This window comes from Neodiprion pinetum, chromosome 7, assembly GCF_021155775.2.
Source record: "Neodiprion pinetum isolate iyNeoPine1 chromosome 7, iyNeoPine1.2, whole genome shotgun sequence".
Classification (NCBI taxonomy): Eukaryota; Metazoa; Arthropoda; class Insecta; order Hymenoptera; family Diprionidae; genus Neodiprion; species Neodiprion pinetum.
This window is the reverse complement of record NC_060238.1, coordinates 18721177-19874609: the sequence shown is the minus strand read 5'-3', so window position 1 is coordinate 19874609 and position 1153433 is coordinate 18721177. Positions and strand designations below refer to the sequence as shown.

General features: G+C 37.8%; 61 protein-coding genes, 10 long non-coding RNA genes and 2 pseudogenes across 133 annotated transcripts; 33 read left to right on the top strand and 40 right to left on the bottom strand.

The window, feature by feature from the left end:
• Window positions 1–75176: 75176 nt before the first annotated feature.
• Seipin (lipid droplet biogenesis associated protein seipin) lies at window positions 75177–79043 on the bottom strand. Of its 3 annotated transcripts, none has more exons than XM_046634875.2 (5): window positions 78506–79043; window positions 78192–78337; window positions 77854–78056; window positions 76395–76701; window positions 75177–76262 (listed from the first exon to the last, which is right to left on the bottom strand). In XM_046634875.2, the coding sequence occupies exons 1-5, from the start codon at window positions 78727–78729 to the stop codon at window positions 76192–76194; spliced, it is 951 nt and encodes a 316-aa protein (XP_046490831.1). In that variant the 5' UTR covers window positions 78730–79043; the 3' UTR covers window positions 75177–76191. The 3 variants fall into 3 exon arrangements, with proteins under 3 accessions (XP_046490831.1, XP_046490832.1, XP_046490830.1); XM_046634876.2 differs by having other exon boundaries at window positions 75177–76223; XM_046634874.2 differs by having other exon boundaries at window positions 75177–76072; window positions 78506–79042.
• Window positions 79044–98963: 19920 nt separating this feature from the next.
• On the bottom strand, window positions 98964–104419 carry LOC124223150 (nuclear exosome regulator NRDE2). Its single transcript, XM_046634882.2, has 9 exons — window positions 104298–104419; window positions 102793–103463; window positions 102340–102706; window positions 102015–102161; window positions 101327–101595; window positions 100400–101269; window positions 100177–100323; window positions 99577–99746; window positions 98964–99486 (listed from the first exon to the last, which is right to left on the bottom strand). Exons 1-9 carry the CDS (start codon window positions 104371–104373, stop codon window positions 99234–99236), a joined length of 2970 nt encoding a protein of 989 aa, XP_046490838.1. The 5' UTR covers window positions 104374–104419; the 3' UTR covers window positions 98964–99233.
• A 972-nt stretch (window positions 104420–105391) lies between these two features.
• On the top strand, window positions 105392–108683 carry Fib (rRNA 2'-O-methyltransferase fibrillarin). Of its 2 annotated transcripts, none has more exons than XM_046634174.2 (5): window positions 105392–105547; window positions 105838–106205; window positions 106677–106850; window positions 107674–107919; window positions 108030–108683. In XM_046634174.2, the coding sequence occupies exons 1-5, from the start codon at window positions 105535–105537 to the stop codon at window positions 108198–108200; spliced, it is 972 nt and encodes a 323-aa protein (XP_046490130.1). In that variant the 5' UTR covers window positions 105392–105534; the 3' UTR covers window positions 108201–108683. The 2 variants fall into 2 exon arrangements, with proteins under 2 accessions (XP_046490130.1, XP_046490131.1); XM_046634175.2 differs by having other exon boundaries at window positions 105398–105538.
• On the bottom strand, window positions 106757–111269 carry LOC138191216 (uncharacterized). Its single transcript, XR_011177572.1, has 4 exons — window positions 111127–111269; window positions 110310–111019; window positions 107550–109740; window positions 106757–106886 (listed from the first exon to the last, which is right to left on the bottom strand). It is a non-coding gene; the product is annotated as an uncharacterized lncRNA (long non-coding RNA).
• LOC138191217 (uncharacterized) lies at window positions 110649–114472 on the top strand. The gene is made up of 2 exons (XR_011177573.1): window positions 110649–111299; window positions 111376–114472. It is a non-coding gene; the product is annotated as an uncharacterized lncRNA (long non-coding RNA).
• Window positions 112476–134500, bottom strand: LOC124222817 (GTP cyclohydrolase punch). Of its 3 annotated transcripts, none has more exons than XM_046634177.2 (6): window positions 134190–134500; window positions 126034–126273; window positions 123000–123209; window positions 118760–118925; window positions 115516–115632; window positions 112476–114558 (listed from the first exon to the last, which is right to left on the bottom strand). In XM_046634177.2, the coding sequence occupies exons 1-6, from the start codon at window positions 134275–134277 to the stop codon at window positions 114429–114431; spliced, it is 951 nt and encodes a 316-aa protein (XP_046490133.1). In that variant the 5' UTR covers window positions 134278–134500; the 3' UTR covers window positions 112476–114428. The 3 variants fall into 3 exon arrangements, with proteins under 3 accessions (XP_046490133.1, XP_046490134.1, XP_046490135.1); XM_046634178.2 differs by lacking the exon at window positions 134190–134500 and adding an exon at window positions 126875–127127; XM_046634179.2 differs by lacking the exon at window positions 126034–126273 and having other exon boundaries at window positions 134190–134499.
• Window positions 134501–138661: 4161 nt separating this feature from the next.
• LOC124223483 (saccharopine dehydrogenase-like oxidoreductase) lies at window positions 138662–144658 on the bottom strand. 2 transcript variants are annotated; one of them, XM_046635485.2, is made up of 8 exons: window positions 144473–144658; window positions 143046–143218; window positions 142549–142724; window positions 141882–142198; window positions 141653–141799; window positions 141293–141383; window positions 140934–141196; window positions 138662–139423 (listed from the first exon to the last, which is right to left on the bottom strand). In XM_046635485.2, exons 2-8 carry the CDS (start codon window positions 143215–143217, stop codon window positions 139318–139320), a joined length of 1272 nt encoding a protein of 423 aa, XP_046491441.1. In that variant the 5' UTR covers window position 143218; window positions 144473–144658; the 3' UTR covers window positions 138662–139317. The 2 variants fall into 2 exon arrangements, with proteins under 2 accessions (XP_046491441.1, XP_046491443.1); XM_046635487.2 differs by lacking the exon at window positions 144473–144658 and adding an exon at window positions 144331–144354.
• A 277-nt stretch (window positions 144659–144935) lies between these two features.
• LOC124223489 (uncharacterized) lies at window positions 144936–146226 on the top strand. Its single transcript, XR_006884315.1, has 2 exons — window positions 144936–145067; window positions 145562–146226. It is a non-coding gene; the product is annotated as an uncharacterized lncRNA (long non-coding RNA).
• Window positions 146227–147730: 1504 nt separating this feature from the next.
• Window positions 147731–164433, bottom strand: Chd1 (chromodomain-helicase-DNA-binding protein 1). 2 transcript variants are annotated; one of them, XM_046635471.2, is made up of 23 exons: window positions 162953–164433; window positions 160151–160263; window positions 158348–158638; window positions 157649–157837; window positions 157395–157564; window positions 157113–157276; window positions 156850–157009; window positions 156445–156757; window positions 156108–156315; window positions 155734–156011; window positions 154914–155640; window positions 154582–154827; window positions 154338–154505; window positions 154133–154259; window positions 153743–153903; window positions 153309–153670; window positions 152971–153208; window positions 152476–152595; window positions 152149–152376; window positions 151678–152001; window positions 151014–151588; window positions 150811–150924; window positions 147731–150678 (listed from the first exon to the last, which is right to left on the bottom strand). In XM_046635471.2, exons 1-23 carry the CDS (start codon window positions 162959–162961, stop codon window positions 150456–150458), a joined length of 5508 nt encoding a protein of 1835 aa, XP_046491427.1. In that variant the 5' UTR covers window positions 162962–164433; the 3' UTR covers window positions 147731–150455. The 2 variants fall into 2 exon arrangements, with proteins under 2 accessions (XP_046491427.1, XP_046491429.1); XM_046635473.2 differs by lacking the exon at window positions 158348–158638.
• A 499-nt stretch (window positions 164434–164932) lies between these two features.
• LOC124223484 (trafficking protein particle complex subunit 13) lies at window positions 164933–167891 on the bottom strand. Its single transcript, XM_046635488.2, has 10 exons — window positions 167413–167891; window positions 167088–167256; window positions 166912–166996; window positions 166705–166832; window positions 166274–166397; window positions 166031–166127; window positions 165737–165963; window positions 165553–165653; window positions 165275–165422; window positions 164933–165136 (listed from the first exon to the last, which is right to left on the bottom strand). The coding sequence occupies exons 1-10, from the start codon at window positions 167453–167455 to the stop codon at window positions 165044–165046; spliced, it is 1215 nt and encodes a 404-aa protein (XP_046491444.1). The 5' UTR covers window positions 167456–167891; the 3' UTR covers window positions 164933–165043.
• LOC124223487 (small ribonucleoprotein particle protein SmD2) lies at window positions 167664–168592 on the top strand. Its single transcript, XM_046635491.2, has 3 exons — window positions 167664–167821; window positions 168062–168317; window positions 168406–168592. The coding sequence occupies exons 1-3, from the start codon at window positions 167679–167681 to the stop codon at window positions 168508–168510; spliced, it is 504 nt and encodes a 167-aa protein (XP_046491447.1). The 5' UTR covers window positions 167664–167678; the 3' UTR covers window positions 168511–168592.
• LOC124223485 (proteasome subunit alpha type-6-like) lies at window positions 168581–170507 on the bottom strand. Its single transcript, XM_046635489.2, has 5 exons — window positions 170350–170507; window positions 170071–170165; window positions 169885–169966; window positions 168901–169330; window positions 168581–168795 (listed from the first exon to the last, which is right to left on the bottom strand). The coding sequence occupies exons 1-5, from the start codon at window positions 170423–170425 to the stop codon at window positions 168738–168740; spliced, it is 741 nt and encodes a 246-aa protein (XP_046491445.1). The 5' UTR covers window positions 170426–170507; the 3' UTR covers window positions 168581–168737.
• Window positions 170508–170558: 51 nt separating this feature from the next.
• Galt (Galactose-1-phosphate uridylyltransferase) lies at window positions 170559–173469 on the top strand. Of its 8 annotated transcripts, XM_046635477.2 has the most exons (9): window positions 170792–170859; window positions 170975–171010; window positions 171308–171434; window positions 171673–171810; window positions 171880–172049; window positions 172124–172329; window positions 172407–172635; window positions 172750–172966; window positions 173045–173469. In XM_046635477.2, the coding sequence occupies exons 3-9, from the start codon at window positions 171359–171361 to the stop codon at window positions 173317–173319; spliced, it is 1311 nt and encodes a 436-aa protein (XP_046491433.1). In that variant the 5' UTR covers window positions 170792–170859; window positions 170975–171010; window positions 171308–171358; the 3' UTR covers window positions 173320–173469. The 8 variants fall into 8 exon arrangements, with proteins under 8 accessions (XP_046491434.1, XP_046491438.1, XP_046491432.1 ...); XM_046635478.2 differs by lacking the exons at window positions 170792–170859; window positions 170975–171010 and adding an exon at window positions 170559–170612; XM_046635482.2 differs by lacking the exons at window positions 170792–170859; window positions 170975–171010 and adding an exon at window positions 170578–170612 and having other exon boundaries at window positions 171308–171380.
• On the bottom strand, window positions 173442–176111 carry Uba4 (Ubiquitin-like activating enzyme 4). The gene is made up of 5 exons (XM_046635475.2): window positions 175416–176111; window positions 175138–175351; window positions 174380–174678; window positions 173799–174266; window positions 173442–173630 (listed from the first exon to the last, which is right to left on the bottom strand). The coding sequence occupies exons 1-5, from the start codon at window positions 175591–175593 to the stop codon at window positions 173479–173481; spliced, it is 1311 nt and encodes a 436-aa protein (XP_046491431.1). The 5' UTR covers window positions 175594–176111; the 3' UTR covers window positions 173442–173478.
• A 20-nt stretch (window positions 176112–176131) lies between these two features.
• Window positions 176132–178514, top strand: LOC124223486 (RAS oncogene family member Rab39). Its single transcript, XM_046635490.2, has 3 exons — window positions 176132–176895; window positions 177410–177519; window positions 177840–178514. The coding sequence occupies exons 1-3, from the start codon at window positions 176788–176790 to the stop codon at window positions 178276–178278; spliced, it is 657 nt and encodes a 218-aa protein (XP_046491446.1). The 5' UTR covers window positions 176132–176787; the 3' UTR covers window positions 178279–178514.
• Window positions 178515–179105: 591 nt separating this feature from the next.
• Window positions 179106–187033, bottom strand: LOC124223479 (actin-related protein 2-like). 2 transcript variants are annotated; one of them, XR_006884313.2, is made up of 6 exons: window positions 186826–187033; window positions 185173–185997; window positions 184652–185015; window positions 183904–184207; window positions 183132–183403; window positions 179106–182739 (listed from the first exon to the last, which is right to left on the bottom strand). XR_006884313.2 is itself a non-coding variant. In XM_046635474.2 (5 exons), the coding sequence occupies exons 1-5, from the start codon at window positions 186951–186953 to the stop codon at window positions 183315–183317; spliced, it is 1710 nt and encodes a 569-aa protein (XP_046491430.1). In that variant the 5' UTR covers window positions 186954–187033; the 3' UTR covers window positions 179106–183314. The 2 variants fall into 2 exon arrangements, 1 of the variants encoding a protein (XP_046491430.1); XM_046635474.2 differs by having other exon boundaries at window positions 179106–183403.
• A 541-nt stretch (window positions 187034–187574) lies between these two features.
• On the top strand, window positions 187575–193813 carry LOC124223363 (protein Son). Of its 5 annotated transcripts, XM_046635220.2 has the most exons (13): window positions 187575–187605; window positions 187729–188091; window positions 188197–188574; window positions 189112–189817; window positions 189937–190088; window positions 190169–190314; window positions 190482–190590; window positions 190782–190984; window positions 191057–191167; window positions 191266–191379; window positions 192855–193083; window positions 193431–193546; window positions 193644–193813. In XM_046635220.2, exons 2-13 carry the CDS (start codon window positions 187773–187775, stop codon window positions 193755–193757), a joined length of 2697 nt encoding a protein of 898 aa, XP_046491176.1. In that variant the 5' UTR covers window positions 187575–187605; window positions 187729–187772; the 3' UTR covers window positions 193758–193813. The 5 variants fall into 5 exon arrangements, 2 of the variants coding, with proteins under 2 accessions (XP_046491176.1, XP_046491177.1); XR_006884278.2 differs by lacking the exons at window positions 187575–187605; window positions 193431–193546; window positions 193644–193813 and adding exons at window positions 192453–192514; window positions 192683–192788 and having other exon boundaries at window positions 187612–188091; window positions 192855–192899; XR_006884280.2 differs by lacking the exons at window positions 187575–187605; window positions 193431–193546; window positions 193644–193813 and adding exons at window positions 192395–192514; window positions 192683–192788 and having other exon boundaries at window positions 187612–188091; window positions 192855–192899.
• A 332-nt stretch (window positions 193814–194145) lies between these two features.
• spel1 (DNA mismatch repair protein spel1) lies at window positions 194146–208774 on the top strand. Of its 4 annotated transcripts, XM_046635216.2 has the most exons (15): window positions 194146–194321; window positions 194404–194453; window positions 203717–203840; window positions 203952–204208; window positions 204331–204498; window positions 204584–204772; window positions 205018–205412; window positions 205919–206133; window positions 206342–206659; window positions 206789–207010; window positions 207150–207382; window positions 207461–207552; window positions 207738–207960; window positions 208079–208171; window positions 208299–208774. In XM_046635216.2, exons 1-15 carry the CDS (start codon window positions 194288–194290, stop codon window positions 208452–208454), a joined length of 2769 nt encoding a protein of 922 aa, XP_046491172.1. In that variant the 5' UTR covers window positions 194146–194287; the 3' UTR covers window positions 208455–208774. The 4 variants fall into 4 exon arrangements, with proteins under 4 accessions (XP_046491172.1, XP_068993846.1, XP_068993845.1 ...); XM_069137745.1 differs by lacking the exons at window positions 194146–194321; window positions 194404–194453 and adding an exon at window positions 202558–202577; XM_069137744.1 differs by lacking the exons at window positions 194146–194321; window positions 194404–194453 and adding an exon at window positions 202600–202716.
• On the bottom strand, window positions 195055–202185 carry LOC124223360 (kinesin-related protein 4). Its single transcript, XM_046635209.2, has 2 exons — window positions 202035–202185; window positions 195055–201344 (listed from the first exon to the last, which is right to left on the bottom strand). Exon 2 carries the CDS (start codon window positions 201326–201328, stop codon window positions 196022–196024), a length of 5307 nt encoding a protein of 1768 aa, XP_046491165.1. The 5' UTR covers window positions 201329–201344; window positions 202035–202185; the 3' UTR covers window positions 195055–196021.
• Window positions 208775–210257: 1483 nt separating the features above from the next.
• Window positions 210258–219853, bottom strand: LOC124223365 (death-associated inhibitor of apoptosis 1). 7 transcript variants are annotated; one of them, XM_046635229.1, is made up of 4 exons: window positions 219649–219762; window positions 219087–219192; window positions 212856–213769; window positions 210258–212403 (listed from the first exon to the last, which is right to left on the bottom strand). In XM_046635229.1, the coding sequence occupies exons 3-4, from the start codon at window positions 213705–213707 to the stop codon at window positions 212044–212046; spliced, it is 1212 nt and encodes a 403-aa protein (XP_046491185.1). In that variant the 5' UTR covers window positions 213708–213769; window positions 219087–219192; window positions 219649–219762; the 3' UTR covers window positions 210258–212043. The 7 variants fall into 7 exon arrangements, with proteins under 7 accessions (XP_046491185.1, XP_046491181.1, XP_068993847.1 ...); XM_046635225.2 differs by lacking the exons at window positions 219087–219192; window positions 219649–219762 and adding exons at window positions 216216–216328; window positions 217101–217339; XM_069137746.1 differs by lacking the exon at window positions 219087–219192 and having other exon boundaries at window positions 219649–219853.
• A 479-nt stretch (window positions 219854–220332) lies between these two features.
• Window positions 220333–226809, bottom strand: Diap2 (Death-associated inhibitor of apoptosis 2). Of its 3 annotated transcripts, none has more exons than XM_046635223.2 (8): window positions 225480–226809; window positions 225243–225363; window positions 223658–223864; window positions 223330–223508; window positions 222089–222229; window positions 221602–221744; window positions 221261–221517; window positions 220333–221150 (listed from the first exon to the last, which is right to left on the bottom strand). In XM_046635223.2, exons 1-8 carry the CDS (start codon window positions 225972–225974, stop codon window positions 220960–220962), a joined length of 1734 nt encoding a protein of 577 aa, XP_046491179.1. In that variant the 5' UTR covers window positions 225975–226809; the 3' UTR covers window positions 220333–220959. The 3 variants fall into 3 exon arrangements, with proteins under 3 accessions (XP_046491179.1, XP_046491180.1, XP_046491178.1); XM_046635224.2 differs by having other exon boundaries at window positions 223658–223819; XM_046635222.2 differs by having other exon boundaries at window positions 223658–223867; window positions 225480–226808.
• Window positions 226810–227358: 549 nt separating this feature from the next.
• galla-1 (cytosolic iron-sulfur assembly component galla-1) lies at window positions 227359–233588 on the top strand. Of its 6 annotated transcripts, none has more exons than XR_006884285.1 (6): window positions 227359–227716; window positions 227932–228195; window positions 228676–228781; window positions 229271–229445; window positions 231838–232882; window positions 232984–233588. XR_006884285.1 is itself a non-coding variant. In XM_046635232.1 (4 exons), the coding sequence occupies exons 1-3, from the start codon at window positions 227560–227562 to the stop codon at window positions 228771–228773; spliced, it is 519 nt and encodes a 172-aa protein (XP_046491188.1). In that variant the 5' UTR covers window positions 227359–227559; the 3' UTR covers window positions 228774–228781; window positions 229271–230401. The 6 variants fall into 6 exon arrangements, 1 of the variants encoding a protein (XP_046491188.1); XR_011177631.1 differs by having other exon boundaries at window positions 231838–233273; window positions 233356–233588; XR_006884284.1 differs by lacking the exon at window positions 231838–232882.
• LOC124223727 (uncharacterized) lies at window positions 229076–233098 on the bottom strand. Its single transcript, XM_046635961.1, has 14 exons — window positions 232976–233098; window positions 232794–232899; window positions 232436–232678; window positions 232136–232357; window positions 231808–232001; window positions 231590–231719; window positions 231403–231492; window positions 231205–231305; window positions 230414–230548; window positions 230195–230352; window positions 229884–230100; window positions 229538–229697; window positions 229292–229449; window positions 229076–229099 (listed from the first exon to the last, which is right to left on the bottom strand). The coding sequence occupies exons 1-14, from the start codon at window positions 233021–233023 to the stop codon at window positions 229076–229078; spliced, it is 1986 nt and encodes a 661-aa protein (XP_046491917.1). The 5' UTR covers window positions 233024–233098.
• A 1626-nt stretch (window positions 233589–235214) lies between the features above and the next one.
• LOC124223726 (uncharacterized) lies at window positions 235215–237016 on the bottom strand. The gene is made up of 3 exons (XM_069137748.1): window positions 236582–237016; window positions 236185–236469; window positions 235215–235630 (listed from the first exon to the last, which is right to left on the bottom strand). Exons 1-3 carry the CDS (start codon window positions 236822–236824, stop codon window positions 235472–235474), a joined length of 687 nt encoding a protein of 228 aa, XP_068993849.1. The 5' UTR covers window positions 236825–237016; the 3' UTR covers window positions 235215–235471.
• Window positions 237017–238186: 1170 nt separating this feature from the next.
• LOC124222620 (protein fem-1 homolog B) lies at window positions 238187–251728 on the top strand. Of its 3 annotated transcripts, XR_011177696.1 has the most exons (13): window positions 238187–239095; window positions 240879–241056; window positions 241211–241428; window positions 241538–241878; window positions 242104–242264; window positions 242533–242693; window positions 242833–242976; window positions 243253–243482; window positions 243573–243689; window positions 243813–243919; window positions 244419–244572; window positions 247546–247686; window positions 251555–251728. XR_011177696.1 is itself a non-coding variant. In XM_046633781.2 (12 exons), the coding sequence occupies exons 1-12, from the start codon at window positions 238964–238966 to the stop codon at window positions 247571–247573; spliced, it is 1971 nt and encodes a 656-aa protein (XP_046489737.1). In that variant the 5' UTR covers window positions 238187–238963; the 3' UTR covers window positions 247574–248505. The 3 variants fall into 3 exon arrangements, 2 of the variants coding, with proteins under 2 accessions (XP_046489737.1, XP_046489735.1); XM_046633781.2 differs by lacking the exon at window positions 251555–251728 and having other exon boundaries at window positions 247546–248505; XM_046633779.2 differs by lacking the exon at window positions 251555–251728 and having other exon boundaries at window positions 246695–248505.
• Shc (SHC-adaptor protein) lies at window positions 246888–252525 on the bottom strand. Of its 4 annotated transcripts, none has more exons than XM_046633785.2 (12): window positions 252283–252525; window positions 252071–252222; window positions 251763–251869; window positions 251596–251666; window positions 250769–250829; window positions 250306–250479; window positions 250069–250223; window positions 249614–249849; window positions 249375–249521; window positions 249164–249291; window positions 248418–248528; window positions 246888–248336 (listed from the first exon to the last, which is right to left on the bottom strand). In XM_046633785.2, the coding sequence occupies exons 3-12, from the start codon at window positions 251862–251864 to the stop codon at window positions 248184–248186; spliced, it is 1338 nt and encodes a 445-aa protein (XP_046489741.1). In that variant the 5' UTR covers window positions 251865–251869; window positions 252071–252222; window positions 252283–252525; the 3' UTR covers window positions 246888–248183. The 4 variants fall into 4 exon arrangements, with proteins under 4 accessions (XP_046489741.1, XP_046489743.1, XP_046489742.1 ...); XM_046633787.2 differs by having other exon boundaries at window positions 252071–252200; XM_046633786.2 differs by having other exon boundaries at window positions 252067–252525.
• Window positions 252526–253243: 718 nt separating this feature from the next.
• Window positions 253244–259845, top strand: LOC124222621 (WD repeat-containing protein 43). The gene is made up of 6 exons (XM_046633782.2): window positions 253244–253784; window positions 255022–255519; window positions 255690–256137; window positions 256325–256634; window positions 256700–256944; window positions 257554–259845. The coding sequence occupies exons 1-6, from the start codon at window positions 253590–253592 to the stop codon at window positions 257754–257756; spliced, it is 1899 nt and encodes a 632-aa protein (XP_046489738.1). The 5' UTR covers window positions 253244–253589; the 3' UTR covers window positions 257757–259845.
• spz6 (Spaetzle domain-containing protein 6) lies at window positions 257849–267743 on the bottom strand. The gene is made up of 8 exons (XM_046633788.2): window positions 267479–267743; window positions 263340–263529; window positions 263098–263215; window positions 261719–261829; window positions 261104–261253; window positions 260734–261003; window positions 260301–260598; window positions 257849–259921 (listed from the first exon to the last, which is right to left on the bottom strand). Exons 1-8 carry the CDS (start codon window positions 267497–267499, stop codon window positions 259814–259816), a joined length of 1266 nt encoding a protein of 421 aa, XP_046489744.1. The 5' UTR covers window positions 267500–267743; the 3' UTR covers window positions 257849–259813.
• Window positions 267744–270130: 2387 nt separating this feature from the next.
• On the bottom strand, window positions 270131–272911 carry LOC124223114 (arylphorin subunit alpha-like). The gene is made up of 6 exons (XM_046634833.2): window positions 272609–272911; window positions 272173–272512; window positions 271675–272090; window positions 271250–271566; window positions 270829–271166; window positions 270131–270713 (listed from the first exon to the last, which is right to left on the bottom strand). Exons 1-6 carry the CDS (start codon window positions 272822–272824, stop codon window positions 270301–270303), a joined length of 2040 nt encoding a protein of 679 aa, XP_046490789.1. The 5' UTR covers window positions 272825–272911; the 3' UTR covers window positions 270131–270300.
• Window positions 272912–274924: 2013 nt separating this feature from the next.
• LOC124223248 (arylphorin subunit alpha-like) lies at window positions 274925–277822 on the bottom strand. Its single transcript, XM_046635031.2, has 6 exons — window positions 277591–277822; window positions 277186–277522; window positions 276358–276755; window positions 275958–276274; window positions 275552–275886; window positions 274925–275466 (listed from the first exon to the last, which is right to left on the bottom strand). Exons 1-6 carry the CDS (start codon window positions 277807–277809, stop codon window positions 275057–275059), a joined length of 2016 nt encoding a protein of 671 aa, XP_046490987.1. The 5' UTR covers window positions 277810–277822; the 3' UTR covers window positions 274925–275056.
• LOC124223249 (uncharacterized) lies at window positions 275986–280439 on the top strand. The gene is made up of 5 exons (XM_046635032.2): window positions 275986–276284; window positions 278850–279318; window positions 279870–280064; window positions 280135–280255; window positions 280333–280439. Exons 2-5 carry the CDS (start codon window positions 279001–279003, stop codon window positions 280437–280439), a joined length of 741 nt encoding a protein of 246 aa, XP_046490988.1. The 5' UTR covers window positions 275986–276284; window positions 278850–279000.
• A 5578-nt stretch (window positions 280440–286017) lies between these two features.
• Window positions 286018–293781, top strand: LOC124223725 (uncharacterized; annotated as a pseudogene).
• A 2906-nt stretch (window positions 293782–296687) lies between these two features.
• On the top strand, window positions 296688–297158 carry LOC124223724 (protein GVQW3-like). Its single transcript, XM_046635958.1, has one exon. The coding sequence runs from the start codon at window positions 296688–296690 to the stop codon at window positions 297156–297158; it is 471 nt and encodes a 156-aa protein (XP_046491914.1).
• A 209-nt stretch (window positions 297159–297367) lies between these two features.
• On the bottom strand, window positions 297368–300023 carry LOC138191221 (arylphorin subunit alpha-like). The gene is made up of 6 exons (XM_069137609.1): window positions 299856–300023; window positions 299445–299775; window positions 298930–299348; window positions 298516–298832; window positions 297968–298314; window positions 297368–297883 (listed from the first exon to the last, which is right to left on the bottom strand). Exons 1-6 carry the CDS (start codon window positions 300003–300005, stop codon window positions 297474–297476), a joined length of 1974 nt encoding a protein of 657 aa, XP_068993710.1. The 5' UTR covers window positions 300006–300023; the 3' UTR covers window positions 297368–297473.
• A 3918-nt stretch (window positions 300024–303941) lies between these two features.
• LOC124223109 (arylphorin subunit alpha-like) lies at window positions 303942–306988 on the bottom strand. Its single transcript, XM_046634810.2, has 6 exons — window positions 306830–306988; window positions 306419–306749; window positions 305904–306322; window positions 305490–305806; window positions 304942–305288; window positions 303942–304865 (listed from the first exon to the last, which is right to left on the bottom strand). Exons 1-6 carry the CDS (start codon window positions 306977–306979, stop codon window positions 304456–304458), a joined length of 1974 nt encoding a protein of 657 aa, XP_046490766.2. The 5' UTR covers window positions 306980–306988; the 3' UTR covers window positions 303942–304455.
• A 5465-nt stretch (window positions 306989–312453) lies between these two features.
• LOC124223241 (arylphorin subunit alpha-like) lies at window positions 312454–315380 on the bottom strand. Its single transcript, XM_046635024.2, has 6 exons — window positions 315197–315380; window positions 314784–315114; window positions 314269–314687; window positions 313855–314171; window positions 313307–313653; window positions 312454–313230 (listed from the first exon to the last, which is right to left on the bottom strand). Exons 1-6 carry the CDS (start codon window positions 315344–315346, stop codon window positions 312821–312823), a joined length of 1974 nt encoding a protein of 657 aa, XP_046490980.1. The 5' UTR covers window positions 315347–315380; the 3' UTR covers window positions 312454–312820.
• A 114675-nt stretch (window positions 315381–430055) lies between these two features.
• On the bottom strand, window positions 430056–432771 carry LOC124223723 (arylphorin subunit alpha-like; annotated as a pseudogene).
• Window positions 432772–437834: 5063 nt separating this feature from the next.
• Window positions 437835–442824, top strand: Vps50 (vacuolar protein sorting 50). 3 transcript variants are annotated; one of them, XM_046636440.2, is made up of 9 exons: window positions 437837–438123; window positions 438373–438888; window positions 439330–440009; window positions 440080–440458; window positions 440633–440923; window positions 441031–441495; window positions 441610–441731; window positions 441864–442053; window positions 442150–442824. In XM_046636440.2, exons 1-9 carry the CDS (start codon window positions 438034–438036, stop codon window positions 442258–442260), a joined length of 2844 nt encoding a protein of 947 aa, XP_046492396.1. In that variant the 5' UTR covers window positions 437837–438033; the 3' UTR covers window positions 442261–442824. The 3 variants fall into 3 exon arrangements, 2 of the variants coding, with proteins under 2 accessions (XP_046492397.1, XP_046492396.1); XR_006884397.2 differs by lacking the exon at window positions 441610–441731 and having other exon boundaries at window positions 437835–438123; XM_046636441.2 differs by lacking the exon at window positions 442150–442824 and having other exon boundaries at window positions 437835–438123; window positions 441610–441754; window positions 441864–442002.
• A 923-nt stretch (window positions 442825–443747) lies between these two features.
• LOC124223977 (sodium-dependent transporter bedraggled) lies at window positions 443748–485603 on the bottom strand. Its single transcript, XM_046636439.2, has 14 exons — window positions 485545–485603; window positions 482844–483963; window positions 476092–476901; window positions 452258–452436; window positions 451755–451971; window positions 451399–451649; window positions 451087–451310; window positions 450711–450867; window positions 450202–450482; window positions 449817–449948; window positions 446648–446875; window positions 445894–446103; window positions 445647–445694; window positions 443748–445531 (listed from the first exon to the last, which is right to left on the bottom strand). Exons 2-14 carry the CDS (start codon window positions 483938–483940, stop codon window positions 444719–444721), a joined length of 4647 nt encoding a protein of 1548 aa, XP_046492395.1. The 5' UTR covers window positions 483941–483963; window positions 485545–485603; the 3' UTR covers window positions 443748–444718.
• On the bottom strand, window positions 447498–449802 carry LOC124223980 (TNF receptor-associated factor 5). Its single transcript, XM_046636442.2, has one exon. It carries the CDS (start codon window positions 449332–449334, stop codon window positions 447892–447894), a length of 1443 nt encoding a protein of 480 aa, XP_046492398.1. The 5' UTR covers window positions 449335–449802; the 3' UTR covers window positions 447498–447891.
• Window positions 485604–502151: 16548 nt separating the features above from the next.
• On the bottom strand, window positions 502152–505109 carry Acat1 (Acetyl-CoA acetyltransferase 1). The gene is made up of 8 exons (XM_046636444.2): window positions 504846–505109; window positions 504596–504742; window positions 504297–504411; window positions 503903–504096; window positions 503287–503577; window positions 502983–503171; window positions 502743–502900; window positions 502152–502658 (listed from the first exon to the last, which is right to left on the bottom strand). Exons 1-8 carry the CDS (start codon window positions 504870–504872, stop codon window positions 502538–502540), a joined length of 1242 nt encoding a protein of 413 aa, XP_046492400.1. The 5' UTR covers window positions 504873–505109; the 3' UTR covers window positions 502152–502537.
• Window positions 505110–507695: 2586 nt separating this feature from the next.
• Window positions 507696–510195, top strand: Dcps (Decapping enzyme, scavenger). The gene is made up of 4 exons (XM_046634561.2): window positions 507696–508060; window positions 508163–508308; window positions 508696–509038; window positions 509110–510195. The coding sequence occupies exons 1-4, from the start codon at window positions 507706–507708 to the stop codon at window positions 509280–509282; spliced, it is 1017 nt and encodes a 338-aa protein (XP_046490517.1). The 5' UTR covers window positions 507696–507705; the 3' UTR covers window positions 509283–510195.
• Window positions 509700–514378, bottom strand: exu (exuperantia). Of its 3 annotated transcripts, none has more exons than XM_046634557.2 (6): window positions 514196–514378; window positions 513169–513488; window positions 512482–512763; window positions 512098–512293; window positions 511179–511321; window positions 509700–510766 (listed from the first exon to the last, which is right to left on the bottom strand). In XM_046634557.2, the coding sequence occupies exons 2-6, from the start codon at window positions 513460–513462 to the stop codon at window positions 510437–510439; spliced, it is 1245 nt and encodes a 414-aa protein (XP_046490513.1). In that variant the 5' UTR covers window positions 513463–513488; window positions 514196–514378; the 3' UTR covers window positions 509700–510436. The 3 variants fall into 3 exon arrangements, with proteins under 3 accessions (XP_046490513.1, XP_046490514.1, XP_046490515.1); XM_046634558.2 differs by lacking the exon at window positions 514196–514378 and adding an exon at window positions 513769–514019; XM_046634559.2 differs by lacking the exon at window positions 514196–514378 and adding an exon at window positions 513790–514019.
• A 3401-nt stretch (window positions 514379–517779) lies between these two features.
• LOC124223191 (uncharacterized) lies at window positions 517780–518651 on the bottom strand. Its single transcript, XR_006884225.1, has 3 exons — window positions 518582–518651; window positions 518109–518508; window positions 517780–517902 (listed from the first exon to the last, which is right to left on the bottom strand). It is a non-coding gene; the product is annotated as an uncharacterized lncRNA (long non-coding RNA).
• Window positions 518652–525962: 7311 nt separating this feature from the next.
• Window positions 525963–528187, top strand: LOC124223189 (nematocyst expressed protein 3-like). Its single transcript, XM_046634943.1, has 3 exons — window positions 525963–526252; window positions 526984–527067; window positions 527689–528187. The coding sequence occupies exons 1-3, from the start codon at window positions 526060–526062 to the stop codon at window positions 528003–528005; spliced, it is 594 nt and encodes a 197-aa protein (XP_046490899.1). The 5' UTR covers window positions 525963–526059; the 3' UTR covers window positions 528006–528187.
• Window positions 528188–537541: 9354 nt separating this feature from the next.
• Window positions 537542–914832, bottom strand: LOC124223139 (defective proboscis extension response 1). 2 transcript variants are annotated; one of them, XM_046634869.2, is made up of 7 exons: window positions 914766–914832; window positions 913338–914373; window positions 816000–816178; window positions 667356–667566; window positions 570582–570804; window positions 568599–568696; window positions 537542–538502 (listed from the first exon to the last, which is right to left on the bottom strand). In XM_046634869.2, the coding sequence occupies exons 2-7, from the start codon at window positions 913471–913473 to the stop codon at window positions 538399–538401; spliced, it is 951 nt and encodes a 316-aa protein (XP_046490825.1). In that variant the 5' UTR covers window positions 913474–914373; window positions 914766–914832; the 3' UTR covers window positions 537542–538398. The 2 variants fall into 2 exon arrangements, with proteins under 2 accessions (XP_046490825.1, XP_046490826.1); XM_046634870.2 differs by having other exon boundaries at window positions 816000–816175; window positions 913338–914823.
• LOC138191248 (E3 ubiquitin-protein ligase MARCHF2) lies at window positions 723505–735816 on the top strand. Its single transcript, XM_069137756.1, has 5 exons — window positions 723505–723698; window positions 727603–727728; window positions 729567–729688; window positions 732207–732334; window positions 735634–735816. The coding sequence occupies exons 1-5, from the start codon at window positions 723505–723507 to the stop codon at window positions 735814–735816; spliced, it is 753 nt and encodes a 250-aa protein (XP_068993857.1).
• Window positions 771620–772763, bottom strand: LOC138191267 (uncharacterized). Its single transcript, XR_011177649.1, has 2 exons — window positions 772069–772763; window positions 771620–771714 (listed from the first exon to the last, which is right to left on the bottom strand). It is a non-coding gene; the product is annotated as an uncharacterized lncRNA (long non-coding RNA).
• Window positions 914833–923790: 8958 nt separating the features above from the next.
• LOC124223722 (putative ankyrin repeat protein RF_0381) lies at window positions 923791–927301 on the top strand. The gene is made up of 3 exons (XM_046635957.1): window positions 923791–923865; window positions 924275–924452; window positions 925660–927301. The coding sequence occupies exons 1-3, from the start codon at window positions 923791–923793 to the stop codon at window positions 927165–927167; spliced, it is 1761 nt and encodes a 586-aa protein (XP_046491913.1). The 3' UTR covers window positions 927168–927301.
• A 1302-nt stretch (window positions 927302–928603) lies between these two features.
• Window positions 928604–931028, bottom strand: LOC124223117 (hemolymph lipopolysaccharide-binding protein-like). 2 transcript variants are annotated; one of them, XM_046634839.2, is made up of 3 exons: window positions 930872–931028; window positions 930496–930756; window positions 928604–930419 (listed from the first exon to the last, which is right to left on the bottom strand). In XM_046634839.2, the coding sequence occupies exons 1-3, from the start codon at window positions 930927–930929 to the stop codon at window positions 930217–930219; spliced, it is 522 nt and encodes a 173-aa protein (XP_046490795.1). In that variant the 5' UTR covers window positions 930930–931028; the 3' UTR covers window positions 928604–930216. The 2 variants fall into 2 exon arrangements, with proteins under 2 accessions (XP_046490795.1, XP_046490794.1); XM_046634838.2 differs by having other exon boundaries at window positions 930842–931001.
• Window positions 931029–932139: 1111 nt separating this feature from the next.
• On the top strand, window positions 932140–933821 carry RpL18A (ribosomal protein L18A). Its single transcript, XM_046635511.1, has 3 exons — window positions 932140–932285; window positions 932711–932890; window positions 933407–933821. Exons 1-3 carry the CDS (start codon window positions 932268–932270, stop codon window positions 933740–933742), a joined length of 534 nt encoding a protein of 177 aa, XP_046491467.1. The 5' UTR covers window positions 932140–932267; the 3' UTR covers window positions 933743–933821.
• A 1591-nt stretch (window positions 933822–935412) lies between these two features.
• LOC124223500 (F-box only protein 6-like) lies at window positions 935413–938892 on the top strand. Of its 4 annotated transcripts, none has more exons than XR_006884317.2 (4): window positions 935413–936547; window positions 937266–937409; window positions 938013–938282; window positions 938761–938892. XR_006884317.2 is itself a non-coding variant. In XM_046635505.2 (4 exons), the coding sequence occupies exons 2-4, from the start codon at window positions 935993–935995 to the stop codon at window positions 938196–938198; spliced, it is 885 nt and encodes a 294-aa protein (XP_046491461.1). In that variant the 5' UTR covers window positions 935413–935697; window positions 935957–935992; the 3' UTR covers window positions 938199–938892. The 4 variants fall into 4 exon arrangements, 3 of the variants coding, with proteins under 3 accessions (XP_046491461.1, XP_046491462.1, XP_046491463.1); XM_046635505.2 differs by having other exon boundaries at window positions 935413–935697; window positions 935957–936547; window positions 938013–938892; XM_046635506.2 differs by having other exon boundaries at window positions 935413–935697; window positions 935941–936547; window positions 938013–938892.
• Window positions 938893–940410: 1518 nt separating this feature from the next.
• Window positions 940411–944738, top strand: LOC124223501 (F-box only protein 6-like). 2 transcript variants are annotated; one of them, XM_046635508.2, is made up of 4 exons: window positions 940411–940620; window positions 942409–942967; window positions 943059–943202; window positions 943889–944738. In XM_046635508.2, the coding sequence occupies exons 2-4, from the start codon at window positions 942413–942415 to the stop codon at window positions 944072–944074; spliced, it is 885 nt and encodes a 294-aa protein (XP_046491464.1). In that variant the 5' UTR covers window positions 940411–940620; window positions 942409–942412; the 3' UTR covers window positions 944075–944738. The 2 variants fall into 2 exon arrangements, with proteins under 2 accessions (XP_046491464.1, XP_046491465.1); XM_046635509.2 differs by lacking the exon at window positions 940411–940620 and adding an exon at window positions 940881–941233.
• Window positions 944636–949040, bottom strand: LOC124223721 (sodium- and chloride-dependent glycine transporter 2-like). 2 transcript variants are annotated; one of them, XM_069137897.1, is made up of 8 exons: window positions 948719–949040; window positions 948532–948644; window positions 948316–948444; window positions 948154–948251; window positions 947901–948009; window positions 947700–947829; window positions 947395–947612; window positions 944636–947272 (listed from the first exon to the last, which is right to left on the bottom strand). In XM_069137897.1, exons 1-6 carry the CDS (start codon window positions 948984–948986, stop codon window positions 947827–947829), a joined length of 720 nt encoding a protein of 239 aa, XP_068993998.1. In that variant the 5' UTR covers window positions 948987–949040; the 3' UTR covers window positions 944636–947272; window positions 947395–947612; window positions 947700–947826. The 2 variants fall into 2 exon arrangements, with proteins under 2 accessions (XP_068993998.1, XP_068993997.1); XM_069137896.1 differs by having other exon boundaries at window positions 947700–948009.
• LOC124223505 (uncharacterized) lies at window positions 946327–951989 on the top strand. Its single transcript, XR_006884318.2, has 3 exons — window positions 946327–946425; window positions 948534–949520; window positions 949603–951989. It is a non-coding gene; the product is annotated as an uncharacterized lncRNA (long non-coding RNA).
• On the bottom strand, window positions 950721–957646 carry mats (MOB kinase activator-like 1). The gene is made up of 5 exons (XM_046635510.2): window positions 957334–957646; window positions 956640–956806; window positions 955708–955935; window positions 955408–955571; window positions 950721–954703 (listed from the first exon to the last, which is right to left on the bottom strand). Exons 1-5 carry the CDS (start codon window positions 957345–957347, stop codon window positions 954623–954625), a joined length of 654 nt encoding a protein of 217 aa, XP_046491466.1. The 5' UTR covers window positions 957348–957646; the 3' UTR covers window positions 950721–954622.
• Window positions 957647–958198: 552 nt separating this feature from the next.
• Window positions 958199–967807, top strand: glo (glorund). The gene is made up of 9 exons (XM_046635503.2): window positions 958199–958386; window positions 959340–959604; window positions 960362–960505; window positions 961906–962044; window positions 964636–964808; window positions 965362–965558; window positions 965885–966004; window positions 966105–966207; window positions 966487–967807. The coding sequence occupies exons 2-9, from the start codon at window positions 959346–959348 to the stop codon at window positions 966576–966578; spliced, it is 1227 nt and encodes a 408-aa protein (XP_046491459.1). The 5' UTR covers window positions 958199–958386; window positions 959340–959345; the 3' UTR covers window positions 966579–967807.
• Window positions 967808–968918: 1111 nt separating this feature from the next.
• On the top strand, window positions 968919–979662 carry RpII215 (RNA polymerase II subunit RpII215). Its single transcript, XM_046635502.2, has 11 exons — window positions 968919–969065; window positions 970227–970496; window positions 970599–973009; window positions 974007–974257; window positions 974343–974548; window positions 974841–975267; window positions 975529–975761; window positions 975883–976271; window positions 976605–976723; window positions 976835–977029; window positions 977823–979662. The coding sequence occupies exons 1-11, from the start codon at window positions 968988–968990 to the stop codon at window positions 978941–978943; spliced, it is 5700 nt and encodes a 1899-aa protein (XP_046491458.1). The 5' UTR covers window positions 968919–968987; the 3' UTR covers window positions 978944–979662.
• A 2369-nt stretch (window positions 979663–982031) lies between these two features.
• Window positions 982032–990425, top strand: mah (mahogany). The gene is made up of 8 exons (XM_046634596.2): window positions 982032–982402; window positions 982760–982880; window positions 984655–984767; window positions 984869–985001; window positions 985328–985462; window positions 985686–985795; window positions 986255–986461; window positions 987532–990425. The coding sequence occupies exons 1-8, from the start codon at window positions 982264–982266 to the stop codon at window positions 988194–988196; spliced, it is 1623 nt and encodes a 540-aa protein (XP_046490552.1). The 5' UTR covers window positions 982032–982263; the 3' UTR covers window positions 988197–990425.
• On the bottom strand, window positions 988925–993685 carry LOC124223015 (short coiled-coil protein B). Its single transcript, XM_046634597.2, has 4 exons — window positions 993223–993685; window positions 992952–993071; window positions 990850–990936; window positions 988925–990546 (listed from the first exon to the last, which is right to left on the bottom strand). The coding sequence occupies exons 1-4, from the start codon at window positions 993299–993301 to the stop codon at window positions 990404–990406; spliced, it is 429 nt and encodes a 142-aa protein (XP_046490553.1). The 5' UTR covers window positions 993302–993685; the 3' UTR covers window positions 988925–990403.
• Window positions 993686–1001805: 8120 nt separating this feature from the next.
• LOC124223861 (uncharacterized) lies at window positions 1001806–1003337 on the top strand. The gene is made up of 2 exons (XR_006884377.2): window positions 1001806–1002244; window positions 1002352–1003337. It is a non-coding gene; the product is annotated as an uncharacterized lncRNA (long non-coding RNA).
• Window positions 1002305–1004720, bottom strand: LOC124223858 (putative nuclease HARBI1). The gene is made up of 4 exons (XM_046636207.2): window positions 1003864–1004720; window positions 1003455–1003751; window positions 1003125–1003333; window positions 1002305–1003026 (listed from the first exon to the last, which is right to left on the bottom strand). The coding sequence occupies exons 1-4, from the start codon at window positions 1003984–1003986 to the stop codon at window positions 1002732–1002734; spliced, it is 924 nt and encodes a 307-aa protein (XP_046492163.1). The 5' UTR covers window positions 1003987–1004720; the 3' UTR covers window positions 1002305–1002731.
• A 33-nt stretch (window positions 1004721–1004753) lies between these two features.
• Window positions 1004754–1007191, top strand: LOC124223859 (uncharacterized). The gene is made up of 3 exons (XM_046636208.2): window positions 1004754–1005062; window positions 1005174–1005248; window positions 1005328–1007191. Exons 1-3 carry the CDS (start codon window positions 1004948–1004950, stop codon window positions 1005984–1005986), a joined length of 849 nt encoding a protein of 282 aa, XP_046492164.1. The 5' UTR covers window positions 1004754–1004947; the 3' UTR covers window positions 1005987–1007191.
• LOC124223856 (putative nuclease HARBI1) lies at window positions 1006706–1008439 on the bottom strand. Of its 2 annotated transcripts, none has more exons than XM_069137997.1 (4): window positions 1008095–1008439; window positions 1007880–1008001; window positions 1007610–1007790; window positions 1006706–1007450 (listed from the first exon to the last, which is right to left on the bottom strand). In XM_069137997.1, the coding sequence occupies exons 1-4, from the start codon at window positions 1008263–1008265 to the stop codon at window positions 1006821–1006823; spliced, it is 1104 nt and encodes a 367-aa protein (XP_068994098.1). In that variant the 5' UTR covers window positions 1008266–1008439; the 3' UTR covers window positions 1006706–1006820. The 2 variants fall into 2 exon arrangements, with proteins under 2 accessions (XP_068994098.1, XP_046492159.1); XM_046636203.2 differs by having other exon boundaries at window positions 1007859–1008001; window positions 1008095–1008437.
• Window positions 1008440–1008456: 17 nt separating this feature from the next.
• On the top strand, window positions 1008457–1080071 carry LOC138191329 (uncharacterized). The gene is made up of 2 exons (XR_011177691.1): window positions 1008457–1009988; window positions 1074423–1080071. It is a non-coding gene; the product is annotated as an uncharacterized lncRNA (long non-coding RNA).
• LOC124223860 (uncharacterized) lies at window positions 1009967–1016793 on the bottom strand. 2 transcript variants are annotated; one of them, XR_006884375.2, is made up of 6 exons: window positions 1016468–1016793; window positions 1015817–1016024; window positions 1015367–1015552; window positions 1015164–1015276; window positions 1014872–1015075; window positions 1009967–1011619 (listed from the first exon to the last, which is right to left on the bottom strand). It is a non-coding gene; the product is annotated as an uncharacterized lncRNA (long non-coding RNA). The 2 variants fall into 2 exon arrangements; XR_006884376.2 differs by lacking the exon at window positions 1016468–1016793 and adding an exon at window positions 1016178–1016458.
• On the top strand, window positions 1049465–1051468 carry LOC124223854 (uncharacterized). Of its 4 annotated transcripts, none has more exons than XM_046636199.2 (4): window positions 1049465–1049713; window positions 1049794–1049830; window positions 1050042–1050351; window positions 1050452–1051468. In XM_046636199.2, the coding sequence occupies exons 3-4, from the start codon at window positions 1050044–1050046 to the stop codon at window positions 1051332–1051334; spliced, it is 1191 nt and encodes a 396-aa protein (XP_046492155.1). In that variant the 5' UTR covers window positions 1049465–1049713; window positions 1049794–1049830; window positions 1050042–1050043; the 3' UTR covers window positions 1051335–1051468. The 4 variants fall into 4 exon arrangements, with proteins under 4 accessions (XP_046492155.1, XP_046492157.1, XP_046492156.1 ...); XM_046636201.2 differs by having other exon boundaries at window positions 1050007–1050351; XM_046636200.2 differs by lacking the exon at window positions 1049794–1049830.
• LOC124223857 (transcription factor Adf-1-like) lies at window positions 1051583–1053814 on the bottom strand. Of its 2 annotated transcripts, none has more exons than XM_046636205.2 (4): window positions 1053631–1053814; window positions 1053124–1053390; window positions 1052619–1052781; window positions 1051583–1052520 (listed from the first exon to the last, which is right to left on the bottom strand). In XM_046636205.2, exons 2-4 carry the CDS (start codon window positions 1053371–1053373, stop codon window positions 1051872–1051874), a joined length of 1062 nt encoding a protein of 353 aa, XP_046492161.1. In that variant the 5' UTR covers window positions 1053374–1053390; window positions 1053631–1053814; the 3' UTR covers window positions 1051583–1051871. The 2 variants fall into 2 exon arrangements, with proteins under 2 accessions (XP_046492161.1, XP_046492160.1); XM_046636204.2 differs by having other exon boundaries at window positions 1053124–1053375; window positions 1053631–1053812.
• Window positions 1080072–1114473: 34402 nt separating the features above from the next.
• Window positions 1114474–1120763, top strand: LOC124222634 (cysteine-rich hydrophobic domain-containing protein 2). Of its 2 annotated transcripts, none has more exons than XM_046633809.2 (4): window positions 1114474–1115178; window positions 1115713–1115923; window positions 1116350–1116466; window positions 1116816–1120763. In XM_046633809.2, exons 1-4 carry the CDS (start codon window positions 1115117–1115119, stop codon window positions 1116864–1116866), a joined length of 441 nt encoding a protein of 146 aa, XP_046489765.1. In that variant the 5' UTR covers window positions 1114474–1115116; the 3' UTR covers window positions 1116867–1120763. The 2 variants fall into 2 exon arrangements, with proteins under 2 accessions (XP_046489765.1, XP_046489764.1); XM_046633808.2 differs by having other exon boundaries at window positions 1114480–1115235.
• A 1390-nt stretch (window positions 1120764–1122153) lies between these two features.
• l(3)05822 (lethal (3) 05822) lies at window positions 1122154–1129183 on the bottom strand. Of its 3 annotated transcripts, none has more exons than XM_046633805.2 (6): window positions 1128819–1129183; window positions 1127985–1128054; window positions 1127351–1127483; window positions 1125206–1125982; window positions 1124752–1125015; window positions 1122154–1123656 (listed from the first exon to the last, which is right to left on the bottom strand). In XM_046633805.2, exons 2-6 carry the CDS (start codon window positions 1128050–1128052, stop codon window positions 1123534–1123536), a joined length of 1365 nt encoding a protein of 454 aa, XP_046489761.1. In that variant the 5' UTR covers window positions 1128053–1128054; window positions 1128819–1129183; the 3' UTR covers window positions 1122154–1123533. The 3 variants fall into 3 exon arrangements, with proteins under 3 accessions (XP_046489761.1, XP_046489760.1, XP_046489762.1); XM_046633804.2 differs by lacking the exon at window positions 1128819–1129183 and adding an exon at window positions 1128581–1128741; XM_046633806.2 differs by lacking the exon at window positions 1128819–1129183 and adding an exon at window positions 1128510–1128569.
• Window positions 1128694–1133642, top strand: LOC124222635 (uncharacterized). Its single transcript, XR_006884055.2, has 3 exons — window positions 1128694–1129498; window positions 1129707–1129820; window positions 1129955–1133642. It is a non-coding gene; the product is annotated as an uncharacterized lncRNA (long non-coding RNA).
• On the bottom strand, window positions 1131017–1145082 carry LOC124222631 (uncharacterized). 2 transcript variants are annotated; one of them, XM_046633802.2, is made up of 3 exons: window positions 1144849–1145074; window positions 1132583–1144684; window positions 1131017–1132506 (listed from the first exon to the last, which is right to left on the bottom strand). In XM_046633802.2, the coding sequence occupies exon 2, from the start codon at window positions 1144649–1144651 to the stop codon at window positions 1134182–1134184; it is 10470 nt and encodes a 3489-aa protein (XP_046489758.1). In that variant the 5' UTR covers window positions 1144652–1144684; window positions 1144849–1145074; the 3' UTR covers window positions 1131017–1132506; window positions 1132583–1134181. The 2 variants fall into 2 exon arrangements, with proteins under 2 accessions (XP_046489758.1, XP_046489759.1); XM_046633803.1 differs by lacking the exon at window positions 1131017–1132506 and having other exon boundaries at window positions 1138217–1138442; window positions 1138531–1144684; window positions 1144849–1145082.
• A 3052-nt stretch (window positions 1145083–1148134) lies between these two features.
• LOC124222787 (protein KRTCAP2 homolog) lies at window positions 1148135–1149336 on the top strand. Of its 2 annotated transcripts, none has more exons than XM_046634127.2 (3): window positions 1148135–1148288; window positions 1148795–1149013; window positions 1149092–1149336. In XM_046634127.2, the coding sequence occupies exons 1-3, from the start codon at window positions 1148285–1148287 to the stop codon at window positions 1149268–1149270; spliced, it is 402 nt and encodes a 133-aa protein (XP_046490083.1). In that variant the 5' UTR covers window positions 1148135–1148284; the 3' UTR covers window positions 1149271–1149336. The 2 variants fall into 2 exon arrangements, with proteins under 2 accessions (XP_046490083.1, XP_046490084.1); XM_046634128.2 differs by lacking the exon at window positions 1148135–1148288 and adding an exon at window positions 1148468–1148620.
• Window positions 1149337–1153433: the final 4097 nt, after the last annotated feature.

Sequence of the window (1153433 nt, the reverse complement as noted above, 5' to 3'; positions counted from 1 at the left end):
ACAAAGGTGAACTTCGCGTTCCAAAATCCGCCGTTTCGTAGATCGCGCTTTAATCGCTACACTCTATCCAACCTTCGCGAATGTTCTGCCGGGACCAAAGTCCGTCGCATCTCTCGCCCTGCGGTTCGCCAAACTTTACAGATAACGGCGGCAGCTTTCTGCCCCGTACAGATTTCGCAAACCTTCCATATGCATACATGCCGCATCGATTTCATTGTTGTTGCTGTTGTTATTATTATTTATAAAGTTTGTTTGATTTTTAACCTGTTAGAAAATAATTCATGATCGTTACGATCAGGGCTCTGCGATTGATCTTAAACTTTAATTGACTGAAATAAGCGATTCGTCGAGCAATCGAAAAAATGATTGATTTGGAAACCAAAGCTCATTTCAGGTGAAAAAAAATAACAATGTTGAAAAAAAATTTCTCCCACGAGGTCTTTTTCAGACATCTGTGGTACGATGTAGGTAAATCATTTGTGGCTCATTTGTAACCAATGAAAATTATGACAAAGTTATTTGCAAATGATTGAATTTTTTTTCTGAAAATTTGACTCATTCGTCGTAATTACTCACATGGTTTTTCGTCTTCGAATCACTAAATTGAAAATATGGGAAAAAACTCGCCAAAAGATATCAGCAATGGGGTATTCATTTGTTGAAATCGCAAACCACTTCAGAAAACAGTCACTTTAAAATCCGTTGAAATAACTTAAAATAATTTGAAATCCCTTGTAAATCACTTAAAGGCAGTTGAAATCACTCGAAACCACGTGATAAGGCGTGGATTCGCGTAAAATCACAGGCGTATTCACTTGTTAAAGTCTTAAACCACTTTGGAAAGCAGTCAATTTGAAATCACTTGAAATCATTGCAATCGTCCGTCACCCAATTTGAATGAACACCCCCTCGTATGTCAGACGTTGAAAGGATAAATCGGACCAAAAAACGTGGAAAACGTGGAAAAATCCTTACGACACAGATGTTTATTTTTCTGAAAAACATTCTTTGACGTGAAACAAACTCTGCTTAAATTTTTAAAAGTCCCCGTACTGGTCCTCTGAAGTAGGAACTTACCTTTCAAAGTTTTCTGAACCCGCGTTAAGGAAAATTTAAAAAGTCCGAAGAACCTTAAGGAGAGCTTTCCTCACAACAGGGACGATGTTCGGGTCGTCGAATGAAGGTCAAACCATGCAGGCAGTTAACGCGTGTGCCTTGATATAGCAGCTCTAGAAGCTGACTAGAAGCAGTCGGAATATAGCAGAGTTTGGCAAATTTACTTGGTAGAATCGGCGGGCGGATCAAGAGAAGGACCAGAGCCCCCAGGGTCCTTCTTCGAGTTCGAGAGGACTCGACGTGGCAAACTCTCTATCTCTCGCTTTCTCTCTTTCTCTCTCTCGTTCTCTCTCTTCTCTCATCCGGCATCAGCATCAGCGGCAGAAGCAGCGGTTGGAATTTCTCTCGGTCAAAATTAATTCGCTAACTTCCGGCCGCTGGTTCTTGGACCATTACCAAGGGCAGGTCGAGTCCCTCGGTCCCATTGCTGTCTGCCTGCCTTCCTTCCTTCGCCACCTCGTTGTCGGACCAAGTGTCCTTACCTCACTCGCCTCGCGGACCCTTTGCGAAAACTGACTCGAGTGTCTCCAAGGCCGGGAAATGCCCGTCGAGTCCTTCGGGAAACGGGTACTTCAATTGCGCAAATTACGTTAGACTCTATACTAGCCGATCCGCCAACATTTGACCAGGTTTTTAGTTTTCATTACCTTTAGTGATGGAAGAAAAGTATTGGTTTTGGTAGAAGATTACTATTTCTACTCTGTCATCTTTACACAGTTTCAGAAACGATGTCAGTTGCGAGTATCAAGAAATCCACGAAACAAGTTCGACAGCAAACATGAATCGTTGAATTGAATAGATATGAGGTTTCGGTATGAAAACGATAGCTACAAAATCCCAATTTAGTCGTTTAATATGAGTCAGCAATTGGGGACAGCACAATTTTCACCAATTTGTGAACGTTCATCTTATCTTGCTTATACTTTTATAATAGGTATAAAACTCGGGAGACCGGTTTCCAAATCAGGAAATCATCTCTTAAAGGTTATAAATATCTTGTTACAGACGTTGTAAGAATTCCACGAATCGAGATTACAACTTTTACGAGTTTGATTATATAATAATTCACGAGGAATCCGATAACAGCTTCAAACCCGTTAAATATTCGACTAACGCAAAGTCGCAGGGATATATAAAAGACAAATAAATATTCGACTTGGTTTTATCTCGCGGATAAAAATATTACGTCTTCAAAAGCGATTCCCAATCACTTGTGGCACACGCTCATTCGTGCGTTTCCGGTAACGCAGAGACCGAGAGAATTGGGATCGCCATATAGATTCCGTTATCGACTGTTACCGACTTCTGTTTTATCCCACGGATACAAATATTGAGTATTCAAAAGCGATTCCCGAGCGCTTGTGGAACACGCTCATTCATGCGTTTTCCATAATATAGAAAACGAGAGTATTGGGATTACTTTATAGATTCCGTTATCGACTGTTACCGACGTTGAGGAACACATACTTTCGGCGGTCAGAGCGGTTTGATTCGTCAATTTCTATTCGGTGCCCGTCAAGTCGAACGCCGAAGGCGGTTTCCTTGAACATGTCCATTTTTCTGCCCTCCAAGTTTTTGTCCCATTTCTTTCCTACTCTTCTCTCTCTCCCTCTCTCTCTCGTCTTCCGAGTCTTTTTCCTTTTATTTCGTTTTTTTAATAATTTTTTCTTCTCACCTCTTTATGGTGGAGCGAGCATAGAAGCCGCGGGCTCAAAGTCGACGAATGCCGCGTGATTTGTACTTGCAGCGAGTCGCACGTCACGTCTTTTTACTCCGGCAAGCGTAGCTCGGACGTCTTGCCTCAACGATTCAGTGATTTTACCCAAAGAAATAAATTCGACCGAGCCACGAAGCGAAATGGAAATTTAGAGTGGCACGTGGAGGAGGACATATATTTATGTATTCATATGACACTCTAGTACCTAGGTCTTCGCCTTTCTCCTCACTCCTCTATCTTTCTCCCGCTTTCAACGTGCCGTTTCCGAATAAATTAGCCATTATTTTTGCCCGTATTGTATAAGACGAAAACCCACGTCGTCTCTGCGTCAAATGCGGATGATCGACGACTTGGGTTTGGGCTCTTCGTGTCGTTCGAATCTCATCGAGTTTATACATAATTTACATACAATTCGAGTATGATAATTCGATGTACACTCAAATATCCGACCGAGAGGTAATTCGGTCAAGGATGTCATAGATTTACCAATTGAAAATTGAATTGTGAATTAGAGAAATTCGAGTGACCAAAACCTTCTTTGAAATATGGATGAATCAATTGAGATTACCGAGATCATTCCATTACAAATCAGAAATCTTAAACAATAGAAAGCACGGAATTTCATTATGGGATTGATTTTTGAATATTGAGAATATGAAGAAAAAAATTATAATCATTTTTGAGCTGCAAAAATCACCCGAAAAAAATTACAACCAAATTAAAAATATCATTCAGGTTTCAAATTCGGTGATTTAGCACGAAAAGCCCCAAAACAAGGAACCAGCTTCTGGCAAAGTTTGATAAGGGTTAGAGAATTGTGGAGACTAGTGTTGAACTGTTCTAAAACTCAAACCACAGACTTCAGAAACTGCTGCTACAGTTTCCATATCAGGAAAACTGTGTGTGGATAGTTGAACTTCAGCTGCAGTTGATTTCAAGTAAAAAAGGAAAAAGATAACGATAAATGTAAGGCAGGATGCCAAATAGAGAAAATTAAAAAGCAGTATATCGATATTGGCAGTCATGATTTAAAAATATTCGTATAAAATCTCATTATGGTCGGACGCGTGGTGGTTAGATTTTTGTAAAAGTTAGACTTAGTGTATTCAAAATTTTTAATCTAACTTTTAATAAAATGAAATTTATAATCATAATTATAATTAAATATTGTACAGAACACGCTAAGTGGACAATTCATATAGTGATTTTCATTGCTCTGCATAAAATGTGAGTTAGAAAAAATCAGAATAATAATCCGGCCACCAAAATTCTTTGGCAGTTTTTCTTCTTAATTGTGACTTGTCAATGACATCTTGAAACCATTTTTTATCACTCAAGTTTTACCGCTGATATCTTGCAAACCAGTTGGAGAAACCACAGTGGGTATCAATAATTTCTCCGCAAATTGAGAACGGTCAGTTTAAAGGTTGAAAAACAAAAGAAAGTCGGTGTAATTGCCATCTTGCAAAACTTCCCTTTTCCAGAAGTAAGATAAATAAAACGAGGCATAAAACCGTCTTACACTTTTATCTACTTACAGCTATCTCCGCAGATGGCAAAGAAGAAGAAGAAGAAGAAGAAGAAGAAGAGAAGGAGAAGGAGGAATACGAAGCTACAGAAGAAGCCGATGGGTGAATAAATCCTCAGCTGTATTTAATCGAGCTAAATACCGTGAGAGGAAATAAAGTTTTAAAATTATAAAAGCGGCGTTAGAACGTGCTAAGAAGGAAGACAGGGGTGGATTTTCTCCGGATAAATTCAAAAGAAGTTTTCGCCGTATTTCCGCCGGACAAAAGAAGAAAACGCGAGATCCACCCTTATACACTCACCCCCTGCAATTCTGCGAGTACACATAAGAGTATCGCCTGCGGGACGCTGCTAGCCGGATGGCGAAGCTGGTCTTTTTGCAATAAACGCGTCGTAGGGAAGAACTTTGGCGAGATCCGCATCTAGAGGATACCTTTGGTTATTGTTACACCGAACAATGGAGCCCAGGTATCACTGGGAATGGTGTCGCGTGGCCTGCCATTACTTCCCACCCCCGCCTATCATCCCTTCTCTTCTCTCTGAACTGCAAGCTTTTCCACCATTTGCTCCAATTCCGACCACCTCGGTTCTCCTCAGCCCCAAGAAGCTGCAGTTTCACCTGCAACGACATCTTCGAGATGGGCGGTGGAACAATGCTGCGGCCTGTTAACCCGTGATAATTTGTTTCGTCGAGCTTTTTTGGCTCTTCCTAATACCAGTCAACAATTTATTACTGCACCGAGAGATGTTTCTATTGTCGGAGCTACTTCACAGTCCCTGTAACTGTTCTCATTCTTCGCCGTAACCGAAAAATACAGTTCTCATCGCAAGGTGAGAATTAGTTTTCATATCTTTAACCAGAAAATCTACCATCCATGCATATTCTTTTCGATTATGGTCACTCTATATTTTTTGGCAAACATTGGAGACAACAGGATTTTTATGAAACGATAAATTGATGTCAAGTCTCTATTCAATGGGAAAAATTTATTTAACCACATAAATAAATTTATCGCTGCAAAAACCAGATAATATTGTATCGACAACGTAAAACAGTTCGACAAAAAAAAAAAAGAATTTGTGTTAATACTTGGATTTTTTCCGGGAATTTAGAACTTTGAGAATGTAGAATTTATTGGATTGGCTCTAGTTTTTATCTTATTGTAGGTAGTATTGTAAGGAGGGTCAATTCTACATTCTCAAACACCAAAATTCACGGAAAAAATCTGGGGAAGAAAAAAAAATTTCGCTTTACTGACCTGTGTAGTAATTTTTTTGACCAGCTTTAGATATTCACAGGAAAAAAAAATCAAATTTCTCATCTAATAATTGCTTTTTCGAGTAGTGTATAAAAATTTCGATAAAATAAATATCTAGAGCCAATTTTGAAAAATTATGCTTACTCCTAGGGTCGTTGACGTCAAATCTCACTAAGGCAGCTCAACAAAACGTTACTTTGACTAAGTTTTCTTGTTAATTTAATATTCCGAACTATGTTTTGAAATATTCGATAATATATGTATATGCAGTCTGTCTGGTTTTTTATCGTTCTCCGATATTCTAAAGTAACGCTTCTACGTTAGGAGAAATGTCAGCGTCGTGACAGCACTTTAATAAATATTTATTTCTCAACGTTTCGACACTTTTCCGATAGTTGAAATGCTGCCTGTTCAATATTACCGCTTGCCGTTATGATCGGCACATGTAAACATGTTAGAACATAATTTCCGAATGCAACAGGTAATTCCATACTTCAATCCTCGACCAGCCCATCACGCATAGTCGTATACGTGGCAAAATTGCAAAATTCATTTAATCAAATACGGACAGTCGCTCAAATTTTTTTTTTTTCTCTTTTTACACGAACGTATATATTATTATTGGTTATCTTAAATTACGAAATGAAGCGAAGTTTTATTCCTTTCTTGAACACTGCAGAGGAGACGAAAAACAAAAACAAAAACTTCGATTCTCAAATGATGTCTTTAGCAAGATCTTTTTTCAGATTTTTATTTTTATCCGTGTTATTTGCCTTTGTAAATAAATACGAAATGTGGATTTTCTAAAATTTAGCTTCACTTCCGGACAACTGACTCGATTTTAAAGTGCGCGGATTTATTCGATCGGATAGTTTTTCTCATTGTTTTTCTTTCCGTTGCGACGAATTTTTTTCACACCAATAAAAAAAAAAAAAAAAAAAACACTCAGCAATCTCCCGTTTCAAGCCAAAACAACATTGTACGTTGAAGTCGTGTGTATGTATGGGGCATTCCACTCCAAAATGACTCTAAAATACTGCTGAACTTTCAACTCAGGCTATTTTCTGTATAGTAGTTATTTACGGGTGATTTTCAAAGTTTTGAATTACTCAAGTTTAGGAAATTTTGGAATGAATTTTTAAAAAATTCTACATCAGACGACGATCATAATTTTGCGTCATTTTGATGGTCGGATTTTACATCTTGATTTAGGAATCGGCGAATTCACGTTTTTTACTACATTATACACAATAACACCAAGTAATGTAATTCATCAAAATCGTTGGAATAAATAAAGACAATCTGAAAATTTTACTTTTGACAGTGGTTGAAAAGTTTCGTAACTCTAATAGACATCGTGAGAATTTTTGGAATTTTTTTTTCAAAATATTCAAAACTACTGCTCTCCATTTGATATGGAATGCCTCATACAGGTGACACGGTTGCAGAAAGCAGAGTCGCGTTAAATGTGATAGCAAAAAATGAAAAACCTATAGCTAGTCACAAACAGTACTCACACTTTATACTTGTTATTTTATCGAGTCAGAATAATTGGTTTAAAATAAAAATAACAGAGACGAGAAAAATCGTATTTACTCTTCTACCCCACGCCACAATAAAAAATATCTGTATCCAATTAGGAATTAACGATTTCCGCTCCTGTTTTGCAACGACAAGAAGAGTAAGTAAAACATAGGATGAAATAAAAATACGTAGAAAAAAAAACAGACAAAATGAAGACAAAGGAAAAGCACTGCAGGTATCCATACACGCAATTATCCAATATACACGGATATACTGTATTAGTTTCATGGGAAAAATTTCACCCATTTACCGAAACAAATAATTTTCAATTGGTAATCAAGCAGATAATATATTCAAATCAAAAAAGTTCGATGACTTTTTGGAAAAGTTAAATTTCACAAATAATTCCGATGTGAAATTTCAACTACATTTTTTTGCCACCCACATTTCTCTTGGGAAATTAGTGGGACGATTGGTCAGTTAATAATTAGATTGCAAATTCGATAAACAAAGAAGTCTTATTCCTCATGCTGTGAAAGTATTTTAAGTTTGCACATGAGTCAAATATTGTCATAAATAGAAGCTTTTAAAGAACGCAAAATTTTCGGTGTTATTGTACTAATTTTCTAAAAATATTTTGAATACCGTTTTCAACTCTAACAGGTTGCAAAAAAAAACTTGTGTAACGAAACTGTGTTGATGGTCGAAATTTCATGTGAATCGGAAAAGCTTTGAGTTTCACTTACATAATCCGTCGAATCGTCTCGTGAGCAAAAAATCGATACTTGTTTATTCATTTTACCACAAAATAGTCAAACGTTGAGTATTTATCATGTCGTGATAAAATGATTAAGAAGTATGGATATTTAGTAAACCAGAATCTTAGAAACCCGAGCTTGCGAAAATTGGCGAACATGAATAAACGATCTAAGAACGATCCGAGGGGTTCATCACTCCTGAAATCTGGTGTGTACCTTTTCTTGAATCTCCTGAAGTCTCCTGAAATCTTTGAAATCTTTGAAATCTTTGAAATCTTCTAAAATATTTTGTAGTCTGAAATCTCTTAAGATCCATTGAAACCCTCTGAAATCTTTTGAAATCGTTGCAACCTTCTACGATCATTGAAATCTTCTAAAATCTCCTGAGGTCCTTAAAAATCTCTTGAAATCATTTACATTCTTTTGAAATCCTTACAAATCTTATGATATCCTTTGAAATCCTCGAAATTTTTTGTAATTTATGAAATCTTCTGAAATCTCCTAAAATCATTTGTAATCTCTTGAAATCACTTGCAATCCTTTGAGATCGTTAGAAATCTCCTGAAATCATCTGAAATTATTTGTAATCTCTTGAAATCTGTAAAAATCTTTTGAAATCGACTGAAATCATCTGAAATCCTCTGAAATCTTTTGGAATCCTTTGAAATTCATGAAATCTTCGAAATATTTCAAATCATCTGAAATCTCTTGTAATCATTTGAAATTCCTGAAAACTTTTGAAACCTTTGTAATCTTAAAATCAGGTGTACATTAAATCCACGAGCGATTAGCCCCTCGGAACGATCTGAGAACTCGAAACGCTTGCCGAAATTCGCAGTATTATAATCGCAATGATCCATGAGATAAACTGTGAAAGCACATCAGCAAGAGGCTGTAACAGGCCTCGAGGACGTCCTGCGGGGTCCAAAAATAAAACAATCAGAATCCCCGGCCTGCACGATGTCCGGGACAGGTAATTCTTGAGGGGCAATGGTACATTCTATAAGTACTTCACCAGCACTCCCTGCCACTAATAAAACCTAACTGATCTCAGCGTGGATTCGATCCGCAGGTGGTGGTCCCCCTTTGCGCCTCCTCCCTCCTCATCCTCTGCACTGTCTCGCCCGCTACTACATCTACATTATAACCCGCGGTATATGTGGCATTTTGTACGTATGGGGCATTCCACGTCAACTTAAGAGCCCATGTACCTCACCCCCTTCGATTTTAATCATTTTTTAGTATGATGTTCTTACCGACCCAAAGGGTCTCGGATTTTCTTTCACATCTTTTTAGACACAGTGAAACTTGAAAAAAATTAAATAAACCAGATTCTACGATTTGAAATCTTATTTTTGAGCACCACACGATTATGGGAACTCGGTGTTAACTTTTCTTTTTCACAGATATTTAGTTTTTCCATGTCGAAATAGGAGGTTTTTTGTTTTTTCTTCTTCTACTCCCCGATCTAAATAGATTACGAAACCATGAAAATAATGTGATTCTGGAATCTATTTGGATCAAGGCGTATTTGGTGGAAAAAAAACCAATTCTGACATTTACGAAAAATATGATAATTTTGTCACCCCTTTATCAAGGCGTGCTGAAAAATTTTACCAGTAGCTAAAGAAAAACTGAAAAGATTCCCGAGACCCTTTTGGGTTGGTAAGAACATCATATTAAAAAATAATCAAAATCGAAGGGGGTGAGGTACATGGGCTGCTAATTTGACTCGGAATACCCTATATACATGGACAAATGTATGGTGCGCATACAGCCTTACACGAGAAGCAAGCACCGGGTGTTCTGGAAAAGTGGTCGTTCCATTGGGCGGAGCGAAATGATGCTCGAAGCTGAAGCTGAAGCTGCGATAAAAGTGAATCGTTAGTCAGTTTTGGTAACCACTTGAAAAGTTTCGATCTATCAAGCTTGACAAATATTGAAGTCCCTAATACTAAGTCTCGTAATGGTCGCAAGAAGTTTACTCGAGTCAACAAAGCTTGGCGACCTATTTGGGAACACGAAATGGTCAGGAATATTGGCTCCATTTGCATCGAATGAATGTTTGTTTGGTATATTGAAACTCGGTACTATATCGACAACTTGACGTTGTTAACAAGTTATGTAGACCGACCGAAAATTTGGGTGTGCTGTACGTTGTTTGGTATTCAGACGAAAGTACAGCGTAAAACGATATCAATAGGTATACAAAGCGGGTTCTGCGTACAGATACCGATACCGGCATTTTACCGACACTTCAGCCGCCTTATAGCTCAGACACAAACCTTCTCAACTTTCCGTTTCTCCGTTTCCATATCTAGGTACCCATGCTGGCATAGTAACGCTTGATATTTATAATAGCTCATGAATTCAGAAGATATGGATCGAGCTGTGTCTGCCGAATTCAGAACATACAGAAATGTAGGTAATCCCACCCTCATGCTATTCGATTCATATCCAGCTTACAAACTATTTGAAGCAAACTATGAATGGGATCAAAGCTGAATTAACAAAAGCGCTTCCAGGTAGTAGAAGATGGCTGACATTTTCATGTTCTTGATATGATCCGTCGTGAATGGAATGACGCTAATTGAGAATACTGATTGCGTTCAGCGGTATTATTAATCTCTTGACTAAGCGTCCTACGTAGTGTATAGATTGCCAAAAAGACATACGACGAGACAAAGAAAGAAGTCGACTTCGCAACCAACCTCAGTACTTGTTCGAACCGGTATAGAAATAGAAATCGTCCGAAGTCGCAGGACATTTTGACTAGTGTTGATAAAAAATTCCAAAGCTCCAGTAACCGATGAATAAACTCCGTCCAAACGACTGAATTCTAAGAGTACAAAGATTATAATGGACTGGAGAACTAATTGGTACTCGTTAAGGGTAAATGAAACCCACGGTCCGAACCGAGAGTTATGAAGGGAAAAAAACATTCAAAAAATCTCCAACACTACTGTCGTTTATGAGCACGAATGATAGAACATCATTCATACTGTGCAGTAAAAATGAATCTGAACAAGTTCGAACGGATGTCGTTATTTCGTCAGTGTTCATTGTCACTGGCACAAGCAATATTGCAAGAGATTCTTTGGACTGTGAGTTCCATTGATCACTAACAGCTTAGATCATGATGTAACATGGTATGTGTTCACTGTCACTGGTAAGCAAATAACATTGCTAAAGATTCTTTGAACGTTCTTTTCTCTTTTCCAATATTTCGATCAAGACTGCGGATTCCATTGATCCTTAACAGCTTGGATCATGATATAACGTAATATGGCGAAAAATGAATGTTCCTTTTCGACTGGTTAGAAACGAACATAAGCGAAGGTACAATGACCGTTTCTTGATAGCCACCCCGTATATGAAGGAGAAGCGACGTGCACATACATAGACCATCGTACATATGTACAACTCAGGCTGTGGAGGGTATTATAGTAACGTAGAGGTTCTCCGGAACATTAGTTTCCCCGGCATCTTTCCCCCTCCTTCGACCCGTTTGGAACCGAGCCACGCGACCTCTGGCTTCGTCTTTGTCTTTCCCCTTCGCCCGAGGGATGCTATTTGCGACCCTCCGTCCCTCTTTCTTCCTTCCTCTCTCCCTCTCTCACGATTCTCGAGTAAGGAGTCACGGTCAGGGCTCACCTGCCGTTGCCGAAATCCAGACCATGCTGAAGGTCCCTCACGACCGCGTTGTATTAATTACTGACTTCGGGAACCATGGCACAATGGGAACCACTCGTATCGAATACCTTCTACGGTGTGTATGAAGAATTCGTAACAACCTTCTACCAAAATCCTCGATGTCAGATCACGTGGTAACAGGGTTAATAATTACTCATCTCTACTGTTCAAATCGTTACGCTTATCGTATCAACTATGAATATGAAATTTGAAAGACCGAATAACATTCCTGTACCTAACCTGTCAGGTTCAATTCCATATTTGACATGTATCCTGCGTGTTATTATACCTTGCACCTCTTAATTTTGGCAATGAAACATTCACCAGTATTCTCATCCTCTAATCACCTCAATCACTCCTGAAGCTTGGCCTCTAAAAATAAGGAACTATGCAACGTCTGAGGTTAAGGACAATTCACCTATTTTCGTCTGTTAATATAGCGAATAACGTCCAATTTTAACGTTTTGTGAAAGTATTTGCGTCATTACCAAGAAATTCTGCGAAATCCATTTATACGGGGGTGAACTTTGGGGGCGGTTTTGACCTCTTTGCCGGCCGAATTGGCAGATGAAAAAACACACGTGTCTAATGTTTCATGATGTACTGTAACATATGACAGATTGAAGGAAATCGATGAGATACATCTCAAGTGCTTTCCTTATCAGGGTACAATGCAAATTCATCTCACAATTGGCGCGTGAAACCGAGTTGAAGGACGCACAGTTTTCAAACTTGTGATGGATCAGAGATGAGAAAGGGAACTGTTGATAGTTTTGTTCGAAAGAAAATCGTATGGAGAATCAATATTTGAAGAGTTGCTTAACCAATACAGCCAACACCACATTCTATTTGGATAGGTAATTATATGCTTGTACTCACGTCAAGCGGCCGTCCTTTGATGTTACCAGGACTTTGGTCATTCGTTTTTAAAGCTGTGAAATCAGCCACGGTAGCTAAACTGCAGGGAATTAAAGATGGCCGAGTCGTCGATCGAGGTGTCGAACTGCAACAGAAGACAAAATTTACTTGTAGTTGGAAACTAATGTAAGATAAAAATCAACCGGAAATTGATACTCGGCTTCTAATTCCGTGTAAAATACGTTTCCGTGAAACTGAGAGGTATAAAAAGAAATAGGATGAGTTGAAAATGAATACGCTTTGTTAAATTGATTATCACATTGTGTAAACATCTATTATCTACTGTGATACCTATAATCTTCACTATCTATTAGTTACTAGGATTTTTAATGAAATTATAACCAAAATCTATAACCTAAATACTGATTTTTGATTTCCAATCGCTTTGAAGTGGTGAAAAACATGCGCTAAATTTAGTCGATTTCACTCGACGTTGGTTTATTTTGTTTAATAAACTGTTTTCTACGACTTCGCTGTACACATCTTTTTTTTTCTTCATTAGTATTGAATATCGATGAATTTAATATTGCTGTTTCTTTATAAAAGTACATTGTCAGCGCGATTCTGAAAAAATTTGTATGTTCGACAATACCAACGTGACGGAGAAAAGACATCTCACTAGAATTCCAGAAAACAATCTTCCGAATAAATTGAGTCACGGAATAGTGAAATTTGACAGATATTCTAGATTGTTAACCAACTCAAAAACGACTTTAATAAAAAATCGTTGCATTTGTTGTACGGTTTACTGAATTTCAGAATATCCAACGAAAAGTTGCTAAATTGATTTGTTTTTTTTTTTTTTTTGTTTTTTTTTTCGTTTTTCTCTCCTAAAATCGCACCATTATTATCATGCGACTCTCGTCTCTCGCGACAAAACATGCCCGAAGAGCAACCAACCGATCCTTATCCGAGGACTTCCCTGCTGGTCTCTCAGTGATAATCCGTAGAGTGAATTCTTCGAGGGGACACGCAGGTATCCAACGGTCGGTGATCCGGGGTAACACAAAGACAATTACGACGTCTGCCGGGCGAAACGGCGACCTTTTGACCTGGGCACCCGACCTTCGCAGTTATCGCGGGCGGACTCCAAGGCTGATGTATGTAGTTTAACACGCCGTCGGTTAATTCCTCGAGTCATCAACTTAGTCGCGACAACGAGATGGGCGGTGGGAGGGAGGGAGGATCACCCATTGCCCAGGTGCGCCATGGTCGTTTGGGCAAACACCCATCGTGGTTAACATTCGGCTACACGTCATGCGTGCAAAACACACACACACACACACACACACCGTACCGAAATTAGACTTTTAGCTCGAGGATGAATGGATCCCGGAGTGCAAAACCAAGAGTTGTGTGAAGAGAGGAAAAAAAAAAAAAAAACGGTTTGTAAAAATATAAAACGCAATGGTCATTCTCGCGTGAATGACACTGTGGCGAAGACGAGTATGAAACTGTAATTTTTTATTAAGTTTAGATTGTATTTTGCAAATTTTATTACCTCTTCCTTCTCTCAAACATGACTGGTCTGCAAAAAAAAATTTTTTTATTTCAGCTGCATGGGATGTTTTTGATTATTACTGTGCTTTTGAGCAGTGCGTTGAATCCAAAAGTAACTTCCATTCTCATCCGTCGCGTACGGTATTTTTTCAAAATACAAGGTGTTTGCATAAGAAAAAAAAGCATTACGATTATGAAAAAATCAATACTTCGTTACAATGAACTAATCGATATTTCTTACGTAATTGAACAAATGATTTATTCGTGAAACATACTCAACATTTCGTGTTCGTTCTTTTTGCCTATGAAACCTTTTCTTCTTGTCTTTGATACTTCTCCGATTGAGCTTCCGCTTTTCATTTTCTCTTTCCCTGTTTGTATTTATTCTTAAGTCTCACTCTGATAGATATTCAAATGAAAGTAAGAAATCACTTTTGCATAGGATTTTCATAATCAAGAATGGGATACCAGATATCGAATTAAACGGGAGTTTCACTCTAAATGAAACTGCAAACACGAGTTCAAAGAGGAAAACCTGATGTGATGGAATTTTTGCAGTGTTTTTCCCCGGTTTCAGTGAGTGCACATTTTTCAGAAATAGTATTAAAATACCTGTGCAGTTTTTTGATTACAGACCTGTATATTCGACAAGACTGACGAACTGAGGCGTTGAACAAGGATCAGTTATTCATTCGTACCCGGAGTTCTCGGCAAATCAGAGCGTAATATAAACGTAAACAGTCCCGGTTAGTCTTATCGTCCTTGTATACAAAAGAGATTAGTTTTGTACATACACCTTTATATATAAAGTATCAACAATCTGAGAAAAGATTTTACCACAAAACCGTGCTAAATGATAAAACTCTCATGTTTTTTTACCTAACTCCAATATTTTTGAACTTATTTTCTTCCACATAATCTTACAAACTGTTATCTTATAAGTGGGTAAAAATTTACTTCTAAAACCACAGTACAACAGACCCTTTGTCAAAAATTACAATCTCCTGTTACAACTGTACTAGAGTGTAAAGTTTCTCGAATGTTTTTCAGACAATTTCTGTGGATCCGGTCACCGAGATAAGTGAGTCCAAAACATAAAAATCGAATCTAAAAAATCGGAGTTCAATAATTTTGAACGCTCTAAGCACAAAAACTTTTCTCGAATTGTGACGTTCGAATCTTCTCTCCAGATTCATTTTCACCACAAATTCGAGCTGTTTTTCTTAACTCAAATCACTATCGATTAGTTTTTCCTGTTTTTCCATCATTGGTTTCGCACTTTGAGTTCCAGTCTTCCCTCATAACTTCATTTCGCTCGTAACATCATCACCTTGCCATTTCTCTTTATCTTGTTGTTCATTCGCCTGTCTCAGTTACGTCTATCCGTTATCCAACATCGCCATGGATATAATAAATCTTATTCTATTCTATTCCATCTTTCTTTCTTTCTCTCATTCTGCTGGGGCTGAAATCTCGCATAGGTAATTAATATTAACACGTGACCCCCGATAGTCTCGAATTAACGGTCACGTTTTAACCATCTGGTTTAATTCTCGTGCAACAGCTATAAAATTTTCTCCCCGGTGCTCCGCGTTACATGCAAATACAATGTCCAGTACTAAATTCGGCTCATGGAGAAAATGTATCCTTTTACCCACCACAAATTCTGCTGCCTCACAGATTCCAGGCAATTTTGGAAAATAAAAAAAAAAAAATTACCGAGAACAACAGAAATCGAGTGTGAAGATGGTTAAACTGAAAAAAAAGTTATTTTTAATTGCTACTAAAAAAAATTCTGGTACAATGAGTATCCTCGTAATGATAATTTCAATGTTGTTGATATTACATGAATATTTGGTACAAGTATCTATTTAGTTTAATTACAGTTGCCGACGCTAAATTTTTTGTTTATTGTCAATCTCGAATAGTACGTAAGAAACAAAAAAAAAATAAATAAATAAAAACCCGAGTGACCGGAATGAAAAGTAATACGTCACATAAAAATTTTTTCATCACATATAAACACAGTCGCAAAACGTACTTTTATTTTCTAATCAAAACCGTGTATATGTATATTTCGGTCGATTGATGAAAGAATACTAAAACAATTTCATGACTTCATAACAGCTCTGCATAATAATAGTCATAAGAAATTTTTCTCGGCGTAGTCAAGTGCGTTACATAAAAAGAAGCTTTCCTAAACTTTTACCCCCCCCCCCCCCCCTCTCGACGGTCCAATTAGCGTTATGCACGCCGTATCGCTCCTTATACGCACCTACGCGTACCTACCCACCAATTTCAATAGCTCGGAAAAAATTCAGGGAGATGAGGATCGTCGTAACCTGGATATACCGGGATAATCTGTTGAAAGTTGAAAATGAACCGCGCATGCGCGAGTTTTATCGGCTGTTCGCGCAGGCTGGCCAACCCGAGTTTTCATCTGTCGAACTTTGTTTCTGGCGGCGATGTAGTTGATACGAATTTTCGAGGTTAAACTCTCAAATAATTGAGGTGGTGACTCGGAAAGGTTTGGAAAGCATTTGTTATTGGGTCGGAAAGTTGATTCTTCAAGGAACGGTCGGAATTTAATGCTTGTGCTCTTTGAAAATTCAAACGTACACGTTTTGCGTACGTTGGCCAGCCTGCATCGCAGACAAGAATATCGCTGCGGGAAGATTTCGCCGACCAATGAGATTTAATTATTTGGCGCATGCGCGGCTGATTTTCAAGTTTCAAGAGATTGTCCCGGTATACTTCTGGCGTCACGTGGCCGTATCACCCGTGAGTCAGCCGTAATAATTTATACTTAAATTATACACCTACGAGAAGCGCTCCCTGGCTAAACATACGTACAGTGGGTAACAGCAGCCCTCCGAATCGGGCGAAAGAAAAATACGTTATTATATTCAGGCCTTTGAGGGTGAAATTTACGGTCTATTTTTATACTCCTGCGTTAAAGAGATGAAAAGAAATCTTGAAATTACAACTGCGATACGTTATTGTATGATTAGTTTTTCTCGTTTTTCTCGTTCTTTCTATTCAGAGAATCATTTCTTTCGTTACGCGTTCAGGCCAATCGCATTATCGTATATATATATATATATATATAAGGGGTATTCCACGCCAATTCGACAGATGATTTTCCCTCACCAGTTTTCATTTAGTTCATAATTTTCCACACCATTCTGCTAACTCTAAATAGCACTCCTGAATCATCTCAGATTTTTCTCACTGACCGTTATTTTTTTATAAATCTTCAAAGGTTAAAACAGAAAGACGTGTTTAAAATTTTCGAAAAAATTCTAAAAAATTCCTCGCTCAAAGACGATCGTTTTAGGATAAATTCGTAAATGAAAATTGACTTTTCAACATTAATTTCAGTCACATACAGATCAAGTCAATTCGATCGACGTTTAAAATTTATTATGATTGAGGATGGGTTGAAAATGTTTCTTCCCTTTTTTCCTTCTTCACACTATCCAGCCGTGTTTAATACTTTTCTTCATTCCGTTTTATCTCGTGCTCGTACATACTTTAGTACAGAGAGCGAAACAAGCCAGACGGCATGGCAGCTGCGTAGCGAGGCTGAAGCGCAATGACGCAGGTAGATTTTAAGTACACAGTTATGTACGTAAGAAAGCGACTACATATGTACGCTGGTACGTTGTACATATATACGTGTGTACACTTGAAGATTCTCTCGTTTGAACCTGATCGCCCACCCCTAACAACGTACATTTTACTCTCTCACTCCAGTTTCTCTGACTCGTCAAAGCTCGAGCTTTTCAGCCTTGAGATTAAATACTTTGAGCGAGAAAATTTAATTTTAGATATGTAGACTATGAACTAGAACTGAGTCAATTCTATTACGTACCTGTTGAGATGACTAAAAATTATCTGCCACAGAGCATTAAAGTTTTTTTTTTTTGTTTTGTTTTCTTCAACCTTCAAAAATTATTAAATCTGGACTGATCATGATTAAACATCGTTAAAACCTATCAATAAAATATAACATTAAACGAAATAAAATTAAAAAATAAGCTAGCGGTTGATTTTGGCTAATTTTCAGTTTCCATGATAATATGTATTCATTATGCTACAGCTTATTTATTAAGAATGACCAAAAATAATCGATTATTCGTACCGAATCGAGTATAATCGATTATTTTTCAAAATCGATTGATCGACCGACTCGATTATTTATCCTCAGAATCTTTTTCTATTTTTTACTCCCACGAACGATGCGATACAATATCAATTTGTGTGATTAAAGTATCAATTATTGTCATTTTCTTACTCACTAAGATTATACCTGTTTGATATGATAATTAAAAGATGAATGAATATTTTCACTTGAAATTGAAAAATATTTCAAATTCAAACTATAAATTGTAAAAAAAACTTTTCCGCTATTAGTTGTAAGACTACGCGGTGAAATTTACGAAATTTTGGTTTCAAATGCACCGTTGCAAAAAGATACGAAATAATCGATTAATTTTTAACGATCAAATCGAGTCGTGTTCGATTATTTTTTTGTACTCGATTAATCGATGCATAGACTATATTTTAGCTTAGCGACCATCGCCAGCCCGTCATAAATATATGATGCGAATAAAAAAGGGGTTCTTGCGAATTGCCTTGTCCGGTGTGTGTGTTTCTCTCAGCTCGAATTCATCGACACGTGAAGAATCAATTCCGACTAGGTCAGAAACCCCGATCGGTAGGTAATTTGCAACAAAAGGTGATTATGGGCATCCACCCGCCGTAACGATATTGGAATACCAGCAAGGCGTACGTGCGCCGATTATCCGGAGCTTTAACGGTCAGCGAAACAAATGGAGCGAGCCCGCCTTTCATGCCGATGGTTTTCAACCCCTCGTCGTCTGCCGTTTCGACTCTCCACCCTTCCCGGCGATTTTCGCCCGGAGGGTCGGACAGCCTGGAAGGTGTCAGCGATTCGGATCCGAACCCAAAGCCCGTCGGCAACCCTTAAAATCAGCACAGAAACAATTCCGAGTGACCGTAATATTATTTTGGGGGTGAAATTACTTTGAGAAAAGAAAATTCTTCTATAAGATAATAGAGCTTTACTTCTAGAAGGTGTTAAACAGTTTGAATATCAATCGATCGGTGTATGGTTCATTTTTTCATATTATTTCATTGTAATATCGTATCCGTAACGTTATTATTTCTTTTACACAATTGCACGTGGTTTTACAAAATTAACAAAACTCATTGCAAATCTTATGAAATTAGCCGCGTTTCTTTAAAATAAACTTTTTTCAAGTCAAATAAAGCCTGAATATTTCTTAGCGTTAAAATCGAAGAAACATTGTTATGGACAAATTACACATTTCAAAAGTGAATTATTTTTTACCAAGTAACTTTCGGCAATCTATAAAATTTTTCCAATCTCTGGAAGTTAATAAAATCGTATAAAAGCTTTCCGACATCAGGCAAAATGTTTTCAAGTATCTTATGAACACTTTTCAAAAGCCAAGAAACTTTAAGTGTAAATTATGTAAACGTCTAATAATCTTTCGAATTCCTCGGTAAAGTCTTTTGTAATTCTTCCAATGACGTATTGAAAATCGTCTGCAATATGTCGAAGTCACTGTAATATAGTTGAAGTAAATTATTAAATTGGAAAAAAAAAAAAAAAGAAATCTTTGAAACCTGTCGAGATTCTGAAACTCTGTTTATCCTTTCGAATTGACTTGAATAAGTTAGTAAAATCTTGTGAAACCGATTTTCGAAATTCTTGAAATTAGTGAAATCTAGTGCGAAGTTGTCTGAAATTCTTGAAATCTTTCGAAGTAATTCGAAATCTTGTTAAGATATCTGTTGAAGTTGTTACAGGAATTCTGGAGATCTTTTGAAATGTCCGAAAATGTTTCAAAACTTTGTGGAATCTTTGTGTCTAACCGAGTAAGCGAACAAGTGAATAGCTGTACCAAAATCATGCAAAAAGCATCAAAACTACAAGTCATCAGCAAACAATTTCCTTTCCTCCTTTCAACGTAAAAATTTCACAACTTGTCGCGTAAAATATTTACATACAGCTATCCCTATGCTAGACGGAATAATACCACGAAATAAATAAAAATATATATCCTCGGAACGAATTAGTTACCACGATTTGAAGTAAAAAAAAAAAAACCCGCGTTCACAATGAAAAAGCGTGACAGAATTTTCATTTCACGCTGAAGCCGCAACGACGAAAGAGAGAGAGAGAGAGAGAGAGAGAAAAAAAGCGATCGATCGAAATTAATAAATTCCGAACTATGACTCCGTCTTTCAACGATTAGCCGATCCCGTTTTTCTATGTATATCCGCATGTACGTACGTACATGGTTTAGATAGATGAATGTGGAGCCAGTTTTTTTTTTTTTTTTGTCAGCGACTTCCGTCGATCCTGAACCGTGACAACGTCCCGGATTTCTAACGGTCACCTGCGTGGTCCCAGAGCAGGATTTTAGCGTTGCTTTTAAGAAAATTGAGTTACTCCAACGCCTCGGTTTCCACCCTCATCCCCCATCCGACCCCTCGATTTTACTCTTTCGCTTTTCCCACCCCGGATTGAGTTAGCTGCGGTGGTTGTCCCGAGGAGAGGTTGGCTTGTTTATTTTGACCGACGCTATCTAAATACCTCAAAGCCCTTTGTATACACGCAGCTAGGGCGGCACGGGTTCTCCCTTGACTGACTCCACGGCGTAATATCAGCGAAGTTGGACGCGTGGCGGCGGGAACGAGAAGATTAAATAATTGGCCCAGGAAGCACAGGGCGTCCGGATTACGGCAGCCCGATGCTAATGTGTCAATCCGTTCGGCGCCGAGTTTGTTCAAACGCTAACTGACCGTGCTAAATTTAATTTCGCGGTAACCGGATCCACGCGGTTATTTTAACTACACGCATGTACAAACTGTTCGTACAACGCGAGCGTGTTTTACGACTTTTTCCATGCCTCTTTACCGCACACAAAGTAACCGTTTCTATCACGTTAGAGTGAGTCTGCTAATGCGCATGCGCGGAGTGCAGAAAATATCAATTTCACGTTGCGCGCATGCGCAGTCGCGAACGAATCTGACGTTACGCGACCCTAACCTCAATTTCTTCCCGTGTCGAAATTTAACGACTTGTTTGAAACCCTACGTAGGGTTTAAAGATAGTAAAGTAGGTTTTATTTCAATCCAATATCAGACCCTGCTTTGATGCTAAGAATGACCGAAATTCCTCGTTTACCAAGTTTAGGCTCAAAGTAGGGTTTGTTTAGAACCTCCTTTAACCCTCCAGAGGTAGGGTTAAACCTGCTTGTTTGAAATCCTCCTTTAACGCTCAAAATCCTACCCCGCTGATAAAGGTTCGTCGATTCTGATTGAATGTGATTGAATATATAAAAAATACGATTATAACGTAGGAAATCAAAATCAAATGGCGATAAATAGTAACTCTTTTACACATGCGTTTCATCGTATTTTCTGTATATTCGATCGGTTAAAAGGGTTTTCGTATTCGTAAGAACGTTGATTTAATACAGTTGAAATGCAATAATTAATTTTCAAATGTTATTCACACTTATCAAAATTATGTTCAAATGGCCCTTCGTTTATTCATTGTGAACACTTGAATGTCGCTGTAATGAAATATCTAAAGAAAGAGAAACAGGTCCAATGGAGGAGCTGCAGATTAAATAGCATCTAAATATGTAGATTCAATTGTCTACTGAAGGAGCCAAAGTAGGGTTTTGGTACTTTAATTCTTAGGAGTTGGAGTTTCAATCTGGGATTTGTTCTTAAATTTTTAGGAGTTAGACGGTCAGGATGCCAGATTTCTAGGTTTAGTTTCCTTCAAAGTAGGTTTGTATGAATTTTGGTAAGGTGAAATGTAGGCGGTAAGTTTCTACTCGCGGTACTGCAAAACGATCCATTTTGCCTCCTTGTTACACAATGTACTATTTATGTATCGTTATACCTTCGTCTTGCAGTTTCGAAATTATTGCGTCCGTGTTTATACAAGTTTAGCGCAAATTTGTCGAAAGGCAATGATGATGATGTTTTTTCACGAGACTAATTCGCACGGTATAATTTCATTCCTCCCTTCACCAGCCGCTGTGCAACAACCCAGCCAAAAGTCCGCGGAAATTCAACGTACGTGGAAATTCATGAATATGTATGTACAGTATACCTTGTACAGTACAAGTGCGATGAGAAAATACAAACGAGAGCTTGAATTAACACAGCTGCGGGGGGTGGAAACTTCGAGTTTATCATTGAGTATAATACTTAATTACACAACTGTGAAACATCCCTTCGCGCAAAATTTTACAGCCTCGCGAAGCGTAAGTTGAGACCGAACTTGATCATCGGGAGGATTAAAAATAAAATAATGAACGAAATTCGGTCAGGCGTTAAACCGTAAAACTGGTTTGAGCAGAGCCCGATTTCTCATGCAGATCGTCGAGTAGAGTATCTCAACATGCATTTTACTTCTCGAAGATCGTACAGATACCCCCGAGTTACGCGTCAAGGCTCGGACAAATTGGTGTTAGGATTTGGCGAAATACTCGAGGTAACGACGTGAAAGATAGAAATTAATTCCAAGATCATCGTTTAGTCAAAATTACAGGGTTAAAAATTTGGCAGTCGAATCGAAATGGCGGGAATTATGGATCAGTGAAGTGAAAATTTCAAAATAGTGTAAATCTGAATATTCAAGCTTATAATAAACATTAGAATCTACCGATGATTCTGAATATTTGTTTCACGATTAGGTGTACAAAATGCAAGATCTTTACTTTCCTGAAATTTGATTTGCCGAATCATCGTCATTAACCATCCTCGTCGCAATTTTGTTTATGTTACATTGTTATATTGTAATTTGCATCATCGATCCCTAAATTTTTAAACATGGGAACAAAATTACCGTACTAGTTGCGTTTATTACGCTAATAAAAAATTTGGTACTGTCACAGTTTACTTTCAAATTTACCATACACGGTTTGTTATTTAAGTTACTACAGCAATGCTGCGAGTTACCTGATCGACGATAGAATTCGGGACGGAGAAACTTTGCACTTATAAAAATTGTACAGTAAGATCAATAAAAAAAAAAGACTAAAGTCAACTTCGACGTCGGCTTGGGGGTAAAAATCAACGCTGAAAACGGAGAGAAACGATGGGTGAAAAAAAAAGGAAAGAGAAGAGACAGGCAGGTAGAGATGTACGTGTGAATCGAGTCGGATGATAGTCGCTGGAGCAAACAGCCACCGTGCCTGCAGTCTCTCTTTCTCTCAGGAGCATCGGAGGGCAAGAATCTCGCCGTATCCCTGACATTGCCCGAAGGCAGGCAGGTGTAAGCCATCAGCTCTCCGGCACCATCTTTCCTTCCTTTTTTTCTCCCGGCTATCTCTCTCCGATTCCCTGTTTTCCCCGGCGGCTCGGATGAGGCGCACAGCATCGATGGTCCCCGCTGCGTCCTACCTACACGTCGTCCACTTTCCACCTGCAGGGTTCCCCCTACTCTCGTCCTCCGGATCCGGCACTTGCATCGTTTCTCTGATGCGAGGCTACAGTAGGACCTTGTTACTGTCGTGTAATCGGGATTTGTTATCGAAATGACGAGGCGAACAAGAGACTGACTACGACGATGTTCAAAACCGGAGGGTTTAATGGAACCACGAAGTTAAAAACAATACCATTTCATGGTAGCAGAACTGCGAAGAAAACGAAGTTGAAAGCAACGAAGTTGAAAAAAATGAATTTCGTGGTAGCAGAGCTGCAAAGAACGAAGTTGAAATCAATGGAGTTGAAAACAATGAATTTCGTGGTAGGAGGTTGCGAAGAACGAAGTTGAAAGCAAAGGAGTTTAAAACAATGAAGTTGAAAACAATAAACTTCATGGTAGCAGAGTTGGGAAGAACGAAGTTGAAAGCAACGGAGTTGAAAACAATGAATTTCATGATGGCAAGTTGGGTAGAACAAAGTTGAAAGCAAAGGAGTTGAAAAAAATGAATTTCGTGATAGCAGAGCTGCAAAGAACGAAGTTGAAATCAATGGAGTTGAAAACAATGAATTTCATGATGGCAAGTTGGATAGAACGAAGTTGAAAGCAAAGGAGTTGAAAACAATAAACTTCATGGTAGCAGAGTTGGGAAGAACGAAGTTGAAAGCAACAGCGTTGAAAGTCACAAAGTGGAAAACACGAATAAAGTTCGAAAGAGCGGAGTTTGAATGAGTAGCGTTGGAATTGGCAGAATTAAAAACAACATGTTCAGAAATGTGAGCAAAGTTGAAAACAATAAAGTTGGAACCAGTAAAGTTGAAAGTAAAAAAAAATGAAAGGGGAGATTTGAAAGCGACAAAGTTGCAAACAACAAAATTAGACGCATCATAGAAATTGGAATCAACAGGAAACAACAAGCAGGAAGATTGAAAACAGGAATATTGAAAACTACAATGTTGATAGCAGTAAAGTTGATGACGATGAAGTTGGAAATAATAAAGTTGAAAGCAACTAATTGTAAGTTGAGAGCAACAAAGTTGTGGATGACAAAAGTTCAAAACGACAAAGCTAAGTCAATAGAGTCAAAAGAAATAAAGATAGAAACAAGTAGCTTCATGGCAGTGTGGTTAAGAACAACGGAATCAAAAACATCAAAGATGATAACTATGAAAGCAAAGACAACCGAGAAAGATTGATATTAAGAAGAACAAAGTTGACGCGATCATAAAAAATTTCTACGGTAGGTTGAAAAAAAGTGGACTCGGACCTTCTCTTCACGAAACTCTTTGGTACAATCAACTTCATTTTGCAACACCTAAACAATCTCGATAACAGCGAGCTGTTGTTCTTACTAACCGTGTAATTGCTACCAAGCTTGTTATGTTCAACTTCGTTTCTTTCCTACCCGTCGATATCAACGTTCGGTATCGTCGATTTGGTTGTTGCAAACTTTGTTGACTCTCAAACTTCCGATGAATCCTATTATCAACCTTGTGTCGACTTTGTTTTCGCCAATCTTATTGTCAGCCTTGTTATCGACTTTGTTTTTGTCAACCTTGTTTTCAAGCTTGTTGTGAACTTTACTGTTAACTCCGACGTCATCTTTGACGTCGATTCCACTTTCGTAAACTCTGTTTCCAACTTTGAAGTCGACTTTGTTTTTGCCAACCTTGTTATCGACTTTGTTTCTGTCCATCCCTGTTGTCAACTTTGATATCGACTTTATTTTTGCCAATTAACCGTGTTGTCAACTTGGTTTCTGCCAACCCTGTCACGAACTTCACTTGAACCAACCCCCTTGAAGTGCGCCTGGTTTTTGTCAACCTGTTTGTGACCCTAGCCTGCAACATCAAGGTTCTACTGTATCTAGGAATACGTAGATACGCCAGGGTCGTACTCCGAAGAGCCTGCACCAAGACGGAGGCGCGCGCGTCCTGCAGCTTCCAGGTCCACGCGGCTACCTTGGCGGCTCGTTAAAGCCCCCCCCTCCATCTTTCCTCCCTCCCTCTCATCCCGTCAGCCAGCGTCCTCGAGTTCCCTGATCGCTCCGTATTTCAGCCAGGTGGAAGAAGAAGGAGTAGAAAGAGTGGGCCTGTGGTTCAGGAAGAAAGAGAGATAAAGACGGGGGAAGCACAAGACTGCACGGAGCGGGCACGCCACGCGATATGCAGGCGGAGGCCGACGTGCTCCCTGAAGGAGCAAGTGAGCCGAGTAAGGGCGTAGACGATGAACGAGGGGAATTACGCTTTGCTCTCGTCCTCTCGGTGCACCAGCTCATTTTCTCTCTTCGGCAGAGAGAGAGAGAGAGAGAGAGAGAGAGAGAGAGAGAGAGAGAGAGAGAGAGAGAGAGAGAGAGAGAGAGAGAGAGAGAGAGAGAGAGAGAGAGAGAGAGAGAGAGAGAGAGAGAGAGAGAGAGAGAGAGAGAGAGAGGAGTGGAGAGGAGAGGAGAGACGAGGATAGGATCCAAGACATAAAGTGCGTGCGTTCGTTCGTTGCGGCACGTAGAAACGCAGGTACAATTCCCGGTGCTCTGGAGTGTCTGAAGAGGGGCAAGAAAGAGACGTCAAAGACGGGCTAAATTGCTATTGATCAATTGAGTATAAGGTACAGATATGAGGAATATGCGATTTGTATATAATATATAGATGCAAATTGTTAGCCACATTCATTACGGGACACATGGATACCATAAGTGATTATACCGCTTCGCGTGGTGTACTATTAACCACGAGGACATTATATTGGTTGTAAATGATGCCGGTAATTATTGTCATTTAGGATTCTTTCCTCCTATTTTAAACTTCAACGGCACTATTCTTCGTCAATTATTATCGTTACACCATTATTTGGTCTCACATGGCATTAAACTACGCAAAGGCTTGAACGTTCCGTCAAACGCGTTTCCCTTTGCTCGGATAAAATTGATAGGCTGACGATTACTACAATTCACTATGAAAAACACCTAATCTTTTGTTTTTACAGATAACTTGACAATTTCAAGTAAGCCACCATTCATTGTACCGGTTTACACGAGTCGGTAAAATCTTTGGACCGTATGAAAAATCTTTGAGAATCCTTCCAAGTTCTCCAATTCTGAAAATCCTTCAGAAGTCACATAAAGTTGTTCTAACATTTTTTGTAAATATTCTGAAACGTACGTGCAAGCCCACAATTTATGATGGTCAGGAGATCTCTTGACATCGTTATAAATCTTCCGAAACTTATAAATGATCTAATCAAGTGTGTTAAAACCATAAAAAATCTTTCGATATCGTCTACAACCCCGTAACATCTGACGGACGAAACGATGATAAATCTTCTAATTCACACGAGTCCATTATTACCCGAAATCTTAAAATCTTGCATAGATTCCTAGGTTTCACCGTTGAAACTGTGGTCGAAAAATTTGGCAGGAATAAAAAAAAAAAACCTCGAGGATGTGAATTAACTGCTCAACGATTTCGACCAAGCCTCGCAGCTCGATATTTTCCGTGATACCAAAAAATTTTCCTAACACAGACCCATCGATACTTGATACAGTTATTGACCCTGAATCTCTCCCAACGAATGTTTTCGTTCCAAGACTATTTTGAACATACCGTGATGTAACATCCTTAAAAACGTTTTTCTACGACATAAATGAGAAGAAGCAGCGAAATCACCGCGTTCTTGTCAATCCCGCGTTTTTCACCTCGTATTCATCTTGGTCCCCGTTGTCCATTGCTTACGATCGGCTGGGCAAGACGTGACCGTCGGCGTCGTTGACCCGAGCATCCCGAAGTAGTCGAGCCTTTGCCGAGCCAGCGGGCGTTTACGCAACCAAATGCAACACGTCTAGGCCGTGAACATTGGTGAACGAACACCCATGGCCTACCTGGATGTGTGTTACGTTGGTACATACAAGCGTACCTTCCTAGCACAGAAATACCCGGCAGATATACAGATAGACGGTCTGTATAAGCCCGAGGCTCTTGTAGGGCGTGAAATATAGATTTCCTCAGTGTTTATTCAACACCAAACGGTGTTGCATGCTCGTGTATATGCCTGTTTTGATGATCACCACGCTTCGGGCATGTGAAGCACGCGCGTAGCTACAGCCCGGCAATAATAATGACGTTGTGTGATGCGTGGGAAGAGTAAACAGGACTATTTTTTTTCTCCATTTTCTTCCGATTTCTTCTATCGATATTTATTTTACTTTTAATTTTTTTTTTTTTTCTTTCATTTTATTTCTTCTTCATCTTTCTTTTATATCGAAGATCCCTCTTTGCTTTCTTCCTTCAACCGCTTGTTACGCTTAAGCTTTCCTCCGGCTCTTTTCACAACCGATCACCGAACGCCGCTTTCGTTCTTCGTCAATGTCAACGTCCATCATCTTCTTCTGATTTTTATTCAACAAGACTTTTGTCAAAAGTTATCGTGAACTTTCTGAGAACAGCACTCGATTTCGATATACTCTACTACACTTTGGAAACTTAAAGTCATTTCAGATGATTTCATCCAGATCGATGTGGGCATAGATCAAGGTTTCGAGATTCATTCAAACAGTTGCTAGTGGTCGGGTCTTTAACTCTTTCAGTCACAGAAGCCACTATAGTGGCATCCATTTTTTCATTTCTTTTATATTCCACGCAAAATCCTGAATTGTGAAGCCATAATTGTTTGTAATTATTATACAGAAACATATGCGAATAAAAAAGTATTTTCGTAAATGTAATTCGCTGGTGGAGAAATTTGACAATAAACGTGTATTAAAAACGCTTGGATTTCATTGGTTGACAAACGGAGACCTCGGAATGGCCATTAGATCAACGAAATTCGATAGAAATAACCAAAATCCTAAAAACCAATTCGCAGTGTTTGTTTAAAGAAAAAATTGTCATAAGATCCAAGTATTAAAATTAGATCACTCGTTATTTTTCCAAAAGTACAAACCCTTTGAAATAACGACTTTACAACCAACCTCAAACTAGAAATTATTCTTAAACTCTCTAATGCCACGTGACCTTTTAACAGTTTTCGAAATATTCATCTTTTTCACCCGGTCAGTCTTATCATCTTCTAACTGCACTGCTTTAATTTCGTAGACATGACGATTCATCGACGATCGTTTGACGCTGGCTCGGCAATAAATTGGTTCCACATCGATCACAGGGATATTCGACGTCTGGATTTCGAGGTAATAAATAAATAAGTAAACTGATCGATACAGGTGTACTTATGTATACGCATACATAGTGGATACACATTATAGACGGGAAATTGACTTCCGTGTCGAAGTTGTGTAGATGATACAAGCGACGAATAATAAACATGGTCTAGACTGGACGACGAAAATCTAGATCAACGTTACAGTTACGTCGCCTCGACGTCGCGTCGCTGCCGTTGAACGTTAGATCGAGGGACCGACGGCTATCGATATTTATCAATCATTCATACGGCGGGCAGTATAATCATTTGGATATGGTAATTCGGTGTAATTTTTATACAGATAACGGACAACGATGTTGAGAATACAACGAAACGACTGACGTTTCGACGTTCGAAAAAGCGACAAGTAAGTATCTCGCCAAAATTATACCAAGGCTGAATTTAACGGAGAAACAAATTTGCTGCATCGACGAAAAATTTTTCCTTTATTGACGATGTTGATTTTTTCTTTTTTCTTTTTTTTATCATTCTACGTTATCGTTTCCCATTCCTTGGAATAGGGCGTCGTTTGTAATACATTGCATGTATCAATCTGGCGAAACGGTTTCCCCGACTCGAGTAACCGTGTTCAGTTTCGATAAAACGGATAGTAACGCGTCGCGCCGCTAGGCGGCATATTTTCTTCGTCTCTCTCGTGAAGCAAGGAACTCGAGTAGTGCATTAGAATCAAAGTGACGGGCTTTTATTACACTTCGCGATGTCGGTTATTAGACTAATTGCTGCCGGTTTGAGTCGAGTGAAATCTGTCGGGAGTTTTGTAAAAAAAATATAAAAACTCATTACGATAAAAACTGCTCTTTCGAATAAACAGCAGTTGCCTTGCCGAATCTATTTTTTTTTTTTTTTTTTTTATGTATCGGTAAGGAAACTTGAGTTGAACAAAAAAGTGTCCAAAAGTTGCGAAATAAGTGATTACTCGTGCCTGCTCTGTAATTACAATCATGGCTGAAATCTGTTAAAGTAATCAAGTCGACGGATGCATGTATGTATTTTTTTTTTATTCTCTTTCTTTTCTGCCATCACAAGTTCCAGACTCCGTACCTTTTTTTTTTTTGTTTTTTACTCGGTACATGTTTTTGTCTAATTCTTTACCGCCGTCTGATTCACCTGTCAGCCGTGCTTCTCAGGCGTGACCGAACACTTTGTAAGTGCCTCACGCTGCAGATTTACCAACGGTGGAAAAAAAAAAAAAAGGCGTCGGAATGGATGGGACAAAAAATGTCGTCGCTAAAATTTCAACCGATACCTGCAGCAGCGGACATTCCGTTATTAGCATAGCGTAGTGAGTGTCTCGGGTTTGCGTGAGAGGCACTGCACAGATTAAAATTACATTGATCATCGTGATCTTGGTGAGAAAAAATCGCGAATTATACGTTGTCACAACTCGTAACGTAGCAAAAAATTCAAACGGATTTTAAATCACGGATTTAAGGGTGCAATCGACGTGATTGAAACGTTTTATGTCGGAAATGTAACGTTTTGGCAATTCTAAACCTAGTCGAGATTTAATTAATCAATAGAATATTTCTCGATTCAGAAACAGATGTAATTCAAGTTTAAGATTCAGAATTGAAAAGGATCGAAATAATCCGAATAAATATACGTGATATGTAATTTTTAATTGTGATTCAAAAACTGAAATTCGTAAATCTTGATTTTGTGTATTTTGAAATGTAATGAAAAATCCAAACCGCAGTTTCAACTGTGAATCTTAATAATGCAATCGAATTAACTTAAAAACAAAATCATAAAAAATCGTAAGTTTAACATTTAAATAATAGCCAATAAAACAGAAAAATAACACTGAAATTGAAAGTTTGAAAATTAATTTTAACGACGGAAGAGAAACTGACAAAAAATATGCAAAATAAAACACTACCATCAGACAAAAAAAAAAAAACTTGTAAAAAAGTTGAGTATAATATTTCAATCTTGAGAATAAAAGATATATAAAAAGCAAAAAAAAAAAAAGGTTGCGTCAGTTTTAAGCAATTAATTGACTGATGAAGGTCTGCGATGTCAAGAAACGGACAACGGTGTAAGTTTATTTATACTCTTTCCATTTCTATTTTTTTTTTTTAAGCAGTAATCGCGCATGGCCATAGGCAAAATACATACATCATAGGTGCGAATTGATAATACTAGTAAATCATCTTGGGTATCAGCTAGTTTAAGTAACGGAGCGACGAAACGAGCGGAGATTGGAAAGTGACGATTCTATATGATGTTAGGGGCGGGGATGACGAGGGAAAAAATGAAAAATGGTGTAAGGTCGCGGATGCAGGAAGGCGTAGTCCAACATGCTCGGCCCTCACGTCTCGACAGTGACGGAGTTTCAAGAATTATATGAAAAAGCAAAGACCACCCACTTACCCGGCCCATTTCTCTCTCTCCCTCCCTCTCTCTCTCTCTCTCTCTCTCTCTCTCTCTCTCTCTCTCTCTCTCTCTCTCTCTCTCTCTCTCTCTCTCTCTCTCTCTCTCTCTTTTTTTTCTCTTTCTCTCTCTTCTCTTAGCGCAAGACAGACAGACCGGCCTTCCTTCCCCGGACAATATAGTCGCAGTAGGTAGCCAAGGGTGAAGTAAACAGGTAGGAGTGGCACAAAAACAATTTTTCTTACGCCACTCTCTGCGTGATCTGGAATAATCTCACCAGCGCGGCGGATATACCTAACCGGAATTTTTCAACACCATCGCCGCGTCCACGAAAACCTTCCATCAGCAAGTATATGTATATATGTATATGTAGAGGCAAGCTGAGCTAATGAATGGACAAATTGGATAGTTTTTTTCATGCCGCAGTTCAAATCTCTCAGCCAAATAATCCTGCTTCCTTCAAATTTTTACTCTGCTATTCTTGGAATAGTTGCTTATACATATATATATATATATATATATATATATATATATATATATATATATATATATATTACACACACACACACACATATATATATATGTTTTTTCTGATTGCGAGTGTAACTTACAGACCAACGGTAAATCGGAAGATCTTATAATGATATTCATGGTCCGAGAGAAGATTCTTATGAGCATTCAAAAATGTCTGGAGCACTGTCAAGAATGTGGTGTTTAAATTGGCTGGTTCGGACGTACACTACAGAGTAATTGTTGCAGCCAAGTCAAAGAAAATTCAGAATCAGATGGTATTGACTCGACATGAAATTATCTTATATTGACATCAAATAGTGTTGTATTGACATCAGACAAAGTTAGATTAACGTCGGACAATGTTGAATTGACATCGGATTGTCTTAAGTTAACATCAAATAGTGTTGTATTGACATCAGATTGTCTTATATTGACATCGGACAAATTTGGATTAACATCGGAAACTGTTGAACTGACATCGGATTGTCTTATACTGACATCAAATAGTGTTGTATTGACATCGTATTGTTTTGTATTGACATGGGAGAAAGTTGGATTAACATCGGAAACTATTGAACTGACATCGGATTGTCTTATACTGACATCAAATAGTGTTGTATTGACATCGGATTGTCTTATATTGACATCAGACAAAGTTGTATTAACATCGGATAATGTTGAATTGACATCGGATAATGTTGGATTGACACAATATAATGTTCTATTGACGTCAGATAGTTTTAGATTGACGTCAGATGAATTTAGATTAGAATCAGATGATGATAGATTGACATCAGATAGTTTTAGATGAATACCAATTTATAATCTATATAATTGAACACTGAAATATTTCTTACAGTGCGTCTATTCGTTAAAAAAAAAATTCCTCAAAATTCGAACAGCGAACGATTATCGATGCCCGAGTATTTTTGTTTTTCATTGAAAGCCGACGAGGAAAAGAACTCGTAGACCCGTATCATGAATTATTGACCATTTTATGGTAGAAAACTTTTCTCGAATAGTGTAAAATATGTATGGATATTCACAACGTAAGCATGAAATAAATTTTATCGAGATCGTGCATACGGCTGTACACACGTATGTGTATACATATATACCGGGCTATAATGCATAATTGGAAAAAGACATCCTCACGAAGCTATAAGGCGAGTGTAGATTTACAATGTTAAACGAATGGATTGAAAATTTATAGATTTAAAAAAAGAACTTACGCGTATACTAGAATAGTAAACGATGAATAAATTGTCATTGGAACGATAAAAGTGCGTATTCTATAGGCATTGAACGTCATGTCGGCAACGATCGTCTTGCTGAGTTGTTGAACGGGAACTGTACAAGAACTCTGACGTCTCATCACTTTATAGGTACGAGTTGCGTCTATGGCTTGTAGACAAAAACAACCTTATTACGGTATTACACTTTACGGTGTGGATGTAAAGAGTTGCCGCAGTAGCTCGAGTGATAATAAATAAAAGTGAACGTGGAATTAGGGCGAAGAAAAATATTAGATGAGATAGAGAAACGCAACGAAAAAAAAAAAAAAATCACTCCGTTGAGAATCTTCCCACAGAGTGAGAATTCCACCTATTCTGCAAAGACACGCGCCTTCCAATCTTACCTATTCCAACCATTTCCGTCCACTGCTTTCAGCCGATGCTACATCATCGAACCTCTCCCGACATAAAACTCATCCCCGGTATTATTACCTCCTGATTACAGAAATTATGCAGCATTTTTACCTTGAATATGTCCAGCACCTTAAACGAAGTAAACGTCAACGATCTTCATGTTCTTCAACTACGCTCACTGCTCCGTAAAAATTTGAAAACATCAGTAAGAGACTTCCATTTTAGAATGATAATGCAAATGGCAAGTATAATCTAGATTAATGCTGAATACTCGAGAAATACGAGAAGAAACCTGCGTACGAAGCATCACATTGTAATTTCAAGCACGATTACTCACTTCCTGGACAATCTTATTATCTGCACGTTAAGCCACCAAAATTGTTACAGCCAACGTATTCAGAATGATAATAAACTGCTCGCGGTCAGTAATTGAATCACCGACTCCCAAAGGGATTTCATTGTACACAATACTTTGAACATTTAATCTGATTAACAAAATGTATCTCGTTGAAAATAATTTGCAAAAATTCATTAAACGTGCTACTGTATCTTTTATAGAAAACTTTTCAAACAAAACAATTGCAAGGTTTGGAAATTAAAATTTGGGGCATTTTTTTTTTTAAAGAAAATGTAAACACCTGGAACATTTTGAGTTTGACGGCTTTATTGTTTATAGTTTAAAGAACATTTTAGAATTTTTTCATTGAAATTAATAACAAAATGGCGGCATGGTGCATATAGGTATGATTATAGACCGTCCAAGCTGTACACTGGCAAAAAGGTTAATGAAATATTGAAGTTTGGAAAATTTGGCAGTGATTTAAGGTGTAATATAGACCGAAGTTAGCCGTTACCGTCTGTCGTAAGAAATACTTGAAGCGTGCAAAAAAAAAAAAGATCAAGAGACAATTTCTATAACATAATAAACATCGAAACGAAATGCTGAACTTTTTCGCAGAGTAGGTAGATATTTCTTTTATTTTCGCCGGTCGTGACTCTCTCGCAACAAAGCCTGTTACTTCAGGCCTACTATGTAAGGTACCTACGTATAATATACCTACCTATACAATAAATATAGACCATATATAGAGCTGATATCCGCAGATAAACTCGTTATTGGTAGAAAAATTGCTATGATTCAATTTTCGGAGTTTCTTTCGTTGTCCCCCCCTTATTTTTTCTTACTTACTCTTATGAAAACAGACTGTTACCGAATCACGACATTTGAACACATATTTATAATTCAGAAACTCATTGGCGATTTGGAAATCGCTACTTTTCATTGGTTTGATTACGAGATAGTCGTAAATTCCGTTTTTAGCCGATTAATACACTACGTAAGCTACGATGGGTTTCATAAAACTGCAAAAACAAAAATGAATACTGAAATTGTAAATGATTTCATACTACACATGACTTAATTTTGTTGAGGACACTATTTTTTTTTTCGAACGAAAATCGAAGATACGATTATATTTATTCTACATGTATAAACAAAGAAAGAAAAAAAAGACAAAAATTTACCGATGGAAAACAAATGTATTCCGATCAGCAGAGATTGACCGTGGGCGAAATCAACAAAGTTAAGGTTATTTAGTACGCCTACCTTTACCGACCGAGCAAACTCTCATTTTATCTTTCATTTTTTATTTACAAATTTATTGCGATTCCTAGTTCGCGTCTAGCGACCTCAATATTACATAAAAACAGCATCACGATGGCTCATTTTACTCCTCATTCTTTCGGGAACTGCGCAAAGTATCCGAGCTATGCACTTTTTGAGCCCTGAAATGCGGAAAATATGGAAATAGTAACACGTATTAAAAACCCACACATCCTTTGACAATTTTCGGCTTAAGAAGTATAAGAATTCTCGGGTGTGAAGGTCATTTCCAAAAAAGTTGCAACTTCCTTAAAACGTTTCGATCGGGGCATGTCCGGCCATCCTCAATTTAACAAATTATACAATACGACCGTTTTATAACACATACTGAAATTAATAATCGAACTAGACGAAAAAACAACATTACCAAAGTTCCTGGAAGTAAACTTTATACCCAAATTGTCGGAACTTCTACGATTTTGTAGGTTAGGAAACCCCACCTTGCGTTTTGTCTTCGATATATAAAAAAAAAAAATGACTCTGAAATCAGTTTCAGATTTTCGTGATACGATTATAACTTTCCTGAATTCCGCTGCAAAAGAGCGACGCATTGTCGAAATTTCAGCTATTTCCGTTCATTTTTTTTATTTAATATAGAAAGAAAAAGGGTGGTCTTGATCGGTCGGTAAAGGTAGAAATACTACATGACCTTAAGTTTCGCATCCGAATTAAGAGATTATAGAAAAAGATGGTCTGAGAGTGAGATAGAGAATGAAGGAAAGTGAGAAAGACGGAGATACCACACCCTTCCTTCTTCATCCCGCTAATCTTTTGGGGCAAGAGAAGCAGGCCGAGGGGTAAGATGCCGCGATACCGCGCACTAATTCGCAATTCTGCTCGACGTTTCGGCCTCCGCGTTCTTTCTCCCCTCTCCCTCTCCCTCTCTCTCTCTCTCTCTCTCTCTCTCACTCTTGGTGGCGCCCGTTTTTCACTCTCCCTCCCTCCCACCCTCTCTCTCTCTCTCTATCGCGTCCGAAAGCGTGGAGCAGACAGCCCTCGGCTCCCGGTCTCCTTTTTCCCTCTTTACCCCGGAGCACCCCGGAGGCCATCCTCACCGCAAACTAGACAGAGTCTTGAGGGCCACTTAGAGACCTCTTAGGCCGATTAGTTTTGCTAGAGGGTGTTTCAAGTTACACCGAGGTGGAAAACTTGTCAGGGATACTCGCCGCCACATCGACCTCGAGTGTCCACTCCCTATTGACCTCTGAACCCTCGGCTTCACCTCGCCACGTGTACCGACGAGACCCGCCTTATTCCGCCAGCCTCAATCTCTCAAAATCAACCCGCCCGTTTTTCACGTACCTGCGCCATATTACCTCTTTGTCAAATTTCAAATTCACGATATCACACCGTAAGGGTGATTCATTTTTGACAACAGTTTTGCCATCAACAAACCAACCACGCTCAAACATTCAAAGGAACTAGATAATTGCTGAAATCAATTCGGTATTTGTTATAATACACGATCTTTCCTCCGAGATATGGTTAATTACTCATAGGGTGAAGAACTTGCTGCGCGTGGCAAAGAAACGAAACAAAATTCCCTTGCGCAGTTAGATCCAATTTTAAAATGACGCACTTGGAAATTTCAAGTTTTCCCATTTAAATAACAGGGAAGATATAATTTTTATTTTTTTTTTTTTCTAAAAGCGTTCACTGAAAATGAGCGACATCCGTTGCTGAAACGGTTCAAAAGTTCTGAGCCTCGAAAATTAATTTTTGGGCGTTGAACAACATTGCAAAGGAAATTAAAATCACGATTGTTGTACGGAATTCAATTCTCTACTGACTGTTTCCAGGATAAAATCCGCATCATCAAATTCCTCTGACAATGAGTGGTAACGATTGAAAAACAATTAAGAGCATCGTACGCATGATATTCAAATGAAAAAAACATAGAATTTCGAGAGCAACCCTTTAACATTGGATTCAGAACATATCCTTGAATTGTTTTTGTGATTCCAACCTTATCTTCAGACGATAAATGATAAGAAATACGTGGACTTGTTGGTGTTTTCTTTTTTTTTTAAGTTTGCTTTTTCGAATATCGCACCGAAAAAGTTATGATGGAAAAAGAAAATTAACGTTCAGATGGCAGGCATTATCTATTCATACAGAAAAAAGCTGCTGGAAATGTTTTGAAGTATCAAATATGTACAAAATGAGTGACGTGAAACGTACTTCCAAGATGAAGGAGAAAACTTTTTCCGAGGCAAAGTTTTTTGCGACTCGTCAGCTCGCTGCGATATCCTTCAATCTAATTGTACGATGTAAGAGTATAACAATAAAACTTTACTTATAATATTTATATATCTTTATACATAGAATATATGGTGTATATATTACATCCACTTTGTGAAATAATATTCAAAAGTACCAGACCGAGAAGTTTCACTCAAATTCAATTGTTACACCCAATAAATTATTCGCAATTTGCGAACTTTTGAAAAGACGACGAGAATAAAAAAAACAAGAGCTCTCTTCTTCTTTATATCCCGACTCGCCAACTCGCTTCAGAAATTGATATTCAATAGTCATAACGAAAGCTGTATAATAAAACTCTTCTCGATGAGCTGAGACGAGAAATATATACAGAAGCTATATAGATAGATACCTTTACCAATATATTATACAATATTATACATGATATCGGAAAGAAAGTTGATTACATGCATAATATCTACACAAATGTGGGACATTCAATGCTAATGAGAATTTTGTCGAACCTTTTGAAACTTATGTTACAGAGACTTCGTTTTCATACTTTCAAAGACGCGATATTTAAATTAACCCCTGACAGGCAATGAGGGTAAAATTTTCCATTCAACGTTCATTTTTATTTGCCTAGTTCAACTTAATTACTTTTAAAATACAACCATTTTATGCGAAAATGTTTGAACTTTATTTAAAAAAAAAAAAATCTCGCTAGCATTATTAGAAGCTGAGATATTTGTAATTAATTTCTACTGGATTTTTTTTACACTCATTGTCACGAGAGATGGCAATACGGTTTGGACGTTTGGCTATAAGCGCAGTTAAAGAAAAATTCTGCAATTAAAATCAAAAGGAATTCACAGAAAAACAAAAATCAGATGGTGCGGAAGTTGAACCGAGTTCAAAATAAACCATACCAAACGGAAACTGTGCTTCTACTTCATAAAATTATTCTGCAAATTCATACTCTGATAATTAGGGGCCCATTAAACAAGTACATTCGCTTTTTGGACGATTTTAACCACCCCCTCTTTTAACCCCCTTTCTTTTGTCTATTAATCCTTAATCCGATCTATTTCTATCATTTTCAGATTTCTAAGAAACATATTAAAGGTTTGAAAAACCAAAACTTACCAATCTGAAATCAGATTTTGAAAATTCAAGATGGTGGATCCCACACGGTGGACGAAAATTTCAAATTTAATGGAATCCGAAGAAAAAACTTTATTCTGGGGTATTTGGGATCGCTGATTGGATTCGCCATACTGAGTTTTCAATATCTCATTTCAAATTCGTAATCAGCTACCCCAAAAACCCCTGGATCGAGTTGATTCTTCGGATTCGATCGAATTTGAAATTTTCGTCTACCATATTGGATCCGCCATGTTGATTTTTTTGAATTCGATTTTAGATTCGTAATCAGCTACCGCAAAACCTTATAATTTATGTAAAACATGTATAGGTGTAGAGGAGTAACTTTCTCGGAAATGAATGATTCCTTCAATTTCTACGATTATTTCCAATCAATTTGTTTCTAACAACAACAATTTACATTATATCGCAACAACTACTCTCGAGTGTTGAAAACCTATTAGAATACTATCAGAAATAGCAGAGCAGATGTTTAAAAGTTCTCTAAACATACAAAAAGTGGATATAAAATAGGTCTTGACAACAGCTGCCACCACGACACAAAGGGTTAATCAAACAGTGCGAAGAACGTTGATGAAGTTGATGAAAACAGCAACGAGACCGAGAACATTATGTCATTACGGACCAATGCAGGAGGCATTTACACAAAGGGTAGACCATGAAATTTTTAGAAAAGTTCGCATACCGCGAACCAACAACTAATGGAAGCTGCGTCGGAAGAGGAGGAGTGGCATGTTGGTTCACCACGTGGAACTGGGCTTCGGTAACGAACTCATAATGGCGTTTAACGATAACGATAACGAGAACGAGAACGACGTGGGCGACGTGACTTATACGCACGTCATGTTGAGTGCAGACAGACACACGAGTGTCCGGTAGGCGAGTGCAATACCAGTTCAGGTGGGCACTTGATCCTGCTGCTGCACAATTGCCCCTCGATAGTTTCAACGCGAGTTGTCGGTGATGCGTTTCACAAGAGCGTGCAGGTTGCAGAGATTGCAGGTTAACGTTCCTTGCAACACACAAACCAGTTCCAACAACCCTGCATTATTCCCCTGTACCGATTCATTTTATTATACCCATTGCTCGTTCACGATCATAGATACTGGTCGGATGGAAGGTGGAGAGGCATGCCAAGACCATTTATGATCCATCAGTAGAGCACCGGGCTTATTATCGGACGCGTTTAAAATTAGCTGTGGGTATCGTCAGCGACAGCCGCATCATCGTCTGGTCTTATACCAGTATGTTGTTGCGAGAAAAAGCATTCCTGTTAACCGATCCCATGCTTTGGTATAAATGACAGTCCACCACGTTTAGCTTGTTATCATAATTGCTTCTTTCGCCGAGAGAACGAGATTTTCTCTGCCAATTTGTACAATGGTGGATATCCTTTCTTCTGTAGCTGCTGAGTACATTGAATATGCGGGAATCGGGATACGTTTTGATGTGGTAAAAAGTGGCATAATATGACAGTTAATACGAAGAACAATAATTGTCGATGCTGTTCAAGCCATTGTCATAAAAAATTTTTGTCTCATGAAACGTTATTGATCGTTATTAAATTTTCATCTCGATCGAAAATTTTTTTCACTTTCATATTTGCCTTTTACATGAACTCTGAGAATCAGATTTACAGACATTTCAGACATGCTGTAATTTAATACCACTCAATTTTCGTTCTTCTACTGTTAAATTACATTACACATTGAGCTTCCATTGCAGCGAATCAAACGACGAGAGTTTTCGAATAATTTATCATGAGTAGGATTTTAAGCTCTTTCGTAGATTATATTTCATTTTGTTTCAGGTCTATTTGTCCAGCAGTCATCACAGCTAGGTACAAAAGCTATACTTTATCACTTTCGAATCGCGTTTCAGGATTGATGGACTGATGGATCATCTATAATCTCACCGTTTGGCAGAAACAAATACCGACACACGCGGATCATCGTCGAAAATTTTCGAGTTCATGAGTCAACCGATTGAGATACAAGGTTTTGAAAGGTTTTTCATCGTGATGTTAAAATACGTGTTACAAGATTATTACTTATCGTGTATCAGGAATGAACGACGACCAGTTGTTCAAGGAATAAACCGACCTACATGCATGAAGACACTCAACTCGACACAGTATACATAGTCATATGTATATAAGGGGCAATTCGAGTGCCCCTTTATTACTTTATTGAAGTTGTAAAAATATTTTCAAACAACATTCGAAAGGATTTGATCTTTGTAAGGTGATTGTGCGCTTGACCGTTCTTAAAACTTGCCTTAAAGTGGTCGGAGGATGGTCGCAAAGTAACTGTGCTATTTCCAATATTCAACAAGTAGGAATACAAACTTTTTTCAAACGAGAAGTGAACAAAAGTTGTTCTCTGAATTCCGTTCTTCAATTTTTTATCTGCATCACTACAGTTTCAAGGGATGTCAAAATTTCCAGTTCCAAAACAAAAGAACACTTGTCGGTACACACTCTGACCAATTGAGCCAGTAAATTCAAGTCTGAAACAATATCGTAATGTTATTAATTTTATTCACCGCTGCGGCGCAGGTGGATTGATTAATTCGCAAATTAGTTGCATTTGGTACAAAATCTGCCTACCTATGTGCTATATATATAATAAATTCAACAAATTTTTTGCGTATGCGTACATCGACCAATTTTGAATACAACTCAATTCGCAGGTGAGTGGTATATGAAGTTTATAAAATTAATGAGGTGAAATTAGCGTTTGCACAATGGCATTATACAAACTGCAGAGTATTGACTCATGGCGTATTATACCTACAAGGTACATCCCATAAATCTGGTATTGTAGGCACATGTGTAGGTATATTATACATGCGTGAGCGTGAAGCTGGTGTAGCAAGTGGCTGAAAATCCATTAGTTGGGTGTTCTCCGTACACCGCGAGGCAAAAGTTTGAGATCTCTGTGTTGGCGCAGGTTCAACAACCGGTACACAAAACGTCTGGATGGCGTATATATGAGAGAAATCGTTGTGTGAATGTGAGTCTAGGTTTTATGTCAAAGTGGACGTTTTGACAAGGGTCAAAGTTATCCAACGTTACATTACAGCGCCCTCCTCCCTCACTCTGCGTATGTACAACCACACACTACGCACAACCACGAGGTAGAGGAAAGAGGAAGACAAGGAGAAGGTGAATGAGAAGGCACAGGGTAGGCGCTAAGGAGTGAGGAATAAAAAGAAGAGCACGAGAAGAAAGTGAGGAAAGTAGTGAGGGATAAAGAAGGGAACGGTAGAGAAAAAACCTACACAAAGCAGGTGAAGAAGGAGGAGGTGGACGTGTTGTAGAAAAAGGAAAAAGTTTATATGCGTGTGTGTGTGTGTGTGTGTGTGTGTGTGTGTGGGTGTGCGTGGAAGAGGCAACTCACGTGATGGGCGAAGGAAAGAAAATCCACTGGCGGATTTTCGGTACGTACAACGAAATGTGACGCAAGCTAACACAAACGACAAATTGGACCAACGTTCTGTGACGACAAAAGTGAAGTATAGTGTTGTTCGCGAATGGGTTATTATATTATGCCTCATGCGTGTTTGAATTTTTGATTTTCTCATTTTCGGTAAAAGTATGCTCGGCACGTACGATCGATCAACTTGTTGCCTACCGTGATGCTTTTAGTTGCCAGTTAACGATGACTATTCCACACAGATTTCACCATAAATAGTAGCTCAATTAAGTCAAGCTTTATGACGAACACCGCGCGGTAACTTTTGATGTTTCAATCGTCATTATACCCTACCATTTAATATAATGAATCTACACCATTGGTTCCAATTATTGACCAAATAACCTTTACCGTACTAAAAATCTTGGGTGTATTATTCGAGGTCATAGAATCCAAATGTACACATAGTAAAAGTATAGTTTTACTAATTTTTTCTACTGGACTCGATTGGGGAGTAAGTAGATTGAAGTTGTTCCATATTGCTTCCGACTTTCCTCCCTTCGCCATCTCTTGCATCGGTTGAAACGTACTCGTGACGAGGACTCCATAGATTATTGACCTCAAAAAGTGTCCGAATCAATTGATCGAGGTGTGTATTATAGCGACGGTAATAGGTTGGTATACTTTGAACGAAATATCATTCGAAGTGATAAATAGTCAAGTTGTGTCCCTGATATACATGAATGTAATTAGCGTTAATGATGATAATAATAACGACAGTAACTTCCAAATAAACGAAAAAATCAGTATCTATGTATGCGCCTAAAAGGAATTCATAAAAAGAAGAGCTACCTTGTCGAAGTAGCGACCTGACTAATTAACTCTTACTTTTATAGCCGAGGGTATATAATAAAAGCTCGGGAGTAAATTAGTCCCCGAAGGCGACACAGTGTATAAACGGCGTCAGAAGCATCGGGAAGACCATGATCGAGATGAGGACGCCTGGTCGAGAATAGGAGGAGATAGGAGACGAGAGAGAGGAGAGCAGATGCGAGATTCTTGTTGGGGTCAGCAGCACCTATTCCAGCCATCGTTCCGCAGCCCCCACCCATAGCATCTCGTCTTGAATCCGTCCATCTCTCTCTCTCTCTCTCTGTCTCTACCTCTCTATCTCTCTCTGGGAGAGCAGTTTTCCAGGGCCGGAAGGTGATCCAACCGGTCCAACAGGTTAGCATGGCTACAGGGTGATCGCGTGTTGCTCGCGTGGCCGAGGACTGACGAACGGTGGCGGAAACCGGCGATCTCCGGCAAGGTGGTGCACGGTGTCGGTTCTCCAGCCCGTGGATCCCCGGTATAATGACACTGCATGGACTACGTTGTAGGCACAGTCAGGAGTGCCGCCTTGCCCACACCTACATCGTGGTCGAAGGAATGAAATATCCCGGAAGATGTGAGAGAAGGGTGTTGGACAGGCCTTCGTTCCCGCGATCTCGAACCTCTTGACACAAAGGACTCACTTTGATGGACGGTCCAAGGAGAGGAGAGGAGCTTGGGTGAAACGGAGAAGGCACCGGGTGCGTGAAGAGATTTCGAAACTGTTAACGAATCCGAAGGGACGAGGATGGCGGAAGGATGGGAGAAAATGAAAACCTCTAGTTTCGAAAGACCCGATAAACTGTCGTTAACGTTAATTAGAGTGGGTACAATTATTTACCGATGGCTCTGTGTTCCTACGTGACTGTTGGATTTCTCATTTCTCAAATATCATTCTACCTCGGGCAGCTCATAACTTACCTCCGCTTGTGCAGGCTACACGGCGAACCGTTCACTATAAGAAATGATCACATCAACGACCACGTATAACCTCCAGGGAATTTCTTGTAGATCGTACGTCTTACCCGTCGTTTGGTTTTATGCCACGCGACGATGATACGACGGCTAGCATCCATGCATTCGAAGATGGTATTCAATCTACAGCTCTTCATGTCCCGCTGTAGTTCGAACGAAATTGAATAATTTGTACCGTGAACGGAGATACTATTTCCACCTACTTCGAGTCACACGCTCGTCTCACGTTTTTCATATACCTGCTCTCACCGATTCTTGAATAATAAGAATCAAAGAGAGGACTTGACCTGGCAAAGTAGCAACACAACGCAGGGTTCTTAACGCAGATTCCTATTACCGATACTTACCGACATCTTATCCAGACTCAAACCCTTCTACGCGATTACGTCACAGCGATCGATCCCTGCTACACTGACCCGAAGATCAAAATCGCACTGCCTTACCAACAATTTTATTAACCGAAGATCAAGGCATCGAGGAGAAGGGTTTGAGTCTGGGTAAGATATAGGTAAGTGTTGGCAGTAGGAATCTGTGTCCAGAACCCCCCTTGTACGGCTATTTGGTAACATCTCGTTTGAATTTTCACCAAAACCGTATAAATTGTACAAATTTCGTTCCACGAAAGAAACGTCAACTTCATTCATGGAAGCAAAAGTTTGTTACACACCACTGAAAGACATATTCGAATTAACAATTCATAATCCTTCTTTATTCTGATACCCACACAAGATAAACAACATTACTTGACTTGGGTAATTTCAGCTTCCATATATCACAGTGACAATTTCAAAACGGGGGTCTCGCAATTGTTTAAATTACGATATTACGTTTCCTCCCAAGAGAATGGAAATAAGACGACAAAACTGTCACTTCCGGCGATAAGTAGGATGAAAAATAGCAACTGGCCGCACGTTCCAGACTCGGTAATATCGTGCAGGAAACTCTATTTTGCAGTCTGGCAAGGTCTGAAACGGTATAAAATATTTGTCTACCGAGTAACCTGGCGCCTTTCCAAACTCCGATTCTCAACGACTTCAGCCGAGTCTGTACAATGACTTCCAAGAAGACACAAAACGGTGGATAATTTCATGCATGGAACAAGGAAGGGAATTTATGGACTTCGGTCGGGAACCGAAAATTGAAAATGCGAATTACAATCGGGACAAGCGAGTGTAAAGCTAAAAAAAAAGGACAGCTGAGCTTTTCCGACCTGACTAAAAATAGCAAAAATTCTCGTGCGACAAAATACACTCAAATCTCGGTAGAATCGTTTCACCGGAATACGAGGTACAAAATTATTTCTTTGAACGCGCTACGCAGAACGTAACTAAAAATGGGACACAGGCGCGTGACAAAACGTGACTCCTATTCAGAGAAGACAATTTATTGTTTGTTCGTTTGTTGTTTTTCTCTTCTTTTTTTTTCTTTTCAAAGCGAGACGTTTCACACGATGCGAAATCTCCATAATAATAAAGCAGGTTTCCTTCAGAAACACAGCGAGGAGTTTTGAGAAAAGAAAAAAGCTCTTCAAAAGAACGAATAAAATCGTGCAATTGAGATGCGCCCGGTACTCTAACAGCATCATGTACATATGAAAAGAAGAATTAATCGTAGCAATTTTCTCGCATCTTTCTCGCTCTTTTGCAGTAATTGAGACGAGCAATTTCGGTTTTCCTTGTTTCTTTTTCACACCTCCTTTCATCCAATTCCAGCAATTCCAGGGCGCAGTATACGCGTATCCCACACCTCTGGTCGCATCGATAAAAAACGATTCGAAGGCCCTGGAAGAATAAAAACGTCTCGACATTACGCATATTGTGTATCCGTGCAGAGACGCAGACTCGTGTTGCAGTGTACATAACGGTGTAAAACCTAGAGGTGAGTCCATAACCGTCGGTCGACTTCTGAGGTTCGCCCCCTTCCCTCACTTCACATCCCCGCAATCTTCCTTTTTGCGGTACATTTCGTACGTGTTCGAATCATTCTGAACCAGGCTCGACGATCGACTTCCACGAATCCCGGCAGCGCAGCTTCCTTCAGGATCCATGAATCCTTTTCGAATATAATTGCGAGCCGGGAACGCGTCGAGAGGCGGACCGTTTTTGCACACCTCATCGCCCGGAGAGCTCTCTGTAATTTTTGCCGATTCAGGGGTTGTTGTTCGAAATTGGCCCCCGAGAAATCTACAGCCTCACACATACCTGGTTCCAGCCTGAATCATCATCCTTTACATACATCCATCTTGCTGTGTGAAAAGGACGAGAATTTACACACTGACTCGGTATCTCCATCACCTGGGCACGCCCCCCCCCCCCCCCCCCCCATCGTATTACTGTGTAACCTTTAATGTGTATTCTTGAATCCCTTCAATCTTCGCATATTTCACGTATATTTAATTAGGATTCAAGGTTTTCAAGGGACCCTCGTCAAGTTTGATTATAATTACTCATTCAGCTTGAAGAGGAGGTAAACCATGAATTTCAAAATTTTCAACAATTTTTTTTTTCCCCGACCATTCTATTTGCTCCAATCTCAAACAAATATCATCAACTTATCAATGTATGATAGCTCCCCTCGATTTTGCACCAAGTTTTATTACGATAAATATACAAGAAAGCTGAAAAACGATCCCTCGTAGGATAATGGAGTTATTTATTATTGCAGGTATATGTGTATGATAATAATCAATTTGTCGCATTTTTCAGACGTGCGTATTTTTTTTAATATAAGAAACGAATTGTTTTATCCAAACTATTAAGCATGTAAGAGCACAACATTTGATCAATATTTTGAGAAATTTTAATTTTAAAATATTGAAAATTCAGTCGTTAAGACCTGGTTTTCGGAGATCCTTTATAAAAAAGTATAGTTTTATCTAAAATCAAAAAAACCCCACAAATTTTCTAGCAGTAGGTGAATATAGGTACTGAATGAACAGAGTATTTTTTTTTTTATTGAAATTTGAATTTTCAGCAGCGTTGTATACAAAAAAGTACGATTTCCGGTGAAATCTACACCATATATTGCCCTGTACAATAAGCTGTAATAGAAGGAAAAAAAATGCTCCGTTCATTCACTAGTCAATCTTATCTAAAAAATATGCACCAAATTTCAATAAAATGGGATGGCGTTAGTTTTTGAGAAACCGTGGCCACCGACTTCAAAAATGTCGGGATCAAGCCTAATGAGAGAAAATTCAAAGAGCTCTCTCTCTCCTAGACTTTTGTTCCAATTGACTTGAAACTTTCGAGAGAATATTCTTGGCATGTACTATTGGATTTAAAAAAAAAATTTTAAATGGATTTCATGAAATTTCGAAACCCGTACAACCCCTTAAGTAATACCTGCCACCTCACTCCGATATCGTATACATTATACTCTTTGATATTCTCCAGGAGAAATCGAAGTGCCTCAGATACTCAATATCCGTAAAGCTGCGTGAGACGTACGACTTTTTTGTCCGAGACAAAGAAACATCCTGTTATTTACGTATCGAATACGTTTCAGAAAACGAGGTGAGCCACAAAATTGTAGGGAAAAATCCCCAGTCATCAAAAACCGTTCCGATAGTATTTGCAGTTAAAGGAGAAAAATGATCGATGCTCGGTTTGTGCAAATTTCGAAAACAACAAATTAGTGAATATTTCTTAAAGAAACAAATTGTGACAGTAGTTGTTCATAAAAAAAATTCAAAACTATTAACCTTATTCGACAGCATCTAAATATTGTAATCATCGAAATTTACTGATCTTCCATTTTTTTCGTGAGAAGTTTAAGACTAGATCTACAAAACAAGAAACGTTTAAAAGTAGTAACGAATTTTTCTACCTTCCGCGCGTGAGGATTAAAAAGAAAAATATCGAGCTTTCGCCATTCTCAACCCTTTCTTCTCGTTGTTAATATTTTTGCATTGTATTACGTTATTCATCTTATTCGCTACTCCTTTTTCTACATTAAAGGCGATGGCTTAGGACTGGCGGCAGAGTGGATAGCAGAGAAGCGTAAAAGAGGGAGAGGTAGAGAGAGAGGAAGGAGAAGAGGGAGGGAGGTGAGGTGGGGAGGAAGATTTTAGAAAATTTGCATGGAATTAAACGGGGTGAAATTACACGCGCAGCCAGCCGGGCTGCGCCTCGCGATGCAAAGTGGCTACCTTGCCGCTCGCTCACTCGCCCGGTTGATGCTGTTCCTTCTTTCTTTGTCTAAATAATGAGTTTAATCATAACTTTGGAGACAGGAAGATCGGAAGGAATATAAGCGGGCCAGGTACCCGCGCATGATGCCCCGCTTAATAATAACCGAGCGAGGCGAAATGGAATTAAAAACTTTTTACGACAAAAGGCTGCATTATGTATGTATGCATGTATGTGTGTATATGTATTACATAGATTTATTATACAGATGTGCACATAATGTATAATACAACTGTACATATCGTGCAGCGCCCTCAAAGACCGGTAAGAATTCAAGTGTTGCATTTATTGCTTCAACTGCAGATTGTAGAGATGTGAGAATGAAGTTGGCGACGTGAGTGTAACGATCAATGTTTAGGAAAAATCGCTAATTCGCACCCTTGCGAATTTCCAAAATTTAGCAAACCATTATTTAAATAGAATATACATCGATTCGGAAAAAGCAACTACTTGAAAGTCGTCCTAAAATTGTCCGACAATGATTTTTTATCCGTATGTAACGTTACGTTAACGTTAGTAAATTCAGCCTCGTAGGTTATACCGGGACAATCTCTTGAAAGTTGAAAATCAACCGCGCATGCGCGAGTGTTATCGGCTGTTCGTGCAGACTGGCAATCCCGAGTTTCAGCTGTCAAACTGTTTCGGGCGGCGATGTAGTTGATACGAATTTTCGAGGTTAGAATCTCAAATAATTGAGGTAGTGACTCGAAAAGGTTTGGGAAGCATTTGTTATTTGGTCGGAAAGTTGATTCTTCAAAGAACGGTAGAGATTTAATGCTCATACTCTTTGAAAATTCAAACGTACACATTTTGCATACGTTGGCCGGCCTGCATCGCAGACAAGAATATCGCTGCGGGAAGATTTCGCCGACCAATTAGATTTAATTATTTGGCGCATGCGCGGTTCATTTTCAAGTTTCAAGATATTATCCCAGTATACTTCGATACGTTATTATGGGTACATTGTATGTATGTAAATTGACATTAGACTTCGTCTACGGATAATGATTATGATGATAGTGGTGAGGATGAGGTTAAAGTTGATGACAAGGGTAATGATGATAATCGGGATGAACAACAAGGTAAAAGGATGACCGCATGAGAATAAGAATCAAAATTAGGAAGGATGAGATTGAGGAGCCTTGTTAAAGGACAATTGAGGATAATGATGAGGATTTAAATGAGAATAAAGATGAGACTTGGGCACCTTTAGTAACGAAATGAGGAAATTATAAATTTCAAAACTGGAGATGAAATTGGTAAATCAAAAGAATCTCTGTGGCTTCATATGATTTGAGATAAGAAGGGAACAATTGTGATAACTGAAATTATTGTAAATCTCTTAAAATCGTATAATCGTTGTGAATCTTGCGATAAATGCCAAATGATTGCAATTCGTTAACATTGTATTTATTTCCATCTCATCAAGTGCTTTCGTTGATTTAAAGCTTGCCAGTTGAGTTTAAATAATTTCCAATAATTTACCAACGTTACAACCGACTACAGTGATTTTTTTTAATTCCCTGTGATTCTGGCCAATTAAAAAAATCACTGAAAATCGGCTAAAACGCTCGAAAATAATAAAAAATCATACGTAACACCGAAAATTAACGCGAGTCATACGATAATCTATAAATCAATAGAATCACGCAAAATTAATGTCAGCTGATTGATATAATTTATTTGATATTCAGGCGATTCAACCCTCGCTTTGACACAGTTACAGTTTCAAAAATCGCCTGAATTCACCGCTTCACTATATTTAATTTCATTCAAAATTAAGGGCTACGTTATACTAAAATACAGGATAAACGACAATTTTCCGAAGAAGAATGTAATTTAACCTTTATAAAACAATTATTATTTTCAACGACACTGTTTCGTACACGCGCTCTACGCATATTGCAAAACGTGAACACAATATATTGCACTTTGCCATTTGCAAAACTTTCTAATGGGCTTGTGAAAAGCGCGCTGCTGCATCGTCGTACAACGTGAGTTGCTTTAACGCGGAATCTCTTTTTTCCTCTATGCATACATACGCACATGTATATATGTATTATATATTACATAGCTGTGTACCGTACAGCCAACAAGTGTCAATACCACAAGCTGGGTCTGCTCGCGAAGCGAAGTTGGAGAAGGGAAAGAGAGTAAAAAGGTTGAAAACGAAATGAGAAGTCTGTAATGGCAAGAAGATGAAGAAAAAAGAAATACCAATACTGCTCTCGCGGTATAAAATTGCAGGACATATAATGTGAATAAGGATAAGGAAAAGAAAAAAAAGAAAAAGTATACCTGCGACAAAAGTCTCGCGATAAAATTTTCCGACATCTATATATAGGGTGTGTGTACGGGGACAACCTCTTGAAACTTGAAAATCAACTGCGCATGCGCGAGTTTTATCGGCTGTTCGCACAGGCTGGCCATCCCGAGTTTCAGCTGTCAAACTTTGTTTCTGCCGGCGATGTAGTTGATACGAATTTTCGAGGTTAGAATCTCAAATAATTGAGAGGTGGTGACTCGGAAAGGTTTGGGAAGCATTTGTTACTGGGTCGAAAAGTTGATTCTTCAAAGAATGGTCGGAATTTAATGCTTGTGCTCTTTGAAAATTAACACGTACACATTTTGCGTAGGTTGGCCCGCCTGCATCGCAGATAAAAATATCGCTGCGGGAAGATTTCGCCGACCAATTAGATTTAATTATTTGGCGCATGCGCGGTTGATTTTCAAGTTTCAAGAGATTGTCCCGGTATGCTTGTATATGCAACACGTTACGCAATAGAAAGACAGGAGTTAAACTACCGAATATTTGAAAACCAATCTCGGAGAAAAGGGTGATAAATCAATTCATCCCCCCTTTTCCTTGGCCAGTCATGAACGCAGCGAGCCGACAATTTGCAATATCGCGTTTGCAAAAAACGTGTCAACTACATAAGTGCATGCATACGCATTCATACGGGTAATTCATGTGAGATAAAAAAAAACAAAAACAACATTCGTATGATGTATTAGTTTCTTTTATCTGCGATATACAATTGAGAGGCCAAGATATGGATACGGTTTACCAGGTTATAATCCAAATTGAATTTCCACCCTGCGATTTCTCCCCCAAGCTTATATATATATATACGTATACGTAAAACCGTCATCCCAGAGTCATATGATAAAATATGTCTTTCCAGAATTCGCCTGCCGTGTATGTGTATACATATATGTATATGGGTGCATGTATAACAAGCAATATAATCGTTTAAAACGAAACCTGTGAGTATGCACGTTTTATAGATACATATATCACGGGGTTCGTTAAGATGCATCTATAAAAATAATGCCCAGAGAGCGATTTATGCGCTCGGTTTATTTATAATATTTCAACGCAGCGTATGAAAAAAATAAAATAAATAAATAAATATCCACTAGATTAAAAATTGCGAAATGCGTTTCAAACGATAATTACGATATTTATTTTAACTGTTCGCAAACATTTCTCTTCATTTTTATAATTAGAAAACATTTTTATACCTCTTTGTATATGTATAATAATTAATTAAAAGCTATAAGTATCGTTTTTCATATCTGCGACGTGAATTATACTCATACGTTATAAATAAAGTGTGTAAAAAAAAAGGAGAAATAACGTCTGCACGAACGTTACTAAAGCTTTCAAAACATTCTTCGAATGAGTTAGATGTAAGAAAGAGTTGAAAAAAAAACAACGATACGTCATTTGTATCGTGCTAAGGCACCGAGGAACACGTCCACTTTCGTTGTTAAAAGGATGAAAGTAAAAAATTTCTACAAGCCCTCGGCGTAGATTTGTGAAAAATCACATTAAGCCTGCTTCAACGTACACATATATAAAGTTTAATTTGCATGCACCTGACTGCGGAGAAATTAGCGACGCGTTCTTTTATACCTCGAAATTCAGGCGAGCTTACGACTTCTGCTAATTTAAAAGTCAATCAAACTTGCCCCGTTAAACGATCAAATGGAACTGTTTGCCGTTAGACAGTTTGCATGATGCCCGCGCCAATAATTATTCCTCGCAAAGTCTGAAGCTCGGATTAAAAAAAAAGAATCCAAACTTCTTAAATAAGTGTGTAAAAAATCTGTAAGAATTCGCTTTCATCAGAATAATTCAGGCAAACAAATTTCATACATTATAACGTTAAGGGGGGAAATAGCTTTAAGACTACATTTTTTTTCAGTCATCTGGATGATTTTTTTTTTTTTTTTTTTGCAAGACTGGAATGTATATAATTTATTGAAACTTTGAGAACATTTTATACACATATTCAAATAAATATCGTAATTTTTTTTTTTTTTTTTAAGTACTTCCACCCAACGGAGGTCTCCACTGTCAGACTGTGTACATTCTGGAAGCCACAGTTTTCATCTGAAATCAATAGGGTTTCAAATTTACTTTAAGAGCATGTCTTTGTTGTACATGAACCTAAATTTGGGGTAATATTATCGTTCGAAGTATTTCTCTATTGGAAAGAAAGCTTTCAAAAAATGGCAAAAAATTATGCTCTTTTGTTTAAACACCTCTGAAAAATGAAATTAAAAATTTTCTTGGGACAAGTTAAGTTCACATATTTAAAAGAAAGACATGTACTTAAAGTAAATTTGAAACCCTATTGATTTTAGATGAAAACTGTGGCCTCCAGAATGTACACAAACAGTTACGTCTGACGATGACCTCCGATTGACGGTAGCTGATGTCACGATAAAAAATCATGATATTTATTTCAATTATTTATAAAATTTATTCAAAATTTCAATAAATACATACCTTTCTGAACGGAAAAATTTATGAAAATCACTTTAAAAAAAAAAATGAACTTTTTTCAACGTTTTCGATACATCAAAGCCCTAATTTCCCCCCTTTAATGTATCGAAAACGTTGAAAAAAGTTCACCATTCGGCAATTCTGTAAAAATGACTTTAACGGAGTTGAGAGTTTACAAAACGTGAACCCTGTCTATGGATTCCTTTATTAGGGGTGACTGAATTACCAAGAAATCCCTAAATTTGCTAATTAAAAATTATGTTCCCTTGAAATAAAAATACACTTACGAAATTCGACGAAATTTTTCTCCGGCAGCGATTCTAATTCACAAGAGACCTTCGACCAATGAATAGTTAGAATTTCATAGCGGGTTAATTCGAAAACACACATGACGATCAACCGCGATTAACCCCACAGAAACGGGGTTTATACTTCGTGTATAAAATGATCGTTCGAGCGATAGGTATACACTTGTTTACGTAGGTATAGATGCACGTCGTTAACGATAGTCGAAGGTTCGCCTGACCCCATCAGCAAAGGCACGCATCACTGGACCATGATAGTAGGTACATACGTAATAAACCGCTCGACAACAAAACTCGCGCATAGAGTATAAAAAAGCTTTAAGGGTAAAAAAAATGGGTGCGTGTACTTATGTACGCGCGTGAGAAGTTATACTTCTTTGGCATCATTAAAAAACAATGAAACAAATAACGGATGTCTTACATTATATTTAAATAATCTATTAAATTTTTGTCACGAACTTTTTATTAAATGTTCTATTAAATTTATTTCTTTATTTTGTAAATATTAAAAAACCAATAATAAATATTCAACATTGATAATTTAATAATATTTAGTATTAATTATATTAAATAATGATATTTTAATTTATATCAATAAATAATACATACGGATAACTAACCTTAATTATATTGGAGCACTTGAAAAAGTATTTTAGCACAATTTTTTCACTAATATTCACAAATAGTAAATAATATTAATCCAAATGTTCAATTTAAATCACTACTGAATATATTTTATAGCCACATATATAATTCGCACTTGTATGAAAATAAAACACGTGTTGTGACTGTAAAAACTAAAACCATGTGGATAAATATTATAAATAAATATGAAAACAGTGATCAGAGGCGACAAGCGTACCAACATTAGCTTTTTTTCGAGACTTAATGAATTCGGTTGAGTGGGCAACTTCATCCTGTTAATTTTGTGTTACAGTGATGCGCGCGCATCTTGAAATTTCACTCTCGAATTCGGTTGAGTGGGCAACTTCATCCTGTTAATTTTGTGTTACAATTTTGTGTTACAGTGATGCGCGCGCATCTTGAAATTTCACTCTCATCAGTTTTTCATAACGCGCCTAAAGAAGTATAACTTCAAAAACAAAAGGAAAAGAAGGTGACACAACTCAAAAATTCACGGTTATCAGTTAATACTACGTTTCTATTGCCGGGAGTTGAATTTTTAACCGTATAAAGTGAAAACTTGTTTAGTTGCGAAACTCGCCACCAGAGTGCAGAAGTGTCGCTGTCGCAGTGCAGCGGTTCTTAACCGTATTTGTCGTAAACAGTGCCAACTTAAATTATGCATTCATTCGAAGTTAAAATTACTGGTAATCAGTGATACTTTAAAAAATTAAGATCTCGTACAATTCGTCTTCCGTTATCTTATTTTCGCATGTTTGAAATTTCGATATATCGGCCGTTCCAAATATTGATCCTTCCAACTTTGGCCCACCGTTCGGCGTCGGCCAAGTCCAAGCGTTATTGTACGGATTTTTGGATACGAAGATTGGACTCCTTTACCGTGGTCTCCATGTCCTAGGACTCATTGTTAGAGGTGGTATTTTCTGTACTCCGCGAATGGTTTATGTGTGTGAAATGCGTATGAAAAAAAAAAAAACGGGTAAAACATGGTTCCGTTGCATAAAGGTATAATATAAAAAAGTAAACCGTTCCATCCCGTCGTATAATAAATTGTCAAACGAAGAGGAATCGAGGGGAGGTGAAGGTGTTACGAGGACTGAAGTAAGCGATGCTCGGCTAATTCCACGGTCTGATCCAATCCTCTCTAGTGTGATAAATTCATAAGCCGCGTATGAATTACCATGGCCAAGGGAACGTAACTAATTAAGGTTAATCGACCGATGAACTAATCGAATAAAATCGTCCCAAGCTCCAATCTCCGCCTCTTCTTACCAGTCTAAACAACCTTGTGAACCTTTCGGATGCGCGATACGGTCATCCCAGCGATATACTGGACCCTTTCAAATTTGGGAAATGCTAGTTTTTTTGATTTTTTTGCTAAATCAAGGCTCCCTAAACATAGGATATTTAGTTCAAGTCTAACGAGTAGAGTACCGGAGATGTGATTTCTTGTGCTAAATGAAAAAAACATTAAACAAACATTTTTTTTACGTGGTAATTAACGCATATTGTCGTCCGTTGATAGTGTATATCGTTCCATTAATTTTGCAACAAACATTTGCTTCATTGTCGAGACATGCTAAAAAAAAAATTGCTTTTTGGAGGTAAAGTTTAGCGGTGATTTTGCTACTTAATCAGCCAAATTGACAGGTAAAAAAAAGTACGTCCCAACGGTTTGTTGATGTACTATAACATATCGCTACATAAAGAAAATCGAAATGATCGAGAAAAGAAAAATGGGGTGAAATGTAGTTTACTTGATAAACTTGAGCCAAAAATTCTACATTTCGGCAGGATTTTAGAGACGGAATATGGTGATGAAAAAATCTCCTAGCAGGTCCACTAAAATTTTTGGATTGATTTGATCACTTTTTAATCTACTACTCACATCAGTAAAATAAAAAAAAAAATTTTAAAAACTGAAAATTACAAATGAAACGTTGACATGACAATGTCAATGTTAAAATCACAAAAAAAGGGTGTCATATTCACTAACAGAAATGTAACAAATAACACAAATACAAAGTCGAATTGCTCGCGATACAATCTAATGTTTAGGACCTTGTTCGAGGAAGGAACAAAAAATATTGCCTTGATTTTTAAACGGTCCAATCGAAAACGCAGAATTTCGACTTTCCACGGGCTCTGCTTAATTTCTCCTCCAGCGCTTGGCGAATACTCCACAGGGTGAAAAGTTGATGCCAGAAATTCGTGTCTATACACAGAACCGCCGGGCTATCTCTTGACGTTTCCGCGTTGAAACGATGCTAAGTGAAAAAGTCGGGGGAGCCGGAGGGTTGCAAAGGGTTGTGCAAACGTTCAACCCTGCCTGCAACTTTGGGGGAAAACCAATTTACGCCATTATCGATCCTCGTGCAGGCTCTCGGCAAGCTGTACCAATTAGTACGATTTCGGTAATTAAAGCGCGGGCCTCGCGTATACCAGAAAAAGGAAACGCATTCCTAGAAATTTTTTTGTTTTTTTCCCGGTAAATTTTCGCCTCCCTTTATTTACATTGACTTGGTCTTTTTTCGATTTATGTACACTTTGTTTATTTTATTTATTTATGTTTTTAATGAGTATTTGCTCGTACCGTCATCGCTATTTATACCCTTGTCATTGATAAATACCGTCCCTATTTTTTACGTGCAGCGATAGAAACTCACTATATGCCCATAAACACCGTTTTAACTGTCAACCCGAATCGGTCCGGTGCCTCTGGCGAAAAAGGTCGCTTTGAACAGCTTTCAGTTACATTTTCTTTTTTTTTTTTTTGTTTAATAGAGAATGCCGTAATTACGTTATACATATGAGGGCCGATTTTTTTAACCAGCCATTCACCGCGCGGTAGCGGCTTTATAACGTCGCATGTATCGAATATGATCATTCCTCGTCTAATTACCTATTCAAGGTGCCACTTATCTCCACACCATCACCCTCGACACGTTGTATACCTACTATAATATTGTACGTAACCAATTTTTACCGCCAAACGTGACACGATGAAGATATAATATATTCGAGATTTATATTACGGTCTGATTCTTCACAAATTGAGTCATTTTTTCTTCGAAATTTATTCACAAGTATATCATTTCCAAGTAACCTGATATTTGTAAATTTTTCAATAGCACAAAGATGCGGACATTTTTCCGTTTCTTTCATTTTACAGCACGTTATGTAGGTCAAGTATAAAAAACAATGAATAAGAAAAAAAAATAATAATAAACAGAACGAATTTTAATCAATACATTGCTGTGTTTTTCACTCTTTTTCATCAACGTTCCAATTTGCCTGCACGTTTCAGTATTTTTACAATTGTACTGAACGATGAGAATATCCATGAGTTAGAAAAACTGAAATTCACGTCGAATTTCGCATGGAATCGTGCGATTATATATCTATCTGAAAATAGTTACATTCCGTTTATATTCTACAAACGTACAAACTACATTGTGAAGAGAACAATAGGCGGCAAACTGACGGATTGTAAAGTAATCGATTTAAACAGTTTTATTCCCGATTGAGAATAATATATAAGCCACACTGAAAACTGTTTTCCATTCTTTTATGCTTCGATGGATTCCGCCGCATATACAATCAACAATCCCACAGATTGTGAACAATATTTCATGAGGAAATCAACGATGCAGTTTTATCGAACAGCGAGAACTGTTTCGTTCTATCATCGCCAAGTCGACGTTGGAAAATTCAGTGATTAATATTTTTTTGGCTTTTCCAATACTGTAGAAAACATACGAACGTATAAACAATTCCGAAAGATTACCTCAAACATGGTATAAATACGAAAACGTAGGCAATCGTGTGATATATCCAAAAATCTATTAACATGGTTATATATATTCACTGTACAAGAAATATCTTCTGGATATTTTCCTAAAAGACTCCTTTAACGAGTATCAACCAAACTTCGGAACGTTTGAAGAAAAGTAAAAACTGAGCATTTCATCGTTTCGTTAATGTACAACACTTGGAACAAAACTTTGTAGCGGATCAAGTGTCGTTTAAATTGACACATTTCGATCGTTGATTTTATCCAACTGATACAGCCCGAAAGGGCATTTAAATCACTTCGCTTCCATTTGATTGGGCCTTTTTTTTTAATAAAGATTTTCGTACCGCGCTTTACAAAATCATACAACGACCGATTCCACAAACCACTGTATTCATGATCCGTAATAATATTCTATCGATACATAGTTCATACCAAAATTAGAAATCTTACATCTGATCTTCTTTCCTATTGTTTACTCCACTTCTGAGCGGTCTTGGCTGGAATATCTCTAACTTGTACATGTTTAACTGTTAATGTAAACAATAACCTGTCACGAAACAATAATAACAATTACAATCTCGATAACGATCAAGACTGTCAACGACGACGTCGTTAATCGGAAATCTCGACGATACTTGAATTCCAACATCTGACAGAACATACGCATTAATTCGAAAGAGCAAAGCGAACGAACACACAAGGTAACAAGGAGAGAGCTGGGAGTCTGAGAACGCGAGATCAGATAAGGGACGGAATCAGGTTGACAGCCACTGGGAACGAGACGTCGTGGTCGTCGTGTTGGTCCTTTCTTATCCCTTTTCCTCTTTCAACCATCAATTTTTTTTTTTTTTTTTCTCCTTCTCCTTTTCTCTGTTCACCTTTATTTCCCGTTCTATCTCGGTCGTGCTCGGATGGTTCCGCGGCTCTTCGGGCACGCGAGAACCACGCGCACCAAGGCCGGCCGCCGGTCCCCTTTCCATTCCTTTCCATTCCTTTCCTTTCCTTTCCTTTACTTACCTCGGCTCGTTCACCTGACTACAATTCACCTTCCTCCTCAAGTCCAGGGCACGTAGATCTCGACGTCGGTGAAGAGGCGAGACCTGCACCAACCTGCCTGCCACCGAACCCCAAGACCGCAGGTCTAGTCCGATGCCCGTGTGTATCCGTGAGTTGATCCAACACGAAGGACTGACCCTCCGCAGGCAGGAGAAACAAGTTCTGGTTGATTTGTAGTAAATTTTAATAATCGTTATGCACGCATTCCTCCTCCAGCTATATACCCGGTGTCGATTGTAATGGGTGGGTACACCCGCCTCATGCCTACCAGCCTGACTACCTGACTCTTACTATTTTCACGGAGTTTAATAAGACCACGTCAAGTCATCCTACCTGACTCTGTACAACCAACATGGCTGATCCTGCCGCTTCTGCACGCTGTCTTACCTCCTAATTGCGACTGCGTACAGTGTTTGCAAGGAATCTCGAGCGCCATTACCTGACATTTTTTTATAATGGAATATTTGAGAAACGACCATCCCATAATTGAGCATCTCCAGCACTCAAAGAATGACAGTCTGGAACCATTCCAGACAGTCTTCAATTGGCAAGAAATACCGGACTTTACCGGGACTGTAAAGTTTGAAGCTTGACGGTGCATAAAGGTGATGCTGTCATCAAAGGAGGTTCTCCCTTCATTCGGAAAAACTATGAGAAATCAGTGTCGTACACGCGAAGATCAGTTCGAATGATGAAGTAGGAGGTTGGAAGTGTGAAAACAAAGAGGTTCGCGGATGTATCGATATAACAAGTGCAGTATTTTTCCAGCGAATAATAAATAAACGAATTGAGTAAGTAAACGGATGAATAAATCTCAGCGGAAGATGTATTGTGAAGCAAGCAAGTAAGCGGAATCATTTGACGGTGTAGAGTAGAGCTGGCACAGCACCACCTTGCGGCTACCGCGAGATAGATGCTGGGACGGACCAAAGTGTTTAGCCTGGGGCAGGACAGGTTGTTGCCGCCTTTCTCCGACAAAGGTTGATCTCTTATAGCCGAGGCGTGAGAGTGGGGGATAATTTAAAAGCAACAAAAATGCGAAGAACGAGTCGTAGTGAAGAGTGAGCGGAGGGAGCGGGCAAAAAGGAAGAATAGAGCAGAGTGGAGCGAGGACGAGGAGGTAGAAAATAAGAAGGAAGAGAGAGAGAAGAATGGATGGTAAAAAGTGAGCCACGAGTAGGCCTTTTGTTCGCCGAGTGTTTCGAAATAAATTAATAGTCGGTTCCACGGCAACGTGCCTGGTCCAGGCCGAGGGAGGAAAGGAAGATGATCATTTAATTGACCCGAAGAGCTCCGAGCCTCTGCAGAACGAGCGGTATGGTAGCTGATGAGTAAAATAATCGACGGGAGCCGAAGTGGTTATAAACACGGACGAAAGGTGAGACTGTTTCAGTGGGGTTACGATCCCTGAAAAGCTGGCGGAATAAAAAATAACACATCAGCAATTTCGTAACACACGGATAAACCCTTCCTACAGTATACAAGGCGCGCAATTTTCAAGCGAGATATTCGGGCAAAAAGGATGCTGGAGTCGTTTCGAAAGTCATTAGGTATTCATCACTCTGCTAATTCGAATTTGGAAACTTTTCTGGTATATTCAAACGCTCGGCGCACAGCCAATGGAAATTGATGTTCTGCAATTAACACCACTCCACACAGACCAAGGTATCGTTAAGAAGACCACTGTGTTCACTGGGTACCTACAAAGTTACATCGAATGAACGTTAATTGAGTTGTTCACCTAATGCTGCGTGTAATTCGAGCATCTTCTTATCGTTGTTCACCCAATGACTCAGCTGATGATTTTTATCTTCAATTAATATCACAATGGATAATGGTCGAGTCATTTAATTAAAATTCATGCACAGTAACCCTGTAAATACCCCACCTCGACCTTTTTGTCAAGTATAAATGACGGAGTAACGTTTGGCAGTACAATGAACCACATAAATGGACTATGAACACTTTCAGCGGCAAGTTTTCTTACGATATCTTCTTTGTGTTATACCGATCGTCTCTGAGTACATACACCTAACCGGCGAGGAAAGGTCTAATAGTTATACCTAAAGTTTTTCTTGCGATGTTTTGGGTTAGACGGTTGATCCCTGTGACCTCTGTGCATATAGATATAAGGTCCTCAGCTCAGACAACCCGCGCTAATTGTAAGCCGGGTATTTCCGTAGCCTCTGGGATCTCTGTTAACCTACCAAAACCACAGGGATCTTGGAATTGACAGTTACATAGGTCCGAGGATCTGTCAAAGGGAATTGCCTACGCAGACAGAAGGTTCGACTCAAAGGACCATTTCCTCATGATGATTTAATTGATCCCAAGTCACAGGGATTACCAGAGGCCTCGTCGTTTGGTATTACGTATAATACCTGTATCTAGATCCAATGCCGAGAGGAAGAAACTCCAAGAATAATTGACGCTCTGCGCAGTTACCCAATAAACTATTTACACCATAAGTTCTTTAAAATCTTCTCTTCTTTGTTCCAGCATCTCCTCTCTTAATACATCCGGCTGTTTATTCAAGGCCACGAGCGAGTCGATCAAGTCGAATGAATCTTGCAAGTAAGTCGTGATCGTACCAATCAGACGAATCGAATTTCAACTATCCGAAGAATAAATCTATCGACTGAAAATACTGTGTCGTATCAATAACCAACACAGAATGAAGAGAGTACCATGGATAAAGATCCATCTTCAATATTTATACTGTCAAATGTTTGGGAGAAAAAATCATCATGGAAAACATGTAAGAACACACCGACAAGTCAAAATCACCAGTTAACGATTCGAAGAGCTATATTTTCCTTGCCACTCCGCCTTCTTCATCATTTTTCATCTTTGTTATTATCAGTAGGTAATATTATACCCCGAAGTTGAGCAACGGGCGATCACGTGTTTGGGTAGAATTCCAAGTGTGGTAACAGAAGCAAAGCAACGGGATAAGAGATTATTTTCCGAACTCTTTTTTTTACGTTCAGCTAACCAGGGAGGCCCTAATTCAAGGATACATATATATTTTTTCAACCTTTTTCAATACTCTCAACACTTGTGTAAGTCGTATTGCTGCAGAGAGTAAAACCACAAGATATTTTTACTCGGTGTGCTGGAATCGACAGAGAATTGTGTACAAAGTGTAAAAGTATGGGTTCAACGCAGAACTTGGATTCCTTGACGAAGGATTCAACTAGGGAAGAACACGAGAGGCTTCTCTTAAAGCGGGGATCATTTGGTTACCCGCTTGCAAGATGACGCCAGGCCCCGTGGCCGCCACGCACACACAAATCCGACACAACGAAGTCACCACACAGGCACAAGTAACCTTTGAAACCAGTTTTTGGTCGTTCATCGGCTAATCGCACCTGGTCGCGATCACCAGATTGGAATTTCGTCGAAAGAGAATGAGCAGTGAAATCGGTTTACACACAGCGTAGGTATAAGACACACGATGCGTGTAGGACACCCGAATTCGGGACGTTTAGCACCTTCGCGACAAAGCTGACACAACTGAAAATTGTCATTTTTCGTATTGAGACCATAGTTGGATTTGCAAATCTCGAATCTGGAAGCTTGAAAAGTGACATTTCTGTAATTGAAAAATTACGGCTCATTAGCCAGCAGAAGTGACACCAGTCAAAAGTACTCTTCGTTCCTGCCACGTAAGAGCCTTTAGTAAAACGGAATGGATCCGAATTTTTTACAAATGAATTAAGAAGCCGTGAAAAAACTTTTCACCGTAAACGGTTTACTTGATAGAACTACAGGTAACTTCCTTAGCAAACATACAAAGCTTTTACTCGTATTTATCTGCTTCTAAACACGCAGACTCCTTAAATTCACTTCACAGTCTTTTTCTACACACCGTGTTTCAAATACTTGAGGAAATGGATGAAAAGGGGATCGTAAAGTGTACAATACAGATCTACGACGAACAAGACAAAAGTGGCAAAGTGGTTTCAAGCTGTTTGAAATCAATGAGATGCTTTGAACATGACATCAATTCATTGCCATTACCCGTTACAATTATGCGAAGAAGTCTACAGGAAGTTCAACCCATGCCTTTAGCGTATTTCAAAACATGCTACCAGCAGTGCAATGTGCTCAGTTCGTTCTAACGGGTTCTTAAAATAACGAAACAAGTCGATCCGGTTCCCTTTTTCATCCAAGCACTACCAACCGTGTTTCGCTCTTATTTAAATCCTTATATTTATGCAATGCGTGGAAAGAGACAGAGAGAAAGGAATTTTTCAGCCAATCTCCAGAAAAGATTGTAACTCAATTTAGTCCCCTTTCCTGCCTTGTTCGTCAATTACATTCAATGAATTTCGAACGCAATTTCACCATGGTAAAACGAATTTATTCAATATTCTGAACCGAAGTATCGAAACAGTTTGGAAGACTGGCTGATGAATGGTACTCAGATGCAAGAACACATTCTTCCTCTCCACCAAAACTGAAAGGTTCTCGCAATTATTCACGTAAACGAACAAATTCCGGAATCTCCGCGGTGTCTCTTACCCAATTCCTAATTAAACGCTTCTCTGGTTCTCCGATCCTGTATTATAAACATAAGGTATGCTTACGGTTCCGTTCGTTTAGATCCTAATCATTGCATGACCAAAAACGTCCCAACATGCTTCTCGTTAGTGGGGCCTAAAGAGCTCACTTAAATTTTACTGTAGGCCAAGCAACCATTACACGTACATACATAGAGTCTTGAAGAAAGGGCTGAGAAGGGTCAAAATTTAGGTTTACCTTGGAGAAAGAAATTCGCTTTGATCGTTTGACATGGCGGTCAGACGAGACTAAGGTCGCGGATGCCATAAGGTACAGTAAAACGATGTGCATACACTGGTGAGTTTCAGCGTGTACAAGAACAGGGGTAGGTAGGGTACTTACTCAGTCTCTCCTTGGTATATACAAGAAGCAAACATTTATTCTGAAGATACGATCTATGGCTCGACAAGGAAGCGTAGATCTCGCAATACCAAGTGTGGTTCGTACACCTACGTGTGTACTTCAACAACGTGCGCGTCACTTCGCCGGGGGAAGTTTAGTGCTCGGAAGAAAGAAAGTGTGAGAGAGAGAGAGAGAGAGAGAGAGAGAGAGCTTAAGGGAGCCTTCGAAGGCCTTCCGTTCACGAAAACCGATCTTATCATCCGTGTCAACTTGTTTGTCTCTAAGAACCGCACGATGATCACAGATTGCAACCATCTCTCGACGAGTTTCAACAATGCTCCTGCACCTTGCCGCCCTTTTACCTTCTTCCCCGTTCCTCTTTTTATTATTATCATTATTATTATTAACCGCTCCTGAGCCGTCCAGGGCTACATTCGTGTCGAATATCATCAACGTATCAAATGTCGTGCACGAAACTTTTCGACTCTTCGACATACAAAAGGAAGAAAATAAGGCGGTAAACATCAGCTACAGCACCAGCTATTGGCTTCTCTTTCGTTTATAATCACTGGTAAAGGTTTCTTTTCTCTCGCATCAACACTACCGATCAATTTTACAATTCTATTCAATCATCTTCTCCGAGACCTTACACGAATTGCGAATACACTTAGCAAGACCTCAAGAAAATTTACAAATTATTCGACGATCACTTCACTCATGTACGAGTTCGCTTGATTCCAACCGTATTCAAAATGTAGCAAATGTGAAAATTTTATAGCATCGAGGGCGCTATTTTAATACAGTAATTGATACTTTGTCAAGCATAGTAGCTAAAAATGTGAATTGTAGGGTCAAATCCTTTAAAATAAAGCAACCGTTGCCATTTATATACTAAAGGATACTACGCGATCAGGTTATTATGTACTGTAATTATACAAAATAATAACCATTACTATGTGGTATAATATCAGTTACAATCTATTTCGTAATAACTGTTATACGAATGGTAGTGACTACTCCATGAACATGGTAAAAGTTACTAAGCGTATTACACAGTAGCCGTTACTACGCTTACGGAGTTTGGAGCCTGAAAATAGCAAATCAGTCACTTGCTATATTTTTTTTTACTAACCATTACTATAAAATCTTCTCAGTATACCAAACGATTTCACATAACTCCCCGTTACAACAAGTGACTAAAAATACCTTGATTTGAATATTCCTGACGTAACTTTATCGTAACAAGAAATTGAGATTGAAGTATTGGTTCACACCGTAGCCACAATCGGAGCCACATTACCTTCCAAGACGTTAATTCCCGGTTTTAAACTGTGGCCCACCTGCACCTCGATTAGGCCTGTGTCCTTAATGAGTTATAAAAAAAAAGGAAAAGCTATTTCTACGTATCAAACCATTTTCTCGGAGTGTGAAAAGAGTTATAGGTATGGACCGGGCCAAAGTGTCGATGATGAAAGCGTGTACCAATAACAGTTATATATCTTGCATCGAGCGATACACAGCATTCCAGTACTTATACGAAGTATATTGTATATACCAGCATGTAATCGTAAACGTCAAATTTGGATCGATTGGATCGAGGAAGGACTAATGCGGTGTCGAAGTCGATGTAAGAGTGACGCGAAGAAATAGACACGGAATTTATTTCCGGTTGAGTGACGTTCGAAATTGCTTTTTCCCCTTACACCTACACACAAAGCTGTATATATAAATACATGTACATTTATATGTAAGTAATGCATGTACACACGCGTTTACGTGTAGGTATGATACCTACACATATACATATTCCCGTATAGCAGTAGCGGTTCAAGAGATTTTCTCCCAGGAATGAAAAATAAGGGACTTTGAAGGAGCGCGTGTCTCTCCGGTTTCCGGAATCCAGTTTGATCTCGCGGATTCCGGAGGACTGTATACCTACACTCGCCAGTACCTGCCAGAGCGTCGCGACGCCGTCCTGTCAACCTCCCGCAAGATATTTTTCCCGTATGGTACGTTGCCGTATCACCGGGTGTTCCATTCCAAATGATCCATTAGAATATTGCGTATGCTGAAGAAGGTAGTGGAAAAAAAAAACAGCGTCAAACAAAAGTTCAATTTTGTTGCATCCGATGCGCCACTTTCCAACTACATTACGACCATCGAAATTCCTAGCAGCTTAATCAACTTTTTTTTCCTCTCCAGGCTTACAACGAAGTAAAGTAACACCACTTCAAAGCGTGGCTCGACTTACAATCGAACTGGGTTCGTTACTTTGGGTCTTTTAATCAACTCGATAACGTAAATACTTCCGTTTCTCGTTTATTTCACGAAATTAACACACCGGTTCAAAATTATACACCCTGTATGTGCATGTTATACGTATATAAAATATATATCTGTGCAACTGTAGGTGCGAAACTGGGACGCTTCTTCCTCTCTTCGGCATTAAACACTGCAGTTCCTTCTACATCGACGATCAGTGTTGTTTTACCGGAAACTAAGCCCCGCGGTGTCTCAACGAAGCGTGGGAGCGGCGAACGAAGAAGGGAAGAAGAAAAACGAGGACAAAGGAAGGAAAAGGGAAAAGACAAGTCGCTGAGCACAGGGATTCATCCGTCACTGTCGATATGTCGGAAAGCCAAAAAGCCGCCTCACCGTGGAAAAAAAAGAAGGTGAAAACCCCGATGTATGTACATAAATGAAAAAACAACCATGACTCGATCAGTGTAACGGAAAAATTCAACCGAAGAAAGAAATAACCGTGAAAAATCAGGGTGAAACTACAAACGATACACTGGGGGCCGTTTCCACCTGTACCCGATAAGTCGTTTCGCCTTGTTGGATATTTTCTTTTTCACTGTTTTCGTTATTACTCCGATTGTATACGTATACCGATCAATCTAGAACAACGTTAAATGGAACTTCGAGCAAAGGAATTAGAAACAAAAAAAAAAAAAAAGAAACACGGTGTTACTTGTTAAATAGCAATGCCAAAAACAATTCCCGCATTTGATGCAAACTCTTTATTATTACACTTGCGTCTCGAAATGCAATTATATCCGTGCTGTGTCTTGACGCGGCTGCAGCAATTACTCTCCGCTCTCTCTCTCCCTCTATTTTCATTATCGTGTAATTACTTTATTTCTTCTTATCAGTTTATTTTTATTGTTATTTTATTTCTTATTTTATTAGTTATACATATTCTGTTCAATGTCTTATTATATTTATTGTACTTTTTAGTTCATTTTTTAATTTATGATTATTTAAACACGTTTCCATTGTTATATTTTATCAATCACTATAGTTTGTTTATTTAGTTATTTTTCATTCTTAAACAGCAATCACAACTATCATTGGGGTTAATTTGTTAACGTTGGTTATACTTGTGTATGTATTTTCTTTTTGCCCCAAAATTTTCTAGGGCATAATATATATGATTTCTCTCTCTCTCTCACTATTCTTGCACACAACTAATAGGTGTAAGAGTATACACAACAATAATAATAATAATAATTTACACAGCACAGCTGTAAAGCGAATTTCAATTATACAACTCGGCAATATAACACAAGTCGGTCGTTACCGTAAAAGCTTGGAAAGAAGTATAAAAAAAAAAAAAAAAAACTTCATTCGTCACCGTGAATTTACTTCTATCCATTTTCTATCCAAACCAATGGTACGTATACCCACATATCGTGCATAACGTGGTATAAAAATATCGTAATCAGAGTAATTCATCATTGTCAGAGTGCGCAGAGGGTACGAAAAGAGAAAGGGAAGGAGGGAGGTACCGAGGAGGTAATGGATTGGTTCGTCAATAAAATTATGAAAACATTAAATTCCCTTGACTGCTAAACGCGTACCTATGTATGGTACACGGAGTGTATATACATATATCTATAAAGTACTCCACGGTATTATTCGCAGCAAAATAGACTTGATGATTGAACATTGTGTAATTATGAATTATATATGCTTTGCAAATGTAAATGATCGATGAAGAGCCGTTGAACAATAAACAAAAAATTCTTATACCCTAAAGGTATTCACGCGATGAAACGCGGCCAAATGAACTGTAACTCCTTGTACATCCACATGGTGGTGTTCGGCAGTAGTACCGTGATCGCCGGGTCCATGGATATTATATTCAATCCACCTACGCTGCACACACGTTCCGATTAATATACGGTTCCTAGGCTACGGGTGTGTCGGTTATGGTTCAGGAATTATTACGGATGGATTCGATGAGCCCTCCGGTGAGGCGTAACGATCATGAGAAACCGGGCCTCATCGACTCAGCTCCAGATTCTGTGGCAGTACCATGGCGACTGGTGTGGGTACCGTACAACGCATTGATACAAGTGTACATGTATACCTGTACAAGAAGCTTCTTGGCGTGGCACCAAACTGCTTATCCCGACACGCGATCGCTCGCCAAGACAGCTCCGCAAAACGTCGCGGAGTAGAGACCACTTAACCGTGTAACACAGAAGGTATTTCATGCCGCGGAATGATTACCCCAAAGCTTTTTATTTTTCACCGTTTTAAGGCTCCATGATTAACGAAGGAGGTCCTTTTCTCATTCCATGTCATCCTACGGTTATAGTGTATGCAGATTTTTAAGGCTTTCCAAATCTGTCAGATGCGCGTGTTGCTACTCCGAAGAGCCAGAAAACGACCATGCGATAAGCGGCCTGCCTTTCACACCAAGAGACCAACGAGTGTGTTCCCGGCTTTGTGTCCAAATTTATCGTTCCAGCTGCAAGTAATTTACCGAGGACATGTTACGGACACGTACATACATACTGTGTACAACTTATCACCGTCAATCTAGTCCTCGATTTGTTACTTCAAGAATGGAATGAAATTCGCATTCACCTTGATCAACCCCGTGACGTATACGTACAATCAGACTGTCTGTCAATGGTTTCGAGTTGCCACTCAACGATATTTGCAACCGTGCTTTATTTTTCAGACACAAAGCGAGCAATTATCATTTTGGACTTTGTTATTGTACACACTATTGGTGTTTCGAGTCCATAAGTCTTTTCGAACACCAACGATTCAGGATTCTTGCCTTTCCAAAGCTTGTTTTACGCTGATTCATTCGACGTTACAGAAATGTATGATAAATGTTTCATGCAAATTTTTCAGCGAAGTACCGTTACTCGGGAGAACGTTTAACAGCATACCTCGATTGATTCCAACCAAACTTTCCACAAGTGAATACCAAACCTCAAGTTACAGGTATATACAGGAACAAAGAAAACTTTGCAATACAGTATATATAATACTCTCAATTTTCCATTAATTTGTTATTGAGTAGGATATCCTGACAAACGAGACGGCGAGGATGATTCTCATTCGGCAGATCTCAATAAAAGAACAAAACGGCAGCGAAAAAACTAGGCATCGATCAGTGCCTTAGTGATTTCACAAGGTTCTTAACCCAAGCATAAATAAGGAACTTCTTCAGGTACAATAATAATGTTTCCATGACTCGATTCGGAGGACTTGGAACACATCGGGGATCAAGGTCCACACTCTCACACGAGATCGAGATCATTACTCGTCGGAGGTTTGAAGCCGAGTTAAAATGTATAGCTTGAACCTTGATCCGGCGTGAGAAGAAGAGTATCGAGAGTTGAACTTGCGGTGGGTAATTAGTGAAAAGGTGAGACCAGGCGACCGAGGAGGCGATAAAAAGCGTTCCATATTGGCCGGGCTTCCTCGGGACGGTGATGGCCAACTCCTCTTATCTCTTCGCCGGCGATCGGGCTTCACCGGATCGAGGGTTGGGGCGTCCCGTCCCAAGCACTTCGTTATTATTTCATTATTTGGTTGCGCTCCACTCTTATGGCATTACTACCGCACGCCAGCACCTGTCGTGTGCGGCTTGGGGGCTTCTAAGGTAAATGGATGAGCGACGGAGCGCAGAGAGAGAGAGAGAGAGGAAGACGAAAGCCAAAGCATGGGGCAGTGCGGCTAGAGAGGAAGCTTCGAACTCCGTCTAACCGGTCCAGGAATCCGGAGAGCAAGGAGGCTCAGAACAAGGAGTGAGAGGAGAGGGAGAAAGGGCCACGCTTACCGAACAGCGATCCTCAACCGATCGGGATGACGTGCCTTGGTACTGGGCAAAATACAGAATCGTCCGAATTCGGACTTACTCTGCAATAATATCCAAAGTAACATCCATTCGTCGAAATTCACAACGAGTAAGGTGGCGGTGTACTGCATATTCCAAGGTGAGTATGAAATTTGGAGTATTGGCCATTCGGAGTTTTAACCATTCTCAACTTATTCGAGGTTTTGACTATTCAGTTTTCAAAGTTAAGAACATTCACCATTTAAAGTATCGAACGTTCGTACTTTTTACCATTCGGAGTTATGTCCAATTGTAACTTCGACTTACTCAAAGCTTTTACCATTCAGAGTTGTAACCCTTGGCAACTCTCGTCTATTGGAAGTTTCGACCATTCGGGGTTTTAAACATTTGTTACTTTGATCCAAGTATTCCAAGTTTTGAACATTCGGAGCTTTGACCGTTCGAACCTTCAATCACTCCAACTAATGAACGTCTGGAATTCCTACTATTCGGAGTTTTAACTATTCGCAGCTCCGACCTACTCAGAGTTTTGACCATTCAAAGTTTTGACTCTTCGCAACTTTGGCTTATTTGAAGTTGTGACCATTTGGAGTTTCGACCATTCGGTGTTCTGACCAATCGTACCTGCGAGGATAACAATCTATAATGGCCGATTGATAGAAGGACTGAAATATCGAATTTCCAAAATGGTAAAAGTCTAAATCGCAGGATTATCGAACCATAGAAAGCCCAAGTATAGAAAATTGAAAATATAGAAAGACTAAATAATAGAATTATTCAAAGATAGAATGGCAAAGTCTAGAATCTGTATACGATCTATATTACCGAGTCGAATTTCGTCGACTCTACATTTTGGCATTCTGTATTCTGACCTTTCCATATTTCGGATCTCCATACTTGTACCTCCTACATTCCCAAATTCTACAGATCATGTTTTCGCTTCTTTGAAAATTCGATATTGTGACCCATCGATTTCTCGATCCTTCTATATTAATTTACACCCGCGCCCTTCGATCATTCGATGCAATAGTCACTCGGAACATGGAAGATTTTGCCTAGCCCCGACGATAACCGGAGTGGAATGGATGCGGTTTCTTCAGATAGCCGTAATGGCGAAAGACCGGGTTTCACAGCCTCGCACGCAACGAGTTCCAGCAGCATCCTCTCTGTATCTTCTTCTATCCTCCGCCTATCTTTCTCAGGACAATTTGCTTTACTTCTCGCCGTTGCTGCGTGCGTGTGCAGGATGCCCGGGAATTACTGGAGTTACATGGTCCTCGGGTATTATACTCAATAGATATACTATTCCCTGGTAGAGAAAGGTCTTGACGAATCCAACCAGGAAACGGGCATGTATATCGTACAAGACAAGGCGTAACGTCCTGCACCGGACGATCAACGGATAACGATCTTCGCAGTGGATCAGGGATCCGTTAGTCCGTGAAAAAGAGAAATATCGAGTCAATGAAAAAAAAAAATATAAATAAAAAAGAAAAAGGAAACGACACCACGTCTCAATTTCCTACGGTTAATTATGTGCACGCTGTGCAACAATAACGGCAGATCGTCCGAGTGCGACGCACAATAACGGACAGCTAGATAAAACTAGAAGATAATCGTGAATATAGAAACCTGATACTTGTAGCATAAAAGCATAGGTATAATGATAGATCAACCACTTATCGTTAGCATGGTCGAAACATCAACTCGTGACCGTAAGGATGATGCAATAAGTGCAGGCATAAGATATCACAGCATTCGGGTTGAGATACCTAAATACTATTACCAGTAACGACCGAGTTCGTTAAGAAAAATTCCAGGAGTAATTTCAAGAATTTCTAAACATTTAATCACATTTTTGTATACATTAGGCTATTTCGATTATTCTTCTTTTAGACTTGTAAAAAAGGGACTTTTATGTATCCCAAAGCGGCCAAGTCAAAGATTAATTTCACATCTGGCAGGTCTGACTCAATACTAATGAATTTGTGTTACACTGTTCGATCCAAGTTACTCAGTCCTCTCTCTGTAATATCGTCAACGACTTTCAGACTGTTTAATAATTCTAAAGATCTGAAATGACTGTCGTATATTTTTCACAATTCACTGGGTTGAGGTTGAGAGCGTAAGATGAAATTTCAATAAACCAATCAACGTGACAATTTAATCGTTTATTCAAGCCTCGCAGATGTTTCTCATATATTATAATTATTCACAGGAGGCGTTATAGTTTTTACAAAGATATTATTAAAATTCTATGTAAAATTGATTAATTTAACCAATAAACGGATAAAACAAACTTTTAACGTCTAGTTCTCTGTGATAATAAAACCGACATTGTTTTTTTTTTTACAACGGAGGCTTGAAGAAAATGAGTAAAAAAAAAAAAATTGATACAACCTTAGGTACGCACATCGTACGAAGATATTCATCCCCCTGAATTATCCCTGAATTCAAACAATTTTTACCGCACGCCCACGATGGTTTTACGTACTAAATAAGAACCTAAACTGCCCTCTCAGCGATTGATATTTAATTACACCGTCTCTCGACGCGTCGGATTTATTTGAAATGGTAACTTTGCGAGGTAAAAATGGGAGGGTAGAAGGGGTTTAAAAGTGTCGGTAAACGCCCCTTTGCGGAGCGATTATTTTCGTCAGGGGTTTATATACGTATAATTAACTCTATCTCGGTGTTATGCATAAACCTCCTTTTCGACAACGCCGCATATTATACCGCATGCATATGGATATATCGGAGCAGCCATCGCAACAGTGTTTTATTGTTGGCCAATTTATTGTTGCAGAGTTTGAATTACCGCGTCCCCTGCACCGTTGATTGTTTATATGTATGCCCAAATAAGTATGAATGGGGCGTTCCATGTCGACTCGGTACAGGATTGACCGTGACATTTTTTTAAATTTATCAGGGATTTTTTTCCGCGGTGAAAGGGGTTGAAATTCCGAATTTGAAAGGTTTCGAAAGCGACTAATACCCAATTATTTGATGGCAAAACTTGAAGTAAAGAAGCCAAGAAAATGGATACGAGAAGAAAATACGCGCGTTTCAATTTAAGAAATAATAAATTTCAGAGTGGAAGTTTAATTTTTTCCTTTCGTTGGATCTTCTGTTTTTATACCAATGTTTTAAATATCACACATCTCAAAATCTACTTACACAGCAATAACATATCCAATATAGATAGTTAACGTCATGATGTAACTGATCGGAGATCAAGCCCCGATATAATATTTCTGTAATACTTCTTATTCAATTTTCCTATTAAAAAAATCTAAAGAGATGTACTACCACACTGAAATCCGCATGTAAGAAACTATCAAATCAAAAATCAAACATACCCAACGTTGATTTCTGAAAAATCAATCGTGTCATTCTTTCAATGTATAAGATCTGAAAATTAATAGACCAAATAAAGCATCGCAAATGAAACAAAAAAAAAAATACACCCAGACGTTTCAGGGATTGAATATTATTACGTTATCGCGGGAAAAAACAAACCGCTTTAATTAATTAAAATAAAAAATCTCGCAAAGTCAGTCACGTACATGTACAATGACTTGACATGGAATACCCCATAAACGTGTAAAAAAGTATCGTACTTCACAGCTATGTACGTACATATGTACAAATAATAGTCATAATACAACAACCACCCCCCCCCCCCCCTCCCCGCCCCCAAATTCTCACCCCTCGTTATATCGAATCGCATGGCGTAGGAAAATAGCGTCATAGTGATAATTAATATATCGGAATATATATGTATGTATATATATATATATATATATATATATATATGTATATATATTGTATTTACGAGGTGTAACGAGAGAAAACCCTCCCCATCGGCCAGCGACAATTCACCCGAGCTGTTTTCCTTCCGCTAATTGGATTATACGAGCTCATTCCATCCGGCCCACCGACGAATCGATGGAAAAGGAAAAAATTGTGCGTACGATACTTTGTACATTTCTTTTTTCTCCCTTTCGATCGAATTTTTTAATTTTTTTATTTTTCCTACTCGTTTTCCTCTTTTAGCTTTTGTCGTTTGCTTTTCTCTAATTCATCTCAAACCGTTTCGCGCTCTCTTTTCCCTGCGAACTTTTCCACCTCTACCTTTCTCTCTTGCCGTCTTTTCGCAAGCTCGCTTTTTCTTTATCCCTTAACTTTGTTGCGTTCTTTCCCATCTCTAGCGCTATGCCAGATTCTCGAATAAGGGTCGGATGAGAAGAAAAATTCCAACAATACATACCGCATACATTCGACAGGTGCGGCGGGCTTGCTTTTCCGGTATGCGAAAAAAGCATCATCCGTAAACAACCGCGAAAGTATCTTTTGTCTTTTTCGTTTTGTTTATTTATTTTTTGATTTTTTTTCTTTTTTTTTTTTTCCTTCATCTGAAAAAGAATTTCACGCACGTCGTAAATATGAGGCATTCCAGGCCTGGTTTTTGAACCTGTAGGTGCTCCCATTTCTACATATTCTTCGAATTTTTTCCCCTCAATTTTTCGTACCGCGTATAACGTTGAACTAAAAGAACTGAAACAAAATAAATAATAAAAAAAAAATACGCACACGCGCGATATCGAAAGGGAAAAACTCTGGAATCTTGTTGCTTCTCTGAAATTTAATTAACGCGGGTGAAACAGCAAATAATTTTCATACATCCGCGTTGAAGTTGTCGTTTTTTTTTTTTTTTTTATTACACATAAAAAATGTCTCGATAATTGCGTGCTATTGATCGTTGCGTGCAAATAAGTTTTTATAAATTCTCGATTCAAGTGTAAAAACTTCAAAGCTGAACCGGAATACTAAACAATTTTCGAAATCATTAATTCGTTTCACCTCACTAGATCAAATTGATAATACATTGATCCTAAAAAACGACTTTATTCTGTTTATTTATAACAAGGTCTTTTAGTATACACTTTGACTGCATTTTGCAAATGACGAAAAAATTTCAAAACCATTCCGCAAACTGCGAAGAAGCGGGGTGAAAAAAAAAATATATGAAAAAAAAAACAGCATATCAAACCCCGAGAAAATTGAATCTTTTTAATCAAAGTACGAATTTAAATTTGCACTCAATTACAGAAGATGAATGAAAACCGTTTTTGATTAATTAAAGCGGCGATAGATTCTTACAAGATTTATTCTTTGTTCCAGAAAAAATACTATATCTTTCAGTATCCACAAGTTTTTCAATGAAAATGAAAATAATCTCACAGTTCCGATGTTTGCAAAAAAATTCAGTTTCATTGAGAAACAAAAGATTGATAATAAAGTGTCAAGATAAACAATTGGAAACACGCTTTTACCGAGAAGAGTAAGCGATCGTTATTCATAATTTGTAATAAAAATTCACTTACAACAAAACCATAATAATATTTCATTTAATATCCTGCAAGAGATTTAATCGCAAGTGCCAATTGAAAGCGAGGCAGGAATATTTGCGATTTTAGGATTGTTTGGGTGATTTAAATAGCATTATACAGAATCGAGGTTCGCGTATATACGTTCGTCAATTATACGACCATTGGGATTTATTCCCAAAGGATATTAGCGGCTTGTTCCATTCGATAAACTAATTTTCACTAGATATTGAAAGGTGTGTTTATACGGTGGTGAAAATAGGAATACTTGATTTGACAAATTGTATCACGCTGTTCCATAATTATTTATTCTCACCTTTCCGCAACTTATAATTAAAGCATGCATATACATTCCGCCATTAAATTTCATACCCCTAACATTACGATATTTACATTATAATATTATGTATTATAGATAAATATATGTATACGTATACGACTACATCTAAGTACATAAAGTAAAAAAAACAATTCTTTTTCGTTGCAGTTCACTCCCTTGCTACCACTTTTTTTTTTTCCTCTCTTATAATTCGCTTGAATTGTTACTTCTGTGAATCTTAACAATAATGCTTTAAATACACAACGATATCGAAATTATCTTGGAAATAATCCTATCACATGTGACTGCCCGAAATATTGGAATATTTGCAATTTCAATTGAATTCATACTAAACGCGCGTCTTCTTACTTTTTCACACGCGTTAACAATTCAACGTTTTTCAACATTTTTCACATAATCCGTACACACAAATGCACATAATTTAAAAAAACAAATATCATTAAAACACTCTATCGATATCTTTGGTTAATTGTATAGCACAAGTAAAATCGGTGAAATAGAAATAAAACATACTGTAATTAAGATTGCAATGCGTGTATAACAACGACAACAACAACAACAGCAATAATAATTATAATTATAATAATAATAATAATAATAACAACAACAACAACAACAGCAACAACAACTGTAGTCCGTTTGATAAAATCACAATTTGCAAATAAAAATGAAAAATATAAAAATAAAAATTAAAAACAGTCAAGGAATGTAGCTCAGAATCCGAAATTATTGTAATATTCTGATTGATTCGATAATAACGAAACGTAAAAGTACGAATCTTACATGTTTTGATCCTGCAAAATACTAATACAATAGTTTATCAGCTTCAAAATCTGTTCATCCACTGTGAACTTGCAGACGATAACCGATTACGTGATCATTTCAACTCGCAAAGTCGCAGCAGCTGTGCTCGAGCCCTCTTCTTTTTTACGCTTTGGAATTTCTTCAAGCATCGAAGTATCTCCTTGCGACGAAGTATCTGAAGACACTTTGAGAAGGCAATGGTGTATCGTTGAGATTCAACAAATTATTCTTGTTGCAGAAAAGAGATAATTTTCACTATCCCATTACCACCGCAGGCCTTCCACTCAATTTTCTTAAGCCGCTTCAATTTACACGATGATCGATCGGTAATTTCGCTTTGCATTTCCAGGTAAACAAAAAGAAAATAAAGTTTCCTTTTGACAAAAAGTTTTAATGTAATTTAATTTGAGCAAAATTTTCAATTACAACCCTTTGTTTGTAACCCTTGTACTTAGCGGGAAGGCCTGGCGAATAATTATTACATGTTGTACGATTATTGAACTTACGATCAGTATTGGATTTCTCATCCTTGTAATCGTCATCCTCCTCCTCGTCCACCTCCTCTTCACCTTTCTCAAAAATAAAATCATCGTCCAGTATCTCGTCCTCGGCAATAAAGTGCAAGTAAGATAAAACGCATATCAACGCTATAAAAAATAGGTTGGTACTGATCCCCAGAATGGCAGACAATATTGGCCAATGAAACATGATGTAACGCAGCCCGGACAAGTGTGCGTTTATCATCACGGTAGCCGAGTAGAATTCTACGAATCGCGACTGTATTTCCACGTACACATCTGTCACTGGATGACTCTGTGCGACAGAAAATATATTCATCGTTATCAGTATCTGCCTGCCTTCTGCATCCATTATCAGGTAAATTGTCACCCCTTCAAGATTCCATTTTGTTGCAAGTTGTTCTTTAATAAAAAGAAAAGCTGACCGATTGAATCTTGCTGAGAAATTCATGTTAAAAAGTGATGAGAGACTTTGTAATAAACTCTATACTCATCTCTGAATATTAAGATAATTAGCGAATTTCAAGTAAGCACGTTTTTAAATTTGAAAAAAAGAAAAACTATTCATCTTTCATCTTTCGAAGAAGAGCTCTGATTTCTTAAAAGCTGATCGAAAGTTTGAGCAACGAGGACGGTGGATACTTTCCAGGAAATAGGTCAAAGCTTTGACACAAAATGTGTCCAAAGCTTATTGTTTATTTCAATGGGTAAGTAAAGCAACTGCTGTAGAAACAAAAAGGAAAACCGTTTTTTTAAATAGAATTCTATGCCGACAATTGCAGGCAGGAGATTCTGTTTGTAGCCTCTTGATAAAAGGTTGGGTAAGCAGAAAGAGTATAATCTTAGAGGATTCGAATTTGCACTAAAAATGGTATAACTCTGCTTTTCCCCGTGTTTCAAATGTTCATAGAAATCAGTGCGCACTCGCAGTTTAAAAACTTTTAAAAGGATCCCAAATCATAATTTCCTGAATTTCATAGATATTCAGAAGGTTTTTGATAAAAGTGTTTCTAGATTCAACGAGTGACGATGCTTCAATTCATGTTCAAGCAATGGAAACACCCTGCAATATTTTTCAGAAAAAAAGATGGTATCTACAAGGAAAGTGCGCAGCTTGTAAACATGGAAGTTTTTTGCTAAATGAGACGCAATCGAACAGTTTCTTTTGACATCGCCGTAAGTCAATCGAGCTACAAGTTCCAATAATTAGGATCTTAAGTAACTTGGAACTAATATTTAATAAGGTAATAACAATGAAACGTATCAAACGCAAGCTTCTTGTGGATACATAAATTCGTATCTCAAATAATGTCTTTTACCCATCTTCTAACGAACAAGAATTCTAGATTTCAATAAAAATTTTCGAGCTCACTCTTTCTATTACTTTATAGCCAAAATATTCACTTCATATAAGAAGTGTCTTGATGGAATAAGTGAAAAAGCATACTTGATCTTCCTCAAAATTGGCAAACATTTCGAGAACAATATTTTGCTTCTCTTCAGCACTGCCCAATATCATCATCGGTGAGAATGTCAAAGTAGTGAGAATATGCAGCAAAGAACTGCGATAGTGGAGCATGGCTGAACGGCAAGCATTTCCGACCAAGACTCCATCCCGATCCCTCAATTGAGCGCAGACCATGAACATTCCTCAATAACGAATAATTGTAAATGCATAAGACGAAATCAAGATTATTTAAAGATGCCTGATTGAGAAAATTAATCCTACGACATCAAAGTCATGGCCGATACTGGGCAATCAATCGATCTGCCGAACAAACGTACCGAGTTCCCTGTTGGTCGGCGATTCCGGCATCTCCAAATGCAAATTTACTTTGTAAGGCTGGCCGACCATCAGGAGCTGTTGTTTCTTAGTCAGCTGAACATGGGCAGAGGGAAAGCTACATATCCCTTTCTTTTCGTCGCATGATCTGGTGTGAAAAAATTGAAGTAAATAATCAACGAATCGGGTTGACAATGATAAAATTGAAAATGCACGTGCCAGATTGGAGAAGGGAGAAGAATGTCAACAAACAGAAACGTACAAGCGGATTCCTAACCTCAAATTTTAACCTAAAAATTTTCACAGCTTGACTCACTCGAATGTTAAGTGGACGGGGCGCACGTGAGATATGTTCGGCATGTAAGCGTAGTAGAAAGCGGCGTACAAAAATACAGATATCCAAATAACAACAACCGCTGTCATAACGATGATACCGCCGCGTAGGACAGCATCGCGTGCCGTTTGAACGCCTTCGGCAGTCTTTTGTTGAACGTTAAAAATCCTCTCTTCCAGCCGGCGAAACAATCGAAGTACAACCATTTTCGTACACAAATTTTACAGACAGCTGTCCCGTTAATGAACGATGCTAAAGATAATCAATGTGTAGAAAAACGTTTGCTTCGTTTGATTCCCAGATTTTATAGCTTGTGTCAGAGATGATTGTTATTAATATCCAACGACATACACCGTGTCTCCTGCAGTCGGCGACTGTTTCGAATACATTTTAGATAACGAATCAAGTCACGATGTCGTTTCCCGTGTCAAAGTGCAACATTTGCTCAATCATGCTTTGGTGGCTTGATTAGTGATAAACTTATTTTCGTTATCGTACTTTGGTAAACAGGCATCGAGAAGCGCCAATACTACGACAAAGAAGCTGATGCCAGCGCTACCTGACGCTGCGTTTGTTAAGTTTGTGCTAAACGAAACTTTAAACAGACGGTGAGCCAATTTTTTTTCTAGAGAAGAGTTACCAGCATTTAACGTAGGCTTAGCATGCATTCTGCAATACCGACGTTACTAGCTGACAAACTGACAGTGAAGATTAGCGTCTTTTATCTTCTGTCTCAAGTACGCATGCCCGCATGCAGTCTGAGGTGGCTAATTTTTTCCCTAGACGATTACGTTGGTAACGGGCACAGTCTTACATACAGGTCTTGCGACTCTGAGTTTCGACGTGGGCCTCTTAACGTGTCAAGCCGCTAGCGTCGCTGCGATCGAGGGATTCCCGGTGCGACAAGGATGACGATAGTCGCGCTCGCGCGTCACATGGGCGTGGAATCCTAACGTCAAAGGCTTATTCAAACATTGTAGGTTATGTTGATGCATCCCTCGATCGCAGCTCCATCTGGATTTTTCTTCAACAGAGGAGCCACTCTCTACCATTGGAATTCTATTGAGTCGCAAGACCTGTATGTAAGACCGTGGTAACGGGGAATTTCAGCAAGCGTAAGCCATACGTAAGCCTAATGGAACTCTCCTTAATTAAAAACGGACGAGATAAATTCACCGACAACCGTTGCTGCTGCGCCGAAAATCTCAAGTCCGTAAACGGTCGGTACGTAAAGATGAATCACCTTAAGTTGCCATCACGTGTAGACGAAGGGATAGTGTAGTGTCTGATATTATTATGGGTATAAAATGACCACACCGCCGATGCAAATTTTTGTGTATCGCCGTATAGACGCCGTAATTATATTTCGAGGGTTAGTTTTCGTTTAAGTAGGCCGAAATGTGGATTTACGCCTACGTAGGACAAAAAATAATGTTCGCATCACGGGCATAACACTTAACGCCCTTGGTGTGAAAATAGTGCAGTCATACTCGTGTGGGTAACGTGTGATAGAGAAAATACATCATACATCATACATCGGATCCTGCGGAGGTGTATACCACCTCTACACAGGCCTTAACTTGAGCTATATGTTAAAAATATGATACTAATTATCTAATATAGTATTTTTCATATTCTGTTTAAGACAATATATGCTCCATACATATTTCCTCATGTAAAATCGAGATTTCTGGACTAGTTACATATCATATTTTAGTGTTCCTCTTTGTCTCTCACTTAAGATTTATTGGAAACTAGTTGAATTACCAAACACTGACAGCTGAAAACTCTGTAGTAGATAGACGTACATTAAATAAACTACTGAAACGTGTATGCTAAGAAATTGTAGTTTGTCTTCCCCTCCTTTTTTTTATTTCTTGAGCATATTTTGTGTTCTCGCGGGTACTTTTGTTGCCTTGCTCTTAGTGTGCTGGGACTGCGCCCTACCAATTCCTCTCCCAGAATGACGTCGGAATTGTGCCACAAATAATTTATTCCAGCATTGTTCAAAATCGTCGTATTTTCACCTAAATGGCACAGGGGTTAGCCTGACTTTTTCTTCATTTTTCGACCGAAAATTTTTGCTCTCAGATTCGATTTGCATGACGTTTTTCTGACTAATTGGACCCTCCGGAACTCAAAAAACGCAGCAAAGAGAGCGTGGGATCAACAGGAGAGAAATGGCGAAGGAAAATGCACCTGCTGAAAAATGTCGAAAACACAGGTTCTCGTTTTCGGGCTGTAACTTTTCATACAATAATCGCAGCGTATTGGGACTGCGCCCAATCGATTTCTCTCGCAAAATTACGTCGGAATAGTGCCACAATGAATTTATTCCAGCACTTTTGCAAATCGCGAAAATTTTCGCAAAAAATGCAGAGGGGTTAGCCTTACTTTTTCTTCATTTTTCGATCAAAAATTTTGGGTCTCCGATTCGATTTGCATGACCTTTTTCTGGGTAATTGGACCCTCCGGAACTCATAAAACGCAGCGAAAATAGCGTGGGATCAACAGGAGAGAAATGGCGGAGGAAAAAGCACCTGCTGAAAAATGTCGAAAACACAGGTTCTCGTTTTCTGGCTGTAACTTTTCATACAATAATCGCAGCGTATTGGACCTGCGCCCAATCGATTTCTCTCGCAAAATTACGTCGGAATAGTGCCACAATGAATTTATTCCAGCAGGCCTGAGAATCGCGAAAATTTTCGCAAAAAATGCAAAGGGGTTAGCCTTACTTTTTCTTCATTTTTCGACCAAAAATTTTGGGTCTCCGATTCGATTTGCATGACGTTTTTCTGACTAATTGGACCCTCCGGAACTCAGAAAACGCAGCGAAGAGAGCGTGGGATCAACAGGAGAGAAACGGCGAAGGAAAATGCACCTGCTGAAGAATGTCGAAAACTCAGGTTCTCGTTTTCTGGCTGTAACTTTTCATACAATAATCGCAGCGTTTTGGGACTGCGCCCAATCGATTTCTCTCGCAAAATTACGTCGGAATAGTGCCACAATGAATTTATTCCAGCACTTTTGAAAATCGCGAAAATTTTCGCAAAAAATGCAAAGGGGTTAGCCTTACTTTTTCTTCATTTTTCGACCAAAAATTTTGGGTCTCCGATTCGATTTGCATGACGTTTTTCTGACTAATTGGACCCTCCGGAACTCAGAAAACGCAGCGAAGAGAGCGTGGGATCAACAGGAGAGAAACGGCGAAGGAAAATGCACCTGCTGAAGAATGTCGAAAACTCAGGTTCTCGTTTTCTGGCTGTAACTTTTCATACAATAATCGCAGCGTTTTGGGACTGCGCCCAATCGATTTCTCTCGCAAAATTACGTCGGAATAGTGCCACAATGAATTTATTCCAGCAGGCCTGAAAATCGCGAAAATTTTCGCAAAAAATGCAAAGGGGTTAGCCTTACTTTTTCTTCATTTTTCGACCAAAAATTTTGGGTCTCTGATTCGATTTGCATGACGTTTTTCTGACCGATTGGACCCTCCGGAACTCAGAAAACGCAGCGAAAAGAGCGTGGGATCAACAGGAGAGAAATGGCGAAGGAAAAAGCACCTGCTGAAAAATGTCGAAAACTCAGGTTCTCGTTTTCTGGCTGTAACTTTTCATACAATAATCGCAGCGTTTTGGGACTGCGCCCAATCGATTTGTCTCGCAAAATTACGTCGGAATCGTGCCACAATGAATTTATTCCAGCACTTTTGAAAATCGCGAAAATTTTCGCAAAAAATGCAAAGGGGTTAGCCTTACTTTTTCTTCATTTTTCGACCAAAAATTTTGGGTCTCCGATTCGATTTGCATGACCTAATTCTGACTAATTGGACCCTCCGGAACTCAGAAAACGCAGCGAAGAGAGCGTGGGATCAACAGGAGAGAAACGGCGAAGGAAAATGCACCTGCTGAAGAATGTCGAAAACTCAGGTTCTCGTTTTCTGGCTGTAACTTTTCATACAATAATCGCAGCGTTTTGGGACTGCGCCCAATCGATTTCTCTCGCAAAATTACGTCGAAATAGTGCCACAATGAATTTATTCCAGCAGGCCTGAAAATCGCGAAAATTTTCGCAAGAAATGCAAAGGGGTTAGCCTTACTTTTTCTTCATTTTTCGACCAAAAATTTTGCGTCTCCGATTCGATTTGCATGACCTAATTCTGACTAATTGGACCCTCCGGAACTCAGAAAACGCAGCGAAAAGAGCGTGGGATCAACAGGAGAGAAATGGCGAAGGAAAAAGCACCTGCTGAAAAATGTCGAAAACACAGGTTCTCGTATTCGGGCTGTAACTTTTCATACAATAATCGCAGCGTATTGGGACTGCGCCCAATCGATTTCTCTCGCAAAATTACGTCGGAATAGTGCCACAATGAATTTATTCCAGCACTTTTGCAAATCGCGAAAATTTTCGCAAAAAATTCAGAGGGGTTAGCCTTACTTTTTCTTCATTTTTCGATCAAAAATTTTGGGTCTCCGATTCGATTTGCATGACCTTTTTCTGGGTAATTGGACCCTCCGGAACTCATAAAACGCAGCGAAAAGAGCGTGGGATCAACAGGAGAGAAATGGCGAAGGAAAAAGCACCTGCTGAAAAATGTCGAAAACACAGGTTCTCGTTTTCTGGCTGTAACTTTTCATACAATAATCGCAGCGTATTGGACCTGCGCCCAATCGATTTCTCTCGCAAAATTACGTCGGAATAGTACCACAATGAATTTATTCCAGCAGGCCTGAAAATCGCGAAAATTTTCGCAAAAAATGCAAAGGGGTTAGCCTTACTTTTTCTTCATTTTTCGACCAAAAATTTTGGGTCTCCGATTCGATTTGCATGACGTTTTTCTGACCAATTGGACCCTCCGGAACTCAGAAAACGCAGCGAAGAGAGCGTGGGATCAACAGGAGAGAAATGGCGAAGGAAAAAGCACCTGCTGAAAAATGTCGAAAACACAGGTTCTCGTTTTCTGGCTGTAACTTTTCATACAATAATCGCAGCGTATTGGACCTGCGCCCAATCGATTTCTCTCGCAAAATTACGTCGGAATAGTGCCACAATGAATTTATTCCAGCACTTTTGCAAATCGCGAAAATTTTCGCAAAAAATGCAAAGGGGTTAGCCTTACCTTTTCTTCATTTTTCGACCAAAAATTTTGGGTCTCCGATTCGATTTGCATGACGTTTTTCTGACTAATTGGACCCTCCGGAACTCAGAAAACGCAGCGAAAAGAGCGTGGGATCAACAGGAGAGAAATGGCGAAGGAAAAAGCACCTGCTGAAAAATGTCGAAAACTCAGGTTCTCGTTTTCTGGCTGTAACTTTTCATACAATAATCGCAGCGTTTTGGGACTGCGCCCAATCGATTTCTCTCGCAAAATTACGTCGGAATAGTACCACAATGAATTTATTCCAGCAGGCCTGAGAATCGCGAAAATTTTCGCAAATAATGCAAAGTGGGTTAGCCTTACTTTTTCTTCATTTTTCGACCAAAAATTTTGGGTCTCCGATTCGATTTGCATGACGTTTTTCTGACTAATTGGACCCTCCGGAACTCAGAAAACGCAGCGAAAAGAGCGTGGGATCAACAGGAGAGAAATGGCGAAGGAAAAAGCACCTGCTGAAAAATGTCGAAAACTCAGGTTCTCGTTTTCTGGCTGTAACTTTTCATACAATAATCGCAGCGTTTTGGGACTGCGCCCAATCGATTTCTCTCGCAAAATTACGTCGGAATCGTGCCACAATGAATTTATTCCAGCACTTTTGAAAATCGCGAAAATTTTCGCAAAAAATGCAAAGGGGTTAGCCTTACTTTTTCTTCATTTTTCGACCAAAAATTTTGGGTCTCTGATTCGATTTGCATGACGTTTTTCTGACCGATTGGACCCTCCGGAACTCAGAAAACGCAGCGAAGAGAGCGTGGGATCAACAGGAGAGAAACGGCGAAGGAAAAAGCACCTGCTGAAAATTGTCGAAAACTCAGGTTCTCGTTTTCTGGCTGTAACTTTTCATGCAATAATACGCAGCGTATTGGGACTGCGCCCAATCGATTTCTCTCGCGAAATTACGTCGGAATAGTGCCACAATGAATTCATTCCAGCAGGCCTGAAAATCGCGAAAATTTTCGCAAAATATGCAAAGGGGTTAGCCTTACTTTTTCTTCATTTTTCGACCAAAAATTTTGGGTCTCCGATTCGATTTGCATGACGTTTTTCTGACTAATTGGACCCTCCGGAACTCAGAATACGCAGCGAAGAGAGCGTGGGATCAACAGGAGAGAAACGGCGAAGGAAAATGCACCTGCTGAAGAATGTCGAAAACTCAGGTTCTCGTTTTCTGGCTGTAACTTTTCATACAATAATCGCAGCGTATTGGACCTGCGCCCAATCGATTTCTCTCGCAAAATTACGTCGGAATAGTGCCACAATGAATTTATTCCAGCAGGCCTGAGAATCGCGAAAATTTTCGCAAAAAATGCAAAGGGGTTAGCCTTACTTTTTTTTCATTTTTCGACCAAAAATTTTGGGTCTCCGATTCGATTTGCATGACGTTTTTCTGACTAATTGGACCCTCCGGAACTCAGAAAACGCAGCGAAGAGAGCGTGGGATCAACAGGAGAGAAACGGCGAAGGAAAAAGCACCTGCTGAAAATTGTCGAAAACTCAGGTTCTCGTTTTCTGGCTGTAACTTTTCATACAATAATACGCAGCGTATTGGGACTGCGCCCAATCGATTTCTCTCGCGAAATTACGTCGGAATAGTGCCACAATGAATTCATTCCAGCAGGCCTGAAAATCGCGAAAATTTTCGCAAAAAATGCAAAGGGGTTAGCCTTACTTTTTCTTCATTTTTCGACCAAAAATTTTGGGTCTCCGATTCGATTTGCATGACGTTTTTCTGACTAATTGGACCCTCCGGAACTCAGAATACGCAGCGAAGAGAGCGTGGGATCAACAGGAGAGAAACGGCGAAGGAAAATGCACCTGCTGAAGAATGTCGAAAACTCAGGTTCTCGTTTTCTGGCTGTAACTTTTCATACAATAATCGCAGCGTTTTGGGACTGCGCCCAATCGATTTCTCTCGCAAAATTACGTCGGAATAGTGCCACAATGAATTTATTCCAGCAGGCCTGAAAATCGCGAAAATTTTCGCAAGAAATGCAAAGGGGTTAGCCTTACTTTTTCTTCATTTTTCGACCAAAAATTTTGCGTCTCCGATTCGATTTGCATGACGTTTTTCTGACCAATTGGACCCTCCGGAACTCAGAAAACGCAGCGAAGAGAGCGTGGGATCAACAGGAGAGAAACGGCGAAGGAAAATGCACCTGCTGAAAAATGTCGAAAACTCAGGTTCTCGTTTTCTGGCTGTAACTTTTCATACAATAATCGCAGCGTTTTGGGACTGCGCCCAATCGATTTCTCTCGCAAAATTACGTCGGAATCGTGCCACAATGAATTTATTCCAGCACTTTTGAAAATCGCGAAAATTTTCGCAAAAAATGCAAAGGGGTTAGCCTTACTTTTTCTTCATTTTTCGACCAAAAATTTTGAGTCTCCGATTCGATTTGCATGACGTTTTTCTGACCAATTGGACCCTCCGGAACTCAGAAAACGCAGCGAAGAGAGCGTGGGATCAACAGGAGAGAAACGGCGAAGGAAAAAGCACCTGCTGAAAATTGTCGAAAACTCAGGTTCTCGTTTTCTGGCTGTAACTTTTCATACAATAATACGCAGCGTATTGGGACTGCGCCCAATCGATTTCTCTCGCGAAATTACGTCGGAATAGTGCCACAATGAATTCATTCCAGCAGGCCTGAAAATCGCGAAAATTTTCGCAAAAAATGCAAAGGGGTTAGCCTTACTTTTTCTTCATTTTTCGACCAAAAATTTTGGGTCTCCGATTCGATTTGCATGACGTTTTTCTGACTAATTGGACCCTCCGGAACTCAGAATACGCAGCGAAGAGAGCGTGGGATCAACAGGAGAGAAACGGCGAAGGAAAATGCACCTGCTGAAGAATGTCGAAAACTCAGGTTCTCGTTTTCTGGCTGTAACTTTTCATACAATAATCGCAGCGTTTTGGGACTGCGCCCAATCGATTTCTCTCGCAAAATTACGTCGGAATAGTGCCACAATGAATTTATTCCAGCAGGCCTGAGAATCGCGAAAATTTTCGCAAAAAATGCAAAGGGGTTAGCCTTACTTTTTCTTCATTTTTCGACCAAAAATTTTGGGTCTCCGATTCGATTTGCATGACGTTTTTCTGACTAATTGGACCCTCCGGAACTCAGAAAACGCAGCGAAGAGAGCGTGGGATCAACAGGAGAGAAACGGCGAAGGAAAATGCACCTGCTGAAGAATGTCGAAAACTCAGGTTCTCGTTTTCTGGCTGTAACTTTTCATACAATAATCGCAGCGTTTTGGGACTGCGCCCAATCGATTTCTCTCGCAAAATTACGTCGGAATAGTGCCACAATGAATTTATTCCAGCAGGCCTGAAAATCGCGAAAATTTTCGCAAGAAATGCAAAGGGGTTAGCCTTACTTTTTCTTCATTTTTCGACCAAAAATTTTGCGTCTCCGATTCGATTTGCATGACCTAATTCTGACTAATTGGACCCTCCGGAACTCAGAAAACGCAGCGAAAAGAGCGTGGGATCAACAGGAGAGAAATGGCGAAGGAAAAAGCACCTGCTGAAAAATGTCGAAAACACAGGTTCTCGTTTTCTGGCTGTAACTTTTTATACAATAATCGCAGCGTATTGGGACTGCGCCCAATCGATTTCTCTCGCAAAATTACGTCGGAATAGTGCCACAATGAATTTATTCCAGCACTTTTGCAAATCGCGAAAATTTTCGCAAAAAATGCAAAGGGGTTAGCCTTACTTTTTTTTCATTTTTCGACCAAAAATTTAGGGTTTTTGATTCGATTTGCATGACCTAATTCTGACTAATTGGACCCTCCGGAACTCAGAAAACGCAGCGAAAAGAGCGTGGGATCAACAGGAGAGAAACGGCGAAGGAAAATGCACCTGCTGAAGAATGTCGAAAACTCAGGTTCTCGTTTTCTGGCTGTAACTTTTCATACAATAATCGCAGCGTTTTGGGACCGCGCCCAAACGATTTTTCTCGCGAAATTACGTCGGAATAGTGCCACAATGAATTTATTCCAGCAGGCCTGAAAATCGCGAAAATTTTCGCAAAAAATGCAAAGGGGTTAGCCTTACTTTTTCTTCATTTTTCGACCAAAAATTTTGGGTCTCCGATTCGATTTGCATGACGTTTTTCTGACTAATTGGACCCTCCGGAACTCAGAAAACGCAGCGAAGAGAGCGTGGGATCAACAGGAGAGAAACGGCGAAGGAAAATGCACCTGCTGAAGAATGTCGAAAACTCAGGTTCTCGTTTTCTGGCTGTAACTTTTCATACAATAATCGCAGCGTTTTGGGACTGCGCCCAATCGATTTCTCTCGCAAAATTACGTCGGAATAGTGCCACAATGAATTTATTCCAGCACTTTTGCAAATCGCGAAAATTTTCGCAAAAAATGCAAAGGGGTTAGCCTTACTTTTTCTTCATTTTTCGACCAAAAATTTTGGGTCTCCGATTCGATTTGCATGACGTTTTTCTGACTAATTGGACCCTCCGGAACTCAGAAAACGCAGCGAAGAGAGCGTGGGATCAACAGGAGAGAAACGGCGAAGGAAAATGCACCTGCTGAAGAATGTCGAAAACTCAGGTTCTCGTTTTCTGGCTGTAACTTTTCATACAATAATCGCAGCGTTTTGGGACTGCGCCCAATCGATTTCTCTCGCAAAATTACGTCGGAATAGTGCCACAATGAATTTATTCCAGCAGGCCTGAAAATCGCGAAAATTTTCGCAAGAAATGCAAAGGGGTTAGCCTTACTTTTTCTTCATTTTTCGACCAAAAATTTTGCGTCTCCGATTCGATTTGCATGACGTTTTTCTGACCAATTGGACCCTCCGGAACTCAGAAAACGCAGCGAAGAGAGCGTGGGATCAACAGGAGAGAAACGGCGAAGGAAAAAGCACCTGCTGAAAATTGTCGAAAACTCAGGTTCTCGTTTTCTGGCTGTAACTTTTCATACAATAATACGCAGCGTATTGGGACTGCGCCCAATCGATTTCTCTCGCGAAATTACGTCGGAATAGTGCCACAATGAATTTATTCCAGCAGGCCTGAAAATCGCGAATATTTTCGCAAAAAATGCAAAGGGGTTAGCCTTACTTTTTCTTCATTTTTCGACCAAAAATTTTGGGTCTCCGATTCGATTTGCATGACGTTTTTCTGACTAATTGGACCCTCCGGAACTCAGAAAACGCAGCGAAGAGAGCGTGGGATCAACAGGAGAGAAACGGCGAAGGAAAATGCACCTGCTGAAGAATGTCGAAAACTCAGGTTCTCGTTTTCTGGCTGTAACTTTTCATACAATAATCGCAGCGTTTTGGGACTGCGCCCAATCGATTTCTCTCGCAAAATTACGTCGGAATAGTGCCACAATGAATTTATTCCAGCAGGCCTGAAAATCGCGAAAATTTTCGCAAGAAATGCAAAGGGGTTAGCCTTACTTTTTCTTCATTTTTCGACCAAAAATTTTGCGTCTCCGATTCGATTTGCATGACCTAATTCTGACTAATTGGACCCTCCGGAACTCAGAAAACGCAGCGAAAAGAGCGTGGGATCAACAGGAGAGAAATGGCGAAGGAAAAAGCACCTGCTGAAAAATGTCGAAAACACAGGTTCTCGTTTTCTGGCTGTAACTTTTTATACAATAATCGCAGCGTATTGGGACTGCGCCCAATCGATTTCTCTCGCAAAATTACGTCGGAATAGTGCCACAATGAATTTATTCCAGCACTTTTGCAAATCGCGAAAATTTTCGCAAAAAATGCAAAGGGGTTAGCCTTACTTTTTTTTCATTTTTCGACCAAAAATTTAGGGTTTTTGATTCGATTTGCATGACCTAATTCTGACTAATTGGACCCTCCGGAACTCAGAAAACGCAGCGAAAAGAGCGTGGGATCAACAGGAGAGAAACGGCGAAGGAAAATGCACCTGCTGAAGAATGTCGAAAACTCAGGTTCTCGTTTTCTGGCTGTAACTTTTCATACAATAATCGCAGCGTTTTGGGACCGCGCCCAAACGATTTTTCTCGCGAAATTACGTCGGAATAGTGCCACAATGAATTTATTCCAGCAGGCCTGAAAATCGCGAAAATTTTCGCAAAAAATGCAAAGGGGTTAGCCTTACTTTTTCTTCATTTTTCGACCAAAAATTTTGGGTCTCCGATTCGATTTGCATGACGTTTTTCTGACTAATTGGACCCTCCGGAACTCAGAAAACGCAGCGAAGAGAGCGTGGGATCAACAGGAGAGAAACGGCGAAGGAAAAAGCACCTGCTGAAAGTTGTCGAAAACTCAGGTTCTCGTTTTCTGGCTGTAACTTTTCATACAATAATACGCAGCGTATTGGGACTGCGCCCAATCGATTTCTCTCGCAAAATTACGTCGGAATAGTGCCACAATGAATTTATTCCAGCACTTTTGCAAATCGCGAAAATTTTCGCAAAAAATGCAAAGGGGTTAGCCTTACTTTTTCTTCATTTTTCGACCAAAAATTTTGGGTCTCCGATTCGATTTGCATGACGTTTTTCTGACTAATTGGACCCTCCGGAACTCAGAAAACGCAGCGAAGAGAGCGTGGGATCAACAGGAGAGAAACGGCGAAGGAAAATGCACCTGCTGAAGAATGTCGAAAACTCAGGTTCTCGTTTTCTGGCTGTAACTTTTCATACAATAATCGCAGCGTTTTGGGACTGCGCCCAATCGATTTCTCTCGCAAAATTACGTCGGAATAGTGCCACAATGAATTTATTCCAGCAGGCCTGAAAATCGCGAAAATTTTCGCAAGAAATGCAAAGGGGTTAGCCTTACTTTTTCTTCATTTTTCGACCAAAAATTTTGCGTCTCCGATTCGATTTGCATGACGTTTTTCTGACCAATTGGACCCTCCGGAACTCAGAAAACGCAGCGAAGAGAGCGTGGGATCAACAGGAGAGAAACGGCGAAGGAAAAAGCACCTGCTGAAAATTGTCGAAAACTCAGGTTCTCGTTTTCTGGCTGTAACTTTTCATACAATAATACGCAGCGTATTGGGACTGCGCCCAATCGATTTCTCTCGCGAAATTACGTCGGAATAGTGCCACAATGAATTTATTCCAGCAGGCCTGAGAATCGCGAAAATTTTCGCAAAAAATGCAAAGGGGTTAGCCTTACTTTTTTTTCATTTTTCGACCAAAAATTTTGGGTCTCCGATTCGATTTGCATGACGTTTTTCTGACTAATTGGACCCTCCGGAACTCAGAAAACGCAGCGAAGAGAGCGTGGGATCAACAGGAGAGAAACGGCGAAGGAAAATGCACCTGCTGAAGAATGTCGAAAACTCAGGTTCTCGTTTTCTGGCTGTAACTTTTCATACAATAATCGCAGCGTTTTGGGACTGCGCCCAATCGATTTCTCTCGCAAAATTACGTCGGAATAGTGCCACAATGAATTTATTCCAGCAGGCCTGAAAATCGCGAAAATTTTCGCAAGAAATGCAAAGGGGTTAGCCTTACTTTTTCTTCATTTTTCGACCAAAAATTTTGCGTCTCCGATTCGATTTGCATGACGTTTTTCTGACTAATTGGACCCTCCGGAACTCAGAAAACGCAGCGAAGAGAGCGTGGGATCAACAGGAGAGAAACGGCGAAGGAAAATGCACCTGCTGAAAAATGTCGAAAACTCAGGTTCTCGTTTTCTGGCTGTAACTTTTCATACAATAATCGCAGCGTTTTGGGACTGCGCCCAATCGATTTCTCTCGCAAAATTACGTCGGAATCGTGCCACAATGAATTTATTCCAGCACTTTTGAAAATCGCGAAAATTTTCGCAAAAAATGCAAAGGGGTTAGCCTTACTTTTTCTTCATTTTTCGACCAAAAATTTTGGGTCTCCGATTCGATTTGCATGACGTTTTTCTGACCAATTGGACCCTCCGGAACTCAGAAAACGCAGCGAAGAGAGCGTGGGATCAACAGGAGAGAAACGGCGAAGGAAAAAGCACCTGCTGAAAATTGTCGAAAACTCAGGTTCTCGTTTTCTGGCTGTAACTTTTCATACAATAATACGCAGCGTATTGGGACTGCGCCCAATCGATTTCTCTCGCGAAATTACGTCGGAATAGTGCCACAATGAATTCATTCCAGCAGGCCTGAAAATCGCGAAAATTTTCGCAAAAAATGCAAAGGGGTTAGCCTTACTTTTTCTTCATTTTTCGACCAAAAATTTTGGGTCTCCGATTCGATTTGCATGACGTTTTTCTGACTAATTGGACCCTCCGGAACTCAGAATACGCAGCGAAGAGAGCGTGGGATCAACAGGAGAGAAACGGCGAAGGAAAATGCACCTGCTGAAGAATGTCGAAAACTCAGGTTCTCGTTTTCTGGCTGTAACTTTTCATACAATAATCGCAGCGTTTTGGGACTGCGCCCAATCGATTTCTCTCGCAAAATTACGTCGGAATAGTGCCACAATGAATTTATTCCAGCAGGCCTGAGAATCGCGAAAATTTTCGCAAAAAATGCAAAGGGGTTAGCCTTACTTTTTCTTCATTTTTCGACCAAAAATTTTGGGTCTCCGATTCGATTTGCATGACGTTTTTCTGACTAATTGGACCCTCCGGAACTCAGAAAACGCAGCGAAGAGAGCGTGGGATCAACAGGAGAGAAACGGCGAAGGAAAATGCACCTGCTGAAGAATGTCGAAAACTCAGGTTCTCGTTTTCTGGCTGTAACTTTTCATACAATAATCGCAGCGTTTTGGGACTGCGCCCAATCGATTTCTCTCGCAAAATTACGTCGGAATAGTGCCACAATGAATTTATTCCAGCAGGCCTGAAAATCGCGAAAATTTTCGCAAGAAATGCAAAGGGGTTAGCCTTACTTTTTCTTCATTTTTCGACCAAAAATTTTGCGTCTCCGATTCGATTTGCATGACCTAATTCTGACTAATTGGACCCTCTGGAACTCAGAAAACGCAGCGAAAAGAGCGTGGGATCAACAGGAGAGAAATGGCGAAGGAAAAAGCACCTGCTGAAAAATGTCGAAAACACAGGTTCTCGTTTTCTGGCTGTAACTTTTTATACAATAATCGCAGCGTATTGGGACTGCGCCCAATCGATTTCTCTCGCAAAATTACGTCGGAATAGTGCCACAATGAATTTATTCCAGCACTTTTGCAAATCGCGAAAATTTTCGCAAAAAATGCAAAGGGGTTAGCCTTACTTTTTTTTCATTTTTCGACCAAAAATTTAGGGTTTTTGATTCGATTTGCATGACCTAATTCTGACTAATTGGACCCTCCGGAACTCAGAAAACGCAGCGAAAAGAGCGTGGGATCAACAGGAGAGAAACGGCGAAGGAAAATGCACCTGCTGAAGAATGTCGAAAACTCAGGTTCTCGTTTTCTGGCTGTAACTTTTCATACAATAATCGCAGCGTTTTGGGACCGCGCCCAAACGATTTTTCTCGCGAAATTACGTCGGAATAGTGCCACAATGAATTTATTCCAGCAGGCCTGAAAATCGCGAAAATTTTCGCAAAAAATGCAAAGGGGTTAGCCTTACTTTTTCTTCATTTTTCGACCAAAAATTTTGGGTCTCAGATTCGATTTGCATGACGTTTTTCTGACTAATTGGACCCTCCGGAACTCAAAAAACGCAGCAAAGAGAGCGTGGGATCAACAGGAGAGAAACGGCGAAGGAAAAAGCACCTGCTGAAAGTTGTCGAAAACTCAGGTTCTCGTTTTCTGGCTGTAACTTTTCATACAATAATACGCAGCGTATTGGGACTGCGCCCAATCGATTTCTCTCGCAAAATTACGTCGGAATAGTGCCACAATGAATTTATTCCAGCACTTTTGCAAATCGCGAAAATTTTCGCAAAAAATGCAAAGGGGTTAGCCTTACTTTTTCTTCATTTTTCGACCAAAAATTTTGGGTCTCCGATTCGATTTGCATGACGTTTTTCTGACTAATTGGACCCTCCGGAACTCAGAAAACGCAGCGAAGAGAGCGTGGGATCAACAGGAGAGAAACGGCGAAGGAAAATGCACCTGCTGAAGAATGTCGAAAACTCAGGTTCTCGTTTTCTGGCTGTAACTTTTCATACAATAATCGCAGCGTTTTGGGACTGCGCCCAATCGATTTCTCTCGCAAAATTACGTCGGAATAGTGCCACAATGAATTTATTCCAGCAGGCCTGAAAATCGCGAAAATTTTCGCAAGAAATGCAAAGGGGTTAGCCTTACTTTTTCTTCATTTTTCGACCAAAAATTTTGCGTCTCCGATTCGATTTGCATGACGTTTTTCTGACCAATTGGACCCTCCGGAACTCAGAAAACGCAGCGAAGAGAGCGTGGGATCAACAGGAGAGAAACGGCGAAGGAAAAAGCACCTGCTGAAAATTGTCGAAAACTCAGGTTCTCGTTTTCTGGCTGTAACTTTTCATACAATAATACGCAGCGTATTGGGACTGCGCCCAATCGATTTCTCTCGCGAAATTACGTCGGAATAGTGCCACAATGAATTTATTCCAGCAGGCCTGAGAATCGCGAAAATTTTCGCAAAAAATGCAAAGGGGTTAGCCTTACTTTTTTTTCATTTTTCGACCAAAAATTTTGGGTCTCCGATTCGATTTGCATGACGTTTTTCTGACTAATTGGACCCTCCGGAACTCAGAAAACGCAGCGAAGAGAGCGTGGGATCAACAGGAGAGAAACGGCGAAGGAAAATGCACCTGCTGAAGAATGTCGAAAACTCAGGTTCTCGTTTTCTGGCTGTAACTTTTCATACAATAATCGCAGCGTTTTGGGACTGCGCCCAATCGATTTCTCTCGCAAAATTACGTCGGAATAGTGCCACAATGAATTTATTCCAGCAGGCCTGAAAATCGCGAAAATTTTCGCAAGAAATGCAAAGGGGTTAGCCTTACTTTTTCTTCATTTTTCGACCAAAAATTTTGCGTCTCCGATTCGATTTGCATGACGTTTTTCTGACTAATTGGACCCTCCGGAACTCAGAAAACGCAGCGAAGAGAGCGTGGGATCAACAGGAGAGAAACGGCGAAGGAAAATGCACCTGCTGAAAAATGTCGAAAACTCAGGTTCTCGTTTTCTGGCTGTAACTTTTCATACAATAATCGCAGCGTTTTGGGACTGCGCCCAATCGATTTCTCTCGCAAAATTACGTCGGAATCGTGCCACAATGAATTTATTCCAGCACTTTTGAAAATCGCGAAAATTTTCGCAAAAAATGCAAAGGGGTTAGCCTTACTTTTTCTTCATTTTTCGACCAAAAATTTTGGGTCTCCGATTCGATTTGCATGACGTTTTTCTGACCAATTGGACCCTCCGGAACTCAGAAAACGCAGCGAAGAGAGCGTGGGATCAACAGGAGAGAAACGGCGAAGGAAAAAGCACCTGCTGAAAATTGTCGAAAACTCAGGTTCTCGTTTTCTGGCTGTAACTTTTCATACAATAATACGCAGCGTATTGGGACTGCGCCCAATCGATTTCTCTCGCGAAATTACGTCGGAATAGTGCCACAATGAATTCATTCCAGCAGGCCTGAAAATCGCGAAAATTTTCGCAAAAAATGCAAAGGGGTTAGCCTTACTTTTTCTTCATTTTTCGACCAAAAATTTTGGGTCTCCGATTCGATTTGCATGACGTTTTTCTGACTAATTGGACCCTCCGGAACTCAGAATACGCAGCGAAGAGAGCGTGGGATCAACAGGAGAGAAACGGCGAAGGAAAATGCACCTGCTGAAGAATGTCGAAAACTCAGGTTCTCGTTTTCTGGCTGTAACTTTTCATACAATAATCGCAGCGTTTTGGGACTGCGCCCAATCGATTTCTCTCGCAAAATTACGTCGGAATAGTGCCACAATGAATTTATTCCAGCAGGCCTGAGAATCGCGAAAATTTTCGCAAAAAATGCAAAGGGGTTAGCCTTACTTTTTCTTCATTTTTCGACCAAAAATTTTGGGTCTCCGATTCGATTTGCATGACGTTTTTCTGACTAATTGGACCCTCCGGAACTCAGAAAACGCAGCGAAGAGAGCGTGGGATCAACAGGAGAGAAACGGCGAAGGAAAATGCACCTGCTGAAGAATGTCGAAAACTCAGGTTCTCGTTTTCTGGCTGTAACTTTTCATACAATAATCGCAGCGTTTTGGGACTGCGCCCAATCGATTTCTCTCGCAAAATTACGTCGGAATAGTGCCACAATGAATTTATTCCAGCAGGCCTGAAAATCGCGAAAATTTTCGCAAGAAATGCAAAGGGGTTAGCCTTACTTTTTCTTCATTTTTCGACCAAAAATTTTGCGTCTCCGATTCGATTTGCATGACCTAATTCTGACTAATTGGACCCTCTGGAACTCAGAAAACGCAGCGAAAAGAGCGTGGGATCAACAGGAGAGAAATGGCGAAGGAAAAAGCACCTGCTGAAAAATGTCGAAAACACAGGTTCTCGTTTTCTGGCTGTAACTTTTTATACAATAATCGCAGCGTATTGGGACTGCGCCCAATCGATTTCTCTCGCAAAATTACGTCGGAATAGTGCCACAATGAATTTATTCCAGCACTTTTGCAAATCGCGAAAATTTTCGCAAAAAATGCAAAGGGGTTAGCCTTACTTTTTTTTCATTTTTCGACCAAAAATTTAGGGTTTTTGATTCGATTTGCATGACCTAATTCTGACTAATTGGACCCTCCGGAACTCAGAAAACGCAGCGAAAAGAGCGTGGGATCAACAGGAGAGAAACGGCGAAGGAAAATGCACCTGCTGAAGAATGTCGAAAACTCAGGTTCTCGTTTTCTGGCTGTAACTTTTCATACAATAATCGCAGCGTTTTGGGACCGCGCCCAAACGATTTTTCTCGCGAAATTACGTCGGAATAGTGCCACAATGAATTTATTCCAGCAGGCCTGAAAATCGCGAAAATTTTCGCAAAAAATGCAAAGGGGTTAGCCTTACTTTTTCTTCATTTTTCGACCAAAAATTTTGGGTCTCAGATTCGATTTGCATGACGTTTTTCTGACTAATTGGACCCTCCGGAACTCAAAAAACGCAGCAAAGAGAGCGTGGGATCAACAGGAGAGAAATGGCGAAGGAAAATGCACCTGCTGAAAAATGTCGAAAACACAGGTTCTCGTTTTCGGGCTGTAACTTTTCATACAATAATCGCAGCGTATTGGGACTGCGCCCAATCGATTTCTCTCGCAAAATTACGTCGGAATAGTGCCACAATGAATTTATTCCAGCACTTTTGCAAATCGCGAAAATTTTCGCAAAAAATGCAAAGGGGTTAGCCTTACTTTTTCTTCATTTTTCGACCAAAAATTTTGGGTCTCCGATTCGATTTGCATGACGTTTTTCTGACTAATTGGACCCTCCGGAACTCAGAAAACGCAGCGAAGAGAGCGTGGGATCAACAGGAGAGAAACGGCGAAGGAAAATGCACCTGCTGAAGAATGTCGAAAACTCAGGTTCTCGTTTTCTGGCTGTAACTTTTCATACAATAATCGCAGCGTTTTGGGACTGCGCCCAATCGATTTCTCTCGCAAAATTACGTCGGAATAGTGCCACAATGAATTTATTCCAGCACTTTTGAAAATCGCGAAAATTTTCGCAAAAAATGCAAAGGGGTTAGCCTTACTTTTTCTTCATTTTTCGACCAAAAATTTTGGGTCTCCGATTCGATTTGCATGACGTTTTTCTGACTAATTGGACCCTCCGGAACTCAGAAAACGCAGCGAAGAGAGCGTGGGATCAACAGGAGAGAAACGGCGAAGGAAAAAGCACCTGCTGAAAATTGTCGAAAACTCAGGTTCTCGTTTTCTGGCTGTAACTTTTCATACAATAATACGCAGCGTATTGGGACTGCGCCCAATCGATTTCTCTCGCAAAATTACGTCGGAATAGTGCCACAATGAATTTATTCCAGCACTTTTGCAAATCGTGAAAATTTTCGCAAAAAATGCAGAGGGGTTACTTTTTCTTCATTTTTCGACCAAAAATTTTGGGTCTCCGATTCGATTTGCATGACCTTCTTCTGACTAATTGGACCCTCCGGAACTCAGAAAACGCAGCGAAAAGAGCGCCGGATCAACAGGAGAGAAATGGCGAAGGAAAAAGCACCTGCTGAAAATTGTCGAAAACACAGGTTCTCGTTTTCTGGCTGTAACTTTTCATACAATAATCGCAGCGTATTGGGACTGCGCCCAATTGATTTCTATCGCGAAATTACGTCGGAATAGTGCCACAATGAATTTATTCCAGCACTTTTGGAAATCGCGAAAATTTTCGCAAAAAATGCAAAGGGGTTAGCCTTACTTTTTTTTCATTTTTCGACCAAAAATTTTGGGTCTCCGATTCGATTTGCATGACCCTATTCTGACTGATTGGACCCTCCGGAACTCAGAAAACGCAGCGAAAAGAGCGTGGGATCAACAGGAGAGAAATGGCGAAGGAAAAAGCACCTGCTGAAAATTGTCGAAAACTCAGGTTCTCGTTTTCTGGCTGTAACTTTTTATACAATAATCGCAGCGTATTGGGACTGCGCCCAATCGATTTCTCTCGCAAAATTACGTCGGAATAGTGCCACAGTGAATTTATTCCAGCACTCCTGAAAATCGCGAAAATTTCCCCAAAAATGGAAAGGGGTTAGCCTTACTTTTTCTTAATTTGTCGACCGAAAATTTTTGCTCTCAGATTTGATTTGTATGACCCTTTACTGACTAACGGGACCCCCAGGAACTCAGAAAACGCAGCGAAAAGAGCGTGGGACCAGCAGCAGAAATATAAAGGAATATTCTCGTTTCTTGACTGTAACTTTAGATCCGTTGCTGGTAGCGTATCGGGACTGCGCTTAATCGATTTCTTTCGCAAAAGTACATAAATCAGTTCGAGCATTTTCCAAAGTAGCGAAAATTTACAGCAAGAAATCGAAGTAGCCAACTTCATTTTTCTGGGCATCAAATTTTCAGTGCCCCGATCGTAACCGATTTGCTCAACCCTTTTAAGACTACTTAGACTGTGAGAAACACATAAAGCACATAAAAAAATTCAGCTTCGCTCGCTAATCAATAGAGCGACCTATGATAGAAACTCACACGCAGAATGAAACCAATCAATGCAAATTCAAGCTAACGGAGTCGTATTTTAATCGTATTTTACCGTGGACCTACCAACTCGATGGAATAAATTTGAAGTCCGACAGCTTGAATAAAGTTTTCCTGACATCAATGTTGGTGCAATTCTCGCAAAACGACTATAAGATGGTACAGTTAATCATATTGTTTTTATTCTAAGTTTTACAGCCAATCAGATGAATTGATTATTGTCTTATTGTCAGTACAAAACGTTTTCACAAATAGCTAGACCATACGATCCACGATTAATATATACCTACGACGAAGTTAGAATTCCAATACCTTGCAATACATGGTTATAAGCTCTTTCATCCTTCAAGCACACATATTTCATCATTACAAATTTAATAAATATAAATATATTTATAATGGATATCTTTACATACGTACATACATATATTACATAGTTCGTAGGGGAACAATAATAAATGGAAAACCAGGTTTAGCCACGCAGAATGTCCAACTCCTCGGGAGTAACGTGCATTCTTAGCTCTTTTTCGCGAATCAAGTCTTGAATTTCGGTAAGAAGTTGGGGTGCTACTTGAGCAGCATCAGTATAAATGCCTCTGGCCCATGGACACTCAGCTACACTCTCGTGATACACTTCCTCGCCTCTGCCCTCGCACAGATTACGTTCACGCAAGAATAGCATGTAAAGTCTCCATATTAACGGGCATCTCTGCGAGCCTGGATCTCTGTGAATTGATAGAATTTTACGAATTACGTTGAGTATAATAACAGAAATCGAATTCCAGAGTAAAAGAACAAGAACAACGAACACCCACTTGGCTAGTCTACGATGAATCGACAAGAGCTTGTTAGTCGCAGCGACTGCAGCATCTTGAAGCCCTAGGCTCTCTAGACGCTCGATCCGAATGTGAATAGCAAGACATGAAGCCATTGCCTGAAAGGATCCAGTTCGATGATGGCTCACCTTCCAGCAAGGTGATTCGCTCTGTGAATAAAGCATTGAAATAAAAGTTTAGCAGATTGCGTTACAAATATAGTATGGTTTCTTTCATGCTCAAATATGTCACTGCATAAATACGACGTATATACCGAACAGTGTTAGTAAAAAAACGAATCGAACTTGTTTCTACTTCTTTGTGCCGTTAGAATATCTACTAAACTATCTTAATGTCATTCAAGCGATAGTAGATTTTTCATCATAATTTAATTTAAGTCAAAATTCTATTTCACTCGTATTTTTCACATAAATTGTACATCACTCTAAATGTAATCCCATCGCGTTTATTTTCTTGTAAACATGTAGAAATCAGTTTGCCGTGTTTTCCTCACTCGTACAAAGTATATCATGACAATGAATGAATTAATCATGTTCTCAGAGAAGTTTCTGCAATCAATATTTGACAGTAATCACTCACTTCGATTTCCATTCCTACAGAAAGTAAGTAGCAGTTCATGGGGTACAAATCCAAAGCTTGATCAAGTGTTTCCTTCGAAATTCCGTGCAACTTCGAACGTTTGGAATCCAAATGCCAAAGTGCAACCGTACTTTCATATAAGCATTCCTGAAAACAAACATTTACGTTGACCTCACTATTTTAGTCGCACCAGCGTTAAATAGCAATAAATCGTTGTACTCACCTGCAAATATTTATTTTCTTTTGAATGTTTCAAACATTTTTCCAATACACCAATTGGCTCCGAGATGGTCGAATTTTTCACATAGAGAAAGTACGCGTAACAAGTGATCAAGTCGCATTCGAAGTTTGGGAGAAAATACGTTTTTTCAATCAAATCAGACACAGGTTGCCGTAGAAATTCATCGACGCTAGTCTCCAAGAATTCCTCCGCTTGTTCTAAACGATTTTCATCTGGTCCGGAGACCATTCGAGCAACAGCTGTAAGTATGCGGCCTCTGTGATTTTCCTGATAAGTTTTGGGGTCGAGAAGAGTTTCGAAAAGAGCTCTGAATACGCTGCACAACACAGTCTTCTCCTGTCGAGTAGAGAGGTTTGCAAGAAAATTAGTTTGCATTCCAATAGTGGTTTCCAAAATGTTAACGCAGCTGTCAAAGCGGCCAATTTCTTTTTCAATTAGTGCGTATTCCCGGTAAAAGTGAAGATTGTTTCTGTTCCCATCTCGTTTGAGAAAATCTTTCACCATACTCTTGAGCTTCTTCTTTCTGTGATCATCTTTATCATTCTTATTAAGCGAAGCTAACAATCTCTCGAATCGCAACCACCAAACATAAATACTTGTACGCTCGTACTGCGTTGCTGAGAAACTTTCTGCAATCGCCCAGAACGTGTCTCTGACAAAATCCAGATACGGTTCTTGCGCAGGATGATATTTCAGGTATTGCGGTCCCGATGTTAACTGATCCTCAAGTATTCTCTCCATTACTTTCTTCTTCTCTTCAGATCCAGCCAAGATTCCAACAAAAGGATGAACCAACGGCAGCAACATTTCGATCGAATCAGCATCCCATTCTATCTGTGTTAACCCTAAATCCTGAAAATTTATTCTAGATGATTATTCGTCAACCATTTAAGAGGCAGCGCAACTTACATGGGCAATAAAATCCTGCATTGGAAGCAAAGGCACTTTCAGTGAAAGTATAGAGTAAACGGCAAGTTTCAGGCTGGAGTCACGTGACATTATTGGCTGTACAAAATCAGTCACATCTTCCGGTAGTACAAAGCGCCGCGAATCTCCAAGTACTTCTAATTGGTCGCTGCTTACGCTAATCCAGTGACAACTCTCTCGGAGAGACTCTACCCTCAACCATAATTGGTTCAATGGAAGTCTCGATGTTAATATTACCTCTTCCATTCCAACTGGAAATTAATAATTTGCAGTTAGGAGAGTTATCGGCTTGGGTAGAACTGTGTCTGTATCATCTAATTTTCAGACAAAATTGGTTCTATATTATTTACGGTAGAAACTGTTCAACTTCCAGAATTACAAATAAAGATCAATAATGATTCTAGATTTGAAATCGCACGCATATCTGAGCATTTATAAGCAGCTCTAGGAATGGATGAAAACGTATACTCTCTTATCTTTTTGCAGTTTTCTTATCACTCACTTGCACTTCACAGTCTTCCATTTTCTGGTAGTTCATTAGTTCCTACCGCCGATACAATGCAATCCTCACACCTGGATTTTTTATTTTATTTTCTCTTTTTTTGCTTCTCTCATGCGCGGTAAAAACTGCTACCGAAAGATATTTGCTGATAGATAATTATTGACTTACTTAATTTTCGCTCGTCAATAAACCCTCGGAATCTAAAGTTGTCCTTACTCAAATTCAAATTCAGAGTTAAATTGAGTCTCAACGTTTCCCACATCTGTTCCCAAAGTCCTGCCTGCCTCAGAAACGTCAGGCAGCGATACAGCATTTCTAATTAACATTGAAAATTGTATATCCAATAAGCAAAAATGATTCATGTTGCAAAATATTAGGAATGGAATTAGCAACCGATTAATAGACGAATATAAAAATTGAATCGACATTATAGATGCACCGATTGTCTCCTGTTGGATGTCGCATTATGCAACATTATTATTTCATGTCTCACCAAGGATCTGTTGATCGTATAATCGTGGACTGGTCCTAAGCCGTTGGCGTAGACTCGAAAGGCATCTAGAGTACAAGTCCAAGACTTTAGGAACTGTGCAAATGGCTACAGAAGCTTGAGTGGCCATAATTAAAGCACGCCACAGTACAATGTTCCCCGAATCCTTATTGACGAGGGCCTCGACTTCACTTGAAAATTGATCAGCAGGTAACAACTGAGCAGTGAGGCTTAACTTGAGCTTCAAGAGTTCTGTAGAACTTGGATTTTTCTCAAAAGCTTTATTCGCTATCGCCAGTTTACGCTGGCAAGTTATCGTGTTCCTAACATCCGTGATCCCGCGATCCTTTTGGAATCGGGAAATTACATCCTAAAATGAGAAATTAATTATAATTTGGAATTAATCGTATCGCCCAGAGATCTCAAGACCGGATATAAATTTTCAACATCGAATACCTGGAAGTTGATGTATTTCATCCACAATTCAACATCGTCAGGGTTTTCTGCCAACCCTTCGTTAAATTCTTTTGTTTTTTTCGTCTGCTCTTCTTCCATGTTAACACCCCAGTTAAAATCCTCCATCTCATTTTGCAGCTGCTTGCTTTCATCGCTAGTTTGGCTCCTCTTAATTCTAGTATCTTGTTTCTCACCTTTGCGCACAGAATCTATATTGACGGCGTGATACCTTCGCGGTGTTTGTTTTAGCAATTTCTTAAATGGTCTAAACCCAAGATGAGCAGAGTACAAAGTATAGCTGGGTCTGTCTGAGCCACCAAGCGTAGATACCGTTAAATTTCTCTTGTCTCGTGCCGTGTCCTCAAAATACACATTCTCAAGTATCTTTGCGTACTTCTCCTTCTGCCTGTGACTACTTCTGTCGCGAGTTTTTTTCTTTCGCTTCTTGTGCTTCCTCTCGCGTCTCGATGTGGAACTTCTGTTATAATCGCTGCTGATACTCCCATCCAAATCTATAGGTATTACCTCTGATTTTGGTGAAGGTGCGCTGTCGTTAAATATTATTTTCACTGACTCATCAGAAGATGAATCTGACCAAAGATCGATCACGGGAGTTTGAACCACAGGTGCCACAAAGCTGGAATTTTCCAGCCACAAATTCGATACTTCATCTGCAAATTCAAAATCAAATAGCTTCTGAATGGATTTTCACCAATCTCGTGGCAAAAAGTAATACTCAAGAAAAGAATTAATCAACCCAAGCTGAATAGGTAGAGAAAGCCGTATTTTTTTCAGATATAATGTCCCGACTTTTTGCATGTTCGATAGAAACAGAATTTATTTTGCTCTCGTACCATTTTGTTGTAAGAATAATAAGGAAGTTTCATCTATAACATCAATTACAAGGCAGCCAGCATTTTTAAATCAACGATGTGAATTTTGTCGGTAAAGCAACGTGCTTAGTTTAGTGCAAGACTCTTCAACTCTCTCAAATTCAGGAATATTCCCTTCGAATCTAGTTTGAAATACTTTCAATATTTTGAGCCAAAAAAATATTTATCCTTTAAAAAATTTTGAGTTGGCTGAACCTCTCGAATTCTAACATTAATTTCATGGAGTTTTAGGATTAGATCCATGTTAGGTAATAAATGTGTTACGAGTTGCATCAAAACAACAATAGGAAATAAAACTCAATGATCATAAAATTTTCAAACCTATTTGACTTTTAAAGTTGATGTAAAAAGCTGACTTATCCTTTTTACCATGCCAAGATTGCCGAAAAAAATACTACCAAAGAATTGCCGAAAAGATGCTACCACAATTCTTGGGCTTCTGGCATACAACAAACCATTGTTTAAGATCAAGTTTAATCAAATAATCGTTTACAACATTCATGCTAGGGAGAGTGGTTCGCGGTCATGTTTTGTTGTGATAGGTTATGTTAGGTTAGATAAGATCGTTCGCACAATCTAGGTATGACACAGGATAAATTGAGAAATATTTACCTGAACTTTTCTGAGCCTCATCCAAGGACTTTGCCTCGTTATTGGAATTACTCGAATACGCTGGAAATAACGACATTCTAAACCAAAGCGTACCACACAAAATTATTTGACAACTGCGGTAATTGCCGCCATATTATTTTAGAAACAACACCTGCAGCCCGCGTTGATTATGTGCTTTACAAAATGCCTAAAATAAGGCGCGTCCGTACTGCTTTTTAAACAATTTTCAAACCTTTGAGGACCGTTGACTGAAGATTTATCAAGACTGCTAGCCTCATGGACTTTAGCGTAAGAATAAGAACTTACAATAAGCGGTACTGACGGGCAGGGAAGAAAATCGCAGTATTCTGCTACATTGATTCGATTTTACATTGGAATCCTATAAGACCAGTCGGTAAATGTAAGGTAGAAGAATTACTTCTTAAACCTTTATCCGAGACCCGGCAAACCTAGATTTAAATATCTTAAACCACCTCCTCTATTTTTCACATTTTGCCGCCACTAGTTATTACTTTTCACCCATTACTAATAAGTCGCATATAAATGTGACTGTTTAAAATAATTCTCAGTGAGTCGTGCCAAACTTGTGATGCGTAAAATCTTCCGCAGTTTTCATAAAGAATTTACCATCACTCACAACCGTTACTTACGTAGATTAGAAAGAATAATTGAACAGAAGGAATAAGATTCAGGTTACAGAAATATGAGACCATGTGATTCAATTTGTGATGACCAATCTGACCTGATATTGTTTGTTTTTGAAACAGATCGTTGGTTAAAGATTGTTTACGACGGTTACCCTAATGAAGTATTGTGTGTCTCATTAAGTTGCGTGTTAAACGGCTCCGCCGATAAAGAAGCTCCTGGACCGCTAACACGGCATCTTAGGTCCCCAGACTTATTTACCAGTAGAGTCCTGGTCACGTAAATTTGCTCAAGGGTAGCCAATCTTTTAATTCTTTCGTCATCCGTTCACACTCATCAATGAACAGGTTTTCTATCCACTACTTTCGAAATCCGGAAACCACGCATGAAGTTGTTCGATCTTTGACGCTTCCGAGCCTCGATAGTCGTTATTCGAAAATCGATATTCGAGAGTCGATAGGGGAGAACCCGGTTTCCGCGCCAGCAAACGTTTTGGTTCACGTGTACGGCGTGTGCCTAAAATAACCCAAAGTACACGCAATACCGAGCACAGTAAGGATCGTGCTTTTGATTCTACATACTGTAAAACAATATGGGTAAGCCAGGTAAGCGATAGCCCCATCATCCATTTTTTCACATTCAAGTTTTCCTCTAAACGCACATAATTACGAAGATGCGAAGCACCTCGTCTCGCGGCATCTCGCACGCGTCCTGGGGGTATCCTTTAACCGCGTTGGAAAACACGTTAATTTTCCACAACTGATGTTGTGACATTTTTTTCATCACTTTACTTCCGTCCCCCTCCCACTTCAATCAGTTATTTATCAGCAAAGTTCCTGAGAACAAAAGTGATCAAGAACTCTTAAACCTTTTCTAAGCTTTCACGTACTTCCAGGATTTTCTCCAGGCGGTGGAGGCGGTGGAGGTGGCGGATTCCGGGGTGGCCGAGGAGGCGGTGGTTTTCGAGGGGGACGAGGAGGTGGCGGAGGACGAGGAGGCTTCGGTGATCGAGGAGGTGGTCGAGGCAGAGGTGGCGGAGGTTTTGGTGGTCGAGGAGGTGGCGGAACCCCGAGAGGACGAGGGGGTGGTCGGGGAGGTGGCCGAGGCCGCGGGGGTGGTGGCTTCAAGGGCGGGAAAACTGTGGTGATTGAGCCACATCGTCACGAAGGAGTCTTCATAGCCAGAGGAAAAGAAGACGCATTAGTCACATTGAACCTTATTCCAGGTTCGGAGGTTTACGGTGAAAAAAGAATTAGTGTTGAGGTGAGAACTGTTTTAGAACCTCAGTAAAATGCAATACAATACGTACAAATATTATATCGTTGATCTGAATTTGTCCAGATTTAAATTCAAATGTGTACATCTGATGTGGTTTTTTTTTCGTAACTGCACAGCAAAGAAAAATTGGAAAACTCTTGCAGAAGTTTTTAGATGTATAATAGAATGCATACATTAGAGCCAGATAAGTTGATAGTTGCTTACTTGGTGTCGAAGTTATGCAAGAAAAAATATTGCACAAATTATTAATATCTGTAGGATACCAAATTCCTATTGAAAATGGTTGGTGCAGATAATCGAGTTTCTATCTTCCAATTTTAAGCGGTGTTCTTGTAAACTGTTTAGATTAATTCGATGAACCTTGAGTAAAACTTTTCTACTTTTGAATTATGTTTCGTATCTCAGTATTCGGTTTTAAATAGATGAAGAATCATGAAAAAGTATGCTTGATTTCAGGCTGACAATTCAGAAAAAGTTGAATACAGAGTGTGGAATCCGTTCAGATCCAAATTGGCTGCTGCAATTCTTGGAGGAGTTGATCAAATTCACATGCCACCAGGCAGCAAGGTTTTGTACCTAGGAGCTGCATCTGGAACGACGGTGTCACATGTGGCAGATGTCGTTGGACCGGTAAATAATGAATCGAAAATAATTTTAATCTGTGACCTGCAACACGCATACATTAGAGCCAAGTTTGTTCATATTCACTTACTTGGTGTCGAAGTCATGCAATAGAAATATAAACTTGCCTATCTGATATTCTATAAAGTATAATACTTCTATTGAACAACAGGCAAGTGTACAATAGTCTTTGAATGAGCTTTCATTAGGATTTGGTATATTGAAAATTATGTCTATCAAGCTTGAATTACATATTGTTTATTACAATAAATTAATAGTATTGTCATTGGCAATAGCGTCAATTTTCGTTATTCATTTTGCTCATGTTTTGTGATTTACTTGAGACAGTATTCTTGGATAGTTGATCCGCTTTGCCATGTATGAAGTTTTTCTTCCAACAAAATGGCAATATTTGAAGTTGAAGATTGATTTTTGGTCTAAAATTTACTATCTTGTTTTGTAATTATCAAAGAAAAGTGACAACTTGAAAAAATAGGATCATGGAAAAGAAAACAAATTATCTAAGAATACTGTCTCCAAATTTGGAGTAAATTGGTTAAGCAGTTGTTGAGATATGAATACTGTAAAACATCTCAACGAGCAAAACTATTGACACTATTGACAACAACAATGCTTTCTAATAATTCCTTCTAATTAGAAAAAAAAAATTAATTTAGCACTATCTACATACTTTTAAATGAAACAAACCTCATTCGAATTAAATAATTAGTTGTTGAGATATTAATTCTCAAAATTCACGTACTCTCTTAGCTGCTTGCTCCGATAACATACTTCCCTGATTTATTAACAATGTTTACTGTTTTGCATTTAGGAAGGACTCGTGTATGCTGTAGAATTCTCGCACAGATCAGGTAGAGATCTGATAAACGTGGCAAAGAAACGGACCAACATCATTCCAATAATCGAGGATGCTCGGCACCCGCACAAATACAGAATGTTAGTTGGTATGGTGGATACAATCTTCGCAGACGTTGCGCAACCTGATCAGGCGCGAATTGTTGCTCTCAATGCTCAATATTTCCTCAAAAATGGTGGCCACTTCGTTATCTCCATCAAGGTAAAATAAACAAAATAAAATAAATAACCAGTATGACATATAATATGTATTACATATTTGATCCTCCAATTGCTGACAGTTTAATAATCATATTCTTGTCCTCACATCAGGCAAGCTGCATCGATTCCACAGCGCAACCAGAGGCAGTATTCGCAGCAGAAGTGAAGAAATTAGTTGCAGACAAACTAAAACCGCAAGAACAAATCACACTAGAACCCTACGAAAGAGATCACGCTGTAGTAGTCGGAGTGTTTAGACCACCGGCCAAGAAGGCTGCGTAATAGAGTATAAATGTGGCTTAAATCACGTCAAACTATAACCGAAACTATGTTTCTTCTTCATAAGCTAGTGATACGGTTGACCGCTGCCTTGGGATCCAAAAGACTGTAACGATTTTGAATCAGCCAAGAGCAACCCAATCACTGGATCCATATTCACGTTCTAATTACGAACAGCAACCATACTGCAAATTCTGTAACAAATATTACCAGCTGTCTCGTAGTTTTCATCGGTACAAATCGTCGGCGAAGAGTCGTATCTGTTTATTGATGTTAAGCGCTTGTGAATTCCGTAACAGGTTTGTTAAACTTGCTAATCGACGTAAAGATGTGCATTTAAGTATACAAGCAAGTGTGCTCTTGCACGCTCGCATCGCTACAGACGATTTTTCTGGCCGTAAAGAGACCTCAATTTCAATACTTTCAAGCTGTAAATAATGGTCGTTTATGTTTGCATCTAATAAAGCTTGAAAACTTGCAAACCTGTATGTATTATTTCATTCTCGAATGCGTGATGAAAATTAGTTTGAAAATATAGAACCGATATTCATGAAGAGAAGAATTTTATATTATAATATACTAGTTTTTATACAAAAAACAAAAATATTAATGAATCGCGTCAACTTAACGACATGTTTGTAGAATGTGTAAACTATTATGAATTTAATAAATCCGAAATCGAAAAATTAATAGTCACATTTTCTATTTGGAAGACGACTGCAAAGTAAACTATTCTACTGTCTAAAAATCAAGTTCCCTGAATATATTTAGAACAAAGCACTAGAGATCAGACTAAAACGAAAAAACAACGAAGCAGTAATTAACAAATAATAAACGGAAACAGCATTTAGCAATTACGATATGCAATGAGGCAAAATTACTTGTAGGAAATTTTCAGGTATAACCGTGATGTACGGAAATGCGCTGTGATTATTTTTTGCCATGTATACGCACGAAATTTTCGCTACGCTAATATTTAATCCGAGAAGTAAATAAAAATGCTTTCGATAATTGACTCAACGAAAATATTATGTCTGATCTGACTGAACCACCAAAACGCGATTTGTTCACTTTTATCAACAATAAAATATCAGGTATCTACTATTAATATTGTGACAAATAATGTTGTGCTCGAATTCATTGGTACAGAGCAACTAAACTTATCACAAGTGAATGATCACAGAAACTATGGCCACTAAAAAAAAGCCGCCGATTCGGGTGGCGAATAATACTCAAAAGCGAATGACTCAGGGAGCGGATGATCAGATACACTCGAGTACGCGTAAATCTCTAAACGAGGTTCCAGAAAACAGTTCAATCCCTTGTAAAGATAAAAATATTACCGATTACAATGACCTGAGTAGCCAGGATGATCAAGCAAACACCGCAAGTACCTTGAACAGTCTTAGAGCCGAAATTGACAGCGAGTTAAATACAGCGTATTTGAGCGCTGGTACTTTTCGGGGTAAAGACGTCTCTTCAAACAAGATGGGTGTGGGTAATGGAACGATGTGCTTCTGTGCTCCACAATCGAGCGGATCGCCTGGGTAAATTGATAGAATAAAGCATCAAGTTGAATGTAACGTCTATTTCTGTGCAGGCAAAAAAAGGCGGACGAAATGATTGACTATACAATGAAAAATTTAAACGAAGCTGGAAAGGCGCTGACAAATTTGGGAGAGAATTTTGAACAAGATTTAAAATTGATGTTCATGGATATAATGGGGAGAGTTCAACACTGGGTAAGCGTTGTCGAAAATCGTATCTGTGCTGCTAGCGCCGATCTCGAATTACTTAGAAAAGATTCTATCGCTGGAGTGTCCGACCTAACAGAAAAGGAGCTCGAACTTGTCGTATTGCGAAAAAAGTTAGCAGAAGCGGAGGCATCACTTGCCGCACAAGAGAAGGAACTCGAAGTAACTGGGAAAGCGCCAGCGAATCCAGTAATAATCTTATGAAAAATAAGATCTTAATAAATCCATTGTGAAAAACGCACTCCTTGTCGCCACAGGTGGCGGAGCAAGAAAAAACTACCACAACAGCGCAATCAGATCCTGGGAATGATAACTCAATGGTTGATGGAAATATTTTGGAAACCAGAACTCCCATTACCTTAGTCGATACAGCATCCCAATTTGTCGAGGATGGAGAAAAAGAAAAAGCTGATAGAGAAGCTGAGGTATAACGACGAGCGATATTGAGAGCATGACTAACTGTTGCTTTTCTAGCTGGAAGAAGAGTTGGCTCAACTTCGCGAGGAAAACGAACGGCTCCTTGAAGAACGGATGGAGTATGAGAACAGCGTCCAGTGCGCACTGCTTAGAGGAGTCTCGTCGCTGAACATTGAAGGATTCAAGGTGTTGCGGTGTCCGCCAATCCCATGTTGCACCCCTTGTGCACATATCCCACCATGTTCTATTTCTCAGTTAGTTGAATCAGTGGACTCGATCAGTAACTGGTCCATGCCTCATCAATTGTCTTTGGTGTTTTAGAGAGCCAACTGTTGTTTCCTGCCATCCGAGAAATCCTGCCAAAAGGCTTGATGCCGTCCCACAGCCAGCCCAAAGAGGTTCAAAGACTGTGCCAAGAACCAAAAAAACTGATAAGACTAGAATCAGAAATGGTCCGGGGACAAACATCTGCTCCCAGCAACACTCTGAGCATTTACTAAACTGCAACGGAGACGACAAGAGGTCTTGCAAAAATGGCGTGATTCTTTTGCTGCATCATGGTGACGCTGCGAATTTATGCCAACCCTGCATGAAGCCTCAGCCTGAGACTTATGGTGCAATAGATTGGAGAACTGATTGCAGTAGCATGATCTTGAGAACAAAGCAATAATCGATTATTTTTCTCATTACGCAGCAAAACTTGTAGCAGTTCTGTCAGAATTGATAATAATCATTGCGCAATATTCTTTGATACTTACATTTATAATACTCGTGTATGTGTTGACAGGGTCTACGAGTAACAGGGATAACGTGTGTGTCGGTGGAAAATGTAGGAAACTAGCCGCTGGCCAGAGGGACAGAGTTTCAAGTCCCAGAAGATCTTCTGGGTCGCGTCCAGAATCACGCGATATCTACTTTCGAAGCAGAGATGGTAGTTATACCTATATATCTGCTAAACATAAAGACGCGTATAAAGACTTCGTCGACACTAATTGTTTAATTTTTAGGAAACCAGAGAGAATAGTACAGCAAAGTGGAATGCTGTGACAACTAAACGATGGGGCCCTTTTGATACCAATCACTGTAACAGAGGAGACTGATAATTATATTGTCATGCGACACTTTTTCTGGTACATAAAAAATCACTATACACGGTTTCCTTATTATTGTTGCAACGCGTCACTGCAATGGAACTGTTTTTATAAAGAACAATAAGGAATTACATACTTAATTTTTCAATTGTTTGTTATATAAAATATAAACAGATTAAAGTACGGATCGAAAGATTGTGAAGGAACGTACTTAACAATTGTATATAAAAATGAGACGTTTGTTTTTGAAATATAAATTGAACTTTATATAATATAATATCATAAAATATCATAAATGTCAAATTTCATCATGTGTATAGATAACTTTTTAAAACATTATTACTATTATTATTATTCTTTACAAGTAAAATCTGGTCCTGCATAACAGTATATAATATAGGTATGTAGTCTTTAAAAATTTCTCATAAATTTAACGTCCAATTGTAAACATGTGATTTTCATTTTGTTTCGTAGATAGGCTTATATTTGCACTTTATACTCATCATTCTTTTTTAGTGTGCTTTGCTTGATATCGGTGTTAAATTAAACAGCATGAAACCACTCACATCAGTTATAAGGGAATCTATATCCAAATATTACTATTACTGAGCAAGAATGAAAATTAGTTTTTACAATATTTTGATAACAAAATATTACTATGTTTCATGCTGAAATACAGAATTTTTCCATATATCGCTATTTAGAAAAGGATTGAAACTTTTAAAATTTCTATAATTTGATCCCAAATTTACCATATATGATGCCATAAAAATTATTGGAATGTACTTGAAAGGAGATTAAGCTGTACTCGTTTTTTGTACATGACTTGTTAATGATGTAACAGTAAGTTTTTCTCATATCTTGTGAAAATTTAATGGCGTAAATTTTTCACACAATGATGCAGAAAAATTATTTTTATATTGATATATAAGTTTAGCGTGCGTATAACAATACTGTTCATCATCTGGTATTATATTTGACAGTTATAAATAACAGAACGTTTATATAAAGAAATATGAATCGTAAAATTTTTATTTAATAAAATATTACTAATGTCGTGACGGAACAATAAAATCGAGACAACTTGTATCGATCATTACTATCAGCATGGACAGTGTAATTGGCTGAGTTACCGCAAACCATGCAGATATTCACGATGTAAAATTTGTTCGAAATGAAATGACATAATAAAGGAAACTATTAACAAAAGTCTACTCTAATCAGATCACTTTTGTAGAGAAAAAAAGTGTTTAAATTATAATTTATAGAGAGACAATGTTGTTGAGAGCAAAAAAATAAGATTTAACTTCAAAATTGTAAAAAGAATTGAGTGAATACAAAATATGTAAAAATTATTCCGTATAATATTATTCTCAGTAAATTGAATGTTAATCAATCGGTTCGACAATTAGCAGCAATTATCAAACATCTATAAATTATCACATAATTATAATCTTTGCACGAAGTTATGTAAACTGGAAGTACAGTATTAATTTTCACAGCAGAAAACATATATCCTATGATCAATAAATATAAGGAAAATGTTCACGATTTTAACATGTATGCTCTGTACCGATTAACATTTCTGAAGAAACCAAACTTTATACTATAACGCAATATACACTTATTCACTTATTAGGTATACTAAATTACAAATAACAAGTTGCATTGCGGCGAGCAGTTTGCCCTACTGAAAATATTCATGCGTTAAATCGTAAAACGTTACGAAAGAATTCTACATGCAATTTATTACATGATTTGTCTTGTAAATTTGATAAAATATATAAAAAAATCACATAATAAATTACAAAAGCACGAATCATCAGATATACTAGACTAAAAATCATATAGTCAACTATATATACATGTAATAAACGACACGCTAAATTTGTTCAAAACATTTCATGATGCGACACATAAATATTTTTAGCGAGGTAGAATGATATCAGTTTCAGCATTTAGATTAACGATGGAATGTAAAGTGCCTTTGTATGGCTCGCGCTTTCTAGACATCTAAAATACACACATGTACTTCCCTGTGACAAAATACAATTGCCTAAGCACCTAGGTTCAAAGGTATGGCAAGTCGCCAAACATCTGGCTGTGAAATTTTGCGATAACCATACCACGGATATCACCTTGTTAGCTTTATAGTTTAATTCAATTTAATTTAATTTACTAAATGTTACTTTCTTATCTCAAAATAAATTTTCAATGCATATCTAAATAACAACGACGCGTCATTGTTCTATAAAATTGGAAGAGCAAGACCTGTAGTGCGTTATAACAGATTTTCTTTTTCTGTTTCTCGCGCCCTGTGATACTTTGCAAAAAATCGCATTTAGAGTGGTTTGCTTTATGACGTTTTAATACTATCTGCAATGATTGACAGAACGATAATGCAGAATGGCGTCTACATGAGTTTCTTCAAAGATGATGTAATATTCTCACATCTTGGGTTGGATGATTAATGAGAAAATCATTCGAAGTACTAAGATATTGTCTTGTTGTCAACTGGTCAGCAATTTAAGTACGTCTCTGTGTTTGCGGGACGCCTGAATGTTTGAGTAACATTAATATCTATAATTTATATTTGATAAGATTTCTCCACGCTTCCGATTCTTGTACAATACATAAATATTTCATGTTTTTTCTCAACTTTGACTCTGATACACAAATATCTATCTGCGTTTCACAGCTCTGCTAAAAATTCCGTTAGACACGGATAGAAACGTACAGATAATGTGATTCTGCGTCTGCTTTTAGTAGATTTTCTGTACATATCGTGTGCGTCTAACAGAACTTTTACCAGCGAGCTTCACTGGTTCAAGTGAACATAATTTCTAAAATGAAACTACAAAAAAGTACAAAGTATGAGAAGAAGGCAGAAATTTTTCAGTTTTCAATCTACTAGGTGTTGACATCGCTCAGTGAGAAAACTGCAAGCAAATCCGGTGTTATTGAAGACTCTATTTTGAATTAACTAAGTTGAGGAACTCCTCCCGAGTCTTGGGATCGTTACGAAAAACGCCAAGCATGGTCGATGTTACTGTTTTGCTGTTAATTTTTTGAACTCCTCGCATCACCATGCACATGTGCCTGAAATTTAAAAAAATCACACATTATAGTAACATGACAGGATATCGATATTGCATGTAGCTTACGTTGGACATTCGAATTGAAAATTTCCTTCTGCAAAGCTATGCAGAGAATTTCCATTCACAGAATTATACCCATTTCAGCCAAAAATGTAAAAGTGTTCGTACTGTCGATAAATGCTGTTATTATTTTGTTAATATATAAAAATGTAAGTGTTTTCTCTTCATCTTTCTACAATGCTCAATATCACATCCAAGGTGCTTGAAAATCTTTGTCAAGTTATTTAGACCGAGGTATTTTTCAGAGACAATAATTGTTGAAAAAAAATTTTTAAACCGCTAGCTAAGTCATAAATATTCGTCTGACCTTGAACCTAGTTTTTCTACTTAACGTATAGAGCATATAACAGATGTAATCCAAACGTATACATACATAAATTTGTATGTATCTTTGCATCAGTGAAAGGTAGAATATTGATATCTAGGAGTAAAAAATTCAAACTCACGATGCAAATGGCACAAGATCGTTACGTAATTATTATTTGACATCGTTTTAATTACATGTCTCAAGTATTTGTCGAATTCCAGAGCCTTGTGAAGATGCTTTCTGTTAACTTTGGCTCGCTAGCTTTGTTCATACAATTATATTTTTAACTTTTTTTTTTTCTTTTTTCAGAAAAATTCAAAATTACAACATTAACAAATTGCACCTGAAAATTTTCAATAAATTTCAAAGGATCTTCGATCGAGCGAGATTTCTGAAGCAGTCGTAATAAAGTAGAATTGATTGAAAAATTCTTAACGTATCGTCAACTTTCGAAGAAAGACAAGCATCCTTTTATAAAGAGTAAAACAAAAAGAAGTTGGCAACGTGATTTTCCAAAGTGCTTCCCAGACATTATTAAAGGAATAGTACAATTATATTCAGAATTGTATGAAATTATAAAATTATACTGACACTCCTTCGACGACGACTGCAACACCGACAGGTTGTACAGCCTTGGTAACTGCAATTGCAATTTGTTTAGTAAGACGCTCTTGTACTTGAAGTCGTCGACTGAAGATCTCAACAATTCTGTAAATAATATTTGGAACACGTGATGAATCATGAAAAACAAAGATAGTGTGAAGGGGAGGGGGGTACAAAAAGAACCGCAGCTATATTGTAACCAGTTCATAGAAAACTACAAGCAATAAAAAAAAAAAAATAATAATAACGGAATAAAAACACCTTTCATGAAGGAAGAAAGTATGTTACCGAACATAACCGAGGCTTCTGGAGCAGAGATCAAAGGTCGAATATAAACTTGATACATTAAATAGAAATTTGAAGACTACAGCAGGGTCGAGTTTCAACAATATTCTTTTTACAGATGCAATTATGCATGCTCAGTGGGCCATGTGAATCATATCCTCCTATTTTAATTTTTTACTTTCGTTGTACACTGCTTCGTGTGTTGATATTTTTATTTTTATTTTTTTTTTTCCAATGGGTTCTACAAAATTTCTCTCGTTATCTGGAATTTTTTTGTTTTCTTTTTTTTTTTTGCCGACCATAAGATCCTTCAAAGACGCCGTGCCATTTGAAACAGCGACGAACGAGAGTAAAAACCAAATTCGATAAAATACTTCTTCAACGAATATCAGATGGTTGCATTTTTTTTTTTTTTTTCAATGGTGTGTCATACATATCTCAAATTTTATATCCTTAGAGGTCGTAGTGTTTCCCTTTTTTCTATCTATACGTATAACACGTCTCGTTCATCCTTCTGTACTGCGGTTAATTTTGATAATTTTTAACAACGAGTAAAACAACACGGATCCGTTTACGTTAATGTAATTATGGATAGGAACCCGTAGAATGCGGTAGAAGCTATCGAATATTTTATAAGCTTATGGTAGCGTTATTAATATTATATATAATATATAATAATTAAATATATAAAACGTAAAATATTATGGAAGAATTCAGTGTGTAATCTGGTACATGACTTACTTTGTAAGTTCGATAATATATATGTATATATATATATATATATTCACGTAATGAATTTTATTGAATTTACAAAATGAATCATGTCACAAATTACAGACTGAATTATTCCATGAAATTTCACGGTTTATAAAATAAACATTTTCAATAGGATTCTACGGAACAGAATCCGACTCGGTGTAATATGAGTAGTAAAACGTAAATATTAACGAATGGAGAGATAAATAGTCCAAGGAACAATCTAAGGTAGCATGGCAGCGACGACAACGACCTTGTCTATCGCTGCACAATTATTTGCGTTGTTCTTGTACAGGTATACAGGTATATATAAAACAATGTGTGATTGTTTGATACGGATATACACACGGATGCAGGATCTCACGTGTCGAGTTACTTTACTCCATATATCTCAAGGTAGAATTTGTATCGGATGGTTTGTATAAACTGCACGGGAAGAGGGAGAGAGAGAGAGAGAGAGAGAGAGAGAGAGAGAGACACGTGTACCACCTACGTTGGTACATAACACCGTCTGTTTATGCATGTATCTATACATACAATCTTATATAGAGAATTGTGTCCGAACCGCGTGACGACGTGAAAGTCTGAACAATTTATTCCCCGTGCGGTTGTAATTGGCTCCTTCGACATATTTCGCGCTAATGCAATGATATTAACAGTCATACAAGGTCACGTGGATGTGTACGGTAATATACGCATTTGCGGACGTCTGTATATGTGTACATGTGCTATATAATGCAATTTGCAATAATTCTGTCGAAATGACACCGTCCTCAGCTCCTTAGGATGCTAGATTAAAATCTGAAACGAGGGAAAAACCGGTATCATATAACGAGCTGCTACCGCTGCTTCGATAATTGCTGTAGAACATTAACAGTCTACGATTCTACTCGACGCGATCATTCTTGACCGACTAAAATACTGTCCTTGTTACAGTTTTTCACTATTCTACTGGTCAGCGCGGAATAGTTCACGTGAGGAGCGTAACAGAATCGCGGAAATTCCAGCAACGTCGGTCACATTGTATCAAAATTAAATTTTCAATTGCCGAGATGCAGCAAGATGGCGGCTCGTGATGCGCGGGTCAGGCGTAGTTAGATTATTTTTGAAGATCATGCCGCAATTGGATCAGGTAATCATGTAAAAGGTTTCCGAGAAAGAGTGGGAGAAAACAGTTTTATATAACGCAAGCATGTTTAACGCGTTTTTCCGTACACAAGATACAGTTTCTATGACGGTCAAGTGAGTCTGCGAATGTGCATGCGCGGAGTACTGAAAAGACCAGTTTTGAGTCCTCGGAGTTAAAAGTGGTCTTTTCTGTACTGCGCGCGTGCGCTGTCACAAAGAAAATTATCATTGCACGATCCTAAACTCAATTTCATGCTTCGTGAAAAAACGCGTAATATAATCTTGTTAAATATAGCATCGTGTGCGACAAGGAGGCAACGATCTTTGCGCCTCACGTATTTGAAATATTCTTCTTCGGCTCACCTACGCCTTATATTGCAAACTTACGCTCGACCCGAAAAGACCGAGTTTGCTTCCTTGTTACACAATTATACTATTCCGGAACTGTATAGACTATAGATTTTTCCTCAATGCCTGGCAAAAAATATCTATACACTGTCGATCGAGACTTTTAGGAAGTAATTTAAATCATGAAATCATATTTAACGCATTTAAAAACCAACATAAATATGTGTCGGTGCTCACTAAGAATTGAGAAATCAAGCTTTAAAAACTTACATTCTGAACGAGATCTTGAAAATAAAAAGCTTAGAGCATATTACTGAAATGCTGGTTTCCGCACTAGCTACTTTGTTTTGACTTATACATTAGTTTGCATCATTCGTCCATCGTTAATCCCTTTCACGCAGAACAAAGTCATAATGGCAATTATAGTACGGTCGTCAATTTACTTTCGAGAAATGAATTAAAGGTAAGAATTAAGCCTTCGAAATTCACGTTTGTAATTGCAAGCGTTGCTCGTGTTATTCAATAATCTTCACCCACTAAATTATTGAATTGCATCAACTAAATTAAGGTTTTTAAAATTCCAAGTGGAAATGATCGATATATTGCACTAAAGACAACAACTAATTTTAGTACAACTTAATCATCGAATGAGAAATTAACAAACTACACATTTAAAAACGGTAAGAGAAATACCGATAATGGATGCTGTGCATACCTCGCCAATTTACTAAGTCCAAGAATCTTCTTGGAGGGTAAATAGCCGATTGATACTTTGCCGTAGAAAGGAACGAGGTGGTGCTCGCACATGGAAAACATCTCGATGTCCTTCACGACTACCATCTCGTCGTGATCTTCGTCGAATACGGCGTCGTTGATAACATCTGTAATAAAATAGTTCGTATCATAAGTATTACATAAGTTGGCCGATTGATTGTACACAAAGCGAATAACGTACATAAACTAAAATACTTTGATCTTAAGTAAATTCAATGTTTGTTCTTTCTTTTTAGCAATGAATAAAAACTTGTATCGTAATGTAGGTACCTACACGTGTAATATGTTTGCTCAATAAACGTATTTCTGTTCGGATGAGCAAGCAATTTATCATAAGTCGAGGCTATGTGTGTATAATGTACACTCTCTTAATCCTGTGCCTGATAGAATAAGAAACGGGAAAAAAAGAGGAGAGGAAAAAGAACGTGTATTTACAACAATTTCCAAGCTTTCGTTTCAAAATAAGCGAGGATTATTTTTATACGTTACGACAAAGATATGCAAACACAATTGAAAGGACTTGTAAAACGTTCCTCCCATTTTTTACGCGTTCGTCATAAAGCAAAAGAAGAATATTTCACTGTAAGAACGAAAACATTCTTATTCCATAAAATTCATTAAAAGTATGAGTGCCGTTAATCGAAGATGACGTAGATATCAGAAGCGGACAGATATATGAAGCACACGTCGATCGATTAAAATAAAGGCTTAATTCTCTTTTCACGAAGTTCGTTAGTCGTTACAGTGGTCGTTACTCACGTAAAATCACAGAATTTCTCTGAATCACGGGGAGGATAACGAGAAGGATGGATGGGATTTATTCGTTATTGACCTACTTTAGGAGGATGCTATAGGTCAGTCTTTACCGACGGAGTAAAATGTCACGGATTTCGTGTCTTGCTAAAGCCTATAATACGCATGGATGGCTGACGTAAGTGCTTCAGATAGCGTAATTCTAAATATTTGAGTGTTAAATAAGAATACACAAAAACCATTTTTCATGCGCGAGCAACGCTGAAAAATGTATTCCTAAAAATGTAATGGATTTTGGGAAGAACATTTTTTTCTATATTTTTGTTCGAAATCACGTGAAGTTTCGCGCTAGCTGAAACTTTTTCGAATCGACTATCATTAAGCACCATAAGCACTGACAATATTCAAAAAGTGGCATTTTGCTCGATCGGTAAAGACTGACTATATTTCGGAAAATTGCTTAGGGTTGGAAATTTTATGTGCATAAGAAGCAATGATAAAAAGCAACCCTATATCCTCAATATATCATCTCCACCTATCTCCAGTATCTTCAATGGCTTTCGCTGTGCTTTGTACATGTAGGTATGAGTCTGCTGATTTCCAACCCTCGTTGCCACGGCAACCCTTAACTGGAAACTCTGACGCCCTAAGGAAACGCTGTGATTCGACTGAAGTTTGGCAACATCGTGTTGATCGTAATTAGTCTTTTTTTTTTTTTTTGTTTTTTACCGACCGAGTAAAATTCACTCATTACAGCTATTGAAAAAAGCGTTTGTTTTACGCGCAACAATAATGTCAGAAGACGTCGTAAACCTTTAATCGAGTTGCTTCTCATTGCACGGAACACATTTTCTGGCCGTTATTCTCGCATATTGTGAAGGAAAAAAGCTTGAGGATATTTTTGTTCAGGATTTTACATAGAATTGCACTATTTGCCGCATTATTACAATAAAAATAAGTGACACTTTACCCGATCGTAATTTATAGTATCCTCATTCCGTGAATTATTTTGAAACGTTTTTCGTTTCCGAAACTTTGGTGTTTAAATTCAATGTACTTATACAATATTATGTAAAATGTTCTGCACGTGCGGAATGCGAACCGGTAACAAGCGATTTAACAAAAGAAATAAAGAGAGCGAGAGGGAGACGCGGAGAGAAATGGGAGTGGAATAAATCGGGTATAAGGGTCTTGGAAAACGGCGTGGGAGGGTAGAGCTTTCATAGCGAAGTGCTCGTGACGGGATTTCATGCTCTGAGATTTTCTCCGGTTCAGAAGCGTAGAATCTTGCAAAAAGAAAAGGTTGCGGGTCAAGTGAATAAAAAGGGTGATTAAGCGTGCATGCATGTATATGCACTCGATTTTTACATCACTGTGAGGAATTTTAATGCTCTAAACTTTTTGAAAAGCAAAAATAAAGGAACAGTCATGACATAGCAACAAAACACTGGCAAAATAAATTGGAAGCAGTTTGAATTGTACTATGATTGGAGTGAACATGTTCCTGAAAATTTTACAAAATAACTTTTCGATATTCTAAAAATGTTCGCTACTCAATGGAAGGACAAAAATTCGCGTGTATATTGGAATTTTCACATTGCAATGTGTCATCTGGTGGAAAAAAGATCAGACTAATCCAACGAGGTTGAGAGCTGATCGTTGACCGTGTTTTTCGGGTGTGGATATCAGAACAGATATATTATTGATTATATTTAAATAATTTGTGCGACACGAGTAATTTGAAACCCCAAGAATTACGATTTGCCTCCGTTAAAATGAAAAAAATTTAGGTTATGTCGTGATACAATGGCGCCGACAACTATACTCTGGGGTAATCAGGAGACGTTTCAATAATAGTAGGTAATACTTATGTAGTGAATTAAAATACCGATAATGACAAAATTATCGATCCCAAGATGATCGTCACCGATTACACCGTAACAAAAATATTTGAAATCATGTGAATCTTCAATATATGATAGGACTTTTGTAATGTAAAATATTACAATGTTTTACCACTAATAGGATGACAAAATTTAGGTACGACCTACGCCATTGGATTCGGGACTCGCAATAGGAGGAGAGAGGCAGGCTACTTAGCAGATAAGCGAAGCTTTCTGCCCCGTTCTCCACTCCCCCTTCATTGCAGACTTCGAAGAGCGAAAAATTTATTCGAGAACATCATAAAGCGAGATTCCTTCCAAGGATTTTTTCCCGTTCTAGTCTGTACAAAATGCCACTTGTGGCTTGGACTGATGCATAAAAAATGCTAACATAATTAACATGAATTACAGGTGTAATGTAAACAAGAAAAAAGCACATTTTTATAATTCTATAAGAACTAGAAAAAAGAATAACCTCTCCAAGTACTTTTACGAATTTCAGACTTTTTTACAAAGTTGATTCGCAAAAGGATTTTCGAAAGCTGGAAAAAAATTACTAGGTAATCGAACATTCTTTGAACATATAACGGATATCAATAAAAAGAAACTTGAATTTCAAATATTCGTTACAAATAAGTTTGTCATGTTCGCGATGAAAAGATTGACGAAAAGCGAAACCGTGTTCCCGCTTTTGAAAATAATATTTGTTTCATCCGTAGTTCCGAATAAAATAGAAGTAAAAGGAAAAAAAATGAAATGTATCAACAATATGGAAATTTTCTCGAATCTTTAATTTTGATCGTTGATTCAAAACACTTCAATTATTTATTTGTAAGACCAAATAGAAAATAATAAAATATTTATTCGTCGTCGTCCTCGTTGTTATTGACGTATAGTAATTCCAATATATATATACATTATATACGTATTAAAATGCGTAACTAACGTTGAAGAAAAATTTACAATTATGTCGTCCTTGTTTGGTGAGAGTTTTTCTGTTCATCCTGTATTTGTAATACAATGAAAATAATCACGGGCAAGTATTTTATAGTAATCACCTTGTACTAAATTCCACGCAACAGAGGTACACGAAAACAAAACAATGGTACATAAATAATTTTATTAACCTTCGTGAAAATATCCTTTTTTCCTACGAGAATTATCATAATTTATATTCAGAGAAACTCAGAACAAAAATTTAGCAAAATTTATTCCAACATTACCTCTACAAATCATACGCTTCTATCAATAATTAAAAGATAAAAACCTTCCTTCAAACGGTATAGTCGGAGAAATTTCTTGTAATCATTTGTAATTATTAAAAAATAAATAGCGACCAAAAACGACTTACAATGAGAATATTTTACGTCAGTAAAAATTTGACAAATAATTACCCCAAAGAAAAATATGATTCAGTCTGGATTTCTTTTAAAGTTCGTCGCGCGATTTTCAAACCAAGGTGAATATCTTTAAACAGAAATTTCTTCGTGGAAAATTCACTAGGTGACAATTTTAAGATCAAGCTTAAAATTTCTACCAACTTACCTTTTAAACTTTGATCGTATCCCTTGGTGAAAAACAACATGGCTTTAGCGGCTCTTTCAGGTGTTTTAAGGAGACCCTGGCGTTCAGGATCCTCTCCGAGTGAGCTGAGAAGAAGTTTGTAACTCCTGGACATTTCTGGTAACAGATCTTCTCTGGTTGGCGGTCGATGATCGAGCTCCAAGTCGTGATGAAACGTGCATTTCTCGTGTCCTGCGTAAAAATTCAATCCACACAATAACGAATCGTCATTTTTTCAACCCCTTCGAAATTATTTCTATCATTCTTTTTCACTCGCCATAGAAAACAGAGTAAAAATACTGGATTGGCTTTGCGGTAAGTGAAAATCGTTTAATACTTAATTGATATAAAAATTGACAAGCGAAGCTCATTTTGACGAAATTTGTTAAGCACTTTGAGAAAAAAATTAATTGAACAAATTATTGTGGAAAACAGTTCCGTTTACGTTGTTTCTTTTTATACATATACACATACACATACTTTTTTTGAAAAATTTAAAAAGATGGTGATCTTCCGCAATCGAGTAAATAATAATCTCAGCTTGCGTCAGAAGTAGAAAGAGAGAGAGAGAGAGAGAGAAATCTTTACACATCCTAGATCATAATATGTAGCATAATAATACATGATGAAAGACGCGTATGATTTCTCAGGGCGGAATCACGGATAACAGTGATTAGTCTCGGTATAAATTAATTACGAAATCACTTAGTCGTTTTCATTATATATGCGTTTGTTTGCGTATCGCTTTTTTTTTTTTATACACATCAGCAATTCAGTTATACGTTAATAAACGCCTGTGCATACGTTCAATTCTTATCGTATAGGCGATAGTCGCGCGGCGAACCCCGTCGTTAAATAAAAACAAACTCCTTGCCCAGTAAAGATAAAATATTGGCTCCAAAATTTTGTTTACATCATTAATTATCTACTAGCATTATGAAATACTTCTCGTATGCACCTTAAAATATTATTATATAAGACAGAAAATCTCCGAAGAAGAAATTATGTATTTTCTACAATTTTTATCCAGTTTTTTTATTTATTAATTTTTTTTTTTTTACGTCTTTTCTTGAAATACTTTTACTCTTTCGTCCGTAGAACATCAATTTAGTATTTCCTATATACGTACAACTTGTAATTCATTTTTGTATCCTACAAGTTTGACGATTATTCATCTTTGTTTGGATACGCGAAGATGAAAGAAAAAAAAAAAGAGCACACAGTCAAGGCCTCATAAAATTATACATATATGTTTACAATAACTGTGCGTACGGTAAACTGATGAGCGAATATCCACAAGTTAATGGATGTTATACCTCGAATAATTCATGCCCTTTTAAATATTATGTTGAAAGAGTAAAATCCAAAGCGTCCGACTGTTATGTTATATTTGTATTTATTATTATTATTAGTGTACTTTGTTCACGTGTAATCGGGTCAAAAAAAATGTCAGCAATGTACGGAAGTTAAAATTATGCCGGCTTTTAAACATTCGTTTCGGTTAATATTATGCATTGTATCAATAATTTAGTGCAGTTAAACGATTTACTTTATTGCGAATCTTATGATAAGATATAATTCGCGATCGACAATTATCATATAAATCTTCATAAATTGTAAAGTAAAATAAAAGAATTAATTCCGCTGGTATAACATGAGGCTGAAGTTGGTGACGTTATCACGATGTATTATGTTTCGGAAAAATAGTTATTTCACAATTGCGGGATTGTAGGAAATGCAATAAATCATAATAAGACAAAACGTATTCACATTTTGAAAAATGAACCACTTCGAAGTCACTATAAACTTGCAAAATAGTAATTTTTCCCGCCAATGTTCCGTTGCGTTAACGTTACTAACTTCAGTCTCATTGTAACATGAGGCTGCAGTTATTAACGTCACTGTAGCAATTTACGTTTCTAAAAGATCGTTATTTCACAATTGTAGGAATGCAGTAAATCATAATAAGACAAAACGTATTCATATTTTGAAAAGTGAACCACTTCAAAGTCACTATAGACTTGCAAGATAGTCATTTTTCCCCCAACGCTCCGTTGCGTTAACGTTGCTAACTTCGGTTTTTTTATAACATGAGGCTGCAGTCAGTAACGTTACTGTAATGATTTACGTTTCTAAAAAATAGTTATTTCACAACTGTAGGAATGCAGTAAATCATAATAAGACAAAACGTGTTCACATTTTGAAAACTAAACCACTTCAAAGTCACTAAAAACTTGCAAAATAGTAATTTTTCCCCCCAATGTTTGAATTAACGTTATTAACACTTCAGACTCATCATGACTGCGAGTTCAATTTGTCATTCCATCGATTCAAATGAATTTAGTAAAATCAAACGTCTCTTTCTTCAATATATGAAAAATAATGATCAATTGATCGATCGATGTCCGATAAATATTATATAAACGCGAGTAACTTTTTCCAAAAAATTACATAACTCATTATTACAGATAGAAAATACGAATTTCTAGTTGCGCAGGTTACCATTTTCACTTATACATACGTGTTACTATTCTTTTCGATTACGGTCACTCGCACTATATTTTCTCGATTTACCATAATTCGATATTGTTGCAGCGATAAATGAGCTAATAAAAAAATTAAATTATTCAACATTGTTGCATGATAATAATGAAAAAAATATAGTATCGTCATCTATAATATACTATGTACATATACATAATCACGCTAAACAATAGTAACAAATACTGTATCGAACAATATTCAAACCGTTACATTGTCCAACGAATCCCGTTTTTTTTTTTTTTTTTATTTTATACCAGCACTATTTCAAGCAACCTTATAATCTATGTCAAAAAATTTAAAAAAAAAAAAAAAAACGAACATCCCAGTTACAAATGCAAAAAATCCTGATAATTATAACACAATTACACGTATCCTTTTTTCCTTAATTTTTTTTTTCTTTTTTTTTCGTTTCTCGCGTATATTCGCGTCGCGATTATCGGCGGGGTTCAACGTCTGCTCGTGAAATTTTTACCTGGAGTTGTGGAGGTCCTCGGCGTTCGAGGTGTTCCCGGTATATCGAGTTCGGAATCTTCGACATTCTCGTTCCACGAGACTGTCCTAAGCGGTCCCGGCTTTTTGACAATATTATTCTGCTGCATGTTGTTATCGTTTTGTTGTACGGCTCTTTCATTATAGATGGCTACCTCGCTCTCCCCTGCGCCTCCGTTCGCCGCGCATTGATTGTTAACACCGTTCATCGTCTCTCCCCTATCTGCGTACGTACAATATTTTATACGTTATACACGATTACACGACCGCGATTTATTCCTATAGTATATGATTATTATCTTTGTACTCTCGTTTGACGAATTTCAACGTAAATAAATTTTTCACGTGAATTTTGATTTTTCTTTTTTTTCTTCTGTTTTTTACTTTTACTTTTACTCTTTCTTCTTCCAATCCTCGGTCAGCTCTAATTCACCGCGTGTTTTTTTTTTTTTTTTTCTTTTCTTTTACACACTCGAAATATTTTTTTCAAACTCAGGGATAACTATGATAGGTACATGTATATAGAACGGTACAATTAGTTATTCATCACAGATTCAAACAAGTGCCGTGTGCTGCAGTTATGTTTCTCATTCAAATTTCTTGAATAAAGATAATAACAATGATAATGAATTACGGTTGTAAAAAATTGAATGTCCGTTATAATGATATAACTTTAATTCGAAGATAATTAGTTTATTATTACATATCACGCGCATATAGAAATTTAGTGTACATAATACACGTGCATACTTGATTCTATTTAACTTTTTTAAATTCTGTGTATTTGTAGAATTTGTACGATTAAATCTTGTTACTTTTATTACCTCATAAGCCTTGGTAAAGAATAATTAATCACAATAACAGTATGAATTGTCAAACGATTTATAAAAAAAAAAAGAAAACAACAACGAGATAGTCCGATTGAAAGGATAAGCCAGTTCAAAAATTTTTATAAAAAACGAGAGCCGATCGAATGTCGGATTGTCGGTGGAAAAAAATGATAATCGAACGAAAATTGAAATGATTAAAAGTAAGATCGTAAGGATCGGAACGCGATGTTCCTCGTTCGACTGCCGCGGTGCGACTGGCCTGCCGTCACTGGCTACTCATATTCTATATACTCGCTTTTACTACCGTGCACAGCTGCCCAGTAGATACAGGCTGCGAAAGAGAACCGCAACGCGGCGACGCGACGCAGCGCGAATTCAGAAATCGCTGCAGGGTGGGGCGATTTTGAAACAGGCCATTGTTGCCCTCGGAATTTAAAAGGGCCCTAACACCAAAATCTAAAAAAAAAAATGCTGTCTTAAATAGGCGTATTTTTTTGAGGACAAATCGGAGAAGCGACAAAAATAAGTTACTGGTTTTCGCAAATTTCGAGTTAAGAGACTTTTGAATTATGAGGGGAAATTTTTTACGCTTCCTAAAAAGAAAAATTGCAACATAACACGAGCTGAGCTGATGTTTGTTCTACTGACATTTCAATAATTTTGGGTCAAAGAATGCGGTGAATTTGATCGTTACAAAAATTCTATCATTACCATCTTTCAATCTGAAGATATTGGTAAAAGTTTGAATAATTTTCTATCAAATGATATTTCAAAAGTAACGGAGACACCAACTCCGGATTTTTTACACACGAATTATATGCTATGTGCTTCGTCTTTTGTTTACCATAGAAAGAATCGTCAACTTAGATGTGAAGTCGTACTCCAAATTCATAGATAATACTAAATTCCCCATGCGAAAAAAGTTTAGGGTACGAATCGATATCCAAGGTGAGGGTTTTTTCAGTGAGGGTATATACGTCTTGTTCCTGACAGGTAATAAAATTTCGCTTGGTAATTAACGGTATAGTAATATTCAATAATCGATTAACCTTTCGGCTAACCTGTTTTTGATCCGAATCGAAATGCGAGTTTGATTCTATACAAGTTACGTGACAATGACCGGTGATGACAGCTGACGTAAGATATCGGGAGTAATTGTTACATAATTCGCATAGAATCGAACTCACATTTTGTTTCGGACCAAAAACAAGTTAGCCGTAAAGTTAAGGAGTTAATGAATGTTTATACTGTACACCGAATCCTAGGAAAGGGGAATTACACATTATGTTCAGGTTCGGCACCGTATTTCGCCGCCACATTATCCCGATGAATAACTGGATCTGATGACAGTTCTACTCTTAGTTGCCTCATTGCCACAGTTCATTGTCCGAATTCGATTATTCATAATTTTCCACATTGCGTAATATTCAGGTTATTTTGACAAATAATGTTTGACGTTTGACCGTGATGTGATACGATGCTTCCCTCATGGAAAAAACTCCAACTTGGTTGTAAATTCCTACCCCCAAGTCATAGATAATGTTAATTTCCCATAAGAAAAAAGTTAGGTGTACGAATTTACACCCAAGTTGGGGTTTTTTTTCCGTGAGGGTCAACCTGAACATGAAGCGTAACTCCGGTTGCCTGCTTCAGGCGCACGGATCGTTCCGTTGTTAGAAAAATTCACGATACATTTTATGGTTATTGCAACATTCAAATGGATTTGTTTCGTTGTCAAGTTGTTCAATTGACTGCTGAATCAACATCAGTTATTTACCGTAATAGTTACGAAAAAATATGCATACGAGTGACCTGCACGATGAAAAAAATTGTACCACATACCAGATATTCTTGTTACAGCTAAAGAACTCAGTTTCATTCATATCCCCATAAATTAAAATTGCGAAATCACACGAACGAATAAGGACGTTATTTGTAATACTTGGTACGATAACTAGAATTTTTAAACCTCTGGAAATATCTATAACGCAGATTGCGGTTCTGGCTGTAACTAATTGCAGTCAGCTTTTTTTTCGGTTTTTTATTGGAAATACCTTTTTGAACATGCTGTATAATGTAACGAGGGCATGCCTAACGCAGCGTCATAATTGCACGATGAGGTTGCTCGCGGGGCGGAAATTCCCCGATTTCTCTGCCTTGACTCCGCGGGGAAAATAACTCACTGAATTGATGTGTAAAGTATTTATAAATCACCTGAATTAACGAGAATCAACTGGATTAATGCAAAATAAGTAAATGAACGAGAGTTAACTGAAGTAATGAGAATTAACAGAGAAATTACTGAATTATGAGAAATTAACTCAAGTTGATTTTCAATTAGTTTGGATTCGTGCCGGAACAATCTGTTTATAGAGAAAAAAATATTGAATTCGAACCAAAAAGTTGAGTTGAATTTATGAAAGAAATCAATTCGAATTAACGAGAAATAAAAAAAAATGGGTCGAAATTTTCTTAAACTCACTTGAATTTGAATGAATCATCGAGAATTATCGAGAAAAACATTGAAGTTCATAAATTGAAATGAATCAAGTTGAATTGGAAAAATTTATCTAAATTAATAAAAATTAATTTGAAATAGGTTGAATCAGATCAATTAATTCAAATTAATTCAACACAACAAATTATTGCGTCACTCAAATCTCGAGTTATTTCCCCTTCGCTTGACTCGAATGAAAAAATCAGCTCACATCACCTACGTCAGTTGTACAGACGTCTGCGGAATTACCGAGAATATGTGTTGGAAGATCGGTCATAATCGAATAGCCGACAGTTATACCTATGCGTACAAACACACACAATGTAAAGAGTAATCACGGAAAATCCATGCACCATCGTAATTGCCACCTTGCAAACTTTCGTAATCTGTTTATAATAGTTGAGAATATTATTGGAAAGATTTTACCTACGGCAATTACTCGTCGGAATCACGATAGAAGAATTGTATTTTTTGGATTTCTCTGATTCATTGTTTATGTATTCGTGTATTCGTCTTTCATTTGTTTGTGTAATCATGAATTTCAAAAACTGTCAAATATGCTCAGCACGACCAAATCATATTTAATTATACGCGACGTTCTTTGTTGTATTTTCCAATTTTTATCGGCTCAACGAGATTCAAATCAAGTCTTGAAGCTTTTACAGTTCACCACCATTTTACACATTATTAGCCGTGAACGCTAATCTCAGCTTCTTTTTTAGGAAATTTCTTGAAAATTCGACTACACCATTGATCATTGAAAAGTTAGTTTTTTCACTAATGTATACTGGCATTCGAAGCTCAATTAATGTCTAAGTAATTGAGTCATTCCATTTTTCATAGATAAGATTGGACGGTCTAAAATGATACCTATTTTTAGGATTTTTTTTTTTTTTTATAGAAAATGAAAATACTTGGAGCAATTTCATTTTGAAGGCTGTATTATTTATATTTTCAATAGGTATGATTTTAGACCGTTCAAGTTTTACCCCCCCCCCCCCCCCCCCCTTCGGGTACTTATCGAGTAATCTGCAGTTTTCACAAAAGCATTAAATCCAAACAAGCAAGCCAATTAACGATTTGCTTCTTATGAGCCGTCACACCATCGTGGAATGTTAAAAAAATTGCATTTTTTCTTATCCTTTGATTTTGTCACAGTTTCAAGCCTTGAGAATGGTTTTGCAATTTTTTTTTTTTTTTTCAATCTTCGAAAACTCACCGCATTAAGAAAATTCTCGAAATAGTAAAACGGCCAAGCATTTATTCAATCTTTTGGTTACATGTAACCGAAATCTTGAAAAATGTTTCGACCAATTTCGAAACAGGTCGTCATTGTTGTTCCGTCCTATCTATTCAATGTGATCCGTTGAATAACGATTATCCTGCGTGTTCCAATTGCGCAAACTAGGGCAACAATTCTACCGACGATTAGGTATTTAAAATCTATAATATAGCATCCATTGTTATATTTAGGTATATGTAATTATATTATACTAGAAAGAAATTTATAAACACGTGAACAATACGAATAAACCCGCATCGTACCAAATAAGCTGTACAGAACCTTGGATTCAGTTATAATATACAAGGTTGTCAGGAAGAGAATGATAATTCCGAGAGACAAAACTGTATAAACAAGACAGTGGAGCTGAACGAGCTCCGTGAGCGATACACAACGAACGATATTATCGATCGTAAACTAAATTGGTCGATAATACGAGAAAGAAATTATAAGCGAAACGGAGTAAAACGGAGCTGCTCATACAAGAAACGCTGCGTGTAATTGTTGCAACAAATAATATGCCTAGCTTCGTTTTGTGTGACTTTTTTTTTTTTTTTTGTACCTCTTCGCAAAACCGTCAAGGTAAATTGCAGTTCTTTTTCAATCTTTACTATTACGATCTAATTCTGCAGTAACGGTTTTTCTTCGTCAGTTTGTCTTTTCTTCTTTTCCTTCACTTTTTGCACCTTATATTCCAAAGTCTCTAATTGCCTTGCTCGCAATTACGGCTGACATTAGTGATTTAAATATTTGAAGTATGACGAAATCATCTGAGTGATTTCATAGGTATATTATTATACAGCTATAATAACATGACTGGGCAGACTTTTTTTTAAACCAATCAATATTGATTTATTATTGGTGTATTTGTGGTTATTTTTATTACTTTGTATTTTCTACCGAGGAAGTAGTTATAAACAATTATAGATTGCAATCGAACGTCAATCAAGTGTCAATATGGATATCCGTGTACTCTTAAATTGAAACTTAAATAACGTGTTGCCTATATCTGTACAGAGATTCAAAAAAAAAAAAAAAAAACAAAAAAAAAAAAAAATATACGTGTTTTTATAGTTATAGAATAAAATCGTTCTATTTTTCGTATTCAAAATTCATTTCTGATAGTAACCTTTGAGAAAATAATTTAGAAACTGATCGACCAACCGATCTATTCTCCTTTGAATTCAAGAGCGCAGTTTTCCCTGTTCTCGTTAAAGGCCCATATCGTAGGATGATTAATCGAGAATAACCTTAGTTTGCAGAAATTATGGTAAACCGCACGTCACTTTTGTGAATATAGTAAATACTACGCGCGTGACGATTGACGTGCGTTAATGAGAAATATCATCAAGCTTCCAGGATAACTTCGATGGGTATATTATAAGGTAATTTCGGGTGACTTTCCTCGATCCAAGAGAACTTAAAGTAGACAGAATTGCAGAAGCAAAATCGGTGTTCTTGTTAATTGAAATAATCAAACTATGAACCTATGATAAATCGAAGGAGTAAAAATGTTTACAACATTTAGGTCCGAAATTTGTATAGTTTTTCTTCAATTCTTTGATTTGACTATCATTATTCTCAGTATTATACGAGGAGGAAGAAAAAAAGATTGTGAAACGGTAAACCGCACTTTTATCCCACATATATTAGTGACTAAGCCTTTCCTTGGGTTTTTTTTTTTTTTTTTTATTCAATATTTCCTAGTATTTAATCGTAATTCTGTTTTTATCCCCGAAAATTTTGACAAGTAAGGAAAATGGATTATCTGTTCAGTTTCATATTATCTTCAACGTGAATGAATTGTAGGAAAAGGAGTGAAGGTTCATAACGACATTCTCTCGATCTGTTTATCATTGATAAAGTAGCAATCAGTGACAAACGTACACTAAACGCCTGACGTTATGCAATTGGCGTGACAAAACAAAAAAGGAATTGCCGATGCTTAAGGCGTCGCGCGTTTAAAATTTTGATACTTAGTTGAGCTAATTACCGACAAATCCATACTTATAATTAGCACAATTCGAAGGACTACGGCTAGACCTTCGGATGAAATGATGTGCAATATCGAAATAATTTCGTGCGTGGATTAAATCAGACCGGAGACAGAGTTACGTTATTTTCGTGACACTGATAATTCTGCGGGATCGATACGGGGGCGCTTGCGAAATATCAGCGCGACTAATTGAACGAGGCTAAAACTCGACAAGGCTTCCACTTGATGAAAAGGAAGCGAGGCTGTTGATTAACTGCGAAGTATCTCGTGCGAATAAATTGCGCAACCAGGTTGATCGACTTTTGATTTATATACCTATAAATACATAGGTATACAATCTATTTACACGCACATGTTACACAGTCCCGAAAGCTTAGCGTTTCCGATTTAGTCGAATAATTTATTTACTTATTTTATTACTTTTTAGCATCTTGCAACTACACCATACCGTTCGGGTGTAGAAACTTTTTGCCAATGATACGCTGCAAATTCATACAATTTCTTCCATCTAGATATAATTATGTTGTAGATTATGAATAACATTATTAATCCAGATCAACGACGATTGTTGTGGTAGACTAATATACACTGACATGCTATACAATTGCCCGAGGCCGGGATTAATCGGATTCCAAAAAAATTATTCGGCACTCAATGGAGTTCAAGGGAGAGTAAATCAATTTTAAACGTTGCAGACGGTGACGGCAATAAATCGTTGACCTTGTCTCAAGTACACCTATCTACGAATTGTTCTGCAATCTCGGATCGATTGTTTTCACACCGGATTATATTCTTGTGTAACACATTTTATCACGGTGGTGCATTTTACCTATGAACAGATGTAATCCTTTAGTCACCTTCGTCAGCTGACTATTCACAAATTGTCGAATAATTTGATCTTTTTCAAAATTCAAAGCTTCACAGCTTTGCTTGATTCATATTTACACTCGTTTTCTATTTTTTCAATCATTTATCAATAAGGATGAAAAACCGACTTACCTATAACCTGTAATACGTGCTTAAAACGTTGAAAAATAATTCCCGCCAAGCAATCTACGTCTTAATCTCGGTTAAACAATTTTGAAGTTCATCCCCTACGTTGTGTATAACTTTTAAGCTGGTGCGACAAAATTGCAGTCCAAGTTTCGAAATCCATGGAAACGCTTTTTTTCAGTTTCACGTTATTATAATATTTCAAATTGTTTCGAGAATGAAATAGCGCATATACGAAATCTTGACATAACTTCACTTTTATTGTTTCCAGTCCATTTTCCGGGATTTAGATCCGAGTATTCGATATCAATAAAATTACGCGTCTCGGACTTCGTTAGTAATCCCCCCCTAACCGCCCAAATAAACATTGGACTTTAACAAATTACGGATCTCAATAATATTTGACATTGATTCGGAAGAATAATTGTTTTTTAAACAATTATAAATCATAATAAATATCGATCATTCGATTATTTAGTCGACGAGTATTTTCTGGGAGATTTTCCCGAGTACATGTATAAAAAAGAGTTGACCTACTCACCGTTTCCATTACTGAGAACGCAGAGACACCGGCTTTTTCCATTTTCCGTACCGTTCTCTCGGTTGTTGGACTCCTTCTGATCCTTCATGATTAGAGTTGCACCGCGTCTTCGGTCTGGAATTCGGAGTCGAAACGAAAAGATACGATAACAACAAAAAAAAAAAGATATAGGAACAAGTGTGTTCAGAAACTGGCGATTTATTTATTTATTTTTTTTATTTGTCGGCAAGTGTAAACTTCGCTATATTGCCGACGCTTGGAGGTGACTGTTTGTACTGTCTCTCAAGCGAAATAAGAACGAGAAGTAAGCTTGGATTGTGGAACTCCCCAGGCTTATATATACGGCGGCTCTGTACGATTGCAATTTCGCGTCAGAATCTATGCTCGGTCTGCCTGGGACCCGATATAGACGCAACCTCCAGCATCCCTCGGCGTAAAACTCTCACCGAAGCGACGGTGACTATAATAGCTAAAACCCGTCTATTCACGGTCATCGGGTCTCGAGCGTTGCCCCAAAAATCGTCAATGAAATTTTCGGGTCCGAAAAGTTAATTTGAAAAAGCCTTATTTTAGGGGAGAAAATTTGGCAAAACCAAAATGCGCTCGCGTGATTAAAGAGAAAATAAGTAGTTTAATTAAAATAAAAGTAAATAAAAGCCGGAAGAAACTCGAACAATTACAGGTGCATTATCGGTTTCGAAAAATCGGCCTTCTGTAATTATTGTAGCTTTTGCGGTCGTTATACGCCGTATACAACTCGTGCATATCGAAATAGTGAGATTGAATATAACCAATGTTCGAAAAGAGCAAATTCGAAGATGATTTGAATTTTACTGTTCCTTGGGACGGTTATCTTCGATCTGCCATTTCGAATGTCCCAATTTTCAGGTCCGATTTGTAATTAGCCATTCGTACTACAGGCGTCATACTTCTGTTTGCCACTTTTTGTGTTTCACAATCTTGTTAACGGATTCTATATTGGTAAATTCAGAATTGTGGATCATATACCGGGGGTTTTTGGTGAGTCTTAAATTGTTACTCGACGCCAACGGATAGGCAACCGATGATACATAATGTATACGTCAAGTATAAAATATTGCCTATCTGCTGGCCTCGAGCGACGTGATTCACCGAAAACTTTGGATATAGCTATATTCGTAATATATCAATTGGAAAACTGATGTTGACCAGCTTTTATTTGCCTTAAAATTTTTACCCATTCGTTTTATGAAACGTCTACAACAGCGATTTCAATAGATTTCAAAAAAATCCCTGACACCAGTGAATTTATTCAAATCAATGCAGAATCACAATTCGTTTCGATGAATTTTTTTTCACAGAAAATCGACTGGAAATATACTAATTAATAGATTTTTTCGGAGAAATCTTCTCTGAGCTACATGGAGGAAAAGAATTATTTCTGAGTCAATTAGTTTGATTCTACTAAATGCTATAGTTAAATACGACGAACACAATACTCATTTAATTAATTCAACAAAATATTTTTCTCCATCGTTTTGTTTTCAAAAATATGAAAATTTTGTAACAGAACTAATTGAGCTTGTTCTAATTCATGTTTTGTTGGACACTCAAGAGTTTAACGGTTGAAACAGGGTAATGAAATATGTCGTTACGAAAATCTTTTGCATTGATTGAACAATAGAGTTATTCAAGTGCACAAAACGTATTCTTCGAATGATATCAATTATAATTTTGATGACTCAAAACTTTTCGTGATTGACCCGGTGTTTCATGGTTAAAACGCGAAACTTATTGCTGTTATGTTGAAGTACAATTTGAACATGTGTCTGCGGTATTTGTTCCTTTGTCAACCATATCAACTTCGATGACTCGAAACTTCGTATTATAATTTGGTTGTTTAAATTACGAGCGATCACACACTTATATTGTGTAACCGAAACTGACTTGTGAACAGAATACCCGGTGTTATAACTATTTCTGATGTTACTTCCGTAGCGAGAAAGTTCACCCCCTAGTGGCCGTTTATAGTACTAGTGTACTGATATTTACCATGAATATATTCTCTACTTGTTTCAAAGCATGTGGTGTTTCTTTTACATCGTAATCGTATGTAAATTTTTCTTGGCTAGATTCCATGTGTTTATTTTATTTGAAGTACCCAATTGTTATAATCAATGAACATGCAACTCGGAGGAACAATACATAAACTTGAAACGAAATGATATTTAATTGACTCAATATCGTAAACACATGAAAAGGTTCACTCGAATCAATACTTCGCTCGATCGCGACAAGAAAGGCTGAATCAATGAATTCGTTTGACTAAATCGTTTCGACTAATTAACGGCATCGAAATTGTTGAATCGGAGTAATCGTATTTGGAACAGACAAGGGATAATAAATTTAAGCGAAATCTGTTATCTTTGTTCAAGAATTCCTCTCCCTCCGCGTATAAATTAAATATCGTCATATCGTGGAAGTTTCTTTAATCTGCTCGGCTGGTTTCCATGGTAAGAACTTGCGGGACGACTTCACTTGCATTCTCAACCAAGGTGTAAATCTCCGGGGGATTTCCCCTACAGATATAAGGTTCGATGCGTGTGCCTTTGCCATCTGCGTCATTCAACCAGGAAGCGCGTATAATTATCTATAAAGAATTGAATGAACGGAAATCCAATTCACGTTAACGGGGGGTTTCGAGAGGACGAGGAAATACCTTCGGGAGGTGCAATTATTGCGTCTCATAGCGGTTTCGGTATCGTGTGCAACCGAGTTCTCCAAGATGATAATTTCGGGAATTTCCCGGGGATCGAATCATCCTCTTCGAACTGGTTCCGAGAGTAGGGGGTCAGAAATGGACTGTTGAAAGTTCCTGCAGGAATTTCTTCGTTATATAGAGAGAGGAAAAGAAATTGACGTTGACCTTTAAACACCGGGATTCCCAAATATTATCGCTATAACTTCCGGTACATGAATCGAATTATTACAACCCTTAATTTAGCTGCCTCTTATATTCATTATCAGTTTTTATTACTTCCGACTGTGAGGTAAATTTATCACTGAATCGAAAGTATCTCAAATACTATAATAAAAAATATGTCAGGTATGTAACAAAAATTAGTAAACTATACATTTTTACCGACCTATAATAGTGCAAAATAGTTGCAACCATTCGATCATAATTATTTATTATAAATATGTACCATTCTTGAATGAACTTTTGTATCAGCGAATAACAAGTGTGCATTTTAAAGTTTGCCGTGAAGATTTTGTTTCCAATTCAATTGAAATAGGCATCAATCGAAGACGTACTTTTTTTCGGTAATAAATAGGTAATCAAATTTAGTGTCTACAGTTTACCGTTTTGTCAACGAGGTATCCGCAACGTTTTTGATCCTCCAAATATATGAATTGATTAAAAAATAATCCATAATTTCTGACAGACATAAAAAAAAAAAAAAAACAAAGTGATCTTTCGATAAAATTCTTCGCGATGCAAGCACGGAGCGTACGTAATTATAAAAAAATGATTCCAGACCGGAAATAGGCTTTAATATCTTTGCATCTTAATCTCAATGGCAGTGAACATTTCAATAATTACAATACTATTCATTTCCAAGTTTAAAACGTATTTGGATCAACATTTTTTTCACCTACTTCGGAATTCATTTCCTCTTTTAAATCCCCGCGAAACACGGGTCGATAACATTTGGCCGAAGGCCTCGAGTCGAATTCGTATATACATATACTTACAATCGTATATGCGGGGCACGCGTGTATCACACGTGCGTATGTGTGAATAAATATAATAGCACATTGATCACGTGAAACGAGTTATCGACTGCTTTTCAGAGTATAATCATATTAAACGGCTGCATAATTAATGTCACAATGTAAAATGGAGACGCATATACTATCGTAGCAAGGTCACAGATTTGGTGGGGTCACACGTGTAAATCATGCAGATACATGATTTCGTGATTTGCAATATCGAAAACTAAGATCTTGACCTACTTTTCTACGTACACAATTTTTTTTTTATTTATTTATTTTTTTTTTTTCAATCCACCTTTGAAAATCGCAACCGACGGCTGTTGTAATAATAATCGCTTACTTCCTTATGTAATGTTCACTTTGATGTAATATCAGACAGATAAGAGAAAAAAAAAAAAAAATGAAATTGTCAAATCAAGCGGCTTGATGATTATGATCGCACAACGTTCATAGATCTATAGGTATAGATATATAAATATACCCTAATATGTTAATTGAATAGCACACGTTCGACTGAATTTCTCAATACCAATTTTAACAACAACTGGTTCTGACCTAATAATAATGACACGACGTCTCCCGATTAACATTTTTTTTTTTTCATTTACCGTATAATATAAAGAGTATTTTTTTCAGAAATAAATTCATTCATCGCTTCAGGGTATATATGCGTGTATATAATGTAAATGAATTACATATGCGATGATGACGAATGATTATCAAATATTTTCTTTTATTCATAGAACATTGTACAAAATAATGTAACGAGTTTATTAGGTATATGGGTATAACACCTCTGGTTTCTATTTTTATACCCGGAAATGATCACAAAATTAAGACTTTTCTGTTAGAATATTAAGATGTAGATATATATATCTATAAGTACAAAGATAACTATATTCTTTTCTTCTTAATTCATATTGTAAATCAAGTGTTAACATGTTTAATACATATAAATGCACATGGGTATATTAACGATTAATAATAATATAATTAGTATAAAAAAATAAAATGAAAGAATAACAGATGCGTATCAATGGAACGATTGTTCACGGATTATAGAGAATCTTGAATTTTACTTGCAGTGTATTGAATTCGTAGAAAGCTGTCCGTTATTTATCGTTATATAATACTATACTATGCCTTGAAAGTGGAATATATAATTTACTTCGATATTATATATGTAACGGTACATGTTTGTGCGATAAACTTTGTATTAAAATATAGTAGAATATTATTATTATTCAATTAGATCTCTTCACCTCGCGTATATCAGTCAAAATTCAAGAAAATACAAATAGGACTGTCATATTATGCATTGTATGGTCGATCGAAACATTCGGAGATATCAAGTTTCGTAGTTTGTTTACCTTTACTTTTCAATGGATGATACTACTTCGAATTTCAAATCGTGTTTATTCAATTCCTCGATAATTGAGGTCTTGCCAAAAGCTGCGCCTGGTGAAAGAACTCCGCCGCTGAAATAACAACAAAATATATAATTATCCAGTCAACTTCAATTTGATCAGCTTTATATCCAAGTTGTGAGAAATTTTTAAGGTTTTTCATATTTCCGACGCTACGGGAAACTTGAGAAATGTTCAATTAGCTTGAAGTTCAATATTGAATAAATGAATCTTAATACTCTTCAAGTAGTTCCAAATTAAGACTGTTTACAATTTTACCGCGAACATGGCTACCGACTTTCAGAATAGCACGATTGTAAATACAATGGACATAAATAGGCCTGTGTATTGTACAGAGTACGAATTCACGTAAAATATAAATTAAAGAATACACGTTAAAAACGTTTTTTTTTTTGACAATGAAAAATAGTGATAAAATATCTACTAAACTTACAGCAGCAGCTGGGAAAAATAAATTACAGAATAATCAATAATCAAGAGATGTGGTCGCATTTCGCACCAAGTACATTAAAAAAAAAAATAAAAATATAGCTCACGAGCCGATGTACGCTCTTTTATCGCGAAGAGAATCCTTTGAGCTATACGAACAAAATGTTATCACATATTTCTCCTCTTTATCGATGAAATGTGACAGATGAGAATTTTATTTATAACGTAGTTTTGCCAAGCTTTCATTTAAACTCCATTTCAATGCAATCGGTTAACGGAGAACTGACATATGTAATGCGTATTATTTCCAATCTTGTGGAAATCGTTAGTTCGATGAAGAATTTTTCGTTCCTTTTTCAAACCACAGTATATATATCTCTCTATATCTGTAAAAAGAAAATCGCCCGCCGAGTACAATCACGCAGCGATAACAGAGTGCGATAGCACATTTATAGTTCGGCGTCACAGGCACAGACAGTACGCACTGCTTGAATCTCGCTCGGAAATTTATATTAAGTTTCATTGTAAATTAACAGACATGTACTTGGCAATAGTATGTGATAGTTTTTTTTCTATAAAGGATGAGGACATTTATTTGTGTATTTTTGCGAAATGAGTTTTTTGCATAAAGTGATAGAATGGCGAAAGGTTTTTGCACCAGAGATGCGTTTTGGCGGGATTCATAGTTCTTCAAATATTTCACGCTAGATCTCTTCTTCTAATATTTGTAATCCAAGTACCAATCCATACTCTACTCCGTTAATTATTAAGGCATGCTTGAAGGTATCTTAATTGCCTTCCAAAATCTAAACATTGTTTACGCTGTGCGATAGTCAATTTGTATCGAGTTTCTTACTATATCATTGCTTTCATTTATTTTCCTTCTCCTCATCTCCTTGCTATCAAAAACTAAAATAGCCTCATGTTTACACTGTTAAAAATATCGTGCTACTTTTTTTGCCAACTTCGATGTACGTCATACTTTTTTTGTGCTAAAAGAAGGATAGATTTTTACGCAATACATTTCTTCACAATTTAAAGCTGCCAACAATCTTGCGCATTTAAGAATGCATGGAACTCTAAAAACTGAATATCAGGAAAATTCTGTAGGAATATTTAGAAGTAAACTTACTTCTCCGGCATTTTATCAGACTCTCTTAGAATGGTCAGCGCAGCAAATAAGAGAGTAATACAGGTTGCGCCATATCCAGGATTAACGCCTGAGACTTTGGTTATCATTTCCTTATTTGGAGGCTCTTTATGCTCATCTGTTGGTTCAGCTAGTTTTTCTGTCCAGCCACAAGCTTTAAAAGTTAGAGAGAAATGAGCGTCGTTCATCGATTCCGGTGCGGGACCCTCGTGACTAACAAATCCTCCAGAGAACAACTTTGGATACTGTAGATGAAAATATATTGTTCACGTAGCGGTCGCTATGAGAGATGTGACCTGATGTGACTACACTCATGCATATTATCCAATTCTAATTTGTACCTTAAGAAGCAGCGTTCGTCCGCATTCGAATTTCGTCATTAGGCTAAATACTGCACCAATAACAGCCGTAGCGAGTAAAGTAAAGAAGGACCTACAAAATAAAAAAAGTGATTAATAAACAAAACAGAATAACATTACAGAAACCGTGTTTTAATCGCATTTACAGATTTAGACAAAACAGAAGAAAAAAATTATAAAAACACAGCGGTGCATCTGTAAACTGTTTGTTTGAAAAATCGACAATAGAAAACACGGACGGATCTTTCGAGTAGCACTAAAGCATAGTAACTTGTGCATGTTAGAAGACATGTACCGATTTGAAAAAGAAAACCCTGCATCATTCTACTAATGCAAACTTACTTAAATGTCATGTAGGTTTGGATCTGTGCTGGCCTTTGGTTGTATTTTTCGTACAAAAAGCGTTGAGTACGCAGCGCCACTGATCGATCAGATCCTGGGAATATCATTGACCAGCCTTCAGATATAGCACTTCTATGAATGCTGCCTCTGAAAAAGTCGTTTGTTTATTGCAATAACTCGGCGTTTAAAAGTAACGATCTAGCTCAGACGTGAAAATCTTTCAAATTACTTGGATTCAAGTTTTGGTTTCAACTTAGGTAAAGGTTCGGGATAAAGTTTTCTTCTGAGCTCGCGGAGTTCATTAGCGTGAGCCAATCCATATACGGCAGATTCCCATGTTCCGTAGTGGATCGAAGCACCTCCAGTGTTCTTCGTATTCCAGGAGTTAAGGTAAGTTTCGACACTATTTACTTCTCCATTGAATTTTTGTTGCAAAAATATAATCCCCAAGTCACAGGGAATGCTGTCAAATCCACAGGCGCTAACTACGTAAACCCCTGCTTCTTTCGCCTGCTTTCCATACTCCAGTGCCATCCGTTCTATGAACTGCAGAAATTAAATTAATCGAGAGAATACACAGCATAAGTAAAACAGAATTACGAAAATCTACGTCACAACTTGCATTTCCTTTCTTCTAACGTATGTTCTAATTATTCATTATATTTTGATTGTGTAGTTATTTTTACTTTTATACGACCGTTTTGGTTTGTTTTTTGTTAGTATGAGATGTTTTTAATTGTATGGTATTTCTAGTGTAGTATTTTTGGATTTCTGCTTTTAGAGATTTATTATGTTTTTGTAATTGTTTGACTCGTTTGAGACAGATTATTCTAATTAGTTTTCCAACATTGTCATGGATATTAATAAATACTAATACTTATATAAGTGATTATTACCTGCGGTTCACCGCTGACATCAACGTGATGCGTTCTGGCCTCAATACAAGCCTTGATAACCGGCTCTCCGTAAAATCTATAAGGTCCGCAACAATTGACAATAACTTTAGCGCGTTCTGCCATTTTTTTCAGCGACTCCTCGTCGTTCACATCAGCAATGATGATGGGAATATTTTCTGCAATGTGAAAAAAAGAAGATATTTCAGTTATTTCCAAGAACGTAAGAAACGAAAAATGCCTCGTTCGCATTATTGATACACAAATATCTAAAGTTATTTGTAAGGAACTGACTAATCATCTTAAAAATAAATTATCGTCTATTTATATTTAACGTGTGCAAAAACTTTGATTCATTCACTGCCGCCTAACAGTACAGAATATTGCTAGAAAAGTTTTCAACTTTTGCGCTGTTGGGGCTGCGACGTTCGTATCACTCCCAGTAAGTCGTCAAAGCAAACAGCTAGACCGGTTTCGTTATCATCATTCATTGTAATCACCTTGATCAGGTGCAAATTCTTTGAGCACTGCCTCCAATGCCTCCTTGCGTCTACCAGCAATCCCCCATGAAAACGGCTTCTCAGCAGCCAACTTTGCTGCGTGTAAAACGGTATATTTTCCAGTAAAACCAGTCGCTCCAAATATTACAATGTCCAAACGTTCTTCTGCCATTCTGTTTGCAAAAAAAGAATGCACAAGCATCTATTATATATGTATTTCTGTGATTGTAGAGGCAATAAATTATAGATATATTTATTGTTAGAAATATTTTTTACAAGTTTTTTTTATTACATCTTGTAGGTTCGGCAGTTTTCCAAAGAACTTTGCAAGAACACATTTAAACAAGTTCTTTTCTCAGTGTGTTGCATGTAATACCAGGGAATGAATAACAATTTCTGTCTGATAAGATTTAATGGTATTCTCATCTCTCTGACAGAGCATGACAAATGAATATATTATATTGGACGATAAATTCATACGAGGAATAAAAACTTGGCAGAGATTGTTAAAGAAATTAACAAAGGAAATTTAAGTGTTTTCTTTCAGAGAATTGGAAATAAAAAAAAATAACTTCGATCACCAAGAAATTAAAATAATTTTCAGACAATCAAGACGATTGCCAAAAGAAATTTGTGAATAGTATCGATATCTTAACTATGTAATCACAGTCGAGGAGTAAATGATAATGATTTCAATTTAATGATAATAATTCGATAGCAGACTTAAGTTATAGTCGATAAACATTCCGAAACAGAGTTTCTACATACAGCATATGTCGATTGAAAATGCAGTTGCGCATATATGTCAACTGGCTGCCTAATTAATACGTATAACGTACATTCGCAGGTATATATATATATATATATATTCGTTGCAACTACGTGCGTAAAGCCGGACTTGTGTTTCAGAGTTATATTTACAAACAGTGTAAGCGATATGCCACGCCCTGAAAATATGCGTGGGTGAAAACCGATGTTATTACACTTTACAGACCACAACCGAGAATCAATCACTAATTAAAACGCGTATTTATACAGGAGTAAAGTCAACGTTCGACTGTGAAAACCGGCGAACCGCTGGCCAGCTTTTGTGCATTACATAAATGATATGATCCGCAGCTGATTTGGCCCCGAATGTAATTACGGCGAAAAAAGCAATATAAGCCCGAAATCGACTAGTTTTAACCGATTATCTGATTTTTTAAATAATGTTTTAATTTTTATCCAAGCAATCAAACAGAGGTATTGTATATAAAATAATTGCGGTGTGTTAAAAAGAACGTACGTGAGTTCGATGCGAAGTGAACCACAATTCGTGGCGTGAAATATGCTTCGGTTCGAAAGCCGACAACTAGCTGTCACTAAGCGCAATTAAACCAATAAAGGAAAATAAATACGCCTTGACTCGACAAAGTTTTCATACTTACTCGTTGAGAATAGCTTCCCGATGATGTGGACACGGTTTGACTAATACCTCTTCGCTTATTAACCGAGTAAATGCGATAAATTATACAGTTGAAACCGTTGAAACGCACAGCGTTGTTCCGCTCCGCTAGACTTTCCGCTGCGCCGGTCCGTTCCAAACTCCAAAAGCATACAAGACACAGGCGGTTCAAACTGCGCAGCGCCGTCTTACTCATGCGAAACAGATGAGGGTAGACAGGTCACGTGATCAAACGAAGGCCGGCTTCGGCAGCTGATTGGCTGCTTCCGATAAAACCTGCGGCGCTATTGGCTGACGTGAAGTTAAGAAAAGCGATAAATGTCTACGCCTAGAGCGTGGAGGCGAAAATTTTGCATGACTGTATCGATGGCCCCTAATAAAATTCACTTCATTTTAAGAGAGGCGATTATAAAGGACCTGACTCTGACGTGACGATTATAATTCAAGTAACTTTACGGATCCTGATGATAAAACAGACAATTTATCATCGGTACCCGTAGAGGTCAACGCGTAGAGTTACTTGGATTATTATAATCGTCAAGCCAAAGTTGGGTCTTTTATAATCAGCCTCTCTGAAGGTGAGTGAATTTTATTAGAAGCCATCAGTATCCTGTATCGAATTATTATACATACATACATTCATACTGGCATATAAGGATGCGTTGAAATGTATGTGTCCTTTCTATTCCTTCGCGATTGAAGAAAACACTGATGCGGTCACGGACTGTTTCTCTGTAATGAATATTGTTCCAGTAGTTACCATTTTCAATCCGATTAGCATAAAGTAGTTTTTCACAATAGAGTGCAAAGTATAATGCGATGTATTTTTTTTTTGTCGTCAGAGAGATGCCCAAATGATATCTTATGACCAATTTTTTTACCCGAAAATATATCGTCATACCTAAAGGATATCCTTGGCGACTTATACCTCACAAAATAGGTCATAAGACATATCATTTAGACGTCTTTTTGACGACTCTAAGTCTTGTGCCGGCTGGAAAGCGTTATTCTATACCAGCTGTATGTATATTGCGTAACGTGTCATAAACGAGTTTTATTTTCGTTCCAGCAGAATCGCGGCTACAGGAAGATAAAATTTACTACTTTTTGCCAAGGTTATTTAATTACCACCTTCGGAAAACAAAAATTACATTTAAACTTATTTTAAGGCTGTCGTTTATCATAGCTGGCAAATAAAAACATACCTTTTACTAATATAGTTCCCGGCTTTATTTGCAGATATTATGCTCCCATTTCATCCGACAAAATTTCTTCGGAAACTCGTCAACTTTACGAAGATTACATATTATAAAGACAAAAACAAAATATCTAAAGTGTATGTCGCATAATCGGGCAAAGCTGCAGTTAGCAAAAAACCAATTTTTTCTGCACCTGGTTACTTGATTACCTTGTGCAAACGTATTTCCTGATGAAACGTTTACGCAGATTGTATAAGATAGAATCCCGAACGTTTCAAGCATAACTCTAGTTGGGAATGTTCTGGAAACTCAAGAGCATGCAATGAAAATATTTAGAGCACGTCTTCTCCATATAGCATTCGAAAATAATTATAAAGAATCTAAATACACTGAAACTTACTGTGCGATCTTGACATATTTTTCTGTACACGCTTGTATGTAAAATTTATGTTGATAGAATTCGTTTGTTTCTCACATTTTACAATAACTAGGTGGAAGTGGGATAGTCGAAATATTAAGCGATATCTCTTCTCTCTATTGTGCAATAAAAAAAAGTTTTGCGAGCGTTATTTGTAATAAAAATAGTATCGCATTAACGACAATAAGAAATTATAATACGTGTATACGTATTACTTACTGTAATATCGATAATAACAATGGTATTGTACCGTCGATGATAAAAAAAAAGTATTCTGTATAATTGTGATGTTATCAGTAATGGCATAAACCAAATAGTATGGACAACATACGAATCAAGGGCCAAAAACCAAAAGGGCGTAAACTATACAGTTTTCACGAAATTTCAATTGAGAGAAAAGATTATTACTTAATTTATTAATTATTCAAAAAATTCTTATAAATTTCATTTTTCATAAAGAATCTTTTGTGAAACTACTGAGAATATGGAGATCATCGAGAATTGCACGGCAACACTGTGAATTTTTTTTTTTTCATTATAACAGCCAATTCGTCATATATTCGGAATTCATCTTTATTGTTATTGAAACTACGACACTGTTTAAAAAAAAAAAAATCATACGCGTTAGTTTCGTCGGCTGATTGAGATGAGCAGTAACTTCCCGTATATCGTACACGAGAAAACGTGTAAAAAACTGTAAAATGTATAGTTAACTGAGAGATTAATGTTGGCATATTTTTTTCTTTCCAATGCCGCGGCAAATGCTTGAATTTTTTAACTGCTCAAGCGAATAGTAATAGGTAATCCACAGTAATTAGAAACGTCTGATAATAACATCGAGTCAAGCCTTTTCAAGCTACTCTGTACTCTACGAAAATACTAATCAGAAAGGAATCCTATCACGTACTTTACGAAAGGACGTGTGTGACACATACACAAGTGTTTAAAACGTCATCTTATGAGTTTCTTAGTTTCTTTTCTTCTCTTTTTTATACACGTGTTTTTATCATACGGTGTGACATAATCTGCTGAATATTAATATGTGTATATTAATATTCCTTCACTAGTATATTTATATATCAGATTCGAAGCATGTATGTACAACACACATACATCATACGCAATTTAATACTTCCGCTAATGTTGTTCTTTATTTTTAATTTCCGCTGCCGCGAACAGCTTTTAGTAGTTAATATAAGTAAACCCTTATCAGTTTGGTGATGCATAATTATTTTTCAACTTTTACGCGTAGCGAAAGGAAACTTTATAAACGAAGAAAAGAAACTGATAATAAATATTATTACACAACAATATTTACAACCCTGTATAGGCTTGTGTAACGTCATTCAACTCGCGTTTGATAAGATTATGTTTTAAATTATAAAACGGGATTTTAACTATCCTTGTAACGATACTTCAGAATTGCGTCGTTTGGAAAAACGTTAATAATTTTATCCGTCAACATTGTCAATGTCAATAGAACGACTACTCCAATAATACTGTCCAAAAGAATATTTTAAGTGATTGATACAGTAAATTCAGCATATCGTTTTCAACCAATAATGTATACATTTATACAAGTCATAGGTCGCTACTGTGTGAGCTAAAATTAAAATAATTCATATACCGTTACCAATACTTAAGCTGTTTTAATGGCGAATCTGGACAGATTCAATTTGTATACAAACTTTCACCTTTACATGACTTTTAAGCGTTATTCATTTCTACACTGTGCTAGAAAGAAGCATTAATTTGTCCAGCTATACATGGTTTTACTTTTTCAGATGATTTATAAATAAATACAGTTTATTTGTTTGTTTGTTTTTTTTTTGTTTTTTTTTCCAAGTTTTTCAGGACTTATCCTAGAGTTTCAGTTCATTTTTAATTGTCACTTCACTTCTGTTAGAACGAAAAATGTATCAAAGAAAAAAAATTATATTCACAAATGACATATATTCATTCAATAGTTGTAAGTTTCCTGTGGTTATTATTATAATTATCATTATTCTCTCTCTCTCTCTCTCTCTCTCTTTCGTTCTTATGCATCCATATATTTCCAGAAATATCGAGTTATCTAGAATGAAGATAGATAAAATACATTACCAGCATATTATGCGTTTAAACTGATTTTTATGATATAATAATTAACTACATACCTCTTGTTATACACTATCAATAATTACTTTTGCTTACTTAATTATAATATATACACAACATTTCTACCTCACTCTTATCTAAATCATGATTCCGTATTCGACCATTAATAAATTATAAACGGCTCTGTTCATTTTCACGTCTTCAACTTGATTTAATCGAAAAATATGAATCTAATCTAGCAGGGGTTGTTTTGTCATTCATCTCTTAATTAAGCGGTGCATCACGCATTTTTAGTATCAGAGTTTTCGAAACGGACTCTAAACAATATTATCATATCTTTGTTTTTCACGTGCACACAATATAACCTTAGCGTTCGTTTATCTCTGTTAATACGTTTTATATTATTTACACATGATATACATCGAAATCTGCGGTTTTTTTTTTTTTTTTAATGAAAAAACGTCTGTCTCTCATTTTGAATAATTAAAATGAAATAAATGCCAATTTACCCTCTGATAGCACTATATTAGAGGCGAACGAGCATAATCAAATTAATTTACGAACAATGAATGGAATTTGAAAAATGAATCGCCAAATTGTCAATAAGAATAGCGGATCATGATCAAACTACAAAAATGATACTTCTAAATCATTTGTGTACAGTTAGTTCAACTTCGATATCGACAACGTGCCTGGGTATATATTCAACATTTGTTTCCAAAAAACAAATATAAGGTATTGAAACAGAGAAACTGTTTAAGAAGACGGTGTCAAGGTAGTTGGTAATGTGATAATTGAAAAAAAAAGAAAGTAAATCGCCACAATGTGATCTCTGATTTCACCGCTGATTCCACGACACAGATATATTTATTTTATTTGTTGTCCGTTACTTGATCTCCGTCACATCGTAAATGACATATAAAAAACATAATAAATAATGGTTAAGGAGTTCCGGACGTATTTATTTCTAGTTGGTTTTTAAATTTGACTGAAACTGAATGAAACAATATTACTGGATCGCAACAAAATAATCAGATCATATTATTTTTAACTGTATCAATGAATATATGTATACCTAAAGACCTGTCGAAGAACAATTGATTACGATCCAATATTTACTCGATACGTTGACATAATCGGAGAAAATATACATGCTTAAACTTAATTTCTTTTTTTATCAAGCTAATACTCATTGCTTTAAAAATTGCACAATAAACTGATCAAACGAAACAAGCAATGCCGTGCAAATGACCAAGAAGTTTAATAATAAAGTAAATGCCTAAGTAAAAATTAATATCTTATAAAATCAATTATAACTTCTTGCTTTCACAGTTACGTTGAATCGGTGATTGGTTTAATCGATAAAGTTTGGTTAGCTATTTCCTCTGTGAAGAAATGAAATGAAATTAAAAAAAAAATAAAAAAAAGTGGCGTCAAATCAGTGTATGATTGTAAGTCATGAAAAGCTAACTTATTGGCAGAATTTCGGTCTTTGCACAGCAACTCGTGAAGCAAGAAAAATAAATAGCTTCTCCGTATATGCTATTGATTAGCAACTTAAAAAAAAAAAAAAAAAAAACAAAAAATCATAAATTTATAATTTGAAACTTATTACAAATAGAGAATCTAATTGGTAACAATTTCGCATAGTTTTCTATTTTGTTTTGTGTTTTTCAATATTTTGTTCCAAGTTTTAAAATTTACCAATTCAAAGAAGTCTCGCGGAGGTGTCACCCTTGCAAAATTCTTGAAGATTAATACATACATCCATATTTAAATATACATATGTATATTATTTTCTTCGTTATTTTCGGCATCTATTTTCGAACCATGTTTATATTTATTCAAAATTCATCATATATTCCACTATATGATAAATCAGTCAGATGCTCGATATAAAATTGTATTTTATTCTGTACGGGTGGAAATAGTTAATTTCGTTTTTTTCCGTTTTCTCGTTCCTTTTTCTTTGCCTCCCTTTTGTTTTTTTTTTAATTTTTCTAAATCGTAGTGATATTTTTTTTTCGTCTTTTTTTTTTGCCGTGTTAAATGCCATCAACTTCTTGAATGACAATAATGGATATCGCACTTGTAACATAATACAAAAGGTAAACCTTTCCAAGTTTTGCCTCAAGAGAACAATTCACAACGGGCACGAGGACATTGAAATGAATGATAGACGACAAAGCGACTTTAACCAGGTTTTACAACCGGTTGACGACACATTCGAGGACGGTGGCGAGAAAGGAGCACTAGGAATTTGCATTCGGCGGAGGTGGCCTACGGTCGTAATCACGTCTATAGTCTTTGTTAGGCCTCCAATCACCAGGATATCCATCCCCTGGGTACGCTCGGCCTCTGAAATGTCCAGGCGGTAGATCTGAGGGTGGATAACCACCGCTACTTCCGCTTCCATAACTTCCTGGACCACCATATCCATAACCCGGAGGGCCTGGAGGATATCTATAGTAATCACTGCAAAGATAATAGTTCGGAAATTCAATTCTCAGTAGAAGTAAATTTGTTCGCAAATACTCATATAAGCTTTAATACAGGCAAAGAATGAGAAAAAAAAAACTGATTTCTACATCAATAAGTAACGCATACCTTCGTTTCTCGTTCATATGCATGCCGCGATCACGTTCTCTGTCTCTGTCGCGATGATAACCGCTAGGCATACGTCCGTAAGATTCGAATCTTTCTCGTTTATGATCTCCAAACCTATCGAGCAGCGGAACGTTAATTAACAATTAACTATGACGAAATAAGTGAATAAACCAATTGCAAAGTTCAATCGCATCACATTTTACCTGCTGTCTCGAGGATCTCTACCGTCTCTGGGTACCCAATGATCGTCTTCGCGTCCTCCACTGTAATGACCACCAATGTTGTAATTTCCGCTGTCTCTCCTCACTCTCTCATCTTTCGCTCCGCCCAATCTATCCAAACCTCTTTCGCCGTGGGATCTTTCCCTTTCCCTATCTCGATCTCTGTCTCTTTTCATTTCCTTATGTTTGATTTCTTTTGGTTCCTTGTGTCTGGACGGTTGTTCGCTACTCAATGAATTACTGGAATTCGAATTCGAGTTTGCCATCAAAGTGTTCGCAGCAATTGGCGTCGTTGTTGTGGTTGTTGTTACCGTCGTCGTGGAACCAGTCGTCGTACTATTTGCAACCGAGGTAATAGATTGATGTTTTTTGTTTGGAGTACTGCTGTTTGAATTCTCCTCCACTTCGTCTATTCTACGTTTCACTTGTTGTCTCTGTGAATCTTTGCTGCTACTATCTTTGGATTGTGAATTATCGCTCCACTTATCCGTATGTCTTTCGACATGTTTCTCACTATGCTTCTCACTATGCTTATCGTGTAGTTTTTCACTATGCTTCTGAAATGAAAAGAATTTCTCGTACATTGTAGCAAAAAATTAATGATGGGTTTGTAAAACCTAGCACATTATTGTCTTACTGGACGTACCTTCGGGTTGACAGTTTCTTCCTTCTTTTCGGGGCTGGATACTGGATTCGAGTTAGTCTCATCCTTCTTAGTCGCATGTTTATACAACTTGTATAATTTTTTCGCGTCAAATTCCGTAAATTTAGACACGAAATACCATAGATTACTTCTCCACTCTTTTATAAGTTCGGGATCCTTGTACTCGGCCAGACAGATATTTATCTGATTCCCAATTTGAACGAGGCATTGCCTGGTATGCGTTACTTGTTCACTCTGACTTAAAGACTGATCCGGCCTATCCAAAGCTTTCAGAGCTTTTTTGACGGGCCGCATTTTTTCCTTGCACTGTAAATTACGGCATTAATTATGATTAGATATTAATAGATTAGGAAAATTAAGATACTTTCAAATAGAAATATATCCAAACGTACTCAATTGAATTGCTCAATCTAGCCCAAATAATAACAATAAGAGATTAGACGACCAACTTACCTCGTTAAATATAGACGGATCAAGATCACCAAGAACATCAAGAGCTCTAGGCTCATTGTTGGCCGTAAAATGCATTGGACCGACAGGTTGTTTGTTTTTCTTCCCTCTTCTACTCTCTTTCTTCTCTTTCTTCAGTTTTTTATCCTTTTTCTTATCATCCGACGTAACCTCGCCTTCTTCTTTCGGCTCTTTCTTGCACAAAGGCTCTTCCTCCTTTTTAACCGGTTGCTGAAATTTATCGTTCGTGTATTGAAATTTCATAATCTATCGTGGAATATCTTCCCTTATGTTACAAGTAAACTTTATTGCATAAAAGTTTGATTTTACCTTGTCCAGTTTAAGCTTGAGCTTTTTATTTTCATCTCCCGAACTGTCATTCTCCTCGACAATTTCTTTAGTAATGACAGTTTTTACTTCCTTAGGCTTGCGAGGCTTTCTCGTTCTGGTCTGAAATAAAGAATATAACGAGAAACCTAAGTATGAGAATAACACGACAGATCTCGCTCGCATTTTTCACACATGAATTCTCATTTCTGAACAGAAAATGAAATCTGACGATATTACCTCGGATCTAGTAAGGATCTGGGAGAACAGGACGTATCCCTGTTGAGAAGGAATAGGAAACAATTAGGACAGGAAACGTGGATAACAGGAAAAAAAATCGATTTCTCCACCTGCTAGGCTTCTTGTGCGCAGGAAAGAGGTTCGTAACAATTTGTTACAAGCTAATAAAAACACAATTTTTCATCGTTACAAACTGTGCACAAACAGAGATCTTTGGAATTTGTTAAAACACCAAAAATTATCAATCATAGAACTCACCACTCCAAGTTTAAGGTCCATCTGCTTTTTGAGCACTTTCAATAAATACTCAGCTCGTGTATTTAACTGTTTAACTTGAGGTTTACTGTCGTTGTGAGGGAGAATTTTGTCACCAAGTTTATAATTTGCGTCCAATTTAATCGCCTCCCAAGATCCCATTCCATGATGATAAATTCCTCTAAGTAACCGCGAGTCATCATCTGGAGTCCAATCGCAGTCAAAGTTCGCCGGTTTTAATCTAAACATCAATTCATAATTGGTAGTCAACAATCATTGTCTAACCCGGTGAATTTATCCAAACTTATCTACAACTTTAATAGACTCCGATAAGAACTTACTTTATATCAAGGTGCCAATTGGCTCTCTGTTCGGAATCTGCAGGGAGTGCGGCATCGAGCGGTTCTAATTCTTTTTCAGCAGCAGAAAGGGATTTTGCATTAACCATAACGCCGCCAACTTTGAAGGTTGGACCTCTTCCTCTTTTCCGCCCTGGGCCACGGCCTTCCTCTTCAGTCCCTTTATTTTCTTTAGCGATAGTTTCAAACTCTGCTAAGCAAGCCTCGCATCTGATTCTTAGCTGCTCGCCCAAGTAACGCAACTCAGACATAGGCTTCTCTTGCAATTCGGCATCGGCTGCAATATCATCTAATCTTTTCAGCGGAGCCCCAAACTTCTTGTAGCTCTTGACGAACCTTCGAATCTGATGATTCAAAATTGTATTATTTAAAATCAATATTGCGGAGTGAAATTTCGATTGAGATAATCAATTCACCTCGGCGTCGGTAAAACTCTTCATATTTTCTCTAGGAGTGACTCTTGGTCTACCCCGCTTTTTAGGCCTCTCATCATCGGTGCCTTCTGCCTCGCTTCCCGAATCTTCAGCATCTTCGCTGTCGTCGCCCGTAGTTTTTCTGCGTTTTCTACCCCTTCCTTCTATAAAATATTCATGCAGATTTTGTATATTCAGTACTTCAGTATCGCGTTATTAGATTTATACACTCAATCTAATGACATTTTTAAAAGATGATGTGGAAAATGTGTTCACATAAAACAGAGTGATTTCATTAGAATTATATCGATGGTTAAAATAAATTTTTTAAATCCGATAAATGATAACCTTCAGGAACTTGTTTAAGTGCATTTGATCTTTAAAACAAGTTACCTTCACCAGATTGATTGATTTGCTGAAGAGTCTTCCGACTTCTGGGTGGTAGATACAGATCCTCCATTTCCTTAGATTTTTCCGCTTCCTCAAGCTTTTTCCTAAAATTTTCAGGAATAATCTCAGCCTGCAAAGAAAATAATAGATCCAAAGTTAATATTGTACATCAACGATCGCTTTTGCAGCTGTGCAAAATGATACTCACCCAATCTTTACTTTCATCGTCAATTTCATTAAGTTGAGGAATCGGCTCTGTCTCTTCTTCGAAAGCGGCAAAACTGGCAACTTTGAACGCCGATAAGAGTTCGTCTCCTACCGTGGCCGGGGCTTCGTCTCTGGTTTCAGCACGTCGCAGTATTTCGTCAATGTCACACTATAAACAATCAAAAGAGCGTATTTTTATTGCCAATGACGTTGAAGTTAATCTAAATTTGATCGAACAAACTTACAGTGGGCTCCTCATCCCCGTCTTCTTCATCTTTGAACAATTCTTCGGCACCGAACTTCAGAATAGCATTTAGATCCTCCTTGTTAAAAGGGTTATTATTTGTGTTGGGACCCTTTTTGTCCAAGACCGTTCTTCCCGTTGTATCCATTCTCTGTATTACTAAATGGTCGAGCACCATTTTTTGTTTCGCACGTTCAACTATTTCTTCTTCCACGGAATTCTTTGTCACCAATCTGTATATGTTCACCTGTCAAACGATAAACGGGGCAAATTCTCCATTAGTATGTCAGTTAAAAGAGATGTTGTCGTTGTGGCTAAATCTAGATAAAATACCTGGTTTTTTTGACCTATACGATGAGCTCTAGCCTGGGCTTGCAGATCGTTCTGCGGGTTCCAATCAGAATCAAATATGATAACAGTATCAGCTGTTGCCAAATTAATTCCAAGACCACCAGCTCTGGTTGACAGTAAAAAGCAGAAGTCTGTCGAGCCATCTGCATTGAAATGATCCAGCGCTTGCTTTCTGAGCTCTCCCTTTATGCTTCCATCTAATCTTTGAAAGGGAAAATGTCTTTTTTGCAGATATTCTCCCAAGATGTCCAACATTCTGACCATCTGGCTGAATATCAAAACTCTGTGACCAGTTTCTCGGAGTCGTACTAACAGTTTATCCAACAAAACCAATTTTCCCGATCCACGAATTATCTGTTGTAAATAATCCTCGTTGCTTTCTCGCCTTTCACCGTCCGTTGGCTTAGTTAGGAATGCATGATTGCAACATTTTTTCAACTCTATAACAATGTTGAGAAACGTTGTCGTCGATCCCTTAACACCCTTGCGAAGGGCATTATAATTTTTAGTAAGTATCCACTTGTAATACTGTTTTTGCAAAGAGGTCATCTCGACACGTAATATCTGTTCGACTTTAGCCGGCAATGATTTCTCTACGTCTTTTTTCACTCGACGCAAAATGAATGGTTCCAATTGCCTGTGAAGCTTCGAGTAACCCTTTTGCGCCGCGTTGTCATGTTCTTTTTCAAATTCTTCCCAAGAGTTGAATCTATGTGTTTAAAAACAATTGTAATACATGCCGTTTAAAGAATTCGAATCAGTTTCACCAAGTACTTAATACAAATAAAAAAAATTCACTCACTTGTTAGGCATTATAAAATGCAGCAATGCCCACAACTCTTTCAAACTGTTTTGCAACGGAGTTCCGGTGATAAGAAGTCTATGATTGGTATGAAACTCTGTCAATGCTTTGTATAAAAGTGAATCATCATTTTTGAGACGATGCGCCTCGTCGACGAGCAGTGCGGCCCAATTTATGGCCCCCAAGAACGTTTTATCCTTCAAAACTATTTCGTACGTCGTCAAAATTGCGTTGAATTTCAACCTCTTTGAACTATAACACCATTCGAACTCCCTGATCTGTAAGCCGTAAAAATACATCAAGTAAAACAAAAATAATAATAATAACAAAGAGAACATTGAACAAAAATATTCTGCCAAATTCACAACACTTACCACGTTCCTAGACGTCACATCACCAAGATAAGTTACAAAATTCATATCTGGTGCCCACTGTGCCATTTCTCTTTGCCAAGACGTCATCGTAGACAATGGTACAACCAATAAAAATGGTCCATACAACTGTTGCGTGTGAAAAAGGTAGTAAAGGAAGCATATAGTTTGTATAGTTTTTCCCAGACCCATCTCATCCGCGAGAATAACACTGAAAATGAAAAAATAAACATCAACAAATTATTAATAATCTTTGATTCATAGTCATGTGAAATTATCGGCACTTGCTTGATTTTTGATAACGAATTTCGAATATATAACATATATCTCATAGCTTTACCTATTCTCTTTACACCAAGAATGAATCAACCAGTTTAATCCGTCCATTTGATAGTCTCTCAAGACTAAATCTTTCCCCCTTCCCATGTATTCGGGCTGCCCTTTGACTTGATGAAATTTTGGTCTATACTTTAATACTTTACAGTGTTTACTCGGTGTTCGTTTCGAATCTTCCCTATCGCGAAATTCCTTGATCTTCTCAGGCCATTTTTTTATTATCAAAGCTCCATCTTCCCACGTCGCATCGGCATATGGTAAACTTTCCCATTTACAATAATAATCTGGATGTCCAGAATCCGGTTTGTTATATTCAGCTGTGAAAAAATATTATTTCAACAAATAACGGCGCAGATAAAATTCGCCTAGTCTTTTATCCAATCAAGTACAACAATTAACAAGTTTTTACCAATTATCCGTTCTACGTAATTGTAGCTTTTCAATAAATCCTGTTGAAGTTCCAGCTGACATTCGAAGTAGTCTATATCTTCAGGTCCAGCATAGTCTCTCCACTGTTTGATTTCCCGTTCTCGCTTCACGAAATTTTCTAATTTTTTAATACCCTTCACCTACGACAAATGAAATAAAATATCGGTTTAAAATGTAAAATAGAATATACTCCAGTTTCCATCCACAACCAGTCTGTATAAAAGTTCGAAAATTTTCTCATACCTTTTGCGCCTTCAAAGAATCCTCTGATTCCCACGTATTGTGTATATGCGACCAGCCTTTCCATTTTATTAGATACTGCGTCTCGGCTTCTTCGTCCGCCAAATCTGTAGGATTCAGATCACCGTTTTCTTCAACAGCGTAGACAGTCGTCACATTTCCAGTAACTAACAGTAGCAAAAGTTTATACACGTTCGTTATAAAATGCCAGAAATCGTAAGACGATTTGCTTGTGTTGCGTTCATGTGATTTTGCTATAATTCGCATTGATTTACTAAAACTCACCTCCTTTTTTTCCTCTTCTCTGCCCCAGAATTCGTTCAATGGTTTCGGCATTATCTGGTTCCAACGGAGTCGCCAATGCTTCGTCAACCTCGACTATATCCTCACTGTCAGTCCCCTCTTCGCTCTGTTCTTTGTAACTGACTGCAGTTCCAGCCCGTCGCGTGACTTGCCTAAATTGATATTTATCGTGTGTTGAATTACCTAACGATCATAACAGCCCAAATAATTTTAAATTAATACTGATGCGTGCTCACCTTCGATTATCATCGCTGTCAAACGAAGAATTCTCCGAGGATTCTGATATTCGTTTATGACGTGAACGAGTGTTTTCTTTCACCTTTTGCGCTGCTCGACGATTTATCGATTTACTTGGCGGAGGTCTCCGTTTAGTAGCTTCATCCGATTCTGATTCTGAACTGTCAGAATTCCAGGAATTTTGAGTACTGAAATAAGAAATGTTGCAATGATAAGTAAACGAGTGCCACTGTGAGATGTTATATCGCGTATTAAGACGTTACACAAAACTCGACGACTAAGGCTTGAAGCTTGGAAAACAAATCACACTTGGAAATTAATTTTTAGCTTTATGTTAGCCTGTTAACAGCGATTAAAAAGTCTAACAATTCAAAGAATACATGATGATAACTTAACATGGAAAAAAGACTTCCTGATTCAAGTTGACGAGAGTCAATGCAATGCATTTGTTGCGAGAAAAATTTCAACTTGCTTATGTGGGGTTTGCTGAATTACAGAAGAATTGAAGTTTCATAATTAAGACTTTGATATCGCTTTCCGCTACCGTCAAATATCAGTGTAATTGTAATTGAATTTTCGAGCAATTGCATTTTTCTCAAATTTTATCACAATGAAATTTCCTTACGATCACAGAAATCCCAAAGGATATAATAAAATACTTACTTATGATAGCGTTTTATCTATTTCATTCTCCTTACCTTTTTTTTTGAACCTTCCGTCGTACATCGCCGTCGCTTTCGCGTTGCGTGGTGAGCCTCTCTGGTTCCTTGCGGGATCTCCCCGATCTTCGGATTCCATAAACGTCTGGGTTTTCATCCCATTCACGACTCGAGTCGCTTTTGTGTCGAACTTTTGTCTCTGAGCTATGTACCGAGCTTTTACTTTGAATGCTAACGCTTTGTGCAGGAGTATCCGATTTCGACGATTTATCTGACTTTTCAGAGTCCGAACCTGATGCTGAACCAGAACCGCTTGAGGAGCTAGAGTCACTGCGTTAGCAGCCAAGCAGTTTTGTTTTTTTCGTTATACTAGTATTACTTTTTTTTTTGTCACCCCCTTTCAAGGGGTTGGTTAATATTGGTAAATGAATGAATGAATGAATAAATAAGAGATATCTGTTGACTCGCATAATGATTGACCGTATTGTAAGTTTCGAGATAATATATTGATTCAAACAGAAGATAAGTATTATCTCTGTTGAGAATTAAAATTTTGTTCAGGATTAATATCTGATAACGATAATCGTGCACGTGTTGCTCGCTTGTAATGTGTCAGGTTTAATTTTTTCAATATTAAATTCTGACGTCTCAGTGTCTCGTAAAATATTGATGAAATATCTATAATTGTATGATTAAATACAAGACTGAATTAACAAAATGACTATATCATTATTCAGCTTTTACGCTCGGATGTAATACTTTCACTATACGATTTTACAAACATTTTAAATAAGAAATATTTTCATGTGTGTAGAAAATGATACTGTTCGATAACTTTTCACTCTGGGAAGTAGTTGTTTGTTGTTGTCTTTAGCGTAGATCAAAATTACAGTGACTCTGGTATTGACATAATATGATGAAACGATGTAGTAGTAATAAGTAAGGCAAACACGCAACTTGATCTAATTCTCACTCCTAAACTATGATTTAAAATACAAATATTCAAGAGCATTTATCACTTTATAGATTATCATAAAGTTTTTCAAACTTAAGTTCACAAGAAATATGAAAAATTCTATGTATCCCCCAATCTAATAATCGAAACTACTAACGAAATAGAATCGAAATAAGTTCATAAAATTCTGGCCATTGTATCCAGAGCCGAAATGATATGATTGTAATAATCATTAGCATGTCTCTAAGTTTAATACAAAGTTTAAAGTAAATGAAAAAAAAATATTTATTGGTAAATCAGAGTATGGAATGTAAAGTGAAGAAAAATGTACAACTTGTGTAAATTGAAACTCATTTGTGGAGTGGCAGGTAGTACAATGCCTCTTTTTATTTATTTTCCAACATCAGCTTCAAAGAACAAATAACAGTTAGCCGTAAGATCAGCAAGGTAAAGTTAGTACTGGCGTGCAAAGCTTGAGCAAGTAGCTTGATTGATTTTTAATCACGTGAAACTTCCAGAAGTATCGGTCTGATCTCAGAAAAACCACAAAACAAAATTTTAAATACTGAAATTGGCTTTTACCTAATTTTATTAACCATTCATCCGATCTTTTAGTATTCACACAATACGACGTCCAATGGAAATCATAGAAGATCTTACTCATTCTTTATACTTTTTATGTCTGAATTCGAAGTAAGTATTTGAAATATAAAGCATACTTTTAGATGTACCAGAATTCAATTTACTAATTGTTTCCAAAAATATTCCGAGACTTAAATCAGAGATTATAATTTGCTTTTTTAGATATCCAGGTTTTCCCTGATACAATTGGACACCGTGTGTGTTATTACTAAATTCAATTCTTTCAATTCACTGCATATACACACCTGTCTGATCCAGAACCAGATCCGGAGTTGCTTCCGGATGATGAGCTGTCGCTCTTACTCTCGTTCTCCGAATCTGAACCAGATTCCTTACCAGACTCAGAATCTAAAGTTTTCTGTAAATGCAATTCGAAATATACAATCTAATAATCAGTAATCGCTTATACAGACATCTATATAAGAAAGAGCAGATACCACGGTGTTGTTTGGATATGCTGTGCTAATATTTATCCAGTAATTCAATACCAAGGATATTATTAGGAACAGGAATGATAATAATATTAATAACGCTAATAGGTTTGACTATCTGTTGCAAATATGTAGTAGAATTTGTTATGGATCTATTCAATTAGACAGTGCTATATCATATACAATTTCCTGTTTACGAAATTCCGTAGATTGCTCAGCAGCCATTTTGTGGAATTCATCCGCCATTTTGTTTATGCCATATTATACCAAAAGCAACGAATTTATTGCAATTATAGCTTGCCGATATGGCTTGTGTTGCTTTGATAATTATTCTTAATCACCGCGAAGTAAAGCTGCTGGTTTTATTCAGATTTAAAACTACTTTGCTATCCTTTTCTCAAGATTTGCAAACTTATTGTACTTATACTGCAGGCATCCCAAGATCCAACTTATCCTTTGTCCACAGATGTCGATGGTGATGTAAATTCTGTGCCTTCTTAGCTTACGGAATCAGATCATAGAACAAATGATGCAACCTTGCTTACTAGATAGCTTAGATATATTATATACAAGGATGGAGATAAAATGACTTATATACTGTTTTTAAAGTGTAATAAATAGGTTTATTTAATAATACAAAAGTTACATCAACATTTCAGTGTTGATACAATCATTTGTGTACAATATGTAAATCCAGGTGTTTAAATAAGGTAACCTTATATTAGTTGTTATTTTGCATCAAGATCTCAGACAAAATTTACCCCACAAACATTGTCCAGCGAACTTTACATATTTGAATCTCTAACAGTTTGGTGATTGAGGGAAAAAAATATATGCGTGATGCGATAGCTCTTCCAAGTATCGAATGTAGATTCCTAGATATGTAAAAAGCATAGGAAACACTGATCAACGATAAAGAAATAATATTGAGTGATAAAAAACTGAGTTCTACGCGTTCCAATAGAAAAAATATGAATATACACTTCGCAAGGAATATTCAATAGCTGTAATGCAATTATTTATCACTAATTTGAATCGAAACTATGTGAGAATTAAATGATGCATCCCAATTAAGTTATAAGAGAAATAATACCAGTGCCTAATGGTAAGTATTAATTTGCATTATAACCATCAGATGGAAGAACAAAACTTTCATTGCCATAAATAATGCTAGTTTCTCTTTTCTTTTATGATATATCTATACGTATATATTTACAGTGATATGAATAATTGCTACTTGGATAAAATCTTCAACTATATAGAAACGAATAAGATGATTTGATTGACATTCGAATTCAGGAATACGAGCAAATAGTAATATTGAATCAGAGTAGTTATTATAATTTATAAAAGAAAAAACAACTAGCAATGAAAATAATTCTATGTACACGATACGCTTTCACTATCGAAATCTTTTATCTCTTTAGTTCAAGTTAGCAATGAGCCTTAGTATTTTATCTATTTTTATTTTTCTGTAGTTGTTCAATTTGCGAAAATAGTTTGTGTGGCATAACGAGCTTAATAAAAAAAACGATTGAGGACCATTTTTCATTTTGTCGCAATAGAATTGAATAGCATTAAAAGCAGAAATATACTTTTACAATAGCAATGCGATAAATTTTTAGACGAATGTTACAAAAATTTACGTTTTACTCAACAGTTTGTTTGCAGTGAAAACCAGACTACATTAACAATAAGCTTGTAAACAACATTTCTTAGCAGATGAGTATGGCTGTCGAATATCAAATGGATGTCGTGATTAAATCAGATTAATTTGGGCTTTCAAGCCGTACAGTGCAGATATTATTGCCTTGTAGGAAGTTGAATAACTTAGGTGGGTTTGAGGATAAAACTGATGCAAAACATATTGGCACAATGTTTTATCGATACTGGGAACACTGCTGTGTTTACGCACAATGAAACAAAGCGGTTGAAGCAGTAAAAGTATATGAAAATGATGTGGAAAATGATGGTCAAAGTTTGAATAGAATAGTAAGTAAGTTTGGAAGATTTGCCAAAACCAATGGCAGTAAGGATTATAATTTTTGAAGTAATGTCACAAGGCAAAGAGTTGCAGGTTATGTGGATAGCGTGCGGCCCAAACTTTAAGCTCAATTTGCAAAAATGGGTCCGTCACGAATATTTGAATAACTGTTACCAAAGGTTGGGAAAAATAGTGAGGAATGGTTTTGCGGGAAAATATGGTTGGAACATTGACATTTTAATTGAAAAAACTCGTTGTTAGTAGAATGTAAACAAACTTATAGGTTATTTGGATGATCAAGACTTTGTTAATTTGTGGAAAATTCGTTCAACAGAGAGACAAGTCCCTGGGCTCAGTCGGGGCACAAGGCCCCGCCCTACACGTAGAAACCCTTGAAATACAGGTGTAAATAATAATTTTAACAATTATCAAGCATTTTCTAGCCGCAGATGATTAAAACGCAAGTCGCAAGGGGTATTTTACATTATTCCAAACAACACCGCGGTCGCATCGGGCAAATTGGTATCGCAGATAAACGGTAACGCTCATATCATAAATAAAAACAAATAATTATCGATGAAAATTGCGAGAAAAGCTCGAAAATTGACTATTTTTCGTACCCGTCCACTCACCTGCATCATTCCCCTTCACGAGTAAAACCAAATTCCTTATTTAACGTCGAATATGCACTATTTCACCCCCTGTTCACCCTTCCGATTACGAAACAACAACGTATTCACGATACTAGATATCACTGGTTATATTATATCCCGACATTGTTCAATAATATCGAATTTTCCCGTACTATATGGTCACGGACCTGAGCTTGGCCGCCATTTTGTGATCCCGTCTTGTTCGTCGCCCTCCTCGATTCCCCCCCTCTTGCGTCCCTCTCGACGGTACGACGTACCATCATGCATTGCGCGCGCGGGACATTACCTCACCCCTCGCGCCTCACCCGGCGCCATGGCCGTTCCAGGTGAGCGCCGCTGCGTCACGATTTCTAACTGCGTTTACATGGAACGTATGACGAGTAAACAATTCAGGTGGACATAGGACATATTTGTTGCCCAGTTACAGAGAAGAGAGGGGAAAAATACGATATTAATAATGGAGGATGAAAATTCAAGAAAAAACATCCTGCAACGTTCCGATCGATAATACATCCGTCGAATATATATGTACGCGAAACCGGCGTAATTTTCATCATTGATTAATCGATCGCGTGACGACAATGTGTCACAACATTTGGGTCATCGAACAATGAATCGGAAAGAAAAGAAAATAGAAGTAGAACAAAGAAAATTGAACATCGAGACACAACCGTTTGGCTGACATTTTTAATTGTCGTGTGGGGGGAATGCCTGAAATTGACCCAGAATACTACGCGATTGTTATGATTATTATTTCTTTCTTCATAACGACCTTGCTCACGATGCGGTGTCGAAAGAGGAAAAATCTTCGATCGCGACACACAGTTTCCGAGAATTAATTTAAAGACAGCAGCTTGTTCCCTCTTTCTATCGTTGGCGGGTTTAACGGGTATAGTTCGATGAGTCTTGCGATACATAAAGATTTGATTTCGAATAAATGAACCCAGAGAATTCCTCTCATCTCTCGCTACAATAAACATTTCATTGAAATGAAATTCGAGATTCGAATATTTTTGTACAAAACTTGCAACGCGTAGTAGGTACGGGTATAAGTAGGTAGGTAGGAAATTACGTATCCATACGTGTGTCTGTGTGTGTGTCGTGTGTACACATACATATATGCATTCATCGTTATGTAAAGTGTTAGTGACGTCATCATGCGGGTACAAAGCGCCGCTCTAAGGCGGACTAGTAAACTACAAAGCTTTCATTTTCCATTACATTGGGACAGGGCCGAAAGCAGAGCGTAATTATTGTTTATACAATGGTCTGTAAAGGAACGTATGCGTAATTATTTTGCATTAAAACAATACATGTAATTTACCCAATCCAATGAAATGTAACGAGACTTTTTTCCAAGCAGTAGGACAAGTGTAATTTGTACTGAATGAAAGACGAAAAATATTACCCGGAGACCCTGTGACACAACCACAACGGAAAAGGAGGAGTTTGACGATGCTGATCGAGGCCTCGAAACTCGATCACGTTTAATGCAACAACTTCCGATCGACGCATGCTGTCGAGACTACATATCGATGTTCGATGGATCGAAAAAATCCGTAGCGATTAGTCAAATTCCGTGATATTTTTGCCTAAAGGGGAATTAGATATCTGGTATATTATATGTATAGATCAGATTCTTGCTACCTTCTTTATAACGCAAGATTCATTGTATGATTTATATTAATCAAATTTTCGTCAAATAATTGCAGAATGTCACTGATGTATTGGGGAAAAAAAAAAAAAATCAACTTGAAAATGATTAATTTTAATCATTAATTTCAATCGATTAGTTATTTCTTAAAATTTGTCATAACTTAACAAATCTGTGGCGATGAAGAAGGAATTAGGTTGTACAAATTTGTCATTGTTAATAATGGTAGGTAATTTTTGTCGATAGGTAATTGGTAACAATATCATAAAATTTCAATAAATTGATAAGAAACTTTCTTTCGTAATAGATAATTATCATCAGATTTAATAATTATTGATCATATTTACATATTTATACAACAAATATTATATTAGAATCTCTTTTCCAGTAACACTTTCTATTAGTATAAATAATAATTAGTCGACTTGATGTACAAATATTTGGGCGAGGTCATCATGATCGTAGACGCGTTTTAAAAATGTGTCCACTAATTTCAAACCTGAAACAGTCTAAAGGCGAAAATGATCTATCTTTAGTCTCTCTTCTGAAATCATTACCCATTATAATATATTGAAAATTATCTGTTTTAGCACTTTTCACTATACATGCAGCTTTGGATATGAAAATCTTTGAAAATAAATACTCACAACAAGCCCTGTGTCGAGTGGAATTAAACACAATGGAATGTCGCACGATGCTCCCGATTTAAGAGTTCCTATCACAGTCTCAGAGACTCCGCACCATGCTATAGACTTATTAGATTCTAGGCCCAACATTATATCCATACTTCTCTCTCTGTAAACAAAACATATATTGAACTGAGCATTATTTTTCATTGATGTTATTTTATTTCAATTTGAATACGATAAATTCGAAAGGTTCTCTACACATTTATCACTGTCAATGAATGCTTTCAATTACTCACGAAGTATTTACAATACGACATTTGAAGTTCACTGGTTCTTCCAGGTATGCAATAGGTGGTATCTCCTTCATTGTTACTCTCAAGTCTCCAAAATCTGGAGCCTTAAAGACAACCGAAAATCAATTAGATCGAATACCAGCTGAGCTTTACATGTTAAACGCATATTGCAGTTTTTGAAACAAACCATCCTCTGCAGCTGACTCGTTTGTAGGCGTCCTCTTTCACCCAAATTACTCCGCCAAACGATATCAAGTTTCCCTATGTTAGTTGCATTATGCATCATTTTTGGATCCTTGGTTAAGCTCGGCTGAGGAGTAAGGCAGTATAAGTACTGCCGGCTCGATCCAGAATCTAATAGATTCACTCGCCCGTAAATAGACTCACCTTGCAAGTTTGTGTTCAAGGTTGTTACTGTGGAGAGTACATTTTTAGTTAAAATTTTTCGTTTCCCCTGCCATAGTTACAAAAATTATCTCACCATTGAATAAATGGGATGACTCAAGTGCTACTTTCTCCAAACAAATCGGACCGGCAGTTTGATTCTGTATTTGAGCCTCCAGATAAACGTCGTCAGACTAGAAAAATCATATGATTAATCGTAAACTTTTTACATTTATAACTGGGTCCTTTAATTATAAATTAAATAGGATAACAAATTTTCATTAATGTATTCTTTGTCATAGTTTTCAAACAAAGATACATTAAAGGAAAGATCATTTACCTCTGCATTATAGAATTTGGTTTTAACATCGAGTGGTTTGACGACTTGGAACTTGAAAAATTTGCGAAATGATAATGGAACAGGTTCAGAAACTGTGGGGGTATATGTAACTTCGCAAACCAATCTGAAAATGAAATTGTGAATTTTTATTTTCGAAACTTCGCAGTTCAGGATTGAAGAGAGTGGTTTGCTCACAAAAGTACACCAGACGGTTGAAATTTTCAACCAAAGAAATAACACGGATTGCTAGTAATCTGAGATTTTATAAAAATTGAAGTTGTCAAATTCCAATAACTATAGATTTCACAGAGTGGAATCAACAAAATTTCTACCTGTAAACAGGAACCCAATAATCTCTGAAAAATTTGACTGTACTACAAAACACCAAAATATAATAAATGCCATACTACAGAATAGCGCAACTCTCTTACATGTGTGTCCCAATCTCTTTAACTTCGTGATGGATAACTTCGTCCACTGTATTATCAGGGCCTAGTTCCTTAGGCATACCGTTATGACCAGACAAAGGTATTCGTTGGGAACTAGTTTGAAGATCAGCCTGTAACAGATTTTAGTTAAAGCATTATTTATGCCAACTCAAATGTTGTCATACAAACTGAAGAATAAAAGAATCTTACTTTCACAATCACGTCTTTAACTAATTGGGAACTACCGTTGTGAACGCATAAGTAGCTCGAGAATATTTCTCCCAAGTAGATATTACTGAAACAATTGTAAAGCATTTATGATAAGTAAAATTATCGGTAGAAAATGGAAAAAATTTTTCATCTCGGCCACTGTGATCAATTATTACCCAAAACTCTGTGGCAACATCATGAATTGGCCAACAGCAAGGGTCTCCATTCCCTGGAGGGAGGTGTTGTCATTTTTAAGCTCATTATTGAGCGTGTTACCTGGAAGATCTGTCGAGTCGCAAGAGACAATTACTGGAGTAGCAAGTGTCGGCCTGGTAAGCCGCATAACTAGAAATAAATAGAATTTAATGAAGAAGTTTTCAATTAACAAAACACAAAAATCAACGAATAAGTTAGGCGTATGATGCAGTTGACATGAATTTTCTTACTCATTCAATTATACAATATTTTGAGAACTAATTGGTCATGATTGTTCAAACGCACCTTTTAACGCTAACAAATGTTCACTTTTCGGTTTTGCTTCCATTTCTCTCGTTCGGTGGTAATCAAGTAATAAATTCCTTGTTGTTTTTCAACAGTCAATCTGGATCTGAAAAATCTGGATGCATAACCTATGACATCTGGGGGATTCTTATGTCAAATATTGAAGCAGAGACCTACTCATCTCCATAGAGCTCATCGCTGATTGGAGTTGAGATCGTAGGGAATTCTGCGGCTGAAGACTGGCAATTTTGTAACTAGTAAAATAAATGAACAAATCCGGAATCTGGGTGATTCCGGCACAACCACAACGTTTGCACGACGAAAGAGAGACGCTTTTCAAGATTCGAGAAGAAATTGATGATCAATTGAAGCAGTTTATAAACAGCAAGAATTTTTCCAACAACATAATGTGAGTGTGCTCTCAATAATATTGATCAAATTATCGTTGAATCTGATAGCATAAAGTAGACGAATTATTTCCAGTTTAGAAGTCACGAACAAAAACTAACCTAACTTAACCTCTCATCAAGATTTAGAATATTTTTTAAATATGATTTATGACCATACTGATGTGTTAACTTTGGCTAACAATTGAACTCTGTTTTAAACGTGATACAACAATTTCATTTTAACAAATGTTCGATTACAGGGCGTCGCTAACCAAACCAAAGTCTGAAATGACACCTGAGGAACTTTCTAAAAGGGAAGAAGAGGAGTTTAACACCGGTCCCCTGTCCGTTCTGACACAATCTGTTAAAAACAACACCCAGGTTTTAATCAACTGTCGGAACAACAAGAAACTGCTCGGCCGAGTCAAAGCATTTGACAGACACTGTAATATGGTATTGGAAAACATCAAAGAAATGTGGACAGAATTACCACGGACTGGAAAAGGAAAGAAAAAGGTAATAAAATCGAAACTGACCTCACTTACCCTCAAATTTATAACTGATTGTAGGTAAAATTTAATAACTGTATGATTAAAAATTGCAGGCTAAACCAGTGAACAAAGACCGGTTCATATCAAAAATGTTCCTGCGAGGTGATTCGGTTATCTTGGTGTTGAAAAACCCACTTGCCACAGCATCGGGCAAATAATATCACTAGTTTGTAAGAATTTTGTAATTATTTTTAACAAGCTGCGATTATACTAAAATAAAGAACCTACTTTAAGCCGTAAGCCAGAGTTTATTTTAGCGTACTTCGACCTATGCATACTTAGTACATATCATCGATAAGATTGATTATTTAGTAAAAAAGAAATCAGATGACACTTTGTGATTAATTACACATTTGGTCATATCCTTTCGACCCGATCTCACCAATTAATCCTTTTCTGCAATTGCGGTCAGATGCTTATCGATTTCTTGCTCGTTGAGAACACTAAGAAGCCATGAAAGGAGAGAAAGAACGAGTTAATCACAATGTATAACTGCAAACAATTGGTTTAAAAAAAAAGCGACATATGAAAATTCATTCATGAATTACCGGAACTTCGGATTGCTCTGGGAGACAACTCCGACCTCAATTTCAGTTGGTTTAAAATCAACAGAAAGAACGGTCGAAAGACAAGTGATAGCCAGCTGAATCGCTTCGTCGTGATCATAGTTCTGCTTCTTTTTTAACTTTTTCTCCAAGTACGAGTTGGCCTCGGTTTGTTTAGCACCAACTGAAATTGCTCTGTAGCCACAGAAGTACCCTGCAGGATCAGTTTTATAAACACAAGGCCCTTTCTCCTGATCGTATGCTATGAGTACCATCGAACATCCCAGAGGCCTCATTTCCGCATTTTGAGTGTAAATCTGACTAATATCAGCCACACGGCGGCACAAAGTGTCTACAGGAATGCTGTAGTCATGTTTGTACTTGAAATGGGCAGCTTCGTAACGAGCACGTTGTACTTGAGATTTGCTGTCAGCTGTAAAAATATCAATTCATTAAAGATTCGTTCAAGTATCATTGTAAAACATAATGTAATTTTTATGATTTAATTAAATCGTTGTAAATAACAGTTTTGAGTATTATTACGAAAAAAATATACTCCACGATTAAATAGTAAGTATCCTGAAAAATGATGGTTCTGTTTTTATAGCAAAATTTGATTCTCAATTAATGAAACCTTTTTCTAGAAATGTATCAAGAGCATAAATAGCAGTATTCTTAAAAATAATAAAAAAAAAAAAAAAACACCTAAATTCCATAGGTTTCATGCTTAGAAACAAAATCTATGTAAGCAGGTATACGTCGGGTAAGTTTCAATTAATCAAGGGGCCACACTTGAAAATGGTTGGTGAAATTGAATTGGTTGGAAATGATTCTTAGATTCACAATTGTCAGCAGAAAATATCTGTGACAAAAAGATTTTCTCGAGATTAGTTTGGATTGTGAATAAAATGTATAATGCATATCAATACAACACTTTTAAAACTCTCAATATCACAGGTTAATTACGGAAACACTTTAAAAATTTACCAATCATCCCAGTCATGACGCAGCCAATATCTTCAGTCAATTGGAAAACGTGTGTAACGCTTGAGGCATCGAGAAGCTTGTCCTGTAATTTAGATGAAAAGTAAATTATTGAGTGGTGCAAAGATATGAGTCAATGATGTGCCAATGTAAAACCGTTTTTCTCCTCAATCTGACAACATAACCTACCGGAACTTTTTTTTGTGTAGCAAATACCGCGGTGTCGACGCCTTTAAGAGCGACGGAGGTCAGGCCGCCTTGATTAATAGCCTTAAACGCATATTCTGGAACACAAACAACGGTTTAATTAATACAGAATACTATCCATCAAAAAGTGAAACACTAATCACGCCGAGTCATCATAAACACGGTAATGAAATGTCGAATATTGCACGGAATACTCGCTCGGGGATCGTCGGATTTTTCGTAAAGAAAACGGTGATACTGCCGACTTTTTTGCAGACTTACCTACTTGGTAGAGCCGACCTTCCGGCGAAAATATCGTAATATGCCTGTCAAAACCAGCGCTACTTCCTCGCGACATTTTCGCTCTCTGTACTGACGGCTTTGCTCACAGTCAGTTTTGCGCTGCTGTGGGGGGTGGGGGCGTTCCAAAACGCCACCTGAATGAGTAGATTAGCTTTCTTTTCACTTAGGGTGCGTTCCGATTCCGAACTACCTCCCAGTGCTGTCAACAATCTTTTATCACTTTTGCACTGCCGAGTTCGTGGGTAGGTCTGCCTCTGTCCTAGGGAGTATTTAGGGCTGTCAGCCTATTTCGGAACACACCGTTTAGTCACCTGGGTGGCATTTCGGAACGCCAAGGATATCTGATTTTTATTTCATCAGTCTATTGTCTATTCTGTTACTATCTATGAGATTTTTAGATGGCCGTCCGCCGATATAAGCGACCTCTTTGTTCTGGTTTTGAAACCGCGGCGATTTGACACATTCGACCAACACTTGACACTTTCGAAAGTATCTATTTTTAAATTAAGTCCAAAATAATTGTCAATTTCTAAAATAAACATATTAAAAAGATCAAAGTTCTTACAAAATGATGAAATGAACGGTTCAATTTTTTTCCTTTCAGAGGCTTAAAAAATTGATTTTGTACACGCATCAATAAGCAAGTATATTTTGTTATTTAGCATGTATGTACTTCCAGAAAAATTAAGTGTCAACCGAATAATAAATATTTGTTTTGCGGTATATATTAGCATACACTTTCTTAAAGTATTTTCTTTTCATTGTCATTGAATAGTGATCAATTTCTTCATTTACATCACATACAGTTGTAATAATCAGGCAGCATGATCCGAGATAACAAATGACGATGTTATCAGATCCGGATTACGCTACTTAGCTATGTCATGTTATCTAGTATCTAGTTGGTAAAACTTCTAATGACATAATGTCCACATAGAGACTCGGTACCCTGAGAAGCACCGAAGAAAAATCGATTTGACACGTCAAGATGAGTTCCTTGGAAAAGTGTGGTAAGGATCGCACTAGAGATGGTAATGGCAAAGCAAAAGGGGTGTGCGATATTGGTGATTATAAACTTCGACGGTCGAACTGCAGATAATCGACAGTATGCATTGTTTAAACTCCCTTGCTACAGCGTTTCATACGCTATTGCGAAACTGAACGCATGTGACTCATAATCATTATATTGCACATTCTTGCACTATTATTTTCAAAGTATAAGTACAGCAAAGGTCACAGATATTGTTTTCATCTGGTGGTGATTGCGTTAAGTTTGATTTAAACTTCAATCAATTTTTTTAGGTAAACGAAGAAGGTCCAAAGAGCTTGAATGCAGTCGTGATACCCCGAGCAAAGATGAATCATTGATGTCGGAGAAAGGGCAACCTTCGAGTGTAACCTGTGGAAATATGGCGACTAACCATGACTTTGATCCAACAGGTATGGTCGGGAATGATGCATAGGTATACGGATGTTTGTATATGCTAGTTATTTAATGTTGTTTCGCAGAACACCAACACATCAGATATAACCCTCTGAAAGGAGAATGGATATTGGTATCCCCGCATCGTATGAAACGTCCTTGGGGAGGGCAAGTAGAAGATAATCTCGACGAAGAGCTTCCCGAATATGATCCAAAGAATCCATTGTGTCCTGGAAACGTTAGGAGCAGTGGTAAAGTGAGCAGAACCTGCAAGAGATAAAGAAAAGTAGCGCAACTTCTCAAATACATTGTGATAACTGTTGTTTCCAGGTGACTCCACCTTACCGCAACACATATTCATTTGAAAATGACTTTCCCGCACTGTTGGAGTCTGTTCCAAGTCCGCCAGAATCTTCGGACGAGCTTTTCAAGATTGGTCCAGCAACGGGAAATTGTAAAGTGATGTGCTTTCACCCAAAATCGAACGTTACCATCGCTTTGATGAAAGTTGAAGATATCAAAGAAGTAATAAAACAGTAAGTATTATCGCAAAAATGTGTTTCAACTGTATGACACAGTGTCGTGAAACCTTGACTCAACATTTTACAATCAGATGGATACTCGAAATGCATGAACTGAGCAAAAAATGGGCCTGGGTACAAATATTCGAGAATCGCGGGGCTATAATGGGATGTAGTAACCCTCATCCGCACTGCCAAATTTGGAGTAGCTCGTTTCTGCCCTTTGAAGCCCAGAGAAAGGACAAATTTCTCTGCGACTACTACCGCCGTCACCAAAAACCGCTTTTGATTGATTATGTGCGAAAAGAGATTGATAGAAAGGTACTTCGGGAAATAATTGTTCAAAGGCAAAGATTTTGAGTAAATCAATTAATATCTTTGAATCTTTGAACTGTGCGAATAAATGTTGCGATACAGTAACTGACACGTTTTCAGGAACGTATCGTGATTGAGAACTGCGACTGGGTAGTTGTTGTCCCATATTGGGCGCAGTGGCCTTACGAGACTATGGTGTTACCCAAAAGACAGGTAATCAGAATGCAAGATCTGACGGCAAGTCAACAAGAGTCTCTGGCACTTATAATGAAGCGACTGTGTACCAGATACGATAATTTATTCCAATGCTCCTTCCCTTATTCAATGGGATGGCATGGTAGGTTTCGGTAAATCAGCTGCTAAGTGCAGGGAGAAAATCATGAAAATATCAAATATCGTTTCTTGAATCTTGCAGGTGCTCCGACTGGCCAATACTTGAACGAGGACTATCGCTACTGGACATTTCACGGAATATATCTCCCACCATTACTCCGTTCTGCAACGATAAAGAAGCACATGGTCGGATATGAACTCTTGGCACAAAGTCAGCGAGATTTAACGCCTGAACAAGCAGCTCAAAAACTTGGAGCAGTATCAGACGCTCATTACAGACATCCCGAAATGAGTTTGCCACCTGACGAGCCTGCTAAATTTTGTGTGTGCAATCCCCCTGAAGCATCTAAGTCATAGAGGCTAGTCAATTAGGAAATTAGAGTGATTCTGACATACATTTCACTATCTGCCAATTATCACGTTTTAAAATATTGACTATATATTTTTTGACGATTGTATAGAAAAGATATACGTGTAAATAGGAAATTAAAGGAGGTTTATTAACGATATTGTACATCAATAGATTGGGAATGTCGGGTCGACGTTCTTTGCCCATGCGTGAATACCGCCGATTACGTCTCTTATGTTTACAGCCTCATCATTGATCAATCCTTTGAGAATTTTCACCGCCTTTTGGGAATCGTTACCACGTCTGCATATCACAATTACTGAAAACGCAGAACAAATTTTCATTTGAAAGATAGTTCGACTCTCCATAAGAATGTAAATACTAAAGCTAAACAGGAACAGATTCGACTGTTTCAATCAAGAGATAATTTATCTCACGTAGATGAACGAAATCGTTGGTCTTAAGAATCAATTTTGAACTGACTCACCATCTATACGAGTATCCCCATTTCTCATACTTCTGATAACTTGTTCCACAAGTGCATGGCCATCAGGTTTAGAAATTTGGGTGAATGGAACATTAATAGAATTGGGCAATTTGCATATTTCAAATTCTTCGTGAGACCGAACATCAATTAGTACATGAGATGTTGCACTGCTGTCAGCAAACTTATGATACTCTTTAACAGAGAGTCGCTCAGATTCCTTGAGCAATTTTAAACCTGGATTTTTATCATTCGCTTTGGCCCGGCAAAACTTTTCGTAATCAATCAGCTTATCGATTGTCGAATTATCTCCACATATTAAGCAATTCTGATTCTTTGGTCTCAATTTCACATTTCTAAATAATGTCTCCGTTCCGTCAAACAGTAGCAATCTGCCAGCCAGCACGCCGGACATTTCCAAAATAATTTTCATCGCCTCTAAGGCTTGGAGAACGCCGATTGTTCCTACAGCTAGAAAATAGTTCAGATCTTTTTAGTCGATTCCTGGTTTGAATCAATAATTGCTAGCAACTAGTATTGCCTTGTTGCACGTTTTTCAAATTAATGCTTGGCCTCAAAAGTACCTGCGCCCAGCACGCCTCCGTCTCCACAGTTCGTCACAGTTTCGGGAGGTGGTGGGGTTGGAAAAACGCATCTGTAACAGGGACCCCGATAGTTGTACACAGTTAATTGTCCCTCAAATTTCAAGGCAGAGCCAGAAACCAACGGTTTTCCAGTCAACACGCAAGCGTCGTTCAATAGATATCTGGTAGCGACATTATCGGTAGCATCCAAAATAACGTCATACTGCTTTACTATTCCCAAAGCATTGCTGCTGTCCAACTGCATCTTGTAAGGCGTTATATTGACGCTGCTATTCAACCTGGGAATAATAATTAATACTTTTAGCAATTCGAATGTCAGATATAATTAATATTCAGGCTTCAGACATCGCGTATAACGCAAGTAAAATAGAGTACTGTTCAGTTTCACTTTACTACGATATGGTAGGAGACATTGGACTTGTTTTACTATCTACTCGATGAAAATTCTTCATTTTTCTCTAGCCACCGATTTCTGGTGCATATTCAAAAGCTCAAAATATAGGTATCAAATCATTAAATCTGTTTCACAGTATCAAAATAAATAATCATGGTTTTGATTGTACTATGTAGATGAAAAAATACATCGACTCCTTTTGCTATAATGAAAATGTTGTAGTGGATCAAAACTGAACGCAGTAGTTTATTTCACTACCGACCACGCATGAATCGGCAGGATCTGTGAAACCTATGAATAGTCATTCGATCTGACAAAGCTTCATGCGCCAAACAAAATCTACCGAGTCAGCGCCGCTGTAGCCGACACGACTTTGGAGACCCTGATGCTCTCCTCGGAGTGTAATAACTGCCTGTGAAGATTGTTTATTTCGACTTCATCATAGTCAATGATACCAATGTGCCCAATGCCAGCACCAACTAAATACAATGCTGCAGGACATCCCAAGCCTCCAGCGCCAACGATCAGCACCGATGACTTCTTCAACTTTAATTGACCTAGGAAAAGGAACCGAGATATCTCACTGTTACTTGTCAAATGGGTTGGATATATTTGATCTACCTTTCACCCCAATTTCAGGCACTAAAATCTGCCTGCTGTATCTGCCAATTTCTTCATTGGTCAAGCCGCATTCTTGAACTACATGCTTATCTCGTTGTAAGCGTCTGAGCGTATCTTTCTTCTCGCGTAATGTCTTTCTAAGAGCGACAATTTCTCGTATTAATTCCTCTTCGTTCATTGCTTAGAATTATCTATCAGAAACCAAAATCAACTCCGATACTGACGCGAGCCAGTAAAAACCTGTTCCGAGAACGTGCAGATTTCTTAACCTAACCTGACCTAACCCAATCCTGAATTTGTCGACATGACAATGTCATTAGGAATGGAATTTAGAATTGTCCATGGACGACATCTTGGCTGAGATGTCGACTGTTTTTCGACGCTTCTACGTATAAATTAATTGAAAAAATTTCACTCATTCGAAACTTTGTGGTGGTGTGGTCCAATATTTCACATTCACAGCAAAATTATAACGAATAAAAACGGTCTCGCAGCTAAATTCATAGAACGTTGATTCAACACGTTCGAGATTTTCACATTTTAAAACGTGCGTAAATGATCTCAAATGAATACAGATGGGGAACCAGGAATACCACTGAAATATACCTATATACATATATATATGTATACTTCAGTGAGGCACACGCTTGAGATATATCTCTCTCTGTTTCAGGAATACACCTAATCTCATGGCTAATTTTTACATACGCATCTGTAGATATGCAATAAAGGCTCGTATCAGCTCAGTACGCGTATGTTACGTCAGCTGTGATCAATGCTGATCAACCGAATGTATTTGTTGTTGGTGATATTGACCATAGCAAAACAAAAGGCAATCGAGAGCAAATGTTTTTCTGGCATATCTCCTGCCGTTCCGCGTTGCTTATTAACCTCAAAGTGGCATTACATGACGAAATAAGTTCTAACTGCGTATCTGACAATTTAAAGTAAAGTGGTGGCCACTGCGATATCGCGGTTAATTATCTAGAGCGCTGGGATTCGGCAGTGAATTTTAATCGTCTGCCAAAAATGAGTACTGGGATAATCAAATTTTACGTTAGTCGAGCGAATGATAAGACGTAGTTGATTCGGAACTATAGAAAAAAAAAGCGCGTCATGCGCAGTTGAAATCATATGCAAGTCTCAGGCTTTGCTCGTAATAAACAATACAAATCAAACAAAGCTATTGCGAGAGGAAGTGACAATTAATGTGTCACGATCAGCCGAAAGGACTCTTGTGTTTTGTACAAATTCCACTCTCCTGGCAACGTTCGGAGGTTACGAAGATGCGCTATTTTTAACACGGCGACGCACAATTTTATCGCTCTGTAATTGAACGAATCGCGCCGCCCCTAAAAGCGAAAACGTCAAAATGGTGGAACCTATTTTTGACTATCAATTCCGATTGATTCTTATCGGAGACAGTACGGTTGGAAAAAGTTCACTGCTAAAATATTTTACCGATGGTAAATTCGCCGAGGTACGTCTGGTTGTCATTTATTTTGCTGTTATGCATATTTATTTTTACTCTTGACCCTTTATCGCATCTGATCTTCGTAATTTGTTGATAACAACCTCGAATACGCATCATAATTGATCAAAACTTTTACCACTCAGTGGTTTCATCTATTGACCTAACAATTTCGGTCGCCGATTATTTTCATTTCGTATGCTGAAGTCTGTATTTGAAGATCATAGATATTATTGTACAGATGCCGAGCTGATTGTCGGAAAAATTTTCCTTGTCGCTTACTCGTACTTTTGGAATTTGTTTCATACTATAACGGTCACTTCAAAACTAATCCATGACCTTCCAACCAGCTTAGTTTTGAGAAATGAATCGTCATTTATTGCATATCAAAGTGCAAGCATGACTCGTAGGGAATAACCTTTCAAAATTCCAAGTTCCATACAAATAGCATGATTCATACCTAAACATTGGTTCGTCTGTTTTTCTAATTTAGGAAAACTATAAGCTTACTTTTTCATTATAGCTATCGGACCCAACAGTTGGAGTAGACTTTTTTGCCAGATTAATCGAGGTCAAAGATGGGACGAGGATTAAATTACAGCTCTGGGACACGGCAGGCCAAGAAAGATTTAGGTAGCTACTATGCACAGGAATTGATCCTATTTTCAATCAGTATTGTAAGAAACAAGCCAAGAATTCGCGAGGCTTCAATTGATTCATTTTTCTCACTTCTTACACTACGGCACTCTGTTTTAGTAGCTTTGTGACGTTTGTAAATGTATTGATGATAAAAAATTAATTTATTACAGCATGAATCCAGTGAAGATGCATTATTCTTTCAAATTCCTTACATTCTATAATATTTTTTTTGAACCGTCGTTTAACTAAACGCCCAGTATTTTGCACATAATTACATAATTAGTAACAAAAGTACATGTCTGTCCATATTTCAGGTCCATAACGAAGTCTTACTACAGAAATTCGGTTGGAGCACTTCTAGTTTACGATGTATGTAACAGAGCGAGTTTTGAGCACATACCGCAATGGATGATGGAAGCACGGAGGCATATCGAGCCTCATCGTCCCGTTTTTGCATTGGTAGGATGTAAGGTAGATTTAGTGAGCAATGGAGGTAGAAGAGAGGTTTCAAAGGAGGAAGCAAGGGCTTTTGCCGATCAGCACGGAGTCCACCACATTGAGACTAGCGCTAAGACAGGGATAAATGTTGAAGATGCTTTTAAAACGGTAACGCAGGAAGTATACAACAGAATACAAACGGGTGAGTATAAGTTGGAGGATGGATGGGATGGGATCAAAACTGGATTTGCTAGACCCGGAGGGTTGGATTTCAATTTAATCGAAGCTGAACCTGCGAAAAGTTCTTGCTGCTAATAATAGCGGCAGTTTATGATTAATCCAAATTTATATTAAAGGTAAAAACTTTTTAGGATCATAACATGTAAGCGCTGTTGGCAAAAATTGAGACGAGGTAGAAAGATATACCTTTTTTTGTTCTCTTGTTCAAAGATTTGCCATGAAATTGATCAAACCTTGAACATCCATATTCATAAAAATAAAAAAAAAAAAAGACTAACAGAGAGAATTTATAAGCATCGAAACAGTTTGTTCAGAGTTATTGTAACAATTTTGTATATAATTTGTATATATATGTAATAATAATAATATGAAAAAATTAACATGTATAATATTGAAGTATCAATAGATTAGAACATGAGCCTGAAGTTTCCAACGTTCATTTGAAAGAAAATATAAATTAATTTATGGTGCACATATTTTTTCCGGCAAGTTTTTCCAAAAATTAAATTACAATTATCAATTTGTAATAATTTAGATAAAAAATTGTTGCACTCACAATTACTGAACAAGTTTTGCGAAATAACTATCTTGTTATAATTACGTTCAAAGGAACCTTTAAAATTTCAGGTACATATTGGAAGATTGGAATATTTCTTTCTAGATAAGTCTTGACACATTTACATATATATGTGTATATATATATATATATATATATATATATATATATATATATACACACATATAGAAAGCGCCTTCTAATATTTTAATTGTTTTTAATAACGCGATAGTACCTTTGTGGAATACATAAAGTGTCGTTTTGTTAATCAGAGAAGAATTGTCTAGCACCCTTATGATTTTTTTAGTGGTTTGCTTTACAGTTTCGAAATTTTTTTTGTGACAGAAGTTATCCCATACACGTACTATTTTACAGTGATTATTGTTAAAAAGTCAGAGTATAATTAGTCAAAGTATCGATATAAATTCATAAAGTTTTACTAACAAGAATAAATAGTCGTTGTTTGATACCACTGCGATTTTCAATAGTTTTGAAACGCTATTACATATATAATATATAAGATTTTACAAAAACAATTGTGAGCCAAATTTGCATCACAAATATGCAGGTAGAAATTAAAACAAAATATTCTTCAAAACTTAGGGTATATTTTATATATTCTAATTTGTAATATACACGAACATACATACGTTCATACATTTAATAGCTGTTGGAAATAGAATAAAATTTAATACTCCAAAGTCCACGTCCAAACATGTTACATGTAAATCATCGTCCGTTTAATTACTTCATCGTACTCGAAAGTTCTTGCAAAAGTGCGATTAATTGAAATTCGTATTAAAACGAAAACAAAGCATCCTGAGACATGACAATGCCAAAATAAGACAAATATATCTTAAAGTATTTATTTATTACTTATTCGAGAGAACCAAACTTTCCCATGTTAGATTTTTTGATACATACATTTCTAATAGCGAACTTGTCATAAAATACGTTGTTTGTACTTCAAATTTCTAGTTCTAGCATACATGCTTCTTGAATTTAAATATGACAGAATCTTTGAAACGTCATTTTTGTACAGATTCTTAACCGTTCACATTTTCTATCAAATTAAAACGTAATACTTATATTTATGTATATCCATTGAGTCCATTATTTTCATTAATTTTATCGAACTTGAAATACCCAAGTAAATTAAGAAAAATAATACATTTTCGCGGAGATTCGCATGTAGTTTTTTCGTTCCGTTGCAAATTTTTAAAATGCAACTATGGCCTCAAGTCATAGCGATCAAGTGTAACAGTTTATAAACACACGGGTCTATCGATACGGCATGTTTAGCAAAGATTGACGTTCAGTGGCTTGGGTGGTTTGACCTGATACCAAAAAAAAAAAAATTAAAGTAAGTAAAATAAACGATTAACTGTTAGTAACATAGGATAAGATTGTACTAATTGAGTGATTTGCATAAAGTCATTTGTCGATCACGATGTACGTACCTTGCCTTTATGATCTCCAACAGGCTTTTGCCTCGCTCTTGTATTCCGGTCGTATTTTTTATCATCGGAGTAAATTTAAATTGCAAGAGTGATTATCATGGGTCATAAACCTGCACGTCACAGATCATAGAGTAAAAAATATATCTTCTATTATTACCATGTATAATAATGTTTCTTTTCAAATGATATGAATAATTATTACCACATTTAGCCAAAGGTTTTTACAGTTTATCTAACGAGTATGCAATTCATTATTTACTTATTTGTCAGATTTGTAACAATTCGAATCTGTAATTTTCATTAATTCTATTGCTACTATTCAATTAGTATGAACAAATTAAAAAGCGCTAATATTTTGGACTGAACGATGAAGAAATAATTCTTAAGAGTATAAAGCGGAAACGAGAGTTGATAAAATATAGAACGATTAGAAAAAAAAGTTTTATAAAACTATTTTTTTTTATTGGCTTTCTATTCTTGGGACAGAAAAAATAAAAAAAATAAAAATTTATTCACAAAATATACAGTCGTAAATAGTATACATCGATAGAAACACAGGCATTTGTGTGCGCGTGTGTAAATATTGTGTGCGTATACATATATATGTATATATATGCATAAACATATACATGTGCGTATGAGTAAACATAAATATACATATATGTATATGTGTATCGTACGCATGCCGTTGTATTTTATTTTATCTATAATATAACGAGACTTCTTGATGTAAAGTGTGATGAAATAAATTACTGAATAAATGTGTTTCTCTTGTTATTTACATAATTTACCAAAATTAAATGTTAAAATTATAAAAGCTTGAGCGTACAACAAGCTTAAATGCGTCGATGTAATTTCATAACATATCCCTTTCACTCACATGTACTTATTTATTTATTTTTCCATCCGATAAAAACTTGTGCCAAGCAACAATAATTACAGGATTATACATAAATATTTTGTAAAAACTGATGGGAAATGAATAATTATTTAACAATTTTTCTTCTTTTCATCCATTTTCACTGACATTTTAGATTGTTAGAATTCAGGTGTGAAACTGTGTTTTCTTAAATAGATAGAGCTGATTCTATATTGATGTTGGTATATTATCCTTTGTTCATATCTGTAGCAGAACACTGATTATAATACAAATTTGAATGTTGAGAACATTAACATTATGAATAATCTATGAAGGAAATCACAACAAGTTACCAAATGTACAGCCTTAAAATAAATACAGAGACTGAATCACCGAGTACGAATTCTCGTTCGTTGCGGTAATGAAATATTTTAAGATATCGATATTGAAGAAATTATAACTGGAATGATGAACTTGTTACACATTATAGAAAAGAAATGCAGCTTTAGTGCTGTGAGTTCCTTCAAGGTTTTAGTCGTTTGAGGAACTACCTGAAGAGAAGAAAAAGAATGGTAAATAATAAAAAAAAAAAAAAAAAACATTGTGCTAGTAAAATTCAATAAACTTATCATTAAATTGTACAATATCTTATCGAAAATATTTTGTATTGATGGAATTATATAGTAAGGTGATAAAAATCTGCTATAATATGTAACAAAATATGTTCATTGAGCTCGTTGCTGTGAACTAATATTAATTATATTTTATACCTCATCATAAGCAGCATTATTAGGTATAGTCATTATTAATAAATATTATGAAACTTGACGTATAAATTATTATAACAATTACTTCTTTGTTCTTACTTTGTATAAATCTATAAACGAGAGACTCATGAGTTTAATATATTATTACTTTTTCTCAGTTAATTATCATTACTAATTATTACTCAATACATATATATCATATGTATACGTATATATTACTATTTTGGAAGTATACTCTCTTCTTAATGTTCTAGGTAGGTTTATGGTGACTAGAAAAATCTCTACATACATACATACATTTATGTATATATATATATATATATACACACACACATACACGTATTGTGTTGCTTTTTTGTTTGTTTGTTTTTTTTTTGGCAAAAAATCCAATATAAATTTACGAAATAACAAATGACATTCTCCGGAATACTATTGCAAGTTTAAAATTCATTTAACGCGCAAAATGAAATGATACTAGTTGTTTTAATCATACTTTCCTTTTTCCATATCATTCTTCAATGTGAATTAAAGAAACAATATAGCGGAGAGATAAGAGATGCAGTAACATATTAAAATGAAACTATTTATTGCGCGTAGAAAACTTTACCAAGTAGTAAAAGTTTTAAAGATTTTCATTGCTAAATTTTTGACATCTGTATAACATCTCCCAGTCTTGTGTCATGTAATAGCGTGTTGAACACTTGCCAGAGATACATAAATAATAAATTTAGCATAGTGAAATAAGGCAGTGAAACCATTCATTCCACATTTCAATCAGATTAGATTCTCAATTTCATCTAGTTGTAATTTTATCAATCTTTAGTTGAACCTCGAATTCAGAATCTGGTGAAATAAGAAATTCTGAAGTTCCTGCAGGTATCATGAGCGGGGAAGCTAGAATAACATTTCAAACTTCTCATATATATCAAATATTATTATAGTTAAAAAGTTTCAAATTTCATACGTTCATTCTGAAATTAAGTATTCTTATTTGGTTCAGAATGTATTATAATGCAACAGAGTTACGTTAAAATACTTTTACAAGTGCAAGTTTGCTTATTGTTGATTTACTATTTGAATAAGATTAATTTGCAAAGAATTTTTCGAGTTGGTATCTGGTGAGTTAGTCTGTTAAAATATTTGAAGAAATTAGATGAAATATGTGACGCCGGTTACATGATAATGTGGAGGCATATTCAAAACCGTACAACATGCATGCATTCAATAATGTATAAAGTCATTCTAGTTAATTTAACATTATTATAATATTATAAGAGAATTCATACCTTGCGAGTTGATAGACAATATAGGAATAGAATATACTTGACACTGGTAACATTTCTCTTCCTGATATTACGTCTTGACATATGTACTGGTTTGCTAATTTGCATAATCATTGCTAAGGTACTAGTATTCATGACTTGAATCATTCGTCATTGATATCTATCTCCCACTTTGCTACTTTGTTACTATTCAAGCGATTCACATCCAAATAAGACGTACTCTTCCCGCGATAACCAGAATGGATTCCCTTCCACATATTCTGGTGGCGTTTTGTCTGCAAGTCAAATAAGCGGATCGTTTATCGATGCAAGAATAAATAGGTACAAAAGGTAAGAAGTAAAAATATTTTGGTTCTGAGATGAACGAAAAAATTACGGCAAAGTGCTTTCCGTATTAAATAGTTAAATACAATTAAATCTTGCTGAATATTTTTCAGCTCCACATTAAAGCTGTATGACGATGTTAATTGTTCAGCATTACAATTCACAACGCAATCCATGTATCGAGATTTCTATATTGAATAACTAACCTTGTAATTTCAAATATTTAAAATGAAGATACAAATTGCTTGGACCTTTTTTCAGAATCCACCCAATGCTTTTCTCACAATGCTTTATAACGATATTCAATTCCCTGTATCTACGCCATACGTGAAAATAGCGAGAGACTTTTTGCACTCTTTTCTTATCTCATCCTCAACTCCTGATACAATTTAAAATTCTGATCGATGACAGTAGAAAAATATGGTGTTTACCAAACAAGGTGACAACATACCAGGATGTACGGCCAAAGGTACGTAAGTTGATCCCATAGCCACATTCCAGCTGTGAGTTCCTGGGCAGCTTCTGACCTCCAAAATTGGACTGTGCTCCGGAAGTAATTCGCGCAAATCTTTAGATAGCCTGAGGTCAAATCCCGCCAAATCAGTGTTACCTCCGGTCAACAGAATATGGGATAGACAATCCTGGGTCAGTTCTTCCGAAAGGCCCATAGTCACTTCCTTGATCACTTCGGGGAGCCCAAGGCTAACGTACATCATCTCAGGTGCGATGTAAAGCTCAGAACCCAGCGATACTCTCTGCCAAAATCAATTTCTTGTTCTATCAATCTATACATTGGAGAATAATAAGAAATATTTGACTAATCGCTACAGAAAGTTTATAAACTTCTTTCCGATCATTAAAGAATTTGATGATGATAAATCGTCGAAATTAAAATTCACCCCAAAAAGCGTGGGTGGATCGCAACGCCCATCAACCAAGCATATCAATTTTCAATGAAAACTTATTTATTTTAATAACAATCGATGGAATGCAAAAGATTTTCATCACATATTTCATAGTGTTCAATTACCTTCTCGACAGATTATTACATGAACAACTCTTATCGATTCATGACAAATTTCAGTAAATTGCGTGTTAATTAAGGATATATTTAACATTCATCAAGAATAGTTGTTACTTGCTCTAATCAATCGACACACCTGCATAAATAATTTTGATATCATTTACTTTTTACTTACCCAAAACTGTTTGTAATCTGCATAACTATCAACCCTAAGATTGATGTGTTCTCTTCTGGTTGGCCCTCTTTTCCGTTCTTCATTTTCAATGTTGTAGCTCAATCTGCATCTCTCCTTGACAGCCATAGTGTCCAAATAAGATACAGGAATCTGATGGTATTCTTTTGGCTGCCAATGCATCGCTTGTTTCAAATGATGGGCTACGTGATATCCACCGACAGGCAATAGACGCCACCGATCAGGCATCACCCTTCCTCCGATGACAACAGCAACTGTTGTACTCAGAGCACCGCTATCTACTACAACGCAAGTCTCCACATCGAGCATTGCGCAAGCAGCCAAGGGTTTTGGAACTAAACATACCCTGAAACGATTGTGAGAGAATTGAAATTGTTAAAATTCAACTCAACAAGTAAATCTTCTCTCTGCAGCAGTGAAGATTATACTTCAAATATCTAAGAACCGGCTACATAATTATTTCCATGTGATTCTATTTTTATAAATTCAGCGAATAAAATTACCTAGCAACTTTGACCTCTTGAAATAAGTAATGAAGTAGCTGTTTTCTGAGTAATGGATGCATGGCGAGTGGTTCGCAGAACATAAGTACAGCGTTTGGCTTTCTCAGTGTCGCCGTTAAACCCATCTGGTGAAACAAGTGATCGACGAAAGTCTTTAGCACCGAAAAAGTTCCATCGCTTAAGAGGGCTTCCGCCGGACTAACAACATCAACGTTAGGAATTCCGAGAACCTCAATGGTGTCTGCACAATATCCATTCAATAATTTTTGATAAATAGGATTTGTACTAGAGTATTTTTGTACATCATTCTGGTGCGATGCGAGGCGTTTTTTCTCGCGATACAATTTAACCGGATTGCAAAATACGCAAAACGGTCCACTGGGTCGTGGAATTTTTGCCGTTGCTAGCTCGGATAGCCTCACCAGTTTCAGCTTTTTGGCAATTGATTTTGCATCAGTTTTTAACCTGCTGCTACTGCTCGCTATGCTTGGTGCCTGTGTTTGCACCGCTGCGTTGGCCGTGTTGCATTTCGGTATGCCAAACATAGAGAAATGCCGTCTTAGACCGAAATGAGGCGTTATGACCCACGTGTATTTGTTCCCGATCTCGATGACCACCTTTGAACTCGAACCTTCGACGCAGTTCCTTTGACACGTGTAACCACTGCAGTGGTAGCACTTAGGGAATGGAACGCTCTCTCCCAGCGTCACTACCATGTGAAGTCGGTAGCACATCGCCTTAAAACTAACGCTTAGTAACTGGAGACATTTCATGTCAGGAAATTTGAATTGTACTTTGGATATGAGCTGCAGCCATTTGATTTTCCTGAAATAAAAAAAGTTTTTATGTACCGAAGCGTGCATGGTTTACTTAATCCATGATTCACGGGTGCGGCTGAAGTTGGTTGGGTTTAATTTTGACAATACAATTACCCTGGGCGAGGGTATAAGATTTCAACTTCAAATTTTAATCAAATGATCTTGGCTGCTGACAATTACAGAAATTTATAAATTGTATATTCTATTTTAAATATCAAAAGCAGATATTTCTTCCAGTATCAATGAATGACGCTCTCAACAAATCTTCAAACCAATAACATTCAAAATAATTTAGAAAAAAATCAAATATCTTAGTATAGTTGAAGTATGAAGAATTCAAATAAATTGAAAAAAAAAATTTCACCATTAGATATAATGCAGTTCAGAATGGGTTAAGGGGATGCCTTGTTGATTTCAACGTTGACATATATATCTCTAAAAATCAAAGTTCACGTATCCCAAATGCTGATAAGGACTTAACAGCCTCATTCGTGCTGATTAAGACAAGACAACCAGTTATAAATTTGTAAATAGCTGGGTTTTCGTGTTTTGAATTTTGGTTGAGTAATTGCGGGTCACGTTGACGGTAATATTTCGAAAAAATTTGGCTCGACAGGCTTGATTTCTTTCAGATGTACATGCTACACCATCATTTTATGATCTTTTTGCTCAGAAACTTTGTGGGATGTACAACATAGTCCTGTAATACTACCTTTATAAGTGTATGTGTGAAGGGTTGAAAAATGATTAAATAATTAGCTTGTCATTCCTAACTATAAGGCCTTGGTTCGGTTAAGTACGAAGGGCGTTTAAGCAACATAACCTCGAAACTTACCACAAGTAATCGGTGTCCGATGTTTTCCTGAGGTATTTACAGGTGCTCCCGAAGGCAATAATGTCAGGCACATCACAGTATAAAAGAATTTTGATCCATATTTCCTCGGGGAAGACAGCTGGATCCATGATTATATTTCGAAAATAATGAAATATAAAAGATAAGTTTGACAGGTATGCCGACCCGTAGAAAATATTCGAGACACTCCCTTTAGCTGATAATGCGCTAGTCAAGTTCAAGGCTATAGTTGAAGCTTTGCTTCGCGCGTTTAGACTTGTCTTTAGCGTTTTTAGCTGGCTACACTGAGTGCGATATCTTCAGTTTTCAACTAATAGCAAAGGCGTAATCCTAGGGGAAACACACTCAGTGCAGCCAACTGAAAACGCTATTTGAGTGCGTTCGAAATATGTAGTGACGAACCACGTGATCAACTCACGGGACGTTTATAGGACAGCGTTTTGCTGCCGCTACAGACACATTTTCACGGGTAGGTTTTCGCTTTAGAGCATATACTACTACTGGTGGTAGCATCGCGCAAAGCATCGCCTTTACAAAAACTGTGACGGAGGAGTGAGATAGAGCACTCGTGCTATGAGCAGCCTGTCTCTCTCGCTCTTCAAGCTGCTTGCCCGATACGTTTTCTCTCAGCCAATAAAATGCAGAGTGAGAGAGACGGAGTACCCATGGTGGTAATTCAGGGCTATACGTCTCGCTCTCTCATCACTACGACGACAGTTTTAGCCAAGTTGACGGTTGGGTAGCTTACCACTGATCTCTATGGTAGCTACATTCAGTAGTACTTAGAAGAGTACATGGCATAAGAGTGTTTGTGATGGGACGTAGATTATGCGGGAGGATGGATATTTTTGCGTTTTGACAATTTTATCTTTTTAAATTCTGCAGGTGTATGGAATTTCATTGACAATTGGTAGGAAAGAAAATTACCGATGGCCGATTTATTCGATATAGCAAATTTAATTACGACGGTGGGTGTAGACGCGGTTAAAATTAAATCGGAGCCAGGGTTACCCGAAAAATCGTCAAATGAAATTTTGACCGAACTTTTTAGTACGTTTGACGCCGATGAAGGAATAATTTCACCTGGAAGCGGCGATAACGAGATTGCCAAAGATATCAGTGTAAAGAGCGAAAAATCGGATAAGCTTAAGAAGAAAAAGAGCAAGAAGAAGCACAAGCATAAGGATAAAAAACACAAGAAGAAAACTAAGAAACATTCGTCCGATAGCGACAGCGAGGCTGAAGATGGTGAGGAGACATATTGATTTAGGATCAACAATTCCACATTAGTTCAACGAATCTTAAGTTCCCAGTCTCTTTTATTTTTGCTCTTATTTTGCTCTTATTTTTCAGGCTCGAAGAAGCGAAAAAAACATAAAAAGAAATCTAAACGCAAGCGAGATACTTCGTCGAGTCGAACTTCCGAATCGGATGAGCAGAAACGAAAAGTACAAAAGATTGATAGTGATGGCTTTAAGAAGAACTCCAAAATAAGTGAAAACTACTTGAATGATGAATTTGATGCAACTACTAATGGTAATGCGAATAAGAACGTTTCAAAGCTTGCAGAAAATTCTTTGATCAAAACAGAGCCAGGATTAGCAATGCCTGAGCATTCAGTGCATCAACAACATGAGGCACTTTTGGAACCATCAAGTCCCCGGCAACCTTTCGTAGCAAGTAAAACTAACAAGGATAACTTGGAGGACATAGTCATGCCAAGATTACTTGGTGTGTATTAAAATCACTTTTAACAATTTAATTCACAGTATTAACTTGCAGATAGCAAACATACTTTTACGTAGATAATAAAATTAAAATAATTCATTCATCCGTAAGTTTCATACTGTTAGATATACTTAATGTTATACAAGGATTTCCTATATTAGGATTCAGCAACAAGGATTATTCTATTGGAATCTTATTACAAACGTTTTTATCCTCAATTTTAGACATATGATTTTCAAAAACAAATTATTTTATTTTATACCAATTGAATCATCAACATTCCTCGAATAGCAAGTAATAGACTATAAAAGTTACTTTTTGCTAATTGAAAGCTCTGATGGCAAAGAGGGATAAGTCCTATATCTGTGGGAAAGGCAGAGTATATTAGGGAATCACTGCAAAATGATTATTATATCGATTTCATTACCGTCCTATTAGTCATTTGTTTGTTAGTTATCGATTTTCGTTTTAAGCATCTAGAATTTTTCACAATCTTTTGTAAGAGATCACCTATTAAACAATACTTTTCTTTTAATACAGAAAATCCGAAGCAGGGAGCAGCAGGAAAAATTCTTATCAAGGATCTGAAGCATAGCGTGGTTTACAGTGAAGTCGTGAAAGAAGTTGAGGACAAGGCAAGAGAAAAGGCTGCTCGCATGGAAGATGGCGAACTGTCTGACAGCAGTGGCAACGATAGAACTCCAACGCTGAGTCCAAGTCCCTCATCATGCGATAATCATGGAACGCCATCCTTGAGTCCAGAATCAAATAGATCAATTGTGAGAACGCCAAGTCCAATGCTAAGGCTGCAGCAAGTGGGTGTAACACTAAGAAATGATCTGCGGATGATTTTAAAGGAGAAGGAAAAGAAGCGTCGGGAGGAAATAAAGTCCAAGTTGAGAAACGGCAAACAGGAAAGAGAAGACAAGACACGTAGAGATTCCAACGACAAAGGTCACGAAGAAAAACATCACCGCAAAAGCGGGTCTCGTGAGAGAAAAAGATCCAAGTCAAAAAGCCATTCCAGATCTCAGCGCAGCAGGAGTAAAGGCAAGGAAAGATCTAGGGAAAAAAGCAGAGACAGACGAGATAGGGAGAGAAGCAGAGATAGGTGGGATCACGAATGGAACAGGGATAGACGGAAAATCAGCAAAGACGGAGACAAGGATAGGTACAGAAGCAGGAGTCGGGATAGAAGCAGAGACAGGCGCAATAATCGTGGAAGAACGCGGAGCCGAGAAAGAAAGTTAGTCGTGCGTTTTTTCTGCCTGAAATTCTCGAGTTAAATATTGTAGCGTTTAGCTAAAAGTGATGTCTCGTTAAGTCTACCTCTCAATTGATTCTCTTATTGTACAAAATTTGCAGAGAAAGAATAGAAATTGACAAAAAAAAGCTGCTCGAAATCGCTAGAAAGAATGCTATAAGTATGATTCAGCAGGGAACACTTCCACTTGCTCAACAAGACAAAGTGATTGCCGCTATTCAAGCTGGAGGAAAGTCGGTCGACGAACTCACAGGTGATTATCTTCGAAAGCGTATTAATCCTTAGAAAAAATCTGCCATCGGAGTATCCTAATTTTGTCTATTGTTTTCTCAGATTTTTGCAAATCCCTATCAAAATCCGAAGCCTTGGGTGAACTGTCCAGCATATCTTCAGACGACGATGGCAGTAATTCTGAAAAAGGCTTTCATCATCCTTTCCTTGTCAAAGATAGGCCCAATTCAATAATCATGAATATTCGGGTGAGTTGGCAGCGTGTGAAAGAATGCCAATTTCAATAGCTTCTGAATAACAATCGAAATCAAAATACTAAACTTTCCCACTCAAAATTCGGGTTTAATTATCGCAAGGTCTTGCCATCGAAATACGATTGAACAAGGCTTTAGAACGAAGTTTTATGCTATTTCAGGATGCAAAACAGTTACCAACAAAAACATTCCAAGAAAAAGCGGCAGAGTCGTCGACCCAGTTACGATTACAATTTCCAGTTTCTAGTGGACAACATCACAGAAAAACTGGTGAGTGAATGTGTAACTTACTGTTGACAGATATTCACAGTTGCTGAATGAACATTCGTCTATGTAAATAAAAATCTAAGAACCTTCATTTTCTCTTGTAAAAAACGTTAAGAAAATTATTCAGTCTACTTTAAAGGTTGGATATATGCGGCATGAGCGCACTGATATTTTTTCCCATTATTTGTACACAGAGAACGAGTGGGTACCAGTTAACCCAAAGAAGCCCGAACCAAAGAAGCCAACTGCTCCAGTGACAGCTCCACCTGAGCCGCTTGCAATAATGCCAGCGCCAACACAATCGCCAGCACCTGTACCTGTGCCTGCGCCTATACCTACACCTGCCCCCACACCTGCACCACAATCGCCTGTATTTTCACAGCCTTCCCTATTGAAGGTATGTGAGGCAATAAAAAAAATTTGAAGTTGTGCGGTGAATCGTGAGATCATTACATCGTTTATGTTTCAGAATGTTGATATAGGCTGCATCGTATCTCAGAGATTAGCCGCGATGAGAAAACTCAGAGAAAATCCAAACGACGTCCAAGCATTGAATGAAATGTACAGAGCTCAAAATGGGGTAAATAATTTCCACTGACAGCGATAATCAAATAAGACAATGCAACAAAACACGTTAGACGTAATTTGAAAATACTAATTCGAATAATTTCTGTTCAGATGAAAAGTTGGGCTGAGAGTAAACAGATGCCAGGTCAGTTCACGGGTAGCACTGGAGTCAAAGTGCTATCAGCCTCTGAACTATCTGCTGGCTATCAAGCATGGGCCCGTAAGGTAACACGATCGATTATCTTTGTCTTCTTCACTTGTCCCGGTATTTTAAGTTCCAGCTCTTTATTCAATATTTGTCTCGAAGGCTATGGCGAATTCGATTTACTACACTAAGTACAGCTTCCCTAGTTTATCAGACTTTTAACAGGTATAAATACTGGGAAAAATTTACAAAGTGCACTGAATCGAATTCAAAATGAAAAATCACTATGCAATTTACTTGCATATTTTAATATCAAATTTTCGCTTTCGTTTTTTAAAGTACACAAAATATTCTTTCGTTTTCTGAGGAAAAAAAGTGTTAATACGTATTCAGAATTTATTTTGATGACTCAAACTTCTCTAAGTAACATGTTTTCTTTAATTTTTTACATGACGATAGCGTCTATCATAATTGCACATTCTGTGTATAACATTGGACGTACTAGTTTTTGTTTCTTTTTAAAAACAAACTTTTATTAAGTAACTTTTAAAATATTATTATTGGGACAATTCTAAAAAAAAAAAAACTTATGTAATAAATTTATTTGTTTGACTTGTTACATTAGCCATCGTTTTGGCTTATTATTTGATAGTATTGTTTGGTCTAAGTTATCGCAATTGCCTATAGCAAGTTTTCAGGTACAGTCTCAGTCCAGACCATCCATAAAGAATGACTTTGGTCTAACCGAGACTGTGTTGCAGGCACAGACCACTTCTCACGCAGAGGTGGACTCTGTGTCTGCACGGACACAAGAGCATTGTTGCCATAAACGAAATGATGATTACTGCATAGTTGAGAAAACAAAATATAACGATCACTTGTCATCAGTACAGATTCATTCGTTGATGCTATTCATTTACTGTTCACTTTGCCACATTTTCATCTCTCTGACATTAACGAGTGAACTTTGTTGCATAATTATACAACTGGCAACTTGCTCCTGTGAGGTCAATGCTAATTAATCTTCAGCTGCTCATCTTTGTGTTTCATAAATAGAAAAGAAAATATTGTGACTTTAATTTATTTGAAATAAAGAGTTGACGAGCTGAGACTAGTTAGCACTGGTCTGTATCCACCTGAGGGTTTGTTACAGGCACATAGCTACATTGGAGAAGAAACGACCTTCGCAGCGCAGTGCTCATTGATCTTTGTTTGGTAAGTATTATCAAAAAGAAAAAAAATTTTGCTGGAAAGTTTATATTTCTTTTGAATATTTTTTAAATTGGTGTTTCCTTGAATAATGTCTCTCTTTGATTAAAAGATGATAGTAGTCAACTAGGAATCATATACATACTCGAAATGATCTTCAATTTACCTTGACAGATGAGTGAGAAAGGTTACATTTCTTCATTACTTTATACTCAAGTATCACACAACCGCTCTCTAGATGAATTTCTCCTGAGATGAATTGAGACTTGCTTCAGTTCCTGTTAGTAAAAAACGAATAGGTAATTCCTCCTGCATTATTTACAACGAAATTACACTAATTACTTAGGATCAATTGCTAACTGCACAACCTGTCTCTGGTGGAATGGGAATGGCGCTACTGCAAAAAATGGGATGGAGACCTGGTGAGGGTTTAGGCAAAAATAAGGAAGGCACTTTAGTGCCATTACAGTTGGAAGTAAAGCTTGACAAACGAGGTCTTGTCTCCGATCAGGATATTGGTAGTCGAGTTGGAAAAACAGCAAAGCCAGTTGTGCCAACGATCAAGACTCTTGAAGGTAAATCGGCTTCAAAAATAGACAGATCGAAATCACTATATCTAAATTGAGAGAAAAATCTTAGTTTCGTGGAATATTATTCAGGTGAACTATTTATTTTTCATTCATGAATGAATAACCTGTCCATGTTTGGGAATTTCAAATCCTATTGACGCTACACGTGACGCTGTAGGTTTCTATCACCTTTGTTCGTTTATTATTGACTACTGATCAGGGATAAATATTAAATACTTAATGTAATAATACTCCAAAAAGTCTTTTTTCCAGTGTAGTTTTTTTAAAAGTAATTATACAGCTGTGCATTATTCTATTCAATGCATGTATGTTTAATCAATCTAAACTTTCAGGAAAACATCCAGTTTCGTTGTTGGGTGAATATTGTTCGAAACGAAAGTTTGGGGCACCGGTATATGAGCTGTGTTTTGAGTGTGGACCAGACCATAAGAAGAATTTTCTATTCAAGGTAAAGAGTTCTGTTTCTGACAGGAAGTAAGTACTTCCTGGTTTACAACGTGTAGTAGAGAATTTAACTCTCAGATAACATGTTATTGTGAATGCAGGTGAAAGTAAATGGGATAGAATACAAACCGAGTGTCGCCAGCCCGAACAAGAAGCAAGCTAAAGCAGAAGCTGCTCAAATATGTCTGCAAACTTTAGGACTGCTTGCAGCATAAATCTTGTAAATATATGAAAATAGATATAATAATGAATAAAATAAGTTTATTTAAAATTGTTGTAGCAAATCCTTTGCACATCCTTTGCAATCAATTCCTTTTCCACGAAATCTAACAATTACGTCGTTGACTGAGGACTTCGTGTGTTTCGAAGTTGTTTTTCAAATTTCCAATTATTACGTGTAATGGTTCGTGCGTTGAATGAGGAGTTGAATCTATTTGTATTCTAGAATACTTTGGCGACGTTTCGCGTCTTGAAATATTCAACCGAAGTACCGCCATGTATTATACAACACAATTTGAATATGGCGGTATTTGAAAAACAATCGATTAAACTCGATTCCTCAGGACAAAATAATCGATTATTTTTGATCATTCAATTCTTAAACGGCGGGAACAGCGAGGACGTCGCATGACATGATTTGTCGCCGTTTTACCGCTCCTTAAATAATCAACCAATTATTGTTAAAAAGAGTCATTGACATTTATCCATCTCTTGTTAACGGATTATTCGTAAAAAAGGGATCGAGATGGCTGTTCAACCAAATCAACAGTTCAACATGGGTTAGTAAACAACAAACATAACCACACTAATTGAAAAGGCACCATTTACTTCACACTATATAATCATTATTTTCACTTTTAGACAATGCGACGCAACAGAGCTTTGTCAGATTCTTTAAAAATCTTCCTGAAGTAAGTATTCATCATCTTACCTTGGCTCAATTTACGGTCCAAAATTAATTCCAACCTAACCACAAGAAAACTAAATCGCACTTCGGATAAACAAAATCACAGTCTGAGAGTATTTCAAGATCTGCATTGGATACTCTCCGTTCAATAATAAAAAAGTGAAGCATATTATTTGTCGTCTACTCTATTCTACTTTCAGTTTTCAAAAAAATTATTCCAGATCTATTTCTAGTGCAACTCCACAGTTTTCTCGCTAAAAAAAATATTTGTAGAGGGTATAATCATATACGTCAAATATCATTGTTAATATTGAGAATAAAGTAAATACTAACGATCGTATCTGCTAAATGAATAAGCAATGCGATGAATTGACCATAGAAAAATTGAAGAAAGAGAATCAACCTCACTATGATAAATTTCTATCTCTTTGTGGCTAATTCATTTTTACTTCAGACTGGATAAATACTGCAAACTTTTTCTCGAAGCATTTGTTTACTTTAAGTTGCACTTCGATTGCCATATTTCCTACAGAATCTTGTCTACTTCGTAACAATATTTGTTTAGAATGAGTGAGTTATGTCAGAAAATGTTTATTAAACGTTCATAATTCCAAACTTAATTTATTCATTCATTTATAAAAATTTTATAATAAAATTGAACCTTCTAGAAACATTTTAGCCAGATTCCAAATATGTCTGTTATATTGAGAAAAGAAAAAATGTAACAATTCAACTACATAGAGTTTTCGCAATTTCTTCTTATCAATTCTTGTCGAATTAAATTCTGACCACTTCGAAGCAAGATGAGATAAGTGCTCATAATTATCAATGGTCAATACCCTTACTCTGTGCTTGATGTCAGTTGATCAGATTGCTCCTTTATGTTTACAATATTTATTAAACAGAAAAAAAGTTCTCGTTATCGCATATCACTACGAATTCATTATTACTTTTTGCTTAGTTATAATTTGAGGGAATAAAGAAACAGTAGCTTAATTGTATGAAAAAATTTGTTTACTCCGTTAAACGTAAATGACAATGCATTACAATTTCTCGCATATTCATAAAATGTCATGAAATTCTTAATACTAAGTAAATGTAACGTTAATTCTTTTTACTAACGATATTTCATATCATTACTGTATTATTGATGAATAATTTTTTCCCAGACTATCGCAATAATCAATTAATACAAACATACATATACAAGCTTTGAAAACATATCAGTATTCCATTTTTTTTTTTACCATTGGTTACCTGACACTGTATACTCATTTTTGTAATAGTTAACTTTATAAAAAAAATTTATCTTCTAGTAAGAATACCTACGAAGCATCTAACGGCTTGAAAGCAAAATACAATGCAAAAGAAAAAAGTGTAATTAGAACTGTTTGTAATAACTGATGGCACACAAGATTCTTTGGTCTCACCTTTGTTAAAACATTTTACATTTATATTACTGGCAAATAGCTATGATATTACGTCTGAATTAGTTATGACTGTACAATTATAGTTGGTCGAAATGAAAGAATGTTGATAGTCAATAGAACTACAGTCATCCAATAGCACTAGTTAACCAAAGATACTCGCTGCGCGTTCTCTGGCTTTGTCTATTGTGTTACTAACTCTGTTTCTAAATCTGCGCCATAATGAGGGAGCAGCAGTTGTTGTTGGCGGAGGGACAGTTGTGGATGTAGCAATTGGAGGCTCAGTGGTTGTTGGAATTGAGACCTCGGTGGTCATAGTAGTGGGCTCTGTGGATGTAGTTGTGGGCTCTGTGGATGTAGTTGGAGCGGCGGTATTGGTAAAAATTTTTGGAACTGCGTAGGACCAAATAATTTCGAAAGGCTCCTTGTCGCCATAGACAGGTGGTAATGTTGCACTTGGATTTGGTTTAACAGTATTAAATAAATCTGGTTCATGATCACTGTTGTATGGTCCATTTGCTCCGTATGCTTCTAGAATTCTGGTTCCAATCTGAGGAATCGGTTGTACATTTTTTGGATTGACATTTGAATCGCCTGAATTCTGTTTGTCAAGTTGATTTACATGGGTGTATCTTAGAGTCGGCTCTTGGCTGGTCGTTACCTCGTTTGGAACATGCTCTACTTGCGAATCCTGCCCATGTTGTCCTTGGTTAACTTGAGGTTTATGTTGAATGCCGTAATACCTATTCCTCCGACGGCCCCCAGTTTTAGTCGGCTGAACTCGATGTGACTGTTCACTACTGTATAATTCTGTATTGGAAATTGTTTCATGACTGGGTTGATCTCCTCTGTTTGATGGGGAAGTCACAATGATTTCTGGTGCACCATTTTGTATATTAGCCGTTGATGGCTGTTCCTGTTCTGTGGAGAATTCTTGTATGTGGATTGTTCTGTGTTTTGGACGTTTTGGTTTTGGTTTTGGTGCAGGCTGTATTCCTACTTGCGCTGGGTAGTCCAATACTTGATCTTGTCCGAATTGATTTAAATTTCCATTGTAAATTCCTGAGTTACTTGTTGCTTGTTGGTTCAGATCTTCGGCCTGTTGACCTCCAACTTGAAAACGATCGAGCCCCCAATTAGTCTGCTGTCCAAAGTCTGAATTTCCACCAGTAATTTGCTGTGAGAGGTCTTCCGTTTCTTGAGTGAGACCCTGTGTTCTTTGGTTCAGGTCTTCGGCCTGTTGATCTCCAACTTGAAAACGATCAAGCCCCCAATTAGTCTGCTGTCCAAAGTCTGAATTTCCACCAGTAATTTGCTGTGAGAGGTCTTCCGTTTCTTGAGTGAGACCCTGTGTTCTTTGGTTCAGATCTTCGGCCTGTGGATCTCCAACTTGAAAACGATCGAGCCCCCAATTATTCTGCTGTCCAAAGTCTGAATTTCCACCAGTAATTTGCTGTGAGAGGTCTTCCGTTTCTTGAGTGAGACCCTGTGTTCTTTGGTTCAGGTCTTCGGCCTGTTGATCTCCAACTTGAAAACGATCAAGCCCCCAATTAATCTGCTGTCCAAAGTCTGAATTTCCACCAGTAATTTGCCGTGAGAGGTCTTCCGTTTCTTGAGTGAGACCCTGTGTTCTTTGGTTCAGATCTTCGGCCTGTGGATCTCCAACTTGAAAACGATCGAGCCCCCAATTATTCTGCTGTCCAAAGTCTGAATTTCCACCAGTAATTTGCTGTGAGAGGTCTTCCGTTTCTTGAGTGAGACCCTGTGTTCTTTGGTTCAGATCTTCGGCCTGTGGATCTCCAACTTGAAAACGATCGAGCCCCCAATTAGTCTGCTGTCCAAAGTCTGAATTTCCACCAGTAATTTGCTGTGAGAGGTCTTCCGTTTCTTGAGTGAGACCCTGTGTTCTTTGGTTCAGATCTTCGGCCTGTGGATCTCCAACTTGAAAACGATCGAGCCCCCAATTAGTCTGCTGTCCAAAGTCTGAATTTCCACCAGTAATTTGCTGTGAGAGGTCTTCTGTTTCTTGAGTGAGACCCTGTGTTCTTTGGTTCAGATCTTCGGCCTGTGAATCTCCAACTTGAAAATGATCGAGCCCCCAATTAGTCTGCTGTCCAAAGTCTGAATTTCCACCAGTAATTTGCTGTGAGAGGTCTTCCGTTTCTTGAGTGAGATCCTGCGATTGTTGATTAAAGTCCTCCGTCTGCTGGGTAAGGTCCTGTGTTTGCTGGGTAAGGTCCTCTGTTTCTTGGTTAAGATCTTGTGTTTGTTGGGTGAGATCTTCCTCTTGTGGAGAGATCTTCTCTATCTGTTGACGTCTATTGTCTTCTTTTTCATGATCGAAAAATAATTCATGCACATCTTTAAAATTTGATACATGCGGCACATAGTTTGGCTCCCCTACATCTATGGAGTGACCAGATTCTGGTTGAAGACTTTGTGTCACATCTACGGTTTGTTGGGTAAGATCCTCAGCTTGCTGGCCAAGGTTTCCTGATTCTGCAATAAATCCTTCCGTTTGTTGAGGAAGATCTTCTATCTGTTGCGTCAGATCTTGCGATTGTTGAATATATCCTTGTGTTTGTTGAGGGAGTTCTTCCGTTTGCTGTGTGAAATCCTGTGATTGTTGCGTAAAGTCGTCCGTCTGTTGGGTAAAGTCTTGTGTTTGCTGGGTAAGATCCTCTGTTTGTTGAGTAAGATCCTGTGTTTGCTGGGCAAGATCCTCTGTTTGCTGGGTAAGGTCTCCCGATTGCTCAATAACACCCTGCGATTGTTGACTAAAGTCCTCCGTCTGTTGGGTCAAATCCTGTGTTTGCTGGGTAAGATCCTCCGTTTGTTGGGTAAGATCCTGTGTTTGCTGAGTAAGGTCTCCCGATTGCTCAATAACACCCTGTGATTGTTGACTAAAGTCCTCCGTCTGTTGGGTCAGATCCTGTGTTTGCTGGGTAAGATCCTCCGTTTGTTGGGTAAGATCCTGTGTTTGCTGAGTAAGGTCTCCCGATTGCTCAATAACACCCTGTGATTGTTGACTAAAATCCTCCGTCTGTTGGGTAAGATCCTGTGTTTGCTGGGTAAGGTCTCCCGATTGCTCAATAACACCCTGTGATTGTTGACTAAAGTCCTCCGTCTGTTGGGTCAGATCCTGTGTTTGCTGGGTAAGATCCTCCGTTTGTTGGGTAAGATCCTGTGTTTGCTGAGTAAGGTCTCCCGATTGCTCAATAACACCCTGTGATTGTTGACTAAAGTCCTCCGTCTGTTGGGTCAGATCCTGTGTTTGCTGGGTAAGATCCTCCGTTTGTTGGGTAAGATCCTGTGTTTGCTGAGTAAGGTATCCCGATTGCTCAATAACACCCTGCGATTGTTGACTAAAATCCTCCGTCTGTTGGGTAAGATCTTGTGTTTGCTGGGTTAAATCCTCCGTTTGTTGGGTAAGATCCTGTGTTTGCTGAGTAAGGTCTCCCGATTGCTCAATAACACCCTGTGATTGTTGACTAAAATCCTCCGTCTGTTGGGTAAGATCTTGTGTTTGCTGAGTTAAATCCTCTGTTTGCTGAGTAAGATCCTGTGTTTGCTGGGTAAGATCCTCCGTTTGCTGGGTAAGATCCTGTGTTTGTTGGGTAAGATCTTCTATTTGTTGGGTAAGATCTTCTGTTTGCTGGGTAAGATCTTCCGTGTGCTGGTTGATATGTTGGGTTTGTTGATCAAAATCTTCAGTATTCCGTCTATATTGTGTATGATATTGGGATTGCTCATACGAGGTATGTCCACTTGCAGTATCTACACAATCAGGTCCGTGTGCCAGTCGCCCTAAATCAATACCCTGTGTACTCAGTCTTCCAGATTGAATTCTGTAATTCCTGTGATAATTATTACCGACGGTTTTATCCTGGCTCACACCATGCGTCTGTTGTGTTTCTCTATTACTATCAGCTTGGAGGTTTCGTCTGTCAATATTCGGATACTGGGACGAAGACGAAGAGGTAGTTTGAAATTGATCATAATGCTGAATGCGGCCTGGTCCTGTTCCTGCGTTATGTGATGAAGAATGATGAATTTGCTGCTCACGATTCAAATTACCAGTGGACACTTGATCTTGGTTCCAACTTTGAGACCCGTGATTGCGTATATACTCTTCCTGCTCAGACTGAGAAAGATACTGACGCTGAGTTTGCCGAGTATTTGATTCTGGGTAAATCGGTCTTTGTACTCCCCCAGCACCATGTCCATTGGTATTGTCGTACCTGCCGGTCATGTGGCCATAAGTTTGACCCCTTTGGTTTCCACTTTCTATTTGCCTATTAATACTGCTCCCAGTCTGATATACACGTTGATTTTCGCTGTCATAAGCACCGTGCCGTATTTGTTGAGAATTTAATCCCAAGTTATCATAGTTCTGTGACCCGTAGTTACCTGTCGTTGACACATGTCTGAAGTTTGTACGGTCTACAGTCGGACTTGACTGTCCGTAATTTCTAGAAGTCTGCTGCGCGTAATCGCTATTTGAGAAATGTTGACCAGTTTGATGAACCTCTCGTCCCATAGAATCAATCTGTTTCTGCAGTTGCTGTACTTCTCTTTCAAAGGTTGTAGCTCCATCAGTCCCTGAAATCAAATTTGGAATCCCGCCATCCGAGCTGTAAGTCGAGGTATAATTTTTCCTGTAGAAACGAATTTTTTGCGGTCCTGTAACAACTTGTCCTCGTTCTTCGTATACCCTGCCGTTACCTCCGTCAGTTTTATAAGTGTTAGCTGTGGTCCAATTTCCTGGCCTCAGTGATTCCTGTTCAGACAATCCTTGCTGCGTCGATCGACTGTTGAATCCGGATGTATTTTCACCAAACTGACTGCTCGTTACGCGTCGCTGTTGACTTCCTAGTCTTTCATCCTGGCTGCTGAATTGATTTGCCGAATGTAAAGAACCCTGCGAAGCGTATGAATTTTCACGGATTGCAGATTGATCGTAAGCAGAGTTCTGTTCCTGGCCAAAACTGCCCTGGTTTGCCGATTGACTGCCGTATCGAATGTTGTCAGAATCAAATCCAGATAAAGACGGTACTTCAAAACCACCTGGGTTTCCGCTGCTGTAGCTCGAGGTGAAATTTTTTTTGTAATATCTCACTCGGACTGGGCCTTGAACTTGTTGACCTTGCTCTTCGTACACCCTACCATGACCGTCAGCTGTTCGATACTGCTTCACGTCCCTCCAGTTTCCAGGCCTGGTATTATCAAAGGCTAACTGATTGTGGGGTCCACCGAGTTCACCCTCTACTTGTTGTGTCAAATCTTCCAAATTTGCTGACCTCTGCGATAAGTTGTTGCTATTTACCCAACCACTCTGCGTCTGGTAGCCACCGGTAGTATCTGATGTCACACATCTGATACACCCGTTCGGTGCTGAGAACGATTCTACGAACAGCGATATTACGAAAACAGCCACCGCTGCTGGCGCCATGCTTGAGCTTTGACCCCTGGAAATAAAAGAATTTTATTCTTATTCAAATTATGATGACAACGTAATTTATATATTGAATAAATTAAAATCGTTTCAGATTAGATATATCATTCTATAGACCGTCGTTAAACGTTATAAAAGATTTATTCACAGTCTAATGAGAATTCTTGTTTGTAATTATTTTTACAGTATATACTTTTGGCTTTTATTTACGTTATAAAAAGAATTTTGTTGATAACTTATTATTTGCTCCTTTTAATTTTATATCTGTACCGATTGAATACAAATTTCTCCTTGCAACTTTGTTTTGCAATATAACGTAACAAGAGTTTTAACCATTTTCAACAAAGAAGAATTAAATGTGTTTAAACGTATAAAAAGGAGTGAAATTCCCGCGAACAATTGCGTCGTTTCCGAGTTTTAAATTACAATAAAATGAATCACATTTCACTATTTGAATATTAAGTACCCTTGGTCAATGCGGTATTGCGTATCGAATACTTAAAATAATGAAACCATATTATGTAAAGATGTAAAGCAATCCATATTTCAAATTAAACATTAGATTTTTCATCAAATATACAGAATCAGTAAAATAAAGTCACGCATTATCAGAATTGAAAATGTAAATGATCATTAATAAAATGCAGAAAAAATAAGAAATTACTTATATAGTACAGTTTTGGATTGACGCAATGTTAATTACCTTATCACGAAAGCTCAAACTGCCACTTTCTTAGTGCGCTTTTATAATTATATCGAGGATGTTAACACTTAAACAATTCACAGATTATTGGCCGTAGCAGTCACCAGCTATTCCCTATATGAGGATCTCCCCCTCTTCGAATCTTGGACTCTTGAAAGTTCTTCTGCCGTCATTCACAGACATCTCTTCTCATTATCCGCTTGTTTACTTAGCATAATCATTTTTTATCAGTATTCTAATGTCAGTCACTATTAAAGATATTACTGGTACGTTTAATTCGCGGGAAATTATTTGTTCATAAATTCATAGAAAGCTGGATCTTCTGGGAAATCTAAAACATCCAAAAAACTTTGTATAATTAGCACATTTATTTTATTTTTTTGCTTTGTGCAGATTACGGCGACCGGTCCATATCTCAAATAATGAATAACTTGCATTTTTCATTGCCACGAATCAGTTCTATATAATTATTAGTCATACTATTATTATTCTATGAATGTCTCAATTATGATTATTATTTTACTCGTCCCGGTGAGATCCAAGGTAAAGTGCAAGGCTTGGCTTGTCCATCCAGTCATCCAGTCATGGTTTGACCGTGACATAAGCTCTCAGAAGGCAGTTTATGTATTTCTTCAATTCATTAGCTCATCGCACAACCACGAAATGATTGTATACAGTAATGGTAACTGATATATTGCTAATTTTGATGAATAAACCATTCCAAGATTCTATTTTTTCTATTTGCATTCCTCGTTTTCTGAGTAGCAGCAGTAATTATCAAAGTTCATAGCATCCTTTTATAGGTCTGTAGTAAGTTGATGTATCACTTCTTATTTATAATCGTTACTGATTTTTATCACCCTTTTTATCCACCATGTAATTGATATTTCAACATTCATATTTTACATTACTGTTGGTTTATTTTCAGTTCCATGTTCTTTTTTACCAATTCATTATTCAATTGTTGTTACTGTATTAAATATTCTAACCCCAAGTTATTTTATTATTCACTATTCAATAGAATATACAAATATTTATTTCTAATAGTTCTATTTTGTTAAATTTGACTGAAAATCATCTCCCAGTCATAAAAGTAATTAACAGATCACCCTGCAATCAAACGTTTAACAATACTCATATTGCAGAGGAATGATGAATTTTTATCTAGCTGTCTAAAAAAAAACGAAAATTCATGTCGAGAATAAATAATATTGTTTATTTCGTTGGTGAGATTTTTACAAAAATATGACTTTTACTGGATTTCTTTGATGATAGACAAACGTTTGTTCGTCGATGTCGAGATTTCCGTAAATTTGTTTTTCAGCGTAACATGCCGTAGTAATGATATGCCCTATCACCCTGTGACCTGCTGATAAATCCCGGTATAACGCCATCCGTGTCAAGGTCCACTTTCCCAGAAGCAAGCCAATAATTTATCATAAAATTATTCAGCAAATGTTACATTTTCAATCGGAATATTTATTCCTTTTACGTGTTATCGAATGCTGTCAAGGTTGAAGAATTCTTTGTTAATTAATGTGCTATATAAAGTATGTCTATACAGCCTTATTTTTCTATCGAGCAACGGTTAATGACTAGCCAAAAGTTTTTGATATTAAACAGTTATATTGTACCAAAGATGTAGAATAATATACTGATTGATTTCTTGTTTCTTCTTTCAGAAACCATCTAGTACGATACGATTTTTCAACAGGACAGAATACTATACGCTACATGGAAGCGATGCCTTGTTCGCGGCTAAGGAGATCTACAAAAGTACAGCTGGCTGCAAGATGCTCGGTGCTGGTGAGAAAAAACTTTATTACATTTAATTTTACCGTATTCAATCAACGGTAAGAAATTATTTTCACCGTGATTTATATATCCACTGTTAATCAACCAAATTCATCCCTCCAGAGCCATACAAAACGGAAGGATTGATCCTAAGCAAGTCCAACTTTGAAAATTTTGTTCGTGATTTGTTGCTGGTCAAACAGTACAGAGTGGAAGTGTTTGTTAATCAAGGATCAGGAAAGAATCAGGATTGGATTCTAGAATACAAAGGATCTCCGGGAAATTTAGTTCAATTTGAGGATATTCTGTTCAGCAATAATGATGTCGCAGTCAGTACCTCGGTTATGGCTGTGAAACTTGGTGGTGAGGCAAAAAACAGGGTAAGAATATAACAGTCGACGATAAATTTGAACAGCAAAGTTACTTGCCATTGCATCTATGCTTCATGTTATACACACAATTGTAATGGATTCTTGGATAAAATTTAATCTCGTAATTACAGATAGTCGGAGTGAGTTGCGTAGATTCAGTTGAGCGTTTAATTTCTGTTTGCGAATTTGCCGACGACGATTTGTTCTCAAACCTAGAAGCGCTTGTGATTTCCCTTGGACCAAAAGAATGCTTAATAATTCAAGGGGATGGCAGTCAAGAGTTTCAAACTTTGAAACAGGTGATGAATTTACTTTTGCTCGTCTAATAATATATAAGTAATAATGTTCTGATTACTTAACGCGACTCTCTGATAATGTCTGTAGTTAATGGAACGAAGTAACATCATGGTCACGCTAAGAAAGAAGAGTGATTTTTCAACGGATTCAATTGTTCAAGACATGAACACGCTTCTGAACTTCAAGAAAGGCCAGCAAAGAAATGCCCAGACACTTGTGGAAATGAATTTAAAAGTGGCTATGGCAGGAACATCAGCGATTATCAAATATCTTGAGGTGACTATCGGCTCTCATGAAATCAGCTCAATCTCATCAGCTGTATATGAAATTACAATATATCAAATATATGAATGAAAAAATTTCTTAGGTGGACTTCGTTAGAATTTCTTAGCTATTCTTTGCCTGAAAATTTTCACAGTGTTAGTCTCTTCTATGAAACCATCCTTACAATCAAATCAACATTAGAAATATTTATGTTTTCTAGAAAAATATTAGAAACTAACAAATCTCGTTATTTCTAGTTGACATCGGACGAAGGAAATTTCAATCAGTTCAAGGTAAAACAATTGGAACAGTCTAGATTCGTCAGATTAGATGCAGCAGCAGTGAGAGCGCTGAGCATCGAACCACGCGGCGATCTTCCTTCTGGGACAAGTACAGGCGCTCCGAATAGCATACTGAATCTCTTGGATCGATGCAGAACCCCACAAGGACACAGATTGATATCTCAGTGGATTAGACAACCGCTGCGAGACATTGCGTTGATCAAAGAACGACATGACATTGTTGAAACTTTGGTAAAAGACAACGAATTGAGGTCCTCTCTGATGGAAGATCATCTGAGACGCGTACCCGATCTTCAGCAGCTTGCAAAAAAGTTAGCCAAAAAGAAAGTCACTCTACAGGATTGTTGCAGGTGAAAAAAAAAAATTAACATTTTTTATTTCAAACAAAAATGGGCATAACTTCTATTAAGGAACTATGTACGAGTAGACAGCTAAAAAATGAGTGAATTTTAGAAATCCATATCTCGATAACCAATTATTCAATTCGATTGCCGTTTGTTTTACTTAAAAGTACGTAAATCGAGCTTCATTTATGTCTTTCCTTATTGGAATCAATTATTAGGAAGTATATCGTTTATTGACGAAACATGTCACCGAACGGAACAGTTGACGTTATTGCCAGTAACAATGCTTCTTATTACTTCTTATTACACTATTTATTTATTAATTGAATTTAATAAATGAAATATGTTAATGAAAATACCTAACGAAACTGATTAGTTTCCCAAAAATTACCCAGTTTTCTTCAGTATACTTCTATACACCCCATCTTAGAAGTCGTTTTTATTTTTAATCTCTTACGTAGTATTTTGCAGTATCATGTAATCGTAAAATTATAGATCTATTTGGTTTTCAGAATTTACTTTTGTGTCTCGCACTTGCCAGTACTCACTGAGCAATTGTGTAATGCAAAATATGGCGCGGCGATGAAGGCAATGATAGTAGATCCACTCAGAGAGCTTATTTCTGATATGGATAAGTATCAACAAATGATAGAACAAACTATTGATTTGGAAGCTGCAGAGAAGGGTGATTACATGGTGAAACCAGAATTTAATAACGATTTGCAAGGTATGAACGACTTATATAAAGCAATTTTTTAAATTTCCAGCATATGTTTAAAATTAATTTTACTCGTCGATAAATTGACAAACAAGAAAGACCTTACATATCTCTGAGCAGCCACCATGCTCGAAAGTGAAATGTGTGCTTTATACAAGAATCAGACAACTGTCGTTTATCCATATTTTTGCAATTGACAGAGTTTGCATTATTGCAGAGCTTAAGCTGAAAATGAATGATTTGGAGGAAGAAATACAAGGCCTGATCAACAAAGTTGCCACAGACTTGTCTCTTGAAGCTGGAAAAGTTCTCAAACTGGAATCGAATCAACAGTTTGGATATTATTTTCGAATAACGTTGAAAGAAGAAAAGTCTATCAGGAACAAGAAAGGCTACACAACTATAGATTCAAACAAAAGCGGCGTGAGGTTTACAAACCAGAAACTGACGTCTCTTAATGAAGACTTCATAAGCGTCAGGGATCAGTATTTGGAAGAACAAAAATCTGTCATTTCAGAAATCATCAACATCGCAGGTTTACGTAAAATTAATTCTCAACTGCACATATAAAAAAATGGCATATTTCTAACATGTGCTTAATAATCTGCTAATTTCTATATGAAAGGAAATATTGTTATAACTTCTTTCCGTTTCTTTTTTACAGCTGGATATACTGGACCAGTTCATTCCATCGGTTCTGTGACAGCTCAGCTCGACGTACTTACAGCTTTTGCATTAGCTTCAGCTAATGCTCCGAGAGCTTATGTTAGACCAGAAATGTGTTCCAGTGATGTTGGCGAGTTAAATCTCATTCAGGCAAGACATCCTTGCCTAGAACTTCAGGAAGGGGTGGATTTCATCGCAAACGATGTCAGCTTCAAAAGAGGTAACTGTAGTCAATTGAAGGGAAAAGAACTGTGTCAGTTTCAGTTGTACGTTTTTTATTTGATCAGAATAAATTTTCAAATTATACAACCAAATTTATGAATACTGTATTTTGATGATGATAAGAACTCTGTTTACAGACGAATGCACCTTTCACATAATAACTGGGCCAAATATGGGCGGAAAAAGTACGTACATTCGAACAACAGGAGTTGTCGCTCTGCTAGCTCACATTGGTTGTTTTGTGCCTTGTGATAGTGCAAAAATTTCAATACTTGATTGTATTTTGGCGAGAGTCGGAGCCGATGATTCTCAAACTAAAGGACTTTCTACCTTCATGACTGAGATGATTGAAACAGCGGCTATTTTAAGGGTATTCAAGGATCCTAGTTCTCCTTTTAGTATTCGCTCAACTAAGACTTTCTTCTAACACTGTGATTGCTTGTTTTAGACTGCAACGTCTAACTCTCTTGTCATAATCGACGAACTTGGTAGAGGAACTTCCACGTATGAGGGTTGCGGAATAGCTTGGTCTATAGCCGAGTGAGTGTTTCACGTTTGAGTTGTGATTTCATTGGTAGAGTTTTCAGAATTATGTAAATTATTCGCAAATAAGACATCTGTGCATGTTCCTGAATTACCAGCCTTTCTCTGTTACCCAATTCCCAAAGGACAAGTAAATTTATTATAGATGTATACCTAATATCTTCTCTTTTTTATCTCCACAGTCATTTGGCCACAGAACTCAAACCTTACTGTCTCTTCGCTACTCATTTCCATGAAATAACGAGGCTAGCAGAAGATGTACCAACAGTAAAGAATCTCCAAGTAACTGCAGTTGTCGGAGACAACAAGCTCACTTTACTGTATCGCGTTAAACCAGGTGTTTGCGACCAAAGTTTCGGAATACACGTTGCTAAAATGGCAAACTTTCCAGACGATGTTGTGGAGGTGATAATCACGTTCACATAAACAGCATGTTATAAGATTGAAATTATATTAACATAATTATAAGTAACATTGACAAGGAATGTATCTGAATTCTGGAAAATTCATATTCTCGTTACAGGCCGCTGAAAAAAAACTGATTGAATTGGAAGATTGTCAAAAAATAACTTTTGAAGGCTCGGATGATCCAGCAGCTAGAAGAAAAATTATAAAAGTAAATCTATCAAACGCATAGCTGAAAATAACATAAATAGTTCACAGTATAAAATCTAAGTTTAGCAACACTTTTAATTTACAATGATATGGGAATATTTTTAATTTGTTGTGCAATTTTTTTTTAGGCTGGAGACGAGCTGATCGCAAATTTTGCAGCCAAATGCAAAGCACTCGATCCATCATTAACGAAGCCAGAAATTGAAAACAAAATTCAGTTATACAAAGAAGAGATTCTTTCTCACAACAATCCTTATATAAATGCACTGTTGTCGAGTCCGTGAAACGATTGACATTTCGGGCGCTCGGTAAGGAATACAAATAAAAAAGCAAGAGACGAGAAGACCAGTAAGGTAAAAAACTAGTACCTACTATTTCAACGTATAGTTTAGCTTTTTTCACGTAATGCAACCTCGATATTTATTTATTTTTTTAAAATTTTACTACTGATTCTTTACAATTTTGTAGAAAATATCGAGGAAAAATGTTGTTTTCCACTTGGCTGTCATAATATTATTATTATTATTATTAATATTAGATCACTGTTCCTGTACTTAATATTTTTGTATTTTGAAATAAAATATACAAGCTGTAGAAACCTGTACGTTACAAATTTATTATTAGTTTGTTCGACGGGAATTAATACCTATCATTGAGGCAATTATATACATGATATGTTAATATAAACTCGTACGCTTTGTAAACTGTTCGTTTAAAATCAGTTGCCTTTTAAAGCTTGCCGAGCTGTAACACCCGCGTCACGAGTATGAGTAATCGCAATTACTTCTTCCAAGAAGACTTCGATTTGCAGTTGTCAGGAGCGATGTTATTAACAACGAATGCAGGAAGATAAATAAAACGCCTGTACAGTTATGAATTTGACCTAATGAAAGAATGAAAGAATGAAAGAATTTTTTTTTTATCACCATATTTAGAGCTAAACAGCTAAAACAGAATTTTTAGCTCTAAATATGGTGATAAAAAAAAAATTTTGTAGAGAATTTAATTTTCTACAAGCCGTTTTTGATGATTTTTACCCAAACTTAACTACTGAGACAAATTAAAAAAAAAAACCATAATTTTATCGAAAAATTAACTTCAATTGGCCGTCGGCACGTGTTATTTTTGTTTAAATCGCAAAAGCAAAATTTTCCCCGTAGTTTCTCATCAGAAGGAAGGATTTTTTCGGGCGCCGCAAAGATTTTAATTTTTAACGACCACACTAATGCACATCTATCTTATGTAGTATGTACAATATATCCGTCAATATTGCATCCATTCACGTGATTATTCGAGCTGAAACGAAATCATCCGTCTTGTTAATCAGGGATAGCAGTAATGGACAATTGTTTTGAAAGTTTGTGTTAAATTGAAAGAGATTTTGATGAGAAAATAATTGCAAAACAATCCCAACAGTGGGCTGTAGAAAATGACCTGCGTCAGTTAGCGTGAATGAATTCCTTGTACTGGATGAGATCACGGGTTAAGTTTCTCCGTGAGTAGCCTACGCCCTTCGTGGGAAAGGAATGCAGCCAAGGGCCGACCAAACCAGTTTATTATGATGCTGCTGCGTTAGTGTGCTGCATACTGGTTTGGTCGGCTACGTTTTTCAGCCCTGAAGGAAAAAATGATCATTGGAATGCCAGAGGTCTGTGGAGTACTTGAAACATTCTTCATTTACCGCACAACAATATCTTCTATGTATTCGTGGATTTTTACCTGGCTTAGAAACCTTAGAATAGTACCCAGAAACAATTTAGCAAGAATTTCCACTAAAGTTCTGTTTTTTTCTCCGTGAGAACATGGACGAGCAATAATAGTTATACCAACCTTTCTTATCAAAGTGCGCAAGCTAACATTGCCTTGTATTAATTATCAATAGGGAGAGAAAATATTAAATTGTTTGAGAAATTAAATCTTACATTTCGGTGCCAGTCAGATAGTATATAAACTATAATTTTCAACTAAAAATCAGTGGAGCATAAGCATTGAGGTAGCTTAATAAACACGACTGTGGTCAGTGGTTATTATTATTATTATTTACCAAAACCGGTGTTGTTATCAAAGAAGTATGAAAATCAAGAAAATTCTGTTTCGGTATTTATTTAAATGTATACGAATACAAGATTATACTTAGTGTAGTCATATAGTATAGATATACATTTTTGATAATTACACAGTTGAAGGTAATTCACTAAATATAATATGTCGCGAATAATTTCTGATTTCGATATTCCTAAATTTATATTTATAGTACATGAAATTAATAATACTGTTTTTCTACGACAGGTTATATGCGTTTATTTATTCATGAAAAAAAAAAGTATTCGCGCAATTTGTTATTCTATTAAAACCAAAATATTATTACCCGGCATACCATCTTGTGCACTTATGAGATTGTATAATTCGTTAATTACTGATAGTTGAAAAAGCTATTAAAAAAGGTCCTTATTAAATTTGGGACTTCTAAGTGTTTATATTCTAAGTATGGTTATCGAGCCATTGACGAACTTTCTTTGCTTGTTATACTTAATAGCTAAAATTATTCACAGTTTCAGTTTTACGAGTTACTATGTTTCATAGCGACTGTGATATTTTTTAAATATAAATTGTTAATACTACCTAGTTTGAAGTGCTTTCAGTGGGCGTTTTATTTAGATATTAAAGTGTATTAAAATACCGTTTGTGTGATACTATATTCCTTTTTCGGTGTCCCTTGGAACATGGATCCAACTCCCGCGAATAAAAGCCTTAAATTATTGAAGCAGCAGGAAAAAAAAAAAATAAATAAAAAAATCATCAATTAAATAATTGCTTAAATGCTTAATTATTAAGGTAGATCAAAAGTTAATAATTTATTTACTGTACAGTTGGTTCAACGTGTACAGTTTGATCTTGTTTATTTTGCACTAAGTGCTTACTAGAATGATACCGCAAATGCCAGTTGGTAATATACAGGTGAGTGTGAATGCTTTTGAAAATTTAATTCTCTCTCCTATGTTTTTGTATCACTACGTTAAATAAAAAAAAAAATTCTAAACCAAAATAATATTCCGGGTGGTAAGTAATTACCAATCACAATTTCTCATGAGATCATTGTGCTTTGAATATGTACATAGTCAAGAGTCAAGTTGCTATTTTTCCCCATTTAAAGTGAAAACACATTTTTTTGAAAAAAATAAATAAAATAAACATAATGTTGTTCATGTTACTTTGTCCAATTGCCTTTGTTTTCCGAATCACATATAATTGCTACAGAAATCTCATTACCGAAATAGTGTTATGTGCAGTATGAATATAAGCCATGAACATTACATCAAGGATCGGTTAGTATAAAGGTATAGCGAGAATGATATTGTTACTGATTTTGTTAACATGTTAGTGTTTTCACAAGCAGTTGTAATTTTTCGCCGGAGGCACAATTACATATTTGATACGAAATGTATCTCAATCACAAACAATGTACCGAATATGCTGAAGATTACGAATTTTTTCTTCTTTTTCTTTAGATACAAAATATATAAACTTCATCAAATTTTCAGAGAAAAAGAAAAACGAATTCGGGACACAGAGAAAAAAAAATATTGTTTTGAACGGAATAAAAAAAACTAAAAGAAAAGAAACATAAAAGATGACGCGTCTAATGTTTTAAAGCAAGACTGATCAATCCGAACTTCCAGCTCTCAGGATCTTGATTGACAATAAGAACAGCTGGCAACTAAAGAAAATAAATCACAAAATGTCTTTGAACTTTGATGAACTGTGCCTTCACTTCATTGATATGCCAAGAGTCATGTCTTGGCGAAAGGTATAGTAATGCTAGACATTATTCTGGCATTTTGTTGAATTTATAGTTTATTTTATGATGAAAAGCTATGAAATGTAAGCCCGCACAGTCATTGTGAAAGGTTTCCGGCATACTGCACAAGTTGTCAAACTTGGCGCGCACTTGACACAGGCTACCATGTGCCCACAAGGTAAAAATACAACTCCCAGTTCTTCCGTGTAGCAAATTTTGCAAAGCCTTCCGTCATCCGCTCTCTTTTCATCGTTCTCCAGGTTGTGATGCATAGAACCCTCGCTTTTATGTGGTCCCAACTCTAATGAACCACTTTTACTACAACTTTCTCCAGATTCGCCAGTCTCAGCAATTGGACAATGTTCTTCAGGCTCAGCTTCTATAGGCCTCTCCACCTTCTTTATGCAGTTTGGTAGAGTCAAGTTCTGCGCTTCCTGGAAGCAGAATGAATTACTTGATAAACAGTAGCCTTTCAAGTTTGCGTCCGGCTATCATTTTCTTTTGAAAAAAGTATTCAAGAACTCACATGAGATAAATAAGTCTAAAATATTTAGACCCACTACAATGAATATTCTCTTCTGTGCACTTTGTGAAAGGAAACGTACATTCTTACTGAACTCCAACTTTAACAGGCACTTTGTATTTCAAACTTTTAACTTCTACAAACACCCTGGATATTAGTTTTTCCCGCTCCAACGATGCTTTCACAATCTTACAAAGTGGTGCAATGTAAGTGAAATGTTTTATAACAGTGAAAAGAAAATTACAAAATCACGAAATGGCAAATAGTGATACACGCTTTTTCTCCAAAAGTGATTGATTTAATGACCCTCGGCATAAAAATATTTTTTATTTGACAGCAGAAGGTGCAAGTTATAATATTCACCTCGGCTGAAGGCTGTTCCCTGGTGAGACCTTTGACTTGGTCAATGAAGGCTTGTCCTTTTACCATGAATAGATAAAAGCACTTGGAAAACCAGTGGGCGTGTTGTTCCCATGCATTGTCAGTTGGCTCCCAATCTTTAAGACCGCCACCACAGTAGTAGCAGAGTGTCTGATCTCCTTTGCCAGTGTAGAAAAATCCTGCATCAGCCAATTCCTCTTTCGTCTGTCTCATAGATTTTGGCCAAAAGTTGAAGGTCCTTAGCCTTGCGTCGCGGCTGACATATTGTGGATGTTTGGGCTCCTTGGGCATACCGATCCCCCAGCTCCCAAGGGTTGCAGTGCTTACGGTATGCTGAAGGTTCGGTGGGGATGAGCTGAGGTTGGGTCCAAGTTCCGACTCAACATTGAATCCATAGGGGCCACAGACGTCTGTAGTTCGAGGAGCAGAAAAAATGTTTGCACCGTCAGTGCCGTAAGGTACATTACCGCACGGTAATCTCCTGACAAATCTGCATCTTTCGGACCATCTCTGGTGTTCGAATTGAGGATCGTCACCCTCGACCCACTTGCAAATTTCAATTTTACATTCGAAACACCTTACTTTATCACCTTCGTTGAGATAGTAAAACCCGGCCTCCGCCAATCTCTTCGGATCCATGAACCTGACCGGCCAATTTGCGAAGCTTCTTCTACGCGCAGATTCAAACCGGAAATCATTACGATCGTCTGTTTCATCGGGAGGTTCACAACGTAACGGCGGCAGGGGTGGTTGACAGCAACGCCGCGAGTCTCTGAACCCGGACGTGTTCATCGCCGAGTACTCACCATAACGAGACTGATAGCAATCAGTCATTTGAAGGCAGTTAAATGTGCAAAGAATGTGTTGAAGACAATCTTTGTGGTGCTTACCTGAATCTGAAGACAAACAAGAAGAAAACTAATATTATTATTATTGCTCAAGCGGTGCATTCGCATCTCTGTCTACTCGAATCCCCACCTTTCTCTGTGTATTACTCATTGTGTGCTTATGTCATTCCTCTTTTGATTCTAGTATATCATCTTTGTTTGTTCTAACAACGTTTTGGACTTGCAGTAATTGGTGTTAAGTAGAAGAGAAAAAAAAAAATATTCAATTGAAATTTTAACGGATTGAAAATGAGCAAAAAAGACTCTTGCTTGCTTTCAGTCCGAGTTTTAGAAGTCCGAATCTGCATTAACGGTTTTTCTTTGTCGTTAAATTAGCACAGGCCGACACAGTCCGTATCATCGCTTTTGAATAAATCGCCGCAGCTGCTTCTTTCTACAATAAAGCGAACCCCAGGAATCAAAAACGTACTTTGTGTGACCTTTCTTTAGTTTCCGGTACTTGGATAAAAATTAAACGACAATAACATGTATGCATGTACAAAACATACGTCCGCATCCGGGGCAAAAATGATGTACGACTAATTTTTACGCAAAGAGGCGCTGGAAGGGATCGTAATAGTGGTACAGAAGGGTTGAGGAGGGGATCGGGGGGGGGTGGGGATGGGGGAAGAGCTTGAATGGGCGGACACGGCCAACTTTTGCCTTTGTCAATACACTTACCGCGATCTCGCAATTATAAGGTGTTGTAAGAAAAGATATAATAATGATAATAACAATAAAAATAAAAAGAAAATAAAAAGTAAATAGGTTGTCTAGCGGCGACGGAAAGAAACAATAAACTTACGGTAATTTTGAAATTTGTTATTGTTCCAGAGACGTCATCGGGCACGATAAATACGTAAGTAGAATGATCGATGACCGAGGTGAATTTACAATGAATTTATCAATGTTTTAAAACCGCAGAACGCGCGAGGACTCGGGTACTTCCATGTCGGGTATGCGGCTATGACGATCGCGCTTCGCGCAGGCCTTACAAAGCGGAGAGAGAGCGGGATCGAGTGGTGCGGTTGTGTGAAACTACCGCCTGAATTTGCCTGGCGTCTCGTTCTCGTACTCTAGGTTGTACAGCGGTCGTGAGGCGCCTGGGCGAGCGTACGACGCGTAGCGGCGGGCTTGTACGTATATAGGCGCACACACGCACGAAGCCTAACAAGAACAGAAAGTTTTCGATCCGGCAACGTTGCCAAACTCTCGAGTTCGTCCGTGGGTAGTCAGGATGCGTCCTATCAACCATATCAAGACCTTTTCTCTCTCACCTCTCTCTCTCTCTCTCTATTTATACAACAATTTTTATCGCATACTCTGTAGATGTTTTACTCACCGTTGTTAGTAAAAACGTTACATATTTTGCAGAAGAACCGGACAAGTAATAAAATTTCCGACAAAATCACTCGATTTATCATAGATTTTTACCGTATGTGACCTATACGCCTGTGTTATCCGCTGTATTCCGTTCTCAATTCGTAGAACTACTACAAACGTATACCTACTATGTATGGATATGGATGGTTAATGGGAATATACTTATATGGGGTTTATAACCCAGCATTGTGGTATTTTGCTAATGTTCAGCAAATACGGCTTATTTTTTTCTCTATCTTTTTTTTTCTTTTCTTTTCATTACGGAATCCCACGCAGAACAGAATCAAGTTTACGCGCATTTGTTGATCCGTATATAGCGATTACCTCGACTCTAGATATAAATAATGTTGGATAAAATGAGTTCGGAGAAAAAAAGGTGACCTTTACCAGTCACGGTGCCGATTAAATTTGACACTGTCCTTCCAACTACGCTGGTGTTTTACATCTCGGTTAAATAAAATATACGATTAATGTTCAGTGATTATGAAAGACTCGACTTTTTCTTGTTTCGAAATATCTACGAGAACGTTGGTAATAGAGAAAAAATATGGAAAATATACATTTATATATTTTATTTCCTTATTTATAATTTTTGTGGTATATCTGGTGAGTCAGAGTTGAGGAAAACCGATTTCACTTCTACGTTTAACAGCATGATACAATTTCCAGGATAATTATTTCGAAAAATTACAACGACGATAATTTCAGTCGGTTGCGAAGCAGATTACAGAGTTCTTGAGCTCTGTAGTCACAAACCTATCCCGACGTATCATTCCCCTACCAACAGGATGTGAAAGCGTTGTGTGTGTAGAAAATGTTATATCTCCGCATACCACGGCCCGGGATTTCTTTCTGTGAGACGAGATCATGCCGAGGATGAATGTTGCATGCATGTAAGGCATACGGTAGATATGTATTTACAAGGGTATATAGACGACCGATTGATGAACGCTGACGTTCATTAGTTACCGGTAGTACATGAAACGATATAACAACAATCAGGAAATGATTGCAAAGGAATGAAAAGAAACGATATGGCAGAATGCATGATTTCATTACGCATATCACCAACCGGCAGGATTTCGATGACGTGGGCGATTATTCAGAATCTCGTGAAGCCTCGACAATGTGTGCAACCAACGGTATAGCTGTGTTTGTGTGTGCGTGTACAGCTGCCTGCCTTGTCTATAACAATAATGATACGAGCCAGGCTAAGTTATTTACATTCACCGCGACGTGACGTCGAGTCACACGCTCTCATACACGAGGTACAAACGCACGAACGGAGTCGAGCGTAGGTACAAAGGCCCCATTGACGGGTGCTGGGAAGCCCAACGGAAAGGGTCTCAGTTCGAGGAAAAAAAAAGAGGAATTCCTTTCCCCCTCCCTTCCTGCCCACCCTCGAGCTTCATTGAATTTTGAAATGGCGGGTGCATGTTCGAGCGTCGAAAAATCGTTAACTAACGAATGGATAGCAGATAGCGTAACCACTATCGCGAAAGATTGAGAACGAAACTACACCATCTGTCGTTTCGACGTAATTTCTGATTCCGTTCGATATTTCGACGGGTGATTTTGTATGCGGACAAAGCGATTATCGACGTATCGACGATAAGGTGTGAAGTGTCATCGATATGAGCTGTAGACTGTTCTCAAGAAAATAATATTTTTGGTTTGATTATCTTGACGTTTCTTCGAATCTATCGGTCACGGCTCGAAGTTTGTTTAATTGACTGGAGATTATATATATACCGAGTCTTTTGGTATTTAACACAAAGGCTGTTCAAACTGGTAATTTTAACATCGTGGAGCGCGATAAGTTTTTTATTTGCCGAGTATAGCGAATATTTGTATGACACACCCAGCTGGCGGCGCGTTATGATCACTCAACTTCCGGCGGATATAATAATTTTATAACCGCGATTTTAAAATAGTATTATAGGCCATGCAAGCTTACCGTGAGGCGAACACGAGCAACGAACGCGATCGTTTCACTATGCTGCAGTTCAACGAGTCACTGAGGAAATCGTGGACTTGTAACACAGCACGAACATTCACGCGGGAAGGTTTTTGAGTAAATATTTCCGTGTGCTCGATCGCTTTTAGTTCTGTTTTACCGACGTCGACTGGGATCGATAAGACGGACCGCAAAGTTCTCGTATCGGTTATAAGTCGGAGCATGCGATCGTTCGACCCTTCTGGACCAGCACAAATCGCCCTAAAAATCGATTTTCCCCTGTGCTCAATTTCTGCGAGTATCGACTGTTCTACTTTGAATCATTCGAATAATACGACATTGAAATATGATCGGTTGTATTTTCCATGTACTATTTCACACAAGCGCAATATAACGCGTGTTTATTTGACGCTATTCTTAGTATTATCATTTCATTCGCAAAATCACAGCCTTGTTTAAACTACTTTGCATGTGATAATTAGTAGGTACAAGACCTTGCGCATTAACAGATGAACCAGGTCTGCGGCTGTAGGACTTAGATAATGAAAATGAATGCGAATGAGTAATACGATTAGCGAAAATATCAGCTTTATTTACGAAGATATGTGGTCAGATATTGTACATCCGGTAAATTCCTCGTTATTCGTTCGTCATTGTATGCATAGAAAATATATAATATATTTCGGGGTCATTCACTCACAATCAGCTGTATAATCTTGCACAAATTCCAATATTCGTTATCGCACTGCGGTAGAATTTTTATCTACAATATTATGTACTGGAAAAAATCCGCAGTAAAATGATGACTTACCTATCTGCAATTCTTTGTGAATTTTGAACATTATATTTTTACAAATCAAATTATATTTTACATTTCTCAAAATAGTTGATCGACTGTTTATTTGTCTTCCTTAATGTTTCTTGCAATAAACCGTTTTCAAAAAAATATCGGAAAAAACAAATGACATGCGTCCGTGCACTCCGTGACTGGCTCTACGATTATACAATCACACTTAATATCAACTACGTCAGCAACACATAGATAGATATATGTAAGCTACAGAAGGATTAATTATTCGCTTTGTATAATAGACGCAATATAATCGTAATAGATGAAAAATCATTTATAAATGACGTGGAAACGATCCAAGGGGCATCAGGTGTCTTTTATGCAATATATTGAAGGATATTATTATATTTTCGCGAGTAAAGCGATTAAAGGCGGAAATTGCGAAAATAAATATAAATGAACGAAGCGGCAATATATTGCGTATCACAATTTCTTAGAATCGACCGTCATCAGCTCATTTCAAGCGATGTCTTTATATTCATTGTCCTTGGGCCCCTCCCGTCTTTTTTGGCGCTCGAATTATACTTCGAGGTATGTCGATGTATTCATCATTCAAAAATGACGCCGTGCAAGAATATCGCGTAATTTCCGTCCCCACAACGGCAGTCAGTGCGGTTATCAAATGAAGAAAAAACAGATCATCTTGTCTTGTTAATAATCATATTTTCCTGAGCTTTATATATTAAATTAAAAATATGGTATGCTCGACAGCGATAGGAACGGATGTGGAAGGCGCCACACCCTGATACTTAACCGAGATATGAACACATGAACAGTGGTTGCGTCTCAAAATATCCGTTAATATTGTGAGCATGAAAGTTCTCACGTACGCCCTGCTTTTTATGTAATCCTGTTGTAATCACCTCGTTATCAATTTACAATTTTAATAATAAAGCGCACCTATCGCCCGGCGCTAATCTCTGGATCGCCTAACTACGCGCCTGCCTTTAATCAACGCCGCGTGCACACTGAAAGCATGTATTTTTTGGATATACCTAAATGTCTAAACTTTGGTCGATTTTCTCATCGGTCCTACGAGATTCTTCAATTTTTAATCATTATTTCATATTTTCGGAGCTAATTATCACACAATTATGATAGATTTTAGGCTATCGATCAAAAAGTTGACACCTTACCACGTGAGTCGCGGGAGAATTGATGTTGGTCGTTACGGCAGAATTTGAAATTCGAACAATTTCAAACCACGATCCGCTAAACGGCAGCACGAGAAACAAAGATCCGCTGCAAATATAAATAATAATGCTTATTATCTCAGTAAATTTTTTAATCAATTTCCCTCAATTTTCCTGCTTTATAGTTTAGCCACTGTTGAACTTTTAGTGAAATTGAAATGGAATCACTAATAAATTTTTGCAGTTGGCTAGAAATCGAGAGCTTTCAAGTATAAAAAATATTAAGAATAAAATCGTTCTGAAGATTGAATTTGAGAGTTTGACAAAAAAAAAAATAAATACATAAATAAATCGAGCCGAATACGCAAAACTTTTATTTTTTTATTTAACAGTACAACACGTTTATAATATGTAAAATAAAAATATTTCTAGTGCATTGACGTAATTTTTGTACGAAATGTAAAGCGAAGTTCCTTCATCACATCTCTTTCCCATTTTTTTCAATCCATGCGCATATAATATATACAAAGTATATTAATTGAGATTGAAGAATCGTTGTACTTACTGATGCGATCCAGAAAAAAGTCGAATTCACAAAAAAGGAAATTAAAAGGTTGTAAACATACAATTAATTCTAAACACTTGTGTACCCAGTGACTGAATGACAGTACAACAAGAGCGCCGTATTTATGTGGTACACTGCCTGATAACCACACAATACAACGTCTGGTATTTGCGGTGTGTGTGTGAATCATATTCACGAAGAATTATTTGAAATTTTATTCCGAATCGACAATGGTCTTAATCTTATAATTGCTTATTTTCGTATTCTTAGCACCATTGGCAGCATAATTGTAATAGCATTGTGGTATAACAGTTCAATTTTGCTAAAAAAAAATGATTGATTAATAAATTATTCATATAACGAAATTGATCTTTCAGTTTCGAGACTTTTGCAATATCAGCGTATTTCTGTGAATGTCCTGTACTTTTTCCTCTAAGGCATATTGTAGGAAAATTTCAAACAATCGCGGAATGTTGCTAACGACTCTATCTTGAAAAACACCTTATCTTATATTTAATGTCAGCATACACTGTAATGATAAGCTATCACCGATCGTTCGGCAGTAACCTTATGAACAACAAATTCAAGGAGAGTTGTTTTTCCAGATAGAGATAAATTCTGAGAATGGAATTGTTCGTCTGGAAAATGCTGGGAATAATAATTTCGGAATGAATCGTTGATAAATAATGTTCATAGTTTATTTAGCCCATATAGCTCGATTTAACATTTAATAGTATAATTATATCTGTATAGTATTTTATTCAACAAAATAAATTAGTATGTAAAGATCTCGGAAAAAAATAAATAGTGCAATCTCAGTTGATTATATTATGATAAAGTAGTATATATCAACATGTCTTCTTACAACTATGGAACAGCTTTTGATATTTCTTAGTATACATTTTAGACGATTTAGGTTGAACAATTGCATGATCAGTGTTCAAAATGTTCGTGTAAATTAGCTACCTTCTATAACTTTGTTAACATCAACGTCAAATGGTTGCTTGCAAATATTTCAATTTGTCGAGAATAATATTGGAAACTATGATTTACCGACGACTAGGATCTATAAGTACTTACGTTTCAGTAAATAAAAATTATGATGATCACCATCATACAGATATGATCCGAAGTATAGAAAATAATTTGCAAAAAAAAAAAACATTCATTTTTCTATAATAAATTCACATTTTTTTACTTTGGTTATTTTGGTTGGTGCTATGAAAAAATTGGCTCAAAAACAGCAATAATAAGAAGTAAAATATACAATTTCGTTAGGTGTTTGGTATATCACCAATAATATCATGGAAATTATGCTAAAAATGTCCGGACTGTGGCTCGAATTTCTTGACGACACATTGGACAATGTTTCAAAGACGGGGCACAATGAACACACGTTGACAAATGTCCACACGGTAGAAAAACTACTGCCACCTCTTTGTCCATACAGATTTTACACAATCGAGCTTCTTTTAGTCTTCTATTCTCTTCCTCCAGGGAAACTGAAGAGTAAAAACAGCAGATCAGTTGGAAGATAATTTCGAAGGTTTCGTGAAGATAATAGAAATTATAACTGGAAAAAAAATTTACTAAGCACGCTTCAATGCATTACCTGTACAACTTTCGCTAGATCCACGTTTTTTGATTTCCACAGAACTCTCGTTTCCATCCACCGTTCCCGTGGATTTGGAATTCATGACTTTATCTTCACCCCGATCAACACCTTGTGGCATATTTTCTTGCACTCTATGCTCTCCACTGAATTGCTCCGCGTTGCTATCCGAATCATTCAATGTTCTTGATGCTATGACTTGGTTTAATAGATTAGTCAATTCTGCTGATGGCGACTCTGGAGTATGATTGTCAGACCTGAAGACGAACATGAAATGTTTCAATTTAACCAATATCTGATGGAATGTCTCTTTTATGACAGAATATAATTTGTCAACTCACCTGCCGCCATCTTCTCTGAACTGCACATGAAGCGCATCTTCGATAAGCTGATCGGCGTTCGTGAATGGGATACCTGTTTGTTCAATTCTTTGTCTAAGCGCTGCTTTGACTCTTCCAACGTGTAAGCCAATTTCCAGTGCTGCCTACAATATTTAGGATAAATAAAATTTAGTTACAGTAATTTACGGTTGTTGTGGTCTAATCAATTAAAGATTCGTCCTAACACACAAGACAAGTGCTTTATGGAGAATCTAAGAGATTATGTGCTGAAAAGTCAAATGGTATGTTCATGGTTTTTCCCCGGATTGTACCTAATGTCCTGCCGGAATTGATAGCAGGCTGCTATAAATCTGTTGACGATTTTAATACTCCTGCCACTTCGTTATACGATTAATCTATTTACATACGGTTTGGTTTTTACTTTATTTAAAGTTTATTAGGAGGAAATATAGGAATTGCGGTACTTTATACAATTTCATGCAATTACCAATGCAGGAGCTGTGTTGAGTAACTCTTCAATCTCAGCTTCGGTGACGCTGCGTATGTTTGGCGGGGTAACCGTTGATAGCGAGGGTGGATGAGTTTCTCTTACGTCACCGGATCTATTGTCTGCCACTTCAGCAAATATCTGCGAAGATTCAAAAAATACGTTATATCACGAAAGGTTGCAACACAAATCAGAAAGCCCAGCAGCATGGCGATGGAAAATTTCTCGAAAATTTAAATTGTGCGAGTAAATAGCTAAAAACGTGGGTGAATTTTGGGAATTTATATCTGAAGAACCAGTCATTTAATTCGAGAGTTTGTTTTATTCTAAAGTACACGGATCGAGCTTCATTTAGATCTTTTTTTTTTTATTGGAATCAATTGATAGGAAGCATTGTTATTGGCAGTAAAGTCGACTATTTCACTCGGTAACATGTTTTGCAGTAAGCACGATGTCTCAAAAACAGTTTAATCAAATTTACTTCAAATTTGAAGATAAGATTTTTGAAAAATTGAACCTCTTTTCTATGACCCTACTTTTTATTAAATTATCACACATTCATTGTTAAGTACATAAAAAAATCGAAGTTCTACCTCAAGTGTCACCATTTTCATCTAAATAAAATACAAAAATTCGGAATGAGGCAAAGAGCAAAAAAACTATCCATGAATACTGTTTCCAAATTTAAAGTAAATTGTTTAAGCCCTTTTTGGGATATCGTGGGCAAGCCAAAACGTGTCACTGAGTGAAATGATTGATGTTATAGTCAATAATAACAATGTTTCAACAAACAACAAATAAAATTTAACCAATAACTATCAATTTATTATAATAAATATGAGAATATGTAAATGACGCTTGATGTACATACATACTTGTAAATGAAATAAACCTCCATAGGATTGAATAATTGATTGTAGATATAAATTCTCTAAATACATCCAATTTTTCAATTGTCTATTCGTATATACCCCTTTAAGAATTGATTTCTCAATTTGGCTAGTTTGACAATTACATATTATGGTACTGACACCAAAAGATATCCAAGAATCTACATTAAATCTTTGTACACTCATACAAGCATGTGCGCAGTTTAAATATCAAACTTTTTAGAAATTTCTTGATACTTGTCTGCAAATTGGAAATCCCTTAAATTTCTACACTTTTTGGATTGCTGGACGCTCTGCTAACGAACTGCTATTGGTCATTTGAAGATAATGTATAACATGATTGTAGCGCACCGAAGGATCTAGAGGCGGTCGATTGTCTATACAATGTTTGATGAATTCTTGTCCTCTAACTAGAGCGACGAATCCACATTTTGGAAACCATTTGGCATGCTCGGTCCATGCGTCATCTGTTGCTTCCCAATTACGCAATCCTCCATCACAGTAGAAACACCTGACTTGGTCCTCAACCCCTATTATACATATTGAATGTGAAGATTTGCAGATCAAAATGATCAATGTCCCAAACTTTTCGTTCAAACAGTTGCAAGAATTCGTTGAGATTGATTTTTGATATCTTGACAACCATTATCGTCTTTGAATAATTTGTTAAAAAACTTACCGACGTAGTAGAAACCTGCATCAGCCAACATTTCGGGGGTTTGTCTCAGGCTTTCAGGCCATCCTTGATATGTTCGTAATCTACCTTCATAGGTGGCATGTTTGGGTTGTCGAGGCGCGGTGTGCGCTTGAATTCCAAGCTCCGTTAAGTCTGACTCTGTCCCTGAAGTCAATTTCACATTACCCAACTCCACGTTCTCTGTAGATACTACTAATCAAAGAAAAGAGTTCAGTAAATAATCTTGTCTAGAAATAGCGTTGGAATCAAATCTCAAGATTTTCTCTGGTTTAACTTTTTACACCATTTTATTGGCAGATATTTTTGACTCTATTTCTTGTTAGTTTACACTTTATTTCATATTTGATGCACAAGTCTTTCTTGCAATATTATCGAAGAAAATTTACAGTTCTATTCGCTTTAAATTTATTCTTATCAAATTACCTGCACCCATTTTACTGTTTGTTTGTAAAATAATCGCCAAACTTAATGCCTATACTATACGTTCATGACATTGCCAGAACAGTTATTATTAACTTTTGTATTGCAAAACTAGATTGAATAATAAATAGATGGTGGTCCCAGTGTCACCCCACTTAGTTAAGTGCAAAATATTATCAATTTAGGCAACTGTGTTGTAAATGTAATGATATTGTTGAGCACTTTCTTAAAAGGGGCGCTAACCCAGAATAATACGTGACCAAAATATTTTTTCATTAATAATTCCTGAGTTACAGATTCTGAAGTGTTGAAAGAAAAACATGTTATTAGCCAGCCCCTAGCATAAAATTGAAAAAACAAAATGGCGAGGCTTTATTTTGTTAAATCAAAGAATCAGAGAATCATTCATATTTTCGTTTGACTGTTCCATATTAAATCATCCGTCTGAATTATGATTTTTGTTGTGAAATGCAGTTTTTTTTAGGGCCATTGAACTGTTTATCGAGCTACATATGTGTGATTTTTTTGAGGACATCAATTGTGTCTGAACAACAGTTTTGCAAGTTTTTAATTTTGACATGAAGTATTTTTTTTAAATTTGAAATTATTCTCGACCTTTTTTCTTGCAAGTATATTTTGCGATTGGAAAATATTGAATTTGAATGTTTTTGATACAATTATCATAATAGAAAGGAAATTTTTCAGAATGCGGAAATGAAAGTCTCTCAAATTAATCAGATATTGTTAATAAACTAGTAGTATATGTAGAAAAAAGTCTCATGGTTAGTTAAACTGAGCTGAAATACTCTGTACGTGTTTCATATGTTTTCTGATTCACTTTGTGGTAAAATTGATGAAAAAGTGTCACCGATACTACTTGCGTTTAGCAGATCTCTGCAATATTCTTGATATTTCATTGTTTTAAGTTTTCGACCATTCATACAACGCTGCTGCAAATGTAAATATTACAAAAAAAAAATCTAGTCCAAGTTACCATTTGATTGAAAATGCAAGGACAAGTAATCAAACACGAGGAAAATAATCGGCTACAAGCCCTGCAGACATAATTGATTGGAAAAAAAAGAGGTGGTTTTTCTACCCTGCTGATAAAGTTAGAAACCCCGGCAAATCAATAAGAATGATTTACATTCATTATTTTCTCTATGTAGGTAGAAATCACAGGTTGGGAAATGAATTCTGTGCTCTCTGTCAGGTTCGTCGCCAGGTTCCCACTTCATGATAATACCACGGCAAAATGCACACTCCACCTAGAAAAAAAAAAGGATATCAATAAACTATACACTCATATCAGTCATATTTCAATTATGATAATCCAAAAATAAAAGAAACAAGCAAACCATTGAATGTTCTAGCATTTTCCTACCATGTCGGCTTCTTGAAGGTAATAAAATCCTGCTTTGGCAAGGCTTTCTGGTGACACGATCGTTGGCACAGGCCAATTGGCGAACGATCTCAGTCTCTGAGCCTCGGTTCTGTACTCTGCTCTCGGTTCCTGGCTTCTTCTTATGGCTGCAGACACGGCTGGTATTGGGTTACGGTTGTTCGACTGCTGCCGAGAGACTGACGACGACGACGATGAAGAGGAGGGGGATAGAGGATTTGGCGACGAGACTAATGGCACGTTGCAAGTGCTAGATGGATTCAGAACAAAGGGACAATTCGGATCGAGCTGACGGTGGCGAGCCATCACCTGGTCCCCATAATTCCATTCGGTTATTTTGCCACCACATAAAAAACATTGAACCTCAAGGCTCCGACCCGTATAGTAAAATCCGGCCCTGGCAATGCGGTTGCAGTCGACCGCCGCGTTCGACGGCCAGTCCGAAAACGTTCTTAACCTGTTTTCCTCGACGTTCATTTTTAGGTGGATGATATTGAACGCGTTGATGATATTGCGTATCACGACTGGCAGCGAGTAAGCAATTTTTATCAAAACACCGAACGTCTACCGGGTCCCTGAACTTCTTTTGTGAAACATGATGTTTGACATTTCTGCTTAGACGGTTCTCCGTTGCAGCTGTGTTTGTGTGTGCGTGTGTGCAGATGTGTTATCACATATGCCTTGTGCTCTTCACTCGATTCGACGTAACCTAACCTAGATCCGACGAATATACAAGCTTCTCCGTCTTTTGAATGTACAGCATTGGTATTGGACAAACGGGTTCAACCTTCTATGAAATTTTTCTTATAAAATTAAAAATTGAAATTACACCGTTGAATAAACGCGTCGTTAAAGAATATTTTAATTTCTCTGTTTAACCTTCGAGATTAGAACGCATTTTTAAATTCCTACCCTGCGGTCATAATGGTCGCGGCTCACACAATGGGTGGAAATTTTTTTCCATGCTATCCGTGCTGCGATACATCTTCTGATAGAAATCATGTGTAGCATGATTCGTCATACGGTGTTGACGAGAATGAACGAGAAATTACTGTAGCGCTAATTGCTAGGAAAGAGAAGAAAAGAAATTATAAACTTTATGTAACGCGTCGAGCTAAATTGATGAAATGTGATCGATTTTTTACATCCTATTTGGATCAAAGTTGGTCTTTAGTAACGAGCCGCTGTTTGTGGGATTCGAATATACTTGCGAATAAACAATAAAATTGAATATTTGCGAGGCCAAATTAATATTCCTAACTTGATTTATTTGTTTTATAAAATACGTAATCATGTTCGCTATCTTATGTTTCCACCGAGGGTTCAAATCTGGTCCGACTCGGATTGGGATTGGGTGAAATGAGAGCTAACTACGTTGAATTCACATGAACCTGAACCCATACCCAATTGAACTCAGGGTGCGTTCCGATTTGTTATTAGCTCCTAGTGCTGTCAGGTGCTGTCAACAATTTTTGTCTCTTTTGCGCTGCCGGGTTCGTGATTAGCTCTGCCTCTCAGCTAGGGAGTTTTTTGCGTTGCCAGTTAAGTTTGGAACGTACTCTAATAAGGGTGCTGTCGCATGGCAACGACGGATCGACAGATCGGGATGACAACGGATCGCAATGAATAAAATTTCATAGATTCCGAATTTCGTTGACAGCATTCCGTCATGTTTTGACGGAATCAACATTTTGTCGAACTTCGTGAAAACTCTGCCGCTGCCGACAGATTTTCACGGGCAATTTTTCGCTATCGCGCTGCTTGCTGCAGCGGTATTTTGCTCCCCGTGAACATTGGGTCTAGTTCGGTCATGGGGCCTCTCTAGAAACTTACTTGAAGTCAATCTATGTGAATATACAGTTCGTGACTCGAAGTTAATCAGTGCAGCTGAGTGCGACCAGTGTTGATAGTTCATGATAGCTCGAGTAGTTTTGGATGATTTGGACCACTTGGACTTTGGAAATCTGTACACACCACACGAAATTGGTTTGATTTCGTAACAGTACATATACCTATATGCGTTAATTTTTTTTTATTTTTCGTTGGTACGTGAAAAATAAGTATGTTATCGTTTTTTCGTAAATTGTCGTTATCGGACAAAGTTAAGGAAGGCATACTGCCGTACGGAGTTATGGCCACCCCAGAAGATCTTTTGAAAGCTAAAAACCAGAGCAGTTTATTATTGAAGGATGAAAATGAGCTGAGGGAAACTATTTATGGTTTGTGATTTTGCTCAAATCATCGAATAATATATAAGTTGTAACCTTGAATTATAATTATAAAACATTTCCCTAAGTTCTGCGTAATCTGTGATCAAATCTCTCTTCTAACCTCTAATCTACTATTGCCATTTATCCGTTGTTTTATTAAAATTTTTTCAACGTTATTCTTTTATTATTGATTTCGTTTTTCAATTCATGTCAAATGTTTCTAGATTTGCTCCGAACAATAAAAGACCCCGAAAAACCCCAAACCCTTGAAGAACTGGATGTTGTGTATGAGGATTGCGTCCACATAAATAAACCGACAACAAAAGGTGTCTCAGTGATTCGAATTGAGTTTAACCCAACAGTACCACACTGTTCCTTAGCTACGCTCATCGGTCTCTGTATCCGTGTTAAATTAGAACGTCACTTAATCGCTTCGTTCAAACTGGATATCTATATCAAGGAAGGGGCTCATGCAACAGAAGATGAAAGTAATGCTCTCTGTTTACTCAATCTATGTTTTAAAACAGTTTTTTCTAAGTTTTCAGATGAAAACTAGTGTGTATTAGAATTTTCTTTAATTTTTGCTGACACGAATTTGGATAACTTTCAGGAAAACCTTTATTTTTTCTTCGATTTTTTTGTTTTCATTGAAAATTAAAGGTGTTAAAGAATTCTTCTATTTACTCTTTAAATTTTGCGGAGTAGAAACTGAGACATTCAATTTATTATAAAAATGCAGAAAAATTGGAAGAAAATTAGGAAGCTCTTTAAATTTCTTTGAGTAAAATGTCGCTTTTGTCAGAGTAGCGCGGTTTTCATCACAAAAAAGTGACATTTCACTCCCCAAAATTTAGAGAGTAGATGTTGATGGCTGTCCATTAATAAACAGATAACGATATGGTTATTTTTTAATGGAAGTGCGTAATTTCTTTTTCATATGTAGTAACTACTTGGTGATGTGATTTTAGTTAACAAACAAATAAACGACAAAGAACGAATCGCCGCTGCAATGGAAAACCCTAACTTGAGAGATCTTGTTGAGAAGTGTATTCAAGAGGAAGAATGACCTGATTAGTAAGTTATTAATATATTGGGAAAAATTGATTCACATTTATCCATAAAATTTTTGTACATATGTATACACATATTTTGAAAAGCAAATCCGCATTTCAACTTTTTTTAAAATATCAAGTTACTGTTTTGTAGTATAAAAATTATTAGGTTGTATCTTGAGAAATGAACAAGTAGTTAATGGCAAGAAATTATATCCATAAAGAACTCGAACTCTTGAGCAGCACAAATTCTTCTCAAACAATCTGTAATACAATCTTGTCAATCCGGTTCTTTGATTAATCCTGTAACATACATTTACTTCGTATAGGTCGATCTGACCTGTAATGAGAAAAGAATTAAATCGTATCAAGTAATTTTACACCGAAGAATTGCCAACTTTAAATAACATACTTTCGTTAAGTCTGATTCCTAGTTTATATTATAGTAATACTTACAGTTATCCAGTAATCTTGTAAATTGTATTTCACTGTTATGAATATTTTTGTCTAGAATTATATCGATTTTACATACCTGACTGGCTTTGCATTTGGAATGTCTTCCGCATATATGCTGGGATGATTGTTGGGGATCTTTTGGTGTGTTTGAAAATTCGATGTTCATCTCACAAAAATAGTTAATTCCTTCGATTGGTGAGACAACTATTTCTTCATTCAAATCTTTCCAGGTAACTAGAATCAAATATGAAAATATTCAATCTTTGTTAGGTAAAATAGGTTCGAAGAGAAATCGTGTTCAAAGCTTATCTATGCTTCTTACCACAACCATCGTGCATATCAGTGTGGCACCATTTTTCATACATTTGATCAATTTCTTTTGCGCACTCGTTATCCTTAAAATCAATTGCATCTAAATTTCTGCCTTTTTTTAATCTTTCTGCTGCAAGTGGATTTCCCTCTTTTTTTACAGCACTTCTCACCTGAATCATACAATAAAATTACTAAATGTCTTGTTAAGTTCCGGTAATCTTTTTATTTCCAATTAAAAGTCAATCACACAGAGACCTGAGTTGATAGCACAAATTTGGAGACAATCAAAAATAACATTTGGAACAAACTATGTTGCGACATTTATATTTTTATTCTGAATACCACATCAATCTTACATGCTCGAAGTTGTCGCTACATTTGATATCTTTGGCAATTAAAACAACATGTCGCTCCAAAGTGTAGATCCAATCACTGATCATTCGGGAAACAAATTTCTTCACCTCAAACAAGTTTGTGGTATCTGTCACCTTTTTTACCATGAGTAACTGTTTGGCCAGTACTTTTTGGGGATCTCGTAATCCATGATTCTTCAAATATTTTAAGACCGATTTTCTAGACGCGTGAATAAGTTCAATTTAAATAATTTCAATGCTCATTTCACATCCATGACAGCTGGAGCTTTTAGTAAGTTTTGCATATGTATCACCTGATTATTCGACGTGATGTAATTATGAAAATTGTACAGAGAAACCCGATGATGTCAATGTTGTTTACTGGTATGACATTCAGTAAATTTAATATTACTGAAAACGAAGATGGGCTGTTCACAAACCTGGCCAGAAGCACCATCAAAGTATCTTTGATCTGTGGAAAATATGTAGTAATTGTATACAATTAAACAGCATTTAGAATATTTTAGTACTACCTTGTTATCATGAAGAGTTGAAATGGAACCGTAATTATTTTTAATTGTCTGTTTAATGCTTTCCAGTTGTAAAACTATTTCTTTTATTCCCAATCTAGCAAGATCATCTATATTCGAGAATTCTTCTTGTACTGTCTAAAACATATTGACATATGTTATTACTCACAGTACGCAAAAATAATTTGAATTGAATTAACGATTCCATTTATATATTCGAACCTCGCGACAATTTTCTTTATTTTTTTTCTTCTTTGAAGGCAATGCCTTTTTGAATTTCGTCCTCTTATGTACAATCAGATGTTTCTTTTTGACACCTATCATAGAATCCGAGAACGATCAAACATTTCAATTGATAAGGAGTGACCGGAAGGATAACTAATAATAATAAATATTAGAAATTCTCAAATTACCGCAAATATTTTCACATGTTGAAAGTATGGATTCTGGGCTTGTTGCAATAACTTTACCACATTCAAAAGTAATTGCAGAAATTTCTGTACGTGTTAAGTTGAAACTACTGAACACCTTGTAAAAATCATCTATGTGTGGTTCGTTCGTTATCTTCTGCGACAAGATCATTTCAAGTTTTTCTTGATCTTCATTAACTATTTTCTCTATAGTCAATGGGATTCCGGAACCTACAATATTTGCGACAAATAATCTAAATGAACTAAACATGACAAATTCGTTGAGAAATAAAAATGCCTCTGGAGTAATTTCATCTGGTCAAATGATAATATATGTCTTTCAAAAACAACGAGTAATAAATTACTGCTTCAAAAAAATTATACCCATAGCAAAGGTATCCCTAATTTCTTACCACGTGGTTTATTCTTTCTTTTCAATGTCTTTTTCACGCACGTCTTTTTCTTGTCAACATGATCATGATACGCTGAAAACAGATAAGCAAAGAGGAAGGTTGCAAACCTTTTCTCTCAAGAAAAATATGATACAACAATACATAAATGATGCATTATTCTTCAACTCACCTCTTCGTGTTCTACAACGTTTCATCTTTGAATTATATCTGTATTGAGACACAGATTGTGCTGCTTTTACAAACGGATTTTGATCTACAGCTTGCATAAGAACAAGTGTTATCATTACTCCCAAAAAGTTACAAACACACACATTTATTGGTGAATATTATTGTTGTAATTTGCATATTATACTCACGAACAGAAACTCTGAGTACTGTTGTTTCTGAATCAATATCATTAACATTTGTTAGATTTATGAGTTGTGACGGTGTCATTTCAACGTTTGAGTCTAAACGCGACGAATTTGTTTCATGCAGCTGGTCCAACTAACGATTAAGGAATAAAAACATCAGGACCGAGACTGACTGTTTTCTGATAATCAAAAGTTTTTTCTACATTCAATTAAATAATTACCAGAAACTCCGGAGGATATTCATATTTTAGCAAAGGTTGCGGCTCTGGTACTGGCGGAGGCGGTTCAACATCTTCAATGTCAAATAATTTGTAGATTACTGAATTTGGAAGGAAGCCAAACAATCGCAAATGCGGATGCTGTACTTCATCAGGTACAGCTTCTGGATATTCCGGGAATTTTTCAATACTGTAACCTGATTTCCATCGAAAAATATATAAAAAATACTAATGGTATTATGCGCATCGATATGACGATCTACATCAAAAGTATGTCTAACGGTATTTAATAGCTATTGAGTAACTTCTGTATTTTGATCTCGATCCTTACCATAAAACATTTTGAATATTCCAGGTTTGTTGTAATATCTTTTCACAGTTTTGTACTTTTCAACCATAGCCCAAACATCATATGGCGGTACTTCTGTGCTTGTTTTATTCGATCTTCCCAATATATCATCGAGATATTTTTCCCAGGCTTCTTGATTCATGAGCGACTTTCCTGTCACTAATTTCACCGCCTTTATTTCACCTTTCTCTATACTAATTACATCTGAAATTCAAATTAAGCTAATAATCTCACATCATTTGACATGTAAATCGCCATCATATGAACAAGGTTTCCTCATACCCTGATCTCTACGTCGTAGCTGAGCACACATTTGTCCCTGGATCATTAATTCCAAGCGAGGTGCGTCACCGTCACTGATGTCCAATGACCCAAGGGGTGCGCTGCTAACAGGATGTAACAAAAATTCTCGATCTACGATACTTTCATAGACTCTGTAGTCTTTGTTCTCAGGTATCATCTCTTCTTCATTTTCTTCAGGTATTCCGTTCATCAGTATTCGAGCTCTGTATTTTGGGGACAGATCTGCCCAATGAAATATACTTCAGTAACGATTCATAAATGGTTTGAAAACGAACTAGAATATAAACTCTTGATATCTGTGTTTTGTTTTTTCTAGTACAGAGTAATGCATTCTTACAATGACAATACGAAATTCTGTACAAGTGTCTCCCAGCGCCAAAGACGATATCTCCTCGCTGAGAGGAGAAAGCAATGCTGTTAGCACATGTATTTATTTCTAATACCTGAAAATTGAACAACCATCTCACATTGATGTTACATACACATTCAATTACTCATGCTTGAATTTTGGACTCTTACTTTAATAGGTATATTCTGGTGGTCCCAGAGACGTATCGTGTTGTCCATAGATGACGTTGCACAGATTTGGAGGGACTCTGAAGCTGCTATGTCGACTATCAAATCTGTATGATCTTTCGTCGAATGATGATCTACTCGAACTAACAGATAATTTAATGTAAAGTCATTTGTGCAGTTTGAACATTGACAATCAGGTACCTGATTCCACCATGTCGTACATGAATAATTGATGCATTGGAGTCAGAGGACTGCTACTGGCCATGCAAATTACTGATCTGTAAAAATATTACACATACATGTGTGTAATTTTCAGAACTTTTTATATAAAAAGAATAATTTTTTTCTGGCCTCTAATCAGAGGTTTTTTGTCAAATTTAAAGTACAAGCAGTCAAGGCACGACTCACCCCATGCTAACAACGTGCGTTATCGGAACTGTATAATAAACCGAGTGTGCCAAGGCTAATGGAACTTCCAAGTCAGGAAATACTCGCCAAACTTTAACACTTTTGTCCGCTCCCACAGATACAACAAGCCGTGATATGGTCGATGACCATATTTTTGCTACTGGTCCATTGTGAGCCTACGATATGAAAATATAATTATCAAAACGAATACCACGGAATTATTTTTCAATATTTGATTTTGAAATATTCACCACGAATGTGCCTTCGTGTTTCCCACTTGGCTCATCGACATTTAAAATAGTCCCATTCTGTGTTCCCACGAAAATTAGGGTATATTTTGGGTAAATCACTCTTGGATCTAGAGACAATCGGTAAGAAATTTAGTGTCGTTTATACTGAGCCTGTTACTCTACCTGATGCGATAAATTACTTTGTGGTTGGCAATCGTATCCTCGAATTTCTTCGTAATATTCATATGCCGTGATACATGTTATAACATCTCTATCTGACACCCAAACATGTCTGCATAAAAGATACATTATTATCTGAATCAATGTTGAGAATTGTAATGCAAAGTGATATTTACTTGAATTCCATTGGATTCATTTGTGTATTGCTGACAAGAACCTCGCCAGTTTTTAATATGATTGTATATAATCTTTCTGTAATCAAAGGACACTATATTTTCAACGGTCGTCAAGTGTTTCTAATGTATGTGGAGTGATTATTAGCCACCTCTATTTCCACTGTATGTCATTGATACCAGATTCAAAGTCTTTGGTAATATTTGCAGATTAATTTGCTTCCCAGTCTGAGAGCTTAAAATGCGAATAGTATTATCTGCACTTCTCACAATCACCCTTGTCGAATACATCGGATTCATAGTCGTTATTATTTCTGTAGCAGACTCTCTATAGGTGAAATGCGATATGACGTTCGTAGTATTGTCTATGAAAAATTATTGATCGAGTCATAACCAACGCAAGTCTTACGACAGAGCAGCGTAGAATGTGTATAACTGATGCATGTTGAAGCAGCTCAATTTTTGCCCTAGGGTTGCTATGGCCGCAGCTGATTTGTTAATTGCGATGCCTTGTATTTCACCGATGTCAGAAAACGATTCCATCTGTGCTGATATTCCAATAATTGTGATGTAGAGATTTGAAGAGTTGCAGAAAATTTCGAAAGGAAGAGTCAAGAGCGGCTCAAAAAGTGGGTGACTTTTGGGAATTTATATCGCAACAACCAATTCCACTTGATTATTCAAAAATTACATGCTAATGAAGCTCAATATACATAATTTCAATAATACGCTGCTCAATCAAATTGAATAATTGGTTGAAATGGCATAAATTTCCGAAATTCACCCACTTTTTCCGTGATCTGTACATATGTATACAAATATACACCCTCTTAAAGAAACTAGAAAATGTATGTCTTTTATACAGTACAGTTTACGAGACCTTTCCTCTTAGATTGCAGCTCCATATTTGGAGCACGTTGTCTTCCCCACATGTAATGAATCCACATATTGAGGGATGAACGACTATCTTTTGAACGTATCCCTTATGACCACCAGGACAGCTCATTATGCAATGCAATTCAAGGTCCCAACCCATGACTAAACGGTTAAGAGACTTAATACATAAGGTCTGAAATATTTTAGAAATTTGGATAGTGGAATGGTACCATTTCCTTGCTCGTCTCCCGTTATAATCCACTGGCTTGTGTCGTGGAAGAGCAGTGCTGTTATGGCAGCTTCTGTAGCGGCAGGATTGCGGGCCAGAAACATTACTGGAACGATGTCTTCCTTTTCTTTCAAAGGTTCCAATGGCAGTACGTAAATAGTGGTCATGTATGAGCCAGCCAGTCTGGTCATTGCTATTTGTCATAAAGTTCCTTAAAATATTGTCATTACAAGATGTATCATAGATACATATCTATAGCAGTTAGTCTCAACATTCAGTGTTACTGGGATCGACTACCTTTACCCGAACTCAAGTGAGTCTGGTATTGTCGAGTAACATTGTCTATCGCTTCCAATTATATCGCGATACATATATTCAGATATGTTTCAGATATATTATTTTGTCAATGTCGACGAATGTTGCTATAGATACTTAACGCACATGTACTCGCTGGAATCAACGACATGCATTCCAATTTCCAAAGTGCTCCATACTCGCTGTCTATGTAAGCCATTGTCTTCCAAGGATTCATAGTTGACTCTTTGTTCGCTAGTGGGAATCTCTGGAAGGTAATATGTCCATTTTGTTAGAATTAAGGTTTCCTAAAGTAGGTCATCAGAATCCATTCGTTATTTCAATTATTTCTGCGTTATCAATGAAAAGTTATCCTTAAATTCGAAAAATAAAATTGCGTATCTAAATGTGGTTTTAGCTTATACATACTTATTACAAATGGTCTCACATACAATGAATAGTAAGTTAGCATATTTGTTGATCTGCGTGGAAGAAATTGCAGTTCAGTACTGGCTGTTAATTTTTTTTGCCAGTAAAATTATAATATCTCGCATAATTTGTTTCAGTCTATATGATTGCTAAAAGATGAATTTGGGTTTTTAATTATAATACACTGTGAAAGAAATTTTTTTGTATGTATGGTAGTTAGGTGTAACTCAATCATAATAAATTGATCATAAAATGCAAGACTAGCAGACGGTGAAATTGACAGTAAGACAAATGTGATGTGAAAATTTTGTGTCTATAGGAGTTCCAATTTTAAAGTGAAAAATTGCATTTATAACCATTTTAAAAAATTACAGTTTTTGCTAAATTTTATACCGTAACTTTGTTGGGTCCTGCTACAACGATTTCGTTTGTCATAGGCTCGTAAAATATGTCGGTTATTCGAAATTCGTTACGAATGACTTGGTAGAGCATGCAGAACGAAGTCATGAGCCAGATCATATCGTCGTTTGGTACATATCCAATTAGTACCTTAGCTTTTTGACACCACAATAGTTTAGTAAACAACATCGTACCGCTGAGTGGGTACGAGGGTTGAATAAGTTTAGCTTGCACTGAAAATCTCAGCATATTTGATGGTGGATCGATGACTAAATATTCCTAATAAATTATTGCAAACAAACGGTTAATTGAAGTGGACAACAGTATGCGTGTAAATTAATTTTTTCATATTAACATTTATAATAAGCAGCATTAATATTTATCAACCTACTTGGGTTTCCTCGCAGTAACAAATTTCCGTAAAATTCCCGAACATCGTTGTCGACGAGACCAATTTCATACCGTGAAACAAGTTATCGTCACGTTTACCATCAATCGTATTTTCGTCAAGGCGACTTTTCAACCGCTCTCGCATCTTCGTTACTTTCTTTCTCCATTCCATTTCCCTTTCTTCCCCATCCAAATATGACTTGGACATATTTGCTGTGTGGCCTAGAAGCGACATACTTTGCATCCACGGTATATGGTATCTTTTACCATAATACCATGGTCATAATACGCTCATGTTGTACAATTGTGTCGGTCTATTTATCGCATACAAAGATTCCCTCGCTCAAACAATCGATTGCTGAAGTGCGATTCTCGAAAATCGAAGGTCGAAGCCCTCGGGCTGATTTTAAAAGCGCGCGTTGGAACGACAACCAATCGTTGCATTGTACTGATTTGGCGCCACAGCCGTTGAGTGAAGATAGAGAGTAGAGACTGTTATCCTCATGAACTTTGCTTCGGGTACAGGTACGGTAAGGGAAGCTGAAGGGCTAGAGGGAAATTGCAGTATTCGGCTATGCTGACTCGATTTAGCATAATTGGAATCCCATAAGATGGGTCCACTGGGAGCTAATATCGGAACGCACCGCACTTTATACATCTTCAGCGGATGGACATAGAAATTTGAGGCTAAGTCGCTTTCCGGCCGCTAGAGGGCCCCACTTTCACATTTTTTTTCTGGTCAGACTTGCCGGGGCGCTTGCCGCTCAGTTTGTATACAGCGAGGAGTTGGAGCAGACGTCTTCGTTGGTCAACTGCTCCGTTTTCGGGTTGTAACTGAGTATCTGATTTATTGTCATCTACCCATATTTTGGTATGTTCATTGTTCTCTTGACTTCAAATTGTATTACTGCTGTTCTACGGTCTCTAGAGCAGGCGCTCATTTCGACAATACAAAACCAGGTTAAAAGTCCCTTCTCAATACGTGATATATTTATTTTTTTATGACCTATTCTTCCTTCTGATCCGGCAAATACAAAGTTGTAGGTTTTTAAAAACAGCCGGTATAGTCGAAATCGGACCCACTCTTGTTGCTGATCAACCGGTTGGTGTTCCGTCTTCTTCTTGTCTCTTACTTCCCGCGCAAGTTTTCAGCCAATCATAATCGCTGTATGGCAAGAAAGTGCCCTGACAATGATCTACTAGAAATTAGGAAATGTCCCTATGACATCAGAATCTCATTGTCGGTACCATTTTGTTGCCACATATCCTTAGTTTTCAATTTTTCGCACGTAAATCGTAAATTTGTAGCTTTCAAATTACTATTGTTACACAAATTGATAATTCGCAATCAATAATATAATTTTTCAATCAATCGTACGTGAAAAAATATTGCCAAATACCAGCTACTAAGCCTAGTTATATTAGTTTAATTTTTTCCACCCGCACTGTAAAGTGACGGTTCACATATCGAACAAAACACAAGTTGCCTGTAAGGAAGTGGCGTTCGGAAAATAATTGTGAAAACAGAACCTAATAATGGGTGTATTCCGAAATATACTCGCAGTACTGCAAGTACTGGCAACCGCGTCCTGAAATCGCGCGACAGCTTACTGGGACGTGAGGCAGTTGCAGTACTTGAGAGATGGCCGCGTCCTCGGTGTAGCGTTCCGATTTTACTGGGACTGACAACTCGAAGTAAAAACGGAACGCAGTTCGCAGTGGACTGCGTGACGTCACGGTCGGCAGTACTGGAAGTATATTTCGGAATACACCCCATGAAGGTAGCTATAAAACACATAATAGAAGAGGCCAACAGAAAAAAGAGGAAGATCACGCGATTACTGTCTGTGAGATACTATTTCCACAAGTGTCATCACCACAGTCACTGGATTAATGTGAATATTAAATAACTTTATTGTCTCATAATAATACAAGTGAATTATCAGTTGTGTACGATAAGTGTCGGAATAATGACAAAAAACGTTCGATAAGCCGTGACTGCATGTTAAGCGGCAGAAAGACGGCACTAGGGTGAGGAAAAGAGTTCAAGTGTACGGAGGAAGGAAAGATTAGGCGCAGGCAATTTACGGAGCGTTGACTATTTTTGCAACGGCGAATCAATACATTCTCTGTGTGCGTGCTTATTCCATGTAAATATATCTATAAAAATAGACGTCGGATCATCGCCACGAGTATTAATACGGGGAACGGGTGCGATGTTCAGTCAGTTTTGAGGTTAACAATCGCGCAGTCGTCGTCGTTAGCGATGATACGATTTTATTTCTGATTGCCGTCCGTGCCTCTGGCGAAACAAAGGAAGAAACTTTGCCAAAGTTCGGCGGACACGCGTACGTCTTCGGAAATTAATCCAGCACCGAAAGCCATGGAGGAATCTTCTGAAATTTGCCAGTCGCTTATGAATCGTGTTTATTACGCGGCTCGCGATGGCATGGCAATATCTCTATACGATATTCTCAGCGAGCGGGGGGACCACCTGGACCAGCTTCTTAATCAGGTGAGAATAATGTACACATGAAAAAGAAGGTGCATTTCTTAATCCATAATGTTCATTTCTCTAATTAACCATCATTTAAAGTTGTATTACAGAAAAATCCGTACAGCGTAACAATGATTCTCTGATCTTTACCTCTGCTACTTAGGTGCATTAACTCAGGCCTGATTCAAGGGGTGAATTTCAGTGCCTAAAACTAGGCAACCCAAATCTCGTTAGGTTTGCAGTTTATAAATAAATAAAAGACAAAGAAGAAGGCTAAATTGGCGCCGGTATCCCTAAAGAATTTTACCTCTTCTTTGTTTCTCGAATGAAAACAAATGTCATATATGCAAGCTGTGTTAATGTTTCTATTTATTGCACATAAACTTGTGCGAACTTGTAGATGGTGTTATTGCTTCGTCATTGCGATATGATATTAAAAAAGATCACAATATCGCCAAATAAAGAACTAATTATATTATCATAAATGTATCTTACATAAATTTCATTGCTTTTCATCATAGTACTGAGGTTTCCAAAACTACTGCATGCTTCCCTTTAAATGATTAGTTTTAGTTTTGCAATATGATTCTGGTCGAAAGATAACAAATGAAACTCCAGCTCGATGTCTTGTATCGCAAAATACAACATTCAGTATTCAAGGACAGACACATTCGTTCACTTATTGAAAATCCTCCATGCAGTGTACTCTACATGACTTCAGAAATTGCTTGTGGCAAATTTTCAGGAGTACTGTGTATCTGCTTACGGCTGTATTTTTTTTTATTTGAATTTAGCGCGCTTTTAAATTTCTGCTTAGATATCTCTCCTTCACTTCTTCGTGATTGAAAACAAAAAAAATTTCGAGGGTGACCTACTGGTTATTTTTAATTGTGGATAAGAATACTTAATCTAGTCTATTCAAATTCATTGCTCCATATAAGTTGTCAAGATTCAACAGTACCTGGTTTCAATTACGGAATATATGCAGTTGAGTCGAATAAATTGAATAACTCTATTTTATTCATATGTTTGTCCCAGTCTAACACATTTCATAATATGCTAAGTAAAATTCATTTCTGTTTGATGAAATCTAATTTTGATTTGTAGGCTTAAAATAACACGAATGAGAAATGTATAAATACTACCACGTCTGAAGGTTTCTACCAATATTTTCACAAACGTTGGTGGAAGTTTATAAAAGATATAAATGTTCCCTGGGAAAAACAAGTTAAATACCTTTCACAAATTCAGAGATTCGTTAAAGAATATGTTCAAAAAAAGGTTCTATATTTGAATTAAGTTTTCGGAGAAGAGGGAAATGTTTTTCATCAATGTTACAGTGGACCCAGTCTTGGAGAAACTTAAATCAATAAAACTTTCGCAGTCAACTTATTATACGATTATTTATAAACTTTGGTAAATGAAGAAGATAAATGGAGTTTGTCAATCATATGAATTACAATTGTTCTCTGAGAACCGATGGATTTTTTATATTACCAAAACAAAAAGAAATGCTCTATATTGATTCGGTTGAAATAAGATACTGTGCAATTAAATGAATAACAATTAATTGAAAAATTAAATACTTGGAGCTTTCATCTCATATTATTGTTTAACAGAGAAATATCAAGAATCGACTAATTTCCATAGCGTGCAATCTCTAATTAGTTGAACTTTGATCAGATTTGTTATTTAATGTTGCAATAGCCAAGCAAACAAGCCCTATGCAATTATTTATATTTGGTAAATCCGAGTCCCCTCAACCAGCGAGTTTAAAAGATTGAATAATTCATTATTGCAGACAGTGATAGAAGACGACGGCCAGCACTGCACTCCATTGATAGTTGCGGCACGATATGGTCACAGTAGGGTCGTCAAAATGCTGGTCGATAAATTTAAGCCAGACTTGGAGCAGGAGGGTACTGTTAAATTTGACGCATATGTTATACAAGGGGCGAGCGCTCTTTGGTGCGCTGCAGGTGCGAATCAATTATCATTCATTGTTATCCCTTTTTTTTCACCCGTAGTATTCATTAATACATATTTCCAATGTTCATTCTCATGTGAGAAGCTCCAATCTTCGATTAATAAATATTGCTCATTATAACTGTGTAACTCTGTATTGTACGTTAGGGGCTGGGCATCTGAATGTAGTTAAAACTCTTGTCAAGGCTGGAGCGAATGTTAATCATCCGACGAGAACAAATTCTACACCCTTGAGAGCCGCATGTTTCGACGGAAGGCTCGACATCGTTCAGTATCTGACTGAGCATCAGGCCGATATACACATTGCCAATAAGTACAACAACACGTGTTTAATGATCGCTGCGTACAAGGGACACCTCGAAGTCGTTAGTACCATGAGAATTTTACTATGAAACTTTTAATCTTTAAAAAAGATAATTAACCAATCCAAATTAGCTATTACTTACTCAATTGATATCCTTTTACATAATTTAGGTGAGTTATCTGCTTGATATCGGTGCCAATCCCAATGACAAAGCACTGTGCGGAGCAACGGCATTACATTTTGCCGCTGAATGCGGGCATTTTCGTATAGTATCAGAATTGCTAAGGTATGATGCTAAGATGACAAAAAACGTCAGCGGTATGACACCATTGATAGCAGCTGCCGAAAGAACAAGAACTGAAGTAGTGGAATGTTTAGTTGAGAGAAATGAAGTTAGCAAGGCTGAGAAGATTGAAGCTTATGAATTGCTTGGTGCTTCTTACGCTAATGATAAAGACAATTATTGTGTTAGCAAAGCGTTCAAATACCTGTACGAAGCGATGAAATTAAGGTACCTACAATGAATATAACTTATTAACTATAATTTATTTATTTCTTGCTTGCATGTGCAATAATTGTTTAATAAAACGTAACAGTTTTTGATTACCAACTATCTTCAATGATGTTTTTTTTTTTGCTTGTTGAAGACAGAAGAAGAGAATCATAATATCCACAAGCAGTATAAATATTTTTCATATTCGGTTATTGAAAACTACATTTGAATTTGATGCTTTAGATACAGTGATCCTGAGAATATAATGCACAAACCAGTATGTGCACCGATATCGGCGTATGAAAATTGGAGCGAGTCTGTTACTCTGGAACAGTTGTTAAATATAGAAAATAATCACAATGCTATCCACATGGAGTCGCTTGCAATTAGGGAAAGAATATTAGGTAAGCATTGGGTTTAATGTAAAGAAGAAAATAATTCCAAAAGAAATGAAGGGTTGAAAGGAAACAGTTTTTACATAGTAAGTTTCAAGTAATTTGAAGCTTTAACTTGATAATTACTTTGAATAATACCTTATTAGATATTCAAGATTTTTACGTAGTTTTTTGTTTTTCTTTTAAGATATTCTCTCAATTATTGATGCGATTTGGGTTTTCTCGATAAATTACTCATTAGGAAATGATACAAAATAATTTCCCATACTTTGTTTAGGAACTCATAATCCGGAGGTACCGCACCCAATAATATTCAGAGGGGCCGTTTTTGCTGATAACGCAAGGTTTGATAGGTGTATCGATCTTTGGCTCCATGCGTTGAAGCTGCGGCAACTAAATAATATTTCGGTTGTTAGAGACTTGCTTCGTTTTGCTCAGGTATTTTATATATCCTGCGTAATAGTTACATTGTGTGATATCAAACAGAAAAACAAAAGAGAAGACAGTATGACGTATAACAGAATTCAACAGTTTCTTGAGCTCAAAGTACTTAATATTATAAATGTTCATTTTTTAGGTATTTTCACAAATGATCCATGTCGGAATTGACCTGCAATTCACACAAGTTATCAATGTCTTAGAAGCTAGTGTGATAGAACTAAAAAGAAATAAAGACCAAATAGGAAATCTAGACTCCAAGGATGATTTTGAGCAAATTATTGTAAGTCATAACGGATTCCGTCAAGCGAACTTACAGCCCTAGTGAATTTTTTCCCATCATATTTCTCTACGCAACATAAAGAAAAAAAATTGTATTCTGAAAAACCGTTCGTAAAACTGAAAGAAAAAAAAATGTTCATAAAAAATTTGGCAGCAAATTTTATGCGGTTTTCAAAAAAAATCTTTAGAGAATTTGAGGAAAATTATTCACCCTGGAACGTTTTGAAGAGAAAAATTTGAGCAAGCTTTGAACATTTTTCAATATTGCTATTTCTAGGAGGAAATGGAATCCAATATTACAACAACGCTTTACATTTTGACTATTCTAATGAAATTAATAAAGCTGAATGAGAAGGGAAGTGAAGAGGAAAAAGTTAGCCGAGCTCATCGGCTGGTACATAATTTATGCGCACTTGGCGTATCTCTCAGAGATGGACAAACTCTGCTTCATCTTGCTGTGAACGCAGATACACCTGTGGACGATTTTCATACTAACGATGTTTGCAAGTATGTAGATTCCTTGTAATGAATTGTTTTTCAAAATATCATTTCTTAAATAAGTACCAATTGCTTACGGTATCGTAATTTCTTTCAAAGATTTCCTTGCGCTGCTACTGCCAAATTTCTTATCCAATGCGGGGCTGATGTTAACGCGATGGATATAAACAGGAATACACCTCTACATGTGATAGTTAGTTATCAAAAACCTATCAGGTAAGACCAACTGGGGGTATACGATTCTCTCGTCTTTTTTTTATGCAAAACTCTACTTTCATTAGATAGCCAATCTGCTTTTATAACAATGTTTGTAAAATATGATTGGATTGGTTCTTGCAGTGACTTTTTAACGCTTCATTCGATAATAATTGATCTCACTGAGGCTGGAGCACACATGGATACAGTTAACATTGAAGGAAAAACTCCATATGATGCTGCAACAACTGGTGAGTCATTCTCTCGCTCGATAATAGCCATGCATTGACGCTATGAAAACGGTGACAAAGAGGATCAATCACACTTGAAAAAGATGACACTGTTTTTTTTTTTCAATACAACTACAAAGTTATCACAATAGCATCAATATTTTTGTTACGATTCATTTTAGTGTACTAGCTTTTATTTATTCGTTATAGCATCTTGTTCTTACAACTTGATGCGGTGAAAAAGCATTAACTAAATAGCTTTCGATAGTATAAGTAATTCAAAAAGAGTATCTGGTGACAAGTTTCTTGAAAAAATAATATTGAGTAATGTTACGTGAAGAAAAAGTATCCCAAGCCATTATCGGCATCTACCTTAATTTTCATTTCAGTTTTTATGAATTTTCGCTGTAATTTTTATAATATTTTATAATTACTTACACATCTTTAATATCCATTTGAAGAAGAAATACTATTAAGATTCTCATACACTACCAATTATTTCCGGTTTTCCATGTTACAGGTGTTGCTGAGATAATACTTCGAAAGCAAACTAAACTTTCATTAAAATGTATGGCGGCTAAAGCAGTAAAGACATACAACTTGTCCTACTGTGGTAGCGTGCCACGTTCGCTCGAAAGTTTTATAGAGCTGCACGGACCCGGACTTAATCAAGGGTAACTACTACGTGACTATTGATTCCAAGACAAGAATCATCACCGTTGTCACTTCATGTTGTAGGAAATTTTTAAATCCCAAATTCGGTTTTCATGCTATTTTTGACAAGATTTTCAAACTGAATTACTATTGTTAGACACGAATCTGAGAATTTAATCAACCACACAAATATGGTGCGTCAAAGAGTGAACTTATTTTTGCTACAAAATATCCAACATTCATTATTTGAATTCCTTTTCTATACACGATAAACTCTGAAAATGCTACAGCTAGGCGCTAGATAATATGAATTTCCCTTGTAATATCACGGTTTTTGGAGCTCAATTTGAATTTTTCTCTGAGTGAACATAGTACACCACTTCCACTACTTGAATAAGTGGATTGTGTATTGATTTTCTAAGCGTTAGGCACTTGATCAATGGTTTGGCATCCATGTAAAAAATTTTTTAAGATCTCGCAACAGAATAAGAAGCTAATCATTCTGACGTACCAACTAATGAGCTGTACAATTGATGCCTTTTGAATATTATAATATTAGTGAACAGAAAAGAGTGTAAGAACGAATGATTCAAATGAAAGTTTTTATTTCTATTTTTTATCTCGACTTTTTTGTTTTAGTCTGTTGTAATTGTTATAGACACTTCTAAAGTGATCTGTGGTGCAGTAATGAAAGTACCTGCGGTTACTGAATTAGGTTTTTTTTCAATACTCTTTTCGTTTACTTCTTACGAACTAGTCACATTTTTAACTTTATATTATATAGATTATATTAGTGATATATCTCTGATAAGCATAAGTAAAAATAATCTTGACTTCTGTAGTTTTTTTTTTTCCTTCACATTACAATTTGCTTCGAACTATTAAGCTATGTATAATGCAAAATATTTTGTATTCGATTCCCGTGTCGCAGATGTAAATCGATATAAAATGGATTCGACTCGAATAATGATTATGATATTTGAAATTAGCTTGTCTAAATTGTCAATTCAACAGATTTGATTGTTATTTATTATAATTAATTCGATTACCTAAGATAACATCTTGCCAATTAGTGAACGAGGTTTGTTCGATTTTATATTAAATTCACATTATTTTACTAAATTAGATGATCAGATTATATTCGAGGTCATGCATATCGCTCTGTCAGCTATAGATGAGAAATTTGAACTTCATCTCAATTACGGTAATTGAAAGATTGATTAGCAAATCACCTGCGCTTACTGATATCTTTTTACTATGGCAAATTTGACTGTAAAAATTATAATTTTGTATAAGATATAAATTATTTCTATAACATATATAATTTTTATACTGTTTGAATTCGTTCTGCAAATTTACCGGTGGCTTTACTTGATTATTATAAACTTCTAGAAAATTAAATGAAACTTGCATACTCTGTGAAACAGTTGATGTGCAATACCAGCTGGATATCTCTAAATATAAAAAGGAACGAACGGGTATCATTTTTTTTTATACACATTTTATTGTTATCACAATATCTAAAATAACAATATTCGCTCAGTGTTCCCAAATTTTTTCTTGAATACTCTGTACATGCGGAGTAAGATATTATGTTAAGGACGTTTATTAAACTACCCAGATAACAACGTGTGTGTAAATTTCGCATCAAAAAAATAAAACTACAATGGTTGAAAAGTGTTGCTAGCAATATTAGAAAAAGGTGTGTCCTCAATTGCTATCAAAATCAGATCAACCTATTCTGAGCAAAATTTGTCAACACAACTGCTAAATGCAAGCTAGCTTTGCTATACAATAAAATAATACAAAAATGATTTGCTGTAAATCTGCTGCGCAAAACTTATGATGCTAAATAATCAGTGTACAGGCAACAATTATTGCGGCAAATAGGATAGACATTTTGCACAGACAAACATTGTTACCTGGATACTTAATAAATATTTGACGAACTTTTTAAAATGGCTGTAAATTTTTATAGAACTTACACAGCACTACAGAATAATGACACGCTCATAATTTTGTCATAAATTTGATCCACTGAAGTGAAATATGTTTATATTTATGGTAAACGAAAATAAGATACAAAACAAAAGAAGATTTTATAATAATATAGTCTATTTTATTATTCTTATTTACATGCAGGTTTATTATTCAAATTGTATACCACCAAACTAACAAGGGGAGGGCGCGACCTTGAGATCACCGATTTCAAATTCCTTTTCATATAATAAAGTACTTCGCACTCTGTAGTCAAAGGTGTCCAGCAGAAAACGCAATTTTCAAGCTGGAATACTTGGAAAAGTCACGGAACTTCAGATTCCAAAAAGGTTATGAATCCCGATTTATTCAAATATTTATTGATTATTGACATAGTACAATTTAAACAAATAAGCTAATTGTCGTCTGCCGTAGTTTCGATTCGATGCGTGTTTGTATATTGGAATATTTCATGATTTTTTGTTTTTTCGTACTTTATTGGAAGCAACAGTTGATAAAACTTTGTAAAAAAAGAAATGTTGACTATCTTTTCAAGCAAAGTTGACCGGTTTAGATGTAACATTTTGTACAAAAGTTTCAGACTTAGATTCAAATCTTGCTGACTATTTTCACATATTATATTCTATCACTATAGTCGGATATTCAGTTTATTTTATGTATAATTGTATAGACCGTATAAGTTCCGAACAAACGTCTCTCGAAGGGAAAAAAAGAAAGAAAAATAATATTATTTTACGTATGTATAAAGTATTACTATATCATTATATACAATATATTAAATCGAACTAAAGTGGTAGCGATTAGAAACAATCCGAACTACTTTTTTATATAGGAAAGAAAAGAAACATGAAATAATCTTTCCTCAAAAAGTCGTATTATAATAATGGCCTGTAAAAATTATTGTAATTCTTTCAAGCACATACCGAAATTAATTTCGTACAAAAATAGGTATTAAAAACTAATGTCTTAAGAACCAGCATGTTTTCTGTTTTTAGGACGGATGTGTGGAAGGTGAGCTGTTGATTATTTCCTATTTTACCAGTGACGTCGTCTACTGCATGTAAATTCTTAGAAAAAATGCTGAAGAGTTAGATAGAGACTGGAATTTAAAGAATAAAAACAACAGTTATAGTAATGTAAGTAAAGAGAAGCATAAATCGACTTAGAGATAACTGGAATACAATTCATTGATTTCATTTCATTTCACACACTGGTTTATGAACTAGAATAAATGCAGTAATTTCGCAATTTTTGCATCGCTACTAGTCTATCTAAATATGTATGCACGAATTTTATCATCAATTTGTGTATAATTTACCATACTTTGAACCCTCTTGCAGAACATGTCTACATACTTCCAGTCTAAAAATATCAAAAATAATATGTCGAATGTAATAGATTAATTCGTTTTACATGGCATATTGAAATTATTTTAGTGTCACAGAATTTTTTAGTTTCACTTAGACCAGACTATTGAAGGTAAGCTGAGGCATCTATTCCACGTACACGAGGAAGATAAATAATAGGTAATAACAATAGGTATCGCATTACAGTTTAGATTGACAACAGCAGCTCAATTATTATTTCTATATGCTTTACGGGGGCAATACTTAAACTCTTGTTCTGGGAATCATCATTTTCGCCCCTCGCTCGGTTGTTCTGCACGTCGATGAACAGGATAACGAAGTACCAATGTGCTGTCTGCAGATATAATTGGAAGCGCATTGTCACAGTGGTCATTTATCAAATGACTTACGCTATCGAAAACTCGGTCCTTAGTGCGAACCTAAAATTAATTTGTCAGAAATTGATCTCGAGAATGTTAAGAGAAAGAAAATGCATTTATCGATAGCATGCGGGTACTCACCACGCCTTCGGGGTCTATAAGTAACAAATGTCTAGGTGTACCGCCGTTCATTCCTGTGAGAACATACTGCCCTGGAGAGCCTTGCGATTCTCTGACTAAAAAATCTCCATCCTAGAAAAAAAAAAACAAGACAAATTTCGTGAAGCGATGCAACAGTAACTTTGAAAATCACAGAACTTTTGCCGTGTGTAATTGAAACCAATATAAGTAATTCCGATCACTAAAAATACTAATTTTTGTTCGGATAACTTGGTACAGCACAAAAGTTTTGTAGTTAGTTTGAAAAAGCAAGCGATGTTTTTTTTTCTAATGTAAAGAGAAAAAGCAGCTCGATTATTTTTGTTGAGCCAAAAATTAATGGAAGGTCTGCAACGACTTTAAGGTAGTTGTATTCTGAACTTTAAAATTGAAGAAATTGTTTCGTTTCTGACAATACTGTGTTTGATGTTTGTTTTTTGAATGTAATCATTCGTGAAAGCTGTGGAACATGAGTAAAATTAGACACCTCATGCAGAATTCATTTGATTTTATGGTCAGAATTTTTCACTGCTCTATAATTGAATAGTATTTAAGTCTAAAACCTGAAACCGTACATATCGCGTCTGCTCTCCTGTAAAATCTAATGTATATCACTCATGTCACATTGCTGACAACACATGTTATTCACCATTCACCTAGTTATTGCAATTATAATGCTACAACTACGATAGGAATGAGTTGAAGGTAAATACTGGTTGAGTACTTGCCTTGGTAAGCATAGATTCAGCTTCCGCTCGACTTATGCTACCATGAAACCAAATCTCCCTTTTTAATTGTTGCTTTTGCGACTGCGGGCTCAATTTACTAACTTCAGGAATGGCGGTATTGAACGGTTCTGTGAAAGGAGAGACAGTATTAGTCGTTGCTGGTCCATCACATGAAATAAAGCATTTTAAACACGAAATCTGAAATACTAACGCATATCAAAGGCGTCTCTTTGTTCTCTGCGTGTATCACGATTTGCCGCTATAACAGTATCGTTGACATAATTGTGTTCCACAATGATGCTGCTTGATGACATTGCTGATGCAGTGTCAGAGCTCAAGTCTATTAAATTTCCAGTTTCTGGAAGAAGAGAAAAGAAAATAGATGTCATGAAAGAGAATGTCGATTGACTTGTTTCAGCGCATGTTGAACAAGAATTTCATTTTCTGTACCTGGCCACTGCTGCAGTTGTCTACTGCGATTACTTGACAGCGTATCCGTGAGTGATGAGCATTGGGAGGTACCAGCCACTCCGTGATTGTGATTAGAATGATGTTTTAGGTTTGGTAATGTTGACGCATTAATTGGTAGAGGAGGAACTGGAGGTGGCCCGATATCTGGGGGTACTTTACCAGGTAGATCGTTGTAGTAGTCTCTATCAGCGTCGCGTGGGTTTGTCAATGCAGTGCTATTTACAATAACAACACATTAGGCGGAGAAATGGTTTATAAAATTGTTTTAGCCTTAATGAAATTGGCGAATAGGAGTTCCCATACTGATTTTAAAAAAATTTGGATGAGTTGCTAGAAAAATACCACTTTAAACGCAATTCCGTAGAAATTGAATGCCCTGAATAAATCACATTATTATTTTGAGGTTTGGGACATAATTTCTAACGATTACTAACGATGGTTTGGTGAGAAATTCTTTGAATCTTAATTCAAACGCTTGACCAATCGTTGCAATTACATCCTGTGCCAGTCCCCCGCCACATTCCAAAACGTAGCAGGCTCGCCAGTCTTTTAAGTTCTTAGCTATGTATGCAACAAAATCCAATGTGTCCTATAAAGATTAGATATATCGTAAATTCGAAATAAAAAATTCCGCCAGTACAATTATTATTCAAGATGTTTCTAAGAGCTACCGTGTCACCGCCAGAAGCAAAAGATATTCTTGGCATATCATGCTTAGCAACTATCGCACCAGTGTCAAGCATAGTTAACGCCAAACTGCAGCTACTTATAATCAGGTTTATGTTTGCTCCTGCATGTTCCATCCGTGGTTTATCGGCAATTGCTTTCAAGACTTTTCGATCGACCTGAAAAACGATAAAAAATCTACTGTTATAACTACTCTTCTTTTGTTTTCCTGCTTATTATCAACTTCTCTTAAAATTTTTCCAAACATACCAAAACGACTAATAAAAACGATATCGTGAAATGCTTGTATTGGAATTGAACTTTGTTTTTAATTGAGTCAATCATGACTTGAAATGTACTTCCGATTTCTTGACATTTTTATAACTTTCTTATGATTAAATAAAACTTTTGACCGATTTTTACATTTTCCAGGCAAGTGACTATACTGAAATAACATAACTAACTTACTCGTCTTTTCTTGTCAGCCGATTTGAGTCCAGCTGCTTCGCAGACTCTGTTTATACATTCTCTGCAAGAGCAATTAACAGGCTAGATTATGAAAGACTCAACTGTAATATAAAATGTAAATTAACATGGTATCATGGCTCACTAACATTGTATTATAATTGTAAGACAATCATTAGTTTTTGTTGGGTCTTTCAATCACGTCTCGTTTTGAGGAAAAAGTGTTAAAATAATTTACAGTTGGGAAATTGGGCATTTTCAGTGACTAGATTGACTAAAACAAAAAGTCACTGTGAATTTATAAAATTACAGGCTTATCGAGGTTCCTTAGGCATTAAATAAAATTTTTTTACTGCCTATTTTATAGAGTCAATTCTAATTTTTTTAATGTTATGTCCCAAAATATTTCTCCGACATTTGTAAGTTTTTGGAATTTCCTACTTTCGGGAGCATTCTCGTAATTCAGCAGGATTTCTTTCTAATTAAAAGAAGTATTATTTCCTTTGCGAACGTGAAGTTGTGAAAAACATATGTAAATCATCTCTTAAACATATAATAATGTGAAAACAGTAAAGAAAAAGGTGATAATTTGCTTTGCGAAGTAATCTCCTGTGATACTTAACAAGAAATGACTAATCACTAAGAAAGAATTCGGTAGGTGTACAAATTGATTCAGCAAAGCTACATGTTATTAATCATCCTAAAGAATGTCGAATAGCCTGAACTATAGTTATCCAATTTCTGTGTTATAGAAACTGCGTTCAACTTTTCGAATTATTCATGTTACAGGCATGTGGTACAGGAAACAAGCAAAGAGTGACAAAACCAACTTAGCAACGCAGGATCTAGTCTCAAAATCCAGGCTCTTCATCGAAGTGTAGACCTCAAGACATCCGATGTACTGTAAAATTGGAACAAAGTATAATATTGCATGAAAGGAAATTATATGGGAATGAAAGGGAATTGTCAGATAATATCATTTATGAGAAATTCATACCCTGACTGCATATGTTATGCCTTCCTTGGTGACTTGGTTATCCGAATGTAACCAGCCCCTCGCTGGCTTACTTATGAAGCTTCCTCCACCTCCGCTAGACATCGCTGCTATGAAAATTAGACAAGAATAAAAGAAGTAAGAAAACGTATTGTTGATGATAATTTTTTAAACAATATCGAAGTTCTGAATGACATGTTAATAAGTTGTATTTTGTTTCAATGGTAAACGAAACGGAATCGAAGGTAATGCGATTTGTTATTAATTGTTGTTCTTGTGGGTTGTGACAATTGATTGAATGTTGTACCTACGTATTTATTTTAGGCTGAATGGTGCGACGAACGCAGCAAGTGTTCAGTTGAGGATAATTCGGAAACGCATGATAGGGTTAAAATTATTCAGCCTTGATGTCAATCAACTAATCCTTAGGTGACAATCCTTCTACAGAGTAAGACAATTTTACCTAAAATTACGTTGGTGAATCACGTCCTTTGCTCAAGTACAGTGAAACAGTAATAATTACATGATCATTTGACAGCTGACAGAAAGAATGGTTCACGGTCCGTGATTCCTCGTTTCATTCATATGCATGCACTAGGCAGTTAAAAAAGAAATATTAACGCGGATCATTCATGCGCGCCGTTTGAATGGGTCGACTCGGGTCTTTTGCACTCGAATTAATACGCGCATCGGATTCTGGGCCACTTTAACATGATTGATTAAATATTCGTCTATGCAAATGCCGTGTCTACGTATAATCGTGCTGTCGTACCAACCAGCAAAAAACCAACACAGTATCGTCTTGCGCCTGCCGCACCCTACGGAAATCAATTTGAATTATTTCACGTTTGTCCAGTTCTTGTTCGAACGCCGGTCGCGTTTCAAAAAACTTCAAAAAATTCCGAAGGATGTTGACGGTCAAATTTAAAGCTGTTTACCCTTGGCCAGATTTTCGTGATCAGCAGATAAGTGAGCCTGAGGCCATAAGAAGCTGTGTTAGCGAACTGGTAGCTTCTTTGTCGGCGCAAAAGAGAACTTCCAAGTTATGTGGCGCGTTGACTGAAGCTACTAAAATCCTTTACTTTCATGGGCATTAATGTCTTACATCGAGGTTATGCGCACGGAGGTAGGATCTCAATGCTCGCATGCGTGACTGGCTTAGTTAATCGTCTTTAAGTAACGAAATTCTTCCTCAAAATACTGCAACATCATTTAGAAGATCCAAAGGTTACCACACGCATAGAAACGTCATGAATTTCCCACCCCATTGATCTCGCGCAAAATGTAGCCGAAGTGATGAACGAGAGATATACATATCCGAGGTATTCATCGCTCTCAATTTGCATTTTGATTGGCTGAGAGGTAACGTATTAGCCAATCAGGTGTAGTGCAAGAGAGACAGATTATAACCAACACGTACCTCTCTCTCTTTCTCTCACTTCTCCGCTACACTTTCTGTGCACTCGAAGCTACCTCTAGTAGTATACGATCCAAGGATTCAATCCATAAGTCGTCTGTGTATAAGTCTATGGATTCAACGTGTTCTAAATACTTCCTGTACGGCAATAACGCGGCATGATCGGAAATTTGAAGGTTATGAGGATGCTATTCTGTTCGAAAATCTGCTAATCGAACACTTGTGTTAGGTGCTACACTCTCATTTTGGGAAGTGATTGTAGAAAGTACACCGTGTGTGACATGTGGCGGGTGGGATAAAGGAAACACAAGCACTGCGAACCGCTCATAAATTGCTATTAGTACAGTTAAACAAACGTTCGTTCGTATTCCCTTGAAATACTACATGTGATAAACACAGCAGAATATTGAAAGATGGCGGGTACAAGTTGCTCCGCTTTTTCTCACGATGGAAAATATCTAGCCAATTGTGGTAGCGACGGTAAATTGAAGATCTGGGAGACAGCCACAAGTAGGTTGAAACAAGAATACATACCAAATTTACATCTGTCATCGCCCTGCAGTGTCCTAGCATGGATCTCCGTTACCCGTCAATCAAACTCCAACTCGGTAAGCCATGTGCGCGTTATATAACTTTGTCTACTTTATTAATTAATTACTCAACCAATTTATTATCAATCCTGTGACACCCATCCCAATTATGCCCATCTTTTTATGTGGTATCAATTCAACCCGATCGTTCACCCCCAGAAATAATACACATATTCACTCCAATAGCCGGCATAGGTTATGTCAAACAATCGAGACGAGGCTGAATCTAGCAGCCCGAATTCGCAGTCAAATGTTCTAATATTCATTCCAATAAGGTAGTGAAGTCAGAAAATAAAAATTTAGTAAAATACCTTGAATCCCTGATATTTTTATATAATTATGAGGATAAAACAACTGCATTTTTCTCTTTCCAACAAGTTGAATATGTTTGATTTCTGACTCCTGCTGCTAGCTTCAGCTTCATACAACCGAGCATTCTTGTAACCCTCCAAATTTTTTTTTATGAATTTATGAAACGAATTATGATTATTCTGCGACTAATCTTCGCTCACTTGGACTGTAGATGCTTTAACTATCGCTTATCCATTGCGATCTGCAGCGTCAATTCGATGTGGCCTTTCATAAACTGTAACAGTCTTGTTGTAAGCATTTAAAGATTGTTCAATAGCTGACTAACGAATCTTGTGTAACATGTCTGACATTATGCTAAAGAGCAAAAATAATCGCTCATTATTTTGTTACAAATCTGGCAGTTGAAAAGAACCTTCGTTTTTGAATTTTAGAGTTCGCGTTTCTCAAGAAGCTTTGGTCAAATTACAGAGACTCTATGAAATCTCGAAACTTTGAATATCTGGAACATATCTGAATTTACACTAAATTTTTAGTGTTGTGATTTCAGAATTAAGAGAAGTCATTGGCTGTACTAATCAAAAGTCAATATAATTTACTGTTCATTTGTTCAGAATCAATATTATGTGAAAGAACTCGACATATTTATAGATTACTAAATATTGAAGTTGAATTTATCTTTTAACGAAATCTTTAAAATTTAAAATAACTTTGAAATGAATTCATTCATAAAATATGTGGCATATTTTGTTTTATTACAATGTACTGAATTAAATTAAATCAAATTAAAACAATCCTAAGTCTGCGAAGTAATGATTTTTCTTAAAAATGCATCGTTATATCGAAGTGACAAAGTTTGACTTTATCCCATTTTACCATTTTTCATTTACTTCCAATCTGAGAAAGACGAAATCTGTGCTCTGCAGTATAGGAACATATCTGTTAGGTTTCACCATGGAAGAAGCGAAAGAGAAAATCAGTATCCGAGGAGCCGGAGAGCATTGGAATGGTTGCGATGGGTTCGGTTAATGGGAATGTCATTCTCTATGATGTAGCGGCTGCCTCAGTTAGTAAACAATTGGAGTTGGGCCACACGGGAGTAATAACAGCAATCGACTGGTCAGATTGTAGCGGCTTGTTCACAGCTGCGGAAGACAAGATGATTGTTCACTGGAATATCCAGGACGATTGCGTTAAGGCCAAGTTTAAGTCTGGCAAGGAAAAAGTGACGGCTATCGCTGTTGTTCATGGCGAAAATTCCATCATCTCAGCTGGAAAAACTATCAAGTGGTGGGATTTGTCTAACCAGCGTGTCATTACGAGCTTTACGGGACATGCCAGTTATGTAACTTCCCTAAACCCAATAAAAATGAATGGCAAAAGTATCTACCTTATCAGTGGAGCCAGCGGCGATAGGCAATTGAACATTTGGTCATTGAATAAGGTAAATTTCTCATTGATTTCTAAGAGTTTTCGATTGCTATACAAAATTTGTCACAGATATTGGAATTTAGGTTTTTACTTAGTATGGATTTTGCGCAAGATTGATTTTACTTGTCCAGTAGAACCAGGTTATCGGCTACTTCACCCTTATATTTTATTATTCAAATGCAGGAAAATAGGGACAAGAACTCTGTGGCTATATTAGTGATGCAGGATGAGGCCACTTCGGTAACAACGCACGTTGTCGCAGACTCACAAGTCGAGGTATTGGCAGTGACAAGGTCTGGTAAAGCCCATTTATTCAAGCATCAACCAAATGGGCGAAGTTCCAAGCCTCTTAAACCGACACTTGACGTTGTGGTCAATTCGAGTCGTGGTCAGAGAGAAAGTGTTCAACAGATTCAAATTTTAACTGCTAAATTGACGGTAGACTCGCGGATGCTTTTGGCGTATGGTTCATACCTTAATGTATCCTTCGAAAAAGTTACGCCTGATTTCTCAGAGAAAGTACAATGTCTTATGAGGCTTGGTGCAAAGATATCGAAGGAAAGAAATGAGCTCGCAGTTTCCAAACTTAAACCTACGGAAGTCGATGGAGAGGTCCAATATTTAGCCACAGGTAATATTTTAATTTAGGTGTAAAGAAATAACACTATACATATATTTTACTGCAATATTTTGCCCTTATTGTAATACCCTACTATGATAAATATGAATAAATCGTTCTATTCATTTCTTGAAGATTGCAAATGATTGGAATGTCTGCATTACGGCTCCTTTACTCTTAATTTTTTTTCCTTTTTTAGGAACAGCCACTCCAATAATGAAAAGGAGTCGATCGAATGCTGCAGGTTCACAATTACCAATGGAAGTTAGATTAGAAAATCTCAGTTTAAAAACAGCAGCGAATACACCAGGCGAAGCACCTACAAAAGCTACCAATATGGCGCAACTACTCATGCAAGGTTTACATAGCAAAGACAAAACTATACTTCGCGACGTCTTAATGAGGCGGGATGAAACGTTGATCAAAAACACGGTATCTAGGTTACCAGTCGAGACGATTGCTCCATTGCTCAAGGAACTCACCATCTTGATGCAAGGGAAAGCATACACGTACGTTCAAATTTTATTTGACGTTTTTCTTAATACGACGTTATGCTCACTGCTCGCTGTTTTAGGACCAAAATAGCCATCACCTGGCTGAAAATGTTGGTTCAACAATTTGCGGGGCATTTGTTGGCCTATCCGGACATTGGTGATTTATTGGGACCCATTCTAGGTACTGTGGATGCAAAATTGAGCCTGTTGCCACAATTGTGCAGACTTAAAGGGCGTGTTGCTCTTGTCACTGGACAAATCACACAAGCTGCTGAAAAACGGGAAAGAATCAACGAGGAGAGTCTCCTCGTTTATCAAGAGCCAGGTTTGTTTTGTTGATTATGAAATGCCGGATGAATGGTCATAGTGTGATTGAAAAACATGATCCCTGATACTGCGGTTTGATGCTCTATGTTACCACTCGTAATAACATATTGATTTGAAGAAACCAAATTTTATTGCTTTTTATATAAAGCTTTAAATATTTTCCAGCTTATTTTTCTTTCGATTTCAATTTTCTTTACAATTTTGATCAATATTTAAAAATGCGGCGTCATTGTGCAATGAGATGAATGAAAATGGAAGTTGATGTAAAAATCAACGAATATAAAACATAATTAATTTCTGATTTTTCAAATGGATTTTTAAGAAAGATACTTTGACTTCTGAATCTCGATTGAAAGATTGGCGTATTACTTCGAAAAGTTGCATGGTTTTGACTGTGGCATGTTGGATGAAGCGTATATTTTACATCGTATTCGAAATTGATATATCATTCGACGCAAACTGGTTTTGGAACTGTTCTAGCGAAAAGTTGACATTCATTTGAGAATTATGAAATTGTATGATTAACGCGTAAACTTTTTTTTTTTTTGCGAATAATAGCGCATTTATTTATTATGTTACACGAGCGGTCAAATTTTGATTTGAATAGATTCTTCAGACGACGACACTGAGGTAGAGGAACTGGCATCTGGAAGTGAATCAGATGATATTTGGGAGGAAGCTTCTGACCAAGAGGCAAACCAAGAAGCTGACGAAGCGAATAATCAACCGGGCGATGATGATGAGGATGACAACGATGAGAGTGACGATGACGAAGGTGACGACAATGACGATATATCAATGTCTAGTTGAACTTGTGAAGAAAACAGAAACAAGTAAAATTGGGGCAAATTTTTTACAAGGAAATGTCTGCTATTTCTTTCGAGTAAACCTTTTGAAATCACTTTGCCACCTTGAAATGAAAAAGGAGGAACGTGATGTTGATTAACGAATCTTCTTTCTTTTACCAGTAATTGAATGTATGATATAACAAAAGCCCGAAGGAGCTGGATAATTTCACTGTTTCGTAAAAGACTGCGAATTAATTAGGGCTAACTTATGTTGACGTTGTTTTTTTTTTATTTACGTTGATTCAGTGTTCGTTCAGTATAAAACTTGCTGCATTATATTTTTTTAAATGTAAATATAAATTGTAGATCTTTAAACTCGTTTTGTGGAAAGAAACAAATTTACCAAATTTTCTTATTTCCTTTACCGTTTTCACTTTTTACTGACGCTCTTTTTTTTGTAAGTAACAAAGTAATTAAAGTATACAGATATATCCACTTTAAATTTTAAATTGTAGCCTCTTCTGTAGAACTTGTTCAGGCTAATCGTCGGTTTCATTGGCTGTACTTGTGCACCAGGAATTCTAGGAAAATCACACCCAGTGCGAGCCAAGTGCAGCCAGTGAAAGACACTACCAGTCTTGCAGATTCTCATTGAAATACGAAAATTTACTGAATTCAAAGAACCGTTGCTAATTGTAGTATACAGTTTGGGAAAATTAATAAAAGAAAGAAAATTTCATAGGTTTACGTACATATGTGCACATTATATTTTTATATCATCGAACTGTTATCAATTTACGAATGAGAAGCTATGTGAGTAAATTTTCGCCTACCCATTATGAAAATATATCCTCTAAATTACGTTAGACACGTAACGATCCGGATTTTATATGGGTTAGGCGAGTCTATTCCGATTAAATAATGTGAATAAACAAGAATCTATCTAATTGAATGTTGTTTCAAAATATCCGAATCTTCAAAAACCTTGTCTACTTGTTATATCTGAATAACATTAATGATTGGTATCACTCGTGCAAAGATAGAAAGTTCGTTTTAATAATCGGTATTTTATTCATTTTGTTCATTACGTTTAATACTCGTTCCATTTTTAAATATAGACTTATTCAACACAAATGTGTAATAGAGTTATCGATACATCTATACCACACCATTAAAACTATACTGTAAGATGACAAATCTTCACTTTTCAAGTTATTGCAGGATACATAAAAATCTATAGGCATATATAAATATCTGACTTCAAATTTTTATGTGAGTTTCATACGGTAATGTAAATATGTTGGTGGCCATTGATTTATTTGAAAGAAAGAAATATTTCACTCTAGAGCTTTTTCTCAATTTGTAACATGATTTATATTTTAGAAACATTGAATGAATAAGTGCCAGTAGTTGACTGATTTAAAATCATTGTAATTCTGTTTAGAATATATTGATCAAGAATTATCAGTGGTAAAAAATTATCGTTTGAATAAAATGTAATTGAAATTTTTATCAATGTAAACATTACAGTATTATTCTCGAGGCGCAACATTTAAGTGGTATAACTGTATAGATACAAGAAAATAAATTACGTTGTACATATACGTTTTGATCGTCTCCAAATACATACAATAAATAAAATGATAATGTATCTAGTGAGTACATTATTCGAATAATATTCAGGATATTTTTTTTTTACTTACGTTAAAATATCTAGAATTCAATACTGAGTTTGTGAATATACATATCTAAGAAAACGAATGTTAACGGTATGATATTTGGACTTAGCAGTTCTAACCTTATACATTCTAGTTTTATAATAATTATTAAGACTAACGTAACTAATAGTTTAATATGTGCAGACTGGGTTAGACCTGGTTAGTACATACACAGTGTATGCTGTTTATAGTAGGACACTCTTTTGAGAACTTTTTCTTCTGGCTTACTTATAATGATCATGTCAGTCGTTTGTAAATCAACTTTTAAACCGCTACTTTCAATGTCCTGCAATTTGTTTCTCACGCCCGTATCTGAGGTCATACGTGTTTGTGAATAAACACAAGTTTTTCTTTCCTCTCATCACAAATCGGGACTTGAACTACCCCGGCGAACGTAACGGTTGAAATAATCCGGTCGCCAACACTTGCAACTTCCTGGTACGAGGAACCAGTCGTAGTACAGTCGTACCTGTAAACAAGCAAGTAAAACAACATTTCGTTAACATCGCAGGTCAGTGAAAGAACTTGGAAACTATTTTTTTCGATGACGTGACAAACATGGCGTCGAAAATTCAGAGTCGAGAAAATTACTTTCATATGTTGTGGTCTTTTAACTGCTTAAGATTTGAAAATATGAATGTTCACAGCCATGCAGGCGATAGCGAACCGATACAAGACTCTACTTTTAACTCTCGAGAAAAGAACGAGCAGAACGCGAAGGCTGAAGTTGCGAGGTGGGTCGTAGATGCGACCAATATGGCGACCACTTTACAATTGAAATCGCGATATCGAGAAAAATCATGCACTGAACATGAGCATACACAGGTATGTATGTATGATGTACGTACCTGAAAGCATCCCATGTCATCAACGCCATCGCAATGCTGTTGTTGCTGTTGCTGGAACTGAGACCCACTGTTGCTTCTGGCCTCACTTTCGCCCGCGCGTTTCTGCAAGTACTGTTGATAATTTTGGAAATCGTGAACCGGCGGCGGGGATCCAGCAACGGGTTCCCTGGGTCCTGGCAATCTGGCGTTTTGATTTTCCTCCAAGAAGGTGTCAGGGTAGAAGATTTCCGCCACCAACAAGCTAGTCCATCTGGGCGACGACAGACACCCGCCGTCCAAGTAGTGGCATCTGGTTTGCCTATCCGGTAAACAACATGAAATTATAAGAATGAATTGCCCCTATAATAATTGTATCCCCATAGAACGTCTCAAGGAAACAACCCGGTGTACCCTATCGATGCTTCGTACTCAAGACCGTGAATTATTCACTCACATGCATCTGGTGATTTCGATCGTCTGGGTGAAGTATCCTTCGTATGGTATTTGCACAACGTAACGCCAAACGCCTTGATAATTCTTGGCGAATACCGGTGTGGCGTATTCGACCTTAGCGGGACAAGGAGTCGGCGGGCCTGAGTATTCGGCTGGTGCTTCCTGCGGCGGTGTTCTCTGACGATATTCTGGTGTCGGAGGATCGTCTCTGCGTTCTGCAGCTGCCGAAGCTAGAGGCTCACCCTGAATCGCCTTGTAGAGCATGCAGACTCTGCATGCATAATATACTTGGTGTTATGACCATTTCCTTTAGGCTACTAAAACCGTTCCTAAACTGTATTTGTTTCCTTACTTTATGTATTAATACTTACACGCCACCGCCACTTTCACAGAATTTTCGCCCAGTCCTCGTCGCATCTTTTTCCGCCGCTACGGGCTCGGTTTCCGATGCTGCCCTCCCAGCCGCGTCTGTATTCGTTGCTGATCTTTTAGTTATGCTACGTTTTTCATCTGTATCGACACTGTGCAGTAACAAAGTGAGAAATGAAAAATTACCAATGCAAATCAATTTCTGGGAAAAAAATTGTTAAATAATATGTTGTGTGATATAATCATATCGCACTATGAGTCGTTAAAGATACAATCGGATCCGAAATCTGTTTCTATCTTATTAGATTTGTTTTGATATATTTAAATACAATTCGATGTAATCACATTTCGCTAAGCTGTGGGTTTAGTCATTATGTGTAATGTCATACAGGTCAGTGTACGGTCAGATGTGGAATATCACACATAACATTTGCCGTAAATGTAAGAATAGCCGGGTAAAATATGAGATTTGACCTAAATAACATGCAATTTTTCAAAATATGACTAGAATGGCCGTCGTATTTGGACATTGATATTCAAATCTGATTGTACCTGTATGGTCATATTTGGCATTATATTACGGATGTAGAAATATAAACATTGAAAGAAAAACTTACGAATTTTGAGAGAATGGTTCTATCTTTGCCACTTTTGGCAGTGAGTTGTCAGCCTTTAGGATCGGTAGAGCCTTGCTCAAGAACTTCAAGGTGTGATTGCGCAACAGTTCGCTGAAAGAGTTTTTACTTGATCTTAATCGCTGTTTCTTTTTTTGCTACAACTGTAACCCGCGATTATCTGGACTTATTCAACGCTCTCGAATCTACTTGTTACCAGTGAATTGCGCGATGTTATATCGGTTATGTATTACTATGTATGTTTCATACTCTTGTTAATTAAACTGAACGATTAATCTTCACTGATATGATCGGTGACCTCTGCTATACAGATTCGTAAATGCAATGAGTAATGGTTATTATACTTTAAATGATTATTTTTTTGTGTCAAGAACTTTGACATCACTATAACGGATCAAATTTACTCAGTATAACAAACAAGCACATAAATAATAAAAAAGAAAGCTGATGATAAGAAATAACTTTCTGCAGCTGTGTTTTGTAATAAGGTCTTATCGCTTGGCGAGAAAAACAAAAGAGTGAAAATATATTACGCAGAATCACGACCTATCATAGTAAGTTAATTATTCACGCGATACGTGAGAAAAATTCTTTGCACCGTAGTTATTTATATACCACCGTATAGGGTGGTTAATTTTTTTTACTTCTTTTTTTTTGTTCTTACGTGCCATTCGAAAAATTTGTGACGAATACTGAAAAAGATTGTCGTAAAACCTGGAGGAGGTGGAAAAATATTTAGTGGTCGATACCAATTATTATAATATTTTTTATTTATTCTTATGTGTACACTTTACGGACTTATATATATATTAGTTTAATTTTTTTAGTATCGTGGTCCGATTAATCGGTCACCAATCAACAGCAAACCGTGCCTAACAATTCCGCAGTTGTCTGTTCTCGTCTTTTATCCGGAAGATTAATCGTCTCGGAGAAATTTGGATAACAGTTTTTGCTACCGAAAGAGGAGTATCATATCACCTTTAATGTCTCTATTTCGTTTCCAGTACTAATTTTTATGAACAATGATTAATTAGTCCACAATACGAAAAAAAAATAACAAACTAATTAAGTCCGTAAGGTGTACACATAAAAATATATAAAAAATATTATAATAATTGGTTGCGACTTGTAAATATTTTCTTACTTCATCCAGGTTTTACGACATCTTTTTTTGTTTAGTATTTGTCGTGAATTTTTCGCTTGGCATTTTAGAGATAAAAAAAAAAAAAAATTAAAAAGTAACCACCGAAATCGAAATCAAGCGTCTTAGTGTTTTTAGAATCCAACGAAACAGAACGACAAAAATAATATTAATACTTATAGTTGGAATAATAATGCAATTGATGTTATTGTTTTCTTACAAAGGGTACGAAGAGCCGAGAACGTTTTGCCGCATGGGATTTCGCGGTATATATCCTTTGTTCAGATCCCCGCATATGTTATGGACCGAGACGAATCCCTTGCCCTGTTTTCCGGGGTCTGCAAGATGAAAAATAAAGAAAAATTGAATTTTCTTGTACCCGTTTGAGACGAAGTATTTGCCACTGTTATTGAACTGGGTGACAGAATCGAGTTTATAAATATAAAACACAGTTAATCGTACCTTGGCATTCTTTATCGCTGTCCATGTAAGGCGGCGGTCTAACTTTTGGTGGTTCGGCATTCGGAGATTCTACAAAAGCGTAATAACCCTCCGGAGGTTCGCTTTCCTGTACCGCATCCTCGTTTTTTGAACGGTCGAAATTTGGCTTAGAAAAATCTTGACCCTCCGCCGAAGCGCATATCAGGACTAGCTGCAATCAATCGTACAATATCTGACCATATAATAAGGGACGTATAGTTTCTTTATTCTCAGGTTCATATATTACGTATTCAATTCATTTTCCGAAATTTCTGAAAATCTTAAACTTTCGGTGACTTCTTAGGTAGACGAAAATTTCGCTCATTTATTCTAGAAAAAATCTCATTAAATCATTTACAGAAAAAGTCTTCTCATCTCGTTTGCGAGATATGTACCCTGTACATGATTTCACATGGAAAAACTGATTAATTCCGTGCAATTACGTAAAACGATCGAATATCTGAATATCAAATTAGCTACGGCCACTAAAAGCTAAAAATAATCGGTGTGTAGATTAATCGTGTCCAAAAAAATAATCGAACACGATTCGATTGAATCGATAAAAAGTAATCGAATCGATTATTTCGTATTTTTTTCAAATGGTGCATACGGAACCAAAATTTCGTAAATTTTAGTTTGTAGTCTTAATAGCGGAAAAGTGTTTTCGATTCGATTTATAGTTTGACACAAAATATTTTTCAACTTCAAGTAAAAATATTCATTCATCTTTCACTTATTATATAAAATAGGTACTTAGAAAGTAAGACAATGATAATAATCGATACTTTAATCGCACGAATTGATATTGTATTGCATTGTTCATAGGAGTGAAAAACAAAAACCGATCGTGAGAGAAAATAATCGAGTTTGAAAAATCGATTATACTTGATTAATCGTGATAAAATAATCAATTATTTTCGGTCATTCGTACGATTTATTCCTATAAAGCATATGTAAATGCGTGGCACGGAATTCCTGTTAATCCTGATCACGAATTGCGGTTCGGGCGTTCGTGGTACTGAATCATTGACACATGAGTATACCTATATAACGATAAAGTCGACGAATGCCGCGTGCGCAGAGGTATGCGAAGCCTCGTTTCGGTTAAGGGCAAGCCAGCAGTCGGACAGACACAAACATGACCCGTGTGCGGACGTTTGTTAACATACGGATCTATGCCGTTGAGTTGCTTTAGTAACGGTACCTGGTCCACTGACTGCGGCTATACATACCTATATATTAATATTACTGTGTGTATTGGAACGTATTTTAACAGTGGACGCATCGTTGGTTCCCTCGAGGTCGGATAAGGCGAAGCACCGTTGGACGAGTTTGTGAATGTTTTCTCAAAAAATACCTTGCTCCGATTTTATCGCATATTTCATGGCACCGATGAAAATTTGCATTTCAATCGAGGGAGTATTGATGAGGAGACGGTTGAAAATGTGGGTGAATTTCGAGGAATTAATATCTCGATAACCAACCATTCAATTTCATTAGACATTGTTTTATTCAAAATTATGCAGATCAAGCTTTGTTTCAGTGTTGAAAAAAAAAAAAAAAAAATTAGAATCAGTTGATAAGAAGCATTGTTGTTGACAGTGATATGTTTTGCGGTGCTCACTATATCCCAAAAACTATCCAAGAGTAGTCTCCAAATCTGAAGTAAATAGGAAGCAATACATGTCACCGAGCGCAACAGTTGCGGTTATTGTCAATGATAATGCTGCCTATTAACGGATTCTCATTCAAGGGTAATTAAACACAGCTGGATCTACATGCTTCTGAATACAATAAGCTTCAATTGAATTTAATAATTGATTGTTAAGATATAAATTTCCAAAATTTATCCAATTTTTCAGCTGTCTACTCTTGAATACAGGATGGTTTCGAGTAAACGTTGCGGTATGTTGGGTTGCTCACAACTGCGGGGAAAAAATATCGGTAAAACAGACCTACCGAGTCATAATCACTTGAGTCAAGTCAAGTCAAATATAAATTACTTCAACTTGACTTCGCAATGCGATCGCTGGATTCTTCAGCATAGGTTATAAACAACGAAACAACGGCTTAGCCGAATTCGCACAACTTGTCAACACTACTTACCGATAACTCGGTAGGTCTGTATTACCGATATTTGTTCTCCCGAGTAGTAGGCAACGCAACGTACTGCGGCGTTTGCCCCGGAAACACCCCGTATTCTCTCTTAATGAAATCACGTGCGTTTCGAATAAACGTGACAATTATCTTTTTTCCACGTCTCATAATCAATTCAAAAATGTTGCATTGAGTAAATTTTAGCTATTCAACGCTGCGTTTTTTTCCTGTCATACTTCGCAACGATTCTTCTGCTGCGAGAACGCAGAGCGTCAGCTGGCATGTGGCGAACAATCGTTGTAACTTTTATTTCGTAGATTTTTTTCAATCTGTGAAATGGACTTTTGACACGTACAGCGTAGTTACGAAAATTTTTACTATATACTTATAATACTTACAAATAAATAATATCAACTTTCTCGGAAATAATACAGGATAATGCATAATGTACACTGTTCGTCGATTTGATGCGAGCGATTGTTTGGATCAATTACGCGTTTTAAGCATGCAGTTACAAGTTACGCAATGTGATTTTGCAAGTAAAAGAACTTTCACGTAGATATTGGTATATTACATACCTACATTATACATGCCTCTATAAGGCGTATAATAATATTATATTATACCGTAACAACATTATAGTACGGAAATGAATGTCGTGACTTTGAGAGGAAGAAATTTCAACCTACTTACACGTGTATTATAACTTCCTCGCATAACTTATCATCCATCAGTTCTGGGCCGGTTTTGCAGTGTTACGCACGATTGGCTTTGCATGTGTTGTATCATATACCGTACGTGTGACATAGACTGCGTGGATTGACGAGGTGCTTCAACCGGTAGCAGCATACCAGTTACACGAGCATTCAAGTCCATTAATAAAATTTCTAATTTTCTTCACTTTTTATGTGACTACCAAACCAGATACATTAAGGAGAACCGCAATTTGAACAGCTGAGTTTACATCACTTTATATCGCGGTTGCTTTACATGAACGGAAAACTGGAGTTGTCGTTGGTTTGTTGTTCATTTAATTAGATAGCATTAATATGCGGTAAACGTGTCAGGAGGCTGGTCAGTTGCTTGACCACCTCAATTTATTTACCGTTTTTCATTGCGGAAATTTCTTTGCAACTTGGCCTTCTTTTTATCACGTGGAACTTGTTTTTTCGAACTGATTTTAGCGCATCTAAATATCAGAATTAAATTACTTATAATATTACGGTAAATATATAAAAGCTTTTGATGAGTGGGTAAAAATTTTACTGTGCGGATTTGAAACATCACTAATTTTTCCTTGTCACTCTCTATTGATAATTGAACGGTGAATCTAAAATTTGGCTCTATTCTAAAGTATAAAGTGTAGCTAACTCACTTGACGAACACAAAATCAACCAAAACCTTTCAATAATCAGCTTGTTAGATGTCATAAATGAGTACTATAAAGTTTTTCATCTTTGACCAAAAGTCTGGTCATATAATCGTTTTCAAGTTGCGATTGGAAACAAAAAAGAAACACCTGTAGTAATTGAAGGTGATATTTACCGGAGGCTTAAGTCAATAAAAATTAGGAACGTACGATTCTGGCTAAAAAATGAAAACCGGTGAGATGCATCGTATAACTCGCGTACCAGAAAATGTGGTGCAATTGGCTAATGTTTTAGTTGATAGATACTAAATGCTATATTGTCAAGCACCGATGGCGTTTAGACATTTCTGTAACACTTATTAGTTGTCATGTGGGATAGTCTACTGCGTTGTTCAGAATAAGTGTCATGTGAATTGGAACTGATCTGAGAATGAGTGTTAATGTGGATAATAATCTAAATAATCTAAATAATCTAAATAAATGGAAGTACAGAATGCATATTTCTTATTGAAACCATGCATCGGATTCGACCTCAACGTTACCAAGATGCGAAATGGAGTTTTAATATCTTTGCTAGAATTTACTGCAATGGAACAATTCTAACAATGAGTACTGTGGATTTCCGGTGATACGAAAAAAAGAAATTTCAACTCACGATAAAGGTGCGAAAATTCATGATGTCAATCTGGCTGGTATCACCGTGAACCAGAAGTGATACAGATTTGTGATGTCGGCGTAGAGTAAAGAAGTTGATCCTCGGGTGATTATCAACGTCACTGGAACAAGCGGACTCAGTCTCTTCTTCTGAGGTCTTCAGTCCATCGACTTCGGAAAGACTAAGCTCGTCGAGTCTAGACCGATGGCCCCGTTTACGTCCCCTACCTTTCCTCACTTGCCCTCATCCTCAATCGGTGGACGGGCGTGTTGTCCGAGGAATCTTCCTGCTTGTTGTGGAAGGAGCAGCAGGTTAACGTGCTACATTCTATATATAATACGCCGGCGTTATGTAGCGTTATGCGGCGTGTATAATGGAAAGACTATACGGAGACCCGGCTAGAGGTGTGATCCACTCAGGTGAAACCACCTCTACCGACTTCCTTTTGGAGGAGGATGCTTGACCTTGACCGATAACCAGGAGTCTCGTGCGTCTTTGATACTGAATCTTGAGCGGAACTGGTCTTGGATCTCAGGTAAGCCATGACACCTTCTCGATATTCGTCTGACAATGAACCCCAAAGGTATTCGATTCGTGCTGTCTATTATTACAGCTTACCGCGTCATGGCAAAACCATTATAATTTTCATCGTTTTTATCGTAGGTAAGATTTTGTAGGAATCTCAGTGATATTGGATATCATCTTCATGCACAATGTACAGATATAGATGAGTTGATGTTCGTCACCATGCAGATTATGATGATTTGGACATACATAGTCATACCTATAATTATTGTAATATCGCGACGTGCGGTGGTAATTATATTGTACACATTCATTGTCCGTTATTGAAAGTTTCCATTACTATAGAGAGTACCGAATTCTTTCCTATAAAAAATCGTATATGACCTTGACAGATAATCGGGAGTCCTGTGCGTCTTTGATACTGACTCTTAGGTAGAGCTGGTATCCGATTTCAAGTATGAGCAATGAGAACATCTCGATATTCGATTGAGACTGCAACGGTATTTGATGCGTGGTTCTATAATTACAGCACATCGTGGTATGGCTATTACAGGTGGCTTGGATACATCATACTTCTCGTGAATTTTGACAGACCAGACTTTGCATCGGGCTTTACAAAATTGGAAATCAATTTCACTGTATCGATCAAGTGCATAATTGTAGAGGTAATATAACTATAATTTAGCGATATGCGGTGGAAGGTATAGTATACAGTTTCATCGTCTGCAGTTTTTATTCAATCATGTTATTGTATACCAGACGTGATACATTTTTTCAAAATACAGTTTTCAAACCGATTCTCGTTTATTAAGTATAAAACGTGATTTGTCGATTCTTCACAGTAAAGTGAATTTCCATGCTTATTTGTATTTTAATGAAATATTTCATGAAATGAGTGTGGAATGTTGAAGTACTCGCTCATTTACTGTATCTGAAAAATTTCAACTTGACTTGACGCCGGATTAGTACTTCTATAAAAATTAGAGTTGAAAAAAAAAGTTTAGTTTACGCTAACGACAAATCTGAGGAGAATTAAAAACGTCAACAATGAAACATTAGCTGATTGCAAGGTTTTCGAAGAATTTAAACTTTGAATCCAAAAATTAACTTCATATTACATAATTTACATGCCAGCATAAAGTACCGTAGGTAATTAGTCGTCATAAACTAAAAATAAGTATTGCAGATCGTTTCTCGGTGCTCAAAAGTAAACGAATATGGATGCGTGAGTACACAGCCTGAATATGCATGTAAGAATTATATGATGAGAGTTATGAAGTGAAAATAACACGTCGATGCGATGTGACCAGCAAACCAGAAGAAATCCTCGGAATCCCAGAGTGGCGTGGAGATGATTTTGTTAAATTATCACAGAGTAAATTTATCGCGTAGGTGTTGTGAGTGTGTACCGAAGTTACGTGTTTAGCGTCACATGGATTTACCGTTACTCTGATGGTACAGTTAGAAAGCGCCTATACGGGGAATCGAGAAATAAAGTGATATAGTAGAGGCGCGAGCTCACAGAAAGGTCCATCGATTCGGATTGATTATGACCGAAAAAAAACAAAAAAAAACAAAATTACGATTAAAATGTATGAAATTAAATTAACATAACAATAAATAGAAAAACATATCCAATCAGTTAAAAGGATTTTTGTATTTGTAAGAACGTTGATTAAGTACAGTTGCAATGCAGTACTTAGTTTTCAAATGTTATTGAAGCTTATGAAAATTATGTCCAAATATCCCTTCGACGATTCATTGTGTACACTTGTCTGCGTAGAGAAGGAGTGACATGTCCAATGGAGGAGCTGTAGATTAAATAGCATCGAAATATGTAAGTTCAATTGTCTACTGAGAGTGCCAATGTAGGGTTTGGTACTCTAATTTTTAGGAGTTGGAGGTTCCACGTAGGGTTTGTCTTAAATTTCTAGGAGTTAGAGGGTTAATTTTCTAGGTTCAGTTTCCTTCAAAGTAGGTTTATCTGAACCTTGGTAGGATCAAATGTAGGCGCGAAATTGCGACCGGGTATGCTGCACATCGTTTACTGTTCAGGAAAAAAAAAAAAAACCTAAAAAAAACCGACGTATATATTGAAGGGTAAGAAATATAAATAAGCTTGACGTGTTCGGAATGCATTATAGTTTTTATTTGTGTCTACTAACTTCTACAGTGTACTTGATTAAATATTCGACCAAAACGTATATCTTGAATCGGTAGAGAGAGTGATAATTGGACTGAGCGATTGTTTTACAATTAGCGTCGGCAGTCTGGATTAACCATCTTAATCTTAAAGGTTAAGCAGTCAGGTTCAACTTTGACTCATCCGCATAGTAGTAAATGACGGCGTCGAACAGGTACATGTTGGGCAGGCCGAAGGTGTATTCCTTCATCGGTCTGTCCAGAGGAAATCCGAAGGGTTTGTCTATGGTTATGCCCTTGGTGAAGAACCGACTCTTAAGCGTTTTCGCCTTGGTCTCGTCGAACTTTCTGACGTCCACGAAGATCTGGAATTTCATTCCTTCTGGTAGACCCCTGGGCAGAACCAGGCGGTTCGGGAATCCAGTTGTGATGGGGTTCTTCGGCACTGGGTCCACTCCGTGAACGACTTTATTAACGGTCTTGTAGAAGTGCTCGTCGTTCTTGTGGTCAACGACGGACAAGGTGAACTCCGTGCTCTTGCGGATGATCTCGTTATCGCCACTCTTGACTGGAATGATAGAAGTAACAGTGATTCATTAGAGTGAACGAAAGACCCTGTATTCATGCTTGCATGAATTCTTTTTTTTTTTGTGTGGTTCTTCTTTTTACTCGTATGCACTTACGATCTGTGACGAAGTAATCAACTTGGTAGAAGTACTTGGATACGTCGCTCATGTTTCTGTCATACTGGTCCCATTTGGGTCCGAAGAAAATGGTAACGCTGGCCTTGGTTGCTTCATCGGTGTGAACCTTGATATTGACATCGAATGGATGGTGGTTCAAACGGTGCTGACGAACGTAGAATGACACCCATTTGTTGTCCGCGGTTCTGTTCACACCCGTCACAAAGACGTTGGTATATTCAAAGTAAGTTACAAGTTTGCTAACGGAAGCTTCGGTGACCGTGATTCCAGGTGAAGCCAGCTCATTCTTCGTGTAGGGCCCGAGGCGTTTCATGAACCTGAAGAGACATAACGTATAGTCACTTGTTTGATTGTAGGGAAAGAATTGTGGTCATTTGGAAAGATTGTTAGATCGTCTCACGTCCTGTAGTAGTCGTCGATTTTATCGTATATTCTGTAGAAGCCTGGGTCCCTCATGCTAGTGGAAGCGTGCTCAAGGGCACTGGGAAGGATCTGGTATTTGTTCTCAGGTTCAAGACAGAATCCAAGAATGTGTCTGCTGAGGTGGTCCACCGATCCGTAGTAGAATGAATTCCAGGAGTCATTGTTGCCTTCCACGATGTTACCAAGTATGTTAAGGCCCTCTGCGTCGTTCAGGTGCTTGAGGTTTCCATCTCTTTCCAAAACGATTCCAGACTCTGCGACCTCCATTACGCGACTTTCGTACTTTTCTAGATGCTGGAAAAAAAACAACGTCAATTAACTCTAACCAATCATCACAGAATATAAGATAAGTTTAAATCTTATATTGTTGTGTATTCTAGTATTAACTCTCCATCCGTTTACCTGAACGTGGTGATGTTTAAACATTGGGACTCTGGTCCATTCGTCGCGACGCGGGAAGTGAAGGCCGTTTGAGTAAGTCATCTGTGGATAATATCCCATGGCGATCGGTTGTTTCCAATCGATAGTTTCCATCATCGGAATTCTGTGGGACAGGCGCTCCATGCGGTAACGGTTAATCAACATGTGGTGAACCCAGAAGTAAACCGATCCTCTGAATTCATGTGACAACTGGTTGTACATTGTGCTCGACATCCAGAACGGAGATTCGACGTGTAGGTAGGCGTAGAAGTTGTTGAGATCTGGGTCCTCAAGGTAGTACGTGAGGTTCGATTCGGGATTCATTGATCCCGTGATGTACCAGTTGGTGTAGTTGCCCGGCACGACTACTTCGTGGACGTTCTCTCCTCCTTCGATAGCTGTTCAAAAAAAAGGGAATGGATGAGGGTTTCAGACTCCGTTTTACTGTTGTACGTTAGTAAAGAATGGTCATCGTCTTACCTTCGTACTGGTAGTCCATTCTGAAGGTGTGTAATTGGTGCAAGACGTCGGTGTTGAAGAAGTAGTTAGGGAAAATGGTGTGGGGACTGGGCATAGCCATTGACTTAAAGTCGTCTCGGTACATGATGGCCATGCTTAAAGCGTACGTCCAGTATTCACGGTTGACGTTTTTGAACGCCCAAACACTGAATTGGAAGAAGAGCCAGGGGTTTGCTGCGGTGTGCATGACCTTGAAGATCGACACAGCTTCTTCAAGCTGGTCAGCGTGGTAGATGGAGAAAATTGCACCAGGTGGAAGCATTCCGTACTTGTATCGGGCCCAGAAGTCCGCGAGCGCTTCCTGTTTACAGAATCGATGTGACCAGTGTTAACCTTCAGCCGATCTGTGCTGCTTTTTCCGTTATTTACCAGAAGTGCCAAGTTATAAATTTCTTACCTTGTCCGGCCAGGTCGACAGGTAATCCGGGATGCTGAAGTTGGGATCCACGTTGTCCCGAACTTCTTTGGATAACTTGCCCGTCCGTTGAGTTCTCCATACTAAATCGTAGGTCAGCCTTAAGGCCAAATCGTTGTTGGGAGCGTTCACATGGACGGGATCAGACGCCGCAAGGCAGAATGCCGCGACGGCAAGAATTGCCACCTGCCGAATCATTTTCTATAAAATCTTCGGCTCCTCTTCCTTCGTGTATACCCGATCAACGTTCTCGTATGTAACGAGCAAGACCGTTCTGACTACTTGTTCAGGTCGAAGTGTAACGATTCCACGTCAAGGGGTCTTTTATACTCACCGAAACTGTATCGCAATCATTTTTTGTGACCCCTGTGCACTTTTGCACACAGTAAATTTGACAAATGATAAAGAACCATTGCGCAACTATCGCAAACAGGTCATGATGCGACAATGTTTCCGATAGGAATATCTTGCATATTTGGTAAAACAGGTACGTGTACATGGCAATGTATACAGTATTTGCTGGTCTTGAAACGTTTTCATCATCACATCGATATTCCAAAAGGCCATTGACGTGCCCTAACAGTAAAAATTATTTTTTCAATTTCTCTGCTTCCCCTCACGGAAAGAAAAAGAAAATCAACTTGGGTGTGAAAACTCGCACCCCCAATTCATAGATAATGCTAAATTCTCACAAGAAAAAAAGTTGAGGGTGCGAATTTACGTCCGTGTTGAGAATTTTTTTCAGTGACGGGTCTAATTGGCGAATAGAACTAATTTTGGATTTAATTTTCTCGTTTTCAACTTTATTCGAAATTCAGTGTGCTTAGGAATTTGGTGAACGTAGGAGCAGATAATATTTTAAGCATATACAGTTCGTTTAAATTTGTAATTAAGAATAAAACTTTGGGAAACTTACCGCGGAGGTTTGAAAATAATTAAAGCATTTTACAAATGCAAGGGTTTCGTACGAGATTAAAACATGCTTCTATGATGCGTAGAACAAAGTCTTTTTTTTACGCAGTTTAACATTGCACAATCTAAAATGAATATATACTGTTTTTCGGTTGTTTAAACATGTACCAGACTTGGTTAGTCTTGTTTTCATTTTTGTCCATACAACAACTGTGAATTGTGTCTTTTATGTAGATATCATCGAAGTTTGTTGCTTAGAAATACGTTTTTCACTTCTTAAATATTTTTGACAAAATTAAACAAAAACATGAAAAGTTGTGAAATTTTGAAATATCATTTTCGGTTTAATGACAAACCTATTTGTCGTCGATCACAAAACGATATGTGACCGAACGAGCTTTTAAAACATTCAAAAATGGCTTTCGTCGTGGGAAATACCAAGTTTTCTTCTGTTGGTTTCACACTTGGTGTTTATTCATTCGACATAATTTCCACAAGAAAAATTTAATTTCATAGCAACAATTTTCCACCCGTAGATACTATACAGATATGTGATCGATTAATTCGTTTTTTAATCAAAAGCAAAAAATCAAAAATCTGTTATATCTATAAACATAATATAGTTACATGTATAAAAGCTTTAAATTTGAAGTGCTATAAAAATATTTCGTCGGAATTACGGTAAATTTGTTACATACAAAAAATCCGGTACAATATATTCGATTGACGCGGGGAAAATTTACCGTATCTTGAATAAAATTTGATTTATGTTTCTGAATATCAGCGTTCACAGATAATCGATTTCGTAACATTTAATATTTTATTATTGCACTCACGACTTAAGTCAGAGTCCATCGCGTAAGCTTGATTATCGCTAGCGACGAGATTGAAAAGGGTGCAGGATTGCTCTTCATAATTATATTTGGTTGAAAGTTGCAGCATGGCCACTGCATATTTGCCAATTCGAGTGTCGTGAAAATCCCGTGTACAGAGAATTGAAAAAAAATTAATAACTGTATGAACAATTTGATTTTGAATATTGCACAGTTATAGCTATGTCTGAGTGATTGGGTGACAGTTTATTCTATGAAGCCATTGAACATTGAAATTGATAAATTCCTATCAACGATGAGCAGCTAAAATATCATGCAACAAAATGTCGCACTTGAACTTGAATTCGGACTGAAGGTCGAGCAATCTAATTTTGTCCTGATAATGTTGTCGGGGCGTATAAACGTCGCAATATGTAATGCAACTTTGTAGCAGTTTTATTTAGCGTGATATTTTCGTGTCGTTTTTTTCCCTCTTTATGAGATAAGAAATATTTCGGGATGATCGTTACGAAACAGCGAAATGAATAATCAAGGACTGAGTTTCATCGTTCTTTATTCGGCGTTATACCTTTGCCAATTATAATCACAGCAGGATATACATACATATATATAATATCAAATGAATAAAGTAATTTACGATAGAAACATTGTATGACTATGATCTCGGGACAATTTAAAACTTTGTTTACACAGTGGCGTTTATTTCCGCAGCTTCCCTGTGGAAAATAACAACCTCTTCGAAGCGCATATTGGGCAGGGTGAAATTGTTAGCCTGGATCGGTCTGTCCAGAGGGAATCCCATCGGACGACCATCGGTGTAGGCCTTCCCCCATATCGGAGAATCGATTTCCTGGATGTGATCCCTGCTGCAGGGAACAACGTGGACGAAAACCTGTAGCCGGAGTCCCTCCTTCTTTCCCTTAGGGAGGAGAAGCCGATCCGGAAATCCGTAAACATGTTCCGAGTAGGTGAGAGGCGCTTTTTCCTCCGCCGCCGCTTTCAACTTGCGGTAAAAAACTTCGATACCCTCGTCATCGGGAACCACGAAGAGGGCATTGTTGCTGGTGCGCTTGATATCATTCCACCCGGGTTCAACTGTAAATCGAAGCATCATAAGCGTCATAACGATCCGCGAATCGGTGTGTAAATTCGGAAAAGTGTATATTATGTATGTACTAACGTTTAATCTTCCACGCATCGAACTCGTAGAAGTTTTCATAATTCTCGGTTATGGCAAGTTCGTTGTGCAACGCGTTGTACTTCGGTCCGAGGAAAATCCTCACCATGGCTTCCGTGTCCATTTCAGAATGAACTCTGATCGCGTAGCTGAATGGTTTGTGGTTCAAACGTCGCTGGCGAGCCTTGACGGTAAAGGAAAAGTCGTCGGAACTCTCAATGACCGAATCATAGTGGTCGAAGTAAGTTTCTAGCTTGTCGATGACAACAGATTCGATTTTCAAACCGGCTGATTGACCCAATTCCTCAGCCGTGTAAGGCTCCAAGTTGCTCTTGTATCTGAAAACGAATAAACATCGGTTAATTATGATCTTTCAATCATATTATACTTTCCGAAAACGCTCAACCACCTGTTGAAAAATTCGACGATTCTGTTGCAGATACGATAAAATCCGGGGTCTCTTAAGCTGGTGCTGAAGTGTTCCAGAGCGCTGGGGAGTATCTGGTGATTGCTCAAAGGATCGGGACTGAAACCGAGTATGTTTCTGGCGAGGGAGTTGATCGAACCGTACAGCTGTTTGTTCAGCGAATCGACGTTACCCTCAATTATATTGCCGAGGATGTCGAAGCCGTCCGAAGTGTAGATGCTCTCTGATTTCCCATCCGCGTTAAGAACGAACCCTGAATCAATGGCCTCCAGTATGCGGGATTCCAGGTTCCGCATGTCCTGCGAAAAGGTAAATGAAGAATCAGTCGAACCTAGTTCCAAAAGTGCGATCATTTAGGGATCAATCATTTTCATCGACGCACTTGAAGCTTCTTGTATTTGTTTCGCGGCACCATGGAGTTGTGATCGCGTCGTGGAAAGTGCAATCCGTTGTGATAAGTCATGGATGGATGGTAACCCGTTTCAATCGGTTTGTTCCAATCGATGTATTCAATTTTGTCCAAGTTGTTACTGATTCGCTCCAGGTTGTAACGCGTCAGTATCAGCTTCAAATTGTGGTAGTAAAGCTCGCCGCGGTAGCCCTTCGGCAGATTGAACTCCTCGCTTGACATCCAGAACGGGAATTCGAGATTCAGGATTTGGTAATAAGCGTTCATTCCCACGTCCTCTACAAAATAGTCAATTTCGTGCTCACGGTCATCGTGATATCCTGCGTACCACAGACTGCGATTCGCAAAGATTACGTGAGATCCTGCAGAGCCTGCGGAAAACGGAATGTGTTAGTAAAGAATTGTCCAGTTACTGAATTGGTTACAAAATTTCGCTACGCGGCTTACATGCGGCGTCAAGTGACCTGACGAGTGTTACCGAGGGGTTAATCACTCATCCATTTGATGTACGCCTAATTTCAAAATTACAAAGATTTCAGGGAATTCGAAGGATTAAAAAAATTACAAGAGAGTTGATGGGATTTCAAAGGGTTTTTTCAAAGGAAAATTTCCGAGATTTCAAACGATTTCAGAAGATTCTAAGATATTTCAAAGATTAAAGAAGATTTTAAAGATTTCAATATATTTCACAAGATTTCCGGAAAAGTTTATACTATATTTCACGAGAGATTAACCCCTCAAGAGTAACAGAATACTTTAAAGACTTCTCACTTCTCCGAAGCATGATATTAAAATACGCACCAGGCAAACGGTTCAATTTTTGAAGCTGAGCTTGGCGGATGATTTCGGTGTTGAAGAACAAGTCCGGATTTATCTCGTAGGGGGCTGGTAGCTTCACGTATTTGGTGTCCGGTCGATGAATGACTGCAACACTGAAGGCGTAGACAAACTGCCCTTCGTTTACGTGGATGCGAGCCCAGGCTGCAGTTTTGTAGAATGTTTTGAAGTCCACGGCGGATCGGAAGAGCCGAAAAAGGGCTATGGCTTCGTCCAGAATGACCGGATAGAAGACGGAGAATACCCGACCACGAGGCAACATTCCACGCTCGTATTTATCGAGGAAGTCATTGACGATGACCTGAAAGAAGAAATCGAATGGGAACGTTTAACCATCTGCGATTATTTGTCGTACGAACACCTTCTCACCTCGCTATCGTACGCTTTGAGGTTTCCTCTGACGTCCCATGAAGCTCCTTCTCTGTACAATCCAGGGTTCCCAACATCCACACAATCCAAATGCTGCAGAAGATCGTAGACGCTTTTTTGCTTTGTCACAAAATGCTCATCTGCCAGGTGGACTGGGACGTGATCGGCCATTCCTAACGAGAGGACCGACCACAACAGGATCACAATATAACCAGACATCTTGCCTGATCAGTTTCCCTCAACAGACTGTCCAGCAGGGACAGATGTGCCGTCATTTTATGGACAACATTGTTTTCTTTCGTATATCATAGATCATACCTAATCTCATTAACCTCTGTCCTCGCCTGTTATTTTCCATTATTGTTACGCTGTGTCGCGATTATGCATTATGGTGCTGCATAAAAATAGCCTGTCGCGTTGTTCAGAACAATGCCTGTTTTCGCATTCTGCTTCGTCTTCTTCGTCTTCTTCTTTTTCTTTTCCATCTTCTACTTCTTTCGATTACGATACACCGATCGTCTTAAAAGTTTTCCTAAAGCCCATGATGCCCATGATGCCCATGATACAAGAAAAGCCGTGTGCCGTATGCTGGATCACCTACAGGCCGTCCGTTCACGCACACGCGCTCGTATTTAGTCGGTGCCTGGTGTGAGTGAACGCTACGGCCAGTTACCATCTGCAGGTAATGTAAGTGCACTGTTTTTTATGCGATAGGCTTGCCAGCCAAACGGTCCGTGCGCCTGATTCAGGCAACCGGAGTTGCACTTCATTTGTTTTGACAACGTTTAGAATCCTCATGGCGGGATGCGATGGAAGAGGACCGGTTCTATACGGATCAGTTCTACAAGTGAACGGTTCTACAAGTTCCTTCCTACAAGTGACGGTACTATAAGTTCGTTTCTTCAGATTCGTTTCGAAGAAGGAGGATCGATTCTACAGAAATCAGTTCTACAGGGAAAATATTTTACAGAATATGTTCTGCAGACTCCTTGCTAAAAAAATATTTTTCTACAGAACATTTCCCTTACGGCAAAGAATTCGAGATTCACATCAGAAATGATCCTGCATGAATTATTCTGCGGGGGAATTCTTTTACAGAACATTTTTCTACGGAAATTTTGCTGTAGAATAGTTTTCTAGTTTCACGCATCCAACACAATACCTGTTCGACACAACGCATATTCTCACTACTTATCTTCTTACATCGTCACACTAACTTAATTGTGTTACAAATGACCTCATAAATTCTCGTTTCGCAGCCAACTTCAGGCGCCGAATAGCGCGGTCATCAATTTTCTTTCGCTCCAACTTCACACGGGTCATGCTGTAGTGGTAATGGTTTTGCCGCAATCGTGCTCCTATCCCAATCTTGGGAGGTTGGAAACATCCGTCGACGAAACATGATCAGGGATGAGTTCTTCCGACAGTTTGAGTTCTAAATATGCGGTGGCCAGGATGGCCGAGGTCATGTCATCCTGTAACGAAATGTTGTACATGGTCCAGAAGGAGGTTTACGACGCTTCCCGCGAGATCGAAGCCATGAAGAAATTTCCAGCCGTCTGTAGAACTTCAAGCACCTGTTTCGGCCGTGGTGAAAAAATCGCGCTTCAACGAACGCCCATGAGTAGAAGCACGAGTTTGCCAACGCCACCCGATGCCAAATGCATCCGAGACCCGGTGTTAAGGCAGCTTTACGAGAAGTTGATTGAAGTCGAGGGTGTCGGACGAGTGAGAATATACCGTAAATCCAGAGCTGAGTAAAATTCTGTCGCAAATACTGCACTCGAAATAGAATGTGGAATATTTCGGATAATTACATTATTACAATTCATAATTATAAATGATGGAAAATAGGTAATTAAAACGAAATGTAAAGTTTGAAATGTTAGAGATTATATGCTGGAAATATTTGTATTTATCTGGTAATTTAGGGTACGCCTTGTTCCTGGTTGTCATTGTATTAACATCTTATCGAAAAATTGTTGCATTGCTAATAACGTTCTCTTTAGTTGGAAAATTGATTCAAGACCTGGTAATCCCAACATAATGTATTCCGTTCAAAGGGAATCGTTTTTGAATATTGGCTACGAAATTTTTGGGACGAGTGTAAAACTCGTGTCAATAGTTGCATTTGACAAATGACTAGATGCATTATATGCATATCTTTCTATTTCAAACGGAAAATAAAAAATATAATTTCAAATATTACCCAGCTCTGACTTTAACAAAGTCGAGAGCGGGTTCAGACCGACTGATCTTGAAACCCTTTCCAAACGCAGCACCAGTGGCTAAACGCGTTTATGTACGTAAGCAGCTACATGCGAGTCCCTCGTCTTTTGGCCAGAAGTGAATTTGACCAGCCTAAAAAATTTGTTCAACGACAGACGCTTCTTTTCGACGGTCCCTATCCTGGGATTAAAAACGATTTGATCGTCACCGAGAAAGGAGCTTCTGACGGCAGAATTAATGGAAAGGTAAAACCGATGGTCAGAATTATTTTTGCTTGTCTCTTCATCCGCTCGTGTTTCATAAATTTCTTAACAGCTTCCAGGCCACGTTATCGATGCTAGTCGTCCTTCGATTTCCGTGAGAAACGTAGAACTCGAAAAGACTTCATTATCGCCAAAATCTACTCCAAGATTCGCTTGCGATTGTCTCGGACTCGGTGATGATGATGCATGGAGTGTTTTTTCCCGCTTGAGTGTGGCGGAGTGAAGATTAATTGTTTCCGTTTAATTACAGGTAATTCTTCGCCAAGTTTTTCATCGGAAATCAGGAAGAGACGACTTTTAGTTAACAAGAAACTTGAACGAGGCTTTCAAAAGCGGCTCGATTATTGCTTGGTATAATTAAATCGTATATGACTGGTGCTTCCATCGTGTTATGGAGAAATTTCTAATGAGAAATAATGAGTGAAATGTCAACAGATATTATAAGTTTTTTTTTCATTTTAAATAATCGCTATCCTCGCTGCAGCTGTCGGTGGTGTATAAATGAATCTTTGCAATTATTGACGCATGTTATATCATCGTTGGAAATAATTTATGTGACACATCCCAGCGCATACCGCGGTCAAGTGTCAACTTTTTATCATTGCGATTTAGATAACAGAAAAAAATACATGCACATGGAAAAAAGAACTCGCAATCTTGTTTCGTAATGATATTCGCTAATCACCTGTCTCTTCTTTCACTGAATTCATCCATCATCGACGTTGGTTCGCATGATTTTTTATGTTACTTTTCTGAATTTTTGAGTGATTCAGACTAACGCGCTACTTGTAAAATGAATTTTCTTTATTGCGCAAGCGTAACGAGATTAAGGGCTTGCGGGTCTTGTATTACATTATGAATACACGTTACATCATTATTTATTACGAAGCTGCTACATGAATTCTTGAAACAACCAAATAGAAAAAATTACGTATTTTAAATAACATAACTACATGAACCTAGTATTACTTCGTGCATGAATCTAGCCAAAAAAGATTTACATCGATCTAATCGGAGTTTATTTGGCGTAACGGAATAATAATTAATATCAGTAAGAATTTCTTCTCTGCATGCACGATGTAAGGAGACTGTAGTGTGTAGATGTTTATGTTTACCCTTTTCAATCCTTTGCTTCCGATGAGAAGCCCGTAAGACGGCAATGCCGTCTAATAAATGAGATGCGGGTGTGCAAATCATTAATCTACGAGAGAATTTTGTTTGAGGACCGAAAATTTTGTTGCCAACAAAATTCTCTCGTAGATTAATGATTTGCAATGCCGTCTAATAAATGAGATGCGGGTGTGCAAATCATTAATCTACGAGAGAATTTTGTTTGAGGACCGAAAATTTTGTTGCCAACAAAATTCTCTCGTAGATTAATGATTTGCACACCCGCATCTCATTTATTAGACGGCATTGCCGTCTTACGGGCTTCTCATCGGAAGCAAAGGATTGAAAAGGGTAAACATAAACATCTACACACTACAGTCTCCTTACATCGTGCATGCAGAGAAGAAATTCTTACTCATACAAATCGGACACATGAAAACAAATTTGAACTCACTGGTTATGAGAGAAATTAATGACAACAGAGTCAGGGCGGCTAGGTGGTCTAGTGGAGTAAGTCTCCGGTAAAGCATCGCTAGATTCCAGGTTCGATTCCTGGCTCCGTCGTTAATTTTTCAAAATTCACCAGTTGTTCAAATTTACATATTCTCAATAATTAATATCATTCGAAGAAAAAAACTCCAGGATTCATCACTTTGCGAAGGTTCTTTTACACTCGAATGTAGTACGGGTAAAATTCATCTAAATTTAATTCGTTTCATTATTAGGCTCACAAACTGAATTCTGTAACTTGAATTCACGAGTTTCTGTCAACTATCCCCTAATATTATATTTCAATTTTCACTATGGATTTTCCGTATTCGTGATTTATAAAGCCAATGTGCATCATTATTTTTTTTTCCAAATATATACAGTGAAGAGTACAGATGCAAGATGTTACTCTATGAAACTTCATTCGACTTACGATCAACATTCGCGTATCACGTGTTACTGTTTGACAATCAAGTGTAATGATGTTTACTGAAAGTACAAGCAAATTCATTTACCCCCCGAGTAAAAATAGATAACGGCATTTATCTTTTGGATAATTGTATTATAAACACTCATGCTTTTTTCGACCGATGAGTTTTAGTTTATTATAGCCATCAATTAGTTAGTTTGTCTAACTCGTAGATATAAAGTTACATAATTATCATCTATACATTACATATTTCCCTTCTAGCAAATGGCAATAAGACTTTGCATTAATTTGTACCTGTTTCTTGATCAACCCAAATCAATGAAATTCAATTATACATATTGGAGACTATTTGCGGAATCGAACAAGATTTTAAGGTTGCGTTTTTGATTTCCTACATTGTGTTAGTTTCATTCCATCTGTCAAAATGATCATTTATGAATTCTTCGAAATTTGTATCTTAATTATTGCTCAAGTTGTGAATTTTTTGAAAGCTCCTATTTAAATTTTTCAAATCGATACAACTCAAAAATTAAATAAGATATTAATTAAAGTCGATCCATTTTATTCGTCTTGAGTTATGATAAGCAAATCAACAAATTATGGTATTATACAAATTCACGACTTTTTTGAATTTGAGACCAAAAAAATAAAATTTCCTTCATCGTGCAGATGGTTCGGTTGTATTTTCTTTCGAAGGATATCCCCGAAACTGTCAGTTTTTTCATGAATATTAAGCGTTCAGTATCATTATGAGCCTACGTCTCTTTGAATTTTTATAATTTATTCAAATATCAATCTAGCAAGGTAATTTCACAAAAAGTTTATTTCTGGTCAGATGAAAAGCTCATTTAAAAAAATTAGCCGGTTTCAATAAAAAGGTATTTTTCATATCAATGAGTGAATGTCTTTTTTTTTCGGATGAAAAAAATACATCCAAATCAAAGTGTAGCTGAATCGACTACAAATTTATCTAAACGAATTTCTTAGCAGGCGTGAATTAAATGAACTTTTTTTTCAGAACTGACATTCGATAAAATTCGTATTCAAATAAATAACAGAAATGTAACGAATCATCGGCCCATTGTGATTCTTAGCTTAAAATTTATGAAAAAATTTATTCTTTGAAAAACTCTAGTTTTTGGAAACTATTCTTATAGATAAGGTATACTATACTTCGCGGGTATTTGGACTAATTACCTAAAGCAATAAACTGATTACCGGCCTTTCGCCGCCGTATTGCAAGCTCGATCACCTCCTCTCCAAATAAATCTTATAAATTGACCTTTGTGCTGCTGCCTGTGTTCTGCCGCGAGTTATACCCAGGCCTGTCAAATAGCTAGATTGGTAGAGTTATCGCGTAAAAGTGATTAACGCGAAGTGTAATTGCGGAGGTTTTTTTTCCAAATGCTCACGGTATCTATTATGTCCTGAACTGATATGGAATTCGGAACCTATAATTCTTCATCTATCAGAAAATATTGCGTTGTACCACGGCCTGGGCGAAAAGTTGCGAATGGAGAAAAAAAAAAACGTTTAAAAAATGTTGAATAATGTTACTTCCACCAGTAATAATGAACACAAATAAAACAATATTTTCACCACTCAAACGTATAATTAGTTGATTTTGACTACCTGCTGAAAATGAACAAAAGACGCTATTTCCCAATGAATCGCGTGCGTGTTGAGAAATAGTGAACCATTTCTCCACTGGTGGGAAAAAGCTGTATTTTCACCACTCAAATGTTAAAACAGGCGATTTTAAACAGGTGGCCGTAATCGCCTAATTTTGCATTCTTTTTTTCACAGAGATAACTAATTAATAAAGGGATCGGATTGTTGGTATTTTATCAAGTGTATATTAAACTCGTTTTATATAAATTTTTATCAAAATATATTTAAAACTAACAAAGATATGGGCCTTGACGTAACGACCAATGAAAAAATTTCCCTTCCATTGTGGCATTGATATCTCGGTAAAGGGTTGTCTGAAAATAAAAAACAAAATTTTATTAATACCTGTAAAAATTTAGCTATCGTTGTACGTGGCTGTTTTTTTATTTTTTTTATTATTTACAATATGGCGATGACTTGAAGAAGAAAAGAGGCCTGGAAAAAAAAACGATTTTTATTAATCTGCCGGCATTTTGTAACGTATACGTATAACGGTAGCTATATTTGTATGGATATTAATAAAAAAAGAAAAATTTCCAGATAAGGCTTCACCGAGATATCAATGCCACGATGAAGGGGAAATTTTTTTATCAGTCGTTAAGTCAAGGTTCATATCTTTAATTTTGAATATTTTTTAATAAAAATTTATACAAGACATGATTAGTATACACTTAACAAAATATAATAATCAGATCCCGTTATTAATTAGCTATCCCTGTGAAATAAATTCTTAAAAATCAGTTATTTTTTAGGCCGTCACAGTGGCTTCTCAAATCGAGATTTAGAACCTCGTATACGCTGCAAGTTTTCCGTTTGGTAGGACGTAGTAGAACCTGTGGAAGAATAATTTTGTATTGTAAATAGAAACTGTTCTAGACCTAAAATTGGCCGATATTACCGTTTCTTTCGCGTTTAGGTTCAAAGTAGGACATTTTTAAAACCTCTACAGGTCCTCTATATCTTCAAAGCTTTCACAGGTCCATTACTATAGAATGTACAATTTCAGTCGTTGAATATTAACATTAATACTTCCAAACATTCGATAAAAAAGAAATACTCATTACTTTGGTAATAATTAATGTCGTTCAAATTTATTTATCATACTCTGACAATTATCAATTGTGTTATTCAATTTTTGGGGTGATTAAAAAGTTTAGGTTTGGGGAATTATTTATTATTTTGGTAATAGATAACGCAGTACTAGTTGAATTATTATATTTTCGCAACCTTGGTCCCTTAACGCATCTAATTACTCCGATTAACAATAATTAGAATAATATAATCACCAATCCAGACACTACTGCAGTACTTTTTGAGGATCTCAAAACTTTAAATAGGCCCTCATATGAGAGGAGTATCACATAGAGTACCAGAATAGGTTATAATAGGACGTTAAGGTCCAGAGGGGTCCAATTATGTAAAAGATAGCTCTCTCAAGGTTCTGAATAGGATGTGAGGACCGAAAATTAGTAAATAAGGCTCTTCTTAGTACCTGCAGGCTTATGGTAGGGTCTAAATTTCGACTCTGGTTTTCCCCTTATAGGATTCAAAACTCTCTTCATACATCCTCGTATACCGAATGATACAATCATGAAGTACTGTTGTCATTATAGTCGGATATAGCGCCAGGTTGTAAATGTCCTTACACAGCAAACAGCCGGTGTTACGTCTCCGGTTTTTGGAACAATGGCTAATGAATTAATGGACAAATGGTGTTGACGTTTCACTGTAATCGGATGATTTCAATGGTCTGATATATTATGGCGTGCTAATCGTAACTTTTGAACATTTTTGAATTACAAGATTGAGATCCTGAAGCTGTCTTACTAAGCTGGACTCAGTTCTCACTTGAAGGTCGTAAATGATTGGACAGAGGTCTTGAAGAAAACAAATAAGTAACGCCTCCTGAATCTGGGTCCCCAGATGTAATAGAACAAGCAAGACTTGAGAGAATAAACAACGTCCGTTCAGATTAATTATCTCCGTTAACGAAAAATGATGGAAAAATAAATTGGAATTTTTATAATTGTCAGAGGTATCAATGCATTTATCCCAAGGACTTGTCATCACTTGTTTTTCACTGACAGAGGCCAGGCCAGCGGTGAATGATAATGCGGCGAACAAAGTATAAAAGACCACCATTTCCTGAAACAAGTACATTTGCACATCACCGGAATGTGTAAGCAACAGAAGCTGTTTCGGCTTTCAACGATACTCGTCCTGATAGCTTTGTGTCTGTCTACATTCACCATGGTGGAGACGAAGAAGGCCGGGAAGGAATTCCTCAACAAGCAGCGTGCGGTTCTTGACTTATTGTGGCGCCCGGATCAGCCAGAATTGAAGCCTGAACTTCACGGCACGGGGCAGTCATACAAGATTGAAGCAAACTTGGACTGTTACTCTAATCAGGTGAGAAATCATGTCACGTTGTTTCTTATCAAATCAGTAACCATAGCGACAATATTTTTTAGGATGCCGTTAAAGAATTTCTGGTACTGAATCAGCATGGGATGCTGCCTCGTGGAGAAATCTTTTCGATTTTCCACTCGAACCATCTGCGCGAGGCCATAGCTCTTTTCAAGGTACTTTATCACTCTAAGGACTTTGATACCTTCTGCAAGACCGCCGCTTGGGCTCGAATCCACGTTAACGAGGGGATGTACGTCTACGCCTTCAGCGTCGCCGTAATCCATTATCCCGAAACCTTTCGAATCCGACTTCCTTCTCTCCACGAGTTATACCCCCATCTCTTCTTCAAGAACGAAGTTATCCGAACTGCTTACGATGCGAAACTCTACAACGGTGAGTCAGTCAATCACTCGTTCAAGCTCTACGTGGCTTCGAATTTCTCTCACGCATACGGCTTCACTAACCAGTCTTCATTTTCGCTATTTTCAGATCCCACCAAGACCGTGGCGTCATCCGATGGTGCAATTATCATTCCGGACAATGATTCTATCCTGTCCTCGGAGTGCTGCTCCCACGACGAATATAAACTTCGTTACTTCACCGAGGACGTATATTCCAATGAAATACATTACTTCTCCCAACTTAGTCATCCATTCTGGATGAAATCTGGAGAATTCGGACCACACTTCCCGAAACGTGGTGAAGTATATTTCTTTGCATTGAGGCTCCAACTTGCCCGCTACAACATGGAACGGTTCAGTAACGGCTTGGGTGAGATCGAAGATTTCGACTGGAGTTATCCGATCCCACACGGTTACCATCCTAGCATGAGCTACCACAACGGTTTGCCGGTCCCTTACCGAAGCGACGACGCCATGCTTCCAAACCACAAGCTCGTCTTGATCAAGGTAAACGATTTTGGGCCTTGAATGCACGTCCACCAGTAATCATTTTCCACTTGAACCTGTCGATCCAGTCGTCGAGTTACCATTTGATTTTTCAACAGGAGCTTCGCAATCTTGAACAACTTTTCGCGTCGGCAATCGATTCGGGATTCGTCTTTCACAAAAATGCTACATTCGAATCTATTTGCACTCGAAGTGGTATCGAGGTTCTCGGTAATCTCATCCAAGGAAACGCTGACTCGTCAACCATGATTTGTACGGCAATTACGAGCTGCTCGCTAGAGACGTGCTCGGCTTGAGCCCGGCGCCTCGTGGCAAATACGACGTTGTGCCGAGCATCATGCAGGTCTACGGCCTGAGCCTACGTGACCCGATGTACTGGAGTCTTGTCAAGAAGATCATGAGCTACCACAAGAAGTTAGTGTTCATTATCCATAATTCTACTGAGCACTTCTGGCTGGCTAGCAATTGCGCAAACGCAGAATGCGACGCAATATTGATCACCAAACGTATTAATGAATAAATGGTGTAATATTCTTAGACCGGAGATCACAGAAGATTCATTGTTGGCCAGAGCGCGTGCAATTGTCGGATAGATGCCATCAATGTTCTTTTCTTCCAGATTCGTGTCATACCTGCCAAAGTACACGTACAAAGACTTGGCCTTCCCCGACGTAAAGATAGAATCCGTGACTGTCGACAAGGTCGAGACGTATTTCGATGATCTCGACTATCTGATCTAGGCTGCGGTGAAAGCACGCAACGTAGACGACAAAACTTTGATCAAGGCTCGTCAATACCGGTTGAATCACAAGCCTTACACCTACCACATCACTGTGAACAGCAAGGCAGCCATACAGGGCTACTTGAGCATCTACATGGGACCGAAATATGATTCCAACCATGAAGAGATTGATCTCACCAAGTACTACGACCAGTTCATACTTCTGGACGCATGGGGCGTTGATCGTTAGTATAATTTGCTGATTATATATACAGGGTTTCAGCTCGATGACTGTTACATCGTCTCTTCGTTCAATTTCAGTCCAGCCCGGGATCAACAAAATCAAACGCAGCAGTGCCGAATCTGAATACGTAGGGTGCGACCCAGTGAGCAGCGATGTGTTCTACCGGGAAATCGAGAGAGCTATCACGGGTGAAACCATTTATGAGATGCCCAAGTACCCTTACAGATATCCGGAGCGCCTGGTTATCCCTAAGGGATCCCCGGAGGGTGTGCCCTTCCAGTTCTTCGTCCACGTTACTCCCTACGCCGAGAAGAGCATGTACCATTTCCATTCTGCGCTGTTCGGAGAAAAGAAAATTTTGGACAAGCCTCTAGGATTCCCATTGGACAGACCGTCGGACTTCAACATTGCCGATCTGCCGAATGCGTACTTGAAAGAATTCAAAGTTTATCACAAGGAGGGATCGGAAATCAATGACAGTATCTGATTCGTTGATACATGGCGTCATTGTTTATTTCTTATTTTTATCATTACCGATGACCAGATTTGAACAAGGCTTACGTGACAGTGTCAGATTATAATTGATGCTTGACGTATATTAGCACATTATTATTCAAATAAATTTCATTACTGTGAATACTGCAATTGTTATATATTTCTTATATCGTCAGATGAAACTTCAGCAGGCAGTACGTATTCAGTACACTATGTGATAGATCACCCAAGTACCTAAAAATTTGCGCTCGTTTTGCTTCTCACTGTCATAGAATTGAATGATGCTTGGAGGCAAAGAAGTGTTATTCAAAGCAACTGAAGTCCACAGCCAAACTTCTATTAATGATAGTCTTTCAATATCAAGTAGGTACATATATTATGAAGGTTACAATTTTCCTATTCGCTAAATGCTTCGTTGTGTATTCAAATCGAAAAATCTATTACGATTAGTACTAAGGGTATAACGAATTATCACAGAGTGTCGTCGAAAAATTCCAGTCGATAAACAAGCGCGTCAACATTCACGGTAGGTTCAAAATTCAGAAGTTCAAAATGGGGGATCCAATATGGCGGACAAAAATCCAAAAATATATTTGATCCGTATCGTAATTGGTACTAGATGCACCATACTCTTCGTAATATCCACGTATAGAATTCGTCGTAGATTCTATGCAACTACCATAAGTTATTACCTGCAGTGTAAAAATACGAGAGAAATACCTCGATTGCATTTTTTGCGTAATTAAAATTTTGGGTTGACGATGAACGGATACGCAGAGATAATTTCCACCGCGGTTGATTTTTTGGTACCAAAATAAATCACGGCATTATGACAACTTGACTCTTGTTTCAAAGGTCTGCTGCGATTAGAAGTCAACGCTGCAAGGTATATTATGACAAGTTCAGATTCTGGGTTTATCACGAAGAAATATATCATGACGATTACACTTCTCATTTTTAAATAGCCGTTCGAGTTATTACGAAATCGACGAGAGATTACGCAACGTAATGCAATGCAATGCAATGTGAAATTCGGAATCAATGACTACTTTTTAGATTTTGTTTTAGAAATTATTTAAAAAATTTGGTTTTTAGTTTGGTCTACTATTCATTTTGATTTGGACAAGAAGACCAGGTTGCATGATTTATGAATTTCAACATTTATTGAACGTACAGAATTATACTATTTTTCACTTATTAGCTCTACTTTCAATCTAGTTATAATTTTCCACATTCTGGTATAGAATACTATAGATGTCTCGCGTCGCGGTTTTTTTTACCTCTTTGCCCAGGTTAGTTCTTCCGCCAAAGAAATTTTTGTACTCGTATAGTCATTCAGGTTTTAACGATGTTATGCAAAGTGAAGAAAAAGTGATTTAAATGTACGCGCGATGAGCAAATATTAAATAATAAATATTTAAAAATTCGGTCATGTTTTAAATTTAACAACGTAATTAGACTCGATAAACAGTATTTAAAAATTGGACTCTTATATCTATTGATTTTGGAAAATTCGATATATATTCGAATCTGGAAATCTTCGCTGGCATTACAATCATTAACTTAGTGAAGACCAATTATTGATTTAAGATGTGAATTTGGAGTTGCGAATTTTTATCAAATTTTTGAAAAAAGATTTTGATTAATTTGTTAAGAAACTTCGTATTTTAGGCAGCGAGAAATAATTTTGATAGTATTTCAGATCCCATAATTCCAGAATTTTATTGAAAAATGACCGGGGACCCTGAAGCTTCTTCAGAAAAAGAGACGTTTACTTTTGTGTGCTGAAATGCCGGCTCCTGTTTTTCATCAACGCGAATAACATGTTTTCATAAAAATTAATTTGCAACTTATACTTTCAAAATGAGATATTGACAGCGACTAGAGAGAGAAAGAGGGTAATTTGACCTACCGAGTACGACCAAAACTTGTATGCCAGTTCCTAAAAAGTTGCGAACGGCAATGGCATTATTGATTGCAAATTGGCTGGGTAATAATTTATTGACTCAATCGATCACATTTGGTTTGTCGTATTTAAAAGTTTCAAGGATTTATTCGGAACTTGTAAAAATCTGTTCGACCAAACATTCAAAAATCTAAAACTTCTGGAAAAGTAATTTTTCTAGACTTCCAGGATCTAATGCTCCTTGAGATTTTCAAACTGACAGGACGAACTACTGATCGTGAGAAACAGAAACTCTACAATATAGTTTAAAATATCAGTTCACGAGTAGCGAATGAAGCTACAGATCGAACTTTGAAGATCACGAACTTGCATAACTTTGGGAGCTGCAAAGATGATACAAGATGTAACAGTGATGACATCTGATGCAGGTCAGGGGTGACTGACGACGATACGATAGAGTGATCAGTGGTATAAAAGACCGGCGAATTTCGGAGAAGTTGCATTCAGTCCCGAACGGCGTACTCTGCAAGATGTATCGGGATATTCTGATTCTCACCCTGGCGGGTTTCTGCCTCTCTGCGGCCACCCTGGTGAACGCGGATGTCGCCAACAAGGAGTTCCTCGTGAAGCAGGAAAAAATTTACGACGCACTATGGAACCCCTCACAGCCAGAACTCCAGCCTGAGATGTACGAGATGGGAAAGTCTTACAAATACGAGACGCACATGGAGTCCTATAAGAACAAGGTAACCTGTCACTACCTTATTTCATCTAAGGCTTGTCAGTACTGGTTGTCATCCGAATTATTTTCAGGATGCCTTTTACGAGTTTCTGACGCTGTACAAGGAGAAGACATTGCTTCCTCGCGGAAAGATCTTCTCCATATTTTATCCCGAGCACCTGCACGAAGCCATAGTTCTCTTCAAGATCTTTTACTACGCCAAGGACTTCGAAACCTTCTACCAAACTGCCGCTTTCGCAAGAAACTTCATGAACGAGGGAGTGTACACCTACGCTGTCAGCCTCGCTGTGGTACACCGTCCTGACACAAAGTTCATGCGCATTCCCTATTTTCACGAAATTTACCCCTATATATTCTTCAACACTGAAGTTATCCGAAGTGCTTACGAGGCGCTACTCTACCAAGGTGAGTTCGTTGATTGCGGCGTGGATTTTTTATTGGGTTTAAATCACCAACCATAAATGCTCGAATCGACGTGTGATCCTTACTGATCGTATAAAGAATATTGTATGCACATGAATTTACAAATTCAGATGTGATCCACTTCGAAGTGCACAATGCTGAACCATAGCTTCTAACACACCGATTTTCAGGTCCCAGCAGCCCTGCAAAATCCTCTGGTAACACGATCATCATCCCCGCAAACTACACCGCTCTATACTCGAGCTCGGCATCGCAAGATGACTTCAAAATGATGTACTTCACCGAGGATGTATTTTTCAACGAATTTGACTACTTCAGTCACCTTTCTCAACCATTCTGGATGCCTTCTGAAGAGTTCAATCTCCAGTCGGAGAAACGTGGTGAAGTGTATTTTTTTGTACAGAGGATGAAATACGCCCGCTACCAACTAGAACGTTTCTCCAACGACTTGTACGAGATCCCAGATTTTGACTTTAACTACCCCATCCCCCGAGGTTACTACCCCAGCCTCAGCTACCACAACGGATATCCGGTCCCTCATCGTGAACCATACGCTACTATTCCAAACTACAAGTTTGCTGCGATCAGGGTAAAGCATGTCGCAATATATGTTTTTACTTGGAACTGACACAAGGCGGGCCAACCAACGATTTTATCATAAATTCATTTAACAGGAACTCCGTGATCTCGAATACAAGATCCAAGAAGTAATCGACTCAGGATACGTCTTCTATAAAAACGGCTCATTCGAATCAATTCGCACTCCATATGGTTTGAACGTTTTCGGAAACCTCTTGGCAGGAAACGCTGAATCTCCAAACTGCGATTTCTACGGCAACTATGAGATTCTCGCCAGGGACGTGCTTGGATTCAGCCCAGCACCTCGAAGCAAATACGACGTTGTCCCGAGCGTTTTGCAGCACTATGGTGCCGATCAGAGGGACCCCATGTTCTGGAGTTATGTCCAGAGGATAGTGCATTACTACAAGGAGTTAGTATTCGCTCGCCACGTTTGAGTGACGTCACCACATTGTTATATAACGTCATGCTCACGAGTGGAGTAAAAAAACTTCTCTTTTTTACCAGATTTGCCTCATACTTGCCAAAGTACACTTACGAGCAATTGGTCTACCCCGATGTGAAGATAGAATCCGTGAAAATAACCGACGTAGAGACGTTCTTTGATACTTTCGACTACACGATTTTATCTGCTGTGAATCACGGAAATGTTGATGACTCGACCTTGATCAAGGCACGCCAGTATCGTTTGAACCATAAACCTTACTCATACGAGATGGTGGTGAACAGCCATAAGGCCGAAAAAGTTGTCGTTCAGATGTTCCTTGGACCCAAACACGTGCCGGGGGTCACTTTAGCCGATAACTATGACCAATTCATGCCATTTGATGAATTCCTGTTTGACCGTTAGTATCGTTCGCTAGTGTATGCTGTCGGGTTTTTTTTCCTGCAGCTAATAGCTTTTTCTATAAAATTTCAGTGAAGGCCGGAACCAACAAGCTCGAACGCTCCAGCACCGAGTTCCACGTCAATGGATTTGACCCAATGAGCAGTGATGTGCACTACGATGAGATCCAGAAGGCGATGTCCGGCGGTGCTGCATACAAGATGCCCAAAGGTCTTTTCAATTACCCGAGGCACATCACCATGCCCAAGGGAAAACCGGAAGGTGTTCCGTACCAGTTCTTTTTCTACATCGCCCCGTACAACGAGGAGTACTCGTTTGAAATCGAATCCAGTGTATTCGGAGGATTCAAGTCCTACAGCAAGAGTTTTGGATACCCCCTGGATAGACCGGTATACTTCCCCATGGAAAAACTGCCGAATGCGTTCTTCAAGGAATTCTACATCTACCACAAGGACAGCTTTCACCATACCCATTGATTCATTTATCTAGACCCCATTTCTCGCACAATTCCAACCAGTGCTGGTGTTCTTCGCTTATTAAAAGCAAGTCACCTTAGGTGATTACGGGGAATAATGTCCAAGTGACGTTGGCAGTAAACGTAGTGAATGTTACGTCTCAAATGTTGCAATCGCAGTAGGCAAAATGTGTAAGCCGGTTATATTACACGGTATTAGATTTAGTTATACATTATTACGAAAATTATAATCAATTGCAAATTATTAAAACTGGTGTTTTACTTTATTATTATATCACAATATCCATTCGTCTCATACAATGCTTGTCGAGCTTGCATGTGTGCTATATAATTTGATGTTAAAATGGTCAGTTGATCAAGGAAAGTGCGACGAAATGTTGCTTATAAGTGTGACATCAAATCGATATTCAGCGAAGCCTTCGGTGAATCACACTCAAAATTCAATATTCCATCTCTGATAGACCGCTTTTTGAACGCTGAACGCGTATGGTCACAGAGTTTGGCTCCCGTCTAGAATTCCACTTCCAGTCATCATCGAATATCCAAGTCTCATTGCCGGTTATAGTCCTTGACATTGCGTAGTTTGGATAATATGGAGTTTCAAATTGTGCAACAGTATTTTTTCGGAAATATTGAAATCAATTGAAATACTCGGGTTCTAATATATTGAAAATATAAAAAACAAACAGTGCTCTTTAGTGCCAAGAATGTCAAATTTTCAATGTTATCAGAATGAATCGTCTTCAAGTGTCACTTGACCTTCCGCTTCTCAAAGATATTTCGTTTTCAACGATTTCTGGTAGAAGTGTTGTATATTTTTTTTATAAAAAGCCAGTTAACAATGATCTATCAGCCTCTGATCGGAATTTGGCCCAGGATTTGGCCCTTAGTTTTCTCAAAGTGGTTTTATATCTTCAATTTCGATGTTTTCTAGTCGGCGAAAACCAACATAAAAAATGACGTCACATTGACTGCTTAAAACTGGTGGTAGGTACATAATCTCTAACGTGAACACTAGTTACGCCACTGAACTAGCGTGCAATAATTCGATTCGCAATTTTCTTAGCAGATTTATTACACTTATATTTCAAGTCACTATTTTAGAGACTTACTACATTCTTCGTTTTGAAAGATCGTTTGTTTCGTATCTTCCGAGAGTTCAAAATCTTTAACTAGAGTTGAGAACTACAAAAACTGCATTTTATCGATAGCAAAAAAATGTCGAATGCATCATTGCAATGTGACTTGCAGGTAATATCTCCACAACAAAGGTGCCACGATAAAATTCGGTTCAATGGTTTGGTTTCAATTATTTATCTAGCTACTGATTAGATACTGACGGAAATCGCCCGAGTCATCCGAAAATTATTTGTCAGAATGAATATTTTACCAAACCGATAAATGAAAGTTAGCGTAACTGCTGTCAAGTATGTATTATAGTTGTCAGTGTTTCTCGTGAAAAAAAAGAATAAGAGATTGATTAGCTGAATGTAATTTTAATCTTTTCATAATCAGATCAAAAACACACAAGCCATTTGATTAATCTGAAACGAAGGACATTTTTGAAACGCTAACAACTATTTGATTCTTAATCGCGAAATGATTAATACAAATTCTTTCAACTTTACAAAGGATACAAATTATTTAATAGTAAAGAAAAACACTTTTTGCCATCATAAAATTACGTACTCCAATTTCTTCAAAATTATAAGCATTGATGTCCCAATCTATCACCACTTCTAATGATTGTTTATAATACGGTGACGTATCATCTCAATAATCCGAAAATTGACTTTCACAATTGTGACTAATAAAGCATGGAATAAAGATACACATAGATTTATGTATAATTACTCGTTATCATAACTGCGATATCTGATAAAGAGACGATGTCATTACGTGGAACTACTTGAAGATATATAAGGAAGAGGGATGAAAAAACAAAATTTTCAATATTATGCCATTGTTTATTCGAACAATACGTATATATATATACATATTGTAACGTTGACAGGTTTTTCAAGGCATGTTGCCTTGGTAAGAAACTGTGCCGGTGAGTTTCCTGTCCTTATTCAAATGATAATTGAGTTACATTAAATTTATTTCAAGAGGAGGCTGTGTTCGAATCCGGAAGAAGGCTGGTTAGTTCTCTGAGTCACAATCCTGGTTTTATTCAGAAGTTAGTCAGCAAGAAAGCAAGTATCGCATTAAGAAGTTATTTTAATTGAATTAATCAGATCAGAAATGAGGAATTACAAAATGTCGGACCCACAGTGCCCGAGTTCATGCGATAACAAATGTTAGTAATGCCAAAATTCCTACTTGCTACGTGGGAACCAGAGATTAATTAAGAGAATACATTTTCTCGTATCTAACTACTTGATCTGATTCAAATATGTGATTCCGAATGGACCTTCCTATTACACTGAGGTAGGTCTACCCGTTCAGATGTATTTTACTGACGCTAGCGCTATGCTGAGATCCTACTCATGTGAATCTTGAAGTAGATGTTGATCTACCAAAAGCGAGCACGACTCAGCAGGTAACTGAGATTCTTGGGTTGCGGCGTCTCCAAATGGGTACATCTTATATGTAAGCATCAATGCTACAGTCACCTAAGGCTTTAGCTGCACATGAGCTACCATCCTTTTGGAATTCAACTTATTTTAAATGATTCCTGCGGTACCGTCGTCGCGGGCGCGTCGGCGCTGGTCCTCCACCTGTCGGTGAGACACTGTAATTATAATGCGTCCGTCCGTGTGCCGGCGTTCTGCCGCGATGCCTCGGTAGTGTTGACTCGTCGTTGCTGTCAGGTGATCGGTACTCGGCCCTCCGTCGGACAGCCAAATACGTTACAATTTAAATATATACTCGTACACATATACGAGGTGTGTTCAAAAAGTAAGGTGACTTTTCTAATTTCGCGGGCTATGTCCGTTCGATCTTCGATTTTTTTTTATGTTATGTTGGTACACTTGTCCCGAACATCTGTACACAGTTTCAAGTGTATAGCATGTTTAGTTTGTTTTTGACAGATACAAAGGTGAGACGTATTTTGGTGTGCTCGGCGATTTTTTGCTATCAAGAAAAATGGATCAAAGAATTTGCATCAAATTTTGTGTAAAAAATGGAATTAAGTGCTCCAAAACACTTGAAATGTTGACAGTGGCATACGGTGAGTCTACTCTTAGTAAAAAAAACGTTTATAAGTGGTACAAGCTCTTCCAAGATGGCCGAGAAGATGCCAATGACGAACCTCGCTCTGGACGCCCCAGCACGTCAACAACAGATGAAAACGTTGAAGCAGTGAAGAAAATTGTTTTCGAAAATCGTCGAATCACTATCAGAGAAGTTGCTGAGGATGTTGGCATATCGGTTGGCTCGTGCCATGAAATTTTTTCGGATGTTTTGGGTATGAGACGTGTGTCAGCGAAGTTTGTTCCGAAACTGCTTAATTTTGACCAGAAGAATCGTCGCATGAGCATCGCTCAGGAGCTGTTGAATGACGTCAATGATGATCCTGATTTACTCAAAAGGCTCATATTCACCGGATTTGGCCCCATGCGACTTTTTCCTGTTCCCAAAACTGAAGAGACCTATGAAAGGACGGAGATTTGCAACGATTGAGGAGATAAAGACTGCATCGCTGGAAGAGCTCAAAGCTATACCAGAAAGTGCTTATCAGAAGTGCTTTGAGGATTGGAAAAAGCGTTGGCACAAGTGTATTATATCTGAGGGGGATTACTTTGAAGGGGACAACATAAATATTGATGAATAAATAAATAGTTTTTCATAAAAATATAAAGTCACCTTACTTTTTGAACACACCTCGTATATAGGTTTGTATTTGTATATTTGTGCCAAGATCTGAAGACAGATACAAGCTATGAGTGCCTCATTACGTTACAGCTATCAATAAAAATGGCAAACTAACTCATTGAATTAAGCGCCTTCGCTGATTTCCGATCGCTCCTCGTGATAAATTTTGAATTCCTTCAAGTAAGCATTCGGTAACTCGGCGATGTTGAAGTCCGACGGTCGCTCCAGCGGGAATCCAAAAGGATCGTTCCACATTTTTCGTTCTCCGAACTGTGCGGAACGATAATGGAACATTTTCTTCTCGTCGTAGGGGCTGACATAAACGAAGAACTGGAAGGGCACGCCCTCCGGTCTGCCCTTGGGGATCAGCATGCGCTCCGGATACAGGTAAGGGTACTTGGGCAGCTCGTATACGTCTTCACCTGCAATACACTTCTCGATCTTTCGGTAGAATAAATCGCTGCTCATTGGGTCAGGTCCTCCATAGTTTGTTTCGACGCTGCTGCGTTTGATTTTGTTGATCCCGGGTTTGACTGGAAATAAATACGGAGATGGTTTAACAGTCATTAAAAAGAAATTCCGTGGCGAGTATCGGAAAATTTATTATATGTACTAACGGTCCGTGTCCCAGTAGTCGACAAGGATAAACTGGTTGTAGTTCTCGGTGATATTCATCTCTTCGTGGTTTAGATTATATTTCGGTCCCAAGTAGATTCTTATCCAGCTCCTCATTCCTGCCTTGCTGTGGATAGTGATGTGGTAGTTGAAAGGCTTGTGATTCAACCGGTATTGACGAGCCTTGATCAAGGTTTTGTCGTCGGCGTTGCGTGCTTTCACCGCAGCCGAGATCAGGTAGTCGACATCATCGAAATACGTCTCGACCTTGTCGACATCCACGGATTCTATCTTTACGTCGGGGAAGGCCACGTCTTTGTACGTGTACTTTGGCAGGTATGACACGAATCTGGAAGAAAAGAACATTGATGGCATCTATCCAACAATTGTACGCGCTCTAGCCGAGAATCAGTCTTCTCTAATCTCCAGTCTAAGAAAATCACGCCACTTATTACTAAGTTTCGTGATCAATATTGCGTCGTATTCTGCGTTTGCGCAATTGCTAGCCAGCCAGAAGTGCTCAGTAGAATTATGGATAATGAACACTAACTTCTTGTGGTAGCTCATGATCCTCTTGACAAGACTCCAGTACATCGGGTCACGTAGGCTCAGGCCGTAGACCTGCATGATGCTCGGCACAACGTCGTATTTGCCACGAGGCGCCGAGCTGAAGCCGAGCACGTCTCTAGCAAGCAGCTCGTAATTACCGTACAAATCATGGTTGACGGAGTCAGCGTTTCCTTGGATAAGATTACCGAGAACCTCGATACCACTTCGAGTGCGAATAGATTCGAATGTAGCATTTTTGTGAAAGACGAATCCCGAATCGATTGCCGACGCGAAAAGTTGTTCAAGATTGCGAAGCTCCTGTTGAAAAATCAAATGGTAACTCGATGACTGGATCGACAGGTTCAAGTGAAAAACGATGTCTGATGGACGTGCATTCAAGTCCAAAATCGGTTACCTTGATCAAGCCGAGCTTATGATTGGGAAGCATGGCGTCGTCGCTTCGGTGAGGGACCGGCAAACCGTTGTGATAGCTCATGCTAGGATGGTATCCGTACGGGATCGGATAACTCCAGTCAAAATCTTCGATCTCCTCCAAACCGTTACTGAACCGTTCCATGTTATAGCGGGCAAGTTGGACTTTCAGTCCGTATAAATATACTTCACCGCGTTTTGGGAAGTGGGGGCCGAATTCTTCAGATTTCATCCAGAATGGATGACTAAGTTGAGAGAAGTAATGTATTTCATTGGAATATACGTCCTCGGTGAAGTAACGAAGTTTATATTCGTCGTGGGAGCAGCACTCCGAGGACAGGATAGAATCATTATCCGGAATGATAATTGCACCATCGGATGACGCCACGGTCTTGGTGGGATCTGAAAATAGCGAAAATGAAGACTGGTTGGTGAAGCCGTATGCGTGAGAGAAATTCGAAGCTACGTAGAGCTTGAACGAGTGATTGACTGACTCACCGTTGTAGAGTTTCGCGTCGTAAGCACTTCGGATAACTTCATTCTTGAAGAAGAGATGAGGGTATAACTCGTGGAGAGAAGGAAGTCGGATTCGAAAGGTTTCGGGGTAGTGGATTACGGCGACGCTGAAGGCGTAGACGTACATCCCCTCGTTAATGTAGATTCGAGCCCAAGCGGCGGTCTTGCAGAAGGTATCAAAGTCCTTGGAGTGATAAAGTACCTTGAAAAGAGCTATGGCCTCGTGCAGGTGGTCCGAGTGGAAAACCGAAAAGATTTTTCCACGTGGCAGCATCCCGCGCTGATGCAGTGCCAGAAATTCTCTAACGGCATCCTAGGAAAATTGTCGCTGTAGTCAGTGATTCAGAGAGAACCAAGGTGACGTGATTTCACGTGATTTGACGTGGTACTCACCTGATTTGAGTAACAATTCAAGTCCGCTTCAATCTTGTATGACTTTCCCAGGGCGTAGAGCTCAGGTTTAAGTTCCGGCTGATCGACGCGCCACAGCAAGTCGAAAACCTTCTGCTGCTTAACGAGGAACTCCTTGCTAGCCTTCGTCATCTTGGAGCAGTCACTGTCGTTGATGACCAAATTCACTTTCGCCCACGTTTTATACTGAGTCTGTCGCATTGTTGTCAGTTATCTCTGATCTAAAAAGGTCATCGTCACAGCAATCTTTCCAACCCGAAAACACGTAAAGTTGTAATCAAACTGCCAAGTCAATTAATTATTGAATTAATTTAATTTTCAAATAGCAGTTATTCGTTTATAATTACTACTTTTGTTACATAAGCTCATTACGCAAGATTACATATGTATGAGATAAAGACAATTACGTTGTGATTAACAGTTTCCAATTATAAAGTATGATTTTGAAGTATAATAGTCGTAGTTTTGTGTGTGTGTTGTTTGTACGATGAAAGTTCATGCAGAAATTCATGAGAGTCGCGCAGGTTTTCATGCGCGCAGTTCTCATATCAGAGATGTTCCGTTATCTTGGAGTCAACTGCAATCGTACAATGCGATTAATGTCCTTCGATTCAACGTATTTCACACAACGTTACGCTCCGAAAGAGAAGTTTTTCATCGTGCGTTGCAGGTAAAATATTTGAAATAATAACAACATTATCAAAAATAAATGGGGTACGCTGAAAGTTTGAAAATCGGCGAAAAGATCGCACCTCGATTTGGTATTTGTCGTAGGAAAAGATTTTGAAGAGGACTATAACCTCGTGCCGGTGGTGTCAGTAAATTATCGTATCATTTGAATGCAGCCTCGGACCCAAGACGATCAGATATAGAATAATGATGATTTCTATCAAACCCAAGATGATTAGATGATGATTTCTACGTTGGTCGGGTCCAAAACAAAGAAATAGAACTCCTTACGATTGGTTAGGAGGCCAAAACTTTGCGATCGTGAGAACGAACTGTGATTATGGATATTTCCATTTTTGCGGTTGACTTCAATTTCACCGATTCATGCTAGATCTAAGTGCGTAATTAGACGGCACATGCCTGTATAATATAGCGTATAATACAATGTATGTTACGAGTGGTTGTGAAAGTTTGAGAATGATTATCGTGGTTGTTGTGTTCCCGAAGCAGTTACCAGTTATTGGGGAAACGCTCCTGAAAATCGAGTCTGAAGTAAAAAAATTTTAGGCTCCGAAAACCGAAGACACCAAAGGTCAAACCTTTCAATTTTATTCTAAACAATTTTGGCAATTTTCTGAAAAAAAGATAGAATCAATCTAAACAATGGCTATATCGACGCCATTTCATAGTAATAGTCATTTGGGCGTAGTTGTAAGTTGGGTCAATGACCGATGTAAATCAGAGACGTCTCAGCCGTATCTTCTTAATTTATGGTCTCATGATATTCTGGATGACCTTTGTAACTTTTCAAATGTCGAATTAGTAGCCAGCAGCTCCTGAAAATCACTTCTGATTGTGAGTCAAATTGCTTTTCAGTTTGAGAAACCCTAAAAAGAACGGCTAACCAAGGTTATTGAAAATCAAGCACATTCGTGCGATTTCACTCTTCGGCGGCATATTTTATTGAGAAAACTATGTACCACAAAATCACCCATTGACTTAAAAAACTATAGTAAGTGGCATCGTCAAATCTTCAATTTCACAGCAATGCATCGTTTCTGATTGTGATCAGCAATTAGCAGTATTTAATCGACTGGTAAATGAAGTCTGAGTCAACGACTTACAGAAAATATAGACGCCAAAATAAAAGGAGCCATCGATGGGATGAAATCGGGCCGATTTAACAGACTTTTGATAACTTTCAAACGATATTAAATCAAGCATCGATAGCTAAGAAATCTTTCTGTTTATTCATTTTCGAACAGATCTTTATTACCGAGTACTCAATTTGCGACTATCTCGTAATAAAATTAATAAGTAGTATCGATTTGTGACCGAACAACCTGCTCAAATGTATTAAAAAATCAGAGCCGACTTTTAATAATGATCAGACATTCTATTTACAAGATTGACCAATGGCTTATGAAGAAATGGGATAAGGTCGAATCAGCTGAATATTATTTTAACCTTTTCATTAATGAGGTGAATGATTTAACTTACTGAGAACTGTTTTAATCCGAGCACAAGTTGAGTGATAACAATTTTCGTAACGTCATCAAGACATGCAAATTCCGTAATAATAGAGAAAAGTATTCTTTGCTAACCACCAAGAGAGATCTAATGACGGGATTGATTGAATAATTTACGCGAAATGAGACGAGCTACTGTAGTTTCCGTAGAGGTATAAAAATGCTTTTCGACTCTTATTATTTATCTTTAAGCATGAGAAAACTTCTTCTGATCGTTCCTTTTTTTATCTTTTCGTTGTTAAGGTTGTACTGGCTACACATTCTCAAACAAAATTGAATCGGCTGCAATGAACACGATACGCAAATGAAATTGAAAGAATAAAAATGTCCAAAAGTTACCTATGTATTGTTTAAACAAAAAATTGTTCAACAAATCAATATAGAATGTTATTTCTTTGTTATGTAAAATGAAATCATTGATTTTTCCGAACATGTGAAGTTTGAAGAATTTTCTCATTATTTTGAAATTTCCCTTTCCGAAAATTTTACATTTTGAAAAATGGAGGAAACATCGTAAATTTTGAATATGCTCTTATAAGAACGTTGTACCTTACAATTATGAAGTTTCCGGGGCATTAAACGATCAGTTTCGCAAATACAGCCTTTGCAAATTTTCGAAATCGGAAATTTTGAAAATAATTAGAAAATTCTCTAGAAATTCACGTGTGTTTAGAAAAACAACGGATTTATTTTACATGGCAAAAGAAAAACATTCCCAAAAATTTGTCAAATTACGTTTTGTTTAGCCAGTTTATTGATAACTTTTGGGCATTATTGTTATTAAATTTCATTTTCCTATGGCCTCTATTATGGTTAATTCTTCTATCGATTTTTATCTCGTCATAGAGTATTCAGTCAGTTACAGACTAAAACCGTAAAACTATTTTTGTAATATCTCTGCTGCTTTTTCCTCCTACGTAATTCCTCTGCATTTGGTCATACGCTCTTTTTGGTGAGTTTTTTGCTTTTCTAGGGGTTCAATAAATCAAGGAGAGAACATACAAATAAATTCTGAGTAGGAAAATTATTTAAAAATAAAAGTAATGATAATAATAGTAATCCTTAATTAATCACAATTGTGCTTGCAATACGTGAGAGAAAGAGTAGAGAAGAGCAGGGGGTTGGCAGGGGTACGTTGAAACACACCTGCATCTGCACAAGGGACAAGGGAAACTGCCAAAAGCCTTGTCCAGGTGTAGCCGGACACGAGTCGAAAGCACCGACCAGCAACGCGGTGCCTGAACGGCGTGGCCCGTTTTAAATTTTATTGCAAGTTGGCGTTCGGAACCTAATCGACAGGCCAGGGATTTGAACTTAAGTCCTCCCGCTCCACAGTTACGAATGCTAGCACTTTAGCCACTGCAGTCAGTAAGTAAGTAAGGCTATCCACTTGGGATTTTTTGTCAAAATTTGGACGATAATGAAAAATGCTGAAAAAAAATCCCTTGATGAATGTAATCTACCAGTACATACGACCTTTTACTCTCAATTGAGGTGTTACTTGATTTCAACGTTTCTGATGATATTTTCATGTTTTAAAAACGATCAACGCAAAATATACACCCTTTCACCTGTTTGAACAGCAAAAGATCGTAAGATGGCGTTTACAACCTAATGCCCTTAGACACGCGATGTATATCTGTGACAAGATTTGGAAACGAAGGCAGGCGGATAAGCAAAGCAGTGTTTATTGAATGGCGTGGAATGTCTGAAGAATATCAAGATCCAGTACAAATAGTTATACATTTCATGAGCATCGAATAGAGTAGCCTAATTTCAAACGTTCTTATTCATACTGTTTCGAGTAACGTAAGCCGGTTTGTAAAATTATTTGTGACGAGGAACGAGAAGGAGAAATCAACACACGCGATTAATTTTACGTAATATACAGTGTATATCGATTTATTAAGTGGACTGTATGATTATTCATGTCGATTTATTAGGTGGACTTTATGATTATTGCTCAGGTCGACTAGATGCGAGCCTGCTGATTATCCGTGGACGACTGACAAAATTAACTCTCCGTTACGGGATCGAAGGTACCGAGAGCGTCGATAGCTTGAAGAGAGCCGAGACAAAAAAAAGGCTTATGTAAACAAAAGAAATTCAAGCGAGATCGTGAACCTTCGACCCGCAAGGGACCAAAATTGTTTTGAAGATATTAGAGATTATATGCTAGAATATTATCACGTTTGCCGCAAAACATACGTTTTGAGACTACATTACATCGTATTTCACAATAAGCTTTCAAGTACATTTCAAGGGATATTGAGTGCGAAGTCATTCTTGCCTGTCTCATGTCATAGACAGACCAATCTGTAATAGTATTCGAATGGTCCAATAAAATGCAGCTGCTTGTGAAAATGGCGATGCAGATCAATGAATTAGGCGCTTTCACTGATTTCCGATTCTTCCTTGTGATAAACTTTGAATTCTTTCAAGTACGCATTCGGCAGATCGGCGATGTTGAAGTTCGATGGTTTGTCCAGCGGGAATCCTAGCGGCTTGACCAAAATTTTCTTGTCTCCGAACATCGCAGAATGGAAATGGTACATGCTCTTTTCGGCGTAGAGAGTAACGTGGACGAAGAACTGGAAGGGCACACCCTCCGGGGATCCCTTAGGAATAACCAGGCGCTCCGGATATCTGTAAGGGTACTTGGGAATCTCGTAAATGGTTTCACCCGTGATAGCTCTCTCGATTTCCCGGTAGAACACATCGCTGCTCACTGGGTCGCACCCTACGTATTCAGATTCGGCACTGCTGCGTTTGATTTTGTTGATCCCGAGTTGGACTGAAATTGAACGAAGAGACGATGTAACAGTCATCGAGCTGAAACCCTGTATATATAATCAGCAAATTATACTAACGATCAACGCCCCATGCGTCCAGAAGTATGAACTGGTCGTAGTTCTTGGTGAGATCAATCTCTTCGTGGTTGAAATCATATTTGGGTCCCATGTAGATGCTCAAGTAGCCCTGCATGGCTGCCTTGCTGTTCACAGTGATGTGGTAGGTGTAAGGCTTGTGATTCAACCGGTATTGTCGAGCCTTGATCAAAGTTTTGTCGTCTGCGTTGCGTGCTTTCACCGCAGCCGAGATCAGGTAGTCGACATCATCGAAATACGTCTCAACCTTGTCGACAGCCACGGATTCTATCTTTACGTCGGGGAAGGCCAAGTCTTTGTACGTGTACTTTGGCAGGTATGACACGAATCTGGAAGAAAAGAACATTGATGGCATCTACCCGACAATTGTACGCGCTCTAGCCGAGAATCAGTCTTCTCTAATCTCCAGTCTAAGAAAATCACGCCACTTATTACTAAGTTTCTTGATCAATATTGCGTCGTATTCTGCGTTTGCGCAATTGCTAGCCAGCCAGAAGTGCTCAGTAGAATTATGGATAATGAACACTAACTTCTTGTGGTAGCTCATGATCCTCTTGACAAGACTCCAGTACATCGGGTCACGTAGGCTCAGGCCGTAGATCTGCATGATGCTCGGCACAACGTCGTATTTGCCACGAGGCGCCGAGCTGAAGCCGAGCACGTCTCTAGCAAGCAGCTCGTAATTGCCGTACAAATCATGGTTGACGGAGTCAGCGTTTCCTTGGATGAGATTACCGAGAACTTCGATACCACTTCGAGTGCGAATAGATTCGAATGTAGCATTTTTGTGAAAGACGAATCCCGAATCGATTGCCGACGCAAAAAGTTGTTCAAGATTGCGAAGCTCCTGTTGAAAAATCAAATGGTAACTCGACGACTGGATCGACAGGTTCAAGTGGAAAATGATTACTGATGGACGTGCATTCAAGTCCAAAATCGTTTACTTTGATTAAGACGAGCTTGTGGTTTGGAAGCATGGCGTCGTCGCTTCGGTGAGGGACCGGCAAACCGTTGTGATAGCTCATGCTAGGATGGTAACCGTGCGGGATCGGATAACTCCAGTCGAAATCTTCGATCTCACCCAAGCCGTTACTGAACCGTTCCATGTTGTAGCGGGCAAGTTGGAGCCTCAATGCAAAGAAATATACTTCACCACGTTTTGGGAAGTGTGGTCCAAATTCTCCAGATTTCATCCAGAATGGATGACTAAGTTGAGAGAAGTAATATATTTCATTGAAATATACGTCCTCGGTGAAGTAACGAAGTTTATATTCGTCGGGGGAGCAGCACTCCGAGGACGGGATAGAATCATTATCCGGAATGATAATTGCACCATCGGATGACGCCACGGTCTTGGTGGGATCTGAAAATAGCGAAAATGAACACTGGTTAGTAAAGCCGTATACGTGAGAGACATTCGAGGCCACGTAGAGCTTGAACGAGTGATTGACTGACTCACCGTTGTAGAGTTTCGCATCGTAAGCAGTTCGGATAACTTCGTTCTTGAAGAAGAGATGGGGGTATAACTCGTGGAGAGAAGGAAGTCGGATTCGAAAGGTTTCAGGGTAGCGGATTACGGCGACGCTGAAGGCGTAGACGTACATCCCCTCGTTAACGTGGATTCGAGCCCAAGCGGCGGTCTTGCAGAAGGTATCAAAGTCCTTGGAGTGATAAAGTACCTTGAAAAGAGCTATGGCCTCGTGCAGGTGGTCCGAGTGGAAAACCGAAAAGATTTTTCTACGTGGCAGCATCCCGCGCTGATGCAGTGCCAGAAATTCTCTAACGGCATCCTAGGAAAATTGTCGCTGTAGTCAGTGATTCAGAGAGAACCAAGGTGACGTGATTTCACGTGATTTGACGTGGTACTCACCTGATTTGAGTAACAATTCAAGTCCGCTTCAATCTTGTATGACTTTCCCAGGGCGTAGAGCTCAGGTTTAAGTTCCGGCTGATCGACGCGCCACAGCAAGTCGAAAACCTTCTGCTGCTTAACGAGGAACTCCTTGCTAGCCTTCGTCATCTTGGAGCAGTCACTGTCGTTGATGACTAAATTCACTTTCGCCCACGTTTTATACTGAGTCTGTCGCATTGTTGTCAGTTATCTCTGATCTAAAAAGGTCATCGTCACAGCAATCTTTCCAACCCGAAAACACGTAAAGTTGTAATCAAACTGCCAAGTCAATTAATTATTGAATTAATTTAATTTTCAAATAGCAGTTATTCGTTTATAATTACTACTTTCGTTATATAAGCTTATCACGCAAGATCAGATATGTATGAGATAAAGACAATTACGTTGTAATTAACAGTTTCCAATTATAAAGTATGATTTTGAAGTATAATAGTCGTAGTTTTGTGTGCGTGTTGCTTGTGCGATCAAAGTTCATGCAGAAATTCATGAGAGTCGCGCAGGTTTTCATACGCGCAGTTCTCATATCAGAGATGTTCCGTTATCTTGGAGTCAACTGCAATCGTACAATGCGATTAATGTCCTTCGATTCAACGTATTTCACACAACGTTACGCTCCGAAAGAGAAGTTTTTCATCGTGCGTTGCAGGTAAAATATTTGAAATAATAACAACATTATCAAAAATAAATGGAGTACGCTGAAAGTTTGAAAATCGGCGAAAAGATCGCACCTCGATTTGGTATTTGTCGTGGGAAAAGATTTTGAAGAGGACTATAACCTCCTGCCGGTGGTGTCAGTAAATTATCGTATCATTCGAATGTGCGCGCCAATCCAAGATGATTAGATGATGATTTCTACGTTGGTCGGGTCCGAAACAAAGAAATAGAGCTCCTTACGATTGGTTAGGAGGCCAAAACTTTGCGATCATGAGAACGAACTGTGATTATGGATATTTCCATTCTTGCAATTGACTTTAATTTCACCGATTCATGCTACATCTGAGTGGGTAATTAGACGGCGCATGCCTGTATAATATAGCGTATAATACACTGTATGTAACGAGTGGTTGTGAAAGTTTAAGAATGATTATCGTGGTTTTTGTGTTCCTGAGGTAGTTATCAGTTATTGGGCAAACACTCCTGAAAATCGGGTCTGAGGTGAAAAACTTGTAAGCTCCGAAAATCGAAGACAAAAGAGGTCAAACCTTTCAATTTTATTCCTAACAAATTTGGCAATTTTCGGAAAAAAAGCTAGAATCAGTCTAGACAACGGCTATATCGACGCCATTTCACAGTAATAGTCATTTGCGCGTAGTTCTGATTCGTTAGGATTCACGATTCAAAAGTTACCGATGTGTATCAGAGATGTCTCGGTCATATCTACTTCGTTTATGGTCGCCTGACATTCTGGATGAGCTTTTCAACTTTCCGAAGGTCAAAGTGGTAGGCAGCAGCTAGTGAAAATCAATCCTTGATTGTGATCAACAATTCGTAGTATTGATTCGAGTAGTGGAGAAAGTCTGTATCAGTGACTTACCAACAATACAGACACTAAAATAAAATGAGCCATGAATAGTGTGAAATGAAGTCGATTCATCAGATTTTTGACAACTTTTAAATAACATAAAATGACGCATCGATAGCTAAGAAATCTTTCTATTATTTGATTTTCGAACAGATCTGCATAGCTCTCAAATAAAATAATTTACTCAATACTCAATTGCGACTATCTCGAGATAACATTACTAAATAGTATCGACTCGTGAAAACAACCTACACAAATAAATTGAGAAAACAGAGCCGACGTATAACAACGATCAGACATTGTATTTACAAAATTAATCAATGACTTATGAAGACATGGGATTAGGTGTAATCGGCTGAATATTGTTTTAACCTTTCCGTTAATGAGGTCAATGATTGAAGTAACTTTGAACCTGTTTTAATTTCGGCATGAGATGGGTGATATTAATTTTCGGAACATAATTCGGACATGAACATTCCGTAATCATAAAGAAAAGTATTCTTTCAGTTTCGCAAGCTGACCAACAAGAGGGATCTGAAGACGGGATTGAATGAATGATTTGGGCGGAAAGAACCGAGCTGCTGCAATTTCCATGAAGGTATAAGAATGCTTTTCGACTCTTACTATTTATCTTGGAGCATGAGACGACTTCTTCAGGGTTAACCCCTTTGCATTTTTAACGGAAATTTTTGCGATTTTGAAAAGTGCTGGAATAAATTCATTCTGTCACTATTCCGAAGTAATGTTGCGAGAGAAATCGATTGGGCGCAGTTCCAATACGCTGCGATCAACGCATCTGAAGTGACAGTCAGAAAACGAGAACCTGTGTTTTCGACATTTTTCAGCAGGTGCTTTTTCCTCCGTGATATCTCTCCTGTTGATCCCACGCTCTTTTCGCTGCGTCTTTTAAGTTCCTGGGGGTCCAATTAGTCAGGTAAGGGTCATACAAAACGAATCTGAGACCAAGAATTTTTGGTCGAAAAATGAAGAAAAAGTAAGGCTAACCCTTTGCATTTTTTGCGAAAATCTTCGCGATTTTCAAAAGTGCCGGAATAAATTCATTGTGGCACTATTCCAACGTAATTCAGCGGGAGAAATCGATTGGGCGCAGTCCCAATACGCTGCGATTATTGTGTAAAAAGTTACAGCCAAAAAACGGAAACCTGTGTTTTCGACATTCTTCAGCAGATGCTTTTTCCTTCGCCATTTCTCTCCCGTTGATCACACGCTCTTTTCGCTGCGTTTTCTGAGTTCCTGAGGGTCCAATTAGTCAGGAAAAGGTCATACGAATCGAATCGGAGACCCAAAATTTTTGGTCGAAAAATGAAGAAAAAGTAAGGCTAACCCCTTTGCATTTTTTGCGAAAATCTTCGCGATTTTCAAAAGTGCCGGAATAAATTCATTGTGGCACTATTCCGACGTAATTCAGCGAGAGAAATCGATTCAGCGCAGTCCCAATACGCTGCGATTATTGTATAAAAAGTTACAGCCAAAAAACGGAAACCTGTGTTTTCAACATTTTTCAGCAGGTGCTTTTTTCTTCGCCATTTCTCTCCCGTTGATCCCACGCTCTTTTCGCTGCGTTTTCTGAGTTCCTGAGGGTCCAATTAGTCAGGAAAAGGTCATACGAATCGAATCGGAGACCCAAAATTTTTGGTTGAAAAATGAAGAAAAAGTAAGGCAAACCCCTTTGCATTTTTTGCGAAAATCTTCGCGATTTTCAAAAGTGCCGGAATAAATTCATTGTGGCACTATTCCAACGTAATTCAGCGATAGAAATCGATTGGGCGCAGTCCCAATACGCTGCGATTATTGTATAAAAAGTTACAGCCAGAAAACGAAAACCTGTGTTTTCGACATTTTTCAGCAGATACTTTTTCCTTTGCCATTTCTCTCCTGTTGATCCCACTCTCTTTGCGCTGCGTTTTCTGAGTTCCTGGGGGTCCAATCAGTCAGGAAGAGGTCATACCAATCGAATCGGAGACCAAAAATTTTTGGTCGAAAAATGAAGAAAAAGTAAGGCTTTGTATTTATTGCGAAAATTTTCGCAATTCTGAAAATTGCCGGAATAAATTCTTTCAAGCACTATTTCGACGTAATTTTGCGAGAGAAAGCGATTGGGCGCAGTCCCAATACGCTGCGATCAACGCATGAAAAGTTACAGCTGCAAAACGGAAAATCTCATTCGTCATTCCTCTGCTGTTTTTCCTTCACTCACTTTGGTGCATTTCTTGCTTCCCTGGGATCCTAATCAGTCAGGAAACAGTCACACCAATCGATTTCAAGACACAAAATTTTTACCCAAAAAATGGTAAGGTGGATTCTAAAATTGGAAATCGAAACTTTTCCGCCAAAAAATATAGCGAGGCTTCCCCCTACGGAATCTTGGTCGAACTTCCGTCGACTCCCAAAAATACTGTATACAATTTTTTGATGCACATAATGGATGGAAGTTTTGGAGGGAAGTTGATTGCATATAGTCTGAATTCGCTGTCTGCAACGTATGTCGAGCGGCAACCGAATGGCGAGGACATTTTCTTTCATACTCTATGCTGCTGGCCCATTGCTATTCTAGGTATCTTCTTTGCATCTTAACGGCATCAAATAGTCCAAGAAGAGTTGAACAAGATGAGTCCGGATGAAAAAACTCCTTAGATCGAGAATCCTAAAAAGTGCAAGTGTAACCTCTGTCAACGGTGGATCTAGGGCTACGGCTGACATAAACGACTTTTACACAAGGTTTTGGAAAGTGTAGTGTGAAAATAAAAAACGGCACATTCGTTCTATTATCAAAGAAATAAATCAGAGGTGTATAATTGTATAAAAAAAATTGTCAATAAACATCATTAAAAATCAGTCATTCGTCCATCCTTTCATTCGCAAGATTTAAAATATGCCTTTTTATGCATAAGATGTTTACTATAAAATTTTTTGTTACTCTTTTTATTCCAAAGTGCCTACGACAATTATGCTTCTTCAAACCCCGCTGTATAGTCGAAGTTTCTTCATAGGCGAAGTTGCCTCGTAGTTTTGAATTGAACCTTTTTTATTAGTATGAAGGATAGAGGTTGAGGTTTCTTGAATAAAAAAACTCTCGCGTTTGAGCCATCAAATTATGAATGTTTATTGGCTCTTGTGGGAAAAGCCTTGCGGCATAAAAACCCACGAAGTATGAACGTGTATTTGTAAACGTATAAAAGCATGTGTCGATTGTGTATATGAATGGGTATATGCCGGTTACAGCCCGTTTGGCTCATGCCACCGCGATCTTGAGTGCGTTTCGTACTGCGATTTTTGTTTTATTCGATTCGATCGAATTTCGTATGATTAGCGTTGCCTTACTCCGAGGAGCGAACGTATATGAGAGTATGATTGGTGTTGGTAGTACACCAAGAGCGCTCGGGCTCGTTGTATGATGAAAGGGTGCAAGACCCTTGGTATGCGTGTATGGGCACTCGGTCCCGTGTAGAATGAGAGACACTCGGGCCGTACTCATCTACCTTACTCCGTAGAGCGAACGTATACGAGAGTATATTTGGGCCTCTCGTCTTTGGTCGTGGTACGAGAGAACGCACGGCGTCACTCACGATCGTCACTAGACGGACGACTTAACTGGACTGTTTTAAAAAATGCGTGATGCGTGCTCGCCTCCTCGTCTACGCGAGATTTGGCATCCCTGCGGAGACGAATCGTTCGAGCGCGGCTCGCACGGAGATCGCAATGACACGGGCACAAAACGACGCTCAGGCACTGAACACCCGCCGTTTATTTGTTGTTCTTTGGTTTCACTTTATTTTTAGTTCTATTTATCAGTCGACATCGGTTTCCTGGCTTTCGTTTTCGTAGACGGCTTTTCCACTTTACGTTATTTATGAGAAGGAAATGTGAAAGAGGAACGAGCACTATGAGGTATTCTGTTGTTCGTTCGACGTCTTCTCGTAGAGTCTCCCGCGTTACCGTGAATCTCGTCTCTCACATCATTGTTACCATAGTGTATTATTACTATTTTATGTAACTTGGATTGCAATGAATAAACAAATGAATTTTCCCGCAATTTATTCGAATTCTTATGCCCTTAGAGACGCGATGTATACCTGTGCCGAATTCGGAGACGAAGACAGGCGGATAAATGAAGCAGTGTTTATTGAATGGCGTGAAATGTCTAAAGAATATCAAGATCCAGTACAAATAGTTATATATTTCATGAGCATCAAATAGAGTAGCGTAATTTCGAACGTTCTTGTTCATACGTTTTGAGACTACATTACATCGTATTTTACAATAAGCTTTCAAGTAGATTTCGAGGAATCTTTGAGTGCAGAGTCGCTCTTTCCCGTTACATGTCATAGACAGAAAAATCTGTAATAGGATTCAAATGTTCCAACAGAATGCAGCTGCTTGTGAAAATGGTGATGCAGATCAATAAATTAGGCGCTCTCATTGATTTCCGATTCTTCCTTGTGATAAACTTTGAATTCTTTCAAGTACGCATTCGGCAGATCGGCGATGTTGAAGTTCGATGGTTTGTCCAGCGGGAATCCTAGCGGCTTGTCCAAAATTTTCTTGTCTCCGAACATCGCAGAATGGAAATGGTACATGCTCTTCTCGGCGTAGGGAGTAACGTGGACGAAGAACTGGAAGGGCACACCCTCCGGGGATCCCTTAGGGATAACCAGGCGCTCCGGATATCTGTAAGGGTACTTGAGAATCTCGTAAAGTGTTTCTCCCGTGATAGCTCTCTCGATTTCCCGGTAGAATACATCGCTGCTCACTGGATCGCACCCTACGTATTCAGATTCGGCACTGCTGCGTTTGATTTTGTTGATCCCGGGTTGGACTGAAAATGAGCGAAGAGACGATGTAACAGTCATCGAACTGAAACCCCGTATATATAACCAGCGAATTATACTAACGATCAACGCCCCATGCGTCCAGAAGTATGAACTGATCGTAGTACTTGGTGAGATCAATCTCTTCGTGGTTGGAATCATATTTGGGTCCCATGTAGATGCTCAAGTAACCCTGTATGGCTGTCTTGCTGTTCACAGTGATGTGGTAGGTGTAAGGCTTGTGATTCAACCGGTATTGACGAGCCTTGATCAAAGTTTTGTCGTCTACGTTGCGTGCTTTCACCGCAGCCGAGATTAGATAGTCGACATCATCGAAATACGTCTCGACCTTGTCGACAGCCACGGATTCTATCTTCACGTCGGGGAAGGCCAAGTCTTTGTACGTGTACTTTGGCAGGTATGACACGAATCTGGAAGAAAAGAACATTGATGGCATCTATCCGACAATTGTACGCACTCTAGCCGAGAATCAGTCTTCTCTAATGTCTGGTCTAAGAAAATCACGCCACTTAGTACTAAGTTTGATGATCAATATTGCGTCGTATTTTGCGTTTGCGCAATTGCTAGCCTGCCAGAAGTGCTCAGTACAATTATGGATAATGAACACTAACTTCTTGTGGTAGCTCATGATCCTCTTGACAAGACTCCAGTACATCGGGTCCCGTAGGCTCAGGCCGTAGACCTGCATGATGCTCGGCACAACGTCGTATTTGCCACGAGGCGCCGGGCTGAAGCCGAGCACGTCTCTAGCAAGCAGCTCGTAATTGCCGTACAAATCATGGTTGACGGAGTCAGCGTTTCCTTGGATAAGATTACCGAGAACCTCGATACCACTTCGAGTGCGAATAGATTCGAATGTAGCATTTTTGTGAAAGACGAATCCCGAATCGATTGCCGACGCGAAAAGTTGTTCAAGATTGCGAAGCTCCTGTTGAAAAATCAAATGGTAACTCGATGACTGGATCGACAGGTTCAAGTGAAAAACGATGTCTGATGGACGTGCATTCAAGTCCAAAATCGGTTACCTTGATCAAGCCGAGCTTATGATTGGGAAGCATGGCGTCGTCGCTTCGGTGAGGGACCGGCAAACCGTTATGATAGCTCATGCTAGGATGGTAACCGTGCGGGATCGGATAACTCCAGTCGAAATCTTCGATCTCCCCCAAGCCGTTACTGAACCGTTCCATGTTGTAGCGGGCAAGTTGGAGCCTCAATGCAAAGAAATATACTTCACCACGTTTTGGGAAGTGTGGTCCAAATTCTCCAGATTTCATCCAGAATGGATGACTAAGTTGAGAGAAGTAATATATTTCATTGGAATATACGTCCTCGGTGAAGTAACGAAGTTTATATTCGTCGGGGGAGCAGCACTCCGAGGACGGGATAGAATCATTATCCGGAATGATAATTGCACCATCGGATGACGCCACGGTCTTGGTGGGATCTGAAAATAGCGAAAATGAACACTGGTTAGTAAAGCCGTATACGTGAGAGACATTCGAGGCCACGTAGAGCTTGAACGAGTGATTGACTGACTCACCGTTGTAGAGTTTCGCATCGTAAGCAGTTCGGATAACTTCGTTCTTGAAGAAGAGATGGGGGTATAACTCGTGGAGAGAAGGCAGTCGGATTCGAAAGGTTTCAGGGTAGCGGATTACGGCGACGCTGAAGGCGTAGACGTACATCCCCTCGTTAACGTGGATTCGAGCCCAAGCGGCAGTCTTGCAGAAGGTATCAAAGTCCTTGGAGTGATAAAGTACCTTGAAAAGAGCTATGGCCTCGTGCAGGTGGTCCGAGTGGAAAATCGAAAAGATTTTTCCACGAGACAGCATCCCGCGCTGATGCAGTGCCAGCAATTCTTTAACGGCATCCTAGGAAAATTATCGCTGTAGTCCGAGGTCCAGAGAAAAACAAGGTGACGTAATTTCTCACCTGATTTGACGTGGTACTCACCTGATTTGAGTAACAATTCAAGTCCACTCCAATCTTGTATGACTTTCCCAGGGCGTAGAGCTCAGGTTTAAGTTCAGGCTGATCGACGCGCCACAGCAAGTCGAAAACCTTCTGCTGCTTAACGAGAAACTCCTTGCTAGCCTTCGTCATCTTGGAGCAGTCACTGTCGTTGATGACCAAATTCACTTTCGCCCACGTTTTATACTGAGTCTGTCGCATTGTTGTCAGTTATCTTTGACCTAAAAAAGCCATCGTCAAAGTAACCGTTCCAATCCAAAAATTCGCGGAGATGTAAACAATCTATAAGGTCAATTCGTTTTTTGAATTCGTAAAATATTAGATTATCGATTAAAATTCATACTTTTATTATAACCTCGCAACGCGAAAATAGATATGAAGAAGACAAAGACAATCAAGCCGTAATCAAATATTTCCATACATAACGTATGTTTTTGCAGTACGATAGTTATTGTTGCGTGTCGTCAAAGTTTGCAGTTATCGGCGTCGGTCAAAGTTCACGCACAAATTCCTGAGAGTCGTGCAGTTTTTGTACCAGAGATGTTTCATGACCTTGGAGTCAACTGCAATCGTACAATGCGATTAATGTCCTTCGATTCAACGTATTTCACACAACGTTACGCTTCGAAAAAAAAGTTTTTCATCGTGCGTTGTAGGTAAAATATTTGAAATGATAACAACATTATCAAAAGTAAATGGGGTACGCTGAAAGTTTGAAAATCGGCGAAAAGATCGCACCTCGAATTGGTATTTGTCGTAGGAAAAGATTTTGAAGAGGACTATAACCTCGTGCCGGTGGTGTCAGTAAATTATCGTATCATTCGAATGTGCGCGCAAACCCAAGATGATTAGATGATGATTTCTACGTTGGTCGGGTCCAAAACAAAGAAATAGAGCTCCTCACGATTGGTTAGGAGGCCAAAACTTTGCGACCGTGAGAACGAACTGTGATTATGGATATTTCCATTTTTGCAATTGACTTTAATTTCACCGATTCATGCTAGATCTTAGTGCGTGATTAGACGGCACATGCCTGTATAATATAGCGTATAATACAATGTATGTAACGAGTGGTTGTGAAAGTTTAAGAATGCTTATCGTGGTTTTTGTGTTTCTGAGGTAGTTATCAGTTATTGGGCAAACACTCCTGAAAATCGGGTCTGAAATGAAAAACTTGTGACCTCCAAAAATCGAAGACAAAAAAGTTCAAACCTTTCAATTTTATTCTAAACAAATTTGGCAATTTTCGGAAAAAAGCTCGAATCAGTCTAGACAACGGCTATATCGACGCCATTTCACAGTAATAGTCATTTGCGCGTAGTTCTGATTCGTTAGGATTCACGATTCAAAAGTTACCGATGTGAATCAGAGATGTCTCAGTCATATCTACTTCGTTTATGGTCACCTGACATTCTGGATGAGCTTTTCAACTTTCCGAAGGTCAAAGTGGTAGGCAGCAGCTAGTGAAAATCAATCCTTGATTGTGATCAACAATTCGTAGTATTGATTCGAGCAGTAGAGAAAGTCTGTATCAGTGATTTACAAACAATACAGACACTGAAATAAAATGAGCCGTGGATAGTGTGAAATAAAGCTGATTTATCAGATTTTTAACAACTTTTAAATAACGTAAAAAGACGCATCGATAGCTGAGAAATATTTCTATTTCTTGATTTTCGAACAGAATTGCGTAGCTCTCAAATAAAATAATTTACTCAATACTCAATTGCGACTATCTCGTGATAACATTACGAAGTAGTATCGACTCGTGAAAAAACAACCTACACAAACAAATTGAAAAAACAGAGCTGACGTATAACAACGATCAGACATTGTACTTACAAAATTGACCAATGACGTATGAAAACATGGGATGGGGTGTAATCGGCTGAATATTGTTTTAACCTTTCCGTTAATGAGGTTAATGATTGGAGTAACTTTGAACCCGTTTTAATTTCGGCATGAGATAGGTGATATGAATTTTCGGAACATCATTCGGACATGAACATTCCGTAATCATGGAGAAAAGTATTCTTTCGGTTTCGCGAGCTGACCACCAAGAGAAATCTGAAGATGGGATTGAAGGCATGATTTAGGCAGAAAGAACCGAGCTACTGCGGATTCCATGAAGGTATAACAATGCTGTTCGAGTCTTACTATTTATCTTGGAGCATGAGACGACTTCTTCAGGGTTAAAACCTTTGCATTTTTAACGGAAATTTTTGCGATTTTGAAATGTGCTGGAATAAACTCATTCTGTCACTATTCCGACGTAATGTTGCGAGAGAAATCGATTGGGTGCAGTCCCAATAAGCTGCGATCAACAGATCTGAAGTGACAGTCAGACAACGAGGACCTGTGTTTTCGACATTTTTCAGCTGGTGCTTTTTCCGTCGTCATGTCTCTCCTGTTGATCCCACGCACTTTTCGCTGCGTCTATCGAGTTCCTGGGGGTCCACTTAGTCAGAAAAGGGTGATAATAATTGAATCCGAGACCACATATTTCGGGTCAAAGAATGAAAAAAAAAGTAAGGCTAACCCCTTTGCATTTTTGGCGGAAATTTTCGCGATTTTGAAAACTGCGGGAATAAATTCTTTGATGCCCTACTTCGACGTAATCTTGCAAGAGAAATCGATTCGGCGCGGTCCCATCACGCTGCGACCAACGCATCTCAAGTTACAGCCAGAAAACGAGACCTATTTTTTTGACATTTTTCAGCTGGTGCTTTTTCCGTCGTAATGTCTCTCCTGTTGATCCCACGCACTTTTCGCTGCGTTTTCCAAGTTCCTGGGGGTCGATGTGGTCAGAAAAGGGTCATACCAATCGAATCTAAGACGAAAAATTTTCGGTCAAAAAATGAAAAAAAAGTAAGGCTAACTGCTAACCCTTTGCATTTTTTGCGAAAATTTTCGTGATTTTGAAAAGTGCTAGAATAAATTCTTCGATGCACTGTGCCGACGTAATTTTGCTAGAGGAATCGATTGGGCGTAGTCCCAATACGCTGCGATCAACGCATCTCGAGTTACAGCCAGAAAACGAGAACCTGTGTTTTGGACATTTTTCAGCTCGTGCTTTTTCCTTCGTAATGTCTCTCCGGTTGATCCCACGCACTTTTCGCTGCGTTTATCGAGTTCCTGGGGGTCCAATCAGTCAGAAAAGGGTGATTCTGATCGAATCTCAGACCGAGAATTTACGGCCGAAAAATGAAAAAAAAGTAAGGCTAACCCCTTTGCATTCTTGGCGGAAATTCTCGCGATTTTGAAAAGTGCTAGAATTAATTCCTCGATGCACTATACCAACGTAATCTTGCGAGAGAAATCGATTGGGCACAGTCCCAATACGCTGCGATTATTGTTTAAAAAGTTACAGCCAAAGAACGGAAACCTGTGTTTTCGACATTCTTCAGCAGGTGCTTTTTCCTTCGCCATTTCTCTCCCGTTGATCTCACGCTCTTTTCGCTGCGTTTTCTGAGTTCCTGAGGGTCCAATTAGTCAGAAAAAGGTCATACCAATCAAATCAGAGACCCAAAATTTTTGGTCGAAAAATGAAGAAAAAGTAAGGCAAACCCCTTTGCATTTTTTGCGAAAATCTTCGCGATTTTCAAAAGTGCAGGAATAAATTCATTGTGGCACTATTTCAACGTATTTCAGCAAGAGAAATCGATTGGGCGCAGTCCCAATACGCTGCGATTATTGTGTGAGAAGTTACAGTCAAAAAACGGAAACCTGCGTTTTCGACATTTTTCAGCAGGTGCTTTTTCCTTTGCCATTTCTCTCCTGTTGATCCCACGCTCTTTTCGCTGCGTTTTCTGAGTTCCTGAGGGTCTGATTAGTCAGGAAAAGGTCATACCAATCGAATCGGAGACCCAAAATTTTTGGTCGAAAAATGAAGAAAAAGTAAGGCTAACCCCTTTGCATTTTGTGCGAAAATCTTCGCGATTTGCAAAAGTGCCGGAATAAATTCATTGTGGCACTATTCCAACGTAATTCAGCGAGAGAAATCGATTGGGCGCAGTCCCAATACGCTGCGATTATTGTGTAAAAAGTTACAGCCAAAAAACGGAAACCTGTGTTTTCGACATTTTTCAGCAGGTGCTTTTTCCTTTGCCATTTCTCTCCTGTTGATCCCACGCTCTTTCCGCTGCGTTTCCTGATTTCCTGAGGGTCCAATCAGTCAGGTAAGGTCATACCAATCGAATCGGAGACCCAAAATTCTTGGTTGAAAAATGAAGAAAAAGTAAGGCTGACCCCTCTGCATTTTTGCGAAAATTTGAGCGATTCTCAAAAGTGCCGGAATAAATTCATTGTGGCACTATTCCGACGTAATTCAGCGAGATAAATCGATTGGGCACAGTCCCAATACGCTGCGATCATTGTGTAAAAAGTTACAGCCAAAAAACGGAAACCTGTGTTTTCGACATTCTTCAGCAGATGCTTTTTCCTTCGCCATTTCTCTCCCGTTGATCACACGCTCTTTTCGCTGCGTTTTCTGAGTTCCTGAGGGTCCAATTAGTCAGGAAAAGGTCATACGAATCGAATCGGAGACCCAAAATTTATGGTCGAAAAATGAAGAAAAAGTAAGGCTAACCCCTTTGCATTTTTTGCGAAAATCTTCGCGATTTTCGAAAGTGCCGGAATAAATTCATCGGGGCACTATTCCAACGTAATTCAGCGAGAGAAATCAATTGGGCGCAGTCCCAATACGCTGCGATTATTGTGTAAAAAGTTACAGCCAAAATACGGAAACCCGTGTTTTCGACATTCTTCAGCAGATGCTTTTTCCTTCGCCATTTCTTACTCGTTGATCACACGCTCTATTCGCTGCGTTTTCTGAGTTCCTGAGGGTCCAATTAGTCAGAAAAAGGTCATACCATTCGAATCGGAGACCCAAAATTCTAGGTCGAAAATTGAAGAAAAAGTAAGGCTAACCCCTTTGCATTTTTTGCGAAAATCTTCGCGATTTGCAAAAGTGCCGGAATAAATTCATTGTGGCACTATTCCAACGTAATTCAGCGAGAGAAATCGATTGGGCGCAGTCCCAATACGCTGCGATTATTGTGTAAAAAGTTACAGCCAAAAAACGGAAACCTGTGTTTTTGACATTTTTCAGCAGGTGCTTTTTCCTTTGCCATTTCTCTCCTGTTGATCCCACGCTCTTTCCGCTGCGTTTTCTGATTTCCTGAGGGTCCAATCAGTCAGGTAAGGTCATACCAATCGAATCGGAGACCCGAAATTCTTGGTCGAAAAATGAAGAAAAAGTAAGGCTAACCCCTCTGCATTTTTGCGAAAATTTGAGCGATTCTCAAAAGTGCCGGAATAAATTCATTGTGGCACTATTCCGACGTAATTCAGCGAGATGAATCGATTGGGCACAGTCTCAATACGCTGCGATTGTTGTGTGGAAAGTAACAGCCAAAAAACGGAAACCTGTGTTTTCGACATTCTTCAGCAGGTGCTTTTTCCTTTGCCATTTCTCTCCTGTTGATCCCACGCTCTTTTCGCTGCGTTTTCTGAGTTCCTGAGGGTCCAATCAGTCAGAAAAAGGTCATACGAATCGAATCGGAGACCCAAAATTTATGGTCGAAAAATGAAGAAAAAGTAAGGCTAACCTCTTTGCATTTTTTGCAAAAATCTTCGCGATTTTCAAAAGTGCCGGAATAAATTCATTGTGGCACTATTCCGACGTAATTCAGCGAGAGAAATCGATTCAGCGCAGTCCCAATACGCTGCAATTATTGTATAAAAAGTTACAGCCAAAAAACGAAAACCTGTGTTTTCGACATTTTTCAGCAGGTGCTTTTTCCTTCGCCACTTCTCTCCTGTTGATCCCACGCTCTTTTCGCTGCGTTTTCTGAGTTCCTGAGAATCCAATTAGTCAGGAAAAGGTCATACCAATCGAATCGGAGACCCAAAATTTTTGGTCGAAAAATGAAGAAAAAGTAAGGCTAACCCCTTTGCATTTTTTGTGAAAATTTTCGCGATTTTCAAAAGTGCCGGAATAAATTCATTGTGGCACTATTCCGACGTAATTCAGCGAGAGAAATCGATTCAGCGCAGTCTTAATACGCTGCGATTATTGTATAAAAAGTTACAGCCAAAAAACGAAAACCTGTGTTTTCGACATTTTTCAGCAGGTACTTTTTCCTTCGCCATTTCTCTCCTGTTGATCCCACGCTCTTTTCGCTGCGTTTTCTGAGTTCCTGAGGGTCCAATTAGTCAGGAAAAGGTCATACCAATCGAATCGGAGACCCAAAATTTTTGGTCGAAAAATGGAGAAAAAGTAAGGCTAACCCCTTTGCATTTTTTGCGAAAATTTAAGCGATTCTCGAAAGTGCCGGAATAAATTCACTGTGGCACTATTCCGACGTAATTCAGCGAAAGAAATCGATTGGGCGCAGTCCCAATACGCTGCGATTATTGTATAAAAAAAACATGAGAGCTGTCATGGGACAGCCGGTACGAACGAAGTTCCTTACGCTATATTACTGCTCATTGAATAAATTAAGAACGTTTAATTGAAGAACCAAGCGCTGAGACAGAGAGAGAGAGCGCGCGCACACGCTGGAATAGAGAGAGAGAGAGAGAGGGAGATCGCGCGCACTATAGCAAACGAGCACTATAGCCAAAAAGTGTCGTTTTTTGGTGTCGTTTTTTTCCGCCTAGCCCCTACGGTGAACGAGCGATAAGGAACTTCGTTCCAAAAGTTACAGCCAAAAAACGGAAACCTGTGTTTTCGACATTTTTCAGCAGGTGCTTTTTCCTTTGCCATTTCTCTCCTGTTGATCCCACGCTCTTTCCGCTGCGTTTTCTGATTTCCTGAGGGTCCAATCAGTCAGGTAAGGTCATACCAATCGAATCGGAGACCCGAAATTCTTGGTCGAAAAATGAAGAAAAAGTAAGGCTAACCCCTTTGCATTTTTTGCGAAAATCTTCGCGATTTTCGAAAGTGCCGGAATAAATTCATTGTGGCACTATTCCAACGTAATTCAGCGGGAGAAATCGATTGGGCGCAGTCCCAATACGCTGCGATTATTGTGTAAAAAGTTACAGCCAAAAAACGGAAACCTGTGTTTTCGACATTCTTCAGCAGATGCTTTTTCCTTCGCCATTTCTCTCCCGTTGATCACACGCTCTTTCCGCTGCGTTTTCTGAGTTCCTGAGGGTCTGATTAGTCAGGAAAAGGTCATACGAATCGAATCGAAGACCCAAAATTTTTGGTCGGAAAATGAAGAAAAAGTAAGGCTAACCCCTTTGCATTTTTTGGGAAAATCTTCGCGATTTTCGAAAGTGCCGGAATAAATTCATCGTGGCACTATTCCAACGTAATTCAGCGAGAGAAATCGATTCGGCGCAGTCCCAATACGCTGCGATTATTGTGTAAAAAGTTACAGCCAAAAAACGGAAACCTGTGTTTTCGACATTCTTCAGCAGATGCTTTTTCCTTCGCCATTTCTCTCCTGTTGATCACACGCTCTTTCCGCTGCGTTTTCTGAGTTCCTGAGGGTCCAATTAGTCAGGAAAAGGTCATACGAATCGAATCAGAGACCCAAAATTTTTGGTCGAAAAATGAAGAAAAAGTAAGGCAAACCCCTTTGCATTTTTTGCGAAAATCTTCGCGATTTTCAAAAGTGCAGGAATAAATTCATTGTGGCACTATTTCAACGTATTTCAGCAAGAGAAATCGATTGGGCGCAGTCCCAATACGCTGCGATTATTGTGTGAGAAGTTACAGTCAAAAAACGGAAACCTGCGTTTTCGACATTTTTCAGCAGGTGCTTTTTCCTTTGCCATTTCTCTCCTGTTGATCCCACGCTCTTTTCGCTGCGTTTTCTGAGTTCCTGAGGGTCTGATTAGTCAGGAAAAGGTCATACCAATCGAATCGGAGACCCAAAATTTTTGGTCGAAAAATGAAGAAAAAGTAAGGCTAACCCCTTTGCATTTTGTGCGAAAATCTTCGCGATTTGCAAAAGTGCCGGAATAAATTCATTGTGGCACTATTCCAACGTAATTCAGCGAGAGAAATCGATTGGGCGCAGTCCCAATACGCTGCGATTATTGTGTAAAAAGTTACAGCCAAAAAACGGAAACCTGTGTTTTCGACATTTTTCAGCAGGTGCTTTTTCCTTTGCCATTTCTCTCCTGTTGATCCCACGCTCTTTCCGCTGCGTTTCCTGATTTCCTGAGGGTCCAATCAGTCAGGTAAGGTCATACCAATCGAATCGGAGACCCAAAATTCTTGGTTGAAAAATGAAGAAAAAGTAAGGCTGACCCCTCTGCATTTTTGCGAAAATTTGAGCGATTCTCAAAAGTGCCGGAATAAATTCATTGTGGCACTATTCCGACGTAATTCAGCGAGATAAATCGATTGGGCACAGTCCCAATACGCTGCGATCATTGTGTAAAAAGTTACAGCCAAAAAACGGAAACCTGTGTTTTCGACATTCTTCAGCAGATGCTTTTTCCTTCGCCATTTCTCTCCCGTTGATCACACGCTCTTTTCGCTGCGTTTTCTGAGTTCCTGAGGGTCCAATTAGTCAGGAAAAGGTCATACGAATCGAATCGGAGACCCAAAATTTATGGTCGAAAAATGAAGAAAAAGTAAGGCTAACCCCTTTGCATTTTTTGCGAAAATCTTCGCGATTTTCGAAAGTGCCGGAATAAATTCATCGGGGCACTATTCCAACGTAATTCAGCGAGAGAAATCAATTGGGCGCAGTCCCAATACGCTGCGATTATTGTGTAAAAAGTTACAGCCAAAAAACGGAAACCCGTGTTTTCGACATTCTTCAGCAGATGCTTTTTCCTTCGCCATTTCTTACTCGTTGATCACACGCTCTATTCGCTGCGTTTTCTGAGTTCCTGAGGGTCCAATTAGTCAGAAAAAGGTCATACCATTCGAATCGGAGACCCAAAATTCTAGGTCGAAAATTGAAGAAAAAGTAAGGCTAACCCCTTTGCATTTTTTGCGAAAATCTTCGCGATTTGCAAAAGTGCCGGAATAAATTCATTGTGGCACTATTCCAACGTAATTCAGCGAGAGAAATCGATTGGGCGCAGTCCCAATACGCTGCGATTATTGTGTAAAAAGTTACAGCCAAAAAACGGAAACCTGTGTTTTTGACATTTTTCAGCAGGTGCTTTTTCCTTTGCCATTTCTCTCCTGTTGATCCCACGCTCTTTCCGCTGCGTTTTCTGATTTCCTGAGGGTCCAATCAGTCAGGTAAGGTCATACCAATCGAATCGGAGACCCGAAATTCTTGGTCGAAAAATGAAGAAAAAGTAAGGCTAACCCCTCTGCATTTTTGCGAAAATTTGAGCGATTCTCAAAAGTGCCGGAATAAATTCATTGTGGCACTATTCCGACGTAATTCAGCGAGATGAATCGATTGGGCACAGTCTCAATACGCTGCGATTGTTGTGTGGAAAGTAACAGCCAAAAAACGGAAACCTGTGTTTTCGACATTCTTCAGCAGGTGCTTTTTCCTTTGCCATTTCTCTCCTGTTGATCCCACGCTCTTTTCGCTGCGTTTTCTGAGTTCCTGAGGGTCCAATCAGTCAGAAAAAGGTCATACGAATCGAATCGGAGACCCAAAATTTATGGTCGAAAAATGAAGAAAAAGTAAGGCTAACCTCTTTGCATTTTTTGCAAAAATCTTCGCGATTTTCAAAAGTGCCGGAATAAATTCATTGTGGCACTATTCCGACGTAATTCAGCGAGAGAAATCGATTCAGCGCAGTCCCAATACGCTGCAATTATTGTATAAAAAGTTACAGCCAAAAAACGAAAACCTGTGTTTTCGACATTTTTCAGCAGGTGCTTTTTCCTTCGCCACTTCTCTCCTGTTGATCCCACGCTCTTTTCGCTGCGTTTTCTGAGTTCCTGAGGGTCCAATTAGTCAGGAAAAGGTCATACCAATCGAATCGGAGACCCAAAATTTTTGGTCGAAAAATGAAGAAAAAGTAAGGCTAACCCCTTTGCATTTTTTGTGAAAATTTTCGCGATTTTCAAAAGTGCCGGAATAAATTCATTGTGGCACTATTCCGACGTAATTCAGCGAGAGAAATCGATTCAGCGCAGTCTTAATACGCTGCGATTATTGTATAAAAAGTTACAGCCAAAAAACGAAAACCTGTGTTTTCGACATTTTTCAGCAGGTACTTTTTCCTTCGCCATTTCTCTCCTGTTGATCCCACGCTTTTTTCGCTGCGTTTTCTGAGTTCCTGAGGGTCCAATTAGTCAGGAAAAGGTCATACCAATCGAATCGGAGACCCAAAATTTTTGGTCGAAAAATGAAGAAAAAGTAAGGCTAACCCCTTTGCATTTTTTGCAAAAATCTTCGCGATTTTCAAAAGTGCCGGAATAAATTGATTGTAGCACTATTCCGACGTAATTCAGCGAGAGAAATCGATTCGGCGCAGTCCCAATACGCTGCAATTATTGTATAAAAAGTTACAGCCAAAAAACGGAAACCTGCGTTTTCGACATTTTTCAGCAGGTGCTTTTTTCTTCGCCATTTCTCTCCTGTTGATCCCACGCTCTTTTCGCTGCGTTTTCTGAGTTCCTGAGGGTCTAATTAGTCAGAAAAAGGTCATACCAATCGAATCGGAGACCCAAAATTTTTGGTCGAAAAATGAAGAAAAAGTGAGGCTAACCCCTTTGCATTTTTTGCGAAAATTTTCGCGATTCACAAAAGTGCCGAAATAAATTCATTGTGGCACTATTCCGACGTAATTCAGCGAGAGAAATCGATTGGGCGCAGTCCCAATACGCTGCGATTATTGTGTGAAAAGTTACAGCCAAAAAACGAAAACCTGTGTTTTCGACATTTTTCAGCAGGTACTTTTTCCTTCGCCATTTCTCTCCTGTTGATCCCACGCTCTTTTCGCTGCGTTTTCTGAGTTCCTGAGGGTCCAATTAGTCAGGAAAAGGTCATACCAATCGAATCGGAGACCCAAAATTTTTGGTCGGAAAATGAAGAAAAAGTAAGGCTAACCCCTTTGCATTTTTTGCGAAAATCTTCGCGATTTTCGAAAGTGCCGGAATAAATTCATCGGGGCACTATTCCAACGTAATTCAGCGAGAGAAATCAATTGGGCGCAGTCCCAATACGCTGCGATTATTGTGTAAAAAGTTACAGCCAAAAAACGGAAACCCGTGTTTTCGACATTCTTCAGCAGATGCTTTTTCCTTCGCCATTTCTTACTCGTTGATCACACGCTCTATTCGCTGCGTTTTCTGAGTTCCTGAGGGTCCAATTAGTCAGAAAAAGGTCATACCATTCGAATCGGAGACCCAAAATTCTAGGTCGAAAATTGAAGAAAAAGTAAGGCTAACCCCTTTGCATTTTTTGCGAAAATCTTCGCGATTTGCAAAAGTGCCGGAATAAATTCATTGTGGCACTATTCCAACGTAATTCAGCGAGAGAAATCGATTGGGCGCAGTCCCAATACGCTGCGATTATTGTGTAAAAAGTTACAGCCAAAAAACGGAAACCTGTGTTTTTGACATTTTTCAGCAGGTGCTTTTTCCTTTGCCATTTCTCTCCTGTTGATCCCACGCTCTTTCCGCTGCGTTTTCTGATTTCCTGAGGGTCCAATCAGTCAGGTAAGGTCATACCAATCGAATCGGAGACCCGAAATTCTTGGTCGAAAAATGAAGAAAAAGTAAGGCTAACCCCTCTGCATTTTTGCGAAAATTTGAGCGATTCTCAAAAGTGCCGGAATAAATTCATTGTGGCACTATTCCGACGTAATTCAGCGAGATGAATCGATTGGGCACAGTCTCAATACGCTGCGATTGTTGTGTGGAAAGTAACAGCCAAAAAACGGAAACCTGTGTTTTCGACATTCTTCAGCAGGTGCTTTTTCCTTTGCCATTTCTCTCCTGTTGATCCCACGCTCTTTTCGCTGCGTTTTCTGAGTTCCTGAGGGTCCAATCAGTCAGAAAAAGGTCATACGAATCGAATCGGAGACCCAAAATTTATGGTCGAAAAATGAAGAAAAAGTAAGGCTAACCTCTTTGCATTTTTTGCAAAAATCTTCGCGATTTTCAAAAGTGCCGGAATAAATTCATTGTGGCACTATTCCGACGTAATTCAGCGAGAGAAATCGATTCAGCGCAGTCCCAATACGCTGCAATTATTGTATAAAAAGTTACAGCCAAAAAACGAAAACCTGTGTTTTCGACATTTTTCAGCAGGTGCTTTTTCCTTCGCCACTTCTCTCCTGTTGATCCCACGCTCTTTTCGCTGCGTTTTCTGAGTTCCTGAGGGTCCAATTAGTCAGGAAAAGGTCATACCAATCGAATCGGAGACCCAAAATTTTTGGTCGAAAAATGAAGAAAAAGTAAGGCTAACCCCTTTGCATTTTTTGTGAAAATTTTCGCGATTTTCAAAAGTGCCGGAATAAATTCATTGTGGCACTATTCCGACGTAATTCAGCGAGAGAAATCGATTCAGCGCAGTCTTAATACGCTGCGATTATTGTATAAAAAGTTACAGCCAAAAAACGAAAACCTGTGTTTTCGACATTTTTCAGCAGGTACTTTTTCCTTCGCCATTTCTCTCCTGTTGATCCCACGCTCTTTTCGCTGCGTTTTCTGAGTTCCTGAGGGTCCAATTAGTCAGGAAAAGGTCATACCAATCGAATCGGAGACCCAAAATTTTTGGTCGAAAAATGAAGAAAAAGTAAGGCTAACCCCTTTGCATTTTTTGCAAAAATCTTCGCGATTTTCAAAAGTGCCGGAATAAATTGATTGTAGCACTATTCCGACGTAATTCAGCGAGAGAAATCGATTCGGCGCAGTCCCAATACGCTGCAATTATTGTATAAAAAGTTACAGCCAAAAAACGGAAACCTGCGTTTTCGACATTTTTCAGCAGGTGCTTTTTTCTTCGCCATTTCTCTCCTGTTGATCCCACGCTCTTTTCGCTGCGTTTTCTGAGTTCCTGAGGGTCTAATTAGTCAGAAAAAGGTCATACCAATCGAATCGGAGACCCAAAATTTTTGGTCGAAAAATGAAGAAAAAGTGAGGCTAACCCCTTTGCATTTTTTGCGAAAATTTTCGCGATTCACAAAAGTGCCGAAATAAATTCATTGTGGCACTATTCCGACGTAATTCAGCGAGAGAAATCGATTGGGCGCAGTCCCAATACGCTGCGATTATTGTGTGAAAAGTTACAGCCAAAAAACGAAAACCTGTGTTTTCGACATTTTTCAGCAGGTACTTTTTCCTTCGCCATTTCTCTCCTGTTGATCCCACGCTCTTTTCGCTGCGTTTTCTGAGTTCCTGAGGGTCCAATTAGTCAGGAAAAGGTCATACCAATCGAATCGGAGACCCGAAATTCTTGGTCGAAAAATGAAGAAAAAGTAAGGCTAACCCCTTTGCATTTTTTGCGAAAATCTTCGCGATTTTCGAAAGTGCCGGAATAAATTCATTGTGGCACTATTCCAACGTAATTCAGCGGGAGAAATCGATTGGGCGCAGTCCCAATACGCTGCGATTATTGTGTAAAAAGTTACAGCCAAAAAACGGAAACCTGTGTTTTCGACATTCTTCAGCAGATGCTTTTTCCTTCGCCATTTCTCTCCCGTTGATCACACGCTCTTTCCGCTGCGTTTTCTGAGTTCCTGAGGGTCTGATTAGTCAGGAAAAGGTCATACGAATCGAATCGAAGACCCAAAATTTTTGGTCGGAAAATGAAGAAAAAGTAAGGCTAACCCCTTTGCATTTTTTGGGAAAATCTTCGCGATTTTCGAAAGTGCCGGAATAAATTCATCGTGGCACTATTCCAACGTAATTCAGCGAGAGAAATCGATTCGGCGCAGTCCCAATACGCTGCGATTATTGTGTAAAAAGTTACAGCCAAAAAACGGAAACCTGTGTTTTCGACATTCTTCAGCAGATGCTTTTTCCTTCGCCATTTCTCTCCTGTTGATCACACGCTCTTTCCGCTGCGTTTTCTGAGTTCCTGAGGGTCCAATTAGTCAGGAAAAGGTCATACGAATCGAATCAGAGACCCAAAATTTTTGGTCGAAAAATGAAGAAAAAGTAAGGCAAACCCCTTTGCATTTTTTGCGAAAATCTTCGCGATTTTCAAAAGTGCAGGAATAAATTCATTGTGGCACTATTTCAACGTATTTCAGCAAGAGAAATCGATTGGGCGCAGTCCCAATACGCTGCGATTATTGTGTGAGAAGTTACAGTCAAAAAACGGAAACCTGCGTTTTCGACATTTTTCAGCAGGTGCTTTTTCCTTTGCCATTTCTCTCCTGTTGATCCCACGCTCTTTTCGCTGCGTTTTCTGAGTTCCTGAGGGTCTGATTAGTCAGGAAAAGGTCATACCAATCGAATCGGAGACCCAAAATTTTTGGTCGAAAAATGAAGAAAAAGTAAGGCTAACCCCTTTGCATTTTGTGCGAAAATCTTCGCGATTTGCAAAAGTGCCGGAATAAATTCATTGTGGCACTATTCCAACGTAATTCAGCGAGAGAAATCGATTGGGCGCAGTCCCAATACGCTGCGATTATTGTGTAAAAAGTTACAGCCAAAAAACGGAAACCTGTGTTTTCGACATTTTTCAGCAGGTGCTTTTTCCTTTGCCATTTCTCTCCTGTTGATCCCACGCTCTTTCCGCTGCGTTTCCTGATTTCCTGAGGGTCCAATCAGTCAGGTAAGGTCATACCAATCGAATCGGAGACCCAAAATTCTTGGTTGAAAAATGAAGAAAAAGTAAGGCTGACCCCTCTGCATTTTTGCGAAAATTTGAGCGATTCTCAAAAGTGCCGGAATAAATTCATTGTGGCACTATTCCGACGTAATTCAGCGAGATAAATCGATTGGGCACAGTCCCAATACGCTGCGATCATTGTGTAAAAAGTTACAGCCAAAAAACGGAAACCTGTGTTTTCGACATTCTTCAGCAGATGCTTTTTCCTTCGCCATTTCTCTCCCGTTGATCACACGCTCTTTTCGCTGCGTTTTCTGAGTTCCTGAGGGTCCAATTAGTCAGGAAAAGGTCATACGAATCGAATCGGAGACCCAAAATTTATGGTCGAAAAATGAAGAAAAAGTAAGGCTAACCCCTTTGCATTTTTTGCGAAAATCTTCGCGATTTTCGAAAGTGCCGGAATAAATTCATCGGGGCACTATTCCAACGTAATTCAGCGAGAGAAATCAATTGGGCGCAGTCCCAATACGCTGCGATTATTGTGTAAAAAGTTACAGCCAAAAAACGGAAACCCGTGTTTTCGACATTCTTCAGCAGATGCTTTTTCCTTCGCCATTTCTTACTCGTTGATCACACGCTCTATTCGCTGCGTTTTCTGAGTTCCTGAGGGTCCAATTAGTCAGAAAAAGGTCATACCATTCGAATCGGAGACCCAAAATTCTAGGTCGAAAATTGAAGAAAAAGTAAGGCTAACCCCTTTGCATTTTTTGCGAAAATCTTCGCGATTTGCAAAAGTGCCGGAATAAATTCATTGTGGCACTATTCCAACGTAATTCAGCGAGAGAAATCGATTGGGCGCAGTCCCAATACGCTGCGATTATTGTGTAAAAAGTTACAGCCAAAAAACGGAAACCTGTGTTTTTGACATTTTTCAGCAGGTGCTTTTTCCTTTGCCATTTCTCTCCTGTTGATCCCACGCTCTTTCCGCTGCGTTTTCTGATTTCCTGAGGGTCCAATCAGTCAGGTAAGGTCATACCAATCGAATCGGAGACCCGAAATTCTTGGTCGAAAAATGAAGAAAAAGTAAGGCTAACCCCTCTGCATTTTTGCGAAAATTTGAGCGATTCTCAAAAGTGCCGGAATAAATTCATTGTGGCACTATTCCGACGTAATTCAGCGAGATGAATCGATTGGGCACAGTCTCAATACGCTGCGATTGTTGTGTGGAAAGTAACAGCCAAAAAACGGAAACCTGTGTTTTCGACATTCTTCAGCAGGTGCTTTTTCCTTTGCCATTTCTCTCCTGTTGATCCCACGCTCTTTTCGCTGCGTTTTCTGAGTTCCTGAGGGTCCAATCAGTCAGAAAAAGGTCATACGAATCGAATCGGAGACCCAAAATTTATGGTCGAAAAATGAAGAAAAAGTAAGGCTAACCTCTTTGCATTTTTTGCAAAAATCTTCGCGATTTTCAAAAGTGCCGGAATAAATTCATTGTGGCACTATTCCGACGTAATTCAGCGAGAGAAATCGATTCAGCGCAGTCCCAATACGCTGCAATTATTGTATAAAAAGTTACAGCCAAAAAACGAAAACCTGTGTTTTCGACATTTTTCAGCAGGTGCTTTTTCCTTCGCCACTTCTCTCCTGTTGATCCCACGCTCTTTTCGCTGCGTTTTCTGAGTTCCTGAGGGTCCAATTAGTCAGGAAAAGGTCATACCAATCGAATCGGAGACCCAAAATTTTTGGTCGAAAAATGAAGAAAAAGTAAGGCTAACCCCTTTGCATTTTTTGTGAAAATTTTCGCGATTTTCAAAAGTGCCGGAATAAATTCATTGTGGCACTATTCCGACGTAATTCAGCGAGAGAAATCGATTCAGCGCAGTCTTAATACGCTGCGATTATTGTATAAAAAGTTACAGCCAAAAAACGAAAACCTGTGTTTTCGACATTTTTCAGCAGGTACTTTTTCCTTCGCCATTTCTCTCCTGTTGATCCCACGCTTTTTTCGCTGCGTTTTCTGAGTTCCTGAGGGTCCAATTAGTCAGGAAAAGGTCATACCAATCGAATCGGAGACCCAAAATTTTTGGTCGAAAAATGAAGAAAAAGTAAGGCTAACCCCTTTGCATTTTTTGCAAAAATCTTCGCGATTTTCAAAAGTGCCGGAATAAATTGATTGTAGCACTATTCCGACGTAATTCAGCGAGAGAAATCGATTCGGCGCAGTCCCAATACGCTGCAATTATTGTATAAAAAGTTACAGCCAAAAAACGGAAACCTGCGTTTTCGACATTTTTCAGCAGGTGCTTTTTTCTTCGCCATTTCTCTCCTGTTGATCCCACGCTCTTTTCGCTGCGTTTTCTGAGTTCCTGAGGGTCTAATTAGTCAGAAAAAGGTCATACCAATCGAATCGGAGACCCAAAATTTTTGGTCGAAAAATGAAGAAAAAGTGAGGCTAACCCCTTTGCATTTTTTGCGAAAATTTTCGCGATTCACAAAAGTGCCGAAATAAATTCATTGTGGCACTATTCCGACGTAATTCAGCGAGAGAAATCGATTGGGCGCAGTCCCAATACGCTGCGATTATTGTGTGAAAAGTTACAGCCAAAAAACGAAAACCTGTGTTTTCGACATTTTTCAGCAGGTACTTTTTCCTTCGCCATTTCTCTCCTGTTGATCCCACGCTCTTTTCGCTGCGTTTTCTGAGTTCCTGAGGGTCCAATTAGTCAGGAAAAGGTCATACCAATCGAATCGGAGACCCGAAATTCTTGGTCGAAAAATGAAGAAAAAGTAAGGCTAACCCCTTTGCATTTTTTGCGAAAATCTTCGCGATTTTCGAAAGTGCCGGAATAAATTCATTGTGGCACTATTCCAACGTAATTCAGCGGGAGAAATCGATTGGGCGCAGTCCCAATACGCTGCGATTATTGTGTAAAAAGTTACAGCCAAAAAACGGAAACCTGTGTTTTCGACATTCTTCAGCAGATGCTTTTTCCTTCGCCATTTCTCTCCCGTTGATCACACGCTCTTTCCGCTGCGTTTTCTGAGTTCCTGAGGGTCTGATTAGTCAGGAAAAGGTCATACGAATCGAATCGAAGACCCAAAATTTTTGGTCGGAAAATGAAGAAAAAGTAAGGCTAACCCCTTTGCATTTTTTGGGAAAATCTTCGCGATTTTCGAAAGTGCCGGAATAAATTCATCGTGGCACTATTCCAACGTAATTCAGCGAGAGAAATCGATTCGGCGCAGTCCCAATACGCTGCGATTATTGTGTAAAAAGTTACAGCCAAAAAACGGAAACCTGTGTTTTCGACATTCTTCAGCAGATGCTTTTTCCTTCGCCATTTCTCTCCTGTTGATCACACGCTCTTTCCGCTGCGTTTTCTGAGTTCCTGAGGGTCCAATTAGTCAGGAAAAGGTCATACGAATCGAATCAGAGACCCAAAATTTTTGGTCGAAAAATGAAGAAAAAGTAAGGCAAACCCCTTTGCATTTTTTGCGAAAATCTTCGCGATTTTCAAAAGTGCAGGAATAAATTCATTGTGGCACTATTTCAACGTATTTCAGCAAGAGAAATCGATTGGGCGCAGTCCCAATACGCTGCGATTATTGTGTGAGAAGTTACAGTCAAAAAACGGAAACCTGCGTTTTCGACATTTTTCAGCAGGTGCTTTTTCCTTTGCCATTTCTCTCCTGTTGATCCCACGCTCTTTTCGCTGCGTTTTCTGAGTTCCTGAGGGTCTGATTAGTCAGGAAAAGGTCATACCAATCGAATCGGAGACCCAAAATTTTTGGTCGAAAAATGAAGAAAAAGTAAGGCTAACCCCTTTGCATTTTGTGCGAAAATCTTCGCGATTTGCAAAAGTGCCGGAATAAATTCATTGTGGCACTATTCCAACGTAATTCAGCGAGAGAAATCGATTGGGCGCAGTCCCAATACGCTGCGATTATTGTGTAAAAAGTTACAGCCAAAAAACGGAAACCTGTGTTTTCGACATTTTTCAGCAGGTGCTTTTTCCTTTGCCATTTCTCTCCTGTTGATCCCACGCTCTTTCCGCTGCGTTTCCTGATTTCCTGAGGGTCCAATCAGTCAGGTAAGGTCATACCAATCGAATCGGAGACCCAAAATTCTTGGTTGAAAAATGAAGAAAAAGTAAGGCTGACCCCTCTGCATTTTTGCGAAAATTTGAGCGATTCTCAAAAGTGCCGGAATAAATTCATTGTGGCACTATTCCGACGTAATTCAGCGAGATAAATCGATTGGGCACAGTCCCAATACGCTGCGATCATTGTGTAAAAAGTTACAGCCAAAAAACGGAAACCTGTGTTTTCGACATTCTTCAGCAGATGCTTTTTCCTTCGCCATTTCTCTCCCGTTGATCACACGCTCTTTTCGCTGCGTTTTCTGAGTTCCTGAGGGTCCAATTAGTCAGGAAAAGGTCATACGAATCGAATCGGAGACCCAAAATTTATGGTCGAAAAATGAAGAAAAAGTAAGGCTAACCCCTTTGCATTTTTTGCGAAAATCTTCGCGATTTTCGAAAGTGCCGGAATAAATTCATCGGGGCACTATTCCAACGTAATTCAGCGAGAGAAATCAATTGGGCGCAGTCCCAATACGCTGCGATTATTGTGTAAAAAGTTACAGCCAAAAAACGGAAACCCGTGTTTTCGACATTCTTCAGCAGATGCTTTTTCCTTCGCCATTTCTTACTCGTTGATCACACGCTCTATTCGCTGCGTTTTCTGAGTTCCTGAGGGTCCAATTAGTCAGAAAAAGGTCATACCATTCGAATCGGAGACCCAAAATTCTAGGTCGAAAATTGAAGAAAAAGTAAGGCTAACCCCTTTGCATTTTTTGCGAAAATCTTCGCGATTTGCAAAAGTGCCGGAATAAATTCATTGTGGCACTATTCCAACGTAATTCAGCGAGAGAAATCGATTGGGCGCAGTCCCAATACGCTGCGATTATTGTGTAAAAAGTTACAGCCAAAAAACGGAAACCTGTGTTTTTGACATTTTTCAGCAGGTGCTTTTTCCTTTGCCATTTCTCTCCTGTTGATCCCACGCTCTTTCCGCTGCGTTTTCTGATTTCCTGAGGGTCCAATCAGTCAGGTAAGGTCATACCAATCGAATCGGAGACCCGAAATTCTTGGTCGAAAAATGAAGAAAAAGTAAGGCTAACCCCTCTGCATTTTTGCGAAAATTTGAGCGATTCTCAAAAGTGCCGGAATAAATTCATTGTGGCACTATTCCGACGTAATTCAGCGAGATGAATCGATTGGGCACAGTCTCAATACGCTGCGATTGTTGTGTGGAAAGTAACAGCCAAAAAACGGAAACCTGTGTTTTCGACATTCTTCAGCAGGTGCTTTTTCCTTTGCCATTTCTCTCCTGTTGATCCCACGCTCTTTTCGCTGCGTTTTCTGAGTTCCTGAGGGTCCAATCAGTCAGAAAAAGGTCATACGAATCGAATCGGAGACCCAAAATTTATGGTCGAAAAATGAAGAAAAAGTAAGGCTAACCTCTTTGCATTTTTTGCAAAAATCTTCGCGATTTTCAAAAGTGCCGGAATAAATTCATTGTGGCACTATTCCGACGTAATTCAGCGAGAGAAATCGATTCAGCGCAGTCCCAATACGCTGCAATTATTGTATAAAAAGTTACAGCCAAAAAACGAAAACCTGTGTTTTCGACATTTTTCAGCAGGTGCTTTTTCCTTCGCCACTTCTCTCCTGTTGATCCCACGCTCTTTTCGCTGCGTTTTCTGAGTTCCTGAGGGTCCAATTAGTCAGGAAAAGGTCATACCAATCGAATCGGAGACCCAAAATTTTTGGTCGAAAAATGAAGAAAAAGTAAGGCTAACCCCTTTGCATTTTTTGTGAAAATTTTCGCGATTTTCAAAAGTGCCGGAATAAATTCATTGTGGCACTATTCCGACGTAATTCAGCGAGAGAAATCGATTCAGCGCAGTCTTAATACGCTGCGATTATTGTATAAAAAGTTACAGCCAAAAAACGAAAACCTGTGTTTTCGACATTTTTCAGCAGGTACTTTTTCCTTCGCCATTTCTCTCCTGTTGATCCCACGCTTTTTTCGCTGCGTTTTCTGAGTTCCTGAGGGTCCAATTAGTCAGGAAAAGGTCATACCAATCGAATCGGAGACCCAAAATTTTTGGTCGAAAAATGAAGAAAAAGTAAGGCTAACCCCTTTGCATTTTTTGCAAAAATCTTCGCGATTTTCAAAAGTGCCGGAATAAATTGATTGTAGCACTATTCCGACGTAATTCAGCGAGAGAAATCGATTCGGCGCAGTCCCAATACGCTGCAATTATTGTATAAAAAGTTACAGCCAAAAAACGGAAACCTGCGTTTTCGACATTTTTCAGCAGGTGCTTTTTTCTTCGCCATTTCTCTCCTGTTGATCCCACGCTCTTTTCGCTGCGTTTTCTGAGTTCCTGAGGGTCTAATTAGTCAGAAAAAGGTCATACCAATCGAATCGGAGACCCAAAATTTTTGGTCGAAAAATGAAGAAAAAGTGAGGCTAACCCCTTTGCATTTTTTGCGAAAATTTTCGCGATTCACAAAAGTGCCGAAATAAATTCATTGTGGCACTATTCCGACGTAATTCAGCGAGAGAAATCGATTGGGCGCAGTCCCAATACGCTGCGATTATTGTGTGAAAAGTTACAGCCAAAAAACGAAAACCTGTGTTTTCGACATTTTTCAGCAGGTACTTTTTCCTTCGCCATTTCTCTCCTGTTGATCCCACGCTCTTTTCGCTGCGTTTTCTGAGTTCCTGAGGGTCCAATTAGTCAGGAAAAGGTCATACCAATCGAATCGGAGACCCGAAATTCTTGGTCGAAAAATGAAGAAAAAGTAAGGCTAACCCCTTTGCATTTTTTGCGAAAATCTTCGCGATTTTCGAAAGTGCCGGAATAAATTCATTGTGGCACTATTCCAACGTAATTCAGCGGGAGAAATCGATTGGGCGCAGTCCCAATACGCTGCGATTATTGTGTAAAAAGTTACAGCCAAAAAACGGAAACCTGTGTTTTCGACATTCTTCAGCAGATGCTTTTTCCTTCGCCATTTCTCTCCCGTTGATCACACGCTCTTTCCGCTGCGTTTTCTGAGTTCCTGAGGGTCTGATTAGTCAGGAAAAGGTCATACGAATCGAATCGAAGACCCAAAATTTTTGGTCGGAAAATGAAGAAAAAGTAAGGCTAACCCCTTTGCATTTTTTGGGAAAATCTTCGCGATTTTCGAAAGTGCCGGAATAAATTCATCGTGGCACTATTCCAACGTAATTCAGCGAGAGAAATCGATTCGGCGCAGTCCCAATACGCTGCGATTATTGTGTAAAAAGTTACAGCCAAAAAACGGAAACCTGTGTTTTCGACATTCTTCAGCAGATGCTTTTTCCTTCGCCATTTCTCTCCTGTTGATCACACGCTCTTTCCGCTGCGTTTTCTGAGTTCCTGAGGGTCCAATTAGTCAGGAAAAGGTCATACGAATCGAATCAGAGACCCAAAATTTTTGGTCGAAAAATGAAGAAAAAGTAAGGCAAACCCCTTTGCATTTTTTGCGAAAATCTTCGCGATTTTCAAAAGTGCAGGAATAAATTCATTGTGGCACTATTTCAACGTATTTCAGCAAGAGAAATCGATTGGGCGCAGTCCCAATACGCTGCGATTATTGTGTGAGAAGTTACAGTCAAAAAACGGAAACCTGCGTTTTCGACATTTTTCAGCAGGTGCTTTTTCCTTTGCCATTTCTCTCCTGTTGATCCCACGCTCTTTTCGCTGCGTTTTCTGAGTTCCTGAGGGTCTGATTAGTCAGGAAAAGGTCATACCAATCGAATCGGAGACCCAAAATTTTTGGTCGAAAAATGAAGAAAAAGTAAGGCTAACCCCTTTGCATTTTGTGCGAAAATCTTCGCGATTTGCAAAAGTGCCGGAATAAATTCATTGTGGCACTATTCCAACGTAATTCAGCGAGAGAAATCGATTGGGCGCAGTCCCAATACGCTGCGATTATTGTGTAAAAAGTTACAGCCAAAAAACGGAAACCTGTGTTTTCGACATTTTTCAGCAGGTGCTTTTTCCTTTGCCATTTCTCTCCTGTTGATCCCACGCTCTTTCCGCTGCGTTTCCTGATTTCCTGAGGGTCCAATCAGTCAGGTAAGGTCATACCAATCGAATCGGAGACCCAAAATTCTTGGTTGAAAAATGAAGAAAAAGTAAGGCTGACCCCTCTGCATTTTTGCGAAAATTTGAGCGATTCTCAAAAGTGCCGGAATAAATTCATTGTGGCACTATTCCGACGTAATTCAGCGAGATAAATCGATTGGGCACAGTCCCAATACGCTGCGATCATTGTGTAAAAAGTTACAGCCAAAAAACGGAAACCTGTGTTTTCGACATTCTTCAGCAGATGCTTTTTCCTTCGCCATTTCTCTCCCGTTGATCACACGCTCTTTTCGCTGCGTTTTCTGAGTTCCTGAGGGTCCAATTAGTCAGGAAAAGGTCATACGAATCGAATCGGAGACCCAAAATTCTAGGTCGAAAATTGAAGAAAAAGTAAGGCTAACCCCTTTGCATTTTTTGCGAAAATCTTCGCGATTTGCAAAAGTGCCGGAATAAATTCATTGTGGCACTATTCCAACGTAATTCAGCGAGAGAAATCGATTGGGCGCAGTCCCAATACGCTGCGATTATTGTGTAAAAAGTTACAGCCAAAAAACGGAAACCCGTGTTTTCGACATTCTTCAGCAGATGCTTTTTCCTTCGCCATTTCTTACTCGTTGATCACACGCTCTATTCGCTGCGTTTTCTGAGTTCCTGAGGGTCCAATTAGTCAGAAAAAGGTCATACCATTCGAATCGGAGACCCAAAATTCTAGGTCGAAAATTGAAGAAAAAGTAAGGCTAACCCCTTTGCATTTTTTGCGAAAATCTTCGCGATTTGCAAAAGTGCCGGAATAAATTCATTGTGGCACTATTCCAACGTAATTCAGCGAGAGAAATCGATTGGGCGCAGTCCCAATACGCTGCGATTATTGTGTAAAAAGTTACAGCCAAAAAACGGAAACCTGTGTTTTTGACATTTTTCAGCAGGTGCTTTTTCCTTTGCCATTTCTCTCCTGTTGATCCCACGCTCTTTCCGCTGCGTTTTCTGATTTCCTGAGGGTCCAATCAGTCAGGTAAGGTCATACCAATCGAATCGGAGACCCGAAATTCTTGGTCGAAAAATGAAGAAAAAGTAAGGCTAACCCCTCTGCATTTTTGCGAAAATTTGAGCGATTCTCAAAAGTGCCGGAATAAATTCATTGTGGCACTATTCCGACGTAATTCAGCGAGATGAATCGATTGGGCACAGTCTCAATACGCTGCGATTGTTGTGTGGAAAGTAACAGCCAAAAAACGGAAACCTGTGTTTTCGACATTCTTCAGCAGGTGCTTTTTCCTTTGCCATTTCTCTCCTGTTGATCCCACGCTCTTTTCGCTGCGTTTTCTGAGTTCCTGAGGGTCCAATCAGTCAGAAAAAGGTCATACGAATCGAATCGGAGACCCAAAATTTATGGTCGAAAAATGAAGAAAAAGTAAGGCTAACCTCTTTGCATTTTTTGCAAAAATCTTCGCGATTTTCAAAAGTGCCGGAATAAATTCATTGTGGCACTATTCCGACGTAATTCAGCGAGAGAAATCGATTCAGCGCAGTCCCAATACGCTGCAATTATTGTATAAAAAGTTACAGCCAAAAAACGAAAACCTGTGTTTTCGACATTTTTCAGCAGGTGCTTTTTCCTTCGCCACTTCTCTCCTGTTGATCCCACGCTCTTTTCGCTGCGTTTTCTGAGTTCCTGAGGGTCCAATTAGTCAGGAAAAGGTCATACCAATCGAATCGGAGACCCAAAATTTTTGGTCGAAAAATGAAGAAAAAGTAAGGCTAACCCCTTTGCATTTTTTGTGAAAATTTTCGCGATTTTCAAAAGTGCCGGAATAAATTCATTGTGGCACTATTCCGACGTAATTCAGCGAGAGAAATCGATTCAGCGCAGTCTTAATACGCTGCGATTATTGTATAAAAAGTTACAGCCAAAAAACGAAAACCTGTGTTTTCGACATTTTTCAGCAGGTACTTTTTCCTTCGCCATTTCTCTCCTGTTGATCCCACGCTTTTTTCGCTGCGTTTTCTGAGTTCCTGAGGGTCCAATTAGTCAGGAAAAGGTCATACCAATCGAATCGGAGACCCAAAATTTTTGGTCGAAAAATGAAGAAAAAGTAAGGCTAACCCCTTTGCATTTTTTGCAAAAATCTTCGCGATTTTCAAAAGTGCCGGAATAAATTGATTGTAGCACTATTCCGACGTAATTCAGCGAGAGAAATCGATTCGGCGCAGTCCCAATACGCTGCAATTATTGTATAAAAAGTTACAGCCAAAAAACGGAAACCTGCGTTTTCGACATTTTTCAGCAGGTGCTTTTTTCTTCGCCATTTCTCTCCTGTTGATCCCACGCTCTTTTCGCTGCGTTTTCTGAGTTCCTGAGGGTCTAATTAGTCAGAAAAAGGTCATACCAATCGAATCGGAGACCCAAAATTTTTGGTCGAAAAATGAAGAAAAAGTGAGGCTAACCCCTTTGCATTTTTTGCGAAAATTTTCGCGATTCACAAAAGTGCCGAAATAAATTCATTGTGGCACTATTCCGACGTAATTCAGCGAGAGAAATCGATTGGGCGCAGTCCCAATACGCTGCGATTATTGTGTGAAAAGTTACAGCCAAAAAACGAAAACCTGTGTTTTCGACATTTTTCAGCAGGTACTTTTTCCTTCGCCATTTCTCTCCTGTTGATCCCACGCTCTTTTCGCTGCGTTTTCTGAGTTCCTGAGGGTCCAATTAGTCAGGAAAAGGTCATACCAATCGAATCGGAGACCCGAAATTCTTGGTCGAAAAATGAAGAAAAAGTAAGGCTAACCCCTTTGCATTTTTTGCGAAAATCTTCGCGATTTTCGAAAGTGCCGGAATAAATTCATTGTGGCACTATTCCAACGTAATTCAGCGGGAGAAATCGATTGGGCGCAGTCCCAATACGCTGCGATTATTGTGTAAAAAGTTACAGCCAAAAAACGGAAACCTGTGTTTTCGACATTCTTCAGCAGATGCTTTTTCCTTCGCCATTTCTCTCCCGTTGATCACACGCTCTTTCCGCTGCGTTTTCTGAGTTCCTGAGGGTCTGATTAGTCAGGAAAAGGTCATACGAATCGAATCGAAGACCCAAAATTTTTGGTCGGAAAATGAAGAAAAAGTAAGGCTAACCCCTTTGCATTTTTTGGGAAAATCTTCGCGATTTTCGAAAGTGCCGGAATAAATTCATCGTGGCACTATTCCAACGTAATTCAGCGAGAGAAATCGATTCGGCGCAGTCCCAATACGCTGCGATTATTGTGTAAAAAGTTACAGCCAAAAAACGGAAACCTGTGTTTTCGACATTCTTCAGCAGATGCTTTTTCCTTCGCCATTTCTCTCCTGTTGATCACACGCTCTTTCCGCTGCGTTTTCTGAGTTCCTGAGGGTCCAATTAGTCAGGAAAAGGTCATACGAATCGAATCAGAGACCCAAAATTTTTGGTCGAAAAATGAAGAAAAAGTAAGGCAAACCCCTTTGCATTTTTTGCGAAAATCTTCGCGATTTTCAAAAGTGCAGGAATAAATTCATTGTGGCACTATTTCAACGTATTTCAGCAAGAGAAATCGATTGGGCGCAGTCCCAATACGCTGCGATTATTGTGTGAGAAGTTACAGTCAAAAAACGGAAACCTGCGTTTTCGACATTTTTCAGCAGGTGCTTTTTCCTTTGCCATTTCTCTCCTGTTGATCCCACGCTCTTTTCGCTGCGTTTTCTGAGTTCCTGAGGGTCTGATTAGTCAGGAAAAGGTCATACCAATCGAATCGGAGACCCAAAATTTTTGGTCGAAAAATGAAGAAAAAGTAAGGCTAACCCCTTTGCATTTTGTGCGAAAATCTTCGCGATTTGCAAAAGTGCCGGAATAAATTCATTGTGGCACTATTCCAACGTAATTCAGCGAGAGAAATCGATTGGGCGCAGTCCCAATACGCTGCGATTATTGTGTAAAAAGTTACAGCCAAAAAACGGAAACCTGTGTTTTCGACATTTTTCAGCAGGTGCTTTTTCCTTTGCCATTTCTCTCCTGTTGATCCCACGCTCTTTCCGCTGCGTTTCCTGATTTCCTGAGGGTCCAATCAGTCAGGTAAGGTCATACCAATCGAATCGGAGACCCAAAATTCTTGGTTGAAAAATGAAGAAAAAGTAAGGCTGACCCCTCTGCATTTTTGCGAAAATTTGAGCGATTCTCAAAAGTGCCGGAATAAATTCATTGTGGCACTATTCCGACGTAATTCAGCGAGATAAATCGATTGGGCACAGTCCCAATACGCTGCGATCATTGTGTAAAAAGTTACAGCCAAAAAACGGAAACCTGTGTTTTCGACGTTCTTCAGCAGATGCTTTTTCCTTCGCCATTTCTCTCCCGTTGATCACACGCTCTTTTCGCTGCGTTTTCTGAGTTCCTGAGGGTCCAATTAGTCAGGAAAAGGTCATACGAATCGAATCGGAGACCCAAAATTTATGGTCGAAAAATGAAGAAAAAGTAAGGCTAACCCCTTTGCATTTTTTGCGAAAATCTTCGCGATTTTCGAAAGTGCCGGAATAAATTCATCGGGGCACTATTCCAACGTAATTCAGCGAGAGAAATCAATTGGGCGCAGTCCCAATACGCTGCGATTATTGTGTAAAAAGTTACAGCCAAAAAACGGAAACCCGTGTTTTCGACATTCTTCAGCAGATGCTTTTTCCTTCGCCATTTCTTACTCGTTGATCACACGCTCTATTCGCTGCGTTTTCTGAGTTCCTGAGGGTCCAATTAGTCAGAAAAAGGTCATACCATTCGAATCGGAGACCCAAAATTCTAGGTCGAAAATTGAAGAAAAAGTAAGGCTAACCCCTTTGCATTTTTTGCGAAAATCTTCGCGATTTGCAAAAGTGCCGGAATAAATTCATTGTGGCACTATTCCAACGTAATTCAGCGAGAGAAATCGATTGGGCGCAGTCCCAATACGCTGCGATTATTGTGTAAAAAGTTACAGCCAAAAAACGGAAACCTGTGTTTTTGACATTTTTCAGCAGGTGCTTTTTCCTTTGCCATTTCTCTCCTGTTGATCCCACGCTCTTTCCGCTGCGTTTTCTGATTTCCTGAGGGTCCAATCAGTCAGGTAAGGTCATACCAATCGAATCGGAGACCCGAAATTCTTGGTCGAAAAATGAAGAAAAAGTAAGGCTAACCCCTCTGCATTTTTGCGAAAATTTGAGCGATTCTCAAAAGTGCCGGAATAAATTCATTGTGGCACTATTCCGACGTAATTCAGCGAGATGAATCGATTGGGCACAGTCTCAATACGCTGCGATTGTTGTGTGGAAAGTAACAGCCAAAAAACGGAAACCTGTGTTTTCGACATTCTTCAGCAGGTGCTTTTTCCTTTGCCATTTCTCTCCTGTTGATCCCACGCTCTTTTCGCTGCGTTTTCTGAGTTCCTGAGGGTCCAATCAGTCAGAAAAAGGTCATACGAATCGAATCGGAGACCCAAAATTTATGGTCGAAAAATGAAGAAAAAGTAAGGCTAACCTCTTTGCATTTTTTGCAAAAATCTTCGCGATTTTCAAAAGTGCCGGAATAAATTCATTGTGGCACTATTCCGACGTAATTCAGCGAGAGAAATCGATTCAGCGCAGTCCCAATACGCTGCAATTATTGTATAAAAAGTTACAGCCAAAAAACGAAAACCTGTGTTTTCGACATTTTTCAGCAGGTGCTTTTTCCTTCGCCACTTCTCTCCTGTTGATCCCACGCTCTTTTCGCTGCGTTTTCTGAGTTCCTGAGGGTCCAATTAGTCAGGAAAAGGTCATACCAATCGAATCGGAGACCCAAAATTTTTGGTCGAAAAATGAAGAAAAAGTAAGGCTAACCCCTTTGCATTTTTTGTGAAAATTTTCGCGATTTTCAAAAGTGCCGGAATAAATTCATTGTGGCACTATTCCGACGTAATTCAGCGAGAGAAATCGATTCAGCGCAGTCTTAATACGCTGCGATTATTGTATAAAAAGTTACAGCCAAAAAACGAAAACCTGTGTTTTCGACATTTTTCAGCAGGTACTTTTTCCTTCGCCATTTCTCTCCTGTTGATCCCACGCTTTTTTCGCTGCGTTTTCTGAGTTCCTGAGGGTCCAATTAGTCAGGAAAAGGTCATACCAATCGAATCGGAGACCCAAAATTTTTGGTCGAAAAATGAAGAAAAAGTAAGGCTAACCCCTTTGCATTTTTTGCAAAAATCTTCGCGATTTTCAAAAGTGCCGGAATAAATTGATTGTAGCACTATTCCGACGTAATTCAGCGAGAGAAATCGATTCGGCGCAGTCCCAATACGCTGCAATTATTGTATAAAAAGTTACAGCCAAAAAACGGAAACCTGCGTTTTCGACATTTTTCAGCAGGTGCTTTTTTCTTCGCCATTTCTCTCCTGTTGATCCCACGCTCTTTTCGCTGCGTTTTCTGAGTTCCTGAGGGTCTAATTAGTCAGAAAAAGGTCATACCAATCGAATCGGAGACCCAAAATTTTTGGTCGAAAAATGAAGAAAAAGTGAGGCTAACCCCTTTGCATTTTTTGCGAAAATTTTCGCGATTCACAAAAGTGCCGAAATAAATTCATTGTGGCACTATTCCGACGTAATTCAGCGAGAGAAATCGATTGGGCGCAGTCCCAATACGCTGCGATTATTGTGTAAAAAGTTACAGCCAAAAAACGGAAACCTGTGTTTTCGACATTCTTCAGCAGATGCTTTTTCCTTCGCCATTTCTCTCCCGTTGATCACACGCTCTTTCCGCTGCGTTTTCTGAGTTCCTGAGGGTCTGATTAGTCAGGAAAAGGTCATACCAATCGAATCGGAGACCCGAAATTCTTGGTCGAAAAATGAAGAAAAAGTAAGGCTAACCCCTTTGCATTTTTTGCGAAAATCTTCGCGATTTTCGAAAGTGCCGGAATAAATTCATTGTGGCACTATTCCAACGTAATTCAGCGGGAGAAATCGATTGGGCGCAGTCCCAATACGCTGCGATTATTGTGTAAAAAGTTACAGCCAAAAAACGGAAACCTGTGTTTTCGACATTCTTCAGCAGATGCTTTTTCCTTCGCCATTTCTCTCCCGTTGATCACACGCTCTTTCCGCTGCGTTTTCTGAGTTCCTGAGGGTCTGATTAGTCAGGAAAAGGTCATACGAATCGAATCGAAGACCCAAAATTTTTGGTCGGAAAATGAAGAAAAAGTAAGGCTAACCCCTTTGCATTTTTTGGGAAAATCTTCGCGATTTTCGAAAGTGCCGGAATAAATTCATCGTGGCACTATTCCAACGTAATTCAGCGAGAGAAATCGATTCGGCGCAGTCCCAATACGCTGCGATTATTGTGTAAAAAGTTACAGCCAAAAAACGGAAACCTGTGTTTTCGACATTCTTCAGCAGATGCTTTTTCCTTCGCCATTTCTCTCCTGTTGATCACACGCTCTTTCCGCTGCGTTTTCTGAGTTCCTGAGGGTCCAATTAGTCAGGAAAAGGTCATACGAATCGAATCAGAGACCCAAAATTTTTGGTCGAAAAATGAAGAAAAAGTAAGGCAAACCCCTTTGCATTTTTTGCGAAAATCTTCGCGATTTTCAAAAGTGCAGGAATAAATTCATTGTGGCACTATTTCAACGTATTTCAGCAAGAGAAATCGATTGGGCGCAGTCCCAATACGCTGCGATTATTGTGTGAGAAGTTACAGTCAAAAAACGGAAACCTGCGTTTTCGACATTTTTCAGCAGGTGCTTTTTCCTTTGCCATTTCTCTCCTGTTGATCCCACGCTCTTTTCGCTGCGTTTTCTGAGTTCCTGAGGGTCTGATTAGTCAGGAAAAGGTCATACCAATCGAATCGGAGACCCAAAATTTTTGGTCGAAAAATGAAGAAAAAGTAAGGCTAACCCCTTTGCATTTTGTGCGAAAATCTTCGCGATTTGCAAAAGTGCCGGAATAAATTCATTGTGGCACTATTCCAACGTAATTCAGCGAGAGAAATCGATTGGGCGCAGTCCCAATACGCTGCGATTATTGTGTAAAAAGTTACAGCCAAAAAACGGAAACCTGTGTTTTCGACATTTTTCAGCAGGTGCTTTTTCCTTTGCCATTTCTCTCCTGTTGATCCCACGCTCTTTCCGCTGCGTTTCCTGATTTCCTGAGGGTCCAATCAGTCAGGTAAGGTCATACCAATCGAATCGGAGACCCAAAATTCTTGGTTGAAAAATGAAGAAAAAGTAAGGCTGACCCCTCTGCATTTTTGCGAAAATTTGAGCGATTCTCAAAAGTGCCGGAATAAATTCATTGTGGCACTATTCCGACGTAATTCAGCGAGATAAATCGATTGGGCACAGTCCCAATACGCTGCGATCATTGTGTAAAAAGTTACAGCCAAAAAACGGAAACCTGTGTTTTCGACATTCTTCAGCAGATGCTTTTTCCTTCGCCATTTCTCTCCCGTTGATCACACGCTCTTTTCGCTGCGTTTTCTGAGTTCCTGAGGGTCCAATTAGTCAGGAAAAGGTCATACGAATCGAATCGGAGACCCAAAATTTATGGTCGAAAAATGAAGAAAAAGTAAGGCTAACCCCTTTGCATTTTTTGCGAAAATCTTCGCGATTTTCGAAAGTGCCGGAATAAATTCATCGGGGCACTATTCCAACGTAATTCAGCGAGAGAAATCAATTGGGCGCAGTCCCAATACGCTGCGATTATTGTGTAAAAAGTTACAGCCAAAAAACGGAAACCCGTGTTTTCGACATTCTTCAGCAGATGCTTTTTCCTTCGCCATTTCTTACTCGTTGATCACACGCTCTATTCGCTGCGTTTTCTGAGTTCCTGAGGGTCCAATTAGTCAGAAAAAGGTCATACCATTCGAATCGGAGACCCAAAATTCTAGGTCGAAAATTGAAGAAAAAGTAAGGCTAACCCCTTTGCATTTTTTGCGAAAATCTTCGCGATTTGCAAAAGTGCCGGAATAAATTCATTGTGGCACTATTCCAACGTAATTCAGCGAGAGAAATCGATTGGGCGCAGTCCCAATACGCTGCGATTATTGTGTAAAAAGTTACAGCCAAAAAACGGAAACCTGTGTTTTTGACATTTTTCAGCAGGTGCTTTTTCCTTTGCCATTTCTCTCCTGTTGATCCCACGCTCTTTCCGCTGCGTTTTCTGATTTCCTGAGGGTCCAATCAGTCAGGTAAGGTCATACCAATCGAATCGGAGACCCGAAATTCTTGGTCGAAAAATGAAGAAAAAGTAAGGCTAACCCCTCTGCATTTTTGCGAAAATTTGAGCGATTCTCAAAAGTGCCGGAATAAATTCATTGTGGCACTATTCCGACGTAATTCAGCGAGATGAATCGATTGGGCACAGTCTCAATACGCTGCGATTGTTGTGTGGAAAGTAACAGCCAAAAAACGGAAACCTGTGTTTTCGACATTCTTCAGCAGGTGCTTTTTCCTTTGCCATTTCTCTCCTGTTGATCCCACGCTCTTTTCGCTGCGTTTTCTGAGTTCCTGAGGGTCCAATCAGTCAGAAAAAGGTCATACGAATCGAATCGGAGACCCAAAATTTATGGTCGAAAAATGAAGAAAAAGTAAGGCTAACCTCTTTGCATTTTTTGCAAAAATCTTCGCGATTTTCAAAAGTGCCGGAATAAATTCATTGTGGCACTATTCCGACGTAATTCAGCGAGAGAAATCGATTCAGCGCAGTCCCAATACGCTGCAATTATTGTATAAAAAGTTACAGCCAAAAAACGAAAACCTGTGTTTTCGACATTTTTCAGCAGGTGCTTTTTCCTTCGCCACTTCTCTCCTGTTGATCCCACGCTCTTTTCGCTGCGTTTTCTGAGTTCCTGAGGGTCCAATTAGTCAGGAAAAGGTCATACCAATCGAATCGGAGACCCAAAATTTTTGGTCGAAAAATGAAGAAAAAGTAAGGCTAACCCCTTTGCATTTTTTGTGAAAATTTTCGCGATTTTCAAAAGTGCCGGAATAAATTCATTGTGGCACTATTCCGACGTAATTCAGCGAGAGAAATCGATTCAGCGCAGTCTTAATACGCTGCGATTATTGTATAAAAAGTTACAGCCAAAAAACGAAAACCTGTGTTTTCGACATTTTTCAGCAGGTACTTTTTCCTTCGCCATTTCTCTCCTGTTGATCCCACGCTTTTTTCGCTGCGTTTTCTGAGTTCCTGAGGGTCCAATTAGTCAGGAAAAGGTCATACCAATCGAATCGGAGACCCAAAATTTTTGGTCGAAAAATGAAGAAAAAGTAAGGCTAACCCCTTTGCATTTTTTGCAAAAATCTTCGCGATTTTCAAAAGTGCCGGAATAAATTGATTGTAGCACTATTCCGACGTAATTCAGCGAGAGAAATCGATTCGGCGCAGTCCCAATACGCTGCAATTATTGTATAAAAAGTTACAGCCAAAAAACGGAAACCTGCGTTTTCGACATTTTTCAGCAGGTGCTTTTTTCTTCGCCATTTCTCTCCTGTTGATCCCACGCTCTTTTCGCTGCGTTTTCTGAGTTCCTGAGGGTCTAATTAGTCAGAAAAAGGTCATACCAATCGAATCGGAGACCCAAAATTTTTGGTCGAAAAATGAAGAAAAAGTGAGGCTAACCCCTTTGCATTTTTTGCGAAAATTTTCGCGATTCACAAAAGTGCCGAAATAAATTCATTGTGGCACTATTCCGACGTAATTCAGCGAGAGAAATCGATTGGGCGCAGTCCCAATACGCTGCGATTATTGTGTGAAAAGTTACAGCCAAAAAACGAAAACCTGTGTTTTCGACATTTTTCAGCAGGTACTTTTTCCTTCGCCATTTCTCTCCTGTTGATCCCACGCTCTTTTCGCTGCGTTTTCTGAGTTCCTGAGGGTCCAATTAGTCAGGAAAAGGTCATACCAATCGAATCGGAGACCCGAAATTCTTGGTCGAAAAATGAAGAAAAAGTAAGGCTAACCCCTTTGCATTTTTTGCGAAAATCTTCGCGATTTTCGAAAGTGCCGGAATAAATTCATTGTGGCACTATTCCAACGTAATTCAGCGGGAGAAATCGATTGGGCGCAGTCCCAATACGCTGCGATTATTGTGTAAAAAGTTACAGCCAAAAAACGGAAACCTGTGTTTTCGACATTCTTCAGCAGATGCTTTTTCCTTCGCCATTTCTCTCCCGTTGATCACACGCTCTTTCCGCTGCGTTTTCTGAGTTCCTGAGGGTCTGATTAGTCAGGAAAAGGTCATACGAATCGAATCGAAGACCCAAAATTTTTGGTCGGAAAATGAAGAAAAAGTAAGGCTAACCCCTTTGCATTTTTTGGGAAAATCTTCGCGATTTTCGAAAGTGCCGGAATAAATTCATCGTGGCACTATTCCAACGTAATTCAGCGAGAGAAATCGATTCGGCGCAGTCCCAATACGCTGCGATTATTGTGTAAAAAGTTACAGCCAAAAAACGGAAACCTGTGTTTTCGACATTCTTCAGCAGATGCTTTTTCCTTCGCCATTTCTCTCCTGTTGATCACACGCTCTTTCCGCTGCGTTTTCTGAGTTCCTGAGGGTCCAATTAGTCAGGAAAAGGTCATACGAATCGAATCAGAGACCCAAAATTTTTGGTCGAAAAATGAAGAAAAAGTAAGGCAAACCCCTTTGCATTTTTTGCGAAAATCTTCGCGATTTTCAAAAGTGCAGGAATAAATTCATTGTGGCACTATTTCAACGTATTTCAGCAAGAGAAATCGATTGGGCGCAGTCCCAATACGCTGCGATTATTGTGTGAGAAGTTACAGTCAAAAAACGGAAACCTGCGTTTTCGACATTTTTCAGCAGGTGCTTTTTCCTTTGCCATTTCTCTCCTGTTGATCCCACGCTCTTTTCGCTGCGTTTTCTGAGTTCCTGAGGGTCTGATTAGTCAGGAAAAGGTCATACCAATCGAATCGGAGACCCAAAATTTTTGGTCGAAAAATGAAGAAAAAGTAAGGCTAACCCCTTTGCATTTTGTGCGAAAATCTTCGCGATTTGCAAAAGTGCCGGAATAAATTCATTGTGGCACTATTCCAACGTAATTCAGCGAGAGAAATCGATTGGGCGCAGTCCCAATACGCTGCGATTATTGTGTAAAAAGTTACAGCCAAAAAACGGAAACCTGTGTTTTCGACATTTTTCAGCAGGTGCTTTTTCCTTTGCCATTTCTCTCCTGTTGATCCCACGCTCTTTCCGCTGCGTTTCCTGATTTCCTGAGGGTCCAATCAGTCAGGTAAGGTCATACCAATCGAATCGGAGACCCAAAATTCTTGGTTGAAAAATGAAGAAAAAGTAAGGCTGACCCCTCTGCATTTTTGCGAAAATTTGAGCGATTCTCAAAAGTGCCGGAATAAATTCATTGTGGCACTATTCCGACGTAATTCAGCGAGATAAATCGATTGGGCACAGTCCCAATACGCTGCGATCATTGTGTAAAAAGTTACAGCCAAAAAACGGAAACCTGTGTTTTCGACATTCTTCAGCAGATGCTTTTTCCTTCGCCATTTCTCTCCCGTTGATCACACGCTCTTTTCGCTGCGTTTTCTGAGTTCCTGAGGGTCCAATTAGTCAGGAAAAGGTCATACGAATCGAATCGGAGACCCAAAATTTATGGTCGAAAAATGAAGAAAAAGTAAGGCTAACCCCTTTGCATTTTTTGCGAAAATCTTCGCGATTTTCGAAAGTGCCGGAATAAATTCATCGGGGCACTATTCCAACGTAATTCAGCGAGAGAAATCAATTGGGCGCAGTCCCAATACGCTGCGATTATTGTGTAAAAAGTTACAGCCAAAAAACGGAAACCCGTGTTTTCGACATTCTTCAGCAGATGCTTTTTCCTTCGCCATTTCTTACTCGTTGATCACACGCTCTATTCGCTGCGTTTTCTGAGTTCCTGAGGGTCCAATTAGTCAGAAAAAGGTCATACCATTCGAATCGGAGACCCAAAATTCTAGGTCGAAAATTGAAGAAAAAGTAAGGCTAACCCCTTTGCATTTTTTGCGAAAATCTTCGCGATTTGCAAAAGTGCCGGAATAAATTCATTGTGGCACTATTCCAACGTAATTCAGCGAGAGAAATCGATTGGGCGCAGTCCCAATACGCTGCGATTATTGTGTAAAAAGTTACAGCCAAAAAACGGAAACCTGTGTTTTTGACATTTTTCAGCAGGTGCTTTTTCCTTTGCCATTTCTCTCCTGTTGATCCCACGCTCTTTCCGCTGCGTTTTCTGATTTCCTGAGGGTCCAATCAGTCAGGTAAGGTCATACCAATCGAATCGGAGACCCGAAATTCTTGGTCGAAAAATGAAGAAAAAGTAAGGCTAACCCCTCTGCATTTTTGCGAAAATTTGAGCGATTCTCAAAAGTGCCGGAATAAATTCATTGTGGCACTATTCCGACGTAATTCAGCGAGATGAATCGATTGGGCACAGTCTCAATACGCTGCGATTGTTGTGTGGAAAGTAACAGCCAAAAAACGGAAACCTGTGTTTTCGACATTCTTCAGCAGGTGCTTTTTCCTTTGCCATTTCTCTCCTGTTGATCCCACGCTCTTTTCGCTGCGTTTTCTGAGTTCCTGAGGGTCCAATCAGTCAGAAAAAGGTCATACGAATCGAATCGGAGACCCAAAATTTATGGTCGAAAAATGAAGAAAAAGTAAGGCTAACCTCTTTGCATTTTTTGCAAAAATCTTCGCGATTTTCAAAAGTGCCGGAATAAATTCATTGTGGCACTATTCCGACGTAATTCAGCGAGAGAAATCGATTCAGCGCAGTCCCAATACGCTGCAATTATTGTATAAAAAGTTACAGCCAAAAAACGAAAACCTGTGTTTTCGACATTTTTCAGCAGGTGCTTTTTCCTTCGCCACTTCTCTCCTGTTGATCCCACGCTCTTTTCGCTGCGTTTTCTGAGTTCCTGAGGGTCCAATTAGTCAGGAAAAGGTCATACCAATCGAATCGGAGACCCAAAATTTTTGGTCGAAAAATGAAGAAAAAGTAAGGCTAACCCCTTTGCATTTTTTGTGAAAATTTTCGCGATTTTCAAAAGTGCCGGAATAAATTCATTGTGGCACTATTCCGACGTAATTCAGCGAGAGAAATCGATTCAGCGCAGTCTTAATACGCTGCGATTATTGTATAAAAAGTTACAGCCAAAAAACGAAAACCTGTGTTTTCGACATTTTTCAGCAGGTACTTTTTCCTTCGCCATTTCTCTCCTGTTGATCCCACGCTTTTTTCGCTGCGTTTTCTGAGTTCCTGAGGGTCCAATTAGTCAGGAAAAGGTCATACCAATCGAATCGGAGACCCAAAATTTTTGGTCGAAAAATGAAGAAAAAGTAAGGCTAACCCCTTTGCATTTTTTGCAAAAATCTTCGCGATTTTCAAAAGTGCCGGAATAAATTGATTGTAGCACTATTCCGACGTAATTCAGCGAGAGAAATCGATTCGGCGCAGTCCCAATACGCTGCAATTATTGTATAAAAAGTTACAGCCAAAAAACGGAAACCTGCGTTTTCGACATTTTTCAGCAGGTGCTTTTTTCTTCGCCATTTCTCTCCTGTTGATCCCACGCTCTTTTCGCTGCGTTTTCTGAGTTCCTGAGGGTCTAATTAGTCAGAAAAAGGTCATACCAATCGAATCGGAGACCCAAAATTTTTGGTCGAAAAATGAAGAAAAAGTGAGGCTAACCCCTTTGCATTTTTTGCGAAAATTTTCGCGATTCACAAAAGTGCCGAAATAAATTCATTGTGGCACTATTCCGACGTAATTCAGCGAGAGAAATCGATTGGGCGCAGTCCCAATACGCTGCGATTATTGTGTGAAAAGTTACAGCCAAAAAACGAAAACCTGTGTTTTCGACATTTTTCAGCAGGTACTTTTTCCTTCGCCATTTCTCTCCTGTTGATCCCACGCTCTTTTCGCTGCGTTTTCTGAGTTCCTGAGGGTCCAATTAGTCAGGAAAAGGTCATACCAATCGAATCGGAGACCCGAAATTCTTGGTCGAAAAATGAAGAAAAAGTAAGGCTAACCCCTTTGCATTTTTTGCGAAAATCTTCGCGATTTTCGAAAGTGCCGGAATAAATTCATTGTGGCACTATTCCAACGTAATTCAGCGGGAGAAATCGATTGGGCGCAGTCCCAATACGCTGCGATTATTGTGTAAAAAGTTACAGCCAAAAAACGGAAACCTGTGTTTTCGACATTCTTCAGCAGATGCTTTTTCCTTCGCCATTTCTCTCCCGTTGATCACACGCTCTTTCCGCTGCGTTTTCTGAGTTCCTGAGGGTCTGATTAGTCAGGAAAAGGTCATACGAATCGAATCGAAGACCCAAAATTTTTGGTCGGAAAATGAAGAAAAAGTAAGGCTAACCCCTTTGCATTTTTTGGGAAAATCTTCGCGATTTTCGAAAGTGCCGGAATAAATTCATCGTGGCACTATTCCAACGTAATTCAGCGAGAGAAATCGATTCGGCGCAGTCCCAATACGCTGCGATTATTGTGTAAAAAGTTACAGCCAAAAAACGGAAACCTGTGTTTTCGACATTCTTCAGCAGATGCTTTTTCCTTCGCCATTTCTCTCCTGTTGATCACACGCTCTTTCCGCTGCGTTTTCTGAGTTCCTGAGGGTCCAATTAGTCAGGAAAAGGTCATACGAATCGAATCAGAGACCCAAAATTTTTGGTCGAAAAATGAAGAAAAAGTAAGGCAAACCCCTTTGCATTTTTTGCGAAAATCTTCGCGATTTTCAAAAGTGCAGGAATAAATTCATTGTGGCACTATTTCAACGTATTTCAGCAAGAGAAATCGATTGGGCGCAGTCCCAATACGCTGCGATTATTGTGTGAGAAGTTACAGTCAAAAAACGGAAACCTGCGTTTTCGACATTTTTCAGCAGGTGCTTTTTCCTTTGCCATTTCTCTCCTGTTGATCCCACGCTCTTTTCGCTGCGTTTTCTGAGTTCCTGAGGGTCTGATTAGTCAGGAAAAGGTCATACCAATCGAATCGGAGACCCAAAATTTTTGGTCGAAAAATGAAGAAAAAGTAAGGCTAACCCCTTTGCATTTTGTGCGAAAATCTTCGCGATTTGCAAAAGTGCCGGAATAAATTCATTGTGGCACTATTCCAACGTAATTCAGCGAGAGAAATCGATTGGGCGCAGTCCCAATACGCTGCGATTATTGTGTAAAAAGTTACAGCCAAAAAACGGAAACCTGTGTTTTCGACATTTTTCAGCAGGTGCTTTTTCCTTTGCCATTTCTCTCCTGTTGATCCCACGCTCTTTCCGCTGCGTTTCCTGATTTCCTGAGGGTCCAATCAGTCAGGTAAGGTCATACCAATCGAATCGGAGACCCAAAATTCTTGGTTGAAAAATGAAGAAAAAGTAAGGCTGACCCCTCTGCATTTTTGCGAAAATTTGAGCGATTCTCAAAAGTGCCGGAATAAATTCATTGTGGCACTATTCCGACGTAATTCAGCGAGATAAATCGATTGGGCACAGTCCCAATACGCTGCGATCATTGTGTAAAAAGTTACAGCCAAAAAACGGAAACCTGTGTTTTCGACATTCTTCAGCAGATGCTTTTTCCTTCGCCATTTCTCTCCCGTTGATCACACGCTCTTTTCGCTGCGTTTTCTGAGTTCCTGAGGGTCCAATTAGTCAGGAAAAGGTCATACGAATCGAATCGGAGACCCAAAATTTATGGTCGAAAAATGAAGAAAAAGTAAGGCTAACCCCTTTGCATTTTTTGCGAAAATCTTCGCGATTTTCGAAAGTGCCGGAATAAATTCATCGGGGCACTATTCCAACGTAATTCAGCGAGAGAAATCAATTGGGCGCAGTCCCAATACGCTGCGATTATTGTGTAAAAAGTTACAGCCAAAAAACGGAAACCCGTGTTTTCGACATTCTTCAGCAGATGCTTTTTCCTTCGCCATTTCTTACTCGTTGATCACACGCTCTATTCGCTGCGTTTTCTGAGTTCCTGAGGGTCCAATTAGTCAGAAAAAGGTCATACCATTCGAATCGGAGACCCAAAATTCTAGGTCGAAAATTGAAGAAAAAGTAAGGCTAACCCCTTTGCATTTTTTGCGAAAATCTTCGCGATTTGCAAAAGTGCCGGAATAAATTCATTGTGGCACTATTCCAACGTAATTCAGCGAGAGAAATCGATTGGGCGCAGTCCCAATACGCTGCGATTATTGTGTAAAAAGTTACAGCCAAAAAACGGAAACCTGTGTTTTTGACATTTTTCAGCAGGTGCTTTTTCCTTTGCCATTTCTCTCCTGTTGATCCCACGCTCTTTCCGCTGCGTTTTCTGATTTCCTGAGGGTCCAATCAGTCAGGTAAGGTCATACCAATCGAATCGGAGACCCGAAATTCTTGGTCGAAAAATGAAGAAAAAGTAAGGCTAACCCCTCTGCATTTTTGCGAAAATTTGAGCGATTCTCAAAAGTGCCGGAATAAATTCATTGTGGCACTATTCCGACGTAATTCAGCGAGATGAATCGATTGGGCACAGTCTCAATACGCTGCGATTGTTGTGTGGAAAGTAACAGCCAAAAAACGGAAACCTGTGTTTTCGACATTCTTCAGCAGGTGCTTTTTCCTTTGCCATTTCTCTCCTGTTGATCCCACGCTCTTTTCGCTGCGTTTTCTGAGTTCCTGAGGGTCCAATCAGTCAGAAAAAGGTCATACGAATCGAATCGGAGACCCAAAATTTATGGTCGAAAAATGAAGAAAAAGTAAGGCTAACCTCTTTGCATTTTTTGCAAAAATCTTCGCGATTTTCAAAAGTGCCGGAATAAATTCATTGTGGCACTATTCCGACGTAATTCAGCGAGAGAAATCGATTCAGCGCAGTCCCAATACGCTGCAATTATTGTATAAAAAGTTACAGCCAAAAAACGAAAACCTGTGTTTTCGACATTTTTCAGCAGGTGCTTTTTCCTTCGCCACTTCTCTCCTGTTGATCCCACGCTCTTTTCGCTGCGTTTTCTGAGTTCCTGAGGGTCCAATTAGTCAGGAAAAGGTCATACCAATCGAATCGGAGACCCAAAATTTTTGGTCGAAAAATGAAGAAAAAGTAAGGCTAACCCCTTTGCATTTTTTGTGAAAATTTTCGCGATTTTCAAAAGTGCCGGAATAAATTCATTGTGGCACTATTCCGACGTAATTCAGCGAGAGAAATCGATTCAGCGCAGTCTTAATACGCTGCGATTATTGTATAAAAAGTTACAGCCAAAAAACGAAAACCTGTGTTTTCGACATTTTTCAGCAGGTACTTTTTCCTTCGCCATTTCTCTCCTGTTGATCCCACGCTTTTTTCGCTGCGTTTTCTGAGTTCCTGAGGGTCCAATTAGTCAGGAAAAGGTCATACCAATCGAATCGGAGACCCAAAATTTTTGGTCGAAAAATGAAGAAAAAGTAAGGCTAACCCCTTTGCATTTTTTGCAAAAATCTTCGCGATTTTCAAAAGTGCCGGAATAAATTGATTGTAGCACTATTCCGACGTAATTCAGCGAGAGAAATCGATTCGGCGCAGTCCCAATACGCTGCAATTATTGTATAAAAAGTTACAGCCAAAAAACGGAAACCTGCGTTTTCGACATTTTTCAGCAGGTGCTTTTTTCTTCGCCATTTCTCTCCTGTTGATCCCACGCTCTTTTCGCTGCGTTTTCTGAGTTCCTGAGGGTCTAATTAGTCAGAAAAAGGTCATACCAATCGAATCGGAGACCCAAAATTTTTGGTCGAAAAATGAAGAAAAAGTGAGGCTAACCCCTTTGCATTTTTTGCGAAAATTTTCGCGATTCACAAAAGTGCCGAAATAAATTCATTGTGGCACTATTCCGACGTAATTCAGCGAGAGAAATCGATTGGGCGCAGTCCCAATACGCTGCGATTATTGTGTGAAAAGTTACAGCCAAAAAACGAAAACCTGTGTTTTCGACATTTTTCAGCAGGTACTTTTTCCTTCGCCATTTCTCTCCTGTTGATCCCACGCTCTTTTCGCTGCGTTTTCTGAGTTCCTGAGGGTCCAATTAGTCAGGAAAAGGTCATACCAATCGAATCGGAGACCCGAAATTCTTGGTCGAAAAATGAAGAAAAAGTAAGGCTAACCCCTTTGCATTTTTTGCGAAAATCTTCGCGATTTTCGAAAGTGCCGGAATAAATTCATTGTGGCACTATTCCAACGTAATTCAGCGGGAGAAATCGATTGGGCGCAGTCCCAATACGCTGCGATTATTGTGTAAAAAGTTACAGCCAAAAAACGGAAACCTGTGTTTTCGACATTCTTCAGCAGATGCTTTTTCCTTCGCCATTTCTCTCCCGTTGATCACACGCTCTTTCCGCTGCGTTTTCTGAGTTCCTGAGGGTCTGATTAGTCAGGAAAAGGTCATACGAATCGAATCGAAGACCCAAAATTTTTGGTCGGAAAATGAAGAAAAAGTAAGGCTAACCCCTTTGCATTTTTTGGGAAAATCTTCGCGATTTTCGAAAGTGCCGGAATAAATTCATCGTGGCACTATTCCAACGTAATTCAGCGAGAGAAATCGATTCGGCGCAGTCCCAATACGCTGCGATTATTGTGTAAAAAGTTACAGCCAAAAAACGGAAACCTGTGTTTTCGACATTCTTCAGCAGATGCTTTTTCCTTCGCCATTTCTCTCCTGTTGATCACACGCTCTTTCCGCTGCGTTTTCTGAGTTCCTGAGGGTCCAATTAGTCAGGAAAAGGTCATACGAATCGAATCAGAGACCCAAAATTTTTGGTCGAAAAATGAAGAAAAAGTAAGGCAAACCCCTTTGCATTTTTTGCGAAAATCTTCGCGATTTTCAAAAGTGCAGGAATAAATTCATTGTGGCACTATTTCAACGTATTTCAGCAAGAGAAATCGATTGGGCGCAGTCCCAATACGCTGCGATTATTGTGTGAGAAGTTACAGTCAAAAAACGGAAACCTGCGTTTTCGACATTTTTCAGCAGGTGCTTTTTCCTTTGCCATTTCTCTCCTGTTGATCCCACGCTCTTTTCGCTGCGTTTTCTGAGTTCCTGAGGGTCTGATTAGTCAGGAAAAGGTCATACCAATCGAATCGGAGACCCAAAATTTTTGGTCGAAAAATGAAGAAAAAGTAAGGCTAACCCCTTTGCATTTTGTGCGAAAATCTTCGCGATTTGCAAAAGTGCCGGAATAAATTCATTGTGGCACTATTCCAACGTAATTCAGCGAGAGAAATCGATTGGGCGCAGTCCCAATACGCTGCGATTATTGTGTAAAAAGTTACAGCCAAAAAACGGAAACCTGTGTTTTCGACATTTTTCAGCAGGTGCTTTTTCCTTTGCCATTTCTCTCCTGTTGATCCCACGCTCTTTCCGCTGCGTTTCCTGATTTCCTGAGGGTCCAATCAGTCAGGTAAGGTCATACCAATCGAATCGGAGACCCAAAATTCTTGGTTGAAAAATGAAGAAAAAGTAAGGCTGACCCCTCTGCATTTTTGCGAAAATTTGAGCGATTCTCAAAAGTGCCGGAATAAATTCATTGTGGCACTATTCCGACGTAATTCAGCGAGATAAATCGATTGGGCACAGTCCCAATACGCTGCGATCATTGTGTAAAAAGTTACAGCCAAAAAACGGAAACCTGTGTTTTCGACATTCTTCAGCAGATGCTTTTTCCTTCGCCATTTCTCTCCCGTTGATCACACGCTCTTTTCGCTGCGTTTTCTGAGTTCCTGAGGGTCCAATTAGTCAGGAAAAGGTCATACGAATCGAATCGGAGACCCAAAATTTATGGTCGAAAAATGAAGAAAAAGTAAGGCTAACCCCTTTGCATTTTTTGCGAAAATCTTCGCGATTTTCGAAAGTGCCGGAATAAATTCATCGGGGCACTATTCCAACGTAATTCAGCGAGAGAAATCAATTGGGCGCAGTCCCAATACGCTGCGATTATTGTGTAAAAAGTTACAGCCAAAAAACGGAAACCCGTGTTTTCGACATTCTTCAGCAGATGCTTTTTCCTTCGCCATTTCTTACTCGTTGATCACACGCTCTATTCGCTGCGTTTTCTGAGTTCCTGAGGGTCCAATTAGTCAGAAAAAGGTCATACCATTCGAATCGGAGACCCAAAATTCTAGGTCGAAAATTGAAGAAAAAGTAAGGCTAACCCCTTTGCATTTTTTGCGAAAATCTTCGCGATTTGCAAAAGTGCCGGAATAAATTCATTGTGGCACTATTCCAACGTAATTCAGCGAGAGAAATCGATTGGGCGCAGTCCCAATACGCTGCGATTATTGTGTAAAAAGTTACAGCCAAAAAACGGAAACCTGTGTTTTTGACATTTTTCAGCAGGTGCTTTTTCCTTTGCCATTTCTCTCCTGTTGATCCCACGCTCTTTCCGCTGCGTTTTCTGATTTCCTGAGGGTCCAATCAGTCAGGTAAGGTCATACCAATCGAATCGGAGACCCGAAATTCTTGGTCGAAAAATGAAGAAAAAGTAAGGCTAACCCCTCTGCATTTTTGCGAAAATTTGAGCGATTCTCAAAAGTGCCGGAATAAATTCATTGTGGCACTATTCCGACGTAATTCAGCGAGATGAATCGATTGGGCACAGTCTCAATACGCTGCGATTGTTGTGTGGAAAGTAACAGCCAAAAAACGGAAACCTGTGTTTTCGACATTCTTCAGCAGGTGCTTTTTCCTTTGCCATTTCTCTCCTGTTGATCCCACGCTCTTTTCGCTGCGTTTTCTGAGTTCCTGAGGGTCCAATCAGTCAGAAAAAGGTCATACGAATCGAATCGGAGACCCAAAATTTATGGTCGAAAAATGAAGAAAAAGTAAGGCTAACCTCTTTGCATTTTTTGCAAAAATCTTCGCGATTTTCAAAAGTGCCGGAATAAATTCATTGTGGCACTATTCCGACGTAATTCAGCGAGAGAAATCGATTCAGCGCAGTCCCAATACGCTGCAATTATTGTATAAAAAGTTACAGCCAAAAAACGAAAACCTGTGTTTTCGACATTTTTCAGCAGGTGCTTTTTCCTTCGCCACTTCTCTCCTGTTGATCCCACGCTCTTTTCGCTGCGTTTTCTGAGTTCCTGAGGGTCCAATTAGTCAGGAAAAGGTCATACCAATCGAATCGGAGACCCAAAATTTTTGGTCGAAAAATGAAGAAAAAGTAAGGCTAACCCCTTTGCATTTTTTGTGAAAATTTTCGCGATTTTCAAAAGTGCCGGAATAAATTCATTGTGGCACTATTCCGACGTAATTCAGCGAGAGAAATCGATTCAGCGCAGTCTTAATACGCTGCGATTATTGTATAAAAAGTTACAGCCAAAAAACGAAAACCTGTGTTTTCGACATTTTTCAGCAGGTACTTTTTCCTTCGCCATTTCTCTCCTGTTGATCCCACGCTTTTTTCGCTGCGTTTTCTGAGTTCCTGAGGGTCCAATTAGTCAGGAAAAGGTCATACCAATCGAATCGGAGACCCAAAATTTTTGGTCGAAAAATGAAGAAAAAGTAAGGCTAACCCCTTTGCATTTTTTGCAAAAATCTTCGCGATTTTCAAAAGTGCCGGAATAAATTGATTGTAGCACTATTCCGACGTAATTCAGCGAGAGAAATCGATTCGGCGCAGTCCCAATACGCTGCAATTATTGTATAAAAAGTTACAGCCAAAAAACGGAAACCTGCGTTTTCGACATTTTTCAGCAGGTGCTTTTTTCTTCGCCATTTCTCTCCTGTTGATCCCACGCTCTTTTCGCTGCGTTTTCTGAGTTCCTGAGGGTCTAATTAGTCAGAAAAAGGTCATACCAATCGAATCGGAGACCCAAAATTTTTGGTCGAAAAATGAAGAAAAAGTGAGGCTAACCCCTTTGCATTTTTTGCGAAAATTTTCGCGATTCACAAAAGTGCCGAAATAAATTCATTGTGGCACTATTCCGACGTAATTCAGCGAGAGAAATCGATTGGGCGCAGTCCCAATACGCTGCGATTATTGTGTGAAAAGTTACAGCCAAAAAACGAAAACCTGTGTTTTCGACATTTTTCAGCAGGTACTTTTTCCTTCGCCATTTCTCTCCTGTTGATCCCACGCTCTTTTCGCTGCGTTTTCTGAGTTCCTGAGGGTCCAATTAGTCAGGAAAAGGTCATACCAATCGAATCGGAGACCCGAAATTCTTGGTCGAAAAATGAAGAAAAAGTAAGGCTAACCCCTTTGCATTTTTTGCGAAAATCTTCGCGATTTTCGAAAGTGCCGGAATAAATTCATTGTGGCACTATTCCAACGTAATTCAGCGGGAGAAATCGATTGGGCGCAGTCCCAATACGCTGCGATTATTGTGTAAAAAGTTACAGCCAAAAAACGGAAACCTGTGTTTTCGACATTCTTCAGCAGATGCTTTTTCCTTCGCCATTTCTCTCCCGTTGATCACACGCTCTTTCCGCTGCGTTTTCTGAGTTCCTGAGGGTCTGATTAGTCAGGAAAAGGTCATACGAATCGAATCGAAGACCCAAAATTTTTGGTCGGAAAATGAAGAAAAAGTAAGGCTAACCCCTTTGCATTTTTTGGGAAAATCTTCGCGATTTTCGAAAGTGCCGGAATAAATTCATCGTGGCACTATTCCAACGTAATTCAGCGAGAGAAATCGATTCGGCGCAGTCCCAATACGCTGCGATTATTGTGTAAAAAGTTACAGCCAAAAAACGGAAACCTGTGTTTTCGACATTCTTCAGCAGATGCTTTTTCCTTCGCCATTTCTCTCCTGTTGATCACACGCTCTTTCCGCTGCGTTTTCTGAGTTCCTGAGGGTCCAATTAGTCAGGAAAAGGTCATACGAATCGAATCAGAGACCCAAAATTTTTGGTCGAAAAATGAAGAAAAAGTAAGGCAAACCCCTTTGCATTTTTTGCGAAAATCTTCGCGATTTTCAAAAGTGCAGGAATAAATTCATTGTGGCACTATTTCAACGTATTTCAGCAAGAGAAATCGATTGGGCGCAGTCCCAATACGCTGCGATTATTGTGTGAGAAGTTACAGTCAAAAAACGGAAACCTGCGTTTTCGACATTTTTCAGCAGGTGCTTTTTCCTTTGCCATTTCTCTCCTGTTGATCCCACGCTCTTTTCGCTGCGTTTTCTGAGTTCCTGAGGGTCTGATTAGTCAGGAAAAGGTCATACCAATCGAATCGGAGACCCAAAATTTTTGGTCGAAAAATGAAGAAAAAGTAAGGCTAACCCCTTTGCATTTTGTGCGAAAATCTTCGCGATTTGCAAAAGTGCCGGAATAAATTCATTGTGGCACTATTCCAACGTAATTCAGCGAGAGAAATCGATTGGGCGCAGTCCCAATACGCTGCGATTATTGTGTAAAAAGTTACAGCCAAAAAACGGAAACCTGTGTTTTCGACATTTTTCAGCAGGTGCTTTTTCCTTTGCCATTTCTCTCCTGTTGATCCCACGCTCTTTCCGCTGCGTTTCCTGATTTCCTGAGGGTCCAATCAGTCAGGTAAGGTCATACCAATCGAATCGGAGACCCAAAATTCTTGGTTGAAAAATGAAGAAAAAGTAAGGCTGACCCCTCTGCATTTTTGCGAAAATTTGAGCGATTCTCAAAAGTGCCGGAATAAATTCATTGTGGCACTATTCCGACGTAATTCAGCGAGATAAATCGATTGGGCACAGTCCCAATACGCTGCGATCATTGTGTAAAAAGTTACAGCCAAAAAACGGAAACCTGTGTTTTCGACATTCTTCAGCAGATGCTTTTTCCTTCGCCATTTCTCTCCCGTTGATCACACGCTCTTTTCGCTGCGTTTTCTGAGTTCCTGAGGGTCCAATTAGTCAGGAAAAGGTCATACGAATCGAATCGGAGACCCAAAATTTATGGTCGAAAAATGAAGAAAAAGTAAGGCTAACCCCTTTGCATTTTTTGCGAAAATCTTCGCGATTTTCGAAAGTGCCGGAATAAATTCATCGGGGCACTATTCCAACGTAATTCAGCGAGAGAAATCAATTGGGCGCAGTCCCAATACGCTGCGATTATTGTGTAAAAAGTTACAGCCAAAAAACGGAAACCCGTGTTTTCGACATTCTTCAGCAGATGCTTTTTCCTTCGCCATTTCTTACTCGTTGATCACACGCTCTATTCGCTGCGTTTTCTGAGTTCCTGAGGGTCCAATTAGTCAGAAAAAGGTCATACCATTCGAATCGGAGACCCAAAATTCTAGGTCGAAAATTGAAGAAAAAGTAAGGCTAACCCCTTTGCATTTTTTGCGAAAATCTTCGCGATTTGCAAAAGTGCCGGAATAAATTCATTGTGGCACTATTCCAACGTAATTCAGCGAGAGAAATCGATTGGGCGCAGTCCCAATACGCTGCGATTATTGTGTAAAAAGTTACAGCCAAAAAACGGAAACCTGTGTTTTTGACATTTTTCAGCAGGTGCTTTTTCCTTTGCCATTTCTCTCCTGTTGATCCCACGCTCTTTCCGCTGCGTTTTCTGATTTCCTGAGGGTCCAATCAGTCAGGTAAGGTCATACCAATCGAATCGGAGACCCGAAATTCTTGGTCGAAAAATGAAGAAAAAGTAAGGCTAACCCCTCTGCATTTTTGCGAAAATTTGAGCGATTCTCAAAAGTGCCGGAATAAATTCATTGTGGCACTATTCCGACGTAATTCAGCGAGATGAATCGATTGGGCACAGTCTCAATACGCTGCGATTGTTGTGTGGAAAGTAACAGCCAAAAAACGGAAACCTGTGTTTTCGACATTCTTCAGCAGGTGCTTTTTCCTTTGCCATTTCTCTCCTGTTGATCCCACGCTCTTTTCGCTGCGTTTTCTGAGTTCCTGAGGGTCCAATCAGTCAGAAAAAGGTCATACGAATCGAATCGGAGACCCAAAATTTATGGTCGAAAAATGAAGAAAAAGTAAGGCTAACCTCTTTGCATTTTTTGCAAAAATCTTCGCGATTTTCAAAAGTGCCGGAATAAATTCATTGTGGCACTATTCCGACGTAATTCAGCGAGAGAAATCGATTCAGCGCAGTCCCAATACGCTGCAATTATTGTATAAAAAGTTACAGCCAAAAAACGAAAACCTGTGTTTTCGACATTTTTCAGCAGGTGCTTTTTCCTTCGCCACTTCTCTCCTGTTGATCCCACGCTCTTTTCGCTGCGTTTTCTGAGTTCCTGAGGGTCCAATTAGTCAGGAAAAGGTCATACCAATCGAATCGGAGACCCAAAATTTTTGGTCGAAAAATGAAGAAAAAGTAAGGCTAACCCCTTTGCATTTTTTGTGAAAATTTTCGCGATTTTCAAAAGTGCCGGAATAAATTCATTGTGGCACTATTCCGACGTAATTCAGCGAGAGAAATCGATTCAGCGCAGTCTTAATACGCTGCGATTATTGTATAAAAAGTTACAGCCAAAAAACGAAAACCTGTGTTTTCGACATTTTTCAGCAGGTACTTTTTCCTTCGCCATTTCTCTCCTGTTGATCCCACGCTTTTTTCGCTGCGTTTTCTGAGTTCCTGAGGGTCCAATTAGTCAGGAAAAGGTCATACCAATCGAATCGGAGACCCAAAATTTTTGGTCGAAAAATGAAGAAAAAGTAAGGCTAACCCCTTTGCATTTTTTGCAAAAATCTTCGCGATTTTCAAAAGTGCCGGAATAAATTGATTGTAGCACTATTCCGACGTAATTCAGCGAGAGAAATCGATTCGGCGCAGTCCCAATACGCTGCAATTATTGTATAAAAAGTTACAGCCAAAAAACGGAAACCTGCGTTTTCGACATTTTTCAGCAGGTGCTTTTTTCTTCGCCATTTCTCTCCTGTTGATCCCACGCTCTTTTCGCTGCGTTTTCTGAGTTCCTGAGGGTCTAATTAGTCAGAAAAAGGTCATACCAATCGAATCGGAGACCCAAAATTTTTGGTCGAAAAATGAAGAAAAAGTGAGGCTAACCCCTTTGCATTTTTTGCGAAAATTTTCGCGATTCACAAAAGTGCCGAAATAAATTCATTGTGGCACTATTCCGACGTAATTCAGCGAGAGAAATCGATTGGGCGCAGTCCCAATACGCTGCGATTATTGTGTGAAAAGTTACAGCCAAAAAACGAAAACCTGTGTTTTCGACATTTTTCAGCAGGTACTTTTTCCTTCGCCATTTCTCTCCTGTTGATCCCACGCTCTTTTCGCTGCGTTTTCTGAGTTCCTGAGGGTCCAATTAGTCAGGAAAAGGTCATACCAATCGAATCGGAGACCCAAAATTTTTGGTCGGAAAATGAAGAAAAAGTAAGGCTAACCCCTTTGCATTTTTTGCGAAAATCTTCGCGATTTTCGAAAGTGCCGGAATAAATTCATCGGGGCACTATTCCAACGTAATTCAGCGAGAGAAATCAATTGGGCGCAGTCCCAATACGCTGCGATTATTGTGTAAAAAGTTACAGCCAAAAAACGGAAACCCGTGTTTTCGACATTCTTCAGCAGATGCTTTTTCCTTCGCCATTTCTTACTCGTTGATCACACGCTCTATTCGCTGCGTTTTCTGAGTTCCTGAGGGTCCAATTAGTCAGAAAAAGGTCATACCATTCGAATCGGAGACCCAAAATTCTAGGTCGAAAATTGAAGAAAAAGTAAGGCTAACCCCTTTGCATTTTTTGCGAAAATCTTCGCGATTTGCAAAAGTGCCGGAATAAATTCATTGTGGCACTATTCCAACGTAATTCAGCGAGAGAAATCGATTGGGCGCAGTCCCAATACGCTGCGATTATTGTGTAAAAAGTTACAGCCAAAAAACGGAAACCTGTGTTTTTGACATTTTTCAGCAGGTGCTTTTTCCTTTGCCATTTCTCTCCTGTTGATCCCACGCTCTTTCCGCTGCGTTTTCTGATTTCCTGAGGGTCCAATCAGTCAGGTAAGGTCATACCAATCGAATCGGAGACCCGAAATTCTTGGTCGAAAAATGAAGAAAAAGTAAGGCTAACCCCTCTGCATTTTTGCGAAAATTTGAGCGATTCTCAAAAGTGCCGGAATAAATTCATTGTGGCACTATTCCGACGTAATTCAGCGAGATGAATCGATTGGGCACAGTCTCAATACGCTGCGATTGTTGTGTGGAAAGTAACAGCCAAAAAACGGAAACCTGTGTTTTCGACATTCTTCAGCAGGTGCTTTTTCCTTTGCCATTTCTCTCCTGTTGATCCCACGCTCTTTTCGCTGCGTTTTCTGAGTTCCTGAGGGTCCAATCAGTCAGAAAAAGGTCATACGAATCGAATCGGAGACCCAAAATTTATGGTCGAAAAATGAAGAAAAAGTAAGGCTAACCTCTTTGCATTTTTTTCAAAAATCTTCGCGATTTTCAAAAGTGCCGGAATAAATTCATTGTGGCACTATTCCGACGTAATTCAGCGAGAGAAATCGATTCAGCGCAGTCCCAATACGCTGCAATTATTGTATAAAAAGTTACAGCCAAAAAACGAAAACCTGTGTTTTCGACATTTTTCAGCAGGTGCTTTTTCCTTCGCCACTTCTCTCCTGTTGATCCCACGCTCTTTTCGCTGCGTTTTCTGAGTTCCTGAGGGTCCAATTAGTCAGGAAAAGGTCATACCAATCGAATCGGAGACCCAAAATTTTTGGTCGAAAAATGAAGAAAAAGTAAGGCTAACCCCTTTGCATTTTTTGCAAAAATCTTCGCGATTTTCAAAAGTGCCGGAATGAATTTATTGTAGCACTATTCCGACGTAATTCAGCGAGAGAAATCGATTCGGCGCAGTCCCAATACGCTGCAATTATTGTATAAAAAGTTACAGCCAAAAAACGGAAACCTGCGTTTTCGACATTTTTCAGCAGGTGCTTTTTTCTTCGCCATTTCTCTCCTGTTGATCCCACGCTCTTTTCGCTGCGTTTTCTGAGTTCCTGAGGGTCTAATTAGTCAGAAAAAGGTCATACCAATCGAATCGGAGACCCAAAATTTTTGGTCGAAAAATGAAGAAAAAGTGAGGCTAACCCCTTTGCATTTTTTGCGAAAATTTTCGCGATTCACAAAAGTGCCGAAATAAATTCATTGTGGCACTATTCCGACGTAATTCAGCGAGAGAAATCGATTGGGCGCAGTCCCAATACGCTGCGATTATTGTGTGAAAAGTTACAGCCAAAAAACGAAAACCTGTGTTTTCGACATTTTTCAGCAGGTACTTTTTCCTTCGCCATTTCTCTCCTGTTGATCCCACGCTTTTTTCGCTGCGTTTTCTGAGTTCCTGAGGGTCCAATTAGTCAGGAAAAGGTCATACCAATCGAATCGGAGACCCAAAATTTTTGGTCGAAAAATGAAGAAAAAGTAAGGCTAACCCCTTTGCATTTTTTGCAAAAATCTTCGCGATTTTCAAAAGTGCCGGAATAAATTTATTGTAGCACTATTCCGACGTAATTCAGCGAGAGAAATTGATTCGGCGCAGTCCCAATACGCTGCAATTATTGTATAAAAAGTTACAGCCAAAAAACGGAAACCTGCGTTTTCGACATTTTTCAGCAGGTGCTTTTTTCTTCGCCATTTCTCTCCTGTTGATCCCACGCCCTTTTCGCTGCGTTTTCTGAGTTCCTGAGGGTCCAATTAGTCAGGAAAAGGTCATACCAATCGAATCGGAGACCCAAAATTTTTGGTCGGAAAATGAAGAAAAAGTAAGGCTAACCCCTTTGCATTTTTTGCGAAAATCTTCGCGACTTTCGAAAGTGCCGGAATAAATTCATCGTGGCACCATTCCAACGTAATTCAGCGAGAGAAATTGACTCGGCGCAGTCCCAATACGCTGCGATTATTGTGTAAAAAGTTACAGCCAAAAAACGGAAACCTGTGTTTTCGACATTCTTCAGCAGATGCTTTTTCCTTCGCCATTTCTATCCTGTTGATCACACGCTCTTTCCGCTGCGTTTTCTGAGTTCCTGAGGGTCCAATTAGTCAGGAAAAGGTCATACGAATCGAATCGAAGACCCAAAATTTTTGGTCGAAAAATGAAGAAAAAGTAAGGCAAACCCCTTTGCATTTTTTGCGATAATCTTCGCGATTTTCAAAAGTGCCGGAATAAATTCATTGTGGCACCATTTCAACGTATTTCAGCGAGAGAAATCAATTGGGCGCAGTCCCAATACGCTGCAATTATTGTGTAAAAAGTTACAGCCAAAAAACGGAAACCTGTGTTTCCGACATTCTTCAGCAGATGCTTTTTCCTTCGCCATTTCTTTCCCGTTGATCACACGGTCTTTTCGCTGCGTTTTCTGAGTTCCTGAGGGTCCAATTAGTCAGGAAAAGGTCATACCATTCGAATCGGAGACCCAAAATTCTAGGTCGAAAATTGAAGAAAAAGTAAGGCTAACCCCTTTGCATTTTTTGCGAAAATCTTCGCGATTTGCAAAATTGCCGGAATGAATTCATTGTGGCACTATTCCAACGTAATTCAGCGAGAGAAATCGATTGGGCGCAGTCCCAATACGCTGCGATTATTGTGTAAAAAGTTACAGCCAAAAAACGGAAACCTGTGTTTTCGACATTCTTCAGCAGGTGCTTTTTCCTTTGCCATTTCTCTCCTGTTGATCCCACGCTCTTTTCGCTGCGTTTTCTGAGTTCCTGAGGGTCCAATCAGTCAGAAAAAGGTCATACGAATCGAATCGGAGACCCAAAATTTATGGTCGAAAAATGAAGAAAAAGTAAGGCTAACCTCTTTGCATTTTTTGCAAAAATCTTCGCGATTTTCAAAAGTGCCGGAATAAATTCATTGTGGCACTATTCCGACGTAATTCAGCGAGAGAAATCGATTCAGCGCAGTCCCAATACGCTGCAATTATTGTATAAAAAGTTACAGCCAAAAAACGAAAACCTGTGTTTTCGACATTTTTCAGCAGGTGCTTTTTCCTTCGCCACTTCTCTCCTGTTGATCCCACGCTCTTTTCGCTGCGTTTTCTGAGTTCCTGAGGGTCCAATTAGTCAGGAAAAGGTCATACCAATCGAATCGGAGACCCAAAATTTTTGGTCGAAAAATGAAGAAAAAGTAAGGCTAACCCCTTTGCATTTTTTGTGAAAATTTTCGCGATTTTCAAAAGTGCCGGAATAAATTCATTGTGGCACTATTCCGACGTAATTCAGCGAGAGAAATCGATTCAGCGCAGTCTTAATACGCTGCGATTATTGTATAAAAAGTTACAGCCAAAAAACGAAAACCTGTGTTTTCGACATTTTTCAGCAGGTACTTTTTCCTTCGCCATTTCTCTCCTGTTGATCCCACGCTTTTTTCGCTGCGTTTTCTGAGTTCCTGAGGGTCCAATTAGTCAGGAAAAGGTCATACCAATCGAATCGGAGACCCAAAATTTTTGGTCGAAAAATGAAGAAAAAGTAAGGCTAACCCCTTTGCATTTTTTGCAAAAATCTTCGCGATTTTCAAAAGTGCCGGAATAAATTGATTGTAGCACTATTCCGACGTAATTCAGCGAGAGAAATCGATTCGGCGCAGTCCCAATACGCTGCAATTATTGTATAAAAAGTTACAGCCAAAAAACGGAAACCTGCGTTTTCGACATTTTTCAGCAGGTGCTTTTTTCTTCGCCATTTCTCTCCTGTTGATCCCACGCTCTTTTCGCTGCGTTTTCTGAGTTCCTGAGGGTCTAATTAGTCAGAAAAAGGTCATACCAATCGAATCGGAGACCCAAAATTTTTGGTCGAAAAATGAAGAAAAAGTGAGGCTAACCCCTTTGCATTTTTTGCGAAAATTTTCGCGATTCACAAAAGTGCCGAAATAAATTCATTGTGGCACTATTCCGACGTAATTCAGCGAGAGAAATCGATTGGGCGCAGTCCCAATACGCTGCGATTATTGTGTGAAAAGTTACAGCCAAAAAACGAAAACCTGTGTTTTCGACATTTTTCAGCAGGTACTTTTTCCTTCGCCATTTCTCTCCTGTTGATCCCACGCTCTTTTCGCTGCGTTTTCTGAGTTCCTGAGGGTCCAATTAGTCAGGAAAAGGTCATACCAATCGAATCGGAGACCCAAAATTTTTGGTCGGAAAATGAAGAAAAAGTAAGGCTAACCCCTTTGCATTTTTTGCGAAAATCTTCGCGATTTTCGAAAGTGCCGGAATAAATTCATCGGGGCACTATTCCAACGTAATTCAGCGAGAGAAATCAATTGGGCGCAGTCCCAATACGCTGCGATTATTGTGTAAAAAGTTACAGCCAAAAAACGGAAACCCGTGTTTTCGACATTCTTCAGCAGATGCTTTTTCCTTCGCCATTTCTTACTCGTTGATCACACGCTCTATTCGCTGCGTTTTCTGAGTTCCTGAGGGTCCAATTAGTCAGAAAAAGGTCATACCATTCGAATCGGAGACCCAAAATTCTAGGTCGAAAATTGAAGAAAAAGTAAGGCTAACCCCTTTGCATTTTTTGCGAAAATCTTCGCGATTTGCAAAAGTGCCGGAATAAATTCATTGTGGCACTATTCCAACGTAATTCAGCGAGAGAAATCGATTGGGCGCAGTCCCAATACGCTGCGATTATTGTGTAAAAAGTTACAGCCAAAAAACGGAAACCTGTGTTTTTGACATTTTTCAGCAGGTGCTTTTTCCTTTGCCATTTCTCTCCTGTTGATCCCACGCTCTTTCCGCTGCGTTTTCTGATTTCCTGAGGGTCCAATCAGTCAGGTAAGGTCATACCAATCGAATCGGAGACCCGAAATTCTTGGTCGAAAAATGAAGAAAAAGTAAGGCTAACCCCTCTGCATTTTTGCGAAAATTTGAGCGATTCTCAAAAGTGCCGGAATAAATTCATTGTGGCACTATTCCGACGTAATTCAGCGAGATGAATCGATTGGGCACAGTCTCAATACGCTGCGATTGTTGTGTGGAAAGTAACAGCCAAAAAACGGAAACCTGTGTTTTCGACATTCTTCAGCAGGTGCTTTTTCCTTTGCCATTTCTCTCCTGTTGATCCCACGCTCTTTTCGCTGCGTTTTCTGAGTTCCTGAGGGTCCAATCAGTCAGAAAAAGGTCATACGAATCGAATCGGAGACCCAAAATTTATGGTCGAAAAATGAAGAAAAAGTAAGGCTAACCTCTTTGCATTTTTTTCAAAAATCTTCGCGATTTTCAAAAGTGCCGGAATAAATTCATTGTGGCACTATTCCGACGTAATTCAGCGAGAGAAATCGATTCAGCGCAGTCCCAATACGCTGCAATTATTGTATAAAAAGTTACAGCCAAAAAACGAAAACCTGTGTTTTCGACATTTTTCAGCAGGTGCTTTTTCCTTCGCCACTTCTCTCCTGTTGATCCCACGCTCTTTTCGCTGCGTTTTCTGAGTTCCTGAGGGTCCAATTAGTCAGGAAAAGGTCATACCAATCGAATCGGAGACCCAAAATTTTTGGTCGAAAAATGAAGAAAAAGTAAGGCTAACCCCTTTGCATTTTTTGCAAAAATCTTCGCGATTTTCAAAAGTGCCGGAATGAATTTATTGTAGCACTATTCCGACGTAATTCAGCGAGAGAAATCGATTCGGCGCAGTCCCAATACGCTGCAATTATTGTATAAAAAGTTACAGCCAAAAAACGGAAACCTGCGTTTTCGACATTTTTCAGCAGGTGCTTTTTTCTTCGCCATTTCTCTCCTGTTGATCCCACGCTCTTTTCGCTGCGTTTTCTGAGTTCCTGAGGGTCTAATTAGTCAGAAAAAGGTCATACCAATCGAATCGGAGACCCAAAATTTTTGGTCGAAAAATGAAGAAAAAGTGAGGCTAACCCCTTTGCATTTTTTGCGAAAATTTTCGCGATTCACAAAAGTGCCGAAATAAATTCATTGTGGCACTATTCCGACGTAATTCAGCGAGAGAAATCGATTGGGCGCAGTCCCAATACGCTGCGATTATTGTGTGAAAAGTTACAGCCAAAAAACGAAAACCTGTGTTTTCGACATTTTTCAGCAGGTACTTTTTCCTTCGCCATTTCTCTCCTGTTGATCCCACGCTTTTTTCGCTGCGTTTTCTGAGTTCCTGAGGGTCCAATTAGTCAGGAAAAGGTCATACCAATCGAATCGGAGACCCAAAATTTTTGGTCGAAAAATGAAGAAAAAGTAAGGCTAACCCCTTTGCATTTTTTGCAAAAATCTTCGCGATTTTCAAAAGTGCCGGAATAAATTTATTGTAGCACTATTCCGACGTAATTCAGCGAGAGAAATTGATTCGGCGCAGTCCCAATACGCTGCAATTATTGTATAAAAAGTTACAGCCAAAAAACGGAAACCTGCGTTTTCGACATTTTTCAGCAGGTGCTTTTTTCTTCGCCATTTCTCTCCTGTTGATCCCACGCTCTTTTCGCTGCGTTTTCTGAGTTCCTGAGGGTCCAATTAGTCAGGAAAAGGTCATACCAATCGAATCGGAGACCCAAAATTTTTGGTCGGAAAATGAAGAAAAAGTAAGGCTAACCCCTTTGCATTTTTTGCGAAAATCTTCGCGACTTTCGAAAGTGCCGGAATAAATTCATCGTGGCACCATTCCAACGTAATTCAGCGAGAGAAATTGACTCGGCGCAGTCCCAATACGCTGCGATTATTGTGTAAAAAGTTACAGCCAAAAAACGGAAACCTGTGTTTTCGACATTCTTCAGCAGATGCTTTTTCCTTCGCCATTTCTATCCTGTTGATCACACGCTCTTTCCGCTGCGTTTTCTGAGTTCCTGAGGGTCCAATTAGTCAGGAAAAGGTCATACGAATCGAATCGAAGACCCAAAATTTTTGGTCGAAAAATGAAGAAAAAGTAAGGCAAACCCCTTTGCATTTTTTGCGATAATCTTCGCGATTTTCAAAAGTGCCGGAATAAATTCATTGTGGCACCATTTCAACGTATTTCAGCGAGAGAAATCAATTGGGCGCAGTCCCAATACGCTGCAATTATTGTGTAAAAAGTTACAGCCAAAAAACGGAAACCTGTGTTTCCGACATTCTTCAGCAGATGCTTTTTCCTTCGCCATTTCTTTCCCGTTGATCACACGGTCTTTTCGCTGCGTTTTCTGAGTTCCTGAGGGTCCAATTAGTCAGGAAAAGGTCATACCATTCGAATCGGAGACCCAAAATTCTAGGTCGAAAATTGAAGAAAAAGTAAGGCTAACCCCTTTGCATTTTTTGCGAAAATCTTCGCGATTTGCAAAATTGCCGGAATGAATTCATTGTGGCACTATTCCAACGTAATTCAGCGAGAGAAATCGATTGGGCGCAGTCCCAATACGCTGCGATTATTGTGTAAAAAGTTACAGCCAAAAAACGGAAACCTGTGTTTTCGACATTTTTCAGCAGGTGCTTTTTCCTTTGCCATTTCTCTCCTGTTGATCCCACGCTCTTTCCGCTGCGTTTTCTGAGTTCCTGAGGGTCCAATCAGTCGGGAAAAGGTCATACCAATCGAATCGGAGACCCTAAATTCTTGGTCGAAAAATGAAGAAAAAGTAAGGCTATCCCCTCTGCATTTTTGCGAAAATTTCAGCGATTCTCAAAACAGCCGGAATAAATTCATTGTGGCACTATTCCGACGTAATTCAGCGAGATAAATCGATTGGGCGCAGTCCCAATACGCTGCGATTATTGTATGGAAAGTCACAGCCAAAAAACGGAAACCTGTGTTTTCGACATTTTTCAGCAGGTGCTTTTTTCTTCGCCATTTCTCTCCCGTCGATCCCACGCTCTTTTCGCTGCGTTTTCTGAGTTCCTGAGGGTCCAATTAGTCAGGTAAAGGTCATACCAATCGAATTGGAGACCCAAAATTTTTGGTCGAAAAATGAAGAAAAAGTGAGGCTAACCCCTTTGAATTTTTTGCGAAAATTTTCGCGATTTTCAAAAGTGCCGGAATAAATTCATTGTGGCACTATTCCGACGTAATTCAGCAAGAGAAATCGATTATGCGCAGTCCCAATACGCTGCGATTATTGTGTGAGAAGTTACAGCCAAAAAACGGAAACCTGCGTTTTCGACATTTTTCAGCAGGTGCTTTTTCCTTTGCCATTTCTCTCCTGTTGATCCCACCCTCTTTTCGCTGCGTTTTCTGAGTTCCTGAGGGTCTGATTAGTCAGGAAAAGGTCATACCAATCGAATCGGAGACCCAAAATTTTTGGTCAAAAAATGAAGAAAAAGTAAGGCTAACCCCTTTGCATTTTTTGCGAAAATCTTCGCGATTTTCAAAAGTGCCGGAATAAATTCATTGTGGCACTATTCCAACGTAATTCAGCGAGAGAAATCGATTGGGCACAGTCCCAATACGCTGCGATTATTGTGTAAAAAGTTACAGCCAAAAAACGGAAACCTGTGTTTTCGACATTCTTCAGCAGATGCTTTTTCCTTCGCTATTTCTCTCCCGTTGATCACACGCTCTTATCGCTGCGTTTTCTGAGTTCCTGAGGGTCCAATTAGTCAGGAAAAAGTCATACGAATTGAATCGGAGACCCAAAATTTTTGGTCGAAAAATGAAGAAAAAGTAAGGCTAACCCCTTTGCATTTTTTGCGAAAATTTTCGCGATTTTCGAAAGTGCCGGAATAAATTTATCGTGGCACTATTCCAACGTAATTCAGCGAGAGAAATCGATTCGGCGCAGTCCCAATACGCTGCGATTATTGTGTAAAAAGTTACAGCCAAAAAACGGAAACCTGTGTTTTCGACATTCTTCAGCAGATGCTTTTTCCTTCGCTATTTCTCTCCCGTTGATCACACGCTCTTATCGCTGCGTTTTCCGAGTTCCTGAGGGTCCAATTAGTCAGGAAAAGGTCATACGAATCGAATCGGAGACCCAAAATTTTTGGTCGAAAAATGAAGAAAAAGTAAGGCTAACCCCTTTGCATTTTTTGCGAAAATCTTCGCGATTTTCGAAAGTGCCGGAATAAATTCATCGGGGCACTATTCCAACGTAATTCAGCGAGAGAAATCAATTGGGCGCAGTCCCAATACGCTGCGATTATTGTGTAAAAAGTTACAGCCAAAAAACGGAAACCCGTGTTTTCGACATTCTTCAGCAGATGCTTTTTCCTTCGCCATTTCTTACTCGTTGATCACACGCTCTATTCGCTGCGTTTTCTGAGTTCCTGAGGGTCCAATTAGTCAGAAAAAGGTCATACCATTCGAATCGGAGACCCAAAATTCTAGGTCGAAAATTGAAGAAAAAGTAAGGCTAACCCCTTTGCATTTTTTGCGAAAATCTTCGCGATTTGCAAAAGTGCCGGAATAAATTCATTGTGGCACTATTCCAACGTAATTCAGCGAGAGAAATCGATTGGGCGCAGTCCCAATACGCTGCGATTATTGTGTAAAAAGTTACAGCCAAAAAACGGAAACCTGTGTTTTTGACATTTTTCAGCAGGTGCTTTTTCCTTTGCCATTTCTCTCCTGTTGATCCCACGCTCTTTCCGCTGCGTTTTCTGATTTCCTGAGGGTCCAATCAGTCAGGTAAGGTCATACCAATCGAATCGGAGACCCGAAATTCTTGGTCGAAAAATGAAGAAAAAGTAAGGCTAACCCCTCTGCATTTTTGCGAAAATTTGAGCGATTCTCAAAAGTGCCGGAATAAATTCATTGTGGCACTATTCCGACGTAATTCAGCGAGATGAATCGATTGGGCACAGTCTCAATACGCTGCGATTGTTGTGTGGAAAGTAACAGCCAAAAAACGGAAACCTGTGTTTTCGACATTCTTCAGCAGGTGCTTTTTCCTTTGCCATTTCTCTCCTGTTGATCCCACGCTCTTTTCGCTGCGTTTTCTGAGTTCCTGAGGGTCCAATCAGTCAGAAAAAGGTCATACGAATCGAATCGGAGACCCAAAATTTATGGTCGAAAAATGAAGAAAAAGTAAGGCTAACCTCTTTGCATTTTTTGCAAAAATCTTCGCGATTTTCAAAAGTGCCGGAATAAATTTATTGTAGCACTATTCCGACGCAATTCAGCGAGAGAAATCGATTTGGCGCAGTCCCAATACGCTGCAATTATTGTATAAAAAGTTACAGCCAAAAAACGGAAACCTGTGTTTTCGACATTTTTCGGCAGGTGCTTTTCTCTTCGCCATTTCTCTCCTGTTGATCCCACGCTCTTTCCGCTGTGTTTTCTGAGTTCCTGAGGGTCCAATTAGTCAGAAAAAGGTCATACCAATCGAATCCAAGACCCAAAATTTTTGGTCGAAAAATGAAGAAAAAGTAAGGCTAACCCCTTTGCATTTTTTGCGAAAATTTTCGCGATTTTCAAAAGTGCCGGAATAAATTCATTGTGGCACTATTCCGACGTAATTCAGCGAGAGAAATCGATTCAGCGCAGTCCCAATACGCTGCAATTATTGTATAAAAAGTTACAGCCAAAAAACGAAAACCTGTGTTTTCGACATTTTTCAGCAGGTGCTTTTTCCCTCGCCACTTCTCTCCTGTTGATCCCACGCTCTTTTCGCTGCGTTTTCTGAGTTCCTGAGGGTCCAATTAGTCAGGAAAAGGTCATACCAATCGAATCGGAGACCCAAAATTTTTGGTCGAAAAATGAAGAAAAAGTAAGGCTAACCCCTTTGCATTTTTTGCGAAAATTTTCGCGATCCACAAAAGTGCCGGAATAAATTCATTGTGGCACTATTCCGACGTAATTCAGCGAGAGAAATCGATTGGGCGCAGTCCCAATACGCTGCGATTATTGTGTGAAAAGTTACAGCCAAAAAACGGAAACCTGTGTTTTCGACATTCTTCAGCAGGTGCTTTTTCCTTCGCCATTTCTCTCCCGTTGATCCCACGCTCTTTTAGCTGCGTTTTCTGAGTTCCTGAGGGTCCAATTAGTCAGGAAAAGGTCATACCAATCGAATCGGAGACCCAAAATTTTTGGTCGAAAAATGAAGAAAAAGTAAGGCTAACCCCTTTGCATTTTTTGTGAAAATTTTCGCGATTTTCAAAAGTGCCGGAATAAATTCATTGTAGCACTATTCCGACGTAATTCAGCGAGAGAAATCGATTCGGCGCAGTCCCAATACGCTGCAATTATTGTGTAAAGAGTTACAGCCAAATAACGGAAACCTGCGTTTTCGACATTTTTCAGCAGGTGCTTTTTTCTTCGCCATTTCTCTCCTGTTGATCCCACGCTCTTTTCGCTGCGTTTTCTGAGTTCCTGAGGGTCTAATTAGTCAGGAAAAGGTCATACCAATCGAATCGGAGACCCAAAATTTTTGGTCGAAAAATGAAGAAAAAGTGAGGCTAACCCCTTTGCATTTTTTGCGAAAATTTTCGCGATTCACAAAAGTGCCGAAATAAATTCATTGTGGCACTATTCCGACGTAATTCAGCGAGAGAAATCGATTGGGCGCAGTCCCAATACGCTGCGATTATTGTGTGAAAAGTTACAGCCAAAAAACGAAAACCTGTGTTTTCGACATTTTTCAGCAGGTACTTTTTCCTTCGCCATTTCTCTCCTGTTGATCCCACGCTCTTTTTGCTGCGTTTTCTGAGTTCCTGAGGGTCCAATTAGTCAGGAAAAGGTCATACCAATCGAATCGGAGACCCAAAATTTTTGGTCGAAAAATGAAGAAAAAGTAAGGCTAACCCCTTTGCATTTTTTGCAAAAATCTTCGCGATTTTCAAAAGTGCCGGAATAAATTTATTGTAGCACTATTCCAACGTAATTCAGCGAGAGAAATCGATTGGGCGCAGTCCCAATACGCTGCGATTATTGTGTGAAAAGTTACAGCCAAAAAACGGAAACCTGTGTTTTCGACATTCTTCAGCAGGTGCTTTTTCCTTCGCCATTTCTCTCCCGTTGATCCCACGCTCTTTTAGCTGCGTTTTCTGAGTTCCTGAGGGTCCAATTAGTCAGGAAAAGGTCATACCAATCAAATCGGAGACCCAAAATTTTTGGTCGAAAAATGAAGAAAAAGTAAGGCTAACCCCTTTGCATTTTTTGCAAAAATCTTCGCGATTTTCAAAAGTGCCGGAATAAATTTATTGTAGCACTATTCCAACGTAATTCAGCAAGAGAAATCAATTGGGCGCAGTCCCAATACGCTGCGATTATTGTGTAAAAAGTTACAGCCAAAAAACGGAAACCTGTGTTTTCGACATTCTTCAGCAGATGCTTTTTCCTTCGCTATTTCTCTCCCGTTGATCACACGCTCTTATCGCTGCGTTTTCTGAGTTCCTGAGGGTCCAATTAGTCAGGAAAAGGTCATACCAATCAAATCGGAGACCCAAAATTTTTGGTCGAAAAATGAAGAAAAAGTAAGGCTAACCCCTTTGCATTTTTTGCAAAAATCTTCGCGATTTTCAAAAGTGCCGGAATAAATTTATTGTAGCACTATTCCAACGTAATTCAGCAAGAGAAATCAATTGGGCGCAGTCCCAATACGCTGCGATTATTGTGTAAAAAGTTACAGCCAAAAAACGGAAACCTGTGTTTTCGACATTCTTCAGCAGATGCTTTTTCCTTCGCTATTTCTCTCCCGTTGATCACACGCTCTTATCGCTGCGTTTTCTGAGTTCCTGAGGGTCCAATTAGTCAGGAAAAGGTCATACGAATTGAATCGGAGACCCAAAATTTTTGGTCGAAAAATGAAGAAAAAGTAAGGCTAACCCCTTTGCATTTTTTGCGAAAATCTTCGCAATTTGCAAAAGTGCCGGAATAAATTCATTGTGGCACTATTCCAACGTAATTCAGCGAGAGAAATCGATTGGGCGCAGTCCCAATACGCTGCGATTATTGTGTAAAAAGTTACAGCCAAAAAACGGAAACCTGTGTTTTCGACATTTTTCAGCAGGTGCTTTTTCCTTTGCCATTTCTCTCCTGTTGATCCCACGCTCTTTCCGCTGCGTTTTCTGATTTCCTGAGGGTCCAATCAGTCAGGTAAGGTCATACCAATCGAATCGGAGACCCAAAATTCTTGGTTGAAAAATGAAGAAAAAGTAAGGCTAACCCCTCTGCATTTTTGCGAAAATTTGAGCGATTCTCAAAAGTGCCGGAATAAATTCATTGTGGCACTATTTCGACGTAATTCAGCGAGATAAATCGATTGGGCACAGTCCCAATACGCTGCGATTATTGTGTAAAAAGTTACAGACAAAAAACGGAAACCTGTGTTTTCGACATTCTTCAGCAGATGCTTTTTCCTTCGCCATTTCTCTCCCGTTGATCACACGCTCTTTTCGCTGCGTTTTCTGAGTTCCTGAGGGTCCAATTAGTCAGGAAAAGGTCATACGAATCGAATCGGAGACCCAAAATTTTTGGTCGAAAAATGAAGAAAAAGTAAGGCTAACCCCTTTGCATTTTTTGCGAAAATCTTCGCGATTTTCGAAAGTGCCGGAATAAATTCATCGTGGCACTATTCCAACGTAATTCAGCGTGAGAAATCGATTCGGCGCAGTCCCAATACGCTGCGATTATTGTGTAAAAAGTTACAGCCAAAAAACGGAAACCTGTGTTTTCGACATTCTTCAGCAGATGCTTTTTCCTTCGCCATTCCTCTCCCGTTGATCACACGCTCTTTCCGCTGCGTTTTCTGAGTTCCTGCGGGTCCAATTAGTCAGGAAAAGGTCATACGAATCGAATCGGAGACCCAAAATTTTTGGTCGAAAAATGAAGAAAAAGTAAGGCAAACCCCTTTGCATTTTTTGCGAAAATCTTCGCGATTTTCAAAAGTGCCGGAATAAATTCATTGTGGCACTATTCCAACGTAATTCAGCGAGAGAAATCAATTGGGCGCAGTCCCAATACGCTGCGATTATTGTGTAAAAAGTTACAGCCAAAAAACGGAAACCCGTGTTTTCGACATTCTTCAGCAGATGCTTTTTCCTCCGCCATTTCTTTCTCGTTGATCACACGCTCTATTCGCTGCGTTTTCTGAGTTCCTGAGGGTCCAATTAGTCAGGAAAAGGTCATACCAATCGAATCGGAGACCCAAAATTTTTGGTCGAAAAATGAAGAAAAAGTAAGGCTAACCCCTTTGCATTTTTTGCAAAAATCTTCGCGATTTTCAAAAGTGCCGGAATAAATTTATTGTAGCACTATTCCGACGTAATTTAGCGAGAGAAATCGATTCGGCGCAGTCCCAATATGCTGCAATTATTGTATGAAAAGTTACAGCCAAAAAACGGAAACCTGCGTTTTCGACATTTTTCAGCAGGTGCTTTTTTCTTCGCCATTTCTCTCCTGTTGATCCCACGCTCTTTTCGCTGCGTTTTCTGAGTTCCTGAGGGTCTAATTAGTCAGGAAAAGGTCATACCAATCGAATCGGAGACCCAAAATTTTTGGTCGAAAAATGAAGAAAAAGTAAGGCTTACCCCTTTGCATTTTTTGCGAAAATTTTCGCGATTCACAAAAGTGCCGAAATAAATTCATTGTGGCACTATTCCGACGTAATTCAGCGAGAGAAATCGATTGGGCGCAGTCCCAATACGCTGCGATTATTGTGTGAAAAGTTACAGCCAAAAAACGGAAACCTGTGTTTTCGACATTCTTCAGCAGGTGCTTTTTCCTTCGCCATTTCTCTCCCGTTGATCCCACGCTCTTTTAGCTGCGTTTTCTGAGTTCCTGAGGGTCCAATTAGTCAGGAAAAGGTCATACCAATCGAATCGGAGACCCAAAATTTTTGGTCGAAAAATGAAGAAAAAGTAAGGCTAACCCCTTTGCATTTTTTGCAAAAATCTTCGCGATTTTCAAAAGTGCCGGAATAAATTTATTGTAGCACTATTCCGACGTAATTCAGCGAGAGAAATCGATTCGGCGCAGTCCCAATACGCTGCAATTATTGTATAAAAAGTTACAGCCAAAAAACGGAAACCTGCGTTTTCGACATTTTTCAGCAGGTGCTTTTTTCTTCGCCATTTCTCTCCTGTTGATCCCACGCTCTTTCCGCTGCGTTTTCTGAGTTCCTGAGGGTCTAATTAGTCAGGAAAAGGTCATACCAATCGAATCGAAGACCCAAAATTTTTGGTCGAAAAATGAAGAAAAAGTAAGGCTAACCCCTTTGCATTTTTTGCGAAAATTTTCGCGATTTGCAAAAGTGCCGGAATAAATTCATTGTGGCACTATTCCGACGTAATTCAGCGAGATGAATCGATTGGGCACAGTCTCAATACGCTGCGATTGTTGTGTGGAAAGTAACAGCCAAAAAACGGAAACCTGTGTTTTCGACATTCTTCAGCAGGTGCTTTTTCCTTTGCCATTTCTCTCCTGTTGATCCCACGCTCTTTTCGCTGCGTTTTCTGAGTTCCTTAGGGTCCAATCAGTCAGGAAAAGGTCATACGAATCGAATCGGAGACCCAAAATTTTTGGTCGAAAAATGAAGAAAAAGTAAGGCTAACCTCTTCGCATTTTTTGCAAAAATCTTCGCGATTTTCAAAAGTGCCGGAATAAATTTATTGTAGCACTATTCCGACGTAATTCAGCGAGAGAAATCGATTCGGCGCAGTCCTAATACGCTGCAATTATTGTATAAAAAGTTACAGCCAAAAAACGGAAACCTGCGTTTTCGACATTTTTCAGCAGGTGCTTTTTCCTTTGCCATTTCTCTCCTGTTGATCCCACGCTCTTTTCGCTGCGTTTTCTGAGTTCCTGAGGGTCCGATTAGTCAGGAAAAGGTCATACCAATCGAATCGGAGACCCAAAATTTTTGGTCGAAAAATGAAGAAAAAGTAAGGCTAACCCCTTTGCATTTTTTGCGAAAATCTTCGCGATTTTCGAAAGTGCCGGAATAAATTCATCGTGGCACTATTCCAACGTAATTCAGCGAGAGAAATCGATTCGGCGCAGTCCCAATACGCTGCGATTATTGTGTAAGAAGTTACAGCCAAAAAACGGAAACCTGTGTTTTCGACATTCTTCAGCAGATGCTTTTTCCTTCGCCATTTCTCTCCCGTTGATCACACGCTCTTTTCGCTGCGTTTTCTGAGTTCCTGAAGGTCCAATTAGTCAGGAAAAGGTCATACGAATCGAATCGGAGACCCAAAATTTTTGGTCGAAAAATGAAGAAAAAGTAAGGCTAACCCCTCTGCATTTTTTGCGAAAATCTTCGCGATTTTCAAAAGTGCCGGAATAAATTCATTGTGGCACTATTCCAACGTAATTCAGCGAGAGAAACCAATTGGGCGCAGTCCCAATACGCTGCGATTATTGTGTAAAAAGTTACAGCCAAAAAACGGAAACCTGTGTTTTCGACATTCTTCAGCAGATGCTTTTTCCTTCGCCATTTCTCTCCCGTTGATCACACGCTCTTTTCGCTGCGTTTTCTGAGTTCCTGAGGGTCCAATTAGTCAGGAAAAGGTCATACCAATCGAATCGGAGACCCAAAATTTTTGGTCGAAAAATGAAGAAAAAGTAAGGCTAACCCCTTTGCATTTTTTGCAAAAATCTTCGCGATTTTCAAAAGTGCCGGAATAAATTTATTGTAGCACTATTCCGACGTAATTCAGCGAGAGAAATCGATTCGGCGCAGTCCCAATACGCTGCAATTATTGTATAAAAAGTTACAGCCAAAAAACGGAAACCTGCGTTTTCGACATTTTTCAGCAGGTGCTTTTTTCTTCGCCATTTCTCTCCTGTTGATACCACGCTCTTTTCGCCGCGTTTTCTGAGTTCCTGAGGGTCTAATTAGTCAGGAAAAGGTCATACCAATCGAATCGGAGACCCAAAATTTTTGGTCGAAAAATGAAGAAAAAGTAAGGCTAACCCCTTTGCATTTTTTGCGAAAATTTTCGCGATCCACAAAAGTGCCGGAATAAATTCATTGTGGCACTATTCCGACGTAATTCAGCGAGAGAAATCGATTGGGCGCAGTCCCAATACGCTGCGATTATTGTGTGAAAAGTTACAGCCAAAAAACGGAAACCTGTGTTTTCGACATTCTTCAGCAGGTACTTTTTCCTTCGCCATTTCTCTCCTGTTGATCCCACGCTCTTTTCGCTGCGTTTTCTGAGTTCCTGAGGGTCCAATTAGTCAGGAAAAGGTCATACCAATCGAATCGGAGACCCAAAATTTTTGGTCGAAAAATGAAGAAAAAGTAAGGCTAACCCCTTTGCATTTTTTGCAAAAATCTTCGCGATTTTCAAAAGTGCCGGAATAAATTTATTGTAGCACTATTCCGACGTAATTCAGCAAGAGAAATCGATTCGGCGCAGTCCCAATACGCTGCAATTATTGTATGAAAAGTTACAGCCAAAAAACGGAAACCTGCGTTTTCGACATTTTTCAGCAGGTGCTTTTTTCTTCGCCATTTCTCTCCTGTTGATCCCACGCTCTTTTCGCTGCGTTTTCTGAGTTCCTGAGGGTCTAATTAGTCAGGAAAAGGTCATACCAATCGAATCGGAGACCCAAAATTTTTGGTCGAAAAATGAAGAAAAAGTGAGGCTAACCCCTTTGCATTTTTTGCGAAAATTGTCGCGATTCACAAAAGTGCCGAAATAAATTCATTGTGGCACTATTCCGACGTAATTCAGCGAGAGAAATCGATTGGGCGCAGTCCCAATACGCTGCGATTATTGTGTGAAAAGTTACAGCCAAAAAACGGAAACCTGTGTTTTCGACATTCTTCAGCAGGTGCTTTTTCCTTCGCCATTTCTCTCCCGTTGATCCCACGCTCTTTTAGCTGCGTTTTCTGAGTTCCTGAGGGTCCAATTAGTCAGGAAAAGGTCATACCAATCAAATCGGAGACCCAAAATTTTTGGTCGAAAAATGAAGAAAAAGTAAGGCTAACCCCTTTGCATTTTTTGCAAAAATCTTCGCGATTTTCAAAAGTGCCGGAATAAATTTATTGTAGCACTATTCCAACGTAATTCAGCAAGAGAAATCAATTGGGCGCAGTCCCAATACGCTGCGATTATTGTGTAAAAAGTTACAGCCAAAAAACGGAAACCTGTGTTTTCGACATTCTTCAGCAGATGCTTTTTCCTTCGCTATTTCTCTCCCGTTGATCACACGCTCTTATCGCTGCGTTTTCTGAGTTCCTGAGGGTCCAATTAGTCAGGAAAAGGTCATACGAATTGAATCGGAGACCCAAAATTTTTGGTCGAAAAATGAAGAAAAAGTAAGGCTAACCCCTTTGCATTTTTTGCGAAAATCTTCGCAATTTGCAAAAGTGCCGGAATAAATTCATTGTGGCACTATTCCAACGTAATTCAGCGAGAGAAATCGATTGGGCGCAGTCCCAATACGCTGCGATTATTGTGTAAAAAGTTACAGCCAAAAAACGGAAACCTGTGTTTTCGACATTTTTCAGCAGGTGCTTTTTCCTTTGCCATTTCTCTCCTGTTGATCCCACGCTCTTTCCGCTGCGTTTTCTGATTTCCTGAGGGTCCAATCAGTCAGGTAAGGTCATACCAATCGAATCGGAGACCCAAAATTCTTGGTTGAAAAATGAAGAAAAAGTAAGGCTAACCCCTCTGCATTTTTGCGAAAATTTGAGCGATTCTCAAAAGTGCCGGAATAAATTCATTGTGGCACTATTCCGACGTAATTCAGCAAGATAAATCGATTGGGCACAGTCCCAATACGCTGCGATTATTGTGTAAAAAGTTACAGACAAAAAACGGAAACCTGTGTTTTCGACATTCTTCAGCAGATGCTTTTTCCTTCGCCATTTCTCTCCCGTTGATCACACGCTCTTTTCGCTGCGTTTTCTGAGTTCCTGAGGGTCCAATTAGTCAGGAAAAGGTCATACGAATCGAATCGGAGACCCAAAATTTTTGGTCGAAAAATGAAGAAAAAGTAAGGCTAACCCCTTTGCATTTTTTGCGAAAATCTTCGCGATTTTCGAAAGTGCCGGAATAAATTCATCGTGGCACTATTCCAACGTAATTCAGCGAGAGAAATCGATTCGGCGCAGTCCCAATACGCTGCGATTATTGTGTAAGAAGTTACAGCCAAAAAACGGAAACCTGTGTTTTCGACATTCTTCAGCAGATGCTTTTTCCTTCGCCATTTCTCTCCCGTTGATCACACGCTCTTTTCGCTGCGTTTTCTGAGTTCCTGAAGGTCCAATTAGTCAGGTAAGGTCATACCAATCGAATCGGAGACCCAAAATTCTTGGTTGAAAAATGAAGAAAAAGTAAGGCTAACCCCTCTGCATTTTTGCGAAAATTTGAGCGATTCTCAAAAGTGCCGGAATAAATTCATTGTGGCACTATTCCGACGTAATTCAGCAAGATAAATCGATTGGGCACAGTCCCAATACGCTGCGATTATTGTGTAAAAAGTTACAGACAAAAAACGGAAACCTGTGTTTTCGACATTCTTCAGCAGATGCTTTTTCCTTCGCCATTTCTCTCCCGTTGATCACACGCTCTTTTCGCTGCGTTTTCTGAGTTCCTGAGGGTCCAATTAGTCAGGAAAAGGTCATACGAATCGAATCGGAGACCCAAAATTTTTGGTCGAAAAATGAAGAAAAAGTAAGGCTAACCCCTTTGCATTTTTTGCGAAAATCTTCGCGATTTTCGAAAGTGCCGGAATAAATTCATCGTGGCACTATTCCAACGTAATTCAGCGAGAGAAATCGATTCGGCGCAGTCCCAATACGCTGCGATTATTGTGTAAGAAGTTACAGCCAAAAAACGGAAACCTGTGTTTTCGACATTCTTCAGCAGATGCTTTTTCCTTCGCCATTTCTCTCCCGTTGATCACACGCTCTTTTCGCTGCGTTTTCTGAGTTCCTGAAGGTCCAATTAGTCAGGAAAAGGTCATACCAATCGAATCGGAGACCCAAAATTTTTGGTCGAAAAATGAAGAAAAAGTAAGGCTAACCCCTTTGCATTTTTTGCAAAAATCTTCGCGATTTTCAAAAGTGCCGGAATAAATTTATTGTAGCACTATTCCGACGTAATTCAGCGAGAGAAATCGATTCGGCGCAGTCCCAATACGCTGCAATTATTGTATAAAAAGTTACAGCCAAAAAACGGAAGCCTGCGTTTTCGACATTTTTCAGCAGGTGCTTTTTTCTTCGCCATTTCTCTCCTGTTGATACCACGCTCTTTTCGCTGCGTTTTCTGAGTTCCTGAGGGTCTAATTAGTCAGGAAAAGGTCATACCAATCGAATCGGAGACCCAAAATTTTTGGTCGAAAAATGAAGAAAAAGTAAGGCTAACCCCTTTGCATTTTTTGCGAAAATCTTCGCGATTTTCGAAAGTGCCGGAATAAATTCATCGTGGCACTATTCCAACGTAATTCAGCGAGAGAAATCGATTCGGCGCAGTCCCAATACGCTGCGATTATTGTGTAAAAAGTTACAGCCAAAAAACGGAAACCCGTGTTTTCGACATTCTTCAGCAGATGCTTTTTCCTCCGCCATTTCTTTCTCGTTGATCACACGCTCTATTCGCTGCGTTTTCTGAGTTCCTGAGGGTCCAATTAGTCAGAAAAAGGTCATACCATTCGAATCGGAGACCCAAAATTCTAGGTCGAAAATTGAAGAAAAAGTAAGGCTAACCCCTTTGCATTTTTTGCGAAAATCTTCGCGATTTGCAAAAGTGCCGGAATAAATTCATTGTGGCACTATTCCAACGTAATTCAGCGAGAGAAATCAATTGGGCGCAGTCCCAATACGCTGCGATTATTGTGTAAAAAGTTACAGCCAAAAAACGGAAACCCGTGTTTTCGACATTCTTCAGCAGATGCTTTTTCCTCCGCCATTTCTTTCTCGTTGATCACACGCTCTATTCGCTGCGTTTTCTGAGTTCCTGAGGGTCCAATTAGTCAGGAAAAGGTCATACCAATCGAATCGGAGACCCAAAATTTTTGGTCGAAAAATGAAGAAAAAGTAAGGCTAACCCCTTTGCATTTTTTGCAAAAATCTTCGCGATTTTCAAAAGTGCCGGAATAAATTTATTGTAGCACTATTCCGACGTAATTTAGCGAGAGAAATCGATTCGGCGCAGTCCCAATATGCTGCAATTATTGTATGAAAAGTTACAGCCAAAAAACGGAAACCTGCGTTTTCGACATTTTTCAGCAGGTGCTTTTTTCTTCGCCATTTCTCTCCTGTTGATCCCACGCTCTTTTCGCTGCGTTTTCTGAGTTCCTGAGGGTCTAATTAGTCAGGAAAAGGTCATACCAATCGAATCGGAGACCCAAAATTTTTGGTCGAAAAATGAAGAAAAAGTAAGGCTTACCCCTTTGCATTTTTTGCGAAAATTTTCGCGATTCACAAAAGTGCCGAAATAAAATCATTGTGGCACTATTCCGACGTAATTCAGCGAGAGAAATCGATTGGGCGCAGTCCCAATACGCTGCGATTATTGTGTGAAAAGTTACAGCCAAAAAACGGAAACCTGTGTTTTCGACATTCTTCAGCAGGTGCTTTTTCCTTCGCCATTTCTCTCCCGTTGATCCCACGCTCTTTTAGCTGCGTTTTCTGAGTTCCTGAGGGTCCAATTAGTCAGGAAAAGGTCATACCAATCGAATCGGAGACCCAAAATTTTTGGTCGAAAAATGAAGAAAAAGTAAGGCTAACCCCTTTGCATTTTTTGCAAAAATCTTCGCGATTTTCAAAAGTGCCGGAATAAATTTATTGTAGCACTATTCCGACGTAATTCAGCGAGAGAAATCGATTCGGCGCAGTCCCAATACGCTGCAATTATTGTATAAAAAGTTACAGCCAAAAAACGGAAACCTGCGTTTTCGACATTTTTCAGCAGGTGCTTTTTTCTTCGCCATTTCTCTCCTGTTGATCCCACGCTCTTTCCGCTGCGTTTTCTGAGTTCCTGAGGGTCTAATTAGTCAGGAAAAGGTCATACCAATCGAATCGGAGACCCAAAATTTTTGGTCGAAAAATGAAGAAAAAGTAAGGCTAACCCCTTTGCATTTTTTGCGAAAATTTTCGCGATTTGCAAAAGTGCCGGAATAAATTCATTGTGGCACTATTCCGACGTAATTCAGCGAGATGAATCGATTGGGCACAGTCTCAATACGCTGCGATTGTTGTGTGGAAAGTAACAGCCAAAAAACGGAAACCTGTGTTTTCGACATTCTTCAGCAGGTGCTTTTTCCTTTGCCATTTCTCTCCTGTTGATCCCACGCTCTTTTCGCTGCGTTTTCTGAGTTCCTTAGGGTCCAATCAGTCAGGAAAAGGTCATACGAATCGAATCGGAGACCCAAAATTTTTGGTCGAAAAATGAAGAAAAAGTAAGGCTAACCTCTTTGCATTTTTTGCAAAAATCTTCGCGATTTTCAAAAGTGCCGGAATAAATTTATTGTAGCACTATTCCGACGTAATTCAGCGAGAGAAATCGATTTGGCGCAGTCCCAATACGCTGCAATTATTGTATAAAAAGTTACAGCCAAAAAACGGAAACCTGTGTTTTCGACATTTTTCGGCAGGTGCTTTTCTCTTCGCCATTTCTCTCCTGTTGATCCCACGCTCTTTCCGCTGCGTTTTCTGAGTTCCTGAGGGTCCAATTAGTCAGAAAAAGGTCATACCAATCGAATCCAAGACCCAAAATTTTTGGTCAAAAAATGAAGAAAAAGTAAGGCTAGCCCCTTTGCATTTTTTGCGAAAATTTTCGCGATTTTCAAAAGTGCCGGAATAAATTCATTGTAGCACTATTCCGACGTAATTCAGCGAGAGAAATCGATTCAGCGCAGTCCCAATACGCTGCAATTATTGTATAAAAAGTTACAGCCAAAAAACGAAAACCTGTGTTTTCGACATTTTTCAGCAGGTGCTTTTTCCTTCGCCACTTCTCTCCTGTTGATCCCACGCTCTTTTCGCAGCGTTTTCTGAGTTCCTGAGGGTCCAATTAGTCAGAAAAAGGTCATACCAATCGAATCCAAGACCCAAAATTTTTGGTCGAAAAATGAAGAAAAAGTAAGGCTAACCCCTTTGCATTTTTCGCGAAAATTTTCGCGATTTTCAAAAGTGCCGGAATAAATTCATTGTGGCACTATTCCGACGTAATTCAGCGAGAGAAATCGATTCAGCGCAGTCCCAATACGCTGCGATTATTGTATAAAAAGTTACAGACAAAAAACGAAAACCTGTGTTTTCGACATTTTTCAGCAGGTGCTTTTTCCTACGCCATTTCTCTCCTGTTGATCCCACGCTCTTCTTGCTGCGTTTCCTGAGTTCCTGAGGGTCCAATTAGTCAGAAAAAGGTCATACGAATCGAATCGGAGACCCAAAATTGTTAGTCGAAAAATGAAGAAAAAGTAAGGCTAACCCCTTTGCATTTTTTGCGAAAATTTTCGCAATTTTCAAAAGTGCCGGAATAAATTTATTGTAGCACTATTCCGACGTAATTCAGCGAGAGAAATCGATTCGGCGCAGTCCTAATACGCTGCAATTATTGTATAAAAAGTTACAGCCAAAAAACGGAAACCTGCGTTTTCGACATTTTTCAGCAGGTGCTTTTTCCTTTGCCATTTCTCTCCTGTTGATCCCACGCTCTTTTCGCTGCGTTTTCTGAGTTCCTGAGGGTCCGATTAGTCAGGAAAAGGTCATACCAATCGAATCGGAGACCCAAAATTTTTGGTCGAAAAATGAAGAAAAAGTAAGGCTAACCCCTTTGCATTTTTTGCGAAAATCTTCGCGATTTTCAAAAGTGCCGGAATAAATTCATTGTGGCACTATTCCAACGTAATTCAGCGAGAGAAATCAATTGGGCGCAGTCCCAATACGCTGCGATTATTGTGTAAAAAGTTACAGCCAAAAAACGGAAACCTGTGTTTTCGACATTCTTCAGCAGATGCTTTTTCCTTCGCTATTTCTCTCCCGTTGATCACACGCTCTTATCGCTGCGTTTTCTGAGTTCCTGAGGGTCCAATTAGTCAGGGAAAGGTCATACGAATTGAATCGGACACCCAAAATTTTTGGTCGAAAAATGAAGAAAAAGTAAGGCTAACCCCTTTGCATTTTTTGCGAAAATCTTCGCGATTTTCGAAAGTGCCGGAATAAATTCATCGTGGCACTATTCCAACGTAATTCAGCGAGAGAAATCGATTCGGCGCAGTCCCAATACGCTGCGATTATTGTGTAAGAAGTTACAGCCAAAAAACGGAAACCTGTGTTTTCGACATTCTTCAGCAGATGCTTTTTCCTTCGCCATTTCTCTCCCGTTGATCACACGCTCTTTTCGCTGCGTTTTCTGAGTTCCTGAGGGTCCAATTAGTCAGGAAAAGGTCATACCAATCGAATCGGAGACCCAAAATTTTTGGTCGAAAAATGAAGAAAAAGTAAGGCTAACCCCTTTGCATTTTTTGCAAAAATCTTCGCGATTTTCAAAAGTGCCGGAATAAATTTATTGTAGCACTATTCCGACGTAATTCAGCGAGAGAAATCGATTCGGCGCAGTCCCAATACGCTGCAATTATTGTATAAAAAGTTACAGCCAAAAAACGGAAACCTGCGTTTTCGACATTTTTCAGCAGGTGCTTTTTTCTTCGCCATTTCTCTCCTGTTGATACCACGCTCTTTTCGCTGCGTTCTCTGAGTTCCTGAGGGTCTAATTAGTCAGGAAAAGGTCATACCAATCGAATCGGAGACCCAAAATTTTTGGTCGAAAAATGAAGAAAAAGTAAGGCTAACCCCTTTGCATTTTTTGCGAAAATTTTCGCGATTCACAAAAGTGCCGGAATAAATTCATTGTGGCACTATTCCGACGTAATTCAGCGAGAGAAATCGATTGGGCGCAGTCCCAATACGCTGCGATTATTGTGTGAAAAGTTACAGCCAAAAAACGGAAACTTGTGTTTTCGACATTCTTCAGCAGGTGCTTTTTCCTTCGCCATTTCTCTCCCGTTGATCCCACGCTCTTTTAGCTGCGTTTTCTGAGTTCCTGAGGGTCCAATTAGTCAGGAAAAGGTCATACCAATCGAATCGGAGACCCAAAATTTTTGGTCGAAAAATGAAGAAAAAGTAAGGCTAACCCCTTTGCATTTTTTGTGAAAATTTTCGCGATTTTCAAAAGTGCCGGAATAAATTCATTGTGGCACTATTCCGACGTAATTCAGCGAGAGAAATCGATTCAGCGCAGTCTTAATACGCTGCGATTATTGTATAAAAAGTTACAGCCAAAAAACGAAAACCTGTGTTTTCGACATTTTTCAGCAGGTACTTTTTCCTTCGCCATTTCTCTCCTGTTGATCCCACGCTTTTTTCGCTGCGTTTTCTGAGTTCCTGAGGGTCTAATTAGTCAGGAAAAGGTCATACCAATCGAATCGGAGACCCAAAATTTTTGGTCGAAAAATGAAGAAAAAGTGAGGCTAACCCCTTTGCATTTTTTGCGAAAATTTTCGCGATTCACAAAAGTGCCGAAATAAATTCATTGTGGCACTATTCCGACGTAATTCAGCGAGAGAAATCGATTGGGCGCAGTCCCAATACGCTGCGATTATTGTGTGAAAAGTTACAGCCAAAAAACGAAAACCTGTGTTTTCGACATTTTTCAGCAGGTACTTTTTCCTTCGCCATTTCTCTCCTGTTGATCCCACGCTCTTTTCGCTGCGTTTTCTGAGTTCCTGAGGGTCCAATTAGTCAGGAAAAGGTCATACCAATCGAATCGGAGACCCAAAATTTTTGGTCGAAAAATGAAGAAAAAGTAAGGCTAACCCCTTTGCATTTTTTGCAAAAATCTTCGCGATTTTCAAAAGTGCCGGAATAAATTTATTGTAGCACTATTCCGACGTAATTCAGCAAGAGAAATCGATTCGGCGCAGTCCCAATACGCTGCAATTATTGTATGAAAAGTTACAGCCAAAAAACGGAAACCTGCGTTTTCGACATTTTTCAGCAGGTGCTTTTTTCTTCGCCATTTCTCTCCTGTTGATCCCACGCTCTTTTCGCTGCGTTTTCTGAGTTCCTGAGGGTCTAATTAGTCAGGAAAAGGTCATACCAATCGAATCGGAGACCCAAAATTTTTGGTCGAAAAATGAAGAAAAAGTGAGGCTAACCCCTTTGCATTTTTTGCGAAAATTTTCGCGATTCACAAAAGTGCCGAAATAAATTCATTGTGGCACTATTCCGACGTAATTCAGCGAGAGAAATCGATTGGGCGCAGTCCCAATACGCTGCGATTATTGTGTGAAAAGTTACAGCCAAAAAACGGAAACCTGTGTTTTCGACATTCTTCAGCAGGTGCTTTTTCCTTCGCCATTTCTCTCCCGTTGATCCCACGCTCTTTTAGCTGCGTTTTCTGAGTTCCTGAGGGTCCAATTAGTCAGGAAAAGGTCATACCAATCAAATCGGAGACCCAAAATTTTTGGTCGAAAAATGAAGAAAAAGTAAGGCTAACCCCTTTGCATTTTTTGCAAAAATCTTCGCGATTTTCAAAAGTGCCGGAATAAATTTATTGTAGCACTATTCCAACGTAATTCAGCAAGAGAAATCAATTGGGCGCAGTCCCAATACGCTGCGATTATTGTGTAAAAAGTTACAGCCAAAAAACGGAAACCTGTGTTTTCGACATTCTTCAGCAGATGCTTTTTCCTTCGCTATTTCTCTCCCGTTGATCACACGCTCTTATCGCTGCGTTTTCTGAGTTCCTGAGGGTCCAATTAGTCAGGAAAAGGTCATACGAATTGAATCGGAGACCCAAAATTTTTGGTCGAAAAATGAAGAAAAAGTAAGGCTAACCCCTTTGCATTTTTTGCGAAAATCTTCGCAATTTGCAAAAGTGCCGGAATAAATTCATTGTGGCACTATTCCAACGTAATTCAGCGAGAGAAATCGATTGGGCGCTGTCCCAATACGCTGCGATTATTGTGTAAAAAGTTACAGCCAAAAAACGGAAACCTGTGTTTTCGACATTTTTCAGCAGGTGCTTTTTCCTTTGCCATTTCTCTCCTGTTGATCCCACGCTCTTTCCGCTGCGTTTTCTGATTTCCTGAGGGTCCAATCAGTCAGGTAAGGTCATACCAATCGAATCGGAGACCCAAAATTCTTGGTTGAAAAATGAAGAAAAAGTAAGGCTAACCCCTCTGCATTTTTGCGAAAATTTGAGCGATTCTCAAAAGTGCCGGAATAAATTCATTGTGGCACTATTCCGACGTAATTCAGCAAGATAAATCGATTGGGCACAGTCCCAATACGCTGCGATTATTGTGTAAAAAGTTACAGACAAAAAACGGAAACCTGTGTTTTCGACATTCTTCAGCAGATGCTTTTTCCTTCGCCATTTCTCTCCCGTTGATCACACGCTCTTTTCGCTGCGTTTTCTGAGTTCCTGAGGGTCCAATTAGTCAGGAAAAGGTCATACGAATCGAATCGGAGACCCAAAATTTTTGGTCGAAAAATGAAGAAAAAGTAAGGCTAACCCCTCTGCATTTTTTGCGAAAATCTTCGCGATTTTCAAAAGTGCCGGAATAAATTCATTGTGGCACTATTCCAACGTAATTCAGCGAGAGAAACCAATTGGGCGCAGTCCCAATACGCTGCGATTATTGTGTAAAAAGTTACAGCCAAAAAACGGAAACCTGTGTTTTCGACATTCTTCAGCAGATGCTTTTTCCTTCGCCATTTCTCTCCCGTTGATCACACGCTCTTTTCGCTGCGTTTTCTGAGTTCCTGAGGGTCCAATTAGTCAGGAAAAGGTCATACCAATCGAATCGGAGACCCAAAATTTTTGGTCGAAAAATGAAGAAAAAGTAAGGCTAACCCCTTTGCATTTTTTGCAAAAATCTTCGCGATTTTCAAAAGTGCCGGAATAAATTTATTGTAGCACTATTCCGACGTAATTCAGCGAGAGAAATCGATTCGGCGCAGTCCCAATACGCTGCAATTATTGTATAAAAAGTTACAGCCAAAAAACGGAAGCCTGCGTTTTCGACATTTTTCAGCAGGTGCTTTTTTCTTCGCCATTTCTCTCCTGTTGATACCACGCTCTTTTCGCTGCGTTTTCTGAGTTCCTGAGGGTCTAATTAGTCAGGAAAAGGTCATACCAATCGAATCGGAGACCCAAAATTTTTGGTCGAAAAATGAAGAAAAAGTAAGGCAAACCCCTTTGCATTTTTTGCGAAAATCTTCGCGATTTTCAAAAGTGCCGGAATAAATTCATTGTGGCACTATTCCAACGTAATTCAGCGAGAGAAATCAATTGGGCGCAGTCCCAATACGCTGCGATTATTGTGTAAAAAGTTACAGCCAAAAAACGGAAACCCGTGTTTTCGACATTCTTCAGCAGATGCTTTTTCCTCCGCCATTTCTTTCTCGTTGATCACACGCTCTATTCGCTGCGTTTTCTGAGTTCCTGAGGGTCCAATTAGTCAGAAAAAGGTCATACCATTCGAATCGGAGACCCAAAATTCTAGGTCGAAAATTGAAGAAAAAGTAAGGCTAACCCCTTTGCATTTTTTGCGAAAATCTTCGCGATTTGCAAAAGTGCCGGAATAAATTCATTGTGGCACTATTCCAACGTAATTCAGCGAGAGAGATCGATTGGGCGCAGTCCCAATACGCTGCAATTATTGTGTAAAAAGTTACAGCCAAAAAACGGAAACCTGTGTTTTCGACATTTTTCAGCAGGTGCTTTTTCCTTTGCCATTTCTCTCCTGTTGATCCCACGCTCTTTCCGCTGCGTTTTCTGATTTCCTGAGGGTCCAATCAGTCAGGAAAAGGTCATACCAATCGAATCGGAGACCCAAAATTTTTGGTCGAAAAATGGAGAAAAAGTAAGGCTAACCCCTTTGCATTTTTTGCGAAAATTTTCGCGATTCACAAAAGTGCCGAAATAAATTCATTGTGGCACTATTCCGACGTAATTCAGCGAGAGAAATCGATTGGGCGCAGTCCCAATACGCTGCGATTATTGTGTGAAAAGTTACAGCCAAAAAACGGAAACCTGTGTTTTCGACATTCTTCAGCAGGTTCTTTTTCCTTCGCCATTTCTCTCCCGTTGATCCCACGCTCTTTTAGCTGCGTTTTCTGAGTTCCTGAGGGTCCAATTAGTCAGGAAAAGGTCATACCAATCGAATCGGAGACCCAAAATTTTTGGTCGAAAAATGAAGAAAAAGTAAGGCTAACCCCTTCGCATTTTTTGCAAAAATCTTCGCGATTTTCAAAAGTGCCGGAATAAATTTATTGTAGCACTATTCCGACGTAATTCAGCGAGAGAAATCGATTCGGCGCAGTCCCAATACGCTGCAATTATTGTATAAAAAGTTACAGCCAAAAAACGGAAACCTGCGTTTTCGACATTTTTCAGCAGGTGCTTTTTTCTTCGCCATTTCTCTCCTGTTGATCCCACGCTCTTTCCGCTGCGTTTTCTGAGTTCCTGAGGGTCTAATTAGTCAGAAAAAGGTCATACCAATCGAATCGGAGACCCAAAATTTTTGGTCGAAAAATGAAGAAAAAGTAAGGCTAACCCCTTTGCATTTTTTGCGAAAATTTTCGCGATTTGCAAAAGTGCTGGAATAAATTTATTGTAGCACTATTCCGACGTAATTCAGCAAGAGAAATCGATTGGGCGCAGTATCAATACGCTGCGATTATTGTGTGAAAAGTTACAGCCAAAAAACGGAAACCTGCGTTTTCGACATTTTTCAGCAGGTGCTTTTTCCTTTGCCATTTCTCTCCCGTTGATCCCACGCTCTTTTCGCTGCGTTTTCTGAGTTCCTGAGGGTCCGATTAGTCAGGAAAAGGTCATACCAATCGAATCGGAGACCCAAAATTTTTGGTCGAAAAATGAAGAAAAAGTAAGGCTAACCCCTTTGCATTTTCTGCGAAAATCTTCGCGATTTTCTAAAGTGCCGGAATAAATTCATTGTGGCACTATTCCAACGTAATTCAGCGAGAGAAATCGATTAAGCGCGGTCCCAATACGCTGCGATTATTGTGTGAAAAGTTACAGCCAAAAAACGGAAACCTGTGTTTTCGACATTCTTCAGCAGGTGCTTTTCTCTTCGCAATTTCTCTCCTGTTGATCCCACGCTCTTTTCGCTGCGTTTTCTGAGTTCCTGAGGGTCCAATTAGTCAGGAAAAGGTCATACCAATTGAATCGGAGACCCAAAATTTTTGGTCGAAAAATGAAGAAAAAGTAAGGCTAACCCCTTTGCATTTTTTGCGAAAATTTTCGCGATCTGCAAAAGTGCTGGAATAAATTTATTGTAGCACTATTCCGACGTAATTCAGCGAGAGAAATCGATTCGGCGCAGTCCCAATACGCTGCGATTATTGTGTAAGAAGTTACAGCCAAAAAACGGAAACCTGTGTTTTCGACATTCTTCAGCAGATGCTTTTTCCTTCGCCATTTCTCTCCCGTTGATCACACGCTCTTTCCGCTGCGTTTTCTGAGTTCCTGAAGGTCCAATTAGTCAGGAAAAGGTCATACGAATCGAATCGGAGACCCAAAATTTTTGGTCGAAAAATGAAGAAAAAGTAAGGCTAACCCCTCTGCATTTTTTGCGAAAATCTTCGCGATTTTCAAAAGTGCCAGAATAAATTCATTGTGGCACTATTCCAACGTAATTCAGCGAGAGAAACCAATTGGGCGCAGTCCCAATACGCTGCGATTATTGTGTAAAAAGTTACAGCCAAAAAACGGAAACCTGTGTTTTCGACATTCTTCAGCAGATGCTTTTTCCTTCGCCATTTCTCTCCCGTTGATCACACGCTCTTTTCGCTGCGTTTTCTGAGTTCCTGAGGGTCCAATTAGTCAGGAAAAGGTCATACCAATCGAATCGGCGACCCAAAATTTTTGGTCGAAAAATGAAGAAAAAGTAAGGCTAACCCCTTTGCATTTTTTGCAAAAATCTTCGCGATTTTCAAAAGTGCCGGAATAAATTTATTGTAGCACTATTCTGACGTAATTCAGCGAGAGAAATCGATTCGGCGCAGTCCCAATACGCTGCAATTATTGTATAAAAAGTTACAGCCAAAAAACGGAAACCTGCGTTTTCGACATTTTTCAGCAGGTGCTTTTTTCTTCGATATTTCTCTCCTGTTGATACCACGCTCTTTTCGCTGCGTTTTCTGAGTTCCTGAGGGTCTAATTAGTCAGGAAAAGGTCATACCAATCGAATCGGAGACCCAAAATTTTTGGTCGAAAAATGAAGAAAAAGTAAGGCTAACCCCTTTGCATTTTTTGCGAAAATTTTCGCGATCCACAAAAGTGCCGGAATAAATTCATTGTGGCACTATTCCGACGTAATTCAGCGAGAGAAATCGATTGGGCGCAGTCCCAATACGCTGCGATTATTGTGTGAAAAGTTACAGCCAAAAAACGGAAACCTGTGTTTTCGACATTCTTCAGCAGGTGCTTTTTCCTTCGCCATTTCTCTCCCGTTGATCCCACGCTCTTTTAGCTGCGTTTTCTGAGTTCCTGAGGGTCCAATTAGTCAGGAAAAGGTCATACCAATCGAATCGGAGACCCAAAATTTTTGGTCGAAAAATGAAGAAAAAGTAAGGCTAACCCCTTTGCATTTTTTGTGAAAATTTTCGCGATTTTCAAAAGTGCCGGAATAAATTCATTGTGGCACTATTCCGACGTAATTCAGCGAGAGAAATCGATTCAGCGCAGTCTTAATACGCTGCGATTATTGTATAAAAAGTTACAGCCAAAAAACGAAAACCTGTGTTTTCGACATTTTTCAGCAGGTACTTTTTCCTTCGCCATTTCTCTCCTGTTGATCCCACGCTTTTTTCGCTGCGTTTTCTGAGTTCCTGAGGGTCCAATTAGTCAGGAAAAGGTCATACCAATCGAATCGGAGACCCAAAATTTTTGGTCGAAAAATGAAGAAAAAGTAAGGCTAACCCCTTTGCATTTTTTGCAAAAATCTTCGCGATTTTCAAAAGTGCCGGAATAAATTTATTGTAGCACTATTCCGACGTAATTCAGCAAGAGAAATCGATTCGGCGCAGTCCCAATACGCTGCAATTATTGTATGAAAAGTTACAGCCAAAAAACGGAAACCTGCGTTTTCGACATTTTTTAGCAGGTGCTTTTTTCTTCGCCATTTCTCTCCTGTTGATCCCACGCTCTTTTCGCTGCGTTTTCTGAGTTCCTGAGGGTCTAATTAGTCAGGAAAAGGTCATACCAATCGAATCGGAGACCCAAAATTTTTGGTCGAAAAATGAAGAAAAAGTGAGGCTAACCCCTTTGCATTTTTTGCGAAAATTTTCGCGATTCACAAAAGTGCCGAAATAAATTTATTGTGGCACTATTCCGACGTAATTCAGCGAGAGAAATCGATTGGGCGCAGTCCCAATACGCTGCGATTATTGTGTGAAAAGTTACAGCCAAAAAACGGAAACCTGTGTTTTCGACATTCTTCAGCAGGTGCTTTTTCCTTCGCCATTTCTCTCCCGTTGATCCCACGCTCTTTTAGCTGCGTTTTCTGAGTTCCTGAGGGTCCAATTAGTCAGGAAAAGGTCATACCAATCAAATCGGAGACCCAAAATTTTTGGTCGAAAAATGAAGAAAAAGTAAGGCTAACCCCTTTGCATTTTTTGCAAAAATCTTCGCGATTTTCAAAAGTGCCGGAATAAATTTATTGTAGCACTATTCCAACGTAATTCAGCAAGAGAAATCAATTGGGCGCAGTCCCAATACGCTGCGATTATTGTGTAAAAAGTTACAGCCAAAAAACGGAAACCTGTGTTTTCGACATTCTTCAGCAGATGCTTTTTCCTTCGCTATTTCTCTCCCGTTGATCACACGCTCTTATCGCTGCGTTTTCTGAGTTCCTGAGGGTCCAATTAGTCAGGAAAAGGTCATACGAATTGAATCGGAGACCCAAAATTTTTGGTCGAAAAATGAAGAAAAAGTAAGGCTAACCCCTTTGCATTTTTTGCGAAAATCTTCGCAATTTGCAAAAGTGCCGGAATAAATTCATTGTGGCACTATTCCAACGTAATTCAGCGAGAGAAATCGATTGGGCGCAGTCCCAATACGCTGCGATTATTGTGTAAAAAGTTACAGCCAAAAAACGGAAACCTGTGTTTTCGACATTTTTCAGCAGGTGCTTTTTCCTTTGCCATTTCTCTCCTGTTGATCCCACGCTCTTTCCGCTGCGTTTTCTGATTTCCTGAGGGTCCAATCAGTCAGGTAAGGTCATACCAATCGAATCGGAGACCCAAAATTCTTGGTTGAAAAATGAAGAAAAAGTAAGGCTAACCCCTCTGCATTTTTGCGAAAATTTGAGCGATTCTCAAAAGTGCCGGAATAAATTCATTGTGGCACTATTCCGACGTAATTCAGCAAGATAAATCGATTGGGCACAGTCCCAATACGCTGCGATTATTGTGTAAAAAGTTACAGACAAAAAACGGAAACCTGTGTTTTCGACATTCTTCAGCAGATGCTTTTTCCTTCGCCATTTCTCTCCCGTTGATCACACGCTCTTTTCGCTGCGTTTTCTGAGTTCCTCAGGGTCCAATTAGTCAGGAAAAGGTCATACGAATCGAATCGGAGACCCAAAATTTTTGGTCGAAAAATGAAGAAAAAGTAAGGCTAACCCCTTTGCATTTTTTGCGAAAATCTTCGCGATTTTCGAAAGTGCCGGAATAAATTCATCGTGGCACTATTCCAACGTAATTCAGCGTGAGAAATCGATTCGGCGCAGTCCCAATACGCTGCGATTATTGTGTAAAAAGTTACAGCCAAAAAACGGAAACCTGTGTTTTCGACATTCTTCAGCAGATGCTTTTTCCTTCGCCATTCCTCTCCCGTTGATCACACGCTCTTTCCGCTGCGTTTTCTGAGTTCCTGAGGGTCCAATTAGTCAGGAAAAGGTCATACGAATCGAATCGGAGACCCAAAATTTTTGGTCGAAAAATGAAGAAAAAGTAAGGCAAACCCCTTTGCATTTTTTGCGAAAATCTTCGCGATTTTCAAAAGTGCCGGAATAAATTCATTGTGGCACTATTCCAACGTAATTCAGCGAGAGAAATCAATTGGGCGCAGTCCCAATACGCTGCGATTATTGTGTAAAAAGTTACAGCCAAAAAACGGAAACCCGTGTTTTCGACATTCTTCAGCAGATGCTTTTTCCTCCGCCATTTCTTTCTCGTTGATCACACGCTCTATTCGCTGCGTTTTCTGAGTTCCTGAGGGTCCAATTAGTCAGAAAAAGGTCATACCATTCGAATCGGAGACCCAAAATTCTAGGTCGAAAATTGAAGAAAAAGTAAGGCTAACCCCTTTGCATTTTTTGCGAAAATCTTCGCGATTTGCAAAAGTGCCGGAATAAATTCATTGTGGCACTATTCCAACGTAATTCAGCGAGAGAAATCGATTGGGCGCAGTCCCAATACGCTGCGATTATTGTGTAAAAAGTTACAGCCAAAAAACGGAAACCTGTGTTTTCGACATTTTTCAGCAGGTGCTTTTTCCTTTGCCATTTCTCTCCTGTTGATCCCACGCTCTTTCCGCTGCGTTTTCTGATTTCCTGAGGGTCCAATCAGTCAGGAAAAGGTCATACCAATCGAATCGGAGACCCAAAATTTTTGGTCGAAAAATGAAGAAAAAGTAAGGCTAACCCCTTTGCATTTTTTGCGAAAATTTTCGCGATTCACAAAAGTGCCGAAATAAATTCATTGTGGCACTATTCCGACGTAATTCAGCGAGAGAAATCGATTGGGCGCAGTCCCAATACGCTGCGATTATTGTGTGAAAAGTTACAGCCAAAAAACGGAAACCTGTGTTTTCGACATTCTTCAGCAGGTGCTTTTTCCTTCGCCATTTCTCTCCCGTTGATCCCACGCTCTTTTAGCTGCGTTTTCTGAGTTCCTGAGGGTCCAATTAGTCAGGAAAAGGTCATACCAATCGAATCGGAGACCCAAAATTTTTGGTCGAAAAATGAAGAAAAAGTAAGGCTAACCCCTTCGCATTTTTTGCAAAAATCTTCGCGATTTTCAAAAGTGCCGGAATAAATTTATTGTAGCACTATTCCGACGTAATTCAGCGAGAGAAATCGATTCGGCGCAGTCCCAATACGCTGCAATTATTGTATAAAAAGTTACAGCCAAAAAACGGAAACCTGCGTTTTCGACATTTTTCAGCAGGTGCTTTTTTCTTCGCCATTTCTCTCCTGTTGATCCCACGCTCTTTCCGCTGCGTTTTCTGAGTTCCTGACGGTCTAATTAGTCAGGAAAAGGTCATACCAATCGAATCGGAGACCCAAAATTTTTGGTCGAAAAATGAAGAAAAAGTAAGGCTAACCCCTTTGCATTTTTTGCGAAAATTTTCGCGATTTGCAAAAGTGCTGGAATAAATTTATTGTAGCACTATTCCGACGTAATTCAGCAAGAGAAATCGATTGGGCGCAGTCCCAATACGCTGCGATTATTGTGTGAAAAGTTACAGCCAAAAAACGGAAACCTGCGTTTTCGACATTTTTCAGCAGGTGCTTTTTCCTTTGCCATTTCTCTCCCGTTGATCCCACGCTCTTTTCGCTGCGTTTTCTGAGTTCCTGAGGGTCCGATTAGTCAGGAAAAGGTCATACCAATCGAATCGGAGACCCAAAATTTTTGGTCGAAAAATGAAGAAAAAGTAAGGCTAACCCCTTTGCATTTTCTGCGAAAATCTTCGCGATTTTCTAAAGTGCCGGAATAAATTCATTGTGGCACTATTCCAACGTAATTCAGCGAGAGAAATCGATTAAGCGCGGTCCCAATACGCTGCGATTATTGTGTGAAAAGTTACAGCCAAAAAACGGAAACCTGTGTTTTCGACATTCTTCAGCAGGTGCTTTTCTCTTCGCAATTTCTCTCCTGTTGATCCCACGCTCTTTTCGCTGCGTTTTCTGAGTTCCTGAGGGTCCAATTAGTCAGGAAAAGGTCATACCAATTGAATCGGAGACCCAAAATTTTTGGTCGAAAAATGAAGAAAAAGTAAGGCTAACCCCTTTGCATTTTTTGCGAAAATTTTCGCGATCTGCAAAAGTGCTGGAATAAATTTATTGTAGCACTATTCCGACGTAATTCAGCGAGAGAAATCGATTCGGCGCAGTCCCAATACGCTGCGATTATTGTGTAAGAAGTTACAGCCAAAAAACGGAAACCTGTGTTTTCGACATTCTTCAGCAGATGCTTTTTCCTTCGCCATTTCTCTCCCGTTGATCACACGCTCTTTCCGCTGCGTTTTCTGAGTTCCTGAAGGTCCAATTAGTCAGGAAAAGGTCATACGAATCGAATCGGAGACCCAAAATTTTTGGTCGAAAAATGAAGAAAAAGTAAGGCTAACCCCTCTGCATTTTTTGCGAAAATCTTCGCGATTTTCAAAAGTGCCAGAATAAATTCATTGTGGCACTATTCCAACGTAATTCAGCGAGAGAAACCAATTGGGCGCAGTCCCAATACGCTGCGATTATTGTGTAAAAAGTTACAGCCAAAAAACGGAAACCTGTGTTTTCGACATTCTTCAGCAGATGCTTTTTCCTTCGCCATTTCTCTCCCGTTGATCACACGCTCTTTTCGCTGCGTTTTCTGAGTTCCTGAGGGTCCAATTAGTCAGGAAAAGGTCATACCAATCGAATCGGCGACCCAAAATTTTTGGTCGAAAAATGAAGAAAAAGTAAGGCTAACCCCTTTGCATTTTTTGCAAAAATCTTCGCGATTTTCAAAAGTGCCGGAATAAATTTATTGTAGCACTATTCTGACGTAATTCAGCGAGAGAAATCGATTCGGCGCAGTCCCAATACGCTGCAATTATTGTATAAAAAGTTACAGCCAAAAAACGGAAACCTGCGTTTTCGACATTTTTCAGCAGGTGCTTTTTTCTTCGCCATTTCTCTCCTGTTGATACCACGCTCTTTTCGCTGCGTTTTCTGAGTTCCTGAGGGTCTAATTAGTCAGGAAAAGGTCATACCAATCGAATCGGAGACCCAAAATTTTTGGTCGAAAAATGAAGAAAAAGTAAGGCTAACCCCTTTGCATTTTTTGCGAAAATTTTCGCGATCCACAAAAGTGCCGGAATAAATTCATTGTGGCACTATTCCGACGTAATTCAGCGAGAGAAATCGATTGGGCGCAGTCCCAATACGCTGCGATTATTGTGTGAAAAGTTACAGCCAAAAAACGGAAACCTGTGTTTTCGACATTCTTCAGCAGGTGCTTTTTCCTTCGCCATTTCTCTCCCGTTGATCCCACGCTCTTTTAGCTGCGTTTTCTGAGTTCCTGAGGGTCCAATTAGTCAGGAAAAGGTCATACCAATCGAATCGGAGACCCAAAATTTTTGGTCGAAAAATGAAGAAAAAGTAAGGCTAACCCCTTTGCATTTTTTGTGAAAATTTTCGCGATTTTCAAAAGTGCCGGAATAAATTCATTGTGGCACTATTCCGACGTAATTCAGCGAGAGAAATCGATTCAGCGCAGTCTTAATACGCTGCGATTATTGTATAAAAAGTTACAGCCAAAAAACGAAAACCTGTGTTTTCGACATTTTTCAGCAGGTACTTTTTCCTTCGCCATTTCTCTCCTGTTGATCCCACGCTTTTTTCGCTGCGTTTTCTGAGTTCCTGAGGGTCCAATTAGTCAGGAAAAGGTCATACCAATCGAATCGGAGACCCAAAATTTTTGGTCGAAAAATGAAGAAAAAGTAAGGCTAACCCCTTTGCATTTTTTGCAAAAATCTTCGCGATTTTCAAAAGTGCCGGAATAAATTTATTGTAGCACTATTCCGACGTAATTCAGCGAGAGAAATCGATTCGGCGCAGTCCCAATACGCTGCAATTATTGTATAAAAAGTTACAGCCAAAAAACGGAAACCTGCGTTTTCGACATTTTTCAGCAGGTGCTTTTTTCTTCGCCATTTCTCTCCTGTTGATCCCACGCTCTTTTCGCTGCGTTTTCTGAGTTCCTGAGGGTCTAATTAGTCAGGAAAAGGTCATACCAATCGAATCGGAGACCCAAAATTTTTGGTCGAAAAATGAAGAAAAAGTGAGGCTAACCCCTTTGCATTTTTTGCGAAAATTTTCGCGATTCACAAAAGTGCCGAAATAAATTCATTGTGGCACTATTCCGACGTAATTCAGCGAGAGAAATCGATTGGGCGCAGTCCCAATACGCTGCGATTATTGTGTGAAAAGTTACAGCCAAAAAACGAAAACCTGTGTTTTCGACATTTTTCAGCAGGTACTTTTTCCTTCGCCATTTCTCTCCTGTTGATCCCACGCTCTTTTCGCTGCGTTTTCTGAGTTCCTGAGGGTCCAATTAGTCAGGAAAAGGTCATACCAATCGAATCGGAGACCCAAAATTTTTGGTCGAAAAATGAAGAAAAAGTAAGGCTAACCCCTTTGCATTTTTTGCAAAAATCTTCGCGATTTTCAAAAGTGCCGGAATAAATTTATTGTAGCACTATTCCGACGTAATTCAGCGAGAGAAATCGATTCGGCGCAGTCCCAATACGCTGCAATTATTGTATGAAAAGTTACAGCCAAAAAACGGAAACCTGCGTTTTCGACATTTTTCAGCAGGTGCTTTTTTCTTCGCCATTTCTCTCCTGTTGATCCCACGCTCTTTTCGCTGCGTTTTCTGAGTTCCTGAGGGTCTAATTAGTCAGGAAAAGGTCATACCAATCGAATCGGAGACCCAAAATTTTTGGTCGAAAAATGAAGAAAAAGTGAGGCTAACCCCTTTGCATTTTTTGCGAAAATTTTCGCGATTCACAAAAGTGCCGAAATAAATTCATTGTGGCACTATTCCGACGTAATTCAGCGAGAGAAATCGATTGGGCGCAGTCCCAATACGCTGCGATTATTGTGTGAAAAGTGACAGCCAAAAAACGGAAACCTGTGTTTTCGACATTCTTCAGCAGGTGCTTTTTCCTTCGCCATTTCTCTCCCGTTGATCCCACGCTCTTTTAGCTGCGTTTTCTGAGTTCCTGAGGGTCAAATTAGTCAGGAAAAGGTCATACCAATCGAATCGGAGACCCAAAATTTTTGGTCGAAAAATGAAGAAAAAGTAAGGCTAACCCCTTTGCATTTTTTGCAAAAATCTTCGCGATTTTCAAAAGTGCCGGAATAAATTTATTGTAGCACTATTCCAACGTAATTCAGCAAGAGAAATCAATTGGGCGCAGTCCCAATACGCTGCGATTATTGTATAAAAAGTTACAGCCAAAAAACGGAAACCTGTGTTTTCGACATTCTTCAGCAGATGCTTTTTCCTTCGCTATTTCTCTCCCGTTGATCACACGCTCTTATCGCTGCGTTTTCTGAGTTCCTGAGGGTCCAATTAGTCAGGAAAAGGTCGTACGAATTGAATCGGAGACCCAAAATTTTTGGTCGAAAAATGAAGAAAAAGTAAGGCTAACCCCTTTGCATTTTTTGCGAAAATCTTCGCAATTTGCAAAAGTGCCGGAATAAATTCATTGTGGCACTATTCCAACGTAATTCAGCGAGAGAAATCGATTGGGCGCAGTCCCAATACGCTGCGATTATTGTGTAAAAAGTTACAGCCAAAAAACGGAAACCTGTGTTTTCGACATTTTTCAGCAGGTGCTTTTTCCTTTGCCATTTCTCTCCTGTTGATCCCACGCTCTTTCCGCTGCGTTTTCTGATTTCCTGAGGGTCCAATCAGTCAGGTAAGGTCATACCAATCGAATCGGAGACCCAAAATTCTTGGTTGAAAAATGAAGAAAAAGTAAGGCTAACCCCTCTGCATCTTTGCGAAAATTTGAGCGATTCTCAAAAGTGCCGGAATAAATTCATTGTGGCACTATTCCGACGTAATTCAGCGAGATAAATCGATTGGGCACAGTCCCAATACGCTGCGATTATTGTGTAAAAAGTTACAGACAAAAAACGGAAACCTGTGTTTTCGACATTCTTCAGCAGATGCTTTTTCCTTCGCCATTTCTCTCCCGTTGATCACACGCTCTTTTCGCTGCGTTTTCTGAGTTCCTGAGGGTCCAATTAGTCAGAAAAAGGTCATACGAATCGAATCGGAGACCCAAAATTTTTGGTCGAAAAATGAAGAAAAAGTAAGGCTAACCCCTTTGCATTTTTTGCGAAAATCTTCGCGATTTTCGAAAGTGCCGGAATAAATTCATCGTGGCACTATTCCAACGTAATTCAGCGTGAGAAATCGATTCGGCGCAGTCCCAATACGCTGCGATTATTGTGTAAAAAGTTACAGCCAAAAAACGGAAACCTGTGTTTTCGACATTCTTCAGCAGATGCTTTTTCCTTCGCCATTCCTCTCCCGTTGATCACACGCTCTTTCCGCTGCGTTTTCTGAGTTCCTGAGGGTCCAATTAGTCAGGAAAAGGTCATACGAATCGAATCGGAGACCCAAAATTTTTGGTCGAAAAATGAAGAAAAAGTAAGGCAAACCCCTTTGCATTTTTTGCGAAAATCTTCGCGATTTTCAAAAGTGCCGGAATAAATTCATTGTGGCACTATTCCAACGTAATTCAGCGAGAGAAATCAATTGGGCGCAGTCCCAATACGCTGCGATTATTGTGTAAAAAGTTACAGCCAAAAAACGGAAACCCGTGTTTTCGACATTCTTCAGCAGATGCTTTTTCCTCCGCCATTTCTTTCTCGTTGATCACACGCTCTATTCGCTGCGTTTTCTGAGTTCCTGAGGGTCCAATTAGTCAGAAAAAGGTCATACCATTCGAATCGGAGACCCAAAATTCTAGGTCCAAAATTGAAGAAAAAGTAAGGCTAACCCCTTTGCATTTTTTGCGAAAATCTTCGCGATTTGCAAAAGTGCCGGAATAAATTCATTGTGGCACTATTCCAACGTAATTCAGCGAGAGAAATCGATTGGGCGCAGTCCCAATACGCTGCGATTATTGTGTAAAAAGTTACAGCCAAAAAACGGAAACCTGTGTTTTCGACATTTTTCAGCAGGTGCTTTTTCCTTTGCCATTTCTCTCCTGTTGATCCCACGCTCTTTCCGCTGCGTTTTCTGATTTCCTGAGGGTCCAATCAGTCAGGAAAAGGTCATACCAATCGATTCGGAGACCCAAAATTTTTGGTCGAAAAATGAAGAAAAAGTAAGGCTAACTCCTTTGCATTTTTTGCAAAAATCTTCGCGATTTTCAAAAGTGCCGGAATAAATTTATTGTAGCACTATTCCGACGTAATTCAGCGAGAGAAATCGATTCGGCGCAGTCCTAATACGCTGCAATTATTGTATAAAAAGTTACAGCCAAAAAACGGAAACCTGTGTTTTCGACATTTTTCGGCAGGTGCTTTTCTCTTCGCCATTTCTCTCCTGTTGATCCCACGCTCTCTCCGCTGCGTTTTCTGAGTTCCTGAGGGTCCAATTAGTCAGAAAAAGGTCATACCAATCGAATCCAAGACCCAAAATTTTTGGTCGAAAAATGAAGAAAAAGTAAGGCTAACCCCTTTGCATTTTTTGCGAAAATTTTCGCGATTCTCAAAAGTGCCGGAATAAATTCATTGTGGCACTATTCCGACGTAATTCAGCGAGAGAAATCGATTCAGCGCAGTCCCAATACGCTGCGATTATTGTATAAAAAGTTACAGCCAAAAAACGAAAACCTGTGTTTTCGACATTTTTCAGCAGGTGCTTTTTCCTTCGCCACTTCTCTCCTGTTGATCCCACGCTCTTTTCGCTGCGTTTTCTGAGTTCCTGAGGGTCCAATTAGTCAGAAAAAGGTCATACCAATCGAATCCAAGACCCAAAATTTTTGGTCGAAAAATGAAGAAAAAGTAAGGCTAACCCCTTTGCATTTTTTGCGAAAATTTTCGCGATTTTCAAAAGTGCCGGAATAAATTCATTGTGGCACTATTCCGACGTAATTCAGCGAGAGAAATCGATTCAGCGCAGTCCCAATACGCTGCGATTATTGTATAAAAAGTTACAGCCAAAAAACGAAAACCTGTGTTTTCGACATTTTTCAGCAGGTGCTTTTTCCTTCGCCATTTCTCTCCTGTTGATCCCACGCTCTTTTCGCTGCGTTTTCTGAGTTCCTGAGGGTCCAATTAGTCAGGAAAAGGTCATACCAATCGAATCGGAGACCCAAAATTTTTGGTCGAAAAATGAAGAAAAAGTGAGGCTAACCCCTTTGCATTTTTTGCGAAAATTTTCGCGATTCACAAAAGTGCCGAAATAAATTCATTGTGGCACTATTCCGACGTAATTCAGCGAGAGAAATCGATTGGGCGCAGTCCCAATACGCTGCGATTATTGTGTGAAAAGTTACAGCCAAAAAACGAAAACCTGTGTTTTCGACATTTTTCAGCAGGTACTTTTTCCTTCGCCATTTCTCTCCTGTTGATCCCACGCTCTTTTCGCTGCGTTTTCTGAGTTCCTGAGGGTCCGATTAGTCAGGAAAAGGTCATACCAATCGAATCGGAGACCCAAAATTTTTGGTCGAAAAATGAAGAAAAAGTAAGGCTAACCCCTTTGCATTTTTTGCAAAAATCTTCGCGATTTTCAAAAGTGCCGGAATAAATTTATTGTAGCACTATTCCGACGTAATTCAGCGAGAGAAATCGATTCGGCGCAGTCCCAATACGCTGCAATTATTGTATGAAAAGTTACAGCCAAAAAACGGAAAGCTGCGTTTTCGACATTTTTCAGCAGGTGCTTTTTCCTTTGCCATTTCTCTCCTGTTGATCCCACGCTCTTTCCGCTGCGTTTTCTGATTTCCTGAGGGTCCAATCAGTCAGGAAAAGGTCATACCAATCGAATCGGAGACCCAAAATTTTTGGTCGAAAAATGAAGAAAAAGTGAGGCTAACCCCTTTGCATTTTTTGCGAAAATTTTCGCGATTCACAAAAGTGCCGAAATAAATTCATTGTGGCACTATTCCGACGTAATTCAGCGAGAGAAATCGATTGGGCGCAGTCCCAATACGCTGCGATTATTGTGTAAAAAGTTACAGCCAAAAAACGGAAACCTGTGTTTTCGACATTCTTCAGCAGATGCTTTTTCCTTCGCTATTTCTCTCCCGTTGATCACACGCTCTTATCGCTGCGTTTTCTGAGTTCCTGAGGGTCCGATTAGTCAGGAAAAGGTCATACCAATCGAATCGGAGACCCAAAATTCTAGGTCCAAAATTGAAGAAAAAGTAAGGCTAACCCCTTTGCATTTTTTGCGAAAATCTTCGCGATTTGCAAAAGTGCCGGAATAAATTCATTGTGGCACTATTCCAACGTAATTCAGCGAGAGAAATCGATTGGGCGCAGTCCCAATACGCTGCGATTATTGTGTAAAAAGTTACAGCCAAAAAACGGAAACCTGTGTTTTCGACATTTTTCAGCAGGTGCTTTTTCCTTTGCCATTTCTCTCCTGTTGATCCCACGCTCTTTCCGCTGCGTTTTCTGATTTCCTGAGGGTCCAATCAGTCAGGAAAAGGTCATACCAATCGATTCGGAGACCCAAAATTTTTGGTCGAAAAATGAAGAAAAAGTAAGGCTAACTCCTTTGCATTTTTTGCAAAAATCTTCGCGATTTTCAAAAGTGCCGGAATAAATTTATTGTAGCACTATTCCGACGTAATTCAGCGAGAGAAATCGATTCGGCGCAGTCCTAATACGCTGCAATTATTGTATAAAAAGTTACAGCCAAAAAACGGAAACCTGTGTTTTCGACATTTTTCGGCAGGTGCTTTTCTCTTCGCCATTTCTCTCCTGTTGATCCCACGCTCTCTCCGCTGCGTTTTCTGAGTTCCTGAGGGTCCAATTAGTCAGGAAAAGGTCATACGAATCGAATCGGAGACCCAAAATGTTTTGGTCGAAAAATGAAGAAAAAGTAAGGCAAACCCCTTTGCATTTTTTGCGAAAATCTTCGCGATTTTCAAAAGTGCCGGAATAAATTCATTGTGGCACTATTCCAACGTAATTCAGCGAGAGAAATCAATTGGGCGCAGTCCCAATACGCTGCGATTATTGTGTAAAAAGTTACAGCCAAAAAACGGAAACCCGTGTTTTCGACATTCTTCAGCAGATGCTTTTTCCTCCGCCATTTCTCTCCCGTTGATCCCACGCTCTTTTAGCTGCGTTTTCTGAGTTCCTGAGGGTCCAATTAGTCAGAAAAAGGTCATACCATTCGAATCGGAGACCCAAAATTCTAGGTCGAAAATTGAAGAAAAAGTAAGGCTAACCCCTTTGCATTTTTTGCGAAAATCTTCGCGATTTGCAAAAGTGCCGGAATAAATTCATTGTGGCACTATTCCAACGTAATTCAGCGAGAGAAATCGATTGGGCGCAGTCCCAATACGCTGCGATTATTGTGTAAAAAGTTACAGCCAAAAAACGGAAACCTGTGTTTTCGACATTTTTCAGCAGGTGCTTTTTCCTTTGCCATTTCTCTCCTGTTGATCCCACGCTCTTTCCGCTGCGTTTTCTGATTTCCTGAGGGTCCAATCAGTCAGGAAAAGGTCATACCAATCGAATCGGAGACCCAAAATTTTTGGTCGAAAAATGAAGAAAAAGTAAGGCTAACTCCTTTGCATTTTTTGCAAAAATCTTCGCGATTTTCAAAAGTGCCGGAATAAATTTATTGTAGCACTATTCCGACGTAATTCAGCGAGAGAAATCGATTCGGCGCAGTCCTAATACGCTGCAATTATTGTATAAAAAGTTACAGCCAAAAAACGGAAACCTGTGTTTTCGACATTTTTCGGCAGGTGCTTTTCTCTTCGCCATTTCTCTCCTGTTGATCCCACGCTCTCTCCGCTGCGTTTTCTGAGTTCCTGAGGGTCCAATTAGTCAGAAAAAGGTCATACCAATCGAATCGGAGACCCAAAATTTTTGGTCGAAAAATGAAGAAAAAGTAAGGCTAACCCCTTTGCATTTTTTGCGAAAATTTTCGCGATTCTCAAAAGTGCCGGAATAAATTCATTGTGGCACTATTCCGACGTAATTCAGCGAGAGAAATCGATTCAGCGCAGTCCCAATACGCTGCGATTATTGTATAAAAAGTTACAGCCAAAAAACGAAAACCTGTGTTTTCGACATTTTTCAGCAGGTGCTTTTTCCTTCGCCACTTCTCTCCTGTTGATCCCACGCTCTTTTCGCTGCGTTTTCTGAGTTCCTGAGGGTCCAATTAGTCAGAAAAAGGTCATACCAATCGAATCCAAGACCCAAAATTTTTGGTCGAAAAATGAAGAAAAAGTAAGGCTAACCCCTTTGCATTTTTTGCGAAAATTTTCGCGATTTTCAAAAGTGCCGGAATAAATTCATTGTGGCACTATTCCGACGTAATTCAGCGAGAGAAATCGATTCAGCGCAGTCCCAATACGCTGCGATTATTGTATAAAAAGTTACAGCCAAAAAACGAAAACCTGTGTTTTCGACATTTTTCAGCAGGTGCTTTTTCCTTCGCCATTTCTCTCCTGTTGATCCCACGCTCTTTTCGCTGCGTTTTCTGAGTTCCTGAGGGTCCAATTAGTCAGGAAAAGGTCATACCAATCGAATCGGAGACCCAAAATTTTTGGTCGAAAAATGAAGAAAAAGTGAGGCTAACCCCTTTGCATTTTTTGCGAAAATTTTCGCGATTCACAAAAGTGCCGAAATAAATTCATTGTGGCACTATTCCGACGTAATTCAGCGAGAGAAATCGATTGGGCGCAGTCCCAATACGCTGCGATTATTGTGTGAAAAGTTACAGCCAAAAAACGAAAACCTGTGTTTTCGACATTTTTCAGCAGGTACTTTTTCCTTCGCCATTTCTCTCCTGTTGATCCCACGCTCTTTTCGCTGCGTTTTCTGAGTTCCTGAGGGTCCGATTAGTCAGGAAAAGGTCATACCAATCAAATCGGAGACCCAAAATTTTTGGTCGAAAAATGAAGAAAAAGTAAGGCTAACCCCTTTGCATTTTTTGCAAAAATCTTCGCGATTTTCAAAAGTGCCGGAATAAATTTATTGTAGCACTATTCCGACGTAATTCAGCGAGAGAAATCGATTCGGCGCAGTCCCAATACGCTGCAATTATTGTATGAAAAGTTACAGCCAAAAAACGGAAAGCTGCGTTTTCGACATTTTTCAGCAGGTGCTTTTTTCTTCGCCATTTCTCTCCTGTTGATCCCACGCTCTTTTCGCTGCGTTTTCTGAGTTCCTGAGGGTCTAATTAGTCAGGAAAAGGTCATACCAATCGAATCGGAGACCCAAAATTTTTGGTCGAAAAATGAAGAAAAAGTGAGGCTAACCCCTTTGCATTTTTTGCGAAAATTTTCGCGATTCACAAAAGTGCCGAAATAAATTCATTGTGGCACTATTCCGACGTAATTCAGCGAGAGAAATCGATTGGGCGCAGTCCCAATACGCTGCGATTATTGTGTAAAAAGTTACAGCCAAAAAACGGAAACCTGTGTTTTCGACATTCTTCAGCAGATGCTTTTTCCTTCGCTATTTCTCTCCCGTTGATCACACGCTCTTATCGCTGCGTTTTCTGAGTTCCTGAGGGTCCAATTAGTCAGGAAAAGGTCATACGAATTGAATCGGAGACCCAAAATTTTTGGTCGAAAAATGAAGAAAAAGTAAGGCTAACCCCTTTGCATTTTTTGCGAAAATCTTCGCAATTTGCAAAAGTGCCGGAATAAATTCATTGTGGCACTATTCCAACGTAATTCAGCGAGAGAAATCGATTGGGCGCAGTCCCAATACGCTGCGATTATTGTGTAAAAAGTTACAGCCAAAAAACGGAAACCTGTGTTTTCGACATTTTTCAGCAGGTGCTTTTTCCTTTGCCATTTCTCTCCTGTTGATCCCACGCTCTTTCCGCTGCGTTTTCTGATTTCCTGAGGGTCCAATCAGTCAGGTAAGGTCATACCAATCGAATCGGAGACCCAAAATTTTTGGTCGAAAAATGAAGAAAAAGTAAGGCTAACCCCTTTGCATTTTTTGCGAAAATCTTCGCGATTTTCGAAAGTGCCGGAATAAATTCGTCGTGGCACTATTCCAACGTAATTCAGCGTGAGAAATCGATTCGGCGCAGTCCCAATACGCTGCGATTATTGTGTAAAAAGTTACAGCCAAAAAACGGAAACCTGTGTTTTCGACATTCTTCAGCAGATGCTTTTTCCTTCGCCATTCCTCTCCCGTTGATCACACGCTCTTTCCGCTGCGTTTTCTGAGTTCCTGAGGGTCCAATTAGTCAGGAAAAGGTCATACGAATCGAATCGGAGACCCAAAATGTTTTGGTCGAAAAATGAAGAAAAAGTAAGGCAAACCCCTTTGCATTTTTTGCGAAAATCTTCGCGATTTTCAAAAGTGCCGGAATAAATTCATTGTGGCACTATTCCAACGTAATTCAGCGAGAGAAATCAATTGGGCGCAGTCCCAATACGCTGCGATTATTGTGTAAAAAGTTACAGCCAAAAAACGGAAACCCGTGTTTTCGACATTCTTCAGCAGATGCTTTTTCCTCCGCCATTTCTCTCCCGTTGATCCCACGCTCTTTTAGCTGCGTTTTCTGAGTTCCTGAGGGTCCAATTAGTCAGAAAAAGGTCATACCATTCGAATCGGAGACCCAAAATTCTAGGTCGAAAATTGAAGAAAAAGTAAGGCTAACCCCTTTGCATTTTTTGCGAAAATCTTCGCGATTTGCAAAAGTGCCGGAATAAATTCATTGTGGCACTATTCCAACGTAATTCAGCGAGAGAAATCGATTGGGCGCAGTCCCAATACGCTGCGATTATTGTGTAAAAAGTTACAGCCAAAAAACGGAAACCTGTGTTTTCGACATTTTTCAGCAGGTGCTTTTTCCTTTGCCATTTCTCTCCTGTTGATCCCACGCTCTTTCCGCTGCGTTTTCTGATTTCCTGAGGGTCCAATCAGTCAGGAAAAGGTCATACCAATCGAATCGGAGACCCAAAATTTTTGGTCGAAAAATGAAGAAAAAGTAAGGCTAACTCCTTTGCATTTTTTGCAAAAATCTTCGCGATTTTCAAAAGTGCCGGAATAAATTTATTGTAGCACTATTCCGACGTAATTCAGCGAGAGAAATCGATTCGGCGCAGTCCTAATACGCTGCAATTATTGTATAAAAAGTTACAGCCAAAAAACGGAAACCTGTGTTTTCGACATTTTTCGGCAGGTGCTTTTCTCTTCGCCATTTCTCTCCTGTTGATCCCACGCTCTTTTCGCTGCGTTTTCTGAGTTCCTGAGGGTCCAATTAGTCAGAAAAAGGTCATACCAATCGAATCCAAGACCCAAAATTTTTGGTCGAAAAATGAAGAAAAAGTAAGGCTAACCCCTTTGCATTTTTTGCGAAAATTTTCGCGATTTTCAAAAGTGCCGGAATAAATTCATTGTGGCACTATTCCGACGTAATTCAGCGAGAGAAATCGATTCAGCGCAGTCCCAATACGCTGCGATTATTGTATAAAAAGTTACAGCCAAAAAACGAAAACCTGTGTTTTCGACATTTTTCAGCAGGTGCTTTTTCCTTCGCCATTTCTCTCCTGTTGATCCCACGCTCTTTTCGCTGCGTTTTCTGAGTTCCTGAGGGTCCAATTAGTCAGGAAAAGGTCATACCAATCGAATCGGAGACCCAAAATTTTTGGTCGAAAAATGAAGAAAAAGTAAGGCTAACCCCTTTGCATTTTTTGCAAAAATCTTCGCGATTTTCAAAAGTGCCGGAATAAATTTATTGTAGCACTATTCCGACGTAATTTAGCGAGAGAAATCGATTCGGCGCAGTCCCAATATGCTGCAATTATTGTATAAAAAGTTACAGCCAAAAAACGGAAACCTGCGTTTTCGACATTTTTCAGCAGGTGCTTTTTACTTCGCCATTTCTCTCCTGTTGATCCCACGCTCTTTTCGCTGCGTTTTCTGAGTTCCTGAGGGTCGAATTAGTCAGGAAAAGGTCATACCAATCGAATCGGAGACCCAAAATTTTTGGTCGAAAAATGAAGAAAAAGTAAGGCTTACCCCTTTGCATTTTTTGCGAAAATTTTCGCGATTCACAAAAGTGCCGAAATAAATTCATTGTGGCACTATTCCGACGTAATTCAGCGAGAGAAATCGATTGGGCGCAGTCCCAATACGCTGCGATTATTGTGTGAAAAGTTACAGCCAAAAAACGGAAACCTGTGTTTTCGACATTCTTCAGCAGGTGCTTTTTCCTTCGCCATTTCTCTCCCGTTGATCCCACGCTCTTTTAGCTGCGTTTTCTGAGTTCCTGAGGGTCCAATTAGTCAGGAAAAGGTCATACCAATCGAATCGGAGACCCAAAATTTTTGGTCGAAAAATGAAGAAAAAGTAAGGCTAACCCCTTCGCATTTTTTGCAAAAATCTTCGCGATTTTCAAAAGTGCCGGAATAAATTTATTGTAGCACTATTCCGACGTAATTCAGCGAGAGAAATCGATTCGGCGCAGTCCCAATACGCTGCAATTATTGTATAAAAAGTTACAGCCAAAAAACGGAAACCTGCGTTTTCGACATTTTTCAGCAGGTGCTTTTTTCTTCGCCATTTCTCTCCTGTTGATCCCACGCTCTTTCCGCTGCGTTTTCTGAGTTCCTGAGGGTCTAATTAGTCAGGAAAAGGTCATACCAATCGAATCGGAGACCCAAAATTTTTGGTCGAAAAATGAAGAAAAAGTAAGGCTAACCCCTTTGCATTTTTTGCGAAAATTTTCGCGATTTGCAAAAGTGCTGGAATAAATTTATTGTAGCACTATTCCGACGTAATTCAGCAAGAGAAATCGATTGGGCGCAGTCCCAATACGCTGCGATTATTGTGTGAAAAGTTACAGCCAAAAAACGGAAACCTGCGTTTTCGACATTTTTCAGCAGGTGCTTTTTCCTTTGCCATTTCTCTCCCGTTGATCCCACGCTCTTTTCGCTGCGTTTTCTGAGTTCCTGAGGGTCCGATTAGTCAGGAAAAGGTCATACCAATCGAATCGGAGACCCAAAATTTTTGGTCGAAAAATGAAGAAAAAGTAAGGCTAACCCCTTTGCATTTTCTGCGAAAATCTTCGCGATTTTCTAAAGTGCCGGAATAAATTCATTGTGGCACTATTCCAACGTAATTCAGCGAGAGAAATCGATTAAGCGCGGTCCCAATACGCTGCGATTATTGTGTGAAAAGTTACAGCCAAAAAACGGAAACCTGTGTTTTCGACATTCTTCAGCAGGTGCTTTTCTCTTCGCAATTTCTCTCCTGTTGATCCCACGCTCTTTTCGCTGCGTTTTCTGAGTTCCTGAGGGTCCAATTAGTCAGGAAAAGGTCATACCAATTGAATCGGAGACCCAAAATTTTTGGTCGAAAAATGAAGAAAAAGTAAGGCTAACCCCTTTGCATTTTTTGCGAAAATTTTCGCGATCTGCAAAAGTGCTGGAATAAATTTATTGTAGCACTATTCCGACGTAATTCAGCGAGAGAAATCGATTCGGCGCAGTCCCAATACGCTGCAATTATTGTATAAAAAGTTACAGCCAAAAAACGGAAACCTGCGTTTTCGACATTTTTCAGCTGGTGCTTTTTTCTTCGCCATTTCTCTCCTGTTGATCCCACGCTCTTTTCGCTGCGTTTTCTGAGTTCCTGAGGGTCCAATTAGTCAGGAAAAGGTCATACCAATCGAATCCGAGACCCAAAATTTTTGGTCGAAAAATGAAGAAAAAGTAAGGCTAACCCCTCTGCATTTTTTGCGAAAATCTTCGCGATTTTCAAAAGTGCCAGAATAAATTCATTGTGGCACTATTCCAACGTAATTCAGCGAGAGAAACCAATTGGGCGCAGTCCCAATACGCTGCGATTATTGTGTAAAAAGTTACAGCCAAAAAACGGAAACCTGTGTTTTCGACATTCTTCAGCAGATGCTTTTTCCTTCGCCATTTCTCTCCCGTTGATCACACGCTCTTTTCGCTGCGTTTTCTGAGTTCCTGAGGGTCCAATTAGTCAGGAAAAGGTCATACCAATCGAATCGGCGACCCAAAATTTTTGGTCGAAAAATGAAGAAAAAGTAAGGCTAACCCCTTTGCATTTTTTGCAAAAATCTTCGCGATTTTCAAAAGTGCCGGAATAAATTTATTGTAGCACTATTCTGACGTAATTCAGCGAGAGAAATCGATTCGGCGCAGTCCCAATACGCTGCAATTATTGTATAAAAAGTTACAGCCAAAAAACGGAAACCTGCGTTTTCGACATTTTTCAGCAGGTGCTTTTTTCTTCGCCATTTCTCTCCTGTTGATACCACGCTCTTTTCGCTGCGTTTTCTGAGTTCCTGAGGGTCTAATTAGTCAGGAAAAGGTCATACCAATCGAATCGGAGACCCAAAATTTTTGGTCGAAAAATGAAGAAAAAGTAAGGCTAACCCCTTTGCATTTTTTGCGAAAATTTTCGCGATCCACAAAAGTGCCGGAATAAATTCATTGTGGCACTATTCCGACGTAATTCAGCGAGAGAAATCGATTGGGCGCAGTCCCAATACGCTGCGATTATTGTGTGAAAAGTTACAGCCAAAAAACGGAAACCTGTGTTTTCGACATTCTTCAGCAGGTGCTTTTTCCTTCGCCATTTCTCTCCCGTTGATCCCACGCTCTTTTAGCTGCGTTTTCTGAGTTCCTGAGGGTCCAATTAGTCAGGAAAAGGTCATACCAATCGAATCGGAGACCCAAAATTTTTGGTCGAAAAATGAAGAAAAAGTAAGGCTAACCCCTTTGCATTTTTTGTGAAAATTTTCGCGATTTTCAAAAGTGCCGGAATAAATTCATTGTGGCACTATTCCGACGTAATTCAGCGAGAGAAATCGATTCAGCGCAGTCTTAATACGCTGCGATTATTGTATAAAAAGTTACAGCCAAAAAACGAAAACCTGTGTTTTCGACATTTTTCAGCAGGTACTTTTTCCTTCGCCATTTCTCTCCTGTTGATCCCACGCTTTTTTCGCTGCGTTTTCTGAGTTCCTGAGGGTCCAATTAGTCAGGAAAAGGTCATACCAATCGAATCGGAGACCCAAAATTTTTGGTCGAAAAATGAAGAAAAAGTAAGGCTAACCCCTTTGCATTTTTTGCAAAAATCTTCGCGATTTTCAAAAGTGCCGGAATAAATTTATTGTAGCACTATTCCGACGTAATTCAGCGAGAGAAATCGATTCGGCGCAGTCCCAATACGCTGCAATTATTGTATAAAAAGTTACAGCCAAAAAACGGAAACCTGCGTTTTCGACATTTTTCAGCAGGTGCTTTTTTCTTCGCCATTTCTCTCCTGTTGATCCCACGCTCTTTTCGCTGCGTTTTCTGAGTTCCTGAGGGTCTAATTAGTCAGGAAAAGGTCATACCAATCGAATCGGAGACCCAAAATTTTTGGTCGAAAAATGAAGAAAAAGTGAGGCTAACCCCTTTGCATTTTTTGCGAAAATTTTCGCGATTCACAAAAGTGCCGAAATAAATTCATTGTGGCACTATTCCGACGTAATTCAGCGAGAGAAATCGATTGGGCGCAGTCCCAATACGCTGCGATTATTGTGTGAAAAGTTACAGCCAAAAAACGAAAACCTGTGTTTTCGACATTTTTCAGCAGGTACTTTTTCCTTCGCCATTTCTCTCCTGTTGATCCCACGCTCTTTTCGCTGCGTTTTCTGAGTTCCTGAGGGTCCAATTAGTCAGGAAAAGGTCATACCAATCGAATCGGCGACCCAAAATTTTTGGTCGAAAAATGAAGAAAAAGTAAGGCTAACCCCTTTGCATTTTTTGCAAAAATCTTCGCGATTTTCAAAAGTGCCGGAATAAATTTATTGTAGCACTATTCTGACGTAATTCAGCGAGAGAAATCGATTCGGCGCAGTCCCAATACGCTGCAATTATTGTATAAAAAGTTACAGCCAAAAAACGGAAACCTGCGTTTTCGACATTTTTCAGCAGGTGCTTTTTTCTTCGCCATTTCTCTCCTGTTGATACCACGCTCTTTTCGCTGCGTTTTCTGAGTTCCTGAGGGTCTAATTAGTCAGGAAAAGGTCATACCAATCGAATCGGAGACCCAAAATTTTTGGTCGAAAAATGAAGAAAAAGTAAGGCTAACCCCTTTGCATTTTTTGCGAAAATTTTCGCGATCCACAAAAGTGCCGGAATAAATTCATTGTGGCACTATTCCGACGTAATTCAGCGAGAGAAATCGATTGGGCGCAGTCCCAATACGCTGCGATTATTGTGTGAAAAGTTACAGCCAAAAAACGGAAACCTGTGTTTTCGACATTCTTCAGCAGGTGCTTTTTCCTTCGCCATTTCTCTCCCGTTGATCCCACGCTCTTTTAGCTGCGTTTTCTGAGTTCCTGAGGGTCCAATTAGTCAGGAAAAGGTCATACCAATCGAATCGGAGACCCAAAATTTTTGGTCGAAAAATGAAGAAAAAGTAAGGCTAACCCCTTTGCATTTTTTGTGAAAATTTTCGCGATTTTCAAAAGTGCCGGAATAAATTCATTGTGGCACTATTCCGACGTAATTCAGCGAGAGAAATCGATTCAGCGCAGTCTTAATACGCTGCGATTATTGTATAAAAAGTTACAGCCAAAAAACGAAAACCTGTGTTTTCGACATTTTTCAGCAGGTACTTTTTCCTTCGCCATTTCTCTCCTGTTGATCCCACGCTTTTTTCGCTGCGTTTTCTGAGTTCCTGAGGGTCCAATTAGTCAGGAAAAGGTCATACCAATCGAATCGGAGACCCAAAATTTTTGGTCGAAAAATGAAGAAAAAGTAAGGCTAACCCCTTTGCATTTTTTGCAAAAATCTTCGCGATTTTCAAAAGTGCCGGAATAAATTTATTGTAGCACTATTCCGACGTAATTCAGCGAGAGAAATCGATTCGGCGCAGTCCCAATACGCTGCAATTATTGTATAAAAAGTTACAGCCAAAAAACGGAAACCTGCGTTTTCGACATTTTTCAGCAGGTGCTTTTTTCTTCGCCATTTCTCTCCTGTTGATCCCACGCTCTTTTCGCTGCGTTTTCTGAGTTCCTGAGGGTCTAATTAGTCAGGAAAAGGTCATACCAATCGAATCGGAGACCCAAAATTTTTGGTCGAAAAATGAAGAAAAAGTGAGGCTAACCCCTTTGCATTTTTTGCGAAAATTTTCGCGATTCACAAAAGTGCCGAAATAAATTCATTGTGGCACTATTCCGACGTAATTCAGCGAGAGAAATCGATTGGGCGCAGTCCCAATACGCTGCGATTATTGTGTGAAAAGTTACAGCCAAAAAACGAAAACCTGTGTTTTCGACATTTTTCAGCAGGTACTTTTTCCTTCGCCATTTCTCTCCTGTTGATCCCACGCTCTTTTCGCTGCGTTTTCTGAGTTCCTGAGGGTCCAATTAGTCAGGAAAAGGTCATACCAATCGAATCGGAGACCCAAAATTTTTGGTCGAAAAATGAAGAAAAAGTAAGGCTAACCCCTTTGCATTTTTTGCAAAAATCTTCGCGATTTTCAAAAGTGCCGGAATAAATTTATTGTAGCACTATTCCGACGTAATTCAGCGAGAGAAATCGATTCGGCGCAGTCCCAATACGCTGCAATTATTGTATGAAAAGTTACAGCCAAAAAACGGAAACCTGCGTTTTCGACATTTTTCAGCAGGTGCTTTTTTCTTCGCCATTTCTCTCCTGTTGATCCCACGCTCTTTTCGCTGCGTTTTCTGAGTTCCTGAGGGTCTAATTAGTCAGGAAAAGGTCATACCAATCGAATCGGAGACCCAAAATTTTTGGTCGAAAAATGAAGAAAAAGTGAGGCTAACCCCTTTGCATTTTTTGCGAAAATTTTCGCGATTCACAAAAGTGCCGAAATAAATTCATTGTGGCACTATTCCGACGTAATTCAGCGAGAGAAATCGATTGGGCGCAGTCCCAATACGCTGCGATTATTGTGTGAAAAGTGACAGCCAAAAAACGGAAACCTGTGTTTTCGACATTCTTCAGCAGGTGCTTTTTCCTTCGCCATTTCTCTCCCGTTGATCCCACGCTCTTTTAGCTGCGTTTTCTGAGTTCCTGAGGGTCAAATTAGTCAGGAAAAGGTCATACCAATCGAATCGGAGACCCAAAATTTTTGGTCGAAAAATGAAGAAAAAGTAAGGCTAACCCCTTTGCATTTTTTGCAAAAATCTTCGCGATTTTCAAAAGTGCCGGAATAAATTTATTGTAGCACTATTCCAACGTAATTCAGCAAGAGAAATCAATTGGGCGCAGTCCCAATACGCTGCGATTATTGTATAAAAAGTTACAGCCAAAAAACGGAAACCTGTGTTTTCGACATTCTTCAGCAGATGCTTTTTCCTTCGCTATTTCTCTCCCGTTGATCACACGCTCTTATCGCTGCGTTTTCTGAGTTCCTGAGGGTCCAATTAGTCAGGAAAAGGTCGTACGAATTGAATCGGAGACCCAAAATTTTTGGTCGAAAAATGAAGAAAAAGTAAGGCTAACCCCTTTGCATTTTTTGCGAAAATCTTCGCAATTTGCAAAAGTGCCGGAATAAATTCATTGTGGCACTATTCCAACGTAATTCAGCGAGAGAAATCGATTGGGCGCAGTCCCAATACGCTGCGATTATTGTGTAAAAAGTTACAGCCAAAAAACGGAAACCTGTGTTTTCGACATTTTTCAGCAGGTGCTTTTTCCTTTGCCATTTCTCTCCTGTTGATCCCACGCTCTTTCCGCTGCGTTTTCTGATTTCCTGAGGGTCCAATCAGTCAGGTAAGGTCATACCAATCGAATCGGAGACCCAAAATTCTTGGTTGAAAAATGAAGAAAAAGTAAGGCTAACCCCTCTGCATTTTTGCGAAAATTTGAGCGATTCTCAAAAGTGCCGGAATAAATTCATTGTGGCACTATTCCGACGTAATTCAGCAAGATAAATCGATTGGGCACAGTCCCAATACGCTGCGATTATTGTGTAAAAAGTTACAGACAAAAAACGGAAACCTGTGTTTTCGACATTCTTCAGCAGATGCTTTTTCCTTCGCCATTCCTCTCCCGTTGATCACACGCTCTTTCCGCTGCGTTTTCTGAGTTCCTGAGGGTCCAATTAGTCAGGAAAAGGTCATACGAATCGAATCGGAGACCCAAAATTTTTGGTCGAAAAATGAAGAAAAAGTAAGGCAAACCCCTTTGCATTTTTTGCGAAAATCTTCGCGATTTTCAAAAGTGCCGGAATAAATTCATTGTGGCACTATTCCAACGTAATTCAGCGAGAGAAATCAATTGGGCGCAGTCCCAATACGCTGCGATTATTGTGTAAAAAGTTACAGCCAAAAAACGGAAACCCGTGTTTTCGACATTCTTCAGCAGATGCTTTTTCCTCCGCCATTTCTTTCTCGTTGATCACACGCTCTATTCGCTGCGTTTTCTGAGTTCCTGAGGGTCCAATTAGTCAGAAAAAGGTCATACCATTCGAATCGGAGACCCAAAATACTAGGTCCAAAATTGAAGAAAAAGTAAGGCTAACCCCTTTGCATTTTTTGCGAAAATCTTCGCGATTTGCAAAAGTGCCGGAATAAATTCATTGTGGCACTATTCCAACGTAATTCAGCGAGAGAAATCGATTGGGCGCAGTCCCAATACGCTGCGATTATTGTGTAAAAAGTTACAGCCAAAAAACGGAAACCTGTGTTTTCGACATTTTTCAGCAGGTGCTTTTTCCTTTGCCATTTCTCTCCTGTTGATCCCACGCTCTTTCCGCTGCGTTTTCTGATTTCCTGAGGGTCCAATCAGTCAGGAAAAGGTCATACCAATCGATTCGGAGACCCAAAATTTTTGGTCGAAAAATGAAGAAAAAGTAAGGCTAACTCCTTTGCATTTTTTGCAAAAATCTTCGCGATTTTCAAAAGTGCCGGAATAAATTTATTGTAGCACTATTCCGACGTAATTCAGCGAGAGAAATCGATTCGGCGCAGTCCTAATACGCTGCAATTATTGTATAAAAAGTTACAGCCAAAAAACGGAAACCTGTGTTTTCGACATTTTTCGGCAGGTGCTTTTCTCTTCGCCATTTCTCTCCTGTTGATCCCACGCTCTCTCCGCTGCGTTTTCTGAGTTCCTGAGGGTCCAATTAGTCAGAAAAAGGTCATACCAATCGAATCCAAGACCCAAAATTTTTGGTCGAAAAATGAAGAAAAAGTAAGGCTAACCCCTTTGCATTTTTTGCGAAAATTTTCGCGATTCTCAAAAGTGCCGGAATAAATTCATTGTGGCACTATTCCGACGTAATTCAGCGAGAGAAATCGATTCAGCGCAGTCCCAATACGCTGCGATTATTGTATAAAAAGTTACAGCCAAAAAACGAAAACCTGTGTTTTCGACATTTTTCAGCAGGTGCTTTTTCCTTCGCCATTTCTCTCCTGTTGATCCCACGCTCCTTTCGCTGCGTTTTCTGAGTTCCTGAGGGTCCAATTAGTCAGGAAAAGGTCATACCAATCGAATCGGAGACCCAAAATTTTTGGTCGAAAAATGAAGAAAAAGTGAGGCTAACCCCTTTGCATTTTTTGCGAAAATTTTCGCGATTCACAAAAGTGCCGAAATAAATTCATTGTGGCACTATTCCGACGTAATTCAGCGAGAGAAATCGATTGGGCGCAGTCCCAATACGCTGCGATTATTGTGTGAAAAGTTACAGCCAAAAAACGAAAACCTGTGTTTTCGACATTTTTCAGCAGGTACTTTTTCCTTCGCCATTTCTCTCCTGTTGATCCCACGCTCTTTTCGCTGCGTTTTCTGAGTTCCTGAGGGTCCAATTAGTCAGGAAAAGGTCATACCAATCGAATCGGAGACCCAAAATTTTTGGTCGAAAAATGAAGAAAAAGTAAGGCTAACCCCTTTGCATTTTTTGCAAAAATCTTCGCGATTTTCAAAAGTGCCGGAATAAATTTATTGTAGCACTATTCCGACGTAATTCAGCGAGAGAAATCGATTCGGCGCAGTCCCAATACGCTGCAATTATTGTATGAAAAGTTACAGCCAAAAAACGGAAACCTGCGTTTTCGACATTTTTCAGCAGGTGCTTTTTTCTTCGCCATTTCTCTCCTGTTGATCCCACGCTCTTTTCGCTGCGTTTTCTGAGTTCCTGAGGGTCTAATTAGTCAGGAAAAGGTCATACCAATCGAATCGGAGACCCAAAATTTTTGGTCGAAAAATGAAGAAAAAGTGAGGCTAACCCCTTTGCATTTTTTGCGAAAATTTTCGCGATTCACAAAAGTGCCGAAATAAATTCATTGTGGCACTATTCCGACGTAATTCAGCGAGAGAAATCGATTGGGCGCAGTCCCAATACGCTGCGATTATTGTGTGAAAAGTTACAGCCAAAAAACGGAAACCTGTGTTTTCGACATTCTTCAGCAGGTGCTTTTTCCTTCGACATTTCTCTCCCGTTGATCCCACGCTCTTTTAGCTGCGTTTTCTGAGTTCCTGAGGGTCCAATTAGTCAGGAAAAGGTCATACCAATCGAATCGGAGACCCAAAATTTTTGGTCGAAAAATGAAGAAAAAGTAAGGCTAACCCCTTTGCATTTTTTGCAAAAATCTTCGCGATTTTCAAAAGTGCCGGAATAAATTTATTGTAGCACTATTCCAACGTAATTCAGCAAGAGAAATCAATTGGGCGCAGTCCCAATACGCTGCGATTATTGTGTAAAAAGTTACAGCCAAAAAACGGAAACCTGTGTTTTCGACATTCTTCAGCAGATGCTTTTTCCTTCGCTATTTCTCTCCCGTTGATCACACGCTCTTATCGCTGCGTTTTCTGAGTTCCTGAGGGTCCAATTAGTCAGGAAAAGGTCATACGAATTGAATCGGAGACCCAAAATTTTTGGTCGAAAAATGAAGAAAAAGTAAGGCTAACCCCTTTGCATTTTTTGCGAAAATCTTCGCAATTTGCAAAAGTGCCGGAATAAATTCATTGTGGCACTATTCCAACGTAATTCAGCGAGAGAAATCGATTGGGCGCAGTCCCAATACGCTGCGATTATTGTGTAAAAAGTTACAGCCAAAAAACGGAAACCTGTGTTTTCGACATTTTTCAGCAGGTGCTTTTTCCTTTGCCATTTCTCTCCTGTTGATCCCACGCTCTTTCCGCTGCGTTTTCTGATTTCCTGAGGGTCCAATCAGTCAGGTAAGGTCATACCAATCGAATCGGAGACCCAAAATTTTTGGTCGAAAAATGAAGAAAAAGTAAGGCTAACCCCTTTGCATTTTTTGCGAAAATCTTCGCGATTTTCGAAAGTGCCGGAATAAATTCGTCGTGGCACTATTCCAACGTAATTCAGCGTGAGAAATCGATTCGGCGCAGTCCCAATACGCTGCGATTATTGTGTAAAAAGTTACAGCCAAAAAACGGAAACCCGTGTTTTCGACATTCTTCAGCAGATGCTTTTTCCTCCGCCATTTCTCTCCCGTTGATCCCACGCTCTTTTAGCTGCGTTTTCTGAGTTCCTGAGGGTCCAATTAGTCAGAAAAAGGTCATACCATTCGAATCGGAGACCCAAAATTCTAGGTCGAAAATTGATGAAAAAGTAAGGCTAACCCCTTTGCATTTTTTGCGAAAATCTTCGCGATTTGCAAAAGTGCCGGAATAAATTCATTGTGGCACTATTCCAACGTAATTCAGCGAGAGAAATCGATTGGGCGCAGTCCCAATACGCTGCGATTATTGTGTAAAAAGTTACAGCCAAAAAACGGAAACCTGTGTTTTCGACATTTTTCAGCAGGTGCTTTTTCCTTTGCCATTTCTCTCCTGTTGATCCCACGCTCTTTCCGCTGCGTTTTCTGATTTCCTGAGGGTCCAATCAGTCAGGAAAAGGTCATACCAATCGAATCGGAGACCCAAAATTTTTGGTCGAAAAATGAAGAAAAAGTAAGGCTAACTCCTTTGCATTTTTTGCAAAAATCTTCGCGATTTCCAAAAGTGCCGGAATAAATTTATTGTAGCACTATTCCGACGTAATTCAGCGAGAGAAATCGATTCGGCGCAGTCCTAATACGCTGCAATTATTGTATAAAAAGTTACAGCCAAAAAACGGAAACCTGTGTTTTCGACATTTTTCGGCAGGTGCTTTTCTCTTCGCCATTTCTCTCCTGTTGATCCCACGCTCTCTCCGCTGCGTTTTCTGAGTTCCTGAGGGTCCAATTAGTCAGAAAAAGGTCATACCAATCGAATCCAAGACCCAAAATTTTTGGTCGAAAAATGAAGAAAAAGTAAGGCTAACCCCTTTGCATTTTTTGCGAAAATTTTCGCGATTCTCAAAAGTGCCGGAATAAATTCATTGTGGCACTATTCCGACGTAATTCAGCGAGAGAAATCGATTCAGCGCAGTCCCAATACGCTGCGATTATTGTATAAAAAGTTACAGCCAAAAAACGAAAACCTGTGTTTTCGACATTTTTCAGCAGGTGCTTTTTCCTTCGCCACTTCTCTCCTGTTGATCCCACGCTCTTTTCGCTGCGTTTTCTGAGTTCCTGAGGGTCCAATTAGTCAGAAAAAGGTCATACCAATCGAATCCAAGACCCAAAATTTTTGGTCGAAAAATGAAGAAAAAGTAAGGCTAACCCCTTTGCATTTTTTGCGAAAATTTTCGCGATTTTCAAAAGTGCCGGAATAAATTCATTGTGGCACTATTCCGACGTAATTCAGCGAGAGAAATCGATTCAGCGCAGTCCCAATACGCTGCGATTATTGTATAAAAAGTTACAGCCAAAAAACGAAAACCTGTGTTTTCGACATTTTTCAGCAGGTGCTTTTTCCTTCGCCATTTCTCTCCTGTTGATCCCACGCTCTTTTCGCTGCGTTTTCTGAGTTCCTGAGGGTCCAATTAGTCAGGAAAAGGTCATACCAATCGAATCGGAGACCCAAAATTTTTGGTCGAAAAATGAAGAAAAAGTAAGGCTAACCCCTTTGCATTTTTTGCAAAAATCTTCGCGATTTTCAAAAGTGCCGGAATAAATTTATTGTAGCACTATTCCGACGTAATTTAGCGAGAGAAATCGATTCGGCGCAGTCCCAATATGCTGCAATTATTGTATAAAAAGTTACAGCCAAAAAACGGAAACCTGCGTTTTCGACATTTTTCAGCAGGTGCTTTTTACTTCGCCATTTCTCTCCTGTTGATCCCACGCTCTTTTCGCTGCGTTTTCTGAGTTCCTGAGGGTCTAATTAGTCAGGAAAAGGTCATACCAATCGAATCGGAGACCCAAAATTTTTGGTCGAAAAATGAAGAAAAAGTAAGGCTTACCCCTTTGCATTTTTTGCGAAAATTTTCGCGATTCACAAAAGTGCCGAAATAAATTCATTGTGGCACTATTCCGACGTAATTCAGCGAGAGAAATCGATTGGGCGCAGTCCCAATACGCTGCGATTATTGTGTGAAAAGTTACAGCCAAAAAACGGAAACCTGTGTTTTCGACATTCTTCAGCAGGTGCTTTTTCCTTCGCCATTTCTCTCCCGTTGATCCCACGCTCTTTTAGCTGCGTTTTCTGAGTTCCTGAGGGTCCAATTAGTCAGGAAAAGGTCATACCAATCGAATCGGAGACCCAAAATTTTTGGTCGAAAAATGAAGAAAAAGTAAGGCTAACCCCTTCGCATTTTTTGCAAAAATCTTCGCGATTTTCAAAAGTGCCGGAATAAATTTATTGTAGCACTATTCCGACGTAATTCAGCGAGAGAAATCGATTCGGCGCAGTCCCAATACGCTGCAATTATTGTATAAAAAGTTACAGCCAAAAAACGGAAACCTGCGTTTTCGACATTTTTCAGCAGGTGCTTTTTTCTTCGCCATTTCTCTCCTGTTGATCCCACGCTCTTTCCGCTGCGTTTTCTGAGTTCCTGAGGGTCTAATTAGTCAGGAAAAGGTCATACCAATCGAATCGGAGACCCAAAATTTTTGGTCGAAAAATGAAGAAAAAGTAAGGCTAACCCCTTTGCATTTTTTGCGAAAATTTTCGCGATTTGCAAAAGTGCTGGAATAAATTTATTGTAGCACTATTCCGACGTAATTCAGCAAGAGAAATCGATTGGGCGCAGTCCCAATACGCTGCGATTATTGTGTGAAAAGTTACAGCCAAAAAACGGAAACCTGCGTTTTCGACATTTTTCAGCAGGTGCTTTTTCCTTTGCCATGTCTCTCCCGTTGATCCCACGCTCTTTTCGCTGCGTTTTCTGAGTTCCTGAGGGTCCGATTAGTCAGGAAAAGGTCATACCAATCGAATCGGAGACCCAAAATTTTTGGTCGAAAAATGAAGAAAAAGTAAGGCTAACCCCTTTGCATTTTCTGCGAAAATCTTCGCGATTTTCTAAAGTGCCGGAATAAATTCATTGTGGCACTATTCCAACGTAATTCAGCGAGAGAAATCGATTAAGCGCGGTCCCAATACGCTGCGATTATTGTGTGAAAAGTTACAGCCAAAAAACGGAAACCTGTGTTTTCGACATTCTTCAGCAGGTGCTTTTCTCTTCGCAATTTCTCTCCTGTTGATCCCACGCTCTTTTCGCTGCGTTTTCTGAGTTCCTGAGGGTCCAATTAGTCAGGAAAAGGTCATACCAATTGAATCGGAGACCCAAAATTTTTGGTCGAAAAATGAAGAAAAAGTAAGGCTAACCCCTTTGCATTTTTTGCGAAAATTTTCGCGATCTGCAAAAGTGCTGGAATAAATTTATTGTAGCACTATTCCGACGTAATTCAGCGAGAGAAATCGATTCGGCGCAGTCCCAATACGCTGCAATTATTGTATAAAAAGTTACAGCCAAAAAACGGAAACCTGCGTTTTCGACATTTTTCAGCAGGTGCTTTTTTCTTCGCCATTTCTCTCCTGTTGATCCCACGCTCTTTTCGCTGCGTTTTCTGAGTTCCTGAGGGTCCAATTAGTCAGGAAAAGGTCATACCAATCGAATCCGAGACCCAAAATTTTTGGTCGAAAAATGAAGAAAAAGTAAGGCTAACCCCTTTGCATTTTTTGCGAAAATTTTCGCGATATTGAAAAGTGCTAGAATTAATTCCTTGATGCACTATTTCGACGTAATCTTGCGAGAGAAATCGATCGGGCGCAGTCCCAATACGCTGCGATCAACGCATCTCAAGTTACAGTCAGAAAACGAGAACATGGGTTTTCGACATTTTTCAGCTGGTGCTTTTCCCTTCGTAATGTCTCTCCTGTTGATCCCACGCACTTTTCGCTGCGTTCGTCGAGTTTCTGGGGGTCCAATTAGTCAGAAAAGGGTGATACTGATCGAATCTGAGACCGAAAATTTCCGGCCAAAAAATGAAAAAAAAGTAAGGCTAACCCCTTTGCATTTTTTGCGAAAATTCTCGCGATTTTGAAAAGTGCCAGAATAAATTCTTTGATGCACCATGCCGACGTTATTCTGCGAGAGAAATCGATTGGGCGCAGTCCCAATACGCTGCGATCAACGCATCTCAAGTTACAGTCAGAAAACGAGAACATGGGTTTTCGACATTTTTCAGCTGGTGCTTTTCCCTCCGTAATGTCTCTCCTATTGATCCCACGCACTTTTCGCTGCGTTTGTCGAGTTCCTGGGGGTCCAATTAGTCAGAAAAGGTTAATCATAATTGAACCCGAGACCACATACTTCCGGTCAAATAATGGAAAAAAGTAGGGCTTACCCCTTTGCATTTTTGGCGAAAATTTTCGAAATTTAAGAAGTGCTGGAATAGATTCTTGGATGCACTATTCCGACGTAATTTTGCGAGAGGAATCGATAGGGCGCAGTCCCAATACGCTGAGATCAACGCATCTGAACTTACAGCCTAAAAACGAGAACCAGTGTTTTTCACGATGACTCACAAGCAATATCTGGATAACAATGGAGCCACATCGTCACCTATCGGAACAATATGTTCAACGCTAATGAATTTTGACGGTCACGCCCCTATGCAATTACCGTAGCAAATCTTATTCTTCCAATTTGCATGAAACCAAAAAATCGTGTCACCAGCACATACGAACCTTTGCTCCTAATTATACTGTTATTTAATTTTAACGTTTCTAACTACATTTTCATGTTTTAAGTCTAGGTACGATGAACACAAAATATACGCCCTTTTGCTGGTTTAAACAGCAAAAGGTCGTAAGATGACATTTACGAGCTTATGCCCTTAGAGACTCGATGTATACCTGTGCCAAACTCGGAGCCGAAGACAGGCGGATAAACAAAGCAGTGTTTATTGAATGGCGTTGAATGTCTAAAGAATATCAAGATCCAGTACTGATAGTTATATATTCCATGAGCATCGAATAGAGTAGCGTAATTTCAAACGTTTTTATTCATACGTTTTGAGACTACATTACATCGTATTTCACAATAAGCTTTTACAATAAGTGAAAATGGCGATGCAGATCAATGAATTAGGCGCTTTCACTGATTTCCGATTCTTCCTTGTGATAAACTTTGAATTCTTTCAAGTACGCATTCGGCAGATCGGCGATGTTGAAGTTCGATGGTTTGTCCAGCGGGAATCCCAGAGGCTTGTCCAAAATTTTCTTGTCTCCGAACATCGCAGAATGATAATGGTACATGCTTTTCTCGGCGTAGGGAGTAACGTGGACGAAGAACTGGAAGGGCACACCCTCCGGGGATCCCTGAGGGATAACCAGGCGCTCCGGATATTTGTGAGGGTACTTGGGAATCTCTTCACCCGTGATAGCTCTCTCGATTTCCCGGTAGAATACATCGCTGCTCACTGGGTCGCACCCTACGTATTCAGATTCGCCACTGATGCGTCTAATTTTGTTGATCCCGGGTTGGACTGAAATTGAACGAAGAGACGATGTAACAGTCATCGAACTGAAACCCTGTATATATAATCAGCGAATTATACTAACGATCAACGCCCCATGCGTCCAGAAGTATGAACTGGTCGTAGTACTTGGTGAGATCAATCTCTTCGTGGTTGGAATCATATTTCGGTCACATGTAGATGCTCAAGTAGCCCTGTATGGCTGCCTTGCTGTTCACAGTGATGTGGTAGGTGTAAGGCTTGTGATTCAACCGGTATCGACGAGCCTTGATCAAAGTTTTGTCGTGCTTTCACCGCAGCCGAGATCAGGTAGTCGACATCATCGAAATACGTCTCAACCTTGTCGACAGCCACTGATTCTATCTTTACGTCGGGGAAGGCCAAGTCTTTGTACGTGTACTTTGGCAGGTATGACACGAATCTGGAAGAAAAGAACATTGATGGCATCTATCCGACAATTGCACGCGCTCTGGCCAACAATGAATCTTCTGCAATCTCCGGTCCAAGAAAATCACGCCATTTATTCATTAATACGTTTGGTGATCAATATTGCGTCGCATTCTGCGTTTGCGCAATTGCTAGCCAGCCAGAAGTGCTCAGTAGAATTATGGATAATGAACACTAACTTCTTGTGGTAGCTCATGATCTTCTTGACAAGACTCCAGTACATCGGGTCACGTAGGCTCAGGCCGTAGACCTGCATGATGCTCGGCACAACGTCGTATTTGCCACGAGGCGCCGGGCTGAAGCCGAGCACGTCTCTAGCGAGCAGCTCGTAATTGCCGTACAAATCATGGTTGACGGAGTCAGCGTTTCCTTGGATGAGATTACCGAGAACCTCGATACCACTTCGAGTGCGAATAGATTCGAATGTTGCATTTTTGTGAAAGACGAATCCCGAATTGATTGCCGACGCGAAAAGTTGTTCAAGATTGCGAAGCTCCTGTTGAAAAATCAAATGGTAACTCGACGACTGGATCGACAGGTTCAAGTGGAAAATGATTACTGATGGACGTGCATTCAAGTCCAAAATCGGTTACCTTGATCAAGCCGAGCTTATGATTGGGAAGCATGGCGTCGTCGCTTCGGTGAGGGACCGGCAAACCGTTGTGATAGCTCATGCTAGGATGGTAACCGTGCGGGATCGGATAACTCCAGTCGAAATCTTCGATCTCCCCCAAGCCGTTACTGAACCGTTCCATGTTGTAGCGGGCAAGCTGGAGCCTCAATGCAAAGAAATATACTTCACCACGTTTTGGGAAGTGTGGTCCAAATTCTCCAGATTTCATCCAGAATGGATGACTAAGTTGAGAGAAGTAATATATTTCATTGGAATATACGTCCTCGGTGAAGTAACGAAGTTTATATTCGTCGGGGGAGCAGCACTCCGAGGACGGGATAGAATCATTATCCGGAATGATAATTGCACCATCGGATGACGCCACGGTCTTGGTGGGATCCGAAAATAGCGAAAATGAACACTGGTTAGTAAAGCCGTATACGTGAGAGACATTCGAGGCCACGTAGAGCTTGAACGAGTGATTGACTGACTCACCGTTGTAGAGTTTCGCATCGTAAGCAGTTCGGATAACTTCGTTCTTGAAGAAGAGATGGGGATATAACTCGTGGAGAGAAGGAAGTCGGATTCGAAAGGTTTCAGGGTAGCGGATTACGGCGACGCTGAAGGCGTAAACGTACATTCCCTCGTTAACGTGGATTCGAGCCCAAGCGGCAGTCTTGCAGAAGGTATCAAAGTCCTTGGAGTGATAAAGTACCTTGAAAAGAGCTATGGCCTCGTGCAGGTGGTCCGAGTGGAAAATCGAAAAGATTTTTCCACGAGACAGCATCCCGCGCTGATGCAGTGCCAGCAATTCTTTAACGGCATCCTAGGAAAATTATCGCTGTAGTCCGAGGTCCAGAGAAAAACAAGGTGACGTAATTTCTCACCTGATTTGAGTAACAATTCAAGTCCACTCCAATCTTGTATGACTTTCCCAGGGCGTAGAGCTCAGGTTTAAGTTCCGGCTGATCGACGCGCCACAGCAAGTCGAAAACCTTCTGCTGCTTAACGAGGAACTCCTTGCTAGCCTTCGTCATCTTGGAGCAGTCACTGTCGTTGATGACCAAATTCACTTTCGCCCACGTTTTATACTGAGTCTGTCGCATTGTTGTCAGTTATCTTTGACCTAAAAAAGCCATCGGCAAGGCAACCGTTCCAATCCAAAAATTCACAGAGACGTAAACAATCTATAAAGTCAATTCGTTTTTTGAATTCGTAAGATATTAGATTATCAATGAAAATTCATACTTTTATTATAACCTCATAACGCGAAAACAGATATGAACAAGACAAAGATAATCAAGCCGTAATCAAAAATTTCCATAGATAACGTATGTTTTTGCAGTACGATAGTTATTGTTGCGTGTTGTCAAAGTTTGCAGTTATTGGCGTCGGTCAAAGTTGACGCACAAATTCATGAGAGTCGTGCAGTTTTTTTACCAGAGATTTTTTCATCACCTTGTAGTCAACTGCAATCGTACAATGCGATTAATGTCCTTCGATTCAACGTATTTCATACAACGTTACGCTCCGAAAGAAAAGTCCTTCATCGTGCGTTGCAGGTAACATATTTTAAATAATAAAAACATTATCAAAAATAAATGGGGTACGCTGAAAGTCTGAAGAACGGCGAAAAGATCACACCTTGATTTGGTAGTTGTCACAGCAAAAGATTTCGAAGAGGACTAATAAGAGGCCTCATGCTGGTGTTGTCAGAAAATTATCCTATCATTTGAATGCAGCCTTGGACCCAAGACGATCAGATATAGAATAATGATAATTTCTATTTTGGTCCTGTTCAAAATAAAGAAGTAGAGCTCCTTACAATTGGTTGGGAGACTATAACTTCTTAATCATGAGAACGTACCGTGACTTTGGATATTCCTATTTCTGCGATTCACATTCATCTATCGATTCAGGCTAGATCGAAGTATGTAATTAGACGGTATATATCTGTGTAATATGACGTATGTAATGTATGTTATAAGCGGTTGCGAAAGGCTAAGAATGATTATCGTGGTTTTTTGTGTTTCCAAGGTAGGTACCAATTATTGGGCAAACGCTCGTGGAAATCAAATCTGAAGTAAAAGCTTTCAGATTCTGAAAATCGGAGAAACAAAAGACCCAATCTTTCGATATTTATCCGGTCAGTTTTGGCAGTTTTCGAAAAAAAGCTAAAATCAATCTGAGCAGAAGCTATATCGACACAATTTCACAGTAATAGTAATTTGCGCGTAGTTCTCAGTCGCTTCGATCACAGATTCAAAGTTACCGATGTAAATCAGAGATTTCTCGTCATGTCTTCTTAGTTTATGGTCTCCTGATATTCTGGTTGACCTTTTCAACTTTCTGCAGGGCGACTTAGTAGACAGCAGCTCCTGAAAATCCATTCTGCGTCGAATAGTTTTGCGGTTTGAGATACCGTAAAAAGAACGGCCATCCAAGGTGATTAAGTATGAAGCAGATTCGTGCGATTTCACTCTTCGACGGCACATTTTATTCGGAAAACTGTTTACCTTAAAGTCAGCCATTGACTTAAAAAACTACCGTAAGCGGCATTGTAAAATATTCAATTTCACAGCGATGCATCGTTTCTGATTGTGATCTATAATTCGCAATGTAAAATCGGTTATTAAAGAAGGTCTGTGTCAGCGACTTATAGAAAATATAGACGCCAAAACAAAAGGAGCCATCAATAGGGTGAAATGGAGCCGATTTATCAGACTTTTGATAACTTTCAAACGACATTCAATTAACCATCAATAGCTAAGAAATCTTTCTGTTTATTTATTTTCGAACAGATCTTTATAGCTCACCAACGAACGAATTTACCGAGTACTCAATTTGCGACTATCTCGTAATAAAATTAATCAGTAATACATAACGACTTATAACCGAACAACCTGCTCAAATATATTAAACAATCAGAGCTGAAATTTAATAATGATGAGACTATGTATTTACAAGATTGACCAATGACTTATGAAGAAATGGGATATGGTGTAATCAGCTGAATATTATTCCAACCTTTTTGTCAATGAGGTCAACGAGTGAACTGATTTTTGAACCGTTTTAATTTAAGCATAAAATGAGTGATAATAATTTTCGTAACGTCATTAAAACATGCAAATTCCGTAATAACAGAGGAAAGTATTCTTTGAGTTTCAAAAGCTAATCATTCAGAGAGATCTAAAGATGGGATTGATTGACACAAATATCAACCGTAGTGAAGAACGGCTCAATGGATGAAATTGCGCATCACAAGTCTAAAATATTAAAGTAAAGAAACAACCCTAGAAGTTTCAGCAGAATCCATGATCCGGTCTGATACTAGCGATGATGCAAGTATACCACAGTCAGACCAATTCTGCATGCAATGCCGAACAAAACTATTCAAAAACTCTTTGATTTCGTTCGAAACACAATTGGTCATTCATTTATAGGAACTCTTTTCTTGGCATTAGATGAATATTTTAATAAAACGTAACTGTTTTTTGGACATTTGTATTCGGCATTGCACATGAAATTGCACTAGCTGCTGTATTTTCACAGCAGTGATGCGTAGGCTTTGATAAGTTAAAATAAGCGATATTTAAAGGCGGCCGATAAAGACGGACTGTAGTATCCTCTTAATGCAGAAGACCGGTTCATCCACTAGTTCGCTACCGTTGTTACCGACTCTTTTCCTACTGTAAAATTGCCAAGATGACGGTACCTGATAAAAGAATATGGGGAACCATAGTTACGATTAAAAAAGTTGCATTTGAGCGGTCAAATAAACTTTAATTATGATTCAAATTACCAGAAGAAAGGAGCCAAATTAATTAACATTCTGTTATTATGTACTGTGACTTAGTGTTAACTTCACTTGAAGACCAGCACTAGTTAAGTCTACAAAAGTACAAAGTACTTCATATTTCCCGCGTTTCACCTGCACGATGAGCAGAGCTTTTGTCGTTGACTAGCTTCAGTCGATGCTTTTACAGCAGAAAGAACTAGAAAAACATCAGTGGGGTGGCTGAGTCTGTGCGTTGACTGAAGAACATAAAGACGGATACCCCTGGGTACATTTTTGTGACCAGTTTTCGCCCGGCAAGTGGGCCCAGGTGGGCCTGGGAGCGTAGCAGGGTTCTGCTCTATCAACTCTACCCAATGAGCTCGCACCGGCATTCGTACCAGCCAAAGTAGTGTCGGTATGAAAGCTTGAGATTGAGTCGGTACAAAGTGAGTACGTAAGACTACTTGTCGACTGCGACTTAAAAATGTCGATCAGCTCGATCATCCCCGTGAGAAGAAGCGTGACCTCGTCCACCGCCAACCGCCGTCAACCACCTCCGACCACCATCGACCACCTTCGTCCTCCTCGTCCACCTCGTCTCCCTCCTCGTCTTGCTCCGCCACAACCCCCACATCATCCTCGTCGTCCTCGTCCTCCTCGACCAACTCCGATCACCGCCAACCACGTCCAAACACCTCCTACCACCTCTTACCATCACCAACCACCTTCTACCACACCCTGCCACCTCGTACCAGCGTCTACCGCCGCCTACTAGTTCCAAACACCTCCAACCACCTTCGACCACCTTCGTCCTCTTCGTCCCACTGCTCAACCATGTATTTACATTACTATTCATAATTATTCCAACAACTTTTCATTTGTTGCCTCGATCTTGAATTTTCGTACGCATAGAATCGAAACGCTGTTTCAGCTAGTCGCAAGTGAAGTATCTACGTTGGGTAGAGAAACAGAATTGTTTTTGGAAAAGTGTTCGTATGGAATAAAATTCAGAGTAACTGTAATACATAACGGATGCGCTAATTTTGATCGAGATGAAATGGATACTTCGTATATGAGAGAGTATTTAACGCAGCGTCCTGATTTAAAGTTCTCAAAAGGTGATTGTCGGCGATTTTTTTCTTTAATAAGGAGAGACAGAATGAAGCTTCTGAAAACTTCGAGTATATTGTAACACACATTTGAAATGTACGAGCAAACATTTTTATCATTCAACTGTCGCAGAACGGCAGTGTGATTAGCTGACCCGTTAACTGAAGAATCCTTAGTTAACGGCTGACCATCAAAGGGTCTAGCCGCTTGAGTCTGGAGACGGCAGGAAAGATAAAGTGCGTATTTCTTGTCTGAAATGTAGAAACTAAAATCATTATACATATATCATATCATATCATCATACATCGTACATTCCGTCTGTTTTCAGACCGGATAAGGTTTGTTTTTAAGTGCCAGCTCAAAAACCTTATCCGATCTGAAAACAGACGCGTAATGCCGAATTTGCGGGAAAATGGAACGACAAATAGAATACATGGCTCGCGCCGTAAAGAGGTCGAGCAGGACTTGCGTTTTACCGGGCAAATCGCATACCCTGCAACGACCTCTTTTCGGCGCTTGCCACGTAATATACTAGCACTCAAATCGGGAGTCGGTGTCAAAGCATTGCAATTATGGCTGCCGATCGTGAAAGAATCGAAGTGGATGCTGAGACAGCAACTCTTTTATTAGATCTAATTTCATCGTCGTTCAGCAGTGATGATGCTTGCTGGAGCCGAAAGATAGAGAGATTCCCAAAATTTTAAATTTCATAGGAGTAATCCACAGCATGTCCGATATCGAAGTATGGATACACATTTTTTCAGCTTCTAGAGGTCAACTGCTAGGTATATTTCAGGAGATTGGGAAAACTTGACTTGTTGCTTATTAATTTTTATCTTTTCAGCGGAATTGTCAATTTTTTTTGCCCTTGTATGCTCGTGTCTAACATTTGTGACATTTATTTACAAACAAAAAATTACCGTTGCATTTGTTCAATTGGCTTCTTTACCACTTGCTTGAAAAACTGACAGTCGCGCAGTCGGTCAAGTAACGTCACATTATTTTTGATTTAGGAGAAATTATGATTTTTACGGCCTGTTCCACTCAGAAGGTTTGCCCCGATGCCGGGCGATGCATGCACGGAACGAGTGCCCCCTGTTCGAGCCAGTGCGCACCCAGTGCAACCAGTGGAAAACGCTATAAGAGATTTCATTGGACGGATCTAATGAAATAGGCCAATGAAATTACTTAGTATAGTGTCGTGTCAGAAAATTGATGTAAAAGGAAGCGGCCTGCGAGCTATTAAGGTTTCGGATCTCTATACTTTTTTTTAATCGATGACAGAGCTTTCGTGTCGCGAGACTTAACTTGACCGATTTGACAGCCTTGATAACGTTGATGTAGTCTTGACACATGACACGGTGCGTGGAATAGAAATAAGTCCTCCAAATGTCCAGAAAGCGCGTGTGCTAACGGTATTATTTGGATGATTCATTGCTGAGCAGAGGTGGTAACAGCCTCTATTATAACAGCTATATAAATGGATGAAAGTAAAGTGGGAGTTTTGTTGAGAAAACACATCGACATGGAGGATATCAAGTTCAAGTTCTTATCGCTGATTCACAAGCAGGTCAGTTCCTTGTTCAGCTTGTTTCTTGTAATTGATTTAAAATTGCTCTCTACCTACTATTACATTTTTGCATCTTCCTCAACGAGTTTCACAATAGTATACAACTTTGTTTCAGTGTAAAATTTCACTTGGCACTCTGTCGATACCAGTATGTGTGCTACCTTCTCGAACGCTAGTAAAACTAACCGAAGACTCGAAACAGTTGCTTTTTTTATGGCGAAAAACTGATTTGTATTTTTTTATTTTCAGAATCAGGCTAAGATCCCGTCAATGGGATTGAATCCCGATCTCCTCAACCCAATCGAATCTCAAGGCCTTAACGACATTCAGTCCGATGCTAGTCATTCGACTGAAAGCGAGCTGCTTCCCGATCAAGACATTCTGGAATCCATAGAATCTGTGTATTACGAGAGCGATGACTGCTTTGATTGTTGTCGTCATGAGTTACAGAAACTTCCCGAAGTTCTGAATTCTAAAGTAATCGAAAGAGACTACAAAAGGCTTAAACAAGAGCACCAAGTTGTTTCTAAAAAAGTGTTACAGCTAATATTGCAAAAGCAAAGCTTATGCCAAAAGGAGTTCGAAAGAATCTTGTACATTCAAGAAGAACTTCAAAATGCCTTGGAAATTTGCCGAAGTGGAAGGACGGATTTAAGCCTTGCTAAAAAACAGTTCACCACTGCTAGTCTTGGGATTTTGGCTAACTATCAAAAGAAACAAGTCGTTCAAGGGCTTCTGCATAGTTTAAACACCATAAAAACCTTAGTGAGTTCCTACTGATATTACACGTGCAGTGATTCTAGACCAAAAACCAGGTGAATTGTTTAGTCTGAACATATAACAAACTATTCCACATCGATATCAATCTTTTAATACATATAAAAATATCATGGAATATTTTTTAAGTTTTCCCTGTGAAAACCCTTGGAAAATTGGAGAGTTCAAATTTGTTTTGTTCTTTACAGATAGCCTAATAATTTAATTTAATTTAAAATTCAATGTTGCAATTTTTCTTTACCAACTCTTTTTAACTAATTGTAAATATAAATAGAAACATTATTTCCAGCTTGCAGAAATAACATAACGATAAAATTATCTAACTAGTTGCAGATTTGAAGCACGAATAGTTGATATACATAGGCAAATACTTGAGCGTCACACATTTTTTTAACTCAATGCTTGTTTTTTTCTTCTTCGAAAGCGTAGCAACGAACAGAGGACCGCCTTCAGGAACTTCTGAACGAAGGGAATTACCCAGGAGCAATATCGCTGCTCCTTGAATGCCAAAGAGCTGCTGAGAGATATAAACATTTTCATTGCGTAGCCGCACTGAATGGGAAACTCCAGGACACCTTGGAACAGGCGGAAGAAACTCTGGATCAAACGCTGGCAAAAATGTGTACAGAATTTGAAGTTGGGACGTATTTGTCTGTCCAAGGAGCGTACAGACTTCTAGGAAAAACCCAGACGGCAATGGACCAACTTCACATGCACTTTACAGCAGCTATTCATAACGTTGCTTTTATGGCAGTTCACGCTTTCACCGGTGGTGACACAAAGAGGCCTTATAAACAGCTCTGCCAGTCAGTCTCGCACGAGACATTTCTACCTTGTTTAATCGAACTGTGCAAGTCTCTCTGGGCCATTTTAATTTCCTATTGTCAAGTTGTCAATTGGCACAATACGCATGAAAGCTGGTCAGATGAGACTGAAGAAAAAGATCTAGAAGCTACCTTTAATAAACAGTATGTTAAGCAAAAGCTGGAAAATGGAATGTCCAGAATGTGGCACGATGTAGAAACCAAAATATCCACGTATTTGTTGGGCGCTGATTTGGCCTACTTCAAGTTTGAGCAGTTTGTACAAATTTTGGGAATCGTTCATAGGTGAGATCTGATATTTTACATTTACTGTCGAATTACGAGACGTCCTGAACCATGTTCCTCAATTTTCTAGGTTAATCGAAGTTGGGGAAGAGCTCTGCTCAAGTCAGTCAGAGAATCTCCAAGAATCAATAAGAAAACAGTGCTCTTCCTACTTTGCTCATTACCACGCGTCTCGATTAGACGAGTTGAAGATATTTTTGGAAAATGATGGCTGGGAACTTTGTCCTGTTAAGCCATCGTTCGTTGTCACGCAACTGCAAGAATTTAAAAGTTTGAAGACTGTCCTCAATAGTTGTAAGCCTCGCAATAGCCCTGACGAATCTACCTTGAGTCAGGATGGTAGTTCTGTCATTGGAGGACTGGTCCAAAGATATTTGGATAACGGTGTAACGCCCTTTGATGTCATCCTGGATGAAGCTGCTGACGAAGACATTTTGGCCAACATTGGAGTAAGTATAAATGAAAGATACTGTTCAAAGTTCGTTAATAATTAATTAGAATGCAAGAAAGTGTTGTTAAAAGTAATAAAACTTTTAGCAATCCGTAGTAGTTGTCATTTATTTTAGACATTTTTTTAAACACTCAATCACCAGGTTTTATAAAGAGTATATTACCTTTTACAGGATGCACCTTCTGGGTATTTTTCAGACGATTCTGACGACGACATTCCGGAGGAACTGAAATGTGATTTTGTAGATGAGCCCGACCAATCGAAACCCTCGAAAAAAAAACATAAACAACAATTTGCTGGGCCAATGGTAACAAACACAACGTTGAGTGTGCTCAGAGTTTGTGGAAAGTATCTACAAATGTCAAGATTATTTAGATCCATTGCTGTTACTGTTATTCAAAATATGACACAATTCTTTGAACTGTGTCTTTACACTGTACACATGTTCTTCACTTCGGATCTGGTATGTTTCTCACGATTAAGCATTAAGGTTACACAAAAATCGCTTATAATTGCATTTAAATTTACTACGCTATTTCTACTATATTACGACACAAAATTTTATTTCAGCAAATAAACAGCGACACGTTGTACACTCCAAAATTAAAGTTGACCTTGGCTCGAATACGCGAGACTTTGATGGCAGACAGTGCAGTTACGACTGAGAGTGGAGCTCAGTCACATAAAGTAACACAACCGTGTCTCTCTTCGATAGTGAACTTGACTCAGCCAGAAAAAATTCATGGCTTGATGAAAAGAGTGACAGCCGTTGAATCTCTGATATTTTTGGGACAGCAGTACGAAATTTTGAGGCCTTATTTGGAGCACCTAGTAGCTTCTCCCTGCCACGGATTTCTTCATCAATTCTATTCCCAAACGATTGCAGCAGCTACAGATCTCCGAAAACCTGTTTACATGGCTGCTGCATCTCAGTCCTTCGATGTTGGCGGTATATTAACGCTGATGTCGAAAGTTAATTGGGAAGTGAGAGATGTTATGTCACAGCACAGCAGTTATATTGACAATCTATTAAGGGTAATTAGTGACAAACATTTGTGAAAATGGGTTCTGAACGGAAAGTTGATGCTATTGTTACAATTATGTCATAATGTACAAATACAGTAGCAATGAAACGAATTCCTGTTTCAGGACATTCAAATTTTAAGCATGAGGCTTGAGGAAATTGGGAACAGAATACCACTTCCTATAATAGTGTACAATTCAGTGTGGGAAAATATTGCTCACTTGATCACACACACTTTAGTCGAAGGGTAAGAACTTCGGACAGATCAAAGTAATTTGAATGTATTGACATAAAAATGAATATGATATTCTGAATGGATACGTAGGCATTCAAATTGTTCGTTAATGTTGAATCTAGCAGGTTGAATTTGTGATTTCAGTTTCTCGAATGCAAAGAAATGTTCAAATGGAGGCAGAGCCTTGATGCAGTTGGATTTTACCCAATTAATGTCGAAGTTTGAAAAATTAACATCTTTGCGACCTATGCCGCACAGAGAATACGTCGAGGCATACGTCAAGGCTTATTATTTGCCTGAAAACATATTGGAAGAATGGATAAAGCAACATAAGGTATGAATTTCTATTTATATACAGTACATGATTACTCGCCCGTTTGTGATTGAACGTATTTCATTGTTGTCTGATGGATCCTACTACTGATTACAGGAATATTCTACAAAACATTTGATCGGTCTTATATCGTGCGGATGTCAAAACAACAAAAAAACCCGACAGCGATTAATATCCATCATAGAGGAGGAACGACCGAGCAGATAACAACAAGCTGTATGATCAATAACTGTAAAACGAAGTTGCAATAGAATTATAAAATTTGAATATTATCGAATTGCTGCTCTGCTATAATTATAATATAAATCTGACACAATTATTGTGATACTTAAGTTGTCAATACTGTTATGTATATGTTGTACAGTTTCTCTAACTGTTAGGTAAAAAACACATTCTAGCTTTACAGCAAATATTTCGCAAATCGGTGCATATCATTACTTAATGATACTTACATTCTGTGTTGAACACCGATATGAATCTCTAATTTGAACATGTGCGAGTAACGGTTGTTAAATATTTTTGGATTGATTGAGAAAAGATTTAAATGGAAGAGATAAAATACAGACGGGAGGCTTATAGATATAAAAATAATTGAACTGGTTTCGATTTTCGAATCCAAACCGTGACAAAATCTCCCTGCTGGCAAGTTACGATGTAATCTCATTGAACTCACGTTGGAAAAGTTATTATCTCTTATGTACATTGTTTATACGATTCTTTACTATGAATTTTTAATCCCTAAAAAGTGAAATAAAGACATATTTGTAGGTATTTATAGAGTAAGGAATTGATTGAAATTGACTGATATAGGGCACCATAAATGACACTTAGAAATAGAAGGAACCACATAATTTATTATGTTGCCTAAAAAAATTAATCTCCTTTTCAATAATAATTTACTTTTTATCAATTCAAATTCAGGCTGTTATAACAGAATATAATTATTTATAAATTCATCAGATAGCGTAAATAAATACATAAACGAAACTTAAAGTATTGTGTTACACGATATTCTTCATACTTACTAAAACTGATACGTGTGTAATAAACCAATTAGTTCTTAAAATTCGAATGCTTACTTTCCGAAATTTGATGGCCTTCCCAATAATTTCAACTGATTTCATGGCATTGAAACTCAGAGGACATGCAGCAATCACAGTCAGAAATTGCTGTTCGACTCACACCACAATATCCGTTATCAAAATTCACCTAAGAATTGTTAGCAATTATTCTACAGCTGTCATTAAATATGATAATATTGTTTCTAATTTTCGTACTGGATTTGACAATTTTTACTTCTTTTTCATACTCATCTATGAATATAAATTGTAGTAAAAGAAACAACGCGTTTTTTCTCTGCTTCTATGTCACAGAAATTATGATACATTATCGTAATATATTATTATAATTTTGTCACGTTTGCTCGATAAATTGGGCTAGTTAAAAGTAATCGAAAAGTACTAGTATTTGTACGAATTATCATACTTGTCACTATATAAAGGTATAATTCAATTATAGCGACGTGGTTTGATTAGGTACAAAAAAAACATACATTTTTTTTATTATGGTCCATAATATCAGGTATAGCAGTTACACTTATCGTAGGAAACGATTTTTAATATTAAATTAGGGATTATAAAGTTTTACGATATAAAAAAGGTCGTCAACTTTTAAGAAGAAGTAATAGTGATGCATTGTTCGTATTTTATATTTATTTTTATTATTTTTGTTTTCTCCTCGCAAATTCCGGCCATGCAAATCATGAGGGGAAAAACCATTACATGGTACGAAGAAATGTAACGACAAAATGACACGAACGCGAAAATTTTTTGGACTGTACTACTAATTCTTTGCACGATTTATATAGCACATGCCGCTGAAACTAACATTGACACACTGGACGGACTAAGCACTCGTAGAATCGAATAGTTACCTAAAGTAACCATGAATCACTTACGACGGTAAATATTAATAATAGTAATAATACGTAGACTAAACTATAAGGATTATTAATTAAATCGTAAAAATAATAAATTTATGTACATAACAGGTCTTCAGTAATAGAAGAAGCGTTTAGGATATATAATATACATATTGCAATAAAGCATAGCTCGCTTAATCTCATTTTTAAAAATGTTATATTGGAAACGTTGCAAAAACACGCGACATTGTAGTAGTCGAAATACAAAACTAAATGCCTTTGAACACACGAAAATCGATAAATATATACTCTCAAAGTGAATAATTTCGAGTATAACAAGGACGTACAGATATATACTGCTTTATATCTGAAAGTGTTGTTCACAGGTGATTTATTATCACTGCTGTGACCTCGCGGAATCATTTGGACTCTCAATCATAATCGTATATATATATAATATTCACATAATTATAATATAAGTACAAGTCTGAATACAGTGGGAAATTGATTTATAATTATAGATGTTGAAATTGCTGCTGAAGATTGTCTTCGTAGAGTACATGAAGAATGTAAGTCGCGAAACATTATGATTGAGGGCTTGTCGATATGCAGTTGGGGATTAATTTACAATATGCCGATTTTCACTCGTGTCGAACATGAATAAAAAAAACAAGAAGAAAGAAGAAACGTAATCGCTAATTGTATTGCATATATTTAAGGGAAAAAAAAAAAAAAACGGCCAGTCTATATCACAGTAGCGGTATTTTCCGTTTCATTGACAGTCTTTTTATCGTCATTTCCATCTCGATCGAGGACTAGAGACTCATCTTTAGGAAGAACCAATGAATCTTGACCAATCGGTGCTGCTGCTTCGACTAAATTTTCAATCGATACTGCGGCCGTTGGTGCATTGTTAGCAAAACTTCTGTGCAAAGATTGATTATTTCTAGAAGCACCCCTCCTGATACTGCTGCGCAACAAATTGGCGACGTCAGCAGCCGTTAAATTAGAACTACCATTGCTCGACTGCACCCTCCGACTTCTGTCCATCGTCGAATGATTACGTTCGCTAGCCGTTCTGTCTATCGTGCTTATCCTCATCGTTCTGTCTATCGTGTTCGGCCTGTGCCTCTCCAAAGTGTTGGGCCGCCCACTTCCTGTATCCGTCACAACGGGTTCAACCTCTGTAACTATTATCGATATGTCCCGTGACGGTATTCCTTGGTTCATTTCAACCAAGACCGTTGCATAGTCTGGTGGTGGAGGCTGCAGCGCCGGTCTCGACCTCGGAGTGCTGCTTTCCCCCAAGACGTTTGCTATTCTTCTGACGCTTCGTCTGAAACTTTGACGTAACATTTTTGCTATTCTGGCTCCAGTGGCAGTCGTGTAACTTGGAGGAGGCGTGTACTTGGGAGGAGGATCTTCAAAAGGCACATCTGTCGTTGACGGCAAGACTCCATTACCGTGAAGACTTGTAGTCGTTTCATTCCCCACTTGTGTTTGGGCATCGGCAGCATCTTCTGGTTCTAGGGAGGGCCTGTACAGTAGTTGAATTCTCTGGAATAATCGATCAATGTTCGTCAAATAGTTCTTAAGTGAGTGAATTCAACATGTGATATATTAAAACGGATACACTAACGCATGCACTATGTACGCAATAACTTACACTTACTCCGTTGCATTGAGCGCAGTGACTTACATTAACTTCCACTTGTTCGCTCTATCGTTTGCATAAGAAAGAAAAATCGTCTGTTTAAGTACTGCTTGAAATGGAACTGATTTGAAATTCATAAGGTTTGCCAGATAACGACTGCTAGTACTAATATAAGGTTTGGCAACCAGTCCATAGTTTTTTTTATGCAAAATATACTCAAGTCGAACCGAAAATGTTGTAACTATATTAAAACGATAAAACTCACTCGAACCCTTACATCAAATATGTCGGGAGGTCCGTTATTCAGGTATCGACATGTTTGGATAATAGCAACGATCGGTATCATCAATATTGGTATAAGCTGAATGGCTGCGCCAAGTTGTCTTGTCCAGACAGCCCAGTAGTCTTTGCTGGTTCTACGATAAGTGTACAAGTCTCGGAAACCGCTACTCTTGAATATCATGATACTCAGAACCTGAAAAAATTTTACTTCATCATTTTTAAAACATTTCCTGTTGAAGTTTAAATTTCAAATGAAATAAATTAAGCATATTTAAGATGGTGAATTTTGAGAATCTACATCTCGAAAACCAAATATTCAATTCCACTGGTGTTAATTTTGTTTGAAAATATGTAGATCGAGCTTCGTTAATGTATTTTTTTATTAGAATCAATTGATACGAATCAATTGGTACAAAGGATTGCTATATACTGACTCTGTGATATGTGTTGCGGTACCCATAATATTTCAAAAACAGCTTAACCGATTTACTTCGAATTTGGAGTCAGTATACTATGATAGTTTATCTTTTGTATATATTTTTATATATTTATGAGGAATCAAAACGGTTCTCAAGGTTTCAACAATTCTTCCTACTAATTGACTGTGGCAAACAAAATATGTGAATAAAGCTCGATCTACGCATCTTTGAGTAAAACAAAGCTCAACTGAATTGACTAATCAGCTGTTGAGATATTATTGCTCAAAATTCACCAAAATTAAACAGACTATTTAGTACCATGAGTGCAACAGGTAGCACAACGTTCCAAGTGAAGGACAGAAGTGGTCCGGCCCAATGTCTGAGACACCTTCCGGTTGGTGGAAACAGTTCAGCAACTACGGCTTCACCTGTGTGTGGCCGACCCCTAACTGCAAAGACTGCGCCAACCTCGACCAGATACAAAACCATTATCCACCAGGCACCACCAACCGTGTAGTCCAGATAGTAAACGACGTAGATACCGAACTGAAAGTAAATAATGGAAATCGAAATGAAAGGAAAGGAAATGATTCTAATAATCGAAATTGAAATCAGTAACGTTAACATAAGGAATTGGTTTTGAGAAGCGTTATTGCTTTGTGACTTTAGAATTACTTAGAAGGCGAGGAGTTCATAAAGTACGATTACGTTTTGCTGTATCATTATGTTACTGAATATCACTGTCATTTAGTATATTACTGAATTTTAAATAATGCTCAAATGAAAATTAAAGATTTTTCTTAAAAACGCGTATCGCTACATTTACGTAACGTATTTCAACCTCATGCCAATAATTGGTCACGACAATTCGAACATTTCGATATACAAGGATGTCTTCGTCGATTAAACTAGATTTTTCATAGAATTCATAGTGGAAAACACTGCCTATAATTTTTCTCTTCGAATCTCGAACCCAATCATTTCATAAATGAAATTTTTTTAGAATACTCATATATCATAGAAACTAAGGGTCGCTATTGGAATAGTTGCAATTTAGCGAACAATGCAGAGAAAAATTGTTTTAAAATTCATTACTTTGTCATCGATCGCAGGGAGAAATATTTGTTGTGTATTTACGTGCAGTTTTTCTATTTCGGATAGAATGATAAACAAATTACGGCAGACCAATAAGAATTTTATTGTTACTTAAATAATTTTGTATTGTTTTGTATAATCGTCGCGCTTAAATAAATAGAAACACTTGAAATAAACAATTACCATGAAAATGCTTGAGCGTTACTACTAAGCAGTACAGCTAACAGGGAAAAACCCATAGATAAAATGATGTTTACCTGTGCCAGTTATAATAACACTTTTGAACACATGCAGTTTATTAATTAATGTTTGAAGAGAGGATTGATTGTAATTGATCTGCTGAAAAACTAATTTACTATGGTTGAAAATGGTGACTGATCCTTCCTTACAGCGCCGAACTTTCGGAAAATATTATATTACACAGTGAATGAAAATTGGTGAACTTGAGACTTTCAATTTCAGTTGATTTACGATAGCAGAGATACCATCGAACCACCAATCTTGAAGTCCTTGACTTGAATGTCTAAGAACATAACATTGTTCTTGGTAAAGCCATCATATCTCGTTAATTTGGTGTGAGGTATGAACATGTACATTCCAGAATCCTTGTCGAGCTTGTTGGAATCATCGCCGGCATCTTTTCTTTTGACTTTCAATGTTTTTCTCACATTATTAGCCGGATTTTCTTGATCTCTTAAGACAACGGTAGCTTGAAGAATGCACGGCCAATCTAGTAAAGCGTCCCACTTTCCTTCCAAGACTCGCAGACAACCGATTATGTGTCTCTCTTTCCACTGTCCTTTTCCATTTAGAAACAATTCAACTCTCAGTGTGTATCCGTACTCCTTATTGTAAAATATTGGACTACAAAGTAGGGTGTCATTTTCTTTAGCATCCGTCATTTTTTCCTTGTACCTATCAATTCGCCACAACAGACGACCGTTGCTTGGTACCGGTTCAAAATATTCTTCTGTAACGCATCGGCACTTCATGCTTTGGGCTGAATTTTGACTCATAACTTCCTTCATCGTATCTTCGACGTAATTTATGTGTTCCTTCATCTGAAACTTCAACGCCTTTGTTTCGGCGACTTGGTTCTCAATGGCTTCAGAATGCTTCCTCATCTCGTCGACAAGAATATCCATTTTCTCTGCCAAAATATCGTGAGATTTAACCAGCCCCTTGGAAGCTTTACATCTCATTTCAAGCTCCAGTTTCAAATCGTGAATCTGTTTCAATTGCTCATGCCAAACTGCACTGATCATCACATTTTCCTCCGACAAAAAGTTTTTGAATCCTTCCAATTCTGCGTGCCATTCCTTCATTGCTGTTTTTCGTTCAATTTCACCATCAGTCAATCGGCTTTGAAGCATGTTTAACTGATCGTAGACTTGTTCGAAATTCAAACTCGTTTGTTCGTCAATGTGAGTGAAGCTTTGCTCTAGTCTACTTATACGAAAATTTATGTCTTCATTAGCCTGACGATTTTCAGAGCTTGCTTCGGATAAACGAATTCTCAACGTTTCTAAAGCTGCCTCCTTAGAACGCAGCGTTTCCAAACTCTGCGCAATCCTTGCCTCCAATTCCTTTTGCTCTTGTTTACCGTCTGCAATCGTAGTTCGCATCATATTCAATATAGACATAACTCTCTCTTTCCATACCGAATCGGTTGGCGCGGGTAACTGCATTTCATCCGACTTGCTCATCTTTTTACTTTTTCTACTGCTACACTGGGCACGATGTGCCTTCGCATTACATCTCGGTATATAAACCCCACACTTGTCGGAACATTCCTCTAGTACGGCACCGCAATGTTTAACATGCTCGGATATATATCTCTCTTCGATAAATTCACTGCAGAAATAACAGGGCACACTTCGAAGAGTGATGTAATTCACGTTGCTGCTCATTTTCGTTTAACGTAGTGACCAAAGCCAAATAACGAGTTTAATATCTGCCAGAACTGTGAGAGGCGACACGTCATAACGATATCGTCGTGTTATAAATGATAATGATAACACCTGATAAGACTTCCCCCAATCTTGATCAAACTTACGTGATTACGTAACTGTACGCTTAGATAAATACAGTATTTCAACCGCAAGAAACGTGTTTGGGATCGGTGACTCAATCTTTTAACTAATTCATTGATCAAATGTTAAAGTGTTACGTCATACTTTGTCAAGTATTAATACACTGATGAATTATGTACGCAGAATAGAAGAAAAAAAAGTCTTTTTATAAAAGATTCAAAGTCCTTTCAGGTAAGAATTGCGAATTGAAGTGATATAAAAAATGGATACAATAATATCGTATAGCCATAACGAGTTCGGTTTGTAGACTTAAAAGTTTCTCAACAAATCGACTTCCTGTACTAAATAAATGAACTCACCTCTGTGGCCATTGGGAGTCCTAAAATGTATCCACAAGCACAGCTGAAGAAGGTGATTGTTGTCTCCCACAATTTCATGGTCTTTGCATTGATAGCCATTATCCCAGTTATAACGCAATGCCATATAGCAAGCTGAAAGGTGAATAATACAACAGTAAGTTACCAAACACAAGTGGTTATTGCGTAACACTGTGTAACATTCTGTAATAGACAGATGTTTTCGAAGTGGGTCAAAAAACGCATAGGTTAAATACTCAGTTCATTAAAAGTTCTTATCGAGTTAGATAATTTTCAACTGTGGAGAATATTAGAACAGGATGTAGAACAGCTTAGGCTTTCATTAGAAGCTACATGATGAATTTGGTCGTTTAATGGATTTAGTCACCTGCTGCGCTATTCCGAACAGGATCAGTATGAAGTAAAATAGAACGGCCCAAAATGGAGAAACTTGTTCAGATCCCAGGAGAGCCAAAGTAGCCGGTACCAATTCCGTGGCCAGTCTTAATACTTGATAACCAGATTCAGCGCTTAGATTTGCTCCGTGTCTGATGACTCGTTGACCAGCGAGAAATGAGGCGTGATTCATATATCTTTCGGGGATGTTACCTTGGCCTCGATGAGCCGGTTGGTTGGCCAGATGCATAAACGTGTAACCCGATATGCTTTCTGCAATGAACCGAGTCAAAATTGAGATCTAGTGTTGTACGAGATAGTAAGTATTACTATGTATATGAAAATAAGACTATTCATATACGAATTAATCTGTATTACATTAAAGATAGTTTGTCATGCGATTATCTGTATAAAAGATAAGATCATCCTTACATCCATCTAGAAAAGATCAAAAAGATTGTAAGGTCGATAGATTTTTAGATGCTCGATGTCATTACGTACCAAAAGAGCTCGTTGTATAGATGTATTTGTGATGCCTGAGGATTTGAACGCAAGTGTTTGCTAAAAAAGCCGACAGTAGAAGAACAACAAAGGTCAAAACGACCACCAGACTCGTATCTCGTTGAAGAAGATGCTTATGTTTGTTGTGAGCGGCTATCTGTAAATTTAAAAAGAAGTTTTTAATTACGTTGGATTATCCCATTTTCGAGTATATATCAAAGCTGGGAATTCGTCTCGGATAAAAAAGATGAGCTCATCGACAGCTGACTAATGTAAAATTTAAAACACGATTGTAGATATGTAACCAGATATTATTCGAATCAATTCGTTCCTTCGGAGCAAGGCTTGAATTATGAAAATGATGAATGTCACATACCTGCATTGCGGCGGCTCCGAATAATCCCCAAGTGAGGAAGACTTCGGTAGAAGCAGCCATCCACGATTTACCGTTGATGAAAAACTCGCTCCAATCAGTCTCTGGAAAGAGTTGATGAATCGAACCGGTAGGCGTCAGTCCCAATAGCTTGGCGCAGAGTACCAAAGTGCCAAATACCGGTACTAAGGTAAAAACGTAGACAACTTTGCCGTAGGATCTTAAACCTTAAACATAATCAATGAGAATTATCATCCTTCGCAGATCTTCAACCATTAAGAACGAAGATTATTACTCGGTTCATTTGTTACCTACCTTTACTAAGCGAGACGAACACTATCATCCATACTACAGCCAGGTTAAACGCGACCTGAAACTTTAGCGTCACAACTCCGTTATCAGGCACGTTCAAGTGATGCCTTTGAAGTACTGCGCCACTGAAGTAGTCGGGAACCGTTTCGTGTAGCTTGTAAGGAGTTGTATTATGCGTTGGTTTTGTGTCATCTCGATACGACGAAAACGGCTCAGCCCATCGATACCTGTCTTGCTTCGTGATGAATGAATCCCTGCGAATAAAGATAAGGAAATAATTCGTGCGTCTCAGATAAATAAGTCGGTTCTTAATATCCTGATGAAACAACATTCTTCTGTATGATTTCTGGGCTTTTTACCTGAAGTAAACAAACATCCATGAGACACCAACAATGCTGTATATACCGATGAAAGCCTGAGCAGTTAGCAGCGCTATTCCGACGCCCTGAAACAGTGGCGAGATCTTCCACATATCTACGGCTCCCGCAGCTAATCTCTGACCCAAACATACTTGGAGCGTGAATAATGGGATTCCAAGCACGAGGGATAGGACCAAAAACTGGACGATGAAGTTGGCTGCGAACAGACAAAGCGATAACAACGTTGAATGAGTTATAATCTGTCGTTGTGAAATGAACTCACAAATACAATAACAAAGTCTAGACTCGAGATGTTTTATCCGCACCTTTCTGTTAACAATTTCTGAATAACATGCAAATAAGGATGCACAGAATCGTGCCGTATAATAAGAGAAAATGGTCTACTCGTCGAGGTATAAATTTTCAAAATTGACCAACTTTTTCAGCACTCTACTCGTAAGTGCATCTTCGATTCGAGTCTCAACTTTTAATTCAAATCGTACCTCCAAACTGTATGCTGAGTATGGCGAACCGACTGATGTTGAAGAGACCAAGAGTGCATCCCAAACAGGCCAGAGCTGGGCTCAGCGCATGTGGCCACCTTCCCAGAGGATTCTCATTCTCGTCGTCGTCCTCTCCTCTCTCGTCATCTCTGTCCACTCCTCTCTGCCTTTCGCAGACTCTGACGAAACAAAATTAAAAATTCTTGTGTAATGATTTTGGCAAGCTAGTTGAATTTATTGATTGAATTATTGTTTCTTTTTCCATCCCTCATCGATGCTTTCAGATTAAATTCATACAGACATCTACACGGCGATCATTTCGTCATTTTAATTGAAATATATTGAAGAGAACCCAAAGTATGCAGACTTGTCAATTTGTTATCTTAGTAAATCAATATTGGCCATTATAAACCGAATATAATTCACGAAATTCGAGTTTTTGATATAATTTAATCAAATACTTCAAAGATTAATTTGTTTTGATCTATAATCTTGATAATTTGAAATTTTGAAATTTGTTCCGATTTATTGCATTTCGTATTTTTAGTTCTTACATTATTTTTTTGTTCCTATATTATGTTATGCAAAATTAGTATGTGTGTATTAGTTAACAATAATTTTTCCATATTGCAGATGAAGTTATAACGTACTGAATTTACCAAGGTATAAATTAATATGCGATAATAAAATTCTTTAAAGGTCAAGGATAATCATGATACAGAATATAATATACACTAAAATTTAAGTTTCTTTTTTAGAAATTTGTACGTGGTGGAACAATATTGGTATAAATGAAAACTATTTAAAGGAAACCACATTTAGTAATTACGTTGATTAATTATATTTGAAGATGAAGAGAAAGATATAGAGGTATACGTATTATACGTAAAAAAATGGTGTATTGTTTCAATAATGTTTGAATTCAAAGTTGCAATATTCCAAATAAACAAGTCTGTAAAAATATTTGAGAACAGATAGAGAGAAAAGCGTTAGCCGTTTTTTGAAGCATAATAATACCTTGAATCATGATAAAAATCTCGCTTTGTGTAACGAATTTTCGTTATAACAACTTCTCTTGTATAATCTCTGTAATATCGATAATTTTAATTAGTCGTTTGCAAAATTGAATTATGCGAAGTTTTTTTTTTTCTTTATATAGAATCTTAATACACGTACAAAAGTATCAAATACTGGAATTATAAAGAAAGACTTACAATAGACGTCGATGCTTTGTTTCAAATTGCTTTTGAATAATTAAAAGTCTATTGAATAATTTGCTGGATCTCATCCGAGGAAGGCTCATTTTATTCAGAAAACTATTTTCTTGAATTTCACTGAAATACAAAGTAGGTATTTTCTTTTTATCACGTTGCCGTCGTTGAATATTTAATTTTACGACATTATACTGATATTCATTATTCAGTGAACAATCAATGGCATTATTGAATTACCTAATAAAAAAAGAAGAAAAACCGTTTCACTGACTTTGTAGAAAATACAGTCTTATGAATAAAACGAGCTATTGTTATATAAAGGGCAAAATCGAAGGAATTTACCGGATTTATAACAATGAACAATAAAAGATGAAAATAAGAATAACAAACACATCGATATCCAAGCAGTTATTAATAATTCTAGAATGTTTTTATTTTTGTGCATTTTAAAGAAATATTTGGCAGCTTAGGAATATAATAAATTGACAAAACGAATCAATAGTATCGATTTATAGCCAAACACCCTTCTCGAAAACGTAATTAAGAAAAGCGCGACAAGATACGATATTTCAGTATATGGGGCATTCCGCGCTAAATTGACCAGGCACTGATCCTCGTTCTCTTGGATTTGGTTCGCGATTTTTTACATTATTTTTCCAGCTCTGAAAATCACTCGGATATGTTTTAGCAAAATAATTTTACTTATGATTTATCAGAAACAACATATCTTTGGACATAATATAAAAATATGAAAAATTCTCAAAAATCTTGTGTCAGATATTATAATTTTTAAACCCATACCCAGAGTTAAGCCATTAATTGAATATTGCTTCGATATTTTTTTAAATTTCTTGCTTTAATAGCTCAAAGGAAACGGAAACAAATACCGCTCAAAGTCTAGGGTTAAAAATGTTGATATCTGCCTCAAAATTTTTGAGTATTGTTTCAGTTCTTAAATTACGTCCAAAGACATGCTGGTATTCAAAAATGACAAGTAAAACAAATCATTCAATAAAATCAAATGAAATAAATTTGAAAGATTTTCACAGTTTGAACAATAACATAAAAGATCGTGCAGCAAATCTAAAAGGTGGAAGGTCAGAGCTTGATCGATTTGGCGTGGAATGGTCCATTATATATAACCAGGAAGTAGATGGAATCAAAGGCTGAATTTGATCGAAGTGCAGATAAATTAATACAATGAGTGAACATGGCTTTTTACACGTGTCCGAAGAAATCGAGGTTTAGCTATAAACATTCACAATGATACTGCACGTACGAAAAACTAGGCCAAACGTATGTGTTCACAATATATACCGAGAGGTTCTTCTAAAAGAACCTGTTCAACAATTTAATCCGGTCAAAATAGGTCTGAATTAGAAGTATCCGAGATGTTTTTGTGTATAGGGAATTTCGACCCTCATGAATTCAAATCTGAAGTCATTTTTGAGCTGCGTAGCTGGCGTTTCGAGAAAACAACCAAATTTTTTTGTTGTTTTAGTGTTTTCCTCAAAAACTGATGTTGATAGATAAAATATAACTTGACCATCGAGTTGAGCGAAAATTGTACATCGAATTAAGGCCTCATATGTAGATAACGGAGTCAGATTAAAAAATTAAAAAAAAAGAAATCCTACTTATCAATGGCATCTGGGGAATTTTGGTGAAATAATTTCATTTCTTTTGAAATTTGCTAATCCAATTCTGTTTCCGACATATGAGGACATAATTCGATGTAGAATTTTCCGTTCTAAACGATGGTCAAATCATTTTTCACCTATCGATAGCAGCTTTTTAGGATAACGCAAAAACCGTCAAACTTTGCTGTTTTCTCGAAACGCCGGCTATGTAGCTCAAAAATGACTTGAGATTTCGAGTTCCTGAGGGTCGAAATTCCCTATTTACAATAATGCAACCGTATCCCGAACATTTTCAATTCTGACCTATTTTGACTGGCTTAAATTGCAACTCGTCTAGTTTATATGCGTAGCCAGCTACATAAAAATGTCACCAGCATGATAAGAAGTGTAATCGTTGCGTAGCGGATCGCGGCGGCACCGTAACCCGGCCATTCTTAATACCCGATAGGTTATGGTTGACCGTCACTTGTCAACCAGTTGATTCTAGGGATTTTTTTTTTTGCCTGCGAAGGTTTGCTTCATGCTCTGAGGACGGATGTCAGCCAATCAAAGTTAAGCAAGTTGAATCGCGCATGCTACGAGTAGGTCCTTTCAAGAGAATATCTCTGTATGAGCTATGTTTTCTACATCTACTTATACATAATGCCCGACTATTTACCCTCGTATGTATGTGGCACTCTGATATTATTACCATGGCCACTACTCGAGAATTATACACTGCAGAATGTCACTTGACTTATACGTAACTTCGATAACTCGGGATGGAGGTGTATCATTATCATAAATTTGCAGTTATTGTATAATTATTCAACCGTGTGTAATAAAATTCCGTTAACGGAACAAACTGAACGAAAATATAATATTTCTTGAATCAAAATTTATCACATCCTACAAATTTTCACTATTTGTTTTCTATTTCAATGATTTTTTTTTTCCTTCAAAAGTCAATACATTGATGACTCGTATTTTTCAAAAATAATTCTCGCGTCAAATCACCTTATTCTATCAATTTTCGTTCACGGAAACTCAGCGACGGATATTTTATATTATCAATTATTTTCATTTTTTAAAATAAATATTTCCTGAAATAAGAATTTTCTTAGAATCTAACTTATTTCCTACTCTCCGAACGCAACGTTTGAATTCACACAGTTCACGTTAAAAAATTACGGTATTTTTTTGTCTTACCCTTGTTATATCTTTTTCTGTAATGTCCTGTTACGAGAATTTGATGAATTTTCATGCTTGATAGATTTATCTACGTTACAAGAAAAAAAAAAAAGAAAAAGAAAAAGGAAGACTCAAGACCGGATCTTGGTATCGGTCTCTTTGAATTCAGGAGGCGGCAACTACTGCTGTTCCGCCCAGATCTTTCATGTAACCTTGAAATATATTCTATATGTATACCAAAGCTAAATATACATAGAAATGTATACGTACAATGTATATAAATAAAAGACGTATAGGAGTATTTTTTTTTCTTCTTTTTTTTTTTTGAATTCTTTATTATCCTGCTAATTTTACGTGCGCTCTTATTCATTTGTTTGATTGTGTTGTTTTTGGTTTTATTTTTACTTTTCATGCTACACGTTTCGCTAACTCCAATAAAAGTATCAGGCGAATCGATACCAAAGAAAATGAAACGACGAAAAATAACAATAATAATTATAATAATAATTAAAAAAAAAAGAAAATAAAAATTTGTCATAACGTGAGTCACTGTATGGTAAAGAAGGAAATGAAAATATCCGTCTACAGATCGTGCAAATCAACCTTGTAATTATTCGTCGCGTATAGTATAAATATTCATATAGATTTGTACTGGACGGTTCGCGGATTCTTTGTCACGGTCGTTGCTGGTATAAACGGAGCAAGTATAATAATAAATACAATACATTCACAAATACATCAGACAATTTGGGGAATCTACGTCTCTGTTTTCTGGTTTGTTTGAATGTTTGGCATAATAATGACGGGGAATAAAATTACGGAGTCGGTGAAAGAATTTTTTATACCCCAAAATCGCAATCCAGTATTTTTCAATAACGATAATATAACGCCCGGTACAACGTATTGTTATTATACAAACGATATAATAAAAAACTGTAGAGATACAATTACCGATCAACGATTTTTATCGTACGTGTTAAAATTTTTATTCGAGAAAATTTTGCAATGTTAAATTTTCAACAATTATTGATCAGATTTTCGACAGAGAGTTCTGGATCTTCTTAAATAATCATTAAAAAAAAAAAAAAAAAAATTTAAATTAACAGAATGTTAGAATTTTTCATAATCATTTCGAAATCATCGACGATTAATTGAAATTCGAAATTTTGTCCTTCATTTTCTGTTACTTGCGTATAAATATTTGACAATTTTTGTATACACTGTAAAGTTTATCGTAAATCATTGTTGCAAACCTCGAGAAAGGTAATAATAAAATAATCACTGTATTGAGTCGTCGAAAATTTTGTAATCAATTTTCAAATCGTATTCTATAACGACGAAAGAATTCGAGGAAAGGGGAAAGTATACGAAGGGCTCTAAATGATCGTGAGCGCAATGTACATAGGTATTACATATGTACACAGGTATATACGAAACTCGACAGGAAATGAAGATATTGATTATTTCGCAGACCGTACAAGGTATACGTAATTTACGAAACTGGCCACTGGAGAATATAACCCTGACCTCTGCTTCATTACACCTCACGCGATCCATAGCGGTCACTTCGAGTTCTTAATTATGCACATAAAGAAAGATTAAAATTAAAAAAAAAAAAAAAAACAAAAAAAAAAAAATATATATATATATATCCACAAATTTAGAATAGAAACGGAAAACAAGACGAGGAAAAAAATGAGAATCCGAGTTTTGGCAAATTTTTGTTTCAATACGATTCATTTCTGTTCATTCTCAAATAATTACATTATATTTTGTAATATTTTATTCCCTGAAATGTTTCCATTCCAACTGATGCAATTAACAAAATTTTATTCCCTTCGTTCAGTCAATTTTTTGGTTTTTTTTTTTTTGGTATGGTGCAAATATATGGAATATTATTTCGAATAGAGTTATGAGAGTGAACAGAGAAAAAAAAAAAAATATCAATGCAAACATGCCAATTGTCGGAATCGATTGATATTTTTTTTTTGAGATTTTTTGTTTTCATTAAAAACTTGTATAAATTATTTTTTCACCGAAATATCGTCACAGGTTTATTTAAACATGTAATTTTCTGCATTTGGAAGAATTTTCTCTTTTGGGAGGGGGGGGGGGGGTTACATTGACGCGTTGTAAAATTTAAAGATCTGTTGAACTATATAATCAGTGTATAACAATATGTCGTTATATTATAAAATGAAAGTGTGAAAAAAATAAAGAAATAAATAAATAACAATAAGAAGAATTTGTAATACGTAATAGAAGAATTCTTCGTTGCGGTTTGATTTTGCGTTACTCCAAGTATTTCATTAACAATTTCGATAAAAATTCAACGTTTTATTCCTGTAATTCTTACATCAATTATACTTTACGTGGAATAAATCTGATATTAATTATGTTAAAACTTTCCTTACTTCATTGATTTACGTTGATCTGTAAAAAACTTTCGTCTCACTGGAAGCCTGTTTATTACCTTTTAGCATTATTAAAAATTAATTTCAGGCGATTAGTATGAAAAATTTGACGTGCAGCGTCGTGATATTTAAAAAATTATTGCATAATATGTACCTGCGGTTTAATATTTATTCTCCACTTCGAAAAATTCGCCACATACATATCTTTCATCGAAGATTCACGTATTATTCTGCAATTGTAATTTTATCTTTAAGATCACGCAGCGCTCCTACCCTTACCGACCGAGCGAACCCTCCCTTTTTCTTAAAACAAGAAGCAAAAGGTTGATTCTGCTCGGACGGTAAGAGTAGGAGTACTACATGAGCTTAATTTTCAAACCACGATTACGTAATTTCCAAATTTCACTTATATTTTACGCATCCTATAATTAGCTTCAAAAGTGCTATCAAACAATTCTCAAACTCGCCTCTGCTCTAAGCATCCATTTCGCATATAATACGAGTCAAGTTAATTGCTTGGAGAAGACAAACTCGCGTTAGATAACAAGATGCGGTACATTCCTCAATATATATTTATGTACAAGTGCCTCTGAAATTACATACCTATGTACGTAAAATAGATACGTGCAAAGTTGCGTATTCGCGATATTGACGAATGTTCAAAGTATCTTAAGAAAGAAAAGACAAACAAACAAACAAATAATAAACAACAGCAACAGCAACAGCAACAACAACGGTACCACAGATTATACATTAGCCTTGATCCGCATTCACGAATGACCAAGAATCGACGGACATGCTCGCACGCATACATATATTTATATATATATAAATGTTTGTGTTGTTGTTGTGTGTGTGTGTGTGTGTGTGTGTGTGTGTGTGTGTGTGTGTGTGCGTGTAATGACGTCACGATCGTTATTGCGCGGTGATGATGAAAAAATGTTTGAGAAAGAGAAAGAGAGAGAGAGAGAGAGAATACCTCAAGGAAAATAGATGGAATTGATTTCAACGTAAAGAAGAAAAAAAAAAAAAAAAAAAAAGGCAACAACGCCGGGACGCGTTTTTAATGACATGCGGTGTACAAATCGAATGTCCTTATGCATATTAATTAAATGTATCGCGTATGAAAACAAGGCGGAAATACTTTTCAATATGTTACATTCGTGGAGATTGCGGTGCGAGAAGGAACGGAAAAAAAAAAGAATAACGTTATTTTTTTATCATTCTCGACACATTATCACGTGGTATAAATTAGTAACGTTCATATATCGTTACGTAATATTAGGTAGAAAAAAGTGAGAGATAAATAAACGATACGCTGCAGTAATACAACAATGTTTCGGATATCGTTTGCATGAACCTCGGCGAAATTTCGCGTATTTCATCCTTTTTTATTTACTTATTTATTTGTTTGTTTTTCTTTTCTTTTCATTCACACATCATATTATTTTTTTTTTTATCTCGCGTTGCACGTTGAGTCAAATTTACCGTATATGATACACGATAGAACGCGGAGAGAAAATTGTATGACTTTGCAATGTTTTTCATTCCGTTTAGCACGTCTTGCGGTTAATTGCTTCGTCCTTGTTCGTTGCGAACAAGTGAAAAAGAAAAAATGTGTACATATTTATTTGCGTACGTATGTACGTATACATAGCGAGCTTACGTAGAATCTCGCAAAAGTGAGAAAAAAAAAATTTATAAACCGAGTCAGCCGATTGCTGGTTAAAATAAATATCCTGGATTTGTTTGTACGATTACCTGTTAACAATAATAATCATTATCATTTGACGACTGTTGAATTTCTTTTTTTTCATTCGAGAGTTGAAAATTTTTTTTCACAATCGTTGTGAAGTAAAAAAAAAAAAAAAAAATGTACAGCGACAAATTATTTCTCAAGTGTAAGATTGTTGTTTATTCTCGACTATCTTCGAAATTCTATGTATACGAAAGAAGAAAGAAATAATAAAAACAATACATACGTTTCAATAAAGTGTTATAACATACGTGCATGTTTTTGTGAAAAGAGAAAAACAAAAGAAAACGCAAGGAAATGAATCACAGAAAAGCGATAACGAGACACAATTTTTTGACGGCATGCTTTTTTTTTTTCTTTTTCCTTCCATTTCACGAATCTTTCGCATTTTGTGGGAAAAATTATCGATCAATCAACATGCAGTGTAATTATTATTATTATACCTGACACGCTGTCGCCTCTGACTGTAGTAAAAGTAGTCATAACAAGCAGCTTGATCGTAATTCATCCTTGCTGTTGGACCATTTCGAAAATTTTCCGCACTTTGTCAGCTTGTCAATTTACAAGTTTTCATGTTTATTTATGTTTTTCATTGTTCGGTTTATTTATTTTTTTTTTTTCACTCCTTGATCGGTTATCGAAGAAGGTAGAAAAACTACAAATTCAGCAGCGCTGATTTACTGGAACAACACTTTGAAGTTCAAGTCGTCGGAGGATCAAACACCGAGACTGTTATGTAACGGGATTTCTTGATCACCGCAACTTCCATGTATGTAGTATGTGTAATAAAGAATAAAGTGCTGCAGGTGTTGATTAACGATTATCACTTTACATGTGTTATATTATTATTATTATTATTATTATTATTATTATTATTATTATTATTATTATTATTATTATTATTATTATTATTATTATTATATGTTATTGTTAGAAAATAACTGGAGGTAAAAGTGAATTATTATTGATATTTGTATAACCTGATGATCGTGGCACGTGTCGATAACGATGAAAATGCTGCTCGAGGATACAAAGTTTGTTTGAAAAAGTTGAAATATCGATTTTTTTTTTTTAATCAATTCAAAATCATGTCTCGATTAATCTTCTTTATTTGCCACTCATAAACTATGTTACTTGTAGTGTTGAAAATAAAAAATAAAAATATTTTTCCGGATCAACTGTAAATTCGTTGTAAGAAAAAAAAGAAAGAATATGACTATTTTTAAACGTATGTAAAAAGTTGACCTTATTTTCCGTTACAATTTGCGGAATCAAAGAAATAAGTTCAATTGCGTACTTTGGAAATGTATTTCTGTTTCTTTAAATTTGGACGCGTTTGTGATCCTAATATATATAATATATATATATATGTTAACTGCAGACGAAATGTTTTTTTCTCTGCGTGCGTGTTTTGAGGTTTTGAGTTTCCCGATTATCTGTTTTTTTTTTTTTTTTCCTATCTCTGATCGCGACTTGACTCGACAGACTCGCGTCGGTGACTGGAGTTGGATAGTTTGGCGGATTCAGTATCGAGGATGGAATCCGTCGAATTACGCTCGAGAGGAGAAGGAGAAGCAGAAGGAGGAGGAAACCGGCATAAATCTCTCGATGACGATCTCATGATCGTCAGCAGCAGAGATCTATCGAACGAATTACGTTTAACCCTTTTGGAACGTTTTTTCATTCCAGTGGAAATATATTTCAATAATAATTCGTAAAAAAAAAAAGTTTTACTCGTTAGATCTTTCTTTCAATAAATGGGTTTTGTCAAAACTTCCAATGTCGGTTTGAATGAATAGTTTTCAGCACTCTAACCTCAAAATCGTCTTGAACTTTGTCGCGATTTTTCTTTGGCTCTCGTGATGGAAAATACGGACCGAAATTTTATATAACAAGAGATGAGGCTAAAGTTAATAGCGTTGTTGTAATGATTTATGTTTCGGAAAAATCGTTATTTCACAATTGCAGAATTCTTGTCTGAAATGCATAAAAATCCTGATAAGACAAAAGGTATTCATATTTTGAAAACTTGACTACTTCAAAATCACTATAAAGTTTAAAAATAATAATTCCCCCCCCCCAGTGTTTCGTTACTTCAACGTTACTAACTTCAGTCTCATACAACAAGAGTACGTTACGAGTTTTGACACTAAGCACGAAATTGAGGTTAGGGTCGCGTCAAATGTAATTTGCGGCTGCGCATGCGCGGAGTACGGAAAAGACAACTTTAAAGTCCTGGGACTTAAAGATGCTCGTTATTTTCTTAAATAGTTTAGTTTAACTTCTTCATTGCTTTTAAATATGTACTTTACGTAACGACCATAAATAAGCATAAAAAACTCGTGAAACATGCTTGCGTTGTACAAAATATATTGACGTCTGTATTTTCGTTTACTTGTAAGTATATTTTCTAGTTGAAAAAGTCTAGCTAAAGTAGTCGATAATGGAGGCATGTAATTAATTTGAAGTTAACCTTTTGTCTGAACAAAAAAAAAAAATTAAAAAGAAAAAAGAAAATATTCAATTACACGCCTATAACTTTTGATACAGGTTTGGGAACATTCTGAAAATATCAGACATCTTAGTTGAAACATAAAAAATCGAATTGCGTTGAAAAAAAAATTTTCTACCGCTACATTTAATTCGATTCTGAAAGGGTTAAGCACGTATAGTTAGAGAAAAAATATAAGCAATCAAAAATATTTAAAAACCAAAATTAAACTGGGCTACCGAAGCTGAATATCAAATTGAATTTGATTCCAGCAGTCTCAAATGCATACATTTAAGAAATTTATTAGTTTTACCGGATTTTCTTTCCAAATTTCTTTACCGACGAATCGTTGGTGAACATTATCTTTTACTATACAAAAATTGATTCGGAGAATTTTGGTTTTTTCGTTTCTATTTTCCTTTGGTATAAAAATTTCTCACAACGACAAGTCATCAGTGAATATTTAAATCTTAAACTTTCAACACACAGACGAGTTCGGAAAATTGTTTAATCGTTTGATTGTTCACTTTTCACTCGCGTTTTCCGTTTCCGTCAGCATCAGAAATTGTATTGAAATATAAATTTTATTTTTCGCCATCTTTAGATTTAAAATGAGAAAAAAAAAAAAATTATATTTACAAAGCTTAAGCTGTTTTTTTTTGGGGGGGGATTTTCTTTGCGCGCTTTTCCACGACTAGCAGTACAACTGGTCGAATAAATATAAAAATAATTGAAAGACTTCAGTAATAATACGACAAATTAATTAATTCTTACCAAAGCGTATATTAAATGTATTAATTATATAATTCGTATATTAGTCTGACGACGAGTCGACTTGACAGAATGAAAATGTGAAAACGGTAAAACTGCACTCGGTGATTTTCACTCCAGAATGCAGCCGAGAGTTTCTGCGGCGGTGCATCGATGCAGTTTTCAAGGTGCATCGGGATACTAGGAGCGCAGAAGTGGCATGCAGCTAGCAGCTTCTCCTACATTATGCACTTCTGGCGCAGCTTGCAACGGCTATAAATGCAACGCGCTGAGGACCAGATGCCTCGAGTTCATCATACGGGACTTTTAGAGCGATCGTATTGCGTTTATATTGCACTTAACTTTAGGTATATAATACATCTGTATGCTATATCGTATGAAAAAAAAAACAGACTACTTTTTCTTTTCAAAATTCAAGTCGAAAATATAAAAAGTTAAGGACCTTGATTAACTTTTTAAAGGGTAGATTTATCACAAAATGATAGAAGACCTTTTTTGTAGAGAGTTCAATTCACTACAAAAATGCGGTCTCGTCTTATCGGTACGTTAATGCTTTGACGTGTTATAAAATTACAAACTTAAAGACAACAAATTCCCTATGTTATTTAAATGGAGAATAGAAAATCGCGATTATTCACCTCTAAATATTAATTTTAAAGGTGAAACTTGGACAGCAGTCTATTTTCGTCGTTTGGAACAATATTTTCGAATTGAATTTTGAAAAAGAGAATAGTCGATTTTTTTGATACAGTCTAATATATTACATATATTTTTATATTTAATGAATATCGTTGATCAAAAGTTGCATAGATAATGCATAATTTCGAAGATATATTAACATTACAAATTGTATAATGTATTTCGAGCGAAAGATGCTTCAAAAATCAAAAACTGTAAAATCGTCAATCAACTACAAACCGTTTGTAATAACATTATAAGAGTACATTATATCTATCGATTATCGATATTTCAATTAATAATCGATTGTGTATATAAAAGCGTGATAACAAATTGATTAAAAACCTAGGAGTTTGACTTTTTTTTTCAAAATTTTCTACCAGATAATAACAAATTGCGATCATATACTGTAATTGAATAATAATAAATAAATAAATTGAACGATGAATATTTTACAATATTTTTCATGCAACGAGAAAAAAAATATGCTGTGATTATCTGTACTTGAGTCTTGAAGAACTTATTTCGTAAAAAAATTTATCATTTTGGTAACATAATTTTTAATTTTATAGGTTTTCTTTACTGTTTCAAAAATACACGATCCATTTTCAGTACCAATCACATCAATTTATAAGTTTATGACGCAAGAAGTTAAAATGACGAACATAAGAAGTTTGCTCAATTGCAGCGGTTGAAATCGAAATAACCGTTATATGTAGATATTTACGTGATTCCATTTTGAAACCTGTATAATACATCAGATTTAATCTGCGGTCGCTCGTTTAATTCTTGTGTTTATTTCGTCAGTTTGTTCAAATTTTTTGTTTTTGTTAATCGAAGAAAAATAGGGGACAAAATCATCAAATGAAATTCGCTCCTACATTAATACCGGTAAAGAGTTTTATATTGTCATAGAAAATTTACAAATTCGATAAAAATTGAAAAAATCCTGAAGCAAAAATAGCTGTATTTTATAAATTCATTTCAAAGTCTTATGAAAATGGGACTATGATTCATAATCGTAATTTCCGAAGAATCTCGAGTATCCTTTAAAATAATCATTATAATAATAATGAGGATAAAAAATGGCTGCTGATAATTATAATGATAACGATATGATCGATTGAAAGAAATACAAAGAAAGTCACGATATGAACAACTCGATACTTAATTTATACTATTTCATTTCAAACGGTTTTTGTTTTTCGAAATTGATTCTTTGTTTCGATTCAAAAATTTTTATTCGCACAAGACAAAAATCTCGTCAAAGAAAATTTTCCTCAGCGACGCGATTCACGTTTTTCTTATTTTATCACTTTTTTTTTTCATCCGCTATAAGTTACGAATTTTATGCGATTTGTAAATTTACCTAACGAATTAGGTATAATATGGGAATTTCAGGATTTCTCCATGTCAACCATCATAATTATTATTATTCTTATTATTGTTGATGTTGTTATTTTTTTTTCTCTCGTTAAAAAACTGTTTTATTCATTAATTAACCGTTTTTACGATTATTCGATAAACTCTCGCCCGAAAAACAATGACATGTAATTTAAATATCGATTATTCAGGTGCTTCGAGTCGATTTCCGTACGTTTTGTACAAACTTGCAGGTATAAAACAAAAAGTAAACGAAAATCATTCATTTCAATATTCGCACGCCTTGCCAAACAAATTCAACAAGTGTATCTAACTTTTGAGTACCGATAATATTTGTCTTACAGTTGTATAAACAACCAACGCAATTCTTCTTTTTCCTCTTCCTGGTACGCTTAAGTTGGCGAATTGCGGTGATAAAATTTATCGTAAAAATATACTGAGTAGTATATATATATATATAATATAAACATATGGTCCATTCTTTGTCAATTATAAAACTTGTATTAACAAAAAGCAGTAAAATATTATCATATTTATTTCAGATTGTTTTCTCTCAAACAATTATTCATCCGAGTGTTCGATATTTTGTGTTTGTTTTTTTATTGTAGTTTCATAACTAAAACAAGAATTTTTGTCGATTTTTCATTGTGTTGAAAAAAAATAGAGAGGAATTGTGAAACTTCGAATTGAAGGAACAAAATAAAAAATAAAATAAAAAAACTATTGAACCGCAATTGAGAGAAATTTTATCACCCGTAGAAGCAAAGAAATTATTAACCGTTTTCACGGTAATTTTAATTTTTTTTTTCCCATTATCCAAGAATGAGTAGATAAAACTCGTTATTTTATGCATCATTATGCCGATTATGTCCAAATATGTCGGAAACGGCGTCAAATTGACAAATTAAGGAAAAAGAAAATATTTCATAAAACTTCCCTAGATACCGTCGATAAATAGAATTCTTTTTTTATCATTAAGAAATTATTTCATCAAAATTCCCCAGATGCCGTCGATAAGTAGGATTTTTTTTTTCACAATTTACCAATTCGACTCCGTTTCCGACATATGAGGACATAATTCGATGTAGAATGTTCCTCGTTGAAGTGAAAAAAATGTTCTTTTAGAAATTGTATTCATTTATTCGTTTAGAAATAAAGATTTCTTCAATCAGTTGAACGAATGTAAAGGACATGAAAAATTGTTCTGACAATGTGTAATTAAAGATGACTAAAGTCTTTTTCCCTGGTTTTTGGAAATCTCACGAAATAGGTGAGACAAAATATGAGCACACAGCTTCGGGAATTCGAGAATGAAAACAAAAGGAAGAAACGGATTGAAGTGAAAAATAAACGTGGTTAAAAATACGCGAGATGGAGTTCGCGCGGAATGATCCATAGACGAAACATAATACATATGTTGATATTCTAGTCGTGTTCATGAACGCCGAAGGCGTTAACGCCAACGCTAATGAGTATGATCTTATACAACGTGGTATGGCTACCTATAGATATATTAACATTTATTCTTCGAGACTGCGTAATAAATATAGTCCAGTGAAAATATGTTTGAATTAATTAATGATCGGGATATGGCTGCATTTCTTGTGTACGGGATTATCGACGCTTAGGAACTAAAATATGAAGTCATTTTTGTGCCGCATAGCCGGCGTTTAGAGAAAACAGCAAAATTTGAGGTTTTTTTGCGTTTTTCTCATAGAATGCTATCGATAGATGAAAAATGACTTGATCATCGTGTAGAGCGAAAAATTCTACATCGAATTATGTCCTCATATGTCGGAAACGGCGTGGAATTAACAAATTAAGGAAAAAGAAAGTATTTCATGAAAATTCCCTAGATACCGTCGATAAGTAGAATTCTTTTTTATCATTAAGAAATTATTTCACCAAAATTCCCCAGATGCCGTCGATAAGTAGGATTTTTTTTTTCGATAAAAAAAAAAAAAAAAAAACAGCAGAGTTTAATCATTTCGAAGATTTTAATTGTAAAAACCTTGTCTCAAATTTCACAGGTATATTGTACAGTTTTGTTATTCGAAATTGATCGGATTTATATTCATCACGGGCAGTATTTTTCACCATCATTTTTGCAAACGACGTATATTTCTCGGGATTTTATTTTTAACGCTATTTAGTTCATGTTCCTAACTTTTGAATCAGACTGTAAATCCCGTTCAATGCGATGATCGGAATGATAAAGAGGCGCTCGTAATTTGGCCAAAACTATGCGGATGTTAATTCTCCTCAGTCGAAGGCCAAGATGTTGAATCACGTGTGCAAATATCCGATGTGCGATTTATATTAACAATAAGTTTCGAGGATTGTGAAACGAACCCGAGGAAACTCCGTTGTTTTTTTTTCTGTTAAATTTCTTTAAACGCGAACGTAAATTCTTTCTAATCCTAACTGTAATCAAATTTCACTCTCCAAGTATTGTTTTTTTTTCTTTTTTGCATCGATCGATGGAACGTATTTTACAATAACATGTGTTTAATTTTACATGAAAACCGTTCAAGTCTAATTGAAACTCGGTGTAAACAGGTAATTCAAATTTTAAACAAGATGTATAAAAAAAACATGAAGGTCAATTTTGTCGGAGAAAGAATACATCCACGATATTTTTGTTCGAAATTAGTGAGGCGAAATATTGTGTTTTTTATAGTACAGCTTTAATTGCAATTGCAATATTTCTTCGATTTCTATATACATATATATATATATATATATATATACATACAGCTATATTATATAATGAAATACAATTAATTGTTATAGATGTAGAGAAATATACCGTGAGAAACTTGCAGTATGGAATTTTATACAGCCAACATAACGAGTTTACAATATTAAAGTAATTAGCCTGAAACGAGAGAAAAATTTCTTGCTCTTTCATTAGAGACGTGACGAAATGAAATAAATAAAATTAATATAACATGAAATTTCCACACAAGTTATACAATCGTAAACTTAAAATTTGTCGACCGAAACAATCCTATAATAAAATTGTTAGAGATTTTAAAGATTCGTCAGTTTTTAATCTGGATTATTTCTATAATTTTTTATTCATCTAATTATTTATTTTCTCCTCAAAGTTAGGATTCTAGAAAAACTTATGTATTACGTATATTTATTTGTTTAAAAGAAGTAGCTTCGTATAATTTTGCTACAAATTTCGCAAGTTTCAATTTTGAAAAAAAAAAGGAAACAAGAAAAGTGAACAAATAAAAGTGAAAAACAAGGTATGAAACTTTAGCGAATAAATTTGTCTCTGTTTCCACGCGATGTTACATGTACCTGAAACTCTGAGTGCACGGTGAGTATCGGAAACTGAGTGGTTTCCCTGTTGGATAAAATTTCACTTTACTGAAACCGCGACTAGAGTTTCAAAAATAACTTCTCAATTTATTCTATACCCGTGTATCCAGGGACGAAATCTTCTAAAATTACTTGCGAACGTCTCTCACCCTAAATTTCAAAGCTCAAGCTTTAGGAAAATCAAAAAAAATTTCTCAAAAAAAAAAAAAAAAATCATTTACTTAACGGCAATTTTAAGTATGACACACTAATTACAATGAGATGTTAATTTAACAAGAAGTTGCAGACTAAAAATGTTGTACAAAAAATATTTCTTCTTTCTTCGTTTAATGCATTTTCGTACATCTCTGTTTGGTTACATTTGTTGGTGCGGTCGATGACGCAGTAAATAGATGACAGTTTCAAAGAGAAATTTTAACTACTGACGCAGTTGAAAGGTATTTTATATATATTTTTTTTCTTCTTTTTACCGCTGGCAATTCAATATATTGACGTTTATGTTGTGATATTAAATATTTAACGATTTATTTAATAGATAATTAAGCCAGTTTTAGAATCAAGTCGAACAAACGCTGATAGCAATCGATTTGAATAAACAACGCGGTTGTTTACGAGAGAAGAAAAAAAAAAAACATTAAACCGGTTAAAATCAACTGTTTCTCGCAATTGAAAAGAAGGATTAAAACCGGCTGCAAGTGTCGTTGTTTTTGTTAAAGAAAAAAAAAGAAGAAGATTGTCTTCATAAAATATTTAAGTGCCAAAGGCAATGTTTTATTTTGTATTTTATTTTGAAGAACCAGGCAATTACACAGCCGTTTTTAATTCTCCTCTCCGATTTATTATTATCCTCCCATAATTTAGACCTGACTACTCTGGCTAATTAACCAAAGCACTGAAATACGGTATCAAAGCTTTTCTACATGTATATCTTGTATGTGTTTGTAACATACTAAGCTCCTTAAATAATTTTTCATCAAAAATAAGTTTTGAAAGATTATAGATTTATCATAAAATGATAAAAGACAGTATTTGTAGAGCGTTCAATGATTATTAAAAACATGTCTGTGAATCTTCTGTACGACGCATCGTTAGCTGATTACGAAAATCGGAATGATCAAAAAACCATATTTTATCACGTGTTATTCGTATGGAAAATAGGAAATAGTGCGATGCGCAACATCTCGGTGTAAATATTAAGATCCAAAATTTTAACAGGGGTATTTTTGTATCTAAATGAAACTTTTTAAACCTGTTTCGAAAAGAAAAAAATAAAAAAATAAATATACAAACTGATTCGTACGTATAACGTGTTGTATAAAGCGCGACACATCGATCGAGAAATACGGTCACTTAGCTTACATATTTAGGTATCGTAAAGAGCCAAGCCTCAACAACCCGACCTCGCGACAAAAAACTAATCAATAAAAATTCGTTACATACACACAACAGCCGCAAAGTTTTATACATGTATACATGTATGTGTAATAGGTACATATATAATATGCATACAGTACGTATGTAAAGTTGTAAAGGTGAACAGGTGCTCGATTTATCCGTAAATAAGTCCTCGATGATAATTGTTAATATATTTGTTACGTCATGTAAATAAATGAGTAATTAAATGTAGCTTTATATAGTATTGTAAAGATTAAAACGATTAATTCGGTATTATTACAATCGGGTGAGAATTTATACGATAAATTTATTTGGATCAACGCGTTTGTGGGTATATATGGAGCATTCCACGTCAAATCGAAGCTTCATCGTCCTGACCGCCTGGGATTTGATGAATAATTGGTTTTTTTTTTTTTTTTTTTTTCGTTTGCTTCCGGTCGAAAATGATATCTCTGATTTTTCGAAATTTACCCGACATTTTTTAAAAGTGTGGCGACCTCGTGAATTGAGGAAATATCTTTGACACGAAGGTGGAGATTTTTAAAATCGATGAAACTTTTTTTTTAAGATCAGGGAATTGAAGATAAATTTTTATGTCATTGGTAGAAAATGGTGTGAGAACGACGAATATATTTTTTTTAAGAATCATCGTTAAAAATAAATTGCAAAACAAAAATTGAAAAAATATAATATCATAAGAATATAAAATAGTATAACTCTAATGTAGCTGGCTGTACAAAGTTCAAAGTTTAAATTCAAATAAAAGAAGAAACGAATTTTCACTAACTGAACGTATTGGAAAAACGAAATATTTACACGGAGAAAAAAACAAAGATGATCAAATTTTGATTCGAAAGTTGTAAATTTAAGGTTTTATTACTTAGATAAATGTATATATAACTTATGTATAATGTGTATGCATATTTAGAACGAATAGTATTTCTCGTTGAAGATCGAGTTTTCTTTTAGTTCCAATTTTGTTTACATTGTTTAAAATTAAATTCAATTTTTACGATCAATTTCGGACAAAACTTTTAACTCTCGTACTTTTCTTTTTGTTTTTATCATCATCTACACATATAAATGATATTCAATGTATACCTAGACAATAAAAAGAGAATCCATTATTCACTCACATAAATTGAAACGATTTGATTACAAGCTCTCACAATATAATTATATGCGTAGAAAATATTCGGTAAATTTTTCTTCGTTTTCTCGATCACAAAAAACCTTTCAACCATTTAAACCTGATTGAAACAAATTATCATACAGTTGTATAATTCAGCGAGTATTACAAAGAGCCTGATTCGAAGCAAACAATGACTTATTACAATCAAGCAGAGCTTTGCAATGATCTATCAATTGGTTTTTTCTTTTTTAAACTAATCAATTGATCAGGAATAATCTGATGAATCGTTTTTTCCATTAATTTATCAATCGGCCCTTTGAAAATTCATAGTTTTTGCAATTAATCGACATTTATCAATCAAACGAGTTCTTCTCAAACGATCGATCGACCTTTTAGATTAATTTTTTATTCCATAAATCGATATTTACGGGAATTTAAAACTTTGCGGCCTCTTTTCTTCAAAAAAAAATAGCAAAGAAAAAACAGTTTTTCACCGTTGTAAAAAAAATGTTGCTTCGATTAATCGAAGTCTAAATTAGTTGAAAAGAAATTGCTAATCCGTTCATTCGAAAAAAAAAAAAAAATCCATTTCGGTGTTTCTAACAAGTGGTGAGAAATTCGTAGGGCAAATACGAGTGTTCGAAAAGAGAAGAAAAAAAATTGAAAATATTTTTCGGTACGTTTTCAGGGGTCGTGTGACTGATACGGACGAAAAAATTTCAGTGAAATTAAAAAATCTTATGGTCAACCGTTTATTCGGTTGGCGTGGAATGCACCATATATACTTGAGGTTTCTTTTTTATCACAGACACTGTGGCAGACTGAAACAGCAATGCCAATGTTAGACACTCGGGCAAAAACTTTGAAACTAACAACTCATAATGCTAGATCGTTGGTCAACCTGTCGGCCGGCCAAGATCATTGGAAAAAGGAAAAAATATCTGTACCGGATGTTACGCTACGGTACTCGTGCGTGTCTTGCTTGTATACCTATACATACAGCTGCTAATGCCGCCGGTATCGTATAGACTCGGTTTTGAACTCACCATTTTTAATTTGCGGTTAAAACATTTTTTTTTTCAAACTCATTTCTAGGACTACAAGCATCACAGCTGAAATTGTAACATCGATTCGTTTGGTTTCTGTTGTATTTTGTCCATTCGAGAAATTTTCGTTACGGAATTATGCCGGTTTTAAGAAATTTCGGAAGAAGAATAATGAATTTTTTTTTTTTTACAAAATTTGAAACTATGGAAATTTTCCAACACATACAATTTGAACGATTTTTTTTACACGAGTTGTAACAAACCTTAAATGAAAATAATTTAATATATATACCACTTGTAATAATCGGGACTCTGTGAAAATTGTATTTTGAAAAATATATCTATTCAGCGGGTATCGATTTTTTTTTTTAATCCCTAGGCAAGAAATGAATTTATTTAAAGTGTAATAATCGTGGTAAATAAATGTTTTAAAAATCTATATTTCAGGAAATTATTTAACAGATTTTTGTATTCGTGATAGTTAGACACTCAGTCGTTCGATTTGTTCCAAGTTAAGGATTTTATGTAAGGTATGTAATCTCAGTCAGTTCTTAGATCACCTTCCCATATTTTTTGTCTTTTCTCATTGTGACGGTTTTTCTCGCGTTTCACGCCACCGACTAACAAGTAAAAACTAACCAGATGGACTCAGCATCTACATCATCTATATATATATATATATATATATAAGTATATGGTACACATATATACATAACTATATACAATCCATGTAGTACAATACAAAGTAAAAGGCGTCTGTTATACAGATTTTCTTTGTAAGTCACTACAATAAGAATATAAAATTAGTTGAAACTAACCTATAATGCCATATTATCTAAATCTGTTTTACCGACTAGCATAGGTGGCGCTTTATAAATATAGCTAATCTAGGTTCTCCGTATTCCATGTTTAACTTTTACTTACTTTTCTACGCGCTGATGTTGAATAAGCTCATGTTAAAATCGCGTCATGTTTTTTTTCTACAATTTTTATTTCGTTTCTAAATAGGTCATTCTTCTTATAACGACATTAAAATCGATATAATTAACGGATCGATAATAAATGAACCATTGCGTCAAAAAATTTGACAATAATAGCACGAAAAAAAAAAAAAAAAACAAACGAAGTTTCACAACATCTAAGAAGCTATTACGATCTTTTATTTCGATGTTATGCTACGGAGGTGTGTTTTAAAGTGTTTTATGTATTTTCATAGAACATGGAAAAACTTTTTCAACATTATAAACGATGAAACGAGCTTCTAAAAAATGGATAAAACTTTAGCAATAATTTCTTTCACTTTCAAATTGAATAAATACGATTATTTATTCTTTCAATTCTAGCTTACAATTAATATCCGTCAATATTAAGAAGCTGATCAAAGATGTAGTAATTTATTGACTCAACTTAAAGGTGTTTTAAAACTTTACTATTCTTTCAGCATTACCTTGTACAGATACGGTGCTTTGAAGAGACAAAGAAAGAGGAAATTAGGCGACGAAGAAGAGATAACGAAAGGAACAACAATCGCGTTATAACGCGTAACAGTTTGGCAATCGTGGAGCAACGGTATTCACGTTCATTCGCCGAGAGGCTTGCGTAAACGAGAAGAGTTCATGGTTCGCGGTACCTAGTCGCACATAATGCGTGTGCATGTCTTGTAAAAATACGCACACAAACTTGAATCGTTACTTTTAACGACCCTTTCCTTCCGGCGAATGTTAATGCAGGGTGAAGCAATCCACTTCATTATTTGCATGTACATATATTATACAATGTACGTTTTTTCTCTTCAATTTTTCTTATAATTACAAGTATTATAACCATATTTATTCTCGGAGTGAATATAGGATTTATGGACGCGTCAAAGTTTTTCAAGTTTGCAGCAATTATACATACATATAGTAGAAATTTAAAGATGGATGAAAACTCCGGAATTTTATTGTTAATTTCTTTCAAAACTTTCTGTCTTTGAATTGTTTGTAAATATATAACTTTTTCAAAGTCGTTCCGAAGTTGCGAAATCGAGGATACTTTTCGATGTTTTGTTAGGTTGGCGTTACTAATTTCAGTCTTGCGAATTCTAGCAGTCGAGAAACAAGAATATAAGTCAAAGTAAGCACCTTTTGCCAAAGATCAATGTTTTTCTCGGGCGGGGACGAAAAGGTAGGATCTTAACGCGATAGAAGAATGCCACGTAATATCGAGTTTAGATAAACGCGAAAATGCAATTCCCAGAGTTTAAAAAATGAACTAATTACATACGTCGAACTTTATAAAAAAGGTTATAAAAATATAAAAGAACCAAAATATATACACTGTTTAATATAAACAAACAAGGAAGGCCAGTAGTCAAAACATTATACACAATTAATTTAGGTTATTAGTAATATGATTAAAAATTTTAAAGATCGTTTGAACGTTATAATAATTACTATATCTCGTGGAATTTTCCAGAAAATGTGCAAGAAGTTTCTACTATTTTTCCGAGTTTTTAAATGATTTTTACCACTTCGCTGGTCACCCAGCTGTCTATCTATAATAATTTAATTGCCATTCTATATCGAGTTTTCTGTGAAACTGGCGCATTCAACGCCGGCAGATAGGCAACCGAATTGACGTTAAGCCACATTTCGACATGTCCGAATAAAAAAATGTATCACCTATTGCCTATCTACTGGCGTTGAGAGTGCTAGTTTCACAGAGAAAATTCCCGGTATATTGCATATAAATTATAATCATCATTACTGTTATGATATAGAATTTTACATGTAACATTTTGAAATTCTACGGATCAGTTTTTCACTTGCATGATTCCGATATTCCGGCTTTTTCTTAACACTAAAACGACAGATGCGCGAAAATCTTGAATTGTCGAATGGTCAAAACTACAAACGTTTATACGATATGCGGCAAACGCTTAAGTTGTGATCATTTGGAACTTCACCCTATTTTGGAGATTTAATTATTCGGGGTTTTGACTGTTGAGTATTTTAACGATTCAGGGTTAGGACTATTTTGTAATTTAACCATTCGAGGTTCTGACTATTAAGTATTTTAACCATTCGGGCTTCTGACTACTAAGTATTTTTACCATTCGGGGTTTCGACTATTAAGTATATTAACCATTCGAGGTTTTGGCTATTAAGTATGTTAACCATTCAGGGTTTTGACTACTAAGGATTTTAACCATTCGAGGTTTTGAGTACAAAGTATTTTAACCATTCGTTTCTTTGACGATCCGAAATCGCGTACACCTTGCCAATCACTCAAATATTCCAGTACCTAAATTCAACCATTCGATCCCTACCACCGTCCATCGAACATACAAGGTTAAACTAAACCTTAAAAGACCCCCACTACCTGGCCACAAGCAAACCCAAAAAAAAAGTAAAAAAATTCAAGACTCACCTTCTGACGGACCCAGCGTGCTGAGGAGTCCCCGCAGGGCTGGAGGCGGGGCTGGTAACAGTGGAGGCGGCGGAGGAGGTCGAGCAGGAAGTATCGCTGGCAGTAGCCCCAGACTGGAGGCTGTCTCGCCTGGCAGGGTTGCCAGCTCTTCCCCGGGACCTCCCGCCGGGAAGTCCGCCCCTGCCGGGGGCGGCGGAATTGGGCCCAACGAGGCGGGGGGTGGGGGCGCTAGCAGGTCGGAGGCTGACGGAGGCGGCGTTGGTCTGTGCGGCGAGGATGTCGGGAGCGACGAGGGCGATGTCCGGGAGTGAATTTGGGCCCGATGGGCCCGGACGGAGCTCCGCTGCCTCCGGGAGGCGCAGGTGGCGCAGCCGGCGCATCGAGGCGCGGACCCAGGAGGTCGAGCCCCCGGGGCCGGCGGGTGGAGGCGGAGGCGCGGGACCCGCGCCCGAGACGCTCGGAGGCTTGGCCGCCGGTACGGCAGACATGACTGTACTGCCGACTGAGCCGCGGGACACGTTCCCCGCCGGACGCGTGCGCTCGAGGCTAGCTGAGGCGGCGGAGTGGGGGTTGGCAGCAGTGGAGTGGGGGGCAAAGATGGTAATTCCCCCCTCTATCCCGCCACCGAACGACGCCTCCTCGTCGTCATACTTCTCCGCTTCCATGACGCGGCGCGCTTTCGTTGACCGCGACGTCTCGACCTCTTCGACCCACGACCAATCCACCTCTGACGCTGACGAGGATGACGACAACGAGGACGATGACGTCACTGAACCAGCGTCGTCTCCACCTTCTTCCGTTTTGCGGCTTCTGGTGGAAAATTTTTCTTTATTTACAATGCACATGTGCACAGTTTACATCTTTTTTTTTTCAATTGTTTAGCAAATTTGCACGGGGTTATGGATACATGTATAGGTATTATGATTTTTAGGGATTATAAGAAGCATTCAGACAATGAGAAAACTGTGAAAATTTCTTTTTCGAAATTAATCCTATTGCAAATTTCAAGACGAGAGAAAAAAAAAGACGTAGGGCCGTGTGATTAATCGAATAAACTTAGATGTCGATTGATTGTTTTTTCACGTAATCGATATTCGAAGGAGAAACAATTTATTGAGAAAAGTCCGATCAATCTTTCATAATCGATTATGCGAAAAAGCAATTTAATTGAATCGTACAACCCTAGACTGTTATCTTAATTTAATTTATATTTGCATTTGATAGAAAGAGACCTGACTGTGCCATGCGTCAGGTAGAGAAAGTGTTTAAACAATGGTACCGTCTGAAAAAACCGTTTCAAAAATATCCGGTAACGTTATTTGTGTCAAGGACAGTGAACGCGAATAAAACGATATCCATACTGGATAACAGAAATGAAACTGCAGAGCGAATTCGAATATCACGAGCTACGACGACGAGATTTTAAGAAAAGCTTCGACGTATGTATATAATTAGAACGTTGAAAATGATTCAGAACTGTGGTATTTTTTTTTTTTCAAATCCGGATCGAGTGTTTTTAGGGTTATTTTGTTCATTTGTCAAATTCCCGAAACATTGTTTATGAAACATTTTATAAATCTAGCGTATAATATGTATAGTATACACTGCTGTTCGTACGAGCAAAACTATTTTTTACGAACATCCGTTGTACCGCACTAATACAGAAATCTATTTTATCGACTGTACAGATAACTTGTATTTGTAAAAAAAATTATATAAAAAAAACAATATCTCGGAAATGCCTACGCCAGTATTTGTCTAATTTTTCAATAATCACTTTACAATATATCTCGATTTAGGTAAAATAATGTGCGGACTAAAGTGACTTAAATTGGTGAGTAAATTGGTTTCGTATTTAGATAGCTCCTATTTCAGAGTGATAACAAGATTACTTAACCTCCACGCAAGTGTGTGAAATAAAAATAAAGAAACATGTACCGTATCATAATTATTTTTGGCACATATAATATTTCACCGTCTATATACATACACGTATAACAATCTGCACGTTTTCACTTCACCGAAAGATCATTAATAATCGCTGCACTCGCGGTTCTCTCACAGCTGCTTATTATTCGAATGAACTTGTATTTAATTTTACAGATGTCTTTTAAGATCCATAAAAGTGAATACTGATCTCAAATGCGTGGCAAAATGTGACAAACCAATCGCTCTTCGCATTGTGGAAATGAACTGATTGGGGTTCCCCTTCTATGTGGCGCAATTACTTCGTCTGTCTAACCTAAAGGACTCATAGCTAAGTCACTGCGGTCTGAACCTTCACAACCCGTCATAGACATAAGGAATATGGCACAAAAATATTTACCACACTTCCACTGTATGTGATATACCCGCATGATATTGTCGTTTTATCTTTCCAACCGGGAAAGTGTTCCAGTTTTCTTACAATCAGTGGTTCTTATTCACTATCGTTGATCGTTTCGCGCTCCCTCTGCAACTATGAATTATGACATCCCCTCCGTGGCACTTTCTTTTTTCAGAACTTATGACGTTCCATTACCGAAGTAACAAAAATAACGGTTGAAAATTAAATTGACTAGTAAGAGTGGTGGTATTGATTATTATAATAACAAACAATCGAAATTTGGTTGCTGTACCGAATTCATTTTCCACACCGAGAGAAATTTCTTGACTTTTTAGTTGTTGTATGATCCAGTACTTTGTCCCATCATTTTTTTACCCATAAACGAAAAATATGTTATTCTGAGCAGAAAGTGAGAATTAGTTTTGTAACAATAACCAGATAATCTAGTTTTTGGGTTATTGTTTTTCTTTGTTTATAGCCACTCGTGTCATATTTTCATCTAACTGTTAGGTTGAATTGATGCGATTGGTTGTCTGCAAATATCAAGGGCATGAAACGCACGGATTTAGTTTTGTAGTAACCTAGAAATTCAGTACTTCCAACTGTAATCTCACCACTAAATAGTTACTCGTATCACACTTTCTTCGAAACTCAAAAATATTGGCGAACCGTTATTGTCGCGATACCCGTTTTATCAAATTTTTTCATCGATTATAAAAAATCAAATACTCTCTCCTCTTTGCAAATAATAATTCATAATCATTTCACCAAATCGTTGAGTTCTCAACCATTAATTAGAATTCCCGCCAAGAAAATAAGCATCACATAATTCAGACTTTGAGTTATACATACGCCTATGAAACATTGAAGAATTCTTCAAATATTTATCATCGCTGTAACTTTTACACATCTTGAACAATGATTCATTCGTATATAAATTTCCGGCATTCTTGAAGCTATAGAAAATTTCTTTGAAACTGATGACTTTTTCCGATTTTCAAATAAATCATATTATAATCAGAATAACCAAAAGGAGGAAGGGGGGGAGAACTTACTAGATTGCCGATAGGGAATATCGTTATTTTTTGTAAAAATTTGATAGCGCATTTTTGATTACAAATTGATTACTTTAAATATAAATACATAATTAGATTTAGATATTTCTCACTAGATACTCTGATAAATTTGAATCTTTATATTTCATCTGCAAGAAATTTTTCTATACAATATATATATATATATATATAGATAAAACTATGCACATTATATACGAACTAGGAAGTATACTTCCTGCAGGACCCCGCCTTAATTTGTTGGGGAGAGTATAAGGTAGGTGCAGCTATGTACAATAGTAGGTATATAATTTAAGTTCACTTAATATACAGGGTGTTCCGTGCCAATTCGACCAAAGTTCAACCCATAATCTACAACTCGAATATTCTTACATAATTTAAAGAAAATTATTTGACTGTAATTTGATTCTAAAACGAACTTTGATATCTTTTATTTTCTACATTTTTTCATGCATTCTATGCGTATTAATTATGCGTGCTGAACTGCGTTAGACGATAAGTAAAATAGAATATTTTTCACAGATGTTTTCAAAGATGAAGGATCTGTTTTTTTCGATACGACTGAATTTAAGAGATTCCAATGAGTGAATTTTCTCCAAGTATAATGATATTTTTAATAAATTAATCAGTTCCTTTACACAGTTCCGATATACATTTTTCTGATATATTCATTTCTCTTCGCGTTTGTTTGAAAATTATTATTCGTCATCCAGTTATTGACTGCAAAGTGAATATATAAAAATTGTCTGATTAAAAAGATTGATAAAAATACTATATACTGTTAAATAATATCCATTTGACATATTAAGATTGGATTATGCATTCTTCCTTACCAGCAGAGATCGACTCGAAATTTAAAAATCGGGCGTAGTTTTTGAGATCGTTAAAATAGGAATGCCTGAAATTCGGGAATTTGAAATTCAAGAAATACCTGATTAATTGAACGAATCTTATCCCCCCCCCCCCCCCCCCTGCCCCGGGGAATTTTTAAGGACGCTGATTACGTTCCTAACCTTAAAATGTCATAGAAAGAATGTAAATTCAAAAATTGGTGATTTCGAAAAATTAACGACGGAGCCAGGAATCGAACCTGGCGTCTAAGAGATGCTTGACCGGAGCCTTACTCCACTAGACCACCTAGCCGCCCTGACTCTGTTGTCGTTAATTTGTCTCATCACCTTAAAATGTTATAATTTGATTATTGTGTATTTTCGAAATTCGACTTGAGATCCTTAGTGATCGATCTGAAACCCCACCGAATATCAAGTTTCATCAAACTATGAGTCCCTGAACTCTAAGTTCAAATTCAGGTGTTTCTCACTGGAGCAAAAATTGTTACCATGATTACATATATCCTGATCACTTAAATTTTATAAAGTGATTAAAAGAGATAAGTTGACAAATAATTTTACTTCGATTAGTTGATTTCGCACGATTACCAAGATATCATATGATTTCTTAATATTAAAAAGATATTTCTGTAATCCCAAATGATTTCTCATGATTACCAATGATTAATAATGCAGAATTTTATTTTAATATTACTGATTTCAGTGTAATTTCGGAGATTACGAAATGATTTCGAGTGACATTGGCACCGTGATACTTTGACTGAAACACCCCTTGGTTCAAATTTGTAATCAACGCTCACAAAGACCACATATTTTCAAATTTCTATCCTCAAGTGACCGGACACCCTGTATACAACTTACGTAGTATGACTAAAGGCAAGTGCAAGCCGGCCTGACTGACGCATCTGTTGCACTTCGTTACACATCGGTGAAGTACACCGGTGCTGGGGGTCGGTGTGTAATAACGCGCACGTGGATATTCTGACCGAATGAGCATTGGGGGGAAAAGGGTTTGAGCAAGGGTTACAACGATTCAAAACACCGCACGAGATTTTCGTCAAAATTGCTAAGCGGACTATAAAAAATTGGTGTACGGTAGAAAAATAAATTGAACGACGAAATATATTATGAGAAAATTTGTCAGGTTCTTATTCATCTCTGTCCTGTCTCTGCAGCATTTCTCATTGTGTTACTCTTCTATTTTCCACTTGCACCGTTCCTACTCAATTTTACTTCTTAACGTTTACAAACAAAGCGATTCAATGTTGGTCAGATACGTGACCATCTGTGATTAATGTACACTTGGGGAGAATGAATCTGAGACGGATAATTTTTTACACTAGATGGTTGTATTGGCAATACGGAGAAACCTGCAGCGCCACAGTCGGCCGAACGCGAAACAAACTCAATCTCAACAAACGTAACATAACCAATGACCGTCGAATCTAACCTTAAAATACGTGTCAACCCAACAAGTCATTATCCGTGCGGTATTCTACGGTTAGATTCGACGGTCATTGGTTATGTTACGTTTGTTGAGATTGAGTTAGTTTCGCGCTCGGTCGCCTATGGCGCTGTAGGTTTCTCTGTGTTGCCAACATAACTGTTTAGTTTGAAAAATTAGCCATCTCAGATTCATTGTCCCCAAGTGTACCTCCACTTTCTGACCACCTGATCATAAAATTCTGTATAATTCAATCTGAATTTCGATATCTTTAATCACGGAAATCTGATATTGAACAAGATTTTTGAAACAAGTTTGAATGCTTGGCACACACCTCAATGTTCGAAATCTAATGTTCACGTACGTTAAATCACCTCTGTATATGTTTAACCACTTGTGGACATAACCTTGGACTGCGAGTAATGAATATAGCCAAAACTGGATCAAATCGATGGTCATAACTGGTAAAACAAGGTGGACGAAACCGGAACGTTCATCCTGATTCTGTTATTTGATTAACAATAAAACTGTGGTAATAAAAAAGAAGTGGAATAGTATCAAAGAGGATAAACTGTCTAAAAATACTGTATCCAAATTTGAAACAAATTACCGACCGAAAAACGGTTGACGTTATCGTCAATTAACAATATGCTTCCTAATATCGATTGAGTTTGATAAAAAATGAGAAAAAGAATGCAAATGAAGCTCAATCCACACACTTTCGAATAAAGCAAATGGTTGTTAAGATACAAATTCCCAAACCTGACCAAGCACTAATTTTGTCTCTTTCATTGGTAAAGTAAGTGTAACAGTTATTGACACGTGTAGATGCAATTATTGAACCTTGTCTTTTACAAAATTATAAATTGACGGCAGAATTTGTGAATTTCTCGATGACCGAAACCAACTTCTAAAGGGTTAGACACTTCAAATTTATTTTTTGGTAATTTTATAACTAATGATCAAACAAATACAACCAAAAAAAAAAAGGTCAATAATTCTGACAGGGTCAATAACTGTTACACAAGTATCTTATAGAACGAAAAGCACGAACTCACCTGAGGGAGCAATCGGATTGTTGGAAAGCCGTGGATCCACGTGAAGTGGACGGCAGATCAATGGGATCGAGACCAAGGCTAGTAGATCGTTGGGTCCTGGTACCAGTATCATCATTGAATTCGCGACCGGCGGCACCTTCGCTCCATGACTTCCGGTCCTGCTTGTTAACGGTCCTCTTAACGTTCCTGGCCCCGTTCCAGAGGACCATCTCTAGGCTATCAGGTCCCGATTTTCTGTTGGAAAGCCCAAGAGACGTGCGCAGAGAGTGAGACTTGACGAGACGTCGAGTTTTCGGAGCTACATATCCAAGGTCAAAGGCAACTGAGGCTCGCCGAGGCTTTCCGGAAGCGTTGGAAGGCGACGAGGCCTCGAATCCAAGGTTTTCGAAGTCTCCAGATCCTCGCGAGGTCCGTCTTATCAGAACCTCGGCGTCGTTTTCGGGCCCGGAATTTCCCGAGACATGTATCGAATTCGATGACTCGAACGTGTCCCGCCCGAAGCTGTTTTCGCCCGCAAATGAGGTCGAATCCAACGGGCAATTAACCGTCCGTAACAATTCATCGTCCATCAACGGACCCTCGGACGAAACGGACTCGTTCAGGATCCCGTCCTCGTCATCCTCGTCTTCGAGCTCTGCCAGGAAGTTGAACGCGTTCGTTATCTCCCTGGCCTCGAAGGACGCGTCCTGGTCCTCCAGGTCCTCCGGACTACCGTCGACGGTGTCCTCCGCCGGCAGTTCGAGGTTCTTCGTTATGTCCTTGACACGCTTTATCGTGTCCGAGGAGACGACGTCGATCCGCTTAGCCGCTGGAACGAACTTGTCGTGTCCCAGGGTGACCAGCACGTCGCTTCCCAAATCCTGATCCTGCGGGTCCTCCTCGCTGATCGACACCGCGGACTGATCCACTTTGCCTCCTTCTGAGAGGGACAGCTTCTCCTCCAACTTAGGGGGACACACGTCCAACAGGTGCTCGTGCTCCTCTTCGAGACCTTCTTCAAGCGACAAAGGCGAGCCTTGGCTTCGTCTGCGCGATATGCAGACTCCTCTTATACCAAGGTCGATCAAATCACCATCGTCCAATTCAGTTCCAGCCATTTTGTAACCGTATCGCGCAGCTCCTTGAAACAGAAAATTTTACACCTTTATTTAGAATTTAGATCATAGCTAAATAGATACAATTAAAAGTGCGAATGTGGTTTAGGTACCAACAAATATCTGTTTGGTCTGATTGTAAGTCGCCAATACTATGTTTTCTCATCAGTCCGAAGTTAGTAACGTTAACGTAATGAAACGTCAAGTAGAAAACCGTTGGTGCTCAATTTTAAAACGATTTCCAATGAGTTGGCCTTTCAAAATAAATGTATGTTATGTTTATCATGGTTTAATAAATCTCGGACCTTGCTGAAGGTGCGAAGTAACGATTTTTCCTAAACATGCATCGTTAAAGTAAAAACGTTACTAACTTCATTCTCTTGTTTTACGTGAAAAGCAGCGCAACGCGTATTCATCCGTTTTTTTTTCTTTTCCTTTAAAACGTTTTCCGATAAAACGGTTCAAAAAACATCCAGCATTGCTATTTGCGCAAACGGTAATTGCTAAAGACACTTCTACCGTACTGATAGAAATTAATCTGAACAAATTCTAATATCACAAGTTAAGATATCAACAATTTGATCAAAGATCTTATGATTGGAATGTTTAAAGTTATTGAACTCTGGTGTTTTTGGTCCCATTCTAATGTTTTTCGGCTTACTTTGATTAACGTAAAGTCCTCCAGAGATGGTCGGAAAAAGAATGTTTACAAATAATTATATACATTCCTCAAAGAAAAAAATAAACTTGTACAAGTATTTACTGCGGAACGGATATTCACGAACAAATTAGTCTGTGTGTTATAAAAAAAAAAAAAAAAAACTGTAGTACGACATTTCTTAAAAGTTTTTCGGACAATCTATGGTGATCTAGTCAGTGGGGAAAATAGGCCGAAAAACATCTGAATCGGATAAAAAAAAAAAAACACCAGCGCTAAATCGTTCGGAAGTTTTGAATTATAAAACCTTCCCTGAAATTGTTGATACCTTGTTTCGTGTTATTCGAATTTGGCCAAATTCGTGTCGTTTCATTCGTGTTTAAAAAATGCTCGGTGAAAGTAACATTTCTAGACATTTTTTCAACGGTTTTTTTCCATTTCACAACTTTTCACAAAGACTATGCTTGCCATTCATTCTTAAACATCGGTTTATTCTTGCATGAAAATCAAATTATAATCGTAACAGTTGTAAGGACGAATGGTACTAGTAACTACACCTAACTAGAATACAGTAACGAATACTGGATTTACTGCTCAGCAGTTACAAAACAAATGTTCTATTATTTCTACCCAGAACCATATTTTTCGTTCATTGTAAAAAAAAAAAAAAAAAATAAATGAAGACAGTTAAGAACTGTAAAAATAACCACAACCAAACATTTTTCTCGCTATTATATTTTCTTGACGATACAGATAAACGTTTTTAAACATTCTTATACTCCAAATCTGGTTACAGAACCATAATTACAAAATAGTAAAAATTAACACCATCGTTATTAAAGACTCCAGAAACCCGTAAAGAGAAAAAAAAAAAAGGAGAAAAATTGAGCGAAAAAAAACAACAGCAATAGGAAAAAAAATAAATAAAAATAAAAATCAATCCACTTACCGGACTTGAAAATATTAACAATAAATTCACGAATATTCGAAGAAGCGGTCGACCGAGTGTTTTTTCTCGTATACATGATTGATATTCTAATATATGTCTGACAATGAAAAGACGCACTGCGCAATATTACTAGAGAAAATGTAACTCGAACGAGAAATGTAATCCTTCGATTGGTGTTTTCAAATTTCGCACCGACTCGAAGTAGATCGATTTCACGTTATGATATTTTACACTTAAAACCGCGAACGTCGCGCAACTTTCCTGCGGTATTGAAACTTAAAAACTGAACACCGAAGGTGTAAACGACGATGCAATTTCGCTTGTTGGAAATAGTGCAGCCGGTCTAATCGCGCGGCGACAATTGATACAATAAGAGTGCAGTTTAAAAATTAAGGCATAGAGAACCGAGTGTCTCGAACAGGGACATAATATATGTTGTATATCGTATTCGAGTCTCGGATGCGTCAGCTCATTTAGTGCGGTGATTAGCATCGAAACAATAACTCGCGAGAGCAGAAGCACGTCATATATATACATATATATATATATATATATATATATATATATAACGTCATCATTGCGTGTGTGAAAGGAAAATACCTTTAAATTCGTTGTTTTTCTTGTTGTTTTTTTATTTTCCCCTACTACTATAACAAGTGTATATGGTATTCCACGAGAACTCGACAAACGATTTTTCTTCACACAGATAAATTTTTTTTTCCGGTTACGGTTTTTTAGTATCCGTTAAGTAGTACATTCTTTCTCATTACGATCACTGTTGCTATACTTTCTTGTAACTGTTGCGAGAATTTAAGGCTCGTGCAAGAATAAATCGATGTTAAAAAGCCTTATTTAACTAAAAAAAAAAAAGTAGAGTGAACCGAAGAAACTGACTTTGCGTTGCAATTAACAAAAAAGGATCGACGATAGCGAAGAAAAACAGTTTTTTTTTTTTTAACGATACCTGTTTTACTGAATTTTTCTAGTTAAAAATGAAATCTTTCTCAGTTTTAATAATTTTTTACGTTGTTGACAATTTTTTATCACACGAATGTCCTGACTTTAAACAGCACTCCTGAATTATTACACATTTTTCTCTCCGATCGTTGTTTGTTTATTTTTTTTCTTTATAAACTTTCAAAGGCCGAAAGAAAACGACGTCTTTTAAAGCTTGGTAAGAATTTCTAAAGATAAAAAATAAAAATACAAACGTAATTATTTTCAGCCAAACCCGGAAGCGGAATATATTTTTCTTACATTTGTTTGTCCAATTTCAAGAAAATAAAAAAATCCTAAATTTGCGTTATTCAGTATTTTTATTGGTAATTATTCGTTTTCATTATTACATTAGTTAAATAAATATGTATAAAAAAAAATAATTTACACTTTCGGATTTGTCCTCGCATGATCGTCTTCGATGAAGGAATCGATCGAGGAATTGTTTTAAAAATTTCAAAAATGTCATACTGTTTGGATCCTCAAAAATTTATAACAAAAAAAAAAAAAAAAAAAAAAAAAAAGGGTTACAGAAAAAAATCTGAAATAATTCGCTATTGCTATTCAGACTTTGGGCAATCGTATAAAAATTTATGAACGAAATGAAAAATGGTGATGGAAAATCGTTTGTCGATTTGGCGTGAATATCTTATATATATATATACATATACATGTAAATACCCCCACTCATTTCTCACCTAATTTCACACGAGGGGAAAAAGAAGAAAATGAAAAAAAAAAAGATAGTACATTTTCTAAAACGACAACAACAAGGTATAAGGTATACAATAAACGTATCACAACACGCCAGCGTGTTTACCGCAACAAATTCCATCGTTGTTCGATGTTCCATGTTGAAATTTTTTCCAGTAGTAGGAAACGAGACGCGTTTAGTCAACACAAAATCGGCCCTCTTCTACAGTTCAGCTTTGTAATGTTGCAATTATGATCGGACCACATTGCTTATATACTGTTTCGTTTCGTTCAGGTGTAATAATTAAACGCGAATGATTACGACGGATTAGCGAACGGACGCGGAAGAAGAAGTCAGTAATTCGTCAAGCGTGTAATACAGTAAGATGAAAAAAAAATAAATAAAATAATAATGATCGAATATCAAGGCCGAAAGAGTAAAACAGTGAAGTTTACTCGGTTTTGTTTATCGTCAGTCGGAGATCTCGTGGATATTTTTTACATGCGATACAATATCTTGGGGCAAAAATGGAAAATTATGGTGAGACAGCAGGTTTGAATCGAACAATAAAGTTCCGTTTTCATTAATACGTTGCAAGTTGAATAACTTATGTAACGTCGCACGTGTGCGGAATCGGAGAAAACGCGGTGACGTTTCGTTTTTTTGTTTAAAAAACGCATAGTCCAATGAAGAAAAAAAAAAAAAAAAAAATTACCGATAAACACCTGATCGTTTCATTGTTTTAGCGAAAATCTGCATGTCTGAATAAAAATAACAAAAATATACGGGAAATAATAATGATTATACCGTGCAGAATTATTTTTTTCGAAAATATCGACAAAGGATGGAGATTTTTTGTTTTTTTTTTTCGTTTCAAGAACAACAACAAATAAGCAGAGAACGCAACGTGTTAACGGAATCATTTCTTCTTCTTTTTTTTTTTTTTTGGAGTTTGTTTTATAAATGGAACTTGTAAATTTGGATAAAGAGATTAGAAAGTAATATTTTCAAAAACGGAACAGGAATATTCATTTTTTCGTTTCCAACGTATACGGATAAAAACTCAGTATCCATATAATCGCATAGATTAAAAAAAAGGTAACCGAAAATTCTCTTTGCGCTGATAATTTCTCAAATTCTTCGAGTCGTTTCAGGAAAAAAAAAAAGAAACCATTGATTGGGACTTTTTTCACGCAATGTGAATTATATGTAATTGGTATAATTTTTTTTTTTCGAATCATCGAACATCAAAAATGTCACAATAAATTTACAAGACGAATGATATGAAAGAAAGTTGTTTGATGTTTGTTTTGAAATAAATTACATACACCTATAGCTGGTGGTTGATTGAAAAAAAGAAAGAAAGAATGAAAAAAAAATAAACAGATAAACGGATTGTTTCAATTTTTTTTTTTTTTTTTATTCAAAGACTTTGAAGAACAAATCAAATGTAACTTGTACCAATGTATGATTCTTTTTTCTTTGTTCTCCACTTCAATTTTCACAGAGTCAAAAGAACGGTTCTTGATTGTAGATTCGGTTGCGATTGTTTGAAGTTGCAAAATGAGAAAATTTTCCATAAAAAAAAAAAATTGCATATTGTTTATCAACGTTGCATGGTCCATATACTGTATACCTATACTTTAACCTCAGAATTTTGGTAAAAAAAAATTCAAGTTCATCGACCTCGCGGTAATTACAGAGTTCAACGTAATGACGAGGAACGAACTAACGAACACGAACCCTGCCTATATATGCATACAAGTGCATCCATATACATATACATATACAGGGTGTCACATTTTATTTTGCACAGCTGAATATCTCAAAAAATTGTGCAAGCCAGCCGATCAAAAAGTGTTTCAAATAAAAGTTGTTGGTTATCGAAGAGCTGACCCAACTATGACCTTCACTTTGACATTGAGCTTCGTTTTCAAGGTTATTTGAAGGTCAACGAGTATATTTCGAATAAACAAAAAAAAACCCTATTTTTCACCTCGGATTCCAAAGGCGCACGAAATTCAAGAATAGGGGTTTTCGTTTGAAAAACACTCGTTGACCTTTAAATAATCTTGAAAACGAAGGTCATGGTCAAAGCGATTGTCGTGGTTGGGTCTGCCTTTCGATAACCGGTAACTTTTGTTTGAAACATTTTTTTTTTTTTTTTTTTTTTCATTGGCAATTTGCAATTTTTTTAGTTATTCGACTGTATAAGTTAAAATCGGACACCCCGTGCATATATACATGGCGAGCCAGTGAATCATATCCATTAACCAATTTATTCCTCCTCCATCTCCCGAGATATACCTCCTTTCTCTCTCTGCGCTACTTTTAATCTCCTCAGGGTAACGAACTTACATATATACATATATATATATGTATATATATACGTTGTATATGCACAATGCACTTATGTAAACCGCATATTTTATATTTATATATGACGTGTGATGCATAGAGTGCCTGTAAACGTTTAATTCTCTTACAAAGTTTCAAAGAAGATGATTGAGATCGGTAAATTATAATAAGGATTCTTACGCACGTACAAGTATTTTATAAACGTCATTATATGAAGAAACAAATAAGACTAAGTGAAGACGAATTTTTATCGAGGAAAATATGTTTTGTTAAAATTAAAAAACGTTTATACATACACTGAGCAAAACAGATCGGAGAATCTTGACTAATTTAATTCCAACATTTTCACACAAATTGTATAATAAAAAATATATGTATCGTTGTTCGAAAATACATAGATGAGAAGAGAAGAAAAAATCTGATGAAATTATCAAAGTTTTAATAAATTGTAAATAAAATCGAACCGTTTAAATTGAATTCGGTTTAATTTAAGGAATTTCTTGTTAACTCGTGCGGGAAAAAAGTTTTGAATAACCTCGAATTCGAACGAAGAAAGTTTTTACTGATAACTTCAGAAGAAGTTGGAGGAAAAAAAAGAAAAAAAAAAAAAAAAATGAAGTTTTAACAACGTCAACGTTATTTTTAACGAAGCATACGTTCAGTGATGTTGGATAACCTTTGATAATTTTTGATGTAACAGAATTTATTCAGAATTTTAAGGTAGTAGAGAATTCGTTGACTGTACAAACGGAGTCCTAAAATTTTAACGAAATGAAATTGAAACAATCGTCGAAGAAATCGCGAAATCATTTAATTGACGGAAAATCAATTGGGTTTGGAAATTTTTCCTGCTTGTATGTTTACGTCGAAAAGATTTGTTGTTTCGCTTCAATCAAATTCAACTTTATCGTCTCCTTCAGTCGTAGCTTTTTAAAGTTCGTTTGATCTTTTCTCTTTGTTCAATGTTATTATTTCAACGAGTTCTTCTTTGGCCTGCAGTAACCAACGTCTAACCCTCATCATTTCTAATTTTATTTAAAATTTTCTCTACAATTGTCCCAAATCTGAAACAGTACCATGAATTTTTTCAGATTTTTTGTCCGACTGCTTAATTATTTATAAATATTAAAGGTGATTTTGAAAATGATGTTTTTTAAATTCTCGAAAACTGTATTTTCTTTTCCAAATATATCAAAACCCAGCCCAGGATGGCTTGATTATGGCACTCTTTATTTTTTTTATCAACTAAAACATTGTTTAAACACTGAAAATTTCCAAGAAATTCTCAAAACTTTTATTTTTCACTTCGAAGATTTCGAGATCGGTTTCATTATGAAGGTGATAGAAAAGAAGTTAAATCCACCAAAAGAGTATTTTTCGGGAATTTTCAGACCGTTCAAACAATGTTTTAGTTGATCGAGAAAATTTAAGGTGTTTAAAAAAACGTGGAAAAAAATCAGTCCATCATAGGCCGGGTTTTGAAATGTTTGAAATAGAAAATACAATTTCTGAAAATAGACAATTTTAAAAAAGATCCTTTTCAATATCGCTTCAAATATTTATAAATAATAGAGCAGTTGACTATAAAATCTGAAAAATTTCAGGGTACAGTTTCAGAGTTGGAAAAATTGCTGAGATTTTTTTTAAACAAAATCAGAAACAATGAGGGTCTGACGTTCCTCGGATTTGCATGGAATTCACCGTATATATTGGCACGATCTTGAATTTCATCTTTGTTCTTTGCAGTTCAGCGCGATAATAAAAACAGTAACAAATATGAATAGCCAACGACAAAGTACGCGCATCACGTCACAGAAAGCAAAAGATTATTATCAGTGAAAATAAAACAGATAAGAAAACAGAAATTGTTAGCTCAGCTTCTCCGAGAGCAAACAGGTATCTGTATAATCTATGCAGGCAGGTTGTTATACTCGTGATCGGCCGACATTCGTTCTCGATCTTTGTTCCAACAGGTATAAGCTCAAAATAGACACAGCCAAATAAACGTGTAATAGAGAATTTGCACGAAACATCAGAGAGGCAGAGACAGAGAAATAAATAAGATTAGGTCGGTGGGCCAAAAATGAATAATTTTTGAAAATTTTATCACGTAATATATCGAGTATTTGTTAAATTATTATATTCGTAAGCTGCGTAAAAAATACTGGCATTGTAAACGAAGGCTTATAAAACTAGGTACGCGTTGTTTCGAATCGATTGAAACGTGCAAAAACAAATTGAGTAGATATTATCAATTTTTCGCTCTACGATCGCTTGTTTTATTAAAAATCACTATTTACTACAATCGTCTCGAACAGATTGACATTTATTGATAATAATCGATGTATCGACTATACAATTCTTTTGAAGTTGGAGTGTTTTTTATTTTTGTACTTTTAAACTGATCTTCGTATATGTATACCCGTTGAAAAAATACTCAATGTACGATTACTTTGTAGTAAAATTGATAAAAGGTATTGATGTTTGGTCAACCAACCTGGAAAATGAACGGAAAATATACAAGAATAAAGTATTCGAATTCGAGACGGATTCTTCGATGTTTTGAGATGGATATTTGAAAAACTACGCTTTTTTATCATGTACTACGTACAATGTATACACATACCGGGACAATATCTTGAAACTTGAAAATCAAATGCGCATGCGCGAGTTTTATCGGTTGTTCGTGCAGGCTGGCCATCACGAGTTTCAGCTGTCAAACTCTGTTTCTGGCGGCGATTGTAGTTTATACGAATTTTCGAGGTTAGAATCTCAAATAATTGAGGTAGTGACTCGGAAAGGTTCGGGAAGCATTTGTTATTGGGTCGGAAAGTCGATTCTTCAAAGAACGGTCGAAATTCAATGCTTACGCTCTTTGAAAATTCAAACGTACACATTTTGTGTACGTTGGCCGGCCTGCATAGCAGACAAAAATATCACTGCGTGAAGATTTCGCCGACCAATGACATTTTAATTATTTGACGCATGCGCGGGTGATTTTCAAGTTTCAAGAGATTGTCCCGGTATGTATACCTATACTACATGGCGAAGGGATTTAATCGACCATTGGATTAAAAATTGGACACCCTGTAAGTGGCGGCGGGACTATTTTAGCTGTGCATAATCGCTCTAAACGCGTTAAAAATATTTTACTTCTTCGCAAAGTGAATTCGACTCGTTCTTCAAGCAACGGAATAATAATTATCACCCTGCAAGTTTACAGCTATAATGTAACATAAAGTAGGCGTTCTGAATGTCAACCTCCAGACTATTTCATGCATTTATGTAGACTTAAATGTTTGAGAAAATGATAATTCAGCTGTGAAATGAATCGCGTATTTAGTGTTGGTATAGATAAAAAAATAATGAAAAAAAAAAACTTTTTCTTTCTTCTTCTACTTTTATTTTTTTTTATCATACTAATATCAGCACTGAGGCGTTTTCAACGTCGAGAAATTGTGGCGTTATGAATCATCGCAAGACTCGCGACGGAATTTCATATTTTTACGCAGGAGATTCATTAGCTATATGATTATGGAACAACAGAGATAAGATTTTTTAAGACTAACCAGTATTAACAAGATGTAGTATTATAAATATAATTAACCAATAAACATATCTGTATATATATCAGGGTGGTTACAAAAAATGAGCTGTTTTTTTTTTCAAAGTCACAACTTCAATACTTGTAGGAAGAGGAAATAAGATGCCTGTTAAAATTTGAGCCCTTAATGTTAGTATTTGGTAGTTTCTGAACGCCATTCTTCATTTTTCATTTGATTAACACGCGAAAATAATTTTACTTTCATTCCGAATTTTGTAGCTCAGTAACGAGTCAATTTAAATAAATGATCGATACATGTTTTTGTAGGGAATCGAATGTTCTGAAAAAAAGCTTTCCCATGATTTTTTGATAACTCAACTCTTTGCAAAGTTGTTCAAGGTTAAAGTTGAAATCATGTGAAAATTCACTTTTTTCGAGATCAACAGCGAAAGTACTAGATTTTTTTTTTTTTTTTTTGTAAGGCATTTTAAACGCTACGAAATCATGTCATTCGGTTAATTATCAACTCTCAACTTCAATTTTCAATATACACGTATAATTCGTGTGGGGAAAACATTTATCTCGTACGATTTGTGATAAAACTTTATTAATTTGATAAACGTATGACGAATAGGGTTCAACGTTTGTAGAATTTAAAAAAAAAATATGATATTGTGTGACCTGATTGCTCTGGATCAATATTATTACAATCGAGCTTTCGCAGTTGTAAATAAATGTAATTGTTTTCAAACTTTATTTCAAGCCGTGGGGAAATATTGTATTGATTGAACTCAACCTCACCGATTTTACAATCACATTTTTCGAACTACTTTTCTTTTTTCTTATAAATATGTTTCGACACGTTTGCGTCTAGACATTACGCCCGATACGTTCCTATAATATTATCCAGACTCATAATCGCATTGAAATATATACATATATGTAACGGTACAATCTTAATTAATTTCCGACTACACATGAAGGCAAAATTAATTTTTCTCAGAGTTTGAGTCGAATGAATGAAAGAAAAGTTAAAGAAATATGTTAGATCTTTTCACGATGAACGCGAACGTTCGTGAAATAGAAATTTGTATAAAGTTGAGGTAACGGTAATGGTTTTGTAAGAAAAATCGCAACTTTAGGATTGTAAACTAGCAGAAGTAACCATTCAGTGTAATTATAGTTTACTACAGTTTATCGGTCAAACAAGGCCTTAAGATCAATTAATCGTTCCACCAGAATAAAGTAATCGCAATAGTTACAAGAAAATATAATCCGTGTTAGTTCTATTTTTGTACCGAGATTTGAGAAGCATATTTTTCGGTAACGGTAAAAAATCATTTTTTTTCCGGCGTAACCATTCGTTACGTTAATATTGCTAATATCGCTGTGTAATGTAATGCGTAACATGTATAGAAATTGCTAATTCAATCCGGATATCCTCGGTGAATAATAAAATCTAGATATAATGTGGCTACATAAATTCTTCGAAAAGAGCCCTGCCGCGGTTAAAACAGACATTAGTTGGCAACCTTGCCGGTTGAAATCCCCGTCCGCAAAATCCAGGCCCGTCTACCCAATAAAGCATGAAAAACATTCGTCATAGGGTAAATCTGACGTAATTGCGATGACCCGGACGGTCGATGAGACGCTCGAAGCTGTATGGGACAACCTTTAACGCCAAGTATAGTAGATAACATACTTTAATGACGCGTAAAGGAGTTGCTGATATTACTGGGGGAAAATGCGTAATTACGAAAACAGATGACAAAGGACAGAGGTGAGTAATTCCCTAGGATATACAATATACATACGATGAGACTGAAGTCAGTAGCGTTAGTGTAACGAAACTTTGATTGATAAAAATATCACTGCTTCACAATTTTCTAGTGACTTTCAAGTGGCCAAGTTTTTGAAATATCAATTAATTTTGCCTTACTATAATTTACCGCATTTCAGAGGTTCTTAAAATCAAGAAATGACGGGTTTCCCTAAACACGAATCATTACTTCAGCCACGTAACATATGCGATACTAGGAATATTGACTCGTCAATTATTAAAATCACAATGGATGGAATTATATTATGCGCGTGAAAAGTCGCGTGGCTACGGTGCTGCCGGACTTTCACTGGGCGGAGAAACCTCGAAGCTTGTGAAAAAACACACAGCTGTTGTTGGCCAACACTATGGATACACTGCGTCATCGGATTTGTTCAAAAGGGGTTACAAAAGGTGAGCGTTAGTGCAGCTGGGTTTTCCTACGAACCAATAACAACCGGAAACCAATGAGATACCATTGGATATTGAATAACGACCGAAACGGTACGGCTTTCTAGGTACATATATACATAACGCAGAGTTGAAGCTTCTGCAGTGCGAAAGAATGAAAGAGAAAGATATTAGAAGTTACAAAACCGGTCGGGCGTTATTGCAACACGTCAGTAATACCCGATTATATAAAATGAAAAAAAAAAAAATAAAAAATTAAAAAAAATTCCAAACCAAACGATGTCGCGATGATTATGACCGTCGTGCGATTCGGGGGCAAATAACTGTTAAATTAAATCACCGCAATTATACGCCACATCTATTTTAAAGGTGATATGGGAATATTAAACTTCAATAACGTTATGCAACGTGTGGCTGCCTTTTTGCAATATTTATTCAACTCTGAATCATGCAATTAATTTAGAACCGTTCAATATCACGAAATTGAAGTTCGTATTAGCGTAACGATGCATTAGTAAATAAAGAATAGTTATTTCACAACTTTAAGATTGTCTCGTGACATTCAATAACTGGATAAAGGTAATACAAAATAACCTCATATTTTTCAAACTTGAATCCTTCAAAGTCACCCTAAAGTCGGAAGCACTAATTTTTTTTCGATGCTTTGTTTTATTATCGTTCTCAATCACTTTCAATATCAGGCTTGGAAAATCAAGAATTACTATTTTTATGGAAAGTGTGACTCAATTAGGAACGTTGAAAAGCTGAACAGATTTCATTGTTACTCAATTGTAAGTATTGCACATCGTGACTGCGGTTTCCCTCTATTTCCACAGGTTGCAAAACTAGGGAATCTCCTTTCATTATCGGCGCAGTGCATTTTTTCTGTAAGTCGAATTCGCCATGTACTTCAAAAAAAAAAAAAAAAGTCTCGACCATATACCAACCGCGTTCTTTATAAATACTTCCGGTGTAAACATTGAAACGCTTTTATGTACAAATTATGTAATCAATGGATAAAGTGCAATGGTTTCTTCGGTAATTATACAAATAGTCTAACATGGTATAACAACATTTCGTTCAGGTGCAATGAAATATGTTTCAATTTTATACGATTTGCATCGTTAACGAAAAAAAAAATCCTTTAGTCTATATCAAAGCGTTGCATATAATTCTTCTTCGGTCATTAGATACAGTAGTAATATTCATTATTGTCTCACCTTTCCGGCGAATTAATTTTCGGTTCGAAACAAAATTTGATAACGATTCTATGCGAATTACGCGACAATGACTGGCGATGTAGCCGACGTGCGAGATTTGGAGTTATTGTCACATAATTCGTATAGAATCGAACTCGCATTTTGTTTCGGACCCAAAATAAGATAGCCAGAAGATTAAGGCATTAATGAATATTACTGTACAATGACACACACGAGTTTGAAGTTGTATTAACGTTATCGTAACGAAACATTAGGAAAAAATGACTAATTTCTTATTTTTACAATGATTGTAGAAGAACTAAGATTGAAAAATATGTGTATATTTTCTTTTATTACTGTTCACCGAATTTCGAACAGTTTTAAAATCGCAATATAACGGTTTTTCCTCAGCATGAATCATTACGGTAACGTTACTAACTTCAACATGATCATTCTACAGGATTGAATGAAATTTCAATTTTCGCCCGAATATAACGGAAGTGAAGGGCATAAGCTTTTTTCATTCTCTTTCCTCCCCATTAAAAAACAAAAACAAACAACAATATATCCGTGGTCCTCAAAAAGCAAAGAAAAAAAAAGTGCAACACATTGGCACCGCGACTGAGCCTCTCAGTATTTTTCTGCCCCATTTATCGAAGTCAAACCAACTCGTGCTTGATCCGTTTAGTTAGAGAGATTGAGAACAGCTGCATCAAGTATTATATATATCTGTTAGAATGCCCACAATGTGAATGTGTGTATAATTCGAACGAACCTGTAGGGAAGTATTATTATTATATCCGTGTAAAACACATACGCATATCGCAAGAGAACGGCGCGGTGCGAACAATGACCAACACGAAGTTGGTCGCGTGTTGGTTATTAGGCGGTGCGCTATAAACCGGACCTGAGAAACGAGTGACGAGAGGTTTGCGCTGTACAGTTGATAGCCGTGCAGACGCTAACGGGTTTCTTGGCATTTGGTTTATACGTTGTTATTATTATACCCATATAACGCCGGTCAAAACCTCGCTGATACGTAACTCTTTACAGAGGAACGTTTGATCGTCGTCTCGCGCTTTGTTCGAAATTTAAAACCTGCGACGCTCAATTGTCGCAGGGTCAGATCGAAGAACCACTAGCCGCCGACTACCTGCGTTATGGCACCAGCTCGTTGCTTCTGCTGCAATGCACGTATAAAGTGCAGCAACCGAACGCCGGCGGACGTTCGCCTTTTCGCCGCAGGGCGACCTTCGTCTTTCGGTTTTTTATTCCCATCTCTTACCTCCGATTTCTGTCGCTAGTCGTTCATGCAGTCAACGTTCTCTTGTTTCTCGCTCCTTTGTTTCCCCGCGAATATACGATTCGCGCGATGAATACGTATTAGAGCGTCGCACGCGTCACGGGTATCGAACTTGCACGTACGAATATCGTTCCTCATTATTTTAAAAGCATACTCTTTACACAAGTAATGAAAAAAAGTCGATGGAAACTGGATTCGCAGTATATACTCACACATTCGCTCCTTGCAGGACATCGGTGTTGTTAATATCCACGTTATCCATACGCATCTGGGGGCACTGTCACCGCATATAATACAACTTGCTATTATCACTTACACTTTAATATAACGGTAATGTATTATCTACAAGTATACAATTTGAACACTGACCAACCATCAGACAAATCATAAACTATAACGAACACACATCGCGCAGTGCCTGCGGAGTATAAAAACACAACGAGGGAGGAAAATGCGGAGATAGTGCAGGTTCTCCACGAGGAATAGAAAAATAAAACTAAACGACGATATCACAGAGACGCGCCAATCGCGTACGCCGCTCACGCAATACTGAAGGCACGAGAGACGGGCGCCGTCTCTGGACTCTCGAACGTAGCGACTCGCTCGCCTATCGCTTTCTCTCTCTGTCTTCCTATCCGGAGTTCGTCGCATCCTCTTCGCAGCACATGCTACAAGTTCTCACCCACACATTGAGCCGGGACGAATGAAGCATGTGAACTCGGCCCAACCGAGGCACGGACCCGAAAGGTCGGAACGGAACAGCTCTGCGCGTTTTGGGATAAGAAGAAGTTGGGAACATGAACGGGTACCTGCCGAGGCATCGAACTGGTGCTGCAGCGATGACTCGCCTCCAGAATTCCAAAACTAATACCCACCTGCAACTTACGTACATACATACATACATACATACATACCTGCTTAGCTGTGCAACGCGATGCAGTTCGGTGCAGTCGCTTCGCAGCCACGCCAGTCGATCGATGAAGCTTTTCTGTCTAATAGCCCAGTCGCTATATGTTGTACAAAAAAGAACACCTGATATTGAAATTTCTTGGTACTACTGTTTTCTTTTTTTAATCGTCGGGAGGGGGGAGCATTCGTCGACAGTTCAAATCCAGAATTTTTCTAACAGTCTTGAACCAAGTCGGATAAGCCGAAAAAAATTGTTATTATCAAAGTGTAGAGAATTCAATTTTCTATAAGTTTAGTTCTCGACCATTTTTAGTAAATGATTGAAAATCGGCGAGTTGATGACAAAAACAAATTCCGTTATAAATTCAATACGGCGACCGAAGCTGATGCAGAATCTGGTCAAAATTCTGAATTCAGACAAAAACAAATGACACCATAAATTCAAGATGGCGGTCGAAGGTAATGTAGAATATGGTAAATATCCCCCCCCCCCCCCCCCCGCCACACCTCTTCCACAACGACTAGAACAAGAAAATAGCGGGATCGAAAAATTTCAATTTCAAATTTGCGCTCCGACTGGAATATAATGCGACCCGTGGTTCGGAACAAAAACACTTCCTAAGTTTTTACCAATTTTGAAAATTTTTAAGGGTCAATGAGCTTCACCGCTCGAATCAAAACTTATTTGGTGAAGCAAAAAAAAAAAAAAAAAAAACGTTTAACAAATATCCGGCAATCTTATTTGCACCAATCATTATGAACAGGAATTATTAATTAAACGTTACTACTACGTGATATAAATTATTCTGAACAAATTCGAATTATGCACACAATTGGTGAGGCATCATGAATTTCAGAAAAGGGTTCATATTTATATAAACGTTCGAATGATTGGACTATGCCATTTTTTATTCGATTCTAATGTTTTTCGACTCATTTCGCTCGCTGAACAGACTTACAAAAATTGTCTCCAAAACGTTCGAGAAATTGAAACGTTTTGGTATAGATATCTAAATCGCAAATTTAATAGTTCACGAACATCTGTTGTCACCGTGAACTTAAATCAATACATGTTTACTCATTCTTGAGATAACTTGTTTCCGTATCCTTAATAACTTTGCCACAAAAACGATTATCTGTAATAGATCGATATATTTAGGTTTGCTTTTAGGGCACTTCTTCAAAGTTTAACATATTGTCGCGAAACTCTAATTCATACTTTGCAATTTTTAAACTTGGTATGGTGAAAAAATCGTGTTTTCGGCAAATATATGCCGCGAAAGTTTTGAATCAAGTTCTGCAACATTTGGGCCCAAAATAACGGTCTACTTGAACCTATTAGGAATGGATTGTTCTAAGGATTTCAGACGATAGTTTTCCTGGAATTCGGCATAATACCGTTATTATTGTTTCACACAGTAGCCTCTCGATAACTTCCTCGCCGGGGGTCGATACAGGCGGAACTTTGAGACTTTGCTATAACCGTACAGTTGTGAATAGTTTATGGTGTATGGTGTACCAAGGTCAAAAATAAACCCTCGTCCTTGGTAAATACCATATTTTTGTAACACACGGATAGATTTTTTTTTTTTTGTTATCAAAAATCCGGGATCAAATCACATTGGTCAATAAATTGAAATTTGTATGTTATCAGGAAATTGATACAATTTATACATATATATTTTTTCGATTCATTTATAGTATACTATTAATTGGTATAAAAGTTTGGAAGTAACTTTCCCGCCCGCTATTGATTTTCAATGTCCCGCCGGTTGTAACATGGCTTTGCTTATCACGGATTTTACGTGGAAAGAAAAAAAAAAAAAAAAAAATAAACGCGAAAATCGTGCATGTGTAAAAAAAAATGTATATTGTTGTAGGATGATTCAAATCGTACGTTTGATCACCTAAATTAAATATCCCGTGGAAATTTTTAATTCTAATCCATTACGCCAGATTGTAAATTGCTGCCTTATTAGTGACGCTGGAAAATTCTATAACTTTCGCAAATTTTGTACAGCTACCCGTTACATTAAAGAGACGCTTGCCAAACGGCGTAGAAGAATTCGTTGAAGCCAGGAATGCAGACGTTAATCGTTTCGACCGAACGACCGATGAAACTGATTTTCAAGAAATAGATTATACAAAACTGTTTAAGATTTACCTACCTGTTCCGTTTCACACGCCTGATTATCTATTCACAGTTTATTTTCTTAATTCAGTTTAATCAATGCATCAAACCACACCAATTTGCAATTGACGGTATTAAATATTTTCATATTAAACTTTTCTTACACTCAGCCAACGATAAACACGCGATCTCTCCATTGATTATTCTATACGTTGAACGAAAATTCATCGAACCAAATACATTTGTTTTCGACTATGCTATCTTGAATCAAATTGTACAAAGTACGCTTGATACAGTAAATGGTAACCGGATTATTTGTGAATATTTTTTTCCCAGTGTAACACCTTGGCGTTGACGACTAGCGGCGCTGTTTTATTTTAAACGATGTAAATACGTTGCAGGTCGAAATACCAAGAGTACCAGTTGCGAAATATTCGCTCTACTTATACCGATACACATACCTCTATATACCTAGTGCACACGTATTTTCGCGACACAAAATCTAAACATTGCGTAACTTGAATAAAACTTCACTGCAATGAATAACGAAAATATACCTGATTTTCATTGATCGTTTACTTCACGTAGCAGTTAAATTTGTAATGATGATACACCGCCAACCCAAGCAGTAACATGAAAACTGTAACGTGATGTTTTCGTAATAAATTATTTACATGTGTAAAAAATGATGAACGGTGATGCGATTCAACCGAAAAACGATTAATTGCTATTTTTTCACTGTAATATTTTCAACAGTTCGGAGCCGACTCGAGAGTTTTGAGCTTTCTTTCGAGAAGATCCGCGTCTAATCGGTGTTTGCAAAGGTATTGACCCTCTAAAAAGAGCACTGGTATCTCGTAACGATATAGATTCTTTATATTCTCATTCCCACGCGCGTTGATATCGACCTGTTCTAACTGATAACGACCAGGGAATCGATTTTTCAATTCTTCTTTCAAAACATCGCATAACGGACACGGATCCTTTGTGTATAGTGTTAATTTCGGCGGCGATGAGCAGCTGTAAGACCTACAGGAGATTAGACGGAATGATTTCGCGCACCATGATACATGAAAATACAATTTTTTTTTTTTCTTCACAAAATATTGAAAAAAAGACGATAAAAATCTGGCAATGATCGAACCGAATGAAAGCGTACCGTAAAATATTATCACCGATAAAGTAGTTAAACAAACAATATAATATAAGATTGATTGCTCGAATAATTGGAGGCACGGCTATCTTTATAACCATTAAAATATCTCTATATTGTGTGTATAACATTGTAGAAAATGTGAAAAATACATTATATAATATATTTGTAAAAAAAAAGTAACAATTACTCAATTAAAAATTACCGTCGCAATATAAATATTGCGAACGGATTTTTAATTCATAGCAAGCATCCGAAACAGCCAATAATTGAAAGAAAAACAAACAAACGCCTGCAAGCAAGATTTGAGCAGAATATTTAGGCCGTGATCGACTCAATTAACACTTACTGTTACTAATAATTTGCAAACACCAAAGTTATTCAGTAGAAATAACTATTGAGAGTGATTTTCGATCACTAGGTCAAAAGGAATGGCTGCCGATTCGTGTTTTGAATTGTATCAAAGTTCAAGGCACTCACAATTTCTCAATCAAAATCGACGAAGCTCCACCTCCGCCGTTGCAGATTGAAGCAACACCTTTTTCTCCAGCTTTCAAAGCGTGCACCAGATGAACAACGATTCTCGCTCCGGACATTCTAAAATTTTAACAAAAAAATATACGAAATGATCTTGTTCTCTTTATATGGTATATTTGACATATGTCAAAACTGGACTCTTACCCAATCGGATGACCAAGCGATACTGCTCCTCCATGAACGTTTACTTTGCTGGGATCGAGATGAAGTATCTTCTCATTAGCAAGAACGACGACACTGAAGGCTTCATTGATCTCCCACAGTGCAATATCATTTTTACTGACTCCAGCACGTTCCAATAGCTGTGAGGATTCAAATTTCTCGTCTAAATCGTATCTTTTCATGACGACGAAATCGTTTTTTTTATGGAATCCAAAGGCTCACCTTCGGCATAGCCAATGCAGGTGCTATTGGAAAATCTATTGGTTCTGTTTCGGCATCTTGGAAAGCTACTACTCTGGCCAAAGGCTTGAGATTTAATCTGTTCGCATTGTCAGCTGTCGTCAGTATAAGGGCTGCGGCTCCATCATTCAACGTTGATGCATTCCCGGCAGTTACAGTGCCGTTTTCTTTCTTAAATGCAGAGTTACGAGGAATATTAATAGCTTTTTCTGGTTTACGGGAGGTCTAGGATATCTAGTATCTGAACTATCCAGCGATTAAATTCATACCTGGGTTTATTTCCTACCTGAAATACAGTGCTAAGTTTGGCAAGTTTTGAAAAGTCAACTTTTTTGTACTCTTCATCCTCGGCAAAGACGACATCAGGTTTTCCCTTCCTCTGTGGCACATTAACCGGAACAATCTCATCTTTGAAAGCTTTTTGTTCATAAGCAGCTGCACTACGAGTGTAACTCTTTATGGCAAATTCATCCTGTTGCTGACGAGTGATACCCAATTTTGATGCGGTATTTTCAGCACAATTTCCCATGTGAAATTTGTGGTAGACATCAATGAGACCATCTAAAACTATCCCGTCCTAGAATCAAAACTAGAACAATTAAATTTACGTAATATCAATTTTCTTTTAAAGTGAAATAACTTGATCGCTCCTCTTATTAATCATCAATGCCTCTAGTTGAGAAATAGATTCTTTAGTTGTTTGAAAGAAGAAAAGAAACTGTTCTTGCTTATCGAAAATTCTTTAAAATATAACGTGTTATGAACATATTGACTAAAAGTACAATTTGCACAGGAGAATGCTTTATCATCAATTCACAAGGCGTAGTTTATTTGTTGAAATCTTTCGTATTCGAGTGATAAGAGATAACGCGTTATCTACGAATTGCGCAATTATTACAAACCTCCAGTTTCATACCACCGTAGGTCATCTCTCCTCGTTTCAAGTAAAATGGCACATTAGACATGGACTCCATGCCACCAGCTAGTATTACGTCTTGGTGGCCGCACTGCAGCGCTTGAGAGGCCAGCATAATGGACTTCATGCCACTCGAACAGACTTTGTTCACAGTTGTACATATCGTTGACTTTGGAAGACCTTATAAAAAACCAATCTAAATCAATCACATAGGAATATAAAAGCGGAGAACAAATTTTCCACATTTAAGCTTTGTGGTTTTGGCATATGAAATTGGTTTGGAAATCTTCTGTTACAAGAATAATAAAACTTGGACAAATTTTCAAAGCAACCAAGTAACGACAGCAACAACGTGTTTGAAATTTTTTAAATGGACAAACCTGCAAATATTACAGCCTGTCTAGCAGGTGCCTGGCCCTGACCACCCTGGCAAACATTTCCTATATATACCTCCGATATCTGTTCCTTGGTAAGACCAGAGCGCTCGACGGCTGCCTAGAATTAAGAGAAGTTAATGAAATGAAAAAAATTTGTGAATTAGGAAACGAATCTACGTTAATATTCTAATATTCTTCCTCACACTTGGGATATTGTTAATTAAATACACGAAGGTGAGTTAAAGTACATCCACGTTGGGCAAACAATTGTCTTTGAGTCAGCTGTTGGCGATTTTTTTTACCTGAATAGCGACAGCCCCGAGTTTTCCTGCTGGCAGGGAAGACAGAGAACCTCGAAAAGATCCGATCGGCGTTCGCACTGCGCTAACGATAACAACTTCGTTGAGATTTACCTTAGAACTGAAAGTTCTGGAGTTGGCTGTGAGTACCTGCAATGGATGAAAAAGAATCGTATTTTGATTAAGCCAAAGCGTGGCAGGAATGCGGTGAAATCAGCAAAAGTAAATTAATAACTTTAACCAATATTTATACCTTGGCAGTTTTCAAGAACGAAAACATTTTCGGCAAGTTCTGCGGTAGCGAATTGCGCACCTCTGGATCTTGAACAGAACACTCGTTGTTAACGTTCGCAACGTTCTAAATTTACCGTAGAAAAGGATGGAAACAAAAAGAAAAATTGTATCAACTACTACGTGGACTTCTATTCATTTGTTATCGTTAGGTCAACAGACCGACAAGGCTAAGTACGCTTTCCGCGATACTTGAATATTCAAGGCAATTGAGGGTCACCGAATTCACCCTGGGTTTCTGATTCCAATGCGCATGCGCTGAATTTTTGACAACGAAAAATGCTATGTAATTGGCTAAAACGAACTCGAATCATAGTTCATGCTCGCGTTTTTCGTACTAGCGCTCTCTGGCACAAAATAGATTTTTGGAACTAAATGCAACTAGTTTTCGATGCAAGTGTGCCTCGGTAACCAGTTAGTACTTACCTACTGATACATCAGTGTACTTACCATCAGTGATGTGGATGAGAATTAATAAATGACAATCAGTAGCACACGTAACTTGGAAAACTGCAAATTTTCATTTTAGTTGAAATAATAAATAGCAAATGTTTTGTTCTTTCATATCTAGTAATCCGTTAACAAGTATGAAAAAGAAAATGGAACGCAACAGGTGATCAAGAGTTGCGTTCTGCACATCCGGACGATTATTGAGATTCCCGATGCGTTTTTCATTTTCTTTACATTGGCGAAAAGAAAATATTCCGGTTCAAGCTGTTTGGATTGATCAAAATGGCATTTATCACAGTTTTCACCGGTGAAAAAGAAATCAGACATGATAATATTAAACCGAGTCTTTTATACCTATATATGTGGTAGAACAACAATCGCTGTAATCATTTACCGCTGTGGAACGATTGTATAAACGTTTCGAACGGCTGCGGCCCGAGATGTGAGGAGCTTGTAATTCCTCAGTAATGGCCCGATTTACAAATTGAACTTTTCCACGGAACGTTCTGTTTTCATCGATAATGTTCATACAATAATACATTATGTAACGATTGCTGGGTAATATTTAAAATGATAGCATTTAAAATAGAAATTCAAAATGTAAATGGCATTTTGCATTTAACATTTTAAATGTTCTCAAAGTAACCATTTACATTCAGGGGAGGGTGGGGTAAGACAGGGGTGGGGGCCAGACGGTACAGACGTCACAACACGTGATACAATGCATCAATCACAAGACTCAGCGACGTTTAGTGTCTTTCACCGGCCGCCGCCAGCCGACCGAGTCGCATTATAGATGAAGGACGCTCTTTCGTCACTGGACAAAAAACGAAAATTCGTCCTTTCTGTTATAATTTTCCATCTAAATAGTTTAGGTGACATTGATATAATATTTTAACATATTAGTTTGAATCTAGGAGTTAATGTCAGCAGAAATTAGTACACCAGCAGGTGATCGTACGATTTTTCAATTACCGCTCATATTTTTGTCACAATCTTTGTTTTTTTTTTTGAAATTAGCTACTGGGGCACTAGAAGGGGTAATACTGTTTAATACTAAAACTACTAAAATTAAGTCGCTGCTATTTATACCAAACGAGTAAAAAGGATTGGTCTTCAAATAATCATAATAATAGAAAAGCTTTATATTAATGTATGTAGTTCTAGTGTCAAACGGTATCCCATCTTGCTCCATCCCATATTCGTAGACCAAATACAAGGATACCGTACATTTGTACCCATTTGTCTGTATGTCAGTGTATTAAACTTGAATATATCCAACGAAAACCAAGCATTTTCCAATTTTCGTTTTAAATGAATCTACTGAAGCATTTTACCTAGCAATGTATAAAGTACAATACGCCTTTGCCGTCATCTGCACCGCTGGAACGATTGTTTTCCTACGGTTCTATAATCGTGCGATCCAGAAGAAGAAGCAGCTGTTCCTCAAAGCGAATACTGAAAGAAAAAAGAGAGACAAAAAGATAATCGACATGTGTTGTATTACAGATGAGATATAAAAACGATTTCATCATGTAGACCATTTTGAATATCTATTTCATATTTTTCATTATAAATGTTCTGAAAGTAACCATTTACATTTACCCATTTAGATTATGGTTTTGAAAGTATTTTTCGTATTAATTAGATCTATTGAAGCATATCACACAGCAATGTACGTAACAAGGGAATAATCAGCTTTTTTCCCGTGTTGCATATAGGACTTTATCTTTGATTTAACTGTGATCACTTTACTGACTTAAAAAGTGGGGCGAATGTAGGAAGAAGTGTAGTTTAAGATTGAGAAAAAAATAAAATCAGAGAAACTGAAAACCGCTATTCGGTATAACTAAGCTACTTTTTTTTTCACACTTGCGGCAAACAAGTATAAGAGGGAATCATAGGCTACTTTTGTACCGTTTTTCAGGTCAATGAAGTGGCCACTACGATTGAGTCGGGAATAATATATACATAGGTATGGAGGGTCACGTGCGTGAATACGTTGACTAAAAATTGCTGAAAATAGCCAACCATGAGTATTCTTTTGAAACAAGTGACATGGCAGCGAGAGGGCGGAAATAATTGCAGTGCCTCCACTTACCGACTCACTTATGGATTTGCAATGTTAATTAAGTCGGCAACGGTAGGAAATTCTCGTACCGAAGCTTCCAGTCTTGGCCCACGGCCAAGTATCAAAAGGCCCCGCTCAGATGGCTGCTTTAGCAAACTTTGGTCAGTGAGATAAAAAATAATAACAACACTTAACCTAACGGTTTAATTGAATGACAGTTAATTGGTTAGGTTAAACACCGATAGATGATAAATTCGCAACTTTGGAGACAATAATTAAACCGGTAAGTAGATAATCGATAATGGCAAGCGTTGAAAAGGCGAGTGACGAAGCGACGTATGTAAATCCGAAAAAGTTTAAGTCGTCGAACGAGGAACCGAAGGAGAGCAAAAAATACAGTGTGCACGAGTCTTTGAAGGATTTGTCAAAGTTCCAGTTGAAACGTGTGTTGAATAACAATGCGCAAAAGAAATTACTGTGCGTTGAAGGGACATTTGCAGATCACGACGGCGCAGCCATAGTTTTGCTGGAGAAGAAAGCTTTTGTCGAGGAGAAGCTGGACGAGCATCTTTTCAACGAAAGCTCCAAACTCAGTAAAGAATTCGAAAACGATGTTTACGGAAATTACAATTGCTTTCCATCCATTGAGCACAATAGTGAGCAAACTGGCCGATTTCATTCTTCTTTCAACTCTTTTATCTCAATTTAACGATGTGATTTTTCTTGTTTCTGTTTCTTTTCTATATTCTAACTCCAAGGTATTAAGACTACAATCATTCACCCGGCAATGGAAAAACATATTGCAAAATTTGAAAATCAACCGATCCATATCGTTGAAGAAACTCCAAAACTTTACGAGGAAATCACTTTGCCCCATTTGAAAAAGGAACAATTTTCGCTGCAGGTATTTTCTATGTAAATACATAACTTTAATTGACCTTTGATGAATGGAAGAAAGTTACGCAACGAACACTGCAACATCAGTAATGTAAATGAGTGTTGGGTTCATTTTACACGAGCAGTAAATTTACGCTTTATTATAACAAATTTGTCTCGAGTGTTTTTTTAGAAAACTCATTTTTGCACAAATTGATCTTTCATACATGAAAATTGAACCGACAAAATGTTTTAGCATCGTCTACATCATTGCAATAATGTGATCTTTCTAAAGTTGTTATTAATGTTATAATGTTTTTTACTTACAGCGCTGACCTTTTCATCATTTTTTTCATTGCACCACTTTCTTGAGCAAATGTTTAACTCATATTAACCCCTTAATGTTTGTCTACAGTGGGTGTATAACATTTTGGAGCACAAGGCCGAGAAAGAAAGAATAGTCTTTGAGGATCCAGACCCAAAAACAGGCTTTGTTTTGATACCAGATTTGAAATGGGACGGAAGTCTGGAAACTTTGTACCTCTTGGCAATTCCGATGCTAAAGGGAATCAAATCAATTAGAGATTTGGACCAGTCGCATTTGCCGTTGCTTAAGAACATTCGCGACGCCGGCACAAAAGCAATTTCTAAGAAATACAGCGGACTTCCAGCATCGCAGCTTAGAATTTATTTTCACTATCAACCCTCGTTTTATCATCTTCACATTCATTTCACATATTTGAAATATGACGCTCCAGGTAAACCTTATCTTGCACTTTCACTGTATTTCTTTGTATTGTCAAATATTTATGTCCGCCCATTTTTACAGGTATATTCACTGAAAAGGCTCATCTGCTGTCCACAGTCATTAACAACATTGAACTGATGGGAGAATATTATTCTAAAGCTACTTTATCGTTTGTTGTCAAAGAATCGGAGACCTTGTTTTCTAAATATCAAGCACATGGAGTTTTATCCTCACAATCTGTAGAGAAAAAATAGTTCTAAGATTCCTTTGTACTTTAAACACGGCACGTGCAGAGATAATAGTGAATAAATTTTTTTCTCTTTCAATCGTGAATGTTCATACCACTATTTTTATCATAATTATTAGTCTTATGATACACTGTAGAACTTGATACTTAATGTTGGGAAAAACGATGGTTTCCCTATTTTCGTTTCAAATTTGAAGTGGCATCGTTTGATAATGATAAGTATGCAATTGCAAAATTATATATTTATTAACATTTGTTTTTTTAATTATATTAATAATACAATGAGATCCTAACGTAACTAGCACGGTATGATGAATTAATCAACAATTATCCTCATTGCTTTTCAAGTCGTGAATATTTATGTAAGTTTTTTTTTTATTTTTTCATTTATTTACTTTTAGTAATCCTGTAATTATCATGCACCTTGTTTATATTATTTTTTTGCTCGTTTTATTTGTAGTTTTTTCGTTTTTTTTGCTTTGTTTTTTTTATTGACGCAGCATGAATGTTCCGCCAGTTTATACTTTAAAGAAAAAGAAAAAAAAAGAAAAAGAAAAAAAAAGAAAATTAAAAAATTAAAAAAATTAAATAATTGCAATTTTAGTTATGCACAGAAGTTATCCAATGTATTTATAATGACAACAATAAATCGATAATTCAATCATCAAGTGCGATATAAGTATAAATTTTTTACATTGGGATTATTTATTTATTTGTTAATTTTGTGACCCCAACGTAATTCCATAAGGAGATTAAACGAATCTTATTATTTAGATAGAAAACTGAGTAATACAAAAAAATAAATCAACATAAACTCGGTAGATAATAAACAGAAAAAAAAACGAAAAAAATAATACGTTCATTTTGTGACGAACTAAAGTAAATAATATAATATAATATAGTACTATATGAATCGAACCGGACATTGTAGTCTCCAGGACTGACAAACCTGTTCGAATATCACGAGAAATCTAAATAAAACTCTATAACAAGCTAACCTCATCTGCCGTTTTTCTTTTCTTAGTATATCTTTTCTTTTTTTTTTTTTTATCAACATTTTCACTTAGTTTTTAAATATTATCATACCAATGTAGGAAATTCAAGAACAAAAATGTTCATTCTGTATTTGAAATAAGGCACTGGCATCAGGATATTTTGATTTTATTCGCATTTCACATCCGAAGCTTTTACCTCAGCATTTTCCTGGGGTACAAGTTTCTCTTTCAAAGGAGAACTTGTTGTTGTTGTATCTGGACTCTCGGTAGCGGATTCGTTTTTGATGTTCTCTTTAGATTCCACTGCACCTTTGCCAATATTTCCTTTCTTTCCTTCTTTTTTTTCTACACTTAACTTCGGCTTCATCTTTTTTTCTGGGTCAAAGTGACACTCGAGTACCTCCAACAGTTCCTCTTCCTCATTTTCCTTCGCTCCTGTTACTTTCTCTTTTATTAATTTTTGCAAACCCTCCCTTTTCTCGTTCGACCATACTTCCTAAAATTATTGAAAATCACAATCGAGTTAAAGAGATATCTCATTAGTGGGTACAAAATTCAGAAGCTCTCACTCGACTGTTGATTACAAACAAAAACAATGTGACTCAGTCAAAGAAAAGGTACATGTGCGTAGAACCAACAAACTGATAAGAATGTACAAAAACTTGAGTTATCAGTAAAGTAAGAGTGACCATGAAGCATTCATGCATATAATCGAGTTGGTCGCATCGAATTTTTTGTTAACTTGCATAATTTCATCGAAGAAGTTTAACATTTATATAGAATTTATTCGAAGAGGTCAAATAGACAGCCAGAAATCGAAATTCGAAAATTGTTGGTTTACTTCTATTACCGTATTAGTTCCTTATCGAAATTTCGTGAGAAATTTGAATCCTAAAATTATGACTCACCTGCAGTTCTACGTAGTCGACATTAGCCTCGGCTAATAATCGGCGTAAGAGGCTAGCATGTTGTCGTTCGCGGCGACTTTGGCGCAGTAGCATTCCGAATACAGGTCTTAGACTATTTTGACGATTGAGGACCAATTTCAAACCTGTAACACGAATACATTTGTCAAATTCTTTCCAATCATGTATCTATTTCCTTGGTCATCTTTTCAAAAACTAATCACAAGTAGGACTGAAAAATTTTGTAAATCTTGGGAATTTATGTCTTGACAACCAAGTATTCTATTCATTTGGGGTTTGTTTTACTCAAAAGTTTAAGTAGATCGAGTTTTGCTGAAGTATTTTTGAAAATAACGTCGACCGTTTGGCCTGGCGACATGTTTGTGGTGCCCAAGATATCTCAAGAACAGCTCGACCTATTTACTTCAAATTCGAAGACAATATTCCTGGATAGTTTATCCTCTTTGCAATGATCCTACTTACATTTAAGCATCATTTTTTTTCTTACTTAAATCAAATACTGGTAAATTTTCGACAAAAATCTAATGACAATTTCAAACGCTTGCCATTTAGTTGAAAAAAATTTCAGATTGTTGCAAACAGGATAAACTATTCAAGAATATACGGTTTCCAAATTTGAGGTAAATCGTTTAAGCCGTTTCTGACACATCGTGGGCAAAGCAAAACATGTCACGGAGCCAAATCATTGATGTTATTGTCAATAACAATGTTGGCTATTAATTGATCCAAGTGACAAAAATATGTAAATGAAGTTTGATCTACATACTTTTGAATAAAAACAATCGAATTGAATTATTGGTTTTTGAGATATAAATTCTCAAAATTTACCCACCTTCTCAGCCATCAACTTATATCCTTAACCAATGAAAGATATCTGTAGGGAAATTTTGTGCTTTTGTACCAGCTAATTCCTTTTCTTCGACATGCGTTGGCTGTACGAATTCTCTTATTAGTTCTATGGTCCCTTTTGTCGCTGCGTCGCTATCACCACTTCCGCTACTCTCGGCGCCCTTTGCAGTTTCTTCACCAGCGCTCAAGTGCTGTATGACTTGGAGAGCTAGACGCGCTCTATCAACGGCGTTGTCTAACTCTTCTTCCTTGGAATTCAAATACGATATTGATATTAGTTAAGAGATCGACGTAATTTTCCTTTTCCCAATTAGTTGATTACATGAAAACTAACGGATGATTGGAAGATATCATGAAATTCTTAGCGTTTTTGAAATCTGTATCTGCAGATATGATCATTGTTTTTATAATCAGCATTAGAAAATGCAGGGTTTACCTTGTCTAGCATAACACGCGATAATGTGCGTAGGGAAAATGTGCGTACTGTATCGGCGCATTTGACCTCTGCGACGTTAAACCCGTTAGCGAAGCCCTTAACGGTTTGCTTGAATCGATCTAAAAGGTTGAATTTCCTCAGCGATTCAAGCAGCATGGAAGGTATGACTTTGCGTGGCTCATGATAAACTAGAATCACACCATCGGCCGCATCTCCCTTGACCGACTCAAGCCACGTGATAAAATCTATCAGCGCAGATATCTCACTTTTCGTCTTTAGGACCTGTGACAATGACAGAAAAAAAAAAAAATGTATCCGTATCGAAAAACATGTTGCAACGTATTTACTACTTTTCAAATAATGCAAATTTTCAGATTTTACAACGATATGAAATTTACTAATGTTTGTTTACTAATGCTAATCTCAGCAAAGAAAAACTAGATAAAATGATAGAAAAATGAAACATTGTAATATATTGATATTGGTGTTAAATTCTGGTCCGAAGTAGATCGTTAATGCATCATCTGAGTTCTTTCAATTTTTCCATCAACGAAATCAACAACGATGCGTAGAGAAAGTGAGATAAAAATATTCAGCGAGGATTACAGTTCCTGTTTGCTCTGCAAATGAATAGAAACAATATGTGCACAAGGATAAGTGTAACTGCTCTATTTATGGTATCATCACCTTGTTTGTCTTGTTGTCCTTGAGCATTCGGTATTTTCCGATGGTAACAACTCTAATATTGTGCCTCTTTCTGGCAGGTGGATTGAGGTCCTTGAAAGGCATGACGTACTGGCCATAGCTGGAACTCGGCGTATACCCGGCAATTTGGCAAATCTCGTCGATCAGTCTCCTGCCAGTGGCGTCCATGTCCCATCCTACGAGCCTATAATCACCAGACGGCACGCCGACAGCTGGTGACGAACTTACCACCGGGGCGATTGTTTCGCCATTCTCGACTACGGTTGACGACACCATATTTGCTGTATCTCAATATCACTTATCTGAAACCCAGAGGAAATGGGAGAGTTGATTATTACGCCAGGAAGAGTCACACCGGAAAGAACAAGGAAAAATGATGCTGAAATTCATGTTAGTGAGAATCGTTGTCAGGCAAAAAACGAAAAAAAAAAATGCGTGAAAAAACCTGGCACTTGACATTGTCACAACAACGGGATTAACCTCCAGATTAGCGTAGTGTGCTTGAGATAATTCAAACAAAGGTCTTTGTTTTCGGTTCATCAGATAGTAAACAAGAGAGAAGGATAAAAAGGCCGTATTTACGTGTATCGGAATCGTCGATACCTCGTTGACTCGCCTATTCGTAGGCGGAGATATCGCCGCCGGACTAGCAGAGATGAACGAATAAACGTCGACGAAGGAATAAATGAACGGGGTCAAAACTGTGAGATTAAAATGAACAGATTTTCACGATTTTGCGGGGCTCGCGGATGACGGAAGAGATCGCGAACAGGGAAATGCTCGTTGCGTTGTGAGACGAGCCAGTCATTTGTTCACGTTGTTGATGCGGCGCGAAGTTTGGCGAAGTTCCGGGAATGCTCGGAACCCGGCAGAACAGCGCTCGGGGATTTTTTCGATTTTCGGTGACAAAAATGAATCCACACGTGGCCGGCAGTCAGGGCTACCATCTTTGCCGAACTGGCGGAAAGGCCCCGCCCTAAATGAGGCTTATTATATCGCAGGGACTTACCCTCGGCTTAAGTTTAATTTATCCTGGTGCGAAGGGCGGCTCGGAGCTCTGCGGCGTTACGTGCGGCGCGTAATCTCGGTTCCAGGAAAGGCTGCCTGACGACACTCGACTGCTCACCCACTGGCTTCTAGACTCTATAGTCTGCTGATTCCTAAAGCGAAATACACGATGAGAGCTGCGCACGTGTACCGAAGTGGCAAGCGAGTATAATCGCCGCGTTGCGCAGGCGCTCTTCATCCACTAATCGCAGCGCTGGCACATCGGCAATGGCCAATCGCGTGCCGGATGCACTCACTTGAAGTGCGTCGAGTATCGAGATTGAGGTGTCGATCCTCGCTTCAATTTCGTCGAGTGCGTCACGTGGCCGTGACGCGGCATGAATCAAATTTATAAATAAAGATCGGAACCCACAAGCTTACGCGACTCTCGACCGTTTAGGATAAACCGAACAGTCCGTGGGTGTTTAATTTCGGACCATGGCCGACTACGCTGCCGCTTCGTTCTGGTCTGTGATATATTGCTTATGCTGCGTTTTATGGCGGATAATTTCCGTACAAATTTTTGCTCGATTCACATTGCGCCGGTCCGAAAGTTCTTCTTTATCATCCAAGCGCTGTCATTATTTTTTTTTTTATCACAGGTTGGACGGATTCAATAGAAAATGAATATAACGAAATCGCGCTTTATGTATTATTATTTCCATTTCTAAGCTGTCGTAAAACCAACCCCAGAACGTTATGAAAAATATAACATGTAAGCAGTAAATAATTTTGTAAAATGTGCGACATTTACGAGCGATAAAACAGAATTCTTGCAGTCCTCCATTATATCCGAAGAGTTTTACCCGGTTGCAAAAAATTTCAGTTTTAAAATCAAATGGTTTTTCAAAGAAAAATATTTCAGTAAATTTTAGTATTTCTGTATTGTTATGTCTGATAATATAGAGGGTTGATAAGAAGTCAAATGGAGTTTACCGAGAGAATCGTTTTGATATGATTTTTCATAAAAATTTGCAGACGAATGTCAATAACAAAAGTCATTCCTCTCGACAGTTAAGTCTTCAAGTTAAAGATGCGAAGTTTCTTTCCGGCATCATCTGTTAAGTTTCAACACGTTAATGGAGTTATATGAAAACTCCACTTAGCCCGGAAAATAGCGCGGTGAACAGATTCAGTTTAAAACACCATAAAATAGACCAAGTCCAAGGAGCTCGAGGCATGTTCTTAGAAGAGGCCTGAAAAGCGGTGGGTGTCGTCGCCTCAGGGTCGTAAATTTCCTCCTCTTCGATGGCCTAAACAAGCAGGTCAAGTACGTGGAAGAGACGCTAAGCATACCCCGATGTCATACCCCTTCATAGGTGAAAGAAATATTAGTTTGACTATGAATCGACGAGAAAAAGTCCTTGTGAGTACTTAAATTTTACATCGTCATAAACAAAGGAATCTTCCCACCGAGAGAAATTCCTAGTGCAGCGTATAATTATTATATTTTTTCTATTCGTATGAGCAGACCATAACCGTTTCTTTCTGCAATACGTGTATACATTATAACTAATTTTTTTTATATATATATTATACTAATGTTTGTTATTTGACATGGATAAACAATATTTTTGGTAACAAATTTTTTGCATGAAGTAACGACCGACAATTTCTGGTTCACGATGTCGAGGAAAACATTGTTTTTTTTTTTTTTCTCATTCTCAAAGTTCGTCAGGTGGATTCGAACTTTCACACAGAATCAAAACGCCCGCCGTTAGGCAGAATGATAATTTTATTTCGGCACCGCACTGATTTTCACAATATGTAATTGTATATGAAACGTTTTTGTACGCCAAATCAAATGACAGTTAAAGAGCCTGAAGTATAATTTCACCTTTAGCTAAATTCTTAAAACCGAGAATTTAGCTCACAAAAATCAATTGTACTTCATGTATTTAAAAAAAAAAAAAAAAAAAAAACAATAAAAAATAGGTGTGATTCGCTCTGAACTATGTATAAAAAATATAGTTCTGGGTACAAAGTGTAAATTGGTTTAGTACCTGTGACCAGAAAATCTAGTACTATATTGCCTTTTGATTATGGTTACTTGCTCTATACTTTGTTTTAAATAATGCGATAATTTGATATTGGTGAAACAATAAAGTGACGTCATGGCTTTGTATAGTAGGCCTGAAAATATGTAGAAAATATAAGAGAATCAGATTTAACGTGTCAATATAATTAGAAAATATGTAGCGTATAGAGAAAAAGCTCTTTGTAGATTTTTTTTTCTTCGGTAACGTGTAAGGCAGAATTATGCGAATAAATTTTCACCCGTGTTTGAATGCAGTCCCGCTATTTTGGTACGCTGATAAATGGGGCGCAATTTGCCTTCGAACAATCATGGATTGGCCGCCCTTCTATCTCGATATGACATTCGTTTTATTATCCCATTTAATTTTAACTATTCTAACCGTTATACCCTCCGCGGTGGCATGCAATCCAATTAGTTTTTAATTTAACGGTATACACTGCGTAACTCTGTGACGGATGGACGTCCTGGGATATCCTTTTTGGTTATAATCAATTTTAGTTTGTTCCTCGACGTTTATAACCGTTGTCTGTGTAAAAGTTGGCAATTTTTAGCAAGAATTGTTGTAATATCACTAGATTTCGATACTGAACGTAGCTGTGTTTTTCAAGGGTATTTTGATTCGATTCAAACTCCTGCGTTTTTGATTTTTTAGTTATTTTATATCATTGATTATATCACCGCAATCAATCGGAAATATAATTACACTTTTAGAGACAGGGTTTCATTTGAGATGAATGAATTATGCAAGTATAAAATACACGATGAGAATGAAGTTTTTCAGAATTTTCAACAAAAGTGGAAACGACGGATAAACAAAATTGAAATACGAATTATAATCTCAGGCTAGGTGTATGAAGAAATCAGAATTCTGGAGAAGCTAGAAATACGCGAATCAAGAGGATATTAAAAAAACTCTTGAAAAGTTAGGAAAAAAAGTGACGAAATTTTCAAGCTGTATAAAAATTGTTCAAATCTTATTGAAGTATATAGTGAAACAAGAGTTGGATTTTATTTTCGGAAACTCTTGAAAATAACTGGATAACTTCTAATTTCAATTTTTATCTTTCTTGTGGAGATTCTAACTAGTAATTTAACTCTGACAATCTCGAAAATATTTGCTCCTAAATTTCCGCTGTTTCATATATCGTATTTTCCTTCCCCCCATTTGTAAGGGTGATTATTTTTAAAAATGATAAAGCTACGAAAAAGTTTTAAACGTATTAATTAAAGGCGGGAGATTCTTTTGAATAAAGTTGCATTTTACTGCAAAATGATATTCCATGCGGAATAAAGAAGAAACGTAAATAAATAAGTGAAAAAAAAAAATAGTAATCACCGCAAGCATTAAATGTGCGCAACTGAAATTGAGCAAATATTATACGAGATCAGGTATTCATACGAACGTTTAATTTATTCGAGTAAATTATTTCCCTGGCTTGTTTGCGCAAATACATTAATTAGCGAGCGTACACGAGGTATTAACTGCAAAATCGACTCACCTTTTATCTTTAAGACAATTTTTAGCCTGTCAATTTACCCTTTTCTTTTTCTCCTCCGTTATCCTCAGGAAAAATCGCTTGTCAGACAAATTCCGCAGCGATTATTGGCGGCTGTTGCTGATCGCGTGTCGTCTAACGGACAAATATTTATACATTATCGACATTTTATTATATTCAAAATATAAACATGTAAATACATACGTATATATGTATATTTTTCTTTGTCAAAAAAAAAAACAAAAAAAAAAGGAGCCAAAAAATATATCGCGTAGTTACCCGAGATTAATTTTCTTATCGTTTATCGCAATCCATACGATGTGACATTATGTTTTACCCACCAACAAAACAAACGTTCGTCATATTTCAATTTTTTAACGCGATCTCATTGCCTGCCGATCTCTGCTCGTCTCCCTCTTCATCTCCTCTTATACTCGTGCAAAATCCCACCGTTTTTCACATCATGTGTCACTTTCGCCCGATCGACGAACTGGAATCTTTTTCACGAGTATTCGGTATCAAAAATCCACTTCTTTTTCGCTCATTTCGTTCGTGAAAAATAACTGCATATCACGATGTATATGCTCTTATCTCTCTTTATAAAGGTCGGTGGAATATGTAGACCGGAAATTTCGAATAGAGTACTTTCGTTCACTCGAGTAAATGCACACAGCTGTCTCTTACTCATTTTTTTTCTATCCCGATAACGAAAGAGAAAATTGCGGAAACTTCGCCGTTTATCTGCAATAAAATATTACAGTAATTGTTACTTTGACTTGAGGATATTATAAAAATTCTTACGACAAAATCTTACATAATCACAGTAATTTGGTCTTTTCGAATTTCAATCAACGACACGCGGAATGTGAGTTAAAAAATTTCGTCGATGGATCGATTATTATTTCAAATATGAAGCGAAGGTTACTAGCCATATATTTTTTTCACCCAGCAGCACGTAAATATCAACGTCTCGGTATTATCACTCATAATTAATTAACACGAGGCTGAAAATAACAAGGACGTAATATTCACTGTTATTTTTCAATTTGTTTTAATTGATAAAAACATTCTTTCCACCTTCTAAGTAAAATTAATATTTGTTAACGTATTCCTGGTACATACATACGTACATACATACATATATGTATATATGTATATATATATATATATATATATATATATATATATATATAATTATGTATGTATGACAAATTGTAGGCAGGCTCACTCATTTATATTATAGTCATGGTCATTTCGATTTTATAGCAACGTGAGATGTGTAAAAAATATACGTATAATACCAACTGCAAAAACTCGGTTAATTAGAGTACGAAGTTCTGAATTTGTCGCAAATTAACTTCCACCGTATTAAAACCAAGGACAAAAATTTTGCATTCCACGATAATTATTATAGGTTGAGTATAGACACAATTTAATATGCGTATAATATCTCGGGCCCACATTTTGTCAATACTTTATAAGCAACCAAAGCATTCCTGTATAAAAATTTGGATAATTTTTTTACGAGTTCCTAAATGAACAAATGTTTTCAATAATAATATTGAGCAAGAATTTGCATAACGAATCGGGCTAACATTTTTTCATTGTTCGATATTAAATATTATTACTTTCCGCTTCAAGGATATTACTGATAAAGGAATCATTTTTTTCCATCAATGTAGAATTTTCGAAGAATTAATATCAAACATATCGACACTTGATCTGGGAAAAAAAAACGTAGCACAAAACTTCAGAATTCTGAAATTCATTATTATCGTCTCCATTTATATTTGCGATGATGTATCAGTCTCGTTAATCGTCATTATTATTTTATTGTTCATGGCTATACGGCTGTATATAATCACATCTGCGCTCAATTATAAAGGCGCACCTTGTAAATATGTTTTCGTATCTCTCTGCTAAGCGGAAAATATGAGACAAAATATAGAGGTGAGAATACACGCGTAAATTATGAAAAGAGCTGTGTGCTGGGATACAATAAGCTCCTAAACTTCTTTTTCTGAGCTTTCAAGCTTATTGTTAGTCACGCTTTGATGTAATATAATATACGCGCAATGTTCTAGTTTAAGCTCATATGGTACTCCTAACCTTACCGACCGAGAAAAGTAAACCTTTTTTTCAAATTGAACCCCTACCGTTCGTTTGTTTGTGCAATATAAAGAGAGGGAGGGTGAGTTTTCTCGGTCGGTAAGGGTAGGAGTACTACATGACCTTAATTTCAAAATTGGTGTAAGTATGTTGGGAATATATGTATTCAGACATGTATATGTATACTGAACAACAATGATAATTGCCATCAAATATTGAATTTGAAACGAACGATGAATTGAAACTGCAATAACGTATCGATTAATTCTCGTCAATTTTTAGAGAGATTAAAGAGTTTTATATTTATTAAAAAACTTTGTCATTTTTTAAAAGAAGCAGGAGCGAAAAAATAAAACCTGGACGAACCAAGAAATATGTAAACATTTAAAAAAAATGTCCGTAGAGAAATTTTTATTGCTGTTTATATGTCTGAAGCAATTGATTTTTTATTTGTTTATACCTGAGTTAGGACGAAAATCGAATGTACACTTTTGTGTGAGAAATTATACAGACCATGGCAAATAAATGTTTGATTGCTTTAGGCGTGAGGTTTTATTTTGTAGGTACACCGTTTCCCCCGTAATAAAACATAATGCAAAAGCGACAATTTTGTATGATAATAAACATACAGCGAATGACTGTAAAATTTCGCAGACAACTTTTTACAACTCGTGCTTTTCATTCCCGCTAATTTTCCAACTGTTTTCAAAGTTTCGCAAGTTCACAGGACTTGACACAGAGATTGAACAAATTTTTAATCTCTCCTTTATTTCCATTTTGCTTTTGGGACCTTTGCTTGGGGTAAAGTTATGCATGTTTATACTCATAATACACACAAATATACACACTGTATGTACGTGCCTTTTATTCTCGCGAAAAATGTTCGCATCGTTCTTTTCCGAGGCGGTTGCTTTGTTATATTTTTTTTCATTGTTTATGCTTTAGAAAAATCTGTTGTTTCGTTATTAGCTTCAATGCTTTCGGCTGCTTCGTATTTTTCTCGCCTGCAATTTCTGTTTTCAGATTTTCATGTTCCTCTCTCTCGTTATTCTAATCATGGATCTTGTTATTATAACCAGAAAAAATTCCAATCGCGTTACAAATTTTCGACAATTTATTAAACTTTGATTATGAAGTGAAAAAAATTGTTAAAAATATTGAAATTGTTCAAGAAAATTCGTGGTCAAAATTTAATCGTAAAATCATTATTCCACCGAAAGTTCTTCTCACATCTTCGCAGTTACATTGAAGACTGAATTTTTCGTCATCTGAAAAACCTTTTTACTATGTTCAAAACATCATTTGAGACGTTGAAGAAAAAAATTATGGCACCTGATCACCATTGCAGTTATTGGTCAATTTTTAAGTTATATCGAAAAATTATCAATTCGAAAGGAAATTTGTTGAGATTTTCTTCGTATTTGCCTTTTTAGTCGATCATACGAAATAATAATGATAATCTTATAATAAGTGTATAATAAATCTTGTAATACACAGCATAAGAAACACATATTTTTTCCTCTAAAATCCTTACGTAATGCAAAAAAAGACTGAACAAACCAATCACCATAATTTTGTCATGAATGTTTGCGGTCGACTCGCCCTCTTAATTTACGAGGTTAACATGAAAAGAAAGGAGCAAAAAGCAAAGAGCAAAAAAAAAAAAAAAAAATTAAAATAAAAACAAATAAATAAAGATACGAAAAAAGGTAAAATTTTCCCTTCAAATTTCACCAGCTCTTTCCCGTTTACGGTTTTTTGCCTTTGATTAATTATATTATGGCTATTTAAAACAAGAGCACGCTCTGCTCGTACTGTTGTGCCGGTAATTATTCACGAGGCGAGAATATTTAATGAGACTCGTTACCAGAAATTCAGATGTTTTTGATGGTAAAAGCTTTGTGCCTGCCAGAATTTACGTACCTGAAATTTTGTAATTAAAGCAGGCTACTTCCACCTGCAGTTACAACAAAATCATGCCTCCACATACATATTACTATGTAAAAAAAAAAAAAAAAAAAAAAACGTTCTTCTTCAGGGTTTCCGGTTTCAGATAATTTCGTTGACTTTCCTGTGTACCTAATTCCGGGGAGAAAAATTTTCAAAACTTACGAAACAAGTTGAAAAACGAGTGGTACGTACAGTACATCTACGTGCTAGAATCTGTCCAACAAGGAAGGTATTCAAAGTCTATTCCTCCGATTTCATTTCTTTGTCAATACGTTATATAGTAGGCTAAAAACTAAACGACAATTATGTTTTTTTCTATCTGCCATTAGACACTTCAAAGGGGTGAAACCACCGTCCAAAGTAAGACGTGCCAAGGGGATATTTGGCACTTTCACTCACAAATACATCATATTTTTTTAACAAATTCAACCGAAAAAGTTTTCTCATAGCGAGAAATGAAAAATGTAATTCTTTCAATTAAAAAAAAAAAAAAAAAGAACTGCCATGCCAAATCTCCTCTTGACATTCCTTACTTTGGAACGTGGTTTCACCCCCCCCCCCCCCCCCCCCCCCTCAAAGTGTTTAATAGCAGGGAAAAAAAAAAACAATGTGTCGCTTAGATTTTGGTCTACTATAACATGTTAAAAAAAAAAATCGAATCGGAGATATCGACCTGGAATAATTTCCTTGCAAGTTACTGTACTCCCTTGGCATTGATAAGGGAATAACGAGTTCCGCGATATTGCGGGATAGGCACGGTGTAACGAGAAACGTTTTCGTCGGCGCAACGCATCGCCTGAATCACCCCCGCAACGCCACCTCGCATTACTTTTAAAAGGGGACCAGGCGAACACCCCCGCAGCCATCCGGCGACCCACGTATGTAGTTATTCCGCCGCAACCCTTGCAATTTATTCGCACAATTACCGCCAGCCAGCCAGTCAGCCAGCCGAGTAACCGGCCACAAAAATGCCCAACAACTACATGATCGCACAGATTAGCGGTCACTTGTCTTTCCCATTAATTATCAATGCCTCTCTGTCTTTCTTTTTCCCGCCCTTTCTCTCGCGCTCTTACTTTGTTGTTGGTGCTGCTGTTTTTTTTATTGTTTTTTTTTTTTTTTCAATTTTTGCAGTCAGAGTTTGATAAACAGCCGAGTTTGTTATGAGACATCAATCGAGCCAGTAGCTTTGCAACATTCCTTTCATTTACTGTTTCGACTGAGGAAATGAAGATGCTGAAATTACGTTTCAAACTGTATCAGTTCCCGGAACCGCTTAAGACCTACTGCAGCAGAAATGTTTTCTTAATTATAGGATTTCTAGGAGTAGTTCTATATCGCAGATGGCTTCGGCCAACTTTTAATAACTATACTTCCAAGTTGACTGCGAGTTTACGAGCCTTGGGAACTGCAGGGCTTTGAAATAAGCAACGAAGTTATTAAACCTATTCATCCTGAGTTGGTTCATACCATTCAACTTGCATTTCAACATTCAGGTTGTCTGCTTTAGGCAACTTTCCCGGCTTGAATTGTAAATGACATCTACAATCGATAAACTAACCATGAACGATACTCGGTGTTCGATATTCCGTTAGATGTTAAAAGTATGACCGAAATATTCCTGCCATCGTCTTCTTACTTGTGAAGTGTAGCCGGGTGATGAATGACCCATAAAAATCATCTTATCGCTGAAATAAAATCGCAAGTGGGAGAACGGGGGCCATATTAGTTTCCGTCAACGTTCACTAATTCCGCATTACGACGCTGTCATCGAGGCTATGGTATGTCAGAAACACTTTTTCACTTATAGAAAAACGCGCTCTTTGTTTGATCGCGAAGGCACGGGTTGTTGACGGCGAGTTACGGAGGGAAAAGTGGAGAAAAGAAGAACTAACAAAAAAAAAAAGGGGGGAATTGAATCCTTTAACCCTCGCAACAATTAAGCTGCAGCCCAGCGATTTAGCAACGGTCTGGAGTTACCGAAGGACTAAATCGGCGTAGAAAGACGGCGAAAGAAATGGGAATGAAGGTAATGAGCGGAACTTGGCAATAGCTGCTGAACCGGGTCTGCTAGGGTTTTCCCTCCTCATCCTCCTTCTTTTTCCACCTTTTCCCTAGCTGCCACCTCTTCATCTCGCAAGTTCCTGTGCTCGGGTCGCAGTCCGGTAGCTCCCGATGGGACGGATCGTAGGCATTAGGGGATCATTTATCTTACTTAGGTCCTGCGGGGAGGAATCTGCCTGACCTACCGTGGTCACCCGGGACCCCAGGAATCCCTCTCGCCTCCAGGACGTGCCCTCCATCCCAGTCGACAACCTGCGAAACCGCGCCTGCACAACGGTGGAGGTACGTCGAACAGCGATCAATAGCTATTAGGAATTAGACTTTACCAGGCTCAGCAAGGCTCAGCTATACTCAGTCTTCGTATTCGATACCCAAGCCCGATGCTCGGGCCGCATGCAGAGGACGATTAGAAATTTCTCTCAATCTTTTTCTCCCCTTTTACCCCTTGGGACAGCATATTCTCAATTCCTGGTCGTCGGAGGGTCTCCAGCTTTCGTTCACTCTTTTTCAGGCATTCAACTAGCACTGCGTTGAATGGACTTTGGTCACTCTAATCCAGTGAAGGGGGATGATTCAGCTCATTCAGCACCCTTTAAAGCAAATGTCAAGGATGAATGGGCTTTTAGGTTCCATAATTAGAAGGTTAAAAAATTATTGGGGTCATTTCAATCATCATAGAGATCTTCAGAGGTCACTTGAAACAAATGTTACGAGTAGTTATCTCCAAAGTCGATGAAAATAGTTGATAAATTGCGTAGGTGCTGCACCCCAAATGTTCGTTAGTACTTAAATTTGCGTGTTACAACTGTACTATAATATAAGATTATCCGTATGTTTTTTGGTGCATCGATTTTGTAACTTGGGCGAACCTGCTCACTTTTTACATTTTCGTCCCACGTGAAGTTCCTCACGCGATTTTGTAACTATGTAGCTTGTGAAAATGTCACATTGTGTCATCACTATTCTTGAAATCTGGAGAATAACGTTTAGTCTACGGTTTAGTGAAGTTTTCTCGCAAAGTTACTTAATCCATAACCTTGTTTTGTTGTCATTTCACGTTTCTTACATTATAACTCATCTCAATTCCAGTCGTACAGATTCATTCATGAATTTATGTCTAGCTATCTCACGCACGATGTCTCAATTTTCATCAAATTAAAAGCTACAAAATCGCGTGGATTGCATACTTTTGGTATTTTCACCTAGTTTCACAAAATTGATATCCGAACAATATTTGTGAATCTGTTCAGTGAGAAAAATGAGCCTTAACTACTAGAATCGGATTGAAAACACCGGATCTCGATCATTTTGAACGATCTAATTACAAAACCTTTTCTCAAATCGTCGTTACCTTAACTTGTGTCATTCGATTTTCTCTATACATTAATAATGTCACGATATAGCAGGCTTATTATTTCATTCGTATTCACTATCATTGGTGTGAACAAGATTGCCGGAAATTATTTCAACGATTTTTTCCCCATTCGTAACTTTTAATTTAGACCTTCAGGTCCATTCATCCTTAATAACAGTTCTAAAGGGGATCTTCTGTTCCCTACAGTATGGTTTGGATTGCGTTGTGTCAGCTTTTTAGTACCCTTCAGCCCATCGAATGATTGGCAAGCAATTGGAGAAGATAAAAAAAAATTGTTAACGATACGTCAACATGAGCACCGAACAACTTCTTCGTATCATTATTGATGAAATTGACCCGACCGATCATCTTCATAATCTATTACTAAGATCAAAGCATATAATAGAGACCCAAGCATGCACGCATAAGCCATCATCTACAGAATACGTTCAGTATCTATCACCTATGAATGAAAATACACACGTAGGCAAGCCGCAGCCTATTTCTGATACTGTGAACCGGCAATGACGAAATCAGAAATCGACTACGTGCATACAGTGAGATGGAAAGGCAATGTCGGAACGTATGTAAAGAGTAAGTGTATCGGTAGCGCGGGGCTTATTGATTACTGGTAATTACTATTGGCCCAAGTGTTTCCGCGTCCGCATTAATTGCACAACTGTGTCATCCTACCGGTAGGTATATGATGTTCTTCGGGCAGTAGTGTGTTCTTGATTCTTCGGTATTTCGACCCATTGAGAACGCGGCTTCTCCGTAGATCGTATCATCGCATCTTATCCCGCAAATAATTCATCATGAGGTTCATCTTCTTTCTTGCCCTCACTGTTGGTCTCGCTAACGTTGCTCGGTCTGACGGATTATTTGACACGATACTTAAGTGGTGGGTCGACTTGTTAGGATTGTCTACTGACAACGATGACACGGATTACAAGGAGCTGGTCAGTTGGCTCGAAGAATATTCCGGAGAAGAAGAAACCGAAGAGACAGGTTTGCATTTTCTTGACAATCTTCGTCTTTTAAGTGCTCTTTACATCCAGTTTTTGAAACAACTGAGGAAGATCAAGACTCAATTCTTAAATAACGTCGGCTAGTTATTTTTGCGGTCATCGTTACAAACCAGTATCTGATCGCATCGGTTTCTTTCAATTCTATCATCAACTTCTTCTAGTTGCTGGAACACATAAGAACCATAAACCGACAAACAGTGAGGCAGAAGGTACTTAAATATACACTGAGAAAAAATCAGTAAGAGTTTAACAAGGACATGAAGGTTTTTCATCGCTATGAAAAAAAGATGTCGGTCTCAACTTCTATAGACTATACTTTAGTATCAATCAAATATCTGACACTATATCTGATTTCAATCTAACACTGCCGATGTCAGTCTATCACTATGTAATGTTGATGTAATATTATCTGATGCTAGATTTCTGAATTGGTTACAAAGATCAGGACATTTTTCATAGTACATCAGTACTAGGTTTCGTGATAAAAACTCGCGTTCTCGGCTCGCGCAGGTGAATTATGTCGTTTGAATTAGCTACCTGCCATCGTTCGAACTTACTGGGTCAGGCATTGTTTACACGCACACATCAAAAAAGTGGGTGTATTTGTGCTGAGCTGATAGAAACGCCGATTCCACCAAGGATAAGTGGCCGTGATGTGGTTCTTTCATCACGCAGTGGTCTATTCGTGTACTCAAGGTGTTTGAATTACAGGTTCAACAAGTAAACCCTCAAGCTCACCACCGCCGCCATTCGCTTACATTCCGCAGCAACAGCCAATGCCACCTTACAATTACGGTAAATTTTTTGTTCATTTCTACATCATTCAATAGTAAATGAGAAATTACTGCCGATCAGTTTCGCTCGAAAGCACGAAGCCCTGACTGTTTGATGATGATTAAGAAGTTACTACGTACGGTTTCGTCAATTGTTGACAAGCTGTACGAATGTTCGGTCAATAGAGAGACAAGACACATCGTTCAGACGTCGTAAAATAGACTAAATGATCCAATCGAATAAAATTTGACAATTGGTAGATACAGAGATTGGAGAAAAGACGTCTTTGCGCCTGAATAAGGTCTTACATATAAGTTACATTGTACAATTTCAACGCGACTGTAAGACGTCTCAAGGATACAGCTTGTCGTTTTGTTGACAGAGGTGGAATTGATAAGATAGTTAATATTGACGAGGAGGATAGGGGATATAAAAGACCGGGAGGAGAAGAATAGACACAGACAGAGCGCGATGAAGATATCGGGACGAGAGAAGAAAGGGATTGCTGCCGAAATTTACGAGGTCGATAACGACAGCGATAGAGATTGGGAAAGGATCAAAGATTAATTATTTAGATTAGAGGAGAGAACGAGACAGTTTAATTATTGGTTATCTGAACTTGGCTCCCTGTTTTCATTTCAGGACAAGCGATGCCCTTCCCACCGCCCTTCTACAACCCCTACCAACAACAGTCGCCATATTACCCTGGTCTTCAAGCGATCCCGATAGCTCCACCGGCCGGATCACTTCCGACTGCTTCTTCTTCTTCGAGTGTTCGGAGTACTTCGACGGAAGCGCCGACCGCGGCGAGTACGACAACCACTACTACCACGACTCAAGCACCAACCACAGTGAAAGCCGTGACGACTGAAGCGCCGGCGGCAAACTCATCAACTAATGCGACTACCGCTGCTCCGGCTAAAGCTAACGCTACTGCTGCTACTAATAGTACCGGTTAAATAGTATGCGGTTTTTCAAGTGCAGTAACAGGTGTGTGATGTGTTATGGACATGATGAAATAATTTCAGGAGGGTCCAATGTCTACATCTTTCCATTAAAAATTGCTTAAACCCGTTCATTTTAAAATGTAAATATTGACTCAAAATATGTTTGTTTGAGTAAAGAAACACTTTTTGGACGATTTTGAGATTTTTTGGTGATGTTTCAGAAACCATGAGTTTTGTTTCTTTAAAATTAGCATTTTTCTCGCTACGTGAGAATCATTCTGCTAATTGAATAATGGCAATCGATTTGCCAGAAAATTTTAGCCCGATTTCACATACTTCACAATGATTTGGTATGCAGCATATCTCGAGAAAATCGTAAATAACGTAAATCAAGGTTGTACACTATGACGTACAAAAAAGCAAATGGTTGATAATTCAACGTTAGTTCCGAAATATTCCGATAGAATTCACTACGGCAGAAGTAGTCGGAAACGCGGTAAATTCGGATGCGTAGTCTAATCTTTTTACGCGTAGCTGACCGATTGCTGGTGTTGCTGTTTAATGATCTTTGTGACGTGAATGGCAGGATTAACAAAATGAAGAAAGTTACTGCCGTTTAAATATGTGTATTAAACGAAATATGAACTGGTACAGAGGTAGGAAATGTAAAACGGTACAGAAGTCTATTCGTATTCCCCTATTGACTCAATAAAAATGTATTGTCACGTTATAAAATAGTAGTAATGTATATTCAATTTACGAGTAAACGGCTAAAAAAAGTGGGTTAAGATTGGTGACATATCTCAACAACCAATTATTCAGCTCGGTTAGGGTTTGCTTTATTACAAAGTATGTATACCTGGTTTCATTTACTTTAGTTTTCGAAGAGAAAATACTTTATTGCCGACGAAATCATTTAATTTAATCACGAGTGAATGATAATATGAATAAATAATTATTGAGATCTAGTAATGAAATAATTTGAACACTATTTAAACGTTATTATTAGATGGCTTTTTCTTCCGAATGTAAAGTTACGGGTGAGACCTTTTCGACTGCAGGATTCTAACGATTTTCATTCTTACTAACATACGTAATATTGTAAAAAAATTATCTTTGACTAATAAGCTGATAATGAGTTGAAGTACATAAAAGGTTCGATGTATTATAAAATCAACTATTTTGAATGTATGCTCAAAGATATTATTTCGATTCTTGTCTTATGTATTATTGTTGTGATTAACAAGAATATCTTGATTTTAATACTATTTTAATGTGTTGTCAATTTAATTCACATCCACAGTGTTAAAGTTGAACAGTCAAGTTGATTGGAATTTGTAGAAAATAAAAAAGAAAAAATGCACAGAAATTCAGATTTTTTTTTTTAACTAACAATGCTTTTTGCAATTTTTTTTTTCTGTAATGCGAGCAAACAGATTTATCGTGATCCATGTATATTCGCCACGATTTTGGTTGTTGAATCGAGGCAGAAAAGTAATTATAAGTTACGCATCAACGTTTTAGCGATTTCAATTGTGGAGTTATAGTTTGTACATAACGTAAAAGCTTACACATGTTATGCGTATACTTACGGTTCAGTGAGCAGTTTTCCAACAAATATCGATGAGTTTTCCAGGCCGCGAGGTGTGGAGATAGGACGTAGTGTATTTTTTAAGCCGTTGAACGCGTCAACTTCCATCGAAGCGAAGCTTCCGTGTACGTTTTTGGAATTCTATTAAAAAAGATTTTCGATAAAGCTCAAGCTCGTTCGTACTTTGGTGACATTTTTCAACCATTTGCTGACGAAAATTACTAGTTACGATTGCAAAGTTTTTTACTTATCTTTATTTTTTTTTTTTCTTGGGACAGCCAAAACGCTACATTTTATATCAATCGTTGTGAAATAAGATTGAAACATGTCTTTTGCGGTTCTGCTTTAAAATTACGGCGCATCAATAATTTAATATAAAAAACCGTGCATCAATTAGTAGCCTTACTTGCGTAGAATAATATAAAAGTTTAGTAATTATGAATATTCAATGAATCGGAGAATGGTAACGAGAGAATGAGAAAGAGGGACGAACAATTTGATGAAACGAAGTTGAATTATTATTCCGTACATTTCATTTCATCTTGTTTTTCTTATTACCTTAATTCCTAATCGGATCTCGACCAGACTATAGGACGAATGGAAAACCCTCAATTTCTTCCAAATTATTTGAGGGCACAAAATAATGAATATACTTTTCTAAATGTGTTTGACATGTTTTGTCTCGTTATTAAACTAAGTCGGTTGATAGAAGAAGAAAAGAGAAACATAAAGAAAAACAGAGACAACAAAGAGAGCGAGGTGCGATGTATTAAATTTTCACTTCATACCTCTATAATTACGTTTTATTAAAGCGTGCGCTAATTTAACGTCGGCAAGCATATTGCCCGCTGAGTTTTGCAATTTAATTAATACAACCGCAATCTTGAGGTTTTCAGGACGGTTTCGATATGTATAACAATGTTAAAGGTACACCAATAATTAATACAAAATATTCTGCGTGCCTTTTGATGATAAATCCTGCACTGCGGCATCAATTAGTTAATGCATTAATTAATATGATAGAGAGACCACGGTAATTATAACGGTAACAACAGTAATGATTAAAAAAAAAAAAAAAAACGATCAGGGAACAAAAAACCCGCGCTTTCCCAGCTTTAATCCCGTGTTGCGAAATCACGACGCAGAGTGGGACAATATGTGCCTGTTTACACAGGCGTTAATTACGCGCCGGATTGCAGGAGGCGAGTTTAATCCATTATTTTCACGTGTATTGCCGTTAATGCACATTCGCAAACACACTGTTTACCGAATTGGCAAAGAATTCGATTTCGGCACAACGCGGCTACTATACCGTAACAATCTCTTGAAGCTTGAAAGTCAACCGCGCATGCGCGAATTTTATCGGCTGTTCGTGCAGGCTGGCCATGCCGAGTTTCAGCTGTCAAACTCTGTTCCTGGCGGCGATTGTGGTTGATACGAATTTTCGAGGTTAGAATCGCAAATAATTGAGGCAGCGACTCGGTAAGGTTTGGGAAGCATTTGTTGTTGGGTCGGAAAGTTGATTCTTCAAAGAACGGTTGGAATTTAATGACTATGCTATTCGAAAATACAAACGTACACATTTTGTGTACGTTGGCCCGCCTGCATTGCAGGCAAGAATATCGCTGCGGGAAGATTTCACCGACCTATGAGATTGGATTATTTGGCGCATGCGCAGTTGATTTTCAAGTTTCAAGAGATTGTCCCAGTATAGGAGGGATTAATTAAAAATCGTTTTCGCTATACTGGAAACAACGACGGGGTCAAAGAATTTGGAGATATTCCATCGATTTAACGACAAGAAACGTGTAACGCAAAAGTTCATGATATTGAATTAATTATATATAGTTTATTTATTTTCACTATCCGATAGCAAAGACGGGATTTTTTATGGACCTGCATGGCATCGCCGATCGATTGTATAATCAAATATCGTTTGATTATTCGTCATGCATCATTCATATATATATATATACTTTTGTTTATAATTCCCGTATTTGCTATTGTCGTTTCTTTTTACATATAATTTCCCCTGAAATAGCACTTGATTTTACATGAATATTTCAAAAATAAACTTTCAAGAATAATTCGTGTTTATGATCGTGGAGTGTCTGGAAAAAAAATAAGAAAAAAACACCAACAAGTGAATCAAATTTTCTTTCGTTGACGTTGACGGTTTCTTTATTACCTGTTCAAACTTTAAGGCCCAGTTGAAAATGCATTGGCCTCATTAATCTCTGGAAACGAGTATAACAAGTTAATAACGAAGATTCTTCGTTGCACCTGCCTTTACGTGCACTAATAATTTTCATCAAGACACTGAGAAAAATTCCAATTCTTACAGCGACTAGAAAATTTTAGTGAAACGGGTACCATTATAAAATAACGGCTTAAATATTGTTGGAGTTGTAAGAAAATATGGTACAAGTATTACAACCATTCGATATAATCGTAATTGTCAATACTAAACTTTCTGGTTATTGCAATATCAAATCTGTTCGTTCAATTGACTAAATTTTTTTTAACTTATATTGTTACAACAACATAAAATTATCGCAATAGTTAAAAGAAACTACAGTACAAGTAATAAAAATCAATAGCAAATAATTAATTTCCATTAGCAGGTAAAAGATTGAATTTCATATTTTCATGCCCAGAATTGTATTTTTTTAGGTCATTTAGGTGAGAAATGAAAATAGAGGATAATTATACAGTGCGAACCACATGTAAAAATTTCTCTCCGTGTACAGCGGCTGCACCTTGTGGCCAATAAACTCGGCTCGCAGACGCAAGAGTCCCAAGATTCACGAAGGTGCAGCGTATAAACCATGAGCCGACTGTTATATTACATCCGCTTTTTGAAATATGTACATATTTACAACGTACAAGGTGCAGGAGTTATAAAAATTGATATGGTAATGGCGGCCATGGCATTTCATACCCTTCTGCGTTTATAGAAAACCGATATTTATCCCGTTCCGAGTTGCGGAAACGTTGAATTTATCATCCTTCTTTTCTTATATTTTCAATATATTTTTATACCACTCGATGCCTGCATCGACACCGCGTTTTACATTTATTCAAAATGTGTTAATTCGACTCACGAATTTCTGGTTATTTGCATGTTTTACATTACGGATATTTTCTTGAGTCACGCGGCCAAAAGTGATTCGTATTGGTTTTCGCCACTTTGAACAGTCGGTAAAATTTCAAAAGAATAAATAAATAAACACTGTACAAATAAAAAGACAGTCATTCAAATTCATAATTTCATTGGCTAGAAACTTTTCCAAGAAATTCACGCAAACATTATTATGATATTTTTATTTTTTACATTTTCGCACTTCAATCTAGTATCCCTTGTTTGTTTCAAATACGATGACTTTAATTTAACAATTTCGATTTAGTTAGTTTGACAAAATAATTTGATCAAGCGAATTAATATTGATTCAACAAAAGCCTTTCTTGTCGCGATCGAGTAAAGTATTGATTTGCGTGAAACTTTTGATGTGATTCCGAAATTTAGTCAACTAATCATCATTTTATGTATTTGTTCCTCCAAGTCGCATGATCGTTGACAAAAACAATTATGCACTTCAAATAAAAATAAGTACAGGAATCTAGCCAACGAAAATTTTACATCGATCGAATGCCATGCTTTGTTGATCTAACCGGAGCTTGTTTGGCGTAGCTGGTTCAATCAGTTGCACTAATATGTTTACGAGGTGAAATAAACACCACATGCTTTGAAACAAGTCGAGAATATATTCATCGAAATCGTCAGTATACTAGTACTGTAAACGGCCACTAGGCGGTGAATTTTCTCGCTACGGAGTTGGCTTCAGAGATAGTTAAAAAAACGGGTAGTCAGCTTTGAAGTCAGATAAGGATAACGCAAGATAAATTTGCCGTCAATCTATTAAAAACAAAGAAAGCGTACTTCCAAGTTCCGAGTTATCGAAATTGATATCGATTAGATAAACATAAATCTATTGACAAATATTCAAATTGTACTTCTAAATATGCAATAATAACTTTTCGAGTTTTATTGATTAAATATCGGGTGAATACCACAAAATTTAGAGTTAACAGAATTATAAGCGATGTCATTCGAAGTATAATGACGCTAATGTTTGATTATTGTAAAAGATTTATGCGACAACAAATTTCATTCGTGTTACAATCATAGAATTCTTGACTCAGCAAAACATGAACAACAACCTGAATTTCTTCTGATACAATTCCATATTTCTATAACAAAACCGATTGGGGTGCGTTCAATCCAATTTTCCGTCATTTTATTCCAATTAATATTTTCCCTCCGTGTAGTATTCTGACTCATCTGCAAGGTTTTTAGTTTTTGGGGAGAATTGATATCGACTCGAAGGTCTTTTATTTTTCACGATTAAACGGATAAATACGGTTCCGGGTGTAAAACAAAAATGAGTTTGATATCTGTACACCCATAGAATCCCACAAGTGTTATAAGTATTCTCAACTATGGTTCTATTCCTCTTACCGGGTGTATCGACTGCTCCGAGTCCCGCTTGGCGACTTGTCACGCCGAGTGATAATTCTGGAATGATTTCTCGCGCTGAGCGCTCCGATCTTTAGTTTGATCGCTTCGATTGCCGGTGGCGCCCTCTGGGCGCAACACAGATTTGTCGCGCGCCTACCACATTTCGTTAATGTACGAGTATGTACACTTGAGGACAATGAATCTGAGACGGTTATCTTTTACACTAGACAGTTATGTTGGCATGAAACAAGAGCGTGAAACAAACTCAATCTCAATAAACATAACATAACCCATGACCGTCGAATCTAACCTTAGAATGCCGCGGGGATAATGACCATAGACTTGTAAAAGATAGACTGAGCGCTCTTATGAGCCGCTTGAAGCAAACATTCAAAGGACAGAAATATGCCGGGAGTACTCCTTTCTCTCTCTGATGATATTTGTGGCGGGGATCGAGGCGGTAGAGGAGAATGAGGCGAAATTATGCGCCTATATCTATAGCTGTTCCACTTCCACTACGCCCTTGTTAAAGAGAGAGCAGTACTCCCGACATATCTCTGTCCTTTGTATGCAAGCTTCAGTACCTCTTATAGGAGCGCTCAGTCTATCTTTATAAGTCTATGATAATGACTTGTTGGATTGACACGTATTTTAAGGTTAGATTCGACGGTCATGGGTTATTTTGTGTTTGTTGAGATTGAGTTTGTTTCGCGCTCGGCCGACTATGGCGCTGTAGGTTTCTCTCTGTTGCCAACATAACTGTCTAGTGTAAAAAATTACCCGTCGCAGATTCATTGTACCCAAGTGTATGTAGTTTTATTCATATTTTACACGTTTTTCATATTTCGGGCTGCTTGGATCCATAATTGACTCATAGATGTAATAGTCACGATACAGTCGACAACAGTTCCTTTTACAAAATTTTGTTTTATCATTCCAATGATTTATAAACCGTTGTCACAACGATTCCAATTTTACTAAAACTTTTCAGAAACTACATCAAACGATATTATTCCCATTGTGTATAATTTATATCAAGTTATGCCGGGTTTTCATAATATATACATACTCGAGTGAAATATTAAATAATCCTTTGAGCGGGTGTGCAGCATCCGCCTAACGTGGGCATAGAAAATGCCGCCGGATGAGAGGCGGTAATTTCAGTGAAAGGAATTGAAAAGGCTCGTGTTGAGCATCAGCAGCAGCAACAGTATCATCGTGCTGCAGTTTCTACCGTTCGTTTGTCCGTTTTCTTTTCATTTTTTCCCCCATTTCAGCAAACGCGTTCCAACGGAATTTCCCGGGCTTTTTTCAAATTACTTTTGTTTCCGAGCGGCGGAAAAGAAGCAACTTCAACGGCGAACCACGTTTGTTAAAATTTCGTGTCAACCGCTCGAAGAGAGCTCGCGAGATTTTTTTTTTTTAAAAGGAAGGTATAATTGAAACGCTCATCACACTGCCGGCTAATTACGTTTTTCATTTTTTCATTTATTCTACTCAACGCTTCAGCCGTGACACATGCAGAGAAAAACCGCAAAACCTCAACTCGCGAGTCTCTTCATCCGCTCGACAATATCAAAAGTATCACTTTATCTCATTTGTGGCACAGAGATTCGTGCGGAGGTCCGAAAAATTGTAACTCCTCGTTGATAATTTTCGAAAACTTTTACGAGTACGTGAACAGCGGTTCAAGTGTGAATTAATTATTAAAATTGATCGCGAAAATTGTAGAGCTGGAAAAAAAAAATGCTATATGGAATTTAAAAACAGAAACCGAAATTCTCTAATTATGTTTTATACGACTTTAATGCATATTTTCTACTTTTCATCTCCTTTGATGACATACAAAAAAAGTTGGTTTCGGTCGGAAATCACTTTTTCTAATTTCACTCTATCCTTACGTTCTCAATACTCTAGAATCCGAAAAACAGGATTTTAGAAACATGTCAAAATTACAAGATTTCACAATCAATTGATGAGCATGAAAAACTCTCGTGTCAAGTTTAATTTGAACTTCCGGTCCTACAGGAAATAAATAAATTTTCAATCTTTTATCGACAAACGTATATTTTTTTCTTCTCATTACTTTTTCGAAATAAACGATTACGTTATTTCCAGTTTATATAATTTTTTGGCTACAGGGATTTTTTTTTTCTAATTTTACTTTCAAATTTTTTCACTTTGCTCCCTAGTCCTATCAGTTTCAAACCGCGGAAGTTTGTCAGACAGACCAAGAGACGCGTCCGTTTTCATGATGATGAAAACCATCGCGAAAAAACTATTTTTCCGGTTTGTTTTTGTTTTTGTACTAAAAAGGATTAGTGAAAATTTCCACATGATTTTAAACAATTTTTAAAAGTCGATAAATTTTTTTTTTCCTGCTCTCCAAGAAAAGTTCTTTTCGTCAATCAGTTCCACGATTTTCCGAAATGATTAACTGATTGTTATTGAGTAAAAAAATCCGCAGAGAAAAAAAAAATCCACATTAATTTCGATGTGTTAACAAAGTTTCTTTTCCAGGATTACTTTCGCAAAGTTGATTCTATTTATACGTATTCACTGCAGGTATTCGTGTTGGCTAAAAAATCCGGCAAACCATCTGCAAAATACTTTGAATAATCAAGAAACGTAAACTATCAACATGATTTTAAAAATAATTGGAATATTATTGATAATTCACCCAGAAACTTTTCTTTTTATAGTTAAAATAAAAAATGATAAAATTCCTTTCACTGTCTCCGATTTTTCAATCGATTCAATATAATCGTCAAATTTTGTTTCCATTTTTGTCCCACACCAATTATGAACTGTTTAGGACATTTCCTCAAAGAACTATTAATCTGTTTGAATCGATTTCGTTACGATTGAATCGATCAGATCCAAAAAATTCGAGAGTTCTTATTTATACAAATTGCACGATGATTTATAACAGGTGGTCGGAAAATTTGCGTAAATTGAAAATTATAATGTTGCATGAATGATTTATTTACAAGAGTAAAATACTATTTACATGTATAATGATATAATAGTTGGTATATAGTAACGTGTCAAGAATACAAATATAAAGTGTAACTTAAAATACACCGATTGAAATTGGAAATCGGGAAAGATTAGATTAGATTGTGCCTCTTTTCGTTTATACCAAAGTTCTTATTTTTTGGTCACGGTTTTTATTATCCTCTTCATTTTCAGAATAAGGGAAGAGGCGCGATAAAATAAAGATATTCACGATCTAATTCTTTCAATTAAACTCTTCGTCGTGGTCACATCGTTGAAATTATACAATGTCATGATATAATAGTAATCATACGTTCAATGTACGTATAATTATACATTTATGATTCCTAATACGCCTATATTTATACCTAATTTGTTTACTTAATTCTTCTACACGTTACATGTGCGGTAAAAATTACCTATTTTCTTCTCTTCCTTCAATTCTCTTACTATTTCATTCATTTCTCACTTATCGGTTTTTTTTTTACTCTCTCTCTCTCTTTTTTTTTTTCTCATAACTCCTACTCTCTTCACTTCTTATTTCTTCCATTATTACATTCAACTATCGTTCATTGTTAGTCAAAGTTCGTTTGTACGATTCCCTTTCTTTACAAAGTTGAAAATCCATATCACGTTCCAAGCTCATACTTGATAAGTAAAACATTTTGCATCGTTTTTATTTTTCGTATAATTCACAAATTTTTACTTCACTCACGACGCTTCGACTTCGCTTCTTTCTTCAATATTCAAATTCCGATCAAACCGTGGAGAAAACCGTTCGTTGTTTGATCGATACTTCAGGAAAAATCTTTCGAGAATAAACGTTTTACTGTTTCTTTTTTTTTTTTTTCTCAACAAAAATTACAAAGTTAAAATTTCACCCGATATCGAGATATTTCGTGAAGGCATTTATAAAGTCAGATCGATTCGGTTAAGAAGAACGAAAAATTCGTTGCACAAAAATAAGAAAAAAAAGAGAAAGAAAAAAAAAAAATTGTCGAACGATAAAATTGTCTTTTATGGCAATATCAATTTCAACGAATCTTGATCGACCATTCATTTCAAATGGATTGAAAAGTGTTCAAAACATGTGAAATTTTTCGTCTCAAATATTGAGAAATACACATGTGTGTAATATATATAATCATCATCTGCGTTTGTGTGAGTGTGTATCTTTTTTTCTGGTATCTTTTCAACGCGAAAATTTGCAGTAAAATTTGTTTCCGTCGCTGTTTCTCCTCGGCTATTTCAAATCTAGCATGTTTCTTCCTGAATCAGGTTTCAATTTCTCATACACATTATCTAAGCTGACCGAGGAGGAAAACTACGGCAACAAGGATGATCCTTGATGTCGGAGATCCTGCGGCTGTATTTCCGTGCTGCATAGCGGCCGGATGTTCGCCTGAAACAAACGAGATGATTTTCTCGTTAGGAAAAAATTCTGGACACGAGAGGCTGAAAATAAAACAGACAGAAGAGATTTTTTTTTTTTTTTTCTAACTAAAAAACGACATTCGCGTCTTCACGTTGGGTAAATAATGCGAAAACTGTGAATAGTTACTAAATATTGAGTTTCGATGAATCTATTTCGAATTCTGATATGAAAGGCATTTTTTCAGCAATTAATTCACGCAGAGTATTATTTTCTTTTTCTCTGCACGAGCTTATTACTTTTTGACAGAATTACTTCGGAGGAAGTACAACTCATTTTTTGAGCTTGAAAAATTTGCGTCCGTCACGATTTCATGTTCATATAAAATAGCAAACACTTATTTATTCATTTTTTGCTATTTTCAAAAACAGTTACACCTAATTTTTTGATCATCGTCTAAACGTGGTGCATATTTCAATGATTTACACACATGAATTATTCGAATGGCTAGAATTTAAAACGATCGATACGCTGAACAAAATTAAACGAGTTGAAGGTAAAAGCCTGCAATTTGAAATGAAAGATTTATGCACAATGATCTGATGTGAAAGAGAATTTATTATACGCCATTGATCTATTTTTTAAACGGATCAGAAGTGGTATAACATAGAATGTTCGTTAATCATTAAAAATACTTCTTGGTCATTTAAAATTATCATGATTGATGCATTTTTCGAATATTTAAAATTATTAACATTTGTACCGCAGTATTTTACGATTTTTTTTTATCGATTATCAAGCTTCCAAAATTATAATCATTCAACGTTCTTCCAAAGTTCTTAGAACATTTGTCACAATTTTCATAGTCTAACTAAGTGTTATTAATCAATACCAAATTTTCGAGATTGTTTCAAGGAGGTGCTAAGATTTTGAAATTACATCTGTTGGTTGATGTAGAATTTTCGGGGTTCCTTTTAAAAGACTTACTCAAGTTTTGAAGATTTCTGAAGAAGACTTCTTTGCCAAAATATTAACAATCCATCGAATATATTGTAGTCTGACAGAGAATACCATTAATTTTTTCAAGAGATTCTCGAATCTGATATTTATCGTTACTTGACGTAAAACCCACTAACTGATATTCGAGATGAAAAATAAACGAAGAACAAAGCCGAAATAAAAATAACAACTAAAAACAAATTTCAATTAAACGGCGTTGAAAAATATAGAGATCATGGCAAGGACGGCGTAATACTCTGAAATTAATACTAATTATCGATCGTGCCAACATGACAGAAAAAGAGGTTACAGTTTACATTTTTGTAGAAAAAATTCTTCTGAATAAAAATTATATCCATCCAAGATTGAAATTAAGCAAATCTACAAAATTTAAAACCAAGTTCATAAGTGATTTGAAACGAGGCATCGATACATTAAAGCTGTTTATTTATAATTCCAGCATCTTTTGTAATAGAATTTTTAAAGAGATCTTCCTACACCCAATTTTACGGATATAATAATTGGATAAATGGTCAAATTCAAACACTCGAAAAACTTACAAATATCAATATTTGGCCAACCGACAACTACTGTTTGTTGAACAGTATAGAGGGACGTGTGTACACGAATCCAGATGCTGAGTATCAATTTGGGGGAGTCGTGGGTATAACAACTATTCGGGATTCTATCCATGACCCGTAATCAGGTGCAAATAGGGAACGAACTATCTACAGGGAGGAGAAACTTCGTGGAAACTCTCCAGGATCTCCTTCGACTATAACCGACTCTGCGAGCGGAAATGGCTCGCTGTTTCTGCAGAGATCCGGCTCTAAATCCTGCGGCACTCTGGATGCTTTGCCGAATTTTCAACTTCGGTATACCGAGCTTGCGAAAAATATATTCAGTCTTCGGTAAAAGGGGATCGAATATAGGAGAGGAAAGCAAAAGAAAGGGGGAATCAACTGTGCCGCCTACAACGGGTGTTGCCAATTAAACGCTGCTGTATGTAGGGTTGCCTACCACCGAGGAGAACAAATATCGGTAAAACAGACCTACCGAATCATTGTCACATTAATGTGACTTCGGAAAGCGATAACTGAACGCTTCAGCATTGATTATGAATAACGAAATAATTGTTTGGCTACATTCACATAATTCCGCAACACGTACAGTTTCAGTTCAATCGTGAGGACTTTTGAACAGGCCACTTGCCGGTAACTCGGTAAGTCCGTATTACCGATATTTTTTCCCCTTGGTGGTAGGCAACCAAAGATGCCGCGGCGTTTACCCGTAAACACACGGTATATCCTGTCGAGACAATAAAAATGAATCGATGGAATAAATTTCTCATCCCCCTTAGTACCTATTTCTTCTTCCTACTGGCATACTTCACCATGCTGCAGTGTTACACACGGGGTGATTCGTTTTTTCATCATACATCGAAACTTATAATGACAGAACAAAGGTTTCGAAACTCCGAATCGAGAATGATAAAATTCAATCTGATTCGAGAAAGTTCCTGAGATCTGGAAAGATATTTTCAAATGCTGAATTAAAACTGTAAGCATTTTTCAAGGAGAAAATTTTTACCAGCGATAAATGTGGGACATATTTCGATATCCGTATTAGCTTAATTTCAAAACAAGTTTCTTCTCTTTCGGATTTTCTTCGGTTTTTTACTGCTTACTGTTTCTCTGTGTAAGAACTTGACGTTAAGCTAAAGATCGGAATATTAGTAGCGGTGACTGTAGTTTTGTGCATCACTACAAATTTTGTCATCCATCGAGAAGTAATATAAAACTTCAGTGACATAAGCTCACAATATCTCATTGAAGGAACAAAATTAGAAATAAATGTAATGCATTTCACTTGAAAATCGAATCGTGGCGATTCTCCTTCGTTCTTTTGATGATTTTCCGTATAAAACAATATTCCATAAACGAATTTGTTTGAAATTCAATGGTTTCTTGCAAATAGTCCATTCATATCACATAACTGCGCAAAAAAAAAGAAAGAAATTGGTATTTGCAGCGGTAAAAAGTGATTTGTACATATAATTTCTCATTTTGTGTAAAATTTCTCGAGTGAAAATTTGAGTGAAAAATCAACGACGAGAAATCGGATATAGAATTTATGGAGAAATGATCTATTGTTAAATCAAGTTCTCATTCTTAACAGAATTTTGCTTAACACGAATTAAAAAAAGTCCAGTCTAAGAAAAATTTCAAGTTTTGATACGAGTATTTTTCCCTTTCTTTTACTCAATTCTCTTATACACAGTTTTTAGAATCCAATGCACTGGCAGTTTGTGCAAAAATGACACCGTGTATATTAGACTGGGCCAAAAAAATTGACTATTTTTTTTTTTGAAAAATATATTGAGAATATCATTCAGTATGGCAAAAGAAAAATTCCATGAAATTTTAAGCCCTTAATATTAACTTTAAGAGGTCTATCATCGCTATTTTTGATTTTTAGTAATAATTTGATGTTTTACGTCAGAACTGTCGAAATATTGAAGTGAAAAAATTTATGTTTACTCATTCCTTTATAACATTAAATTCCCTACAAAAAAGGTCTGATTATAGATTTTTGTCAGACAAGCCGTTTCCGAGTAATTAAACTTAATAAATTGATATAATTTCTCGATTAATTCTCGAGAAATTCTCGAGAAATTATATCAATTTATTAAGCTTAATATATTGATATAATTTCTCGATTAATTCTCGAGAAATTCTCGAGAAATTATATCAATTTATTAAGTTTAATTACTCGGAAACGGCTTGTCTGACAAAAATCTATAATCAGACCTTTTTTGTAGGGAATTTAATGTTATAAAGGAATGAGTAAACATAAATTTTTTCACTTCAATATTTCGACAGTTCTGACGTAAAACATCAAATTATTACTAAAAATCAAAAATAGCGATGATAGACCTCTTAAAGTTAATATTAAGGGCTTAAAATTTCATGGAATTTTTCTTTTGCCATACTGAATGATATTCTCAATATATTTTTCAAAAAAAAAAATAGTCAATTTTTTTGGCCCAGTCTAGTGTATATACAAAGTAAATAAACTGCACGTTGTAAGTGCTCGTATATATGACTTAGAATATATAATACAAATACATATACATGCAAAGACGAAAGAAGCTCTGAAGGATTAAACAATTTGCGGGAAAGCTTTTTAGGGTTGAAATTTCGGACAAGTTCCGATTTAGATAATTTATAGTATGCATTAATAATATATGATATTTCTCTAGTTTTCGGACTTTTTGGTCTTCACGTTTACCAGGAGCACGTTGATCAATTTTATTGCCGAAAAAAATATAACTCGATGCGTTTTTTGTGCGGAAAAATGGAAATCCATTTTTCGAAGTAAATCCTCACGACGTTTCAAACATATTTTTCATTCACATTTCCAGTCTTTTATACGTATATGCAAGGGGTGACAATTGTTTTTATTAAATGTGAGAAGGTGGATATTTTTGAACGTATCCTGAAGTTTTTACAGTAGGATAAAACTGCGACCATAATTTATTAAGTCGATACGAATATTTCAAAAATCTTTAGGCGGATTTGAGGATCAACCTTGTAATATATAACATATTCGGAATGATCCGGCGTTTTTTTTTTACGCCAAAGAGACGTTAGGTCATATTTTTTACGACGACAAGATGTGCTGTTAAAAATTCAACGGCGTGCATTCGAAAATCCTAAATTCAAAAATGTGATAAAACCGCATTGGCCAAAGGGTTTCTGGTTTACGGAAAGGTCTGAGAGCCCCAAAATTCGAAGATTTTCACATCTTAGCGTGAAACATAATACGTCGTTTCACGTATTCAAAATCAAATTGATAAATTTTCTAAACGCAATTATCTTCACTATCAGAGTTGAGTGAACTTCGTGTAGAAGGGAGAAAACTTCGATCAACGAAGAAATGGGTTGATATTTTTCCAAAAAAATAATTAAGAAAAGAATCCTACAACGATTATGTCGAGACCGTATATTTTTGGGAAATGAAGCCTGCAGGGTGAAATTTCGCAGGTTAGGTAAATCGGAGTCGGAGAAGCTTGCGGACTTGAGGAAATTATGGGGTTTGGGATTGACGGTTAACGGAATTTTGGAATTAATCAAAAGACCCTAATTCCCGACACCCGGTTCATACAGCGTCGCCATGATCCTCGGCGACCTTTGGCCAACGTCTCATGACGCTTCCATTTCATCTCGACTCGAGTAGGCTGGCTGGCCAAGAATCCATACTCTCATCAAATTTGTAACATAGTCCGGTCAAAACATGTCGGAATTAAAAATATTCGCGTTATGGATGAATTTTTGTGTATAGGAGTTTTCGATTCTCAGGAACTCCGATCCGAACTCATTTCTGAGTTGCATAGCCGGCGTTTTGAGAAAACAGTAAACTTTGACGTTTCTTGCGCTTTACTCAAATACTGTTATCGATGGATAAAAAGTGACTTGATCATCGCGTAGAGCGGACAATTTTACGTCGAGTTATGTCCTCATATGTCGGAAACGGTATCGTATTAACAAAGTAAGAAAAAGGAAATCCTACTTATCGAAGACATTTGGGGAATTTCGGTGAAATTTCTTAATTAAGAAAAAAGTAATTCTACTTATCGACGGAATTTAGGGAATTTTGGTGAAATAAGTTCTTTCTTCCTAATTTGTTAATTTGACTCGGTTCCCAAGATAGGGGAATATAATTCGATGTAGAATTTTCCGTTCTACACGATGGTAAAGTCATTTTTCATCTGTCAATAGCAGTTTTTGAGGAAAATGCAAAAAAACGTCAAATTTTGGTGTTTCTTCGGAACGCCGGCTACGCAGCTCAAAATTGACTTCAGATTTCAGTTTCTTAGGGTCAAAAATTCCTATACACAAAAATGCAGCCACATCCAGAGTATTTTTAATTAAGACTTATTTTTAACTGGACTAAACAAGATCAAACTATTATTCGTCTAAGCTCCGAGGATCCATTTTAATGTTCGAAAATAGAGAATATTAGACTTGCAAACAAAAACTTAGATACCGTTAAATTGTTTCATAATCGCTTGGAAACTTTTTTTCTTGTAACGCTCGTAAAATTACGAAACATTTCGTTTCCTGTTTTGAGAAGGTTTCAATATATCTTGCAAAAATGACCGTAAAAAAAAGAATCGAATAAAAATAAATTAGAGCTTTTACGCATGGTTTTATCAATTGCATACTATAAAGTTGGAAAGTCGTAAAGATAATACAAATTTTAGAAAAATCCAGCACTGTGGATGATTCGCTGCGGCATTTCGCAGGGTAAAGAAATCCACGTGGCTCTTAATTCATCGGTCTCAATTGGAACAAAGGAACCACAGTTTTGGGCACTTAATATTCGCACTGTTTTTCATTTGAAACAACTCCGCGCCGCAGCTATTAGGCGTACCATTGTACGAATATAACCCGACACAAAACACGTGATACAGAAATAATTGAACCGAAAGACGAGAAAAAAAAAGGAAAAAAAAAATCCAGAGGGAAACAAACAAAGGGTACAAATTTACCGAGGAGCACGAAAAATTTCTTTTAATTTCGTAGCTCGTTGCGAAAATAATTATCATCCGCAAGGAAAAAGTGATACGTTTCAAGGTGTGTTAATTTATACCGCAGTTCATTAAAATAATCGCTGTTATTCAGAAATAGAAATCTTTAAAGGTACGAGTGAAATAATGACAAAAAAAGAAAAGAAAAAGGGAGCAAACGAGAATTAGTCGATCTGATGACGAAAAAAGTGTATCGGTCACACAAGAATTCGAAACGAACCGAGCATTACGATTGACCAAATTTTTTACTCAACTGTAAAGAACGTCTGCCATATGTTTGTTTTTTGCTCTATTACGAGGGTTTTTCAAGATGAAATGAAAACAAAAAATATCAAACATCGGGTACATCTGGTTTGAATGTGAAGCCCTTCAAGCAAAAAAAAAAAAAAGAAGAAAGTAAAACACAAATGAAGAAAACAAACGTACGAAACATTTCTGTGATTTACGGAAAACGTAAATTTCGATCGAAGAAATAAAAAATAAAAAATCTAAAAAACGTTAGGAAGCAAAGAACATTCCGCAGAGCCACGTCACCTGTGATCGATTAGGTTTTTGTTATATTTATAAACCGTCTGTTTTATCAGACAGTATCGAAGTTTGTAAACGTTGGTTGGCAAACGTTGCGCGTACACTTGTAGGAATGGAAGAAGCGATATACCGGGACATACATCTTGAAACTTGAAAATCAACCGCGCATGCGCCAAATAATTCAATCTCATTGGTCGGCGAAATCTTCCCGCAGGCTGGCCAACGCAAACAAAATGTGTACGTTTGAATGTTCAAAGAGCACAAGCGTTAAATTCCGACCGTTCTTTGAAGAATCGACTTTCCGACCCAAGAACAAATGCTTCCCAAACCTTACCGAGTCGCTATCTCAATTATTTGAGATTCTAACCTCGAAAATTCGTATCAACTACAATCTCCGCCAGAAACGAAGTTTGACGGCTAAAACTCGGGATGGCCAGCCTGCGCGAACAGCCGATAAAACTCGCGCATGCGCGGTTGATTTTCAAGCTTCAAGAGATTGTCCCGGTATGCGAGGTACACGTTTCTGCACGATTCGCCGTGGCATTGCGTCGTGCATATGGGGCTTGAGAAGAACTATCAGATTTCCTAGATTTCCTCAACTTTTTCCTCCTCGATTTCCTCAATTTCCCCGATTTCCCTGCAGCGTCGGTTCGCGTCTATCCGCCTACCGACTCGCAACTTGCTACGCTCTAACGGCACCGCAAGGATGTTACGTGATCTGAGTACCTCAGCGTCTATGCTCGTTCCTGATTTGATTTTGATACCTCTGGTGGGTAGGTATATCGGCCCTCTCGTACGCTTTTCCGCATCCCTCTTTTGATTTCCGCGGTTTCGGTTCGTGCAAGCTACACTCCGCATCTCGCCCCAAATTTCTGCGACACCTTTCCTTGGATGAAAATTCCATTCATATGAATTTATTTTTTCTTTTATTGTTACGAAAATTTCGCGAATACAGTAGCTCATTTCAGATCGGATCAGGGGCTGCTATATATATTCTTACCCAAAGTTCCGTATACGGTATTAAAACATTGGATTATCACGTAGCAATTGAATACGCGTTCCTTTTTTTTACCAAACACAAGGTTTTCAAACTCCTGTATCGGTTTGACGTTTTGAATTAGAAGATTGACGATGATACGTAATCTCTCGATTTTAGATTCAATATTTCAATTCTTGGTTCCTACAATAATTATTTGAACAGCTGGTCTGGTTTTCCTGCAATCGCTAGCTCGTGCGACTCAATAATAATTTCCGAAACCCCATAGCTTGCGTATATGAGCCCTTCATTAAAATTGTCAAAACCCCATAAGAATTTCTCAAATCCCATAAAGTTCCCAGAGGAATTCCCCATAGAAAATTTTTCAGAACCTCACCACGTTCGGTTGTGAGTTTCTCATTAAACTTGTGAAGACCCCGTAAGAATTCTCGAAACCCCAACAAGTTCTCAGAGGTATTATTCATAAAACTTTCCGAAACCCCATAAGGTAAAAATGATCAAACCCGACGGAATTTCCGTAGATTACTTTTTATAATGTAAACATATATCCAGGATTGAGTTTAACACTTTTTTCACACGATGCCAATTGTAAACCAAAAATCAATACACCGTAAAATTTTCTAATCACTACAATGTGATTTTTCATTCACATTAAATTCATTCGAAATTTAACGAACATATCAGATTCTCACCGTTTCAAATCAATCCAAGATAAAAAAAAAATCTTCATCTACAAGCTCTTGTTTATAAATTTGATTTTTCTCGCGCATATTCAGGATGATTGCGAAATTGTTTGAACTTTACGTTGTTTGAATTCAAAAATTAACACGACAGTTACATAATGGGTGAAAAAATTATTTACAATTTTTTGGTATGCTTGTTTTATGATTATTTGCTTTTTGCTGTCGATACTCTTGTTACTTAATTAATCAACTCTAAAAAGATGTCGGAAAAACGAGAGTGATTGAAAAACAGGCGATCAGTTTCGTTACGATATTTGATATCGTCTTTTTTCCCCGCTTACTCTTAGTATTCTATACGCGTTTCACTGGCACGCTGTTAAAAATATAAGAGAATTAAAGAAGAGAAAAAAAAAAACATTATTTATTCACCTCTCAAACAATAGCGGAGTCTGTTAAATTTCCCACGGCAATCGCTGACGTGCGATTTTGCAGAATTTTCTCTTCGACAGGATTCACCGAGCGGTAAAAATATGTAAAAGATTATACTATAATACGTATACATATATATAGTCGTATATGTATATACGCAATTTGCATTGAAATAATTTGATTAATATTCAATAAACGCATTTAGATTTATGAGACCGAGGTAGGTATAAGTAATAGGATTTCATTTCAATAGCTAATTATTACCATGTACGTAGACACGTTAAAAATATTTTTAGGGGTCGCAAAAATGACGACCAAAACGTTCAAAGGCTGTTAAAGGCCCTAGGGGTCATAAGCGTGGTGAATCTGCCCCCGGAAGATATTCAAACAACACTTGGAAGGATTCGTAGGTACTAATAAAATAATAAGATCCTGAAAGTTTCAGATCCTTAACTCAATTGGTTTTTGAGAAAAATCAAAATATGTAAAAAAACAGATAAAAACTTTTTCTCAGGATCGACCGAACCGATTGATCTAAATTTTTAATATGTCTTGTGGACTGATAAAAGCTTACGGAAAAAAAAAATTAAAAACTCTATAGCTTGATAAGATCCTTAAAAATAAATTGTTTAGTTAACGGTCAACGTGCATAATTTCGAGCATCTATTTGGATAAATGTGTTTTTCTTAATTTACCGTTTCATCGAGTTCAGCTTCGTGAATTTTAAGATATCTTGCAAAATTGACGTCGTACGAAAAACAGTTTGAAATTAAAATTTTCCATTTTTTAATACAGAATCCAAATCTGTGAAAAAAGTACATCTGCTTATACGGTGGATAAAACCAGAGGTTAGAAACGAGCGCGTGGAGAAAATTTATGAGAGATGATCAAGAAGTGAATAAGATTAAACAAAATTGTTTGTGAAAAGTTGTCGGGTAAAGAATAAACTTTAATGTCGTTTCTTCTTTTTTTTTCACAGGTAGGAATACGCAAAATAGTATAAATAGGAATTGGAAGCTTTTGAATTGAGAAATAAATACTTTTCGTTGCAGAAACTCGACATGGTTTAATTGGTGGTGTCAAATTTTCGTAAACAAAATCAGGCAACCTTATATATAGGACGTTCCATGACATTTCGATCAAGATTCTACGTCTATATCTCAGACTGGCTTTATAATTTTTTGTATAAAAGTTCACGACGAAAAATGCGATAGCAATTTTTTGTCAGAAATTTTACACCCAGCGTATCTGAACAATAATTCAAAATCATCGAAAAAATAATCCACAGCTTTCTACAATATGAAAAAAGGAAAAAAAAATCTGAAAAATCTCACAAACTTCAACATGTTTTTCCTAAACCTATTAGAAGATGGAGATTCCATAACTTCAAAGAATAGATGAGAAAAATTTTCGATCCAAAATGTTACAGGAAATCAAATATATATTGTGACGATATTTATATTTGAATACATTTTTTTATTTTCATTTCTCTTATTTATTTTTTGAAATTAGTTTTTTTTTTTCAAATTCTTAAATTATACTTCAGATACGCTGGGTCTGAAAATTCTGAAAAAAAATTGCTATTCCATTTTTCTACATGTACTTTCGTACCAAAAATTATAAAGCCAATCTGACACATCGATGCAAAAAATCTTGATCGAGACGTCATGGAATGCCCCATATATATATATATGTATATATACGTATATTTTATGCAAAGGTACGTTTTCTAATTAGCCTATAACCGAGCTTAAGCTGACCGCCTGTAACTTGCCGTGCGGAATTAGGAGGCTTCGGAGTTCAAACTTTGCGTTATGGATTATGAAACGCAGCTTCGGCGCTCGTTTGAATATGCGAATTACGATCTTTGTCCCGAACGCGCGAAGGTTAGCTGCCTCTTTCTTTCACGGTTAAATGATCATAGCTCCCCTGAATAAACTTCGCCACTGCGGGAAGTTCTTGAAACTCGAATGAGGCCCGTGCATATTTTACCTTGTATATGTATATTATATATATAATACATACTTTCGCAAATTTTCATTTTTATCTCCATCAGTTTTAATGACATCGGGAAAAACTTTCGGCACTGAGAAAAAGTCCGCCTTGAACTTGGAAACTTGTTTCATCGCTCGTAAATTTCGTTTTCTAGCATAATTTTCTGTGGGCAGAAATATTTTTCCCTCCTTCCCTTTTTTTTTTCGTTCCGAAAGAAAAAAAAAAAAACAAAAAAAAACTCGTCATTTTGCTGGAAAATTTCTTTACAAGATGTCTCGCGTGCAAAAATTTATTACGGATCTTTCGGATTATCTTGAAATTTTACTTGTAAGCTCATCGCTGCCGCGATGTAAAATTTTTTTTACAAATGGATCGCGAATGAGCTTGAGATTAAAAAAAAAAAAAAAAAAAAAAGAAACGCCAAATAAAAAATTTTACCGTACATACAATTTTACAGATCCTTTGGTTTGTTGATAGATCATTTAGAAAGCACTCGAACTTTTCAAACTTTCACATTGATCGTAATAAATTGCTCCCCCATTATTTCAAAATATGTTTATTTTATAAAAAATCAGTGTCGGGCGATTTTTACAGAATAAATTTGTGACAATACATAATGAGCTTTTATACATTGAAATTAGAAAAAAATTACAAATTTGGAATCAACAAAATATAAAACCAGTCTCAGATTGTTGATCGACGAAACATCTGGATTAAAATTCATGGTTTTTTATTCATTTTTAACCGAACTAGATTCGGCTATTCTTAATTCTTTCGTTTTCATACAGTTTGCCTGAGAAATTGTCATTTAGATACAAGAGAAGAATGAAGCGAGAGGAATTGAAAAATCGGCAACGAATGACGATCAACGCCTGAATAAGAACGAGAGCTTTTTTTCCACCCATACAAAGCATTAATTTTATTCTTTAAATCGGATGAAAAAAATTTTTTTCCACCAATTATTGGTCACTTAATCGTGAAAAAATTGACGACAATATAATCCACACTTTATAAATACAGTGCAAACGAAAATGATAATCTTTCGTCGATGATTTGTCGTCGGGCAGATTTTACCAGCCTGGATAATCGCTCTTTTTTTTTGTTTTTTTTTTTTTTTTTTTTGTTCTGTTTTGTCTTTGCTCTGAAAACATTCGATTCAATTATTACGCCATACGGCTGCACGCTGTTGAATTTTCGCGCCCGGCAAATTTCCTATACAAACAAACCCCGGGTTTGTATGTATACACAATCAATCGTTCGCGCGTTTACTTGCGACAAATAATTTCAACGATTCGATTTGATTCCATGGCCGCGACACGGCAGCGCAAATCTCTTTCTATACGCGACGCGTAATTGGAGGAGAAGATTAGAATTGACGTTGAAAAAACGGAAGAAAAAAAGGTGGAAAAAAAAAAAAAAAAGAAACATTAATCCGAATACAGTGGATGGAAAAACCATCGAGAAAAGTAAAATATAAATACAACGAAGCGAATGAGAAAACATTGAAAATTGGCGGAAATTCGACGACGAATCTGACGCCGGATTTCTTCTATGAATATTTATTGAAACGTTGCGGAATGTGAAACATAAAACAGTGTCAAATTTTTTTTTTTTTGCCAACTCTGTACATAAAATCTGCGTGTCTTTGAAGTTTTCGTTTTTAACGCACGGTTTTTTTTTTGAGGTTTCTGACCTGGTAGAAGAAATTGAATGAATCAAAAAAAAATAAAAAAATTCGGTTCAAATTCAATTCGAATTGAATAAAAATATAATGTGCGTTCAATTTGAGCAAATTTGTTTTCTCGACGAAAAAAAAGTAAACTTGTTACCTCAAAAAATGATTCCAACTCCCACGATAGAAAACTGATATTTTCACTTTTTTCCATGACCAAATTAAAATTCCCCTGACAATTCCAGGTTTTTCAGATTTTCAAAAATTTCTACCACCACGAATTTTCACAGAAATTGGAAAAGTTCCGATTATTTCGTAAAAAATTGTAAGTACGCACAACTTTACACAGAGAATTGTTGATTTTCCTTAAAAATTGTACAGTCTTGTAGATTTTTTGATAAAAAAAAAAAAAATACAATTTTTAACGAATACTTGCCAGTTTTTTTTTTTTTTTTTTTTTAGAGAATATACGCGTATTTAAAATGTTTCTTACAAATTCATGCGAGATGTTAAAATTTGTGTAAAAATTTTTATGAAATCATAGAGAGCATTTTCATCAGAATTTATTCTCAAAGTGTCCGCAGGAAGGCGGAGGGCAGGATCGAGCCGCAAGGATCCGTAAGTACACAAAGCCTGGAGGAATCCGAGGCGATGAAATCGGAAGAAGAAGGAAAACGAGGAACGGCTCTCTTCTTAGTCGGGAGCGAGAAGGCGCGAGGAGGGCGGTTGGAAATTGGAAAACTCCGGTTTAATTACGTCCAAACTACTAGCTGCAGCTCCTTTGTTCCTTGCTTTGTTCGCCTTATATCTTCCGCCACTTTTCAACGCCGCTGTGCCGTCTCACTTCCGCTTCCGGTATTGGCTCTGCCCGCCACTCTGTAACTCATCATCCATCGTCCAACTTTGAAACATCCCCAGCATTTTCATCCCCGGAGACTTCTAGGCAATTGATAATCCTCCGCCTCCCTTTCTACCTCGATTGCATTATCTCAAATGCCAGATGCTGCTGCATATAGTTTATGACGTCAGACAGATTCGGGACTTATTGAGAAAAGTAATTGAATCAGGATCGGAATTTTTTCAGAAACCGTAGTCAGAATTTTTAATAGTTTAAATATCGATCTAACTTCACTCGTATTATTACACTATTCAGCCTGCTGTGTAAGATGCTTGAACAAATTCGTTTAAAATGAAAAAGAGAAAATTCTTTCAAAAATAGCATGTGAATAGTTACTTTGAGAACATTTAACATGTTAAATACAAATGTCGTTTACATTTTAAACGTATATTTTAGATGAAATCATTTCAAATATATATGTTACCCATCGGTGTCTATTTACAAACTGTGAGTCTATTTTTCCGAATTTTGATCATTTTCGACATCATGTGTGAAAAATTTGATATTTTTCAGTATTTTTGCTCAAATCTGATCACATTTTTTCACCTCCAAGACATTTTTGATAAACGTTATGCAAGAGGACATTTTTTTACTGCCATATAGCTGTTCATAATTGATTCCTGAAAAAAGAGACTTGAGTCTCAACTCTCAACGCTTTAGTCTCTTTAATTCGGTCGATTATAATTTCATCATCCATCAACTTACTTTTATAAAACACATTAAAAGACTTCACGAGGCTCCAAAAAAGGCTACGAAAATTTTCAAGATTTTTCGAATATAATTTCGAGTACTTTAACCGTTTCTTCAGGATTTCATCAAATAAAAAAATATTCGGAATGATTTTTGAGATTTTCGAAGATTTCACAAAGTTTTAACGATATCTTGAAATTTTTAAAATTTGATAGAATAGAAAAATATATCAGAGCTTTCATTCGATTTCGAAATATTTCACATCATTTTAGAAATTCACAGGATTTTGTATCCCTGCTTCTAGGATTCCGTATATTTGCAAACTATTCCAATACATTCCCTGCAATTTTTACGGATAGTGCAAAAACTCGGAATATTTCACACGACTTCAAAGGGTTTCAACATATTCAAAAAAAATATACGAAAAACTCCATAAAATCGATCATTCTCATAAATCTCTTGGGAATTCTGAATGTTTCATAAATTTGAAATAATTTTTTAGAGACCTCGAATAATTCCGATCGCATTTTCGATTGACCTCGTTGATTTTTTAGATCCGAAATAAAGGTTTTACAAAAATCCACGAGTCTTGGAAAAATTAAGCGCGGTTCCTTCGAAGTTCCCAACAAAAAAAAAAAAAAAAAAAAAGAAAAAAAAAAAATTCGTAGAAATCTTTCAACAAGATTTCCGCAAGCTTGAAAAGCGGTTTAGAAAAGTTTTCGGACATCGTCCAACTCTCTAATCCATTAAAGTCGTTTGCCGAAAATCCGGAAGTCGAGAAAAGGTTCTCCTCGCCTTTTGGGGTCAGAGAAGCGTGTCGTCCGATTAGCCCCGGGTTCGCCTTTGTTTTTGAACAGTCTCTTCTAGTCGGCAATCTGACCGACGCTAGTCAGTGCTCAGGTGCCAGTTAGAATTCTCCTCGTATAATAAAATTATTTTGCCGCGCAAACGGACTACAGCAACGCAACTTCAAAGTCACTTATCCAGACTTCCAACAGCTCGTATTCCACATGCCTGAAAATAGCCTGGATTTACGTTTCGCTTGGATCTTGGGATTCCTAACGTTTCTTCAATTCGGTGTTGTAACAATACAGGTGGATTCGAAATAAATTACAAAGAGTTGTATGCTATACCGGGTCAATCTTTTGAAACTTGAAAATCAACCGCGCATGCGCGAGTTTTATCGGCTGTTCGCGCAGGCTGGCCATGCAGAGTTTTAGCCGTCAAACTTTGTTTCTGGCGGAGATTGTAGTTGATACGAATTTTCGAGGTTAGAATCTCAAATAATTGAGATAGCGACTCGGTAAGGTTTGGGAAGCATTTGTTGTTGGGTCCGAAAGTCGATTCTTCAAAGAACGGTCGGAATTTAACGCTTGTGCTCTTTGAACATTCAAACGTACACATTTTGTTTGCGTTGGCCAGCCTGCGGGAAGATTTCGCCGACCAATGAGATTGAATTATTTGGCGCATGCGCGGTTGATTTTCAAGTTTCAAGAGATTGTTTTTATATTATTTTTTTGATATAGCAGTTATAGCCGTAAAATCTATTGTATATTCATTCGTTCGTCGATCCAATCAATCATTCACCCATGCACTGGATAAATTATCAGTCAAAAGGTGTATAATATAAAAATTGTAAATTACAATCGTTTGTCTTTCGGTATAATTTTATTATAAATAAAACGTTTCTCTTTAGTTTAACTTGAATGCACGAATCGTCTCTCTTCAATTTGAATAATCTCTGCGCTGTATAATTTATCGAAAAAAGTCTCTCTTTAATTTATGGTTCACGTTGAAATTCGTACCGATTACGACAATTCAACTGGATTTTGTTCAATTTGTTGCTCCGCATTCGACGATTTCCAAATGGTGACAGGTTCGTTTACGCTGTTTAGAACAGTTTCACATTACCAAAGAAACATTTCAATTTGTCAGGATCTCACTTTACCTTTTCATTTTCATCTTGAGCGTGGAAACTTTATATGGGAAAATTGTAATAGTTCTAAGTCGCATTGTACAGGAGAAAGGCACGGTATTTAAACATGATTCAGCACGTCGTACATCACAGAAAGCTTCGCAGATAGAGAATTAAGCTCGTCTTCGAGAAGAAAGGTGTTGTAAGTCAATTTGTCAATTTGAATTGTGGTATTTGTTTTGGTTTGAGGCGGGGATTTCTGAATCATTACAAGGTAATTTCAGTCGATAATTCATAAGGTGAGCGATCATGTATAACTTATCCGTCTTGGAACTTGATAATTAATAAGGTGAGCGATCATCGTCGCCTGAAGGTGAAGTGAAATCCCTTGATACGAGGGTGAAGATCGCTTGGATTTTTCTACCTACGAGCCTCGTAAGATGGCTAATTATACCCGCGGTTAATTATTTATTAACATCAGGGAACCATGTGGCGTTATAAGATCTATTAACAGACTGCTTGTATATTTTCAGGGTCGCTTTCTCGCCTTCGTCTGCCTGCTTATAAAGCATCTGACTCGACAGGCGTCTCTAATTAGTGCCGAAAGCTCGCGCAACGTGTGTCACGGTTGAAACGTGCGTGGCTTAAATTTTCAGAAGGCAAATAAAATTAGGCAGACATGATATAAGCCGGCGTGTAACAACCAACTCATCCCCACGAGGTTCAGGCAAATTAGCCAAATTCATGTCGGCAGGATTTTCAAGAAAAACTGTTGTTATGGCGCTATGTGATGGATAATTACGCTAGTTGGTGAAAAATCTAAAAATCCTACATATATTATACAGGGTGTTGGAATTTGTACATTGGAATGGAGTGGATGTATAAAAGAAATAAAAAAAAAAATACAAGTTCCCAAATTATATTAAATAATCAATTTCTCTTGGTGTCCGATTTCGTGTCTTTGCATGCCGTTACAGTATGGAATAAACATTATGTCAGATTACATGGAATTCATTAGTAACCGCGATACATTTTTGTTTGTCGTTGGCGTACGAACTTGAATATTAACTTTAGGGAAAAAAAGGTGAAGATCAGAATTGTCGAAAATTTTATTCCCTACAAGTTTGTTTATACATGTTCATCGATGCCCTAAGATTAAAAATAAACGAGATAATGCAACAATTTTACTTCCGCCACGTTTTTTCAGGTTTGATTAGAAAAATATCGACCTTAGGAAAAGAAACGTGGAGACAAAAGTTGTAGGAGATTTAATTTAAGATTTTTCGTCGATATTGAAAACGACCGAATTATCCAAGCAAAACTGGTTTTCATAAAATTCAAAATGACGGGCATAAGGAAAAGCCACAACAACGAGAAACAAAGTTTCGAGTGATGTAGAATGTTATTTCAAATTCTTGTTTCAGATAATTACGAAGAACCCATCGTTTACCAAATAATTTCACACAGAAACTGCACATCAAACTTTCGACAAAAGCACAAAAGTAAAACATTAAAAAAATTGCCGTCCTCGGAAAGTTTAAAAGAACGGAAAAAAAGAATGCTGAAATCTAGATACGGAAAGAAAATGAAATTTTTTTTCTCTACAACTTATAACAATAATAAAAAATAAATTGCATTGAAACGATGATACGCGAAAATTTTTCGCAACACTATGTTTGATCCCGAAACTCGTACATCGAATAACAATTTCGTAGAATGGTGTGGTTTTTGCAACGAAATAAAGCCGACTGATCAGAGGGCAGAGAGCTCGTGGGATTTGAAAAAAAAAAAAAATTTCGCTAATGCGGGGATTGAAACGAATTCGCGAAAAATGGCGTAAAATCGGGGAATGCGTTCCGACGGGGTTTTTTGCCACGTTTTATACATCCCGATGTATTTCGCGCAGCGCAGGCTTATATCCGCGAAATGATTACCGCGGGTCTGGGTCTTTTTTGTTTTTTTTTTTTTCTCTTCCTTGTTTTTGTTCTGTTTTTTGCCCCTTGTTTTTCCTCGTTTTAATTTCGCAAATTGGGAAGCTCGATCGTCGCATTTTATTGTCCTGCAGGCTATCAGCCGCCGTTGCGCTTTGCACACAGCCCGCAATTTCTATTGTCTGCTGTATTGCGGGTCGTGCACTTGGAGCTGGGATTCGTTAGGAGCGAGCTGATTACGCGAATACGTTCCAACCGGGAATGGCGATAATTAATTTCGCCATTTCGCGCAATCATCGCCGTCGTTAACGACGATTTCCGAATCACCAGACTAAGATTGCATCCATCGAGTTACGGATGAAGAGTTTTGTTTTTTTTTTTTCAAAGAATGATGTTCGTAACGTTAATGTAAAGATTCAATTTTAGGAACAACCATTTTTTCGTAAACCTGGCGTAAATATTTCTCTGAAAAACTGCGAAATTTCTCGGAAAAAATACGCCACATTTCTCCGCAATTCATATACTTATGGAACACGTGCGAAAATTTGCAGAGAAATTTGGCAGTTTTTCAGAAAAAAATATTTTTCCACATCTCTACTATTCACTGAGTTTCTTTGATAGACGCCACATATTTTTCTCGAAGCTGATACTCTGGCGAAAATTTTTTACGCCGAAATACGAAAATTTTCTACTATTTTCTACGTCGTTTGGAACACTTTTGCAGTTTGGTCGTAGAATTTTACATGGAATATCGCACATTTGCACATGGGTTTTTCTTTTCACTTATCTGTATTTCTGTGGTCATAATTTCTGTAAGAGTTCATCATCTTTCGTAGATGATTGTATCTTTGGCTAATTTTTCTTTTTTTTTCACAAGACTCATCCGATCGAGAAAAGCTGAGTTCACAGTATACGACAGATTCTCTAAATCCGTCTACATCGCAATCAGAAGATGAAAAGGTCGGTACTCGGATATGGACTCAAATTTTACTCGGTACTTGACTTGTCTGCGATAAGTTTTTTTTTGTGAGAGATATGCGACATCTAGCGGATGGTTTGGGTCGAAAATTGTGATTAGTTGTCATAGAAAATTGTAGATTTTCATGAGTTTTCGTAGAAATTTGCAACTTTTTTAATGAAGGTCAACGCGGTTCTACGAATGAAAAAATTCCTAATGTTTTGGTTCATAATTTGAATTATCTTTCATAAAAAATCGTAGATATTCGTAATTTTTCGTTAATCCGCGCAGTTTTCTACGAAATTTTACGAAAAACCAATCAAATATACTCTCAATATACAATTTTCATAATTTATCGTAGAAATTTGTACTTTTCTACGAAAAATACTATGATTTTTCACGATTATCTAACGATTTGCTATTATTTTCTACAATTTTTTACGCTCCATAATTCTTCGTGATTTGGCGTAGAAATTATTTTCGCCAAGGAACCGTAGGATCCTCTCAAATAGAATAATTTATTTCCAAAAAGCAAAGTGTATCCAGATTTTGGAAATTAAACACGTTTAAATTCGTTATAACTTCTCAAAACAACAATTATACTTTCAATATTTCGTTACATCAACGTTACTGACGTTCAATCTGGCGTTTTTTATAGCCTGGGATAAACTGTGTTTTGATTATATTCGATCGCTTGAAATTTCATATTTTTCAAAACGTGAAATTGTTTTCAAGGTGTAGCTGCGATTTTCAACGGTGTGCGGCTCATTTTATTTTCGCAACTTTGACTTTCTTTCAATTCGCGATTGCGTCACGCTGCTTTTCTTTTCTTAAAAACTAAATTTTACCAAGTTTTACTACGCGAGTCTTTTATAAAATTAATTTTTTTTTTTTTTTTTATTTTAGCTTCATTGAGAAGTTGCAATTGCATTTCACCCGGACTTTTGCCTCATTTTTCTCTTCACAATTTTCGATACATCGAATGAAATATTTCACTTGACCAAAAAAAAAAAAATAATCGACGAAGTTCTTGTACGCGGTAATTCTTAAAATTAAAATCAAAAACTGCCATGTTCAAAATATCTAAATTGATAGACATATAAGGAACATGAAAAGTCCTTTGTTCCTAATTGTCGAGACCGATTAAGCTGTGAAATTTCATGGGAAACTTGTTTTTTTCTATAAAGATCTAGTTTTTTTTAAACACAAATAACGCGTTGTGTATGAAGATAGGTTAGCAGACGCTTTATTCAATTACGATATTGGACGGGATCAGAGAAAGAAAAGGACCATTGGAATGTTCTCTTTGAAGTGAAGTTAACCCCAGGAATATTTCAGGAAATTTATCGATAAAGTTTATTCACTACGTTGTAAAAGTGGCGACGACAAACTTGTAACTCATTTGCTATCTGAAGTCGTAAAATGGATTCGTGCAGAACAGTTATAATTTACGATCAAAAGTATTCCGCCTTCTGTTATCGTAGGTAGATTTCGCTAATGAAAACGGGTGAAATTGGTGTCCTTCTTTTTATATTAGCTTGTTTCGTTGAATAGTTACGTTTTTTGTTTTTCTCTATTTTTTGTTTAATATTTACCGACGAGCTACACAAACAATGCTTTTTTTGCAACCGTTTGAAAAATTTGCGGTCAACAGAAGGAGAGAAAAAAGTTCTTAGAGAAGGATACCTCGTAAAGCGAATTTTGAAAGATCACTCTCAGAATTCGTACATTTTCTCACTTGAATAACGTGAGGATAATCTGATTTTTTAAAATCTATTATCACCTAGCCACATTCACGAATCTAAAATCTAAATGTAGTCAGTTCTAAACTAAAAAAAGCTCCGTTGATCGACGCCAGAATCATCGAAATTCATCAATTTGTTTTCGAGATATCGTTGTAAAAAAAATTGATCACATACACACCACAGATGTCTGTACAAAATTGGTCCGAGTTGATTTTCTAGACCTTGAGACTTAGAAATCTGGTGAAATCTCAGCTTTTCATTTTCGGGTTGATTACATAACAGCAAGCTCGTAGCAATTTTGGGGAAAATAATAATCGAAGTGGCGATCTGTATAAAAATTTAATATCACGTACAAAAATGACCCACACAAATAATTGAAAAAAAAAATAACTTATCATAGGTAAATAACCCAAACAAAAGTGACCTGAAACAAAAAGTATCCTATGACAAAAATTCAACAAAATTTTGAAAAGACATAAAATTGAATTAAACTAAATTCAGTTCAATCAAATTAAATTTTCAATGCAATATTTATTTCATGGCTTATTTTTATGCAGTTTATCTCTCTTATGGCTTATTTTTCTGTGGGTTATTTTTTTCATGGGATATTTCTATCATGGGCTTTTTTTTGCGTGATTTATTTTTCTTACGAATTATTTTTGAATGGGTTATTTTTTTCATGAGTTGTTTTCGTGTGGGTTGTTTTTGTCCTGGGTTATTTTAGTGTGATCTATTTTTCTCTTAGGTGTATTTTTGTGTGGGTTAATTTTGTCATGGGTTATTTTTTTTCTCACGGTTCATTTCTATCACGAGTCATTTTTTTTCGTGGGTTATTTTTTCACGGGTTATTTTTGTCGTGGGTTATTTTTGTCGTGGGTTATTTTTTTCGGGGGTTATGTTTTTTCACAAGTTATTTCAGTGCGGTTTATTTTCCTTGTAGGGTTTTTTTTTTTTTTTTTTTCACGGGTTATTTTCGCCACGAGTTATTTTTTCCTGGGTTACTTTTCCCATGGATCATTTTCGTACGAGTTATCTTAGCGTCGTTCATCATTCTCACAGGTTATTTTCGTGTCGGTTATTTCTCTCATGGGTTATTTTTGCTTCGCGAGTTATTTTTGCGCGGGTTATTATTTCTCGGGCATTTGGTCCCGGTACCGATTCCGTGGATTATAATTTTAGGATCGATTCGGGTTCTCGCAGTCAGGCGGTTCAATCACGGAGGTCCCGACCATCTGTCGCTCGGTTATTCGTGGGGCCGCGATACGTGTTGCCTGTGGGATCCGGACGTCGCGTCGTGTGTATCCAGAGTATCCAGACACGTGGTGGGCGGCGGGCATCGGAGTGGTTTTATAACGCGGCCCGCCGACCGCGAAGCCCCGGACCCTCGTCGAAATGACCATTCTGAGGCGAAAAGCACGTGAAACTATAAATCACGATTTGTATCCACGCCACTCGCACGGTCTATACGGCTTTCGAAACACGCTCACGCCATTGCAGAATCGAGGCCAAGATACCGCTGCATTCCTCCTTCGGTTATTCCCTCTTTTTCAAAAATTTTTTATCGCGAAATTTTTGACGGAGGTGCGATCACCAAAATTTTTTTTTATTTCTTTTATGGTCAACAATAATAGACAATTGCAAGGTGCTTATTGTTGATGAATTTCTGTCTTACGCAGAGTCGATGAAATACCGAATGATCGGTAGAAAGAAAAAAAAAAAAAAAAATTCAATGTATTTTTTTTGAAACTTTTTTTGGACTAAGTGATGGTTCTCATTTCAAAAGCCACGAAAAAGTATACAGAGAATCGTTTTTCTTCAACTATTTTGTGATTACAAATCATTAAGATGTTTCAAAAACTACCAAATAATTATATGGTGGGGATTGAGAAAATTTACGCACAAATTCTGTATTATGTAAATCGATGATTTTATAATAGCGAAACAGGAGTTTGACACTGGGTTTTGTTTTTTTTGTTGTAATTTATCTGATTATAGATATCAATCACTAGCATAAATTGTAAATAAACTGATGTTAATTACTAATAACCAACGTCAATGGGTTAATCACTGTTGTAATCTGGCGTACATACGTCATGTAATCTCATGTAGTCTCTGTAATCTCTTGTAATCTCTTTGTAATCCATATAATCATCGTGTAATCTTTTCAGTTTTTTGGTAATCTTGGTAACGTTGATTCTGGTTTGATAACATTTCTGGAATATTTGTAATTCTTGTAATCTTTTTGTAATCCGTGTAATCTTCGTGTAATCTTTGCAGTCTTGTGGTAATCCTGGTAGACTTAACTCGGGATTGATAATCTTTAACCATATTTCTGGAATCTTTGTGACTTTTGTAATCTCTTTGTAATCCGTGTAATCTTTGTGTAATCTTTGCAGTCTTTTGTTACCCTTAGTAATCTTGATTTTGAATTAATAATCTTCAATCTTGCGTCTGGAATCTTTGTAATCCTTGTAATCTGCGTGTAATCTTTGCAGTCGTTTGGTAATTTTCCCAATCTTCGTGTCTCTGAAATTTTTGTAATTCTTTTTCCTTTGTAATCTTTGTAATATTTGCAATCTCTGTAATCTCTTTGTAGTACGCGTAATCTTTGCGAAACTTTTTGTAATCTTTGCAATTCTTGCTGTCCTGAAATCTTTCTAATTCTTGTAATCTATCTTCAATCTCTGTAATCTCTGCAGTATTTGAGAATTCCTTGTAACATTTCCAATCATGTGCAACTCATTTAATCGTTGTCGGTGTACGCCACTTTTACGTAGTGATTAACCCCTTGACAAACGTCAGTATTTTATCGCTTGTTCTTGAAATACAAAATCTAATTCAATTTGTATGGTATTCTTTAGTATTAATAAAATTTGAATGTGACCCACATTTTATACATCCCTACAATTACCTCAGCTACAAGATTGACGTAAAAAGTACAGGGTACCGTAAAAGACGAGCAGAAAAAAAAAAAAAAAACGAAAGACAAAAAAACACTTCTACGAAATCTTTGGAACGCATCCAGATACTTGGATATATTTTGCACCCTGGCAAACATTTGTCTGTATCACTGTTACCTCCAGATTGAAATCGGACGCCGTTTATATACGGGTACCCTGAGCCTATGGGAGTCGGAAGTGGTCAGAGATATTTTCTCGGCCCGCAGGACAACACGTCGTGACCATTCGTTAAGCCTTACATCGTCGATCGATCCTCTCCTCGTCTCTTAGAGGAGCGGAAAATTTTTACGATATGCAGCCTGAGTCATCGGAATTTTACGAAAGATTCATGATTTTCGGCCATTTTGCATTCGGTGAAAGAAAAAAACGCATCGAAGAGTACCAGCAGCGCGATTGATAATTTCAAACTCTTTGCGCGAAATGGAAACATCTGGGTCACTCGGGAATTTTCAAATTCAATTTCGATTCCAATTTACAACGGTATTGATACCCGGCTGTTTACTCGATCCGAATTCAATTCATTTAATTTCAATCGTCCGAGGGCTGCGAATACTCTACTGACAATGAACCTAAACAACCTTCTGTTAGCGGATCTATGAACCTTCGACTTAATTTAATTAAACGTTCTACTCGACAAACGCAGCGTATTACGCCGACGATACAAAACCGAAATTTTCTTCATCTGCTGAATTTTCGATACGCAATTTCGTCGGATACTGCGTTATACTGGGTAGTCGGTTTTAATCGCCGTGGGCGAATATTTTTAAATAAAAAAACGAAAAGAAAAAAATACAAGAAAATAGAGTTTGCAAGTCACGTTTGATTTTAGATAGGGAACATTCATTTCGGATACTCCAGTAGCTGATAGCGGGTATCAAAAATGGACTTGGAGACGTAGAAATAGAGAAACGTAATATTTTTTATGTAAAATTTTAAATCTCAATTTCTTTCCGTTTACCTCAGCTTCCACACCATCAACCTAACTGTATAACTGTTCTTGCGGATATAAAATTAATGAGTTTAAATTTTAAAAAAATTTCAAAATATAATTTCTTCATTTCGCCTTAAATTTTGTGTGTCATCTCGCTAATAACTGCTCGTATCCAAAATACTAGCTCGAAAAATGAAAAAAATCAGTATCAACTTTACCCCATTCACCTACACCCTCCAAGTATTGTGTGAAACTTTTTCTTCTATCGTTTTTTTTTTTCTTTCTTGTTAAAACCGACCACCTTTACAATCCTACAGTGATTCACGTGTAATTCCGTCAATAACTTATTTAGAAGTATCGTATGATTTTAGAATTACTCTACCATTTATTTATTCGTGAAGTTTCTCACGTGTCAATTACATAATTTCGGAAGAAAAAATTGTTTCGTACGACTTTGGTACAGAGTAGGAGGTAAATGAAATTCCGTATAATTTGTGTAATTTATATTTCGGGTTGGATCACGATATAAAACAAGAGTAGGGGGAAAAAAAATGAAATCCATACTTCGCTCGCCTTTTTATATAAATTATACATAACGCGTTTCCTCTTGTGACGTGATCCATGCAGAATATATTTATATGAGGGAATTATGTGTAAGTCGTGGCGAGGTGAGGCGGAACGGAGGTAGAAATACTGAAAATAAATATCCAGCCGATATTGACAGAAACGCCGACGTTTGATGTATGACGTATATGACGCATGACGTACGGCCTATGAAGTATACACACCCCATAGCTGGCGGTGTAGTGGAGCTGATTTACCACGTATCTATATTTATATGTACGCACACACACACACACACACACAGGCACGCGCATATGACATATGTGTACACAAGCGCAGATCTATTTCCCGCAACGTCCGAATGATTTATGTATTGACTCGCGACGAAATGAAAACATTCCCGACCAATTTATGATCGGAGGCTAGGTGGCAAGGGCGACGCGGATTCTGCTGCAACGTCAAGAAAAAAAAACTATTCCCTTTTATTTATATCATCGACGAGTCCGAAAATCTGGTAAAAACGTTGTGCTTTTTTTTTTCTTTTTTTTTTTTTTTTTTTCTTTCGATGCATACGTAATTGCGAAGCGATCTCGCGTAATAAATAATTTTCGATGAGGATGAAAAAAAAAAAAAAACCACTTCGTGACGGGGGAATTCAACCGATTAATGTACCTAATAGTAATACCCCCTTATTTCGTACCATTTTGAATAAATTGAAGATTTTGACTCCGAATGCGTTGAGACAAAATTGAAATCGTTTGGATTGGATCGGAACCCAAAACCTGAAGAAAAGTTTTTAAAAACTCTGAATCTCATAGTCACCATTTTTTTTTTTTTTTTTCACTCGGAAGTAAGTGATATACATTTTTGTTGTTGGATTATGGTTTTCTTGTTTTTTTCGACTGGATTTCAGTATCTCATTTCAATAATTTTAACGCACTTTATTATGAGTGCTAATTTTTTTTTCTCTTTTCTGTAATGTATACCATTACTATGTATTTCTCACAAAAAATCCCGAGCAAAATGGCCGGTAAAACCAAATGTCGTAAATTTGCTGAATTTATTTGAACGAAATATGCAAATCCATTTGAAAAAAATGAAAACGTTCCGAAACCCGTTTTCGTTTTAGTTCTCAGTTCATTGTTTCAAATCAAAGTCAAAATAACGGCGTATTTGAGGTAGGTTAGGTAATTTGTTTGAAAAGCTGCTAAAAAAAAAAGTTCTTCGCAATCTGTTTATGGTTTTTGCGATGAGGATCGTAACGTGAAAAAAATAAGAGAAATGTAAAATGAAAGGAGTATGTGATTTGGAACGAAGTGTGCCTTACACGTAAGTTTTATGCTCTCTGACTTGAGTGTTCTTAAACTCACCAAGCTTTGTCCAAACGACTAGTTAGTCGTAACTACACTGAAAGAAATTGCTTTGAAATAAGTAAACAACGAATATAGTTCTGGGTACGAGATGAAAAGTTTTTTTTTTTTTTTTTTTTAGCTATAATCATAAAATCTAGTATGCGGCATTATTCTTTTTGATAATAGTCACTCTTACTGTATTTTACTGTCATTATTGCGATAATTTGGCGTTGGTATAAAATTAAACCGATGTTAAGGCTTTATTGTGAAACTCAAACTGAAACAAACATTTTATTCAAATTTTCTAATAACCATAAAACATGAAAATTTTTTCTCCAGTTGTCGTTCAACGCGTATAGAAACGTTCCAGAGAGCGTTCACCTATGAATTTCCAGTAAACTGTACGTGACAATTTTTCTCCCGGTAAAAAGGTCAACGTTCAACAGCCGATCTCAAGTAATTCACTTGAGGATTACGGCGTGCTTGTTTCTTGGCTGAAGTAGCTCAGAGGTTATAGATATAATGCCGTGAGTATACGACGTCAGTCGTTCACTGCTGCAGTTGTGAATTCGAAATTCCAACGAGACTGTAACAGTTACTGAACTCAAAATCGTCAAACTCTGAAGTATGCGCAATATGCATTCTCGCGAAATGGCCGATGAATTATCGGGTTTCATACACATATGCGTTGAAAAACCCCTCTGGAGACTAAACTATGGAAATTAATTGCATGAGAATGCAGAGAGAAAAAACGAAAAAAACTTCTTGCAAACTCCTCTCTGTGTTCGGAAATTCTTTATTCAACTGCGATTCAAGAAGAATTTTGAAATACGTATTGATGATAAATATTTTTCCTTCTCTTCCTTTCCATCTGTTTAGTCTTGAAAAATTTTAAACAAGGTAAAAAAATGAGAATGAGAATGATTAGCACCCTCAAGTTTTGAGTACGTGATAAACCATAAATTATGTGTTTATTAAATGTAATCCCGATAAATATTTCACGATGTTTTTATTACTGTATAACATTAGACTGTATCCAAAGAATCGAATATTTTTTATTTTTCAAAATTCAAGTCGAAAATATTGTTCCAAATGACGAAAAAAAGAAGCTATCCAAGTTTCAGCACTTAATATTAATATTCAGAGGTGTATGATCGTGATTTTCTATTTCCCATTTAATTAACACGGAAAATTTTTCATTTAACTGTGGAATTTTATAACTCGTCAACACGTTAGTTTACTGATAAGACCAGAACGTACTTTTATAGAGAGTTGAACGGTCTAAAAAACAGGCCTGTTATCATTTTATGATAAATCTACCCTTTCAAAAGTTATTTAATATCCTTAAATACCTTTTGACCTTAAATAACGCTACCAATTTTGAGGTTGGTCACCCTGGCAAGAAACTGCTCTCGAATCGTGACGCATACGCATTAAATTTTAGCAGATGACTGACCATCCAGTAGTTAGAAATTCATCCTGTACACGTTAATTAATTCAAACACAAATGTAGGTACTCAGAGTATTATTTACCTGGTTGTCAGATTTTCTGTTTGAATTTTCAACATGCACCTATGTTGTATGTACACTTGGGGACAATGAATCTGAGACGGCCAATTTTTTAAACTAGACAGTTACGTTGGCAGCACAGAGAAATCTGCAGCGCCACAGTCGGCCGAGCGCGAAAAAAACCTAATGTTAATAAACATAACATAACCCATGACCGTCGAATCTAACCTTAGAATACCGCGGGGATAATGACTTGTTGGGTTGACACGTATTTGAAGGTTAGAATCGACGGTCACGGGTTATGTTACGTTTATTGAGATTGAGTTAGTTTCGCGCTCGGCCGACTATGGCGCTGTAGGTTTCTCTGTGCTGCCAACGTAACTGTCTAGTGTAAAAAATTACCCGTCTCAGATTCATTGTCCCCAAGTGTACATACATATTACTACGTAGAAAAAGGAAGGAATAACCAAATAATTATAATTCAATGTACAAACAGCAAAGCGACGAATCGAGGGTTCGCAAGTTGCCCAATTTGCAGTTCGGCCGTTTGTTTACTGCCAATCGCGTGTTGCGCATACGGTGGTTGAAACTGGGCTTACAGCTTGCGCATGCATCGGCCCAATTGTGTGTCGACATCGATAGCCGTGTATGGTAAATTGGCGAGCGTCAAAGGACAGGCACGCGGGAACTAAATTGCGGATACCGCAAAACCCGCTCCAAACCGTACCCGAATGCAGAAATAAAGGAAACCCCGAGGCTCCGGTTACTTCCGGTCATTAGAGGGAAAAGCCGCGGTTATTCCGCAGGTTCGATCTCATTCCGCAGACCTTTCAACTTCCAGAGGGACGAAAATTCCGATAAGGATCAACGAGAGCGAAAGTTTCGCGAATTTCAAGTCGAAACGATTTTCTCCCACTTTTTTTTCCAACCACTCAATTTTTCCTGGGTAATAGATTTCTGGCACTTTTTTTCATCTCGGTCAATACATGATTTCGTGACTTTGGTGATTATTTATGGATATACACGATTTTGAATATTTCTTACTTGAAGTTTGAAAAGATTTCGAAAATTTTACGGATAACACGAGACATCAAACGTAATTCAGAGAATTGTTCAGGGAGGTTATTCATGATTTTAAAAATGCAAATGATTTTGGAGAATGTCGGAAGATTTTACGGGACTCGAAAAGTTCGATTCGTGGACTTGGCGAGATTCCAAGCTTTTCTGTAAAGGAAATCGGCAAAAATGGGAACACGGGCAACGTAAGATTGAAGATAATTTTTCTTCCAATACGAAATTACATTTAGCAGTATTCCAACGTTTTTTAAAGCAAAACAACACGGAACATATGAGCAACGTACAAACGAAATTTGTACGAATTTCATTTTTCTATAAGAATACGATTTTCGAATGAAAAATTTGGCATCATTTAATTTCCCTAATTTAATTTCCCTTTCTTTTGATTGAGAAACCTGGGAAAATTGTAAAAAGTTGTTCTTACGTAAATCCGCACCCCTAACTCATAGATAATGCTAAATTCCCATGAGAAAAAATTTGAGGGTAGGAATTGACACCCGAGTTGACGTTTTTTTTTTACCGTGAGGGTTCCACGTTTTGCTTTACAGTGTCCCATTTTTAATTGAGCCGGTTAGCTGCTTCGATTTTGAAGAGCGATATTCATAGCTGTAGGGAGATTTAAAATTACGTGCAAATATTCACGATGATACTCGATTTACATATAATTAACATATATTGTACAAGAATGTGAAAATCTTACCGTTAATTACGTGAACGTTGACGCTCGCGCTTTCCGCCACAGTCGGTACGCAGCTGTAATTCCCCGAATCGCTTGGTCTGGCATGGGTGATTTTCAATCTGCACAATCGAAAAAAAAATATACAGGATGGTAAACAACGACGGTTTAATTAGTGACCGTCAATCGGCGGCTCGAGTCAATGCTTGATCCGTATTTAACCGAGAACCAATCCCAGTCAGCACGATTTCAATTTTCAACGATGTGTATTTCATTTGGCGTGTTTGATGTAATTCCCTCAAGCATGATTCAGTTACTGGAAAGCGAAAAAACTGAGTAATTGTTTTTTTTTCGAGAGGTTGGCGAATTTAGAATCAATACCCTTTCGTTAATTCAATTACGAAATTTACACGATAAATAATTAATTTTTCAAGATTGTAATGATGTTCATTTCGATCAATAAATAACAATATCGAATTCAATGTTCAAGGAAAATAAACATACCTTACAGCGAATTTGTAAGAAATAATATCCGAGTCAAAATTGTGATGAAGGTGTTTGAAGTTACTTGAATTTATGTGAATTTCAGTTTTACGTCTGCACCTGAAGCGCAGACTAAGAAAATATTAGTCAAATTATCAGTTCAAGTAATTTGTATTCGAGCACAAAACGAAAATTTGTTTTTCCAAAATGCAAGACCTCCTGCAATGTTCGTATAATCAATTGCGAAGTTGAAAAATCCCGTACAATAAATTCGTAGATGTCTTCTTAAATTTTTTCATCACGTCAACTTGTCACAACGTTTCAGGATTCCAAAATTCGACAGGATCAGGGGTGAGAAAATTGGCTCCACTGACTAGAATACTGAAGCTACTCTACCCCCGGGTATTTTTCCGATTAAGAAGAAGTTGGTCTTTCAAGTATCACCGACAACTTTAGGAAATCGCATTTTATACTTTTTCATTTTTCTGTAAAGAAGTTATACATGAAACGTCTTGAAATGTCGAAAAGTTATAAGCTTTACGATTATAAAGCTTGAGCTAAGATAAGCCCAGAAGCATTAAAATCGCACTTAAGAGCACCAGTTTAATAATTTTGAATGTTCTAATTACAAAACCTTTTTTCAAATTATTGATTCTTAGCATGTGCCATTTGGATTTATTGTTTTAAGCAGATTCATTTGTATGTATTTGAAGGATTATATACTCGATATACAAATTTCTGCGTAATATCTTCGTTTCGATGATCTGTTCAACGAGGCGGGTCACAACAACCTCATTTGTAAAAGACTTAGATTGGAGATAAAAGAACGAACGTACCAAATACTTAGACGCAACAGTTAGTCAGTAATTTCAACAATTTTCAAATTCATCAAAGACTTGGGCGAGAGACAAAAAAAAATGAACGTACAAAATACTTAGACGCAATAGTTAGTCAGTAATTTAAAAAAATTTCTTTCACAGAATTGGACCAGACTCAATTTATCATATGGCAAAAATGCTGTTCCATTCGAGTTCACGATGATCGACTCGTATAAGATTACCGGTGATTTACCGACCGTTTCTTTATCTCTTCCAAACTTTCGATTGAGACGTGTCCGGCCCGATCGGCTCTTTAATGGCGTCCGAAATTCACCAGTCTGTATTCCTAAAGCGTTCTAAAACGAGCCTCCCGACGTCAGGTTGTCCCGCCGCGTCCCTTTACCGACTAACGGTAAGTAACTCGATTTCGGAAAGCGAAAAATGAATGGCAACGTTATGGCTCGTTAGAGGCGTTGGATCGTGAGGCTTGGAGAGTAGCTACAGATACGCCGCAGAAGTGTAGCGACGGGAGTGATGGAGTCGGAATGAAGAGATGAAAGGGAAGATATGAGACGAGGTGCCGGTGCCGGGGTTTTAGTTAACGGTAATATTATACGAAAACAGGGGGAACCGGGGAGCGATATTATTGTTCGGCTTCGCGGGGTTAGGCCATCCTATAATATGCGTCGGGGCGCCGGATACCGACCTCGACGTCAGAGCGTCGCTCCATTCCGTGTCAACGGCTACCCGCGGCACCGAGGCGACGTCGTTGCCTTCTTGCAGGGGTGACGTGAGTACCGGATGGCTGCCGTGGTACCAGGCAACCGTTCCGAGGTCGTGAGGTCCTTGCGACATCAGACACGTCAGTGTCAGCAGACTTCCGGTCTTTACGTAGACGTCGTCAGGGCCGCTGATCCTCGCCCGAGCCTCTGTAACAGAATGCCGACAGCCCGATGTAGATACGGTATCATGTTATATACGTCGGGAAAAATTTCACGTCATGTCTTCTCGGGATAAAAAGTAAAGACGTGACTAGAGTAATATGACGTCCCTACTGGGTTAACAGCTGATCGGTTTAGCTGAAATATATGTGCTATCCTTTAAGAGGTTACTCGCCCGTCTGGCCCAAATAAAAACTCACAACGAACAATATTTATTAATGAATAATAGGCTTTTATATTTCTTCACATCACGTGTCTCGTTACGAACTGACGTCGGTTCGCGTCGGTCATAGAATATTGGTTATTTAGAGAGGACGTCTTATACACGTATTTGTCTAACTTGTTCATCGGACCTTGGCCTAACTATTTTGCATTCAGGTTACATACAACGTTATATACGAACATAGAGGGACGGAAAACTTTTTGCGAGTGATTTGACTTCTATTTCGGTACGTTGAGTTAATACCGAAATATTTTCCTTGAAGGGGAGTTCGCTGAGATTTTTATGAAAACAATTTTCCATTATTGATACGACTAAGAAAGATGTCATTAAACATTTATTTCTACGTAAGATTGAGGTTGTATGGTATTATGTGTATTGTAAAGAACAAATTTTAATATTCTGCGATGAAACTGGATGATCCAAGGGATCTTTGACAGCGATGCACGGAAAATCTTATGTTAAAGATTTCTTGCGTTTGAACCCTGAAAATGTATGAAATTGTTTTGATGATAATTTCACACAAATCCCGCCTCGATTATTTTTGATTGTAGTGCCAAGACTATATTTCCCGCTTATTTAAACATTCAATCTGCTTATTTATTTTACTACATTTTTTCAGATAGATTAGACCTCAACATCCGTTTGTTTTTATACCAACATCAAATTATCCCAACACTTATAAGAAAATGTAGTAAGAGTGACCATAGCCAAAAAGAGTAGTAACTCAGACTAGATTTTCTGCTCGCAGCTAGGAAATTCATCATCATTTTATACCCTGGACTCCATTTAATAAACTCCGCAATAATAAAATATGATAATAGTTAGAAACAGTAAAGTGACGGTTGCGGGTAAAAATTTGAAGAAATCGGGAACTGGTAAGATCAGAAAATTGAATTTTCATACACGCGAAAACTTATTTTATTGAATTTTATGAAGGTTGAACGTCGAGGTATGGAGAAGTGAGAACGCAGTCAGGTAAAATATAGAATTATAATGCGATTCTATATTTTATCATACTGCATTTCTATACCTTAACCTTCGTAGATTTTCAAATTCTCACAGTTCGACATTTTACATTTTTAATATCCTATAAAATAATTTTTCGCATCCTTAAAAATTCGATATTATGGCCTTTCTATTTTCTATTTTCCGATCATTTTATAGCCCCAAAAGTAGTTCGAATTGGCAGTTTAACGTCAACGCTTAATCAACTTGTAAATAAAAACTTCAACCTCTCGCGGTATATATATTTGTTAGTTCGTATAATTAATTCAAAGAAGGGTAAATACGCGGCGTTGTGTGGCAAATATTTTACCCCATTGAAGCGAGAATTTTTACGAATTTGACCAACGACATAATAATTCCATATTTGTCATATCGTCGGTGTTCAAACAAGCCTTAATGCGTGTTTACACACGGAATAATCGTTATACATTGAATTTTCGGGTTTCATTTGCGAGTCTTTTTCACGGTGTTTCAGATACATACATAAAATCTTTTACATATAACGTCCATCAGATACATACACGTATGAGTATAGATGTAGGAAAACTGTGCGTTTTACACGAGAAATTCGAAAGATCATAGAATATTTACATAATGATGATTCTGTGCGACGAGTTCAAAAACCGTTGTGAAAAAAGTTCGTGCATGCAACAGTTTTCACAAAAAACAAGAGAGAAAAAAAAAAAAAAAACTCCAAGAGTATCGAAAAAAATAATTCAGACAATTCTCTTGCAACGGAGAAAAAAGAAAAAAAAAAAGATAAAAAAAAAAGGCCGGTTCGATGGCCCGGAAATAATCTACCACATCAGACAAAATAAACGCGCTATCGACGCCCTAATTGAATACACGGGATCCATTAATATGCCGGTCTTTTGTGGCAAACGTGTGATACAATGTATAGATATAGGTGAGACATAACCACCGAGAGCTAAATGAAAAAGTTAAGAGTTGGAAAAAAGTTGTTTATCAATCCGAAGAGCTGCGAAGAGGGGTGTCCCTTTCTTTTGCGTCTGAAACGTATTACGGGGATGAAAACTTCGAACCCCTATAACAGATCAAAAGTTCGGCCAACTCGACACAATGGGCTGCGGAGTGTAACGTGCCGGACAGCGGTCAGTGGTCAGTGGTCGACGGTGGTAAGCGGGATGCAGGCTAACCTCTTCGGTTAGACGCTACATACGTGCCTCCATTTCGAGGATCGATTCCGCCGCTGGCTGTGAGCGAAACAGCGCGGCGCGGCGGGCGGACCGAGAACTAAAAACGAAACGAGCAGATATCCTTATGGAAATTGGCTCCCGATCGAATTGGATGGATTTTCGGTATGTTACAGTACGTATCCTCCCGGTTTCTAATAGTTCTCATGGACACGAGTCCCAAAAATCAGTAATTTCCGAGATAAAAGCTTCGGAAGTGGGGTGGATAGATTTTTTCATATCTATGGATTTCGTGATTTTGAAGAATTACGAAGCTTCAGGGGGGACTTGATGTCAAATATATCACTCAAAAACTGTACAGCCGAGTGGAAAACAGAATAAGTCGTTTATTGCAAGAGTCGGAGGGTCTCGTTCTTCGGGCGAAATCCGATGTTGCACCTCATTCGAGTGAACCAGATAGTTCGTGAAGTTTTTTGAATGATTTTTTTGATTCAGAGTCCCCGCGAAGCTTTGTAATTCGTGAAAATCACGGAATTTATAGATATCAAAAAATCGTGACACCTTTCTTCCGAAACCTGTAACTCGGAAACTACTGATATTTGGGACTTGTGTCTGTAAGAACTTTTTATCTGGAGAATATTTACTATAATATACTGAAAACCCAGCCAATTTTGACCCGCAGCCAATTTTCATGAGGATTCTGTGGCGTCCTTTGGAGGAAACAAGTGATTATGAGTATAACCGAATCTGTTACGCATAATGCTCGAAAAAAAAAAAAAAAAACAGATCCATCGAACGCGAATCTATGTTTAAAAATCTGTTGGAAACAAAAATTCACGGGGTTGGATTGAATTTGAATTCGAAATTCATGAACGTTTGCTCACTCAAGCCAAGCAGGTACTAAATTATCCAATAGGTTTATATTTATTAGTAAGTCAAATACCTTTCGTTCCAAACAATTCCAGAAGAATGTTTTCAGAGTCCAAAATACAACAGAGAGAAGGAAGAGATGAAATCCAATTTATTTCATATGCGTCAAGAAGACAAACCGAAAATAATCTGTTCTTTTTTTTTTCTTCTTTGTCGGAAGATATAATTGCGGATGTTGCGGGAAATTGAGTTTCACTGATTTTGTGATATTAGTACGGATATGGTAGGTATACCTTAGCGTGGGTGTATATATGATATTGTTGAACTTTTCAATCTACTATGTTTGCTTTAATTTTCGTTTAACCGAGACAGGAGAAACATTAATGGCCTGATTATTCTTGTTTTTTTTTTTTTAAGTTGATCATTATAGTTGTAAATATTTTTTAGAGAATACAAAAATTAAAGGGGAAAAAAAACTGTCCGAAAATTTTCCAGACTTGAATCGTATATTTTTATAAAAATTATATTTGCACGGTATGAAAAATATTGTAAATTTTACATCTCCTGTGGCGAATATAAGGACAGCATTTTTTTTCAGTTAAATTCACAACAAATCCGCAAGAGTCACTAAACCAATAGTAATCAAGAGTTACAACGTGCTCAAGTAGATTTACCACAATTGATGTAGATTCGATTCGAAGAAAATTCTGTCCATACATTAACCACAAAGTATGTAAAATTCTCATAACATTTTTTTTCGCGATGAATTTCACAGTCTGTAAAATCAGTGACCTCTTTTTTTTTTTTTACAATGCAACGTTACCGTAAGACGAAAGCGTAACAATGATTCGAACAGCGCGAAGATTATCAAATTTCAACGAAGTTAATAAACAGTCGGATGTGCGGATCAGGGAAAAAATAGCTGCGTGTTGCGATTTTCCCGCGGGAGCTAAAACGACTGCGGAGCAGTAAAAGTTGTCGTTGTCGTTGTTTTTTTTTTTTTTTTTTTTAACTTCTTTTGTTTTTCATATTAAAACGTAGTTCGCGATAAACCGTGCGGTAGTAATAAAAACCCGCCGCTGCGAACCTATTTCGATGGGATAAAAATTTAAACGAGCTTTCCTTACGATACCAGAGTCCCCGATATATCCGTAAACTTTGACGGGGCACCGATACGTCCCGTGTATCCTGGTATCCTGCGGGAAACCCGGCCACCCCTACAATTTTACCTGCACGTTGGGCCAGGTGCTCCACCTTATTGATCCGATATTACCGAGATGTTAGCCATGCCGTTTTTTTCACCCCCTCACGTCCCGTTGCTTCATCTCGATCCGCCACCAAGTCAACCCCCGGTTATTTTGACGGCTCGTCGTCGATGCAAATATTATTAAATCTCATCCCGACGGTATAACAGCTAAGAGGTTCGTGGCGATGGAAGGGGGTGGGTGGAAAAAATTATAATTGACAACGAAGCAGAATGAAAAGAAGGTTTTTGTGTTTTCTAAAGCAGGTTTATCGACTGTTCCATGTTTTTCATTAAGGATGTACGATACGCCGCGTATTCGAGTCGAAGAAAACGTTAAAGTGAAAACTTTTGAGAAACTCGGCTTTGGAATTAATAACTTGACTGAGTTTTGATGAGTTTTATCCGAAAACTATACGTATATATTGACGGTGTGGACACTGATTAGAAAACTGTGTAAATTCATCGCTTTTGCAATGAATCAATTAATCGATGCGTCCTTTTTATCATCATTCGACTAATCAGGAATTTTGATTAATCGTTTTTTCGATTTGCACAGGTTTGTCGAATTTTCATGAAAAAATGTGATTTCCTTCATAAATGAACTCTGCGCAAATCGCTTCGCGTCAGTTTTTGATGAAATGAATATATTTCGAAACAAAGTATGAGTTTGTTACTGCTATCGAGGGAACGTAGTTTTGACCTAATTCAACTCAACTTTAGTTTCTTGTTTCCCTAGCCCAATATTTATTTCACAACTTATATGGTTGGATACTGTTTTTATTTTCCTTAATCAGCGATCTATACGAATCATTCTTTCAGTGAACCAAAATTATCCAACAGTCAAACCTCGTCGGATTTTCACCCTTTTTCCCATCGTCGACCAAACTCTAAAACGCACTCTGCAGGTCTTGTCGTTTAATATTTCTCGAGCCTCACAATTCACAACGATTTTCACCTTTCTCTGCTTCGAAAAAAATCTCGTTAATTCGCTGTATTTGACAGCGATAAATTTGAGTCATTTCTATTACAGTGGAAACATATTATTCTTTGGCGACAAATTCCTACGATTTTGCACTATTCGACACACACGTTTAACATCGACGAAACGTAGATGCAAATAGTTACTACATTTGTAAAGATATTGCCAGATACAAGAAAATGACAATATTTTATATCGAGAGTCAAATTTTTAGTTAAATCTTATCACAGGGTAATTTATCACAGTTATAATTTTTCATTTTCTTTTTTCAATAATATTTTACCACACGCTTAATTACATACCGTTGTTTTTCAACACAGTTCAGTACGATTTCACGTCTCTCATTCGTAGTTGATTTTTACTTTCTCTCCTTCCCAGAAGCGATTTTTTTTTATCGTTTTTTACCCCGCTCCTTTTTCGGTGAACTGTTTTGCGTATAATTTTTCATTCGCGGTAGGTCTCTTTCGCGGAAGATATATACTGACGGATATTGGCGGAGCGTTTGCCCTCGGGAAGTGATTTTCTCGTCGGGACATGTTCTGGGAAACCCATCTCTGAACCTTTTCCTTGTTCCGCTTTTACCTCCTGTCCTTGGGTTTCCTCGAAATATCCCATCGGCTCTGTCGCTTTGCCGATCACAGCTTATACCTATGTTATAGCTGCGTTCCTGTCCGAAAGAAATCAACATCTTTTCCCCATTAGGACGTACAAGATTTAGATGTCAACTCTGAACTGTTTCACCGACTCTTTGAAACTCGAAATTATTTCTCTGGGTATTATTGTAAGAAGAAACTCAAAAAAAAAAATGAGTAGTTAAAAGCGAATCTAAATTTACACAAACAAGTGATTAACAGTCGAAACATTGTTTTTCAACAGAATAAAAAATTTTCTCGATTCAATATAGTGCCGATATTTGTTCCCCTTGGTGGTAGGCAACCCACCATACAGGAGTGTTTACTTGAAAACTAATAATATTAAAAATAATGAAAGGTACTATAAAAATTAGCGGACGTGAGATAGAAAACCGACCTTCAGCTTCAGCAGGATCACCGAATAGCCTCCGGTGTTTCAGAGAGTATAATAAAAAGTTCGGAAGACTGAGTGGAGAGTCGAAAAAAGGTTACAAGGACAAGAAGAAGAAAAAGAAAATGGTAAATAAAAATGAAAAAAATAAAAGGAACCAACTCGACGAAAAAGAGAGAGGAACGACAGACTAACGGCGGGTATAAAAGAACACGTTGCATGTATCTTCGAAGGCAATATGACGGCCCCCCACTCGGGGCATGTCGCAGGAAAGGCTGCAGGGAGCCAACCGAGGGAAGCCTGATCATAGCCCGGAGTATCCTGCGAGGAGGATGAGAATCCTGCCTCCCTCACAGCTTCCGGCAAAAAGTGGAAAGGGGCAGGAAGGGGGCGGGGGGTTAAAATATTTTATAAGAGGATAGAAATGGCTTTATCGGAGAACCAGTGCTTTGGGTTAAGAGATACTTCTCCTTTTTTTCCCTCTCGTTTTGCCCACTCGAATCTCGCCGCCTCGTTTCTGTTACCATTAAAACTTCTCGTCTTCCCGCAGAAATTCGGTCAGTTGAAGATGTGATCGACTGGATTATGAGAGGAAACTCTATAAGGGATTTGAAAAAGTTATTTTGCAGAAATGTTACATGGAGAATTCAACATCGAGTAAATCCGCCTGCATTTAGGCAATATGCAGTACATTTATATCGAAATCCGCCTGCATCACGGCAATTCGAAGTACATTCATATCGAAATTCGCCTGCATTCAGGCAATCGAGAGATATTTCACCGATTAACCAACATTTGTTTCGTACAATCGATTGGCTAACTCCTCAAGCTCTATAATCAATCGCGGACCATGAGACAAACTTGAAGCAGTAAAATATAGTCTCAGTTGTAACGAAAGTGGCTTTGCCTAATTTTAAATTCCTCATGAGAGATTTCTAGGTTACTCAAGGCGTATGTATATTAGGGAAGAAACAGAGGTAAAAAGATTGAACGAAAGGTAATTCTTCGTTCAATCTCGACTCTTTTTCGAACAGATTTCATTCGAGATGCAGGCATCGGAAAACGTTTTCGATTTTCAATCTCCGAGATGGATAAGGTGTACGGCTCTCTTTATTTTTCCAAATTTTTTCAACTTGTAAAGAAAATATGCGCATAATGGAATAAAAACAGAAAATATATGATATTTCTTTCGGACAATTTCTTCCCCGAAAAGTTGATTAAATTATTCCCTGTAACCATAAGAAATGTTTGTACATGCGAATAAAGGGAACTTTGAAAACTGATATAGGTAAGAATTCTACATTTTTTTATATTCCCTCAATTTCACAGAAAAAATATCCGAGCATGTAAGAATTACACATTATTTGCAGTACAAGACTCACAACAGGCGTAGAGTCATAATAATAAAATTAATTTTATATTTAAAAGTCAAGTTGAATTGCTGCAGTCATAATTCCGATTCTTCTTGATTCTTAATCTTCCTTTTTTCTGTCAATGTGCTTCCTAGTTTATAGTGATTTGTGACAAGAATTTGAATTTTTAGTTGTGAAATTTTATTTATGTTCATTGATTTCATTTTAATTTGATTAATTTTTTTTATTTTTATTTTATCTTAATTTGATCTATTTTTTATTTTTAATTCATTTTATCTTTATATTTATTTACTTTTACTTTTTACTGATTTATGTGACCTGACCAACGTTTTTATACATTTACCATTTACCTCTCCGTGAGAGTTATGTGATTTTATTTCTATAACTGCGTTTGTGTGAATTGTTTTTGTGTATCTCCTTTTATGGATCCTGTGTGTTTGGATTGTTTAGATTATTTTGAGGTTATTCGATTGTATTTGATGTTTTTGATTTGGGGTAGTATTCTTAGATTCCTCATATTAGCCTTTTTTTGTTTTACATTTTTTTTTTCATATTTGTTAAACTTGTGTCAGACTGATATTTCCAAGTTGTTCAATATTGTCACGGACATTACTATTAAAGATTAAAGATTGATTGCCACTGCATTTTACAACGCATCAGAATATTTTTCACTTACCAAATTGCACGACACTTGTCACCACCGGGAAAAAATTTCATTTGAATTTCTTTTCCTTCCCCGTTCCGGTGCGATTCGTGAGGATTGAAGGAAGGGTGGTTTGAAACGCGTCAAATAAAATCTTGCGAGGTGTAACGCACACACACACAGGCACACATTTCTGTTGGGGGTTCTTTGGTCTGAGGCGTTGGTTGAAAAGCGGCGGAGGTGTCGAGACGAGGCTCGCGGCGGTGATTTAATAATTTATTTCATACCCTTCGTATAAAGAATACAATGCGTGTATGTGTACATAATATACATACATATACTTATACTGTACATATTTCGATACGTAAACGCGCACCTGACAAAACCCGCTGGCTGCTGCGTTGCACCGAGGTCAGAATGAACGAACGAATACGTAACGCAAAACGATGAATACGATTGTAACAGGGTTGAAAGGAAAGCTTCACCTTCCTCGGGAGCTTGAGAAACTGTACTACGGAAAATAAATCAAATCCATTCACCGCGTACCATAAAAATCTACTATATGCATAGGTATGTTCTATGACAAAAATTATTTCGTCGAAATATTTTATCGGCAATTTAGCGTTGGACAAGTTAGCCTGCATTTATGCAATTTGGAGTAATTTTTCTCTTTGTTCGTGATTGGCCGACTCTTCACTGCCCAATCAATCGTCAACGACAAGAAAAATGACAAGCACTTAGAACGTACCCTGAGTTACATAAACGTAGGCTGATGTCAATAAAATGTATCCTGAATTGCATAAGTCTAGGCGGATTTCAATGAAATGTACTTGAATTGCATAAATGCAGGCGGATACCAATGAAATGTACCTGAATTGCATAAATGCAGGCGGATTTCAATAAAATTTACCTTGAATGCATGAATGTCGGTGGATTTCAAAACAATGTATGCTAAATTATATGAATGTAACAAATAGAAAAGTTTTGCGAATACTGCAATTGCTGGGAGGTTTAAAATCGTTCGAGAGAAATGGTTTTGTGCTTGAATTCAGGTTCACACGTGGTATAATGTCTTTTGATTCCGCTGGGAAGCGTTTTAGGTTAGGTACTTGGAGCAGCTTGCATCTACTTGAAGTCATGTAAAGCTGTTTGTAAATTTATTTATATTCATATGACCGAATTTACACGAAAACATCTAAATTATGGCAACCTAAAGTCACTGAATGTATTGCATTAAAGTATTTTCGTTTCCCAAAATCAGTTGTGAAGATTCAATTCACGCTCAATCGTAAATTCAGAAATCAGAACCAGCGACGAAAATATTTATGACGAACGAATCAAAACATACAAGAACCAATTTCGTCAATTTTTAAATTCTGTATGTACAAGATGTGAAAAATTAAGCGTATAATCAAAGATTCAGGGTCATCGTCAATAACTTATCAGTCCATTCGACCAGGGTATGACTGTTTTGAATTCAGGACAAAGAAAGTTGAGATTCTAAATACAGAGTGATTATCTTGCTCCCGATTCTTTTTTTTAGTGTGTTTCATATTCATTCAAGCTACATCTTAATCACAATATCTAGCATATTTGCTTTGCACTTATTGGAAATAAAGTAGCGTAAAAAGCCCGATTGAGAAGATAAAACCGATAGCAAACAGAGGACAGAAGCGGGGCGAAGGAAATATGGTACATACTGACATATTTTTCATTACAGAGAAGACAGCGTTTGAAAATGAAGTTTTCTTGTTACACACAATGCGGGGTGTACGCAACGGATTACAAAAGCAATACATCTTTTTCAAAACCATCTGTCAAAAGAGAAGAACACTTGCACCCGGTCTCAAAAGCTCTCATCCGGACTTTCTCTTCAACTTCTTACTATTATTCGGTCTCATTTTATTCCATCCACTCTGAAAGCAGCATGAATGGAGTTATAAAATATAGACTACAGGCTACAAGCGCAGCTTAGCTTAGAATTGGCGGATTAGAAGATTAAATTCACCATTCAATCCCTCCGTATACTGCGTAGCAGTATAAATACAGACGTTGGCTTGTTTTTGACGGGAGTTAAATTATTCTCGACGGATGCAATTTTCACCGTCTGTCACTTACCGAAACGAAGGATTCAATCTTGCAACAGCTGGTCGAAGTGTTAATTGCTTCATGAACGCGCACGAAATTGCTCTTTATGTATACTTGCACACAACAGAGATCAATACCGTTCATAGCACGTCGTTCAATTTCACACACGGTTAATACGAAAGCGTTTATTCTCATTTTGTTGCAATGCTTCTGTATTTAAGTAAATATGCAAAAATTGTGAATCATGTAGAAAATTATAGGCTGATTTCTTTGATATGTTATCATCATAAATATGGTTGTACGTATGATCACAAATCGAATTGAGAAATCAAAGTTCACAGAATTTCATTGGATTTCACAGGATTCTCTTAAACCTCAAACTCAGGTTCAGGGATTTCTGCAGATTTCACGAGATTCAAACGATACTTTCTCAAAATTCAGGTATTCCAAAAGATTTCGCATGATTTCGACGGATTTGACGAACTTTCAGGCGGTCTTGCGATACATATAACGTGATTTCAGAATAATTCATGAGTGGTGTAGACCAGACATTTCAAGGTTGGTCAATCCCTCCTCGGTTAGAATAATTAGATACCAAAAATGTGAGAAACTTACCAGATGATATAATAACAAAGAAAATTGAGAAGACAGGGTATCTCAAGGGTATCTTTTTATACCCTCAAAAGGCGTAAACTTCTATTTTGAAACTTCGTAACAGAATTGTGATGAAAATTTCGCCACCCACGGACGGTTATATGATCGATGACGGGAAAATTTTTTCTCCAAATATCGGTCAGTTTCCGCAGCTTATCGGCATCGCAAAAGGAGCCGCCGCTTCCTTAAAGCTGTTAAAGCTCGGAATGAATTAGGGAGGGTGAAGATTAGACTTGGAAAATAGACGGGAGCCCCGCGGATAAGGCTTCAACTTCGATCTTAATTCAGCATTTGGGGATGCAGCGGCGAATTGTCAGAGGCGAAGAGATTCGGCGTAAACTGTAAATCGCGAATTTCCATGCGAGCTTTAATGCCTGCAGAATTCTTACCATCTCAGATCTCGGCTCCCTCCAACTTCGTATTCGCCTATCTCTTCCGACCTGAGTTCAACCCTCCGATAAATTATCATCCGAGGTTAAGCCCTTCGACAGGGTCCGAGTCTTCAATTATACCGCGATGCGGAAATTCGGCGTAACCGGGTTGCAAATTCCGTTGCAAACGTTACGCGCGCTGTTAGATTTCGCATAATTTGCCCAGGATCGTATTTCTTATCAGAAAATTTTCACCGCTGATCTTCGATATTGTAAAAATATTTGTAACTCGAGTTGAGTTGTGAAAGAAAAGTTGTTAAAAGACACCTGAGGATAAAACATGAATTTTGAGTCTGAGTTCTAGATGTTAAAATTTTATTTTTTCCATGTAACTGATCAAAGAAAAAATAGTTTTATTAGATAAACTTTGCTTATGAATTTTAAGAAAAATTGTCTGCTTTCTCAAACATCTATTGTAAATAAGAATTAAATAAACTTGAGTTTCGCATTTAAATCACTTTCCTTTTTTTTTTTTTTTAAATAGTAATTGATCAGAGGTAAACGGTTATTTTTTTTTCCTTCCTTTTTTTGAGCTTATATTTAAATGAATAAATTTTGATTCTAAATTAAGATTTTGGTTATTATTCGATGTACAGAATCAAAATTTGATTATTTAAATATAAGCTCAAAAAAAATAAAAATCTTGACTTGTTTAATCGTTTTTACACGAAATTTATCATTTGACTTGTACACCTTCTTGCAGATTTCGTTCTGGATTTTCAAATTTGAATGTATCAGATTCAAATGTCATGATTTCGCGATCTCGTGATCAAAAACGGAATTCAAATATCACCGCGAGAATAATTTAGCAAACACATTGCGCTTTGCCATAAATCTCGCATGGAAAACAGTGAGCGTATAAAAAAAAAATGTTTTTTTGGCGCGGAAAAGTCGATTCGATTAGATGCTGTAATTAATAACGCGTTCATCGAAACCTGACCTGATTAATTTTCGGTCACTGATTTTTCATCGTGATTCTAGCCGGTAACAAACTGTCTCAGAAAATGGATATCGTTGTATCTAAGCTTACGAATTTTAAATTTTCATCAAAGATATCGACATGTTACGACACATTTGAAAAGGTATACGATATGTCTGATGATTTTGTGCAACTATTTCCTGAAAGTCAACCAATATGGAAATGTTATACAAACATTGGTTTCATATCGACATGAATTTGTTGAAGTGTGAAATTAAATTGAGAAGTCGAAAGCAGCCGATGGGATTGAAAAAACAGCGGTGTAGCGTTTCAGCGTATAAGCGAAGGCCTAAAAGGATTTAAAAATCCCAGAAACTGCTTATGCTTCGAAAACTTCAGGAATTCTTCCAGAATATTATTTGCATGTACCAAGTTTCATGGATTCGTTTTGACTCTTCAATTTTTATAAGAAAAAGAATTACACTTAAATGAGTGTTTTAGAATTTAGAAAGTTTAATTAATTTTAAGAACTTTTTTTTGCGAATTAATCCAATTCAGGACTCGTTTTGCCGCAGTCGAAGAAGCTCCTGAATCTGCACGTAGAATTTTGAAGGCTTTCATTAGATTGAGATGAGTTTCCTACGTTTTTTTTTTTTGGAATTTTTTTTTTTCTCATTCACGATACTCGTTTTACGTGTTGTCATTTTTTCACGGATCTTATCGACATTTTTTAGTGATTAATTTTTGCTTTTGTCATTGGTTCATTGATCGAATTGATTTTTCATACTCAAACGTTGCCTTCTTGATCGATGACATCGTCTAACGCACTCAGATTTAATGTGTTCTTTCAAACCGAATGAATAATAACAGTAAATGTATTTCATGGGTAACGAAGTCCTGGATTGAGAAAAAAATATATCTCATCGTAATTAATCAATTTTCTTAACCGTATATTATATTTAATGTCGAAATCACGCGATTTATTCAATATTTGTCTATCAATATATTCACTTTTCACATCATACTGGTAAATAATTAATCAATGCAATTGGTTGGTTTAACTGGTACCGAATGTTTAAATTTATTTGTAAATATCTAGTTACGAGGAAAAATATTTAAAATTTTAAATTTATTCAAATACTTGAATAATATCATACTGGTTGAAAATCACCACGAAATTGTAATATTATGTATGCGACTGTTTGAGTTGAAGAGAGGATATGAAGAAATCTCATCGGATAAAGCATAATTATATACATGTAATGATTCATCAAGAATATTTATATACTGTAAAAAAAAGTGTCATTGATATCTGATTTTAGTGTTTGGAGTTTCTGCAGTCTTCGTTCAGATTATTTTCAGGTTATTTATTGACATTATTTGATTTTTCTTTGGATGACAATCGAATATCATTTACATTTAACTTGTCTAACATAAGTTACGCATAAGGTTATAATTTCAACCGCTAAATTCAGAGTAGCCTCAAACATTAGGAAAGTAAACAATCGTATGATATTTTCGGCTTTTTTAGCATCTGAGAATCAGTTTTATTTCTGATCATGCACTGACTGTGGGAAAAGAATTGATTCAATGTCAACAAACGTATATTTGGATATGACAAAAAAAAAAAAGTTTGGTTATTGTAAGATTTTAGTTGACATTAATTTTTATGCATTTTTGAACAATTGTCATGGTGAAAAAAAAAAAAAAAATTAAAAATTAAAAGATTGAATGTTTAGGTAAGAAATTCGGGACTTAAGAGACTAGATAAATCAAACAGAGTTGTGATATATTTTTATACTTTCTTCAAAATTGTTCAATCTTTTTCTCTTGTGGTAACAATTCGGTTCATCTCATTGAACAGGAATTTCATTTAATTAAGAAATAAAAAGAATTAAAATTTATATTTCGCAGGCCTGAGAAACTTTTTTTGAAAATAACACTCAATTGTATATTATTAAAAATTCAAGTTATGCACGTTTAGATTTAATATGAATTTCATACAACATGCTGAATAAATAAAACGCTCCAAGCTTTGATAGGAAAAATTGATACCTTCATTTTTATTTCCTGACATTGATTAACGCTTCTTGACTTTACGAAGAAACTTTATCCGATTGCGTGATCCGCGCGTGATTAGCAAAACGGTTTATTAAGAAAACGTTAGGGATTTTCACTTTTTGCCACAATAAGAAAGACGAAAAAGTTTCTTAAAAAAATTGGGCAACAAGGGTTGGAAGAAAATCTGGGATTCTCCTCGCGGCGAGGACGAAAGGTTGGGGTGACGGACATTGTGCTGCAGGCGACATTGTCGCGGGTGTGGGAGTAATTCCGAACCGAAACCACGACCCTCCCTTGCGCCACGCGTTAATACCTACATATGGGGCATTCCATGCCAAATCACCGAGTGTTCATCCATTTGGAAACAAAATGAATGATTCCGATTTAGCAACATTTATTTCAAGCGATTTATATCAATTCCGATCTTGTTACATACTTACATATGGGGCATTCCGTGCCAGATCACCGAGTGTTCATCCATTTGGAAACAAAATGAATGATTCCGATTTAGCAACATTTATTTCAAGCGATTTATATCAATTCCGATCTTGTTGCATACTTACATATGGGGCATTCCATGCCAAATCACCGAGTGTTCATCCATTTGGAAACAAAATGAATGATTCCGATTTAGCAACATTTATTTCAAGCGATTTAAATCAATTCCGATCTTGTTACATACTTACATATGGGGCATTCCGTGCCAAATCACCGAGGGTTCATTCATTCGGAAATAAAATGAACGATTCCGATTCAGTAACATTTATTTCAAGCGTTTTGAATGAATTCCGATCTTATTACATGCTTATGGGGTATTCCGTGCCAAATAATCGAGGGTTCGTTCATTTGAAAATAAAATGAATGATTCCAATTCAGTAAGATTTATTTTAAGTGATTTGTATGAATTCCGATCTTATTACATACCTACATATGGGGCATTCCGTGCCAAATAATCGAGGATTCGTTCATTTGAAAATAAAATGAATGATTCCGATTCAGCAACACTTATTTCAAGTGATTTATATCAATTTCTATCTTATTACGTGACTTTCACTGAATTTCAGTGTACCAACTGATATTTCAGTATTTCAGAGCTGACTCTGACTCATAATGACTCTGACCGGTCAAATTATTTTTGTTTATTTTTCTTTTTCAGTATGATAGTTCTCACCAAAGAAGAAACTGTTAAAAAATTCAAACGATATTCATAACAATTGTTTTTACGCATTACTATATATTATAATACAATGAGCATTAAATATTCGAGAAAATTTACAAGAATTCTATTATGTAACACCATTATTATGTTAGGACCAAAACTGGAGTGGGTCTCCGATTTTTTCTATTTTTTCCGGGAAGAATTCAAATTTCACATTTCAATAACTTTGATTGCGGCCATTTTCCGAAGGATCTCTGGAAAGTTAGATGATAACATATAGTAGGACTCAAAAACGAAATTGAATCAATCTATTCTAACAAAAGATTGAGATCTCTGATTAAAAAAAAAAAAAATCGTAGCCTCATTTCCGTTTTGGTGTTGAAATTATCATCTTAGGTATGTCAAAATTAAATTGTTAAATTGTCTCTGAGAAAGTTTAAATAGTTTATAAGAATGAGTGGCGACGATAACTTTTTTTTTGTTGTATTTCTCGAGTTGAGAGCTACCGCGTAAAAAAGAAAACCAGTAGAGACTGGAAAATTTGGCACAGAATGCTTTATACGTGATACTTTGTATGTACCTCGGGTACGTGACATTTATATTATAGGAACGCACACACCCGCCCATCAATTTTAATTGCTGTCGTTCTAATACCGTCCCTCCAGTCGTCCAACGTCAATTAATAACGTGAGCATACACGCGACCTATTTACGGTGTAGGAACGCATACGTGTAAATTTGCATTGTACCTACTTATACGAAATCCGCGTGGGAAATAAAAGGAGGACATTTTAAACGGCCAAATTAACATCCCGCCGGCCATCGGGGTTTTTCAACGCAAATATACCGGCCGCGGGAATACGTGTGAATTTTAACATTTAGACTGTCAAATTGAGACGTTCTTAAGCAGTTTAATTTCATTTGGCAACTAATTATTTTTTTAATTTATTGCGAAATGTTTCAAGATTGTACTCTAAATTTGTTGAGTTATCAGTATCGGTGATTGTTTTTTTTTTTTTTAAACTTTTTTCCGATGTTCGGTGGTATTCGTATTTGTGTTTAAAATTCATTAAATCACGTTCAATATAAATTGAATAATCTCATTGGAAAGTTTTAGCCAATTTTTTTTTTCTTTCATTAATAAGTATACAGAAACTCTTCGTTGCGCGTTCAATTTTTTGATCCGTTTCAATTTAATACGAAAATATTTCGAGATTTCAATTATACTGGAGCAGGTTTAGCAGGATCAATTGGAGTCATTAAATTTTCATTAAAGAATGATTACAATTTTATAAAAGGGGGGAGTTTTAAAAGAACACACATACCGATCACGAGGACGATGAGAATATTCACCTCAAAGTAAGTTTTGCGCAAGATCGAAAAATAACACTATTATTTTTACATCGATTCTCAAATATCTCCGCTTGGCGAAAACGAAGATATAAATTTTTCATCGGAAAGATCAGAATTTCTTTCACACTTGGGTATTTTTTTCAAAATTTTGTCACCATTTATAGCCTCGTAAAAAATTCATTTGTAAGGGTACTATACGTATAGCTTTTTGGCTAAATTCCTGCTGCCTAACTTCCCGCTCTGGTATGTGTCGTGCGGCGAGCCAAAAAGGGTGGGGTTTTTGCACGATTCTGTGTTTTGAAAAATTTTTACTCTGCATATCTACCCCAAGAGCAGGAAATTACGGAGAGGCGGGCACCGCTCGCTGATTGGGAGGTTCGGGAGAACTTTGCCAAGCCCTTCGCAGAACCGCGATCTGTGTTTACTCAATTCAATTGCCATTTCGGCTTCTGCCTTTCCTACCCTTTACCACGGTCCGCTGGAGTGGAATGGAAAACGAACATCGGACACCGAGCACTGGACACCGATAGAAGCCGTGCACGGCTGGCCGAGGACAAAGGATAATGCCGGGCCATAGATACGGATATCACAATGTATCTGTATATGTTTTCCCGGTTCTCGGCAAGCGGTGAGATATCCTCGACGATTATTATCGTGCTGACCCGCTCGATTAGCGATAAAGAGGGAAGAAAAATGTTGCGCTTCAAGTTGTGTAATACTCATATCGATTTCGAACCATGTAAGACGAAAGAAGTGGAGAATAGAAGAAGATAACACACCGAGCAACGATGCGCATTGATAGCCACGTAATAAACCCTTGGAGCGATGTTTCAACTCATTTTTACAGGTTACGTACACTCGGGGACAATGAATCTGAGACGGATAATTTTTTACACTAGACAATTATGTTGGCGACACACAAAGTCCCTAGATTAGACAGGCCGAGACACGGGTGGGCAAAAAAATTAGTGCGAATGCGCCAAAAGTTTCGTATGACAATGGATGCTTTCCATTTAGAGCACAATATGACACGGTGTAAACATTTCTGGTCTATTTCTTTGCCCGGATTGGCCGCTTACAATAGAAATTTGTACACTGTGTCACACTGTGCTCTAAATGAAAGGCAACCGGTGTGCAGATTTTTGCAAAATCTATAATGTCCGAGATCAGATTAAACAAAATTAGTTTAAAAACTTGTCAAATGTAACAGAGATAAAAGAGATTTCCCGTTTCACGCAACCCAATGAAATCTATTAATTCATGTACGTTAACGAAGTAGAAAGTGAAGAAAAAAAAAAAAAGAATCGCTTCAAGTGAGGATGGAAATTATTATAAAAAAGTCCGTGAATTGCAAGTCGCATTATTTTTTCAGTGCCATTTTTTCCGCCTCTTTGTTTTTTGTATATTTTCTCACGGAGAATCGTAGAAACTTGAATAATCAGTCTAATTTATGCAACAGAAAACATCCAAATTAAGGACAAAGAAAAATATTTAAAAAAAATTGTTTGGATCCAGCCAATTTTGAGATGAAATAAATTTCCAGTTTCAAACAATCTGATTCGAATACAGATTAAGCGGACGAAAACTTGTGTTATTCATTTCCCGAGATCATTTTTCTCCCCGTCTTCTTCTTCCGCTTCATTTTTTTTCTCTCGTGTATTCGGTGGTTCGCAGGTGACGACGTAACAATTTTCCGGCGACACCCGTCGACCCATTTTTGGCCGTCTTCGGCGAGCAGTCAAACTGACGAAACACAATTGACGTCAGTCACCGCGGTGACGGAGCGATTGGCCAACAAAGGACGCCGACGTCCCGACGCTGTCCCCGTGTATTAATTATCTCGTCAATACGTCGCCTGCATTTACGCCACCTGTAATCCGTTTTTACGTGTAACATTGTTGCGTGATGCGAGGAGTATTTCAACGAATTGGCAAAATTACCTGACGGCGGATATTCGCGGAAATAAGTAACGAATGGTAAAAAAAAAAAAAACGCTTTTATTTATCTATACTATCCGTTTTTTTGTTCACGGATGTAATATTCAGGGCCGTTACAGCTTGAAAATTGTTTTGGTCGTTGGAATGTTATGGAAAAGATTATACGCGGGAAATTGTTAGTTTTGTTTCAGTTCTTTCTGAAAAAAGTTTATACTTTGTATTGACAGTATATTCGGAAATAATTGGTCAGTTTAATTGAATTTATAAGCGTGAAATTTAAGAGAATTTTGCCAATATTGAGAACCAATATTGAATTTTGGATTTAAATTATGTTAAAAGATTCAATTGATTTCTTCTCGAAATATTGCGCAAACGCAACAACGATTCATTTTCATACTCAAACTCTTCTAACCAACCACTTCTCTATAAATCGTTCGAATAAATGGCCAAAAAATGAACTCTACTTTTGAGAATGACGGTTGAAAATTATTATTAATCAATGCGGGATATTTGAAAATATTTGTGTGCAGTAAGGCTTGCAAAAATCACAAGCTGACAGGAAAAATGTTATTGATTTAAAAAAAAAAAAATTGAAAGAAACATACGTGAGGAAAAAAATTTTGAAACAGAATCTGACTCTCTCTAAAATATAGGAATAACACATGAATTTCCCAACGTTTTAACTACAATTGCACATCGATGTTCAGTCGATCAGATGTCGAGGCGTCATTAAAAAATTATTTCCGGATACTCGTACCGATTTTAAAACCAAGTCGACTATACTGGTTCTCGTTTTCATTTACAATTCATGGATATTTCAGCCGGAAAATTTCCTCCTCTGAACTTTGACGTTGTGATTAAAACTTCGTTTTTTTTTGCACGCTTCGCGTTGTGGTGTTGTGCAAATATTTTTACAATATTGAAGAGTTATTTTCAACTCAGTTGCCCGTATTTGAATAACCGCGAACTGCATCAGCAGCATCAGTATCAGCATTGAGAAATGTTTATCCTCCTCGCAGGGGAATTTGCAAGGATTTAAAAGTTCCCCGCGGACTCGCATTTATAGGATTATCAATTAAGTTATTTTTTTTTTTTCTTTTAGCGTGGTGAAGAACGAAAATAAAATTCAAAAAATCGTCACGATAACACCAAGAAATAAACGAGTAAATTTCTGATCTCTTGATCCTGGAAATTCATTAATACGATTTTACATTTTTCAATTAGATTGCGAATATTTAATACACTTGAAAATGTATTCACGATGTTTTAATGGAAATTCCAAAAGATGCGAGTTGCTACCCGGATTTTCGACGCTCCATCATTCACCGTTTCGTGATAAATTGCAGAGAATGTTTGACTCTTATCGAACAATTTACTCAAGTTTTACGATCAATCATACAAACTTCCGGAGTAGGAAATTTCTCCAGGAATTTCTTTCGCGGTAACGAAATTCACACGATTGTCTATCGATTTTTTTTCTATTTTTTTTCATCCTTCAACTTCAGCCGTTTTTTATTACACCTAAGTACAATTCAATATTCAGTAAAGTGTGCGTGTGACGAAAGTGTGATGGAATGACGACGCTAATTCTTTTATTACAACGAAGAAAGAAAAACTAAATCAAGAGATTCGAAGATAAGTCTTGAAAATTCGTAACCGCGATTTCCAAATTTTTCTCGCATGTATTTCTAAAACTCTCAAGTATTTTATCCGTGGATTTGCAAAGTTTTAAATCCCCGCAAGGTGTTTGGCAGAAATACGTAATGGCCGAGATTGAGGATAGGTGGCGAATTGAAGTTTTTAAACAAACGAGCAAAAAGCTGGGGGCAGAGTGATTTGCGAATATTCAAGGCCGATAAAAACGCATCGGAGGATGTTCGATTTATGCTATGAAATATCAAATACGTCAGAATTAAAAAAACTGTTTCCGTCAGGCAATTTTAGCATTATTTTACGACGCTAGATTTGAACTCGGGAAGTCAGAGAGCAAAAAATCCGAACAATTTGGCATCGTGCCTGAAGCAATAGTAAACAGTAAACACCAACGACTTTTTGTTCCGTTATCTTCCCCGTTGATTCGATTCGATGTGATTTTAATTCGTTCTCTCTAACCACGTTTTCGCGATTTTATGACGTTCTAAAGGTTGAATTCCTTATACAGGGCATTCCGTATCAACTCAACGAATGCTTGAATTTCAATTCAACGTGTCAATAAATGGCACGATATTTTTTTTTACTTCACCAAACGTAGGATGCAAATATTATTGATTTTCGCATTTCAAAGTGTAAATATTTCCTATACGGTATGCACCCGTTCATTCCGAGAATTCAATCGATCATCGGTATTCCTAAGTGCCCGTAAAAATAAATCAGAAAACGCGCAAAGATTTAAAGAACAAATTATGAGTGTGAAAATAAATTAAAAAAAAAAAACACCAAAAAAACAGAGAAATAAATTCTAGTCTATTACCATGGAATGCCCTATAACGTATATATACGCAATTTTTATTATATATGTATAGTACGAATCTACCTGCATATCCGTAACGCAAATACAGTTCTGCGAGAGCGAGCTTTCCGCAACGTTTTAAAACGCGTAGGAGTTGGATGGGTTTTTATATTTACTTGCATTCTTTATTATACTCTTGGGGATTTTGCTTCATGAGCTAGTGGATAATAAATCTCGGGTTTTTTATTTTATTTTTCTTATTCTTCTTCTTCTCTTTCCTCTTCCTCTTCTCCCACCGCCCAGCGACACGCCCACGCTTCGTCTATTCTGTATATTTTCGCCTGTAACCGGAAGTTCGATATTTTCACCATGGATATCTGGTGTAGTGTTACATCATCCCCCGAGGAGGATTATTTACTTCGTGGTCGAAAAGCGCTGCCGGCTCACGTGTCAATGAGGAAATAGGAAATAATATCCTTCTGCGTCGTGAAGAAGTACCTAATATATCATCCAACGTCGAGCTGCTGCAAACACCGTTGTATTATACGGGAATTCTGACGCCATCGTTTGGAAACCCATAATATTTACATTTCCAAATTCTCTAACACCATGAGATTGTTCACAGCTCGATACAGTACGTTCTGGCAATGAAAAAATTATAAACGGGAATTCCGTCTACCATCCTAGAAATTACCATAACCTCATAGTACTAACCCATAAGAATGTTGCAAGTCCTACATAATTGCCCGATAATCGTTTTTAGGACCCCGTAAAAACACCCCCGTAGGAATCGTCAGAATCCCATAAAATTTCCCCATATAACCCCCCTCTCACCACCGCCACCATAGGTATTATCCAAACCCCATAAGATTCCCTTGTAATAACTCTCAAAACTCGATAGAAATCCCCCATAGGAATTCTCGAAACCCCATAGAATTCCCCCATAAGAATTCTCAAAACCCCATAGAAATACCCCATAAGAATTCTCGAAACCCCATAAAATTTTCCCGTGAAAACTGTCAAAACCCGACAGAAATCCCCCATAGGATTTTTCAAGACCTCACGGAACTTCCTCATGGGAATTCGAGAAAACCGCATCTAACTCCCCCATAAAAATTCTCAAAATTCGTATAGAATTACCCCTCAATAATTTTGTCTAACTCTAGGACAGTTTCGGGAAACCAGTAAAATTAATGGAGAAAATTTTAGAAAAAGAAAAAAATTGATGTAAAAATGGTGAGTAATGTGAGCGAATAGACGCGAGAGAAAAACGTTCATCGCCCGAATAGAGTCGGTTTAACAGACACACCCACTGATTACCTGCCGTATAATTTTGCCGTCACGGATCGTTTAATTTCGTTATTATTCGCAAAATTGCTCCTCGAATTCACTTCCGTACATACCGTCTCCCCGGGTAGTTACCTATTGTAAAAAGCGTCCCTTTCTTCGTGGGGTGAAAAAGTCGCCGGCGGCTTTTCGCGGTTATATACCCTCCGCGTATCGCGCCCTTCCGTGAACCGTACCGTATTTATTAAGATCCCCTGAAATTTCCAATCCATTAGCACGAGATCTGCATATATATATATATGTATGTACATACAAACGTATATATGGGGCATTCCGCGACATCACGATCAAGATTCTACGTCGATGTCGCAGATTGGCTTTATAATTTTTTGCATGAAAGTACGTGACGAAAAATGCAACGGGCAATTTTTTTATGAATTTTTTTGACCCAGCGTATCTGAAGTACGATTCAAAAACTGGGGGAAAAAAAAAACTCCCTTTCTTTTGACTCTGTAAAAATTCGCGAAAATCTTGTAAAGTGTGACGAAATTTTTGACACCTGTTGGAAGATGGAGATTTCAGAACTTCGAAAGATAAATAAGTAAAATGAAAAAGACAAAATTCTTATTATTCCATTGCATTTTTGACATAAGAATAAACGTAAAAAAAGCTCATTGTAATATCTCTTTGAATGGATATTTTTCGGCCCATGTTATAACGAGCTTTTGTGTTCGTCCTTGTGTCAAAAATGCAATCAAATAATAAGAATTTCTTTTTATCTTCTAATAGGTATTAAAAATTTTGCCGTATTTTATAACATTTTACTGAATTTTTGTCAGATTTCAAAAAGTTGTTTTTCTTTTCCAGTTTTTAAATCATATTTCAGATATGCTAGGTCGAAAAATTTTGAAAAAACTGCTATTCCGTATTTCGTCATGTATCGTCGTACATAAAATTATAAAGCCAATCTGAGATATCGACATAGAATCTTGATCGAGATGTCATGGAATACCCCATATATATATATATATATATATTTATATGTATATACATTTCGAACAGCGCCAGCTCAAACAGCGCGGCAAACTTTAAATTGATCTAAAATTCTCCGGCACAGCACCATCGCATCGTCCTCCAACAGTTCGTTCGTTGCTAATATACGTGCTTTGAATTCGTTCGAATCTCGGTTTTATCTTGTACTGGCGAAACACGCGGTGATTTTTTCTTTTTTTCTTTTTTTCTTTTTGATTCTAGTTTGTTTCGAAAAGAGTTTTCAAAGATTTGCGTTACGCGATGCAGTTACATTGCAAAATGGAAATGCCAGGAAGTTTGAAAGAGAATAAAGATTCTGGTTTTCTCTCAACTTTGGAATCCAATTTTCATTGTATCAAGTTTTTTTTTTTTCTTTGTCAGGAACTTTTAATGTTCAAAGACCAATCAGACGGATGTGAGATTCTATCGAAGAAATAAAAGCACAAGATTATAGACGGGAAGAGATATTTTGGAAATTCTTGGAGGATTGCGAAACATGCAAATCTAAAAGATTTCGAATGATTTTTAAATATTTGATAACGTTTTGATTAATTTCTAGAAACTTTGAACGTCTGTAAGATATCTCGAATGACTTGACAAGATTTAAAAATATTTCAACGAAATTATATGGATCTGAGATTAATTCAAGAGTTTTCAAGAGACTTCACACGACTAATCATTCGATTGTTCAGACGTGAATTCTACCACGATTATTTTCTCGGTCAAGGTAAGCGTTCAGTTTTGAAATGATCAGGTGACTGCAATACAAGATATTACAGAAACTGTAATACAGAAAAGTAAAAATATCATCGATTGAGCTTATTTCCAATAAATTTTTTGAAAATTGACATTTTACTTATAGGGATAAAACAACAATTTTTTTACCCATACCGGCTGAGAACATCCCGACTAAATGGGGGAAAAAACGAAATTGCGCCGGGTCAAGTTGACAGGAAAGTAGAATTTTACATTATACTGAAAAGTTCTCTTTTGTGCGTGGGTACGGTAGAGTTGTATCGCGATTGTGCGCGTATGTGGAGAAATTGGTACTCGGGTTCGCACAAATTACCCTTACAATGCACAATCAAAGGAATTACGTCCTATCCCTCGGGAAACTTTGCCGGCGTCTTTTTATGCCCTGTGAAAATTGTGTCCGCATGTACCGAATCCACGTGTGGAGAGGTACGTACGTTATATTCCATCTCACGCGTAGCGTGGAAGCGTGAGAAAACGTGTTGGATGGCCATTTTCCCTCGTTAGTTTGCGACCGTTCGCCGGATCCCGGCTTGTTATCCGGAGAGAGAAATGCCACGAAAAGGAAATAAAATTCAAATGAAAGAAGGAAGCTGACTGAGAGTGAGAGAGAGAGAGAGGGAGGGAGGGAGGGAGAGAAATCATTCAAAATCCCCACGAATTTCAAACCTTTTCTGTAAAACGCCAGCGCAGGGATTACATTCGAAAGGATAATTTGAAAACAAACGTTTCAGGACTCGAATTATACCTACACGTGAAAAGAAATTAGGGAACAAAATTTGTCAGACGCGTTTAGGATGAACGATAAAATACCGATAAAAATATTTCGTTCATATTCTGTTGAATAAGATTTTTCTCTCGTTTTTACTTTACTTTGTTTTGCATGCTAGAATTCTTTTCGACGTTGAAATAAGAAAAACGTTGCGTTCTCTCTTATTTTAATTGAAAAATTTTCCAGCGTCTAATTATTGTGGTAATATCGTGGAAATAAAAGGAAATGAAACACGAATTTAAACATTTTCGATCTCGCGACAAATATTTCTCGACAAGTATTCAATTTATGATGGAAATAAACAAGGAAATTGATTATATTTTATATTCAAAATATGTCATTCATTTCAACATGTATTTTGGGTATTAAGGTCATACGGTACTTCCACCTTTACCGACCGTGGGTAAAAAAGGGTGAGTTTGCCCTGCCGGTAAGGGTGGGAGTACTGCATGGCCTTAATAACGGCGAGCTGTAACAAAACTAACCTAAAAATTTGAAAATTTTCTAAAAGAGTTAGATTCAGTGATTAAGATGTAACATTTATGTATAAAGGGTGTAAAAAATTGGCCGATAAATTATTCACGTCGTTAGAAAGAAAATCTGAAAAATTCTTTATCCTTCATTTTTCAAGCTTGAACGATCAATTGTTAAATTTTGGTACGAAGAGGTGTTACTTTCGGAACACCCTGTGTGTACAAATTCGCGTGCTTTGGTCGTTCTTATCTTTCCCTCGTAAATGTATACATATATAAATGTCCCTGATAGATAGGTACAGACCAAAGCCCGCGTTCCACCTACTTGATATTCACCAACGCAGCCTATCGTTAAATTAAATCTTACTATTTGGATTGAGTGGGTATACCTGTGTATCCAATTACCATTTAACCTCAAAGTATTCCTGCCTGTGACCAATTACTTCGATAACTATCGGATCGGATTTAAAGATGGGGTCTGATTTCCCCCATAGTTCATTTTCGTAAGTTTTCGGAATTTTACTGCATTTATTCTTCTTTCATTTGCCTGCCGACGAAGACGCGAATTAAATGCCAATATTGCGTATTCAGAATCGAAGTCTTTCGTTGAAGTTTCGGAAACTCTTGTATATCGCTGTATTTGAATTGAGAAAATGATTTACAAGATTTTTACCTAAACCCGACTGATAATTTATTTCTTGTATGCGGAGAGACAGTTTAAAACTTTTGTATCAATTAGTTAGTATATTTTATTGTGAAAATTTTCCAAGTTTCTCAAAGTACTGTCCAGTATTACGAGTCATTCTAGATGACAAGTGAGAAAAAAAAAAAAACATCATTCGACAACGTTTCTGAAAACGTTTATGCGAAAAAAATATTGTGGGATTAATTTGATATTTAATGCGTAACACCCAAACACTTATTGTTGTACATGTTGGAACATACATTTAGCACGTGTCTATAGTTTGTGCTTATTTGTCGGTAATATTAAGTTTAATGATTCAAAACTCGGTTTTTTATTTGAATTATATTAGATCTGATGACGAACTGATTTCGCGTTACCCGTGAATGACTTCATGACAGACTACCCGGTTTTACAACTATCTCTGAAGCTACTTTCGTAGCGAGAAAGTTCACCGCCTAGCGGCCGCTTACAGTACCAGTATACCGATGCTTACGATGAATACATTTTCTACTTGTTTCCAAGCACGTGGTGTTTATTTTACCTGGTGTAAAGATTATTGCAACCGATTGAACCATCCACGCCAATCAAGCAACGACATTTAGTTGACTAAATTTCGTAGAACGTATGAAAAATTTCAATCGAATCAATACTTCATTCGATCGGAACAAGAAAGGCTTTCGTTGAATGAAGGAATTCGCTCTCGACTGAGTCACTTCTACACGCTAACTAAATAAAAATTGTTGAATTCAAGTCATCGTATTTGGAACAAATAAGGGATAGTAGATCGAAGCGATCGGACTACCGAAAAAATGTATTCTATCGATTCAAGAATTCCTTTCCCTCCGCGTCCGGCCATTTTTTAATTTTCTTAATTATTTAAAATCAAGCTCGAGATGTTCGACTGGTGGCGGAGTCGAGGGTGCATCGCTACGATGGTAATAAGGTGGGTGGGTGTTGATCATTGAAGGGTGTATTAGAGTTGTTTAACGCCCTCCCCCGCCGTTCAGGACGACACGGACGTCTGGCAACTGGGTTAATGGGAGAACGTTTGAGAAAATTATCATTCCGCTAATTGCACTTTCATTGGCACTCAGCCAGCGCGCCAACGGAAGTCTTTGGCAAGTCTGTCGCGTACGTTTGGGTCTTGCCCAACATCTCGCGTGAGGAAGACTTTTATTATTTTATACCATTTATTTGATATCACGCGTCGACGGATTCACCGATTTTCATCCAGCTTTTCAACGGTCAAAATCGCGATCTGACCTCGAGTTGGATACGTTACGGTGCACTGGAAGACCTACGAAAATCCTCTAACGCTTGCCGTTTTTCAAGATCACATTTTCAAATTGAATCTTCGTCTTCGCATTTCTTCAGCACTTGTTATCTCTGGTAGAAAAAGAATATAGCCTAACGTATTCATTGTTTAAAAAGATTTGATCTTTCGGAATATGTCACTCGTTTCGAGATAGATTCTCAGAACTTTCTCGAAACCCATTTTTCCGACATTTTCAATTCTACACATGGAAAGCGAATAAAAATTCATTGTTTTTGGTTAGACGGTGTAAAAAAAGCGTACATTTTCGAGTATATCCTGAAATTATCAGAATAAGACGAAATATGGGATAGTAAGAAGTTTCTTTTAAATATTCGAGGTCTCTTCAATTTTCTGACTACATTCTGTAAAAATGGTGTTTCATTGTTTCTTGAAAAATCTCGTGGAACAATATCGCGATAATTTTTAGCGTAGTTTTCCTTGACAGGATTCGAAATTTCATTTCAAACGACTGAAATACGTTGATATAGAGAATTCCATTCCATATATGAAATTTTTCCACCGTGATAATTCAGCGATAAACATGAGAAGGGATTTTTGCTATATTATCTGGATAAATTACCTTGGAATTTGAGCTTTTTGAAATCGACACGCATCGAGAACGATGATAAAATTCGGTGCTAAATTATACAATTTCACTACAACGAACGGTCTAAATTTGTATTTACCCGCGGATTTTCATTCGTTAAAAATATGTTCCAGGATAACATTACTGTCATAATTATCACGGTTATAGTTATTTGCTCGACTAGTCATTTGATCCGTTCATCGAACTCGCCCTGCGCCTCGATTATGAAATATCACATTATTAGCTCGCGTCCTATATTTGTTTATCCTGGAAATATATTTCTGCATGTATCCATATCGGAATTTCACTGCTAGTATAATTAGTGGAGTTTAATTTCCTGCATAAACATTTATATTTCAAAGCGAATTCCCTTCCCTATATTTTCTTTTACGCCAACATGTTTTTCAGAATATACGTAAGCGCCTAAACGTTTTCGGACAAGGATCGGTATAATTAAAAAGACTAAAAGAAGAAATGGGAGGCAGAAAAAAAAATAAAAAATAACAAAAAAAAAAAAAAGAAAAAGGAACACCGTCGGAGATAAAAAGAGAGAGAATTTCACCGTCGCGGCTGCTGGAGGAAATTTGGTTAGCCACGTTTAATTTTGCCTAAAGCGTGACAGTGCAGAAGAGGGAAGAGAGGTGAAGGAGGAGGGGTAGGTAAAAGTTAAATAAATATTCAAAATTGAGTGTATATAAAACGGTGGGCATCAAATATGCAAATTTCTTTTTTTATCTGCAAAATTCAGCCCCGAGTCTTCGGGGAACTGGTTCACTGTACTGGGAAATGTATAATATAATGCTTTGCCGGTGGTGTGAGGGAAAACAGCTTGAAGAAATGAAGGGTGTATGCATTTTGTTATTAAAGAGGCTGAGAGACTTGCGGCCTCTTCCTCTTTAGAATCTCGTACCTCTTTGATGTACGCAAATATTGTATAATTATTTAACTTTTTTTTTTATTTCTTTTTATACCCTCGGATTCTTCTCATTTTACACTTTGTTCGCGGTGTGTGTATTCTAATTGAGAAAACTAATTAATTATAACACGTAACGCGTTGTATTATTACAACGATTCGCAGTTAATGAAATTTGTCAGTTGGAAATAAATTCGAGTGTCTAGAAAATCTGTCGCGAAACGAGATACCTGAAATTTCATTGTCTCGGTATTTTTTTTCATTATCTTCTTCTTCTTCTTCTTACTCTTCTTCTCGTAATAAATCAAAAGCTTATCTCACTTAGGAAAAATCGTGGGTACGATAGTTTTGGAAGAATTTGGAAAATTCCATAATTCCGTGCGGATTTCTTAAAACTTGAAAAAATTTATTGGACACGTAAGAAAAATTTATATGTGACTTGGTGAAATGCGATTAGATTGATCAATGATTTCATGGAATTTCGAATACTCACAAAATTCGATCAACTTTGAATAACGATTAATTCTTGTTTTGGAATTAATTACTGATTATGTAATAAAAGTTTTCCCGAATAAAGTCTTTTTCCGAATGTTATGTTACAAATTTTGTCAACTCCTTTCTACTCTTTCTCTGAGGATTAGTTTTAGAATTTTGAATAAAAAATTGTCCAAATTCGAAGTTGTGACATCGTTGAAGTTCCATCGATCCAAAAAAAAAAAAAATAGAAAGCCTCAATTTACATTTAGGAATATTCTTTCATAAGAGCTGATAAAAATCGCAAGCTTTTCCGAAGTTGGAAGCTAAGTGTGCAAACTTTTTTTTTTCCACAAAAATACACATCATAATTCAGTTATATATGAAATACAATTAACGTTACGATTTTGAGAATAATCGTCACGTATTTCTTGACTTTAGAATTTATGAAAATCCATTAAACCGTATAAAACAAGAAAACTTAATTACGCATATGAATTGAAGACTTGACTTCATTAAACTAATTCTATAAATTTGCAAGATGACGAAGATTTGAAAAATTTTACGCAACTCGAACCTCCTTATTCCAAATATTATAATTTCGTATCCTCAGATATGGAATTAATTTTTTATATGCATTATAAAAGGCAGAAGGAGATGAAGAATTTTGTCGAGCGTGCAGCGTGATATGAAAAAAATCAAACGAAACGAAATCGAGAAAAGGAACGGACCAAAATCCGAATCTTATAAAAGTTCTCCGACGTAAAATTCGAATTCGTTGTTTTTGCAACTGAGTTTTACGTAATTTCTGAATCAGGATGGGTTTTCGTTATTAAAACAAAGTTGAACGTCGAAATTCGTTCACAAACAAAAAAAAAAAGAAGAAAACAAAAATGTGCAAGTCTTCTAGAAACTTACTCGCTGAATACTTTCCCAATAAGAAATCTCTGATTGTGCTCCCGCAAGTAAAAGTTACTTTTCTATTTTACTCGGTTCAAAGAGTGATACGAAATTTCACAGTTGTGATTACACAATGTGGTTTCCCTGTTCCGCATATACGAATTATCGAGAAAACGAACGGACCAAAATTCGTAAGCGTAAGAAAAAACGTGCAGCGAGACAAATTTCATTTGTCACAGTTACTGGAAAAAATCAGTAAAACATGTATCGTTAAAAAAAAATCGAAATAATTAAGGACTGAGCGGTGACCGGAAATGAAAATTTCTCTCAGTGCGAAATTATATAAGAGGGATAGAAAATTCATGCGCATTTAAATTAGAACATCGAGGTACACGTTCGTTCATATCTGCATACAGGTGCAACGGCACGTATTCGCGTGGGGGTGATGCTGAAATTTGCATAACATCTCATCTTGGGATGAATTCTCGTTCGTCGTAGAGAGAGAGAGAGAGAGAACGAGACGAAGGATAGGAGGTAAGATCCCGCAGTCTTTCGACCAGTGTCTGATACCAACAAGTCATAAATATGGAATCCCATTAAAAGTTCCTTGCAGACTTTTCACGCTGTTGTAATCACTGAATTTTCCTACAACCAAAGAATTTTATGTAGAATATATAAAAAAAAAAAAAAAAAAAAAAAGATAATCAAATTGTGAACATCGGGATTTCTGTGTCTGCGAAAACGAACATTTTCGCTGGCAGAATTTGTCGGCAAAAATTGTTTTCCCTTCAAACAATGCGAAGCTCTTTTTTTTCGAATTATTAATTTTTTTTTTTAGCACACGAGATTTTTTTTTTTTTTCATCACATAATATCACAATGATTGTGCCGAAGTGATTCGAGTTCTTTCAGGACCGAGATGAGCTTTTTTTTTGCGTCTGTTTTTAGTGTTTGCAACCGTAGTAAATTTTTTGTTAAAATACCCGCCCTGACAGATCATCAAAACAGGAACAACAAAGTTTCACAAAACTTTGATGCAACGATCAGAACAATATTTTGGTTTTTACGAAAATTTTTTTTTTTTTTTTGGTGGGGAGGGTTGTAATTAAAGTTTGCGACATGATGTAACGAACGTGAGGAAGAAAATATGCAGAAACAGTCAATTGGCTGTATAGAACCGGTCTGAAAAATTCTTGCTTTTCCCATTATTCGAGCAGATTAGATTTTTTAACTACAGAACTTTTACTTTTGCAAATACATAAAAAAAAAACCGCAGGGTCGATTTTGTTCAAAATATAACCAGATGTGAGCTAAATCAACCGAAAAAGAATCGATCAAGTTTCATTGTAATCGGCTCGTCTGTTTTTGAAAACACTCAAATTTTTCCGAATAATTTCTTTTCGAAACATTGTCTCCAACGAAAAATTGATCACACTACGAAATGAAAAAAAACAAGTGAACGCGTAATCGCAGAACGACTTCGTCTACTGTATATGAAAAAAAAACTAACACCACTTGCATCGATGTAACTGATATAATTTTTCAATTACTTTTACAGCATAAGAAATATTATTCCTCTAAAATTTTTCCAATTTTTTTTTTTTTTTATTCGGCTCCGATTGTTTCTTTAAAATAAGCGTTTGTTTGTACATTTGACAACATTTTCGTAAACGTAGTGTAAGAAGTAATAAAAAAAAAATTCAAAAACAGAGCAATCAAATTTGATTTTTCAAAATCAATTCGGTTTCGAGTAAAAAATATCAGACTACGATAAGCGAGTGATTTTTTTTTTTTTTTGTTTATATTTTCGACTTGATAGCAGCAGAATTTTCTCTAAATTCACTTTTCCCCGACGATTTCGTAGATTCCATCCAAGTCTCAATTTTCCGTTATCAATGAAAAAAAAAAAAAAAAAGCCTGCGGTGCGCAAAAAGCGCAGCTTTTATTTCACTCGGCTATTATTATTTCCCCGTACTTTTCACCACCGTATCGCGCTCGAGATGCACTTCACGGTTCTTATTTATTCAATACAACCTTACCTCTTCGCAGCAGACTTGCATCGGGTAAAGAGATTGAATTTTCCGAAGCAAATACTGTCTAACGATTCGAGCGAGCTTCGCTCCTTCTTTTTTTCCCCCCTTAATTACTTGTACTTGGTTAGATGTACATGTTCAACTCTCAGAGTACACACTCTTCATCAACTTTTGCCTCATCTCCGCCGTTGCTTTTATCCAAAGCGAAAATTCTCCCAGAGAGCTTCTCGCGATCAAAGGAAGAGTTTGATCGCTGCCAATTAACTCCTTTTCATATTCTCGAGCTCTTCTCGTTCACTCGTTATTCTGATTAATTTTATCTCCGCAACAAACGGAAATCTTACAATTTACACAGTCAATATTCGTTTTAAATATGCCCGAAAACTTTTGAGATTTGTTAGTCGCATCTATGATAAATTTATTCACCTTTGTGAGTATTATTGCGATTTTTAAGATGATTTCACGACTCGTGAAGTTTTTTTTTTTTTTGTCTAATACTCGAATTAAATCGAAATAACGCCAGAAAATTGGCCAAAATTTTTATCGCGATTAAATTTCAATGAAATGAATTTCGTTCATTTTCCGAAAATTCCTATCTTTCGAACGGACAGCAAGAATCTACAAGTCGATATGTAAATTAGCGACAGAATGTGTTTGATTTCAAAGAGAATTGTTATAAATTCTTCGGTTCATTTTACGGGGTATCGAATGAAGAATATCAAACAATGACGAAAATTACTTGTACATATTAATAATTTAAATTTACCAAATGGGTAATGAGAAAAATTTCATCTGTTATAGTAACTGGAAGTAACCGTAACTATAAAATTTCTCTCAGCGGGGTGAATTAATAGTTTTGAATAATTGCAAGTTTAAAACTTTATCATTAAAATGATAATTCGTTGAAAAATATTCGTTCTGCCATTTAATGTAGCGAGTTAAAATCCTTGAAAAAAAAAAAAAAAACCGTTCAATGAATCGCAAAAATTTTTCTCACCCAGTTTTAATAACGAAATTGGGTGAATTCGGAACGGAACAAGGGAGATTTCCTATTATTTCCAGGGTTCTATTATCCCCGCGTTTAGTTCATTCGGGAACTGATAATGTCGTTGTAATTTTCAATATTATTCTTTGTGGCCGGGCAAGCGAATATAAGACGCTTTGTTGCAAGCTCTCTTGCCGCAAGCTCGCTCTTCGTCAGAGAAAGAGAGAGAGAGAGAGAGAGAGAGAGACTCGGAGAAGACTTGCGGAAGAAACAGTTAAGGTTGGGAACTCGGGTTTGAGAGATAAGTAAGATAAGTTTTAGATAAAAGGGCGGCTTACGAGGAGGTTACTTTCGAATTCTTTGCGTTATCTCTACCGTCTGCTTTTCCGCGCCGCATCTATCTCCCTCTCTCTATTTTTTGTTTACTCGTGTACAGTTTAACATTCAGTGATCGAAAAAAAGTAGAAGTAGCCGCATGGATGATGATATCGATTTTTACGGAAACGTAAATCTAAATTTTATCAACACTTTTGTTCATATTTTTACTTCATAAGATCGAGTCATTAACTTTCGGACAAATTTGCGAAGAGAAAATTTTCGACGTTAATTATTGTTCGTAGAATATTTTGTAAATTACGATATGAAAAATCCTCAATTTTTCACGCCTTAATTACCGTTTGTTAGAAACACGTTCATCAATTTTTTCACATTTTTTTTTTCTAACTCGATCATTCGTTTTCGATTTAATTAATACTTTCCGCGGTCGGAAGAAAAAAAAAATATATATCAAATCTAACCTGTGCCGTGTATAAACGTTCGATATTTTCGGATATTAACTGAATTTTGAGTCAAGTTGATCCTCGATTAAAAAAAAAGAAAAAAATTGAATAAAATATGATTTTTTTTTTGCATTTCCAATTCTGTGTTCCGCGAAGGAGTGAAAAGTGATAATTTTTTTTTTTTTTCAACCTGTTCCGAAATTTTTCAAGTCCGATGAAAGAGGGATTGAAAAATTAAACCGGTATATTAAGATTGCAATATATTTCGAAACGAGGTCCCTGGAATGTTTTTACCGATTCAATTACGATCCCCTTTGTATCCCGCTCTGAAAATCCCAAATTATCCACTTTTACAGCCGATAAAAGAAAAAAAAAAAAAAAAAAAAACATACAATCTCTTCCCGTCTCCGTAACGTAGGCTTGACTAAAAATTTCTAAATAACGTTTTTTTTTTTTTTTTTTCTGTTTTTACGGAAGTTCCCGAGGATCCGCTTTGAAATGAATATCGTATTCGGCAAGATCGGATCATTTTCAAACGACAAACATATCGTATCACATTATTTCCGACGAACAGAAGGTTGTAAAAATTCGCAGGCGAAAGTTAAATTCGAAAAGTTGATAAAACGGTGAAATTGCAGTAAGATTAAATTTTTTCATTTATTCTCGACGATCGGAGATATTGGAATTTTTATTTATTGCAGGAAAAAATGGAAATAGAAATCTCTCGTCGATTTGACTCGATAAATTTTGGTCATAATTTTCCTGCCTTTCTCTAACTTGTAAATTTTATTAAATCTAGTTACGTGAGATATCGTTTTAGAAATGTTATGTAATGATTTCGAGGGAATGAGCAGAGCTTTTAATTGCGATACAAGGGCCTCTCTCTTCTCTCTACGTTTTAAGCACGGTATCAAAGTCGGCGTTTTCCCTCGAGGGTGAACCAAGTCTCTGAAGCTTGGAAAGTAATCACGCTTTTCGAGATACCGCAATTAGATGAAGACCTGCTAATACGCGATGCGAAATCGAGGTTGGCGTAACAATTATTAAGAAATTTCGATGGCAGATTATAAAGCGAAAGAAGCTGTGAGATAAATTTCATACAAAACTCTCGTCAAAAAATTGTTTTATCAAATCGATGCTGGACGGAAATATTTACGATGGAGATCGATTAAAACTGTTCAACACTCACTCCCGTAAGCAACAAGATGGAGGAAAAATTTATTAAAAAATGCCAGAATCTTCTTGCGATAATTTTAGCTTGAAGCTTGAAAGATCTAAAATTTTACCTATTTTTAGGTGTGTTTTTTTTTTTTTTTTTTTTTATTAATTTTTTCTTTGTTAAAGAAAATGAAAACATTCAGAGCAATTTGAGTCCCAGGGATTTATTATTTATAGCTTCAAGAACATTTCAGAATTTTTTACATCGAAATCGATAACAAAATTGTGGCATGGCGCGTATAAGTTGCATCTCCTGAATCATCATTGTCGAATTTGTAACGGATGGAAGAACTTTTTTTAGTTAAAAACACTTTTTCGAGTTCGAGCTCGTAGCTCAAATGCAAAAAGAAGAATATTCTTTTTTTCAATTATATACGATTACGAACAATACCAATTCATTTTTCGACCAAAAAAATTGTTGAAAAAAGTTTTTATAAAAGAATCTTGGGATTCAAAATTTCAAAAATCCAACCACGAGGTCCGATCGATGAATAAGTTTCAAAGACTGTGTCAAAATTTCACATCGATTGGATGAAAATTGTTTTAAAATTTGGTAATAATGTTTTTCGGAATTGTGCTTTTATGTTTACTAAAAAAATTTCAAAAATTTTACGAAATCACCGAGCACACTTGAAACTGATATTCACTTACTTTTTCGGCTACGATACGTTAGTGAAATCCGAAATCCATGTTTTCCCTACTTAGCACGTAGTTTTAAACTTCGAAATTTCGCGTATCGAACGCTTAAATTGTCAGAAATAAAAAATTAACGCAGCGAAAAATTAAACAGACTTCGTTTGCTCTCTCGATTCGCGGTAAATCCGATTAGATCACATCATTTATTTTCTGATTGGAAAGAAGAATTATAAGTGCGTAGAAAGATGAAACGTTTAACTCCAGGTATACAGTTAATTAAGATCAATTTTATATTGAAGCGATGTTTTTCTGGCTTACTAAATTACGATTATTGTTAGATCACGATATCACAAAAAATTCATCAAATGAAAATGAATTCTTCAAATTTTCGGTAACTGTATGAACATCATCGAAATCCCACGAAAGTTTTTTTAAATCCTATTTTCGAAGTGAAATCTATGAAAAAAAAAAAAAAAATGTCATCAAATATCCAGATTTTTTGAAAAACACACACGTATTATGATGTATTTGAAAATATTTCGTAATGTCCAATAACAACTTAATAATACGATATTATACAAATATCAACCTTTTGCAAATTGTGAAATTCAGTAAAGCTTGTTAGAATCGTTTGAAATTTTTTTCAAAATTTGGAAAATTTGTGAATATTAGTGAAAGCGTCCTGTAAAATATTTTTAAAATTATTCAAAATATGTGAAAACAGTTGAATTATATTAAAACCTGGTATGTAGAAAAATTATAACTAAGACAACGTTTTACCTCGATATTTAATTTCTGTTTTATCTTATGATTTGTAGGGGAAAATAATGTTCAGGCTGCGGTGAATTCTCTCCATTTTCGCGAACTAATAATAAACACACGGATAGAAATTCATGCTTATATTATAAACACGACGATGACAAATATCTTCAATAATATGGGTTCCCAAGTTTTGCGAAATGATCGCGTTGCGTGGCGCCATCCGATGAGTTATAAATTGCATTAATGAAGAGGCCATTAATTATCACCAAGATAATTAATATTAAAGCGGAGACACGCTTAAGAGGATTTTCTCTCTCTCTCACTCTCAGCTTTCGTATTTCCTTGTCACACACACACTAAGGACGTCTTTATATGCGTAGATGAAAATCCGGGGTGAGGTTGAAGTTCCGAATTTGAAAATTTCCGAAAGCCCATAATTTCGAATTATTTCATGGCGAAACCTGAAGCGAATAAATCAAACTTTCAAGAAACAACAAAGTTTCGAATGGTCGGAAACTCTAAGGCTCAAAGTTTCAAAATTCAAGTTACGACAGAGCAAAGCTTCGATAAATAAAGTACCGATAGAGCAAAATTGCGAAAAATAAAGTTTCGATAGAGTGAAATTCCGAAAATTAAAATATACTCAGACAGAGTAATTTACTCAACGAGTTGGTGTGAATAATCAGAAAAACCAAATTCAGAATGACCAGGATTCCGAACGTAAAAATATCGAAAATCCAAAACAAAGAAAAGTCAAAGTGACGAAGTTTCACCGAGCCAGAAATTCACAGAACTGAAAATCTTCGGTCGTTCGGAATTTTTAATCTTCTCATTTTCGCGCTCTCGGAATTTTGACTTTTCAAATTTCTGTCCTTTCAGAATTTTGCACTTTCAGAACTTTGAGCGTAAGGACCGGACCATTTCAAATTTTGATTTTTTCCTCAAAGTTTCATTTCTTCACTTCAAGTTTCGCCATCAAAAAATTCGCAGTCGATTATTGAAAATATAATTTACAACTTCCATCAGCAAAAGTTCCGCAGATTAAATATGTTATGTTTATCAATAGGAATAAAAATATTGTGTAATAATTTGACGGGCTTTTACCGAATTATTAATAAAATATAGATAGATAAAATTTTTGCCAGAAAAATATGCGACAAGTTGAAAGGTCGAATCGATCACAGATGACGTCATTTTAGTTAAATTTGTGTACTCCACCCTGATTTGATTATTTTCTCGAATAAAGAAGTTTAAAAAATTTTCTCCATAAAAATCAAACGAACAGATAAACGTTCGAAAAACATATCGATATTTTACAACGTTTCAAAATTAACGCGTTCAATTTTGCGATCAAATTAATTACAAAACTCTGCAAGCTACGCGATTCGCTTTAAAATATAATCCAAGGATTGCAATTTCATTCGTTTATTCGCTCGCGTTCAAACAGATTCTACTATTATTTCCCAGATTTTTCAATTCGCCTAATCAAATAAGACACCCGGTGTATAATGTATACACAAACCGATCCGCAGTATTGTTGGATATTATTAATTACGATTCGAGCATGAATTAAAACGAAGCAGACGCAGATCCGGTGGTGTAATTAATGATGAAATCTGGATTACAAAGTCGATGTTCCCTCAATTTTTCCCGCGCCCCTCGAAAAAGATGTAAAAAAAAAAAAAAAAAACCAACCAACTGTATTTCCCCCGCATTTGCGTGTTTATAATTTATATATATATGGATACCTGCGTATCGGACGTAAATTCGTTTCTGGCGTGCGATATATTCTTCCACGTTCTGCACAAATGTATGAATATACAACGGTGTTATATATCTTATGGTGGAAAAATCGAGCGAGATACACGGAGAGAATAAAATCCCGTACCTGTACATTTAGAATCTCTCGATGTATTGCTTTCCCTTTGTCATTGAAGCCCGGTTTGTTATTTAGCACTTTTCATTCGTTAAAAGCACCTATAATAATGAATTAGTAACAACGATAATAACAACCAAAAAAACCAATAATAATAGTAATAATAATAATCATGTCCATACTTTACGATGAGAATCTTATAAACTATTTTATGTAAACGATTCAGCATTGTTGTTCTAATCGTCGCTTTAGGAATCGAGCCTAAATTTCATAAATAAAAATAAAAATAGTGATAAAAAAAAAAAAAAAAATATGGAACCGATGTTTTTAATATTTTCACTTGGCAATCAATTTCCGGTTTCCCGTTTCTTTTCGATTCTACTTGCTTATCCGTTATTCTTTTTCAATATCGTACGCACGTTTCGTTGAACCTCATGATTTGAACGACGCGGTAACTTTTATGGGTTGAATTGATTTACATTGATTTATGTAACTACACCTAATTTTTTTTTTTTTTTCACTTCAAATTGATATTCTTAGTTCAGATTTGTATTTTTGATTCAATTTTTTTTCACCCTGATTCATGAATTTCTCGACAATTCTAGATACTTGACTTTAATTAACGTAATTTGCAAGAAAAAGAGAGAAAAAAAAAACCACATCGTAATCATTCTTTTGTATTTTCGATTGATTGATAGCAATTTTTTTCGATCCAACTCAATCATTTTCCTTTGTAAAAAGATAATTTTGCCACTAATCCGAACTAATTCCGACAGTTAAATATCTCATTATTTTAATTAATTTTCAATAATTCGTTCAAGTCTGTTTAATTTAGTTATCTCGCATTGATTCCAAAACCTATTGACACGTCAATTCCGCGAGTTATTTGCCCCTCGTATTAAACGATTCGTATTTCGTAGCCTGTTTCACGCGTCGAGTGACGATATTAAGTAGTATGTATGGCAGTTCGGTCAGCCGAATTTTTTTTTCAACTCAACTTCTCTGCTTATAAGGTCAAACATTGTATTATTCAATTTTTCAAACATCCGTAACTGTAACAGTATCGCTCATGTTCGCAACTTTTTTGCATTTTTATGCGCACATACGTAGAGGCTGAATCCTTGAAATTTTTTTACAGCTACTTAAACTTTTTTTTTCAAAAATTTCGATTCTACAAACTTTTGAATTTCAATCCAAAATCAGTACAATACGTGAAAAGAATAATCGGCCAAATATTTAGTGGAGATATTCAGTACAATTGAAATATATTTAACTTCAATTTTCTTGCGAGGTTCGTTTTTTTTTTTTTTGTTTTTTTTTTTTTAACTTGAAATTGACCTTTCGTACATTATCGTTTCTAATCTTAATAAAAGTTGAGTTTACTAAATGCTTGGTGAAATTTCAGACCGTATACATTTGAAAAAATAATCCTCGTAGATAAATTCCTTTCTGCATAAAATAACATGGTAAACAATATCTGATATGAAGGAGGTGAGAAAAAACGACAGTCGTGGTAAAAAAATTTGAATCAACGATCGTTCCGGCGTTGGAAAATTTGACTCCAGTAAAAGCCTGAAATCATACCGGTTTCTTTAAATGTGTCAAGGGATGAAAATTTAATTCTCATTGTGAAATTATTCGCAATATCAAATCAGGGTAAATAATGCGTCGAGGATTAATTCCATTAGCCGCGTCAGCCGAACTCTTTCGCATCGCTCGAAAATGAATTGGCTTTGAGGACCACTCTTCAGATTCCCGAAAGCTTGGCAACAAAAAGTGTAGCTCACCCAAGGGTGGAAATCCTCGGCCGTTTTGAATCGTGCACGGTCCTGGTACGAAATGGAATGTAAATAAATACGGCTATTTACATATAAGCTCGGAATAGGAAATGCTGCATAAGAAGTACGACGCATTTACACCCGTCTAGATATGACCTGCATATGCTTCCTGGTGCAGGGCGTAGATTCGTTGCATAAGGACGATTCGCTGAAGATCGTGAAAACTTGACCGACTCGAGTCGAGTGCAAAAGAATGCGCAGAGCTGCAGCAGGAATCAAAATCCCGAAAGACCAAATAGTCGAGTGATCGAGGACCCGAAATTTTCGAGATACGGATTTCAAAACAACGAACGATCAGCGTACCGAAATTTAGATTTTCGATAAATCACCCGGTAGAATAAATGTTTTCCCAAAAGTTGGTTTAACCGAGCGCTCTTTTGTCCGAAAAAGTATTTTCAGAACACTCGGCATTCCAAATTAACAAAACATAGAATTTGAGGATATGGAAAAATGAAAGTTCCGAAATTTAAAATTCAGAGTTACCGATACTTCGACCAGCCGAAAAACGAAAAATATTATTTGTCAAAAATCAAAGTTCAGAAAGAGTGAAATTTCGATCCACAAAATGCAGAAGGACCGGAATCCCGAAAGGACGAAGCAAAAATTAAATATCATAATTTGTACCCAATTTAGAGATACAGCACTTGCACTTTGTTTTCGGTACTATACTTGAATCTACTTCACGAAATTAATTCACACAGGCCTGCAAAGGCTTCGCGAGATTTTCGAAGATTTCATGGAACGTCGTAAAACTTCGGGGAACTTTGCGAATCATATGATTCGTAAGATTATATGGATTTGTTTCGAGGGATTTGATCAGATTTTACGAGATATCGTTATACTCGTGTTACTTTGTCCGGATTTCGTCCAAAGACGTATTGTAAAAGCTTCTGCCTCTTCGCAAAACGTCAAGTAGGTACATCGGTACTTTACTAGTTTTCTTAACAACTTTCGGAGACGTTAAAATACAGATGCAATTGCAAATGTATGTAACTGAAACGATATTTTTCTAGTTATCCGACACGTATCGGTTATCATCCAATGGTAAAGAAGAGTAACCAATCACCACAATTTTTGTTTCTCCTCATCATCAATATGTTCGTCTTATTCAAGTCTAAACTTGAGACTTTTCGTCCATTCAGCTCGTTTGTTACAGCAACTACGAAAACAGATAGAGAACGAAGACTGTAATACGTGTAGACTTTGATGTCTCTGAGGCATTCGATGAGAATAGTAATAGGACTTCGTATAAGACGTGAGAATCTCAACGCCGTTCGGTTATCCCTTCTCACAATCAGACTTTCCTCAGGATTTCGAACTTTCAACTCATCATCTGTCCCCGTATCAAAGATTCGCGGGTGGTTAATTTCCCTCGAGTTAGTTTCCATCGGGCTTGACTGTTATTCTCTGGTGACGAAGTAACAATATTATACCGTCGAGAAGTTTCACTAATTTTAGAAGCTCCTCAAAGTGTTTTACAGTCACGGTAATACCGTGTAGAAAACGCAGAAGATGACGAAGAAATTGTAGGAAAAAAAACCATTCAGCGAGTTACGCAAAGGGAAAGAATTATTTGAGTCATATAATATCCATTTGATTCAACTAAATGTGATAGCCAAATGCGGCGAACACAATCCTTGCTTAATTCAATAAAATACTTGTGACAACTTAACATAGCAACGAATCAAGCCTTTGAATGATCATACTGACTATCATTTTATCCTCAAGACAACACGGCGCGAGTTCCTTGAAACAACGTGAACTTTGTATCTGACTTCCAAGCCACCTACCCGGTTTTATAACTATCTCTGAAGCTACTGTCTTAGCGAGAAAGTTCACCGCCTAGCGGGCGTTTACGGTACTAGTGTGCCGATGCTTACGATGAACGCATTCTCTACTTAGTTCAAAGCATGTGATGTTTATTTTACCTCGTAAACAAATTATTTCAACTGATCAAACCAGTTACGGCAAACAAGCTCCGGTTAGATCAAAAAAGTATGGCATTTGATCGATACAAATTTTTTTTGGACCAGATTCATGTGCTTATTTCATTTAAAGTACTTAATTGTTTCTGTCAACGAACATGCGACTCGGAGGAACAATACATAAACTTAAGTGAAATGATATTTAGTTTACTCAGTTTCGTAAACACATCGAAAGGTTCACTCGATCGCGACAAGAAAGGATTTCGTTGAATCAAGGAATTCGCTTGACTGTATCATTTTAACAAACTAACCAAATCGAAATCGTTCAACCGAAGTCATCGTATTTGTAACAAATCAGGTATACTAGATTCAAGTAAACGGACTCCAACGAAATGTATAATGTTGGTTCAAGAATTCCTTTCCATCCGTGTACTCTAATTTCGAAATCGTCATGCAATGCGTCACATGTATCGCACGCCACTCAATAAGCTCCGCGTCGTCGGTAATGTGTTGGTGTATACACATACAAATGTATACACATATGTGTATAATATACGCAAGAATACATGTGGGTGTATGAAGGTAAAACGTCAAACGACATCGAGTGATAAATAGAATTGGTAACAGCATTTCAGTGCCGATGAGCGACGAGGATCGTTAACGTTATCAATCAGAGTCAAGCTGCAAGTGGTGCGACCGTTAACGTATACCAAGTTACACCCGTTGCATATAATCCAGTATCGGTGTTATAAACCTTCCACCGTCTGTTACACATACCTTCGTCTGTACTTGGTCGTTGTTCGCATACAGCGTGCCTCGATACAGATTTAACAGCGAAATACCTGAGATGATTTGCCATGCTTTTCTACGAATATTTTTTTCAAGAACACCCAGATTTTATAACATGATTTCAAGAGCCGATTACCGGGATATAAGCTTCTGTTGATCGACTTTTTTCAAAATACACCGATTCTCGTCTTCGAAGCCTCATAAAATTCTTAATTTATCGTCGAACTCTCTCGCAGTCTCACGAAATTTTTCAAGACTTGTGATATTATTGAGGTCTCGCGAGATTCGTCAATCCCGTAGAATATCTCGAGGTATCAAGAAAAATCTTCAATACCCATCGAATTTCCCGAGGTCTCGCGAAATTCTCGAAGTTTCGCGAAACTCTTCAAGTCTCGCGAAAATTTTCAAGTCTCGTAGTACACTCGAGGTCTCGCGAAATCTCATCAAGTCCCGTATAATTTCTCGAGGTCTCACGAAGCTCCTCAAGCCTGTAGAGTGTCTCGAGGTCCGGCGAAACACAAAAAAATTTGGCGAAATTTTTCAAGTCTCACGAACTTCTCCGGGGTCCGATGTTATTCTTGAGGTCTCACGAAACCCTTCGTGTCTCGCGAATTTTTTTTTTCGAAGTCCCGCGAGATATTCCTCGGAATCTCACGAAACCCTTCAATCGCTTGAAATTTCTCGAGGTCTCGCGAAGCTCCTCGATCCCGTAGATTTTCTCGAGGTCCCGTGAAAATCTCTCGAATCTCCCGCAATTATTCAAGGCTCGCGAAAATCTCTTCAAGTCTCGTAAAATCCTCGAGGTCTCGTGAAACTCCCGAGGTCTCACGATTTCATCGAGGTCCCGTAAGATATTCCTCGGAATCTCACGAAATTATTCAATTCCTCAAAATTTTTCGACGTCTCGCGAAGCTCCTCGATCCCGTAGATTTTCTCGAGGTCCCGTGAAAATCTCTCGAATCTCCCGCAATTATTCAAGGCTCGCGAAAATCTCTTCAAGTCTCGTAAAATCCTCGAGGTCTCGTGAAACTCCCGAGGTCTCGCGAATTTCTCGATGTGTCACGGAATTCTTGCAGCGTCACGCGAGGCAGGGAGCACGTGAAATTTTCAAAGTATGACGTAATTCTGATAGGCGAATACCTTGTGAAATTTTATGATTTTCATATTTATTGTGAAATCGTAAGACGATGTACTCGTGAAGTTTTTTACAACACGCAATCGCGTTCCGGTGCGAACAACTTTCGGAATCGATTTATCCCTCGAAAATTGGACTGAATTCCTTACCGATGATTTGGTCCGACCAATAATATGTCTGGAGTGTGGATCAGGTACGTAATTGTGGGATCATCGGTACGGCGGTTAATTAGTTCGTTGCTCGTCTGGTCAGCATTGGTTGGTATATTCCTTCATCATTGACACTCTATCTCGTTTGATACAAGCAGATTGGGGAATGCCTCTGAACACCGATGCGGTTGCCAACGGTATCGACTAACTCTCCGCGTTGTCGCGATATTGGTGTACCGCAACGATTCAAATTACAATCGCGAAACGTTGGGGGTGGTCGGTCGAATATCAAGGGTTGCAAAGGCTATCCAACAGGGGGAGGAGGAGGCGGAGGAGGCGGAGGAGGAGGCTTGTGCAGACGTGGATGGCTCTATTTCATTCGGTTGAATTATAATGCAAGTCTATCGGACTGGGACGAGTCTCGGGATTTAAATTGGACTATTTTGACCGCTGTATACGGCCGCTAATTAATTGCCGCAACAGCTGCAGCATGGATATAATGGACGAAGACTGCAACTCTGCAGCTTATATACTGGACTGTTTATGTAGGTATTGCAGGCGTGTACACGTAGCTTTGAAAAAATACGGGGAAGAGAATTACCGAGGATTACATCGTGACCAGAATTTTACGTCATTCTGTGTTATAAATAAAAGATTAGTCGACCGTGTTCAATTTCAGTCTCGTATCATGCTAAAACGAATTTAAATTCAACCCGATGAAAACCGCGCCGGCCAAGTCCGCGGAATACTTGCTGAAAATGAACTTTAATTTGTTTAACAAAATCTTACCTCAGACTTTAATCCACATTTTTACTATAGAAATTTAACGCGTCGAATTCAACTTTTGTTCAACTTCAATTCATCAAACTTGATTGGTCATATTGAACTTCGTTTAACTTTGATATGTGGAACTTTGAGGCAGTTTCAATTCTCAATTAAATTTAAAACTATAAAACCGTTTTGGAGTATCCGTTTCAATGACAAGTCAATTTTCAGTTATATATTATACTAAAGTTCATTTGTCAATTTCCAAACTTGCCATCATTAGTTAGTAATTTAAAGTATTTTTCCCATTTACGTGTATAATATGTAAGCTGCAGTGCAAACATGACGAATTTTATCTACCGATGAAAAGGAATCAAAAAATTCGCTTTTCATATCTCCAAACATATTTTATATCCATGAAGATTAAGAAAAGGAAAGTCATCGGGTGTTTCGTTCGAAATCGAAACTGCTGATTTTTTCTGAAGAGAATTTTATTTCGACAATAAACTCGGAGGTTGCTCAACCGATTTTTATTAAAATCTGATAAGATTTTCGTTCATTGAAACCAAATCAACGGAAGAAGTTACATCTGAAATGGCTAATCGATTTTCAACTTGTCGCAGGGTGAAAATATTTACTGCTTTGCAAGTAAGTACCGCTCCAACAGCTCGGCTGATGTAAATTGATCGAAGGCACGAAAAATTCAAAATTTTACTTCCAAATATCAACTGGCTGTCAAATCTTTGAAGGCTGATGCCGGATTCTACACGACGTATGAATTACTTGATATCATCTATTCTCAACTTTTACTCGAGTGTTTAAAACACAATTTCATTATAATCTTTACTTCATCGTCTCGTTTCAAATCTGGGTATATTCAATATTAAATAGGTTAGAACGAAAGTGTTAGTTTTGATGTGAAAAAAAAAAATTGGCATATTTTAAAACTTTAGTGTGAACGTTGCAAGGATGATTCTGATTTAGCTTTACAGGATACATAAACCTGTATTCTACCAAAATAATATAAAATTTCTATCGACTTTTTTTATTGTAATTGTTTCAAATAATACACATCGAATGATAATTTTTTCGAAATGATTGTCGGTGATTCTGTAAATTTTAAAAACCGCAAAAAGGCAAAGAGGGTGAAAAAAAAAAAAAAATAATAATTTCGGGGTCTGACGTGAAATACGAAATAGCGTTGGCGTCATTTTTACGGTTGACAAGACAATGAAACTGGTGATTTAATTTGAGTTTAAAAGATACGCTTGGAGACTGCTGGCTGTTTTTTTTTTTTTTAGGAAAAGGGATAGAAGTTCCGAAATCGGCAGACATTTGACAGTTCAATTTAAAGCAGGACGGCGTGTAAGCTTGTTTTCGGAAGCAGAGAGAAGAAGCCGGTATAAACCGAGAGCCGTAACCACGTTTTCGCGAGATTTATGCTACCTGTTATCCCAGAGCCAACTCACGCCTCGCGTCGACCTGTGTTATCTAGTCCCACGATGTCCCCGAGAAAATCAGTTCTTTCGGTATAAAACAACGACGAGGGTCGAAAGAACGACCGTCTCACACGCGTATCCTTTACTACGTGTAACCGAAACGCCGTTGCAGGACGATCTTTTACTCCTGGTTGCGAAAAATTGCGAGGAAGAAATCCCTCAGCCCCCTTTTGTTCTCAGCTTTTTGTCGCGTAATTGGAAAAATTTCACCAGCGATGGGTGAAATTATTCAATCGTGAACCACGAGTATTATTTGTATTCGGCAAAAATACAAAGTAAAAAACCGAATTTGTAATTTGTGTAATTGAACGCGAATGAAGTTCAAAATTACACTCTCATTTTGTAATTGAATGATATTTTTACGGAGGACAAGGTAAAAATAAATATTACACTTGTGCTTCGTAATGAGGACGAATTGAAATACAAATTGCAAATTGTATTCTGTAATTATCTTGAAATATTTCTATTCTGTAGTGAGTACGACAAAAACAAAAAAAAAAAAAAGATGTAAAATACGTAAGATTACACACTCGGTAGTTCCCATAAAAAAAAAAAAAAATTGATATCCAAAGCAATGATTGATTGTATTAAAGAATTGTAATTGTATCGAATAAAAAAAAATTATTTTTACCTGAAAATCCGATTTGTTTTGGACAGAAACATCAAGTGTTTGGAAAAATTGTAATTGAAACAAATTTAAGCACGAATTTCACACGTAATTCGTACTTTATTCCGCTGGAAATACAAAATACAAATATAATTGACTTTATATTTACATCTTATTACCAAATACAAAGACAACTTTCACTTCATTTTCGTTTTGTTACAAAGCACAAAAGTATTATGTACACTGTTTTAAAATAATTACAATATAAAGATGTAATCATTTGCATACAGAATACAAATACAATCTGTATTTCAAAACGTCCCGATCACAGAATACACTGTAATTCTTATTTCATTCATCTCTTTGGGTTACAAAAATAATATCTGGATTTTTTCTTATAATTACGAAATACAAATGTAATTTTTCATTTCTCTCGAATGATTCAATTAATTGCAAATTGTAATTGAGCAGAGCCTAATACTGAAGGTGACGCATAAAATTGACTGTTCTGACGACAGTCCGGAGAAAAAATTCAACTTCAAATTATTAACAATAGCGAATATGAGAATGACCGTATTATACATACAGCTACAACTGTAGTCAGTTTATTTTACTCAAAGTAAGTCGAAAAAACAGTCAAACGAAGGAAAATAATTTTACGAACATTCAAATACGTGTCACGTGAATTATGGATAATTTATTTTTTTCTTTTTTTCTCAACGCAAGCAGAAATCGTTTACTGAATGCATTACGAAAGCTCGCGAAAGTCTCCTTCTTCGAAGAAACGTATATTATGCCACTCGAGAGCGAGGCGTAGGCAGATCTTTTGTGTTCATGAGCAGAAGGAAGCTCGTGGCTCAGCAAAGAATCATATCGAAAATTACAACGTCGTCATCAATCGAGGGACTAAACGTAGTCTCGAGGAATAATGGAGACCAGGAATAATGGAAAGGAGCTTCCTCCTCGTGAATTCTTCACCTCATTTAAATTGCCGTTCAAACATCAAATACGCGGTGAAAATTTTCCCTCGTATTAAAATGATCGACGAGGTGCAGAGGCGTGTCAGATACATTATTATTCATCCAGAAATCAAATGATACGCTAACGAAACGAAATTGAAAAAAAAACAAAAACAAAAAAAAAAAAAAAAAAAAAAGAACGAGACCTCAACTTTGATTTATGGTTCGACTCTCGATTTTTACCATACTTTCATACACGTGTCTCGACACTCTTTTTCACCATTCCCAACACTCCGTTTGAGTATTTCCCGTGTCTTGATCTAGATTCTGGTAATATTTCGCCGGCAGTTAGCGCAACTTAGTTCGAAAGAAGTAAAGGCTACGGGTATAACAATTATTATATACACCTAAACAGCTGTGCCTACACACGTACAGGATATACAACCCCTGGAACGAGATGAAATTAATCAAAGGAACGAGCGATAAGGTATAGGAAGAGGCTTAATTGGCAGCGATCAAACTCTTCGTCTGATATAGCGAAGCGAGAACGGGGAAAAAGGGCAGGGGAATTCCCAGAGAGAAAAAGGAGAAACGAATCGATGGAGGGTGGCGAGCCGGGAGCCGATGGAAGGAGACGGAGAAATCGATGAGAATGTGTAAGCAGGGCTGGGGAAAATTGAATTTATTTAATATATATATATATATATATTTAAAGATACACTGCGTAAATATAACGTAAGGTACTATCGAATTTTCATTTAGAATAATGGAAAAATGGAAATCCGATTTCGCTGATAATATCTTAAATTGATGATGGGACATTAAATTGACACGAATACCAAAAATATACATTATTTTGACGTAAGCTCGGTAACTGTTCTTTCAATCTTTCTTTGTTTTCATTTTTTAATACAAAATTGATACTCTTTTGAGTAAATGTTTCCGAAAAGTTTTCAGAGGATCTTTGTCACTGTGTCAAAAGATCGTAGAAAAGTCAATACCTGCAATTTGAGTATCTAGGTGTGCGAATAAAAGTATTTTATACTCGGCTTCGTTGAAAATTGTCTGATAAGTTTTGTAAAAATTCCAATTTCGAAACGATTTCAAAGGAAGTACGAAACTCTTTAGACAGTTATGAGAAGAAAAACTAACCAAGATTTTCGGACCATTATTTGTATGTTAGACGGCGTTTCGACTTTGCAATAACGATTGCCGGTGTAAAAAAGTGTACGAAACGTTATAATTTCATTCGTTCGCGCATTGAATTGTGCAAATTTTCATTTTTGCACCGATAGCGATCAATCGGTTCATTCGAATCATTCGAATGCCGAATGATCCAGGAACAGTCGGTAATTCCCTGGGCAGATTTATCGACGTTAACGTACGTCGGCAAAACAGAACAACGAGAATCTGGATCCAGGTTTTGTTATCACACGGAGGGATGTTCCAACTCTTTCCAGACTGTCGACATGCATTATTCTCGTTATGTATACATTCAGTTTCTGCTTAGACAATATTGAAAAAAAAAGACTAACCAAAATTTTCCGACCATTATTTGAATGTCGGACGGCGTTCCGACTTTGCAACAACGATTATCAGTGTTTACAAAGTGTACGAAACGAATTTTCATTTTTGCACCGATAGCAATTGATCGCTGCATTCGAATTTCCGAATGATCCAGGAACAGTCGGTAACGCCGTGGGCAGCGTTATCGACGTTCACGTACGTCGGCAAAACAGAGCAACGAGAATCTGGATCCAGGTTTTTTTATCACACGGAGGGAAGGTCTAACGCTCTCTGGACCCTCGACACGCTTTATTCCCATTATGTATACGTCCAGTTTCTCATTCCGGGGAAGGGCGAGACCCGCTCGTCCTTCGTCCGGTGTTTTTGGGTGTATTTTCTCGGGTGTCTTCATTGTGCTCGGGTTGCCGGACTCCGAGCTTCGAAATCGCGTCCCACGGTTGCGTCCCAAGAGGCGGCGTTTATCATCATCTTCTTTCTTTATCTCTCCATTTTCGGCACTCCCAGAGCTCGTTATAAAGCGGCGGCCCTTTCAGGGGCGAACCGGAAAGAGATTCGACTCGAGCCCCGTGATCTTATTTATTCATTTATTCCAGTTATATTCGCACGCGATTTTTTTCCCCCGCCGAACGATAAATTACGTTCAAAAATAAAAAAAAAAAAAGAAAAAAAAAAATAAAAACAAAGTTGAAAGAGTATCGAATTAGCGCTTCGTCGCACCTTCTGACCATCTCTGCACGATTCAGCTGCGCAGCACAACATCCGCTATAATTGTGCGAATCATAGAATAATTGCAACGAGCACACTGAGCAGCTGACAATATAATCATCGCCAATTGTTCTACCGATGTAGTCGTATCTGCGGTTCGATTCATCTATGACGAACAATTTTTTAAACACCACCTCTGCATGACAAACAGTTCGTTAATTAGTAGTCGTACACAATTTTCCGCTCAGCGTACAATATAAAACACAGGCCAACAAAAAAAACAAAAAAAAACTTTTTTTTTCAGAATTTATATTTGAACAAATAACGTTTGATTCTATACGTCGAATAATAACTGATATCTTCATTTACTACTTATAAAGTTTGCTTTTGTATTTTTTACGTTGATAAATAATTATCACCGGTCAACACGATTTTTGAGTCTGAATTACAGATATCAAATTTTCATCTATTCCACGTAATTATTTGAAGAAAAAAATACTGTCATTAGATAAAGTTTACTTTTGTAGAAACCAGAACGATATTTCGGATTTTACGTAAAATTACCTATTTTCTAAAATATTTATTCTAAATGACAATTAAACAAACTTTAGTTTCACGTTTAGCTGTAATTAGTCACATCTCATTAGAATCACATAACAGTCACGCAGGGTGAAATTCACACCAGCTTAAAAAAGAAAGTGATATCCTGCTTCGACAGTGAGTTGTAACAATCTTAAAAAAATATCAAGGTATTGTTAAAGGATCGCAGAAAGAGCTCTCTCAGTTTTTCTAACCAGAATTAAGTCATCAAATATTGGGTCACACGGGGTAAAATTCACCCCAACTCCGGAAACAGTCGTATCGTGTTTCAACAATGTGTTCTAAAAATTGAAAAAAAAAATATATCTAGGTCATTTTATAAGGATCGCTAGAAAAACTGTCTCAGTTTGCTAACCAAAATTGATTTTTTAAATACTGTAAAACATCGGCAAACTTAAGGTAATGAAAAAATCGTAGATGAAATAGTGTACGAAAAACTTTGATCCTAGCTAACAAGTGGAAAAACTATTGTACAGAAATTTAAAAAAAAGGAGATTAAATCTCTGAATGTCACCTTTCTTTCTTACTTAGAATCAAAGTTTTTCAGCCGTGATATAGTAGTGTAAAAAATTATTGTAACGAGTGAAATCGAATGAACGAACGAACGAATGATACAGTAGGGTAACAAATTACTGTAAAGAATGAATGATATAGTAGTGTAAAAAACTATTGTAACGAATGAATAATATGGTAGTGTAAAAACTATTGTAACTAATGAAATCGAATGAACGAACAAATGATATAGTAGTGTAAAAAATTATTTTAACGAATGAAATCGAATGAACGAACAAATGATATAGTAGTGTAAAAAATTATTTTAACGAATGAAATCGAATGAACGAATGGATGATGTAGTAGTGTAAAAAATTACTGTAACAAATGAATGATATAGTAGTGTAAAAAACTATTGTAACGAATGAATGATATGGTAGTGTAAAAACTATTGTAAGGAGGGAATGATATAGTAGTGTAAAAACTATTGTAACGAATGAATGATATAGTAGTGTAAAAACTATTGTAACTAATGAAATCGAATGAACGAACAAATGATATAGTAGTGTAAAAAATTACTGTAACAAATGAATGATATAGTACTGTAAAAACTATTGTAACGAGTGAATAATATAGTAGTGTAAAAAACTATTACAACGAATGAAACGAATGATATAGTAGTCGAAAAAAATTATAGTAACGAATGACATTTTTCCGCCTCAAATTAGGCAACGGTAGATGATGTGTGTGTCGGAAAAAACAATTTGAAACACGTTTTTACGATCAAAATCTGAAATTTCCGGCGAGCAGAGTCGCGGTGCAGGATACATAAACCGTGTGGTGTAGTTGATCCGAAGTTTCTTACTGCGTTGGCACGGCAGTGGTAAATTTATAAGATGACTGGGTAAACTGTAACACCGTGTTTGCATTCCCACGTTTACGAGGGAACCTAAGTTGCAAACGTTGTTGTTTCCGGTGCGGGTCACTGGCATTAATACAACATCCGCATCCAAAGCGCTCTTACAAATATCCCGATTAATTTCGAGACGTTTCGACCGTCGCTGAAACCGGGTTAAAGATGTATCGGCTACACATTCTCAACCAAAAGTGAGTCTCGTCGACGATATTCCAATACCTTATGATAAGATAACAGTCGGTAAGAAAATCAATCACGATAAAGACGATGGGAAAATTAAATTTGAATAATAATAATGTCCGATAGTTGTCGGTAAATTTTTTAAACAAAACATTTTTTGACATGTGAAACGAATTCGTTGATTTTCCTGAATACAGGTGAATTTTTAAAGAATTATCTGGTTATTTTGAAATTTCCGTTTTTGAAAGTTTAAAATTTTGAAAAGTGGAGGAATAAAAAACTTCGAGCCCGTTTTCATAAGAACATTGTACAGTACATTTAAAAAGTTTCCGGGACATCGAAGGAATAGTTTCGTAAATTCAGACTTTACAAATTATCGAGAATAAACAATTCTTCAATAATTCATTTGTATTCAGTAAAATCAACGAATTCATTACACTGGACAAACAAAAATACTTTCTGAAAATTTGTTAAGGAATGTTTTGTTCAAACAATTCATTGATAACTATTGGGCATCGTTATTATACAAATTTAATATTCGTATCGTCTTTATTGTGTTTGATTTTTTTTTTTTCAAATTTTTATCTCATCACAAAGTATTCAATATTGTCAACGAGACTCACTTATGGTTGAGAATTCATATCCAGTACATCATCTTTAATTGGCAATAAGGTTGTTTTGTCTCCGACAAGCAAAGAAAGCCTGCATTCATGGGTTTGAAATCAACATTCCGAGTTTCGCCGTCCATCCTTCGAATTCACCGTCAGCAGTTTAGACAAATTTTGCCAAATTTCATTTCCAATATTCCAGAGTACGAGGGTATGCAGTTATAACCAGTGATGGAATTTCGGTGCGGTTTGCCTGCTGGGGCCACGGAGAAGCAATTCTACGGGTAAGAGTGACGGCAATGTATCGCATGGCGGAGGCGATGGTCCGAGGAACGGACACCGAAACCGCCTCCCGACATTAACGCCCATTTACGAACGGATGTTACGAGGAACGCGAAAACGGGAATGCAGGCCTCTCTTCCTCTCCTCCAGACTTCCTCGAACCTGTTACGCGTAAAGTTCTATCCTCCCAACACTAATTAGGACCAGTTCCATCTCTCCGAGTGTAAATTGCTTGGGTCGCTGGATTATAATTTCGTGCGAAATTGACAAGGATCATTTTTGAGAAAGAATCAGCTTGACCTCTCGACTCGCGAGTTAACAATCGTGTGTTATCTCATATTTCGATGCTACGGTATGAAAGTATCGAGATTTTTTTACTCGGTATTAGATTGAAAATGTCCGGGAAATAATGGTAGCGTATTTATATGTAAAGGGATGAAAGTATATCTGAATTTTGTATAATTTTATACGTAATAAGCATGGTGAAATCTGAGAGTGCGTTCAATTATGTATATAATTCGGATCTGATCCGATGTGGACAGCAGATGTAAAGTTAGATCTGGCCGCGCATTGTCAGATTTTTATGAACAGTGTGTCATGTCTGCAGAACGCAAAAAGCTAGGTTTGTGATACGGTGCGAGATCTCGCAATAGAAAATCAGATCGGATCGTATATTTCGTATCTGTCGGAATATGAAAGAAAAGGTTTGGTCGAATATCACGTTGAATCTGATCTTAAAAATTATGATCTGATCGAATGTGATGTTAGATCTAATGATGAAATGTTAGATTCAATCGATTAAAACACTAGATCTGATTAAAAAAAATTAGATTTGATCGAATAAAATGTCAGATCTGAATGTGAAAAATTGGATTTGATCGAATATGATGTCAGATCTGATTATAAGTAATGAGATTTCATTCAATAAAATTTCAGATTTGACCATAAAAATTGGGTTTGATAGAATAAAATGTCAGATCTGACGATGTAAAATCAGGTCTGATCGAATACAATACTAGATCTGACTATAAAAAATTAGATTTCATAGAATAACACGTTTAGATCTGACTATAAAAAATTGCCTCTGATCGAATATGATGTCAGATCTGATTATAAAAAATTAGATTTCATCGAATAAAATTTCGGATTTGACCATAAAAATTGGGTTTGATCGAATAAAATGTCAGATCAGACGATGTAAAATCAGGTCTGATCGAATACAATACTAGATCTGACTATAAAAAATTAGATTTCATAGAATAACACGTTTAGATCTGACTATAAAAAATTGCCTCTGATCGAATATGATGTCAGATCTGATTATAAAAAATTAGATTTCATCGAATAAAATTTCGGATTTAACCATAGAAATTGGGTTTGATCGAATAAAATGTCAGATCTGACGATGAGAAATCAGGTCTGATCGAATACAATACTAGATCTGACTATAAAAGATTAGATTTCATAGAATAACACGTTCAGATCTGACTTTAAAAAATTGCCTTTGATCGAATATGATGTCAGATCTGATTATAAAAAATTAGATTTCATCGAATAAAATTTCGGATTTAACCATAGAAATTGGGTTTGATCGAATAAAATGTCAGATCTGACGATGAGAAATCAGGTCTGATCGAATACAACACTAGATCTGACAATAAAAAATTAGATGTCATTGAATAACACTTTTATATCTGACTATAAAAAATTGCCTTTGATCGAATATGATGTCAGATCTGACGATGAAAAAACAGGTTTGTTCGAATATAATTCTATATCTGTCCTTAAAAAATCAGATTTGATCGAAGATGATGTTAGATCTAGACATAGAAGATCAAGTTTAATCGAATATGATGTTAGATATGACAGTAAAAAATCAGGGCGAATCAAATGTAATGTCAGATCTAATCATGAAAATCAGATTTGATCGAAATTTGCCAGATGAAACCATTAAAATGAGCTGTTATTAAACTTGACATGAGATTTAATCATATAATGAATTTGATCGAACATAATTTCGGATCGGATCATAAAAAATTTGATCTGATCGAATATTAGATTTGACTGAATATACATATATATTCATATTTGTGTATGCGATACGAACGAAGTTTGAGTCTTTTCAGTTTTTATGATGAATAAGATATAGTTATATCCAAGTACTTGTTCCTGAAAAACTTCAAGCTTTCCCTGGCCAACATTGATTTGAACGAGTGAATTGGAGGTTAAGGTTGAAAAAAAGGGTGATAATAAAAACTTTAATAATAAATCAAAATCTCAGATACATCGGCGGTTCAATTTTTTGCCCAGAGTATAAGAAGGAAATGAAATTCAGGGCCGTGTTCACAGGATTCGACCGTCAGGCAAGTAGAACGACCTTTGACCGGGTCTGAGGTCAATTGAGAGCGGTAGCTATTGGCGGGAGATCAAAAGTAGATTCCGGAAGGCGGTTCGCCACCCCGAGAAAGCGATAAGGTTAAGATGAGCAAATGAAGAGGCGCCCGATTGAGATTCTGAAGCCCTTTTCATCGGAGGGTTGAGGCGAAGAGAAAAAAAAAGCCGGCGAATCGAGAACAAGAAAGCGGATGAAAAAGTTCTTATTTCAGGTATCAATGGCTGCTGCTGCTGTAGGGCGTGACGTCACGTGAAACTTTGCAAATTGTATATTATATATTAAAGATAAGGGATGTGGGTCACCCTTTCACGTTTGATTTTCAAGTGAAATTCGAATAGTTGTTAACAGATTTATACGGAAAGGTTAGAAAATAACTTTGCCCGATTGGGCCCAATAATTCGGAATTTTGAATTTTCACACAAAGTTTCGTGAATCACAATTAATGATCAATTGCGAATTATTTGCATAATTAGATGGTAGCTTGTCGGACGGAAATTTTCACATCAACTTTTGCTCCCTACGCTCCACTGAAGACTATGAAATTTTTGAAATTCTTACCGCAAAAATTGTATTGCAAGGGGCTTTTTGAGAAACACCAATTTTGTCGTTACTATTTCCATATGTGGAAAATAATTCATTGAAACCGGGTGAAAACGTTTTGTTCTAAGAAGCTTTGTCGTAAGTTCGAATTTCAGGCTGATCAAATAATTGTAGAGTTTTACTGACGCATTCCCTGAAAATTTAAACTGTGAAACTAGTATATTTCAACCAGCGTTAGACTTAGACACCACTAATTACATCGTGTAATTAATTACATCGAAATCACCAATTAGATTCATAATTTGTAATTTGTAATTGAGTAAAACAAAAGAACACACTAATCGCAATTGTTATTTGTAATTAGAAAAGTTTCAATTAAAAGTTACGAATGTAATTGGTATCGGTTTTTCTTGTAATTACAAATTACAAATGAAATTATTATCAGATTTTCTTCTGATTACAAATTACAAATGTAATGAGAATCGGTTTTCTTCTTATTACAAGTTACGAATGCAATTGGAATCGTTTTTTTTTTTTTTTTTTTTCCTAATTACAAATTACAATTGTAATAGGAATCAGTTTCTCTTCCGATCAAAAATTGAAATTATAACTGAAATAGGCTTTTCTTCGTATTAAAAATCGCACCGCAACAATAACTAGTTTTTCTTCCAATTACAAATTGAAATTGTAATCAGTAATCGGAATCCAGTTGTTTCAATTATTTGATTAAAAAAATGCCGAAAACTGCTTTGAACCGTACAAAAGTTGCGGATTTTTTTCCGAATCGTGTCAACAACTCGTCGAGTTTTGACGGCTGCGGAAACTTACTCCCGCGGAGTTTTCCAAATTGTAGAATTAGAGTGCACTCGGCCTTCCGGACCTTGCAGGACGCTTCTCTCCGACAATCCTTTTCCATCCTTCGTTCTTGTACGTGCGTTGCATCGGCTTCCAGTATCTCGTACAATATAAATTCGAGGAGGAAGTATGGCGGACAGAAGGCGTGGCGTACGTGTTACTCAGGAGAAATTGATCTGCGTGTGTATCAATGTGTTGTGGAAATTGCAAACTCGGCCTTAGTTTTACCTCGGGATGTATACGTGAGTCGGTGCGGAACCGGGTTCACGCAAGGATTGAATCGAGAGAAGGGTTGTTTAAGCTTCCCAAGCAAATTACAATTCCGCGGGTATTAGAATTCCATTCTATGCACGGCAGGAATTATACTTCGATTCCCGCAGGACGAAAGTGCCTATAGTTATGTATATATGTATATATGTGTGTGTGTGTGTTAAGAAAATTATAAACTTTCCACGAGGGACGTAAGAACAATTTCGCATTTACATAAATTCACACCGAAACGTTTGAAAAATATTACCGGATTTAGAGGGAGCGGGGTTGAAGTTTCGAATTTGAAAAGTTCAGAGAGTGCCCAAGTCCGAATTACTTGGTGGTGAAATTTGAGGTGAAGAAATAATCAAAGTTTGAAGAAAACAAAGTTTTGAATGATCGGAAACCCGACGGCTCAAAGTTTCAAAATTTAAGTTACGATAGAGAAAAGTTTACAAGAGTAAAATTCCGAAAAATAAAGTTTCGGACGGAGTAAAATTCGGAAAGTTAAGATATACTCGGACAGTTTTGAGTTTGCTCAACGAGTGGGTGTGAAAAATTAGAAAAACCGAAAATCGGAATACCCAGGATTACGATTGTGAAAATATCGAAAATCCAAAATAAAGAAAGATCGAAGTGGTGAAATTTCACCAAGCCCCGGAAATTCACAGAATTGAAAATCTTGGATCATTCGAAATATTTCGATGTTTCAGATTGTAAAATTTACTCATTTTCATACTTTCGGAAACTTTGACGTATCGTCGGATTTGTGCCCTTTCAGGATTTTGTTCTTTCAAAACTTGGAGTGTCTGGTTTCGGACAATTCGACACTTTGATGTTTCGTCAAATTTTGATTTTTTTACTTCAAGTTTCGTCACCAAAAAATTCATTTGACAGTGCGAAAAAAGAAGTTGACTCACGATCTGTCCTCAGAGAAAAGATTTCAAGTCAAAGATCACTGTAAATTTATCTACGAGGTCGGAACAAAGTTTAGTCACACGAGAGGTTCCGAAATATGATAAATGATGCGATTGGAATAGAACAAAAAATTATGGTGGGTTGAAATTTAAACGTATAAGTTATTTTGCAAAATGACCTTACAGCGACCCAGAATGAAAATTACTCGCTTCTTGAATTTTTTATTCAATGATCTTGGATAGATTGTGTTTTTCAAAATCAAGCTAAAGGGAATTTAATTCATTCTACCAGTGAATTCAATAATTCTATTTTTTGTTCGTAATAAATCCCGACAAAATGTTGTAAAATTGAATATTCAATTACGCCAATACAACGAGGAGAAAAGTGTTTGATCGTCAGTCAATCTTCTAGAAAATAATCATCTGAATAAAACGAGTCGTCGCTGAGTGAGATCAAAAAAATTATAGGTATTAAATTTTTCATACAATTTTAAAACCATTTTCAATCAAGCATCGATATCTGAACTGTTATTTAAAATTCTAGCGTTTTTAATTTTTGTAATTTTGAAACATATATTTGTGTATACACTGAGAGAAATTTTCATTTTTTCATATTTTCATTTTTTACCACAATCGAAAAATACAGTTCTAGGTAGAAAATGAAAATTAGTTTCCTAGCCGTTACCGGAAAGTCTAATCTCCGTTACTATTCTTTCCCATTGCGATCACTGTTGCTATATTTTCTTGCAACTGTTGCGAAAACTTAATGCTCGTGCAACGATAAATTAACGTTAAACCCTTATTTAACTAAAAAAGTAGAGTAAACCTCAGAAACTGATTTTGCGTTGCAATTAACAAAAAAGGATCGACGATAGCGCAAAATGTTTACGCGTACCTCGTTTTTCGTAATTCCAACACTATTCAAACAGTTTTTTTTTCAACGATACCTGTTTTACCGATTTTTTTCTAGTTACTACAAAAAATGAAATTTTTTCTCAGCATACCTCGCGAATGTAAAAATCTGATAAAAATCTGATCAAAACTCCACGTTAAAAATAACTTCCCGTAGAGTGATCGAAGAGCGTTGATTTCATCGTCAAATATAAATCCGCCCTCGTCTCTGACTATCCTCGTTTTCCCATCCTAATTCGGAAGTTAAATTTGTTCAAATTCCCTCACGTGATATCGCAGTCCAGATAATCTGGTACACACAGAGAGTGCGGTGACAAGTGGAATAACAGGAACCGCTGCTGGTAATCTGGTAGATTTTCTAAAGTTTGATACAACCCGTTGAGGGGGGTAAAAGTATAAATCCGTGGGGCTGCCGGGGACGCTCGATAAAATTGCAATCCACGTCACAACGCGCGCCAAACTCCGCGAAAAGGCGGCTTATTCATTTTACCCGTTCAATTTCCTGGACAAAAAAAAAAAATGTTCGGCCAATTTCACCCGACCGATATTTCTCTCCCTCCCCCCCACCTCTCTCTCTCTCTCTTTTTTTTTTTTTCTTTTTTCCTTCTATTCGCGGGTCCGTCGACCCGCGAAAAACCGAAACATATACGTTCTAGTCGGCTGCCTCGCTGCGGTAGTTTGTCTCAATTAACCTCCGGTGCACTCCGTACATTGTTATACGGATACCCGGATTTCAGACACTGCCACGTATATGTCAATCCATTTTTCTTTCCCCCTCGCCCCGCCAATTACAAAAATTTCAATTAAATTCACATCGTTATTTTCTCGACTTCGTATTTAGAGTGATTCTTTTATTTTTTTTTCAATTTTCATTTTTCATTTTTTTTTTTTTTTACTTCAGTTTTTCTCCCGCATACCGCGTCTACGTTCTGTTGACGATCTATGCAAAGTTAGGTTGAAAATATCAAGAAAACGCTTCAAAGCGTGACAGAGCGATTATTTAAACCTCTGGAGCATACATTTTTTCTTGCGGTTACATTGCTTGATACTTTGTTTGCGAGGGTTCTCGGGGTCGCTGAATCGAACGACGGGGTGAGATGTGAGAAATTTTTTAAATTCAAAAACGCAAAATGCGGAATTTTGAATATTCCGGAATCGGATTCGTTTTTGGTGACCTATAGAGAAACGCCCGAGTAACAAATTTCAAGCGAATCCGATCAGTTCTTTACGTTTTAGGCCGTCGTATTGGATCGGCTGTATTGAATTTTGAAATTTTAACGCCGCATTTGTTTTTAGCAGCCTCTAAAGGCATGCTTTTTTCTTCTAAGAACACGTTGTTTGTTTATGGCGCTCATTACATTCGCGAAATCACCGTTATCCCTCTTGAAAAACCAACATTGACGTCTTAGAAGTCCAACTATGCATAAAAAAAAAAAAGAAAATGCAAATTAGAGCGATATTTCAAAAATTGAATCTAAATCTTGAATAACCGGTTCAAAAAAGGTATCTCATGTATGAGACGCTGTGCCGCAAAGGGTTAAAAATGAAAACTCAAGCCACTAGTGTTAATCCCATAATAGAAAAGTCCCCGTAATCTGGAAAAAATGTTTTTAAAACACGGAATTTCAACTTATTATTATTACCTTAATTATAACTTATAACTCGTTTCCATAAATTGCATTATTCTACTATTTTTACCGAAGAATAAACGAAAACCTTGCGAATACATTCGTTACAAATTAGGGATGACAAATCGAAATTATGATTCGAATTCGATTGTTTCTCAAAATCCAACTCGAACGATTTTCTAAGAATCCGTTTTACAGACAAAACGACCCACTGATCATCAGAATCGTTCAAGCATTACGTATTTGGGGGTGAAAAAAAAAGTGGAATAATCGCGTGAATGTTTTGATATTTCTTGAACTAACAATAAGAGGTGAGTAATTGTAACAGTATCTTTAAACTGTTTTCCGACATCACGGAATATTTTTCAGTTTCACAGATTAGTTTCAAACGAAATTTTCTGAAATCCAAGCCTTTGTTTTATCCCGCCTTTGACTGTGCTTGTGTAAAGTTTGTACGAAAGAGGATTGATAAAATTTTTATAAAAACGAGAATTCCACCTACGGAGAAAAACGAGGTAGAAAATGCGTCTGCATCATCCGTGTGTATATCCACGGTACAAGTATACACGGAAAATCGTAGTAGCGAGTTGAAGAGTCAATTGAGATCCAATCGAAGAGGTCGACAGGTTGCGTCCGCCCGGAACAAAACTCGAAATCGAATTCGAGCCAACCGAGGCTGAAACTCCTGGCGAACTCTCCACTCCTTGTTCACAATCTACTCTGTTTTTTCCCGATATTTGAGGGGTGAGGTGCTTCAATGCTCGGCCGAATTATACCGGTAGGAGAAAGCCAAAAAGAGATGCAATAAAGAAGAAAAAAGTCAAGTTTTTTCTTATCGATTATTTGCAAAAATCGAATGTTTCGATCGGAGAATCTGCAACGCTTCGATTCAACGTGGAGAAACGAAAATCAGACAACGTTGAAGAAGGTTTACCGTGTCTCCGAATTCGTCCGATTCGATTAATACGATCAGCTGTTCGCCGGGTACGACGCCATTTTGTTTCAGTCGTACGTTCAATCCGATACCAATGCGAATAAAATAACGTATCTGCGTTACTAGAATTTAAAATATTTCTAGAAAATCAAACAAAAACTTTTGCGAAGGTTGATCGCAAAATTGAATTTCAGGTTAGCTTGTCCGAAAAGTATCGATTGGAGATAATTTTTTTAAGCGATTCACGCGGGGATTACGGTAAACGCGCGAGGAATGGCGAATACTGGAGAAGAAAAAGAAAGGAAAAAAAGTGTCACAAGTATGCGCGAGATGCAACGCGAGAAAATTCCCCTGAGGAATATTATCCGAGTGCACCGGATAGTTTTGTATCTTGATATAAAGTATCTGTATATCTTTGCTTAAGTTGTTTTTATCTTTCTTTTCTCCGTCTGCTTGCATTATACGCGTTATTAAACGTTCTCTACAATAATATCGCAAACTTCACATCTAACTTGTAGAAAATTATTCACGCATGAGATTAAAGGTGATACTTAATTGCTTCTTCCAACTTTTAACATTGTCGATTTTTCAAATTTACTTCCACTTCCTTTCTCTCGTTTTGGAATCCTACAACTTCAACTCGAATCGCATAACTATCGGACTTCAGGGACCACATTCTATAGGCACAATGAAATTGGAATACTTGTTTAACAAGTCTGAAATCATAATATCACGCGTACAGTCCTGTACGAAAAAAGGATTGAGATTGAATGAAAAAAACAAAAAAAAGAAAAAAAAAAAAATGGGTGCGTGTACTTGTGTACGCGCGTGAGAAGTTATACTTCTTTGGCATCATTAAATAATAAATATTCAACATTGATAATTTAATAATATTTAGTATTAATTATATTAAATAATGATATTTTAATTTATATCAATAAATAATACATACGGATAACTAACCTCAATTATATTGGAGCACTTGAAAAAGTATTTTAGCACAATTTTTTCACTAATATTCACAAATAGTAAATAATATTAATCCAAATATTCAATTTAAATCACTGATGAATATATTTTATTGCCACATATATAATTCGCACTTGTATGAAAATAAAACACGTGTTGTGACTGTAAAAACTAAAACCATGTGGATAAATATTTAGCTTTTTTTCGAGACTTAATGAATTCGGTTGAGTGGGCAACTTCATCCTGTTAATTTTGTGTTACAGTGATGCGCGCGCATCTTGAAATTGAATTCGGTTGAGTGGGCAACTTCATCCTGTTAATTTTGTGTTACAGTGATGCGCGCGCATCTTGAAATTTCACTCTCGAATTCGGTTGAGTGGGCAACTTCATCCTGTTAATTTTGTGTTACAATTTTGTGTTACAGTGATGCGCGCGCATCTTGAAATTTCACTCTCATCAGTTTTTCATAACGCGCCTAAAGAAGTATAACTTCAAAAAAAAAAACAAATCAGCCCGTCGAGGCTCGAATATTGAAACCAAAGTTATAATTGATTTACAGGTGTCATTAAAAGAATATGAAGAAATCATTGAGAACTGAAAAAATTAAGTTCAATCACACGAATTAATGAAAATCGATCCAACGCAAAAAAAAAAAAAATGTCGCGTCACTCAAATCTCGAGTTATTTCCTCCTGGTAAAAAGCGTACCTCGGATTCGACTCGTTTTGAAAAAATTCGAAAAAAATCATCAAAATTTTTTCTCGAGCCTTGCCTGAATTCTTGAGAATCCAGGGAATTTCCGAAATCGCTTATCACGCTGCGGCTGAGTTGAGAAAGAATGCCACGTTCGATAAGGTTGACCGTTCGATCGGTGCGAGGCCATTAACAGGAGGAAATTAAACCACTCATTGGGAATTCCGCCCTCCGCATCGTCGCGGAAACGAAAATCTTGTTAAAAAGTTTGGCCCGCTGCTGCGCCGAGTTCCTGTTTGTGTTTCCGCAAGCTAGAACCACTGCGGGGTTTGAATATCGGTGAGCATCTGTGCGAGGGAGTCTCGGTGGGTGATTCTGTTGGTTCTCGGTGAAAATAACACACGTTTCTGCCGCAGTTGCATACGTGACATACCTAGGTGCATGCGAGCCTGGGGAAATGGGCTTACCGCGACATTTGACAAACTTGTTTACCATCCAGTTTTATGTTTAGACACGGAGTTCTAATGGAGTAAGCGTACAGCTTTCGATCCGCTCTTTTTTAGCACGGACAAAATTTGTCTGAATTCAAAATATTCAGGATACGGTGCATTTTTGTGTGCAGGGGTTTTCGATCATCAGGATCTGGATCAGGATCGATTCGGATAAATTTCTTTACTTCAACTCAATTCGTTTCAATTTATGTATTTCAATTTTTCTCCCAATAATTCTCGATAATTCATTCCAATTCGAGTGAGTTTGGAAAAATTTTAACCCAACCTTTTTTATTTATTGTACATTCAAAGTGATTTTTTTCAATTCACCCCAACTTTTTCATTTGAATTGAATTTTGTTTTTTTTTTTTTTTTTCTGTATTGACAGATAATTCCGATACGAATCCAAACTAATTCAAATCAACTTGACTTAATTTCTCATAATTCTCATTATTTCAGTCAACCTTTAACAATTCAGTTAGTTAATGTGAAATTTACTTAATTCACAAACTTATTGACATATCGATTCAGCGAGCTGTTTCCCCTTCGCTTTATTGTTTTTTGAAAATCAGACCAAATTTGTCCTAGATATCAAAAATGCATGAATTCAAATTCTATTTCGTATTTATATATCCAACAATTTAGTTATCTTCTTAATACGATCTTTATTGTAATATTAATCGCGATATTTCAATCGTTTTCGGCCAAGAGCAAGAAACGCGTTTCGTTCGAAAAACGTTTTTTCCACGAATAGCACGCGCGTTCGATTTTCTTGAAAAGTTTTGTCTTTAATAAAAATTGTATAGTTGAAGTTGAAAGATCTTATAACGAACTGTTTTTACAATCCAGTCGAGAATCTGATAAAAGAAATTTTTCATGCTCGAATTCCAAGTGATTGCAAGTAAAGATTTCAAGTATGGTTAAAGATTGTTTTCGTTGATTAGAGATGATTTTGACTTATTTCAAGAAGCCAACCTTCCGCAAAGAAGAAATCTCTGTTAAATCGATAAGTGTCCCAGCAATTTTAGGAGTGAATAAGCACTTCGATAAGGGGACTGAATTGATTTATACCCTTTTCCAGAAATTGGCTAAGCTCGTTATTCTCGTTCTTCTCTCTCTGTGCAATATTGCATGAATGTGGAAAATTTTGTCATGGGACGCCAAAAGCGAATCATGAGATATTGTCTGCAGAAAATAACGAAGTGGATTCGTTTCGACGTTTAGAAAGAATAGAACTTAAGATATCGAGAAAAAACAAGCCGGAAAAATTCTTTTTTCGCGATACTTTTCATCACGACGAAAGTGGAAGAGTCTTACAGTCTGTCCGACGAATTTCCGCGATGATCAAAAAAACAGCCGAGTGAAACATCTGAATTTCACAGTACTTGGCAGTCGAATGAAAAAAACTTGGAGAAAAAATGTCTTAAAAACAAAAAAATTTATACACTTTTACAAAAATAAACATATGAACTGGGAAAAGCACAATCTTTTATTTAGAAAAAATAATAAGGAGAAAAAAGTATACGTTTAGCGGTAAAACATTGAAAATCGATTTATTTCCGGCAGAACCGGAACTTCAAATTAAATGAGACATGGTCATTTTTCATGCCCATTATTTGATTCCAAAATTCTGTAAGTTTAGATTTTTTTCGTCAAGCCGTTTTCGAAATCATCGAGAGATTTTCCGGGAGACCGATATTTTCATTTTTTTTATTTTTTTGTTTCAAATTAGCAAAATTGGTTTTCAACCGAACCCAATATTTTTTTTTCATATCAGAAAAGGTGTCGAAAAGTAAGGAAGAAAAAAAAAAAAAGGGAATTGAAAGAACTAAAAATTTTACTCATTAATCCACTGACTAAAAAACTCGTATAATCCTAATCGAATTCTCGGCGAATCTCAAAAACTAGTCACAACTTCTAAAAAAATGTATTTCGCATTGTGAAATCAGTATTTAGGAATTTTAATAATTTTTGACACTAAACTAAAAAAAAAAAAAAAAAAAAAAACAACTGTAAAACCAATGAGATAAATATTCGTACATTATTTGAATCGAAAAAGAGTATGTTACCTATTTTCTGCACATCAACATAAAAATTTTGCGACCCTGAAAAAATTTCCCTTCGTGTAAGTAGAATATAGGTGACTATGTAACGTATTATGCGCATGTATACGGTAACAGTTCGAAGAAGTAATTTAATCAGTAATAAAATATAATTCGAGTGGAATAAAAGGTATCCAGCGAGTAGAACTATCAACTTTTCTTCCCCCCCCCCCCCCCCCCCCCATTTCTCTCACTCCATCAAATTTTACTACATCGACGAAGAGCTGAATTAAGGAGGAGATCGCAGCGTGCAATTTAATACCAAGGTTTCAGAATTTCGATACTAGAAAATTATAGCGGAATAGATAACGCTGCAATTACGGTTTAAATATTGTTGGGATTAGACGAGAATGTGGTGAAGTTAAGTAATTATTCAGTGTGATTGAAATTGTCGATTATAGTAAATTTTCTGGCTGTAGCTACAATGAATTTGTTTGATTAGTGAACTAAATTTGTTTTTAGTTAAAAAGATATTTTATAATAAATTTAGTGTTTTATGGTTATAGTTAAAAAACTGGTTTTCATTTGGTTTTCATTGAAAACTGAAATAATCCATAATCGTGTGAAAATGTTGATAATTTTATTCTGCTCACATTTAAGTAAAAAATTGATAAGGATAGTTTCAAGCTGTATTTGTATAATTTCAATTCGCCTAATTCGATGTTTGAAATTGAATAAAGTGCATAATTTTACCGTTATTCGTTAAGTTTCGAATTTCAGAGTCGTTGCAATTAGTTGAACCACGCGAGATAAAACTTTTCATCGATAAAATGGTATCATTTTAAAAAATTTCCCAACTTCATTCCAGGCTCTATTAGCATATTGCGATTTTCAGAAAAGTTCGATGTTATTGCCCGACGAAACTTGTGAAAAGTTAAAGGATGTAAAATAAATTTAATTCTCGAACTCGAGTGTTTTTTTTTTCATTGAATTTAATTTCATTCTACACCACTGTCAAATTTATATACCAATCGAGACGAAAATTTTACTTCGTTTTTTTTTTTTTTTTTTTCTCCTCTCCAAGAAAGTTACAGCTATACTCTGACCTTGATTTTCCTTTTCTTTTAACGTATTTGCCAATTGTTCATTACTTTAACTTCAATCTTAGTTGCCTGGTTATTTTTATTTTTACTTTCATTTTTACGTAACTTGACCTAAATTTCCTTTCCTTTGCTTCTCTCTACTTTTTGTTTTTCATCGCTGTGCTTGTGTTTGTTGTTTGGTTGTTCGTCGTTTGAAAGGAAATAGATTACTTTTCCAGAATGATGACAAAAAACGAGCAGTTTTTTTTTTAGAATTTGGGCAAAATTCTGTGAGAACGTGCGAATACAAAAAAAAAAAAAAAAAAAAACAACGCGTGAAAATTTCAGGTGAATCGGTCAAGTTTGACAAATCAAAAGTGAAGTGTGCAGACTCGAATACATTGAACGTTTTTGCTCCTCGTAAAAATTTTTAAAACAAAGATTGATACGCACTCGTTCGAAGATGGGATTCAAGTGTACAAAAATACGAAAAACCGAAAATTGAGCTTTTGGCCGTAAATAAACTATTCAAGGGTTCAGATTTTTGGGGAATGCGAAAAAGAAAATTTTTTTTTCAAAGAAGGGGGGGGGGGGGGGGGGAGTGGATCCCTTTCAGCTCTTGAAACGTGTCGGATAAACCATGAAAATGAGAAAAAAGAGAAGGATCAAAATGGCTGCGTGGATGCCCGGAAGCAGCGCCGCTTACTTTATTAAAGCTCGATTTAAAACGGATTTGAATTACGCTGAACTGTAAATTTGCAGGCGCTGCAGTCTCGTTACTCACTTGTTATCCCTCCGTATATAATTCCACTTGGCAACGTTTTTCAATCTTCAGTTTTACGTCGAATTTCCGAGTCCAGAGTTATAATTCGTATAATTATTTCGACTAGTTTAACGTCAATTAAAACTGGGAAATTATCGTTACGTGTCGAAGAATTTTCGTCCGCACGTTCGTTGCTTTTGTTTTTTTTTTTTTTCAGATTCCCTCTTTATCGACCGAACAAGACGAAGAAAAGACTTGTAAGGCGGAACGAAGTTGAATGGTTAAATTGAATAACAAATTATTCACTACTCTAACGAAGGTGACTGGAGGAAAAAAATGAAAACATCGCTGACAATTTTTACAGATCAATATTTACATTATTATGAAGAATGTAGTTGATTGTAAATTGAAGTTTGATGGAAAAAAAAAAAATAATCTTTCAATAATTTATTTGTGGTACAGTTTTGAGACAGATTAATCAAAACTAAACAGACTTCGGTTGCAATTTTTTTTCAAATTTTAACATCGCGTTAAAATACGATGAATTTTTTTTCAAAAATCTTTTAATTATCGGTGTTCCGCGATACGTATAAACTAATTTTTTACGTAAATAAACTCAAACGCCGGTCTGATAATTTCAAACAATTGTTTTGAGGATTTATTCACGCGAATCTGGGATCGGTAAATCGTCCTTAAAGCAATTTATTTTCATTGCTTGAATTCAAGAGTAAACTCATCGTTATCGAGCTCAAGTTTTCTGAAGTAACTTGATTCGTATTCTCAAGTACCTTAAAATCGTAAAGTCACTTCGACTCGTGTAAACAATTAAAAATACTTGGCGTCGATTTAAGGAGATGAAAATTTAGCTGTGAATTGCCTCGATAAGCTGTGTAAAGTCTTATTGGAATTCTTGAAACGAGGTGTTGAAATTTTGAATAATTTCATCCGTACGGTTCATTAATAATCATACGCTACTTGGTGTAACGAATTTGAATCCACATTGCCCAGTCACTTTGTACCGTAAGAATCGCTGAAATTCCAAAAATATAGAACAGAAATTTTTCCTCCCGAATCCACCCTTCGTCGTACGGTCGCCATATTGAATTCAAGGGTGAATTTATTATCTATCAACAATGTTCGTCTTTTATTTATGACTGTACGCAAAAACCAAAAATCACCAAAAAAGTTCCGAAGCAAACGGTTTCACTTTTCAGTGATTTTTAAAGCTGGCATGATCTGCAAAAAAAAAAAAAAAAAAAAAAAATGGAGGTTCGTGAAAGTCAATGAAAAATCGAAGAAGATTATGGTTTTTTAGATTCCTCAAATTTTACGTTTATTTTTACATATCCCGGAAAGAAATGAATAAATACAAGTGTAATTGGATAAAAGTTAGAAATCTATCCAATCCGATCCAACCACGTACAATTTATAGATCTACGAAATAGATCCACGAATCACATGCCTAGTTCAAGTACCTACACATTTTCATATCTAATCAGATCGATGAATTTTTTCTAGCGACATAATTTTATCGTCGTCTGATTACGTCTAAACATCTTTGAAATAAAAAAAATCTGAAAATCTTATAAACACTCTTGAAATGAACTGGAAACGTATGGCAATAAAATTTGACACCATTTTCAAAAGGGTCAGGGTTAGTATGTATCTTATATATTAATACTGCGTATTTGATGTTGAAACGTGATTTGAATAACAATTTAATTCTCTGCTCAAGAAAGCTTCCGCGACCTTTTTCGCCCCCGCACGTTGGGATTCAGACGGTCTCTTTCATCCCCTTGAATAAGAAAGTCTCTAAGGCTTGAAATCCCGTTTAATCATCCCCCAGGTCCGCGGCCTCGGTGCAGTGATAATGGAAAAATCTATAAAATCAATTACGAATTCTCAAGGCAGTAAGGGTGGCTGGTGTAGTACCTTAAATACCCAGTCTTTGAATCGTGAGCGATAATTGGTGCCAGTCAAACTCCGAAGACGATTGAAATTCACCCCGTTACCTATCCCCTCCTCCTACTTCAGTAGCTGTACTTGAACGTTTCACGATCTTTACAAATCAACGTTCAATTCAATTCCTCTCTTACTTCGATTCTTAATTTAATACATAACCAAGTGAAAATCGTAAGATAAAGTTTTACGTGCACGAATCGTTGGATGAAAATTGGATTGAAAATTTCGTGCGCATCTGAATTATTTGTTCAACCGGATGTTGATGAATTTTAAATTTCCTACACACAGGGACAAATCGCACGAATTCAGAGTTACCCGTTTACAATGTGTAGGCATAACCTTTAGCTTGCTGAATTTGTTCAATCATACGGAGTGCTGTAATCGATGATCAATTGCGCGATGATGTATCGGGTACAATCAGATTCGGATTACATTTGATCCAACCTGATTTGCGGATGATATAAGATCCAACGATAGGTGCGAATTTTACAACAGTTTTCCGATTGGACTGCACCGCGAGTTTCTCATATCCCGATAAAAAGGCTCATCAACCCCAAACATATTCGTGTGTTCGATCCTGGAATGTAACGCAAAGTTGAAAGACGAATGGATTGCCAGGCTGCAGAACTCTGCCAGACGATACCGCATCTGCACAATTGCATGTCTGGAATGCAACCCTAGCGAGTCGCGATCATCGAAACGAGACGTTTGTAACTTGTCAGATCCATCGATCGTCGCGTATTTCGTGCACCGCGGAGATCGGGGCAAAATTTTTGTCTCTGAAGACAGAAGCAACCGTATTATAATCCAATGAAGGTGAAAAAATTCGCTAATTTCAAGTGAGAATTGTATCACCCTTGAGCTATAATTTAAAATTTTTACAAACGATTAACTTCTCGTCCGGCTTTCTATTCTGGAGAAGAAAAACGAAGGAAGTTACCACGATCACTCCGAAATTTGAAAATTAAACGATGACGACTAATTGTAAGTGACGTGATCCGGGTACCTGACTATGGAAACCCTCTCGTACTCGGTGTATCTGCCCCTCGTAACGAATCGAGCCGAATTGAATCAGCCAAGATAAAACGCGAAGAAGGTATCATTTGGTCATTTTAATCAAACGCAATACAGCAGTTACAAAATTGCTTGCAAGACTTTCGTTGACAGCGATTACTTTTTGTCGAATAGTTCTTGTTGGAAGAATCTTTGGTAAGGGATGATCGCTGTACGATTTCAGTAACGCGTTAATCGTATTTTACATTATACGAATCGAGCTCAGCAGTTTGTCGGTGATGTTACAAGTTGTGAAATTTGTAATTCAAACGATTCTTATTGCACGTTACCTTCGTTCGATAAGTCGCAAAATAAATCTAACGGATTAGAATGCCAATGCACCAATTAACAATGTTCAATTGGTTCGTAATTCAGCGTGCTATCCGCGGTGACAGATCCAAAATTTTCATCACCAAACCAAAATTTTTGGGTACATGTACTAGTTTTTCCTCGATTCCAGTGATTTGTGTAAGCTGAAAGCCGAGGACCGTGATAAGCAATCTGTCACTCGCCTCGAAGCAAGAATGTTGTCTGTTTTACCCGCAATCGTTGGTCTCGGGGAGCATTTCTATTGTCCTAAGAATACTAGACCAATTTCCATTGGTTCGTTCAATCGTATTTGTAATCCTTACAATTTTTGTAATCTTTTGTAATCCTTGCAACCTTCCAGTAACTTTGCGCAATAAATCCCTGATCTTTTTAATTTTAATCAGTGTGAGCCATTTTTGCACAGTGATTAAAGCCCTCGACAAAACTCGACAACTTGGTTTCAGAAATTTGAAATATTCATATAAATACCGTTGATCGAAATAAGCTGATATCGTCGATGGTTGTCAATATTGACTCAATAGGCATAAGTCGTGACATGTCTATCGGATGCCTCGCGAAACGGCCCACAGAATCAATAGACATTGAATCGTCATTACAGGGCCAGGGGAAAAAAAAGTCGAAAAAAAATTATCTTGCAAATCTAATATATCAGCAAAGCGGTCAGCCGTCAATAGAAATATCACAACATCACCGCATCTTCGATGCTTGTCTACACGGTCGAACGATAATGATAATTCGGAATGTCGAGGGCGGCGTTATCGCGAACTGTTACAGGTGTAGGTATGCGTGTAATTATTACACGAGAGGCAAACTTGGCTAGAGAAACGAAAATTTCATCGCTACGTGTGCACCGCAAGTTTCTGCTGCACGCACACACGCGCGTACAGACACAAACACCCTCATCGGCTTCCAGACGCACCCCTAGGTGTAGACAAACATTGTTTGCCATCAGGTTTGGGGCGGCTGGAACCTCAGCAAGTATGGCAGTCGTCCCGACGCCAAAACGCGCCGCGATGCCGCCGTTATTTCCCAGGTCTAACCGCCTCGGTACTAGCCTAGCAGGCAGTCAATATTGGAGTTTCGACATGAGAAACCTCGACCGTAGAATTATTATCTCGAAAAGGGTTAGGCATCGTCGAGGGCCGACGAATTCGAGAAACACAGGCGGCGATCCTCCGCAGAAATTGATGCTTGGACGAAAACAGCTGACGGCTGTTTATTTCATGTACGTGCGAAAATTATGCGGGATTTTGTCAGCGATAGGTGAAATTTGAAAACAATAAAATAGTGTTTGGAATATTTGAGAGGAGTATGAGACAAGGAACGAGATAGAATTTTGTATTTTATGATGAAATTTTTTTACCTCACATTCCGCAATCACGTAATTCATATTGTCGTGTATTTCAGATTCTTCTTTTTTTTTTTTATATCGAATACATTTCAATGAAACTTGGGAGATTTTCTTTGCGAAGGTAATGATTAAACTGCGTACCGTTCAGAGAATTCTACGCCAAGTTCTGCGCGATTTTTAAGTATTCTGCTACGTACGTACACTATAAAAATGAAAATTTAATGATATTGAAGGAGATTGTGAAAATTAGAAAAGGTTTTGCAGGTTTTCAAGGATTGCAAAGCAATTTAAAAGAATATAATAATTCGTCTTGATCTTGGAAGACACCGAGTATTGTCAAACGTGATTTCATAATAGTTAGTACTAGGTTACGAAATTTCAACTTGTTACATAGAAAACAGAAAATATCGAACAAGATTTGACACAATTCTTGAAAATTCGGCAGAATTTTTTTTCACGCCGATGTTCTTGTTCTTTCCAAAGATTTCACTACATTGGAAAAATTTCCATAACAATTCACAAATATCTGAAGGTTTTTGAAACGCTACAGAAATGTCAATGATTCGTTGTTAAAAATAAATATCAGCGCTATCTGAAAAAACAGTGTTTTCGTAGAATTTTAGAAAATAGACTTTCGAATAAAGTAAGTCATCACAGAGTGAAATCTGATGAATGGATTACATGCTTCACCGTTTCAAAACGATTCGAAATATAAATCGATATCAAAGCTAGCTTTATATCACGTTTGGAGTGTTTTTTTTTTTTTTTTTTACATATTCAGAATAACAATTGTAGCTTACAAGTACATAACAAATTTGGAGCGGAGACGAAATTACGAATCTGAAAAGTTCCGAAAGCGCCAAATTACAATTATTTCGATGGTCAAACTTGAAGTGAAGAAATCAAACTTCGAAGATACATCAAAGTTTCGAACGGTCCGAAACCCAAAGCTCAAAGTTCCGAAAGTGCAAAGTTTCGAAAGGGCAAAATTTGGAAAGGACAAAATGCTGAAATTGCGTAACTCGGACCCGTCAAAGTTCCGAGAGTGCTAAATGAGAAAACTTTGAAATCTGAATAGCCAAAATTCCGAATGATCCAAGATTTTCAGTTCTGTGAATTTCTGGGTTGATGAAATTTCGCCACTCGATCTTTCTTTGTTTAGGATTTTCGATATTTTTACGTACGGAATCCTGATCGTTCTGATTTTCGAGTTTTCTGATTTTCTACACCTACTCGTTGAGTAAACTACGCTGTCCGAGTATATTTTGATTTTCGGAATTTCACTCCATCGAAACGTTACTTTTCGAAAATTTGCATTATCGTAACTTGAATTTTCGTAATATTGCATTTCGGAACATTGAGCTGCCGGCTTTCCGATCATTCGAAACTTTGTTGTTTCTTCAAAGTTTGATATCTTGGCTTCAAGTTTCGTCACAAAATAATTCGTTATCAGACGCTTTCGGAAATTTTTATATTCGGAACTTCAACCCCGCCCCGACTTGGGACGTTTCATGTTTATGAAGTGCAAGCGGGCTCGAGCATCTTGAGTTTTAGTCAAACGTCACGTTCGCGATACTTTCTAGGTGTGCAAAGAATCGCGTAATCGATGGTGGCCTCTGGATTTTCCTCAATAAATCAACGATATTAGAAAACCTGTCTATAGTCATATGGAGAGGATCGTAAAACTTCTCTTTAGCTGACGGAGAAAATACTGCAACGTATCAGGAATTATCGCTTCTACAGCCATACACTATACTATTTAATCTACTATGCCAACCCCAATCGATCTTTCAAAATCTTTCGACATTTTACATCGTATTAATATTTCTTACGCATTTCAGATTTTCATTTCCAAAAATTTCCCACCTGTTCAATTTATTCTCAATCCTTTGGAACTACCGATCGCTAAATGAATCTCCTTGAAACGCGTTTGCACTGTTTCAAAAATTCGTTCCGTCGAAACGTTGACGTCGAAATTTTTTGAAGTTATACTTCTTTAGGCGCGTTATGAAAAACTGATGAGAGTGAAATTTCAAGATGCGCGCGCATCACTGTGACACAAAATTAACAGGATGAAGTTGCCCACTCAACCGAATTCATTAAGTCTCGAAAAAAAGCTAATGTTGGTACGCTTGTCGCCTCTGATCACTGTTTTCATATTTATTTATAATATTTATCCACATGGTTTTAGTTTTTACAGTCACAACACGTGTTTCATTTTCATACAAGTGCGAATTATATATGTGGCAATAAAATATATTCATCAGTGATTTAAATTGAATATTTGGATTAATATTATTTACTATTTGTGAATATTAGTGAAAAAATTGTGCTAAAATACTTTTTCAAGTGCTCCAATATAATTGAGGTTAGTTATCCGTATGTATTATTTATTGATATAAATTAAAATATCATTATTTAATATAATTAATACTAAATATTATTAAATTATCAATGTTGAATATTTATTATTGGTTTTTTAATATTTACAAAATAAAGAAATAAATTTAATAGAACATTTAATAAAAAGTTCGTGACAAAAATTTAATAGATTATTTAAATATAATGTAAGACATCCGTTATTTGTTTTATTGTTTTTTAATGATGCCAAAGAAGTATAACTTCTCACGCGCGTACACAAGTACACGCACCCATTTTTTTTTCAATCAAGACCCCGCGAAGGAGGGAATGAAAAAAAAAAAAAAGGCCGACGAAAGGTTGCATGCGAATAACGCTTGTAAAAAATGGCATTGTATAATAAGAAACTGGTATTTAAAAAATCATTTCCTTTGTAAATTTCACCTGCCAATTAATTACAACCCTCGTCTAGATGTACGCACGATTGGTGGTAAAAAGTGTAAAGTGGTATTGTTTAGCGTGCATTGTGCGGTCGGAGGGTGCAGAGGTTGAATATCTGCAGTTACAACCCCTGCGGGGTTGTGTAAACGCCGTCCTGCCGAGAAAGCGAGGCTACACCTACGGGTATTGTATATATGTATATAGGGGTTGAAATCTCGAACGAGGCAAGAACTCGTTAGTACGGCATTGTGTCGACCGACTGGTTGAAATAATCGTCGGAACCCTTTGTCTCATAAATATATATCCCGCCTCTTCAACCGTGGTCGGCGGCGGGTATAATTTTGAAAATGACAATATAGCGTGATTCGACGATTCCCTTTCTTCTTCCTTCGCTGCAAGTCGACTGTCCCGCAAATTCCGCGTGAATCCACATGTACATATGAGGTATTCCATGCCAGCTGAGAGGACATTTTCCCCGACCCCCGCCAATTTGCTTCATTATTTTTTATATGATTCTAAAACCTAAAAACAGCACTCACCATTTTTTGCAGATTTTTCGTCCCGACCATTCTTTTTTAAAAAATGTTACAAACCCTTTTATGGTCCTAAAAAAAAAACGCTATTTTTTATTTTTTTTTACAAAAATTCACATAATTTCTGCGTCCCGAAACAAAAATTTTGAGCCATCGTTCAGAGTGGAGAATTGATTTTTTGTATTTTTCAAATATCTTTTTAGAGGAATAATTTTTCTTATTTTGTAGATATACAAAACGTATGTTATGTTTGTAACATTTTTTAAAAAAGAATGGTTGGGCCGAAAAATCTGAAAAAAATGGTGAGTGCTTTTTTTAGGTTATAGAATCATATAAAAAATAATGAAGCAAATTGGCGGGGCTCGGGGAAAATGTCCTCTCAGTTGGCATGGAATATCTCATATATATATATATATATATATATATACATACATACATACACGTATATGTATGTACAGGTATATGCACAACGCGTTACGTAACATCGTCTACATAACGTGCATTACCCAACCCACCGAACTTGCATTGATGATAGAGAAGGTTTTGGGTAAGGCGAAGGAGCGCCCGGATTTCCCTCATTTCCGTTACCCCCTTTTGCGAAAATTTTCTCACCCGGGATAATCACTTCCTTATATTTTGGAAAGACAACTTCAAAGGATGGAAGTATATGTGTACGAAACGATTCGAATCTGCCGCGTCACGTTTTGGCCAGAAATTCTTATACATATACAGACAGTACACGCTCGATTATCGGAGTTGGTTGCAAAAATGCGAATGAGGAGAAAGTTGACTTGACGAAATACCGAAAGTCAGACTATAAATACGAAAAGTTGTCTCGTGGAAAAAATAAAAAATTTATCCAACATGTCGAAAAAAATTTATAAAAAAAAAAAAAAATACACAAGGCCATCAGTGGAAACTTAGACTCCTTCTTCAATAAAATTCTCTATACAAATTAAACCTTTTCAAATCATCGAAACACGAATAAAAATTTTATTATGTTTATATATATATATTAGAGTGTCCCAAAAAAACCGACTATTTTTTTTTTTTCAACGAACATTGAAAAATCGTCAGAGTATCTTTAGAAAATTACCCTGTGAAAATATAAGCTCTTAATATTAATATTTAGAGGTGGCGATTTGTAATTTTCTATTTCCCATTTAAATAACATGGGAAAATTTTTTTTTGAACTTTGGAATTTTGTGATGGGATAACGAGCTACTTCATAAGTATGACAAAATCAGGTCTTATAGGAAATTTGATGCTCTACAAAAAAGGTCTGATTGACATTTTGCGTAAATCCAGCCGTTTCAAAAATATCAGGCCTCAAACTTCGGACTGTTTAAAATTATGCTTTTTTTTTTTCGTAAATACAACAAAAATTAATTTATATGTATTATAAACCCAGAATTATCAACTGAACAATAAATATATGCATATATTTGACGGAATGCAGATCCGAAATTATTAATAATTTGACGAATGATAATTTTTATTGATTTTTAGCGAAAAATATTTACTTACCTAAAAAAATTCGTAGAAGTTTATTATAAATTTATTTGTATTATGTATTAATAATATATTTACTATTTGCATAGTCATATGTTTATAGTCTATTTCACTTCATATCAATTTTCTTCTGTTATCTGCTAAGTTAAGTGGATTAGTAATCCCAATTTCGGTAGGATTAATAATACAATTTTTATTTGCGCCCTCTACCAACTATTGTACATAATTGCCTTCCAAGCTTTTGTACTATTATATGTTTCTTCTCGTATCATTACGCTACTGATTACATTTTATTGTGATAATTGTTTAACTTGACAGTTTATTTATTAATAGGTAAGTAAATATTTTTCGCTAAAAATCAATAAAAATTATCATTTGTCAAATTATTAATAATTTCGGATCTGCATTCCGTCAAATATATGCATATATTTATTGTTCAGTTGATAATTCTGGGTTTATAATACATATAAATTAATTTTTGTTGTATTTACGAAAAAAAAAGCATAATTTTAAACAGTCCGAAGTTTGAGGCTCGATATTTTTGAAACGGCTGGATTTACGCAAAATGTCAATCAGACCTTTTTTGTAGAGCATCAAATTTCCTATAAGACCTGATTTTGTCATACTTATGAAGTAGCTCGTTATCCCATCACAAAATTCCAAAGTTCAAAAAAAAATTTTCCCATGTTATTTAAATGGGAAATAGAAAATTACAAATCGCCACCTCTAAATATTAATATTAAGAGCTTATATTTTCACAGGGTCATTTTCTAGAGATACTCTGACGATTTTTCAATGTTCTTTGAAAAAAAAAAAAATAGTCGGTTTTTTTGGGACACTCTAATATATATATATATATATATATATACGTTGACTATAACTTTAAAAGTCAAATGCGAAGCTCAAAATTTCTACGACTCGTCCGTAAGCTTGCGACCTAATAAAGAAATGATCGGTAATAAAAAATAAATCAACGAAGATTGTTAACGATGGTAGTACAGGAAAAGAAGAAAAAAAAAAAAAAAGAAAAATCTGTCGTTTTTTCTTTCAGAGGGTAAAACGAACGAGAAATATTCGCTTGTGTCGGGAAAACAAGAAACGTGTGTTGTGGAGAGCTAAGAAAGGGGGAAAAAAAAACAAACAAAAAATAAAAGAGGGACAAGGATAGGGATGCTATATAACGGTGTTGGAAATAGGCGAAAATTGGGGGAAATTGAGAGGTGTGAAAAGGTAGGTAATAGGGCCGTTGCATCGAATCGTTCGCGTCTGGGAGATGATCGTTTTGCCCTGTTTTTCAAGATAAGCAGCCGAGAGTTTCGGCTTCGTCGGAAGCAACACTTTCCGTTAAATTATCGTCGACGATTTTCCACTCGTTAAATTATCATACCTCAGTTCACTTAGCCGAGTGTTACGAGGTCCAAGGTGGCGATGGGAAATTTTACTACGCGCGAATTTTTCTGCACCCTCGTTTCTTTTTTTCTTTTTTTTTTGTTTTTTTCTGCTTCTTCTTCAACTTTATCTTTATCTTTTCCTTTTTCCACGACAGCAGTATCGGTCCAAGGATTCTCTCTCTCTCTCTCTCTCTCTCTCTCTCTTTCTTTCTTTCTTTTTTCTGCCTCGTCAACCCGTTTTCCTTTACTTTTACCCTCTCTCGCTCTTTCCTTCTTTGTGCTCGTTTTTTTTTTCCTTTTTTTTTTTCCGCGAGGTAAAATAACGACGGTGAATTGCGTATGTTACTGCAAGCTGGGTACAAAGTACCCAATTGAATCTCTCCGCTGTGTGTAAGTTACTTTCAGAAACTCTGCCAAGAAACGTCGAACATCGGATGCAGCTGATGTACCTAATCGAACAGTCGAATCCACGAAGTCATCATTCTTTTAAAATTCAACAACCTGATTGCCAATCTATAAATCGATCATTCTGCAAAATATACGTTTGGATCTGAATTTCGATCCTTTCCGAGTCAATGTTTATTATTAGGATGTTTCGAAAGAAAATAAACAATTTTTCTATTTTCCATATTTTCACTCCCCAAAAAGTTTGTTTTAGTCAAAAGAAAGATTATGTAAAATAATGAGCGTTTTAAATTACGAGTAAGATCGCGTTCGTTTGATTTTTCACTGATTTTTTATTTTTTTTTTTTTGAATTTTTCAAAAAACATGTTCCAGTACTTTGATTATTATTTCATTCCTGACGTTCGCATTCTAGCCAAAGATCACGATCCATAACACTCGTCTTATTCTCCTAAATTAAAATTTCATATTAAATTATAACCATTTGCATGAGATTGTACTAATAATAAAAATATCGTCTGGATACACTTTTCAAACGCCAACTGTAGATTTGATATTACGAGTGTGGATTTTCTTAGTGACGTGTGAAAAGAAAAAAAATAAAAATCATAAAAATTCACTCACGATTCTTTATAAATTTAAAAAAAATTTGAAAAGCTCAGTGAAAAATCAATTGAGCTTTTTCCAGAATCTTTCTGTAAACCCAAAAAAAAAAAAAAAACTGTTTAGGATGCATACCACGTTGTAAAGTTGCAAATTATTTTTTTTTTGAAACACCCCAATGTTTATGCATCTAATAATTCCGATTTATTTAATTTCATACTGTCAATAAAGTGGAAACATTAAAAAAATGTATTTATAAAATTTATATTTTACATGAACGTAAAACGTTTTCGTTTATTCGCCACGTCTTTGCATTCCGTATGAATTCTTTGTTTGTTCGGTTTTTCTCCGTCATCTCGTTTCGTTTTTATTCAACGATTTATTTTTCATTCCTTTTTTTTTCTCCCCCCCCCCCCCCCCCCCCCCCCCCCCGACATTTTATATTTTGTTCGACGTTCCGTGCGATTGAACTCGGATTGAAATTGATCGTTCTTGTAGAATTCTCCGGGGTAGTTGGAGGGTCGAAGGACGGTAGGTAGGGGGTGTGTTTCCAAAGAGTGAGAGGGAGAAACAGACGCGTGGACAAAGTGCGGACATAAGTCTCTGACGTTGCTGACGAAGAACGAAAACAAGAGGAGCGAAGAAAAAATATCGAGGAAAGAAAAGAAGGAGCTTCGATGTCGGATAACGAAATATAGGTGCTCGAGAAAAATACGTTCCGGATCAGCTGTGTATTATCGGGGTGTGAATAATAGATACGAAGATAAAAAAAAAAAAAAAAAAAAAAAAACGATGATTATTTTATACGAGACATAGGACGAAAAATATCAATATACGAAGTAAATAACTCTTTCAATATTAATATTACGTATTCACATTCGGAATTAATTTTTACAAAACTCAGATAAGGCGAAAAAAAGATTCTGGTGATTAATTGTCTCCTAATTTTTGGCTCACTTCGATTGAAATTTTCGATCGGATCGAAAGGATTGAAGAAACTTTAAAAGAAGAAGGGTCTTGTGAAATTAGTTGAAGAAACAATAAAACAAATTAATCGACTCATCGTACGAGAATTTTTCGAAAATTTGTATAGAATTGAAATTTGTGAATGAATGAAAAAATTGTCACTCGATGTCACACCGAAGTGCAATTGAACCGACGATACACTGAGAGAAATTTTTAGTTCCGGTTACCGCTCGGTTCTTAACTATTTTCATTTTTTACCACAATCGAGAAATATAGTTCCAGGTAGAAAATGAAAATTAGTTTTCTAGCCGTTACCGGAAAGTCTAGTATCCGTTACTATTCTTTCTCATTACGATCACTGTTACTAGATTTTCTTGCGACTGTTGCAAAAATTTAACGCTTGCGCAACGATAAATTGACGTTAAAGCCTTGTTTAACTAAAAAAGTGAAGTAAACCTTACAAACTGATTTTGCGTTGCAATTACCAAAAAAGTATCGACGATGTTTACGCGTACCTCGTTTTTCGTAATTCCAACAATATTCGAACAGTTTTTTAACTATACCTGTTTTACTGAATTTTTCTGATTACAATAACAAATGAAATTTTTCTCAGTGCACAGTTTTACTTTCTCAACCCTTCCTTGATCACTGAATTAAAGAGGTGACGTGTCTGTTTATTTCGTTATTTTCGATTATTTTTCTTTCGTACTTTCTTTTCGTTTCGATACTCGAGAGAGCTAATTCGCGGGAACAAATTTCTGTACGAAATGATAAAAGGGCGTTATACCTCCGGCAATAATACCGGAGTGTTTGACGGTCGGTGACAATTAGCGAGGCTGATCTAGGGCGCAGCGAGGCTTCTGCCTTGCTGATGAGTTCCTCGATTACGAGAACGGGCCCCCGGAGAAGCGTCGAGAAGGCGAAACGCCGGCTGAAATCGGGGATGAAGAGCGAAACGAGTCTCGAGTTACGCCCCGCAGCCCTTGCCGCTTGTCAAGGGTTAAATATTATTTGACTCTCCTGCAAGCGGACGGCCGGGTGTACGATTGATGAAATTTAAATTGAATTCCCTGAGTGAAACCTTTAATTTCGACTCGCGAGAGAGAACTCTCTCTCTTTCTCTACATGTACACTTGGGGACAATGAATATGAGACGGCTAATTTTTTACACTAGGCAAGTTATGTTGGCAACACTGAGAAACCTGCAGCGCCACAGTCGGCCGAACGTGAAACTGACTCAATCTCAATAAATGTATCATAACCAATGACCGTCGAATCTAACCTTAAAATACGTGTCAAACTACAAAGCGAACGATATTTTTTTTCATAGTTGGTACGGGGGGCGGAATTGAAATTCCGAATTTGAAAAGTTCCGAAAGCGCTTGGTTCAGAATTATTCGGTGGCGAAACTTGAAGTGAAGAAATCAAACTTTGAAGAAACGACGAAGTTTCGAACAGTCGGAAAATCGACGACTCAAAGTTTCCAAGTGCAGGATTCCGAAAATTCAAGTTACGATAGAGTAAAATTACGAAAGTAAAAATATACTCGCATAGCGTAGTTTGCTCAACGAGCGGGTGTAAATAAATGAGAGAAACCGAAAATCAGAATGAGCAGGATTTCGAACGTAAAAATAGCGAAAAACAAAAACGAAGAAAGATCGACGTGGTGAAATTTCATCAAGCCAGAAAATCTTCACAAAACTGAAAATCTTGGATCATTCGGAATTTCGATGTTTCAGATTTTTAAATTTTCTCATTTTCACACTTTCGTAACTTTGACATGTCGGTCATAATACAATCTCGTTATTTTGGATGCTGGAAAATAAAGAAATTAATAATCTGTGTTTCTGCATCGCAGATACGCGTCTCCGGAATCGATCATCGATCATCGATCAGGAAAAACTATTCTATGCATCCCTGCTTTCGACTGTTATTATTTGACCTACTTTTCAAGGTCTCGCTTATAACTCCGTGATGCGTCTGTAATTATTGCAAATACCAATAAATATAAATGTTACTTCCTTGAAATTATTTTCATTTATTGATTTGTGATTTTTATTTTCTTCATTTTTTCAATTTACACTCATACGGTATAAGAACGTTTGTCTTTTTTGTCCACGTGCGAAGCGACACACTTCGAACAATCCAGGCAATCATAATTTACAACCATTTGGCATAAATATTTTATATTTGTAAATTGCCTGTACTATGAAGGACTTGAGAGTTCTCAGTCTTATCAATAAAATTCAATCTCTCTCTCTTTCTTTCTCCCTCTTCGTTCAGAGTATCCTCTGGTACGTATATCCCCCCCCCCCCATATATTACTATACATGTAACGCGGGGGAAAAACAAGTCAGCGAAATGCACAGCGGGGCAAAAAAAAAAAAAAAACCAAAAAAAAAGTGGGAGATAAATCGGGAAAAAAAAAAAGACACGGACATCAAGTATCTCGGGAAAATGCACGTTACAGCAAAATTCGTAATCAATTTAACAGCCTCTACGTAAGACGATGTTTATGTTATCATGCAATTTTTTATTTACCGCTTTCTTCACTTTTGTTTTTTATAATGTGGTTGTAGAAAAAGATGCGACGGACAAGTGCATGATTTTATGTTGCACAAATGTATGTACTTTTCAACGAAAAAAAAGGAGAAGAAGAAAAAGAAATGATTCTGTCTGTAACTATTCCCGAAGGAAATAATCTGCTCTTAAAAAAAAAAAAAAAAATATGGAAATTTCAGACATATTTGTATTTTTGAAATAAAAGATTATACTGAATTTCAATAGATTAACACACTCGCTTTCGTTATGTTTTTTGATAAATGATATGCAGTACGTAAAAATCGAGCCATATATCAGCGATTCTTTTTTGTACAATTCCTTGAATGCTGAATCGAATCGGAAATCAAGGAAATTCAGTTTCAGTTTTTAATAGTCCTGGTTATGTAATTGTTCGAGATTATAGTTTCTTGAGATTGACAAAAATTGGAAATAATATTTTCAAAATTTATCTAATTTGCTATTTGTACTGTCGTGAAATGAGATTGCGCAAAAAAAATTTTTAAATAACTTAGATACGAATGAAAACAACACTCTCATAAATCGAATCCAGGGTTTCATGTCTAAATTTTCATCACTGATTGTTAACGTTTTTCCAGCTTCCTACAGTGAAATAACTTTCATTCTTCCTCGAGGTCGTAAAATGATCTATTTTTCATTTTCAAACATTACTTTTTTGTTTTTTCTTTTGATATCAGGTGGCAATAAAAAAATTTCGAAAATTTTACCACTCGTTTTTCATCTTCCGTTATTGAAGCGGATGAAAAATAGGACTCAGTTCCAGTTTTTGAATATTTTTTTTCCTCATTTCTTTCACTATGTTCCCACCGTTATTGTATTTTATTTTGCTGCACGTACGTTTCTTCTATTTTTCCGCATGTAGCAAAACCGCTGCCAAGAAATATTACTAAACCAGTTAACCATTGTTCGCGAATATTTTCGTTACATTTACCCTCCTGTTTTACTTTTTTTTATTAGATTTTATTTTGTTCCACATATTCGTAAGGTCATCCATTTTCCACGCAATAGATAATTTTAACCTATTTTATTCGTGATGGATACCGTTGAGTGCTCAAGTAGAACGCTGATTTTGGCTACAAAAAGTAATTCCCATTCGATGTCAAAGTTTACCGACAAAATTACTTAATCAATTTTTTCTCCATAATCTACAATTTTCTCAAACCCTGATTTGTACGTTTTTTTTTCAAATAGGGTTTCGGGATTTTTTTCAATGGCGTTTTAACAATTTCCATCGGATCCTCAGAATGCTTATGGGGTTTAAAAAAGTCGCACGAAAAATCCATATCAGGTTATTATAAAGTCTTACGAATTTTTGTTCGGTGCGTTTTCTTCTCCAAAAACAAAAATCTACTCCAAGCCTAACGTAAAATAAATTTACATCTTGCGTATCTCGCGTGATTTATGCTTTTTATGGGGTTTTGGGAATTCCAATACAGTTTGGAGATTTTTTATGGGGTTTTAATAGTTTCTATGGAGTTTCACAAAACTGCACATAAAATCGATACCGGGCTACTATGAAATCTTAGGAATTTTTATCAGAAGCTTTCTTCTCCAAAATCAAAAATATGCCCAAACTCTCGCGTATAAAATTCATGTCTTGCATCTTTTGCGTGATTTATGCTTTTTTATGGGGTTTTGGAAATTCCGATCGGGTCTGGTAATTTTTTATGAGGTTTAGTAATTTTTTTTTTTGATGGGGTTTCAAGAATTTTTATAGAGTTTGAAAAAGTCACAATAAAAATCGATATCAGGCTTCCGTGAAGGTTGAAAATAAAAAATATGCCCAAACCCTAACGCATAAAATTCACGTCTTGCGTCTTTTGCGTGATTCACACTGTTTTATGGGATTTTGGCAATTCCCATGAAATCTTGGGTATTTTTTTATGGGGTACCAAAAATTTTCATGGTATTTTCGTAATTCTTACGGGGACGTTTTGGAATTTTCATTGGGTTTTTAAAAAACTCGTCACGAAAACTCACATCACACTTCTGTAAAGTTTGAGGAATTTCGATTTTTTCTCCCTTACGGCGGTGAAAAAAAAAATGAGCACGATCACATTCAGCTCGAGCTGCAACATGACATAGCGTGGTGTTGCATACTTATAAAAATCAGTCTACCCTTTGAGCGTTATAGAAAGTTTTGCAGAGTTTCTTCAGCATCAAGCGTCGCGCGTTCCTTATACGATCCAAGTTCCGCGGCACATGATACCTCGACAAGGTAGCGAGGGTGCAAAGCAGTAACGCGGGCTCGTAATCACTTTTGAGCCTTTTGAAGAGTTGGCCAAGAAAGGAAGGAAGGAAGGAAGGAAGACAGAGGTGACGCGGCGGCGTCCTTGCCTTCTTTCTGAATATAAATTATATCGGGGGACGGTGTGTGTTGAGGATGGAAAGTTGGCCAAGGGTTTCAGGCTTCAGCTGGATAGGCGAGGGGTGCTAAGAAGTAGAATTTTACACCCGACTAGCATTCAGGCCGAACTCCAAGGGTGCAGGTGTACAACAAACGAGGGGGATTAACGCCGGGCGCGTCGTTAGAACAACAATTAATAAGAAAATTGCCACCGCCATCAGCTGGATAAGTTGCCGCGAGGAAAAGGCGCTGAGGGATGTTACGTGTATATTGTTTAAATAATTCAGAGGCTTGAAAAGGATATTCCTCACAATCCGAACATCATCCCTCTACCTCGCGTATCGCGTTACACGCCGGAAAACTTTTCCACCTCCATCGTCGTGAACGCACCAAATACCGGTGATCAAATCAACGGTTTATTACCCACCGCACCTTGAATGTACCCAACCAACCCTCACCTCTATTTACCAAGATTATACGCCAGTTATACGGGCAACCGGCCATCAAAAATATGCCCACGACCCGGCTTGATGGCTCCCATATACCGACTTCTATGTCAATATATATGTATATAAATAAAAATGCATTTACCTCGTACCAAAAGCAGTAAGAAAAAAAAAAAAAAAGAAAGAAAGAATGAAATGAAATAACAGTGATCCGCATCGCGGAGTGCATTAATTCTGATACGACGTTTCTGATGTAAATAATTCGTTACAAAATTAAACATAATTTCCAATCTAATCGTCTTGTTCCGAAATGTTTTGATGTGTAATGTGTTTGGTTGGTTGTGATTTGGTCATAATTTTGTCTTTTTTTTTTCTTTTTTTTTTGGTCCAGTTAATATCGGAAATACTATTTTTTATTAATTTTTTTTTTTTTCTCGTCCAACTTTATCGGAATTTCGTTTCTCAGCTTAGGGGTATAAACGACGTTGGGACAATTGAAATAAAACCGAGAGTGAAAGCGAATGTAAAATGAAAATAAAAATGGCGGTGTATATGCAGATGTATTCGCTATGGTCGCATGAATATTCCAGGGTAGAAATTGCCCCTCGTTGTCGAGTATCTGTCATGGTACTGAAAAAGAACGTACTGGACGGAGAATCTAACAATTGACCAAGGAAATCAGCTAGTGTTTAGCCGTTCGTTAATTTCTTGCCTAGGAAAGGTTTTATTAATTTAATATTTCAGGTATTTCAGACTTCGTTTTCATTGCTTGAAAAAAATTACACGGGGAATCCGAATATCGAAAGGTTTGAAAACTTTTCAAGTAATTTTCACAGACTTCGCAGTAATATCGTTTCGAGTCTAAGACGATTTTTTATGACTTCGGTTAACGATTCGATATTCTATGGTTGAATACTTTGCTCGATTTTCATGAGTTTTACACGATTCAAGGTTTCAAACGTTTCTAAAACATTTCGTGATATTATTACGATGTCTTGAGGTAGATAATTGTGTCGCGTGTTTGGTATTATGATGATTTCACGTGATTTGAAAATATTTCGTGATCTAATTTCCGAAGGTTCGAGCACGCTTGATAAATAGACAGAATTTTTAAAAATAGAATGATTAACGAGATACCAATTCTGAGCAGGAACAAAACTGTCAGTTTTTGAAACGACCGTAGCAAAATTATTGAAAAATTACTGGTAAAGAGAATAAGGCTGCAAATGAAATAAAATATTTGTAAGTGAAAAAAAAGACAACGGAAACAAATGCAATCGATCAAAATATTCAGTCGCAGGAGAAATCTTATCAGTATATAAATTATCCCTGCAATGTTATATATATATATTCGAGGAAATTTGTATTTTCAAAAATCTGCCATTTTCTATAGATTATTCCATACTAAATAGTTTATTTTTCTATTATTTTTTCACGTTTGTTTGTCTACCAGTGTTTGCCAATTATAAGTATTTCAACATTTTCATAGTTCACTTTCTGTAAAATTCTTAGAAAAATATTCTCATTTTGGTTATGTCGATAAGGGTTTCGGATTTTTCATAATCTTCCAAAATGATTTTCTATGCGATTTTGGTTACCTCCGTAGGGCTTTCCACACTTTGATGGTGATCCAAACGAGTTTCTATGGGGTTTTGGTTATGTCTGTCACATTTTCAAAATATCCTGTTACTCAAAAAGGGATTCTGTTGGGTCTCGATAATGTCCGTAAAGTTTTCGGTATCATAACGGTGTTTCAATAGAAGTCATAGGGGGATTTGGTTATGTATGTAAGGGTTTCGAAACTTTTATGATGTCCCAAATAAATTTCTATGAGGTCATGTTTTATGTTCATGTTTCCAGGGTTTTCGAAATTTTATGATATTCCATGGGGTTTTAGTAATTTCCATGGGGGTTTTCAAGTTTTCATAGGATTTGAACGTACGTCATAAACGAAGGGTATCGAAACTCTTATGGTATTTCGAAAAATTTTCAAGAGAGTTTTGTTCATGTTTCTAGGGTTTTCGAAATTTTGTGTTATTCCAGGGAGTTTCTATGGGGTTTTTCTGATTTCCATGGAGTTTTTTCAAGTTTTTATGGGATTCCAAAGAAAGTTATACAAGAAGGTTTTCGAAACTTTTATGGTGTTGCGAAGGAGTTACTACGGGGTTTTGTTCGTGTTTCCAGGGTTTTCGAAATTTTGTGACATTCCAGACGAGATTCCATGGGGTTTTAGTAATTTCCATGGGGGTTTTCAAGTTTTCATAGGATTTGAACGTACGTCATAAATGAAGGGTTTCGAAACTCTTATGGTATTTCGAAAAATTTTCAAGAGAGTTTTGTTCATGTTTCTAGGGTTTTCGAAATTTTGTGTTATTCCAGGGAGTTTCTATGGGGTTTTTCTGATTTCCATGGAGTTTTTTCAAGTTTTTATGGGATTCCAAAGAAAGTTATACAAGAAGGTTTTCGAAACTTTTATGGTGTTGCGAAGGAGTTACTACGGGGTTTTGTTCGTGTTTCCAGGGTTTTCGAAATTTTATGATATTCCATGGGGTTTTAGTAATTTCCATGGGGGTTTTCAAGTTTTCATAGGATTTGAACGTACGTCATAAATGAAGGGTTTCGAAACTCTTATGGTATTTCGAAAAATTTTCAAGAGAGTTTTGTTCATGTTTCTAGGGTTTTCGAAATTTTGTGTTATTCCAGGGAGTTTCTATGGGGTTTTTCTGATTTCCATGGAGTTTTTTCAAGTTTTTATGGGATTCCAAAGAAAGTTATACAAGAAGGTTTTCGAAACTTTTATGGTGTTGCGAAGGAGTTACTACGGGGTTTTGTTCGTGTTTCCAGGGTTTTCGAAATTTTGTGACATTCCAGACGAGATTCTATGGGGTTTTAGTAATTTCCATGGGGGTTTTCAAGTTTTCATAGGATTTGAACGTACGTCATAAATGAAGGGTTTCGAAACTCTTATGGTATTTCGAAAAATTTTCAAGAGAGTTTTGTTCATGTTTCTAGGGTTTTCGAAATTTTGTGTTATTCCAGGGAGTTTCTATGGGGTTTTTCTGATTTCCATGGGGTTTTTCAAGTTTTTATGGGATTCCAAAGAAAGTTATACAAGAAGGTTTTCGAAACTTTTATGGTGTTGCGAAGGAGTTACTACGGGGTTTTGGTCGTGTTTCCAGGGTTTTCGAAATTTTGTGACATTGCAGACGAGATTCCATGGGGTTTTAGTAATTTCCATGGGGGTTTTCAAGTTTTCATGGGATTTGAACGTACGTTATAAATGAAGGGTTTCGAAACTCTTATGGTATTTCGAAAAATTTTCAAGGGAGTTTTGTTCATGTTTCTAGGGTTTTCGAAATTTTGTGTTATTCCAGAGAGTTTCTATGGGGTTTTTCTGATTTCCATGGGGTTTTTTCAAATTTTTATGGGATTCCAAAGAAAGTTATACAAGAAGGTTTTCGAAACTTTTATGGTGTTGCGAAGGAGTTACTACGGGGTTTTGGTCGTGTTTCCAGGGTTTTCGAAATTTTGTGACATTCCAGAAGAGATTCCATGGGGTTTTGGTTATTCCCATGGGGTTTTTCAAGTTTTCACGGGATTCCAAGGAACATCATACAAGAAGGGTTTCGAAACTTTTATGGTGCTCCGAAGGAGTTACTACGGGGTTTTGGTGATTTCCATGGGGTTTATCAAGTTTTCATCTCGTTTGAAGAAACGTTATACATGAATTACTCCAATCCGTATAATCAATTCGTAGGACCAACGACGCGGCGCAGGTGAGCCCGATTCTCGAATGAAAAGCCTTTGCGTCCATACATCATGAATACCGCTAATTCTATTTAATAACCATCAGGGCTCGCGGTTCATCAAGAAAATAAATTAATCTAAATTACAAAACGGAGATATTTTGTTCGGCCGTCTCCTCGCTTCCTCCCTTTCTCTTTCCGTTACTCTTTCACTTTCTCTCTCACGTCCCTCACAATTATACTTTTCGCCCACTCTTTCCCGCATTTTGCAACCCGTTGCCACGTCGCCTCTGCAGCTCGGATCTCCGCGGGTAAAATAATTACTCCCCAATGTTTTCATTATCTCAACAATACATTCATCTTCCGCTCCCGCCGTCTTCCCCTCGGCTTTTTAGGCGCGGTCGGTCGGCTTACTTCCGCTAATTCGAACCGCAGAAAAGAGGAAATCCCGCTCAGGGTACAAAATATGAGCAGGAAAAAACGATGAAATATCTCTTTACCTCCACGGTCACCAACGCACTATGAATCACTGGCAACGGAATGCTTTTAAAAAATTATTCGAACAATCATTATATCCCGCCATCGCACTGACTCCCCTCCCAATAAATCTCTCCGTTTCCGCTTTGTGAACGTTTCTTCCCCAAATATCGATATTTTTTATTAACTTTATTACGAGATAGCCGCAACACACATTGAGTATTCGTGGATTTATTATTTTTGTAACTTACAACAATCGCTTTGAAATATCTACAAAATTGGACCATAATGGAGTTGAAAACAAATGCTCGGACATCGAAGTTTCGTTTCATGTTGATTCGGAATGGTTGAAAATCTAATAGATTTCTTTCATTCAACTCTACGACTATTCATCTTAATCAGAAGACTATTTTCTACGAAATCACTAATTGTAAGAGAAATTTTTTTTCATTACAATCAGTATGGCTCGGATAAAGTACGATTGAATATTCAATGATGCCAACATGTTGAAACTGATCGTAAGTGCTTCAGTGAATATGTAGGAAATAGTCTATAAAATGATTCATCGAAGAGTGAAATCGAATGAATCTACTAAATTTTTCAATGATTTTGAAGCGATTCAAAGTGACTAATCGATAATAATAATTCAAGCTTCAGTTTATAATTCCAGTATTTGAAATTTTCGTATTCGTAAATCGATCTTCATAGCTTGCTTAAATAAGTAACTCAGAACTAGCTCATAATGATATAAATATTTTTAAAGAAATTGATTTTGAATTAATCATTTGCCAAAATGTCATTATCTCTTAATCTAAATTTTGTAAATTACATCTGGGATAATCGAGGAATTTGAGTAAACATCTTCGAAATTTTTTCTTCCGTTTTAATCAGTACTGTTGCAATGCACGTATTACGTTTTAAATAATTGTAAATTCCTTTTTTGTTTACAAACATACTACAATTTTTTTCCGAAAGAAACTAACTTTCGTAATTACAGAATGTTTAGTTTTCCAAGTTGCGTTCCACTTGTTTCTCCTTCTTCGCAATCCCTCGAATTAAATTCGCAATAAAAACTTGCTTTTCCATTGCATTTTCAGAAAGTTCATATTTCTGCAAATTGAAAAAAGGCAAGGCGTCGCACGATTCTGGACGTTAATCGCGTTGAAGTTAGTAACGTTATCGCAACGTTTCGTGTCGAGCAAAAAAATCGTTATTCCGCGATTTTCAAACACTTTGAAATTCAGTAAACCGTACTAAAACAAAACATAAAAACATTTTGAAATCTTAGTTCTTTAAAAATCGTTGTGAAAATAAGAAAATAATAATCATTTCACAATGTTTCGTTACGATAACGTTACTAATAACTTCAGCCTCGTGGCTGTCAAACGTACACTTGGGGACAATTTTAAGGTTAGATTCGACGGTCATGGGTTACGTTACGTTTATTGAGATTGAGTTAGTTTCGCGCTCGGCCGACTGCGGCGCTGTAGGTTTCTCTGTGTTGCCAACATAACTTGTCTAGTGTAAAAAATTAACCGTCTCAGATTCATTGTCCCCAACTGTACAACGTTGAAACAAATCGTGGATAATTTGATTTTGTTTTTTTTTTTTCTGTGAGGTAAGGCGGGGGGGGGGGGGGCGGGATTGACGGGGGTTATAACACAAGGGTTTCGTGCCTCGTTGTCCACGCTTAGTACGTTCGGTACGTAGAATAACGAGAGGAGGTGGTGGGTGGATCGCAAGTACGAAGGTAGGCGACGAGCCGTTTCACCCTTGGTGGGCTGCCCACCGGGGCACAAAGAAGCCGAGACATAACCCCGAACATTTTCCCCAACGAGGCCCTTAGACGAGGCAACGCGCTGCTGCCAACTTCTACGAGCTTTTAAACCAAATGAAACAATGTCCGTGAGATAATAAAAGTTCGACGTTAAAGCTTTAACGCGTTGTACTTCGTTCTTTTTTCACCCATTTCTCTCTCTCTCTCTCTCTCTCTGTCTCTTTGTTTTCTCGTTCGCTTGCCGAATTTCGTATGTTTTAAAAAAAATTCTTTTTGCTTTTTATTTTCAAGACACGATTCGCAATACGAGACGAGTGCCTTCCTGTACGTGTGTGTGTGTGTATGGATTTGCCATCGCGGAAAAGAGAGAATGTGAGAGAGATAGAAGGGGGGGGGGGGGGGGAGGATTGACTCCTTCAACCTGGAAGCACGTTTTCTGTCACTTTTGTATTCCGCTTCTAGCACCCTTTTTTTTTTCTCTCTTTTACTTCTCTCTTTTTACAGACACGCGTGCTCGCCCCTAAGGCTTTGGCAATTCTTGAATCCTGGTACGAGCTTTGCGTTGGGCGACACTTGAACTACCTTGAAATTGGGTCGAGTCGCTTCCGAGTCATGGGGATTGGGGAATAGAAGCTTTTTTAAAGTCGCGTAGATTCGAATAAAATTATTCAAAGTGACGTGACAAGTCATTTGAATTCGCTTAAAGTGATCTTCCGGTATTTCTGGAATTGTTATCGATTATACATTATCTTTCGTCGTTAATGGTAAATTATAAGATTCAATATCAATAATTTGAAATCACGTAAAATCAATCTTGAATGGAAAGTCAAATCATCGCAATGATGCAATTTTTTATAATCGTCAAAGATCAAAGTCAAAGGAGTCTTTCGGTGTGGTGGCTGTTTTTTAAAAGGTTGTTTTCGATATTCTTTTTTCTTTTCAAACAAACCGTTGAAATAAAATTTCTTATTACTTTCACATCATATTTATTGACATTTAAACAAACTTTGTGAATTTTTCGGAGGCTAAATATTGAAAATAACCTAAAGTATACCGCCTGATAGGAATATGTATGCGAAAAAAAAAAAATGGTAACGTGATATCTCAAAAAGCACTAGACCGATTAATTAGCATTTATTTCCATTTATTTCGCTCGTAAAACAAAAAAAACTACCAAGGCAATCATGATTATCCTTGTTCACTAGACGGGTAAAACTATAATAACGATGCTGTAAAAATTTGAACAGGATCGATCCAGTGCTTTTTGACGTATAATGTCTAGACTTTTCTTTTTTTTTTTTTTTTCACATACATTTCTATCGAGCGGTAAACATTAGATTACATTCAATATTTCCTCTCCGAAAAATGTACAAACTTTGTGCAAATGTCAATAAATATAATGTGAAAATTACGAGAAATTTTGTTTCAATGGTTCCTCTTAAAAAAAAAAAAATAAATAAAAAATAAAATACCCCAAAAAACAGCTTTCACTAGACGATCCCCTTAAATCACGTCAAGTTTTCTAAAACCTAAGTAAGAATGGGCGAAAATTATTTGAAGAAAAAAGAGAAAGAGATGTGAAAGAAAATGCATGTCACGTTTTTCAGAGTTGGATGCAACGACATTAAAAAATCATCGTGCGGATCGGATCCTCAACTTCGATCAAGCTGGCATGAAACACTTCCGATGGATGGATGGATGGATGGACGTGCCAGCTGAAGGACGGAAATTGGTCGTTCAATTACTTTCCAATTTTCGACACACGCTCGTCCCGTGATTACGCGACAGAATTTAATGAAATTTCTAGTGCTATCGAAGGTTTTCTATCGCGTACATATGTACATATATACTAGGGTGATTCAAAATAATCATTATCTTTTTCGAAAAAAAGTGGTAGTGAAAAAACGATCATGTATTTATTTAAGGTTTTCTTTCTTCGTAAAATTTAGATAAGATCATAACTGCCAGTGTAAATATATATTTTATTATTTTTATTTATTTTTTTTTTTCTATTTTTTCGTCATTTCGAATCGTTTTTTCACTACCACTTTTTTTTTAAAAATAAACAATGATTTTCTTGAATCGCTCTAATATACGTATATATAATTTTTTTTTTCTTCGAAGCTATGTGTTGTAAAAAAAAAAAAAAAAAAAAAAATTCATCCTCCTATTCTGTAGGAAATTTAACTCTCTGCAAAAAAAAAAAAAAAATGATCTCTTGTAAAATTTTCGCGGATCTAAAATTTATCACGAAACAAATGAAGACAATTCTTCGATGATAACGTGATAGATGTTAAATTTACCAGACAAAGATACGAGCTTTCGCTCTTCGTACGCGCAATGCGAGGGCGCTAGTTTTTTTCTTACTTCTGGAATAGCAGGAATGTTGGGATGGTTGAGGTTTTCATCTTGGGTAATAAAACGCTGGGAGATCCTAAAATTCGTCCCTCAAGTACCGTGACGACCTTCGACTGCGACTGCACGACCTTCTCGGCTTCTGCACCGTAATATTACGCCCAACTTGTTGCCCGCCATGTTATATACATATAAAATATATATATATATACGTATAACACGACTCGACAAAGTCAGCAGTACGCGTGCGAAATCGAGGAGGGGAGAATAAAAAATCTTCGTCTCGTAGAGATTGCAAATTTTGTTTTCTTGGTTTTTTTTTTTTTTTTTTTTTTTTTTTTTCACAGCGATGTGTACCGGAAGTGAAAATGGAGGGAGAAAAATTACCGACGAGGATCGTAACGCGAAAATGAGTAATTTTGTTTCAACTTTATCGTAAGATCGATATACGTTCGGTATATTTATATTGAATTTGGGTGGCGGAATTGAAGATCCGAGTTTGAAAAGTTTCGAAAGAGCCTAATTTCGAATTATTTGACGGCGAAACTTGAAGCAAAGAATTTAAACTTTGAAGAAAACAACAAAGGTTTCGGATGGTCGGAAAGCCGACGATACCAAAGTTCCGAGATGCAAGATTCCTTATGTTCAAGTTTCGATAAATTAGAATTCCGAAAATTGAAATATACTTAGAAAGCGTAGATTACTCAACAAGTGCGTGTGAAAAATGAGAAAAACCGAAAATCCAAAACAAAGAAAGATCAGAGTGGTGAAATTTCATCGACCCAGAAATATACAGAACTGAAAATTTTGAATCATTCGGAATTACGATGTTTCAGATTTCTTCTTTCTTCTTTCTTTCTCAAATTTTGATCCCTTTTTACATCAATTTTCACAACCAAAAACTTCGGAATTTGGCGTTTTCGGAACTTTTCAAATTCTTAACAGCAACCTCCATCCCTCAAATCCGAGATAAAAAAAAAACGCCATCTCGTAAATATGCTTATAAATTTCTCAGTTTCGTCGACTTCTCAAAAATGACAAAATCGCTCGAGATATTTTCAAATTGCAAATTTTTTTTCCAATTCGCAATTATGTGACCATAAAATTTCACAAGGTTTCAAATAAAAATAATAGCAAACAAAAACTTCACCAACCTTCGGCACGCACCGAATCAACGTCGCGAATTTCGTATCACGTTTTAGTTTGTCTTATCACGCTACAAAAAAAAAAAAAAAAGAAAAAAAAAAGAAAAAAAAAAGAAAAAAAAACGAATCCTTTGATACATCGTCTTGCTATTTGATCGAACAACACAACCACCTTATAATCTCTTGCATTTTTCATCTTCTTCATTTTCAAATTCCTCGAAAAGTTCCTCGAAAAATGAGAGGTTGAAAATTGGCGAAAGAAGGTCAAACTCACCGACAACGTTGAGCCTGTAGCTGAGAGACATCTTGGGCTCGGTGTTCACCTGGCACTCGTATATGCCCGAGTCCCTCTCCTGAGGGAATTTTATCTGGAGAGTCCAGTTCTCGGACTTGTCGGGTCGAATAACCTGAAACCTCTGGTCCGAGGTGTACGTGAGTATCCCGGCGGTGAGAATGTGCAGGTCCCTTTTTCTTATCCACGACACCTGAGAACACACGAGGAAAATCTTCGATTAGACGTAACGAGTGATGGGGAAAGCAAAAGACCGTGGAAAAGGAAACCGGCAAGCCGCAACGAGAGTTGATTCGACGCGGAATGGTTTTCACCCCACTTTGATACCAAATCTTTCGCCAAAGCGGGGATCCTCCATTTTTTTTTTGTTTTTTTTTTTTCTCACACGTTTCCGAGGCTTGAATTTTTCAAAATTTTTAAACTGCAGCGTCGTTTTCCTCGTCACGAAACGAAAAAAAAAAAAAAACTGAAGATAAAAATAAAAGTAAAAACATTTTTTCCCATTTATAACGATTGTGATCGAACGTGCTGAAAAAAAAAAAAAAATTGAGTTTACGATTCTAGGGTTAATTTGACGATTTTCCAGGATTTTGAATCAACGAAGCTTATTTTCGAGCAACGTAATTTGTTAGTAAACTGGGTCAGGTTTTGTAATACGGCTATTGCTGCTGGAGTGATCACAGCGTGGAAATAATTGTATATTTGTACTCTGAGGTATCGTCGGTAAATAAAAGTCATTATCGAACATAAACATCTTCGGAAAAATAATCTAGAACAAATAATTGTCAAACGGCAAAAATTAAGATCATCAAATTTGCTCAATCCATACTTTTAAAAAAAATTCACAAAAAAAGTGTTTTTTTTTTACGCTGAAACCCTTACCCCCCCCTCCCCTTAAAAGCGTAGACGAACAATGATTTGCATTCGGATGTAACCTCTACTTTCCTTTCATATGCGAACACCCGTTACCTTAGAGCCGTGGTCGTCTTGTCGTATAATTTGATCGTACGTTGAGTTCTTACGAGACTTTGAACGTTACCCGATTTACGGTAAAAATAGAAGATCAGTATTTTACTAAAAGCTGAGGGACAGGAGGGATATTTCAGTGTTTTTTTTGTAAAATATACTTTGGAAAGCACAGAATTTACTCTAAAAACAGTGAAAACTACCGTGCGCAAAGTGATATTTGTTACGTTTGTAGTAAAAAATGTAGTGGACATGGGTGTTTTCGATCAAAAGCTTTGATGCGTCCCTCTTTTCCTGTTCTTTTGAGTAAATCTGCTCCTTTTCTTTACTCCGTGTTCACTTCTTTCGAAATCGAAGATTCCTTTATTGGTGTATAATGTATTATACAGAATGTGTGTTCGTCAAAAAGTGTTTCGATATTGATTAATCTTTTATTTCTTTCAAAGCTCAGCAGTGATAAACCGAATGAATTCTACGTATTACAAAGCACGTTCCTTTAATTTTAAAATTGATACTTGTTGCGGAAAATCTATACGACATTGCCGGGAATTTTGTTTTTACATTTTCATTCAAATTGCTCGACAATGTAAGACTTGTTGGATGATTATTGTCGCAACACCACACAACACACGATGATTCGAATGATATAAAGATTCCTGATTTACGAAAATAATGAGTTAACGTGTACGAGAAGAATATTAACATACTAATGGATAATTTCGGGTTTAACAAAACCATGGGAAACCTTAGAAAATATTTTGGTAAGCCGGCACCTGCTGTTTCTATAATGAAGAGAAAACTTTTGGCCGAAGATGAAATACCTTCGCTCAGGACGAGAATAAAAATTAAAAAAAACTGCTAATTCGTTGCTTGTCGTAAGGGGTTCATTTTTATTATATATTATAATATTAAATATTAAACCGGGCGAATTAGTTGGAAGAACAGTTATTTGGGGGGTCAGCTATTGTATTTCCAAAGACGCCAGACAATCAGTCACGATCAATTTTCAAAGTGATTTTTTCCTTGAAATGTCCTTATTTTGGGGAAGACTCGTTGTCGGAACTTGTGTGATTCACTTTTCACATTTCGAGACTGACGGAATGATTTCATTGAAAGTTGGATCGACCAACCGAATACTTTCGTATTGTAATTATATACTCACTGATTGCCAAAAATAACTGCGTTAACAACCGTCTGAAATTGTCTGAAATTTACTGCCCAAAAATCATTAATTTCATCAGCAATACGTGTAACGTACGGTTGTTGATGATCACAAAAAAAAAAAAACTGCTTCTTATTTCACAAATTTTCGGCCTGGTCGCGTCGTTCGTAAACGATTTTTTCTATTTCTTCAAAATCTTTATTAAAATTAGCGAAATTTGAAAAACAAACAAAAAACCTAATATCATATGACTTACAATTAGTCTGATATAAGCACGATTTCTAATGACTCATAAAATAAAATATCGATAAGAGATTACAAATGGAGGTAATCTTAAATCGTGAAAATAATAAATCCGTCTAGCAATAAGGAACATAGTTTTTATTCTTAAATATTTTTTCATCCCTTTCGCTGTCGTTTAAATATTTTTAATCAAATTCTTGAAATCTCCATTGAAAAACACACAATTTCAGAAAAAGAAACATTCGAATTCATGCATTTTCGAAAATGTCAGGGGCATTAAAAAAAAAAACTAAAATTTGAAAAAATCACATCTAGCGTATGGCTGGATAAAAAAAATTCGGAAAAAATCGTAGAATACTTTTTCCCAGAGTCAAAAAAGATGAAACAATTTTGACCAAATCAAAGGCGTCAATTTTGATGGTAGGTTGAGTTAGCATGGAATGCGATGAGAAATCAATGAGATTTGATTTAAATAATCAATAAAAAACATCGTCATTATCTATGGAGCATTTTACGTCAGCCGTACCGAATGGGAATTTGACTTTTTTTGTTAGTTTCATGTCAGTTGATAATTGACGTAAAACGGTGTATTGACGATGCTGATATTTTCATCAAACAGTGGCATCAATGTGCACGGGTGTATGTTCCAAATGGCAAACTTCGCAGGCATTGTGCGAGGGCTTATTGGGTTATGTGAAATGATCGACTAAACAACTTTGGAGAAAATCGAGATGGAATTATTAACGTTTAATCAATAATAACACATGAGGGGATATCTCTTGTCGCCAACTTGCAGCTACATTGAAAAAAAAAAGCTTGGTTCGAAGTTTGCGATTATTAGAGTCGCGCATCGATCGATCGATGAACGATTTATGCGCCATCTAGCGGGTGGGGTAAAAAAATGCGAAAGAGCAAAAATTTCGAAGGAACAAAATCCCGAAAGTCAAATTATCGATAGTTGAAAACGTAGAAAAATATTATAAACACGAAAAAGTTGTTGCGTAGAAAAAATAAGTATTAGAAAACAAAAATGTCTATTATATCTCAGTGGGATTTTGACTTTTCGAGTATTTGGTAAGTCGTTATTGATAAATTCGGATTCCGTAAATTTTCGAAAACTGCACGAGTCTGACATTTTAAGAGTCGTCTTTTCGATTCTTCGGTATTTTCGCAATTCAATATTTTGTCCCTCGTAATCTTGCCCATTATCCAAAAAAATGGTAATAAAAAAAAAATCGTCATAAATTTATTTATGCATTTTTGCCTTCTCAATTTTTATTTTTCTACGATACAACTTTTTACGTTTTTAACTGTCGGTAATTTGACTTTCGGGAATTCATCCCGTCGAACTTTTGTCCATTCGCCATCGAATATCTCGTGAACCGTGCATCGTATGACAAAAAGGAAAAAAAAAAAAAAACAATTTTCGTAGATAATAAAATTTTCTACAACTTTTGCCTAAAACTTTTTTCCGTATAGCGTTTAGGTTTTTATTTACAGCGCGCCAAACATATTCCAGCATGGTTATTGTTGAATATAATATGGTTAACATTGAAAATGAACGATGAAACATTAAAAATAGTAACAACTAAATTCGCAGAACATCAAATTTTCAATAAACTTAATTTCAAACTTATTTCCGTAAGACTTGTAGTTTGATCATTGAATCATGAAATTATCAGTGAAAATGTTGCTCGTACAGTGCACAAAAAAACACAACGTTACACGTTAAACGGCAAAAAGTGTTCAGAAAACTGATAATACCGTGTACTAAATTTATTAAGATTATAAACACTGTGGAGAACTACTAATAATTTATAGACATCTTTCTCATCAGCGTGGTTAGAACGCCTTATCATAAAAAATTGTCAATGCAGCAGGATAAAGTTTTTTGCACGTGACATTACACCGTATAACGTTAAAAGAATATTATTGATAATTGCACCAATAAATAAATATGATTAGCAATAACAATTTGATCGTGAAACTGTCATTGTAACAATTGTGCCACTTTCATGGAATCTCGCACCTTAAATATAGACGGAGTATGAAACAATTGAAATATGTTTGCACGAATATAAATTTGAGAGAAAAAAGATAAAAACGGGCTTCATTTTTCGAAATTTGAAGGCTTGGATTAATTGCCTTCGATCGAAAATATGTAAAAAGTGTTTCTGGTTTGTTGATCGGAGAGTTCGGTTATACCTTCTCAACCGCAGTGCGGGATTCGTGGAAATCGAATAACTGATTATGGAACGGGATTATCAATGCCGAATGATAACGAGCTTTGTTATTCTGGCGTGAAATTTAAGTCCCCGGCGGGATAGGATTTGTACGTTGTTGTTCCGGTGGGAGGATGGATCATATCGAGCGATGATTCGGCGCCCTCGTAACGTTCGCGTTTGTTGTATTCGTGGATAGACGCGCCAGTAAACAAATGTGGAAAAAATATTTCGTCCAATTATACGGGAGTAAATGTTGTGCCAATGTTCGATACGTGATTGAAAAATTTCATTGGCTACTCACGATAAGACGACTGGATGCGGAACGTGTTACATTCGTAGTTCGAAAGAAGTCATTGTTTGATCCAATCTATCCTACTGAACAATAGTTTTTGCGAATGTATCCATGAATAACCGTTCTTTTTTCTCTTTTTGGTCATTTCTTGTTTTTTTTTTTTACATGGCGTATTGCCGTTGAGATTTATAATACAAACAGGTGATACGAAACGCATCGCGTGAATATTCGGAAAAACATTTCTGAAGTCAAATTTGTGAGATACTTTTTTCATGTTTTTTTTTTTTTTTTTTGAGAGTTTTCACAAACAAAATGTCTTCGAAGTGAACGAGAAGAATTGAAACTATTTATCTCGAGTTATTGACATTCGTTGTATTTTGATTTTCAGTTTAATTGGATCCGAAGTTGCATAGAATTTAAAAAAATGCATCGTGTCAGAATTGGTTGTCAATTTTTTTGTACCAATTCATTTTAGTTCAGTACATATATATATTAAAAATTAATATCGTGTCGATTTGATATTCTTTCAGATTAGTTTTCACCCGACATGACTTTTTTCAAAAAATCTATCGAAGGATTAATCTGGAGTTATTTCGATCATTTTGATCCATAGTATATTGAGAAAAAATTGAGGAGACTTGATCCTACGTCGAGATGAATTCTTCAATCATATTCCATCCATTTTCTTCCAAAATCGATCGAAATGTCGGAATGGTAATAATTCTCGGTTTAATGGAGAGGCACTGATTCTCCGGAAAAATTAACGCTCCGCTTCACCGGGGTCGAATTGAAATCTTTGAAAAGCGGTTTTGAATCCACTCGATTATTTCTCAGTGTAAAGGAATGACCTTTAACCTGATTTCAATGGGAACAAAGATGGGAAAGAACTGAATCAGCCACAAAAAACTTCTCGCCTCGTTCTTTGGCGAAAAATATATGAGATAAAATTGGATGATGGGTAAGTAGCAACGGTGTATCAACAAAATGATGCACTCGGGAAGGTCACATCCATTTTGCGAGGGTGAAATTAGCAACGTTGAGTTAACGATGCATGTTCAGGAAAAAACACGACTTAACCTTTAGGCCGCCGTAAAACCTAAATATAGGCGCTGCGGAGAAATCTGTCAAAAATTTGTATTCAGGGGTTTTTGAGGTCATTGATAGAGAATCTGAAATCGAAATTCCGAAATTCTAAATCGCGGATCCGATATGGCGGGCCAAAAAATCAAAAATATCACGCTAACTTTGAAATTTTGTACATAGGAGTTTTTGGGATCGCCGATAAGTAATTGGGCCTGCTCATTTGAATTTTTTGAATTTTGAGAAATGAATATATAATTCATCATCAGTAACCCTCGATAATCCACATATACGAAATTTCGAAACTAGAGCGATATTTTTGTTTTTTTGGTTCACCATATCAAATTCGCCATCTTGAATTTCGATAATCTGATTCCAGATTCGTTATCAGCGACCTTGAAAACCCCACATCCAAGTCTTGTTGAAACAATTGATTGCATACAAAAATACGCGCATGAAAGGGACAAGGTTTTAGACAAGCACGCGTAAAGCGTCGTTCAAGTATGAGCCGCTAGGTGGCTACACAACACCTAATAAAAGTTATACCTTGAGTATATGTAACGTAGTGGTATAAAAAAAAAAAAAAAAAAAAAAAAACGTGCTAAAGGAGAGTCATGTAGTACAGCCTTATATAATCTCGCTGCATAGGCATGAGTATTGAATATTCTCAAAAACCGAGCTTACTATCGTATTTAGCGACCGTATAGACTCGCAGAAACAGACTTTTAAGCAAAACTACAACTTTTGAATTTTTCCCTACCGTTAACCGCCGGAAAGCCTAAATACAGGCTCTACGTGTGACGGGAACTTTGTATAGGTTATGTTTAAGATGTAGGCACACTATTTGGGGATTCTCTATGGTGATTGAAGCTCATCAATTCCCGGCGATTCGAAGAGTCTAATTCTACGAAACTATCGTTAAAATCAATCAGTAACCGTGGAACAGTGGTGGATGCAAGTAAATCTGGAGGTAATTTGTAAGATTCTAACATTTGGGAAGCCAGGTTCACATACATCCTGCTGGATCGAGGTTGTTGTGACAATCTCAAGGGAGGAGGAGTAAAAAAGGGCGATAAAAACCTTGACGAAAGAAAGATGTCGATGTAATTAATGCCTTTCGTTACCTTTTCTTCGATGTCGGTAATACGAATTAATCACACTCACTAACACACGCACTGTACCACCATTGGCACTTTAGAATGACACGCGTCGTTACACGTCGGGTGTTACGATCTGACTGACGAGATTACCGGTCAGAAGTGATTCGAAGACCGCCCCCGCCCCTCTCGCATTCCAATATTTACTCTGGATTCGCTGTTCGCGTTACGAGGTAAACATTGAAATCCTTCGTTATTACTATGTAAATACAGGTTTTATTCGTTCTCGCTGTGTACATGCCTGAGAACGGCCAAACACTGTGAAATTAGTAACGTTAACGTTCCCGAAAACTTAGGCTAGAAGATGAACGTTGTTGAACAATTTAGAAAATGACTTTCAAGGAATCGGGTCAACACGATATAAGTATATTTTGTTTCCAACAATGGTTTACCAAATCTCGGGCATATCTGAGGATGCCAAGTGGAAGTGAAAATAATTGCTACTATATTCTACGAAAATAAGAAAAAAAACTTTGATCGTAGAAAATCTTTGTTTGTCGTAGGAAATGGGTTTTTTTTTTTTTTTTTATATTACTCGCGATTGTTTACACTTATCTGTAACAGAATGAAAGATCAACTTCTCCAAAAAGATTTGAAATAAAACTCGTAAATTTTGGTGAAAGGGTTTGAACTTTTACTGAAATTTACGATACGAAATTGAATATTTTTCAAGACTAAAATAAAAATAAAAAAAAACTCCACGGCTCCTGGAAATGAGAGTAAAAGTCTACATACTATTGTAATGTTTCACGAATTCTTAGAAAAATTTACAATTGAATAGGAAGATTTGTAATTTCACGTGTAAATTATAAAAAAAAAACTGAAAGATCTTGCAAGCTCGAAAGAATACACAATTCGAAAAATAACATGTATTTGTTTTTCATGGATTCGCAGCGAATTTAAAGAATCTGTCGTCTACTTTTTAGCACATCTTGTCATCATTCCCTTGAAAATCATCGGATCTTTTCTACCAGGGTAACAATCATAAATCAACTGGAACGATGCACAGTTGTAATTGTTTTATGTGTTTTGATTCTTTTCATGTATTCCATTCATACATTCGTATATTACGATGCATCTTGTAGTTATATGTATTCTAAGGTTTTTTAAAACACGGTCTAAAAATGAATCCCATGAAATTTTCATAAGGCTGATTTCTTTCATAATGGCTTAATGTCGAGGGTTGATCGCCGGAAAATGGGTCTCAGGTCCTGGCGTACTTTATTCACCTCGGAGGTTTCGATGCCTCCTCAATGACCAACCCGGCGACTGAAGTGAAATGTTGAATTGGTAGAATCGATTGGGGTAAAATTTGGTATTTAATTGATTCAATCGTAACGGTCCTGCGGCAGGAGAAGCATTGGCTTACTTTTATGGCCATGTTAATCCTCCGAGGGACTCGTGCGAGGCCAGCCAGCGAGTAAGCCAGGACCCAGAGGGTCCGTCACGAGGCTAGTTTCACCCCTATTCAACCTCGGAGTTTAATTAATTGATTTCTACGATGTGGAACAGCCTCCGAAGCGACCCCAAAGCAACGAATTTTGATTTCATGCGTGGGGAGAGAAAGACATTTTAAGTACGCTCAGATCTCTGCCTAGGGTCAGATTGGTCTCGAAATGATTAAACAGATTTTCCTTGTATTCAAGCGTAACCTAACCTAAAATTATTACATAAATATCCAACCAGGGGGGATTATTTTTTTTTCATTCTCCATTCGTAGCACGTAACAGCTATCATAGGTAAAGGATAAATTAAATGAGGTTAGGATTCCTTCATAACTTCTACAGTAAAGATCTACAAAATGGCCGTCGTCAGTCCACTTGGAATTTTATTTCGCTTATAATTCAATTATCCGAAGCGACTAATGACCCGGAATTTTTCCACGCCCAAGAGACCGATGGCAAGAGCACATTTCTGTCGATCAAGTCTTAGCCGATTTTTAAAAAGCAGTGAATTCAACGGTTAGAGAAATTCACTCGCACGTCCCGCAGTTCGCTGCAGAATCCAGACGAACCAATCCGGCTATTCGCATTATCTGAACGTTGTTTCAGTACGGTTATCAGCACGTTATCCAACTGTTACGTAGCGCAATATCCGGCGCACACCGTAGTAGCAACGGTGACACGTAATGAGAATCAGTTGCACCAGTTGTCCTCGTAATTAACAACAATTGTAATTGACGCGTATTACACGCACACCATTGCGGCTGTCTTGCGAAAAACATTCTAATGAAACCCTGACCGTTAAAAAATCGATTATTAAAAATTGTAAGTAATTCACTAATTAATTTACCTACCCCTTCAAATATTTCAACGATATAAAGTTTTGTTTCTCTATTAGGATTATGTTTAATAACTAAATTAATTGCCCACATAGGGGGTTCCATGCTTGCCCCACCTGTTTCAGTAACTTGCAATTGAATCGGATTGGTTTGGTTACGCTAATATTCGTGCAACTGACGCATTTATAATTCTATGAAATCAAGGAGGAGAAGGTACAAACTCCCCGAGTTTTTTCAACAAGATAACAAGGTATGGTAGGACCTGAAATCACGAAAATCGTACCACGTTGGACATTCTAATTTATGACAAGTCCTTTTGTCAAGTTGTGGATGTCTCAGTTTGTGTTATTAAAAATTGCTCAAATTAACTTCCATCAGACAGCACGCATGTTATGTAATTAACGACGACCATCATCAGCGTAAATAACATTGCTGTAGATATTTTAAACTATTTTTCCTCGATATATAAATTCTGTCAGAGACGGTGGGTCCTTTCCATCCTTAAGTTTGTTCAAACGTCCAACTGATTGGAAGAAGAGATTGGATATGAAGAGGGTCAGAAGCATATTGAGATTGCGGAGAATTCTGCGTACAAGGTAATGCAAAAAATGGTGGAAAAAGAGGCAAAGGGGCATAAAAGGGCACGATTGAGTGATGAAACGAACACAAGCACATCCGGTTCTCCATACGTCCATCATCGAGGGCTTTCGGTTGGCAGAGGGTACAGGTGTCCCTGTAGGGATGAGATCAGGCGATGAAGGCCGGTCGAGGCGGGGGTGGCAAGTGATCGAGAGGCGGAAACGGAAACGGAAACGCGTCGCACTTCAAAGGACGTAATTTGAATTGCGTCGCGTCGGTAGATTGGATATGATGGTGATGGTGAGCGTACTATGCGTCTGTGCACAGAGGGAAGGGAGTCGAGGTATGATTCGCTCGCAACGTTGAATACGAATTTAATGTGAAAAGTTGATTAAAAACAAAAACAACCCTTAAAATGGGGTGAAAACGGGGTGAATCGGCAAAACAATGTTTTTAAACAGTGTTTTCGGATTAGATTTATGTGAATGTTTATTTTGATACGGTACGATTTTAGGCCGAGAATAGGTGCAACCCCCAGTACTGTCCATATGCACCCCTAAGGAGGGTGCAAACTACCCCTGTGCATTGAATTTAACAAATTTAACGGCCATTCTGAGATCTCAGTTAGTCAGCCGATGGATTCCAAGCGTTTTTAGTATACGTTTATTATCAAGCTTTTTATTATTTATTTTATATTATTTTTTACTTACTTATTTATTTATTTAACAACTCACAGAAAGGCAAACTACCGGATATAATTGAACCAAACTTTGCATTTTTTCACAACCTAATTTTTAATTCTGTTAACGGTTAGAATTAGCGATGTACGATTAGTCGATTGAAAAATTTGAGTAACCGAAAAATACGATCAACCGAAACTATAAAAATATAATCAAAGCCAACAGTATAAGAATTAAAAAGTCGATCATAAATTGATGGAAAATGAAACGAAATATGCGTTTCAAATGTATGAAATATCGTATTTTACAGACTTATCATCTCTCTTATTTTCACATCGTTATCCGAACACGACGTAAGCTGAACTTTTTGTTACATCGAATCACACGCACGATGCAAGAATAGAATTAAGAAAAGATGAAGCAATTGTTGATGGAATTTTTTTTTTTTTTTAATAACGTGCAAATCAAGACGTCAAACTCGAGGGAAGATAGCAGCTGATGTTGCAGGTATACAATGCCGACTTTTTTTTTTCCCCACGTTCAACTCCTTCAACGGCGCGGTGAAATTTCTCGCGCAATGGCTGAAGGAGGTGGGTGGTGGTCCTGCAGACACGGGCTCTTCGTTTGAAAGAAGCTGAGGGAGTCGTTCCGCCGTGGATGGAAACCCACTTTCAAGTCTAATGCAGCGCGTTTGAGCTTTATACGTCATTCTTCCGGTCACGTCACAGCTGAAATCTCCTTTTCGCGGAAATACAGAAGCCGCGTGGTGTGTGGGAAGGGATACAGGACGCTCCTTTTTTGAACCGGAAAATGATGGAATCGAAGAATTTATTTTCCTCTTTGCGCAGAGAGGAGTTTCCACTTGTGGGTTTCCTATGCAGTTCTCAACGATTTTCACTTTTTTTTTTTTAAATAACACAAGGGACAAAATATAGTTCTGGACACGTAATGAAAGTTAGTTTTCTAGCTTTGACCAGAGAATCTTGTATTTACATTATTCGATGCTGCGATGATCAGAAAATGTTGTATTAGCGACTATGATTGCACCAATTAGTAAATAATTGTACCACATTTTCTTGTCTACGTTTTAATGCTTTTCAGAATTCTCGAAAACTTTTTAAAAAAACTGTAATTTATTTATTTATTTTTTTTTTTTCAGTTACTTTTAACACGGGTTTTATTTACAAATTGATAAAATTATTTTGGCACCGTTTGAAAGTTGTTGGAACAATTCTGAAATACACTCTGGAACGCACAACAAACACGATGTTGAAATTATGTTGAAGAACGTGAAATTTATTTTCATTAAAATTTTCAGATATGTAATCGAAGTTATTTTTTAAAAAGTAAATTTCATTTTTACAGACTGTAGGTGTAAACAAAAAAGAATAACAACAAAAATCAGCGGATTCGATCACGGAACGAATCCGTTAAATTGATCAGAACAAAAATTGAATTTATCACTGATATTTAATTCATCGTTAGATTAAAAGTTGTCGGTAAAAAATTTTCTGTTTATTTCAATTTTTGTTTTGTTTTTTTTTTTTTTTCTTGTTCAACTAATTCAGACGTGAGTATTCAACATCAAATTATCAAAATAAGTTCAAAAAAAAAAAAATATATATATATATATATATATATATATATATATATGTATAAATATTGCAACTGATTATTATCAAAAAGTACAGTATCACAAGTAGAAAATTTTATTTAATTCCGGCATAAAAAATTCTCTACGATTTTTTACTTGGATTTAAAAAAAAAAATTGATAATCGTTCAGGACTGTACGGTAACAAAAATTTATATGTAACGGAATGCCCTGTACACGTATACCTGAATACGAGAATGTGTTATCGAGTATTCAAGTGTGGACCGTGAATAGTCGGACGGTTTTCTGCGGTATCCGCCAAGTGACTGCGGCTGCTGCTTTTTGACCTTTCAATGCGTTTGGCCCCGCTTTTCTTACCACCGAACGGTTCTTCCATCCGCTAAACCAACCGCGCATACTGTGATAAGGTATTGAAAAAAAAAAAAAAAAAAAAAAAAAAAAGATGAAAAAGGGAATTCTGAAAAAGAGGAGAGGAATTTCTATGCTTCCCGTCGATCGCCCCCCCCCCCCCCTCCCCCACCCCGACCCCCCACCCACGAAACCCGATGGGTATAAGGTGTGTACGCTTTTATAGGTACGTACAACGGTTCGAAAGAGAAATTTATCGGTCGATGACTCCTGGCTGCCCGGTCAACCGCTAACCAGATAAGTACATACCCAGACTGAGCTTTTCGCGTAAGCTCTAATTCCCGATCGGTTCGATATCCGGGGCCAGTATTGTGGCCGCTACGTTGAACTGCAGATTTATCAACTTATTGCATTCCGAAGCCAAGGAAAAAGGTTTGTTATAAATTTTCACATTTTTCCAAAACAATTTTTATCTATGTTGAAAAATAATTGATAGAAACTTTTCAAGTCGAGGCTTAAGCTTTCAGTTGGAGCGGCGTTTTTTTTCGAATCTTCTTTGTTTTTTTTTTGTTTTTTTCGAGCTTTTAAAGAAATTAATTGAAAAGGAAATAGAAGCAATTGTCAATATTTTGTAGGACGCTGTTGAAACATTTTTATACATAATCCAGGATTTTTAAGAATTTTTTCACGTTTTTCAGTAACCATTTTTATTTATTTTGACAAATGATTGCAACTCTGAGTCTATGAATTTGGATATATGACACAAGATTTTTGAGAATTTTTCAAATTTTTATATTACTTCGAAAGACGTGTTGTTTTTCAAAAATCATGAGTAAAACTACATTTGTTGGAAAAAAAATTGAGTGCTTTTCAGAGTTGGGACAACAATGTAAAAAATCGCGGATCAAATCCAAGAGGACGAGGATCAGACCCTGGTCGATTTGGCGTGGAATGCCCCATATACTGAAATATCGTATCATGTCACGCTTTTCTTAATTAGGTTTTTCAGAAGGGTATTTGGTCATAAATCGCTGCTGTTGATTCATTTTATCAAACTGTTATATCCCTAAGCTGTGAAGATTTCTTTAAAACACACAAGAATAGAACATTCTAGAATCACAAACAACAGCTTAGATATCGATGTTTCATTTCAAATCGCTTCAAAATTGTTAAAAATCGCATAGATTCCCTTAATTTCACTCTACAGTATCTCATTTTAATCAAAATACTATTTTCCACAGATTCCCTAGAAACATATTTTCTCCTTTTCACCAGTCAATTCGATATTGCTATTTCTTGATCGTAATCAATATCTTATCAATGTTGAATAATTGAATATTCCACGATGCCAATAGGATAAAAGAAATAATGGTTCAGTGAATTTGCAGAAAACAGTCGTCTGAATAAATAATTGTAATTAAAATTGTAAATATAAAAAAAGGCTTATATAAAATATTAAAATAATATCAAATAAAACAAAAAACATTAATTCGATAATAAGCTTTTAACAATCACCTTTCTCTTCGCGTTTGCATTAAACTTTAACAAAAAAATTAATTCGTTTCCGTTATCAATTTGACGTTAAATAATCAAACAAACAATCGGCTTGGCTCGGACCTGCTCGTCAATTTCCGGAACAAGATGCAAACGGCGCTGACGTGTCCGAGCGACTTGCACGGTGTGCCCGTCGGTCAATCGATCGTCAACTTTTAGCCGCAGAGAAATGGCGCGAGATTTGAAAATCTATATTCGCATTACTGCGCGCTATAACACATCGAAATTTCTTCGAGGGTGGAAAGCCGGGCGAAAGTTGGTGGATTTGCTCGTGTATTAGGCGTATAGATTGAATCGCGAAATTAATTTCGTGGTGCAGAAACTATTTAGCATGGGTACCCTGACGGGCAACGAGGCGACGCTCGCTAATATACAGCCAGGATTAGGTCTCGGCTTTCCCGTGTACCGGTCTTTGAGATCCCGTGCGAATCTTGTTACCCGGTAATCAATGGACCAGGCTTGGCCGCCCATCGGGGTGACAGGTAGCCACAGCGGAGGGAAATCAAACGGTTCAATTCTCCGGGGTTCCCGGCTCTCCGGGCAGTCTCCAGAATTTTCGGGTTATTATGCGAGCCGCTTTGATCAAACCCCATTATCGAAATTCCCTCCGCTCCGTTTCCTCGTAAGGAAACGAGGAAATGTTGGCTGGAAAGCGGACGATGACTTGGCGAAATTTTGTCGAATGCAGACGCGGAGAAAACACCGATCGGGGCAAAAATGTTGGCTCTGGATTTGTGGGTAGCGAAACTGTCGAAAGACGTTCGTAATTTTGGATTTCGTCAGAGACTCGCGAATTGTTCTTTATGGTTTCCAAATTTTTTAAAACAGTGTTACTTCTGCTACGGATGATCAAACATCGATTTGCTCGTCACGATTTTTTATGAGAATTTCAACATCTTTAATTTTGTAAATCCTATAATGCGAAAAAATTTCAGAGTAAATATGCCGGACCGAAATTGAAGCTAATGGTCAGATTTGCACGTAATTTTATTACGGATAATCTTTCCATTTACCAAAGTTAAGCCTTTCAGTCACACATTATTGCGCTGAGTCGATTTTTATAATGATATAATATTCTATGGATTTTGGGGTCATTAATTACGAATCTTAAATCAGATTTTGAAAATTCAAGATGGTGGACCCAATGTGGTGGACGGTTAAAAAACTTTGTGCAGGGATTTTTGGGGTCGATGACTGGACTCGCCGTACTGGATTTTCAAAGTCTGATTTCAGATTCGTAATCAGCGACCCCAAAAACCCCTGGACCGAGTTTTTTTCTCCGGGTTAGAACGAATTCGAAATTTTTGTCCACCATAGTTGAGATACAAAAAATTCCAAACGTAAATCGGTCAAAGTAAAGAAAGCCAAACATCGAATCGTTGAAATTTTGAAAAATTCCGATTTACCACTCATCTAAAAAATCTGCAAACCGTTAAACATAAGGAAATCTCATTTGGTACGGAAATGTCGAGAAATTTTAGCAAATACTTGCAGTTTTACTTGAACATTTTGTGAAATGCGATGTTCAATGCAATTCTGAACAAAAATACTCCAACACATTTTCATTTGAAGTCGAAATAAAGAAATGGCACAAATTCTACGAATTCAGTATTGCGATTTCGTAAAATCCGTGCCATTTTTTTATTTCTGCCTCAAATGAAAATGAGGCTAAGTGTTTTTGTTCAGAATTGCATGTAGAATAGTGCTAGAGCGACAGGTATGAATGAATAACTGATTCTTGTTCAGCTGAGCCTCAGTTTGTCAGTCTTGTCGAATATTTGAGAGAAAGAAAATGTAATAAAATTTGAAGAACACAATCTCACGTTAATAATAATAATATTAACAAATTCCCTACATATATAAGCCAGCATCGAAATCGACAAGAGCACCCACTGAATAATTCAAACTAACTGCAGGCACGTAATTTTTTTAGCTCAACACACCTGCTTAAAATAAATATTTATTTATAAAAACTGAATGATAATATCAATGACAATATGAATATACAACATATTTGATGCTTAAACTCGATGTTCATCAGTACTCAAAAATCTTGTATTATTTTTGAATGAACCTATGGTCAACACAATTTTTCTTCAAATATCCGTAAGAAAAGTATTGAAAAATGCGATTCACGAAAGCAAGGTATCAACAAAGAAGCGTGATTATCAACCTGCAAACGGAATAAAGGCGAGGAGTTTTCAAACCCAAATAAATTAAATGACCTCCATTATTACGATTTTATGTTTTTGTTTTCAACACTCGACATTTTTGAGTTATTTCGACTTTATGGTTGAGCAACAAATAAGTTTTCTTTCAGGGGCGGGGGGGGGTATGCGATGTTCGGTTTTTGGCGTTTAGAATTTATGTTCCGGCACGAGAATTTCGTAGAGATAGAAACGAAGGACTGCCCATCTTTGTTCAATGCCAAGCGACAAAAATCTCTTCTGTTATTCAAATTTTGCATATCGAAAACCTGAAATGTGTTTCGTTGCAGAAAGTTTTAAAATATATGTCGAATTATGAATCAATAGAACAAAAAGGGCGGCGAAGAAAAAATGAGAGAGAAAGGGTGGGTGTGAGATTTGTGACGTATTATTTTGGGGGAGGGTCCAAAGATCGTCCAAAAAAAAAAAAAGCAAACGTATGCATTTTTTCAACGTCCCTTCTCCTGCACAATTCCTTGCTGCGCCTTTCAAAAATTGTATAAAACAGTTATTCGTTTTGCCAAAAATTCCATACTCTCACATTTTCGTTTTACGATTTCCGTTCACAGAATTCACACCCATTTTAATCAAATAAATAATCGCCACGCGACGCGTGACTCCCGGATTTTTCGGGCACACGCGCAGGCGTCGAACTTACATAACGGCCAGTTTGAACCCCTGCATCCGCTCTTTGTCGCAGGTATTGTTTGTTCGCCAATCCGGTCGACTGTCTCTCGGGTTTGTTTGCTCGCTCGCCGAGGCTTGTTTACCGGCCTGTTTGTCGTAGGCGAAAACCTGCGCGGTTCGCTGCCTGGCCGCCTGAAATACCGCTTCGATTGACTGAATAGAGGCGACTGTAGGTACATCCGTGCACGCATATGTGTGTATACCTACATTTGCAAAAATATGCCGAACGGCAGCCTGTGATCAACGCTGAAATGTCAACTGAAACTCGGCACGAGCCAACCGGCCATCCAGTTAGCAAATCGTGATCAAACGCAACGCGTTGCGAAAGCTTCGTTTCGTTTTTTATTCTCCGTTTGTCCTTTTTTTCTTTTTTTTCTTTTTTTTTCTTTTTTTTTTTGGCCCTGTTACATTCTACGGCAAAGAATCCCTGCCGGAGGATCGAATATTCGAAAGGGAAAAATAGCACAGCCTACGTTAAGGTATATTTTGTACGAAACTTTTGTGCTATTGTAAAGCGGAAGTGTAAATTTCTTTGAAATCGAATATTGTTTGTAATTGAATGCCAAGGGATTTGAAACGTTTTGTATGGTGTATTTTCGACAGTTTCGATTATGGTTTCGAAGAGCCTCGTCATTCGTAATCTTTTAAGACGAGTTTCTCAAACGCTCTTGTAAATGTAACGGTAAAGATGATAAAAATTTTGAAAATAATCCGATCGAGGTAACCAATGATTCCTTGATTACTCAAAATCAATTACAAATCGGAAAAGTATATTGTGATTTAAAACAAAATTAATTACAAAGTTTCACAACATTTGTAATTTGTAACTGGAACGCAATTTACTATAAATTACAAAAGTGATATATTTATTTTCAATGCAGTCTAAGTTGATTACAAATTTCAACAGTCGTACTTAATGTTGTTATTCTGCCATTTAGAAATTTGCATTTAGTTGTTTGCTGAAAATTTTGTAATATTACAAAACTTGTTTTTTGTAATTTGTAATTGATAACGAATAAGAATTGTATGTTGCGATTTAATAATTTGCAATCGATTACACATTGAAATTGTAATTTGCAATCGATTACAAATTGATATTGTAATTTGCAATTGATAACGAATGAAAATTGTAGTTTACTTTTTGAAATGGAGAAAAATTGAAGTTTTGTTTTGCAGTTTGAAGTCGACTACAGATTAAAGTTGTAATTTTTATTTGATAACGAATGAAATCTGTAGCTTACAGTTTGAAAATCGTGACAAATTCATATTTTGTTCCGCAGTTTGAAACAGATTGCGAATTGAAATTGTAATTTGCAATTGATAACGAATGAAAATTGTAGTTTACAATTTGAAAACGATGAAAAATTCAAGTTTCGTTTCGCAGTTTGAAATCGATTACAAATTGAAATTGTAATTTGCAATTGATAACGAATGAAAATTGTAGTTCAAAATTCATAAATGATGACAGACCGAAGTTTTGTTTCGCAACTTGCGATCGATGAAAAATTCAAATTGTAATTGTCTCTGGAATAATTAGGAGTAGGTATCAGATGAAGCGAAAGGGGTATGGAGTTTGAAAATTTTCCTGCCCATTAAATCTTTGCCCACGCACTGCGGTGGACAGTTGGCAAAACTGCCCGAGGAGCCGTAACGTCGTAACCAAAGTCGACGGTTGGACGAATTTAGGTTAGTTTCATCTGAGATGAGCGCTTCGTTGCTGTAGGCAGTCACAAAGCGAGAGTTAATTATGCTAACGCCCCGGTAACGTTTCGCTAATGATTTGCCCCGTAAATTTCGCTTTGTTTTACCTTAACGTTTACCCCGCGGTAAAAACGGCGACCAAAGGGATCACTTTTCCTTTCCCGCGCGGCATCACAAGTAATCGCAGAAAAAACGACGCGGTGCAGGAAGTAAAGAGAAACTGCCTGTCGTATTTTTTTTTTTTTTATAATTACGTCAAGCTCGCATCTCTGTAGTTTCTTCGATCCACCGGAGATAAAATTTCACATTAATTTTGTCCTCTCTTTATTCGAAAGTTTACGCGAAAATTGAAAGGCCACTTTATTATACCAGAGGAAAGAATGACGCAGTAGGAGCAAAGAAATCGAAATCAAAATCCAAGGAATGTTTACCGTGGTTCATCGAAGAAGACAGTGTTGAAGATTTTTACAGAAAATTTCTACGGAATTTCATTTCAAAAAAAGCTCACGGAAAATTAAAGTCTTTTTTCGAAAATTCGCAGTGTAATTGGAAAATAGATTTCCAGAAAATTATTAAGCTTCTGATTGAATAAGAGATGAAATTTTACGCGATGACTAATCAAATTTCACAAGCTACTAAGGACTGCTGATCTAAATACTTGTAATTCTCTATTTCGAGTGAAGATCCATCGTGATTTACGGATGAAATGTTCCCCAGAGTCTGTCGGTGCAATGAATGGGTAATTCATTTAGCACAATTCTACTTCTCGAATTGTGCGGTTAGAAATAATTTCCAGCTACATAATTAGGTTAATTTTCACGGTGCGTGGATGATGTACAGTAAATTTTACGGGTTCCGGATTATTCCAGCGCGCAGCGTGTAAAGCTGGGCGGAAAATGTTTTTGTGGCTCAGGTAACACGCGTATTGCATCAAAATATCAATTGTACCGAAAAATATTCAAAATTGAAGGACGTGACGCGATGTTTCTTTTTGCGTAGCAAAGTTTCGGCTTTCATACACCATTACGCTAATGAATCGGCGTTTTTTGATTCAGATATTTACGAGTGAAAACTAATTTGCGCAATTTATCAAACGGAATTTTTTTCCTCCATTTCGTTCAAATTTTCACGGAAATGTTTCAAAATAAAAAGCTTTTTTTTTTTTTGCTTCAAACGGTTTAACAAATCACTTACGTAATTGTGTTTATATTCTACAGAGTTTGCAATATCATTCTACGTACTCAGCCTTAGGCAGATACGTTCTTTTATTTTATTATTCGAATAGTACGTGCCGGGAAATTATTAATAAAACTCTGGCAGTTTTCCGATATGTTGAAACGAGTAATTTTTTGTAAACTGATAATGACAGTGGTGATAATATTACGTAAATAAGCTTGAACAATACATGGACTGATTTGCTCGGAACAGATTTTTTTTTTCGTTCATCGATTGTATATTTTTAAATAAATTTTTGCTTAATCTCTTCGAAATCGCAATGTGCCAAATTTACGCAAGGATTGTTTTGCGATCAGAGCAAATCTTAAGGTTATTCTGTTTCTCAAGTTGTTCAAAAGCTTTCCGATTACATCCGACTGAGAAGGGATGTTCTTTATTTTTCCTATTTCGAAAACTTCGCGAACGGCTACATCGAGTCGTGATATCTGTCGCCCAGCTCTTTCGAAATATGCCAATTTTCGGAATCAACTCCCGCCTTAGAAGATAACCAGAGAAATTCTAATTTATTCATACGTTTCGCTTTCTTCGTTCAACAGGCGAATGCGAAAATGGGGGAAAAATAATACCGAGATGCTTCGTCGAGCCCCCTGATACCGGCGTAGCAGTGGTTGAAAAAGAAAGAAAGAGAAGGTGAGCGGAAAAAAATACAAAAAAAAAAAAAACGTCGACTGTAAATTCTTGTAAAAATTTGAATAACTTCGTCGTCCTACGCCTGGGTTTCGTATACGTAAAAGTGCGGGCAAAAACTTTTCAAAGAAATTATTCTTTCTCCTCGTATCTCCGCGCGCAAAGAAGACGCATTTGTGGTGCCTCGTTTTAAAAAGCGGGCGCCTCGTTACACGCGCATAATATTCGCGATAATATGGCCGCGGGCAGGTTGAGCAGAAAAAGGGAAAACAAAAGAAATCCAGGGTTGGAAATATGATCTCAATTCGTACTCGGCGTCTTGATAATTCTTCCAACCCTCGCACATTTTTCACCAATTTCACCTTATATAACTTTGGTGCTTGATTTTACGATGCATTTTTTTGCGGATCGCGGGATTCAAGTTGTTTCATTGCTAGATAAAATCTGCGGATAATATCGCGCTCGTATGAATATTTTCGATAATTTAACGGATCTCAATCCGACGCTCCCAATTCAATGCTCACGGAGCGTCGATTCTCTGCAGTAGCGCGAATAATTACGCTGAAAGCGTTTCCGTGTCGAATCTCGGAGGATGTCGGCGAGGACGACGACGATTTTGACCGGGAAAATTATTAACCCATGGAAATGCATTTAATGGACTGCAATTCATCCCGATGGCACTCTACGGGGGAGGGGGTATACGGTTAATAATTTACAAGTATTCGAGATATTCAAAAATCCACGTGCAGACCAGAATTCAGGGTCACCGTGAAAATAAACGAAGCTCGGTAAAATTTCCGCGAACATTTTTCAAACCTCAACGGTATTCGGGAAACAAAATTTCGTGAAATTCTACGAAAAATTTCCAAAACTCCGTGTAGGCCCCACAAGAAATCTCCGAAACCCCGTAAAGTCCCGCAGAGATATCAGAAAACTCGTAGAAAATTTGCAAAACTCCGCAAAGGCCCCATAAGAAATCTCCAAAACTCCATAAATTCCCACAGAAATATCAGCGAACTCATACAACATATCGAAAACCCCATAAAGACACCATAAGAAAACTCCGGAGCCTCGTAAAGTCCCGCAGAATTATCAGACAACTCATATAACATTTCCAGAACCCCGTAAAGTCTCACAGAAGTATCAGAAACCTTATGGAACGTTTCCATAACTCCATAAAGGCCCCGTAAGAAATCTTCACATCTCATAAAGTCCCCGCGGAAATACCTGAAACTCTGTAAAAAAATATTCCGAACCCCCGTGAACTCCCCATAACAACATCCGAAACCCCATAAAACCCCCATCAGAATTTGAAGACTGATAATTCACAATCATTCTCTATTGCACTGATCCGTTGTCCTTACAAGTATTGGCTCGGTTCAGCTTTCATGGAGATAAAGCTTGTTACGATGGAACAAAATTCTGTTCGTTTGTTTCAGAGATAAAAGGTCTTCGACGCCTGTTTTTCAGGTCAATTATTTTACCAGCTGTTGCGGAACGACCGGTGGCATTCATGGGATCGCATTGCGTATCGGTAACTAGTTGCCATGGAGAAATTATTGATTTTTCAAAAGTCGAACGGAGATTAATTCTCAAACCATCCTGACCAGCTAGCAAATTGACCAACTTCCCTCTTGAAACCCTGAGTTCGAGAAAAATTATTCCTCAATCCATGAGAAATCTAACTCAAGAATATCTCTCTATCTAATAAAAAAGTTTCAAACAAATGAACGTAGAAAAAGATTATAATAACAATAGTAAAAAAAGATTATAATAACAATAGTAAAAAAAGATTATAATAACAATAGTATACGCATGAAGTTGGCGGTGGGGTGAGATACCGAAAACAAAACAAAAAGCATCTAGCAAACCCTTTGACAGCTGTCATCGGCTGTTTATGACAGTCTTTGACAAATATCTTTATAGGTATCTGTTTCTGACGCGCAAAAAATGAACATGCAAACGAAAATTATAACGATGATTCCCGACAGGAATTGTCTTTTTCGCGCGTTGGCGTATTGTGTATACGGCACTCAAGATCGACACGCAGAGGTGAGACTGAGTATCGTTTCAAATATAGTGGATAATTGGTCTAGATTTGCGGGTTTTATTACAGGTAATGAGTCAAACGGTGCTGTGATTAGGTGACCTGGTGATTACAAATCACATATGAATAAAAATGCAATATATGCAGCTGCGGAAATTTTTAAGATATGTTAAATCGAGTATCGCGAAGAACAAATTCATCCACACCGGATCGGATCACAAAATGGAACACAATTCTCGCTACTCTTCACCGGTGACGGAGAGAGTGGACACTTTGATGTCTTGCAGAACCAAAATAAAATTCAGATAGTGAGTAATAAGTATGAAAAGTAACAATCAAATAATAGTAAATCTAAATATATCACCAAACAGTCAAAAGGACAGCCAGGATTTACGATGACAATGGAGAAAGGAGGAGTTTCAAGCAGCAGACAAGGCGATAAAGATGGTGGATGGTCGGAAGTATCACAGAAGAAAGAGGAAAATAAAATTGTAAGTGCGAAGAACCAAATAAGCCATAGAATAATATCCACCAAATATTCGTATAACCAGGAAAGAGGACGACCAGGATCGATGTTGACCACAAGAGAAAGAGGTGTTTTGCGGAATGAACATCAACGCAAATATAGAGAAAAAATAATATAAAGAAGGTGATTTTGGAGAATAACCGGCAGAGCGGCAGTAAAAATAATTCAACGAAGGGTGTCGAAGAATTAGAAGAATCGATTGCGATGATTGATTCGGAAAATAAATCGAGAGGACGACCAACCAATGTGATGTACATAGAAAAGCGAAAAATTAGACGACGGGAACAGCAGCGAAAATATAGGGAAGCGAACAAAAAATATCATACTGGCTTTTCAAACAACGAACAGAAAGGAGGAGTTTCAACCAGCAGACAAGGCGATGAAGATGGTGGATGGTCGGAAGTATCACAAAGGAAAAAGGAAAATAAAATTTTAAGCGCGAAGAACCAAATAAGCCAGAGAATAATAATAAACAAATATTCCTATAACCAGGCAAGAGGACGACCATGATAGATGTTGACCACAAGAAAAAGAGGTGTTTTACGGAGTGAACGGCAACATAAATACAGAGAAAAAAAAATATAAAGAAGGTGATTTTGGAGAATAACGGGCAGAGCGGTAGCAAAAATAATTCAGCAAGTCAAGGAGATAGACAGATATCAATAGAGAAGGAACACCAATTTTCAACCAACGAATGGAAGCTTAGATTGATGAAAAAAAGAAAAGTAAGCACAGAAGGGATTGAAGTGGACAGCAAGTGCAGGACCTGTCATTAAATCAACATGAAGGAATTCGCCTGTCTACTAGACAATGCGTAAGGAAATAGTGAGGCGCGAAGCGCCGAACAACGAGGCGCGTAGCGCCGAGATGGGGTTGGCGCGCGAAGCGCGCAGGGGCGAAGCCCCTAGTAAAAAAAAAAAAAATTATAGAAATCACCATTCGTTTTTTAACCTCAAATTTTCCCAATTTTCTGATAAAAAAATTGGTTAAAAAAATTGTCGAGGCTCCGAGACCATTATCTGAAAACATCACGCGAAACGGTGGAGTTGTTGAAAGATTCTATACATGTTTTGGAAAATTGATGTATCCAATTAACAAAACGTACTCCGGCAGTGTTCGGTAAGATATTACGAGTCATTTTTCCTTCCACTTTGCCGGTAGCGTTTACATTTATATTTCAAACGTTCGTATAATATGCACAGACAGTTGAAAGCCAGCGTACAAATTTCTCTCCTCGTACGATTTAAGTGTGTCTTGTAAACATCGTAACGTCGTAGCTACCAGACGGCAACATGCTGTAAAAGCATAAACCGTGGGATGGCAGCTGCAACGTGACCTACGTTATACGATCACTCTAAGCGAACGTACGCGGCATCCGTTAGAGTTGCAGTATCAGAGTGAACTTCCGCAGTGTAACCTTCTTTGAATTTCTATTTTTCTTTAGAGATAAAAAATAGCAGAGACTTGAAACATTTCGACATTTCGGGATCTGCACATACTTTTTACGTACAGACCGTCTAGTTAAGTCGATTTCAGGTGAATTGGCCGTACGAAATTATCACCATGGAAACGCAAGGACTGACTTTGAAAAGAGTCCAATTCGAAGGACTCGTGAATTAGGCATGATCGGTAGAATCGGATTTTCTTTCATTTCATTTTGTTTACGAAGATAATTAGACATTTCAGGGTCTATATTGAGGCCTACATTCTGAATTTATATCGAGTTGTCAAAACGCAGGAGAAATAATTTACCCAGATGTAGTAGCTTATTCCGTACAAAACCCATCCGCTTAGCGTGTAATCGATAAATTGTAAATCGAGTCAGAGTTACGAGTTAAACTCAAATTCAACGCCGCTAATTAGGAAATCAAACATCACGTGCGTTTTGCTGACGACTTATAATCATAATAATACATATTATTTGCTTTAATTGGTTAGGTAACAAGGTCTCGAAATTATATAGAAGCGTGTTTGGTGGGGCATATTTATTCCCAAAATATAATCCTTCCCCAAAACGAATAGAAGAGGAGATGGAGTAAGAAAGATGACGAGCTAATCCTAAAAAACAAAAAAAAAAAAAAACCAATCAGAGAGGCCAGACTCACACTGTCAAAAAAACCATTTCAGGTAAACCTTCCGGGAGATTGAAATTTAAAAAAAAAAAAATCTTCTTTATCCGTCAGGCAAAATTGTAATAAGAAGTGAATAAATACATAAACTCTGAAGTACGGGGCGGAATGCGACGTTTTCATCTACACACAGTGTGTCGTGAATATAGCTGGCGTAAAGTTGTTAATTAAGGTTAGCAATATACACCGTGCAACTCGGGTTCGACAGGTAGTGGAAATGCGATGTAAATACGACGATATAATGAACAGTGCGAAGCTGTGGAAAATGATTAGAGGAACGAAGGAATGGGAGTATGGGAAAGTGGAGCAACAAAGAAGACGAGTTCAGCACGGCACTGACGTTAATTTGTAACCTCATTCGGAACTCGATTCTCGAAACATTTTCCCGCCATTGCTCAGTTATACCCATTACTGTGTTTCCTCAATCGAATGAGAAGACGAATAATGCGTTTATACGTACGAAGGTCTATTTGTGTTCCAGAAATACATGCGACGTCACCGTCTCGCCGTGTACAAAGATTCAGGCACACCGTGAAGAGACTCGCAACTCCATGAAATTTCCACAAATATTGTTCAATCCTTGGTAATGTTCCGGAAAAGAAAATTTGTAAGACTCCAAACCCTCATGAAATTCCCATGAGATAATCTGAAACCTTACGAAAAATTTTAAATACTCCATAAAAAAAAAGTTTTCAAACCCCCATGAAATCCCCATGAGAATATCTGAATCCCCGGAAGAAATTTCAAAATCCCATAAAAAATTTGCCGTACCCCCATAAAAGCCCCATAAGAAATTTCGAAACCCCGTAAAAAAAAAATTTCCAAACCCCCATAAAATTCCCATAAGAATTACCTGAAACCCTATATGAAATTTTCTACAAAAAATAATTCAAAACTCTGTAGAAGGTAAATAAAAATTTCGCAACCATGTACAACCCTGTGAAATTTTTATGCCTGAAAAAATGATTCTGACATAATTTCATGCGAAGAAAAATGTGTATATCTATATATCTGTGAAATGAAAAGCTTCGATGAGGAAATATCCTGACGAACAGTAAGCTTACAGTTGTGAAAAAGAAAAGAACCCCAATAGGGTGATACAAAAAGTAAAAATTTTTCGTTTACTTTTCTATTTCTGTACGAGTATAATAGGGATATAGAAAGTGAGTAAAATTTTAACGAAGCTCGAGTGGCGGCCATGCCGAAATTATAGTAGTTATTCAGTAGCTAATCAGACTGCCATTCGCCTCTCCGTACCGCCGTCTGCAATCAGGTACAGGTACCCGACGAATAAAACCGTGTTCATTGCGCGCGTTCGCGAAGCGCGTCACAAGCCAGATGCAGCGAGTAGTTAATTACAGGACAGGGTTGCCATAGGCCTCGTGTTCTGGCCGTAATCACAGACGCGGACAAACGAAATCACCTCTACGGTTTGCGGAAATCACTCGAACGGATAACGGAAACTCCCCCCGTCCGGGCTGATACAACTTTAAACAACGATGTGAACATTTTTACAAGTTTCATTTTCCTAGCGTAGAATATTGATATTGTAGCGCATGTCCTACGTGGAGTTGTTTTTTTTTTTGTCCTACGTGGATTTGTTTGAAAAAGAAAAAAGTTTACAACTGCATTTGTGTTTTATTTCTACTGATTTTCACTAACGCTATTGAAATATTTTCAGCATCTATGACTCTAAGTATGTGCGGGGAAAAAATTTCGTCGTATAAACAATTTCGTGAAATTATAGCTGGAGAAATTTGGCAATCTTGTACACCTGATTTAATATTGTGTAATAGATTTGTCGATACTTCGCTTGAGAAAATCTATTGTGTTAATAATGTCGCGAATTGTGTTTGGCTAAGAAATTTATCATTCGTGTTGAAAATTGCTAGGATATTTGATTCTCGTGGTGAAAAAAATAATGAAATGCACTTTGCGTAAACTCGAATGTCTAAACGAACTTCATACAGAACTCGTTAAATGTTGAAATTGCGATCTACGTTCCAGGAGTTTAATTGAAGCTTGCGAGAAATGATTCTATTCGAGAAGGAGAGAGAGAGAGGAAACAGTAGAAGGAAAACACAAAATATACCTCGATTATCCAGAATTGTCAATAATAATCTAAGCGTCAATCGGGAATTCCTGGGTTAGTTTTATTTATATTATTGTACCAACAGAGTGAAAAATAATGCCAGAAGATGTTTCTCTTACATCTTGCACAGCTGCAGTAAGTGAAATAGCTGTGAATTGCTCGGACTCGTGGAATACATGGGATTCAGCATATTTTGGTACCAGATAAGCTTGCAGACATTTCTCGGAACGAGAGTGAGGAAAGAAGTATCTTTCATCTTTGGTTACCATTTCACATAGCGTTCTGTAGAAGAGAAATTATGTCTTGAAAGTTTCAACTTGATCGAGATAATAAATTGTTGTCGCATCGATTCTGAGAATTGAAAAGGTGAAGCGAAGGGAATACGAACGGCCGAGAATGTCGGTGAAAATATAGGAGCGCAAAAGAGGAGATCAGGGTTCACGATAAGTGTACCTATATCACATACCGGATTTCAATGCATCCCCACCTCACGCCCGGGCATCAAGGGAGGAATCAAGAGATCAAGAGGATTAGACCCGACGATTTTTTGTCTTGAAAGGACCGAGAAGGTCCCATCTAATTCTGCCCAAGAGCTTCTAACCCTAATCCACTGCGGAGAGAAATAGCACGAGAAACAGCGGCGCGGGTTTCCTGCGAAAAGCAAAGAGGCTCTGAGAAACCGTTCGAGAAGTATTACGAAATATGTTACAATAAGGAGTACTTCAACATCGCCAACCGATCGACATTTGGAAACGAAAAATATTTTCAGGCAAAGTTGAATAGGTTTTCTCAAGGTCGCGTAGTACTTCTATCCTTACCGACCGAGCAAACTCACCCCCTTTCTTCCTAAATTAAATAAAAGGGTGAGTTTGCTCGGTCGGTAAGGGTCGGTAGAGGTAGGAGTACTACTTGACCTTAAAAACACCTACTCTTACCGAGCTCGGTGCTCCTACCTTTACCGACCGAGAAAACTAACCCCCTTTTGCTCAATTTAGGAAGAAAAGGGGTGAGTTTGCTCGGTCGGTAAGGGTAGAACTACCACATGACCTTAAATATTACGGTGGAGCATTTTTGAGTAAAGTTGACGAATGAATGCGAATAAATTTGCAAACAGCAGGAAATATTTGAAAGTTATTGATTGATTACAGATTCACCCTAAAATGTTGATGCAAAAATGTAACCAAAATGGGCATCATAATATTTTGTTTTCAGCAGAATTCAAAGGCTCTGCTAATAAACGATTAATCGTGGACTTCGATTGACGATCGTTTTTCCATTTAATCGGAGAAAAGATAATAATAATAATAATTTTTCTTCACACCATATTTTTTATTTCTCAGATTTTTCTTATCTCTGATTTTCCTCAGGCCATTTTTCATCCCAGCTAAGCAACGTGCGCATTTTGGCTACCGGATAGGCAGAGGATAGAGGAGATATGTATTTAGGACAGCAGTTAGAAGGGAAGTGTCCCGTCCGCGGACCAAGAATCCTTTAATCCCGTCTAATCCTGGCGTAATCCTGAAGCCCGAGTCCTGTATACTATACCGAGCGAGAAGGACGAGTTCATTTACTCTTATAGCGCTTGGCTCACCCCATATTAGTTCCTAAAATTTCTTCTGCGCCTTCACTCTTGTCAAGATGCCTTTTATTCGACATTTCTTCATCCAAATGCAAAGAAAATTAAAAAAACGAAACGTGGATGTCCATTCGACGTAAGTTTTCTCTCTCGATCGTTCCCAGTCTGCTTTCAAACGTGACGAAATAATATTTTCAAAACATTATCTCTCCTCGCTTGAGATAACGAAAAGAAAATAATTGTAATCGTGGAAAAATTGTAAGATCAGCGGAAGAAAAAATTAGTTATCCGTTGTGTTATCGTTCTTCTCACCGTTTCGCTTGTCTCTCTTCGTTCTAAAATAACGTGACTGTCAGAAAATGAATTGAGTTTGTCAGTTATCAGCGGGCTTGAATTGCAAACGCTCGTACAAAGTCTGCGTACATTCGATATAATTTAAAGTAATTCAATCACCGTCGAATTACGCGTGTGAAATTATGTAGTCACTGCCAGAGTTACGCAATTAATTCGCGAAAATTGAAAATAAATTATTGCCCTACGCGTAGAGAGCGCAATGAAATATGTGGACATAGGAATAACCGATGTGTGAAACGGACTTGATTAACCGAATCATTCCGTATACACGATAATAATTCGAGAGTGATGATAATTGCAATGATAATACGTCGCCACATATTTTTGGGGAAAGGGAATCTAATTTTGCAATTTATATGTTCTACGTTTAGATATCTTTCAACTTGAAACAAAACAATTCATGGGTTTCAGTTTTCGATGTACGAGCTTAGGTAAGAAAAACTCTGCCCGGGAGATTTACAGAAACATCGCTTACGACTAAAATGATATCGGTTTTATTAGATTCGGATAAACTGAACGAATTATCGGGTGAAAAAATAGTACACAGAATCAGGTGATTTATCTAAAGTTGTTCACAAAAAAACTATTTACAGGTAAAACCCAGTGTTTGAAAAAAATTGTCTGGGTCACAGGATTTTATTTTATTTCTTTTTTCAATTACACCCAAGTTAAAGAGTTTCGGTTTAACGTTTTGAACATTCGTTTTTGACCGTTTTCGTCTCCACAAATTTGTAACGGTTTCCATTTTCTCTTTGTTACAATAAAAATGGTGATAACTCAATAAGTATATGCAATAAATCCACACGTAGATTATGGGTTTTCCGATTCGCAAAAAGAAATGTTTGAAACTGAGAAAAGAAAAGCTATAAAAAAGTATCGATCAAAAACTTTCCCTGTATAATCTAACGGGAGGCAGTCAATTTCTCTGGATTATAGGTAACCCTTAAAATAGTGTTTGGAATCGATTCACGTCGGAGTTTTGATAGCTGGAGGTATCCAAACCCCCGGCTGCTGCAACCGGCACCGGCGAGAAATGTATACGACATTCCGTTAGTTTTCCGATATTTACTACACTCGGTTATAAACTCTAATGTCACGCTGCGTTGGTCGCTGAGAGATATTCCATTTTATATTATCCGGTATTTTTATTATTTCTCTATCTGCACTCTATCTCCTCGCCTTTTCTTCTCTGTTCACATATATCTGCAGTAGTTCTATAAATTCTTCAATGTACGTAAGTACGTATCGTCAAGTGAAGCGATAAGTTTCATCCGTCAGACATGACGTGAGCCGACGAATCATGTTCTTACTATAAGTTCCCTGATATGCCGAAGACGTTCACTGGGTCATATTTGATAAACCCGCAGAATCACCTTCTGATTATATTGTTTAACATGATTACGATTTTTGTCGGGTCAGTTACGATAAGCCGATAAATCAAGTTGTTATTACGTTTCCTGGTATGGTCAAGATTCTTACTAGGTCAATTTTGATAATTTTGACTCTTCGTATTATCTTCGTATTTTTTCTTTTAGTTAAATTATCCATAACAAGTTTGCCATTATCATAAATGCAATATTTCATTCATTGAAGTGATACAATTTGTCATTCCATTTTAATTGCGATTCTGCTGCTACAAACGCATGCTTATAGTAACGGGCATATTTGATCAATTGGCGTGGAGAAAAGGAGGATAAATTCGTTAACGAGCAATTCCAGAAGGACCCACTGACCAGAATCGGAAAAGCCTCTCTCGGATATCGATGCTATTCGCTCACTTGCTTTCATCGATAAAAAATACTCGGCCCAATATTAAAGCAAGTTTTAATACATAAGTAGAATTACGAATCTGAAAAAGTTCCATTTCTACATCCGGATCCAGACTTGTTTTGGTGAAAAAAAGTTTGAAAATTTATAACTTTTAACCTATTCGAAATTGGACTCTAATATTCCAGGACGTCTTTCCGAGCAGTGAACTGAGTTCTGGAAAAAATTTGCATTCAAATCTGTGAGAAGCATCTGATGGAACTGTAACTGGCCCAATTTATCGTTCAAAAGAAACACGGACGTAGCTTAAGCGGAAATTTATTTATGTGTTCGCCTCGAGCTGGTTTTTACCGATATAACCTGGCATTTCAGAGATTAGACCGAAGGTGGGAGTGAAATTTGGTGTCAAGTTACGTTAACCCATTCCCAAAGAGAACAGACGTACGACGGTGGTTCGGTCGGAACGTGAACGGAAAACTTGCAGCGGGGAAAACGGCTCGCCGGTAAAGGTGACACTATTTACATTTTATCTTCCCATTACAGTAGAAATAGAGAATAGGAATGGGACCGTATGTATATGTGGACATGTATACACCCTAAGAACGGCGACGTGAGTGTTCGGGTGGGGTTTTCGCCAAAGCAGTAAACTCGGGCGAACGGCAGTATTTTCTGCCTAGCTAAATTGGATCGGCAGTTTATTGGCAATATTCGTTTGCGTCAGAACACGATAGACTTGTTTCAGGGCGGTGAGAAGAAACAGGAAGAAACCATCCGAAGGTATCGACCGTCAGTTGAAGACTTTAAAACCCAAAATTCACACCCGTCATGTGTCGAATGGGGAGCTCATTTTGAACGTGTAGCACTAGAGAAAAAATTTGGAGAAGAAAACAATCGTTTCAAACTTCTGCATGACTCCAATTTTCGCCAATAATGGTGAACATGAATGAAACAATAATCTGAAGAAAGGACCTGAAATCTGACGTTGCATCGCCTTAGAGTAAACCAGCGAGTTCATGGATGGAATCAATGCATTGATGGAGTCAAACACATCATCCTTCCTATCTTTGAGAGTCAACCGTGCAGTTTTTTGAGTGATCTGTTTGATTTCGAGTTCCCATGAGCGTTATAATTCATGAAAGTCACGAAATCCATAGATAACAAAAAATCTGGACACTTTTCTTCCGAAGCCTCTATCTTAGAAACTAGTGATTTTTGGGACTTGTGTCCAAAAGAACTTTTAACCGAGAAGATATGTGCTACAACATACAGAAAATCGTATTTGTACAGATGGCATTTTTGTCACGTGGTAAGGATGTTGTGTCATTCTTGTTCACGATCATTGGCAAAAATGACATTGCTGAAGATTGTTTGATGGGATTTCTTTCATTTTGGAACTTTTAGTTCAGACGATGCAGCTCTGTTCATTCTTGATTACGACAGAACGAAGAAACGACCTAATCATCCTCAACGAACAGAGAAAATCGAGGATTTTCAGACTTCACAGACTCTTCACTGGACGTTGACGAATCATTCGTGTAAAATATCCTTGAATCCGCTCACAATTTCATGGGATTCCACTACGAGGCGACATAGACACTCGTTAGATTCCATGAAACTAGTCTAAGAAATTCGCGAAATCTTGTGGAATTTCACGAGACTGTACAAAACCTTTACAGAGCTTCTGACAGAATTTTACGGAATAAACGAGAATTCACAAGACTGAAAAGATTCATTTATGAAATTTCATTTCATTTCGTCGAAGGGTTTTACGAATTACAATAGATCCTTATGCCACTTCATAATCGTTGTATCAGGTGTCATGGTATTTTATAAAACTTCACCATGATTTCGCGTGGCTGTACGGAAGTCGAAATGTATGGCCTTTAAGACTTTGGAAGATACCGTGAAACTTTACAGATTCGTCATTTTGAGTTTAGCGTCGATAGTTAAGCAAGGCGGAATTGAAACCGAGGTATCCAAATCTTCGAAAGAAAAATCCGCACCGTAAAATATATCGATGAAATATTTCTTATGCAGGAAAACTTGAATACACAGTAAAAAAAATTATTGCTCTTTTGCGTTTCCGAAAACGGATGTCTGGCGGTGCGGGACTAAAAAGAATAGGGGCGCTTCATTTACGATCAATATAAGTTTACTGATTTCCGACAGGAAGAGCGGGCGAAACTGCGTGTACCGAAAGAATATTTGGTCGTATCAGAAATATATTTGAAGCAAAGCTGTCCGGAATATTTCGCCGCGGAGGAAAAGCTCCGAGCGTCCCGGTAATGCCAACCGGATATTTTGTAGATGGATAAAGAAACAACATGGCTTACGCGAAAGGAGATGCGAAGGAAAAGAAACCACAGACGATGTTGCGAAATTAAATATTCAAATTGAAAGAGTGAAAAGAAGAAGAAGAAGAAGAAGGGGATGAGAGCATGAATTCTCTGGATTGTCGTCGACGCACGCACAAATTAGAAAAGAGATAAAAATGCCCGGAGGTACGCTTCGTTCTGTCACTGACAGTTTCGGATGATTAGGTTATGAAATTAGGTTAGGATTGGTATTATGCTCGACGCGCCTTAGCAGACGACGCGGCCAAATCGCGAACTTCGAACCGCCAGCTTTTGGCTGCAACTGCCAGAGGCTGAATAAATCGAGTTGAGTGTAAATTTGCGAGGGCCGTAATTGAGAGGAATGAATATTGATAATAATGTTGAAATTCGTGAAGACAAATTTGTTTTTAACTTACCATAAAAAAAAAAAAAAAAAATTGCACGCGTCTCGGATTTTACAAATGCTTTCTTTTCATCGTACTAAACATAGTCACCGAAAAATGTAAGGGCAGTTGTCGTCAGAAAATTTTGAATCGTTTCTTTTTCTTTTTTTCGTATTCCGTTACTAAAATCTCTTCTAAACATTTTGGCGCAAGAATAACTGAAAAATTCGCAAAATTTAGCTCAGGAAGACTAGAAAGGCTTTGACAGCTGAAATTGTGATGAAAATTCAATTCGGCTCTACAAATGAACGAAAAAACATACGCAAATTCTGTTGTTCATAAGCTGTTTGTCATATTTTGGTTGGTGAAAATCAGTGGTACACGTAAAACAAATATTGATAATGAAGAAAGATTTGGGCGTTGAAGACAACACGCGTTTTTCTCTGAATAACGTTTTTATTAGTTTTGCCACGATGACTCAGGAACGCTGTAAGATATCGCCTTGTTTTTGTTTCCAAAATGGAGATATCAACTTTCTCTAGAAAGTGGAACAAGGTCTATGTTGAAAAAAATTCATTAGCGTTGTTATTAAAACAAGTCTCATTCATTTGTCCATGTTTTTCAAATTTCAGCCGCCATTTCTTTAATTTTCATGCAATTTCAAAAAATTTAGATCCGGTCTGTGGAAGAACATTCCTTGAAGAGAATGGCGCTTGAAAATTGGCGAAAACTCTAGCCTTTCACTCGGAATCATGGCAATAAGGTAGCACCGCATAAAACACGTATCTCCCTTGAATGTTTATATTTTTTAAATTTGAACCATTGAATTTTATAGCCAAAACTCCAATACAAGCTTTATGAAAAAGAAAATTTATGTACGTTGTTTCGGTTCTTCACAAATGCCACTTGAATTTCATCCCATCTTCGGCCTATTTTCGCTATTTATGTCCCTCAAGGATATCTCAGTTTTGAAATCAGTAAAAAAAAATTTTCATGCCAGCCCTTTCGTGTGAGAAATTTTTTGGCGAAAAATTGCAAGAATCTCTGAGAAGAGCAAAATCTGAAAAAGTCCCTTTTTTGCACCACCCTAATTGTTACACGATATCATACATGAGCACAAATTTCCCGCAACGGAAAAATCAGTTTTACGAGATTCGAGCCTGCAACTCGCGTCTCATCTTGTGACATTACACAAAAGGGCCTCGCCTCCTGTGGCAATATACAGGCACCCCTAGGACACGTTCTACGTTTAGGAATACACACGAGACTGATCGACCATAAGCGGCAGCTCGCTCAATTTACTCTACTCCGTGGAGTCGAATAAAATCTGAAAATATCTCGGGGATTTCTCGGCTATAGAATGTCTGATATTTTGTATGGATGTACCGACGTCAATTCGGCATCGATTTTCTCCTGAATACAAAATGATGAAAGATTCACGAAAATTACAAAAGAACGAACGTTTGAGCGATTTTTTAAGACAACCGAGAAAAGTGATCCGTTGTCGAACAATTTTATTTTCATTCGAAATTCCTAGGTATAGTAATTTTTAAAACTATAACACATAAACTATAGCTCACATTATCGATTTATACAAATATCGTGAACCAATTTTCGAATGAATTTACTCATTTCCCATTTTACGAGGATTGAAGGACACCGTTTATCCAATTTAGAAAACGTGATATTTTTGATTTGACGGAGGATTCTTTGAAAATACAATCGATGACTGAAAACATCGGTATTTGAACAAACTCTATACAGGAGTGTTAATGTATTTTGCAAACAATTCTGCGGTGAGGCTGAAAAAAAGATTCTTTCCATTAAAGTAACAGTGCTGTTTTCTTCCAGACAAAATGATTCCCAGATCACTTTAAGCGTATCGACGTTGCGCCTGAAGCGTGACGACAAACTCAAAAACCGTATTATCTATCTGAACGCGCATCGAGTTTGCATAAAAAAACATTGAATACCACATGCAGGAATGAATCGTCCAAATATCAGGATGCTTACGCTTCTACTTTGAAGATTGTCGCTTGAAAAAGTAACGCATACAAATTTTGCCATTTGTGCTGCCCCCGTGAGGGAAACGAAATATTCGTCTCATTGTTGCCAATTTTCGATGAGGACCGATACTCTCAACGTGAGACAGATGCATACATTTCCACTGAGGAATGCCAATATTTCGTCCGTATCCGGAATCCCGTGAGATTTTATTGACAATGAGACGCGAAAAGGTTTTGCCTGGGTGAGTCTTTGTGTGAATTCCATGTACACTTGACGAGATTTAATCCGTCACCGACAGTCTGAACAATTCTTGAATGGGGTGACGTAAGGACCTAACCTAACGTAACCTAACTTATCCAACCCTAACCTAACCTAACCAAACCTAATCTAACCTATCCAATCCTAACCTAACTTAACCAAAACCTAACCTAACCTAATCTATCCAATCCTAACCTAAACTGATTTAACCGAAACCTAACCCAACCGTTTTTTTCAACCGTTAGGTCTTGTTTATGCAGTATTTTACGCCTTAACCATCAATGATCGTCTGTATCTCCACTTATTATTATCGGCATGGCGATTGTAAATTATAGGTTCAAAGTTTTTAGAAGACAGTTCTTTTTTTCTCCGAATTTGCAACGCGTGTATGTTGATGTCGATATAGAAATTATTCCGTGTTTATGCACCCCAAATTAGAGTCATTTTTCCGTCTTTTCATTCTAGGCTCGTTTTTTTTTTTTCAACATCTCGCTTCTATGTAGAGTAAAGTTATTACAAGTAGTCCGAAAATGAAAGGTTGAATATTTAATTGATCTCAACGTTTTTAGGAAAAGAGAATGATCTCCGACTATTTTCTTACAAACGTTTCGTTGTTTTTTTGTCCTCGAACAATTTTTCGATCCACGTTATCTAGAGAAAAAATAAACCGATTTCGACTCAATTGACGCGATTTTTTTAAACTCGAATTTGATCGGATATCATCGAAATTTGATTTAACCGTTTCCAAGTAATTCGCAAAAGTTACCATTTCTTTTTCCGATGATATCTGAAAAATGGATTTAGAAATTATGATGAGATTTGAAGCAACGATTTGGATCAATTTAATTTACAGTCGATAAAATTTTGATAAAAATCGACTGATAATCAGCCAATCCTGATTTCTTTGCGAAGGTGAGAAATTTTAACGATTTTTACGAGATTGTCCGTTAAGGCAGAATTAAGTTAGAAAAGTGTACGCATATTACAGATTTTTTTATACGTACATCAGAAAATGAGGAGAGCGGAGATTTGGCTGCGCGAAAAGTATAATACAGCACACTTACCTTAAAAGCTTGAAGGGCAAAAGTGTCGGTAATTTGAGAACAATTTTTACGACACGGTAATTTGCGCCACGAGTTGACGAGACAGATTAAGGCTTGTGCGGGGGTGTCGAAACCAACGTTAAGTATGAAAAAGAAATTTCACAACCTTTCAAGGCGAGTGAGATGTAAATTAAACATAAAAAAAATTGAGAAGTGGACGATCAGTGGCTCAGTCACATTTTCATTATTCTCCTCGGACAAACTCGATTCCAAACTAACTCAAATTTGGTGGAATTTGAAACCAAGTTGGACGCTTCGACTTTCGGATATTGAAAACCGAGACTTAAGGTCATTTAGTATTCCTGCCTTTACCGACCGAGCAGACTCGCCCTTTTTCTTCCCATACTAAATAAACGAATGATTAATGAATTCTTTTCAAGATTTTTTTCATCTCTCTCTCTCTCTCTCTCTCTCTCTCTCTCTCTTTAGATTCCAAATTCACTAAGCTATGAAAGAATGTTCTCTGGAAACATTCGAGATACTTGGTATAAAATTCTTCAAACAGACTTGAGCCAACGTGGTCAAAGGTAATGATAATTACAACGGTAATAATTAATCGCGACTGGTACAACGGTGCCAGCATTTAACGAGATTATTACGACAGCTGATCGTGCTTAAATTCAATTCAAACGACAATCTCGTTCGGAAGATCCAATTTATTTTTCTTGACCGAGTATCAAACGAAAGCGGATGAAATTCATTTGGCAAAAAATTTTCAACCCTGGTTCGATATTTTTCCAGCATTCCCGTATCCCTTATATTCGACGCAATTTCACGTAGCTTTCTATGTTCGTTCACACGTGTATGAATTTTAAATTTAATCATTTGCATCTACTTTGCTCCGAATGTCTTTTCAGCAAGTATTGGAAAAATATTGACAGACACCATTGAACTTTGTCAGAATCGCCATTTAATTGCAATTGTTTACAGTCCTTTTTTTTTTGTGCACTTCATCCAACGATTAATTTTTCATCTTGGTCGGTGATTTGTTATTCATCCGTTACGAAACGATGGCGGATTTCTATAACAGCTTGCAAAGATCCGAGTGAAAATTGTTAATTCAAACTGAAATAAGTTGTAAATGAAGTTAAAGAATTTTTGCTCGCAGTTATTACAATGAATTTGAACCGTAATATATCGCGATTAATCAGGTCTCGAAAAGGCTCGCGAAGTTTATTTCGCCGACTTAAAATCGAACAGGGAACGTGCTTTGATGTTGTGTAAATTACCATCGTAAAACCTTTGAAGGAAAGTTCGAAAAATCACCACGATTCGCTCAATTAGGGCGGCCAATTTGAAACGTATAAAAAACCTCACACGTGCGGAACAACATCAAAGGATGATCTACAAACGATCAATTACGGTGCAGAAATTTTACTCTCTTTTTCGTTATTATCATCATTATTGAAGTTTCTTTTTTTTATTCTCTCCTTCCATAGTTGTATAAATTTTCGGCGTTGCCATCCGAGAGAAATGCCGAAAAAGACCTCGCTTTTTTTTTCTTTTTTTTTCAACGGCGAAGAAGTACAGAGAGTTTTAGATAAAAGGCGTAACAAGTCAAAGGCTGATATTTCGTCGAACGAAAAAAAAGGGCAGAAAACGGAGGGGACGAAGACTATATGTACGTACCTGCCACTTGGCAAGAGAGCAAATTACCTCCTTTGAAGATGCGAAACCGAATCGAAACCCTGCGATCGTCGTCAGACGCGACTGAATGGCTCGGAACGTTTTTACATCATTCACATTCGAACGGGGGTTTCGTCACATCGATGATCGCATCCTTCGACGACGACGTTCCGCTTTCGAGACATATGTTTAATGTGTAATCGACGGAAAACCATTGCGAGACGATATCGAGACGACAGTCACTTACTTGACGTTTGTTAGGGTGCTCTCGTTGATAGGGTTGTTTTAACAATTTTTATGCTTCCAGGGGGTTAAACTCTTTCGAATTGACGAAAACGAATTCACGGAAAATTTCAGCTCTCTCCGCTTTGCGAGCGAAGTATCTTGCGGAAATAACGTGGGGAAAACTTTTTTTGGATCTTTGAAATTTTATAAATCGTTGACGAATATAACGAAAATAATGAAAAATACATATTTTTTTTTAGAGAATTGTGAATTGTGGTCACAATATCAATTGAGATTGAAATTTTTCAAATTTTTTTCAGAGTTACACCGATCGATACCAGTGGCAAATAATTATTGATTTTTGTTTATTATATAACGAGATTTTGCAATAATGTAACTACACGAATCTATTTTAAGTTTTGTAGCCTACAAGAAATATGCTGTATATTTTATAACACGATCGTTCATTTCGTAGCTACATTCGGCAGAATGGTAATTTTACATAAATTAAACTTTGAACGTTAATTAACGTACGAACGCTCTCATTTACGAATTTTATACATCAGAGCGTTTTTTTGTTTTTTTTTTGTAGAGAGTTCGATTCTCCACGAAAATATGTATTTTCCATTATTGTCTGCATATTCGTCAACGACTTATAAAATTTCAAATTTGAACCAAGAATACATAACAGAAGATTAGCAAGATACATGAAACGCAATTTTGTGAAATTTTTTAAAAAAATTTTCGGCCCTCTTCTCGTTGAGAAAGAAAGTTGTAAAATTGTGGAAAGTCATTTTTAACCAAGGTAATATTTCTGACCCCGCTGTCCGTTTCGCGTTCAGTTTTTTCATTGGCAATAATTTTAGTGTGCGTTCAAATTTCAAGTTAGGTTGTACGGAGAATAAAGACTTTTCGCTAATTAAATTACTAAACTCGAAAGGACTGTGTGGCGAACTGCGGGAAAGGTCGTACAGTGAAAATTGCGTTATAACAAAATTCCCCTGAGTATTCTTTAAAAATCCTCGACCCCCTACCCACATGGAAAATAAAAGGTCCGTAGAAATTTGAATAAAAGCCTTTTATTTCACCGCATAAATTCTTCAGCCTCAGTCGCTGCTTAAACATCATATCTTTCAAGTGTTACCGCGATATATGTGATATCATGACTGTGAAAAACCTTCTGGGTTACAATTGAGACGCTTCATCTCACATAATTCAGTTTCGCTTGAAAATAAATTAAAACAAAGAACAAGGAAAAGCGACAATTATTCAGTATTGCCAAAACGTATGTAATCAACAAGAAAATAATGTAACAATTCTTTTGAGGAAGAATTGAATTCTAGTCAACTTGTTATTTATCGTAATTCGTGTTAAATTTGCGGTAACAGATTTGGAGAAAGAAGATTGATAAACGAATCACGTGACGTAATACCGTCAGAATTATGAAGGCGACGTGAAAATGTCAAAATATTTCGAAAGAACGGGAAAAAGAAAAATTTTTGTTTTTTGGAAAGCTGAGATTTTTTTACACTCAAAAAACTTATTATTTAAAAAAAGAAAACTGATGGTAGCAAAAAAAAACCCCAAAAAAAAAAATAAGTAAAACAAGAATTATAAAACTATATGGAATACCCCGTACAATTAATAACTTGGAAAATAAAAGGGAAAAAAGTTTAAAATAATTTAGAAAGTTGTTTTTCGATGAGGATTGGTGGCTCAGAAAAAAAAAAAAAAATGCAAGAAGATTTGAGGGGATGAGACTGGATCTGACGTCTAGAATTGGTAGTCTTGCTCATATAATATATATATAGTATATATATACATCTACTGTCGCGAGAAAGACTCTCGTTATTACAAGACGCTGGTCGCCTCACCTTTTCATTTTTTTCATATCCTTTCTTCTCTATTCTTCTCTTTCTTACACCTAAGCCGGTACAGGATGATTCAGACACGATATAAAGAACTGGAGTTTCAGAGGTACATAATTCTTCACTTTGTAAAAATTGAATGATAAAATTTCCTCACTGTTGATCCGCATTTGCCATACTTGGAATGAAAACATAAAAGATAACTTGATAGTTTGTGTCAGGGATACGGAAAGAAACGTTTCTTTCTCCTACACTTTGAGCCACATTCTTGCAGTAGCCCGAAAAGTAAGGTTTCTAAAAATTTTGAAATTTTAAAATATTTTCGAGACCTGCTTTCGTTACCATTTTCTACTTTACTTGAGAATCTGAAACACTCATCAAGATGAAAATTATATAAACAAGCTTTTAGGATGTACTTTTGCACAATTTGTCTGCCAAGAGCAAAAATCTTCCGTCGTTTGGAAAAAACGAAGATGTAAACCACTGCGGACAGCTTTTTTTATTGGAAAACTGAAAGGATTCGTCGATCAGCATTGTCTGATATAATTTTACTCCCAAATTTGGTTACCGACTGTGCTCGTACCGACAGTCGGTAATCTATTATCGACCGTCTCTCACCATAAATCAACGATCTATCGCGCTCAGATGCTTTTGAGTGTTTTCTCCTATCCAACAATGAACGACGAGGAAAAAGACGTTGTATTCTTAAGTTATCGTTTCCATTACTGCCTCATTTTCCTTTTGGTTAGTTATGCACATCTCCGTTTGTAATCACAATCAGTTATAAGATTCATTTCAAATCACTGAATAATTAACTATGATTAATTAAATACAGTTCGGAAGAATTAATTTTCTCAATTGTAAAGAAATTTACTCAAATCTAATATCACTGCTTGAAAGAAAAAAAAAAAAAAAAACTGCGCGCTCTTTCTTATGACCACGTGACAATTTTCATACTCAAAACATTGGTACAATTATTAATCATTTTCTTTGAGTAAGAATTATTAAAAAAAAAAATAATAAAATAATTCAATGCCGCGTGATTTGAACTTTAAAAAATCTTCCCTTCCAAGAATCCCAATATTTCGCATCTCTCATTCTTCATCGATGAATTTTGAAACAGCCTCTATAACACGGCAGACAATATTACACGTGCTTGGTACACGCGGTTGCGTTTCACCCCATTTTCAATGTCTCCCGCTGCGGGGCTTAGATCAAAGTATTATTAGCGACCAGCTATAAATTCGCGATCGGTATCCCACATCGTCTGCAACCCTTTTTCATCCCCCGTCGTGACCTCGGCCTGCAGCCAACGACGTCGATAATAAAATTTCCTTGTCGACGGGGTCAGGAGGTATTGTTTCACCAAACTCTGAGACGAGTAGATACACATTACTCACCTTATCTCTATAAAATGATCCATCGTCTCTCCAGACACCAAAATTTTCCACCAACTGATGGACTTCGAACATTTTTATTTTCTACTATTTCACATTTTATTTCGGGCAATTTTCGAAAAAAGTGAAACACGCATTTCTCTCGGTTATATGGAGCATTCCATGCCAAATTTATCAACTTTTTACCTTTTTATTCCGTATGCAACTGTTTTTGAGTTATCCATATTTACAGCTTTTTTTTTTTTGAAAACTTTTACATTTCCTTAATCTTATCATTTTGAGATTCAGACCCACGATGAATTCATGTTTTCCATTTTTATTCGTCACTTTGAGAACTTTGGATTTGTGAAAAAATTAGGGCAAAACAACTTTAAAAACTTCTCAAACTTCTCAAGTATCTTTTACTCTCCATGACAAGCACATTCGAATTAACTGAGGAGTGATGGTGATTTTTGGTAAAGTTTTTCGGAATTGCAAAACAGCTTATTGAATGGTAAAAAAAATAAATGTCATCTATTGCATAATTTTAACGTACCTACTTGTTATAGAATCCAGAATGAATTCGAGTTCTTTTTACAAATTTAAAATCAATTAAACCTAGATGATTCTAGCGAATGCGACTCCTCTAATTGCTGGAAAAAAGATTTCGTTGTTGAACCGATCGTAAAATGTTTTCATCTAAACGAGAATACTTCAAGAATTTTTCGACCATTTCAAAAAGGTTGAATTGGAAAAAGATTTGAATATTCATTACTTTGGAACTATTCCAAAGACGATTCATAAAAATATATCCAACAATGAACGTTAATGACAAGATTCAATATTGAAAAATAAATAACAATTTTCGTTACCTTGATAATTCAATAATTCATAATAATTCACATTCACAAGTTCATAATCTTATAACTTGATTATACTTTTGCTAAGAAATTTTTGTACTTTTCAGGTACTCTAAAATCAATCTTAACTTCCTCGAAGGTATGTAAAAATAAAACTTGTTAAAATATAACCCAGACATTTCAGATTCGGCTAATATCAACTATAACGAAACTCTGTGGCAACTCGGTAAACAGAATAATTATAGAATCGCGTGCAGGGTGATTTGCGAGTAAAACAGTAATAATTATCGTATTACGATAGTTGAAAAGTTTCCAAAGTATGCGGCCTGTAATTAATTCCACGACAATGGGAATCAGGGTAGCGGCGAAGATTTTTTTTTTTTTTCTTTCATTTTAATAAAAGAGGGGTTGAAAATGTGAAACAAATCATACCGAGTTATTCCGACGTCCCTCACAAAACGCCACGAAAGTTCACAAAGGAACATAATGGTCGCCCTTCTTACAGTAACAACAATTCGTAGAGAGGCCAAATGGCGGAACGGGGGGGGGGTTTAAACGTTATACAATTTCAACTGCGCTCATTTCTGCCCCCATCGTTCCCCGACATGAAGAACGTTCAGCGGCTCTGAAGACGCGGAAAAAGCTCGCCCTGCATAGTACATTACATGCTATATACATGTACATAGATTATCCATGTACACGGGGATGTCGGTGTGCATTGTGCCTTGGTATTTACATTACATATGGGGCCTTCCCTGCCAACTTTGCCAAAAGTTGACCATGAAATATTTTTATTTCGTCGAGGATTTTTTTTTCCTCCGTAAGTATAACCCCTTGAGAACGTTGCGAAAAAAATTCTCAAATTTTTCAATCACTCGTGTTTACCCTGTGAATTTTTTCGAAACCCATCGCAAAAATCACCCGGATCAATTTTTATGAAAGAAGGAAAAAAAAAAATAAATAAATAAATGAATGAGTAAAAGAATAAAAAACACATTCCGTTTTCAAAATAAAATAACTTCACGGAAGATTCAGAATGGAAGGACGTTTCTTTCTATTCCTTTTATCATTTATTTGTTCGCTTTTTTTTGACCGCGATTGCTTGCGAGTGTAGAAAGTAGCCTCGAATTTTTTCACATTTATCCAAACAGCCCCGATTTTTTTTTAACCCCCGCCCCTGAAACACAATTTTTTTTTTTTTTTGAAAATGTAAAAATTTTCTGAAATCCGTAATTGTGCGTACAATACTTGAAGCTATCACCCATAGAGGGCAGATTTTCTTGACAATTTTTAGTATCTACCCAAAATGAGCTGTTTTCGAATGTTTTGGAAATTTTTCGACGCTCAAATCGTGTAAATCACCGGAAAAAAAAATCTACCCGCTACTGCCGATAGTTTAAAATGTTCTTCACACGATGACAGATTTTTGAGAATTTTTTCATAGTCGAAAAAAAAAAAAATTGTGTGTATTCGTTAATTTGTATTTCTTCAATTAAGGACTGTTCGGAAAAATGTAAAAAAAATTTTTAGGTGCTTTTTAGACTCAACGTAATTACAGAAAAAATAATAATCCGAGAGAATTATGGTCCCGGATTCGTACACTTCAAATGGAATGCCCCATATATATGTGTATATGTTCCGGATCTTCTCTCCCTGCGGTTTAAAGCACTGAATCTTTCAATATTTAGTTATGCTCTTCGGAACGCGGAGCTCGATTTATGTACCCGGCGCATTTCGTTTCTCATGTAGGTATTCAAGAGGAGGATAACCTACGATTTTTATACCGTGTCAATTCGGCACTGCATTATAATGTATGTCTGTACTCAACATAGTTGGAAAATAAAGATTAGCCTTTTTCACGAAAACTCGAAAAGTTCTCAAAAATCTGAAATTTCATTCCAATCATTTCGATACCCGTCCCATGATGTGACAAATTTTTTTCGATTGTTTTTAAAACTTTTAAGATTTTGAAAAAAACAAAACACCATGTTTCAACGTTTTTAAAATCCTCAAAAATATTATGAAAAATTCGGTGTTCAATTCCGGATCTTTTGACGCTGGAACACAAAATTTTTGGTAACTTGTTTCACAATTTGTGGAACGTTAAGATGTGGTATTTTGTTTTTTTAAAACCTTGCAAGTGATAAAAACTTGATCGGCATAAAGTTTAAGAATTTGGACATTTTTTTGAATTTTTTGAAAATGTCTGATTTTGAGATTTTGTAAAAAACAGACGGTTGGAGGGAAAAATTGTAAAAAAAAAAAAAAACCGAGAACTGCATATTTGAGATCGAAGAATGGTACGAAAAATCGTGAAGCGAATAAAATATGGCGAAGGAAAATCATTGGTCAAGTTTACATGGAAAGCGCCAAGTTTAAATTGCCTCGGGTTACTTTGTGTAACATTTAGTATAAATTGGCGTCACTTATCGGACTTGGAATTATTTACATACTGATAGATTTTTTTAAACGAAGCTGCGTTTTTCATACACCGGGACAATATCTTGAAAGTTGAAAATCAACGGCGCATGCGCGAGTTTTATCGGCTGTTCGCGCAGGCTGGCCATCACGAGTTTCAGCCGTCAAACTCTGTTTCTGGCGGCGATTGTAGTTGATACGAATTTTCGAGGTTAGAATCTGAAATAATTGAGGCGGTGACTCGGAAAGGTTTGGGAAGCATTTGTTCTTGGGTCGGAAAGTTGATTCTTCAAAGAACGATCGGAATTTAATGCTTATGCTCATTGAAAATTCAAACTTACACATTTTGCGTACGTTGGCCGGCCTGCATCGCAGACAAAAATATCGCCGCGGGAAGATTACGCCGACCAATGGGATTGAATTATTTGGCGCATGCGCGGTTGATTTTCAAGTTTCAAGAGATTGTCCCGGTATGCAAACGACGTATAAATTTAAGTAAGGAATACATCAGTTGAAAGCTCAATATCGTCGCTGTGCAACCGCATGTATACGATATATATATATATTGTTTCGAAAGTAGTTTACCCACAGAAGTTGGTCGAAGTTGGAATTATTGCGAGTCGATTCCCGCACGCAAAACGTATATAAGGTATAAACCACCCTCTGAAATTGAATTACTAGCATAACTGGGGCTCGGTGAACAAAGCGAAGAATGAATTCAGCTCTGCGTGTGGGCTCACATGTTCACAGCGAAGTTGGGTGACGCCGTTTTATTACTCGAGTCGTTGAGATAAGCCCTTCTGCAACCCTTTCCACCATTACCTTGTGACGCTCGGAAACTTTGCCCCGTTATCAATATTACGAGTTTTGTTTAAAATAGGAAAAGAAAAAAAAAAAAAAAAAAAAGGAACAAAAAAATGAAAAGAAGGAAAGAAATTTCCTTCACTTCGAAAAGTAGTTTCTTTTTCTTTTTCCTTCTCTTTATCCTCCTCCCCTATTCCTCTCACTTCGTTTTCCAAACTTTCTACTCTATCAATTCAACTTTCTACTCTGGCTCGATTAAATCGATCCGATCATGAATATTCGGGAGCACATTTTCCGCGGTCAAACTATGCAACATTTAACGACAATGTCTGCGGGTCCTCTTGTACGGCTACTTGAACGACGCGAATTTTTGCTATCGGATACTTTGCGACGGGTGGTTGTAAAATGTCGCTCAACTTCTGTTTAATGTAGCCAATCTGAGGATGTATTGATCAGGTACATCATTTTGGTAAGGAAGTATCGATTTAAAATATTGCACAAAAATGCTGTGCTCCAGACAAATATCAAATGTAAATCGCCACTGATTAGTAATTGATATAATTCATAAGCTTACGTGTTGCCAAATTTGGATTTAAAAAAAAAGAAGAAACAAAAAAAAAAAACTGTGAGTAAACATTGAATTATACCGTCTCATATATATTTGTCAATTTTTCTTCGCGGCTTTATCCAGTTAATAAATAAAATTTTTTGCGCGATGTGTTTAGTTTTGTTGAAATGGAATTGGAAAAATAATAGCCTTGCAGATGTAGGCGAAAGATTTATGTGACTGATCAATGCTACTTTTTACCCTCTTACTCTTAAAAGGGATAAATTTTTGCATGGTAAGAATTTTGTCGCACAATTTTCCTTGGAACCGATTTACTTTCACGGTTCAAAATGGAATATCCTATACATCTGTTGGCGCGATTTGAAATTACTTGGAACAAATTGATTTTACGTCGAGCACAGACAAGTTTGCTGCATTCACATCGCTGATATGCAACGGTACCGAATATTTTTCAGTTTTCTCTGAATTTCATTCTCTTTTTACATCTGCAACGTCGCGTTGGACGGAGGTGTTTTCGTCGTTCCATTTGCATAAATGTGTTGGTACAAAAAAGACGAGGAAAACTGAGGCGTTTCGTAAATCGCGGACTTACATCTTCGATGGAGCAGAATTCGGACGCGAAGACGTGCGAAAGAAAAAAGAAAAAAAAAACATTAGATATCAATCCGGAAACGTTTCCTATCTCATGCCTGTAGAAATTCGAGGAAACGAAATTATCGGAAGATTGAGTGAAAATTTTGGTAATTTCAAGCTGATGAAAAACGATCCTTCTCAGCTGTCACCAAAAGTAAGGACAAATTTTTTTCCATACCCGATTTAACGATTTGGAGATGTTTGATTTTTTGAATGCGGTAGTAATTTATGAATGAAAGTTGATTTACGATTTTATTTATTTATTTAACCCCAATAAAGATAACGTAAGTAAACTTGCGGACGTAATCAAAGTTGCTTGTTTTGCAGACTTGGTGCGAGAGAAATTGAAAAAAAAAAATACCGACTAAAGGTAGCATCAGTTATAATAAAAATTTTGCATTTCTTCAAACGTGCCGTATATAATTAACAAATAACCATCGAAAGATTCAACATAAATTATGAATAATATATAATTATAAAAAATATAGTAAAATTGAGTAATTTTATTAAACAGAGTTAATATCCTTCTGGAATTAATTAATTAAACGGCGATTTTTCATTCCGGGCCGCTTTAAATCGGTGAAAAATTTAGTTGACTCGTCCGGTTATAGTCGTGGGATTATCGAGAATTGTCGACTAAATAAAACGACTCGTGGCAAAGTGACATTTAACGAATGGATATTGTTCACCCGCTTTACAGCGATTCGAGATGAAAAATCGCTACCCGAGCTTTTGATTACGATATTTATTTATGTAGGTTGTATTTTCTTGTTTTTTTTTCGCATTTCCAAGAAAACTACAGAATTTATGAACGCATTAATTCGACTCAGACTGAGTTATAAAATCGGCAAAAGAGCACTGATTTTCATTCGACGAACCTCTTTAAGAGGTGATTCTAGAATAGACTTTGGATTTTTTACCTCATTTGCTAGAATTTTTTTCTAAAATTTTTTTTTAGAATTTTGGGATTCGGATTCTTGTGGTTAATAATACAGAATTTGAACTATATTTCAAAAAATAGTTATTAGAAAATATAGCAAAATTTTGACTACATGCGTAATAACGTAAAAAGTGCGTTTCTTTAAATGTTTTGACGTGATTTTTGAAGTTCCAGTTGTCCTAAACAGAAAATTCAAAAGATTGCTAAGATATATGAATATGGCTATGGTCTTAACCAAAATCATGTCAATATTGTAAAAATTCGAAATTTTGCATAACCTTTGAGCCAAAGTATCATTTTTTCACGTTTTTTTAACTGTATTTTTCTCCCTCAATAATTTTAAAAATTTAGAATGAGATGATACTAAATCAAATCGTAGCCATACTTATACATTTTGATAATCTTCTTATAATTTTTTTTTAGGACAACTGAAACTTCAAAAATTATGTCAAACAGCATAAAACAAACTTTTTGCATTATTATGCCTACAGCTGCCATTTTGTAATATTTTGCAATAAATTTTTTTTCGAAGGATAGGTAATATTCAATATCAACAACCATAGTAACCCGAATTCCAAAATTCATTGTAGAATTTTAGAAAAAAATTCTATAAAATGAAGTGAAAAACAAGAGTTCGCGTTAGAATCCTTCATTTAAACTGCAAAATTGTGAATTTTAGATTTGCATCAGCGTGAAACGTGCAGTTTTTGCGTTGTTTGCATTGAAATCAATATTGCAATATGTGGTATTTTATTTTCACAGCACCTCGACACGCAGGAACAGACTGCAAAAACGCGTCGGAACGGAATCCTCTATAAATACTTGGCGAAACTGTCAGGGTGTAAAATTTGTGCGACTGCGAAATCCTTAAGGATGTACCAAACGTACAGTCCAGTCAAAGAGCTGTGAGGACAGAAATATTACGTAAGCAAAATTTGGAAAACGCAATTGAAATTCATCGAGTTCGATTTTGTTGAAACAATATTCCCGTGGAACAAAAACTTTATTGTAAAAAAAAACAACATAAATTTCACCTACAATATCATAATTATTAACGATTTAGAAAAGATCCCAGTATTAAATCAGTTCTCTGATGAAAAATTCATTTCTGACGAACGATTCCAATGAAATAGAGTTTGTTTTGATCGTAAATGAATTCCCTACAATTCATCAAATTCATTTAATTTTCTATCACGTTTTTTGATCGATAACAAAGAAACAAGAAAGAAAACATTATTAGTGAAACCGTTATGAGTCATGAATGCCTTTGTTTAAAAATAATCTACCGTTTTTCAAATTCCAATTTGACAGATACTCAGAGAATTCATTTACCAACGAAGTGAACCATAATATTCATTAAAATCGATCAAGAGATGCGATTCTTTCATTGTAGGAATGATTTGATAATGGGATCTCTTTAGAATCGTCAAAATTTCTGCCATTTTAGATGATATTTTTGGATTTAACCCTTTCAGTCACACATTTTACAATTCAATATTTTGACCTGTATTTTGTTACTTGGGAGGATTTGGGATCGCTGACCATGAATCTGAAGTCAAAATTTGATAACTTCCAAATCCAAAATGGCTGTTCCAATATGGCGGATTTAAGATCGAAAAAACTATCAAAATTCGATGATTCTGGCCGAAACTTGTTACTCAGGGGTTTTTGGGATCACTGATCATGAATCTGAAGTCGGAATTTCATAATATCTGAATCCAAAAATAGTGGATCCAATACGGTGGATGTAAGGTCGAAAAAACTATTGAAATTCGATGATTCTGGCCAAAACTTGTTACTTGGGGGCTCTTGGGATTGCTGATCATGAATCTGAAGTCAAAATTTGATAACTTCCAAATCCAAAATGGCTGTTCCAATATGGCGGATTTGAAATCGAAAAAACTATCAAAATTCGATGATTCTGGCCGAAACTTGTTACTCAAGGGTTTTTGGGATCACTGATCATGAATCTGAAGTTGGAATTTCATAATATCTGAATCCAAAAATAGTGGATCCAATACGGTGGATGTAAGGTCGAAAAAACTATTGAAATTCGATGATTCTGGCCAAAACTTGTTACTTGGGGGCTCTTGGGATTGCTGATCATGAATCTGAAGTCAAAATTTGATAACTTCCAAATCCAAAATGGCTGTTCCAATATGGCGGATTTGAAATCGAAAAAACTATCAAAATTCGATGATTCTGGCCGAAACTTGTTACTCGGGGTTTTTTGGGGTTACACTAAGTAACAAAGATCATTCGAAGTTGCAAATAAACTGTGACAAGACAAGGACATGAGGATTTTTGAGGTGGGTTAAAAAAATAGGTTATAAAGAAAGTTTTGAAAATTCTGTTTAACTGGAAGATTGTTTCAACCAAATTCAACCCGATCAACTTCAGTGCGACGTTCGAACCTTCGTCACATTATATTTCTGCCCTCACAGCTTTTTGGCCGGACTGTACGTTTGATACATCCTTAACGCGTTTCCGGCTAGCAGTAGAAGCCCGGGAAAACCGACGCGCGTGCGTTATATGTGCACCCGAATATACATACCTGTGTAACATATGTACCAGCATACGTCCTGCCAAATTTACTAGCGGCAAAGGCGAGACACCTAAAGCTCGGTTTCCTGAAATTATTATAGCCCAGGTTGCTGCACACTTACGCGTTTCATCCGAGTCCAACAGCGGAACGAAATTGAAACTCCCTGCACCGGAATAAGGGATTTACGCGAGTAACAATTCGCATTTTCATCCAAGTACCCGTTACACGCTTTTCGAGATTTTGCTGAGTAGGCGCATCTTGTCTCCGAATTGCGAAACTCGCAAAGCCGGACGAAAAGCTCGACTCATTTGTCAATTTTTACAACTACGAACACTTGAGCTCGAAATAACAAAATTTAAAACGGCAAATCCGGTCTGGCGAACGTGCTAATTTTAAAAACGTTCGAACGAATGGGATTTTGCCAAGGATTATAATAGAATATCCGCCAGAAGCATGTTTCGAGTCAATGGACTCGAAATTGCGATTTTCGAAGTCGAAACTACGAGATCTAAATAAAACGACAACCCTTCAACTTCTCATCGTATATTTTGAAGCTAGTTTTCAACTTTTTCACTCTCAAAGTGAGATTTTGAATTCACAATCAAAGTCAGTTTTCTAATTTTCCAGTTCCATTAGAATTCCATAGAAATTGGCGAATCCCACATCATACGTACGGATCGGGAAAAAATCGTCCACTCCGTCTTTCAAGCTTGTACAAAGTTCCAACAAACGAGACCTGAAAGTGTGATTCATCCAAATTTCTAAAACCGTTGAAACGTGAGATCGAAAAAATCTACGAAAACATCGATGACACAAGTTGATCGATATTTTTCGGCGCGTTCGCGTTCTCGGAAGAAGACAGAACAGAATTTCTTTTACCGAGTTCATTCGAGACCCGAAAACGTCAAGGGGATTTATTTTCAGATCAGACTCAGCAAGGAAAAGGAAGGAGGAAGAAAAAACCAACAGAGCGAGTGGCGAAAGTGAAAGGTTGTGAATATCGATGAATTTTTGGTGAGAAAATCGAAGGTTTTATTCCCTAGGGGAAAAGTCTGGCGTCTCGGGGGCTGGAAACTTTGTCAACCGGTATTTTGTACCCGCGAGTCAAAACAAGTCACAAACGAGTCACAGTCAAATTAAGATCCCGAAGGAAATTGAAGAAACGAGATGTACGGTAGCTCCTCAAAGTTTTCGGGTGAAAATTTAGTTCGGCTAACTTTTTCACACCTTCTCTGTCTACTTTTTACACCTGTACCAAAACTAAGAGCTGACATTCTCCAGGCATTGTTGGAAATTTTTTTTCCGTGCAAGGAATTCCAAAAGATCCTGGCGTCCAGTGGCCGGATCTCATGTTTCTTTACTGCTCAACGGAAATTAAACGCGTATCGATTTCTGGATGTAATTCCAACCCGTTTGAATGAGAGGTTGGGAAATAGAAGAAAAAAAAATGTTTCTCAAATCACCAACGACATTATTTTCACCAATGATACACCGAATACGAACGAAACTATGTGACAGAAATCATTCTGAACGAATTCGAATGATCCAAAAACTGAGACACCAACAGTTTGAGAAAAAATTTTATTATCAAGACTTTTCAAGTGATCAAACTTTGGGGGTCTTTGATCTCATTCTAATGTATTCTTATTTTTTTTTTTTTAATCAATTTAAAAATGATTCCATGTATATTTTGATTAAGTAACATTCCGTTTCAAACACTGTTCATAATTGAATTGATTTCTATGATAAAATATTGTAAGCGTGATTTGATCAAGTTCAAAATTATCTTGAATAGATTTAACAATGTTGGGTACGAGATTGATTTACCCGATGAAAAAATAGCTAAGGTTGAAGTTCGTAACGTGAAAAAACAGAACGATAAATGTTTCGGAAAAATATTGAAATTCAGTAAACTATACATGTATATATAATAAAATAAATTGCATTTATATTTCACAGAATTACCTTTTTCAGAGTAAATACTGGAATCGCAAAATAATGATTTCAATTCAAACCTCGTAGAAACGAGACTTTAATGACACACCATTCGAAGTAATTTCATTATTCGAAACAGTTCGTGCGTTGTTAAAGTATATGAAATTCGTAGTTGAGTGGCGTATAGTGGAGTCGTAAAAGGCACCGCGATCCATATCGGCACTCCTGCAAGATCTTACATACGTACATACCTCCTGTACATATATAATACGAACGTAGTGAAGTCAGCAGTATTTGAGAAAAACAGAAGAAAAATATACGAAGAGCGAGATAGAAACGGAAATGAAGTAAAAAGGTGGAATCTTTACTGCGAAAGTTGGCTGTCACCGACTCGCGATCCGTTCAAACCGCGTTGCGAACATTCGGGTTTTCTTTTTTCAGGAAAAACCAACCAGCACCGGAGACCTCGAGTAGAAAAATCGGCGAACCGAAGCCGAAGAAGAAAAAGGGGAAGAAAATATCGTTCAAAAGCATGCGAGGCAGTTAAAGTAACCGCTTTTCCTCTCCAAGCTGCGCAGATATGTCAGACGCGACGAGAATCGGTGAGTCTCCGCAACGTTTCAACCGAAACGAAATTTATAACAGCGGAGTTGAAATTTCTAATTCCATTTACTGTACAGTGTCTGTGATTATTCTCATTTTCTAACGATATAATCGGAAAATATGCAGATTCTGTGTAGGTACACAAAATGAAAATGAGTTTTGTATATCTGTGATCTGAAAATCTGGTACATTTTATCCTGTTCTTTTTTATCATAGTCACGTAAACCATACACATCTTTTTTCTTTTTTTCTTTTGTAAATATCGTGTTGATTTGACATTTGGTGCAAAGATATTTTAGCCTTACTCAAGTGAAAAAATGTAGTAAGCAAATTTAATTTTTCGATAACCGGAAAATTGGGTATTGACGACACTTAGTTTTAGTCACTTGTGACAAAGAGGGACTCCAAAATCGGCCCCTATTTTTGAACCCAATATAACTTCTGAACCAAAAAAGACAAATGAACGAAACGAGATTCAAAATCAATTTTTTTTTTTCAAGAGTTTACCCCCTATCAACCCCTAAAAATGGAAAAAACTACCCCTATAATGGGATGTGAAGTTTTAAATAATTTAAAGCGTAGATAAAGTATTTTTTAAGCATTTATTACCTACGTCAGTTATCAATACTCCAAACCCTGAAAGTTCGAAAACTACCCTCATCGGGGGGTGGAAAGCAATTCATGACCAACAACATTTATGATATGGTATTAAATTGTATTTTGTCATTATAATATAGTAACTAACTTATTATACGTCAACGCGCCCCAATACTTAAAAATCAAAAACTACCCCTATTAAGGGATGGAAAGTACAGTATGTCCAAAAAATATATAAAATAGCACTGAATATTTTTTCATCATTACAGTATAACACCTACATCGTTATACTTACTCAACCCGCCTCAACTCTTAAAAATTCAAAAACTACCCCTATAAAGGAATGAAAATAGTGCATATGAAAAATAATTAAAAAGTATTTTATCTACCTCCCTGGTATACAATTACAATTTAATACTATATCACAAATGTTGTTGGTCACGAATTGTTTTCCACCCCCTGATAAGGGTAGTTTTTGAACTTTTAGGGTTTAGAGTGATGATGAGTTAGTATAACTGACGTAGGTAATAAATATTTAAAAAATACTTTATCTACGCTTTAGTCATTTAAAACTTCACACCCCATTTTAGGGGTAGTTTTTCCATTTTTAGGGGTTGATAGGGAGTAAACTGACAGAAAATTCGGATACAGCATAGAATAACGATTATTTTGAATATTGTTTCGTTCATTTATCTCTTTCGGTTCAGAATTTATGTTGGGCTCAAAAATAGGAGCCGATTTTGGGGTCCCTCTTTTCCAGTGATTCCAGCGGTATTTACACCGTTGTTGGAATGTCTGAATATTTGACAGCTTTGACAAATGTAATTTTCCTCGGTGTGGGATGGAAACCGAACCTACGATTCCCGTCGAAACCGAATCCGAATTGCACGACTGCAGCTGCCGCGATAATAGGCGCAAATAATTACCCTTCCGAACTGCAGAGGACTGTAATTACCATCCGAGTCCGTCGGCCGCAAAGTCTTACGATTGCAGCGCCGCCTGGTGCAGGAAAACTTTAAATGCCTCGTTGAAAGACGAGGCGACCGTTATCTCTGCACCAAAGTTTGTCAACCATTCGTAATTCGCGCAGGAAGCCGAAGCTATCTTTGCCGGTGATATTATTGCCTTACCTGACCTGCAACTTCCGACGATTCGATGAAACGTGAGATTAGCGAAAACGCGACGTTGCCTCTACCGTGCTGCCATCTTCAATTTTCATTCGTATAGATATATTGGGGCCGCTTACCATCCACGATATCCGTTTTAAAAATCTCCCCGGACAAAATTCCCCCTGCGGAATTTTATATTTTCACCCGGATCTTGATCGAATCGTCAAAATCACAAATTTAATCTATATTTGCTTTTTTATTTTTTTTTTTTTTTTGTCACGGATGATTTTGTCCTGAGCTTTTATCGGAACGATGACAAATGAACAGGCGTCAGTTGGTTCATTATTTTCACTAAGTTCCACCAGATGACGACTATTGAATTTAAATATTCCAAAAAACAATGAGATTTGAAATTTCAATTTTCCTTAATAAACTGAAACTTTTTTTTTTTATTTCCGACGACTTCATCTAACTTCCAAGAGATTTCGTGTGCTATCAATGATTTTTTTTACAATATATATCATGGATTCTATGGAGTCAAGATTTTTCAAAACGTTTCCAATGCAATCTCACGCTATGGGAGAGTTTTGAATGATCTGATGAGATTTAAAGAGATTCTTTTATTATTCTCAATGATTTGAAAGATTTTTGAGGTTACTATGGTGGTGTCAAAATATTTTTCTGATCGATTTTTCTCAGTGCAACGCTTCGAGCCATTCGGCGAAGATCTAACCGAACGGACTTGGCCAGCAACTAACGCGATTAATGCATCATTTCAGTGGCTGCGGACCGCGGGATCGCATCCTCAATGTTTCCCGGAGGGTTGGTCCCGGAGGACTCGTCTTTCAGCATGAGAATCCTGGAACCCCGGGAATCCCCGACGGTGGAACAACTCCTGGGGCATCAAGTGCCATTAGGTCAGAGTCTCGTATCCGTCGGCTCCTCGGTCTGTCGCATATGTCACACCAACACGGCTCGTGAGCGGCTAATATCACCTTGTAGGTAAATGCCGAGGGCGGCGGAATTCACGAGCTTTTTATGATTTAATATCAGACGGGGAAAAGAGTCGCTGAAGACGAGCGGCGGAGACTCGCTGTCGCGTTTCGAACACCGGCCACTGCCATCTGTCCAATTCAACCTCCCGTTACAATCAGTTTGAAAAGCATTAAGCCATTAGCACTAACGATCTCGACGGTAAGAAGAATCCCCCTAACCTTCCTAAGTGGCACTTTGTCAATCGAGATAGAGGAAAGAAGCGGAAGAAGACGAGGAAGGACGCGACCCGCGACAAAAAGATCCTCCCTACTCTTCTCACTGCTGACTTCTACTTAATTGCCAGAATTCCAAAACGCAGGCTTTTTTCCTCAATTTATTCTCCACCTTTTTTTTTCTTTTCCATTTTAATGATCTACCAGCCAATCTGCGTCTTGAAATTGAAAGAAAAAAGTGTCGACCTTTTAGTCGTATACGATCGTTGCGATGGAGGTTTTAAAGGCCAGGAGGGAATGTATGACATGCACAATTAGATGAAATTATGTCTTATGATCTTGAATGATGTTCGTGTAAATCGATGGTGGATCAAGACGCGTGAAGTATTCAAGTTGAATGAACGGTATAAAGTCGTCTTAAGGATCAATCGACCGAATCATTCGAATAAAAATTTAAGAAAACAGCTAAACACTGTTTAAAACATCGTCGGCAATATTATCTAAGTGAAACGAAATGATTGTGAGCAAATCCGAATACCGCAAGCTGAGATATGAACAATTAGAAAAAAATTATTTTTAAGCAGAAATTTTTAAATGAGCAAACGGTGCTGTATTTTATATCATTTAAGCTTATTTTATTCATCTCAGAGATCTCCAGAGATAGTCTGAAAAAAATTTTACAAAAACTTATCCTGAGAGTGGATAGAAATAGATTTGTTTCGGTATAGTGCACTAGATTTTCTTCGACAGTTGCATTTGCACGTCAAAACTGTACTCTAATTTAAGATTTGTTGAATATGTTTCAGTAAATCAGCCAGCAAACTCAGCCCAAAAACATCATAATTGCATCACGAGCATTACAGTTTAATCGTTTCGATCTTTTTAGTGATCAGACACTCGAATAGTTGACGTCTTAACTTGTGTCACTCGAATTTGCTCTGGCTCATTTTTATAACAAATAATGATACGTCGTTTAATTCGGCTTCACAGTCACTGGCGCAAAGAATATTGGGGAAGTTATTTTAAAACGTTTTTATGCAAAGAAATGCATTCCTATCGTTGAATTATCACTTATCGCAAGAATGCAGAAATACACTTCCAAGAGTTATTTGGGCATGAAACCAAAATAATTTTTGAGACATTTTTTTTCTACATTACATGTGAAACGCGGAAAAAGTGCTGTGAAGTCTTAAAATAGTCATTTAACTCAGTCGGTAAGAACTGACACTTTACTCGGTCGGTAAGAATCAATAATTTATCCAGTCGGTAATGACTGACGTTTCGCTCAGTCGGTAAGTACTGACTACAGAATCCTCTCAACATGCAACGATAGGCGGGAGATTCAAGTCGATTAATTTGCAAGAGCGGGCAGCTCGCTAGTTCCATCCGTTGTTTTGTAATTAATCGAACGCCGCAGTGCCCGCAAAGTGGTTGCGATGGTAACTGGAACGTAACCTTCACCGTTGCATAGTGTAATTAACAGTAGAAGATTAAGTTGTTTGCGCAGTTTAAGCGAGCCCTGCTGAGGTCATTCTCGAATACGCTGCAGTCGGGTGTTTTACGGGCGTCGGAGTATTATTTCTTCCTCAAATCATCCTGCTTCCAACTCGGCGAAGATTCGCTTCGCGATCGCCGTTTATTCAGTAACAAGAGGATGTCCTGGACTGAGGTTCGCGTGACAAACCGCCGGGAAATTAGAGGAGAAACTCCGGCTAACCAGATTAAGAACCACAAATCTTCCTCGGTTCTTCCCTCCCTCCCCCCCCGCAGCTAACGCCAACACCGACTTCACTCGGCCCACTTTCCAACACTAACACCACTATTTTAATCTCGCAAACTTGTTATGCACACAAAGTCCGGGCGATGCTGACTAAACGAGGAAACTCAAAGTTCGGATGTACGTACGAATGCAAATTTATATGACGAAACTTGTTTCTTGGCAAGGAATTACAATGGCATATACGTGTATATACACGTGCCTAATACTTTCCGAACATCAATACGGGCACCTACAACATTCCCTGATTTAATTTTCCTATACTTGATGAACTCCTCGTGTGTAATCACGTTAATTAACAGCAAAGCTGTACTATTAGGCACCGTAGCTTGGTTCGAAAGATTTCAAACATGTTCAAATTAGAGAGGATTAAATTACTGAATTACACGCTTCTCCAATTTCATGGACATACGTGTGCGAAATCGATCGATTTATGCTTTCAAATCGTGCATTAAATAATCAAAGAAACGGAAGGAAGTCCGATCCGATTGATGTTATAATCATTTTTTTTTCTTTTTTTTTCTTCTGCGAATGAATTTAATGATAATCCTAGCATAGCAAAAATATTAGCTCAACATTTCCTTGATTGAATAGAGTTAAATGATGTCATGATGTTTATATTGTTTACTGATTTTTTACGAACCTGATGTTGGAAAGGTTAAGGGGATATCGGAGTACCGAAAACCTGATCGAATCTCGTTTCAAGCATTCATTTTTTCCATCCAGAGTGACAGAATCGTTCCAAAGTTCGAAAAATTGACGAAACCATAGAATATACTTGGGGCTAATCGGTAATATTTACCGATACCTGAATCCCAAATATTTCCCTTTAATTTGTACGTCAATTTTACCAATTCGGAAGGATTCTATTACTCTGGAGAATAAAAGTAAATATGAAATCTGATTGTTTTCCGCTTCATTATACGCTTTGCCGAAGTTTGGAAAACTTTTAAGTTGCGAAAGAGCAATTGTTCTCAAAATTGCATTGACACATTAACTCGATTACTACCTTAAACCTTGAGCCATTTTCCGAGCTCAATGAATAACCGGAAGAAAATTACCGCGACTGATTTGTTGACGCTGAGTTGAAGCCGACTTTGAAGAACTTCCCCATTACGGCATGACCTAAAAACATTGATGAATAACATTATCTGCACTTCATTAAGATCGTATTTCCTTAAATTCTGTGGGATGGGTGGAGAAAAGGTTCTGTAAACAGATTATTTTCAAGGAAAATAAGCCAAGACACCGAGGACAAGAGACACGTTTCTTATACGCGGTAAAAGATGATGGTGTCAAAATTGTCCTGCGTAAATTAATATACTAAACACAATTAACCTTAGTTACTTACAACTATGGAGACTTCTACATTACTTACTCGGGGTTACTCGAACCACAACCAACTTTGGAACGTTATTACTGTACACCAAGGATGTAAAAATGATCATTGCATTGAGAGAAATATTTAGTTTCGGTTATCGCTCGGTCCTTAACTATTTTCATTTTTTACGACAATCGAAAAATATAGTTCTTGGTAGAAAATGAAAATTAGTTTTCTAGCCGTTACCGGAAAGTCTAGTATCCGTTACTGTTCTTTCTCATTACGATCACTGTTACTAGATTTTCTTGCAACTGTTGCGAAAATTTAACGCTTGTGCAACGATAAATTGACGTTAAAGACGTGTTTAACTAAAAAAGTAGAGTAAACCTCAGAAACTGATTTTGCGTTGCAATTACCAAAAAAAGGATCGACAATAGCGCAAAATGGTTACGCGTATCTCGTTTTTCGTAATTCCAACGATATTCAAACAGTTATTTTTTTTTTTTAACGATACCTGTTTTACTCAATTTTTCTAGTTACTATAACGAATGAAATTTTTCTCAGTGTGTGAATAACCAGTTCAATTTAAAACTAATTCAGATGCAAAGGAACCCTCGCCTACGTGCATTTGTCCTGTTTGGAAAGATGGCTGAATCAATCATGCAGAAGTTACTGCGAGTTGTGTCGTTATCGTTACAACGCAGTGGAAACGCCGCGTTACAGATGGTCAGTTGATCCCTGTTCCCTAATTCAGTTTTCTCTTATTCTTTTCTCTTTTCATATTTGCCGCTTCCTTTCCGCTCCTGAATCTCTCCTCGTAACTTCAATCCCCGTAGATCAAATATGGCGGCTGGTAGTCGAGCGATAAAAGGAACCGAACGTACAAACCGCGGTTGCGAATACCGATAAATAAAACTCGGCTCAGACCGATCTGTTTTATCGGTTGGGAATTGCCGCGAAAGTGGTTCTCTCAATCTCTCGACGCCGGTTCGCTCCATCCTTGCGAATATTTGTTTCTTCGCATTTGTAACTCCTCGCACTCTATCCTTCTACGTGCGTATAACCCGTCGGATCGAAAAGTCAAGATTTCAACAATCGAGAGCACTCGAGTTAGCTTAATAATGAAAATTTTAGGTATCTCTATGTTTGAAAGTTTGGGAATTAGTTTCCGAGTCAAAGTCGTGTCAAAAAAAAAAGGGTGACAACTACGATCAAGGGTGATTAGACTGCAACTTATCGATTGATCGTAGACTTTGGTGAATTGTTTCTCAAATCATAATTGATCGATTTAATAATCGATGATGCAATTAATTGATTGGTTCTATTAATCGACTGATTAACACAAACGATTCAGTGACAGAGTTTATCAGTCGATTGATAGAAGGGTTAATCTGAAACATGAGTAATGTGACTGAGTAAACGATTAATCGGAAAGAATTATCGTTCGATAATGCCGATTAATCGATTGATCAAAAAAGCGAATGATCGGACGAACAATCGATGGAAGATACGTAATAATAGATTCATCGGATAAAACGATCCATCGGGATAACGATTAATCGATAAGCCGGAAAAAATGATTGATGGAAATTTTGATAAATCGGTTGGTCAATTCATTGGAAAAAACAATGAATCAAAGTGTAAGATTAATCGATTAATCGCCCAGTCGTAGTGAATTCGCAATTAATCTTAATAACGTCGTAAGTCTGAGTTGAAGAAAGCAAACTTTCCGAGTTTTTTAATATCAACCGGAATCAAACTCGGTTTTCAATAATACACTTAAAAACTCCACCTGATCCGATTAAGGATGTACTAGCTGTACATTCTCAACCAAAAGTTAGTGTCGTCGGCAATATTGAATACTTTATCGTAACATAAAAATTTTTTAAAAAATCATCCACGATAAAGACGCGAAGAAAATTTTATTTGAATAATGATATTGCCTAAAGGGTTTCAATAAAGTGTTTAAACAAAATGTTGCGCAACAAATTTTTGGTGACTGTTTTCTGTTTTTGTTATGCGAAAAGAATTCGTCGACGTTTCTGAATACACATGAATTTTCAGAGGATCGTCTCATTATTCTAAAATTTCCATTTTCGAATAAATTAATTTTTGATAAACGGAGGAAAAATCGTGAATTTTAAATACGATTTCGTAAAAATATCGTACAATACAATCGAGAAGTGTCCGAGGCGTTGAACAAATAGTTTCGTAAATACAACTTTGACGAATTTTCGAAAACTGAAATTTCGAAATGATGAGAAAATTCTTTAAAAATTCATGCGCATAGAAAAAAGTCGAGAAGATTCTTTTCACATATGAAAAAAAAAATCATTCACCAAAAATTTTTTAGTCAATTTATCGATAACATTTGGGCATTGTTATTGTTCAAATAAAATTTTTTTATCCTCTTTACTGCGGATGATTTTTTCAAAAAGTTGCATCTCATCACAAACTATTCAACTTTTGGTTGGAAATGTACGTCAGGTACATACTTGACGATTACTTTTCTATCGAACGGAGCGTTATTTTTCTGACAAAAAAAAAACATTTTTCACCCCAAGGCTGGAAGCTCTCAGAATATGGATCCGGCACCCTCGGAACCGTAGGCACATCCAGTCTGATCTCCTCATCTTAACTCTACTGAGCGTCGTCACCGTCGGTCTTGTCGCCGTCTGTCTCCTGGGTGAGTTCCGTTAATTCCCTCGGATTGCCGCCCTCCGCGCAATCCCCGTATAAAAAGAGTTTAACGCACCATCGCTGTGGTGGAAAAAACACGAAACTTTCCTCGAGCTGCTGCTGTCGCCTTTCCGCGGATCTCCAAGAGACATGGACGGTAAACTGACGGATCCTACTTCGAAATGCTCGAAATGCTTCCGAGAGTTCGGAGTGCGTTCGGAGGAAATTTCATATTACCCGAGCCAGTAAAGATATTCCTCTTGCGAATCGAACCGAAGAATTTTTCTTGTCTAAAAAATTTGGATAATCAGAATTTGTGCGTATATACGGTAGCGCTTAAAAGTATTTTTTTGACAAATATGGTAATTGAGTTAATTACGTGCAGGAACAAACTACAAAAGTCAATAATATTATTTGTTGAAACAAAATCGATGTTTTCCACGTATGTTGAATATTAACTCTCGATTACTCGAAAATGAAGTTGAAATAAAGAAAAGTAATAATGAATATCATATTATCAAAATACTTTTGAGCGCTACTGTATACGTATATTTTTTACCCGAGAAATTTTCTTACATACTTATGTATACTTCTTCTTTTATTATTTATTTATTTATTTTTTTTTTTTTGAAAAATCGATGGAGTTGACTTGTTCAAGCTTTACGGACGACACTGACGAAAAGATCGATCTTCAAATCAATTTCCGATCTTTGGCAGTTACGGTTCATTTGAATCGGTAAACAGTTGTAAAAAAAAAAGAAAAAAAAAAAGAATTGTCACGATATTAAAAAATTGTCGGAGAATAGTTAAAAAATATTTTCACCGTCGTGAAATCTCATTTTGCAGAAAGTGATGGTGTCGTTTTTTTGTTGGGGTTTGGAAATAAATTCAAAAACAAGTTCTAAAAAAAAAGTTTACAGAATGTTTCAGAAGCAGCTGTTTTTTTTTTTTTTAACCAACTATTCGTAAAATAAATAGAGCGGAGCTTACGGCTTTGGTTAAATTTGTTAAGAATCATCTATCGGGAGGGATTCAAACTTCGCGTGATTTTCACAAGAGCGTCAAAGTAAGCGACTTTCGACGATAGAATGCAGCTTTAAAATGATATTGGAAATAAAATTTGCGGGAGGAGTGAAAAAAAGGATGGATGAAAAAAAAAAAAAAAAAAAAAGAGCGAAGCGTTTGAAGCTCGTCAATTTTAATCAGGCCATCGAGATGAATCGATTTATAGAAGCCGCGCTAAATCCGCGGGATTTAACGTAGATATCTGTTCGCTTTGCTGTTAAAGCCTCTTCTAACAAATTGCCAACTCGATGTCCCTTGCTAATCGATAAGCTAATAATAATCGCGAGACTTGCATTTGGCGGAAAAAAAAACGCCACTAAATCAACCGCCAGCCTCGCCGCTTTTACGCTGCTTTCTACGGCCCGCTGATGAATTGTAACCAATTAGTTCGTTCGGTTGCACGAACGCAAGTAATTTGTACGCGTTTAGTCGTACAGTGCAGGCAACGCTCTTGTAACTACACCGATGAAACTTTCGAGAGTTACGAATCTCGTTCGTCTACGACTTCCGTCCGCTTGCCCGATGAAGGGAAAAAGGGTCGAGTACTCCGAACCACTTTCCAGTGACAAGTACAACCGAAAAAATGAAAACCTCCGCGTTTAGTTCGGCGTATTTACGCCTCCGTCATACCGGATTTTCACATTTTGGCACGGCGCTCGAAATCAGCGAACCGAAAAACCCTTGTAAACGAATTTCCATGTAAATCGGATGAATTTTCATTCAAACAATTGGGGCGCCGGCAGAATTTCGAACAATATAGCCGGACACTGGGTTTTTGTCTAATTATTTTATTCCGCTTCTAAAGGCTGCCGACATCGATTTAAAAAATAAAATCACTGGAAAGATCGATGCTTGCAATTGACGCCACGTACCGATGGCATGATGTATACATTAAGGTGTTCCAAAAAAAACTTTTATTTCTAGTTTGTCAACCATCTCAAATAAAACATATCAGCCAAATATGAGCTCTTAATATTGATATTTAGAGGTATCGATTTTACTTTTTTTTTATTTAAATAACACAAATCAAATAACAAAACATTGGAAAATTATGGATTCTTTTTTTTTTTTTTTTTTCTTTCAGCTACTATACGGCTTGACTTACAAACTATCTGAATACAGATTTTTCGAGGAAATTTCACGCTTTGTAATAAAGTAAAAGTAAAAGTGGTCAATTTTTTAAATTTATTTATTTTTTTTTAATTTTTTGAACACCCTAATCTGCAAACAAGTTTTCCACCACGTACAGTAATCCGGTGTGTAACATGTATCTGTGGGTGACGATATGTTATAAGCAGATCGCGCGGTGATGTTAGGAGAAAAGTTTAAAAATTCACCAGAGCATAAAATTGACGATACATTTTGACGTTGAGGTATAACAATATGAAAAATAGACGCGAGTTACGAGAGACGCGGTATTACAGAGAGAAATTTTTGTCTTTTTTTCTTTCTTGTTTCAGGCATGCGGTACTTTGTTATCGAGGGTAAGAAAATTGGAATTTCAAGGATTTGGACGAAGGGGGCGATTTCCTTCTTCCTCACCATCGTCGTTCTCGGCTACGTGACCACCGTCTATCTATTGATCAAGGTGAGACATCGACTATAATTTTTTCCGCTATTCAATATTCTTCAACTCAAATTATTCTAGTATTTATCGTACGTATGGTACTTTGAATTTTGATATAACTTTTGTACTTCGAAATTTGACATCACGGATCCAATACGCCGAGCATAGAAATGGAAATGTAGCATCAAAATTTCATCAAAATCCGTACGCATGAGTCTTCGTTAAGATCACTGAATTTCTGTCTGAAATCAGTTTTTTCAAATTTAAAAATCGTGAATCTGACGTCAAAGTAGGCAAACTATTTGATTTTCATGAAATTTCTTTTATATGAACATGCACTGAGAGTAAAATAAGAGGTAGGGGTGAATTTTAACTATCGATAAAAATAAAAATAAAATAAAACATTCGGTACATGTGGATGATCTCTATAAACGGAAACGACGATAGGCGTCATGGGAAAAATTTTCATCTACACACGACGAAGTAGACATTTAAATTTTTGGTTTTTTTTAAAACCTGATTTAAAAATATATCAACTCACTGGCGGTGGAGAATTTTAGAAAAACAACCATGAGTCACATTCGTGTTGTCTTTCGGTTTCAAGTAATATAATTCATCGCACTGAAAAGTGCAAGTCACATACATATGCATACAATTTATTGTCATGTACGTGAAAAATCGATATTTTTCATCAATTAGATTATTATACACCTTATCTAGGAAGCTCTCGTGGAAAATATAGCATCGAAAATACTGATATTATTAACGAAAACTTTTGCACCGATGCTTTATTTTAAATCACTTTGTTATGGTTAAAAATATGGTGAATTTTTTTAATTTCACTCTACGACAACTCATAAGAACTAGATTTTGAACAATATCTAATCGATTTGAAATAAAGCCTCGATGTCCAACAAAAAGCTTTTATTATATTTCTAATACTTCCAGCTCATATAGTTAATACAACAATTTAATAAATCCTGAACTCGCGATTATCCCGTAATAAAATCGTTAAAATAAAAAACATCAATTTTTCGGCAAAAAATCTTATTTACAGAATTGGAAATTACCGAAATAATTCTGGTTATTTTCAACACACCACGGATAAATTGACCTATTGAAATAAGGTAAGTTTGGTGATTCGAAAATCTTTGGTGTGGGAATTACAGTCCATTGGCCGGTTTCGTCTAGCTTTAATCCTTCTCGAAAGAAAGGCGTGAAACGTTTTAATCCGTATAATTCTGACAAGGGTAGACCAATGTAGACAAGGGCATTCGGTGGGTTTTCGAGTGTCGGTACTTCGACGTTCGATACCCGAACAAGGAGTCCCGATTTTGAATTATCCCGTGAAGTTGACATAGAACAGGGTGGGACAGGATAGAAGGACATCGGTAAGGAAGGAAGACTTATCGATGCGGCTTCATCCGTGAAATTAATTGACCGGTGAACCGCAAACAGTACGGAGGTGATCCGGAGGGATCCTTCAGAGGCAATCACGCCTTACGACCCACCGAAGGACACGCGTCCTTCCGGAGGAATGTTGACCAAATTTCGTGCCGCGCGCTGCCCTTCGTCGGACATCGAGGGTCAAGGATCGTCCTGTTTTTCCCCTAGAGAGAAGGATTTTCATCCCGCATCCTGGTTGCTTTTTGTCATACACCGAAATATGACATCGCCTGCGTGACTTTTGATAGTACCTTAAGCCCAAATCTTCGGGTCGAGTGAAAGCTGAACTTTCTGACTTGAGAAGATTTCGGACCTACGCGAAATACGACATTTTCAACACAAGGATAATATCAAACCTCTGGGTCATGGATTCTATTCAAACTTGTAAAGTACTTATAAGTTTTCTTTATCTAGGATACGAAGCCTGTAATATGCAGTTTTATTCCCGACTCAACCGTAATGTTAACTTTCTTGACCTGAAACGCGGGACGAAAGTAGCAGTTTATTCCCGCTTAACGCATTTGCGGGAAAAAAGGGGGCTTATTTCCCGCAAACCATTTTTACAGTTTTCTCTCTATTTCTTTTTTGCATTGAGCGCGGATGGTGGTTGAAATTCAAAAGGTTGACAAAACAAGTCATACGTATCGTTGTTAAACTTTCAATAATATCCCAACTTCCAAAGTGATAAAATGATCGCACTTACGTATGCATAAAAGAAATATAATGACTTTCAACCAAAAAGTTTTTAAGTGCTCAACAAAATCCTAATATTTTAATGCGTAAAATTGAAATTTATTACGTTGCTTGAAATTTTGCTCTGAGAAAAATCGATTACATCACGCCGCTAATAGATGTTTGAAATGATGTAATAAACGAAACACATCGTGTATTTTTTACTCGAATACGAACTTTTGTTGTCTCATCTATGAATCTCATAGATTGAGTACTATTTCAAAGCCATGGTGAAGCTTAAACTGCGAATTTACGACAATCTGATATTTAACATAGAAAGAAAACGGGTGAGTTTGCTCGGTCGGTAAAGGTAGGAATATTACATAACCTTAAGAAGTTTCAGTAGAATCCTTGACACGGAGGTCTGACTTTCTCTTTGCTAATCGACTTACAAGCACGATCATAGGCCCCACAATTTCCACAAGTTTGAAGAGATTTCATTACAGGTACTTAGGAAAAGAATAAATTGCAAAATTCCGAGGAAAAAGTCAAGGCACATAAAACGTGACCAAAATTGAAATCTGCTCAAGTAATGTCGTTTCGTTCTCGTCGACCATCATTGGCGCAGATAGCTGCATTACCAGAGATCTTTAAACGTTTTTTTTTTTTTCTCTCTTTTCCCGACCCTTCTGATTCACCTTTAAGTTGCAACGATCCGCAGTAACCGACTTTCCACAAGTGAACAATTATCCGTCTCAGAAAACAAAGCCGATTTTCCTCACACCGAATCAGGCCTCGAACAATTGAATTCCTCAGATTCCGCCTGTTTGCGAATGCCGGATGTTCGTGCAGATAAATCACCGCGGAAAACAGTTGCTGATTAATTTTTGGCGCTGGTGTTTGTACCTTCGGTTGAGTTGAGTTAGTACATGTACAAGTACATGTATTATACCTTCCCAAAGGACGTGATTGATGGGATAACTTTTACCGACATGTTCACCTGTTGTCGATCGGATAAATTACTTCGCCTCAAAAGCCCGGAGCGAGAGAGAGAGAGAGAGAGAGAGAGAGAGAAAGAGAGAAAAAGAACAAAAGGGGGGGGGGGGGGGAGGGAGTATCGAAAACAGCTCTTATCATTTCTCCCCCCTTTCTTTCCACCCGTCTGCAGTATCAACTAAAAGCCTTGATTCAACCCTCCGCAGGATCAAATGTCCCCGTGGTACCGATGGTGGAAGAATACCGTCAATGTCAGGCTCGTCATGGATCAGGAATTGTTCAGGCGATTATCCGTCGAATCCGTCCCGGAGCGAGAAACCGAGTCTACGTCTTCCTCCCGAGTAGCCGAAGAAAAAATGGCCGGTGAGTCCGACGACGCCGGAATATGAAAAGCACCCCTTTGAACTGGTGAGAAAAACTATTGTGATCGAGATTTTTTCGAACCCTCAAAAATTTTTTTCGATTTCTGGTGAACAGATTACAGACGTCGGTTTACGGATTCAGAAATCCGCTGTGAATTTTACCACCTTGTGAAATTTCGGTATCTTGACGATTCAATTTTGATAACCGACGAAGTTTTTCCTTCGATGCGGAGGACGAAAATGAAAAAAAAAAAAAAAAGAAATTAAACAATTCGGACTCGCGTTCGCGGAGGGTGAAAAATTTTAACCGTACGCGGGAATATTTTCAATCCAAACGGAATATTTGGTAGAGAATTTCGCACCTCTTTTTGTCTTAAAGACAATCGGAAGAATCCGAATTTTTGTACCAAGACTTGAAAGTTACGGGATATTTTAGAACATTAGGCGAACGAAACTGCAAATGAATGGAAAAAATTTTCATAAAACTTTTTTTTATTTTTTTTTTTTTCACCATGACACAAATATTTGGTCTCTGTCTAAAAATCGACACCTTTATCGGCTTCTCCGGTTCGTCTCGTCCTTCGGCTGGGCCGAAGGGCGAGTTCGATATAGAAAGAAGGAACGGGGGCGGGATATTTCGAAGAAATAAAGCTAGAATAGGAAACTAATAAATTCTTTATTGTCTTGCGCTATCGGGCGTAACGGCGTGGTGAAAACCCCGTCTTCGAATCCACGGTTAGGTATATCAAATATATATATATATATATATATATATATTATAGGATATATACAGAGAGAGAGAGAGAGAGAGAGAAAAATCCAAATAAAGAATCCAGCACAATTTCAAGTAGTAATTGGATTTCACCACCGTCACGATCGAGTCACGCGACGACTTTCGCATAGGTATATAAACCGAGCTGAGTTTCAGACGTGATATCACGTGTCCACGGGGAAACGATTCTTACTCTTTGGGTGTGTACGTTTTTTTTTTTTTTGTTTTTTTTTTCATCCCTCGCCTGCTTCTTTATCTTACAATTAGTTGTATACTAGTGGCGAGCAAACGTTGGAGAACAGATAACTTGCGCTGATTAAGGCATACGAGGAAATTCTTTTGGTGATAGATGTATGGTGAATTTTATGCGAACCCAATCGACATTTAATCTGACCCTGAACATTTTTGATTTTGTTTAAAAATAATTTCTACGATTGTCCGAACTTTAAAACAGTACCTGGAATTTTTGTCAAATTTTTTATTCGACTGGTTGATTGTTTGTAAATATTGAGAGTGGTTTTGTGAAGGATCTTTTTTAGAATTATTAAAAACTTGAGTTTCTTTTAAAAATATTCCAAGACGAGACCCAAGATGCATCAATTTTTGTTCCATCTTTTTTTTTTTTAACAGTTTTGACTTGTTTGATCAACTAAATATCTCGAAACTTTTATTCTTCACTGAGACAATTTCTAGAACCGTTTCGAAGTTTAGAAAAAAAAAAGGAAATTGAATGTAACAAAAAAATAAATAAAAATCACAGCACGATGAAACCGGTCTAGGAATATTTTTTGTGAAAAATAGAAGTTTTGGGAGTATTTCGGAAATTTTCAGTTGACCAAGAAGATTGAAAATACTGAAAAAAAATTTTTCTACAAGATCTGCCCATCATGGAACCGGTATTGAAATGTTTGAAATGAAAAATAAAGTTGCTGAGAATTTTTTTGAAACTTTTAAAAGAGGTCCTTCTCAAAATCAAATTGAATGTTTACAGATAATTGATAAGTTGGATAAAAAATGTGAAAAAATTGTTGTCGACGTTGGTCGGTCGCCTGGAATTCTTCATACAATAGATGTAGAGAATAATCGCGTCTTCTCCTCTTTCCATTGATTGATTCACGCGACGAACAGGAAAGAATTTTTCTAGAAAGTAAAACCAATGTCTCGGATTCTCGAAATGTCTAGTTGCGGTTACTCGTTGCAGACTGCTGCAGTCTTTAACTGTTTAATTTTCAATTAATTTGAATAAAAATAACAAGAGACGTGATTTCAATATTGATGATAATGTTTCAGAATCACCTTGGCCAATTTAATAATCTTTAAAATGCCTTTCACCTTGGATTCGTCTGTATGGTTGGAGAAAAAATGATATAAAAAGACATTCGGCCTGAGATTCGAAAATTTTGTCAAGTGGGTGAAACAACCTGCCGTCATATCAATGTGTCATACGTTTTATACGTAAGCATGTATGAATGCAAAGGAGGAGTATTCGCTCAGCGAATATTCGCAACGTTGCAGATTCTGGGAAACAGGTGCTTCGAGATGCGCGCCTTTTGACGAGAGGGAAAGCTGGAGCTGAACCGGGGCCCCATTGAATTAATTCAATTGTAAATTCAGGAACCCGGTGCTTCTTATTAAGGGATCCTCACGAAGCTCAGATGCCATTTCGCTCATTGACCACTCAACCGTAAACCACTCAACCTTCGGGCTAACGAACGGAGAGATTTCAAACCCAACCTGGAACGCGGCGATGTATAATTTGTATAACTTTCTCTCCACCGATCGTCGACTCGGAATACATATGTGACAATCGACGTGCCTCAATCGCTGTTGTACGACACGATGAGCGTTACTTTATAGATAAAGATAAAATTGTCCTTTATTCTCATCCAGATCATCAAAAATTTAACGAAAAAAAACGCTCTGTCATTATCACAATGTCTCTGAAAAATAAAATAATTGTTAATTAAAGAGGATTGAACGTTTATCTGAAGGCAGCGAAAAAAAGAAAATGAAAACTTTCCAATTACCGCGAATAATTTTTTCGACCGGGTAACCAAATGTTTGGCGATATGGAATCGAATTTATTTATTTATTTACTTTTTTCTCATCTACCGCGGGGAAATGCCTCAATCGTTTCGAACGATTGCTTCTTTTTTAAACGCACGAACGAATCGTAAAACGTTTTTATTTTCTCAAAATAAGTTTTCGTTGATTCATTCATAGGTTCGCCTATGTTTCGGCAAACAGTTTTTCTCATCTTCGGTTAAAAAACGGCGTTGCGCCTGACCAGGAAACTATATCCAAGAAAAAAATTAAAAAATTAACAATTACGTCGAAATAACACCGCGTTTGAAAATCATTTTTATAAATAAATTTGGGTTAATTGATGCGAAATAATCAGTTTCATGAAGAGAAAAATCTATTCGCCGGACATATTGGGAGCATGTCAAAAATTTGATAAAATTTTATCGGCCAGTATTGTCTCAAATAACTGTTCACAGAATTGTTCGACATGATGAATCGTCAAACAAATTGCATAGCGCAAAATTAAGCGAAGGTATGGAAACAAGCTACCGACGAGAAACTCTGCGGGATCAAAATATGGCGGAAATGTTCGATGGTCGCATAGAGAATTGTGGTGGACGGTAGTTTCAGGGATGAATATTTAATACGGATGAATTACTCTCGTTATTAAACCGCCTATAGTTGAGAAAGTTTAAATTATATCTAACAAGATAGAGTACCGTGTGTGAGGCCTGTGTCAGGAGTACGAATAATTAGAATTTCAATATTCATAGCAGAGAAATAGAGGGAGAGAGAGAGAGATAGAGAGAGAGAGAGAGGAGGTGCAGAGTTGCTGGTCGTTAAAGTGCAGCCGCCTACTAACGGACTCAACCAGCCGGAACAGCGAATTTTTCGCGATTCGAAGCGCAGCCTGAAGTGTCGAATTTCGCGCTGGATGTTGTTCAATTAGGCGATTTCGTCGAATGAAAACCAATGATTGCTTTTAAACTGTGGCGGATTTCCTAAAAAGAGGAACAAAAAAAAATATATATGTATAAAGTAAAAATAAACTGCTGAAATTGTTCTGGATACCACTTCAAGCGATTCGTTTTTTTGCCCACTCGACTTATAATTTTCCGATCTTTTCCACCATCCGTTTAACGAACTAATCTTCCACTTAATTTAATATCGTTGAAACTGCTTCGGTTGTCCACTTTTATACTTCCTTTATATAGGATTAACGGTTCAATGTATAAAAATTATAATTAATTGTGTAATTATGTATAAAAATTTCCGAGTTAATTATATGAATCAATCAAGTCGCTGTCGAGGAGATCCGTAAGCTACTGATTAAAAACTTGATAGTTTTTTGTGAAAAAACAGATGAATTGAAAGTATGAGTTAACGATCACTTATCAGTCGCTATTCAAATCTGTAACGAAGTTCTTTCAAATATTATATTAAATATAAATATGACTTACGATAAAGATACCGAAAATTTGGTAAATTTTCTTCTAATGTGTGAAACTTTGAAAATTTAATATTTTGTATGGATTTTTGTAAATTTTGATCAGCTTATTTTAATGACAACTAACGAATTCCAGTCAAATTTCCAATATTTTTGACTTTGTAACAAACTACATGTTCAAATTAAGTAGAAGGTGAAACTAATTTTTCGTGCTATTTTCCTTATCGTATTTCCTTCCTTGATCGACTTTTGAAAAATTCACACCACGATTCTTGTAAATCCGTAATTCTAAAAGTGTTGATAAAAATTGTTAAACAAGAAAAGAAAAACGATTTATCGTGAAACCAATCTTGAAGAGCATAACAAATCTCGTGACGATTGTTTAACAATTTTACACACAGTGGACTCCAGAAAAAATCTTGAAAACGTTCGTAACTCCTGCGTAAAGTCGAGTTACGACAAGAGTTGCGATACACAGACAGTAATTTCGAGATGAATATCTGCCGTGATTCAAATCCGCGAGGGGATGAAACGCGTGCCCGTCATCACTGGCGTTAAGAAGACCCTGGGATATAAGGTATAAGGTACAGACACACAAACACAGAGCGTGGCGCAGACGTCGAGCTGATGATGAAGAGATTCCCTTCACCCCCCTCCCCCAACCCACCAACCTCGTCCGTTATCTTTTCAAGAGGTGGGTAAATTCATGCCGGTAAGCCTGAAAGCGACGGGGTGTGCGAACTTCGTGTAATACGTCGAGTAGGCGCCTCCTTCTCTCTTCATCCCCCATTTTCACCACCCCGAACGCTACGCGATGCGATGCGAAGTGGTACACGAACCGGCTGGCTGCACACACACGCACACACACGCACACACAGAGATTCGTCAGCCAACCATCTCGGTCGAAGATATTTTCCCCGCGTTGCGAGTCGAGGAGCCGTAGCCAGAGCTTCCTTATACAGTTGTTCAAAGTTTATCCCGATTCCACGATTCACTTTATTACCGCTCTACCAAGCCTCTGACGCGGCGCCGCGGAAGTTGCCCAAGAATTCACCCCTTCGTAGGAGTTTCGGGCAAGCCAACTCGGTCGATACAGTCCCATACCTACCCGGGTTTGAGTATCGGGTAACCTTGGGTTGCAGACTATCGAGTCGGTAGGTACGTTCAGGATTTATCAAACGTACAGTCCGTCGAAGAGTTGAAAAGACACGAGACACCGTGTCAACGAAGGTTCGAACGTGCAACTGAAGGTGGTCGAGTTCAACTTGTCTGATATTTGGATATTTGTAGTGCTTTTTTAGATTCGAAAGTTTCTTCAGAGAACTCCACCGCGATCAAAATCAGTCTTGGTTCATTGGAATTATTCAAACGACGCAAGTTTGTCATTGTAGACATACTTTAGTTACTGAGATCTCTTCAAAATCATCAATAATTATGCTACTATAGTTGACATTTATGGTTTTTTTTTTTATCAAATTTCGGTTCCAAATGAATATTGTTTCGACTAAGCACAACCCGATGAATTTCATTTGCACTTTCAAAACTTTGTTAGGCGATATTTCCGTCTATACAGCTCTTTGACTGGACTGTACGTGTGGTACATTCTTAGGAGTAATGCGAAAAGTAGCCGGATCCCTCTGCGCAGCGGTCTTATATTGGCGTAAGGTACACATGAAAGTCACCCATCTCTGCAATGCTATACCTGCAGCCAGAGAAACTTGTGGGAGCAGAAACTTCGCGAGTGACACAGGCTCGAATTCAGGCACTTATAGAGAACTTTCACGGTGTTGTTGTGCAATCGCAGCTTCCAATGGAAGCTCAGAATTTGTTGGAGCAACTTTCAACTTCAAAAGGAAAATAAGTCAATCTTGAAATATTTAGAAACGAGACGGCGAATTCGAGCTACTTTGCATTGTTAATCTCACATCCCTTTGCTTGCAATTAGTTCCTTTCCGTCGGGTTCTACCGACTTTCGCTTTTCTTGTACTACCCACTTCAAGTAACTTCACCTTAATCCAAACTACTAATCCACTTGATTGTAAGTGACTCTACGTAAACTTTTATAGTGCCTTCCTTTAACCAAGCCAATGTCGAATATGACGCGGAAACTAATTCGTATGGGATACAAATATCAGTTTTTTTTTCTCGAGGGCTATAAAGTCCAACCGTTTAAAAATTTCATTATCGAATTTTTCTGTACAGACGTCAAACGCTACATTTTTCATTCATCTACAGCAAAGCCAATTGATTACCCGAAGGTCGAGGGAACGCCGTCGGTCCAATTTGTCAGCCAATTTCCGCTCGAGTGTAGAATCAGTATGAGGAAAAGTTTTCCATCTACTAGGTTTCGAAGAAAATTAAAAATCACGTATCGTTATTTTGTACGTTATAACTCGGCTTCAAGAAATTGAACACAAGAAAATCCCCGTACTCGTATAGAAATTGCATGTCTGCTACAGAGAAGATGTTTAATGATGCCAATGAAAGAAATCATCAGTAATCAGTTGCTTACACTTTCGCCTCTTCTGTTTTTAGTAGATCAGTTTTGATCGGTAACGAAGTTCGAATAAAGTCCTTGCAGGTAAATATACCCGAAGAACAGAGCCCGTTCCCGGTATTCATGAATATAATTCTATCCTCGCCTCCAGCAACAAGAATGCTCGAATGTATTTGTACCTTGGTTTCAGAGTACTCAGAATCATCCCGCATTTTGCTTTGTCCTTCACCGTCGACTATGTATATACAAGGTCTCTGAAATCGCTCTTTGTCATGATATGGTCTGTTTCTCCCTTCATCTCCTAAAACTCCTCGATACGTAGCCGAAGCACCGAGGCATGTGCCTCCGGTGTCACGTGGCGCGTACAAAACGAAAGTAAACCGACATTTGACCCAGAATGTTTGATACACATACATACATGCACACGCAAACACGTATGGTGGAGCATGTGTGCCTTACTCGTTCGGATAAAGCCTCGGCGCTACGTCAAAGGGTAAATTTCAATTAGGATACGCTCCAAGAATTAACTGAATGCTCCTAGTCAGCGTCGTTTGTTTGCCCGGAACGCGTCACTGTTCGAAATGATCAGACATTGTACACCCCGCGACATCGACGAAGTTCGAAACCTTGATTCAACATCCTTCCGCTACTTGAAATCTTCTTGACCAATTCTCCGCGAGTTTCTTCTGATCGATTTTTGTTGTTCGTGGTGAGTAGTAATACAAACCCGATTCCGAATACAGATTCCTGCTACCGACGCACTTACCGACATCCTACCAAGACTCAAACCCTTTTCCGCTGTACCTTGACCGTTGGTAGAGGGAATGACAGCGAGATTGTTGGTAAAGCAGCGCGATTTTGAACTTCAGTTGATAAAATTGTTGGTAAGACAGCGCGATTCTAACCTTGGATATATCAAATTGCTCGTAAGGCTGCACGATTTTGATCCTCGGGTGGGTACAACAGGGGTTGAACGCAGTGACGTCATCGCAGAGAAAGGTTTAAATCTGTGTAAGATGTCGGTAAGTTTGTTAGTAGTAGGAATCTGTATCCAGAACCAGCCTTGTATTACAACCATGTTGAAAACGGTCCCTCATCCAAAGTCAGAAATACCAGTATCCTAGTTAATATTGTTTGAGAGTAGGGGGATTGCGAGGAAAGACGACCGGCGGAAAAGGGCGGAACGACACTGGTTAAAAATGTAGTTTGCATTGTTATTGCATCTAAAATAGTGAACCAGTGGAGCCTAAAACTTAGAAAACTATGATCCCCACGCATCAAAAAATAGGTTACTAGGGCCATGAATTCAAGAGGTACCGCTAAAATGGGCAGACGGCACCTTAAGAGGCTATAAATACAAGTCTGGTTACAAAAACACCTCACTCAGTACGCGGCGATCAGCAGATGACCAACTCCCACCATGATGAACCTATTCCCACCAACCCACAAGTGGAGGATGGAGGCAAAGAGGATGGAAGTAGGGCCGAGTCTCCTTCCCCTGCAACCCCCTAGTCTGGAACAATACTAACTTACCATGATGGGTCATCGCTACAAAATTTCAGATAATATTCGGTATCATGAATTTGTAACTATAAAGGTCAATTCGCCTCAATACTTTTCAATCGTCCGTCGTTCAGACAAAATTTTAACCTACTAATTCACCTTTTTGATTATCTAAATTTAGTGTCATCATCCGATTTCAGACACTCAGCAGGTTACGTTGGAAAATACACCTCGATTTTTAGCACTTTTTCAGTTGCCTGCACGATTGGGGTGATATCGACGTCTATCGTGAATCGGTTAAACGATCTGAGTTAAAAGTTAAGAAAAGAGAAAAAAGGATAAGGATGAAGTTAGTAACGCTACAGTAACGATGCATGCTTAGGAAGAATCGTTACTTCACGTCTTTAGGATTATCTGAAATTTACTAAACTATTATAAACAAAACATACTCATAAATTTTGAAAAGTAAGAAACTCCTTGAAAGTCATTCTGAAATCGCGCAATAATGAACTTTTCTAGCAATCTTATTTACGCCATTGATGGTGATCGCGAATGAAACAGCATACTACTATGTGTTGCAAATAAATTTGAGTAACAAAAGTTGAGATATCAACAATATGAGAAACGGTTCTATAATCGGAAAGTTTCGAATGCATGAACTTTGGTATTTTTCATCCTGAAGACGAATGTTCCAACGCTCAGTTAGCTCAGTTAGCTCACTCTAATTCAAGATTTCTGGACATCTGATCAACGAGTGGACTAAGCCAAAAAACATTAGATTCTGATCAAAATGAAGTATGACATTTCGATCACCTCAAACCGTCCAATCCTAAGACATTTGCTCAAATCGTTGGAACCTTAATTTGTTCCGTTCGTATTTGGTCAAATTAATTTCTATAACGTAGTAGCAATGTTGTTTCATTCGTGTTCACCGTTATTGGTCCAAATAATATAGCTGGAACAATTCTCTAACTGGTTTTATGTCTTCTCGTAACTCGGTGCATTGCACACTTCCACGTATGCGTTGGGACGATTTCAGCTATGAACGGAGTTCAGTCCGTTGCTCCTACATCAAGTAGTACGCGGAGAATTTCATTGTCACTTCAGTTATGGCGTTACCTGGAACTGAAGGTGTAGATGAATTGGACCGGAGTCCTTTTTCAGCGGTTTCCCTCCTTCCCTCACTTCGTCCTTTCATAGAATGGACCATGGGGCGTCTCGGGTCAAACACATTATGCTCGCTAAATTCTCAAGTTCTGCTGCTAGAGTATTCATTAACGTTTCACACACAGCATAGCACACGTGTGATCGATCTATGATGCGTAAGTAATGGTTGAATGTAATCCAAGCCTACCAAACCTTTAGCTTAATTTGGTCACGTCACCTGAAAAGTTTCATTCGAATGAGAAATTTGTTCCTGAAGCTCGTAATTAACGAAGAAAAAATATGACAAACACGTTTTCACAAACATAGATTACTACCAAGGGGCATAAAACATCCCCCCACGATTCATTTTCAAGGCCTTCGCCGAATCCAACACCATAACGCCGCTCGAAGTTGGGGGAAATTAAACTTTCGACCGGGACAAAAACAATAACGGAAGTTGACCACCGAGGGTGCAGAATGAGTTTGAAATTCATTTGGTACAGTTTAGTGGAAATGCCCTCTGAGTTTTGGGAAACGATCAAATCTCTATACATTATTTCGCCACTCCGAAACTTTGGGGAAAGTACTTTTTCGAAGCTGAACGAAGCGGATGATTTTATGATGGATTTATCACCTTGTTTGTCAGCCTCGGTAACGGCAGTCCTCGGAGGGCGGAAAAACTTTCTCTTTGAATGACGACGGTCGATGTTCGTCCCGATGAAAGGACAAAACTTTTTTCACGGAACGAATGAGATTCTATGTACATTGGGCATGCACATATCTCTGTGAATAGGAAGAGATCGCCAATTTCAGTCGCACAACTAAATGTAAAGCTGAATAACTCAGGGAATGACAAAATATATTATAAACTCACACTTCCTCCCCTTCCACGATCTCTCTTTCTCTATCCTATGTAAAACGAATGAATCCTCTGATTACATTATTAACACCCGAATCAGCAAACGTTCCGTTTTAAATTTTTCCCGCTTTTGTATATTCAATTAACAACTCGCCCCAGGCTCTTTGCGGAATCAGATATTCTCAGAAATTACCAACGACTCGAACTGATTCACCGGTTATTTGCATGAAATACGGTGAATTGCAGAAAGAACTTTGATGATAAAGAAAGTTGGAGGAGCTTTCGTCATTATCTTTTCGAGCACCTTCTTGTCCATGCATCCGAAATTCAGCTCCAAGCAATGGTACGATACGATAAAAAACTGGTTTATACCGACGATTTGAATAAATTAGAATTCGAATTTATTCTTGCCGGAATTCAAACAATCCTTGACGAATAAAAATTGTGAGCATAAAAAGTATATAAAATCATTGCCAAGGATCCTATATAGTAAGAGTTTTCACAGTTTGAGGATTGTCGGAACTCACAGAGGACCTTCTGACAAGAAGCACTCAAGGAAAAGAAGAAATTGATGTGTAAATAAGGCGGGAAAGAAGACAAGGTCGATTTTAAAAATTCATAGGTTCGGGATCCACACGATAATGGAACGTGCAAACAGTCAAGAAAAAAACCTTCAGCATTAGCGGGTTGAGAAAACCTCTTGAATAGAAAATCCCATACGACAGAAAAAAAAAAACAGCAACAAGGTTTCGGTCTTCGCATTTTCACGATACATGGTGTTAAAAAATTTCCAAGTAAAAATTGAACCACTGCCGCAATGCGAAAATTCCCACCCGGGAGGGTGTAACACGTAGAAAAGAGAAGGAGGGCGGAAAAAAAGTGTCTACCAAATAGAATTCGCAGTCCCATTTTTTCGCCTCGCTGCGGTTGGGTGCCTTAAGCTGTTGACATATTCCAGGGATTACCTGAAACAGTGCGACGCTGCTGTAAGGGAGCCACCAAAGGAGCGAAGGAGAAGCGAGAAGATGGATGACACCAGGCGGGGGGAATGGGGGCGAGAATAGAGGGTCGAAGTGGCGAAATATGGGCGTTTCGACGACGCTGGAAACACGCCGCTGCGCTGACCGAGGTTATTTTTTACTTGGTATAAGGTACAAGCTTGTCGCGGCGCGGCTTTACCGCATGGAAATTTCTACAACCGTTAAACCGGATGGGGGTGCATATATTTTTCAACCATTCGAGCAAACGAGCGAGCACTCGCCCATTTCTAAACGCCCTTAAACGACCCGTCGATCATTCACCCGAACCTGCAAAGTGGGCTCTCAAACCGTAATCCTTTTCCGAAAAATAATGCTTCGATACAATAACGTGTAATCGGATTAAATTCAAATGTAATCATTTTATGTTACGTGATGTGTGAATAGTAAAAAAATGTGACACAAACGTACAACGCAGTTATTTGTTTCAAGATATATCAGATATGGTAAAAGTAGCTGAATATGGGCTTAGATCCAACCGTACATAGGTTGGATATATCTGTTAGGGTGGTCCTTATTTGGGGGCCAGACAAATTTTCATTGTGTCATTGTTCACAAAAATCTGTGTAAGGTTTCAAGCCTCTGTGTCAATTGGAACACGTGCCGCTAAGATCTGAAAGTTTTAAATGTAAACTATATGTAGTTCTTATAACCAGTTATTTCATTTTGTATGATTTTAGTATAAGCTGAGTGACCGATTTGAAATTTGACCGAGCTGCTGCTTATAATGATAGAAAAACATACAAAGAAATACATTATAAAATGATGGTAAAATTTTAAAACTTTCACGGTTTGTTTCTATTATTATAAGCAACAACTCTGCCAAGTTTTAAATCGGTCTCTTAATATATACCAAATTCGTACAAAACGAAATAACTTGTTATAAACACTACATGTATTTTACATTTGAAACTTTCAGACTTTAGCGGCACGTGTTCCAGTTGACGTAGAGGTTTGAAACTTTACACAGATTCTTTTATAATGATTTGGAACAGATCTGGGGGCGTCCCAATGAAAATCTTACCAACCTCCAAATAAGGACCACCCCAATGTGTATGTGCAGTATGTCACCAGATTACAATGAATATCATGTCAGATCTGAAAATATGTGATCGGATTTCAATGCAGACATGTGCACGTAATATCAAATATGAGTTTACGTAAACAGGTTTCGATAAACATAATGCTAGATCTGAATACATGTAACAAGATTTCTACGAATATATTGTCAAATCCAGCAATATATGACCAATTTTCAATTCAATTATGTACTCGTAAGATGATATCTGATCATATGTATTCAGATTTCGATGAACATACTGTCAGATTTAATAATATGCAACCAGATCTGGACGCAGATATGCACGCGTAATGTCAGATCTGACTGCGCGTATTCAGATTTTAGTGAACTTAATGCTAAATCTGAATGTAAAAGCAAAGTGCAAATATCACGGTGTCACATTTAATGGTATATGATTAAATTTAGTGAAAAATATATCAGATCTTAACAGCTAGTTGTCGGTTAGATCTGAATAAATATGTCAGAGTTGATCGTATTGCATAACCAAATATAGTGTCACATTGGACTGTATATAATAAGATTTTGTAAGATAAAACGTCAAATCCTATGATTTGAATCATACTTGGTTAGGATTAGTAGTTATTAGTACAGCCAAAGAACGAAAAATTTCATTTTTTCAAGTCTTAATTTCGTACTCAAATTCAAACACAACTTTAATCATACACTTAATCAGATCAAGTCAGAAATAATATCAAGTTTTAGCTGATTTGAATCGGGATCTGGAAATTGACGTCCACCATTCACAAGTAAGTCATATTTGTGTAGATATATTGGATCTTCACATACACGTAAGATTACGTCAAAATCAGATAACGTTCCATGTTCAAATTAGTCAAGTCTTATAACACGAACCTCGCTGAAAATAATCACAAACTACGCAATATCCGGTTAAATGAAGTTTGAAATGACCGATCAAAGATATAACTTGACGAGATCCGGTCAGATTCAGATAAATATTCGATCGAACAATTTCTTTCCGGAGTTTTAGAGTACAAAGAGAATTAATCAAGACGTGAAAAAACGCTTTCGCGCCCTTCTCGCAGATTTCGAAACGAAGCAATCCCGCCCCTCGACTCAATTGACAAACTCATATCTCCCAATCAGCCTGACTAAGCAGAACGAGAAACCATTCGGCAGGATCCAAGGACATACGCGGGGTTGACGAGGCTCCCTTACAACATACCTATACACATATTTCGGAAACAATCGAACCTTCCTACAGACGTGAACGTATAAAACAATTTGTAAAAAAAAAACCGAGAGATCAAAGTTCAGAGATTTTAAAGCGAGACCCTCGCAACCCTCCGGGGAACGACTTCCACCCCAGTTTTGCGCACCTGTAGAACTCGACGAACACTTCCGACGAATCATCCGTCTGCGTGACGTTTCTCCGGTGCAAACTGCCCTCTTCTTTCTCTCCGCTTCCATGCTCAAGTGTGCGCAGCCAGGGATGAAGAGCGCTAGGGTGTCACAGTCAGTGGGGGGGGGAGGGAGGTTTAGAAGGGGTTGAAATTGCTGACTGCGGAATCCCGTCGACACTGTTACAGCGATTCTCGTCCAGGGCATTTTCCTACCTGCTGAATAGAATTCGCCAAGTTGCCCACCGTCCTTCCCTTGTGTCTCTTATTCACCTCCTCGAACACCCGAGAAAACTACCCCGTTTCAACGCCCGTGCTCGGAGTTGGACGGAGCGAAAAGGGGAGCCTCGTCCGATCATCGCGCCCTTGATGGATCAATTTATGCCACTGGATTCCTGATTCCTACCGTGCTTTATCGCTTTTCACTTCATCGACTCACCCCCAAAGGACAAACCAATTACCAACGATGCTTCTTCCGCAGCTTCGCGTTCAATCTTCGTTATTTAACTTAAAAACAACTGTTCGATAGACTGAAACACTCGCGATTGGTAATTGAGTCAATTTATGCCGTTTCGTATAGATTCAAGTCGTTTCAAATCGACCGAAATTATTACAATTCGTCGGTTTACGCCGCGTGCGGAGATGCGAAAAAATCAACATCCCCTTGACGTAAAAAAAAATTCTCACAACGCAATGTTAGAACCGAAATGTTCCTACTGTTATCGAAAAATTTAAGTTTAATACGATTTTTTCCAACAACTATACATTCTAAGAAATTCTAACTCAAAGTATAAGATGTAAAGATACGCATGATATTGTTGTAAACAAGTAAACGGTAAACGAATAGATAGATCCCTTATGAAAAATCAATTCCCGGCGATTAAAAAAATTAATTATTTGTTCGTTGGTAATTCCGTTCTTACCATTAATCCGCCATATCGTTTGTTTTTATTTCATACACATTTTATTCAAAAATCATTTCAACCTTGTGTATTTTCTATTTAATCATCACTGTGACGAGAGAATAATTACAAAAGTATACATTACGCGTGACCACGTATAAGTACAATGTACGTACAGAAAAAGGGTGAGATGAATATACATAATCCTTGAAGCTTTATGTGTATACATTACATGAAATACGAAGTTTATATGACGACGTTTTAAGTTGATGTTATGAGAAAAAAATTGACGCTGTGGATTTCCGTGGGGCGCGAGAGGGAAAGGGAGGGAGGGGGGAGGATTAGGTATAACCGTAAGCCGGGTATAACGACGTAAATTTTTTTTAACCTCGGTTTTTTTTTTCTTTTTCTCTTTCTTTTTTTTTTTTTTATTTGTTACTCGCAACACCGCGGCTCGTTTTTGTCGTAGGTAGGATCCCGCTACCGCGTAATGATGATTTTTTCTTTTCCTTTTGCGAAATTTATTTATTCTTCGGACGCACTTTTAGCTTGGATTACTTAATAAAACCAGCCTGTCAGCACGGTTTTTCTTTAATATAAAAGTCAACCACGCAACCGAACTTTCTTGTATATTATCTTGTATATTTTAATCCATATTTATGAAATGTTTAACCTTATCTCTCTTCCTGCAAAGTTTCGTTTTTTTTTTTTGTTTTTTTTTTCCTTTTCCCTTTCTTTCTTTCTTTCTCTCTTTCCTGCTTTCTTTATTTTCTTCTTCTTTTTTTTTTTTTCCTTTCCTTCGCTTCTTCTTCTTTCGTTCGCGTTATAAAAGCAGTTCGTTATCATAAGCGCATGAACTCATTAACGAAGGGACGAATCCGCGCAAAGTTGCGTACGAAATTTTTTTCTTCAACCCGAACAAACAAACGGACCGACGACGTCAACATTTTTCACAACGCTACGAAACTTGCATTATTCGCACGATTTTTTCCGTGTCTCGATCAACGAAATCTTTCTTCTTTATTCTTGGCGAAAGGATGTGACCAAAAAAAAAAAAAAAACAAATAAATAAATAAAATAAAAATGAACACGAGAACTCTCCGTAATATTCGATCTATAACCTTTTTTCTATCAAGGCTCAAAAGATTGAGCGGGAAATGGGTGCAGGATACTCGGATACTGACAGTCCTAGGTATGAAGTATGGAGGCAAGAAAGATGAAGAAGAAGGAGAAGAAGAAACGCCAACGGAATCAGCCGACAACTGATAACCTCCGATTCAACGCGCGTTCTCCAATTACACCTGGGTTCTTGTTTGAGAGAGAGAGAGAGAGAGAGGGAGGGAGTGAGAACTCTAAGCTCCTCGTTTCGTCCGACTAATTACCGTCCGCTTCTTCCGCTCGATCTCTCTTGAAATGAACAAGCATTATTTTCTTCCTTTTCGTTCTCTATACTTTTTTTTTTTCCTCTCACCTTATTTTTATTTCCTCATTTCTACCTTTTTCGCGTTCTCAAGACTCGACGATCGTCTTTCCGGAGAATCAGCAAATTTCTATCCAATTTAGAGGCTAGATTACTGTATCATAGAGACGTGTATTTATTACACGTGAGCATGCCCTGCGTTGACAATAATCAACGTAATTTTTAACGTAGTTTGGGAAAATGTTTTTTTATTGCGTGTAAAATGAAGATTTTTTTACTCTTCAGGCAACGTGTAAAAACTTGGAAGAATATTAATTAATCTTAAAGGTACTTTTCACACTGGTTTCCAAATATTTCTATACAGTTATTACGAGGTGATTAACTATTTTCACTGTTCACCACGACTGAAAAATATTTTTTTTTATGTATTTGAAGTGAAAATGAGGTTTGAAATTACAACCAGAAAATCTGTTACGCTTTACTACTCGATCTTTCCGATTATGGTCGTTAGAACGATATTTTCTTGTGAATCAATAATTTTATGATGCTGTTACGATAAATTTGTGTGAAGGCCTTATTTAAGCGAGAAAATGTAATAAACCAAGCGAACAGATTCAACAGATAGCAGTGATCAGTCAAATGTCGTACTGACTGCTATAATTACACTAAATAGTACCTTTTACCGCACTTCTTTGTAATTCTATCAATATTTATACATTTGTTTCAACGATACCGATTTCATCAGAATTTCGTAACAAGTACAATCTAAAAAAAAAAAAAATTACACATTTTTCAGTACAAGAAATTTTATCGAAGCCCCACGAATCTCTGTAAAAGTTTATGGTATGAAGTATCGTGAGAGCTTGCAAAGTATGTTCAAATCTTACGAAGACCGATAAAATCCAATAAAAGTCCTGCAAAGCACGAAATTGAATTTCGTATCAAAGCAATTGAGAGGTAAAAAGAAAACAAATCTTTCCATTTCACAAGTTAGAAATCCAGCTGCGCAAAATATATCAACCGCTGAATAGATATCGTTGCAAATCATACAGTAAAACTTACTCGTTTTAGCAGCAAATTGAAATCATGACCGATTCTTATTTCAACCTGTCGCTGAGAGAACATTAATTCCGACAAATTCCCGGGAGACTTCGTGTAAATCGTATTTCGCTCTTTATAGTTCGACGAAAATATCTTTCAAAGTTGCAATTATTTTTCTTATTGATCATAAGTCAATTATAATTCAATAGTACATAATTCCAAATTTATAGTCCCTGCACGTCGCAACCCAACAAACTTGGTTTGATAGTTTAAAAAATATAAGTGGACGGCACAGGTGTATAAGTTGAAAGATATGAGAGACAATAGTCGAGTAGGAATAAAAGAAAATAGTAACAATAACATAAAAGCGGACGGTAAAAGTGTATATAGATAAAATCGAGCGGAACAATTGTTCGAAGAATTTGAAGGGAGAGTGTTTGATGTGTCGTGTTTATAATTTTAGAACGGTGTGACTTTCTTTATTGTTTCAGTTCGTCGTTATTTATTTAATTTGTTACCTGATCAGGATTTGGGTTAATTTCACACACTTTATTATTTACTGACACCTCCATACACAACTCTCTCCTTCTAAAGTCGTAGGCCTACTAATTTGCTGATCCGCTGATCCGCTGATCCGCTAATCCATCCGAACTTCGGTTCTTACCATCGTCTATCCAAATACATACATCGTCACAAAGTCAATCCATCAAACGGAAAGAAGAAGAAGATGAAAAACAAGTAGAAATCCGAAACTCTCATTGACTACATTTTCACGGTTTAACCCTTTCAGTCACACATTCTTCCACTCGATATATTGGCCTGAATTTTGTTACTCAGGAGTTTTTAGGGTCACCGATCACGAATCCGAAGTCAGAATTTGATATTTTCTAAATCCAAGATGATCCAGTATGGTGGACGTAAAATCGAAAAAAGATTATTAACATTCGATCATTCTAGCCGAAACTTGTTACTCGCCGGTTTTTGGGGTCACCGATCGCGAATCTGAAGCCGAAATTTGGCCATTTCTAAATCCAAGATGGCGGATCGAATATGGCGGATTTAAAATCGAAAAAAAACCATTAAAACTCGATGCTTCCGGCCGAAACTTGTTACCCCGGTGTTTTCGGGGTCTCTGATCACGAATCCGAAGTCAGAATTTGATATTTTCTAAATCCAAGATGATCCAGTATGGTGGACGTAAAATCGAAAAAAGAGTATTAACATTCGATCATTCTAGCCGAAACTTGTTACTCGCCGGTTTTTGGGGTCACAGATCGCGAATCTGAAGCCGAAATTTGGCCATTTCTAAATCCAAGATGGCGGATCGAATATGGCGGATTTAAAATCGAAAAAAAACCATTAAAACTCGATGCTTCCGGCCGAAACTTGTTACCCCGGTGTTTTCGGGGTCTCTGATCACGAATCCGAAGTCGGAATTTGATATTTTCTAAATCCAAGATGATCCAGTATGGTGGACGTAAAATCGAAAAAAGAGTATTAACATTCGATCATTCTAGCCGAAACTTGTTACTCGCCGGTTTTTGGGGTCACAGATCGCGAATCTGAAGCCGAAATTTGGCCATTTCTAAATCCAAGATGGCGGATCGAATATGGCGGATTTAAAATCGAAAGAAAACCATTAAAACTCGATGCTTCCGGCCGAAACTTGTTACCCCGGTGTTTTCGGGGTCTCTGATCACGAATCTGAAGTCGGAATTTGATATTTTCTAAATCCAAGATGATCCAGTATGGTGGACGTAAAATCGAAAAAAGAGTATTAACATTCGATCATTCTAGCCGAAACTTGTTACTCGCCGGTTTTTGGGGTCACAGATCGCGAATCTGAAGCCGAAATTTGGCCATTTCTAAATCCAAGATGGCGGATCGAATATGGCGAATGTAAAATCGAAAAAAACCATTAAAATTCGATGCTTCCGGCCGAAACTTGTTACCCCGGTGTTTTCGGGGTCTCTGATCACGAATCTGAAGTCAGAATTAACGATCAACTATGATAAGGCTAGGATATGAAAAATTTTGAGGTGGAGCGTCGAGCATCCCACGTTAAATTTCAGTCCAGAAGAGCGTTGTTACATAGAATATGTTACGTAAACGGAGGGTTTCGGGGCAAGAGTAGTTGGGGGCTGCAGAGAGGAAGGACGCGAAAGGCTTCCAAGTACCCATCCGTCCGGCATTAAGGCAGACTCGTGTTGGTGTCTAGTACTCTAGTCGAGGTGTCCCATCCGTACGGAGGTTCGGCATGACGGTCTTTCTGGGTAGGTACCTACAACTGGCACGTACTACTTGGTAGCCGGTGCGGTCATGTCCGTCCTCCACTGGCGGCTCACCCTGTCTCAGGAAGACAGATTTATTTCCCGCGAATTACATTAGCCAGGGGATAAGGGCTCGTTTAACGCGTCCCGACGCGCGGCGCCTTCGTCTACTATATAGGTATAATGGACTACTGTTTCATGTTGCGGAAAGTTTTTTTTTTTTGTTTTCCTTTCGCCATTTGCCGCAGAACCAAGGTCTGAACGTTAGTTTTTACCGTGAAAAATATTCTTTCGAGGTTTCGGATTTTTAACACAAGGCTGAAAAGACTTTGTGCCAAATAAACAGCGTGTCGAAAAAACATGTAATTTGAACTTCCCGCTCTTTTTGACCTCCTGTAAGATTGACAAATAATATCTTTTGTTTTTTTTTTTTTGATACCATTATTCAAATAATTAGGAAACTGACGGAGTGATCGAATCAAAAATTTCATCAGATCGAAGTCAAGAAGAACGGCATCGATTGAGACCAGAATCGTAGATATCCGTCGATCAATTCTCGAAATATCGTCACTTGCATTTATTTTTTCACTTTTGTTATTGAAATCAGTCGAAAACTACTTGATCAATCAGATTCAAAATCTACTCATTTCCAAGTTAAGAAAATCTCTTCTTAGAAGCCATGAACCCAAAATCATACGGATTTTTTAAAAATTTTAATTAAATTTTTTTTTACGATTTTCGGTAAAACTAGACCACGTATTGTCTTTTAAATTAAATCGTGATTAAAGAGGAACAAAAATCCTTCCTTCAATCACGAGCTATTCTCGCCTACTAACAGAAAATATTTGACTATTTGATTTCAGATAAAGCTATCACGAGTTATCTTCACCATTGCAACGATACTTTTTTCTAAGGATATTCGAAAACCAATTCTCAGAGGCTGAATGCTCAAAATTTGTGTATGTAAATTTTATAAAATATTTTACCAATACCGTTATTTTATATGCTCAAAGTTAGAATAAAGTACTTCTATATGTTACGTTTAAAAAAAATTAGAGAAATTGAGTTTTCTTGCGGCCTTCAAGACCCATGTAAACACCTTAAGAAACCAGAATTAATATGTCTCGTACATTTTGTTCAAACGGGAAAAAGTCTCATGTAGTTTAAGACATCGTTTAGATTTGAGCTTAAAATCTTTTAGATAAAATTGTTCCAGAAAGAGAGAGAGAAAGAAAAACACTGCCCTGGTTTGCAACGGTATAGGTTATACATAACATTTCTATAATGAAACATGAATATCGTTGTGTGCAGATTTCTTTCATGATCAGAGACGCGAACACCTGACGCTGTCTTCTATGCGATAAGAAGTTCGCGTTACGTATAAACTAAATATTATTCTGGAGACCGGTTTTGTCCTTATATTAATTATTTATGTTCTCGCACCCGAAAGTTGGAAACAATTGTAACGGATCGACAAGGGTTGAAACTTGGAAGAGACATCAGCTGCTGATCCCCAAAGACTGATTGATAAACGTGGAAATAATTTCGAAAGTGATTAGTATAACTCTCAGTCAAGGAGCTCAGGCACAGCTATTTTGGGAATTGAATTGAAGAAGAATTGTTAATAAATGGCTTGTGGAAGGTTCCAGATGTTTTTTCGTTGCTTTATATTAGAAATTTGTTTTAATGATTACCAAAATTCAATTTTAAAAGAAAAGATGACACTTGTTAGGGAATTCAATCTTACACTTGATGGTCTGAAAAGAGTTTTGTAGTTAATCATAATCTCTTTTCTCAAATCGTTGATTTTGAGCTCAAGTTATTCGAATAGGTGTTTCTCTTTCCCTAACTTTTCATCCAGACTGTCAAACCGATTAGTTTTTAATTTCATTACAAGATTTTCATTTCTTCATTGGAAAATGTCCTCCTGACGTCGGAGCCTGGTTGTCACCGCCATTTTATCACGACATGAACCAAGTTTCTAATTCTAATAAAGGCAAATCGTAATTTTTTGGGTTCGAAATTATTCAATTTTAAAATATCATTTTTACACTTTTTTTTACACACACTCCTATCGGGCGGTAAACAATAGTTCACACTCACTATGTTCTTCTCCAAAATGTGTACAAATTTTGTTTAAATGTCGATAAATGTAATGCGAAAACGATGAGAAATTTTGATTCATTCCTTTGTCATGAAAAATACGCGAAAAAACGTTTAAAAAAAAAGCGATCCCAATGCAGAAATGAAGATAGAGAGGAACGACAATGAAAAGAATATTCACACCGTTCGTTCCTCTGTCTTTTATACGACGATCCTTGAAGTCTATAAGGATCCTGTGAAGAAAGCCAGAAGCGACATTGGCCACCGAATGCAACTGCAAAGAAACAAAGAGAGCCTGACAAAGCGGCAGTAGTACTTCGTGTCTTGAGTTATATTTGGGTCATCGTATAAATGAATAATGCCGTATATTCAGGTCCAGCTTCGCTTCCGGCAACCCAACCCTGCCCGACTTAAAGGTCCATGCTATGTGCACCTCTGGCATGGTATGCTCCAAGGAAATAGTTGTCGTTGGCGGCTGCAGCCCCGCAGGATGCAGCGGCTCGTGGAGTGCCGGGAACATGATAATCCCAGGAATGCGTTGCATATATAAGGAAATGAATGCATGAATTTCACGTCACAGACCGGGGGAAAGACCTACGGAGGAAACAAGGAGGTCAGAACACACGACTCTGGGTGAATAACGACGCTGCTGGGCTGACAAGGATCCCAGAATCCGATATATATGGTCCTGCGAACGTCATTATTGAGGATTTTAACCATAACGTGTCGACAAGTACGATTGAATTTTGTACGGACAATTTGAGAATGAATCGGGTGTACAGTTTGATGTAAAAACACAATTTTCAGGCAAGTGTATTGTCGGAGAAAACTTCCTTGGGTTGATGGACCCTTTAATTCATGCTGGGAGTCTCGGCGTTTCACCTTTTTCTTTGTTAAACTACTTTTTTGGTAACAACTGCCAAGTTTTTTCGTTCCACGTGGTCGCTGGAATATTTCCAAGTTTAAGTAAAAACGTGAAACTTATTTATTTATGTATTGCAAAAATGGCAGATGTAAACAAATGGTTGAAGGTCTACAGTTTTTACGAAAAAAACCATTTTCTGTTAATCTACCGTAAAGATCCAAGTGCTAATTTCTACACAAACTTAATACACACCGAAAACTTTGTCCTCTTGTTGTTTGTTTGTCCGCCATATTGGATCCACCATTTTGAATTTACGAATTCCTAGTTCAGATTCGTGATCAGCGACCCCGGACAAGCCCGTGTATGCAAAATTTCAAGTGAATCGCATGTAAGGGTTAATTGAATTGGGTTGAAACAATTTTTCCTCGGTATGCGGTAAAACAAAAGGTACCTACTAATGGATTTGTGCGGGAAAAACTCAGTTATCAACCACTGTTTACACATAATATTGTTCTGCTTTCTTTTTTAACGAAAAAAACATGGGTGACACGTATCCAATTTCATCGAATCACAGGTTACAGTGACATTCGATGAGTTATCTACAAATCACTTGAAGTTCAATTTTTATTCAACCCTCCAATAAAACGAAAATGTAATTTAAGTAGAAGCCTGTGTTCCTTGTTTATACTATTTGAACACTTTTTCACTGGACTGTACCCCCAATAAATTTTTGATCTTTATCATGTGAACAAAAGATGCATCAGATATCTATTTTATCTCGATTCAAAGAAGGAAATTCTTGAAATAACAATGCGATCAAAGTAAGCATAATATAATGACACATAATATCGGACATAAAAAATGCACCAAAACAAACTGTGAACAAAAAAAAAAAAAAAAAAGTTTCAGAGACAATTTTTGAAAATGGTGATTATAATATCCATTCATGTGTATACTATTGAGAGTGTATCTTTTGTTTAACTTTCGTCAGTATTTGTAGGAGACATCTTTGAAACATATCACAGCAAAGCGTTTTACAATAATATTGTAGACTATTCTTGAATCGAGGAAGTTGTAAAATCCTTCCTGAACTCACCCCAATATACGACGAGAGGTTATACGTAAAAGACTAAACTCACGTAATATGTTTTGGAAAAGTTTAAGCATTATAGACGCTTATAATCTTCGGAGGATCGTTCGTTTGGTTCTGTTTTCCACTTCGTCTCTAAGGTAGGCGAATCAAAACGTATCCTGACAGTCCAAATGGACTCTAATAAAGGTTATGACTGGAATATCAATCACGATTTCCTCTCCGTCTCGCCCCATTTGTGTCACGATCAAATCTTTTGTTCCGGAAATGGAGCAACCGCAAGTACTTTGATATGAGTGTATACAAGGTGTCCGGTAAGTCCTGTAACTCATGAATAGACAACGCGTGGTAGTAGTAAATATAAGTAAGACTCTATATTATCACGAATATTGTACCATCGAAGCACTAATGCGGCAATCCGAGAGCGCTGACTAAGTGCCTCAAGTCGAAATCAAAAGATTAACAACAGCAGGAAAAAAAAGTAAACCATTCTAAATTCCCGAGTTTCGAGTTTCGATTCGTAATTAGTAACCACACAAACAGCCGGGTACGAAGTTTCATCCAAATCATGTAACTTCTTATATTTTCGTCCGCCATATTGGATCTGCCATTTTGAATTTTCAAATCTTCAGTCTAGATTCGTGATGAGTTACCTTACGGATTATCGGGTACCAAGTTTCATATCAATGAAATAACTTCTCGTATTACCGGCAGTCATATTGGATCCACCATTTTGTATTGCCAAATTCTGAGTTTAGATTCGTGATCAGCGACTTCCAAAGCCACCGATTTTCAAATATCGAGTCAATCAAACGTGAAAAAAAAACCTGTGCCCTACAAACTGTTAAATAGGCAACTGAATCAGCTTTGTTCAGAGATCAATTGAGCCTATGGGTCAAATGATGTCTTAAGTCGACTAAAGTTTTGACAGGAAAAAGGCAAGTAAAAATTCAACTCTGTCGGTATTCGGCACAGTCCGTGCGCCGCTTGTTACAGTTACTGCAGCATTAAAAGTTGACGGCAATATCCAAAATTCACAGGATATACAGCTAAGATTATATACAAGACCGAGATGAGCGTATTTGAAAAAATGACTCAAGTCGACTTTAGCTTTTTTTTTTTGATTCATATGCTCAATTTTGCGCGATACAGGATTCGAATTTGATTAAGCTTCACTGTCCATATTTTTCAAATAGAACACCGCAACGAGTTGCCTTCTATCCGTGACTTATGAGACACCCTGTACAGTGGGTACACATTTACTTTTGTCGCGTGGATGTATCGTACACGCAAACATAGAGAGACAGAGATACGCGTGAATTTGTTGGAGAAGACAATAGGCTCGGAGGGGGAAAGCGAGAGTGAGAGTGAGCGAAATCAGGACAGCCGTACCAACAAATGACAATCGCGTGTCGGACGGTGTGTCGAGAGCGCTGAGAGGGACGCAGGGGAATCCCCGTCTAGCTGACAAAGGACCTAGTCGGGCTGCAAGAGGTTGGCAGCATTGCCGAGGGAAGTGCGTGACATATATACAGAGTGGGTAACTACGTACACGTACCCGCAGCTACGCTACACCCGGGATTATGCTGAACAATGCGATCGCATCAAGGAAGTTGAATATGGTATTCGGTTGGTCCGGAGATCGTATATACGCAGGATGCAGCAAAAAATAAGGAGGGAGGTGAGCGGGAAAAAACCGGGATTAAAAAAAATTCATCCGGTCGGGAAATGACGGCGCCTAGTCGAGAATCTGTCCTTCCTAACCTCCCAGGGATTTTATTGCAAAAAGTTACCGCTTCCTCCGGCGAAACCCTAAGCCTTGCTGCACTGCGCTTGAACAGTGATTAGTTTACTTTAACAAAGGGATTAGGTGCAGATTCGTCTCCGTAATGTCCGGTCTTGTTGTAACCTGAATTAAAAAATAGTTAGACCAAGGTCCGATTGACAAGTTAGACACATAGGTATGTGTATGAGACATCTTCTCTGGATAATCAAGCTTCTATGCCTGATGCCAACCGGCCTCAGTACGTAAGGAAGACGCGTAATGTGAAGATATTTAAGAGCTTGATATTCATTAATTAATAAATATTACTTGTTCTAATATGACCTTCTGTGAATCTTTATTTGAGCTAGACAGGCGATTAAACTCTCAGAGGTATCACATTCTCTTCTCTTCGCAGACTGTAACTATACCATAAGACGTTTCTTGAATTCTGTTTTTTTTACAACAGACTTCGGGACTATGAAGATTTCAACACATTATGTAAAAACTCGAAGAAAAAAAATCGATCAATTTTTATGTGATTAGATGCAAATTTTAAGGTTCTTCGTGAAACTTGACGAATCTTCAGGTTTCATTCACGTCAAGACTCTTCATAGGATATATTTAGGAACACCTACCCTGTATCAGATTTCAAAAAATTTAACATAAGAGAAAAAAGATTTTCTAAGATCTCAAAAATTACGCAGAATTTTAATACGAGATTTCGTCGTTTCATTTACAAATCGTCAAACTTCCAGGAACTTGATAAAAATTTAGAGAGATTCGCGATATTTCAAAGTATTCCACAAAACTTCAAGGATGCCACAGAACCGAGAAAAGTTGAGCTGCTTAGTGTGGAAACACTGAACTTTTGCAAATGTCAGATTTCAATAAAACTGAAGTTCGAAATGTGTTTCACTCATGATCTTTCTCAAAATTTAAACTAACTAACTGACGTTATTTGATAAAGAATTTCCGTTTCGTGCAACATTGTTAAATTTATTTCACGTCTTTTACATAAGTTTGATTTATGCCAAGTATGGACCTCGGTATTTTTAAAATGGTTTTGAGTATACTTCACTCCACTTCACTTTGATAATCCTTGTAAATAGAGATTTTGAGCAATTGAACACAATTGTTTCATCCAGAATGTTATTTTTGAATCACTCTTGAGGTTTCTTCTCGTCCATATCCAAAATACAATTTTCCAACCCGTCTCAGTTGTCAATCTATCTCATTTTCGATTCTAGAACTCTACGTATTCATCACGAAGTCATGGGAGGTGAGAAACGAAGCACATCGATAATAAGGAGACAACGCAGAGTGAATTCGTTGAGATTAATTGTCGATGATCTTCGAGTACTCAAAAATACATCTCGATAGTAACAGAGTTAGACTAGTATAGTTAGACGGTACGGCCAATAACATTGTAACTTCACTGACTGTGTACTGTATATTTCATTAATTCCTTTCTGCTTCACATGTAATCAAATTAAGTGTTCTTGTGACCACTTTTGTTGAGAAAGCTATATTCTTTTCTAAAAATAAAAGTAACCAGGTGAAATGAGGGAATTTTATTCACGTGACAAAACAAAACAGAGAATTCAGAAAAAAGAATTCACAGGGACCGGATTTCGCTAATTCGACGGTCTGGAGCCCGCAGGATCGGGGAAAAGGCTCGGAGGTACCGAGCTGAGGACAAAAAGGGAAATAATAAGTAAATGGTGCGTTTAGCTCGGTGCTGGACGAACGAGGCCGATTAGTCGACGTCGAGTTTTTCCTCTCTCATTTTCTCTTCAGTAGGTACCTTTCGCGGTCTGCTTCAGTCGGTGTTTCAGTACCAGCTACCGTAATTTCAATTGATTGTCCACGAGCGAGAAACCGGCACAACGTGCTGACAGTGGCCAACTTCGGGAAACTCGGTCCACTTAACCACGTTTTTATTCACACATCGGTTTCTCCTCGATCGTTGCAGCAACGATTCCAGCCGTTGGCGTCCCTTTGCTTAGCCGCATATTCGTTAACGGGATGAACAAAGTCCGCAACGCGATTACGTATAAAATTTGCGCAACGCGAGCTCGCGAGATCTTTTGCCGGTATTGGACATGTGGCAGTCCTTTTTATCGACCGAGCCGACTGATTCTTTTTTTTCGTTATTATAGTGAATTACAGTTTACTTTTTTCGGCCCGGATGTCGTAACAAAATATTCTTACAACAGCTCGTTGTTTCTCGTATTGGATGACGTCCTTCACTCATCGAATTTATTGCCCCGAAAATCTGAGAATTGCGAAAATAATAAAACATGGCAGAAAATCATAAATTTTTTCGACAATTTTATTTGGTAATCAATGAATATTCTGAATTCTTCTATAAAGAACCAACATCCCACTGAAATCTGAACAAATTCCATTTATTATAGTTTACTAATAGTAACGAAAAATAAAATCACTCAACTCGGTCAATAAAAACGAACCATCATGCCCACTTTACCGGCCGAGTAAAATGTCCCTTACTTTGAATATTAATCAGAGCCTACGAAAATCTATATGCTTCGTTCTATACAATTCTAACTATGCCTGGAAAAAATACTCGTCAGATATTTTTTCTTTCATGCTGAAATAAATCCAGAAGTTGTATTTCTGCAATGAGCGGTGATTCAATTACAGTAATGAATTTTCTGGCTTCATTATTGCACGCGAAACAAAAGATTTTCTCTTGATATTTCTTGTTCGATATTTTGCATGTAGAATCGCCGTATCTATGGCATTTCAGGGTTAGTGATGAGTATAAGTCTGCTCAGATATTATTCATCGTTAAAATAATTGACATTCGACTCGGTCGGTACAGAATGAATATTGCACCCTCTTAGTTATTTTCGCTCCGTCTCTAACGAGGCGGTACCTTCAACCATTCAATTCGTGTTTTATTCCCTACGCTGCGACTTACAGTCGTGGGGGTGAAAAATTGAACCACGTAGCGATTTGTCCAGGGACTGCGACGTCGACGAGGAAAAAATTCCGGAAAGGCGTGGGCGAACTGAACGGCAAGGAAACAGGCCGAAAGAAAGAAAGAACGGCGAAGGCTCGGGCGGAATTAATAACGGCAATAAACAAACAAGCTTTTCTCTCCCCTGCGGAACTCGATGCGTGAGCACGTGTCACCATGCACTTATTATCTTTCATGGGGTAAACCTTTGTGTTCAGGAGGGTGTATTAGACTCGTGGAAAGTGTGACTTCAGGGTTTCGTTCAACAAATTTGACGTTTGCTGTGTTTCCGGGAAGTAATCTAATAAACCAGCCTGGTAAAAACGTTACGTTAGATTCTACGAACTGTGAGGAAAACTAATGAATAAGATGGAAAAAATTTTCCTTCGTTAAACCTTCCGACGGGTTGTGTAAATATTTTATGTTAAAAATGACTAAGATTCAGAGAACGGTTTCTTTGAAGTGATATGCCTTTCAACGCTGCTCGGAGTAAATTAAACTCGATCAAAGTCATGAATCACGTTTGCACCACAAGCTATAAAAGTCACGTTGAAACACGTCACGACGAGTTACAGACTGGTTTTGACACGAAACTCATCTTGCGATCGGAGAAAACTTTTTGCCTTTTTAAAAAAATCAATTTATAGACGAATTTTGTAGAAAATTTTCTCGTGAAAACACAACGTTTGATTGCAAATCTACAAAATTTTTTGTTGAATTAGCACACGTTGAAAATGCTTTCTCGCAAGAGAAGTAAGATTAACCAGTTATTAGGAAGGGCTCCAGGCACCTATTTTTTCACTGCTTGATGTAGCACATAATTTATACAGCGTGAAGTACAATCAAATGATAACTTTTTCAGTTACAACAATTATACAATCATTTTCTAATCTTCACAATTTCGTTTCTCAAATCTTTTTGTTCCACGTTCCTGACTCATTTGATATTTCTTACTGACGAAGACAAAACTAGTACGGTGAGAACTTCAAAGCGTAAAATTAAGTTTCAGCAAAAGTTATTTTTCACGTTGAAAAACACCCATAAATCAATATACGAGTATCTTATCTTGAGTTTTCCAGAAATTTTAATTCATCTTACAAAATAGCATTGAAAGATTTAAATTTTACGTAAATTATTTTCAATCTCAACCGGACGACATTGCGTTGGCAAAAAACAAATTCAACGGATGACGAAAACAAATTATAATCAAAAAGTACTTCAAGTCCTGAAGTTGTTTTTAACCAAGGTTTTTAATGGAAAGATTCACGACAATTGAAAAACATAACTCTGAGAAAATTCTTTTCTAAAAAATGTCTCGAGTCGAGTATAATTCGGATAAAAAAAAAATCGTAATCGGGATATTTTTTTCTTCAAATTGTCGGAGAAAAATACGACCAGGTTTTCTACCCGCTATAAAAATAAGTTCCAAGCTGCGACTTTATTCCGGCTTGTTTGCGATGTAACGTCGGTTCTCCATACGGTCTGAGACATTGAGTATGGAGAGTTGCCGCAGAGCTTTACGATGATTTGTTCCAATTTATTACTCAGATTCAATAAGGCTCTGAGTCTACGTATCGATGCGCAAGAGCCAGGCAGCTCTCAAATAGGCGAGTATAAAACCGCATCGCCCTTTCGACAAATCCAATCTATCGTAACACGCGTTTATCCGTTCGTCTTCGTAAAGATCCTAAAGACGGATAGATGAAAATAACTTTTGCAAATCTGTTTCTTCCAGTCGATTTTCACCGATTTAAGGCTAAAAAATTATATTACTCTATCGGTCAATAAAACAATGATAACGTAATAACTGAAAAACAATTTTCGTAATTGGAACAGTATGTTCCAATTGTTGGAGTAATAGGTTTGAATAGTAGCAAAATCTTTTAACAACGAGCAAATACATCGATTAAGGATATGATGATTTAATTCTTGAGAAACAGGAAAAATGAACACCGAATTTATAGAGTTTATTTAAAAAAAAAAAAAATAACGCCGAGTGAACGTCGTTCAATCAACACCAAGTTTTAGCAAAATTTGAACATCCAACGAAGCTTTTTTGCACAAATTGCAAACTGCCAAGTCGGTAGCTTTCAGTATTCCCGGCCAAAACTTGGTAGAAATTAAATCTGAGAGAAAAATCGATCGTAAACTATAAAAACACGACTCCCCTTCAAATAAAGTACCTGCTCAATATCCAATATAAGAATTCTTTCACCCATTATTCTCTACCTCTCTGCCTCAATTATCACACGTAAATTCAATTGCAAATTTCCGAGGGATGAAAATAGCCCGGAAGATGTTTTGCCCTCGTTTCTTGACAATAACCAAAAATGGTCGATTTTCAATTAAACCGATTATTTTTTTCCCGATTAATCGAGTATAATCGATTATTTTTCAAACACGATTGATCGACCGACTCGATTATTTTACCTCAAAGTCGGTTTTCGTTTTTTACTTCCATCAACGATGCAATGCAATATCGATTTATGTTATCGAATTATCAATTATTATCATACCGACTTGGAATCAATTTCGCAATCTGTAATCGATATCACTTTATTATCACCGATGTTATTTCACAATTACGAAATTATATTGTAATTCTGTTCCGTTAGTGATATTGTGAAAGAAAATCTCATTTCTTACAATGGCGACACATTACAAAAGTGATTTGACTTCGTTTCAATTACGAATCACGAAAGTGATTTCGTTTCAGTATTATCGACGTGCTTGTATAATTGTAAAAGTATTTTTCAGTTTCGTTAAGTATTTTAATTACAATTTACAGAAGCCGTAATAATTCATTTTGTTCCGATTAAAATTCACTTTGTTGATTTGTAATTGATTTGGCATCGTATCTCCCATTGACTTTGTCTACGCATACAAATTATTTTTAATATTAATTTGAACGTGAATAATTACAAAATGCAATCGGATGCTGTTCGGCAAAACTCTTTTTGCATTTCTGCGTCACCGTGATATATCGAAGTTTTATTTTTGCGATCGAAAATGTAACTTTAATATTGCTGCTAATTAGTGGAATATTCTAGCATTCCGAAATAAACGAATCACGTTTCTAGTTACTAATGATCGATCTGTATGCGATCTAACTGGAGTAATTACACCCACGTACACACCGTTTGTACGTATATTCACTCGACGCACGGAGGATTAATCATCCCCGCGAGATAATGAATACCTCTCGGTATCGAAGCTTATTCAGCTTTTATACCCGCGTAAACACTCGGCTTACAGATCAGCTTTGATATCCGAGTACCTGGCGGATTGCCAGATTGATTCCGTTTCCCTGATTTCCTACATCGCTGTTCGGGGATCAGCTCATCTACGACTTCCTGATCCTGTTCACCGAGACTCGGTCCGTCGCCTATTTACAACCCTATCAAGGATCGTTCGTACTTGATAGTTGACTTATTGCATTATCAGATTCTCTCATTTTTACATCCAGTGGAGGTAGTTGGTAGGTCATGAAACTCTAGGCGCAGGACTGAAATTCCGAATTATTTGGTGGCGAAACTTGAAGTAAAGAAATCCAACTTTTACGAAACAACAAAGTTTCGAATAGTCGGAAACCCGACGGTTCAAACTTCCGAAATGCAAAATTCCGAAAATTCAAGTTACGATAAAGCAAAGTTTCGAAAAGTTAAGTTTCGATAGAGTGAAACCCAAACCAGAAATTCACAGATGTGAAAATTTTCGATCATTCGGAATTTCGAGGTTTCAGATTTCTAAATTTTCACATTTTCGCACTTTCGGAACTTTGAGCGTCGTGTTTTCGACCATTCGACACTTTGATCTTTCAGCAAAGTTTTATTTCTTCGCTTCAAGTTTCACCAGCAAAAATTACAGAATTTCATGCTTTCGGAATTCTTCAAGTTCGAAATTTCAACCTCTTCCCAAACTCAAATTATTTTCCACACGGTTTAAATTCCCTGTCAATTGAAAAAGCTCCCAAATTTCATTTACATGCCGCCAGTATGCAAAGTAATATCAGAATTATCAACCTCGCGTCTATTGTACATTCGTCTTGAACCTGAACAATAAGTTTCGTATCCGATTCGGCAAGCAATTTGAACTAACCGTGCGTTTATACAAATAATTATATTTTCTCGGTTCATTATGCTGGCATTCTTAGAACATTAACGTGCAAATATCAAGATTTCAATAAACAGCACCGTCTCCCTGACGGAAGAGGAAGATCGCCCCAGCGATGGCATTCCACAAGTAGAATTTGATCAAAATTATAAGCTCGTAACAACGTTGTCCTTGTTTCAACCTCTGTTACATCACCCAATTACTTGTTTGTCATACTCCAGCAGCGGTGCAGCGGAGTACAAAGCATCGCATGGAAATTGACCAACGGATAAAGAAGCGCCATAGCCTTCTTCTTTTATACATTCTCTACTTTGGATTTAATATAAATTTTTGCCAAGACTCGTAGTCGAAAGTGGCTGCCGTGAATGGCGGGTAATATGTAAGACAGACAGAGAGAGAGAGAGAGAGAGAGAGAACTAGAGCGGGTTCAATTTGACGGGAGGTTTCCTTATTGTTAGACATCCTACGTCAAGCTGTGCCGCTTGACGTTTAGATCGTTTCCCCGGGTTTCTGTGTGCCTCAAAAGCCAAAGGTTGACTGGACGCCACCTGACGTTGCTTCATATACACCTAAGAAGGTGGATTCTGACCTTTTCGAGGCCGCGCGTGTTTCGGGGAAAATATAAGCGCAGTTGAGAACCGCTTGACACACCGACGGTGGCGCCACTGGCGGTGCGCAAATGAAGAGACACGCTCCGTGCCCAGAGTCCAGAAAACTAAAGTCTGACTTCTGATCGATCCGCTATTATGTTTTTCTCTTCACGACGAAACGGATACTCCACAAAGTTTCGTGCATTTTCAAGTCAGGCAGAGGACAGCTCTCGAGTGAAATTTTTTGGAACTCCATTGAACCTCTGTTCCTTTGTAGTTTAGCTACAACCACTCAAAATTAGGTCTGATTGACATCGTCCAGATTCTCACATCTTGGTCGCAATTTAGTAGAACCTCGAATCTGTGTTGAAGTTCAAACCAAGAATATCGCAACTGAGGCTTCGGAGGATTAAATGAGTTCCAATTTTGGTTCTCATTAGAGCCTCAAACATCGCAATCGGGACTTTTTGCGCAGTTTTGATGTTCGAATTTAGTTTTTTTTTTTTTACTCGTGATTTCCCGATCTCCGAAGGCCTGATATACAAGCCTAGAAAACATCGACATCTTCTTGAGGTCCGAATGAGGTCCGAAATTTCGTCTTGGGAGTAACTTAAGCATAGTATATAGATGGACTGGAAAAAAACTAGATTAATTAATTTCTGAACGAAACTCTGTGATAATAAATCGTAAACGTGTCGCCGTTGGATGGAATTAGTAAAAACGTACTACGTATAAAAAAACATCAGAGTCTTCATTTCCCGCGAACACTAGAAATACGTTGAACCTGGAAGCAATGTTTTTTCCATTCATGAACAACGTCACAACGACGTGAAAAGTAAAAGCTCGTAGAAAATATTCTGTCATAGCTCTGTCGCAGCTTGATTGTTTTTTCTGTCGAATTTTCGGCGTCTAATTTTTGATATTAGCGCTAACTGCGCAGGTGTAAGAAAAAAACTGTTACCTTTTTGTTCTTTCCCCTAAGCCCAGTACTTCGAAATGTTTCAAAAAAGCTTGGAATTTTTTCGTAAAAACTCCAGATTTTGCGGGATGGGATTGCGTCAGACATTTCAGAGACTTGAAAATGCATTTGAGTCGACCTTGCCGCAGCCATTATTGCCACGACTTTTTTACCAAATCGATTTTTCAATTCAACAAATTTTCCCGAGAATGTAATAAAGCTTCGCCGATAAAAGTGACTCGTCATCGACTTTCCTACGCACATACAGCTGCATTAAAACCGCATGGTAGCCAATTGTTCGAAAAATGTTGAAACAACTATTTCATCAGTCACTATCCCATATCGATTTAGACCGCGAACGCATTTATCTTTCAAAGATTGATACCTCGCCTTGCCACTAGACACGGAGTGCTTCCTTTTCCTGGACCGGCTTTACCCATCCTTAATAACTCACTGGGCCTAATCGTGAGGGTTCGAAATTACGAATCCCTTTCCAATAAATTCCTAAAGGATCATTTTCTTTCTCTCACTCTCTTTTCCCTCTCTTCCCAAAGCTTGGAAATTTTTAATACTCGTCTCTACGCTCATTTGTTTCTTATTAATTTACTTTAGGCACGTTTTCATATGAATTAATGTTTATAATTTTACAGTACGGTTATATTAATTTGTAATTTTTGTATGATTTTACCTGTATTCATTTTGTTTATTTTTTTTTTTCTGTTTGGCATCTTTTTTTGTTTATTCTAATCTTCAGGGTTCGATATATCTTTCTTACAATTAATATAAAAATTACCTCAAAATTTTTATTAAGATCGGTAGAAAAATTTCACGTTCTAAATAATTTTTTTTTTTTGTCAGTCATCTCGATTTTGAATTTTGATTGAAATTTCGTAATAGTTGTTGTATCAGGAAAAATGCAAGAGAAAAATCAAAATTACTGAATAAAATATTATCGATTGGTTGAAAATTAATAAAAAATTACCGTTTCACCTGCCCACTTTGATTTTGGTTGGGATATTTTTGATTTTGGCTACAGAATTCATGAAGTTTTTAAAATAATTTACAAAAATGTCACAATTACTGGCAAAATATCATCAATTGAAAAGCACTAGATGTGTCAGGGGGGTTGTAAAAATCTGAAAGAAATCTGTGATGATTTTCAAAGTTGAAATAACGATATAAAAAATCGCGGACCAAATCCAAGAAGGTGACGGTGAAACCCTAATCTAATTGACGTGGAATGCCCCGTATAGAGATATCAATTTTTCGCAGTCGGATTATTACGCCTATTTATACTCCAAAATATGAGCCAAATGCGAAATCCTCCTAATGAGAATAAATTGAAAAAGCGCGAGACAGGATTAAATTTACCGTTCTATTCAACTGTCAAGCCGTAATTTGCCATATAATTCAACTTGAGCCAATGCTAATTTTCGTTCCCGATAAACTGAATTAATTTCCTTATTTATAATACTGATGATTATACTGAAGATGAAGGGGGAGCAAAGAGATGAAACGGAATAGAAGAAAAACTAATTCTGGTCTAACAGGATTAGCAGTAGCATACGGCTTCCCTCGAAGGCCTTTTCAACTCTGTAAACGAATAAACAATACGAGCAGGTGGCTGTAACGAGGGTGAATTTTTAGAGATTAAATCTCGACAACTAATTATTCAATTGAATTGTGGTTCGTTTTGTCAAAAATCGTGTGAATCGAGCTTTATTTACACTTTTTTTCTATATTGTAATCTATATTTCATAGGCAGCATTGTTATACTGATATTAACTGTCTGAAATTGATAATAACGTCAACCATTTCGCTAACTGACTTCATATATTTCAAAAAACGGGTCAACCTATTAAGGGAGCTTTCCAGTGTGACAGCCCGAAAAATCGCTGTTTTTCGCGATTTTTTTTTTTAAAGAAAAAATAATCTAATCGGTCTGGTTTTTTTTTTGTATATTAATTGGGTATTGAAGAATACAAAACAATTTTTTAAAGATCGATTTATTTATTAATTAATATCTATAAAAATGATGAAACAATTGTTGCAGAAAATGCACTTGGATGTGGTGTCCACGTTGGGGGTCACAATTTTGATCTGAAACAAAAAACACAAAAAGATTATTGATCGGTATATAATTGGCTTTCGTGCTATGGAGGCTTTTTTCTTTTTTTTTTTTTTTGCAAAAATGGCGCCGGTTTGAACAAAAAGTATCGATTTTAGCATTTTTTTTGGCAGTTTTTTTTACAAAAAAATAGGAAGATGTCAAAAAAAAAAAAAAAGCTTCCATAGCACGATAAACAATGACGTTAAGAATATTGTGTAAAAAATTCAACTCGATAGCTTTAAAACTCTGCCCTCCAAGTTGGACACCGTTTTGAAAAATGCTGTTTCGAGAAAAACGCGTTCAAAGTTTCAAGTGAGGAAATTTTAGGTAAATCGTTTACTTACGGTCAATCAGCGATGCCAGGTCCGTACAATATCCCTTCTGCTTCTTCGAAAAGATCGTGCTCAATGGATTGTTCAGTCCGACGAGCTGTCCTCGCCTCTTTGCTATCCAGGGACGCCTGGCGGTTTGCTTGGATGATGCGCGCATTCTTGTACTTAGCGGCGAAATGTGCGGCGCTCGGCCCTATCGTGCATCCCATCGTCTTCAAAATTTTTAAAATTGGGTCGTAACCTTCATTGAAGGTGCACACAGCACACTGCGTAGCGATTTCTACTATCTGCTTGCCGCAGAATACGTGCTTTGGGGCTAGTTGCCACACACAGTGATTGATTGATTTTCAAGAATTTAGCACGCCATCCGCTTTTTTTTTGAAAATTGAGTGCGACAAAAAAATAAGTCGCGCGACTAATTTACGGCTAATTAACGGCAAATTATGCAATAGTCCGAATTCACATTTTCGACAATTGGCGAGCCAAGTTCATGTACGTGCAGGTAGGAACGAGACAATAGAAATAACAGTCGCACGGGCAGACGGCCGACGCGGCAGCTGTAGCGCTCCCTTGCCTTATTCCAAAAAATGCTGTACAGTAACCGAAATAATCTGAATTTCGGCATGAAAATTTCAGGGAATATTCGGAAGAGTGTATACTATTCGATAAAGCAAAAAAAAAAAAATCGATTTTTTGAAAATTTCACACTGGAAAGCTCCCTTAACTAGAAATATTTGATAGTTTATCATCTTTGCTACGATCTCATTTTTCCTCGGATCTTCATAATTTGTTCTTAATTGAATAATAAACTCGTGAATCTTGGATGAAAAATCGATTTTTTTCTTCTAACGGTGGCCATTTTGTTGAAAAGAAAATCGGATCACTGACTCCACATCTAAAGTAGATCGGTAAAGTCGTTTCTTAGATATCTTAAGCACCACAGAATATCTCGTAGATCGAAATGGTTGACGTTATTAACAATAATAATGCACCATAAGAATCGATCGTGAATAAAAACGGGGCCGGGTTAAAGTTCCGAAAGTGCCGAAGTCCGAAATATTTGACGGCGAAACTTGAAGTAAAGAAATCAAACTTTCACGAAATAACAAAGTTTCGAATGGTCAAAAACCTGACGGCTCAAAGTTCCGAAATGTTCAAGATTCAAAAAATTCGAGTTACGATGGAGCAAAGTTCCTATGAATAAAGTTTCGATACAATAAAATTCGAAAAATAAAAATATTCTTACACAGCGTAGTTTACTCAACGGGTCGGTGTAAAGAATGAGAAAAATCGAAAATTAGAATGACCAGGATTCAGGTCGTAAAAATATCGAAAATCCGAAACAAAGAAAAATCAAAGTGGTGAAATTTCACCAAGCCAGAAATTCACAGCTGTAAAAATCTTCGGTCATTCGGAATTTCGCTGATTCAGGTTTTTAATTTTCTCCATTTCGCACTTTCGGAACTTTGACCTGTCGGAGTTGGACCCTTTCTGCATTTTTTCCTTCCGGAATTTTGCCCATTCGGCACTTTGCACTTTCGAAACTTTGATCGTCGGGTTTCGGGCCATTCGAAACTTCGATGTTTCGTGAAAGTTTGATTTCTTACCTCGAACTTTCGCCACCAACAAATCCGGATTTCAGCACTTTCGGAACTTTTCAAATTCGGGATTTTAACCCTGTCCAATAAAAATGTGTAAACGAACCTCGATCCATCCGCTTTTGAATAAACCAAGTCTCGATCAAAAAGAATAATCGGTTTTCGAGGTACAACGTCCCAAAGCTCGCTCACTTTTTCAACCAGCTACTCGTATAAACCCCCCCCCCCTTAAGGTCAACATGGCAACCTTCGACGGGCGAAGAACTCCCGGCGAGATTAATACCGGCTCCGAAAAGGCCTCGAAGAGTTCGGATAGAAGGTGATTATTAACGATTCGTAAACCACGCTCGCGCGTCTGGCTGTCAAAGTCTGGTGAGACTAATACCTGCAGCCCCCGAGCGAGGAGAGGGTTTCGGTAAAAGTACGAGTTAGGGATGGTTTCACAACCCTTAAGGGAGCTTTCCAGTGTGACAACCCCAAAAATCGCTGTTTTTCGCGATTTTTTTTTTTAAAGAAAAAATAGTCTAATCGGTCTGGTTTTTTTTTTGTATATTAATTGGGTATTGAAGAATACAAAACAATTTTTTAAAGATCGATTTATTTATTAATTAATATCTATAAAAATGATGACCCAATTGTTGCAGAAAATGCACTTGGATGTGGTGTCCACGTTGGGGGTCACAATTTTGATCTGGAACAAAAAACACAAAAAGGTTATTGATCGGTATATAATTGGCTTTCGTGCTATGGAGGCTTTTTTCTTTTTTTTTTTTTTTGCAAAAATGGCGCCGGTTTGAAAAAAAAGTATCGATTTTAGCATTTTTTTTGGCAATTTTTTTTACAAAAAAATTGGAAGATGTCAAAAAAAAAAAAAAAGCTTCCATAGCACGATAAACAATGACGTTAAGAATATTGTGTAAAAAATTCAACTCGATAGCTTTAAAACTCTGCCCTCCAAGTTGGACACCGTTTTGAAAAATGCTGTTTCGAGAAAAACGCGTTCAAAGTTTCAAGTGAGGAAATTTTAGGTAAATCGTTTACTTACGGTCAATCAGCGATGCCAGGTCCATGCAATATCCCTTCTGTTTCTTCGAAAAGATCGTGCTCAATGGATTGTTCAGTCCGACGAGTTGTCCTCGCCTCTTTGCTATCCAGGGACGCCCGGCGGTTTGCTTGGGTAATGCGCGCATTCTTGTACTTAGCGGCGAAATTTGCGGCGCTCGGCCCTATCGTGCATCCCATCGTCTCCAAAATTTTTAAAATTGGGTCATAACCTTCATTGAAGGTGCACACAGCACACTGCGTAGCGATTTCTACTATCTGCTTGCCGCAGAATACGTACTTTGGGTCTAGTTGCCACACACAGTGATTGATTGATTTTCAAGAATTTAGCACTCCAACCGCTTTTTTTTGAAAATTGAGTGCGACAAAAAAATAAGTCGCGCGAATAATTTACGGCTAATTAACGCCAAATTATGCAATAGTCCGAATTCACATTTTCGACAATTGGCGAGCCAAGTTCATGTACGTGCAGGTAGGAACGAGACAATAGAAATAACGATCGCACGGGCAAACGGCCGACGCGGTAGCTGTAGCGCTCCGTTGCCTTCTTCCAAGAAATGCTGTACAGTAACCGAAAAAATCTGAATTTCGGCATGAAAATTTCAGGGAATGTTCGGAAGAGTGTATACTATTCGATAAAGCAAAAAAAAAAAAATCGATTTTTTGAAAATTTCACACTGGAAAGCTCCCTTAAAGGAATGGCCCAGAACCCCAACAAAATATTTCCCACTTATTCTTGGAAATTTATCTATCAATTTCGCGTGCCAATGGAAGCGAGAGGGCCTGGAAAATAAGAGAGATAAACCAATTTCGATCTATCCAAGTTATATTCTTTACTCTGCTGCTCATACCTCGCATTTGAATTCAGTTTTCATCCGACCGTTCTGCAGCCGTTGCAAGTGCTCATTTGCATAATAAAATCACACCAACGGTGATAATAATCATCCATGCGATAAATGCTCGGGAAATGCGATCAGTTGCGGTTGAACAAATGATTGATGATGGGAGGGGTTGATATTTATTCTTCATATTTTTCTCTTGTCTATTCACTTATGACAGCGCAGAGTTCTGAAGAATTGAATCTTCGCACGATGCTGTTTTATCGCGGAATGGAATCAAAGGGAAAAACTGCTTCTTCTACCTTCAACCATTTTCTGTGATTGATGGTATTTTCTTTCTCAAACAGTTTTGAAAACAATTTTGTATCGTGTACTGTGAAAGCTGTTCGACTGATCAAGAACCGAGTGAGTCAGATGAGAGTTTCGTGTTAGTTGATCATCAACGTGAAGAATTTTGTTCACCAAATTTTACTTCGACGCAGTCGTAAATCGGAATGATTATTTCATTTTTCATTGGGAAATACACCGGTTCAAAAAAAAAAAAAAAGTTGCTTTCATCTTGAAACCCGTTTTATCTCTCACGAATCCGTGGTTCTTCACATTTGTGATAAAAGTTGGATGCAAAATCAAGACTTGGATGGAAATATGATCCATGAAATTTCCCAAACCTCTTTCGCTTACGACTATCGAAACGAAAATTCTTCAACTTTTTGTTAATCATTATTCGCGTATTCTAAATTACTGAGAAATATCTCGAACCATTTCGACGATATTTGACGATTCGTCGAGACATCTCAAAGAACTTTTGAAACTTCCGCTACTCCGGTTACGCATATCCTGAATCCCGGTTAGCAGGTCAAATCGATGCGAATGAAATTTTAAAAGAGAATCAACTGTTTCATTGTGATGTGACCCGTTTTTATTCAATATCTCTCGATTTCCGATTATGTCAATTTCACAAAAACTTCATTCGCAGAATTTTAGTAGAACTTGATACTCGACCTTTGGTTTTTTTATCTATAGTATTATCTATAGTATATAGTTTCGATTAGTTCCGACGATAAAATTATCTTACGGCATCCGTATCTGACCTCCTATCCGACTACCCGGTTTTATAATTACCTCTGAAGCTACTTCCGTAGCGAGAAAGTTCACCACCTGGTGGCCGTTTACGGTACTGGTATACTTACGCTTACGATCAATATATTCTCTACTTGTTTCGAAGCACGTGGTGTTTATTTTACATCGTCAAGAAATTAGTGCAACTGACCGAACAAGCTACGCCAAACAAGCTCCGATTAGATCAACAAAGTATGGCATTCGATTGGTGTAAATTTTTTGTTGGCTAGATCCATGTGCATATTTCATTTCAACTGCCTGATTGTTTTTGTCAACGACCACGCGACTCGGAGGAACAAATACATAAAATTCGAATCAAATGATATTTAGTTGACTAAATTTCGGAAACACATCGAAATTTTCACTAAATGGCGACAAGAAAGGCGTTTGTTGAATCAAGGAATTCACTTGACCACATGACTTCTACCAACTAACTGAATCTAAATTGTTGAATTGAAGTCATCGTATCTGATGGAACAAATAAGGGATACCAGATTGAAGCGAACGGACTCCATCAAAATCTATTTTCTTGGTTCAAGAACTCCTTTCCCTACGCGTAAAAGAGACTATAACCATACTGACAAACTGAGTAGTAAGGATGATGCAGATAGCGATCAGGGTCCAGGATCCCAACGAATCTTATCCGCATGTCGCCTTCCGCGATGCTTGTATGTGATCGTGACACGCATGACCTTCTCGCTTGTTGACGTTCGGCGGCGTAGCTTGGGTGCCTTGAGATTAGGTCGACGGGTGTTTAACCGATCCTTGTGCGTCCCTGGCGGTGTTCGGCTGACGGGTATGACGACGACACACCGGGGAACGAATGACTTGTTCCATCTAATAGGCGAAACCAGCTCGCACCATGAAACGGAGAACGGTGAAGATGAGGGTTCACGGTGAGTCCCCGCAGTGCAGGCATCATCAGGGAAACTAAGCGTCTTTGCTACTTTCTACGGCGTACTTATAATTGCCTGAAATTATGCGGAATCGCGGTTAATTAGAGTGACTTATACCCGAATCCCACGGTATCCGCAAACTGTTAGTTCGTAGGTAACGAGCTCTTCCCACGCGAAATTCGTACCTCCAATTATAACCAAATTTCTTCCCCTCGCTGATGTACTGTTGTCATCATTTATCGTTTCGGAGAGATGAAGTTAATGATCAGTGCTGGGCAAAATTGTAATAAAAAATTAACAATTACAAATCACTAAGGATAATTTTTAATGACATCGAATTCCATTAAAATTATTTTCAGTAATAATAATTGAATCGGAGTTCAGTGAAATTACTTTTGATAATTGTATTTGACTCAGAGTCCATCGAAATTATTTCCAGTAATTGTAATTGAATTGGATTTCATTAAAATTACATTGAGTAATTTGAATTTAATCAAAGTTTATCAAAATTACTTTCAGTGATTGGAATTTAATCAGAAATCATTTCAATTATCCTCAGTGATTGTAATTAAATCAGACATTATTAAAATTCTTTTGAGCAATTGTAAACCACACGATGTGGTCCAATTGAATTTTTTTCTCTAACGTTATTCCTGTGAAATAATAACAAATAGACAAATAAATTTACTCCGTTTTTGGAGTATTCAAATGGTGTGATCGGAACGAGTCTTTTACAGTCAATATGTGAATGGGCTATGGTTACCAAAGTTTTTTGGGTAGCTGATCAAGGATTTCACATTACTTTGAAAAATTAATTTGTTTAAATAATTTGCTTGACCAGTCAATGTGAATATGTAAGCTCCATGAAGTTCCCGATGTTTTCGGAATTTGGAATTATGTTGAGAATTCGACATTACGTTTCCAAAGGTAATTTGTTTATATAAATTATGAAAAACAATTGAAATTTGAAAAAAAAACATAATCATTTCCATTAATTGTAATGGATAACAGAAAAATTACAATTGTTCCAAGTAATTGTAATTAGTAGCAAAAAAATTACAATTTTTTCAAGTAATTTTAATTGACAACAAAAAAATTACAATTATTTCGAGTAATTGTAGTTGATAATCATAAAATTACAATTGTTCATACTAACTGTAATTGGTAAATCAAAATTTATAATTATTTCCCGCAATTGTAATTAGTTACTAAATATTACAGTTATTCACAGTAATTGTAATTTGCGGGTAATGAAATGACGAAAATAATTTCTGCTGCCCAATTCTGTTAATGATTTCGCGGAAGAGTCGATCGATCTATTCGGTAATGACCAGTATTCGGCACCGCCTGGTTACAATTTGTAATCCACTACAATTCGATTACAACCGTTATGCGCATTGTATTCCATTTCATCCTGATTCAAAACTACGAATGTGATTCGAATTTTTTTTTTTTTCGACCTCAATTACAAAAGACAGACCGACAAAATCGAATGCAAGTTACATTTGTATTTTGTAATTAGGATATATTGAATTTATTGAATGTAAAAAATTTTATTTTATGTACGGAAGTATGCAAATGTGTACGTTATGTAATTTGTATACAATTTCACCTCAATTGCCCAAATAGAAAAGTAATTTGCATTTTATCTTGTCACAATTGCAAGATAGGAATGTTATTGTATTTCGTTTCATCTCAATTTCAAATTGGAAATGTATCTGTACTTTATCGCGTCTCATTTCGTCTCATTTGTACCTAAATTCACACCAATAAAAAATTACAAACATTATTTTTGTTTTAATTCCCCTCAGTTACAAAATGCAAATGTAGTTTATATTCGTAATTAAGAAATATCCGTGCAATTTCTTGTTCATCATTTTCTAATTACCAGTTACAAATACAATTTGTGATTTTTATTCCACCTAAATTACAAAACCCGAGTGTAATTACACTTGTTTTACATTACATTACATTTGGGTTTTGTAATTTAGGTGAAAACAGTAAAGAATTGTATTTGTAATTTGTCGCCTATTTGGTTCCAATTATAAAATGCATCGCAATTTATGTTTCACGTGTCTCCGATGACAAGTTGTAGATGTAACGTTACGTATTTCGTCATCGCCTCGATGATAAATTATATTTGTAATTTGTAATTTGTAATTTGTAATTGACCGACGGCAATGTTGAACACGAATGGTCTAAGTGCTTTAATATCAGAATGTAAAAAACACACGTCACTATGACACGACTACGTGTGTCGCAAGAAGGTAGCAGCAGTTCCGCTTGTCACATGGAAGAAGGCTGCTGGTAACCCTCCCAGTCACGTCCGTTAGAGTACACCGTTGAAACTATGTTCAAAAGGCTTCGATTGAGCGATGAAAGTACAGTCCTACGTAGTTGTACGTGAGGGTCTTTGGAACATAGTTTACCGGGCATTTCTAAAGATCCTGCACCAGCTGCAAGCCGGGTGGTACCTTTGAGAATACTCGCTTATCAGGAGAGACCGTATCAAATCTTTCCCTGGCACCTTTCAACACTCTTAAGTCACTTTAACGCTACGCGACTTTTCCAGTTTATAGAGTTATAAATTGAGGGGCAAAAAAACGGGGTAAGCATCGTCCACCTCAAGGTTCATTTCAGGCCAAGATGATTCATGAAAAGTATCCTCATGACTAGAACAATGTTCAAAATTTATAGTCTATTTTGAATCAGTCAAACCCAACTGCTACACCTTTTTCACCGATGAATAACAAGCCCTGATGTTTTTATATTTGCATAAAGATAGTCTTCTGCTTTCAGGTGGTGTACAGTACCACAGAAAAATGAGATTAGGGTTGCTTTTTCTCCTGGAAAAAGATCTGAACGTTACTTTTTATCGAACTAAAAGTTCTCCCGTAGTAGGTGCAGGATTTTTTGTTCAGGTCCGAGGGATACCTCGTACCATATGAATCTATCTCGTTTAAACAAAGTGTGAGAAAAAAAATTTTCTACTTCGAATTAGTAATACCATGTAGTACGGTTCGACAGGTATGGACTGGCGAAATTTTAATTTATCACCTTAGAAGGTCGACTTTGGACCACAATTTGAAACGAGAGGTACTAAAAGGTCCTCATTTTTCCAGTATCTGATTTTTGATTGGTTCGTTATAATTTTTCTAGATGAGTATCTATGCAATGAAATCCATTCTAAACCCATGCTAACGATTGTTATGGAAAACCCTGTAAAGATACTGGAAAATGGAAAGGAATTTCATGCTACGAGTGAGGCACTTCTCATACACGATTTAAAATTCATAAACTACGTCAGGATTTTTTTGTAACCATTTTTTGTAAATTAACGTTAACGTTGTTAGACCACGTTCCAGTTGAAAAAAGATACAGTATATCGACTGAATCTAAAACAGTGAAACAGCTGTACACTTTGGGTGAAAAATTAACCACTAAAAACGCTCTTCTGCCGATTTCTAATCAGAGATGAAGGTGCTACGTACCCAGGGTTGGTTTGTCTAATGGGGAAGGATGGATGGCTTGGTTTATATTGTATGGGCAAAAGAGTCGGGGCGTGGATTTTCCAGCACTTTCCAAGGGGGTTAATAATTGCGGTATTGCGAAGCGGCGAGGCAGCCAGTGTGGTTCGTTTCGGCCGACGGGCACAGCCAAAGGGCGAGTAAAGGTCGCTTCAAGGGTAAATTGAACGGTAATAAGGTATGACGAAGGGTAAAAACGAATTTGCTTCTTTGTGGAGAAAAAAATTTAACGGATATGTATCGCTTTCGTGTATTACAGTTGCCAGAATGAAAACCTATCCCACATTGTGGAGGTATGTCGACCCTCTTTAACCCTGTGAGGCATACATTTTTCCTTGCGGTCAGATTCCTTGAAACTGGGTACATGAAGTTTCTCGAAATCGTTAATTTCAAATATGGCGTCATATCTGAGAAATTTTCACAATTCAAAATGGCAGATCTAATATCAGCGATTAGGATCAATTTTTATATTTTCAGCCGGACATATTTGATTTGCCATCTTGAATTTTCAAATTCTGACTTCGGATTCGGTCTCAGCGATCCCGAACCCCCCCCCCCCCCCCCAATAACAAATTTCAACCCAATCAGATAAATTTTTATATTTTCAGTCCGCCGTATTGGATCCGCCATCTTGAATTTTGAAATTCTGAATTCCATCACGTTTGAACTTGACATCCATCGACATTTTATCGATCTTCAATTTCACCATTTTGGATTTATCCACCTTCCAAGTCATTGAGAAGCTTTTGCTGAAGATAACAGCGTACCTTAAAATATTTGTATGATTGTTCAATGGATGAATAAGTGATTTTCCTCTTACTTTTCTGGTATCATATTTCATTTGAATCGGGTTAACAATTTATACACCCTTCAGTGTCCCTCATATAAATTAAAGACACGCTATCCACAGTACCATGTTTTCTTAGTCTGTTTTATTTAACTGCTAATAATACATGTCACAAGTTTTGGATCTCGATTCGGTGAGTGAACAATTAAACGACCGTTACATTATTTCATGAAACTCTCAAATCATGAACGAATATTCTGTCAGGCCTCACAAGAATCGGCGAATAGGTAATCACCGATGATTGAGTAAAATCCGCTGAAACGGTACTTCGAATCCGTTTTCGGAATACAAAAAGGTTCAAATGAACTGTTAATAACATTTCGCGACTAACGATACAATGACACCGGAATATGGTGCCTGGAGAGAATTGCAAATGACAAATGTGTGGCCGAAACTACAGGACCATCAACTACGGTTACACCTCAGGCGATTCGTAATCCGTTCACAAAGTGAATTACCGGAGTAGATATACTCACACGGACACACCATTATTCGTAATTCATTTTGCATAACAGCTTCGCGTGACCAAAACTATAACGCGAATAGCAGTTAAGGAGGTTTGCCTGGTAAGAGCAGCAGAAAGTGATGATTCTATTGTATCACTGCGGCTAGACTAATGGACGGTATAAAATGAAACGGAATGCATTCGAAAGTAACAAATTTCCTCTTTGAAACCGACACTAATTTTTTCAATTATCTTTCAAACTAGTTGGCTCAAGTGGAGCTCTGCAGGAGAGGATTGTTTTTGAATGTTTTATACTTCCAGGAGCTTAAACGCTTTCAAATTGAGTGAAGAAAAGTTCTCTGAGAATTTGATCTCTCTATATCAACTCTTGTATCTTGTGGAAATGACATGGGAGAAACTTTATTCGCTCTTTCAAGTTTTATAAGCGTTGAAGAATATACCGACAATAATGGTGAATACATATTTTTGTAGAGAATCGAACGCTCTACAAAAAAGCTCTGATGCATAAAACTCGCAAATGAAAGTGTTCATATGTTAATTAACGTTCAAAGTTTAATTTATATAAAATTATCATTCCGTCAAGTATGGCTTCGAAATCAACAATCGTGTTTTAAAATATATAGCATATTTCTTGTACATTATTCCAAAACCTCATTATATAATAAATAAAAATTAAAAATTATTTGTCACTAGTAAAAAAATAGTAGAAAAATTTGAATCTCGGTTGATATTGTGAACTTGTCACAATTGGGAATTTGAATGAAATTTTTTTATTTCATAGTCTTGTAGATTGGAAAAAAAATATTTTGGACGTATTTTTTATTTTTTCGATTGAATCAAAATTGCCATTAATATAACAGATTGAAAACTATAACATTGTGACGTCACCCATGTTAAGATACATCTATATATATATATATATATATATATTAAAATCAGTGAAATTCGATCACCTATAACACGAAAAATTATCATTTTTAACGAAAAACAAAAAATACATCCTCATTATTTTGGCTTGCGCTGCATTATGCACCCCTAAAAATGGAAAAAAAAATAAATTCATTCACATTCCCAATTCTCTAAAAAAATATGTATTTTCCATTATCTTCGGTTGATTCGTCAACGATTTGTAAAATTTCAAAGAGCAAAAAAAGTTTTCCCCCTGTTACTTCCATAAGATACTTCGATCGCAGAGCGGACTTGGATCTTGGAGTTGACGGAGAGAGCTGAAATTTTCGATGAATTCGTTTTCATCAATTCGAAAGCGTTTAACCACCGGGAAGCATGAAAATTCTCAAACAACCCTATTAAGGACCACCCTAATATACGTCATGTACATAATATGTGCGAAATAATCTCTCCGGGTGATTCCCGGGCTGTTTTGACGACGGCCTCACCTTATACCCGCAGATTTCAACGCCCCCGCGATATGCGCTACCCACCCCTCTTGGCGCGGTGGAAATCGCTTGAATTATTCAACGGTGTAATAATGATCGCCGTTGACTGCGCGTCATTCCATTACCAACTTAATAATTAAGACACCAACCCCAACAAATTTGGTATGCAAGCGCAGGGTTGACGAGATATAAAAATTTGATGAACCTGATCGTCCCGCGAGTCGTGCCACAAATAAATCAGGTTACGTTCTGTCGTTAAATTTTTAGGATGTACAGTCGCGATGAAAATGTCTGGCAAACAAAAATATTTCTCACCAACGGTTTTCAAACACACCGACGAAAGTACGTTAACTGAGATTATCGAGTCAAATATACAAATCAAAATCCAAAGTATGAAAACCACGATGTCGATAAGTCGGAAGGACGGCAATTTTTTCTACTCCAAGCGAATCATTCGTAACAAAGCAATTCTTGTAAGACTCGGATATAAAACTTTCAATTAAGCAAAAAATATTTTTCTCACATCCAAAATCTAACTTTGAAACGATTTCAAGAATATTCCTGTACAAACGAAATTACCTGTCATTCGTATAAATTGGGTTAACGATGTATACGTTTGATGGTAAAAAAGAAAATGGTTAAATAATCCGGTGTCTTCATTTCACGATGTTTTCAATATCTTATTTAATTTAGATGTATTAATTAAATTGTTCAAGTCATTTTTCGTTTCAATTGAATTCAAGTTAACTAGCTTCACGAATTTCAAAAATAATTCACTTCGCAGTTAAATTGTATAATCTCATTGTCAAATTTCGATTTCTTCCACGCAACTGTTGAAAGAAAAAATACTTTTATCAGACTATAAAATTTAGTTTTGTAAAAACCAGACCGATATTTTGGATTTCAGAAAAATTATCTTATTTCCTCAAACATTTATTATCGTAAATAACAATTATACAAACATCAGTTTAGCATTCAAATCACTTTCATTCCAAACTTTTTATTCAAAAAAACGTGAAAGAAATCAAAATTTGACATCTAGAACCGAGACTCAAAATTCGTATCGACCGGTGTTATTTATCAACGTAAAAAAAAGCAAACATTACAAGTAATAAATTGAAGATTTTGATTATCATTCGATGCACAGAATAAAAATTTATTTATTTAAATAAAAAAAAAAAACCCATGAGAAAATTTTTTTTTTTTTTTTTTTTCACCTCTGTTATTTACCACGATACGAAAGCAGGATACACGGCGAGCTTTCCGCACGATCGGCTGAACTTTAACCGCCTGGCGTGAAACCGTTTGCACTTTCTTTCGTACAAAATGAGGGTAAGAAAAGCCGCATGTATATTAATTCCTCTAAATAAGCTGCGAGTAAGCGGATCCCTCCAGTCGACTAAAAGCTCGGTAAGAAAATTGTTAGCTCGGAGTATGTGCTTCTCCCCTTCTTTCACCCCCTCCTCCTCCCCCTCCCTCATTCTCGGCATACCGCATACAGATGTAGAGAATCGTAGAAACACGTAACGTCCCGTAGAAACATGGAAAGGTACCGAGAGAATCGGCACTCTTGCCGCTGCTCAAGTTATAAGAGACAGAGAGAGAGAGAGAGAGAGAGAGAGAGAGAGAGAGAAGAGTTTAAGCTCAGAGATAAGAGCTACCCGGAGAAATTGAAACGTGCTCAGAATAAGAAGGATTTCTCGTATAAATTACCCTCTAATACACTTAAACGTCATGAGTATATATACTCCGTGCCTTCCTATGTACGCCCTCCTCATTGTCCAATAATGCGCGCATACATTTATACTTCATACTATTCCTGCATAAATCCAGGGTGGCGCTTTGATATTAATTCCGATAAAAGGTCAGACCGCCCCCGGGCTTCTTGTCTTTCACCTTTGACCGATGAGGGTTATTCTAATCGAGCTGAATTCTTAACGACCTGCGCTCGGCCGGAAGATCGAAAAAAATCGCTCCAGGGATCGGAGTAAAAAAGAAAGGGAATAGGATGGAAGGAAAAAAGAAAGACGTCCATTGCAAATATGAATTTCTTTTGCCCAGCCCCGTTATCGGCGAATGAATCGAGTTTAGATTCTCGATAGCCTGCGGAACAGTTGTAGAATTTACTTCAATTTACGCGAATTCAGGTTCATTCGTACGAAATCAGTAAAATTGCGTGAAACGTTGTTGAGAAATTCAACTTGTGGTATTAAAAGCCGTCAGAATATACCTGAATCATTCCAATTCGTGCGAATAATCAACAGAGGATCATGTCAAGACTTACGAACGTGTTTAAAATCCCTAAAATCTACCTAAAGTAACGTGAAGTCGTTCGAAGTGATTTGGATTTACGTCAAGTTGCGTATAAAAGGCTTGTTCGTTGGTTTATAGTTTGTAAATTAGTTTCAAGTCGGTTTAGAGTTATTTGTAAATGTTTGATTGATAGAAAATGAGTTCAAGTTTAATGAACAACGTTCTTTTCACGGGATTGTTCTGAAAAGGGAGGAGAAGGCATTCGGTGAAAGATGTTTTAGAAATTGAGACGTTTTGTGAATAATAAATAAAGTTATTTACGAATTTCATATCGCTGGTATCATCAAGTGCGCTGGAAAAGTTTATTTGAATTGATTATTCAATTTAAGTCGTTTCACTTCTGTTGTAAAAGTTCGTCAAAGAGATTCTGGCAACTTTAGTTTGTCTAAAAGGAAAAGTCTTCCAAAGAGCTAAACGCCGGGATATAAACAGTTGAAGATTTCAGAAATTCACAAAACTAAAAAGGAAACATCTTAAACGAATCACCAATTTATCGTAAGATAAATTCATGAGACTTCTCGTAACGAACCGAATAAATAAATAACCGTAATAAAATGAAGTGAAAGATGAAAATTCGGTAGAAAACACCTTACCGTCACAAATTCAGGTGATTTGATTTCAAATCGCTGAAAGTCGCTTGAAAAATCGTTTAGATTCACGTCGAGTATAAGTTAAACGGTAATTTTGAACAGCCCTGTTTTTTTTTTTTTTTTTTCAAATGGCTTTGAATATATTCGCAGTCTTCTCGAGTCTTCCGGAATCGGTGAAGCGACTTCATGAATTTCGAATTCTCTTAGTGAAACTGTAATGTTAGTAATTTTAATGCATAACACATGTCACGTACAAGAAAAGGGAACGATAGATCAGATCCAGGCGGAGTAGGAGAGGAAAAAGTGGAAGATCGAATAAGGGAATAAAAAATAGGGGAGATAGAAATAACGAAGGAAAAAAAACCAAGCGAACAAAACACCCACAGAAAACCAGTCGTAAAATCCAGGCGGGAATGTTTTACGCTGCGTCGTTCGTAAATTGGTACCAGTGTGTATATATATGCAATACGATTCGCCCATTGATAGGTATCGTTTCAAATCGCTGCCCCGCTGCAGGCAATGTTCGATTCCCCCTCCGCGTGATTTTCAATCAACGGTCAACACTTCCGGAAATTTTCGATCGACTGTCACGAGTACGTCAATAAACTCGCTCAAAGGGTTGCAAGAGTGAAAAGGGAACGGGTGATGAAAAAAAAAAACCAAAAAAAAAGTCGGGAACAATTGGCCACAGGAAATACAAAGCGAAAGAGTTTCCGCGTTTTTATCCGCCACTGTAATAACGAAAAAGTATCCATATTTTCGAGAGAACGCGTGTTGCGGAGATTCGAGACTTTTTATAGTCATGCCTGTATTTACCCCGAGGAATGATTTTTTCATGGATTCTATTGAATTTATGTTATGTCAGTTCGGAACGTGTAACGATTCAAATATCCGCGCCTCAAATCAGAACAAATATTAAATGGAATCGACTCTCTCTGCCGATATGTATTTTTTCGAAACAACGGGTGTAAAAAATTTGCTTTTCCTGTGATTGTATTTTTTCTGTTTAACGATTGAACCTTGTGGATCATCGAGACGATATTCTAATAAGAATTATCTCGACGCAGATTTTGTCACGATATAAACAAATCAGTGACAAGCAAAGTAGGAACCTTGTGAATAATTTTCGATTATTAAACGTGTCGACATTGAGAACATCAAATAATCTACGTTACTCGAAACTAAAAGATAAGTAATGACATGGGAACAATTCAAACATCGAAAGGGGGAAACTTTAACAAAATATGGGAAATTAAAGTGACAGAGTACTTAAAAGTTAGTAAAGCAAAAGCTGTGAGACAATTTTAACGAAAGAGACACGATTTACATTTTTATATATATATATATATATATATATATATATATATATATTTTTTTTTTTTTATTACAACGTTCGACCAATAAATTATTCAGCAAATGTGTGAATGATTGAATGGATAAATGATCGAAAATATTACATATTTTATCGCTATTTCTATCAGATTTAAAAAATATAAGAGATAAACAGAATTATTTGCAATTTTTGAATTACATGCCATAAAATATTTTTCTAATTTATTTAAATGAAAGATTTACTCTTACAACCGTGTGAAAGTACTTGATTCGATTAAAGTGTAAGTCGTGCAGTAACTTCAATTCAATGAAGTTGTTTGAATCACGCCACTCAAAGTCATGCATACTAAGCAGATTGTTGAATCAATAATCAATACTTTTAACGCTCCATCTATTACGAGGTAGTCGACCATTGAGGGCTTGCCAAATTTGTTTCTATAATATTCCCAATCAGTTGAGACGATTTTCCTAAGCATGCTAAAAAAAAAAAAGTACTTCAAGTATAGATTTTTCGTCGAAAATCGGTCTAAAATGTTAAAAATCTAGTGTAATTCATTTGATTGCAAAGCATGATGACTTGTTTCATTTTTCACAATCATATTTAGATCGATTTGGATCGGCGAACGACGACGCTGAATTAACTGTTGAAAAAAAAATCCATTTCAGCGAATGCGTAAAAAAGAAAATCGTTTCCCCAGCGACCCATTTTTAATCTTTCCAAAGTTGAAAATCGATGTCTAGTTGTAAGCTGATTTTCTTTAGAGTGATTGGAATTTTTTTTTTCTCCTGCAAACTTGGGAAAATCATTTTACCTTCGAAAAGCATTAGTTCGATAAGAACTCGATTTGTGACCAACTCGATACGGAATTACCAAAAAGAATCGATTTCCAACTCACCAGCATACTCGAAGTCTGATTATGCATATCTTGTTATTATTTTCAGCCGTTAACATAATCGTTTTCCCCAAAAAATCTATATTCTGTTAAACATGAAAGATATTTTATTGGAAGAAAAGAAATAAAAGAGAAATTATGATAACAATAAACTCAGCAACAATATGAAATAGTACATTATGTACCAAGGGAATAAAGTTGACTTTTATTACTGTGTTACATATAGGACTTCATTTCCGACTCAACTCTGGTCGTAATATGTATTTGAAAATTGGGACTTTTAAATTCGGCTCATATTTTCCGCAAATGCGTTTTAGAGAAAAATATGCCACTTTCGTCCCGCTATTGAAGTCAAAACAGTAAACTTTATGGTTGAGTCGGGAATAAGAATATTATCGCCCGACTTTACCTAGTTGTTAAACACGAGCGAATTTCAGTCAAGCAAATAAATTATGATAGCAAAATAAACACGAAAACAATAAGCTGAAGATCAGTATCCATATGTTAATTATCACTCACTAATCCTCATTTCACCCGATCGGTCTCTCAGGTCATTCGAATCATACACCTTAAGTGATACGCACATTGTACTCAAGATCAAAAACATACAAACTACGGAGGATAGAAGTAAGGAAGACTATCTCCAGATGTAGAAAGTGTTCATGGAATAGAGTACATTTAAGATGGCTGCTGCCGCAAGAGTTTCACATTTAAATGCATGAAAGTGCCAATCAGATTGAACCCTTATTGGTTATTAGCGCTATTCTGGTGACTTTTTGAACTAATTTTTCTCGCTTTTTGGTGGACACTTTTTCAGTTGAGAACCCATGTGAGAATCATCTCCTTACTTCTACCATCCGTAATACCAACGTACACACTCGACTTCACAACATCCAAAGTGACATTTAACAATTGTATCTGGCTATCCACCTGGCCACAGATTTTGGCATTGGTATCCAATTTTATCGGTCACCCCAAGTTTGCAAAATGACGCGTCCCAACGCCCAGCAATAGAAGCTGGCAGGTAACATCGTACAGACGCATATTCGTAAGACGTGAGCTTTGTATCCGCGCGTGTAAATCCAGCCTCACATCCATTCCACATAAGTATACACATGCATGCGGTGAGTGAGCAGAGACTGTGGAGCTGCAAGCACGCCGCAAACTGCCAGGATTTTGTCGAGAATGTGTTTGAGAGTAGGCGGGTGGAATCCCGACTTCCGGTACCTGACTGGAATGAGCAAATGCCGCTACTGCAGGGCTGCGGCTGCATCCAAAATCCACGAACTTAGCTGCAACGTGTACACTTTCATGCATTCTACTCCAACTCACATCATGGATCCGTAAAAAGTCTTGAAGGAAATTCAAATGGATGAATGATTGACTGGTGAAAAATCAGTCCAATGATGTCAAGCACAGGGGACGGGCCCTGGTTGTCACACTTTTTACTCTGTGATTTTTAGAATTTTCAAGTATTTTAAATGACAAAAACTGTTTTGGCGCTTTTATTTTCTAGTTTTTGTTTTGATGTAAGGACCTAGGGTTTCCAATGTATAGTATATCTTATTGCGAAATGTCCCAATGCAGCCAAGAAAATGAGGAATACATATTTAGAAGATGGAAAATAATCACTCATCAGGTCCAATTTCAGTTTTTCAATCACTGCAAGGCCGCATACGATGCGATATTTCAGTCAACAACACTCATTCGTTTCAAACATTGAACTACAACTTCAATATATGACACCACTCGTTCCAATATCTAGCGGCGGAGATATGGACCTTGTGACATCTAGTACTTGTGGCAACTAGGACCCATCCCCCCTACCTTGGTATGACTTCAACACTAGATCTTCGAAAACATTCAAACGGATGAATGATTGACGTCAAATACAATAGAATCTCGATCATCCAAACTAATTGGGACCGAGCCCAGGGGATAATAACGTGTACAACATAAATTTGAATCCAACACGAGTCTATATTAAATCTCTTTCAAGCACCGAACGCTTATTTTATTGGTAGAAGCAACGTTGCAAGTAGACTAACGCTGGAAGACGAGAATGTATTTTTTGACCCAAAGTTCGGATAAACCAAGTCATGGTACGGATATAATCGAAGTCCTACTGCGCCTTGGTACAACTTCCAAGTATAGAGGCACAACTTCTCGCTACAAAGTGGACACAATTCACTTTGATAATTCGAAATTGCGTGAACCGATGTCTCAAGTTGCTTATCTCCGTCTATCCAAGGTGAATAATTTGATTGCCTGACTAAACCATCGAAGTTCTAAACCGCGAGCCGCAACCTCGTTACTCGCATTGATCGAGACACACAAAGATCTTACCTCAAAGTCCGTTTGATGGGCAGAAGTCTAGCGTTTCCACACCATCAGCTGTATGCGACACGCGATCAGTCACATACGCTAAGCAAATACCGAATTGTGAGAGGAACTGGAGAAACGTGGGAAAAGCGCGAGGAGAGAACGGATCCTAAAAAGGTACGAGGATTCCCTTGACTTTCCTTGAGGGTAGGTAGATGCCTTCTATCTCCCACGCGAAACGGACGAGGGACTCGACGTGACTTTCAAATACACACGAATAACGTGTTCTTTGAGATATTTTCCATCGTCACGTAGAGGTTTCGTTTTTTCTTTTTTTTTTTTTTTTCCCGCCATTTTTCTACCCCCTATTCTGGGACTCGGGACTCGAGGAATGGGGTTCACTTAGGTAATGAAAAAAACTGTACTGAAAGGGACCGAGTGAATGATTTTGCTCTTTCTTGAATGGGTGCGTCTGCTACTTCGCGACATCCGTTCTTCACCGGTACAAATTTTACATCGAACTTTGAGCAACGAAGCGGAGCAGACGACCTTTGCAGGTTTCTATGTCTGTATGCGTGTTTTCTTAAGGAGTCGATCAGCCGTTATACTGCGATTTTAAAACTCGAGATGCCGACGATGTCGTTTAGCTTATGTTTCTTCATGGACAATTCAATTGCATATTTTTTTTTTTTTTTTTCTTGAAGTGTTATACAGGGTGAATTTCTAACAACCGCTCGTTACGTCGTCTGCACAAATTTAATGCGCAGGCGCTGTAATCTGAGAAAAAATTGTTTCCAGGACGACCAACGATTTCTAACCTCAAAAATATGGAAAGTTGTAAATTGAGCACAACTGCGGAAGACGAATGTAAAAATTTTTGAGGTTACATAAATCGTGGCGAACTGTCGTCTAAATTTATGACGGTTGGTAGCCCTGGCAAACAGCTGTTCTCGGATTGTAGACCGTGTGCGTTAAGTTTGAGCAGACGGCGGAACGTGCAGTCGTCAGATTAGGTTAGGTTAAGTTAGGTTAGGGCGACCGGCGATCTCTAACTTCAAAAATATTCAAAGTCGTAAATTCAGCACAACTGCCGACGACAACTGTTAAAATTTTTGAAGTTGGCAGTTACTTTAAGCTAAAAATTATTACCCAAATCAAATTTAATGATTGGCTGTCACGCTGTAAATTCCCGAAATTTACCCAGTTTCACTCGCTTAATCGAAGCTCCGTCTGCAGTCTTACAAAACTTCTTCCATTGCCTCTCACAACGGATTATTTACCACAAAAATGAAACGTATTTGTGCAAACAGCAACCAATTTCCGACAATTTTTTTTTTTCTCATCATCTACAGACTTTTTTTGCGTGGCTTTTCCGACTGCCTCAAATTACGAATATTGGTTATACTTGGTGGGAAATTTTATACAAGAATAAATCCTAATGAGACTTATTCTAATCATCGTTAAAGCTATTTCTTGCGTATTAAACGAGACGATAATGTGTCCAATTTGTTATGCAATTATCTTCATTTTAGATGATTTTATGTACTCAGTAGAAAATCGTCACAGTTTATCAACGATTGCACGAATTATTGTTCAGCGGCAAAACAACTTTTTACCTTTATTTCTTTGACATAATTACTGTCTTCTTTCTACACTCTCCTTTTCTTACTGTGTGAAAAAAACGTATAAATATTAAAATTAAGTATCATATGTGAAATACATTATTTTTGAATAGAAATATGAATATCAAATAAACTATTCGTTTGATGAACGAATAAACAGATGAATAAATTCATCGCGATTCATCCAAGTTTTTTCTACCTCTGAGAGAATTCTCGAAGCGTTAATTAAATTGAAGTAAAACACTTAAGATTCTCGTATAAAAATTTCATTTCCATCCGCTCCGCAGTCGCAATAACATTTAAGAAAAATAACTAAAATCACCCCATGAATAGTAAGTGCACAACAAAATAAAGTGAAAAGTATAGCTGCAAGCGCTGAGAAGTGATAAATTTGATCCTGGAATACCGTACAAATATATATATATATATATGTGTGTATATGTATGGATCCATACATCGGTATAAAAGCTGAACTCACTCCACGGCACTTGAACATTCGTGCAGTTGATTCGTTTTCCTCTTGTTTGTACACAGTGCTGTATAAGATTTTTCTTTGTTTTTAGATTTCCATTCTTCGCTCCATGGCTTAGACATTGGTACACAACTCTACGTCTTCCGCTTTCTAAAAGCTTCCGGAAGGGGTAGAAATAAAGAAAGCTCTGCGTTCCCAGTTGTGCAAACAGCAATTGAACATCGCGGCGCGTCACTTTGACTTTGAACTTTTAGCTTTGCATGCCTTTATCCATACTCGACTTACGAGCAGTGACAAAATATTCGGACTGCATCGAATCGCAAGAAACAAGGCCGAAGGTTAGAATTCATCCACTGCGAAATTTCCAGCTTCATCGTTTTTTATACAAAAATTCACAAACGAATTAGCGAATTGAAACTCTTTTCGACAAATTTTTTCAACACGATTCTAAATCGGAGTATCATCTCGAAAAACGTCTCTTCGTAAAAGGAAATTATTTACGAGCTCGAACAGCTAATGATTTCTATTAGTTCTTGTTTTTGGCCTAACAACTCCGTACGCTTATTTTTGTAAAATATAAATGAACGCAGTAATCGCTCAAAAAATTCCCGTGAAATTGAACTTTACAAATCGGTAATTTTGATCTTTGTCAACCGTTTCATGCACACAATTTTCCTTACATGCGATTCGCATGAAAATTTGCATCCTCGGGAGTTTGGGGTCGCTGATTACAAATGTGAACTCAAAATTCGAAGATTAAAAATGGCGGAAAAGCAAAGACAACAAGAAGGAACTTTATTTCGAATCCTGTAAAATTTTTTGGTGCATGTTAAGGTCGTGTAAAAACTGGCATCCGGATTTTCATGGAAGATTGGTAGAAGATCCTTTTTTTCGTAGAAAACAACGAACATCGACCATTTGTTTACATGCTTTATTTTTGCAATAAGTGAATAAATAAATTTCATATTTTTTTTCGACATAGCAATATTTCGGAAACCACGTGGAACCAAAAATCTCGGCAATTGTGAGCAAAAAAGTAGTTTAATGAATAAAAAGCAGCAAAACAATAAGGTTAAGAATTGAAGGGTTAAAACGTATACGTCATACGCAGAAAGGCGGAAGTATACCTGATAATTGATTGCGTATACGTTTGATTGTTGAAACGATCAACGTTCATAACGGTTCCGTTTTCACGGTAACGATGTGCGTATGAATATATATTATATACCTACGAATGGGTTTTATGACAAATACAATTAAACCGAACTACGGATCTGTCGATTACGATTACTGGGTATATGCTGATAAAGAGAACCGTATACCTAAAGCTTAACAGAGATATACCCAAATTCATGCGATGATAACCGATTCGCATGGACTGGATATATTCCTGCCTTCAATTTCAAACGTGCTGTGCAAAAGAAGAAGAAAAAAAAAACAACATTTTACTGCCCATTTTTGCCTCAGGGGTTTTACCGGTGGCCGTAACAGATTTTTTCAACTACATATTTTTAATGTAAACCAAGTTTAAACTGCCTCGAATTACTTTGTGTAACATTTAGTATGAATTGGCGTCACTTGTCGGACTTGGAATTATTTATATACTGATAGATTTTTTTAAACGAAGCAGCATTTTTTATATACTGGGACAATCACTTGAAACTTGAAAATCAACCGCGCATGCGCCAAATAATTCAATCTCATTGGTCGGCGAAATCTTCACGCAGCGGTATTCTTGTCTGCGATGCAGGCCGGCCAACGTACACAAAATGTGTACGTTTGAATTTTCAAAGAGCACAAGCATTAAATTCCGACCGTTCTTGGAAGAATCAACTTTCCGACCCGATAACAAATGCTTCCGAAACCTTTCCGAGCCACTACCTCAATTATTTGAGATTCTAACCTCGAAAATTCGTATAAACTACAATCGCCGCCAGAAACAGAGTTTGACAGCTGAAACTCGGAATGGCCAGCCTGCACGAACAGCCGATAAAACTCGCGCATGCCCGGTTGATTTTCAAGCTTCAAGAGATTGTCCCAGTATGCATAGCAACTAAGAAATGATTTGAAACATTTTTCCCATGGCAAGTATGCGGTTGAAAATATCTGTTATGAATTACATTAATCGAATTTGTATTTCTACATGTTTCAAAGTGTGGCAGAGTTGGATAGAAATCAGGTGTTTTTTCACAGCTTGAAACAGCTACAAATTACTTTGCGCGTATCTTGAAGTAGAACTTTTGGTGAGTTCAAGTGATGTTTGAAGGTGAAATATCTTGGAATTATTTTATGTAAGTAATTTGAGTGCGTTTTCCATTTCTGAGACAAAAAATACTATTCGACGCTGGAAATTCGTTCCCTCTGTTTTTTTGGGTGGAAAAATTCGTCACGGGAACGATTTCGCGTTGAAAAATCTACGGAATAAGATATCAACGATGTTTAACTCTACTCCGGTTATATTCATACAAACGCCGTGCCAGAAATAAGAAAGCTTAAAACCGCAGTTTCGAGGCGTTTGCACACAAGCCAGCGGCTATAACCAGACGTGGGTAAACAAATCGATCCGGAGTATAAATTGTGAAATTGTGATTGAGACAGCAATTGGCTCGCGCTTCGAACCCAACACCCTCCTGCATGCAAAAACATATTGTACATCTATATATATATAAGGTATTCCGTGCCAAACGACAATCTCCAAATCCGATCTCGATCGCTGGTTACATTATTTTTATTTTTTTTTAACGCTTCGGAGAAATATAGATCTGGGTAGAAAGTGAAAGTTTGTTTCGTACCTGGGAAGAAAAAATTTGGTACGTGTTGGTATTCTTTTTTATTAAAATCAATCGTACTATATTTTCTTGTAACTATGGGTGACAGTTTGACGATAAATTAATCTTGAGGACTGATTTAACTGAAAAAAAATCAAGCTTACGCAACAAACATTAAATGGAGTATTGATAACTATAATTATACCGAATGGTTACTTGTTTTAATCGTAGCGAAATCCGAAATTTGATAAAAATTTTCTAGCATCTGTGAAGAGATAAAGTTTTTTTTTTTTTAATCTGAGTGTAAAAAAAGTGAATAACAGATGAAAAAAACGTAGCTTCAGTTATTTGACACGATGTTACCTGAGTTTGTATTACGAATATAAAACGACAGCTTTGAAAGTCTTGACTGATGAAATTTTTCGAAAATTTTGTAACCTTCTGACGGATGGGAATGAAAATTTGCAAAAAATCAGTAACGTTGTTTTGAATGGAAAATCGACGGTGGAAATAAAATTGGCCAAATGAAAAATGTCCGCGGATCGTAAGCTTGGTGATTTAGTACGGAATGCCCCATACGTATATTGGCAAATCAAAGAGGCAAAACTAATATCGCAGCCGAGGGTGATAATATTCCTTCATTCCCGTGTGTTTTTTTCCATCTATGTGTACACGCCAGATATAATAATATTATACCACCCACTTTTATATTAGGTACCTATATACCTACTTTCCATAATCCACACCGCGAACAATTGCCGTTGGAATTTCGAGAGATAATTGAACTACTTGACTGAGTTTTATTATACACCGCAGGAAATTGCTAAAGGCATGGCTATAATGGAAATGATCTCCAGGAGTTATTATGGATACCGGAAATTTGAGAAATATACGTTTCTTTTTTGGGGTTTTTATTTCTTCGCGTGATGCCTTTTTTCGAAATTGGCGCTCGATTTGCGCACGCGTTAATTAATTGTCCAACAAGCAAGCCTTGTTATCGATTCTGCATTGTTCGTATTACTTCTAGAAATATTTGTACATCATTATAAAATCTGACGAATCGAACAACGGAAAAAAGTTTGGGAAAAACATTGAGAATTTACGGGGCAAAATTTCATTCGAGCATTTTTATTTTTAACCAAGTTTTACTCCAGTGCAGCTAAAAATTGATTTGATAAAATGATGAGAAAATGACGATTTAAGAAGCAAAACTTGAAACCAATTAGACGGAATTTTATTCGGTAATCTCTCCTAGACGCGAGAAAAATTTTCATTCAATTTTAAGTTATTGGCTTATTTGCCAATAACTTTGAAAAGATTTCTGATTATTATTCCATTTGTTAGTGCCAAAATCATATATTTTATCCAATTTTGACGATTTTTTTTGTGAATAAATTGTCACGATCAAAACAATTTCGTACACAAATGATATTCTTTTGCGGACAAAACTTTGGAAATTCATTTACAAAAAAAACAAACGACTATCTAGAATTCATTAGAATTGAATATTCCTGGCGTAAAAAAAATGAAAAAAACTATACAGAAATTTACCGAATCATGCCCTAAACTAATCGATAATCGACAGTTCGACAATATTCGAAATTCGTGGATTTCAAATTTATTTCTTGCAAGCTTAATTTCTCTTGAATCTACCGTTTAACGAAGAAGAATCGTTCACAACAGAGAATACAATCCGATTGAGTTAAAAACAATGTTTATTATAATTGTCAATATTGCATTCTCCGATTATAGCAAAATATGAAATCTTTTTCGTTACTTCACTGAATTTTTTTTCATCCATACCACCATCGAAAATCATTGCAACGGTTAAAAGTCAGCATAATGAAAAAAAAAAAAAAAAAAAAATGTAACGCACGGTATATTTTTCAATTATAGTTAAAAAAAAAATTCAATTTTAATTCTCCGCCCAGAGCTAAATTCTTCAGTTGCGGTAAAACGTGAATATGTAGTTCGGGACTAGACGGTGATAAAAACTAAAAATTTCTCACGGTCCGTGCAATCCTACCAAATTTATTCACATTCACTCAACTATTCCCGAATCTAGTAAACCGTACGTTATTTCGCCGCGATGTGCAAGGCAGGTGTTTATGTACCGATATTCAGTTTGTACCAACCTACTGTACCCGCTACGTGCCTTGATTCAACGATTTTATAGAAGCCGGGAAATACGCGAGGTATATGAGATATTACGGGCGTGTGTTTGTCCGCAATACAGGTACATACATACACCTGGAATCAGGTTGTACTTACCTGCCTACGTGCAAGCAAGACTTGCAGAACCTTCCGAGCTCTGTTTTATTTCCAACATTTCGGCAGCGCCTACGCAGCTCTATATTACACGACTCAATGCTTGCCTCCCGCGATATTTGACGTTACGTTAAGGTCACGCGGTAGTCCTACTTTTACCGACCGAGGGAACTCGCCATTTTTCTTCCTATGTCAAGTAAACGAACGTACGAAGTATCTCAGCTGCGAGACTGGCAACATAGGTCAAAGAATCACACATTTTTTCGACGTTTTTCGGGATATCAGTAAATTTCATGAAATTTGAACCCTTTCCGTTCGTTTGTTTACTTAATGCAGGAAGGAAAAGGGTGAGCTTGCTCGGTCGGTAAGGGTAGGAGTACTACATAACCTTAAGGGTTTGTTATGTAAATCTAACCTCGTTACCTGTACCGATTGTGTTTATCTAACGCTGGCTCGTGGTAAATTATTAACATCCTCCTGTCTGCCGAAGAGTTGAGTGTAAAACGTAATTGCGAAACGAAATTGATCCCAGGATCTCGGATTAATGTTAAAGATTTTTTTATGCTGGAGTAAAGCGGCCTAGATTAGTATGATTTTTTCACAACTCGGTTTCGAATTCATTTCTTTGAACCAACAGTCGAAATGACGGATTACGGCGGGGTTCATTCGTGAGATTAACTTTGAATGCGATTTCTAACATTTCGAAAATCAAAGTGGCACGATTTTCTTAGATTTTCAAGATCTTTTCTTTTTTTACGACGTTTGATTCAAACGATGCAATACCCTTAAATGACTTTCGCAAAGTTATAAAATATCCTTCATGTCCTACAGACGGAATCCTTCGGAGCTTTTTGTTTTTTTTTTATATTTTCATCGAATATTGCCTTCATTCAAGCTGCGATTTCCGTAAGCTCAATATTTAATCGCGACGATGAACGTGGAATAAAAGCCCGGCTTTAAAAAGGGCTTAACGAGTTTGATTAACGGTCGTGTTTACGATAATGAAGTATTTTCAATTTGTCATAACCAAATACAGGATCCCTCACCCGCGCTTCGTATCCATTATCCATGAGGCGTTAAAAATCTGGTGTGACCGTAGAATGAAAGTGCAATGATGCAGGAGATTCGAAAAGTACGGAAGCATTTGTTACACGTATCCGAATTCGTCGTGAGTGCAGAAGAGAGAAAAACTGTCATGTTTTCCAATACTCTGCAATAGCCCAGATATTGGAAGGCGTCGGAAATGGAGGGAAAAAAAGGTGTTCAACTTCTACATAGAAGCGAGCGACCGAATCCCGTTTGTTATATTCAAAAAAAAAAAATTGACGAGCAGAGTTTCTCGACGTTTTTTCACTATCGTAGCACTTGGCGATCAGGTTCGAATGACAATGCGAATAATGTTTAATATGTCTAGCCTGAATAAGATCCGAGAATAAATTTTCTGGTGATTTGAAATCGTGTATACTGGGAAACACACGCTTTTGAAAATCGTTTATGGTGCGGCATAGACCGCAGATTCAAACCGTAACCGTTCGAGGTCTCGAAAGATATAATATATATGTGAATTTGATGAAATAAGTTTAATTGAAATTGAAGGTAAGCCCAGCTCTCAAGGAGATAAAAAGACAAAGTGGAAATTTTAATTTTCCTCTTATCGACTCGTGGTTTTTTCAAATGAATCATAACGGTTTTTACAGCATTTTACGACAGTTCAGACGAGAACTTGTAGCCGGTACAGTCAATCCTATTGACGTCAAGACGAGAGGAACTAAGGGTTCGTTCAAAGTGGAAGAAACTGATCAAACATCGTCGACAACGTCGCAGTGCTTCGGTCTAGAGGAAATTAAAATCGTACTCAAGGTAAAAGTAGAATTATGAGCTGGGAATAACAGAAATTTCTTGAAATGTGTGAAATTTGAATTACTTTTTAAGTTTAGTTAATTTTAATCGACTTCAATTCACTAAGATGTGATTCTTCACATCACGATGAAGAATCTTCGGCCATGATCTTACAAATCAAACAAATTACATATGTATTTTGTAATTGAGATGCAATAAACTGCAAACTGGATTTTTATTTTGCATTGAAAGCAAATGCAAATCTTGTTCGAATTTTGTGATCGCGGTGAAATAAAATACAAAATTGCGTTTTGTAATCGCGGTGATATTAATTACAAATGAGGTTCGTACTTTGTATTTGAAGTGAAATAAAATGCAAACTGCACTCGTATTTTCTGATTACCGTGAACTAAAATACAAACCGCATTCGCTTTCTGCATTCAAAGTGGAATGAAATACAAAACGCGTTAGCATTTTGTAATTGGGTCAAAATGAAATGCAAATTACGTTAAACAAGTGTTTTGTAATTCAGGTGGAATGAAACACAAATTACATCGATAACAAGTAATTACCTTTGGCCCAGTTAAGATTTTTGCAAGTGAATAACATCTTTCATCGGATCAATTACAACTTTCAAATGTAATTGACATCGTTTTATTGAATTCAATTACAAATTTCAACGTAACATACAAATAATTGTCTACTGATTATCTATTATAACATGAGAATGCGTGACGCAATTTGTATTTTTTTTTTTTTTTTGTTACCTCCGGTTTGTAATTCGGATTTGTAATCCTGCACTTCGCTCCACTTGCGAATCATTTTCAAAATCTTTGGTAATTTTGAATTCATACGAAACAAGTTACGTACCTTATACCGTCGAATCGCTTATCCCGAGTTGATCCGGATTCACGTGACGAATTGTTTGAAACGCGTTACACTATCAAGGCATGGAAGAGCTCGAGGATTTTTAGAGTCGAACATGAGTCGAGCGAGTGTGCATGTACGAGAGCTCCACGTGCTGGTATTCCACGGATTTTCACGGCGTCGCGATTCGGTTGTGCAAATTTGATCATCTAAGCTCGGCTCATCTCCGGATCCAAGATGTATGTATACACAGTTGTACACACCTCGTGTGTAAACAATCTGGGAAGTTGCGCAGGATAACCGGTAACCGGTAACTCGATACGATGTCTGATATCGCGGTGTCCTTGTCTGTGCTGCACTGGGACATCGACCAACAACGACGACAACAACAACAACAACAATCCAATGACAATAACGGCGTATCGCTTCGGTCCACCATCGATTTTCCCGCGTTTATATTGACCAAGAACCAACTGCAGAATCCACTCTATTCCTTCTTGTTACACTCGCACACTTACGCACATTAAACGCCACTAGCGGTGAGCCAAGTCGCTTACTTATTTACCTACCCGCAAAACTTGCTCGCTTACTTACCTCGGTTACTTACCCACTCACTCACTCGCTCGCTCACTCACTCACTTAGTTAGTTAGTCACTTACTTAGTCACTCGCCCGCTTATATTCACCCGGCCGTCCAACTCGCAAAGCTTTTTACCAAGGGTGAAAACCACCGTTTGTTCTCTCCACTCTTGCGAAATTCAATTACTGGTATGTTCGTTGATATATTCCGACTACGAGAAAGTTCTTCTGGATGTAAGTTGTTCGCACGGTTTATAAACTCTGCGTTTATATATTAGAAATATATGCCGTTCGCGCGGATCAAAAGCGTATTTTTGCAACGGCAGGACCAGCAATTGTCTGTTTTACCGGTCCGAGGTAAAACTTCGGTTACACTGCAATTTTTCTAATCAATCCAACTGGAAAAGTTTTCTCGTAACGAGAAATGAGAAATGTAATTTTCTCAATTAAAGAAAAGAAAAGAACAACCCTTCGACGCCGACAGCTGTAAACATTTGTTGCAGTTACGTTCACGACGGTTGGCTGCCCTGGCAAACAGCTGCTCTCGAATTGCAGCGCATGCGCGCATTGAATTTTGGCAGACCGTTCGGTCGTTAGAAATTCACCCTGTATAGATCTCCGTCGTAGTCAGTATTTGGTAAATTTTTAATATTGCCAGGGGCATTCAATATTGACAATCCAATTAACACCCGCGGTTTCAAATTAATCGATTAACTCTCGTTAACGAAAGTAATTAAACCGCCGCTGCTCGCTGGCGGATATCCTAAATACCTTTGCCTTCCAGAACGAAGTCGAGCTTACGATTAGACCGGGGAAAGCCTCGCGTTTTTAAATTTTTACCCCCTTTTTTTTCGACCCAACGGGTGGATTATGTTCAATTTTACTTTCATCGCGAAACCTGCGTGCAATCGAGTGTAATCGAAATTGCTTGGTGTATACATATATTCGTATATCTTCACGTTTAATGAGATTCTTTCACGTAATTAGTAAACCGTATAATGTTTTGTTGAGCGTGGTTATAAGAAGCGAAGTAATTCAAGGTTGCAGGGGTGCAAAATATTTGAAAAGAGTTTTCGAATCGCTCGATTAACGCAAGTTGAATCAACTCTGAGAAAACATTTGAATACTTCGCGAAATTTCGATGAAGAAAACTTGAATCCCGGTAAACATTTTTCAAGGTATTCGAGTAACGCCGGGATTAACTTCAAATAACTTCTTCATCATTTTTAATTGCCATAACTGCACAAACTTTCTCGATTTCGAATGACGTTAAAGGGCGTTGAAATAATTTATGATCCTTAAAGCACGACTTGAGTACTCTTGAAGGACCAGAAAGTGACTTTAAATGAATTCAGCCAACTTCAAATGCCTACTTTATGCTCTAAACGACCGTGCAAGAATCTAAGTGACTTCAAACGACATTGGATAACCTCAAATAAAACTTGAATCGACCCCAAATGATTTTAATTGTAACGTCAAGTGATCTTGGACAAGTTTAGGTACAAATTTAATCGACTTCAAGGAACTTTAGATTACTTCAAGTCGCTTTTAGACGCTTCGAATCAGTATAAATGACTTTGTATAACTTCAGAGGTAATATTACTGGACTTGGAATGAACTGGTTTCGAATTCACATTAAACCAATTTACGTCATTTCCAACATAATAAATTGAAATTAAGCGACCGCAATTTGATTTCATTAAACTTTAAACAACTTCGAGTGACTCGAAATGACTATGCGTCGTAGAATACTTCGAATATTCTTACACAACTTTAATTTCGGCTTGACTTGACTCGGCATAAGCGGCTTCGACTAATTACTTATAACTATAACTACGCTACTCTACGTAATTGCAGCTCAATGTGACTATCATAAGTACACAAGACTTTTAGCAACTACAAATTATCTTAATAAATATCCTCGAGTAGAAATTTAATCGGCTTTAAGTTACCTCAACCATAAGTTTATGCAGACAGGTGCTGATTCGATGATTTGAAAAATCGTTGCTTAACTTTAAGTGCAATTTCACGTAAGTTTCGATAACTACAAGTTATAATCTCTCACAATTTCTATTGTAATGAGCTTAGAAAAAAGATTTGAATAATTTTATCCACTGAGACGTAGTTTAGGTATACTCGAAATTACGTCGAGATGAATTCGAAAAAATATGTTTACAAACCATTTTACGATACTTTACATGATACTGTAAGTAATTTTTAGCGATTCAAAGCGATTTCATGTGAAGTATAGAACTTTAAAATTTATAAAAGTAAATTACAAAGAATCGAAATCTAGAATCGTTACTAACCCAAAGATTCTATATTTTGGCTTGATATCTATATTCTCATCCATTCCGACGATGTTATATCGTGGCTTTCTATACCCTGAACTTTCTACTTTTCATCCCCCAAACTGAGGCAAAGGATTGTTTGATACAAATGATATTTCTCTGATTCAACTAAATGCTACTGTCAAATGCAGCGAACACAATACTCACTTAATTCAACAAAATACTTTTGCCGAAGGAAATACTTGTCACAACTTAATATATATAACTGAATCAAGCTGACTTCGAATGATCATGCTGACTATCGATTTATTCAATATTAACACACCGCGAATTTCTTGCGGCAATATGAATTTTGTATCAAGAACATGTGTGATTGTTATGACTCAAAATTTGATTGAACGCGCCGTAATCGTTGTATTTCAAAAACACGAATGTTTTTCATCAAAACAAATTGGGTTGGTTCCAAATACATGTTTTGTTGAGTCAAGAGTTCAATGGTTGAAACAGGCAATGAAATTTGTTCTTACGAAAATCTTTCACACGTTTACCGAACAATAGAGTTATTCAAGCGCACAAAACGTATTCGTAAAATAATATTTGTTTTTGATTCTGTTGGCTCGAATTTAAACCAACTGAAAGCGTGTAAGACCGGAAAACTTTTTATTGTATACGTAGAAGTGTAATGAAACATGTCCACAATGTTTCTATAATTGCCTACCTTCAATATTAATTTCGATGACTCGAAACTTGACATTGTGCAGTCTTGATTTGTATTAGGATCTGCCGACAACTTTATCTCACGTTATCCGTGTCTGACTTCCTAAGCGACTACCCGGCCTTACAATTATATCCGAAGCTACTTCTGAAGCGAGAAACTTCACCGCCTAGCGGCCATTTATGGTACTACCACGCTGACGTTTACGATGAATATACTTTCTACTTTTTTCAAAGTATTTGGTGTTTCTTTTACCTTGTCAGGAAATTAGTTTAGCTGATTCAACCAGTTGTAACGATGTCAATTTTTTATTGGCCATATTCATGTATATATTTTATTTCAAGCACCCAATTGTTTCTGTCAACAAAACACGCGACTCGGAGAAACAACACATAAACCTCAAATGAAATGATATTCAGTTGACTCAACTTCGTAAACGCGTGAAAAGGTTCACTCGAATGAATACTTGACTCGATCGTGACAAGAAGGGCTTTCGCTGAATCAATGAATTCGCTTGACGATATCATTTCGACGAACTAACTAAATCGAAATTGTTCAATTCAACTCATCGTATTCGCAACAAACAAGCGATACTAGATCGAAGCGAATGGACTCCAAGAAGATCTATTTTCTTGGTTCGAGAACTCCTTTCCTTTACCCGCTTTTCTTATCTGTGAATCTCAGAAAGAAGGGCAGACAGCTCGGATACCGAAGTACACATTTTGATGGGAAAAAAGGGGCGTGGCAAACTGTAAGTCTCCGTTGATCCGAATGAAATAAAAAGAGCATTAGCGTTATTCGGGGCGGAACCTCGCGGTATCGCCGCTTGCTCATGCTCCCGAATGGAATCCCCAGCTCCCTGGTCTAATTCGAAAACCGATGCGAATCGCAATACGCCGCATTACAAGGGTGCAAATTGTAATAGCCTTGGGGTAGGGCGGGGTTTTAGACCAGAACCAGAGGGGGAAGGTCACCCCCTAAATGGATTAGCGCGCCTCTCGCCTCGGATTCACCCCCAACTCTTCGTGTCGACGACATGCATATTCTATCAGCGATTTCTGGTCGTCAAAAGTTACAAGATAGGAACCGAGACAAGCTGTCAGGAGGGTGAAAATCCTTAGCAAAGTCCTGACCAACCTCTAGCACGCAACACCCTTGAAACGTAGGTGCGGAGAGAAAAGAATGGTAACCATACAATCGGAGGGAAATAGTTAGTTTTCATAAAAAATATTATTGTTTACGAACCCCTTTGTTCGATTCGAAGGTTAGACGCGTTCAAATTAAACAAAACCTTTTTCAGTATCACAAAATGTAAAATAACCAGAACTTTTCATGCGGAAGGAAATATTTTTTCGAACAATTTATTCTGTTTCAATGAAACATTTTTTTTTTTTTACAGATTCATCGAAGCATATAATTGTTATCCGAAGAAAATACTTTGCTGGGATGAAATATAGTTTACGATCAAGTTAAATGAGAATTTGTTCGACTGAGAAATTGTTTATTTAAGTGTTTCAAAAGTGAGCCAGAGCATTGTGATTTTTCATTTAATATCCACTCTTTTGAAAAGAATTTTCTTTCATTGAATGTTTCGTTATTTTAGGGTGATAAATTGTACCTTGATGAAACGTTTCAAACGAACTCTTTTCCAAAAATAATTTTGACCATTGAAAAACGGGATTTCCTTAATCGGTAAAGTTAAAAAAAAGCATCGAGTGGGTTTGCGTTACTCGATTCACGCAAACCCAAACGAAACAAGTTCCTTTAATTTTCATGCCCGTTTGCTAACGGTATAATATTGATTGGAAAACTCATCCGCGAAATTTTATGCGAGAAAAAATAAAATTCAAAGCTCATACGAGAGAGGAAATTTTATGAAACGTCGTAATCGAGTTGAACGAAAAATAAACAGATTTCTCTTTTTTTTTTTTGCATGTTTGAACCCTACAAATTCCGCCAACAGTCCTGCGGCTATTAATGAAAACGTTGAATTTCCGTAGAAACGAGAAACCGATTACACAGCAATTCAGGAAATTTCAGGAAAAAATATAACTTCCGCAAAAATTTTCCACGGTTTTCGCAAAAGTTGGATTTTGGTGGATGTTCTAAGTTTTCGTGTCACGAACTTCACTCAACTTGTCCATGATTTCTCGATCGGGCTGAATGGAAATTTTATCTTTGTCATTCTGCAAAATAAATTTTATTTTATTTTTTCAACAATTTCAAACTTCGGGAAAAAATCGTATATCCTGGAGTTTCTTTTTCTTTTCCTTCTGTAAGATTCTGCCATTTTCTAAACTTTTCGATCTCTCCTACATTCCAAAAACCCGAGATATCGATCGTACTTAATTATTATCATTAAAAATTTGATTCAAAATCAATATACGATCTTCAAAACGTATCGTGTAAGGAAATGGAAATTGGCTCACGGTGAGAAGCTTGAGGCTAATTTCTTGATCCTGTCTCTGTGAACTTGGAAATATTTCCTATTGCCGGACGCTTTTGCCTCTCGTTAAATTTTCACACATTTCAATTGATCATCGCCAATCACGTAAGAGTATCTAAGCAATAAAACGTCTAATGAACCGTCTTGAATCCCGACTGCGGTATAAATCCGAAGAAACTTATATCTGCAGGCTTGAAGCGTGTAGTGTAATATATAATAATTATACAGAGCGATAAAAAAAAGGTATGCATAAATTTCGTCGAGTCAGAGAAGAAGATGAAAAAAAGAAAAAAGATGTGTTGTAAAAACAAGCGAGGAAGAAAAGTACCGCGGGACTTATCGTCCTTCTTCAAGAGTTTGCAGGATCAGAGCCCCGATTTTCAAGCCGGAAATGACAAGAGTTGAAAAAGTTTTTTTGCGACGAATCTTCGCTCGGTTAGAGACGCGGAATTTTTCACCCGAGATTTTATTGTTAGTATCAGAGAATCGGTCAGGATCACTTGTCCTGAATCAGATAGTGTAAGAGAAAGAAAAATATATATTCCCTGGATTTGATATGAAAAACAAATTATCATTTAAATTCATTTACATATTTTCGATTTAAAATCATTTTACAACCACAACTGTCAGGCGATTTGAAATAATTGAAAAAATCTTTCGACAACGCGATATATTTATTGCGCTTATGGATTTTATCCTAGAACGCGAAATACGTATAGGGCATTCCGTGTCAACTCGACCAATGATTTTTCCTCGCCATTTTTCATTATCTTCAGGATTTTTTATACGATTCTCCGATCTCAAAAAAAGCACTCCTGAACTTTTTCACACATCTTCCTACAACCGTAAGATTTTGTTATTATTCGCACCCATCTGAAAATTGGCGTTTCTTTTGTTTTTTAAACTCTCAAAAAATTTCCAAAAATTCTCTCTTCAAATCTGAATCTTTCGACGCATCGATGCCATACATATTTATTTGTTAATCCGTGTTTTCCTCGGTGTCTGAAGAGAAAAAACGCAATATTCTTTGTCCGAATCGTTCTGTTTTTCATTGATTTTTATCACCGTATATTTTTTTTTGTTTTTGTTTTTTTTTTTTTTTCACCACGCGGTGATAAAACCAAGCGCGTATCTCTGGGTATAGGTAGGTGTAGAAAGGAGTTGGCTGAAAAGAGATGTGCGACGGTTAGGTATAATACACATAATCCACGTTCAAGATCCAAAAATCCCATTCACCGTTGAAATCACCCTCGGGGTGACGCATTGTACGCCATAAGATCTCTTTCAACGGGTGAGAAGAAAGATTTTTATCGTGATATTTTTTCATATTCTTGTCGCCGTGGGATCAGGGGGATATTTTCTACGGTATCGCAAATGAAAATAAACAGGGGAACTAAGTTGCACCTAATTTGTGCACATCTATACGTTACACGTATACACGTTTCTACGTTTATACACTTGTACATAAAAAGTATAAAAACTTTTACGTATAAAAATTGAAGGTGGTCAAAACTATTAAAAACGTGATCTTGTACTGTTTTTGCAAAAAAAAAAATTCAGAAAGTCGCTAAAAGATCGGCGAAAAAAATATTTCTGTCCGTTTCACGTCGTCGCGAAGAATTTTTGTTATTAGTTATTTTTTCGCAGGACTGACGGATGTTGGAATATAAATTATTGCGAATGTAAGACAAGTTTTTAACCAGAGGTGAAAAAAAAAAAAAACTGACATAATCCACTGGTTACTTTTTCGACCCCCGGAATACAAAATTAAAGTTCAATCAAAATCGAAGAACTGAGAAACAAAAATAAGCGCGTTCAGTGCCAACCGATGATGAATAAAATTTTTTTATTAATCTACTGTGTAAGAAATTGACTGTAATATATTGGAGAGAGTATTCAAAGAATTCTTTTCGGACATACTGAAAGCTACTTTTTTGCTAATTTGTCTTAGTTTTTTTGATTCAAAGAATTAATTCTACGTAGATATTTTTTTTTTTATAACAGAAAACGGCAAAACTGTTTTTATGATAATCTGAGACGATCATTCTGAATTAGCAAAATACAAAATCAAACTGAAAGCAGAGAAAAAAGTGTGAAACCCGACTGAGTTTCTGCGACATTCCAAATCAATGTTGCAAAAAAAGATTAGAATTGCAATGCCTGAGTTGTTTTAAAAAAAAATTCAGTAGATTCGGTCGATTTCACTCTGCAATGGCTCATTTTATTCAGAAGACTTTCTTCTACAAATTCATAGAGTGAAATCGAACGAATCTACTAGATTATGATTTTTTTTTCAAATAATTTCAATCGAAGCATCGAAGTCTAAGCTTTCGCTTGTGGTAGAAATGAAAATAGTTAAGGATTGAACGGTAACCGGAACTAAAAATTTCTCTATGCGAATGAACGACTATCTCATAAAAGAGATTACGTAACGAGAATGTAAATTGGTTTGTTCGGTTGTATGAATAATTATTTCATTGTAAATTGTACCAAACGCCTGTTCCAGCTAATGCTTACACACGTGGTATGATATCTTTTACCCTGTTTACTTTTAAATAAATGAATAAATAAAAAAAGGATCAACGCAAACCGTCACTTTTCAACCGCAATCCTCCGCGAACTTGAAAATTTTCAATCGTCTCTGCCGCAGTAGCGAAAGCGAAGGTGTTTTGCGCCCGAAAATCGCTTGAGCTTTTTCAGCAAAGTTTCGAAAAACAAAGAGCAGATGAGAGGGTAAAAAGAATGGGGGGAAAAAAAGTAGCCTGAAACTTCCCACGGTACGTATTTCACGTATTGGTACCCTCTGAAGACGTTCCCTCGACTACCGCTCGCTCGTTTTTCTTCTTCATCCGCTCCTTCTGCCTGCCCTGGTCTCCCTCCTCCAAGTAGTCTTAAATAAATCCCCTCGAAGGTTTGCCAAAGTTTTCCGGATCGCTCCTCGTCTTCTGCAACCCGGGCAAGACATCGACGTCAACTACAGCATGCCACTCGGAATTTTTCTTCGATCCTAAATTCTTGCAGCAACCGCTTCAACTTTTTTTCTACACCCGTACCTCTGCCTCGGACTGAGCCTGGTATTATTTCTATCGATATTTATCTAGTTGTTATTCGCTCAGTGAGAAAAATTTCAAATGTTATATACCAACTAGAAAAATTTCGATTGCGGTAAAAAACGAAAATAGTCAAAGAATGAGCGGTAACCGGAAGTAAAACTTTTTCTCAGTGTTTTCTTTTCCGCTCCTGCATCGTTTTTCTCATTGAATATAATAATTAATACGGAACATTCTACTGCTAAAGTAATTCGAAATTCCGTCAAGAACAAAGTCACGAAGATATTTGCAAAGATTTATTCGCCAGGCTTAGTTGAGCTAATATGCACTTTAATTTTCGGAAAACAATGTCGAATTAAAACTCTTCTAAATTCATCGATTTCAATAAACTCACCAAGTCCCTTCGGTAATAATTTTTCTCGATTTGTTTTCGAGTGTGAAACGATAAAAAAGAAAATACCACATTTTTTCTAATAGATTCAAGTTCAAAGTACCCGCAAAAAAGCCGGAATATTTTTAATTATTTATCGAACCACGGGCCAAAAATTTTTAGTAACATAGTGATACTCAATTTCATGCATTACCGAACTGGATATGGTGTGAAAAAAAAAAGTTACCAGAAATAAAGAACAAATAAAAAAAAAAGAACAAAAAACATTGTTAGAACAGAAGTTTTGAATCAATTGATATTGTATATCGTTTTTTTTTCTCCTGATATTTGTTATTCGCTAAAGGATAAGAATTTGAATAATATTATCGTGAATTGTGAATTTGTCTTTAGCTTTAGTTAGGTTAAAGATGAAGAAAAAAAAAGGAACAAAAAACATTTTTTGAACACAAGTTTTGAATCAATTGATATTGTATATCGTTTTTTTTTTCTCCTGATATTTGTTATTCGCTAAAGGATAAAAATTTGGAAAATATTATCGTGAATTGTGAATTTGTCTTTAGCTTTAGATAGGTTACAAATATAGAACAAAAAAAAAAAAAAGGAAACAAAAATCTATGCTTGAACAGAAGTTTTGAATCAATTCATACGGTGTATAATTTTTTTCCCTGATATTTGTTATTAAGCGGGTAAATTTTAGTGACAAGCTAGTTTTCGAGTCCACTCCTGAATGCGGGTACTTTTCTTACGGCACCTTTGTCAGGATATATACTTTGTACCGTGTACTATTGTATGTAGTTCTAGTGGTTGTGCAATAAACAACAATTTCCTATCTTCTTTAAACGGTTAAAATCCAAGCACAAAGTGAATAATTGAGCGAATACTTGCCGTTCGTCTGGCTGACTCGTGAAGGAATAACGAAGGCTGGAATTATTTGGAAGAATTTCTATGATCGATTCTGGAAGCCTAATGTTCGTCCTCTGGAAATGCCACGTGTAGCAGCCCCCGAGACGTTATTTTCAGGTTCCTCAATTCAGTAATTGGGTACGGCGGAGGGTTCGGGTCCAAGAAGCGTACAGCGAAGCTCGCAGTTTGTGCGTGGGATGAAAAAAGAGCGGAACTTTGTATTTGATTTCATGGAAAGGCCCGAGACGACCCGTATTCCAAATTTTTATTTATTTATTCATCTTCTTCCTCTTCCGAGGAACCGAACGACGGGAATTCTATTCACAACTGGCTGGGACGTACACGGTAAAGTAAAAACAAAAACGTGACGCAGGAAGGTTCAAAAGTTTTAGTCAAACTAGTCTAGTTACGTGAAACTAAAAAAGTCCCCACGATACGGGGAAAAAAAAAATACTAAAACACCGAAGGACGTTATTCTACTTATTTTTCTTTTTTTCTTTTTTTTTTTTGCTTTTTACCAAAAAATCCATCCTGCTAGTACGATTACGATAAACGCGAGTAAATTTAACTTTAAAATTCATTAATTATTAAAATGAACTATTTTTGATTGGTTGCAAACGAGCGGTGTCAGATTTTTTGTTTAAAAAAAAAAAATTCGGATGATCGAAGTGAAAAACGTCTGGGTAAAAACTTTTTACGCAACCACAGGTATCATACTTTGTAAATTAAATTCAACCTGATTAGCCTCAATTTCGTTTTTCAAACCTTTTTTCCGTCGTGTTTTCATTTCAACGAATTTTCGACCCTGTATTTTACTATTGGACGTCCCCGTTCATCCTCATTAAAACCAGTTTCTGTATAATTTCAGGTGGAACGGGAATGTTTCAAATTTTTTCACAAAACTGCCTAACAGCGACTAATTAAGTCCCTTTGTGCGGTGTATATATCTCGTTCAAACAGAGAGAGGCAGAGAATTGTTCAAAGTATACGTAATACGTATAATCTAACCATCCATGATCCAACGAAGTGAAAATATTCCGTTGAGTTCCAAAAAGTTAGTATATCATTAAAAAGCCTTTAAAACTTGACTTACTCACTGAAAAAATCTCAGCTTTCACATGAAAAACTCGAAAGTAAGATAAACTTTCGTAACGCATGAAAACAAGTTTTTTTTTGCCGAAACAGATGTTTTTGAGATTGATTTCGAGTAGTTATCCAGAAATAAATAACTTTCTTGGAAAGATGAGAATTTTTCGCATTAGATATCTACATTTCCATAATTTCTTTATACCGACCCAAGAAGGTGTCGGAATTTTTTTCCAATTTTTTTAGCCACCGGTTAAATTTGAAAACAAATTGAAAAACCAATTCCGAAAATGACATTTTCTTTAAATCTGAAAAAATTCACGCAGAATCTATAATTTGAAATGTGATTTTCAATCACCACGCGATAATGGGATCTCAATATTTTCCTATGTTTTTTTTTTTTTTTTCAGCAAGTTTTTACTTTTTCCGCGTCGGAATCGACATTTTTTTTTTTTTTTTCTCTTCTATTCCCCGATCCAAACATATCACGAAATCATAGCGATAGTGTGACTTTGCAATCTGTTCAGATCGAGGTATATAAAAAACAATACCGACATGGAAAAACTAAAAACTTGTAAAAAAAAAAAAAAAGTAAATATTTGAGACCCCATTATCGTACGGTGTTCAAAAGGTCGCATTTTGAATCGCAGCATCGTTGTGAATTTTTTTACGATCTTTAAAAACGTCGTTTTCGTGATTGGTTTTGCAATTAGGCATAAATTTCACCGGCGGCGAATAAAATGCGAAAAAAAAAAAGCAACAAAAAAAAATCCCGGGACCATTTTTTTGGATCGGTAAGAACGTAATACAAAAAAAAAAAAAACGATCGGAATCGAAGAGGACGAGGTACGTGGTCCGCTAATTTTTCTTGGAATGCCCCACACACAAAACTGACCCAAGTCGGGTTCTCGAGCCTCACACGCTTAATTGTCGACCGTTGTTGGCAAATTTTGTTAACAGTGCGCGGTTCGAATTTTTGGCGTTCATCGCAAACGCGGCCCTCCCCTCTCCATAATTCTATCTCTCCATTGAGATATTCCTCACCCAAAACTCGCCCCCTCCCCCCGTAGTATCCCGTCCCATTTACTCCCGGCAACCCCTGGCCAAATGGGGCGCTGGTTCGGAGCCGGTGAGAATAGTCGCTAACCGAATCCTGCAACGCTTCTGCAGAGTCTTTGACGAGAATTAACTATCGCCCATTCATTCTGCCATTAAAGAGGCCGGGACGAACCCTCGAAAAGCTCGTCAAAAGCTGACTGGCTGCAGGCTATTTTTTTCATCCACTCAGGCCTCTCGCCATCAAGCTGCAGCATTCATCCTAGTGGGTATTACCGACCGTTTCTCCCCCCCCCCCCCCCCACCCCTCCGCCACGGCTTGTTCACCGTTCGAAATTTGAATGAACCGTTTACCCGTACCGTTTCCGAGAGGGAAATTAATCAACCCTTGTACGTGTTATATACTAAAGACGATGACGTGTTTTTTTCCCGGGAAAAGACTTATCGAGCGTTTAAGGTTTATTTTCGCGCTTTACGAAACGGATGTTTGTCCGGTAAACTTTTCCCCTGGCTCAATTTACCAGACGAAGTTAAACGGTCGGTCGGAAGTTGGCCAAATTTATTACGAATTTGTTTAATCAAAGACTTTTGTCATCTTAGGTGTAGAATTTTCAGTACAGTGCGGATCGGGAATTGTCTTCTGATTTATTCAATTAACAGTGTTGCGGTTAAAGGGACAAAATCACTGATCAAAATTGACCAAAACAATACGATGTCTCGGGAAATTTTCGCGATCTGATCCATATTGAATAAATTCACAGGATTTTCTCCTGCTATGCACAAGGTTTTGTATAATTTTACGAATTTGAAAATATCCCACAATGATTTAAACACTCGTCCAAATTTCATAAGAAGCTTATATGTAAGACACCGTAAAGTATCAAAAACTTTGTGGAATTGCGTGAATCACTTGAGAAGAACCTACAAGAATCATTAAAAAAAATCATAATACAAGCGGACCCGTGATTTCGTGAAATTATCCTGTACTACGTCAGATTTGAGTCGACTCGATGAAATTCGATAAGATTCCATAGGCATTTGATTACAGAACTGTGGAAACCTTAAAAATTTCGGGGTTTGAGGATTTCATGAGACTCCGATTCGTGAATCATTTTTTAAGAATTCACGAACTTGATGAAACATCAAAACCATTTATAGAACAGCATTCGATAAAACCTATAAAAAAAAAAAAAAAAAAAAAAAAACCAAGGTTGCACGGAATTTCATGCATTTATCAGGTACTTCACAAGATTTGGGACTACCAGATAAAATTTGTTACGATTGGATAGTAATATTGAAAGGAATGAGTTCTTAAGGCTCAAACACCGCCTTATTTCGCAAAACAAAATAAAAAAAAAAAAGAAGTAAATAAAGTGTTTTAATAATACCATGTCTGAACAGTATAAAACAAATATTTTGAATACCTCGCATAATGTGCATACCTGCGACGTTGCCAAATGTACAACCTAACCAAAATGACAATCGAATTTTTTTTAGATTATGTTTTGAATTATTAAACGACTGACAAAATTCGCCAAAATTTGATATATTATTCCTAAATATCCATTTTACTTTATTCAATAATTTTTTTTTTCACGTCCAAATATTTTATTCTGAAACAACCACCTCGAATCCCTCGATTTTTATCCCAATCCTTATCTACGCGATATAAAACAGCTCAACTTTGAAATCAAAAAACTCAGTAACTAAACGGGGAGATCGTTTTCAAACTTTATAGAACTGTTTAAAATTATTCAAAAAATTATACAACTAAAACTCATGGGAATTAAACATTCCCGAAATTACTGCGCAAATACCTTAAGAATGTACAGAAGGGCACTGCCTCAAGCCCTCGAGGAAGGTTGAGAGTTGCGAAAGGTTGCCCTCCGCCACTTGAGGCCAAGGATCTATTGGATTCTTTGTAAGGTAAGTGTACCAGTTTAACTCTGCCCCAATCCTTGACCAATTCCATTTGTATCTGTTTGATCCTTAGTTCTAAAATGACCAAAAAATAAATTTGCACTGTCGAACCCTCTAGCAATTGGTTCTAGTAATGGAGAAATTAAAAATTTGAGCCGTGAAAATATAATTTTTGAAAACGAAAGGGTCAATAATTGGTTCTAAACGTATCGATACCTGGTACACTTACCTTAAGTGCGAACTGCGACGAACGGAGTACGCCAAGTTGATAGGCTAGTTATCGGTTTACGAGGACGGGGAGCTAGACGAGCAAGAAAAGCTTAAACCGCAGAGGACATACACAGATGACAGATAGTCCAGAGATGGTGAGACAGATAGGCCAGCCGGCCGAAGGAATGTGGGTGAATACACAGAGACCAGAGACAAGATGGTGAGAGAAACTGTGATATTGCCGAGAATACCCAACTCACCGCCTTGTCGCCCAGCTGCTCAACTCTGCAGTGAAGAAACGCCGTCTGGCCAACAGCCGCAGTAACGTTTCGGGGCACGTTGTACTCAAAGTACGGCCATCCACTGATGTTGTGCTGAGTAGAACCCGAGTAGGACCCGACTGTTGACACTTCGATGCCTTGACCAGATCCGTAACCTGCTGTTACAACAAGGAGAACCAGAGAATGATTAAACACGTTGTCAAGACCCAATCAGAACGGTCACTTAACTCACGCCCGGACTTGACACTCGACTTTAGTCGATTACCCATTCAGAGGGAAGGCTTTTCCCGAAAACATTAGTAAAGTTGCGAGATCCGAAGTCCACTTATCTGTTTTCAATCAGATCGATGGACAAAAAAACGGTCCGAGTTCCGAAATCGTAAACTTTGGAAGATGGATGTGATTACAGAGTAAAATCAGATCAGGATGGGTCTCGTCATTGCTGATTTCACATCCATTTACGTGTTACTCAACTTTAGAGTAGGTACATATGATACATGATCGGATGTAGTACGATATCTGATTATACCATCGACGAATAAGATCTATTCGATATGAAAGCAAATCAAATCACGTATCAGTAAATGTGGTCAGTATTTATCTCATAAGGAAGGCATCCCAGGTCGATCTCTCCGATTTGATTTCTTTTGTAATACGTTGTAGTACACTAAAAACTAAGCGACACGTATTTTTTTTTTATCTTCCATCCAACGTGTTAAAGGGGTGAAACCACTCTCCAAAGTAAGGCATGCCAAGAGGTGATTTGGCAGTTTGTTTTTTATTTATTTTTCTTAGTTGAGAAAATTACATTTTTCATTACTCCTTGAGAGGAAACTTTTCTAGCTGGATTGGTTAGAAAACATTATGTTCTTGTGGGTGAAACCGTCAAATCGTCCCTTGGCATGCCTTACTTTTCGAGAGTGGTTTCACCCGCTTAAAGTGTTTAATGGCGGATAGAAAAAAAGAAGTGTCGCTTAGTTTTTAGTCTACTATAACATATTAAAAAAGAATTCAAAACGAAGAGATCGAACTGGAGTACCTTGTCAGGTCCAATCGTATAATAAAGAGCTAATTCCGAGGACATGTAATTAGATCTGACCAAATATGATGTGAATCTGATTTTATAAAACCGTATTTGATCAAATATAATGTCAGATTTGTTGAATGAAAGAGAACAGAGTTCAACACTTGGGTAGGTATATTTAAATTATTCAAATTCGCACGAATGGCTACATAATCATACGTATTTGGACCCATCATTTGGTGTAATTGAAATTGACGACATCTAATCAGATCTGATCTGATATGGACAAGCATCAGACCTGAATGCATGTACTGATTCAATTACCAATGTACTACTTGGTATGGTATTACACGGAGTTGAGTCATTCACGGAAACATTTTTCTCCGAGGCTGTATCAGAGATGTTCTCAAGGATCAACTGACCGCGCAGTGAGACAGAGGGGAAAAGAAGTGTTCGAAAGCACCGTGAAACGATGTCGGTCAACGATTTGGTGGTTTGTTTAACGTGGAAGCTCCGGAATCACGTACCGCTAAATCTGATCAGAGGAAAAGCACCTACAAGCAAAGGTTCCACGTGCCACGTCGTCCGGGTTAACGGACGAGTATGTGAGCTTAAACCGAGGTCACGAGTTCTATAGACCAAAATTCGAAATCAACATCAAAGCCAGGTAGCAGCTCGAGGGAGCTTCAATAGTTTCTATGGGGCCGACGTGTTGAATACATGTTGAATTTCACCCATTTCACGACCTTGTATACAGAAAAGCGTATGATAAGCTTAGTACACTGATCAACACCGAGCAAACGCTTTTTCGCCGATTACTGGCTCGCACTCGGATCACCTTTTAATCTCATCGTGTTCATCGTGATGCACTGTTTTTTATTCGTTTTAGCCGCGCACCCCGTGTCACAGGAAGTGATGTACCATCGAAAATAAATTCGCACATAAAAACGTAGGATTTTTTAATATTTACACCGATCAACACTAATTTTTAGTCTGGGTTCTAGATGTCAAATTTTTGTTACTTTGACGTAACTAATAAATGAAAAGATCGTTCGATTAGTTAAAGTTTGTTTTTGTAGAAACACGAAGGATGTTTCGGATTTTAAGAAGAGTTACCTATTTTCTCAACCATTTATCGTAAATAACAACTGAACAAACTTCAGCTTTACATTTAAATCACTCTTATTCAAAAATAATAACTAATAATAATAGCTACAAATGAAAATGAATTGATAGAAAAAGTCTAACAATGAATATTTTTTGTACTTCTTCTATTTTCGTATGAACTTTCTTGTATCAAACCCCAAACGTAATCTCCCATCATGCTCTCATTATACTGCCCCTAATAACGATAACAAAGATAAAGTCCATCGTATCTGGGTGAAAACGTTTTCCTTTTACTTCCGAATAGGCATCCGTATTAGCTATCAACCAAAAGCTTGAAGACTTATTTATCGACGTGAAAAAGACAAAGAAAAACTTTAAAAGTAATTGATAAAGATTTTGGTTATCATTCGATGCATGGAACCGAAATATATTCATCTCACTGGATCCGCAAGAAATTTTTTTTTTTTGTTGACCTGTGTTACCAGAGTGTATCAACACTCGAATTTAATGTTTTCAGATCGAAATGATATCGAGAATTTCAAATCACCCAAGAATCCTTGCGAAGGGTGTGACTAGACCGAATAGACAAACTAACCTCGTCACAAATACTATAAACGAATCGCGTTCGCTTTCACACACTAAACTATGAAGCAGAAAACTCTTGGCGTATTGAAATTCAGTGATTAATAAACACGCGTGCGCAAAATCGCGTGATTTCATTGGTAGATTCAGATGATTCGCATCAAGTCTTGCGTCTGCTTGTCAGATTGACCAACTCAGCAGCGGCCAAACGTTAACTATCGAAATTCATAAACGTTGCGAGGTTATGTCGCATTGAAAATTTTACATGACCGAAACGTGAAGAGTCTGCATTCGAGTCAACATAACCTCGGAACGATGACGCTTATTGACAGTTCACGCCGGAGCCAAATCAGAGACAGAGTTGGCCAGCTTGTCAAAAAAAAAAACGAACTCGGCGCATGCGCACTAAGGTGTTCAGTACATCATAAAACTGTGACACCGTTTTGGTTACAAAGTACGAATTTTCTCGTCATGTGTATTTTTTTTTTTTTTTTTTTCAATACTCATGTGCGGATTAGTCGGTCTAACGTGGAAAGGCATTTTCAAAGATTTCACAAAACTTTCACTTTATTGATAACATTTTTTTAATTAAGTCTTCGTCTAATTTTTCAAGTTGCAGAAAATTTTTACGATAGATTGCGAATTCCGCTAAATGTCAAAACGCTTGCACAGGCTTCCCGAGAATTTGATAAGATCGATGTTATTTTCGAAAGATCGGACAGATTTAATGGAGCCTCAATGAATGTAGGTGGGATTTGATGCAGTTTCGCGAAACTTCACGAGATTTCATACCAGGGCTTTATAACTTTTAATAAGATTTTATGGAAGCTTCGTAGCGTACGTTTCACGGAATTTCATCCAAGACGACTTTCCGAGATCACAACTGCGAGTTATTTATTAACGTGTAAAGAGAGTGAATAATTCCTAGTGTCGTAAAATTTGAGGATATATACAGGATTGCAGTGTTTCGAATAATTTTAGAAGTGACCATTTATTATCACGTACCCCCTGAAGTGAATTTTCGCAGTGAAACCTTTTCAGACATTGAATAATGTATGTAAAATAATGTAATAATGTAATGTATAATGTGAAAATTTGTAATGTATTTGTATAAGGTATACGCATGACGTATGGAGGTAGAAAATAAACAACGTTTGATAAATTTTTTTTTTTCACCCCCCCCCCCCCCCCCCCCCCCTCTCTCTTTCTCTTACTCTCTTTTCCGCCATCCTTAAAGCCAGCGGAGCGTGTGGCTGGCAATAAGAGAAACCAGACCGCACCGCCGAGTCCGCCTATACCGTTTTGATAAATGTAGCTAAACTACAATAACAAAAAATAAGAAGAAATAGGCATTTTATTTTAACGGCGGGAATCCGGAGCCCCGGGAGTCGGTAGCCGAGGGATTTCGATCCCGTATTTTATTTCTTGCTGCAATATAACAAACTGGAGACGACCGACCGCGTTGTATGCGCCCTCCACTCTTACCGTTACGACCATTTTCACTATTCCCGTTATTATCATCGTTATACGTGCCTTATATGCTTTTATCCTTTTATTTCGCGGCTATTAATTCATGCCGAGAATACGTACCTCCCTCAGCCTGCAACTCGTAGCTTTAAGCATCGAGGGACCCTGAGAACATTTCTTGCTCCGCATCTTCGGACTTCTTCATCCAGACCGTAACAACATGTCTAACATCGATCGAACTAGCGACACGCGTATCCAATATTTTGCAGAATTTACCAGATCGAATTCGCAAAATTTACTGCAAAACTTTCAGATGAAAACTAAAATTCGCGCACTTGCTTATTAACCATAAACGTAACTTGTTCGTTGATCAATTAACATGAGCGGCGAAATTTAGATTCAGCAAATTTCAATCTAATATATAAATACCTTTCAAGTCTTGTGAAACCCAAAGAATACACATGTAAACTTTTTAAAAGTTACTATTCTTTCACTCAATAAAGTTAACGAAAATGAACGTTCCATGTTAAAAATCTTCAGTTCGGCTACGTGTTATCATTTATTTGGGGAGTTACTCTGCATGCGAGAGAGGTAGCGAACGCGACGCCATCTAGCGGTGAAACGCGACGCGCTGCTTTATTTTGTAGTAAGACACGTGCGGACGGAAGAAACAGTCGAACGATGTCTCAAATACGTAGGCCTACACTAATTGGAACTAATTGGATTCTTTCAACTTGTGTATTTTTTCTGCGTTTCCTCTTAATCTGCTTCTCCCTCTCTTTCTCTCTCTGTTACATTTAACTAATTACTATTTTGCTTATATTTGCTTTTAACTTTTTGATTTTATTTTATGTTAATTAGCAGTCATAACTATCATTAGATTAATTTTTTAACGTGGGTTATACTAGCTGTGCATCTTTTTTGCCCCAAAGTTTTCTAGGGTATAAAATATAAGATCTATCTGTATTTTTTTTTTTTTTCAGTCGCGTAGCAATGATCGTTAAAATATTTCCACCGCGGCCGGATTCAGCTTCCGGCACTCAGCCGTTTTGAAAACGCGATCCCGAGGCAAGTAGGCAGGCACCGTGTACCAAATACGCTTTAGAGAATTAACGCTTTAATTAAATATTCCACTTTTGGTGGGCCACTTAAGATTATGAAGTTGTCATTCAGGAGCCGCGTCCTCGTCGAGCTGCTTCGGGGAAAACTTTATTCTTGAGAAATTGAGAGCAAGTTTCGTCCTCTCGGTGCTTATTATGTGTAGCTACACGGAGCCGCCGCCCTCGTCTGGACTTGCTCTGAAGTTGCCTGCAAAACGCGAATCGAAGGGTGGGACGAGATGACCTTTATCGAAGTTTCAAGCCCCTCTTTCGACCAGGTACGAATAGATTTACGCTAATTGATGAGGGGGCGAGGCTCGTGATGAACGAGAACAGAATTAAAGAAATCGGGCATCTCCGCGAGTTCGAGGACCGGGACGAAATCTCGAGATTAGTTCTCCGCTGCGAATTCTTCCCCCCTGCGCCGCTATTCTCGCTCTCTCACTCTTTTCGTCCCGATGCAGTATACACACATATGTTTCTCTCTTTTTGCCAGCTCTCTCATACCGATCATGTATAATGATCCGATAGCTTTCAGATACACACGCCGTCCGATTTTTCTATCTTTGAAAGTCATGGGCAAATAAAACATGAGAAGATCACGCTCCGCTTCTTTCGGCAAAGTCAAAGGTTTTGCTTGCCCCAGTGATTCCACAAATTCCTCGATTTCGTTTTATTTAAATTTATATCAAAGGCTGTTTTCAGTTTGATTAAATACTGTGACCAGTAAATTAGCTAATTCTGAGAAATATTTTTCTCGATATATAGATATTCGTAATCATTTTACGCGATAAACAGTTTTTAATAAGATCATAGCGTCTTGTTACAATTTGAGAAACTCTTCTATGCAACATACTATTTATATACATAAACGATTTTATGATATTTGTAATCCTTGTTAAATTTTTTTACAATTCCTGTTATCTGTGAAAGGCAGAAAAAATTATCACAGAGCGATTATTTGGAACAAGCAAGTGAATTATTGAATTTCATTATTGATTCAACATTTTTAATGCAGTATATATGTATCTTTCACTGAGTAAGAAAAATTGAACGGAGCTACACACTTTTTATCTAAAGGAAACTACAATTGAGTTTAGTAGTATTGGAAACGTGATCAAGTTTTGGAAAAATTGAACACTACAGGAATGCAAGAAAGCCTTGAAATTATAAATGACTTGAAATCAATTTCCGTATCGATGAAAAGAAATGAGATTACACCAAATCGGAAATGTACAAATTACCATTTTTCATCCAACTGACTGTTGCTTTTCGTAAAATCATTCAAGTTCAGATATCAATCCGATGTCGAACCCGCATTTGAAAAAAAAAAAAAAAAAACTTGTATAAGGGAGAAAATTCTGATCAGAGTTTTTTTGACTTGCAATTATTTAAATTCCAGTGAGCATTATCTACTTCAAAATCTCTTATTGAGATAAATTCACCTTTCGTAGAATAAACAACATCTTTTTCGTTCACGTTCTAGTTACAAAAGCGCCACAATAGAAGAAGAAGAAAAAAAACAGAAACTCAGTTAAACGGATATCGAGTCAAAGTTTTTTCGTATACCTGCAGGCGCGTCGGGCAAAGGGGAAAAAGAATAGAAAGAAAGTAACGAGGAAGAAAAAGTGGGAAAAATAAAATAAAATTAGCCTACTCCCCGGGGGTCACAGAATAAACTCCCACGTGAACCGAACCCGACGTACACGACTGGCCACTCCACGTACATTAGGTAATAGGACCGTTCCATCTCTCTTTAGAATTGACATCGAGCCGCGAGTGGTTTCGCTTAATTAACAAATCGCCGTTTCGTTCGTGAAACAAGCGCGGGAAATCCGAAAACCAGCCGCTGCTGTAGTATTATGGGAATTTCCAACTGCAACGCAACGCAGGCGACACTTGTCCAAATATCTGATTTGATTCCCGCAGATAATCGGAATCGGTAAAACCTTGATTGAAATAAACAATCGATAGTGGATGTGTTAAAAAGATTCTAATTCAATCTTCTTTACCGACCGAGTACGACCTAAACCATTGTTTATGTGTTGAATGACTCGGAATCGGTAAAACCTTGATTAAAATAAACAATCGATAGTGGATGTGTTAAAAGGATTCTAATTCAATCTTCTTTACCGACCGAGTACGACCTGAACCATTGTTTACGTGTTGAATGACTCGGAATCGGTAAGGCCTTGATTAAAACCAAAAATCGATAGTAGATGTGTAATGGCGATTCTAATTCAATCTGCCTTACCGACCGAGTACGACCTGGACGATTGTTTATGTGTTAAATGATTCGGAATCGGTAAGGCCTTGATTAAAACTAAAAATCGATAGTAGATATGTAACGGCGATTCTAATTCAATCTGCCTTACCGACCGAGTACGACCTGGACGATCGTTGATTGTTGAATGACGCGGAATCGGTAAGGTCTTGATTAAAATTACAAATAAATAGTAGATATGTAATAGCTATTGTAATTCAATCTGCTTTACCGACCAAGTACGACCTGGACGATTGTTACCATACGATTATCTGATATTTGCTCTTTAATAAGTAGACTCTTAACGATGGGTCGGTTTTTTTTTCAAATCTTCATTTTTGAATCTACTATCGATCACATACCAAACGAGAATTTGATCGAATCGAACGTACTTTCGAAGAATTTTGAAAACGAATTGAAAAAGAAAATCGGTCGTTACAAAATGAAAATTCAAATTCGAATCTTAAATTTGTGCAGAGCTTTTGTTCAAAGTAAATAATAGGTACCAGTTTTTGTTCATGATCGTTCTGTAGCGACAGAATGAACACCAAAATTGGAATGAAAGTGGCCATGTTTAATCTTTGTAATCGTTCGGGCAAAACGGAGAAAACAAAATGAGGACGGAAATTAATTTACAATTTGAAACTGAATATTACTAATTTCAAAAGTAAAATCAATGATTATCAAAGTGCATAGTCGATGTCTACAAACTTTAACGGTAAATTATTAAGTGGAAGAAAACATTTTTAATGATCGCCTGTAAATTGAATCGGACATATTTAACCGTATATTCACCAAATAAATTTTGTAACCAGTGATCTGAAAACAGCGCAAATATTAAAAATCTAAATTCGAATTCAAAAATAAAACCACCACTACTTTCATCGCGTTCAATTCGCATTTTTTACGTAAATTCATAAATTCGGACAAGAGTCAATTATTGAATTTTGACCAGAAACATTTTCGAAAATTGGCCCACTCAATTTTTGAACTCGTAATTGTGCGAGTAAGAATTAGAAAATATTCATAAAATTCAAAGCTCAGAGTAATTTGACTAGAAGTTGACAACAACTCTTGACGAAGAGAAATTGAAAATTCATACAAATTATTTCCGAGACTACATCGCGAGGGACAGATTTAGGTCGAGGGAAGAGAAAGGGGGGGGGAGGGGGGGGGGGGGGTGAAAATTTAGAATTGATGTTAAATTTACGGGTGAGACCCGGAAGGATAGAATCCGGCCTGTGTGGCACTCTTCCGTAAAAATGCATAAATTATCATGCGAGCTAGCCGTATAATAATTAATTAGTCAACGTAGCCGCGCCGAGGGCTCCGGGACCCTGACTATAAATAAAGATCACTAATAATCTTGCCACTTATACGGAAAATTGTCCCCCTTTTCTTCTTGGGACGGGAATTTCAGGCAGCACCCTGTAACCACCCTCAAATCTCGCGGGGACAAATGGATTTCGAGTTGTTACCTCGCCCTTCTATCCTCGTCCGATTCCTCAATCTAATTTCCTCCGTTATAAGCCGCGAGATTACGTCGTTGGCACTAACGAATTTATTGAAATAAACGCCGGAGCTCGAAGTGTTCGGCTGACCAAAAATCCATACTTTTTATTGATTTTATTACGAAATTACAGTCTTACACCGAATCTGATTATTTGGGTGGTCCTCAGTCGGGTTGTTTTTTAATTTTCTAACTCCCCGGAGCTTAAACGATTTCAAATTGATGAAAAAGAATTCCCTTAAAATTTGAGATCACGCTGTCAACTCTGAGATAGTCCGCTTTCTGATCGAAGTATATTGTGAAAATAACACGGAGAAAACTTTTTTTACTCTGTAAAATTTTACAAGTCGTTGACGAACGTACCGAAAATAATCGAAAATACATATTTTTTTAGAGAATTGTTACCAGGTCACAATATTAACCGAGACTAAGATTTTTCAAAATTTTTTTCAGTTACATCGATCAATACTAGTGGAAAATAATTTTTGAGTTTTTGTTTATTATATAATGAGGTTTTAGAATAATGCAATTACATGAATCTATCTTAAACTTTCTAGCCTACGAGAAATATGCAATGTATTTTGTAACACGAATGTTCATTTCGTAGCCATATTTGACAGAATAATAATTCTATATAAATTAAACTTTAAATGTTCATTAACGTACGAACGCTTTCATTTACGAATTTTATGCATCAGAGATTATTTGTGAAGCGTTCAATTCTCTACAAAAATATGTATTTTTCATTATCGTCAGTTTATTCGTCAACGACTTATAAAATTTCAATACGATTACGAAGCGGACTATCTTAGAGTTGATGTAGCGAGCTCAAATTATCAGGGAATTTATTTTTTTTTTCATCAATTTAACAGCGTTTATGCCCGTGTGAGCATAAAAAATCAAAAACAACTCTACTGAGTATATATTCATGAAATTAATATGTTCTTAAGCTATGAAGAGCTCTATAAAAATGCGAAAATGAAATATACCTAAATTCAATTGAATTTGCAATTGGAAGAATATTTGCATCTTCCAATATTTTTTTCAATGATACGGAAAAATGTGAAAAGATTGCAAAAAAAAAACTTTTTTTTGCATTTTCAGCATTCGATAACTATTAAAATTTTCCATAAATGTTTGATTTGCAATATTCCCAAGTAACAGTAATTTTTTCCTAATTATTACGCCGCATTAATGAAGTCGAACAATTGGGAAACAGTATCAGGGCAATTTACGGAAGGTCGTTATATCAATTATAATTCGACTATCCAGTTATGGTCTAGATTCTAGTTCCCATCTCAATTAACAAAAGAGAGATGCTAATAATTGAACGAAATATGATTAAATGCGCGCCAATATTTGCGTGAAATCCAATTCAAAACCGCCGGTAAAATTAAGATTAAACGATGAACTAATTGCAATTGAACGGGAATAAGTTAGGGGAAGGGGGGAAGGGGGGAATTGAACTGTGCAAACAATGATAATAAAACACCTAAAACTGTTATATATTTTGTATTATATGTTGTATTATTTTATTTCGTTTGAATTTCTGCACTGCCGATCATTTTTTTCAACAAAACGAAAACTCAGAATAATTTCTGGTCGAATGGGGAATTTTATTCCTATCGAATAAAGCTTGGCTGTGCGGTGAGCGGATAAAAATTGTATTTGTATCGAATAAGTATTTCTCTGGACGTGGGTTGAAATAAAATATACAAATTACATTCTGTGTCCACTTAATCCTCCTGTTTTAATGTGATTTTCTGTAATTACGCGCCATTAGCATGCAGGACCTGGATTTAAAAAAGAGTCGAGGACCAGGTTGAGGTTTAAACGACTTAATCGGTTCACTGATTGAACATCGATCGTTCCAATTATTTATACAATTTCTAGCCTCCCGGACACTTGCGTTATAATATATATACGGTATTTTAATCGCTTATTTCAACAATAATCTCTGTTAAACTAACACGAAATCGTTCCGAAATTTCTTGAGGAAGAAAATGAATCACATATTCTCATTCTCAATTTATTCCAGTTATGTTAATCACTTGCAAAAATAAGAATTTAGTTCTGGTAAGGTTCGTTCGAGAAAGCACGATTTTTCAATCAGCATTTTCAAACTTTCGAACACGCTTGAAGTGATTTTTTTTTTTTTTTTGCGCTAATTTTTCAATAACCACATTCGATTGCTTGTGGTAATCAACTTGAAACGAGTTCTGCATAGCTCGAAATTTCTACAGATGTACTTGCTCCGAAAGATAAACTTATACAAAAATAGGAATTACAACATTTTCTTCTCCGTTTATCAAAATTCAATTCGCAGTCTGATGTAACTACCCGGATATAATGTACTGTGAAAAAGTATTTAAGGGTTTTATGAGACCCGTGTGAAAAAATAAAGTAAGAATTACGTGATTTGGCTTGAACTTGGTACAAACTTCGCGCTTGGCTGCACTTCGAGCTCATAAAACATGAGAAGATGGGATTTGGATTTTTATTTTTTGTTTTAAATATTGTTATTTAAATAATTAATGAAAATATTAGACCAATGAAATCCAAGATTTAACCGTTCTTGCAATTAGACTAAGAAGAGCCGCGCGGATCGAGACTAAGATCATCAGAATCCGGTGATTCATTCTCGAGATATCGTCGGAGAAAAAATTGTTTCCAGAGAAACAGAAACCCAAAGATCTACCCGAAAATGATCTGAAGTGATTTTCCGGACCGTAAAACGTCGATATCTGGTAAACATTTTTATTAACTTTTTATTTATGGGGTGATTATAATAACTTGCCCTTCTCTCTCTATTTTTCGAAAAAAACAGAAGAGCGGGAAGTTGAAAAATAATGAAATGTGCAGCTGATTCAAATTTGACCAACGTGTTGTACTTTCTGGAGTTTAAATCTCCTCCTTTCAACGAGCCGTGAATCCCTCTACGATAGTGCAGAGAAGGGAGCAGCTCGTCATATTTTATCTCAAAAATTCCGAGAACATGGATGGAAATTCTTTACTCGACAAGCAGTTCCGGCAAGAGGAACAAGGTAGGATTAACCTGCAAAAATAACGTCAGAGGTCAAGGGAAATTCCCTCGTTGAGTCGACAAAGAATGACCTGCATTAAAGCTGGCTTTCAAGTCGGGTTCGAGCCCCTTGAATTAAGGTTATTAACGTAGAAACCTGACTAGAGAGCCTTGGATTTTTCATATTCGTGTTTCACGTGGAGATGTTTTTCAGGTTATACCTAAGTGCTCTCTAATACTGATCGTATAAAATGATAATTTCACCCCAAGCTTCAAGATTGTATTAAAAGTGAAGGGAATGGGCAGTATACATATAACGGTAAAAAAAAAAAAAAAACTGAATACAAAAACATTTCTTGTGTTTCACAGAAGCTCGTATCCGGATTGTATTTTACTTTGGTTCGGTTTATAAAATACTTAGGCGGATAAGACCAAGATTCGAAACTCGCATTAGAACGCCAGTTTCAGAAAAATCGTTACCTCGCAGCCTCAGCACTAAAAAATTGCCCGAGATTCTTGTTTGAAATTCAGTAGTAATATTAATGTAAATAAATCATAACATATTCATATCTTACAAATTCAGCTGTATCTAAATTCTTTCTAAAGTTGGAAGATGGTGATTTTTCTAATGTCTTGTCACCAACTTCAAACACGTACCAATTCCCGCGAAATATTGCTACTCCTGAAATCCAAGAAAGTCTAGAACGAGGTCTTATTTCAAACCCCATGAAACCATGTGAAGTGTTGTGGATTCCTTGGAGTGTGACGAAAAAAAAAAATGTATAAAATCCGTTGAAACCAAAAACTTTCACAAACCTCCGTGAAGTCTCATATGATGTCTCGTTCGACCCAAGGAAATCGCATGAAATTTCGTACAACGTTTGGAATTTTCTGAAGCGCGATGAAAAGATATCTGGACCGTATGTAACGATACGTCGAGTTACCTGAAACCTCGCGTGAAAACCCGTGAGGTCTCATTTGATTCCGCGAAACCACGTGTATGAAATACTTTGAAATTTCTTGATCTCGCCAAATTTCGGTGAAAAAATCACTGGATTCCAATGGATCTGAAATCTTTCACAGAGCTTCATGAGGTCCCGCGAAATCCCACGAAGTCTCACGCATGAGGTCTCATCATCCTATCCCGCTGAACCGCATGCATGAAATATTGTGAAATTCTTGACGTCGCCATATTTTCGTGAAAAAAATGTCCGGAGTCCAATACATCTGAAATCTTTCATAGAGCTTCATGAAGTCCCGTGAAATCCCACGAAGTCTCACGCATGAGGTCTCATCATCCTATCCCGCTGAACCGCATGCATGAAATATTGTGAAATTTTTGACGTCGCCATATTTTCGTGAAAAAAATGTCCGGAGTCCAATACATCTAAAATCTTTTACAGAGCTCCATGAAGTCCCGCGAATTCCCGCGAAGTCTAACGTAGGGGATCTCATTATCCTATCCCACGGAATCGCCTGTATGAAATACTGCGAAATGTCTCGATCTTGCCAAACTCGGTTTGAAAAGTGGTCTGCTGCGAATCGTTGGATGGCGAAAAAATTATCGCAGTACTCTACGAGGTCTCATGATATCTCGTCGTATTCACGCGAACAACTGTGAAATGTTAAAAATTTTTCGGCGCACGGCGAATAGGTATGTCGGAAATATTATGCGTGAGCACACGGCAATCGAACCGATTACCGTGAATCGGTATCGTGGAATCCCACGAGGTCTCACAGATTTCGCGCGAAATTGTACGGAGTCCCGTGAAACGTGTGGAATTCTTTAGGATCGAGGTCTGAAGATCGAATGAATCCTAGAAAAAAAAAATAGTCCGACGAATTCCCGTAAAGTCTGACGAAATCCCAGGAATGAACGAACCGACAAACAAGAACTTGAGGGTCACAAGACGTTTCTGAAACTTTGAGGTACCTACGGGCGACGATGAATATCGATGAAATCTTAAAATCTCTCGTAGACAATACTTCAGAGTGACCAACCATTCGGGATTTCCTTCAAACCGTGGAATTAAGAACTCGCGAATGAGACGATCGGAAGCGAAACATCCAGAAAAGGCTTGAAGCGATACCGCGGAGGTGGACATTTCCTTCATGTATGTATGTGTGTGTGTGTGTGTGTGTGTGTGTTGAATAGCCAAACGCCCTCGTAGATGCTTCTGAAATATCGGCGGGTGATCCTTGCCCGTTTCGAAACCCGGCTTATCCCCTTTAATATATTCTATCTCCGGGTCTTGGCCTCGCCTCGTCGACGTTTCCCCGCGTTCCACATCCTGTCCTTGTCCCCGGTGCCGTGTTGTCTGACCCGGTCTTCTCTCAGCTCCTCGTGCCCTATGCGCACTTCGCCTCGCACGAAACCAGTGCTGAGCCATAAAATCCAAGGCACAGGGCGACTCTATCAATGGAGTAACTCACCAGTCCTGTATGACGAACGTTCTTTCTCTGTCGTATATTTTCTCAAAACTTTCTTCCTCCGGTTCCGAATATTTCGCGTCCCGATCCCCCCCTCCATGCAATTTTTTTTTTTTTTTTTTGCTCTTACTTCTACTTCCATTATAAAGAAAAGAAAAAAATCTCTGCGGAGGCGAGAAAATTGCTTTTCTCGATGGATACGCGCGAGGATAGGTATGTATGAGAATTGGAAATGTTTTTTTTTTTACCTTTTTTTCTCGATACCCGAAGGACCTTAGCGCACCCTTAAGAGAAGGGACGTTGCCTGTCAACTGGACCATCTTTTCCGGATATATCAGGCCAGTATGAAGAAAAGTTAGGGAGGTCAGAAACGTAAAAATCTGTGGTTAAGGTTTGAGCAAGCGAAAATCATTAGCGTAAATTTTATCGAGGAAACCTCTCGTCATTATGAAAAACATTAAAAGTCGTAGATTCTGGTGAACGAGATTCACTTGTTGATAATTTCAGAATGATCCAATTCTTTTTTTCTTTTCTTATGCACCGAAATTGTATGGTTTATCGGAATAAATTTCGTTTGTAAATGGATCCTGTACAAATTGGATGAAATAAATTTTCAATAACGTTAACATGTTTTTCTCAACACGGATAATTGATTGCATCAATATAATCTGAAATAATATTGCGTGCGATCTTTTTTTAACGATTAACCGATTATGAGGAATAAATTCGATAAAAAATTCGACTCAAAGGATTTTTAATGAAGTTATTTACGAACAAAACGAGCCATTGAAATTGAATGAAGGTTATGTTTTTTTTTATTAAAAAATACTCTCCAAGTTGGTGAGTATTAAATTTTTTCCCCTTTTGAATCCGACGTCCCAGATTCTTCATCAACAGCACCCTAGCACTGATAAAATCATAAAACTTGAATGACGAAGTCAAGTTTTTCAGGATCCGCAATATCGAATTATCTATTTATTTAAATCTTAATCATCGTATGATTAGTTTACAATTCGATTAGCATGCAATCAAGTTTCCTGAGAGTTAAGAAACAGCAAGAGTGACTTGTCGTTACCGGCAACTAACGAACAGAAATTATTATTTCTCAATCTGACACCATCTTCGTCGTGGTGAGTAAACCGCTTTGGAGTCGACCCACATTCGTTCGCCTTCACCTTCTTCGCCGAGTGTTCGTTCCTCTTCGTCCGCGGCTTATTTACTACGTCTCCGGAGGATTCTTCGCCTATTTGCATTCGAAAGTTGGACATCTGCTTGTCAAGAGCCCTGAAAAGTACGGACGCCGCTCTTCCAAACTCTAAAAGACAGTTTTCAACCCTGACTTAGAGCCTGCACTCTCGTCTCTCGAGGCATCGTAGATTCATAACTTCGTTTCTCTCACAACGGACAAATACTTCGGATTCCCTTTTCTCACGTCGCTCAACTTCTGTCACGTGATTGTGCAACATCAGGATTAACGTATTGAAACAAAAAAAAAAAAAAAACGGTGGAGCAAAAGTTTGAAATGAAATTGAATTAATGATATTCAAAAATACCACACTAGAAACATTGATCTATAGAAAGTTTATTTCGAAGCAAAATATGCTACGGCTTATCAAAACTGCACTGTATAATTACTGTATACTGTTGGTGTTGAAAATAACTAATACAGTGATTAGATTAAGGCTGTTGAAACTGTGCAATTAAGCATTTTCTTTTTATCGTTAATGATGGTTATTTTGGGATAATTTAATCCTCAGAAGTTCTGTTTCGTCATTTTTGGTGTAAATGCATTCTTTAAATTAATACCAAACTAAGCGGATTAAGGATACGTAGAGAATGCAATATGAAGATACTTGTAAGGTTGTGAAAACAATTATTACAAATGAATTTGAAAAATTTTTGATAATTAAGAATCCAAGATCTAAGAGGTTGTTTTATTTCAATTTTAGGTGAAATTTTTGTCTAACCTAGATTTTTCAGTTAATTTTCATCAACCAACCGTGCCAAAAGAAATATTCTTGCAAATTTTGTACTATGAATTTTTCGCCTAACGAGGAATATAATTTTTCTTCGATCTGATTGCCGAAAATGAACTCTGAAAAAATTTTCGTTCTCATATAAAGCGGAATTTCCTCTATCCTGAAGAGTTATAGTTACTTCACATCCCTTTTAATCGAGGTTAAACGACGAAAAACTAGAAACTCGCAACAGGTGGGATAATTCGAAAAAATCCAATCATTCAATCCGATTCAATCGCTATTCGCAAAGGGCTAATAGAAATCTGATGGAATTCCAATTGATCAACTTCGTTTCCGGTGAATGTAATCGGCGCAAAAATCGTCCACCAGTTTCAAAACCATGTAAACGCAGTTTCGTTGGATGAACGAATAATTCGAAAGTGTCGTATCGACAGGTACTCGCGGCGCGAAGTCTTAACGTTCCTCCTCTTTTCCGAATTTCTAGTCGAGGGGCAAAATTAAGACATATTTCTCAAAAGTTTTTCCAAACAAATCTCGGAAACAAACGACCCTGCACAAAGTCTACCTTGTGCACCACCAGCAGCGGCGATGCCGCCTTAAATTCCACGTTCATTCCTCTCCCTCTCCCGCTCCTCCTTCATTCTCTCTCCCCCGTATATGGTGGAACTTTTACGGGATTTTCTGTAGACTCGGCGCCTACGCCTAATGCCTTTTGAATAGACGCTATAAATCCTTACTTCAACAAAGATTACGAGACTTTTATCATTTCCACGGATTTCTTTTTCATTGTGTTCAATTTTTTTTTTTTTTTTTTTCCTTCTTTGCCAACCCGTGATTTTTTCGTCCGTTGTATCTACTCTGGGTCTCACTCTCTCTCTCTCTCTTCCTTTTTAATGAGACAGAATACCTGTGTGGGAAGAACAGATGTAATCAAAGACTCTGGGTGGCCATAAATCGATACTTTCCCTCAATTTCGTCACGAGATAGCCGTACATGTGAGTATTTTTTTAATTTGTAAGTTACGATGATTTATTGAACTGTACTAAAACAGAAGATACCGGTATTACGGAGAAAAGATTGCAATCGCATGAAAATTGTTGGAAATATAGCATATATACGGTGGTTGATTTTATTAAAAAGAGTATATTCTACAAATTCACTGACTCGTTATTTTGTATCTGATCTATGTACGTATATTATATTCAAATAGATTATTTGACAATAGTATATTTTGTAGGTATTTTCTGTACCACGCGCGTGCGCTTTTACCAGCAAATCTGACGCAACCCTAACCTCAATTTCGTCCTTAATTAAAAAACGCGTAACACACTCTTGTTATGTAAAGAATCGTGTCCAACAGACAAGACCGTTGTCTCCTTTTTGCACACGATTCTTTAAATCACAAGAATACGTTACGCGTTTTTTTCAGAAATTACGAAATTGAGGTTAGGATCGCGTAACGTTTTACTTGCGACAGCGCATGCGCGCAGTTCTCCGCGCATGCGCATTCGCAGAATCACGGTATCGTCATTGAAACTGATTCTTTGCGTACGGAAAACAGGCATGAAAAAATGCCTAAATCGTGCCGAGGTTATATAAATACAATTAATGTACGACTGTCTCGTAATGAAATTAATTAAGATTCAAATTATCGTCGTCACTGCTGTACCTCGAGTCGATTGCTGTTTTCTTTTTGTTACCAATGGGAAGAGAGCACAAGCGAGAAACTTCTTCGAGGAGAATCGTCGTTTATTCAGGGAGTCTACTTGTCGTCAAGTATTCACGGCAAACATACGACATGCTCACGCTGAGCACGTCAAGTACATACACACGATGAGCGTAAACAGGTTTCTACGTACATCGTTTGCTCATAGTTATGAAACGTACACAGCACTGTCAGCCATTCCCATTCCCTGCAGAAGACAACCAACAAGCAATTTCTAACTACCACTTGATGTGCGCTTATGTGTCGGAACTACTGCTTGCTATTATATTGTTTTAAAATTGTCTAAGGTCACGGAATCATTCAAAGAGATTTGTACAAGGATTTGATATTCGTATTTCCTTCGCTGTGTAATTATCATAACATTCGTAACGAATATGACCGTTTAAGAATCAAGTTTCGTTACTTTAACAGAAAATTTCTTCAAACATATTCGACATTTCTTTATTAACAAACTCCAAATTATACGATTCCCAGTGTCTAAGAGTCAAAATCCATCGTGAATTTGATTTCGCGTTATATCAAACAATATTTTGCATTACCAGTTTTAGCGTTCGATAAAAAATCTTTTTCCAACTCAATACCTTCGTTGACTTTCTCGACGCAACATGCGGAAAGAAATTTTGTGGCGCAGCTATGTATAGAGGAATGATGTACAACCTGCAACCACGCAAGGAATTGGCTCGGTAACAAAAAGCTTGTAATAATGCACCGCCTTTGGCACGATCCGAGATAATTTTGGCTGGCTTGAATGATGTTATTACAGGCCACAGTTTAAACTGAACTTTTAAGCTTGACTCGTGAAATTGAGTTTAATCTTGGGAATGAAAAATTGCATTGGACATACATACACGAACACACGCACGCACGCACGATGAATGTCATCAAAGTTTTTAATGAAATATGCGAATTAATCCCTTGTTACACCGTACGATCACGAACAACTATTATAAGCTGTTTTATTCGACTTACTCATTCATAATAACCAACATTTTGCCACTCGACAATTTTATGGGCGACTGATATTACTTCAAATTACTCGAAATCATATTTCATCTGGCTCTAGGTAATACTTCCCGGCTTCTGTTGACTTTAAATCATTTTTAGTCTTCACATACGATTTAAAATCAAGTCTTTATTGGCGACTTGTGAATTAAAATTCGCGTAGTGACTTTTCTTTGACTTGATATTACTCAAGTAACTTGAATGACTCAAATCGTATGTTTCTTGTCACAGATAGAATGAAGAAATTTACTTGGTACTGAATAACTTTAATCAGTTCGCGGACTTTAAAGACAACGTTTTATATTAACAATAATAGTGATAATTGTTAACGAATTTGATAAAGCAATTGTAATTTTTTTGGTGAGAATAATTCAAACGATAATGAAATTCGTATCCATCCAGAAGTGAAATCTAGAACTTGACAAAAGAAAATTGTTCGACTCTAGGAATTATGCAAATTATTATTCAAATCCGAATGTGTTTCGAATGACAAAATAGAGCAAGTCAAGTCTTGAAGTCATGGCAAAAATTCATTGAGAATATTCGACAGATGAATTGAAACTTTGACAGAAATTCAACATGGCCGCCTTTGACACGCTTGAAATTTCATTTCAGCTGTAAAATTATTTCAAAAGCTTGCCGATTCTGGACCGCTATTTTACATCAATCAAAATGACGGCAAGAATAGTTAAATTGTAACTTCTACCTTCAAAAACATTTTAAAACCTTGAAATTGAGTTCTCTAAGTTTAGCGCTCGTCAATAAAAGTTTATCATAAAAGTGTGAGATAAAACTGAGGCACAGAAAAACACATCAGAAAAATCTGTAGCCTTGTCATTTGCGCCAATGACCGTAATTACAAATGGATCACAATCCCCGGTATGTGATGATAATGAACCTGAGCAAATTCGAATAAGAAACTGAGATATTAGCAATCAAAAAAAAAAGAAGGTTTTACGATCAGAACTCCAAAATGATGAAACTCTTTTACAGGCTATCTCTCTACATCTCTACGACAATAAACATTAGTCGAAAAACATATCATTATGTTTCAATCATTATGAACGCTTTAATTATAAAACCTAGCTTTCCCCAAATTGTTGATACCTTAGCTTGTATTTTTGATTTCACTCGGATTCATTTCCATCACACAGTAAGTATGTTGTTTAATTCGTGTTCGCTATTATTGTGGCAAATAACATTATTGGAGATTGTTTGAACGGTTATTTCTCCTTTTCTAGATTACCTTAAAAACGATCCAATTTACCCTTAAGGTTCGCATTAAACCGTGTAGGAAAATCTGTACATCGTACATATATATTCTTGGTATTGTGGGAACAGCATATTATATGATCGATGGCTTATTTCTGCGAACAATAAATGTGAATGGTTTAGGATAGGACGGAGGATGGCAGACACGAGTACAGTAAAAATGTGTCTAGTGGACGGTTTAAAAACGGAGTTCGATATCGAGGCACGTGTTTGGCGAGAGTTGGAATCCGATGCAAACTGGGTAACAAGTGAATGGAAAATAAAAATCATCTCATGGGAATTTCGAGCAGCTCACTTTGAGCAACTTCAAAGGACTTCGCGTGGTTTTATGTCAGTTTGATTGCCTTTCATTCATGCGATAATTCGAATGGACTCAAACGATTTTGAGCGACGTGAAATCACTTGGTGTGAACCAAAGTTTACGATATCTCGCAAATTCATTGAATTAACTTGATGTCACTTTATCTGGCCTTGACTGACTCCAGTTTTGGTGCAACCTCAAGTGGCTGTACGTGATTTTGACTAACTTTATGCGATTTAAGCAGTTTCGATGGCTAATGACCTTCCCTGACTTCAACTGCCTTTAAAAGACTTAACCTGACTCCAGCTTGCGTCAAGTAATTGAACAACTTCAAACGAATCCAAATGACTTGAAGCGCCATCAAGTCACTTCAATCGTCTTAAAAATCTGAGATTCTTAGCGAATTCATTTAAGTGACTTGATGTTAAACGAGTCGGTATTACCCGACGTCAAGTGAACGCGAATTAGTTTGTACATGCATAACTTTGATTAACTCAAAGTGATCTCAGATCGACTCAATCGATAGTGCTTTACGTAACGTTGTGCGATTTCAACTGACTTCGAGAGACTTATCACCATGTATAATACACCAGACCATTCAGCCAGTGAGCCACCTTATGTGCCTGACAGTGGATTTCTCCGTAATTAGGTAACCCCGAAGCGGCGGGCCAAGACTTATGGAAAAGGCGAAAACTTGTCGAGGGGTTGTACTCAGCGTTATGGTGCCTAATGCACCCCTCATTGAATCGCCAATTATAAACGGCCCTGCGCGTTTTCTCAGCTTTTCCTTTACCGCTACAGAACGGCACACAAGGTATCGATTCTGTGTTGCAGTTCACCCCCAACCTTGACCCCTAAACTCTCGCTTCGCAGAGTTACCGAACAATTAAACCCACCCTCACTACGGAGGGGTGGAATTCACTTTGACTTACAGTGATGAGGGTTCTTTTTTCATCTCTTTTATCTCCTCAAGCCGAGATAAACTCGAATGACAAATTTTCTTTTCAACTCAGAGATTTCGCTATCAAACCCGACAAGATAAAAGGCTGATACGCGGGTAGTTTACCTGGATAAAAAAAAATCTGTAACAATTTTAGTAAGATTGTAAAAAGAAACTCACCACGCAAGACGTATGTCGCTTTTTAAGTTTTGCATCATTCCTGTCAGAGCCTTATAACGATAGAAAAAAAAACCACTTCAGTCGCGCTCTCGGTATTTTTAAAAAAATCTTCCGACACTTGAACCACAATTAAGAAATACAGTGCTAAGCCGATCAGTTTTCTGAGTTATTATAAAATAATAAACCGAGTCTAACGAACCAGGATGAAAATAAAATAAATAAAAAAAAAAAAAACGATTTCATTACTTTGGTATGTGAATAATCGTGTGCAATTTGAAATTGCGAATAACAGCAGGATGAATATAAACTAATGAGTAATTAGTTTAGGTTTATACTCGTTGCAGTTGACCGGAGGGATGTCTTTTCTAGTGTCTGGCTTGCCCTCGATATATGGTGTGCTAATGACGAAAGGATTGAGAATTAACAAGCCGTGGCGTATAACGAGTGAAAGGGTGAATAAAGAAGAGCGACAGTAACGATCACTGCGCACATGCGGAAAGCCGACAGTTAATTGTAATAGGCAGGGATGGATGGTGGTGATCGTGGTGGTGGTGGTGGACGACAAACGTCGCGTATATCCACAGGATCCGAGGAATGAAGGGGTGGGAGTTGGAATGAAAAAACAAGAGGTAGGGAGAGGTAAAAAAAAAAAAAAAAAAAGAGTTGAAATAAAAAACGACAAATTCTAGCTCGTTTCCTCTCGTCTTTCGCATCCGTCCTGCAGCATTCATCCATCAAGTTTATTTATCTTTCGCTTAGTTTTAGGCGATATAAATGGCGCGTCATTACTAGTCTCTGAAGCCATTCTCTATCTCCCTCTCTCTTCTTATCCCTCTTCTTCCTTTCTTGCCGCATTCCGTCCCGCCATAAGCAGCCCTCTTATACATTGTGCCAGCCCTATTTTTCGACAGGGCAGGAAACGATAAGAGAGTTTTTTTCGGGTATTTTTTATATGTATTTTTTTTTTTTTTTCTTGTCTTAAATTTATTTTTCTTTTTTCTTTTTTCTTCTTCTTTTTACCCTTCTACGCCGCGTCTCGTTTCTGTTTCACTTTGCCGCAAACTAAGCAAGCGACAAAGAAATTCTTTCGCAAGAAAAACTTTACGACGTCAAACTTGAGAGAGAAAGAGAGAGAGAGAGAGAGAGAGAGAGAGAGAGAGAGAGAGAGAGAGAGAGAGAGAGAGAGAGAGGCCTTCAAAGAGAGATTATATTTACTGTACATACACTGTTATAATATTCTGTGCGAGGAGGAATTTAAGAATAGATAAAGAAACGTATAAGTAAATACGACGATTCGTCAAATTCCGTCTGTATCAATTTGTCCAGAATTCATATCGCGTCGCTGTAAAATAAAAAACTCAAGCACACTCACATCTCGCAAATGGATTTTGCTTCTTTCGTATCGACAGTATGACAAATATACAATTCGATCACAATAATCCGAAGACTAGACTGATTTTTCCGTTTTTGTTCGTAGTTTTATTTTTTTTCCCCCTCCATTTATCGATTCATCTTGACTTTTAATTCTCTCGAACATAATTGCTATCATTACTTTCGTGCAGTCGGTGGTTTTTGATTTTTCACATCAGCCTACCGAAAATTTTCCGTAAGTAAGACCTGCCTATTCAACATCGGAATCCATGCATCGTGCATACCATAATAATCAGAGTGAGGAGCAGCTCGTTGTTATTGAGAATTGTTTTGACCAAGCATGAAATACACGCAACACTGCAAACCGCCGGCTCGGATGAACCTCCTGCGCTTCACGTTCAACCATCGACCGAGATTGATATTTTCTGCAACTGGTAACCGACCAGCCTGCACGCTGCATGCGGATGAAGTATGCAACGCCAAGAAATATTTGGTAGAGCGAACGATGCGTTGAAAAAAAAAATTCCCAGCTTTCCATCTCGTCAGATTAAATTGTCCCGAAACCTACTTCTCCTCGTCGCGCAACGAAAGGAATTCTTAATCGAGTTTACCTACAGTGTATTACAGCATCTACATAATTCGATCTAAGCATAATCATCTCAGATAAACGCACCTCATCTTTAAACCTACCAGATTAAATTGTACAGAAATCTATTTCTCCTCGTTACACAACGAAATGAGTTCTTATCTGAGTTTACCATCGGTGTTGTACACTATCTAGATTATTTCATCTGAGATAATCATCTCAGATAAATGTGTCTCATCTTTAAATCTACCAGGTTAAATTGTACAGAAATCTATTTCTCCTCGTTACACAACGAAATGAGTTCTCAGCTGAGTTTACCATCGGTGTTGTACACTATCTAGATTATTTCATCTAAGATAATCATCTCAGATAAATGTATCTCATATTTAAATCTACCAGGTTAAATTGTCCGGAAATATTTTTCTCCTCGTCAAACAACGAGAGGAATTATTAGTTTTGCTTATCATCAGTGTCGCCCGTTATCTAGATTATTTCATCTATGATAACCATCTTAGATAAACGTACCTCGTTTTTTGTATCCACCGGATCAAGTTTTCCGGAAATATCGTTCTCCTCGTCACACAACGAGAGGAATTGTTAGTTGTGTTTACCATCGGTGTTGCCCGTTATCTAGATTATTTCATCTAAGATTGCCATCTAGATAAATCTACTGTACATATTTATTATTTTTATCGCCTGAAGGTAAAATAAACTGCTCGTGATAAAGCAAAGTTGATGTTACTTTGCGAAAATAAATAGTTGAATGATCACGAAGATGGTTTGAGTCAATATTTTTTTGCGGATGGTAAAAAGAATATTTTGCTTCTCGAGCTACATTTGACTTAATCTCGCTAAATCCTTCGTAGTTACGAAAAATTTACACAATACCAGTAGATCCTATCAAATCCTCTGTTGCGTCATCGAGAAAATTATTTGCAGCAACAATACACTTTGTTCGCCACACCCCGAGAAATATTTTGTTTAAATTAAAAATTCTCTCGTCTCAGTATGTCAAGAATGTTCTGTTTTTATCCTTTTAACTATCTGGATGAAAATTCGTACAATCGTATCTTTTTACAGAGATGGGAAATTATCTTTTATCTTATGTAGATGAATTTGTGCATGAATAATGTTATCTTTATTTAGATAATAATACTCGTTATCTTGTAGAATACTTGTGACTTAGAATGCAATCCTTGAATATATCGATTTTTTACCATATATATAGCCAAAAAATATACTCATGGGGATACAGATGAAAGTGAATTTTGTAGTTGTAACCTGAAAATGTAGTACGCAACAATCATTTGATATTAAGGTCTTATTTGAGTGGAAAAATGTACCGAACCAATCAAACATATTCAATGTAGTAGTGACCATAAAACTTGCTACACGTACAACTTTATATAATTACACCAAGTAATTACTTGTACCGCATTCTCTTGTAATTACAAAAAACATTCGAATCGTTATTGTAACGTTACCCATTTTACTAAAGAATTTTTTTTTTTTTGTAATTATAACAAATGCACGGTGCTATAATCAATTTCCGGAAGCATCCGTTCGAAATGAAGGCGCCAGATTTTTCCACGCCTGTAAACTGCAATGTACGTATAACAACCGATTCATACGGTGAACAAATAATTCTCTCGTCATACTTCGGGGATGATCTCGGATTCCGAGCGACTCTTTCTAGGTGTTGGGGGTGGGGGTTTATATCTCTTTTAAATTCACTGAAAAATAAAATTTTAAGTATATACGTCTCCTTCCTTCGATGCATCCGTACTTAACCCTCATTTTCCCTGTCCCTCTCTTTCTTTTGATGCGGATATATCGCAGTGATTTAGTTAAACGCGGAGAGCGCTGTGTCATATTGCACAGATCCATCTTACCTCCGATATTACAGTGATATTGTTTTTTCATTCAATTACCGAATCGTTTTGTCACCAGCTGGATTGTTCGAATCTGATGAAAGGTTTTAGCGAAATATCCTTTCTCCTCTGTTAGTATCGATTTTCTACTCAATAACCAACGAACGAACGCTTTTCATACCCGAGCCAATAACAGATGTACACTGTACAGAAATATTTCCGAGGGAAAATTTAAAGTCTTACATTTTCTGCAACTGTCAATCAGGGCAACTGATTGTCAGTACTGAGCGAGGGGACGCCTGGTTTTTGTTACGATATCAATATTCGACGATAAATTTTTACCTCTTGATTCGCTGCTATAAATATGATCGAAAAGAATTTCACTTCCGATGCCTGGATGTTGGAAAATTCTATTGAAACGAGCCCCGTTGCTGTGGTTTAGATATTGCTGGATCTACAAGAAAATGTGATACAAGTTTTTGATGCGATATACATTTTTTGACAAATGCCGAAATACTTATCGTTGCAGAGACACCGAATTATCGCAGTAGTTGAAAAAATAATTATCGTACAAAAGAAAATAGAACGGATTCAATATTTACCAGTCGCAGCTACAGAACTTATTTTTCATTTTGTACGGTGAACGACATTTTTTTGATCGTGGTAAACATGAAAGCAGTTTAGAACTGTCAAAGTAACCTAGATTAAAAATTTCTCCAACTGTTGGTATAAATTTTGACCTCTCTATGCGCAACTGTAACTATACTACGACGCGAAGATGTTACAGATAATTTAACGAGACAAAGTTGCGAAAAAGAATAGTAAATTTGCAAGATACTAACGATAAGATAAACGCGTACAGCTCCATTTCACTAATTGCACTCAGTTCCGTCTCGTTTGTTCCATCTATACTTATATTTCACGAATCTTTTGTGAAAAAAAAAAAAGTGGCACCTCTTTCCCAAGAGTAATCTGAAAAAAATGATGTTGGAAACTTTCCTCCCTTACGAATCTCAATGCCCACGTGTCGCAATAAAAATTTACGCTAAACCAAGTAGAAACCTAATCAATCACGTCTAAATATATCGGTGAGTTCAGTCAAACTTCAGAGTCGTCCGAATCGCGATTTCTCACGAGGTTAAAGTTAGCAACGTTAATGTCACGAGGACGCGAAAGAAAAGTTCATTGTTGTGCAATTTTAGAATGACTTTCGAGAATTTGGCTTTTCAAGTTTTGCGCATGTTTTGCTTATTATCCCTAATTAAATTTCATACAATCCCAAGAGTGCGTAGTAACGATGTTTGCGTAACCTAACCCAACCTAACCTAACCTAACGTTACTAACTCAAACCTCACGTTTTCTCTGCAGCCTGTTTCGCGAGTTTACCGTCTCATTTTCTTTCTCATTCCCATTTCGTTTCATCATTCCGTTTCCTTCGCCTAACTGACAGAAATAACAACGAGAAGGGAGACGGAGGGGTCAATTCGACTAAATAATCCCGAAACTTTTCACCCCCAATATCGCCTCGAGTGTCTGAGGATGAGGAATTAATGACGGGGATGCTCGACACCCGAAAAAAATGCCTCAGGGATTTTCGCCTCACCTCTGATAGATGCTGACCGACCGAAATCCCCGTGGCGAAATGAAACGAAACGAAACGAAACGAAACGAAAAGTGACGGGAGGGGGTGGAAAAGTAATAAAGAAGAAGAAAAATAAAAATGTAAGGAGAAAAAGTTTTCGAGGGACAAATTTCTTGCGCGCATGTATTACTATGATCACCACACCGCATTCTCCCACCGTAATATATACATATTATTTTTTTTTCTGTCCTTTTTCTGTTTTTGCAAGAAAAGAAAAAAATAGAAAGAAAAACTTCACACCGCCAGCTACGAAACACATAATATAATGCCATGACGCAATTTGAATGATACATTTATCATCGTCTTTGTCAAATTGAAAAAGCATGAGGTAAAAAAGGATCGGGGAGCAGAGAAGAAAGGCCCAGGCAATTTTTCTGCTGCTCCTTCTTCTTCTTCTTCTTCTTCTTCTCACCAACTTCGAACCCCTATGTATATAAATATATTTATATCACGGTGAATTTAACAATAGTTAAACAGAGTACGTATAATGTATAAGTATGTGGATCAAATTTTCAAAATCATATTAATAATCTACAAAAACGAATAATGCCCCGTTCTATAAAGGGGGCAATTAATCACCGAGCTTAGACACTGGAGTATACCCGAGCCGAAGACGTTTTAGAATCTCGACAGTAGAGCTAAATAATCTCTGCTCCTTAATCAGAGAGATCGTTAATTATACAGTCCTGGTAAGCAGCAACAATCAACCATCTAGGTGTAAGGGAAACGGCGACGTCTATCTAGTTCGGCTTATCAGACGTTATTCGCGTTCCTCTTCCCTTTAGCAGACGAACCAACCCCGTGAATGGTAATTATTATTCCTCGGAGTGACGAGGTGGCAGAATTTATAACTTATATGCCAGCTATAACGCCCTGGCGCTTATATTTATAATTCATACGTCGTAAGGAGGAGGAGAGTTCGCTTCGATCAAATTCGCTCTCAATTCCACCGTTCAAAAAAGGTATTGTCTTCTGCTCCTAGGAATTTATTTATTGGAAGCTTGGTTGCAAGCTCGTGTAAAAAATAATAATCTTTAGACAACTGAATTGAGTCACCCTGAATGATTTTGAATGACTCGAGTGGTTTGGCGTGACTTGAAGTCACTTTTATTTAACTTCGAGTAATCCGCACAACTTTACCTAAAATTTTTAAGGGCTTTGCACTTCCTCAAGTAATACGACAGGACTTGACGGGATTTGAAATCACTCGAAAAATTAATGTGATTTGGGATCACTTGAAACGATTTGATATGATTTAGAATCAATTGAAACTATTTGTGATTCGGAAAAACTTGGAACGACTTAACGTTATTCGGAAATACGTGAAATGACTTAACGTGATTTGGAATTACTTGAACTGACTTGAGATGGTTCGGCAAGACTTGGAACGACTTAATGTTATTTGGAATAACTAGAAATGACTTGACGTAGTTCGGAAAGACTTGGAACGACTTAATGTTATTCGGAAATACTTGGAATGACTCGATGTGATTTGGAACAACTTGAAATGATTATATGATTTGGAAAGACTTGGATTTACTTTCCGAATCACGGAAAAACTTGAAACGACTTAATTTGATTTGGAATAACTTGCAACGGCTATGTGATTTGGAAAGACTTGGAACGACTTAATGTGATTTTCAATAACTTGAAATGACTTGATATGATTTGAAAAGACTTGGAATGACTTGATGTGATTTTGAATAACTTGAAATGACTTAATGCGATTCGGAAAGACTTGAAACGAATTCATGTGATTTGCAATAACTTGAAATGACCATGTGATTTGGAAAGACTTGGAATGACTTGATGTGATTTGGAATAACTTGAAATGACTTGATATGATTTGGAAAGACTTGGAATGACTTAATGTGATTTTCAATAACTTGAAATGACTTAATATGATTTGGAAAGACTTGGAATGACTTAATGTCATTTTGAATAACTTGAAATGACTTAATGTGATTCGGAAAGACTTGAAACGAATTCATGTGATTTGCAATAACTTGAAATGATCATGTGATTTGGAAAGACTTGGAATGAATTGATGTGATTTGGAATAATTTGAAATGACTATGTGATTTGGAAAGACTTGGAATGACTTAATGTGATTTTGAACGACTTGAAATTACCTAATGTGATTCGAAAAGACTTGAATTTACTTAGTATGATCGGAATTACTTGGAATGACACCATGTATAAACCGACTTAATGGGGTTTAGAATAACTCAAAATGAGTCGATATAATTCCGAATAACTTAAAATGACTAAAGTCAATTCAAGTATCTCTACATTATTTCGAATGACTTTAAATCAGATACTGTTTTAATTCGAGCAAAGTTGATTCACACGACATCAAGTGCAGATGTTAACCCTCCCCGATCAAATCGATCAGTCACAACAATTTTTTGACACTTGAATCAATTTCAACGACATCAGTTGCACGAAGCCATCGCTTTCTGAAACTATCGGCATTATATTTGACTTGAAGTACACCGAAGGCGACAGTAAAAAATTAGAACCCGTCAAGGTAACTCGAATCGAAAGAAAATCGAATAACGTATGAGTCTGTAGTTTCGAAATTCCGCTACTTCGTAAACTGCCATAGACTGGACACAGGCATTAAAAATTAGCGACGTGCATTGCGAGGCAAGTGAGTGTGCAGAGATAAAAAAGAGTCTATATTTGCGAAGCGTGAAAAGTTTTTGTCTAAACCTCGAAATTCCGGTATCTCGCAAACTCTGCGGGAAGGCTAAAGTCACGCCGCTCGTATTTGTCACATTTCCGCAAGCACTTTTCTTCTAAAGCTCGTCGACGGCTACGGGAGGAGGTCCCCTAACCACCCCTTGCTGCTCTTCTTGCTTTCGCGTAACGGCACCGACACAGCACTTGACGAGATCGGAGATAACGTCCGCGGAAGTGCTATAAAATGGCGGGAAGTTTCTCCTCGGCTGCAGCGTCGACGTCGTCGTCGTCGGCGTCGTCGTCGAAAGTCGAGGATGACCGGGATTCGACTCGTTCAGACGTGCTCTAGACGAGCCGATCGTTGGGGCGGAGAATGAGATAACGCGCAGCACGCTGCTCTTCCTCCTCTTTTACCTCCCGTAGAAATACGACGACATCGCCGCGGGAATTAAGGGTGGATCAGATCTATAGTCCGGTCGAAAAGTGTCTGAGACGAAAAATTGAAAGACGGATGAGCCTCGCGATCAGATTCAGCGACTGAATTGACTCTGGTGAATTTTAGAAGAAAAATATCCCCATATATGACACACCTTTTTGGATTTATATTCAATTTTTGAGATATTGCTGTAATTTTTTTTTTTCTTTTGCATATCTGTACTTTCAAGATGTTTCGAGAGGGATTATGACAGTTCCGCGAATATAGTGAGCGCTATAAATAAACAAAGGGTTGCTAAAAACGAAGCCGACTTCAAAATTTCAAGATTCAAAGTGGCGAACGGAATGTGATGGACTGAAAATATAAAAATTGATCCGATCCGCTTGAAATTTGATACCCGGGGGTTTTCGGGGTCGCTGAAAACGAATCCGATGTCAAAATTTCAAAATTCAAGATGGCGGATCCAATACGATGGACGAAAAATATAAAATTTGATCCTATTCGCTCATATTAGATCCGCTATTTTTAATTTTAAAAATTCTTCAGATATGACCGGATTTTTAAAATCAGCGAGCTTCCAGTTTCAAGGAATTTGACTGCAAGGAAAAATTTATTCTTCAAAGGGTTGAACACCGTGATTTAAAACATTTTCACACCTTCTTCACCGTCGCATGAAATCCTCCCGACATTCTCCGTCCACCTAGTCGATAATCAATTCCAGCCGGGAGTAAAAACGCGGCTCTTATCGCGCGCCAAAGAAAGCGGCCGAGTTAGTGAAATCATACGAACGAGAAGCCTCGCCGACTTTCCCGGCAACTTGAAAATCTCTCTCAATCCTCCCCAAGCAGCCGGTGGTTATACACGTTAATCGCAACATTAAGATCTTCCCGAGCAGCTTTTCGAGCGATACAACAGGGCAATATTCCCGTCGTATAACGAGACAGTCGGGAGGGTGGGTAAGAGGGTAAGGACTGGAGGGTGAGGAGGGAGGGAAAAGAATAACGGGATGTTTTGGCGCCCGTTGAATCAGAGAGGGCATAATAATGTAAGTGGGCCAGGACATAACGATCGTCGTAAGAACCCCGTTGCCCAACTATAACCCAACCCCCCCGTTGAGTCGGGGGATGAAGTCCGGCAGTTTCAAAGGGGGGGGGGGGGGGGGGGGAATTTTCACCCCACCCCGTTTTCAAGCTCCGGGTATAATGTACAACGGGTAAATAGTTTTCAACGGTTTAAGATAACGCCGATGTCGTTGAACGGTAGAAAACTCACCCCTGAATCATCCCCAATCGCCTCGCTTCGGCGGTGATAAGAAAAAAAAAAAACCCCCAGATAACGCCGCCCGCGGTTTCTCATTTTTCTGTGCACATACATATATAATGTGTATATACGTCGTTCGCCGTTATTGATCACTCGTGGATATACTCTGAGAGAGAGAGAGAGGGAGCCGGAAGCAGGACAAAATCGAATAAAATTCTCCGCAAGCCTCTCTCTTCACAATCAACTCCAAAATATACTGGATTTTGTTTTCTCCTGCCCTCCAAGGCTTTTCGCCTCGTTGCAAATGATGATGAACTGACGACTTTTTATACCCGTAAATCGAATCCCGGCAAATCGCTTATACAGTAGCGTCGGTCTTTTGATTTTAAACTGATCAGAAAAAGATGGGGATCTGACAAATTGATCTTCAAACTTGATACAAATTTATTACGCGTGCAGTGATATTATAGGTTGCAGGTTTCCTTTTTCTTTTTGTTTTTCTTTTTTTTGTCTTTGATTTTGTGACACAAGGTCTGAATATCAGTTTATGCCAGACTATTATTTAGAGAAAAACATTTCACCGATCCGAAACTGTCCATCATCATGCATACGTTACAAAAGTAATTACTTTTAACCTTCTTTTTCCCCCACTTAGGACTTTTCAAAAATTTGTAAAAAATGTAGGCAATCAGTTTCAGGCGCCTACTTGATATTTCAATAGCTTGCATGACAAAAATTTCAATTAGTTGATTAGTAGAAACTGTTAAACAATGATAGTTCCCGAGACACCGATATCATCGTGTTTTCGAAAATTCGTTTATTTCAAAGCGTAAAAATTTTTTGGAGATTTTGTAATATGCCAAATTATTCCTTCCTCTTATCGTGAAACGAGCCGCGATTCGGTTTGGGAGAAATAGAATTTTCTCGCTCCAACTGCACCCCAATATATCAGCTCAAGATGCTTGTTGATTCGGTTATTTCCCGGCCTTCAGCAGAGCGCATCAATCTTATCGGCGGGGGTCAAAATTTGGGTCATTTCCGGTTATTTGGGGATCTCGATATTAATCAATATTCAACGATGAATCTTTACTCGTTTATACGTTGATCAAGTTTGACTTTCACTTCCGTACGTAGTTGTTTAATTATTGACGAAAAATATGGAAATTTATTTCCCGAAATTCATGCCACGTAAAACAACAGCTATTTTTAAAAACTCGGAAACCGTATATCATTTGTTCGAAATTTTTTTCTACTTGCATCCAGACTAATTAATTCAGAGATTCAATCGATCCAGAATATGATGATTGTTTTTTGATTTGCTTCCTTTCTTGCACCGAATTATTGAATATTTGGGGGAAAAAAAACCGAAGAGCGAAATTTAATTTTATTTGAATATGTCAAGATTTTTTGTTTAAATTTCCTCAAAAGAATAAAATTGAAAATTGTAAAGAAATAACGACACACGATGTTGAAATTCAATCATTCGTTTCAATGTATGTATCATGTTTTTCAGTAGAATTACATCGAAGTTACAGATAACAAGATTATTATTGTTATCCTAAAAATTCCCTCAATATTTTTCATCTTCTTCTCCAATCTTTATCTACGTTCACTTTCACTTTGTAAGGAAAAGAGTGAGAAACGCAAAACTAATCCTAGCATTGGAATGTTCAACTTTTGTATCGCATCGGAGCAACATTCGTACTTTGTTGAACAATGAAAAAGGCGACGCTTCGCTCACACGCGAGACTTGTGATTATCCCGTTTCCACTTACTCGCTTAATTCTTTTCACCCCTAATCCATTTCTCCATCTCATTCGCACCCCTTTTCGCCATTCTTTCTCCCTCCGGCAGCTCCGGCTCTCACGAATCTCTCTTATTTCTCAGGGGTGAGCTTGGCTCAAGGATATAATATAATAATGTAATCAAAGGGTTCGCGCAACCGTTCCACGATTGTCAATTCACAGTCGCTCTCAAACTATATAATTTATCACTCAAAGTTTCGGCATTCTAAACGCCCGCAAAGGAATAAACAGATTGAGGGAGCTAAAATTGCTCTCGGAATGATATTAATAGATGATCGTTTTACTTCCAACACTCGAAAATTCATCTGTCAGGTAGAATATTCAACGGATATACCCGTTAAGTAAATATTTCTCTGTGAAAATATGAAAAAAAAAAAAAATCCTCGACAACTTGTTCCCACAATTTTTCTCTAAAATCCTAATTCTTATCAAGTATACGTATTTCCAAAGCTCAATAAAGCAAATATTATACTGCTGAAAATTTGCCGTCGAGTAAAGTTCAACGATTCTTTCGTCTCGGATGTCTCTGAAATCGTTCCGAATGTTTGCCCAAAATTTTTGACCGATTTTCACGGAGAAAAGTACCAGAGAGAGAGAGAGAGAGAAAGAAAGAGATATTGCTTGTGTAAAATTCATGAATGTGTGACGCGGTCATGTATACGTATTATAATAATAGGATATAATGGTGATATTGTATAAAATATACATCGTGATAAGAATATGGTAAATACACACTTTTTTATATACCTTATCCCCGGCAATGAATTCAAAGACGAGCTCTTTTCCCCGTGTTTGAACAAAAATTTCCACCCTCTGCTGCTTACTCAGGACACTCTGATAAGGACCAGAAAAACGGTTGATGTACACGATGGTACGAGAAAGAGAGGCGAAGGGGGGTGTTTCTTCCCCTTTAAAAGAACACCTCGAAACCCGTACCGTTTCGCCATTTTCAATAAATATAGTATCGCAGTCAGGACTTATTGCTTTTTGAACAATCGAGGCTCGGCTGGCCTCCGTTTTAAACCACACCGCGGCAGATTTACAACGGCTGCTGCTTTTTCTCACTCCTAAAAATAAGGGGAAAAAAAATTACCGAAAGAGGAAAGGAAATTTAAGGGATAAGTAAAAAGGAGTAAGAATGAAATGCGAACTTCTCCACAAACTTTTCATACCCCGCAGACGTTCGGTTTAAGTGCGTGCAACGTGATAAAGCTTCAACATTTTTTTTAATTTTTATTCTATTACTCCGTTACTTTTTCAATTTTTTTTTTTTTCTTTGAAAATCATAAAGTTGTTACGTTTGTATTTTTTTTTCGGTTTTTACGGGAATGTCCGTTTGATTTAACTTCTCCAAGTGTGATTCGCTAATTTAAGTGCATGACCTGAAAGTTTTGATTATGATTGCAACGTTTTAAAGAGGGACCGAATGTACTTACGACGTAGTTATAAACATTGAAATCACATTTTGGAAAAGATCGCTGCTTCGCTTTTCCATTAAACATGGGTATGATCTATTGACACATCTTTTGAGCATGATGCTTTCTCAAATTTCAAGGTTCTACGAGTCTCGTTTGCAACTTTTAACCCAACTGAAAATATTGTGTGCAGATTCAGGAGTGACCAATGAGACAGTGATTTTCGGTAAAGAGCGCAATCGTCATTACGAATCGGTTAAGGCTTAAAGTTGGATGCGCGTAATCTCTCAGACCAAAGGGCAAGTCTTCGTACAATTCATGCAAATCCTCTAAATTCTATTTACGATCAGCTGGATCCACTTCGAGTAAACGTAATTATCCGACGGCAGCTTCGTGCAAATTCACATGTCTTGAGTAATGTACGGTGTAGTTTGATGTGAATGGACGAGTCTAATTTAAACTTTTTAGCATAATGCAAAATGTTGAGCAAAATAGTCCGAAATCGATTACACATGTCTGCAACAGCAAAACTCAGACTTTGACTGAGATAAACACGAGGCGTACAAATGAGGATTGCTTATCCACTTCGTTTCGCTCTGTTTGATAATTGCCTGATACGCGGTACGTAAATCTTTTTCTGCCTTCTCCGGAAATTCACGGCTATCAAATTAGCGGGGTTAATCCGCGATTGCGCAGTCAGCTGAACCGCGCACGGATTTTCACAGTATATTGATTGACTATGGATAATATTTTTAAATTAATATCAGAGAAATCATCTCCGTTGACACTTTCCGACTTTATCGATACATCGTAATTCCTTTCCGTGATTTAGCGAATGGTCGACTTCTTTGAATGATTCAAAATCATGACTCTTGCACGACATCGCAATAATCGTCGCAAGAATTTTTGTATTCCATCCAAAATCGACGCGCCATGCGAATAATCTTTCGACAATATCCAAGTTTTTGAGTTCCAAGTTCAGAATAAATCTAAATAACTCGTGACCGAGAAAGTTGCGTTAGGATACATCTGACTTCCTCTTTTCCATGTAAAATATTTTTTTTCTAACGGGCAAGAATGTTGAATTCCACGATGCCAGTTTTTTTTTAATACGTTTCCAATACACCGCCAAATACCCTGTAAAATTTAAAGCAAAATCAAAGGTGTCGCATAGAAAGATGAAAAAAGATGTCCATTTTTTTCACCGAAGATTGCCATTTTGTCGCCGATAAAACTACAAAATTCATTGCATTAAATAGTTCGTAGGAAAAAAAAACATAATGTTTTTTTTGCTAAAACTTTCTTTGCCCGACTTTAATCTTCCATGTTACGCTGGTTTAAAAAAACCCATTCCCGAAAAGGGTAAATTGAAAAATCTGAAAAAATTCACAGAGAGTACCTTCAAGTAATACTACCTACTGTATAACCAATTATGGAACAGAGCCGAGAGGATGAAGAAAAAAGTGGCTGAGTTGGTGGAGAACGCCTGACGTGGTCTTTCCCGGCGTCGTGTGCTGCCATTTTTTAAGTGTAACTCGCACGTTTAACTCTGTTTAAGGACATGCAGATCCTTACATTGCATAATGATTTATCCCAGATCCTGTAGTGACTCGACGTACGGCGTTATCCGGCTATTAAAGCGTGACTTTCAGCCGCATTTCCAGTTATCAGACGCTCTCATACGATTTGATATCCTCCTCTACAAGTACAGCATTTAATTCTCGAAGAATATTAAACATTTAACATATTCAGCGGATACGCCCTTTTGGCAATAATTCATAAAATTTTTTTTGAGTAGCTACGGGCATATATATGCGGAATTTGCACCCTTGTACTTCAATTATCTTTCATTTTTATATGTCGACATTTTTTACCGTTTCAAAGGCTTCTGGGTCAGATATGGAAAAAAAAGATTGCCTCCTCTTGCCTCCAAAAATTACAAAAGGGCATGAAATTGTCACTTACACTTTTTTTTCCAATCGTCACGCGATATTCTGAGACGGACAGCTTTTGAAAAACGGGTGATAAGTGCCAAGCGAATGGCAAACGGTTCACGAAACACCGAGTCACGAGTTATTCACATTTATTCTGGAGTTCGAACTCAAAAACTTGGATGTTGTCGAAAGATTATTCGCATGGCGCGTCGATTTTAGATGGAATACAAAAATTCTTGCGACGATTATTGCAATGTCGTGCACGAGTCATGATTTTGAATCATTCAAAGAAGTCGACCATTCGCTAAATCACGGAAAGGAATTACGATGTATCGATAAAGTCGGAAAGTGTCAACGGAGATGATTTCTCTGGTATTAATTTAAAAATATTATCCATAGTCAATCAATATACTGTGAAAATCCGTGCGCGGTTCAGCTGACTGCGCAATCGTGGATTAACCCCGCTAATTTGATAGCCGTGAATTTCCGGAGAAGGCAGAAAAAGATTTACGTATCGCGTATCAGGCAATTATCAAACAGAGCGAAACGAAGTGGATAAGCAATCCTCATTTGTACGCCTCGTGTTTATCTCAGTCAAAGTCTGAGTTTTGCTGTTGCAGACATGTGTAATCGATTTCGGACTATTTTGCTCAACATTTTGCATTATGCTAAAAAGTTTAAATTAGACTCGTCCATTTACATCAGATTATACCACAGAATGATGTCTGAATAGTTCCTATTAACCATGATGGTATTTATTGTTGCAATAGTCGAACTCTAGGCTGCTTGAAAAATGAACACCTGCGGGAAAAAAACTTTGAAGATAGTGCCTATCGACACTGAAACTGAAATTGTACGTAATTTAAGTTTTTCATAAAAACTTGGCCGGGTAATGTGATGAGTCTTACTTTCGAGCCACTGAACTCTGAGGAAAATAGCTTCTCAACACAGGCACGCGTTCACTGTGCTGACTGCGTTATTACAGATTAAGTAAAAATATCGATCGCGAAAAGTAACGAAAAACGAAATGCGAAAAGCGATTTGATGAAACGCGTTATGTCAGACAAAGATGATTTCGACAAATCTATTTATACGCATTACATTTTACCGTTAATTGATCCATTTTTCAATTTCACCGTTTTTGAATTGGTCTTCGTGTTTTTCACGTAAAGTTCCTCGAATATGAAAAGTTGATCAGAGATTTCCTAAAAACCGGGAGATTCCAAAATTCCAAAAAATTCGTATTTTGTTGCTTATTATTCGAATTCGATGACGGGGAAATCATTTGAGAAATTGATCGTTACTGATTTTAACGCGTCTAGTCTAGTGCAGGTATGCCCTGATAAACTGTTAAAAATTCCCGTAACTTTCAATGAAAAATTGGCAACAGTTGGAGAAGTTTCGAAACGTCGATAACTCTTAAGATTGATCAGTATAATACCTATGGAAACTTACGGTCCATGAAAAGAGTCACAAATCCTGAGGATAAAGTAAAAAGATCGGAACTACGGGTCGTCGGAAAATAATTTTTAACAATGGAGAGCAGTATTTGCTATCACCCAATTGAAATTTGCAATCGATTATATTTTATTTCAAATTACATGAGTGATTTGAAATTAGATGAAAATCACTTACAAATTATATTACGTCTCTTGTATTTTGTAATTTTGTAATCGGAGCCAAATAAAATATCAAATCACATTTGTGTTTTCCATTCGCGACGAAATAGAATACAAATCACGCATGTACTTTGTATATATTTGAAGTGAAATGAAGTAAAAGTTATATTTGTATTTTGTAATCAGAAAAACGTAAAACACTAATTACAGCACGAAGTTCCACAACCTTATATTTCCGTAGATGCCACCGACATGTTAGAAATTTTATATCCAATCTAATGAACTTCTCCGAAGTAAAAATGTGATTTGTACTTTACTTCGCGTTAGTTACGAAAGACAAATACAATTTGTATTTCGGTATAACTTAATTGTGAAATACGAATATCATGAAATGGTATTTCACGTACCGCTTAAATTACAAATGTACGTTGCATTCGATTGTCATCTAAATTATAAATTACAATTTGTACGCTTCATCGGCGACGAATGAAATTGTAATTAGTCAATCGCAATCGTCAAATTACGGGAACAACATCGAAATTGGGACGTTAATGAAATACAAATTCCACATAATAAACACGAATTGAACGATGGCAATTTTTTTAAAAAAGGGGCGGAAAATGATGGCCGATTTTTTGTTCTTCGGGCACCTCGGCGAAGCTTCGTTTATCCGTCTCGCAAGCCCACACGTGTTTATGTACATAAAATACATCCGTGATGACGTCCATCCTGTTCTTTTCATCTTGTCTCGGGACGTTTCCTGCGGTTCGCGTTTAGGTCACGACTTTGAAGGAACGGAGGACCGGAGGGATGGTGGTTCGTAATGGTTGAAGAGCTTTCAAGGGAATGTTGCCTCCCAGCATTGGGTCCTCCTCACCCTTTTCCCCGTGATAAAATGAAAGGAACAGAACTGACAATGAGGAATAAAGAACCCGACGACGACGACGAGGTCACTCCGCCCTCTGTACTCTCTCACAGATGAACTACGAGAAAACCTGCACACCGCACTTCGCCACGTTCTTACGTAACTCAAACGCAACATTAACCCAGTTCTATTTCTCTCCAAACATCACAACCCGCTCTCGCCCCGAACGCCTCCCACTTGAGCAAACTTCTTCGAGCATTACTTTTCCCCCGGTTGCGGAGGCTGTACGGAACGAAAAATAAAAGAACAAAACTCGGCCGGTAGAAAAAAAAACAAAAAAAAAAAAAACAAAAACAACATTAAACGTTACATATATGCGGTTTAGCTTACATTTTTCTTGCCCTTCTTTTTCAACTCCCTTTTTTATTCGGCTTTATACGTAGTTTCCTACCTACCAATAATTTGCCCAGTTTCAAATTTCACATTGTATGCATAAAAAGACCTCTGATAAATTTTTCCATTTCAAATTTTCAGATCATTCGCACTATTTCGACGACAATTACGTCGATGTTTATTTTATTTCTGAAGCTGTTTTAAACTTTAATTTTTTTTTTTTTTTTTGTCGATGTTTGGATTATTGTTTGTCGAAAATATTCGCTAAGGTTTATTTTTTTTTCACCCTCGTCTGACCACTTTGATCAGATTTTCTTGTTTATTTTGTTGATTTTTCTATTCTTGCAGTTCATCCGTATATTGAAAAACATTCGAAGGGTGAAAATTTTTGCTGATTTCAAAGTAGGTAGAAAAACCGAAACAAAATCGTATCTTCGAAACGGTTGAAATAAAAAAAAATCCTACCTTTTGAAAAAAGGACACGAATTTTTCTTGATTATACTATGAAAATGAAATGAGGCAAATAATGACAGAAAAAAAATTGGTTCGAATAAATATATCACGAACAAATAAAAATGGTAGTTTATGGAACTGAAGCAATATGGCGTCACAACTGTTATCAGCTGATAAAATGTCAAGTCGCAAGATTTAACACGAACGTCAAGGCACAGAAAAGTTCGTGCAAGCATTTCAGTTCGCATTTTATCATGCTGAGTTATTACAAAGTAAAATATACGATGATAAACGACTTATAAAACTAAATGTGACCATGCTGAAGGGGTTCCTAGCTACCAAATTTTCTCCCACCAGATGGCGTCTACCGATAGATTATTATAGAGAAGTATGATTGTACTACCGGCTTATTACAGAGATCTCAGAAAAGAAAATCAAGATAATCAATCCTTCGGTTTGATTGTTTCTTTGAAACTAGTTGATGCGTGAACATTTTCACGGTATTGAATCAGCGTCGAAAACAAAAGATCGACAAATTTTTGAGGTTACGTTCATAACGGTTGGTCGCCCTGGTAAACAACTCCTTTCGGATTGTAACGCATGCACATTAAAATATAGCAGACGACGATCATTCTGTCAATAGCAATTCACACTATATGTATGTTTTTCAATAATCAGTATGATGGATATATTATTTTTATAAATTACGTATATATAACATAACCTGGAATATCATTGTGACAATTGACAGCATTAATTGCAAAGACTTTCGTGCGAAACTGACCCTGTCAACAAGTGACAAAGATACTTTGTTGTTTTCTTCAAACGCTTCGGTTTTTTTTTGCAGTAAAACCAATATTTCCTACTTATATAGGTTACTTATTTTCAGTTTTAGTTATTAAGTCAGTGGTCTCATATTTCTTTCTAACGAATTGGGGCCACTCGAAGATCATTTCAGAATACGAAGCATGTTCACATACCGCGACAATCTCTTGAAACTTGAAAATCAACTGCGCATGCGCCAAATAATCTAATCTCATAGGTCGGCGAAATCTTCACGCAGCGATATTCTTGTCTGCGATGCAGGCCGGCCAACGTACGCAAAATGTGTACGTTGGCATTTTCAAATAGCATAAGCATTAAATTCCGACCGTTCTTTGAAGAATCAACTTTCCGACCCAATAACAAATGCTTCCCAAACCTTTCCGAGTCACTGCCTCAATTATTTAAGATTCTAACCTCGAAAATTCGTATCAACTACATCGCCGCCAGAAACAGCGTTTGACAGATGAAAACTCGGAATGGCCAGCCTGCACGAACAGCCGATAAAACTCGCGCATGCGCAGTTGATTTTCAAGTTTCAATAGATTGTCCCAGTATTTATTTTATACTTGAGATACCTGATTAAAAAACTGTAGACTACCATCACTTCAATAACACTTCAAATTCCCCGTTTTATAACTAGCAATTTAATGGCAGCGATTATGCGGACTCTATTTTGTCGGGACCCCAGCCTATAACAATCCCAATCCGAATCTTTGCCTGTTGTAGGTCAAGTTTAAGAGGATGCGTTAGTCAGTCTTTACCGACCGAGTAATATGTACACTAGCGTATATAATTGTGCTAACTATGGCATTTCTATATCAGTAATACGCAGGCTTTGTTAATAGTCGAAATAAGCGACATTTAACCCGGTCGGTAAAGAATGACTATAGCATCTTCTTAACCGTTTGCGGTAAAGCGTCTTATACCTTTTTTGAAGCGGTTATTCAAGATTTACATTTAATTTTTGAGATATCGCTGTAATTTTTTTTTCTGCGTAATTGGACATCTTAGATGTCAATGTTGATGTTTTAAGAAGAATTATGACGGTTCCGTGAATATGGTGAGCGCCATAAATAAACAACGTGTTGAAAATGCCTGTATTTGCAAAATAAATGTAATTGTGGGAAGATTATGGGGACTAGAAGCGTAATACTTGGTAATGTCGGGTTTTTGGGGTCGCTGAAAACGAATCCGAAGTCAGAATTTCAAAATTCCGGATCCAATATGGCGGACTAACAATATAAAAATTGTTCCTATTGGCTCTTATAAGATCCGCCATTTTGAATTTTGAAAATTTCCTAGATCTGACCCCATTTTTTCCAGTTTCCAGGAATTCGACTGCAAGGAAAGATGCATACTTGAAAGGGTTGAAGGAGTCAAGCTTTAAAGGAGTCAAGCTTACAGAGATATTTTAATATTTGAAGGGAGGTAAGGGAATAATGGATGAACGAGTAAATGAGGTAAATAGCCAAAGGTGTAGGAACACCTACACCGAACCGAGTTTGCCGACAACCAGCGGAGGTGGTCGGACTTATCTCATTTGTACAGTCCCGGAACGGGGGTTTGGCTACCGCCGTAGTTATACGGCGAGAGTATTTATGGACCAACGGGCGCTTTTTGTTTGCCCCGAGGTGTATTTGAATAGAAACGATAGGCTTCCGCGAGGACGTTATCTTTGTTCTGACTTACGACCACTACCATCTGATCCAGGCTCCCCGCGTAACTCATTTTACTTACTTCCTTCCTCCCTTCCTCCCTTCATTTCTGCCACTTCCTCTTTTTCATGCGATGCCAAAATTGACGCTGATGTATGCGAAAAGTTGGAGGGGGAAAAAACCTGAACAAAAACAGATACAAGTGCGGGCTGTTTTCAACAAATTTCGGCCGGATGCCTCGCTCGATTTTGCAATCTACACAAAAGAAGAAAGGAAAACAAATGAGAAGAGACGTCTAATGCCTGGTGTTTCCTAATGAATGTTTCTCGTTTCGAGAAACTCGTTATTTTTGCTATTCAATGTTTTTCTTACCTTACACTTTTTCTCACGTTCTCCTCTAGTATACGTTGTTCGTACAACCTACGGCTGAAATTTTAAGAAGCGTAATTGAATCTAAAAATATCAAAATCTTTTGGGATTCCGTTTAAACGTAAAATACTGATCTTGAAAAAAGAAAACACACTTTCGAGGTTCGTTTGCAGCTTCCGTTTAACAACAGATTGAAGAAACATTCTGTTGGATTTCGAATTTCTAAATACTGAAAACTCAAAATTTCATATCTCGTAGAAAAATATCCGTGAAATTTTCGAATTCGTAAATATCGGCATAATATTTGTGAAATATTTTTTTTTCTACTCTACGATGAAAGAACGGTAGAAGCATAAATAAGGTGCAAAAATTTTCAGACAGGCATAATTAATTTTCTCTGAAACGCACCGAATTTTTCAGATCGTCATACAATTTCTGAATTTTAATCGGTCTTTCTTCAACGTATCAAAAAAAAAAAAAAAAAACAACATCGTAAAGCAGAAACTGGTCATAACATTTTATTTTGCCACAGATACGTAATACAATTTTTTATCATCTTCGTACATAAGGGTTGATATTGAAAAAAAAAAAAATTAGTATTTTTAATATCCTGTAAGATAATTTTCTGAAGAAAATAGAAAAATGGACGTGCTTTGTTAAACTATACTCTCGCTAGTATAATGAAAACTGAAAACTGTCCTTTTCAGGACTGCTTGCGACACCTTGTACCTACTTTTATAAAAACACCTTTGGCCGTAGTATCCGCGAAGCTTTTAAGTGTGGATAAAAAGGTTGCGGCACGTACGTTGACGTCCTAAACGTGCGGAGTTTAGTCGTGACATTCTCGTTAGCCGTTTGGATATAGGAGTTTAAACTCGAGACCGTTGGATGTGTGCGTTTAGTAGTATCCGCAAGTCCGGAGTCATCCCTCCTTTTAAATTTCCCTCCGAATTGATATGCTAGTCGCGTCGCGATATGAGAGTAAGAATTCATCTTGAATTCACACCGTTTCTGGAAACTCTATCATTCCGGCCACCTTATACCTCAGGTCCATGCCTACATCTACAGTTACACACGGTTATGCATACGGTAGTTGTCCAAGGGACGGGGGAATCCCCCCGCTAACCGCACATCCACCGCTACTACACACGCAAGGTATTTCAAAGTTTTAACGAAATTGTCGGACTCCGGGAAACTGTGTGCAGAATTTCTTTTACCTCGATCCTAGTGATTAATCAGCGTCAGGTGTTTGTACAAGTGTTCGTTTTGTTACAAGCTAATCGTGAGCGTTAAGACCCAATTATTGAACCACTTGTTTTCCAAAAAGTGTAAGTCGATGACGCGAATTGTCATTTTCTCGATAAATAAAATCAATTGCCAGAGGCTTAGAAACTAGAAATTTATTTTTTCGTCATTTTGGAACTAATGGATCGAACAGATACAACCAAAAAAGGTCGATAACTGGGACACTCACCTTATGGAGTGAATTAATAATATCTGAGAGCGTTGTTCAGAGGTGGATGTTTTAGGATATCAGAAACTCTTTGTTTCAAGTTGTGTGTCACAACATGGCAATAGGCAGAGGGTGCGTTCCTCTCTTTGTCTACCTATAAGGTTAGCCAACTTATAAATTATATCTAGGGAACTAATTAGGAACTTAATCTATAGTTAGACATAAAGATACTACAACGTATAACTTATAGAATAAGTATGCCAAGGTAAAGGAGAATAGTTTGAATGAAATCGGTTGAATTGTTTTGCTCAGTTTCTTTGAATGTTTTTTGCGTTTTCATATTTTCTTTTAGTTTCAGCTTCTTGTGGAATACAAGACTTGTTCCCGATTGTTGAACACGTTAAATTTGGAGTGAAGAATACTTGACACAGAAATAAAATTGATAACTATTTTATAATATTTCTTGCCTGTATTTACCTACTTTTCATATTGTTGCCAAGTTATTTCTTTCGATTATAATCATTATTTGTATCGATGATTCTCACAGGCGCGTTATCAAAAATTAGGAAACTTTAAAAATATCTTCCAAAATCAATGGGCTTTCAGATCATTTACCAGGATTATAAAAATTCCGACGCATTATCCGCGGAACATTAGAGGCTTGTTAAACATTTCCGAAACCTAAGAGACTCTGCAATTACACTGTTAAAAATTTCTGTGACAAAACAGTGAATCCAGCGTACATTTACCGTTTAGTCAATTTACAAATACAATAAATTTACAACGCGATTTAGCAAATCAAAATTACTCTTTCTGTTTTTTCCTATAAATTTTAGTAAAATCTTAGTAAAGTTTAAGACAAATACATCGTAATTTACATCGTTGCACCGAATTTGTAAATTTGCAACCTGATTTCTTAAATTGGCAGCTTCTTTTTCGCAGTAAACGTGTAGTAAATTCCAAATTATTTTCAACGGTGCATCTCAAAGAAAATTTTCAGGCATACGCGGTCAAACAATTTGCAGGTTTTCAAAACAACGTTTCCAATAATTGGAAAACCGTGGAGCGTTGGAATGAGAGGTGAGTAAAAAAAAAAACAAAAAAAAAAAATCCACACGGGTTACAAAATCCTGAGTATGAGGTATTTGAAGTAAAAATTGATTTGCAATCGTTCCGCAATGCATAAATAATAAATGTGCGGGGTATAAGTTGATACGGAAGCGAGAAGGGTGAAAATCTCCTGTTTTTGAACGACTCGCGTTAGCCGCGTTTGCATGAACTCCGCGTGAGATACCCGCTTTCGAATTGAAATTCAATTTCTAGAGAGGCTTCCACGGCTGTCCGTTAGAAAAATTTATCACAGGGTCGCAGTTGCCTCGATCAGATCCGCGGTACGGCGACTGGGGTTTGCGGTATGGGAAGTTTTATGCCGCGACGAAGAAGACGGTCAATTCCAAGCTCTCATCCCTGAGTGCCTAGCCTGCCAGGGTGTCGAACTTGGGGCGAACACCCCGCGGTTAGGGGTATATACCGAACGCTTTCTAACTTCGAAGCTTCCGTCAAAACGCGATAGTGGGATATACCGGGGATACGCTTGCATTTGGAATATTTTTCGAACCTGGATACAGTGTAATAAAAATTTTATACACCCACCGCGTCTACATGGTGCACACTTGTCGTAGGTATGCATAACCTACGTCGATACATACCTACGCACGTGTAGGTGTACGTGCCGAACCTTTCCTAAAGTATTTACGATCTCTATTTACGAGCCCGCCGTTTGGGACCGAGGTTTTTACCACTCTGTGCCGTCTACGTTGCGGGATGCCGCTTCGGTAACGATCGGCGAAAAGTTCCTCCGGTCATTTCTCGAAAGATTAACGATTTCGTAACGATCCGATTTCTGTTTTTACACTTCTACGTTAACCTCGTGACCTTACTTCCTTGATATATTATCCGGCATGCGCAAGCGTGCGTAATTAGAGACTGGGAAAAACAATCTCCGACATTTTTTTCACTTTTTGGAAATATATTTTCAGTAGATATATTTGAAGTTTGATCGTAAAATATCCTTTCACCGTTTCAGTCACACTTTTTTCAACTCGATATTTTTTAACCTCTGGTTTTTTACCCCGCGGTTTCTTTTAGTAGATGATCAAGAATCTGAAGTGAAAATTTGATCATTTCTAAATCCAAGATGGCCGATCCAATACGGCGGATGTAAAATCGAAAAAACTGTCAATATTCTACGATTCTGGCCGAAATTAGATTTTTCCATATTTTAATAGTCATACGAAGTAAAGAAAATCGTTTCAAGTTGTAAATAAACTGTGATAAGATTAGAACATGAAAATTGTGTTAAATTCATAGTCAAAGATGTCTAATCGCTGATTACAATTGAATTTGAGTTTTCACAGTCGATTCAATATCACAATTATTTTAATACATTGCAATCGAATATTTTTTACATTTCATATTACATTGCGTTAAAAAATAAAAATCATTCTATCGAATAACCCGTACGCTCTCAGAAAGTTTAAAAAGTTCTCCACTTCTTTTGTCAGGATAATTATTTCTCGAAATTCGTACAAACGAATGTTGAAATCCTTAAAAATTTAGCACCATGATGCAGCTTGAAAAACGGGATGAATAATCGAGTTGAAATTCCAAAAGCTGTTCCTTCTAAAAATCTGTCATCCTTTCATGTTTATCGCAGAATAAATTCACTAGTAAAAAGCAGCTTCTTTATTGTCAAAAAATGGGACGAAATTTGCAGTTCAATATACTTTTCAATACCCTACAAGAATCCGATAGTACCGATTTGTCGGAAATTCTCGAAATAACCGAATCGAAGTCGGGTAATATTTTAACCGAAAATATGTTTCTCTCTTTCTCCCCACACGAGAATAAGCTTCTGGGATTTTACTTTCTCGCCTTCTACCCAAGCGGGAAAAAGCGAGGCGGGTTCCTTACGCGAGTTTTTAATTTCGCAGCCACCCGTTTTCGATCGAGCTTCACCCCAGGGAATTTCCAGTCACTCCGGCCCTCCCGTCTCTTCGATTCAACTCCGCGTGAGCCTATTTCTCCAACTTGTCGAGTTTCGATTGCAGATTTCCAATCCGGTTTTCACGAGGCTTTTGCAAACAAGTCTCACAACGGTTCTCTCGCGTCTTTCAGCCTTGTGAAAAAAGAACACTTGTCAAAAAAATTTTGCGTAATCCGAAACTCCAATCGCTTTTCCCAAAATTGAGGAACAAAAAATGTATCGTAAAACGATCAGATGTTTTCAAAAACGTTTTCAAGACACACTTTTTTTTTACACCGTTATGCTGTACAAGAATTTATTATATTTTTACACCTACATTTACCCTCAAAGTTTTATTAAATCCTCCAAGAATTATCTCGGAAATGTTTTCTCTGACATGACAACTCATGAAATGTCTAAATAAAAGCAACGGGGTATTTCGATAATTTTTTAGGTGAAGTTTTACGACCGTAAATTTCAAAGAAAGATTTTTATTTTTTTTTTACACTTACAATTAAAGATGTAATACAAAGTAAAGACTGAACAGGTTTAATAAGGTTAATCAAGTCGGATCAACAGTGCCTTCGTAAGGTGGAGAAAGAAAAAAAAATGAACAATTTTTTTATGAAAAAAATCGCAGTTGTCAACAATTTTGAAAACATAATATTATTTTGCCGTTTTTCGATTGAAAAAACTGAAATCCATGGCAAGCTGCAAGGATTCATTTCAAATGCTTGTTAATGCGCTGCCTAAAATTTATCCCAACCTCAACTCTTGTCTAGATCGTCGAATGACGTGAAGGGGGGAAAAAAAAAGAACAACCGATGCAAAATCAATACAGGCTCCTGATAGTAAATGCTTTGCCCTTTTTACGCTTCTTCGATCAGACTGTACACCTGGTACATACTTAAATTAAGTGAACCTCTGTTTTCATCTCTTTTTCAAACCAGTACAACATCGGCTGATAATAATTATCACTTGATACATTATTGATACATGGTAGTTAAGCACTACGATTTAACGGTTCGCTCTATATACCAACACTTGCCCGAAAGCTCTTAACGCCGGTATAATTGATCTTCGAAGAGGATCAGCCATATACGTTACAACAGCGAAGGTAAGCGGAGGTAATTAAAATCATCAATTAAAATCTCACCCCCATATCCCACAGGGAGAATCAATTAGCCGAGATAACCGCCGCCTGCTATGCGGACTGTGATTAGCTAAAATCTTCGTAGTGTTTTTTTTTTTTCTCCTCATTTAGAAAGTGGCCAAGAATAACTAAACCAAATATTTTTTCAGTCTAAATGTCTATGCTTTCGCAATTACTATCAACGAAACCAAATTTCACTCGAATAAAATTAATGATTTTTGCGACATCTAACGTACAATGATCTCCCCACGACTCGTGGGACAGATTATCAATAATCGTTTGGTATTATATGCGGAACAACAAGTAATTAGGATGATTAGGAATCAATCACGGGACTATTGTTCATGGGCTTCGGACCTCGCTCAACCTCGCTCAAGATTGGGTGTACGTATACAGGGAATTTCCGAGTAAACGTCACAGTATGTCGAGTTGCCTACCACCGAGGGGAACAAATATCGGTATTACAGATGTACCGAGTTATCGGTAGGTAACGAGTTTTCGGTCATGTAGTACTCCTACTCTTACCAACCGTGCAAACTCGCGCTTTTTCTTTCTACACTGAATAAACAAAAGGTAAGGGTAGGAATACTACATGACCTTAAAATCCTCGTGAGTAAGCTGGAACTACTCGTGTTGCCAAGTTGTGTGCAGTTAACTCGCGAGGACTGCAAACGCGCTACTGACCGAGTTACATACCGACAAATCAGTAGTTCTATCTTACCGATATTCATGCCCCTTAGTGATAGGCAATCCAACGTAGAGCGTTATTTATTCGGAAACACCCTGTATCGTGGTGTAACGGCAGCGCTGAGGAATCAGGGAAGCTGTGAGCTGACATCTGCACGACAATGTGATGCGTAACGCTACCTGTTTCGCTGGAGATAATTACATCCCTCTGCAGGCTCTGCCGTTGTCACATTGTTGTACCACAAGGCTCTATTGTTAGCCTTTAGCGTATAATGCGAACGTCCTCCTCCCCGGCATACCGCCTTATACCTTCACTACCATTGTCTGCTAATTTGCCTTACCGCATTTTATTCACATGCCCATGCTCAATGTTGCCGCGCGTCCTCGGTACACATGAATCACAGCTAGGTAGGTATGCAGCTTACGCACCATTGTCAACGATATTGTTACACGTGTCATTTTTACTACCCACTATTCACAGTTATTGCGATTATTATTTTCCCTCTGCGCGATGAAGACGCGAGCAAGAACGGGTCTCGATCTTCTTGTGATACTCGTGACAAGCTTGTCTGATCGTCAACGTTACAGGCCTGACGATTAGACACAAGAACGTTAATCCAAAAACTAGGAGACAATAGCACGCCTTGAGTATTCGAACGGTGTAATCTGACATTTTATAGCAAAATGACTTCGAAGAACCAATCGTACGGAAACGCCGATTGTCTGAACACTGTTTTCTATGCAAATATAATCTAAGTGAAGAGAAAACTGATGTCATACATAACTCGTTAGCAATTGATACTCCTTTAGACGTGAGGAAGACGTTGGTACAAGTTTCACGTAAGTTGGTACAACAGTTCCTGACTTTATCGATAACAATCGTACAAACGAAGCCTTCTATATGTATACCTATGAGTATAGCCGTTCAGACAAGCACTTGAGGCGTCGGTATTATCTTCTCTTAAATGGTTGGACAATTCATCAAGCTATTCAAATCGCAGAACATTGTTGAAGTCTGCGCCATTCGCTTGCTCGTGACATTTGATGAAACTGTTGTTTTCTGTTAGCTTTACGCATGTACACAATCCAGGCGCACTTTTGGCTATGATCGATAAATCTGTCTGGACATTTTCGCTTTCATTAACGTAACTGGCAGCTAAACAATGAGATTACGGGGCTGCTGACGTATCGCTGGGGCGAATAATAACCGGGAGAAAAACAAGGAACGATGAAAAATTGCATTACACAATAGGTGTATCGTGCAGTGGATATTACACCAGGGCAATACACGTGTGCAAGCCCTGTATGAACACGAACGAACACCCTTGTTGCCAACCGACAAATTAGTCCCCCATCAGTCCCAACTACCTACTCGTTAAAGTTCACATTCATCCAGTTGAAAAAGCAAAAAATCAAACTGGAAAAACAATTTTCCAAGCCAATTTTTATTACCGATGTACAGACCCTAAGATTGATTCTGATACCTTCAAGGCCACCGGTGTAATCGTGGACATCGGTGACCTTGAATCAATCTAAGGGGTCGTACATTTCCAGTGGTTTGGCATTGCTTGAAAGCAATCCGATCTGAAATCGGATTTTTTGGTTTGATTCTTGTTAGTGTCGTCTACTGATGGTCAAAGTTGTAATCAATCAAGTATAATTTCTAATTGAGTAGATAGTTTCTATTTTGTAACGCGGACGAAATGAATTGTTATTGTAATTTTGGCGAGAAAAAAAAAAAAAAAAAAAATATTACAAATCAAAGCTTAATCAATTACAAATTGTATTAGTAATTAGCTGTTGACCGGTAACACTGTTGTATTTCATCTTCGTTTTTTTGTTCTCTATCATCCGTTACCGCATTTATACATATTTTCATGCCCATTATAAAATGATCCGTAACAACAAGCCGATGAAAAGGAAGGAAAGATATTTGTTTAAATTTGCCTCTCATTTGTTGTCGGATAACAGAGTTTATTTCCTTCGCATTCGTACATCATATATCACGTCTGTAACATGCTACCACGACATGGATCCTATCAGCTTCCCAACGGGACGTGAATGTCACAAGATAAAAGTTGAATTTCTTGTTTCCTGTTATACGGGACGGAGGGGGAATTGAGACTGAGCTTCCGGAACCGGGCTGTTGACCTCGACACGTATTGTCGGTCTTTCACCAATTTTTTCTTCTTTTTTTTTTTATTGTACTTTTTCGTCACTTTTTCGCAGGAAATGATTTCTCTCCACAAAGATTTCACTTTCTCCGTGTTTTCCGAAATTTGATGTCAAAATTGACGAGTTGTTGAGGGTAATTTTGCAATTTATGTGCTTTGCACCAAGAAATGAAAATTCCATCGGTTCACCGAAGGGTATACGTCCAAAATGCACTATCAACGATATCGTGGAGTCTTATGAAATGATTCTATCTATGCTATTATATCATGTACAAATGATTATATTCAAATGATGAAGGATTTCATTTGGAGTCTTGCGAAATCAATTGAGTTTTATCTGAATTTGTTTGAAATCATTGATGTATCATGAGATTTTGAAAAATGCATTGAATCCTCGGAAGTCCAATCAAGATCTTTCGCGATTTCAGTATTCTTGTTATAGTTTCCCACAAAGTCTCGTGGAGTCAGTTAAAACCTTAAAAAATCCAAAACGATTAATCATCCTTTTAAATCTCTGAAAATCCTTGATACCCCGAAAAATCTTGGCAATCTTAATAGAGAACAGCGTGTAATACATAGTTCTTCGAATTGATTGTCTCCGGGTGATGTTATCTGAAAAAAAAAAACAATTTCGCTTTATCCATCTAGACAACCGGAGAATTAATCAAGTGGAAATACAGTGGAAACCGAGGAAACAGATTACGGTTATTGAATGTGATCAATATATCTGATATTCCGCGGAGTGTAACGAGGTACTTAACGTACACAACTATACATGCAACCGTACATACTTGTAGGAGAAGGAAAAAACGGTTCGCAGTGCGGTTAAGGATGAATGGAACCCACAGTCTGTATAAAAAGTTGAGAAAAGAGAAATAAACTGCTTAGAAAAATCCCCAGCAGTATTATTCGTGCCAATAATGGTGAAGACGAATACAATAATGTCCTTGTACTTTAAGTGATAGACGTGAATTAAGCGTTGGTGTTTTCAATCCGATTCCAACGTATCTCACAGCTTATTTTTGTCTAGTAGAATAATATCCAGATATCACTTGAGTAATATTTCACCGTCATTGACGAAAATAACATTGTGGGAGAGATTTTTAAAAGATTCTTCCTTCTTCTTGAAAGGTTAGTCAAGCATTCAACCTCTTAAGCTACCTCTCTCTTATCTAAAATTTTCATTCGGACTATGGGTTCCATTCGTCCTTAATCCCCCACGAGTGTATTACAAGTGGATAATCTGTATAAGCATAATAGAATCCATATACGTGGAATACGTCTAAAATGGATAAGGAGGTGCATTACGTTACTTCCAGGTAAGGGGGAGGATCCGTTGGAGTGTCGTAAGTAATTCGGGGCATTGTGTAGTAATTACAGTAGATTTTATGTACAATATAGGTACATTCGAAATTATGAGCGCAAGAAATAGTCGAGGCCTTCTAGACTGAGGATTCGAGTTCAAGACAAGTGTGCAACAGTCCAACCAAGGCTCAAAAAGAACAAAAAAGAAACAGTGGTTCGGAATTAATGGCTGAAAATTATGTTCTGACAAGTTTTAGAAGAAAACTGTCCCCTCGATATCGACATGAATTTAAAACCATTTTAATATCATGTCTTAAAAGTTGCCGGTTATGCATATTCTTCGTTTCTTTGTATTGAGGAAAAGTTGTTTGGTTCAAGCTTAATTTAATTGACTTCAGTTTTCTTTGTTCCTTTTTTACTCCGTAATACTCTTGTTTGGATCGTGTTTTAACCCTTTCAATCACAGAAGCCATTATAGTGGTACCTTTTTTTTTTTTGTCATTTTATTATATTCCATGCAAGATACTGATTTTTTTTTTTTTGCATTATCAGGTAAAAAAAATATTTAAACTGTGGTATGATTAAGGTTTCTTGTGAATCCATAATCGTTTACAAATGTTACAAATAAAGATACGGAAAAAAAATTAATTTTGAAACTTGACAATTAACGTGTGCTAAAAACGCTTGGAATTCATTGATTGACAAACTAAGATTTCAGAATGACCACTAAATTTACAAAATTCAGTGCATAGGGATAGTTTTCAGCCTTTTTCGGGGTGCATACAGACAGTATCAGGGTTTTCACCCATTCTCGGCCTAAAATCGTACTATCTCAAAATAAATATTCATGTAAATCTCATTGAAGAATACTATCTAAAACAATGTTGATAACGCACCCCTTTTTCGCTCCATTTTAGGGGCTGATTACAATTTTAATAAATTTTTTACATCAAATTCGCATTCACCGTTGAAAAATTCATACGAAACGTATAATTGCACTTTCGTGGCCGAAAAAGAACTGAATCGCGTGAGTAAAAGGGTTAAGGTTCACAATCAGTTTCACCCTAGCCTACAGTCTAGTAGTCGGGTTTCGGGTCTGTTTGGTTAGATATAGTTACGGGGGCCGTGAGCCAGCCTGAGACACTTTGCGATATTGGTAAATTTATGCGATACATGCGAGAGATAAACTTGAGTCGGGTCGACCGGCTGCTGATTGCTAACTAGCGAGAAATATTCCTACAGCCCTTGGCTATGTTTTGCGGATTCTCGAAATTACCGATCTCTCCGAGATCCTCTTCCACTCCGCCCCGCAAAATTCAACCCCCTACCTCATCTCACCGTAATCTACGAAGGTTTATCTCGCGTGTTCTCCAAGCCGCGGCATCACGTGAGCTTTCACTCGATTTTACACTCCGGATTCTAGAGGTAAAATTTGAACAGCGATTAACGATTTATGATAAATGTTTCAAGATTTTTTCAGCAATTCAAAGACGAAACGAAGGTTATAGGTTAAGCATTCGGTTTCTGAACTTGTCGACTTTTTTTTTTCCTCGGGACTCGAGAATTCTCGACTAGGAATTCCCGGGGATTCTCGAATTTTTCAGTAATTTCTAGAACCTTAAAGAAAATCTCTGTCAATTAAATGCAAGATAAATCGAAGCTTATACATCATCATCAACATTTATCATTTACTCAGTATTTTGTTTAAGTTAAAATTTTAATTACTTGCACATTTTACCAACGAAGATAGCTGAATTAAATTTTTTGCATCTTCCTACGAAACGTTTAATTTGTCTTTTTATTCAAATGTAGGTACTTTGAATGTGTGTCTTGGCTTACTTTCTGTGGTATAAATAAAAATAATAATCACACAGTCATTTAATTACACAAATAGTAGGTACCTGAAGTATCTTCATAAAAACAAACTTCAAATTAAAGTTACGTACAGTGTCTGCAATTATGTACAATTAATACGCGATTTCTCCATGCTTTTCTTTTGTTTCGCGTAAGGCCAGACTTTCCGAGAATTCTTGCTTTGAGAAGTCATCTAGAAACCTTATAGTTAAATAAGGTAACTGAAGTCGATCGATTTTAATTTGGTTTAAAAAATATCAATTCAATTACCTGGATAAAAATATTGAATTGATATAAATTATGGCAACGATGCAATTATTAGATTCTTCATTACGTCAGGAAAATCACATTTTGCAGAAGCCAATTAAAGAACGAAAAAAGCGTTTCGTTTTAAAAAAAAATTGATGAATTCCACACATTGACAAAGTTGGATTTTTACGAACCTCGTGTTTAATGAAAAAGAATTTGTTTTATGAAATCTGTCAGATTCATCAACCGATTCTTTGACAAATATTGAGTCAATTTGCTCCGGCACGAGGTTCATTTTTGCTTAATTACGATCCGAGTACGTAGAGAGAGAAGATACTTTCATGTTTGCGCTTCAAAAGAGTACCTAAGCAATAAACTCCTAGATATAAAATGATAAAAAGAGAAACTAGATTCCGAATATGAAGGCAAAGAAATGCGTGGATAAAAAATACTCGAGACACACGAGTTCTTGAAAAGTCCTCAGACTCCATATCATGACAGAGCTTTTCGAAGTCTCGCCGTTCCACAAGAACCTTAGGAAAATAGATTGGCTGCTTTCACGTGTAGCAGATGTATTACTATTGCCTGAATCGTCTCAACAAGCCATAGACGACGAGACCACCGCACTTCTTTACAAAAAGAAATTCGATGAAAATGGAGGGCGTATACGCGTATCGCGAGCACTTCAGAAAGTAAAGTATCTTCGAGAATTTCAACCGGCTACTGCATTCGCGGTTATAAAATCTCTGGTTTCCAGCCGTTTCAGTCGAAACAGAACAAATCTCGAGACAAAAATGAAGTTGATAAAATAATAGTAGAATAGCTTGATCTGCAAAACCCGGTAAAAGTAAATTTCATAAAACACAATTGTTTCATGTACCATGTACGAAATCCAAAATCCAATTTCAATAAATTAATTGAAGCTCATTTCAAAAAGCCCTGAGGTGAATTTTTTTTCCCTCGACTCTCCTGCAGGACTGGTCATAAAAATATTGCGCACAAGATTGTGTCTGTGATCAATATTTGTGACGATACTCAACACATTCGTTTCAGTTCCACTTTTGAGACCACGTTCTTTTATTCTTGTCGCCTTGACTAACTTTACACGACTTATCACCTCTGACGACTGTTAAATTCGAAGCAAGAACCTTGAGAGTTTTGAAAATCAGCCAAACTTTGGAAACAACGTTGCTGAAATTTGGATCACCAAGTCATGAGAACCCTAGTAATCTGGGTAAAGTTTTCAGGTCAAAGGTGCGCCCTGATAATGAAAGGTTATTAGCCCGAATCTGGTCCGAAGGATTTTCGGGGATGAAAGGGGACGCTGCGGGGATCGAGACAGCAGCTGAGCATCGAATAATCCTTTCAACCATAGCCGCAATTCGACTCGAGGCAGATCTTCTCCTTATCTGTGTCAATACGAGCCCGCACGATCGGGCAGGAAAGTGTATTACACAAAAAGGCCGCATCATGAAAACGCGGCGAGAGCGCTCTTAGCGCCAATATGGCGTCCCGAAGTCGTTCCAAGAGATACTCAAGTTCTCGGTTACTCGGGTTTATTGCTGTGAGAAGGCCTGGGGTTAAAGTTGACCGCCTACTCCACTCGACTCGACGCGATATGTTCGTCGATCCGTGAAATCCGTGACGCGTTGAACCACCAGTCCAGTTACCAAATCCTTGTCCGCTCTCCTAACGACTACATCATCCTGCATCCAACCACTCGTCGCCCCGACGGCCGCTAGTCTGATAAATAATGACGCGTCAAGATCAGATTGTTATCCAACACTCGGACAAATAGACGACATGATATGACCAGTTATCTGATCGTCGAACCACTGCGTGTCTCTGTCGTGGTATTATGAATTATAATTATTACGGAGATGCAGCGATTGACATTGGAGATGAAGAGGGACGAGATCACAACGCGAAGATAAAAGACGACGATGGCCAGAAATTGGACTAATTTTCGGAAAATCAGATCTTAACCTAACGTAACCTGCTCGGAGTTCGCGTCGGAAGAACTTCTGATATTTATAAATAAGGGACGAATTTCAATAGGTTGCGCAATTTTGCAAACACGTCGATTTATTACGCTTTTGTATTTTCAATCTTACGCGATTACATGATTTTTCTTCCGTTCCAAATTCCACTCGGATTCCAATTCCGTGGTTCCTTTGCTGTTCCACCATTTTACCGGACTCCGCGAACTTGAATTAGAAATTTAGGTTGGACAAATTTGTTGAAAATCAGATCAGTCCTAACCTAACCTAACCTCCTCCTCTTCCTCCTAACCTCCTAAATGAACTTCTAATTACATTTAATTAATAAATATGGGACTTGGTCACTATTAAATATAAACGGATTTCAATAAGTTGCGCAATATTACAAACACGTCAATTCATTATTCTGTCGTATTTTCAATCTTACCCGATTCCGTGATTTTGCTTCTGTTTCACATTCCACTCGGGTTCCAATTCCATAGTCCCTCTGCTATTCGACTATTTCACCGGACTCCATGAATTTCAATTACAACTTTAGGTTGGACAAATGTTTGAAAATCAAGTCAAACCTAACCTAAACTAACCTCCTCAGAGTTCGCATTAAATGAACTTCTAGCATTTATAAATATGGGACGTACAATTAGTCACTATTAAATATAAACGGATTTCAATAAGTTGCGCAATACCACAAACACGTCGATTTATTACGCTTTTGTCTTTTTAATCTTACCCGATTCCATGATTTCGCTTCTGTTGCACATTTCACTTGGGTTCCAACTCCATGATTCCTCTGCTGTTCCACCATTTCACCGGACTACGCGAATTTGAATTGCAACTTTAGATTAGAGTAATTTTTTGAAAATCAGATGTTACCCATCCTAACCCATTCAGAGTTCGCGTTAGAAAAGTTTCTGGTACCAAGGATAAACGTCAGTTAAACTCCAAACTTCTTCGACTGACGTTAAATTTTAACTGCCAACAAATTTTATGAAACAATTGTAATTTCCCGGCTGATTCCACATACAGGTTTAAATAAGATAAAAATTAAGTTCCTGACGTCGCAGTCTTTTACATAAAAATTTAAAACAATTCCACAATTATCCTAATAGTAGTTAATATGTAAACCAGACAAGAGTCTCTACCCGGTCTGCCTAATAACGGATATTAATGGTATTCCAACAAGTTTAAAAAATTGACGAAATCATGTAACAAAGTTTCACTTCATAAAAAATTATTCAAGCATCGAATTGAAACTTTCGTTATCAATGTACAAGAATAGTTGTGAAGTAATTTAAAACTGTCGTGAGAGAAACTATGAGGCAATAAACTTTTTGAAAAACACCAAATTTTGAGGTCACTTGATCTGATATAATATAAAAACTACTGAACAATACTTCATTGATAGGTACAATTCAAAAACTTCAAAAGATTTAACAATTAGCATGTCGGACGTTTGCTATCCTGGTAAAATTAAACTATCATATAATTGGCCAACTTGAGGAAAGGTCCAGAACTAGTTAATAAAATGGCACGCCTCTCGTGCATCGGGAAGATAAGAAACTACGACACTCCGTTTGATAAACTGGGCCATTGCTTGGCTAACGGCGTGCATAAAACCGTCAAGCACGATACCGACTCTCACAATAGCTCGCGAATGTACGGTCCTTGCCTTCCGGGCTATGATCGCGATGTGCAGCCAATATTGCTGATACCTTCCCAAATATACGAATGGCTATTTTTATGTACCAACGCGCACCCCGACTTCTTTTCTAATATTCCCTCCCTCTTCTCGGTTCTTCGATACCCATACGCTCCATAAAGTTCACAACAATTTCATCCAACAAAATTTTCACCCGGTGGCACAGGTCCTGGTTTACCCAAAGGTCAGCTTCAGGCGAGTTATTTCCCATCACTTTTCCGCGTCAAAAGAAAACTCTGATTTAACCCAATTTCGACTCCATTCAGCGTTCGAGACTCATGCCTAGGCTTTTTACAGACATGGAACTTTCGCGGTATAGAAAATGGTTTCAAACATTAATAAAACATGATTGTTGTTGCACAATCAACTTAAGGTGTTATTGGACGTATATTCCCAACCAAAAGTGAGATAGAAATCTGAAAAAAATTAATCATAACCAAGTTGATAAGGTGATTCGTTTTGGATGATAATGCCAAAAAAGTGTTAGTAAATTGTTTAATCAAAAATTTGTCTGACAAATCTCCAGTGAATTTTTTTTTTTTTTGTATTTCATATAAAATGAATTCATTGGTTCTGATAAATACGACTGAATTTTTTTTTTGGGAATTTTCGGCGATTTTGCAAAACTCGTTTTCGAGAATTTAAAACATTTTGAACAATTCTTTAAAACTACCAAATTTTCGGATAGATTGTCAGAAATGGTTATACATTACAGTGAAGAAATTTTAGAGGTATGAAACGAATAGTTTCATAAATAGGGCGTTAGAAAATTTTGAAAAACGGATTCTTCAAAAATAAACCAAAGAGAGAGAGGCTAACTATAAAGATAGACTTAAGGTATAAACTGAGTTGAGCCTCTGAACAGTTGTTATTCTATGGTCTTCTTGATATATTGTAATACATACTTTCCAAAGGTTAAGCCTAATTAGTCACTGGGGGTGAATTTCATCCCTAACATGTTTCAAACTTCTTCGTGGGAATGAGCCTCGTAGTTTTTTTTTTTTTTTTTTTTTTTTAAACTTAGGTACGAGATGGTCAACTAATTGGTCACTGGGGGTAAAATTTCACCCCAAACATTTTTCAAACTCGTCAGAGAGTCCCTTAGTTGTGCTAATTTTGTTTATAAAAACTAAGAATGCTTTTTCTGCGATCTTTACACAATACTTGGATATTCATTTTTTTTTTTAAACTCTTTGAACTAGCATTGTTGATCGGGATACCACTTTTTTGCACCTGGGGTGAATTTCACCCTGTGTGAACGGTATACGATTCTACTGAGGTGTGATCAATTAGGGTTAATACTATAATCAATACTCTTTTCAACAAATCCAAGCAGATTCAAGAAAAAATCATGCAATTCGAATGTTCGGAATAATTATACTCTGGTATTTTTTACCCGATTCTAAGGTTTTGGGCCATTTTTCTCCCTGACTTACACTATGGGGGTAACTGTTTGTAAACAATTTTCCGCGCGATATCTGGCGTTTTGTTCTCTTTTCCTAACTTATGACTCAGGCCGTCCACCCGATGCATTCTTTCAAGTCACAAAAAACAACGTTGAATCTAACGCCAAACAGGATTAACCAAGCCGTGTTAAATTCAACACCGTATATATTTTAGGGTGACATATGAGGAGGTCTATCACATGTCATCCTCTGTATGAAAGATCGGGGTCAAACCCCGTGGTCAAATATGACGAAGGAGAACGATGGGACTTTCCCAATCCGGTGTAAAAAGTACCCAGAAAATAATCCCCTATCATGATTGACCATTCTAACCATTTCTTGTTTAACTATATACGTTATACAGACCGTTGAAAAAACTTTTCATGCTCCAGGTTGAAAATTATTCGCTCAGCCTTGAAAAAAAATATCCTCAAAGTTTCAACGCCCTATCTCACGATTAACGGGCACCGGAAATACATGTATATGTTTTGTCTTTCAATTTTTTGTAGAATCATTTCTAGGCTATATACATTTTTTTTTTTTTGCCGTTATTTTGTATATTCCATCGTGAAAAATTGAAAATGCTTGAGTAAAAATTATTTTGCAATCCCTGATTTATTTGTTCACAGTTCGATATTTTTCGGATCCTTATAAAATTCGAAAAGATGAAGGTCTGAAAATAAATGGAATCTCATTTCATAAGAGAAGATAAAAATAATAATAATAAAAAATCACCGACAACCCATTAAAGGTTGACAGTGAGATAGAGCATAGAAACTTTGAGGATTTTCTTTTTATCAAGGTTAACTTGAAATTTTTCAACTTGGAGGATAAACATTTTTTTGATCGACCAATCTAATATACATACACATCATCTCCCCATTTCGTCTTGTACAAATATCCCTCTCCATCCTATTCCAATGGGTATTTCCATTCCAAGAACCAAATGATAGCTCCTTGTTACGTTAAATTCGACAAGATCCTCTCTTATAAATCCAACGAGTTCAGACGGGTTCGAGCTAGGCGCGTGCGGAAGGGAATAAAAAAGGGTGAATGAAAATAGAGAGAAGAGAAGAGGGTGGTTTTTTGCGGTGACAGATTCTCAAAGCGGGTTAGAGCGAGAGAGAGAGAGAGAGAGAGAGAGAGAGAGAGAGAGAGGCAAGAATGGAGAAACAGAAAAACACACACACACACACATTCATTCTTTCTCGCTTCCTGCCCCCGACCACATCCCCTTCGTCCTTCGTCCTTGGTCCTTCCACGTGGCCCGTGAGGAGGCAGGAAAACTTTCGTGAGAATCGTTGTGTTCAAGGGAGGCAATAATTCCGCCTCGTTCGGGGATAAGACAACGGTCGCGGAGATTTCCACCCGATATCATGCCGGCTGGCTAGACAACCGTGACAAGGGTGGCACACCTACCCTCGCAATTTCTCCCCCCCCCCCCCCCCCCTCCCGGCCCTACCCTCACAATAACAGTATCTGAAGTCTCGGACCACTCGTTTACTGTTTAGCCGTTAGTTTCCGGTCAGCTGATGCGGTGTACCAGCGTGAAAAACGTATAACGGTCAATGTACGCCGGAATGTCTTTCTGTACTTGTAGGTACGACGGACGCCTTTTACTGCCCACTTTTACTAGCCTCGGAATAAAATACCGTACGTGCTCCCTGGTGCAGGCATTCCGTCGGTAAATGCCCGTTTTTATTTCTCTTCTCTGAAAACCTTTGCTGGAAACTATTGTTTTCTTTGTTTTATTGTTTTTCATTTTTTTTACAGATCAGATTTTCAAACATTTGCACGAAATTCGAATAACAAGTCTCGAAACATTCGAACGGCGCAACTATTACCCTTGATCTGTGGAATTTGGAAAAAAAAGAAAAAGAAAAAACAGCACATGGCGTTCTGATCAGAAAATAGTGTCGGATGATCTATCCTGTTGGTATACAATTTCAACGATCTCAAATTACTGTGAATATTTTTAAAAAGTTTTTACAACTATAACGTTTGATTTTGTTGACTGACTGTTCGCATGTGAAATAACCTCGAGTTAATTGAAACTTTACAAATATAAATTTAACAGTGATGTAAACGATCTTTTTTTTTTGAGGATTTCTTCTGTCGGTGCATCAAGTGTAAACGAAAACAGAGAAGAACAATCTACTAATCAGTGAAAACCATATCGAAGCAAAACAATTACGAAATAATTAAGACTGAACAAATGTGACTGACGAGGTTGATAAAATTGAATTGGGTCAAAACAATATCTCCTCGTTATGGAGAAACAAATAAAAATAACGGATTTGTGCAGAAAAACCTTACGAGTTGTATTCAAAGATACCTAACACTGGTTAACAAAAATTCACTTTTTGTGTGTAACGTGAAAACTTTTAACTGATTGTATTAGAAACAAGCTCTAGTATAACAGAATTCATATCAGAATATTTTAGATACGAATAGTTTTATTGAAATATGATTTTTTTAGTTTTTCCAAAAATACAATTTTCATTAACAAAAATGAGGTTATACATGGTGTTATAGTACACTGGTCAACAAAATTTTGTAACAACGAAGGTACTTACCAATTTTTAAATACCTATCAGGGTGTATTGATTCAGGGTGTTTTGTTATTTATTGTAACTAACTAACTGGTATTTATTATAAGTACCAAAACATCACGACTCAAAAAAGGTAAATCTAAACGGTAAACATTCAATTTTACTGGTAACAGCTGTAAAATAAATACAGTTTTATGTTGAGGGTAGATTATAGGTATTTCAAAATCAGTAAGCACCTGCCTTATTACAAAATTTTGTCGACCAGCTTAATAATAATCTGTCTTTTTTCAAATCAAAAACTGTATAATAAATACCGTATAAGGAATTAATTTTTTCTTTTCCATACCAATTAAGAGTCGGTATCATTGAACATGAATTCTCAGCTTCTGATTATAAGCCTCTTTGTTGTAATCCTTCCGTTTCGACATGTTTTCGTCTTGACTGTACACCCGATCCACCCTCAACGTAGCTAGAACGGTCTGGAAGCCGAAGAGGCACCAACTGCAAATAAGCAGGTGCTCCTCTCTGTACTACTTCTCGCAGAACTAGGTGGTCGGATAAACCGTAGGCGGAAGCAACACTCGAGTGTGTTGGTGCCCACTGCAGTGGTCATATATATTCCGGTACACCCGAGTATACAAACATGCGGGTTGACCCCGAGGCCAGTTTCTACTGGACATTGCCTTCCGCTTCTGTACAGCCGTGCAGTCCATGCCTAAACATACACGTCCATACGCCGCATCGACGTATGTGTATAGGTCACATGTATGGAGGGTATAATGTATTGTGCGAAGGGTCAGACCCGCTCGATAATGTAGATACCTGAATATTTCTTCAGCATCTGCAGCTTCCGCACGTTATAGGTATGCAGGTTGCAGTGTACAGAATGATCCTGGAATTGGCTGAAACGAGGATACCACCAAACTCCATTTCTTATCATGCGCTTACTGGGGCTTCTGCAATTTAATGGAGCAGCTTTTGGATGGGCCAGGAATCGCCTGCAGGGATAACAGGAGAGAAAGGACCCCGCAGAATCCGTATGGAAATTGGCTCCCGGTCTAATTGGCTGGATTTTTAGTATGTTATAGTGCATGTCCTCCGGATCAAAAGTTCTCATGGACACGAGTCCCAAAAATCAGTAGTTTCCGAGATAAAAGCTTCGGAAGGGAGGTGAGTAGATTTTTTGATATCTATGGATTTCGTTATTTTGAAAAATTACGAAGCTTCAGGGGGGACTTGAAATCAAATGTATCACTCAAAAACTGCACAGCCGAGTGGAAAACAGGAGTAGGACGGTCTCGTTCTTCAGGCGAAATCTGACGTTGCAACTCAGCGATGAAATCAATGCATTGATGGAATCAATTACAGCTTCCTCACTATCTTTGAGAATCAACCGTCCAGGTTTTTGAGTGATTCGTTTGATTTCAAGTCCCCATGAAGCTTTGTAATACATGAAAACCACGAAATCCATAGATGTCAAAAAATCTAGATACTTTAGACCTTTCTTCCAAAGCCTGTATCTAGGAAACTAGTGATTTTTGGGACATGTGTCCATAAGAACTTTGGGTCGAGAATATATCTGCTCAAACATATTATAACTCGAGCGAATTCGACCGGGATCCAATTTCCATAAGGGTTTTGCGGGGTCTTTTTGTCTCGAAATCCGTAGCATATGTCTTTCCCAAGTAAGTAATTGTAGTCCAAGTTCCAAACAGTAATCTGTCAAAGAATTGGAAACAAAGAAACAGTTGCTCCAGTTCAATCCTTAGCTCCAACGACTTTTCGTTTGTTTCCTTCTTTATCGATCGGACCGTAGATTTGATACCTATAACACCCTTGACCAGAAGTAACGCGGACATTGTTTCTTTGTCCTATCGAGTAGCAGACATGATGCTTAGAGTGCAGAATCACGTGCTACTCGAAACCCCTTTACTGCGCTTTCCATCGATGTGACTGATACGTGAGCGTCTGCTGGAAGGGGGGCTGTTCGTCGGCAACTCCCCCCCAACCCTCTCTCTCTCTCATTCTCTCTCTCTCAGGTAATGAAATACAATCGGGTTATCCATCAGTCGCTCTCAATTCCGAGTCTGGTATACCGCTGTATGGTTGCCAACGGTCATTCCCCGCTGCGAGGTCAGCGCTATTGCTACGCGAGACAATAATTGGTTTCCCGCTTATTGGTGGCTGAAACTAACTCAGCCTCGATACTTCAAGAGCATTGCCTCACTTATCTTTCACTACCCTCTTACCACCACCGACGCAATTATCGCTTCGCGGTTGCTACTGGAGCTGGTAATTGGCTTGACTTCTACAGCTTTATGTCGACTCTTGTTAAGGATGTATCAGGTGGACGGTCCGGTGGAAAAAATGTCTAACAAGAAGCGGACACGCAATGGGACAGGTCCATTTCACCAATAATATTTCAATCCACTATTAGGTCGAAATAAAGAAAGCTTTTGTCCGTTATCTGCAGAAAAGCGTTCTATTTATTCAGAAAATTTTATGAAAATGTGCTGACCATTTCTTTCGACCACTTCATAATTCCCAAGGATTCTACATCTAACCTATCCTAGATGTTGATGGAAACATGACTCGACAAGGGGTTCAAGACTTGAAAAAAACTGTATTTTTTTGTTCGGAATTTAAATGTATAGGTATTTCTTTTTGTGAGCTCGTTAAAATTTAACATACAATTGAATCGTATTTCAAGTTTTATCTCGTTTGAAAAGAATTCGATGGTATTACCACCATCTTTGTGAGCTCCAGACGATATGAGAATTCCAGCGTTAATTTATCACGAGACGATGATGACTACGGCAAATTACAGGGGATGAAATGAGATCACAATGCTCATCAGATCAGCTTCAACACTTGCCGAATGAAATGGTGAAACCCATTATACCAAGCACCCGAAAAGTAAAAATTCCAACTGTCAAATTGAAAGGAATGTACATCACCACGTGATTTCAATTTAGGATTTTGCAGGGGCTGACTTTTCATGAGATGAAAAAATTCTTCTGTAAAAAATGAACGGAGTCTTTCGAAAAATATTACTTTTCTCCAAAGCGATGTAATTTATGAGATTCAAATGTAACCGCGCCAAACCAAACATGGTATGAGGTGACGACGTAAGACGGTAGAGGGAACAGGAAGAATCTGCGTAACCGAGAGACACGCTACGAGAAGGAGCTTACACGATCGGTCACAATAACAGAAATTCCTCTTGGGGTCGTGCTCAAACCTTCATGTTTAATTTCTTAATATTGTACTGACTTTAACATTATCGTTAAATTGTATTAATTGTGGCAGCTCGTGGAAACCTTTGCATTCAATCTGTCGGTAATTTTGATATGTATGACTAGCCTATTAACTTAAGCAACATACATTGATAAAGAACCGATGCGATTTGTCACAAATGTTTCCTCTTGATCATAATAAAATAAGTAGGTAATTCTTGACAAACAAGTCATTAAAAATTTAATCTTATTTGTCAACGTATCGATGACTAGCAACGCGATGTGACTCCGCCCGCACATACGTTAAAATGCTTCTTGTGGAAAAACTGTTGAAAAAAAGTGTTGACGTGAAAAACTACCACGATTTATAACTCCCTTACTACCACCTTGATTATTATTTTTCAAAATTACGATTCTTTCATGTGCAATATTGGGCACCACTTTATTGCATTATAAAATAAGGTAAATTTTAATCGCAAATCGTACGTGTAAAATGCTTTTCATGTTTCATGGTATCTTGAATACAAAATAAAAAATGTGTCAACGTGTATTCCAATGTCATGCCCACTGAAAAATACACATATCGTTTATATTATATTTTGTTCTACGTACAAATTAAAATTGCAATTTTTATTTCACTATCGTATCGATTACAAAGTATCCCTCTGATAATTACTTTGTCATTGACAAAAAGCAATCTTGCCCATCACTGTTTACATGCAAGTTGCACAAGGAAACATGAAAAAAAAACTGGTGACAGCGGTGGGACAGGTGTATAAATGAAACAGAGTTAGTAACACCACGACTGAAAAATGTAACCGAGGGAAACGAATCACTGCTCACCCTGAATGGAGGGTTGTCAGCTCTACACAACATTAAAGGGTGGGGAAATATTCATGTATTCATTCAGCAAGGATCCGCCCTCCGCAGTAGCTACAGCTCACCACAGGTCACACGCATAAAATGAACGCATGCCGAGGAAGGGTGGAGATCAGAGGTAGAGGGTTGGGTTTGGGGGTTGAAGGGGCGGATTTGCATCATTAATAATTGAATTCAGCCGTGCGACAAAGGCAGCAACACGGGATAAGCGGATCGGGGATATAAAATGTTGACAGATAATTGGGGATCGATCGCTTCCCAGCGGTGATTCTGCGGCGGTTTCCACGTGCCGCGGCTCATGCCTCACGGTGCTAACTGCGAGGGCATATTTCGCATTATACTTGGACCAATTTGCGGAGGGCAAAGGTTATCGCGCATGAATCAGAAGCAACGATCTGCAGCTGCCGTTTCGACTACGCCGGCTACGGACGGCATGACTCGGTGCAGCAATGATACGGCCTGAATTCCACTGGGAATACGTTATTCCAGTCGGCTGTGCGCGCGTTTCCAACCCCACGAGCTGCATAATGCTCGTCTATATCTATACCGGCGACGTATTATCGACGATCCGACCTACGAGCGCTCGAGATCGAAGGAGGGGAAGAAAATTGCCGCAGATACTGTAACCGTCCATTAGGCTAAGGGCCTAGTTGTGCCAATGATTTATAAAAAGCCCCAAGTGCATAGCGTGAACAACTGCACCCCCACAGATACTGCATTTTTCATAGCATATTTTCCACACCGTTTCGCCGCCAACTCTGCACTCATGCCTTGTGGAAGAAAAAGCGGAGTGCGGTGGGTTGAAGATCTTGAAAAGTGCAGACTGACAAGGGGTTAAAAATATTCAATGAATTCTTTCAAGAGTGAAAAACAAATAATAACGATAAGTGATTTGAGTCAAGTTAATTATTGCAGGTACATCTATATGAACCGATTGTTTGAGTTGCAAATGTTCTTCTTACAAGGAAGGAATCCCAGGTCGATCTCCCCGATTTCATTTCTTTCGTAATATGTTATAGTGCATTAAAAACTAAGCGACACCTATTTTTTTTTATCTGCCATTAAACACTCTAAAGGTGTGGAATCACCCTCCAAAGTAAGGCATGTCAAGGAGTGATTTGGTAGTTTCACAGACAAGCACATAATATTTTTTAACCGATTCAACTGGAAAAGTTTACTAAAACAAGAAATGAGAAATGTCATTTTTCTCAATGAAGGAAAACAAAAAAAAAACTGCCAAATCACCCCTTGAAATGCTTTACTTTGAAGGGTGGTTTCACCCCCTTGAAGTGTTTAATGGCAAGTCAAAAAAAAAAAAAACGTGTCATTCAGTCTTTAGTCTACTGTAGATTATTACAAAAGAAATCAAATCGGAGAGATCGATCTGGGATATCTTCCTTGTTAGTAATAATTAATAACCCGCCTTTATGCTTCGAGAACTAAATTATTTTCATGATTTTGAACAGTGAGGCGGTTTACGAATGAAAATGAAAAACTAGTTTCAAACGACTTTATTATCATATCGCCTACGTGAAAAACACTGACGATGTAAAAGTCAAAACAGCGTTTGAAACGGTCTCTATCGCGCGCCATTCTCCGAACGCCACCATTTAGTATGCCTAACCTAAATTTACACTACTACTCAACGTGCTTAATTAGGATTCCAACACACTATCACGCTGGAATACTGGACAATGACATCACGAGAATGGCGCGCATTTCAAGCGCGTTTCAACTCACACGACCTTCTGCCTAAATTTAATCATTCTTATTAATAGTAAATTGGTTTTATGCGCCAAAACCAATTCACTGAAAATAAAGTCCACAAACCCTCTGCAAAAAACGTAAAAATACACGCATTCAAAATTCAGATACGTGATATTACGTCACGACTATGATAGGTTTCGTTGGCATCTGCTTTTTTTGTTTTCAAGGTACAGCTATGAATGTCCTCGTGCTAACGTCGATTACCTTGAAATTCTGCAAAGAAGTATTCAGAAATATTTAGCAACACATTGTTTGAATGTAAACTTTCCGTATGTAAGCCCCTATCTACTCATTTCTCTAGAGTCCAATTTTCCCTGAATGACTCGAGTCGGGTATTCCGCAGTATTTTCTCATACCTAGTTTCTAACAGAATTTTACAACTCTTTTTCTCCGTACAACATTCTATTTTGCTCTGAAACTGATATATCCTGCCCTCGGCTGAAAAAGAAACGGTATTTATCCGTGATATCTGTGACATTCTGTGCGATTTCCTGTCAACAGGATGGACTGACGTTTTATGGAGACTCTCCGCGTTCCACTCAGACCTTTATAATCGGTTTTACTCTGTAGAATTCTCAGTGAGGAAACGGTAAAACTTAACAAATTCCATTTCGACTTGTTCATGTGCCTTTATCGAGGTTATGTATAGATGATGTTATTTTTTTAGGTTAAACACGTCTCGAATCGTTGATATTGTGATTCGGGAAGGCTTGAAAAACTTTTCCTGCTAACTGACCGACGACTGATGACTGCTACGTGTATCATAATAACATAATTTCAATTCACAACTTGACTTGAAAGATTTTGACATCTTATGTCTCGTTTCGAGTAAGTTGGATCTCCTGCCTTGCAGACGAAACTTGTGCACCGTTACGATCTTGCCGACCAATAGAGTTCAATTGTTCTGCGCATGCGCAGTCGAACGATCAATCTGGCAAGTTTCACCGTTACCTCTCAGTACAATAAGCAGGAAGAAACGGTTGAAGTTTCTCACGAATTTTGATTTATGTGATCAAATCTGCAGATATCACCAAAGCGACATGATCTGTGGCAGTCGTTATTCTATGTCGATTGTACCCCTTATATGCAGCGATAACGAGAAGGCAATTTACGTCGAAATATGAGGTGGACCTAACCCTCGACCAGTGGTGCTCCCCTAACGAAGCCGAGATGGAAGAAAGAAATCGCGTTAAAATTGGGGTCCTTCTCGCTCTCCCTCCGCTTCTTTTCGTATCGGTTTTTTTTTTCCTTGTGGAAGAGGCACCGCTCCTTGTCCCCTGAAACACGTGTTACACGCAGTTGACATATGCTCCCAGGAGACTTTGGACGCTCCACAGAATCTGAACTTGGGGCATTAAATCATGTCGCGAAGCTCTGATTGTAAGAGCTCGGCCTAGAATTTACTAGGCATGAGATTTCGACAGCGGATAAATATGCACGTAGAAGATACGACGTTACTTTGAATTTTCGAAATATGTTGGCACGTGACGACCATCACTCGAAGAGGGAAAAAGTTTCTTCACCTTCAACGTTCTCGAGGATTCGTTGAACGGCAAAAGTTGGGAAAGTCCCGCATTGGACCAATTCAATTTATGCGAAGCCTTTACGCTCGCTCGGATTCAAGTTAATGCACTTGACGTCAAGATTTATGTACTTCACGTCAAGATTGTTTCACTTGAACTCGAAATTATTACACCTAAGGTCAAGACGAATGCACTTGACATCAAGATTATTGCCATTGAAGCGAAGATTCATGCACTTGAAATTGAAAACAATGTACTTGGAATTAAAATTAATGCGCTCGAAGTCAAGATGAATGCACTTAAAGTCCAGATTGATACACCTAAAGTCAAAGTTAATGCACTTGAAATCCAGTTGGTGCATTTCAACTCAGGATCAATGCACTTGGTTGCACAAGTTAGTTGTACACTATGACCTAAGACCAAAGCTTAAAGCGATTTGAAGTCACTTAACCCTTTGCGGCACAACGTCTCATATGTGAGACACCTTTTTTGAATCGGTTATTCAAGATTTATATTTTTGAGATATAGCTCTCGTTTTTTTCTTTGTTGAAAAATTGGACTTCTAAGATGTCAACGTTGATGTTTTATTAGCGATTATGATGATAGTGCGAAAACAGTGAGCGCTATAAATAAACAAAGTGTGAAAAATTACTATTTTTACAAAACAAATATAATTGTGGGAAGGTTATGGTAACTAGAAAAGTCGAACTCGGTAATCGTGGGTTTTTCGGGGTCGCTGAAATCGAATCCGTCGTCAGAATTTCAAAATTCAAGATGGAGGATCCAATATAGCGGACTACAAATACGAAAGTTGATCCTTTCCGCTCATATTAGATTAGCCATTCTGAATATTGAAAATTTCTTAGAGATGACTCCATTTTTGAAATCAGCAACCTCGATGACCCTTATATGCCTTATTACAAGGAATTTCACCGCAAAGACAAATCTATGCTTCGAAGGGTTGAACTGTCGTGAGGTTACTTGGATGAAAAAAAAATTTCACAACCGTTACGTACTCTACACCTCAAATTCTTTTCCCACATTCCATGCAATGCAAGATCTTCTTACATCACCTCGCTGCCTTGACTCTCATACCGCATCAACAGAACGTTTCCGCTACTGCTAAACTGCAACTACCCGGTCCCTTGCATCTTTTCTTCCATATATTCACTCTCAAGTCATCTTTCATTCGGTCAATATCCAAATTCACCTTTCTTCCCTTTTGCCTCGTCCACATCTTTTCAATGTACTCTCCAATTGTATAATCAAACATTTAACCCCTGAATACAAGTCCCTCTCATTTCCCCTTATCTTTTGTACGTGCGCGTAGCAGACGGATGCGATGATCGATAAGCCGCTCGTGATCAACAATCATCCATCCCGTACCTGACATAGTCATCCATCGATTAATTCCGAAACATCTTGAAGTTACCACAAATATCTAATAAGTAAGCGACGCGAAAGCTGAGCTCGGTTTCGTTTCCAGTGAGGAGAAAGCTGAGCTCGGTTTCGTTTCCAGTGAGGAAAACACCTTTGTTCACTCTTCCTGCATTTGATCGCGACCCTGATAACGGGTATTGAAAAATGAGGACATGCAACCACAGAACAGTTGAACCAGTCGTGCGAAAAAATTTTCTCATGCGTAAAATAAAATTCCTGACGGCATTTCTCTTTCAAGCAACTACCTATAAGGGATTCCCCCGAGTTCCTCGTGCTTGCGGCCAGACGGGGCACGTCCTCAAAGTCCGCGTTGGAATCCGCCCGGTTCACATCCAGCATGATAAACTTACCGGCTACCCTAGAACTGCTAGTCGCGCCTCGTTTCCGTGGTTGCAATGTCAACGATTCGCCGGGTTAATAAAGAGAAAGAAGGTTGGTCCACATTACATTTACGCCGGGTCGATGACAGTGACCTGGATACTGAAGCCGGTACACCATCGGTATAATAACGTCAACTCTCGAGCAAATCAACACTGTTTATAAAATTAATAGCAAAGCTAGTCCTAAATGCTATACAAGTCAATCATCTCGACATCTCGGAAAGAGAATCTCCACTCTTGAGTACGATATCAAATCACTAGATCCGAAAAAATCTGCACTCTGTTTTCATTAGCTTACCGAAGGGCATCTAAGCCTTTCTTTCTTTAATAATGTATTAAATTCTCTCAATCTCTAATAACATCCGATCCAGATCGATTAATACCACTACAGTCACTAACATTTTGGCGTGTAGGAAAAAACATCTTAGCGTGTAGGATAATCAATTTTTGTAAGTCTTTGTTACACTCCCATTGTAATTCGCATTTTTTCTTGTACTACCATACACATGTGCTTAACCTCAAAAATCCTTAACGTACTTAGCACTTGGCACTACCCGATTAAATATTCGCCTTATTTCTGTTGTTTTTGTTAAAACTTGAACTATATTCACGGTTTAATCCATGCGTCATACATGACATACAAATAGAGTTAGCCACTGCAATTAGACCTAATCTAGATATTACACATTCATTGTTCTAGTATATCCGGCATATTCTTCTTCCGATTCGATGACTTGTTGTAAGCACGTTGTTACGATGTAATAAAAATCTATCATATTCAATCCGTAAACATCTCAAAATTAAAATCTAAATTACCTCCGGAGGGCTTAAATCCAACGTCCTTCAATGACCTTCCCCAACGAAACACTACCAGTCATCAGTTTAATATGGATGTTTCAGGTCACCCCGCATTACTTCCTCCAGTTCAAGGCTCCCGGCTTGCAGCCAGCAGCTTCGCATTTCCCGAGAAGCGAATAGGAAGAAACAACTACCCCTGCACTTATTGTTAGTAGTCCTCTAGTGACGATAATTACTCCTGGCTTTTCACCCTAACACGCCGCAGCTGCTGCATCGTATCGCAATTTCTTACTCGAGACGTAAGTACGACGCAGAAAGTTTTATTGATGCTGATTCGTTTTTCCCAGCACTTAAGATATTGGCTGTAATTGGTTGGAGAAAAATAAGTGAATTGTCGTTACATTTTTTTCAAAGATGCATACAAAATGTTTTTATTTTATTCGTTTCTTCGTCATTTCTCAACAGGATTTAAAAACTGTTTCTTGCGTAGTTAGCCTGACGGTTGAACTAAATGCACGTCTCTATCTTAAAATGTATCATTCATTCTTTAAATATAAGCCCGCAGTTTAGTTACCAATATTTATTAAGAAATTTGAAAAACGAACCACCTTCCAACGATAGATATATGATTTTCAGACCCGTTTAAACGTGGTTAAGATTTTTTTGATTCATGTTTAGAAAAATTTTAAGCAACGGTAACTTATCGTAATTAATAAAGAAAAAAATATGTTGAAACAGAGAGTGTTAAATTAAATTTCACCGACAATAAGGATTTACCAAGAAAGTTCGATGTGTTTTGGAAAAAATTCTGAGATTGTACGTTGATGGCTAAAGAAGGTCTGAGTAAATACTTTTTTTTCAAATCTTCGCAATGGATTTTGGCGAGATTTTTTTTTTTCAATCGCGATATCTCTAAAAAATTGTGCCAATAGTACGAATATCGTTACTTTTGAAAAAGTAAATCAGCTGCAACTGTCGGGAAGCTTTGTCCGAAATTCAAAGTTTCCAAATTTTCAAAGTTTCCGTGCAAACTTTTCCGTGAAAAGTTTTCACCGTGGTGGTTATAACCGAATAAGCGAGACAGAAGGTGAAACTATGCGATGGAATATGAGAAGTTCGATTCTAGAGTACCAAATATGAAAAAGGTCGGATAGGTGAGTGTAAGGTGGGAGGCGCAGACGAGGAGCGAGGATTCAAATCGCGGAATTGATGGTATACCCGCTGTTCGCGGCGGCACGTTGGCAATAAAACATGGAGACGGCAAAAAGTCTAATATCAAATTCCCATTCGCAGCATTCGCGCGTGATAGATAGAAACCCAGGGCGTCAAAATCGCCGCGCGGTTTTTTCCACCGTCGCGGAACTCCGACGAAGACAGTTCAAATTTTCTTCCTCTTAACTCTTCAATTCACGCTGGAACTCTCAGCGTCCCACCTCTCGTATTTTACAGTTTTTTATTAATTAAACTATTTTGTTGGTAACAACTGCCATGTTTTTTTGGTCCCGCATGGTACCTAAGATATTTATCGAGTCTGAAGAGAATATAAAATTTGTTTATTCATTTATTCGTTGCAAAAAAAGCACATGTAAACAAATGGTTGAAAATCGAACTGTTTCACGAAAAAAAGCATTTTCTGCTAATCTGCCATGAAAAATTGGCATACCAATTTTTAAACAAACTTGATACGTACCAAACGATGTTGCTGAATTTTTTCAAAATTTTTCTTCTTGTTGTCTTTGTTTGTCCGCCATGTTGGATACGTCATTTTGAATTTTTGAATTTCGAGTTTAGATTCGTAATCAGTGACCCCGTAAACCATGGAAGTTGAAGTTTTACCAAAATCAATGAACTTTTTGAATTTTGAACATTCAGCGTATTGAATCCATCATTGAGAGTTTTTAAATTTTGGATTTAAATTTGTAATCAGCGACCCCAAAAGCCCGTGGATGCAAATTTTCAAGTGAATCGCATATAAGGAAAAATGTATGCATGAAAGGGTTAACTGTCGAAGACAAAAAAAAAAAACCTGAACCTTAGATATTACCAAAATATAAAAGAAGCTCAACGGGAAATATAGATTCTTGTAAATCAAATTCTAATTAATGACTTTCCTGAATTCTTACCTACAGTTAAATTTTTAAGTGTCCCAATTCTACATTGTATTGTAATTTTCTTTAACGACTAAAAACTCAATTTTCATTTTTCGACTATCGTTAAAATAAGTTTTCTTCGGCAAATGTGTTCGCTGCGAAATATTTTCTGCTTCGAAAATGTTTGCTCGTACTGTTAAATTATTCGCGATTATACCTTCGCATCTCTAACGCTACCACCTCTACACACCTTTAACAATCGTCCCTCAATTTATGTGGTGAAAGATATGAGATCTTTTTCACTCAAAAAACTCATTAGGTCTTATTTTTCCGACGACAGGTTGTGCTGAAAATTCCAAGACGAATCGTTCAATTTAATAATGTGATAGAATTGATCAACTAGTTTCTCATCTTTTTCATATCTTCGAATACACTTTATGACATATCCAAGTCACAGTCAGATCGAAACTTTATCGTTAAAAAACTGGCTGAAAGTTGACGGATCAGCTATATACAGGGTGTCTTGTAAACATGGCGAGTCTGTACTCCGTCAGAACGACACGCACAGATCGAGCTTACAAGGTGAGTTGGCTGACTTCGAGGCGTCGTTATCCACTCACATAAGCGCTCTACCCGAGGGAAATCAGGCGACCATTAAACTCTGTATAGGCGTAATAATATCAGTTCAGCCCATCTTATTTTATCCGCTATATCCTAACTGTATCTAAAATCCCAGTGAAATATATATTTACATGTATTTTATACCTGCGCATGAATGTAATTTTCTGCATCCTAGAACTTGGTGTCGAAGAATGCGAGAGAAAAAAATTCACTCATTCGTTCCAACAAATCTAGCTTCATATTTCCACATAACAGATATTACGGTTCGTTTAAAAAATCCGAGTACAGAATTATTTGGCGATCAAACTCGATTATTCTTGAAATGTTCTTCTCGTAAGAATTATCGTCCCTTCTACGTCAATTTCTTTTCTCACCCTCCCTTCTGCATAATTCTTCGCATTTCTCCACAATTTTCGAATAATTAAATTCTCAAAGCTTTTACATTTCATAGAAATTTCATAATCCATTTTTTTCACACATAATCTTCATTTCTCTGAAAACGGAATGTTTTCTTGTATTATACTTACATTTTTCTGAAAGAGAGCGAATTCATTTGATTTTCCACATATCTAACATTCTTTGCGTTCATTTAGATAAACTATGTACTCAGGTCTTTCCAAGAATTTCTCAATACTTCTTCGACCGATAAACTCATTTTCACGACAGCCGACATTAAATCAATAAATAAAACATGTAATTGCACACATATTTGGTTAAAATAAAAATAATCTCAAGTCGTACCAAAAATGATATTACATATTACGCTATTGTTCTCTTGAAGAAATTTTTACGAACGAGTTTTACTGATCGCTGATGATTCAATTTATCTAATAAACAATCGTCAATGGTTGCAGAGCGCGCGTTACATATTTCTGTCTTGCAAATAGTAAGAAAGCTCGAGTCAAACACCGTCAAAGCAGTACATGTACAATATATGCCGGGTATTTTCAAGTAAGTGCCTCAGTATGTTGGGTAGCCTACCACTGAGGGGTACAAATATCGGTAATACAGACCTACCAAATTATCGGTAGGTAGCCCGTTTAAAGTCCTCACAAATGAGCTGGAACTGCCCGTGCTGCTCAGTAGTTGTTTCGTTGATTATAATTCAAGCTTTCCGAAGTCACGTTAAAGTGATTATACGACTGGACTAGACTAAAGCAATTATCACATGGTAAGTATGTTTTACCGATATTTCTTCTCCGCGGTGTTAGGCAACCCAACATACTACGGTGTTTACTTGGCAACACCCGGTACACTGGCGAGACTGTTTCCAGTTTCACCGAATCACTGATGATTCAATATATCTAACAAACAATAGTCATTTGATACGGAGTATCCATTACACGTTTTTGTCTTGCAATAAGTTAGAAAGCCCGAGTTAAACTCCGTCAAAGCAGTAAATGTATAATATATATGCCGAGAAGTCTGTGTCTCAGAAATTCTTGACAATTCGATTTTCATCTCGCATGAACAAATCCAGCCAACAACAAGCAATCGTCCCTATGCTTCACCGCATGAATGAATCCGTATACCAATCAGACCGCCATCTGCTGTAATATAATCAATAAAAGGTGAGAATTCGCTGTTTGCAAACAGCGGTAATACGTATCTACCCACCCGCACCCTTTTCTTTTTTTTTTCATAATCAAGACAGATTTCTAAGAAGCATTTTCCTCGCAATTGTCGGCACAAACCGCCGCCAGACTTTCATCCCTACGCCCTCCTCTCATCAACCCTTATCAACCGTAACGCACAACGTAATACCTTCAGGCTCAACCTTTTCACCCTATTTCACGCTCTATGCCCCGCCACTACTTATACGCGTATGGGTATGAAAGGCTCCAAATATATAAGGACTTCACCCGTTTTTTAATCACTTTTACCATTCCTTCGGTACACTTTCGTTCACTTCATATTTCATATTTATCTCTTCGAATTTTGTTTCTCTTTTTTGCTTTCATATATGTATACCAATTACAGATGTTTCATTTGCTTCGTAGACGAGTATAATTAGTAAGACTGTGCGACTAATCGATTGATCGCAGACTTGGATCCATTGTTTTTTCTAATAAACGATTCATAGTTTTTCCTTATGCATAACTATGAATTGTTATTTCGATTGATTGACTTCTGATTAATCATTTTTTCAAGTATCTGTTTTTCCATCTGTCTTTTCGATCGTTCGATTTTACAAATAATCGATTAATTAAATAATCAGTCTTTTCAATGAATAATTTTTCCAATTAATGGATTAATTTTATGAATTGCATGACTCAATTGAAAAACATTAATTGGTTTATTGTAAAAACGTACGCTGCTCGTTTTTCATCGAATTTTAACACGTCTTCAACTCACGACTCGCTGCAAAATCTATTTCGGACATGAATCATTCCAGTTCCTGCCGAAACTAACAATCAGAATAGAATGTATGCAAGCATCAAAATCGCACGAACAATTTCGAAGTCATCTAACGAAAAGTGTTGAAAAACATCTTTTCGAGTAAAATTAGTCCACCCCTTTGATCAACAGTTAACACACGTCTTACAAAAACGGGTAGAAAAATGGATCTGTTCTTAAATTACGTAAGTCAAGTCCTTTTCACGTAAACTATTCTTACTCGTGTTGCCTTGAATATTTTCCCGATTTTGTACATCAATTGTTGTCAAAAATTTTTCTTTTTTTGCTCGAAAAACGGAGAAGAGAACTTTACCTAAAAAAGTATTTTATCCCTTTTCCACCTACCGTATCTACCAGAGGACGTGAGAAAATTTTCACCCCTTCCAAGAAGAAAAGAAAAGTAAAAAAATACAAGTTCTTACGCGATTCAAGGATAACCCAAAATAACCAGCGGCGAAAATAGTGGCGATTATACATACTTGACCTGATCCGCCAAGAAGCAATGACGCTATATCTACAAATGTAGGTATGCGTTTCGCAATGAAAATAATAATAAAAATCGATAAAAAAAAAAAAAAAAGAAAAGAAAAGGAAAGTAAGGTAGAAGAAAAACATACCATAAAACGAATAAAAGAAGAAGATAGAAAAGACGCGGAGAAACTTTTGACTCGGCTACAAGTCCCGTCATCTATGGGGCGCCAAGCTACCCTTCGTCCGCTCTATTTAACACGGATATTCTCATCACCACGGAACTAACGCAGGCGTGAAGCATATCTCGGTAATCCTAAAATGCCGCGCTTGCAGTCGCCGGTTTCAGTTATTTTTTTTGTTTTTTTTTTTTTTATCTTCCTTGATTTTCCTCTACCAGGGATAATGCGAAAGGATGAAAAGAAGTTACAGAGGTTAGTTAACCCTGTGAAGCATACATTTTTCCTTGAAACTGGGTACGTAAGGGTTTTCGAGGTCACTGATTTAAAAAATTAGGTCAGATCTGAGACGTTTTCAAAACTCAAAATGGCGGATCTAATATGAGCAAGTAAGAGGAATTTTTGTATTTTTAGTCCGCCACCTTGGATCGGGCCATCTTGAATTTTGAAATTCTGACTTTGCATGCGTTTTCAGCAGTCCCGAAAACCCCCGGGTAACTAGTTTCGAGTGAATCGGATCAATTTTGATATTTTCAGTCCGCCATATTGAATCCGCTATTTTGAATTTTGAAATTTTGGCGTTTAGCTCGTTCTTAGCAACCCTAAAGACCCAAGATTACCGAGTTCCACATTTCTAATCCCCATAATCTTCCCACAATTATACATATGTTCTGTAAAAACAGTCAGTTTCAACACTTTGTTTGTTTATAGCGCATCGCTATATTCGCCGAGTCATCATAACCCCTCTTAAAACATCGACTTTGACATCTTAAAAGTCCTTTCATAATACAAAAAAAAAATGACAGCGATATCTCAAAAATTGAATATAAATCTTGAATAACCGCTTCAAATAATGTGTCTCATATGTGAGACGCCGTGCCGCAAGGGGTTAAATAGCGATGACAAATAAAAAATGGATTGAAAAAAATGCGGATTGCGCGCTTGCCGCTTGTCAGATTAATCTGCCCTTTTTTCGAAGAGCGTGAGTTCGAGAGAGACAGAGCAGAGAGGGCGAGACGTGTAAGTGGCGGTGGGGCAAAAATGCTGAGCGTTGCAGGTTCCTCATCCACTTCCGCTTGCACTTCCGCTTGTCCCGCATCAGCAGCCGATGATTCGAGTAGAATATAAGAGCCTCGAGTGGATGTACCTTATAGGTATGCCGGGGGATGGCGATGAACCCTTGGTAAAAATTTCACCAAAGCTGATTATTATTGCCGGTCGGGGTAAATGAGGGAAATAATTGCGTGCAGGCTTCCTTTGTTGGTGGAAAAATTAACGGATTATTGATCAGGCACAATGACGGTGCATCGTCGATACGAGATTATATATAATACCAGGCTAATATTGAATGGTCGGAGAAACCAGAGGATATAATAATCCCTATTATATTATTCGTATTGTCGTTATCTCGCTGGTATATTCATTCTACTTGCACGTCCCTTCTTATACTCTAATTTGCAAGCTCTGGTGATGCGCGAATTCATTGTTAACCGCAGATTCGTATTCTTACCTACTTGCTTATACGGGCTAGCAATATCTGAGATCAAATATATACCTAAGCGGTTTGGATAATAGGTACGGCTACTTTGGAATTAGAATGCATTCTTACTGGAATATTATCTTGAAACGGCGTGATCTGCATTTCAGAGTTCGAGTAGAATAGAAAAATACAATCGTTAATTCATAAAGCTTTCTACACGGATGCGAGGGGAAAAGCATTTTGGGGGGAGGATCGAAAATTGTATAAGCTATCAATATATAATGATACGATTCTTTTCGAATTTTGATTAGCAAAAGCTTCTTGGCAAAGTAATGATTTCTTTAATAAATTTCCTAACATTTAACCGGAGAATGAAAACTAACAAATGCATAGCTTGGAAAAATTCGTTTCAAGTTTTCTTAGCTTCTTTTACAATATGTTACCTGAGTCTGCCGAATGTACGATGTACAATTTATATTGGCACAAAGATTTTCTTTGAAATCAGAAAATTTCCCATGCTATCTATTAAAGAATTCCACTGAATTCGGTGAACGCGTTAAAAAATTATGACAAATATCGTTTCAAAACAATTTTTAATTGATAAATTTAAAAACTTGTTGGGAAAATGTTCTAACCTCTCTGTACATAATAACAAATCATGTAGATGAAACCTCTGAAGTTCAGCTGTCTATAAACTAAATATAATATGATAAACCTTCTTCACTTTATCAGTCGATTTTGAAAGCTTGTCGGTAAAAACTGCTGCATTATTTGGAGTAGAGTAAAAATAATCGTACTATTTGAAGAATATCTAGATTTTGATACGAAATTTGAACGCAACAGTTTCACCGTTGACTTGAATGAAAAATTCGTGATTACCGTTTAAAAATGAAGAGAAAAAAAATGAGAAATTAATTCGTTAGATTCTCAGCGTAGAATCGTTTGCCAGCGGTAAGATCGCGACCAAACAATTCCAGCCACCATCTTATTGCGAGTAAAATAGCGCCGGGTGGCATGCAAATGCCGGAAATATTCTTAAAGCCGAAATGTGATCGCACGTGGAACGATAGCGGCCATTTTGATTTTATGTCGATGGGCGAATTAAAAGTAGGAAAGAAACTCGCGTTTCAACTGTCTTCAGAATATCTTTAGGTATACCAACGAACGTTTTACTTTGGCCTAGTTCGCAACTGACCTAGGTATAATTATTGTTTCGTACAAGTGCCAAAGACATTCGAAGCTGCGGTTTCGTTACTGCTCCAGCCACCGCTTCTAGAAATACTTTTTCATTGTTCGGAATTCGATGTTGACCTTGTCTGTTTCGGAAACTAATTGAATTTCGTCAAACTTGGTCTCCGTGGATTTTTTGCGGCACGCCTTCCAAATTTGGGTTGTTCATTATAAAATCCAATATGGCGGACGAATAAATAAATTACTCAAGAATCCAAAGTTTCCGGAATTTTATTAGATGATTTCTAAATGTTCGTCGATCGCTATGCGAATTCCCCAATTTTTAAACTTATTCGTTTCTCACGAAAGCTCTTTTAATTTATCTCTTATGAAAGACAACTTCAATGGCGTGTTTAGCGATGAGCTAACACAGGGTAATAATTGCACCAGTTCCGCACTTCGATTGCATATTAACATAAATGATCAAAGCAGTTCGCACAATACACCAGAATTCAGCTTCCATCTCTGAATTATTCATCAAGTTAGATTTCAACGAGATGGAAACGATAATTTTCCACTGTTTAATCTATCAGAATTACCTCGTGTGGTTTTTATTAATCAAAGAACAGACTTTTCAAAGAATGGTTACGAGGAAACTTTTGGTATATGGTATAAGAAGCACGAAACATACAGCTTATAGTTTGCAAAATTCCAATACGATTGGCCTTACTTTCTAACTATACATTGAGTCTAACTCTATTCTTACTTGAGTGTGTTTTAGAACGCTCGAAGATCATCCGTAATCAATCTGACCACTGTTGCAATGATGATTATGGAACAGGATTTTGTTTCATGGTATACTTCAACCATTATAATATGTTTATTACAACATAACTAGGGTTTATGAACTTCATACAATTAGCATAGCGTCTATCTCGTTAGCAACACTGATGCCGTCTATGACAAAGAAAGGTAGCGGTAAATAGCTCCAACGAATAAGACCATAGAATAGCAACCATCTAGAGCGTCAACTCAATCTACGTCTTAAGTCTATCTTTATAGTTAGCCTATCCCTCATTACCTTGTTATATTTTCAACAATCATATCGAAAACAATTTCAGGGCGATACGATGGAAGATGACGGATATAAATAAAAACAACTCTTGAGTGACGGTCGGACGACGTGAAAACCGGGGACATAAAGTTCTCTGAGAATCCACCGGACCTCGGTATTATCCGTTGATGTTTATTACCTTCGACGTTGAAAAAATTTCGCCCACGAAATACGTACAAATCGTGATACACAATAGCCGTGGCAAAATGCAATCTTGTACTAATCGAGGAAAGTGGTGTAACGTGGATATCTATCAGCTCGGGCATCACTCTCATTCTCTGAAATATCGTTGTTGTTTCAGACGGATTGTTTTAATCTCCCCGACAGAATGAAACTTTCACTCTTTCTCTCTCGCCCCTTCGTTTTTCTTCCATCTTTCTCTCGTTCTCACTCTGGGGGGATGAAAAAAAAAATAATAATTGAATAAAATCGGACCGTTGGCCTCATTTGGATCAAGTTCCTCGTTCAACTTTACTAATTGCTTTTTTCATCAGGCAGCTTTTACTCGTTATATGTCAGTGAAGTTTCATCGTAACAAATGTCTGCGCAACTCGTGCAGTTGATAGAAGGAAAAATCATTTGGAAGAAGAAACGGTTGTAACTCAAGTTTTTATTTACTTTCGTCCAGCGTCCGTATATAATCTGTGTAGTACATATGTGCGCGCGATAAGTATCTATGTTGTTGCTGCTTTTTTGGCGAAAAAAAATTACGCGAGACGTATAACTTTATATCCCGAACCTATGTAAAGTCGTTACATTATCTAAGTTTCGTTCTCGTAGAGAGTATTTTCAATTTAGATCTCGCGGCTCATACCATGAAACGAATCCATCGACTTGCAACTTTACAAATTTTCGCGAATAAACCAAAAGCCGTTGAACGAATATAAGCCCAACATTTTTCTTCCTTTCACCTCGAATGAACGAAACTTTTTAAGCAACAATTTTCTTCGGGGAAAATCATTTTTCCTAGACACGCCAAAATAAGCGTTTATATGGGCCGATCCACCAACTTTCGACCAAACTTTTTAGGGTCAAACTTTTGATCTTCCTACAATTTCGATGTGTTATCGCGTACACTAGAATATGTAAACTTCTTTTAATACTAGGCCTTCGATTCACATTTTCGAAGCGGACTGTTGTCTTAGAATTTTCAGCACTGCTTTTCGTCGGAACGAAATGTTACGACATAATGTGTTTCTTGTATATATATAAGAGTAAAAAATTATCTAATACGAAATCTGTTTTGATGCAGATTCTCAGGGACTGGCAAAAATGTATTCTTTACTTTTCTAACCAAATTTTTATCCCAAACATCGGTTGAAAGTTTGTAGATCGTATCATGTACTTCTTGGCGATACTATAAATATTTCAGTATAAAAGTTGCACGTATAGAAAGTTAAAACAATACATCAGACTTTCATTGAAACTCGAGTTCCAGTTCCAGAACTCTGCAAAGGCCAAGATTCACGTACCTGTTATTCGAAACTTTATAAAACCTCCGTAGAGTTCCGGATTAAAATTGTTATATGATATCCCCACACCTCGGCTGTGATAAATATCGACGATAATTCCTTGCGTGATTAGAAAAAAAACCCCTCCTGCAAATTCTTTTTTGTTCTGTTTGCGGGCGTCACGAGAACAATAAAATTCAAGATCCATTTTCACAAAGACAGGATTCGTATGCACAGGAAAATCCTGAAAAACTCCGGGAATTTCTTACAGCAGTGAAAAGACAGGGAACTTCAAAAATAAGACTGGAATTTTGAGCCTGTTGAAGAAATAAACACGTTTTTATACAAACTACTTAATATCGCTCTCAAAATTTTGTTTCCTCCTACCACTTTATACATTCTATGTATTTTACTTAATACCAAACCTTCGCAGGCTATTGTTTGTATATTGATAGTCAGACAGTGAGATAACTAGTTACTAGGTAATATTAAAGGTATTACACATTTAAAAAAAATTGTCACGAGTCAGCGTCATATTTCTCGAAGGGTTACCGGAAAAATCTTATCTTCATACTGAAATATACTCGTACATGGAAAAGTTAGGAAATCTCAGATTCAAAAAAGCGTAAACAGAGAAAATAAAAAAGTATACCTCGTAAAATGTATCGTTTACTTTATAATCAGTGAAAGCTATTAAGCGCAGAGTAAAATCTGCTACATTTATAGTCAAAACTATACAGTTGACATGGGTATTTTTTACCAAAGACCCTGAAGCGTCTCTCTTTTCTTTCAGTTTTTAGTAAAACCTGCTCTTTTTCTTCTCTCCGTGATAGGAACCCTGTACCGGACCAGAAATGAAATTGCAAGTTATCTACAGTGGTTACATATATATACATATATATATATATCTCCGATAACTGTATTAATGGGCATCGATTTCACAGCACCAGCTGCAACCCCGCGTAGAATAACAACAGCGGAGCTTAAATTTCCAAGGGGACACGATCATGGTCAAAAACGAATGTGTCCTCCCCCCCCCAAAAACCCACGCACCTAAATATGGTACATTTTAATTTATTACCATCGGTATATAAGCCTCATGGCTATCCAGCGGTGCAGGCATATTACATATATCGCGGATGACTGGGCAAGGCCTCGAAATTAATTATACCGCGCAGAGGAACAGATAGCTTGTACACCCTTGGCAATAGAGAGGTTGTTAGGTGGGTGTAACGTACCCTACAAACGGTATACGCACCTCCGAGACACAAATCCAGACACGCCTGACTTGCGCGTGTGTGCTTTTGCATTCACACCCAGGCGAATTTAGTTTACACGTGATTTCTGACGACGAGTGATTACCGTCGAGTCAACGTGTGGGTTTTGCGCCTTCGACTGTGTCAGACCTGAAAAGTGAAGAGATCATTTCCCGGCTCAACATCACCGTGGATGTATATGAGCTCCGCTAACGATCGGCAAGACTGTATTTCCGCAATTAAGTCTCCCTCATCCCGTCGTTATCCTTGGCTTGGTATTAATCACTGGGAGAAAGGTTTTTCTGCTAATAAAACCTCTTTCCTCTAATTCCTTTGTTTATTTATTGTACGATTTGTCAGCTTGTAGTCTCGTTTTTCGACTATAAACAGGATATGCGCAAGCACTTTTATGGCGCTACGTTTCTCTTTCGATCAAATACATTTTTTATTTCGTTGGAAGGACCCCGCAGAATTTTTATGGAAAGTTCTCATGGATACAAAAGTCCCAAAAATCAGTGGTTTGCGAATTTTTTTTTTTTTGCCAGTTTTTTTCTTTCATTTGACTTATACTTTAAAGTTATGAATATTGAAAGCCTTTCGTAGTTTCAAATTCTTCTAAGCTCTGAAACGAATATTACAAAAATGTACTCTCTGATACCGATTCCTTGAAACGTCATATTCATGATGAAGTCATTTTTTTAGCATCCCGACTGTTTTGGACTCATGAAAATAAATGCTAGTAAGCGTTTTAGAAGTGTTGAAAAAATCACCTCTTTTCGACTTTACAACAAACACGTTCAAATTGTTTAATATATTTTCGATCTTGTATTTGAAAATTTTTACAGACATTTCAGTTTTACCTTCTGCCTAATCTAAATATATATTCGCTATAAATTCTGACAGATTCAAAGATTTGCATGAAAAACTGTCAATGAGCAGGGAAAAATGTAAAAAAGTTATTCCAATACAGGACCGAACTTAAAATGACGAAAAGTGAAATAAATTTTTTTCAATTTTCCAACAGGTGGAACTTTGAAAAAAGTTTGAATATTCATAACTCGAAAATTGTGGAATAGCAAGTCAAAACTGATGCTTTCAGAGGTGCTAATTTTGCTTAAAAAAGTTTCAACCAACCTAAAAATGGTGAAATTAAAACCCAATGAAGTTGGCATAGAATATTCCACATATAATACATGATATTCCGCTGTATGCGTACAGTTGAGAGAATTCTAATGTTGACACAGCGATAAAGTAATGTTAAACCCTCATTTGAATAATAAAACATGAAGTATATAATCACAAGTAAGTTACCGTGTGTGAACGTGATTTGAAAAATGTCTAACGGTACAATACGTTAGTAATTTTTTATCATCCAAATGTTTATTCTTCACCCAAGGAAGTGAATAATTAACAGACGGAAGTAATTCGGAACACTTTGACATTCGCTAATTATTTGAGTGCTTATTTTAATAGGATTTGAAATTCTCGTTTCTTCAACGTACTTCATTCGTCGATAATATTAGCGGAAGCTTGTTTAATTACACCGAGACGTTACGAAAGCTTTACAAAAGTCAAACGCCCTCCGCTCCATAATTACTTTGTATACCAATACTGTTAAGCATTAAACAATATTACAAATTTATACCCGCTTGTATAATTTACACAACAAGTCACGCTAGTAAGTCCAGACTTAATACGTACGGTCCAAAGGTTGTGTAATCAAAACCTTCAACGAAATTCTAATATCGAATCGCAAAAAACAATTAGATACATATCTCGATCCGTCACTGGTTCAATAAACATGAAAATACAACGAAGCTAAAATTAGTAACGTTGACGTATCGAAACGTTGAAACAAAAATTACTGTTTTCCACGTTTGGAATGCCTGAAGAAATTTAATTTACAAAATCTGAGTTTATTGATGATGTATTAACAATTTACTAAATTTCAAACGATCCTAAAGTTCGAAAATAACGACTTTTTCTAAAGATTTATCATTGCATTAACGTTACAATACTTCACCCTCATAAAATACACATGTGCACCATTTTAGGTACATAAAAGCTGATATGTGTATCCAGTTCGTGGTTCGCCTTGTGACAACTGCCAAGCCGCCGTTTGAATACAATAGAATATGTAGACGGTGCGTATAGAAATGAAAAAAAAAATAATTGTACGCTCCAGTCACCGAGCGATGCGTTTGCTTTCAAAATCATTTTTCCTCTCTTTTGTGTCTTGGTACGTAGAATTTTAATCGCGCAGCCTATAAATGACCCCAAATCGAGAATGAAAAAAGTCTTGAAAAGTTTTTCTTCATCGTCTTTCTCACGAAATTGGAACACGTTTCTAAATATTTTTCAACAGGGTTTAGAATTAGAAATGATTGGAAGAGCATTTTTTTTTTTTTATTGTTTCGGTAAATTTATTAGTTCCGAAATTGTGGGAAAAAAACATATTCCGAGAACCTATGTTAAATTGTAATATCAATTGCCAAAAACAAAAGAAATCCCAGGAAAAGGATCTTTTTCCTAATATTCAAATACATGTCTTAAATTCCAACACTGTAATTCGTGGCACATTATAACATAACAACAATTACAGTCATTTAATTGGGGGAGGGAGGATGAAAATGGCAGTAAATCCGGCGGTGGTGCGGAGTTTTAAGCGCGGTAACGACCGCGAAAAGTTTTGTTCAAAATCCGAGAACAACCCCTGGAGGACTGAGTACTGAATTAGCCTGAGCTCCCCAGTCTGGCGTTCTTTCTTTCTGGCTCTTACCTCTTAGTGGGCGCAACCTTTTTTGCCCTCAAGGGTTTTTGCTACGGTTCTCGAATTAGAAGCGGTTAGTTGGTTTCGCGAGGGCCTCCCGTACACAGGCGTCGCGGCTTCCGGTCCGCCCCTGAAAGTTAACCCTATAACCCAACCTGTGCACGGCGCCTGAACTCCTCGATCCATAGCCAATCCACCGGACTAGTTCAGGACACTGAATACCTCGTTCTGCAAACAACGAGAGCGACCCTCTTGGCCCTTGTCCTTGACAGGATGGTCCCCTAGGTTCAACTGTCGAACCAGCAACCCCAGGACCTTTTGTCGCGCACACAAGATCATCGAGGATCGTGTTACGTTACCGTCGAAAACTGAGTAGAGGCTCGTAGACTTCAAACCGAATGAAAGAAATCCACCGAGGGACGATCAATTGTTGACCAAAATTGTCCATTCTATGCTCGAAACCATTTGTGCCGGCTCGTCAAGTGGTTTGAACAGGCCTCGTTGCAATACAATGATTCGTGACTTTTGGAACGTTGTGAAATGCTTTTGAAATGGTGCCAGTGTGGTGTTACATTCAGTTCTTATCACGGTTCGTTAACAACGTGCTCTTAGTATTTTGTTTCGCACCTATTTTTACACAATGTTGTATTTACCGAGTTTTCGTGTTCGTTATTACGACACTCCGCAACATTGAAAGTGAATACACCATCAGATAGTCTGTATATTTATACGATTGTACAAGACGAAACTCTTTCACCCTCAAAAAAAAATTGGATGCATGCAAAATGGTATAACATGTAGAAAAAAAAAATGACGTGAAATGGTCAGGGTTGTTACGAATTATGTAAACTTATTGTGGAATCTTATGGAAAACCTGTGAAGTTCTATGAAATGTCTGTGATTCGTTTGTGAAATATAAAATAATTAGTACATCAAACTTTGACGCAGTTACTACCTCGACGACTCTGCAGCCATTATTAATATAAATACGCAAGCTGAAACAGTGAGTGCTTTTTGATCACCCACCGATGTTTTGTTGCAAAACGTTTCCGATCCGTATTCATGGATTCTATCATCACCCACTCTAACTAGAAAGCTCCCGAATCGATCATCGTCAGGATTTGAACAGGCTATTTCAGAGGTCACATTGAAAAACTGCAAATCGTTCGTGTCCCATTCTCCACCTGGTGTGGTTTTTTCAGTACCCGTTTCCCCGATGACCTAGCATTCCACTTATCCCATCGAGAATAGTGAAACAGATTTCTATTTTGTGACGACAATTGCAACCGTGCAACGCTTTTCGAGTAGGAAAAAGGTCAAGTTGTTCATAGGTGCAGTAAATTGAGTCCCTGTTCAATATGACAACGTTGAAGAGGTAACAACTGGATAACAAAGGCATGCACCGACGCTTCGATAAATTAGAACAGGATCATCTTCGTGTAGAGCGGTATGAATTTTGCATAGCTCGCATGCACGTGAGAATTGCGCAATTATTCGATACAAGTTAAATATATTTTCGTGTAATTATTCACCGAGTGGAACTAGTCGAGTGTCTCTTTGAAATGCACAACGGGGTGAAATTGATAGTGTTGAAATTAAACGCTAGTCCGACTAAATGACAATATAACCGTCGCGTTGCTCGAGATGAAAGGACTTTCGTCGGTGATAACAAGAATTTCTATGTTGCCAATCTCGACAAAGGGAACCAACCCCACCGACCCGTTTGGATGTAACCACACCATATTGCAGCATGACGCTCATCTGCAAATTATACCCCTCTATGAAACCGTTTGTCATCTTTGCCGACTGTCTTTGGTATAAAAGCACGGTTTGTACTCAGATCGACACAAATTTTATGTCCCGTTATTTTTTACAGCTCTTCGAGTCTTACGAATGTTAATAATTCGTGAGAAAATGGAGTTCCAGAGATTTTGTGTTACGGAGTTTAGGAAAAATCAACAACTCTTTCTCTCCTGAATATCAATCAGCGAGAGGTACTATTTCCGCTCAGTTCCTCTCGCGTTCCGCAAAAAGAACCTAACCAAACGAACCTGGTAAGAAACTGACAGGCGAGTATTTCTTACATCATTTTCACCCTGTTTTCCGTAACATCGTACATGTACCATAAGGTTAATATCCTACCGATTTATTATCAATGATTTTTTACTTTTCTCGTTCAAGCGCATGAAATATCCAAATATGCAAATAGGTGGACGTTTGTGTACGTTAGACCTACACATATGCCGATACGTAACATGTATGTGCACAGGGAATAATAGGGGAATCCTGTTATGGGGTAACGATACTAAACGCTGGGAGGCAGACCGAATGGATTTCAACTCGTGTTGGGTGATAAGGGGGTCGGATGAGTGTTTCTAGCAAACAGGTGAGGAACTCTGTGAGCAACTGGGATACTCAGGTGACCAGACCTAAGTAAGTCGTAACTTGATCCTGCCAGTCTACGCAAGTTCAGGGGAATCACCTCAGGAATGTTGTTTAACGTCTGTAGATACAGAGTGCAGCAGTTTTCCCGAGCTACGAAAAGAAGAATTACAAGAAAAGAAGAAGTGGGAATGCGTATTTAATCCAGCTCAACAACCGAAAGAAGAGATAAAGCTGTAGGTACACTATCTACACTCGTATCAAGAAGAGAGAGCATTTATTTGTTTGTTTATTATCTATACAGAGTGAGTAGCTAACCCTAAAGTAACTAAAAGCAACTGTTTTCTTTGGAGGAACAACATTTTTGAGGTTACATACATCGCAACGACCTGTCATCTGAACTTGTAACCACTTGTAACGGTTGGTCACTGATCTCTATACCAACTGGATGACTGACTCCTATGCTTCGAGCAGACGACAGCTTGTGCCGATTATAAGCCCCAAATATCGACACTAGCGCTGCAATACCCGAAGTTAAACTAACGGGTCACGTAAATGATAGTCTATCAGAAATATGTGTAGTCACATGATTCTGTCACTTCAACCAATGACGTACACAGTGAACCACGTGAGTTGTTAGTTCCATTGAGGCTATTGAAGCGCTGGTGTCGATTTCGTCGCGTCTAATCGACTCAGGCTGGTCAATCTGACAATACAACTGCTTTTTCTCTAGAATTTTGCGCATGCGCATTGGACCATTCGTGCGTTAGCTACTCACTCTGTATGCATGTATTATCTCATTGCGAAAACTGCGGAACTGATTTGGAAAATTCTTCCACCATTGGGAAGTATGTTTACTCCAGATGGACATAGGCTACGTCTTATTTCGCTAATGTTTGTCAGAAAATCTACACTTTCATATTACTACGTATATTATGAAAGAAATGTATTTCTTTGTTGGTTATCGATGATCTCATAAACTGCTCGACCGAATTGATTGATTCTTCTATCATTGGAAAGTTTATTTCTTCCAGACGGAAACAAACTGTATTTTGTTGCACTAACTCCTGAAGGAACTTACACTTCTGCACTACTGTTGCAGTAAAAAATATTAGACGAATTTAGTCGTAAAAAATAGGTACGGATCGGAGAGAATCGCAAACAGATATGGAATTTGAAAAATAGAGAAATGAAGAGAAAGAAGGAAGCTAGAAGAAAGGGGAGCTGCGGCTCATGTTTCACGGTACTTCGATTCTTCACCAAGTTTACATAGAGAAAGGTTTACGCGCTGAATAAAACTGTTCAACTTTGTTCTATTTTCGAAGAAAGAAATAACCTGCTTAAAACGATCTTCTTACAGCTTGCGTTTATTTTATCTCGCTGGTAAAATACGACACTATTTCATAACAAATTCCATTTTTGTTATTACTTTGCCTACAGTCTACTCGACGCTTCTTTCAATCGCTATTTAATTTTCCTTGGAGCATTGAGAATAAAATATATGATCGAGGTAAAAGTTTAGTCACCGAGTTCATTGAAGTTTAACAATATCGAAAAAACCTCAGCTTACAGTTATTATTACTTTGAAAAGTGGTTCATTTCGTTTTTCAATCTTCTCAATCTTGGACACATTAACTCGATTGTTTTGCATACCATGTTGCATCGACAATAAATAACGTTAGTGACTTGAACCTCACAATGTAAAATGTCGCTCATTGTCGGCTAATACTGTTATAATCACATTGCGTTTTGGAATTTTTTAATGGATGGGGAAAAACAGATTATATCGAGAAAGCGAAAAAAGGTGAAAAATGACAAACTCCGATGGCTTCACGCAACCCTCCCCTCCGTCAAGAATCTCGTTTAGTCGGCGTCCATCAGTTTTCGACTTCATCTTCTTCTTCCCAGACTGCGTACCCTGGCCCTCGCCCTAAATTATTTCCGTCCTTTTTTTCTTACCAGCAGCTAACGCCCCAAGAATATTTAATTCCACCTCCTATTGGATTATCATTATTCCTGTCATTGTTATTATCACTATGTTATTTAAGCAAAACTTCTAATTCCTTTTACATACTTATAACTTTTCTTTACTTTTATATTTATACTTTCTTTTCACACGATATAGGTATAATATACATACATATAATCAGAATCTTGAATAACGCGGATACAATTACGCCGAGACATACCCTGAGTGACTCATTTTCCAAGTATAAATTATCCACGAGAATAATGATTTCCACGTTAATATTTCGACTTGAATTTATTCCGTTTATTTTCCTGCAACTTTTATTCCGCATTTCCTTCCCCTCGTTCGTTTTTAAATCCAACATATATATCATAGTCACAGCCACAAAGTAAACCTCTCGCTAGATTATACATGCATTATCTATACAAGAAAATTCTTTCCATTTACATACCATACATATATGTACAAACACGTAGACACACAAGAATTATACATAAGCCATGTAACATACACGCACGAGTCGTTTCAATGGGAAATAATCTTTCATCGAGGAGTGTCAAAGCGACTGCCTTATATAATATACATATATATATATAAAAATATATAATACAGGGAATGCCCGATCACGTGGAAGAAAGGCAGTTTTTAACGGAATTGTACAAGATCTGTAACGCTTATCGCTCCTCGCTCCCCGGAGGAAAGGGTAGGTATATGTTCTGGGAACAGAAGAGCGAAGGGTGGAATGTGAGGCGAGGGTTGGTTCTGCGGCTCAGCCCTGCAGAGATATGCCCTGTTCAAGTTCCCCGATCTCTTTCAACCTGTTCACTTCGACCTGCCAGATGGTGGTGGAAGACATTTATTAATGAAGGGCCTGCACTGTACACCCTTCGCACTTTTTCCACCGTCTCTTCTACCCGATGCACACATTATATAACGCGTCGCGTACACGTGTGCTGAATCCATACATCGGAGTTTATCTGATAGCAAAAAAGAAAAAGAAAAAAAAAAAAAAAAAACTAAACTTAGCGGAGGACGTTTGGTAGAACGCAGAAAAAGACAAATAAAAATGAACACCGAGGCATTCGTGAAAATTTTAACGAGATGCTTCGATACCCCCTGCTTCATGTAGGCGTACGCATGTACGTGAATCACTGCATAAAAATTAGACAAAGCTTCACGTTTCACGACGATACGCGGTTTTACTATATTCTTGTTCGTTTGAATTCATTTATTTGCTTACCAATCATTGTAATACAGGATATTCATTTCTTCGTTATATGAATTCTCTTATAGCTGCAGCATTATAATTTTCGTTATACCGATTTTTTATATCGTTTACCTAGTCCTAAAACAATACTCAAGTTTATTTTACGAAATTTTATAACAGATTTTAAACAGCGATGAAAATAGGAAAATAAATTTAATAAAATAAAAAGCGTAAAAAGAAAACAGCAAAGTTTGACGTTTTTTGCGTTTTCTTTAAACACTGCTATCTATAGATGAAAAATGACTTGACCATCGTGTAGAATGGTAAATTTTACGTCGAATTATTTCCTCACATGTCGTAAACAGAGTCGGATTAACAAATTAAGAAGAAAGATATTCTACTTATCGACGACGTCGGGAGAATTTTGGTGAAAAAATTTCTTATTAAGAAAAAAGAAATTCTACTTATCGACGGCATCTAGGGAATTTTGGTGAAATAATTTCTTTCTTCCTTACTTGTTAATCCGACACCATTTCCGACATATGAGGACATAATTCGATGTAGAATTTTCCGCTCTGCACGATGGTCAAGTTATTTTTCAGCTACCGATAGCAGTTTTTGATACAAACGGGAAAAACGTCAAATCTTATTATGTTCTCGAAGCGCCGGCGATGCAACTCGAAAATAACTACAGATTTGAGTTCCTGAGAGTAGAAAACCCCCATACACAAAAGTGCAGCCATATACCGAATATTTTTTTATTCCTACCTATTTTGATCGAACTATATATAGGTACCTGGATACACATGTATAAACCCAAGAATAACAAAGGTTTTTGGCGCACCGATTAATTAACACGAAGTAGTAAGAGCTTTTCCCTTGTTTCTCTCTGTAATCCTCAGGTCCGTGGAGGAGGAAAAAAGAAGGAAGTCAGGGTTGTTATCTATGTGCAATGGTGTGGTGTGCAGGACCTCAGATTTTTCAAAAATCCCCCAATATATTTAACAAAAGAACGAAGAAAAGTCTGACGACGATTCTAAAACCATAATCCCACGATTGTCTCACAGCTTTGGGAATTTAATCATACGTGTAATTAAATGTTATATATTCGATGAAAACAAAGCGGGATAAGAAAAAAAAAAAAAAAATGACAAAGAGAGAATTTAAGAAGGTCAAAGAAATGATATCAAATTTTTGAACCGTTTGAATCGTGGCAATTTAAACCCCAAATAAATCATTCTGAAAAATTATATAGAATTTAAAACGGTATATTGAAAAAAAAAAAAAAGCTAGAAGCATTTGTCCGGATATTTGATCTCAAAGAATTTGACATTGTGCTTTATTTGGGAATGCAAAAGGGTGTTTATTCTTTTCTCTTACTTTTCCGACAAAATAGAGCGTCAAGTGGTTGATAAACCTGACTTTCACTACTGGCATAAATTTTTTTTCAAATTCTTGCCCATGAAACTGAATTTACGATTTGAAGATGCGTTAGAGTTATAGTTTGAAGACGAGTGAATAATAAGCAGATGCAACCGTTCAGGAATGATGTGCAGTAATTCGCTTACCGATTGAAAAATTGTTGATAAAACAAGTTCAGTCACATGTTGTTTGTTATTTTATTTTTCCTACAGTTTCTCATCTTCCCCTATACTTAATGAAGTTGTACCGTCGCTTCCATCTTCCTTAACACGAAGACCTAACGAGGGAGCGGAGAATGTTTATACAAAAAGAGGAACGGGGAACTCCGCTAAGGCACAGAGGCCGAGGGTGAATGTGTTAGGAGTGTAATTTCTTGTACGTCGCAGCACATTTGCAGACTCGGAGGAGGGTCAAATTGCCGGTAAGAATTTGTAGAATATGTACAACGTGCAGGGCGTGACGTGTATAATAAAGAGATGGAAGGACGCTTGTGTTCAGCTAATGCGGAGTACCCTCATTCATTAGGGATGTATACGTAAGGCGCGCGATTAAGGGTATGAAGTAGTTCTAACATTACCGACCGAGCAAACTCACCCTTGAACTCCTCATTCTTTCCGGAAGTGCGCAAAGTATCTCAACCATGCACTTTTTGACCGCTGAAATGCGGGAGATGTGGGAACAGTAACACGTGTCAAAAAGCCACACATTTTTTTTGACGAGTTACGGGATATGAGTAACTTTCCTGAATTACGCTACGAAAGAGTGATGCACCGTTGAAGTTTCAACTCTTTCCGATCGTTTGTTTATTTAATATAGAAAGAAAAAGGGTGAGTTTGCTCGGTCGGTAAGGGTAGGAGTACTTCGTACATTTAGTGAGAAAAAAAGTTTCAGAACTGCAAAATTAACAATCCGATGTTTAAAGTATACGACTGCATTGAGTTCCGATAATTTCTGTTTATTAGAGGATTGTGACCTCGGTTTGAAACGAATCTGAAACCATACATTTTTATCAAATTAGTTCAGTTATTATTAATCTCATAAAGCGGGTTACATTACCGAACATTTGATTTGTCCAAGTTCAGTGAATAATGATTCATTTTATCCGTGAATAAATTCTATACAAAAGTGTTTACCAAATGCAACCGGCATTGATGTTAACAATAAGAATTATTCAACTGAAAAAATGTAGTAAACTAAACAAACAGATTTCATGTTAAGGAATAACCATACAATGTAGTATTGACAACTATAATCGCAATAAGTAATTGCTCGTTCTCTCGTAATTCTAACAATATTTAAATTGTTGTTTCAACAATACCCATTTTATTAGAATTTTCTATCAACTGCAACGAAAACTGTCTTTCGGAAATTTTTTTCAACGCTTTGACTCGCATGGCCAAAACCTCGTGCTTCTTCTTTTCTTGTCGATAATAAAGAGGAGGCAATAAGCAAATACGAGGCTGTAAAAAATTAAATATCGTAAAATTCGCCAGTAGGTTTGCGTCGAGTTCGATATTATTTTATTCTCTTCTGATTTTTATGCGACTTAAAAATGAAGGAATTATTTGCGAGGCTGATCCGGCGCAACGTATTTTAATCTAGTCACTTTTTCCCTCGGCAGAGGAGAATATTCAATTGAGTCGATCGAGAATTCATTAAGGTTCTGCAACTGAATGTTCACCAGGTATATTGATTCAACTAAACTTCATTCAAATCAAATAGTATCCAATTGAATATCAAGTAATTTAGGGATAAGTCGGTTTTATTTCCGTCAATGTGCCGCCGATAAAACAGTTTCTGCATTTATATACATGTATAAGAATGGAAAAAAGAATTTCAAACACAACCAAGACAAGTTCGAATAAGTGAAACTCGAGTACTTTCGAAAATTCAAAAAAATCCAACGCGTGGAGCAATCACAAAATCTGAATGAGACTGAAGTTAGTAACATTAACGCAACAAAACATTGGGGAGAAAAGTTACTATTTTGCAGCCTTACAGTGACTTTGAAGTGGTCAAGTTCTCAAAATATGAATACGTTTCGTCCTATTATGATTTATTGCATTCCTGGAACTTTGAAATAGCAATGTTTTCGAAACGTAAATCATTACAATAACGTTACTAACTGCAGCCTCGTGTTATAATGAGAGTGAAGTTAGTAACATTAACGCAACGGAATATTGGGGGAAAAAATTGCTATTTTGCAAGTTTACAGTGACTTTGAAGTGGTTAAGTTTTCAAAATGTGAATACGTTTTGTCTTATTATGATTTATTGCGTTCTTGCAACTTTGAAATAACAATTTTTTCGAAACGTAAATCATTACAATAACGTTACTAACTACAGCCTCATAAATCTGAAGGTATTGTCCTTTTTAAATAGCCAATTAAATATTTCTTTGCAGTTGAAGGAAATGGAACGATCGAAACCTGGCAAAATATCATCGCGTTAAAACTGTTGAAAAAAAAAAATTTCGATTTCACGTTAAAAGTCGTATAACGTCGAAATTCCGCTGCGAATTTCAACTAACCGCAATTCAATTGTATTGTACAAATTGAATTTTTGAACTTGGGATTCAAAGTAAATGGCAGAGAAAAACTTTCATCTAGTTATTAATTAAACGACTAGGCTTACCTTGAATTTGATTCGTCTGAAATATCAGTATGATGAAAACAGGGAATAAGTGAAACCACATTTTTACACCTATAATCACTGCACTGCACTGGGATGACACTTTATCCAGTTTTACGTTAGACCTTATAAGCGTCATGAGACCATAAACCGATTATTCAGGCAATAATCGTTGCACATTATTATAATTATTTAGTTATTTTGTTTTTTTTTCCCCCTATTTCAGTTACGACTATTTTATTATCGATATAACATTACTCTCGCAATGAAACATTATACATAATGTACAATAATACACGTTACATATATCGTAATTATTATTCATTCGTATTAATTCCCGTGGTTAAATTATGTGTATAAATTATTCACGGCACCCTCATTGAGAGAAACAATTACAACACTATTTATTATACATTTACTCAATAATTACACGTCCCGTAAACATCGATCACACGTATAATTATTATTCAGGTTCGTTAAAAATTACCTTTGTAACGAATGTGATTAATTATTGTTACTTTTATAACCACGCAATTGTTACGTTTCACCGTCATATTGTACACGATATTACTCACGCTCACTTTTACAGGTACAACATGTGATTACAGTTAAAATCTCACTTAAGAAAAGGGAAATTTGATTCGTCGGTAATTTTGGGATACCTTCTTCTCTTTTTGTTTTATCACCCTTATTTCCAGTTCGACATGTTTAATGTTTACTTATACCTCGTATCCCTAGCACGTTTTAAAAGGATCTCCTTTTCGTATATTCGCGACTTGATTTTCAACGTGCAAATACCAACGATCCGGAACTGACGCCTCATTTTACTCATTCTTCTGATATAACTTGTGGTTTGGGGGAAAAAAAAAAAAAAAACAAAAAACAATCGAACAAACTTCGTCGACAATTAATCAAAATGTTTAATTCGGGACGTCGATGAATCTTCTTATTTCATTAAGAATCCGGTTAAAAATATCAATTTATTCACACCGCAGTCAACGATTGAGTCTCCGTCGCATTTATTTCCATATTAATTTTCCTATTATAAATTACGATTCTTACATTAATAACCTGCACTTTATTTATCATAGATGAAATCCATGCGTACACGCCGAACTTATTACACGGGCATATGTAGATATATATATATATATATATAATTCATACGATATCGCAAATACAATATAAGTATAAGTGCATAAACAAGTGTATATTTATATATATATATATATATATATATATTTGAGAATGTAAAAGAGCGATATAAATGAAAAGAGAATAAGGCTGAGAGGGGGGAAAGAAATGAGGGATAACGAGTGATGAAATGAGGAGAAAAATAATAAAGAACAAAAAGAAAAATGTCAAATATGAAAATTTATGCGCGTAAAAACACGAGGCGTGAAATTTTTATCAGAATGCGAGCGATAACACCGTCGGGTCACTTGATTGTCGTGTAAGGACACATCGGCGCATCGTGGAGCAGCCCGAGACAGCGCGGCGCGAAATGATTCTGCGGATCGCGTTTTATCCCAGGGACGCCTGCGCGCCTCTGCAGGCGCCGAGCGCCGCGACGCGCGACGCGTCCCGACGTAACGCTGCAAGCCGGCCGTCGGTGCCCGATCAGACGCGACCCGACGCGACGTCGACGTCGACGACGATATCACGCTGGACGTCACGGACCGGCTACGACGGAGAGAAACAAGTGGTTAATTTTGCTGGCCTTGACGAAGCCAGGCTAAGAAGTGAAAATAACCGATGAGGGTGGGGGTGAAAACGTAGGAGGATGCAAAAAATCAAAGGGCCGCAAGATTGAATTTAGAAAAGAAGAGAGAGAAGACAAAAAAAAAAAATGGAAAACTTAATTGCATAGAATTTAAAAATGGTGAAAGTCGAGTCGAAGTGAAAGATCAGAAAGGTCGGAAACATAGAATGACAAACTGTAGGCACACTGCGAGAGAAATATTTAGTTTCGGTTACCGCTCGGTCCTTAACTATTTTCATTTTTTACCACAAAATATAGTTCTAGGTAGAAAATGAAAATTAGTTTTCTAGCCGTTACCGGAAACTCTAGTATCCGTTACTATTCTTTCTCATTACGATCACTGTTGCTATATTCTCTTGCAAATGTTGCGAAAATTTAATGCTCGTGCAACAATAAATTGATGTTAAAGCCTTTTTTAACTGAAAAAGCAGAGTAAACCTAAGAAACTGATTTTGCGTTGCAATAAACAAAAAAGGATTGACGATAGCGCAAAATGGTTACGTGCACCACGTTTTTCGCAATTCCAACAATATTCGAACGGTTTTTTCATGTTTTTCATCGAATAACTCGAAAACTGCTGGAATGATCATGTTCATAATCCAATAAGTTCTCGGTTACGAAAAGTCCCGTCGATTGAGACAAAAATTATCCAAATTTGGTGATTCGTTCGTCAGATAAACCGTCGGACAAAAATTGATGATCCACACCCAAAAGTCCATTCGAAAATGGTTGGCGACGATTCCCTAGACTTCGAAACGTCGAGATCTAGTGAAAACTCAACTTTCCGTTTTCGTGATTACAATAACTTCCCTTGTTTTTTTTGGTTTTTTTTTTTTGCGTCTTCTTAAAAAAAACAATAATAAAAGGAACAGGATGTTAAAAACTGCTAATAGAAGGATATCGAGAAGTAGAAGTGCAAAAAATCGAATTTTGAGTGAGCCGTAAATGCGATTCACGGATTTTCAAAATACAGAACAGATACATGTGGAAAAGTCAATGTTAGAAAGACAAAATCTGAAATCGTCAGAATGGATATAAGATCGGTATAGCATAGTCCTGACGATTCTGTAATTTGGTTTTCTACACCGAGCAAAAAATATGGTGCATTCACGGTTATGCAGAGCCTTAACCTTGATTGACAGGTTTGACTTACCCAAAATATGGTAGCTTTTATCATTTTACTGGTCGCAATGACATTTTTAACGACTTATCTTGACCCCGTATGAAGGGTTGAGCACAATTTTACCACAATTGTCTCCCAGTATACATTTTGATCTTTCTAAGTTTTCACTTTTCCACATCTTGATAATATTCTGCACAAAATGGCGTTGTAAAAATGTAAATACACCAACCTAGGCGTGCCGGCATCTCAATCCGTTGACCTCTGGATTTTTCTGGCACTGCCACAGAATCGACGGATGATTGAAATGTAGGATGAGACATGAATTTTTTACTCCGTGTAATAGTTCATTCTGTTCAAGATTCTCAGGAATGAGGATTCCCTTTTTATATCGGGTTGTAAACTAGGCCCGTGGCTGAAAAATAAAGTACAGATTACAGCTAATTGAAAGTACAGAGAGGTGTTTAATACTGATCAGGTAGGATGAGTACTGATTTAAAAACAATAACAATAATAACAACTCAGGCCAGCAATCAGCTGTCACTTAAACTCGATAATAATAATATTTTAGAAGTTAGGTTGAGCATTGTACTAAAAAATTCTCTACCAATTTCTCGCCAACATCTTACTGGTAAGCAGCGTTGCCAACCCTAAATAAATTTCTTCAGATCTAAAGAAATTAGAGCCCGTTCAAAGAGAAATAGAAAAGTTGTTTTCGTGTTGAGAAATATTGTCGTTTAGGCGTGAATCTGAAGAAAAATTGAACATCTCTGACGAAATTTCAAGACTGATAGTGAAATCTCTAAATATGGTCTGTGAAATTGCAACAACAGAGGTTCCTAAGAAAATATGCACCAATTAGATAGCGTCTAAAATTTTGAAACCCGCTTATTAGACGAATGGGTGGTTCTAAATATTATAAATAAAAACGTATTGTATAACTAAAAGTTCGCAATTCGTTGTGCTTACAATTGAGATTGTAGGATATGTATTTCTAGGAAAATTAATGTCCATGTTACAGAGCGAAAAAATCAAATATATCATGTATTCCTATATTTACTGAGTTTCAATACCGTCAAACATCACTCTTGAACGTGAGAAATATGAAGATTTATTGTGGTGCCATCTACGTGAGAAATCTGAAGAATTGTTTTGGCGCCATTCGTCTATTAGGTTGGCAACGCTGACTCGGTAGGCAAGTTAGGCGCGGAATATGTAGCGTACAAGTGTGAGAAACGTGTGAACGAGAAACGTACGAGTGAAATATTTTCACAGGGCTTAGAGGCAAAAATAGCGGGGAGCAAGAAAATTGAAAAACGTGAAATAAACTGGAAAAACGTACAAGTGCGAAACGTATAACCGAAAGTCTCATTGTAGTTGCATTAAACGAAAGGTTTAAATTATTTTTCCTCTCTCCATGTCAGTAAATTTTAGACATAATGTGCAATACGTGTGAATTAGGAAGTTCAACAATTCCGTTTGATCAGATAGTAACCGAGTTTGAATAATTCAGTAAAAGCTATTTACAAAGCTGTTAAAGCTGTGATACGAGGGTGAGTGCGAGGCGCACAAGTACGCATACACCGCACTCCATTAGCAATATAAGCCATGGAATATGGAATTAGCTGCAATTATTACTAAGGCTACGTCATCGATCGATAAATCGTTAATCTTCGATTAATCGATTTGTCGAGGATACGATTATCGGAAAAACGGATTAACCGATTACCTGAAACATAACAAGAAGTATACGAATAATCGATTAATCTCACAGCCTTGAAATTTATTACCGATTGTGAATTCAGGCGAAGGAAAAGCTGAACATTTTTAACAATTATTCAAAAATATCATTCGAAATCTTTATCCGATGTAACCCTGAAGAGATCCAATTATTTAGATAATTATGCAGTGTTTTGATGAGAAGTTGTCGATAATATTTCAGAATTTACCAGAAATATTCAGAGACATATTTCTAATCGGGATCGCTATAAATGTCAGTTTATTTTTGCTACAAGTTTCAGAAAAGAATGTTGCTCGTGTTCTTCAATGAAATTTTCTTCATCAACCTCCGAATCCAAAATTACAAACAGCAGTTAAATTTTTAAAAAGCTCAACCGAATCCACAAACACATTTCAGAGAAGAAGCTTTAACAAATATTTTACGTACTAATTTTTTCTCAGATTAGCTGTCATCGAAACGGAAGAAAAAGTAGAGAGAAATTGAAAAAAAAAAAAACAAGTAAAGCAAGTATCAACTCTTCAATTCCGCAATCCGGTATCAAGCTTATCATTTTGAAGGCGTTCAGTGATTTATCGAAATATTACCAAGTTAACTACTAAATTGTTTGATACACTTTAGCATTATTTATTGAAATAGTGCGACTTATTTACGATTAAACCAATCCGTGTAATCCTCTCTTGAAACATTTTACAATTCGTTCGTCATTTTTCCGTTGCCTTATTCCCCTATTTTTCGTCAACGTCAACCTTGGGACATTTTTAGAATTGCTTTTCCAATTTTCACTTCCTTCCAAGAATATAGAAGGAAGATGCGGGGTCTAGCTTGTAAGTAGCCGATGGTATAAAAATCGTCGAGTGTTCGCCATTGTGGTGTGATTCGCCCGTGAAGCTCTGTATATAATATATGTGTGTACATATATACATACATATATATATGCCGCATGTGCCCATGTACATCCAGGACACGGAAAAGTTGGGCGAATGGTGAGAGGAAAATTATTTCTCGAATAAGAAATTCTGCAGATGCTGTATATAGGTATTGTATGTATAAGGTACCTAGTAGGTACCTACCTATCTATATACCTATTCACGTTCGAAAGCCGATAAGAATAGTATTTTCAGAAGAGAGATTTCAAGATTGAAGAATGCGAATGACATCTTTTGATAAGCGGATGGAACTCTTATTCACCGTTTACGGATACACCGTATGTGTATATTACATAGACATAAATATCACCGAGAAAAAAGGTCAGGCAGTATTCATTTTTTCAACAGTGTGAGATGGTATATTTTTTTCCTTACTATCACTATTATATTTTTACTTCAAAGCGAATATAGCTCGGTTAACAAAATTACGCAGGATTCGCATGAGTAAATCTGATGGTAAAACAGCATTTATCCCTACCTTTTTCTACTTTTTATTCGTTGATCGTTGAACTTTTTGAGTAAGTTTAAAAATCTGAAATTATGAGGGATTTAAAAAAATTTCGAACCTCAGTTGGAATACATTCAGTCGTTTAGAGGGGTTGAGACTGAATTCACGACGGAGACTCGATAAAATTTATGATTAAAAAATTGAACAAGCTATCTTCAATATCGAAATTGTACTTCACGAACGTCAATACGTTTCGTCGTTTTTCAAACACTCAACTCCTGTAAAATTCGACGGTACAGAATGACGCAAATTAAAAAAAAACAACTTACTAAACGTATCAAACACGTACATTGCAGTTTGTTGCTCCGTATGAATACCAATTTTTGTTGATTTACGCATTACGTGTTTTTTCAGGACTCAAGAAAAACAAAAATGCATGCAATGAAACTCTGCGTGGAAACAATATACGCAAAATAACACTCGAGCTTCGAATGACGAACCGAAGAGATCAATAATAAACAACTTTTGTTATTTCTTTCATTTTTCACCCAGAGCGTTTGCTCGTTATCTCATCACGACAGCAATTGTACAACGATAAAATGGTCAAATTTTTCGTAGTTTGAGAAGGGCATGAAGTGTGTTTTGAAACGAGACTGCAGACGCCTATAACAGTTATAATATGTGTTACACAAACTGGTAATACGTGAGACCGAAATTTCGTTTATAAAAGCCCAATTCATAAACGTTTTAGGTAGCTAGGAGCTCGAGTGTTTTACTTGGGAATTGCGTCCCATGAAAATGCATTAAAACAGCAATGGCCAACCGACGAAGCCCCTTCAGACACTCTTGAGAATTTGTATAACGCATTTCGTTATAAAATCGTTTCTATAATCCAAGCGAAAATAATTTTTTTTCAAAATTCTGCTGGAATAATAGTCACAGACAAAAAGGCATAGGCAGATATGTACACTTGGGGACAATGAATCTGAGACGGCTAATTTTTTACACTACACAGTTATGTTGGCAACACAGAGAAACCTACAACGTCATAGTGGGCCGATCGCGATACAAACTCAATCTCAATAAACATAACATAACCCATGACCGTCGAATCTAACTTCATAACACGTGTCAATCTAACAAGTCTTCATCCCCGCGGTATTCTAAGGTTAGATTCGACGGTCATAGGTTATGTTATGTTTGTTGAGATTAATTTTGTTTCGCGTTCGGCCGACTATGGCGCTGTAAGTTTCTCTGTATTGCCAACATAACTGTCTAGTGTAAAAAACTAGCCGTCTCAGATTCATTGTCCCCAAGTGTACAATTATGCTCGTGCATAAGTGGAATGAAAAAAAAAAAAAAAATAGAGTTCCAAGTGTTTAATCTCATTAGTTAGAACAGTCTGCCTGTGCAAACCCTTAAGGCGAGCTCAAGTAAAACTTTGTCTTGCCTAATTGCAAGCCTGGTGCACGGACCTTTGATTAATCTCTGCGTCGTTCTTCGGTCTGCAAGATATTCCCACGTCTCGCTGCAACAATCGCTTATCGGGCTTTAACGAGGACGCGGGGAAAGGGAGAGAAGCTAAAGCTGCAAATTTGCGGCTCCTTGCGGTAATTGAACGGTGGGCTAGCTCACTGGCTGGATGTTACGGAAGGCGGCTTACGTGTACGCGGGCCGACAATGACGTAGATCGCAGAGCTCTGATGATGACTAGGCGGATATGATGTTTAGAGGCGATAGTGCGTAACCCCGTTATGCGACGAGGGATAAATTACCTAGGAACGAAGTATATATACCTAGATATGATTCTATAGACAGGGCTTATACGTTAATGGAAGGATTCCGCGAATCTAGCCGCTTCAACGCCGGCAAATAGGCAACTGAAGCTAGGTATAGGGTATGAAAATACCGGGGCAATCTCGTGAAACTTGAAAATCAACTGCGCGTGCGCGAGTTTTAACGGCTGTTTGAGCAGACTGGCCATCCCGAATTTCAGCTGTAACACTGTTTCTGGCGGCGATGCAGTTGATACGAATTTTCGAGGTTAGAATCTCAATTAATTGAGGTTGTGACTCGCAAAGGTTTGGAAAGCATTTGTTATTCGGTCGGAAAGTTGATTCTTCAAAGAACAGTCGGAATTCAATGCTTATACTGTGAAAATTCAAACGTACACGTTTTGTGTACGTTGGCACCCTGCATCGCAGATAAGAATATCGCCGCGAGAAGATTTCGCCGACCAATGAGATTGAATCATTTGGCGCATGCGCAGTTGATTTTCAAGTTTCAAGAGATTGTCCCGGTATATCCATATTTGACTGACGGAGTCTGCCAAAGCTTCAACTGCGGATGAAAGGTAACAAAAATAACGATAAGGGTGTACTCCGAAAGGTTGATTACTCCGTGAATCGTATAAAGTCTCTTGAAATCTTTGAAATCTTCTGAAATACTTTGTAGTCTATAAAATCTTTTTATAACTTCTAAAATCCTTTATAATCCACTGAAATCATATGAAATCTTTTGAAATCATTGAAATCTTTTGTAATATTTGAAATCTTCTGAAATCCTTAGAAATATATTGAAATCATTTACTATCTTTTGAAATCCTCTACAGATGAAATCAAACCTACTTTATTTTCTTATAAGTGTTGCGATAATTTGATGTTGCTGCTACCATAAAATCATGTTAAAATTTTATTCAACAAGCCAAACAAAATGAAATTTCTTTGAGTGTAACAGCCTATTGCATTGCCTCTGCTTTTGGTATCTGGGTACTTGTATCATATACTTGAGGTATGCGTTCGTCAAATTATGCGCCCAAGAGTGCCTAACAGGCGATGTAGACCAGACAAGACGAGCTCGTCTAGACGGTTTACGATTCTCTCTATTATGCACCCTGCGACGCCCCCCACGCACAAAATACCTTACAGAATATTTCCAATTTCGGCCCTGAGATAAAAACATTTACCTCGTTCATTCTACAAACAGCAGGATCAACAGGTTCAATCCATCGAACTTTATACAATTTCCAAATGCAATTGCTTTCTTAAACGTAGTCAGCGGCACAATATCAAATTTGGATAAGTAATTTAGAATTCAATCAATTCTGCATCAGAATTTCAATCACCTACCGTCTAGTCTACAGGATGCAGCATAATGCCGTATGATTGATAAAGTATTCTGGAAGAGAAACATCTAAGATGAAAATTCGAGCGGAAAAAATAAGATTCCAATAATAATCGCACGCTTCTCTCATCCTCCCGTTTCCTTCACGCAATTTCCGTCTCTCTCTCTCTCTCTCTCTCTCTCTCTCTCTTTGCCGAAAGGAAGCCCCAAGTATTATCTGCTCAGTACATGCTTCGCATACTAAATAGTTTCATCTTGTTCTAAGTGCTTGTCGTACCAGCTCACCTATACTACAGTAATAATCAACTTTAGAACAATTACATTCTCAGCTGTTTACCCCCCCCCCCCCTTTTTTTTGCACTGCCATTTTTTTTTATTATAACGCAGTCAGACTAAACCCACTAAACAAATTTTACTTTATCCAAACTTTACTCAGGCTAGAATCACGACAAGTCCTGTTCTAAATAATTAGATACAATGTCCGTGTATCTACGCGTAATAGTTATAGTTCTAGTACTCCCATTTATTTTCATTTTTCCTCGTCTCCTTACAGCAAAAAAAACATGATCTTCGTCCCGTTGAATAAACTTAATTTACAGCTGTAAACGTTTTCATAATATAGGGCGAGTTATAAAGATGCATTCAACAAATTTTAGTCTACCCAGCTTGCAGCTCCGTCATCCTAAATTTGCTATAAGCCACACCGCGTCTTTTGAGAGAAATAAATTTTCTCCAAAAAAAATATCGAAATGGTTTGGATCGGCCGACGTAGCTGCTCATAAAACGGTCCAGTTTGCTTCCCAGGGGGATAAACTCGGTTTTATATTACGTTTGTAACATCGCTGGATACAGAATTACTGCCAGAGTTGAGCTTCGCGAAATTTTATCCTTCCGAATTGTGGAGCTGTGGGTATTAAATCAGATTCTCTTTGCTCACTGAAGCTATAACACGTCCCGACTATTATGCATGCTGTCCAGTGACCTGAACAATCTGAAAATCCCAGAGGATCATTCTTTCACACAAATGTCTGGGTGCTAGATATATTTGTTATAAACAGTATCTAAACCGTAGCTATTGAATTTTCTTAAATATTTAAATTTCACAATTTATAGCGATTTTCAAACAATACCAAAATGGATTCATATTAAATTTTTTACGCACTCACAAAACTAAGTAAGCTTTTTTTTACATTCTCGCGGATGAACTTCGAAATCGTCCAAAACTTATCTAAGAATTTCACGAGGTGTTCACAGTTCATGAAATACTTTAAATAAAGATCAGACTTTTCCGTCTTCTAGAACTAGCTTGAAGGTTTCAAATGTCAGACTGGGTACCATGGCAGTTACGCTCATGTTACGCCTTACCGGCACCGGTACGCCGATATATTACCGACTGAAAGGTGGTCAGTTGGTAATATGACCAACTGCCGCCGTTGATTACAGCCGTCATTCTTACATCGCTATGTCAATACTGCGAAGTAGTCAAAATTTATAGAGCGAGCCACCAATTAAACTCGGAATTGCTGACGTGCAATTCCATTCCGTCGTTCCAGTGGTCGTTTCACATTCTACCGTTCCTTTTCGTGGGAATCCCATGAAATTACCATTCTACGCTTCAATAACCGAGTGCGTAGCTCCCGTGTAACTTATGCGTGGTAGGAGGTCAGTCCAAACCCAGTATCCATACAAAGGTTGAAGGCGAGTAACGTCGGTGCGATATATATTCCGGTTCTATAGTCAGTTCAGTTCTCGTCCAGTTTGTCACATTTATTCAAACACTTTGACGGATTTGAAAATGATAAAATTGAATCGTATTTCAGAAAGGTTGTCAAAATACAAAGGATAGCAACAAACTATCCAGCACGATAGATACTTCGTACAGTTCGGTCAGCTGGGCTGTAATTACCGGAAAGAAGTTTTCAGAAGTTGCAATCATCTTTCCTGAATTTTCTGCGTTTGATCATCTTCTCCAGTGGTCACCTATTTCTGTGAGCTCAGGTAAGGCGCATTGATACACAAGGAATATTTGGTGAAAGTAGCATTCCGAACAAGTTGAGGTGAATTTGCGAGCTGCGTTACTGCTGTAGGAAGTCTCTTCCTAGAGTGTGAATAGCCATTTTCACCAAATATTCACGGCACGACGTTAGGGTATATAACTGCAAACGTTATTAACAGTTGATTTTTTTTCAAAATATTGAGGGTTTGTTATCCATGATGAGATATTGTGAGAAACAGTTGAAATTTAAGATGAATATTGGAAATTGGGTTTCAGGTGTTGTATTTAATGACAGAGGTTCAAGTAGAGTATTTATATTTTATTTATTATTCAGACGACTATCCTGTCTGAGAGTTGCCGGAGAACTAACCGATTGAACGGTTGAATTAAGTGCATCGAGCGCTGGTAGTTTTTAGCCGTTTGTATATCTTATTCTTCGTAAACATGGATAAGCCTCTCGAAGAAGGACCTAACGTCTTTTCTTTCTTCGAGTCATACACACTAGTCATGATGTTATACAAAATATATTCCTAATTTATAACAAGATTATTTATGCTCATATTCCAACAATGAATAAAAAAAAATAAGAAGTAACAGCCTTACATACATACTTTTTTGAAGTTTTGACACATTTTACTCAATTTTCATGGCGTAATAATAAATTTTGCTTGCTTTGATCATAAAAGTCCTCTGCATACACAAAACAATGAACAATATCGAAAATATAGCCAAGACAATATCAGACAGAAAATAGCTAAATCATAAGTACGAAATAAGAATTACGAAAATTTCATTCACAATTCCCAGAAGATATTCCTATGTCATTATGTTAAAGCCACAAAGCATTCCGTGCACAAATTGTCCTCTACTATCAGACCTAATTCATCGCAAAACTAAAACATCATTATGTATGTAAACCGACGTGTAAAAAGACTTTCTTTTGCAGATTTTTCTATTACAAGTCGGTGAAAATTGGATATGGCACAATAGTTGAAGAATAATACCTGTCAACATTTATTGACAAAATACAACAATACTAAGTCCGCATGAATTATGATATATTAAAAAGTAAAATAACACAAATGCTCAAACAGAAAATCGTCAATTGAAGAAAACAAAAAGTAACCAGATCCTAATTTAGAAAAAGTTGAATCACTAAATTATATACATGTAGATTTTTTATTGAGTAAAAAGGTTTATCATTTTTAGTAGCCAATCGCCTATCACCAACTGCCGAACTTGAGCACGAAATCGAGGAGCTTAACACAAAATCGAAAAAAAGATTGGAAGAGCCGACAAAATGTGGTTTCTCAAACTTAACGGTGTTGGGGTGTCACTTATCTAGAGGTCGTGATATTAATGCCAGATTTAATTTTGATCAACCTCCATTATATTTGGAAGCATATAATGGACACCCGGAGGGAGTTGATTTATTGCTAACTAAAGACACAGATGATGGTCTTGAAGACAATACGAGATTGGAAACAGTATTGCACTCTGCATCAAAGATTGGTCATTTGGAGACCGTGAATACTTTATTGAGTAACGGGGTTTCTGTAAACGCTAAAACTATCGAACTCCATCGTACAGCGTTACACTTAGCAACAATGGGGGCTCATTTGGAGGTTTTTAAATCACTAATAAACAACGGTGCTAATATTAATCTTTGCGACAAGGCAGGCTGGACAGCATTGCACTTTTCATCCAAAAATGGTCATTTGATAATGACTGGTATCTTGTTAAATAAAGGTGTTGAAGTTAATGCCAAAACCACTGATTGCCATCACACTGCATTACACTTTGCAGTATTAGGGTGTCAGCTGGAAATCGTTAAAATACTGTTAATCGGGGGCTCTGATTCAAATCTTAAATGTAACAAAGGTATGACGGCATTGCACTACGCAGTACAAAACAGTAACTCACCCATTGTTAGTATTTTGAGTAATCATGCAGATATTAATCTAGAGAATAATGATGGCCTGACAGCTTTGCATTTTGCAGTGCAAAATGGTAATCTAGAGATCGTAAATATGCTATTGAAAAAAGGTGCTAATTGTAAAACAAAAACTACAGATCTTGGTCTCACTTCATTACATTTAGCAACAATGGGAAATCATTCACAGATTATTAAGTCTTTATTAGACAATGGTGCCGATGTCAATGTTAAAGATCACGCTGGTTGTACAGCCTTGCATCGAGCGATGACAAATGGTAATTTAAAAACTGTCAGTAGTTTAGTAAATAAGGATGTTAAAATCAATGTCAAGACATGTGATTTTGGCGATACAACGTTAAATTTAGCAGCGAAAAAGGGTCACTTTGAGGTTGTTGAGCTTTTATTGAGGAAAGGCGCTGATGCAACATGTAAAGATAATGATGGCATGACAGCACTGCAGTATGCCACGCTAAACGGTAATTTGGATGTCGTTGATATTTTTTTAAATAAAGGCACTGACATCGATGTTAAAACAACTCGTTCTGGTCACACGTTATTAGACTTAGCAGCAAAGGGTGGACACTTGGAGGTTCTAAATTTATTAATAAACCAAGGTGCTGGCATTGATGTCAAAGATCACGCAACTCGAACCGCGTTACACTATGCAGCTGAAAATGGTCATTTAGATATCGTCAATGCCTTGTTGGATAAAGGTGCTGATATTAATGCGAAAACTGCTTATTATTGGAGTGCTACACCACTGAATTTAGCGGCAAAATAAGGGCACTTACATGTCCTGAATGCGTTATTACGCAGAGGCGCTAGCGTCACTGATGGTGGCAACTCAGGTATAACAGCGTTGCATCATGCGACAGATAATGGCCACGTTGAGATTGTTGATATCTTATTGAAGAAAGGTGCTGACGTTAATGCCGTAACTACTGATCATGGTCATACACCATTATACTTGGCAGAATCTGGGGGTCACTTGGAGATCGCTGAATTATTAAAACGACATTTAGAATTTAGAAAACGACAATCCAAAAAACGACGAGGGGGCCGTTGATTATTGATGAAATAAAGATAAACCAAAAAACATTCAGTTACAGACACATCTGGCTAGCAAAGCTGTTAGTCACCTCTCAGATCTGTTGAATTTGTTCTGTCCATTTTGAAAAAACGACATGGTAAACTTAAGTTTCATTAAAACAGTGCACTGCGTACAGTATCTTGAGAGAAACAAATAAATATGATTGATAGTACTAGAATAAACTTATGGTTACGTTAATGGAAGAACAAACATTGTCGGTTCAGCTCTTTGTTGAATCTTTTTTACCAATCGAAATGATCTGAGAAACAAAACAGTTGCTTCTATCGCAGGTGTATCTTTGTTTGTATTTCCGATTATGTTTACAGTAATTCTGGTATGATTATTAACAGATAGACTTAGTATGGTATACAAAAATAGACAGTATCTAAACGATGCATAATATCCTTTTAATCTGATTCAGAAAATTTTGTTAGAAATATAAGAGCATGCAAGGTAGGCGAAACATTCTAGCAAACGGCATTGTGATTATTGTTCATTGATAAGTTGCACGTTTATATGGAGCATTCCATAAGATCTTGATCAAGATTCTACATCGATGTCTCAGATTGGCTTTATAATTTTTTGTATGAAAGTACGTGACTAACGCAATCGCAATTTTTTTCAGAATTTTTCGAATCAGTGTACATATCTAAACTACAATCTAATAACTGTAAAAAAAAACCTCACTTTCTAAAATCTGAATAAAAGGAAAAATCTTATAAAATATAACAAAATTCTTGACACCTATCAGAAGGTGGGGATTTCATAATTTCGAAATATAAATAAGAAAAATGAAAAAGTAGAAGAAAATTATTACTATTGGATTGTATTTTTGACATAAGAATGAACATACAAGCTCATGTAAGCTCATTCCATCGTGCATGTTATTACAGTGTTTTTTCAATGGGTCCTAAAATCAGTGATATTAAAATGATATTTCAGGTAATCACTCAAATTCCACTTAATTCTTCGTTGTTCTAAATTTTTCCACTGCATTTTACGAAAATTATACTCGCATAACACGGCTCTACAAAAAAATTTTTGTTCTTCGTCCTAAAGTTTATTTTATGATTTTCTGGTTAATTATGAACAAAAACGAAAAGAAAATACCTTTTTTTGGTATAAAATTTTCTTTTGTAATAGTTATAGTAAAAATACTCATTGCAGGGCTGTAGGATGTCATTAAAAGTTCATATGCTGCATGCTCATTTAGATAAATTTAAAAACAACATGGGAGCGTATTCAGAAGAGCAAGGAGAACGTTTTCATCAGGACATTTTGAGCTTCGAACAACGTTATCAAGGCCAATACAATGAAAATATGATGGGAGACTATATTTGGGGTTTATTGAGAGAAAGTACTTACGAACATAAAAAAAAAAGTAAAAGCGTGCACTTTTAAATTATTTTCTACTTTTTTGTAACTTATTTTGATAGTACAACTTAATAAAAATACTAAAAATGTTTATTTAAATGGTTTCATATTTAATTGATAATTAAAACCACAGATTTTGAAAAATATCGTTCAATCGATCTCCTAAATACAAAAGCAAACTTTTTCATGCTATATATTTTTTTTTTTTCATCTAATTACGAACTAAAGAATCGAAATTTAATACTTTAAAGTCTAGGTAAAATTTTGTGTTTACCCGTGATCCACTGTGGTAATATGTATAGTTATTTATATTTATATATATTATATTATTACAGTATAGTATTATAATATAATATTAAGTCCTATCAAATAACTTTTCTTAAAATTGTATAAATTTTTCAGGTGCAAGCCTTTAGGATATAATTAACAGAGTATCGCCAAAATTATTTGTCTCTCTAATTTTTACGAGTCGAAACTTTTTCAAATCTGTTTTTTTTTTTTATTTTTTTCTAAATTCTTAAATTCAACGCCTTCTGATTAAAATGAGTTGCTCTTACTTTTATAGAACACAATTATTTAAGAAATTAGTTAAATTTTGGATATTTTGTCAGACTAATTTCTTTTCCTTTAAAATTTACAAATAAAATTTCATGATAAAATTGCCTGATTTTCATATTTGCTAAATTAAGAATTCATTATCGAAAATTTTCATTTTTGTGATATCTCGGTAGGACTAGAATTTGAGAGTTTTATTTGTTTAAGATTTGTTTACTACACTGCTTTTACACGATTTATCTTTTGCTGATACTTTTATGAGAGAGATCTGGGGTTTATTTTTATACAAATGTGAAGCAAGTAGAAAACAGCAAGGACGTCATTATTTTTTGAAATTAGGTAAACAATGCCAACTTATGAACTATATGTATTCTCTAGAGTGAGAAAACAAAAACTAGCGGTATCAGTGATACCAACAGGGTTTTGGTATGTTTTTATTGCAATCACAGTGAAAATACAGCGTAAAAAAATTCCTAACTACACCTCGAAATCTAAGTGTAACTTCAGTTCAATTTCAGCGAGACGAAATCTGCCAGGGTTTAAACCATTAAAGCACAGAGTGGGTCATTCTGACTCATACTCTTTTCTTCTGTAACAGTAATTCTTCAAAAATTCCTTTTTATTCAGATTTTTAAGTCATATTTATAATTCTAAACTACGCTATCATATTTTAAGATAGTGAAAGTATGCCCCTGAATCTTTTCAGGTAGATCGCACTCGTATATTTGAAATGGTGCATAAAAAATTAGACAAAATCATTTTGACCCAGAGTGTTGTCCATGATCGAAGAAATAGGTACGTTCTCGATGAGTTAATTGTTGCGGACTAACGCGACCATTTGCTTCTGGGCGATTTCTGTCTCATTATCGTGATTAGTGAACATTGGAATCTCACACAAGACCGGTAATACAGAGTTGCAATTCCAAGGGCCTACTCCCTTTCCATCACTAAATATTGCCCCACATTGCCCAGATCCTAGGTCTGGTCTCCACGGTATAAAATTCAGCGGTTGACCTAGAAAAATATACGGTCGAATATGCTGGACAATATAAGTAGCATCAGAAATTAGTTAGTTTTATCTAAACCTTACCAGTTTTAACACTGACCCATTCGACATTATCGAACAATCTATGAATACCCACGTGTGAACCAAGTCCTTTCATGCTCGCTACGTAGTCGTTCTTTTTGAAGGAGTCGATGACGGCCAAGTTCCCACCATCAGCGACACACAGTTTTCTTCCCGTGTTCCACGTGACTTGATTTTTGTGGAGCTTGTAGGCTACTCCGACATCTGGAAACGCGGTATAACCCGCTGGTAGAACAGTGGGTTGATTCGGCGCTGACGTGTAATCTTGAATGAAACAAAAAGTTTTTACCAATCAATCACTTACGCAGAGGATAGTATTACTCTTTTTAATTTTTCACACTCCTCCTACCAAAACTATTATTCCCGTAGCTCAAATTACCATTACTATACAGCTGGCAAGCGAGCTGAAGAGGCAGAGCGACTAGCAGACCGGACATTTTGTTAACGTATTACTTACACCAGATTAATTTACTCTGGCAGCTTGCCTCGTAATTTTGAACTGCAATCGTGGAATAATATTATATCTGTTTACTTTAAAATAATCTCTGGCCTTATCACCAGTGATAAATTTATTTTGCTCGACCTGACCTGCGTGGGGAATTACCACTGATTAGTTTCAATACTTGATACTATATATATGGGGAAAAAAATATTCTGACCTTCAATCCAACAAGATCATTTACTGTTATTTGATTCGCAAAACTAATTCCCTTCACGTGTGAAAATGGTTCAACAATTCTAACAAGCAGAAAATGTTTAATGTTTCAGCAATTTTATAAAATCATCCCCGATAGAAATAAAAGAGCATATTCTCGACGAATACGCAACAAAAATGCATCACCCGCAGCTAGCATGTTGCCTCAAATTTGTGGCCACAATAATATAGCAACACCGTGGACACGGAGGGTAGCAAATATCCAGTAAAGCGTTAGTCGTGTAAACTTTTTTGTATAATTATAGTCATATATTTTTTATACATAAGTACTTTCGATTGACATGTGTAAGATTTGTATTGTGATGCATTTCCACAACGGTCATTGTATGAAACATGTATTATATTGTATAATATCAATGTTGAAAATATCTATACACATAGAGAGATACGTATGCATTCCTACGTAATATGCCGGCCATAGCTGCTCTCCGCTTACGTCAATCCTCTGACACAATACAACACTAACTGATTTCATTGGCTTATTCCGTTAGAACTGACCAATCAAATGGCTCAGTGTTGAATTGGTTGCGTTCGAACATTGACGTCAAAGAAAAGCGGTCAATATGAGAGGAGATGGGAGAACTTACAGAAATAGAATAAATCCGTCAACTTTTTTTCCCTTCTTCATTTATGGAAAAAATTTGAAATGCCACAGAAATGGCAGATATGGTTCTTCCTCTACGTTTGTGACAATCCGCGTTCGCATACGACGTCTATTGTGAACTGTTGTAAACTAGGCTTTATATAGACGCAATCACGAAGTTGCCAATTGATGGTTTCCGTTCTATTCTTGATCATTATTAGCTCGGACAAACAAATGTGTGGCATTGTCTATGCAAGGGAGAGCATTTGAAGAGTTAATGAAAAGGTCAAAAACTCTTGCAATTATGGATTCCTACAGTGATTTTTGCATTTCTCTGCGGCGATTTTTCTCGATGAAAAAATTTTCAAGTGATTTTAAAAATCGCGAATCCCGGTGGTTCATGGCGGCCATTTTCAATGTCCATCGACCACGGCGGCCTCTTTTTCCGGTTCCACTTCACGTAGGACGCACGGAACAATGAAGGCTAAGGGAGAAGTGAGTAAATTTTCACAATTTTTGTTAGAATCATGCAAAAATAGACCTGCAACTAAGCCTGTAGAACATTACTTCACCAATATGTCGAATTGCGACTGTATCTATCCAACACGAGTCGAATTACCAACGAATATACAGATTTTTGACCGCGACGGCATGGCAACCGACACATGTGGGTTATCGTAGTCTTTTCTTACAACCAACTTTATGACACCGATTGATTCGAAGTGTTACTCGGCTTATTTTGTCCCAATTTAGCTGATTACTTCATCACATTTTTAGCTACTCTCAAGACTTTCTTCAGTCTGCGATTCTATTTTAGGTTATATTACATCGGTAAATTGAGAGTAACGCACTCATTGTCACAGCCTCATCATTCCGCTCCATTATGTTATCAATTGATATAAGCTCGTTTCTATTCACAGTTGAAGGAATTTGAGGTGATCGGGCGTAAGCTCCCCACAGAGAAGGAAAAGGTAACCCCATTGTACAAAATGAGGATATTTGCTCCTGACGCTATCGTGGCCAAGTCTCGATTTTGGTATTTCCTCCGTCAGTTAAGGAAATTCAAGAAAACGACTGGAGAAATTGTTAACCTCAAACAGGTAAAGTAAAAATTTTGTTTTGGAATAAAGATGCAGTCGTTACAGTTCTGATAAAACAGATTGTCATTGATTTTGTATTCTTTGGAATTGGAAATCTGCTAGGTTATATCGCACCCTTGTGTTCGCTTGATTACGTCAGATTACAAAGTTTATCAAGTAAGATATTTGTACATGCAGAGTACTATTTTTAGTTATGTATTTACTTCAGCTGTCACCAATATTTACAGTAAATATAAAGTTTTCAGTTGCTAAATCTGTGGATATTCGCAAGTTGAAACAGCTGTATTTAGGTTCAATTCCAAAACTGCCTTTATAAGTTAACATTTTTCATGTAAAAAACGTAAAAAGTTTCAGGAAATTATAAATTCTAAACTGAGTTACTTTCTAAATAACGTTTTCTTGACTGTGTGATTAATATTAAAAATTAGGTGTACTCCTTACTATATATCCTGATAAGATATGATTGTGCATTTTCACAGTGCATTTTAGATATTGATTTAATTTATCAATTTTTAGATCGCAGAGAAAACTCCGATAAAAATAAAGAACTTTGGTATTTGGTTGAGGTACGACTCCCGTTCCGGAACTCACAACATGTACAGGGAATACCGTGACTTGTCAGTAAGCGGAGCTGTTACACAGTGCTACCGTGACATGGGGGCTCGTCATCGTGCCAGAGCTCATTCCATTCAGATAATCAAAGTCGAGGTTGTAAAGGCTGGAAACTGCCGCAGACCTCAAGTCAAGCAGTTCCATGATTCCAAAATCAGGTTCCCGCTGCCCAAGCGTATTCAACACCGCAATCGTATGCCGCTATTCAGCGTACGCAAACCACGCACCTATTTCCTTTAAGCAATTTGTATTTCTTTGGTGTATTCATTTGGGAAATATAATCACTTATAAGGGAAATAAACATTTTTAAACTATCCTATTCATAGCCTCGTTTTCTATGCAAATTTACTTATAATTATATTAGTTCATCTGAAATTATTCTTTCCGTCTCGATTAATATATAGATTACAGAGCTGAATGTATGTTGACCATTTTTTGAGTACTTTTTATCTGTGAGAGGTTTTTGGAACCCAAGTAACTGGATTAGACTGCAAGACATTTTTTTAAATCACTGCAATTCATCATTTGGAACTTGGGCAACGTAATTACCGAATGATCATTAGCGTTTCCAATCCAGTTCTCACTTCACTTTAATTAGAAACAATTTTCAACGGCTCAATATGATCGGGGATGATAAATAGCTGTTTAAAACATAAATATCAAATTATTCAAGCTAGAATGAGATTTTGAAAGAAATGTAGAAAAGTCGTCAGAGAAAGAACTCTGCATTACCTTGTTTGGGGACAGAGAACAGAAAACTAAGGTAGGTAGTGATAGGTGGTAGTCGACTGCACGACTGATTACATGAAACATGTGAAGTGAAACTCATTAATTTTCGTAGATATTGTACTGGATGCATATTTCGTAATCAGTTCAAAACGCTACGAATTATAATCTTAAAATAATACGCTTTTTATCTAACAGCTCTGGTATCTTCGGCCTGATTCTGACATTCGCGAAAATATTTTCAATTTAAAATTGCCTTCTGATCGATCTAGATGGCGCTTAGCGCCGTTTTTACGAGTGAAAAATAAGTCTTGAACGTCTTGAATCACTGATATTGCACAGATCAGTGGTCTGAATTAAGGGCCTGTTCTACATGAATACACCGATTGTCATTGGTTGCAGGGTTGCCCAAGATCGATCAATCGATGAACTCCAGTGATGAACTCTTAGGCCGTGTTCGTAAATTGACTGCCAGTACTAAAAATTCCCCAAGACAGAGACAGAGCTGTTCATGAACTCGGCAGCACAAAAGAGACCAAAGATTGCGGACAGTACTGTCCAGTGTTCCCAACCGTCACATAATTATAGTAGATGTCACATAAATATGAACTTCGTACTATGTAACATAGAACTTTCATTATGTGACGGAAATCTACTATAATTTGGAAATTTGTATAAAAAGAAGTTTTTTTTTGTAATACAAAAACTGGCGGGACAAAATTCTTTAATACTTTTCGAAAAAAAAAGATTTTTAATACTTTTCTAAAGAAACGTATTCAAATCTTTTCGTGCTAGGCAAAAAATTGTCAGCGCCATTCACCATAACGTGGTTTTTAATTTTAACCACATTATTGCGGAGGGCGCTGATATGCACGGTTCGGGCTCAGGCGCGTTGGTGTTGATTTGAGCGCCCCGTTTCCCGCTTCCCGCCAGTTCCTGCCGTCATTCCTAGTGTGTACAAAAATAATTCAAATAAGTCCCTTCTGGTCATTCGTACAATTAAATGTAAGTACGCACGCGTATTGTAATGGATAAGGATAATATACTTATAAAAATAATATTCCGTGATTTTATTGCATTATTAACATTTTCAAAAAAGTACTATAAGTTTTTGTTCGGTACTATAATGCTACGGCCCTGGTCACATAGCCCCCCACGGACGGGTTGGGAACACTGGTACTGTCAGTCAATTTTCGAACACGGTCTTAATGTGATTGCTCAAAAAATTTATGAGCAACCAGTCAGGTTTATATTGGATATTCTTTTCTTTCAATAACGAAAAACGAGAAGATTTAAAAATCAAGCATAGTCATGATACTTTAACCAACTTGAAGACAATAACACAGGAATTAAAGGCATAAATATAATCGGCTGAGGTAGAATTCCGCGTCAAACAATTGATTACTCATACGACTGTATTAGGTCATCGAAATTGACGTTGCGACATGTGCACATGTGAATCATAAACGGTAAACATTCTTCTATTCTGTCAGGGACTTACATCATTCACGATCAATACTCCGACGGTACCGTCGACGATTCTTTTATAACTAACGAGATAGATTGTAGGTTAATTTATTTATATTCAATGTCCTACCACTCATAAATCTTGGTTTTTTACTCGGTGCTGTGTTTTCTCGTGTCTTGAAACTCAAGCTCCAAATAAATTTCCTTGCCAATAAACATATTCTCTTATATTATATACACTATAGTTTCGTGCTTTCTCAGTATAAATAAACACCTTTGGCAAGTACATACACAAAAATGGGTCAGCTTCAAAGCATGATGTATGAAACACGAGTCAAGTTTGATGAGAACAGCGACAATGGTTTGGTATTAACGGACAGATACTTACCTGAAGAGTTATTGAGTGAGATACTGTTTCACGTCGATCATAAGACACTGTTGAATTGTCAACTGGTTTGCAAGCGGTGGCAATTGGTTTTGCAAAATTATGTATGGAGGAAGAAAGCGGAAGCTGTAATCGGACAACATCTCGACATCAATGAAGAAACATCTTGGTTGCTTTACTACAATATCTGCTCTAAAAAATTCTTGGAGAAAAACTTAATCAAGAATCATTCGGGAAAAAATGGGCCAAGAAAGCATTGGAAGGTAATAACTGAAAATGGGGATAATTGGGGAGTAGAATGTCCTCCCATCGGTGCCCCTCCGCTGCCCATTTCTGAGCCAATTTTTGAGGGGAAGCAACATTGCTTTGTTACATCCTACTATAATTGTAGCAAGCAACAAACCATAGATTTGATTGCCGAGGGAGTGCCACCACAACTACTAGAAATATTTCAACCGCCAATTATGGTGAGTTCTGAGATTCCTTTTATCTACAGTCCGCTCTCATAATAGTGCCGGCGATGGGGAAGTAGGGCAGTATTTTTCTTGAAACTCAGGTACCCCCACCAGTGACACGTGTTCACGCCGTCGGAATTCTCGTCGCGCTCTCGTTATAGTGCCGCCGCACCGGGTAAACTGTGACTACTCGTGTATATTTATATTCATTTTCCTTATCATATAAAAATGGATTACTTCGATTTTCTAAATGCAATGTCTTTTTCTAAATTTTGTTATTTTAAGAAAACTTTTCACACGTATTCCCATTTATTCCATAAAATGTGTTAAAAATACACATCGATATAGTAAAATCATCAAATGTATATAATCTCTATTTCTTTGAATAAAATCAATTATTATTTTAATGATTATAATCGAAATTTATGACATTTTTTTATAATGATCTTATTACTATATTATGCATTTTGTGAGGAAATGAGATTATTAAAAAAATAATGACTATAATTTGAATATAAAGCAGAGAATTATACGCTATTTCATTAAGCCAGCGTTTGGCACTATTGAGAGAGACGAATATGAAACCCGAAGTGAACCCGTGGTGGGAGTTACGTTCGAGCAAGAATAATAGGAAGCGGCACTATTAGGAGTGGCACTATTACGGGAACGGACTGTATTTTCAAAATTCTCGTTTCTCCTAATGTTTCTTGATATCGTTTGTTGAAATTAGGTCAGCGAGTGGTACTGCTCCAGAGAAGATTGCCCAGCTGCATATGAATTTTCGGCTACATTGATCGATGATTCTGGGAACATTATGGATACTACTGAATTCCGCGATACCCTTGAAAATGAGAGGCAAAACACATGGTTTTACGTAAGGATTTGCATATCATGTTCCACAGATTTTTTTTGTAAAGGGTCTAAATTGGAGCAAGTTTGACGTAAATTTTTTTTGTTAGAATACATAGGTTGTGACTTTACTATGCACTTGAAATTTCGATTAATCAAGCTTGATCGAAAACTCCAATAACAAGGTCTTGATGACTAAATGAAACTTCATAGGCTATCCGAAAATATAAAATGGTAAAATCAAGGATGCTTATTACAATGAGTAATATTTTTTTATTATCAGAACTCAGGATGTGTAACAACATGAGGTTGCAATCAAGCATGATGAGTTGAAACTTCTAATTCGTGAATAATTTTGGAGGATTATCACCTGAACGTCAAAGTAGCATCTAGATATTTACATTCATAATACAAAAAATGCTCGTCATATTAAATTTTGTGGTGACTGTGTAAATCTAATGCAAAGTCGAGGAATTATTTAGATGATCGATTTACCTTCCGTATATATCCTAACTCCACGATAGACAATCTACTGAATCTTTAAAAATTGTCTTAACTACTCAGGAAGTCTCTTGTCATTTACTTATTGAAAAATGTACTAATTTGTTGATACGTTCGTATTCCTTAGATCGAACACGAATTCACCAATTATGGGCCTGGATTGAGGAAGGTGATCTTTCAGCATGCAGGTATAGACAGGAGGTTTTGGTCAGGACATTATGGCAGTAAAATGGCTGGTGCATGCGTTAAAGTAAACCTTCCGAAACACAAGTCTATGAAAATTAGAGAAACAGGAGACAGCCAAAATGGCTAGCGCTTGTGTTGAAGTCAACGTTCCGAAACACAAGTCTATAAAGATTAGAGAAAGAGGAGATCCTTTGTCATACTTAAAATAACGGTAGCTAGCCAGTGTTACAAGAAACAGGCTTTGCATGTATTTTTCTACAAACACATAACTATTACTTCAAACCCAAGTAAAAATTAAAGTAAACTTTTGATCATCTGGAAAGATATTGTCCAGATGCTGTTTATCACCGGTGTGCCATTTTTGGCCAGTCATATAAAGTGTTTCAATTGCTTTTGGCACTAGAAATATATTCAATTATTGATCCAATCGGACCAATGTCTTTGCAGTATATATTCAATTGTTTGAAAATTAAATTATATACCACTCAAAGCTTACCAAACACTGGCCATAAACAGTAGCTCTGCGCTCGTAAAATTATCTTTCAAGTGATTCTCCTTTAATATGAATTTAATTTAAGGTAATCTTAGATTATCAAATTATTGAACCAGCATTCTGTGTTTACATAATCGTTTACGTTTTAAGCCATCGGAATTTTTATTACTTTCAATCAGTAACTCAAATTTCACAGCGTGACTAAAGACTGCAAAACAAAATTGATTGTCACTGGATTGACTAAAAAACTATGGATTTATATGGCTAGAGGGGCAATTGCTCGATCGTGTTCACAACTTTAATGTGTAAATATACAAATAATAATTATGCCTAGATCTGTACAGTATTTACGAAAATGATATTTAATTACGTCTGCTAATGAGAATGGTGAATGGCACGAATTGGAATACAATCGTTTCCTGCGTCCAACTCTCCAATTTCTTACCTCAAGTTTTTAAATTGTAAGTGAGAAAATAAAAAACTTATAGATCTGTTCACATAAAAGAATTGTTTCCCACGTGAATCAGTGAAACACAAATTATTCTGAATACCAAAATTTGTGAAATTTCATCAAGCACGAGATCTTTTCAGTTTTCGCAATATTGTTTTCATAATAAGTTTATTCTACTACAAATTAAGGAATAGTTGGTCATGCGTGAACAAGGTTTCCTTGTTCCTCGTTTCACGTTTCATAGACCTTCCTCGACAGAATAAGGAGCCTTATTGGCCTTCTTTCAAGGCAGGTCTCAAGCTTCCTTGAGGAAACCTTCGGCACTGCGATTGGCTGTTTCGTTTCATGTAGTCAACGCTTGCGCTTGCGCTTGGCGTCTATGCACTTATGATCCGTATGACGCAGATCACAGACAGTCTACAGCACGGTCTTACATACAGGTCTTGCGACTCTGAGTTTCGACGTGGGCCTCTTAACGTGTCAAGCCGCTAGCGTCGCTGCGATCGAGGGATGCCCGGTGCGACAAGGATGACGATAGTCGCGCTCGCGCGTCACATGGGCGTGGAATCCTAAGACCGTGGCTTATTCAAACATTGTAGGTTATGTTGATGCATCCCTCGATCGCAGCTCCATCTGAATTTTTCTTCAACAGAGGAGCCACTCTCTACCATTGGAATTCTATTGAGTCGCAAGACCTGTATGTAAGACCGTGGTCTACAGGTTAACGTCTTTGAGGTTATACACTCTCATCACCGACGCAACTTGGCAATGAGAGCTAAGCAGTTCAAGTTAGATTTAAATATAGCCGAGTGGCGCTTCGATCAGCAGTTTCACCACCATAAGCAATCACATATCCCTAAATATGTCTTCCTTCTGGAAGGGAGAGCCAAGTTGTGACTATGAAACGAGGACGCCTCTGAGATTCAAGGAAGCCTTCATCAAGGCGTCCTTTATCCTTGAGATAAGGAAGGACTATGAATACGGGTGTAAGACCGTGATCCAGAGTCTCCACTTTATCACTAGATAGCATTATAATGAGCGCTTTCCTCATACATCAATTTCCAGATAGAAGACGACATTTATAGATTTCATTGGCCATTCCGTTAGATTCGACTAATGAAATCACAAGCACGTGATTACAAGTTCCGATCTGTGTCATAAAATGCATAAAATTTATGTAAAGTGCAAGCGCCCTCGTGAAGACTAGATTTCACCTAATTAGTCAACCTAAATCTATCCTTCTATTATTACATACACACAACTGTGGTTTTATTTCGGTGTAAACGTTAACGAAAGACCTATTTTAGGTCAGGCCATCAGGGACTGATACTGACTTATTTTTCACTCGTGAAAAGATTTTCCAGTTAAAGCTGCCATTTCCAATGGTCTAGGTGGCGCTTATCACCGCTTTCATGAGTGAAAAATAAGTATCAGGGCGATCAGGGCTGAATTGTTCCGGGTGTAAACCATAGAGATGTAAACTGGCAACGCAGTGGATGACAGTTTGCGTAGTTCATGGGAGATCGAGGCTGTTGTTGGCGTTGTTGCTCAGAGCAGGTCAGGCAGGTTCGGAGAGCTCTTGACGTTCAGGGACGCGAAATCGAGGTAAGTCCTTAATTTAATTCTGACACGTTACACCTTGGCAACAAAGGTGACAAAACTCAAAAATTATCGTTTGTCAGTTAATGCCACATTTCGATTGCCAAGATTCGAATTATGAACATTCAAATCATACTTTTCGAATATATAACCATGCGAATTAAGTGACACTTGTGTAGTTGCTAAACTTACCATCAAAGAGCAGAAGTGTCGCGATCGCAGCGCGTCGGTTTTGAACCGCATTTGTCGTAAACAGTGTCCCTTCAGAGTTCGATTTGAACTTTGATTCGCATCATGTTTTTGGATGTGAATGAAGTTTTTCAGGGTTTTAATTAGTTTCCTTCAAAGATCAATGGATTACCTCTATAAACTTTTAAATATTTGATTTTTCTTCTCTTACTCGTTCTGAAAAGTAACTGTTCTTTCAATTGTGTCATATTTGTCACCAAGTTTTGACATGTATATTTTTTTCTTATCGATCCCACGCGTTTCTTGCCCCTAAAGTTGTTTTAAAAGCTGTAATGGGACTCATAAGTACATGAATCTTTTAATTTTTTAATAAGGAAACGAATAATGAAAAGCAAATTTAATTTCATCCAAGTTTAGTTGTAGTATTAGCGTAAGTATCAACGCGATAATGTCAATTTCTAGCTATGTTCTAGCTTAGGAGCGCAGTTTGAAAGTCAGCTGGGGTTGTAACGACCTCGTACATGTGTTCTAGGGTTAAATTGTTTGCATTTCACATCATGAAGTCGCGGCGAATCTAATTGAAATATGCCTCAAATTTAATCTAAATCATTTAGGTCGCTGTAAATATTTCTTACAATTTTAGACGGCCTAAAAACAGGTTGTGTCTGATAAGGGCATTGGTCAGGACTTTTTTTTCGCGTACCCAGAGTCCTTACAAAATACCCTCAACTGTGCTGGCCCTCTTATCAATATGCGTGTAAACAGAAATGGGCCAAACTGTTGTATTAAATATCAGTATATAGTGCTGTTGTAAAGACTAGATTCGATGTAATTAGTCGACCTAAATCCATCCTATATCATAAGTACATACATACAACTCTGACTCACTTTTAGTTATAAACATTAGTGGAAAATAAGATGTTCCCATTCGCCTACAAATTTAAGTATTTCAAATTAAAAATTTTATTAGCCAGATTTTGTGTATATACCTTTTAAAGCATTGTGCTGGATTAAAGAAATACAATAATTCACTAAAATTGAAATTGTTAATGTTAACGTAATAAAAATTCAAATGAAAAATCTTTATTTTTCAATTTCAAAATAAGTTCAATGGAATTAAATATGCAAAGTATAAGTTTGTTGATGCTGTATTACGGTTGGCTGTATTGCAGATAATTTTTAAGTTGCGAAATAACAAGTTTTCCTTCAAACACATCATTCCAGTAACATTCAGGACTCTAATCTCGTGTAATCTGCAAACAAATGGTCATCTTTGAAACTCTCCTTGATTAACAAGCAAGTAAATGATGTTGACAATATTGGCAGAAAGTTGCAAAACATGTTTTTTACTTTCGCTGTTATTACACTGTTATTATATCAAGTAACACAAACTTTAATGGCAATAAAACTTTACAAAATCAAATCAACTGTTTATTAAACAATGAAAATCGTTTCATAAAATATCACTTGCTCAGGCACAAGGAGATTTGTGAAAATACTCTTTCTAAATCACATCCAGTGTTTTAATTATTCTACATTTTGTTACAAACAAAGTTTTATCCTCATATGGAATCACATTCTCTACATGAATGATTTTTTTTTCAGCATAATGGAATGGACAAGTATCTCTGCATTGGAAGCACGAATCGAGTTTGACGAAAGCGCCAACAATGGATTGGTATTGACAAACAAATACTTGCCTGAGGAGTTACTGAGCGAGATCTTGTTCCGCGTTGATCTAAAGGCTATGTTGAACTGCCAGCTGGTATGCAAGCGTTGGTACTCAATACTGCATACTTACGTCTGGCGAAAGAAAGCAGAGGCTATTCTGGGACAGCGTTTGCACTTCGATGGAGAATTTTCTTGGTTGTTGTACTACGTAATATGCAATAACAATCCTATAGGGAAAAATTTACTGAAAAATCACTCTGGTAGAAGTGGAACGAACAAATTTTGGAGGATACTGAGTAATGGCGGACATCGGTGGAAAGTCGAATGCCCTCCAGCTGGTGCCCCAAAGCTACCAAGTTCAGAGCCAGTCTTTGAGAATGAACAGTTTTGTTTTGTTACTTCCTTCGGACACTGCAACAAAGAACAAACTGTTGATTTAGTTTCCGAGGGATTCCCACCCCGATTTTTGGACCAATTTCAGCCACCAATCGTGGTACGGTTTCTGAGATTTCTTCCCTCTCTTTCACTACTCTGCCATTAGGTTTGATTGTTTTTTCTAATCATTGCTTCCTTCAATTACATAGATAAGCGAGTGGTACAGTTCCAGATGGGATTGTCCAGCAGCATACAAATGTTCCGCTGTATTGAAAACCGAATGTGGTCTAGTCTTGAAAACTTTCCATTTCGAAAATATTCTTGACAGCGAAACGCAGAATACCTGGTTTCAAGTAAGTATGCGTCTTATATACTTCTGATATTTCTATCCTTTAACCTCCTAATCAATGCGGCAATTATAAAATTATGGATATCAAAAACAATCGACTCTCATTTGCAACTCCCAATCTTACAATTTATGCACAAATTTTGATATATTTTCAGGGTTACAAACTTTCCACCGAAGTTACCCAAAATGATTTTGATAAATGTTTATGTGAGAAGTCAACAAAATTTGCTTAGAAAGAAAAGTCTCAATTTTCATTTCCTTTTATAGATTAATCATCTTGAACAACAAAATTCACTCAAGTTTTTCACTATGAAATTTTATAGATGCATGGTAGTTCTTTTTATCATAATAAAAAAAAAAAACCATGAAAGTATGGTCTTTTATGAAGTGGGAAGAAATGACTGAAATATTTTATTTTATATTATAGCTATAGAAATATAGCTTCTGTAACTTCTGGCTAATGTATCGTTATTCAAATTTTTGAACGCCATGCCAACTTTTAGCATTTCTCATACGTATTTGCATTTTAATATAGTGGTTTTTCAACCACGATTCAACTTTGTTTACCTCAAAATGATAAAAAAAAACCGGCAGCTGCTAGGAAAGTCTACATTGTCTTGTCATCGATTCAGATGAACCTGAACTTGCGAGTAGCTGTGGTAACTTTTACGATTCTGATGTACTATTTAGGTCCAACACGAATTCACTAACTATGGACCTGGAGTGAGAAAAGTGACCTTTACTCATGGAGGTATCGACCAAAAATTTTGGGCTGGACATTACGGTAGCAAAATGGCTGGAGCATGCATCAAAGTAAATCTGCCGAAGCAGATGCCTACAGAGTCAGAAGAGGTAACTTATATGGTTGTAGATTGATAATAACAGAGTTTGTTACATCCAATCATTCTACAGACTGTGTTAACATAAGTAATTATATTACAACTTTTACTTTATTATTGTTATTAATATTATTAGTATTATTATTATTATATAATTAATTGTGGGTACACATATATCAGGTAATTCTTTTTCAAGATGGTCAAAAGTTTTGGATATTAAGTACAGGTCAATTTCCTGTTCATTTGACTTCTTTTATACGAGCTCAATGATAGAAACTTTGAATTATTATTATATGGTAAAAAAACATATAACTGTAACAAAACAACATCAGGGAACATCAACAAACCGTTGATAATTGTACGCTTATGAAAATAGTCTAAATCCGATCTCAGCAAAAAATTATTGCGACATTTCGTTGAGCTAGACTCAAAGAAATATTTTATGAAATAAACGTTTCTCTTTTCACATTAGATTATGGATCTCTTGTTTTTGTCGATATTTTTTTGATTATCTAGATGATAGTTACGATGATCTTATCTTTTATCGAGAAAGATACATGGGAAATTATGTTTCGTTTTATATAGATGATTTTATATGTACATAAATAATCTTATCTTGATCTAGGTAATAAGACTCATTATCTTGTACAATACTGCATATTATAGATACTTGTATTGATAATATATTTTATTACAATACACATCAAGTGGATACAGAATTTTACTTCATGTGAAATAAACCAAATTTGTAAAACTCGGGAAAATTTACTATTGTGTTGACGACCTTCTGGACACACTATATTTCAATATCACATGACTTATTAACATTTTACACACATTGAAGGATTTCGAAGGGCCTTAGAGTATATTGGATAAAATATATAGACTGACAGAAGTACTGTAGATTCAAAAGAATCAATAATTCTTTAGCATATAGTTTAATTTTCACTAATGATGAATATTCATCTGATTTCTATTTTAGAGTTTGTGGATAAAATTCTACAAGTATCTACTGTTAAATGAAGTTTCTAGAATAGCATTGTTTCAAACAAAAGTCCTCTAAATTTTTTATTGATTCATTCATTCATTTTTAATTCACAACTAATCATTTTGCCAAAAAGGAAAAAAAATAAAATTTCTCTATGATGTTTGAAGAATACGACAATGCCGTAAAGCTATCAATATATATTTTTTTTACTTAGTTCAGTCAATTTTTCGATCACAAAGTTGTCTTCTAATATATAACGTTTTGTGTCAGTTGACTCGAGAAGACTTTATATAAGTGATTGTCCTCATCATGCCTCACTCTGATATTTTACACTGACGGCGAAGCCTTATATTGATCCAGTTTCACGTATGAGGTAGTTTTTCTACAAACATTTTGGGCAGTAACATCATATCGCATCCTCCATATTTTAACTAATAAATTTTCTATTGGGAGGTTGGCTAGCCCTCTTTAATTTTTGTGCAACGTGCTTTTCTTGCTTAGATAGACGATTGGCTACTCTTGCTTTCTGTATTACTTAATTGCTTTTTCGACAATATTTCAAGTTTCTGAATATTGCTGTTTGTTGCAGTACAAATGCCAAAATAATTTATTGGCTTGGACGTCTTCATTGGTCCAAGATCTTGTATGCCATGTAAAAGTTTATCTATGCGAATTTTTATCGCTTGATCAGTATTAACAGTTGATTTTTTTTTCTCTCTGCTTGAAACCTCTGTTTTACCATTCATCTTACTTCTTTCCAGTGGCTGAGCGATCCTTCCTTTGATACCGGACACGTGGCCCGTTTTTTGTATAACAGATTCACCTATTATTGGTGTACGTCGCAATTGAACTCGCGAATCTAGAAGTGAGTGGTTCTTAGACTTATGCTTCTCTACTGGCGGACTTGACGTAAACACATCGCTCGAAGTCTTTACTGGAGACTGAAGGCCACGCATAGTTCCAATCTACAAATGAGCGGTTGGTGATTTCAAAACTCACCAGAACTTATATTCCCATGATTATTTTGCAGACTGTAGAAATAAAAAGCTGCGACCTTAACTTTAAAAATATCGGGATGAACCGAACGAATGATTTCACGCAGAACTGGATCGTGGTTCAGTAATGAGAGCTCCGAGGAAGCCATTGAGCACTCGGGAGTCTTAGGAGCGCTTGCCGATCGTTGAACATCAACTGTAAATGCTTGGAGAGCAGAGCTGACATTCGGAGGTGTGTGTGTGCTCAACAAGTCATCTGATGGTGGATGGTTTCCTCCCTTCAATGCAGTGCATCTAGAGACTGAGAATTGTGACTGTCTAGGGGAGGCAACGGGCTGTACAGTGTCCAGAGACATGGGCCAGCTGGGTAGACCAGGTTTGGTCTTCGGTGACTCAAACTGGCAGGTAAAACGACCCGACGATACTCTGCCAATTGTGGAATGATTCATTGCTTGGGTTGCTTGCGGTTTCTGATTATAGATCCTGAAATATCAGATGTTATTGCATGAAGGAATAACGATCATCAATCAATAATGGAAGACTGGTATTGATCATTGTATATTTTGCAAAAAAAAAACTTCAACTGGAGAAAGCATCCCTAGTTTTAGAATCACTTTTGTGTCGTAGAAAACTTTGGAGGCCTTGAATTTTCTCCCTTCTGTGTGCTTTTCAGGAGTGTGGTTGATTGAAGAGTTACTGTCGGTTGTTCCAGGACGAAATTCGGAACGTGGGTCACATATGCCTGGAACGTGGCAAATTCTTTATTTCGCTTGTCTTCGGGTTCAGTCTTAACCGGGGTCTTTGAAACATTCTTTGGGCGTGGTGTCTCTTTCGGTACAAACAGGGGCAACCTGTACTGTTTTACTTTGGAGGGTGCATTTACCACCCGGCTTGGGCTATTCTCTGCCTTCAGCAGAACTCTGCGCTCTGCTTGGTCAATCATTTGTTCAATCTGTACAACAAAATAATCAGCACGAACTTGTTGCCGTGGCACAAAAACCAGTTACATCGCCGACTCACTCGGTTGTCCATTTCCTCAATAGATTTTGCGGCTGTAACATTATTCCTTAGCGCTTTAATCTGCTCGTGCTTTAGTTCAGCTTCCGTCTCTTCCATTTTTTGAAGAAACTTCAATTTCTCATTCACTTGTTCTTCGAAATTTTCTAACTCTTCACTGGATACCTTGTCGATGGAAAAAACCTTCTGATTCTTTTTCATCGTTTTTGTTACCGCAGTCATGTCCTGCTGCAACCTAAAATAATTCGTTCAAACTGCTAAGCCATTTCCAGTCTCCGTTATTAAGAAAGTACCCGTTCAAGATCAAATTTAATAAACGTGCATTCAAGCTCCGCAGTACTCTGCAGAAAAACATACGTGTCATTGCGCCTGGCTCTGTTAGTCCTTGAATCAATCTCGCGATGAATAACAGAGAGCAGAATGGCTTTTTCAATGAGACAGTGGTGAGTGCACTCGCTGTTCTTCCTCCAGTATTTGGTCTCTTCACGCGGATTGTACATCCTGCGCATTCGGCGATCTTCGTCCGATGGTGGTCCCCAAAGCATCGTAGCTTGAAATAACAAGCCTGTAACGTTCTGTCAATAATCAAAAAAATCCCATTAGTAATCTACCCGTAGAGTCACACCTATTTGGCTGTACATGTCGCTTATCAGAAGACTCACTCTAGCCTTAACGGATATTACAATTTGACGGAGCATAAAGAGTAACGCCACGATCAACAGGATCACGTAGAGGATATTCGATACCATTACAGATACATTGTCAGGCGGGAAACTGATGTCGATTACCTCACTGCTGAACAATATCTAAATTGGTTTATTAAATGTATATTTAGTATTCAGTCTTGTCTCCAAGTGCTATACCAATATTCCGAATGGTAAACTCTTCCAGCATATCTTCCAGTAGGTATTTGGTTGACTTCCATTCAAAAAGTTTATATCATCGGAGAATTGTTCAACTCCGTAAACGTACCTATTTTCGACGATGATAGATTAATTGAGAAAATCATTACCCTCATGATCGTATATATGGTGAGTGCGACTTTGAAATATCGACGTAACGATGAACACTCTTTTAATTATAGTCCGACTGAGTACCACTCTAAAATTCATTTACCCAACACTGATTGTCAGGATCAATAAAGCAACAATTGTCAGTCGCTGTCCAATCTTCAGTATAGGCTCGTCTTCGTAAGCGTCTGATTCATTGTCAATCTGCATGGAAATCGGCAGGTCAATCATCGTTGCAATAAATCAAACGCACACGATTCTAACCAACCATCAGATCGGTAAGGACTCCAATTAGAAATCCAAGAGTGCATATTGCGACTTTGACATAGCTCCGGTACCGCAACACCACTGGAAAGTTGTCGTATATACTTTCTTCAAGCACCGCCATGTTTCCTATCTGCAAAAATAATCAGTCTGAATTCTGTGTGTCTGGAGACTTAAACTCTGCACGAAATAGTCATCGACTATAATTTCTTGTGATTACAGTGTAAGATGTCGACAATAAGGCCACAAACATGAAGTAGATCAAGTTCCACACTTGCCGAACTGGCAGCATTCCCAGTGCGAAGGGATAAAAGTTGAAGAGCTTTGCATATTCTGTAACAATAAGAACGCATCCTTTCTGTAACGGTACTGACTCGGAAGATTAAAATGGTATTAATCATTTTTACCTGGAAAATAGAGCTCCTCTTCAACATTGGTGACTTTCATGTAAAACAACAGTACGCCTAGTATGCCCGTTGAAAACATCTGGCAAATTACACTAATCATGTAAGTGAGAGCACACGAACAAATTGTGAGATTTGCTGTGGTCGGTCCTGGCTTAATGCGACACCCAATCAGCTGATACCCACCGCGAACTATAGCGTGGTCTCTTAAGAAGTCCTTGAAGGCTGCAAGCCATGCCTGCAGAGAGAATAAAGCGTGATCGAATCTCATAGACTTGATTAACCAACTTACTTTCACGTTCAAAAGACCACTGATGCGTAAATTGAAGAAAGGTGCTACAGAGAGACCCTGGGCGATATGGCTCGCTAAGGGCATGAATAAACAAAGAAAGATAATAATTATAAGCAGTGCAAATCTCTTCATCATCTGTAAAGAAATGGAAATAAAGTTAGAATAGATAACTTTACGAGTGTAAAATACCCTTATGTTAAAAAGCAGTTACGTTTCAGGTGAAAAAAAAATTTTATTTGCCAACTTGTTCGATGTTGTGCTCGATAAAATTAGCCCAACTTTTCATACTGTCTATACTAATTCTAAGTTAAATAATTAACGCACATGGAGTGTATCCCTGAGACTCTGTTTCAAAGTGATGTACACAGTGAGCCAACCGACGAGTAAACGGCCTGCTCTCTTCACGAACGTCGAATGAGTGGCTCTGCAGAGAACAAAAGTGAAGAAAACGTTCTTGTTTATGTTCATAATTAAAGGTTTTACGTTCGTTCTTTGGTGATGAATAACAAATTGGTATGATTAACTTGTAGTATATTCTCGATGAGAGGAGCTCGGTTCCCAGCTTTGGATAGCACTCGTCCTTCCTATTTTCCAGGTAACAATTCAGTAGCAGTGGTCGATCAATGCAAGTTGCTGGTGTTGAACCTTCTGGACAGATCATCCATGGCAGTTCGGAACTGAACGATCTTTAAACAATTTCATGTTGCATTAGATTTCAAACAAAGATCACAGAAAATGGACGTACAAATACATGCTTCCGTCAAAAAAATCTGCACTGGTATGGATTCTTTTGACAGAGCGGCGTACTAAATACCTGAAGAAGAACATGTAGGTATCGGCTAATCGTTCGACCGAGGCAACGGAGTATAAATATATTGTCAACAGCATGCCATATCCTATAGTAGAGCACGTCAGAGGTACTATATTCTTCAGGTAGAGGCAGCCGTGCCGAACATACTGCCCAAGAAAAACCTCCATGTAAATCAACGCGGGGCCCCATGTAGCGTACATGACCATCATTTGAATGAAGCCAGGTTCTAGTTAAAAGGTATTTGAAACATGAAGGAATTAAGCAATCGAGTTCTACTTGTAACTTCAAAGTGTAAATCGAAAAATAAGTGGCGAAACGCCGAAGAAACAACCCACTGAAATCGTTTTTGAACATGTAACTCATGTCACAAAAGTAAATGGTATCGATTTGAAAGCAGGCAGTAACGAGGACCAGGTCAGACAAACTCCAAGAAAGATCGTATGATTTGTAACGATCGTCATTTTTAGCTGACTCAATCGGTTCCCTAGCTTTTCGAAATATCTGTTCTTCGAATCGTGTAAGCTGCTTCAACCATCCCCAAGTTCTGTTCATAATCTTAGCCGTTAGCACCAGCGAGTCTTGTAAGTATTCCAAGGTTAAGAGCTGTGCAAGATGTTACCAATATTCACAGCCCAGGCTAGTCACTGATATCTCGATCGTACTCTTTCTGTCACGAAAGTGATTTTTCTGAATAAATGAGCATCGCAATTTTCAAAATTTCTGAACATCGCATTCCAAAGATATAATAATAAGTAATAACAAATGTATGAGTAATGGATTCAATAAATTAACATTAATGACTATGATACTGCAACAAATGATAAACCAAGGAACCAGTAATTAAATTGACAAATTTGCGCATGAGACAATCAATATTATGAAGACTAATTGATTGCTGTGTGTAATTAGGCATTTTTATTATGTATTTATTTATTTTTTTCACATGAGAAAATACTATTTACATTGCACAGTTTTAGCGTTATTACATCTGCAACATACCTAATGATCGCTTTTTTTTTATCTTGCGTAGAATCAAGCTGCGACATAAGCTTCGGTTAATTAGACGATCACATAATAAATAATTCTCTGGTTATGATTCTCGTTACATCGTATATTATATGTACGTTACAACAATGATTGTGAAATGTATGAAATCATTCGGAAATTGTTGGAAAAACATTTTCTACAGGATCCGTACATAAATGTATAACTTGTTGCTTCAAGCCATGAATAAAAATTGATTCTGAATCTCATTGTAATCCATAAAAATGACATTTCCAGTCATTAGTTGAAAATAATAAATAGAGACTTCAATACTGATTAAACCTGAAACTCAGTCCGAATTGTAATTTAATCAAATAGTAACCAGTTTTAACAAAATTAATCAACGTAAATTATTTATAATTAAACCATGTTGAAAGAATCGATCATCGCAATTTACTTTTATGAATAGTTTGAAACCGAATACAAGAATTGTAGCCAAAGAATTTTCGTAACAAGTCTAGCAATTTGTATTCAAGTGGTTAGAGTACTTGTACATCTATATAATATACAGGAAAAGCAGTTTTCATGGTTGATTTGCATAAAAAATTATGTTTATAGTTTTTGTCAATTATAATGCTGATAAATATCTCTATTCGGCAGTAAAATTTTAACGATACTTGTACAAGGTTTATACCTTGGCAGTTAACATAAAGTCAACCAAAATTATTTTCAGGAAACCTGTTTTTCAATAAATTTCTACATGTATTCCGCAGGTGTTGTTCGTAACTCTATTTTCGCAATATAATCACTGTAACAGATTCATGTACCAAAGATAAAAACGTTTCACCATCCTGTTCGTCTATTTAAAAAAATCAGGTTCGACATAATTTTAACAAAAATTTGTTTTATTTGATGGTACGGGAAATTTACTGCTGGTAAAATGTATGCAGTAATATTATTAATAAAAAAAAAAAAAACGAATGTTGTACCTACGTATATATTATTGGATATGTGTTTTTGCATATTGATTTAAATATTTTTAACAATAAGACTTCTGAAACATGTCAGGATTTTATTATTTATACTGCAGATTAATAATCGAAGAAAAATATAAGTACCAAACGCACAATTGATTTTTTATCCGTATCGTTACATCATCGTTACAAAATTGCATTCTGATATGCTCTCGTACGAGGCAAAAAATTTCCACTGTAATTTTTGGGAGTGCCGGAATATCACAAATGAATATGTATATAATTACATAAGTTTAGTAAGACAGTTGAATGAGAAGTCGATTCAGAAGAAAAGCGCTGAATTATTGTGAGTAATAACATATGTATGTGCCTATCTATTACAGTTATGAATACATGAAACTATGCTTTATTTATTAATTTTTTAAAATCTAAATTTAATTTTTTTCAGTGGCAACTACGCAATCCATATTCATACTACTCAATGTTCGTAATGAAATTAGCATTAGCGGTATTTCGTATATTCAGCTGAAAATCAAAACATTTACATTCTAATATCAGATTAGACAGTGAATAGTGTGCAGTTTTGCTTCATCTATACGTATATAGATGTGGGTACGACATTGAGTTCGGACTACTTCTTAAATAAATTGATTATTATTCGTCAAGCAAAAACATAAAAATAAATATGTACACGAAAATCTTCCGTACAAAGAATAATGATAACAATAATAATAATGACAACAATTATAATTGATGTTCTTGTTATTATTACTATTATTATTGTTATTAGTGAATAACGCATATATATTTTTAATTACTATGTATAAGCTAAAAGTAAAAAATTAATATTTGTTCGTTTTTTTTGTTTTTTTTTTTTTTGTCTTAAAACGTATTCTATGTAAATTCTTAAAAAATATAAGTTCTCAAAAATGATCGAAATGAATACATCGAAATATATTAATTCAGCATAAACAGACCGGTATGCACTTTTTTTTTTCATTTTCTTCTTTCTTTTCGTGGTTTCTATACAGACAGTTAATTAGCTTGTCGCATATATATACAGAAATTCCCAATAGAGGGAGAGCAAAAATTAGTGTAAGCGGAATGAGTCCTGGACGTTGATTATACGTTAGTTATTAATAATACACATGCTGTTTATATATTAGATCGTTAACGAAATCGTCGTCAGAGTCGCCTTACTCAACGATTTCAACGTTTGGTTCCCATTGTATGTCTGAAACATAACAATTCTCTTTAAAAGCTCTTCAATGAAGATTAATCGTTAAAATAGATGAAAACTTAAATAGATACTTTCTTTTTATCTCGTCTATTTTTACGACTATCTTTCATAAAATTCTAAATTCAATATTTTACTAAGATAAACGGTATCAAATACATACAGTGTACATAGAATTTAAAAGAAAGTAAGAAACAAAGTTATCGTTGCCACAAGATTCAATTTATGTATGCAGTACTTGTTATTATTTTTCCTAGATGTTCATACACCATCTAGCTCAAGATCATTTGTTTTATTTATTCTACACATTGTCCAGATTGACAAAACCATTCCAATTGAAAACGGTAAACAATGCTAACTACGTGACAAAGGTCATGCAAACATTCTGGCTTTGATCCACTTGTACTCTACTTTTGAGTATAGTTCTTCTCATGTATCGTTTTGGAATTTCTTAATTTTTTCATTTCGTATTTTTCTTAAAAAGATTAGTATTTCTATAGATCGATCGTTTTATAAGTGTTTAATATAAAAACTATTAATATAAATTACATTAATACCCTTATATAGTCAACACGGTGCAATGTTTCACATTCAATGTTATTTCTCTGCCGTATACTTTCGCCGTATAATTGATAATAGACTACGTAACAAATATCTAATATTGTTAGACGTACACGGATAATAGTACTTGCACCTATTTCAAGGCATTTTTAAAATTTTTCTTCGTCTGAGACCAAAAAGCACTAACGAAAGGGTCGCATAATATTCTTTTAATACATACGAGATTGACTCAAGCGTTATTCTGAAATTCTATGACGATTCATGTTTGCAATGAAGTTCAAATCGGTTTTTATATCCACGTATATCGATAAGTTGAATATAAAATTATTTGACTTATGAAAATTGTTTCGAAGTACAAATGATCACCTTTTTGTCTACAGCCTACCTTCCACAGCAATAAACATTACATGCTAGGAATTTTATTATACTGTTTTCATTATTTAATTGAATTCAACGACTAAGAATTGAAGAAAAATTTGCAACTAATAGTATGATAAAGAAACTTACACAGATGTCTTTCAACAGCACAAAAAAAAAAAAAAAATTAAAATTAAATAAATATAAAAAAAAGTTCATACAATTCTAAGCAGCGTAACGTTGAAAATAATTCATCTATTTAACAATAATTTATATAGGTATTCACACATTTCAATTTTGTCTTGAAATTTTACCTATTGACTTATTATCTGTTCGAAGCACATCATTTGGGGTTCAATTATTATGAGTGAATTTTATTGTTTTCCACCAAATGCTTTCACATGATATTAAGCTCATCCACTAGATCAATGGAAAAAATTGTTTTGCGAACTGTGCACAAAACTAATTACTGTTGTTGAAAAAGCTTTAATCACAGTTTAAACTGCAATATAATGAAGAAGAGTAGCCGTACGAAGGCTTTTGACTCGGCATTAGACTTGCTTTGAAATATGATTCGATACGATTATTTAAATAATATAAAATAATTATTATATGATAGATAGTTAACAGAGATAGCATTGATGAGATTCTTTGGAGAGGCTTCACAGACGATGATCAGAGTGGAGGGTGTTCATCGAGCATCCTTTGCAGTCAGTTTTTCAATTAGCTCTTGTAATGGGGCTAATTCTCGTCTGTCTATTAGGTTAAATTCCTAGAAACAATAATCATGATGTCGAAACTGAATTTTCTCAGCTGAATTAAATACAGTTTACATGCATAGAATGATTTTTCACAATACAATGGGAGCCAGAATATCGAAATTATTGTTAATATAAAGTTGGCCAAACAACTTTATTAAGTGTATGTGACTTTATTAATATAAGAACTTGTAAAACTCTCCAAAAAGAAGCTCTTACTGTACAGTTTTTCCAATTTTACACCAAAATCGAATTACACTTTTTTAATTTGTAGCCAAAATTTTCTCGGTTTATGTAACGAATGCGTTTTCTCTGAAATATTCAAGATAATAACACTAATATTTAGGTATTAATTTTGCAAAAAAGGCCACTTGTATATCATGTATTATTCCGAAAATGCGGCAAGGTTTGTAGTGCTTGATATTACTAAAAAAAAATTCGTACCTAGCTAATATACTTACATGCAGAACTGGTTTACAAGTGCAAAGTATAGTTAGTGAGATATAGCCTTTAAATAAAAATTCGGTCAAGGTTGCGAAAAATATGATAGTATAATTAATGGCTGATGATCAATGAAGTTGAAGTTGAGTGTAAAACCGAATTAGTCATACACATGCATCCTCAGAAAAGAGATCCGTGTCTCTGAATAATAAGCACTGAATTCTAAACTGTAAGAACGACTTCACGATATTAATACTTATATCGTGGTTTTGCTTACCTGAACGAAAAAAATAAAATGCTTAAACGATGTGTTAAGATGTGCCTCTTCTCCCAGTTGAACAACCTCACTGAAGTGCTGGTGATAAATATGTGCGTAGACTCTGAACAAGCGCTTTAATATAGTCTTGGCAATTGAGAGAAAATTTTTTGGAAACGGCACTCCTAAAAGTGTAGTAAATTTGATCCGTTAACACAAATTTAAAATTAAAAGTAAAATTTCTGTATGCGCAACTCTAACGCTCATAACAATATATACTTTAGTGATGATTAATAGCTAGCCAATACTTAGAATACTAGCCAATTTTTGATGGAAACAGAGTCTCGTCATCCAATTGATCCTGCACCCAAGTCATTAGGTAATCAATATATTTGGGCGCAGAGCACTTGATTGGTTTCTTCACAGTGTGGCCGTCGGCCCAATGATATTCGTACTTCGGACCAGCTGACATAATCGGGCAGCTCTCTTCTGTACAAAACTCCGTAATGGTTCCATACAACATATTTATTTGGTTGAAAAAATCGACAGCTGAAAAAAAATATTCCGATACAAATTTAAACCCAGAATGTTATTCATTGTCAATAATTCAGATTTATGTTGTCCACTTCAGATTGGCATGGCTTCGAAATACCAAACAAATTCATGAATTTTAATGTAATACGTGAATTTACACACAATCCAACTATATATTCATCTGTAGTAGAATCGTATTCCATGATTCAGACTACTCGCATACTTACACTGCGATTATACATAGAGGAAGTTGTTCAAGTCTGATTCATAATTAAAAGCAGATAACACAAATTTATAGCCAATGCATAACTGAACTGTAGGTTTGTCGCATCCTAACTGATATTGTAACTGGCAACGGTGATTACTTAAGTTAATTAATTCAAAAATCATGTATCCCGTCTTTTATAGACACGATGCAGTTTTTTATTGGGCACAAAATCTCCAAAGTTTGACTATACGGGCATTCTGCAATCGAAATATAAAAGTTTTTATCGAATGGTTCAGCCCTGATTTCATCCCAAACATAACAAGGTAATAACATATCATTGAAATTTTCCAATTCAACTAATGACTTCGTTCAAATAATATCTATCATTTTAAATAAAAGTCCAAAGTATAATTCAAATTGGTGGGTTTGATTGACAAACACATGAAAATGCGAAGTGACTCGAGTCCAGATTGCCTTCATTCATGAATTTCAGAGAAGATAAGTTACGCACTGTTAACGGCAACCCATTCATTGAGATCTTCACCCTCGGGTAACATCACCGCCAGACGTAAATTTCCTGAGCCAAGTGTCGCCGCTGCATGTTTCATTAAATCATACTGGTGCGTCCCTTCAGGGATATTCTTCTTTGGCTTGAAAGTTTTCGAAGATCGGCTTCCGCTAAGTTATTGAAAAATACATGATATGAAATAAAAAGAAACAGGCAAAGAATTGTTTCTGATTAATTGAAAATAACATCTAGTCTATTTAACAAACTGGTCGTATAAAGAAGTATGAAAAACACTATGCAAACCAGAGATCACTTTGTCATGAACTTAGTTTCGAAATTTTCTGTTCGAAGTGCAGGTCAGAAACTTTAAATGGCAATAATATGAAATAGAAATGGCACAGAGAGGGAGAGGAAGTGAGATAGAGAAAGCGAGACAGAGCTGTCAAATACGATACAATGAGGCATTTTAGAACGGATAAAATATCGATTTGGGGACGAAACGGCATAGGTATATTCATAGGTGAATTGATAAAGAGTATACATAACAACAGGCCTATTGTCAACTCGATTTTTTGTGTTACTCTCGTCAGCGTGAATGTACTCGGGTGTTGTAAAAAAGTGACTAACTGAAATACGGAAAAATAAAAATAAAAATAGAGGAAAAAGAAAGGCCGTTCCGAAGTGTAGTAGTACTCACAACAGGAAGCTCATCGTTGGAGATATTTTGATCAGCTATTTGTTTGACTATGTGAGAAATTCCAACTATTCCCTTGATATTTATGTGAAAAAGTACGGTATCACGCTGATCGAAATGCGCATGGAACTTTGACAGCGATAAACATGGGAATATCCTCAGTTTTTTGGTGTGTCCACAGATGTTTTCGGTTCGGTTGAGTTAACTGCTGCCCTCCTCAGTGGCCCTCCTTGACTCCGCAATCCGCGATGATTCGTTTCTCGGACGAGCAGTCGACAGGACCGCCCTCGCTGCGCCAGACGGAGTCAGAGCGAACCAGACAACACTAAACAGAACATGAAACCACGGTCTTACATTCAGGTCTGGAAACTCTGGTGATGGGGGTATGTCCTCTTATTGAAGCACCGGCCGTTTCGCCTAGTGACCACGAGTGTCGCTGCGATAGAGGGATTCAGGAACGCACCCTGTGTCGATTAATTTGTTGCAAAATTCATATAGAATCGAAGTTGCATTTTGTTTTTAGGCTGAAAACGAGTTAGCCGGAAGATTGAAGGGCCACATTCAACAGGATTCAAACATTGAACTTTCCAAGCAAATTTGAAAAAAAAATTGCTGCATAACTACAACATAAGGATGACAAAGCAGTGAATGGTACAACACATATTTACGAAAATCAGTAGTCGCAACCGGACAAATTACAAACATCCACTGCTTCCGTGATGCTAAAATACGGCAGAGTAGTAGTCCGTTATCGTCATGCGTCTCGAAAATTATCCCATTTCTCTAAGATGTCACTACTGGAGTTGTGACTTGGAGTCGTAGAGCAGCGAACAATCTATATATATTCTTAATTGTCTATGCGCAACGAACGAACATCGCCATTTGCAAATTAATCGGAGTTGGATGCGTTTGCACAGAAGAAGTAGGCGCAAGTTTGCCGGACTATTCTTGTGCGGAATAAATATCGTCGAGGGACAAGAATAAATCTACGTATTTTACGTACCATCGCCGCATTTTCCTTTCTCACACATTGATACCATCCGATCACCGTAAACCGTGAGTATAATATAATCGCCTTACGGCTCATTCGTCGTGCATGCATTTGTACGTATCTTTACCTTCATATTTTCCTCAAGCGTCACTTCGACGCGAGAATCAACACTTCAATTTAAACTTGTAAATTGCGTTTATGCAAAGTAAGAACTTTATACCGCCCAATACACTAAATCGCCTGGCCACTACGCTGAATCAATTTTGACCATTATTTCCATTTCATGTCATTTAGCAGTTGAAAATTGACCAACCAAGACAATAACAATTGACTGTGTATTTTCATATCGTTGTAAAATTAGTCTAATTGGCCACCAAGTTTAGCCTATTTCTATGTTTCAATACCAATTTTCAAAATAAAAAATTTTATCACATGATTAGCTTGAAACACTTATTTCTGAAATTTTATTCAGTGAGCTGGTAACTTTTATTTAATCAGCTGGTAACAGTGACATGAGTTTGATGAAAAAAATTCACAAGCATCGTAAGATGTGAGTTAAACTTTCAATTTGATGAGTAATCATATCACAGATTTCTCATCAAGGTACCCTGATCGATTCCGTTGTTGACGTATATATTTCCAAATATCGAAGTTCATGTACCTGAAATGCAAAAAGAGGTTTAAAAGCCTCATTCTATATACAGTTTTGAATAAAAACTCGCAATAAATTTTGACCTGAGGCAGAAGTAAAGAAATGGTACGGTTTCTATGAAATCGTAACAGTAAATTCATAGAATTCAAGCCGTTTCTTTACTGCTGTGTCAAATGAAAATGTTTCGGGGTGTTTTTGTTCAGAATTACGTATAGAATGGGGCTGTTAAACCCTTTTTTGCACTTGCGATACGTGGACTTTGATATTTGGACGTATTTCCGATAACGTCGAAATCGACTAAGGCAACCTCTTTACCCTACAATTTTTCATATTCGTGTTTCAAATTTTCATTCCCTTTCCACTCAGACCAGCATGTCGAACGGAAGTGGCGATCACGACGAGGAAGGGTACGTCGTAAAACTACGAGGACTACCTTGGTCCACAACCGTCGATGAGATATTGAAATTCTTCAACGACTGTAGCATTTCGCATGGCAAAGCCGGCATTCATATGACTATGTCGAGAGAAGGAAGACCCAGCGGTGAAGCATACATTGAAATGGACACGGAAGAGGATATCGAGAAGGCATGTAAACGAGATAGAGATCACATGGGACATCGGTACATCGAAGGTATCCTACTTGTTTGCATTTCTCACTTATACAGAAACCAGGAAATATCAAGACATTTGTTGCAATCTGAAATTTTTATGATTTGGTTTAAAACACTGCTTATATAGGTATTTAATTTTCACAATGCTAAAAAATTTTACTGCACAGCTTTTATTTAGTGGTCACAATGTATTTTTTTCAAGCAAAAATTTTAATTACATAATGGCGTGATTACGATTAAGCAAGACTGAAATAGAATTAAGAGAGGTTGACTGTTTTACCTTGCGACGAAAATATTAGTCTGGCATTTCATCAAATTGACATAAAAACATAAGATTTTTCACTGACATTAATCAAAACTTCTCCTAGAAAAATCTATATTTGTGTATGGAAAACTAGGAAATACCAAGAAATTGAAGTTGATATTTTAAATAACAAACGGTATTCAAGATATTCATGATTTCTTGACCTTATGATTGAAAATTCAGTAACACATAAATTATCGTACAGTCAAAGTGAACCATTTCTTCATTTTATGCATGCAATCTTTACATACTGTTCATAAAATATCAAAATCATGTAATTTGTAACGTTTTGTTATGTTAATGTTACAAACTTCAATCTTCTAAAATGGCAGGAAATTTGATATGCTACTGAAGCTAACAATAAGTAACTTTACGAATGATTTGAAACTTTCTTTTATTCGTGGATGTATTCCATAAGAAAGATTTTGATTTTTGGAGTGTGATTTCAATAGTCCGTATCATTTTCTTTACAGTCTTCAAAGCCAAAAGGGGTGAGATGGAGTGGGTGGTTAAAAGGAGTGGATTGAATTTGGAAAATGCAATGGACGACGGCTGTGTTCGTTTGCGAGGTTTACCGTTTGGTTGTTCAAAAGAAGAGATTGCGCAGTTTTTTGCCGGTAAGTTGTCGTAATTATTGTCATTGGTGTTCTTCCAATTTCACAGTTTGTTTATTATTACATCTATTGATGATGCAAACTAAACTTGATCTCCATTGTTCATTCGGCGAGTTTCTATTTCAAATATTTTCCAATTTATGCAACATACATTGATCTAAGCTACTAATTCCAAAACCTTTCATTGATGAGTATATTAACACATAAATTCGTTCAATTTCAACCCCTTCGAGACGAACTTGTAAATGTGTTATTGTGTTAGTACGCACTGTATTTTTGACAAGTTAAGCACAAGGTTCATTATACCGAATAACGTCCGGAATTTTGATAAGAATGAAAATAATCGTAAAAAGTGCACCTTTTCATAGCATTTAGAGATAGGCAAATATCAAGCAGTGGGTTTACTCCATTTCATTCGATATAGGTCAACATATTTATCTTAGTGATGCAATGTAAGTAAAGCTCGAGTTTTTCGACTGAGTTTCTTGTTATAACAGCCAATCAAAAAGCTATGCAGAGTATCTAATACTGAATAATGTGATGAACTATCCTTATCGTTGAAATGCGTGATTGTACCTGTGTGACAGTGAGTAAATAAAAACCATAATCAAATCTCTACTCTTTATTACAAGGATACGCACTTTGGACAGTCGGCTCGAAGGTGTTCAATCAAATATGAAAGAAAATCTAGTGTTTTCCTCAATTGATCGATAAAAGTTGTATATGTTTGAATTTTTTTTTTTAGTCCAGAACCTGCTGGTGATTTTTTTTCCTTCGATTTAGTGAAATTTCATGTTTCTAATTTTATTTTCAAACTTCAAAACTAAACAGTAACAGAAATTGTTCTCGGTTGATAATTTGGTAGTATTGATTTGAATTTAAATTTAAATCTTGTTGCTTCAAGATGATTTGTGTCTGAAGTATGGCTGCTGTATTGATTAATTGAAAGAAGTATCAAACACTTGCAGTAACAACAATTATTATACTAACAATAACGATTAGGAAATAGAATAACGAATGATACGTGACAAATAAGCAGAGTTTTGTTAATCAATTTACTTTTCTGCATTCACCATCATAAACACAAATACCATAGTTTCAGTAGCAACTTTGGGTGATAAAAGTTTTGCAAACACCTTTCTGGTTTAACGTGTCTTTAAATCAAGAGATTATATTTTTTTTCGTATACTCTTGCAATAACAGTCGGTAATTCTAGCAGGTTTAGCAAAAGTAATGCTAACGGAAACACATTCGATGGATAATCATAGTTTTGCATGTAGGAAGACATATGTTTCTTTTAACACGTTTATATTGATAAGGGATTTTTATTAATTTCAACATGTAAGTTATTAAATGGGCTTTAATTAAGCTACAATATCGTTCTTTGATTATGTGTGGGTCAGGGTTGGAGATTTTGCCGAATGGAATATCGCTACCTACAGACTACACAGGCCGCAGTACTGGGGAGGCTTACGTTCAGTTTGTTAACAAAGATGTTGCGGAGAGAGCTCTGCAGAAACACAAGGAAAAGATAGGACACAGGTGGGGCACTGATATTAGCTGGGTCTGGGTATACTTATCATTTCTCAATATTATTAGTCCCTAATAGGAAGGCATACTTATTTTTTTATTTATTCATTTTTCTACACAAGCAGTTTCTCTAACCCCAAGTTACATTTATCGTATTTATTATAACGTTTATTGGCAACGCAACACTTGTACTAATTAAATTTTGCTACAAAATTTTGATCGATTGACTCACTGATACAATTAAAATCGTATTCATATTAAACTTATTCAAGTATAATACATTTAAATATAGCTGCAAATTAGCGAATGATATTAACTTTGTGAAAGCTTGTGATGCTGTAATGGTTACGTTTTCTACTTGTTTCCTGATATTCTAATACTCGGATACTTTGTATAAAGTTATATTTAAAGTATGGCTTTGAAGCGAAAATTGGGTTTAAATGAACGAAAAGTCTAGCATGTTCTGATAGATGCTTCGATTAATATCGTCATTTTTTCACGTGAAAGACGGACAAAGAGTTTGCGGTTCTTAAAACCCTGGAAGTCTGAGAATACAGGGTGAAGTTGAAAAAAATATTTCTGTCTCCCAGTATACTGTATGAGAGTAAAATCTAATTTGTTATTGCAGGATCGAACATTTTTTCGATTAAAAAGTAGATCGAAGTATGCTTTTGTCTTTATGTTGATTTGAAATGATTTATCTCAATGAGGCTGAAGTTTGGTACCATTAATGTAACCATTCATTATCCAGCAAAACAAAAATACCGTTCTGCAAATTTGAGATTGTACAAAATGCAGTAAAACCTGATGACGCAGAACATGTTGTGATATTCTGTGAACTCAACTACTTCGGTCAGCCCAAAGTTTCAAACAATGGTTTTTATATTAGTGCTGTGTTGTCAACTTCAATCTTGTAAGACTTTTTATCAATATAACGCAACTTGTTCCAAGTCCTGAATGCGAAGAATTTAGCTTGTGAAATTAGGAAACTGCGAGTTTAAAAATAGCTTGAAAATAGAACAAAGATCATGTTGATAGCAACGTTAGTCAGAACAGAAATAAGTGAAAAGTACTGTTGGCCCAACTGATACCCGTGGGTGGGTGCCGGGAGGGTGGTACCCCATACATCTTCAACAAATCCTGTGGGAGGTGGGTAGGGCTACCCCAAGGGCTATCACCGAGGGAGGGGGGGGGTCCACCGGAGGTAGTAAACATCAAATTACATTTGACACAGTCATACGACAAAGACAATGGTACTTCTCGCAACGCGTCGCTTGTGTTTCGGCCATCAAATTGGTTAGCGTCATTATTTTCTCAGCAATTACACCCGGTCTTTGATGTTATTTATTTCACTTCGTAATTAGAAATTGATCTGTTGCAACGAGTACGATTGTCCTTGTATTTTACTACAAAATCCAAGTCTAGGAGGGCTGGGTTGGCATGGCGTCAACGTTGTATTAGGGTGGGTATGTAGGTAATAATTTTCAACGTCGCTCAATTTCAATCTGTCGTGGCTACTGAAGAAGGGGGGAGTCTGGTGCAACTGAAAACTGGGAGGTGGGGTATAATTTCCACGTATGGTACAACAGACATCTAAATTCATACTATATATTATTTCATTATTTATTAAATAATATTTCCTTTTTTTCCAGTTAGGTTGTTCGTATGTCAATAACAATGAAATTATTCTACAATAAAGCTCATTGTGAGAAGCCTTACCTAATCGTTTATTACAGACAATATATTTTACGCACTTTAAAAACTAGAACAGCATTCATCAAATCTTACGATCTGCTGGTTTGATAAATTTTAAGAAACGTCTAATTCTTACCTATTTAACACCTCATTGATCAAACTCATTGATTTTCTTTTTATATCTTGAAAAGAAAATCATCATCCTGTTTCATCACTAATAGTTTCTGTAATAATTTTATTTTTTTAAAAATTTTTTTATATCCCTTGTACAAAAATCATAATCGTTTTAACAACGAAAAGTCGCTTTGACCTCTTCCAACGACATGAAATGATTAATTCCCTAATCATTTTACATCTGTAGAATTAAATGAGTAAGAATGTCATCAAGTGAGAAATTCGACACGAACAACCTAACTCCAACATTATACACTTTTAATTATTTTTGTACAAGGAAGCTGAATAACCAGACTTTGGTAATTCATTTATTATAGTATCAATAGTTCTCATTTTTCATAAATAACAATATAGGATCAGTATAGTAAAGTAGTATTGAACAATATGATCCCTCCTTGACATGAATATTGTGGTATTTGAAAATATGAAGAAGAAAACATTGTGGTAGACATCTTGGAGATCAGATGCGTTTCCGTGTGTGATTATTCTTTCATTTCTATAACAGTTTGAATAAATGCATAAAAATGTAGATAACATATAGCTAGTAAAGTCAGTCGATGGCTTGTTTTTATCAAAAAGGATATTCAAGAGTTCTATGTATCAGCAAATTCTGATCAAGGCTATGAATACTGATTCAGTCAATAATTAACGATGCCGAAAAAACACGAGTGTTGAATATTCCGACATCATTATATTGATCTGAAATTCTAATGACATTTTACCACAATTAACAGGTACATTGAAATATTCCGAAGCAGCTTGTCAGAGGTACGTGCCAGCATTGGTCCTAAAATGCGCGGTGGCCCAATGGGTAGTTTCAACCAAAGACCTGCACCCTATGATCGTGGGGACAGATTCGGCGGGATGAATCGATTCAGCAATAGCGGTAGAGGCTCCAGGAGCAGAGGTATGTGTTGAAATTCATTTTGGCACTGTAATATCGTAATTTTCAATGAAAAAGTTTATGAAACGATGCCAAATCTTCAAGCTTGGGGTAAGAGCGGTGACGATATACTTTCTAGAAATTTTAGTGTTCTTCACAGACAAATCAGAGGCTAGATTGGTACTTCAAAGGGGCATACGATACAAGTAGAAGATTGAAAAAAATGGGTGAATTTTGGGAATTTATATATTGACGTACAATTATTCAATGCGATTGGGGATTGTTTCATTCATAAGTGTGTACATAGATCAAGCTTTATTTCTACATTTTTCAAATTTTTTTTTATTCAAATCATCTAATAGGGAGCATTCTTATTGACAATCACGTCAACCACTGAGTTCAGTGACATATTTGGCAATCCCCACACTACCTCATTAACAGCTAAACCGATTTACTTGAAATTTAGAAACAGTATTCTTGAATAGTTTGTTTTTTGATTTTTTTCAAATGCATATACCCCTTTAAAATTATAAATAATATAGTTGGACTGAAACCTTTACCATATTTATTTTCTTAGACTTTGATAGTGGATTATGGGGTGGAAGCAATAACTTTGGATCGCGCGGCGGAAATATGTGTATGCGTGGCAGCATGGATATGAAGGGTAATAACTTTAGAGGCAGTGGAGACAATTGGAACGGTGGGAACTCTGGTCTTCACTGTATCCACATGCGAGGCCTTCCTTTCAGAGCTACGGAACAAGACATTGCAGATGTGAGTATACTTTTAATTAATAGCAATTAATAAATCTACTTACACACCCGAGCATCACAATTTGAGGAACACAGTTGAACATTTTTTACTTACCTTGGAACTTTGTATCCAACTTGTTCTTCGCGTTATCAGCTTCTTGGCATTCAATGAATTGTTTGGTTACTGAAAAGATGAATTTCGAATAATATTTCCATTCAACATGGCTAATCAAATTGGTATAAGACAGTTAAAAAATATAATGAAAATCACAGTCAAAATTTTGAAACTGATTAACGAGACTAGATGGACCTTTTTACGCGTTTGGTGACAAATTCTTTTTTTTACAGTTTTTCAGGCCTATTGTCCCTGTAAATATACGCCTTTTATTGGAGAACAGCGGAAGAGCATCAGGCGAAGCAGATGTTGAATTTGCCAGCCACGACGAAGCTGTCAAAGCTATGTCAAAGGTTGGTAAATTATCAGTAATATCTATCAGCAGTAATTTAAAGTGATGTGTCACTTTAGAATCGTATAAAATTTCAAAATTTACTCTATTTTCAACCACAGGATAAAAGCCACATGTCGCACAGATATATAGAACTGTTCCTCAACTCGTCTAGTGGATCAGGTGGTATATCGGGATTGGGAGGGATTGGCAATTTCTGCGGAGGTAAGCAGTAATACCAGAATTGTCTTGTTAAAAATATTGGATATAAACTGTAACATGCTTTTCTGTGAATTTGTAGATTACGATGTGTAAATCGCTGACAAAACATAAAAAAAAAAAAAAAAAGGAAAGAAATTCACAGGGTTATTCCTGTAAACTTTTTTGTGATGATCTACTTTTTGTTGCAACTAGGGCAGAATTATGTCAATTACAATGATCCATAATACGACAACTAAGGTACACAAAGCTCAAACGTCATTTATATTTTTCAATGCATTGCAGGGTTAGGCAGTAATTTCAGACCAGGTTATTCACCGAACAACAGGGGTTACAACAACAGTCAACTCGGAGGAAATAACTATAATAGTTTTTGAGATAAGTGATTGATACTATGAGACGATATTTGTCAATGATAATGATCAATTTTTTTTTTTTTTTTTGTCGTTTCCTATGACGTTCCACGTGATGTTTAAGAAGTGAACAAGTATTCAATTTGATTAAGATATTGTCAAATTACTATACCTGATATTAATTATATAAATTAATTAGCTTTATTATAGTTTCCTTATATCATCGTCACATTTATATACTTAATTACTTCGAGTTACAGACTTGAAATCTTCCTACTCTCGTTTTATTTACATTTGTATAAATATTAATAGTAATAATAACAATAATAATAATAAATCTTACAGCGTTTGGTAAAATTAAAGACAAGCCATACAGTGTCGTATAAGTTTACGTTTTATTGCTATCGATGATATACGGTATATAAGTTATGGTAGTAAAAAAAATATCTTAATTTCATAATATATGCTTATAAACGATTGTGTGCATCCGTAAATTTTCGTGTGCTAATAGTACGCAAATGCCTAGTAAAATTTACAATTCACCAGAAATGTTGCGTCTGAGTAACTTTCAAGTCTATAACGTGTGTCTGTACTTATGCGATTAGTAGTCACCAGTTCGTAGTCAGATAAATTTTGGTCGGATTTTCATTTTGACATTTTTTCTCTTTTGTAGTGACTGGGGAATATTCAATCTCATTTACTGAACATTCATTAAACTTGGGAATGTGAAATTCTAGGGTACTAATACATACTTCAAAGTTCTGTATGCGTATAATATTTACAATTAGACAAGTATTTCTTTTCCGTATCCAAATTTCTTAAAAGGTTTTTCAGATATCAGATATCAGATATTTATACATTGTGCAATTATGTACAACGTAAATGTGTACTGATTGGTTTTGATAAAACAAATACCTAATTTACTAGATTTACAAAAGTTTCCATTACGTTAAATAGTTGGAAACAGTATAGAATTATTACGAATTCTTCTCCCCCTAGAAAACAAATAAGAATGAAATTGTAAATGTACCTGCTCATACAATTTGCGCTAGAAACTTGTATTTTGTAAGCGTGGAACTCTGTGACAAGTGTGCATATAAATAAATCTAAACTAAAAGTGAATAGAATTTTATATATCATATTCGAACTAATAAGATCATGGCCTTATAGGTCGAAAGTTAACAAGTGTCGTGACATATCCCAACTTCTCCAAATCTGTCCGTAACTTACAATATACTATGTTTTCAAATCAATTATTTCGCAATTGAATTTCTTATTGATTTCTACCAATACTGAAATAATACGAATAAAATACATATTTTGATACCGGATACGTAGTCTGGTGGAAACTCCCTTGAATTATATCAAGTTTGAAAAGCGTTTTTTATAACATGACTTTTGTACCGAGTTTTTCCAGTTTACTTGGTCGGATAAAGTTTAATTTAGGCATTTGTAAAAGCGCCGTGATCACAATTCTACGGGTGAGTGTGACAACTTCAAAAGTTAATTAATAATGGAACGCGCTCCGATGCCTTCGACGCGAGCCGAGAGAGACAGCGTCATGATGTATATGTCGAAGTAAAGCCTAGGAAAGGCGGAGAAGATGTAAAGTGTTCATTTTAGCGTGGATTATTCATATTTGAGCGTAACGATCCCGAACACGTCCGGTATGCTCGCTAGCTAACCCGTGACTGTCGATTTCGTCCAAGCGTTGTTATAAACAAACCATTTGTTTGTTGCTAAGATTCCGTCATTCAGCTATACTCGTAGCTTGCTAATAACGCTTGACGCTTGATACGGTAGACTCATCGAGAGTTTAATTTCAAGTGAAATATCCTTTTATTCTTAAAGACTAAATACATTTTAAACTGGAATTATTAAACAAGATTTGTGATACTCCGACATATATATGTATGATGTATTTGTGTCTCTCTCTGTACAATCCGTTCTAAAAACCAAATTCGAGAATACGAAGATTCTATGTATTCTGAAGCGTAGATATCTTCAACCGTGGTGATGACTTAACTTTTTGCAGATACTTTACGATACTGCCACGCGCGCATGCGCATCTCCATAAGCTGCAGAGACAAAACACATGACCCCTATTTCCCTCGACACGTTGCCTCTATGCCGTAGAATAGCAAGCGCACGTTCCAGTTATATTATATTTCAGTGGAATTACTATATCTGCTCATGGAGGGTGTAATTCGTTACCTATGTCAATGCCATATCCCAAGAAGATTTCGCTTTGTAATAGAGATTCAACAATTTCGCGCGGTAGCGCCAGCGCCGCCATTTTGAAAATTAGTTTTTGCTTGTGCCACATTCGACTGACGGCGCGCGAAACGCGGCCCCAAAATTTACCAATGTGGAATAGAGGCCTAAGAGCCGAGGAGGTCTAACTGCTTTGCTCGTCATGGCACAGACGGTAAAATGGCGACGAACGACTCGAAGGCGCCGGTGCGCGTCGTGAAAAGAGTGCAGTTTGGTATTCTTTCCCCAGATGAAATTGTAAGTAAATTATCATCCCCGTTTCCAGCATCGCTTGGGCTACGTAAATATCAACTTGCCCGATATTTTCATACTCTTATGAAGCCGCTAGCCCGATATTATGGCCAGTTTTTGTACCTTCGCCTCGATCCTCCTGTTGGTGCCTGGGGAGATGGAAGAGTAGTGCGTGAAGTGCCTCGCGCGGCAATCTTGTCTTATCTGTTCCCCGAATTGGGTCCGCTGTAATTCGTTAATCACTAAAGTTTTCCTCGTCAGTCGTGCCGCGCAGTCGAGCGAATGCTTCACACAAATTAATGAGTATTACGATGCCCGTATAACTATGTTCATTCCCGAATTCCCCCCTCCTATAAATTTGAGCTATCAGTCCCGTTCTCGATCAAAAGTGAAAACTGACCTCGGTATGAATTGAAAATATTCATATGTTCGAATTTATCGATGTAGGACGGGATTGAGCGGTCGCATTTCGATGCAGTTTCACCGCAAATTTATTACGCAAACAAAACATTTGCTGATGTAATATGAATACAGGAATTCTAACGTTTCCTAGGCCATTAGTCATCTACATTGTTAATTTTCCATTGTTGTTATACGTTTGGTCTATATTTACACTGATAAGATTGAACTTCATGTTCATGCTGTATATTATAGGAAAAATTGTGATTTCGTAATTTTAGGATGGATTGTAATTTAGCAAATCGTACCAAATAAAATTTCATGTTCTAAAAACTCTATATTTTCTCTGTGTCTGCATCGTAAGGTTATAAATTAGTGATTATTTTCCATGTTTCTTTGGGTTAATGTTACTAGCTTTGACCTCGTGATTGCTGAGTATGTAGAAAGGCAGTTTATTATCATAGAATTCAAGGTGTTCGGTGATTCTGGAAATCTTGGAAGTATCGAAAATATTTACACCTGTTTATTACACATTACGGCTTCGAAATACTTTTACTTACTAGCAGTGTGCGAATATTGCCTAATTAATCATTTTGTAAGAATCGTAGGTAATTAGTTACATAGTTTGAAATTTCATGTATTTTTTGCTAGTGAAATATAAACAGCAAACTTTTCCTCGAGTCTATTGTTTTGCACGTGTAATTACCTATGCATCAAAAAACATGTAAAAGCCGACTTCTACTTATCTAAAAATAATTTGAACCATAGCGCCGTATGTCAGTTACCGATGGGGGAATCCGTTTCCCGGAAACGATGGAGGGCGGCCGCCCGAAGCTTGGCGGTCTCATGGACCCTAGACAAGGGGTGATAGATAGACATTCTCGATGTCAGACATGTGCAGGCAACATGACAGAGTGCCCTGGACATTTTGGACACATTGATTTGGCCAAACCAGTATTTCACGTTGGTTTCATCACAAAGAGTATCAAAATATTGAGATGTGTTTGTTTCTACTGCTCAAAGCTTCTTGTCAGTCCAGTAAGTATTGGAAAAAGTATTACAGAAATAAAAAATAAATGTAAGAAGAGAAAAAACCAGTCGATAGGTGTTGTGACGTTATAAATTTTGCTCCTTCCACAGCACAATCCAAAGATAAAAGAAATTGTCATGAAGACCAAAGGACAGCCCCGAAAGCGATTAACATTCGTATATGACCTCTGCAAAAGTAAGAATATCTGTGAAGGTGGAGATGAAATGGACATAAACAAGGACGGGCAGGAACAGCAACAGGCGGATAAAAAACCAGGACACGGAGGATGTGGTAGGTATCAGCCAAACCTGAGACGATCAGGCCTGGATGTGTCCGCGGAATGGAAACACGTCAACGAAGATTCACAAGAAAAAAAGATTGTATTGACCGCGGAACGTGCCTGGGAGATACTGAAACACATAACGGATGAAGAGTCTTTCATTCTTGGTATGGACCCCAAGTTTGCTAGGCCCGATTGGATGATCGTCACGGTACTTCCGGTTCCTCCACTCTCAGTCAGACCAGCAGTCGTTATGTATGGCTCGGCAAAGAATCAAGATGATTTAACGCACAAGCTTGCTGATATTATAAAATCGAACAACGAGTTATTGAGGAATGAGCAGGCTGGTGCAGCTGCGCACGTTATATCAGAAAATATAAAAATGCTGCAATTCCATGTGGCCACACTTGTAGATAACGACATGCCTGGCATGCCGAAGGCCATGCAAAAATCTGGCAAACCATTAAAAGCTATTAAGGCGAGATTAAAGGGGAAGGAAGGAAGAATCAGAGGTAATCTTATGGGCAAACGTGTGGACTTTTCAGCGCGTACGGTCATCACCCCAGATCCAAACCTCCGGATTGACCAAGTCGGTGTCCCCCGTAGCATAGCTCAGAATTTAACGTTTCCAGAAATAGTGACACCTTTCAATATCGACAAAATGCAGGAACTCGTGCGACGAGGTAACTCGCAGTATCCCGGGGCAAAGTACATTGTCCGAGATAACGGGGAGAGAATAGATCTAAGGTTTCACCCGAAACCCTCAGACCTTCACCTCCAATGTGGATACAGAGTAGAAAGACACATAAGGGACGGCGACCTCGTGATTTTCAACCGACAACCGACCCTGCACAAAATGAGTATGATGGGACACAGAGTCAAAGTTCTACCTTGGAGTACATTCAGAATGAATCTTAGCTGCACTTCTCCGTACAACGCTGATTTCGATGGTGACGAAATGAACCTGCACGTACCTCAGTCGATGGAGACCAGAGCTGAAGTTGAGAACATTCACGTCACACCTCGACAGATCATTACACCTCAGGCAAACAAGCCTGTCATGGGTATTGTGCAGGATACGTTGACTGCCGTTAGAAAAATGACCAAGAGAGACGTATTCATAGAAAAGGAACAAATGATGAACATTTTAATGCACTTACCCAGCTGGGATGGGAAAATGCCCCAACCCTGCATCCTAAAACCAAAACCATTGTGGACCGGGAAGCAAATATTCTCCCTGATCATTCCTGGCAATGTGAACATGATCAGAACCCACAGCACACATCCAGACGAGGAGGACGACGGACCTTACAAGTGGATATCACCCGGAGATACAAAAGTTATGGTCGAACATGGGGAACTGGTTATGGGTATTCTGTGTAAAAAGACATTAGGTACCTCAGCCGGATCTCTTCTTCATATTTGTATGTTGGAATTGGGACACGACGTGTGCGGTCGTTTTTACGGGAACATTCAAACCGTGATTAATAACTGGCTGCTGCTAGAGGGTCACTCGATTGGTATTGGAGATACGATTGCCGATCCTCAAACATACTTGGAAATTCAAAAGGCCATCAAGAAAGCCAAGGAGGATGTAATAGAGGTGATACACAAGGCGCACAACATGGAACTGGAACCGACACCAGGTAACACGCTTAGACAAACCTTCGAGAATCAGGTAAACAGAATCCTAAACGATGCTCGTGACAAAACTGGTGGTTCGGCGAAGAAATCTCTTACGGAATATAACAATTTGAAAGCTATGGTCGTATCTGGTTCAAAGGGATCGAACATCAACATTTCTCAGGTCATTGCGTGTGTCGGTCAGCAAAACGTTGAGGGTAAGAGAATACCATTCGGATTCCGCAAACGCACCCTGCCACATTTCATCAAAGACGACTACGGTCCTGAATCAAGAGGGTTCGTTGAAAACTCATACCTTGCCGGTCTCACACCATCAGAGTTTTATTTCCACGCTATGGGAGGTAGAGAGGGTCTCATTGATACCGCCGTCAAAACTGCCGAAACTGGATACATTCAGCGACGTTTGATCAAAGCTATGGAGTCTGTTATGGTTCACTATGACGGAACAGTTAGGAATTCTGTTGGACAGCTTATTCAGCTGCGTTACGGAGAGGACGGACTTTGTGGTGAAACTGTAGAATTCCAAAACTTGCCAACTATCAAATTGAGCAACAAGGCATTTGAAAAGAAATTCAAATTCGATCCAACTAACGAGAGGTAAGTCAATAAGATTATCTTAATTTTCGTTTCGTATTGCGATATATTTCCAGTTCATTTTGTTCTACAAAAAGTAGGTGAAGGTCAACCATTACTGTTACTACTTATCAATGAGAAACAATTCTAAGGCTGTAGATGTACTCGGAATTCAAAACTGTATATGGAAATTATTAAGCTTTAGAATTTGAATGCTCGCGATATTTGAAAATCAAGTTGATAGCAACATTCTTGTATTGCATGATTGAGCATATCTTTGATCAACAAAGAAAAATGAAACTGTGAGATTTATTTCTAACTATGGTCATATTGTTTTTCGATAGTCTTTTACTTTTAAATATTGAGTATATCAGACCTCAAGCTATCAAAGACTTATTTAGATAGTCACACCTAGAAACGCATGTGAAATGGTATTACGGTACTTTGTTGGACATTGCTATATAAGCTGATAACAGAAAATGATTCATCTCCAACGTTGATACCATGGAAAAATAATAAACCGGCTATTCATCTCTTAGAATACATGGTGACGACAGCTCGAGAATAGCCAGGGGATTGCATCAGTCATGAAAAGTCAGGGAATTACCCTATTTGTTCATGTTTTTTTTTCTCAATCATCTGGAACTTCCGTTAGTACTTCATAAAATCAATGAAACTTGATTGATTTTTACGTTGTCTTGCCTACTTATATATACTTTAATAGGGCGAAGCTATGTGAAAATAGCACAATATTTCATAAATTCGGTGGTAAACGATCAGAAAATACAAACATTTGGTTCAAAGAATCAGGTATAGATCCAAGGATATTTACTTCAGAAAAGTTTGCATTACCCTAAAATATTTTTCCGAAGTTAATCATTTTGATAGTTACAGCTTCCAACTTGTAGCAATCAATCTTACAAATCCTGAATAAGAAAATTAAAATGATCTTTTTTCATTTTTTTGCGTCACTATCCATGTACACAAAATGTCAAGACTGACCCTATCTTACTTTCTGCAGATACCTTCGTCGTATATTCACAGAAGACATTGTCCGTGAAATGATGGGCTCCGGAGATGTAATTTCAGTACTTGAGCAAGAGTGGGAACAATTGAACAAAGATCGTATTGCATTGCGTGAAATTTTTCCCAGTGGTGAGTCAAAAGTTGTGTTACCGTGCAACTTGCAGAGAATGATATGGAACGGGCAAAAAATATTTCACATCAACAAAAGGGCGCCAACCGACCTCAGCCCTATCAGAGTTATCCAAGGTTAGCGAATTCATCAACTTTTCCATTTCAAAGTTATTATCATGACACTTTTTACATAATTTTATGTGGCGTGATTTATTCATAGGTGTCAAGGATTTGTTGGAAAAGTGTATTATCGTGGCTGGTGACGACAGATTGAGCAAACAGGCTAACGAAAATGCTACCCTGTTGTTCCAATGTTTGGTACGCTCGACTTTGTGCACCAAATGTGTTTCTGAAGAATTCAGATTGTCCACCGAGGCTTTTGAGTGGCTGATTGGTGAAATTGAAACTCGATTCCAGCAGGCACAGGTTTGTTTTTTGAGATTCATTATAATATTTTTAAGAATTGAAGTAAAAGCAGAGAAAAGTCACGACCAATGTTGGAGGCCCCATTTTTGCTAAACTCGAGCCTGTTTAGTTAGAGTAGAAGTTGATATTTAATCATCGTCTGAAAAAAGCTGTAATAAAACAAATTGATTGTTTTCTTCAGACGCTGTACTGCTATGTAATAAAATGTAATGAAATAGTGCTGAAAGTTACCAAGATATGAATCAAATGATTTACATGTACAAAGAAATTTTATAAAAATCAAATTAAATAGGTATTCCCTGGAGAAATGGTGGGGGCGTTGGCTGCCCAGTCTCTTGGTGAACCTGCAACACAGATGACGCTGAACACTTTCCACTTTGCTGGAGTATCGTCCAAGAACGTAACTTTGGGAGTGCCGAGGCTAAAGGAGATAATCAATATCAGTAAAAAACCAAAGGCTCCTTCGCTAACTGTTTTCTTAACCGGAGCAGCTGCCAGAGATGCGGAGAAGGCCAAGAATGTACTTTGTCGATTGGAACATACAACTTTGCGAAAAGTCACTGCAAATACTGCAATCTACTATGATCCTGATCCCCAAAATACAGTGATCGCCGAAGATCAAGAGTTTGTTAACGTTTATTACGAGATGCCAGATTTTGATCCGACTAAAATCTCACCGTGGCTTTTGCGTATCGAGTTGGACAGGAAGAGAATGACAGGTATCGTAATTTTTTATATTTGTATTGGGGAATTGGAGGATTTCAGTTAAAAAAAAAAGTAGAATATCCCCCTAGATGTATAGTGGTGTTTTTTTTTTTTTTTGAAATGTTCATTAGAAAGGTCAGTGTGAGAAGCTTAATAGATCTTCTTCAGAAACGAATAAAAAGAAAGTCATACCTCACAATTTTTTGGCATGGTTAGACATTGCCAGTTGTGTATTCCCCTCGGGATTAATATTTATGTGTGACTAATGTTTCCAGATAAGAAGTTGACTATGGAACAGATAGCTGAAAAAATAAATGCTGGGTTTGGAGATGATCTCAATTGCATATTCAATGACGACAATGCTGAGAAATTGGTATTGCGAATAAGAATAATGAACAGTGATGACAACAAATTTCAAGATACCGAAGAAGAGACCGTCGACAAAATGGAGGATGATATGTTCTTACGATGCATTGAAGCCAATATGCTTAGCGATATGACATTGCAGGTAAACATTGCCTTAAATTCTATGAAAATAAAAAAAAAATTGAAAATCAAACAACAAATACAAACAATAATTATTTGACTTGAAGTGGTCTGGAATTGATTAAAATTTAATGTTTATACAGGGAATAGAAGCGATCGGCAAAGTCTACATGCATTTGCCACAGACAGATTCAAAAAAGCGTATTGTAGTCACCGATACCGGGGAGTTCAAAGCTATTGCTGAATGGCTTTTGGAAACTGATGGGACAAGCCTTATGAAAGTTTTGAGTGAAAGGGACGTCGATCCAGTACGTACATTCAGTAACGACATCTGTGAAATATTCCAAGTATTGGGTATTGAGGCTGTGCGTAAATCAGTTGAAAAAGAAATGAATACTGTACTGCAATTCTATGGTCTGTACGTGAACTATCGACATCTTGCGCTGCTTTGTGATGTCATGACTGCTAAAGGTCATCTCATGGCTATCACTCGTCACGGTATAAACAGACAGGACACCGGAGCACTCATGAGGTGAGATAATATTTGTAACAATCGTTATTTCTTCTAGATCTTGTTCTTTGCATTGCTCTATTATTACTGTACAAATTCAAGGGTACTGTAAACTAATTATAAAAAATACGAATAATGCAATTCAAAAGAATACTTTGCTGTGTATAATATACATGAAAGTGGAAATTTTTGCCCTAAAAGTTATATTTTTGCAAATTTCTTACGACAGCAAAAGATGATTTTGTCCAAATAAACTGAAATACTTAAAGCAGGATAGTTTCCTTCGAAATTCAATGGCACAGCTTTTGGCCAGTTTATTAATATACTAAACATAAATGAAATCTGTCATTTTAGATGTTCCTTTGAAGAAACGGTCGATGTTTTGCTTGATGCCGCATCTCATGCTGAAGTCGATCCGATGAGAGGTGTGTCCGAAAATATTATCATGGGACAACTACCGCGTCTTGGCACTGGTAACTATCAGACGATCAACTACTTATCTCAAATAATTGCAACAGTACTGATTTGAATATTTTCAAATATTTTATTCCATAATCCCCATTTTCCACAATTCTCTCGTTCAGGCTGTTTTGACCTCCTCCTCGATGCAGAGAAGTGTAAGGCTGGTATAGAAATACCAATGGCAGTGGGAGCTGGAATGATGGGTGGGGCTGGTATGTTCTTCGGAAGTGCTGCTACACCTAGCATGAGTCCTCAAATGACACCTTGGAACCAAATGGGCGCAACTCCTGGTTACGGAGCCTCCAGCATGTCTCCTGGTGAGTCGCAGTTATATCTGTTCATATATTACTTAACCTCATACGAAATAGAGATGTTTAATTTCTCTGAATTTTGTAAAATTTTATTAGTTCATTTTGTACTAGCTAAAAAACTGGTAACAAAGCGCATCTAATCATTTGTAGCCATTTGTCTGGAAATCAGGGGAATGTCAGGAAATTTTCTATAAGTCAGACCTGAAATACTTGCAGAAGTTCTTTGAAATTCTGCACGGAGTTAATATTCAAAGTGATCTTTAAATTTTTTAATTTTTTACTAGCACTTTGAGCCAACTGTTCATAATTTTACTATCGCTCCCTTATTTTGTAAATTCTTGTCTCACTTGCTACCCTCGCTCAATTATTAATATCTACTTATAAAGTTAATCATAATGCTATTAATAACAGTATGAATATGTATACTGAAAGTAGGAACTTCGTATTTACTAGTACGTACAAGCCTTTTATTAATAATATAAACAATTGATACAAGTATACTAAATAAAACTTTTAAAGAAATAGAGAACAAGTATTAAAAAATGCGACATATTAAATTGCAAGAAGTCAGAAAAAAAGTATAATTTTGTTCAGGAAATCTGGGAAAAGTCGGAAAATTTTCTAAATTAAATTAAGTATCCTCCTCTAATTGAGTAAATTTAACGCAAAATCAATGTAGACAAACCATTAAAAAATTTTGGACCCACTTTGAAGTGATTTGTGAAACTTTTTATTTTCTTGTTCTCGTGATAATCAAAGAATTGAATGCTGAAATGAATTGTAACTTCCTTTTTCACAGCCTTGGGAAGTGGCATGACACCTGGAGGAGCCTGTTTTTCTCCATCGGGAGCATCAGATGCGTCAGGTTTATCCCCAGCCTACTCTGTCTATTCACCACAACCTGGGAGTCCGGGCAGTCCAGGGCCCAGCATGAGTCCCTACCCGATGTCTCCGGCAGGTGGAGCCTCACCAAGTTACTCTCCAACGTCACCGGCATACTTACCAACGTCACCCAGTATGACACCTTCCAGTCCAAATTACTCACCAACTAGTCCAACGTACTCGCCAACTAGTCCGAATTACTCACCGACCAGTCCTAGCTACTCGCCGACAAGCCCAAGCTACTCGCCAACGAGTCCAAGTTATTCGCCCACTAGTCCGAGCTACTCACCAACTTCCCCAAGTTATTCGCCGACTAGTCCGAGCTATTCACCCACGAGTCCGAGCTACTCGCCCACGAGTCCGAGCTACTCACCGACTAGCCCGAGCTACTCTCCCACGAGTCCGAGCTATTCGCCAACGAGTCCAAGCTACTCACCGACTAGTCCAAGCTACTCACCTACGAGTCCAAGTTATTCACCAACGAGCCCGAGCTACTCGCCCACCAGTCCAAGCTACTCGCCAACAAGTCCAAGCTACTCACCCAGCTCTCCAAATTATACACCTGCTTCGCCGTCGTATTCCCCCACTAGCCCCTCTTACTCGCCTAGTTCACCTCAGTATTCGCCCGCCAGTCCAAGCTACTCTCCTAGCAGTCCTAAATACTCCCCAACCAGTCCCAGCTACTCCCCTACCTCCCCGTCGTTCGCCGGTACATCGCCGCAGTACACGCCGGCTAGCCCCACTTACTCGCCGACTAGCCCAACCTACTCGCCTACGAGCCCCAGCTACTCACCAAGCTCTCCGCAACGCACAGCTTCTGCAAGCACGGGGTACTCGCCCAGCAGTCCCAACTACTCGCCGACCAGTCCAACATACTCTCCGTCGAGCTCACAGTATTCGCCGACTAGTCCCACCTACACACCAACCAGCCCAAGCTACTCTCCTACAAGTCCTACATATTCGCCGCCAGCACGTGGCTACTCTCCGACCAGTCCTACTTATTCGCCTGCGTCGCCTGCCTATGAAACTGACGATTAAAAAGGTGGTAATTAAGACACTGAAATCGATTTTGTACAGAATAATTGATTCATTGAATATGTTTGTTGGTGGGCAGAAATGAAACCGACGTGACTTCTATTTGTTTGGCCCGTGTCGCATTATTATTTCGTGCATTGTTGACCTGAGGGTAATTGATTTCATGAATCTTATTTATTCGTTTTTTGAAGTGAAGTTAATTCGAGTAAGTTGGCTTTGCTGACAGAAATTTCATGACTTCTATACAATATGTTTTACCAACAATGCGTTTTAAATGGTGGATTTTTGGTGAAAAAATGTAAGCATAAACATTCCAAAATAGAAAAAATGACCCATCGATTCAGACCCAGACGAAGTTTCCTAATTTACGTTACAGCCTAGGGCCAAAGGGTTAGAGAGTGTTTACAAATATTCTACAATGTATATCATACCAAACATTTTTGATCATCAGCTAAACTAGGGTAAAATGTGTATAAGGTGTGCTGACAGGCCGATATGGTAACGTCGTACCGCACTTATACCTATAATTAGATTGTTATATGATATAATAAACATGTAAGTTATACTATTATCCTTAGATCTCTCAATGAAATATTGTTAATAATAAAAAACGAAAAAAAAAATCAAATTAAATAAGTTGAATAGAAATACGGAAAAGCGTGCGATGTACACGCATGAATGTATAATTTCGCGTGCATAAATTATTACGATTCACGATTAAAGCGCGAAAGTATACAGTGATGTATGTATACCTATTAGCCTTCCAGTTGTACACAAGTAGAATATTTGTATACGAACATGTTCGTGGATAATGGATAAGAATTTCTTTACACTCACGGTGTTAATTGTTGACCAAGCATAAGTTTTAGCTTCTTTTATATCTGTAAATCACGATAAGTTCATCGCCATTTATTTAAATTACTCATAGCAGTTATATCCGGAACCAACGCAATTGTGCGTTTAAACCTGAATATATGTACGAATGCATTTTTATAAAAAAAAAAACATACGTGCTGTTATTTTCTTTTGTTTTTTTATACTTATACATGTACATACATGAAGACATTACTTGGCATATAAGAAAACAGAATATCAAATTAAACTTTATTTTCGGCATATGAAATGTAAAACCACGTTTACGCTAAAATAAATGATATTTTCAAGAAAAATATACATCATTGAAATTTTCATTGAGATGCATAAATTCTGCATTTTGTATTAGTTTGAAAATTGTAAGGCGGGATGATAGGAGTATTTCATAATACCACGAATGCACGGTAAATCGATTGGATACCAACAATTGATCGCCGTGCCTTAAAATCATAGTAAATTGTGTTTCTACGAAAATTTAATTGACAGTAGACTCTGTAGAACTTCTTGCACACTAACGTCTCCCTCAGTATGCTGCCGCATCACAACTCTGGTGCGCTGGTACGAATAAACACATAAACATAAACTGTCAAATAGTAATTATAACGAACTGATATGGATCTAGAAAACTTTAATTTTAATAATTATGATTACATTTTCTCGTATTTTTTTGGTGTCAAGGTTGAATTCTGAACAGCGTTATTTTGATGGAAAGTAGAATGAATGGTCATGGGTAAAAGCTGATTGTGGGACATTATGGAGGATTTAGGGAGGTATGAAATTGATCGCCGGTTCATCGGTTTGTTTTTATAATTCATCAAGATTTCTAAATATTTTTTCTGCGAAATCTTTTTGGAAAAAAATTTGAAGGTAAATGTACCAGGATTTGAACAGTACATTAAATTTGTTATACAATTTTTCATCATACTTCAAAACTACTGAACCGATTCCAATTTTTTTTCTGTGAAAAGCTACGTCTGGTCAGGCTTGAGGCTATATTTCGTCACAACCAGATCAATAGTTTTGGAGCTATAACGATATTTGTAAGCCAAGACGGAAAGGGATCGCACACTTATATGCGAACCCTGAGTAAACTCTTACAAATAGAGGAAAGTTATTTTCAAGAGTTTTAAGGTCTCGATGAGATCTGCATGAAAAATATCTATAAGCTTCGCAAATTCAAAACGAAAATATTCGCTGACGGAGTCGCGATGGGATCCCAGTAGTAATATAAATGCACATAGGATTGGATACAACTTCCTACTCTCATAATAGTTATTCTAAGATATTATTTCAAAGGCATTAACAAATCTTACACGTAAACTTCAAATAAGAGATCTATCCCCTTGAAGAGTAATGAGGCAAAGCAGACTCACGATCGAAACCATCGACACTTGGTGGATCCGATCAGGTACACTGCCCCATAATAATAACGTTCGAAAAATCATACTTCTACTAGCCTTTCCGTGTTCAGCTAATTGATACCCAACATAGTTTGTTCGATAGAAGCTTGATATCTTGCCCATATTGCCTGGTCCTCTCTATAACTTTTTGCCAAAGCGAATTTCCCACATAAACGTTTAAACTTACGAACGTCATTTCCCAAATAGAAATCGACGTTACAGAACAGCATTATGTTTCGATGTCTGAATTTGTTGCGTTGCACGTCTTTTCGACGTGTTTTGGTACCACTGTTATTCGGGAAGCGGCCATAAGCACTCGATGAATGCCAGATATACGGGTCGTTTGAACGCGGTTTATTACAACTATTAGAAGCGCTTCTGATAAAAACGCAAGTTTTTTTTTCAATTCTCTACTGATCGATGTCAGTTTTCTGATGTTTTTCACTGCCCTAGATTAATGTTCCATTCAAAAACTTGTTATCTCACCGTCAGGAAAACAATCTTCTTCAAAAGACCGTTTAATTTTCAAATTTGGCACGGATATTGCAATAGCTCGTTATGCGATTTTTAAAAAAATGTCTCAACATTTAGACCTCGGGGAACACTTTTGCACAAAAAATAAAAAACCAGACGTGCCAGAACATTCGGGTTAGCCCGCGTTCAAACGAACCGTGGATAGTGATAGGTACGAGCGATATTTTTGCTTACCAGTGTACAGCGATATACTTTTACCTCACCTTATGGGTCTTCACCGCGTCTACTACGATCGGTTTGATGTATGACAGTACTGGTACTGGTACTGGTGTACATAGACTGATCGTGCCCGTTACCATGGTCCTTGCATGAGAACAGCAGTTCGTATATGTGTTTTGCTGCAGGTCGTGTATCGAATTTCATTTCGAACGATACCACGACCAGAAACAGGTCGAGTGTCAGCACAGAAAGTGTTGACTTTGGTTTTGGTCTTGCTCTTGGTCTTCATTCGTCTTCAATTCTCAAGCTATAGACACCTTTTTTCCCGGCGCCGAGGTGGATCACGATCACTGGAAAATGGAAAGAGAGCGGATTCCCCTAATGTATAGACCTAGTGAGCCGGCAGGATTGTCTCTTCTATTTGCCACCCTCTGCATGGTCGACATCTTCGGGGTCTTTCCGATCATCGCCCTGCCCAGGGCGATCATACAATGCGGTGAGTCGTGAGCAAATCCTTATTACGATCGAGCGAATTATCTGTAGTGCAACGACTCGTTGATAGGGTAGAATTCTTCAAAAGATCATGCTGAAGTTAGTAACGTTGCGTATGTGAGGAAGAACCGTTATGTCGCGATTTTGGAACTGTTTGAAATTCGGTAAATGACTCGGAAAACCAAACGTACTGATATTTTGCAATCTTTCTTCTTTCAAAGTCATTGTAAAAATAAGAAAATAGTAAGTTTATCCCAATGTTTCGTTACGATGACGTTACTAACTTCAACCTCGTTTCACAAGACGCTGATTGTGAGTGCAATTTGGACTCCAATTGTTGAAACAAACTGTTTTGTTTTAGGTTGGCTAGGCATACCTTTGGTGATATTTGTTTTAAGTCTTCAAGTATACACGGCGAGACTCCTCGGAAAATCCTGGATAATAGCTACGAACCTAGACCCGCAGTTGGCGCGGAAAAATCGGTACGAGCTGAATATCGAATACATATTTCATAAACGAGGATACATTACTTTTATTAAGGGGAGAGGCATTTAGATTTTTCAAAAAATTGATGTTTTTCTCCAAAAACGGACAGCTGAACATCTTGAGAGTAACATCCGAAGATTTTGAAGCGAAGTAATTATAGTACAGTTAATGTATATCAGTATATAATTTATTTTACGGTCCTGGAGTAGCAGAATAGCCAAAAACACTTGTAAGTTACTAGATACTACTATTTTTCTTCACTGGACGCTAACTAACGCATTTTTCTCAAAACTACATGTTCGAAATTTGCGATAGCGATAAAACAAAATTATACAACCCATTTCTATCGATCAAAGTTTTTTAGATACATTATTCCAAACCCTCGTCGGTGAACCTAAATGTTCAATAAAAAAATAACTTGAATAATTTTTTTTGCATAAAGAACACGAATATTTTTGGTAAAAATCGCATCTTCTAGTCCAACTCAAAGGAAAAGGAATTCTCGAGCCAAAAAAATAGATTTTGTTGGAGTCCATTTACTTCAATCCAGTATCCCTTATTTGTTTCAAATACGATGACTTAAATTCAACAATTTCGATTTAGTTAGTTTAGGAAAATGATTTAGTCAAGCGAATTCCTTGAATCAACAAAAGTCTTTCTCGTCGCGATCAAGTGAAGTATTGATTCGAGTGAATTTTTTGATGTGTTTCCGAAATTGAGTCAACTAAATATCATTTCATCTGAAATTTATGTATTGTGTCTCCAAGTCGCATGTTCGTTGACAGAAACAATAAGGAACTTCAAATAAAATAAGTAGATAAATCTAGCCAATGAAAAACTTACGATTGAATGCCATACTTTGTTGATCTAACCAGAGCTATAGTTTAGTGGAAGTGGTTGAATCAGTTAGACTAGTTTACTTATGAAGTAAAATAAATACCACGTGCTTTGAAATAAGTAGAGAATATGGTCGTCGTGAATATCAGTATACTAGTACTATAAACGGCCACTAGGCGGTGAACTCTCTCGCTATAAAAATAGCTTCAGAGATAGTTATAAACCCGGGTAGTCTACTACAGTACTTCCGATACGGATGATATGTGGTAAATAATCATTAGACCCCTGACAAACGAGGAAAGCCTAATACAAAGTTTCGAGTCATCGAAATTGATAATGACTACATATACGTATGTATAAACTGTTGACAGATGTTGATTGTATGCTTCTACATATACAACAATGAGTTTATGGATTTAATTCATTAAATATCGCGTAGATCCCGGAAAGTTATTTGTGCCAATAGAACTATGAATGATATCATTCGAAGAATACGTTTTGTGCGTTACAATAACTCTAATGTTTAATCGAAATAAGAGATTATTCTAACAACAAATTTGATTACCTGCTTCAACCATCGAACCTTTTGACTCAACAAAACATAAATTATAGAACAAGTTCAATTATCAATTAACAAAAAAAAGATATTAAAAAAAAAGTAGGACCATCAAGGCAAAGAGAATAAATTACCCCCAGAATACAGTTCTCAAAGTTGAAATGGATCGGGTGAACCGTTTCTAAGAGACCATGAGCAACCACATTCTATTAATTGATTCTAATAAAAAAATGTCCGAAGACTGCTCGATCCACTGCATCATTTTGAACCAAACAGACCACGATTGAATTCCCAAAATTATGCCAATTTTTTAGCAGCCGACGATATGACATCGTATTTAATAATCAATACACAAGTAATCACTCTTTTTCATGTAGATATCCCTTGGCAGCGGTGACTGAGATGACCTTAGGACCTTTTGCTCGTAATTGCGTGACGGTGCTGTTGAACCTGACGGTTTTCGGCGGAGGGATTCCGAGCCTCTTAGTAGGTAATCAAGGATTAGTAATGGACAAAGTAAAGTCACGCGTGAACCACGATCATGATTTGAATTAATAACAATTGTATGCCCCTTTAAATCACGTGTTTCAGCCTCTCAGAATCTCCAGCTTTTCGGCATCAAGGTCTCAGGGGAAAAGTTCGATCTCTCCTTTTGCTACTGGCTCCTCATTGTCGGTGTTCTTCTCTGCCCAATAATGTGGCTCGGAAGCCCACGCGACATGAAGTAAGTGTATGTGCACTAGGGTGTTCCTTATAGGATTGTTTTTTTAATTTTCATACTTCCAGAGTCTTAAACGCTTTCGAATTGATAAAAAATACTCTCTAAAAACCTACGCTTACTGTATCAACTCTAAGATACTTCGATCACGAAGCGGGCTATCTTAGAGTTGATACAGAGAGCTCAAATTTTTAGGAAATTCTTTTTCATCCATTTGATAGTATTTAAGCCCCTGGAAATATAAAAATTCAAAAACAACACTATTAAGGACCACCCTAATGTGCATTTTTTCCGGAACAGCAGACTAAACAGCATCCAATTGTTACTTCAAGGTGGTTGGCAATGTGCTCGACACTGGTGGTCACACTCACGGCAACTTTGACCTGGTGGTGTATCGCATCGGATAACGTCATCGAGGAACCGGAGCCGGTGCCCCTCTGGCCGCCGTGGGAAAGGTTCATCTCGGGGTAAAATCCGACATAGATACCTTTTCCTAAATTATTGTTGAGCTGCCTACTAAGACTAAGCTCGTCCTAAATTTGCCCGTGGTTTATGAAAATAACTTTCATTTTTGAGCACAGATCAGTCCTTTCAGCACCGATTCAGCGACAATTTTTAGCCTTAATTATGTTTTTCTGGCTCAAACTTTTCGTATGAATTATATATAATGCAAGTGTCTCTTCCCATCAGCTATGCCATCCTCGCTTTCCAGTTCGATGTTCATCCTACGCTGATGACCATCCAAGTGGATATGAGGAAACCAAAGGATGTAAACAAGGCGGTGATCAGCTCATTCATTTGTAAGTGTGGGAACAATATTCTGATGATTATACTATAGCTTATATGTTATGCAATTAATATGATCGTACTAGGTTTCCGAAGGTAAATATTCCTCGATTTTGGTCATGATTGACTTTTTATTAGAACACTTTGTCTCTGCGAGGTTTCGACCGAGCCCAGCCGACCATCATCAAGCTAAATTTTTGACTATCTTACAAACATGATGTTGTTAGCTTGCCATTTCAGGAGGAAGTCTTCGACAAGATCATGTTCGTAGGATAGTCAAAAATTTAGCCTGATGATGATCAGCTGGGCTCGGTCGAAACGTCGCGGAAAGGAAGTGTTGTAATAAAAGTCAATCATGACCAAAACCAACGAATCTTTTCCTTTGTCAATGCTCCATGGCTGTTAACTTCAAATTTGGACTAGGTTTATGTCGTATAATATGTGGCATTCAACACTTTCCTCCGGGTTTGCAGTTACGGGCACCTTATTCACGGTATCAACGGGTCTGGCAGCTTGGAAATACGGAGACAGGATTACCGCGAATGTCTTACAGCTTGTGCCCGGAGGGTTTGCAACGCGTGCGGCTATCTTACTTGCCGCACTTCAGCTTTGCCTTTCCAGCGCCGTCGGACACACAGCTTTGTTTCAGCACGTGGAGGATAAGCTTCATGTTCGAAGATGTACGTATACACACTTACCGCAAAGAATCGATGAAACGATTGAAGCAACTTGCATTTGCACCTTCAGATTTGTTCACCTACTATTTGCTGGAGGCTAGCGCTGTATTTTTTCCCATTTTCACATGCATTACATCGGACAACATATTGAAGTTTTTCTCTCACTTTATGGAAACAAGCGCTGGCAGTCGGCTTAATTTAGTTATGTTGTCTGTGAATAAGCTTCAAAATCTTGCTTTTCCAGTCACAAAAACAAACCCTTTGAAGAATAATAACAATTTTCTTCAGTTTTCAGGCAAAAGAAATGTAGTTAAGCTGTATTGCATTACTAATGGTAAGGGACATGAAACGTGTTGACCGGCGTTATATCGTATCCATTCTCTATAAACATAAAAGCAAATATGGCGTACGAGGGAGGAAACCGAGGGGTTAATCATTCCTGAAATCAGATGTGAACCCTTCTGTGAATTTTATGAAGTCTCTTGAAATTCGCTGAAATCTCATAAAATCCCCTGAAATCGTCTAAAATATTTTGAAATCATTAAAAATCTTTTGCAATCTCCTGAAATCCCCTGAAATTGGAGTCTCTTGAAATCTTATGAAATCCTTTAAAATCCTCGAAGTCTTTTGTAATTTTTGAAATCTTTTGAAATCCCCTAAAATCATTAAATCTCTTGAAATCACTTGCAGTCCTTTGAGATCCTTAGAAATTTTCTGAAATTGTCTGAAATCATTTGTAATCTCTTGAAATATGTTCAAGTTTTTGATATGTTTGAAATCTGTCAAAATCTTTTGAAAACCACTGAAATCATACGAAATCTTTGGTAATCCTTTTAAATCATTTGAAACCTTTTGATATTCTGTGAAATGTCTTGAAATTTTCTAAAATCTCTTGAGACCTTCTGAAATTTTTTGTCATGTTTCGAAATCCTCTGAAATCCCTAAAATCTTTTGAGACCTTTGTAATCTTGAAATCCGGTGGAAATTAAATTCATGAGTGATTAACCCCTCGGAGGAAACACTCGAAAGCTGGCACACGTTTCCTATTCATTCTGACACTGAATTTATTTCAGCGTTCAGTTGGAAGCGGTGCGTCACAAGGTCAGCGCTGGTTTTCCTGGCCGTTGCGTTAGGCGAATCAGTACCGAGATTCGATATTGTGATGGCTTTGATTGGGGGTTCCTTAACGGGTCCTCTAGTTTTCATTCTGCCCCCGCTGATGTACTCCAGGATCAAGAAGCTCCAAGGGGCGGCTCAGCGGACTCCAACGCCCCAAGTATTTTCAGCCTGTCAAAGGCGCGGTGGCTTCAACCTTGTCGATGACCACAGAGTCCATTCCCAGTCTGTGCACTATGGGTTCAAGTTCGAATCCAACGTTGACCCGATGACCCGTCACTCCTACGTGTATTATGAAAATAGTAACGCCGGCGAGCTTATGGGAGAGGATGACGATCAAGACGAGACTTCAGTGGGACAGCCGATACACCTGGATGTCAGTAAGCCCGTTGTGATAAGAGAACGAAGGTGTCGTTCGCAGTGTACCTCTGGTGGGTATTTCACATGGAGTAGACCCGAGAGTCTAATCGACTGGTTTGAACACTTGGTTATCATTTTGGGTGTGATATTGACAATCTCTTCGACGTATATTAACGTCAGAAACACGATCAGATTCGTAGAGTTTACACCACCCTGCATCGTCAATGTCTCCGCGGCCGCTAAGGGCTTGGATTTTCACTGAATACGCGCAATTGTGTAAACATAGTTAATGTTACGGATATAAAATTAATTTTACAGACCGAAAATTAGTAATATGTATACCTATCTGATATCGGGTATTCTCATATGAATTTAAATGTTATTGTACGATCAATAGTAAACTACAAGTATAATTACTTTGGAAGGAGTATAGAGTGTCTATTAGACTGGGCCAAAAAAAACGAAGAATTTTTTTTTTTAATGTTACTGTAAAAACATTGCTCATGACGACAAATAAAAATTATCCTGAAAGTTTGAGCCCTTAATATTAATATTAAGGGGTGTATCGTTACAGCTACTAATTTTTAAACAGTTACCGCATTTTTTTACCCAAAATCCGTCAATTATCAATCTGAAAAATTTTATTGAGAAAAAAAAAAAAAAGAAACAAAATGGAGTTCACATAGCAATGTATTTTCACATTTTCATCAAAATTTATAGAAAAGTCCATTCTATGATGAGATTGATGAATGCTGGAATGAATGATTACTTTGGGCCTGAGGACAGCAATAATAATTTTCTAATAAACTAGTAACTTTGGTATTTTTTGCAACGAATTTATTCACTGATGTTTTCATTACAATCGCTAAACATTTTTCTTCCTTTTTCTGGGTATTCGTTTGATGTAAAATTCTTTTCTTTTCGCATACTCTGCTGGTGACATGGACTTTTAATTTGTCGTGTGACTTGGTATGTAACAATTATTTCAAGTCACTATGTATAGGTATAATTGATTTTCATATTTTGTACATCTACATAAATAATACAGCGATGAAAAATCTGCCATGAAATCCATCAAGCAAAGCTCCATTTGAAAACCTTGCTTTTGTTTCGTTGGATAATTGCTACACAGCTTTAGGATTTTCTTCTATTTCACTCTTTTTTGGTCATTAAAATATGCGTAAATGATGTGATAATTATCATCATTTGAAACTGAGCGATGATTATTCATATTATCACTAAAAGAATATAATTATACGTTTGACCTATGCTAGTAAACATTTACAGTATGTAATAGACTCTCTTATGTCATGTAAGGTTGCGCATAAATTATACTCGAATAATATCATATATTTAATATGTTACAAGGCAAGAAAACAGGCGTACATGGAAAATGATAGTCTGAAAATCAGAATCTTACAATATAAATGAAATTGATAGATCCACTTAAAAGTATTGCTGTTGCTATAATTAACAACTATATCACTCAGTTCAAATAAGTCGAGAGACCGAATAATATTCACATTTTCATTGTCTCTTTTTCATTATCAGTTTGTATACACTCAACCTAAATTACGATTAAATTATTTGCCCAAAAGTGATATTAAATGCCCAACACAATATAGGTACGTAATGTAGAATCATTTATGTGAATATTAGTTTGCTTTTCAATACATTGGAATATTAAATATATATTATATATATGTATGTATATGTGTGTGTGTGTGTGTTTAAGCTTTTAAGCACACTGTGGTAAAAATGTATAAAGTGTGAATTAAACTCTTTTATAATAAATGTGTCAAAGTTAAAAGCACGTTATTCTTGAAGCTCCAGCCCTGTATAATGGCAATACTAAAACATTTTCTGTCATGTGCAGATTAAATTAGTACATATACCACATACACATGTACCCACATGTATGCTGAAAATCGAATCGCAAATAAATTTATTTAATGAATGGGGTCTTTTCCCTTCTCTTTCTTTGCTGGTTCAATTTCACCACCTTTCCTAAAGTATGAACAGACTAGTAAACTCAATAGTCTAAGTCAACATTTATTAAACAGATGTAGCCTGTCTCACTCAACAATTGTTTCGTTCGCTTTTATATTTACAATAAATAGTGCGAACTTTGCAAAGTAAAATCATACAATATGTCGATAATTGATAAGGCAAAATTTATCTTATTAAACTGAGTACAGTCAGTTATTCATAATATTATGAGTACTATGATAAAGCCATACTACAAATGTGATGGTCTTTTGGAAATGCACTAGAATCAGATCTATAGAAATTATAACTGCTAGAACTGTGCGTAACATGAAAGTTTGCTAGTGTACGCATACATACGTCTCACGTACACTTTTGGACCGAAAATATCATTGAAATATAAAATCAAATTATACGTACTGGCCCAGGGGAGCGAATATAGCATTAAAATTCTTTTTCATGGTTGGAATAATTATACACAATTCACTTCTTTTTCGATTTTGGACTTGTGGATTGAAAAACGCTCGAAGCTGACATCAAGTTTTCAATATACTGACCAAGGACCTGATTTTCACTTCGCAACTTCAAGTTTTCTTCTTTGACACTGTCTACTCTTTGGGATAAATCTGTAAAAACAATTGAACACGTTGGAATGTATGTAATCCATTTTGTATAATTAATATTGCTTAAGGTAAATCCATTTATTTTTCCTCCATAATTATTCTTCAGAACAATCACTGCGTATTCAATTTAAGAGTGGTTGTACAGGACGATTTTTAGACACCAACAGCCAATATTGAACTACGCGATGATATTTTGAATAAATATTCTAAAGAGCATTATGATGCAATTAGGATTTATATTCAGCAAAACGTTAATCTAATGAAAGCATTAATCTGAAGTAATGATATCTATGGAATAGTACGAACCGTCCAGAGTATTCTGCAATTCCAAGACCTGAGCAATCAATCTGGCTTTTTCTTCTTGTTCATCTGGGCTAATGTCTGGATCCAAGCCTAGGCAAAATTTAGATAAACTACATATAAACAATACGCAAAGGCAAATCTTATCAACAGATACAAAAGACGTTCATAAAAATTTAGATGAAAGTTATAGCTTTTTTACGGGACAATTTTAAGGTGGACATCTAATTATTAATCAATATCTTACAAAAATTATATTCCTGCAAAGCCAAATGACAATGACAATCATTTTAATTCGAGGAAAACAAAGAAATAAAAGTTATTGAAGGTAAACTGACTAATTGTACATAGTAAGATATCATTTTTTGTACATTATCTGGATTATTTTATTTGAAATAACCAGCTTAGATAGATTGACCATATATTTCATTTTCATATAGATGAATTTACTGTTCATCTTCATCTTTGCATGATATAACGATGAGTTAAACTGTTTATATGGAAACAAAGGCAACACTATTCGGAGTCAAGACTCTAATGTTATTATGCAAAAACATGTAGGTCAATGGAAACGTCTTTCTGAAAAAAAAAAAAAAAACTTCGTAATCTACGATCACTGAGAAAGAAGACTAAAAAATTATTTGCAGCAACATTTTTTTATACCACACTCATAGAAATATATTATGAAATCAACAATTCTCTTTTCTCAATAGATTAGGAAGCTCCTGTTCATATAGTCATCTTTTTGATTATCTAGATAAAAGTTGGGAAATTTCATCCTGTATGGAAATAGTTGCATCAGAAACTATCTTTCATCTTATCTAAATAAATTTTTATATGAATAATTTTGTGTTTATCTAGATAATAATACTCATTCTCTTGTAAAACACTGTTTTGTAATAATTGGCAGTAACGGAAAGATTACGAACCATCTTCTCACAATTTGGAGCGTTTGAAATATTACCAACTGATCCAGTGAGATAAAAGAAAGTATCTTAGTCACTGGGTAAATTAACATACATCAAAACTGAATTAACTTAATTGTACGAAGATTTAAATACAAATACATAGAAATTGCAATCAGGAAAAACAGATATAAATTCTTTGATATTTTTAAGGGTTCTTGAGTGAAAATTCAATTATTTACTGAATGTTTTATGATAGGAATTTTGTACAAATGGTAAAATTCAGAGACAAATGTCGGTTTTCTCGTCCTAAAGCTACAGGATTACTATTTATTTTTATCTCCTGTACCACATTTGAAAAGTAACATTTACATTTAAAACTCGAACTTTGAAAAGAACTGCATTTCGGTGACATATTTTTTCATAATGGTAAATTAACTAAAAGGGTAATTGAATGGAAGCATTAATTCGCTCATTTACCCTTTCAGTTAATTTACTGTTATAAAAAAATATCTCACCGAAATACAGTTCTTGTCAAAGTTTGAGCTGTTATTTTTTTGATAATGGTAAATTAACCAAAAGGGTAAGAATATCAAGACCTTTACTTCAAAATCGAATTACAGTAACGTTCTGCGAAAACGTGATCAAAACTACTTTTGGCGATTTTACTGGCAGGATTATTGGTAACAATCTGGGCATGATAATTAATGATTTCACGACATAAGGAATCAAACTCCAACTTAGTTAAAACTAAAAAGTAAGGAAATGTCATTTAAGAAATTCCCTAGAATGTGAGTAAGACAAAAGGATATTTTCATACTAATAGTAAGTTTTCTCAAATTTTAGAACATTCATCTGTGCACTGGGTAACACGAGGCTGAAAGTAACAGCTGGAATTAGCAGCCAAATGTTCTAACATTCATCTAAATAAGGTAATGAAATCCGAAAATCAAAATTTTGAGACATATCTCGTATCCCGAATACTTTAATAGAATTATGATGCTAAAACTGAACTGCATTATTCTATTTCCAAAAAGTTCAATACATTTGGCTGACAACTCTGGCTGCTAGCTTCAGGTTCATATGAATACTCTGTGAATCTTAAATGGTGTAATAGTACAGAAAATTAATATCTGTATAGGAAAAGTTGATAACAATTGCACTATATGATTCATTCGATAAAAAAACATAACGATGTATTACTGTTAGGGCTGCTGCTGCCATTGGTGAATGTTGAAGGGATGGAGTCCATGCTCCGACCATGTACAAGAACGTCCGAAACATGGGACATGTTGTCGGGAGCTTCCTCCTCAGGAATGATGACTAAAAAGTAAATTCTCCAATTGAAATAGGATAATTCAATGAAAGATTGTTGGGGAATCGATTGAACGATATTAATTACGTGCACAAATGTTATTCTCGATTATGTAGGTCACACAGTGGACATTTGCATGTTCTTATGTGCAATACCCACCCTGAGGGTCGTCATCTGCCAACGGTATGCTACTCATGTCATCTTGTAATTTTGCCCCGGACATCATCGACGTAGACATCGCCGGGATTATATTCTCGCTAAATTATCAGGGCTTACGATGATTCGTAATAAGTGTGGAGCTGTTCTCTGACGTCCGTCTGTATTGATTCAACGCATTTATTACTTATTAGGAATGTCACTTAGTGGGATTTACTATTCGTTTATTATTTCGTCGATGTCCGATTGGAAGTTGATTTTCACTCGAATTACTGGGAGTATTTGTACTTAACGTTTAACGGGTTTCATTAATTTAATATTGACTTTACGGTCAATCAACTTCCGCACATCAAAGTGTTCGCCATTTATTCGGAAACACGAAAATTGGCAGGCAGCAGCGGGGACAGACGATCCTATGAGTCATGAAATGTGAAACAAGACAGGAAGAGGTTCATGGCTGTATGAAAATAAAGGATGAACTGAGATGGGCGATCTTCAGCTCGGTCTACAATAGACGTATACCACGGAGTAGTAGGAATGGGACAATCGCGACAACACTCTGCAATAAAACTTGTCCACAGTTTTGAGTTGACCTAAGAAGAATCGTCTATATGCGATTTGAGCGCCTTTTAGGGAAAAAAGTGAAACTCTCGCTATAAAATGTACAAAAAAAAAGGCTGGTGATCGTAACCTATAAACCTCCGTGCTTTAAACCATAGACTTTTAAAGATAGACTGAGCGCTCCTACAAGAGGCACTGACAGTTACATATAAAGGACAGAGATATACCGGGAGTACTGCTCTCTCTCTCTACAATCGGTGTCATGGTGGGAGACAACGGAACAGTGGAAGTCGAACAGCTATGGATATAGGCGCATAATTTCACCGCATTCTCCTCTACCGCCACGATCCCCTCCACAAATATCGTCAGAGAGAGAAGGAAGTACTCCCGGCATATTTCTGTCCTTTAAATGTTTGCTTCAAGTGGCTGATGAGAGCGCTCAGTCTATCTTGAAAAGTCTATGCTTTAAACACACTCCGTCGATTCGTAAAATACGCATTTGAAGTGACGACGCATATTGTTACGGCAATGCTCTAAACATTCGATCGCGTTGTGCGTAGCTTACGCGGTGTCTTCAACCGGCCGCTGAGACCATACAGATATGTACAATAGAGCGTAAGCAACGGTGTAAGCGTTCCGTGAACGGATTCGAATCGGTTCTTTAAAGGACAGCAGATAATAATTCTACAGAGGAGAAAAACAGCTAGGCAGGCGCGTGCCGCTACCCCCACTCCATGTGAAGAGCGACAAAGAGGGCAGGAGAATTATTATCTTCCGTTCTTCAGAGAACTGATTTAAAGTTTCCTCTGAGCGCCGTGCAGCATCAGTCGTTTCCGAGCAGTCGGAGCGAAATTGCGTGCTGTCAGTATCGGTTCAACATTCAGACCGCGTTGTTCAGGTGGTGTCACGTTGTTCGATCAGTGTATTTCCACCATACTCATCGGTGAATAATAGACGAGGAGCAGCGTGTAGCCTGAAGAAAAACCGAGTTATCGAAATAAAAACATCGTGCGAACATTGAAGGTGAATTTTGTGTACGAATTTTCATTGTTTTGTGTAACTTCAGATTTCAGTGATGTCTATATTTGTCTCTATGCGTGGAGTGTCAATTTTATTATTTTTTTCGCTGATTTTCGGTAAATGCGCAATTGCATTGTTAGCAAGTTTATTCAGTCGGTTCAAACAGACAGCTACAGCGTAAAAAGTGAGTATAGTATCGAGTGCTAGCGTTATTGCGGTGCTGATTTTGTGGATTGTAAGAGATTAGTGAAAATCTGTATTGTGTAAAAAGTGCGTCGCTTCACCAATAACCCTGAGATGCTACAAGAAATACTACGTGTAAAAGCGTGGAGCAGCCCAGAGTCGAGGTAACAATACTTATTTCAATTATTGATTGATAATCCAAGGTGGTACATTTGAAGTCGAACTTTTGTTCTTGCATAACATGCAATGCATATATATGAAACTAGACAACAGTAATTATTAATTTGAAAACTGAAAGCCAATTTACAGTATTAATTCAAGTGTTCTATTTTGTTTTTCACAGCAGAGACTTCGGAGTAACTTTTTCATTTCTCAGCAACGTTGGTGAGTTTGCATGTGTTAGGTTACCGGTTTTTCCCTGGGATTCCTCTTGTCACGTGGCGTGGCGGTAACAATTGTTACACAAATCTTCGATTTCTCAGCTGCATGAATAGACTCATTCACGGTCGCAACGTGCTTGACTTTGTCGAATAATTTTGTTTTTCGCATTTTCATTTACCGTAGCCTGCTTAAAGTTAGAAATTTTGCACGTTGCTGAAAGTGGAATGAGAATCGCGACAAGTACCCATCGCTTACTCGACATTCGCAAGATCGAATTGTGTTTCGTGACTGATCCAATAATCTACGTTTGAATTTACCGATGTCGTTTAAGTGGTGGGCTCACTTGAGGTTTGAAAGAATTCAATTATTCGCATCATTGTTAAACGGATAAAATTCCAAATTCTGGCGTAACGTGACGTAATCAAATTGCATCTTATATTATGTACCGTTTTCAATCTTTTAACAGCCAACAAGTATTGATCAACCGTAGGCTTAGCTCGCTTAGAAAAATGCTAATTGGCATATAGGATGTTTTTAATCAATTTTACAAAAGGTTAATGTACCGATAGTCTGCTAATATTTACTCACATCATACATACAATATTAGAGTTGGTGGGATACAACCGCGATACTGTATTCCGAGTAGGCAGACTATGGTACAAAAACATTTTGGTCCCAACAGGTTACCAACGAAAATGTAAGTCAGTGACCACGGCGCAAATGACGAAGAATGATGTGTGTTGGAAAAAATGGAGAAGCGTTTAGATCGAATATAGGTAACCGGGTAGGTAGGTGGACGTTTTGGGATCCGTCGCGGGGTTTATGCATGCGTGTGTGAGAGTCTCTCTTATGCGTTGGGTGGTTCCGTTGGAAAACAGGCAAGGGTAGGAAGGTCGCGATGTACAGTGATGTTACTAACTTTTGTAATCCACAGCGTCAAACGATCACAGAAATTTTTTTTGCAAAAGACTCCGTATTCGAGTCTCTGGACCATTCATAAGCATTTGAATACTAACGAAATTGAATTTCCCATTTCATATTACTCTGCAAACATTTTTCAATCGTTATTCAATTCAATTATTTAGTCATTACTGATCATTATTACATTCAATTGATCTCTGTGATCGTCTGAATGGGCAAAACGCATCTCTGGATCATCTATCGCGTTCCGTGGTACGCTAGATGGGGAGAGATGCTGAGCTTGAAGACTTCGCGTCGAAGAGGACCGCCGACCGTCATGCCACACAATAATGAATGCCCTCCAACCTCCTTCCCGATATCGATTTGTATTCCAAGAACAACAATCCGCATAGCAGTGTATCTAATTTAAAAAGATGCAGATGTGGATTGGGTTTCTACAGAATTTTTAGAACAAGCCTCAGATGATAATAGTTGTTTGACAGTTTAATCTGTCGCGCCTTATTGCGCGTAGATTAATTACGAGAATTGGACGCAGCATTTTGCGCGTAAATTATTAACTGGAATCGGACACATTTTCTTACGCGTTGATTTTACAAACAGTGTATAACAAGTCCCAGATAGTACAAATCTTTTGACAGTTTATCTGTCGCGCCTTTTTGCGCATAATCACGAGAAGTGAACGCAGCCTTTTGCGCCTAAATTAATAACGAGAATCGGATACGATTTTTTACGCGTCGATTTTGCAAACAGTATATAAAAGAGTTATGCACTCTCGATGTGCTGATCTTTTAGCTCTTCGGTCAATTCTTTTACGAATAATAAAGTTTTCAAGTTCCATGCCGCCTTTTGCGCGTGGACTTGATACTTTTCAGTTATGAGAGAAAGCGCGGCATTTGAAAGCCGGAGCTCAACGTGCTGCTACAAAAATCTCGGTAATGTATAGTGATAGTGGAGAATCTTGGCGTGAGTATTCATGAAATACATCTGAAATGTACAGAAACACTCGTTTAACTGATCTTATTATTTTCTGTTTCAGGGCAACCAAACCAATTTTTTAATAAATGTACTGATAACTGTAGAATCTTCAGTCGCTCAAGATATTTACTTTAATAACTCAAAGCGCAAAGAGATGTCGATTCAAAAAATTTGGAAAGTTTTTGTTTGTCAATACAATTATTAATCTAAGCAACTAAAGCAATTAAAGCGAATATCATGTTGGACTCGACCCTTTTTTTTGTTAGTGTATGGACTTATGTGATTGTGCTAACCCTACCTTCGTCCGTTTCAGGTAATGAAACTGTTACTTATTTCAGATAATCATTCCTTTGTCCGATCCAGCTAATAGAACCTTCATATGTTTCAGCTAATGAAACTTTTGTCTGTTTCAGCTGACCAGACTTTATATGTTTATGCTAATCAAACCTTTTGTCTGTTTCAGCTGATCAAATATTCTGTCTGTTTCAACTAATTATTTGTCTCTTTTTCGTTAATTATATATTTTTTAGCTATCTCAGCTAAGTGTATTTTTGTCTGTATCGACATATGTCACTAATTATATTTTTTTTGTTCCAGGTAACTGCGTTTTACTGACTATGCTAAAAAAATAACGTTTCATTTTTCAGGCTCAGGTCTGATTCGGGTTTGGTTCAGATCTGGTTCAGGGTCAGTCATCTTGTTTTCACCGATACATAGATTTAGCGATGTAGTTTAGCGTCATCATGATTACAAAATATGGTAAGATTCATTCAGCTGTAGTTTTTTTAATGGTTTAACAGTCTTTTATTGCAATCGTTTTAGTGTCAGAGTTTTTTTTCTCGAATCGCTCATAGGTCATGTTCGGTTTGTATTTCACTGTAGAATTATAGAGCTATGTCATATTTTAGGGGTTGTGCTTATTCTACTCAGATATTTTTCCATTTTTTCAAAGATTTCTGCGTCGTCTTCCAACAGGTAAATGCCAACGTCTTAGAGCGATTCGTGTTTTCGATCTTGGTCTAATTGATTGTTTTATGTATTTACCAGGTTTTCCATTTTAGTGGTTATCTTATACCTCATATGAAAGAAAAAAACCGTGCGCAAACATCCAAACTCAATTACCTTTCGCTTATAAGATAAAAACAATCACCCATCATCCACAATTCAAACAACCATCTTTCATCCATAATTAAAACATACACGTTTCATCGATAATAAATAGTCAACCGGTTATATGACCTGAAAAATTTTCAACGAACTGCGAATATACGCGAGTACAAATTGATTGGGTAAAACAATTTACCATAATTAACATATGAAAAAAGTCATCTGTGATTTTTTTTGAAGAACCTAAGATCGATCTTGCTATTATTTTCCGTAGAGTAGGCATACTGGGGATACCACGTAAAAAAAAACGCGCCGGGTGCTCTACTGCTTGCGGTGGTGTGGAAACGAGCATAAGTGAACTTATTTTCACCAGACAAATACTAACATATTGTAGTTTTTCAAATGACTTTTTATTATTGCGTAAATGTAACTCATTGTCAATAAAACTCATGCTTCGATAATGCGTAAAGCATTTGGAATCGCAATACCTTCGGATTTCTCTTGTTTAGTCAGAGTGAATTCCACGTAAATACATTTTCCGCTTCGATAGATTTCGTTTCTTAATTAAAGTCAACAAGGTGCATATACCTTTGAGAATTTGGAGTTGGGCAATTCCAATATCTTTTTCCCTCGCTTGACTTTTCGCAGTCGACACAAGTTGTTACAATAAAACACGATATTTGCATACCAAATGAGCGCGTCTCCCGTGAAAAACGATAAAGAACAAAAAAACGAAGCTCATTCAAAACCAGCTACTAAACATGACGAAAAGAACGATGTTCAACTTTTGTACATTCGAGATACGGGTGATCCGTCTAAAAGCCCCATTGTACAGACAAGATGGAATACAGTTAGAAATTAACTCCCATCTTCGCTTTTGAATTTATGTTGTAGAAAATTATTTAAAAATTGCGATTACAAATTTATATACTCGCATGATTTCTAGATTACTCAACTGAATCTATTGTTAAATATTTTTTTCAAATGATCATTACATTCACATACATCAAAAGAAAGGCAAGTAATATGATAACTTGCATTTCATAATATTATTAATTGATTTCAGACTCAATTACAAACCACAAGAGAAATATTTTGTCGCAATATACATATGAATTTATTACTTTCGACAGAAAGGAAGTGATCCGTCAATAGCGCAAATCACAAATCAGTTGGAATAAAAGATATGACAAATTTTCAACTGGTGATTATTGAATTATTGCTACTTGCAATATAATTCTGAATAAAATAGTGTGTACAAACGTCGTACTACATAAGATAATACGTAACAAGCGTATACTGTAAACATTTCTTTTATACCTCGCAGATACTTGCCAAGGAAGCTGTGAAGGACAGACTTCCAGAGAATAAATTCGTAAAACGAAAAAAATCATGCACGAATAACTAAACGTTTTACGCATCATTGTTGGATGGCGATCTTCGCAGGACAAGTATCGCTTGGAATTTAACGGACCTATGTATATTTTTGCAGAACGGACAATCAGCTCACCACCGGAATCCGATGCTGTTCCAATAACTCATCAACGATGCATATTTATTGGATGATTACGAAGCAATTACATGAATTTTCAATAAGTTCCTTGTAATTTTAACATGTATAATGTAATTCATTACCATTTCAACGATATCTTCTTCTCACTTGGTGAAATTTATCTTCTACTTGAGTCTGCAAAATTTGTAAATGCTGTTTGCGGAAATCGATAGAAATACTTCGATAGAAGTTTGTCTCAGAAAACACCAATGTATTGTTGGAAGCAGGAACATTTTTGAAGCTTCCGAAAGGTCCTACAACCTTTCATCTGTATTTTTTATGACAGAGATGATTGATGAGAATTTGATTATCAAGAATCCGGAAAATCCATTTTTAGGTGATATCAGTCACTCGTTTCCAATATCCTACACATAGTATTATTACATAATTGTATTTTTTGGATAATATTATTATTAGGGGTTACCGAAAAAGTACTGAAATTCCGGATGAAATAGTATCGACTTTGTCGGGAATACATATTCTCAAATTCGAAATTCATAATCATCAACACGGGCGCTGTCACAAATGTATAATATATAAAGTGGACAGATATGAGTAATTATAATCTGGGCCAATTGATAATCAATTTCTGATCAATATCGTGTTTGGGGGTCAGCGGGCAGAATCGCAATCTAACCAGGTAATATGAGTAGAAGTTGAAAAAAGGAACCTTGATCATCTTTAAATTTTTTTAAATTGCTCCTGTGATAATGATTGTCCGAGATTCATCGGGGTTTGTTAGAGCATGGATTGAAACATTAGTATCAGTCGAGTCTTACCTAGTATCCAAAAAATATTTGCAAGTAGTATTTTTTATGTAGAAAGACCTGGATTTTCCGCTGCAAACAAACTGCATTTTTTAAAAATCACGGAAATCTAACGTCAGTTAAGAAATTATTTTTATATGTCAGCTGCTTCTTTTGAAATGAAGATATGAGCGTTGACTGAAGATACATATTATTATATTCAGTTAACGGTACGAGTTAAGTATTAAACATATGTACAGAAATCACATAAGGTATGTACATATAGGAATAACTACACATTGCCATCCTTTGATTAACTTCGACTATGTCTCCCATCCTTTGCATCAGGAAAAGGTTTCTAACTTTGGGTGTATTCTGCCAGGGAACTGTGGCAGTCCGGTAATAGTATATTTTGAATTTTCTAACTACCGGTTGGTACTATTTACTGGTCATTTACTGCCAAGGTGTTCCACCGTGCTGGACACAGTAACAGTGACGGATTTGATCTTCAATTTCGGGTAAGGATTAAAATAAAAATAAAAATGGGTTTAACACAGAAATTTGAAATTGTAAATAAAGATAATGATTATATTTGAATTATAAAAGGTCACAATAAATTATATATATTTAAGATTTGTTCGAGAGTGTAAGCATTTCTGGTCGATTCCTCTGCCTGGATTGGCCGCTTACAATAGAAATTTGTACACTATGTCACGCTGTGCTCTAAATAGAAAGCACCCGGGTGGTTCTGATTCCTGACCTGTCACAATGATTATCCTCAAAATATATACGTGCTTCTATTTATTTTGTGAACGTCAGGACACTAAGGGTGCAACTCGTTAATGCTTAACCTCAAAAAATTGAGCAAGATTAGTCAAAACTGGTTGATACGGTAATGTAAGTTTGATATTTTTTGGGCGAACGCGCATAGAAAATTTTTGCGCACGTTATAGTGAGAAAAACTGGAACATGCGTGTCTGGTCCTGTGTAATCTAGGGACCTTGGATAAATTCATAGCCAAGTGGCGCCCTCTGCGTCACGCAACTCAGTTGGGTAAGCTGTTGGTATGCAAAGACGACACTGCTAACTCATAGCGTTTTCGAGTGAACACTCCAGATCCCCTCTCAGAACGCTCTGAGGCCCGTATTCATAGTCAGGTCTCAAGGCGGTGCTTAAGACCGTCTTGGTGAAGATCGTCTTATTCGTTCAAGACCGTCTTGAGATGCTATGTATTCATAGTCGGAAAACAAGACGGTCTTCGTCAAGAATTTGGTCTCAAGCGCTAGCTTATTTCATTCAAGACCGTCTTGACGAAGACTGAGCTTGAGACGGTCTTATTCGACGTTCGGTTATGTTCGGAATATTTCCGATGTATCCCCCAATAAGATGCTCGGATTTTATTTCTCAGCCTGTGCAAGATATTCGTATAGGCATGCAGCTCTTGAGTATTTTTATAGTTTATGAACACAACAACGTTAGCGCCACGTAGTGGAACTAAAAAACGGGAACAAATCGCGTACAATTTTTTGTAGTGGGTGTATAGCTATAAAACGAAGAAGAAGAAAAAGAATTTTATATTGTATGTTTATGTGTATATAATTTTTATATACACATATTTTAACCTATATCATTATGTAAATCTCTATACCGGTTATTGATAAATAAATTGTATTGATATGTTAAAAGGAATCCCGGTGCAGACTTGCAAAAAAATGCGCGTGAAAGGGACAACCTTTGATCTTCAAAGTTCAAAAGAGCAACTTTAGTTCTATTTACTGGCTGTATTTATAATGTATTGAATATTTTTACGTAGACAAATTTTCATAAGTATTATCGTAACTATAAGACTGACGCTTAGTACAATTACGTACATATCAGTATTTTCATGAGTAAGTGAGGGGTTTAAAAATAAAATGAGAACCAATGATAAGTTATGAGTAAAATATGTATTCTAATGTTAACTGTTTGTGCAGATTAAATTCAATTTTATTAAATATTTGGAGTATATTCATTCTAAAATCAATTAGTCTTTACAATTAAATTAACTTGATATACATATATTTTGATTAAATTAATAACCGTTCGATTAGAGCTTCGCGTATTGCAAAACCCTCTCCAGGCTGCCAATGCGGTGCTTGAGGTGGCAATTCATCCGCTTCTTCTTCCTCGATGCGATTATCTTCCGGAAGAGCATTATCCAATGTTAGTGATAAATTGTGTAGTACGGCACAAGCTACAACAATTGTGGTAGAGCACAACAATTTGGTTCCCAAACCTCGGGATAGGCAAGGAAAACGTCGCTTCCAAACTCCAAATGTTCTTTCAACAATTTGCCTTGTTCTGCTTTGTACGTTGTTATACCTATCAAGATACCGACTTGGTTAATTCACACATGTATACTTTGTCAATTTTATGACTACTTATCGAAATCTAAAGTAATGCGATAATCTTTATCTTACCTTTGTTGAGCATCTGTAATTGGATTTGCCAGTGGAGTCAGCAGAAATGGCAAGCACGGATAGCCGGCATCTCCAACCAGGGTTCCAGTAAGTTGTCTCTCATGATACCGCATGTAAATTCGTGAATTTTGGAATATTCGACTGTCATGGTTACTTCCAGGCCATTCCGGAACCACATCCAAGAATTCCATATTGGGTCCGACAACTGCCTGTGGTATCATTTAAATTAAAAGTACCGATTTTCATAGAATAGTATTGTTTATTTGTATCCTAGATAAAATTAATTGCAACTTATGGTATTTGTAAACGGTTATCACCAACGCGACATACCTGTACATTGAGGGAAAAATATCCCTTACGATTCCTATAAACCTCCTGCAGGTCTGCAAATTTCGTATGACATAATCGAATGTGAGTGCAGTCGATAGCGCCATCAACGCCAGGTAAACCGATACCCTCCCTGCGTGCACCAAGTTGTCTGAATAGATCTCTGTTTGCGATCATAGCAGCTTCCGTACTAGGAAATTTGATAATTGCGTGAATCAATGATGCAATTTGAGCCGATACTCTGTGTATTATCCTCGATACTGTAGACTGCGATATAGTCATCAGATCTCCGTTGACGAGCTGTACAGTACAAAATGTATTAGCAATCATTTATTCCATGATCACAGGAAGCAATGAAATCACTTTATATTTTCAGTAGAATGTCAGGAATTATAATCACAATGATCCTTACTTGAAAGCTAGCGGTAGCGTAAAATCGTAGACATATTAATAATTGCATGACAGGTGGAATTGGTAGACCACGATTATTGGCACTGACTAAGGCAGCTTCAATTCTAGGTAGTATTCCGTACATAATACCATCCTTTGAAAATCGGAATCGCCGTTTGAACTCCTGCTCGGAATAAAACTCGAACGGGTTTTGACCATCTCTGATTTATCTCTTCGGAGCTCACTGTACTTCACCCTCGTCTTCGTCATTCGGCCCAACGTTGACCATTGCAACCACCTCAATCATATTATTCATTTCTTCGATCTGATCGTAGAAATTAAACATATCTTGCATATTCGCCATGTCAATAGAATTTCACTATTCACTTCACTTCACAAATTTTTCAAAGCGAATGCTCTCATAACCTCTATTTCAATTGCAAGTTTCCGTTGCTACCCTTTTACAGTAAATAATCCCGTCCCAGCTGCACTTTCCCAAACATTCCTTCACAATCTATTCCTGTTAATTTATATTGTTCGAATATAATATTTTCCAAACAATTCGTAATTATCAATTTCGTACGCATCAGAACAATTGAGTAATATTTAGGCAACAAGCATTTGCTTAAGTGCAGTCCGAACTCGACTTGATCAAGATACGTAAATAAGACTGCGTTAATTGACTATGAAACGTTGCGTGCTCAAGACCATGCTTATTTCAAATAAGACTGGACTATGCAACCTTGTAAGCACGCTTCGAATAAGACCGACTTGATGAAGACCGTCTTATTTGCCGCGTCTCAAGACCGTCTTGTTTGACGTCTATGGAACCAAACGCCATCTTAAGGCCTCGTATAAGACCGTCTTATTCGAGTCCGGTCTTAAGCACTGACTATGAATACCGGCCTGAGAGCAGTTCCCCCACTCTTGGAATTCTGTCCGAGCGATCTCGGAGCGATCTCGCCACGGTCTTACATATTACGTATATGTCTTACATACGGCCATTTTGTTATCTCAAGCATCATATTTTTCTGTTTTTCATAAGAATTTGATATTGATACTGTACATCAAAATTAACAGTGGATATCCAATAAAAATAACACAACATGAGCGAACAAAAAAAAAAGAAACTTCCATTTGTGTTCAGGAGGATTGTGTTAGATGACGACGAGGCAGGTATTGAAACAGATGCCGGCGTGTTATGCGAGGTTATGATAAATGGTAAGAGGGTACAAAAATGTATTTCTTTTTATGAAATTTGCAGAATACTATAAAATGATAAATTTATCAATGCAATTCATGACCATTACACTCATTTATTCTTGCCCATAGGTACAAAAAACATCTCATATGTTCCCAAAAGTTTTCTGTCAAGCCTGGGTATTGAACTGCCTAAGAACTTGCACGGTGAGTTTTTGGAAAACTGTAAAAAAATTTTTACCTTATAACGATGACAAATACATGAATGACAGTCGTTTTTTTATAGATAAAGAAAATTGCTCGTCCAAAACAGTTGATACTTCCGGGGATAACCTAGAACGTGACGTTAGTATACAAGCATCTGGCAGCACGACTGCTATTCGGACTGTTTCGCATGTATTGCTGCCAATGTTCAATAGCTCCAATGCTACTGTGAAGTGGGATGACCATGATACCAAAATGATGCTCGATCTGTACGCCGAAAACTTGAACCACGTTGGACCATTCAAAAAGTTCAAAACAAAAAAAAAGATGTGGGAACACATTGCGGTTGACATTTCAACAACCTTCAGTAAATATGTAAATGGTCAACAATGCGAGTCACGATTTAAAACTGTAAGGAATCGTAAAGGTTTAGCTGTTACTCATAACAAGCAGTCAGGCAACGACGCGAAGGTTGTGCCGTACCAGCAGGAAATGGACAACATCAGAAGTATAGACGACAGTGTTCAGCCTGAAGTTCTTGTGTCTGTGGGTAACACCCGCGTATTGAAACAAAAACGAAAAGAAGATGCTGCAAGAGGTGGAACTAAAAAAAAAAAACAAGATCCTCTGCTCGCTATGTATGTTGAATTGCAAGAAAAAAAAGAAGAAAACAAAGAACGTCGGCATCAAGAGAAAATGAAAATCTTCACGGAATATTGTCTGAAGAAGCAAAGTGAATAAAACTGATATTTATAGAAAATTAACTGGTTGCACTGGCGTGCACCAAGTGCAGTTTCATCCTTTTCTGCCATAGACTTTTGAAAAATATGATAATATACTCTGTGTGCACCAGTGCAACCAGTCGAATTAGCTATTATAATATTACGTATGATCATCACATTAATATTATATTTTTTTGTTATATCCTTCAAATTTATTTGTTATATTATTAGTTCAAACTTAAAAAATGTGATATTTACTCCCAACCTGTTAAAATAAGTCTCATCCAAAGTATCACAAACAAATATCACTGGATACATTATCAATTCTCACTTTAAAAAATATCCAAAAAAGGGCCAAGCTCAAATTAAATTGCAGGAATTGCAGTGATACTTGTTTGCGGTATTTTGATTTTGAACATTAAGAGATGTGGCCCCGACAAATATTCGAACCGAGCTTTGTTGCACGACAAACTTACTTCAGGTTAGAATAATCAAACCAGTGAGATTATTTATCGGTATCATGTCACGTCAATGTTGTGATAATGTATCCTGTGATATTTGTTTGTGATGTTTTCTTATCATTCGTTATAATGTTTGATAAGGTTAATTTTTTAGTCAAAAAATATAAGCAACGACAAGGTTTTATAAAATGTATTTTTATTTCTGTTAATTAACTCCACATCATAATTTTTCAACCATCAATTTTAATAATTTTTCATCTTTAATGATCTAGACCTCAACATTTTCGGTAGGTGAATATTTTATGCAGCATATCAGACATTACAGTAATTATTTTTTACAAATCTTATAAATTGACAAATGATGTACGTTACAAATCGCAGTGCTTCTATATTTACATGAATTGCCTGGACAGAAAATTGCGTTTCAATACACCTAAACGCCGAGCTTCATCGTTTATAATAAACTCTGCTTCAGGCTCAGGTTCTGCCATGTAATGTTCAATTCCATCCAAGAAGTCGTTTCTTTCGATACATAAATTATGCATCACGCAGCATGATAGTATAAATTTCGATGTCTTTAAAACACCCCACATATCTGTTCTTATTAGTTGCCTGAATCTTTGCTTTAAAAGCCCGAAAGCATTTTCGATTAAAACTCTTGTTGAACAGAATCGCCTGTTATATTCTCTTTGTTCATCTGTTAAATTTCCGTAATCCCGGATCGGTGTCATCAGATTTTCACATATAGGATAAGCAGAATCTCCGAGTATATGAAAATCTGGGCCCATTGATAGCACGGTAGGGCGAATAAATGACAAAGTAAATACTCTCGCGTCATGAATTTTTCCTGGTATTCCAGTAAACACATCAAGGAACTTCTTCTTCGCATCGCATATTCCTTGCAAAGTCAATGCCGTTGTATCGTGACGATTAACGTAGGTCGACTTAATTTTATGTGCGGGTGTACGGATGTTTATAAACGTACCATCAATGCATCCGCATACTCCTGGATATCCTGCAATCTGAAATTTATATGTATTGTGAAACTCGTTCTCGTTGCTGCCCCTAATTATACCTGGGTGAAAATATTCCCTAGAATCTGGAAAAAATTTTCCAGAATATTTCAGACCAATGCAGAGGAGATGTGTTTTAACATGTTAGTCAAATATTCGCTACCTTACCTCCTCAAATTCCTCACAAATGTCTTGTTTCTCCTGCAAGGTACGAGGAAATCTGATAACCAGTGGACCCAATTCATCTGTTAAATAAGTCGTTACACTTTCTATCATTGCGTGCGCTGTTGACAAACTCAAACCAAAGAGTTGAGCTACAATGCGGTAAACAGATTTGTTACCTGCAAACCTATTAAGTCAAAAAAATTAATAAGTCATCGCAAAACAAAAAACAAAGTATCATTAATTATCACTCACCATAAATAACATAGAACGTACTCTTCAGCAGTTTTTATTCTCACACCACCGAAAGGTGGTCCTTTGGGATAATGTTCGCTCTGTTCGAATAAAGCTATTAAATAATTGCAAGTTTCTCGCGACACTCTGAAATGACTTTTGAACTGTAAAAAAGAAAACAATTGTAGTTCAAGCATCCAACTTCCTTGGAATTCAATAGTTCAATAAATAAAGATATTGTGAGGTTATGTACGTACTTGTTTATCGTTATAGTGGTTAACAACGTCAGCGATGTAATTTTGGATGCGCGGAATTTTTCGTCTTCTATTGGCGATATTCCGCAATAATAAAATATCTTCTTCATCATCGGAATTCTCTGACGAAAATAACTCCTCGATTATTCGCACTTCATGAACTGGCTCTGCCATACTTGTTTTGCTCGAACCGCTCTGACCCCTGCTTTCCGAGCAGATTTTTGTTCATAGACCAATCAAAATTTAGTATTTCAACCGTCACTCGAACATGCGGTCGCTACACTCAACCTGCTCGGTTTTCACTCGAACACAAAACTCGCTCCTGGAGTGCTCTGAGAGCGTTCACTCGAAAACGCTATCAACCGCCACGTGTACACAGATTATTGATATATATATGTACATATATATATATATGTATAAAGAGAGCTGCTCGTTATTATATACAGTGTTTACTATTTCCAATCTTAGGTATCTGTACGAAAGGAAATTCGTGTTTGATACCGATCATCAACCGTTATTTTGGTGATATTCAGTGAAAGACTCAACTTTACAATTATTAAGATGGAAAATCAAGCTTGCCGAATAGAATATACAGTCGTCTATAAGGCCGGTAAAACCAACCTCAACACAGACACGCTTTCCGGGAACTCGATCACTTGATATTCGTTCAGAATAAAAAAACATCCATCAACGTCGAACGACTCGGATAACGAAGAACCTCTAACGATAACTGCGTTATAACTCTGAATTGAAAACGACTAACGACGACAGCTTTAATGAACCGAGCAAAGGACCTGAAAGCAAAAACGAATACGAGTAATTTCAAGTGCTAGAGGAAAATATTGAATCTAGTGAAAATAGCTCAAAACAATCAAATTCGAATGAAAAAGACAGCGTGGGTAAATTGCTGAAACTCGTGCTGCTGGAATTTCACGATGTTGAAAAAATTGAGACGCTACCACCCGACGAAAATTTAACAGAGCAAAAAGAAAAAAGAACCACCTATAAAATCTAATTCTGTCGTAATCGAAGATATTGTGGTCTGCTCTAACCCAATCACAATTCGAGATCATATAGAAACAAAGAAGGGAGCAATTTTTGGTTCGCAAATGAATACGACGAACCCATACATTCAGAAGGAAAATCACTCGTAAATGCGGTAAGGCCATAAAAAATACATACTAATCCAAAGGGAGTAGAAACATGGTTCAAGGAGTAGAAATCAAGGACGCAATTCATAATAATCTTATCAGAAGAAGAAAATTTGGGCGAACAACTGAAATCAGCCATTCATGAACTTGAAGCCTTTATCACACAATTCATAATTACACCGTTGTTCATATCAGAAACTAATCAAAGAATTGATGGAATACCCCGGAAACATATATATTATTAATTTGTTCAGAATAGCGTTTGCCACCGACCTTAGAAAAGTTCTAGTTTGCACGAACAAAATTATTCTACCACCTCAATCGGAACGATTGGCCATCATCGCAGCCACCAGCCTCGACGCAGATGTGTTATATATAAATTCGATGATTTCGCACTTATTTGCAATAAACAAATACCCAATAGAGTTAGATGACTCGAGTGACAATGAACCAGTAACGACATGCATCAAAGCTCGCAGCTAGCTCACAGCTCTGAACAATTCGAACCGACCCATGATGCTAGCTTTAGTGAACCCGGCAGAAAACTGACAAGTGAAAACGAATATGAGCAACTTGAAGTGCTAGAGGACTGGCTAGAAGTGGGCGCCCCCTACTGCAATCCAACCCATGAGGACAACAATAGTGTTAACAAAAGGGCAGACTACAAAGTTAAAAACGCAGAACCAAGCACCGCTAGAAACAAATCCACAGATGTAAATCCGGACAACAATTTCCATAATTTATTGGTAAGAAATATACATTGAATAGTATGACATTAGTAACTTTCCTTATAACATTATTAGGAACAAATTCCATACTGGTGCAACATTTTTTGAGTAAGTAGTTTTGATTTTCACTTTTGAAGTTTGAATTTAAATGCAATTTCTTTCAACTGCACAATAGCATCAGGAGACTCATGTTCCTTATACGATTATTACGACTTTTCGTCCGGTGAGAAATACTGCTGTTTATTAGTCATTTTACCCATAACTTAATGTCTAAGACATAAGTAACAACTGTTACTCATTTAAGACCAATTTTTCTCAGAAATTGAATGGAAACTTTAGGTGCATTCTCATGAGTAATATTCGAGTTATAATAAAACAAAGTTCATGTTTCGGAAAGAAATGGTAATCGTTCTTTCTCTTTTAATACTAATTTTTATTGGACATTAATTAGAAACTTCAGGTATATTTCTGTGATATTTGGTCTATTATACACATAATATGTATATCAAAATTCATGTCTTTCCATCAGACATTTTAGTTATAATATAATAGGAACAATATACAGTTTAAATTTTTTTGTAGGCTGCCACATTTAATCAATTAATCAGGTGAATTTGAAATCACAATTATTATTACTGACTTTCAATCAGCACGTTTAACAGCGTATCCTTCAACGCTTTCTTATCTTTAAGACCAATCCAGTTACATTTGTACTGCAGTTTTACGCTCAGTACATATTTCCATACTCTACGAGTACTATCCTCACGTCAGCAGAAATCCCGCCCACTGGTCTGAGGTGCTTCAACTGTTTTATAATGAGAATAAGTTAACCAAATGATAATATTGCGTGATGAATGATATAGTTAACAATAATTCATATTTTGATATCGTTTTCATTTTTCTATAGTAAACTAATTTATCTTCAAATAACACTCATTTTGACATTTCAATTTTCAATATTTTTCGGCTTCTCGCACAACCATGAGTTTAAAGTTCGCATCATAACTACGACGAACGTTTTTGTTCACTTGTTTTGTCTTTGAATCCCTACACTCCACTCTATCTGCACTCTGAATATTCATTTTCTCAATTATTGCATGCACGAAACATCTAATAAACAATTTGTATTTCCGACTTTATACTGATGCTTTGAAAAAATTGAAGTTCAAATTTTCGATCTTCGAGATTAGGCACGCACGCGTAGTGCGCGAATATTGCATTGCGAGAATATTACAATTATCGGTCTATAAAGAAGTTCCCAGTTGATAATGCAGATCCCCTACAAAGTCCTGAATATAAGTCGAGTTCGGTTTTTGAGGGTAAAGTCGGTTACTAAAAACCTCGACTTCTATTCGGGCCAACACGGTATCTACACGGTCACGAACTTCAATTCATCCATACTATTTTTTGTTTCAATTTTGGATTCTTCAGTTTATTTACAAAATCTTCCATGTCTTCCAAACTTGTCATAGGAAATTTGTCTTCAATATCTTCATATGTGGCATGATTATTCAAAGATAACAATATAAACATGGCTTGCATCTTGGTAGACATGTAATCAAACCTCTCCGTAATCCACTTTTGGCTAGCTTCGATAAGGATTTTCAGTGTTTGAATTTCTCCGGCCAGTTTTTTACAAGTAGGGCATCCTGGAATGAAAAATCAGATATCTTACTTTACATGAAACCTTATTAAAACACTGGTCTGTATACTATAGAGACAGCAAACATCAATTACAATACAGGGAAATGACGAAGAAAAAATGTTAAAATAATTATAAAGGTGCGATGTTAAGAACGACTAACCACAAGCTGTTTTGTATTTATGATCCTATATTCAGCCATTGAGCTTTGGATGATACTACATATTCCATAATCACTGCTGGGTAAAATGCTTCAATTGATCCATTTAAAATGGAAAATGGAAAATGCTTTCAAAAACATAATTTAAATGGGTAAATGCAAATGGTTACTTCGAGAACATTTAAAATGAAAAATGGAAAATAGGTATTTAAAATGGTTTATTAAATGCAAAATGGTATACATAATGAAATCATTTTTATGTCTTATTTGTAATACAATACACGTCGATTATCTTTTTGTTTCTTTTTTTTTTCACTTTATGTATGCAGTATTCGTTTTAAGGAGCAACTGCTTCTCGAACGTATCATCATTCATGCTTCTCCTTCTGGGTCGCAAGATCATAGAGCCATAGGAAAACAATCGTTCCACTGGTGCAGATGACGGCAAAGGCTTCTTGTACTTGACAAATAACTTTTGAATTATCGGAAACTGTTTTAGAAATTCTAGCGAGTCATTATTATTTTAAAGATATTGCAAGCACTGCAATTGCACGCTATTCTTTGTGGAAACATTAAGAATGCTTTCATCGGGAGATGTTCCTTCCTCGAACGTGAAAAAGCTTTCGCTGCTTTTATTATATTGGCTCGATTCGTTTTCTTTTTGTGAAGTATCACGTGAACATAGTGATTCGGCTTTATTGAAGAGAAGATCCTTCACATCGTTTCTTTTTTCCTTAGGTACCCACTGTAATTTGAAGAACGGATGGCTGACAGACACTAAGATAGCATCATTAGTTTGTGATGAGAATGAGTAATACTCAATGAACCTCTTCTCAAGGCTTGCCAAAAGTACCGTTACTAGTTGTGAACAATATTTCAAGTGACGGAGTTTCAACTTCTGTAGAGTCTCCCTTATTTGCACCAAAATTGGGAGCAGTCCACCGTAAAAGCAGTTCTTGTCGCCTTGGAGTTTGTCTAAAGCTATAGCAATTGGGCTGTTGCATTCAATATATTCCTCCAAGAATTCTAGATCAGTTTCTTTGAAGTTAGGGAGTTCGAATGCGCTGCAAACATTACCGAGAGACTCTTTCACTTTAATGAAGTCCAACAAGCAGTCGTAAGTTGAATTCCAGCGTGTCGGAAAAGGGAAACTGGGCGCTTTTCCTGTAATATCTAAATATATCTCTGCTGCTTTGGGCGATCTCGACGTCAAATTCCATATGGCTGAGCATTTTCCAAATGCCGAATGATGAGATCGACTGTAACTGACGCCACTGTTCACAGAGGGCTCTTTGAACGCAGCTTTAATATCAACAGAAGCTACCAGATTAAGTGTATGACTTGCACAGCGTTGATGTTCAGGTAGGAGCCGGAGCTCATCAGAATTAGAATCATGCTCTAAAATTCCTGTAATGACAAGCTCGTCCTCATTGTCTTCATCAAGATCATCTAGAGTATTCAAGTCTTGAGGCTGACTGAATACGGTAAAAGCCTTCACCATATTAGACGCGTTGTCAGTCGTGGTCTTTAAAACTTTCTTCGGGCTCAGTTTGAATTCACAGTGGACCTCGTGAATTAGTTCGGCGTTTTTGTCATATGTGTGACTTCCTCTGAACCTTCGACAAGCCAAAGCCGGACTTTCTCTCTGCAGGTCTTTATTTATCTGAAGTGAATCATTAATCAATTGTAAATTATACGAATGCACCCTAATCCCTAATACGAATGAAGATTCAATTATGAAGAGATTAAAACGTCTTCCTTTGTTTGTGGCGAAAACATTTCATTTTCTTTCAGAATCTTCATTTCCGTGTTTCATCTCGGAAAGCTTAATTTTACTTTTTACGTAGTCTGCCGTTTGATCTTCTTCTTTTAACGTGTCTATTAAATCGCCTATGTAACTGTACGATTCAGGCAGTGTGTTCAACATATAGTTTAACTTTTCTTTTTCGCTTATCTTTGCACCGGCATTTTTTAATTCGTTCACAGCTCTTTCAAAATCACTGAAAAATGACGTCGTGTCACTATAATTATTTAGTCTTATTTTTTCAAGTCTATTTCTGCATACGATTTGCAGTGCTGTAGATTCTTCCAAATACATATTATCTAGCTTTTTTATTATTCCAAAAGCTGTGGTCTCATCACACACGAATTTCAATTGCTTATTCGATATTGCACAATAAATAATATTTATCGCCTTCAGGTCATTATCATCCGATGTTGTGTCTATCTCAGATGAGGGTTTTTCTTTTTCTATAACTTCATGGCACTTCTTCAATTTCAAAAACATCTCTATTCTCTTCTTCGACATACTGTAATTCTCTCCATCGAACACCGGTATAGCGAATTCTTTCTTCTCCATTTCGTCTACTTGTATTTCAACTTCAGCTTTTTCTTCAACTTCTTGGTAATTCTCGAACGTTCCTTCGTGTTCGGAATCTTTCTTTTCAATTTTTATAATTTTCTTCGTTTCCGGCGTTTCTCCGTTGTCCATAAACTCAAGTGCTCTCTGCTTGCACTAAATCCGCGTGCATCACACTGATTTTTCGATTTTACTCAAAACTTTTCTTATTATTCGTTTTCCGTATACTACTAGCTTCTATTCGTGATAATATTTTTCTTCCTTAAAGAGTTTTTCACTTGTATTTTTCACTTTGAAAATTTTCTCGCACTACGTGGCTTTTAATCTTACTTAAATATCCCTCATATCACTCGAGAGTGAATATGCGGGATGAAAAGAATAATGAACCACGCTCTGCTACCATGTTGAAATGAGGTTTATATAGAGAGGATTTTAATAAGTATAATTAACCATGTTTATTAATAAGATACATTCGTTCAGCACCATGTGCTCTTTGGGACGACTCGAATACAAGAGAGCGATGAGCGAGACTCGTTTTGTCTCGACACCGCTAGAAGTCATGTTACTTACACTCATACGGAAGAGGGGATACTCACATGCGTGTGTCCTCTCACACACTCGTCAGCGCGCTCTATACTATATATTTGACTATAGGGTATAATCAAATGTACTATATTCTCAATAATTAAATACATGTTTCCATATTTTGTAACAAACAAGTTACGATTTTGTGATACTTACTAGGTCTTGTGACTTTCGAGGCTCTTCCTTGTTGATTAAGGCCACTCGGGCCAGGTTCTGCCAATGCATCTGCTGGAGATGGTGTTATTGCTGGAGGAGGTGGCGGTGGTGGTGGCAATGCAGCGTCTGTATTTTCTTCAGGTATTGAAGAGCCTTCCTCCAAAGTTGCCTCCCCGCCATCAAAGTTATCGAGAACTTCTATATCTAAAAAAACACAAAAGTCAAATGAGCGATATATACACAATTTTTGATTTATTAATAAATAATTAATGGCATATTAAAAAACGATTACTTATTAGTGTAATCGAGAGCACCGGCCTCGACGTAGTCTTGCAAAGTTAAGATGCTGCCATCCTTATCGAGTATGCTCTCGTCTCCTTCTGCCAGTAGCTCTATGGCGTTTAACTGAAATGGTTTTTATAGAAACAAATGACTTTCCAAAATAATTTTTATGACATTCGATATTTTGCTTCATCAGTGCAAAACCAATATTACCTGTTCTTCGGGAAAGGCATCAGGGCATTCCACTCCTTCCACGTAATCGAAGCCCATAATGCCTATAATTTTTTCCTCTCATTCGGTCGGTTTCACTCAAGGGCCACCAACATTCCCTGTCCTCGAACGATTTGCTCGAATTTTCGCTACTTTTTGCGACACAGTGGTCTTGTTGTCTCGCCACGTCTAGAATAAAAATTTGAAACATTTATTATGAAAAATTACAGATTATGTAAAATATGCAAAATTTATAAATGCGATATGAAATGATGTGTAAAAGGGTGCAAATTTGCAAATTTATTTCTCAAGATTCTGTACGATAAATAAAGGACGTGTTCAGAACAACTCAACGTTGAGTAATGTTGAGCATCGTAACTCAGCGCTAATGTTCGCCAACCAAATTTCAATAAGCACCTTTTAAAGTAACATAATATACTCATATTAACTTACTGATTTCCATGATTTTACGTCTTTCCCTCTCTCATCTTTTCCCATCTTGTTCAGTTCCTCCACGAGTTGCTCCCACGACGCGGCCAAATCCGATTTTCCATGGAGAGATTGAAATTTCCCTGTTGCGATGTGCGGATGCTAGATAAAATAATCAACCATATAATCGATTTGGGCTGGCGTGGCCTTCGCCTGTCTCTTCTGTTTGTTTCTAGAAAAAATTAATCAAAATTAGTCACGGAAACATGAACGAATTAAATTTTCACATGTTCATAACCTATAAACCACACAAAACTAACATATAATTCACAATATCAGACATAGCATGTATTATAAACATCGTAGATTATAATAACTTCCCAACCGAAATCATAGTAACGATGCAAACAAAGCAAAAACGCACTTCACTGGAATTGATATTGATATTTATATTTACAACGTTCACTATACGATGGATTAGCACTGACTGACTGTGCGCGCCTCGATTTAAACCTTCATGTGCGCCACCGCGGCCCAAGCAATCTCAACTCGTTGTGGTTCTGACAAAAAACACTCGCTCGATGTGGAGGACCGCTGGGGATTCTGTGCCCCTGCCTGTGCTTGTATCTGCTGTGCCAGAAGGGCAGCCAGACAGTCTACCTTATGCTCTAATACCTCAATCTGTGGGTTTACTGCCGGACAGTGCCTCTTTGGGGGGGGGCTGTTCCTCGTCCTCGTCTCCCGAATCCTCGATCTCGCGCAGAGACTCTGCCGTTGATCCCTGGGAACCTAACCCCACTTCCTGCTCGTGATTTTCCTCACCGAGCTCCTCTTCGCGATCGTCTCCGAGATTCTCTCCGAGATTCTCTCCTGGAGATCCGTCCGACATCTTTCTATGCACTGAACTCTTGACAATCTTCACTCCTCTGAGATCACTTTGAAATGTCACTTTGAAAAATTTACGTCTTGCCAAGGCGGAAATATTCAATGCCAAAGAGTATAGGATAGAGTGGAAGCTGCCATAAGGCCGCAATGTAAATTGAGGATATACGAGTTTTAGCGCCATCTGTCGAGTCGGAACCGTGAAACATTCGAAAAAGGCGGTATATTCAATTTGGTTCCGCCAAACACACGCACGCAACGTAACATCATGAAGGAATTGGAGATAAATTGAAAACACAATTTACATGATATATATTTTTATTAATCACAATAAATTCGGATAAAACTAGTTGTATCACAATATATCAATACATGATTATACTACAAAAATTTAGTCATTTTCTTCCTTTCGTTATTTTTCTTATTACTACTTTCTACGCCTACAACTTTCTTCGACTGTACTACGGACTTCGCTAATGCTCGTCTTATGAATCTTGCTTCCCAATAGCAACGAATTCTGATGTATGTATTAATGAATACATTCGTAGCTTCTGGGGAGCATAATTTAAACAAAGGGCACTCTTTCCGCAGTACTTTGTTTATTTCATTCGAAATATCTTTGTAATGTAAAATGCTTTTAATAATATTTTGAAATTTCTGATCCCATTTCAACACAATATTAAAAAGTGTTTCAGTGGAATACTTGAGGCCATTTGTATTAGCATAGTTTTTCATAATCGTAAACAATTTATAATCATTATAAGCCACAGAGGAATCTGGAAGAATCATATATGCCTGACACTCCTTACATTTATGGTTTTTAAGAAATTTGGTAGCCAAGTAACCACATATGTAATACACTGCATTGGTTTCGGTAAAATCTGCAATTTCTTTATTTATTTCTGATTCTAAAGTCTGTGTAACATTAGTGCTTGACAAGGGTATTGTTGAATTCGCTGGAGTTGCAATTTGAATCTGATTTATCATAGGTTTAATAGAAGTATTGATTTTACTGAGTTTAGCAAATATTACATTATCATCTGTTTCACAATTCGTAGCATTGGAAATTTTAGTTAATTGGGTAATAAAGATATGCCGCATTCCCGTTTCAAACTGTACGGGCGATGGATAGTGAGAACAGCCGTTTTGTTGTCGGATTGTCGCAAATAAATTTTCCAACGGATCCTGGTTCAACCGTCGAGTTTTCAGGGCATGGATATCATACTTGTCTTGCAGATCTTTCGATAGTTGAATAACACTATTTATAGTTATTATCAAACCTTTGATACAAGGTGGTTCATTTCCTCTTTCAAATTTACATTGCTCAAGATATACAAGCATATTCGTTAAAAATGTATAATGTTCAGACTCTTTTGAGATGGCATAATTTAATTTGTTTGGCAATGATTTTCTTTCAAGTCGAGAGTTTAGCGTGTCAAATAATTTATCCATATCAGATATAAATTCGCCTGTTCTGTCTTCCTTCCCTTTAAATTTTTCTGGAAAAATCGTTCGATAAACTAGGTGGGCCGTGTACATCGATTCCGAGAAGATCTGTGCGGCTATCGAAACATTCATTTTAGTGAAAGTGGATAAGTTGAAGTGGTGCTCACCAATTTTTGGTATAAGATTTAAGGGTTTCAGTTGACTCAATTTAAAAACTGTGCGAATCTCATTCCAATCTACAAGGCCCCCTCGATAATACAATCTTTTATCTTTCAGGTTATTTCGAATCGATTTTAACAAGTGTGGTGGATCAAACATTATGAAAATTTTATGATTAATGCCCGGTAATTTAAAGAATGGCTTTTTTGCAGTAACGCCAACTTTTTTAAGTAATCCTACATTTCTAGGGCCCTGGTCAGAAATCATGCATTTAACAACTAAATTAACGCTAAAAATATTTTCAATCGTTTTTAACATAATTTGATGAGTTTTGTCCGAATTACCACTCTTTCCCAACAACCAATATCCCACTGCCTGCTTCATTGGTTTATTTATCCATGTGATCATTGCAACTAGAGCAGTTCTAGCTTCTTTCGGCTCACGTGTAATACCGTCATCAATTATTCCTTTGAATAGATCACAATGACTATCGTAATGTACTTCGGGAGTTAGATAGATTTCATCAAATAAAATGCTAACGACACGATCTTTAGTAGCACAGGGTGGCCACTCAATTCCGCTCACGGAATTCCCTGACATTTCCCGGTTTTCCCTGACTAAAATCATTATTTTTCCCTGACATTTTGATGCACAATTTCTGCAGAAATCACTAAAAACTATAGTAACCTAGGTAAAGTATGGCCAAAAACGACGATACATTCATCTTTACGGGTTGTGGTACAGTTTTATTCGTTGATAAGGAATAAAATTGACGCCTTAAAAACATGACACACATTTATTGAATGATCAGACATCACTGAATCGCTTACTAATAAACTTATAGAACCAAACACATCAAATAAAAATTATCAACAAACACGAGAATTGCATAAAGTTAGTATACCACAGTAAGGATTTTGGTTAGTACATCGTTTTTTTATATTTAGTAAGTCTTGATGCTTATTCGCGAAGGGTTTGTATCTCCCTCTACACCTATACATATTACTATCAACATAGAATAAACATTGTTAGCAGAAATAGGAATTGCACAAAGTTAGCAGTATATCACAAACAGTACATCACAGTACGGATTTTTATTACTAAATTTGTCTCATATAGTAAGTAAGACTTCGTAGTATCACCAAGCGCTTATTTACGAAGCGTTTGTATCTCCTCTTCTATCAATGTTGCTTCTTTCGCAGCGTTTTCCAACACCTTTTGTTTCTTCGCAGATAACTCTTTTACCCTAATCGCAGCTCTTTTTCTCTCCTGTAATGCAATCTTTTCGGCATCTGCCTCAGTGCGGCGTTTCTCCAATTCATCAATGTATCTGCGGTGAGCGTTTCTAGCACTAAGAATGAGTGGCTTTGTAATCGGAACCGATTCCAATCCTCCATTGGCGATAATAGCATCGTATATTTGCCTTTGTGCGACCAGTGATTCTTCGGCAAGATTTTCCACGAGACATTCCTTGTTTACTGAAAATCCTCTCTCTAGTGATGCATTCCCATGCGAAAGAATGAAAATCATTTTCAAAAAGGATGATAGTTCTTCCGGAACCTCAGATTCGCTGAACACTGTACGGAACCAAAAATGGTCCAATCTTTCATTACCAGAAAATGTCTTCAAAGCTTCGACAAAGTGACTTGTAGCGCATAAGTCTTTGAACTGTCCCTGTATTCTGTCTGCGACAATACCAGACAGCCATTTATATTCTACAAATATCTCTAATGTGGTTGCCAGATATTTATCACGAATAGTAGACTGCCCAGCAATTTGAGGATCGAGAAAAGAAATAACTTTCGTAAGTTTAAATTTGAGGGGTGAACGTTGCATTAATTTCTGACATAGTGTGACCATTGCGTTGCGGCAATCCCGGCGAAAATCGCTAATGTTACGATCCTTTAAGCTATGAGTACGGCGGAGAGTGTCTCGTGTTGCGAAACCCAAATCAATTTCTTTATATCCAATAAGGTTTTCTTTGTCAGAAAGGTCCACTTTCGATAAGTCTTTCACAGTGTCAATAATTTCTGCTTTCACAAATCTCGTCATTACAGTCCGCATCGTTGCGATTAAAGACCCATAGAGTAACGGTACCAGCGGTGCATCACATTGAAATTTTCGCAGAAATGGTTCTACGTCTGATGCCAATGACTGAAAAAAGCTTAGTTTTGGACCCAGCATCTTATTTTCTATAGCTGTCGCGACGATTTTGAAACTGTTGCAGGTGGGCGTCCGTTTGTTCTTTGTAACGGCATCAACGTATTTTATAATATTTGGAAGAATTGATATGGCTCTCTCAGCTACCTTGGCGTTTTCGAGCCATCTAATCGCGCAGAATTTTAAAGGGAAGGTTTTGGACCCCGAGTGATGAGTGTAATCCGCGCGTCGCGCTGGCACACGATTAAATAAATTATATAGCGCTCTAAGAAAATCAACCACCTTCCAATCAGTCGCATTCATCCCTTGCTTGAATGCGTTGTGTAATGCATGGAGCCCACAACTTCCAATCTGCAATAACGTAGGGTCATCAGGGTCACCTTGCAGATAAGTCTGCAGATCCTTGTGGAACTTCAGGTTCACGTTGGGGCCATCCATGGACACCTGCAACAGTTTCTTTAGGTTGATTCCACTCAAAGTCTCAGTGAATCCTTGCAGCAAATCTGCAGCCGTTGCATATCCGAGAAACGATGAGCCAAAATATCGCACGCATACTTCACTAGACTTGGAGTTCCAAAATCGTACAGAGATGTCCATTTGTCCTTGTTGTGCAATTTTGTTGTAAGATTCATCAAACCCGACGACTATATGAGAGCAAGTAGTGATCATGTCGAATAGTTGTTTTTGGAAGAATGGCGCGATTCCATACAAGAGCGTATACCCGATTTTGGTTCGTCCAAGTTGTACTTTATTCGCAATTTCTGAGTCAGGAAACATAGATTTGAACACAGATACCGTAGATGCGCTGCTGCGAACAGAGTGATGGTGCATGATCACGTGTAAACACCAAATAATTTCAGCTGTCGTGACTTTTTCATTCATAACAAATGGCTGAAGTCCTTGCGGTTTTTGTTGTCTACAATTTGTTTGTGACGCCGATCGATGTCCACTGTCTTCGATTGGTGTAATGACTGGAGCTGGTTCTAAAGAATTTCGTGATGACGGTCCAGCCGCATCAAGTGGATATTTCGAACTGTTCGATCCACTATTATGTCCTGTTGCGTCATTACTTCGAAAAAACAACTTTAAACTCGCAGATTTTGTTGTGATCGAAACAGCAGACGTATGTTTCCGCCCACGCATGTGACTCGTTACTGACTGTTTTCCCATATTGCTGAGAGAAAATGATGTACGGCATGTTGAACAATAGGCGGAATAAGGGTCTTTTTCGACTCGTCGCAACCAGGAAGAAAGTGCAGGATCCAAAAGCCACATTTCATTGAAAGAAGTTTTTCTCGCTTTGGAAGACATTGTATCTGAAAAGAAGTCTATGCATTGCATGGTATACACGCTGTGAAACGTACTACAGCATTGTACTCAGTAGAGAATTTTGTTCCAGAAAATCAATTCGTATTCTCGCGTTGGATATGCACTTATTCTACATTTCTTTCATAATACAATATACAAATTAATTATTCTGAGATAAAAACATGTTAAAATCAAAAAAAATTGTAAGTGGATATTCTGGAACAAAAAATGTGCTAATATGTAACAATACGGTATACGTAGAATGGTTGTGAGCTGCTCTCTTTACACTTTGATTAGTTCGAAGAAATTATGGTGAAAAGCATTTCAGAATAAATAATGAAAAAATGAAAAATCAGAAAAACTCGCTTCGTGTCCCAGGACCAAATTTACACAGCACTGAGAGAATACAAATACCTATATGCCTGTGAATTATTTCAGATTAAAGAAAAACATTTGCTAAAACCTCGAATTGTTTTAGAAAGTTGAGAATATTTTATATTTAGGCCAAAAACATTGAGTAGACTATTTTTTCTTGCGATTTCCTTCTTTGCGAAGAAAATGAACCCGAGCCAGTTCCCGTACGAAAATAGTAGCCGGAGTTATGAATTTTTGAAAAAACGAATGCGCCACAACCAAGAATGTGAATAATTTCGGAAATATTGAAAATTTTATTAACTCTGTTATCCGAACCTCAACTTTTTTATATTGTTATGTACGCGTTTTTCGTATTTCATTCGGGCATAGTATGTTTGAAGTACGGTGCGACGGATGACCACGCGCAATTACAATGTCGCAAGCAAGGGTTTCGTCAAACGTTCAGATATTACATGACATATACATTCACATGTTTCATTATTTGTTATTTAGACATTTGATATATGAAAAAAATTTCAAACCACATGTTAAATGAATGTTATTAAATAATATGTATGTATATTATTTAATAACATTTATAAATATTAGATATACTTGAATAATCGGTAAAATAGCGTGGGATTACCCAACTTACTTCGATAGTGACACCGTAGCGCTCACTTTTTGAATTCACGAGTTTACGGAAACTAATCAAATGCATAGCGAGAATTAATAATGAGGGTAATTCTCGTAGTCATTATTATTGGTAATGGGTATTGATTTTTAAGCAGTAAACGTTATTTAACGTTCGTTTATATTATTAAACGAACGCATGCATTTGTGAATGGGTTTTCGGTTTCCGTAATCCCGCCATTTAAATTAGAGCTGTACAGTAACTTCGATAACAAATGCAATAAACTGTAGATAAAAGTAGTAATTACATATTTACAAACCATGTTTTGAGTAATTCTCCGTTGAATCGAGCGTCGAGAATGCCGGTGTTTTGATCACTGAACTATAAAAACAACTGAAAGTATCACCACGGTGGTGGCGTTTCAATCACCCGAGAGAGAGATAGCTCGAAGGAGAATGCTGTCTCTTTCTACCAGCCACTGCGTATGCGTAGGACATTTTAAGTCAAATAAAACGCGTACAAAGGGAAAGACTGTACCGATCCGAGAGACAGTATACTTCACCTCCGAGCCAGCCGTATACCGAGTAATGCAGTTCTGTAGAACATATTCTATATAACATTTATCGAGACATTTATAGTCTAGTCAAAAAGTGTGATTCCTCCGAAAAATCGTTCCAAGTCTCCTAAAAATGTGAGCGACAGCTCATTCGATTCGAAATGCGATTCTGAGGAGGACGTTTTTCGCATTTTTCCCACCAATGAAAATTGCAATTGTTATTAATAAAAAACAAACAAAAATAAAAACGACGCCTCAGTTTTTTTGCAATAATTTAAATAGTATAAGCGCTATCGAAAATTTGAAAAACGATTCTCAAAGAGGAAATTTCCAATAAAAAAGTGCGGATTGCCGGTACTCTATCTTCAGTAGTGATAATTTTAATTTAACGTTCAAAATAGGCCACCGCGCGACCGTTACGGCATAGGCGCGCCGCGTCTAAAGACAGTACACCGCTCAAAATAATTTCTTTAGTGTAGTAAATATCAATTCAAAAATTCGGATAAATTATGGTGTATTCTTAACACTTGAAAAAAAAAATGTCCCGTTGGAAAAAAATTTTTAGGTTTATTTTTCAAAAAGTTACATATTCGTTAATTAGTCATAATTTTTCAAACCTTGATTTTCATTGCAAACGGCATAAATGTTTAAATAATAGCTCTTAAAATATTTCGCTTCTTGGAGTCCCTTCTTAAATATAAACTCAACAAGACCACGTTATAAAAGTTTTTAAAAGTTGTTTATTTCTTTCATTATGATTTTTGAAAGTTGACAAGAAATGAAAATTTCCATTTCCGTGGTCTTGTTAAGTATATATTTAAGAAGGGGCTCCAAGAAGCGAAATATTTTTAGAGCTATTATTTGAACATTTATGCTGTTTGCAATAAAAATCGAGGTTCGAAGAATTATGGCTAATTAACGAATGTGTAACTTTTTGAAAAATATACTTAAAAATATTTTTTCAACGGGACATTTTTCTTTCAAGTGTTAAGAATACACCACAATTTATTAAAATTTTTAAATTGACATTCAATACAGTAAAACAATTATTTTGAGCGGTGTACTGTCTAGACGCGGCGCGTCCATGCCGTAACAGTTGCGCAGAACCCTATGTTCAGCGTTAAATTAAAATTACTAATACTGAAGATAGAATTCCGGGTGCTTGAACTTTTTTATTTGAAATTTCCTCGTCTTTAAGAATCTTTTTGAAATTTTCGATAGCGCTTTTACTCTTTGAGTTATTGCTAAAAAACTGAGGCTTCGTTTTTTCTAGACTATTAGGCGTCGGTGAACGTGCGTCTCCACACGCAGTGACGGTCATAGATAAATCAGACCGATGTCTGCTCGTACTACTGAATTCATATGACAATCAGCAACTAAGCTTATAATCGTCAATAAGAAGAGAATAAAAATTGTGACGATGCGGTGATATCATCTCAATTTTATGGACAAGGCTTTTGAAATCCGTGAGTTCTATAAAAAAAAATCCCTGACCAACCGAAAATTTCCCTGACATTTCCCTGATTTTTCCCTGACATACAAAATTCCCTGACATTTCCCGGTTTTCCCGGTTTTCCAGACGGGTGGCCACCCTGAATTTACAATTCAGTTGGAAAAAGATGGTAAAATCAGTTTTCTTGACACTATGGTGATTAATCAAAATGATACTATAATCTCAGATTGGCATCACAAACCAACTTGGTCTGGGAGATACATTCATTATAATTCAAATCATCCTATAAAACATAAAAAATCTGTTGCCATAGCCTTATTCGATCGTTGCCTTAAAATTTCAAACCCTCAATTTCTCAAAAAAAAAACCTAAAACTTGTTGAAACAACTCTCATTTTAAACGGCTACCCTTTAAAATTCATTAATGATATTAAAAAGTATAGAGTGGAAAAAATGTACAACTCGATTGATTGGAATATAGACTCTAACAATCAACCCAATGATAAGGACAAATTCAAGAACTCCATCTCTATACCCTATATTGAAAATCTTTCTAGCCAAATTAAAAATGTTTTGAAAATTGAGGGCATCGAAATTACTTCTAGAATCAACAACACTACCAAATATCCTCTCTTTTCTCATTTGAAATCTATAGCTCCTAATTTAGACAAAATCCATTGTGTGTACAAAATACCATGTCGAGACTGTAGCAAAAGCTATATTGGACAAACGTCACAACATTTAAAAAATAGAATTTCTGGCCATCGCTCTAATATTAAATGCCATGATACTGAAAGTTGCGCTTTAGCAGAACACTCTTTAAGTCTTGGACATAATTTTGATTTTAACAACTCTATAACCCTAACTACAGAACCGAATTGGTATAAACGTATTTTTAAGGAAATGATCCATATTTTTAAGAACAAAAGTATCTCTGTCAACAAACGCGCTGATATCCAACATCTCAGCCATTTATACTCAAACATTATCTAGTTTTCAAATATTGGCGCCCTTTGCTCTGGTTGGTCATCAGCTTTAAATCCATTATTCGCGAACATAGATCAATATCATACCTCATTACCATAGATTCGCGGATCGATATTCGCTAATCTTCACTGCCGTCCAAAATGCTGAACTAACAACATCTAAGCAGGAACAGGTCGTCGAAATTTGTGAGTAATCTGTCTAAACTTAGTCGATCTCTTGTTTATTTCAATTCTCACACTCTTATTAATTTCTTTAGTCGTCAAAATTTCACTCATGTAAACTTATTTTGTACTATTTTCGCCATCCGCAATTTTTCAACCTAACCTCAAAATTGTCACTCAAACATGTAACAATTTATTAATTTATAACTAAGTTACAACAACAGCAACTATTCTTATGAACGTAGTTCTCTGTTTCAATTCAGAATTGTTTTTTGAAACACTTTTTTGTTAATTATTATAGCCTGAGGATGGTCGGCAGGGCCCGACCGAAACGTCGGAAACGTTTTAACATGTTACGCTTTCCAAACAATTAAACTCTCTTTACCTGACCGGAATTTCTCGACTACACTTCTTCTTCAGTAAACCCACAGTTAGTTGCAGCTCTTTAATAATATCTGCTCCGTGTATCAGGAGTTTGTGGACAGACGCACTCATTTTGTACCAGCCATACATGCTGATGCACATTTTTGCAGTTTCAATACTGTAATTTTTGAAACTTTCGTGATTTATATTGAATCCGCATAGTACGCTCAGGATGTTGGCGAATCTTTTGATGATTTCTGTATCTATACCTGTGATATCAGACGATTTTTTAGGCTCAGCAAAAAATTTCCTAGCCGTATTTCCATAATTGGAATTTCCCCCTCCTTGTTTCGGTTGATCCACCACCAATCCCATTTCTTTGTAAAATTTTTCAGTTATCTCGTTTTTCCTTTTTTTAATATTCTCTTTGGCTTCTGTGCCCCTGGCTTGCCATTGTTGCAACTCCATTTTATACGAGATGTGAAGTAGATACTCGTAACACCTTATGTATGAATGGAGCACAGATATACCAAACTTGAACGGAGCCTTGGAGTATTGTTTCCTCAAAAGCAAATCTATGTTGTTTAGCTCCTTCGGTGTTGCTTTACATATGTTGCAAGCTTGCGTTGATGATGTATCGGTTAAAACATTGCAAGTCTTGCCATCCATCATTGTACATACAGCATGATGTTTGAAGGTGTATGTTTTGTCGCCAAAAGTTACTTTCGTGACCTGTAACCTTGCGATTTGCTCTTCAATTTCATCGCAATGCAGCTTCACAGATTCTTTTGTCTCCTTCTCAATCTGCAGACGAATAATGCGGCTATATCTTGAAGAGGAAGGACTAGGGTTTTGCCATATTATCTGTTTTCCTTTCGTTTTTGTGTTTTCTGCCATTTGTAATGGCACTATAGTGCACAAAATAATGTTAATGTCACCATACAGTGAGTTGTTTGCAAAACATTGTTTATATATGGAATGACCGCCACTCCCGTCAAGACCCCATTTGTACACCACTTCAATGGGCGAGTTCTCTTCGTGATCGTGGTGTATAAGAAGTACATCCTGCTGTACATCTGCAAGTCTCTTTATCGTGTGGTCAAGAATATCTTGGACGGGTATTTGGACTTCCGTTTCTGATATTTTTATATTGTCAGGGTAGCACTGTTGCTTTGTCTGCGCTATAACATTGTATGCAGGATATATATTGGCGCCCCGAGATTTCGCCCCTCTTTGCATGTGAACGTAATCTTCTTTACCCATGTCAGAGTCACTGATGAAGGCTGAAGCCTCCTCAGGGGAGTAAGGTGCGATGCCAGAAGTCTTTGGTGCATAATGAATTTTTTTATGCGTATGTATCTGCGTGGGCTGGTGGTCAATGCCAGGTTCACCATTTGTGCAGCTGTCCTTTTCCCACTCTTTGTTAGGCTAGCTTGAGCAGCAGCACACAATACCTCTGGACTTCTTTTGGCAAAAATTGGTTGAACTCGTCTTCTTTTTGTTCGTTCAGAGCCCTCTTCGAAAGATTTTGATGGTCTGCCTTTAACATTTTGTAATTTTGACAAGTTGCTCACAGGTTTCACTGTTGGCAACACCAAGTCGTTTTTTAACGATGCTGAATTGTACTTGGTGAATCTGTCAATCTTCCAATTCGAGTTCTTCCACTTTTTCAACAGTTTCGAAACAAACACTTCGAGAACACATTTTATTTGTAAAGCACTGTCTTTCGATTGTTTGAGTAATCAAAATGATAATGTATGTGTGTTAGGGTGGTCCTTATTTGGGGTGTTGACGAATTCCGACAAGTGCGCCCCCTAGACACGTTTGAAATAAATAAATAAAAATGTGTGCGAAACCCCAGCGCTGTAGTCCAATGAGAAAACGTGCCTGTAAGCTCATTTTTGTTTCCTATTTGAATAACATGGAATTTCCAGGATAATTCAGTCATTATTTTTGGGATCTGCTCCTAAGCATTGAAAAAAAATATTATCCATGTAAATCTATTCTTAATTGGTATATCTACGAGTAAATCTTTTTACAAGGCATTATCACAGCCCTTATGGCGGCCATCCTCCTTATAATATACACGACGGTAAATCGATCAACTTGACTACCTGTTTTGAGATACTTGTGGTGCTTCAAAGTATTTCACTCATTAAGAGGCCGTTTTATTTACGTCATGAGTTTGTAAAAGTAATAATTGTACATGTAGGGAAAAATATTTTTTTCAATTAACGTATTTCAAGACACGACGATTACACTTTCTACTTAAAAAAAAAAACATAATCATTAAAATTAAAATGTTTTCGTCACCGTCTGTTTTTTTGGATCGGGAAAGCTTTTACGATATTCCGAGACTATCTGAAGAATATATTGCTTCTGATCTTCGTTCCGTGTGAGAATATTGTTATATTCTTCCATTAAATGAACTGCTCTCTCAGCTGTATCATTTACGACCTTCAAATGTTTGACAACATTTAGACCTTTATTGAAATGTTCATCTTCAGGCCAAAAAGACGGATCGAGTTCCAAAAAGTTCGTGTTAATTTCGAATCTCGTAAAAAAGTTTAGCGATTGTGGAGATATGAAATAATCCATCTCTTTGTCGAGTATAGTATTAATATTTTTGGGATTGAACTGTATGCGATTGGAGTAATTCTCTTCGGTTTCATCACCTGTGTTTAAGCCGAGCAACATTTTTCGTTTCACGCACAGTGATATTTCGTGATCGAAAAACGACATCGCTGCAGTTTGCGGATTGAGATACCACAAGTGCTTTATGAGTTTTTGGATTGTAACTCGAGAAACATCAGGATCAATTGACTTGTAATTGTCAAGTTTTTTCAAAAGCTGCAAGTCGTGGTTCGGTGCTTGAGGTGGAAATGAAGCTGTAAACCATGCTCTTACGTATATTACAACAATAAAAATACACACCCCGGAAATTGCTTTCTGTTCATTTCAAGTTAACTTGAAACTTTCGCGAAACAAATATATTTTTAAGCAATAGATCGCCTTCGCCATCCAACGAGCATGATGATACGCTCCGGGGAACCGAAATCTAATACCACGGGGCGGAGTAATTCCGATAAAGGTTTGAGTTAATTCCAGTAACTCTTGATAATCTTCCCTCGGCTGACTATTCATCGATGTTTTTTCCACGAATGTTTGGATACTTTCGATATGCTCGATTAATATTTCTTTTACATCCGCATCTTCGATTCCACTTTTCCATGAGGTCTTATCTATCTTAGTCCACGATTCTTGAAACCTCTTGAAAATAGCGACGTTAGGACCGCTCGATGCAGGCATTTTTTGTTCGAAAACGCTTCTTAGAATAATCTCGAATATATGGTGTCGGCAAGGTAAGAATAAAATATCTCGTTTTAAAATTTGTTCTAAAACGACCGCTGCGCCGTTTATGTGACCGAGATTAGAAGCTGTCGTATCACAGCATAGTGCCTTGACTGCGTGAGAGAGACCCCAATCTTCAAGTACTTCATATATAGCGTTTGCTTGGGATAGCCCAGTTCCGTCCTCTAACTCTGGCACTCCCAAAAGTTTTTCGATATTCCCATTCGTTATGACAATAGGTAGTCTGTCATTTACCTCACGTTTCAATATATTGGGCAGCATTTTTCCATCCCAGTGCAAGACGACTGCATTGAGTTCCGTTTCGTTAAATACTCGTTTAATATTCATTGCTCTTGCAGTACGCAATTTTTCTCTGTAGCGTCGAATTGATGTTCTATTGAGAACCAACGAGTTAATATCGTATTTTAGAGATTGAGCAACGGCAGCAATGACGTGAACAGCATCTCTGTCGTTTAATTTGCATTTATCTAAAACGGCGACCAATTTCTCGTTAATTATATTGACGCTCCCACGTGATCTTTTGGGCTGCGACGGTCCGGCTTCGGACTCATCGATGAAGAGAACTGACGAATCCAGATCTTCTATAGAAACGTTAGAATAAGTGCCAACGCTCCTTTGACTGAGTGTGTTCAAAGAGGTTTCATCACTTGATGCCAATTCTACGAATTCTCCTACAAAAAATTATAATCATTCTGAGTCGTATTAAATCCAAATGAAAAATATTACGTAGAAATGAAATGTTCCGTCCAATAATAAACAAAAATAAAAACTTACTGGCTAAGTTTTTCTCCATTTCGTTTTTTCGTAGTCTTTGCAGAAATATCTCTTCTTTATGTCGTTGGAGTTCTTCATCATTCTCGTACATTGTTTCGACGTCTCCGATGTAACCAACTCGTCCATCTTTTCTTTGGTTCAGTAAAAATTCTTTTCCCTTTTCGTCGACCATGTCCATCACATTTCCATGGCCGATGTCAAATAAGTTGAAAAGTCCACGAGAGGAAGCTTCCTCTTTCTCTTTGTTGAATAAGTTCCCGGCATTTTTTTGCAATTTTCGCCACTTCTCATATAAATCTGTCAATTTTTTTACGGCGCGATGGAATTGTTGTGTCGGCAAACGGGCTTTTTCCCAAAATATGATGACTTCTTTTATTGCTAATGTTGCACTTTCTGGCAGCGTTAATTTTAATTCGCGAAGGTTGAAAAATAGTACACACGACTATTTATATAATAAAACCACGTTTCCGAGCTTATAGTGTTCGGACAAATGATATTGTTATTTGGCGGACCGAGGGGGGGTACAGGGGGGCGTAGCCCCCCGGCGGGGTGAAGGGGCGGAGCCCCTTCTGGGGGCGGAGGGGGCGAAGCCCCCCCTGCGGGTTTGGGGGGGCGAAGCCCCCCCGGAAAGCGATAGTAGTTTTTAAAAGTTGTTGAAATAATAAGAACACGATACATTTACACGAGTCAAGTTTTTTTTATTTTAATATTTACTTGTCATGGATTACAAAAGTGCAATTTGTGCAATTGTTGAATACAAATTTTTTTTTCGATGGCGAATTTTCGTCATCGACCACGGTCGTTTGCGTTTTTAAATTTTATTTCTCGGACGTAATCGTCTCAATTTTTTCACGCTTTGACGGTGGATCATCGTTATTCCGTTCCGAAGGTCCAGCTGGGGCAAAATTGACCGCCGTTGATATAATGTGCCCGATTTTGGATTTATTTTTAACGGACTCCTCGATATAGCCTTCTGCAACGTTGCTCGATTTCCATCCACCGTGGCGCTTCAACGTGGTGATGTTGGCCCCGCTGTCTGCAAGCAATGTTGCAGAGGTTCGGCGGAACGCGTGTCCGGTGAAACTCGCCGAGTCCTCTAACTTCAAATACCCGGCAATTTCTTTCGGCATTTTCGAAAATTTATGTATCCCGATAACTTGACAAGTACATTTTCCCTTTTGATAATTGACAAAAAAACGATCGGTCATTGCATTTTGAGGACGCAAATCCGTGTACTGTTGCACGATTTTGACGAATGCTTCTGAAATTACGAAAGTTCGAGGTCTTTTCGTTTTTGTGTCCGGGAGATTTACGATGAGCAGGTTCCCTTCTTTCTTCACGTCTCTGAGTCTGATATTCACCAACTCGTTGCTGCGACAAGCCCCGGATATTCCGAAAATTAGAGCAACCTGTTTGGGACGTATCATATTTAGTTATATGAAAATAATTGCAACCTTGTAGTAAAAATATTTTGTCTGATTGTTAACTTACTTTTGTTGCCAAATATTCACGGTCGGGAGCTTCTGTTAAAAATTTCTCAACATTTTCCGACGAAAGCACTTTCGATTTTTTGCTCACGAATCCCGATGACGTTTTCTTCATGAAAGCCTTGAGGGAATGATATTGATCGATGTCTGTATTTTCTTTAATTTTTATGGTGGCTTTCAGCATCGAAAACATTGACCATAGAGTCGATGATTTATATTTTTCACTGAGTTCTTTGAAGTATGCCATCACAATCGATTCCGACGTTACTTTTGTTTTGTGTGCCCGCTTCCATTTCACGAATGCGTCGTACGTGGATTCGTACATTTTTTGAGATTTTGTCGGCAATAATTCGTCCCTCGTATTCTCCGCAGCTTCTCTCAGTTCTGGTGGCGTGCATTGCAGCCACTCGTCACTGCTGTGTTTTTCTTGATCACTCATTTTCGTGAAATCACTTTTCTCGATTTGTCGACACGATCTTTGAATTGTTTGCGTAAAAAAGTGAGACGCGAATAGTTCTCCGAATAGGCAACCGATGGCAGCAGCTCTGCTTCACAGCGCCGTGATCGGGAACGAAATAATCGGACCGTGTAAGAAAAGCGCATGCGCAGAGTACAAAAAAGTTACTCCTAGGAGCTAAAAATGGTGCTCCTCATACCCCCCACCACTAATTCGCTTCGAGAGTCGCCGAAACGCCTACTTTAGGTACCGCAGACACGCTCGAAAAAGCGAGGAAAACGTGGTTGCGTTATATAAAAGCACTTTTAATACCTGTTTTTGAGATGGTAACTTGTTTCCATAAATTTGTGTGTCAATGTCACCGATCAAAAAAATGTTGAACCGTGTTCTACGTGACGAAGACATTATACATTTCGCAGTGGTAGACGAACGTACGGAAATTAAATAACACCACGAAACTATCGAAAGTACAATGACCACCTACGGCTTTTGGCGTTATCTGAATTAAACTGGTTAAATTCTTACTTGTGTCGGAACGGGAAAAAAAAAATCACGTAGCAGCCAACCACGAAAACAGCAAAAAACTGTAGGAATTTTTTTCCATAACACCAAAGCAAACAATAAAACCAGAGATAAACAATTTTTTCCATCAATCACTGAAAGATGATAGTTATAAGAATAGACTCGCGCACGCACGCTCGGGACAGAAAACGCTGTGCTTCGGCAAGCTCTCGTTGTAAGCGCAGGCGGTTACGCGCGTCCTTTCTTATCCACGGACTGACCGGCCGGTCAGTTGCTTACTTTTGTTTTCTGGACGTTCCATTACGTTTCATTGCCACGTAGCGAATAATAATTAGACTCTAGATACCGAGAGACCAAGGATTCATTCAAATGGAATAAATTGAATAAAGAACATTTTCATGATATTGAACATATTTCTTACTAATATTTATACTCTGACTTGATAAACTTCTTGATTATACACAATTGAAACTGAATGACCATAGTTTGAATGCAACTCTAATCAACTTTCGAATATTAAATATCAAATATCAAATTTATAATGAAATACGATACATGTGAGGTTTTGTAAAAGAATGTGCGCGTAGTCATGCCTATTAACAATAGATTTATGTGGATAAATAATTTTTAACATACTTAGGGATGACTGGAAAAAATAGTGACTGAATTGGTCTAAAAATGCCATGTTATCTAAATGGGAAACAAAACGAGCTTACAGGCACGTGTTCTCATGGGACTACAGCGCTGGGGTTTTGCACACATTTTTTTTTATTTATTTCAAACATGTCTAGGGGGCGCACTTGTCGGAATTCGTGAACACCCCAAATAAGGACCACCCTAATGTGTGTATGTGACAGTGTCACAACGATGATGATGAATTAAGGTATTATATAGCTTATAAAAACAAATTTCAGGTCGGCGGGAGATGAGCTCTCTGTGATCAGTAAACTGGTCAGCCGGCCTTTACATTAAGAGCAACTATATATAAAGTTAACATAAGGAAGTAATAACAAGATTAGAGGTGGTATATTCTATAACATGGTGACAATCGTTGCTACCGAAATTTAGGATGTAAGGTCGGCGGGAGAATAACTCTCTGTGATCAGTAACCTGGTCAGCCGGCCTTTACATTAAGGACAAATATATATATATAAGGTTAACGTAAGGGAATAATAACATGATTAAAGGTGGGATATTTTATAACATGGTGACAATCGGAACTTGGAATAATTGGCAATGAATTACCACCACACTACTCTACAAGAGGTGTAACGGAAATTGTGCCCGGACTATTGAGTCGAATGACTAAAACGCCTGGTCAGACAGCAGACATGTTTTGAGTTTATTCACTGGAAACATTTTTTTTTTATTTTATTTTACGTTCGCAATCATTGCTACTGCAATCTAGGATGTAAGGTCGGCGGGAGAATAACTCTCTGTGATCAGTAAAACTGGTCAACCGAGCCTCACATCTGAGAAGATCAATATCCAACACGAATATTCTCATGGGACACTATATTGGACTGGCGGGCTGTTATCGTTAGGGGATTAAAGTATCAAGATGATGGCTATTGGTGTCATGAACCATGTGAAATCGAGTTTCGTTTCATCCAATTAAATTCCACTTCCATGAACTAGCTCACATTTCAATGTGTATGACATGAAAGAACAGATACTGCTTCCCAAGAAGAAGAACTGACAATTATAATTATTATATAAATTTTATACACAACTGTCTATTTATAACGATTGCAACTGCACCAGCGCGTGAGATTTCACCTCGTGTGGCCCTAAAATATAGTTATTATTTTGGGGCTACGGTTGGCGGGAGAGTAGCTCTCTGTGATCAGTAAAACTGGTCAGCCAACCGGAGTGTTTTTGGGTTCACGGGATTTACCTCACGCGCTGGAACAGCGGCGTCGCATGTCGTTCAAAGCTTAAACGTAGGTAGGCGTTTCTTCTGTCCCGCCGAGACGGTGTTGCTTGCGTACCCCCGGCATAAAGGTGGAGTGGCTGCTGTCGGTGTCCCATTCTTACAACCTCTCGTGCTACGGTGATGGTCTGTTGGGTTATGTTCCAACAACCTTCAATGTCGAGGTGTTGGACAACGTGGTTAGTCCTTAGCATCCCGCAAATATCCTCATCGTGGATCCCTAGGTTCTCTCTGGTCTCTAAGTTCTCGAGTAGTTCCAGTTCTCGTAGGCAGCTTCCTCCCACGGTCGGATGCATGTTATTCATCCTTAGGATCCTCAGATGTTTTAGTTGTGCGAGGGGTTCTAACGAAAATTGTCCACGTATATTCGTGCACATGCTGATATCTAGGGAACTCAGAATGGTCAATGTTTCCCCAATGTCTCTGATGAAGTCAGCATCCATCCATCCACATGCTGTCACTGATAGTTCACTTAGTGACCGGAGTGCTGATGCCAAGTGTGGTTCCGCTACTAAAAGGTCTAACTCGACGAAGTCCCCTCTTTCTTCTCCTTCCGCTAGCTCTGGGTCTTCCCGAGGCGCATCGCTGGGTCCATCGCCGTGGATCTTAAGTGACCTTAATGTATCTTGAGTATGGCTGTTTTCAACCAGCGCCGTTAGTAGTTCTGCACGCCTTAGCTGTAGGCAGTTTACAATCACCAGTGTTTCCAAATGTTCTTGTAATTGGATGTATTTTCCGATTCCTTCAGCCTTGGCCATATCGCAGTCCTTTATGTGGAGCTCCTTAATCGATGTTTTGTGTCCCAGTCCCTTTCCGGTTATCTCATTGTTTTGAAGAATCAGTTTTCGCAGGTTTAAATTTTTGAGGATTATTTTCTCTATTTCCCAGTCAATAGGTCCCACACATTGTCCGATTTCCAGCTCTCTGAGGCCGAACAGATGATCACTCACAGATCTTAATGCTCCTCCCCTAATGTTAACGGTTGTTAACTTTAGAACCTCCAATCTTCGACACTCCTTCGCTGCCATAGTGATCGCGGTGGATTTTATCTCCGTGACCCCCTCTAGGTCTAAGGATGTTAGGTATTCTCCGCCCCGCTTAATAATCCATACTAGGCCATCTGAATTGAATATTTGGTGCCATCCGTCCTTCCATTCCCAGCTAGTCGGGGTTATAGTTCTGGTGTAAGTATGGGAGCTTCTGCTTCCAATTCTCGACCGTTTGCACACTCGCTCCATCCGTGCACGTTCCTTGTATGGTAAATAACGTGCAATTTCGCAGATACATTCAACTGGCAGTTGTTTTGCCTCCTTCGGCACGAATCCAGGTAGAGGGTCCTCTTCTATCCTAAGTGGCCTGCGCTTTTTGCATGATGGTAGCGTTCGCAGTTCCTCCCACGCATCCGCGAACTTGATGGTAAGTTTCCTTTTCTTCAGTTTCACCGTTCCTACTCCTTTCATGGCCTCCGCCGCCTCTTCTGATGTTCTAAAGTCTACAAATGCTGTGTTTTGATAGCCCCTTCCCTTTCGTATGACTATCGATCGTGGTTGGTACTTTTCGAATATCTTCGCCAGGTCCCGCCTTTTAGTGTAAGTAGCCAGCCCGATTATGAATAATCTTCTCGATGGGGTTTGATCTGGTTGGCTGGTGCTGGCCATGATTCCTGTCGATAATTTTACAAATAGCAACAACATAGTTCATAACGAAGAGGGTTGCCGTTTCCAGTGGTCGTTGTGTTTAATTATTATGTGGGATAGTGGGGGAGTATAAGTTGGGTCTAGTTGACTTGTGCTTCCTGCTGAGGTAGGTCGCGATGTGTCTCAATCATGGAGGGAGAGCAAATCTCAGTTAACATGGTGTTTTCGCGAATGGGCTTTTGTGCTACGTTCCGACGGTTTTTGGAGTTTTGGTTAGTTGTCAGCCTTAATCAGATCTAGCCAGACTCAACACCTGCTTCCTATAGTAAATTCCTATGATGGTTAGTACCATTCCTGTTTGCGCTATGTATGAGCCGTAAACTAAGTTGTCATGATGGTTCGATATTTGTTCTTGTTGTTCCATCGCTTTTAGATCCCTTTCAATTTCGAATAATGGTTTTCCTTGTTCAGGTTTGCCATTGAAAATCGGTTCTTTGTCTAAGTACTTAAGTAATTTAGTGCTGCTATGTATTACAGGTGATACATTTCTTATAGACAGCGAGAGATTCGGTTGGTACAAATATTGTTGTTTTGATAAGTATGTGTCCATTCCCGGCAGTGTTATACTATCTGCTTTACCCATGCATCCTCCTCTTAACCATAGTATTCCAGTTCCTGATATAGTAATCAATTTGTCTACAGTGCTTCTACAAATAATTTGGAGAATTTGGGGCTCTGCTAGTGAATATAGCCAGGCTCCTATTGAATCTAATCGTACCCAGAAAGGTTCGAAATTTCGGTTTAAATATATGTTACAACTACGTAAGGTTTTTTCGTCAGGATTTAGAAGTAATGCGATTTCGCATCTTTCAGATGTAGTAGCTTCTATCAATGGTAGTTGGGAGGAGCATAAATAGCAATAAGGTGTTTTACTGCATTCGCGTATGTACGTCTCTTCTGTAAGGAAGTACGTTCCGTGGTTATAGCTTAATCCAATATATTTAGCGCGTGGTGTTATTTGGGCTGACATACTTGTATTTTCAAATATCTGTGGCGCGGGCCATGGTAGCATTTGATAGAGGTGGTAAGGTTCTTTGTTTACCAGGGGTATTCTTACTACAATTATTGTCCTTCCTTGATGGTAATCAATCTCCGTGATTGCTATTCTACTCAACTCTCGAGGCGATAGTTGATGGTGTGGTATCGGGAGTTCGTATTTTCCATCTACAGTTGCTATTTCTATAGATATACTTTTCAGCTGTTCTGAATTAAGCATGGACTTATGTAATTTTCCCTCTTTCGCCATTTCAATCGCGGTTATTGCTAATTCTACATTTTTGATGCAGCTGGTAAGGGAAGCGTCCACCCGTAATACATATTCCCATAATTCTAAAGTGTTTGTTGTATTGTCTACAATTTTTCCTAGATTTTTCACTGATGTAATCATTTCGTTTATTTTACCGGTATTTATATTTATCCTATCTAGGTGTCTTTCTGAGTCGGCGTAGAGTTCATGTAATTGGCTAGCTACAATATGCGTCTGGTTCTTCAAGAGTCCGGTCAGTTTATTCTGGTTACGATGTAATTTATTGATTTCTGAATTAAAGTATTCTAGATCTTTTGTAGTTAGTGTCCCGAATAAATAACGACTGGCGGACCCAATTATTCCCAATGGCGGCGTTTCCCGTCGCTTTATAGAGCGAGGTAGCTGGTTCGAATCTATCGTTGTGATTTCCTCCGTCAGTTCGCCTAAACTGTCCCGTCCGTCATGCCCATAACTCATCGTATTTTCTCCCTATTAAAGATTGGTCCACAATGTTCTTGTATTCTTTCATGATTGCTGATGAATTCGTCCTAATCCCCGGATAGTATAGCATGCCCAAATTAGGTACTTTCCCTATCAAATCCCTGAGATAATCCACGTCAATGGAAAGTAGTAGTCTCCATTCTGCTTCTTTCAGTCGGATGTTATGTAGCTTTTCGTAATATATCCCGGGATTGTTGGTAAGTGACGTAACCGTGTAGTCCTGCGAGTTCGTTTCCCTCAATGTCCACAATCCGATAATTAACATGATAATTTTCCACAACGTCTCCATGGTATTCTTCCTGCCTATTCCCTCAAAAATCAACGTTTATTACTCCCCTTTACATTTGTAATCTTGTTGATCAGTCCACGTCCCGTTCTGTCAGTAAGCCAATTCGAGTTTGTCCACATGTTTAACGAATCTCTCACCGTTACTACCTTCTAATACTACATTATTGTTTTCCAAGACTTTAACAATTCTATATGGACCCTGGTATCGCTTGCTAAATTTTCCCTTTCTAGCTTCTATTTGTACGCGTACCATGTCTCCTGCCTTACCTTTGAACGGATGTACTGTCCGATCGTAGTACATTTTCGACCTCTCCTTCGCCTGCACTAAGTTGGTCGCAGCCAAGGCCTGTATTTCGTTTAATCTGATTATTAGGTCTTCAAGATACGAGTTGTACGTTAAACGGTTTTCATCAGTATCAAACGAAGTTGGACAGCGCGCTATTCTTCCGAAAACTAGCTCATACGGTGTGAAGTTTGTGGCTTCATGAACTGCCGTATTGTATGAAAACATAGCAAATTGAACTAGTTCATCCCAATTGTCAAACTCATCAATATAATGTTTAATGTACTCTGTTAAAACAATATGACTACGTTCTAATGCGCCATTTGATTGTGGTCGATAACTGGAAGTGGTAATATGTTTAATTTTGAAAAGTTTAGCTAATTCTTGTAATAGTTTATTTACGAAACTTGTTCCTCGATCTGTTAGAATGGTTTTAGGCGATCCAAATTGCAAAATCAGATGTTTTACCATTGCGTGAGCCACAGTCTCAGCTCTTATATCGGGAATAGGCACAGCGATACAAAATTTTGTCAAATTATCCTGCATAGTTAAGATATGCTTATTGCCACTAGGGGTCTGCGGAAGTGGACCTACTGTGTCTAGCGAAATTTTTTCAAACGGCTCAGATGGAGTGTCCGTTATTAGCATTGGCTCTCTAGTCTTTACGCGAACTAACTTTTGTTCTTGACAGCTTTCGCATCTCCGAATGAAATTACTGATATCCTCTCTCATTCGTGGCCAATAAAATCTTTCGCGGATTCTTCGATATGTTTTGGTCACGCCTTTGTGTCCTCCCATTAGTCCACTATGCATTTCCGAAATTATGCCCAGTCGTATTTCTGATGGTGGTATCTCAGTTATACCTGAACAGATTGTAATGTCTATGTCTTCGTCTTCAAAAATATCTATTAATAAATTTGAGATGTCTGTTGATAGTTCGTCAGTCATATCTCCTAATTTTGAAATTCTAAATGTTTTTATTTTCAAATCTAATAAAGTCGTTTTCAAATTTCCCAAAGCTACCTTGACGTTATCTAATTCAATTTTGTTAAAATGTTTTCTCTTAACTACGAGGCTAAATATGCTATATTTTCCCGTTTTTGTAATAATGACTTGGCCTAATTTTGGTTTTGCATCACGATGATCGTCTGCATTTATTAATTCCAAATCGTTTAATAGTCTGCTGACTGGTGTAGAAAATTCTGAATCTACTGATATGAAATGTACGTAATTGTCTTTTCTGTATGTCAAATTTTCACGACTGAATGAGATTCTATTCCCTGTATGGTAACCTATTTTTGGAAATTTTAATGGCGATACTGTTTCTAAATCTGGTGGTATGCTTTTCGTGATTTCAATTCGCGTTGGTAAATCTCGGAATTCTAGTTGCGGCTGTAAACGCCTTGGCGTTTTGCTGACCTTGCTTTTCACTGAAATGTCCCCCGTCTCAGTCAACTCAGGTATCATATTCAAAGGATACGGGGTTGAGAGTGCTATTGGTCTGGGTGCGACTATAGGTGTTGGTAATGCCGATTTCTGTAAAGGTCGACTAACTACTGACTCATTCAAATTAGTTTGATTGGTATTAGTCTGTCCAGCCTCGCTATTGTCTCCTTGATTTCTCCTAACTTTTTCTAAAAATCTTTCAATTTTGTTATTTAGTTCGTCGTCATCCGTCTCGTCTTTTTCGTCGAGTACCTCACGTATGGTTTCGTCTAATTCTTCACCCTCTGATATATGGCCTGGTAACTCTACTTCATCTGCATCCGAGTTACTGGAGTTGTCTAGAAGACTCCTCTCGTGCAAGGTCTTGTCAAAGAGTTCAAATGAATCTTGCAACTCCTGCGGATTCAGATTACTTCTTTCGCGCAAAGATTTATTAAAGAGGTCAAATGATTTCCTCAATTCTTTAGGATCTATAGATAACTAGCTGACCCGACAAACGTTGTTTTGTCATATAAATTATTTCTAGAGAATATTTTTCTAGAAAAAAATAACTAACTTATTGTAAGTATGTAAGGGATGTGGTATATAAGTGAAAGAGGTAGGGAGCGTTGTGAACGGTGACGGAATATAAAAATAACAAAACACCGAACACTATTTTGTTTAATTTATTAAAATTGATTCTTTGAAATTATATACATATCGCTAGTTATGACAATATTACTAAAAAACAATATCAATCCTTTAATGCAACAGAGTGTACAATATTTTTTGTTATTCCATCTTTCGCCAACACAAATAAACTGGATGGTTTGCCCACTCGAGAGCACGCCACGTATAATTGTCCGTGTGAAAAACATGATGTGCTCAAATCTAAACCACAGACAGACATCGTTTGGCCTTGAGACTTATTGATAGTCATTGCAAATGCCAATCTAATTGGAAATTGAAGGCGTTAAAATTGTATTGGCACATCTGTGGGTATAATAGGAATTCGCGGCAGTAATACAATTTCACCTCGAAATTTGCCATTTAAAATGATGGCTTCGATAACATTTTTCATTAATTTTTTAATGACTAATCGCGTGCCATTACACAACCGTGGTGGGTTCAAATTACGAAGTAAAATAACCGGAGATCCAACCTTTAGTTGTAAATTATGCGGTGGCATGCCTGGTAAATCCAATGAGTTTAAAAACTCTGTTGGAAAATTTACAGCTTCGGTGTCATCGCAAACTGTATCAATAGATTTGTATGACACCAATTCTCCTGGTAACAAATGTTGAATCTTAAGATTCAATTCGTTGACGTCCACATTTTTTGCTGCTAAAATTGCTCTCTCTGCCAGCCACCCATGATTTGCGTATTGTCTGCGTACATCGGGAAATATCTGGTCAATGAGAGCATCTTGCGAATCAATGACTGTGCAGAAATCAGCCTGTAATTTTATGCATCCACTTTCATCTCTAGCAACTTTTCCATCGCCGATATCTAACAGTTGTTTTGAAAATGTTTCAGCGGATGGATCTTGAAGCATTTGAACGCGCATATTTACTTTCAGTTGTACTTTTTCAACATTACGCCACAGTGGCGATGATTTTAAGCACGCGTTGATTTCATCAGCGTATGTTGAACGTGGAATAACGGGAAGTGTTTGTCTGAAATCACCTGAAAGGAGTAACAGAGTGCCGCCGAATAGTTTGTCGTTGTTTTTTATATCTTTCAATGACCTGTTCAACGCCTCAAGCGAATGTTTGTGCGCCATAGTGCATTCATCCCAGATGATAATTTTACAACGTTTAAGCACTGTGGCCATGGAAGATTGTTTTTTTATATTGCACACTGCGTCTGGGTTGTTTTGAATATTTAGCGGCAGTTTAAATACTGAATGAGCTGTTCTGCCTCCATCCAATAAAGTTGCCGCAATGCCAGATGATGCAACAGCCAATGCAATGCCATTATTTGATCGTATTTCGGCGAGAATTAGCGAAATAAGGAATGTTTTGCCAGTTCCACCTGGTGCATCCAAAAAAAAGAAACCACCTTGTCCTGCCGAAACTGCGAGCATGATGCGGTCGTAAATTGTTTTTTGTTCTTCATTCATTAGTGGGACATTGCGAGCAACAATCGCTGCCATTTCTGCAGTATTGTATTGTAGTTCACGATTCAATTCAGTGTTCATTAAATCAGATGCATTTCGATTTGGTGAATGCATACCGAAATGACTGAGTGGTAAGTTGGCAATGGTAATGCAAAGATCCTCAATAGCAATCAATGCTTCATTGTACATAGCGTCACTGAAAACTATCGTTAGATCGTTGCACCGTGTACGATGTTGATGCAATATATCATCAGTCATTGAATCTTTGTGATTGTCCCATAATGTCTCTGCTCGGGTCGGGAAACATGTAGTCAACACTATAGCGAATAGTAGACGAATTTGTTTTGCTGCACAGTTCAATCCCGCTTCAGCAAGCATACATTCCCACTGGTTGTCGTCTTCCAGCAAGCCGAGTGCATGGCATGCATCTTTATACGTTGGATACTGTTGTCCATCCACTTTCCGTATATCTTGAAATGACAATGGCCCGATGACATTAACCAATAACAGGCGAAGATAAAAGCACTCAGTCTGCCTTGGATTGACTGTAAATACTCGCCCCAAGGTGTTTGATTTGAATAAACCGGGATATCCATCAATCGGCGTGCCTTGCTTGCGGGGCATCCATTTTTTTGTTGGAGCCCATGTGAAATAGCGTGGTATTTCTGAATACAGCAATGTCCGTGCAAACGCACCAAAAACATCCGCACGATTGCACAATTCAAAAAATTCAGTGAGTGTTGTTTTTGGTGGATTTATAGCACGATCGATCGCTGTCTCGGTCGTGAAATATACGCGCTGGCCGTTTTCAAGATGGACGGCCAAATGAATAACTGCTGGATCCCGTTCATGAATTGGGAAACCAAAGATACGCCAACCGGCTTCATTGGAGCTGACGTACCGACCAATTTGGTAAAGCGTTATTTCATCGTTAGTATTCACCGGAGGAGCATTCGCATTGATATTGTCAACTCGAAATACAGCCATATCGCTGCTTTTAATGACATACTTGCAAATGTATTTGATGCTCTTTACTGAACTGCAGAACTCAACATTAATATGAGCATTGAATGTTTTGCTCAGCAGAGGCGAATATGGGACCACCCAACGGTTATCAATGTCAATTTCTACTCTGTTTATATTTTTAACAAATGATTGCCCGCCATTATCGGAACTTCTTCGACGATATATGGGGTATCCGTCAACATTTGTGATCGTATCGTTCGTGAAATTTTTCGGATAACTTTTGGTACATTTTCCATCTACCATGCAAGGCGATCTACGATTCAGATTGCCGCATGGGCCATGAATCATGTTTGCTGTAACAATATCAAACAGCATTTGATCAGTAGACGGATCTGGAATTTCCGCAGAAATTATACTGTCGATTTCTTCAGGTCGTATTTTATCGATTAACCAAACCAAAATGTGGGCATGAGGTAATCCCCGCTTTTGCCATTCAACGGAATACATCCAGCAACGTGTGGGACCGAATACATGTAGTTTTGTAATGAAATTTATCAAAGACTTCAATTTTTGTCTGAACACACGTGCTGTAATGTCATAACGATGTACTGCATTTTGGCCAGGCAATAGTAAAGATGTAATCTCCGGCCATTTTGGATTACATGTGAACGTGATAAATAAACACGGCCGCCCATATTCGCGCACGTAAGTCAGAGCATCCTGTATGTATTCTTGCATATGACGTGGGCTGCCGATGTATGATGATGGTAGAATGACAGAATTACCGATTTGAGCGGCATCGGCGTTGTTGACAATAGCGTCTCGCAGGTGAATGTATTCTTCCGCACGCAGCTTTTCTTGATTAAATCGCAAGTATCGTAATCGTTCGCTCTCTATCTTTACATACATGTCGACCATGAATTGTTGACAAAGCTCACGACATCGAGGAATAACGTTGTCCTGATCACGTCTAATCATCAACCGATACGCATAATAGTCCTTCGAACTAACATTCTTGTTCGTTTCGGCACCTGTTGCGGGATTTCGTTGTTTAATATTTATGCAATACCCGTCTTGTCCCTTCCAGAACATTAGCGGATATTGGAGAGCGTCATATGAACGGTGTGTATCAGCAATGAACTGTAGATTATTATTTCTTCTACGAATCACTATTTCTCGTTTAGCTGTACGATCGCCAACCATGATTCCAGCGACATCGTCAAGAACAGGTCCATTAAATCTACGAATATGCTCTCCAGCAGGTGTTTTATCCGGATTGATGACAATAGCGTGATTATCACTTTGTAATTTGTGCATGTGTGATTTGAATATTTTCAACAATTCATTGTGCTCATTCAATAGGGAATCCAGGTCACTGACGATGCGTCTGGCAAAAAATGAATCGAGGTTATTATAGCCACAACGTGCATCTACACGTGCATCCTCACCGCCCATAAAGTAAATTTGTAAAAATTTAGGTGATCCGTTTGGCATTGGCAGCAATGAGCCCACTTTATGATAAATTTGGCCTTTGATTTTGAATGTTGAATTAAATTGCTGACCATTGATAGCATTATTTCTAATTATTTCTGTTGCTCCGAACGATGTCATTTGAAAACATGAATTAAATGTTCGAATTGACTTTAGGAATAGATTAGAATCTGGATCCGTGCCGATAAGTAAACCGTTCAATGGTTCAGGTGGTGTCTCAATTGCAGGTAATTGCACCTTTCCTGACGAACAACACATTCCAGGTGGCTCAGTTTTAAACTTAAGAGCATGACAATGCGGACATTCCTTGTCCATAGCACCAATTACCACTTTTGAATGAGCATAATATTGAATATCGTGCTCATACTCGAATGCTAGACGCAGGAATGAATTAGATGTAAATAATCGATGCACCTGTTGGCGCTGTTGTTCATTCGCTCTGCATCTGCCAACTATAAGACGACGCGATTGCCTTTGTTCTAATCTTCTTCGTTCATTTCGTTCAGCTCGTACATCTTCTGATTCAGCTTGACGCAATCGCGCCATGTTCTCACGCACATGAGTGTTATCTTGCTGGATTTGGTCTTCTGTTCTTAGGGCTCTTGTATTTCGCCTGCTTGCAGATCTAGGTGTGTGACGGGCTATAGAAGCTCCTCTGCGTCTTGCTGGCATTGTACTAAACACTTAAATCGAAGAAATCCAATTAGTTAATGATGAAAAGCAGTATATTAATTAATTATTTGTGTATTTTCGTTTATTATTTATTTACCATTTACAAATTACCTACCGAATGTGTATGAGTCTCCTAGCAGCGACACCTGGCGGGCTAATTATCGACCGATGCCAAAAATTATTAAATTAAGCAGCGACACCTGGCGGGCTAAACTGGTATCAGCCGGTGATGAGCAATTATCACTTGTGCAGTTATCGACCGATGCCAAAAATTATTAAATGAAGAATATTTATTAAACAATAGCACTAAGAAGTATGAAAAAAGTTATAAACCTATTCTCAGACCTACCGAATGTGTATGCAAAATTTCATTGAAATCGGTTCAGCCGTTTCGGAGGAGTTTGGTGACAAACACTGTGACACGTGAATTTTATATATATTAGGATTTAGCTTTACGACTCGCTTCTGTTTGCAAAAATACATCATCATCCGAATCGCTATCTCTATCACGCGGTGATTTTAATTTTACTGTTATATTTTCAGGCTCAGAATCAGATTCAACGTCGTCGTCGTCAGTCTGAATGTCTGTTTGTTCAGGTTGTTGGGTTCCCTGGGATGTAGTAGGTTGTTCAAGACCTAAATTCGGTAATACACTTCTTTGCCTCCGGTAGGCCAGCGGTTCGGAAGATTCATCGTCGGATGAGTCCTCAGAAACAGCTTGCCTACTTCCTGCTGTTGTCCTAGCTCTCGATCGAGTTCTTGTTGAGATCGCGTTCTCATCAGGCTCTATGGTAGTCTTTGTTTTTGGACAGAATGTTTCGTCAGCTGATATTTTCCTTGGGATCGAGTCTGATTTTGCTAATGGTCGCTTTATTTTTGGAGCAGGTAATTTTGAAATTTTCGAATCGATGGGTAATATCTTCCATTGGTTCGGTTTAGTACTGACCTTCAAGTTTGACCCAGGGTTCATAATAGCAAATATCGTCTGGAGTTTTTGATTCTCTATTAATTTTAAATTTGTACAAGCAAAAATTTTGATTCCCGTTCCTCCAAAAATGAATCGTAACATGGTTCTTACTTTGTTCCATGCTAGTTTATCTAGACCGCATCTCATTCTAGGTATTCTAACTGTTTTAACAGAGTCATCCTCTAAAATTTTCCGAAAATTGATCAGACTGAGGTACATGTCTTCATATTCTGGTTTGTCCCAAAAGTTTAATTTTGTCATAATGTAATAAATTTTCTGATCTAGCAGTTCTAATTTAGCTACTGAATGCATATCGGCTTGACTGCGAAGGTGTTCCGGTACCCCATACTTTTTTCTAAAATCGCTTGCTATACCGGAACTCATTTCAAGATCTACAGAAACGGTATGCGCATAATTGTCAAGTCTATCGAAAACGCTTTCGTGTACTTCAATAATGTTTGGATTTTTAATATCAGCTGTTCTAATTATTTTCAAATAGTCTGAATATTTTGGAAATGAGTCTACAGATTTAATTATTAGATTGTCACTATCGTTTCCACTATCAGATGACTCCGACGATTGGTTAATGCCGTCGGTAACAGGGACTGGATTGCGCGACAATGCATCTGCGTTACTGTTCAGTCGTCCAGCCTTGTGTTTGAATTCATACTCGTAATCTCGTAACTTGAGCCTCCATCGTATCAGTCGCTGCCCGGGATCTTTAATCGAGTCGATCCAGCGCAATGGCTCATGATCACTAACCAGTGTGAATTTTCGGCCATAAAGGTAAGGTCGAAAATGTAGTACGGCATATAGAGCTGCTAAACACTCTTTCTCAGTTGTAAAATAATTTTGTTCCGCTTTGCTCAGAGCACGAGACAGGTAGGCGACGGGCATGTCATAACCGTCCACTTCCTGGCTCAAAACGGCTCCGATTGCATAGTCGGATGCGTCGGTAGTTAACGTGAATTGCTTTTTGAAATTTGGGTACTGCAAGATAGGATATTGGCATAGATATTTCCTTAAAATTTTGAAACTTCTCTTTTGATCTTTTCCCCAAATAAATGTTGATTCCTTCTTTAATAAGTCTGTAAGAGGCCTAGCCTTTCCCGCAAAATCTTTAATAAAACGCCTGTAGTAACCGGCTAGTCCCAGAAATTGTCTAATGTTCTTAGGATTTTTAGGTTGTGGAAAATATCGAACCGCGGTAATTTTCTTCGGGTCCGGTCTAACTCCTGATCTGCCAATAATATGGCCTAAATAAGCCACTTCTGTTTTTAGAAATTCACATTTATCTGGTTGTAACGTTAATCTAGCGTCTTTTAATTTGTTAAATAACCGGCGGATTTTCTTGCCGTGTTCTTCTAAATTCTTTGCATAAACTACGATGTCGTCTAAATAAACGAAAACTTCGACTCCTTGTAGTCCGCGTAATGTTTGATCCATTAATCTTTGAAATGTAGCGGGCGCGTTTTTAAGCCCTTCAGGCATTCTAAGATATTCGTAATGACCGTTTGGTGTTGTGAATGCGGTTTTTGCTCAATCTTGGGGGTCCATTTCAATTTGTTGGAAACCGCTGGCAAGATCGAAAGTTGAAAAATATCGCGCTTCACCGAGATGATCAAGAATGTCTGTAATGTTAGGTAATGAATACGCGTCCCCAATTGTCTTTTCATTCAATTTCCGAAAATCAATTACCATGCGCCATCGTTTTCTACCCGCAGAATCTGTTTTTTTGGGTACAATCCACACGGGTGAATTATACGGTGAATTTGAAGGAACTATTATTCCGTTGTCAATTTTAATTTTGATTTGGTTTTCAATCTCGGTTTTGTGAATTGGAGGGAACCGGTATTGTCGCGTATTAATCGGTATATCATCCTCGGTTGGTATACGATGCTGAATTCCGGGTGTAGATTTTAATTTATCTCCAGGTAAATGAAATAATTCCGGAAATTCCTCAATGATATCTAATACGTGATCGCGTTCCTCTATATTTAAATGATCTAGATGCAATTTTGATTGAATTTCTGTAAATCGATTAGTCACTACAGGTTCTAAATTTAAGTCTTCTGAACTTGAATCGTGATATTCGTGCTCCTCCGGAAAGTTGTGATATTCGAAAGGTATCACTTCCTGTGGTGAAATCTCTATCTCAATATCTCTATCCAAGGCATTAATTGCAAGAACATGGCATACGCCATCTTGTATCGAGACTGCAGCCTCACCAATGTATACGTGTTTATGGGCCAGAGGTCGAGTCTGGCCAGGAATTCCGACACGATCTCGCCCCTCTCGTCCCATCTATCGGATCCCCACAGCGGCGACTTCGCGTTCAAGTCGCCTGCTATGAGGATCCTACTCCCAGCCGCCCTGACTGCCTCCTCGAGGCCGTCCAGCCGCATCTCCAGGGCTTGCGTCGACGTGTTGGGCGAGAAGTAGCAGCTGAAGACACTCATGCTGCCTACTCTCATCCTCATTATTTTGGATGGTTGAGATGCCGCGCTGAACGAATTGTACTTTGGCTTCTAGTACTGCCAAAGATACACGGTACAGTTGGTAAATCGATCCTCTTATGGGAACGTTATTGAATTCAAATAGGCACGAGAAAATGTGTAGTGTGCCCATTCCGATGGCTCGAGTCGTTACTGTTAATGTAATAGCTTTCGACGTATTATATGCCTCTAGCCTATCCATAGCGCTCATATCATCCTTAACTCCCGGATAAAGTTTCTTCTTCAATTCATCACTTAATAAATTTGAAGTCTCAGTATTCTTTTCGTTACGATGTGAAGAGAAACGCTTCCTTTGATAAGCGCCGCGGGAGGAGCTGGCTCGGCCTCGTGTACCGCCACGATTCACAGCGGGTTGTACTTGCAACCTCGCTTCTTCATAGGCCCTGTCTGGCATGTCGTTCTGCACGAATCCGGCATTGAACGATTGCTTAGGACGGTAGTTACGACCCACACGAAGCCTTCACCTCTACCACCCAGTGTCAGGTTGCTGGTCAGGTTAAGGTCGAAGCACATAAAATTACAGAGGCCATGGGCAGAATGCAGAAGCCGTAGCGCATGCGCAATTGCGAAAGTCCAGTAGAGCCATATGGCTTCTGCATTCTGCCCATGGCTTATGGATTTTTAATCTACATAAAAATCCATAAGCCATATTCCATGGCATAACAAACACAGAAGCGTGCGTGATTGTACCACTGTTGATTACCTGCAACTCAAAAGAATAGGATATACATTTTAACAGACAGGTAGGCTCTTTTATTGTTCAATAATTAATGTAGGTAAAATTACATACTGGACATGGGTGTCAATATTTCGTCTTTTGTAGATACAACTTTGAATCCTGGGCAGTGTAACATTTTAAGGTTAGGCGGATTTACGCACATGATTTCTCCAATTCATTTTTCGGTCAATTATTAAGAACAATATCTTCGTTAATGTTTTGTTCGATATATTAATCTCAGTATTTTATCTTGGACATTCTACAGTTTAAGTGATTTTTACAATTCAAATTTTTAATATAATTATATTTTTTGTTTAGATTGAATTTCGAATCATAATGAATTTTTATTATAGGAATGGATGACTCTGATTTATTGTTAATTTCCTCGGTTTATCTGGGAGCAATTTTGGTAAATCGCCGAAGAGAGAGAATACGTCGGCGGCGCAGACGTTTGTGGGTCCGACCAATTAACATGCGCAGACGGCAGCAGGGTGCTTTCCACAATCTCTTTCAAGAGTTGAAAACTGATCCGCAGATGTTCTGGAAATATGCTCGTATGACACTTCCATCATTCCAGAACTTATTGGATATTGCAAATCCAAGTTTGTTAAAAAGAAGTCCACGTGCTATTAATCCTGAACAACGACTCGCTTTGACGCTACGGTATTAATTTGTATAAGTCATGATGTAATTCTACGTAGATAAATAAGTATAATACAATACGTATCCATTCAATATCGTCATATGTATTTTTACCTTTCAGATTTTTAAGTGGAGACAAAGTTCCTGCCATAGCGTTTGCTTATCGTGTTGGTCTGTCAACAGTGCATAAGATAATCAAAGAGACCAGCGACGCATTGGGGAGAGTTCTTGGCCACAGATATCTTCAAGCGCCTTCGAAAGAAGAATATTTACAAATTGCTGAAGGCTTTTGGCAACTATGGAATTTTCCACATTGCTTGGGGGCGATCGATGGTAAACATGTCGATGCACAATGTCCGCCCAACTCTGGCACTCTGTACTTCAATTATCACAAGAGATACAGCGTAGTACTGATGGCTGTATGTGATCATAATTACAAATTCACACTAGTTGATATCGGCTCCGCTGGTAAGAACAGTGATGGTGGAATTTTCGCAATTAGCGACTTGAATCCTGAAAACCGGCAGCTAAATATCCCTGACGGAGCCAGCAAATTGAGCGGAAGCGACATTCAAATGCCTTATTTTTTCATCGGAGACGAAGCATTTTCTATCGGTAAACATTTGATGAGGCCTTTCACAGGAAATTATCTTGGCGAACGTAAAAATATCTTCAATTATCGACTGTCTCGAGCACGGCGTATAATAGAAAATTCGTTTGGGATTTTAGCTAAAAAATGGGCAATTTACAATCGACCCATTGTTGCGATTCCAGAAAATATAAATAAATATATTTTAACAACTGTGTGTTTACACAATTACATCCGCCACCAAGAAGGTGACAATATTCAGTTTCAAAACAACGATGAAGTTATCGAGAATATCGAAAATGGGATTGCATATGCAGTAAACGTAAGAGAAACTTTGAGCAATTATTTCTTAACACCACCGGGAATGGTAAATTGGCAGTACGATTATGTGACTAGGGGGCAAAATCTAGACTAAAAAAATTAATCGACGTACGACTCACTTGTATATTATATTGTAATATTTATTGCTGGTCCCGTTTCACTAATAATATATACCATCAACAATAACATATTATGCGATACTTAATCTTATTAAAAGGATTATTCTTACATCAGTTTGTAAGTTATTTCCACTATTCATAAAATCACTGTTTTTTTTTAAGTTTGAACACTGCAGGTAAGTTTGGTGGTTAACTGACTTAAATAAAAATATAAAATTAAGAATAGAATCTCTTATACATATGTAGAAATTATCGTAATGAGAAATTTTCAACAGGTCTCGCCTTTATATGATAATGAATTAATGAAGAAAAATATTATATTTATATGATATGACTTAACATGATAATGCCTTTGACTAGACATGATAATTTTCAGTTTTTAATGTTTTTATAATCTAATAGTCACTCACACAGCCAATTAAACAACGTTTAATTCCACCTGACCACTTTGTAGACAAACTCATCCAAAAGTTCTTTCTCCATAGCAAAAAAATATATTGGAGAAAAACTATCTAATCTTTTTTGGGGCTACTATTCTGCCATAAAATTTTCAGGATTTCTCGTTTTTTATTGATTTTTTCATCCTCCTTCATTCTATTCAATTCTGTCACAATTAAATTGCCGAAAGAATGGTCGTGATCGTTACATGTTTGTTCAGGTTTTTTCTTATTTACCAAATGCGCTGTAACTACCTTATTAAAATTAATGAAAGATGCTTCAAATTCATCATTCTCTGCTTCTTTTTTTTTAAAGTCTTTTTTTATCGTTATATATGGATTAAATCTGCCCTTCGTATATGATGGTGGTTTCTTGAAAGTGTTGGGAGTTTCATGTATTGTGGGTGACGCTAGTGGAGACTGATATGATGATTCATTCGACGTGGACGCTGATCGATTTTCAAACTCGTTCACAGTGAAATCTGTTGAAAAAGACGATGATGATGACGCTTCCTCAAAATTCATCACTTCGGGTGTCGTGCATGGAGTCGGTCGATTTGTTGATTCCGATACATTGATGATATCTTGTTGCGATGAACTGCTGTGGATTTCCGAAGTGAAATCGCCTTGCTGCTGCACCCATTTTGAGATTGCCTGATTTCGACTCTCGCTTTGCTGATGAGTTGAACTGAATGGTTGTGTCATCTTGACATTGCTGACCGATCTGAGGAGATATTTAATTCAATTTGTAGATCCACAAGAGTACAATTTTTTACTAATATGATGTAAGAGTCTGCAAAATATAAAGTTGAGAAATCTCACGATCGAGTTTTTACGAATTTATCTATAAATCGCATGGCTTCGAAGTGTACGAATCCTCGCCGTTGAGCCGCTCCACTTCCGCTCTTATTCTCAGTATTTTTTTTTTTTTTTTCTTTCGAGTAAGATTCCCTTAATCGAGTCCAACGAGTGGAGCAAATTTGAGCTGTAATTGAATTTATGTGAAATTTGTTTAAAAACATTTATTGCACAATAGCATAGCAGTTTTTCAGTATTTGATCTATTTTTTACACATCGAGTTATTTTTGATAAAGGATCAACTTAAAAATGATGAATTGTGTGCTTTTGTGGAAGTTCATGAAGTGATGTGAGTGTAGTACACATTGATAAGAATTATATATTACAAAGAAAGTGATAGAGATGCAAATCACATTGCAAATGTCTGCAAGAGAAATCTGTCATTCGAATTCAATCATCGACCTTAATTTAGAGTGAGCAAGGTTGCTCATATAAGAATACTTCATTGGCAAACAAAAATAATACTGACGAGTCGCATTCAAAACTCCGGCTATCTCCACCCAGGAGTTCTCTTTTTTAATGGCATCGCGGTAGTCTTTGCAGCTTGTATTGTACAGATGCGGATAGCTTTTAACCGCATCTATCAAGATTTCATCAAAACCTCGCTCTTCTTGATTTTGCAGTACCACTTGAGGATCCAAATTTTCTTGCATTCCACAGTCTTCGAAATTCCTTGAATTATTGCTTCGTCGACAGTAATCCGTATGATCGTTGTCCATGTCTATAACGGCAAGATCTGAATATTCATATGGAATATAAAGAAAATCATCATACAACCGATGTATTGTAATAATTAGATAATAAATTATTCATGTGGTAAATTTGAGTTGGAGAAATCATGTGCGTAAATCCGCCTAACCTTAAAATGTTACACTGCCCAGGATTCAAAGTTGTATCTACAAAAGACGAAATATTGACACCCATGTCCAGTATGTAATTTTACCTACATTAATTATTGAACAATAAAAGAGCCTACCTGTCTGTTAAAATGTATATCCTATTCTTTTGAGTTGCAGGTAATCAACAGTGGTACAATCACGCACGCTTCTGTGTTTGTTATGCCATGGAATATGGCTTATGGATTTTTATGTAGATTAAAAATCCATAAGCCATGGGCAGAATGCAGAAGCCATATGGCTCTACTGGACTTTCGCAATTGCGCATGCGCTACGGCTTCTGCATTCTGCCCATGGCCTCTGTAATTTTATGTGCTTCGACCTTTACGCGTCCCAAGGATGGCCGCGTCCCCCCTAGTGTCCACCAGCCAGCTACCCTGCTTCCCGGCCCCGCTAGGCTCAGATACCAGCAGTATGCTGGCCCCCATAGACATAGCGGTCTGGGTCAACAGGTCCTGGGCGGCCCGGCTCCGGTTCAGGTTTACCTGGAGTATTACTACCCCAGGCCTGCCCCCGGGTCCCGTGCTGGTGTTCCTCCTTACTCCTGGCATGCTGGAGCGCTGAAATCGAGCCTCCGCCCGAACGAGACTCCCAGTGTGGTGGGGGAGAGCATCACAGCCTCCACACTATCCCTATCCGCTACTACAGTGTTGGCGACCCCCGCGGTACTTCGCCTGCCGTGCCGAAGTTTGGCCTTATTCAGTTCGTCCCTGAAGACAGAGCATCTCCCACTTCCGGAGAAGTGGTCTGCCCTCGCCCCATTGCTGGCGCATAAGATGCACCTAGGGGCCGTCTTTGGACACTCCTTCTCCTTGTGGCCAGCCTCCCCGCACTTTCTGCAAGCCAGGGAGTTGTCCTTTCCCAGGCACTGTGCCGCATGGTGCCCGTACCCTTGGCACCTGTGGCACCTATCCACCGAGATGCTCTCGCGGATCCGACAGGCAGTCCATCCGATCTTTACCTTACCCAGGGCCAGGAGCTTTCGGGCGGTTCTCTCCGGGACCTTTGTAAGGGCTACCTGCGTACCACGGAAGCCGGCCCTCATCCTGATTACGCCCTCAAGCGGCGTCTTCAGGACGGTGCTGAGGGCCAGCCTCACCTCTTCCGCAGACGTGACCTCGTCCAGATCCCTAATTTCGACGTTCAAGGATGGTTTCAGGGTAGACACCTTGGTCTGGTCGCGTAGTACCCCTATTACCGCCGCCTTAAGGGCTTGCGCACCATTGGGGCCCTTCAGCTCCAATAGCATGTCGCCCTCCCTGGTCCTCCTGACGGCAGATATGTGGACCCCCATCTTTTCCGGGTCCACCTGACTCTTGACCTTCCTCAGGGCCTCCGCGTAGTTAGCCCCGCCCGCCGTCTTAATGAGGACCGCGTCCGGTCGAACCGGCTTCCTGGGCCTCCGCTTCCCCTCTTTCGCGGGGGCCGCGGCTGCCTGCTTCGCTGGCGCAGCTGGTGGTGCTGGGGCGGCAGCCACTTTGGGGCGGCCCCGCCTCGCCACCAGGTTCCAGCCCTCTTGCTGTCCCTTTTCCTCTGGGCACAGCCGTTTCTCCGCTGCTCCCGCGGAGGGAGAGATTTCTTTCCTTTTGGAGGCCTTCCCCTCCGCTCCCACCGGCTTCGGCATTACTGTCTCAATCTTCTTTTCATGTTGCGGTTGACCCCGCACGGTCTGAGTGGCCTTGTTCACGGACGCCCGTGATTCCTTGGCCCCGGCCAGCTCCCCCTCCATTTTGGTCCAGGCTCGCTCCACCTGCCTTACGACGATGGCCGCCTTCGCCACATCCTTTTTGAGGGCGACGTGGGTGTTTTTGTGCGCCGACGCAAAGGCCCTCATGCCCTCGATGAGGGCAACCAGGGTCTTCATTTGCTCCCTTCCGCTAGCCTCCTGCGGGTTTCGCATTGCATCGGGGCAGCTCATCGTCTTGCCGCCCCCTTCATGGCTTTCGGGATTGCACCATTGGACGCGGTCGCGTCCACCTGCGTGTCCCCCCTCCTCGCCTCCAAGTCGATGAGGACAAGTGGCGTCTGAACGGGCGCCGGCTTCCTCATCTCAACCACCATGCTGGTGATCCGCTTGGGCGGTGGTGTCCGGTGGATACTGGTCCTTCTCGCGAAGGGGTCCACCTCGAATACTTCGCTCTCCGCTCCGTTTTTTTCATTTCCCTGCTTGTTTGTTTTAGAATGATCCATAGTTATTTGATTTAAGTCTTACGACGGTTCGGCCATCATGGCAGCTGCACCGCGGTGCAGCATCTGTCCCCGCCGGAAAGAACCCTAACCCCGTACTCGCACGGAAGCTGCTTTCAGCTTGTCGGGTGGTCAGCCCTATCCATGCGATCCCCCCCACCCCCCTTACCTCTTTAGGGTCTTCCGTCCGGGGGATTCCCCTGTCAATCCGAGCCAGGGTAGGCCCCCATTCGGGTAAGACCTTGCCGGAAATACCCTACCAGCTTCGGGTATGAGGAAATACTGACCAGGTAATCCTCCATACATGCGCCCGAGGCCCAAGATTCAATCCTCCGATTGGCTCCAGACAGCTGCAAGTAGCGGTTTTCCCACTTCAAACATGCGGGTTCCAAGGAAACCGCAGGAAAGGTACAGACATATTTTGCAGTCCTGGTCGGCGGATTACTAGTCCGACCTTGGCTAGTCTCGGAGGAATATCCTCAAAGGTCCCGACCACATCCCATTCAATCACTTCCATTCATCCCTCGCCATTCCCTCACCCACCCTCAGGAGGCTGGGCCGGTTGTGCTTAGTGTTGGTCGCTCGTCCAGTCTCGTCTTTGCCTAGGGACTTTGGAGCCCTAGTCATTGGGTCCACTGGATTCATTGCGACCGCCAAGCCCCTACACCACGACAAGGTGACAACCGGCGTAGGGGAGGGGAGGGGACCTTCTTTTTTTTTTTTTTTTTTTGTTCAGCGGCGAAGGGGAAATCTTCAAAAGACATCCGGTTGTTCTTGTGGATGTCATCGGATAGTGCCGGATTTTTACCGTCTAAAACCCCTCCGCCGCTCATCACCCAGGACGAGGCGGAACCGCTTTCGCATTACTTCACCTCGTCCCTGTGGCCGGCCTGTTTTCCTGGCCTCTCATTTTCTCCGTGGCCAGCTCGCCAGCCGGCGCGGAACATGCTCCTTGCCGGCCTGTCAAGGCTACGCCTCCCTCCCGTTGCTCATACCTACTCACTATTTATATTCAATTACTATACCTATTCTCTATGGCACTTACTACTTATCAAAGCAGTCACCCGCATGCTATTAATGTAGTCCTACGTGCTATTGGTTAACTCCCTATATTATGTGCCTAGCGTGTTAGTTAGCCTACAGAGCAGTTGAGCAATTGTTATTTATTATTGCTCTGCCCGTTCTACTTCACGTACGCACAGCGCGCGACCTACTGCCGGCGCGGAATTTGCTGACGCAAGGGTTTCGCGCCGGCTTGCCTGTACTGTTGCGTCTGCCCGTACTACTCTGCGTACACACGGTACGCGACCTACTGCCGGCGCGGAATTTGCTGACACAAGAGTTCCGCGCCGGCTCGTCTACACCTGCTCTGTAGTTAAAGCCCTGTCGCATATAAGTCGACCGTGTTTATCGTGCTACAGTAGCGTGAATACCCAGACCTACTAGTAATGTTAATTACTATTTACTATTTACACCTGTTTATCATCTAGTGTTAGTATTATTTACTAATTAAATGTAATTTCTACCTTGTCCTTACTATTTACTCGCGCTAACCTGCCGAGTCTTGCTGCTCACTGGAGTAAGCTGACTCAGCAAGGTCGTCAGCCCGCGCTTGATGTTTACAACTAGCTTTACGCTCGCCGCCAGTCGACGCCACTCAGGCCGTGACCCACTGCCGCCGGTATTTTGCTGGCGCAATAATTCCGGCGGCCTAGTCCCGCTTCGCCACACCGTTAATTGTCTGGTGTCCGGTGACCACTTATTCTTAGGTTACTTTCTGTTTAGTCTGTAACCTTTTTCACTCTATCACTTGGATATTCCTATTAATCTTAATCTACACATTCACCTGTTCGTGGGGGGGTGTCTTCGCGCACCTTGTCTAGAACACCCCCTCCATCCATCACCTTTCACCTCACTGTTTCCGCACCGCACTAGCATGTTTTGCGCGGTGCGGATGTGGTGTCCTCTTTGCACCGCCACGCCGGTTCTTGCCGCCTCCGCTGTCACCCTCCAGTTGGACTTGGTAACCCCGGTCTCCACAGTGGTGCGGTAGTGCGGGAACATACGCTTGTGCTCCGCCAAGCTGCCACACTGGCAGCTGGCGGTGAACACAGTTCGGTCCAGCACCACCGCGTCCCGCCAGGGGGGGTGCATTTTCAGCGGGCTGGTCGAGTTGACCAGCTGCTGGGTCCCCCCATACCGTCTCTTGAGGTAGAGGATGGCCCGGTTATTACCCAGGTAATTCACATCACCGTAGGTCATCCGGACCATCGCTCCCTCCTCCGCTGGCCTGGTAGCCGAAGGCCGGGGCTGCCCACATCGGAACTGCTTGGCGGCATGTTCGTGAGCCAGGCTTTCAACCCTTGCCCATTCTGTCGTGATGGCCCCGCTCGCCGGGGAGATTGCACTGCCCACTTCGTGCAGGTAGCCGCTGCTGAGGAAGCATACCGAGTGTGCGTATGGGATGTCACACACACAACCAGCCGCTCCCCCCCCCAGTCAGCCTAGCCACCGGTCTAACCGTCGGTCCGGGCACAGGTTCTCCCGTTTCTCCAGCTTGCCTCCTTGCTCTCTCCGCTGCTTCCTTTTCCCGGAGGACGTTGGTAATATACCGGGCAGCCGCCTCCCATTTAGCGTGGCTCTGTAGCATGGCACGAGCCATCTCGCATATATTGCCCACCCGGCCGACTGTCTCTCTCATGTCATTCCTTTGGGCCTCCCAGGCCGGGCACCGGAACCAGGTATGTTCCGGGTCGTCGCACTCCGCCGTACAGTGATGGCACCGCGCGTCCTCCTCCTTGCCGATCCTCTTCAGGTACGACCCGAAGCAGCCGTGGCCGGTGAGTCCCTGGGTCAGATGGTAATTCAGATGGCCATGCCTTCTGTCCAGCCAGGGTCCCAGCGTTGGTATGGCTTGCCTGGTCCACCCGCCTTTCTCGCCATCCCGCCACCTGGCATCCCATCTTTCGATCGTCGTCATTCTTTCCTCCCGTCTTATCGCGGCTCCCGCTGGGCCGCTTCGTCCGGTTTCCTCAGCCCCTCTGGCTGCAATTCTCCCCCTTTCTTCCGCCATGAGTCGGAGTGGAACCATTCCGGCTAGGACCATTGCCGCCTCGGTGGACACTGTACGGTAAGCTGTTATGACCCTCAGCGCGCAGGTCCTGGCGACCGCTTCCAGTCTGGCCTCGTTTCTTTTAACTCCGAGGGCCCCCTCCCATATCGGTGCCGCGTACAGTGCCACCGAGTACGCCACGCTCGCCAGGAGTTTCCTTCTGCCCGCGGACGGGCCTCCCAGGTTAGGCATTAGCCTGGATATAGCCGCTGTTACCGCTGTCGCTTTGTCCGCAGCCCTCCTAATGTGATCGGCGAAGTTGATTTTCGCATCAATCGTTATGCCGAGGTACTTGACGCTATTAGCCGGCTTTACCTCGTGGCCCTTCACCTTGATGGGGTTAATTCTTAAGGTGTGCCTCCTCATCAGTACGACTACCTCGGTCTTCCTCTCAGCCAGGTCCAGTCCCCTTGCTTGGAGCCAGTTCCACACGGAGGCCACCGCTTCATTAGTTGTCGCCTCCAGCATTTCAGCGCTCCGCGCCGTGACCACCAGGGCGATGTCGTCAGCGAAGCCAACGGCTGTAACCCCGGCAGGCAGGTCCATGCGGAGTAGGCCGTCGTAGGCAACGTTCTACAGAAGCGGGCCCAAGACCGAACCCTGTGGAACCCCCGCCGTGAGCCGGCGCGTTTTCTAACCGTCACTAGTGCGGTACACGAGCAGCCTGTTCCCCAGGTAGCTCGCGACCATATCTAGGAGGTACGCCGGTATGCTCTTCTTGTCCTCGAGCGCTTCCAGGATGGTATTGTGCCCCACCGCGTTAAAGGCGTTTTTGACGTCCAAAAGCGCCAGTAAGCAGGGGGCCGCAAACCGTCCCTTTCGCTCGTTCGCCTCCCGTGCTATTCTTACCACCTCGCCTATCGCTTGTGTGGTAGACCTACCCCGCCTGAACCCGTACTGTCTCTCAGCTAGTCCCCCTGCGTCGTGTAGCGCTGCGTCCAGCCTGGCATGGATCAGCCGCTCCATCAGCTTTCCCGTCGTGTCCAACAGGCTGATCGGCCGATATTTCTGCAGCCCATCTTCCTCTACTGGTCCCTTGGGCAGCAGTACCAGTTTTTGCCTCTTCCAGCTTTCGGGGAATTCCCGCTTGGTCAGGCATTCGTTAAAGGTTGCCAGCAGCAGCTCCGGGCTGTGCTCGACCACCACTGCCAGTGCCTCGTTCGGGATGCCATCCAGCCCTGGTGCTTTTCCCCTACCTAGCTTCTTGGCCGCTGATACCAGCTCCGCTACCGTGAAGGGTTCCGGCCTTCGCTCGTCCGGTGCCCGCTGGCTCTGCCACTCTGGCTCCACACGCGCTGGGAAGAGCTCCTCGAGCACGCGTTCTACAATCCCTGGGTCGTCCGGTTGGCGCAGCCCCCCCAGCCTTCTGGTCACGAGTCTATATCGGAGCCTCCACGGATCCTCGTCCACCAGTCTGACTAATTCCTCCCAACATTTCGCCTTGCTGGCCTTGATGTTGTCCCTGAGGGCCTTTTTTGCCTTCTTGTACCTCGCAGAACTGGCTTCCGTGTCCTCTCCCTTGGCCCTGGTTCTCTGCGCCTGTCTCCTCGCTTTGACGCATTCCCGTCGGCGCTGGGCGATATCATCTGTCCACCAGTGCACCGCGGTCCTGTCTCTGGGGGGTCTCTTTCTGGGCATCCCCTCATCGCATACCTTGGTGATGGTGGCAATCAGCTTGTCCACGTCGGTCCCACCGGTATTGATGTGGTCCTTCTGCCGCTCGAGGCAGCTCGTCATAGCCTGTCTGCGCAACTTCCTCGTATCCCATCCCCGATGTCCGGTGTCCTCGCTGTTTTGGTGCCTCGTATGCGTCGCTGCTGAGCTGGACCTCCACTTCATGTATATGTAGTGGTGGTCGCTCAGGCTCTCGTCGTCCAGAACTCTCCAATCCGTGACTTCTGGGACTGCGCTGGGGCTGGCTAATGTGATGTCAATTACTGACGCAGAGCCAGTGCTGTCCCTCTGCCAGGTTGGGGCACCGCCTACGTTTATGGGGGTCAGATCAAGCCGTGCCAAAAATTCAGCAACGGCTTGGCCCCTCTCGTCGAGCCTCGCGGACCCCCAGCTGGGCGACTTCGCATTGAAGTCCCCGGAGACTAAGGTCTTACCTCCTGCCGCCCTGACGCAGCTCTCCAGCTCGTCCAGCTGCGCCTCGAAGTCGACGGGCGCGACGTTGGGCGAGAAATAGCAGCTGAAGATGGTTAAGCCACTCGTTCTCGCCCAGACGAACCCCTCCCCTCTTCCCTCCAGCGTGAGGGTGCCCGGGAGGTTGTTTGTCGCCGCTATTGCCGCGTCCCTTCTCCGGTCTACCATCCAGTTCCCCTGCTTTCCCGCGCTGCTGGGTTCCGAGACAATTAATATCCCGGCCCCGTGTGCCGCAGCAGTCTGGGTCAGCAGGTCCTGGGCCGCACGGCTCCGGTTAAGGTTTACCTGGAGTATCACTACTCCAGGTCCGCCCCCGGGTCCCGTGGTGGCATGCCCCCTCACTCCTGGCATGTTGCGGTGGGGAACTCGAGCCTCCGCCCGAATGATACGCCGAGCGTGGTGGGGGAGAGCATTACTGCCGTGACCCCCGCCGTGCCCGTCTCCCGCGTGGCTGGTGCGTTGTTGCTCACCCTCCTGGTGCCCCTCCCTCCATGCCGGAACTTGGCTTTCTGCAGTTCATCCTTAAACGAACTGCAGCGGCCGCTCCCGGAAAAGTGGTCACCTCTCAGGCCCCGGTTCTTGCAGGTCAGGCACCTCGGACTAGACCCCTGGCACTCCTTCTCTTTGTGCCCCTCCGTGCCGCACTTCCTGCAGGCGTTACAGTTGTCGGGCCCGAGGCACTGCGCCGCGTGGTGCCCGTACCCCTGGCACCGGTGGCACCGATCTACCGCGACCCTCTCGCGAATCCGACAGACGGTCCACCCTATTCTGATCTTGGCTAGGGCTACCAGTTTCCGGGCAGTACGCTCTGGCATTTTGCACAGCGCGGTCTGTGTTCCCCGGAAACCCGGCCTTAGCCTTATCAATTCCGCCAGAGGGGCCCTCAGGGCTTCCGACAGGGCCGCCCTGACTTCCCCCTCCGTGGTTACTTCGTCCAGGTCTCTGACCTCGACGACCATGGACGGCTCCAGGGTCGAGACCTTCGCCTCTCCCCCCAGAACCCCCCTAACCGCCTCGATCAGGGCCCGGGCACCACTACCGCCTTTCAGTTCTAGGAGGACGTCACCCCCCCTAGTCCTTTTTACCGCCGTGATGTTGGCGCCGGTCTTCTCTGGGTTCACGCCCCCCTTGATCTTTTTCAGCACATCGGCGTAGTTGCTGCCGCCTGCTACTTTGATTAAGACCGCATCGGGGCGGACCGGCTTCCTTTTGTTCTCACCCCTAGGCTGGCCCTTCGGCTGGGCCACCGCTGGCGCCTTCTGGGATGGCTGTGGCAGCTGTGATGACTGGGGGGCAGTAGTAGCGGGTTTGGCCGGCCTCTTGGGGCGGCCTCTCCTCACCACCTTGCTCCAGGCTTCCTTGCTCCCCTCCTCCTTCTCTTCGGGGCGCGGTCGCTTTTCCGCCGCCCCGGCGGATGGCGAAATCTCCTTCCTCTTCGACGTCGCCACGTCCTGGGCAGTTGACTGCTGTCGCTGTTTTGATGGTTGCTGCGGTTCACTCGCAGTCTGGGTGGCCTTATCCCCTGCCACGCGTGGGGCCTTGGCCGCCGCCAGCTCCTCCTCCATTTTTTTCCAGGCTCTTTCGACCCGGCGGACGACGATAGCTGCCTTTGCAGTGTCCTCCTTCAGCGCCACGTTGGTGTTTTTATGAGCGAGGGCGAAATCCCTCATGCCCTCGAGGAGGACAATCAGGGACCTCAGGTAGTCCCTCTCGCTTTCCTCCGCGGCGCCGCTGGTGGCGCTGGGGCAACTCATTGTCCTAGCCCCTGCTTTGGACGTGACCTTGGGGATCGCTCCCTTCTGTCCAGTCGCGTCGGCCTTCGCCTCCTTCCTTGATGACTCTAGGTCGACGAGGACTAGCGGCGTCAGTATTGGCGCTGGCTCCCTCGTCTGCTTCTCCACCCTGGTGGTCCGCTTGGGCGGTGGTGGTGACCTACGGAGGCTGGTCCTTCTCGCGAAGGGGTCCACCTCAAATACTTCAAACTCCATTCCCTGATTTTGATTTTCCTGTTTGTTTGTTTGAAAAGAATCCATAGTTATAATATTTAAGTCTAACGACGGTTCGGCCATCATGGCAGCTGCACCGCGGTGCAGCATCTGTCCCCGCCGGAAAGAACCCTAGCCCCATACTCGCACGGAAGCTGCTTTCAGCTTGTCGGGTGGTCAGCCCTATCCATGCGATCCCCCCCTCCCCCCTTACCTCTTTAGGGTCTTCCGTCCGGGGGATTCCCCTGTCAATCCGAGCCAGGGTAGGCCCCCATTCGGGTAAGACCTTGCCGGAAATACCCTACCAGCTTCGGGTATGTGGAAATACTGACCAGGTAATCCTCCATACATGCGCCCGAAACCCAAGATTCAACCCTCCGATTGGCTCCAGCCAGCTGCAAATAGCGGTTTTCCCACTTCAAACCTGCGGATTCCTAGAACCCACAGGAAAGGTACAGACATTTTTTGCAGCCCTGGTCGGCGGATTACTAGTCCGGCCTTGGCTAGTCTCGGAGGAATATCCTCAGAGGTCTCGACCACATCCCATTCATTCGCTTCCCATTCATTCATCGCCATTTCCTCACCCAACCTCGGGAGGCTGGGCCGGTTGTGCTTGGTGGTAGTCGCTCATCTGGTCTCGCCTTTGCCCAGGGACTTTGAGGCCCTGGTCATTGGGTCCTCTAGATTCATTGCGACCGCCAAGCCCCCACACCACGACAAGGTGACAACCGACGTAGGGGAAGGGAGGGGACCTAACCTAACCTTTTTTTTTTTTTTTTTTTGTTCAGCGGCGAAGGGGAAATCTTCAAAAGACATCCGGTTGTTCTTGGATGTCATCGGATAGTGCCGGATTTTTACCGGCTAAAACCCCTCCGCCGCTCATCACCCAGGACGAGGCGGCACCGCTTTCGCATTCCTTCACCTCGTCCCTGTGGCCGGCCTGTTTTCCTGGCCTCTCATTCCCTCCGTGGCCAGCTCGCCAGCCGGCGCGGAGCATGCTCCTTGCCGGCCTGTCAAGGCTACGCCTCCCTTCCGTTCCTCGTACCTATTCGCTATTCGTATTTAATTACTATCCCTACTTTATGGTAATTACTTACTCACTACTTATGTAAGCAGTTACCCGCTTGCTACTCTTGCAGCGCGTGACCTACTGACGGCACGGAATTTGCTGACGCAAGTTTTCCGCACCGGCCCGCCTGCACTCGTCCCGCAATTAGTACTAATGTAGTCCTACATGTTATTGGTTAGTGTCATAACAATTATTTGCTACATGTTAGTTATTCCCTATATCATATGCCTAGCGTGTTAGTTATCCTACAGAGCAGTTGAGCAATTGTTGTTTATTATTGCTCCGCCCGTTCTACAGTACGTACAGTACGTGCACACAGTGCGCGACCTACTGCCGGCGCGGAATTTGCTGACGCAAGGGTTTCGCGCCGGCTTGCCTGCACTGTTGCGTCTGCCCGTACTACTCAGCGTACACACGGTACGCGGCCTACTGCCGGCGCGGAATTTGCTGACGCATGAGTTCCGCGCCGGCTCGTGTACACCTGCTCTGTGGTTAAAGCCCTGTCGCGTAAGTCGACCGTGTTTGTCGTGCTATAGTAGCGTGACTACCCATACCTACTAGTAATGTTAATTACTATTCACAATGTACACCTATTCTAGTGTTAGTATTATCTACTAATTAAATGTAATTTTTACATTGTCCTTACTATCTACTCGCGCTAGCCTGCCGAGTCTTGCTGCTCACCGGAGTTTGCTGACTCAGCAAGGTCGTCAGCCCGCGCTTGATTGTTTACCACTAGCTTTACGCTCGTCGCCAGTCGACGCCGCTCAGGCCGTGACCCACTGCCGCCGGTATTTTGCTGGCGCTATAATTCCGGCGGCCTAGTCCCGCTTCACCGCACCGTTAATTGCCTGGTGTCCGGTGACCGCTTATCACTTAGGTTACTCTCTGTTGAGTCCGTAACCTTTATCGCTTTGACACTTTGATTAACCTACACAGTATTCACCTGTTCGTGGGGGGGTGTCTTCGCGTACCTTGTCTTGTACACCCCCTCCAAGCGTCACTTTTCACTTCACTATTTCCGCACCGCACTAGCATGTTTTGCGCGGTGCGGATGTGGTGTCCCCTCTGCGCTGTGAGGCCGGTTCTTGCCGCCTCCACCGTCACCCTCCAGTCAGACTTGGTAGCCCCATTCTCCACGGTGGTGCGGAAGTGCGGGAACATACGCTCGTGTTCAGCCAGGCTGCCACACTGGCAGCTGGCGGTGAACACTGTTCCGTCCAGCACCACCGCGTCACGCCAGGGGGGGTGCATTTTCAGCGGGCTGGTCGAGTTGACCAGCTGCTGTACCCCCCCATATCGTCTTTTGAGGTAGAGGATGGCCCGGCTGTTACCCAGGTAATTCACATCACCGTAGGTCATCCGGACCATCGCTCCCTCCTCCGCTGGCCTGGTAGCCGGAGGCCGGGGCTCCCCTCGTCTGATCTGTTTGGCCGCATGGTCGGCCGCCAGGTCTTCCACCCTTCTGAAAGTGGCGTCGATACCACATTTCTCCGGGTGCCCTGTCTCGTGATCATTTCGGTCCCTCAAGTCCTTCAGCAGGCCGCCGCTGCGGAAGCACACCGTGTGTGCATATGATAGGTCACACGCGCACCCAGTAGCCCCCCCCCTCAGCCTGCCTACTGGTCTGGTCACCTGCCTGGCTTGTCGTCCGGGTTGGCCTCCTTGTCTTCTCGTCCTTTCGGCCTCTTCCTTTTCTCGCAGCACCCGGCCTATAAACTGGGTGGCCGCGTTCCACTTTTCCGGGCTCTCCAGGATCGCCTTGACCAATTCAGCGATGTCATCGACTTGCCCCGTGGCCTTCCTCATTTCCTCCCTGAGTTCGTCCCATGCCGGGCAGTGGAACCAGGTATGGTCTGCATCGTCGTTGGGGTTGCTGCAGTGATGGCACCTCGGTGTCACCTCCTTACCTATTCGCTTGAGGTACTCACCGAAGCATCCATGGCCCGTGAGGCCCTGGGTGAGGTGAAAGTCCATCTGGCCGAACCCTCTGTCCACCCAAGGTACCACTGAGGGTATGGCTTTCTTTGTCCATGCCCCGCTCTCCTCTTCCGACCATTCCTTGTCCCATTCGGCTATGGTCCTCTCCCTCACCTCTTTTCTAAGCCGGTTTCTTGCGGCCTTGCCCAGTCTTCCCTTGGCCTCCGCTGTCGAGATTGTTTTTCGCTCCTTCGCCAGGAGGTGGAGAGGGATCAGGCTGGCGAGCACCATCACGGCTGCTGTTGATACCGTGCGGTACCCGGAGACGACCCTGAGGGCACAAGTCCTTCCCGCCGCTGCTAGCCTCGCCCTGTTCCGGGCGATCTCGAGGGCGTCTGCCCACACCGGGGCGCCGTAGAGCGCCACGGAGTATGTGACGCTGGCCAGCAGCCTCCTCCTGGTGTAGGCCGGACCACCTACGTTGGGCATTAACCTCCCTATCATGCTTGCCACCCTCGTGGCCTTGTCCGCCGCGCTCCGGATATGGTCGGCAAAGTTCAGTTTGGCGTCGATAGTGACGCCAAGGTACTTGGCACTGGCTACCGGTTTAACCCTGTGCTCCTTGACTTTGATCGGGTTTACTTAGCTTGTGGCGCCGGGTGAGAACCACGATCTCGGTCTTTTGCTCCGCCAGGTCCAGGCCTCTGTCCGTCAGCCAGCTTCGGGCGGACTCGATGGCCTCCGTGGTCTTCCATTCCAGCAGCTCAGGGGTTCTTGCCGTTACCACAAGAGCCACATCGTCCGCGAAGCCGATCGCCTTCACTCCGTCGGGTAGGGTCATTCGGAGCAGGTCGTCGTACACGATGTTCCACAGTAGGGGGCCGAGGACGGACCCCTGTGGAACGCCAGCCGACAGGAGACGCTCCTTTTCTCCCTCGCTCGTGTGGTACAGAAGCCGCCTGTTCTCCAGGTAGCTCCCGACCAGCCGGAGGAGGTACGATGGTATGCCCTGTCTCCTTTCTATTGCCTCTAGGATGACGCCATGCCCCACCGCGTTGAAGGCGTTTCTGACATCCAGAAGTGCCATCAAGCAGGGGGTTGAGGAGCGGCCGCGCCTCCTGCTAGCTTCACTGGCAATCTCCACCACTTCCGTGATCGCCTGCACGGTCGACCTGCCCTTCCTGAAGCCATACTGGTTGTCTGCAAGTCCACCAGATGCATCCAGCGCCGCTTCCAACCTGGCGTAGATCAGCCGCTCGAGCAGTTTCCCGGCGGTGTCGATCAGGCTGATCGGCCGGTACTTCTGCGCTGTTCCCGCCTTCGTTTGGCCCTTAGGTAGTAGAACTAACCTTTGTCTCTTCCACTGGCTGTGGAAGGTACCGCTGGCTAGGCAGGCGTTGTAGCCCCTCAAGAAAAGTCCCGGGTCGATGTCGACCGCCACCATTATAGCCTCGTTGGGGATCCCATCGGGGCCAGGGGCTTTTCCCCTGCTGATCTTCCTAACGGCCTCGACCAGCTCCGCTTCCGTGAACGGTTGCGGCGGGTCCTCTGCGGGCTCTGCCCGGCTAGGCCTTTCGACATGGGCGTGGATTGGGAAGAGCTCGTCAAGGGCCCTTTCCACCACCTCTGGGTCGTCCGGTTGCCTGAAACCACCTAATTTCCGGGATACTAACTTATAAGGTAGCCCCCAGGGGTCCTCGTCGACCGTCCTGAGGAGCTCTTCCCAACATCTGGCTTTACTGGCCTTTATCTCGTCCCGAAGGGCCTTCCTTGCCGCTTTGTATGCGCCGGGTGCTGTGGTGGTTTCCCCTCTTGCCCTCTGCCGCTGCTCCTGCCTTCTGGCCCTGACACACTGGGATCTGAGGGACGCGATCTTCTCATTCCACCAGTGCGTTGCGGTTTTGCCCTTGGGTGGTCTCCTTTTGGGCATCCCCGCATCACAGGCCTTTACCACGGTGGTCATCAGAACGTCTATCTCATTTCCAGCTGCGTCCGCGCTGCGCTGCTCCTTTTCCCTTCTGAGGAAGCTCGCCATCGCGTCCTTGTCCAGCTTCCTCACCACCCATCCTTTCTCGGTGCTGCCAGGTGTTCGAGCGCGCGACCTGTCCCTGGGCTTCCACTTCATATAAATATAGCGGTGGTCGCTCAGGCTTTCGTCGTCCAGCACACGCCACCCCATCACTTCGGCGGCCACCCCTGGGGTTCCTGCTGTCAGGTCGATTACCGACGAGGCCCCCGTGCTGGCCCGCTGCCACGTTGGGGCTGTACCCTCGTTTACTGGAATGAGATCTAGCCTGGCCAGGAAGTCTGCGACCGCCCGACCCCTCTTGTCCCACTTGCTTGACCCCCAGTTTGGCGACTTGGCGTTAAAGTCGCCAGCCACAAGGGTTTTGGTGCCCACCGCTCTAACCGCGCTCTCGAGGTCGTCCAGTTGTCGCTCAAATTCCTCGATGGCCTCGTTAGGCGAGTAGTAGCAGCTAAAGATGGTTAGCCCGCTTACCCTCGCCCAAACGTAGCCAGCACCCTTGCCACCCGGCTCCAGGTTTCCGGCTAACCTCTTCGTCCCCAGTATGGCAGCGTCTCCCCTCGTATCCACCGCCCAGTTTCCCTGCTTTCCCGCGCTGCTGGGTTCCAAGACAATTAGTATCCCGGCCCCGTGTGCCGCAGCAGTCTGGGTCAGCAGGTCCTGGGCCGCACGGCTCCGGTTAAGGTTTACCTGGAGTATCACTACTCCAGGCCTGTCCCCGGGTCCCGTGCTGGTGTTCCCCCTCACTCCTGGCATGCTGGAGCGCTAAAATCGAGCCTCCGCCCGAACGAAACTCCCAGTGTGGTGGGGGAGAGCATCACGGCCTCCACACTATCCCTATTCGCTGCTACGGTGCTGGCGACCCCCGCGATGCTTCGCCTGCCATGCCGAAGTTTGGCCTTGTTCAGCTCGTCCCTAAAGACCGAGCATCTTCCACTACCGGAGAAGTGGTCTGCCCTTGCCCCATTACTGGCGCATGAAATGCACCTAGGGGCCGTCTTCGGACACTCCTTCTCCTTGTGGCCAGCCTCCCCGCACTTTCTGCAAGCCTGGGAATTGTCCTTTCCCAGGCACTGTGCCGCGTGGTGCCCGTACCCTTGGCACCTGTGGCACCTATCCACCGAGATCCTCTCGCGGATCCGGCAGGCGGTCCAGCCGATCTTGACCTTTCCTATGGTCAGTAGCTTCCGGGCAGTCCGCTCTGGGATGCGCATACGCGCGGTCTGCGTGCCCCGGAAGCCGCTCCTCAGCCTGATCTCACCCTCCAACGGTGCTTTCAGGACGCTGCTGAGGGCCGCCCTGGTCTCCTCTGCCGTCGTGATTTCATCGAGGTCCCGGACCTCGATGGTCATAGTCGGCTCCAGCGTTGACACTTTTGCCTGTCCGCCCAGAGCCTCTACGACGGCCTTCTTCAGGGCCTGCGCCCCGCTTGAGCCCTTAAGCTCGAGGAGGACGTCCCCACCTCTGGTCCTCCTGACTGCTGTAATGGAGGCACCTACCTTGTCGGGGTCCACCTGGCCCCTGACCCTTTTGAGGACCTCCGCGTAGTTTTTCCCCGCTTCCGTCTTAATCAGGACGGCATCCGGCCTGACAGGCTTCCTGGGCCTTGGTCCCCTTTCCTTGGCGGGGGCCGCGGCCGTGTTCTTGGTCGATGCCGCTGGCGCTGCCGGCGCTGGGGCGGCTGTCTTGCGGCGGCCTCGCTTGACCACCTCGCTCCAGCCCTCCTGAAGGGGTTTCTCTACCCGTTCTTCCGGGCGCGGCCTCTTTTCCGCGGCTCCGGTTGAGGGAGAGATCTCCTTCCTCTTGCTGGTTGGTGCTTCCTTCTGCTGCTGTTCTTGCTGCAGCTTCCGCACCCCCGTCTGTGTGGCCTTGTCCCCGGTTTCCCGCGGCACTCTGGTTCCGGCCACCTCCTCCTCCATCTTGATCCAGGCACGCTCGACTCGCCTGATGATTATGGCCGCCTTGGCCACGTCCTCTCTAAGCGCGACGTGGGTGTTCTTGTGGGCCACCGTAAAGGCCTTCATTCCCTCAATGAGGGTAATCAGGTCCTTCAGCGATTTCCTGTCGCTTACCTCCTGTCCGCTGTGGGTGGCCAGGCTTACCTCCCCGGGGCAGCTCATCGTCCTTGCCCCCTCGCCCCTGGCTTTTGCAGTCGCTCCCCTCGCCGCGGCCGCGCCCTTTTGCGCACCCTCCTTCGACGCCTCTACATCGATGAGGATGAGTGGCGTCTGGACAGGCGCCGGCTCCCTCATCTGCAGCTCCGAGGTGGTGACCCGCCTGGGCGGTGGTGGTGACCTACGGAGGCTGGTCCTTCTCGCGAAGGGGTCAACCTCGAACACCTCGAACTCCATCTCTTCGTTGGTTTTCCTTGTGTTTGTTTTGTTGAAGTTATCCATATTAGTGAAGATTGTGTCTTACGACGGTTCGGCCATCATGGCAGCTGCACCGCGGTGCAGCATCTATCCCCGCCGGAAAGAACCCTAACCCCGTACTCGCACGGAAGCTGCTTTCAGCTTGTCGGGTGGTCAGCCCTATCCATGCGATCCCCCCCTCCCCCCTTACCTCTTTAGGGTCTTCCGTCCGGGGGATTCCCCTGTCAATCCGAGCCAGGGTAGGCCCCCATTCGGGTAAGACCTTGCCGGAAATACCCTACCAGCTTCGGGTATGAGGAAATACTGACCAGGTAATCCTCCACGCATGCGCCCGGAACCCAAGATTCAACCCTCCGATTGGCTCCAGCCAGCTGCAAATAGCGGTTTTCCCACTTCAAACCTGCGGATTCCTAGAAACCCACAGGAAAGGTACAGACATTTTTTGCAGCCCTGGTCGGCGGATTACTAGTCCGGCCTTGGCTAGTCTCGGAGGAATATCCTCAGAGGTCTCGACCACATCCCATTCATTCGCTTCCCATTCATTCATCGCCATTCCCTCACCCAACCTCGGGTGGCTGGGCCGGTTGTGCTTGGTGGTAGTCGCTCATCTGGTCTCGCCTTTGCCCAGGGACTTTGAGGCCCTGGTCATTGGGTCCACTAGATTCATTGCGACCGCCAAGCCCCCACACCACGACAAGGTGACAACCGACGTAGGGGACCTAACCTAACCTAACGTAACCTAACCTAACGTAACCTAACCTAAAAGGGATCGGGAAGATGTTGGAATTCAAATATTTGATGAAACTGCCCGAGGCAAGTTTTTCAGATCATAGAGAAGTTTTGACGGATCCGCAGTCGCGAATTGAAGCGACTTATTCGCGCGCTGTACGTCGATGAGGATTGAATGGATGTATGTCAGATAAACTTTTGTTCGTAGCATCTTTGCAGTTATTGTACAACATTTCAGCTGTGTAACAAGCTTCCTTTCTCTTGACGATTTCAAAATGCGTTTTGAGCTCATCCCATTGATTTAGAATCCGATCAATCGCTGCTCCGATAGAAATCCAACGCGTTCTACTCAATTGAAGTATTTTCAGTGGTGCAGCACCCTCGTTGGTAAATTTCTTTGTACGCGATTTATCGGAGACTATAATGAGCAAACCAATTATGTGTGTCGCGGATTATGTTAGGTTAGGAACTCGAGATTCCGTGGCAAAGTTTCCGTCTTCGCGTGCGAAGCGGCTAATTGAAGAGCGCAGTAAATGCATCTGATCAAAACTAGATGTGGCAAGTTGTACTTGTTTTTGAGCAAAACGAACAATCCATTGTTGACACCGACTATAATGGTAGGTTATGGAGATCCAATGTAAATGAGTTTGTTACGCTTTCAATTACCTGGAGAATGGCTTCTGCAGTTCCAGAGGTTAGGTCCTCAAGAGACAAGAAAGTGGAAACAATTGTTCTTCCCTTTTCGCTGTAATACCTGGGCAAAAATTTCTTTTTTTTAATCGCGAAAACCAAGTAGAGGCCCTGTAGGATTAGTGATTAAGGGGCAATTGTGCACATATAATATATTTATAACCAAACCTCGAAGTGTGCCACGTTTGACGATCCTTCCCGGATTTTGAATTGTGGTCTTCGATTTTTTCATACATACGTTTCAGTGACGCCAATTTTGTTGCGCACTGTTTGGCGCTAACTTGAATTGCTTTTTTTTTTAAATTTGATGCAATATTTTCAAATGCATCTTTTTGTTTCAATTTCCCTCTTTCGATTAATTTTTGAAACGTTTCGAATTCGGAAATGAATGCCAGTCTTCCCGTTGCTGTCCAAAAGTCTGAAATGTAAATATACAAATAATGATATTTCCTTATCAATCCGTCAAGTAGAAATTGGCCCTTTTTTGGAAATAAAATATTTAATACGAGAAAAATGATAAATTGTTCTCTTTTTAACACAGAACAAAGTAAGCTTCTTGTTTTTTCGAAAATTTTAAGCGTCCCAGATAAAAACCTGAATGGTTATTTCACTTTACCTGTGTAGTCATCCGAATTAACCACTTCCTGAAGGTTTTCTTCAGGCTGCTGATGCGATCTTTCACCTTCAGTCGTCGATGTATTGGCGCTCTTGTGTTGCGGCGTCCTTTCCGAAATGATTTTTAACATGAACGATTCATCTGCAATTTTTAAATTATTGCGTGTTATTTTTTATGTACTGGTGAGATGATAATATTTTTTTTAATCCCTTGACATGTACAAATAAGAGAGGTTAGGGGAATTTACCGGCCAGAGCTTTTTCGTATTCCTGCATCGTCATTTCTACCTGGAACAGGTCCCCCGTATCTTCGTCAATGACCGGGATTGACTTAACCACCGATGACGGGATTTTTTTATTTGCGGTATCCATATCTAAAATCCTTTTTATACTTGCGCGTATATAGCGTGTCACTCACAGGACGTCGCCATATGCATTACTGGCTCTGCACTACCTCGCTGCTGACAGTCTCTACAGCCGGAGGTCAGTAGTTCCCTAGAACCAATGTGCAACGAAATGGAGATACGTTTCAGCCGTGTCAGCCGTGCTGAAAAGCATTTTGGAACGGAAAACCAGTACTGACAGTACTGGTCAGTCAATTTCCGAACACACTCTTAGATCATATTTAACTCTGAGCATATCCATCAATTGCCGCTATTGGAGTCTGCTCTTCTTCTGAATTTTGGAGAATGATGCACCTCTAGTTGAGAAAATGAGACATAAGGTTCTCATGTCCTTATCAAAGCTCTCATTGCTAGAATAATTGATGTTGGAGGCCACTCCATTATAGGTAACTGGTATGTCTAATTGCAACACATCAGTTCTTGCTTCTGATATATCTCTCACTCTTATCCTCCAGGCTGCGATGAGAAGAGAAGTAGTGACCTTAGGATCAAACCCCTCATATTTAGCTGCCTCAGCCATTCTTTTCCAGAAAGATTGTTCCTTATCGTCAGCTCCTAGTAGCTGTGTTTTGAACCACACGTCGTTAGTATTCAAATCAGTGTTATCACAATCAGGAATAACGGGAGTAAAATTATTACGGAAAACTTTGAAATGAGATGAAATGCACAAAACAATAGAAAATACACAAATGCGAGATATAAGTGAATAAAAAATGATACAGAAAAAACAAATTCAATCGCATACAAGACAGGTCTCTATATAATATAATAAGACACAACATTATTTTGGAAAAACTATAAAATATCCTAAGCAAATTCAAATGATTATTATGAAAAAAAATAACATGATACGATGAAACAATGAAGCGATAAAATCTAAAACTTTATCAAAAAATATAATAGCATACGATACAAAAATGTCCCACAATAACGTTGAAAAAAACATAAAAAACATTTTTTAAAAATCTAAAAAAAAATAATAATATAACTTTGACAAAAATATTTTAAAAAATGGAGCCGTACATCCGCCACGTCCACGTCGTCTGCTCCGGGTAACGCGAAGAGTGGTTAGCATTGTTGAGCTGTCGTACACTTCATAAAACTCAAAAAAATTACCAGAAAAAACATATTAGTAGGGCCGAGTCTGACGGCGGTTACTCGTTTACTCGATTCTCCAGGATAAATAAGTTTCAGCCACATGTAAAAATTTGGTGTTCGTCAAGTATACCCATTTGAGGATCCGGATTGATAAGCGGTGCCCTCCAGTCATCACAGTTGTTGCGCTTGAGAAATCTTCTGCATAGATAGCCACCTATACAGTAAATGGCACAGTCCTCGCCAAAGTAGATTTATTTACAGTTTTATGTTGACGTTTCAGCCTAACGAATCTACTACGGTACATATCTTTTGTCGTACGTAATTGTTTCAAGAGTCGTGCTGTTTTGGGTGACCTTGAGGCTTTAGTTCTTCCTGAGGTACGCGGACTATTTACGGGGTTGCGATGCGCACTAATAGGGCTGGCATGTTGTTCGGTCGCATTTGGTGTACCTAAATTATAAAATATGTTCCACATATGAAGAATCATCATCTCCATTTTAACAAATCAGTTAATTTTTAGCCTTGCCACTACGTTCACTGCAGAGACGCCGAGAGAGAGGACACATGAGAGAGGCGGCGCGGTTGCATATGATTGCGAGCTGATATCGAACTAGAGATATCTTGAAACGTGTTAAGACTTGGAAGTAGGTATTGAGAATGAATAAATAAATAACACTTGTATTAAGTATTTGGCTGCTTTATTTAACACTAGACTCGTAGATATAAGAACAAAAGGCACCTGCAACATTTAAGATTACAGAGATTATTAGCATGTTAAATGGCGATCATTTCCACGTGGGAGTGCATAATCCCAACTGACATATTTTAATTTAATTTACATACCTTTTCTTATTCGGCTGACGTATAAAGATTAAGTAATATTTGTGCTTCAATATTTCCATACAACCGACAATGGATTAACTTAAATGAATATGATTCAGATGGATTCTTTTGGCTTTCATTTACAGAATTACTTGACTGACTGACTTAATTTGTGTTCTATAAACGTATATCACTATACTCAAGCTTCAGGCGCATTTGCATCTTTCCTATAAATCCTTAAGTCTAGTTTATATAAGTTAAAATAATTTATCTTCACACCAGTGTTGAAAATTTTTCCAAGTTTTCACATATTTTAGTAGCGTTGATTAATTGACGATTTTTGAATCATTTCCAGTTGGCTTTCGCGGTCTGCTGTCACCATTTTATTTATAGGTAGAGCTGTTACGTTCTGATATGAACGTTTCGAGTTGATTCAGATTCGCTGTATGATTTAGTTATACTCTCGACTTACGTTTTTGATATACATGAATCCCAAAAATCGACTGCTCAGCTCCTCAAGTCTTCTCGTTCAGCTAACACAAAATTTGAGAGTTTCCTAAGTTTTGGGACCAACCAACCAATCACTATGCATGATTAAAATAATTATTGATGACAACACTTGGGTTTAATTCACGTTTATTTGCACAATCTCCTTCAAGTTCTCAATATGTAATTAGGTTCACTATTGTTCTACACACTGATGGTTATCTCTTATCACAGTCACAAGCTCTTACTAAGTCTCGGAGATTTGGAGTTAAATTATTCTATAACTTAATTCTATGATTTCCGTGAAGTTCTGAACTGTACCATTAGATGTCTACTGTTCGACGCTTTAATCTCCTCTGCTTTCTGTTCTGAATCAGGGTTAAATTAATGGAAAAGTGAGAGGAGTTCGAAAGAGACGCGTCTTCTCATGGGTCTAAAATGATTGCCTGAGGTTGATTAATACTTAAGGGTAAGGTTTCTGATTAGTGAGTAATATCTTGGTAGAGTGTTAGCGCGAGACGATTGGTTCATGGAATCAAGTGGTGAAGCACTAATTGGTCGCATCGTAGTCAAAACCAATTCGCTATCTCTAGTTTTGAAAATAAGAGCTTTTCTGTTTGTTAACTATCCTTGTTTTCCCTTCCCACTTTTCCTGTGCTTAGTCTATGAAGTTATCTTAATTGAGTAATGAGATTGAAATCTATTGTAAGTGTTTATTACTTTGAGTCATTGCAGCTGAAAACATAAATTAAGGGTTTTATGTGAAAACTAATGTTGAAACATATAATGGTCGAATGTGAAAATTATATATATGCTGCTTAATGCTTCATGAATATGAATTAGGCTGATGATATAACGCGTGTGCGAACTATCGATATAAGAGTATTGCACGTGATGATGTTAACTGTGTATGGCAGTATTGGTCTAAGAACTATGGTAAGAGTCCGTAAGGCTCTCTTATGGTGTTGTGATATTGGATAATAATTTGCCCCTGGAAATTATAATTATAGCGCAGGCGAAAATTATATCATTAGCAATGTACGTATTATTGTGAACGATCTTGACTCCAGATTTCTTGCGAACATCATTATATTAATCAGGGACCTGAACGATGTAATGTTTTCAATAAGAATTAACAACGAAAATCAAAGCAAGGTGAAACAATACATCGATATCGGAGCATTGAGTATTCAAATGAAATTTTTTTATTTCATATTCTTGTAGATTGGAAAAAAATATTTTGGACGTATTTTTTATTTTTTCGATTGAATAAAAATTGCCATTAATATAACAGATTGAAAACTATAACATTGTAACGTCACCCATGTTAAGATATATCTATATATATTAAAATCAGTGAAATTCAATTACCGATAACATCAAAAATTATCATTTTCAACGAAAAACAAAAAATTCGTCCTCATTACTTTGGCTTGCACTGCATTATGCACCCCAAAAATGGAAAAAAATTCCATTCAAATACTCGATTAATAACCGAGATCCCTAATGATGATCACGATGAATTGATAAATTAAAAGCTCAAATCATGCATGCTTCTAAGGCATACCAGGCAGAAACCTCCGTGGGTCTATTTATCAAATTATATAAATAAATCAATCGCAGTTTTCACTACACGGATTACATAAATCAAAGCTACATTCGTTTTGTCTTAACAAATCGGAAAATCTGTAACTAGGTGTCTCAAAAAATAATACCCCAAACGTAGAATATGAAAAATGAATGTAATTAAGATCTGTTACTACACCCTTAGGTAATAATAATAATGAACACCAAAAGGGAGATAAAGAAAGAAAACTTCTGATTTACCTTGAATCGCATCCTGGAACTACCGAATTTTCAACAAAAGAATCCTTCACGCACCACACATCCTCATCATGACTGAAGATGACTTTCGATTCCTATGAGTACGCCTCCATAGATCACAGCGCCCGAATCGCACGTCTATATTGACGCCGAATATCATACATTGCAGAATCGAGATGTACGTCGTCGACATGCAAGGATTCCGAAGGGAATACGATACATCACTTGGTGATCTGCATCACCTTGATCCAGTCCACGCCTCCGGTTGCAATCCAATGGAGAAAACAATGGTTATCGAGCTACCATTACGGGCTCACCTTGGAAAAAGAAATCAATACCTTCGTTAATTTTTCGAATTTACATTCTTTCAGAAATCAATACCGCCGAAAACGTAAAACCGACCTTGCATCAATGGAAAAAAATGAAGAAATACTTACAAAAACAACGAAGAAGGCAATGACTTTGCGCACCTACTTTGCAAAGGTGGAAAATTTAGAAGGTCACGAATGCCTTCTTCAATCACTGATTAAAAATTCAGAAATATTATGCGATGAACATAGATGCGAGATTCGACTGCTATATGTATGAATAATGTACTGGATGAAAACCAGCTTCTGAACCAGGAATCACGTCATGAAAGTAACCAAGAGGATCAATCAGCGGTCGACACCCAGCCAAATACTGAAGTACAGCCTTTACCAAGTACACGGGTTCTCCAAGGACTAAACAATGTAGTGGACACCCTAAGGGAAATGTAGAAAATAGATTGTTATCCCTTCGTACCTGTAACGTACCACTTTAATGAACAGTGGTATAAATTAATGGTTTAATTAACTCCAACAGAAGAACCTACAGTTATCGAACCATTGACATTTCCAACCTGGAGGTACATCAGCCGAAGCTACCCAGTAACAGGCGATATTTATTCATCCAAGGACCTGCAGCACTTACGCGATGACATCATGTTCCCTACGGAAAGACCCGAAATATTAAACGACATAGCAAGAGTAATGTCCGGAGAAGCAATCGCTAACAAAACTATCCATCATGCAGTTCCTAAACGAAGACACCATACAGAAAATTGCAGAAACTACCTGGACACAGATGTGGGGATCGCTAGTGAACTTTGGAACCTACAGCGCTGGATTCCTTGGAATATTCTATCTTTACCAGATTATCAAATTCTGCCTTCGTACAATAATACACAGCTACGTATTGAAGGACGCATGCGGAAGCAGCCTCCACATGCTGGAACTTTCTCGCAACAAGGAAACAATGAATACAGATTCAATGGAGCCCGTACAAGAAACAACGGTGAAACAGCAGCCCAATGCCCTGAAGATATCTTGGAACCCACACATGTCAAGCAGATGATGTACCCAAACTTATCAATGGATATGGAACTCAAACAAGAAGTCGGAGGCCCAACGCTATCTGCGAGAAATGCATCTAATTTAACTGTACCACCGATAGGAAATCAGAAGTCAAATTCTTTCCGCAATCCCGATGTAAATAATTCTAACAAGGAAAAGTGATCGAGCTTATCTCGTCATTCTTATATAGGAGGGAAGGTGTAACATCCGACCAACCCGGTACAAATTTTTTCCTTTCTATTCATAACTCTACTAACCACGTCTAACTTCAGTACGAGAATTTTGCGATAAAACCAAAAGTTACTAGATAACGACTAGTTACTCAGATCTAACTATCTATTAGTAAATTGCAAACCAAATTTACTTGAAAGTCGCGAGATCATTGAAATTTAGTAATACTGAAACGCTCGCCGACACCATCTCTCTTTTACTAATGCGTAGTATATTTCTATTTTTGTTCAACCTTTAGATGGGTATATACGTGATAGTGGTGATAGACTTGCAACACGTCTTTTGCACACGGTGCGCGTTCCAGTATTACCACATTTTAGTGCTTGAGATCCTCTTACAGAATCTTAATGTTACCATAATTAAAACTTAAGCTATTCAAAGGTATTATTTAGCATTACCATTACAACTACCACACTAGTCAAAATGACTGGTCTTTAAAAGTACGTAATATATCAATATGTTACGCCCTGACGTACCTTTTTCAATACGCTATTTTCATTAAAACAATCAATCATTATTTTCTAGCCACTTGAGCGACATTTATCGCACCATGTATTATTTCATTCTCATTTTCACATAAAAAACCATTTCCACCCTTCCTAGAAAAACTCATGTACGGTCCACGGTATTGGGTTTTATAAAAGATCAGATTAACTGGTACCAAGAACTGAGCTAAGAAACGCTGAGCTGAACATAGGGCAGCTCAAAATAAAAATATATCTCTTTTTAAGCTGAATATCTTATCAATAATTATCATGATTCGCTCACATAATATACATGAAATTGAAATAGGTTACTTAGTATACGGTATGGACGAATGTGAGAAAATTATATTAAGATATCTCATGTTAATATTCTAATTGTATAATCAACGAGATTGAGCACGCGAGACACATTCCAGAATAACGCTGATCATGTGAAGTGGCACCAAGGGATCGCCCCCGCATTGTTTGTTGCAACTGCAGGCTCTTAGACCCTCAAGACCAAGAAGGAGAGTTATTCTCCCGGCCCAAGTACAGATAATTAATCAGGAATGAATATTAGAAATTTCATGTGGTTCCACGGATCAACTAAATACAATTATTATTTGTATATTGATAAAAAAATATGTTAATCTAAAACGAGATATACCATATTTTGATAAACGACCAACTGTAGAATTAATAATCATAAACCATAGATGTCTCTTGGTATCGATTATATATCCACTAAATATACTCAAAATAATACCAGACCTGCTGAAGAGCGTAAACGGTGTAATTAAGTCTTTTATACAACTAGCTGTATTTGAATATTAATCTGCTGTCGACTTTATCTTAGTTTAGATTCATACCCGGAACCATTATAATTCCTTCATTTGATTAAACTTCATTTGTTATCGTTATATTTTTGTAACCAAATCGTTTGAAGAATATATGTTAACTTTTACCAGATGAATTGATTTTTAACCATTTATTTTGAACTACCACCTATCCTATATCGTTATTATGCTTTAGCCTGAATCGTTTAAACAATTCTCACAATCCTGTATACTAATAAGCAGAGAATATGATTATCAATATAATAATATTCATATATCTATTACTCTGAACATTGTTTATTCAAATTATTATTCACATTATAATATTCAACCACCTGTAAACTAGAATATTGCTGCACATATTTCAACATAAAATACGTAAATCTAATACGTTATTGAAACGAATAAATTACACTCAATATAATATAATTATGAGCTTCACTACGACGCTGTGTAGCGAAGACTGAATTTTCACAAATGGTGCGCAGCAACTGGCAATGTTACGAAGGCTTAAGGGATATATTCGATCGTGACGAGAACACAAAATAGTTAATATTATTTTATTTTGAATATTGAATATTAAACAAAATAGGATAAATCCCAAAGGTGAAGCAAACCCATAGAACATTACGTATAATTCAATTGTACTCTATGCACGCCTGCACATATGTGGAGCCTCTCGCAGCATTATTAAAATTACAAAATTATCAAACATACAATTATTCAACTAATAAATTATTCAACTATAAGAATATTTATAAAATTCTGAAATATACATGGTGCCACACGCGTAAATACATTCAATATCAAATATTATGAAACCTAGCAAGGCAGCTGTGGAAGCAAGCTAGATTAAAATTACAGTTTCATACGTTTGATCTTGAATAATATTACATTCCAATTTGTAATTCTATTGTATTATTATTTTTTAGTCCGAAATAAACTACCAGCATAAAATTGAAGTTTTAATCTCTCTGGAAACCTCGTATAACATTAAGGTATAATTGTCAATTAAATCCTCAACTTAAACAACTTATTTTCAATTCTTTGCCGCTCCACGAGAAGCACCTGCCCCCGACTGCTGATTCTACAACAAGCAATGGATGGGTAAGTTATACGTTAAATCACTATTATTTTCATCGAGTTCCTCCTTATCGATTATTCGTATAATATTCCGATTGAAATTCTATTGTACGTTTGTTGTAATTTTGCGAGAGAAATCGATTGGGCGCAGTCCCAATATGCTGCGATCAACGAATCGAAAGTTACAGCCAGAAAACGAGAACCTGTGTGTTCCACATTTTTCAGCAGATGCTTTTTCCTTCGTAATTTCTGTCCTGTTGATCCCACGCTCTTTTTGCTGCGTTTTCTGAGTTCCTGAGGGTCCAATTAGTCAGGTGAGGGTCGTTTAAATCGAATCCGAGACCAAAAATTTTCGCCCCGAGAAATGGAAAAAAAGTAACCCCTTTGCATTTTTTGGCGAAAATTTTCGCAATTCTGAAAAGTGCTGAAATAAATTCTTTCATGCACTATTCCGACGTAATTTTGCAAGAGAAATCGATTGGGCGCAGTCCCAATACGCTGCGGTCGACGAATCAAAAGTTACAGCCAAAAAACCAGAACCTGAATTTTCGACATTCTTCAGCAGGTGATTTTTTGCTCGCCATTTCTCTCTCTCGGTCCCACGCTCTTTTTGCTGCGTTTTCTGAGTTCCTGAGGGTCCAATTGGTCAGGTAAGAGTCATTTAAATCGAATCCGAGACCAAAAATTTTCGCCCCGAAAAATGAAGAAAGAGTAAGGCTAACCCCTTTGCATTTTTTGGCGAAAATTTTCGCAATTCTGAAAGCCGCTGGAATGAATTCTTTCATGCGCTATTCCGACGTAATTTTGCGAGAGAAATCGATTGGGCGCAGTTCGAGTACGCTGCGATCAACGCATCAGAAGTTACAGCCAACAAACGAGAACCTGTGTGTTCCACATTTTTCAGCAGATGCTTTTTCCTTCGTAATTTCTCTCCTGTTGATCCTACGCTCTTTTTGCTGCGTTTTCTGAGTTTCTGAGGGTCCAATTAGTCAGGTGAGGGTCATTTAAATCGAATCCGAGACCAAAAATTTTCGCCCCGAGAAATGGAGAAAAAGTAAGGCTAACCCCTTTGCAATTTTTGGCGAAAATTTTCGCAATTCTGAAAAGTGCTGGAATAAATTCTTTCATGCACTATTCCGACGTCATTTTGCGAGAGAAATCGATTGGGCGCAGTCCGAGTACGCTGCGATCAACGCATCAGAAGTTACAGCCAACAAACGAGAACCTGTGTTTTCGACATTTTTCAGCAGGTGCTTTTTCGCTCGCCATTTTGCTCCTGTTGGTCCTGCGCTCTTTTCGCCGCGATTACTGAGTTCCTGAGGGTCCAATTGGTCGGATGAGAGTCATTTTAATCGAATCTCAGACCAAAAGTTTTTTGCCCAAAAAAAAAGTGAGGCTAACCCCTTTCCATTTTTGCTGAAAATTTTCGCGATTTTCAAAAGTGCTGGAATTTTTTAATTGTGGCACTTTTCCGACGTAATTTCGCGAGGAAAATCGATTTGGCGCAGTCCCAATACGCTGCGATCAACGCATCAAAAGTTACGGCCAAAAAACCGGAACCCGAATTTTCGACATTTTTCAGCAGGTGCTTCTCCGCTCGTCATTTCTCTCCTGTTGGTCCTACGCTCTTTTCGCTGCGATTTCTGAGTTCCTGAGGGTCCAATTGGTCAGATGAAAGTCATTTTAATCGAATCTGAGACCAAAAGTTTTTTGCCCAAAAAAAAAGTAAGGCTAACCCCTTTCCATTTTTGGCGAAAATTTTCGCGATTTCCAAAAGTGCTGGATTTGATTAATTGTGGCACTATTTCGACGTAATTTTGGGAAAAAAATCGATTGGGCGCAGTCCCAGTACGCTGCGATCAACGCATCAAAAGTTACGGCCAAAAAACCAAAACCCGAATTTTCGACATTTTTCAGCAGGTGCTTCTCCGCTCGTCATTTCTCTCCTGTTGGTCCTACGCTCTTTTCGCTGCGATTTCTGAGTTCCCGAGGGTCCAATTGGTCAGATTAGAGTCATTTTAATCGAATCTGAGACCAAAAGTTTCTTCCCAAAAAAAAAAGTGAGGCTAACCCCTTTCCATGTTTGGCGAAAATTTTCGCGATTTTGAAAAGTGCTGGATTTCGTTAATTGTGGCACTATTCCGACGTAATTTCGCGAGAAAAATCGATTGGGCGCAGTCCCAGTACGCTGCGGTCGACGCATCAAAAGTTGCAGCCAAAAAAGGAGAACCTGCGTTTTCGACATTTTTCAGCAGGTGATTTTTTGCTCGCCATTTTTCTCCTCTTCGTCCCACGCTCTTTTTGCTGCGTTTTGTGGGTTCCTGAGGGTCCAATTGGTCAGATGAGAGTCATTTTAATCGAATCTGAGACCAAAAGATTTTTCCCAAAAAAAAAAGTGAGGCTGACCCCTTTCCATTTTTGGCGAAAATTTTCGCGATTTCCCAAAGTGCTGGATTTGATTAATTGTGGCACTTTTCCGACGTAATTTCGCGAGGAAAATCGATTTGGCGCAGTCCCAATACGCTGCGATCAACGCATCAAAAGTTACGGCCAAAAAACCAGAACCCGAATTTTCGACATTTTTCAGCAGGTGCTTTTTCGCTCGCCATTTTGCTCCTGTTGGTCCTGCGCTCTTTTCGCCGCGATTACTGAGTTCCTGAGGGTCCAATTGGTCGGATGAGAGTCATTTTAATCGAATCTCAGACCAAAAGTTTTTTGCCCAAAAAAAAAGTAAGGCTAACCCCTTTCCATTTTTGGTGAAAATTTTCGCGATTTTCAAAAGTGCTGGAATTGATTAATTGTGGCACTATTTCGACGTAATTTTGGGAGAAAAATCGATTGGGCGCAGTCCCAGTACGCTGCGATCAACGCATTAAAAGTTACGGCCAAAAAACCAAAACCCGAATTTTCGACATTTTTCAGCAGGTGCTTCTCCGCTCGTCATTTCTCTCCTGTTGGTCCAACGCTCTTTTCGCTGCGATTTCTGAGTCCCCGAGGGTCCAATTGGTCAGATTAGAGTCATTTTAATCGAATCTGAGACCAAAAGTTTTTTCCCAAAAAAAAAAGTAAGGCTAACCCCTTTCCATTTTAGGCGAAAATTTTCGCGATTTTTAAAAGTGCTGGATTTCGTTAATTGTGGCACTATTTCGACGTAATTTTGCGAGAGAAATCGATTGGGCGCAGTCCCAATACGCTGCGGTCGACGCATCAAGAGTTACGGCCAAAAAACGAGAACCTGAATTTTCGACATTTTTCAGCAGGTGATTTTTTGCTCGCCATTTCTCTCTCTCGGTCCCACGCTCTTTTTGCTGAGTTTTCTGAGTTCCTGAGGGTCCAATTGGTCAGGTAAGAGTCATTTAAATCGAATCCGAGACCAAAAATTTTCGCCTCGAAAAATGAAGCAAAAGTAAGGCTAACCCCTTTGCATTTTTTGGCGAAAATTTTCGCAATTCTGCAAGGTGCTGGAATGAATTCTTTCATGCACTATTCCGACGTGATTTTGCGAGAGAAATCGATTGGGCGCAGTCCGAGTACGCTGCGATCAACGCATCAGAAGTTACAGCCAACAAACGAGAACCTGTGTTTTCGACATTTTTCAGCAGGTGCTTTTTCGCTCGCCATTTTGCTCTCGTTGGTCCTGCGCTCTTTTCGCCGCGATTACTGAGTTCCTGAGGGTCCAATTGGTCGGATGAGAGTCATTTTAATCGAATCTCAGACCAAAAGTTTTTTGCCCAAAAAAAAAGTAAGGCTAACCCCTTTCCATTTTTGGCGAAAATTTTCGCGATTTCCAAAAGTGCTGGATTTGATTAATTGTGGCACTATTTCGACGTAATTTTTGGAGAAAAATCGATTGGGCGCAGTTCCAGTACGCTGCGATCAACGCATCAAAAGTTACGGCCAAAAAACCAAGACCCGAATTTTCGACATTTTTCAGCAGGTGCTTCTCCGCTCGTCATTTCTCTCCTGTTGGTCCTACGCTCTTTTCGCTGCGATTTCTGAGTTCCCGAGGGTCCAATTGGTCAGATTAGAGTCATTTTAATCGAATCTGAGACCAAAAGTTTTTTCCCAAAAAAAAAAGTAAGGCTAACCCCTTCCATTTTTGGCGAAAATTTTCGCGATTTTCAAAAGTGCTGGAATTTTTTAATTGTGGCACTATTCCGACGTAATTTCGCGAGAAAAATCGATTGGGCGCAGTCCCAGTACGCTGCGGTCGACGCATCAAAAGTTGCAGCCAAAAAAGGAGAACCTGCGTTTTCGACATTTTTCAGCAGGTGATTTTTTGCTCGCCATTTTTCTCCTCTTCGTCCCACGCTCTTTTTGCTGCGTTTTGTGAGTTCCTGAGGGTCCAATTGGTCAGATGAGAGTCATTTCAATCGAATCTGAGACCAAAAGTTTTTTTCCAAAAAAAAAAGTAAGGCTGACCCCTTTCCATTTTTGGCGAAAATTTTCGCGATTTCCCAAAGTGCTGGATTTGATTAATTGTGGCACTTTTCCGACGTAATTTCGCGAGGAAAATCGATTTGGCGCAGTCCCAATACGCTGCGGTCGACGCATCAAGAGTTACGGCCAAAAAACGAGAACCTGAATTTTCGACATTTTTCAGCAGGTGATTTTTTGCTCGCCATTTCTCTTTCTCGGTCCGACGCTCTTTTTGCTGAGTTTTCTGAGTTCCTGAGGGTCCAATTGGTCAGGTAAGAGTCATTTAAATCGAATCCGAGACCAAAAATTTTCGCCCCGAAAAATGAAGCAAAAGTAAGGCTAACCCCTTTGCATTTTTTGGCGAAAATTTTCGCAATTCTGAAAGGTGCTGAAATGAATTCTTTCATGCACTATTCCGACGTAATTTTGCGAGAGAAATCGATTGGGCGCAGTCCGAGTACGCTGCGATCAACGCATCAGAAGTTACAGCCAACAAACGAGAACCTGAATTTTCGACATTTTTCAGCAGGTGATTTTTTGCTCGCCATTTCTCTCCTCATGGTCCCACGCTCTATTTGCTGCGTTTCCTGAGTTCCTGAGGGTCCAATTGGTCAGGTGAGCGTCATTTAAATCGATTTCAAGACCAAAAATTTTCGCCCTGAAAAATGAAGAAAAAGTAAGGCTAACCCCTTTCCATTTTTGGCGAAAATTTTCGCGATTTTCGAAAGTGCTGGAATTGATTATTCGTGGCACTATTCCGACGTAATTTTGCGAGAGGAATCATTTGGGCGCAGGCCTAGTACGCTGCGATCAACGCGTCAGAAGTTACAGCCAACAAACGAGAACCTGTGTTTTCGACATTTTTTAGCAGATGCTTTTTCGCTCGCCATTTTGCTCCTGTTGGTCCTACGCTATTTTCGCTGCAATTTCTGAGTTCCTGAGGGTTCAATTGGTAAGATGAGAGTCATTTTAATCGAATCTGAGACCAAAAGTTTTTTGCCCAAAAAAAAGTAAGGCTAACCCCTTTCCATTTCCGGCGAAAATTTTCGCGATCTTCAAAAGTGCTGGAATTGATCAATTAAGGCACTATTCCGACGTAATTTTGCGAGAGGAATCATCTGGGCGCGGGCCTAGTACGCTGCGATCAACGCATTAAAAGGTACAGCCAACAAACGAGAACCCGTGTTTTCGATATTTTTCAGCAGGTGCTTTTTCACTCGCCATTTTTATCCTCATGGTCCCACGCTCTTTTTGCTGCGTTTTGTGAGTTCCCGAGGGTCCAATCAGTCAGGTAAGGGTCATTTAAATTAAATCCGAGGCCAAAAATTTTCGCCCCGAGAAATGGAGAAAAAGTAAGGCTGACCCCTTTGCAATTTTTGGCGAAAATTTTCGCAATTCTGAAAAGTGCTGGAATAAATTCTTTCATGCACTATTCCGACGTCATTTTGCGAGAGAAATCGATTGGGCGCAGTCCCAATACGCTGCGGTCGACGCATCAAGAGTTACGGCCAAAAAACGAGAACCTGAATTTTCGACATTTTTCAGCAGGTGATTTTTTGCTCGCCATTTCTCTCTCTCGGTCCCACGCTCTTTTTGCTGAGTTTTCTGATTACCTGAGGGTCCAATTGGTCAGGTAAGAGTCATTTAAATCGAATCCGAGACCAAAAATTTTCGCCCCGAAAAATGAAGCAAAAGTAAGGCTAACCCCTTTGCATTTTTTGGCGAAAATTTTCGCAATTCTGAAAGGTGCTGGAATGAATTCTTTCATGCACTATTCCGACGTGATTTTGCGAGAGAAATCGATTGGGCGCAGTCCGAGTACGCTGCGATCAACGCATCAGAAGTTACAGCCAACAAACGAGAACCTGTGTTTTCGACATTTTTTAGCAGATGCTTTTTTGCTCGCCATTTTGCTCCTGTTGGTCCTACGCTATTTTCGCTGCAATTTCTGAGTTCTTGAGGGTTCAATTGGTAAGATGAGAGTCATTTTAATCGAATCTGAGACCAAAAGTTTTTTGCCCAAAAAAAAGTAAGGCTAACCCCTTTCCATTTCCGGCGAAAATTTTCGCGATCTTCAAAAGTGCTGGAATTGATCAATTAAGGCACTATTCCGACGTAATTTTGCGAGAGGAATCATCCGGGCGCAGGCCTAGTACGCTGCGATCAACGCATTAAAAGGTACAGCCAACAAACGAGAACCCGTGTTTTCGATATTTTTTAGCAGGTGCTTTTTCACTCGCCATTTTTATCCTCATGGTCCCACGCTCTTTTTGCTGCGTTTTGTGAGTTCCCGAGGGTCCAATCAGTCAGGTAAGGGTCATTTAAATTAAATCCAAGGCCAAAAATTTTCGCCCCGAGAAATGGAGAAAAAGTAAGGCTAACCCCTTTGCAATTTTTGGCGAAAATTTTCGCAATTCTGAAAAGTGCTGGAATAAATTCTTTCATGCACTATTCCGACGTCATTTTGCGAGAGAAATCGATTGGGCGCAGTCCCAATACGCTGCGGTCGACGCATCAAGAGTTACGGCCAAAAAACGAGAACCTGAATTTTCGACATTTTTCAGCAGGTGATTTTTTGCTCGCCATTTCTCTCTCTCGGTCCCACGCTCTTTTTGCTGAGTTTTCTGAGTTCCTGAGGGTCCAATTGGTCAGGTAAGAGTCATTTAAATCGAATCCGAGACCAAAAATTTTCGCCCCGAAAAATGAAGCAAAAGTCAGGCTAACCCCTTTCCATTTTTGGCGAAAATTTTCGCCATTTTTAAAAGTGCTGGATTTCGTTAATTGTGGCACTATTTCGACGTAATTTTGCGAGAGAAATCGATTGGGCGCAGTCCCAATACGCTGCGGTCGACGCATCAAGAGTTACGGCCAAAAAACGAGAACCTGAATTTTCGACATTTTTCAGCAGGTGATTTTTTGCTCGCCATTTCTCTCTCTCGGTCCCACGCTCTTTTTGCTGAGTTTTCTGAGTTCCTGAGGGTCCAATTGGTCAGGTAAGAGTCATTTAAATCGAATCCGAGACCAAAAATTTTCGCCCCGAAAAATGAAGCAAAAGTAAGGCTAACCCCTTTGCATTTTTTGGCGAAAATTTTCGCAATTCTGAAAGGTGCTGGAATGAATTCTTTCATGCACTATTCCGACGTGATTTTGCGAGAGAAATCGATTGGGCGCAGTCCGAGTACGCTGCGATCAACGCATCAGAAGTTACAGCCAACAAACGAGAACCTGTGTTTTCGACATTTTTCAGCAGGTGCTTTTTCGCTCGCCATTTTGCTCTCGTTGGTCCTGCGCTCTTTTCGCCGCGATTACTGAGTTCCTGAGGGTCCAATTGGTCGGATGAGAGTCATTTTAATCGAATCTCAGACCAAAAGTTTTTTGCCCAAAAAAAAAGTAAGGCTAACCCCTTTCCATTTTTGGCGAAAATTTTCGCGATTTCCAAAAGTGCTGGATTTGATTAATTGTGGCACTATTTCGACGTAATTTTTGGAGAAAAATCGATTGGGCGCAGTCCCAGTACGCTGCGATCAACGCATCAAAAGTTACGGCCAAAAAACCAAGACCCGAATTTTCGACATTTTTCAGCAGGTGCTTCTCCGCTCGTCATTTCTCTCCTGTTGGTCCTACGCTCTTTTCGCTGCGATTTCTGAGTTCCCGAGGGTCCAATTGGTCAGATTAGAGTCATTTTAATCGAATCTGAGACCAAAAGTTTTTTCCCAAAAAAAAAAGTAAGGCTAACCCCTTTCCATTTTTGGCGAAAATTTTCGCGATTTTCAAAAGTGCTGGAATTTTTTAATTGTGGCACTATTCCGACGTAATTTCGCGAGAAAAATCGATTGGGCGCAGTCCCAGTACGCTGCGGTCGACGCATCAAAAGTTGCAGCCAAAAAAGGAGAACCTGCGTTTTCGACATTTTTCAGCAGGTGATTTTTTGCTCGCCATTTTTCTCCTCTTCGTCCCACGCTCTTTTTGCTGCGTTTTGTGAGTTCCTGAGGGTCCAATTGGTCAGATGAGAGTCATTTCAATCGAATCTGAGACCAAAAGTTTTTTTCCAAAAAAAAAAGTAAGGCTGACCCCTTTCCATTTTTGGCGAAAATTCTCGCGATTTCCCAAAGTGCTGGATTTGATTAATTGTGGCACTTTTCCGACGTAATTTCGCGAGGAAAATCGATTTGGCGCAGTCCCAATACGCTGCGGTCGACGCATCAAGAGTTACGGCCAAAAAACGAGAACCTGAATTTTCGACATTTTTCAGCAGGTGATTTTTTGCTCGCCATTTCTCTTTCTCGGTCCGACGCTCTTTTTGCTGAGTTTTCTGAGTTCCTGAGGGTCCAATTGGTCAGGTAAGAGTCATTCAAATCGAATCCGAGACCAAAAATTTTCGCCCCGAAAAATGAAGCAAAAGTAAGGCTAACCCCTTTGCATTTTTTGGCGAAAATTTTCGCAATTCTGAAAGGTGCTGAAATGAATTCTTTCATGCACTATTCCGACGTAATTTTGCGAGAGAAATCGATTGGGCGCAGTCCGAGTACGCTGCGATCAACGCATCAGAAGTTACAGCCAACAAACGAGAACCTGAATTTTCGACATTTTTCAGCAGGTGATTTTTTGCTCGCCATTTCTCTCCTCATGGTCCCACGCTCTTTTCGCTGCGTTTCCTGAGTTCCTGAGGGTCCAATTGGTCAGGTGAGCGTCATTTAAATCGATTTCAAGACCAAAAATTTTCGCCCTGAAAAATGAAGAAAAAGTAAGGCTAACCCCTTTCCATTTCCGGCGAAAATTTTCGCGATCTTCAAAAGTGCTGGAATTGATCAATTAAGGCACTATTCCGACGTAATTTTGCGAGAGGAATCATCTGGGCGCAGGCCTAGTACGCTGCGATCAACGCATTAAAAGGTACAGGCAACAAACGAGAACCCGTGTTTTCGATATTTTTCAGAAGGTGCTTTTTCACTCGCCATTTTTATCCTCATGGTCCCACGCTCTTTTTGCTGCGTTTTGTGAGTTCCCGAGGGTCCAATCAGTCAGGTAAGGGTCATTTAAATTAAATCCGAGGCCAAAAATTTTCGCCCCGAGAAATGGAGAAAAAGTAAGGCTAACCCCTTTGCAATTTTTGGCGAAAATTTTCGCAATTCTGAAAAGAGCTGGAATAAATTCTTTCATGCACTATTCCGACGTCATTTTGCGAGAGAAATCGATTGGGCGCAGTCTCAATACGCTGCGGTCGACGCATCAAGAGTTACGGCCAAAAAACGAGAACCTGAATTTTCGACATTTTTCAGCAGGTGATTTTTTGCTCGCCATTTCTCTTTCTCGGTCCGACGCTCTTTTTGCTGAGTTTTCTGAGTTCCTGAGGGTCCAATTGGTCAGGTAAGAGTCATTTAAATCGAATCCGAGACCAAAAATTTTCGCCCCGAAAAATGAAGCAAAAGTAAGGCTAACCCCTTTGCATTTTTTGGCGAAAATTTTCGCAATTCTGAAAGGAGCTGGAATGAATTCTTTCATGCACTATTCCGACGTGATTTTGCGAGAGAAATCGATTGGGCGCAGTCCGAGTACGCTGCGATCAACGCATCAGAAGTTACAGCCAACAAACGAGAACCTGTGTTTTCGACATTTTTCAGCAGGTGCTTTTTCGCTCGCCATTTTGCTCTCGTTGGTCCTGCGCTCTTTTCGCCGCGATTACTGAGTTCCTGAGGGTCCAATTGGTCGGATGAGAGTCATTTTAATCGAATCTCAGACCAAAAGTTTTTTGCCCAAAAAAAAAGTAAGGCTAACCCCTTTCCATTTTTGGCGAAAATTTTCGCGATTTCCGAAAGTGCTGGATTTGATTAATTGTGGCACTATTTCGACATAATTTTTGGAGAAAAATCGATTGGGCGCAGTCCCAGTACGCTGCGATCAACGCATCAAAAGTTACGGCCAAAAAACCAAGACCCGAATTTTCGACATTTTTCAGCAGGTGCTTCTCCGCTCGTCATTTCTCTCCTGTTGGTCCTACGCTCTTTTCGCTGCGATTTCTGAGTCCCCGAGGGTCCAATTGGTCAGATTAGAGTCATTTTAATCGAATCTGAGACCAAAAGTTTTTCCCAAAAAAAAAAGTAAGGCTAACCCCTTTCCATTTCTGGCGAAAATTTTCGCGATTTTTAAAAGTGCTGGATTTCGTTAATTGTGGCACTATTCCGACGTAATTTCGCGAGAAAAATCGATTGGGCGCAGTCCCAGTACGCTGCGGTCGACGCATCAAAAGTTGCAGCCAAAAAAGGAGAACCTGCGTTTTCGACATTTTTCAGCAGGTGATTTTTTGCTCGCCATTTTTCTCCTCTTCGTCCCACGCTCTTTTTGCTGCGTTTTGTGAGTTCCTGAGGGTCCAATTGGTCAGATGAGAGTCATTTTAATCAAATCAGAGACCAAAAGTTTTTTCCCAAAAAAAAAAGTAAGGCTAACCCCTTTCCATTTTTGGCGAAAATTTTCGCGATTTTCCAAAGTGCTGGATTTGATTAATTGTGGCACTATTCCGACGTAATTTTGCGAGAATAATCGATTGAGCGCAGTCCCAGTACGCTGCGATCAACGCATCAGAAGTTACAGCCAACAAACGAGAACCTGTGTTTTCGACATTTTTCAGCAGGTGCTTTTTCGCTCGCCATTTTGCTCCTGTTGGTCCTGCGCTCTTTTCGCCGCGATTACTGAGTTCCTGAGGGTCCAATTGGTCGGATGAGAGTCATTTTAATCGAATCTCAGACCAAAAGTTTTTTGCCCACAGAAAAAGTGAGGCTAACCCCTTTCCATTTTTGGTGAAAATTTTCGCGATTTTCAAAAGTGCTGGAATTTTTTAATTGTGGCACTTTTCCGACGTAATTTCGCGAGGAAAATCGATGTGGCGCAGTCCCAATACGCTGCGATCAACGCTTCAAAAGTTACGGCCAAAAAACCGGAACCCGAATTTTCGACATTTTTCAGCAGGTGCTTCTACGCTCGTCATTTCTCTCCTGTTGGTCCTACGCTCTTTTCGCTGCGATTTCTGGGTTCCCGAGGGTCCAATTGATCAGATGAGAGTCATTTTAATCGATTCTGAGACCAAAAGTTTTTTGCCCAAAAAAAAAGTAGGGCTAACCCCTTTTCATTTTTGGCGAAGATTTCCGCGATTTTCAAAAGTGCCGGATTTCGTGAATTGTGGCACTATTCCGACGTAATTTTGCGAGAGAAATCGATTGGGCGCAGTCCCAATACGCTGCGGTCGACGCATAAAGAGTTACGGCCAAAAAACGAGAACCTGAATTTCCGACATTTTTCAGCAGGTGATTTTTTGCTCGCCATTTCTCTCTCTCGGTCCCACGCTCTTTTTGCTGAGTTTTCTGAGTTCCTGAGGGTCCAATTGGTCAGGTAAGAGTCATTTAAATCGAATCCGAGACCAAAAATTTTCGCCCCGAAAAATGAAGCAAAAGTGAGGCTAACCCCTTTGCATTTTTTGGCGAAAATTTTCGCAATTCTGAAAGGTGCTGGAATGAATTCTTTCATGCACTATTCCGACGTAATTTTGCGAGAGAAATCGATTGGGCGCAGTCCGAGTACGCTGCGATCAACGCATCAAAAGTGACAGCCAACAAACGAGAACCTGTGTTTTCGACATTTTTCAGCAGGTGCTTCTCTGCTGGTCATTTCTCTCCTGTTGGTCTCACGCTCTTTTCGCTGCGATTTCTGAGTTTCCGAGGGTCCGAGTGGTGAGATGAGAGTCATTTTAATCGAATCCCAGACCAAAAGTTTTTTGCCCAAAAAAAAAGTAAGGCTGACCCCTTTCCATTTTTGGCGAAAATTTTCGCGAATTTTAAAAGTGCTGGATTTCGTTAATTGTGGCACTATTTCGACGTAATTTCGCGAGAAAAATCGATTGGGCGCAGTCCCAGTACGCTGCGGTCGACGCATCAAAAGTTGCAGCCAAAAAAGGAGAACCTGCGTTTTCGACATTTTTCAGCAGGTGATTTTTTGCTCGCCACTTTTCTCCTCTTCGTCCCACGCTCTTTTTGCTGCGTTTTGTGAGTTCCTGAGGGTCCAATTGGTCAGATGAGAGTCATTTTAATCGAATCTGAGACCAAAAGTTTTTTCCCAAAAAAAAAAGTAAGGCTAACCCCTTTCCATTTTTTGCGAAAATTTTCGCGATTTCCCAAAGTGCTGGATTTGATTAATTGTGACACTTTTCTGACGTAATTTCGCGAGGAAAATCGATTTGGCGCAGTCCCAATACGCTGCGATCAACGCATCAAAAGTGACGGCCAAAAAACCGGAACCCGAATTTCTGACATTTTTCAGCAGGTGCTTCTCCGCTCGTCATTTCTCTCCTGTTGGTCCTACGCTCTTTTCGCTGCGATTTCTGAGTTCCTGAGGGTCCAATTGGTCAGATGAGAGTTATTTTAATCGAATCTGAGACCAAAAGTTTTTTGCCCAAAAAAAAAGTAAGGCTAACCCCTTTCCATTTTTGGCGAAAATTTTCGCGATTTTCAAATGTGCTGGATATCATTAATTGTGGCACTATTCCGACGTAATTTCGCGAGAAAAATCGATTGGGCGCAGTCCCAGTACGCTGCGATCAACGCATCAAAAGTTACAGCCAACAAACGAGAACCTGTGTTTTCGACATTTTTCAGCAGGTGCTTTTTCGCTCGTCATTTTGCTCCTGTTGGTCCTACGCTATTTTCGCTGCAATTTCTGAGTTTATGAGAGTCCAATTCGTAAGATGAGAGTCATTTTAATCGAATCTGAGACCAAAAGTTTTTTGCCCACAAAAAAGTAAGGCTAACCCCTTTCCATTTTCGGCGAAAATTTTCGCGATCTTCAAAAGTGCTGAAATTGATCAATTAAGGCACTATTCCGACGTAATTTTGCGAAAGAAATCGATTGGGCACTGTCCCAATACGCTGCGGTCGACTTATCAAAAGGTACAGCCAAAAAACGAGAACCTGAATATTCTACATTTTTCAGCAGGTGATTTTTCGCTCGCCATTTCTCTCCTCTTGGTCCCACGCTCTTTTTGCTGCTTTTTCTGAGTTCCTGAGGGTCCAATCGGTCTGGTAAGGGTCATTTTAATCGAATCTGAGACCAAAAATTTTTGCCCCGAAAATTGAAAAAAAAGTAAGGCTAACCCCTTTGCATTTTTTGGCGAAAATTCCCGCGATTCTGAAAAGTGCTGGAATAAATTCTTTCATGCACTATTCTGACGTAATTTTGCGAGAGAAATCGATTGGGCGCAGTCCCAATACGCTGCGGTCGACGCATCAAGAGTTACGGCCAAAAAACGAAAACCTGAATTTTCGACATTTTTCAGCAGATGATTTTTTGCTCGCCATTTCTCTCCTCTTGGTCCCACGCTCTTTTTGCTGCGATTTCTGAGTTCCTGAGGGTCTAATCGGTCAGATGAGGGTCATTTGAATCGGATTTGAGACCAAAAGTTTTTTGCCCAAAAAAAAAGTAAGGCTAACCCCTTTCCATTTTTGGCGAAAATTTTCGCGATTTTCAAAAGTGCTGGAATTGATTGATTGTGGCACTATTCCGACATAATTTTGCCAGAGGAATCATTTGGGCGCAGGCCAAGTACGCTGCGATCAACGCATCAGAAGTTACAGCCAACAAACGAGAACCTGTGTTTTCGACATTTTTTAGCAGATGCTTTTTCGCTCGACATTTTGCTCCTGTTGGTCCTACGCTATTTTCGCTGTAATTTCTGAGTTCCCGAGGGTCCAATTGGTAAGATGAGAGTCATTCTAATCGAATCTGAGACCAAAAGTTCTTTGCCCAGAAAAAAGTAAGGCTAACCCCTTTCCATTTTCGGCGAAAATTTTCGCGATCTTCAAAAGTGCTGGAATTGATTGATTGTAGCTCTATTCCGACGTAATTTTGCGAGAGAAATCGATTAGGCGCAGTCCCAATACGCTGCGGTCGACGCATCAAAAGTTACAGCCGAAAAACCAGAACCTGAATTTTCGACATTATTCAGCATCCGATTTTTTGCTCGCCAATTTTCTCCTCTTGGTCCCACGCTCTTTTCGCTGCGTTCTCTGAGTTCCTGAGGGTCCAATCAGTCAGCTTAGACTCATTTAAATGAAATCCGAGACTAAGAATTTTCGCCCTGAGAATTGGAGAAAAAGTAAGGCCGACCCATTTGCATTTTTTGGCGAAAATTTTCGCAATTCTGAAAAGTGCTGGATTAAATTCTTTCATGCACCATTCCGACGTAATTTTGGGAGAAAAATCGATTGGGCGCAGTCCCAGTACGCTTCGATCAACGCATCAAAAGTTACGGCCCAAAAACCGGAACCCGAATTTTCGACATTTTTCAGCAGGTGCTTCTCCGCTCGTCATTTCTCTCCTGTTGGTCCTACGCTCTTTTCGCTGCGATTTCTGAGTTCCTGAGGGTCCAATTGGTCAGATGAGAGTCATATTAATCGAATCTGAGACCAAAAGTTTTTTGCCCAAAAAAAAAGTAAGGCTAACCCCTTTCCATTTTTGGCGAAACTTTTCGCGATTTCCAAAAGTGCTGGATTTGATTAATTGTGGCACTATTCCGACGTAATTTCGCGAGAAAAATCGATTGGGCGCAGTCCCAGTACACTGCGATCAACGCATCAGAAGTTACAGCCAACAAACGAGAACCTGAATATCCTACATTTTTCAGCAGGTGATTTTTCGCTCGCCATTTCTCTCCTCTTGGTCCCACGCTCTTTTTGCTGCTTTTTCTGAGTTGCTGAGGGTCCAATCGGTCAGTTAAGGGTCATTTAAATCGAATCCGAGACCAAAAATTTTTGCCCCGAAAAACGAAAAAAAAGTAAGGCTATCCCCTTTGCATTTTTTGGCGAAAATTCTTGCGATTCTGAAAAGTGCTGGAATAAATTCTTCAATGCACTATTCCGATGTAATTTTGCAAGAGAAATCGATTGGGTGCAGTCCCAATACGCTGCGGTCGACGCATCAAAAGGTACAGCCAAAAAACGAGAACCTGTGTTTCCGACATTTTTCAGCAGGTGATTTTTTCGCTCGCCATTTCTCTCCTCTTGGTCCCACGCTCTTTTTGCTGCTTTTTCTGAGTTTCTGAGGGTCCAATCGGTCAGTTAAGGGTCATTTAAATCGAATCCGAGACCAAAAATTTTTGCCCCGAAAAACGAAAAAAAAGTAAGGCTATCCCCTTTGCATTTTTTGGCGAAAATTCTTGCGATTTTCAAAAGTGCTGGAATTGATTAATCGTGGCACTATTCCGACGTGATTTTGCGAGAGGAATCATTTTGGCGCGACCTAGTACGCTGCGATCAACGCATCAGAAGTTACAGCCAACAAACGAAAACCTGTGTTTTCGACATTTTTTAGCAGATGCTTTTTCGCTCGCCATTTTGCTCCTGTTGGTCCTACGCTATTTTCGCTGCGATTTCTGAGTTCCTGAGGGTCCAATTGGTAAGATGAAAGTCATTTTAATCGAATCTGAGACCAAAAGTTTTTTGCCCAAAAAAAAAGTAAGGCTAACCCCTTTCCATTTTTGGCGAAAATTTTCGCGATTTCCGAAAGTTCTGGATTTGATTAATTGTGGCACTATTCCGACGTAATTTTGGAAGAAAAATCGATTGGGCGCAGTCCCAGTACGCTGCGATCAACGCATTAAAAGTTACGGCCAAAAAACCGGAACCCGAATTTTCGACATTTTTTAGCAGGTGCTTCTCCGCTCGTCTTTTCTCTCTTGTTGGTCCTACGCTCTTTTCGCTGCGATTTCTGAGTTCCTGAGGGTCCAATTGGTCAGATGAAAGTCATTTTAATCGAATCTGAGACCAAAAGTTTTTTGCCCAAAAAAAAAGTAAGGCTAACCCCTTTCCATTTTCAGCAAAAATTTTCGCGATTTCCAAAAGTGCTGGATTTGATCAATTGTGGCACTATTCCGACGTAATTTTGGGAGAAAAATCGATTAGGCGCAGTCCCAGTACGCTGCGATCAACGCATTAAAAGTTACGGCCAAAAAACCGGAACCCGAATTTTCGACATTTTTCAGCAGGTGCTTCTCCGCTGGTCATTTCTCTCCTGTTGGTCCTACGCTCTTTTCGCTGCGACTTCTGAGTTCCCGAGGGCCCAAGTGGTGGGATGAGAGTCATTCGAATCGAATCTCAGACCAAAAGTCTTTTGCCCAAAAAAAAAGTGAGGCTAACCCCTTTGCATTTTTTGGCGAAAATTTTCGCAATTCTGAAAGGTGCTGGAATGAATTCTTTCATGCACTATTCTACGTGATTTTGCGAGAGAAATCGATTGGGCGCAGTCCGAGTACGCTGCGATCAACGCATCAGAAGTTACAGCCAACAAACGAGAACCTGTGTTTTCGACATTTTTCAGCAGGTGCTTTTTCGCTCGCCATTTTGCTCTCGTTGGTCCTGCGCTCTTTTCGCCGCGATTACTGAGTTCCTGAGGGTCCAATTGGTCGGATGAGAGTCATTTTAATCGAATCTCAGACCAAAAGTTTTTTGCCCAAAAAAAAAGTAAGGCTAACCCCTTTCCATTTTTGGCGAAAATTTTCGCGATTTCCAAAAGTGCTGGATTTGATTAATTGTGGCACTATTTCGACGTAATTTTTGGAGAAAAATCGATTGGGCGCAGTCCCAGTACGCTGCGATCAACGCATCAAAAGTTACGGCCAAAAAACCAAGACCCGAATTTTCGACATTTTTCAGCAGGTGCTTCTCCGCTCGTCATTTCTCTCCTGTTGGTCCTACGCTCTTTTCGCCGCGATTTCTGAGTTCCCGAGGGTCCAATTGGTCAGATTAGAGTCATTTTAATCAAATCTGAGACCAAAAGTTTTTTCCCGAAAAAAAAAGTAAGGCTAACCCCTTTCCATTTTTGGCGAAAATTTTCGCGATTTTCAAAAGTGCTGGAATTTTTTAATTGTGGCACTATTCCGACGTAATTTCGCGAGAAAAATCGATTGGGCGCAGTCCCAGTACGCTGCGGTCGACGCATCAAAAGTTGCAGCCAAAAAAGGAGAACCTGCGTTTTCGACATTTTTCAGCAGGTGATTTTTTGCTCGCCATTTTTCTCCTCTTCGTCCCACGCTCTTTTTGATGCGTTTTGTGAGTTCCTGAGGGTCCAATTGGTCAGATGAGAGTCATTTCAATCGAATCTGAGACCAAAAGTTTTTTTCCAAAAAAAAAAGTAAGGCTGACCCCTTTCCATTTTTGGCGAAAATTTTCGCGATTTCCAAAAGTGCTGGATTTGATTAATTGTGGCACTATTTCGACGTAATTTTTGGAGAAAAATCGATTGGGCGCAGTCCCAGTACGCTGCGATCAACGCATCAAAAGTTACGGCCAAAAAACCAAGACCCGAATTTTCGACATTTTTCAGCAGGTGCTTCTCCGCTCGTCATTTCTCTCCTGTTGGTCCTACGCTATTTTCGCTGCAATTTCTGAGTTCTTGAGGGTTCAATTGGTAAGATGAGAGTCATTTTAATCGAATCTGAGACCAAAAGTTTTTTGCCCAAAAAAAAGTAAGGCTAACCCCTTTCCATTTCCGGCGAAAATTTTCGCGATCTTCAAAAGTGCTGGAATTGATCAATTAAGGCACTATTCCGACGTAATTTTGCGAGAGGAATCATCTGGGCGCAGTCCGAGTACGCTGCGATCAACGCATTAAAAGGTACAGCCAACAAACGAGAACCCGTGTTTTCGATATTTTTCAGCAGGTGCTTTTTCACTCGCCATTTTTATCCTCATGGTCCCACGCTCTTTTTGCTGCGTTTTGTGAGTTCCCGAGGGTCCAATCAGTCAGGTTAGGGTCATTTAAATTAAATCCGAGGCCGAAAATTTTCGCCCCGAGAAATGGAGAAAAAGTAAGGCTAACCCCTTTGCAATTTTTGGCGAAAATTTTCGCAATTCTGAAAAGTGCTGGAATAAATTCTTTCATGCACTATTCCGACGTCATTTTGCGAGAGAAATCGATTGGGCGCAGTCTCAATACGCTGCGGTCGACGCATCAAGAGTTACGGCCAAAAAACGAGAACCTGAATTTTCGACATTTTTCAGCAGGTAATTTTTTGCTCGCCATTTCTCTCTCTCGGTCCCACGCTCTTTTTGCTGAGTTTTCTGAGTTCCTGAGGGTCCAATTGGTCAGGTAAGAGTCATTTAAATCGAATCCGAGACCAAAAATTTTCGCCCCGAAAAATAAAGCAAAAGTAAGGCTAACCCCTTTGCATTTTTTGGCGAAAATTTTCGCAATTCTGAAAGGTGCTGGAATGAATTCTTTCATGCACTATTCCGACGTGATTTTGCGAGAGAAATCGATTGGGCGCAGTCCCAGTACGCTGCGATCAACGCATCAAAAGTTACGGCCAAAAAACCAAGACCCGATTTTTCGACATTTTTCAGCAGGTGCTTCTCCGCTCGTCATTTCTCTCCTGTTGGTCCTACGCTCTTTTCGCTGCGATTTCTGAGTTTCCGAGGGTCCAATTGGTCAGATTAGAGTCATTTTAATCGAATCTGAGACCAAAAGTTTTTTCCCAAAAAAAAAAGTAAGGCTAACCCCTTTCCATTTTTGGCGAAAATTTTCGCGATTTTCAAAAGTGCTGGAATTTATTAATTGTGGCACTATTCCGACGTAATTTCGCGAGAAAAATCGATTGGGCGCAGTCCCAGTACGCTGCGGTCGACGCATCAAAAGTTGCAGCCAAAAAAGGAGAACCTGCGTTTTCGACATTTTTCAGCAGGTGATTTTTTGCTCGCCATTTTTCTCCTCTTCGTCCCACGCTCTTTTTGCTGCGTTTTGTGAGTTCCTGAGGGTCCAATTGGTCAGATGAGAGACATTTCAATCGAATCTGAGACCAAAAGTTTTTTTCCAAAAAAAAAAGTAAGGCTGACCCCTTTCCATTTTTGGCGAAAATTTTCGCGATTTCCCAAAGTGCTGGATTTGATTAATTGTGGCACTTTTCCGACGTAATTTCGCGAGGAAAATCGATTTGGCGCAGTCCCAATACGCTGCGGTCGACGCATCAAGAGTTACGGCCAAAAAACGAGAACCTGAATTTTCGACATTTTTCAGCAGGTGATTTTTTGCTCGCCATTTCTCTTTCTCGGTCCGACGCTCTTTTTGCTGAGTTTTCTGAGTTCCTGAGGGTCCAATTGGTCAGGTAAGAGTCATTCAAATCGAATCCGAGACCAAAAATTTTCGCCCCGAAAAATGAAGCAAAAGTAAGGCTAACCCCTTTGCATTTTTTGGCGAAAATTTTCGCAATTCTGAAAGGTGCTGAAATGAATTCTTTCATGCACTATTCCGACGTAATTTTGCGAGAGAAATCGATTGGGCGCAGTCCGAGTACGCTGCGATCAACGCATCAGAAGTTACAGCCAACAAACGAGAACCTGAATTTTCGACATTTTTCAGCAGGTGATTTTTTGCTCGCCATTTCTCTCCTCATGGTCCCACGCTCTTTTTGCTGCGTTTCCTGAGTTCCTGAGGGTCCAATTGGTCAGGTGAGCGTCATTTAAATCGATTCTAAGACCAAAAATTTTCGCCCTGAAAAATGAAGAAAAAGTAAGGCTAACCCCTTTCCATTTCCGGCGAAAATTTTCGCGATCTTCAAAAGTGCTGGAATTGATCAATTAAGGCACTATTCCGACGTAATTTTGCGAGAGGAATCATCTGGGCGCAGGCCTAGTACGCTGCGATCAACGCATTAAAAGGTACAGCCAACAAACGAGAACCCGTGTTTTCGATATTTTTCAGCAGGTGCTTTTTCACTCGCCATTTTTATCCTCATGGTCCCACGCTCTTTTTGCTGCGTTTTGTGAGTTCCCGAGGGTCCAATCAGTCAGGTAAGGGTCATTTAAATTAAATCCGAGGCCAAAAATTTTCGCCCCGAGAAATGGAGAAAAAGTAAGGCTAACCCCTTTGCAATTTTTGGCGAAAATTTTCGCAATTCTGAAAAGTGCTGGAATAAATTCTTTCATGCACTATTCCGACGTCATTTTGCGAGAGAAATCGATTGGGCGCAGTCCCAGTACGCTGCGATCAACGCATCAAAAGTTACGGCCAAAAAACCAAGACCCGAATTTTCGACATTTTTCAGCAGGTGCTTCTCCGCTCGTCATTTCTCTCCTGTTGGTCCTACGCTCTTTTCGCCGCGATTTCTGAGTTCCCGAGGGTCCAATTGGTCAGATTAGAGTCATTTTAATCGAATCTGAGACCAAAAGTTTTTTCCCAAAAAAAAAAGTAAGGCTAACCCCTTTCCATTTTTGGCGAAAATTTTCGCGATTTTCAAAAGTGCTGGAATTTTTTGATTGTGGCACTATTCCGACGTAATTTCGCGAGAAAAATCGATTGGGCGCAGTCCCAGTACGCTGCGGTCGACGCATCAAAAGTTGCAGCCAAAAAAGGAGAACCTGCGTTTTCGACATTTTTCAGCAGGTGATTTTTTGCTCGCCATTTTTCTCCTCTTCGTCCCACGCTCTTTTTGCTGCGTTTTGTGAGTTCCTGAGGGTCCAATTGGTCAGATGAGAGTCATTTCAATCGAATCTGAGACCAAAAGTTTTTTTCCAAAAAAAAAAGTAAGGCTGACCCCTTTCCATTTTTGGCGAAAATTTTCGCGATTTTTAAAAGTGCTGGATTTCGTTAATTGTGGCACTATTTCGACGTAATTTTGCGAGAGAAATCGATTGGGCGCAGTCCCAATACGCTGCGGTCGACGCATCAAGAGTTACGGCCAAAAAACGAGAACCTGAATTTTCGACATTTTTCAGCAGGTGATTTTTTGCTCGCTATTTCTCTTTCTCGGTCCGACGCTCTTTTTGCTGAGTTTTCTGAGTTCCTGAGGGTCCAATTGGTCAGGTAAGAGTCATTTAAATCGAATCCGAGACCAAAAATTTTCGCCCCGAAAAATGAAGCAAAAGTAAGGCTAACCCCTTTGCATTTTTTGGCGAAAATTTTCGCAATTCTGAAAGGTGCTGGAATGAATTCTTTGATGCACTATTCCGACGTGATTTTGCGAGAGAAATCGATTGGGCGCAGTCCGAGTACGCTGCGATCAACGCATTAGAAGTTACAGCCAACAAACGAGAACCTGTGTTTTCGACATTTTTCAGCAGGTGCTTTTTCGCTCGCCATTTTGCTCCTGTTGGTCCTGCGCTCTTATCGCCGCGATTACTGAGTTTCTGAGGGTCCAATTGGTCGGATGAGAGTCATTTTAATCGAATCTCAGACCAAAAGTTTTTTGCCCAAAAAAAAAGTAAGGCTAACCCCTTTCCATTTTTAGCGAAAATTTTCGCGATTTCCGAAAGTGCTGGATTTGATTAATTGTGGCACTATTTCGACATAATTTTTGGAGAAAAATCGATTGGGCGCAGTCCCAGTACGCTGCGATCAACGCATCAAAAGTTACGGCCAAAAAACCAAGACCCGAATTTTCGACATTTTTCAGCAGGTGCTTCTCCGCTCGTCATTTCTCTCCTGTTGGTCCTACGCTCTTTTCGCTGCGATTTCTGAGTCCCCGAGGGTCCAATTGGTCAGATTAGAGTCATTTTAATCGAATCTGAGACCAAAAGTTTTTTCCCAAAAAAAAAAGTAAGGCTAACCCCTTTCCATTTTTGGCGAAAATTTTCGCGATTTTTAAAAGTGCTGGATTTCGTTAATTGTGGCACTATTCCGACGTAATTTCGCGAGAAAAATCGATTGGGCGCAGTCCCAGTACGCTGCGGTCGACGCATCAAAAGTTGCAGCCAAAAAAGGAGAACCTGCGTTTTCGACATTTTTCAGCAGGTGATATTTTGCTCGCCATTTTTCTCCTCTTCGTCCCACGCTCTTTTTGCTGCGTTTTGTGAGTTCCTGAGGGTCCAATTGGTCAGATGAGAGTCATTTTAATCGAATCTCAGAACAAAAGTTTTTTGCCCAAAAAAAAAGTAGGGCTAACCCCTTTTCATTTTTGGCGAAGATTTCCGCGATTTTCAAAAGTGCCGGATTTCGTGAATTGTGGCACTATTCCGACGTAATTTTGCGAGAGAAATCGATTGGGCGCAGTCCCAATACGCTGCAGTCGACGCATAAAGAGTTACGGCCAAAAAACGAGAACCTGAATTTCCGACATTTTTCAGCAGGTGATTTTTTGCTCGCCATTTCTCTCTCTCGGTCCCACGCTCTTTTTGCTGAGTTTTCTGAGTTCCTGAGGGTCCAATTGGTCAGGTAAGAGTCATTTAAATCGAATCCGAGACCAAAAATTTTCGCCCCGAAAAATGAAGCAAAAGTGAGGCTAACCCCTTTGCATTTTTTGGCGAAAATTTTCGCAATTCTGAAAGGTGCTGGAATGAATTCTTTCATGCACTATTCCGACGTAATTTCGCGAGAGAAATCGATTGGGCGCAGTCCGAGTACGCTGCGATCAACGCATCAAAAGTGACAGCCAACAAACGAGAACCTGTGTTTTCGACATTTTTCAGCAGGTGCTTCTCTGCTGGTCATTTCTCTCCTGTTGGTCTCACGCTCTTTTCGCTGCGATTTCTGAGTTCCTGAGGGTCTAATCGGTCAGATGAGGGTCATTTGAATCGGATTTGAGACCAAAAGTTTTTTGCCCAAAAAAAAAGTAAGGCTAACCCCTTTCCATTTTTGGCGAAAATTTTCGCGATTTTCAAAAGTGCTGGATTTGATTAATTGTGGCACTATTCCGACGTAATTTTGCGAGAATAATCGATTGAGCGCAGTCCCAGTACGCTGCGATCAACGCATCAGAAGTTACAGCCAACAAACGAGAACCTGTGTTTTCGACATTTTTTAGCAGATGCTTTTTCGCTCGACATTTTGCTCCTGTTGGTCCTACGCTATTTTCGCTGTAATTTCTGAGTTCCCGAGGGTCCAATTGGTAAGATGAGAGTCATTCTAATCGAATCTGAGACCAAAAGTTCTTTGCCCAAAAAAAAAGTAAGGCTAACCCCTTTCCATTTTTGGCGAAGATTTCCGCGGTTTTCAAAAGTGCCGGATTTCGTGAATTGTGGCACTATTCCGACGTAATTTTGCGAGAGAAATCGATTGGGCGCAGTCCCAATACGCTGCCGTCGACGCATAAAGAGTTACGGCCAAAAAACGAGAACCTGAATTTTCGACATTTTTCAGCAGGTGCTTCTCCGCTCGTCTTTTTTCTCTTGTTGGTCCTACGCTCTTTTCGCTGCGATTTCTGAGTTCCTGAGAGTCCAATTGGTCAGATGAAAGTCATTTTAATCGAATCTGAGACCAAAAGTTGTTTGCCCAAAAAAAAAGTAAGGCTAACCCCTTTCCATTTCTAGCGAAAATTTTCGCGATTTCCAAAAGTGCTGGATTTGATCAATTGTGGCACTATTCCGACGTAATTTTGGGAGAAAAATCGATTGGGCGCAGTCCCAATACGCTGCGATCAACGCATCAAAAGTTAGAGCCACAAAAGGAGAACCTGCGTTTTCGACATTTTTCAGCAGGTGATTTTTTGCTCGCCATTTTTCTCCTCTTCGTCCCACGCTCTTTTTGCTGCGTTTTGTGAGTTCCTGAGGGTCCAATTAGTCAGGTAAGGGTCATTCAAATGGAATCCAGAACCTAAAATTTCTGCCCCGAAAAATGGAGAAAAAGTAAGGCTAACCCCTTACCATTTTCAGCGAAAATTTTCGCGATTTTCAAAAGTGCTGGATTTGATTAATTGTGGCACTATTCCGACGTAATTTTGCGAGAAAAATCGATTGGGCGCAGTCCCAGTACGCTGCGATCAACGCATTAAAAGTTACGGTCAAAAAACGAGAACCTGAATATTCGACATTTTTCAGCAGGTGATTTGTCGCTCGCCATTTCTCTCTTCTTGGTCCCACGCTCTTTTCGCTGCTTTTTCTGAGTTCCTGAGGGTCCAAACGGTCAGGTAAGGGTCATTTAAATCGAATCTGAGACCAAAAATTTTTGCCCCGAAAAATGAAAAAAAAGTAAGGCTAATCCCTTTGCATTTTTTGGCAAGAATTTTCGCGATTCTGGAAAGTGCTGGAATAAATTCTTTCATGCACCATTCCGACGCAATTTTGCGAGAGTGATCGATTGGGTGCAGTCCCAATACGCTGCAGTCGACGCATCAAAAGTTACAGCCTAAAAACGCGAACCTGAATTTTCGACATTTTTCAGCAGGTGATTTTTTAACTCGCCATTTTGCTCCTGTTGGTCCTACGCTATTTTCGCTGTGATTTCTGAGTTCCCGAGGGTCCAATTGGTAAGATGAGAGTCATTCTAATCGAATCTGAGACCAAAAGTTTTTTGCCCAAAAAAAAGTAAGGCTAACCCCTTTCCATTTTCGGCGAAAATTTTCGCGATCTTCAAAAGTGCTGGAATTGATTGATTGTGGCTCTATTCCGACGTAATTTTGCGAGAGAAATCGATTGGGCGCAGTCCCAATACGCTGCGGTCGACTTAACAAAAGGTACAGCCAAAAAACGAGAACCTGAATATTCGACATTTTTCAGCAGGTGATTTGTCGCTCGCCATTTCTCTCTTCTTGGTCCCACGCTCTTTTCGCTGCTTTTTCTGAGTTCCTGAGGGTCCAAACGGTCAGGTCAGGGTCATTTAAATCGAATCTGAGACCAAAAATTTTTGCCACGGAAATTGAAAAAAAAGTAAGGCTAACCCCTTTGCATTTTTTGGCGAAAATTTCCGCGATTCTGAAAAGTGCTGGAATAAATTCTTTCATGCACTATTTCGACGTAATTTTGCGAGAAAAATCGATTGGGCGTTGTCCCAATACGCTGCGGTCGACGCATCAAAAGTTACAGCCGAAAAACCGGAACCTGAATTTTCGACATTTTTCAGCATCTGATCTTTTGCTCGCCAATTTTCTCCTCTTGGTCCCACGCTCTTTTTGCTGCGATTTCTGAGTTCCTGAGGGTCTAATCGGTCAGATAAGGGTCATTTGAATCGGATTTGAGACCAAAAGTTTTTTGCCCAAAAAAAAAGTAAGGCTAACCCCTTTCCATTTTTGGCGAAAATTTTCGCGATTTTCAAAAGTGCTGGAATTGATTAATTGTGGCACTATTCCGACATAATTTTGCAAGAAGAATCATTTGGGCGCAGGCCAAGTACGCTGCGATCAACGCATCAGAAGTTACAGCCAACAAACGAGAACCTGTGTTTTCGACATTTTTTAGCAGATGCTTTTTCGCTCGCCATTTTGCTCCTGTTGGTCCTACGCTATTTTCGCTGTAATTTCTGAGTTCCCGAGGGTCCAATTGGTAAGATGAGAGTCATTCTAATCGAATCTGAGACCAAAAGTTCTTTGCCCAGAAAAAAGTAAGGCTAACCCCTTTCCATTTTCGGCGAAAATTTTCGCGGTCTTCAAAAGTGCTGGAATTGATCAATTAAGGCACTATTCCGACGTAATTTTGCGAGAGAAATCGATTGGGCACAGTCCCAATACGCTGCGGTCGACTTAACAAAAGGTACAGCCAAAAAACGAGAACCTGAATATTCGACATTTTTCAGCAGGTGATTTGTCGCTCGCCATTTCTCTCTTCTTGGTCCCACGCTCTTTTCGCTGCTTTTTCTGAGTTCCTGAGGGTCCAAACGGTCAGGTAAGGGTCATTTAAATCGAATCTGAGACCAAAAATTTTTGCCCCGAAAATTGAAAAAAAAGTAAGGCTAACCCCTTTGCATTTTTTGGCGAAAATTTCCGCGATTCTGAAGAGTGCTGGAATAAATTCTTTCATGCACTATTTCGACGTAATTTTGCGAGAAAAATCGATTGGGCGCTGTCCCAATACGCTGCGGTCGACGCATCAAAAGTTACAGCCGAAAAACCAGAACCTGAATTTTCGACATTTTTCAGCATCTGATCTTTTGCTCGCCAATTTTCTCCTCTTGGTCCCACGCTCTTTTTGCTGCGATTTCTGAGTTCCTGAGGGTCTAATCGGTCAGATAAGGGTCATTTGAATCGGATTTGAGACCAAAAGTTTTTTGCCCAAAAAAAAAGTAAGGCTAACCCCTTTCCATTTTTGGCGAAACTTTTCGCGATTTTCAAAAGTGCTGGAATTGATTAATTGTGGCACTATTCCGACATAATTTTGCAAGAGGAATCATTTGGGCGCAGGCCAAGTACGCTGCGATCAACGCATCAGAAGTTACAGCCAACAAACGAGAACCTGTGTTTTCGACATTTTTTAGCAGATGCTTTTTCGCTCGCCATTTTGCTCCTGTTGGTCCTACGCTATTTTCGCTGTAATTTCTGAGTTCCCGAGGGTCCAATTGGTAAGATGAGAGTCATTCTAATCGAATCTGAGACCAAAAGTTCTTTGCCCAGAAAAAAGTAAGGCTAACCCCTTTCCATGTTCGGCGAAAATTTTCGCGATCTTCAAAAGTGCTGGAATTGATTGATTGTGGCTCTATTCCGACGTAATTTTGCGAGAGAAATCGATTAGGCGCAGTCCCAATACGCTGCGGTCGACGCATCAAAAGTTACAGCCGAAAAACCAGAACCTGAATTTTCGACATTATTCAGCATCCGATTTTTTGCTCGCCAATTTTCTCCTCTTGGTCCCACGCTCTTTTCGCTGCGTTCTCTGAGTTCCTGAGGGTCCAATCAGTCAGCTTAGACTCATTTAAATGAAATCCGAGACTTAGAATTTTCGCCCCGAGAATTGGAGAAAAAGTAAGGCTAACCCATTTGCATTTTTTGGCGAAAATTTTCGCAATTCTGAAAAGTGCTGGATTAAATTCTTTCATGCACTATTCCGACGTAATTTTGGGAGGAAAATCGATTGGGCGCAGTCCCAGTACGCTTTGATCAACGCATCAAAAGTAACGGCCCAAAAACCGGAACCCGAATTTTCGACATTTTTCAGCAGGTGCTTCTCCGCTCGTCTTTTCTCTCTTGTTGGTCCTACGCTCTTTTCGCTGCGATTTCTGAGTTCCTGAGGGTCCAATTGGTAAGATGAGAGTCATTTTAATCGAATCTGAGATCAAAAGTTTTTTGCCCAAAAAAAAGTAAGGCTAACCCCTTTCCATTTTCGGCGAAAATTTTCGCGATCTTCAAAAGTGCTGGAATTGATCAATTAAGGCACTATTCCGACGTAATTTTGCGAGAGAAATCGATTGGGCACAGTCCCAATACGCTGCGGTCGACTTATCAAAAGGTACAGCCAAAAAACGAGACCCTGAATTTTCGACATTTTTCAGCAGGTGCTTCTCCGCTCGTCATTTCTCTCCTGTTGGTCCTACGCTCTTTTCGCTGCGATTTCTGAGTTCCCGAGGGTCCAATTGGTCAGATGAGAGTCATTTTAATCGAATCTGAGACCAAAAGTTTTTTGCCCAAAAAAAAAGTAAGGCTAACCCCTTTCCATTTTTGGCGAAACTTTTCGCGATTTCCAAAAGTGCTGGATTTGTTTAATTGTGGCACTATTCCGACGTAATTTCGCGAGAAAAATCGATTGGGCGCAGTCCCAGTACACTGCGATCAACGCATCAAAAGTTACAGCCAACAAACGAGAACCTGAATATCCTACATTTTTCAGCAGGTGATTTTTCGCTCGCCATTTCTCTCCTCTTGGTCCCACGCTCTTTTTGCTGCTTTTTCTGAGTTGCTGAGGGTCCAATCGGTCAGTTAAGGGTCATTTAAATCGAATCCGAGACCAAAAATTTTTGCCCCGAAAAACGAAAAAAAAGTAAGGCTATCCCCTTTGCATTTTTTGGCGAAAATTCTTGCGATTCTGAAAAGTGCTGGAATAAATTCTTCAATGCACTATTCCGACGTAATTTTGCAAGAGAAATCGATTGGGTGCAGTCCCAATACGCTGCGGTCGACGCATCAAAAGGTACAGCCAAAAAACGAGAACCTGTGTTTCCGACATTTTTCAGCAGGTGATTTTTCGCTCGCCATTTCTCTCCTCTTGGTCCCACGCTCTTTTTGCTGCTTTTTCTGAGTTTCTGAGGGTCCAATCGGTCAGTTAAGGGTCATTTAAATCGAATCCGAGACCAAAAATTTTTGCCCCGAAAAACGAAAAAAAAGTAAGGCTATCCCCTTTGCATTTTTTGGCGAAAATTCTTGCGATTTTCAAAAGTGCTGGAATTGATTAATCGTGGCACTATTCCGACGTGATTTTGCGAGAGGAATCATTTTGGCGCAGGCCTAGTACGCTGCGATCAACGCATCAGAAGTTACAGCCAACAAACGAAAACCTGTGTTTTCGACATTTTTTAGCAGATGCTTTTTCGCTCGCCATTTTGCTCCTGTTGGTCCTACGCTATTTTTGCTGCGATTTCTGAGTTCCTGAGGGTCCAATTGGTAAGATGAGAGTCATTCTAATCGAATCTGAGACCAAAAGTTTTCTGCCCAAAAAAAAGTAAGGCTAACCCATTTCCATTTTCGGCGAAAATTTTCGCGATCTTCAAAAGTGCTGGAATTGATTGATTGTGGCTCTATTCCGACGTAATTTTGCGAGAGAAATCGATTGGGCGCAGTCCCAATACGCTGCGGTCGACGCATCAAAAGTTACAGCCGAAAAACCAGAACCTGAATTTTCGACATTATTCAGCATCCGATTTTTTGCTCGCCAATTTTCTCCTCTTGGTCCCACGCTCTTTTCGCTGCGTTCTCTGAGTTCCTGAGGGTCCAATTAGTCAGCCAAGACTCATTTAAATGAAATCCGAGACTAAGAATTTTCGCCCCGAGAATTGGAGAAAAAGTAAGGCTAACCCATTTGCATTTTTTGGCGAAAATTTTCGCAATTCTGAAAAGTGCTGGATTAAATTCTTTCATGCACTATTCCGGCGTAATTTTGGGAGAAAAATCGATTGGGCGCAGTCCCAGTACGCTTCGATCAACGCATCAAAAGTTACGGCCCAAAAACCGGAACCCGAATTTTCGACATTTTTCAGCAGGTGCCTCTCCGCTCGTCATTTCTCTCCTGTTGGTCCTACGCTCTTTTCGCTGCGATTTCTGAGTTCCTGAGGGTCCAATTGGTCAGATGAGAGTCATTTTAATCGAATCTGAGACCAAAAGTTTTTTGCCCAAAAAAAAAGTAAGGCTAACCCCTTTCCATTTTTGGCGAAAATTTTCGCGATCTTCAAAAGTGCTGGAATTGATCAATTAAGGCACTATTTCGACGTAATTTTGCGAGAGAAATCGATTGGGCACAGTCCCAATACGCTGCGGTCGACGCATCAAAAGGTACAGCCAAAAAACGAGAACCTGAATATCCTACATTTTTCAGCAGGTGATTTTTCGCTCGCCATTTCTCTCCTCTTGGTCCCACGCTCTTTTTGCTGCTTTTTCTGAGTTTCTGAGGGTCCAATCGGTCAGTTAAGGGTCATTTAAATCGAATCCGAGACCAAAAATTTTTGCCCCGAAAAACGAAAAAAAAGTAAGGCTATCCCCTTTGCATTTTTTGGCGAAAATTTTCGCGATTCTGAAAAGTGCTGTAATAAATTCTTTAATGCACTATTCCGACGCAATTTTGCGAGAGTAATCGATTGGGCGCAGTCCCAATACGCTGCGATCAACGCATCAAAAGGTACAGCCAACAAACGAGAACCCGTGTTTTCGATATTTTTCAGCAGGTGCTTTTTCGCTCGCCATTTTTATCCTCATGGTCCCACGCTCTTTTTGCTGCGTTTTGTGAGTTCCCGAGGGTCCAATCAGTCAGGTAAGGGTCATTTAAATCGAATCCGAGACCAAAAATTTTCGCCCCGAGAAATGGAGAAAAAGTAAGGCTAACCCCTTTGCAATTTTTGGCGAAAATTGTCGCAATTCTGAAAAGTGCTGGAATAAATTCTTTCATGCACTATTCCGACGTAATTTTGCGAGAGAAATCGATTGGGCGCAGTCCCAACACGCTGCGGTCGACGCATCAAGAGTTACGGCCAAAAAACGAGAACCTGAATTTTCGACATTTTTCAGCAGGTGATTTTTTGCTCGCCATTTCTCTCCTCTTGGTCCCACGCTCTTTTTGCTGCTTCTTCTGAGTTCCTGAGGGTCCAATCGGTCAGGTAAGGGTCATTTAAATCGATTCTGAGACCAAAAATTTTTGCCCCGAAAAATGAAAAAAAAGTAATGCTACCCCTTTTGCATTTTTCGGCGAAAATTTTCGCGATTCTGAAAAGTGCTGAAATGAATTCTTTCATGCACTATTCCGACGTAATTTTGCGAGACAAATCGATTAGGCGCAGTTCCAATACGCTGCGATCGACGAATTCAAAGATACAGCGAGAAAACGAGAACCTGTGTTTGCCACGTTTTTCAGCAGGTGCTTTTTCCTTCGTATCTTCTCTCCTGTCGATCCCACGCTCTTTTTGCTGCGTTTTCTGTGTTTCTGGGCGTCTAATTCGTCAGGATGTGGTCATACAAGTCGAATCTGAGATCAAAAGTTTTTGGCCGAAAAATGAAGAAAAAGTAAGGCTAACCCCTTTTCATTTTTGCGAAAATTTCCGCGAATTTGGAAGGTGCTCAAATAAATTCTAACTGGGACTATTCGGACGTAATTTCGCGAGAGAAATCGATCAGGCGCAGTCCCAATACGCTGCGATCAACGAATCTAAAATTACAGCCAAAAAACGAGATCCTGTGTTTCCGACGTTTTTTTGCAGGTGCTTTTTCCTCCGTATCTTCTTTTTTGTCGATCCCACGTTCTTTCCGCTGCGTTTTCTGCGTTCCTGGGGGTCCACTTCGTCAGGAAAGGGTCATACAAATCGAATCTGAGACCAAAAGTTTTTGGTCAAAAATCGGCAAAAAAGTATGGCTTTCCTTTTTTGCGACAATTTTCACGAATTTGAAAAGTGCTGCAATAAATTCTTCCTGGCACTATTCTGACAACTCATTCCACAGCCGAAAAACGAAAGAATTTGTGCGTCAATTCTCTACTGTTGATCCTATGATCTTGTCGCTGCATCATATGATTTCCTAGGCGTCCAATCAGTCAGGAAAGAGTCATACAAATCGAATCTGGGACAACACATGTTTTGCCTGAAAAAAAAAGTAAGATGGTAACGCAGAGACACTCGTGCTGATGCAAACGCTGCAGATCCATGTTGGGATACCATACAAATGATTACCCGCGGGACATACAGACAACACAACAACAGAGTGCCCGAAGGTAAAATAAGTCACGGGTTAATTTCGCAAGGCAAGGCATCAAGAATCCTGACCCCAAAAATCATAGAAACCATTCAGTATATAATAACCATTCATACAACCCTATAAATAAATATGATTAATACTAATAAATAAGTAGACTCTAATCATGCACATATTTGATAGCCACCTTTCATGCAGACATACAACCCCACGACGAAGCCCAAAAGACTAGGCAACCAACACACGGCTCTGTACGCTTAGTTTATATCCGTAAAGAAACCCAACCTACCAACAAGAAATCACGCTTACAGAGGAAAACCATCAACACATACGCGGGTACAAACTCTATAAACATTATTATTTACTGTTAGAATGTTGAATTCACCAACCAATATAACAGCAGTAAACTTACAGAACCAAATTTAAGTCAATGAGCAACAATTGTAATATTGCAGTCAGTCTACCAAATCCTATGTTAGACTATAGAATATAAATAAGATTATATATCCATAACGTATTGCCTAACACTATTTACCAATAAACATAGCACAAACACTTATAAAAGACTAATATTAAATAATAGTTAACCCCTTAGAGACCACTACCTTTACTTGATCGTCTGAAAAGAAACACTAGTGAAAGTATCCAACGCGGCCAAAGCGCCCATGCATAAAATCATCAAATGCATGAATCATCAAAGACGCTAATACGTCACCAATTTAATATCATTATCTTGCTGCACTTAGCATTAATGACCACTTTGGAAAAATGCACAAATCCGCCGATAATCCACACATATGTGGGTTGTGATCGCTGACAAGTGGGGATCCTAACATAGCCTATGAAGATAAGAATATAGGACCCAACATACCACATAACTAGAATATAGGACAGGGGAATCAACGGTATTGTGCAGTTCGAAAACAAAGGAGTTGATTCGAAGGAAATGGCGACCGGTCGCTATAAATAAGGTCTCCACGCGTTAAAACGCTCTTTTGATCTGTGCCACAGATAATCTTTCGATACTCATCCGGTTGCATATTACGCTATCTATTCAAAAGCCGTCTTCAAAATTCGAAACCAATATTCTATGTTCCGCAATTAGGTATTCAATTTTGTTTAGAACTTAGTTCTGGTCTAATAACCAGCGTTTTTTCCATCCTAACTCTTAAATAATTATTATCCAACATTTGGTATTCTGCAAACGGTTTATTGAGACAATAAATCATTCAAAATATATTTCAAGTGATTCTAAATAAAATGAGTGCATTCAAACTTCTGTTATCTCTCGCTTCATCATCGCAATGGAGCAAAACCTCAGCAGATCAATACCTTAGCGGAGTTCGGCGTTTAAAACAGAACTGCACACAATTGTTAATCACCTGTTAGGAATTAATCCCGGTTTACCTGGAGCGATCGATTGAATTGAGTTGTCCAGTGCATTTTAATGCTTAATCAGTATTTTCCAACCGAAAGCTACTGATTGTGCATCTAGCTGTATTTTCATCAACAAATTTCAGAGACTATCTTTTCGAAATTTCGGGAATTGCCGCTCTGACGTCTCACTTACGCCACACTTTCTCTATACGCGAAGCTACCACCAGTATTCGGGTGCTATTCATGAGCAGTAAAAAGCAGCAGCAGCAGCAGTTTTCCCCTATCACTTCCGGCGCAAGTTTCTGCTGCTCGCAGTTCAGTTTTTCGAGCGACAAGCCACAAGATCACAAGAAGCCACGACCTATTACATGAGCAGCGCTACTGCTGCGTAAAATTACCAGACTGATGCTAGTGAAAACTAGTAAGTTACTAAACCACTGCTGCTTTTTACTGCTCATGTAATAGCACCCTAATTTCTGGAATTGTTGGGGAGTGCCGTGGTGACGTCACATCAGTGTGCATTACGTGCAGCCAGTAAAATAGGCCATCTGTATTCTGAGGACTTCGAAAGATCAGCGATTCCTTTGCTCTGTCATCTATGGACGATGACTATAAGCCGTAGAGAAAGTGATATTTAAACAATGCTACCTACCAAAAGAAATAAATTGCTATAAATAATTTATGTTGTTCCATTCATGGAAATGCTCTGACCATTTAAGCTATCTTTAATCGAACAATGAAAGGAAACAAGATACAACAATGATAGGAATATTAGTGTAGCTGTCAATTTCCTGCTCGATAAATTTCACTTCACGAAGATGTTTGTAATTTGCAGAGTTGGTACCGTGGTAGTGGATTAGCGAATAGACAAGTTAAGCTCTGCAATCATCTGCAATCTACGCGGAAGCACCTGCACTGTGTTTTTTCGCGGACATGGTGTTTTGAGTTTTTTTTTTTTTAATTGCAGAATAGATTTGGATTTATTAACCGTTCGTCTCCTCGTCGAAACACCTTGCATTGGAATAAAAAAAATGACGCTATCCACGAGTCAGGGAATGCTAACTAGCCGTATGTGACCGTCGAGTGAAATATACAAGCTAGCTGGCTGGTAGAAACTAACGTAAACACTCCGTAAATATATACACGAACAATTTTGACGATAAGAAAATAAATAGTCAGACGCTAGAATTCGGTACTGAGTAACGCGAGAAGTCGTTTAGGCTCGTTTCTTTTCTTTCGACGAGATGGCAGATTTCGATGCTATTTATGAAGAGGAGGAAGAACACGATCAGAATTTAGAGGAACAGTACGTCACTCTTGTGCCTGATCCCATTGTCATTCGCGGTGCTGGTAACATGACAGTGTAAGGAAATTCAATTCTAACCCTCTGACGGACTTACGTCTATCTCGTCCAAGGTCCATTATCAGCTTTCCTTGCATGGAATGACCTCCGGCACGAATAAAGAATCTGCTTCATTGCTCGTTGTTTATAATAACTTTTTTCAATATATCCCAAGACATTATTACTAATTACTAAATTTTCAGATTGCATGCCTCCAATGTGTTTTTCAAACAATATTAGAAACATACTTACACATTCAAGCTGAACTTTGTTTAGAAACTTTTTCCTTCGCATCAACTCTGCCCAGACTTTGTTTCAAGCTTTTCTATCATTTTAGATTCATAAATTTAACGAGCATATCATTTGATATATCAAAGTGTACCTTAGTTCCAAATTATCACTTTCCTAATATACCTCGTCTTAAGACGTGATAAGTAAAAATACCAAATCAATTTATTTTTTCTGTTTAATAGAACTAACATTTGGAAAATTTTTCAGATTCGGACTCAGCAATAGATTTGAAACTGAATTTCCTAATGGATTGGTGTCACGAGTAGCGCCAGAAGAATTCAAAGCAACTGTGATAAGAGTGAATAGCGTGCTGAAGAAAACATTGCCAGTTAATGTAAAATGGCTGTTTTGTGGCTGCGTCTGTTGCTGCTGTACTCTGGGCTGTTCTTTATGGCCAGTTGTTTGCCTTAGTAAAAGGGTAAGACAATTTTTGGCATGGATTCTTCTCTTCCCGATGTGAATGAAATGATTAAGTGACCACATTTTTAAATACTGCCAAATTCGCAACTTAGCTAATTAGTTACTTTTCTTGGCACTATTACTTAATATTTTAGTCAGGGAAAAAATTTGAATTCGGTCAAGAAAAGTAGGGGAAAGTCCTTAGAGTAAGGGAGAGTCCTTAGAGGACTGTACAAAAGTTGTCACATTCCAGTAAGGTTTTAAAAATGCTACGACATTGTAAAGAATACAATTTCATAGATATATGTGTGATCTGAAATATCAAAAACTGTGGATAAAGATTTTTCACAATAGTTATTTTACTTTGATTTTGCATTTTTGTATACATTCAGATCTAAGGTACTACGTGTAAAATTTGATTAAAGATTGTTTTTTTTTTCAACAGACACAACATTCTTTAAACAAATTGTTGGAGTGGGAGAATAGCAGACTATATCACAAATTGGGTTTGCATTGGCGACTCACCAAACAGAGATGCGATAGTTCATCGATGATGGAATACGTGAGTTAAAAATATTCATAGGTTTAGATAACAGCCTAACCGATAGTTTAATCCTTATTGTATCTTGAAAAAGTAACTCTACAAGAGACTATGAAAGTATTTGACACTTGATGATGCCACTAATGTTTTGAACAAAATAATTTCTTCTGAATGAAAAAAAAAATGTCTAGTCCAAAATTCATGGGTGAGCATTTTTTTTTTTTTAAACCAAGTATCGAATAATACTTGAGCCATACTCTTTGTTTCACTACAGCCTTCAAAATCCGTATTCGAAAGAAAGTGCATTCTTACGAGCAACTCGACTAATTTTCACATCTTTGTATTATTAATATTTGTATTTGTATTTCAGGTTCTCTTGGTCGAATTTGTTCCAAAGATACAAATATACAGGCCTGATTAAAGAGTATAATGTTCGAGAATTATGTCTCAGTATAGAATAGATATAAATGAGAACGCGTATACACTGTTAAAAGTAAGTATGAATAACTCAAAATCAGAGGACTAAGGTCAAGAGTGACATTGCGTGAGGTGATAACTCACAAAATTGATAGATATTTTTGTAAATACCAATATACATAGACATAATACACAGTACAAGAGCGAATAGAAACTTTAAACTAACGATGACTAATACTTTATAAGTACATTGAATTTAAGATACAGTGAGAGAGAAAATGAATGAACAAGTCCAGATCATTTGTTGTTTATCTTAGGTATTGTTACATATGCATCTAAGCCTATGTGATTTAGTATTGAAATGTTGAAGAAAAAATTGATTTAAATAATTTTTATTCCTTGTTATAGAAAAAAAAATTTTATCAGCTTTACACCCAACGATTCCCACAATATTGTCAGTTTCAGTAAAGTTCAGAGACTGCTGTAAAGCGGTGCTTGAAATGTTTTGTTTGAAGATTGATTTTATTCAGTACAACGAAAACCCCATGAGTACGTAATTTAAAATCATTGAAATAATGAAGATGATGGCGATAATCATAATAATACCTAAGTTACAAAATAATGTTTTACATTTTTTTTTTTTTACCATTATTTGATATGTAGGCTAGTTTCGTACATCAATTAAATTAGTGCGCATAAATTTTTAACTTTTGCTCACACACGAAGTTATTTTTTTGGTTCCTTACTGGGTATTTTCATGTGAGTTATATGGTAATAATAATAGTGATGAAATTATTCAGTAAAACCTATTAGGTAAATTCAGGTAAAAAGTTTTTGACCCAATAGGAGACTGCATTTTGATGTCGAATTTAAACTGTGCGTGTAATTTAAAGCTTTACCTTTGTTGCCTTCGTAATATTGAGAATAATAATTATAGTAGGTGAAATAAAAAACATGCGTTGATTATATGTGTAATAAAATTTGTAAACCAACGTCTTATATTCGTGGATTTTTATAAAATAGAAATAACCTAGGGACAGTTATTATCAGTTAATTTAACTACTATTAATAATGCACTATTAGAGTATATTAGCTTTGTTTTACACAAATTAATTACGTGATAATGAACAATTGACTATCATATAAAATTCGTATTCATTTGGTAATATCTTTAGTCGTAGTTGAAAGTGCCGTAAATAAAAAGTAGTAATATTCTCGTAGTAATCTGGTGATCAAAAATTCATTTGTCATTGTAAAAAAATCAGATTATTCATATATTTCCCTTCAAATGACCGTATAGCAAGATATCGTATTTTACTTACGTGACATTAAGATTGTAAAATAACCAAAGTTTCAATTCAATACAAAAAATGTTTAAAAAGAGCTCTGTTGTTTGTCCCCATATAAAGCAAGGAAGAGTTCGAATAATTCAAGGTAACACTTACATTTATATAACGTTCTATATCTCTTGAGTGAGCAAATTTAATTGTACGATTCTATAAACTAATACAATTTTTACATTTAAAAAAAATACCCACGTTTTTTGACATGTGCAATAAAAAAAAAAAAACTAATAAATAATAATTTAATAAATTGTAAAATTTCAATGAGGACAACGTAATTGCAAAAGGTCAATTAATCTAGTTGGGCACATTTTAATTATATTTCAACGTATTCAAGAAGAATTGCTCTTATTCACATTCAATATTTTTTCTATCAATTTTCGATTCGAGTTTCTGTGTCCAAATTCGCATCTTTTGCAATGGTTTTAACACATTGAAGTTCACAAATATTCAGGTGCTCTGAAATATGTTTTTCTTTTTCTGCCATTCTTATTCTGTTTTTTTCCTCTCTAAATTAGTAGTTCCATATTCATATTTTAATCATTAATTTTTTAATTTGTGTCGTGGATTAGTTTTGAGTTCACTTGGTGCTCAAATCTCTGTTTAACGATGTCATTTATTTCAAGTGTATTACTCTATCTCGTTGTTAAGAAAAATTGATATATCGATTCAAATTATCGCAGGTATTAAACAATTTAACAGTATTACCCAACGTTTTATAACACGAGTAACGTATAATGTGTCTGGTTTCGAAACATGGTTTATTATTACCGAATATACGCAATCAGCTGGCATCTCGGTGTTATGTCACAATTAAAAATCATTTATTCGAAGTACGACACATTTACCCAATTTATTCTCTATTTACCAAAGAAAACTAAAATGATAAAAAATCTTCCCTTAAATCAGGTGAAGATTAGATTAAAACAGAAATGATGTATAGAACGTTTATTGACTCTCGCGCACCAATTTTTCTGTATAATATACATTAATGTGACTAGAACAAAAATGAGTTCTCTAAATGTTAAGAGAACATCTTGCTATATATCTTCTCACAAATACATAATTAGTTCCTTCAAGATTTATATAATCGTTGATTTTTCAAGTAAACAATTTGAAAATTCATGCAAAAACGTTTCAACATCTTTAATTTAATGTACTACAAGAAGATAAACCAATCTCATGCACTGTACAATAACCAAACAAGTTTTGATATATTGAAACGATACGTGCAAAACATTTTACCCTACAAATATCTTGACGAAAATTTGCATTCTGCATGATTAGTTTACTAGATGATGTAATTTCTTTGGAACTATTGACATGAATATTTAAATCAAATATCTGAGACTTATCTGATATTTTTCACGTGAAAGCATACATAGTTTTAGCTGAAAATATGACTCATTAAAAATTCTAAAGATGTTAAAACTCTTTTGCATCTGAAAAAATCAATTTTCTGTTATGAACAATATATTTTTGAAACAAAAGATTGAGGTTTAATTTTTTCAACAAAACTGTCTTTTTTGAAGATGATGATTTTATAGCAGGGATAAATATTTTATTTGTGCCTGATTCAACAAAATTCCATGGTTTCCTTAGATTTTACTTACAGAAATTCAAATCACTTGTTACGTTAGTGTGTATAGTGAAAATAAATGCCTTGAGCGACTGTTGAGTATTAATGTACTGATTGAAAATGTCAAGGGTACTTTTTGGCACATTGAATGGCAAATTTCACGAAACCTGTTTTCATTTGTTTCACCCTGACATACATACGTAAATAAATTTATGCACATAGTATAACAACATAATGTATAGTAGTATATAATATTAATAATAAGGAATTTTATGCTACAAGCTAGATTTTGGCGTAGTTTATAGTATTGAGAATCTGTTTCAGGGTCGTACACTTGGAGTCACTAAAAATATATTTCATGCAGATTATTTTCAGAGATGCGACTGTGCAGAAATTTTACTTTTTTCTAAAACTGTTGCAAAATTGATAATTTTGTTTATATTCTACATAGAGACTTTCTTTATAAATAAGACGAAAATGCCAACGTCCAGTCCTACTGACTTTTATCTTGTGGAGTATTTGAAGAAAGTTAGCTCTGCAGCAATTATCTAATTAAAAACAAATTGCGTTTCAAGTAAATTCGAGACTACTAGCAGAATAAAATATGTTACCCTAAATTGGGCACTAATGTGGTGCTGCAATTCTATTTCAATAAGTATCATAAACTACATCAAAGTTTGGCTGATTCAACACCGAATCCCCCACCTGGACATAGTTATCACATTCAAAAGGCTGTCGAATAATATTATTACTATTTAGATGTATAATCAGATCCGATCTATGTAAACTTCACGTATGAATATTATTGATAGATCGAAATTTCCAGCGTGATAGAAAATCGCATAAACACAGCTCCTGCAAATTACTGTGCACATCATTGCTCACAAACTTGTAACTCATAGCAAAAGCACCCTGGTCCCAATTAGTTGATAGTAATTATGATCTGACTGTATATAAATGAAAATTAGCATATCATAAATCAGCTTACAAGCTTGTGTCCGGCGTTTATTTCGGCAAAGAATTTTAAAATGAAATAAAAGAAATCTTTATTAATAATTACCACTCTTGAAGTTACTTCATTTCTTCCTACTTAATCCGTGTACATTTTTGCGTGTATTTATTACTATTCATTTGTTGCTCACGGATCTTTTTGTGAATCTATCCCACGATCGATTCGTTCGAGACGTAATCTTCGATATAAATCAGAGAATGAATTGCTTTATCCGATTCTTACGAAAAAACTCAAGTTCTATTCTCAATCTCGACGAAAGTTTTTCAACCAATAGAAAAGAAAATTTTTCAACAATTTCATACTAGGTAGAACTAGCTGTTTATTATCACATTTGAAAAGTTTGAAATTACTTTGGTTCAAACTAAATATGCACGTGTATTTGAGGTGTGTCAAGTGAAAGTACTGTTGAATAAAATATTTTCATACAAATGTATATTGACGCAGCAAAATATCACATATTTATACATCGTTTGATATTTGTTGTTAGATTACAGTAATGTTAATTATAAATCGCACGTATAAACAGCGTATAAAGTTATTTTGGATAACGACAGTTTTCCTTCTTTTTTTTTAGCCAAGATTAATTTATGGTTCATTGGTCCCTTTCTAGTTGAGTTATTCAATCTTTCTTACACACATACACACAGCGATTGTAATTATTACAATAATTCTGTCATTTATAGCTGAAACTCCTCATCTAACTGTATGGAAAAACTAACTGCCATACGACATTCAATGTAGTTAACAATAAGCTGACAATGGAGACAACTGCTCAGAATCTGGTTCTGGTCTCGTTTTATGTTTCAAACTTCAACAAAAATCTGATCCACTCTACACTCTGGTTATTGGATTACCATTAGAACGTGTTGCAGGTGTGTGAGAAATTGATATGATTTTTGCATCTACTGTTTTTTTTTAGTGTTTTATAATCAAACATTTAATTACAGAAACAAAGCCGCTGATAGCCTAAGTTAAATAAACATATTCTGTCTCAACATAAATAATAATTATGATTTTTTCGTGTTTTTTCAAAACATATTCAACATATTTGACTGTAATCGAAGCAAAGTAATAGCTGTACAATTAATTATCAAACGTCAAATTATAATAAAGTTGTACAGCTGAGTAGTTGAACTTCACAAATTGAAGAAAGTATTTACAAAAGATTACTCATATATATATATATATATATATATATATATATATATATATATATAATGTTTCTTACATACTAAACTAAATACAAACCTTATTAATTACATATTTTAAATCAATATCATTTACTACTTATCATTAAAATTAGCAAGGTAACTAGACTGATAAGGTTTGCACGTGTGTTAAAGTCATTACACAGAAATAAGTGATCAATTATACATTTAATAAAATCAACTAAAACTGATAAAAAGTCTGTATACAGTGAATTATGGAATTAGAAATACGGCAATCACATCATTGAACTACGAATGGTTTACCGGAGAAAGATCCCCTTTTTACGATTTGTTAAAAAATCATTTTAAATGAATAGTCATAATGACCAGTCAATTGAATATACAAAACTACCGCACAGATTGATATAAAGTACTAAACATGCTAGCCGTTTCGAAATTTTCAATAGAAGAATTATACAATTATTAATTTTCTAAAAGTATTTTTCTTTTTCTATTAGCATGAAATTGATAAAAATATACTTTTTCAAAGTTTCTAGCTTAATTACTTTTGAGTGAAAATTATAACAGAATGCGTTTGATACGCCAACCATACTGAAGATGATATTAATACTAAAAAAACAACAAACAAACAACAATACATAAATTTAATAATTTGGTATTATAGAATTAATTGGTTACTCCGTTGAATATTACTTTTTTCCTGCTCGTAGTTTTTATAAAAACATAGCGGGTATTTTCATTGTCCGTTATTAGATCAACATACTTACAAGGTAATAAGCGATCGCTCATTAGTAAATGATATTATACATATGTATAAGTAGTAACTCTAGATTTAATCAATTCGTTCGTTATGTATTAATACTATTTAAAGCTCAGTTAGAATTTAATTCGTAATTTAAAAAAAATATAACAATTTCTTCCCGGAACCTTCACAAAAAAAAGAAAACAAAAAAATAATACTAAAAAGAAAACGTCATTATGACGATGGCTAACGATGATTCTTTACAATTTGAAAGTGTGCACCAAGATTATATCATGAACTTTTGCCTTCGCACTACTTGTCGTCTCTTGTACTCATCATTATTATGCTTCTCTTTTAAAGAGACATTTCGTAGCATAATATACTTAGTTTGTTGATGTCGCCGAGATTGATGAAAATATATCTTACTTCGTCACCAACTTGAAGAAATCCAATTCAAAAAAATATTGCGCTCAAAAGAGAGTAACGAAAACAGAGTTGAAATAAATTCCGGAAGAGACTAGAATTTTGACCTGTAGATGAGGTAAATTATCTAAATTTCTGCTATTATGCCATTTGCGTAGATATGTTGGATGACTTTAAACAGTGGAATATAATTTAAGTGCACTGTTCAATCATTATTGTTACTAATATAATTATGATTATTATTTCAATAAAGATAGGAATGTCTGGTTTGATTTTATACCCTCATGAATAATTAACTAATGTACTGACAAGTATGAGAAAACAAAAAATATCCACATCATATGTCCGTAAACGATATTTAAGATAGTAAACATGTTAACGTTAAATTGGCGATGAATGAATATCACGGAAGCAGTGAAGGAACTCTGTCCACATAATTCGCAGGAAATTGTCCCCTTCTTCCATTACATTCACCATATAACCAGTCATCTGATAATTTTGAAAGGACCGTAATTTTTGCACCCTCCTGTAAAATCACAATATTTCAATTAATATTGTTTATAATAGTATTATTCAGTCGAGCATTATGGTGAATATACATAGCACAAACGATCTTAAGCTATTTTTCTTATAATTGAAACTGTCGTGAAAAATCAAGTAGGTAGAGTATTTAAAAAATTAAGACTGTTAGAAGCTTATAAGTACTATGTAGCAGCACATTTGCGGCATTTTCAGAAGGAGGTAGTTTTTCTTTTTAACTTATTCACAATTTTTTTTTTCTTACTTAGTATTTAACCTTTCTAAAAAATTATCATAACAATTTGTTCAGCATTTTTTCAGATTCTCCAAACATAAAATATAATCGATCATTACGATTGAAATACGTTCGAGCATATTCCGGTGATAAAAATTGCATGCATAACCAAGTTGTCATATGAATGTAAGCCTATTTTATCAATTCTACGACACGAATTCATCTCAGAATACTACAGTGTCACCTAAATGAGTATTTTTCTTAGCAGTTGAACCAATATTAGATAAAATGTTGATGACACATTTCAATTGACAGATTTCTAGTGAAAAATGCCGGACTTTTCTCATTTTTCCAGGTTTGTAACAACTTTCCAAGATTTGAAAAAAATTTCATCATAGACTCTTATAAGGCCACATCAAGTTAAATTTCTATGTATTTACAATCTCACATAGAAAGATGCTTCAGAGATTCGAATCAAATGCTAGATGCCCAGGCTTGAAATTTAGATTCAGTTATAATCGTTTTAATACTAACTTAATGGCATTCCATGCTTCATTCAATGTTTTCTTTTTTCATCCAAGTCGAAACTCTGCTAGCTCACATTTGTTATCACAAACGGAGAATACTCATTACCCTTAAACGATAAGAAATAAATCCCTGTACCAGACTGTACACTCTTTTCACGTCAGATATCTTCACAAACTGAATGTAAATTAAACTCAATTTGGTGCAACCAAAATGGTCTTGGAAGAATGTAACACCGGCAGCATTATTTAATGTGTTTTTAACAGAAAATTGTAGTAGTCGATAAACAACAAGAAATGGTAATAAGCATACAAGAGATATAAAATAAATAACGCAATATACCTCAAATGTTAAATCATCTTGAGTCTCCCCGGTAAAAGCATACAAAGCATTGACTGTGTTTGTCGATAGACCAGGTAGTGGTACTTTAACGTCAATGAAATTCAGTGGACACATTCCTTGACGATTTCCAACCCTTCCCTCAATCCATTCATTGTTTATCGCTCTGACCAACTCAACAATATCTCCTTCTTTTAAGGCTAGATCGCTAGGCTGAGAAGCTTGAAAATCATAAAGCGCTACACCGTACGCTTTTTGACATTGTTCCTGCAAGACAAATAATCGAACAACGTTAATTCAGAGAGGTGTTCGGAAATGCAATAAAAAAGGCAAATTTGGTTAAAGGCAAGTAAATTTACAGCAAAACTTATTTTGGAATAGAAGAAATTCCTTCGTCGAGGATGTTTGATATGATAGCTTGATGTGGACTTATGCAACTGGATAAAAATTAACTCACCTGAAATGCATAATTCGATTCGGTCAGATACTCTACTGGTGGTGCAGGCGGAGGTATAGATGGCATTGGTGGCGAGGGTTCGTCTTCTAATGCGTCATTCCAAGCAGCATTGATGTCCAGCGTAACAGGCTCATTGTAAGGTACAGCGCTGCGTTTCATTGGCACAGGTTTAGCCGTGAACTGGGTGACAGTGGGGGCTAAGTTTGTTGGTGCGAATTTTGGAGCTGGAGGCTTCGCCGGTTTGGCTCTGATAATCGTTGGCATTAAGGCACTGCAGTTTGAATTAACTGAACTAAGAGGCGTTTGGGATTCGTTGGAAGTGTCGTTATTGAATGCAAAAAAGTCCGAGTTTCCGACTGTCTTTGACTTGCAGCTATTTGCCGGAGCCATGTTCTGCCACAATGGAGAGAATGGATCCTGGCTTGAAGAAAGCTTCCACGGATCGTTTCGGGGAATTTTTTGACTAGATAAACCACCGAAAAAGTCAAAGTCGTCTTCAAAACCACTTTCAGTTTGCGAGGTATTACCGCTGTTGGTGAAAACGGATGGATTTGAGTTTCCATCACTTCCAAAACTGTCAACGCTGACTCCATCGCTATTTGAACGCGTCGTCAATGTGGGAGATCCTGGCGGACTTAAATCTATCAGTGAAACTGTTCCACTTGGCGTTGATGAGTTAGAACATGAACTTGCCCCATGGTTAGAATAAGACACGGGCAGTGGCTGTTTGGAAGGTTTTCGACCAAATATATTTGTAATCAACTCTGCGGGTCTTGCCTGCAACATTTGAAATAAATACAATTTTGATGAAAACCATTTTTACTGCCGGATTGACTTGATATAAGGTGATCTTAAACAATGAAATACATGCGTAATTACATGGTTCGATCTAAATTTTATTGTGATTTTAGTTATCTCCAAATATTGCAAAAAGATATGGGATGGGGAACTCCAAAGTCTTGACAAAGTTTTAAAACATTTTAATGAAATTCAACGAGATTTAAAGCATTTTTAAATATTTTATTTTCGCATTGTAGATACCTTAAATTACAACACTGTGCAAGGTTTCTCGAAGTGTGATAATATGACAAGGGTTGCAAAGATTTCGTCAAATTTTGTAGTGTCAAAGAAGAGTTAGAGGATTCAGTACAAAAAAATCTGGAATATCATAGAAATATTGCGAACTTTCAGGTGAATTCAGCAAAAGCCAAAATGGACTACAAAGACATGCTTGACATCTTTTTGGACTTTTAAATGTAAATCAACCTGAACTGAAAAACTGTAATGTTTAATTTTCCAGCGATTGACCTTGTCAACTCTAATGTCAGTACTTCTTCTTTGAAAACTAAACGAACGATCTTTGCCAAGATATAAACTTCGATGTAACCAATATTAAATAAGTGATCTATGAAAAAAATTATTCTTTCACAAAAATAAATTCTCAAGTGATCAACTAGCTGGAATTTTAAATTTTCTCATTCGATATTTTTTAAAATATCATCAACCAATAATTCACTCGTATTCATGGAATGCTAAAATATGTCGGTGAGGCGGTTTGACGAATAGAATTGTTGAATAATTTAAAAAAACATATAATAAAAATTCTGTCCAAGTTTTTGGAAGTGGGAGGTTATTTCTCATCATCGAGAGAATTTTTGTAAATTTTTTAAGAATTTACAAAACGGTGAAAATATTCAGCCTAATAAAATTCATTATTCAGAAAGGTTTGGTCCAAAAAATCCGAAAAAAATTCAGAAAAATGTTTTAGAGCTAGAACAACAGCATAAATAAAAATGGATCGAACCGAAGACAGTGAGGTCTGGAGGTGTGTTGTATTGAGGTGGACAACCCCATCTACAGAGGAATATCAAGTTACCCAGGAATCATATCGCGCATGAATAAAGTTGTAAATAATAGCTTCATACAAAATTTGAGCATATTGTAGAAATTGTAATCTGGATTTTCAGCTTTCCGAATAATTTACTATCTTTTGCCGACGCGTATCAGACAAATATTACTAATAAAATATCTCAGATTGTGCCCTACAGGTATGAAGGGGAATCTGTACGTGAACAATTAGATTTGCAGTTTCCACAAACTTATCGCTTAGCAGGTGTAAAAAATATTTATAACAGAACATCTCACCGGTTTCTTTGGTTTATCGCCTTTCTCATGATGATATTGTGTACGATGTGTAAATTTTGGAGGTGGCGGACGCGGTGGTGGTTTCTTTTTTTGTGGCGGATGAGTTGTCGACAATCCATTACTAAATTGGTTACTGTAAAGTGGGAATAAATTTTAGTATAAAAACCTAATCGCAATAAAGGAAAATAAAAATTGACTCATCATGTAAATCACAGTTCGTTAATAGCTATTTCCATTACTTTTTTCATTTAACAATGCTGATACAAAATTTGTGAGATACCAATTTGTAAATTTAAGGAAGCTGGTTAACCCAAAATCAATACACTTTGTCAATTGAATTACAAGATAGTCACATATTAAGTATTTACCAAATTATTACATTCGGAAGCTATTAAGCTACGAAAGCTATGTTTATTTCTTTAAAGGTATAAAAAAGTTTAATAAAAAACCAATACGAAGTAAGTATTTTGTTTATAATGATTTACTAAATCCCGAAAACTCCTAAAGATACGAAGTAGCGATTTTTTTTAAACATGCATTCGTTACGGTAACGTTACTAACTTTTGAGAGAGAAAGTGTATGGATACAGAAAACTGTGATCCCAAGTTTGAACGATTGATATAATTCAACTTACTTGCTGCCCCACGTCGAAGCAAAATTATTGGCTGGTGGCCTGGGTGCAGCTCTGGTCGGTATCCTCATGTCTGTGAATGAAGGTAGGTAAATAAGACAAGTTATGTATCCAAAAACAATAAAAAACGCGGCTAGCCATGCGTTTACACTTTACAGCCAGATTGTAAGCTTGGAGAATGAAGGGTTAGGGGTGATTCATTAATTGATCATAACAACAGGCTCGCGATAATAAACAACGGCAGCAGAAGATTTGAGCACGCCCACTTGTGAACGTCAAAGGCCCGTTATCAACGGCCTTGGTGTACGGTTGCACGGAGTGACACAAGTGTAAACCTGAATGCATAAACGCCGAGAGAGTATAGTTTTACACGCATTGTAACGTATGCGTGTATATGTGATTTAAAAAGCATAGCGCATTCATTCTTGCCACCACGTTAACCTTATTTTTCATTATCACACTATCAAATTTCGCTAGATGCAACGCGATATTCCATTCGATTTAAAATCCGATGCTCTCGTCTATTACCTCGATTTATACACCGGAATTCAAACCCGAATCGAACACGCCGAGTATTCAAACATTCACAAGATTCTCACCTGTTCTCACGTTCGCGGCCATCTTTTATTCGTTGACGGTTGTATTAGATATGAATGTAGCAGTGACTGTATGGTAAAGTAGGTGACTGCATGCATAGGTGTGGTGTCCAAATATGCTTGCAGTGTAAGCGATCGTCGTTGTGACGTTACAAGGAAGCGGACGAATTTGCCGTTCCGTGTACACCCGATTAGCTAGAGTTATATATATATATATACAGCTGCTGCCTCACTTCCTCACCGCTAACGACGCAATTTCATTTCAAAACACTGCGAACTTTCGAACGATCTTTTACGCAACTCTATAACAGATTATTATTATAATCAAGATTTTCAGCAGTGCTCGTTTCGATGTAGCGTTAATTATTATTGATACACTTTAAGAATGAGGTATACTTTGATTATTAATATTATTGAGCGAAAGTTGATAGCAGAATAAACGATGATAGCTGTAATAAGTGGACGAGTTAGATCTATTCGAGACACAAGAATAACTGCGTTTACATGTCACGTTTTGTACTTGTTATGACGCGACTCAAGTGGCTACGGAGATTACGTGAGCTTTTATCATTTATTTTGGTTCTTTTTCTAATCTTTATCTCTACGAGTGTTATATAGCGGGTAATAGAGAGTAGATGGCGCTACATTTTGTTTCGTAATTATAATTAAAGAACTCGTCAAAAGTTTCATCATATTTTGGGCCAATCATGTTCAAGTATTTAAATACGATTTAAAATCGTTCGATTTAAAACCGCAACGGAATTTCGCGCGCTTTCCGCCAATTGGCCATATATCGCTATGCACGATCGTATCACCTGATTAGTTTTAGGATTTTCAAACGAATGACCCAAGAACACTACGGATTTTCAGAGTTGAATTTATAGTCGCGTAGTACGACGGCATTCCAAGCGTGCACTGAAGGTATGTCAATATCGCAAGAGTATCTTGTACAATAATATCTTAAGTTAATTATTCTACCAAATTAAAAATCGAATTGGAAGATATTTTTGAATAGCTAGCCAGGCGCCTGCAGAATGATATTTACGTGTCGTACTCCAAGTTGGGCTATTTACTTGCCCAACATTGAATTAATACCGTGTATTTCTTTCTGTCACGGATCTTGCTCAAGATGGAATTACAAGCGATGGCAGCATCTGCGAATCTGTCCTTTCTAGCACCTTCCATAGTCATCGCAACACCGGCAGACCTCAAGTTGATTCTGTACAATTAGCCACTAGTTATAGTAAGTCAAATTTACCTGTGAGCAATTACTTGACAAAGTTATGAAACAATGCAGATGAAATTTGTAGTTTTAAAGGAGCCTTTTAAGATTTACAAACCTACGGTTTTTTAGAGACGTGTTTTTTTCTCTTCTAGCTTTTTGGTTGGTTGTACTTGGCATAAGAGATACCAGGTGTCATGAGATCACAGGTTCAGAGATCTCATTTAAATGGCATTATTATGTAACTGTAGTTCATGAATACTCAGAGTTATACTTTTTGTCATTTTCAAATTTATTGTATTGTTCATAATTGCAATGTTGATAATATAATAAATCATTCACCACTATGCGTTTTGCTATAAAACTCATTTTCAGTACGGGATTTCTAAAGTTTATGTATATATCAAAAATCAAAACGCACGTGGAACTGAGAAAAAAATTAGTATTATGTGCAATAAATGCTTATAAAAACCGAACACAGGTATTTATATATTCTAGAATAGATGATAGTTCACATCCGGTAATGGTACAATTTTTAGAGTTACACGCCTGATCAAATTGAACAGAACTTTGTGTAATACGACATTCAGAAATAATATTCAATTATCAGAAAATCACTCATAAAAATTTGTTTGCACTACGATAATTAAAGTTTTTACGATATTTATGGTAGAAATCTTTCACCGAATAGTCATTTTGAAAAAAATATTTCAAACTAATTTCTAATAAATAAACAATATTTTGATTTACATAGAATTTTAGTTTTTCAAGTTGAAGTCGACCTAGAAAAATTTTCACTGGGAGAAGTAAGCTACCCCTGTTCAGTATCTGTATTCTTAAAACGTAAACCTTAAAATTATGATGTAAAGTATGAGATACAAGCAAAAGAGGCGAACAGCTTAAAAAACTTACTGTGCCATGTTGACAAGATACTCCATTTTCTCGCTAATGATATTATTTAATATAAAAGTATAAGTATAATATATATATATATATATTATAGACATATTTTAGGTATAATAACATCGGCATACTACAGAACAAGATAAAATCTGAACTCTGATGCAAAATATTCTGGTTACATCCACGATTATTGGACGTTTAAAAATGGTTTGGAGTCCTGCAAAAAATTAATCAACATGTAATTCATTAAATGAATTATTAAGAAAATAACTTCTCAGTTACTTGCGCAAAGAGTTCAGATTTTTGAAAAAAGCTATTATCAAAGCGTATAACATAAAAAAACTTCATTCAATATTTCTTAAAAATTGAATATAATATCAAATTTTCATTTAGCGTTATATTCCAAGGTCCTAATTTTTTGAAAATGTAATAAAATAACATTTTACAAGTTTCACATTTAACAAAAAGGTGCATCTAACGATTGCGGCTCCGATGTATCGAAGATATGAAGTTGGTTAACACTCCTGACGGTCCTGTCGAAGTATTTCTCCTGAAAGCGCTCGGAATCTTGACTTATTACTGCATGACGTATTTGCGAACAGTTCCAAATTTAATATGCTCTCATTTCAGACTCGGCGCCTCTCATCTCATTCGGTAATATCAGGTGTATGTGTTGTTTGAATTATTTTCGTCTTTGAAGTTTTCTATTTCCATGAAGCAAGTCAAAAAGAAAATGACATTTCATCTGTCACGTGCGGAGCGGTCTCGCACGCGACGACTTCAACCCTCTAAGTTCTCGCAGAGATTTATTTTTATTTCCTATGTGGGTTAGGAGGTGAACGTCCTCTACAGGGCGTTCCCTGGGAATAGGGTTGGAGGATTTCAATTTATCGTACCAATGTTTATGATGGAAAAGCCAAATGAAAAATGTTTAATAAGTCAAGTGAACCAAAAGCAGAGAATTCTTGAAACAAGGGAGCTTACAATATGTTTTAAATCTAGTTGGTTCCACACATTCAATTACTCACTTTTCGGTGGTTACAGTCCAAATGGCTCACACTCTCACACGATTATACTCTATAGCAACACTCACATACGCTTATCACTACACTTCTCTATGGAGTTCGTGGCTTAACGTTTTGCACTTATTACTAGCTTCGGAGACTGACGCCGCGACGCGAGATGCTTCGGAATACCGCTTGTAGAATCAGAGGGGTTCCCGCTCTAATCATCGGTGATTCCAAGTCTGATACTCTTCACGCAGCAGCTCTGAAGGAGCCCGGGTTCCGTAGATGTCATTCTTAGCTGTCTCTAACGGGGACTGACTTCGCTCGCTCGTCCGACACCCCTTGGAACATCGGGCGGCGAGCGAGGCTTTTCACTGAATTTACAATTCGAGGTTTTCGCTAAATATACAATTCTGGAACAAAGGCTCGCCTCGCGACAGTCATCCTCGAAGCGCGTGATTTCGCGCTCGCCTCATCCCGGTGTTGATTACACCCGGGATCTGGCGGGCGCAAAGACGCTGACGTTGCTGGCCGTCCAACTACGCCGTTGCGCTCGGTTACTCCACGAACTGGTTATAATAAAATATTTTATATAAACTAACTAATATATTTATGCTATGCTTCCTTGTTTCTAAGATAATAATAATTGACATAATCTGTGATATATTCTGGGTAAATATGCGGCGCTCGTGACACATCTAGTGATCCAGTTTTTTGCAAACAGCTGATCACGAGTGCCAAATTGGTTTTCTTGCTCTGGCTCTTCACACTCTTCGACGAGCGCCTTCGATGATGGACTGCGGCAGAGAATTATTTGATTAATCACATGCTTGGTAGTTTCTACTAAAGAAAGGTCTATCGCTGCTTACTTACAAAGTCTGGGAATAAGGAACGTTGCCTCATTCTTTCTGAAGTTGAAGTCGATCCAGTTTCGGCTTGGGATAGTTGATTATGGAGCCAATCTTATCAACTGCGATGGTTGTTGTAACGACGCCACAATAAACGAAATTTTTTTCATCGTAATAGTTGTGGTTCATCAGTAGCCAATCGAGTGTACTGGGATGCAACTTACAAAAAAACTGCTGATTTAAAGGAATACAGATATTTAAAAAGCTTACATAGCTGATTTAAATATGCATATGTTTTTTTTGCCTTGGAATATACGTTATCATATTGCTACAAGTAAAACATATAACAGAAATTGTCATTGAAAAAAAATTTCAACTGACCACAAAGTTTTCATGGAATATTCAAATTAAAATATTAAAACCGTAAAATCTCTATAATGGCAATTTCTGCTGTACGAAGCCTGTGTTCATATTTTTTTTTAATTAATCAGGTGAATATTAATAAGCTCAGATTGAACATTATACTTTGTTAGCACGCGTTGTTTCGCCAAAGTATTTTAAAATAGTTCAGTTAGCATTGTAACGAGGCGAAACACTTCGAGCTAGCCAAATTGTAATTACTAAACCTAGTTAAAATAATCTTAAAAGAAAATCTTAGAAGTTTTCATTATGAATTATAGTATTGGTAGCAATTGGATTTCAGTTAGATCATAGACATAAGATACTAAAAACTAGGATTAACGTACGTTGAAAATCTTGGATTTCTATCCAGAATTTTTATTCCTTGTGCAACTGTGGTCACAAACCACGTTATTGCGGAGAGGAAGATGACTTCGAGCTTATATTATATCGTTTGAGGAGTTTATTAATTAATCCATTTATCGTGATTCGAATCTTGCGATAGATAAGAAGGGTTGAACCTGAGAAATACAGTAGAGATATAATCTCTTTGAATATATCGTAAATACCTGAATGATAAGACACGAAATGATTTTGAATGACCTTAATGAATGTAACTGAAAAAATGAAGAGGATTCTAATTAAAAATTGTTGCAATTAATCATTCGAGTATCAGACGCAGAGTTTGAGTCGCCTAAAAAACAGTATGTTTGGAAATTCGAAGTTACCACTACATTTCTCAGGAACCTCATAAGAATACATGTTTGTTACAATGTTACAATATTACAATGTATGTACGAAAATATTTATATATTTTAATCGTATCTAACGATTAAATGCACCACAATACAGGTATATATAAACTATTTACGACACAGATCAATCTTGTTTACTTCGATATCGTATATTGGGATTGCGTTCAATGCAGTTAGCAACCTCAGCTCTGAATAGTTCAGAATTCATGCTCAAATTTATCTGTTGTGATAAGGCCTCATACAAACAATCATTTTCAGGTTCGCTATTTTCAGTATTCGACGATGTACCGCTTCTATGAAGTCGAAACTGATTATCTTTCAGATCAAGTTCAACTATTTTACCTTTGATTTTTGTTGTTTTCTTCGCAGAAGAGAATTTATGTCTTATACCACCTTTTCCTTTAACGATAAGATTAAATTCTTTAATACCTTGCCTTTCTAATATTTTACATACCGCTTGATGACATACATCAATACAAGCAAAGTTCATTGGAGCATTTTTTTTTTTTTTTAGCAGTCAATTTGAGAAGGTTCTTATGATACTCATTCTCTATGTAGCTTCTAAATATAATTTGGCTACTAGGCTTACGGATATAAGTACTTTTATGATCCTTTTGGAAACATTGCTTTAGCTGTTCAAGGTGTTTATTATATATTCTTCCTTTGACAGTTTGGTATTGGTTTTTCATAACATTTTCGCAATACCGAACTAATCGGACAACACCTTCGTTAAAGATAGGTCTTACAATTTCTTCTTCAATTACTTGTCCTGCTTTATCACGAAGCAACGAATTCCACTCAGCAATTACTTCGTTTTTAAAACGCTCACTGTTTTCTACTTTCTGTTCTTCTTCAAGTGTCTCCAGATTAGAATTTACCTGAGATTCATTATCGTCTAATAGATCTTCTAGTTCTTTGTCTATAGTAATCAAAAAATTATTCGTTAATTTTCTTACGTTGTCAGCTTTTACGAGATATTTTACTGCAGGAATTAGTGCCAGAATTTTGGTGATAGTTTGAATGAGAAAATTTTGTAAACATTTTTCCGCGCGTAAAAGCTGTTTAATTGCATTGCTTATTTTTTGAGTTACAGCATAAACTATATTACACGCAACGGGAAGAATTATTTCCATAATACTTCGTTTAGTGAAGAATCTCTCAGTCAGATCATTAATTAGTTTCCTGGCTTCAACTCTTCCCAGTTTTCTATACACTGCTTCTAATTTTGCCGTAATACAATGATTTCCTACCTCTTTTTCGATATCTGATAGAATTTTAGATCTTATACCATTACACCAAACTTGTAGTTTTTTTTTCACCAACATATCAATGCCTGCTTTGGCTAATTCAGATGCCATTGCAATTAAAGTTTTGGATGTAATACGTTTTCCTACCCCTCTCGCCACACCCACCCTACCAACAGCTGTCATCAATTCATAACTGGAACTTGCAGATGCTTTCCCACCAAGTTCTAAACTAGGTCCAGTTATTTTATGACCAAAAACGGAAACTTTAGTGCCTCGTGGAAAATATGGTCCTACACCACATGTGATAGTTGTGAATATCAAACTCTGAATCTTATGTTGTTTATAATCTTTCCAATTAACGTATCCTGATTTAGCAGCACTAATTCCATACCAGATATCACTTATACCTTCAGTAAAAAATGCACTACTAAAGTTCTTCATAACTCCCATTGAAAAGTTTTCTATCGCAGTACCCAAACCTATTTGACACACCCCTCCAACTATCACCGTTGCTGCATTAAAAATCATTTTTCTTGTACATTTCTTTTCTTCTAATAGTAAAATTTCATCTAAACCATTCAAATTGAATATACGGACTTCCTCTATTTTCACAAGTTTATTTAGAGCCACATGTTCGGTAAGAGGTTTTAGATGACTGTCAGGAGCATAAAAAGATTTTAAAGTACCAACTGATTCTTGTAAAGTTTTTATAACATGACTAAGCGTTTCTTGTTTAACAAGTTGTAATCGACTGTTTAAAATCTGCCGCATTGTTTCTTCAATATTTTTGAATTTCGTAAGTGCTTTCCTTTGGTTAGAATCATTAATAGAATACTTGGATTCATGTTGAGAAAGCCAACCATGTGTAACTAGATGGTTGCAAAGTGCTTTAATATTCTTTATTGGTGGAATAATTTTGTTTTGAAAAAGTATAGCTTTCAATTCGTTTACGGTCAACATTTTATTATAAATGCCTTTCAAACTTTTTTCAAAATCAACTGTTTTCTTGTTGACCCTACCAAAACTAATAATTCTCTGATCTGTTAATTCAAAGACTAATTTATTGTGCGGACGACTTGGTAAGTGCAGGCACATAGGGACGTCTTGGTTTGTGTCAAATTGAGTTTTAATTGTTTGAAGAGCGATTCTGTAGTTGAAACACCGTGGTAATAATGATCTAACAGCATTTTGATAAAGCGGATAAGACGGAAGTTGGATTTGGTCAATTTCATAGTACGGAATTATTAGTCGGTAGACATTGCTTGTGGATTTGTCTTTTGCAAGAACCCTTTGCTCGACAAGCTCTGCTAATATTTGATCAGCATCATTTTCAGGAATATTTACCGAAATAAAATCTTCTGGAGTTACAGAATCATAATAAGGAAGATTTGTAGAGGCAATTTTCCAGAAGTTCACACATGCTTTTTTATTGCACCATATAACCTCCTTTTTTTTTAAAGCTCGATATTTCGCATCATTATTAGCTATCGCTGCTTTGAAATCACTTTTTTCAAGTATAATACAGTCGTTCGGTTCCATGTTGAAATTGTTTTGTGCCAGATCCTGTTGCCCGTGAAGGGCGATTTCATTTTCATCGTTACATTCCAAGGTTTGACGTTTTAACTCTTTTTCTTCAATTTTAATACGAAGCAAATTCAACAATGAAGGGTCAACTTGTTCCATCTTTTCAACATTTATAATAATGCACTTAATTTCCTCACACAAAATATTTTCCTCGACTGATAATTTCCAAAAAGACTCCTTACTCGGTAATTTGATGTCGTTTTTCAATTTGGAAAGCAGTTTCTCATCAATTTCTTTACCTTTGGATACAGAAACAAATTTTTTGAGCTCATCAATTAATATTCCACAGTCGAAACTAACTCTATTTAGTGCTTCTTCGGAAATTTCAGTTTTGATACTTGGCATTTTCAAAATATTATGTGCAAGCAGATCTTCGTATATAAATTCTGCTAACTCTTCATCAAAATCGTCATTAATAAACGACTCTGCAGTCACAGGCTGACCCAAAATATCATCGATGGATTGTGCAAAAATAGAGTATAAGTGACTTAGACTCTTTTGTTGCTCCGCGTAGGTGTCGATTTGAACGATGCTGTTGTAATTATACTGTTTCATATTTGTGATAAAACTGGCTGCGTACATGGAGAAATTACTGTGCTCATTGAAAAGACGTAAAGCGTTTCGTAAGTGTGATTTCATCTGTTGTAAATTTTGTTCATCTGCAGAGTTATTCTCCCAGTCAATTGTTTTAATCATTGCAAACGCTTTATAATAATGAGCAGCTTCAGAAAAGTGTGGTTCTTGATCAATTACTTTTTCGAACAGTTTAATAGCCTCCGTATACGGTTTATTTTTAATAAAATATTTTCCCAGTTTTATCATATGAACTGGCTGCTTGTCAACCCACAGTAACCAGTCTTTGCAATTCCGAGATCTCAACTGCTTCAATTGATTAGTGAAATTCTTCAAAGATTTTTCAAAACTCGCTTTACTATATTCATCAGTCAAATTTTTAATGCATTTATTGTTTCCATCTAGCCAAAAGGCCCACCGATCTAAGCAGCTTTGCAATAGGATTTTTGTAATTTCAGTACCTACATTGTTCTTGTCGAGATTACTCTTCAAGGACTCATACTGGGTCTGGAATTCATTCAGGCATCGTTCCTCTATTGTAATTTGAGTCTCATAGTAGGCTTTGATTTCGGATATACGGTACAATTCTCCCGCATCACGCTGTTTTTTGAGATCTAATATTTTCGAATTACCATGTTTTAGTCCTGAGACCATAATGATTAATTGACCAGAACCTTCGTCTCCATTTCTTGACGTGCGGCCAAATGCTTGCTGTTCCACTCTGCTATTGTTTGGTAAATAAGTTAAGCAAACATGTAATCCTCCGGCTTTCCTCAATTCGGGTGTGATTTTTATGTCGGTACCACGACCAGAAAGATTTGTTGCAATAATAATCTGTCTTTGCTCCAGAGGTTTGCCTTTAGCTATATCAAACTCTTCATAGTCTCTGGTATAAGTGTGAACGTTAGTTGCGCCCCTTTTTATAAATTCTTTATGTAACGTGTTTGCATCATCTATTGTTTCACAGATAATTAAGACTGATCGTTCTTTTTCTGCGGTGAGTTTCGTTGCCTCTAAAAATATTTCTTCAATCCATTTTTCCTTCGTAGTACAAAGACGGGGTATATCTTCGTAAAATTTATTTTGTCTGGCTGTAGGAATTGTAACAAAATCGACTTCATGTATCTCCTGTAGTAACTCTCTTTCTCTTTGCGATCCCAAGGTGCCTGTTAACCCATATAAATGCCGATAACATTTCAAGTATGACACGTTAGAAATGAAGATAGCCTTCAGGCTTTGCGTAGACAACTTACACCCATGCTTAAGTTGCAAAAATTGATGCAATGCTTCGTCCCATTGAGAATTTGCTTGGTCTGTTCCGGTGTCTCTGTCAAGAATCGTAATATTTGGATTAAGGTCTGAACTAGTTCCAGTTCTATCTACATCTATTATGTAATCGTGACATTCTCGCATACCAACTGCTATTACAGCGTTATTAATCCAACTTTCCAAGTGCTCTTCAATAAAAGGTTTAAGATAATTGGGGACGTATATGAACCTGTCTCTTGTAATACATTCTTTTAAAAGATAACGAAGACGACTTTTGTAAGCATTAAATGCAGTCGGAAGTAGAATTTCAAATTTATCATCATGTATTAACATTTTACCACTGTCGTCTAATATCTTTGCTTCTATCAGACATTCCCATATCATTTTCACTTGCTGCTCATCAAGCTCAGAACTAAGTTTTCTTATATCTTCTTTTGTTAGCACACCATATAAATCTTTTAGCACTGCTTCCTTAATTAACTTGGCGTCAAGCGCCAAGGAGAGGTCTTCTTGACTTTTAGCTGGCCTGCTGACCCACTGCCAAATATAAATGTAGATCGATTGTAGCTTATCCAATCCTGCTAGATCGTGGGACAAGTATAGCATATTGTTGCCTTTATCAAGTAGCATACTATCCACTTCATCCACAATTACATTTTCAAAGTTACGATCCCCCAAAATGTTTTGTCCGTAAAATCGATCCTGCAAGTAGTCACGCTGAAAACTAGATAAATCACCGAATACTACTTGGCTGCTTGAATATGCTTCTCTTCGCTTTTCAATATTTTCATTACAGTTATGTGATACACTGACATCAAAGAACTCGTAGATGTCTTTGTTAATTTCAGCATCACGTTTTGCTAATACCGATGAGCTAGTTATGACGTCTACTTTTTGGCCACGACGCGCTAATATAATCGACACTGCTACTACGATCAGTGACTTTCCTTCTCCAGTCGATACCTGTGCTAAAGTATTACTTTGACATGAAAGCAATGCCAGTATGGCTAGTTTTTGTGTATCTCGAAGTTTGAATCCTCTTTTTGATTCTATTGCACCATCTATTTTAACGAGCAATTGTAAGTTATCTTCATAACCAGCCATCCTTTTTTCATGTACTCTCGACTTCTCTGCGAGAACGTCTTTCATTATATCACTCGTAGAATTTGGATTGACATTTGTTGCAGGCATTTGTTTGTCAATATTGCTTATATAATTTTCAATTTCAGGTAATTTATCATGTATGCTTTGTGAAGTATTGGCATTATCAATAATTAGTTTAATCAATTGTTTCACATCGCGTTCTTTACCATCTCCGACAAACTCACGGTCCATTATCTCTCTCCATTTACCAATCTCACTGGAAGATAAGGCGTCCAACGTTTCCTCGTTGAGATTCCATTTACCACTGTGAAAGTTCGATAAAATATTAGTCAACGAATCAGAACTCAAGTCTTTATTTTCTATAATCTGTAAAAATTTTTCCGTCATGTTCGTTCCAAAAGTATTATCCATAGACAAAAGATAATAAGAAGCTTCCGATAATATTTCAGCTTGCTGCCAATTTGTTAACAGAGATAACTTGTGTGTCCAATATTTCTCCTTGAGAGCATAAGGCCACTCTGATAATTTCAGCTCCTCCAGGCCGACGATATCATCTGAAATATCAATAAGTAGATGCAGAGTATCTTCGATACACTTATTGGAAATTGGACAGATTGGCGTTTGCTGATTTAGTTTCGATCTGAATAATGAGAGGACTTCCTTATTTTGTATCTGCGACAAATACTCTCTCCATTTGGACTTATGTGGCGATGGTCGTTGTAAAAAATTCTCTATCTCCAGCAATACCAACTCATCTATCCAGTTTTTTTGAGGATATGCTGCGATTATCCAAGAAAAAGTGTTTTGTTCGTTTCTATCTTCAATAACAGAGTTAAGAATTGAGTTCACTAGGCAGCATAATTCTTGAAAAGACACGTGTCTTCCATCATTGGCAAAACGTTTTGACATTGTGCGTAAAATACCCTGATAACCAGAGTACTGAGATGTTATCTTTTCTAATCGTTCTTTTATCTGTGACTGTTCCTCTGGAACTGAAAAGTATTCCGAAATTGCGATAACTTCTTGCTCTTCGCTAACAGCGTCATGTTTTAGAAAGTTGCTACTGGATGCGTAAATTTGTTTTTTCAAATATTCTGCAAATTCTTCCTTTCTATCGAACGACGCAATCTGTGCAAAGACCTGTATAAACGTATTGCTTTGATTTATATACTCTGTTTCTAGTTCATGGTCTTGTCTTACCAAGTCATAATGCAAATCTGCACAGCTTTTTGACAGTAATCTTCTTGCAGGAATATAATTATTAGATTCTCGAAAAATAACTGCATCATTAGCATATTTACTCAAATTCAGTTCTGGTCCAAGTTCATTAATAAAACGATTGTACAGAGCATTCAAAAAGTCGTGTTTCTGAATTTCTATTTCCAGTTCATTTTTGACAAAAGGTTGTTTTATACTTTCAATCCATAGAGCAAAGACATGTTCGTGTCTTTTCAATTCATTATGAAAACATTCAAAAAATACATCTAAACCATGTTGTTGTGTTTTTGACGACTCTTCACAATCGTAATAATATTTCTCAATGCCTGAATAAATTTGATTCGATCTTCCAACTTCTAAATTTAATGATCCCTTAGATGTTATAACTTTTGTGTCCGGGCTTTGCAATCTTTCCGTTTCTTCGGTGTTTGTGTAGTAATCGTTGCCGAAAAATCTCTGATCGGATAACAAACTTTGTATATCCAAAAATTTATCATAATCGTCTTTCTTATTCAACAACTTGAACTTTGCAAACAAATACGCGTATAGACTTTCGGTTTTGTTACGTGCATTTTCCAAGTCCAAGTAATTCTTATTAAACTTCAATTGAATAAACTTGGAACCACGTAGTAAGATGTGGATATTCTGACGTGACGAAGGTTTGTGATTGTCAAATAAATGCAGTTTGTTATCTTGATCTTCAACATATAATCGGATGTTTACATTAAAAACATGAGCTAATAACTCTCTGTAGCTTTCTGATAATGGACCCTTTTTACGAATGTGATCCCTCCATTTTTTCAATATCTTTTGATCTTCGCAGCATTTCTTCCAATTATACATTTGCCCAAGCTGTTTAATGAAACGATTGTGAAGTGCATTTAAAAAAGGGTGTTTGCTCATCTCTGTTCTTAGTTCATCTCTCAAAAATGGATTATTTTTAGCATCGATCCATAAAGAATATATGTCACTGTGCCGTTTCAGTTCACTTTCAAATAAATCAAAGAATATATTTAAACTGTGTTCCTGTTTTGCTAAGAACTCTACATATTGATTACAGTATTTGCCGAGATCTGGATCTATTTGCTGTAATTTTCCAGCTTCGATAACAAATGCTCTAACAGACGGCCACCAGGCCTCATAATTTACAGTATGTAATTTTCTTTCACAAAATTGAAAAACTTTTGTTCGCTTTTTCTTCCCGTCCTGGTAAATATATTGACTCAGAGAACCTAAATATTGATGATCACTATCGTCTTCATTCTCTCTGCCAACAACCAGGTATATTGCTGCTCTTTCTGGTGTTACTTTCGGCTGATAAGTAATATCATCATGCATTGGTAATTGTCTTGCGATTTCTTGAAGTATAGTAAATCGATACTTTGAGTTGAGAAGGTTCTCTATATCTAGTAGCGCATTATGTTCTTTTCTACGTTGAGATTCCTGGTTGTCAAAAAATTTACATTTAATGATTTCAAGTGCGGAAATTAATTCGTCAAGCTGAAGTTTGTTTGCTTCCATATATTTCAATTTATGCCAATTCTCTGATAATGAGTGATTTTTCCATCGATCAATTACACTTTGAACGTCTAACTCATCACTATGTTCAAAATCAATGCCAGATGTACTTTGTAGAGGCGTAATGTTTTTGCAACGGAAATTGATATTCTGATCACTGGACTTGATATGGCATTGCACTCTTACCTCTGTTGTTACTTCCTCTTGCAGCTCGATATTTTGCGCCATTGCTTGTAAAGCAATCTGATTAATGTTGTTTAAGCTGGCCTGCAGGTTTGACAAAATATTAGCTGTTACAGAGCTGAAGTGATGAGAGTAGTCTGTTGAAATTTTACTTTGTGAAATGGTTTTCTTTCTTGTAGGGTTTGCTTGATGCTGATGTTCACAATTTTGTCTGACATTGTTCCGCATTTTATATTCCATTGATCTTCTGAGATGAATGTTAGAAGCACGGATCGTAGCATACTTTCCCATATAAGGGCACCATACAGCATCATCAGGACTAAGAGTGTGATATTCAATATTAAGTTTAATATTTTGATCTCTACCATAAAATTTAGTCTCGGGCCATAATTGGTAATCAGTATAGCCCATATCCCAGCCATTTCTTCCGTATTTTCCATGGTAGCCGCCATTTCCATTTCTCCCGTCTTCTCCTTGTCTAGCAGTAAAAACAATATGCGGATTATTTGTCATTAATTCACCGCCATATCCTCCTTGACCTCCTAATCCGTATTCTCCACCATTACCACCTGGCTGTCCTGGTGATCCTGTGTAGAGCAAATAAGCTTGACAATTCGTTAATAAATCACGAGCACAATAGGAAAAAGTTATTTCATTTCCCTCTTCTGTTACTTCACGTATAAAGTAATTCCGTCTAGATGGTACATAATCATTTCCTACAAATTTTGTACGATCCTTGATAGCGAAAATAGTTTTCCGCAGTAAATTGTCCCATGTCTCGTCGGTGGTCCAGAATTTGACAACTGAGGGAAATGTGCGGTCAAAATCTGCTCTGGATATACCCTGTCCATCTTTACCGTCTTTTCCATGTCCACCGTTTTGGCCTCCACTACCTTTTCCACCATGGGAAATAATAACTAAGTTCTTCGGATTCTCTATATCGTCTGCTTGTAATAATACATTACCACCACTTTCTCCAGCAAAACCATCTGCCCCTTGTTTACCATGACCGTCACCTGCGGTCCCAGCATTGTCGCTATAAATGTGATTGTTATCTTGTCCGGAAACGTCCCAAGTAACATTACCATCAATTTTTATTGATTTTACAAAAATGATCAAATTTTTTCCATGCCAAATCTTGTTTTTAAGATCTGCATCAATATACAGAACGTCAGCTCCGACAATGCGTACTTCTTCTATATTATTCCTTAAAAGCTCTCTTTCTAATGGAGTTAAAATTTTACTGACAGCAATACGTTTACCCATGACCTCGATCACTAATCGACCATCTAGTTTCTGTCTTTGTATTTCTATTGGCTTTATGTAAGCACTAATCACTTCCTTTAATTTTTTAGTCAGGATAAAATCTTTTTTCGTCTCTAAGCACCCTGCTATTTCTTGCAAGTTTGCAAACTTTTTGCAATTTGGATATGCCTCGAGATTTGTAAGTCCATGAAGAAATTCTTTGAACGGTAGACAATCACTGATAAAATCATGCAGTTTGAGCTCCTCAGTAATTGACTGAATACTTTTGAAAGTGCACAAAAAATCAATAAAAGCTGTTATGAAATCAAGTTCATTTCTAATGGAAGTGTTACCCAAAATTATTTGTCTTAACAAATTTGCTTTGAACTTCTTTACAAATATCTTCTCGTTATCGTTACCAATGATTTTGTAATTTTGGATCAAAAGTTTATAATACATGAGCTGGTTTAGAGGTGCAGGTATGCAAATTAAATCATGAACAGTATCAAGTGAATTAAGGATGTCTGAAATAATGTCAATACTGCTATTATTTATAATTGTATCAGAGATAAAATTTTCCACCTCTCGAAGCCATAATCGCAAACAGTATTTAACGTATTTTCGATCGATGTACGAGTGGTCAATAGTACTCAGTGGTATTCTGTTATCTGGCATCTCCCGCTGTTCCGAATCTTTCTTGTAAAGTCGTTTATAAAAACGTGTAAAAATATTGTAGCAAGATTGTCGTATAAAATGTAGGCAGTACAAAAGGATCGAAGCGATGCCAAATTTGTACGTTTTTGATGCTCTAATAACATCATTGTCTTGAATTAGACTCGACTCATTTCTATATTTTTCAATACTTTCTCTGATAATGTCTTTAACTTCTGATAGATTACGTTGATGTGTCTCAATTTCTGTTGCAATAACATCTTTGATGTGCTGCTGTTCGTCCATTGGAGCATCTTCTTGTTTTGAAATACCATCAAAGTCACACATTTTAGTGAGTCTTCGCGTAGGCAGGAGCACACCCTGTTTTTGTACAAACAATTTTGATTAATTAAGAAATACCTCATTTATACACTTATGTCCAGATGCCAGATTAACGAGGAGCGGTTATTGTATTTCTATGTCATACCGAGAATGAATTAGGTCATTTGGACCTTATACAAGTCAAGGAAACATAGATCACGTACCTGTGATGGCTGGCTGAATATACTTGAACCGTGCACATGAATTTAGCTTATAAACAAATTTGTTCATTTTCGCGCACTGCACGGATCTCCACGGGCGTGGTTCGTGGATAGTGATAAATATATTTGAGGGGAATACCAGAAATTTGTGCACCGTGTGCGCTGCGACAGCGAAAAACTGCTCATGAAAATGTGCCAGTAAACGCCATGTCGTCTGGTGGTTGTCTGTCAAATTCCATCCGTTCCTAGACAAAAGTTATCTTTTTCCGAGCCAAGCGACAATTGCCTTTCGAAATTATCTTTCGGTACTGATAACAAAATTTTATCTCTTTTGCGGTGCCGAGTTCGTGGGCTGCTATGCCTCTGTCCGACGGAGTTTTTGGCGCTGCCAGCTAGTTTCGGAACGCACCATTATAGGCAATGTTTAGTCGTGTATACTCAACGAATCTATGTGTTGCCTTTTTCTTGCCTGTAGGATGGTTGAGCCATAGACCTATAAAGATGGACTGAGTGCTCTTATGAGCCGCTTGAAGCAAACATTTAAAGAACAGAAATATGCCGGGAGTACTCCTTTCTCTCTCTGACGATATTTGCGGCGGGGATCGAGGCGGTAGAGGAGAATGAGGCGAAATTATGCGCCTATATCTATAGCTGTTCCACTTCCACTGCTCCGTTGTCTCCCACCATGACGCCGATTGAAAAGAGAGAGCCGTACTTCCGGTATATCTCTGTCCTTTATGTGTAATTGCAGTGTCTCTTAAGACGTGTTGACACGGTGCTAGAAGTCAGACCGATTTCTCGGACCGAGAAAAAGTTACCAGAACTCGTATCGTGTATACAGCAAACTCGGACGTAATTTCTGGATCGAAAACGCGGATGAAAAAATGAATCACGTCCCATTATTCCATACTAGTTGCTGCATTCACTCCTGTTCTAATTCAGGCAGTCAATGGCAGATGATTGCAGAGTTTGCATCATGCATGTGTGAATTTCAAAGGTAAATATCAAATATAAAATGAAAATATATTTGAATGAATACAAATTGAATAGATCTTCGTTACTTTTGTATACATAATTTCTCTTCCTCTTCGACAGCATCAACTATTAAAGCAACAGCGAGCACTTTTTTCAATTTTTTTTTTCTTATCCGTCATTTCATATGATACAGTATCTGGATCCACATGAAAATTCCAAAATAAATAGAATTATTAGAAATGCATTAATTAATATATAGGAATGGGAAATTACAATATTAAACAGAAAACATTCAAGTTACCTTTTCGAGCACAATAGAGGTTATGATTCAATCGTTTTATCTATTTAGGATTCTGCACTATTGGTAGCATGTAAATAATTACCATTCAACTTCACGTTTTCGACAGAGCACCGTCTGGATTCCTCCGAGCGCAAAATGATGGTGAAATTTAAATTACTAAACCTGTATCCGAGAACTCGGACCGATTTCTAGCACCGTGTCAACACGTCTTTATAGGAGCGCTCAGTCTATCTTTATAAGTCTATGGGTTGAGCTAGTATTTCTTTGTCCATGGTTGACGCCATGGAGACTGTCGACCACGGTCTTACATACAGGTCTGGAAACTCCGTATGTAAGACCGTGGCTAGGAGTGACTCACATATTGAATCAATTTGTAGTTTACGGTTTCGGCACTGCATCGCTATCGCTACTATCTAGTAGGGCCGGTTAGGCTGTAACGCGCTTGCGCCAACAGAGAGAAATTTTTTCTATATCTGTCGCTCACAGGTGACACGGGTGACCCTACTAGGTTACAGCGACACTTGCGGCCAATCTAAGAATTATTGAAAGCGGACTCAATAAGTGAGTCGCCTCCCACCACCAGAGTTTCCAGACCTGTATGTAAGACCGTGCTGTCGACGCTATGGTCCATGGAGACTAGAGTACAGGAGTCCAATCTCTAAGGCGGAGAGGCAGAAAAGGCGTCAGCGAAACTTCGAGACTTAATAGTGCACGGTTTTATCATCAGCGTCGCTCCGGACGTTCTGATCCTATAAATATAGTAATACAGTGATATAGTGACCAAAATTATAATAATTATAATAAACGTAAGTATGTGCGGCATCATGGAGACTGTTTAGGTCGTTTGACCAGAGTTCTTCTCTAACTTCAATCAGGATGGGATGAGTGAGTGAGAGGGTGAATAAATAAATAATACGTTTTCGCGGGAGAGACAAGACGCTTGCTTCGGCATAAAAACCCTTACGGTGCAGAGGGAAAATCTGAAGCAAGACAAATGTTTATTAACTGTAAATCAGATTATCATAATACAGGATAATACAGTTGCTGGTGCGTTCCTTGTCAACTAGATTGAATGATCATTCAATAATCTTAAGCCAACTTATCTAAATCTCCATGAGAAACCGCGATCCGCAACTTCCAACGCTAACGTGGAAGCGGAGAATGGGGAGCGTCAGGGTGGCCCAATTCCGTGCAAACAGCGGTCCCGACGTCTCGGGAAACCAACGCTGAAGTGCTCGGGCGACAATGTATGTCGCCGCGATGACGCTCATCCGGGAGACGGGCATCTCCGGTCCAACCGGAGGGTGAACCGCATCTCCCCCGACCAACTTAAACGGATAAAACTTAAAACTACGCGAAACGAAATAATCTACGCGCGTGGCTAAGGAAAACCTAACACGTCCAACCTATTCGAGCGCTCGAGACTAACTTAACTTGCGCTGCGCCCTCACCGGCCAAGCGAACGTACATAACTGCTGATTCGAGTATCGGCCCACGAATTTCTGGCGCGGGCAATAAGTACGTAATTTGAATTACTATAGCGTTTAAATACTTGTCATGTGGAATAAGAAAGTAAATCTACTGTTGTGACCCTTCAGTCACCTTATACGTGGTAAATAGGTACAACCTACGAATATAACGAAACTAAAATATTTGGTATTATAAATTTACAAACTAACATAATAATAATAAAGTTGTGCGAACAGAGACTATTATATTTAATATACATATAGCTATCGGTCCAGAATGACGACAGCGCCGCTGTAGCGGAACCCTTATTTCTCATGATTTTGCGGACACATCTTCAATACACAGATTGGACTCCTGTACTCTAGTCTCCATGCTATGGTCGACGCTTATCGGAATTATCTAGTATGTATAGTTTCAAGAGATTGTCCCGGTATGTTCACGGGCCAGGCTGACGACAGCGCGATCTGCTGGCTATACTCTGAGTTATTTTTGCTAACCGCGATTTGGAACCAATCGCGATGTGTGGCTGCCGCTCCATATACGTATACGTGGTTTCGATGATGAGTGTCTCTCCGTCACTCTCCGTGGTCTCCCCCGACTCCTTCGTGCCGCTAACTGCCAAGTGTACAAATTCCGGCGAACAGATATCAGGGACTGGTGAAAATATAGCATTGTGATAAATAAGTAATAATAATGGGTAATTATCGTATTCAATGTCGAATTTGTTGTCAATCATAGCTGCTTATGTACCGTAGGTTAATCTCACTTATTTCTTCGGGACTTTGACTTAACCTCTATCTACTCTTCTGATAAAAGAATTGTTATCCATGTGATGAAATAAATGCGTATCAAAATGTTGGAAAATATTCGTATACATAACATGCCAAGTTTACTTCTCAAAAATCAAAACAGAACAGTTTTAACGTGAAAATCACTCATTTGTTTTTCCTAACTAAGTTGAAGCGAATCAATAGGCTGCAGGAATTTCGATTTATTCCAAACAATAACAATGAACTTGCATACGAGTCGGTTGGTTCTTTTCAACTTAAATACATATCGGAATGTTGAGAATCTTTCAGTTTATTCCAGTTCTCCAGATTTATAATTACTCAGCAATATTCTCAAAGTGTAAAAATAATTTTGGCTGTCGGCACTGCAGGACTCTTCAGATTCAGCCTAATATATGTAATTTATTACTTCTAGCTGTGACAAACGGGGTATCATTTATTTTGTCATCGATATTGACCGTACTGCTATTCTCTGGAATGCAAATGTACAGAGGTTGGTTCGCATCCTCGCAACTGCACACCGTTTTCGGAGGATATCTGGGCTCTGTATTATTCATATTGATTCTCACGGCGATTGGAAATCTTGAGATGACTTTATTCGGAAAATCATTCCAGTCCAAGCTGTTTCCTGAAGGTAGTAAAAAGATCAATAATAATTTGTCTAGGTCATTCAAAGGTCATATTCTAATACCCATCGAAATTTTTCTTACAGTCGCTGGATCTCTGCTCATTGCCATGATTGCATCTGGAATGGTGCACAGAGTTTCGACGACCACTTGTTTCTTGTTTTCTTTAATCGCTCTTTATTATATCAACCAAATCTCGCAACAAGTTTACTCTAGTGGTACGACTGTGCCTGCAGCATCCTTTCAGTCTAAAAAGCGGAAGTAAAAATTTTATATGATGTTTTCTGTATTCAGGTGAATAAAATATATGTATTTACATTTTTACATATCATGCGATTCTTGTTATTTCAATTCTTTCTCCTAATACCATTATTCAACTCCTGATCCACCGGTCGAGCAATATTTTTTGGTTTATAAATTTTTTCTGTACATTTTTACTTCTACATCGGGAACGAATGTTCAAATTCTCATTTGCATACATAATTAATCATTATGCTCGAGTGTTTAAATTTATCGACCGTGAGACTTTAGTTTCATTAGATGAAATTCTTAATAAAGAATTTGTAATTTAGGTCATTGAAGCTGTACTTACGTGAATGAAATTTGTGCTATAGAATACATGAATGTAAAGGTAGTTGCGAATCTAACTCAAAACAATAAATACCTTGCAGCATTACAGGTATAATTTAACCGATTTTTCGTCATATTCAATACCGAGAACACAGGAGTATAAAATTCATTTATATCCGTTACAGTAGGTGTGGATTGAATTATTATTAATTTTTTACACTACATTATAATAAAATTGTTTTTTCGTTCTTTCTTTTCATTTGAATATGTATTATATAACACAGCGTGTATAATATTTAAAGTTATACATTTTCTACGTTAGTTAAATATTTTAGGAATCTTCATTTAGAATTTACATATCATATATAATATATATTTGCTAATCTGACGCATGCCCATACAGTTCTGCTCCTGTCTTATGACTTTTTCTTTCTTTTATATTTATAAATAATAAATATTCTCAATTTCATAAATATCACCTAAGTTCATGGTATTCAGAATTTTTTATTTATTTATCTATGTCTATAATAATATCTATTATCACTATCACGAGGCATTTGATAAATCATTAGATATTTTTGAAATATACCTAAGTAGGTAAGCTATGCATGGAGTTTCCATTAAAATTCTACGTCTATATCTACACAAAGAAAAACTTTAAAACCAATCCCAGGTCTCACCCGATATAATTACGGAATAGATGTGGGTATATTTCTATTTCATAGTAATAACAGTATAACAGTTATAATAATAAAATTATCTAATAAGAACAATGTTAATCATTTTTCATTAGAATTTGGTGTTGGTCCACTTACGCGTATGAATACATGTTATATAATATATATTCATATGGTTATAATCTAGTCAGATTATATGAATATAATCTAATTAAGACTAATATTGATTATTATTTTTATTCCCTCGAAGAGCACAGTCAAGAATCTCGTGTTATCTTACTACCAGATATTAAAATTCCTAATATAATACGACGATAATCATTTTATACATTAATCCAGAGACTCCCACGTCAACATAGTCAGTAAATATTTTCTACCCTTTTTATTTAGTATGTTTTTGTATGCAAATTGACAATGCAGTCTTACTTGCTCAATTTACATTTATCCTGCATCATTATCGCTTTGACAATGATTGAGGTTTGATTGTAAATTAAAATCAATCAGTGTCCGTGATACACTCTTGGAATACACACAGACAGGTGTATGATGCGTATTTTTACCTCTATGTTTACATCTGAGAAAATGTCATAGATATATGAAAAAATTGGAGCTTATTTTGTTTTTAGAGATCACCAATTGCGAAATCAGAATTCGTTTTTATGTAATGAAATTTACCTGGGGTCATTCGAAAATTTCAAATAAAATTCTTCTCTTTTCTGATGGCTAACGACCATTGAGCATTAATTATTTGCAATAATAATTGCATGAGATGAGTCAGAGTTTATACATAATATAACATATCACGTGTAATTTTGAAGTCGTGTCAAGCAGGTACTGCATAAGTGCAGAACTATGTTGGAACACGTGCGTATACGGTAATTTGCGTTAAGAATTAAGAAGTGCGTTACTGTGTAACTGTAACTTCGTGGAAAGATCCATGTGGCAATTTATAATGCAATTCGAGAATACTTCCATTTTACAAACACAAATCGATTACTATTCTTGGTTTCATGGTGCTCATAATTGTCCTAGATGCAGGTAGACTTAGATTAATCTTTCAAAAACTCCGTTATAGATCTAGTGCTTTTTGAATAACTTCATTTTCAGGTTCATTTTATACAACAAAATGGCGTTATTTCGTTAGCAAGAACTGTTAAATAAATAATTTATCGTCACACCATCAAAAATCGTTAACATACGACAGGCAAAAATCTCCCAAATTTATTCCTGAATTTACATTAAAATCAACCTCCAACTTTGAAGGGTAAATTCGTATCCCTTATCTAACTATGTACTTCAAAATTCAAGGTCGATCCCTAAGATCAGGGTTAAGGTCATGTAGTACTACTACCTTTACCAACCGAGCAAAAATTTCAACCCCTTATGTTCGTTTTTTTTTAAATTTATTATAGAGAAAAAAAGGGCGAGTTTTCTCGGTCGGTAAAGGTAGGAGTACTACATGACCTTAACCCACAAGTTAAATGAGTTTACCTCCAAATTGAGAATTTACCCTCCGAGTTTTTTTTTATTCATCCCGTACGATTCGAGTGTATATAATATATAATTAATTATTCATTAAGAATTCGTACAACGAAACATATTTGCATCGTGTTATAATTAAGTACGTACGTGTATTATGTGCCACGTATGTATAAAAAAAGACACCGCATGAAACAATCTAAAATTGTGTACCAGTTTATAATTATTGCTTCCCTGAAGAAATGTAACATACGGCATTTCTAGTGACGTACTGGTAATTTCCGGGAGTGAAAAAGTCGAATTTAATTCTCGCTACGTACTTTGATAAAAATAATATAAATGCTCAGTGCAGTTGAATCAATATATGTATAAGACCCCCAACTAAAGTATAATAAATTTCGCTCTGATTAAAGGGCATAATCCTCAACCATTGACGTTCACACACAATGCTTTTGTTCATATGTAATTTAATACTTGAATTTGAGGGTTCCCCGTGAACTAGAGCTAGGTGTTTATATCCTAAGAGTTGTGAATAACCGCCAATATTGATGGATATACGCTTGCTAATTTTCGGATGTACCTTTAAAGTCAAAAGATCACCTTCAGCTTTGAGGAATAAACCATCAATTGTTAGGGATTAAACTTTAGCTCATGGGGATTTATCCTTAATTACTCTGGGTTTTATCATCAACTTTTAGGATTAAGCCATAAAATTCGGCGTTTATACTGAAAGTTGGAGGTTTACCGTCAATATTTGGGAACTTTTTCCACGAGGGTAATTTAATAAGTTATCTGAAAATTTTCGATAATAGCAATGATTTTCGGTAGATTACTACTAACTTCTTTCTTCACACAAATTTTCAACATAGAATTTAAGAAAATTGAAAGAATTTTTACGAAAAATAGTAAAATTCAATTGTAGAGATTTTCACAAGTCAGAAGGGCGAGTGAAAGAAAATAATAAGATGATTTAGCATAATGTAATATGAATAAATCAAGTTTGAAATTTATTTGACAAAATTTCCCACTGACTTTTACGGAAAAACTTTTTATCAACGTTATCAAGCCACTGCAGTGGTGCAATATGTAAATTATGGAAAATCCATGATTAGGAGGAAAAAGGCTGGCTTAGTTGGCGTGGAAAGTCTGCGAAATAATTCAGGTTTCCTGTGAATTATTAACGCGTTTGCATTCTGAAACGTGATGCGATATCGGTATTTGAATTAAAATGAATCTACAACCTAGCTGCTATGAGTCGATATTCATCCTACGTGTATACATAACTATACATACTACATGTATACATACTTAAATAATGAATATATTATAATTAAATTGTGGCATCCCGTTGGACCCTATCGTATATATATATATATACATATATATATATATATAGAAGTGCCGTGCGTTGAAAAAGACTTGGATAATTTCTAATTATAATGTACTAACAACGTTTATATATGTATAAAATTAATTGTTCTTCGAAAATTTGATTATACGGTATAGGTGTTACATTATAATTGCTATGAATAATTTAAACTCTAGAACGCGGTTGGCACTCCGCTAATCACTCTTTTTGAGAATATTTATTTTAACTTCTTCTTTTTACTCGTTTAGCAAGTCGAAAAACGCGGGGTAAAGATCTTGTAAGTAAAATTGGATGATTCTTTGAACATAATTGAGAAAAAATTACCGCTTTACG

Bases quoted from the DNA above. Each gene is read 5' to 3' on its own strand.
- Seipin (XM_046634874.2), bottom strand. From the start codon at position 78,729: ATGGTTGTACTTCGATTGTTTCGCCGGCTGGAAGAGAGGATTTTTAAC. The intron at 78,338-78,505 runs GTGAGTCAAGCT...TTTTCACACCAG, and splicing joins CCCGTCCACTTAACATTCGA to ATCATGCGACGAAAAGAAAG. The intron at 78,057-78,191 runs GTACGTTTGTTC...TTCGTTATTGAG, and splicing joins GCCGACCAACAGGGAACTCG to GAATGTTCATGGTCTGCGCT.
- LOC124223150 (XM_046634882.2), bottom strand. From the start codon at position 104,373: ATGTCGTTATTTCCAGCGTATTCGAGTAATTCCAATAACGAGGCAAAG. The intron at 102,707-102,792 runs GTATTCGATGTT...TTCTCATTTTAG, and splicing joins TGAAATACATCAACTTCCAG to GATGTAATTTCCCGATTCCA. The intron at 101,596-102,014 runs GTAAGTCAATAA...ATTAATTTCCAG, and splicing joins TATTGACGAGCGAAAATTAA to TTGGAATGGAAGAGGTAATA.
- Fib (XM_046634174.2), top strand. The intron at 106,851-107,673 runs GTAAATAATGAA...TTTTGCATTTAG, and splicing joins TGGCAGATGTCGTTGGACCG to GAAGGACTCGTGTATGCTGT. The intron at 107,920-108,029 runs GTAAAATAAACA...TCCTCACATCAG, and splicing joins ACTTCGTTATCTCCATCAAG to GCAAGCTGCATCGATTCCAC.
- LOC124222817 (XM_046634177.2), bottom strand. From the start codon at position 134,277: ATGAAGGATCAGAAGGAGTCCAACAACCGAGAGAACGGTACGGAAAAT. The intron at 126,274-134,189 runs GTGAGTAGGTCA...GTACGTACGCAG, and splicing joins CGTTCTCAGTAATGGAAACG to ATAGGGGAGAGACGATGAAC. The intron at 114,559-115,515 runs GTCAGTATAATT...TTTAAATTTCAG, and splicing joins GCAGTCGTCGTCGAAGGAGT to GCACATGTGCATGGTGATGC.
- LOC124223483 (XM_046635485.2), bottom strand. From the start codon at position 143,217: ATGGCAGAAGAACGTTTGGACATTGTAATATTTGGAGCGACTGGTTTT. The intron at 142,725-143,045 runs GTGATTACAATG...TTCACATTGCAG, and splicing joins AGAATTTGCACCTGATCAAG to AAAATATTCCCATCATCATT. The intron at 139,424-140,933 runs GTAAGTTTACTT...TTGTTATTTCAG, and splicing joins TCTGATAAAATGCCGGAGAA to CGGCGGAGTTCTTTCACCAG.
- Chd1 (XM_046635471.2), bottom strand. The intron at 156,012-156,107 runs GTAAGTGTTGTG...TACGGCTTACAG, and splicing joins ATGTGACGTCTAGGAACGTG to ATCAGGGAGTTCGAATGGTG. The intron at 153,209-153,308 runs GTAAGTTCTTAT...ATTGATGTTTAG, and splicing joins AATTGGCACCTTGATATAAA to ATTAAAACCGGCGAACTTTG.
- LOC124223484 (XM_046635488.2), bottom strand. From the start codon at position 167,455: ATGGAAGCAAAACCGAAAAGTGAACATTTGTTAGCGTTAAAAG. The intron at 166,128-166,273 runs GTAAATGATCTT...TGATTTTTCTAG, and splicing joins CCAAATTCTATAATGCAGAG to TCTGACGACGTTTATCTGGA. The intron at 165,654-165,736 runs GTTTGTTTCAAA...GTTGTCTTTAAG, and splicing joins CGAGTCAGCTGCAGAGGATG to GCTCCAGATTTTGGAGACTT.
- LOC124223487 (XM_046635491.2), top strand. From the start codon at position 167,679: ATGAACAAATCCGGAATCTGGGTGATTCCGGCACAACCACAACGTTTG. The intron at 167,822-168,061 runs GTGAGTGTGCTC...GTTCGATTACAG, and splicing joins AATTTTTCCAACAACATAAT to GGCGTCGCTAACCAAACCAA. The intron at 168,318-168,405 runs GTAATAAAATCG...TAAAAATTGCAG, and splicing joins CTGGAAAAGGAAAGAAAAAG to GCTAAACCAGTGAACAAAGA.
- LOC124223485 (XM_046635489.2), bottom strand. From the start codon at position 170,425: ATGTCGCGAGGAAGTAGCGCTGGTTTTGACAGGCATATTACGATATTT. The intron at 169,331-169,884 runs GTAAATTTTTAA...ATATTTTTACAG, and splicing joins CGTCATGACTGGGATGATTG to CTGACAGCAAATCTCAAGTA. The intron at 168,796-168,900 runs GTAATTCATGAA...ATGGCTTCTTAG, and splicing joins CAGAGCAATCCGAAGTTCCG to TGTTCTCAACGAGCAAGAAA.
- Galt (XM_046635478.2), top strand. From the start codon at position 171,359: ATGAGTTCCTTGGAAAAGTGTGGTAAGGATCGCACTAGAGATGGTAAT. The intron at 172,050-172,123 runs GTGAGCAGAACC...TGTTGTTTCCAG, and splicing joins ACGTTAGGAGCAGTGGTAAA to GTGACTCCACCTTACCGCAA. The intron at 172,636-172,749 runs GTACTTCGGGAA...ACACGTTTTCAG, and splicing joins GAAAAGAGATTGATAGAAAG to GAACGTATCGTGATTGAGAA.
- Uba4 (XM_046635475.2), bottom strand. From the start codon at position 175,593: ATGAACGAAGAGGAATTAATACGAGAAATTGTCGCTCTTAGAAAGACA. The intron at 174,267-174,379 runs GTACTTTTGAGG...ACTATTTTCTAG, and splicing joins CGGAGGCGTGCTGGGCGCAG to CTGTAGGAACAATCGGCGTT. The intron at 173,631-173,798 runs GTGAGTCAGTTC...CTGCGTTTTCAG, and splicing joins TGGGGATACTCGTATAGATG to TAATTGTGATATGCAGACGT.
- LOC124223486 (XM_046635490.2), top strand. From the start codon at position 176,788: ATGGTGGAACCTATTTTTGACTATCAATTCCGATTGATTCTTATCGGA. The intron at 176,896-177,409 runs GTACGTCTGGTT...TTTTCATTATAG, and splicing joins CCGATGGTAAATTCGCCGAG to CTATCGGACCCAACAGTTGG. The intron at 177,520-177,839 runs GTAGCTACTATG...TCCATATTTCAG, and splicing joins GCAGGCCAAGAAAGATTTAG to GTCCATAACGAAGTCTTACT.
- LOC124223479 (XM_046635474.2), bottom strand. From the start codon at position 186,953: ATGGATCCAGCTGTCTTCCCCGAGGAAATATGGATCAAAATTCTTTTA. The intron at 185,998-186,825 runs GTAAGTTTCGAG...TTTTTATTTCAG, and splicing joins TCGGACACCGATTACTTGTG to GAAAATCAAATGGCTGCAGC. The intron at 185,016-185,172 runs GTAATTTTATTC...CAATCGTTTCAG, and splicing joins CAAGAGGTCAAAGTTGCTAG to GGTATGTTTAGTTCCAAAAC.
- LOC124223363 (XM_046635220.2), top strand. From the start codon at position 187,773: ATGGCCGATTTATTCGATATAGCAAATTTAATTACGACGGTGGGTGTA. The intron at 190,591-190,781 runs GTGAGTGAATGT...ATTTGTACACAG, and splicing joins ACAACATCACAGAAAAACTG to AGAACGAGTGGGTACCAGTT. The intron at 193,084-193,430 runs GTAAATCGGCTT...CTAAACTTTCAG, and splicing joins AACGATCAAGACTCTTGAAG to GAAAACATCCAGTTTCGTTG.
- spel1 (XM_046635216.2), top strand. From the start codon at position 194,288: ATGGCTGTTCAACCAAATCAACAGTTCAACATGG. The intron at 204,499-204,583 runs GTGATGAATTTA...TAATGTCTGTAG, and splicing joins AGTTTCAAACTTTGAAACAG to TTAATGGAACGAAGTAACAT. The intron at 207,011-207,149 runs GTAACTGTAGTC...CTCTGTTTACAG, and splicing joins CGATGTCAGCTTCAAAAGAG to ACGAATGCACCTTTCACATA.
- LOC124223360 (XM_046635209.2), bottom strand. From the start codon at position 201,328: ATGGCGCCAGCAGCGGTGGCTGTTTTCGTAATATCGCTGTTCGTAGAA.
- LOC124223365 (XM_046635225.2), bottom strand. From the start codon at position 217,324: ATGCTCCGACTTATAACCGATACGAGAACTTTGCGGTCCGTCTTATCG. The intron at 216,329-217,100 runs GTAAGCTTGCAT...TTATTGTTATAG, and splicing joins TTGCTCGTGTTCGCCTCACG to ACAAGGCAGGCAGCTGTACA. The intron at 212,404-212,855 runs GTGAATATTATA...TTCTGCTTCCAG, and splicing joins GGGAACAGCCTTCAGCCGAG to GAAGCGCAGAACTTGACTCT.
- Diap2 (XM_046635222.2), bottom strand. From the start codon at position 225,974: ATGAACGTCGAGGAAAACAGGTTAAGAACGTTTTCGGACTGGCCGTCG. The intron at 225,364-225,479 runs GTAGGAAAATGC...TTTTTTTTCTAG, and splicing joins ACCTTCAAGAAGCCGACATG to GTGGAGTGTGCATTTTGCCG. The intron at 221,745-222,088 runs GTAATTGCATGA...TAAATATTGTAG, and splicing joins TCAACACAGCTCCTGCATTG to GCAGCACTGGAAATTGGCTT.
- galla-1 (XM_046635232.1), top strand. From the start codon at position 227,560: ATGTTATCGTTTTTTCGTAAATTGTCGTTATCGGACAAAGTTAAGGAA. The intron at 227,717-227,931 runs GTTTGTGATTTT...AAATGTTTCTAG, and splicing joins GCTGAGGGAAACTATTTATG to ATTTGCTCCGAACAATAAAA. The intron at 228,196-228,675 runs GTAATGCTCTCT...ATGTGATTTTAG, and splicing joins TCATGCAACAGAAGATGAAA to TTAACAAACAAATAAACGAC.
- LOC124223727 (XM_046635961.1), bottom strand. From the start codon at position 233,023: ATGGACAACACGATACGTCTCTGGGACCACCAGAATATACCTATTAAA. The intron at 232,002-232,135 runs GTAAGGATCGAG...GATGGAAATCAG, and splicing joins AATATTCAAAATGTTTTATG to GTTACAGTATTGAAAAATTC. The intron at 231,720-231,807 runs GTAATTATTTAA...CTTAATCGTTAG, and splicing joins AATATCCTCCGGAGTTTCTG to TTGGACCAGCTGCATGAAAC.
- LOC124223726 (XM_069137748.1), bottom strand. From the start codon at position 236,824: ATGCAAAGTATGTCGCTTCTAGGCCACACAGCAAATATGTCCAAGTCA. The intron at 236,470-236,581 runs GTAGGTTGATAA...ATAATTTATTAG, and splicing joins GTTACTGCGAGGAAACCCAA to GAATATTTAGTCATCGATCC. The intron at 235,631-236,184 runs GTATAAAATTTA...ATTACCTTCCAG, and splicing joins CAGGACCCAACAAAGTTACG to AGATTCCCACTAGCGAACAA.
- LOC124222620 (XM_046633779.2), top strand. From the start codon at position 238,964: ATGGAGGAATCTTCTGAAATTTGCCAGTCGCTTATGAATCGTGTTTAT. The intron at 241,429-241,537 runs GTTAGTACCATG...TACATAATTTAG, and splicing joins ACAAGGGACACCTCGAAGTC to GTGAGTTATCTGCTTGATAT. The intron at 244,573-246,694 runs GTAACTACTACG...ATTTACATGCAG, and splicing joins GGACCCGGACTTAATCAAGG to GTTTATTATTCAAATTGTAT.
- Shc (XM_046633786.2), bottom strand. From the start codon at position 251,864: ATGTCTAGCGGAGGTGGAGGAAGCTTCATAAGTAAGCCAGCGAGGGGC. The intron at 250,830-251,595 runs GTTGGTTTTGTC...TTGCTCTTGCAG, and splicing joins ACTAGATCCTGCGTTGCTAA to AGAATGTATAAACAGAGTCT. The intron at 248,529-249,163 runs GCAAGTACTCAA...TTTTTTTTCTAG, and splicing joins CTGAATCTATGCTTACCAAG to GATGGAGATTTTTTAGTCAG.
- LOC124222621 (XM_046633782.2), top strand. From the start codon at position 253,590: ATGGCGGGTACAAGTTGCTCCGCTTTTTCTCACGATGGAAAATATCTA. The intron at 255,520-255,689 runs GTAAATTTCTCA...ATTCAAATGCAG, and splicing joins ACATTTGGTCATTGAATAAG to GAAAATAGGGACAAGAACTC. The intron at 256,945-257,553 runs GTTTGTTTTGTT...TGATTTGAATAG, and splicing joins CCTCGTTTATCAAGAGCCAG to ATTCTTCAGACGACGACACT.
- spz6 (XM_046633788.2), bottom strand. From the start codon at position 267,499: ATGAATTTTCGCACCTTTATC. The intron at 263,216-263,339 runs GTACGATTAACT...TTCATCTTGCAG, and splicing joins CAGCGATAAAGAATGCCAAG to ACCCCGGAAAACAGGGCAAG. The intron at 261,254-261,718 runs GTAAGTTTTTCT...GTTACTGCACAG, and splicing joins GAACCATTCTCTCAAAATTC to TGTCGATACAGATGAAAAAC.
- LOC124223114 (XM_046634833.2), bottom strand. From the start codon at position 272,824: ATGATTCGGCAGGTGGCAATTCTTGCCGTCGCGGCATTCTGCCTTGCG. The intron at 271,567-271,674 runs GTAAACGGATGG...TTTTTTTTCCAG, and splicing joins TTAAACATCACCACGTTCAG to CATCTAGAAAAGTACGAAAG. The intron at 270,714-270,828 runs GTAAGTGCATAC...CTATCATTCCAG, and splicing joins TGATTACTTCGTCACAGATC to TCAAGAGTGGCGATAACGAG.
- LOC124223248 (XM_046635031.2), bottom strand. From the start codon at position 277,809: ATGTCTGGTTATATTGTGATCCTGTTGTGGTCGGTCCTCTCGTTAGGA. The intron at 276,756-277,185 runs GTGCGTATTTTA...CGTTTTCCGCAG, and splicing joins AAAATTGAACCGTTTGCCTG to GCTCTGCAGGATCTCACGTA. The intron at 276,275-276,357 runs GTGCGTCGATGA...ACCTTTTCGCAG, and splicing joins ACAAATACAAGAAGCTTCAA to GACATGCGGAACCTGGAATC.
- LOC124223249 (XM_046635032.2), top strand. From the start codon at position 279,001: ATGAGTTCTTCCGACAGTTTGAGTTCTAAATATGCGGTGGCCAGGATG. The intron at 279,319-279,869 runs GTGAGAATATAC...TTCCAAACGCAG, and splicing joins AAGTCGAGGGTGTCGGACGA to CACCAGTGGCTAAACGCGTT. The intron at 280,065-280,134 runs GTAAAACCGATG...ATTTCTTAACAG, and splicing joins ACGGCAGAATTAATGGAAAG to CTTCCAGGCCACGTTATCGA.
- LOC124223724 (XM_046635958.1), top strand. From the start codon at position 296,688: ATGTTGACAGTGGCATACGGTGAGTCTACTCTTAGTAAAAAAAACGTT.
- LOC138191221 (XM_069137609.1), bottom strand. From the start codon at position 300,005: ATGACGAAGGCTAGCAAGGAGTTCCTCGTTAAGCAGCAGAAGGTTTTC. The intron at 299,349-299,444 runs GTGAGTCAGTCA...CGCTATTTTCAG, and splicing joins CGACGCGAAACTCTACAACG to ATCCCACCAAGACCGTGGCG. The intron at 298,833-298,929 runs GTAACCGATTTT...ATTTTTCAACAG, and splicing joins ATAAGCTCGGCTTGATCAAG to GAGCTTCGCAATCTTGAACA.
- LOC124223109 (XM_046634810.2), bottom strand. From the start codon at position 306,979: ATGACGAAGGCTAGCAAGGAGTTCCTCGTTAAGCAGCAGAAGGTTTTC. The intron at 306,323-306,418 runs GTGAGTCAGTCA...CGCTATTTTCAG, and splicing joins CGATGCGAAACTCTACAACG to ATCCCACCAAGACCGTGGCG. The intron at 305,289-305,489 runs GTTAGTGTTCAT...CTTTTCTTCCAG, and splicing joins ATCATGAGCTACCACAAGAA to ATTCGTGTCATACCTGCCAA.
- LOC124223241 (XM_046635024.2), bottom strand. From the start codon at position 315,346: ATGACGAAGGCTAGCAAGGAGTTTCTCGTTAAGCAGCAGAAGGTTTTC. The intron at 315,115-315,196 runs GTGAGTACCACG...TAATTTTCCTAG, and splicing joins TGAATTGTTACTCAAATCAG to GATGCCGTTAAAGAATTGCT. The intron at 313,654-313,854 runs GTTAGTGTTCAT...CTTTTCTTCCAG, and splicing joins ATCATGAGCTACCACAAGAA to ATTCGTGTCATACCTGCCAA.
- Vps50 (XM_046636440.2), top strand. From the start codon at position 438,034: ATGGATGAAAGTAAAGTGGGAGTTTTGTTGAGAAAACACATCGACATG. The intron at 438,124-438,372 runs GTCAGTTCCTTG...TTTTATTTTCAG, and splicing joins TATCGCTGATTCACAAGCAG to AATCAGGCTAAGATCCCGTC. The intron at 438,889-439,329 runs GTGAGTTCCTAC...TCGAAAGCGTAG, and splicing joins TAAACACCATAAAAACCTTA to CAACGAACAGAGGACCGCCT.
- LOC124223980 (XM_046636442.2), bottom strand. From the start codon at position 449,334: ATGAGCAGCAACGTGAATTACATCACTCTTCGAAGTGTGCCCTGTTAT.
- LOC124223977 (XM_046636439.2), bottom strand. From the start codon at position 483,940: ATGGCTGGAACTGAATTGGACGATGGTGATTTGATCGACCTTGGTATA. The intron at 445,695-445,893 runs GTGAGTTTTATC...TGCAAACGATAG, and splicing joins TATTTGATGTAAGGGTTCGA to AGCGAACAAGTGGAAGTTAA. The intron at 445,532-445,646 runs GTAAGTGTAAGT...CGATTATTCCAG, and splicing joins ACTGCGCTCAATGCAACGGA to AGAATTCAACTACTGTACAG.
- Acat1 (XM_046636444.2), bottom strand. From the start codon at position 504,872: ATGTTTTCGTTCTTGAAAACTGCCAAG. The intron at 503,578-503,902 runs GTTTGTAATAAT...TTTTGATTCTAG, and splicing joins ACGGTGGTATGAAACTGGAG to GACGGGATAGTTTTAGATGG. The intron at 502,901-502,982 runs GTGAGCCTTTGG...GAATCCTCACAG, and splicing joins CTGCATTGGCTATGCCGAAG to CTATTGGAACGTGCTGGAGT.
- Dcps (XM_046634561.2), top strand. From the start codon at position 507,706: ATGGCAAGCGTTGAAAAGGCGAGTGACGAAGCGACGTATGTAAATCCG. The intron at 508,309-508,695 runs GTATTTTCTATG...GTTTGTCTACAG, and splicing joins AGGAACAATTTTCGCTGCAG to TGGGTGTATAACATTTTGGA. The intron at 509,039-509,109 runs GTAAACCTTATC...CCATTTTTACAG, and splicing joins TTTGAAATATGACGCTCCAG to GTATATTCACTGAAAAGGCT.
- exu (XM_046634557.2), bottom strand. From the start codon at position 513,462: ATGGTGTCGTCAACCGTAGTCGAGAATGGCGAAACAATCGCCCCGGTG. The intron at 512,764-513,168 runs GTGATGATACCA...TCATTGTCACAG, and splicing joins AGGACAACAAGACAAACAAG to GTCCTAAAGACGAAAAGTGA. The intron at 512,294-512,481 runs GTAAACCCTGCA...TTGAATTCCAAG, and splicing joins CGCGTGTTATGCTAGACAAG to GAAGAAGAGTTAGACAACGC.
- LOC124223189 (XM_046634943.1), top strand. From the start codon at position 526,060: ATGAGGTTCATCTTCTTTCTTGCCCTCACTGTTGGTCTCGCTAACGTT. The intron at 526,253-526,983 runs GTTTGCATTTTC...TTTGAATTACAG, and splicing joins AGAAGAAACCGAAGAGACAG to GTTCAACAAGTAAACCCTCA. The intron at 527,068-527,688 runs GTAAATTTTTTG...TTTTCATTTCAG, and splicing joins AATGCCACCTTACAATTACG to GACAAGCGATGCCCTTCCCA.
- LOC138191248 (XM_069137756.1), top strand. From the start codon at position 723,505: ATGTTTCCCGGAGGGTTGGTCCCGGAGGACTCGTCTTTCAGCATGAGA. The intron at 723,699-727,602 runs GTAAATGCCGAG...AAACTAATTCAG, and splicing joins CGGCTAATATCACCTTGTAG to ATGCAAAGGAACCCTCGCCT. The intron at 732,335-735,633 runs GTGAGACATCGA...AACCCTCCGCAG, and splicing joins CCGTCTATCTATTGATCAAG to GATCAAATGTCCCCGTGGTA.
- LOC124223139 (XM_046634869.2), bottom strand. From the start codon at position 913,473: ATGACGCTTATAAGGTCTAACGTAAAACTGGATAAAGTGTCATCCCAG. The intron at 816,179-913,337 runs GTAAGCCTAGTC...TTGTTGTAACAG, and splicing joins TCAGACGAATCAAATTCAAG to CAGGTTACGGATCTGGTCAA. The intron at 538,503-568,598 runs GTAAGATTTTCA...CGTTTGTTTCAG, and splicing joins CAACGTTCACGTAATTAACG to GCGAACATCCGGCCGCTATG.
- LOC124223722 (XM_046635957.1), top strand. From the start codon at position 923,791: ATGGCAGTTACGCTCATGTTACGCCTTACCGGCACCGGTACGCCGATA. The intron at 923,866-924,274 runs GTAATATGACCA...ATCGTATTTCAG, and splicing joins GACTGAAAGGTGGTCAGTTG to AAAGGTTGTCAAAATACAAA. The intron at 924,453-925,659 runs GTAAGGCGCATT...TATCATTTTTAG, and splicing joins ACCTATTTCTGTGAGCTCAG to TAGCCAATCGCCTATCACCA.
- LOC124223117 (XM_046634838.2), bottom strand. From the start codon at position 930,929: ATGTCCGGTCTGCTAGTCGCTCTGCCTCTTCAGCTCGCTTGCCAGCTG. The intron at 930,757-930,841 runs GTAGGAGGAGTG...GTTTCATTCAAG, and splicing joins CTACGGGAATAATAGTTTTG to ATTACACGTCAGCGCCGAAT. The intron at 930,420-930,495 runs GTAAGGTTTAGA...ATATTTTTCTAG, and splicing joins ATGGGTCAGTGTTAAAACTG to GTCAACCGCTGAATTTTATA.
- RpL18A (XM_046635511.1), top strand. The intron at 932,891-933,406 runs GTAAAGTAAAAA...ATCAATTTTTAG, and splicing joins AAATTGTTAACCTCAAACAG to ATCGCAGAGAAAACTCCGAT.
- LOC124223500 (XM_046635505.2), top strand. From the start codon at position 935,993: ATGGGTCAGCTTCAAAGCATGATGTATGAAACACGAGTCAAGTTTGAT. The intron at 936,548-937,265 runs GTGAGTTCTGAG...TGTTGAAATTAG, and splicing joins TATTTCAACCGCCAATTATG to GTCAGCGAGTGGTACTGCTC. The intron at 937,410-938,012 runs GTAAGGATTTGC...CGTATTCCTTAG, and splicing joins GGCAAAACACATGGTTTTAC to ATCGAACACGAATTCACCAA.
- LOC124223501 (XM_046635508.2), top strand. From the start codon at position 942,413: ATGGAATGGACAAGTATCTCTGCATTGGAAGCACGAATCGAGTTTGAC. The intron at 942,968-943,058 runs GTACGGTTTCTG...TCAATTACATAG, and splicing joins AATTTCAGCCACCAATCGTG to ATAAGCGAGTGGTACAGTTC. The intron at 943,203-943,888 runs GTAAGTATGCGT...TGTACTATTTAG, and splicing joins CGCAGAATACCTGGTTTCAA to GTCCAACACGAATTCACTAA.
- LOC124223721 (XM_069137896.1), bottom strand. From the start codon at position 948,986: ATGAGATTCGATCACGCTTTATTCTCTCTGCAGGCATGGCTTGCAGCC. The intron at 948,252-948,315 runs GTTGGTTAGAAT...ATTTCCATGCAG, and splicing joins GAGTCCTTACCGATCTGATG to ATTGACAATGAATCAGACGC. The intron at 948,010-948,153 runs GTAAATGAATTT...CGTCGAAAATAG, and splicing joins ATCCTGACAATCAGTGTTGG to GTACGTTTACGGAGTTGAAC.
- mats (XM_046635510.2), bottom strand. The intron at 955,572-955,707 runs GCTAGTATTCTA...CTACACTTTTAG, and splicing joins TCTGTTTCCATCAAAAATTG to GAGTGCCGTTTCCAAAAAAT. The intron at 954,704-955,407 runs GTAAGCAAAACC...TATTGTTTCTAG, and splicing joins ATTTTATTTTTTTCGTTCAG to GAATTTAACCTAATAGACAG.
- glo (XM_046635503.2), top strand. From the start codon at position 959,346: ATGTCGAACGGAAGTGGCGATCACGACGAGGAAGGGTACGTCGTAAAA. The intron at 960,506-961,905 runs GTAAGTTGTCGT...TGTGTGGGTCAG, and splicing joins GATTGCGCAGTTTTTTGCCG to GGTTGGAGATTTTGCCGAAT. The intron at 965,559-965,884 runs GTGAGTATACTT...TTTTTTTTACAG, and splicing joins CGGAACAAGACATTGCAGAT to TTTTTCAGGCCTATTGTCCC.
- RpII215 (XM_046635502.2), top strand. From the start codon at position 968,988: ATGGCGACGAACGACTCGAAGGCGCCGGTGCGCGTCGTGAAAAGAGTG. The intron at 970,497-970,598 runs GTAAGTATTGGA...CTCCTTCCACAG, and splicing joins CAAAGCTTCTTGTCAGTCCA to CACAATCCAAAGATAAAAGA. The intron at 974,258-974,342 runs GTTAGCGAATTC...ATTTATTCATAG, and splicing joins CCCTATCAGAGTTATCCAAG to GTGTCAAGGATTTGTTGGAA.
- mah (XM_046634596.2), top strand. From the start codon at position 982,264: ATGGAAAGAGAGCGGATTCCCCTAATGTATAGACCTAGTGAGCCGGCA. The intron at 982,403-982,759 runs GTGAGTCGTGAG...GTTTTGTTTTAG, and splicing joins CAGGGCGATCATACAATGCG to GTTGGCTAGGCATACCTTTG. The intron at 985,002-985,327 runs GTAAGTGTATGT...TGTTACTTCAAG, and splicing joins GGAAGCCCACGCGACATGAA to GTGGTTGGCAATGTGCTCGA.
- LOC124223015 (XM_046634597.2), bottom strand. From the start codon at position 993,301: ATGTCTACGTCGATGATGTCCGGGGCAAAATTACAAGATGACATGAGT. The intron at 993,072-993,222 runs GTGGGTATTGCA...TTTACTTTTTAG, and splicing joins GGCAGATGACGACCCTCAGG to TCATCATTCCTGAGGAGGAA. The intron at 990,547-990,849 runs GTTCGTACTATT...TTGTTTTTACAG, and splicing joins ATTGCAGAATACTCTGGACG to ATTTATCCCAAAGAGTAGAC.
- LOC124223858 (XM_046636207.2), bottom strand. From the start codon at position 1,003,986: ATGTACGGAATACTACCTAGAATTGAAGCTGCCTTAGTCAGTGCCAAT. The intron at 1,003,752-1,003,863 runs GTAAGGATCATT...TGTACTGTACAG, and splicing joins ACGCTACCGCTAGCTTTCAA to CTCGTCAACGGAGATCTGAT. The intron at 1,003,334-1,003,454 runs GTATGTCGCGTT...ATGATACCACAG, and splicing joins ATTTTTCCCTCAATGTACAG to GCAGTTGTCGGACCCAATAT.
- LOC124223859 (XM_046636208.2), top strand. From the start codon at position 1,004,948: ATGAGCGAACAAAAAAAAAAGAAACTTCCATTTGTGTTCAGGAGGATT. The intron at 1,005,063-1,005,173 runs GTAAGAGGGTAC...TCTTGCCCATAG, and splicing joins ATGCGAGGTTATGATAAATG to GTACAAAAAACATCTCATAT. The intron at 1,005,249-1,005,327 runs GTGAGTTTTTGG...GTTTTTTTATAG, and splicing joins ACTGCCTAAGAACTTGCACG to ATAAAGAAAATTGCTCGTCC.
- LOC124223856 (XM_046636203.2), bottom strand. From the start codon at position 1,008,265: ATGGCAGAGCCAGTTCATGAAGTGCGAATAATCGAGGAGTTATTTTCG. The intron at 1,008,002-1,008,094 runs GTACGTACATAA...TCTTTTTTACAG, and splicing joins ACCACTATAACGATAAACAA to TTCAAAAGTCATTTCAGAGT. The intron at 1,007,791-1,007,858 runs GTGAGTGATAAT...TTGACTTAATAG, and splicing joins TACGTTCTATGTTATTTATG to GTTTGCAGGTAACAAATCTG.
- LOC124223854 (XM_046636200.2), top strand. From the start codon at position 1,050,044: ATGGATGACTCTGATTTATTGTTAATTTCCTCGGTTTATCTGGGAGCA. The intron at 1,050,352-1,050,451 runs GTATTAATTTGT...TTTACCTTTCAG, and splicing joins CGACTCGCTTTGACGCTACG to ATTTTTAAGTGGAGACAAAG.
- LOC124223857 (XM_046636205.2), bottom strand. From the start codon at position 1,053,373: ATGGACAACGATCATACGGATTACTGTCGACGAAGCAATAATTCAAGG. The intron at 1,052,782-1,053,123 runs GTCAGTATTATT...ATTCAATTACAG, and splicing joins CGGAGTTTTGAATGCGACTC to CTCAAATTTGCTCCACTCGT. The intron at 1,052,521-1,052,618 runs GTGAGATTTCTC...ATATCTCCTCAG, and splicing joins AAATTCGTAAAAACTCGATC to ATCGGTCAGCAATGTCAAGA.
- LOC124222634 (XM_046633808.2), top strand. From the start codon at position 1,115,117: ATGGCAGATTTCGATGCTATTTATGAAGAGGAGGAAGAACACGATCAG. The intron at 1,115,924-1,116,349 runs GTAAGACAATTT...TTTTTTCAACAG, and splicing joins TTGTTTGCCTTAGTAAAAGG to ACACAACATTCTTTAAACAA. The intron at 1,116,467-1,116,815 runs GTGAGTTAAAAA...TTTGTATTTCAG, and splicing joins GTTCATCGATGATGGAATAC to GTTCTCTTGGTCGAATTTGT.
- LOC124222631 (XM_046633802.2), bottom strand. From the start codon at position 1,144,651: ATGTGTGACTTTGATGGTATTTCAAAACAAGAAGATGCTCCAATGGAC.
- LOC124222787 (XM_046634127.2), top strand. The intron at 1,149,014-1,149,091 runs GTAGTAAAAAGA...TTTTTCTTACAG, and splicing joins GTCCAAGCTGTTTCCTGAAG to TCGCTGGATCTCTGCTCATT.